Source organism: Anoplolepis gracilipes, chromosome 3 (genome assembly GCF_047496725.1).
Source record: "Anoplolepis gracilipes chromosome 3, ASM4749672v1, whole genome shotgun sequence".
Classification (NCBI taxonomy): Eukaryota; Metazoa; Arthropoda; class Insecta; order Hymenoptera; family Formicidae; genus Anoplolepis; species Anoplolepis gracilipes.
The window spans coordinates 9,635,001-10,550,000 of NC_132972.1; the positions used below are offsets into that span (position 1 = coordinate 9,635,001).

Below are 915,000 nucleotides of genomic sequence, written 5' to 3' on the forward strand. Positions count from 1 at the left end.
TCTCTTAGCGAGACTAACTCGACAGTCTGTATACTCGCGGTGCTATCTTTACTCTTTTTCCCCTCACTGGATCTACGAAAATACGTAAAGGTCTCATTCACACGAAGATCAGAATTTCTGATTGTGCGCGCTTGCGTCATCCAAAATCACTCGCGCGTAAACGAGCCGGAAATCGGTGAATAGAATCTGCTATTAACCAGCTAATGCATTGTCGCCGTCTATTTTCAGATCGCTGCAAATGCGTTTCATATATCGTGCCGGCACAATAACATGGAATTGTGAAGTTGGTACCTCGACGCTAAAATTTGATAGCTCTGATTAAAGCTCCTTTCGAAAACATACAGAATTCTCGATAGTAAATGTGACAAATTAGTCTTGCTTTTTAAATGCAATTTTAATATTAATTGCGCATAAAAAATTCTATTGATCTGTATAGATCCTTTAAACTTTTCGGAAAAAGAAGCCGAAATTTAAATCGAATTTTAAAATCGGAGTTGATAATCGCATAATTAATAACACGGATACGAGAGCGCGGATTGACCGTAAAGTTTAAGAGTCCACTTCAATTTCCGGATCACTCGCGGCAATATATACAAGCAACATCGGGCGTGACTAATGGTTATTAATTCTCGTGTTATGTCTGGCGGGCATAATCTGAGAGAGAATTGACGCAACCGTCAGTGAACACGCGCCAAAAATATTCTCCCGAGGGGGGAAAAAAGCGCGCGACGATACGCGAGTTATCGGCATCTTCCTTCCTCAAGATCGATCATCGATATTTCGATCGCACTATTTATTTCGCGTCATTCATTCACGCATGCTAATTCGCGCATAGCGTCGAATATATACAAGCGTCTTAATTCGCGTATCGAGCAACGGGACCGATCCGTCCGTTGTGGAAGTCGCTCTCTTTCTCCACCGCGTTTGTCTCGGCTATGTTTATGCCACGCGTCGTCGTCCTCTGGCATCGAACCGGATTTATCCGGTACTCCCGACTCCGGTGGTGCATCGGCTACTATACTCTCGCGCGACACCTTACTCGACTTGGCAAGATGACTTTTCCTACGATAAATATAGCGACCGCGCCGCGCCGGTACACTCACGCCGTTCGGCAGTCGATGCCAACAACACACGCTGCGGCGACGCAACGGTGCCGTCAAAGGGGTTGGAGGAGAAAAGGGGAAGTAGTAATCGGCGAGGTTATTCCTTAAAGGATTGTTATTTCATATCGGCGGCAGAGTTTCCATATTTCCTGCACGCGCAATTATTATTTCCTTTATATACATACATAAATATATATGTATATATATATATATATATATATCGTTATAAATATGAAACTATATACACAAAAATGTGCACAAAATATAACAATTGTATACATATATATATTAAATATGTATATATATAAATATAAAATTCTTTATATATAATCTATAAAACAAATGTATTTTTTAAATATAGCTCGTTATATGAAAAACGAGAGAACAAGTTTTGGTGTAGTGACGTCAATGATGAGCGATACGCGAAATAATTACTTTAACATTTATCGAACATTTCTCTCTCTCTCTCTCTCTCTCTCTCTCTCTTTCTCTCTCTCTCTCTCTCTCTCTCTCCCCCTCCCTCTCTCTCTTTCTTTCTTCCTCCCTCTCTCGGTCAGCTTTCATATAAAATGGACCAGGAAATATCGCTGTCTGGTTGGCGTTTCGAGAGCGAACTGGACTCACCAGGGACCGAGTACGCGAAATAGATTTTCCAGTAGGCCTTATCTCTTTATCTGTCGTCTAAGCCGTGCTACGTTCCTATACGGTGACACATAATTTCCCGCCGAACGGTCGCACCAGCGCCAGCGGGCTTTTCCGCCCTCCTCCTTTTTCTCTCTCTCTCTTTCTCTCTCTCTCTCTCTCTCTCTCTCTCTCTCTCTCTCTCTCCCACAATCCCTCGCATGGCTGTGTGTATTATATATCGCGCGTGGTTTTTCATTTTCCCCTTTTCCGGCGCGTTCTCGACTCGAGGGACCGGGGCTTTGTTCTCAGTCGATCTGTCCGTGAGAAATTTAATTATGCGAGCAAGAAACAGCCTGTGGAAAAGAAAGTTCTATGAACGCGACCGGGTCTCGGAATACTCTCGCAAGCACCCTGGCCTTTTTATTTTATCTCTTCAGCAAAATTGCACACTGACATGATGCACCGTAATCGGACGGTTTTTTTCGTTCGGGCTCCGGCGGACTTTTCTTGTCTCGTTTAAGAAGCAACTGGATGATAAGGAGGATCTGCTATGTCAAAAGTTAATAAATTTAATACATTTCATACAGATTCATGAATTTGATTGTGCAAAGTACTTTTAACCTTTTAAAATATAAAATTAATAATTTGTGAGTTGAGATAAAAATTTGGCTGTAGAATTAAAATTCTTATTTTCATAATTTTTTTTATGTACAATTACTATAAAAAAGTTAGTTTGATGTAAGGTAATATTTATGATTTTGAGATTATATAAATTACTTAAAAATCTACTGGGCAAATCTTTAACTAATTAACAAATTAATTATTAATTATATATCTTAAAAGGCTAAAAGTGCTTTGCGCAATCATCAAATTCATGAGTCTCGAAATGTATTAAATTTATTAATGACTTTTGACGTAGCTGATCCGACCAGTTTCTCTTTAAGCGGTGGTAACGGTGCAAGATTGTTAATTAATTTTCAATTTTACGCGATTCTGCGATCGTGTGACTTTGCTTTACTGGATCCTGCAGCGTAACGTGGTAATTTTCAACCGCATTCAATATATGTACGTGCGCAAATAATGTGGCGCGTTAATTAAATATTGCCACACATTATGGCTTGGTACTATTTCTCTCCCATAAGAGTATTGCTATATAGTTTGATTTCTATTCTGTTTTATATATATATATATATATATATATATATATATATAAGTTTCTATACTTCACGTGCATCCACATGCGAATTAGCATTTAATCTCTCTTCTCGCTTGATTATACGAACCGAACGGTTGAATAGCCATATTATTCGGTTAAGCTGCATAGCTTCTATAATTCGCATAAATTTGAATTATATTTCAATTAACAATTTTATTTAAATCAAATTCGAATTTATTGGATTATACGAATATTAAAATACTATACCGAATTAAGAGAACATTTGAATATGAGTATGTAAACTCAGATTATGAAATTTGCTTTTTATTTCTTTAAGAAATTGATTAAGATATTTCCTGAAATACAACATAATTAACTGATGTTAGTAAGATTTTTTTATTCGTACGCTTATTGTTATACTGCTTACTAGGAATGTAACAAACAAAGAAAACTGATTAAACCGTCCAGTTATAAAGTATTCCGATCATCCAGGATCGAAAGATAGAGCACCGAGAATGGTGGGAATTTTCCATTGCAAAGATAGCATCGCGGTGCGACGCTGTTTATTTTTCAATTGGCAATTTCCGAGAGACTCTGTACATCTTTCCATTTTCAAAGAGCGAATAACATCCTGTTTTCGCAGGCGATATCGCCTGCTTTGCTTTGACAATAATATCGCGCGTGCGTAGTAAGACGCAGCGTAGTAAGTTGTGCGTTAAGTATCGCAAATTGTCAGGAGAACACAAAGTCAAGATACTCGAGTTAAGAATTTGAAAGTTGGGGAATATTTTCTGTTAAAGATTTATTTTTCCTTCAAATTTTCTCACGTCAAAGAATTTGTCATTAAAATAAAAGTGGTAAATTATGGAACACTGTGTATACAGATTATCTACATAGACGGACGGTAGGAATTGTTATTGCTTCCGATAAAAAATCCGTAAATATATGCACTTTATTGTAGCTCGCACACGTTTGATCGATTGTACGCCAATTGACGTCACAATCTAACGCTGTAACCGTTGACGTTGTCAGGCGGCCTAATCGAATCTTATCTGTCCGCCCACAATTTTATCTTGTAACACTGTTCGTGAAACCGACATATATCTATGTTATACGATTTCTCGCCGCCGTTACACATTCAGGAAGCTAATGGAATTTTCTGAAGTCGGGTGAACGTGCTCGATTTTACCCCAGGGTACAACAAATATTTGCTTTTTACTTTCTCTTTTTCCTTATTCCTAGAATCCCACATTATTACATTCTTGTAAGTAATTAGGGGATCCATTTCTTCAAATGCGAAATCACTTAGTAGAAATCTGATGCTTTGAATGTCTTCCCTAATACTTGATATCTTAACGCCAAATAAACAAATTGATATAAGTAAGGTACATATATATCTTTGATATTCGGCTCAAGTCGTATAGAACATGATGTAATTCTTTAATTATAGTTACATATATTCTAATTTTCTATATATCTATACATGTTATTTGTTAATTTTAGTCACCTTATTTTCTATATTTTATTCTTTATATTATTTTACATTTTTTTAAACTAATTGAGTATCAATGCAGTTTGTTCTACAATTTCAGTTTTTTATCCTGCGTTTTATATTCTATTTCGCAATAAATACATTCTTTCACATCCTTAATTTTTCGTATCGTGACGCAATTGTCCATCTCGTTGGAAATCTTCGGTATCCACCCATAGAAAGGCGTAGTCTTCAATCAGGAAGCGATAAGGGTTCAGGAGAGAGAACGCGAGAGGAAGCCAACGACGCGGTTGTCGGCTTCGCTTACGCCAACGGCGACGCGCACTTTCGTCACAAAACGACGCATGTGACGCGGATGTCGTCATCGACGCACCGCTAACCGCGAGTCACACGGTGCATCGCAAACGCGCGCACGTGAGATTTCACCGCGATGCACCGCTATGTGCACCCGGTGGCTGATTTGTCCCGATAATTAAGCGGTTTATGTCGTCAATTTTTACTCCGGGTCTCCAAATTATTCCGCGAGAGTTCATAATGCTTTCAAAGTTTATTAAGATATTACATCGCATTTATTATCACTGTTATGTATTGCCCATTGTGCTACGTATTATAATATTATATTATTACTATTATTACTGCGGTTTTAAATCCGCGACTATGCATTGTGGTGACCGCGAGATTTTTACAATTCGTGATCGCCCATTGTGATAGCACGACACAATCGGAGCGATAAAAAGATGACGGAAATGTAATGTATGACGCGTAGATCCAACGCTCGTGAGCGATGACGTCGCTCGAAGCTTCCTGTCGACCTGGCATATTTAATTGCCAGCTTTCCCGCCATCGTCTGTCAGTTCCCGATTAGGTCTACGTCGCCGATGACGACGGCGCTTAGTTTGACGGTGTAGGAATATTACGTTGGATGCGGTGCGAGCGCGAATTCGAGCCCGAAACTCGTCCTCACGTAGCTTCTCATGACGTTTCTCGCCCCGTTTTATAGATTGAATGTTGGAGCGCGGCCAGCTGTGCCTGAGGATACGAAATCTCGGATACGTTATTAGTGTAAATCTCTTAATTTTTCGAACGGCGTTTCTTAGATGCTCGTCGGAGAGATCTCGCGTCTCACGCCAGTTGTGTCCGCGAGGCGAATCTGTGATTACGGTTCTCGATCGCGTTGAACGACGACGAGATCTATCGTCGACAGACGAGGGATGAAATGTGTAGAGTCAGCGGGGATCGCGGCGAGAAAAATTTCACGCTATATACAGTTCCTCCTCTGTCGCTCCGTCGATGGCCTGCAAAAAGTACCATAATGTGTCCTCGTACTTCACGAAGACGTCGAGGAGACTATTCTCGGTGAGTCATAAAAGTTACAAAGCTGCATTTCTTTCTCACGCCTCTTCGAGCACCTCGATAAACTATGAATGGGAGTATGACTATTGTATTTCTCGCTCTGTGTTATCAGATTAGACCTAATTTATATTACAACAGTTTTGCATCTTTACGAATTGAAACTGTGTGAAAGCAGTGATCCGTCAATGATTACGACTCCTTCCTGAAATAACGACGTATTTATAAACTGATATGATCATAAGTTACGATAATTTTAACTTATTTGCCTACACGTGCGATTCTCTAAAGATCGACTGTCAAACTCTCGTTCTCGGCGATCAGCCTGGTTACCAATATATGTTGGCAGTATTTTACACGCGCTTCCGTTCACGTGGCGGTACGGCACGCGACGTCACATTGGAAGAGAGAAAGAGATGCACAGTACCTAATAGAACGATCAATCTGCCCGCCTAGATCAAATTTCGTCTGTCTTGCCGACAGGTTAGAATCGCGAATGAGGATTAAATTAGAAGCGAGATAAAAATAAAACGCCAAAGCGATAATAATGCGATAGCGCCGAGCTTGATACTTGAAAATTAAATTAACCCGTGTCACATTATCGAGCGATCATGACACGCTCATGACGACTCAAACGATGCTATCTTTCGCACGTATGGAAAAACATGTAATGTCTCTGATAAATACGCCACGATATAGAACACATAATCGCGTAGCGAAATATAATCAGAAATTATGCAACCCGCAGATGTGCAGATCTGCGTCGCGACAGATAAGACGTGCGATGACGTCTCCCCAGGTTGCGCGGTAAACATTTTTCCACTCATTAATAAGAGGCGTGCGTTACGAGAGCTTCGAGAAAACCCATAATAACATTTTATCACAAAACACTCTCGATTTCATTAAGTTCCATTAAATTCACACGTTCCAAGTCACGCGCGTGTGCCTACGCACAGTCGGAAACTTACAAAAACGTTTGACGACTCACAGGTGTAAACATATAATATCGTATATATTCTCAGGTGAACTCGAGACCCATTTGGCTGCTCATCTCAACGCACGCGTACACACATATACAAGCATGTATTACTACTACGAGTTTGCGTGCATCGTCTATACTTAGGGTCTCCAAAAATAAAATAATTCCCCAATCGTCTCGTTAGCGATGCTCTAAAATTGAAAATCTAGATCGCACACGCATAGCGTGGATTTACTTGGATCCTTGAAGAGTGATCACCGAATTGAGATTCGTGTTAACCTCGTTTTAAAACCATAGTAATTGTAACGTAAAATCAATTCAGCCTACAGTAATTGATTCGCACATGATAAATGTATTTGTGCGAGTATTGACGTATATTGCGTGCATTTGCGAAACACTTGCGAGTAAAATTTTCAGTGAAATTTTTTAGAGACTGGAAAAATTTCTATTATTATCGCAAAATTCAGATTGTGTTATCGCACATTAACGCATTGTTTGTTAACTAAATAGATATTTATTAAAATATGAATTAGCCAAATATATATTAATAGTAATAATTTATTGCAATACCGAATCAATATTTTTTAAAAGAGTACAGTATAGGAACAATTAAATATAAATTTCGGGAAATCAATATATTAACAAACTAGATTTATGCAAAATATATATTGTAAAAAATAACTAATAACTCTATATATCATAAACTTAAAAATAAGATAAAAATTGAAATTACCTATATGAATTTTAGTAGGAATGTGACATATTAACACAGTAAAATTTTTCAAAAATGTTAGCTTCTTTCGCTCTATATTTCTCTCTCTCTCTCTCTCTCTCTCTGCATCTCCCACAAGAATTTAATATTTCACGTCGTATTATAATTCGATATTGCATCATGATTTGATATTAATCGCATTGCATTAATCGTACGTGCTTACATTATTCACAGTCGGCGATTTTGTAACCAAACCCCGGTTTTATGCTTCCAATTCGTAACAAACGCGAATATAATTTTAACCATCTTCGACCTATGGATTCGATACATGTATAAGCCGGTCGTGCGCGCACACGGGAGGCAGTTACACAATTTGCATGTTTACACGTGGCCGTCGAACGTTTGCCCCGAGTAAACGTCGTGAATGCAGACTGCCATTGGGAGGTGGAGGTAGCAGGGAGACGGTAGGGAAACATTTCTCTCCACCCTTCGATTTGGCCAATAGCAAATCCCACGTGGTAGTAACACGTGCACACGTTGCGCCGTTTCACGTCGCGTATACGTACAACCTAACGCTGTTATATATGTACCACGCGAGTCTCGTGTGAGTGCATTAAATATCCGCGGGTGCGCAAGATACACCCTTCAAGCTGGGTGCACCTGCACCAGCGCCATCGCTAAGTAAGAAGTTGCGAATGCGGGAAATTCACGTTGCGAAGACGCGATAAATAATCGGTAAGAAATAACGACGCCGGTTTATATCGGCAGGCGAACAGAGGGCACTTTCGCGACGAGGGGGAAGGAAGGGTAGGAGATCGATCGATCGATCGATCGCGCAAAGCGAACCACCGCCGCGATACTCTATCGACACATATTTATACACGGTTCGACGATGCGCGATCCCTTGGATCGCGATAACGCGTTATCACGGATCCACGCGACGGCAATGGGGGCGGGAAAAGGGATGCGGAGGGATGCTGAACAATGGCCGCGTGATTAATTGCTCCGAAAGCACCAGAAAGCTAGAAGTGATGGATGTTGTTTCACGCGCGCGCGCCAGATGCCAAGTATAATCGCGCGGATGCGAGAGAGTGGCCTGATCCGGAAAGATTATCGTGCGGCGGAGAAAGGCTCGCGGGGAACAAAACCGCGCGGAAAAATAAAGTGGTTCGCTTCTCCAGTTACTCGTTGAGAAGCCCGAGTTTTTCGTCGTCTAGTATGACGCAGTCGGAATTAGCGACTTCTTATGCAAAGCTGATGCTTAACGAGATTCATCCTTCGTTTTTATTAATATTCGATTTATCACTTTCATCATTTCATAAATATATTATTATTATATGTGTCCTTACTTAAAAATACCATCGATAAAAAGTTTATATTAATGAACGAAAATTAAAGAATCATTAGTTAATGTCACCGAGTTTGTGTATATACGTGTGTCTGAAAAATGTTTTGTACATCGTATCTTATATCTATGTAGGGAAAATTTCTTTGTGAAAACAAAGATAAAGAAGGAGGAAAACAAGAGTTAGAGAAGAAAGTTTAGTTAACGGTCGATACATTTCTGATTTCATCCGAGAAATGGAAGAAGCCAGAGATAAAAATCCCATGGCGAAAGCTAGCGCTGTTTAAATATTTCTCATAATTCTCGGATTACGAAATAGAAACGCTTTTGATAATGAGTGTGCGTCTGTATGTGTGTGCGCTTTTGGATCGTCGCTCGTCGTACATTAGCTGGCTTTATGGAAATTTTTATTTCGTGCGCGTCGTGGACACGCAACTGTGTATTCCATCGATTGTCGTACATGTTATCGCATGTCGTGACGACATCGTGATTAGAAAAACATAAACATTTTCTTCCGGAGCGGACGAAAGAGCCTCAGGCGAGAATACCGGACACGTTACGAAACACAAATCAGTTAGATATTTACCCAATTCTGAAGTGAAACAAACACGTTTTCGTGAGAACGAGAGTCGACTCTGTGGCTCGCGATAATGAATAAAATTTCGACGCTGCCGTTTCTATTTCTGGTATCGTGACATCGAAAAAGTCATTGATATGAGAAGATATTGTTAATCATTAATTTAAATTCTTATTGACTTCTCACGCGTATCGATTCATTCTATCTGAAATTATCATGCGTGTTATGACTATGAATAGGGTGTTATTAAAAAATTAAAACATCTCATTTCGTTGACATAATTCACAAGCTTCGAGCGTATATAAAAATAAGATAAACATCTTGAGGCAATTAATTTAAGGCAAATAAAATTTCTCACAACTCGAGAAACTGTCGGTTTCTCGCGCGCTCTTAACTTTAGAAAGGATTCAAGAGACTGTCAATTTGCTTAAAATTAAAGTCGACGAAATTCAAATATTCGACAAAACATTCAAAAGGCGTTTCTAAAAAATTACATACTTCAACATAAAACGATATATTATTACGAAGACAAATTTACCGAGAGTCCTTGCACAGGATCGATACTATTTAAAAGCTCCAATCTTGGATACTGCCAGACGATATGTTCGTACAAAGACCGGAAATTTCGCGCCGCCTTAATCCAATCGTCGCGCGCCACACGATTGTAGACATACCGAAATCATTGTTTATGGTGGTTATTACGGGCCTCTTTAGAGCCGGGCATCGAGTTGCATGTGCGATTGTTGCTGTGTGCGTGCACATAATGCACCCACCCCGTGCTTTATGGCATAATATAACGTTAGAAACGAGAGTTGAATTCTCGCCGGTATGCAAAGTGTCCGGTGGTATTTCGAGCGCGGTGCCGCATTTTTTATATTCCCAGGCGCATAATTCCGCCGACTGCAAACACGGTATTATTAAAGCGGCGGTGAGGAAACCGAGGGGGGGAGAGTAGGAAGGAAGAGGAAGAAGAGGAGGAGGAGGAAGAGGAGGAGGAGGAGGAGGAGGAGGAGAAGGATGGAACCGGGAACGCGCGCGCAAAGGAAGCGCCGATGAAATAGTCCGAGTGCATCGAAAAGGCAGGAGGAGAAGGGAAGCGGGAAGCGGGAAGCGGGAGCGCGCATCTCGCACATTATCGTTCGACGCACTTCTCGCTGACGCGCGACGAATTTAATTAATGAAGATCGTGGTCGCGCCGCGTATTAAACGTCTAAGAATGTACGTGACTGACCGAGGGGAAACGAATGATAATTCAGACGGTTCTCCAGACGGTGTAATGCCATTACGCCATACGATTCTCTACGCAGTTGTACGAATCTAGGTATATCGAGATCGTTTCTTTGTGCTTCTTTGTTATCGCTAATTTTGCCTTAAGCTCGAGCGTTATAATATGCACGCGAGATCTATCTAGGTACATATCTATCGCGTTAGAATTAAAATTTATTTCAAAAGCTTCTTAGTCTTAAGGAACAGCGGCTTTAATATACGGAAAATATAGATCCTTAACATCGATTAGCGTTGTGTATTTACGCGCAAACTCGCAGCCGCATGTTAAACATGTAACGGGCGAGGCTGAGTGCGTAAATACGTAATGGGAAGACTGCAGCTAATATAACGGCATCATAAATAAAGTATTAGCGTCAAGCCACAGGCATCTTGTGTACGGTTCACTTTTTAGTAATGAAGTTACCGTCTAGTTTCTTTTCCCGAAACTACCGTCCTTGCGAAATCCTAAATAATTCCGAGTTTATAAATAAAGCAAACATTGTAGGAAGGATATGACTCAACTGTCTTACGAATGAATTTTAGAGAGAAAAATAAGTTATTATTGATCATTCTGGAGTATCGCGTATCAAATCTGAAAATAGACAGACAAAAATATGCAGACTGCAGTACTTTATATTTTTACACTTTTGCTCATATAATACTAAATAATTTGCTTTTACGCAGAAATTGCTCCTTCCGTGATAATTTATTCAAACGTAAACGCTGACGACGAAAATGTCATCGACTTATTTCCGTTCGACGGCAGATACTTGCGAAAGGGTTAACGATAAAATTAGATTTTGAATAGTTAACGGTACTGTTATTTGCTCGTCCACGGCTATTTGCGCCGTCGAGCATCTGAGCATCTGAGACTTTAAGATATTTTTCATTCAGGATCCGCTTGCGTTTTCCTTTGTTTGCACGCCGGCGACTTAAACTTCGTTGCCAATAGGGAGCCAGACGCACAGACGATACACTCTATTTGTTCTCTTTTGATTTACGGCGCCTACCTGCCACCTGACCGGCATCTGCATTCAAAAATATATTTTCGCCGGCCGTTCAAATTCCACCTAAGCGCAGTCAACCTTTTAAATTTTTACCTGCTCATGGGAAACAAGCGACGCCGGCAATCGTACCGTTTATAAAAGTCCAAAGATGGGTGTCCTTCCAGCGAATCCGATAATTAAGCAAGCAGACACATTTGCAATAATGTCCAACATGACAGATGATCTTTAAAAATATGTTTACAAGTATTATATTTTCCTTTCCTCGTTTGTCCTTATTTATGTATCGTTCTGACGGTTTCATTCTTCTCTTTCGTTTGTCGGTTAAGTAAACCTGATAATTAGATAAATAGACATATTGATAAATGGATACAGAGAATTTTTTTAAATATATTTCAGTTGTTTTTTTTTTTATCTTGTTTATGTATCACACCGACTTGGCATTAAAGTTTTCCATTTTTTATTTTGCTTTGTTCGTCGAGTAAAAATTCAAAATAAGAAATAAAGAATAAATGTATGCTCTTTACTTTTTTGCTCTAGTGACCGTAGAATTTAGTTTTGGAGCATATTAAAGAAAATAAATCGTATTATGTATATTGTTTTTATATTTTGCTCTCTGTTCGTAGGCTTAAAACATACCTCACTCGCGAAATATGTCGGAGCTATTTATTAGGTGTTTATCCGGATCGGCGACGGTGATCGATGGTACGCGTAAAGAGCAGTTGATAATCGCGATTCACGCACAGGTGGCACGTACCTCACCGTATCGATCTTTGTAACGCGTCATTGCTCAATCGTTGTTTGCCGTCAGAAGTATCGTTCTTCGACAGCGGTTTGTTATTGCTGAGCAGCGCGCGATGACGCACGGTGCTGGAATAAGCCGCGATGAGAGTGGCGATGTCAGTGTCGCGTTGTCAGTTTGTTCACGCGCATGATCCCGAGCAGGAAAGAAAACACGTCGCGAACGCACGAGAGATGAAGGCGAAAAAAATATTTTCGCACTTTCCAGGCCGTCTGGCCCGGCGCGCCAAATTGCGCATCGAATGCATCGGTTACAAGGCGATGAGTTGTTTAAACTCAACTCGAACTCTCGTGATTTCGACATCGCCTCGCCAGACAGACATGAAATACGATGTCACCGGGACGTGAAAATTATGCGCAGGAGATGAGCAAATTGCGTCGCAAACAATCCTATTCTGCGCGTTCAAATTAACATCTTTAGTAGAATGTTAATGAAAACTTTCCACATAATATATATATATATATATATAATATGCTATTTTTAAATATATACGTTATTTTATGAAAAAGTGATTTATAATTGAAAGATTCAATTATAAATAATTTTTTCATAAAATAAAACATGTTGACAATTTAAAAATAAAATTACACACATCATATATTCTGTTAATATAGTATTACAGTATGAATAGTTGTGATGAAATCACATCTTGATATTTTTAAGACTGAATCTCGTTTTACCGAATTAGTTCAGAAACGGGCGCTCGTGCTCCGAGACCTTTGAAAAGTAGGATATCGCAAATAAGGTGAATTATTCTCGCGTTATTTGCGTCGCTGATAGTTGATCAAATATTTTGCCGTGAAAATGTCGAATGGAAGCGGAGGTCGGTACACCTCTTATACCTACTCGGCGTTCTTTATTTTTACGCGCGCGTGTCTGTCCTAGAAAACGAGTACGGCCGGGAAGTCGAAAGCTCGACGATATTTCCAGCTCGGCTTGACGTTGCTGAAACTTGCAGAAAATTACACAGACTCCTTTGTCTATTGCGAGACAATTCAGTCGCTTTCGCATTCAAAGCGTGACCAATAGCGAGAAGCGCCGAAACTCCGGAAGATGTGGGTTTTCATCGGAGTTAGCGAATGCGGCGCTCCATCGGCGAATACAAATCAGGTCATCCTGTATATACTTGTCTCATATACCTATGTGTATATATATATATATATATATATATCTCGATTTCCTCTCAGGCATGGAGGATACCTGTTTTTGTCACTCACACTACTGACTGCGACGTGCCGGAAGTCGCCGCAACGAATGTGCGGCCACCCACAATCGATCGAAGATCTCCTTCGATAGGACGAGATCGTTTACTTTACTTTCATGAGAAACAACATGTAGAAAGAGGTCTGGCATGACAAAAGCTAAAGAGAAAAGAAATGATCAATACATTTCGGATAAATACTACGAAGCTCAAGTTTAATTCAATCTATCTCCCTTGCATCTGCGAGAGCTTTGCCGTCGCCATAATAATGATCAGTGATTGCTATTGCTCCACTAAATCTCTTGCCTTTCACGTTCGTCAAATAATCAGGCTTAATTGCTAGAAAGATTTGGCCGGATTTTGAGATCCGATCTCGCTCAAACCTCTGCGTCATTAAAGCGGTTCAAGGTTTATAAATCCGCGAAAATTAGGTCACGACCGCCAATGAAGAGAGAGAGAGAGGGGAATTTAATCTTTCTGCTATAAGTTCCTTCAAGTTTTAACAATTAACGGAAATAACGAATAAATTTCATTATATATTGTACCTTAATTGATTAATAAATTATAGTAAATCTTTAATATGTCATTTTTTATACCAGAAAATCTGACATAAAAATAGAATTATATTATACCTCACACAAAGAAAATTTACTAATTGATTCAAATTTAGTTATAATTTCTTAAGAGGATTTGAAATTAGTTGAGAGAGAAAAATATTCATTAATTGCTTCACACATTTACACGAGTGCCATTATGAGTATGATGTACGTATCATCATAGTCCCCGGTAAGTCTCGTTGCCAAATTTCCGTTGGCAAATCGGCGATTAATAGTCGCCATTGAGGCGACTACGGCCGTGAAGAGTCGAATCAAAGATCGAGAGGCAATCCAACTGCAGTGGACATAGTGACGGTTTCGTTAACGGCCGTTTCGTCCCGCGGTACTCCTCTCATGGGCAAAACGTCACGATCTACGACCATCAAAGTCTCGTTTCCGTGTTTCCGAGAGGAGCGGACCACTGTCCGTCGCGATAAATCCCAGAGGTGATCGATCAATCCGAGCGAAAGAGCGACGGCAAAATCCCGACCCTCCGCTCGATCCCCGCTCGCGCGCGCAATCACGCTTATTTTAGATCGGCGAGTTATTTTTCACGCGTTCGTCGCGCGACACGCGTTCGATTAACGCGCAAATAACGTTTACGCCGGCGCAAATCTATGTTTTTCTTTCTTTTTACGCAACTCGACAATTTGTCGCTGTTTATCAATTAATGTTTAATCACAGAAATTTTTTCAACATGTATACATGTGGATACATGTAATACTCGCAAATAACAGACGAGGCATACTATTCATACGTGTCGATTATTTTCATAGTGATGTAATACGTCAATATTGAATGTAATTATAAATTATAATTATAAACATACAATACGCGCATATTTTTAATCCGCACGTTCGCACGTGCAAGAAAGGAAGAGAAAGAGAAAGGCTCGAGATGAAGACATTTTCCCGCAGCCAACACACGGTAACGTGGAAGCAAACGCGAGACAACTCGGTAGACATTATTCCATTGCCTTCCTCCCCTTCCCTCGGGCTTGTTCACGTGCGCCTTATCGGCTCCATCATCCGTACAAAGTTCGCTCGCTCAGGGATTAATTAAGAAGCGTGATTTCTGCAATTCCGCCACTGCCATTGTGGCCGCTGCTGTCGAGTGTCAGACTGATTGTGAGTGAATGAGGTCCGAAGATCGTCGGCACGAGTGATTCACGCTACCTACGCGATTTACTACGCCGCTGTAAGTGAGAGTTTCACCCGCCCGTCATAAACAACCGATAGACCGGCTGCAAACAGCTGCTTGTTTGTCACAAACAAGCGGCTTCGCCGATTAATCCGTCCTACCTCATGTCACTCCTTAGTCATGCCCATCAAAACGTCTCGTGTCGAAACGTAGAGATGAATATTTTTTTTCTTTCTAATGAAAAAATTCATGGTACTTATCGCGTATTGTATTGTTATATCTCTAACTTTAATTAATTATGTATATACATAATTAAAGTGCCTGACCCTTTCAATAAGAAATTAAAATCAAATTATTAAAATTAAATTAAAAATAAAATTTTCTAGTATAACCGCTTAAAATTAATAGTAAAATGAAAATATCAAAATTGAAGCAATTGTGAATGCACGACCGTAAAAGTACATTTAAGATTAGTCTTCCCTTGTTATTCCAAAGCTTATTGACGTATGCTGTCATCAAACAATTTTGAGGACTATAGATATGATATCGCGATTAACGCGCGAATTAACGCAGTCACGCAACGCTTCTACCCGCGGCGATCGGCAATTAGCCGCGACCGGTTTTGTTCCTCCTTTGCTGTAAGACACTATAATCGATAAAATGTTGTCCCGAGTTCGAGAGAACGTTTATCAGCACACTTCGTAAGACGCGATATCGCTCGAATTCTCGGTTAATTAGTCACGTAAGCGTTAAATCCCGTAACCGACAATCGCGCTCTGGAATTCGATGATCGGAATTTTACGCCGCGAACGTTGATCGTTGCGTAGATGGTCGCTCGATAAACAGCTGATTGTTTTGTCAATTGATTGACGCGTGTGAGAATAAAAATAACAGTAAAACAACAACACATGGAAAACATCATATCATGATGAAATTTGTTTTTGTATACCAACGAGTGTCTTATCCGTATTGTGTTATTCGTTTTATTATTTAAATTGATATCTCTGGAAGGATTTAAAGTCAATTCTTTCATAACAGAAAGAAGTTGTGGTCTTTAATTACCGTGGAAATTAATAACAATTAAACAATCGGATAAGTTTGCCGGAAAAAAAAAGAGGACAGTAAAAGAATGGAAGTTGATGCATCCAGATCGCGATATACATTGTTGTACATTGCAATCCACGCAATTTCGATTATTATGACAATTGCGCGCGACACTGTTTGTAGACACACCTTTATTTGCGTCTTTGTGTGCCGTTCCGTAGCACACGTTCTCTCGCACGCATCCATTAATTAGTCGTGCATTTATTTAGCGTTACTCGAATGTGGCCGCCGCTCTTTCGGCTCGCTCGGCGATCCAACAAAGGCGAGGTAGTTATTGTTACGATAATTTTATCGCGTATCATTATGACACACGGGCGTCGTGTGACGGTGCACCTTGCGTGGGTTACGTTTCCTATGGTGGTGCGCGATCACCGTGTATATAGCTACATATATTCGAGTTACGGTTTGCGGTTAAGAAAGCCGCGATACGTTATTCCTTTTGTAAAGCGGTAGTCATTCGCCGCCGTAATAAACGGTCCTGATAAATGAATAATAACGAGCTCACGCACACGAAGCGTATACATTCAGTATGGAGGTATAATATGGGGGTTGAAGGAATTATAGTGCCTCCTCTCTTCGGCCACTTCAATTCTAGCATTTTCGTCCGGAATTCTGAACAAAAATCTGAATTAAATTACCGTACAATTATCATCAATAAATCACCGATGTAACTAGACCTCTACGAAGAACTGAGATTATCTTCACCGTCGTATGCTCAAAGCAATTTGGGGATCATGTATTTAAATACGGATATCTTCGCATACCCATCTTATCCATTTCTCGGTCTTCTTCTCGGTAAATATTTATTTTCCTTAATAGTTTACTTTTAGTTCAGAATTATCCAAGCAGATAAATTTATATTTTTTTTTTTTTTTTTAGCGAATATCATAATAATCATATCTAAATACAACTGTTATTTTTAATTATACCTAAAGAGAATTGTTAGATTCATTCCAAAAAATTCTGCCGGATGATTTATCTACGTGTCTATTCACGGAATTTATTCCAGAGAAATTGTAGCAGAGAAAAAGAGAGAAAGAAGGAGAGAGATGATCGTTTCTCTCGTCTTCTGCGTCGCGAATGAATTATGACGTCTTAATGCGCCATATATTTCTGCTTTCGCGTTCCCGGTTTTGGCACCGATCTGACCATTCGATTCCCACGACTCGAGCCGCGGAACAATCGCGCGAGCGCGTTCGCGCGCTCACGGGAATTCCGGCCGGATTAGTCACCCGTGACCGATTTTCCAGCAGATTTTCTGGCACCGACGTATGTAAAACGGCGCGAGTAAAGCCGCTAGAGAAGACACGGCATCCGCTTATGTATACCGGCTGAGCTAAATACGCACTTCCGCATTGTCAGACACGCCATGGACAGAGTCTCAAGTCACGATTTCGTACATCCTTAATTACGCATTACCATCCAACTCACGCATCTGTGCGGCTCGATCATCTGTCTATTATATGTGAATCGAAAGCAAAAGAAAGTCATTTATATTTCGGTTTATTTTCCATTTGTAAATTCTATCAAAATGTTTTCCATGTTGTGTGTATTATTATTACTTTTTATCATTAAAAATATTTTATAATTATTTACGCTCTCTGCGGTCATTCATCATTGTAATCTTGCTAAATAATAAAAAGAAGGGATATTGCTGCTGCATCATTTTTTTTTTATCACAATATTTCAAATACCGTTATATCTCTTGTTGAAGAGTAATTTATCGCCAAGAACAATCTGGGAGCCAAGGTTTCGACGACGCGTCGCGTGAAAATATTCCGCGATCGAATTTCGGAGTCTGCATTATCATCATTTCGCCTAAGAGAGGGAGATTGACGGCGACGAGACGATTACGACGACGACGCGATCATGCAAACAATGATTCGACTGTTCTCACCGCGCTGCGCGTATTTGAAAGTAGCCGAGAGAGCCGTGATCGAGAGAAAGAGAAAGGACGGGCGGAGGGAGGAGGGAGGGGGGAGGGTAGGGATGGGACGCGACGATGAACGCGGGGGAATCGTCCGAAGGGGAACAAGGATTTCTGTTCATTGACATACCAGACGAACCGGCCGTTGGCCATTTCGCAAAAGTGTGTATTTTCGCGCGGAGAAATTCTCTCTGTTGTGTCGTGACGGACAATGAATTACGCAGCAGAGCATATACGACGATGACGATAGCGTAAAGTTCGATGACTGCGCGACAAATTCTACGAAAACCTCCCAGAAGAGTGTCAAGTGTATTAAGTTGTTGATGTCGCGCGTATTCCTCTCTCCCTTGATGTAAAAATATTTTGAATTTCATGAAAGTGACGAAGGGAAAATATTATTACATTATCAATAATATTCTTATCAACAAACATGAAATTTTTTTACGAGTGTTACGCGAGAATTGATCTTATAACGGTGCTATTTACGTTTCGTCGCGTATTCTTGTTTTCAAAACATCTTGGTATCGTGTCGACGGGCCTGGTCTGATCTTTGATTTCGCCGGTTTTTTCGTCTCAGCTACACAATAAAAGCTGCACAACTGTTTTTGAGAGACATTCGACCGCTTAATCTATAGCACAGCTTCTGGGAGGCTTCTTAGAAAAAAAAAACATTAAAAAAAAATTTTACGATGTTCTTCTTTTGTGACTCCTGTCTTCTTCATTTCCGGTCTTTTTAAAATATTTTACAAGCCAAGAATACACATGACGTACATATTTTGCGCACGTTATTGCGCGTCAATGGTCAGAAAGCCAATGCGGGTTCCGGCCCTTTAAACCTAAGGCTCCTTTTATATGAACATATTATGTATGAAGAATGTAATACATCATCGTGTCGATGTGATTAATCGACGCGACGCATTGTATTTTTCACAGCGGTCAATTAACATTCTATCGGTTCATTTAATAATATTGTCGTTTCAATTCGCGCGTTTATACACATCACAATGTGTCTTTATTTACTCGTCTCTCTCACTTGGACGACAAAGTCCAAGAGGGAATTCGCCGCGTTCGTTGTTGACTCTTCCGCAAATCGCAGCCTATTATCATAGCGTTCGGTGAATAATTGCCGGCCGTTATATATCGTTGTTATGCACGCTAAAGCATTCCGACGAGTTCTCTCTTTCTCGTCGTGGAAATGTTCACTTCGATATATCACGCGTGTGGACATTCCTCCCTGCCAGGGGACTTGCCTTCCATATCTGAAAACCAGATAAAAAGTGGAAAACAACGGGAAAACGAGAGGAACAGCTGGCAGTCTTAAGTCATAGGCAAGTCGATAGATCGATTGAGTAAGTTTATTTGTTTGACGTTATCTAAAAAATTTTGTAGATTATAAATATTTTTTTAGAACGAGCACCAAGTGCGGAAATAAGGTTCAAAAGATTGTCGGACGTGAAGTAGTTCACGTAGAGTCTCACAAAACTACGGAAGATTGACAGCGTGAAAATTAGTAAAAGCTCGAACGAAATGTCTCGAAAATTTACGACTAGCCCGAAAATAATCTCTCGACGCCTTCCGTAGGTCGCATTGGGCGTCGCCAAACGTTGGCCCTAATTAATCATCATCCTTCGTTGCATTTATCGTACACGCTCCTACTACGTTTTCCTCGTCCGGGTCACGCGGCGCCATCGTCATGCGTCATTACGCAACATCATTGTACAATATTTGTCGTGCGATTTTACAGATAGACGACGCGCGCGTGTACACATTACGCGGATTGTTAGGCGATGACGTAGTGCATTCTTCGAGATTACAGGTAGACTTTTTTTTTTTTTTTTTTTTTTTTTTTCGAAACGCGCAGCCAGATAAACGTCGTGCCTTCTCCTCTCTATCGATCCCGGTGTACGACCGCCTGTCCGCGTCGACCGCACGAGTCGCGGCGAGAGGGTTATCTATCGACGCGTCAGGAAGATTTACGGAAGGGAACCCGCGGCCGCGCCGTCGACGATGATCAACGATCACAACTCGTGCACTCGATCGTTCCGTCCATATTAATAAATTATACGCGGATGCGTCGGGAACGCCAAAGTAACTGGACTGTAGGGTATCGGAATATTGGATACACACGTTTTAAACTCTATGGGGATATAAAAATGTAAGATAGTGTATTATGAGGGATAGAGTTTCTTTTCTTTCAATCAACATTCTTTACAAAGTTCTCACGAGAAAGTAAATCTTTCTACTACGTCGCTTATTTTAATGAGAGAAGGTGTGTCGCTCTTATTTCCAAGTGATTATATCGAGAAAATAGACGCGTAGTATAGTGTTTACTACGTAGTAGACTTTCCTTTTTTCGGAAACATTATTTTTACGTCTATTCAGAAAAATCGTTTGGTTTTTCTTCAAAAGTTGAAAGGCACAGCGAAGTATGTACAGGTAGCGGAAAAAAAAAGAGCGGGAAACGAGCCGAAAAAGAAATTCCAAAATCAGTTGGACACCGAGCGGCGGTAACATCACGGAACAGTCGCTTATTCAAAGTACCAAAGGGATTCGAGAACCGACCGGATGCAACTCCAGAATGGGAATGCAAGCGACGCAGCGCGCGTATAAGACTCCGTTACTCGTATCGGGTATTTCCCAGAACGCGACTATAAACAAACAAACACATCGGAGTCGCAGGGATAAAGAGGGAGAGGTAAAGAGAGAACAAGCGAGAGATAGAGAGAGAGAGAGAGAGAGAGAGAGAGAGAGAGAGAGAGAGAGAATATCGCCGCGCGTGTGATCAGCGCACTCCCTTCCAAGGCGAGAGTGCACCGACGAGGAACCAGCCGCCGCCGCCGCCGCCGCCGCCGTCGCCGTCGCCGGACGCAGGAAAGAGAAGAGTAGGGAGGGAAGTAGGAGGACGGGAGGGGTGATTCTGGCGCCGTCGGTTGAGAAACCCCACCAACGACTCGGCGACCGGTGCATGCGCCGTGCGTGGGGTTTCCCTGGTTTCCCCCATCCGCTGGGCGCGAAATCCTCCTGGTCCCCTACCATATGGACGCACGCGCGCGCGCGCGTACACAGCTTCCCCTCCGGCGATGCTCGGTCGAAATCGCAACGTAAAGTCGTCGCGAGCGATCAGAGCGACGGTGACAAACAGTCGGCGCTGCTTATCATCGATATGTGCGAAAAAGAAAAAAAAGCTCTTTCGAGTGTAAGCGACCGAGTGGACATCTCGGCGGTCCATCGTCGTGATTCAGAATTTTTTTTCGATTCAGCCTGTCTCTCTTTCTTTCTCCTTCTCACCAACGCGGACGGCTACTCCGCCGCATCGGGGTCATTAATCTCACTACGCTCTCTACTACGCTCGTAATTCTCATTCTCTGAAACTCCGACGCATTCCGATCCCGGGACGCTGCCGCGTCGAGCTGTCGATGCGTGGAATGCGGGAAACGACGCGAGGAAGCGCTACTCGAGAAGGAGGCGCGTCCCGGTGCTTTCGTTGCAATTTTCGCACTTGACCGCAGGGGTAAGCGTGCTTTACGATCCGCGGTAAGATTACCGGCAACGGCGACGAGGAGAGAGAGAGAGAGGTGCCGGAGGAGCCCCTCACGCGGTTGATCCCTCACCACCGCCTCTCTCTCTCTCTCTCTCTCTCTCTCTTTCTCGGATCCCTCGCCGACAGAGGGGCGAAGGGGAAAGGGAAACACGGTCGAGGTCCAGGTGGGGCGACGGAGAAGCTTGCCGCCAACTCGGGCGGTCCCGTGGTGGGGAGAAAGCGCGGGTTAGCAGCCGGACACGCCAACCGTCGGATTCAGTAAGCGAACGGCTCTCAACGGCCACGAACGTGTTTTTCGTTCTTCGGTTCCCGCGCATGCATATATACGTCGATATATATGTACTATCCGAGACTGACCCGCGAGAAACAACGCTGTCGTCGGGTGTACGCAGTCGGTGATTGGCGAGCACGACGACGTGACAGCATTAGTCAGATCGTACAACAACAACAACAACAACAACAACAACAACAACAACAACCGCGACACAGATCCGCTTTTCAAGTTTCACTACATTATCATTATCCGTCTACATCGCATCCGATTCCGCGACCAAAAAAAGTTGTTCTTCCACCCCGCTCTACATCCCTGTCATTTCGGTTTCGGTCCTTCATCTTCGTTCCCGCAACTGTGGCTTTAATCAATCAAACTGGATTCCAACAAGCAGTACGTGTCGCGATTACATCGCGGCTACCGGAGGCTTAAGAAACTATTCAAGGTAAGAGACCTTTACTTTCTTCTTTGGCCGACTCGTCTCTCTCTCTCTCTCTCTCTTTCTCTCTTTCTCTCTTTCTCTCTTTCTCTCTTTCTCTCTTTCTCTCTTTCTCTCTCTCTCTCTCTCTCTCTCTCTCGTATATCTCCGTACATCATCTTTTTGAGGAAGGTCGTAGGAACGCGATAGTTATATATATATGGTGTAGAGGACGTGTAGCTAGTATCGTTACACACGATAGTGCGACAAACGCGATCGAGAGTGTGCGTCAAGTGACATTGCTCGCGTGTTGAAGATGTGCGATAATCGTCGTAATCGCTCGAGATTCAATGTATCACGCTGGGTCCGGCAATTCTTTTCTAATCATCTCGTACGACAGACCGAAGTAAGAAAGATATATCGAGATAGAGAAAAATGCTTAGACTTGTCTCGATATGTATAGGTACACATATAATACGGAGAGGAAACGCGCGTGATAAGTGATCACATCGAGCGACGATGACGAGGCTGTTTGTATGTAATGCCAATGTTGCCGAGGCCGAAGATTTAGCGTCTAACGTTTTCTGCTCGCACTTGGCGGGAATATTCGCGTCAAGTGGAAAGATGTGAATGCGAAATGCCATTTTACGACATACGCGTAAACTTGGAGTGCCTTCTTTCGTAACAGTTAGTTATACGAACGATATTTATTTATACGTTGAAACGCGATATATACGATATATTGGATAATAACAATGATAGCTTCGTATAAATCGATCGACAAATAAATTGGTGTTTACGCAAGTATTATGACAAACACGAAAAGTCGATACGAGGATCTGACGAAGAGTGAAACTCGTTCATTTTGGGACAAAGAGGGAAACGCGAGCGGTTCTCGATGAAATAAATAACGGGGGGGACGAGAAAGCAAAAAAGAGAAAGAGAGAGAAAGCGAGAGGTTAATATACTGCCTCGCGGCATGAATAATTTACGCTCGCTCGAATTTAAATAAATTCGTTCACCGCCGCTACCATCGTCATCGACTCGAAAACTGTAAGCGTGTACTCTCGACTCGGGGGGAGGGGCCCCCGAAAGTTGTTTACAGTCGCAGTTAATTTTAAATGAATTCGCCGGATATCGCGGATATCTCGTCACGTTCGTTATCGCGGGGTTATATATGTTATTCTGCGAAATTACTTAGAGACCCGTCAATTAACTCTCCGCGCGATGCAGCAACGCTCGTAAACAACGCGTGACGTAAGCTAGAAATAATACATTACATTGCAGCAAATAGCGGGTAACAAAATGTAGGAAAAATATACGACGAGAAGCGCCATAATTCACAAATTGAAAAAAAAAATTATTTGACATTTGTGAATCGAAAAATTTATCTCCACAGATTCTCTCTCCCTCTCTGTCTCTCTCTCTCTCTCTCTCTCTCTCGCACAAATTGAATAATAATTATCGATTTAATAATAATTATTGCATTCATCTCGCCGAAATTTTGGGCTGTTTTATTTTTCGTAAATTTTACGAGTCTGATAATAGTCTCTCTCTTTCTCTCTCCGAGTATCAGTTCGTCGCGCGTGCGACATCCTGTCGGTGGCCGAAAATAAAGCACGAAAAAAAAAAGAGCGAAAGAGATTATCAAAACCGACGGAGGCCGTAAGGTCATGGCACGTGAACCGCGGATGATCGAACGAGATTCCGTCACGCCCGTGTATAAGAGAATGCCGTTGTATATAATAAGTTGTATGTATATAAGCGGCTGTAAACGTCGACCGAAAAACATGTTTGGGCCGCGATCGGTTGTTTATGCGATATACCGTGTGAAAAAGAAAACAAACTTTAAAGGTCTCGAGGCGACATCGAGAGAGAGCCTTCATGGATCATGGATATCGTTATCTCGATAATGTTGCGGAGAGAAAAATAGAAAAAGAACGAAAAAAAAAGAGGAGAAAAACATAGTTAAGAGAAGATCTCTTCGACTTCGCGAGTTGGCGAAATAACGATATTTTTGTAATTATCCCCCGCCGTTGTATAATTCCTCTCTGACGCTACTTGACGTAAACACAAACAGACTGTGCGCGAACGTTACGGTAGATAATGCTGCTATTAATGTATCATAATACAAATACCAACGCGGGCAAAATTATGATCTACGCGCGCCCGTGAGGGAAGCCCACCCCATTCTGGATTAAACCCCCGTTCGTATCTAGCGCATAATTCTCCAAACTTTGCTCGTGTTATACGATGCAAGGAACGCGGGAAACTCACCTTCACCTCGAGAGTTGTATGCGAATGGAAAAACAATTTAGGGTACTCGTGTAGTGTATGTAATGAAACTATGCGATTGTTAAGTGCCACTATAATATATTTAAACAATCTCGCATTTATTTTATTTTCATTTCTAATTATGTAGAATACTATACAATTTGCATAAATATAATTAGAAATTAACTAATATATATTTGTTTTAATTTTATTTATACTGCATTATATATATATACGTGTTGCAGTTTCATTAATTCACAAATTAACAATATATACACATTTAGCTATATTTATCTACACGCTGTACGGCAATAACGGTACATATGTGCATTAGAAACGTTATTGCCGCGCGTTTTTACCCCTCTATCCCTTTATGATCGGAAATAAACCACCGATAGTGTAGTATGTGTTTTCGAGAAGAGCAGAAAGATTATTTTTCCTCGAAACATCTTGTCTATTCTTGAGATAGATCGCAGCAAAGTCGAAATATATTACAGGTCGACTGTTGCTCTGTCCAAGTGTCTCTTTGAAATAGAAAGTAGAAAGACTTTATAACTAACCCCTAAAGTAGCATTTAATTTCATGCTTTACCTATTGCTCATACATAGATTTATAATGGAAGTATAAAATAGAAAAGAATTTCATCATCTGAATTTGTGATCTGACAAGATTAATATTATTACGATCGATATAAACACTTAACATATTGTTGCAAATCTTATCGCATTCCTTCCACGAACACGATATTATTATTAATCTGTTTTGAACTTATCAATTAATTTTTTCTTATTACTTGACAGTCGGCTCTTTATTTATCACTATTCGTGCTGTCACACGCGTATCATGTACTTTGCACTTTCATTTATTCGCTTGGGAAACGTTTATACTGCGAAGTCTAATAAATATTTTCTCTCTCGCTTATAATCACACAACTAGTTTTAATTAATGAGCTTCATAATTGAAGAATATATACCGAGTTGTTTTCTCTTACTAATTTGTTTTCCCGTTCTATCAATATGCTTATTTCCCGCAAACCCATCTTTATCTCGTTGTATTCGTCGAGACGAGAGGAGTCTTATGTCCTACTAGAGAACCGTCGCGAACAAACCGCATTCTATTCAATTCCATTCTCTCTCGTTCTCTCTCCGTCAAACGAACGCTTTTACTCGTCGGGCATCGGCGGCGCGTGATCCAATTTAGCTACGTTCGCTCGCTCGTTCGCGACACGTTTCTCAGCGTCTGCGAATGCAAAACATCTCATTCACGGGCAAAAGTGCTGGCCGCCTGCGCCAATAGGCGTAGTCCCTTACCTGCGAGAGTAGCAAAAACGAGAGTAGCGGCGCGCGAAAGAGAGAGATAGATGATAGAGAGAGAGAGAGAGAGAGAGAGAGAGAGAGAGAGAGAGAGAAAGGACGCGAGAGAAAAGAGGGAGATGGGCGACGGCGGCGGATATATACAGAGAGCATCGCACTCTCCTTCGTCTTCCTCTGCCCGCGCGTCTCGCGAAGGGATAGAGAGAAAGAGAGAGAGAGAAGGAAAGAGTAAAACCGCGCGTATCGGGAGAGAACGTCATAAGACGTAAAGAGAGAGAGAGAGAGAGAGAGAGATAGATGATGATGGAGAGAAGTCGGTAGAATGCATGAAAGAGAGAAAGAGAGAGAAGACACGCGCACGGGGCTAAAATTAGAATGTCCGTTGGAATGCTGCTGGATGGTAGTGGTGTATACAGGGTGATTCAGCGAGCGAAAGAGAGAAAGAGAGAGAGAGAGAGAGAGAAAGAGTAAAGATATGCGCGGATAGTTTATTTCGTCCTGGGACGAGGCCCCTAAGGACGCGTAGCGGATATGCGATGGAGAATGAGCGCATATATTCGCACGATATATATACATACTGGGGGTACCGGAAAGTGGTCGATCTTGTGTTATGCGCAAAGCATCTCTTCTCCTCTCTTCTAGCTTTTCTTTTCTCCGGCGCTGCTCCTTTTTCGCACGCCTTTTATACTCTCGTCGCCGGAAATAGATTCGCGTATCGACGCGCTCCAAGAATAGTCTTTAACCTTTTCGTCGCGAGATACGAAACGAATAGAGCAGTAGTGACTATGATAGTATATATGTATAATATTAATGAATTCGCATAGTGTGCTATTTTCAAATGGGACATTATTTCACGTGATATTTTTGCTTTCGCAACTTATTCTGATGAAAAAAAAATGTTATGAAGAATATTCTCGTAATAAATAAATTCAAATTTTGCACGTACGATATTATAGGAAGAAATATATCTTTTTAAATATCACTTGATTTATAGGACTCTCAGATTCTAAATCCTACTGACAGTCCTTGCGCGAACTTGTGTTCTATAAATAGCAGTTACAAAATTTTGCGGGACCGTGGGTCGCCGGCCACATCCTCTCAAGGAGGGGGTCTTTGCTCAACCGACCGAAATTCAAATATCACCGATTGCTTTTCAAATACTTCAGCGAAATACCGCACCCTCTTCCGCGCGGCCCGCGCGATATCTGCGATCTAAGCAAATCTTCCCAGGTCATTCCACGGTGGACTGTCGCCCGCATATCGATTCTTTCTGCGAGATCCCCCACCTCGCCTCGATATCTAGCGATCGAGGTGAGATGCTTTGCGTTTGCGGGACGCTTGGTATTTGGTGCCACGGTGGTTGGATTATATTTCGTCGTCGTTGTCGTCTTGGTCGTCGACACGCGGAGGCAGAGTAAAGGAGAACTGGCGGCAAAAGGAATAGATAAGCAAATAAATAAACTAGCGGGGCAAGGCGGAGTCAAGGCGAGCGTGCGAGAGAGAAAGAAGAGAGCGAGTAGGACCGTTGATTCTCGGGCGAATGCTCGTCGACGAGGTCGACGGCCTGACACGGATGGTTGACGCCGTGGGGCCCGCCTCGTAACCGGCCTGAGAAGAAGAAGAAGAAGAAGAAGAAGGAGAATAGGTAGATAAAGAGAGGAATGGAAAGGGCCCACCGCTGTGGGTTTTCGCCCTCCGCAAAGACTATATGCCTGTCTCGATACCACCCGGCTCGGTGATCAGTCTGGGTCATCCATAGCCCTCTCCTCCGCTGGAGTCCGGTATTAGTTCTCTCTTTCTGAATTATAGAGGAAAGACGTTAGAATTTTAATTCTACAGAATACCGATCGCATCGCTTTCGCTAAATACTGAATGTCTTCAAGATAAATGAACGGTTTATTCTTCGACCGATTTTGAGTGGATTTACTGTGACATCGATAGCTCTTATCATCTTAGCTCTCTCCATTGAGTACACCGCGAGTGCTTCCTCGAGTATATATACTATATATATCCCATTTCTGTCGACCTCATACGGTTCTTCCCCCTCTTCTTCCATCCGTAAACGAGTGATCGATGGCCGACGACGGGCGGGTAGCGCGAAATTAGGGCGTCGAGTATTTATCGCTTCTATCTCGCCGCTATTTACCGTACCTGCGGCTTCTCGTCGCCATCCCCAGTTTTATCATCCGTCTGTTTTATTTCTCTCTCTCTCTCTCTCTCTCTCTCTCTCTCTCTTTCTCTTTTATGCTCTCTTTCCCCTTTCTCGCGCTGTTATAACTTGTACAACACACGACTGGATATTTTTTATTAGATTTCTTTCGCGCACCGTTAATTCGAGGCTTCTTTGCACCGCGATTTATTCCTCCCCCGATATATTTCTGTTTTTATTCCTGCATTGATTCTATCAGAGTCAATTAATATTTCTAAGAAACACTCGACGTCCTGTTTATTCAAAGTCGATGAGCAAAAATGACTCGGTTTCCATTTTTTTTTTTTAATTGTTAACTATTTTTTGGAATTTTTGTTTGCTATTTTTTACACATAATATTTTTGTCATCCGATTGTTTTTAGTATTTAGTAGTATTCTATTTTTATTTACTACACTGTGAAAATTTTTTAATTTTAGAGAAATGTTTTTCAATTTTCAATACGAATATATTCGTATAGTATTTGTTTTTTTTTTCATTCCTTTCTATTGTTATATTTTTTTGGAAAATACTTGTTTTAAAATTTATATAGAAACGCTTCTCTCTCTCCTCTTTTTTTCCCATCTACGAAGAAACTGGACGCTGAAGTAATACGTAATATTCGTTGGTCATTGTCGCCCTCATTGCATTTCCAACAAATACGAAGTGCTTCATTAAGGCGAGTCGGGAAATCATAAAAGTCGAATGCTCGATGAAGTGATAAAACTTAATTCGCCTGCACGGCTGTTACACAAACAACCATGCCCGCCCATGTTTTTCGTAGGAGACGTTCGTCCGTCCATTCTGGTTTTACGATTTCTGAGAGGGTTTTACGGTTTATTTTTATTAGCGGCTTCTTTCACCCTCCGTGGCAGGGTTCGCGCGCCGAAAATTACGACGGGCCGAATGTACGATTCGCAAGAAAAGGCTGCGTAAAATAAGAAGAACCGACCCGCGTTTATCGTCGTCGACTTATGCAATTCCCGCCGAAATCACTCTCGGCCTCTGATAAATCCAGCTCGGGAAAACAATTGCAAAAACATCACGGTGTATCGAGATTAACTCGACTTGCGAGCAATTCATTACCGATTGTCTGCCTTGTTATATCATTTCTCACGCGTGCTTGGTTGTCCCCGATTATTATTATTATTATTATTATTTTTATTATTATTATTATTATTATCATTATTATTATTATTACGTATCGATTCTCCATCGCCGTCGACTCAAACAGATTAGCAAAAAGTGTTTCTCCTTGTCAAACAGCTGTCGCAAATAATCATAAAGCTGGATTCAACGAGCTGCGCATAAAGCTGTCGCCAGTTGCAGTTTCGCGTCATCCATCATGCCATGATTTCCAGTAGAGTAGACATAATTATTCCGTCATTATTTAGTTCTGATAAGATATCCATAAAGATTAATGATATGGATGTATAATCAAGAATGTATAGTCGAGTTTGTAACATTCGGAGCTTTATTTTTATTTTATTTTGTCGACAGGTGTTTGTAAGAGTGTTGGTGATGGAAATCGGGTTGATGGAATTCTTCCTTTAATTAGTATGTCGCGCCATTTTCGAATTGAAAAAATTTCACTGTACAACTCCTATATAATTAAATAATGGAATTTTGATTTTGCAAACCACTATAGATATTTAATTCCGCATAAAAAAAACTCACAAACAATAAGTAGTAAAAATTGTAAGAATAGAAATGGGATTTCTGGGACATTTTGTTTAGCTCAATGTTTGCAAGGAAAACTCTTACACGTTAAATTTTTTTATTCTGTAATAGCTTTATTAAATGTAAAGACTCTTAAAAGAAAGGAGGACGAATGAATTGCTGCGCGTACATCTTGTCGAGGGCGGGAAACTTGTTGCGATTCTTTGTATACGAAACTCTACGGGGATCGTTTTTCGGCGGAAGTGCAATGATAATGACAGCGGAAAGAAGAGAGCTCGATCGTCTTTCGAGCCGGAAATGAGGGACGATTAGGAGCGCACGTAAAGGGACATTTATCTCGCGAGAACACGCGCGATCGTGATCCTCTTCGGGAACGGAAATGCTCGAGCACTCGACACGTTCTACCCGGGGCCGGTTTCAGGGCTTCTCACCCCTTCGACCATTGAATTTCATACCTCTCTAAACGTAGCAGTATTTAATCGTCTTCAACCCCCTGCGAGCAGGTACCAGGTAAAACATCTGTTGCTCAACCTGTATCGCGTTATAATACCTTTTACGCTCCAGTAGTGATCCTTTTGCGATTTTTTTTTCTATCACGAGAGGAGAAAGAACCGGAGATCGCGCGCGTGAGAGAACGGCCCAGTCGTTTAGAGTATTATAAAGAGCGTCTCGCAAACGGGTCGCAGTTACGTACTACATCATGCTTTCTCTCCCTCTTGAAAGAGGGAGAGAGAGGTAGCTAACAATAATATCGTACCGTTGCAACGAAGGAAATCTACCGGGGAAAACGGCTCGTTCCTGTTCCTTCGATTTTGCGTCGCAACCTTGTTAACGGTAGCGGAATCATCCCTTTCCCCTCGACGGATCTTGAAATTCTCATCATTATAAAGCTGTTTTGTGCGTGCAAACGGATTCAACCGGCGATTCTCGTTAAACCTCAATGCGCATTAAAATACTTGTTCGTTTATATGCGTACACAGTTCACGTGGTTGGAAAGAGGATATGTTTCTACGGAAAAAAAAATATATATATTATACATACGAAAATGGCGAGACACGCGCGATTAATCTCGTAAACTTTGGACTTCGGCCGCGTATAGCCTTGATCTTCTAGCGCGCGTGGGCTGTGCGTGCCCGCGCAAAATGCGTTTCTACTTTTCTGCGTGGCTGCCAACGACGACGCCTCTGTCCTCCCGCTGTCATCCTCTGACCCGCACGGCGCGACCACGTGCCGGCCGGTTGGTCTGTCAGTCGGTCGGTCGGTTGGTCGCGGTGACGTCACGCTTCCGGTACGTGATTTCCTGATACCGGACGACGTCCGTTGGCGGATGAGAGGAGTTAAATGCCGGACACGGGAGGTTCGTGCCTCCTCCTCTGCGCGAGTGTCTCTCGCGTTTTCCGGAGCGGAAAGGATAATGAGGACGCAACACGAACTCGCTGCGCGAGAGGCGAAGGGGCGAAGGGGCGAAGGGGCGATCGTCTTAACGTTTTCGCAATTTTCCGATTCATCGCTTGTTCTTTCCTTTTTTTTTTTTTTTTTTTTTTTTTTAGTTCTAAAGGAATCACAAGATAATCAAAGAAAATTTAGACCTGCCTCAATTTTAAATTAATCTCGAAAAAATGAGAGATATCACGCGTGTGACTTTTGACATTCGCGACATCTTATCAAGTTTATATTACAGCAAACGTTATCGTATATAAAGTTACAAGTCGGCAAGACTGTAGGTTCCACTTAGCAAATCGTTAGCCGCGCGCGAAAATAGAGCGAGCCAGACAGACGATCACATACGGTGTGCTTGACAAGTCGCTCATATTTGGTTGCAGCGTGTGGCGAACCAGGCGCTTACCGTTTCGCCACAGCCGGCAGTAACGGTGGAGGGGCCGGTGTCTAGAATGTCTCCACCGACGAATGACGTGACCAATGATGTGGTGGCGCCACCCAGCACCCTGGCGCCCCGGGTTCCACCGACGACGAACCCGAGCCTCACCACCATCAATCCACCAACGCACAAGCGTACCCCAAAGGACTTCATCTTTGGCAAGGTGATCGGCGAAGGAAGCTTCTCTACCGTAAGTCCCACTTTCTATTGTAAAACATAAACGCAAAAAAAGAGATTAAATGTAGCAAAAATTACTGTAAATTATTAAATATTTATAAGTGTGAAATAACCGAGTTTGAATTTGATTCGACAGGTTTATATTGCCAAAGATATCCATACCAGCAAGGAGTACGCAATCAAGGTGTGCGAGAAGCGTCACATCCTCAAAGAGAAGAAGTCCGAATACGTGAAGCTTGAGAAGGACGTGCTGAACATGCTCGCGGGCGCCAAACACTCGTTCGTGCGTTTGTTCTGCACCTTCCAGGACAGTGAGAGACTCTACTTTGTCCTGTCATACGCTAAAAACGGCGAGCTCCTGCCATACATCAACAAGGTGGGCTCCTTCGACATCGAGTGCACCAAGTTTTACTCGGCCGAGATTCTGCGCGGTCTCGAGTACCTGCATGGACTCGGTATCATTCACCGGGATCTCAAGCCGGAGAACATCCTGCTGGACGAAAAGATGCACGTGCTAATTACCGACTTTGGCAGTGCCAAGATTCTCGACGATCCAGAAACGGTGCTGACGACGACCACGACGACGACGACGACGACGACGACCACCACCACCGCCTCGGACGGAGACCCAGACGCCCAGCAGCAACAGCAATACCGCAGGGAACGCAGGGGCTCCTTCGTCGGTACCGCTCAGTACGTGTCACCAGAGTTACTGACTGACAAGACGGCGAGCAGGGCGTCCGATCTCTGGGCTCTGGGCTGTATCATTTACCAGATGGTCGCCGGCCTGCCACCTTTCCGCTCCAGGAGCGAGTACATGATATTCCAAAAGATCTTAAAACTCGAATATGAGATACCAGACGGTTTTTGCGAGCTGGCAAAGTCGCTTGTTAGTCAACTCCTGGTTCTGGAGCCGACACAGCGATTGGGCGCTCTGGACGAGCATGGCGCCGGTTATCCCAGCATTCGGGCGCATCCCTTCTTCGAAGGCGTCGATTTCGAGACTCTCCACGAGCAGACACCACCGCCAATCTATCCGTATCTTCCCGGCACATCAGAGCACGAGGAGCTGAGGTCGCAGTACAGAGTGCCCGATAATCTCGAACCCGGTTTGGACGATAAACAGCTCACTAGGCTCCTCGGACTGGGTATCGGCGAGGACACCGATGACGATGACGATGTCACCACCAATACTACCGGTGTGGAACAGAGCGCCGTCAGCAAACCCGTCAGCAAGACCACCGCGGCCGCGGTAAAGCCAATAAGAAGGCGGATCAACAATTACATCGACGGCGGCGCCAAAATTGCCGATTTGACGCCCGAGCAGATCAGGATGCGGCTGGAGAAACAGCGAGCCACGAATCAGTGGGACAGCTTCGTCGAAGGCAATCTAATACTGAAGCAGGGTTTCGTCAACAAAAGGAAGGGTTTATTCACCAGACGGAGAATGCTTCTACTCACTACCGGACCGCACCTATACTACATCGATCCTTTTAATATGGTGCTCAAGGGTGAGATACCCTGGAGCCCTGCATTGAGGGTCGAGCCGAAAAATTTCAAGATCTTTTTCGTTCATACGGTGAGTGTTTTTAAATGATTATGATAAAAGAAAAGTAATTGATAAGATATACGTACTTTGATTTTATATTTTTGTTTAAATTTTATAAAGATCAAAATCGCATTTGGAGATGTTTCAAACCATTCTGTTCCATCTGTACTATCAAAGAAGAATACAATATATCTAAGTTTCTGTCTTTTTTCTGTTTACAGCCAAACAGGACGTACTATCTCGAAGATCCCGAGGGATTCGCATTGGAATGGTGCAGAGCTATCGAGGAGATGCGGGTCCATTGTTACGGCCTGCAGGAGACGACCGCCGCTTAGAAAGGGACACTCGGGAGAGATTTAAAATACAGAACATATAGCGAGCAGTGGTAAAGTCAGTGAGTGGCGATCACTAAGATCGGTCTGTTCCCGACGAGACAAGACGGCGAATCGATTGTTCGCGTATAGCCCGTTGTAAAAAAAAAAAAGTAGACTAGTAGACTTGTCGCGCGCTAAATCGCGCTCTGTACAGTTTAGGCAAAAATTCATTTAGGTAAAAATTCCAAAACGCGATCTCTCCGTTGTCGAAAATCCAACGTCGTGCGATGTTTATTACCTTACTTACGTTCGTTATTTATTGTCAGACCCTTTACATAGAATCGCACGACGCGCGCATGGCTGTTCGTAGCTGGAGCGTGTAAAACATGAATGGAAAGACGGAGGATTAGAAAAATTTTTAGCTAAGGCTTCGACTGCGTGTATTCGTAGCGTCTGTTGCCGTGTGACATATTCAACTCAGACGTGAGATCGAGGTCGCCAAAAGAAAATTAATTTTCCACGCATCCATAAATTTTGATGTTTTAGTATTCTCGCGATACACACGTAATCTCGCATATGATGAATTAAATTTTTGTACGAATCGACGCTTTCGAAAAGGGAAAAGAAAAAAAAATCGGATCGCACGTCCCGGAAGGAGTCTCTTTGTCTATAGGCACCTCGTAACACGTCGCACGGCGCTATTATAGTTTATTATACTTTATTCCTAAGCGTAGTGAAATTTACACGCGTCGGCGCGATATTTAGATAAAATCAAAAAACGCAAGCGAATTAGAAGTCAATTTAGTCGAGGTTAGCCAAAAAGTAAACGAAAAATGCATTGGAGGATAACAAGTCAGTACGCAGCTTTAAAACAAAATGTTTACGTTGCCTGTAAAGGATCCCCGGAATCTCGCGACGTTCCAGGCGATCTTTGCTCTCTTCGCAATGTCACATACATACACAAATACACACACAGACCCACGCGTGCATACACATACACATACACATATACATATACAGTATTCTTCATCACATTGACCATCGTCGTTCCTCGTTACTCTCGTTTGTACTCTTGTTTTCTCTTCTTAAAAATATTATTCTCTGTAAATATTATAACGCGTTTCTACGAAGAGCAGGCTGCGTAAAAGCACTTACCCTGTAATATAGTAGATATGTAAGTAGGAAAAGAAGTATCGTTGTCTTACGTACGGCGCGTATTTTGTCCCTGCTTAGTTCCACTTTTCGTCGTGGCCCTCGGGAACTCGAGCGTGTGCGATTGGTGATTACTGAAAATTATGGAGAAAAGGGAGATATCGGCCTTGGCATTCCTTTCCGCACGTTCGTTTACACAAAGGGGAAGCGGTGGAAAACACGGGTCATAGGAAACGAGAAAAGCGACTTTGTTTTGCCTCCTTTGCAAAAGACTTTACATACCTGAGAAAGGACCTTAGATTGATAGATAGCAATATAGACTCGTTTGAGAGTTGTTAGCTTTAAGAAACGCTAGTAAAATTTATTTAGAGCATATTTCATCGTTTGATTATGTCGTTGTCATTAGTGCGATTATTATGGTATAATTTTTAGCGAAATATTACGATTATTATCGCTCGCGTAATTGTTGCGACAGTGCTGAGTATGCGAACGAGTATTACGAGCATTCATTTTCCTCGCATATAAAATTAGATATTTAATTATTACACAACCTCGCTTTTTGTTAATTTATTCCTATCGTTACTTGCCTCGAATATTATTTATTCTCAATTATTATTATTTTTTTTTCTTTAATTTAATCGCGCGAGAAAATCGCAGCGCACTCGTCGTATATAAAGATTACAGAGACTAGTGTTACTATCGCTATCACCACACTCTGCGACTATATATTTACTATTTATATTATTATATATATCGCTCTTACTACTATTATCTATTACTATTACTATCGTCACCACTGCGTTGTTGCTATACGTTACTGCGTACATATATATATTATATATATTCTATATTACACGTCAACTATTGTGTCGTTAGACTTAGCTGTTTTTAAGTATACACGTTTATTGTAAATACGTACTGCCGCGTTGATAAGAGGGAAAATCGAGGCGTGATTCGACCAGGGATATCGCAATCGAGCCGTAAACCGACCGTGTACATAAAGTTGTATATTACTAAATATATACGCGCAAGAAAAGATATATAGATATATTATATATATATACATATATGTATAAAAAATATTTATGAGAGAAATGTGAATAATAGATAGGAAAAGAAACCGTGTATAAACGTTTTCATAGATTAAAATCGCGCTTAGATTTAATTCTCGTTGATTCTCGGTACGGCTCGTTTGCGATTCCGCTACAACGAAAGAATCTCCTTTATAATCGTCTCCCCGCGCCCCCCCCCCCTTTTCTTACTCTCTCGCATGACGCAGACATAAACAGGGTATTGGGAGAATGATTGGAACGGTGGATCGATGGTTGCGCGTGTTGCGCCGTGCAATGTTCGAAAAAATGGTGATTCGTTCTTTTACGGATCGGCATTGTCCTCGCTTGCCCAGTGGCTTTGTCAAAATGACCGCTTTTGACGGGCTGCGTACGGTGCGGGCGGACGAAAACGGAGAACGGGCGAACAACCATCGTCGTGTCCCGATCAGACTCTCCTTTCTTTTTTTCTAGTGAGAACCGATCGCGAGAGAGGGAATAAGTCTAGTTTAAAATTTTGCTTCAAGCGAATCGCGTCCCGATTTTAGCAGCGTAATCTCTCCATCGCAAACGAAGCACGTGCTTTTGTCGCGGAACTCTGGTTCATATATATGTATATATATATGTATATACATATATATATATGTATATATACACATATACATATATCGCGCGAAGTCTTTATATATAATATATATTTTTTCGAACGTAGATAAAAATATATAATATATTTCCGAGTATGTAAATATATCACACAGACACACACACACAACACACACACACGCATCAACGTTGTGCTTCTTTTCCGCAGAGAGAGAGAGAGACTACGTACTACAAATCCGATCACCGATCTCGTATCATACGTACACATACACACACACACACACACACACACACACACACACACACACACACACACACACACACACACACACACAATTAAAAATCGTTTCTATATATACGAGATAGGGAGAACGGATCGGGCGCGTCGTTTCCATCGCGGCAAACTTTGCGGGTCCTACGTTTTATGCAGGCCTTGCAAACTTTCAGATGGGAACGCGTGCTTCTTCTCAGGGGTAGTCGATGGGGAAATCGATGACGCATCGATTTTCCGAAAAGGGCAAGGGACGTTGGCGAACATTTTTTTTTATCGTCAAGCTCACCGCTTTAGAGATTCCTATCGCCCTCTTCGGACTCTGTGCGTTAAAAAATGCCCCTCTTCTCACTAAATTATATCATAGTAAGATAGTCGATTCGAACGTGACTTCGAGATATGATGGCGAGGCGTTACGTTCGCTAAGAGAAGAGATAGTTAATTTAACTAAGCTAGAAAGAGTTTTGCCGAGAGATGTGAATACTTAAATCGGAACCCTTACATCGTCGCGGAACTGTTTATAAATCTGCGAAACACGCAAGCAATAACAGCAAGGCCTTGCGAATATTCAGATGCCTACTGTTTCGATACAGCAGAAACGCTTCAACTATAAATTGCAGTATTACTAAATGTATACAGATTAAGTATAATATATACAAACACATACATACTTATAATACACTTATACGTACAAACACACACCTTACACTCGCGCAACTTACGAGAAGACTTTGTAAATAGTTAGAATGTAATTGATATTATAGGCGCCAAGATCTATTAAGGATAACATCAAATTTATTTATAGTAAATTTTCCGAAATATCGCATAAACCTGTGTTCTCTTATTTTGCAAACTGAAATTCCTATCCCAGAAAGTTCCTTAAATGCGACTTATTACATAAGAGTATAATTATGAAAAATGTTAATTTATTCTTTAAAAAGATAATCTGTATAACATGAAATCTCTTAAATTGTATCTTATATACTTAATATTTTTTTACTTCTCAAAATTATGTGTCAAATATTTCTTCAATATTGGCAAGTTTTTTATCGAGCCGTACAGATATGAAGCGATATATAAAAATTTCTTTTAATGTGTACATGTAAATACATAATTTATTTTCTGCAAATAATTTACATCAAAGAGAAAAATTTGAAATTACATTTTATATACATTTAGTGTTTTATTGTTTTTGTTTATCAAGATGTGTTAATATATGTCTCTTCAAATCTGGCATATTTTTCGGTTGTAGTGTGCATTTGTGGCATTTCAATTTTGTATTTAAATAATCTTTGCATCTTTCCGGAGAAACTTTATTGATTTCGCCCTCTTCATGTAATTGACAGGATACATCTAAAATTAAATCTGTGTTTAATTGTATCTAAGATGTTTATTTAAATAAAGATATCAGTCCAAACCTGACGAATGTAAAAAGAACGGTGTTGTAAATGAGTTCCAATGATACTTGGTTTTAAGATAAGGACTATTGAAATCCGTGCTTATTACATGTAGGTGCAGTCTTTGCATACTTGGCATCGCGTGATAACCTATGCTGCAAAAATTATTAACGTTTCGTAGCATAATTTTAAACTTATCAAATAAAATAGATAATTATTACCAACATTATATTATTAATATTACTGTTTCATTTTAATCTAAAACTCACATGAATTCATGATCTGTTTGTCTTTCTACAAGATCACGAGCAATATCATGCATATGCATTAATAAATCTTGATGATTCTTTTTCACTTGCCATATAGAATGAATATCCTCTTTTGGTAAAACCAAATAGTGAAATTGTGCTTTGGGATATTTATCTTTAATGACAACTATTTTATCATCTTCCTTGACCATAAGTTCAGGATCCTCCATTGATTTAAGCAAACCAGCAGACCAGTGACTTTTACTTAAAGTCGTTGATTTACTCGTATTCGATTCGGCTTTACGTTTCATTATTACACAATTATAAAATTTTAATTTCGTATTAAATACCGTAAAAAACCTATATGTAAAATAAATATAGATAATATATATATATATATATATATATATATATATATATATATATATATATATATATATATATATAAATTACATAATTTCAAAAAGATAAATGAATAAATAAATTATTACATAGCAGATTAATAATTGACGTTTTTTGTAATAAGAATATTTTTCTAATTTCATTATTATACAATTTTTAAGCACAAAGATATGGAACTCCCATCCTGTAGTTGTTATAAAATATATTTATCTTATAAATAGCAATTTGTCAAACTACATAAAAATTATATGTTGTCAATTAACGTTGACAAGTTTATTTACTCAGAAAATGATTAATAATTCTCATACCTGATAATTTTGACACTTTGTACTGTAGGTTAGTTGCGAGGGTTAATTCTTCTAACCTATGGCACATGTGTCAAGCGATGTTATTTTTGCCGGATTATAATATTTTATATTTGGCTGCATTCCATAGTGCATTTCCTGAATTATACATTTTGTAATCATTAAAAATACACAAATAAAATGTACGAAAATGAGCGAGATAAACCACTATGCGAGGAAATGACAGACTTGTGTTCTACAAACAGCTGATTGCAGGACTGTTCCGCAATCAGCTGATTGCAGTGTTCCGAAAATAGCTGACCGCGCATGGCTTATTATTTTTTTTTTTTTTTTTGCCACACTAAAATATTTTATACCAAAATTAAATAGCCAAACTTTATCAAATTGTTAGAGATCTTCAAGCTATTCTCTTTTAGATTCGTATTAAATAATTATTCATTTTTTAAAACACATGCTTTATAATACATATTTTATTTGCCTTATACTTACTAACGCCCGATTGCACCAACATTATTTTGGATTTAAGTGAGACTTAAACATGTGTCTATTTTTATCTTTCTTTCTAAATAAATAAAGACAGACATATATTTAAGTCTGGCTTGAAGCCAAAATAATGTTGATACAATCGTGCCTAATAACATTAAACGATGATTATAATCAAATAAATATCATCTATAATTTAAAACTTTTCGATTTTTAAGAATTTTTGCATTTCAAAGATCTAAAAAAATTCTCAAAATTATTAGAATCATAATTCTTGGAATTTTCTCAATTCAAGATACTAAAGGAATTAAATTGTCAAACATAGTTAGATCCTTGAAAATCCGAAAAATATCAAATAATAAAGATATGGCACAAATAAAGTTTCAAGAAGTCTCAGAATTTCTTTAAAATCTTTGAAATACAAAAATTCAAATATTTAAAAATCTGAAAAGTATTAGCTAACAAAGAACTCTTGCATGAATAAAATTCTAAGAATTGTAATTGCAAGAATTCCTTATATTTTAATACTGGTAGTTTAAATAGAAAATTAAACTTTCAAAAATCGGAAAATATAACTAACATGAAATAAAATTACAAGCATCTAGAAATTCATAAATGTTACTTATTCCTTGCTGATTATCTTGTCTCTTCCCCTAATATATTTTGAACATACAATTTTAACAATGATAATGTGAAAAGATAGATAGAAAAAAAGACAAGTTTTAGCGAATAACTTTATATTTATTTATTTTACTCAAATGGAAGGCAATCGATAAATTTGCAACAAATAAAAATAAATAACACTCTCTCTAGCAATAATTACGTGTTCGTTACTTAAGAGTATATCATTACAATAAATTCAATGATACTTAATAACAAAATACTTATGTATACCACCTTCTTCCTCTTGCAATGCGCGTATAAAATGTATGTTCACGTGCGACACTATTATATTTCTTTCCTCTTGATGCAATCGCGCGATTCATTATATACTTGATGAAGCTGTGTATATATGTATAGATGCGATCGGTTTATGTGCTTTACACCTTGCTTGGCTGCGTTTATTTCGTCCTAGGTTGCTCTCGCAAGTTATAAAGATTCATTATTCACACGTATACGCACATACACCGCAGACGCACTACACACAACAGACTACCAGATTCGCACAGCCTGACAGATCGATCAATCATCGGCAAAATCATGATGAACGACTTGTAATTGAAATATTATTACGCGATTGCAACGTTAAGTATGGTGTTCGCTGCGACGCGAATTCGATGAAGAGAGAGACGCGATTTTTTACGATAATCTGATCTTTTTATTATATAATCGCATATGCGTTCTTCGATTATCCTAAATAAATTCGTTATGTCAAGCTCGCCACTGCATAACACACATATACATATGCACACATACACGCGCGCGCATACACTCTCTTTCTAATATTATATATATATATACAATATTTTACAGAACAATAAAACTTTTATTGTCATGGCAAGGGATGGTGAGAAGTGTGATGATTTTCTGTGATGATAGCAAGGGATATTCATTTTTGGCACCTTTATTGTTCATCCCGATGCCATGTTCCGTTCGCTTTGACAGACATCGCTGTTTCAGGCCATACTTGTCGTTTTGAAAGTGTCATTAACTTGGAAGCTTAAAAACTTTAATGATATGATTTGGAATTGAAAGCTTCGGACAATGACGGAAAAAAGCGACTCGAAAGCGAGACATTAAATGCAAATTTTAATTAAAACGCGATTACGAAGCGGTCTTTACGATGAATCGATAACATCGCAAATTTAATAGAATCACTTGATACGAAAAAAAATATTTTTGAGAGCATCGCCTGATACTGTAATACTACTTATAAATTCAAGTATAATACTACTTAAATATCCAAGCGATCAAGATTGATTCCATTGGCACGATTAATCTCAAGTGGACTATGAAATTTATAAGATTTACGAAATCAAGTTTGCTTATCAATACAATAAAAAAAAAAAGAAAAAAAAGTTTCTGAGACCGGCACTAAAAGTCAAGGCTTCTGGGAAAGGGAAGGCAAACCGGCTCCTAATTAAATGCATTGAGTTCCGGGTTAATTGCTTCTGCAATTAACCCGTGTCTCGACGAATATTCAATGATGCACGTTCTTCATCTTTCTATCGGGCGCTCTCGGAACATGGCAGTACCTCGAGATCTTAAGATCTTCTCCGTAGAGCATGAATATATTTGGAATGTTGCATTTTTTTCTTTTGCTGTTTCTCTGGTGAACGCGGGAAGAGGAAGTGATGATTGCGGGCCAATATATCATTTAACTAATGAAACTGCGGAAACAGACTTCGTTTTCTCATTCTCAAAACTAACAACTCGAATATTTTTTCTCTCTCATTCTTTCTTTCTTTTCATACTATACAATATCAGTCCCGCATGGAACTAAAAAGCTCGCCGTAAATTGACAACTTCGAGGCACGTCCATCGCGAGAAAAACTCGGAACGTAGGGCTTTCTAAAAACTATAACTACGACATTTTTCGAAGAAAATCGATCGCAGTGTATATTGGGGTTTTAATTAGCACCATCGCTGTCCATAAACATTAATATTATATGCATCCACACACATAAGAGAACCTGCAGCCATCCATAACATTTTAACAAAATTTTGAAATTATAATTAATCTTATGAAAAATATTGATATATTAAGATACTAGAAATAACAGAAATTTTTAATAAAAAGTATCTAAAATAGGAAATAATTTAGAGGAGAAAACATTAATTACGCATTATTGTAAAAAGTATTTCAAGATTTTTCGCACATTGTTTAAAAATTGTTTGCTAAATTTTTTCCAAAGATAGGATTTATCATGCGAATGTTACAATTTTTTCTATGTTGCAATTAAACTGAAATTCTCTTATAATCTCTTACATTCTCAGAGAAGCACCCGCGGTTTTTGAAACACGCAAAAATCTCGCACACACATATACACGCACATACATACATATTCTTTCCCTTATAACCGAGCTCGCCGGTGCGATCCTTCATAGTTACGTCGACGCGCGAAACCGCTTGGTCTTCGAAGACGTTTCAGAAATATGCACGGCGACAGAGTTTTACAAAGTAACTATGGCCCGACACAACATTCCCGAGACGAGAGCCTTCGATTAATATAGCCATCGCTCATGGCGATATGCGTAATGGTTGCGGCTCGCGACACGCATGGCTTTGATCTCTCTTGTTCGTAGTTTGGAAACATGGAATGTCACAAAACATCAAAAAGATTAATTAGTCGCGGGAGAAGGATCGAAGGACCGCGCCGTGGCAACCGATCCCGGCATGATTGTGCAGCTCGTTCACACGCAGCCTTTCCTACGATTTCTCTCATCTCTTTATTATTAATGATTATCGATTAAAATACGCAATAATTCCTAACATCACATGCTCTGTGGCTTAGAAAATATTTATAGCTGCGCTGAAAGGTCCTCGAACTCGCGTATCCGAATGTTAGTCGACTCGCAGACGTCAAGCGCATATAGAAGTATGCATATTTTACATGTGTTATGTGTGTATGTATATATATATATATATATATATATATATATATATATATATACATACACTTTTACACAATAATTATTACTATCATATTATATTAGATTTTGTAAGTATGTATAATTATGCGGTTATATGTTACGATTGATTATACAATTGAGGGAGAGCGGAGAATAGCGATTTAGGGGCGGAGGATTTATTCGAAAAGATCATATATACGCAGTGTTTCTCAGCTTCTTTTGTTTGACACACACGCTACTTCTCGCAATTATTAAAATTCAAGCAACACACGACTGGACACAGTAAAAACTAGCTTAAAAATGTATGATAAGCTGATTCTTTGGAGAATTTTGAAAGTATCGCAATTGTTTTCGGAACTATCATCCTTTTTTCCTTTAATAGATATAGGAGCGTTCAACGCATCTTGATTCCCGCACGTTGCTATTTAATGAAGGATTTTAATTCGCATGAATGTAAAAAGGGAAACACTCACAAAGTTTATTTCAAACATTTATCGGATATTATTTTTCGCATGAAACGATCGTTTATCGATCAAAAGTATGATGTATAGTTGGTGGTCATTGATCGAGGAAGAATGCGCGATTAGTAACACGCGCACAATCAAACATTGTGAAAACTGGTCCATATTTCGATATTTTTCTTGTTCTTGCTTGTTAATTACGATTGCGTGCAATTGCAATACCTATTTTTTCAGCAGTATAATTAGATTTCCAACACTCAACTTGTAAAAAACGTGCTGAAACACTTTTTGTCTCGGTGCGCGCGTATAAGTACCTATAAGTGACGTAACGTCGATATACTCGTCACAAGATGCATCAGAGGTAAAGAGGGATGTCGCGAAACGACGATTTATATAAAATGCACCGGATAGATCCGACCAAATGGCAATATAATAATCTGATTGTCCGCATCCCTTCGTCTCTTTCTTTCGAATTATATTTTTGATTCCTTACTGAGAATTAAGTACATAATGCCGGATTATGAAAGAGTATCTCGGGCTAGGTCGCAAAGTCTACTTTATCCCATGTCATTGGAGATAAGTCGGATGACATCTTAAAGTCGGAGTCTTCCATGTTAAAGAGATCAAAAGAGTATTGATTACTGCCTAAGAGCGGATCATAGATATCTGTAGCGGACGAGAGATTGATTGACGGCATAGTAGATTGATGGTTAGATGACGACAATGTTGTAGAAGTTGCGGGCGATTGCGGCATCAGGGAGTCTAGCCAATCGGGATCGTCCATATCCATTGGCATGTCGCAGTCCAACTGGACAAAATCCATTGGATCCAACGTTTCCAAGTCCAGTCCTAGTTCCTGTGAAATACAATGTCATTTAGAATAATAGCTATTTTTACGTCTGATAATTATTACATATTATTTTAATTAATACGCCAGAGAACATAACTTTCTACTTTCAATACAATTTCTTTTTATGGAGGAAGATTTACTTTGAGATCCAAATTCGCGTTGTCCGAAGAAGTCACTTCTTGCGGTGGCTGAGGGTCCGGGGATGCTTGTTGCGTCGACTGAGGACTGAGTAACATGGTGGTGTCCATCTCGGCCTCGGTAGTCAAGAGATCTGTACTGAAGGACGAGATCTCCTCCTGTTGCTGCAGTTGTTGCAACGCGCTGGGTAATTGAATAGAAAATGCCGTTAGCGGTAACGGTGGCGGCGGTGGCGGTGCCGGTGTTGATGGACTCGAACAACCACTCTGGGATACTTCCATCGGTATCGGACTAATCGGACTCATTGGACTGGCGGCCGTAAAGACCAACGACTGAGTTGGACTGTCCGCTGGGGCAGTGAAGACCAGATTCTGCTGCAGTTGACGATTCGGAGTCGTAGGAGTAGCCGGATCTTGCGCGGCACTCGGCGGTAATTCGCCGTTCTTAATGAGAATCTCTAATACATCGTCGACCACTTGGCTCTTTATGTGACTCTTCTGGACTGGCTCGATTTTGACCTGTACAAATAATTAAAACGCATAAGTTTGTACTTATAAAGCTATATATATATATGTTTATAAAACATTAGAAGACATTGTGAAAGTTATTTGAATTTTAGAAGAATTTTGTAATATAAATTATAATTATATATTATAATGTCATAAAATTTTTTACAACAGTTTTGTAATATTCTAATTAAAAATCATCACCTTTAGCAACTTAGCGGCTTCGTCGTATTGCGGTGGTGGTGGCTTGCTGTCATCAGAGGTAGTAGTTGTTTGCTGCTGCTGAGCTTGTGCCTGTGCCACAAGAGCACCGAGCAATGATCCATTCAACTTGGTCGGTTTTGCCAGATTCAGAACAATCGCTGTAGGTATTTGAACAGTAGTGCTATTCTTGGACTGATTCTTTTTGTTGTTGATCGCGGTTAGAGTCGCGGAATCGAGAATGGCGGTTGCATTGTTCGGCTGTGCCTGTAAAAAGGCCGCGAGACTCGCCTTTGCATTGAGTTGTTGGATCGTGGCTTGTTGTTGCGTTTGCTGCTGCGATTGTTGAGTCTGCTGCTGCTGCTGCTGCTGCTGTTGCTGCTGCTGCTGTTGCTGTTGCTGCTGCTGTTGTTGTAGGTGTTGAAGCTGTTGCAAATGTAACTGTAACTGTTGTTGTTGCATCTTGTTCTGTATATGTTGCTGAAGAACCAGCTTCTCGGCGCGCACCGTAGCTGGCTGCGTCTGGCGGATCTGTTGGAGCTGTTGTTGCGATTTGTACAGCTCGCGTTGTAACTCCTCTATCCGTCTCCTCTGCACCTTGATGATATCATCTCCTGAAACACGAACTGCGTAAAAACACCCACGTGTGTGCTGTCTCTCGAATCAACGGCCTCATTCGAAAGTCTTACCGTCTTTTCCTCTCTCTCTCTTTCTCTCTCTCTCTCTCTCTCTCTCTCTCTCTCTCTCTCTCTCTCTCTCTCTCTCTCGCGCGCGCGCGCGCGCCAAAAATTTAAAGTGGCGTTCAATATAACAAAGAAGTATTGAAATGACGGTTTTTTACCTGGTGGACTCAACGGATCATCGTGTTCGCTACTGTGAGGCGAAGCCGTTCGTGGACTATTTGGTTCGTCCTTTATGATACAACTCGGACTCTTGGCTTGAGAGTTGGACTCGTCTGTCGTCATCGGGCCAGGTGTGTCCATCAAAATATGGCCCATGTGTGTTACATGCTGTCCGTTGGAAATCGAGTTGCTACTAGACGATTCCGTGAACGGCTTTAATCGCTCGATCAGTTGCGGTTTCGATCCCGACACCGGCAAGTTCCGTCGTTTCAACTCCACCTTGAGGTCACTCACTGCGAATGCGATGCGCGAAATCATTTTTTGCTCTTCACGGCGAATTCTTTTCCTATTAGTAATAGTAAGTGTTTGGTACCTTTCATGTCCTCCAGTTTGCCCAGGGGCCTCAACGGAGGCTGCTCCGAAGGATTGTTCGAGGAATTCGAAGGAGCTGGACTGGCAGCGTTCGCACTACTTCCGCTTACGCTACTAGCGTCACTTGTACCGCTACTTGTGAGCGACAGTGGCTTCTGCGCAGCCGGCAAGATAATCTGTGGATACTGGATAAAAAAATAAAAAAGATGCTTCATTATTGCGTCAAATGCTAATTTAATATATTTAAAGAGTGACTCTAGAAATTCTTTCAATAAGAATTTTCAAAAACAATATATATAAGATGATAACGCACTATGCTGTACAAAAAATTCGAACGAATAAAATAAAATACGTCGAATTTTTATTTCAAGAAAATTTAATAATTAAAAAGCACGCTTTAGTACCTTGTGCTGCCACTCGAGTTGCCATTGAAGGAACAGTTGCTGCTGCTGTAGTAGCAGCTCGTAACTGGTCTCACCGGGTTGCGCGCCGCCAAGACCGGAAGTGCTAGACGACACCGGTGTCTTCTGGGCATTTGGCGGGCCCTACAACAAAGAGTTGAGTTGCGTTATTTTACTGTAAAAAAAAAAAATACTGTAGAAACCCTACACGCGTTTACCATTAGTTCATTTGATGACCGAATGATCGTGACGACTCACAAAACTCGAAAAATAAACCCCGCCTTTGTGCATCTCGATTTATGTAACGCTATTCACGCTTCGTCAACAGATTTGAGATACTTTTTCTGACATCACTGTCTGGCGTTCCCGGTGCATCGCAAAGAGGAGACGAAGGTAGGTGACGTAGCTCCGCTTTAGGCCGCGCCGAGTGATAAATGATACATCAAGATGTTTTCTGCGCCCTCATTTGCACGCCCATTCCCGGCTCGCTTTCACACCGGGCCAAGCCGTATCTCGGGTGTTTTGGGCCTGGACGACTCGGCCGTTCCGTTCGGTTCGGCTCGGCTAGGGGGGCCAAGGGAGGAGGAGACCCCGCGGATGGTCCGCTCTCGCCGCTCGCTCCTTGGCTTCCTCGCTCTTAGGTGCAATTAGCGCTCGAATTACTCAGAGCTAACGAGGTGGGTCCCGAGTCCCCCCTCTCTTTCCCTCTCTCTCCCTCTCTCGCGAAGATCGCGAGAGTTAATCATCCGATACGATCTTCCTTCGAGGTTGCTCCTCCGGGCCCCGGTCTTTCCGCCGCGGCGGTCCACTGGTGCCGAGATTCACGGTCCGTGCTCCGTATTCGTTTTTACCAGGTCTTCTTCCTACTCGGTCCACCTCCTCCTCTCTTCTTCTTGCTCTCGACTTGCCGTCTTTTTTGCTCGTCTCATCTTTTTGCCATGCTTGTTGCCACGCCGAAATGCGGCTCTCCGTTAGCCCGCACTGGCCGGGAACTAGTTTGTAGTGCCACCCGGCGGTCCCGGGTACACGATAATTATCGCGCGCCTCCGTATATACACTTCGGCCATGTCTCGGATCGAAGAAGAGACTTTGCATCTCGTCCGTCGCGTTTTAGCCGTTTATCGTGACTGAGAAATTTTCGGTAAAATTTTCTCGCCTCAAATTTTATCCCAAAAGGCAGTTTAAGTTGAGAAATTTCGATACGCTATTAGATTAATAAAAAAATAATGAACGATATTTCAACAAAGTTATATTTAATTATACATTATTTGATTATTATATAATCTTCTTGTATTGCACTAGTCAAAAATTGCTAGTCTTTACAGCTTTACACTGCCATTTTAGCCATTAAATTTAGTATATAAGATATTAGAAATTATTATTTTAATAGCATAGTTTTTATTGTAAATTATTTATTGCATTAATATCTTATATAACACATAGATATATTATGAAAAAAGTATGTTAAGTTTCGATTCATCGCATCAGACCTGCTATTACGTAACATGGATCATGTTTAAAGATTCTCGAGACGTGAACAGCGATGTCAGGATTTCGATGCTCTTCGAGAATAGCCCTTAATAACTTTCATCGCGATTCAATGGTTATTCCGAAGACATAATGCGCTTCGTGTAATAAAATCGATATCTCCAGACGAGAACGAACAGTATCATTCTGCAGCTCTTGGCGATAAAAAAGAAGAAAAAAAAAAGAAATAAGACGCGCGGACGTCTCGCGTATTGCTCTCATTTGTGCAAGTCACACAGAATGACACGGTTGTTCTCGTCGCCGAAATGTTGACACAATAAATTGAAAGCGAACTTACTTTATACTCGTGGAATTTGATCGTGCGGGTCTTGGGCTGGCTCTTGGTCTTCGACTTCTTTCTGTTCTTGTCCTTTCCGGGGGCGTCGCTCCTTTGGCACGTGGTAACGGCGGCCGCGGCGGCAATCGGGCTCGGCTGGGGCCGTGGGGTGATCGCCGCCGGCGGCGGTGCCGGGGGCGACGCTATCGAGATGTTGGACAGAGGGCTCAGACTCGACGTGGTTGAGCCCAGGGACATCGGGCTCGGCGCCGGCGCCAATGGCAGGAGGGTTGTCGACGGGCCATTCGTCGTCTGACTCGCCTATTAAAAAAAAAGGACGAAGACATCATCCGGTAGTTTTTTAAATTTTCATAAAACAAGATCTGATATAGATTACTATCGATGTAATTATTGGCAACTTTCTAAGTATGTATTGGGATTATTATATCATTAATTGCTCAATCAATCTTTGCTCGATTAACGCTTTCGTTTAGACATCAACATTGAGGAAGCTACTATGATAACATTTTAATATCCGTTACAACAAATCTAAAAAGATAAATTAAAATTTATCATTTTTGCTGCTCCGAATTTACCTGTGTAGACGTAAGCTGCTGGGCCTGTTGAATTTGTTGTTGTTGACTTGGTTGTTGCGTGCCTACAACGGTGTTACAAAGCTCGGCGAAGGTTTGTATCGTCGATTCCGTGGACGTCTGCTGGAACACGGGGGACGTCGACGAGACTACAACAGCGCCACCGGTCGTGGGTATGCTGAGAGAAACTGTGACGATGCCCGCGGAGGCCGCCGCGGTTTCCAGAACATCCGACGACCGCGACTCCAATTGCGGTGAGGGTGCGCCCTCCGAGCTCTGGGAGTCATCCTCGAAGGTAATGTAGTGGTCCGGATGTTGGGGCTTCGTCACTTGTCCCTCGCAGGTGGCCTTGAAGGGAATGTGACCCTCTGGGGAAAGAATTTAATCGTGAAAAATTATTGACAGGAGTTTCTAAAAACTTGACATAACTTTAAACGTGACGTAACCATTATATTACAATAATAAAACATAGTAAATTTGTTTATTTTTATACATTGCATTTTTTTTTATAAGTAAGTTTCATAAATAATCATATCGTACTCTTTTATTTTAGTAAAGGCTATCGAGATAGAGGTACCTTTGACTGCCCTCTCGATAGGCTCTTCAGTATGAAGGATATTCTTTTGGATGAGTTCGAGCGGTCCGGGTCGATGACTGAGCTGATCGTTGAGATGATCGGCTAGCCTGGCCTTCTTCAGCATCCGCTGTCGCTCGGCCAGACTCGGATCCACGTGACCCACATCTTCGAGGATGTGCTGTCGGACGAGCTCGTCCCTACCTGGTCTCTGTTGGATCTTCGCCTTCAGCAGATCGCCTGTCTTTGCCCGCTCCAGCTGCTTCCGTTGCTCGTGAAACGCCGGTGGCGTTTTCAACGCTGCGTGTTCGAGAAGAAATACATCCTTGTCTCTCATATCATTTTTTATTTGCTCTTTCTTGACGCGATTAATTTTACGCATGGCATGTCATGCTAATACATTGCATCGCAAACTTTTTTTTCGCAAATAACGGAATAATCAATAATCGCAGAGGAGACTGATTCGAGGCTGTCATCGTAACTTTTTTCTGATTCTGGGTCGCAATTTTTACCGAGTAGATTTTCAAAAAAAAAAAAAAATAAAGAAAAAAAGAAAGAAAGAAGACAAGTTCTCGCAAGCATCAATTTGACGATGATTCTCAAATGCGTTCGCATGGCGCCATTTTCGTGTCAACATGACGTTCTCTCCTCCGCACTCGCATTCCCCAACACCATTAAGTCGCCGAATAAATGATCCTCGAAGCGTGTTCCTACTGCCATGTATTTCCGGACGCGGGCGTTGTCGTTTGCGCGGAATAAAAGCGCGTGTACGCATCATCATCTACGCCATCCTCGTGGCAACGGAAATGTGAAAATACACGAGCGCGTCCTGGTATTTTAACGCACCGTAAGTTTCCGTCTTGGATAGAGCACGCCGGCGACTCTCCCTCCCTCCCGCTCCCCCTCCCCCTCCCGCGGGGTCGCGAGTTTTTTTTAGCGGCTTCGAGATTAATCACGAATGCAATTCCTTTGCACGTCGTGTCTCTTCCGCGAAAGATGCAACGTTTCCTCGGATATTACTCTTCGACTCGTTTACGAAAGATTTATGGTATTCTTACGAGAATAAATGAAAAAAAGAGAGAGTTTCGCGACTTCTCGCATTACATGCTGTGAAAATTGTACTGTAAACATGCGGGATGATTATAAACTCGCTCTCGAGAGCGAACGAAATGTGCCGAATTCAGTTTCCTCGTTTCGAAACGTCTCTGTCGTATCGTTCCCTTCTGTGCGCGAGATTTCAGAGGCACCGAGACGTCTGACGTCCTTGCGACGCCTATTCTAATCTCACGCGAAAAGTGTCTGAGGGGCGTCGTTAATCTGCCGCAATAAACGTCGTCTTCCGCGGTTGGAGTGAGCTCAAGATTGGGGAAATAAAATACGAAATTGCGAGCTCTCTCCCTCTACACGACGATTGACATTTCGCGAGCAAATCGCGTAGATCTATTTGTATTTGCTCGTTGTATACTTGCGTATGACGATGCGGACGCACTTGATGATACGGTACGATACAATCTGGCAAGTATCTCGCTACAGCAAGCAAGGCAATAAACTTCGTAGATAAATTAATATGAACAGATTAATATCATCGTAAATGTATTAATATATAATTTCATTCAACTGAGTATTTATAATTATTTAACGAGCGATCTTTTATGTGTAAAAGTTTTCACCATATTTAATATACACTTAATAATATAGATATATAGTTTAGATTAAAGCAATTAAATTTCATATTATTCATACATAATATATAATATCTCATAGATTTAAAATAAATATTATAAAAAGAATACAAACAAATTTAAACGCTAAATTTTAATAGCTATTATTTTTCATTAAATTTTAAATTACATTGAAAAAATTCAAGTAAATTACAAATAACAATAAAGACAGCTGATAAATGAAACTTTCTTTGTTTTAGAAATTTTTTTCGCAGAAATGCATCAATTTCTTCTGGAAGAAACTGGATTTATAACACAATTCTGGTCGGTTTCTGCGAAAGCGACTATTATCCTCGGATGCAGAAGCGACTTTAAAGCCTCAGGGAGTTACAAATGAATGAATCCCGTAGAGTATGGAAATGCATATACACGGATGCGCATAAAGGCGAACGAGGTGCCTATCAAAGTGCGTATTTTCATCAGCCCGGCAATATATACCGGGCGCTATAAAACGTGCTGGCGCGCGGACGGTAACAAGAGCAATATTTTAGGGTGTGACCCAAATAATTACTGGATGCCGGTGCTCTCGTTCTGGTAAACATTTGGTATCCGTCGTAAATCTATCGAGCAACTAGAGACTGCCGCTCTTATACCGTTGATCGTTTCGGGGATTTCGGGAGCGAAAGACGACGAGCGCGTCGCGCAAGTGTCTTTACTTTTGTTTTTCTTCGTTTACTTACTTCCATGCTGCTCGCGTGCCACGAGAATTTAGTTCATCCCACGATACGATAAAGAAGAATGATCGAATCACTTATTGTGGAAAAGGCACGTGTTATATATAAAGGTTCGAGAACATCCTTGCAGCTGTTATTTTACAGGAAAGTCGACTTGTGTTCTTTTTCTTCATAGATCGATTTAATTATTACGAGATTAATTGACTTGGAAACGGTCCAATTTGCTTCACTTCTCAAAACTCACAAAAACGATCAATAATTATCAATTTCTTTAATCATTGCGAAGCAATTTATCACAATCTACAAGTGTCCTAGATATCAAAGAGGCTTACTTTTTATATATAATTCCCAATAAGAGGCTCGATAATTGACTCGCGCATGCATCAATCTATCCGACTGAAAATGTTTTTTAAGAACACGGAGACCGGTCAGAAATGATGTTCAATAATGGGTCGTAACGACAGCTGCGCAGATCGCAAGTATCGACAAAGATTTTAACAGCCTCGAGTTCTACAAGCGCAATTTTCCGCGGCGTACGAAAAAAAATAAATGAAAAAATATAAATAGCGTAATAAACAAACGGATCAACACTTACATGGCATGATGCCTTGCGCAACCAGCTGATTGATGGGTCGCCTCAGCATAAGCTTCACCTTCAACGCTGCAACAGAAAAAGCGAGCCGCCGGTCATAAAGTGCATCTCCTTAGTTATGGGGAAGAAATTAAGGGCCAATTCGAAAGAGCGGCCTCCTCCTCAACCTCGTGGAACTTTTATTTCAACGAGTGCATTGCACCTCCCCTCGGCGAGACCTCGGCAGGCGGGGAAGCCGTTCGCGAAATCCTCCCGACTCTCTCGACGCTCCAATTTCTGCGGGATTTCCGCCGAAGAGTCGCGACAGCCGCAAAATATCAAGCCACGCGACGCGAGATGCTTCTATAAAAATCACGGAGATCAAAGTCGATCATTCGCCCTAACCCGGCGTAGATTTTTTCCTCTTGGGTTTTTTCCTTACGCATACCGTCCGCGTCTTTCTGATCCTTTTAAAGAGCGATGATGGTTTTATGTTTTCACATTTTTCTAACAAGTTGATGTAATTAAAGGAAGACTTGATTTTATGTATTGTTTCATTTCATTGATAAATATTGAAACAATAATATATTTAATGGATAAAAAAAAATCTTTAAGATCGTTAAAATCGTTAAAAAGCTGAAAAATTTACAAATGAAATATGTTACTTTCTGATAACTATATTTTGTTATCTTATAATGATATTAATTTTACTCTCGTAAATTTTAGCGAAAAAAATAACTTAAAATAAAGTTTCTATTTTCTAGTTAGCATGATTATTGCGATTGCGTTATATATTTTTAATTTAACATTTCTCAATTAATATCCCTGTATTTCCGCTAATTGTAAATGTGGATACAAAGAACCGCGAAGACGCACCGAGGATCAAAGGTCGAAGAAATGCGCGGGAGTCTTTTTCTCTCCCCCGCGCAGGATCGGGTACCCAAGTAACACACAAGTACAGAATTAACACACAAAGGGCCGGCGGTTATAAATACGCGTACGACGCGGGCCAGATTGCATAAATTGTCTGCGAAAGAGGAAGAACAAAAACGCGGAGGCCGCATGGCCGCGCAATCTGAATTCAAAGCGGCCAATATCCCGGCGAAATGCCTGGCGCAGTGCCTTTGAGGATAATGGCTCATCCGCAGTGAAGATTCGCTACTTTATGCGTTGCTGCTGCTGCTGTCGTTGGATTCGTTAACACAGTTCATATTCCTCTCGAATCGTCAACAAACATTACATTCTCTCTCTCTCAATCTTTCACGTCTTTGAAAACAGTGACAATCGATATTTGGCGAAAATTATACAATGCTTATAACATTGTTAGGTGAATTTTATTGTATCGCGAATAGCAATGTCAGCGAGAAATAATTATTGGTTGTAACGAATAAAGTCATTGAACAGATGGTATTCCTCTTTCTTATTGCAAGGAGCATGATTTAATTCGTCGCATAGTTTCACTTAAGTTACAACTGCTTCGAGATTGAAATATGCTTGCTGAAATTTTGAGCGACATTGTATTTTAGTATTATATAACATGAATCCGCGATGCTGCAAATGAGACAGAGAAATCTATTGGAGCTGACATATATTTCGTCTCGCTCGCATAAACAACGTATGTGTCGAGAAAGATGAAATTGTCATGGAATTCGGTGCTCTTTCCTTGTTAGTTAGTGTTATCTGATCGTTAACATCTGTCTTCAACATTTCATAGTGTTTCATTTTTGCTTTCTAAAGTGTATTTTATTTTAGCTTGCATCTTTATTCTTTTCTATGCTTGCCAAATATCGATATATATTTTCCTTTTTTTTTTTCGCAAAAATATTTTCCTTTCCTTTCCTCCAATATATTCATAAATATACACGACCCTTAAATATTTAAATCTTCCAAATTAATTAATTAATTTAAAATGTTTAAAATATTTTAACCATTTTTATATTTTAACATTTTGTAATATTTTAAACTTTTCTCTATAAAACGCCAATGCATTTCTTTGTACAAGCTTTGAAATATGCGCGCACAATGTACGTTCCAAGTATGATTTCCAGGATCGATAACGATATCGATTAGGAATGCTCGTTAAAAGATAAAACTATTGCGATTAAATCGCGTCGATAAGATTCTAGAACGTTTGCTTGCATCTTGTACCTGCGGTCATAATAATTCGTCCCTTCGAAGGAGATTTTCGAACCGGCGTATTCCGCGATTATCGCCCGAGTATCGTAATCATAATAATTCGCGCTAATTGGCGATTCCGTCAAATTAAATAGGTCGTTTAGTTACTACGAAACCAATAATAAATTTGGTCAGTTCAACTTCAGCTAGTTTCTTAATAACTCGACAACACAGGCTCAGCAGCAACACATGTCGTAATAATATCGCTACTCTTTATGGATAATCGATTTTATTTCAAAGTGTTGCAATTATGACCGCGTTTTATAAAATATGTATTAGAGTATCTGATGAAATAAAACCTTGAAATATATATATATATATATATATATCAAATTTAAAAAAAATTTTAAATTTTATTCCATTTAAAAGTTTTTTTTATTTTAATTTTCGATCATTTCATCGAAGGACGATTAATGAAGATTCGAATAAATTGAAAATCCTGTCTGGCGAGGTGAAACAAAGCAGGAAAGCTGAGTGGACGCACAGCAGAGGGAGGATAGCAGAGAAGATAGATGCTAACGACCAGAGCGGCGGTGGCTACCGAGAGATACGCTGAACCAAACGCCGCGTCACGAGAGGCGACTCTCTCTCTCTCTCTCTCTCTCTCTCTCTCTCTCTCTCTCTTTCTCTCTCTCCTCCTCTCTCGAGTTCGGCGCACGTGCATATAGCTGCACACGTGCATACTTGTGCCGTGTAGCCGATGGCATGGCAGGTTACGACTTCGTGGTTCGCGTGGCTCGATCGCGCTTTAACGCGGAATTCCCACCGTGTCTCGCATTTCTGGAAGCTTCCGTCGTTGTTTCGCCTCCGCAGACCGCGTAATGGCTAATTTCTTAACCCCGAAGGGTTAAACATCCTCCGAGTTATGTGCAAAATTTGGTTTTAACATGTTGTAATTAATGGCGACGTGTGTGAGTAAATATAACTCGAGCAAATATAATTATGAAATATTCCGCGATCTATAAATAGATTATAAAATATATTCAAAACAATAAATTAAATCTAATCATTCTGTATTATTTAACGAGAAAGGCAATAAAATATTTTGGGGTGAATTATATTTTCTCCCTTCTCATTTCCTATTTATCCTCATGAAATATACGAGACAAATCTCATTATTTAAAGATTTTAAGGATTTTTATAATATTGGTGAAATTTATCTGCTTTTTTTAATTACAATATTCTCATTAATCCAAAGCAGCTATTATTGTTTATGCGAAGCCCACGTGTAAGAATTCACGCAAGTAATATACGTATCGCGATACATTGGCCAAGCCATCTATCATATTTCAGTATTTCCAAATATTTACACAGTCAACACGGTAAATCTCGCGTCTTTTACGATTGCAATAAAACTTACAACTGTGTAACAACGTATCAATATTACGGTTATCACTTTTCGCACGTATATATTTCATCGATCCGCGAGACGTACGTCTACTTATGCGAACGCTTTGCGTGCCACGAATGTCTTAAAGGTGCGTATTTCGAACTAAATTCATTACCAGACTCTCCCACGCATTGGCTCGCAAACTCGTGTTAATTGCTATAAATTTCTGGATGCGCAGAGAGTTATGGGAACCACGCGCCGCCGCAAATATTTGCGACATCCATAGAATGCAGATTTGCCCGGTGCATTCCTTAGAGGCGATTATCCTCAACGCGCATTCAAGTTACAGCTTTTGCCACTTTGAGTCTCGCTTCGCGACGCATTGCTCTTGTAAACCGCCGTGCTAATTTAACGGGTGGCTAATAATCGTAGGAATAATTAGATCTGACATTCTAGACAATTAGATAAAATCTTTGTAATTTTATTTTTTCTTACACTTGTTCATAAAACTGCAAAATGAAACAAGACTCAAAAGTATTTTCTTATCGAGATGAAAAATAAGATTGCATCGAAATGCATAAGTTAATCCAATCGACATTCGATGTTATTATTTAGATGTAGGAATGTACCTATATAAATACCATCGAAGCTATCGTCGGTTTTACGATCATTTCGCTAACACGTTCCTTACGAAGAGGCTTGCTTTACGACGATGGAACGATCGGCAAATAAATCAACGGCACTGGAATCTTAAGCGCGACGTTAAAGAATTCCGGAAGACATCGGATTCCTTCCACAATCTCATAAATATTAGCCTTCGTGAATTTGTTCGTTCGCTACTGTTTTGACCCCAATTTTCGGTCTCATTCTTAAACCAATTCGACAAATTGCCATCGCGTTCCACCATATGTTCATCGACGTCCTTACGTGCTTCGACTGTGTTGCAAGAAAGCGCATAAAACGCGACGCTAACGCATAACGTTTATCGCGATGCATTTACTGGAGGCTTGTCTATAGCCGGAAGATATTGCGTTCCGGCTAATGGAACAATTTACAGCGCCTATGCAGGAATTATCAGATCGATGCTATACGTGTAGTAGAAACGTCCATGAATATTCGGGAGTATATGTCATGCTTCGGATACGGTAAATTGTGATACGCGTTTATTGGAAAGACCTCCATGACCGCAAGATATTGCATCTTAATAGGATGACAACTCTTGTAACGCATAAATAGAAATTATCTTTCGAACGATATTGGGTGCAAAGGTCTATGAATGCTGAAAGCTTTCGCAATACACGTGTATATGCAGTAAACGTATGGCAATCATGAATTGTCATGGCAATTTTGAACTCGAGTCTTACATCGTCATATACTCGAATAAGTTTAGTGTTTACCGTTTACCAAGACACGGTAATCCAAAAAGATTTCATGCACCGCGAATGCCAATGACGTATAACAATAAAAGCGAAAAATTTTAAAGGCCATATATATATTAGGACAAAAATTAAATTTAGATACAAAATTGAAATGAAACGAAGTATTTTAGAATCATTTATTTTCGAGACACTGAGTAGATGGATAGAAGTCGGGCATTCACGAAATAGAAAAGCAGACTACGTAAGCCCGCATAAGACACGTTTACGTGTCAGGCGGGGGTGATCCAATAATACGGTAGCTTTGGGTATAAATAAAGCCTGCGAGCCCGGAGATCGCGAGAGAAGTTGTCTTGTCGTCTTCTCTCCTCTCCTCTGTCACCCTCCCGGTCCTCCCTTCCTCGCGCAATCGCTTATCTCTCTTGTCCACCGCTTTACGGTCTTCGATCTTCTAATTCCACTCATGTCTTCACGCTTTATCGTGCGCGATCCCTATTTTTTTTCCTCGCCTTTTCCTCTTAGACGAGGCAAAATGTGACATTTTTTTTTCAAAATAGAAACTGAAAGCCCTCCCCCTCGTTCCTGTTTCCTCCACGCCTACGTGATTTTCGAGAGATGAGCGGTGTAAACACACACATCTCGTGACCGCCCCATGGAATATTCCATTCCCCAAATAACAGACCACTTTATCAACACGATTGCGAAACTCTAGATGGAGATATTGTAATTTTTCTGGCAAACTATTTTGATCTTCTCTTATTCCCTCATGGACCAAATTGTCTTCTGAAAACACACGTGTAAATTAAATTTCCCTAAAATTTAATTTACACGCACGTATAGTAGGAAAAGAGCATAAAATTTTAATTTTCTTAATTAATGTCATAATAAGCGCATAATTTAATAAAATCTTCAATGATTTAAATATCATTTGTCTTTCTATCACAATACGAATGATACAATCAGCAAATGAAAGATTTCATTTAATTTTTACTGCCTGACACATTAATAGCTGCTTCGTCGCCACGAGAATACTAATTAGAATTGGTCGATGAATTTATCGCGCAACCACTTGAATTTTTCAGAGTGGCACGTTTCCCGCTATTGTTTCCCCACGCACAATTGGACGAAGAGTATTAAATGCACGCCTGTGCATTTACGTCAAAGCACGGGGAAGGACTGCGAACGGACAATCGTGAATATCGTCGTGACGAATGCTCGATGGCGTCCATTTGACGTTCGTCACTATTCATATTCTGCTCATTATCTCATATTTATAATTAATTGACATTCCCGTGCGTTATTTCCTATTCGTGGATATATATGCGTCATAAAAAATCACATTAACGTTTTGATTTGTATTTTGGATCGATTAATCTTCTAAGAATTATTACAAATGATAATGACAGAAAGATCGAGAATATTTCTTCAAACAAAAAATAAAATATATAAGATGTATCGTAATTATCAGATATACTTTTAAGAGATTTCTTGATCAATTTGGAGACGATTTTTTTCTCAGCGAAAATGTCGAGAGAGGTCATTATTTTTTGCAAACTTTTAATGTTTGCCATTATATTTCTTTATAACGAAGCATTAAATTAAAATTTTATTAAAGTAAACTCTGCTTGAGAAACTGCATCTTAACGAAAGAATATAATTATGTCTTTTAACTCCACAAAGTTTAGTTTGCGAAAAAGCTTCTTTTTCAATCACTTATAATTCGAAAATTATTGATGCCTCAACATTTTCAAGAAAAATCGTCTCCAAATTGGCTAAAGAATACGCCTTTCAAAAGATATAGCAATTACCTTGTATATAATCAAATATTAAAATGCATCATATAATTACAAATTAAATATGGAAAAATTAAAATATATTACATAAAAGTAATAATAAAAAAAAAGAATAAAACACACGTAGAGAGAAAAATGCAAATGATAATGTAACTCTTATTTTCCTATCTATTAATTTCAATTGTTACATTTCCAATTAAACAATTATTATATTTGTATACAAAAGATAATTCTGTTTAGTATAGATAAATTATATACTTTTGTGCGATAAATATATAATTTTGTTAGTATTACGGGCGTATCATATTTGATTATATTTGTTCACTGTACCAAATATTATATCAATTAATTATCAATTAATTAATAATATTGATTGTTTTAAAATCAGGCAGTGTGCATGCGATAAGCAAATTAAAATAAATGTAAAATTACACCGCCATCGGCAAATTACGTATATATGATCCCGACGCAGAGATTCGCGTATCTTCTCGATCGCGACGCACCTAAGAGACGCATATAACTTTCATATTAATCATCTTACTAGTTAATTCGCTAATAGGATAATTATTAGTGTGGAGGAGAATACCCGACGCGATTTACTTCATTTTCATCTCGGAGCCAGCGCGCCTACGTTCCTCCAGCTGTTCCGGTCGCGGTCATGGATCGTTTCGCGGCGCGCGCGGTAGCCGGGAGGAACGCCGTTTAATGCGTCGATCGTGCGATACGCACACAAGCGTGCGCACGCACGTACTTATAAGTGACTTATAGAGCCCGCGCGCCCGTGTATATTATAGAGCTCTATGTAAGCTTAACACGGCTTCAGCACGCTCCGCCTATCGGCTACGCCTTCTAATTGATGTGCGCACTTGTCTTTCGTAATGTCCCCCTCGGAGCGATAGAGAAGCGTGAATTTACATTTTTCTCCTGTGTTTACGAGAGATCGCTGCGTACCGAGCAATGTATGTATCGTACCTTGAATCTTCTGCGCACTTAACCATCGATTTATACGCACTAATGCATCGATTAGAGTAAATGATATCTTTATTGGTCATCGTTATTGAACATCTATTTTACTCGATCAAACATATGCTTTCCTTAACAAATATAAGATATTAATTCTTCCAACTAGAAATAATAACAATAAACAATTTTTAATAAGTGTCACACAATAAGCGTAAAGAAATTACTCTGCTGTCTCTGTACTATTATATATATATATATATATATATATATATATATATATATATTTTAAATCGGTGAGGAGAATTATCCTAGAATTATTCTAAAGAATATAATATAAATTCAATTTGATATACAATTTTTAGACCTCAGATGACTATATGATTTTAACGTACTTTGTACTCAATATCTAACGCTAATATAGAACTGCGAATCGTGCGATCATCGCGTGCGATGGGCGTGGAGAGAATTCGGAGTCAACCCGCTAGAGACGATCGGTCCAGCCGACATCTCCCGTATCTGCACCATTTACTATGTCGCTTCAAGAGAGAAAGAAAGAAAGAAAGAGACATCGAGTCGACCGTCTGGCGCTCGTAAATTCTGTCCGAAATTCTTAAATATCACGATTCCCTCTCTATTTTCCCTCGTTTTTCTCCTCTCCGTCCCCCCCTCTTTCCTCGAGGAGGAAACCAGTATTTTTAATCGCGCCCGCGAACGCGTTTCTTCTCGCGCTCCACCTTCCACGACCCACGCACGGAAACGTTGCACCACACGTACGCGCGCACGCACGACGGAGCACGCAAAGCGAGAAGAGGACTCAGGATGAGGAACGCGTGTGGCATTCCTCCTATAAAAACGGGGTTAACAACACTGAAATCTATTTATTTAGCGGGATAAATCACGGGGAACTTTACGGCAGTGCGTATATTACGCAAATCGGAGCGTTATATCAATCAAGTTTGCTTCTTTTTTGCCCTTTTTCCATTTTTCGCTACCGTTTTTGTGTTTTCCTCCAAAGACTTTTTTCTATCTCTTTACTTTTCATCCATGATCATCCGGTCACTTTTCTCGATTATCGTATTTTTTTCTTTTCTTTTTTTTTTGACGTACTAGACATCGTAAAGATTTGTCGCATCTGACAAAGGAAAAAATTATGTGATCTTTGTATGTAAGTTAGTATTTCGCATTATATTATTTAAGTTGTTTATCTCTTGAAAGTGATGTAAGTCCACTTTGGAAAATCACATTGATAAAATTTATGCAATACACACATCACTTTAGGGAAATTAAATATTGTGACAATTTGATATATTTTATAGATTGAAATGTTTTCAGTACGGGTATGCTTTCATCGCGTAATCTATTTCTCAGTCTTTCCCTGTCGTTATTGTAATTTTTTTCGTTCTCCTTTCTTGATATCGTACTTTTTTTTTTTTTTTTTTTTGACAATTCATTTTACTCGCTCTTCGCGAAAGATGACGTGCAATACGAGTAACTGCAGATGATAATATCTTTGGCGCACACGAGGTGCCGAATGGACGTCTGGCGCGTTACATCTTACTCAAAGCTTGTAAAACTTCGCCGTTACTCTCGATATTTCGACGATTCTCATTCTCATCGCACATTTAAATATTATACGCAAGGCGTGTCCGGGGTGCATATTTTTTTGAGAGATCGTAAATGACAGAAAGGAAAATGAATACTGTTTATTAACGGGTTTATTAACGACGTTTCTTTCTTGTACTTTTAAATTACGATAATTTCTTCATTAGGATATAACCGACAGACTTTCGAATAATATTACGACTCGAACGAAAAATTAGCCCTGCGATTATGACTGCATATTTAGATTCGCGCGATAAATCGGTCGGAGAAACAGCCCAGGAGAAATCGTACGATTATCTCCGATACCTGTATCAACGGTAATTACTACGCGTGTAAGCCGGCTGTAGGCCTCGGCATTGTTTAAAATGTTCGTCAGTCGTATATTTCGACTATCGTGTCGGTAAATCAATGTGTTTTTGCGTGATAAACACCTGCCGCTGCTTCGACGCGACAGACGCGGTTTCTTATGGCGAAAGTCGGCCCCGGGGTATATTAATTAGCAATTGCGCGAGAAATGAACCGTGGACGTGAACGCTACTTCGTATCACGTCGCGAACTCACTCACGGCTTTTTGTCTTGCGTGCAATTTCGCAAGGTCTATTACAGGAACAGGCGATGCCGACTGATCGGGAGAGTCAATCGCGCGCAATCGTCATTATCCCTTAAAAGGTGGGATCACCATAAATAACGGGGTGTTACATCTGAAAATATGTGCAAAGTCGCGAATATTAGGGAACGTAATGAAGAGAAAAGTATCTGGCTCTCGAAACTCTTTTTAATCGTGCGAGCTTCTCTCTTCAGATATGTATAGAGATTTTTAAAAATTAACTGTTTTCATAATTAATTAAAATGTGTATATATAATAAAATGTTTTTTTCTGTATTTTGTCTTTGTATTTTCTTTTTCTTCTTAATTATTTATTTTTCTTATTGCATTAATCATATAACCATTCGTTTATACCAAAGGAATTTCTCCCGTTTCTAATAAATAAAAAAAAATGAAATATAAATAAACTAAAAAATCGAACGATATTCACGATGTTAAAAATTGCTGTCGCGATGCGACAGTTTATAATATCTTCGAGAAGGTGAACGAAAATACATGTGGCAAAATTTTAAAAACTAAGAGATTCTCAAATCCTACTATCTCATACGTCGCTATTCTTGATAACCTGCCTTCGCTAATCATCATCCACGCAGCCTTTCGTCGAAGTTGTCAAGAAGGCGATGCGCGTGCATCCACACCCACATGTCCGCGCTTAGTTTCACGTTAGTCGCTGGATGCTGCGTGAGCTCGCTTGCCCCTCTAGGTGAAACTGTTTCCTGTGTCGCAAGCCGCATCTCTCATTCCTGAAGGGTCTCTCTTGTCAGTTTCTCTCTCTCTCTCTCTCTCTCTTTCTCTTTCTCTTTATTTCTCTCTCTTCTTGACTTCTCCTCGCGGCTCCTTCGCTCGTGCTCGCGCCGTCTTCTTTCTCTTACGGCGTAGTAATATATCTGGTCCGCGTGGGCGGCCCACGTGGGCTTGACAGCTAAGCCCACGGGAAACTGGTTACACCCACAACTACGCTCCAACTTTATGCCAGAGAAGAGGCACACGCCAGGTAGGTACACACTTTGCCCGGGTACTTCGTCAGCACGCCGGCTGACTGGTTGGCTTTCGGCTAACACGGAAGCGAACATGTGGCGTCTCTTTGATAACCGTGTCGTCTCTTTGTCAACCGATTCGTCAGCGATCTCTGATTTCTCGATATTTAAAATATTTTACAAAATATTTAAAATATCAAGATAAAATTATAGAACCATATGAGGGAAGATATATTGTTCTGATATTTTCTTCAATTAATGTGCGACGACAGCTTTTCTATATTTTCATTAAATCTCATTAAAAAACACTGATTAAATTTGATTTGATTTGTCATAACTGATATAGTGGGGTTTATTTGACCCCAATGAATAATGACATTACAATTTATGTTAATAGATTGGTAAAGCAATGTCAATTCTATTCTTATCATTTCTCTTCATAACGAATAGAAAAAATTGTCACACATGAATTCATGAAAACATTAAAATATATTTCTGATTTTATACATAATTTTGTAAAATACTTTATAAAGTAATTTATAAATTAGAAATTCATGAAATTTCTTAAATCAGGTTTCCTTTACAATATCATGTATAACAAATTCCCAGTGAATTTTTAATAACTCGCATTTATTTGGACTGAAAACATATTAAAGAAGATCGAACATTGTGTTTGTCTTCGTGTCATTTCCCATGAAAAACTGGTAAATCCTCGATGAAGAGAGAGAGAGAGAGAGAGAGAAAGAGAAAGAGAGAGAGAGAGAGAGAGAGAGAGAGAGAAAGATAAAAAACAGAGACCTCCGTTTCCGCGGAAAGGGAGACGCTACTGGCGGAAAAACGGCGTTGAGCGAGCTCATCTAGCGTGTCTAATAAACACGAGTGCGTCTTCCGTCCTTAGCGTTGCCTGAGTTACGTTTTTTTTTTCCTTCGCTCACGGTGCAACGCGAGCGTGCGTGCGGTTACGCACACGCTTCGCGGACAATTAATTTACCTCTCTCGGGGCGGTCTAAAGTCGTACAGGTTCACTCGCGGACGAACGAACGGATCGACGGATGGACGCGAATCGTTCCAGAAATGGAGTTGGTTTCGCCGCTTGAGATACGATCGAGTATACGTGTACGCGGAGTGCACATATCGTACGGCGGCCGTACGCGGAGAAAAACGCCATAACTCCGCATCGTATATGGCGGCAATGCACAGGTGCATGCCACCGTGAGTCCACCCCGCTCCCCCGTCCGCCGCGTCGTCGTTACCACCCTTTCTCTCGTCCCTTCGTCCCTCGATCGGACGTGTGTGCAGAATGCCAATTGTTTCTCCGCCCCTCTCTCTCTCTCTCTCTCTTTTTCCCGCGATATCAAACACGCTTGTTCTCCCCGATTCGCGCCATCCTCACCATCGGCTTGAGTTCTCTCCTTCTCGCGCGATCATCTCCGCGATGATTCTGTCGCTTTCCCCTCATGCCTCCCCCTTCTCGCTCGCTGGAAACTCGATTGCGATACCTCGCGGATTGTTGGTGTGGGATACACTGCCCCCTACTATTCTCCATCTTTCTCTTGTAGAAAGACCCTGGGTTGCGATCTGCGAGTACGTATCAGGCATCTTTTGCGTCTTTGTATTATCTGGCTTCTTACTTGGGCCGCTTGCCAAAGACGAAAGCATGACGCGATAAAAAATAATTAATACGTATCAGCAGTGCACTTCTAAAAATAGACCGGCATAACTTGGCGCCGAGATCGCTTGGAAATCTGCAGGCACAATGTCGCCATTGGGATCCATGTGCGAAGAAATCTATATATTAATATGCGATCGGCCATTTGCTTCATTTCGGGAAACATTTCTCGACGAATGACGCTGCGAGATCAAGCGAGACAGCAGTAAAATATAATTTCATCAGATGTTCGATTCGAACCGATTACCGTTTCTTTATCATATGATATACATGAAGAGAACAATATCTAAACTTCAATAAATAATGTCAATGTGTTCGTCTAATTTTTGTAAATTGCCAAAGGAAATTTCAGTACAGTTCATCTATATTCTGTTTGCGACATGTCCCTCTATTTTTCGACGATGAATCTCGATAGGACTGGCGGATTAAATGATTCTACTTGGGAAGCGAGGACGACACGGTTGATCGAACAACGAGGTGTAACGCGAGAGCCACCGAAAGACACGCGCACGTGCGCGCGGGCGCGCGAGCGGTGAGAGTTGAATTTATGAATGAACGAGCGAAGGGCGAGCGTGGGCGAGCCCCCACGCGCTTTATCATAATCGGGACCTCCGGCCTAGTCACGTCTGCCATAACTGCCATAGGCAAAGAGCAAGGTTGTTCGTGAAATCGAACATGTCCGTTCGCCTATTGCCTATTCGATCACACGATTACGCGGATTGCATGCGCGTCGTGGATGAATGAAACCGCGCGGCCGTTCCTTCATTCATACACGCGCCCGTCTAATTTCGTAAGCGCCCTTTCACGTTTTCAAGAGATTTCTTTCTCAGCTGCGAGAAATTTCAGGTAACCTTGTTTGCGACTAATTCAATGATTAAGTTGATTATCTAATAAAATTTAATATTTTTTAGTATAATATTTAATAATATACACTTAAATTTTCTTACTAGAAGATTGTAATATTTATATTTAAAAAAAATATATCAGATATTAATTTCTACTAACAATTCATCGTTTAGAAAAATAAAATTTGATTTATCTCTCGAAAGGGAAATAATTAACTGGAAAGATAAATTTTCAATGTTCGCATTCTGTGTTATCCCGCGTGATTTCCTCGCGCTGACGGATCGAACAAGACGGACAGCCATTATCCCGAGGCGCAAAAGGTACCTCCCTTCGCTTCCTTCGCTTCTCTCCTTCGTAAGTCCGTCAGTCAGTCTGTCACCTTAACACGAATACGCCACGGGGATGAATAATCCATGGAGCCTCGTGTACGCGCGCCCGCCAAGAGAGAGACAATGTTCGTCCCACACGAGAATTTCAGGTGTTTCGACTAACGAGCGATTTGCATGAAACAACGAGGACATACGACAACGACGTTGGAGAACGACGAAGGAGAACGAACCAGTTTCGAATCACGTCGGTACACATTCTATAATGCGTGTAAGCCAACTATTAAGTATATCTTTTCTTCTTCCTTTTTGTAAATGTTGCAACGGGATGGGAGAAACTCGACTGCATTTAATTAAAATGCTGTATTAATAATATCGATGACTAAGTTACTTTAATGTCTATGAATAAAAATTGATTAATTTTAACTATTATATTTTTATAGTCATATAATTATTATAATTAATTTTTAATTTTCAATAGCACAGAATATTGTTGTATAAAAATACAGCAGAATGTTTGAGAATTATGGAACGTTAACATCTGTGGATTCTTTGAACGCTTTTCAATTATGTTTTATATTTTTGCCGAATGTATTTCATAAAACGCGTTCATCGTTCGTAATTATACCGCGTGCAGTGACAGGTGAACATACGATTCAACGCGGAAAGTAATAACCAAAGATCGAAGAGGGGAAGGGAGAAGGAGAGAAAGGGGTCCCCCTTCATTACATAAATTGCGCGAAACATTCTGTCGCATTTCTCGCTGCCTGCCTTTATGCAACGCCATACGCTATGAATTATTGCGCAACGGAGGAAAAAAAGAAATAATTAAACGCTTTTAATAACGCTCTTAAAATTCCGCGTAAAACGAAGAGAATTGTCCGTCGAGTTGTCGATGTTGAAGGATCAAGCGGTTAACGAGCCCGTTTTCGAGCGCCGTAGGTTTTAAAGGATGCCAAAGACCTGGTCCATTTTTATCTTCGAGAGTTGTTTACCAATTCGATTACGCGTGTCGTATATATAAAGAAAGAAAGAGAAGAAAGACAAGAAAGATAAAACGCGTTCCTATTATGTCGTGGCACGCGCGTTAAATGCTCGCGACAAGTGACGTGACAGATAAAAATCGTGTCGTTCATTACCTTTATCTCGTTTGATGCGTCGGCAAATAGCGCACATACGTCGGCCGCAGTGTTGCCTCTCGGGCTTCTGCTCGGTGTCCAAGGTAACCATGGTGTTGTACGTGGTGTTGCACGGCTCGATGAATTATATTTCCGTCTTATCATACGCGCGGCGGATCATATATTAATTGCCGTTTAACCCTTCACGCGCTGCCCGTGAGACTCATTTCAGGGACATTTGCCGTCCCACATTTTCTGCGAAACATATTTCTCCAGAAGATGGTCGAGACGAGACGATGACGCACACACAGACACACGGAGATTTCTTTTTCTTTTACACGAGTCGCGCGTTTATCGCTGATCTCGCGAATTGTCAATGGACGGCGATTGTCTCGACGAGAAATAATTACTTTCGATCCACCCCTCGGAACGATGATCGATGCTCCTGCGTTTATCGGTTCCTGCAAGTTGACGATTCGTGCCGGTTGAGTATCGAGCGCGATGATAATCATCGACTCATTCGCGATCGATACTCTACGTGCCAAGCAATACGAGGCATTTAAAAAAGTATGACGATGTAAATTTCTAAATTTTTGTATATTAAGAAAAAATATCGGAATGTCATTTTAATTTTAATTCAATGCCTCCTAATGTTTGTCGGCTTTTCGCGAGATCGATACTTTCCGTCGGTCGGCCTCTGTAAAATTGCACGCTGCATCTCGGAACATCACACTTGCTGTGTTATAGTTGATATTTATGCGATGATTTAACTAATCCCTGATTAATTCCGCGCAATTAAACAATTGTTCCTTTTAACGTAACACTTTCATTCACGTGCTTGTCTAAATTGTATTTAAACCGTCTAATACGAATTCGCGCACACATTTTCTCTTCTCGACGAGAGAGATATATTCAAATATGCAACGCTCTCTCGACAACTTATTTCGCGTTTGATTCATTAATCGCTGCTTAATGCGTCACAAGTTGCACGCGAGTCTCGTGTACCGCAAACGTTGACGTGGCGCGACAAGTATATTTATTTTTTATTAGTTAGATCACTTTTCATTTGCATATCGCTCCGATATTGCGATTCGGGGAAACGAATTATGATAATGCGGGCAGGTTCCGCTGACATTAAACGAACGTTTAATGGACAGCTCTTGACTCGTGCTATGTATGGGTAGCGCGCACGCGATATTGTCATGCAAAATATAAGAATGACAGCGTATTTGTTAACTTCTTGGATTATTTGTAGCCACAGCAGCGTCATATGCTCGCCTTTTATAATTTATATCGCGGCTGAGAGAAGTTTGCATTCGTGTGCTTGCGGTGACACAAACATGAGGAAAAAAAAAATCGTTAACGCACGTGTAAAATAATTACGTTATTAATTTATATTATTACTTATACGAAGATAATTATTATTTATATCAACTTTTTATGTTTAATTTTCTTTTCGCAGTTGGATAAAGTCGGTTGACCATTCCGATAAAAAAGTTTATCATATTTTTCTAATGCCACGAAAATCTTTTTACAAAACTGTAAAAAAGAATCTGTAATTTTCTGCGAGTTATCCAAATACCACATTTATAATGCCCAAGTATTTTTCTTCGTAATCACACGGAGAATTAAAGTCGAGCGTGGCAAACATTCAATTCATCGTCAAACTTTTTATCCCAACTGCCATCTTAGCGCGCCCTAGGCGAGCCTTTTCGCACCTCGAAGAGTCATGAGCGGCCACGGCTAATTAAGCTTGATTCAATTTAATTAATCCCCTCGATAATCCCTTCCTTCCCCCTCTTCCAGTTCTTTATGGGGGTAGTCTACCTCAGGGCAATTAGCGCGAAGAATCGTGGGCAGTCGTACGGGCTAATCGTATTGAATTAATAGAATCGAGGCGACGCGACCGCGCCGCGAACTCATTCTCGTGTTCTCTGCTCGTCGGTCGGCGCGTGGGCGAGGGGATTCATTCCGTCGTCGTAAATTACGGTAAAATTACCGGCAACGTGAAAAGAGCCGAACGAGCGAGCGAGCGAGTCAGCGGGCGGACGAACGAGAGCCGCGTAACTTTCGAAAACGTGAGAGGTAGAGAACGTTACAAGCGCACAGCTCCTCATTGAGGAAAATCGAGAGAGGTGAAAGCGAGACAAAAAATATTTCATCGCCGGTGAATAAAGTTTTGATAATATTTTTGCCGGACCGCGTCGCGTCGCCCCGGTCGTTTATTACCGGTTTAAATACCGCGTCACGTCCGATAAGTCTCTCCGATAAGCGAAATCACGAAGCGCGAAGATTTACCTGTATTCGATCGATCAGTGGTTCGTAATGAAACGTATCGCCGAGCGCCCGTCGTGTAATCCACGGGGTAAATAACGAATTTTCGAGCTGTAATATCCGATCAGCAAATTGATATCGGACCGCGCGAAAAATTATTAAGCGATTAACGCGGTATATATTTGATGCTCGAGAGGTGAAACTCAATTTGCCACCGGATGCGCGCGACCGGTCGGCGTTTAACGACTAGTATAACGGAGAAGTTATAAAGACGCTCGGAGAAGACCGGTGGTGGAGCCGCAGTGAAAGTTGACAAAACGAATTCGAATCCTGCGGAGTCTCTCGCCTGATCCCATCGTCACCCACGCATCGGCATTTAATTAACACCGAAATTATTAAAGACGGCTCCGCACTGTCCACGTACTAAATAACCGCCCACGCGCTTATTCCCGTGTGCACCGTTACTCCTGCTATTCGATCATTATGTAAAATTCTTCTTAATTACGGTACTGGCAATTAATTCGAACGAGCGCTTACAAAAACATGAATATTCGAGAAGGTCATCCGATTTTCTGTGTGTAATGTCTTTTGGTATACGTGCAAGAAAAAAAAAAAAAAAAAAAAAAAATATCCAGTTTTAACCGAAAAAACTTGATCTAAAGAGAATATAATAAAATTGATTATTTCTTTATCGAATAATTTGTCGATTTTCTTTAAATTACAAATATTTTTTACAATCGACTATAATGACAGGACATATTCAAAGGATTCGTCATATTTTCATGTTCTCCACTACACGCAGTTGCTCAAAAATCATATATATACGGTAGTATATTGTCGTCGAATTAACTGATCCTACGGCGGAATTGTGCCATTATAATCAAGTTTATAGGGCTATCTTTACTTTAGCCGGGTGGTTACACGCCGTGCAATTAGTGTAATTACTATTATAATGCACTCGTTGCCGTCGGCCATTCGTTAATGTTACACTCGCTGCGGGTCGGGCCACAAAATTATTTCATCTCCATTTTCAACCTACTTATTGCGCTTATGGTTATTAACGGACGGATTCGAAGAAGAGGAGAACGAGGGAGAAGCGGAAGAAGCTGGATTTGCCGTCGCGCGCGATCAGACCCGATCGAGCATTGATTAATTCGCGAAGCTTTTCTGCCATTTATAACGCCACGCCTAATTAACCGTGGCCAGGTTAATAGCGCAATTTGTTACTTTAATGACGTATCAAGTTACGAAATTAACGCGGCGGATCTAGATGAGGAGAGTATCTGCCGTCGCGGCCAATCTCGTTTAACCCCGCGTGCTCTATTATTTTTCATCTTTATATCGTTGCCGCAAATATTTAGTTCAGCTATTTAGCGAGAAACTAATCAAAGCATTTAATAAAGGAAATTTATTGGTTGTAAAAATATAAGATAAAACAAAATTTTAAATATAAAGAAAAATAAAATTAAATAAGAATAAATTGATAACAAAATAAAATGTATAATTAGAATAAAAAAATTCAATAAATATATCAAACTGTTTGTATTTCTACTCCAAATTGAAAAGGTGTATTATATCGAACGAGTGTTAAATCATCAAGCTCTTTAACGTTATATTCACGAGCATTACTTTCAACCGCAAAACGAAGGCAGCTCTTGGCGACGTGACAGTCACTGGGCGCTAATTTACGGGACGTTTTTATTGTATGACGGACTCTCTCGAGCACTTTTCGATAAACAAGCGGCCGCGGTATATTTGTTACGGTCCCATGCAGAAGGGTTGCGAAAGAGAAATCGGGAAACGGACCCCCTGCACCGGCACCGGAGAGAAATAGTCGGGGCCCCTCCCACGAAGGCGGCGTCCTCGACACGCATTTTTAAAGAGTCTTTTCGTCGTCACGGGCCCCATCAGCCCCCGGAGTACCGAGTGTCGATTCTTATCTGGTCGTGCCGATCTTCACGATCCTTCACTCAATAGGGGCCCACTCACATGCGAATTTATTCCCGCGACGAATTCGAGTACCGGCCAAGCCGAATCACGATTTGTGATACTTTAACTGTCGGCTCTTGATGTCGACTTTATATCGATAACGCGCAGTCGCGGCCGTAATATCTTTTTACGACAGAACGTTAATTGGCGATTAATACCTTGGGGAATTTTCCGATAAACGTATGTAATGCTCCGAATTAATTAAGAGACACCGTCGATACGAGATTTAGCTCGGTTTGTTTACGATAATTTTTATCGAAAAATTCTCTTTCTCTCTCTTTGTCGATATTTCTTTTTCCTTTCTTCTTTTTTCTTTTAAAACTTGCGCAATAAGAGTCAGCATGTTAAATCTTATAAAACTAAAATAAGGTCATGGAAAGACATTTTTTTCTGATAAAAAAATAGATTTATTAGCCACTAAAAATGATTTATAAATAAAATCTTAATTAAAGAATGAAAAAGGCATTTTAAAATCTTCCTTTTTGAAAATTCAACAATGCATCAATAATTTTCTAAATTCTAATATTTAAGCATCTCCGACAAGCAGTAATAAATACTTTTGTAAATAGAAGGAAAAGAGTAAATTCAATATTTAACTTATAACTTTATACTTTTGTCTGTGATTGACGATTAAGGAAATTTATGAATATATTAATTGCATCTATATCATTTAATCAATTCATTAGAACTGTTTCGATTCTTAATGAGTACTTAAAGCGAATTATCATAATCGAAAAAAAGAATAAGTTTCTTCGAATGATCGGTAGCAGCCTCTTAATAAGACAACGTTAGAAATTAAATAGAGATTCATATAATTATCGCTGCTTATCTCTCTTGCTAACTGTTGACTAATGACGATCCGAGAAACATCGGATGAATGTACGAGTAATTAAATTCATTCAAATTACATTACAAAGTAATACTAAAAAATAGAGTTCAATTAGCAAGTTTCTAGTATTCTAATAAATATCCCGTAACGATCTAATCACATCCATATTGCAAAGAATGAAATAAAATATCGACGATACAAATCTCTAATTACTTTCATTCAAGTATTCAGAAAATAGTACCAGATAATATGTTTTAATCGTTTTAACTCTAATATAATCTATCAAAAGAAAAATATTATTAATCTAACGCTCTGGTTTGCTAATAAAAATGTTTCACTTTAACGGCATGATTTTTTCCTAGGAACACATGGTCACGGAGACTATTGAATCTGTCTATTATCCAAGCAAGTCCGTTAATACGTTTCGATGCAGATCGAAAAATGGACCACCGTTCAACGAAGGGTTGAGAGCGTATCGCGGTAAGAAAAGGTCCTGAATCGAGTGACTGAATCGACCGCAATCGGCGATGCGATCTTACAGCGTAATATGAGCCGTCGCGAACGAGCTCCGGTCGTGTTTGCCGTACGTGTTTGCGAAACGAGGCAGATCGAATCCGAGGGATCGCGATTCAATTAATATACGACGCCGCGGCCCCGGCGCTTGATTTAATTATCAGATTCATCCGATGCCGATAGGAATCGCTTCATTAAGCGTACGCCATGTTTGCAGCCCGAGTGTGATGCCTATCGAAGGAGAGAGAGAGAGAGATAGATAGAGAGAGAGAGAGAGAGAGAGAGAGAGAGAGAGAGAGAGAAAGAAAATGACACGTCGTCGCTCCGAAATGGACACGTGTAATTATCGCCATCCATTAGTTCAACGTTGATAAAAATTGATTCGCGGAGGCGCGGATCTGAGCCCTCTTTTACTTGGATCCTATATTCTTGCCGGATTTTATCTGGCCCATGTGTTGACCGTCAAGATGAGACAAGTTTGCGCTTCGTGCCTTTTTTAACGAACTTAAAACGCGGACACGCGGGTTAGGTCTTAATACGTGTTTTTTACTGCAGGCACTTTTTGCGTGCCACGAAACCAAGCAGAGCCAACGCCGTAAAAATATTTGCCGGTTGTGTAAACACGCGTTTCGGCGTTAAGTTTCATTATTACATTTCTTTCCAATTTTTTATTACGCGACGTCGACAATAATTTTTCGCGATTGCACGGGATATACTCGATAAAAATTGATCAATATTAAAGAGATTTATTATCGTTCCTCGCCATTCAAAAATTCATAATTGGTACACCTAATGTATCTGACATCCGACGACATGTTGTCACTATTGTCATCGTCACACAAAACTGTCATCTTGCACTTTTCAAGGGGCATACTCGCGAAACGCAGCGTTACGATTTGTTCTTCGTAATTTGTCAGAGCGACAAGCATTTTTTTCATTCATAACAAACGATATTTTGTTATACGATATTAGTCCTCGTGTACGTTAATTATTTATAAACATTGTTGCGTCTACAGAAGCGATTTATCTATCTCTCGATTTGTATGTAAAATTAATACCAATTTACTGTACTATATAATTATTATGTCAAATGGCATTTTTTATTAAAATACCATAGAAATATCGACTGTCGTTGGCACAATACGAAATATTGCGGCAGATTTCAATGCTGCCACCGGCATCGTTGATCTTTATCAATCCCGCTCGGGAGACATCTTTAACGCGTTAACATCCGAAAGTGACAGAGGCGTTCACAGAGGCACGAGCCGACGACGATCGATCCCGCATCGATATCGGTCTCGTATAGAGAAGCAGAATGCACACCATTCATTTTCATCCGTGAAGGCCGGTCGGAGCGTCGGTCGTTCTAACGAGAGCCACGACGGCTTCTATCTTTCTCTGCGTCTCTGCCACCGCGTCGTAGATGACACGCTGACACACAACACCGATACACAATCCACAACGACGACGATACACAGTGGAATATCGACACAACCAACTCACACTAGCGCTCCTTTCCATCTCAACATGATGTAGGAGTAAGCACGACGTGTATTGCACTATGCACGACTGGTTTGTGCGATTTTTTTCCCCGCTACCACCTGGTGGAGCCGGTGAACCACGAAATATCCTATCGGCCAACCGATTCGTCGCGGTGGCGTGTCAACACACAACACTGGAGGATCGCACGTGGCTTGCGGGGTCATATAAACAACACGGGGGTGCACGCAGCTTCCACGACGCGTGATGTATCGCGCGCGTGTTGACCGGAACGGAAGGACAGAAAGGGAAGAAGAGACGAGAGACTAGTATGGGGAGAGAGTGCGAGGAAAAAAGAAGGAGACAGAAAGAATCGGAAATAGAGGGAGGGAGAAAGCACCACACGCGCTTCCTGGGAGAGAGAGTGCAATCTGTCGGTCCGGTCTCTCGGTTCGTCTCTGACTGGTGTCGTGTGCGCTGCTCACGAGAGAGCACAGCCCGTGCTGCGTGCCGTTGCGGCCTGGGGGCCACGTGACACAGTCCCCTGCAGGAGGTAGGACCGCACACTCCGCGGAGCAAGAGCGGCCGACCAGCCATGTGTGTTATGTTGTGTTGTGGGGCTCGCGCGAGTGATAGTGTGGGGCGCGCGTGTGGGCCGCATTGCAAGAGAGAGAGAGAGAGAGAGAGAGAAAGGAAGAAGGGGAAGGGGGAAGAAGGGAGAAAAAAAAGAACGAGCGAGAAAGGAGGCGAGGAGAGGAGAGAAGCGACAAAGACAATGAAAAGAAAATTAGACGGAGTGAGGAGAAAAAGCGCAAAAAAAAGGACGAGGGAGAGAGAAAGAAAAAGAGGCCGCAAATACAGTGCGTCTGCCGTCGCATCTCGCGCACAGGGATTGTGTAGCGGGGCATAGGCGGGCCGAGGGGAACTGCCGCCGATCGCGGGTTAGAGTGGTGGGATCGTTCGCGAGAGTGGGAACAGGAAAGCGTTGAGAAAAAAGGGGTGGGAGAGCCGAGTGGGAGGACTGGGTCCGCGGGCCCTGCTTCGAGCGAGAGTAGGGTTATTTCCCTCGGTCTCTCTCGCTCTCTTTCTCGCGACGTTACTTGACGTGGGGAAATGGGGTGGGGGGGTGGGGGGGGGCACAAGGGCGTAGGGAGACCCGAGGTGAGGAGGTAGGGCGGCCTACGACCCTGTCAGGCGCGTGCCTCGAGTCAGATGGTCTACTACGCACAATTGATAACGAGCCGTAGCTGCAATGGTTACAATCACAGCTAGATTTTTATTCAGATTATTTGTATCGCATGGGCGGACGGATATAGGCACTTTCGATTATGCAAGTTATGCACGTTTAACATTTTCAATGCGGACAGAATATCGAGGCATTCAAGTCGATCATCGAGTTATTATACAAATTTAAATTTGCAATATAATTGCACTATAAATATGTATTCTTTCTTTTTTATTTTTTATAATAATAATTATATTATAATGATGATGAACTTTTTATGAGAAGCGACACAGTATCTTGAAAAATTTTTATGAAGGGAGACTTTCATATTTCTAATACAATTTTTTTTTACAAAGGCGCAATCTTCCTTTATAATTTTTCAATATTTAATGTATTAATTTATATATAATATATATATAATTATAACATTTTTATTATAGTTTAATGTTAAATTCAATATTAATTGTACACTATATTGCGTGTGTGCATGTGAAAAGATGGACAAATATATAAATTTCTTAAAAAATGAAAAATTTTGATTTCATTAATCCCTTTCCCTGTGAAAAACTTGTAAAAACAAATACAAAAAGATGTGAGATCATGCTAGCAAACAGCAGTCAGAAGACACACGGCCGTTGATACGCGAAAGCAGAGGGAAATGCACGGTGAGACGTGGGCGTTACAGAGTTAAGAGCAACAGAGTAACGGTATACAAGATAGCGAGTACAACTGTTAGATAAGATAAGTTAGATATTAACGCGATAAGAAAGAGAGAGAGAGAGAGAGAGAGAGAGAGAGAGAGAGAGAGAGAGAGAGAGAGAGATGTGTCGCAGGGATTAATGTTGCGCCCCATGAACCAGACCTGACCGGCTGTAAACTGCGCGTTGACAAGTGCGACGACGCCGAGCAATTTGCTCCGAAATAATTCTTTTATAGTTTCGATGACGCAATCCGGGGACGCGGAACTAATGGTCCCGGGGAACATTTCGTGGAAGAGGCGAGTTAAAGGGAACCGGTCGGGCACGCGCCCTTAGTCATTCGTACGCGAGATGACTGCAGCGGTAGCTCGCTACGAGGATGCTCCGGCGGTACGGAATTCATGCCTCATTTAAACAAACTCTTCAAAACATATTCTCACATTCCTCGAAATAAAACTGGACCCGAGATATTCCTTACAGATGTCTCAAATAATATACATTTTACGCTAAATATTATTTGTAGTCATAAATTTATTTTAAAAAAGGAGAAAATTTAATCTTTTTTCTCTTTATAGAATTTTATACAATTAAAAATTGTTTTTTTTCTTTTTAATAAAAATTCTTATCTATTTAAATTTAAAAAAAGATAAAAAAAAAACCATCTCTGAGAAAGAGAGAAGTTGACAGTATCTTGAAATCTGCGAGTATTTTTATGTTTTCTTTTTATTGCTTCATTTACATTAAGACGGAAATGTTAACGTCTCATCAAGCAAACATACAATATTTTCATTAGGGATTTTTCACTGATTGGATGCCTGGCTTGCGTGATCCAAAGACATGTGCAGCTCATCATGACCTCCGTCTTCGCTTGATTGGCGCGGAATAACGGAATTAAAACCGTACCGGTGGAATTTTAAGTCGTTCGCGGCGTTGTAGACTTTCCCGCGACGACACGGCGGAGAGCGGATAAGAAGACGCTGAGACAAGAGCCAGGTTTTACTGTCAGGAGGATTTTACGAGAGTCGCTGCGGCCGACGAGTGATGACGAAACGAGTCTACTGCATCGCGCCGGTGCCGCGTATTTATAGAAACGTAAACGCGAAGATTGTACGTTAATGGTCATATAAATAGTACCTCTTACTAAAGTTTTTAACCGGAAGCAAAGGCTTCAGGTGCTTTAAAAGCGACTCGTAACGAGACCCGTAAATATGAGTGTCGTCGAGAGTCGCGGAAACTCATCGCGCGAGTGTGGACGGACGACGTAATTGTTCGCCGGCGAAGGTAAAAAGGGTACACGAAAAGCAAGGAGTACACGGCACGTGACGCGATTGCCTGATCATCGGGCCCACGAGGAAGTCGAAATTTCCGTGGAAGCCGGATGGAATCATAAACGCGGCCAGCTACTTGAAGCGCAAAAAGTCGGCCTCGAAAAAAGAAAGCTTTGCTGCGCAAGAGTATTTGCGAATATTTTAAAGACAGAGTATGAATATATTGTAATAAATATATATTTTTTAAACGTTGAAGCGATTAATTATTTTTTCATTTACCATTACATCACGAATAAATTTTAAACAAAATTTTGAATGTTGTTCCGTGTTTTTTATAATGATTACACAATCTTTTTCTTGCAAAGATATATGCAAATTTAACAGACAATTACCCAGATTTTATTGTTAAATAAATTGAAAAAAATAAATTAGATATGTTTGATTCATTATAATCACTTTATATCTCTTCCTCATAGTTAAAAATTTCATGAAAATTATATTTAATCAAATGTCGAATAAATTATATAATATAACGTTGCGGAAAAAAAAAACCGTTAAGGGTTAATATAATAACCCTTCCACACCGCAGAAAGCATTTTAAGCATCGACTCTTGCTGTGTGCATGTGTATGTGGTAAGCGAGGTCTCAGTGAAAAGTTAATGAAAAAGTCGCGTATTTATTCGGTTTCCACATGTTAACGATGCAAACGGTCTGCCGACAAGTGCGATCGCCGCAACGAAAAGGTTAAACGTGTCGTGGCGCAAATGATGAGAGATGGGTACTTGAATGATGAGTACGCCTCGTTTCTGCATTAATTATCAGTACGCACTTGCAGCTGCAGTAAGAGAAAGAATCGATCATGAAGATAATCAAGAGAAATGTTCCTGTGTATTGGAAGGATTGATTGCCCAACTTCCGTCGTGTTGAAAGAGTTGTCCCAGATGTGTATGTGTGTGTGTGTGTGTGTATGTATATATCTATGTATATTTTGTGTGAGACGATAAAATGAAAAAAAAAATGTACTATCTCTCTCCAATTTTCTATTAATCACTACTCTAAAAATTGTATCACTAAAGAATAAATTGTAAAAAAAAATTACATTAAGTACTCTCTCTTCCTTTGATATTATTTTTCTCTTCTCCGAGTTAAAATTAATTATCGATATCACTATTACATATATCACATATAAATATGTATAAATATGTATAAATATGTACATAAATATGGTAAATAAATAGTTTATTCAACTTAATTCATTTTTTAGTTTTTTAGAAGCTAATTTACATTTTAATTTTAAGATTATATTACTTTTCTTCTATCTAAATAATTAATCTTACTAAATGACTAATCCCTTTTTATACTTTTCGCTAAAAAAAAATAATAATCAACGACTCATTAATAAGAAACGATTGCTTGCCCATTAAGCAATTTCGTGAATATTTTGCTACCTTTAAAAAACTTTCTGTTGACCGTGATTCAACCGGAAACAATCGCCCACGCGACTGATTCGCTCATGATAAACAGGACCACGGACACGGGGATACGTGTTGCGAGGCGCACGTCGTCCCCTGCCCTCCCGCCGTTCGCGATCAGTCTCAACTTCGCCCACCACAGGTATGTTTTGTAAGTTGAAAAGTCGATTTCGGAATTGCTCGGTTGTTCTTAAACGATGCGCCCACGCGGCGAATCCGTCTTTCGGGGCCCGACGGTTGCCGAAATAATCGTCTCACTTCGCCCACGTTACAGGTTGTTTAGTCCCATTGACGGTGGTTCAGCGGATAGAGAGCCACGCGTGTCCAGTGATTCTGTTGAGAGAGAGAGAGAGAGAGAGAGAGAGAGAAACAGTTGCTCCCTTCTTCTCTCCTACTGTCATCGAAGGAGGCCCTATATGTGGGACGTCCGCGTTTCCGAAATTATTACGGCGACATGTTGAATATTCATAGAGATGATCACGTCGTCTCCTAATTTCGACAGATGACGATGTTATCTCGTTTGTCCTTTCGCAATAAAACACTAGATTTTTATGTTTATCGAATCTTCGCGAACAGGATCTATATATGGATCGTCTCTGCGTATATCGAAAACATTATGACGCGTTGAATATTTGATAGGATAGCTTCCTAATTTTTTATAGTTTTCCTGCTGCGTACATCAGGGTGTCTACTCAAATCTTGTAAAAAGGATTGCCTAAAAATTCCCTGATCTTCCAAGTATTTTTAAAAAGGATAAAATATACTTTAAGGTAAAGAGAATATTTTAAAGATTTTTTTGATACAATTTCCCTCAGTAAGTTTTTTATGTACGCGTTTTCTAGTGCTTTACATTTACATGAAGGAAAAACATAAAGCCTGTTAAGTTTCAAGCGCTAAATTTACAAATGTACTGAAAAAACTCAATAGCTTTCGTTAAGATAAAATTTTTTAATTTACATTATCATTTTTGTCATTAAAATAAAGAATATATATTGCATATTCAATATTTTATTAAGACATTGAATATATAAACAGAAATATATATATATATACACTTAGAAAGAGAGAATAAAATAGTCATATTTATAGAATAGACGTATAGAATTGATGGATAGATATATTTAGTAATTAATAGATATATTTATAATATTTTAAATACATAATTCACAATTTAACTTATTGGCGAATAGCGTACAATATAAGAGTAAAATTATTGGAGAATTTTTAAAAAAATTCTCCGAATCCTAATAAAATTCTCTAAGAATTTCCTGAGAACTCCAAGATTTTCAAGGAGTAGACCACTTTATACATTGACGCGTGAAAAGATTTTCTTTTATTAAAAAATCTCTATAAATATATTTAATGTACGTATGTCTCGCGATCGTTCGAATCGGCTAATCTCACTCCGCAAATCATAAGAACCGCATCGACCGATCGCGCTTGATTCTGCCGCATCGGATTAAGAAAATAGAACTTGAGGCGAGAGAGATGAGAGTCAAGTTGACAAATCGTTCGGATTGGCCGATACCGTATCATCCTATCTATCTCACGGGGCTTTTTTGAGTCCCGTCGACGTATGATCTCTCGCCGTGACTAATGTCTAATGATGCGCGTTTTTTCTCTCCACCTCCTCGTTTTGTCGCGCCCTGTAATCCGGTGTCCGGTTTCGATTCTTAAGTACCACTCGTTGAAATCTCGATGGCACCTCGCGAGGCACTTGCCGAAAGATCTCGCCCGCGAACTTCAGCCGGAATAATATTCTGTTCGTGCACGATTCGTTGATCGGCAAAAGCCCACGCGTTTCTCGAATCACTTCCTGCTTCATTATCAAGTGAGCAAAACATTCATTTTGCCGCCGATGTTACATAAATATTATTATGTTTCTCTGGCATTTATGCGATTTCACGTAGGAGTTTTACCTGGTAGACAACAATAATCAATCATCCGCTTGCATCAGCGGCGATTGTTAAGCCTACAGGCTGATTTAAACTATCGCAAATATCCGGCATTGAGATCATTTAAAAGACTTTTAATCTCTGATAACAATATAATTTCACTAATAAACTTTCGTAAATTTTCTGAATTATTCCCGATATCGAAAAAAAGTATTAACAAATGACGATCATAAATTCTTAAATGTCATTAAACACGAAATACATTCCAGTATATTTGGCAACAAACGTTAAATCACCATAGTCTGTAAACAGGACGCGAGATTTAACGGTCGCGTTGATCTTTGCGACTTTTGGTGCAACGTTGCAATTAATTATGTTTACTCATTCATTAATTTTTTATTTTTCTATATTAAATTTCAATTGAAACATTTACGAGACAATCAAACGATAATGTTTCATTCATTGTAATAAAATTTTGTCTGTTTCTCTCTTGCTCGCTCTCCCTCTCTCTCTCTCTCTCTCTCTCTCTGACAAATAAATGCCTTTCTTACTTAATATATTATATTTAAAGCATGAATAAACTTTCTCTTTTACTTACATTTCTCATATTGTTTAACAAGCAGAGTGGATCAGTTAGAGTTACACAACAAGAGAGAAAGATTGAAGAAAATCTTTTCTCACGCACGTGCATATCCTCGACGGCACTTGACCGATATACGGAGCCAGATTTCTACGCTACGATAAGAATCGATGGTCGTCGCACCAGCGGTGGAAGCAGTGAAGAGGCTTGTAAACAGGAGGGCTGTATACATGACCGGTTAATTGTGGGTGTAACACGGTATGTCTCTGCTCGCGCCAGGCAGCCGCGACAATTTGGAGAGTCCCGTGATGTACGGGCGCATAAAAATTTCCCCTAATTAAAACGGGTGACTTAAGCCGGCAATATGCTCGAGAAAGAGAGACGATGAAATCGTTAAAATGTATAGCGATGTGCTAGGAAATAAGTCCCGTATAATTGCGACGAGAAAATTATTTCATCGTCGCTCTCGCGCCGGAAATATATACGAGGGGGACACTTAAAATACTTCCGTGATAAAAAAAAAAGGTATTTACCGCTAATATATTTCGGCGTCCAATGAACGTGATAACCGCGCGGAGCAACAGTAGGGGCAATAAAAGCTCGCCGTGCAACTGATGTATCCAATAAACCGCATCGACCATCTTTTTATTGGGCAATTAAATTTTACCGGGTTATGCACGGGCATCGCGATATTATAACGCTCTCTCATGGGTGTTATCTGTTGCGCTAAAAACACATTTCAAGGAATTGTCACGACGTAAAAACGCGCTGGTAACGTTCCGCGAGCCAATTACATCCGCCCACGCGAGTGTGCTTAGCGAGTCTTTGATAATTGGACGGAATAATCTTTCTTACAATGTAACTAGTTGATAAATTTATTTGTCAAATTTGTCGCGTGCCAAAATCGGTCATGCTTGTAAAATTCTTACGCGCGTAATATTTGGGCCAAATAATAATATGGATAAAAGTAAAATTCTGGCATGTAGGTATCAGTGTTCAATTAAAGAGTTATTCTAAGTACAAATTTACAGAATTGTAAAAAAAATATCGTTAGAAAAATGTCAATAATGATTTTGTTTCTCAAAATAACTATCTACTTTTCTTCAAAGATATCTTTTTTAGCAGTTTTTTTACACATGCTCGTTTATTCATTTTTATTTTCTCTATCTTCTTTGTGCAATTTTCTTTCCATTTCACCGCATCAGATCTTCCGGCTGTTTCTCCTCCAGCCTCTTCGGCGAGAGCCGATTAGACAGGCTAACGCGAAAATCAATGTGTTGTTGGCGGCGCTTCGTGCGCTTCCTTTGCATCCAGTGCGATCACTTCATCGCATCGCTTCCTTTGCACGGTTGTGTTTGCAAAGTGTTCAATGTGGAGAGACCGAATGATCGAAGCAAAATGATAGTATTGCGGATCCTGGATTCCCCGCTCTCGTCCTCTCCTTCTTTTTCTTATCTCGCGTGGTAGATTCCGCCACAAGCGCGTCCACTGCATAACTGCGATAAATTACGAGGGTGCGAGGCCGAAAGGGGTAGCAAAGAAGAGAAAAGGTAAAGGAGCGAGAAAAGAGAAACCGGCGGGAGAGCAACTCGCTTTGCACACAATTTCCACGTAACCGGCGCGGTATCTTTGCGCGAAAATAAAGTGTCGTTGCGTAGCGTACGCACGTTGCGAGATGCGGGCGGAAGAGAGAATGTGGTCCTTATTAACATTTCTTCGGGATTCGAGGCGAGATTAAATTGACAGTGAGGATTTGCGAGCGTTTGTTACCGGTTTACTCTCTTTTTTTCTCTCTCGTTTCTTGCATGATACCTTCTGATCATACTCGCGCTCACCATATTGAAAGCCAATTTTCTCTTATGTGATTTGTTCGAGACTCTCCCTCGATTCTCAGCGTAATAATCTCGACAATTTTCTATCGCTTGTAGAGAATCACGAACGGCCTACGTAAAAATTTAAAAATCATAACAACTGCAAACACAAGATACAACTATTTGAAAATTTTCAATTTCTAAGTTTTCCTTAACTTGCACGAAAATAAATACACGTAAAGAAAATAATTATATAGATATCTTTCGTATATATACCTACACAAATAGTCATAAAATTTATTTTCTTATCTATTTATTTCGTTATTATTTTTAGAAAAAAATAATGATATATGATATAATGTCAAACTTGAGTTCTGTCACCGGTTCGAGGAAAGAGAAAGAAATTTGAAGACAAAGAGGATCGAAATGAGATTTTAAGTATACATGGTCCTTTATTATAGAGCAATATCTTCGGATGCAGCTGTTAGCCCCGTTGATCGTCAAAAGTGACTATATACTCGCGAGGAAGAGCAGAAAGAGAGAGAGAGAGAGACAGAGAGGAGCGCCGCTGCATTAATAAGACGGCGGAGCGCATCACCCATCGGTCGCGTAGACAGACTTGGAATAGCTCTCGGAATAGATTCCGACTTTGCACAGAGAGTGGGCCACATAATCCACGTGCAGAGGGATGGATAGAGTAGGCAGAGGGGACAAAGGGAAGCGAGTGTGACGGAAGTTTATTTTCTCTTTGTGACTATTCGAAGACGCTATACACGTCCCAACCCAGAATCCGCCAAATCGCTAACTCGCCAAATCGTAAAGCACAGCGTATCGCGTGGGCGCCGAGGGAAAATAGCGGCGCTATTGTAGCGGCACTCAGGCGCGAAATGCATGAAAAAAAAAAAAAAAAAAAAAATTCGCGTGTCCTACATGCAATAGATAATCACGATAATACGTTTCGCTTTATTGAACGTCTCTCGTTTGCGCGAGATTTAATCGTAATCGAGCGCGACTCAAACTGAGATAGGTAACGCATATTTTTCCATAAAAAAAATAGATTAATTTATCTATAGTTTGAAGAAAACTTCCGGTTTACACTCTGCTCACGACGAGGACCACGATATAAGATTGCGAAGCACAATGTTATACGATCAGAGGCTGTGTATCCTTTTATTGCGCGCTTTGCAACTTTTCGCGCGGCTCCTACGCTTCATTAAGTCCAAAGAGATCATTCTTTCAATGCGGTGCGCTTGCCCGCCTTCCCGTGGTTTCACGGGGCTCCGATCGTCAACAGAAAAAGGCAGAATCGAAGTTTAAAGGGAATCGCGAAGAAAGGCGACTTGAGCTCTCTTTTCTCCTGCGCCGCGTCGTCGGTGCCTTTGACGCCTACTAATGAGAGGGCAGTGATTAAGGGAACTCTCTCGCGGTGTTGTGTGCGCGAGAGCGAGGTGGAATAAGCGGGACGCAAGACATAAAGCAGCACAAGCGGACAGACAGACGGGCGGACAGCTGTTCGTACGACGCGGGCTTTTTCGTGAAGTAACGCGATCCCAAAGGAATCCACCGCCTTGTCGGTTAACGCCGTTAATTCGACGGCGTGTCGAACAAACTTATTATCGATCTCGAAGGAAGTTGGCTTTTGTTCTTTCTATTTTCTTTCGCACGAAAGATGAACGTTGCCGATCCCACGAGTTGATCTTGTAGCCGAAATCTAAATTTTTACACGTCATTTTTAAGTGGTTAATTGCGAAAATTAATTATTAGATGAAGTATATAACATTTTTAGAGTCTAGAGATATTTCTTATTATTAGAATATAATATCTTAGAAAAATCTTCTATTTTAGTATATCGTCCTATTTTATATATTTTCTCAGAATTTAAATATCCAAATTCAATATTCAAGATGTTATAATTTTTTCCTATCTTTATTTATTTACTGTATATGTATACATCTAGAAAATCGGTGGATCATCGCTGAAGAAAATTCCATCAGTCATATCATCGATAATTACAAATATTATACCAAGATAAATCTATACAAAAATTATAAAATTAAAATAATGTAAAAAAAAATCGAATCTAAAGAAAGAAAAAAATCCCCGTCAAGTCAGATTCAAGTAACAGAATATGCATTTATTGCTACGTATTTCGTGGCGTCCCTTCTCTTTCGTCTACTTCCATACTGAATGACACCGATTGCCCTCATTCCGAGTTCCTGATATAATCCATCTGGTTCCATAAATTGTGACACCCGAGAGCAAGTGAATTTCGTACATCGGGTGCCAATGACTCACGTCGGAAAGGACTACTTTCCACTCAATTAGAAGCGTTCGTTTACGACATGACCTAATAATAGTTCGCGAATTTTTAGATCCAATTTTAGGATGTGTCTGAAGGATCCACGTGTGACTTTTTTTTGATATCACAAACGAAAAAGAAAGAATACGAGCATCGTTCATTAACGAAGAGATAATTTACCGTGGCTACGAATCACAGTATTAATTCTTCACGATCATGATAAGCGGTATGTACAGCTGGCGTGGCATCGATTGGCCAACTGCCAATTGCTGACTACTGCCGATATATTGTCGATTTTAATCGACATACTCCCGTTTTAGAAATCTCTCTTTAGAAATCTTAATCTTTACAATTGCCTTAACTATATTATAAAAAATAAATTGTTTAAAAAACACTCAATAAAGAAATTTATAAAATGAAATCTAGACAGGTTTTTATAGATATTTACAGATTTATAAGTTTCTCTAGAGTCATATATTTTTAAACTTTAGAGATTTTTCGAAGTATAGAGACGGAGATTTAGCAGACAATTTAAATTAATGTCGATTTTATGCGCCTTACGTGTTTTATGTTGTTTTTAGCGCCATCGTATTTATAGCTCTGATCTGACAAGACGATCGCCCCATGAAATCTATTATGAAAAACTTTTATAACAAACGCACATTGTATCAGGAGCAGTAGAGGAATTGATACAAAGTTAAAAAAAAATACAAAAATAAAGAAAAAAGAAATCGCACGTGAGAGAGACGAGCACCGCCCACACCGCGTCGTTTAATTACGCTTCCGAAAGTTACCTTCTGGGTGTCAGGCAGAACGAGCGAGCGTGATTTATCGCGCGCATACGGGAAGGTAATCGCGAAAATTCGCCCAAAACTGCACACTTTCACCATCGCGCGCGATTAATCGAGATGCTATCTTTGTTGCAAACTTCCTTATATGCGTCGACCGTCATTTCGCGCGATAAACTGGCAACGTCAATTACGTTACGGCTACTCGTAGATTGGTATTGGTCCCCACATCCTCGACGGGAAGTGCCAAAACCGCTTGTCCCGCGGTTTCTGGGACACGTACCGTCTGAGATTAATGTAAATATGATTTTTACTTTGAAATTATGACGTTTCAACGACTTCATTGTCTCAAATTAGTCAATTTAGCAACATATGTTAATGCAAAAAATACAGTTGATAATATGAATTTGTACGATAAAGAAATAATGTCTATATTTAACAAAAACATAGATATAAAAATTGAATAATCCAATAATATTTTTTAAGATTATTTTTTTATATACTTCTACTTCAATGACATGCGTAACGAAATAGTATTACTCTTATAATGAGAAGATAGCTTTCGACGAAAACAAGAAGTCTAATAAATTGTATGCGGAAAATACGAGCGATGGAGTCAGCTAAAAAACAAAATAATCTCTTGAAGGACTTTCCGTGGGCTCCGGATAATTCCTCGACTTACTAGATGGGTCAAGGCCTCTGTCTCTTACACGTATCTGCCTACGATCGAAGAAAGAATGCTGTGCGTAACTTACGAGGCAATCATGGTTATTTAGTCACGCTGCATCTCAAGAGAAACTGACCTATTAATTTTTCGAAAATGAGCAAAGGGTAACGAGTTTTTGGACCAACGCAGATTGAATAAAGGTAATAAAATAATTTATTAAATAAATTTTTAAAGCTATTTATTAAATTTATTTCGATTTATTTATTAAATAAAAATTTGTTTTATACATATATACGATTTATGAGATTTATTTTATTTTAAAATAAAAAATATACTCTTTTTGGTATAGTTTGTATTTTCTCATAAATCGTACATATATGAAATAAATTTTTTTTAACGAAATATATTGAAATATCAATACATATAATTGTGAATAATTGGCAGAATTCTGAGATTTAATTGTCAAGATATTTAATGTTAAACTTCAATTGCAGAAGGCGTTGCATATTAATTAATTTCAAAAATTCAATCACTATCGCTCAAGTTCTCGTTATTATTCTTAAAATGCTAGCTTATCTTATCTTAAGTTAAGTTGATATTGAACAAAATTCAATATAATACGTATATTAAGCTGGCACAGCCATTATGGCATAATCGAATAAAACCTACACAGATATTTAGTGCTCTTCTGTTGCTAATTTATTGCTCTATTGCAGATTTTGTTGCTCCAGTCATTTCTGAAAAACTGATGGCTGTTGTATAAAGCTAAAATATAAAGTTAGCACAGCCACTCGAAAAAATAAAAAAATAAAAGCAGAGTCTTTTCGTGCTAATTTGTTGCTCTACCCATTCCTGAAAAACCAATGGTTGTGTAAAATTTGGTTTTTTGTATAGTTTATTGGATTGTGTCGAAGTGGCTATGCCAGCTTAATATACGTCGATATAATTCGGAGATTTTGTTTGAATTTACCGACAAAGTTAGCGCGGCCGATTTAAGCGAAAAAGTCGCACGGCGGTCCAACTATCTACTTGACTTTCATCTCGAGTCTTCAGTTGTTATCTGAGCGCACCTACAAGTACATGTACACCCATCTACCTATCTGTTTATCTGCCGACCGCGAAAAAAGCATGCGTTTCTACAGCGGTTAGGATACAAACACAATGTAATGTCGCGATAGCGGCATGGTCTCTTTCGCGATCTTAACGTCGTTTCACACAAACATGCGATATTAAAATACCATCAAATAGTTTTCAAGAAAAAACGAAAGTATTTTTGTCATTTTACTAAAACAATATGCATATGTCAAATTTCTTTCGAACGATTTCTGTCAAAAACTGTCGTAAAAAATCATTAAATCTGACACAAGATTCGAGAGAAGAATTTGAATGGCGAATAGGAAGGACGAAGAATCGTAGAGGACCGGGAATTTCCGAGCAAGATTTACGTTCTGTCAGAGGCGTCGCGATGTGAATGCGGCCTTATCGCGAAGCACATGCGCTACCGCACGAGCACATGCGCCCACGCCTCGCGCTCGTGCGCGCGCGCGCGCGCGCACACAGCACACACCGGAATAAATGCGTGTTTATCGCGACGGTGGCGGTGGCGGCACCGCTTTTGATGCCGGGGCAGCAGCTCGTGCGCTCTTCTCTTCTCTCTCTTTCTCTCTCTCTCTCTCTCTCTCTCTCTCTCTCTCTTCTTAGCGCAAGGAGAGAGCCTCACGCAGATGGGCTCGACCGATTTACATAAGGCCGAGAGAGCTTTGGTCCCGCGCGAGGTCTTCCTTCTTATTAAACGCGCTCGCGAATGTACATGCACATATCGCGGGCGCATGCACGCACACGCGTATCCTTTATTAAGGGCGCAGGCTGCGCACGAGCGCGCGCGAGGACACAGAAGCGCCGCGCATGCCTTGTTGCGCTAACAATACGACCGCCCACGTACGAGATATCTCGTTTTATTATTATCCCTCTGTCCGCTCTGTCTCTCTCTTTCTCTCCGGATTTCTCCTCCGCCTTTGCCTCCTTTCCTGCTGTCCTTCTTCCGTTTCTTCTCCTTCGCTCGCCCTTTTACCGCGAGTGCGCGCGAGATCGCCAGTACGGATGCAGTGAACTTTGCATGCGCTGATTCACCCAGCTTTATTCTCCCGACAGGCACGCGTTTGCCCGTCCTCGATATATAATAAGACAATGTTCCCTTCACTTGATGAGAAATAATACACAACGGCCATATATGATAACATTTAATATGCAACTTGAGTTGATTAGACCCGACAATAAGTAAACTAATACTTCCGGAACTAATACTTTACGAACAATTCAATTAGAAAATAGAAAACACTTATGATTTTATTGATAACGTGTCTTGTTTCAAAGACATTTTGAATACAATTTTTAATTTTTGAATTTTTCTCAAAAAGAAAAAAAAACAAGTGGCTAAAATGGATCGTATAGCTCTAGATTAGAGATAAATCAATACGCAAAATTAAATTTTAACCGCAGTATACGCAAAATAAATGCGTTAAAAAATAAAATATATCTATCCTTTGAATCTTCTCAAGCCAATTCGCGGTTTTATGTTCCAGAAAAAGTCAGCTCTCATTATTATTAGAATATTGCAAGCACTAGTGAAAGAAAAAGATTAAGGAACATGTACGTGTGCGTGCGTGCCTATGGCTCCCGGGGAGAGAAAAGAAAGCAAGAAAAATATAGTCCGGATAACGCCGGTGTGTCACGTATGACTTTATGAACGGCGTCGCTGTCAGTGCGTGAAAGTTTGGAACAAAGATAAATTTGTACCAGAATTCTTCCCCGCCTCGTATCGCCCCCTCGTGTGGTTACCACATCGTATTCTCTCCCCCTCCCGCAGCATCCACGAAGAATGCACGTGCCGTGTGCGATATTTGGATGTACATAAAATGTGTCCACGGGGTGTCGGTCAAAGTGAAAAGCAACCAAGTCGGTCCCGCTAGATTCAAGCTGTTCTCTTCAAGATACGACAATTCGCCCGTTAACGTTTACAAATTACATTTTCTCCAAGAAGTGAAGCACTATTTCTACACTTAAATAAATAATCTCATAAAGTTTCTAAAATTTCTAAAATCTTACATAATGAATCGAGAGATCAGTGGCGACAACTTAAATAGAGATACAAAGACATCAAGTAATACATGTGTCATTTAGATGCTAATAATTCGTGTTAATGGTCGCGACTCACCGAAGAGTCTTCATCAACGCGACAAAACGGTTGATTATCTCGCGTGCAGGCGGCCCGGAAGCCGTGAGATACGTACGGACGATAACAGTAATTGCTCGCGTGACTGTCGTCGGACGAGGAAATCCTGGCGTTTTACCCAAGGTACTCTCGTCAAAAATACCCGAGATTCGCCACGCACGCGGACGAACGTGTATCACCGTGACACAGACGTCTATATTCATCGGACGATTTCTAACGTGCGGCACCGTTTTCTCTCTCGCTATTATTCTTCTTCTTCTTAAACAGTATTCTTCTCTCTCGCTCTCTTTCTCGCCCGAAATGAAAAGGAATCACGAGGAGAGAGGCGCGGCTACAAAGGTATCTCGCGAAGCATTGTCAGTGACAAAACAAGCGGGGCTCCGGGATCACTGACGCCACTATCATAACGTACGAGCAGCATATCGCATGACAAGAGCAGTTACGGGAACACAGGGTCCCGCTGCTGACCCCTCTGACCCCCGCTGTTTTTGTGCCGGTGTGTGCTCGTCGGACGCGAAGCCTTTTGGTCCCAAACTGCGAAACATGCCGACACGGTGCGGCGCGTATATGCCCCCGGAGGGCCTGTTTTCTCTCTCTCTCTCTCTCTCTCTCTCTCTCTCTCTCTCTCTCTCTCTTTCTTTTCCCTCACGAAACTTACCGCCACGTCGAATTTCAAACACGAAACGCGATATCCGTCGTGCGGGTAAGACGCACACGCCATTCTTCCTCTCTCACGGCTGCGAGAAACGCCTTACAAAAAAAAACGTGACTCTCTACACGGTGTTTAAAAAGCTCGCGTTCAAATTTATTTATGCACGGAAAAAATATTATCAGAAATATATAATAAAATCTTCCTCCACACTCTTCTAAAATTTCCTCATTTCTCGCTTGACAAATAAATAATCACGATGACAGCATGGAGCTCTTCTTCAATTGTTTTAACGTATTCTGCCTCTATTTTATCTTAATCTATATATCCTGCAGCATGATCGAGGTGTAAGTCTCGCTCGAGGATTTACGAGTTTACGCATCGACAGGTACGCGCAGAGCCGACGGGCCGGCATTTACCAGCAATAAGTAACGATAATTACAAGCTAATGGAGGCGATGTGCTCGCACGTCCGGTACGCGCCGCGGTGGCGGCGCGTTCTGCATTCGGTATTTAAATTAACCGATCGATCGACCGTGTTCACCTCGCACATTATGCAAATGTCGCGAAAACACGTAAAAGTTTTCTGCAAAACCAATTACGCCGACGCGACACCACCGCCAGAAGTTAATTGCGAATTTCTGCGCCGTGCTGTTATTACAGCACCCGTCTCCTCCCACCCCTCGGGAGGAGAGAGAGAGAGAGAGAGAGAGAGAGAGGGAAAGAGCATAGGAGAGAAGGGAAAAGGAAAGAAACGGGAAGGATAGAGAGACGGGAGGACCGAAATCTCTTGAAATTCTGAACAGTCAAGAATGCCGAGCACGAGTCATCATTCTTGAAAAATAAATTCAAGCCGACGACGTTACGTTATTAAAAAGTAATGGAATCCAGGGATAAGAGTAACGAAATACTTATAAGCGTTGAGCGCGCGACGTTAATGCGAGGACGTTCTCCTCTCGGTAGCAACAAGACATTTGACGCCGACAGTTTACTCTTCTCCTGCGCGTTTAACATCCGACTGAGGTAATAAAGATATGTTTCGCCGTACGGTACAAGCCCCGGCTCGTTGAAACGTCTTTCAATCACGATGTTCGAAATACCTCGGGTACCCTCACGCTACTTTCTTACTGCATGTTACGATGTACACGTATAAATGTGTAAATGTATAAATGTGAAAGAAACACGTATCCGCGAGATGTAACCAACGCAATTACAAGAGATATTGTGATCATATAATGGCGAAAATATACTTCAACTTGTGTTCTGTGAGAATGACTTCTGTAGAAACAATTATAACATTGTTTTTAGAGATTTCTTTAAGTGTGTACAAGTGCTTGTTTTCTTTTTTTTTTTTTTTTTTTTTTTTTCATATTTAACACTCTAAAAATTTAAACGCCAAATAAAATATTCGAAAGTTGTTACTCTTTAGTTTGGTGGAATTTTTAACTGGTCTGTGATCATCAACAGAATATATCGAATATGATTGCAAGAGATCGGCTCTTTGCTCTTTTTCTATCTTTCTCTCTCGAGTTCATTCATGGCAATCGTTTGTCACGCCATCGGGTTCACCTATTTAAACGTCACAAGCGGTCGACAAGTGTCGACAGAACGATTGCGCTAGCCTTGATACATTTCGCCTACACGCGTTCGGAGAACGGCTTTTCCATCTTCCGCGTGTCGTGGAACACCACCTACGTGGCCTTTAGTTACTCAAGGACAGCATCCCGGCACCATCATTATCGCGCGGACTTAAACGCGTGGACAGCGGCAGCCACCTCGACGATGACGAGACGTAAAGCTCTACCTGAGGTAAACATCCTCCTCCGCTCGTTCCCGTTTTCTCGCGCAACGCGAAAACAAGTCCGAGAATAAAAGAATTCCCCGGAGAAGCGGCGATGGCTAACCGCGAGACGTAACGTCCCTGTAATTTTGTAAGAGCCGTCACAAGGCTCGCATTCGCGCGCGTGCGCGTTTCGCGACGAATTATTCGGAGATTGCGCAACCCGCAATCCGCGAAATCCGACGCTTAATTGGATTGTGCAACTCGATATGAAAATATAATACCGCCGAATGGGCGGTAATTAATTCACTTTGTTAATAGTGCCGATTGCAGGTTTATTACTGGATATTACATCGACAATTCTTAAAGTGTGTTCACGGATATAGCTCAAAGTCTCTCTTTCCAAGACAACAGATTTAAAAATATTTTATTACCTAACAAAAAAATATTCGATTGATTTAAAGTAAACATAGTGCGTTGTGAATTTTACGAGATACAATCCGGCATTTTTGAAGCGACGTGTGCGCGCGCGACGACGTCACAAACCCTGACACGAGACTATACGCACGTGGGTAGCGTACCGCAAAATGCGTGGGCCAAAACAATTCCCCAGTTAATTAAGATAATCGCTTCTTTATGACGCCATACTGCAGCGCGGCTTATCTGTCGCCGCTCGGTGAAATTCGTTTTCGCGCGAGGAGAAAGGATGCGCGCGCGTTTGATGACCGCGATTTCAATGCGCAACGAGATTGAGCCTCTATAAATGTAGGTGTTCTTATCAATAAATTCGTGATTTACATTCTCGACTCTCCGCTGAAAAATTATTCCATTCGCACGTCACTTGTGTCGAGTGTGTGTCGTGGGTGAAGGGCGACGTCGTAGAGTGCGCGAGATATTACTGGCGAAAATTGCTGGAATAAAAAGACGATGAAAGGCACGAGGCGAGGCACGACGTAATTCACACCACGCAAAGGCTTGCCGGGTGGTCGTCCATTGTGGGTCAGTGGGTCTAATTAGGTAATTAGCAATTTGTATCTCGCCTCAATCAAAGCCCTTCCCCTTGCGTAACCCACCACCGGCGCATTCGAGGCCGCGCATTTTGCACCAGGAAATTCGCTTCGATCGGATTCAAGCGGAACTCGTGAAAGTGCATGTAAAAAAAAAAAAAAGAAAACAAAAATTGGGCGGAAAAACGGCATAAAAAACCGAGATTGTCATGTGTCATTTTTTCGTCTGGCATTTCGCGCAGGGTGAATGATTACTCCGCAGACCGGTAATAATTATTTTTCTCAACGTCTTTTTTTTATGAATCGCAATTCTCGCCGAGAGAAAGAGAGAAAGAGACCACGATTGATCGAGATCGTGTGTGGTGCATTACAGCATCGAAAATAACGATGTATCGCGCGGGAGGGTCGCGGATGACTCGTGACAGTTAATCGCGACACTCGTGAAAAGTGTCCGCAGGTGCGCCCGCCCTGCATACGTCCGTGCCAATACACACGTGCATGCGTGCGCGTATACATGCGCGCGCGAGCGGCAAATTGGGCGTACTTTATGTCACGATGCGTAATTTATGCGTCGTTCGCCGCCTTTTCGCCGCGAGGTAATGAAATGGTAATAACTAACGTTCGCGATTTCGGGGACGGACAGCCGCCGCCGCCGCCGCCGCCGCCGCCATCGTCATTACGCCGCTAATGTGGGAAATTGTGTGCAAGGCCGTGGCTGGCAGAAAGAAATCGCCGCCGCATCAGCGTGACGGGTGTTTAAGTGTTTAAAAGCGACATGAATTCCAAATAGTCGAGTGAAAGCCGTCTCGCCCCAATTCCGCGATTAACTAATATCAAAAGGATGCGCGCGAGGATTCAAAAAACCATCGATCACGCATGAAAAATGAATTATAATAGAATTAATAGAATAGAGATACAATCGAAAAAATAAAATTAAAAAGAACAAAAATATAATAAATATACACTCTGTCATTTTAGCGAAATATTTTATGCCCTACCGTGAAAAATCCTCGAGATTTTTCTCGATAATGTAAAGGATACACGCAGCGTTCGTGACTTAAACTCTATCGAAAAAGATAATCATCTCTCAGCCACCGAGTTACTTCAGGTGTATTCAACGGACGATATCCCCTGCGGATAGAAACGAGGGAATAGGACGGCGAATGGAAAAAGGAAGAAGGCCACTGTACCGTGCGATGACGCGACGGGATTGGACCAGGTGGCCGACTGATTTGCCGCGACCACAATAGCGCGTGGGCCGTAGAATTGTCCTGCGCGCGCGCGCGCGCGCTGCATCTTCTCGTTTATATTCTCGTGGCGATGACGAAATGCGAGATTTTCGTGAGATTCGCGCGACGCTCTATCGGCACACTCTTCCTGGTTAAATGAATTTTTTATTCTTCAAGAGAAAAACGTTACGCTTGCTAAACGTATAATTTGTTTTCGCTAAACTCAATCAAATTTTTCTAATTATTTAGTAAGTAACTATATTTTTTTTAATTAAAATTAATTTTTTATTATTATCTATCTTTATTAATTCTTTATTCAGAATGTTTATTCAAATGTTGTAAAAAAATTCCTTGAAAATTCTCTGATCTTCCAGGTATGTTTGTTCAAAATTCTAAGTAAAGAGAAAATTTTTTAATGCAATTTTCTAAAATAAATTTTTTTTTATTGTTTTATAATAATTTTCTCTCATACGAAAGAAAACACAAAGCCACTTGAGTTTCAAGATTCTAGATTTACAAATTTGAAAAAAATCTATTTGCTTTGATTAAGATAAAAATTGTTAACTCTTATAACATTTTTACTAAAAATTAAAATAAAGAATACATATGGTATATACTGAATATTTAATATTTTATTTAGATATTGAATATGTAAGCAGAAACAGGCATATATTTATAGCATAAAAGCAACGTTATCAAAGAAATAATTTTTTTATTAAATTCCCTGAGTTCCAATAAAATTCTAATTTTCCCATTTTACAAAAAAATTTCCGAAGGCTTTTCCATATTTTTCTAGGGAGTATTCACCCTGTTATTAAGCATGACGAGTATGTTGTACTAATTGGTCGACGAACAATCGAGTTAGGCGTCTCCGGGGCACGATCGCTCGCGGAAGGAAGAGAGGATGTCCCGTTTAATTCGCCACGCGTGGGCATCGTGAACGAGAATCGATTCTGAGCGGCGGCTAACGTTAACACTCGGTCACCGGAGTTCTTTGGCTCAGGAGATCTCTCTCTTTCGCTCTCGTCCTCCTCCTCTTCGTCGTCCTTTTTCACCTCGCAACCGCCACGCAACCGCTCGCAGCCGTTCGATCGGCCAGCCTTGAATACTAACGATCGTCACTTCCTTCCTCTCGTCCATGTTTTCCGTCGCCGTTGACCAGTGAATTTTAATTCACTGTCCCGTTTCGATGAACGCATTCTTCCGTCGCTCTTCGCCATCGTGTCACACGTGCGATTCAAGATTGCAGTTCGTAAAGTATTTCGCGCGTTTGCTTCGAAAATTTCTTGCGTCAATATCAAGTCAACTGTGTACTCGAAATTTCTTAATTCATTTCACATATCTTGTAACACTCTACACATAAATGAAAAATATTACTCCCTTTACGATATTTGTAAAATTAATATTCCAAGAACTGACGATGTAAAACCCAAACTTCATTTAAAATTTTCACATTCCCCAAATTTTGCATGCATAAACAAAATATATTACTCCATGTATATAATATACAGCGGTCATTCAGTGTAGATGGTGAAATTTGACTCTTGCGTTGCTGCCTATATTATTATATTTTTATAACCGCTTGCGAAGGAGAATATAAAAAAAGCGGTAACCGCTTCGAGGGAAAATAATCGTCCTGATCATTTGAAGGCACGTGGCCGAGCAAGCGGCGCGTTATAAAACAGCGTGTTACGTTGCGTAGGCCGTGCGCGCAACCATCGAGCGTGTGTCTCTTTTTTTCGCGCGTACGCACGCGCGCGCGAGCTGATTTTTGCGTCCACACCGCGGCACACTCGCCGATTTCAATGCGATACTTTCTGGCTACGAAAGGCTTCGATTCGACATATCTCGATCCGGTTCGCCCACGAGTACCCGGGACACCACGGGACCCGTATGAATATGCAACGATAAAGCGTGCGATTTATTTATAAGTATGACGCCAGGAGATCGATCTTTCCACGGCGGTCGCGAGCGGAAAATCGCGTGCGCTTTACGGTCGAAATACAAGATTGCCTTCCGTTGCTGGGAAAGGTGGTTTTTAGCATCCGGTAAAGGTATTACGATATCAAACGCTTGCAATTTCGCCTTTTCTTTTATTTTAAAAACATTAAAAAATAACTGAGAGATCGTTTACATGATAAGAAATTACCTAGGAATTTAGTATTTTTGTTTGATTTTTCAGATCTGAGTGTTTGAAAGTAATTTTGAAAAATCGTCTTGATTATTAGAGTCGGTTTTCTAAGAGAAAAATATTTCTTTAGAAAAATATCTGAAAATTCAGATGGTGTGTCTGTAAAAAAACCTTCAGACTTGGTCTGCAGTTATATTTTACAGTATATCTTAGCCTAAACTTTATCTAAAGAGAATAGAAACGAAGAAAATAAAAGAAGGATATTTTCTGTAAATTTTTAAGTGTGTTACGCTCTTTATAATTCACGACGAAAAAATTCGCGGACGAAACAATTCCTGTGAAGGGTTGTCGTACGAAGTGGGTTAATTTCGGCGACGCGTGTGTGTCTTGAGGGCCGCTTCGCATCTTGGCGAGACCGTAAAAGACCCGCTTTTACGGCCTGGCAAAAGTTGAAAGTTACGATCTTGCTTTTCATTTTAATTAATCTCACCGCTGTCGTCGTCGACGTCGCGACGAATATCGTACGCAAGACTGCCCTCGAAAATCGGACGATTGTGCACCTTTACAGATTATGCAGAAGCCAGAGTGATGAAAAACACGGTTTCTACAATCGCGTAATTGGCCGCCGGTGGACTTTTCAAAGTGTGGGACCAATGAGTGCGGTCATATAATTAAATCCGGTAAAGGCACGCCGAGTTGTCTGCTAATGGGTTGACTGCGCGTGGCTTTCGGCGTTTAGAGGAAAAAGCGCAAATGACGAGTATATGTGCCGATCGAATTGGTTTTTCTTCTTGTTTGAATCACCTTTCGGAATCAAAAGTAACAAACGACATCGTAAATCCATCTTGTTAACTTGCGTATATAAAGAGGTCAATAAAAAGTGATGGATAAAAAACAAAGATGTATTTACTGTTCAATATTATAATCCGTATTTTGAGTGTTCAATGTTAAGAATACATATAACGTAAAAGAAGGAGAAATCGAAAAGAAAAATTTTTAAACACATATGTTAAGAATGTATAAAACTGTCTCTACAGCTAAATAGTTATCTTAATACGCAACGCTTTGCCAAATGCAATGTTTCGATAGTTGTAATAGCATATGAGAAACAAAAAGCGAAATTTGATAAAAAACTTTCCTAAGAGATACTCGTTCGAAATATATTCGTATCGTCTTTATACCCATGCAGATATGTCGATAACGATTGGCGCGGGTTTCCGCCATCATGATGCGAGTTTACGGGCAAGAGGAAGCTGGATCTCTTCCTTTTAATTACGAAACCCGCAAGGCATCTCTTACGCTTTATCGCCGACACCAATTAGCGCTCGACAAAATTCGTTTCCGCTCGATTCGTTTCACGGTGAAAACGTTTCGCTTTCTACGCGGTGGTGGATTTAGAGAGTTTAAGAAAATTAAAAAAAAATGGTAACAGTTCTCTTCTGATGTCTTAAAAACGAGATGGATAATTTATGTCACTATTTATTAAATGAGACTTTTTATTCAGAAAATAATTACTTATTTTTTTTATAGAAATAACTGCCAATGCAATTTTTCTGGGATAAATAATTGTAAATTTAGAAAAGACTTAATTTTTCCTGAAGAATTTTTAGTAGCATGGGCTCTAATCGCTTTTATTTATAAATCCGACGTTATTATTTAAAAACAAAAATACACGACGATTTTTGTAACGATCGAACGAGCTTGTCGCGTGGGACGTTCCATTAATGATGATGTCTCATTAAACACGCGATTGCAGCGCTACTCGAGGTTATCGGTTTCACAGGATGGAAAGGAGACCCCTTCGAGTATACGGCGCATAATTCTGACATAATTTTCCATTACGAAACGAGCGTGCAGGTTTGCGCACCGGCATAACGAATGCACGAATCGTCGTCGATTAGGGCGAGATACGCCGACGATAATTAGCTCAATGTAATCAGCGTATGTTCGCATCTTAAATGTGCCATACTCCCGCGAATCAACATTAAGAAATTCATTATATCCCTTTATGACGCTATAAAATAGAGATACAGTCGGAACAGACTGAATATATCTTTACTTTGTCAATATAATTCGTCGAATATTTCACCTACAGAAATGTGTAATACGATGCTGTTGCAACGAGTCTTGCAAACTGTGAAAATCGTATAAAACTAAAGGAATTGAAAATAATCAAGGAAAAATGTAGCACGCGATAATAAATACAAATTAATAATAGAATCGTTCAACTGAAAATATTTGTTGCTTTATTTTATCGTGAGTCATAATTAGTTGCAAAGTTTACAAAAAGATATGACAATTAAAACTAATAAAGTTATTTTTATCTTAAGTTTATCAGTTTTCTTATTTTCCTCTTTCTTTATTCAATCTCTTCGCCTTTTGGAAATATCGTAGATATAATTAAATAATAATATAAACGGTTTCGTGAAAGTTAGTTATGAAAAGAATGGATTTAATCGAACAAAAGAGATTCAAGAAATTTTCAATTATTCGCAATATTTGAAAATGTTGAATAAAAAAATAATAATAAAATATATTCATAGAAAAATATAAAAACAAGAAGACGAGTAGGGAAGAAAAGAGAAGAAAGAAGGTTACGATGGCTATTTTGTAAAGCATCTCAAATCGGCCTGCACCCTTCTGCTACGAGAATTTACGACTGTCCACGCGAAAGCGTAGGTAATCGGCGATGATATCACCGTTATAAATAGGCACGCCTCCTGTCTCTCGCGTGCGCGCATACATACGCGTGTACACGATCCGCACACGCGAATCTGCACCTACCTGCCGGGCACTGTCTCTTTCCTATAGACCGCCGTACATACATATATATAAAAATTTTAAGGGACGCGTAAACACATATACAGATGATCGCGTAATATTGGTGGAAATACACCCTTGCCAAATTTCTCAGAACCTTGACAATAATATTGGACGATTTTGCAGAAATCTAATTTACTTATATTATTCAAATTTAATAATTTATTAAAGTTGCTTTTGTAATTTTTCTTTTAGTAAAAGTAATCACTTTTATTAAACGCTTGTAACATTCAAATTTTTATCGACGTCTTAATTTACACGATTCTTAAATGATTTTTGTCATACATTTTTTTTGAAATTTTATTTGAAAAGATATAAAAAATGTCATTAATGATTTCCATGACTGTCCACGGATATTATTCTTTCAGCTGCACATAAAAGCGACACGTGCACATTGTTCAATTGAGCATACACGCATTGCGTACTATCATTGAACGATGCGCGTCCTTCGCACAGCTTGTGAAGGGAGAGTGTCTGGAGAGAGCCTGATGGCAAGAAATAATTACAAAAAAAGGCGACTGATAAAGCGACAAAATGACGTTTTAAAGAGAGTCCCTCCGATTGCTTCCATAGCTTTAATGAGACTGGCGACCATGGCACAACAATGTGTTTATATGTATGTGTATATATGTATACACCACAAAATTCGTGAACAAAAAAAATTGTACTTGGCAAAAATCGTATGCGAATGATATCGCAGCAGAAATCTGCTGTAATGAAAAAATTTTTGAAAGCGATATCGATATAATTTGCCTACAAACGATGTTGAAATCAGTTTCTTTTAATCGATGTATCATATATTAAAAATATCCCAGATAATTTATGTAGAAACAATTGTGTAACTAACTCATAAGTAATTACAAGTTCTAGCTCTATTTTCAATAGTTCTATTTTATATATTCTTGACTGCTTTAATAGTTTTGGCTTTTAAACTAAAAAAAATGAATAAAAATTCGAGATAAACTTGTGACACTATATGCTTTATGCAGCTCATTTAAATAATTTACGCTGCCCGTGAAAAATATATCTACATTTATTGAAATAAGACATTTAAAGAATCATTAAAAATTTTTTTACTACTATTAATAATTAGATCTCCTTAAAAAATAAAAAATACGATCAAAACTGAACAAAAATTATAACAGAGTAAAATAACCAAAAATTTACTAGTGCATTATATAAATATGAACCAGTATATTATTCTCAATTAAAAATAATTATTTAAAAGATTATATAAAACTGTTAATAATTAGAATTGTTTAGAAACTAAAACAACATGCTAAAATATATGCAAAATCCGTTTTAGAATAAACAGAACTTTTGAAAATTCAACAACACCTCATCTCATATAAACAATTTTGCTCCTGACTATTTTATTTTAATAGATTTGCTGTTAAACGATAAATCCCTTTTCTATACCTCACATAAAACTATTTTTATTTTTTTAAATCTAATGAAAAATGTTAGAAAAATCTCGCTGGCCTAAATTTACACTACGAATTTGAACTTGACATCTTAGTTTGTCCCTTGATTTTTTTTGGTTTAACGCTAGAACATTTGTTTAAACTATCAAAAAATTACAGAATTATTAAAAATAAAATCAAAATTCAGAGTTTCCACGAAATTATATGTCAGTTGTATATACAGCGAAACTGTTGATACTCAAAAATTAAATAGCAAAGATTTAGTTGTTAGAAAGCAAAATTTCGTAAGACAGAAATGAGGAGTAAACGAAAAGTCAGTTAAATAACTATTTTATGTTTCTTAAAAATGAAAAACTACTACATTGGTTTCAAAACTATTATTATATTAATTTATAAAATCGAAAACCAAGAATTATTCGTGTTAGAATTATTCGCCATTAAAAAAATTATATACAATTACGAGGTAGCGTCGATGTGACTGAGGCGCTTATCCTATTCGTGAGAAGTTGCGTTCCGAATACAAAACGGATATCTAGCTTGAGAAATAATCGGCACCGGTAGTAGTAACGGAAGTGACTTGCAATTTGCGCGGCCAATAAACGTTTCGTGTGCACGGCGTGCGACGTGTATACTTTTTTTTCATTTTATTTAAAAAAATTATCAGATTCCAAATCGATGATCGAGCGGCACGCTCAGCTGGATCCGCGAATAACGAGCGGATGATTACAGTCGCCGTGGAAATAATGGCGAGTTGCCCGCAATGTTAAAAAGAACCCTCCCCGCATCTAACTCTTCCATTACAAACAACCTTCGAGAGCATGCTTGCTTGTATAACATTGCCGAGTACATAACTGCAACGACGAGCGCACACGCAATGTGCTCGCACGCGGACAGTTATAGGACTGCATCATAATAAGCGAATCTCATCGCACGCGATTATTCGATCGGAAGCGATCGCAACCGTTAAACTCTTTATTCATCGTTCATTCCGGATGTCAAGAGGCGACATTTCCGTTTCTGCGACGAGTTTGCAAAATGAATGCGGCAGTAAAGACAGAATAAAGTAGACTATGTGACAAAAAATCAAACATCATGAAATTTTAAAAATTATCTCCTTCATTTACTTTATTGAACAATATAATACCTAATCAATATAAGATATGATTGAAAGAGTATGATTAAAATTGAAAATAATGTTTAAAATATCAATAATTACAGTACAGTGAGTAAAGATTTTATAGTCTAACAAATTAAGATCCGACACAATTTGATTACTCTGTCAAGTTTTCGCACTAGATTAATATTCGGTCATAGCCGATGAGAGATTTGTACTCACATTCCTTGTTGCGATCCATGGCGTGCTGGAGGGGGGAATCATCGACCTCCGCCTTCGGCGGCGACTGATTGCCCTCGGCCATCTCCGATCCCGAATCTGGAGCAGCAGCACCAGCGGCCTTCCTTCCTGCCGCGTCCGCCGCTGCTTTATCCTGCTGCGGCGAGGGCTTCGTCCCTTTCTTACCGTTTCCAGCGTCCCTGCAGACCCGAAACGAGCAAAATGAGATTTGTGAATTAATCTTTCATACGTCGCCGCGCGTGTGCCACGTCGCGTCGGTTCCAAGAGAGACCGATCCAGCCTGCCGGCTACCGATCGAAGCCCGAGTGTCAATCGGATCCCGGATCCTTCGTTGTCAAGGCATGTTTTTGTCGTCGATGATGGAATGACGGATCAATCGACACTGAACGTTTTCATCAAAAAGCGTCGGAAACGACTGTTTCTTCCTTTTCTTCGAGCGCGACGCGAATCTTCACCGAGCAAGAAATATCTGATGATATTAAATTGTATATATATATATATATATCTATATAGAGAATTTGTACGCAGAGTGTGTGTGTATAGGTACACATACAAATATATAGCTATATATTTAAATAAATTTAAATAATCTAGCAATATATTATGTACATTCTGTGCAAATTAAAATTTCGGTCTTGAATTAAAATTTAAACTATTATATCAACATAAAAAAATTTTTTTACATGTCAGAAATTGCGAAAAATCCAATTCTTTATATTTCGCTGCGCCTAAAGTTTTTACGAGAGATAACGAGTATATTTTCTATCGATCCATTCTCTTGATAATCTAAGTGCCGCATAAAATGAACACGACGCGTAAATACTGTAAAATAAATGTCGCGGAATAATCTTGGGTATAATATAGCGAGAATATCGTGTTCTTCCTCCGGCGAAAGGGTAAGAATAACCGTTTTAGTCATCGGAGGGTGAAAACATTTATCTCGATGGCCCAATGATGGTTCTGCGAGAGTCCCACGTGAGAGTCCAGGTGGCTCGCGACGCATAAGACGCTCGTGCGTCGCGAGCAAAATGTCACGTAAAAAATTCGCGCAAAGTTCAGAGAAAATTACGCGCTCCGCATGGTCCGTAAGTAGATAGGTAGGAAAGTGGCGAGTCGATTAAAGATTTTAAAGCATCGAGCCAACGATCCGAGAGCGAGGTAGTTTAAAATCCCGAAGGGAAAGTTCTGAGAAAAGATTACTTCGTCACAGCTGGAGATAGGAAGCCGGTCGTTAAGAGCGTTTATATTCTCGCGTAACGATTACACGCGGTACTGATACTAAATTGCGGGTTAATCGCTCGCTCGACGCGGCTCTAAACGCGCGATCTCGCAACTCGCAGCGGTGGATTAAGGCACGTGGAGCCCCATGACGTGCGCGAGAAGTACATAATTCTAATCCCTCCCATTTAAGGATTTTGCCATCAAAGTTCTGTCAAGTGTATAAATCTTATTTAGTTATTACGTGAAATCAGATATTACCATTAAATATTATCAAATTGATAAAATTTAAATCCCGTCCCATTCAATATAATTGTGTTAACTAAAAAATATATCTGACTAGCGGTAAATACGATTATTTCCAATATTATTCGCATTAAATATTAATTCGAAATCTCCGGCAAAAAGTCTTGCGGATAAAATCCGCTCTTGCAACTTGTCTTCTCCCGACCGCGATATTACAAGGTCGCGTGCTACGCTCTCCGGTCGCGAATTAAAAGAAATAATGTCTCCCAAGGTAGTAATGATGTGGCGGATGCGTGACAAAACGTTAGGGAGGCCCGCTGTGGAGCTCGTTAAAATAATCGAGGCAGGTGTCGAGCGACGCGGCGACGCGTCTATTTTTCCATCCCGATAAAATGCCTCGCCTTCGCCTCGCGCCGATCGAGAAATCGCACGCATACTTTGTTCTATTTATACGGGATGTCGCGCGTACCGGTTATACTTGCACTCGGTAGAAAGTGATAACGTGACTCGAGTATTCTCCTCATTTTGCGATTTCACGAGGTTTTATTAATATTCGGGCGATATAATTCGAGTTTCTCCCGGCTAGAGTCTCTATGTATATGTCTCTGCAATCTGCATATGCGGCGCGACATGCAAATTATCTCACCTCTCGTCCTTGGCGTCGCGCCTAGGATCCTTCCTGTCCCGATCCTTATCCTTGTGCCCGTCTGCTTTTTTCACCTTGGACCTCGACTTGACGTCGCCTTTGGCGATCTTGTGCTCGCCGCCGCGTTCGGTGACAACGACCACGGCGGCGCTCTCGTCGCAGGATTGCGCCCCGGAAGTGCCCGAAGACGTGGGGGACGATGATGCCGATGCTGCTCGGCTGTTAGTGTAATCCTGCACGAGGAGCGCACCTCGTTAATCCTGCATTCATTCAACGAAAGCGCGGCGGTTGACGCCGTCGAGTCTGATAGCGCCGATGAGAAAGCTTTAAGCTTACCTTAAACCACTCCGGATAGATCGCACTGATGGTGTCCAGAAGGTCCTGGTCAAGTTGAATCCTCCAGAACGGGGAACCGCTGTCCAACCTGTGGCCAGACTCTGAAACGAAAAATATTGTAAAAGATTAATTTATTTAATGTATTTAATACACAATATTATATATTATATATTATATTTATATATTTATATTATAATTGTATTATATATAATATATATATTTAATAAATTAATATATACGGTGTATGAAGTAAATATGTCATCGCAAATAATTCAGTGCGCGCGGAAGATTTAAAATGCGCAAAAGTTTCGAGGCCGCGGCGCGAAGGATCGCGGGTCGGGCCCTTAAGAGTTATTCCTGCCGCATAAGGGCTAATAATGCCGCACGAGTACAATACGCCCAAAAGGCGTATCAAAACTCCGCGGCACGTCAGTCTCGTTGGTTTCTTTCGCGCATTCCGAGGGATTCCCTGCCTAATTTAAACGTTCGCCGAGTACTGAGAGATCACCCGGCGGGATGCTGAGGAGGCAAAGGACGACGACGCGTCACATCCTTGCGAGAAGGGAAAGGGGGATCTCCTCGTTACGGCGACATTCTATCGGGCGGGACGCGTGCCCAGCCTTCGTAATCGAGGAGAGTGAAAGATGAAAAACGAGGAGCCTTACTCTCAAGGGACTTTCAAATACCCCAGCCGGCGACAGAAACGTCATTTTTGCGTTTAGGGTAAATGCGCTTTCGAAAATGTACGTATTAAATACGTTACATTGATCCAATTCATACAAGTTACTTCAATCATCAAAAAAGTCCGCTTATCAACCCTTAAAAAAATATAAACCATCTATAAACGCGTATAAGCTATCGAGAAAGTGTCTAAATGTAAGATGTTCATCCCTAAATCATCATTTCACATTTGTGATATTTCAACACACTTTGTCATTCACACACAGCAAAATTAAATTATTAATTATTTCCCTAAATATGTCATGTGATTTTTCCTGGGCATTTTGCGCAGATCGAAGCGCTGAAACACGAGAAAAGAGGGATGGAAGGGGGCAAGAAATCTCGCGACAGAGGGAAGAAGAATTTCACCTTAACCCAATAAATGATTAGTGTGCCGGGAGAGCGGCATAAATGCTCAATCAGTATGCGCGCGCGGCGGACAATCCGCTGTAAATCACGCGCCGTGAATCATTCGTCGACATAAATCTAGCCGCGGTCTCTGATCAATACGCTCCTAACCGGTCCGACACATTAGTTAAACGCATTACTAGAGTCGCCGTCGTTTACGGGACACACACGCGAGGTCCATCCCCCACGACCTGCGGTGTTCCCTCTCCCACAAAAAGCGATCTCGGTGATGGCGATGGCCTAATAGCGCCGATTCGAGAATCCATGGCGTAAAGCGATACATCATCGGCGAGTGGATCCGCGTCTCTCCGATCGTTCATTGTACAGATTTATCGAATGTCGTCGAAATTCAGCTAGAGGTTAATGACATGAGACTCGCTGATATTAGTCAAACGATATCGAATTTACGATTTATCGAGCGCTGATAACGAAAGTATTTCGATTAAAGTATAATTTAATGTTTCAATTTTTTTAAATTTTTAATATATTCGCAAAATTTTCGAATATAAGTCATGAATATTTTTCGGATGTTTTTCTTCGTTCTTGACATTGCACTTAAAATAAATGTTTATTTATTTATTTAGCAAGTTTTACGAAGCTTATTTATTTCTCCAAATAAAGTATAAATATAAATATAAAATATATAGTACCAAGTATAAAGAAATGATTAATAATGATATTCTATCATAATTATAATACATAAATACATAAATGATAAATAAAATATAATAGTAATTCAGTACTTAATATTTAAGTGTTAAAGATTCTTAATGCGGGAGGAACGAAATTAGCGATGGAAAAGCAACGAACGTAAGAGGGAACTTTTTATATTCTCCTCAGCAGAAACATATTTCGCGAAAGATTCTGAATGCGAAATGCATTCCTCGGAAGCGACATCGACGGCCGTCGAAATTCGGGCAAATAAATCTCGCGCCTCCCTGCACCCCTTTTTCTCCTCCCCGTTGTTTTCTGTGATCGTATCGCGCGATCGCGAGTTACACATACGCGCATGTACGTACGTACATACGTCGACCTCGTGATGTGTTCGAGAGAGAGAGAGAGAGAGAGAGAGAGAGAGAGAGAGAGAGAGAGAGAGAGAGAGAGAGAGAGAGAGAGAGAGAGAGAGAGAGAGAGAGAGAGAGCACATGCGTGTTGTTTCTACCCGTCTCGTCTGCTTCTGAGTCACTTGTTCCCTCGTCACAGGCTACCCGCCGCGTACTGGTAGCCGCGAAAAACTGCGCGTTGCACTTCGGGAATGTCGTCGGCATGTACAGGGTGTTCCCCTTCGTCGCGATCGTCGATCCACTCGACAAGAACGATGCTGCACGAGTTCGATCATCTCTCTCTCTTTCTTTTCTCTCGTGCGCGACTACCTTTTTTTTTTTGTCTACCTCTTCGTGGAATCACCGAAGACCCTGCTCTTGGCGATGGTTGCGCAGTCGTTGCGACTCTCCGCGGTTTTGACATCATGGCTTATCAGTTATTTTATCATCCAATTTCCATGGCGTAAGGAAATTAAATTAAAAACATCTTATTTCAATTATAATATAGATATAGAATGTTTTAGAGAATTTATTTAGTTTCATTTCTCAATTAAAATTAATATTGCATTTTAATAGCCCGAATTTAAGCAGAAAAAAAAATTTTATTTAAAATTGTAAAATTATTAAACACTACCGAAATTTCTTATGATAATTTGCATATTAATTTTTAAATAAAAATATTTTTTATTCTCCTCTTTTGTGTAGCGCGAACAAGTTAGCATACGTAAGCTATGATAAATGCATTTTCAAGTGGAATTACAGAGGGATTGAATTTTCTTCTCTCTTATTGTATACTCGAGTTAAACGTACGAGAGCATAGCCCTCGCGGGCAGGTCGGAGAAAGGATTTGGGTGGAGAGCAGAGCACGAAGAAAACAGAGAAGAGCCTCTCCAGTGCGAGAGGAGATTCTCTTACAATAGCCGTAAGCTTTGCCGCTCATTAGAGGCGAGGTCGCGGGTCACGTGGAACCGCTTTGTGTTTCGTTCCTGTATATGTAAGTTACATACAAAACAATATTCACGCACGGAGATCCCTTTTCCCTGGATTATACCAAGCTCGCTTTACAGCGAGAGTTGCAATAGATATAATCTCTGATTTCAAAACTCAACAATGTTAATTATTTCCATCGAAATCGTATATATTACGTCTTATGTCTTTAATTATTCCTTCCTTTATGACTAAACAGTTCAAAATATCTTTTCGTTTATTTTCGCGGCAAACAAGTCGACATGCGTAAAACATCAATATAATAGACGTGGCGGCAGTTGACGTCCCGTAGAACCGGAAAAAATTAAGAAACGATCGAGGAACGTCAATCGCACGGCTCGATGGATCTCAAATACATTCTTTCCCATCGGTTTATCGTCATTATTCTCTCGCGCGCGCGCGAGAGAAACCGGTTATTCTCTCGGTAGTACAAATATTACTGCAAAGACAATAATGATCCGTGAAACAAACTAATCGCGGAATGCGTTTCCGGACGTATCTCGCGACCGCTTGTGCATTTCAGGTATTTAACATCCTGTCGGTCGTAAAGCTTTAATTGACGCGGCACGCGAGAGAGACCACGTCTCGAGGGAGGTATCAACGTTCCCGAAGAATCGCTCTAACGAGTACTCGTACTCTCGTATTCAAGCGACTAATCAACGACACGCTGATGGCGAAGAAGTGGCGATCTCTCGACAGGATCCTCTCGAAGATCGGCGCGCGCGCACTATACTATTATACGGGGTGTCCCTTTGTTCCCCGAGCATCCCACACGACTCACATTGAACTCGTACGATTATAAATTGCCCTGAGAAAGCACGGCTGGTCTATGCGAGCGCATCCTGGCCGGTATGCACTATCAGAGGCACGCGAGAGACAACACATGGTAGGTGAATCGCTCGCTCTCTCGCGTGAAACACGTACGCGAATGCGGAGAGACTTATTTACCGGAGGTACCAGGGTCCACTTAACCCGTAACCCCCAGCTTCGTATATCTTGTCGACAATGCGTATGCGATGAATTCAATACTTGCCGCCCTACTACCTCCTCCCACAACCCTTTCCGTTTAACTTTCGTAATGAAATTCGCCCTGAGAAATATGACGCAGTAAGTCGATGGTAGCTTTTAACACGTCCTCTTTCACATTGTATATTTAAATATACAAGGTGTCTTTGATATACCTAGGATATACATGGTAATCTATTCTTACTACTAGACTGTCTATTCAAATCTAAACAAAATTCCTTGACTTTTTCACATATTTTTGTTCAAAATTCCAGTTAAAGGGAATATTTTAAAGATATTTTGGGGCAATTTTCTAAAATAAATTTTTTATTGTATGCATGTTTTTTTTAAATAATTCACTCGTATGAAAAAAAAAAAAAAAACACAAAGCCACTTAAGTTTCAAGTACTAGATTTACAAATTTACATTTTTTATCATTAAAAATTAAAATAAAGAAAATGTACTGCATATTCAATATTTTATTAAGACATTGAATATATAAACAGGGATAGATATATATTTATAATTTACAGTATAAGAGCAAAATTATCAGAGAGAATTTTTTTTTAAATTTCTTAACAAAATTCCCTAATTTCTTCAAGTACAAAAGTTCTCTAAAAATTCCAGATTTTCGATGTTTTTCCAGGGAATATACATTCTATGAAATATTACATATATTTCTTGTAAAAAAATAAATACATTTTTCTTTTGTCAAAATTTCCGGATTTTCAAGATATTTTATTTTATTTTATTAAATATGATAGTACAATCTTTATCCTATTTATATAGATTACTTTTATATTGCATATTGTATTATTACACTACGTATCAATATTTGTGTAAAAATCAACTAAAAAAATACGATTCTTTTAAAACGAGAGTAAATTTTTAAATTCTCGCGACAAAAAGTAAACGGACACTAACTCTGTACTCTCCTTCCGCTCGGTTGATTTCTTCATCGCGCGTAGGCGGGACGCGAGCGGAGATCAAGATGATCAAGCGCACGTTCGATCGGCCGGATCGAACGCGCTACCGATCCCCGCCGTGCGGAACGGATCGACAAATATCATTGAGCGCTGCGTGATTTCTCCTTGGTAGCGCGATGATGAATCGTGGGTGGACGCGATCGCGAGGTGATCGCACGGAAGAGCTCTGATAATCGTCAAATCGAAAAGTTTTGTACGGTCGGTCATCGTCATCGTCGTCATCGTCGTCGTTGTACGGTCGGTGAAAGTCTCGCTGTTGGTCGCGCAGGATGATTGATATCGTTGGCGTAGCCCGACTGGACAACACGAGCCTCCCTTCACTTTGTCGCCGACACGAGTTTCATCTCATCGGGGTTTGTCCATCGAAGAGAGAAATGACATCAATTAAAAAAATTATGACGATGACAAAGTTTTTATGAAAGTATACAGTATATTTATTTCATTTAGATAGCAGTTAAAAGGTAAATTTATCATTCCAATCATTTTCTCTCGATTAAAAAAATGTAAATTTATACCATTTTACACTTTTACCATTTATCACTTCTCTCTCATCTGCTCAATTACTTTTCTTATTCAAAGTGTTGAAACTGTCTAGAGACATTAATGAAGCATCCAATTATTAACTGAAGTGCGTTTCGTGTCAGTCACGAGTTGATAATGAGATTTGCACGTTTTATTGAAAATTCTTCTCGCCCGTTCATCGTAGCGCCCTTCATATCCTCGACAAGACCTTCTCTATAATCGGTCAGCTAACGTTCTGCACTTGGCTCACCGCGAGAGTATATAGTTGAGAATGACATCATCGACAATCTCTCTCCGGCATACACCTAGCGCGCGTAATCGGTGGACGAAGGCGTATCAGCTCTGTGGTATCTTATTTCCGTTCTATTCCCCATCGCGAGCTCTCGTCGCAGACCGGTAAGAGAGGGAGAGAAAAGGATCTCTCGTCGAGAGGCTTAGGGAAAGAGAAAGAAAGAATGAAAGAATGAAAAGGACTCTCGTGCAGCGAGTGTCATTTTCACGCGAGCGGGAAAAGGATGGCGAGAGCTGTCGCGCGCTGTCATGTGTAAATCGCGTCGGCAAAGCGAGCTTATAGCGCGGTATAACTAGCCGAGCATGAATTGATGAACAGCCTTGCAATGATTTACTAATAGGCTGCTCCCGGTGATATACTCTTCGATTTATCCTGACGATGCTATCTCAAGATTTGAAAAAAAGAAATGTGAACGAATGCGATCGAGATTAAAAAAAGCGAAAAAGAAATGATTCTAATCACTTAACAATTTGCTATTTTGTTAATTTCTGCTTTTTATTATTGTATGTTTAAATAATATTATATTATATTACATTAAATAATATTGTATTCTTTTTTAATGGTGTTTTTAATAAAAATTGTATTTTATTTATGATTTTGTATGAAAAATTATAAGATAATAAGATGCGTGATATCTTCACTTTTTCTCGCGGTTCTGACATATCTATCTGAAATTTCATTCTACATATATACAAAAAAAAAACACACGAAACGTCGCGTAAGGAGCATGCAAATTGAGCAATAAACGCATTCACATGCTATCACGCGAATACAATCGGACTTCGACGATCAGGATACTCGACAATATTAAAAATCACAACACGGTTTTCGCGGGCACCCACGCATTCTCGCGAGAGGTGACAAACAGCCTAACGGTGTCTCGATAGCGATCTGGTTTCGGTTTATCCCGTCGCTGTGGCTCTCCTCTCGCCAGCGTCAGTTTACAAGACACATACGCCACACGCGTGATCGTACACGCGGTCGGAACCGTGTACAACATTCTCGTTACGCGCTGCCTTCGTCTTCGATTGCACGTTGCAAATGATAAATGGCAGGATGCGCGCCGAAGTAGTAAAAGACCGACTCTCGAGGTTGGAGACCGCCGAGTGGAATAATTTGCTACCGCTCGCTTATTCGTCCTTTTCATTAAGGCTTCCGAAACGCCGCCAATAATCTCGCGGCTATTATTCCGTATATTTGCGGTAATTGAACGGCGGAGAAATCGCAATAAAAGTGAACGAGATAAAGGGAGAGACAGAGAGAGATTCCACTTGGAATGTGGAGAACGCTTGGTGACGAGAAGCTTAATGATGATTCGCGCTAATAACTTGTTATCGAACTGGATTGACGGCCTCCGACTCGTCTTTTCGAGATAATTCTAGGTCTGCAGCGGTAGATTTTTCACCGATATATCGATCGTAATCGTGTTTCACGTAATCGGTGCAAATAAGAAGAATAAATGCAGCGACGTAATAGCACTAATGACGCGTGACAGATACAAACGACGTGTATATTTCTCAACATATATTATTTAAATCCTCCATTAATATTTACAGTTTATAAAAACACTTTTCCTATACAGAATAAAAGTTTTTTTTTTCGAAAAACGCAATGCGTTAAAAAAATACTACCGATATTCTTGCTCGTACACCCGGTAGACGCGAATCAAGCCGATGTACGATCGGTCTTATGGGGGTGATATGCATGCTGTTGACCTGGCCATGGACCGGTTCGGGTCATTCCTTTTTTCTCCCTTCATCGAAGCCTTTTTTCACTCGCCCTTTCCCTCCTCACCGCGGACTTCGAACGGATATAGTCAGATGTGACGTCACGCGAGGAGGCGTGATAGGCAATATACACGTGCACGTGTGGGTGCACGCGTGCCCCAGGTGTGTACCTGCTATGAAATCCTTTTCTAGAATCGCGCAAAGAATCGAAAGTTGTTCCACTGCGCGTCAACCAGAAAGAGATAGATAGCTACATTCATATTACGATAATGATATAATATCGAAATCATGTAATACAAGATTTCCCGCCTTCGAGAATCGCCAATGAATTCTTAATTAAATTCCGATGCATTGCAAAGAAAGACATCGCGCGATTGTATTGTTATTTTCGTAGAAATAATTAAGAGAAGAAATAAAAGAAGACCGCGGGGGTGAGAAAAAATTTCAACGCGCGGTTGATATGACAGTTGTCTCGCGGGCGCGCAAAAAACCTGTCCAATAATCGATATTGGCACGAGTCCGAGAATCGATCGGCTCGATCGGATGGCGGTGGCGGTATAAAATTGCAAATTTTATATCCTCGTAGCTTCTCTTCTTCCTCTTCTTCCAAGCCACCGTGCCGTGCAACGCGAATATAAGAAATGACTAATTAATAATTCCGACGTATCCGCTAATTTCGTCGTTAAAATCGAACGGAGCGATCTTCGATGAAGGCTGCACTTCCACGAAAGAACGAACGTTCTCCGGATATCTACGACGGATGCGAAACAGCAGATCGATGGGAGACAGGAGAGAGCGATAGGATCGATTTCGATGTTTGCATAGAGTATAGAAGAAAGGTAGTATGCAGTGAATTTCAATTTCCACAAAAGATAAAAATGGATGGAGTAAAGAAGAGCACACATAATGTTTAGGAAACAATACATTCGGATTACATAAGAATCCCTTCGAGAGAAACTATTCAAAATTATATATTTCTTTTGAGAACATAATTTAAGCATTTCAGAAGTTTAATTTAACAGCATAAAATAATAAAATCGACAATGTAAGCTGGTCACGCTCGAGAAATGTAGTTTTAGTGCATCAAGAAGCACGAGACAAGTCCCGTCCTCGACCGGCTCGCAACTTACGGCTGCATTAATTACCTCGTAAGTTACACCCACGAGACTCGCGAGAATCTTTGGCAGTCCCTACGGGTGGTTCTCTCCCTGGTTAAATCGTCGTACAATTAAGCGCCTTTTTTTTTAAGAGCGCCTTGCGGAGTATCACGAACCCGGACAAACGGGGGAATGACTTAAGACCGACGTAACGTTTACGAATAAGAAAAACGAGCGCCCGTTTTCTGAAGCAACGCGCAACCAATGTCGCTTTTCATAGCTATCGTAAACAAGTTTTAAAGCGGTGTGATTAATAACGTTGTGCGCTATCTGTTTTTTTTTTCTGTTCGGCGATCACGCGATGTACGAGAATATTTATGAAAAGAAGTAGGGAAAAGTGCGCGATATTTTTTAGGACACGCTTTAGTTTCCTTACATTTTTATTTCACTCTCCCGATGTCCCTATCGTTGTCATTAATGGACCTTGGATCGCGTAATTGTTTGCGAGAAGCAACAAAGAAGCAAATGAGACACGAGCGGCACGAGCTGTGGCCGTGAAATCGAGGATTTCATTCCGGTCACTGGGGATTTCAGAATCCACGAAGAAGACGGACATCTCAATCGCCGTCGCGGAACATCCGCGGTGGTCGACAATGGCGGCCAATCGCATATATCCCCGGTGAGTCGGTGTTCACGCCTGCTAATCACCCGTGAGTTCAGACCTCGTACGAGGGTGATTAATGGATCGGGACCGAGTCCCAGGTACCGCGGGACAAAGTTACGAGCGAACCTACCGCAGCCCTATATCAATCCTGATTTCCTGACGCTGCTTTCACAAAGGAGCCCTTCTTCTTCTTCTTCTCCTTCTCCTGCTCTCTTCCTTATGCCGGATTCTCCCGTAGTACAATACAATGAACCCTTGAAGCATGCATCACCCTGTCTCGATTATTCGCTCTCGCCGGCATCTCCGACCAAATTATATTAAAATCTGCGCCGCGTAACCGAGGAGATCACTATTCTTCTTTAAGGAAAAAAGTGAGATTTCCATGTGACATCAAGAATTTTAAAATGTTTACAGATACGCAATTGTTCTCTTTTCGTCATTAAATCGGTTGAAAATTTAATTTGTTGCAATATATTACATAAAAAATTATTCTAAAATAAAAACTGCTTCCTTAATTTCTTTCTTTTTTCTAGAATTATTTAATTGAAATATCTCGTTAGCCGCGCAATCCCGGAAGGATGTTCGCAAATATTTCAAGCGTGTAATCGCATCATCCGCTTACGGCGTTCAAGAGCGCGCAATATTCGTGCGCCGAGCGACTTTGCGAGGAATTCTGAGGATTCCGACGCGACGGTGAAAGACCCGAAGAATTCGAGCAATTTTGTCCTGAAATTTCTATGGTACGTTAGAAACGCGAAGCCGAAGAACTTTTCGCGCGCGAACGATCGGCATTTTATCCGGCGCGACGGAGAGAAAAGCGCTGTTCATAACTAAAGAGAGAAATGTACTCTCGCGGAGAAGAGAAACCTCTTCGAGAGGGGTCCTTCATTAGCATCGATCGGCGATCTCGTGGCGTGGGAGAGATTGTTTATCTTGAGCGTCCAAGATATTCCGAGACGCCCCGCGCGAATATTCCTGAATTCTTCGTCGTCGTAATTTACCGAGATTAAGGCCTCCGTCGCGACCGTCATCCGCCGAAATTTTTTTTCATCGTGCCTTCTGTATATACCACTTGGCGATCCGTTCGGCTTCTTATCTCGTTTCACGCGTTTCCACAGTGCCTCTCGTGGTTGCTCTCGTCTGTGGCAACGTGCCGCTGCGTATAGTGGTAATATTGAGTCGTCAGGACGACACCCACGCGGTCGACGGGAAGGGCTGCAGGGATGAAAAGAAAAAGAGCGAGCGTAGGAGAATCGCGCGCACCTCGTGGAAACGCCCGATAAATCTTCTTTCGCACGTATAATTAACTTCAGCTGCTTTCCCCTCCACCGCACGCGTTCCTCTTTCACATTCGAACGTTCGTTTTTTTTCCGTTTCGCTTATTTTCGAGATTCCCACCGTGGCAAAAGAACCTTGAGAAACACGATTATAAAATACGGCAAAGGGAGAATTATAAATGAATGATGTATAATAAAAATTCTCTAATTTATTCGATTGAAAAAATTAATATTTAGTAATAGAGTGCGTTTTCGACTTGACAAGAATGAAAGTGTTTTACAAATCTGTTAATAGTTTTTCAGTAATTTCTTTCAGTAAAAATTAATCTTTCATTCATCTAAAATTATTTTATAATTTATTATAATTTCTTGAAAAGATCAAAACTTATAATACAAGCGATGAATTGGAATAATGGTCAACTGGGAATAACCTACTTCGATATATCGGCTGATCTACACGCTCGGAGGCCCTGCAAGGAAACACGAGCATCAATGTTTACCCTCACAGGTATGCTAGGCGCGCCGATTGAGCTGTCAAGTTCTAGATTACATTTGTCATAAGCTGTAACTGTTCCACGTGTCTTAATCTATGATCGGCCGTGCTCAAAGCACGATGGTACAACGTGCAGTTACGTTTATCTGACATTCGGCACTCGTCCCCGTGAATAGAGTTCACACGAGATTCTAGATTGATCGTTTCATCCGTTTAAACTCGCATCGTAGAAGGGACTGCGCGGCATCGTATTAATTTTCTAATAAAGTAAATCCGTATAATCTATCTCGCTCGTTAATCTAAATATGCATATGCGGCCTTTAACGCTCTGATGCAGCGCAATATAAATTCAATAAATGGTTGGAGGTCTTGCCACGGTCTCGGTGGAAAGTTTATTCAAGTCAATATTTTATCCATAATTATGAGAGAGAAATATTCAAATTAGTAAATAAAAAATAAATAAATTGAGTAAATTATATACATATAATTAAAAGATTAATTTAATTACAAAAAATTAATTAATGTCAAAACAAAATAATAATAATAATGTTATATTTACAACAAGTGAATTTGTTTCATTTCTTAAAAAAAAAAAAAAAATTGAAACGAAAAAGAGAAATTTTTAACCAAACGCATGTTTGTGATTTTTAACTGACTCTCAGGTTAGAGGTCCAATTTCTCATCCGCCTATCTGCCCATTCTATATTCGGTGCGCAAATAAATCATAAAGTGTCAAATGTCAGTCAAATGGATTGTTGACGTCGTGCCAAGAGCCATAGCACGGTTGCGGCTTGATAACCGACGAATGGGAGATAGTGTCGCAATAGCATCCGTCAATATCGCGTGGGGAATATATACGTCTATTACGCTCGGTAACATCGCAAACGTCACATCATTCGTCTTGATGGGAATTAGCCGTTCTCTTAGGTCGCGGATTTCATGATCACGTCGACCGGTATCTCGATTTAAATTAGCACGTACCATCGCAATATCGCCCTTCTCCGATCTCACGGGATCAGAACGTGGCATCTTAATCATGGCCGTGACACTATTGTACTTGCAAACCCGTTTGTTCGCACTTCCGTAGATAGTTATTAATCGTCAACGATGATTAATGATTTGATGGCGCGAACTCGATTTTCGACGCCGACGACTCAATGCATGATCGATACGCATAGGTTCATCCGTGCGGAAGAAAATAATTAAAAAAGAAATCCTTAGAATAAAAAAAAGAGAGAGACATTATTCACCTTCGTGATTATATCTGATTATACTTATAAAAATCAATCTATAATCACATCTATAAATATTGTAAAAAATATATTTGATAGTTAAAACTGATGCGCATATATTTTATGACATGGCTTTTCCTATTTTCGTAATTATTGTTAAGTGATAGAACAATGAAAAGTAAGATCTAGCTTAGCCTACGCAATTTATTTCTTTCCCCAGAAATAATTCTTTCAGAACAAAGAATTATTTATCATCGTAAAAAATATCGTAAAGCAACTTCATCGTGAAAGAAAGTGAAAAATTAAATACATCGATGGACAAGCAACTGCGCGAAATGACGTTAAGCGACCATCATTACCAAAGAGAATCGATTCGTTAGCTGCGTGAAAGAAATAAAGTTATAGCCCCGGTGACTCTTCCAAGTCGTAAAACACGTTACTCACGGCAGACGATCGCTGAAGATCGAAACGCACTTATTGCGAGAGACAAAGACGCGGTGTAATCAGGCGCGTCGATTATGTGAACACGTCGAATGACAACTCTGGACGAGCTTAGCAAGCTCGCATAAATCCCGGCAAAACGCACGGCCGACATATCTCGCCCACACGATATGCCTATAATCACACACGACAAAACAGCCACCAATCGGCGCGATCCGTCTCCGGAAGCCATCTTGCAGGAACGAAAAGTACGCGAGAGGACAAAAAGGCGAGTCCACGCGATAGAATTTGCTTTCCGGCGATCGATCCAGCCCGCCTACGATACCTCTTTCGTCACGTCGTAATCATCGATAAACTGTAACATTCGCGTCATTAGTCGAGCATTCCGTCCAAAGTTGAATATTAATGCACATGTGATTTCGTATGTAATCCGACTGTGTAGATCAGCTCTGCGTAGATCCGTTTCGAATTAATCACCATATTACATCAAAGTGCGCAATTAATGGAATTCATTTTGCTACGTGACTATTGATTATAGCACTTAGGAATATCCTAGCGAATGAAAGTGAATATAATATGTAGTTTGAGTTTAATTGCAATTGCAACTTACAAAAAAATTTATCACACTTTTAATCAATGAAAATTTGTCATTAAAAATAAAGTAGAAATTCTGGGACATTCTTCGGATACGTAATGTTTGCGTGGCAGTTAATTTTTTGCAGGAGCAAACGCGATTAGTTTGAGAAAATGAGCAAGAAAGATAGAAAATTCTACCTCGTTAGCAGCTCGTTAAACTGAGCGATAACTTTTTTCTCTAGATACCGTGAAAGAAGCTTCTAGCCTTTGGAACTAGCACATAAGCTAAGGATTTGCGCGAGCTTATGTTTTAAGAACAAATATATTTTCGAGATATTTCACATTATTTCGTAAAAAGATAAATGAGAGTTTATATGTTATATTAAAAAAGTTTATATATCGATTTATCTCTTACCACAAACATACGGATTCTTCCCAACAAATACTTATATCTTGTCTTAAAGATGTATATAAACTTTTTTACTGACACATTTATATACTCACAGTATATAAAAAAATAAAATAATTAACATCCATTGACCATGATTACATTGGATGTAACATTGTGTATTTCACATTTCGTCGCGTATGTCGGCGCGTTTGGATCAACAAAAGCCGACGATGTGTCCTCTTTCAAGCAGAGGCGGACACGAGTTACGCCGCCCGAACGAGAATCCATGGTAAATACATTCGAAAAGGTCATTTTCGCGCCCGAGCCGTCGAACGGTGGCAAATTACCGTCGAACGATTTCACGGCGGCGGCCGCTTATAAATGTCGGTCGCCGACTGACAGCCTAACGATCACGTGGTCGAATTGATGACTACCGTTACCTTAATCACAGGTCGGCAATATTCCAGCTAACAAGTTAAGGATCGGGCCCGCGTATAGTCACGCGTTGCAACTACACGGGCCTTTGATGAGAGAGTGGGACCCAGGGTCCTCTTCGCGGTCTCGCTGTCATGCCGATTTTCGCGTGTCTGACACTTCAACCTGGCGCAATCAAAATATCCAACAACATCGGCGATAACGATTCAATGTTCCTGTTGTAAAAGTAGGTGTTAAAAGCGTCTTTAATGTCAAGTATTTCGAATAAATCGCGATACAAAATTCAACTAGAAAAAGCTTCTATATTTTTAATAAAATTTTGTTATCGATCTAAATCATCATTAAAATATAATCAAACAGCATTTAAAGTACCGCTTATATAAGGAAATTTAACTTAATTTAATTTGTATTTAATATAAGTAATTTATATCTGAATTTAATCTCTCATTGATAAGCTTCAATGAACAATACTAACTATAGTTAGTTGAATTTTTTGTCTGTATCTCTGTACAAAACTGCTTTAAAATTACTATCCAATCAATTTCTGTACAATTAAATAATTAGAGCAAAATGTCAATGACACGATAATGTAATGATATATAAGGGAAAATAATATTAGATAATAATATATTTCTTATATTATTTTCATGTATTCAAAAAATGAATTGGACATGGAATTTTGAACCTGTAATTAGAACTTAACACCTTCAAAATAAAGATACAGAATTGCGAACTCAGTTCTACTCAGATTTTTATTTTCGTTGAAAATTTCAAATACCGATTTATTTCGCAATTAAATCTTTAGATGGAATATCGTTGTGCAAAGTTTTATATTCAAAGCATGCAGCGTATTTACTCTTAATTTCTAACAATTTTTGTGTTTTTTTCTTTATTATAATTTTGATTCGTATACATTTTATTTTTTTTCATATTTTGAGATTAACCGGACATCTTCCTGCAAATCGAACTCTGGTTGCGTGGCTAATGTTGTCATTATCGTATCGCGTTTCGAAAGATTGCACGGCTCGTTGCCGAGCTCTCGCGTATTACGCTCGGCGGCGTTTGTCCGACGTGATCGGCGCAAACGAGGAGATACGTTCCCGTCCGCTCGGCGTTTATCTGCGATCTACCGATCGTTCGTAAAGGCGCGTCTTTGTACCGGGCTGCTGAGCTCTGATCATCCTTTTCCTCGCCGCCCTACGTGTTCTCTCGTATACAACATCGCGCACGATCGACGTCGTTTGCCATCGCGTCATAGCTTCGACGTTTGTCGACGATGTCGAAGCCGTGTATTCTACAGAGCGAAACAAGCCGCCACTTTTTATATGCCTCGCGATCGTCCCCCTTTATCGTCTACAATTGTAATTGTAAATAATGCCGTAACGACCAAGTCAAAAATAAACCTTTCTATATATATTCACATCTCGCAATTTTTTTTTCACCGTATATCCTCTTTGAAATCAAGACTTTTGCGCAATTGAATATATTCGTAATAAAAACTAACTCATTATTTTGTATTTAAAAACCTGCACTTTAATGTTTGCGTTTGCTTCGAAAGTTATTGGAGCAATTAAATCAGCTGTTTAGTATGCGTTGTCATTCTCGGTTGCTTCTAGTGTAATTTCTCTTTTTTTCCTTTCTCTCGTGATAACGTTGGTTGCACAATGGTTTGCGCGAAGGTTCGACTACGAAAACGTCGACGCGAGGAGATCCATCAATCCGAGGCCAGTTCAGCGTGTATGTATCTCTCCGGGACAGGAGAGTATCGATCGTATCGACCCTGCTTGTCGAGGCGCGCGTAGGTACGCGCGAGTCCGACGAAAGTATCGGGATTCTTGTCTGTTGGCTTGACCACCAGAGGCGATTCCCGCGTCCCCTTCATCGCTCGCTACGTCCACGTTCCTCTTCATGATCCAGCTCTCCGTTCGCGGATACATACGATCCATCGAGATCACAAGCGATGATTTTCCCACGACCTTTTCGCTCGGTATTTTATTAATCGCGCGATAAGAACGATTCTATTCCTATCTATAACGCTTCTTGCTTTATGTCTTTATATGTCTCTAATTAGTTATTTTGTAAATTGGTTAACTCCTACTTCGTACTGATGGGTCATTTTCCCCTGCAATTTCCAACAGTATCAATTTCTCGAAAATAAACGGTCGTAGGATAATATATATGCAAATTATTTTTTAAATTTATTACTCTAATTTTTATTTAGAAGTATTAAAGAAGGTAGGTATATAAACTTTTTCAGATCTTTTAAACATTTTCACCCATTGAAAAATACGTGAACCCATGTAGTATAGTATAGTTCGAAGGTAGCAAAAATAATAGTATGGAAGTATGGAGTAAGGGTTAAAATTGATCTCTTCAAGTATCTCTGTTTGCAATTAAATGATTAATTATATTATTATGTTTATCGTGAACGATCATATGTATAGCTGCGCTTCGCACAAATATGAAGCTATAGATTATAGGTAGTGTAACCAACCCATCGAGCCGCACTTTTATCTCGATGATCAGCGTTTTTTTGATCGAGCCCGCATATTCGATTCGAGATGTGCGATGTGCTCCTCCTCCTACTTTTTCTTCGATCTTTCCTGAGTGTATTTCTCCGAGAACCACACGGCGATATTAACCCATTAACGTTTATAAATCGTCGCCGAATGGCACGTGAGTTGCCTAAAGAATATGTTTCGCGATGTGCATTTCCAATGCCGAATATCACGTGGGCTCCCGTACTAATAATTCACCAGGAACGGATTAGTGATATAAGATTCAATAGAAAAAAAAACCAAAAGCAGAAAGCGTTGACAAATCGATACTATGTATATAATTAAATTATTTAATAATTATATCTTTTATTGTATTATATATATACTTTTTTATGTATATAATTAATATGATTTAATAATATATATATATAATGTTTTATAATTTTATATTAATATTAAAAATAAAGAGAAAATTTATTTTAAAAAATTGAATAAAATTTTTCGTAAAAAAGGATTTTTAAATTTTTTGTTTCCATTTTTCACCAAATACGTCTAAAATAAAGAAAAATTAAAAATACATTTCAATCAAGAAATATGTTTTTAGCCGGTTCGTCCCTGCTTCTCGAAGAAGTAGAGAGTAGTGGGAAGAGGACGGAGAAAGAGAAACGTAACGAGAGAGCACGTAAGAAGGTGGAAGAGACCGTGTCACGTCTGCGGAATCGCTGCGGAAATGCCTGCTCGTGACTCGTCGAGTGTCACGTGTCGCGGGCTTACTACAGTGCCTCGCGATGGACGATTATTTCCCTTTCGTCTTCTTATTACGCAACGATCGAATAGAGAGGCGTCTGAAATGACGACGGACCTGTTGTCTCTCCCTGCGAGATGCACGCGGATATATAAAAATGGCGTATTTACAACCGCGTGTACACACGTGCCACACGCTACACAATATCTCCGAGCTTCCTTTAATCGGCTACCTCGAAACGTTCGTATATTATACCGTTACCGATGGTTTTCTTCGTCGTCAACAACCACCACCACGTTGTCAAAGATAATGCAGCGTTGCAACACGAGGATGTCGTCGCACCGAGACATCAAACATCGTCGTTCAAAACATCTCCGGACGCTCGTGTCCGGATCGTAATTAATACGTTGCCGGAAAATACGTTCTCTTACATCGCTTCGTGTCGGATAAAATGAATTATCACCGACAATTATTATCGAGTGAAATACGACAGGAGGGGTCAGACGCGAGGTGAGGCGCGTGACAGCCGACAATTATTCCTAATGCGCGCCTTCTAAGCGGTCAGCGTGTAACGGGAGAGAGAGAAAGGCCGTAATTATTATCCCCGAGCGGGTTTTCAATCGAGGATTATTCGGCGAAAGACATTCTTCGCGGGCGACCGTATCGAATCGAAAGTCGAGGACCTCCGCGAGATCGGCCCACCTATTCGTCCATAATAATATAAGATAATAATAGAACCGATCGAACGTGCGCACACCGATCGATTGAGCGATAGACGACGAATTTCCAACGTGAGAGAAAGAGAAAAAGAGAGAGAAAGAGACGTGATTAATTATTATCCGCCGTCCGCATGCGGATTAATTAGTGGATTCGTCGTGCGACGGCACGTCCAATGCCAAGAAGACGTCGACGACGAGGAGAGCTCTAGCTACACACCGGGATGTTATTAATTGATCACGGACAGGTACTAATTGCGCCTCTATCGCGTCGGGAAACGAGCCGCGTGTACACGTCTCAAAGTCAAGTTTACTGATTTACGAATCCATCAGCTTACGAGAGACGTTAAATGATTCGGGTTGCACTCTTTCTATATCGCTGCGGCTATTTTTTCGATCTAAATTTCCTGGGCGCGATTCTTACGCATAAGACACGCTTAAAATAAATCTAGATACTTTAGGATCTTCATACTTTTTATTATATGTATGAATTCTCGACATTTTTGATGTAGAAAAATGTGAATTCAAAGCAAATTTGAGGAATACAAAATAGGAAAGCATATAAATAAATAATGACATCTGTCAAAGTATATAAATCTTGGTCCAGCACATGTAATCCTCATGACACCGAGCTTGTGTCATCCAATAATTGCAAATTGATCGTTCCTTCAATAGTACTATAAATAAGATTTTCCGCTCTACTTCAACGAAACGAATTTTTAATTGAGATAAAAAGAGTGTGCTGCTGGCAGATACCGCGAGCGATACACGTCGGCGAAAATAATTCCGTCCGGAGTACTCCGATAACGTCAACAAAATTACAAGGTAACGAACTTACATTTCGCCCGGTCGCCGATCCTCTGTATAACGGCGATCGCCGTGTAACCGTCGTTCTCAAAAGATAATGAGCGGTGTGATTGATCGTGGAGGTAATGAAACTTGCCCCAGAGCGAGATCCACGTGCGCGAAAAAGGACGGCGAACTTGCTCTGCCAATTGCGAAAACTCCGCGGGAGGCGATGTGTCGTTCAGTTGACGCAGCGCCCGACTGTCTGTGAAGATTACGAGCCGTACGATAACACTTGTGTGTATGTTGTTTTTCATCTCGAGGAGAGAGAAAGAAGAGTGGGGGTAATATACGTGCCGTTCGAAAAAGCTTGACACCTGATAAAATGACCTTATGAATGTCAAATGTTATTCAAGAAAAATCAATATTTACATCTACGGGCTGTTCGATGAGAAAAGACCTATACGCACTGTATTTTTCTTTCCTTTTCTCAGATTCTATTTACGAGTGTTTTTCGTTTATATAGATTAAATTAATTTAGAGTCGATTACGGTGTCCTAAGTGGCGATAATGAACGAAGACTGGAAGGTCCGCGCGACAGACACTTCGTTGAGATTCTCCAGTCGATTAGATGAGATAAAAAAAGGGGGGGAAAGAGGCGCGGTTTCTTTGAAGATCACAAGCACTCAGGTTAACAGACGTTATTTATCACGCAGAGGATTATTAAATACCGCGGTTACGCAAGCCGGTCAGTCTTCTCGTCTCCGGTATCTGGAGCGGGGATCAAGATCGATGGAAGGTGGAGGAACACCAATCGGAACTAATGTACTCTCTACCTAACTCGCCGTTACTAATTCACTCTTTTTTTCAATCTCAGAGATAAAAAAAAGGAAATATGAGAGAGACTAAAAACAAAGTAGTTCTCGTAAACGCAGGTCCGCTGAACCCTCATTATCATTAGATGCATCGTCTTCACGCCAGGCAATTAAATCTTGTTGCAAATAAAAATGTGAAATCGAAGATATTTGTATGAAACCTCATTTGTGGGATGAATAATTAGAGTAGGGATCAGATTCTTCACGAGTATGTAGTTTGTTACGTATTGAAAAGATGCGTACATCGACAGAAGCACACTTTAAAAAAGTATATCATAAAATTGAACTAACATGTAACAATATTATTTGAATATTATACATATTGTTTGTAAAAGACCGAATTTTAATAAAATGCGAGAATTATATTTATAATATTTATAAGCATCTTCTTACAAACGTTCAACGCACTCTCCCAGATTCGATTACAGTTTATTTTTTATAAAGTATATCTTCTCAAGTAGAGAAAACAAGTCTATATATCGTTCGTCAAATCATCATTCGATTTCGATGTAATGACGTTGGATTGAAATTTGCTTACATGATATTGATTCGCGTTCCTACATGTAATGTACCGTATATGAGCTTATTCAATCGAACGGCAATAGGAAAAATCGTAAAAAATATTTTTTACAATATTGGTTTTAGCGCTCAAAATGCTAAAGGTTTTTTATCTTTTCTACAGTGCTAAAATCTTATTAAAAAGCTGAAAATACGACAATCATGATTTTTTATTCCTCCTCTTGAGACTTACTCAGATATACCTTTATACGACATACGAAAAATCAATTTCCGACACGGAGGTCTATTCCATTACAATCATTTTTATAATAATTTTCTTATAGCAAGAGATATGTATATTATCAGTATTTTTCGCAAATTGTCCTACCTATTCACCGTCATCAACGTAACACGCACGTAACCTGGTCGGGCAAATACATCATTCACTTGAACCGAGGTAGAAGGAAAGTTTTTCCGCGAAGAGTTCTTTTCCAAGTTCTTAGGAATCGGTAGTCGGCGCGGTCACAGGATCGCGTCCAGAGCGCAAGGGTGGATAAGTAGAAGGCAGAGTCCGCAGACTATAACGTAGGTGATTTCAGCAGAATTCATGGTTGCTTGATTACGAGTAATAAACCGCGCGTTAAGACAAGATTTATGAGCATCTCCGGGCACCTATAGTCCCTGATCGCCACCCGGGGGCCCGTTTCGTTGCCGTTCTCTCATCGCTCGCGATCCATACCACGTGATCTTATCCTTGTCTGCCGATAGATTCGAGAGCAAATCGAAAGCGAACAAAATCGAAAATGGATTTAAAATATATTAATATCTTGATTTAATTATTTATCTTAATCATTTTTATCATTGACGTCTGTAGGTGATGATCCATTTCTTATGAAAAATGTATTTTTATCATATTTAATAAATATTTAATTTGATTCGCGATATGATTAATTACAAAGAAAATTTATTATAATTACATAATATAAGTAATATTAAATAAATAATAAATAAATTGATATTTAAATAAATATTAATTAAATAAAGTTATGGGTATCAATATCATTTTATTGTTCAAATTAATATTTTTTAAATAATAACGTTTTCGTAAACCTAAATGAGAGAATTGTTTTAAAAAAGTATTCGCGATAATTTTCATAAACGTGAAAATATCTGTAGTCTTGCACGGATTCGCAATCGGTTTATCGTCATCGATTCTGTTCCGGCGAACGATATCAAGAAGCGTCGTCGACGTGGCAATAGCGATTATTCTTCGAGGTGCCTAGATTCATTGCGATATCCTCGACACGCTATACGTTATCAAAGTCGAAAAAACAGTTCTGTGTCCGCCTCTCTCATTCGTTAGTAATGAGAAGACCGATAAATTACCCAATCAGTATAAAAAGAACCTCGTACAACCCCATTCAACCCGTCTTCCCTCTAACCCTTCTCTTCTCCCATGAAAACTTCAGCTTGAACGACGACGTGGTTCTTTGACGCCGAAAATTAACTCACACTCGCATTATTTGTTTATGCAAATGACTCGACACGCAATACTCGTCCGTTCGAATATTGTAGTTAAACGCGTATTCATTTACAAAGATAATAACTGCTCGCCACAGAAACTTGAGCTGAATATTTTTAGGTGCCTCTCGATCGCAAGGTGGCTTTTAAAAGTTCGTTGGGTGGTCGAGAACTTGATGAGAAGGTAAACGTTTATGATTTTACGTTGGTACCGCACGTACTCGTATAAATTCTCGATTAATTGAGAAATAATTATTGTTTAGACGATGATGTACATGTTTCAAGTTCGACCGATCGACTACGCGTTTACACCGCGGGCAGAAGACTTGAAGAAACGTGAGAGGCACTTTTTTTAGACGATCAATTACTACACAAGAAAGTTTGCTCCCTTGTGGGTGGTCGTGAAAAATTACCGCTGATAAACGGTTGTCTGCTGCCCGGCGAACAAAGTTTGCGCCTCTAGGGACGAATTTGTATGAAAGATAACAAAGTTTAAATCCCTTTTGAGCTCTAAATTCTTGTCTAAAAGCAGAAAATAATTTAGAGAAGAATATCTTAATTTTTTCAAAGATTATACCATAAAATAAAAAAAAGAACACGTCCCTTTAATATTTTTTTTATTAATTATTTTCATACTATCAATTACTATTGTTTAATATCTTATGTTGACTTTTTATTATTTTAACATTAATATTAATTATATACTTAAATTAATAATTTAAAGATTACTTATTTTAATTTGCACGGGTAATTAATTTTCTTTTTATAAAAATTCTGTATCATTATCTTTATTCAGACAAATTTTTTTAAGATTAAACGTTTTTTCATATCTCGTTATATACCGAAAATTATCAACGTAATACCTTTAAATTCTCTAAATTATTAACTTCACGCCCTGAAAAAAATCTCTGCTCGCCTCTGTGTAGGTCAAATTTAGTAAAGCCCTCTCATCTAACCTCATTAACGATGATTATATATTATTCTTTCCCTCGCACTCGATGTATCTCGCATCGTTTTCTTTCGATCCGGTTGAGTTACTCTCGTCGTTCGCGTGGCTCTTGAAATCTCACGGAACCAACCCATACCCGCGCGAAGCGGAGGCGTGACTCGGAACTCTCATTCCTGCGTGCGAGAGTGCGTGTATGCCGTTTGCCTTTAAACTTCACGAGCGGGATTTATCTCCGGGATTATTATCGAGATGTCGAAGCTTTTTGTCGTAAACGACTCGAATTTTAATTGAATTTTGCTGTTGGCAAACTTCCAAGTTATATTTCTCTTTAAATGGACTATTTATTTATCAACTTTAATATGCAGCAATAAAATCAATTAATTTTTTCTTCTAGAGAATTATTATCTTTATATTTCGTGTCCCTAAACTTTTTTATAACCTGTAAAAAAAAAACCAAAAAAAAAAAAACTACAGTGTAGTCACTATTTCGAAGAAGGCGAACCGAAATAAGAGACTCGCGAAAGAAGGGCGATGTAAACTTTCGTGCTACGTAGGCCGTCATAAAATTCAGGTGTTACAAAACCTGGCGTAGCTTGTATACCTTGCGCGAAATTACGGCCTCTTTAAATAAAATAAAAAGCGCGACCATTGAACAACGATTGCTGTTTCGAAGCACGGTATATGTGTTTCGAAAGAAGCTGAATTGCGAATTCGCACCTACTAGCTAGCACGAAAAAAAATGAGAGTCTAAAAAGTAAACGTCGATGGTAATCTCGTCTCGCATTACGTTGTAAGACAGCGATTGTTTTGTGAGCGCGCAAATCACTATCCTTCTCAGAGGTCGACGAAGACAGCGATCGCTTCTACCTTGGAACATCGTGCTCTTTGAAAGCAAGCCTCGCATAAAGAGATTCCTCTCTCGTGCGCTATGGATGTATCACGAAGAAAATATATTCTCGAGTTTATCACTGCGCACACGTTCTCCTTCATACGAATAATACTGAAACATTCGTTACATCACTTTGCTTCGTTCTAGCGTCTCGGTCATAAGACAAGTTTTCGTATTTAATATCAATTCGCGCGCAAACATGGAATCTGTGCAAAGATGTAATTTTCTCAAAGAGCAATTAAATTTTTAATATAATATATAAATTTAATATATTAATATAATAATAATTATAATCTTATACATAATGAATATAATTTTTCGACAAAAAAAAAAAAAAAAAAAAAAAAAAAAAGGTTTTTTTTTTGGTTCCTCACGAAAAAAGTTTGGGGAAGAATTCTCGGGACGCAACGCATTAGCCTCGCGATCGCCCTCGATTGTTTCGAGTGTGTAAACGCCTTAAAAAATTTCTCAATCTCTCTCCGCGTATATACGGATTAAAAATTTTCGCAGTAAATTAAGAACGCGTACACGATCCCCCTTTAGTTCCGTCGATCCGTGATAAATTGGATAACATAGCGCGATCGCGCGTCTTCTGCACGAAGGGTGCCGGGGTCTCTCGTATATGTTGCGCAACACTGGCGCCAGGCCGCAAGGCCCGCGGGGCCCGAGAATGACTCACCGAGACGAACAACACCGGCCGAGAAGAGAGGTTGACCCACCTATCGCGCAACCGAGGACCCGTCCAAGGTACTTCGGAGACAGTTCGTGAGAGTGACTCCTTCGTCCTTTCGTCTCTCTTAGGACGACTCGCTCGCCAGTTGACCCATTTTTATGTATACATGATATTACGAGATAACGACTACGACTACGACGAGTTGTATCGCTAGAGATTATCTAGCGATTTGAATTATTTTTCTTGCAGCAGATAAATAATTATTTAATAATTATTTAGTTTTAATATTCATATAAGTATTATGTATCTTTTATTCGGAGAATAATTTTATGAAAATTCTGAAGAGATTCATTAATTATTATAGTCATTCAATGTTTCGAATGTTTGGAAAATGTCGCGCTTAATTTACGTTGCACATGTAACTTACGTACATAGAAAAGTGTTACAAAAACTTTCCCTTTTTATTTCTCGTAACATAGTCTTGTTGAATATAATCAAACTGATAATAGGAAAGAGTAATAGCAATTAAAATTTATAATTGCGCATTGACTGCAATGTTCTTTTTCACAAGCATAGGAGAAATTGCAGTTTTTAGCGAGAGCTTGTGAGATTCCACCTTGGTGGAGGATTAATCGCGCGTATGTTGAGGCGGTGAGCGTATGCACGTTGTATTTTCTCTTAACAAGAGGATGTAAAATACATGAACAGCACGATGCGGTGCGTCAACGCGAGTTCGCATAAAATCCGCCCACGAATTCCCGCGAGAGACGTGAGTAACTGCGAGGTGGATTTTGCGAAATTTGTCGCCCGTTCGCTCGTTCGCCGTCAGGCTGTCGCCGATGCAAGTTTGGGGAAAGTCCGAGCGCGAGCGCGCGTGTTTAACCTTCGCGTGCGAACATATCGCTACGCGACAAGATTCTTGACCTGAGACACTGGCGGCCAAGAGATATTTCACTCTGATATAGCGTATCGACCGTGTGTACACGCGCGCTGTGTTAAGTAATTACAGAAACTCGCTTGGAGGCAGCAATAAGCAAGCCAGAGCGTGCATTCGATGCAGTTGGCCCGTCTATTATTCAAATTGAATTTCGCAACAGGTTTTTGTAAAATCGAAAGAAGGATTTGGCATAGAAAAATAAGATATTAATTAGCAAATAGATTCTCGTTTAAATAATACCTTCTAATCGATAAATCAGTCACTAATTCTTTTACATCTCTGAATGACAAGTAATATAAAGATACATGGATTAATTTGCGTAAAAAATATGTCATAAAAATTCCATGATATCATAAATATTTATGTAACGTATAATTTAATGGTGTATTATTTAGTATGTTATATCGATGATAATTACGGTATTTTGAGATAAAATTTTATGTCGCGCGGTTGTTGAATTTTTTCGGTATTTATTTTCGACGCGATTACGTCAAGGCACATCGAAAAAATTGAAAATTGACATAAGGACGTGCATAAAATGGTGAACGCGGGTGATTTTTTTGTGATAAAGCGACGAGAGGAGGAGATAAACGTACAGAAGCCAAAATACCGACGAAGGGTTTTATTGCTTCGGGCAGGATATAAAAGTCCGAGTAACAAGCGCGTGTTCGCGAAACCGTCCGGAGCTGGTCACCGTCAGCTCGCCATCCCCATCCACCAGTTTGCTGCTCTCTTGCTCTTTTGCTCTCTCGCACGAATCGCGAGCGATCGCGAACGAATCCGAGCGCCGGCTTGCGCTCGCTTTGCTTGCTTTCTTTCTTTCTTTCTTTCTTTCTCGGTCCACGAGAAGCACGCCCGAGACGTCACGAAGCAGCTGACCTAAATGATCGCACCGATGGCCCATCGGTGAATACGCTTTTATCGCCGAATTACGCACGCCAGGGGCCGCGCGCACCGTGATCTTTAAGGGGTCGACCTTTTCTCCCTTCGTTTTGCTTGCCTTAAATCTTACGTGCGCCCGCAACGTCGCGCTTGTCGGAGAAAGTGGACCGAGCACACAAACTCGCGACACAATCTAAAAACCACGTGACAAATAAATATCGCGTCGTGATGAAAAAAATTGGGCGCAAGATTATAGTTGACGCTTAAATGAATAATTCATATATGTTTGGAGAGAAAATATATGTATACATTTTTCTAGTTTATTTTTTATTGAAATTTAACTAAGTGCAACGTGCGGGCAAAGTAGAAGGATACAAGACGGAGGTTTGATTGTCGGGAAGCGCCTCGCGGCGATAGATTAAGTGGGCGAGGTAGTATTAATCACACGGTTTCCTCGCGCGCTCTCGCGAGAAGGGGAAGATTATTACGGCATAAGGGCGATCCGCTAGTTTGTGGCGCCCATCGGCCGATAGCATCGCTATCGATCATCCTACACGTCCGCGATGCCGTTGTCGTGTATGACTAATTGCCGCAACGACCGCGCGCGCGCGCGCGCACTACGTTTGCCAATTGTAATTAACCGTCGCTTCGAGAGAGTGAGAGAGAAAGAGAGAGATCTCTTTGTAAATTCTCGGCACCTCCTCCGGGCGACAACCCGGAGATCGAGTATTGGTCACCGCGCGATAAAGTTCGGATATGCATTAAAAGTTCTATTATGTCTTTTAAAAAATATATTTTCTTTTAAAGAGCTGTCTCTGATTCAGAAAAGAGAGATAGCTATAAAATTTTTAACTAATTTTTTAGTTTTCAATATGAACAAAGCAAGCAAGTATTAAAGTTACAATATTTTTATCTATTTTATTTAATATAAAGTTTAGATTTTGATGGATACATTTCTAAATAAAATTATTCTATGCGGTTTTTTAATAGATGCAGCTAAATTATAAATGTTATTTATTACATGAGAAAGTTAACTGCAAGTTTGCTGCAATAATCGATCATTTTCTACGATTATAGCGATTAGTAGTGTATGATATTCTAATAATGCGATATTTATAATTATTAAAAATTGTATTAAAAATAATTAAAAATAAATCAACTATATATATGATGAGATTCTCATAAAAAATGTAATTTCTCAGGCTCGGAATCCGGAAGAATTTTCATAAGAATATAGGCCGCGAGAGAGTGGGAATGCTTCGCCTCTGGGGAGTTGTGTGCGTTAGCAGTGGTATTGGAAGCTCTGAAAACGGCGGACACGGAAAATTATAAAAATCGATGATTGCCAGGGCCGAGATCGCGGCAAGCAACTACGGCGATCGTTGCCCGTCGTTGGGTAGGCGGGCAAAAACTAACAAACGAGTTCCCCCTGCGGTACTCGACCGCTTCCTCCTGCTCCTCCCCCTCACTCTCCTCGGTTACCTTCTCCACGAGAGAACTCGAGGAGTCGAGCGGTGCGAGTTCCGTGCCGGCGGGGCCCAACGAGACGATTCGTAAGCGATCCTCGTACTGGCCGCTCGTCGCCGGCGGGACGAATCGACTCGAAAATGCGTTTCGTAAAGAGAAGAACGATCGATGTAAGTGCGAGAGAAGTTGGTTATTTTTTCCGACTATCAAAAATACGTACAAGCGAAGTAATGTACGGAGTAATTTCACCTCGAATTCCGAGGCCGTACATCTTCAACTCTTTGAGTGCAACAGGTTTTGCAATGATATATCTCGATTTCGTTGAAAAAAAGAAAAAATTAAATTTATCATAAATTATATGTAAAAGTAAAAAAATATGTTTGATTAATAAGTATTTGCTTTCACTTTTTACTCTTCGAAAAAATAAAGTTGGAGAAAAGATATGCTTTTTTTGATAAAAAAGAAGAAAATAATTCGATCATGTAATATTCTGAAAATCAGAATTTCTTCCCTTCTCCCCTGTGTCAGATACTCCCTGTTTTTGCTTTATACCGGTATTACTTACTGTTATTACGTCTCGTAACCAATGAAAAATACGTTCGTTGTCGGCACCATCGTATAAACTCGTTTCGGCCGACCTTCCCGCCGCTATCGTGTCTTCCGGGATTCCACCTTTTCGAGAGAAGATAAAGAGCGGAGACGGCGAACACGAATCGATAAGAATCTGCCACGGTGGCCAATGTCCGTGGAATGTGTGCCAAGCAGCGGTAATACATCACACGTCTCTCCGCGCGGTTCTCGCGACAAAACAAAATGACGATTGATATTCTACGGACTCCTTGGCCCGCGGGATCACGGCGTTTTTAGACCGGGATACCATGGAATTCAGACGCATTAAAAATTCGCCGAGGCTCCACTACGCACGAGATGATCTTCTCGTTCAATTTTATCTTCTATTATCAACTGTAAAGTTCTAGTGTCAAACATAATTATTTAAAAAATGTATAAATGTATAAAAAAACATTCTAGAGAAAACAATAAGTATAATTCAATATTTCGATATAAGATCGAGGATGTATTATTCCTTCTAAAATTAATTTATCTGAATTAATGATTAATTTATCTCTATCTATAATAGAGTTTTGATAATCACATCTTCTTGTGTACTTTCTTTCATTTAACAAGTTGCAAAAATGTATCAAAAATCCTGTTGTCTAATTTTTTATATTGGTTACAAAGAAATACAAAAAACCATTTGTGATGAATTGATGGATCGTACAACAATCTTTCGTAATTTTATTCCCTTTTCATCTACCTCCCGTCGGAAAAACACGGATAGTAAATTGCATGCCCCCCCGTGTCTTCTCTGAACGTTATGTTTGTCGAATGCATACATAAACGTGCTACAAAAAAAGATGGTCAATAGAATAAACACGCTGTGCGAAATTGCGAAATTAAAAAACAAACCTATCTTTTGTGAAAACAAATGCAAATAAATACTTGAGTATAAATCCCTCCCTAAATCGTGCATTTAATATTGCAATTCCATGAATTTAATAAACGCGACTCCGATAAAATTTAGAATCAAATGAGCGCATTTAGCGTTAAATATGCGATGAAAATACAGTCCTTTGACTCGTGCGACGATTTACGATCTTGAGGGAGAATGATCAGCGGGACGCGGCCCTCCGGCGTGTCATCACCCACAGGGGGATCCATCAGAAGCTCGGTTTCAGAACAGAGCTCGCGAGGCAGTAAAGCATCTGTTACAAACATGGTACGTCGATCCCGAGGTACGAACCCGCAGGCAATGGCATAACGAAGGTCGGATAAAACACGCGGGAACTCCCCTGAAACACGATAGCGTGTTTCAACCACAGCAGAGAGCTTGGATTCCGGCGGGTGAGTCGCGAATGTTTAGGAATTGATTTGCAAGTAAAACCCGGCGATAGAGCGGAGGTTGTCGTTCGTCCTTATCGTCGTTATATGCGCGAGTGAGAAAAAAAAGGAACATTATCCTCTTCCTTCCCTGGGGTGGTCGCAGCGCCTCTGAATTTACGATCCGGGAGAGAGGCAGAGAATATGGACGAACTGATACACATCGAGATCCTATCTAACGGGTGTCGTACGCGAAAGTGACTTACGCACTGATGAGATAGTCGCTACTGCCGTGAGAGCAACTCTCTTTCTCTTTTTCTTCCTTTAGCAACGAATGCTGGGAATGATCGAGGGAATGAGGATCTGAGTAACGACGTCGTACACCGCGAACGAGACGGAGGAAGAACAGCCCTCCCGGAGGACGACGGATGGTCCATTTCCTCGCGCTCGATCGTTTTATATTTTATGGGAATTGCTCCGAATCTCGATGCGGCGAACCGCGGGACGCCGACAGGAGAGGAAGATCGTGGGCAAGATGGATCGCAAAAACGACAGGAATTAAAGTGCGACGGGTTCAAGGCCGCAGAATAACCGCGCGTTGCAAACATTTGCTCCGGATTAATGCGGCCACTCCTCGCCACACCCTGCGTTTATTCCGTCTCGTGTGCTGTCTTGTTAGGCGTACATCGAGTATCAAGTGTATATATTATATTATAATTCGTTTATCGGTCGACAGTCGGAGACACACTGTTTTTTTTTTTATCTCTCTCAAAGACAGCACCAGAAGATAAATAGATAATCAAGATGCATATCGCGTCGTAATGTGTGAAATTCGCGTCGACTAAAAAACAAATTTCGTACATGGAAACACTTGCGTCAGTGTACATATGCGACGAAACAGCGAGACTCTGTATAAATCATCGCGCGGTAGCGTCTCCGACGTGTCGTCGCAAACGCGCAATTAAGCGCTGATTACACTTCATCGAAGATTCATCGATTCGATAACGCGTTGCGTAACATCGCCCTCGGCCGTATTCTCGCATCGCGAAAAGAGGTGCTTTAAAATAAGATCTCTTCGACATCGTTATACTCGCAGGAGAAAGTTGTATCGATTCATGATCAAGTTCTATTTAAAATTACATTTTTCTCACATTGCTGCTATAAATAAATGGTTATTCACGTTTCTACTTCTACCTGTTATTTATATATTTTAGTACGATTATCCACGATATAAAATTAATAAATTATGCAAAACCGTATTTTTGATATAAAAACATAATTTGCATAAATGCGATCGTTCATGTCACGTAGTAGTTATAAAGCTGAAAAATATATAAAAGAAATGAGTCGAGAATACGTAAAAATTAATAATATTGGTTCGCGATATCTCGAGATTCCTCGAAAAAATAAAGAGAAAGAGAGAAAGAGAGAGAGAGAGAGAGAGAGAGAGAGAGAGAGAGAGAGAGAGGGAGAGAGAGCGACTGAGATCGAGGAGAATTGCTCGTATTACTACGAGGATGAGGAACGAGTCATCGAAGCTGTCTGGATGATTCTTGATAGGGAGAGACGTGCTTTGCGAAATAACTAACCGGCAGAGTATGTTGACTTCTCTCCTTGATAACGCTTCGCGAATTTATGTTTGTCTCTCGTTATCACGCACGGAAAATTCTGCAGCTCTTTTTTAAGAAAAAAAAAAAAAATGTTTTCTGTTGTACGTGCGGATAGCAAATCCATCGGACATCGAGTAATTCAACACTATCAAACGTGACACTCGCTGTTTGGATCAATTTTTTAACGTCATTTTTTGAAATAAAAGCATCCCTTTTATTAAGGGTAATTTCATTATTAAGATAAGAGATTAAATGACGTAATCGTCATTTAGTGTCAAAATGTTTAATTAAAAAATTTTATATAAATCACTAATTTTATTATATAAATAATAATTAGTAATTTATAAATAAAATTATGTATAAAATTAAAAAAAAATTATTATTTATAAATAAAATAAATAAATATGTATTTAATATAAATTTGATGTACATATGTATGTTTTATGGTCTTATCCATATATGATTATTACAACGCAACAATTATATCTATCGTTTGCGATATAGAAATAAGAAAAACAGAATTCAGATGCTTTCAGATGCTTTCAGGCGCCAATGGCAATGTTTATGTACTGTGCGAAAGGCACGCGAGTGCATCGCGCGCGATCTCATCTTTCTCTCCTCTTTCTAACACGGAACGTAGGCGCGAGTTGACGGCGACATCGGTCGAGGCGAATGATGAGGAGTCCGCGCCGCGAAGGCACTCTCTTTCGTGCCGTTCTAGCACAATTATCATCCATTTACCGGCCATCAGGCAGTTAGGAGTGATTACGGCTATCATAGCTGGTTTCGTCAGCGACAGCAAACGCGAAGCAAACGAGGGTGACAGACAGAGTTCTGTGTACCGTAATAGCGTCGCGCCGCGCGGGAGCCATCAAACGATTAGCGGATTCACCTGTCATCGTAGATCCTAACCACTCCCAGTAACCATTATCATCGCATCAAGGCGCTCTAATGCCGCGTATCCGTTTTCAGAATCGCCGTTGATTGCTATTCGCCGATTCTCTCTCCGGATCGTTCACGCGTGTCTTACGAAACCTGATCCACGATCTGGGACGACGCACTTTCGTCACGAAATGTCACAGGATGTCAAGTGTCACATCAAGGATGGTGACGATCCTCATTTACGCGATAAAAAAATGTGTAATGCAAAAAAATTTCTTTTCTCAGTAATAACAATCTTTCTTTCTTTCTTAAAGAGAAGATAAAAAGAAATTTTTCAGAAATTTTTTAATAATATTTTACGAATCTTTTTCTGAGGATTAAAGTCGATTAAATTTCAAATATTTGTTTCAATTTAATCTTAGAAAAAGAGTTGATTTAAACCTACATTAATCGTAATATTCAACGAAACAGTTTTACATATAATTTGCATTTATATTAAGATATATAAAATCTTGTCTATATAAACGCGTTTTATCTTACATTGGTTACATTTATCTCTCTTTCAGTAAAAAATATAACGAGTCTTGTTTCTTTTCTCCTTTACAAAATGATTTCTACAGCGAATCTAGGACTTTCTCATCCCATGTCGTCGGCTAGTATCAACGTCATCAACGTGCCGTAGTGACAGAGAGTCTTGGAGATGTCAGGGCAGTACGAGACGGAGAGTCGCTCGTACTAACAGTTCGTGGACAAGTTCCCGTGACCGGGAGAATATCGTTAGTTTTGACAAGGCACGTTCGCCGCGCGTTGACTCGATGAGAATATTTACTGCGCCGACTGCGATCTGTCAGCTGATTGTAGCCGCGTATTTTTACCGCGGCTTTTCTTGCCGGCGCGACGCGGAGAGGCTGCTACCGCATGCGATCGTCTCGCCTGCTCGTATGCGAACTCGCTACCAAAGGGAATCGAAGGTATGAGAGAAGGTTTTGTGCACGACGAACGACGAACGACTCTCGAAAGAAATCTCCTCTCGGCGCTTCCTCTCTTTCTTTCTCCCTTTCCACCGTTCCAACCGTTCGTCTGTCCGTTCGGTTGTTCTCCGGCCTTCTCTCTTTCTCCGTCCGTGGCCAATGAATGCCGATCCGCTGATGCGCGCCGATCTGGCTGGTTTGACGAGACCTGATGGATGCTTCTCTGGAATCCCGGGACTTTGGCTCGGGCGCGCAACGAGCAAAATCGCGGTTTAAATCGGCAACGCGAGTTAGATATTCTCGACGAGACGACGACGATGGCGAGGAAGAGGGAGAGATGGAGGAGAAGGAGGAGAAGACCGGGACCCTCCGATACAAACGATCGCCGCCCTATTGTATCGGAAACCTAACCGTTCCGATATAGCTGGAAATACCGGCCCGAGAGGCCCCGATAGCACTTCGCTTCGCCGATCAACCGGGACCGGGATTCTTGTCAGGACTGGTTCCTCGGCGCGGAGAATGCAGTCGGCGACACCGACGCTCCGCCGCGAGAGTTGTATGTATTTAACGCATACCGAGAATAATCGGGAAGGATTTGTTTAACCGTATCTAATCCCTCTGAGCTTTTTGATTGACGTCAATTTGCCGCAGGCCAATAAATATATATAATATACGCCGAGATATGCTCCACCAAACGGATCGCTGAAATTCATTTAGCGTAAGCATCGTTCCTTCACATTAACGACTTGTCCAAATTAATGTTCAAGATAGATAATCTTCTGGTTCGTTGCGTATCTCGGGGTCTTAAGGTCGAGAAATCGGTAGCTTCGAGAATTCGTTTCTTGTCGAAATTGTTAATCACTATCCCAACGTTCCAATTACTTTGTTCATTGACTCGCAAGTCTATGATTATTATCTAGACAGATTAATACTATATAACTCGAAGTGAAGGATAAGGAAAATATAATTTCGAGATCTCTAGTTTTCGTTTTTTATCCGATGCTATGGAATATCGATAATACTTTTATAAAAGTATCTAATATAATGTATAACTATATTTATTGTAACAATTTTTATATCAAAAAAGATTTATATAATTATAAAAAAATATTCTTAAAAATAAAATAAAATATAAATAAGAAATAAAAAAAAAAAAAAAATACATTCTTATAAAAATAAAATCTTTTTTTGAATTGACTTGTGTCACACTTTGTTCGACGACTCAATTAACGATGATTATCTGTTCATGTTTCCAATTTGCATCGTATTATAAAACGTCGATCTTTTTCTATCTTACACGATTCGCAATCGCGTCTGTGACATCGTAAATCCATGTAAAATGTGTGGCGTTTTGCGCTTTATAGTTTCGCGAGAGCGCGGATCGACATCGACGAGGACGACGAAGAAGAAAAAGAAGAAGAAGAAGAGCAGGTGGACGCGAAGTAACGCGATGGCCGTTACCTTCTCGTTTCCGGGAATTCGGAATGCATGCTCTCGAAGCACCTATGATGGAACCTAAACCTCGCCTCCTACTAGTCGACATTGCGTCAATGTTAGCGCGGACCCAAACAACCGGCGATATACCCTGTACACGTTCTCGATGTAAAAAAGAGGACGGAGGGAGGGAAGCATCAGCGGGTAGGAAGTACGATCCTTCCACGTTTCCACACAACTCGCGTTATTATCGCTGATCACGTAGCTACTTAGAAGTGACTCTTCTCTTTTATACCGTAGATATCTTTCCTCTACGCGGCAAGGTAGCTGGGTGAGCGACTCAGCCTGGTTTTACTCGTTCCTCGCCGTCTCTTTCTCTCTCTCCTTTTCCCGTCCCACTTCGCCCTCATCATCTCCTCTACCATCATCACCTACTCTTTCTCCTTCTCTCTTCTGTTTCTCACCCTCTTCACGGCATCTTCGTGGGTATTTGTGCCCGGTAAGTGCAGACGAGCGGGTCCTAGCTCGGCCAGACAGCGCTGCGCCTCTGCGAGTTTCTAAGAATCGCGCGAGTGCTCGCGCGAGGAAGAGAAAGGACGCAAAGACGAGAGAGGAACGAAACGGGAGGTGGGAAATGGCCAGAAGGAGTCTGCCCGCTTTTCCCCCTTGTGCCAAGAGCACCCGGATGACTAGACGGTGGGAACTGTTCCCACCAACTACGAAGACGTGAACCGGCACGTCGCGCATCAGCCGGTCTTGTTTTGACGCCACGCTGCGCCGCGCCGCTTCGACCGATTGTACGAGAGAAGTGCATCGACCTCTAAGGTCGTTGCGCTATCCTCGACCTACGGTCACCGCGCGCTGCGGCTGAGGGCGAGGGAAATGTTTTTCTCTCTCCCCCTCTGCCTCCGAGATGGGTAACACACCTGGCAAAAAATGATTAGACTATGATGTGCTCGCGAACATGACCGGAGAATTATATTACGAGATTATTCTAGGAAAACCCTATAACTTTAATCATTCTAAGATCTTGAGAAATTTAAAAATAATTTCAAGAAAAGCAACGCTAAAATATATTTATTATATGGAATATTTATAACATATCTTGACAGCTTCGAAATTGTTAAAAGCTCAAGAGAAACTATTGATTATCTTCTACAGGACGTCGACTTCTCTTGCCAGTTCCCTTCGGGAGAGACACAAACTCGACTAGGTACAATAACCATCAAGCCGTGCTTATTGTCCTTCCTTCAGGGGGATGCCGGCCAGAGCGGCGAAATGGAGGCTATTGTTGAAGATGTACGCGTGTACGTTTCGCAATACGCAGCCGCCTTCTCTCTCGCCGTTTAAGATCTATCGTTGGAATTTGCGTATGTAGATTAACTCCCTGCCGGAGCGGCTATTGTTCCTGAAGGAGGCGAGGAAGAACGGGGATTAAGGCACTCGGTAGGACGTATACACACGCTTGTTAGAAGGTAAATCTATGACGAAGTACACATCGAGCCACCCGTTCTAATAGCTTCCGAAAGAGATATAATGGTCAGATTGAATTATAGGCGGCGAACCTGTTTATCGTAATGTTCGATAAAATAAAATGAATAATATTTGCTTTAAATAAATTATGCGCTTAAAAACGTTCTAAATGCTATTTCACAGTTAGGTTTTTTTTACCACATCTCTTTGCTATTGAATTAAAGAAATTTTTAGAATAATATTTCAGATTATATATTTTTAGAAAGTATATGAAAATATGTATTTATTTTTTGAAATAAAAAGCCACTACTTTATACCTGAGTTTATTAAATTTCTCTATCATATAAATTATTTCAAACTCTTGCATTTTTTATCACTTATGTTCTTCGCTCATTTGTAATTATATACTGTTTTCATCCAATCGCGCACGACAGCACTTGATAGATACAAAGTATCAATCGACATAATACAGAGCCCGAGAGACAACCGAGTCAGCGGGAATCGCGATCTGTGAAATCCGATGTGAAGGAACTCTCCTTCGAGGCAACTCTCCTTCAGGCATGTGTGCGTGCGCGCCTGCGTTCGTGTCCGGACTCGTAATAAAAAAATTGACGACATCGCCACCGCGCCGGCGACACGACGGCTCCCCGCCGACCAATAGCTATTGATCAGCGGCTCTCTTGTGCCCTTCTCTCTTGAGCCGTGCTCTCGCCGGCTCTGGAAATTGAGCCTCGAACCGATCCCGGCGCGCCGACAAGGAGGCGCTTTATTCTGTCTCCGAGGACTTTCGAATTCGGACAAGGCGCGATTCATTAGTCCTTTTGATGGCGCGCGTCCACCTTGGGTGGATCCTTTAATAATATCGTCACCGTGAATCCGATTCGCGTGCGAATCGAAGATCACTCTTCCTTGACCGCAAAACTATTTCACGGGATCGATTAAAGTCCATAGAATCAAAGTGTAAAAGAATTAATTAAGACATTATATTGTCGCACAGAGAGTATATAATCGCACCCGCACACATAGCTTCATTAAGTTTAATTTCTACTTTGCGATATATAAATACAAATACAAGTCTGATATCCATTTGATGCATAAATAATGTCCTATTTTTAGCAATAGTTTCAATTAAATTCGAAAAGTTTCATAAAGCAACATGTCGATTTTAATCGATATGCTTTATGAGACGATTTAATGTATATAGACGTTATACGGGTAATTTATGCTAAGACGAATGACATTTCTCTCTTTCTATGGCCGGACGCGAATTACTAGTGCGGAAAGAATCACACGCAGGTGGCGATAGATGCGTTCAAGTCGCTCATACGTTATCCTTAATGTTGTTATACGTCATCCAATGACCGGTAACTGGCTTGATTACTGTCCGAGGAATCGATAACTTCAAGGCGGGTCTTGGCAAGCATCGTCGTACATTGCAGTTACTCGAACTGCTCGACGATCCTTTAATCTTCGAAGAATCTCCTCGTTCTTTTTGCCGCGACGTCTCAGCGGGCCCTTCGGCATGGCACCGTTACTTCTGTCAAGCGTGGAATTGTCTTTTTATGAAATACAACATGTGGTAGTTGCCTCGTAAAGTCAACTTCGATCCGTCGCCGAAACATGGAAAAGATTTCTTCTTCTTTATCCAGAAAATCATTATGATTATTATTACGTGTACTTTCCCCTTACAATTACGTTCAATATTTAAAAAAATGGCTCAGAAACCACCAGAAAAGATATTTAAGATGAACAATTATAAAGCAAGTATATTATTTAAAAGAAACAATTTTTGGTAAATATTAAATAAAATTAATAAATTTCTTTCTTTGATTTAGAAAGTTTGCTTTGGAAAGACGAAGAAACTTCATGTGATATCTTACATGTCAAAAATTGGTTTATAATGGTTAATCATGATAATATACTAATAGAAAATGGCAGGTTTTCCGAGGGCTCGGCGTGGGAACAGGTGAACAAGTTTAGGCAATTTATCGCTTCCTGTCTGTGTCAGCAAACGATTACGCACAATTACAGATCGTTTCGCCGACCGCAATTAGAAACTCCGAGTATTCGAACAATAGACTGAACCGTCGATAATTTACGATAACGCACGTGCGATCAAAGTTTAAATTTAATACTCCCCCTTTGTGAAATCGATCCGATACCGGTTCAATTACGTCGCTAAGCAACTGGACACAGCGCGTCGCGAAGGCTAATCGTCTTCTAATTGAACTGACGATCTTATCACTGAGATTAAGTCTCCCACTATTAGCCATTACTTAATGGATACACGATATGTTGCACGCGATACACGATATGCGCACCCTAATCAAAGCTAGATCAATTAAGGAAGTAACTCGAATGATAAAATGCGTTCAATTAAAATTATTATTTATCAATTATAATATTAAACACAACGCCGTATGTCCTGTATTTCATTCATCTTTTCTTATCTTTGAATATGCGTTGTTTCCCGTTAGAATATAATGATCGATTATCGAAGAATGAAAACGCTTCTCTACATCCAAGAAAGAATTATAAACGAGAGATTCCCTTGCGATAGATCACAAAGATTGTATTCAATCGAATGACAAATACACGCTAAGAAAGCATGAGATAAATTATGGTTATTGAAATAATCGGGTAAGTAGAATAGCGCAATATTTTCCAACGATATAATTAATAGCTGTGTCATTTAAAGATAATAAATTTTTTTTCGATTTATTTATACAATTATTATCGCTCATTATTTTTAATGGTATTACAAAATATAGCTGTCAAGTTTATTAAAATATAATGTACATTTTTCATTCGACGAACTCGATTATTCCACTTGACCCTACTGAAATAAATGCAAAATACATCTTTTCTAAGTACATTTATAGTATAACGGCAAATGTTCTTTAAGCTTGTACATAATGTGGCGTACACATACGTATAAGCCGTAGAGAATAGACAAAAATCACATGCGAAACGCGCGAGTTGAGAGACGAGCGTGAAAAAAGAGCGACGCGGAACACGCGGAAAGATGCGCGTGTGCGTGGGAACGCATTTCCATTAAATCACTCGACTTTTTGTGCTACCTCAACGACAACGATCCTCGATCGTCGGAAACGTCGAAGCCTACCGTAAAGCACGCCGTACGACGACGATTCTCGGTCAGGATGTCGTAGACTTTCTAAGGTCTCTCCTAAAGAGAGACTCTTGACCATCATCGCCACCATTTAGCAATTTAGCGCGACCAGAATGCATTATCCAAACTCGAAATAGCAAACGAAATTACCGTATAATTTTGATTGATTATTATCGAAGTGGTTACTAACTGCATTGCTGAAAAAATTAGCAGCAGCAAAAAAAATGTCACAATTATATCCTGATTGATACTTATATATTTTATATTGTATATATTTTTACATAATATATATATTTTACTTTTATATTTTATATTAAAATTGTATTTTATAAAATAATATCGATTTGTTAATTTGCTCATGTTTAGATGTACCTAAAAATAAATTGAAAATAAAAAGTTAAGGTATAACTGTTAAGACTAACGAAAAGACAAGTCTCACCCCGATGACAATTTCCTCAAATGGCTCCGTATGTATCGCGACCTTATCATCGAGGATAACACGTCCGTTTAGCGCGAAAAACCTTCGATACGAACACCCGTCGCGATCTTCGTACCGATCTCAATTGGTAGATCTCTGGCCAACTGACCGATGACTAAGATAATCGTGCCATCGGCCGATTGTAATTGGCTCATATAAAATCCATCTGCGCGTGTCGCTAAACGCAGTAAATCAGCGCCGGCTTGTAAGAATCGCTTATAAATAACCAATTAGAGACACCTGCATGTGCGCAATCAGACTTAGCTAAGATACAATCGACCTTATCCCGTCGGAATGCAGATGCGCGACATGCTTTGATCTTTGTTCTTGCGATTTCTTTGTATCGGCGCGCTTGCCGTGGCATTTAAGAATTTATGGATTCTTTTAAAAGTCGCGATATTGATTAACTCCTTTACTGTCACCTTTTCATTATTGAGAAAAAAAAAAAATCCGTTGAAAAAAGAAAGAAGTAAAAATGTCTTTCAAGATATGCAAAATTCTTATTTTGGCTTAATCTCTCTTCAAAATGTAATAACAATCACTATTAAAAAAGATAAATCCTTAAAATATAGTAAAAAAATTCAGGACGCGAGTTTTATAAATCTCACACATTTCTACTTCAACGAACGTGTTAAAAATTTCGTAATCATAAGAAATTAGATAAGATTCGTGGGAATCGCGAAAGCATTCGAGAAAATGTTACTCCTCGGATCGATAATCATACAAAGAAGGAGCAGGATGAAGAGCCATAAGAGAACATCATGATAGATAACATTCATGTGTGTCGTTTAGCTAAATCGCGGCTTAAAGCACGGACGGTCGCGTGAGAAGATTGTGTTCCCATTCCGCGGCGAAATTTTGCGAGAAAGCAGATTTCTCGATTTATACGAAATTTTTCGTCGCTCATATATCCGTTGCAAACTTATGGTGCAAGAAGAACTAGCCTTCATCTTGCATTCAAATTCCGTAGACGACGCGACAACGTGCATCGTTCTCACGGCGTTACATATGTGTTACGTACGAAAATGCGTATGCACGCGTAAGATAAATATGACGAGGCTGCTGCTAAAATATAAAATAAAATAGTCTGTCAGAAAAATTAGCATATTAAAATATAGAGCAATAATTATTGATTTTTGATGGATATTTCTCATAAATGGCGCCATGTTTAATTCTAGAGATATTATATATTGAAAGTCATTGATTTAGATTACGAATAATGTATATGAACGTACTATTTTCTTCGGTCTAAGAAACTGTCAAGACTTGTCTTTTCTTCTCTCTTATTCGTTTGCAAAGTGTTGTCTCCGCCTGTTAATTGAATTAAGCGCAGCTCGTATTTCTCGCTTTAATCTCTCTTCTTCGTAACCGTCTCGGTAGCAGCTTGTAACGCCGATACAATTTGTCCGAAGTGCGATTTTATTTATCACGACTGCGCGACACTTCCGAGAACTCGGGGACTCGGCGGCATCTCGCTCGATAAGTCACTTGAAAAAAGAAAAGAAAGATATGCGGCCAGACGGTGGTAAGGCAGTCCGTGCTTTAATTTACGCCGTCCATGATTTATCCCGCGGGAACGTCGCTTCCGATCCTCTTTTGCGCTACTCCCGCGTAGTGGTAAGGTATCCCGGTCGCTCCCTTCCCCCTTTTCTTCTCAAGCGGCATCATCCTCTCCGGAGAATTCCGCTTCTTTTCTTCCTCTCTCGTTTCGCCTCGCAAGGAGAGTTTTCGGGAGAGCCGCGCTTTTTGATTTACGACCGTTCGCAAACGTCGAGTACACATTCGAGCTCGACATTCGAGCGGAGGCGAAAAGAAGGAAATGAAAAGAAGAGGGTAGGAGGGTAGAAGAGAGCGAGCGAGCTTCTCTCCTCCTGTCGTTTATTTGCAGTCACTTTCGACGGTCGCCTCGTTACCCGTTTGAATTTACGACGTATCGAATATATCGCTCTGACGATACCAACCTACACCGCGCGACCGATTATCGAGACGATGACGGTGAAGAAGCGGACTCTTTGCGAGAGAAGAAAAAGAAGTAGAAAGGGAATTAACTTTTAATGCTCACTCTCTGCGTCGTCCCCGACAGTCAAATTTCGATCGCGAAATTTCGAGTTTGCACATAATGATACAAAGTCCGAGAGACGAGAGACGAGAGAGCGATCGCGAGAGAAATCAGTCGCGGCGAGTTATTGCGATATCGGGACCGACGTATCGAGGAGACGAGGACGAGACGGCCAACGAGATGGCAAACGCGAGGGGCCAAGAAAGTGCCACGAAGATTGACTTTATCTCGCTTCACAACGAGCCACGGTCTCGGGGTTTTGATTGCCGATGCGACCGGGAGTACGTTCTCGTTGTGCGCACCGACTCGCACCAGGCGGTTCCTTTAAATCCGACAGGAATTACCTGTGCGGGACACAATATGTCGGGATCCATTAAAATTCGGACGGTGCAAATTAAACTTTCGCTACGGCCGATGTCTGACAGGGAATATCTGCCCGGTTGCGAATTGCCTCTCACACGTCTACTCTCGCGGCCGCGATGTGACAGCAGAATGAGGAGAACGCACATCCGCATAATTGAAGGTTCGAATAAAATTAATGGGACAGCCGCGCGCGAATTCATCATTCTTGCGGATATTTGCGTTTCGCTATATGCAATCGCATCGGTAGATTGTCGATGTTCTCACTTCGGAACGAATGCGCGCGGACAGGAACTTGACAGAATATTTTCCTATACGGAATACAATAGCGGATATGTCAAATTCTTCGGGAAAAAATACAATAAGATTGCGACAGCAACCTATATTTATCGATTGAAAATTATAAGATTCGTATACAAGACTCTAGGAATTATAATCGCCGTGAAATTATTGCAGTTTGTCCGCTTAATGTCTCGTGCTTATTAATGATACAAGGTCGATGTCGCGGTGTTTCAAATTTCCATATCCCGTAAATACGCGATTATTGCGCGTAAGGAAAGATAGACGCGCGCCGATCAATTTGCGTTTCGTCCCGCCCGCGCGTTCGCCGAAAGAAATTCGCGCGCGTCCGCCACAAAAGAAAATCGTTTGTCGGCCCATTCATTTTTTTGACGAATGATTCCGAATGGACGACGCGGCGCGCGGTTTGGAATTCAATTACGATTTGCAGAATTACCCGTGCAAATGAGAGAGGTCGTCCCGTCTGCCGTCTTCCTCATCCGCGCGCACAATTCAGATCGCGCGCACGCGCGCGTTTTACTCTCTTTCTTTCCTTAAGGTTCCTTAATTAATTTCACTCGAGATTTACGATCTCATCCGTTACGTTAAATTGCACCGTATCAATATTCATGCAATGAATAGAATAAAACAAACGGCGAGACATCAATAACGAGAGATACGATGAGAGCGAGTAGCGAGGGTAGCAATATTTGTACACGAATTTAAATGTGATCGCGATCGCGTGATCGCACCTAATTAAAGAAAATGCAAACCTCTGATATATTCGTGACGATTCCACGTAAAGGTTACATCTGGAACGGACGAGTCACGCTGTGGGAATTCGATGGAATTTATCCAACGATCAGAATCTCATTTCTAACGCGAATTGCCTTAACTGGTTATTTATATTTTGAGAATATATATCATAGAACGCGCTTTAGAAATCATGATCACTATTCCGCTTCCTGGCTTGTTATAGGAAGGCTTATTCGATTTCGTACTTCACGGTTTTATTTTATAAGGTATACACTGCAGGGAGAGTGAGTGTGATCGATATCGATTAGCATCACGATTTATATGCAGATGTAACTTGTCTTTTTTTTATTATGAAAACGGTAACTGTTGACGAGTGATTGGTTGACGTGACTTGCTTTGGCTCAGGAAGCATTTAAATGTAATATCTCGATATAAGTAGAACGACTCGAAAATAAAACGATGAGTATTTTACTTCTTCTTCATATTATATTTTTTTTTTTAAAGTTGAAGAGCTTTTGATTTCTTTTGAGATATCGATTAATGCATAAACTGCTGTAACAAATAAGTGCAACAGGACAGCAACGATCTCGATGTTCCCCGAAACATTTCGATTCCGGTGAAATTACAGTGCGCTATACCATTCCGAGGAGCTCGAACCGTCGGCCACGTGGCCGCGGTTGCTAATGATTTAACGACCTCGTGGCACGCGATGGGCGTGGATTACGACAGGAGATTCGAAAATTAAGATGTAACCCAACACGAATACTCTTCCTGAGCCTTCTATCTTTTGCGGAATCTTTCTTAATGAGAATCACGGAAACGTCTGGATTGGTTTCGGTTCCACAGTTTACATCTACGAAGTTCCAGTTTACGCAGCTAATAAACTTTCCGAATAATTTCCTAAATCTTTCACATTGAATCACGTTCTATTAAAATGTATTTCGTTTCATTATATATTTAATTTTACACATATATTTCATTTTAGGTTTATATTATATATTTAATTTTTATTATAAAAATAAGTAAAGGTAAATAAAAACATTATACATAACAAATAGACAATTTTTAGAAAAATGCTTAATAAAAATTAAGATTGTAAAATATATTCAATCAAGGGAAAAAAAATTGCTACGAGGACCACGCTCACGAGAGCACGCTCATTGAAATACTGTCAATCACAGCCGCGAGCGTAAATCATAAGCGACATTAACGATCGATAAAACTGAGAGGGTTCTTTCCACACGCATTTCGATCTTATCTCTGAATGCTACCGAGTAGTAGCGGCTCCGACACGTACGTATATCCGCGAGATCGACGACGCTGAAAAATCTCGGGCGCTTAGATCCATCTAGCTTAATTTCGAAAGGCGCGTGTTACAGAAGCTGTCTCGAGACAGGGGCAGGGTATACCTCGTCACCTTGAAGCAATCGTCCGTAGGTTGGGTGTAGGCAGCGACGATATTCCCCACCGCTCGAACCGTTCTCGACCGATCGATCCTCTCTATTGGACGATCCTTTCTCAATCGTTCTTGTACCTCTCGTGTCTCGCGACTGTTTCTTTCCGTCTCAGACTTTTCTCGATTTTTTTTTTTTTTTTTACCTCACTCGCCGTGCCAAATCGATATCCAAACGCACTCGAATGCGTTTGGATTATATTATCAGACTGTTCCACATAATTAATCGCAAGTTAATCGAACGAGCAATTTTTTAAACGCTTCATTTACCGCGATAATGATAGTTGAGACTGAAGGAAGAGGAGATTTTAATCGATCGACCGTTGCCGAGATGCGTTGCAACATGCACGCGTCTTCGCGGACGCACTTTATTATCCCTCCTCCCTCTCTCTATCTCTTTAGCGGACGAGCGAGAATGACACTTAAACACTGCCGATCGGCATCGATCGCGTGGCACCTCCCGAGAGGGATCGCGACTCTCGATTCTTCCGAAGCTGGGAAGGGCAGAGACTGCCTCTGCGACGACCCACACGACGGGTTCTGCCTCCGCATCTACCTCCGTCGATTGACTGCCTCCGCAATTTGCGTCCAACGGATGTCCGCGATGTCGCGAACTAGAGACAATTCAATAGGATTCGCGCAAGATGCTCCCGTCGCTTTTGAATAATCTTACAATTCTTAGATTATTTTATGCGTAATTTTCAGTTTAAGTCAAACAAAAAAATTTTAGATTAAAACAATCGTGCGAGTCATGTGTTAAATTCTACGAGGCTTAATCTTACAAGAATCTGTTCGTATAAATTGTACATCTTCTCTCTCTCATTAATTGCCACAGTAAATAAAAAAAAAAAAAAAAGAACCGATTAATACTTTCGACGCACCCGTTAGACACTAGTAAAATATTTTCACGGCGCAAGGATACCTGTTTATAAGGCGGCAAATTATGGCCACGCCGTCGACCGCGGAACGGACCCGTGTACGCCGACGCATTCACCTGTATGACGTAGTCCACCAGATCGGATAGGATCGGACGCGCGGACTGCCGTCGATTAGCGATCGTGGGCGACGATCGGTACTCATGGAGGTGGAAAGGCGCCGTAGGAAAAAAATGAGCCGAGAGCGACGGCGCGGTGTAAAACTAGCCGATGACGTCGTACGTTCGAGACTTCTCTCCTATCGGAGGCGTCTAGTCGAAATGTCGAGGCTCGTTTGCACAAACGCGGCAATTTAACATTTTCCTTTCCTATTCGCCTATTCAACCGTTCTCCAATTCGCTTGAGATAGAAGAAGAATAGCTTATTCATTGCATGAGAATAATATCATATTGCACTTACATATGTGAGATTTTCGTGTGTTGTACACAAATTTTCATGTATTTCAAGAATGTATACAGTTTTTTTTATTTTAATTTGTCGCGTTCTAAAATAAAGAGAAAGCAAAGAGAAGAAAAATTAAGTATTTTAATCTTAATATATATGAAATGCAACACAATTGCAACACACAATTGTGAATTATCGCAATAATAAATTTCTTTTTAACCGACTGAGCGCTATGAAAAATCATCATTGTTACGATTCTTTGAGAAAAGATGCTGGAGATCGTAAGACCTACGCGAGACCGGAATAAAAAATCGATGAGAGCCGAAATTCGTGCGCGAAGCGTTATCGAGACCGCGAGATTAATTCGCGTCTTCTCTTCGGCGCGGCAGTGATTTATTCCGGAATTAAGATGCCGTCGCGCGATAACGTGGAAGTAGAACGGCCGGCAAAAGAAAACGCGCGTGTGTTCAGTACGCGTATCGAAAAGAGCGTCGCGCTCGCGATCGTCGCGTCGTCCAATGCGTTCGCGTTATCGGCGAAAAAGTCAAAAGGACTCGCGCGAGAGTCGGTCCGCGATTTATCTCGAACAGTCACACGCCCAGCCGAGCGTGAACACACGCCGAGAAAAGGAGAGAGAGAAAGAAACAAAAATACAGAGGGAGGGAGAGAAAGAGAGAGAGAGAGAGAGAGAAGACGTGAACGAGACTTGCACGAGTAAACACGTGTTAAGGTGGTGTATCCGACACCATAAAACTGGAGCACTTGATTTTACTGCCTGTCGCGCGTGCACACATACACGCATCGACTTCCGTCGATAAAATAAACCTTAGTCGCAATGAACGAACGAACATAGGGAATCGCAACCGGCTCCGCAACGACGCGTATCCGCAACGCGGGACGCGTGTAACGCGTCTGCGACTTTTTTATTATCGATATCTCTCGCGGCGACGTCGCGGGCTCTGCTCTGCCTTAAGTCCGCGTCGCAATAAAATTCGCGATATTTACGATCCGCCCGGGTCGGGAGATTTCGAAAACGTTTCCCAGCGGCTTTGCATGACTCTTTTATTTATCGACGATGCGGAGCTCTACGCATTGCGGAAATAATTTGTAGCTGTACAAAACGTCCGAACTTCGTCGTATTTCTCGTATGAAAAAGTTCACAAACAGGTTCTTTCAAAGAATCGATCGCTAAATTTGATTATAGTAATATTATTATGTATTATATATTTATATTATGTGTTACGTGTGTGTAAAAATATTTACGTGCTTAAATTTAAATGTAAAATAATTTTTAATTGTGCAGAATTAAGTCTCCCGTTTTTTTTATACATAAACTCGCAATCTCACAAGAGCGTAAGCAGTTCGGGGGCAAAGGCGACTCACTGGTCAGCGGTTTCCAAGAAAGTTTTGTCATCGCCAGTAGCACGAGCCTTTTCGTTTTTTTTTTCCCCCCACTAATTTCGCAATCTTTTGCCCGTACAGGTTTTAACTCGAGAAGTCTCCGCTAACCGTGAGATTCGACGATCGTGCGCGAGTTTCCTTAACCTAACGAAGCCACGTCTCTGATGCAACCGTGTAACAACTAGCTGCAAAAAGAATGCACATTCTAAGAGCATTTATCCGCTATTATGTACATATCTTACATTTTTTCTTGTATCATGCTAAAATGTTTTCGAGGTTTATAAGATTTGTTATAAAAATATTCAATTTTAGTGACACAATATTTCATATAAACATGACTAGACTATACTTCTATATAGATATTCATTCTCATTTCTTTCTTGAGTCATATTGATTTCTCTTTGCCTGTATATCAATCACTATTATTAATCACCTAAGGAACATGGTAATTTGTCTTTTATATCCATCTCTTCTACATCTGTCCGTTTCATAGAAAACAGCCATTACTCATTTCATTGCCTTAGCGATGTTACAAGAGTAAAGTTACATGTGCGCGTGAAAGGGTTAAGGCCTAATTCGACGAATCATTTACCTAGAACATCTGTTTCATTCTGTATATATTATTGCGTTCTACGAAATCACAGCTATGTCGACATGGTCCTCTATCGATTTCTGTCGCGAAAGCCGATCGATCGATTCGATGCACGTACACACAACCCCTCCGTTCCAATTTCCAGGTAAAAATACCGCGCAACCGAGTCGAGAGCAGTACTTTCGTCCCGCGGAATTAATCGCTGATTAAGGCAGGCAAGGTTAATCGTCAGATGATTCAACCGTGAGTAAGGCGTCCACTGGTATCGGTTGGTTTGACATGCTCGAGCAAGTGAAAGAAGAAGAATGAAAAGACGTGATATCGATTAAAAAAAAACACTGAGAGGTATGGGAGGTATAATGAAAACTAATAAAAATTACGTCCCTCGATTTTCTAACAATTATTTACAATGTACTTTGAGAGCAAAATTAAAAATCGCGATATATAGTTTCGATTTTTAATAATTTATTTGAAATTTTCCTATGCAAAATTCGTAATATAATGGAAAGATTTTACTTTTCATTATGTTATAAATTATGTTATTTATTTTTTCATATCTATAGCATCTATAACAAAATTAAGATCATAAAATGTCAATTCAAATCTTGTAAAAAAATTTCTTGAAAATTGCCTGATTTTCTGTACATGTTTTTCTATAGATATTTTCCAAATTCCAAATAAAGAGAATATTCAAAATTTTTTAATTTCTCTAAAATAAATTTTGTTTACTGCATACAATTTCTAATGTTTTTTCACTTATACGAAAGTAATGCATAAATATATAATTATTAAAACAATAGAACAAATACATAATTTATCATCTTTATAGTATGTACAAAAATGTACATTAATGCCTTTACATTAAATTTATGCACATATCGAAACACATATATTTTTCATATATGTATATATTCATATATGAAATATAAAAATGTATTGATATGTATAAATTCATTTGTAAAAGCATTAATGACGTCTTCTTTCTGTACAATTAATTTACTATAGACGAGCGGAGATACGAATGTTTTACCTTTAATACTTATGTCTTGTCGATTGAATTTAATTTGTTTAATATTCTAGTAATTTTTATATTTTACATTTTTGTAAAACTATCATAAAATTTTCAACGTTAGTTTCCCATACGGCTAACTGTTTATAATATGAGAGAAAAATTATCAAAAGAAGAATTTTCGAAAAAATTCCCTGAATCTTACTAAAATTCCATGAGACTTTCTTGATTCCAGAGAATAGGAATCCTGTTTTAATGCTCTTCACTGATAAAGAAAAAACACAAGTCATTTAAGCTTCAATCGCTAGACTTATAAATGTACTGAAAAATTGAATAGTTTTCACTAAGATAACAATTTTTACTTGCGTAATATTTTTATCGAAAAAAATCAAAATAAAAAATATGTACTATGAATATTCAATATTTTGTTAAAACATTGAATAAAACAGAGAGATATATACATATATTTATAATACATTTTAAATATATAATTCACAACTTGACTTATCGACAGATTACCAACTGTTTATAAAAGTAAGATTATCAAAGATGTAATAAATTTTTCAAAAATTCCCTGATGTTTCCAGAGAAAAAAAATTCTGAAAATTCTAGACTTTCTATGTTTTATCAGATAGTAAATATTTGAATCAAAATTCTACTATACTCATGTTTGAAAAGTCAAGGCGAGATGGTGTCTCCGTACTTTCAACATGTACACTTCGAAAATATTCGGACGACGCAGCGTACACTGCAGCCAGTCATTGTGATTGCGAAAGCGATCCACGAGAAACAGCGAGAGAGTATTTGCTCTAATTAAGCGCACGCGAGCGAGAGAGCGCGATTTACGGGGCGGCGTGAGTGTTGAAAATTCGCGAATTCCGCTTTAACGAAACGCGCTTAATTTGGGCCGCACGTTTCATGGACCAACAGTAATAAAGCGAAATGGACCGATAAAGGAGAAGTCGGGGAGGTGTCCATTTGACTGTCCATCGCAGCCGTGCTCTGTAATAAAGGCGGCTTCCTCCTTTACCTTGCCCCATTGTCTTTAACCTCCTTCTTCTCCTCTTCTCTTTTCTCAGCGACTGACTCGTTATCCGGCCGAGAGCCGGGTCTCTACGTTTCTCTCTTTTCTGTCGGCGCAGACTACGTTTTCTGCGTCCTCTCTCTGGACACTGGCCCTCCACCGCGTAAGAAAAGTTACCGACATTGTTAAGGATCATTTTACTCCGCGGCTCAAAGATCGCTTCTCTCAGTCATAAAAATGGAATTTAGGACCGTAATACAACCGTGGCTCGCGCGGTCATTTAACTTTGTTTTAAAACGCGGCCTCGTTGTCGATGTTTTGAAGTCTTCGATATGCGTGTTTCGCGCTCGTGCGAATCGATCTGAAATGACATTATGCTGGGAAGGTTGCAAAGTTAACGAGAATTTTGACATACATTTATATATCTATTCGTTGTATATTAGAAAAGATGGCTTTTCATTTACAATTTAATTCTACAAGTATCGCATATTTTTTTCGCCACCACAGAATGACGAAAATGAAGATACTATGGCGGGTTATAGCCACGATTTATTCACGCCGCCAATTAGCGCGGAATGTAATTCACGGGGCAATTATTTTTGATACCCGTTACACGAAGCGACGTGTCGACAGCCGTGAGATGGTCGACGATGTAATCATTTCTTGCGTGCTTTTCGAAAGGATGGTATTTTCCCGAAGGGGACGACGCATCCGTGACGTATTCTAGATACGGGGTTGTCGATCGATTTCCGGTTAAAAACGCTGTCCACGCCACCGATCGCATCCTGTACTCGCATCCTGCTCCCCCTCGGGAGTCGTCGTCCGGAGAATCCGGCTCGATACATTCGGCGGTGCTGGACTCGTTGCAGTTCTGGTTTCTGGTACTGGATTCTGGACCGCCGCCACCGCCGCCGCCACCGCCGTCGGACGGGCCCCGATTAAAATGGAAACAAATGAAGTTGGACGTAATGAGGTCCTGCGGTGAGGGAGAACCCGTTCTTTAATTTATTCCCCCTCCCTCCCTCCGTGTTACAAGCTCGCTCTCCTTATTTTTCTTTTTCTTTTCGCAGAGTCTCTTCGTCGTCCTCTCCTGTATTCTCTTTCCCTCCAACATTCGTTCGCGAAGAACTTTGAGCATCCGCCACGAGAAGAGATCCAGTTTTCCCGAGCACAAACGTATCGCGATGAATAACTATCATCTACGAATTGTTTAATCAATTTAACGCACATGTATTTTTAACGAAAAAATTAGAGAACGATGGATTTTCGCAAATTGAGTATTTTTTAAAAGTAATTTAATTTTTATTTAACCTTTAGAGAGAGAGAGAGAGAGTAAACTCTAAGAGGTTCAAAATTTGAGATTCAGATTGCACATGTACTCGGGAATGTGAAATTTACACGCCCACGTAGCTCGGAGGAGACCCAGCCGGTACCGATCGTTTCCTATACATACGGGACCGAAACCGATTCTCTCGATCCCTCGACAATGGGTTTTGACTGCCGGGTCGGTTGACATTATAAATCGCAATCAGCGAGCACGCTACCACAGAAGAAGAATGAGAGTCGAGGGGAACGTGAGAAGATAAGTGAGAATGAAGTGGAGAGAAGAAGATTCATCATGCAAGCTGAGTAATATTTTTTTGTTTGCAGCAGAAAAAAGAAATGATTTTATAGATGCGTCTGAAAATGTGAGACGCATGTCTGCGAATGCTGAAGGCGTTTATAATTTTTTGCAACGGCTCCTCCCAAGATAATAAATATTTTCTGACTTTATTAAATATATTTATAAAAATAAAGAGAGAGAAAGAGAAAATATATTCTCAACGCAACGAGACGATTATTTCGCTTCGCTTAGAATACAATCGAGCGAGCCGATAATAGAAACGGACTCCTCTCCGATGAGAAAAGTGCGGTTAAAAATATATCTTTTAGGCGATCGTACTGCTCGGTGGATTACCCATTGGAATTCCACCGTATGATATTGCGCATGTAGTAATCTCGTCTGCCGTGTGTGTGTGTGTGTGTGTGTGTTAGTGAGATGAACCGTGTGTTACGAACCAAGAACGAGACGTAGGAAAGCTCGTACGAAATCCTCTTACGTACACACTCATAAATAGGCATATCGAACGTATATCGATGTATCTCGAGCGAACAAAAATACACGATGCCGGAGATGCGAACCAATCTCGATCTCCTAAGTAAATAAAACAAATCGTTACTACCTATCGTCCGAGTGGGCCGTTGCTGGCGCAATTCGCTTCGCGCTTGTGTAATATACACACGATTCAGTTACATACGTCAAGGACAACGATATCTCCCGTTCTTTTTCGGTTTCAAAAGTAATATTTGCAGCGTAAATATTTCGAAATGTTGTTTTGAAAATGTTTTTCACAAATAAATTATTGCGAAATTGCCGACATCATTCGGTCTATGCGACGAAATAAATTACACGCATCTATTATACTACTATGATTCATCTCGAGCTACGGATAGAAACGGATGCTCTTTTTTGTAATAACAAATTTCGGAAAAAATGAGTCGATAAATCTTTCCTCCTGTCTGATTCTTATACGAAGGAACGGCGAGAGACGGTGATCAATTACGAGGGGGAATGGCGGTCTCGCGAGGCGAAATTCAATTGCGTTAGAAAAACAGGCTGATCCGCTCGTCACAAACGCGACATGGCTGTCTGCTGGCGCAATCAACAACGCCGCTACCAAGTTCGGGTTATGTTTCCTCGTACTCGGAGCTTAAAATTCCGACTATCCAAGTTTCATACGAAAAAGTTTCTATTAAGGCAAACAGCTAAACGCAAAAATGGTATAATAATGTAGATAAAGCGGCAAAGTAGATTGATGTTTGTCGCATAGAAAATAAAATCATTAACGATAGATACAAATGTAATCGTAATAAGCGTAAAGTAAGCCAATCAGGCGGATAAATTAGCGATTTGGTAGCAAATAGTTGGGCAACAATTATATTTGCTAGACAATATAGTGTGTACGAGACAAGTCGCTAAATCAAAGACCGGTTGCTAAAACGTTGCCAAAGTCCGCAATGTCCTGTTTACGTTATTATTTGTAATGGAAATAGATTAGCTCGCGTGGAAAATGCCGAGGGATAAAATGATATCTACGGAATAGTTGTTGCGACATTGTTAATTTATTGGATAAATACTGGTATGCAAACAATGAAAGAAGTTGGAGCAAGCATAGAAGATGTCTGAAATGTTATGATTATTGTTTGCGAGTTAATATCAAATATGAATTATTTTTATATTTATTAATTATTACAACAAATTATACACGATATAGTTAACTATATTTCTTTATTAAAATATATTATATTTAGTATATATTTTAGTATATTTTACGCTTGCAATGTGCGAGTCGCAGATCATCGTTTATCGCGCTCGAGGTTTCATCGTGAGTTGTTTATCGCTAATGTAACTGTTACAATCTCAAGACCCAGCATCCACTTTCTTACGCAACGGGACACATGCACACGCACGTGCGTGATGGCGCGTCGACGATCCAGCAGCCTCGACGCAGATGGCTCGTAGTGTATCGCGCCGATAGTAACGAACGAGTGAATTTTCCACCTTAAATAGGCAAGACTGATACGTCCCGCTATGGCGAAAGGCGTAACCTTCGAACGATCAATCCTCTTTTTCTATCGTACTTTGTGCGAAAAAAAAAAATGAAAAGACCGCGATTCCTAATAAACTTGTCTTCAGAATTGTGAAACAGCGCAATAAATTATTTTTTACGAAATAAATAATGTATTTGAAAAGATAAAAAGATTTGTAAAAGTATTTTAGTTTATATAAAATCCGATTATTAAAGTATGGCTATTCGATTGGTCTTTTCTACAAAAAAAAAAAAAAAAAAAAAAAAAAAAAATCTAAAATTCTATCCAAAGATAATTGACATACGTTTGACGTTTACTTTTACCGATACTACTATTCTGCGCAATACAAGCCAGGTATTTGTACCATGACGATACGCATTTGATATTTTGACGTTGTACATTTTTTCTCGAACGTTATTACGGATCTTGTCGCCGGATCAAGTTGTCACAATGATCGCCATGACGCTAACTATCTTTTCGATTTATTCTTAGATATAGCTCACTTTCTCTCTACGCTTATATATCTGCATCCACCTCGAACGAACGCGTTTCGTAGAGTCATGCTAATGAAGGATGATTATGCCAAAACATGAGCTATCGGCATCTTCGATCTGACAACGTGAAATCGGTGATCGACTGCTGGCCATGACGAATCATTGACGTTTACATCTAACCGTTACAGTTACACGACGCATAACCGTGAATGTTGCAATGTAACTTATGCGTCGTTCGTAACGATCGTTATATCTCGTGGTCTTTTGCGAAAAATGTACTCTCGACGCGATCAACGCGTGATATAAAAAAATGCGAGCCGCGGAGTATTTGAAAGTATTCAGTATTTCGTTACAACGTCTCGTTAGCCGGGATTAATTACGAGCCACTCTAACGACCGCCATTTTCAACGCCTCCTTCGCTCTCTCTCTCTCTCTCTTTTTCTTTCTCGCGTTTCTCTTATTCTCCCGCTACCGCGACTTAGCAAGAGCACGAAAGCAAAGAGTACGGTACGTGCATCGAGCTACCGTCGCTGGCCTCGATTTGTCAACCCATTAGACAAATCCCAAGTAGGTACGAGAAGTGTCGGGGCTTACGCCAGATTGGTAAGCCGTCGTCTATCCCGCAAGGGATACAACTTTCATTATATCGTCATAAATGCCTACGTTACATACTATATAGATGAGCGCTTTTCGAAAATGTCCACGATATTCATAAATCATCAGTCACGGTAAAGAAATGAGCGGCGCCGTATTAGCGGTAACTAAGAAGAGCGTTTATGACACGTGTCGTATTTTAAATATAAAACCGGGAAGATGAAGATTATTTTGCGTCAAATAAAGGGACAGCAAAATAGAGATTTAGATCTTTAATTCTGATGGATAGGAACATAACTCTCTTGTCAAGTGATATTAGAATTCAATTATGTAACGTTTTGTGAAACGAATCGACAATTTCCATTACGTAGACACGCATTATATATTTTTACATGGAATGGCATTTATGACAACAAGTGCATGTGTATCGGTAATAACACGTCGGTTCCGATTTACAATACGAACGTACATATTACTTAGTGAATTTGACGGCGCGTAAACCGTGTCCGGCCTGCTTTTTTCCAAAGTAATCGATCGATCGTGAGACACAATATACACATGCAAACAAAATGCACACGCATAAACACGCACACGATCCACCTTCGACGATATCTTAATTGCACTGACGAAATTAATTCGCCGTTGCTCCACCGAGATATTGCCGTCAGATTAATCCCCGATGTCTTTTCCCCCGGAGCCCCGCCTGTCCGTCGTAGCGGTTTCGTAATTATTTTTTCAAGCTCGAGAATCGGTTAGGTACACTTAATCTGCTTATTACGACGAAGCGTCGAGGCGTGCTGCGCGCGTTCGTTAATCCAGTTCTCTCGAGCGCACAGTCGAGTCGCCTTGATTACTTCGGTTAATGAAGGTTTAACATGAAAAATGCGCGGATGCGGCGTGAGATCGCGTTCGTTTCGCGTTCGTTCTGCGCTCGGGACTTGAACAAAAATCTGCATTTACAAGCTCGGATTACGCTCGAGCCGACTCTATCATCCAATTAGCTGTCAATTAACGTACAAAGGTACAAACTGCCTCTCGAATTTGAAGGGTGCTGCGAGAAGCGAAGTGACGAGAGAGAAGAGCGCGCGCGTTTGGCGTGCAAAACGAGAGGTGCAATAAAATCGAGAAAGAGAGAGAGAGAGAGAGAGAGAGAGAGAGAGAGAGAGAGAGAGAACACGTGCTGAGAAAAAAAAGCGGAACCGAAAAAGAAAAGGAAGGGAGAAAAAGAGACGAAGAAACGAGCGGGACGAAAGAGCCGAGGACAGGTGGTTTGCATACGCGTGCTCGGCACGACGTGCGTGCGTGCGTACACGCGGACTGAATTTTAATTTTCACTCAGCCGCGGCACGATATTAAGGGCCCCTTGGCGTGTCACGCTCTTCCGTCCGCTCGACTCGATCCGCGTTCGTATATATCGTGAAAATTCAATTCACACCAAGCAGAGATGTAAAACGAATGGCGCACGCAAGTGCGTGCCTTGGCGCGTGATCGCAACTCGCCTCGATCAATCTGCGTACAGCGAGCGTGGTCGGTTACGCATCGACTACCAGGCGCTATCAATGAACGCGCCCACGCGCGTTCTCGAGAGATCGACAACGCCGTCCCTCTTTCCCTCTCGCGGCTTGCAAGTAAAGCCGCTCGCAAGGTCGTTTAATTCTTATACGCCTTCAGAAAATAGATTTCCCGAACGTAAATGAGAAAACATCCGCTCTCTCTCTCTCTCTCTCTCTATCTCTCTTTCTCTCTTTCTCTATCGATGTAATGAAAGTGAACGGCGCATGGCAAATGAAATTCATAATGCAAGGAATATGTACTTGTATCTAGTCCGTAGAAAAGAAGGTAAGAGAATATGCAAAGAAGTAGAAATGTCCAACACGAAAGTGCGATTTCTAATCTTTTTGGAGCAAGTACAAAGCCTTCCGTACACTGTGTGGTTCGTATAATTTGTATTCATATCATTACAATATCCATGAAATTTCTTCCACTAAAATGAATCCCTTTCCTCTGGTTTAATTCTATAGATTACATCTACGGTCTCTCTCTTAACGCCAGTCAAGATAAAAAAACATGTAACGGGTATCTTTACCTTCCTCTTCACGCAATCTCGTTTGTGGTCATATACTCGGCATTCGAAAATGTGTGTCTTCGAGAGTCGATGCGACGTCGCGCGAGATTGCGTTCAGACATCAGCTGTCGGATTATCAATGGATACGCCTACGCGCGCTCCTCTCGCCTTTCTTTCGTCTCCCCGGGACGAGGAAATCTTCTCTAGGTGTCGGTATTCACACGCGTGGCGCGCCCGATAAGTTCGCAATTACGCGCGAATCACTTCGTAAGCGTAAACTCGATTGAAGAAAGAGCCAACGTGCGTCGGAAAAGCTTCCTTCACCCGCCTACGTGTGGAAATTATCTTGAGGTCGATAACTCTTCTCCGTGAAAAGAGAGAAAAAATCAATTCTAGCACAGTAATGACCCTGTTATCGTTTCGAATATTGCAAAATTTCAGCTGTTTCTCTCGTATATATATTGAAAAGGAGTAATTATAAAAAATACGTCAAGTTTAATTGTTTTACAAATGCTTTAAAATTATATAATAATGATTGGACTATAAATTATACTGTTAATTAAATCTAGGAGACTTTTATATTCCAAAGTATTATAATTTAATCGTATCTATTTTTAACAAAAGAATTAATTAAAAAGATTGGTCAATATATGCACGAGAAGAACTAAAAAAAAAAAAAAAAAATTATCGTAAATTTCCCGCCGGAAAGACGCTAAATGATATTGTCGACAACATTCTCGCGACATGGTCAATATTCCGACGCATAATTAATTCTGCAATTCCCGCCTGTGTAAACCATGTGGTGACGAGCTTCCGAAAGAACGTTTCTTTTCGCGCACGTGTTTGACATTCCGCCACATTGACACCTTAACGTAAGACAATCTCCAGTCGTCGGAACTGATTTCACGCTTTGAATAAAACGGATAAATGCCGATAAAAATAAATAGAATTAATACTGCTAAAATAATTATTCTAATATATATAAAATTCTTTTAAATTAATTTTATAGATCACTTTATAAATATTTTATTTTTATTAAATAAAATATACGCGTGGAGAAAGAGAGAATTTTACGAAAAAAATCTTCCGCAAGTTTGCAAATCTCGCGATTGCAATCGACCAAAGTCTAATAGCGCCTCGAATGGAAAAATATCGATTACGACAACTTGCCGGTGCCTGTCAGGCCACGGCAAACGGGTATTTGTCATTAATGCTCGAGATCACCGGCGTGAATTAATATAAATGGCCACCACCTCTCGAGCCGGAGCGATCTCGATGCGATTTTGTCGGGGTAATTGAATACACGTTGATCCGTCGTAGCCGGATCGAGCCGAGAAAAGAAAAGGAGACGACGAGAGGTCGACCAGCGGGGGAAGGATAAGGAGAGCGCCAGAGATCGATCCCTGGCCCGGTTTTCTCCGCGGCCGGGCCGCCGACGAGAGGACCGGTATACAACGCATCGTGTCCCTCGCATCTGTAGCCCCGGCCGAATTATTACCGCGGCATGCAGATGAAGGCACGATCGAGATATCGCGTGTACGCGCGGTCGTATGTATGTACGCGCTTCGAGATAAGATCGGACGCTCCGCGTGCCAGAGCTTCGAGGAGGAGGCCAAAGAGGCGCATCAGCGCTATCGTTGAAACAAGACCGAGCGATGTACATTTCGTTTTCGCGTTTTTCAAGGGCGCTTTTATCGCCTAGACTCACGAAAGACATTGCGACTTAGGCATTTAAGTGTTTGATTGCACAAGAGAATTTTACGAAAATTGTTTAATTTATTTCCTCAAAAATCTGCGAGATTGAGACGTACGTTAAATGAGATTTAAATGAGCAGATAGTGCCTTATCATGATTTATTATGAAAAAGAAAACGATTAACGTGATAACTCTCTGTAATGTAATGTAATATAAATATGTTGAGAGAAATTTTTAATAATGAATTCCTAGTAATACATACGACAGATCAGGCCAGGTGTGAAAAATTGCAGCGTGCCTAACAGGTCCATTGATAAAGTTAATTAAACTCAAGGAGCGAAGTCCGACTTTCAATATGAACATCATTTTTCAATTACTGGACATCGACCGTCACTCAGAGTGACGGTCGCTAAATTATTTCGCCAGTCCAATTATTTGACGACGCGGCGCGTCCTGATTAATGCAAATTGATTAATTAAAATTGGACGGACCGTGACAAGTGTTTACCGCTCCGGTTATACCGTACACACCCTTCTTGCACCAATTTTCGTTAATATCGCGCCTCGTCAGTCTTGCCAATTTGAAATACGCTGACGCGAAAAACGCTGACCTTTTCTCTCTCTCTCTGTTATATATACATCATATACATATATCGTGCTATTATCATTCGTATCTTGTTACACACGCATTTCTTATTACATATACATTACATCTAAGTGCGCAGGGCTCGGCGCAATTGCACCGCCTGCTGCATCCTACATCGCAGACCGGCCCTGCGAGCGGTCGTGCGGTGAATCAGCCTTGCCGCGGAGTTACGTAATCGGCGAACACGGTGTGCACACACAATATCTCCGTCGGATATCACTTTGTAGTCCGACCGCGGGGCCGAGGTGCCCTATCTGATCTCTGCTCCGATGCCTTTGAGAGCGCGAAAGGGAGGAAGCCTTCTCCTCGGGTTCCTTTTGCCCTCCTCCTGTAGCATGTAACAACAAGCGGACGTTTCTCGTCCTCTCTATTCTCTCTCTTTCTCTCGCAACGAGAGAATGCACATCGCGAAGCATCCGCGGATCGATCGACCGAGGAACACGATTCTCTCGGGATGATTGAGCGCTACAGATAACGAATTTCGTAGAAGGAAGGTATCGGTACCTTGTTCTCGATCGAGAGAGCTACTTCCGAATCGATGAATCAATTCAACCTCATAACAATCGCATCAATAGGAAGTTACTTTTTGACGTTGTATAAAAGAAGCGCGGTACATATAAGATGCATCAGCGATGTTTGCAAAATATTCTTAGATATTTCAATTCTTTATTTTAAATTTTAGATTAAAATAGGAATTTAAATATTATATATGTAATTAAAATTTAAAAATTTTTTAGATATAGATATACATATATTTAATCCAAATATTATATATATTAAAATTAATGGAAAAAAAATTGAAATATTGATAATATTTATCAATCAGTGCATAATTATTATCTAATGATAAAATTTAATTCAGCACTATCATAATTAGTAATGTATATTTTACCATATACATGTATAAATGTTTAACGCATATTTTAACAAATATTTTTAATATTAAAAAAAAATATATATATATATATATATATATATAATTATTTTAAATTATAATATACTTTAATAATCGGCTTCAGAATATTTATTTGTTGATAATTAATTACTCACTAATGTAACCAACTTTATTATCAAGGCAATTTTCCCGTTCAAGTATTACTTCAACATGATTATAAATGTTGGTATCACGACGTAACCGAAAACGAATTTAAACTCGCGAAACGAGAAAGTACATCGTGTAAACGTGTTGGAGGAAACGGCAGCAAGCGTTTCCCGCGATTATGATATCCCAGACGAAAATATTATCCCGTGTCCGCGGATTCGCGGCTCTAGTCGACGCGTAACACGGAGTATGCTCGATTTCTCCATAAATCAAAGTCGTCGCGCGCTTAAACGGTACAACGTTATCCTCGTGGAGAAGGCGAGGAGGGTAGAAAGAGGAACACGGAGGAGCGAGAGAGGAAAAGGAAACGAGACGAGCGGCGAAGAATCACTCGACTGCGTTTATCGCACGAGCATTAACCAGCTCACTCGAGGCTATGCAAACATCGCAAACACTCGTCGGGCCTGACGAGATGACTGACAAACACTGGCTCTCGAGCGACGAGGCGACGTTTGACTTTGGCGTGCGCACCGTGGGCGATGCACACGAACGGCGAACCGAAGGATAGATACGGACTAATGGCTACTCCGGAAAATATAAACAATGGTTATTTTTTTTAAACAGTGGTACACAACGAATTGGCGCGTCTCAGTTTACTATAATAAAGTCGCGACTTGAAATTTCTCACACAAACAACTTTAAATCCTGGTTACAAAAATGTTGAATTCCAGATAAATCTCTCTTGTTTCATTACTTGTTAGATCAATGGTTGATCATCTAGTTGATGTTAATAAGAATATCTTAAATTAAGAATCGTACCTATAAAATTTTTTTGTTAATTTTGGAAATATGATATTTTAAAAACTTGCAATTTAAAAAATAATTATAATTGTTTTCATTTCCAACGTGTAATAATAATAATTTTGAATCTAAAATATAATTATGAAAACTGTTATAGACTATTAAGATATAAGAACCTAGAGATCCAAAAGTTAAGTAATCTTCCTCTGTGGCGATTACAGCACAGTTGAGTACATCGCTACTCTCGCGACTACGTAGGAGTTGCATGACGTCATTTAACCAGCTGTTGCATTAGCGAGGAAAATAAAAAGCGATGCCAGTCAAGCATCGCAATATCTTGCGCGGGATGATATTATTAATGACAACAAACGCGTAGTATACTCTTCGAGCTACGAGCGCCACTAGACTGTCACTTAGGAATATTTAATATTTAATTGATAGGTTTTGTCACACGTATTTCGCGCGACGCATTTGCGTAACAAAACGCGATTGTTTATGTAAAATAACATTCCGCTAGAAAGCTTTAACGCGGAAAAAGAGAGGATTTAATCATCTCAGTCTTGAATTAATCTATATATAACTAATAAAAAATAATAGAAAGTCTTTATTTTTGTTTTATTTTATATATCCTGCATAAAGAGATTTACAAAATTAATATTATATAGAAATTAATAAATTATTAAAAATAAATTACAAGATTAAGATAAATATATAAATAATTAATTTTGGAGCAGTCAAAAAGATAGTAATCATTGAAAAGAAAGAGTAGCAAATAAAATCATGATATCAATCATTAAGAGTCGAAGGAAAATATAATCAACGAACCATTGTGCCGATAGATCAGCAGGGAATCATTTTTCTCGCGGAATCTTTTCGATTGCGGTCGCGACAGAACGATAAGTCGTCGCGCGGCTAAACAGAATGGAGCAAGGATGCACGAGAGCGAACGGAGAGCGCGACAGAGAGCGGTCGGTGTCGTAAATGAGACGCAGTTGCACGCGAAAGGATCGTCTCTAGGTCACTGCCCAACGAAAGTTACGTCAGGTTTGGATATGGTAATACCGCATTCCAGCACCGACACCTTCGCGCCAAAGCCAGCCAGCCAGCCAGCCTCGCGCTGGAACCCTCGCTTTCGTCGTTTCTCGCTCCTTCACCCTCCTTCTCCTCTTCGCATGGCCTGTCGCGAGTAGCTTAGAGAGTGCGCGCGTCTGCGATTATCTTGAAAACCCACCATTACATCAGAGCCCGCGAGCGCGCACGGCTGGTATCTCATTAATAACGTCCCCTTAATAACGGTATTTCATAGATAATCTCCCGCCGCCGTTCGCGTTTCCGGTGCACTCGTAAATTATTTACACATAAATCGATGACTCTAATAACGGCAAAGAAAGTACGCGGCGAGCTAATGCCACGTGGCGGCACGTGGCGCGAATAAAATCGCGCGAATGATTGCTATAGCAAATGACAAGTTATTATATTGAATATAATAAGAAAAGATTAAGAGAAATGTTTCTTCATGCATTTTACTTTTAATAGTTTTTATAGCCACAATAATTAAACTCGTATCAAATTTCTAAACGTAGGTATGTGTAAAAACATGGCAGATTTAGACTCTCCTTTATAGAGACGAAACTGTAGATTCTTGAGAACGACAACATTGCCGTCTCTTTTCAACGCACACGACTGGAGTGAGTCCGATAACAATCTTTTACGGCATTTATTTTATACAGCCGTGCGCGTGCTCCATTAACGAGCTAGATTCGAAACGAACCGGCACATCGCACTAGGAAATCGTATACCACGCTCCTCGCGGGAGAAATAAACGTCGATCCTGAAAGAGGCAGATAAAGATCGCGTGAATAACGATTTAGCCGAAGTAGGTGGGTAGGTAGATAGGTTCCCCGAACTTTCCTAAGTCACACTAGCCGTGGCCGTAAAATTTCACGGTTACGTTGCCCTATCTCCTTTATAGACCTATATAAATTATTTTCACTCTTTCGCGATACTCTCGCGCTTTGCCGTGCTACATCTCGCGATTCGTTCGAATGTCTGCCCGCGATTTTCCAAGGGATTCACTGCCATTGTTCCTCTTTTCCAGAATGCACCGGATGCCGGACAGACAAACAAACGTAAAGCGTAATCAGACGTTCAATGATGATAAATCGTTCGAGTGTACGTTTTCGAAAGTGCGGCTCACGGGCGGCCTTCGTGTGACTGGTAAAGAGCAATCGATAAGGTCGGTAACTAATTGCAAGCAAGGGTTACATCAGCTTTATATCTCAAATTAAACTAATAACCGGCGAAAGCGGCCTTCGCCAAAAATGGTGCGAAAATGAAAGCGCGCCGACAAAAGAACCCCGTCGCATGATTTCGAACCTCGCATCGCGCTTGTAGGATCGCACGATGGAATTGGAAAAAAGAATGCTGAAAGAAACAAACAGGCAATGGAATCGCGCGAACGGATCGATCTAGCGTAATGCGCGAAATTCTGACAGATCGTTGACCGAAATTTGCAATTCTGGCAATGTAAGCGCACTCGTTCGCCAAATGTTTCGTGATTGTTCCAACTTTTGAGTTCCAACTCTTCTATAACGCTAGTTAGACCGTTAAATGAGCCTTATCGCGTATCTGTAAATATTTTACGCATAATGTTGCACGTGCAAAGTTTTGATAAACGCTGCCAAGGTATTTTTTGATCAAGGGACCGGATGTTAGGTATGTTTAGGTAGATTAAGGTATCTCGATTGTAGCACTTTGCATTGTAAGAAGGAAAATTGTCGTAGAGAGAAATATCTTAAAGTTGTTTCTTGTAAAGTAATTATACTTATATAAAATTATAAAATAATTATAATTATATAGAGTAAAATGTGCCGAACAATATACAACTATCGAGGAAATAATGACAATCTCTTTAAACGTCAGTCGCCATAGGAATACGTAGGAAACATATTTTGACGGCCACTCTTAATGGGCGTGATTGAGAATCTTGACAGAACTTAAAAGCGATCTCCACCTCTTTACACTTGAATGGACAGATCGATCTGCGCGGTGTTAATTATTTTCGAGTAAGAACCGTACGCATAAATCAATCCTTATCTTCGTCAGGACGGCGCAAAAGCGCTCGCGAGCCGGAGATGAGAAATTTTAAGCAATAACAAGCGAAAAAAAGAATTCTTTTAAACAATAATTGAGTTGCCGTTAATAGCTATTACATAGTAAATTCCGGACTCGTTGTTCAAGACCAAGAGATCCAGGATAAGATGCCGCTTATAACTAACGTAAATAACGTAATCTTTTTATGAGGGACGAACAGCGATCGGAGAAGAAGACGCATTTATACGAATATCCATCCGGAAGTAGTATTTCGTGAAGCGGAACACGTAATAACGCGCAGTATATCCTGCTGGTGCCATTAACACGTTTATGTCGACGTTATCAGATCCATGCCGGATACGAGTACGCAGGAGATCCAGCTGGTATCGAACAGAAAGGGAACGCGAAAAGAGGCATCGTGGGCGGAAGCGACGAGCGTCTGATAAATGAACGCTCCACAGGACACGAAACTAATTATTGTATGTATTTTGTAATTCTAAATCTTGTTATTGTAAGCAGGATCGCTTGAAAGTTTTGCGACATCTGGATCGAAAATATAATTTATATTTATTTAAGTTTAAAATTTGCAATTATATAATCATTATATTATCATTATTATCACTAATTATTTTTAATTTTAATTTCATACAATTTATATGTGGAATAAGGCCGACTGTTGACTATATCGACTTGTATAATAACGTCTCGAGCGTAATGATTAAATGCTACATAAAATCCGGTCAATAACATGGCGCGATAAGAAACACGAATTCGGAGTCCAGGAAGAGTACGCTGGTATAGAAGAAACGGGGGTTCACAGGTACACTATATCGTCGATTAAACGGCACTTTTGTCGGCGCGATAAAACTCGTTACGGTACACCTACCTTGGTAGCGAATTAAGCGGAATAATGAACGGCAGAGGAGCCGTTCGTACACGGTCGAGTTTTGATTAATCGAGACCAGGCCACCATCGATTGGGCGCCAATTTGTCTTGTCGGGGCTCGAAAAATTCGTACGTTATTAATGGCGTCAGCCGCCAAACGGAAGAACTGGAAAAGGCAGAAAGGAATCATCGCTCGATCGCATTCGCGAGTGCATTCGCGCGCGCGCGCGGGTATATATTTCTGTCCCATCATTTTTTTATAAATATATTTTACATCGAGAAGAAAACAGAGAGAGAGAGAGAGAGAGAGAGAGAGAGAGAGAGAGAGAGAGAGAGAGAGAAAGCGTAAACGATATCCGACGAGAGATCCCGATAACGGAATATTCGAAGTTTCTCGCGATTTCCACGTGGGGGTTCCCGGCCGACACAAGGACGTCTAGTAAAATAGTAAAATATCACCATCGAGTCTTTTTATCGTTGTTTTATGACCCTTAAAAGTTCTCAGCTCCGAAGCGAAATCGATAGCACGGACCGATCTCACGCAGATATTTAAATCGTGACAAACGTCACCACCCACGCACGCGAGATATCCGACCGACTCTATATTATTATGCCCGACAATTTAGAAACGCGAATAAACTTCCCGTATTTACAATCACGCCGATAAAATATAAATTGCGATGCTTTTCCCGCGAAAGCGGTTTCGAAAGAAAAAATACCGTGGAGATTGTGAAGGTGTGTCAATCCTTTTCTCTCTCTCTCTCTCTCTCTCCTTTCTACTTCGTCATTTACGATTATGCGTCTTATCACAATTAGAGACGACAAGTATAATTGATTAAATGATGCGACAATAAAGACAACCGAATATGATATTCATGGCTAATTAACAAGTCGCTTGATAAGAATGAGCGGGGAAAAAAGTGCGATTAGTCAAGTATCTTCTTCTTTGACCCGCCCGCGTGATAATTGGCCTCACCGCTGCAACCAGTAATCAATGCGTGTGTTGAACGATTACTAATTATTGCTAATTAAGCGAATGCTTTCTGCTCCTCGTTCGCTATCGCCTTTGGGGTTGTACTGGCGCCACGGCTTCTCGACAGCCCACGCTTCCTGCCTACGCATGATTACATTAGCCATCCTTAAGGCCTCGGGCGATGATCTCACACACGCATAGTACATAAAGCACTTTATTCGTTATCGAGATGGTCGCGTATCACAAATGAAACAATAAAAATAAAACTTAACTTTCTAAATGGTGCGAGAAAGAGAGAGAGAGAGAGAGAGAGAACTTCATCGTTTATTAATTAAATTCTTTACAAGAGCCGCTGCGAAATGGATCGTGAGCTTCTCGAATTAACCCGTTAGTCTGATAAAGCCTATCTCGAATTACAATCGCGATATTGAGATCCAGATCGAAATCGACGATAACAAATGTCCGTCTTTATCCGAGAATCGCTGGCGCGGCCCTCGGGACAGTTAAAAAATGAAGCGGTGGAATCTTGTCTCGAATCTCTATAATGACGACTGGTCATACAAATTTTTTCGGCTTTGCGATGCCGAATGCAAGATGTGTAAAAGAAAGAACAAGGATCGCGAGTCCTTGAAACTGAGAACCACTGCGAAGTAAAATCTTTGTACTCCCCAAACTGTACATTACAATAAATCATCTTAATAAATTATCAATGATTCAAATTATCGCCATACATTAAATGCGGACTCCAATATCAACGTCTTTTTTTTCCTCATTAAATTTCATAAAACTCGTTTAACTGGAAATTGAAAGAGTTTATGGTACATCTTATAATAAAATCTTATTTCTAGGAAAGAAGCGCAAATATCTGATATTAGCTCATTTATATTTAGCCGAGAGAATCAACGCGCGTCAAAGACGGATTTGTTAGCCTGAAGTGAATTTCGTCAAGAGAAGAGGAACCAAGCTTATTGCTCTACTGGTTGCCGCAACTGCTATTACAGGCTCGCAAAAGGGGGCTGTTATCTTGGCGGCAACGGCGGCAAGTTGTGGTGGCGGCGGCGGCGGTATAAGGACAGGGCTTAAATCTCGGCGGTATCTCCTCCTCGTAGCGGTAACAAGTTTCAATTCCTACCAATTCCATGGCCATACATCACTCCCCAGTAGATACAATGGTGACTTCGGATTCTCGGGCCACGGCCTCAACTCCGTCCTTAACGATAAATATCGTATTGTGCGCGAGAGAGAAGTATACATCTTCGCGCGTGGAAATCTCGCAAGCCGCGTTGATGGCGATATCGGCCAACGAGCGACGATTAAAATCCGCTAAAATCGTTTGGCCCTATCGTTCGTTCAATCGCGTCGAAAGAACCGCCAGGTTAACCGCAATGCATCGTGTTTAATCCGTTCTTCATCTCTTGAGAGAAAAATTACAATTTTTTAGGATTTATTTCGTTTTAAATTACTATTTATTAATTCAGGATTTTTTTGGTAATTTTTCAAGTAAATTTTTTAAAAATAATTTTTAAGTGAATTAGTTGAATGAGATCTGGACTGTGATTATGACGGCAAGTTTCTCAATCATATATAAACGCCGACCATGTTTCACTATACAATCGTCGGAGAATGGAAGGCCAGTGATACTCTCGAGCGGCAGTAATTAGCCGGGGTAATTAGTTTCCACCCGATAGTTCTTTATCATCGCACGTATTATATCTTGACATAATGGAGAATTGCAGGGCCAAAGATCAGGATCGAATATCAACGTTTCGATTCACGCTAAATCGACACGCCTGTTGGCGTGCAATTTTTCATTCTATTGATAAATAATCGATACTCTTATGAAGCGGAATTATACCTATTATTTGTACCTATCGACCAAATTTATGACAAAAAATGTAACTGATATATTTAAAAATAAAATATTTTTATAAAATACGAATTTTTCAATTTAACTGCATGTAATTACATAAACATGAAATATATTTAAAAATCTGGTTACCTCCGCAAATGTACTTGAGCAAATACACAATTGCTGTAAGATACGACAAAGAATTTGTTATTACAGTGAAAAATATTAGAGTCTACGAAATTTGGTATATTTTTGTACGTATCTTATATAAAAAAATAAGAGATTTACATCTCTTAAAATTAATAATCACATGTTTCCTATCACATAATAATACTGTTAAATCATGAAATATTCCATCTGCAGCGGGAATAATAACAAAGATAACACATAGAATGCGTACAATGACGTCATTTGGAATTTAGTAACAACACAGGCCAGATATTGCCCCTTCATACAATCGCGATTGTTTAAAAAATAATTCTGAAAATCACTATAGGCGGCCAAGTTTGTTTGAAGACTTTTCTCCAATCAGCTACTCCTACGCAGATAACCACGTAATTCGGTCGATTACGAGGTCTTCGCAAATATTATCGAAATCCTGTCCGCGCTCGGTTCTTTGGCGGCGTTGCGGGATGGTTATGCTGGAAATTACATAACAGATAATCGGATACACACACAACTGTATGCGATGAAATAAAGTCGAGAATTTACTGTCGAATAATCGCATCCAAGTGACCGTCTTATTTTCGTATATTTTTTTTTCTCTTGCATTCATTTAGCGCGTCATTGATGCTGTTTTTTTAACTTTTAAAACTGTTATTTTTTTCTATTAACTCTTACATTATATTTGACCTAATTATAAAATTTTATAATATGTAGTTATAGTTTAATATACATAATAGTATGTAGTGCTGTATACATATACATATATTATTATTTTTTAAATTTAATTTTTTATTAAACTTTATATTTTTTTACCTATTTTTTTACCTCCTTTATTAAAATTTTTTTTATATATTGACTAATCGTCATCGCCAAACTTAAATAAATTTCTATGCTCATCGCAACGATCGTCCGATAAATGTTTCAATTTTCTTTCGCTTTTCATGTATACTTACTTTCATTTTATGGTTTGCTTACGCCTCCGCGAAGAAATGTAAGATCGACTGATAAGACATTCCAGCATCCAAGAATCGTGAGCATGTTATCTCGTGGTTTGCGTAACCGCAGGAGCATAAAGCTGACCCTCCTATGTTCGAGATTAATATGACTCTTTCGAAACCCGTACGTTGTATGCCGAGCGAATTGTATGATTCGGTACCGGTAACGATAACAATCTATATCGCTTATTCTGGAACTCGAATTGTATCAACTTGGTATTTTAATGGCAACCGTTTACGCGCGCACACGACAATGTCCTCCGCACAATATTGCGTAATAAAACATGTGATAATAAAAATATTTTGCGAAATTATTATAATTGTGTACATGAGGCATATAAAAATACAAGAAGATTAACACGATCTAAATGATAAAGATTATGTCGCACGTGACTTTTTATGCTTCGAAAAATAGTATTTTATATTATATTCTATTTTTTCACATATTTAAAAATTTATTGTACATTAATATTATATATTATATTATTGTATATTAATATTGAACATTAAGTATGTTGTATATTAGTTACATTGTATATTAATTAAAAAACGAGCATTTAGACGCTAATACAAACGTTTCATATACTTGATTATCTGTCTTTAGATCCTATAAAAGACTTCAAATGAACTGTAACGATAATACCTCGCAACATTCGTCACGCGAACGTCAAATTAATCTCATGCAATGTCGGCTAATTTGTTATCGCGTAGAAAGTGAATAAGGAAATCGTTGTTACATCGCTTCGTTAACATTATTTCACAAAAGAATGTGAGAAGATTTATTAATGTCGTCGTCGCATAACTTCAAACTTTCAGACAGAATATACACCTTCTAAATTGCATCACTAACTTCAAAGGTCTACTTTAACTACAAACTGTTGAAGAATACTGTTGATAATTCCGTGACAGTGAATCGTTAAAGGAAAAAGTGATTTCGTGAATAATTGTCAATGGATTCAAATCAAAGCTTAGCCAATCCGCAATTTTAATAAAAAAATATTATTCTTTACATTAAAAAATGACATAAAATGCCAGCAAATAATTATTTATTAATCAAATTATGACAATAATTTATGAACAGAAAATCAGTTAGATATCTACTATTATAATAAAGAATAATGTACGTCATGAATAAGCATAAAATATAGATATTATATCATATACAAAAATGTTAATTTCTTGTCACTAATTTATTAGACAGCAGAACCAAATAGCAAGGGAACAAATCGCGCGTGTCATATTGTGCGGGGAATCGAATACCTGCGGATCTTGCGCGGTTTCTCTGTACGAAGAAGCAAGAAAGGCCGAAGCAGAATCGATTTCTCGGAACGGATCGTGCTCGAGAGATCGATGAGGCGCGGAAGGACGACAAGAGGAAGCGACAAGTTTACAAAGTAAATACAGTTCAACGGGCGTAGAACGTTTTATGGAGCCGATCTCTCTCTCTCTCTCTCTCGCACTCGGTACGTAAAATATCGGGTGCGTATTCTACTTCCTACTTCCGTACACACGTGCACGCGCTTTAAATGGAACATTGTTACGCCGTCTAAAAATAAGAGAAGGAAGTAGCGGAAAGCGCGAACGCGTTCGCTTTACTGGGCGATCGACTCGTTGAATAATTTTACCTATAAGTGATCAATCGATCCACGAGGATTATTGCTTGTTTAATCAGCCTACGGAATTGTTAACGAATTAATACTCGTACACAGTTTACAAGAGTAATATTCCATTCATATTCGAATGCGGACTCGGTTCGCACGATCGAGCGCCCATTAAACCGATGGATGTTTTTTTCTCGTTCCCTACCGGGTAGTATACAGATCAAACGCTGTGAACCACTTTCGCAAGCGTGTTCACGCCCGGGCGAAACACTGTTGCAAAGCGTGCGACTAAAGTCGCATAAATTATACCCTGGCGGAGTTTACCGAGAGAATTTATCGGTTCCTCTCTCGCGTTTAAGTGGTAACATTCCGACGTGGCCAGACGAGGTCTGGGACATTTTCTTTTCACTGAATCGTTTATTGTAAAGGAGGTAAAACTGAAACAATTAAAATTGTAAACTAAATAACTAAACTAAAATTATTAAGAGTTTGGTGAATATCATTTTTCAATATTGTAAATATGATTACATCATAAAAATGAAGATAATGTGAAAGTATAAATTATTTTGATAAATTTACAACATTAATGTGAGAATTTATTTGCGCGCGAGCACGATTAATAAATTTATGAAAATGAAATAAAAAATAAAATTAATAATTAAAATAATAAATAAAATTAAATTCGCGATTGGACGCCTCTCTCCGACCAGACATATAAAATGCGTGCATCACTGCCATCCGAGCCTGCGCACATATATATACACTTGCCAAAGTACCGGTCACAAGGTGCAACTTAACGTCGGCCATAATCTTAATGATCTGGATTTCCTCCTTTTGTAATTACAGCGTGGATTAACCGTGCCGGTTGCCGGGGCTGTCTCGCGATGCACGTTCCAGCCAAGCGAGCCATGGGAAACGATTCTCGTGCGCTAATGTACCGCTCGCCATCGTACAGTCTTCGACCTCTCCCCTGTGCATGTATCTCTATTCTAGCGCCATCATCACGTGCACGACTCCTCTCGGCTGTTACGGCACGACGCCCACGCGACCTCGCTCGAGCACACGTATGCGTGTATGTGCCGCTTAGAGCGAGGAAAATAGGCTTTCGCAGCCTTGCCTTACAATTGTTTAACCCACTCGCCGCGCGCGAACATATTTATTTTCCTTCGCGTCCAGCTATCACCTGATTATGAGTTGAGCTACATTTGCGATCTGAGCTAACTAATTTCGAGTTATCGAATGACTAGTGTTAAATTATAGTTACTTAATACAGAAAAGAAGGAATTTGTTAAACGTCAAACAAGATTGTGAGCTAAAATATGTCATTCAAAACAATTACAAACAAAATAAAAATTATTAAAAAAAAAAAAAAAAAAAAAAAAAAAAACAAGACAAAGATAAGAAAATTTTTCTAGCTGTCAAACTAGTCACATGCGTCGCTTACAGTAGGCGATAAAAAGCAAATATCATCGATAGAGAAAATCAAGAAGCGATAAGATGGATAATATATTCAATCACATGCTACTGTCAATTGTCTCTTGACAGCCGTGTCGGGGTCTCTGGGCATTATCAGTCGTTACAAATCGTTACAAGTCCGTAAAGCGCATTTGCGGTGCCGCTGTGAGGACAAGCCCCAACTCGCGCTCGCCGCAAAACTCCGGCCCTCTTTCTTGGGCGAGGCCCAGCCGCGCGCCGGCTGGTGCAAAAAGAAAAGCAGCATTCCGCGCAGGATTCCGCGTGAGGTGTACCGATCTCACGCGTGAAATCGCATCCACCGGTACGCATTATCTGCCGGCAGCGATCACGGCCGATCGCGCGCGTTCTATTTGATTTACGATCGTCCTGAATCGAAAAGCGGGCCCGGTTTTTCCTGCGAAGACGTCATATGCCAAAACTCGTCTAGGAGAACGTAATATAGTTTTAACCCGTACATTTCTACTGATAATTCACGTCCAATTTTATAACGAAATTCTGATCTCGTATAACTCTGTGATAGAAAGTTTTATTCGAATACTAAATTGCTGAACATTATAGGTGGTCAGAAATGAAGAAATTTCTCGACACATCTTTAAAATGTCTCTAAAATGCAAGTCTCGAAGTTGCGTCATTGCATCTCGAATTTGACACACGATAAAATTAGGTATACATTTATAGCGAGCGTCTTTGAATCACGATATCTTTTCTTAGATCGTACGAATAAATTTTATGACAATTTTTCAAGCGCGAATAAAATATGTGTAGTTTTATTTCTATCATATTATTTTTGTATATCCTATTTTGAAGAGAGGACGAAGTCAACAATTGTCATTCGTCGCTGGTACAACGATGCACAAGGACGTTGGAAACTTTTCAAAGCATTTTTCTGTTGGAAAAATACGTCGTAATATTACACAATTTACAGAGTAGAATCCACACAGGCTCCGAAAGAGAATTTTTGTAAAAAGCGTGCATATATGCATGTTTTATAAATTAATATAATTTTTCGATTTAAACAAGAAACGCTCGTCCCGTTTACATACCCATGCGATAAATTCAGAGATACACGAGCGATTTCTCGTTGTACGTATCGCGGCCACCCTATCTCACGAGTTTTACGTCGCCGTCTCTGGCCTAGACAAAAAGCGAGGAAACGAGACGCAAATCGGATCGTGCATTGCTGGTTAGAAATAGGTGCGAGATCAGACAGTGCGAGCCGTTTATTTCAATAATTCGCTCGTTAAAATACTGATCGAAAGAGATCCGACGGCGCGGCGCGGCGGTGCAACAGTTCACACAGACACCGTCTCGCCTTCTGTCGGCGCGCAAGAGATGACGCCGGAATTCTCTCGCTCTCCTCTCTACGGAGCGAGAGAGGCGCGCGCTCGCATAAGCGAAATAGTTGGGCGAGGCGGCCGATTGGTTTCTTGGCACTATTCCCCTCGGCCCGCGAATCGTTCCTCATCCACGTCGTGGTAAAACCCGCTCCCCGTGTCCGGCGAAAGTCTCGGGAATGGGTGACACAATTGGACGAGCCTCCGCTTTTGTCTGCCTCTCCAACTGCCCGCCCGCCTCCCGCCTCCCGTCGCTGTCCATCCAGTAAATACGCATTCTGTTAAGTGCGAATCTCGCATTCGTAATATCGCGAATCGGGTCGATTATTATTCAAATTGTCCAAAATATGTATCTTAATTTAATACGAAAATTCACTCCAAGATTTGTGAGGTAGATCTTGTGATGGAGATTAAATAAGTCAACGCAAGAGAGAAGTATTACGAAAATTTTGTTTCTTCGTAAATGCAATAAAAATCAAATTAAAAATCACATTCTTAAATTTTAATTATCACACAAATTTTTAGCGTGAGTTACGTGCGAGATAGAGGATCTTCAAAAGAAGGCCATTTTTTTACTACAGAAAGCCACTCACTAATTGATTAAGAGTTAAAATATTTATATTTCTTTCGCACGCGAGTCACATTTATCAATTATGCAATTCTGCGAGCTCGCAATGCGAAAGATTGAATTATTATTAATGCCATATGCGACAGATTTCTCTACCGGCAAGGGAAAATAATTATCGATATCGCGGGCGCGCAGAGAGAGTCTAACGATCGATATAAAATATTTCTCTCGTCGCGCGGACCGGTCTGCTCTCGAAGGTACGTTAAATCACCGTCCGCTATGCGTGTATATCGGCGTGAATTACTCGGCATTCCAACGACGGTGTGACGAAAGTCGTCAAAATTTGGCCGGGAATTCGCGAATGTGGTGGGTAAATGGGCGGCATTGCCGCCGCGCTCGTTAGCCATTATTATGAGCGTAGCTGAATCACCATTTTCGTCGTCGTCGTCGTCGTCATATATATCGGGGGTTTCGCGCGAGGAGTGAAAAGTTTACGATCGGCAAGGATCGAACACAATGAACAAGAGCGAGAGACGAGTATTCGGTCTCGTGAGATACGGCGGTAATAACCCCCGGGGAGGTTCATTAAGCGCATTGTTGCGTCCTCGAGGGCGAGTCTCTCGTCTCTCACTCTCTACGATCCTTGTACATTCCTCGTCCTCTCGTACTGTTCTTACAGGAAAGCGCACCTTTGACCGATCGTATCCTCCCTTACCTGTGTCGATCCAAGAGGTCACCTGACGACACCTGAATAGAGGACCAAAAATATGAACGCCAGGCCGAGACTTTTTTTTTTTCGCGAGTGTTCACGTTGACACGCGAATTTTAAAGGACCGATGATGACTCGCGACTTCATCGAATAGACTTTTATCATATTCAAACAGTGACTAAGCGTCGATGTTTTCAAAATTGTAAGCCTATTACGTTATAATAATATATTATAATTTTGCACTTTTTTATATTGATTCTTAAAATTGCAAACAACTTTAAAAATATGTAAATTATATGTATAATATATGTTCAGTTAAAGTGTAAGAGTTAAAGTTAATCGATTGCGAGATTCAGGAGCGCGACAAATATTCGTTGATCGTGAATATAAAATATATTTGATGCGAGGCGCCTTCATATTTGTAAATGTTGGTAGTATAGCCAACTGCGATCGCGGTCGCTAGTCATAATGCTAGCGATGAGTTTGCGAAGTAAATAATTTTGTGGAAAGCGCAACGACAGAACGATGTTCGCAAACGCCCAAAGTAAACAACTGAAATAAATGACCTCCCGTTATAATAATAACGACGGCGGTACACCATTACTTTGTCCCCGGAGAGCCGGTAAAATAGAGCAAATGTACGACTGGCCTTATAAATTCGTTCATATTGTCGATGTGACACGGAGGAACGTATCATTTATATCCTTATTGCTCTGACTTAATCATTATAAGATCTACGCAAACAGGAGAATGCTGACACTTTGCGCCTGCAGAGATATTAAAAAATTATTTCCGAACTTTATTGTATTTTTAAAGCCTCGAATATTAATGAACATGTAATTCTTGTCAATAGTTTCGTCGTTAAAGCAACGAAAATAGCATTTGGAAATATGGAGGGCCAACTTTATATTTTTTGCAACTTTAAAATGGCATAACTTTTTTATTATGAATTTTAGTACTTCAATTATTAAGGATATAATAGTTAGAACTCTTTAGGGGAGATATCAGAATTCCCAACAGAATTGCCGATATCTGAAAAAAATTGTTACCCTTATGATCGATTTCTAGAGCGATGAAAATTTTTGTCGGTAACCCGCAAACGACGGAACTATTTTTAAAATCGATAAAGGACTCTTAGGGGGGGCTATCTTTAATAAATTTTTTAAATTTTTAATAATGAGAGGCTAATTTGACAGGGATAAATATGTATACATAAATCGATCTAAAAGCATAGCTCGAAAGAATTTTCAGTGAATGAGAATAAGATTTTCAACAGGATGTCTATTCAAATCTTGTAAAAAATTTCTTGAAAATTCTTTGATCTTTCAAGTATTTTTTTCCCAAATTCCAGATAAACAGAATATTATTTAAAAAATTTCTTTATGTAATTTTTTTTCTAATTTTTTTATTGCATTATTTCTAATGTTTTTTACTTGTAGTAAATTTCAAGTATTAGATTTGTTAATATAGTGAAAAAAATTGAATAACACTCATAAGATAAACATTTTTTATTTTTGCATAATTTTCATTTCTCATAACTAAAATTACAATAAAGAATATTATATATTCCATATTTCGTTAGGACATTCAACATATCCTCATATAAACAAAAATCGATATATATTTATAATATATTTTAAACGTTTAAAATTTACTTGATTTGCCAGTTGTTTACAATATGAGAACAAAATTATCAGAGAGAGTTTTTAACAAAATTCCTTGACTTCCAATATAATTTCATGAGAATTTCCTGATTTTTTTTTTTAAGTACAAAACAAATTCCTGAGAAATTCAGGTTTTTTCAGAGAGTAAATATCCTGTTTATGGAATGAACCTAAATAATATCACCGTTGATAATTGACGGAGCAACGGCGAGATAATCGAGGCTACTAGTCACCGCTGCCGTGCCACTTTAATGATTATGTCATTCCAACGTAACAGGAGGTTGCACCCGGAGGTAGGAATTGCGGAGCGCGAGATAAGTGCGCGTTACCTGACCGGGTAATTAATATTCGAACGGGCAGTTAATGACGTCCGCGGCGGCGGCAGCAGCGGCAACTGATTGAGCTCGGCATGCTCGCTCTCTCGAAAATTCGCTGACTCCTCGCGATTCATTTCAAGCCCAGGGTCGTAACGCACCGAGTCCCCCGTTTCTCTCAGCCGAGAATTAAACGGCGCTCTCCTCCTTTGTTCCATCGATTCGCCGACTGGTGCACAAGTTCGCACCAAAGTGCCCACCTTCCCTTCCTCTCCATTTCGTCATCACACCTTTATACCTTCCTCTGAAGTCACCGATTGCGACTCTTATCATATATATTTAATGTACCAAAGAGCCGATTGTGTTCGAAAATCAACAACGCGATCGGCTCTGCGAAAAGTGAACGAAAGAAATGAAAGTCATATTTATATTATATCATTATGGAAGTCAAGGATATTGTGTTCGAAGATCATGATAAAATATATCGATTTAAGTGCACATTTAGTGCTTATTATACTTAAATGGAACGACAAAAAATATTAAATATCATTTGCAGAATGTCACTTTACATCTTGACTAATGGTATTTCTGTGAAAGCTAATGAGCGACTAAAAATATGAGCAAGCAACTTTTTAGGTCAAAGACAAAATTGACGGAGGATAAGAAAGGTATTAATGTCGAAAAGTCGTGAAAATTACAAGTAGAGATAAGCATAAGAATAAATTTTCAAGAATACTCTTCCGAGAAAGTCCGACGAGTGCAAGGAATGTCCCAAGCATAACGTGTCTCGGATGTTTGGTAGTGTAGACCCCGTTTGGGAATTGGTTGCGTAATAGGTGATAGAAACGCGAATAGAAAAGAAGAGACAAACGTTTTGTGCCAATGCTACGTGTAGATATAGCAAAAGGTAAAGTATTTTTCAAGATACCAAGGTGCCTGATAAAATTAGAATATCTTATTCTTTTGTAATAGAAAAACTTTGAATTTCATAGATGTAGGAAACGAATAAATTTCAATAAAGAGAAAGACTGTAACAAATAAAATTTTAATACTAATTGTGAAATTATTACGTTTGACAGTCATAAAATATTTCTTATTATTTAATATGGAAAAGTATAGCCAATTATTTTTTATTAAAATTAATTACATATTCTTGTCTGACCTTCTTTGAAAAGTTAATAGTGACAATGTTATAAAAATTAATAAATTTATATTTATTTGTTCCATCTGTTGATGAGGAATGGAGAAGACTGATGCGAGGCTTCCGGCACGGAAGGGAATTTAGGACGGTGATCTTCCTCGAGACACGCGGAACGAAAAAAAAGCCATTCCTGCTCTCTCTTTCTCGCTGTATAGTTTTATTTCTTTTTTTTTTCCACGACAAATTTAATAGCGGCCCTTCTAACGGAGACTGACGTACCTTATCGGTTCTGCCTGTACGCCCACGCGTCATTTTACAAATGCCTGAATAAAAAGGCATTCGTAGTCGTCAACAAACTCGTTGTACGGACACGGAAATAGAAAATTTCATCTTATCTTATAGCCGCCAGTAGTCGGCTATTAGGCTTGTGCCGGGATTTTGAAAGAAATGGGACCAGTATATTAGTGAATGAAGCAACATCGTTAGATGAGTCCATGCTTTTGTTGAATAAAATGATTATCAGTTTATTCTTCAGATATCATTCTTTAAAACAATCGTAAACTTTGCGTAAAAAAAGTGTTTTTTATTAATTGTGATTATTTTTTAATTCATAAATTATATAAAAACTAATAATATTCTTTTTTTTTAAATATGACTATAGATTATTTTATAAAATTGAAATAATTAAATTCGATGATTCTTTGTCGAAGAGAGCATTTATCCTTTCCTAAGTATAAAATTTCACGTTGATTTTCAGAATAATAATAACGATTTGCGATATCATTCGTAACGAAATGTCATATATTCGTTTCTAGAGCCTGTTTTAATATTTCTTTCGAAAACATCAAAATTATCATTGTCCGTTTAAGAAAACCGTTACATCGATATGATAAATGATTAGTGTGCGTATATGTGTATGTCAATAAATAGCAAAACCGTAAATAATTTGAATATAGTACGCATAAGAATTCGCCATCTTTCGGATATTTGCGTTTACCCACTGGGGAGAACATTTTGTTCCGCTCGATTAATTTGCACAAATCGCGCGTGTCTTAGATCCCTTGTATTTTATGCACGCTACTGCTCTATATTCGGAGCATTATGTATCTGAAAGAAAATGCACATTTTCACAAGATCCTCTATATTCGCTCCGATTCCGTTCAATCGCGCGAGTCAGTTCAACCACAATCTTCATGTCACGGTGTGAAATTAACATTCTTGGGCTAAGTAAGATTATAAGAATTCGCGGTTTTTCTCTATTCCACACTCAAGGACCATTCGGTTCAGGGATCGTCTCAATTTCAAGAAATTTCTCCCTCAGCTAGTTTGCGGTTTTCTACCGCGTCCAAGGATGCGCCTTTCTAACTTGCTATTCGAATACCGAGAGCGACACCGGCGCGGCGCGATCTTTTTTCGTACTCATCGTCATTGAAGATACGAGGTGCGAATTCTGAATGACTATGTGACGCGACCTGGCGGCAAATATCGTGCCGCCAAATTTAACGAACTGATTAATCGCCGAAAGAGCTATTTCGCGACCAAAGTGCGAGGCTTCGTAAGCGTTGGAGAGCAGTAGAACATTTAAGAACGGACATACACATTCTCCGCAAAGTTATTACACGCCCATTACGTAAGCGTTGTTATTTATCTTGGTGACGATCGCCAAAACATTCAACGTTAAAATAATAACGCTGAGGCTGCCAATGGTCCGCGAGAACGAAACGTTCCGACAGAAACTCACTTGCTACCCCGTTTAATACTCGCGACGTTGTTCGATACCGGCATAAATCAATTTGCGGATCGTATTAGCAGCCAACGACTGTCAATTGAATTTGTTTTCTGCGGATTCAAGCCAAATCGAATCTGTCAATACTCTATTCACACGCTTATTATTATGCACATATATATGTATTATACTAATACTGTATATTATACTGAAAAGAAAATAAATATATAAAGATAAAATAATTTAAAAAATATTCCAAATATAAACTATTTTTTATATAAAAGATTATTGTTTTTAATTTATAAATAAAAATAATTCTTTAAAATTTTGAAAGGAGTAAGATCATTTTTTCAGTGTTTTGCGAATAATAATGTTGTTTCATATTATTTCGAACAACTCTCGTTAACGTGTATAACACGGTAGAGTATGATTCGCTAGGCGGAACATTTGCAGTGCTTTATTACAAATGCAACATGCATGTTCGAAGGAAGATGCACATGACACAGGCGGCCGCCGTATGTCGAGTCGGGCAGACTTTATCCTTGCACGTATGCGGGGATTGCATAACCCGCAATACCGTCAAAAGATACACGAATGTAACACGCGCAAGTAGGTGTGTAAATCTGCTTTCCAGGGGCTTGTGATACAACGATTCCCGCGCGTTGATTCTCCAAGACGGGCGATTTCGCGAAAACGGAGCGAACGAAGAAGGCCGGCGCTCGTGATCCAGACGGATGCGGCCGCGCGCATGACGAATCTATTCTCATTTCGTTTTCCACCATGCGCGAGAGAGTCATACACGTCCTCTACCTGTATTCCTCACACGCGCGCGATACTTCGCCGGTTTTGTGCCAGTTATTTCGTAACGCCACGGGAAAATCTCTCGCCGCCTTCGCAAACTCGGAGCCGCTCGTTAAAATCGCAGAGTACTTTTGAAACCTACTCCGAATTTTATCGCAGGCATTCTGCGTGCGTGATTCATGAACTTCATCATCGTATGCGTAAAAAAAAATTCCGCAAAACTTTCTGTCATAAAATAGATACGGCAATACAAATATATGCGTAAAATATCTATTATCGATTATATTGTGACTGCATATTGGAAATTTTAATTCGATAAATAAACATGATGCCTGCTGAATTAATGAACATGATTATTGGTCTTAATCCTCGATACAAACTACTCTATGTTTATATTGATATCTATTATTGTTAAAATTAAGCGTCTAAAAATATTTTCTATACTTAAATTGCAAATGATGGCAGTGAATCGCGCAGACAAAAATGGAATGTTCATAAACAGAGGAATGAGAGCGGAACGAATCGAAAGCTCCTGAACTTTCCGAAGCTTTCCGCTCGATAGCAACGGTAATTCGGGTTTGACCGCGTTGCTGACCGGCCGCGTTGCTAGACCGAGAAGAGGGTTCTCCAAGGGATGTTGAAGAGGAAAACGGGAGGGGGGAGGCAAAGTGGAGTGAGACGTAAGAAGTCAAAGACGCAAATAGAACGCCCAAGTTAGCCTAACGGTCTTGCTAGGCGGACCGAGAGGGAAGTTGGACCTGGCGCGCGCTTCTACCGACCAACGTTTCTTCGTCTGCCCATAGCTTTTCCCGTCTCTCTCTCCTCTACCCTGCCGACACTTTTCGCGTTTGCCTACGTCCGTTCATTGCCCATCATCGTGCGCAATCGTCAAGTTGAACTCAAAGCATCCGATTGCGATAAAAACCCATACGCTAATCTTACAATTGGATATAAGTTGCTATAAAAGTCAGGGGAAATTGATAAGAATTAGAGATTACCGGAAGAAATCTGGCAAAATCGACTGTTATTTATTGGTAAATATTTGATAACAATATTGAACATTTATAAAAAAAAAAAAAAATTGTCAGACACGTTTTAAACAAGCTTAAAACGAACAAGTGAAACGCATCAACGTGATACTTTGACGCGATAAACGAAAGGTCGAGGGAGCGAGCGGAAGAGTGAAAAAGAAAATTAATGAACAATGACTCAGCCGGCCAAACTATCGGAGCATCGCGTATCGAGAAGGGGAACTTCTTAACCTTTCTCTTTTCTCTCCTCTCTTCTGCCTTAATATTTACTTTCCACCGCCGCTGGTATCGCCAGAGAGTTCTGTCTTACGGGGGGAGCGACGGCGACGACAGCTTTATGAAATCAGCGCCCCGTGAGATTACCGAGAGCTTCTTCCTCACCCGCGAATAAGAGAAAGTCGAACCACTCGCGCCCTCGTATTTCGGCGAATAAAGAAATCGTCGATTCGAGACTCTTCCATTTCTTTCGCGCCACCTGCCCGCCGCATTTCATCGCGTCTAACAGATACCTAAATTCGGCCGCTGTCGTTGGCCCATCGATCTTTCGCTCGGCGACAGGCGGTTGCCGTAAAACGTGAAAATAGTTTGGTGAAAAAAAAAAAAAAGAAAATACATTCCCAGACCTCATTATACGTTGAAGAATGTCGCGTTGTTCGTATTTGTGTTATGAATAATTTCGTCGCTATTTTCTCCTTCCCTCCACGTATACGTATATATATATATATATTGGGATTTTCAATTTATGACATAACTCGACGGTGCGAGAAACAGGTTAGTACGTCCGAATGAGAATGTCAGATGACGAATCTTCGGCGAGAGAAATTTTTCGACGTGCAATAAATAAAAATTCTACGCGAGGGCGTTAAATTGAATTATTGTACCCAGACCGTGTCTAACACATACCGACCTCCATGGTTACAAAGACAATTTAACGATGGGATAGAAACAACAGAGAATGACGAATTTACCCGAAAAAGCAATGTCTGTCTAAATTCATCATTCAGTTCGACTCACAGAATCCAGCTGTACGAAAAAACACCGTCACCTGTTATCGAGACACTGATGTAACTACGATAAATTCCATTATGTCCAATTTTATATTTCTCGTATCGAACGACGAAGGCGGGACAAACAGTGTCAAATTTCACATATGAATGTAGACTCCACGAAGACGACTTTACGCGTTGAAATTGTGCGTATATCGCGGATTTTTTCGCACCCGCGCGACTTCGACATGCGTCGCACAACAATCCGCGTTCGCGTCCGCGTAAAAATAGCGGGAATGGCATCGCGAAAAGAAATATTCCCGTAGATTTCACGAGCACGATCTCGTTACGAGGGTTAAATAAAAATATTAGCCCACGCTCCGCGCGGCAACACACACGGCGAGCCGCAAAGTGAAATGTTTGCACGAGTTTCTGCCCTTCCCATCCCGCTCGTGTCTCTCGCTTCTCCCGTTCCCATCGGAACGCAGACGCGTGCATAATCCTCCAACGCGTGTAGGTTCCTCGGGGCCAACGCATATCCGAGCATGCAGATGAGATCACGTCTCGGATCCTGAAGAATCAGGAGTAATTCGAAAATTCTATCTGTATTCTTCACATGTGTTCCACGTTACAAACAAAAATCGCGAAATCATATTGAAAACGCAATAAAACTCTCTTTTTAATCTGTTTAAAAGATTAAAAAAAAAAAGAAAAAAGAAAAATATCCCGCATGTATAATTTTTGACGAGTTATAGAATGTTGCAGAAATTAGATCTTTACTTTAAAAAATTCTTTAAAATGATATATTTAATGATCTCTTTAATTCGAGTGATAATATTATTAAATACAATTTATAAAAGATAAATCAGATGATTTATTTATAGGATTACTTGAAAAACACGCTTAGCGAACGTCGCTTCATAAATTGCTGCCTATATCAGCTCGTAAGTTACATCGCATGATACGAGCGAATGAAACCAATTCGAGGCGATGCGATAAGAAAGTACAAATTTACGTTCGTCGATGAGACGCGAGTTGTCGATGCGTTTCGTAACAGCGTGTTTTTTTTTACAAAGCACCGTCGGGATAATGTCTTAACTGACCGTTGCAAAGAGTTGTTTACCCATCGATCGAACGGAACGAAGGAACGCGAGTGTATAAGTACTCGGTAGAGTCGTTTGCACTTTGCACCAAAAAGTTGTCCGGCGCGACTGTTTCGCTCTCTCGCGTGATTACGAAGTCATGGCCGCCTCCCGTATACCCACAAAATTTGCATACGAGACGTATGATGCTCGCTTTTTTCGCGTCACTTGTTGCGGCACTCGATGAAAACGCGCTGGGATAATTAATAATCGCCGGGCGGTGCTCGATTATTTTTAACGGTAAAAACACGTAAATATATGCACGCAATTATAAACATAAATATAGCGCGGGTTCTCTCGACGATTCTCTTCTGCGAGATAACGATGTAAAATAATAATCGCGATAAACCAACGACCGTCGCGAGAAGGAGCTGCGGTCCTCTAACTAAAATTCGTACGCGATTACGCGCCGCGACGGCGAGAAAATTACTTCGGCGGGGAAAGAAGCCCCTTCGAAGGAAATATTGCCTTCGCACACACTCTTCGCCTCGCCCAATTTTGCACGCTTTCTCGCCTCGCCTCGCCTCGACCGCCTCGGCGGAACGCGAGGGGAAGAACTCGTTCCGTTCATGTTTGTTCCGTAACGCTCGATAATGCACTTAATCGCCCTCGAATTACTTTGCCAACGATCGATCGATCACTGTTTAACAAGCGAAACCGCGACTATACTCACGTACTCATTCGTTCTGCATGTAACGAGAGGCGCTTGCAATCATTTCCGAAAATTTTCAAGTATGTATGTAATACCAGTCGATTTGTCTATATCGGAACCTAAGAATTTTCGCAATAATATAAAAATAGTTTTATAAAACTATGTTTAATACGATGTTTATACGATCAACATAAAAGGCTTTCATTAGAAATTAAATTAATAACATAGAGCGATAAAGTTGAGAAAAAATATAATTATCTGTCTGAGTTATGACAGTATATAATTAGCCATTATAAATAATTTATGTTATTTTTACAATATGTTTAAAATACTTTGATCAACTCGTCTCGCATCTTATATTTGAAATATTTATTCGTAATTTTTGAAAGTATGTAATACCAGTCGATTTATCTATATATCGAAAGTTTTGAATTTTCGCAATAATATAAAAATAGTTTTATAAAACTATGTTTAGCATACGATCAACATAAAAAGCTTGCGTTAAAAACTAAATTAATAACAAAGAGCGATAAAATTGAGAAAAAATATAATTATCTGTCTGAGTTATGACAGTATATAATTAGCCATTATAAATAATTTATGTTATTTTTACAATTTGTTTAAAATACTTTGATCAACTCGTCTCGCATCTTATATTTTAAATATTTATTTGTAATTATACTAGTTCTTATAAAAGTTTGAAGAAAATCCTCTTACTTGAGATCATATAATATACTTTAACATGCTTACATGTAGCTAAACCGCCTACCATATCGACTTGCACTAGCATACCTGTCATAATTGAGGAATATTTCAACGATTTTAGCACCGACTCCAGATGTTGCTGAAACCGTGAACTTGTGTTGGTAGAAGCGGGGAAGCAGCTAGTGAGCGCAATTATGGCAGGTTGAACGCGAAATATACTACGCACTTCCAGTATCGTATGCTTTGTACATAATATGGCGGTAATGTAAACATTGTCGCGCGCTCATAGGTATATTCGCCAATGGAAAATGTCTAATAACATCGCATATTTAATGTTTAAAACAAGTTCAAGTCCTGAAGAAGCCCATAACGCGGATGTGCCGAGCGAGCGAGTGAGAGGATCGACGAAATAATCGTTGCCTGACTCGTGTCGAGAGCTTGTAATGCGCACTTATCGACAAGTGAGAGAGGCAGAACGATATCTAAAAGTAACGGAATCACGGGCGAAGGGAGAGAGGCGGGCGCGATTTTGATAACGATAATAAGCGACTTAGTAAGTAAAGTAGGGACGAGAAATTTTATGAATCTCGTTACGGGCTGCAGTCGATTTCATATCGAAAGTGTTCTCGCTGCTACACGAAAATTGCATCGTACTCATTTCGCCGAGTAATTACTTTGCTATTTCTGTCGATAACGACCGCTAAACATTGACGCGATAAGATACACGATTATTATACAAATTCTGACAAAGGCCGAATAAAATGATGAAACGTAAATAAATATTTGCATTCGTTCTCCTTTTTTAATAAAAATTAAATATCCATCATAAATCGATTTTATTCTATATTAATTCTATATTAATTAATATTGATTTAGTACAAAATATTTTTTACGCTAGAATTAATAGTTATATTTAGCGATAAATGATGAAAATATACACGAAGTACAAAACACTAGTAGTAATATATCGAGTGACGAAAAAGGGGCGTTATTTGCCGGCGCTTAAAGGCACAAAAGGGGCAGAAAGGCGTCGCTGGGGCGCTTTACATAGCATTTGCCAACGTCTGGCCATGCCGGGAATGGCAGAGGGGAGACCTTCTGCCTTTATACCGGCTAATACTTTGGACGGAAATATCCGTAATGCAAGGACAAGCAGGCGGCTCTAGCTCAGCCGCTCGCATTGAACGCGAAATATTCGAGCCAAGCTTTCGAGCCGAGCCGAGATAAGCGACTCTCGCAATTGCGGCCGAATCGAATTCGATAAGCGGTTGTATGAAGTCGACTCGTTTATAAATATGAGAATCTAGAGAAAATAAACGCGAGAACGCGAATTTCAGTCTTTAGTCTTCAGCGAATTATACATGCAAACAATTCGGGTTCGTGGAATTTTTGACGCAACATTCGCGTATCAAAGAGCAATAAATGGTCGATAGTTCGATCGCGCGATTCGACGAACGAACTTCCGCTTGCGTAAACGCGAAAATTCGCCGACGTCAGACTTGCCATTTTGAAGCGTGTTCTTGAACTTGACGCTTGATACGCCGTCGTTTTAATTCGAAATGCAATGTGCATCCAAACGAGTGAATCGTAAACGAAATGTAGACGTTAAAGTTTAAAATATACCTGCCAAAGTGATGTTTTTCGCTATTGACAGCTCATCGGTCCAGAATGTGGCGCGACGACGCCAAATATGATTCCTTTCGCGCGTAGGTGAAATGTCGAAGGGTCTCGGTCCGCGCGTTTCGACCGTTAGACCATCTCCTAAAAACGTAGTAACTCCACGTGACGCGAGTTTATATTTTCTTGCTGATTAATGGTGCACCATCTGCGCGCGAAATCGAATAAACGCGGGTAAGACATCAATCGCGTAGGAAACAGCACTCGCGCGTAAACCGCATCCGCGAGGCAACGGGACAAATTCCCGTTTTTCGTCGGAGTTGGAGCGGATCAACAGTCATACGTGGGTGGCGTGCTCAGTAACTCGCATAAAGATGCCTGAATCGTCACGCCTTGAATCGCTGTGTGAGTTTCGAAATCTGCACGACTTATAATGATATTGGGATACGTGTCGCTGTCGCGACTACCGAATTCGAATTCACCGTCCTCGACAAAAACATCTGATTAATTATGAACGAAGCTCCTAGAGTCATCATAATTTTCGCGCAAAGTGTATAAAATACGCTTGTTCGTGATCTTAGAATCGCGTCTCGCGAGAATGTAGACACTTTTCAACTTTATCATGAGATGGACTTAGTGCCAACTTGTGCATCGGCGCCTTTCGAAATTAGGCCAACTCGCAGCAACAATGTAAACGAGAGCCAAGTTAAGACACACGGCGGCTTTTAACGAAATCGGACCAATATTACTGTCTGTGATAAACTTCGCCCATTATTTTTCAAGGTTGAGTTAATCCAGACGAAGCAAATATCGAACGAGAAAATTAATTATAGAGTTATTCCGTATCAAAAATACAACAAAATTAATACTTTTAATAAAACTATGTAACACAGTCTGAATTTTAAAAAATCAATAGAGGAAGAATATTATAAATAATAGGTTTTCTTAACAATTTTATTTTTATATAAATTTTTATATAAATAACGTTAAAAGGAGAGAAATGCATTTTATATTAATATCAGGAAATAATGTGTGATATTATTAATATGTGAACAATTGTTCAACGGGTTTATTACATAGAACAGTCGGTAGATTGTCACAGGATAGTGGGAGGAAATGAACACCTGCTATTGTGACATGAATATATCTCGTCGCCTAATTTTCTAGAAGCACGCGATGCTACGGCTCGATAAACTTGTTTATCTCGCGGCGCCTGAGTTCACGATTCGCCAAAATATCATGACAGATGTATCATATACATCCCGCTTTTATTCATTTGTATTATAATAGCATTTGACACTTTTACCTCAAAATATAATAGAATAAGTAACATTTCGCGCGGAAGTCAGAGACACACGTGTACACAACGCGTTCCGAAATGTTAAAGATCGTGTTAAAGACACAGGATAACGAAGAATTATGAGTGATGCCCAATGGACGTGGGTGGCCGTCCAGCTGCATGTTGTTGCTTCCGAGAATTATGTAACTATATCTGCGAAATATGACTTTACTTCTAATGAATATTTACAACTTATCTCCCTCTATTTCTCTTTCTCGCGTATAATATATGTAAAATCGTACAATATACAAAATATTTAAGATGCATTTGCATTTGCATGTCTTTATCCATAGATCTTTCTATCAATAATTACGGATAATTATGCCTTGACAAAAATCTCAAGTAAAAACTTTTACATAAAAATTAATTAAAAAAATCTCATATTCTTCATATAATGGATTTTAATAGAAAACTTAATTTCAAGGTGAGTTAGAAGATTGTTTAAAATTTAACACATTTTGATCCGAGAGTTTTCGCGTATTCTCTCTTAGTTATTTGTAAGCTGTAAATATTTTCGCCATCTATTTATGTATTTCGGCTATCTTTTGCCATCCCAGCCTAATCTGCTTAAAAATACCTGAAAATATTTGTCGCAAAGATTGGCCACCTCCGTTCGACATGGCAAACGACTTTCGGTTAACTCAACTAAGAACGCAGCCCGGAAGGCAGCCAATTCGTCACTGCAATTTAGCGGTAGCGAGCATACAATGACGCTAACAGGAAGTAGATAATGGAGAAGCTTTTTGGCAAAATTCGTGCCAAATTTTGCGAAACCGCGTCTATTGCCTAACGTTCAATTAATTTATTATGCGATTCCGTGACAGGTGTCGTGATCGATCGAAAATGCGCGGAAATGATGTTGGGGAGTACGTTAACCCTCGACAAACGATTACGTAGGTATTGAAAGATCAGTTCATTGGCACTCAATAGTAGTCAATGGCACTGACGTCGATTTACCCGACAAAATTATTGGTGGAGAAACGTAAAGTTATTCAATCAACTTTTTGGCACGTTGCAATCGCCGTCGAGCCAATTCTCTACGTAATCGATCATATTTTCATGAGTGATAGATACGTTAAAAAGATTTGCTCTCTAAAGCCGTATGACGTATATGTTCTGTGTATTTTGAAAAAAGTAAAAGATAAAATTTATTATAATAATATATCTCTAGAAGAAAGTACTTAGACTCTAAAGTAAATATTTTTTTAAAAATACCATAAAAACTCAGAAAAAAGAAGTTAAAAGACTAATAATGCATCACGATTACGTTTGCGGCTCAAAAGATAAAACGAGGTTACAGCATCCGTTCGGTAGTCCTAAAACGTTATAATTCAAGAAAGCTGGAGCAAACAAGCGGCAACCGTTTCTCCAAAATGGCTCGTGAAAAAGGAAGGAGTGAAGGTGGTATTTCGTTTGGGTACCATCCAGGTCATCCTCCGGACGACGTGCTGCGGACGAAAGTGGAGAGGCGGAGGAGGAGGAGGAAGAGGAGGAGAGAAGGAAAAGGAGGAGTAGAAGAAGAAGGCAGTGAAAGTTCTTAGCGGATAGAGACGGTTGACAGAAGCAACCCGAGTTAAAGAGGCTGGACTGATCTCACGTTGGGCTCATTAAGGGCTACAACAGCCGTGTCGCTTCCTAGACTTCTCGCCAAGTCCACGCCAGGCGTCATCATATCTTGTCCAATCATCGTTACTCATCTCGGATTCCGTTGTTGTTCCATTCGTGGACTCCGGGGTGTTATTAAGTATATATGGGGTATTTCGCGCGCGCGCGCCGACAAATGGTGCCAAAAGATTTGTCGTCGCTGCTATTTACAGTTCAGATTTGTCCATTTGTAAAATTTGAAGTATTGAAATAAGTATCATCGAGTGTGTGAAATTATCTTCAGAGTTTGACGAATGAAGTAACGGAAATGCAAATAAATATCACGCATGTATCCCCTTTTTGAAATTTTTTTCTTAATAAAAATATAATTTAGAATTCCATTACATGCCAAAATATTTTCTCAATCTCTCTGTATCCTTGTCAATGGGAAAAAAAACTTGATAGCATACGGATTGGCGCGACCTAGTCGCATATCTTCGCTGCTCTCTGCAAAAGGCACTCGTCCGGTTCTAAGTATAGCGAATGATGTACGGCGATAGGGCAACGGCGACGTCTAGCCCAAATGACGCTTCGCAATGTTCTTTTGACAAGTGCGTGCAATTTGCAAACGTCACCACGCTGTCGAAAAATCACCGACAGCCTCGATTAGCGCGAGACGACAATGTAATAGGTGTGACCAAACACGTTAGGAACAAACTGCGGTTCGAAACTGCTGAATCAACACAGGTACGTTCCAACGATGCAAATTGGACGCGGGAACAGCCGGGCGTCGTCGGTGGTCGCGCGTAATAGTTACGCGATCTAATTTCGTGTGCCATCCAGCTCACTGACTCACTTGGCACGCTATCTGCGATAGCGGTATTCTTTCCTTCGCTTTCGTTTCGCGGAAAATGCTAGGGGCTCGTCGAATCGTGCGAAGGCCATGTAGACTTTCATGTTTTTCGAGCAAGAGGAGAATACCGTCTAGAAGAAACGAGAACCGCACAGCGCGTCTCTACGTTCGCCTAAATTTAAAGATGTCTCTTGAAGCCGCATCGTGTTCTAGATGCCATTGTTATGACAGAGATTTCGTGCGTAATTCCCTGGATCAGAGAGTGATCTGTCAACTTCGCGTCGCGTCGTCAATCACAGAAGATCATCCACGATTCGTCGTCCGATTTGAAGAAACCGCGAGATAAAACGAACGATATTACATTCGGTTCAGTGGTATCGTAAATGAAACGGAGACCTCTGCAGATACGAGGCGGGTGTGCAAGCGCTTTAGTGTGATCCGTTTATTTTTACAGCAATGCCAGGGTGAATGCTCCGCGGAATGTTTAGCTTCGGCACATCGGGTACGCGCGTGTATACATACATACCATACGTACGTGCATAACTATATATCTGAACCGAATTTCATTGGCATGCGTATAATAAATGCGATGATTCACACGACGCGCAATACCATTCACAGAGCCCGTGAAACGTTCGGGATTCAATGACAAAATCAAACGTGCCGAATCGCGGAAAACGAAGCTATAGCTTATAGATAACGAAGTATGTTTGCCTTCAAACGTTTTCATTTTACTCTTCATTTCGCGGCAATTTCCTGTTGAAATCCGCTTTGTTAATCCGAGAGTGAATTCCTGTAGTATTTTAATATACACAATCGAAGAAACTTAATAATGGAAATTATGTGTTGTTTAAAATAAATCATTCAGAGAGTAGGTACTTTAAATAACGTCCTTTAGTCCATGAGTTAAATTTAATTTTAAATATCCGTTTAAAGAAAAATACTTTAATCTCCATACAAATATCTCTAAAAAATAAGACATTCGAAGATATTACGAGAAATTAGTGTACGAAATTCGATTTTTCCTGTTTTATCTTCATGCATTTTATTTCCATTCATCGATAACAATCTCAGAAACGAAAAAAATACAGAGGACGTAGATAAAGCGCCATAATACATACGTATATTTGTACCTAAGCATATAGGAGGCCGATTGGATTCGGGGTTGTCGGTCCATTAGCAATGTTTTGCGCGAGCAAAGTGCGTGCGCGCACAGCTGTTACGGCGTAAACCACGCTTATATCTGCCAAAAGCAACAGAAGAACGCGGCGCGTGTGCATCCAAACGAGAAGCGGAAAAGACTAGGGGAAAGGAAGACGGCGGATATTACTTCATCGGAACAATCGATAACGACGTATAACGTTAAATATATCAAAAATCGATTTCCTTGTTTGAATGAGACTACCCTCGTTTTATGCCACTGTCATAAACAAGTCTAATCGCGACGACGGAAATAACGAGTTCATGTCGTGATTCTTGCTGTCAGAAAAAAGGTTGTTTAGCGCAGAGAAAAAAAAAAATATCTTAGAAGAAAAGGTTAATGTTACTCCTTCATCTTATTCGTATTAACATCCATTTCTTTCTGTTTGTAATTTTGTAATTATTAAACTTTTCTTTGTCGTTACACTTTTTCTTTATTATTAATGCATTATTCACTTAACTTGAATTAAGACTTACGATTTATGCGTATAAATTATAAGTTGCGCAAAAAGATTAATACATAGAATTAAAAATATATTAGTAATATGAAACATTAAGTAGATTAACATAAAACGTGCAGATGTAGCTTATTAAAAAGCAGCTAGAACCAATTACGAATACCATTTAATATTCGCGCATAGTTATTCGACCGATTTCACAGTATTATTTTCGTGGTTGCAATCTGATGCAATCTAGATTTCGTAAGCATTTCTGTTAGGCATATCATTATCCCCGTTTCTCGACAACCGCAAAACGCTTTCAGCGATTATTATGATTTTCGTTCAATTAATTTATTAAATCGAATAAAATGCATGCAAACGAAAAATTTTCGTAAGAAAACTTAAAATAATTTTCTAAACATATTATCAGAATTAATACTATTTTTGATATTTATTTATTTATTTTTTATTAAATTTTTTATTCAATATCTTTAATTTTAATTGTATACTTTTATTAACATCACAAATGTATCCGAAAGTCTGTAAACACGAAGAGCATGACCACGCGAACCGCAAAAGAAGCACGTAATCGCGACGACGTAATGTGTGTAAGCTTGTAACGTGTACGTGTAGGCGTTCATGCGTAAGACTTCAACCCGAAAGCATCAGTGTGGCAGACGCATAATACGTCGTACTGAGAAATAATCCATAGATGTGAGGGTGTCGCTGCCGTTTGGAGTCCAGCCAGCAAACGGAGGGAAAGGACGGAGGGGACAGAGAGAGAGAGGAAGCTGTCGCCCACGCTTCGCGCATACCGTACCGATAAATAATCGAAAGAGTCGTCCAGAATCACGAGCTGCCAAAATCATATCCCGCGAACGAACCGACGCGACGTCGCGAATCCTGGCGAAGGTCGCCGTCGCTGGACGAGATCTGTATTTCCATTTTATCTTGCTTATACATAGGATGTCATAAAAGTGAACTGTATACGTCGATGGTTGCGGAGAAAACGACAACAGTGATAATAATGATGAGGAAGATGAATAAAATTGATGTACGATCCACCTGTTGGCGTGTTGCGTTTGCGATCTCACCCTCGCCTGGCCTAGATTTATAACGTTTATATAGTAAACTCCGAGTCGCTTAAAAGAGTTGTCTTTAAAAGTACGCCATTTAAATGTACGCTAGAATGTCAGCGTCCGCCATCAATGTCCTGAAATTTTTCGTGTTTTATCTTTATGCATTTTATTTTCATTCATCGATACAAACAATTTTTAACTTGTTCTTTTTTTTTAATAATATTTAGACGTTCTTTTCTCTCTCTTTCTCTCTCTCTCTCTCTCTCTCTCTCTCTGCTATTGATTGCCGTCAATATATATACATATAAAGTGTCAATTTTTCAGGAAATGATTAATCACATCTGTGTTCCGATTACACGTATCTTGCTCGGCGCCCCGAGCAGAATGAATTCCGTGTGTCCGATCTATTGTCAAGACCGGCCATGGAATACTCAACGTAGTCAGGTTTAAATATAGACTCATGTTTTCCATCGACAGCTGCTCGACCCGATGTTTATGAGCCATTCGCGTATCTACGAATCACTTTTATGCCGTCGTGAGACGGGCGCTAAGACTTCGCGCCCGAGGCCGTCCAAAAATTCGGCTCCAGAAATCAGACATACGTTAAGAGAAAACTGCCACTCATCCAAGAGCACTATAATAATCACGATGGCTGAGTAATTGCCACGAAATTACGGAATAACGCTTGTTTACGCAATAGCGCAAAGCTGTAAAATTGCGGTTGGAAAGCACTGGCCATAAATCGAAAAAAGCATCGCGGATTACGAGCAACACCTTCTTGTGGAGAAGATAAATTTAGATCGAGATTTATCGATCGTCTCCTACGACACAGCAAACGAGCCTCTTCGCGATAATACGATTGTCAACGCCCACGATTGCCGATGATTTTATACTTATTGACCGCGGGGACTTGGTGAGCATCGCGAGAAAAGAGCGTGGAAATAAACTTCGCGTTACGCAACCGCGCGATCAAGAGACACGGAAATAAAGAAACAAAAAAAAAAAAAAAAAAAGCAAAAAAAGAAAAAGAAAGAAAAACCAAGTCTGCGTCCGATAGAGTGAAAAAATAGCATTTTGTCGTCCTTCAGTCCTACCATTTCTCTTTGAAATACAAAAAAAAGTGGATGCAAAAAAATGGACGATATATTACGCGTTATGCGCGTTTAGTATGAGACAAACTTTAAGCATGCAACCTTCAACTTTTTCAGCAACATCACCTCATCGTCTCTATATTCGCGAAATGAGCTGATTCGTTTGTTTTATACTCATGGGGTACTGACGTAAAGATTTTGACACGTATCCAAGATGAAAGAAACAACTATAGAAAAATGCGCTTGTTAATATATTTAAATTCGCAATATGTAAAGAAAAGAAGCTATGTGTATTTTGTAAATATGTATTAAAGTTTCATAAGCTTTGTAAAATATATAAATTTATAGAACAGAAGATTAGAATAGAAGATTCAATTTCGCACGTGACCGTTGATATAGTATTTTACCTCTTATAATTAGTGCAATTAATAATTTAAAAGAAAAACAGACATTTATTAAGAACGCTCGTTTCTCGGAGAATAAAAAAATCTTTGGCTTTTAAAATATCATATATCATCGTGTTAGGCTCTGAAAGCTTTCAGACTTAGGTTTGACCATCGGAAAAAATTCACTTTGTATATATCTGATATATAATTAGCTCTTCGAATCGCCTGCGAAAATGTAGTTCATTTGTCATCTGTAAAGTTGATCCTCCTTGGAAACAAGGGCATTTCCCATCCCAGATAAGAAACGATATGGCTTTTATGCTTACTTGACACTTATGGTGAATGTCTGGCTGCATTTTGTGATGGTATTTATAAAACTGCCAAACAGATGCGGCAATAAAGAAAGCGGATGCGATCCTGCGTAAAATTATTGAGGAAAGAAAGTAGGTCAATACCAGGAAAAGGAATGATCATCGTTTAGCATACTTGTATGGTTCGGTGTTTACAGGCGATTTAATCACGAAAGAAATTCAAATAAACCATCGCACAACTCGGTATCACGATCTTGATTCTAAGCCCGAGTTTTAAAATAGAAACCATATTTCTAAAAGCTTTTTGAAATGCGATTACTCACAAATTCCACGTAATGTTACGGAAAATTACACGAGACATGTAAAAATCAATGATTATTCCAGGTGAATAACACTAGTCACTCGTATCTACGAAATAGGAGGGTGAATAACCGTGGATAAAAATACTATAGCATAGAGCGCAAAAGGTGACGGAAAAAAGGACAAGACGAAGATAGAGGGATGAGGAGAAAAAGTCTGAGGAAGAGAACAAGCTAGGTAGAGAAGGAGAAATACAGTTGGACGTGGTCGCCGCCCGATCCGGAATGCGCTTTACGCATTCATTCGTCTCAAACGCGGTCCAAATGTCCGGTCGCAGTCGTGGAATAAATGACCTACAAATAAAATAGTCTCCTCCCGATTGGGATCTCTCGTATTAGTTAAAAAGCTTACTTTTGCGCATTGGCTTTTAATATCAACTAAAGTCAAGTTAATTACAATTAAAATAAATTACAAATTAAATTACATAATTTTGTCGTGTAATCAATCTGTTAAAATTCTCTCTATCTTGAACAATTTTATCATAGTTTTTAATTTTTCAACTTAAATGGTTTAATTAAAATTTAGCGCTCGTGAAATTATATTTTTAAAAATATTTATATTTAAAAAATATATTTTATTATCTGCTATATAATTAGCTTTTTGATGTATAATTCTGATATATGTAATTAGCTAACTGTATATATTTACGCGCATATTAAATATATTAATTATATACTTAAATATAAAATTAAAAAAATATAAAATATATAGTTAAAATATGTATAAATATTTATATTTTAAAAATAACTATATTTTTTTAAATACATGCACGATGCGAGATAATGACAAAGTCGTATAAAAAGAGGAATCAAGTAAGATTGTTAGTTGCTTATATACATTTAGCGAATGTAATTCGCTACTTGACTCATTTATTTATCGACTTTGCATAAACTCAGCGTGACGAAGCGTGACTCTCGCGGTACTCTCGCGTAAATATATGGCGCTAGGGGGTTAATGGGACTGAAATGCATACAATCTCAGCTCAAACGTAACGCTCTTTATTAGTCGACACAGATGTTAGTCGCAGTAATCGAGGTGTGTTAAGGGTTAGCGAGGGACGTAACCACTCATCGCGACGTGGTTTAGTCAAGTCACGCGTGTCCGTACCGTCACAGTGTTTACAGCGCTTTGCCCTCGGCTCAGGCATTCTGCGGTGACCTCGTGATCTCACCGATATCCCATCGTCGTTTTATGCACTTCGCGCACAGACACGCACGAGCGCGCACATTCACATTCGCACTCTCCTTTTTTTCTCCGCACTCCTCGCGACGCGCCAAATTGTTATTCTAGTTAAATCCGAAAAAAAAAAATTGTCTTGACGCCCAGCTTGCACTCCGATTATCCCCGCGGCTGTCTGCGTTTCCCGCTTAAAATCGCGGCATGATTCATTGAACTATTTTATCCGACATGGGTCTATTTTTAGATTGGAAAAGTTTTATGCATATCAAACTTTGATGAGCTTTCTAGCTCACGTTTCACGACAGAGTTCGATTTTTCTACATAACAATTTATAAGTCATGCACTGACGCCATGATGACAACAATATGTAGCACTGAATACGGTAAATCTTAATAATTAAGCAATTAACATTCAATTAGGAATAGAGAGTACGCGCTATAACGCCATATGTTTCCTGTGCGAGCATTTATGTACAATTTCTGTGAAAACTTTATTAAATTTATGTGAAAACAGTTTTCACCGTGATCGAGATTAGAGGGAATGCAGCTTTGTCTATGTAGGAATGCTACGTTGCGCTTCATACACGCGAGATAAGATCGCACTTGCTAAAGATTAATCCTTCGACTTGTCATCTTGGGGCTCAGAGTCACTTTTCTCTTTTACATCGTTCCGCTCTTCCTGTCCACGCGTCTCGATCTCTCGGCACGCAATCACCATGCCACCCTGACGCCTCGACAATCAAAGGCCCGACATGATAATTATTGAATATGTCGAAAATTTTCGGAATAACGTTTCTTCTGATTTTTTTCACACGAACGGCCGTTTTTCGCTCTTATTCGCGGATAAAATCTTGAAACGAATTTCTGGAATCGATAAAACAACGTCAGCAAAGAATATTCCGACTGACTTCCAATTCCTTGTTCCTTCTTTCTGACGTATCGAGACTGTCACACGATAATCGATATTATATAGTATTTTGCATCGCTCGACGAATATGACTCATTTCCGTATTGACTGACAATAGGTGTCGATATGTCCGCTATATGAGTCGCGCAAAAATCGTAAGCGAGGGTGTGTCGCGGGGTGTGTATCACATCGCGAGATGAAGGACGTCGTCCAGGTCGTCGTCGTGGTAGCGCCTCGCAGCCATGTCACACGCGCACTGACGGACGCCCGTCGTGCCGACGCCGCCGCTGACGCCGGGACGCTGCCTTCGGCCGGACTCGGTCCACCATCTCGGGAAGCGTCGGGACGCCTGTGCTGGCGTCGTGCCAACGTATACGACCAAGCTCCGACTCGATCGATCCTCGCTAGAAGGCGCGTTAACGCCGCCTTACGAAACCTTAGCTCTCGTACTTTTTTACGAGATCGCCAACGATAGATTAAAGTCGTCAAATTTTCGTTACTTATAATTATATTTGTTATTTGTTACTAAAATTATTTGATTAATATTTTAATGTTTAAACACGACGGGAATAATACGGGAAAGAAACTGTAACTCAGGGCAAAGATAAAAATCGAATCTTGAAATGATAAAAAAAAAATCTGTTTGTAGGATATAATTATGATGTTCGCTGTTTCGAACAATATACGCTTCTACATCTCTTCATTCACATGTAAATGTTTTTAAATGTCTGTCTGACAAATATTTTGCTTTGAAAAGTGAGACTGCAAAATAGTAGATGAATGAAAAAGCGGGGTATTGATATTTTTTAGAAATTGATTGACGAGACGTTTTATCTCTCACATAGACCATTAGTCACGACGTTACAAAAGTCCCGAAACGAGTGCGAGTAAATGATTTACCGGCAACAATGACATTGATGACAATACCGTGCCAAAAGCATCTTCAGTCTCGCGTGAGACTTTCCTCGAAACTCGGTTCATGACGATTAGACGAACACTCGTTAAAGCTCCGTCGTATAACACAGGCGTCAGTCAATACGGCTGGTTGAGAATTCGATGGCTCCTCGCGAAAATATGATGCGGGAGAAGAAGACGGTGATAGAAGGCCGAGGGGAAAGACAAAGAGGAGCGCAAGGTGCTCATGACTAGGTAGTAACGAGTGGGCGTTCATCTCGGTTTATCTCGGCGCGAGAGTGACGTCATCGTACGCCGGTATAAAGGAGACTCTAAAAGCGAACAGATGGCCTTTATAGTTGACTGTAGACCGTGTGCTACCGTTCGCTTATAGTATAACAATCATATATGTTATAGAATCGCGAAAACCGCTTCCATTATCACGGTCGATTTGCGTTTCTAACATCGCGAGCGAGAAAATAATTCTCGAAAGTGACGATCGCCAAATCTGTAAATTGACCTTCTATACGGGAAACTTACGTAATCCATTTGCGAATGGTCATGTATATAAAATATTTAATGCTTACTAATCTTACAAGGCGATATTCATAATTTGATCGTCGCGATTAAATTTTCTTTTCACGCTTATCCCCTTTTGAAAGAGGAAGAATTCGAAAAAGGACTGAAAGACAAAAGGCACGAAGTACTCGTTACTGGAACGTTATAAAAGCGCGAAGAACCGTACTTATCTCTGTCCATCGTATCGGCCAGCAAAGGGACTGCATTTATATCGAGTTTAATTCCCATTGCAATCGCGAATATTGTGTACGTCGTACGTCAGCGTCAAAAGACGCGGTTAAGTGCGATCGTTAAAAAGGATATCTCGTAACTGAGTTGAGCAAGCAACGACTTTTTCCAGCATTATTTCTTACGACCGGCGGGCAGTTTAAATGAAAAGACCTCAGCAGAGAGAGAAGACGAGGGAAGGACGCCCGGATGAGGAAAAAGAAAAAGGAGATAGAGACAGAGAGGGAGATAGAGGGAGGAGAGAGAGAAGTTTTATCGCGCGGCCAACAAATAAAAGAGTGTGCGTCGAGAACAGGGAGGAAAAAGAAACCGCGAGAAAGTAACGAAAGTACATTTTATTGAGTTCTGGGTGGCAGTGTGTTGCCGGCGCAAGAACGTACCTTACAAGTTAATAAATTCCAAAGTTTCCCTCTCGCGGGTGACGGCGCGTCCTAGGGACCATCTTCGCCGTTGCTTTTATCTCGCGCCCGCACGACGCGCCGCGGAGAGATTTCACGTTTTACCACGAAATAACGACACCGACTCTTTTACTAAATCGCGCGTCCACAGGACGGCGGAATCCACGAATTAATAAAAACGCACGCTGCCCTCGTCTCGTGTAAATCAAGCGGCAGAGAGGGTTTCGCGAGTTACGATCTAAGGCATCGTAAAGGTAGCGTCAAAGGATGCGGCTTAAAATTCGCAAAAACGTCACAATGTTTGTTTTCGAACAATGTATAAAAAAAAAAAAAAAAAAAGAATTAATTTTAACGAGAGGAAACAATAAAAATCTTTATTCGATCGTGAAGCTTTTACGGCTGGTTCTTTTCTCTTTTCGCAGTTACAGGTCAACAACGATTACGTGTATGTTGACGTCTGTGTGCGCTTTTCGAGGAGATACAACGAGAGGCGACTCGAATCTTTGCAAGGACAACGGGCGCGCTGAAGCGGACGCTTAAGGTAACCGGTGCACAAGAAGCATTGCCTAACGGTGACTACCAAACGGCCTAGAACGGCCTTCGGTAACTGCGAGTACGCAACGGCTGACCAACCAGGGCACAGAAGGCGGTTACTACTTAAGCCGTCGTCGGTTATCGTATCACGCTTCGTTAAGCATCTCTCTATCTCTCTCCTTTTCTCTCTCTCCTCGTGAAGAGCGAGCCGCACAAAGCTACCAATGAAGCGTAATAACGGTCGGCGCAAGCGACGAAAGGGTACTAACGAAAGGCGATTAATTAGGCGAGCTTCGCAAGTTTACGCGGCCTTTTAGTCGAGATAACGAACCACGGAGTGTTTTACACAATTAAGCGGAGCTTAATTCACGGGTAATTCAATGCGGGTGATTTTCGGAAGTTACGGCACTGTTCCTTGGTCTTCCACTCAAACAACAGGATAAACTTTAATCTAATTAAGGAAGAGAATTTGGGTGTAAATCATGCCGCCAGAGAGAAAACGATGACAAGAGATAAAGGCACGAGGGGTAGCATAGATTTATTTTTCACCTTTTCTAATATTTTTTCGCGCGGTTGTTCGTTCTCTTTTTTTTTTACAGGATCATGCGTTATACATCGTATTTTTCTGGTGCCAAGAGTAAACCAAAAGAACCAAAAAAAGAGAAAAAATTTATAAAGTAATTCACAAAAATGTATTCGGAGACTTAATTAGACAGATAAATAGGTAAGATTTATGTCGTTTTGGAAATAAATCTCCCGAGAACATCGCACAATATATCAGTCAGTAATTAACATAATTAGCTAATTAATAAATACAATCTTTAGTATCACTTTTAATTAATGATCAAATAAGTATAAACTATAATAAACACGTCAACATATTTTCTTAGTCTACGCTTCGGAAATCTCGAGTCCTTCGCTTATTTATAGGCTTGAGTTTCGAGGGTCTCCTCACGAATCTCTTAATTTTTCGCGTCGCTTTTTCAGCAACGATCTGCGCTCATCACTTCCGGACGTGCGTGATCATTCTTCTTCCGCGCGCGAGACTTCGTTTTCTTTTGTTAGCGATTAATAAATTCTCCGCGGCTTTGCCTACACCCTCGGCGCGCCGATGCCACTCGAGAGAGTTCGAGACTCTCGGGCGAGGATTAATGTGCCGCGAGGATTTATGCGCGCGATGTCGAGTGCAACTAGGTCATAATAGCGCTCATTAAACCTACGTAAGACTCACCTCCACGCGTGAACGCGCGTGCCTTCACCCTTTCGAAAACACGTATACGAACGCGCGAAAAGTATACGAGCGCGTGGGAGGGCTGGGCGCCGCGGATAAAAAAGAAAGGGTTGAAAAAGTAAGAAAATACGGCAGGGTCGTAGCTAGCGCGAGGAAAAGATTGAGTGAGTGAGTGAAAGAGAAAAAGAAAGAGAGAGAGAGAGAGAGAGAGAGAGAGAGAGACAGAGGGAGGAAAAAGAACGAGGCGAGATACAGCACCGAAAGAAACGAAGTGGAGGCACGCGCGGACAAAAATACGACGATCGCAGGAAACGGTGAATCAAACGGACAGCAGCCGGCCGTTGCCAACGGTGTTTTTATAACAATCATCCCTTTTTCCCCCCTCCTTTCCCCGAGCGTACACATTGATGTTAAAAATTATCAAATTATTATAATGTGTGCGGATACTTAAAGTAAAATTTTCAAAATCTCAAAATATTTACATTTACATTTATATAATAATAGAAATATATCTCTTTTGTAAAAGATTTTTTTGTGATTAGTTCTTACATATTAGAATTCTTAATCACTTAATATCTTTAAGTTGTTAAAATATAATATTAAAATGTTAAAAATATATATATATATATATATATATGTGTTTATATTAAATAATATATTAATATATTAAAAAATAATATAATAATAATTTAGAATAGTAATTTACCCAATTATATCTAAGTATATAATATATTCTAATAATTTAATATAACCGTAAAGGTATTAAATTTTTCTAAAAAAGAATTATTAAAAAAAGTTTATATATATATTAATTATTAAAAGTCAAATATTTAAATTTGCTTGTGGAACATAAATTGTTTATTTTTTTAGTGTAAAAAAAGTTAAGATTCAGTGAACCTAGTATTTCAAGTCGGTATTAGACACACTGGCTTTAATAACTGTCATGAAATAGCGTAGAGCGATATATATATATATAAATCGTATGATTCCTCATATATGTAGATATATTTAAAAAAAAATTTCTCTAACAAGCATGTTTTAACCAGAATTCATATTTCATCAAATTAAGCGAATGGTAGGTGTAAAACGATCCAACGATTTTATTACCTTCTATCTGTATATCTAAATTCGAGGCGAAGCTATATATGGAGTTGTTCCGCAAAATTATATTTTATTCGTATAATATGATTTAAAAGAGACTTAAAAATTTTCTTTCGTGAGATTTTATTCTTTAGCATCACAACCGATTCAAAATAACTTTGTTATTATAATAAATATATTATAATTTTCATCATTACTAATAATTCGCATTTTTATTGTCGTATTTTAAAATCATAAATAGACACATAAATAATACTTGTAATTATACATCATTAAAATTTCAACTCATCGAAATCATTAATTTTAATTTTGCGAAACTTTGGACAAGTCAATATCGCAATAATAAGAGATAAAATTATAGATGTTATTAGTTTAATCAAAATCTATATGCATATATATCGTGTAGATTTCGAAAGGCATTACATATGGGGGCGTGAGAAAGGAGCGTGTGAAAGCGCGACAAGTTATCTCTCGATATCTCGCGGCAAAGTCGGGACTAACTTTATATTTGGTAGAGCGACACGCGCCTTTCCCGTAATTACGGGTACGTCAGTCAATCGTTACATTGAGATACGTCGAACAATCGATAACATCTTAATCGTGGTCGATGGAAACGATTTCGGCATGTATTGAACGAATCAATGAACAGAAAAAAATTCGTATCGTAAAATCCAAGCGCAGTATCACTTCTTCAATAAAAAAAAAAAAAAAAAATAAAAAAAGAAAGAGAGAGAGAGAGAGAGAGAGAGAGAGAGAGAGAGAGAAGAAAAATTTAAGAGAAATTAAGAAATAATTTTTCCCAAAAATTGCAATTAATAAAAGAAAAAGACATTGCCAAATGTATGCGGGAAAAAAGTGAAGTAAGGATACATTATGATTAAAAGTACCAAAATGAATCTAGATTCGCGGCGTATGAAGTATCTGGCGGTATATTTTGTTGATTATGGAACACAAGAATAAAATGCTAAACACTTTCGCTAGCCAGATATACTTGTTACGAGTAGGATGGGCCAAAGTCTGAAATAAAGCGGCAGCTGGACGTCGTCATGGCAATATAATGCCGAGATTAATTTCTCACGAGCCGCCCTCTCGAATGCGAACGGACTATTATCCACGCACGACATCACGTCAACGACCGAACCGAAACTCATCGCATTACGAAGATTCCGATCCCTCAGATTTGTGTGTGCGAGTTAAACTTCTCTAATTTTCCTATTCATGTAATTCTACCTATATTTCCTCTAAATGAAGTTGTCATGTAACACATTCATTCATGTTTACCAAGATATCTATTTTATATTTAATTAATATTTATTTTATTTTATTTTATATTTAATTATATTTATTTTATAAAAATCATTTTCATATCGAATTTCATATTTAAATTATAAAAATTCATAAAAATATTAATTATAAAACATCTTTAAAAAAAATTTGAACATAATTATAACAAAGTTCGCAAAAAAAAAAAAAAAAAAAAAAAAAAAAAATGCTTTTGCAAGAATTTTTATTTATAACAGTCATATCTGGAAAATTAGAGGAAACATCGATTAAAAAAAACGTAGCCCAAAGTAAACGCAAATCGTATCGAGCATCTTCCAGTCTGTCAGAAATACACGTTCGTGCGATCGCGAACGAACACCCGAAATCGCGGTTTCTCCGGCATGGAGCGTCAAATTTTGAATGCCGACCACCCTGGGGTAAAGCTGCATCCGTGTCGCGATGCAATACGCTCCAATTTTCCGCGGCGCGCGAATTCCGGGCCGGTGTCGGCGTGGATTTACGATCGTTGCCCGATTTAGAGGCGCGCGTCGCAAAACTAATTGCGGCAAAACGATCCGCGCGTCCCCGAATGCGAGAGGGACATAAAACGACGAGATGCTGGAGACACACGGATGACAGAAGCAGGAAAGAAGGGTGGCGAAAAAAAAGAGACAGTAAGGAAATGAACGATAAAAACGAAACGAGGGAGCGTCGTCTCGTCGACTGCGAGCGGACATCGGCGTTTCTTCTTTTCGCTCTCGTGCGAAAAGAGGAAAACGCCGATGTTTAAGCACCGACGCGACGGTTATATTATACAGGAGGAGTAGACGCGGTTGCCCGAGTGGACAAAGTGGTGCCATAATTCAGGAAGAATTCATGAGTAACATCCCGGTGTCAACCACGTGACGTTTCCTCACGCTATCCCTTTAATGATACCCCAGGCGTGTAAAACGCGCGTTTCTCTCTTAAGCGAGCGATCTTTACTTCCTCTTCGCGCCAACGAAGACGCAAATGCGAGGCGGGAGCCAAGAAATTGTCGGACCACGACGAAATTAATATGTTGCACTCGCGCATCTCGACGATCGCAATAACGGAGAAGGAGGTGCGATTACGTTTCCCCAGCCGGTCGTCTTAGACGACTTATCGGTAGCGTCAGAAATTAAGTAATTTTCGCACCGTGCGGTATTAATTCACGCACCCAGTGGAACGCGCATGCCAGACCTCGGGGTCGTAAATAATCACAGCAACCTCGTAAAGGATAATCACGAATTGCGTCATTACAAATGGTCCGAGTCGAGTCGTGCATTACCAGAAGCGGCTCCTACATTGCGAGATGCAGTACCGGATTTAAGAGCTATCGAGTCTCGCTCCGAAGTAGCGGTCTCGCAAATTAATCGCCTCTTAAGAACTTGGAGGTAAAGAAAGGACGAGAAGAGGGGAGAATAAAAAAAAAAAAAAAAAAAAAACGCATGGCGAAGAAAACGACGAAAAGGAAACGGCGGAAAGGCAGATGCCTGTAGGAGACGAAGATGCGTTTCATTCAGAGCGAGAGGAGGACGAAATGAGGCGGGTGGACGTGTATCGGAGTTATTTTCGGATCGACCTAGATATCGCCGACGTATTTTCTTGGACGATGCTTTAAGCTGTTTCGGGTAATTAGCGAATCGAGTCGCGGCCACGAGTACTCAACGCCTTATTGTCCTCGAGGCGCTGTTCGAGGCCTCGTTTGCTTTTGATCTGGTGACCGCGGCGTGGCATGGCGTGACGTAATAGCGTGTAGCAGCATCCACTCGCCGCGAATGTATATACTTCTCCTCGCACTTCTCTCAACATCATTTACCCGATGTCTTCGGAACACTATACGGACTTTATATTCGTTATTGTAATGAGATGACGGACGATGACTGGCTTTATTATTATATAAATGGTAAAGCAGTATAATGAAATAAAGCAGTTGAGTAATCAGTTAAACTTAATGCTTTAGAAAATAAAATCCAGAACCATAACTAATTTTTGAGGGAATTTTTACTCCTCCGATTCTTAATCAGTATCATTATTCCTTTAATACATATATTGTAAAATTTTTTTTGACAAATTTACTTACGTAAAATCATAAAAAAAATAATAAAATAAATACAATATATATAATTTCTTCTTTAATATAAAACTCTTATTTGATTTATTTGTTTTTATTATATACATAATTTAATCTTTGATGTGCAACAACGTAAAATTATCTTCACCGTTGGTAAATGATTAGACAACTCTGAGAGTTGTAATGCAAACAGATACATCGCCAGTGAAATATAAAGAATTAACTGATAATCTTACAAGAACTCCCGCACATCTTTGAAAACACGTACGGACGCGAGCGTTCGTTACCCGCCTATTTTTTTAAACGCGTGAAGAGCACACCAGAGCCAATTTATCGAAAGCGACGAAGCGTCGGCCGCAAGCGCAGGATGGTACTTAAATTCGCGGGAACGGCGATAAATTCGTCGTTTGTAAGCGACACGTCGGATCGTACGAGTAGCGCGACCCAGCTGTTTTTAATATCTTCTTGGGGAATCTAACACAGCACACTAAGTGCATCAGCTTATGGCACCGCTGCACGAGTTCGACGAACCTTAAACGAATAATCTTTTTGAGAAATATTTGGGCACGCGACGATACTATTTAATTTTTATTCCATGCAAAGCGTTAAATATTAATTTCTTATATTATCGTGCATTATCTTATATTATCATTCATATCCGACGTTTAGCCTTAATTACGATCCTCAGCCGAGTTCGAGATAATATTGTTTGCCATCCTCGTGTGATACTAATAAAACTCGGAACCAAACGACCGTACTTAGCGATAAATATGGGGTGCGAATACGAAGCCTTAATCTTTAATTCTATAAAAAATGTTTCGCCCGAGGCGCTGCACGCGTTTCGCGCGCGCGAAATGCAAGATAAGTAATTACGTGTATGTGTTTCTCTCCTTCCCTCTTCTCTCTCTCTCTCTCTCTCTGTTTCTCTCTAGCGTATCGCGATTCTGTGTGCGTGAGATTGCGTGGGCGGTATGACTCATCGTGAGCAGAAATACCCTCGCGCCTTTCCGACATTCACAACAAACACGAACGTCATCGGTGTCTCCGCCCCTCGATTTTTCGCGGTTATTACCCGTGTGATGGCGTCATCGATTTTTGTGACACGCATCGATACGTCGACGCCGGTTGCGAGACACGCGACAGTTTAGCGAGGCAACGACTCGTTCTGACATCGTCGTAATTCAACGTTCACGGATCAAACGTCAGTTAAGCTACGTGCGTGACCAAAATAATAACTACGTGCGATGCCAAAAAATATATATATACCTCATCACAATCCGATATGTAATATTTTAGCACTTATACTTCTCTTAATATATATATTTTCTCTATGTTTTCATTTAATCCGAATTTTTAAAAGATATCTCTCATGTCGATGTAATACGATTATTTTATCTCAAGCAAAATCGCTGAACGCCCCCGAGCTGCAGCATCATTTAAGGATAATGATAGCTTATTGCATTAATAAGAATAAAGCGTAAAATACGCGTAATCAGAAGAAGGAAAAATTGCACGATCGATACGGAGGGCGCCGTTAAACTCGTATTAACACATCATTATTGTGGCGCGTAATACCCGTAATTTCTCGCGGTCGCGCCGCATCCGCAACGGCGATTCATATTCCAGCTTCATCGAGAGCGGATAATCTTTCCCGTGCGAGATAATCCGCGAGAGCGTGCGAGATGAGTCACGATTAAGTGCCAAGTCGCGCGACGTCCAATTACTCGCGAGGTCGCGCCGTTCAACCCCCGGGTCCCAATAAAACGACGATATTAATTCGCAAATAGCCGGGCACCGCACGTGCCATCCTTAATCCGTATCGCTCTATTGTACGCGCGCGACTTACAAGGTGCTAATAACGATAAAATGACCACGAAATGCGCGCCAATTCGATTGTACGATGAACGACTCGGTATCTCATTATTGTCGTAATCCACAGTTACAGTACCAATCGGCTAAATTACAGCTTATAAAACGATAGATAATTTGATGATGAATCGTCGCTCAAGAATGCTTTAATAATTATCTTAATGCTGAATTAAAATATACTACTTAAATTGGTGTAACAATAAAATATAGAGATATTAATAAATAATAGAAAATATAGTGTGTGAGCAATTTTTCATTTAAATATTATATTAATAATATATAACTAAAATATTATTGATTGCAAACCAACGTATCCCGGATACAATATATAAAAGATTATATTGTTTTTCAGTTTTTTTCGAAAAAGGAATGAAAAAATAAAGAAAAAAATACAGATGCAGATAGGCGTAGCAAGCAATCACGGTGTAAAATTAGCCTTTTGTCAATAAGCAACAGAGTCTTCTACATGAACAACAAAGTATCATATAGAAGATTACGTAAAAAGTATTTTTATCATTTTTCTTTTTTTCTGTGTTCGATGCGACGCTTCTTTAAACGGCATTGTATGTATCACGCGACCAAAAGCGATTCCGCGATGCATGTGTCACTCGCTTGCGAATAATTTGACAATCAATTGGTTTCTTAAAATTACATCACGCATACAGCGGACCATAAAACGCGCTTTTTATACCCTTTCACGAGAATGCAACACCTGCGTTGCGCGCGAGATTAAATTATTTGTCAAATATTTGCGTACCCGTTTATCTCAAAGAGCGATTATCTCTCGCGATAAAATAATCGAATAAAAATTTTCGCGATAGTGTGACATAAAAATGTCCTCTCTGTTTCAAACGAGATTCGTCTCATATTAGTTACCGCGCGCGTTAACAAAAGTCGCACGATGTATTTCAAACGCAATACGGTTGTAAGATAGATAATTATCCCATAATTAAGCCGCTCGGCCCAAACATCTGTTTCTCGATCATAATTTGCAACGAATTCGCTCGTTTATACACATCGTTCTCTCTCTTCGCTCCTTCCTCCCGCGAAAATAAAGTTCTGATTTACGGCGTTAATCTCTCGGCAACGTGGCTAGCTATCGCGCGACGAGGACAAATAGCACTCACAGTTATTTCCTTTCGTATTATCGTATGAATTATATGTAAAGCATAAAAGAGACCGCGATTGGTCGCTACCGAGTGTGTAATAATTTTAGTTGCATTTTATAAAATTCCAACTCGGATTCGATCGAACAAAAAAATTCCGCAAATACGAAAGAGAAAACGAAATTATGTTATTTGCGACGTTATTTCCTACGTTAAAAATTAAATACTAGCAAATAAATAATATCGGAATATTATTTGGATATGTGCACGTGTGAGTATATTCGCGCTAAGCCAACTGTGCATCGGATTGCATTATGCACGCGCGATACCGCGTGGGTGGTAATGCGCGATGTTAGAAATGTAAATGCGTTACAGCGCATTGGCAATACACGTATACCGATCTTTATGGGCGGATAATAGATGGTTGAACCATCTATCGCACATTACAGATGTAAAATAAATAAAAGCTCTTTCTTGACAACAAAATTGAAAAAAAAAATTATAATCCCAAATATTAAATATGTGTCTAGATATGACATAATTAAAATTGTTTAATTTTGACAGATAAATTATTATTATTTTTATTACTTTTTTTTAAAGAATTATTCTATTTTATTTTACGTTTTCCTTCACGCAGCGTTCTGACAACAGAAATAGTTTCAGACAAATCTAGAACGGCCTTGGCGAATCGGAGAAACAAACTTTGGAGAAAAACAGTTTTTCCTTAGGCGTTGTGAATTTACAAGGCACACCCTTAACTTTTGCATAAAACAACAGGGCGTATGCACACGCGTATAATACGTGCGTTGGACGCTCGTTCCGATGCCAACAGGAATTTACAGCCGGCGATCGTAAAAGCCGAGAAGATGCATTTATACGTGCCGACTTTATATGTTTACGTCTACCAAAAGTTCGACGAAAAGGGACGTCCTGTCGAACGAAAGAAACGAGAATTATGTATGGCCGACAGAAATCGCTTGTCGAAAGTGGCGTAAAAGATTCGATAATCTGTACGAAAACTAACATGATTTCTGAATAAACCAAAAATCGACAGTATTTATCACATTATTTGACTTATCAAAAACGTTAAAGGGAAAACATTTTTTAAAAATCTGTTAACATTAAAATAATTCAAGTGGTTCTTTGCAAATGCCAAGTTCATATTAATTAGCCACAAAACATTTTTATAAATCTTTATTCCCTTTTTGCGATAAAAATTTAAAAAAAAAACAAATTTGATTGTTGCCGAAAACAGTTCTTATTTTTGCAACGTCAAGAGATTATTTTTTAAACTGACCAATCTTCGATCGTCGAGTGTTAAACGATTAGAAACCCCTCTTGCATTCCTGACCTAGTCGTTAATCCTCTGACGTCTTCGCGCCGACAGCTCGACGGTTGAAATGATCTATTTCTCTTCCTTCATTCTCTATTCAAAAAGAGAAGCTCGGTCTTATTTTAAAATTTCACGGGAAGGCTGTGTGGCCAAAGACAAACGTAAAAAGGTCACATGAACTTTGCAACTTGGCCTATTTATTATTTTCAAAGAGATCGCGCTCAGGAACGCGTGCGCGTTGCATAACCGTACTGCATATTCGAAAGTTTTAACGACGGGATAAATATCGACGAGAGAAATTGCCTCACGCTGATAATTATATGAGACAACTTCAATTTCGGCTCTCTCATATGTTCCTGACCGAGGTAGCAAGCTCTAAATTGAAACGCCTGATGCCATCGGCTCACAGGACAAACGACGCGTGGTGGCGTCGCGTCGCGTAATCAGATTAGTTTGAGATTATAAATAATGTAATTGGTTTACCCCCTGTTGCGCGCCAAGAAGGGCGAAGAGGCAAAAAAAAGAAGACTTACGAGATGCAAGTACAATTTTTTTACGGTTGACTTTGAGCAAGAGAATCTGACGGACTAACTTCGTACATAAAATTATATATCAAGTGCTCCAAATCCGCCGGATGTCCCCAACCATGAATATCAGAGACGCGACGAAACTAATTAATAAACTAATTTTAAATAAAGGATATCCGATGTAGAGTTGCGTGACACTTTACATTCGTCGTCTTACATTGATGTCCGGTAATATAATTTTGTACGAATGTCGCGCACGAATATACGGCCGTTGCTATCCTCTCTCGGAAACAGTAATTTCCACCTGCCAAACTAATTCATTCGCATACATGGCGTAAATCGCACAAGCTCGGCCACTCGGAAGCTAATAATCTGGGCTAGCGCTTGACGAAGTCGGACAGGTGCGCGGATTCTCTAATATAGGCCTGAGCAGCGACTTACGATTCTAATTTTCAACATTACTATGTCGCATTGCGAGATTCCCCGACCGAAACACGTCTTTATTGCGAGATTCATGTAGCTTGAAAGCAATAATTCAGTCAGTCCAAAAATGCTCCATAAACAGCCAGACATGTGATAAATAAGTAACAAGAGAATTTCTCGCACACCTTGGCAACGTGCAACAATGTTGTACTACTGTACGCGTAATAAGAAGATATATGCGCCAACGCATGTCGGAAAAATAATTTGTCGCAAAATACTAATCCAATTAAATAGTCTCTCTACGAATATTTGAACGTAATGGCGCATTAAAACGACACGTGCAAGAAAGATATATAAAAATATTTTAACTCATACTTTTCTTTTTTTTTAATTAAATAATAATTCTAAATCTATTTATCCCGAATATAGATTATTTGCATTCGCCTTCTATACAGTAGTTATTTTTAAGAAACACAAATTTATTCCATTTAATATTTCTCAAGTTTAATCGATCCGTTAATTAACAGCATTTATTACTTACACGGAAACACGCAATTCGATTTATGCTCGAATTCAGAATAGAATGTAGCTTCTTACAAAATCTAGCAAATCGTCCTTCACAGGCTTCATATATCTCTACATAGTATCTCAAGTCACAATGGCTCGCGTGTCTCTTTTAATGATGCGAGACATTGGACAGCGGAAGACAGGTGTGATCGATATCCCGGAACGCGTCGCGAGTCTCTAATTAGAAGCGAAGTTAGGCCGAAATACAAGTCCGCCACAGCTTGATGATTAAGCCCGATAAAAGTTCGCAGATTCGCTCCTTAAGGTAATTGTGATTTATCGACGTGTGTATCTCGCGACTATGCGCGAGACGACCCAACGAAATTAATAACAACGCGTATTACGTTAAATTAAAGCCTCCGGACGGACTCCATTATCGCGCCTCACTCGGCCCGCGAGCGTTGACAAGCGAGGAAAAGGTGCGTGGATAAAAAAGCGGAGAGGCCAATTTGAAAATAATTTAATACACGTTTTACCGGTGGACCGGGCGCTGCGTACACCTCGCGAGGTCGGCGAAGCCTGACCTTTCGCCGGAAGATTTGTGGCAGTCTCGTTTTGAGAGAACGACCGAGAGAAGAAAGGTGGGATGGAAAAGTGAGAAGAGAGGCGAACAAGACGCACGTTCTCAACGACGCCTACAACAATTTGTTCCCTGACGATAAACGACCGCTGATCATTGTGTCTATATATGTTCTCAAGGTTATATGTGTATGTTATTAATGACATTCGACGAATCGAAATGTCTTTTGAAAGCACAAACTTCCACTTGATTTGCGATCAAATTATTTTTCGCGAAAGTAGTATCCAGAAACTATATCTTTATCAAATACTTGCACTTGAAATCATTCAGACGTAGAAAAAAAAAAAGATAATTCTGAATCTATCTCAAATATAGATTACTTGCATTCTTATTCTTTGCAGTTATTTCAAAAAAAACAAAAATTTATTCTATTTAATACATCTCAAGTTTATATGCGATTCATTAATTAACTAAATTAGGCATTACTACACGGAAATTCGATTTATGCTTGAATATATTCAAAACAAAGTAACGACAAAGACACCCATTTTCAAACTGATCTATTACGAGAAAGTCATATATATTCCGATTGTTCACAGTATAAAAATAGCGTGCGTCAACGCAACAATGACTTCAAATTATGATTTTCAATTACAATATATATTTCACGATGCGACGAGCAAGGAGACCGCGTATACATCATCGGCGAACAGAAGCGCGGACCCTCATCCAGGTTAAGTTCGTACTTTCAATTTGGCAGTGGCGAGAACCAAGCACGGATTATGTGCACGCCGGGGCGCATTATTATACGATGAATATACACAGGCGTAGGTTGTACCGTTGAGTATTACTGTCATTTTGGCAGCACATGTGATTTCCGTGATTTACTGTAGTACACGCTTTAAAGTACCCGCGATTCAGTGAGGTCTCTTGTAAAATACGTGCGTGAAAAACCGTCGCAAGATAACGACTAGATTAATTTATGTGTAGAGATTTCGGTGAAAAAACTGTAAAAGAGCGATATACATTTTTTTCTATAAATATAACGGGAGAAAAAATTTTGCATTTTACATTAATATTAACGCTGTCACATTTAATCGCGCTATTCTTCCATCATTTATCAAGTTAATAATTTTGCAAAATATATATTTTCTAAAATCATTTTATAAAATTAGACTTCGTTAACGAAGAACCGTTGTAAACATAAGTTACCGGAATTGTCTCTCAACGCACATGTAGACGTAATTTTCTCACTTTTAATGTCATCCAACTAACCGGAAAATGTCATCGAATGTAAACCGACGGCGAAAAACAAGCATCACAAAAGCGTCGACAAGACGTTTAGAGGTAAGGAAACGGGTTGTGTTTGTGATGCAAATCTAACCCGAATGTTCCACGAAGTACGTCCACCCTCGACACGTTGTTCTAGCAACAATTCTCTCGCGACTCGACATCGTTCTTCTGTCGGTTGACGCTTTGTCGGCTGTCTCGAGTCGTTGCGTAACAGACAACGAATAAATAATCGGTCGCATCGCGTTTGTATGTGCCAAAGAACAGGGAGCGGCGACGATTTGTCGGACTTACTAACCCCTGCGATGCGATTTAAGCTCTCAAGGGAAAAGCTTTCTCGTGGATAAATGCCGGCATAACGGACAGGTGTATTAGCCTTTTATCCGGCGTTTAATATATGCCAATAGTTGCATCTATTCGACGCGACTGTGTAATCTATCCACGTCTTTAACGCCAGGATGATACAATGAAATCTTGTGTGTTGTACATACGTTTTTGGCGCTTTAAATTAGGCAATAAAGACTTTTACGATAAGTGCAGAAACAAGACTTGCATTTTCTACTTTTAAAAATTTAGAAATAAACATGTAAAAAAAAAACATTTTATTAGCAGCACTGTGAATTAACATTTCTTTTTCTTTCTAATAGTTATCCTTAAATATCGCGCGTTTTATTGAGTACTTGGTAATTTCCGCGACAATGGATGCGAATTTAAGTACTTCCGACAGCGATGATAAGACTAATCGAAGAATCGTGTTGTTAAGCGTAGATTTTATCGCTTGCACAGTAAGACTTCGGTACAGGTGCAAACGCGTTTGTGTAGGCAGGTTCATGAATAAATCAGTTTGACTAGATGTCGCATATCGAGTATATCAAGATATATCAAAGAACTCATATGAATATATTTGTAAAGATTTTAGGCAGTAGTTTAGATTGCGCGTGATATAAAAAGTGTCAGGTGTTTTGTGCATAATACGTATAAAAAATGATAAAATTAGTGAGTGCCATCGATTTTCATAAAAAAAAAATTTACTCAAAATTCGTTAAATAAGTAAACAATATGTTTCATTAAACATATATTTAGTAATGCGTATTAAAATCATAAGATAAAATTCGCACGTATTAAGCACAAGAATTAAAATTAAAAGTGCCGAAAGAGATATATTTTTCCGAATTGCTTGGAACCACGTGTGTGGTCTTGATGAAGCACGTGTCGCCCGCGAACGCGAGCAAAACTTTTTCTCGCGTACAAACCCATTCTTGACGCAGAATGCCGAAATTCCAGAGTCACGAATTCGGCCGATGGGATTCCCTTTGGGATTGGTGGCATTCACGAGCGCAGTAAGAAACAGTGAAAATTATCGTGAAACGCAGTCTTTATCCGGTATCGATTTTTGTTCGTCTTTTGAATCTCGTTGAATATTTTCGACAACGAGCAAAATAAAATTATAATAAAATAATAAAAGCACGCGCGCCATAAAATAATTCACATGCCATAAATATAATAATAATACAATTTCTCTATCTTGCAGTAAGATAGGATCTAATTAATCGATATATAATGCGATAAATTTATAGTCATCTTTATTTATGATTTATAAGACAGTTGCTTTCTAAAAGAGATAATTTATAGAGACAACCTATATTGCCTTTATTAAAATGTCAGTTTTAATGAAGAAATAATCGTAATTGACGTTAATTAAATTAATATTATTCTGAAATTACTCACCGTCGTAAAATGACATATTTTAGTAGGATATTTTTAATCTACGAATCTCGTAAAGATACAATAGCATGACATAAATATCATCTTCTGGCACATATTCCGTAAAACAGAAATACCACGTGTGACACGATTGTGTTCGCGTCGTGTGACATTTTCAGTATCATAGCATATTTCGGAATGTCGACAGATGTTCTAACGATAATCGGAAAACTTATACATTTTCGTAAGCATTGTTAAAAAAAATAAATTTAGATTTCTTTGCATCAATTTCACTTACAATATTGATTTTGTTATATAAATAATTATATAATAAATTATATATTAACGTACATAATCAGTTAAATATAATTCTTTTTAAATTATTACGATAATTTTGTTCTCCCTTCTTGCCACAAGTAAAACAATATAACTTAAAAAAATAACATTAATTTATTAAAAAGTTATTGATAAGCATTTATTGGACCTCATTAAATGATTTTTGAACGTAAAGATGTTTACTAACAGCTGTGAAATTATTGAAAAATGTCGCTTATCACGAATGATTACGAAATTTATTAATATTAATTAATATTAACTTTTGCAATATTTCTGTGATATTCAGGAATGACAAGGTTAAAACAACAACTCGCTGCAATTATCGCAAATGTAATTTTTCACCGATTAAGATAACAGTAAAGTGATGCTAAAACGCTATACTACTAAATTATGACACGATAGCGAGATAAAAACCAAGTGTTTTTAAATTTACACACATATCGATCGTTGCGCAATTTATATCATTTACAAAATAAGCAATATAAATATAACACGTAGCGAAATAAAAAAGAGACAAGTAAACAACAAATACATATACACATAATTTGCAACCGAGAGAAAGAGATGAGTACCCCTTTACACCCAGCAGGTCCCTCGTGGCGACATCATACGGTACGCTGTCAACTCGCTACGCACATTCCAAACAGACAATCTTTCGTTCCGACAATGTGGGAGACCGAAATCGCGAAATCCGGTAAACATCGAGGCGAGATTCACTCAAGTTGATTAAAATACGTCTTCACTCGCTCTCCTCTTAATCTCATGAAATGTGACACGCAAAACGTCTTCAGCGACACAAAAAAAAAAAAAAATGTTTACTAATCGCGCGGTTCACGACTGGCAATACGATAATTGAAATGCGCGCTGTTCCGGGTTGTGTACCGAGCTGGTCCCTCTCCGTCAATCTCGCTCTCACGTGAATAAGGACACGTATTGTCGCGTGATAACACGTCGACGAAGCTGTCAACGGGCGAGTCGTAAACGATATCGTCGCTAATAAGATTTGCAAAAAAAAGGAACTGCGTGGGAAACTGTCTGGGTGTGAGGTTCGCTCGCTCGCGGTTTATCGTTCATGTTAATTAAGGCCGTTAATACGACCGGATTTCATCACTCACCGACTCATCAGGATCCACCGGAGTCTGTCGCAAGTGTAGCGATCGGATGCGTCTCCTCTGCTTGTCCCAGAAACTGCGAAAACACGGGACGATTCACTTGTCGTTGGGTAAAGATATCGCGACGGCGGCCATACTGCCGTGAGAGCCCGAGTGACTCGCGGAAGACTCGAGAGATGGCGCTACGTGTGACGCTCGAGTGATAATAGGGCCAATACCTGCGACGAGATTGACTGGTGAATGATTTCATTTACATATTATACATGCGGTCAAGTGACAGTTATAAAGTGCTATAAAAATAAAACTGACTAACATGCAAAAACTGACTCACACATGAATATGAAAATATTCTGTATCCGTCCAAATAATAGAGTATAAAAATTTTAAATATTACTTAAATATCACGTTTAATATTTAAATATATTTTTCAGTGACCTCGTGTACGTATAACGACTTAAATACATACATTAATTTTCAAGTACATTATTTATTAGAACAATTACATATAAAAATAATATTAAAAACACATAAATAAATACATTCCTTTTTTTTAATAGACGTAGATAATATGCTATTTGTAGTATATGCATAATTGAATTATATTTGATAGAAATTCGAAACGTATACTTTTTAAATATTTTAGCGCATATAAAAATTTGTCAATAAAATAATTCGAATTTTTAGATTTATTTTACGTGCGACTGTAGAGATAAAAGCGTACCGCGATAATATCGACTATAACTTTATCGTTGACTGCAGCTTTCCTCGTCTGTGGCGTACACAACAAAAATATCAGCTGTAGCTGTACTGTTCCTCCTAACCTCTCAAGAAACTCTGTCAATCTTTTTCATTAAATCGGACGCTTTCTACGGCTCTTCAGTATAAAGTTAGCAATCACATTAATTTATTTGTATTGAATTAAGTCAGGTGTCAGGTGAAACAGTAGCAATGGTGAAAATTATCACACGATGGAAGACCGCCGAGGACTTTAACTTTCTACGAGGGAGTAGTCTTGGTAAGATAGAATATATCTGTTAGAAACTGCGTTGTGTGAAATGATAGAAGCAAATAGACATTCATATATTATTTGATTCCAGCGACAAAGGTCAAATATTTCTGGCGCAAGGGATGGACAGAGGTCCCTGTGATAATGGGAGGCACGTTCTTCATGGCAATAGGATTAGCCATGGCTACTTATACATGGCGTTACATTGACAAGCACGATATGACTCCAAAATATTACAAAACGACAAGAAGTAAGTAATGAAATATTTATTTATTTTGCGAACTTAATCGGGTTTTGTGTAATGGTTATGCAACCGTGAACGTACGTCGATAAAACAGAATCATTGATTACGATTAGATAATTGCGTTACCTGGCAGTCTAATGTGTTAATGCTAATTGCATTAATTTAGTTTACAGACCGGATGACCCGCGAGTTCAGACGATCCGTCGTGTCTCGGCATTTGATGAGATTTGAATTTTCGTTTAATGAATTTCCATAGCACTATATGATAATACACAGCTGTTATATCTTATTATTGTAGAATTATAATTCGAATAAATGTATAAATTATTATACCAATTAATGTGAGTGCTTTTTCTCTGTGAAAACTAATTTTATTTTAAAAGTTTTTTTTAGTAAAAAAAATTTGGTTGTAAACAAATAAATTTTAGTAATAAGAAATATTATATAAACAGAGACATTAAATTTTCTAAAAAAGGGAATGGAGCATAATTTTATATAACTCTTTTCTCTCTCTTTCTTTGAAATATTTCTATTCAGTCGCTCATGTCGTAGATATATTTAAACTTATAATCACGGCGTGATAGATCCTGAAAAATCACGATTGTAAAATTTTTCTCATAAAATTGCAAGAGAAAACGGTTGAATATACGACGGTTAAATATCGTATGCATCTTTTATATTCTGAACATCAAGACGATATTGCATCTCTTGATCTTCGGAAACTGTCAGAATACTTAAGTTACACGTGAGAATTACACGCGTGAGAAATTTAAATTGTGTTATACGTTTTAATTAATATGTATAAAGAAATTCAAATTTAAGCAATTACGTTTATTTAAATATATATTTAATTATAAAATATATATTACTTAAATATATTAAATAGCGAGAACTAATTGTTGATATTTATGTTCATCACATAAAAGCTTCTCTATCACAGAAATGTCTATAGGATATCTTACAGATCGTTTAAACGTCATTTAGACATTTTTATAAATATTTTAGGCCGTTCTGTCATCATTTTATTTTTGGAGTTCCTTAAAAAATCCGTGAAAGAATCGTCCTTTTTCTATACCGCCGAGTTACTCTAGACTTGTGTACTTCTCTCTCTCCGTCCTCTCAGTACTCATTTTAGTATTAAATTTCTTGCTTGCACCGAGGCGTAAACTTTTCACATGTCATGAAAGATTATGGGATAGAAACCAAGATTTCTCACCTCATACCACATATTTCCGGCTACCTCCCTTGTCTTAATATAAATTGTTTGCAAAAGGAGGCAAATTTTTTAGGCATGTATCATTATTAAGAAATTTAAATGTGCGATCTTTTTCACTTTAAACTATAATTTTATTGCATTTTATTTAAAGCCAATATATATCAATAACACTTATATCTTACTAAATTTTACTGTAAAAGTTCGTAATCATTTTATAAAAGAATGTTAAATTAAAATGTGTAGAAAGTGATTAATATATTTATTATAAAATTGTTGAAAAGTGACAAAAGCAGCAGTATTAAAGAAATTCATTACTTAACGTTTCTCCAATCCGATAAATTGAAGACTTTGATTACACAATTCGAGTCTTAGAACTTTCAAAAGACAACAGCAAACTGTACAATTGGGCATTCATGATTTCGATGTAAGAACAACGGTGTACAAGATCACGTCGATTAAGAACCCCACCGTGTGAGGAGGACCTAAATTTTGCCAACGACTACCGTACGAGAGAAAGAGAGGGACGCTGATATTCCTGCAAAGTCAGGGCGCAGGATCGTAGAATCGTATAGTGCCTCCCTGTGCTTTCCTGTGTTGCGTGTGTATACTATTACAACACGGTGAGGACGACGTAGCGTAGAGAGGGTTGTACGCGCCGCGGGGGAGGGACGGGCAAGAGGAACGAGAAAATGTGCGCGCAAGAGGGAGAGTAAACGGGAGGAGGGCTGCTCGATAGAAGAGGAGGAGAAAGGGAGGATGAAAGAGAGAGGAAGAGAGAGATCAAAAGGGTGAGAGCAGCAGGGGGAACAGGGAGCACACGGTACAGAGCACCCCTCGTTTGCCTCGCCAGTGGTTCAGTCAGCGCTTCGCACCGGCGTCGCTTCGCTTCGCTCCTCGCTCGAGATTCCCATCGGGCACGTCCTCGTGTACGTCGCGTGCCCCCAGTCGTCTCGCGAAATCAATGAGTCCGCGACATATCGGCAGGCACATCCGGGTCTCGTTCGAGTAAACCGCGATCGAGTAAAGTCATCGTAACGCGGCACGAGAGAAAGAGAGCTGCTACAACGATAGTCGTACGCGATAGTCAAAGCTGCCACTTGTCGCTGCAGCTGGGAAGAGAGAAAGAGAGAGAGAGAGAGAGAGAGAGAGGGAGAGAACGAGGGAGAGTGTGTACCGCGACGTGCAGCGAAAAGTGTCAGAGCGTGGACGAGATCGAGAGAAGAAATCGAGGACCTGTTACAGGTCCTTAACGTTCAAGACGGTGCATGTCTCGGACCTTGTTTCTTAGTTTTTCCTCCGGCAACGCTTTGTCCACATTCCTGAGGTAAGCCATTTACAGTTAGCACGCGTTTGTACTACAAAGTAATAAGCTACACAGTTTTATACTGTTATCATTTTGGCTCTACAGATCAAATTTGTTTCACAATAAGAAAAGCAATTTTACAATCCTTATCAGTCAATATGAACTGTGAAAGTCATTCGCGAATTTTAATTTTAATATCCACAGATTATTAATCAATTATTTTCTAATATACTAGATAATTTTCAAATTATTTTTAATTAAAATAACTTTGTAGAATAATATTTAAGATGAGAAAAGAGTATAAATACTTTTTGCAGAAAAGAGAGTTAATAGAAAAATATAAAAATTTAAAAAGTCATCAAAATTATAACATAATAATTATAAAATTTAAAAAACATATTATTTATAAAATTATTTTTTTTTAACACAACTCTGATAAATTTAATAAACTTATAAAATTATAACTTGTAAAATTTATTAAACTTATACTCAGATTTGTGTTCAAAAAACATATTGCATCATGTCGCAATTAATCTCGATGATTAGCGACCGTGATTGAATACGGTCATAAACGTGTTAAAACGTGCCGCTTTAACGTTCACTTGAATGTCATATATCAACCTCGTGATATATTGGCAGTATGAGAAACGTCTTCAAGAGAAGATCCTCAATTCGCGATTTGATCTCCTATTTGCTCAATGTTCTATTCGCTCTAGCAATTCGAGCTTTTCAGCGCTTTACCTCGTTACTTTAAAAGAATGAATTTTTCAAGCATTTTATTTTTTGAAAATTACAAAATTTCAAATCGTGAAGAAATAAATTTTTTTCCAAAGATATATAGCAATCATTAAGTAATTGTCTGCTAATTTCTGTTTACATTTACACAAGAATATACTTTTAACAAAAAGGTATGTGTGTGCATATATATAGCAAATACTTTGCATATTAATAATCTTTTTTATCACAGATCAATATTTTATCTCTGACTAAACAAATCATTTGACACATGACAAATTGATTTATCGAAATCTCTTTAATATATTCTAGAATTTTAGAATACTAAACATTTTCTATAAATATTTAAAATTCAATGATCAGTATTGCATTATTTATCAATAAAAAATATGTATCCATGATTTAAACATTACTAATTTCTTATATAATATTTATTTCTGTGGTAATAAACTGAACATTTTTTTCATTTCGAATTTTCCACTTTATCTAAGAATATTGCAAACGAAGGATTAAAGAGCGATTTATATTCACAGACAAACACTTCCTACAAAAAACAATAGAGAGAAGAGACTGAAGAGATTGATATTTCTCTGTAAATATTAGCTTCAACCCGCAGCTACATGGATTTATATATAGTATCGTAAAGCCGATTTAATCAAAAAAAAAAAAAAAGCATTCACCTCGTGGCCGATCGGTGAACATAGAGATTTTCCGCTACGCGATCGAGATAATATTTCAAAACCCTACATATACGCACATTATATATTATACTTACCTTCCGCAAATAGCGCAAAGTCTGCACACGTATGAAGCAACTGCGCGACAGTTTTTCTTGTTCAAGAAAAACGCGCGGCTTTGAAAGAGTTAATAATTATGTGCTTGTATAGTGCGGACTTTATTGATTCGCGAACCGTAGGTCGCATCGCACACCTCGTAATAAGCCATTACGACACTCGTATTTGAAAACGTGACATTTACAGTTTTACAACATTTCCGAAAAAAAATTGGAGAAAGCGAGAGCTTATACCCGTATTTTTCAATAATCGATAATCGATATTTTAGGTCAGTTTACACATCACGAGTGTTCACATGTTAACTAAAATTCTTGGAAGAGATATATTTATACGTATAATTATTTCCCTTATATATTAATTTAAAGATCCAAGAACGTGTAGCGTGAATTATCTCCAAAACTATATCTATTATAATGTCACTATTATATATTGAAAATATTCTTTATTCTACCACGTAATGATTTCATTACTTCGCTATCCATCTTCAAACTTGAGAATTATTTCATTCATCAAGCTTAATGCTTATACGTATTGATAGTAGTCTGCTATTCACAAACGTAACTCCCAAGTTCACTAAAGTCACGTAAACTCGGCTTGGACTGGGGCCAAATCGAAATACCATAGTACCATCGTCGTCGTGCATATAACTATATGCAGCCGAAGCAGCTGTTAACCCGACTTGTTGCACCGTCAACAGATGTAACGCGCTGCAACTGGTGAACTTTACCACTTCTTTATCGAATAATAATAAATTATGAATATCGTGTGACTACATAAATTCCATGTTTGAAATTAAAATATTGATGTTTGAATTGGTTAAATTTTCCTTTTTCCCTTTTCTGCTTGTTACATTTTTTACATATTAAATGAATGGAAAATTAAATTAAATTTATTATCTTTATATATTTTTGCATGCATATGAATGTATATATTAATGTTTTAATTTTATTAAAATAAAAGGTAAACAAAATTTATACGCTAATAAATACAATATAAATATGTTAATTATAAAAGTTATTGCGTTATTATCATAGAATTTAATTAAAGTAAATTAAAAAATTCAACGGTATTATATAAACAACGTAATATTTTTTTAAAGATTTCAAACTTTTTCCTATCTTTTCTCTTACTCTCTCTCTCTTTCTCTTTTTTTATTTTTCTTTAATGAAACATAAAATTTTTCTTTTTTACAGGAGATAATTAACCATCTCTAAAAATTTAAGGCTATTTTGCATCATAAAAAATTGAGATCATATGTTTATTATAGAATTGTGGACAATCTAATTTCAATGATTTTTATAAAGCTTATTACACTGCTATTCAAACTGATATCGTCAATAATATTTAAAAAAAATATATATATATGTATATATTTTTTTTTTCTCTTTCTAATAATTTGGAAATATTTTATTTTTTGAAATATATATTTCTAGACAAAATATAAATAAATCTATTGATTCAAGGATAGAAAGTAGTAATAGGTAGTTTAAAAGTTGCTCGAAAAATATACATATTTATTCAGAAGATATTAAAACTTTGCGAGATGCAGTTGGCATACAAATATTAATATATGCAAATATGTACATTTATTCTGTTTTTCCATCGGTTTATCTTTTTAATTCAACACATATCGATTATTTTCTCTCGAAGCAAATGAACAAAACCTTTGGACAGAAACTATCTTTGGAAAAACATACGAAAGCGAAGATATTTCTGAAATCTGCTCGATTTTCTCGACCCAATAACCGAATTTATCGTACGGAATAGAGGTCGTGGAGAAAACTTTAGCTATTTCAGGAAGTAGGCTACCGCGAAGATTATCTGCAACACTTGTACATAAATGCATTCACACGAATGCTCTCTCAAATCTTGGAGAATCGTAATTGTGCCTTTGGAGACGCGAAACGACAGGGCCTCCCTCTGATAAAGGAATTTCGACAGAACCTTTGTTTGCAAAGAAAAACTATTTGCGATAAAAAAAGCACAAATTTCCGCATCAATAATCCGCGTGTCGTCAAATTTCTCGCGGTACGTCGAACATCGTGCCTCTGTGTGATGCGCTTTTGTGCATGCTTCTGATGCATCGTTACGTTCCGCGAATTTTCGGTTCAAATAACAATTACTCAATAGGGCAGTAATCTTGTCATCTCTCCACATGTGTCGTACAAGAAATAACAATGGGCGTGGCGTAGCAGATACGGCAACAAAAAAATATTTGTATACGCTAAGGTCATTATATTTTTGATCTTAATTTCATGCAATTTATTTTTCATTTTAATGCAGTTTACTTTTTGATTATCGAATTTATGCGGTCAATATTTTCTATGGCAAAATTCCATTTCTTAATATATTTAATATTAAATATCTTGAACGAATTAAAATTTTCAAAAGTAAACTTGAGGTTAGATAAACAATAAAGTTTCGTTATTTAATTTCTCTTCGAAGGTTAGTTTGAAAGAAAGGTCTTTTACTTTCGAGCTCTTACAAAAGTATTCTCGATAGCTGTCGATATTTTTGTGAAGAAAAGATTGATTACAGATCAATCCCTCGTTAAAATTAAGGCAAAAATTTCAATAATAAATAATAAAAAATTCCATCTTCAATCTACGAAATTCTATTTCAATACTGTAGGCAACTAAAAATGGCAATAGTACATTAACGTCGAGTTACGTCTGACTGATTGATTACAATCGATTATCGATTCATCAGCAACCGATGCGGGATTGTTGCGCTCTTTTTGCGTTCTATCTCTAACATGTGTAAAGTACGAATGAATAGAAAGAGAGGACAAACGTATGAATAAAAGCGTATGGAGAGTTCTCGTCCGGAGTGCGACGAATGCGATTGTTGAATCGCGATTATCGATCAATAGAGAGACAATCAAGTTCTTAATTACCTGGGACGTGACTCGTCGGTCGGAATTCGGTGCCGAGCTTTTCGTCGATTAGCTCGTCGCGTGAAAGCGTCCTTCCTTTACTCAGGAGCCGCGGTCCGAAAATAAACTTGCGTCGTCTCGACGTCGCGTTTCTCCTCTAAAATTATATCCCTCTCATATCATGCTAGATACATATATCTATACGCGAAATTTGGTATCTCACGTGCATATGGCGATATATTCGCGGGTGAAAATCTGGGATGACGACGACCTATACCTCGGTCACTTCCCTTCATCCACTATTTCCTTGATCTCTCTTTCTGGAGACACGATTTAATGAAAATTTAATCGGACGTAATTCAGTTCTACTACCTTTTTCAGCTTTAAAGTCTAACGTAATTAACCTCTTCTTCAAATTAGCTGAAGAATAAGTGACTGTATTCTTACTTCGTGAAATGTTATAGACTTTAGCTTCGGAATTATATTAATTGCGTTGATATATTTTCTTTAAAACGAATCTACTCCAGATTTAGATTTAGAAGATTTTGTGGTACTCGCGCATAAAATTTAGGACACACGTTGTATGCGGGTGTTGCCGAAGTTACTTCCGGCACGTCACGCAGGTCTCCTGTAGTCATCACAGCTGACATTGACACGTGCGTCAATATAACGTTTGCTCGTAAACTCGTGAATCGCTCTTTAGGCCACGCTGATAGAGATTGTTGTGCTTGTAGTATTATTCAAATATTATTCAAGCGTTATTCAAAGATAAGGAAGTAGGAAACGATGATAACAATAATATTTGCAACAACGATGTGTAGTCGTCGCACGAAACTCGCAAACGAAACAGTCGGAGTTGAATCTCTCTCAAATTACAACGCGAGCAAGCAAAAGCACTCAGCAGCAGAACGTTAGCGAATAGTTAGTCCCAAGTTAAGTAACGAGTGGCGAATGGCAAGAGTATTGGAGGGAAAGAAAGGTAGAGTGAGGAAAAGAAAGAGACAAGATGAAATCACTTTTCTATTCGGAAGGGTTGGAACAGTGTATATCGCCTAATTACGTGATGGTCAATTTATTGGCGAATTAAGAGCTTGAGATTCATCTTTACTCGATTACTGCCTGCGTAGACAGACTTAAGACTATTCTATTTTCTGTATTCTGTTGTCGATATTTTGTGTCGTAAATAACAGAGAGAGAGAGAGTAAAAAAAATGGAGAAAGAGAGAAAGAACTATGTATATATAAATTAATAAATTAAAGTAAATAATTAATAAAATAAGTTCATCAAGTACCAATTAAGTAAGCAATTAATAAGCGAAATGGAAAAATTGCACTGCATATTTAACGGTTTCTTTGGATATTAATTTAGCTAAACATAAGGTTTGGAAAGAAAGACCTTCTGGAAGAACGGCTTTTAACTGACATCTTTAACCTTGTTTCCGTGGCTCAGGCGATATCAGAACAAACGACCTGACGGCAAAGGGTATTACCCTAGGATTAAATGGAGCGGAGTAATCGTTTACCGCCGTAATTATATACTTGCATAACTCTAGGTTCATATAATACAATATTAATGCTCGCCGCGGCAAAAATTATAGGAAGCTGTGGAATTATACGACTACGTGTGGGAAGTTTTTAATCGCGTGTCATATCGAGCGGATGAAATATACTCTGCGACGATTAACGAATAAATTAAATATGTTACCGTCAACAATTATGTATTATTTATCATTTATCAAATAAAATACACAGTAGTTAAATATGAAATATTACTAGATAATATATCTGGTAAAACGCATGACACATACAGGCGATATAAGTGCTTTATAAATGTGAGTAAACTATTATAAACAAACGCAATATATAAAGCAGAGAGAATTTCCGCGTATTCAGAATTTATCGTGTATCTATCTCTATGTATTACCAACGGCAAACAAAACATTGTGTATCGCGTAATCGATCGCCTTTAGAACTACCAATTATTTCGTAATAATAACAGCGTATTATGTAAGTTTTGCTAAGCCACAGACACCTGCGCAAACATTGACCACTACCTCGACTGATCTCGCTTGCCTAGAAAATATTATGTCACATTGAATCGTTAAACATGCACGCGGATATTTAACGTGCGTTGGCGGATGAATCCGCTTAGTGCGATTAAACGAGCGTAACATTAAGAGGATAACGCTCGGCGATATACTCAAAACTTTGTTCGATACCGCATGTCGAGGATGGTCGAACAACGTCCATGATAATCTGATTGTTGATGTTGCCAACACTATCCGAACACGATCGATGTACATACCTTGTTCGGTTGTATCAGAACCTGTGCGACGGATCACTGACGTTAAGAGATCAATGTTTCTCAAACTCTCGTGCGCCGATAAGAGCTTTGTTATGGCGCGTAATCGTAAAATCGATAGCGCACACCCACACACACACACACACACACACACACACACACACACACACACACACACACACACACACACATAGGGCGTAGATATTTGTCGCTCAATCTTTTTACGTTGTATTGTATCGCGATTGGAACGATACAGTAAAGTGTAACGAGTCAGAGGATTTGAGCTTCGCGAACGTAAAATCTCATTAGTTCACTTTTTTTATGCAACCCTTAATAGAGATTAAAATCTATACCTAACACAAAACAGTTGAGTTATCTTTAATTTAATCTCTTTTAAAGCTGAGATATATAAAAGAAATCTGCTTTTTTTAGCTTGTAAGTTTTTAATGTCATTGCTAAAAATATACGAAAGATAAATCGTGTGATTAAGTAGCTCGAATCTCTGTATATTTTCGATCGAGGCGATTATCCGTGACTCCTTCGGGGAGATCGGATAGATAAGAGATAGTGATGAGCACTAACATCTGCATTTACACAGTCTCCGTAGTTTAATCTAGTTTCCACCCCATCGTATCATCAGGGGCTGCCTATTATCATTTGTAGAGAGTATTCATAGCTAGATTGTAAGCAGATCGTTATTACTCTGCTCGGGAATCGTCCTTGTCTCTTCGGAAGAAATCCGGGAATTAAAAAAATCAAGGATTGTGTCATCTCGATGTAATCATCTTGCGATGTTCACGTAATATCTCAACATGTCAATTCGCGAACGTCAGTTAATTTAACCTCTGTCCTTTGCCTCTACAAAGAAGAAAATAATCTTGGAGTAAAATTAATAGGAATATATTTTTCTCCACAAAATTATGTTATATATTAAGAATATACTTGCTTTGCGAAAAATTGTTTGTTTATTAAAAGAAGAAAAAACATTCTTAAAGGCAAAAGATTTAATCTTACTTTAGTTTAACCATTGTCTCTTTCTAGAATTTCACACAAAAGTATTTAAAGAGAAAGAGAGAAAATATAAATCTTTCTATCTCATATATATTAGATCTAATTCAAGAAGAGGAAATAAAAATGTAGTAGATTAAGTCAACCGACTTTGCTGAAAGCGTTATAAATCCTAAAAATAGTAACAGGGACACGTTCGACTTTTATTTCGAGAGATATTTGCGCGACGGGAAAAGATACGCGCGAATGGAAGAAAACGTCGATACCACTGAGACGTATCGCGAGACGAATAACACTCGCCACACTCTTGCGCGGAGATCAAATATGACGTTAGAAACGATCCGGGCCAATATACATGTGCTTTCTCGTATTTCGCTTTTCGTACATTTATAGCATATAATACGACAAAAAAAGGAGAAAAATATAACTTCCCATTTCGCCAACGTGGAACAGAAATAAACCGACATCGATGTAATAATAACCCTCGACACTGAAACAATTGCGGTCAGTAATTGCGATTTTGCTCGAAGGTTTATAAAAGCTTAACGACGCGTTAACGACCGAAATGCTGCACAAATGAGTTCCGAACATTGTTCGAAATAAAGATAAAATGAAGTTCTTCTCTCTTACTCGCCACACGATTTACGTCACCGTTTGTTAAACTGCAACGAACGCCTCGGAGAGTGAATCGCACTATAATTGTCGTCGCGAAGATAAAACGTGTTCAATTACATTCAAAATGGGTTACCGCATTCCTGAAGAAAGAAAGAAAGAAAGAAAGAGGAAGAAAAGGGAAAAGCAATATACGTGCGACGTGTTTTAATAGGAGCTTTAATAATTGCGACCCGACTTCGGCACGGCGGGCATCAGGTGTCTTATTTAAATATTTATAAAGCTTCACCTCTTGCGTATCGTCTCGAAACTGAAGTACGCGAAGCGACATGCTTTGTCCAGAGGTAAATTTGCCGAGAAACGGCGACGAGCATCAAGTTTACTTCATGTATTTTTCAAAGAAACGCGTTTCCGCGGTGATCCTCGATCAACAATCCTATCACTTTACAATTTTCTTCTATTTATTCAAGTCTTCAGGAAAATTCGATTTAATTTATATTTGACGAATTAATATAATTGATAAAAAATTTTTACAGTTTTGTAAAATCGAAAGACCTCGAGGATACTTACGATATTAGAAATCATTGGTGAATAAGTAGTACTATCGATGTACAGTCGGACCTCTTATTCTACGACATTTTTGGTCCGGAATCTTCCCCTTAAACCTCTGATCCTACGACAAAAATTTGAGAGTAGGGGTATAATTCCCCTTTCGCGGTCGTAGCATGAGAGGATTTTTTGTCGTAGGATAAGAGGTTTCGTAGCATAAGAGGATCATAGGATAAGAGGTCTGACTGTAGTGCTTTTTTGGATTTATAAGTTTAGTGGCATTAAAAAAAATTTTAGTTTTTTTAGTAAAGTTATTTGACTTCTCTTTCTCTCTTAAAGAGAAATCTTACAATTATTAAAATAACTCAAGTAACGTCGCTATTATTCATATAATAATACTGTCTTTGTCTCTTCTAATAAGTCTTCTCTAATTATCGTGCGTAAAGCGGTGTTAAGCGATATTCACAGAACTTGCTTCGTTGCAATCATTAGTCCTCTATTCAAGGCGTTCAAGTTAGAAATGCGCAGCGTTATGGTAAAGGTATAACGCGTTCTATTATCCTGCTAGTTTCTGCAACTGAGTCGCGTCTGCGAATATCCAAGTCGCAAGAATAAACTTTCCAAAGACGAACACGAAGAAGAATGTTATCGTTTATAGTAGAGAGTTCTTCCTGCTTAAGCGCGAAGCCTCTCCCGATATTGGCATCTGAAGGATATTAGCATTCAAAAGACGTAGATTTTATTCATATGATGAAAATAAATTCTAATATTATTCCTCTAATAAGGGTTTGAAGATTTAATATTTAAAAAGTGTGTAAATTGCAAGAAATAATAATTTTTGCAAAATCTATTATTTTCCTAAATAATACGTATTAATTGTAAAAAAATACAGAAAAAAAAATATTTTTACACTTTTACCTTCGTACTTTATAATAGTTTTAGTAATAGAAGTACACGAAGAGACCTTTGAATTATGTGAATTATGCGGTACTTGTTTGCTTAACGTGCTAGAGTATACGAGGCGTGTCAAGTATTTCAAATTTATCTTAAAATATTCCTGGATGCATTTAAGGAACCTTAACTTTCTGATTCCCATGACACTTACAACCTACACTATCGTGCAAAGTTCCTCGCTCTTGTTTAGCACGTCTCCTCTAAATTTTTTCGCCAATATAACAAGTATCCTATATTCTAGTTAAACTTTGTAAAATATACAATGTCCACCAAGGAACATTTAGCAATGATTTTTTTAGAAATTGTTTAATTGTATAAATCGTATTGAATAAAAAAGAAATACCGCGTTACACTTTACCCATGCTTCATATTTTTCGAGCTTTCCAAAAATGAAATTTTTCTCAATATTATTATTGTATGAACTTTTCGATATTCTAATATCAGCAGAAAGCAAGAAAAATATTCAAGGAGATCCGCATGAGACTCTAAAACGTATTTGGAGTGCTCGCCCTGCACTTATTTTCTCTCAGCACTTTAATAAAAGTACTTTTGCCAAAGTCTTCTGCCACGAATCAATCCAAGAAAATTCAATCGGAGTTCGTGCCCCGTGCATTCATGCTTGGATCTCGAATATCCCATTCTTTTTATGCTTTCGCAATTCCTTCAGAATACGATATCGTCCGCATGTCTGGACATGATGTTCTTTTTCTTTTATTGAAAACCAAGCTGGAGACTATTAAAGACAACATTGTTTGTCATATTGTGCAAAATATATGTGCAAAGAACTCTGTAATATGATATTAAATTCACAATCAATTTTAAAAAATCAATAAATTTTTCGAAATTTGCTTGTAGTTTCGCGTTAACGAGATTTGCACATTATTGGAATTTTATATGAAACGTAAACAACCGGAAATTTATATAAAAAAAATCAACATTTTTATTAAGAGTTAGAAAAATATAAACAATTCTAACTCTTTTTTCGGTTGGAATATTTGTTGATATTATTGTTAATTGCTGATTTTGTATTTTTATAAAACAAAAAAAAAATATTTCAATCTAAAAACGTATGTTTACAAGTGTATTTAGGAAATATGTATAAAAGCAGGTCACGTGTACTATTTTTTACGTAACGCTCTATTACATATAAGTTGTTTTCGTCTCATTTCTCGGTTAATTAAATCATGTAAGAACTTTGAAATTTAACACGATACACACGATGGCCCAAGAGTGGTGAGTAGAAGAGATTAAGGGTTAATACAGCATTCACGGGAGATGTAATTTCCATTTCTTCCACAGCTGGAGGCGTGCGGCCGACTTCTGTGCTGCGTGCAGAGGCTCTGCAGAAGCAGAAGTGCAGCCGACGAGCCCGCCGAGCATCGAATCAACGCTCGCGGTCGTCGAGGAGCGAAAGGGGAGCCGGAGCTGGTGGAGGGTCAGGGTCCCTCGGGCCCGGAGGATGGAATGCTCGCTATGCCCGTCAGCCCGAGTCCCGCATCCACCTCGTCGCAGGAAGACGCCTGCAAACCGCCGCCGCGTAACTGCTATCGCCTCGTTATGCTCGGCAGTGCCCGTGTTGGAAAGACCGCCATTGTAGCACGGTAAACGCACAAAATTGACGAACCGAAACAGGCGTTAAACTTTGAAACGAGGCTTTTTCCTCCTTTATTCGGGATTTCTACTCCCTGAAAACACATGGAAAATCTGGAATTCTCAGGGAATTTTATTAGAATTCAGAAAATTTAAAAAAATTCTCTTTCATCATTTTGCTTTTATATTGTAAATTATAAATATATATCTATTTCTGTTTATATATTCAATGTCTTAACAAAGTATTGAGTGTGTAGTACATATTTTTATTTTAATTGTTAATGATAAAAAATGAAAATGTTATGAAAGTTAAAAATTTTTATTCTAAGTGATTCATTTTTTTCAGTACATTTGTAAATCTAATTAATATTTGAAACTTAAGTTGCTTTGTATTTTTTCTCTGCATAAATGAAAAGTATAAAAAAAACCAAAAAAAAATTTCAATTAGGAAATTGCACCAAAAAAAATCTTTAAAATATTCTCTTTACTTGGAATTTTGAACAAAAATATTTGGAAGATAAAAAAAATTTTTGAAATTGAAAAAAAAATTTTTTACAAGATTCGAATAGATACCCTGATTATGCGTCCTTGTGTTTTGACTGATATTTTTGATAAATAAATATTTTTTACATTCAGTATTACGTGAAAATATTTTATTCATTTATCTATAATTGTTATTCGGATCTCCAATATTTTTCACTAGAATAGCTGACCGAGTCCCGATACTCGTTTGTACATTGTACGAACTTTACATTTTGATATTACTGCGCACGTACTCATGCATTACGTCTTCTAAATTCTGTCCGTCGTGCTCTCATTCGCAGATCGATTATTAATAGCGCGAAACAATGTGATTCAATTAATCTTTGAAGCGTGCTGTCGAGATCGTTACGTCCGACATTATTGTATTTGCTATTGTTACCTGACCGCTGTTACCGCATGATAGGATATTGAAAAACTGAGGCCGTGTGTTCCTAGAAATAAAGCATAATTTTTTTCAATTGGATCGACCTTCTAAAATTGCTGGCTAATTATATTTCTTTTCTTATCAAGGGACAAAATCAAGGAGCGATTTCGAGTTATTATAGAAATGATAAAATCTCGCGTTCACCGTCCGCATATTGTACGTCGCTGAATGCCAAAGTTCCGCGAAATGTCGAAAATTTGCAGCTTCGGCAGCTTCAAAATATGTCGACTATCCAGAATTAATCGCAATTATGCGGCCCTTAAATGCTAAGCGCATTTTTCGTCATCCACACGTGCTCATAGATAGCAACCGCTAACGAGTTCATTTCAAAAAGCAAGACAGACGCGAACGTGACGACTTTTTAAATACTCGGGATTACAATTAACTCTCTGTTTACTGTCCCTGTTGGATTTACATCTGCTTCGCAAATACGTTTATGTATTTAATTAAAACCTTTTGATTTATGTATTTAATGAAAACCTTCATGTTTAATTTATGTATTTAAATAAAAATCTTTTAATTTTTACAACATTCAAGATAAAGAAAACATTATAAAATTACATTGTTTTATTAATCGATTGTATAAAAAAAAGATATTTTTTAGAAAATGAGTCTAAATTAGAAATTGAAAAGTAACTATACATCAAAAAAAGAATTATTATACAATATAATAGAGAAAAGAATTTAAGAATCAGGGATTTTTCTCTTTCTTTCGAAATGATAAAACATCCACGCGGTATTAAAATCGTTGCTCCTCACGTTTCAGATTTCTGTTCAACAAATTCGAAGAGAGCTACACGCCGACGATAGAGGATTTTCATAGGAAACTCTACAGAATTAGAGGCGAGGTTCACCAACTTGATCTGCTGGATACAAGCGGAAATCATCCGTTTCCGGCGATGCGACGATTGTCCTTCCTGACGGGTAAGTCTATTCCTTACCTCCCCAGAGAAATGCGCTTTGTTTCAAGAAGATGTCGATTTATATCGTCGCAAACTTTCCAAGAGACTATTTTTATAGATATTAAAATTCAACGCCAGACAATGACGTTTAACTTTCATTTAATAGCTTGGGAAAAATTAATGCATATTTAACTCTTGTGCAAGCGGATAAAAAATTGCACGTTAGCGGACGACGTGCAAATGCACCGCGATGCATTTTGTATGAGAATACGCCAGATTGTGGTAGATGGAAAATCAACTATGAAAACCTCCAGACGCTTTTTCGCTGTGAATATAGTTTAATAAATCTTTGAAGGTTTTAAATCTTTAAACTCGTGAACGCGAACGCGATTGCGATATACATATACGGTAATGTTCGTCTAAAGCTTAATACTTCCATTTGATTAATATTTGAATTTTATATCGACGCGTTTTCGACGTCGGAAGAAACTTTTATTTCTCGATGTAATGAAAAGATACCTAAAATCATACCGATCTTACGAAGAAAAAAACGAACCGAGTGTCTTTATCGTCAAACTTGCGCCTCGTAAGTTTCACGACTTTCGCGAAATCTCATATCCCCTGTAACGACAGTTTGCTACGCCATGCACATGGGAAAAGTTCGAGGAAGGTTGCCTGGGGTAATGTCGGCTGTTACCAGAATTTCAGCAAGCTTTCAAATATGAAGTTATATGTTGAGTATTGCATGAATTTCGATTAAACTTGCAAATCATACGTTATACTAAAAATGCAATTTTTGACAATTAAAAGGTGTATATGTATACAGTCTCACAAATCTAGCCGAATTCACTAATATCAAAACGGCAGCAATTCATCTACTTTTATTTATTTATTTCTTTGCATCATTCGGTTAGAAGCATTTTATTACAAGGTAGAGTAATGGAGAGAAAGATCAGCATATTTTAAATTAAAATCTTTATCGTTTTTTATCATATATTTTTTAATTTTTTTATGGTGAGTTTTTCAAGTACACTTGTTTGACTAATTGACTTTTTATATAACGTACATGTAAATCTGTAAATATTGTACAATGGATTATATCCTATCTACACAGGGTGTTCCGCGAGTGAATTGATAAACTTCTAGAACATGTTTTAGAGATCATTCTAAGAAAAAAAGTTGATATACACATAGATCAATTTGGCTTATTGTTAGTTATCGAGACAATTTTATTAATTTTGTAATTGACAAAAAATAGACATTTTTAATTTTTGCGTGAATATTATTTTCTAAAAGCTAAATCGAAGCATGTTTTAAAAAGAATGTAATTTTACTTGACACTTTGATACAGACTACTAACAATAAATGTATCCAGAAATTTGTAATAGTAATAATGTGTGCGGTAGCCTTAGCACACGTCAATATCTCAATGTCAAATAAATATTTGAGGTGACACATGCGTATCTAATGGAAACTGATACTTTGAGCGAGACAAAGCTGGGGATCATCGAAACTTTGTGTTACTGCGTATGATATGAAAAAATAAATTCTTTTTCTTATCTTGATAACTGAGCCGAATTGATCTATAGTGTACATAAACAAACTTTTCACTTAGAATTATTAGAATTTGCTTTTGAACAGATTCTAGAAGTTTGTCGGTTTACTCGTAGGACACCTTGTATTAGAAAGGCACGACAATCCAATATAACGTCAATCTTGAAAGTTCGTCACAATATTCGACACGTTAAGCGAAAATGGGTTGTTCAACGGATCGTGAGTTCGAGGGACGAGGGTGAAGACGGTGATAAGTGGCCGATAGTATCGAAGGATCTCGTATTCGGGAAAATGCGAGGGAATCTACGAAGGGTACGTTCGCTCGATAACTCAGTTCGTAACCCTCTTCTTTGTTATGTGGTAGCTTCGTCTCTACGGCACATGAGACCGTTTGTGTTCTACTGATTTTGTATGTAGATCTCTCTTGTCCCTCGCGTCACGTTACCACCTCCACCTGATAACCTGATATCGGACCACGCTGCTGGACATGCTGCAACAATTGCATCAGCATCGCGCTTGTCAAGATGGAAGATGGGCTGAACTGAAAATACATATTTACGCTCGGATGTACATACATGCAAACGTCACGTCGGCGCAAAACGTAATCTAAGTTGTGATCTATACATAGAGCACAATTCCCAAAACGATTCAAATTCACAATCTAGCAAGACAATAACAAGTTACAGAAGCATGACATGCAATTCAGATATGAAAACACTAAAAATAGACCTTGTATTTAAAAATTTCATAACTATTAATATATATTAATTTTACAGTTATTTTGTTTATTAAATGATTTTTTTCTATATCGCTAATTCTGTACAAATTGTATTGTAACAATTTCCTTTGTTTTAAATTTAATATTTTATGCCCAATATATTTTTTCAATTCCATAATTATACAAAAAGAGATGATAATGTTCTCTAAAATTTACACGATTCAGAATTTTCGGTAGCAGTTTGCTCCTGGGATTGAAATATTGCAAACCGTCGTCTATTTTTCTGTATGAGCAGAGTTGTACAAATTGCATTGGACAGAACCGATATTCGTCTCTCGCGAATTTGTTCTACATGCGTCTGGAAATGGCCATGTATCGTCACATGTCACCGGTAAAGGTGACCTCACGTAGAAGCTCATGGTAAAATTAGACACGTAAATCCGAAGAATTTTTAAATTGCCGCACGTGCGTGTGGAAATCAAGAGAGCCAGCGTCGATGGGAATTTCATCGTCGCGTTTTTAGTTTTGTATTCTGCCCGACGTTCATGCCGCTAGAAATTCTGCGCATTCAGCAAAGAGTCACGACTCCACGTTTTCTCGGTCGCATTTTTCTCGCAGCTCCACGGACAGCTTTTAATAAATCATAAATCTCTCGGCCGATTATCAAAAATATGCTCGTATGCTTGATGATTCGCGCATTTTATCAATATCACGTTCAAATCAAGAATTATTTGTTTTCATGCATTGATTATAAATATATAATTTTGCAGGTATTTTTTCAAGAATCCCCTCTTGTGGATAATAATAATTAATATATAAAATTTTAAATGTATAAATTTGTGTCGATGCTGAAATAGTTGCGCATAGTATGCGATAATTTCATGCGCGATCAGCGGATAATTGCTTTTTTCACAAACGCGATCAATGACAGATTTAAGAGCAGACTTGCGCGCGTTGGGAGAATAAGAAATGGTTTTCGCGAATCCGATGGAATATGCTTGAGAAACAAGGGGGGAACGTTATGACCCCGATTCGAAGACAATGAGTCTACAGACGGGGCTCTGGCTGTTGCGAGAAGGGAGAATTCCTTTCGACACGAAAGACACGAACTTTGTGGCATAATGGCTGACATACATATATTTTCATCTCGCGTCGCGAGAGGACAATATCGGGCCAGCTTGGCGCGTTTTGCGGGAATAAAATGTTTTGTGACGCTGCACGTGATAGATACAAACCGGTAGGATTTTCGAAATATGAAGGTTGAACTTAAAAGGCTCCTTTAGTCTAAATATAACGACAATAGAAGGAAGCGCAAATAAATGAGTTATTGAATAAATGGTTCAGCTTTATAGTTGGAAAATTGTATTTACGAGGAAAATATGAATCTTGTTATATATAATAAAGTTTTAAGATAAAAGTAAAGATATCTCACGAAATTAAATTCAACGTTATTTTCTCGTTGAAAGGGGAATACGACTGAGACACATTTTTATCACGTGACCAAAATAATTGGTGAAGTATATACGCATTTAATATAAATTATTCTGTGTTTTAATAAGAAGAAGATAAGGGGAGATAAATGAAAGAGTAATTAAATTAATGCCAAAGTATAATAACATATAGCTATTATTTTCATTATAATTAATAATAATGATATATATATATATATATATAAAATATCATGATAAATTCTAGGTAACAAAACATAAGAAAAGTTGCTTTTCAAACTTCATTTCACTAACGCGCGGTTAACGACAATGTTATTATTATATAAGATACTTAGCGGTATCTTTTAGCGGGAATATATGCGATAATAAAACCAAGTGGAACCAAGTGTGTTGGCAAAGCGATGTTATTACCCAGCTTACGTTCTATACGAGCCTGGTTCGTCGAGTTTCCCCATCGGACGAGCTTTTTGTTCCTTCATAAGAGCAGCAAGTTGATCCTACTTGCCCTTTTGTCCGCGATGCATTTTTGTCGGAAACAAGCAGAAACAGTGCGCTTCGTAGACACGAGACCCGGAATCGTTATACGCCACGCTACCGTTAGGGTAGATTTATAAATAGCTATATCAGATAGAGAGTAGAGGGAGGGGGGGAGACCGCACCTTGTCGCTATGGAAATAAATCAGTCAGAATAAATATTCATAATCCGTAGCACACGCATATCCCGCATGTGACTCGCGTGACTGTTATAATTAGTCCGTATGCAACAGCGTGCAGAGACCCTCGTTCGGCTCGAAATAATTGCGCTCAATGTCGCGTATAATAGAGACTCGAAAGTTAAAACGCCTCACCTTTTGCTGCGCGTACCGTGAAACACCGTAAACGTAAATTCACTTTACTTAAGTGCAAAAAAAAAAAAAAAAAAAAAAAAAAGAAACGAATTGCTCGAATTGTATTTATCCATAACATAAATAACTTAGCGTTCTAAGAATAAATGCATGAGTGGATAAACGTGTTTTTTGAATCTACCAGTTCAGACACGATAACCGATTTCACAGGGGATCTCTTCGTCGTGGTGTTCAGTATGGACTGTCGGGAGTCCTTCGAGGAAGCTATTAGGCTGAGAGAAGCGATCCTCGAGACTAAAGTGAGCGCGACTCAAAGTGCCACGAAGAGCAGGAGGAGCCACTACAGTCTGAAGGTCCCTATGGTCATCGTGGGGAATAAATGTGATAAAGATGTAAAGTACGTAAAATTCTTTCTCCCTTGTTCTCAACCCTGGTTTTGTGAATAATATTGTCATTTACATTTTTGAGTCATGTAATTATTTTAATAAATCTCTTATTCACATTGTAGAACGGTCACAGTAGAGGAGGCCGAGCAATATTGCGTAAGTCAAGATGAATGCTGCATCTTCGTGGAGGCATCCGCGAAGCGAAACTATCACGTGGACGAGTTATTTTATCAGTTATTCGTAGTGGCAGGTCTACCTCTGGAGATGGCTCCGAATCATCACAGAAAAGTACCGCTTACCTTTGGCTCGCCGACTATGCTACCGCCGTCGCAGGTAATTGATGATGATCAATAATACGCGATATGACATTTAAAGGTTTGCCAAAAATGATATTATAGTTTTTCGGAGATTGGTTAAACTGATTGGCTTTTGTTTGAAAACCTCGCGGAAAATTCGATTAAAATCGGCGAAGCGCGTTTGAACGATACGGGTCTGTTGTCTTTTCGAAGTCGCATCTGGCGATCGATCGAACGAGGATTACCTTTCACGATATCGGGAGAGGGCTAAAGAGTCTCAAAGAGTGACGCTTTTGTTTCCAGCCGCGGCACAAAGCTACTCTCAGCATAAAACGTCGGCTGAGCGACGCTTGTGGCGTCGTGGCGCCGAACGTACGACGTCCCAGCATAAGGACGGACTTAATGATCATGCGGACGAAAACCTGCTCGCTCGCGGCCGCGAACGAAAACAACACGCCGGGATCCAGGATCACGCTTAGAACGGGAAGGATAGAGTCCAGGAAGGCCTGCACGATACAGTGATATTTCAAAAGTTGTTACGCGCGCGGACAAATTTCTAGAGATATGAAAAATATGATAACGCGTTTTAAAGCGATCTTTAGAAACGAGTATCACTCTCTATTTATACGATCTTTGTACTTTTGCCTATTATAATTTTACTATAATTGTGTACCATATCACTGTTTGCCTTTATTTATTGTATATATAATTAGCGTTATTATTATTATTACATTATTTTTAATCTTTGATGAAAAAATTCACCCTTTTCCAATATTTCTTGCAGGACGAGAAAAATAGTGATAACTAAATTTGTGCTAATGAAAACTTCATATACGCAATCGAAACTTTCAGGTCTACAATTGTCAGACTTTACTGGTAATGCACAGACAACGCGAAATGAATACTCGCGAACGAAGATCGCCAAGGGAAAATCATATTTAAACCGACCACGCTACTCGCCTTAATTAATTAACGGAATATAGCTTTAGCGTAATGTCCCGAAGGTAACAAGTATAATTAACTTAAGATATGATGGAGTGAAAGAAAGAGAGATTGAGAGGTAAGCCGGTACATTAATTAATCGTCGTCGATCAAACGTTAAACGGGAAATCGATACCTCGATTAAGGTGGATAAGATCGTTTGACATTTGATCGGAAAGTTCTCCGATAGCAATGAGATGATTGAGTCACAAGTCACAAGAGAGAAAAAGAAAGCGAAAAAGAGAGACAAAGAGCACACGTACTTGTTCTTTTTCTATTAGAACAAATTTTTATCGAAATTATTCTCGAGAAAATCTTTACGATGGAATAACGATAATGCAAAATCAAGACTTGTCAGCGTTATGTCGTTATGAAATTGCGAAAAACGCGATGAGAAAAACTTTCTATCGAATTGCTTAACCGCGTTCATTATAGTTTTATTCGAGTTCTGACACGCGAAAGAAAGCGTTTATACCTTCACATGAGATTTAGAACGTTGTATGTTCCATTAATTGCGCTCGATTAAAAGAATTTATTTGATCGTAGTATTTTTTCCTTCTGCCGAATTCTTTCGTGTATATCTAGTATAGATTTTCATTAAGGATAAATGACCTAAAAATTAATTTCGTTATATTTGTAGCACATCTCGTATATTGTTTGTCATCTTCAAGCGAGGCTGCATTATCAATGACGAGACACGCATTACATGCCACATGCATACAAAGTCAGTCGATACTTTTGATATCTCCATCTCCTTTTCTATGCATCTCAAACTTGTTAATATGTCTCGCACAAACAGGTGAAAAATTTCCTTCTATCGATTGCGTATGGATTTGAAAAATAAACAATTTACTCTTTTGCACATAATGTAAGGAAAATCAGATTAAAAAAAAATAAAATAAAATTCGAAAACTTTATATACGATTTTAGCAATACAATAGAGAATTTATATATGAACAAGATAACATATATTCTTTTTGTCAAATTATCGAAAAAAGGGTAATCATATTTATTTGATGAGCCAAAGCTATTTAACGAATATGAATTTGTTGAAATTACATGTATGTATGTGGATGTGTGTGTGTGTGTGTGTGTGTGTGTGTGTGTGTGTGTGTGTGTGTGTGTGTGTGTGTGTGTGTGTGTGTGTGTGTGTGTGTGAAATTTATTCGTTAGTTAAAAGAAATACATATTTGCTCTGTATATGACTCATTCGATAGATGCATTTGAACCGATGGGACATTATAGGCATATATAGATTTGTGAGTATCCGAGATATGGATAAGCATCTGTTCTCTTTCCATAGACTCGGCTATAGTTAATACTCTCTAACGTACAATCGACGATTTGACCAATTAGGCGACCCGTAAATCGATTACAACCGGAAGCAAGCGCAGAGCTGCGTTGCTGCAATCGGTAAGAATAAGAGAAAAAAAAATGATTATAGTCGCGAACATGCGCGATTGTGCTCGCATTTTTGTATCAAATAAATGACATTTTCTCCATATCTTCTTACAATTTTTTAAGCCATACTTATATCTAGTCTCCAAAAAAGCCGGCACTTAAATATTTGCATTCAAAAAAAAAAAGAAAATGTTTCTCACACTGAAATTAATATTGCGATCAGGTTTCAAAGCGAGATATGGATTTAACAATTGGATGCTTGCCTTGAGCGACAAATGGATTTAAACCAGATTTCCATCATTAACACTGCAGGCTACAATTTGTCAATTATCACTTCCGGCAATTCTGTCTTATTAGTTTGATCGATAAATCTTCAATCGAATTTTCTCAACTATTAATTTTTAATAAGACGAAATAGCAATAATCGTGATAACAAAATGAAAATGATACGAACTGCTGTGCATTCATTAAAATTTCTAGAAAACTTTACCGTGGATTGAGATAATTTCAATAGAAATATGTCTGATTATGATATTTTGAAATAATAAAATGGCATCACACAATTTAATAAGTGTGTTTTAAAATTGTGTTTAGTTTCTTTTAATTTTTCAAAATTATACAATGTATTTATTTCGGAAAAAAGATACTTAAAAAATACAAGTATTTAAATCAACGCATTTTTTCGCGCAATTTCAAAATTTTTGTATTTAACTTTCTCTTAGAGTCGTATTTTTTCGTAAATTCGTAATATTGTAAATTTTCAAATGCACATAATCAATTTAAATTATATGAAAATGCGATAAAAACATTAAATATTTAATTGATGCGACTGACAGTTTAGATATGAAAATGCATTTTTGTGATAAATATTGGCCATATATTTGCATTCTTTGACATTTTTAATAAGAAAGAATCACCGATTATTCTCGTTGAAATTAAAAACACTAGAAAATCGTTTTTTGCTACCTGAAAGCTAACACAAGCACAAAAGTTCAATAAAACTAGAACAAAAAGAGACGTGAATGAGTTTTCGTTGTTCGATTGAAAGCAGCGACGTACAGAAATAGTACACTTTAATTGTGTTAAAAATACGGCGTTACAAAGTAACATTAACTTAAGATCTTTTAACTTGAAATATTCAATAACACAAAACTAACTTTGTTGTATACAAATAATTTCATAATTATTTGCTTCCTCAAAAGTTCTTATAAAAATGTTCAATATATTAATATATCTTGCATCTTGTGATATCATTCAAAGTAATAACATTTTGCAACTATCTTGCAATATTTTTACGATATTTAAATTATGTTCGCCAATTATGTTGCTATTTTTCAGATGAAAAAGAGAAATCTGTTATTACTCTTTGTAGTCAATTTAATTTAATGTTTATCGATAAATATATAATTTATATTTTATTTATTTTTATGTATATCTTTGTGTTTTTTTTCTCTTGTTTTAGCGAATTACTGGTAAATTCCAACTGTATATATGCTTAAAGAAATTAACAAACATGAGCTTTAATTTTAATAGTGATATACATATTATGTAAATTTTCCGTGAGAGATTCTCGGTGAAAGATTAAAAATGTTTTAACCTCTGTGAGTTGAAATTTATGTTTTGTTAAAGATGTATAACTCATGGAATGTTTGGAAAAAGCAATTGCCGTTAATAGCGGTTTGTATTTAGAAGGGTGCGATTACACAACGTACGCATTCCACAGTCGTGGAATGTTTAATTAAACTCTGACGAGAACTTGGAGAGAATTCCAGACACTGTGCGACACAACAGATATCTCTATACGTAGAATTTACACCTTCGAAACACCCTGTTGAGCCGCGATATTGGTTTTAAAATTTAATTCCATCCGCAGCGTTGTTTTTCTTAGAAGATTGCCTCGATGAAAAAAATTAATATTGAAAATATTGCTTAAATATTAAAAAATAATTTCTTACATTGACAATTTTCATATACAATGGTTTTTTCTAATTGGAAAGATTTCTTATAGAAAAAGTAATAATAAAATATATTCTATTCGCGATTATGATAGTAAATATAGTAATACTAATAATTATTAATTTTTTCAAAAAAGCTATTAGTGACACGACTTATTGTTTAATTAATACAAAATATTTTTCGTGAGAAATAAAATAATAAAAAGTATTTGAAACTATTGACATCATCAATATATATAACACATTTCTAAGACACGAATTACTTTAAATGACACTATATGTACGTATTTTAAAATCTTCATTTTTCTTTAAATTTATTTTTAACATTTTAAGAAATTCTCTCTCTCTCTTTCTCTAATGATATCTCTTTTATAAATTACATAAAAATATAAAAATTGTAATTAAAATGGTGTATCCTCTCACGCAATTTTTGTGTTTCAAAATTTTCACATTCGACTTTTTCTCAAACTTATATTTCGAAGATTGTTTTTTTCATGTATATGTATATGAATTCCACGAAAAACGAGATTATATAAGTATTTAAAATTTAAAAGGAACATAGTATTTTCAAAAAGCAATGTGTATTTTCACACAATTTGTGAAATCGCATTTAATTACTTTTTCTTTTTAAAAACGCAAGAGAACGTTATTTAATCATCAACGATCACCATCTCGTCAACGCGCATGCACGCCGTTGCCTACATCGACCTCTTTGCTTCTAAACACGCGCGTTAAGAGCGCAAGCGTGCTAGCTGTATGCCTCTCCGCCACATCGAAATACATCGGTAATTTCTCGAGTGGGCATGTACGGGGACGGATAGCGAAGACTGTTAAATCATGAAACAATAATATTGTTTTCGTGAAGCTTTCCTCCGAGTAAAGATAACATACGTGACGTATCGTTCGACCAGTTCGTTGACAATCGCCCGCTAGCGTGAAGGCCAACATCAAACACGCGTGTCATGGACTTCCTCTTATATAAGCGCCTATCGTCTCAGAAATTGTACCCACAATAGTGTCAGTGCGTTCGTCACGCAGTGAACAGTCGTGATAGATAAATACTCGCTACACAGCATTTGTCGCGGCTGATTCGACGCAAAATTTACAAAACTTAAAGTAAGTGGAATTGTGAGAATTATGAAATAATTACAGACATAAAATCGCAATATGAAATAAATCGCGTTGAGCATAGTTTCATTTAGATTTGTGCCAAGTTTATAAGATTGAGCGATATAATAATAGAACGAGAATATATTTCCATTGAAAGAAATAAGTTGATAAATATAGTAGTAAATATAATTTATAAAGAAGTAACTTGATATACATCTTTTTTTAGAGTTATATTTTTATGTTCCAAAAAATTGGTTTTATTGGAAATACATTAAGGAATTGATTTTATTGGAAATAAATTAGCTTAATTAAATTAAGACAATTAAAAAGTGTTGAATTTTTCTCTATATATAATTTTTTTAGATTTGAATTCTTTTATGAAGAATACATGAGAGGATGTCTTATAAAAAATATATAGAAAATTAAATACATCTTTTACGAGCGCGAAAAATTGAGATATATATATCTTTTTATTTTAAATTTATATAATATCAGCTAAATGTTATCAGTGTATTATGAAAAAATCTCAGACACAAGTTTGATTTGAAAGATTTATTTAATTTTTTCCAGGACAATTACAGATTGTATACTGTAGGAAGATGTTTTGAAAATATTATCGATCAATCGATATTCTGCAGCAATGTGTTACAATGCAATTTAAATCGTATTATCCGCAATATAGCTCTTCGAGAAAACAAGAGTAAATCCAACAAGTTTAGTTACAATTTATGACCTAATTCGTGTTTGAAACTCTGTTAAAATGGTTAGTGGACACAACAGAAACATCTTTACTTACGACACGTTGGTGCATGCGATATCCGGTGCAGCGGTGGGTATATTGTATTTTACACGATATCTTTTACACGTGTATTTCCACGCCGAAAGTAACTTTGACATTTCGATATTTCAGGGTAGTGTCATCGCAATGGCAGCCTTCTACCCCTTAGATACTGTGCGAAGTCGTTTGCAATGTAATTCGTATTGGTGTTTATCGAATATACATACGTGACAAGCCAATTTTGCACTTGCTTCCTTTATAATGTGGATTGAAATGAAGCGTCGGCAACAAGCTTTCGATTTCATTAAACGCAATGTCATCGTTATTCTCATTCGTTACCATTAATATTTGCAGCTTTTGAATTGCTTTCCCATGTTTAATTATAAATATTCATATTATTCACGAGTTTTATAAATTTGCTTTTTATTTATTGTGAAAACATTTTATGTTTATTTGTGTTATCTTGCTTGGCAGGATTTACCTGTTAAACTTAATACAATAGAAATGTAAAAAAACAATTTATTTCAAACATTAATAGATATAATGTATATGGAATGAGAGAGTGTTATGTATAATTTGGATTATTATATTGTAATTCTTTTTTATGCAATGTTATAAAACGCTACAAAATAGTTTATTATTATTTTATATATAATAAGAATAAAATTATAGAACATATAAATTGTATATACATTTTTAATACACAGTGTGTATATTTTATATATAAATATTTGAAATATAATAATAACACTAATTTAATAACAATTTGTAATAATTGTGATGTTTTATAACAAAGCACGGAAAAAGAAACATAAATTGCGTAAAAAATCTTTGTAAAAATTAATATTATTTGCAAAGCTGTCTTTATTACAATAAACACACATTAAGAGCTATAAAGATAAGAATCTTTCACTGCTTTATGTAATCTTATGAATATTTTTTTATTTACAGTGGAAGAGGAACGGCAGTCGAAAAATACGTTGGCGATTATACAAGAACTTGTTGCGAAAGAAGGACCGTACGTATTGACAAATCTGTTTTTTTTGTGAAGAGCTCCACGTGTGTGTTTCGAACGAATAAATATCAGAAATTATGATAAATGTTTCTAAAAATAAATTTTGATAAACTGTAGGGTAAAAAATTTGGATAATAAATTATTCTGTATTATCATAAATTCGAAATATATAATTGAAATAAATTGCTATTATTTGTTTCTTTAAGATGCACATTGTACAGAGGTATGGTTCCTGTTCTGCAAAGCTTATGCGCGAGTAATTTCGTTTATTTCTACACATTCCACGGCTTAAAAGAATTAAGAAGCAGAAGAAACCAAACGGCTAGCAGCGACTTATTTATTGCATCGATAGCTGGTAATTTCAGCTCATTATTTATTTATACAGAATGTTGCAATCATGTTCTGCATATTAACATATGAGTTTTTTAGTATAAATAAAGCATTAAAAAATCTTAAAATGTTCGTGTAGCGTAAAATGTAAGCGAAAAAAAAAAAACTAAAATAAGAATAAATTAGAATAGATAAATTAAAACAAGAAAAATTAAAATAAAGTAAAAATAATAATATATATTCTTCAATTTATGAAATACACTTTATTTACATAGAATTTTAACTGAGAATTTTTATTTACAATGACACGTAACAATATTAATAATTTTGAATATTAAATCACATTATATAAAATTGAAAAATAAAAAAAAAGAAAGATGAGAAAAGCGTATAAAAGAAAAGTCAGCTTCGTTCAAACTGCGAACTTTACATGTAATATTATTAGAAACTTTAAGACACTCTAAACCTATATATATCTATTTTAGGTATAATCAATGTTCTCACGACAACACCTCTGTGGGTTGTGAACACGAGATTGAAGATGAGAGGCATCGAAGTTACTTCAGAAAGAAATAATAACGAATATACTACTTTGTGCGGTAAGTCTATATCATATGAAAATACACGAGTAGCATTAAAATATGTCCTATTTATTTATCATTATTTTCTATATTTTTAATATTGGCAATTTCAATAATACTTTTTATTTACATCTCATAATAATTAATGCACTGCGTATATATTTACTGTCTGACGAGTTTCTATATATGTCGTAATATACATACGTATGCATAGCAATAAGTCTATATGCTGTGAAAGAAAACGCTTGCTTGTGAAAGAAATGCTGCAAAAAGACGCTTACGCCATCACTTAAAATGTACTTACGACATTTAATAAGTGGCATGATATTGCGTTATTGAGGGCAAATACATTACCTTGCAAATTCATAAAAATATTTAAAATATAGAGATTTAAATGTAATATAAGATAATTAAATAATTATTCATAATTTTTTTAACAAAAGTTTTATTATCAGCTACAAATCTGGTTGTAAAAATAGCATACTATCTTGCATTTATATATATGCTACTTAACATAAAAACAGAAATCAGGACATCAGGAAAAATTTAGCATACTTAGATTGGAAATTATGTAAATAATTTATTATCAGAGGCTATAAATAAATTTCTGGGGATTGTAGTAGACATTATAATTTTTAGAATTTTAAAAAGAAAGAAAGAGATACAGAGAAACAGAGAGAGAGAGAGAGAGAGAGAAAGAGGGAGAAAGAGAGACAATAGTTACTGTGTGTTTATATTTAAATTATTAAATTTAATTATTAAATATATTATTAAATTAAAACAAATTAATTTTATTTAATTTATTAAATTTAATTACATTTAATAAATTATCAAATATTTCTTTAAATTTTCAAAAGTCAATATTTTAAAATCAACAAGGTGTCTTTAATTCTATTTTTAAAGTTATTTTCTGCAATGTATTTTTTAGTTGTCATGTAGCACTGTTTTTATTTACATAATGTTTTTTGTCTGTGTATTAACATCTACATTGCTTTCTTATATTATCATTTTTACAGATGGTCTCATACATATATGGAAATACGAAGGTTTGAAACAGCTGTGGGCAGGAACATTGCCGAGTCTCATGCTCGTCGCGAATCCAGCTATACAATTTATGACATATGAGAGTATTAAAAGAAAAATCAATGTATTTCTCGGCGGTGATCAGCCACCGGCATGGGTTTTCTTCGTTGTTGGTGCAATAGCAAAAGCAGTTGCTACATCATTAACATATCCTCTGCAGCTTGTGCAAACAAAATTAAGGGTATCGATATATTAATAATGACATTTTTAGTTTGTTTTCTAAAAGTTAACGAGTAAACTTAGGCAGAAAAAAATTATTGCACGATTTTAATCTATAAATATTGTAATTTCAGCATGGACACAAGTATCCTAATTTACCTCCAAACGCAGGCACGTTGCAAATATTATTCTACATTTTGAAGTAAGTAAAAATGTGTTAATTTATATGAAAAATATATTATGTATATATTCTATTGTTATACAACAAACGTGTGATTTTTGTATCCAGGAAACAAGGGATAGCTGGATTGTACAAAGGAATGGAAGCTAAACTTTTGCAAACTGTCCTCACAGCCGCCTTAATGTTTTTGGCTTACGAAAAGATTGCACGATTCGTTTTCCGTATACTTTTACATAAACCTGTTCTCAGATAACAATTTATTTTTAATAACAAATCGTCTAATATTAAGTTATACTAATTATAAATAACTTATTTAAGTTATTTTCAAATTAACGTATTTACAAATATAAATACGTACAAAATTTATACATTTCTAGATGTTATCTCTTTTATAATCTTTTGAAAAGTATAATGTATTAGTATTATAATTATTACATTTAATTATTATATATAATTATTATATATTAGTATTACACTAAGACAATTATATACATAATTCAGAGTTTAAAAGGAATTTATGTCAATTTTTATTTTTTTTATTATCATTATATATGAGTGACATATGAAATATGCAAATGTGTAATGTACATTTTGCATATTTCATATTAATTATCATTAAGTAATAAAAAAAAAAATAAAAAGTAAGACGACCAACCAGAAATTAGTTACATAAATCAAAGAATCATTCGATAATCGAATCGACATTAAAATATGCAATTAATAGTTTGATCGAGCTCGATGATGTGTCAAAAAAGAATGGTTAATCGGGTGATGGAATTTATGAAAGTATCTAAGAAAAATGTGAACATACTTGAGTGAGATACTGGCGAGTTCACGAAAATCACAGCACGGTTTTCAACCGCAATTTCGGTACAAATTGAATCACTTGGTGTCGCCGTTTTTTTTGCAAACGCATAAAATAAATGCAAAAAAGCAAGACAAAGAGGCGGAATGCGTAAATGTCACTGCGTGTCGCGATTATTCTTACAAAATCAAGCGTAAGCGGTCTGAAGCGATATTAAAACTCCTGGCTAAACTTAAAATACGCAAGTCATTTAAAAACCAAGCGCAGTCTAATAGTTGCAAATCCGTGACTTCCAAGTAAGGATTAGTAAATATTAAAAAAAATTGCCCGATTTTTTATTAAAAATATAAATAGAAATAGAATAATGCACTACATTTTTTATTACTGCATAACAACAATTTCAAAATATCAATATATATCTATAAAATAATCTCAAACTGTTTTCTGCATTTCTAATATTTTCGATATTAAAAACACTTTGACTTTTTATAGCTTTATTGTTAGAATTTTAATTTTTATCAGATTAAAAGTAAGAGATAGAACAATAAATATAAATTATTATTAAGAAGCATAAATGATTTTAGTTATAGCATCAGTCATGCTGAAGATACGATGAGTCCACCATCACGTCGCAGTACACGCGAAAATGCAATTGACAAAAAATCGACCGACACAACAGTTACGAAAGATAAATCGGAACCAAAGTCCGCGATATCCTATAATTATGAGGCAGCTATTAGCCAACCCGATATTCCCTCGAAAGTTGATAATAATACGCAAAACCCAAGTTGGTCGGACTCCAGCGACGGATTGTTGACACCAATCAAAAAGAGAAATCTTTATACTCGCGGAAAAGCAAATGTAACTAGTAAAAAGAGAGTTTTTAAATCGAAAAAAATTATGAAGATTCATCCGCAGCAAATTTGCAATGTGGTCGAAATTAAAAAAGAATTGATACCTTCGTCGGAAATTATTCAAGATACTGAAAATTTTGAAAAAGAAAAGATTGACGCTGTTATTGCGAGTCGCGAAAAACCGCTTAATTTTGAAGTTTGTTTTAACAAATTTGTTTACTATTAGATTTACTAATTTTACATTAATCTGTAATATTTAATTATTAAGAAAATTAATATGTAATATTTAGAAGAATTTGGTACATTCAAGAGACATTCAAAAGTTGCCAAAAAAAGCAGAAAATGATAAAAACTTTATAAACATAGTTGCTTGTGCGTCTCAAAGAAATTTATATAACGAAGAAAATTCTGATAAAATTGATAAAGATGCAAGATTGTATATTTCACAGAATAAGGCTAGCAAAATTCCACGCATAAAGCCTAATTGCTTTTTGCCTGTTCATAGAGAATCTCACGTTTATTCGGTACAAGTTTAATATATGTATTATCGAATAGAATGTTTAGCTTATTTTAACGTACATTTCTTAAATATATTACTTTTAAATATCAGAATAGAAATGTACCAACAAAGAATGAATTAAAATATTCTATAAATATGAGATCACCCATGAAATGCAGTGAAGAGAAGAAGTTAGTGTCCAAACATACATAATAAAATAAGAAAATGTGACAAGGGCAGAAACTGTAATTAGTAGAATAAATGTACCAGTAAATAATCTTATTAAAAAATATATTAGACATATATTCTTATACAATAGGTTAATTAGAACGACCAAACTAGCCAAAATCATTTATTTAGTTAATAACACAACGTTTCTACCATCTGGTTGTGGTCTTTTTCAAGTGTCACTAGAAACAAAAAGATACAAAAGGATCAAAAAATTATTAAAATTAATAACGAATTTTACGCAAACAATAAAATGCAATATCATCGAGGAAAGATAAATCTACTCACACATAAATCAAGAAAAAAGAAGAAGATTTATCTTTTTTCGATGAGTAGATTTATCTTTTTTTCGATGATATTGCATTTTATTGTTTGCGTAAAATTCGTTATTAATTTTAATAATTTTTCGATCCTTTTGTATCTTTTTGTTTCTAGTGACACTTAAAAAGGACCACAATCAGATGGCCGAAACGTTGTGTTACTAACTAAATAAATGATTTTGGCTAGTTTGGTCTTCTAATTAACCTGTTGTTTATTATCGAACACTAGCAATTTTAATCTTTATCTTTTAATTCTTATATTTAATTATATAGAAAGCAATACAATTACATTTATAAATATAGGAGAAAAATTATATATATAAAATTATCTGTATTTAATTAATTTATTATAAATAAAAACGATTATTTACTGGAATAGCTGTTCACTAATGCTCTCTCTCTCTCTCTCTCTCTCTCTCTCTCTCTCTCTCTCTCTCTCTCTCTCTCTCTCTCTCTCTCTCTCTCTCTCTCTCTCTCCCTCTCTCTCTCTCCTCATTTTCTTTTTTTATTGATGTAATAAGTATATATAATTTATATATCAGATAATCTCTATTAATACATACAATTTTAGCGGATTTGAAAAAATATTAAAAAAAGAAACTTTGAAAGCTGACTCTCAAAAAGTAAAAATTAATAACATCTTTCAAACTGTTCACGAAAATTCAATGTAAGTTAAATCTTTAAAAAAATCGATGCTGATTTATTCTATTTCTTTAATATAATAATTTTTTTTAGTAAATAACACATAAAGATACTTCCCATTTAGGAATCTCTGGTATCTTGAAAAAAGTTCAGAAATGGATGCTGATGAAGAACTCGACGAAGATTCATCGATAATCGAATCGCCGATAATCACTGGCGATGATCCACGTTCAGCCACTTTATTGAAAAGCTTAACGTTAAAATGCGATTGTCATACTGATCAATGTATCGGAACTGAATCTTGTAATTCTCCCGAAAGGGAAAGCACGAAAAGATGGAAAAAGTAATATATATTTTTTGTAAAATATGTAGAAAACTATTTATAACAAAAATTTATATGCAGGAAATTAATAAAACATCGTAAACTCGATATGGATTCTGAAAATTTGGATTTAATGTCGGATTATAATACCATTAATTATAGAAATGTTCGCTCAAATGGAAAGAATAATCGAATGTCAAATTTCCCACGTCACGTTATGAAATCATCTTTATCTAAACCTGTAAAAGTTCAAACTTATCGAACAACCAGTTTTTTTTTCTTTAATGTCTTTTTTGATATTGTTTTTTGGCCTTTCGTTTTTCTCCATGCGAAACAATGACGTTATTATATAATATTGTATAAATCTGTTCTTAGGTGACTCAATGTATAGAAACTCATAATAAAAAATATTTTTTATAAAAATAAACAACACAAAATTGTCTTTAAAACAAATCATAAATTATATATTTGTAGATTTTATAGTATTTTATAGTATTTGCAAAATTTGTATATAAATTTTATATTTATTGTTAGTAAAATAAAATTTAATTTAAAATAAATTGTGTTTTTACATCAAGAAAATATGATAAAAATTCGTATAATAATTCATATAGATGAGTCATATAAGAATAATCGATTATCGCAAAATTCAATTATTTTCCTCACCAACTTTTGTAAGTAACAGCTACATATATCACCCAACAACAACAACTAAACAATATCAAAAACAAGGCAGTAGCATCTGAAACAAGTAATATTTATACAACTATTCTTTGTCATATGTTGATTGATATACATGTATATATATATATATATATATATATATATATATATATATATATATACCCATGGTGAAAAAGTATATTAGGCACCCTTAAATTTTTGTATTTCTTATTTTATTAATTGTATAAATACTAAAATGATTAAAAAATTTTAAAAAACTATTGATAGCACTTTAAAGCTAAAATTTCAAGCTTTATAATGTTTTTTTAATTTTACATTTGCGATCATTTTTCGCTGTAATTTTTCGAGTATCAACAACATGTATGAAAAACATGTATGATTTAGTTTCAAAATTATGTCTCTCGAAAAAAAATGGTAGGAAAGTTATAAAAATAGCATTTTAGGCAAAGGGTTGTAGTTTAGGGAACTTGACTTAAATTTTTCGAGAGAAATTTTTTTACCGAGCTGCAGAGTGTCAAAATATAATAAAATTAAAACAAAACAATATGTTCTTTTTTAAAGTACAGAATAAGGAAAATAAAAAATCTTTTTAAATTACCGATAGCAATTTTTAATTATCAGTACATTAAAAAATTTTTATTAACTAAAGTAAAAATAATTGTATTTAATTGAAAATTATTCGAATAATGTGACGTATATATTAAACTTTATGTTAATTTGTTGCTCTATTCCGGATTTTGTTACTTTATCCATTTCCAAAAAACTGATGGCTGTACTGGCTAAAGTATAAAATTAGCACAGCCACTCGAAAAAATAAAAAATAAAAGCAGAGTCTTTTCGTGCTAATTTTTTTTCAAAAATAATTCCATCAATTATATTAAAAAAAAACAAAAAATATTTTAAAATAAAAATATTGAATTTAATATAATACATACCTATTATTATCTATAACATGTATTAAAATGAAAAAAGATTACACGCAGTTAAAATAATATCTAATGAAAAATATACTAATAAATCCATAATATTTCCGTGTACTTTTCAAATCCACAATTATGGATTTAGCACGGACATGAACCAACTGGATGTGTTACCTTAAGCGAAAAATGGATCTGATCAAATAGTTCTGGCCACTCTAAAATGAATCTAGTTGGCGCTAGTGCAAGCAAAAAAGCGTTAAAAAGTTTTCACGCTGCACATGTTTGGATTTTTTTCACTTCGTGTTATTTGTTATATTACCGCCAAATAGCTTGACAGTTGTTCATGTGAAAATTACGTGAATTTGCTGACACAAATGCAATTTGTCATTTGAGTTTGCAAAACGATAAAAGTGATAATACATAGGCATTTATATCTCGAGTATGATTATTTTCTTTTTCGTGTTTTAATTGGCCTGGATGTGATTATTTTCAATTGAGATTTCATGTAAACAACATATCTTGACTGTTGTTTCCTTTATTTATACAATCCGTATAAATAACGCATTTGACCTTGGTGCGTTGATTAAACAATAAAGTTTTACAGATTTTCTCTTGGATTATTGAAATCACATAAAATGGAATCAGTCGCTGACATTGGGACAGTCACACCTCAAGTTAGCATATATTTTTATTCTTTCTACATTTTAGAAATTTAAGAATTTATTTGCAATGTTGTAACGTAATTTCATATATAAATAGCTTCATAAAATTATTTATTTAAAGAATATTTGATAATATACTTTATAAAATATATATATTTTATAAAATAATTATATAAATGTATATGGATATATATCATATAATAGTATATAAAAAATGAGTAGAAAGATTAATTGTAGTATATATTTATATATGAAAAAGAAATAAAAAGAGAAGAAGTGATATTAATTATTGCAAATAAAATATAAATACACAAAAGTTAAAGCACTTTACAATTTGGTTTATAAGAGTATTGTTTATATTATAATTCTTTTTTTTTTATTTAGGAAAAGGTCAGAAAACCTTTGCAAGTATTGCAACCAGCAGCTACTGACAGAGAAACATTAGTTGGTGCTGATAGGATTCTTAGATGTATACAATCAAAGGAAAAAGCAAAAGGGTAAGTTATTTTAAAAAAGCTATGTATTATATGAAAAAATATTTTAAAGAGTTTATTACTGATATTCTATTAATAATTAGGGATAAGACCAAAATGATAAAAAAAGATGTTTCTAAATGCAAAAAAATAACAAGCAAAAACAAAGCTATCCAGACTGCACAAGAAAAGGTAGAAATTGAACCCGAGGATTTAACATCCACAGGTATGCTCAAATTACTTTTTTCTTTGGTTTTGTGTATCCATTATGCATGTTTCTTGTAGAGATTGTAAAAAATATAATATAAAAGAAAGCTTATCAAAGTATATATTTCATCTGATTCAGCCAATCCTAGTGAAAATTACTGGCAGCTGTTGGCTGAGAGGCGAAAAGTGGCACTTGTGAATACTTTGGAAGAAAATAAAAAACTCTCACAGCGCATTGAAAAGTTAGAAGAAGAAAATCGTATATATAAAGAGATGTTGGATGAAACAAAAACATTAATTGAAGTATTACAGGTAATGTTATGTATACATATATTGTACTGATACTATATTTGGTACTAATTATTACTCTAAATGTTCTGTATTTTATTACAGGAGGAGATTGAAGATAGAAATATAAATAATTCATTAGATGACAGTGTTCTTTAATTTAAGTTTGGATTTTTTCAACAGAAGTCATAAGAAAAGAGAATGATATGTTGAAATATAATTTTATACTGATAATAATTTTTTACAAGTATTAATCCTCATAGGACACTTTTTTCTCTGTTCCTGGTCACAATGGACCATAATGTTTTATCATAATTTAGCTGTCTTATATTACTCGCAAAAAATGTACATATATATTTTTTGACATTTAGAAAATACTCATGTATACTCAGGAATTTAACACAAATTTATGCATATATTGAAATAAATGCATTCTTCATATAGAAATATGCTACATAAATTGATATGTACATAAATTTGTGTTTTTTTGACATTGTACAACAAATAAATTTTAAGGATATTGTACAACAAATAAATTTTATAAATTACTGAGAAAATAAATTTTAAATATTTTTTTTATTGATTAAAGCCTTAGAGATATTCTATTAAAATATTAATAAAATGACTCATATATGATCTTTAAGAGTTAATTTCTCACTATAGCGTTTAATAAAAGTATTACTTTCTTATGTAGTATAATTTTTATTTTTTACATTATTACATAATTCCATGCATAAATATAATCAATTTTGGTTCTGACAAACTAAAATTTGCTTGATCAATCAAATGCTACTCTTTATTCAACATTTTCGTAATAAATAATAATAAATAAATTAGTAGAAATATTGCACAACTTATGATATTTTCAAGACGTTTTCCAACAAGGTGCGCATAATGTCACCCAATTGGCTGTTGAATAGGAAAATTTTCGGGACTTTAGAAATTCTCTACTCGATAACCAATGGCATTCCATATTGCATCTATCTAAGTTTTCTTGCTTTCTTCAATAACGCCACAGTATAGTAAAAATCTCGAACAAGGAACCTGTGCTTTATATTCGTTTTTTGACATAAGATATCTAGCGCAGTTGATATTACAATAAATAGAAATTTGGAAAATAATAAAATGTCAGAATACGAAAAAGTAAAAACAGGAAAGTTAAAATTAAAAGGAGAAAAATCAAGGTATGTTTAAAAATGTGTATATATTTCTTTTTTGTTTAAGATTTGAAGTATTATTTTTCATCACATTTATTTAAAATATATTTATATCTTTCTTCTTCTCTTTTATTTTGTTAAATATATCTTTCTCCATTTCAGAACAAAAAAACGAAAATCTAAGACACAAGAAAAGGAACAGGATGTAACAGTAGAGAATAAGGACACTATTACTCATGGTAATTATTTATTAAATGTTTTTATTATAATATAACACAGAAAACATAAAAAATGAAAAGCATTTGCTTATATGACAATTTGTGTTGTAGGAGGATGGTGGAAGGTTAAGAGTATACTCGAAATCACAGGAACAGTAGCTATAGAAATTGGAAATCAAACTTATATGAAAGCGCTTGATAATGGACTATTTACTCTTGGTGCACCACATGATGAAGGAGAAGGTCCATCACCAGAAGAAATTTTAACAGCATTTCCCATAAGCGAGACTAAGATTGCTTTGAAATCAGGTTATGGCAAATATCTTGGCGTTGATAAAAAAGGTGTTGTTATTGGACGAAATGATGCAGTAGGCTCGATTGAACAGTGGGAGCCAATTTTCCAAGTATAATATATAATATATATATATATATATAAATTATTTATTGTTCTGAGTTTTTTATTATATATTGTTTTTCTAGAGATCTAAAAAAATTATTTTGTGGTTCACTCATATTATTTTTTATTGTTGTATATCCATTATTTAGTCTGTATATTATTTATTAATTAGAAAGTAAAAAGCTATTAAATAGAAATTTATAGTTTTAAATTGACATGTTTATATAATATATATTTTTTTAAATTATATATAATACTATATAAAAAATAAGATTTAAATGAGTTATTTGCATTAGTTTTTAAAAATTTTTTTAAAATTATATTGATTTTCTAGGATGGCAAACTCGCTATATTAAATAATACAGGATGTTTTATATCAATTACAAATGATGATGACATAATTTGTCAGAATAGAACAGCTGGTCCCTCAGAGTTTGTTGTTATAAGGAGTATGACACAACGTTCTCAAAGTCCTAGCAAAGATATTCCAAAGGAAGAACAAGGCTCACTTGCAGATATTGAAATAAATTATGTGTAAGTATAAAATCTTATTAATAACAGTATAATAATATATTATTGATTAATAAATAGTTATTTAATTTCAATTTTCTAATTAATATTTTTACATTATGAATCAATGTATTGCTATTTAACAGCAATCTCTTTTATCCTATTTTCAACCAGATTTGAAAACATGTTTTTTAATATTAATATCTTTCATTTCCCAGGCGAAAGTTTCAAAAGTTTCAAGATAAGAAATTAAGGATAAATAAGTCTGATCATTCTGAATTAGAAAAAGCAAAAATAGAAGGAAATTTACATGAAACTCTGTTAGATAGAAGAAGTAAGATGAAAGCTGATCGTTATTGTAAATAAATTCAATTTTTACAGCATGACTGCTTGTTTTACTTAATTATTTATTATTGTAAAACACAAAATTTTAAAATATAAATGTTTCATTAAATATTTTATTAAATATAAGTAAATCTTTGTATTATTTTTAAAAGATATAAAATGTATCTTTATATATCTAAAATATTAATTGTGTGAGCTTTTTGTGATATGTACATATGAAGAGTACAAATCCTTAATAAGCTTATATTAAAACATAATATCTATTGTATTTTGTAAAAACGAAAAAATTCTAATGGGTTTTTTTATTGTGTATATATTTCTTTAACATGAAAAATTTTAAATGAAATAAATCAATAAGATCATACTGCATGAAATTATATTTATTGTAACTATTTCTCTGCGTGAAATACCAACAATGTGTTCAATATAAAAATCATATTGTATGATATACATCTAAAATATTGTTAGAGATTATATAAAATTTTCTTATAAATATATATGGCTATTATATAAATCGAAAATATATCACAAAAAAGTCAAATGATAATATTTTATATACAAAAAAACGGAATGTGCTTGATTCTGATAAATTATAGAAATTATATATTATAATTACTTTGGCTGGATTGGCACATTTCATAAGGATTCACAGAGAGAAAAATATTCATAAATCGTCTATTCATATACAATAAAAAGATACTACAAACAATATACATATATATGCTCTTGTGTGAAGTGACTGATTTTAAAAATATCAGATTTAAAAAAAGCTAGATTTACCAAAGATTTTCACATGCAGACATGCAAAATAACTATTTAGAAAATCTTTGCTAAATCTACGTTCAATTATTTGCTGTTATTATAAAAATTAATAATTTGTATGCCTGGGAATAGGATAACGCAGTACTAGAACACTATCAGCAGATATGATAGGTAATACATTGTCACAGTGATGGTTCACTAGATGACTCACACTATCAAATACACGATCTTTTGTGCGAACCTGTAAATAAAAATATATATTACTTTATTGTATTGCTCATTATTTATTAAAATGTTATTAGACCATATTTTTAAGAAGGTCAACACATATAATAAAAATATTTAGATAAATTAAAATTTATATAATTAGAAAATATTTAAAAAATTAATGATTACACATAAGCTTTTCATTTGTACTAATATAATTCTTATTAAGTGTAAATTTTACTTTATGTATAATACTTACAACACCTTCAGGATCAATTAACAATAAATGTTTTGGAGTACCATTATTCATACCAGTCAAAACATATTGACCAGGAGAACCTTGTGATTCTCGAACTAGAAAATCACCATCCTATAAGAGCAAAATATAAAGCAATTTCAAAGATAATTTATATTAATAAATTTTATATATCTTATATAATATTTATATATATATATATTTACTCTAGTAAGCATAGATTCCGCTTCAGATCGACTAACACTTCCATGAAACCATATTTCTTGCTTCAATTGTTGTTTTTGTGATCGAGGACTTAGTCTATTCATATCTGATATAGCAGAACTAAAGGGCTCTAAAATTCGTGAATAAAAAGTTTGATATAAGTAATAAATTGTGAATATAGAACAAATCTTTTCATATAAAAAAACATCCTCAAGATCTTAAATGTGTAAGATGACAAATAAAAAAATAAATTATAAAGAACAAAGGATAATGGATCAATATTATTGTGAAAATTTTGTAACTTGGCGATAAATTATGAATCTTCATTAAAAACATAACATAAGTAATTCTTACGCATATCAAAAACATCAAAAAGTGATGCCGCATCACGATGATTATCTCTGTTTGCAGCTATGACACTGTCATTAACATAATTGTGCTCAGGCATTGTGTTTAGATTCGTTGATGAGGATATAGTACCATCCGAGTTCAAGTCGATTAAATTTCCAGTTTCTGATATGAAAAAGATCAAAATAGAAGATTAAATATTATATAGAAAAAAATTACATAAAAATTAATTTTCTATATAAATATATAATTCGTAGTATATTTCTATTAAAAAATTATTTTATAAAATATATTACCTGCCCACTCCTGGTGTTGTCTATCAGTGGCAGAGGAGAATAAGTCCATTGCAGTACTTTGTGCGTGAATGCGTGATGTATGATTTTGATGATGCTTCAGATTAGGCAGTGTGGATGTTGTCGTAGGCAAAGGTGGTACAGGTGGTGGACCAATATCAGGTGGTACTTTGCCTGGTAGATCATTATAATAATCTCTATCTGCTTCCCGAACACCATTTAATACAGGACTATAAGAGGATATGTAAAATGATTAAACAAATTCGGTTTATCGTAACTTCTCTTTCAACAGATTAATGTGTTTCTACAAAAACTTACTGTAAAGAACTAGGCTTTGTGAGAAACTCTTTGAACCTAAGTTCGAACGCTTGTCCAATAGTGGATATAACATCTTGTGCTAAACCACCTGCGCATTCAAGCACATAACACGCACGCCATTCATGCATATTTTTAGCCACATATGCAACAAAATCCAGTATTTCCTATTATACATTACAAAATTCAATTTTACTAAGACAGCACAAAAAATACAATAATTTATATTTGTATTGATTAGTGAAATGCCTGTCACATATTGAAATGTGTAAAGTACAGGTGTATGTTATTTACCGTATCACCACCTGAAGCAAAAGATATGCGTGGCATGTCATGTTTAGCAATAATATGTCCATTTTCAATATTTGTTAAGGATAAACTGCAACTGCTGATAGTTAAATTAACACTCGCAGCAGTGTGCTCCATACGAGGTTTATCTGCTATGGCTCTTAACACTTTTCTATCAACCTGGAATCAAGAACTTGATAAAGTTATGTATATAAATAGTTATATACAAATAGTTATATATGTACCCTTCTCTTTTTATCAGCAGATTTTAATCCTGCAGCTTCGCAAACTCTGTTTATACATTCTCTAGAAATAAAAACGAAAAGTTGTTTATTGTATGTTTGAAAATATCTGACAGAGAGAGTCTAATAGTAAAAACTACATATTGTGTGATAACTTACTTAGCTACACACGAGCGTGTTTCAAAATCTAAACTTTTCATAGATGTATATACTTCGAGACACCCAATATACTGTAATTTTTATACAAAGAAAAATTAGAATATTTTTAATGTTAAAAGAAAAAAAATTAATGCAATTTAAGTAATATTAAATATTAAATATTTTATCAAAATATTTTTTTTCCTCTTTCCAGATTTTTGTGTTATTAGAGTATTTTATGTTTTATTGCTATGATACAGATATTTAATATATTAAGGAGAATAAGCAGAAAAAATAATAATTTTCTTAAAAATTAAATCAACTTGAAACAGTGTCCTATCTTTATAGTATTATTCTTTAATACATTTCACATAGTCAGCTTTTTATTTTTTTTTAATATTTAAATACAACAAAATACTTGAGCATATTATAGAAAGACTTAGAAATGCAAAATTGATCATAAAACAAGTAGAATTATTCTGATGTCACTGAGATGTACCCAAAAGTTGATAAAAAATTAAAAATTTGAAAAATATATAAATATCTTGATATATTTTAAACAATACAGTAACATACCTTCACTGTATAAGTAATTCCTTCCTTACTTACAAGATGATCCGGATGTAACCAACCTCTAGCAGGTTTACTTATAAAACTGCTACCTCCTGCAGCCATTGCTAAATTAAAACACACAGATGTTACCAGTATATAAAACATTTATTAAAGTATACATATAACAAATTCACTATATATTTTATCAGAAATAATTTAATCATTTATTAATATAGAAAAAAACATATGTTCAACAATTTTGAAAGTAACAATTAAAATTATGTTAGCAGATTAAAAGTAATATAAAGACATTAGTCATCATAGTTTTGCATTATAATGCATTATAGTTTTATTTAATGTTCTTCAGTTTAATATTTTTTATATATCTCTGATATATATATGTATATGTTAAAAGCAAACGGAAAATTATTTTTCTCCCTTTAATCATATCGTGATTCGAAACAGGCAAAAAGCTCATGCAATTTTCCTTGTAAATCACGCCCAAAATGCCATGACTTTTCAAACTGTCAGATTGGAATTCGTACACATTAATATATTCTTAAATGTTAAAATCATACCTAATGCGAACGATTATTTACTCATTTATTAGTTATCCGTCAATGACACATTGTTCATTGCACAAGGAAACTTTTGTCTTCGACTTGTCACCGATGATTCTGACGTCTATCCTATCATGAGTTCATGAGGTGGATCATTGACGTATACAACATACACCATAGGCGTCAACGTAAACTTGCATATTATTTAATGGTTCACAGACAGTAAATAAAACAATTTAGATACCATCTTACACACACACACACATACACATGATACAAAATATCTTAATCTGATTTTTGATAGTGTATACTCCAATAAGTCTCAATCGCCATTCAATGAAATATATATCTGTTTTTTTTTCAACTGCACTTTCAATGCTAGTAATCTTTCTTTTTTCTTTTTTCTTTTCGGAAAAAATAGATGCGTAATAGATTGATTTTTCCATAGGAAAAAAGCTAATAATAAAAGCTAATAATTAGATAGATATTATAAATATAAGCCTACAAAAAAATTCATTATAAATGTAGAGCATGTAAACCGACCTTAAAGCCATAAATTAAATAATATTTAATATGTAATATTTTTATTATTATCTCTGTGTACCAGATCACATATATTAAAAAATAAAATTTGACCAATAAAAAAATTTTGCAAATTTCGTTCTAATTAGTCAAAATCCAATCTTTAATTTTCCATGAGTAATGTGATACGGGCTTAAGGGAAAAAGGAAGTGATTCCGTCATATTTTCACAGGTAGGTGGCACATCTATATATCCGTGAACATTGGTCGATTAACAGCCACGCGCCTGACGCGGCATTCGCTCTTTCTCGTTCAATGTCCGGTTGAATCCGGTTCGCACGGAAGAATCCGTTTCCATCTACGATATAACGCGTACGAGGACGAGTCAAAATGACGGAAACTCTGCAGCTGAGAGGCACACTTCGCGGCCACAATGGCTGGGTCACGCAAATCGCCACGAATCCGAAATATCCGGACATGATTCTGTCTTCTTCACGTGGTAAGTACACCATCCAGAAACGCTATCTTTTTTTTTCTCATAACTTAATCTTTTTGCCTCTATTCCCTATTAATACAATTCACGCATTCGTATCATAATTTTAATTAATTCTGAGTAGTACTTTTGTGTATATCGTCTGTAATATTCCATCTGCTCGCATTGTAAATTACTTGGTTATGGTTTAAGAATTTTATACTTGAAAGTAATAACAAGGTGTTGATTAATTAATCATTTATTAATTAATTATTATTTTGTTTTCCATTCTAGACAAGACTTTGATAGTGTGGAAATTGACACGTGACGAAGCCAACTATGGTATTCCACAGAAGCGTCTTTACGGTCATTCGCATTTCATAAGCGACGTGGTTCTTTCATCCGATGGTAACTACGCGTTATCCGGTTCGTGGGATAAAACCTTGCGTCTTTGGGATTTGGCAGCAGGTCGCACAACCAGAAGATTTGAGGACCATACCAAGGTGTGATTCTTCGCTCTACAGCGACGCATTTGTATGGTTTTACTTACTTCGTAATATAAGGAGAAAAGAAAGAATAATCCTTCATATTACAAAATATTGCTTTGTAATATTAAGAATTTTTTTTTATTTATCCTTATAATAGAAGGAGTAATTCAATGGGAGATATAAAATTACTGAAGCTTTTTTTTTTATATTTTTTTTTATATTGAAAGTAGAAGAAGTAAACTACTGATTAAGTCAGTAGTATCGTAAGTATTGATACAACAAAAATTATTTGATAATAGCTTTATTAATTTATTCTGAGTTTTATTTCTATCGATAGGATGTATTGAGTGTTGCTTTCTCTGTGGACAATCGTCAAATAGTCTCTGGTTCACGAGATAAGACAATTAAATTGTGGAACACATTAGCTGAATGTAAATATACCATTCAAGATGACGGACATACTGACTGGGTCAGTTGCGTGCGTTTCTCTCCCAATCATGCAAACCCCATCATTGTTTCGGCAGGCTGGGATCGTGTTGTTAAAGTAAGAATAAAGCTTATATTTAGAAGATTAAATATAAGATCGTAAAATATTTTATAAGAATGATGGATATTTTCAAAATACTCATGATATTACTATGAGTGTATGCGGATATGGGACTGATATACATTTCATACATCTCTTTACAATTGTATTTATGATATATCCACTTACTAATTTAACAATTTACTTGCAGGTCTGGAATTTGACAAATTGCAGACTAAAGATCAACCATAGTGGTCATACAGGATATCTGAATACTGTTACGGTATCACCTGATGGATCACTCTGTGCATCTGGTGGCAAAGTATATATCTTTTTAATTTATATTTGCCATAAACTTAAAACTTGCAGAACTTAAAACTGATATTATTTCTATTTGTAGGATTGCAAAGCTATGCTATGGGACTTGAACGACGGCAAACATCTCCACACTTTGGATCATAATGATATCATCACAGCATTGTGTTTCAGCCCTAATCGTTATTGGCTCTGCGCCGCGTTTGGACCATGGATCAAGATCTGGGATCTTGAGACTAAAGAAATGGTCGAGGAATTAAAACCCGAAGTTGTGTCCGCAACCAGTAAAGCAGAACCTCCTCTATGTTTGTCTCTCGCATGGTCCACTGATGGTCAGACACTGTTTGCAGGGTATTCCGATAATACTATCCGTGTCTGGCAAGTTTCTGTGTCTAGCCGATAAATACTTTTTAATAAAAGTTTAAAACCAAATATCAACTTATATTTGTATCACTTTATTTATACATTTTAACTCTAATACACACAACATATGCATATCTACAATAAAATATATAAATTTACAAGATGCTAGAGATGCATTTGCATCTACAAATCATCAACTATGATTGCATCTATTTATCTTTACTTTTTTCTTCAATTTTTCGCTCAAATTTTTGGAATTCTTTCTCGGCAATCTTATCCGTTTCGTCCTCCACTTGTACAACTCCGAGTACTTCAGGTATATAAAATCTCATCATATTTTGCACACCATTTCTTAACGTTATTGCCGAACTTGGACAATTTGTACAGGAACCTTGCATCTTTAGTTTTACAACACCTTCCTCGAATCCCTGTGGAAAAAATGTTTATGTAACAAATTAAATAAATTAAAATGCATTTTTTCTTTCAAATTTGAACAGAATACTTGCCATAAATACAATATCACCACCATCTTCTTGTACTGTAGGCCGTATTCGTGTTTCTAATAATTCTTTTATCATTTGAACAATCTCATCATCGTCTGCATTAATTTCTATAAAAATTAATGAAATAATTGAACATTTTATTCTTGAATATTTTGAAACTAAAGAATAGAGACTATGTAAACTCTACGTGTATCTGTAGCAGGTTGAGAGGTTTCATCCATGATTGGCAATCCACTTGCAAAGAAATCCATTATGGTTGCAAATACTTCTGGCTTCAACAACTTCCATTCTACGTCCTCATCGAGTTTTGTAACCGTAATAAAGTCAGGACCAAAAAATATCGCCTTTACTCCTTCAATGCGAAATAACATTTTAGCAAGTGATGAGCAGTATGCATCTTTTGCACTTGGAAAATCTTTTGTACATCCTTCCCCCAATACTGGTACTCCTGGGATGAATTTTAAACTATTTGGATTTGGCGTATCTTGTGTCTGAATAAACATATTACGTCTTTGTTGGCTAGATATAGAAGGACTGTGAAGTACAAGAAATGATGTTTCACCATCGCTATATCGGCGCCCTAGAGGAAGGTAAGTCCTGAAAAATTTGCATATAAATATATTATTTTATCCAAAAAGATATGTGTGTAAATGTAGTATATTGTATATAACAAAAAAGAAAGCAACAAAATTACAAATCTTACGTGGAATATTCTGCTGATAACATTCTTTTGACTGCAGGTACACATCGTTTTACAGAAAGTTTATTCGAAACTCTGGAAAAAAATATAAGTATTTATTAATAAAATTCTATCAACTCTATAGAAATATAGAACAAAATATATACGTTTATATAATAAAATCTAAACAGATAATTTACTGTATGCATTGTTCATTCGTCAAAGTTTTATACAACACCGGTCGGCTTGTATGAATCGATTTAAAAATTTTATCCATTGTTTTATTTATCTTTGTCTCTTTTTTCTTTCAAATTATTAAAGATAAATCATTTTTTTAAAGCTATATACTTCTTGATCAGATTTTTCATAAGACGCAGTTTGCTCTTTTTCTTGCAAAATGTCCCAAACCTATTTCAGATAAATTGACATAACACACATCAAAGACAAACCTCACCTCGCACATGCGCGATCACCATAAAATATGTAGTGATATAAACGCAACATCACTCGATTTTGTGTTATCACAAAACGGAGAGCGCATGCGCGAAATAAGTATATTGAGAATTACACAATATAAAATATTTTTAATCGATTATCTAATATAATCTAATTAAATTAAAATATATACACTTTTTCCTCTGTACTTTATATCGTGTTTTTATTATTATTAGTAATATATACAGAGATGAGCATTTGATAAATAACGTTTAGAAAGCTTATTAAGAAAAGGGAGGAGTTAAAAATAGAGATAAAAAGTATTTTATTATTTTAGATCTGTGTGCGAGTGTTCGCGAAACCTTCCTTCAATGTGAGAGGAGATAAAACCGCATGCGTTTCGATTCTAATTGTATTCGCAAACTACATGCTCGGGAAGAGCGGCGCTTTACAATCAGTCCGGTTTTTGAAGAAATATGGCGGATGCGGAGGTGAGTGAGTCACGTGGAATACAAGAAAATATATTATATTTTTGCTGCTATACTATTGTAAATTGCGTGCGATTTGTTACAGCTAGCAAAAGCTTTGAAGGATTTACCGAACCGAGTTCAGACCGCCAGCAAAAAGGAGCGGCGTGAAATTCTGCAAAATGTCGTCAACGTATTATCAAATCCCGGTAAGAATCGTTAGGGAACGTATTACTTTTTGATAAGAGAGAGATAAGTGATTCTTAGACATTTTGAAGGTGATAGAAAATACGAAGATCTATTTCGAATAACTGCCATTGTGCGATATAATTTATAGATGCTTCTGAGAAAAAATTGTGCTTTATACTTGTTTATGTGGAAATCTAAAATGCACTTATGTACAATATTGTCTTTTAATTGCAATTGTTTTTTGCATACATATACATATATGTATGTATATATATCTTTTATGATCCAGTGTATTATAATTAAAATCTAGTTATATAAAATATTAAAAATTATCAGTACATATTGATCACTGTTGAAGTGATTATATAAATAATAATTTGACATTCAAGTTTTATATTTGATATAATTGAAGATGTTGAATATGTTTTATGAAAATCATATATATTATGGATATTTAACAAAAAGAACATTTTAAAAAATATTTTGAATTGAATAATTATAGTGTTATATATATATTTTTTTAAAGGTTTATTGTAAAAAGTAATATAAAATATGAATATTTTATTGTTAGGAATTTTTACTTTTGCATTAGTGTATGTTTGTAGTTTCATTTAAGTTGTACTTTTACATTTATATTTTTTTTCATATTGAAACATATAATTGATTAATTTAATGATATTAATGTTATAATAATCAAATAAACTTTACATTAGCACAAATTTAGCTTATTATTTAAGAAATTTAAGTAAGAATCCCTTAGTAAGATATACAAGGTTAATTAAATTATAATTTATTTATTATTAATTTTTTAAATATCATTTTGCTATATATAAATAAATGCTTATTTATATACAGCAAAATGGTATTTAAAAAATAATAATAAATAAATTATATGAGATACAAAAATATGTATGATTATTATTGATTATACTTTGCGTCCATAATAATAATTATTGAATTCACAAAAATAATTATTTATTGGTCATTATATTAATAAATTTATAAAATTACTTTTTTTCTCTCTAATAATGAATGTATTTAATAAGTGACTTTACCACTAATAATATAATTTGTATGTGTGATTTGATCGAAAGATTTGCAAAACATTTTTATTTAAAGATAAACCTTTCTTATTTTAATTAAAAATTACGTCTATTATATGTATGTGTATGTATGTGCGTATGTGTATATTTTAAGTTGTTAATTATGTACTTGTAATTTATAAATTGTTTATTGCAGGCATTAATGACAAAATTGTTAATGGGATATGTAAGGTGGTGTCGCTCACCTTACATAGATACAAAGATAGTGCTTCTCAGTCCTACGTGAGAAATCTAATTGTAGAGCTTCTTAAAAAACAACCAGAAGCTACTATCAAACATATGACAACTGTAATTTCAGAGCAAGCTACTTGGCACAAGAATGTAGTTGCGACGTAAGTCTAAAATCAGAAATAAATTGTCTGCTGTATATATTTATCTACAGTAAATTTCTCTATGTTTTTTCAGTAAGAATACTGCTCTAACTGCATATACTGCACTGAAATGGTCAAATTTAGTTATTCTTTATGGACATAATAAATTAGATAATACAGAGATGAATGAGTTTTTAGCAAAACTCATTGAAGCACAGGCAAATTTATCTGCTGCAGCTTTAGCATCTGCAGATAAAAAACTTGCAAACAAGGTGTACACATTATTTGCATATGAATGGACAGCCATTAAGAATATAGAAGTTATTTATGTTGAAAATTTAACAAAATTGGAACTTGGTAATGGTGTAATTATTCTAGCCAGTTTACTTACGAAATATTTAGTTACCACAAAAAGAAATGATTTGGTGGAACAATTGAAGGTAAGTACGTGAACAATATAAAGAATATTATAATTATTATATTTATAATTATATATTGTATTTTTATACATTTCAGACAAACATGATAGACATTTTTATAAAAGTGACAATTAGTTGTAAGAAGAAGCCAGATTTATATGTGGTGGATGTAGCTGTACCACTTCTTCGAAGATTAACTCACGAAGAATTTAAAACCCAATTACTTCCTGCTTTACAGAAAGCTATGTTGCGAAATCCAGAAATTATAATTGAATCAGTCGGTCATATTTTAAGTGGATTAAGTCTTGATTTGAGTCAGTATAGTCAAGAAATAAGTAAAGGATTATTTGCTAATCTACATTCTAAAGAGGATTTGGTGAGAGATGAAGCTGTTGGGGCCTGTCGCAAACTTGCTTTACAATGTTCCGATACAACGGCTCTGGAGACACTGCTATCGTCCGTATTTGCGGTGTTTCACGGATCAGAGGGCAAGCTTACAGTCGCAACTCATAAGATCTCCGTGTTGCAAGGAGCTGGCAATCTCAGCTATAACGTGGCTTCGGGCAGTAGTGTGCAGAAATTAGCCGAAACAGCGTGCGAGCATTTCGTCAAAGTTCTCGAGACTGAGGTTCACGAGAAGACGCTGATACAGGCTCTTGAAATGATGGCACTATGGTCCAAGAAATTTTCGTCCACTCTACCGAAAATCGTAGTGGACGCTTTCAAGAAAGGCATGGCGGCGAAAACATCCACCGCCGCAGTGCGTACTGCTTACATCAAATTATTCTTCTCGACTCCCGCCGCCTCTTACTCGGCAGTAATAGCGCCGATACTCACGCAAGCGATAACACGAGCTATGCAACAATGCGCGCAACCGGCAGCGGTAACTGAAGGTCTAGTCGCTTCGTATCTTTTATTGAAGTTTGTATTAGCTGATCAAGTAGAGAACGACAAGCAGAATATATTGTGGAACGCGATCGACGAACAAATATTCTTTTCCGAAAAGTTTCTGTCGACATGTGGCGACGATATTTTGTACCACCTTATGTTACTATGCGAACGACTAATCACCGAATTCTCCGACAGATTGAACGAGAAAGCTCTAACCGGGATTCATCGAGCAATTGTAGCTTGCGCTACTGCCTCAAATTCCGCGACGCGACAACGATGTTTCCCATTGGTTAAGAAGATTATGACCGGTTTGAGTACGTATACGCCGGCACAGGCTCTACTAACGGAGTTTAATAAATTTTTGGAAAATGTTAAGATTAAATCGGAATCGGATAAAGAAAGTAAAGAAGAATCTTCGATGGGTGAAATTACCGGCAGGTGTCTCGCAGATGGATTGCTCGCCATATGCTCAGGTTCCTTTTTATTCGAAGTACCTACTTATCAAATGACTAGAGATGCTCTACTTCCTTCTCATTATCCGGCATTGCTTAAAGCTGTACCAAATTTATGGTTCAAGATCGCAAAAAACTACAATCTCGTACCAAAGGACTTTTTACGTAGTAACAGTAACGAAGTGAGAAAAATGTTGATTCAGAATTATAAACCATTACCGAATTACGAAAATGCACTTGTCAAAATCGTATTGCTCGCACCAGACGCTTTTCTACCCGCATTAGTGTCGAATGTTACAAGTAAACTTGATGATCCAGAAATTTTAAAAGTTACCAAGGACGAATATTTTACGTATCTTACTCCTGAAGGAGAACTTTATGACAAGAGCGTATTGCCTGTCAATGATGAGAACGATATTCTCAATTCCATGAATATGAAGAGAGAAAGTAAAGTTTATTCATTTAAGGAACAACAAGAGGAGCTTCAACTGAGACGTGAATTATACGAGAAGCGAAAACGAGAAGGCAAAATAAAGGAACCAAAATTAACACCTAAACAAGAAGAGATTTTGAAGGCTCAGATCGCGAAAGAAAATGGTATTCGTAAGAGATTAAATGAATTGAAAGCCAAGATAGATAATACCGTGTCTTTAGTGAAATGTTCGATACGTGGTAATCAGCAGGAACTATCTTTGTATTTGAAGGATCTTTTACCGCCTATTTTAAAGAACCTGGGTTCTCCACTTGCAGCTCCCGAAATGTCAGAGCTGTATATATCCCTTCGTCAAACAGTAACAATGGATAATAGCGTGATTCTAGGTGATCTTATCGCCCATGTTACATTACGACAATTGCAACCACAGTGTGATTTGGATCAAGCTTGGGAAGAGGAGAATCTCGATGCAGCGGTTAAAAGAACATTGAATCTTATATACGCGGTAACAATCAAGAGGAAAGAATTATTCACAGCGCCTGCGTTTTGTTACGTTTTCCCCTTTATAAGAAAGACTTTACTATCGTATAAGGACGACGGCATGATTGTGCAGGGATTGCAATTGATTCAGGAACACGCCAAGCAAAGAGGCGACAGCACTACTGTTTTGAAAGACGTCAGGCATCCTAGACTGTTGCCGCGTAAACAAATGTTCGATCTGCTTATCGAACTTATGGAGACTACTACAGGTCGAGTGCAGTCACATGCGGTGGCGACCTTGCTTGATGTCGCACAATCCGGCAGTGGTCAACCGGGTACAGCAATCGCTACCAGTGAGGATATAGATTCTTTGATCGGTGCGTTACAGAATTCGTTGTCCACTGTGAGGGACGCGGCTCTTAGAGGATTGACCGTAATACGACAAGCTTTCCCGTCCCGGAAGGAGGATCAGGATCAACTCGACAGACTCACCAGAAGAGTATGGATCGCTCGATTTGACGTAAATGACGAGAATAAGATTCTCGCCACTGAACTGTGGAACGCGGCCGACTTTACCGCGCACGCGGAGGTTCTTTGCGAAGAACTGATCCAAGACATCGCTCATCCGGTCGAGCCAGTGCAACAGGCGGCCGCTCACGCTTTAGCAGAGAGCTTGGCCAGCGTGCCCCATTTAACACCGTCAGTATTGGACAATCTGTTGCAATTGTATCAGGAGAAGTTAGCCATGATTCCGCCGAAATTGAACGATTTTGGTCGCGTCGTCGAGCAGCCGATTGATACGTGGGGCCCACGACGCGGAGTAGCGCTCGCTCTAGCTCAGATAGCGCCGCTTCTAACCGCTGATACGGTACACCGGCTGATCCAGTTCTTCGTGATAACCGGACTCGGCGACAGAAACCAATTCGTACGTACCGAGATGCTGACGGCCGCCGTCGCGGCGGTCGACCTTCATGGTAGCGCGAACATAACTTCGCTGCTTCCGGTCTTCGAAGAATTCATGGACAAGGCACCGAAAATCGGCAGCTTCGACTCGATCAAGCAATCGGTGGTAATTCTCATGGGGTCACTCGCGAGACACTTGGACAAGAACGATCCACGAATCAAGCCGATCGTGATGCGCCTCATCGCGGCACTTTCCACGCCTTCACAACAGGTGCAGGAGGCCGTGGCTAATTGTTTGCCGCATCTGACTGACTCCATTAAGGATGATGCACCGAAAATCGTGGACAATCTGATGGACCAGCTGCTTAAATCGGACAAATACGGTGAACGTAAGGGTGCAGCATATGGACTGGCAGGTCTCATCAAGGGTATGGGAATTCTCGCGTTGAAGCAATTGGATATCATGAGCAAGCTGACCAACGCTATTCAAGACAAGAAGAATTATCGACATCGCGAGGGAGCGCTGTTCGCTTTCGAGATGCTGTGTACGATGCTCGGCAGATTGTTTGAGCCTTACATCGTACACGTTTTGCCGCATTTACTATTATGCTTCGGCGATTCGAGTCAGTACGTAAGAACTGCCACCGACGACACTGCCAGGGTAGTGATGAGTAAACTTTCCGCCCACGGCGTTAAGCTTGTTCTGCCGAGTTTATTGGCGGCTCTGGAAGAAGATTCATGGAGAACGAAAACAGGTATAAGTCATATTAATTTTATGACAAATAAAGGAGGAATTTTTCTAAATCTCGCTGATTAAATTTTATTAGCCTTTTATGTATTATTTTTGTCTCAGTACATGAGATTAATGACTGTTATTTCAATTTAAAATGTAAAGTTGTTTTAATACCTGATTATATATTACTATTTATTTTTAAAAATGTGTGAATTTAGTAAAATGAAACTTCTGAACTTAGTAAAATGAAAGTATAATTAAACTTCATATTCAAAATTTGTTTTTACAGGATCTGTCGAATTACTTGGCGCTATGGCATATTGCGCGCCGAAACAGTTAAGCAGCTGTTTGCCGAGTATCGTTCCCAAGCTGATAGAGGTACTTAGTGATTCTCACACAAAGGTGCAAGAAGCTGGCGCGGAGGCGCTCAAGGTCATCGGAAGTGTCATTCGCAATCCGGAGATTCAAGCGATTGTGCCGGTATTGTTGAAAGCATTGCAGGACCCCTCGCACAAGACCGCTACTTGTCTGCAGACTTTGCTGGATACACAGTTCGTACACTTCATCGACGCTCCCTCGCTAGCTTTAATTATGCCCGTCGTACAGCGTGCGTTCCTCGATCGTTCAACGGAGACCAGAAAGATGGCCGCGCAGATCATAGGTAACATGTACTCCTTAACGGATCAAAAAGACCTGACTCCATATCTTCCGACTATCATACCGGGTTTGAAAACGAGTTTACTCGATCCTGTACCTGAAGTGCGTAGCGTGTCAGCGAGAGCGCTGGGCGCGATGGTACGCGGAATGGGTGAATCTAGCTTTGAGGATCTATTACCGTGGCTGATGCAAACTTTGACATCCGAGACTAGTAGTGTCGATCGATCTGGCGCCGCGCAAGGTCTCTCCGAGGTGGTACGTGGACTGGGGGTGGAGAAACTACACAAGCTCATGCCCGAAATCATCAGTACCGCCGAGAGAACTGATATTGCTCCTCACGTGAAAGACGGATACATTATGATGTTTATATATATGCCGAGTGCGTTCACCACAGAATTTACACCATACATAGGGCAGATTATTAATCCGATTCTGAAGGCCTTGGCTGACGAGAACGAATACGTGCGGGAGACCGCGCTGAGAGCGGGACAACGTATCGTCACTCTTTATGCGGATTCGGCGATAATGTTACTCTTACCGGAATTAGAAAAGGGCCTCTTCGACGACAACTGGCGTATTCGATACTCGTCCGTACAACTGTTGGGTGATTTATTGTACAGGATCTCCGGCGTGTCGGGCAAGATGTCGACCGAAACCGCAAGCGAAGATGATAATTTCGGTACAGAACAGTCACATTATGCCATTATAAACGCTTTAGGCGCAGAGAGACGGAATCGTGTATTGGCCGGTCTCTACATGGGTCGATCGGATGTAGCTTTGATGGTACGCCAGGCAGCTCTTCACGTTTGGAAAGTAGTTGTGACGAACACTCCGAGGACATTGCGAGAGATATTACCGACCTTGTTCACTCTTTTATTGGGATGTTTGGCGAGTACGAGTTACGACAAGAGACAAGTGGCAGCACGAACGTTGGGCGATCTTGTGCGAAAATTGGGAGAGCGAGTGCTGCCGGAGATCATACCGATCTTAGAGAAGGGCTTGCAGAGCGATCAAGCCGATCAGCGCCAAGGAGTGTGCATAGGTTTGTCGGAAATTATGGCGAGCACCAACAAGGACATGGTGCTGACTTTTGTTATTAGTCTTGTTCCTACGGTTAGGTGAGTATGATAACCGTTCTTATAAAAGAAAGATAATGATTATTACAGCACTGGCGTTTAGATAAAGCGATATTTTTTTTTTTCAGAAAAGCGCTTTGCGATCCGTTGCCGGAAGTTCGACAAGCTGCGGCAAAGACTTTCGATGGTTTGCATTCCACGGTGGGCGTTCGCGCGCTCGATGATATATTGCCGGCCATGTTAACCCAGTTGAACTCCCCCGATCCGGCGGAAGCAGAGAACACTTTGGATGGTTTACGTCAAGTAATGGCGATCAAATCACGTGTAGTATTGCCGTATCTAGTCCCGCAATTAGCTTCCCCGCCGGTTAACACGAAAGCGCTGTCGATTTTGGCCAGCGTGGCAGGAGAAGCATTGACACGATTCCTTCACAGAATCTTGCCAGCATTACTCACTGCTCTTTCCAGTGCGCAAGGAACGGCAAACGAACTGCAAGAGCTAGAATATTGTCAAGCTGTCGTTCTTTCCGTTACCGATGAAGTAGGTGTTAGAACTGTCATGGATCAGCTGATGGAAGCTACGAGAGCGGAAGATCTTTCGAAACGGCGAAGTGCCGCGACGTTGCTATGCGCATTCTGTCGCGACACTCGCGCTGACTACAGCCAATATGTACCACAATTGCTCAGAGGTTTAATCCATTTGTTCACCGACGAAGACAGAGATGTATTACAGATGAGTTGGGAGGCGCTCACAGCCGTTACAAAGGTATAAATGCATTGGGACGAAAATAATGCTCAATGATTTCAACAAAAAAATTACTAACATTACTGATATTTTTCGTAGACTCTGTCATCTGAGCAGCAAATAGCGCACGTACAGGATATCAGACAAGCCGTTCGTTTTGCGGTGTCTGATTTGAAAGGTCAAGAATTATTGCCCGGATTCTGTCTTCCTAAAGGAATTACGCCAATACTACCGATCTTTAGAGAGGCAATACTGAATGGCTTGCCTGAAGCGAAAGAACACGCAGCTCAAGGATTGGGAGAAGTCATAAAGTTGTCCAGTGCGGCTGCACTGCAACCAAGTGTCGTACACATTACCGGTCCGCTTATTCGAATTCTCGGTGATCGTTTTAATTGGAGCGTTAAAGCAGCCGTGCTGGAAACACTTGCAATATTACTTGGAAAGGTTTGTACAAAATAGTGAATAATTTTTGTTAAAACAAGTATTCGCAATTTATATTATATGATTTGGAAATAAAAGAAATAATTATTCGAGTATTAATTTCAATATGTTCCAAGTCAAAAAATGACATAATTATTTTGATTCTGAAATAATTGATATCTTGTTTATCTCTTTTTCTTAACAGGTTGGTGTTATGTTGAAACAATTCTTGCCGCAACTGCAAACTACTTTCTTGAGAGCCTTGAATGACAGTAATCGGCAAGTCCGATTGAAAGCAGCTTATGCTCTTAGCAATCTGATTGTCATTCATACGCGTGTCGATCCTTTGTTTACTGAACTTCACACTGGTATCAAGACAGGAGATGATCCAGCAATAAGGTAATTTTAATAGATAAATTTGCAAATATTTTTTTTCATGTTTTAAATATTTTATAATTTTTATAAGAATTAATTTATAATATTAATTATAAAATGAATATTAATTCTTATAATATTAATTATTACGCAGGGAAACAATGTTGCAAGCTCTTAGAGGTGTATTGACTCCCGCTGGTGACAAAATGACTGATCCAATGAAGAAACAAGTATTCGCAACGCTCAGCAGTATGCTTAGTCATCCAGAAGATGTCACGAGAAACGCGGTTGCTGGTTGTTTTGGTGCACTTTTACGATGGTTGAATCCAGAACAATTAGCAATTGCATTTAACGATCATCTCTTATGTAAGCTCATAAAGAATGTGTGTAGCTTAGATTTATATTTTCAAGAATTAATAATATATTTGGTATTCTATTAGGTAACGATGTTAATGTCGACTGGATGCTTAGACATGGACGTTCGGCCGCTCTTTTCGTAGTGCTAAAGGAATCGCCTGTTACGGTGTACAATCCTAAAGATAAGGATCGTGTTTGTGGAGTGATACTTTCATACTTGGCTGCGGACAGAGTGCAAATAGTCATGAACGGCGTACGAGCGTGCGGATATCTATTTCAGTATCTCATGAATGAATCGTTACCTATACCGCAGCAAATTTTATCGCCTTTTGTGAGAGTAAGTTTATAAGAATATATTTGTCGTATTTCTTTATTTGAAAATCGAAGAATAGATTATTTGCAATAATAGCTCCAGAAAAATGTAGCATGAAATATATGTGTTGAATGAAATATATTTTGTATTATTAAAATGTAATATCAACAATGTTTTTAACATCTGGTAAATAAAATTTTAGTCAATGAATAATAATAGTAACGATGTGAAGCAACTATTGGCTCGAGTTTGCATACATCTTGCGCGCAACATACCACCTGAAAATATGTCGGCCGAATTACTCAGAGCACTTCTACCGATGCTGGTGAATGGAACGAAAGAAAAGAACGGATATGTCAAAGCGAACAGCGAACTCGCACTTATTGCTGTGCTTCGACTGAGACAGGGTGAAGAAGAACATCAGGTTAGTTTCCCAATTACTTTCTGTTCCATAATTATTTTGAAACTTTATATATTTAATTTTTGTGCAAAATGATATCTGTTCTTCTCTTACATAATTTTGTTTTTCTTTTCTCATACCCAAAGTCTGATAATAATTAATATTATCACTTTCTAGCGTTGTATGGCTTTCTTGGATGTTGGTGCAAAAGAGTCTCTATCTGATGTGGTCAGCAAAGTGTTGCGTAAAGTTCTCTCTCAGCCAGAGGGTAAAATAGAAGAATTAGATGATACGTTACTCACGTGAGAGATATTGTACTTTTTGGGGCTTATACACTATACACGTTCCAATAATCGTATTATCCGTCATTATTCGCCCGACCTCTATAAAAAAGAGATTTATCGTTCATGTATCAGTTTCATTATGGACAAACTGGTTCATTCAACATTGTATCTCGATAAGCAATTAAAGAGCATAAAGCGGAAAAGTCGCTCGATGGCATTCAAGTTACTTAAGCTAAAATGTCCCGAGCAGCATCACGCGATTCAAATGCGATTCGGTTGTATATACTTTTACGAGAAAGATGTTTTTTATTATTCATATGTATATATCGGCCATCTGACATCTAATAATTTTAAGGTCGATAATCGCACTACTTCGATCCGCACAGAGGTTTTCACATTTAAAATCAGAGCCTCTGGTTTGACATCAGAGTCTCTGATTCAAAGGTGATATTCTCTGAAGAATTAATTTTTGTTGAAGATGAAAAGAGACTTATTATTTTAAACTGTGTTTTCATTTATGATTATATTAAATAATTACATTATGGATGTTTTACATACCCAACATAATTATATTATTATACACTAAAGAAAAAAAATCTTTTTATTTTTACTGTAAGAAAATACTTCGCAAAAACTCAATTGATTTGAAGAATGTTAAAACTTGAATGATTTGTAAGAGACATGATTGGTATAAAAGTGATTATACTTATGGATTTTATCAGGATCATTTTGTTTACACTTTCTATATTTTTGCATTAAATATATGAAATTTGTTCATTATTGAAAATATTGCAATAACTATTATAATTATTTTCTACGAATATGTTATATTTTTGTTAACTTTTTTTGAGGAAAAATAAAGAGTGTGATATGTTAGTCCAAGATAAACCAAAAAAATAAGTTCAAAAGATCAACTTATATAAGAAATCTTCAATTAAATAAATTAATTTTAGTTTAAAGATAGGTAAATTATTTCTTAATTCTCGTAAATTGTTAATATCTTATTATCATGTTATTATTAAATATCTTATATTCTTTCGTTTTTTATATTTTCATTTTTATAAAAAAACCACCTGTACAAAGAAATAGTCTTTTAATTAAAAGTATTAATTAATTTAAGAGTATATCATCTCTATGTACGTCACTCTGCATACAAATATAAAAGAACCGTATGTAATACAGATTCAAAGCATCTTTGTAAAATCGTCCAATGAGCCATTTTGATAATTTGTATTTTTCTTTGTTGTTTAAGCTATTAAATTACAATTAAATTTTAGATTATTACGCTTTTACAGTTTAGAAAAAATTTATTGACACTTTGCAATGCAGAAAATGAAAGTGTAAGCGAAATTAAATCCATTGAAAAACTTAATCAGTAATTTTTTTTTTTTATTACTGTTATATATTGTTTCGTAAAATTATCTATGTGTATAATGACATAGATTATATTTCAGAGTAAAATATAGATGTTGTCGAGACAGATCCCGGATATGGACAAATCCGGATATTCAGATCTCTATCCGGCTGGAATACCGATCACAATTGGATTTGATCAAATTAAGGATCTGCCCATATATGTATAGAGGTTGTTAAATCGGTTCGAGCTGCTCCACGACTGCATGTAATACCGTGATACTCTTGGCTCGATTATTGAAATGTCTAAAATCGGCATTCCATATCACATCTCGTATTTACCTCCAATTTTCGCAATTCACTTGCATCTATACTACCATCGTGCTCTTCTTGCAGTCGTAATACATGTGTCGAACAAGAACTTTCACAGAATTTTATACTTTTATATGATTTTTAACGATTGATCAAAACTTACTTACATGACACGGATTTCACATGAAATTGTTCTTTTTCTACGATAATGAAAGGACTTTACAATACTTTTAACAAGCATAAATAAAGGAAAAATGGAGGCAGTGATATGATGGACCAGAAATAACACTTTGCTGTGATCGTTTACAAGTGAACTCGTGTACTTTGCTTTTCACACCTCGAATTCAATTTCCATAAAAATACATGCCAGGCTAACTCGACTTTATTAAGTGACGAATATATTATGAACATTAGATACAGGTTGTATTGATGTTAATCTTAATTAATCATTTTTTTTTTAATTTTTTCAAGTCTTTTAGAATAAACGAGTTAAATCTTTATGACAGATTCTTATGGATTAATTGTGTAATCGATTTTTCGTATACATAAGGCTCATTTACATAAGAGGCAGATTATTGTAAATTAAAAAATTTTTGTATTATAGATATATAATCAAGTCATTTCTGTCTGTCTCTTTTTTTCTTTATCTAACCCTAAAAATTAGTTTGCACAGAAATACTTTTAACTTTATTCTTAATCAATGATTTTCCAAAACTAATATTGACGCATTCTCGCAGAGAGAAAAAGAGAGAAAAGATCCATCTCTTGGATTAGTTTCAAAAATCCAAAGAATTTGTCACAGAGTAAAATTTGTTTTCTTTCTTAATCTAAGATACAATTTACATTATTTTTTGGTTCTAAATATATTCTTAAAACGTCAATATTTTTTTATTCTGTAAATAGATTCTATTTGTGCCGGTTAGTGTTCCATTCATAGCTTTGAATTATAATTATTTGTGAGATGTGCAAAAATGTTTGCAATGCTCGACCGATAAATCACATGTAAAAAGTATATTATGCCTGGTCTCTTTTTAATCCTCCTTTGTCATGAAAAGAACAAACTTGCAAGTTATATATAAATATAATTATTTATTTTCTAAGAATTTAATGTGTAATACAAATAACATATGAAAAATTTATAAACAATAGAAAAATAATTCATAAAACTGTAGCAGATGAATGATGGATATAAATTGACGGACTACATAAAATTCTTTATTTTAAATTTAATTTATTTAAAAATATTATTGACTAAAGATTTTCACTACTTTTTTACATGTAAGCAGTGATGAATATTCAATTACATTTTCTTGCAAATTTAAATCAATTATGTCATTATTCTGTTTGGAAACATTTCGAAATTATAATCTCTTGAAAATCTCGATAAATCTTGAAAATAATATGTTGAAGATCTTAAGTGATCTACCATCTCAATGTCTTATATCGATAGATATCGATAAAAGTTTTGTTTCTATATAAATAATTCTAATTATTAATAATAAATTCTTATTTAAATAAAATTTAATATTAATATGTTATATTTACTTATAATATTTCAATACTTTTTTACTTTCTCTAAAATTTATTAAAACATTCAAGACTTCAGAGTTATAAATATTTAAGATAAAAAAGTTTGAAGACTTGTCAAAACTTTCAAGACAGTAGACATTTGTATAAATTTGAATAATATTCGAGCTGATTAAAATTTTTCATGATATATTTGAACTAATTTTAAGCATTATTTCCATCACGTGTAACTCATATTCTATATACCTAATCTTATATTTTATCATTTTATTTTATAACTTTATAATTTTTATTTTATCATTCTAATATATTTTCTTTTAATTATTTTACTAAACAATATCGCAATCTTTCAAGTCATATTTATCAATATACTCTTAGATTTCTTGTAAATTACGCAGTATCTTGTATGTTTTATTAATAATGCAAATAATTAATATAATATTAATAAATACACTATCCACTTTTTATGTATAGATAAAAGTGAGTTAAATGATATATTAACAATAAGAGTTCCTGTTTATCTTAAAAAAATAAAACACATTCGTGATATTACAATTGCGATATGAGAAGGAATTTTCCTTGAAATCGCGCAGAAATCGACAATCGCGCGCGGCAAACCGGAAACGCAGCCTGGTACCCCGTCTTCCGACGCAGAATCTCGCACGGCGCAATCGTTTGCCATAAAAAAAAGAAAGGGAAACAACGCGCGCGAAGATACAGGGACGATGCAGCTGCACGAACGGTTATGCAGTTCCGCCGTTGTACTTCAAAGCGTGCCGTCGCCCACGCGCGAAAACTCACTTTACTACGTCCGGAAGCGACGCTTTACGATCCCTCTGCGTGTGCGATCGCAAAGGAATATTAAAGAACCTGATCCTCTCTTCCTCTCGAAGGCTCCTCCGGTTCTTTCACGATTAATCGTGATAAAAAATTATTGCGATTCTGAAAGCGCACCGAAAGTAAGATTCTGGAGATATGTAGCTTATTTATTTGTTACATGTATTATTCTTATATCATTTTTCTCTTTGTCTATCATAAATTTCAAACGTTCATTTTGAATTAAAAGAGGTAAGTTTCAGAAAATGAATATTAAAATCGTTATTAAATTCTTTTAATTATTTTAACGGATTTCCATTGAATGAATTTTAATTGAAAAATAGTACTTTGATTAATGAACACCTTTTTTTATTACTGGATTATTTGAACGTATTATTGATACTTGTAAAAACGACGGAAAAGAAAAATCTGTTGTCGGGTGTAGTGAAAATCAAATTGTTTCCATAGAACAGATAACGCTTTTGAGTTAAGAAAATATATTATGCTTTCCGCCAGCTGAATTTTCGATAATATTGGTAGTTCTATACCATTCATACGCACGCGTGTGCGTGTCTACCTATTATTCTGTCGCACAGACTAGCACAGATTTTATAAACAAGATTAAAATTTTCTTTCGTATCTCATGCAAATATAAATTCTGTTAATTTTGTAGGATTTCGTCTTTTTTTTAAAAAATATATGTATATAAATCATTATTCGCTCATTTTTTCATCTTTAATAAATATTTAAAAATTTTTATGAAAATATTTAATAAAATTTATATTTGTAAATTTTTTAGAACCAACTTTTGGTAAATTTAGAGTTGTCAGAATTGGAATTTTAAAATATAAATATTTTCTCTGACAAATCTCGAAAAAAAGTTACTTCGGACTGATTGGAAAAATGCTGTCAAAGCGCTTATTTATGGACATCCAGAATAAAACTATCATTAAATTCAATTTTGATCAATTACAGTTTTTATTAATGAGTGAAAAAAATTATCTTTCCAACAAAAATACAAAAATATATGCTTAAGAAGTTTACGCTTATTATGCCTGTTATTTCGTTTCATGTTGAGCACAGAAAATCTCAAAGTTTAAATCTGGTGTGTCCTGAAATAACAAAGCACTTTTCCTATTGATAATCCTCACTCGCTTAGTTTGTTTAACAGCGATCCGTATATTCAAGAATATACTTAATATGTGTCCTACGCACTTACATTCATGGTTAAATTTGTTTATAATATTTAATTCTGACAAAAAGTAATACATTTCTTTTCGTTCAGAATATTCTCATGATATATTACAACTTTCAATTTTAATTTTAAAATCTCTTATAATGTGTTCGGCAAAGAAATTTTGATTGAAATATTTCCGGATGCTAATCGATTAATGATGATTTTATATATTTATTTTAATAAGAGACTAAGTAATTAAAAGAATCATATCTTTCAGTTTACATCAAACTTGCCTAACTAGGCGCTCGCAAATGATGTCACAAATTAAACAGTCCTAATTCATATAGTTAATTGCATGATTATAGCTTTCGAAAAATCCATGAATCACACATTGTGAATGCGGGCGAGACACCATTAATGCAAGTGTATGATGCGACTGTATGGTGCAAGATTTTCAGAATATATAATATTATTTTTTCGAATCTTATTTGTCGTGTTATTACTATTACTTTCTTCCACGTTGTACATGATGGAATAAAACATTATTACATCAGGTTAATGTACAGTGTACATAATTGTATGTCTGTTTTTGTTGCAAACAATTCTGTACAATTCTTCATTTTAATTTAATTATAGCTTCTTTGATAAATATTTTACTGGACAAAACTGTCAGGTATTTGCGTCAACATATTTCGATTGTTGGAGTTATATAATTTATATACTTATCAAACGAACGCATTAGGAAAAGCATCCGGGAAAATATGGTTCAACTGAAATTAACTTAAGGTGCTCTCTTTTCAAATCGGAAACCTATTTTTCTTTCAGGGATACAGAGATACATGTATACGGGAGTGATTTGACAAAACTTCCGTTCGAATGTATTATACAAATAGTCGAGACGAAGTGGCCACTCTAAAACAAAGTTCCATTCGCCTATTCGTTCCGCGCTACGAGAGGGAATGCGTGCATACTTGTGTTTCTTTCTTGCCTGTTTACACTTTAATCTCGACTGGCGCTTCTACAGTTGTTACACTGCGCCACGAGGAAGCGTTTCTACAAGTGCCCGCCCGGTAGAATGTCACTGCTTTCTCGAGATCTTCTATTTGAGAGAAAAATAAACATCCTGGACTCTGGACCGCGTGACAAATGTGTGTAAAATTAGTTTGCACGCTCGTCTCGTGCCGTGATCGCGACATACCCCGCGACACGCGCGAATAACCCTTGTTTAAGAATCGGACATACCAGTCGGTTGTTTTCATTCATTCGCGAAAACGAGACGTGATATTTTAACACTTTCTAATTATAATTATAGTCGAATAATACAAAATTGGATTATGTTTCAAGTTTAAAATACAAATATCTACACGTCAAAATGTGTTCAACTGGAGATTTCAAAGTTATCCGATAAGAAATTCAAGAATTAATTTACGAAAATCTTATAGATCCTATTTGTTTTAACGACATTCAATAGTATTTCAAAGTGTTATTCTTCGAGAGCAATTTTCTTTTTTTTTAAATAAAAACAACTTGTATCGTTAGATAACATATTATTCTAGTTCAAACTTTAATTATAAATTAGTAGTTAAACTAAGATGTCCAAGTTATCCGATAAAAAATTTAAAGATTAATTTACAAAAATTTTTAAAAGTTCATATATCTTATTAGTTTCGATGACATTCGCAATTAGTATTCAAAATGTCGTTTTCTGAAAGCAATTTCTTCAAAAGGAAATAAACCCATATCGTTAGATAACATTATTCTCCAAATCTAAACTCTGATTACAGACTAGCTGTTAATTCTTGGAAGAAAATAGTTGATATAGTCTATTCGATAATTTAATCTATAAATAAATTCCGTTCGTTGCAATATGTTTCTAGTAATGTGTCTTGCATTTAAATCTCTTATTTAATCGACTGGAATTTCTACCGCGTTGAAAAATAACTGTTGCAATTATCACCGTGCAGGAAATTGTCGCGTGCGTATGACGAACAGGAAGCGAGTCATAGGATGCATTTGTCAGGGCCTTTTATTTCATTTTTTCTCTTATTGCATCCCTTTCTCCCATCTATCGTTTGCCATGAGATTATTGATTACGCGATACAAAAATGACAAAGTAAAATTAATCTAATTACACATTTTTCATTTTCATTGTTTTCTCTTTTTATTTCATAAAGAATAATGAAAAACTCCCCCCAACAATTTATGCCTCAGATCATCACATCATTGTAACATGATATTAAAGGATGTAAGCAACTACAAGCACGCATTTTTTTTCTCTCTATTGACTTTATGTTTGTAAAATTATTTTGAATATTCCATTTAAATTATTTTTCATCGAACATAAGTCATATATATGTGTATTTGTGCATTTGATATCCAGCTATTTTTATCTAGCTGTTTTTATTTTTAGATAAAATGTAAATATGAAAGGTTGTGCATGTGTGCATATGTAGAGATTTCCGGGAAAAGTACTGGCATTGGAAAACATGAATAGAATAAATAGATATGAAAAAAGGACCAAAAGGAGAATGAAAGATGAGATAAACATTTCACGTCATGAATTATTACGTCGGAGCCACTCTAAAGCACTCATTGTCAGTTATATGAAAATTAGAAAACTTATCGACATTAGACATTAAATAAAATTCGAAAAATTATAAAAGACTAGAAAAGATTCGAGTTGAAATACAATTTTAACGTAGACTGAAGTCTTTGAGAAACAATTATCGATTCGAAAACAATAAGCATTTTTGAAAAGATTATTGAAGTAAAAATTTAATGAAATAAAAATATTCAGCTTTTAATAAGTTCTCGACAAACTTAACTGTTAACGCGGTACCTGATGAAAGATTCCGGCCACGCTGGAATGTGTCCATTTTGTTGAGATTTCGCTTTCTTTTTCGTATCTTCACTCGAGAACAAACTATTAACTTTGTCTACCCGCCGGATTCCGGTAATTTGTGACATTCCGTGTTTCGTCTCATATACGACGCTTGTAATGAGAACGTTACGACGAGACTCGCGAGAACACGCGATACAAATCTGTGCAGGGTCGGTGTCACTGATGGAAATGGCGATAACGATCTGCGACGCGCTCATCAAATGCACTTGTCAATTCTTCATAACGATTACAGTCGGAGGCGTTACAATATAGTACGCAGTATACGTTCTAGTCTGGGGCGCAGAATTTGGAGGGACGGAAAATTTTTATAGCCGCCAATAATTTTTTTAAAGTGTCCAAAAACGCGTGAAAATTGACTCAGTCTGTGCGATAATCCCACTCGATTTAATAATTATTTATAATAATTTTTAAATTGCTGTTTTTATTTCATTTTTAAAAATCTATTTATTATAAAATATAATAATATCACTGACAGTGTCACATAAAACAAATACAGAAATTAAACAAAAAATTAAAAAAATATATAAAAATTTAAAATGTAAAATATGAAGAAGCAAAAAAACGTGACTATTCTGTCACTTCTTCATCGTGGTTCTGAGTAACACTAAAAACAGACAAGATTTTAAGATTATTTTTTATTAGCCTTTACAGTTTCGTACTGAAAAGCGCGAACGAATTCTAGCGTAGGAGCGCCTAAAATCATTGTAACACCTTCGAAATATTAGTCACTACGCACGCGTGGAATTAGACACCTTTGGATAGCACTGGTACTTTATCATCAAATAGAACATGTTTCTATAATGGTAAGGAATTTAATTTTAATTTATTTAATTTCTCTACTATTGAGATTTGTTTATTTTCTTTTATCATAAAGATTATAATAAAGATTACTTATATAAGAAGTTACGGAAATCTGATAATTTTTAAAATGAAATATAACTTAAATATTTATTCCTTGTCAGATAACACAATAGAATATAGAATATCATTTAAGTATGTTACTTTATTTAACTCAAACAATAATTAAATTTTCAAACAATTTTTTACATTTTCAAATGTAAACATTTTTTTTAATTAAAAAAATGAACAAAGATCAAGTAATATACTTAAATGATATCCTATTGTTATCTGAGAAGAAATAAATATTTAAGCTACATATTATTTATTTATTTCATTTTGAAAATCGTCAGGTTTCCATGACTTATCCTATATGTAGGATGTCTCACAATTAAACGTTCACTCATATGTATGTGAATTAAGAGATTAAAATATAATTATTTTACAACTTTAAATTTCGCGGGTCATTAATTATTTTATTTTAAATTTTAATTAATTAAGTCAATAGCGCTTTCGTAAAGATTGAAAGTTGCATCTTATATATATATTTAATAATCTTTTATTTCTTAAATCTGACAAATATATGTATATATATATATATATATATTTGTCAGATTTGAGAAATAAAAAAAATTAAATAATCCAAAATCTTTTAACTAAGTAACTTAACATTTTTTTAACTTTAACACCGACTTTAACTTTTCAACGATTGCTTGAAGATTTTGAACAAAGAAAGTTATCGGAAAGTGAACAAATGGTTTTCAATCGAGTTTTGAGTTAGGCGAGAGCGGGAAAATGCAATTGCATGACACATCGAGTTCGAGTTTTCACCCCTCGCTCTTTCTCTTTCTCTCTCTCTCTCTCTCTCTCTCTCTCTCTCTCTCTCTCTTTCCCTTGCTCCTTGTCTGTTGCTTTTACAGACACTTGTTTAGGTTTCAAACCCCACTTGTAGAACCATGACCAATCGAGTTTCGCGTAGGCGGTGCGGCATTTATGAGGGCGGCTACGTTCACCAATGAAGACACGAGTCGTATTGTTCAATGATCTGCGCCGTGGATGCTGCACTGGTTTTGTCTTCTGGCTTCTGGTTGAAATCGAGATCTCTTTAGTTATCATACGACTGTGTGACTGTGTGAACGTAACATAGTTCTTTGCGCTCTCCTTCCGTCGCGTAGTTGCTTCGGTGTGTGATTGAAACAACTTCGAAATATCGAACTTTGGTAATGCCTATTCAAATGTCTTTTCAATTGCCTGTTCAAAACATAAACGACAACGTATTAATGGATTTACAATTGCAAAACCAGGTCTTCATGCAGCAGATCACTCTAGATCACAGAACAGGTTTGTTGTTATGTCGACTCTGATTATTTCAAATTGTTTTAAAATCGTGCAAATTTGGCGGCAAAGATCAGCTGATTACTGTCACGGATTTGAAACAAATATGTCAACAATTCTGCGGGATATAATATTTTAATATCAAGAATAATCATATAATATCGATCAATCTATAAATTTTAAGTTGCATATAATCCATGACTGCAGTTTGTTAATTGATTTAATCTTATTTTCTACTCTTGCCTTTTCTATTTCTCAATCTATATATTCAATTTTATATCCAGATTTTTTATCAAAACTAATTTAAAGATTTTTTTTAACAAAGTTTATTAATGTTAAAATTTTTCTTTAACAATGTTTTAATTTAAAACATTCTTAATATAACTCCATTAATTTATAGCAAGAGAATTTTTAATACAAGAGATATATAATTTAAATATATTAATGTTATAAAAAATTTAAATATAGTAATATATTTATGCACTTTGAATAAATTGACAGTTTATGATTACATTTTAATAATTAACAAACATAGATGACAACAATTTTTTTATGTTGTATGTTTTATGAAAAAAAGGTGTTAATTATAAAGCATATTTCGCGTTAATACATATCGCACTTTTAACTATTCTGTAATTTACGATTGTAAAATTAAATATCTTCGAAGTAACGTTAACATATTAGTTGGCAGAAAAATGTTACTCTCACAAATACACTCGACAAATTGATTTACACAACCGAAATCGTATTCAGTCGTTCTGTCAACTATAACACCCTATATAATACTTGAGATTCTTGAAAGATGAAAAGTGCCGATCTGTAGCGGAACGAGTAATCATTATCTTTCTATAGAACGGTCCTGGCGATATATTGTCCCTTCTTTGTAGGAGATCGAATATTTGCAATTGTGTGTCCAGTCTATAATAATGCTACCAGATAAGTGCGGCTACACTTCAGTGTCCCGCTGTTACCTCATTTTCTCCAGTTTTTTTCGTTCATCTTGAAATGGCGTTAATTCTTTAGAGAACCTACCGCTCGCAATTTCACATATTTTCGCGAAAATTGGCGTTAATAGCACTTCTAATTTGCGCGTAATAGAGCTACCTGGTATCATTATTTAAATATGTGCAAAGTATTTTCTCGATCTTAAGTTTTGTTTCTCGTTCTCTCCCAAAGTTAAATATGTATATTTTTGCATAAATTTTTATTAGAAAATTAAATATATGTTATTAGATATCATCTTACACGGTTCTAGTCCAATAATTCTCTAAACACCGAGATTATACTTAATTAATTTTAATTCCTTGAATTATAATGTAATTGAGAATAGATTGCAATGTTTATGGACGTTTCACTTATTATTGGATTACAAAAATATCTGATTCGAAAAGATTGAATTTTTTTACTATTTCATACAATACTAAATCTAAAGAGCAGTATTTATAATCCGTTCTTATACATATTTAAGATCATTTTAAGTAAGCTCTTAAGATTTTATTTTGCCATCTGATTGACTGAATGTAATTTTAAGACGACCTAAGATGATCATAAGTATAAAAATGGACTGTGAATACCGGTCCTAGAGAATACCCAGGTACGTTTTATAATGTTTTCTAAACATATCTTTTCGCATATTAGATACGTTTAGAAAACGCTTATAAAACGAACAGTGCTACCTGGGTACTTTCACTATATAACAACAAAACACTATAAAGTTCTATTGTTTAATCATTCTAATCAATGCGCTATCAATTTACAGATGAAAAGCCATATTCGAACAGGTGGTCATCACAGCTATCGTCATTGTCCGGAGTCAGAGTAGAATTACAAAATCGAAAGCTTTGGGAGCAATTTCATGCCGAGACCACGGAAATGATCATTACGAAGTTAGGACGGTGAGGACGCATTATTATAATTAATTTGTATTATCCAAATATAGTTTTTTATAAAGCAATTTTATATCTAGACATATATAAAAATTAGTTACGTTATTTCTGTGTAAATTTGTGTGTGCTACTCCAAATATTCCTTAACAATATTATTACCAGGGTTGGGAAATTTATTTTATAGTAATTCATTATGGTTCTTTTTTTTTTTAAAGTAACGAGTCGTTACAAATTTCTGTTACTGCCTTTTTTATATACAATGCAAATTTTACAATTTTTTTAAATATAAATTTAAATTAAATACTAAAAATTTGTAAATATTATTTTATCATGAAAATTGTAAAAATGATATAATTTTGATAGTGACATTGCTATTGATATAAAATGTGTAATAATTTTGAATAAGAAAAACTTTTAAAAAGTTATAAAGAAGCTTTCTTAAAAATTTTGTCACGCGCAATAGTCTTAAGCAAATAAAAAAGTGTTGATTTGTTTACTATTTATATTTTATTGTTTGTTTTTACATGTACTAGTCGTCTTACGAAGTAAGGAAGAAACAAGATACTAAAAAAAACATTTAGTAATTTTCACTCTTATCAATTTTGAAAAATGAAAAAATTTTCGTTACAAATAAAATTTATACGTAATTACATATTGTTATAGATACTGAAAAAAAAATAATTGTAATGATAACGGCGTTACAAATAACCCATTACTTCTCAACCTGGATTATTACACATTAAAAATAAGTACAATAGTCTCAATAAAAAGAAGAGAGTACTTAATATTGGATTCGATAAATAAAAAAAAACAATGATAAATCTTTGATTTTGCATAATACTTTTTCTTCTTCAATAAATAAGCAAAGTAGAGAAATGTAGTACCTTAATAACAGAAATACAAAATTTCTTAAGACGATAACACAATGCTAAAATTTCCCGGCACAATTATAATGACAATTTTATGCGCCTTTTCTACAATCTAATCTAAATGATGGTGTCTGACGCGACGAAAGGTACCTCTCAATTGAACAAGCAAGACGAGACACTTTCCTTTGACTCACGCTTATACATGCTTGGAAATAGTCTTGGCGCCTGTAAGAGGTGCGTCGCAAATCAAGAGACGACGCCGTTGCAACCACTCTTGTCTGCCGGTCGGCGCCGTGTCGAGACACTCGAAAAATCACTACCCGATCGCAATTTTTTTTACGAAACAATGGACCATCCCATAGGGATTCTGCCAAAAGTAATACGAAACCCGGGATCTGTTTTCGCAGATTTGCTGGTCCCGTGAAGAAAACCGAGAAACTTAGGTAATATTTTTCCTCTCGCGGAGTACAGTTTCTGAACCAAAAAGAAATTTAGAATCAGAGCTAATATTTCACTTTAAATTTTCAAGGAAAAAACTTTCAGCGTTTATACGATGTCTGTCTAAAATTGCTTCTATGTTTTTTTTTTTTTTTATAATTAAACAAGAAGCAAGTGTCGAAATTCGTTTGACACTTCTTGCAATACAAGTTTCACAAAGATCAAAGATGATTAATTAACTCTGTCACGGTTTTATTTAACAAATCGGTATTATAAAATGTTTTTTTTTTTTTAAACATCACTAGCGTCGCTTTCCAAAATTCAGTCTGACTCATGTTTTTTGTATTTCAATACGACGCATAATGATAAGCTTCTTTTTAACGGTAGGCAGAAGGATAGACTACAGGGTGACAATGAGTTTAGGTTCGCAGAAGGTCAGGTTGTCGCTGAGCGTAAGAGGCGTCATGGGGTATAGTGGTCGACGATTTATCGTTTTTTCCGATCAAGGATCAAATGGCGTTTCAGTTTTTCGGATAGAATAAAAAGATCGTCTTTCACGAAGGCGAGACTATGCGACGCAACCAACGTCATTCCACAATCGGACGTCAGCGGATCGCGTCCGCTTCCGGTAAGGCCGATTCTTTGCCGGAAGCGATCGAACAGTTCCTCAGATGAGACACGGAGCGGTAACCACTCGAGATAGGGGTACATGGAATTTTGCATGGTTTTAAACAGATAACACGCGATGATGTCACGCGCAACGAAAGATTTCATGTTGTATATCGCGTGTCACGTAGGCGTGGAAACCGCAGCGGAAGACAGAAAATGTGCCTGAATGTTGTTGAGAACAAGTCTTTTCTGTCCATTGGTTATTTGTGAGAATTATTATATTATTAAATTGAATAAATAATAATGACGATATCATGTATCTGATTAAAGAAATAATGACCCAAGGATTGGAAAAAATTTTTAATCAAGAAATTGAATACGCTTTTAAAGGAGATTGAATACGCTTTTAAAGTGAGCATTGCCGAATATTGTAGAATGTTTGAATACTAACTTATCAAAAGAATGCAATGTCCGTAATCTTAATTATGACTTGTACTTATACACGATAAGATATTTTTTATATAGTGTTCGTTTTTTACACAAGTATACATTTCACGTATAAAACATAAAGATCCCAGGTAGCAAAAATAGTCATTTTGATATCAAAAGTAGTCTTTTAATGTCAAAATTTTTTAATTTTTAAAGACGAAATGTTCAATGTTTTTTAGATTTTTTTAAATTTGAGGAATTTTTCCCGAATATAAAAATCAATATGTATTTTTTAACAGTTCTTAAATTATATATAAGAGTTTTGAATTGAATATGATAATTTTGTCAGATTTAAAAATCAATGAATAATGTAAACTTAAGTTTATGTTGTTATTCACACATTTTATGTTACACTCTATTTTAATATGCTTTTACTTTTACATGAACTTGTACATATATTTATGTGATAAACGTATATTGGAAAATATTTATATATTATCTCTTTTTCAAAATCTCTCACGAGAGATTTCATGAAAAAGTCTATACGCTCGAACGTCATAAGATATATATTTTGTTACGAGATACAACTGGACCACCTAAAATCTTTTAACGGATAAGATAACCATCGATCGTGCTTTTAACGAGCTGACAGATCGCGAGAAGGAGATATTGATGCTCTGAAAAGAAGTCGAAACATGTGTTTATCTTCCAAAATATTCCTGGTGGGCGGTTCAGGCGCGACAATAGCGACGGAGATGTCTGTCTGTCCATTCGTGCTTTCCGGTATTCTTGTCTGCACGTGCCCACCACGTGCTTTCTGTTTTCTTTCGTGGTGGACCTTGCGAATTCGCTCTCACAATCGATGTTTAGCCGCATGATTTTCATTTACCACAACCTAGATTATTCTTTATTATTTTTTATTGTTTTGAGCCTCTATCTCTTTTTGGGTTTCGGCTTTCTTTTGTAAATCCTTGTTTTTTTTTTTTTAATAATTAACCCGATAAATGAAACAAAATAGAAAAAAAATGCGTAACAGAAGTTGCTTTCATGATCAAGAGATCATTCTTTCGTCACTAACACATAGAAAGTCAATAATAGTTATATTGTTAGATAATTAAAAAAATTCCTTAGAGATACTACATGTTGCGTTTCTAATTTTGTCCTCTCTCTTTCTCTATGTTTGAGGTTTATTGATTCTAAATTTTATTGTCAAGAATCCTCTTTCGAGTATATGAGAATGTTATAAATAGAATTTCCTTTTAAACAATTTGCAAGAATTTGAAACTAATGTGAAATTTGTAAGGAACAAAAAATATTTCTTTTTTTATTTATAATAAATAAAAAGAGAATATTTAATAAGCAAAACAAAATATATTTTTATGAAGAGCACAAAGTATGTGTTCATGATATTAAAAATATAATTGAGTCCAATGAAAAATCAAGAAATAAAAATCTATAACATGTTGTTAAATAATTAAATAAAAACTATTATATAATTTTTTCGTTTACTTGGAAATATGTATGTGATAACATATTTATCGTCTTTTTTACTGATTTTGTTATATAAAGATATTCTATCGATGAGAAAATTATATTGGATCTTTCCAAAATTAGAACCGAAGCGTATGTTTTTTCATGCGATAACGGGTTCCACGCGAACTCCTCCGCAATCAACAGAACGGGATGCGACCAGAGCTCGTGCCGTCGCAATGCGTGTTACATCACGCCACTGCAAACGTTATCTCGTCGCTGCATAATCAAGAGGCTTTTTAAAACAGATGTCCGTCACGCGTGGCACGAAGCCGTTGTAATGGCGCGAACGTAATTGGATGTATGAGTATCTCTTGTTTTTATTGAAATAGATTTATTTCTTGCTTTAGAATTATGAATCGTACGATTCAATTTTGAAATATGAAGAACATGGTCAAAAAGTTATTGTCTATTGAATGAATGAAAAAATTTGTGCCCGATTTCAATTTGTTGTTGGTTGTTGGTTGTCCACCAAAAAATTTCGAAACGTAATTTTTCTACATAGGAATATGCATAAACAAGGGAAGAAAATTTATCTATTATCTATTTATCTATTTATTTATTTATTTATCTTATTACGCGACGATTTAAGGCAGCGATGAAATTATGGATATATTCAGATTGAGCATTTTATTTTTATTTAAGGAATAGATGTTCTATGACTATAGATGAAAGTTCTATATATGTGTAATATATCTATTGTTATTTGAAATAATGATTAAAAATTTGATTTATTTACCTGAATACTATATTTTTATGTATTACTATTTTTGCTTTTGATTTTCGAAAAATAATTTAAAATTTTATGTCATGTGGGCCAAAATAGTTGTACAAAATAGTTAAAATGATCGGAAATATATAATATAAAGTTCTAATGAAAATAATAATTATATTTTTTTAAATAATTTCATAATTTTTATTATTCAAAAACCTACTTTTACTTCTGTTTATACCTGCATCTCTTGGGTTTCACATTAGTTTTACTGATACTGAGGGTACCAATACCGAGAGCGTAACTAAACCTTTTTAGCCTGACCACTCGAGAGGTAGAGCTAAAAAGCAAACGGGAAAATATGGGGAGAACCACTACAATTAGGCGCGGACAAAACGAGACTGCTACGATTTGTTTAAGTAATGTTTGACTTTTAAGAAAGTTCGTCGGATTAGTGTGTGTATTTAAAATGTTTACTGAAAAAATTCACCAGCAAAAATCTTGTAAGAAATAAAAGATGTTTAGTATGGCTCATCCTACGATGACGCCGGCACGTTAATGATCAGGGATCCTTTGTTCTTTAAAAAATGCGTCGTATACCTGGAGGAAAAACACTTTCGTTTTAATGGTGGTTGAGAATGGTGAAAGTCTTTTCTATAAAATAGTTATACATGCTTGTCATAACCGCAAAATCTTATTAAGGGATTTTCTTCAATGTTCAATATTCTTTATATATCATTGTTGTCACACATAATGCCGTAGCAGCATCGAGTACGCTTTCATACAATAAGATTGAATAAAATTATTTATTTTTACATATTTTTAAACGGAAATGAAAATTATTAATTATATTTTCGCTGAAAGGAAATATTCATTACAAATTGGACATAGATTTTATCATTTAAAATAATTTATACGGGAAACATTGTGTTTGTCACAAATTATTATATGTAAATAATTTTTTTATTTTCCCTTCTATTCAAACAAAAGTATACGTTGCTTCAAATTTGTTGTTTTCTTTATATATATGCGAAAGTGTTTTTCTTTCTAAAATATTTTGCAAATATACTACCTTTAAACATACAATGCAATATCATTATATTATGCATGAATTCTTTTTGTTTGATTACAGACGCATGTTTCCGTACGTTCAGTTATCGGTAAGCGGTTTAGACAAACAGGAGACTTATTACGTGCTTATGGAGATCACACCGGCTTCTGACCGCCGTCACAAATATTGCGGAAATGGCGGTGATGATGAAAACGGGAATAAGACCAGCAATAGGGGCTGGAGTTTTGCCGGGCCGGCTGAACCGCAGCCGTCATTTGATCGCAGGACATTTTGTCACCCAGATTCTCCCGCGTTAGGCGAGCACTGGATGCAAAACTCGATCAACTTTAGTAAATTGAAACTGACAAACAATAGCGTTGATTGCCGTAATAACGTAAGTAATATGCACATGTATAGTAAATTTAAGTTAATCTATTAGTAGAAACGAGTCGAAATTTTCCTCTTAACTTCAATTTTCTCATATTATACAGATATAGTTATTTTATCTCATATGCATGTAATATTATAAGAAATATTTTTAAATGTCATTAATTGAAACAATCATCAATTAATTTTTGTATATAATAAAAATATAAATAAAATATAAATATAAATATAAAAATTATAAATTAAATATATAAATTAAAAAATATATACATATAAAATAAATTAAAAAAAAAATATATATATATATATATATATATATATTTTTTAATTAAAAGTTAATATTTGAGTTACAAGTTTTCCGCTGCAGAATGACGGTATAGTAAAGTTTATAAAGGTTGTAGGCTTGACAATGGAGAAAATTATACTTGATAATACTGATATTGCCGATGATAAGATTGCCAATGATAATCCCGTGAAGAAAAAAAGGGAAAAAGCACAATTCAGTACTTAGCTGCCGTTTATCTAGTTCTTCAATGTTTTGACAGCCTTAGCCTATCTTCTTATATTCTCATTTTTTATCTTCGTTCTATGTAAATGTTTCGATTCAGTATTATATTTCTTTTTCGATTTGTATTTCGCATGCAGAAGGTAGCCATTGTCCTGTTCGTCTAATTTGTTTGCGAGACTCTCTTTTTTAACATTCATCCTTCATTTAATCAAGAGCTGCTATCATAAATACCGGCAATTTCAAATTATCTTAAAATATTAAAAGTAAAATTTTTTTTCCTTTACATTTTCTGAAAATATTCTCTCTCTCATTTTTAGATAATTGTAACAATGGATTGGCACGGTAATCCATATCTTTAGATTACGATATAAAATTAGAAAAAAAATGTAATAATACGAAATAACATAAATAAAATTGCTTTAATGTATATATAGATATAAAAGTCTCTGTTTTTGTCATTAAAAAATTATCAGCGCATTACTACGCGATTTGTATTTACTTTTTTATATTTACGTGTTTATTTTTTTACATTAATAAAATAATAAATATTTTTGAGGGCAAACAGTACACTGTATCACTGCGAGCACTCTGTTCTGGAGATCGGCTCGAAGAAAGCGCCAGGGGTCGGGGGATTAAAATCTCCTTTCGCCGAAAGAAAAAGATCGCGCGGGGTGGACACGTTATTCTTTAGCGAAAAACTTCGGCTACTCGAGACCAATGCGGCAGGTCGGTCAATTCGACATCCGTGAAGAACGAAGATTAACACGCTTCACGACACCCTGTAATCGATATATACCTTCTTCCCACTGTGGCCTACGAGAGGGTTTGTTTACGAACCGGCTGAAATTCACTGCCCAAATAGCCGCCGCCATCGTCGCTTGGTGTTAGAAAGATGCCGTTTTACGGTTCTCGCAGCTTTTGTTGACGCGACGAAAGAACACGGGGCACAGAAGAATGGTGGCGGCTTCCTTTGCTTCTTGTTATGTTCATTCGGATTGATTCATGCACGAAACGCATCGCGTTAATCTTCAAACGCCCGCGGACACATGGCAGCGATGCAAAATAAAGTATTCATTGTTACGCGGTTATCTTAATTTTGTCACCTCTTTCTTCTTACAAAGGGAATGCACGAGATATGATCTGATCTAAAGAGGTTTAATCTAAGCGACTTTATCCAAAATCTTATCGATAGATTTTGAATTATGCGCGCAGTCGATTGTAAAATTTTAATGAACTATAAGCGTAAATGGACAAAACTTTTCTTGTCAGCTAATTTCAATTATACTTTATTTTGTACAAGGCTGTAAATATATATTTTTTTTATAATATTTTATAATGTATATATAAATTACTGAAAAATTTGAACAATATACATCTAAATTCATATCTAAAATTTATTACAGTTTCGCTTATACAAAACACAGATATATGTATTTAATAAATCTTTCAAGTAAAATTCTCAAAAAAGAAGTTAATTTAAAAAAATACAATATATCGATAAAAATAGCTGAAGCACATAAAAGATTGCGTTATGACGTTGGTAATATTTGTCATATTTCAAAATACATATAACAGATCAAATATTCAAGTGATGCATCGCTCTAGATTCATATGAGAGATCCTCAGTGGAGACACATGATTCTGAGAAGGTTGTAGGGCCAGTCTGGTTTTCGGGAATCGCGTCTGCCGTCTACCGTCGGCCTCTTTAGTAAGGCGCCAACTTATCTCGAAAAAGCGGCGCCCTTTTACCCAGTTCTCCAAACTAATTACGAATTTAATAAAATTCTCGACGTTCCGTTCTCCCCGCGTTTCTCCAGCTAACAGAAAGGGTCTTTTCTTTCATGCCTGCGGAATCATCTTTCGCAATAATGCACGCTGCATAACAACGATCTTCTTTTTGCGTATTCATGCTTGAAAATAAGAATTTATTCTTTAAAAGTACATAGACACACTCTCTTATCTGTTTGCAAATAATCGACAAATTTGCACAAAATTAAGTTATTTCCAGATTTATTTTCAGTTTAGATTGTTTTAAATTGAACGCAATGATTTGTAAACAATATCTGACTATTGATGTATTTAATAATTATAATTATTGTAATTTTATTTTTTGTATAGAGTTCAATGAATTTCTAGAATCGTTTAGCTCAAAATTTTGATGATATTTTATCGTATATTATTTTTAACTATTTATATTTTTTAAAGTTATAGAGTTTATTTTTTTATATACATATGTAATTAATAAAAAAAATTTATATTTACAGGTAGTATTAACATCAATGCATAAATACATTCCGAAGATTTGGATAATTCGTTGTCCACGTCGGACTCCTTTAGCCAACCTCTTTTTTCATCCAGCCTTGATCATTTCTTTCAAAGAAACTGAATTTGTTGCCGTAACAGCTTATCAGGTATAATAAATACAATAAAAAAATTTTATAAATATTTACGTTAACTTACACAACATAGATTATTTTCTTTTTGACATTTATTATAGAGGGTACATTTCTAAGTAACACACGCTTTAAAGTAAAGTATACGTAAGTATATACTCTACTACTTTAAGTTGAAACTTTGGAGAATATATTACTTAAAAATGTACTCTGTACAATATATGTAAGGAAACAGTGATACGTGTAAGTTAATGTAAACATTTTAAATTATAAGATTTTAAAATATATGTTAAATTGATGTTCTCTTTTAGATCATTTTGACTATCTTGTTTTAAAAACTGTAAATTTTATATTATATAACTGTTATATGATTTAATTTCTTTATTATTATTATTATTATTATATAATTTAACTCCTTATTATTTATATTTTTAAAATTTAGTTTTAATTTCTCTTTTTTATATCGAGTAATACTGATCTCAAAAATGCAAAATATCTCTGAGTCGTTTTCTCGATGAAACTGTATTTAATGAAAACTTTTGTTTTTTGTATCATTTACAGAATGAACACATCACCAAGTTGAAGATTTATAATAATCCGTTCGCGAAGGGATTTCGCGAAACGGGACAATCACGATGCAAGCGTAAGTATCATCAGATGGACCATGCTAGTCGGCCAGACGATGAAGAGAATAATTCTTTCTCCGATTCATCCGAATCAAACCGTAGTGCGAGTAGCTTGGATGACTTGGCGCAAAAATCTGTGGACAAACCTGAAATTAAAATTTGCGATGACTGTGACGACATCAAGCCATTGGCCAAGCTCTCAAAATTATCTTCAAAAACGGAAAACAATCACGAGAGTGAAGTACCAAGTCCTTTTCATAGACCTTGGTTAGACTTGCCGTCGCGTACACCAAATGTACCGATGAGGCCGATGGTGTCATCGGTACCATCAACGATCCACGATCTGTATTTCTCTTACTTACGATCTCCGCATGTACCGTTCATCACACAAAGAGAATGGACGAGATATTATCAGTATCCCTTCGCGATGTTTCAATTCGGAAGATTGTGATGGACGAACGTTGTTTTAATTTTTCTTGCAATATTGTTGCAACTAGTAACTTATGACACTTTAGTCATAACGAGTAATCAAGAGTGTGTAATTAAATATCAATTAAATAAAATCAAAATAAAAAAAATTTTTTACTTGAAATAAAATAGATAAATGAAATTAAAAAGTAATTTTAGATATTAGTTTAGAATCTACATATCAGAATTAATTAAATTTATATTATTTCGAGTAAAATAAATTTTACGACAATTAATTATAATAATTAAACTATTTTAAAAGTTTATAAACATTTCTGTTTGTAAGCCAAAGATTATTGTAAATAAATACTTATTCTATAATTCACTTTGTATATAGTTTTAATATTTTAGTTAACGTTTACATTTAATTTTACATAATTTTAAGAGTTCACATTTTATGTGATAAAATTTAATAATTTAACATATTATATATATATATATATATATATATATATATATATATTTGATCTGAAAAGTTAAATTATTATTTCTTTAACATTTTATATTTTATATCGAAATATGAAAAGTTGTAACAATGAAACGGTAGCATACATACATATGTTCTTAGAGTTCCTATGTATTATTATTAAGATTTATTAGTTATTAATACATTATTAATAAGTTATTAATAATTAAATCTTAATAAAAATTAATCATATAATTAAAATAAAATTTATTTTAAGTTTGATGATGGAACAAGTAAAATTTATCAATTTTGATTACCAAAGTAGTTTTATACTTACTGTCAAGGAAATTTTAATGAAATTTTCAGAATTAAAAAGATTCATTATATCTTACATTTACGAGAGAGAATAATAAGACATATAAAATAAAATCATTTTTTTTCAGAGTTTTTTAAATATAAAACTCATCAAAAAAAAAAATATGATGCCATCTAATCTAAGATATATGGACATATATGAGTTAAATAAAAATATGGATGACGGACGAATAATAAATGCATATTTTCGAGATCTTATTTGCTGTTTGTTCTTTTATTGAAATGCACATTTGTATATGCAGCTAAATTCCGAAAAATTTACAATCGCTACTTATTTGTGGTTCGTTCGTACAATATATCCAACTTTATCTATATGTTTTATCGTATTATACGTCGCATATGCCATAACTACAGATTACAATTTTGAATTTATAAGATATTACCAAAGAGATATATTAAATATATGTAATCTGTATATACGATTAGATATAAGATTTTATTTTATAAGGATTAAATGAATAAAATTATGTGGTTATATATATTATGGAATTATTTTTATAATATAAGATTATTATGTCTACCTATTATCTACCTATAGAGTTTATATTCAAAAAGTTTTATTCTCTTCTACGCAACATGAGACAAACTGTGATATCAAATGTCTTATATGGTTATTCGATATATTCATCTTTAATTAGAGGAGAAGGAAGGATGATAATGCTTTTATATATATCTACAGTGCGCCTTTTTATAGTTTTTCCGCAGACATATAAGAGATGCAGTTTAACACCAGGTAAACTTCTGTAGTTAGCTATTGCCTTCCGAGAAGTGATAATTGAATATAATCCAAAGTTTCCGGCCGAGATTTTAATACAAAACATTTGAATAAAAAAAGAGAAGATTATAATACAAAAAACAGATATTTTTTGTGCCAAGATTATCATACATTTAATTTATTTATTATTATTTTATTAAATTATTATTTTTAGTATTTAAAAATAAGAAGAAGTTAAAGAATGAAAAATGACAAATCGATACTCGAATGTATCCAATTCTTTTTAAAAAGTGTCAAGTTTATTGAGTTTTTTCCGTGATTTATGTCTTTCGTTGTTGTCACCATATAATTCTATTCTATTTTTTTATGAAAATTTATTTTGATAAATATTTGTCATTTTATTTATATAAATCGTTAATAATTATAACTAATTTGCTGTGTTTATTAATCTTTCAAAATTTTCCTAAAAAAGAAAAACAAATTTAAGTTTATTTTTCCTAAAAATAATTTTAATTTTGATTTTTCATGATTTCCACAATTTTTATTTTTATTTTTTATGATTTTTGTAATTTTAATTTTAATTTTTTTAACTTTTCTAAAGGTAATTTTAATTTTATTTTTCTCAAAAATAATTTTGATTTAATTTTGTTACTTTTCTTAAAAATAAATTTAATTATTATTTATTATTATTACTATTATTATTTATTTAATCCTTGCCTTACGACTTAGGATGACTTCCGGTTACATAAATTGGATGAACTTAAATTACATTAAATTAGATTAACTTAAATTAAATTAAATCACATTACATTACATTGCAAATTTCGAAATTAAATCAAAATCAGAATCATAATTAAAATTAAAATCCAAATCCAAATCCAAATCCAAATCAAAATCCAAATCAAAATCAAACTTAAAATTAAAATTAAAATCCAAATCCAAATCAAAATCAAACTTAAAATTAAAATTAAACTCAAAATCAAAATCAAAATCAAAATTAAAATTAAAATTAAAATTAAAATTACAACTATAATTAACATTAAAACTAAAACTAAAACTCAATAGATAATCTGAAATAAAATAAAATACAATGAAATAGAATAACATAACACCTCGATACCGACTATGTTACAATGCCACCGATAACAAATAAAAATCGAATCTAGACTTGACTAGTTTCATCTCTTTGGTACAGTTCCTCTTCATCCTTCTTCTCCTCCTCTTTTCTTTTCTCTTCTCTTATTTTGCTTATTCTTTTCATTAGTTCCTATCCTCTTCCTTCTCCGCTTATAAACTCCTCTGCTGTTACTGTTCCATCTTTCGTTGTCTCACACCTTCCTATCACATGCATTAAGCTTTCTTCCTCTTCTCCGCATATTCTACACCTTCTATCATTTTCTTCTCTCCAATATTGTCCTTTTTTCAATTCGTTTCCACATCTGAATCTCGCTATCAATATCCTTTCCTTCCTCTTCTTCTTTCCTTGTAAGTATCCCGGTATTTCCTCTATCATTGTTTCTTTATAGCTACTGATACTTCGAAATCTCTATCTTTTTCTTTTTTTCTTCCTCTTCTCTTCTTCTTATTTTTCCCATTATTTCTTTTTACTATTTCCTCTATTTCCTCCTCTTTCCTCATTTTTTCTAGTTTTTGTCCTTTCCCCTCTGCCCATTCCAACATCTCTTTTCTCTGGCTGTATATCGTAATTATTCTCCACTTCTTATTGTTGTACATAAAGTTAACTTGCATCGCTCTTTTATTCATTTCTTTTACATTTACATTCTTTATCTTCTTACTTATTGCCATTATTATTCCTCCTTTCCTCTTTCCTTCTTGTTTTTTTTCTTTGCCTCTATACAGTGCCATTCATATTTACTTGATAACTTGTTATTCATTCTCTTCCATATTTCCTCTTCTATCCATGTCTCCGTCAGTCCTATTATCGAATCCTTCAGATATTCCCATGTTTTTGCGCATTTATTTGTTACTCTCACTATGTTCCATAAGCATACTCTTATTCCGCTCTCCTTGTCCTCTCCTTCCTCCCCCTCTTGTTTCTTGAACCATTATTCTCTTCTTCTTTCTTCAACCAATTTTTCCTCTTTCTTGTTCCATTTGAACCTCTTTTCTTCTATTCTTATTTTCTTGTATCCCCTTTTCACATTTCTAACACTTTTCTCTCTCTCTCTTTCTCCTCTTGCTATCTCTCTCAGTCTTTGTTGTCTCTCTCTTTCTTTCCTTGTTAAATTATCTTTTATTATTATGCCTTTTTCCTGTTCTTTCTTCTTGCTCATTACATTTCTTTTTTGTTCCCAACTCTCTAGTTCTTCTATCACTATGTTCTTATTTTCCTTCAGTGTTATCATGTTCGTTCTCTTTACATTTATGTTTACATTCATAATATTTTTTACAAAATTTACTACTTCTTGTTTCAATTTAATTTTTATATTATATATATTTTAATTTTATTTCTAGCTTGTTCAATATTTTTCTCAATAACACTATTTGTTTTCTTAACAATCCTATTTGTTAGTTAATCTAATAAAAACTTATGATTTCAAAAGGGTGCGTAATCGTGATAATATGCCATTGTATGTAGATAAAATGGAAAATGAAAAAAAATCATGCTTTAAATACCTTTTGTTATACCTTTCAATTATTTTTAATTTCTTCGAATCAAAGATTCTTTGTACCTATCTTTTGTTGAGCCTGGTTGTACATGAAATATTGTACGGTGACACCATACAGTGCATGAGACAAAAGATAATATACGACGAAACTAAACAAAGCGATCCTACTTTGCCTTTAAACAATCAATCAAATTTTATTCGATTTGTCGGAACGAAATCTAAATATCACATGAAAATACGACTATAACCATTCACAAAAAATTGAAACCCAACACACTAATATATGCTTAAATAATGCTCATTACATATATCATTTGCGACTCATGACAACTTTTACATCATTGATTACGTTTACACATCATCCTTAATCGAGTTTAATAACATCCATAATTATAAGGCTCCGATTATAGTTATTCCATTCTTCATAGGAATAGTCATTTTTAGAACTACGGATGTTATTAAACTCGATTAAAGATGACAGGTAAACGTAGTCACTATCTCGAGTTATTCGAATATTTACAATTAGCTTCCGCTTCAAGATAAACCTTCCAGGTACCAAAAATCTCCCATTAAGGTGTATTGTTAGGAAAGTCTATATAATTTTTAATATATTACATTTGTAGTTTTATTATATATATATATATATATATATATATATATATATATATATATATATATATTATCATAAGTACAAATTTTTATTATTGAATAAAATCGTTTTTATCAACTCTCTCTGGCTTTCTATTTATTTAAAAAAGTAAAAAATTCATCAATCATTTCTGTGTTTTATAATATTCTAGTTATACATATATAAAATTTTACCATAATACACATACACATGATTATTTTATGCATTTATGTCACATATAATCGATTTTTAAAAATGTTTTGAAATATAAATACAAAACTGTATTGTATAACTAGATGTATTAATTATAACTAACATTTTAAATTTTTGTTTAAACTTATTTGTTTAAACTTATTAAACTTTTTATATTTTGTTAAACTTTTATTTTCATGGAATTGTTTCCTTTTCAACTTGTCATCTCATTGTTTTTCTTTTGTGCGTATATGTTCAATTTATTACTAGGAAATTTTCTTAAATTTTTCTTTTATATTTATTTTAGATTTTTTTAAAGAATCTTTTCTTTTTTAAGTAAGTTACAATAAATTAGTTTTGTCTCTTCGATAGAGAACCTCCTGGACGTCTTATCTTTCATGAAATATGCTATCTGCAAGCAGCACAGCACGAGTGCAAGACGTCAAGGAGTATGTCTCGCCTGTTTGTCGCCTAGCCCGACGATTTTGTTGACTCATGGACCTCGGGACACTAATGTGAGATGCTAACTCGAAACGCAATTATTTATCTTGATTGAAACACAAAGTTTTGACTATTTGAATAGAATACCGAGAAAATGAAGTGAAACTTCATTATTGATCATATGCTGACATTTTTTTTAATACACACTCATTATTTGTCATTACTTTAGTATAGAAAATTAATTTTTTTAAACATTATTAATTAAATTTAAAAAGTTTTCAACTAATTATAAAAATATTGTTAACTTATTTTCTCAATAAATAATATATCTCAGAAATAGTGTACAATTTTTAATACTTTTTTTTTAAATAAGGATACTTTGATAGCTCCTACTTAATTAAACTTGTAAGAAAATTTCGATAAAATAGACGCAAAAATTTCGTTTAAGAGAATTCCCATACGAAATGTAGCGAGATCGATCATTTATTATTGTCATGTCTCTGTTCGCTAACGCTTATGTTAGTGGAGCGCATAACGGTATGGATCGCCGGATATATTACAAACTTAAGATTTTTCCGGAACACAACGCACTGCGTAATCTGAATACGTAATCGACGACCCCGGCATTCTCAGATTATTTTATGGTGCACGCCACTCGGTACCGTAAGAAGGCCTTAATTTACACAAGCACCTATATAAATATCTCACTCATCCATCAACACAAAAAAATCATGTAAAGTATTATTGTCTATAAAGCTACTATAAAATATATAATATATATATATATATATATATATATATATATATATATATATATATATATATATATAGATGTCTTTTTTAAATAATACAAATTACAGAACTTTATCTCTCTTATATCAGTTGTCTGATGTATGTGTATGTTTTTATTGATATATTTATGAAAATATAAATAGATGTATATAAAGATGATTTTATAATAATATATATTATGTAAAAGACAAAAACGATTTTATATACATTAATGATTTAATTTATCTGTGAACGAATAATTTAATATAATTAATAACAATATTTAATTTTAATTATATTATTATATTTTAAAATATTATATTTATTATATTATCAAACTTAATAGTATATATAATTTTTCTTAATTAAACACGCCTTGTCCGCCTTAAATCAAGTTCAAAGTTTAACTGTTTTTTAAATTGAGAATGTTTTGTAATATTATCATATTTTACATTGTTCTCTTCTATTTCTTTGTTATTCGTTAATTCCGGTACACAACATCTCTCATCGCCGCGGCCCTGCCAATATTTCGGACAATATGGCGGATTGATATCGCTGAAGCAGAAAGATCCTCTGGTGTTGGCCGGGGTGTGTTGACCCATCGTCACGTACTCTCCCGCCCTGGCGGCGATCCTCGGACCCGAGGGACATCTCCTGGAGCAGGACTCGGCCATCATGCTCGCGCCACCGTTATCTATGCTCTGTGCCATAAAGCAAACAGACCACACGTGACTGCACAGATGGAACATCTCTCTGTCCTGACAGAAGGGTTGCACCTTGCCACCGTTGACGCAAAAGTCCACGTGACCGACGCGACCGACCTCCCCGTAATATCCTGCATTGGTGTGTATCACCTCGACAAAATCGGCATCACCGGCGTCCAAACGATTCATCATACCCGGTCGAACTAGCGGACGGGCGGGATCCAAGCCAATTATCCTAAACACAATATATTTAAAATAAGTTTTACACATTTATATTCATTGTTATTTTTTTGGTAAATCATTTGGTAAGATTTGTAGAAGCTAAATCTTTTTCAAAAGTCTGGTCAAGATATCTTTTGGAGAGCACACTATGTTTACTGAGTATTGAGAAGTAAATACAAGTTATAAAAAAGTAAGTGACAGGTCAATATATTACAATAAGATAAAGATTCTTTACTTTGACACACTTAATACATAACAAAAAGAAATATTGACGTAAATGATATTGTTTATATAAAGAAGGCAATTTATTTTCCGACATAAACAAATTTTGATTTCGCATGAAACAAATATTTAATGTAATATATAATATATAATATTTAATAATAAATTAATGTATTTAATACCTTCGTATACTTGAACTATTATCTAATTAACTAATTATCAAATTATGCAATTAATAAAACATTATTAATACACATGAAATTATATTTAATTAAAACGTATGCAAAACCAAACTATTATGCACCTGTACATCCTGAAGAGCAGGTAATTGGCCATGATGCCGCAGATATGAGCGCCTAAGGAATGTCCGATGCAGGTAGTCCTGGCGATCGGTAAACCAAGATTTCTCAAAGTGGTCAAAGTGCCGGCGAGACACCTTGCTGCCGGTTGCATATTTGTCACTGCAGCCGGATAACACGGTCGTGCGCTTAACGCACCCCAGTCGACCAGGAACACATTGTAGCTACCGTTCCTCAGGTAAGCGTCGCGCAGAATCGCGATCGGCAAAGTATCGTCACCACCTGTACGGTTTAACGTGTAAAAGTTGCGTACGAAAGATTGAAAAAAAATAAATTACAATCATTTGAAACGGTGATAGAGACATCTAAAGAGAATACTCTAATACTTAAATATTGTCAAAAATTTTTTGAGGAATTTTTAATTAAATTTGTCTCATATTCTTCCAATTTAATACAATGGAACATTAATACAATTTAATATTTATTTGAATATTCGTAGCAAAAATATTACTTGATAAAATAACATTGAAGTAAATATACAATATCCCTAACAGTACACGTGTTCAAGAGATATTTATAAGAAATCCATAGAATGTTAAAACATATTTAAATATCCTGTGAATCTCTTATAAACATATGTGCTGATAGGGATAATGGTAAATCTACATTTTTATGAAGCATTTAAAATTTCAAAAAAAAATCAATTAATTAAATAAGAAAATATAAAAATATACTACTAATCAAATAGCAAATCTTTTTTCTCCCATTTAAATTCAAGTCGATTTTATTTTTCCAGAAAATTTTTATTCAAGAATTTTGCAATAATTTAATACGAATAAATGTCTCTTTGCGATTCCGAAGGAAAGCGCAAAGATTCACCTGCGTATCCGTGAATTAGGATCACGTTGTCCCTGGTGGGCTCGTAATCCTGACGCAGCCAATCGCCGGACTGTCCCGAAGAATCCAAGATCCGTCGTGGTCGACCCGGCGTGTAAAGATACACGTGTACGTCCGGATCGGGACAGACATCCCGGTCGTTTCCTCGTCTCCAGACGCAGTCGTCCTTGTTGTACTCGGCGGCGGCGCCGCTCTCGATGGCATCGCGAATCGGCCCTTCCCGTCGCATCTCCCTCCAGGCGATTATATGAGCGTAACCCGACGTCACCAGGAACACGACGAAAGTCGTCACGAGCGCGAACGCGCGCATCTCGGGGATGTCTCTTTACGACGCGTACGTTTCGGCAACTGATGATCGACGCTCGCGATCGATCCACGGTGACTTTGCCACCCGGGATTACCGTTTTGTTTCTCCGATCTTTGTCTCTCTCTCTCTCTCTTTCGCTCTAAAGGTCTCCCTTCCTTGAATCTTCCCCACCTGTTGCGTTACCCGGATGACTAGAAGTATTTTGGTCAGTGGTATTGGATTATTCTCATGCGAACGTTGACAACTCCATTCGTTACTAAATGGAAATTGAATCTTCTCGCGCAAGAATCCGCATGTAAGAGGTCCTCGAACTTTTGGCCTTATTTTGGAAGTTGACAGGTCTTGTTTCACTAATTTTTGTATAAAATAATATAAAATTATTGTAAGGAAATAAATATTCATAAACAGTTACTATATGTTTTTATTAATATTTATAATACTCGATATTTGTTTTAGTCAAACACGTGGAGGGTGTTTTTTACTTTTATGGATGTTTTGTTATTATTTTTAAAAATAGATAGAAATATGGTGTTTGTTTCGCTAAAATAATTCTACAGTTAAATTTGAATGCAGAGAGAGAAAGAGACAGACAGAGAGAGAGAGAGACGTAAATCTTTTTTTACACTCATGGATATGTAACAATACATGTATTATAAAATAATGAACGTTGAGATATTCTGTACGTTTTCATTCAAGAAAAGAATCGTAGGATTCTTTTGCATATATGTGAAAGTGGATTGAAGAACCTGATATCTTTTCCTAGTATAAATGACCGAAAACTTGACCCTGAAATATTTCGTAAAATCAATTCACGTAGAGAAACTGCATATATATATAGGCAATACGGTAGATAGACATTTCGCCATACAGAGAAAGGCGGAATAATAATCACTACAGTATTATAGCTTTCGATGAATGAAGTATGACATAACGTCTGAATAAATTTTAATATGTTAATATCAATGCAAGTGTCAGCTATTTATAAATATATGAGTTTCATTATCATCCAATGAATGTAAATTTAGGTCACGGGAACATGGTTTTTTTATTGTAAATGTTTTGTATGTAAAAGTAATTTTATGTAAACGCAAATAAATAAATAGAATAATATAAATAAATAAATAAATAGAATAATACAAATTTCTCTATTATTTTATTTTTTAGTTACTTTATCGCAAATTTGTTTATTTGTATTAGATTATATATGTATTATGTAATATATGAATAAACAAATTTATGTTAAAACAATTGAAAAATAAAATTTTAAATTTTATGATCTAAAATTATTTAAAGAATTTTTAAAAGATATTTTACGTATAAAATATTTTGTATCAACCTTGCAGCAACATCAATAAAACTTTAAGTAAGTGAAAGTTAAATCGAAAAATTAAATCCGATGCATCGAATGCCCTCTTTCTGAACATGTTTTCTTTCCTTCCGAAAACTGAACGATAAATTTACATGTCCCCACGAGCACATACACCTTGATTTCTATTTAGCATATCCTCGCAGACTCATATGCTATTCATTAAAGATACGAAAAACAAATAGAATATTGATACATACAGCAATTATCAACTGTATCATGAATTTCATCTTTTGCAAAAGTGTACCCGGTAAAAAATTTCTCATATATAATTATATATAACAATATAAAAGTATATAGAAATATATAAAATTCTGTATAAGTTATGTATAGTTATGTACACTATGCATAATTTTGTATTATTGTTGATTGACATCTAGCCAACATTAATATAAAATTATATATAACTATACAATAAGTCATATATTATTATATATAATTATACATAACTTATATAAAATTTTATATATTTCTATATAATTTTATATGGTCATATATCATATATGATTATACATAACAAATTTTTTACCGGGTAATATATTATATAGTGTATATTTGCACAATATCGTCAAAATATATTTCTTTGTAAAGCACATTAAATGTAAAATAAGCATATAATATTAAGCAACTATAGTAATTTAATATTTTTCAAGTCATGTAATAACAACAAACACAAACATACACATATTTATTATATATATTATATATTTATTATATATATTATATACATATAATAAATTATAGATTGTATAACTCCTTTGATATAACATAAGTAAATTACAGTGAAATCTCGTAATAGCGAACCTCGAAATAGCGTGCAAAATTCAATTTATACGCATGTTAGATGCAAGGTGGGAGTACGTGAATGAAGGAATGCTTGATAGGGGTAGCGAGTAACAATCATAATAATGCGTATCCGTTTTCCAGTGATATCGGAATAATATATACAAAACGATACATCTCTAAGGATCTAAATTTTACGTTTGAAAATAAAGTGGGTGCAATTGTGCTATTAAGAGATTCCAGAATAATTAACCAGCACCGTATAGCGGAAATGTCGAAAATGGTCGTCTTAACTGCGATATATACTGCGATATATGCAAGAAATATTTGATACTTGTCACGTCCCTTTGCCATAAAATTAATTCAATATATTAAGTGCACAACGGTATCATATCGCATCCATTTAACTTACATTAGAGATTTAATAATTACTTGGGATATATATATTTAATATTAAAAAAATAATTTGTGTTTAAATATTATATATACAATATTTTAAAATGTTGTGGGACAGATGAGAGAAATACGATTAATACGTAAGAGACTTAAAATTGAAAATTTATAAGATTCTTATACATATAAATTTTCTTAAAATTGTAGAAAGATAAATAAAAAGAGTTTTATTTGCTTAAATAAAGATAAAATATTTAAAAATTTGGATTACCTCAAATTATTTAATATTAAAAATAAGTAATGTTATAATAATGTAATAAATAATGTAATGAATAATGATCTTTTAATTCTCCCAAAATTTTCTCAAAAGAAATATTACTTTAAATAGACGTTTAAAGTTTGTGGTTGAAAAGATATTTGGTGGTTCTGACATCAATAGCGAATCATTGTACATATATACTTTACTGAAACTTTTGTAACCACTTTCAAAATTAATACTTCAAACCAAAAACTCTTATTTTCCTTGCATTACAATCAAATAGACAGAAATTTACATTATTGTGTAATTCTATGAAAAGTGAAAGTTTATCGAATCAAATCATACAATTTTGCATTTCTTTAAAGTAAAATATTAAAGTATTATAATTTTTCAATAAATATAATTTTAACTGTAAAAAAGTTTTATTACTTTAATGTTTATATTACATTATTATATGTATAGAAGCAAAAATAAAAAAAATATTAATATTTTTTAGAATAGAATGAGTCCAAAAATCGCAAACATATTCTTTGATTGTTTTAGAGTCAAAATCTTCTCTATAAAAGATCATTAATATTTCTTGACTTGCAAAGATGAAATGAAAGGCTTTTTCAAGCGTAAAATCTTGCATTATGTAAATATGCATTGCAACAAGTTTTCGGCTATACACATTTTATTTTGTATCTGATAATAATCGATCGTTTTCTTTATATAATCCTTGTTAATTTTCATATAAAGGTCTGTAATAAAATTATATATCCTATTTCAAGTATTTATAAAAATTTTGAAATAAAGAAGAGAACTCTTTTGAGAGAGAATTTTCAATGAATTGTTCACAAAAATAAGACTTATGGAAAAAATGATTATTACAGATGATATATCTATATATATATATATATATATATATATATATAGATATATATATATATGTGTGTGTGTGTGTGTGTGTGGGTGTGTGTACCATTGAGAACAACTGTCGCAATATTTGCGTAACGCGAAACGCAACGATCGGATTCGGTGTTTGAAGTGAAAGTTTGAAACCTCCTAGAGGATGTTCGTTAACTCACTACAGAGAGAAAGTCCTGCCAATTTGAATCTTGGAGTAAATTGACGAAAAAAATGGTCAAAGTTGAATATGACAAACTTGATCATTTAGAAAGCAAAAGTTCTTTAGAAATATTTGCACAATATGTATATGTTTACAATTGACAAGATGTTCAAGTGATAATGAAAGTCGTAACTTGAATAAGAAATCTGTAATTGCAATTACAGATAAATGCAAGTACAAATGAAATATTTCATCAATGATATAAATTTCATTTTTTGTGATTGAAGAAAATAGATTCGTTAGATTCTATCATTTCGCTTTTTTAGATTGAATTTTATTAACAATTCTCCTGACACAAAGCGGAAATAAAATGCAATAAATTGATGAAAGTAGACATCACTTACATAGTAATTATTGATATAAAAATTAACATGGAATGTACGACAGAATCATACAACTGCTATTACATCAATCACAAGCAAACGTGCTTTATTCCGTCAATAATAAATCACAATAAATCATCACAATAAGCTTTTTGAAAAACACAGCTTTAAAACATTACAAACAGATATGTTTAACTGAGCACACATAGATAGCTGATAAGAATAAGTGTTGATTCACATTATGTGACAATATTATGACACGACAAAATATTCTTTTTAAACATAAACGTATTTGTTCTTACGCATCTCTTGCAAGTTGCAAGTTCAATACATGAATGTGAATACATTTATACATATATTACAATAGAATATTTTGTAATATATCATATAGTGTCATATTATATGTCATATAATGTGTGAATCTCTATCTTTATATAACTTATGTTTGGCCACAGTATTACTGTCTAGAAGTACACGAGAAAGTATGTATATAACCACATAAAAATCAGTCAATTCAAAAAGTCGGCACAACTCAGATTTGCATATAGAAATATAATAAAATGAACAGAATATCTTTGCGCACGACTAAAAAACTTATAATCTGTTCAGTTTTATTCCTCATTAATATTACAACTGATTGTCAAGGATAGATATTCGAAAAAATGTCAGTACAAATGCATGGCTAAAAAAATGCTTATTGAGTTTCAATGATTTTAATTGCGTAAAAATAATAGCATTGTTAGCTTTCATAAGTATGACAGACATAATCATATCAAGATCCATCAATTTTATACAGAATGAAAAAAAATTGTACACAGAATAACAATTCTAAAAGAGTGTCTATGTACAGGAACAAATAAAAATTCTTAATTAATTAAGATATAATGCGTTTCAGATGGAAACAGTTTCAACTGCTAATATTAGATCTGTACATATTTATTTAACAGCTAGATTCTGTAATCTAGAACTAACAGCATTGGTAATCTGTTCCTTATTTATATCTGTGATCTTCCCGTTATTAGCCAGAGATGGATCTGATCTAGCACATGCCTTTTTGTGCATGAACCAGTGCAATCTTTGACATTCTCTGTCGCAGTATTGCACTGCTTTACATTTGCTACATTTTTTGGTAGCTTTATCTTCACCGCAAGTTACACACGTCTGGGCATTATCGGAGAAGCCTCGTTGCCCATTAATCGCAGCAGAAATCACAGAAACGGCGGACGGCGGATCTGTGCTAGCCAATGTGGCGACCATTTGACGAAAAATTGTACTTTCTCTGAACGGAAATTCTCTCACGGACTCTCTTAAAAATGCCTCCTGGTACTCTGGTAGACCGTCGCTTTTACTACACTTTAGGAATCTTCGTACCAAAACTTCTACAGTATCAGATTTCTTTTCTTCGCTCTCCTCGTTCCCGCTTTTCTCCGCCTTCATAGCTTCTTGTCGTTTTTGACATTTTAATACTTCGGCTACAACGCAACTAAGATAATGATACTTGAAAGCCATCACTTCATTTGTTTCAGCACCTCGAGTCATTTCTTTGTAACGCATAGATTCTAATACCTTTTGTATCTAAAAAGATAAAGTAAATATTAATTTCAGATAAAAAGAGAAATAGTATGTAAGATAAAATTAAATATTGGTTGCATTTAATATTTCATTATACTCTTTTCTCCTTCTTTTACTTACTTTTGCTGCATTTTCCAGAAGAGCAGGAAATCTTTGTAAATTCATACATACACGTACAGGATTTACATTGACTTGCATTATGAATTGATGGAAACAATCTGCTAAGTGTGCTGGTAGCATGGGTTCAGACTGCAAACCCTGTGGCTTGATAAAATAATCTATATCAGCTTTAGGAATAAAGTTGTTGATAGTTGCTACACAATTATGATTTCCCACAAAGGCTGCCATCTGAGCAGCAGTTCTGCCCACACTGTTTGTCGCTGTCAAGCGTGCTCCATGTGACATTAAAAGATGACATAAATCGGCGTTGCCGCTTAAAGCAGCAAAATGAAGAGCAGTATACGCATGTTCATGTTGACAGGCATTCACATCTGCACCCTATAAATAATTGATATAATTTGTCATATTATTTTCTGGACAATATCATGTGAACATGCAATTGAATTAATATGCCAGCAAATTTAAACAGAAAAGACATCGAAAAGAACTTATGTATATATTGTTAGAAGAATATAATTTAATGCAAAATAAACGTTATATGCATCGCGGATGTAACTTTATTGACATAAAACATTATTAATATAATCAATAGCAAAACATAACCTACCTGATCGAGGATCATCTGCACAATTTCCTTGTTTCCCTTATAACAAGCATGCTGGAGCGGGCTCATACCATTCTCGTCCACAAAATCTATCTTGATTTTGTTCTGCGCCAATAATGTCTTCAGCTCGGACACTTCATTCTGGCTGATTCTTGTAAAAATTTCCCTCTGCAAATCCGTGAGACCTTCTGTAGCAGGCGCCATGTTGTAATCGAATAATGTGACTGAAAGCTGAAAACTTTGTTAGAATTGATTAGCTGGATATTTATCGACCAATTCAATTTGCAGGATTGTAGAAAATTTTTTTTTTATAATGGCAAATTTTGCGTAGATTTTATGCGATTTTTAAATCTTGATTAAAATTATCATTTTGTTATCAATAAAAAAATTATATTCAGGAAAAAAGTTAGCAGCTGTAGGTAACTATAAAGTCGCAGTTTTTTATATAATTGAAATTTAAAAAAATATGCGTAAAGTGAAGAATATAACAAATATTTCATATTTGACAGATTTTTTAAAATTTATTTTTATATCAGTCTAAAGATAAAAACTAATAAGTATTAATAATTATTGATATAATAATTTATTAAAAAAAAAATTATAATAATTATAATTATAATTATAATTATTATAAATTATAATAATAATTATTATTATTACAATTATGTAACACAATCCTATTTCAAGACTAGTATATTAAAATAATATACTTACATTTGTGAGATCATAATATTTATTACATTTTATTATTTAAATCTGTCATCAATTGTTTACGAATCACAAATTTATTTAAAGTAAAAAAAAATGTTAGAGTAATTAAATTTTGAAAATGCAAATAAATCTCTTTTTGCTAAAAATCTTACTATAGTTTAAAAATCTAACATGAGTACCGATTTTTCAGGAAAAACGAAATTAAGAAGTTTTTTTTGTTTTATATAGACGAATAGTGCAAAATAATCTGTGTGACTATGAATTAATGTAAGTCGGAAATAGCACCGACAGCATTTGTTAATTAGCGACGACACTTCGTTTCAAGATAATTTCGCTTAATACACGACGTAGACGAGTCGTGCGATTACGCGGTTGAAGCGTTCACGAGAATTGAGTAAACATGGCGTGGGCGTTTTAAAGTGTTCGCACACTTCGGCGGAAACACGCTTATTACAACAAAAGAGAACACACGACAAGAAATAGGGGAAAAACCAAAGAGTAATTGACACTTTAAATTATAAGCAAATAAAAAAAGAATCTACTTTTTTCTCACAAATTGCGTGAAAAACAAACAATGGAAACGTTTGATTTGCAGTTTAAAAACTTTTCCTCTTTCTATCTATCTACTTTAATTTCGATTAAAGGTATATAACCGAAAAGAGAAATGCTTTGTTCGGACTTAAGGGCTATGTTATAAAATAAATACTTTTTTTATTTCACATTTGGCATTTGCCAAGTTTGCGCAAAATATAAAACATTTCCCTGGTGTCGAAATAAAAATTTTGTTTTATATCACAAAATATAAATATTTAATGTATATTTTTCCTAGAGCTACCTCGTGAAAGAGTAACACAATTGATCTGTTCTTTTTTTTAGACAACAAAATTTTATTCGACAAAATCATCCTTACATGCGTAACACTACGTCGCCGCAGCGGGTTATCGCTAATTAGGGTCGAGTTCCAAGCCGCGGCTGCAGCAGTCATCTTCGACAGATTGCGACACGTAGCGTGGGAAGGAAATGCACACGTCAAAATCAATTTTGCACTGCTCAACTTCGAAACAACACGCACGCAAATGGCGATCTACGTAGCGGAAGAATTCTGTAAACAATAAGAAATACACGCATATATATATATATATATATATATATATATATATATATATGTGAGAGATCTCGCGTAAGACACTGCTGTCAAATCGACCACTCTTCCACTTCTTCCGTATATATTTTATCATTATTAGCGAAAGATTTTTCCTCATTTCTTCATAATAAAAATGCATATATAATTACATATAATCATATATGTAATTAATATATTTATTTTATTATATTATAATGCCCTGAGCTCAGACGTGGCCGTCATCCTTGTAAGAGCGAACAAAATCATTATTATATATTGACTAATTAATGACTTTCTCGCCTACGTAATCCAGACAGAGGGCTAAAGAAATGTATAATTATATTTATTCCGTTACATGTTAAATAATAATAATAAACACTTTAATCTCTCTCTCACTCTATCGCACGCCGGTGACGATATATATTAATATAGTTAATATAGCATTTTAATATAAATAGTGCGAATTAATAAATATTAACTACTAAAGCATAAAATTACTGCAGTATTATCGTAATTGAAAGCGGTGCAAAACTTTCTTCGACGTGTGCAATTACATCAGCGGATGCCGGCCCAATATGGCTCTTGGGCGGACATCAAGAATGGAAGGGAGAGGAGAAGGAGAGAAGATTTTATATTCAAATCGTCGACGCGATTTTTTTTTGCTCAAACTTGCAGAAGGAAAATTCCGGCCGTGGAAGAAATCGCTTCGATAAGTGTTAACAAGGTCCGAGTTGCTACCTATGGCTGCGGTAGCAACTTGGATGCGTACAAAATATATACATATATATATAGTGTGTATATGTATGTATATACACTATATGTATATATTTTTTTTATGTGTGTGTTTATATATAGATACATATACATCTCTCTCTGTATCTAAACAACGATCACTATAAACTATGTCGCGCACGCGACCGCGCGGGGGAAGGGGTGAAAAGGAAGAGGGAGGGAGACCGCGGTAGTCACGTGCAAGATTCTAACGATTCTCTAAAACGACGATTTTTCGAAATGCTTCATTTATCTATTTCCGGTCGTCTTCCATCAGTCAGTCCGCGGGGCTACAATAATGTGTACCTTATCTGGACTCAAGTATCGGCAGCCCAGCCTCCGATCTCTTTCATCTTTTCGCGCAAAGTCACACGATGTATATATTTTTAGATATTCGTCGAATTAAAATATTCCACAACATCTGAATTTCTGTGTCATTATACGATGTCTGTTACAACTTGTAGCTGTGTTCATAAAATAGTGTTTTATATCAAAGAATAATATTATAATCGATTTGAAAAAGTAAATCTTTAAGAAAGAAAAATATGAAATGTTAATGAGAAAAAATAGCAACTATTGTATATCTTTTTTAGTTTCCAAGCTATATTGGAGCAAATTTGCCTGGTTTTTCTAAATAAAAAAAAGTAGCCGCTCAATCAGACGTCTAGAAAGAAGGATATTTACATATCTCAGAATGTGCATCGAATATCTATGATCTATTGGTCAATTAATGTATGTTAGTTAATGCTGGATAATGACGAGCGATTCTGTCGTAATCGTAGCAGAATTCGCATTGCGAACGAAGAGGAGATCACGCGCTATGTGACATTATGTGTGAGAATTAGGAAACGATTTGTCGTCCTCGTTACCGCACGATAACACATAAGTGTGGAAGTAGATAGACAAGTAGAGCACATGTTAGGGTTTGAATATTCGTTAAGTACTACAGTCTGTCAAACTACTAGAGATATTACTACTGATTCTCTGGTCGCCGACGTTCCTTTACGAGACCCACACGATGCGTTTATCCGCACGAATCGACCTGTATTCGCAGTATACATTTAATCTCTTGCAGCCTTACATCATAAAGATTACTCGATGTGCTGATCCCCCATATCGTTTTAAATATAGCCAGATTATTGAGTAATAGTAATAAAAAGTATAGTTAAAGCTGTAGTACATTTTAGAATTTGACATTTTTTTCATAGGCAGAATTGATAATTATATTAAACATAGAAAAATATTTTAAATATATATATATATATATATATATATATATATATATAATTGTTCACAATTGAAGGTTTAATGTTAAAACAAGATATATATAGTATAATAGATTCATCCATCGAAATTAGTTTGAATTGCAAAGGTTTAAACGCACATAAAACCGTAAATGTAGCTGTTTGATTCTTTAGTTACGCACTGAATGCGATCTGTGGGATCAACATCTAAAATTGAGAGAATCAGGCCGCATTTAAGTGCGCGTGAAATGCGGCGATATCACGAATGTTTATGCTAGATTACATGATATATACATGACTGATGTATATTACACATCGATGTCACAATGTAATGAGATTCGCCACGTGTTAGATTCGACGAATAGACGCGTCATATGGAGTTATTTAAACGAACAATTCAACGTAAGACGAGGAATTATTAATACAGATAAAGTCGTAGTAATGTTAAGCTCAATTTTCTAGTCATTGGGGAAAATGTCGACATATATTCCCGGATTTTTAATAAATATAATAATCAGATAATATACACATTTATATCTTATTATCATGACTAGAAAAATGCAGTGAATCTATAAGCACGATGGAAAATATTAGTTATGTAAAAAAATGATTCATTCTATCGTATTATATCTGATACAGGACTGAGCGGAATATCGATGAAGCGTATTTACACCGGCAATAAGACTTAATAAATTGATTAACATCTTACCGGTGATTATATTTTGCGTATAGTCCACACAGCATTTACCGCCCAGACTTACAAAGTCTGAGCGTTTGACGAGCGTTTGATTGGTCAAACGGAAATGTAATTCTTCTAACTCGCTAAAGCACCGACGATAACGACTAGGAACCCTTTATGGATGGGAAAGGGAGCTTGTGTCGAAGATAGTAGTTTTTTTCGTTAGTTGCCTTAAAGAGAATCCATTAGTTGTCGCATCGGTAGCAAGCCGATACATAGATGATTGAGACTATCCTAAACTAGATAAATAGCGCAAACTGTTCTCCTAAATTTAAAGCTGTTATCCAAGATATTACAGGTAAGGTAGATAGGTGGTGCAATTCTCGCTTGACAGTAGCTCGACAAACACTGTTTCGTTAGAAGAAGCGCATACATCAATTGCTTGTTCGTTAGACACCTCACCTTCAATCTCCTACGTTTCGTCATATATTGCGTGTGATTATATTTACAAGGGATGAGGGGTTATCGCCAGGGTTATCCCGTCCGAGGCTGTGAAAGTGAGGCTGACGATTATATTGCGTTGCCATCCGTTCTCTTCTCTATAGATCTTTTCGATTTATACATTTGACTATATCTACGCGACAGTTTTCATCACAATAGAATACGCGAAATAGGGTTCTGCTCTGTTCTTATCCACGGAAGGAATAAAGCGGAATCCGAAACGCGCAAACAGTCCAACTGCGATGATTAAAAGAGGGTACTTTATCGTGTCAAAAAATCAAGCTGGTATTCTAAAATTTAAGCGAGACGCGTCGTGTTCGATCCGTGTAAAAGATTGATCCTTGTTTTTAAATTGTCATTATATCTCATCGTAGGACCTTGCTCGGCGATCGTCCTCTAGCAGAGGTATACTTGGAACCGGGCACCGTGCAAAATCACAACCGCACTGTCCTAGACTGGCTCGGGGGGCGGATCGTTCCCCTTGACACCCTCTCGAGATTGAATCATTACCTCCGTCTGTTCCTTAGTTAATTCGTGATTCTTGGTAATTTCAAAATCTTGCTCGGCCAAGAAACTTCGACGAATAGCGCCATTTGCCACCGAAGAGAAATCATTCCTCTGATGTTGCGTGTCCCGCCACGGTGTCGTCAGGATCTTTAACCTCTGATAAATTTATCGTTTAATGCATTTTCATATCATGCCATTTTTCACGTAGCGGGGAAAAATAAATTTTTATCAAATATTATAATCTGAACTCGATTAGATTAATTATTAACTATTTCATGATTATATATTTTTAATTAGTTATTTCTGAATTGGCAATAAATTAGTTTATTAATAAAGTGTAATCAATATAATGATTTAGATATATTAAATCTTAGATAGATTGAACAAATTTATTAAATTTTTAAATTATATTAAATTTTTATTAAATAAAGTATCTCAATTAAGTAAGTAATCTCAATTATGTTTTTAATACAATATAAATATATGCAAATAAAATTAATTTTTTTATCACAATTTTTATGTTATTAAACTGATAACTTGCATAAATTATCACATTATAAAGAGAGAGATAAAATACTTACTTGAACGAAGGATCCGGGTGTGGTACTGATTTTGTAGATTGCCATACCTGGAATCATGACGATAGAAGAGCACGCGATCAGCCAGCCCAATACATTTGCCCAAACCGGATAAATGTAACCTTCGTACGATAATGGTTCATAGCCCATTAGACCGTAGACAATAATAAACTATAATGTAGAAAGAAAAACGAACATATTTAATATTAAATAACGATAAATGTACATCTTTCTATATAAATATATTATTTGCATCCCTCACGCTGTGACGTACCATCAAAAAGAGTGGTGCTACGAATTTCCAGCATACGCGCCAGTAGACGCCAGGCCTGAATCCAATCATGTCTTTAATATCAGCGCAAAATCGGTCTGTTCCGTAGATCCAACTGACCGCGATGGTTTCTGCCAGAACAGCAAACAGCATCGAGTATCCGGCCGCGTATCGATCCAACAAGTGGAAAAAGTAAAATCCACCCTACATATTAAAGAATAATAATTTTTTTATAATAAGTAAGACATGTGATATTATTTCGCACAAATTTAATATAGTATAAGAAGCGTGTTATATAATTCCTTAATTCAAAATTTTAAAAGATAACAAAAATGTTGAAAAAGAATTTTTTTAAAAAACTTGCAAAGTCTTTTAGACAACATGTTTTTTATATATATGTCTAAAAGATTTTATAAAAACTAAATAAAAAACATCAATATTAATAACATAAAAAATTTATAATATTAGCATATCTACCTGTGAACAAGAGGCTAATCCGACCAAAAAGTATAGAGTGAACAAGCATGCCACGAAAATCTCACGATTGTTGCCGATTATCGGAAACTCGTCGCTGAGTGCCGTTATAATCGCCTCCGAACCTCCGAACTACAAAATCACATTAATTCTTACCTTAATTTATTTGTCACTCTTAAATGAGACATTTAATAATACTTACATTAAAATCGTTTGTTATATCAATTAATATACGGAAAACGTTAATATCTACTTAAAAAAATAATTTCATGAATCGCGATGACATACGACAACAACACATCGGAAGTCGTTGTCGATTACAGGTGCGATAAATCAGATATAATTATTTTTGAAGCGACGTAGGAGAATCGTACCGAGCTGTCCAAACCGAGTGTGAGTAACATCATGAAAAAGATGAGCGCCCAAAACATCGAACCGGGCATAGTGGCGATGGCGGCCGGATAGACGATAAACACCAAACCTGGTCCTTCCGTAGCGACATCCTGAATGGATTTTCCGCTGGCGCGGGCCATGTAACCGAGCACCGAAAATATAACGAATCCGGCGACGAAGGACGTCGCGCTGTTAATCAAGCTCGTCAATAGGGCGTCTCTGCGGAGGATATTCACATGTAAGACCGTTCGACGATATCGTTATTTTGCGGCCGCAAAAAGACATTCAGTCTTACTTGTAAACATTGTTGTGATACTTGTTGTAACTAGCGTAAGCCAGCAATACTCCGAACCCTGGTCCTAGAGAGAAAAATACCTGCGTCGCGGCGTCCACCCACACCTAGAAGAAAACGATAAGAGTATACTTGCGAAAATGATAAAATATATTCCGATATTTTTCACGAAAAATATAATAAGTATATTATGTCAATTTTATTGAACATATAGTAATTTATATTTTAATTAGACGAAGATGTGGTTCTCTTCAATTTCAAGTTTATTTATTTAATGTTCTGTATAAAAGGCAATAAAATATTTATTTGTTTTTTTCATATATTTAACAGATATTAAATATTAATAACAATCGCAAATTGCTGTATCGGATACATTAATTATAACGCGTGTATATTATAACAAATAGACTATGTAAGTTTCTAAAAAAAAGTAATAAATAAATATTGTAGAAGTACACATTGTATTTGCGCGAAATCTAGAGATGTGGAAATGTTCGGAGCGCGGGAAAAGAGAAGAATGTCAGCCTATACATCAGACCGGCTTCTCGTATATCCACGGATTAACGGTGATCAACAAATCCACTTTCTCACTGATATAAAACCCACTTTAGCGACGACGATAAGCGGCTAAGTCGTCGTACGGCGAAATGCATTCCGCGCGCGAAGCATGAGGGTCGACGCGCGTTCTAACGCGTTGTAGCGCGTGCTCGACCAAACTCTATGTTCATTATGACAGCTACACAGAGTTTCCATTTTCACCGTCGTCAGTTAACCCTGCACGTTTCTCCTTCCTCCCCCCCATTTTTCCCATACCACCGTGTCCAGCCCCACTTCGGCACGTCATCCTATAAACGCATTAACTCCCGAAGTTTTCTCCTTTTGTCATTATCGCGGATATGTTGTAGCTCATGGTAATCCAGGTTAATGATAATAGAACAATCGCCGGTGATGCCGATACTTTCCTCTCGATTTTATTTAAAAACCCGTGCCCGTATTGTGAACGAACAATTTTTCAACGTCTCGTTATAGAAGACTAACATAATTCATTATAATACAGCTAAATAACTTCAATATACATATACAGTTTTTAAAATTGTCATTTATCACAAAATTTAATTGTATAATTAAATAGAATTGTTTGTGTTTAACTTAAATTCTATTAATTATTAAATTATAAATTTTTTATTCATTAATTATAGTTTCGTACATATTATTTTTATTAAAGTTTATTTAGAATGCATTATTTTAATTTTTATAAAATATATTTATCTTAAGGATAATTAAATGTATAACGAAGGGGTTAAACTCTTTTCAAAAATTCTGAATATCCTAAATATTTATGCAAAACAGTTCACGTACCTCTGCTTTTGTGATAGCGGTGAAATTTGGACTAAGGTAATAACGAATCCCTTCGGTACTACCCGGCAGAGTGACACCTCTTATCAGCAAAATCAACAAGACTGCGTAAGGGAAGAGAGCGGTAAACCAGACTACCTGCAACAAAAGATTTGCTCGTCTTGGGCTAGAATGCTATATGCATATAAAATATAGATAGCACTTGATAGAAGAGTTCTGCTTGATTTACAGGGAAATGTTTTATTGTATCCCTTAAACCTTCACGAAAAATTAAAAGTTGCGGAAATTGTCCATCCTTAGACTTCGAATCTCTAACGAGGCATTCAGCTTACCTTGCCCGAAGTCGAGATGCCTTTCCACAGAGAAAAATAGCAGACCAGATAGACTACGAGCAAGCATAGTGCGATGTCCCACTTGATGGCTCCGAGATCATGTAACCCCTCGCTTTCGTGCAGTTCCAAGATGGCGCGGCTTGAGGGAAAAAATTTTGTAATTCATAAACCTATTGTGCATACAATTTATATAAAAAGAGATTTATGTTCTATATTCAATAAGATTGCGATTAGCATTGCCAATTAATATCTAAAGATCATGTGATAAAAGAAAAAATATATATTTATTTATTTATTTAATATAGTGTGTTGAAATTTTTGTAAAACTTCTTCTTTCGCAATATATTTTAATTATTTTTATGATACATACATTGTTTATATTATTTTCATATATCATTATTATTTTATTAGAGAATATTTTTGAGCATTTTATCATAGTATATTTTAAATTATATACCTCGATTTAAACGAGACAAATTGATATTTCATTAATGACTGTAAAATTTTCAACAAATGTTAATGCGTTTTTACAGATGAAAACTGAAACAAAGTATTAAAAGTTACTCACTTAAAGTATTCATGCGCAGCGCTCGTATGGTTATCCGCTGGAGCAGCGTCCGAACCTGGATCGACCAGGAATCGGGTGACATTTCTGATATTCTCGTTTAACTCGCCAGTTACATCGTCGAAGGCATACGAGACGTTTGGGTCGAATTCGCGACACAACGGCGTATTCCAAGGATTGTCGCACGTGACCCACGGTAACATCGTGGAGAACGAGGCGAAAAAATAGCGAAGCGACCAGGCGATGATAACGTTGTAGTAGAAATCAACGTAAAACGCAATCAGGACGACCGCGTATCCGATACCTGATTAAGGACAATTCATGTTTTCATGCATCGATGACAAAGTTATTCTCTGTAGCATGTAGTTTTGGTACTCTTTTTTTTTCAAGAAGATAGGTACATGCACGGTAAAAAATTTTGTGTTAAATTTAACACATTTCTCGTGTCCCAATTTATCCACTCTAATTTTAATGTTAATATAACAGAAGGCAAATATGTAAACAAATAATATGTAAAAATTTAACATAAAAATGTGAATTAGTGTAAGATTTACTTGTTATTGTGTTGTTTTAACTCTTACTAACGGTGAATATTAACTCAATGCAGAAAAATTAAAATAACATAACAACAGTATGTTATATTAACATAAGAGTATGTTAAAAATTTAACACAAAAATTTCTACACAAGAAAATTTCAACAAAAATACAAAATGTTTTTTATCGTGTGTATAATTGAAATTGTCTGAGAAATGATTCGATTAATAGATTCGTTATTATATAAAATAATTGTTTCCCTCTCTCTAAAATTTAAAAATTTATGGATTGCTAGAAAAATTCAATAGTTAATTTTATTTCGATCGAAAATTTAAATAACGTAAAATAGGAGACAATTTTGTCGAAAAAATTTCCTAATATTTCCTAATATTTCCAATCGTTATTTGTTGCAACTTTTTAATCGCACACGGTGAATCAATTTTAGAAGATACCGCAAGAACCTAAGAGATCGTTAAATAGATTAGCGTGGTAGGCGTGAAAAAAATCAGAACTGCGTGGAGGAAACGCGCCATCCTTCTCTGGCAACGAGAGATATCGTATCTTGCACGCGAGTGTGCATATCTTAAGTCCGCGCGTCTCTATGCAAATGACAACGTGACCTTCCTTCCGCGCGAGATCATGCATACGACGATACGCTGCGCGTGCATAGATATCCATCTGTCACGAAGAATCTTGATCGATCGTACGGCGATCAACGGAGGACGAGGGGATAAGCGGAATGAAATTGTAGCCCTGTGGAAATGAAGTTGGAAATCGGCGGAAATGGAGGCTCTTTACGCGGAGAGCGTCCCGTCGGGACCGTCTCTCGCGATCTTCTCGGATTTATACGCGTTACATAAAGCAACCGCGGTCACATATTACGAGAGAGCGAGAGATCTGCGAGGCCTTGTCTTGTATATATGTATATATATATATATATATATATATATATATATATATATATATGTGTGTGTGTGTGTGTGTGCGTGTACACAACTCTGCTCTATATGTACTCCATTCCACTCTATTAGAACGCTAAGAGTGGTGACGAATGACGGCTGGATTCCGTTTCACCAAGATCGAGGACCGCAAGATCGGACGATTGTCCCCTGCGACTGAGAAAAGGAAAAAGGAGACTAAAAAAGGCCGACAAGTCAAAGAGGCTAACTCCTAGCTCGGAATACCAATATCCCTCGAGAGAATGACGAGACCGGAGGAGCGGTGAGGGAGAATATAATGAGAGTAAAGAGGGTCGTTCCGGCTCTTAAGTCCTCGAGACTTTTCCGGACTGTAATCGCGGATTTCTTCGCTCACCCCATAGTATTATATTTTCACCTGTTGTATAGTCGAGAGTACGTTCAATGGTCGGCAATGGCCGTTAATGGTCACCGTGAAAAGCTATAAACTTTAAGGGTACATTAATCATATAGAATGATATAAGGTGTGAAATGTATAGGTATATTTTATTATACATATATATACCTATATATTATTTCATATCTTACTTCATTTTTTATATTATTAGTATTCTATATCATAGGTAATAATATATAAGATGTGAAATATATAGAATGAGAGAGATATACATATATAAGGTATGGAATAAATGACAAGTTTCGATAATCAATAATCATTAATAAGTTTAATCGCGCTTTGAATAAGTGATTTTTTTATTTATATTTTAGAATTGGAGTTACGAATAAAAAAAATAAAGACATACTCTGGCTATTGATAAATTGATATCTGCCCGTACTTATGTCATTGTGTCGTCAAACACTATTACTGTCGTAACGTTCAATTTTCGCGCTTTCGAGATTGCCCGGATGATGATTAGAGCGATGAGTGTTGTAACGTAATTTTGTAACTTATCGAATGATTCCATTCAATTTGCAAGTGCATCACTATTCAAATATGCAGTGTACGTTAATCTATCTTCGTTGTTATATCGAGAGAGGATCCAATTAAGATAGATACAAGCTCAATTTCTCGTGTTAAAACATAAAATAGGCGATTAGATAATTGAAGATAAATCACAGAATAAACATACTTGAAATACTCTGATTTTAAAACAACATAATAGATTTTCTTACAATTAATATATTAGTACTTTTGACTACATCACAAACTATTCATTGCGTTAGAAAATATCTATAAACAAGAGGCGCGTTCCGATATTCACTGCCAGTACTGAAAATCTATAATTTACGTCACGTACACTAGAGATTTTCAGTACTGGCAGTGAATATCGGAACGCGCCTAAGATACCTTTGCATTTACTTGTTTTTACTTAGCTAATAATTTCAGACTTGTAAAAAAATTAGATTCAAGAGAATATGTCGCATCAATAACAATCTGACTACTTACCTTTGAAAAGCGGCACAAGTCGACCCCAGCACGTGATAGCACCTTTTCTGTTGAACTGACCGAGTGCGAGCTCCATATAAAATAGAGGAATACCGCCGACCACCAACATCACGCAATAGGGGACCAAAAATGCACCTGTAAACAGAAAAATATATATGTATATGTATGAGTGTGAATAGATTTAGGATAAAATATATTCATAGTTTCTTGTGTTAAAACACGAAAATAATCGATTAAAAGACTGAAGATAATAAATGATTAAAGATCAGCATATTTGGCATATTTTTACTTTAAAATAATATAACGTAATAGATTTTCCATTTTTTTGCTACACCCAAAACTATTGTATAATTATATTTATTGGAAAATATCCTCAAACTATACCTGTACAATTTTTTTTATTTCTTAGCTTACATTTATACACTATTAATTTTATATTATAAATATATGTGATAACAATTATTGTTTTCATTAGAACTCTAATTGCAATAATTCATTGAATGTTGATTTTCAACCAATATTAGTATCGTTAATTAACATCGAATTATAATACTACAATTCCTTCTAATGACTGTATTGCAAATTTTTTGACATAAGTCGATCAAATGAGATCCGATTATTCTGTCCATCGGTTTTGTCATTTGAGAGAATAAGTCTTGTAGAAAATCTTTGAATCTTAAGATAAGAGCCTATTGTACGACAGGACAGGATGATTATTGTGCGATCTAGGAAGCGGAAGTAAGAGAAAGAAAAGGTACTGATATCCAGGAAAAAGGTGTTCGTCAAGAAGAAAGAAGTTACGAACAAATTAGAGAATAAAAGATCGTAAAGTGTGCGCATGTGTATGTAGTTAAAGAGAAAAACTCTTAAAAAGAATCAGTAGCACATTTTTTAGAAACAAAAATAATTTAGATTACGAATTCCACGACGAAGAATTATGATACAAAAAACTTGGAGACCTTTCTGACATAATTAAATGTGCAGAGTAAAAACTGAAAATTATTTGCTGTCAACAATGTTTTAATGTTAATAACATATTTCTTAATTATAAACAACGCTAAAACTAATAATATATATTTTTAATAATAATATATTATATACATATATATATATATATAATTTTAATAATAATTACAGAAATAAAAATTAAATTTCATTTATGTTTTGCCTCGCTGCCTGAGAGCCCTATTATTCTCTAAGTGATTATTAAATCGTAATCCCAATTTCAAGCTTTGAAATTTCATGGAATCGTAATTACAAATACTTTTTGCAAATCGTCACACATTTTTGGAAAAGGGTTGGCACAGTTCCTGTTGGCTTGATGATCGACTCAGTCCTGTCACCGTGTTAATGTCACCTTGCCGCATTTCCGAAAGTTGACTATCGAATTACGTGCCTAAAAGCACCTCGCTACCGGTGCTCTAAATAACGCACAATGCAGTTATGGAACTAACCCGCTGGTATGAGTGCGTCACATATCGCATTTTTTTCACCGTTTTCTCTCTGAGCGGCATGTGTTATCTTTCTGCCTATACACTAGTTTCTTTATATAATATGGATCATGTAAATTTGTAGAATCCCAATGGCTTTCCAAAAGGGCGGAGTGATTTTATTACGTGACACTCCCGAATCAATATATCATATAAAAGAATAATAATTAAATTATATTTTCATGCCTGTGTGCGTTATTTAAAGTATAATCAGGATATTTAAAGAACAATATTTTTAAAAATATTAGCACACTAAGACTATGTTTCTTACAGACCTCAAGAAATTGCGTAAAAATAAAAGAATTATTAAAATATTCAAAAATATATTAAAAAAAAAAAAAAAAAAAACAGAAATTAAAATTATCAATCAACTCTAGCATTTTGTCATATAATGTATAATAATTTGTATAATTTGTCATATATAATTGTCAAGTATAATTTGTCATAAAACAGCTAAATATATATTTACGTTAAATTTGTACGATTTTGGTATTTGATAATAATTTGTCAAATACTCGTGACTTAATTTTTATCCGTGAGAAATTTTGTTAAATAATATCGTTATATTGTTCACATTGCATAAATAAATGTGACAGGATAAACGCAATTCGAAAGAAAAGAATAAGACTACCGCTATTTCCTTGATCTCCCTTCTCAACTCCGATGGAACTTTCCTTCCGTACCCATGGAGATGTAATCGCATTAAGAAGGATATTGTCGTTGAGTAACCTTGATTAATTTCCTCTTGTTCCTGCCTTGATATAGAAATCGACAAATCGATCGTATTAAAAATCATATTCTCTTAAATAGACCACTCGTCGCTGGATGGCTTCATTATGTAAAAAATTACTGATAATTATGATAATTAAAATTATAGCCAATAAGATTCAGTTTCACATACTTTTACAGTATGTATTTTAATATAGCGTATCTCATTTCTATTGCACAATTTGCAAAATATACTACAATATATAAATAGAAGTATTATATAATTTTAATCTTTTTGCTAACATGTTTACGTAGCATCCATTATGTTTAAATAATTTACGTTCTTTGCAAAAAATAAAAATACGATATGCTCTTGTTTTATAAGAGCATATCTTATTCAATTTCAACTTTTATGTGCACTCTCAGTATATTTGATATAAAATCGAAGTTAATTAATTAACTTTGTCATTTTTATATATTAAAAGATTCTTTTAAAATTAAAAAATTTAAAGTTTACCCACACATCTTAATCGTGATTATTTTTTTATCTTACACAGAAAGATTAATTCGAAGAAATTGACAAAAATTATCTCATTGTCAGATCTAGAGCAAATCCCCCCCCCTCTCTCTCTCTCTCTCTCTCTCTCTCTCTCTCTCTCTCTCTCTCTCGCTTTCGCTTTCTTTCTCCTTTTCTTTTGTCTTGACATGTCGCTAATGTCGAGAACAAACGTCCGGCCTCGGACAACAGTTCCGCTGAATTTTCTCTCTTTGAACGCGTATACTCGCGCAAAGGCTTAGTGCTTAAAGCTGCATTTTACGCCCGAACAAAGGCAAAAAGCTCGTTCGAATGAAACGTAATGCATTCTCGCGAGATAATCGCACCAATTGTAGACCGTCGATCGGAATATGCTTTTACCGAAAGGTACACGAGGGTCTAGGTCGAGTTGCTGGTGTTGATATTGTCTACTGACATGCATTATTTTGAAAAACGAGCAACTCTTAAGCATAAGTATTCTAAATATTGCATCCATAATGATTCTACACACATATTGTGAGACATCTAAAATTTAAAATCAATTGACTTAAGAAATTCTAGAATAATAAATCTACACAGAATTTATGCGAAAAGTATTATATAAATTAAAACACCAATATAATATTGATCGTTTCAATCAATAAAATAAAATAAAATTTTTCAATTAAAATAAAATTTTTACAAAAATTCTGTATTATCCCTTTGAGGATACATGTCAGTATCTATCATTTTTCTGTTTTGAAATTAATTATATTCTATCGTGATTGTTACATGTCTACGTTACGTCAGAAAAAGATTGCACGGTATACGAACTGTATAAAAAAACTATAATGTTAATTTTACTCTTATTGACAATCTATTTCTTCATAGATAAGATTGCGTAAGACTATTGGATACTTGTCAATTAAGTAATCTGTATATCGATATAGCAAATCGGTTTAGAATTTCAATTAGCATTTATGAGTAATATTTACATTACTCAAATTACAAAAGCTTCTTCTCGATAATCAAAGAGCATATACTTAATTCAACGGGAAAACCAGATAATTCATTAAGAATTTTACGTATGAGAATGTCCGTAAAGAGAATGTCCTCGTGTGACGAAATAATCAAGCAGTTCGATGCATCCCAAACGAGGAAAACACCTGGCGCAACAGGCGTCGCTCAACAATTAAGCAAACACGTGGAACAAGTTTCGTGATTCAAAGATAAATATTTTGCGTTTGTCTCTATTTATTTGACTTTGTTTTTTTTATAAAAATATGTAGACGATAATCTCGTATTTTTGTTCTTTCTATTTCTTCCTGAAAAATAATTAAATATATCTAATCTAGTAAAATATGTATATATACAAATATCTAAAATATAAATATCAAATATATGTTATAAATATATTAAATTAAAATAAAGATTCTTTCTAATATAAATATATAATGACAAACATCAATTTATTTTATATTAAAATCACGTCGGTGGAAACTTAACTAACTCAACTCTATAATTTTTTATATCCAACAATTTATGCGAATAATTTCATCGAACAATGGTTTACGTTATGCAATGCATTTATAAGCAGATTTGTTTGAGTTTACCGAGAATCGTGCGAGGGAAGGAGCGAGAGGACATTCCGCGCACACGTCATCGTACAAGACAATCATTGCCGAAGTAGCGTGACAGACAGAACGGTATGTACAGGACGATACGTATATCGATACGTACGCGCTCCGCTCTGAATTATAATCACGAAACAACACGTTAATAACGCTTTCCGTAGGGTGATAACGACGCAGCCGCCGTCCGGCGGGGTGAAGAGCGGCGTCGCGCACGTCCATGATCAAAGGCCCGTCCCGAATGGGAAATTATAATTAATTAAGGTAATTGGAAATTAGCGACCGATCTTGCCCATCCTAATGGCGCGGAGCCGCGCGCTCTACTCCGCTCTTAATTGAGTTAGCAGCCGCTTTTGAGGAGCCTCTGTATCACTGACAGCAGCCCTAATCGCATTCCTACCGGGGACTCGATAGAGCCCCCGTACTAATGGCGCCGTCGTCGCAGATTGCCACAGCGAGCTTAACAAAAGTCAATAAGATTGCCGACCGTTTTCCAAGATCGAGCCCTAGATGCGGCCCAGATCGAGCCTCAGGAGCAAAGGGCAAGTGGATCGCGAAGGAAGCTGGAGAGCGAAACAATATGATAATCTCGAGTAGCTTACGTCAATTCGACACGAGGTAAACGCAAGTGTACAGTGTCATCATCACATGATTTATGAATTTTATGCAGAGTGTATTTGAACAAAAAAGATATAATTGGTTTTCCTTTCTTCTCCTACGTGTGAGGTGCGTTTTTCTCTTTCATCAAAATTCAAACCTGGTATTTTAACGTTAGCAAATCAAGAGGTTTTCCTGGAATTAAGTTTCAATAAAAACCAAGTAAACATTATCTTTCTTATTTATAATTCTGAAAAGTAATTTAAATTTCAGATTTTTAGTCGCGAAAATATTTGATGAAGTTACGAAGTACGCATGTATATATTTAATTAAATATTTGTCAAGACAAATTTTTGTTTTTAAATTTAATAAAACAAATATAAATTATCGATCTGAGAAAATTTTTCGTAAAAATATTTTTCAATGACTTTCGCGAACGATTTTGTATAATACACTTATTTATTCGTTATGATTTATTTCTCATTTTCTTTGGCTTGCATTGCGATTATTATTTGAATTAATAAAGGTTAAAAAGATTATTATAAAAATTAATTTATTATTTAAGAAAATTATTTAATTATTAAAATTAATTAATTATTTAAGAAAATTAATATTATGTTAATATTATAAACGTGATAATTTACGTTTATCGATATCGAGATAGTTTCAACTTCGCTTACAAACGAAGAAGACTCTTAAACACGTTTAAATAATTTAATCGCGCGTTATAACAATAATTTATGATATATATATATACATCAAGATTAAAATTATATCTATTGCAAATGGAACAAGAATGTAAAAAGATATTGTTTGCTATATTTCGGGAGAATTATTATTATTTAATACATTATATCTTTAAAAATCTGTGTGCAAAATGGTCATCGCGCATTTCTTTCCTTTCGATGATTTAAACGGAATAAATTTGTTGTAATAAAAGACTAACAAGAGATTTATTTCCTGATTTACGTGTAGCTACTAACGTTAACTGATCGTTTTCGTATTATCTTATGCAAATTCATAATATTAGTGTCCGAAGTACGATAAGAAAGAGTACAAACATACGCCGCATGAATTATTTATAAAAGTTGCATGTGCAGATAACGCCATTAGCATATCAATGAGATATCGTCATGTTTTAGTGCATGATATGCATATAATGAAATCGGTAACAAATTAATCGTAAAATCAAGCTCACAGTAAATTATAAAATTAAAATAAAGTTTACATTACTTGCGCGACATTAATTGAACGTAACTTTTTTGTTTTTCTCAGAAATATTCTTAATCAGAATCCTCATTAAAAGAGCTAAGTCACTTAAAGTAGCACCGGCAGTCTAGCAACAACCGCATAATTTTAATTGCTTCTATCTGCCCCGTGAAAAAAGGATTAATATCATTGTGCGCGCTGCGATTTACGCCGCAGCGTTTCCTGTAAATTACACATCTTCTCCTTAATTATAACCAATTTGGACATCTACAGGTGTGACGCTCTCGCCGTCGAGAATCCTTGTCAAGCGGGGTCTAAAATCCCGAGGTCATTTTCCGCGAGGTAAATGCCAATTAGCCGACCGGTTAGCCCGGTATTGCTCGCCTGCTGGAGTACATTACGCGACGACGACGCGCGTAACCCTCCCCAAGTTAACTGCGAAATAACGTCCGACGATGTTACGAAGCAGTTGACGAAGTTTGCCCTGCGTGACAAGAGTATCGAAGGGAGCGAGATGAATTCATTCGCCCGCGAATGAGAAAGGTCTCTGCTACGCGAAAACTAAAACAAAAAAAATGTCACAGGTGCAATTGGAAGAGAAAAAAGGTGAACTTTATAATCAAACAACTTTATATCTTTCTCGTGGAATTAATTTTAAATTTAAGTTCATCCAAGAACGATACCTAATCGACGTCGATAACATGATATTTAAATAAGTGATTTTTAATATGACATAAATAAAAAATTTATAATATTATAATCTGACAATGAGAGAGTAAATTAATCAATTAATCTTTGTCTCAACTTTAAAAAGATAAAAACTATTGAAATTAAAGTGAAACATAACGACGTAGCAGATTATAATTCCGACGAATGTAGCTTTTATTTTTTGTTCTCTGAAGCAAAAAATTAAAGCGTGATAAATAATAAGCGTAATAAATAACGTGCTTAATGATGCGAAGAAATTACGATGTTCAAGAAGTATGAAATGCCTGATTAGGCGTGCATTAGACGAAACTGTAGCTCGTAACAGACGCAGGTGGAGGGTAGAAGGGAAGAAGGGGGATGGGGTGTGTGAAAGGGCGGGATTATTGAAATCGTATTCCTGCCGCTGCGCGTCCCGTCAATGACAGAGAGAAGCACACTCGACACACTCGCGGGATAATCGAAAATAAACTGCGCGGAAATCGTTGCGGCCGTTCCGCGTCGATATATGCACTTACCACCACCATTCTTGTAGCAAAGGTATGGGAATCGCCATACATTAGCGAGATCGACGGCGAAACCGATAACCGAAAGCAAGAAATCGAGCTTCCCCGACCAAGTTTCCCTGCTGTCGCCACCGCCGTCGCCGCCGCCACCACCCTTCGCGATATTCTTCACCACCGTCGAGGACATCCTTCGGGTACCTGAAACAACAGCATGTATTATTTTCGCGGTAAAAATATACAGGATCTTTCTTTAAAGAACGTGCATGTTGTAAGAAGTGTATTCGTATTAGCATCACGCTTGTAATTTTGTATTTATGTAAATATTTAGATGAAGATCTTTGCACACACACACAATGTATATTAGCATAGCAAAAACTACTAATAATTTATTATTCGATTGACAACTAAAATTTTAATATTATTATATTCGCCAACATAAATTGCGTTTTACATCATCTTCTTATATTTTCAAAAATATAAAGAGTTACTTTCCAATTGATTCTTTTTCTTAAGGTTCCTCATTCTTTAGTATTGAATTGCGATGTTGAAAACGAAAAATTGAAATGTTCTCTTACACTAGGTCGAAAAAAATTAATTTCTTACGCGTGTAATCATTTATATGAGATAAAAAAGATCATTCAAAAATTTCTAATTTTCAACCTACAAACAAGATCACAAAGAAATAATCGAATAACAAATTAAAAAAATATTACCTTTTACTTAAGCACAGAGCAAAAACACATAAAAAAATAAAATAACAGATAAATTTTGTCGAAAAAGTCAAAGATGTAAACAAAATTCCCTCTTAAAAGTATAGAAGTCTCGAATTATCTGTGTATCTCAAGTTATCTGCATATACTGAACAACATAAACATAATCTTAAAAGTATGATTCATGCCTATTACGCGCAAAATTAAGCGCAAGGTCGCGAATATGCAAGATGTGAAAGGAGTTGAGCGAAAGGAAGGCGTAGTAGGTAGAAGCGAAGAGTGAAGTGGGAGAAGAACGTATGACGTTAACGGACAACAGGAAGGAAATTGTCCTCACGTGGTTATTATATTATTATTATTATTATTTGCGAACAATATATATATATATGTATTTTGTTGTGTTTGTGTGTACATATATATATATATATGTGTAGGTGCGAGGGAATGTCGCGTGCGCGGCGCGGGCGTGTAATTTGGCGACGACAAGTTATCGATAGCCCTTCAGGCGACAACGCTCGACCCCCAACGAGCCTCATTGTGCCCCGTGACGGGTACCGGTCAAACAGCGTATATTTCAAAGGCGATCGCGGGCGATCCGGCCTCGAGGGGCCACTCGACGACGGGTTTTCTGTCACGCGCACTGATCCACGCTTATCCACGCGGACCGACCCGGTTAATTGATATTCGGCGGTTGCGGAGACACCTACGAACGCGCAAGCCGACGACGCGAAGATGGACGACGACGAAAAATCGCGCTGCATGCCGTCAACGCGAACGAGATCGATCGCTCCTGCCTCCGTCATGACATCGGAGGCTGAACCGAAACGCGACTTGACGTCGGTTATGAGAGAACACTTGTAAATTAAAAAAAGGAAATATTAATAAATTTTAAATAAATAATAGATTGAAAATCTAATTTAATAAAAGCTTTTGTTCATATAAATTAAATAAACTATAATCTATGTAGATCTAAAGAAAGATATAGTTAAGTATAATAAAAAGTTGATTTCTTAATTTGTTATATATTTTTACTTGACATTTAATAAAAGTTTTTTTAAATAAAAATTTTGAGAGAAAGAAAGAGAAATTATTGCTTGATTTAATTCACTAAATGATGATAATAAATTTTAACATTTTTTGAAAAAATTAATAGCATGTATTTAAATTTTAATTGACATTTAAAATCTATCAAAAAATTGATATATGACACATAAAAATATTACATTTTTAAATAACATATTAAATTATTTAGCAGTATTTTTTAATTGCTCAATTATTAAAATATTATATTCTACCTATTATATATATCTATATATATTATAATAATAATAATAATAATAATAATAGTACTTTACATAAAGAAAAGAAAAAGTTAAATGCATTATCCAAGATTCTTCTTTGTTGAAGCATGAATGACGATATTTCAGCCGAAATATTACCAGTTACTAACGAGTATTCTGAAACTAGTTTTAGCGGGAATAATGACTGAAGGAGAAGGAAAAGGAGCGACAATAATGTCATATTCTCTGTGAGACCCGTCGCGTCGATATTTATTCGGAAACTGGTCTTTCCTCGCTAGCAATGTTTCCCAAATCCAGTTTTTAAGGAAATTACCCAAGTAGCACATATTCGTTTGAAAAACGTTTAACAAATGTTTCTGCGAAACGTTTTAGAACCGGCTTTTAAAAACATTTCTGATTGGTTAAAATGTCCACTTAAAAAACGTTAAGAAAAACATCATTTTCTAACAAAAAAAAAAAATGTCAAAAAGACATCTTTTCGTCGACTAAAATTAATTATGACTTTTAGAAGACATCTTTTAAAAAATTACTTTTTTTGTAGGTAGAAAGATATTCTTTTAGACATTTTTTAATGTGTATATATATAATTTTGAATTCAAAAATTAATTTTTGTTCTATTTATAGAAACGTAAAAAATACGTTTCTTAAACCATGATTTTAAAAATGTTTCTGTTAAAACGTTTCTTATTGATACTTGATGGTTAAAAAATATTGGATACATTTAAAAAACTTTTATAAAACGAATGTGCTACCTGGGTAACTACGCAATTGCAATTAAATAATAATAAAGTGAAACAGGTAAGAGATACCCGAGGATAGATAAGGGAAACCGCAACGACGCAAATTGTCCGTCGCGGAAATTCACATTTTTTTCCGACACTAATTAACTCGCAACTACAGGTTCAAACTAAACATATTTTAATTCTTAATGTTTAATTGTTAAAGTAACACATGTTCCTTAACTAATATGATATGATCTCTGAAAAATATACACATTTTTGTTTGTAATGGTTATTAGGTTACAAAACAAAAATAAAAAATTACAAAAAAGCGCAAAATATTATAGCTTAGAAAAAATTTGCTAAAAAGATATCAATTTTTTATTTTGTTTCACTTTTTTCATGTTCTATTTCCTTTTTTATATAAATATAAAAAATTTCGTAAGATAAATTAAAAATATTAATTATTTTCTCTTATTGTTAGACAAGACTACGTTTATATCTATTACTTCATGACGTTATATTTTGAATAATTTATTATATATATTTTTAACAAATATCTTCCGACGGCACTGACTTATATTCTTTTAGATTGCTTACTATTTATTATTATAAATATTTTATCGATAACCGAGTGAAAACAAAGATTTGTTAGTTTTATTTTTGGATGGAAACAGTTACATATGGAGAAATCATATACAATCTCTCTATTTTAAACATTCGTGATAAATCCACCTATAACTTTCTATTTCAAAAAACTGCGTGTAAAATTAATGCAGATGAGTACACTGATGAAAACCGGTTTAATAAAATCATATTTATATTTTTTTAAAAAATATTAAACGCAGAACTCTTTATCAGTTTCTGTTGCGTTTATGTACTTATAAATTAAAGATTTGTCGGAAATATTCAAAAAAGTTTTATTTTATCTTTATATTTTATTCTAATTTCATTAATCAAATTTTATATAGTATATTTTTATATCATACTTTTTTTTTAAATATTCAAGTGTTCTTACTTAAAAGCTAAATTATTTAACATTATTCACTAACAGAGTTGGTATATCTACTCTTTATATTCCGAATTTCAAAGTACTAATAGTGTATTAAGTTATTTTTAAGAACTGAAATTATTCATGCATCAATTTGTTCACAAAATAATAATTTGTTTCATTGAAGAAAATGAGAATAAATTAAAACAAAATCAAAAGCATCAATCTTAACTGTCAATTAGTTATCAATCTTATTTCCAATTAATATTCATTTTTTAAATAGTTGTCGAAAAGCTGAAGCGTGAATAATATTCATGTAAAATATGTCTTTTTACATGATAATGCGATTTAAAAATAAAAATAAGTATGTAATAGTTAATATTTTATAATTAGAAAAAAATTAAGTATTTATATATGTTAACACATGAACAAGTGTAAAATTTTTAATCAATGATTTCTTAGACGATAAGAATCTAAATGCATAAAACATGTACATGTTAGTAGTTATAACTTCTTACACTGATCTTTTTCTAAATATGTACTTAAGAAAAAACTACTATACATATCTCTCAACACTTATACAAATATCTATAATTAACATTTCAAACCAATCAGATATTTTCTTTGCGATAAATATCTACCAGTAATGCCTGCGACAATAAGAGATCGCGAATAAGATTCTTCACGCAACACTTGTCATAACTTTGACGATTACAACTCTACTTCGATTCTACGATACGCTTTGAAAAAAGAGATATCCCGAGCGTTTGTTTAATTTAAGCATCCGCTTAATTAACTTTATCGTTTGTGAATCGTTTGTAATGCATTACACTGTGAATAAAGAAGATATATTATAAAGCCACAAGAATGTCATAGTTCATGTACTTTTCTACGTCCGTAGATAATGCCGATTTATATTACTTAGAAAAATGATACGTGCAACCGTGAAAGTGAATTGTGAAATAATATTTTCACGCAACAAATGTGATCTTTATTACATCCTTATTATTTTTACATTACACGATATTTCATAATCAACCCTCACATTATCACGTAAGTATTAATCACGAGATATTTATGAAAAATATATTTTATTTCTAAACAACGGGTTAATTAAAACGACCTGACTAGCCAAAATCATTCAATTTATTTACACGACGTTTCGACCATATGGTTGTGGTCCTTTTCAAGTGTAACTATAAAGAAAATATATAACGGATCAAAAATTATATGGATACAATTTATACCGAATTAAACGCAAACAATACAATATAATGTCGTTAAAAAACTAGTCTACTCACACGTAAATTAAGAAAGAGAAGAAAGAATCCAATGAGACATATTTAAAAGTAGAACTTAATTATGGAACAATTAAATATGTCACTTAGTTAAAATCAACAGTTATTAAATTTGAAATAAACACATACAACGAGACACGTCATGTCAACATGAGTTTTTAAACGAAACTGTCCTAAAAACTCATGTTGACATGACGTGTCTTGTTTGTGTTTATGTCAAATTTAATAACCGTTGATTTTAACTAAGTGACATATTTAATTGTTCCATAATTAAGTTCTACTTTTAAACATGTCCCATTGGATTCTTTCTTCTCTTTCTTAATTTACGTGTGAGTAGACTAGTTTTTTAACGACATTATATTGTATTGTTTGCGTTTAATTCGGTATAAATTGTATCCATATAATTTTTGATCCGTTATATATTTTCTTTATAGTTACACTTGAAAAGGACCACAACTATATGGTCGAAACGTCGTGTAAATAAATTGAATGATTTTGGCTAGTCAGGTCGTTTTAATTAACCCGTTGTTTACAATTAAATACTAGCGACTTTAATCTCTAACTTATAATATTTTATTTCATTTAAAAGAAGAATATAAATAATATATGAAAGTTTTTTTTTCACATGTCAATTTTTTATGATATTTTTCACATAACGTTGCTCACATCAAATTTCGTAACGAGAAAAGAAAATCTTTTTTATGTTGATCTCACCATATTTCTCATATCTAATTTTATGTGTCAAACATGATAAATTATTAAAAAATATTTTATGTTAACAATCAAACAGAATATTATACTAGATTTTGTCGTCTAAAAATGAAATGGTAACATGTCGCTAACATTTTTGTATGGCAACGAAAAAAATTTACCACATCTTTGATAACTGAGAATTTGTGAGAAAATAACATACCGCGACAGCCTTTCCCCGTCTACACAAGGGCAACCACCTTCGTTCTACTCTTCGAAGGAATTCGCGGAGGAAAAACTTGCGTTCGAACACGATTCACGAACGATGATGGACTAACTCGCGATCGTGTGCAGCTCCGTTCCGATCGTGCGTTTAAATGATGCAATTGTGGCAACATAACATGATCGACGAATATATCGATAGTGGGAGAAAAGATCCGTCGGAGGGACACGCTAGATTCAAGGAATAATTCAGGTGGGGGATTTTCTACGAAATATATAAGCATAGTACTGATAACTATAAGCATAGTACTGTTATATATAAAATTAAAATTTCTTTTAAACATCAATTAGATTATCAAATCGGCATTCAGCTCAATGAACGACATCACGTCGCACGGAAAATGATTGACTTATTTCAAGGTAACTTACTTATCTACATTTCGGTTTTGATTTCCTTCAATAGAAACACATACAAAAAAAAGCGGAAATTAGAAATACAAGAATCGTGTATTGTTTAGTTTTTGATTCAAATGATTAAAATATATATTAATTATATATTAATTTTTTTGTATATTTTGAACTCTTTTATCTTTTTTTTTTAGATTTCTCTTTAAGACGTATAATATATTAATATGTAATATTTTCTTCAGTGTATAATAATAATATAATAAATTATTATAATTAAATAAGAAATCGACAGTAAAAGAGCCAGTTAAAAAGCCATTAAGTTGTTAAATTATATATATGATCTATATTTGTTATATATATAAAATTTTTTTATTTAATCACCGAATTGGACGCCCCAAAAATTCTCTCCCATGGATAAAAGAAAAATGTTGGGAAATAATTTTTTTATATTGAAACAAAACATGAGGAGAAAGTTATAAGCTGTGGAATTGTAAACATTGTTTAGTGTTTGATTGTATACGATCTATTAAAAATACGCAGATTTAGATAGATTTGAAAGTACTATATAACAATACTTAAGGAAGTCTTAAAATTATTTTAGTGCGCTAATAAAATCTAGAATCTTGAACACGAAAAATCTCCAAAAAATGTAAAATTGACTAAAAAAATAAATAAATAAAATCCGTACATTTTTACATTATACATAACATTATTTAAAATATTGCAAACATTAACAATAGAAAAAAATCTCTTTAACATACAAGTACATGACTTATTCTAATCATTAATCAAACGCCTTCTAAAGAAAAGAACATAAAGCGCAATGAAAATTACAATCACCGTTCGAAGGCTGCGTATCCATCACCGATACGGAAACGCAGCCGGTTTCGTCCTTCGATCTTATCCTCGATGGAGCTTAGATCGGATAACGTATATAACGAGATATATGTATAAGAAACACTTACCGAGTATCACGCCGAGGACGATTAACGGGCGACGGTGTCGCCGTGAATGTTGCAGCTCGGCGAGACACCGCGACACTGACCGCGCGGCTCCTCGATCCACGGCAGGACTCCCACGACGAAGACTCGCCACAGGGTCAAGAGTAGCTCGAAACTGGTATCCGTCAGACCCATGCCCGTTTCGTCGTCCCTTGCCTTTCCTCTCCTCGACAGCCCCACCCCCCCGCGCCGTATTTTACAGAGACTCTTTCGAAATCTCCTGCGGAAGAACTTTCCTCCTAGTGTTATCGGTAGACGAACGATCGGATTTCGAAGACGCGCGCGGCCAGATTCTTCTCTCAGGCGGATCGCGCAAGCCACTCGCGTCGCTTCGCTCGCGAGAGCTCGCGCATTTTAAGACGAGGGTGAAGAAGCGATATCGAAGGGACGCGATCAGAAAGATTTCTCGAGACGCTCTAAATCCATCCTCAAGTTACTTCGAGCGGAAAAGTCGCATATCTTGTGCGCGTGAGACAAGTCCCTTACCTTCGTTCTTTCTCGATCGCGCGAGATCAATTGAACGAGCGGCTGATAGGAAAATACGGTGAAAAGGGAAGCTCCAGATGAGGGTGCAATCGGGAATGACCGATGGTATACCTCTATGACACGAACGGGAGAACCTCGTCGCAAAGGACCGAAAGAGTAAGTGGCGAATTTAGCGCCTGTCGACGCGTATATACGCTCCGCGGTCACGTGTCGTCGCGGGCGCGGTCACGTGTCGTCGCGGCCGCAGTCACGTGACGTCGCTGCGCGCGCGCTGTCACTGGATATGAGAAATACCGCGCGCGCCACGCGTTTCGTACATGACGCACGTTGTATTTTCTATTTTCTTTGCACGTTTGCAACTGAGTAATTTATCTCTCTAGCGAAAATAAAGTCTGAATAATTTATCACTTTGACAAGAAATCAATAAATTTGTCCCTTCAGTAAAACCGAATCAATCTCTTTTTTTAAAGATGTTTTTCCTTTACCGAAATATTTAGCTTCAAGTTCCCGAAAATGTAGATTCGTCACTGGCTACTAAGTGCAGACGCAACTGTCAACTGCAATAGAATCTTAATATAACGACTATATTAATTTTTCATTCATCACTATTAATTTATAACTGGTTTTATCATCAGTTTTCTCACGATGTTTATTTAACGTTTAATTGGATTTTTATCGTATCTGTATTATAATCCGATAGTCATATAGTTCTTATATTTAAGATCATCTTAAGTCGTGTTTTAGGTCGTTTTAAGATTACGTTCACCAATCAAATAGCTGAATAGAATCTTAAGACCTTACTTAAGTCGATTTTAAATATGAGAATGGACTATGAATACCGGCCACTAGTATATGCAACATTTACCGATATCATTAACTAAATAAGATCAGTTGTTATTTTTATAATTTGATGATACAAGCTCAAAGAGAATATATAAGACAGTTATTAGAGGAAGGCATATTAATTCTTTTGAGTTTTCAAATTTATTAACATTTTTCAAGAAACTATTTATTTTTACTCTGTGATATATAGTTTCTTTTTTTTAAATATAATAAAATAAAAGATAATATTTGTGACATCTATAAATGATTATTTATAATTCAATTAATTTGTTTTAAAACTCTCATTTAATTTGTGATCACAAGTGATCTAAAAACAAAATCTTTTAGATGCGCGTCGCGAGATTGAAAAAGACGTAGCGCGCGCTGAGCCTTTTGATTGGTCGACCGCGTGTACCAATCCCACGCGAGTATTATTGTATATTTGCGAACGCGCCTTAATGTATACGACACAACCGAAGACTAATATGAAACTATAATGGCCGGAATGGTTGAGTCAAGCGTAATTACAGTGTAACGTCCAAATTGTGTTCCGCAGTGTCGACAGCTGTCTCGTATCACGTAGTTATAATTCGCTTTTCCGTCCGTTCTGTCACGGTGAGTATTTCGTCTAGAGTTTCGATGACACTTTCTCCCTCTTAGAATCATCGTCAATTTTGTCTTTTTTTTTACCTGTGCGAGATTAACATCAATAATGTCAACAAGTGATAAATTGTGATCGAATTTCGAGCGAGCCTGTCATTTTTTTATATTATTACCAATCGTTACGATCTCTTAGAATGTCATAGTTATTATTATCTGGATTATCTAGAACGTGACGTCTTGTGTTTCCATACGGATACTTTTTTTTTCATCGTTTAGAAATCGTCACGCTTTAACGCGAAAATGTGCAGAGAAAAAAAAGGACGTACGAGAATGTAATTGTCCATGCGGAAAATTTCGACGCGACAAACGCGACTTTTTGATTTGTCTATATCTATATAGTGCAATTATGACAGATGACGACATATATATCTAAAGTTTCGAAGAATTAATAGGTCGATACGCGAAAATGATATTGCTGTCATCTCAAACGGTTCTCGTATAAACTGCTTCGTACTTTTGCATTTCTCAATCTACCACTTTAATAGACGGCTATTCGATCAATTGTAAGATACATCACTAACAAGTGATGCTTTCAATGATCCTTAATTGATGCTCGACAAGATCGGAAATTCGTCATTCATGCTATCGAGCGTTACTTTATTACAGTCTTAAAATGTATATGCATTATATTATAATCAGCTGTTCAACATTGTAAATATCGATATTTACATTTTTTTCAAATTTAATATTTTGAATTTTTTAACATATATTAGTATATAATATTTTTTTACATATATTAATATATAATATATATTTTGATTTTTTTACATACTTTTGCAATTTGTGAAATTTTTATCCTGTGATATTTCAATCATTTTTATAAAGCGAATCTTAATATTTATAAACTGTTCTAGTTTTAACAGTAATAGTTACATAACATTTTATACAATTTATACTATAATAAATTATAATTATATAATTATAACTATAATTATATTTATATATTTTAAATGAGAGAGGAAAATATATATTTTAATTTCCAACACAAAGTAACAAGGAAAATGTACTTCGGCTGATTTGTATAAAAGTCTTATCTTCAATATGAAACATAAGGTATTATTTTACCAAACATACTCTTTCGATCGAGAGAAAACAAAGTTTATTGCTAAATTTAGTTATTAGAGATGATAAAGCTCACGAAATATTTCATAAAAATGTGCATAACACTATGATAAAAAAATGTATATATGTAATAAACGCGATATTTTATACATGTATACATGTGGCAATAAACGGCCTTTTAGTCAGAGTCCTTGATAGTTGCATTGATAATCGTTCGCAACATTTGCATCGCATTGCAAGATATTTTAAAATAACCGTACAAATATGTGTCATTAAAGATAAGAAAGTCAGGTAGTCGCATTTCCCCTTCCTCGTATTTACGGGGAATAATTACCATCATTATATGAAATGCCCTAGAAATTATGAGAATTGTTTTCTAATTTTAATTTTACTTCTGAGTAAAACAAAGTAACTTTTTGTCATTGTAAAAATTCAAATTCTCGCTGTCAATTATAATTAATAATATTTTAATGCTTGACATCATATATATTCAGATAAATAAGTCTTACTCAAATTCAATTATGAGATTGTTGCTTGTCATTTATTTGTACTTTATAAATTTAATTCGCTAAAATTCCATAAATAAATTCGCAAATAAATTTGTATAATTATTACTATTTATTTTAGAGATGTTCAGAGATTGATCCAGCCAAGATTTCAATTACAATTTATTTTAATAAGATTCTCATTTTCGTCGCTGTCGATATTTATGAATTACTAATTTTACGAATTAATCAATTGCAAAAAATAAATATGCAGGAATAAATGTCGATTTGCAAATTATCGATGGCGAAGATCTGTTTGCGCAACAGTTAATTATAACAGGAAAACAGTGTAGTTTCCTTGCGATAAAAAACATTAATGTATTTCATATTGCCATATTAAAATAGTAGTCTCTTAATTATTATATGCAGATTTTGTGAGGAAACTACATTACAATTATCACGATGAGCGGCGAAGGATTTGACCCGTGCGAGTGCATGTGGAATCACATATCTATGCAGCATCTACTTTCTATCGTAAGTTGTGAGAAGGATAAAACGCAAGAGGTTGCAATTAAGTGTTGTCGCGATAAAACCGCGAACGAATAACGGTCGGTAACGAAGCGCAAGTTTTTGCAAATGTTTTAGGTCAAATAATAACGAAATTTCTTCACAACTTCAATGCGAAATCTTTTCTGTTTAGTTGGCAGAAATTTTTTGTATTGCGCCATACAGTTACATAAAATCATTTCAGTTACGTAAGTCGATTGTTGGTGCGCGATATTATACAAATCAAATATGTAGGAGATTTAGAGACACTCGTGTGAAAAAAATTTATTTACTTTAGCGGATAAATTCGTTCAAATTTAAATATAAATTTTGCAGATTATAACGAATAATTCTTGTAAATGTTAACATGTGAAAAAAAGTATTCAAAACATAAACATAGTTTTTATCTAATAATAAATAATAAATATCGATACGTGTCAACAAACATATGTACACAATCTTCGTAACAATATTTATATTTATGATATATTATAATTTTTTTGTATAATTATCACATTTATTGAGACGAAGCATGACATGTGTAAAATATTTAAACGTAACAAGTTATTTACCTTATTGCGCATACATATTTTGCAAATAAGCAATATGTTTCGCTAAATTGTACTATTGTTTCAGTTACGACAATCGCAAAATTATTGTTCGGATACCGAATGCTTCAGCGTGTCGAGAAGTATGTACTTCCCATTTACTGTGTTAATTTATATTTCTATTTACTGTTAAATATATTTTTTAATTACAATAGACATATTGTAATTATACACATATGTACTCCATACTTTAGTTAAATTATATTACACTATAATAAAGTTGAGCAAAATTAAGTTTAATTTTAATCTAACTAGCCACTTGGATCTTTTTTCAAGAGAAAAATGGATAAAAAATAAGCTTAAAATATCGATCATAAATTATATATTAAATAGACATTAAATTACAGTAATGTATTAAAAAAGTATGAATATTTCCTTTTCAGCGCCTCTTCCAGGACCACAGAACACTCAGGAATCCTCAGATTTCCTCTTTACTTGTTTAATTATTGGCTTTGTCATTCTTATGTATGCATTTAGACCGAGATCTTTGCGACAACCGAGTAGGAACATTACCAAAAGCAATAATGAGCCCGTAAGTTAATTAATCAATTGGCTATACTAGTGGAATCTTGAACGTGTTTCATATATATTTGCAGGGTTCACATGACGATCCACCTTCGCCACCAACGGTGAATTGAAAAAAGTGTAATAAATAATATTATGGCATTAAGGAAAATCTTGTTATTCAAGATTTTATATCAGAATTTATGCTACTCTTATAATTGGGGAAGATATGGTGGATTGGTAAATACGTTATTGCAGCACGGGTGTAATATACGCGTAGCGGAATATATTAATCATATTTCTTGAGATATAATTCTCTACATATACGATAATCTTAATTTTGTACACTAATAAAAAAAAACTCTTTTCTCTTTTAAAATTTTCTCTCTATCTCTACATAATAATTATCATGTGCCTAGATTATATGTACATGACTATAATATAAAATATTTTTATGAAAACTTTCTTAATAAATAGTAAAATTTCACACAATAATACATCACTAATATGAGATTTTAGTATTTTTTATTCTCACATGTTAATCTTTTGAAATTAGCGGGTAATACAGCGAGTTGTAGTAATTAATAAAACAATGAAACCCGTTAGTATAACAAGAATGCATTATAATATATTCAGCGTAGTTTAAAATCTTTACTAAAGATAATCAAGTACCTGCAGATGGAGATAGTCACTTGATGAAATTGCTTGATATTTATATTTGGTATGTGAAATTATTTGACGTGAAAATATCCAGAATCTAAGAATCGCAAAAAATAAGTTAGTATGTAAAGAATCTCATATATTTATTACACACTCAATATACAATTATTATCTGTAAATAATGTATAATAATTGAAAATTTGGGATCTATAATATTTTTGTCAAGAAAATACTATTTGTACTTTTCTTTTTTAGAACGTCTACAATATGAAATATACATGATAAGCTATACATATCAGATATATATAAAATAGTACATAAAATTGATGTTGAATACTGAAAAAATAAAAACATTTGTGTACATATATATATATATCTTATCATGAATATTTCTTATTGCAGACATCTTTAAAAATTTGATTTCTCTTTGTCTACAATGTAAAAAAATAAGCATGTTATAGTTTTAATAGATTCAATGCATATTTGTATCATTTCATTAAAATAGATATTTTGTCACACTTTGGATATTTTACACAAATGTAAAAGTTAAGAATTAGAGAAAAATCTCACAATTATATACAAATAATAATTATTAACAGTATTATATATTTTCTCTATATATGATAAAATATTTTATACTAATAACACAATGTGTTGTTTAATCTTGTACATTCCCTATATTTTCGATAATAAAATTTTGATTCTCGATAATGCAAGAAAAAACTCATGTGTTTATTACGTTAAAGTAAATAGTATTAATGTGTACATTTTATAAAAAGATAATATGAAATATATAAAATAATATATAAAAGAACGCATTTGTTACATATAATAGTTCATTTTTATTTTTATTACAAAATAATTTGTTTTAGATAAAAATGTTGTAGTTAAGTATTTTATACAATATTTATATTTACAATATTCATGCATTTTAATTTATACAATTGCAAAAGAAATATTTATCAATCAATTCAAATGTATTATTATTTTTGAATAGGAAAGAAATATATATTAACAAGAATACTTTATCCTAATTATATTAGTAAGAAAAATCAGAGTCGATAATATTTATTGAAAAAAATTGCAGATAAGTATCATGTCTTTTAAGAGATTAAATATGTGTATTTTGTTAACATATCTCTAACAATAAGTATGAATTATTTTGGGTGAATGAAAATTATACAATTTGAAACTTGTACATTTTATGATCAAATTCTTATTGTTTAACAATTTGAGCTGATGTAATTTATATATTTATGTAATTTTTACACTTTTAGTTCATAAAAATTGCATTAAAATATATATATATTTTTTATTACACATATATATTAGTGCTTTACCAAACATAGATTTATTAGTATTTTATATCTCCTCCAATATGTACAAAATATATTGCACAAGTAGAATTTTACTTGCAATTAATACAGATTAATGTTTATATAGAAGGAAGAATCCGAATTATAAAAAGTTGTAAAAATTAAATATTACTATTAGATTCAACAATAACTGCATGATGAAAATCTTATATTTTTGTACTTTTTGAAAATGATATAGTGATATATGGTACCAATTTTTTCATACTATTATTACTACATTTATATATTTACACATATATAAAATATATTTTGTTTTGTATATATTTACACATAGCAGATTATTGAATGAATTGTTTAAATAAATTGTGCATCAAAAAGATATTGAAAGAAAAGATTAAAATGATTTATTATAGCGTTTTAAGATAAAATATATTTAAAACTCTTTAGAAAACAAAATTTTAAGAGTAAAGAATTTTGTTTATTACAATTATTATTAAGAAGGAAAAGAAGAGAAAAGCGGACAGCATATTTAATATCTTTGGGTGCATGTGTGAAAACATTTAGTTTATATTAGTTATAAGTGCCTAAAAACATCTAATGAAATACCATATATCTTCTTTCAAATTAAATAAAAAAAATAAAGGATTACTCTTTTAAATGGCATTTTAATATTTTCATTCATAATCCCAGATATTATTTACTCTAAATTTTCCTTTTATATAAATATCATATACTTACTATAAATGATATCAGTTCCTTTTTACATCTACGCTTATTGGTGTAGTTTTGCCATGGTACGTCTTACTTTTTGTATGACTCCCGACATTTGTTCATATTTACCCGTCGAATCAGGCAAATTTTCGAAATTGATAACATCGCAAATATTTTTGGAAAACTTTTCCGATGACGGTAATTTATTATATGGAGAAGTACTTGGCAATACCGGTGTACCTAAGTGCACCGATTTGACAGAAGTTTGACTTGTATTTAAAAATTTAGAAGATTGAATTGGAGTAGAACTGAATTGAGACATTGTTGTTTCATTGGAAACTGACGTGTTCAATCTGATGTTTAATTCAGTGTCAAGTGATGTATTAAGATGAAACTGTGAACTCGACTCTATAGAATCTTTGTTAGTATTTGAACATTCTTGAGAGATAGAAGAGTGATTGAACTGGGATGTAACCGCTATATTAGAAGATGTATTAAACGTATTGTTTAAATCGTTTTTAAATGACGTCAAACTAGAATTGGATTGTGAATTGTTATCTTCAAGTTCTATGAGTAGCTTTTTTTTTGTATATTCTAAGTCAGATAGAGATGGTGAATTCGCAGTCGAGTTTGTATCATCCTGAAAAAAATGCAATCTGTAAGATGAAGTACATGAGAAAAATATTGCAGAAGTGTATCAATCTTTTAACTCTATACCACAGAATTGGAGGAAGGCAGTTCTTGCGATTGTGAATCTGAATCTTCTGTTATTGATGGTGGTGGTGCTGGTGGCGTTTCCACTGATTCTGTTGGTAATGGTGGTATAAAATAGCCATTAAGAGGCACATTTTCCACAACATTTTCTATAAAAATTTTTATATCTTTTATTTTAATATCATAAATGAATACAATTAACAAGAAAAGTGAATAATAAACATGTTTCATGCACAATTTTGATAATTGTATTATACCTGCTGCTGCCACATCTTCTATTTCCATGTCACTAGACGTTTCTAAAGTATTCACTGCATTTGATGTAGATAATTTCAATTTTTTTCGCTTATAACCGTCATCGGTTTTTTTACTTTGTAAATATAATAACATTACCTCCTTACTATGCATAGGTTGCATTTTTGGTGCCGAATGTTTATAGCTATCCTGCAATCAATAAACTGAAATATGTTTATATCTTCTAATAAGAAATGCTTTAATGAGATAAAGTTTATGAGATAAGATCATTTTTATCCAGTAATATTCTCATCCACTATCGCTTACATCAGTGGTACCAGAAGAAGATGGCACATTAAAACCAGGAAAGTCATATATTTTTTTTATGTCATATTGATCTCTATCCACATCCGTAATGATTTCTCCCTCTTCTTCATTTGGATCAGCTTCTGCTACTCCATCAGAATTGAATAATGATAATCCAGAATGTTGCAATCGTGCTTCTTCCAACCACCCTGGAGGGTAGCCAAGTAATCTCATTCTAAGAAAAAATGTTTTGGAAACGTAGAAAGAACCTCATTGGCCCATTAGATTGAGAATTAAATCTTTCCTTCCTCATTTTAATTCAATATTTCTCGCGCAAACAAAAAGAATTTAATATATACATCTTTGCGCACACACATACACACATTAATTTGTTACAAAACAAAAATGATATGTATTCTTCAAATGTTATCACTGATAATAGAAATAGATATGAATTTAAAAACAATAGGAAGGAGTATTTTTCCAAAATCCAATGGATTATGTAATAAATATACCTATATATGTGTTTAGGTAGTTGATTGTCTTTCAATCCTAGAGCCCTTCGTAGTTTTTGGCTTAACTGACCAGGAATCATATGACTATATCTTTGATCCTCGCTCATATGATACCGAACTCCTACACTGTTTTTCATAGCAAATTCTTTACGATTTTTATTAATATTGGTTTGATTTTTAGGCAATGGACAGTCTCGCAAATTATGATTTCCATTACAATTGAAGCAATTTAGTTTCGGTGAGCAATTTTTTCTCACAGAGTTTGATTCTTCAGTAATATCTTCATATTTCTAGATAAAATAATAGTCTTTAAAGTATATGAATAATAAAGATAAAAGAAAAAATAAAATTTATTCTGAACTAGAATAAATAATTACATACTAATAAGTACTGCAATACTTCATCTTATATAATTAATAATTATATCAATACTTGTATAATAATACAAAAAATGAATAATATGTCTAAAAGATGAAAATATATAAAGAAAAAATAACATACTTGTCCATATGTTGGAACATCCAAATCATTCATAAAGTTTGGTTTTTTGTCAATCGTAAACAGTGAATCATATATATCAGTGCTTTCTGCATTATCATACAATACACTATTATCTTCTACACTGATAGACAATTCTTGATCTTTAGAATTATTTTTACTATCCCAAACTTCTAAAATCAAACTTGATGCATTTATATCTTGTTCATGGGATGGTTTTGAATGTACTAATTTGTACAAGAAATCTTTTATTTGTTGTCGATATTGTCTGTAAACATATACAATTTTTATAATTCAGACACAACAAACTGCTTTATAATACTTTTTCAATTTAGTATTAATATTGTTTATAAAATATAGATGTTATAAACTATATATAAGGTCTTAGATTCAATATATTAACATATGAAAAAGCTAATTTTTTTTCAATATATTTTACATAAGAAAAAAAATTTGTCAGTTTTGAGTATAATGAAAGATTAGAATTTTTAAATGTTTTGAATAATTTCTACAATAAAACTTCTCTATTCTGGAATCATCAGGACTTAACAGATTTTCTTACAGAGGAAGCAATTTCCTACAAAGAAACGAGTAGAAGGAAAGAATTTTTTGTAGAAGGGAAAAAATATATAGAAAGTTTTCTATTGCATTGGTTTACAAGCAGGCTATTGAGAAAACAATATTATGTACTATGTTACATAATATTATGTTAACGTAGTATATAATATGTTAACGTAGTATATAATATTTGAACAATAATCTGTATTGAAGACAAAAAAAATGTAAAATATCAAATTTATATTTTAAAAATACAGTAGCATTAAAAGAAAGTAATTTTTCTCATGAATTATTAAAGATATAAAATACATTTCAACCAAATACATTTTTACTACTTAGTTTCTGTAAACTGTTTTACAAGATTGTGAAACAGCGAACCATCTGTCAGATTATTTGTCTAATATATTAATAATAATATAATTTATATTAATACAATTTTTAATTAAATATTTATTAAACACCCACTCGTTTTTTTAAAAATTTAATTTATATTCATGTAGGTAAAAGAAAAGAAAAGAAAAATACTGTTGTTTTCGCATTATAATAGATTATCCTCGCAAAACTAGAAGAACCAGAGATGAAGCAGATTCCGTTGTAAACAAAATTGATTGGATGGATATTCTTCAAAGACTAACTTGTTTAATCTTAATTTTAAAAAATGTAAACAAAATAGGCATATAATATACAACAGGTTTTCGTACCTCGAAGCAAGATCGTCGCGAAACATAACCTTAAAAACGGGTTGCGCAGCACCGTCGTTCAACGAGACAGACCGCGAATCTCTCGACGAGCAAGTTGTCATTTCGATATTTGCGTCGACATCATTCGGGGACGGTGCTGACGGTGAGCTCTCGTTGTTCTTCGGATTGGCATCGAGACAAACGACTTCTGCATCGCAACTCGAATCCAACTCGATCATATCCGTCTCCGACTCCGTGTCTTCGACGATGATCGAGGAATTCAAGGGGATAACGTCCATACTCGGGTTAAACACGTGAATACCACTATTCATTATAAACAGACACGACACACGGCAAATCTCCGAGATTTTCGCGCTCGCTCCGAGGAGAGGTATAATCGACACACAACAATAATGGCCAGTGACGCCGAGTGACGATAATTAATTGCGCATGCGTAGCCGCTGAGATGACAAATACGTCATCGTTCACGTGATCGAGCTTGTCTTTTCAAAACAGAATTTCTTCAGAACTCATTTAAATCATTAAACGTTTTTTTTTTCGTTATCCTATGGCATATAAAATATTTATTAAATATATATTAAATAATATATAAATATTAATTTTACACACACACATATATGTATAATTTATTAACTTTGTGGAAGAGACTAGAATAAAAAATCTTATTGCACCAAATATATTCATGTGAATCGACAATAAATGAATAATTTTGATAATTATTATCTTGTGTTTGATTAATAAAGAAATTTTATCATTTAACGTGTAGTCAAAAAGTATAAAAATATATAAAATAGTAGTCCACAGTCGTGTATATATTAGAAATTAATTTTAAATGTGCAATATAAATGTGATCTTTTTCACACAATTTGCTTATAATTAAAATTATATTTTTTATCTATTATATATACGTGGCTCTTTATTATTCATTATTTAGAAGCAATTTGAGCAGCTCTTCGTATCTTTTTGCCATAAATTTTATTAAATGCATAGCGCCATGCAGTGTGAATTAGGCAATTATATTGTTAATTAGAGATTGCCGATTGTTTATACAAAATGAAAAATCGATATGTATCCTTTACGAATATTTGACAATGCCATTCTTAAAAGTACAAAAACCTACGTGGTGCGAACAACGAATAGAATTTTGCAAACGTAATGGTTGGCGACACGCTATATACATGCCTGTAGCGAAACGTATCGTTAAAGCACATTACAAGGGTGAATGGAGAAACGATAAAAGAGAGGGTAAAGGCATAGGAGTAAGCAGGTGTTATAAAAATTATATCCCTTAAATTTACTCAACATTTTACCCCTTGTTTTCCCTTATTTTTGTATGTAATAACCACAAGATTTATTTTTTTTTTTCAATAAATTGATTCTACTTTTGTGATCTAAAAATGATATAACAAAACTATACATAAAATCAAATCAAATATTAACAATATATAAATATATATTTCTATTTTATCTAATAATTACGGAAATATATTAATAAAATCAAATCAAATATTAATAAAATATAAATATATGTTTGAATTGTAATTTCTATTTTATGTAATAATTGCGGAAATATAGAAAGAAATTATAAACTATGAATTTTAAGCACGTTAAATAATTAAAGATATTACTTCTTTCATATTAACATACATTCAAGTCCCATATTTCATTCGCTGTTATATATATGGAATCATTCTTTCACACAGCCACGGCTGGGTGTACGAAGGTGATTGGCTTAAGGATCGCAGACATGGTTACGGTATCCTGAGTAAAATTTCGGAAGACGGTAACATACGTAAAGTGTATGCCGGTGACTGGGCGGAAGGAAGAAAACACGGATTCGGGAGCAATTGGTACAGAGATGGCAGTTATTACGAAGGAATGTTTCGGAAAAACAAACGAGACGGTTACGGTCAAATTTGGTACAAATGCGGCAGTGGATATTATCAGGGCACATGGTCAAACGATCGTTATCATGGAGAAGGAATATTCATTCAAGGTACACATAAGACTTTTAAATACGATTTCGCAAAATAAATTTGTTTAGAAATATTTGTCATTTTTTTCCTTTTAATTATATATTACATAGAGAATAAAGACAGAGTAATACATTTTTCTCCTTAACTGCTTGTTTGATCTTATTCTCATTTGACGCATTAATTCCCTTATTAGTCTCTCATTTAAGGGCGCTCGAGATACTCTTATCTGAAAATTCATAAATATTTATCCTAAAATCCCCGTAGAAAATGGTAATCTTTACGAGGGTCAATTTATAAATGGCAAGAAGGAAGGTCGAGGGGTCTTCTATCACTTTGACAGCCATCAAATACAGAAAGGTTGTTGGGAGAATGACGTTTGCGTCAACAGCACGATAGAAGACATCGACTACCGACAGTCAAGTTTATATCCGACGTTATTACATATTCCAAGGATAAATAGCCAAGCAATGCTACACTTATAAGTGCATTGCGTCATTTCTCGTTTACGTCTTCTCTAATCGATTTAGACATATGTTCCATGTGTTACCAATCCTTTTCGCATTTGCGGCGAACGAAAAACAAAATGCATGCGTATAATTTTGTACCTGCGTCCGTTTTAGTTTAGTAATCGTATTGCTGTTATCTAGCATTGATTTTTTTATACCAAAAAATATATACAAACAATAATCGAACACATTCGACTTTCATCTATCATTGAAATATAACGCGTCTCAATTTGGCCGCAAAATCATGTATTTACATGCGATTTGTTCGACTCCCCCCCACGTCCTGATAATTTGTATATTTTTACGGTAATCGTAACGTATGTATCTCAAAATAATGTACTTACACGTTGAAATATTGATTGCAAAAAAAATCGCTGCGTGGTCGCGAATCAAAAGTATATTTTCAAGAAAGATATTAACTTTATTACTGCGTGTTGCAAATGGCAAATTTATCTAACGCAAAATGAGTATTGTATATGTTACTCGTACGTGTCTGTCAAGATAAATAAGAAATAAACGTTGGTCGTGTTTTTCGAAAATAAGCACGTTTTTGAATAAAAAGATAAGTACATTCAACTGTATAGCCAATCGCATCACCTTCCGATAAAAGGCTATCGCGCTCTTTAAACCGTGGGTCGACATATCTCCTCAGAACGTATTATTCTTCCTACATTTAAGTCGCAACGCGAATGAAGGAATGTATTCTGCGCTTACATGTATAATGATTTTATCGAACTTTATCTCCTTCCTAAAAACTGACATTACGATGATTTTGCATCATCAACGAGCAATTTCATTGTACTTACATTAATTTACATCACAGAGAACATGCGTATAAAAAAAAAAAAAAACAAAGAAAAAAGAAAAGAGAGGAAGATCTTATCTGACCTGTAACTTTCGTAATATCTGCAACACGTGCACGAAAAGGACGGTCACTTGTCATGTTCTTCGTGAATAACGTATGCTTGAAAGATTCCATTTCTCAGTGGGAGATCTTTTAAAAAACATTGCAGCAACCGAATGCATGTAACAGATCTCTGTTCCTCTCGCCTCGTATTTCGTGAGGCATCTTTTTGCGCGTTGAATCAAAAACAATCCGGCAACAGAGAAGATGGAGGAAACCGGTTCAAACGACATGCGTTGCTCCAGTCCGCAGGAGATTGACACCGTTTCTGCCCTCCACGTCTGTGGACTCGATCTGCTCCTTGAGTAACTCGAGCTCTCGTATTCCGGACACCGTGACTTCGTATTTATGCGCGACCAAACTCCGATAAAAGTGTATCGCGAACGCGAGAAAGATTATCAATGCCGGTATTAGCACTATGCAGGCCGACCAGGCGGCCACCTGCGAAAAGTCGTAGAACTTCACCCAGCAAAGTATCGTAATCTCCAGTAAGAACAGCAGGAGTCCGAGTAACGTAGAGAAGACCCACGCGACCTCGATATACCAATGTAAACGTTCATGCGGCGATTCGTGCACGAGACTTATACTGTGTAGATTACAGACAGCCTCGATGTTCGGTAATATACACGTGGATATCATCAGCGCCAGCATATGTACAGCCACCAGAAGAGTCGTGCACACGGCGAAGGCGATCAGCATCTGCGGGGGAACATCCGTAGGTGAGTTCAGCTGTACCTCCACCATGGCAACCTACGTAGACAATGATTTTTAGATTTTATTTCAGTTATACATATCGAGAATATATTAAAGATTCCAAAATATTCTGCGACATCAAAACTTGCGCGTACACAAGAAGAAATAAAACTGAAAAATATATGTATATAATTTAAATTTTTAAAACTAAAATATTTAAATATTTTAATAATTTTTTTGTTGTGGATTTAATTAAATATCCAAATTTAACCTTGCACATTCGAGGATATAAATCATCTCTTCAACTTGCAGGAAATTTTTTTTACTTTCCAATCAATAAATTCATAATGGCATTAACATTTAAAACTGCATTCCATAGTGTCTTGATTAATTATTGCGAATCAACACGTATCTATTTATGAACAACCTTGAGAGTATAAAAGAGTCGTAATAATTAAACGTTGCTGACAAAAGATTGTTTCATCTCGTGATATTTTCTTACCATAGCGAAACCGGAGAGCAGGGCTGACGTTTTACTGGATGCCTTGAGTTTCGCACGGCTCAGCTGCAGTTTTCGCCAGGATAGGTAACTTGGCGTATGAAGGCCATCTCCCGCTTGCGACATCGTCGACTGGCGAACAAAACGAACGCAGGAACGGAAAATTAAGTTTAGACTTATCGGGACGAAAGGGCGCGGTATCGTAAAATAAAAGGAGGAACGCGATCATGTTCTCGTTGTCGCCGGATTAAAGCGTTTGCAATATTAATTTTGCGTTAATTCTCCGACGAAAGCTTAAGCACGAATAAGAGAGAGAGAGAGAGAGAGAGGGCTAGACACATACCGAAGATCGATGGCAACGTCGGTGCCACTGGGAACTTGGCAAAAGTCCCGCGTAGGACAAAAAACCAATAGGTGCTGAACGAAACAAATAATAACGAAAATTAATGAAAACAGAAAAGAGTATAGGCGGATGAGATAAAATGAGATTGATTGCATGCGTCTTACGGGAAATCTGGCGAGCATGAAAAGAGATACGACATGTACATACACACGTGGATGTGCGTATAAAGAAACTGATGCATGCGCTGATGAAGGAGACACGTGACTTAAACGATCTTTTATTTGTTGGAAGTATGTTGCTTTTAATTTGATTTGTAATCAATTGGCGATCTTGAAATTTCCGGTTGTCAATGCAAATAAAAGATTCCTATCATACACGTCAAATGCAAGAATAGACAGAATTAAAAGTAGCTTGAACAGCATATTTCCGATACGAAATGTAAAATATTCGCTTATTTAAAAGAACGGACCTCACAATCGATGTGAAATGTGATATACGTGTTCGATTATTTCTGATCGATGACTCGTGTGACAATCTATTACGTATCCAAGCACAATGATTGAATTTAATTACAAATGTAAATAGATTAATTAGATAATATCGGTTTCTTTCCCCGTTATAAACGCTTCCACTGAAGACAGCATATTTTAATACGTGTGAAAATAGTGACTAGTAAATGAGAAGAGAACACATTTGTTATATGATACGGATGCCAGACTTTCGTCTGTTTAGCTGAAAAGAGATACAATTGACTTACTGTCAGTCTGTCTGTTATTTTGACAACTTAATATACAAGCAGTACTTTTAAATACAAATCCTCGAGTAGTATCACATTAAAGTATAAATTCCTCGGATTATCGGTTTGTCAAATTATTTAATATTTTGTGAACAATAAACAGATTACAAATGTACATGAATGTGAATGTTACAAATATACAATGATGAACGTTACAAATATACATTATAACAATAAGTGGGAAGAGGAAGTATGCATGTACGATGAGAGGAAAACATCGTATCTTACATCATATTCGTAGATTGCCATAACTAATTGCCTCCCAACGATCTAATGCAAATCTAAAAAAACATGCGATAAATATGTGATATTCTTTCATTGGAACAGAAATAATTAAGTTAATTGATTAACGTATTTGTTATATTATATTAATTAATAGATTATGTTTATCAATCTACACAGAATAATACAAAGAGAATTTTATAATTTCCACCATCATGATCAAACTACAAAATTAATAATTCATAAATCGTAGCAAGCATATATGTATATATCACAAACGCAAATGCATTTGTATGAAAAAAAATCTAGATTAGTCAAATATGTATATCAGTATGTGCGTACGTGATATTGAAGATTTTATTTATTTGATAAAAGTACTTTGTTTTAAATTACAAGAGTACGAAGATAATTCGTCGAATGCAAATGAAAAAAAAGTATGAGAGTATATTACGATGTTATCGTTATGAACGACATCCGGATAATTATCAGTACGTAACGCATCAGAACGAAGCATTGAAAAACATGCACGATTAATCGTGCGCTCAAAGCCAAATGTAACAACAGTATTCGAGAGTAGATGATAAGAGGATTTTAAAAAGATATACATCATCAAGACGTTTGTCAAACGGAATTAAGCGCAATAAAATTGATATTCATACTCAATTGATCAGTCGCATGATCAATGCACTTATGCTTTAAAGCGATAGTTGAAGGCATTATTATGGATTCGAAGAAAACGAATCTATTATATTTGTCCAACAACAAAAACAATTCTACATGCATATGCGTCGAAATTATGCCTAAAAAACAGAATGTTATCCTATTACAATAGTTTTACAAATATTTTAATTTTTTTCATAGCACATAAGAATTGATAACGGGATAATATTTTTTTAAAATTGTAAATATAAAATGAAAAGTGAAGTCGATTAATCTGTTTCTGTAGCAGAAATTTTTTTACAAAAATTTATAAATGATATGATATATTATTTTACATTTGTAATGAGAAATGACGCATAAGAAGAATATAAGCGATTTGTAAAAGTTTGTAAAAGCGGAATAAATTTACTGATTCAGAAAAAATACGTATGTTCCGATGAAAAACAAAAATGTATATCTGAAATATGAAGCTAAACATGTTAACGTCGATGTGGGAATCGAAAAAACATGTACCTTAAATATTCAAATTAGGTTTCCTGAATATCCGCGGTAATAGAAATCATAGCCAATTGCGACTCAAACCGATGATGAGTATGTACTGGGAACGAATAGTAATGACACAAGGACGGAAAATGACACGGAAATGATAAGAACACGTGCGGCAGAGGACGCAGACTAGCGAGAGAGGAAAAGACGTTTATGTCACGAGCGCTTGTGTCGGAGTCGTGTGGAGGAGGATGAAAAGAAAAGGATCTCCGCGAAACCGGAATGATCAGCGGGGAATAGATGTGTACCGACCTGACAATGATGGTCGTGGAACGGCTTGTGAAAGCAGTGGCCGTCAGGGTTGCGCAGGTGTGTGTGCGCCACGTGTACGTGGATCGGCAGGTGCGAAGTGGGGGTGGGGAGCACCGCTCCGCCGCTCTGCGCGGCAAACACTGTATTGCGCCCGCTGCTCGACGACCATACGGACATCAGGCTTGATCCTCGCGCGTTTCTGTCCGGAGCTGAAATGAAACGAATGTAGAAATTAATGTAGAATGACCTTTTCTTCTAGTCGCGCGCTTGTCTACGTAAACGGAAAACCAGCCGTTTAAACGTCAAAAAATAAAATATTCAAGAGAAGCGCAGTATAATATGAGAAAAGACACGCGCCGCACGTAATGCAGACATTAACAATTGATATATTATTATGTTGTTTTTACTCTTTATTTTTTCAATTGTTTCAAACGTAGACGCCTAATACGAGAGAGCGCTATGTAAAGTTTGTATTAATTGTTAATGAAAAAAGTATTGTGTAAATTACACTTCAGTTTCATTAGTTTCTTTCAATTTGTTGCACTTAATATCTTCTTATATATTTCTGTATATATATTTAATATTTACTGCGTACTTTTTGGTATTTTTTAACCGTACAGGTAGGTAAAAATGTACTTTCTTTAATCCTTCTATATAAAGACTAGAATAATGAATTTGAAAATAATTTGTTTAAATATATTGTTTCACGATTATTCATTTTCGAGAAATTAATACTGTCATCACAGATAAAAATGACTCACCACTACGGAATAAGGATTAATTATATTACATTAGTTAAATATTTTATATTCAATAATTTCTTTTTTATTAATATATTATAAAAAATTATAATTTTTATTATTTTTTATTTATTATATATATTAATATTTTCTAATATTATTGAATTTTAATTATGTAATTTAAAGTAATGCGTACAGACACCCTCATATAGAGGGGAACTCAAGAATTTCTCCGCTCTTTGAAATCGCATTAATCTTGACTGCTCTCAGCTTCACTTCAACGAACCTCATGATAGGCTTTAATAATGTAGGACAGCATAATAGACGCTAAAGAAAGTGACATATAAAATTGTCGCTGACACAACTCCAATATACAAATGTAATAATATTTCAACTCTATAAAGTTTTATTTCAAAGTATAAAAATGACATATAATAATTAAATAATAATAAAATTATACGAATCGAAATGCAAAATGTCCTTTATAATTTATAACGCGTCAAGAAATATAGTTGAAAAAGCGGATCTATCCTTTATCCTTTCTTTTCATCAGTTTATGATTAATTTTATCCAGTCTCAGATTCGGTGAGAACAACAACAGAGATTCGACGCGACGTCACGAAACGTGACACGCTGCTCGATTTGCTTTAACAAGCACGCTAATTGAACTATTCATGCGAGACGTACACATTGTCGGCCGAGAAGGATCATCTGTCAATATTAACAATCGAAAATCTACATCGTATAATGCAATAGAGACTGGCGAACGAATATAGAGTTTCTCAAATGAGGGAGGACATTGGGATAATGATTTTTTATTAACGTTTTGATCCATCATATGTAATGAGGATTGCTTTCGAATAAAATCTACTTGTCGAAGTACAGATGCGTTTGAGAGGAAAAAATCTGTGTTTTTTTCTTGTTCACATTAATCTAGCTCGATCAAACTCTAATCTACTTTGACAAGTAGATTTTCGCAATCGAGAAAGGAACAAAAAAAACGGCATATGGAACAATGTAATAAATTAGATATACATATGCATATATAAATATTATTATAATATGCGTGTTGTTCTAACTTTTACTTAAAAACTTACTAACTTGAGGATGGCACGTCGCACGTCTCCGTAAATTTATGCGTTCGCTGTCACATACGTCGAATGTTTTCTTGTAACGCGTGCAAGATCACAAATGTAATGCATGTTTGCGGAAAGCGGTCTGGGTCAAACCGCTGTTAAAATTGTTTGATCCGAGCGCACATTTATAATTAAATTAAATGTAAAAAATAACAAATGAAGCAATCTTTGTGGAAAGAAAATTTTCTAATTTTTACGAGTCTATATAATTTATGCTTCTATTACATCACGAAAATTCATGTAAAATTTAGAAAAACATCGACATAACGAGCCTATAAAATAAAAAAATTAATTTTAAACCTTAATTTTATGAGTTGAATGTGATCAATGACTTCTATATCTGTTTCTTTGCTCTTTATATTATTTCTATCTATTTATCTTTTTTTGATATCGATTTATGCAATCTTATAAGCAAAAAGCAATTTAATCTGAAATCTTAATGATAAAGTCTCTGAAAGATTATTTATTCAATTTGAAATCGATATTTCCTTGTCCTTTTATTCACAATCGATTGATATTTAAAAGCTTCATGATCATAATTAATAATTAATATTTATCTATACGATGTTTAACCTCTTGACTGGCAGAAACGCAATACTGCGTTGTTGTTAAAATGCTATTGGCAATAATCTGCGAAGACCATATGTTGTCTGTAAATCTAGGGATTTAGAAAAGATACAAAAACAATGTGTATTAATAAGTGCGACAACACTGTGCTATGAATTTTTTTATAAATAAATAATATCCTATAATTTTATTTTTGACTTTGATTTTTGCATATAAAATATTCCATATTCAACATTTAAAAAATCAGAAGGATAAAAAATATTAAAAAATTTTTTAAATAAAAAAAAGATATAAAAAAAGAGAGTGTAAATTATTGTGGCACACATACAAATGTATATTAACATTTTTAACATATTTTTAATTATTAATTTGTAATTAAAAATGTGTTAAATATATAAAGAATTTACAAATATCCAGTTTTATTTTGATGGAATAAAATTAAGATTTTAATTGCCATATTAGATTTATCAATATTTTAAATTTGAAAAATTAAAATTTCATATTCTTAAACAATGGCCTCAAAAACCTTTAAACATAATATTTTAATGACATTGCTTAACTTTTAAAAATCCAATTTTTTGTTTAACTCACCAGTTAAGGAGTTAATAGACGAATGAGAGATTTTAATCGCAAATTGAAATACACAAGTGACAGATAGTATAAAATAGTATAAAATAGTAATCTAAAATAATAAAAAAATTATATTATTGTATTATGTTTTATATATATATGTTACAACTTTTTATACTTTTCATATTTTTTAAAATTTTTTCTCATTCTCCTTAAAATATATAAAAGAATCTATTCTTAATATGTCACCTTATTTGAAATATACAACAATTATAAAAGAAAAACAGATTTAAATGTTTTTAATTGATCAATATTTCATGCTATCTTATAACCATTCATTTAGAATAACCGTTTCATCTTGCGAATCAACATTTAAGTAATATTGTATTTTACAAATCTTATTGCGTTTTAAGGGTTACAATTTTAAACGCTGATTCATTTAAAACAATTTTTGCAAATGTTCTCTCACATTATTCGCATTGCTGATGATAATTGCTCTTAGCATTCACATAATCATCCTACTTTTCTCGCACGCAATGATGTAACATTTAAATCTTTACAAGTACACTTGGCGATAATTGTTTCATCTTTTCCGACCGTATCTCAAGTCTGATTATTTTTTATTCTTTAATTGTATATAAATTTGATAATCTTAGTAATAAAAAAAGTGCGATAAAAATAATTATAAAATAATTGTCGTCATAAAAATGCAGATGATAAACTTATCTTTTTTTCTTTTTCTGTCTTTTTTTCCTTCCTCTTTCTTTCAATCTCATTCTCTCCTCTTTTTTTTTAAATATTACTGGCCATGCCGACACCGGCATTTTTTGATTCCTGTTGTTGATTACGCCACTGATGGTACCAACATACAACAAATCGCAATATACGTAACCCTGCCGCCTCGATGGCGGCGAATCGGCTGCACAGGACAAACATAGATGCAAGACGACGAGAGTCTCGTCGTATTCCCGACCAGCGCAAGATCAGCTGGGCGCGAAAATGAGTTTCCACTTTCTCATAAAAACTATAGGTTATTGATCACTGCACGCGGTCATCGTTGCCAATACCGGCATGTTAATACCGTGTGTGCCAATATCACTAAAAATACGGACCTAAGAACGCCACGTATGATCCCCCGCCGTTGAGGCTCGCGTACAAAATTAAATCGCGATTAATGCAATCGAAAGCTACCTGCTTAATGACAACATATATAGATTATTAACTTGCAACAAACCGCTTTATTATTCTTTTCGCGTAATCTTCCGCGACATGTCAGAAATTTATCGCACATTTACTGCATATCCGAAAGTTACGCAAGAAAGTTACCGTACGGAACGAGGTCGTGCATTTGCGAGCATCGATAACAAGAAATATTACAAGCGAAAGAAAAACAAAAGATAGGAAAATTACCTCTCTCGGAACGCGAACTTGTAAACGTCGTGGAGTCATGACGAACACAAAAAATCGATCCTCTTTCTTCTCAATCCTCTTCTCCTTTCACGACGATCGCATCATTGGTTCACGTATATAGTTCGCACAGATCCGGGGACTTTGTCACTTTTCGTTCGCGCGTCGAAAATCAACGCGTGCGCACTCAAAGAGACTCGCGGATCAAACGACGTTAACACGGAGGACACCGACCGGTGACTGATGAACGAGCGGGCGCGCGACGCGCGACGAGCGACAAGCGGCGGCGGCCGGCGACGCGAGGCCGAGCGCACTCGAGGTTGGCCGAAGATTGCCGACGAATCGCTCGCTGACGCGACGTGTCAAACGCGCACAGCGCACATTTGCTCGAACGCTCTGACCTCTGCGACGTGTTCTGTGACACAGGTATGTGTATGTATGTGTCATTGTTACTGCATCCTTACTAGAGATCTCAAGTTAAAGTCTGAATTTTCACTCGATTTCTTCCCAAGAATCTTTTCGACTAAAAATAATAGAATCAATCAGAACTTTAAAAAATAAAAAATAATAAGTTATTTATAATTATATTAATTAATCTCCTATTGTCAAAATAATAAAAAACAAATATAATAGGCCAAAGAGTAGAACATTTCAGTATCGTAACTAATAATCTATAAACATAGAGTTTTTACATTTATTTGACTACCAATTTTGACTAAACACAAATATGTAGAGTCTAAAAAGGCCTTGAAAAGGTCTTTTTTACAAGATACTGATAGATATGAAGCAATATAAGAAATAGCGAAAAAATATATAATTATAACAAAAGGTAAAGGAATTTACAAAGAATATCGAATACAGATATTATAATTATATATTGTATATATGTCCCTTCATGTTTCTTACGGATAATCAATGTACTCATTCCTTTCTTATCGCGCGTTTACTGATAGTTTTATCCTTCAACTATTTTGTACTAATATTATATTCCAAAAGAAATATTCATATAGAAAAAAATGATTACTTTTGTATTTTTTTTAACTAATTGTTTTATTCTTTTTTATCATATATTTTTATCAAGCAGTAATGTCAATTTTTCTATTTTACATAGTTTGCATTTTAGTATGTATTGTCTTTTTGTAATACATATTATTCGTTTACATTAACATTAAAAAAAGATAATAACGCTTGTTGCGTCATGAGCGGTACACCAATGCTTTTGAAGATATTAAGCAACATGTTTTCTTTTCGCAGTATGCAATACTTTAAATTGTAAGATCAAATATACATACGGTTTACTTGTAACATACATACAAATAACACACACAATGATTTGTAGTCTTTTAAATACATTTGTACATATTTTCTCAAGATTAGGAACGGAAATAGCAAAGATAAAATGATATTTCGTGTAATTATAGTAGAGGAAGAGGAATTAATTTTTTATATGAACATAATGTTCATAGCCATTGTTATGATTACGCAAGTAATATTAAACTTTTTGTGTTGACGTAACTTTGTTATTTCCGCAGAATATCATATCGTGATACTTGCTCGTTTGTAGAATTTGATCATTCCGCGAATACTGCACTTTGTTGTACTAAAGGAAAACAAACGGTGGATAAATTCATCACTCTTGTTAGGTTTAATAAGTGGATCGAAGAAAATTACGAATAATATTATTCTACATAAATGACATTCACCGAACTCATAGTATATCAGAATATAGAAATATTGATATATGCATGTACAAATACAATGTTTATATCATATTAAGCCTAAGAAAAATATTGAGACAGAATTTTAAAATATACTATATTATATATTAAATATATTGAGTAAGATAAGCATTTATTATTGAATAAGATAAGTGAACACTAGAATTGCATATAAAAAGATAACTAGTTTTATTTTATACTCTCCATTCATTGGTTAATAATAATCAAAGTCGTTTAAAAAGAGCCAAAATTACTATGCAAAACATGGATTTTACTTACTTTTTGTAACAACCAATTGTGAAATATTTACTTAGACATTCACGGACAAATACCCTTTATATATAAACATTAAGGAGTTCTCAAAAAATTCTTTATTTTTACATCGATATATAAAAGCAATAAAAAATAAAAAAAAGAACTTATAAATACATACACTCAAAAAAATGATTTTGCAACTTCAACAAAAATTTTCTAGGTGTAAAAAATTAACTGAAATAGATAAATTATTAGCAAATACTGTGATACTACATATATTTTGCACTTAAGCAATTTAAATGACAGAGACAAAATTTATATCTGTACTATTAGTGTAATTTAGACAGAAATTTTTTTCTGTAATGCCTATCTTTAAGGCTCATTGTCAAGGACAATTATATTTGTGATTAATATTTGGCAATGGAATCTAAATTTTCTAGAGGTATTGCTAGAATATTGCTGCTATAAATTCTATACGTGACAAACAATATTCTAACAGATACAAAAAGTAGCGATAAATTTTAATTGAGACATCTAGAAATCTATCTACATTAGCAAAATATTTTTTTGAGTGTACATTAAAAATAGACCTAAGAGATAAATCGTCTTTCATTTCTTTTTCAAAGTTTCTCTTTGCTCTAAAACCTATTATTTCATACTTCCTACATTATATAATCATAACGATCATAGCTATAATAAAGCTTTATCATGAGTTAAATGATTCGATTTAATTAAACGAATCAGAGTTAATCAATTAATAATGTTTCATATGATTTGTTAAACAAATCTGTGTATCGTTAGAAATTTTAAGGTATTCGAGACATTATTTATACTTAATAGGTTGATGACCCGTAATATCGTCGTATAAATTAGATTCAATATTTTGTCTTTCGCGATCTTTAAATTTGAAAAAAATACACTGCATGACTGCGTTTCTGCGCAAAAAAATTACATTTACGTCATTCAACGCCCACACCTTTATTTATGGACTCTAATACAAAACAAAATACGAAAAAATATTTAATTATTTCTCCCTTTTTTCAAAAAGATAAATTTTCGTGATTTCTCGGAATAGTCATAATACGTCGGTATTCGATTTCCTACATGCCATTCTACAACACACGTGCTATACGTAGTTACTCAAATAATCATTCTAGATAATTTTATTGTCAAGTTGCGCAACGTTACAAAAAACAGCTATAAATATCTACGTGGAATTTTTTTATTCACAATGTTCTCTAAGACAATATTTCAATTCACATTTCAGTGTGTCAAATACGGGAGTGAGTCAAAAATTATCCGCGGTCTATTTTTACAATTTATTACAACTATAAAGAGCTTAACAGCATGTTATTTTTTCACATAGTCTCCTTGCTTTTCAATAAACTTGATCCAGCGTTTGTTTATGCCCTCAGAAAAAAAATATTTTTTATTACATTGTCAGCCACGTATGTGTCTTTCACATGCTGATGCGTAGAAAATCTGCTATTGCTCATACAATTAAAATACTTTAAATACCTGGAGTTTGAGGACTATCGTAATTCTCGCTCCTTTAGATTACCATCTCTTTAATCCACTTAAAGAAGTCTTAAAAGATCGGCGATGATCAGAGCTATGCGGTAGATGGTGCAAGATCTCAAACTCTAAATGTTTTTAAAGTGTTTCAACTGTATGAGCAGTGGTAGATTGTCGATTTTCTATAGATTAACATATGAAAGACGTAGTGCATACGTAGTTGGCAACGCAACAAAAACATTTTTTTCTTGAAGACATAAACAAACTTGTGGAACGGTGTACCAAGTGTATTGAAAAGCAAGGAAAAACTATATAGAAAAATAATGTGTCTGTAACTTCTCTGATGTAGTCTTGATAAATTGTAGAAACAGAATGAGAATAATTTTTTACTATCCTTAGTATGATTTTGAAAAACTAATTAAATTAATTAAATTATGATCAAGTAAAATAAAGTAATGAACAAATTTTTAAAAAAATTATACATATAATTATCACGAGGTTTCATTCAAATTCATACTCCTCTTTATTCTGAAATTTTAGATTAGATAATATTAGTACATCTTTGATATACAAAATAATCTGCGTACATTATAGGATACAGACTGTCATCCAAATCCAAATTCATAAAATATTATTTTGATACACTTCATCAACTATTCTACACATATTTTAGTTGGAGCTATTAAATTCAAATTTTATTTTTCTCGATGTCTTGCTAAATCTAAAAGAAGACAAGAATAATTAAAAGAAAATAATAAGTAAGTTTACAATGGCACACTCTGTACATCCGTTGACATTTCTTGTCCACACAAGGACATCTCTAAGGTGTTGAATAGATCAGACCGACCATCTTAACTGTAACTAGGCTACCAGGGATGCCTTGACCCTCACCTTTCGTCATACTTTTAGTTATATGTATCTCTTTATATTTATAAATTTTACTTACGTAGAGCAGTTCTAGTAACTGAAGAAAATAAAATGACAATCATATAAATAGTGGCAACATGCTAATAAAAAAATTAAAATTTCTATTAAATTTAAATTTTATAATAAAAATATATATATATGTATATCTTTTATAATACAATATATATAAATATATTTGTTAAAGGCTAAAGAGAATAAACGATTTGAGAATTACATAATTCTACATTAAGATAGTAGTATAATAATATTATACTACTATTATAATAATATTATATAATAAAACAAATATATATATATATATATATATATATATATGTGTGTGTGTGTGTGTATGAAACATCTAAGAAAAAACGTAAGACGAAAAGAAATAATTTTATGCTGTAAAATTGTGTCAGTCACTATTTTAATACACAGAGCTCTAGTTTAATGTACCATCAAAAGGCAATATTTCTAAAATAACAGTATTTAGAGCTTCCTTCCCATACAATGCACAGTATAAAATTCGTGTTTGCGTATTGCGACTGGGAACTCATATTATACTACATTTCTGGTGACATTATTCATCCATCAGTTAATAAGACACCTGCACCTATCACGCAGTAGCTGACACGACAGAATGGAATCCATTGGACCGGTCGTAAAGTGGTCATTCTGTTGCGAGAGACCCCGACGCCGATATTTCTATTTAGATCTTTCCCCGATGGGCAACCGTCCAGGACGTGGTTTGCGAGAAACCGATGCGCGGTAGTCAGGGTCAGGGCATCCCTGGTAGCCTAGTTAATATGATCGGTTTGATCTATTTAACACCTTAGAGATCAAGATGTCCTTGTGCGAATTAGAAATGTCAGAGTATCCCGTTATAAACTTATCATTTTCTTTTAATTTTTATTCTTAAATTAGAAAGACATTGAGAAAAATAAAATTCGAATTTAATAGTTTCAACTAAAATATATTGTGCAAAATAATATTTGTTTTATTTTAAAAATATATACATTAATATGTCGCTGTAATATAAATTATTGCGTTTTTAACAACGTTTAATATAACTAAATTTGAAAAATAAAAATAAATAAATAAATAAAAGAGAAAAAAAATAAAGAAAAGATAGAGGAATCCAGAAATACTGTAATACAATATTGTAATAAATATATGTATAAAGAATAGATGATGTTGCAATCAAAATTCCAAAGTCATGACAATAACTCGTGGCGATACAGATACGTACTTTTAGGTTGTTTTCTTGCTGTCATTTTCACTAATGAATAAAACACTGATGAATCACGGAAATTCTCTGTCTAATTTGTTCCATAATTTGACGAAAGGACCGTCCTACTTCACGAAAGCTTATTATACGTTCTTGTTCTTGTTCAAACACCCGTTACTTGATCGACTGATATACGATTGTTTATTAACTATGGCGAACACTTTATAAAGTAAGACCACGTAATAGCTTAATCAATTGTTCTTACAACGGTGGGAGCAACGATGAATTATTGATGATATTGATGTGTAATCTGCACTGTACTCTATATCACCACAAGCTGTTTTCATAATTTTGAAGTTTTCACCGTAATCACAATATTATTTGCCTTCTTGGCCAGTTTAAATATCCATAAATATTTCTTAAAATATCATATTACAAAATGTATAAAAAATTCATTAATTCTTCATATCGCTATTAATCCATTATTAATTTTAAATCAATACAATTCATATGATTCATAAATAACTTCATAAATAAATTCTATTGCATCAAACTTTTATATCAGCGAAAATGAAAAGCATTATAATTTATAGTAATATGTAATACAAAAAAAGATATTTAAATATTTCTAATAACAAAATAAAGTCTCTTCATTCTCTATATTATGTTATATATATATATATATTTGCTATAAAATTCAATTTAAACTGTTTGAATTTTATTGTGCTCTATCTCTTTTAAGAAAAGTTTAAGAAATAAAAGAAAGAGTATTTATGGGACATGTTGCATTTTTCTTTGAACAAAAATTATGTTTACTAAATTATCTATATTAATAAAAGCAATATATGCGTTATTATTAAAAATAGATCCACTATAGATGAAATTATTTCGACTAGTGTCGTTGTATTTTCACGACACGATTTATGGTTACGATCGTTTATAAATAAATTTCACAGATCAACACTTGACTTGATGTTTGCTATGAAAACTCATCAAAGACCGAATATCAATAAATCATATTATCGTGAAATTCTTTCAGCATAAGATGATTAGATTTTCAGTGAGAAAGCTAATATTTAATCTCATTGATTGAATGATTTACGCTAATCATTTCCAAGATTATATTAACGGAATAATAATGTTGTGAGGTGTTATGATAAATTACTAAAAAAAACTGCGGGCTATGCTTCTTTCGTAAAACAAAAAAGTAATGAGTACTTAATGACATATAAAATACATTGCAAATTACTTTTGAATTATATAATTTGTCTTTATAAAAAGAACTCATTGTCAAATATACATATATCCTTCTAATTGGCGTTACAGTATTGATTCAATATTAATTCAGTATTTTATTTCTTTAAATAGAATATATCATTTTGAATTACTCTGAACTTTCATGACTTATTACGTTTTTTAGATAATCTTATACAGAAATATACAATTAATATTTCGAATTTAATCGCAGAAAAAAAAAAATAAAATCAGAGTAACTGTAATAATACAATACTATAATAAGAAGCTGTAATAATATAATACTATAATAATATAATAGAAGCTGTAATAATATAATATGTAATGATATAATTATTAATTAAAAACATCAGATTGATATCTTCTTTTATATGCGCGATTTAACATTCGGAGAAAGATCTCGGAATTTTTCGGAAACTTGTCTTATCAATTGTCTTGGATCTTATAACACAGCCAGACGGAATCGCGGAATATTGTTACGTTGATAACCTATTATTCATGATATCCTGTTATTGTACGGACTTATGAGAATATACAAGCTGTTTTGAAATCGCAAAATCTGTCTTCCGTGAATATTTCTGTGAATTAAGCTGCAGTCTGTTTTGATTTTTTCGCACTCAATACCGAAAAGTCTGGCGAAAATTTGTTCGAACGCGGAGGAAAAGCAAATAACAATCGCAAGTTTTTAAAAAAAATGTTATTGTTATGATAAATTTATCTTCGACAAAAGGAATGTTGTTATTGTCGGTATCTTAAAAAAATCACATGGTATTCGATAACTTGAACATACACGTATATTTTATTCTGCGCAGAAATGAAAGTTAAACTCAAAAGATAATGATAAGTAATAAACATTCATAATTTTATCCAGCTCTTTTTTTTATTTAACCCCAAAATAATCACTTGACACGTACTTTAAATGTTATACTTCACATACAAATAATTATAAGAAAAAGAAAGCAAATTGAGTTTATCATTATTAATTGTTAATAAACTTAACAAAATAGTAAATAACATAATTAAGAAAAATAAATAAAAAATAATATATATAGTTAATGGTTTGTCGTATTCTCTGCAGAATATTATCAACCGATCAATCGGTTATTTTTATTAAATAAATTTTTAAAGAACTTACAAGAATCGGTGTCGATACGACGACGAGTTTCCATGTTCACAAGCAGCCACAGAGGACGAGTACAGGTCGCAACCAACAATTAATCAAAATGTGAAACAAGCTTTGCGAACATCAGTTTTAAATTTTATGTCAATATCAAAAACCAAACAACGACAGGATTTGAGTTTTGTAGATACACATATGTCACTCGTCGCGGATTTCTATTATCATTGCGCATAAGTATAGAGTATTCGGAGAAAAGTACCGGCATGAATTCTACTGAAACGCGTACTGATTATGAGACGCTGACAATTAGCGTTGACGACGCGCTAACGGGGCACTCCCGTTAGAGCACTCGCGAGAGGAAGAGAACCGCTAGAGAACGCGTTTGAGCGGAAGGGAACGCGACGCGTTCCGCGACGATACACGCGTCACGCTCGCAAACGTCGACTGGCTCGCTGCTCTCAAAAGCGCAGGAAAATATCGTGCGATTTGTACGCTGAAATCTCGCGTGCGTTCTTATCGTGTCACGCATGACAACGGATCACTGTCACGTCGATTATTGTCACGATAATGGTGAGCGATAACGGCTACTAATCGTGAGTTATGAGTTACACCGTGATTGGATATCCTGACATGTCAAGTACGACATGCATATAAACAATGTCACATGTGTCATATTTAAAATATTTTTAAAATTCATCGTGTACATTAATTAAAAAAGTTCTGAAATTTATAATTATATAAGTAAGTATATAATTATACAATTAATTACAAATTTCAGATATTTTTTCAATTAATGCACACAATGAATTTTAAAAATATTTCAGATTTAAAGCTACGTTTCCTGTATTTTTATTACGCCAACCGTTACTTGTAGTTCGACAAAACGAGAAATTAAAATTTAGTTTAAAATGTAAAGACATATACATTTATTTTTGTGAGTAAATTTTGTATAAAAATTAAAAAATCTCAAGTTAAGCCGTTGAGAAAAAAGGCGTTATTTTTAATTTTCTTTTTTACTAATGATTTCATTGAAAATTCATTAAGTATTGTTGATAACTAATGATAAAGTTCGCGATAAACAATATTACAGTCATTAAAATGTATCTCAATATCTCATATTAGAACAAACCATATTGTTATTTCTAAGCATGCCACCATATCTACCGTTTAAATATCAAAGTTCAATCTTTACGTCACGGCGTCGTGGTAATTATATAGAAAAAAAAGATGGCTTGTCTTGCGAGAAAAACTAGCACACCAGGAAATATTTCCCTCAAGATGCATATATATATATACACGCATACAAGTACATAATGTGCAATAATAATGCACAATCAAAATTATCCAAGCTGACATTAAAATTACAAATATTTTCTAATTAATAATGTTATAAATGTTAAATCTATAATTATACTTTACAACGTTAAACATATTACTTATATGTATACTGCATTTTTTATTATTATACGAATAAACAAAAAAAAATATTTTTTGTATCTGTTTAAATCTGTTGAAACCTAAACTAAATCTAAATCGAAATTGAATCGCTTTTAATAATTTTCAATCGTTACTATAAATTAAATTCTATCCTTAGTCACGTATATATATATATATATATATACATATATATATGTACATGTACTCGGAAGTCCATTTTCACACGTTCAGCATCAATTGAAATTATATCGGTCTCAATATCTGCGTCGTGAACTATTTCGACACGTGTGCAAAAATCTAAATGTTTCAACGTGTAAAATGTAATCGATCAATCTTAGTTTTAGTTACGATAGCCAAGTTTCAGCATATCTATAGGTTGAATTTTTACTGCTCTCTTTACGACACTTCTCATTCCATTACGCTTGTATGAGTTAAGTTAATACGCCATTAACAGCACACCGAAAGTAATCATAATTAACTATCTTAACGCTTTTAAGCTCTCTTACTCAAAAGATGTAGTAAGTAATGTAATAAGTCTTTCGACTTTCTATTACTATGTGTTTTCTTTGTACAATTTTATTTGTAAGTGAAACAATATATGAATGAAAATTAGGGTAAAAAATTTAGTAAAACATTTCTCGCTATTTACTCTAATTAATCGAATTTGTTGATTTAGAGTCTTCACTTTGATCCATAAGAATTAATGAAAAAAATGAAAAATAATAGAACATCGTTGTAGAAGTTGTTTGCAAATAATGTTCCAAACGGCTGTTTGAACAACGCTTTACTAAAGTACAGCTGTTACATTATCGGAATGATTAAGCAGATAGTAGACGCAATTTTGTCAAGACATAATTAAACTGTGTAATTAAGTCATGTGGCCATTATTTATATTGGCTTCTGACATTGTATATAAAAACTTTCTTTGGTCTCGACGTCGTATTTAAATTTCTGTGATAGTTTATGTGTAAGTTTATGTCATGATATGATAAAAATAGAAATACGATCAGTCACATATGTTCGCACAACTGTCGCGAAATTAAATATATAAAAAATAAGCAACGTAAATAACATATAAAAAAAGCTGAGTTTCCAATTCTCATCGTCAATTTTATGTATTCTGCATAAAATTACATAAATTCAATGAGGATGTAACCCAAGATGTAACCACTAAAGAATTTTGTTTATCTACTTAAAAATAAGAAAATATTAAAAAAATTTTTAAATAAATAATATTTACGTTGATAAAAAATTATGTAGTAATACATTTTCAAAATTATCTTCTTTCACCAACGATTGTTAAATTTCACAAAGTTGAATAATTCGACAAATAAATCTTCTCTTTATGAATCTCTTTATCTTTTCTTTATTTTCTCTAAGTAATGTGTAACAGTTTAATCGAAATTCATTTAAAAAATGTGTTAATTAAAATATAAATCGGTATTCTATATAATGACTATATAATGAATTCTAATAATGAATTTATAATTCTATAATAAATTCTAATAATTCTATATAATGAATTTCGTATTCTATATAATCTATAATATAGCATATAATACACATAGTAAACGATTGAGTTACCACGTTTACTCTGTAAAGTAGCATCAACTCTTTAGCATATACAGTATTGTCATGTATAGTTCTTAGATTTTAATACTATATGTACGTACATAGTACATACGTGACAGCGAATTTATCGTGATTAATTTTTTCTCAAAATACAAATATATATAAATATAAATATATATATATATATATATATATATATATATATATATATATATATATATACATACATACATATATATATATATATATATATATATATATATATATATATATTGAATTATAGTCATGTTAATTCTCAGACATTATAAAAAATTATAACAATTCTTTCTTTCAGAAGTATAATATATACACAGATGCAAATCCTTTCTCATGAAATACTTAATTTAATGTTGTCAATTACATTATACCGGAGAAACATAACATAACCTATACAGAAATACAACTGATAAAAATTCGCTTCGTTTCATAAACTACTTTGCCCTTTGCTAATGAAATCTCGCACATATTCTCGCAAATATGCGTCTCCTACGAATAAGAGACGCGTGTATGTGTATTAATATTTTAGGCAAAAATTGAAAAACTTACGCAAAAGTTGTTGGTCTACTCTGCGTGAGTGGTTTCTGCGCCCTCAAAGTATCAATGCTGCTCGTTCGTCCGCAAAGTATATATCCGTGTTTGGTGTCAATCAAAGACGATTCGCCGACAGATCGACCGATTCGCATGCTTGGCTACGTGGTCGCAGGTCAAGCGGTTTCGATCCACCTTGCACGAACGACCAAAAGTGACTAAATTCTAACTCACAAAAAATAGACCACTACTTCGCGAGGCCTCGTCGAATCGAAGCCTGCTGATCGACTCGTCGCCCGTCGCGTCCTTCCTCGTCGCATTTCTCGACCACCCTCGAAACGAGGAACTCCCACACACACACATTATATATATATATATATATATGTGTATGTATGTGTATGTATGTGTATGTGTGTGTAAATTAGGTACGACTAACTTCTCGGCTATACTTGTAGTAGGATCGAACCACGCTGTATGATCTGTCAAGTGGCGCTACTATAGGCGAACTGACAACTGACACATGTGACACACGCACACGTTTATTCACAAGCCATGTGCACTGCGTGTATAAATTAACTCACAATTAGTAAACAATGTAAGATTCTTTGTTATAAAAATGAATATTGCTCTATAAATTTATATATAATGTAATAAAAAAGCGCAGCTTTTTATTTGGATAAAATTAGATATCATTCGTATTTTTGAAAGATTGTTACTGAAAATTTCATCCCGTTTGCTTGTTATGTTATTTTTCAAACCTGTTGCTGTTTTAATATGGGCGTTCGATATATTGTCGGGAATTCTGATTTTGATCAAATAAGACATGCAGCCGCAAAGAAGTGCGATATGATCGATTGAGCTGAACGCTCAAAATGAGAGATAAGTACCCATGTTTGCCGATAGATAACGCCACTAGTAAAAGCAAACCCGCTGGAATGTGATACAGGTTACAGGTCTTCATTATGGAGAATAACGGATTATGCGGTTTGCGGCTAGTCTTAGCGGAAGTAGCACAAAGGAAATGATATGAGCAAATAAATCAAATTAATGAGGTGAATAAGACAGAGATTATCTATTTTTAATATAACGCTATTTCTTTTATTTACGATAAGTTACTTTCCGCATTGTATTGAAATATTTGGCATAATAAATATTGACGCATATTTAATAATTAAATTTTATTAATATTGACGTAAATAAATGTTGATAATACATACATGTGTGGATCGAACGAGCGATTAAATTTTATAAAATTTCAAGAAAGGAATTTATACGATGTAAATATCACTAACTTAAATATATACGTCATGTTAACAAATACAGAAGTATTCTGGTAATTTTTTAACTCAAAATGTAATTACATAGTTTTATTTCTGTAAAATCACAGTAAAATCATTTATATATATTTTGTATTTTTATATCTTCGTGAAAATCTGACATCATAATCTTGTCAGTGCTTTGATCTGAAATGACGCGATAAAAAATAAATTATTAACAAAGAATAAAATAATTTAATCATAATATCAGTTAACAACATGTAATTCAATTATTTTTTTTGCTTGTTTATGTTTTTAATTCTAGCATGAATAGATGTATTTTTAAATGAACAAAACAGTTTTTTTGTTCATTTATACATATTTGTCATGCATTTTGCATAAAACATGACAAAGTTATATTTGACTTAACATCGATCATAGTTCATCGATTATAAAATTTCTGTCATGATTTTTATTTCCATTGTAAAGTCGTGCATATATGATTACAGTGAAATCAGGGTTGATTGCATCGGCGCGCTCGACTTGTTTGACATTAAGTCGACCTTGAGCCCAAGCATGCCGTGTTACGTTGGATGTCTTACGAAAGATACAGCGATAAAAAAAACTCCATATAATTTTATACCGGACAATCTCTCCTTTTAAATTCCACGGTGAGTTTTCTAAGGCACTCCTTCAATAGATTTAATACTATGTAAGTGTGATGGTACAAACTCACAAACTTTTTTATTCTTTCATGACTTAAAAATTAATACAATTTTCTAGTATTAGAATATATCGTGAAATGAACGATCACATTCAGTATTATAGACTCTAAATATTCGAGATAGGTTCGATACATATGTATTAGCGATTTAGGATGGTTTTGCGCATTACTTTTATACAGAGATGTATAAATTAATACGCAATATAATAGCAAGATGAGTTTGCGCATTACTTTTATACAGAGATGTATAAATTAATACGCAATATAATAGCAAGATGAGTTTGCGCATTACTTTTATACAGAGATGTATAAATTAATACGCAATATAATAGCAAGATGAGTAATATCGAAGATTTATTTTATTGCTTCAACAACAGCTAATAATATTGATAGAAAGGAAAGAGATATATAAAAGTGAAGTATTATATTCACATAGATCAGGGACATTAACGTCATCCATCCTTTGAAACCGCAAAAATGTTGAAATCATGATAAGGCGAGACAAAGGAATTAGTAAGCGCGAATCATCTCCAAAAAATAGCGGCTACTTATATTTTCGCGCAGGCATCCAACTACATCGTCGCCGGAGCATGACGTATCACGCCGAAGTAGACCTCATTCCGTTGATGGGTGCGTAATGTCGGACACATGCCTGTCCGATGGCCATGATGTTGAAACGCAAATTGTGCAAACCTCGTCAATCGAATTTATGTGATAAAAACTGCGATTCTCGTCGTGAGCATCAACCATTAGCTCGAGCGGGTCGCGCAAGAGCGAACGTCTAACAAAGTAAAGTCAGGTCAGGTCAGGTAGTCGCGGTGGGGCGACGCGCTTGGAAACTCGCCATCATCGCCGGGGAACGGCGGCCGTATCATTGCTCCGGTGCCGTTCGCTCCGCGACGATACGTCTATCCTATATCTTTATAGCGAGCGAAATCGTGTGTCGAGTGAGCGGTGGATGCGAGCGCATGAACGTGCGCGTATACATGTACGAAATCGCAGTCGTCGTGTGACGGACACCTGTTGCATTCATCAGTGGCTGCAGTTGTCGTCGAGCAGTTCGCGATCGCGGATCCGAGGAAGGTCCTGAAATTTCGCCAAGTGAATAAAACCGGTAGCCTGTGACAACAACCGCCAGATTAAAAGCGTGAACGCGATTTTTGAAAATCTTCGCATTGTAGAGCTCTTGGTACCGTGTTTGTATTCTTGTTTCTCGGATACGGTAAGCGCCATAGGCGTGTATATTCGTTAATGCAATAGTTTAGGAAATATTTTTAAAAAAAGTCATGCGAATGATAGACATAGTAGTTTAATATAGTAGGATATTTTTTTTATAGAAAAAAATGTTTACTAAATTCTCTATTTTATATATCTGTTAATCGTGATTATTATTCGTGCAGGTGATAATTGAGTAACATAAGTTCAGTACAAAAATTATTTGAATATTTAGAAAGTGTTGAAGATATTGTGTGTATTTAGGAAAATAGTGAATGTTATTACAATAATAGTAATTGTGTGAGTTTGATAACAGATGATTGATTTATGTGCATCGAAGCATTAATGTTTTCCGTATATACAGAAAGAATTATTATCGATATCACAAAGAAGTTGCAGTTTGAACTCTTCAAACATGACAATGAATAATAGCAATATCTCTAAGAAGCTATTATAATGTACGTTGTGGTTTAGCTGTGTGAAATATTATAATGTATGCAAATTTTATAATACCTCTTAGAAATTTTCCTTATAATTTCTACAATTGTATATCTTATCGACAAGGCGATACTAAATGCAGAGTAAAATATTTTCTTAAACTTTGAACTTTGATCTTTTAGTAAAATCTAATTGGCTAATACATTTTATATTATCATATATTATGTGTTTATCAAACGTAATGAATCTATACGCAATCTGATATCGATGATAATCGGTAAACCGATCAAGATATTTTTAAAAATAATACATTTATTCTGTATTAAAAAGATTTCTTTTTTATGTTATTTGAAGATACAAAGATACATATACAAGTAATTTCATTTTTTAATTTTAAAAGATAGAGTCAAATATCTACAAATAAAAGAATTTTAGAAAAATATGTTTTAAATAAAAATTGTTTGGTTCAAAGGGAGACATAAAGTCATTGATTTAATCTTAGATAGTCGAAGGTGAAGATTATATGAAGATCTGATTTATCTGAAAATCATCTTCAATTTTTTAAATGAAATCCCTACTTTTTGTTGCATATTTTTACAGCTTATCTCGAGAGTTTTTCAAAACATATAATATAATAAAATATTTTTTTATTGTAGTGTTTTGAAAAGCTCTCGAGATAAGCTGTAAGAATATGCAGTGTCAAGTCAAGGGTTCCATTTAAAAAATTGAAGATGATCTTCATATACTTTTCAAACAATCCAAGATAAATAAAAAAATTACTTCTTTTCTAGATATTCGACTGTATCTTTTAAAATGAACATACCTAGAAAACAGACACCAGATATATATGAAAACATATACTTCGCGTATCTTTCGATATAAAAATATTTTGTTTATGCGCCGTTTATTAATTAAACGGATATATCTGACTTTTAATATTATAGTATATATCGACACAAAGGATATCAATTCTGAAGATTTTCAAGCCGAAAAAATCGACTGTCGATCGAAATTCAGCTGAAGAATCGTTAATAATCAAATAGCCAGAATGTCAACATCACTGAAATTAGCGGATGATCAGCGATTTGCGCTAATGAAAGTAAGTCACACACACACACACACACACACACACACACATACATACACATGTAGAGATAATGATTCTAGAAATATTAAAATGAAATACGATTAATGCAGATAAATAATAAAATTCATTTTGAAAGATCTCTGACCTTCCTTTTTAATAAATTTTATCGATAAATACAACAAATTTTTTACTAAATAGTAAATGTTAATAATAATTAAAATTTTATTTTTAGTTCAAAACTGAGTATTAGTTTGAAATAATGAATAAATATTATATTAATGCTGTGATGTTTTAAAAATATTTTAAAAAATATTTCTCTTGTATCACGTAAGTCTGTTTATTACTCCGAGTTTCCGAGTTTTATGTGTTATTTTATATGGAAATACGTGCGCGAAAACGATAGCAATATTACACAAAAAAATACTATCTTTCTAACAATTTCAAACAAATACAATCATGGCTAAAATTATTAGGTATCTTTAAATTTTTCTTCTTTTCTAATATATATATATATATATATAAATATTGAAAACAATAAGACTTTTTAAAACTATTATCGATAACACTTATCTTAAAACTTTAAATTTTAAACTTCAAGGTTACAAATACCTTTTTAATTGTTTCGTTTGCGATAATGTTTTGCCAAGTATTGACATTTCTAAAAAATAGATTTAGTTTCAATATAACTAAAAAAATCGTAGAAAAGTTTTTAAAAAAGTATTTTGTAGGCAGAATGTTTTTATGAAACTTAAATTTTTTCGAGAGAAATTCTTTTATGGAGCTGCAGAGTGTCAAAAATACGTAATTTTAAGAATCAAAACAATATTTACAAATTTTTTTTAAAGCACAAAAAAGGAAGATAAAAAAATTTTAGAAATTATCAATAGCAACTTTCGGTTTTTTTAATTAAAAAATTTGATTTTTTAAAATTAAAAACACATTTTAAAATTTGAAGTTTCAGCTTTAATGTGCTATCGATAGTTTTTAAAAAATTTTTTATCTTCTCAGTATTGACATACTTGTAAGAAATAGGAAAAATTAATAATTTTAGTCATGACTGTATATGTATAAAACATCTCTCAACCGGCTCTCGAAGAGAAAACAATATGCGATCTGATATATCTGATATCAAGTTGATACAAACATCGTTATAATGTAAATGATACAATATATATTGACACAATACAATATTACAACTATACTTTTAAACGCGAAAGATAGAAATTTATCGAGTACTTGACAAGTCACATGTTATATTATGCCAAAGAGTACGTATATAAATATAAAGTTATTGATTCACAATCAGTTGCACGTATCCGCGCATACTTGTAATCGTAAAATTACAAATGACCTTCTATGAACTTTATGATAAACAATTCATTCTTTTTTAATAAAAATATAAAAGCAATCACTAAGTAAAATTTTATTACTAATAACATTTTTATGTAAATTTTTTTATTTTCTTATGTAAATTGAGACAGTCATGTGTGTCGAAAGATATAACGAATAAGAGGGGAGGGCAATGAGATAAAACAAAGTTAATTATTTCCTTCTTCGCTAAAGTGAAAAATATTTCCAACCACTTTGCTAGATAGTGCATATTACTTTTCGAAAGGAATGATTCAATTAAATAATGTTATATGTGTATAAAACTTTACTATTTAAAATAAAGTATCATATATGAAATAAATGTTGTAGTTTAGTTTATAATCAGTAAGTTTATAATCTCTCAAAACAATATAATTATTTTGAAAAAAACCTTCAGATTTTAGGTTGTGAAAAAAGAATATTTTACCGATTATACTCTCTTAGAAAAAAGCAAATAAATATATATACATACATACATATATATAACAAATATATATATGTATACATACGCATACACAGATACATACACAATAATTTAGAAAAAGTGCAGAAATCAGGTTTATTCAGGTTTATCGACGTGATTTCTTAATAAGATTAAAAATTTCGTTATTTGCGATACAGCGAAAAGATTTCACTGCGCGTAGATTGCTTTTACTCCTTATAATCTGATAATCGTTCACCTTCGGTATCTGGAACGAGTAGCAGACAACCAGATACTTATTTCAAGCAGCAAGATGCACCGGATCGCGAAGAAGAAATTGACGATTGTGTTTTTTGCGTCAATCGTAAGAAAGAGTTATTCGACTTAAATTTCGCTTCAATACTGAACTAATTTTTTTCTTAAATTGATCAGTTAACAAAACATTTAGAAAACTATCGCCAACTTTCAACAACACGTTCTATTAAATTATATGTTTATTATCTTGATGTAATATATTTTATCTTCTAGTTTCATGAAATTTTAAAAAGAAATACATTGGATAGATCTTATTCTGCATAATATCTTGTAATAATTATCCTGTATACACTAACAACAAAATTTAGTCCATTTTGGCCAGTTTAAATCGAATCAATTGTCTTTTTTCACCGAATGAAAAGGAACGTTCCGTCATCGACAGTAAGAGTGCGTCGACTTTCATGAATCTACTACGACAGTCATGGCATGCGATCGCGAAGACAATCGGGCACACGCAAATATCGCGCGACATACTTTAAAAGATCCTCAATACATAAATCCGCCGTCTTGAATTACAACATCGAATGCATGCAAAAATCCGATAGGCGAAATAACTCTCGCGACGTGCATTCGCATAAAATGACTTTTCTTCAGCTCGTCCCGGTTGAATGAAGCAATCCTATATAATGTGGTAGAAACTTTAATAAAAGAAGTAGAAGTTTGTGGTAAAGGTTATTAGCTTCAAGTCCGAGGTAAAAACAAAGATATAGAAATTATAGATGTCGAAATGAAAATTTAGCAGACGCATTATGATTTTTGAGAGTTATATCTTCCTACTCTGTCGCAATTATCTAAACGAAAGATTAAATTTTTAATATTTTTAAATTTTACCTTATCTCTTCGAGAGTATCTTTTATAATTAGCCCCTAATTATAGCAGAAATTTTTATGTAATATATCAAAATGACAGCAGGCTTTTTGCCATGCTTTATGCAAGTTTAACAAAGAAAACAAAGAGACTTTATTATTAATAATAAGGAGAAATCAATTGCACAATCTTTTTTTCTTTTGACGTCATTATGATTCATAGAATAAAGATGATCACATATATTAATTATTCATCTTCTAACTTTATGAAAATATATTAAAAAATTGGTATTCCCCTTTTTTTGCTGAGTCGATAAAAGTCGAGAATTAATTATTTTATGATAAAATTATAACAAACTATAATGTTTGTGTGTGCGTATCATTATGATAATAATTTTAATTTTTTATTAATTTTGTTAAAAAAACTTATGTTAGTAGAAACTTTGTTTAAAAAAATGTCATTATACGCAGTTCAATTTAATCATTGATTTATTAATAGATTGTTATAAAATGGCTTTGAAGAAAATCAAACAGACATGACTTTTATTCGATGTAATACTTTTATTCGATGAATCTTCATGAATATTTTATTTTCTACTGAAATGGATAAAGTTAGACCCATATTCTGAGCTCATATTTATCGTTAAATATGCGTCTAAATGTGTTTTAATATACGTGTTTGTATATACATTTAGAAGCACATTTAGACCTTCAGTGATAATAAATGTGAGTTCACAATATGAACCTAAACCTATATTGTCAACAAATATATAATTCTTTTTCGAGCTTTTTCGTGTTTTTTTTCAAAGAAAGAAAAAAGAAAACAAAAAAGATAAACCAGAAAAATAGTTACAGTCAAAAATCAGTACTTTTGAGCCAGGATTTATGTATCCATATAATGGTTTTCTCAGATCAAGTTATATATTGTGGTTATTCCGTTTTACGTTCGATGCTTTACATTCAATGAGGAAGAAGGAACTTTCCATTCGTTACAATGTCAAGCACAAAAAAATACACATAACTTTCTTTAAACACGCGACATGCAGATTATCAAAATCACACTTGTGTACAAGTCCAAGCTCCTTTGACAGGAGAAGAACCGGTTTATTCGCCATCAAATAATCAGACTTGACGTATAAAAGATGCCGAGCCTTCTCGCCTCTGCGTATTTTTGCCTGTTCTTATCTATCCATCATGGAATTTATGATGTAATATTGTTCCGTTATTTTATTTTATTATGAAAGAGACGATCAACATTTCACATATCGTTATTTTTTTATGCAATAATACGATAAAATAATCGCGATTTATAACGTAGAATAATTTAAAAGCTTTTTCATTTCATTATCAGCTATTTTTCCTCCAAAGAAATTTTTTATTCAACTAATATGAGACATGCATATACGCTTTAATTTCGTTGAAAAATTTCACGCTAAAATCGCTTACTATGCATTTATTAAAAGCAAAAGATTAATTGATGTAAACTGTTGTATATATATATTTCTAATTTAAAAAATTACTAGAATTAGTAGAGCATTTAGTCTCTTATAGTTTTTATTAATTTTTTTAAGTTTTCTCTTTACTAACGTATTAATAATTTAATAATTCGTTTAGTAATTCTAAAAAAAAAAATTTATCTAGTTTCATCTAGTTAAATTTCTGAGATTTTATTTGCAAATCTTTTAATCCCAATTATTTTGACATGTGTGCGGAATTATTAAGATAAACAACAAACGTACAGAAAACGTTGGTAGGAAATAAATACTAACGTCGTGATATCAAATTCTGTATTTTCTTTAATCTCCAAAAGTTTTCAGTGAAAGTAAACGTAGACACTTTAATGAAGGTTTGTTTGTAACAAGTCAATATGAACCATGTGTTAGTAAGGAGACAACATCGATAATTTAGAGAGCCGACAAGGAAGTTTCACTTCCTTGCGTCTAATATGAGACATAACGATTGTATTTCCTGTAAATTATAATTGTGTATACAAAAACCTTTCCGTTGACAAAATAAACAAAATCAACAGGCAAAACACACCGTTACTTTCCGGAGAAACGTGTAAATAAAACACTTGGAATAATGTACGATGAAAATAAAAATGATATCCGCACATATAACTGCACAAATAAAAATATATATTTATAAATAAATCATTCCTTTTGTTGAGTTGCATCAACAAAAGGAATGATTTATCAAGATCATAGATAAATCACGATATAATAATTAATTATGTTAAACGTAATCGATCTTTTAATATTAATACTGATATTATTATTTAATAATGAGTGTAAAAGGAGCACAAATACACATATACAAAGTGTTTAGTTATGAAGTTGACATAAATGTAACACATGAAAGTGCTAATAACATATCAGCTGTACGTTCATTTAACATGGAAGTAATCAAAGCGTGATTACGTAAGAAAATTTTAACATATAAACGCATATTTTTTTTATTGTGTATGTTTTTTCTTTACAGTTCAGGCGATCCGTGCAAGATGTCTTGCAACCACACCACGATGACCACTTTCTGCTTCGTTGGTTGAGAGGTATAGATCTGATAACGTATTAATAGACTAATATTATCGAAGGAAACACACTTTGTGATTTCAATAACTATTATCCCTTATTATGTATACACAATGCACGGTCTCCTGTACATTGTGAGCAACATTCGCATCGCTATTAATTGACGTTACATCGATCAGCTTTCCGTTTCACTGTATGTCGAAGCCACGTTGCGAAGTAATTAAATTGTTTTGAAACAAAATTATGAAATTTGCGGAAGTTTATAATTACAGTTATTATGGTATAAACGATAATTTATTTCAAATTGCGTAACGTAAGGATCTTTATCATGGAACAATAAAAAAACTATTGACGCACATTAAGCTGTAATAACTGCATGTTTAACGGATATATTTACATAAACAGAAATATTTACATCTCATTTAAAATGTAGCAATTCTACATTTCAAATAAAAATTTTAGTTATTAATTCCATTCTATGATGTAACTATATTGAAATATTTTTTTACACAAAATTCGGCGCAATTTCTCATTGTTAAATTTATTTTTTTTTTTCAGCGAGAAAATGGGATCCTACCGCGGCGGAAAAAATGTTGAGAGATGTAAGTAATTATGTCGAAATATATATTTAATTTATGGATATTACAGTTATATATCCCAATATAATATCACTTGATATATGTATATCACTACATATATCACATAGTAAATAAGATGCATGTCTATTTTACATTACAGTTATTAGACGTCGATTACGTATTTGACCCTCATTCGCAAATTAAGCTTAACATTTCCATTGTACAAAACATAAGCGAATCCAATTGAGAAAGTCTGGTGAAACACGTTCCGGTCACCGAGCCTTTTAAATTTCTCTACCACGCGTATTATTCGCGAGTCATTAAATATTAACGCGGCGGGCGTAAACATAGCGCGAGTCAAGTTACGGCTCGCTGTCTTTTGAAAATTCCTTCTATTGCATTTTGATGAGAACCGTTTCTCAAATTAAACGTTATTCTAATAAGATTAATATTATCTTAAAATTTAATTTTTAACTCAGAGAATATAATTATTCAAAAGTACTGTAAATTAAATGAAGATGAATTGATTACAAGTTAAATTTCCTTTTATATAAATAATTCTTTAATTTGATAATAATAAATTTATTTTAGTAATATAATATATAACTTAATAGACTATATTTTTTGTAAAATAATATTTAATAATGAAAAATATAATGTTTTTTCTAATACCGAATAAATTAATGTTCAAAATAATTATAGCTAATTTCCATGCGAATAACTAAATGAAAGGAGTGTCTTCCGGACAGTCAAATGTCAGATGTTAAAGATTATAAATTGTTGCCGACGGATTCGCTTTTTTGTTCTGAAAGATGTTTTATGCGAAATAGAAAGCCGTTCTCTGTACGTGCTATTTTGTAAGTCGAAAGTAATGAGCCGATTCCTTGTAGCACGTTCAAAGTCATCATCTCGATTCTCGTTTAGAGAAGTTTCACGATGATTGAAAACCGAGGGTACATAATGCAAAAGTGCCTAGTATCATCTAAAGTAATCTCTTCGTACAGGAAAGTACACTTTTTCACTTTCTATCCCGCGTGAAATCCTGTCATTACGAAATCATTAAGTATAAATTGCGAGAAATATTTAAAAAATCTATACGGGCATTTTTATATTGTATTGCAAAAATCAATGTTTCAATATTGTAATATATAAATTATATTGTTATTTTATAAATGTTATATATGGATGAAACAACACAAAACAATGAAATTATTTTAAATTTCTGCCTAGGTCTATTATACTCGAAAAATTTCAGGGTATTTTTATGCTAAATTTTTAGTTTGGCTATATCATGTAAATAAACTAATATTTTTGAGCAATGTATTATAATTTATACAAATTTTTCTTCTTAAAAATGTTAATTTATTTTACTTAAAATAAAATCATAATTCATTTCTTGCTACATTTCGTCAAAAGAATATATTTTTTGAGCGTCTAACAGTAATCAGCTGGCATGTTTAATTTTAATATGTATATATATATATATATATATATATATATATATATATATATATATATATATGAAAGACAGAGAAATTTTTAAAATGCTCATCAATGTAATATATATAATAATCAGAAATTATATTAAGTTTCATTGATAATTTTGATTACGATGTATTGTTTAATCTCATGTATTTATGTGATAATTAAATAATATGTTACAAAAATATATTATATAATATATTTATTCGTAGTCTTTGGATTGGCGGAAACATTGGGATGCTGATAGTTTATCTGAATGGGAGCTTCCTCAAATAGTAAAAAGTTACTTTCCTTACGGATTAAGCGGGTTCGATAAAGATGGTGCACCAGGTAAGATATTTTTAATTATTAAAATCAACATTATTAATCTTCGAATATAATAGATCCACAAATTGCTTTAAATTATATAGTCAATTTACGCCATTATATAATTTTGTAATAGTATACTTGTCGAGAATATTGTTTTATAAGATTATTATCTATTAACATGTGTATGTGTGTGTGTGTGTGTGTGTGTGTGTGTGTGTGTGTGTGTGTGTTCACTCTGAGCGGATTAATATAATTTAAAATATTTTAAAAGATTTTGTTGTAAAAAAATTTCACATACAAATAATCGAAAGACATGTTAAAGATGCAAAAAATTTACTTGAACATCATTGATATATTTTAATTATAATAAAACTTTCGTCGGATATAATACCATTTATAAACATATGGATACGACAATGGAAAAATAAATGTCTGCTCCTGGCCACTTATGCAGCTGGTTTGATCTGGTAGCAAAGGTAACGATCAACATACTTGAGAGCGTGGAACACAACAAGTTTCAATATTTTGGTAAAAGAATTCGGTCAAGGTCCTACTCTCCATCCTACTCTCACACCGTATACTTTTCCCTATAAGAAATACATACAAGATGCAAAGAATATGACTATTGTTTTGAGATGTATCTTGATATTTTATGCATTATCATTTTTTAAATTAATCCCTTTGATTGTTATAGCGAGAAATGTAATAAACAGTTAAACATTCACAGCTTTCTAACAAAAAAAATAATTTTATTATTCGAAAATAGAGAATAAAAATGATTAAAATAAATTTTTATTCTATTACAAATTAACCAAGTTTTTATTCAATAGTGGGCTTTGATTTTTTAAAATCTTAATTCTAAAAGAATCCAGATTTATAAAAGCAACAAGATTATTAATTTTGCCTAAATATAAATTTGTTTTATTGTGGTAAATATTTGAATCTTTAACGACATTATTTACATTAATTATATAAATATTTATATTTTCACACTTTAAATTTAATTTAAATTAAATTTAGAAATATATAACAATAAAGTAAAAAATTGGAACTTGAGAAGAATTGGATTATAAAAAGTGGCTTGGAGTAATTGACAGAAAATATTGTTGTGACAATTATTCTTTAAAAATAGCAAAAAATTTCACAAATACTATAAACTTCATATATTTCATAAGAATAATGTTTATATTTCATAAGACGAGTGTTTATTTTTATTGACATAGAGATGAAGATATTTTCACTATCAAACTTTTAATGTAGACAAATTTAATTACATAAACTTAACGAAAAAAGAAAAGCATTTTTGATGAATTTATACAAGATATATTGTTTTATATTTCACATGCAAATTGGTGAGAATGCAAAGATGAATATATAAATCAATAAATTGTTACAGTCATTATCGTACCTTTTGCCGGTATGGACATGTACGGAATATTACACGTAATTACCCAAAAGGAATTTGTCAAAGTTACGATAAAAATCTTGGATCAGTTTTTAAAATTAGCTAGAGATCAATCTAAGAAGCACGGACAGGTTGCAAATCAAGTAACCGTCATTTTCGATATGGAAGGATTCAATCTTAAACAATATTTATGGAGACCAGGTAAAATATTTCAGGTAAAACCGGATATATTTCGGAAATTTTTTGATGCAAAGTTTCTCCTCATTTTTTTTTATATAAGTTCTATTGTAAAAGTTTTCTATTTTATTCCAATTTTCTATTGTACAATAAAAGTTTTCTCTTCTTGTTATCTTATCGTTTTCTATCGTTACAGCTGGCGAATTGGTCCTAACACTTATTCAAATGTACGAAGCGAATTATCCCGAAATTCTAAAAACATGCTTTATCATCAATGGTAGGTTCAACAGAATGTAGAAAATCAGTATTATAATATATGATTAGCCACACGCAATTTGTAGTGAAACATATCTGTACATAGATAGATTTTCACGTATTGCCGGTCAAGGAAAAAAAATCGTTTGCAATAAATATGTAAAAGATATTTTAATGCTGTCTTTACACCTTTTGAATTTTATGCTAAAGTTGGTGTGATAAAATAGAAAAATTTCTATAATTTAGCGATTAATTCCTAACTATCAATCAATCATTAATTCCTAATATATTAGACATTAATATTTAAAATAATCTTATAATTTTAATAAAATATTTTTATTTTTCACGACTTTATTTTTCAGGTAATTCTTTTCAAACAAATTCCGAAATTAATTTACATTGTAAAAAAAAAGAAAATTAATTTAAAATTATTGTTACAGCTCCAAGAGTTTTTGCATTTGCATTTTCTATTACCAAAAAATTTATGAATGAATATACATTGTCCAAAATACAAATTTACAAAGCGGACCCACCTAAATGGCAAGCAGCGATTTTGAAGATCATACCAAAGGACCAGTTACCTGTTCATTTTGGTGGAACATTATGCGATCCAGATGGTAATCCGAGATTAACTTCGAAGGTAGTATTTTAATCGCATTAACTTTCTCTTGAAATTGTGCATGACTCATAAGAATGTAATTTATTCGATGAAATGAAACATTTGATAAAACACGTGAACTCTTAGTTGAAAACATACAATTACTCAACACATTAAGAATTTTAGTATTCTTAAATTTTTATTGAAAAGAAAAATCAAGTCTGCAATAGAAATCGTCAAAAAAATTTAACTTTTACGTTTCGTCTTTATACATATAAAACATATTTATTTACTATAAAAGAATGAATTTTTTTGTTTTAAATGTAAAATATTATTAATTTATCACAAATTCCGTCTCAGATAATAATAATTGAGATTGTCGGCAGATTTGTCAAGGTGGTAAAGTACCTAAAGAAATGTATATCAACAATATGGATAAATTGAACGAAGATTATACTACTGTCGTTGTACGGAAAGGTAGGAAGCTAGAACTCGATATCTCCACACCCGAAAAGGGCTCTATTTTAAGGTAAATTAATTTTTTTACTACAAGAGGCAAGAGACTGTATTTCAAAGTTTTTCTAAAATCAACTTTGTCTCGCTTTTGAACAGCTGGGAATTCCGAAGCGAAGGTCACGACATTAAGTTTGGAATTCTAAAAAAGGATGCGGCAAATGGTACGCAGACAGAAGTTATACCTATTCGAAGGGTCGCATCCCATCAATCGGATGAAGTCGGGGTATTGACCTGTGAAGATCCGGCGACTTGTAAGCTCATATCGCTGAAGCTCTAGAATGAATAACAACCAAGGAGATCTGTCATCTATATAAATTCATTTGTTTCAGATTCCATCATCTTTGATAACACTTACAGCTACATAAGGAATAAAAAGGTTCACTATTCCGTACGTGTATTACCACCAGCAGCAGAATTAAAGAAAATGACAACGATTGCGTAGTTACAAAAGTTTATATTAAAAAAATTACAATTATAATTATATTTATAGTTGTCTTATAATAGACTAGCCTAAATAAGATTTCACGGACGAATATTAATATTATAGGTTTCACGATAAATTAAAAAAAATTTTAAATAAATCTCTTACAATTTAAGAAGTCACAATTATCTAATTCATACGCGTAATTCGTTGCGATTAAAAAATTTGATTTGATTATAGTTAAATTAATTGACTTTAATTATTATTGCAATATGTAAATGCACACATAAAAAATATACATTCCATTACTTTAATATTTGTTTCTTTAAAGTTATAATGGATAATGGAAAGAATAATGGTTGTAAAAAAGAATAGACAAATATATGGGATATAAGAATATAGTGTTTACAAATATTTTATCATTCGCGTGATATGTACAATATACTTTTTATATAAAATATAAAAAATGTATTACACAAACACTTAATCGTCTTCTGTGATTAACATATCAATCAGTTCAGGTTTTAGCAATTGATCACCTTCTAAACGTTTCTCAGTATTCCATTTAACTAGAGTTGGCAAGACTTTCAATCGAGTAATAGGATTTGTCCTGAATGGACAATCACGATCCTTCCAACTAGGATAACATACAAAAAATATTCTAGAGCTTTTAATCTTATAACTTTTCTTTTTCTTTTACTTTTTATTATATAATTTTAATGCAGTCATTATTGTATAAAGACATTTATAGTAATTTACCTAAAAATAATAGTTGCAGAAATAAGAATATAAAATATTTTATTTACTTACAACCCTCTGTCTCCAACCTCGACTATTACTAACTGTGTTTCTTCAGGTGCCACTTCGAAACCTTGTTCAATGAATGGATCAGCTGAAAGAAAATAAAGCAAGTATTTATAATAAAATCTCATTATATCATTAATAGTACATTTTCTTTCTTTTTCTTTTATATATGTAACAATGATAATAATGATAGAGATATAATGACTGTTAAAATCAGATAATAAATAATTGATTTAGATTCAAACACCGTTTCTACTGCATTTTTCGAATTTTTTGATAATCATAGCTTTATATTTCCCTGTAAAATTTGTGAATAATAAAAGAAATAAAAAGAAAACAAGATTTTAAAAAAATTTACTCCAAAACTGATAACAATATATTGATGAATTCACTTTCGAGATGTGCACTTTTTATGTCCATTGTTCCAGTCATATAATAAAATCTCTCAAAATCGGAATATCGTTGATACTTTTGACATATGATTGTATAATTCGGTGATCGAAATATATATATGCAAAACACAAAAGATGTAGGTTATGTAGACGTCCTCGTGTCAGATTCACTCACCTTCCACGCAATCCGGACACCAACTTTTGCCGGTGTTGGGTAATTTCGTACCGGTGTAAAGAATGTACACCGATTCCGCGGTTTCCAAATCTTCTACATACTTGAGAAAATTTTCGTATCCCTGCAGATGAAGACGCCGGACCATCTTTGACAAATCGCGCTCACTGATCGAGCTCGCTAGGAAGATGGATGACAAGTGCGTGAAATTCATTTGCAGGAGATATTTGATTACACTTTATCTTCATTTTATCTGTGATATATGTACATGTACATAATATGAAATTTTCTGTATGTATTATGTCAGCGCGTATCATTGTGTTGCGTATTCCGAGATATTTCTTTGATAATATCGGTAAATCATGCTTTTTAATTAATTTCCTTGTTGAGCAAAAATTTTTCGTCCGAATAAAATTCGATATATCTAATCTTGATCATGATTTCGCAAAATTACACAATCCACTCAGTATACATATATTTATATAGATACTTCGCGTGTCACGCGTCGAAGATTTTTATGAGCACATGACGTACTTACGTTCCAGGAATTTAACATGTATAGAATATACTTCTCCGAAATAAAGAGATGAAACACAAAGCTGACGACCTAAACAAAAGATCACAAAGAAGTATGAAATAAATATATCGGCAGTCAAGGCACTTTTTAGAATTAATATTTTTTAACATTTAATAAATTATATATTTCATGCACAAAAATATAACTCCGATGTATAAAATTTACAGAAGCATAATAATCATGACAAGTATGAAAGATATAAAATGCGATTACTGCATATTAAAGTCTTCATTTATTATTAGAGGTGTAAAAATACAATAATACAAATTATTACATAGCATAAATTTTGACGAAAATCGCTATATTTACATTGCTCTCCCGAGGGGAAGATTCTTTTGTCCCAAGTAGAATGCGATTCAAAATTGGCGCGCAGACTCGCGGCGTGGGAGACGTGACGTGATTGGTGATTCACCCTTTCCCTCATCCCATCGGCGTGGCTGCGACAAGACCGTTCCGCGAGTCCGGCATTCCATAAACGAGAGTGAAGGAGACTATTTGGCATACCGTTCGTACGCATAGCTCGTGCTCGTGCTCGTGCTGTTCTTCCGACTTGTACAAACTAGTCAATTGATACGCTGTCAAAGCACGTTCGACAGGCTTGACATTTTTCGCGGCCAACAACGTCAGCATATTAATCGTGTTAACACGATGTCAGCAATCTTCGACTTTGAGCTGCAGGACGCTGGGATGTTACATCGAGACGAGTCGGACGATGACGATGTCATCGAATTTGGCACGGTAATGAGTGATTTTTTCGGCCGAAAAATCCCGATTATCCGGCCCCCATCATTGTCAGTTAATATCGCGATAGCACGTGAACGCTTTTAACGCCGCATCTGTTTTCCTTTTCGCAGGAGGAGGGCGATGCCGATCCAAGTGAGATTGCAAAGTGAGTAAAAGCCGCGCGCGTGTCTCTCGCGTCACGAAACCACGCGGTTGTCCTGCGGATTCTCTCGATACATTTTAGTGACGAGAATATTTTTTCACAGTTCATCCGACAATTCCGACGTCGGAAGCGTGGAAGCGGTGCCGATATGCGAGCAAAATGTCAACCGCGAACGCGAAAAGGTCGGTCCGCAGGATTTCGAATTGTGTAAAGTTATCGGGAAAGGTGGCTATGGCAAGGTTTTCCAAGTACGCAAAGTAACAGGAAATGACAGTGGCACGATCTTTGCTATGAAGGTACCGAAATTTGTTTACACACATCTGCTGATTATTCAGAATATTTTCTTATTTTTAATAGCGAATAGTATAGGGGAAAAAAATCTGCTTTTTCGAATAAAAAGTTTCAATAACATCGAAAGCAGAGAAAGTTATTATATTATTTTATGTATCTTATTACATAATAGTGTACAAAAAATGTACAGTTTTCATATTTTGTGCAAAATTTTATATTTTTCTTGCTTTATAAGCATTTTATGTATGTATGTATTTATTTATAAGGAATATTTTAATAATTTAAATATACTTTTTAGAAATTTTACATAAATTTTATAATCTTTATAAAATAAATTAGTTTTTGAAGTTTTATCTTTAAAATGATAACGCATTAATATTTATATGAACATATAATACATATTTTTAATAATATTTACAATATATAATATATATTTCTAAATATATACACATATACATATACACACGAGCACATATACATATGCATGTGCACACATACTAAATACATGCATGCATTCATATCATATACACATACACCATACATACAAACATACATATATACACACACATACATTCATATACACTGTTTTTTATGTGTAACTTTTCTTTAGTTATTTAAAATATTTTTGTGTACTATTTCAACAGGTATTGCGCAAAGCTTCAATTATAAGAAATCAGAAAGACACAGATCACACTAAAACTGAAAGAAATATTTTGGAATCTATAAAGGTTAGTTTTTTTATCTGCTAAAGAATTTATTATATTTCTTTCTGCTAAAGAATTGGAATGCTCAGATTATGCAATCAGTTTATGTACATGTATAATATTTGAAATACTATGAAGAAAAAAGTCATTGTCATTAGTAAATCAATCAGTAGTTTATAATTAGTAGTAACTTTTATAATTTATAAACTAATATCTTTTTGATAAATTCTAACAGAAATTAATTCTCTACTAACTTCTATTTTCTTTATTATATTTTATCCAAAGTATTAATTTATATATTTATGTTTGCACCTGGCAGCATCCTTTTATCGTAGATCTCAAATACGCATTCCAAACTGGTGACAAATTATATCTCATATTGGAATATATGTGTGGTGGTGAACTATTTCGACAATTAGATGATGAAGGAGTTTTTATGGAAGATGCTGCACGGTAAGTTAATTATATAAAATTATTTTAAAATGTATTTTACAAATGTGTATAATATTATCTTTTATTTGTTTTGCAGCTTTTATTTATGTGAAATTACATTGGCTTTGCAACATCTTCACTTACAAGGAATTATATACAGGTACTATATTATTTTTTTTCTAATTGATAAAATTATACTTGTGCAAGTATACATGTAATGTGTGTATGTCAAAAATTATTATAATATCTATATAAGTGGCAGATTAATATATTAAACATTTTTCGCACATAACATTGATTTAATAATTCTTGTAATGAATAATTTTAGAGATTTAAAACCGGAAAATGTTTTATTGGATTCAGAAGGACATATTAAATTAACTGATTTTGGATTATGTAAAGAACATATACAGGAGGGTGCCGTAACTCATACATTCTGTGGTACTATTGAATATATGTAAGGATTGTAAAATAATTAATAATTTTTATAAGATATTAATATTATTAATTGTAATATACAATTGCAATGATTGTAATGTTACTTTACTTAAGGGCACCTGAAATCTTAACACGAAATGGACATGGGAAAGCAGTAGACTGGTGGAGTTTGGGAACTTTAATGTATGACATGCTTACAGGACTTGTATGTATAGTCAATATATATATATACAAGTTAAAAAATATTGTGCACAATATTATTGCATAATATTATTTGGTATTATCTAAATTTTTAGCCACCCTTTACCTCGGATAATAGAAAGAAGACAATTGACAAGATTCTACGTGGTAAATTGATTCTTCCACCATATCTAACACCCGATGCTAAAGATCTTCTTCGAAAATTATTAAAAGTTAGTAAACTTATAATAATTGAACATTATTGATTAATGTACATTTAATTCAAGCAAATAGAATTAAAAAATATCATAATAACAATCTTATAATCTTAATACTTATACATCAGTTTTTATTATATGAAACGTATATAATTATTTTTTTATGATACTATACAAATATATAATATTGGCTTTTATAGAGACCAGTTGCACAAAGATTGGGATCTGGCTCATTGGATGGCGAACAAGTAAAAGCACATAAATTTTTTAAACATATCAATTGGGATGATGTTATATCTCGAAAATTAGAACCTCCTTTTAAACCAATATTGGCTAGTGAAGACGACGTATCGCAATTTGATAAAAAATTTACTGCTTCAGCACCAATAGATTCGCCAGTAGAATGCACTTTAAGCGAATCAGCTAATAGAGTATTCCAGGTGAGTCTTCTTTTTTCTGAGTTATAATATATATTTAATAGCGAATTCGGTTGGATTGCCCTAGTATTCATTGATGTACACAAAAGTTATTGTATACACAAATTTACATAAGTAATTAAAAAAGTAAAATAATAAAGAGTTATTATTATTCAAGCATAAATATAAATATATAATTCTTTTTTTTTTATATTTGTATATTCAGTACGAATAATGATAATGATAATTATTATAATTTATATAAAAAATTTTATAAAAATTATAATTATTTTAATGTTTGAATTACTTATGTTTATATTGTAAATTTATGTATAATAACCTTTAATGTGCGCATTAATACATCCAACTCAATTTGCTATAAGTGCAATTTATGCGTATAATCAACCATCACATGCATATAATCAATTATTCAGTAACATTTGATTGTGTTTTAATAATGCAAACTTTTTTCAGGGATTTACATATGTAGCACCAAGCATATTGGAAGATGTGTATTCCCAACAGTCACGGTACTTAACTACTGTGTCGCAGCCACGAGTTATAAAAGCCAGAAGTCCCCGTAAAGCAAGTTCGCGCGGTTTTTCCCCTCGGACAACACATCTCCATCTTCACAATACACATTTGCCAAATCACAGGTTAGAATACAAAAATTTTAAATTTTTTGATGTTATTAGTTATAAGTTTTCTATATATAGGAAATTGTGTCATAAAGTTTTTGAACTAAAAATAGTATGATCAATAAATTTTTAGGCACGGTGGAGTCGGTCACAGCAATATGGAAGATACAGAGATGATTGAGATAGGCTAACCATTGTTATCAGATTAGTAGATAGCATTTTTGTCCAACTGCTGGATATTCATAATGCTCAGGGAGGGGTTTTATAATTTAGAGGGAATAGTTAGGGAATGGAGAATATCCATTATTACTTCACTGAATATTCAGCAGTTACATATTTAGCAAATCTTTTTTTTTATATTTGTATATTTTGTTTGAATAAAAAAACGTTAATACTATATAATTTAATAGCGACGCAGCAGTTATCTGGTAGCGCCCTGAATAGTTGCAATTTTATTAAATAGATTCAAAAATAATCTGCAAAACAGATTATGTTACATAATTATATATACAGATTATGTTACATAATTATATACACAGATTGTCTCCCAATTTTTTTACAGATTTAGTAAAAATTGTCTTTCATTGGATTTATTCATGCATGAATTTTTATAAGTATTACTATTAATACAGCAATCATGTTATTATTCATATATCGTAATTTGTACTGTGGTTTAACTAAGGTAAGCTTTTAAAACTTGAAATATTCAAGCATAATATGCTTGAGAAGTAAGAAGCTATATAATTATTAGATGCTAAAGACTTAATCTTGATAATATTTTTACATCTGAAGATTTATATATAACAGTATATATGTCTCTCTATAATATAAACTTATTTTATATATTTACAACTATCTTCCCAATTACGGTTAACGTTAATTACTCTCTTGACGAGAAAACTTTTGAAAGAAATGCTACCACAACCGCTCCGCCGCTCCAGGTTTATTCCATACCATTGTCTCTTAAGAGAAAATATTTCTTACATCATATGTGGAAAATACTTTGAGCAGTAATAACGTTTCCATGGCAATAAAAAATAGTTCGCCTAAATAATAATTATAAAGAGATGAAATATATAAGGGTACAATGGAATTGCATTTACACAATGAAAAAGTTCCTATTGCAAATTTAATTACAACATTTTATATTCTTTAGAAACACATTCTGTTAAATAGTCATTATCCATAATTATGAATATTTTGGAATGAGAAGAACATTGTCATTCTCTTTTAATTTAATTGTTTTTTGCAGAAAAATTAATTCTCAGAAATTTAATTATTTACTAATTCTTTTGAATTGACAGATAATTATTGTTCTATTCTGACTTTCAAGCGAAGAAGACAAAATATATACACATATTTGTATTCCTAGTTCCATGACAGGTTGTTCTCAATGTCAAAGATATTGATCTGAAAAGTCAGACTGGTACAAGATGAGAACAAGTTACCATGGTAACAATGTTACTGCGAAACATTAACTTTCCATCCGAATGAGTATTTTATACTTGTTCTTATGTTACGTACATTAATGTATACATATATAAAATTTATATAGATAATGATTTTACTTACAGAACACAGTAGAAAAAAAAATAGACATAAGCAAGAGTGACTGTAAAAGTTACTCATAAAGCTCCGAAGTACCCAAGTGTTCAATAGGCCATGCTCTAGCCGGCAAATATATCTTTTAATTATTTATAACGAACATCATAGTCGAAATGTAACATCCTGACATCTTTTTCTTCCTTTCAAATATTTTTTTCTCCGCCAGAAAACATTGTCTTATAGAGATAAGTTGCATTTCGACTATGTCTTAATAAATAAGCGCGTATAATATACATTATAAAATCATGTTACCCTACAGCTGTATTATACTATGAGGGAAATGTGTATTCAGAGAGAAAGACGATGAAAATTTCAGTCGGTCCTCATGTATGTATTCAAAAAGACATGTATTTTCAATGTTAAGTCGGGAATGTGCCTACAGAGTTGTCAAGACGCTATTTGAAGATGTATATTACGTACGCTCGATGGTGTGTGTACTAAAATTTACTATACGTAAAAGAGATACCAATTACGTCCTAAGTTACCCACTGTCAGATTTTGATAAATACCAAAACTGCTGTATAAACTGTTACCTAAGATTTGCTTTAAATTAAAGCATGCCAGAAAACGTATGAAAATCGCTACTGCCTCGTACAAACTGTGTACGCATATTGTTACTTCCCCCGGAATTTCACGAATCTTGTTTACGAAGTCAGGGCATTCGTTAGAAGCGAAAAACCGAGAGTGCGTCCAAATGAGAGAACTTTGTAGATAGATTCTCATAACTCGATTGACGTGCTCTCAAGAAAATTTGGTGCTGATTATTTTGCTATAGGGGAAAATTAGCCTTCTTTATTATTGTATTTTTATTATTATATCGTAGAGAATTTCTTATATTCCACGCTCACTTTTGATGCGGTAGCCAAGAATTTAACATTAATCATATATGTGTGTATGATTTTTGCAACAAATGTAACCGCGATAATATAATTCTCACACAGAAATGCCGTTGTTTGCGGATCTTTGATTATTTTGGCTGACGGATATCAGTACAAAATACGCAAACGAGGTATAATGAGAACTGAGAACTGATATTGTTGCGCGTTAGAAATCGATTTGCTGATTCAGCTCTATAACTCTATTTCGATAGGAAAATTAATAACTCAATGATTAGTTTTATATATACTATGTAAACGAAAACATGCATATTTATTTGCAATACGAAATATATTAGTTATTTAAGAGCTAGAAAATATCATCGAATATGTAACGAAGTCTAGCCAGAATATAGGCAGAAAAGTGAATGATTTATGCTTCCAATTAAGATTAAATGTAGACTCTCAAGATTAACTTATCACTGCTATGATTTGTAATCCTCTATAAATTGTATCTATAAATAAATATATAACGATTTGTGAGAGACGATTTTTGTCGCACATATGTAATATATATCGTTTCATTTTTATTTTAGAATTATCTATAAGTCGCAAAAAGTTATTGTAGAAAAAAAGATTCACTTTTAATTCAATATAGCATTCAACACAAAATAATTACTTAGGCTGAAGGTGAATTTTTTAAGAAACAATATTTTTAGCAAGAATTCTATCATTCTTCTATAATTTAAAATTTTTGTCGATTATTATATGTAATTTTCCTCAATAATTTAAATTCAAACTTTAATAGAGAAATGTAATATTTAAAAAAAATGTGTATTTAATATATATATATATATATATATATATATATATATATATATATATATATATATATATAATTCTGTGAAAAATATTTTATAGTTGATTATCTGAGACGGTCTAGTAATTAATTTGCGTCGCAATTTATATTTTCTCGTAGAGCTATAACGAATTTAGAAATAAATCGACTTTTTCTAGCTCTATCGTATTCTAGTCTTTACATTTCGCTTTTGTTGGTGTTCTTTATATCAACAGGTGTACGGGGGCGATGCCTAAGTAGTCGCCCACCACGCGAACCGCATATTAAGACGTGTTACAGGTACATACATGCTGTATTTCCAGTCATTGGCGTGACAGTATCGACATCGAGTGACAGTCGCCATTCGCACCGAGAGACTTTCTGGAAATCTCGATCCATGATTTACATACGATTTTTAAGGAAGAAGCCCGAAAGATATTATTTATACCAGCGTCACTCGACGCGTAGTTTCGAACGTGAGATGAATCATCGTGGTAATTATCGAGAAACGATGTAACGTGACGATTCAAGAGTGACGCGATTCAGTTGCGGTTGGCTAGATGATCGATCGACCGGATCGAGCATAGATCGCAATGCATCGCACATTCTGTCGTTGAAGTTTGAAATACATAACACAACAGAGGCTGGAAGAAAAATAATATTTCATTCACTACTGGAGTAATGTTCCTACCATGAATAATTCATCGAAACGATCGGCAAAAAAGGATTCAGCAAAATCAGAAGAGACAGTATTGTGGAATAAATACAGCGAATAAATCTTTTTCTTGACCACTTTTGAAGTGAGAACTCATAAACACATAGTTGGAAAGAAAAAAGTAAGCTTTTATATAAAATTAGGATTATTTGTATCAAATTGCACGTCGTATACATAATGGACAAAATATAATAATACTTGACAGATCACTGCGTCGATTCTCATCCGGTGTTTGACAAATATATAGAGCGAGAATGGTACGGACAACTCGCACGACGAAGGTGAGGCGCTTTACATTATTATAATTTTTGGAAAGATGAAGCTATAAAACAGATTTTTAATAATTTTTTATCGTTTGTTTTTTTTTCAAGCCGCATTATTATTATTATTATAGAGTCTGTTTTCTTATTTATACGATACGTCAGTAGCGAAAGTTCGAATTGTTTTAAATTTGTTATAATTTTGTAATTTATTTTCTGTAATTAACTAAACTTGTAATAAGCTAAAACCTCGACATTTGATGCGAAAACGAATTGACAACGAATCTATTCTCTTCACAAAGTTTACGTTCACGATAGAAACCGTACGGAAATAAACGCACTAAAATTTGCGTGCACGGTAGAAATCGTACGGAAGTAAACGCATTAAAATGACATCATAAACATTATTCTATAATTTATTATATAAAGCCACCAATTTATTATAGAAAGCAGAATATTATCGAGAATATTTTTTTATTCATTCCTCAAAGAGAGAGAGAGAGAGAGAGAGAGAATAACAAACTTATAAATATTTTGTTGTACATTATGTTAACGTTTATGTTAATGATTGATGGAGAATATTTTTTATTAATAGCATTCTTTAGGATAATTAAAATAATCATAAAGAAAATGTGTGTGCATGTGTGTTACATGTAACTTATATTTATATTACACTAACAATGTCGTAAATGAAATATATATATATAAAAAATGAAATATAATTACAAAGAGAAGCGATAAGGTCCTTAGCACTCTGGATGCAAATATAGAAGATGTAAATTTATATCCACTAAAATATGGTTCATTGTGAAGCTACAGAAAGCTATCTTTATCCAGGTCCTCTTCTGAAGACAATTTCGCCGGCATTCATGCTACCATTTATAATAAAATCACGATAAATTTGTTAAAAATTGCGCCGGATTCAAATTAATAAGCAAATGCGATCACAAACAAATATCAATAAAGAAGTATTATTTATTTAATTAATTAAAAAAAATTGTTTTATACAAACTTTTATAAAAAAATCTAAAAAACTAAAAATTAATAATTAACGCTTGTTTATTGATATTAATCCAGGCTTCACATCTTGGATGAAATCAATCTAATTGTCAGCTGTTACGCCGGTTACCGCTTTAGGATGCCGGTACCAAAACTAATCACCATTTTTGGTTCGTCCGCGAAGCGCTGAAATAAAAAAGAGAGAGAAAGAGAGAAAAGAACGCGATTTCGAAAGGCGTCGCGACGCTGGTTTCCGTCGCGATGAGTCTATCCGGGATATACATATTTCAATCTGCTTTTCTCGCGCGGTACTTCTGCAGCGACGTACATACGTTAATACGTACGTGGCATATAACGTTCGCTTGCTCGTGGCTGCGCCGGTGCTATTATTAGTCCTCGGTCATCGGAGAGGAACCTCTGCGTGCGCGAGCAAAGAGGCGACGACGACGACGACGACAACGACGCACGCACGTTCGACGCGGAAAAGTCGCGCCTCTCGCCGTGAAAGAGAACTCGCCGCCGGGAAATTCATCTCCGTGTTGCACGTGCGTGCCGGAAGTTCTCGTTCCCGTGTCTACGTCCGGTGATCCGTGCGCGAGAACAAGGATTTCCGCAGCATCCGCTCCGTTGTGGACCTTGGAAAGGATGATTCTCGCACGCTCTCCACTGTGAGTGCTTTTCTCCTTCCGCTCTTTTTTTTTACGCTTTTCGTCTGAAAGATCGGAACACGCATGGTTCCTGTGTTTTTTTTTTTATATTTTATATATATATATATAAAATATTAAAAGAAAATATATTTAACACATTGCTCCAAGTGTCGCCTTTCAATTGTCGACAAATAAACGCGTAAAAAGGTTGTTATAAAGATTAATTAAAGTTAAATGTAATTCAACTGATATTTTTCTCTGTCTCTCTTTCTAATTCCGCGCTTAGAACAGACAGAGACAGAAACAGTCAATTGAGAACTATCTGAGTAATGTTCGAGAAACGACACGCGCGCGATCAATGTCGAAATATGTATGTAGCGTCAAACTCCGAAGTCACCAAAATTACATCGGTTCCAACATCTGTTTTCGATTCATCGAGCAGTATGTTTCATTTCAAACAGCATCCCGTACTTATTAGACATTTCTCATTTTCAATTGTCAATAAATGTCACGTGCGGAACAGTAATAAATTATGTAGGATATATTATATATTTTTTAATTTTTTATTTGAGGTAAGTATATAAAATAATTTAATTTTGTTTTTTTTTTTTTTTTTTTTTTTTAAGAAAAATATATAACAAAAAATTTTATAAAAATTATAGATATTTAATAATTAAATAATGCTAATATAAAAATGCATCTTTTGTAATGACTGATTCGTGAAATGATATATTGATCTGCAGACAGAAAGATTGCATGTGATGCGAATTTTAATTGCAATTAAAAAAAGAAAGGAGAAATGTTATAAAGATATATATTTCTAATATAATTATCTTTTTGAAATTTGAAGAATTGACTTTATATTATGATCGTTTAATTCTTTTTAATCTTTTCCCGTTTTCTCCAATTTATCTTAACTTATTTATCTTTAGCAAAAAACTTGTATCTAGTAAATTAGTAGTTGAAATAATGATAAAAATAACTTGGACGAAATATGTTTTACTGTGAAATGTGAAAAAGATAAGATACAAAACAGTGAGAGGCAGCCTAATTTAATATTAGTACACGGATTATTATATATATTTATATTATTATTACACAAATTATTATATTTTTTATTACATTTTTAATTAACGTTTTTGATAATATAAAACTGTCCGTGAGAATAGATCAATGCGTATATTAAACCCACGCATTTAATGCCGTGTCCATGATGTATATCGTTTATGACATCCCGCGTGCTTCGCGACTTGTTATCATAACGAGTCTCTTTTGCACATGCGTCTCTTAAGCCAATGCGTTCATTGCATTTATTGTAATGTGCATTACAACGAGAAAATGTATTTATATGCGCTCTTTGCGGTGAATACGTTCTGCTATATACATACGGTGAATAATACACATGCAATGTAATATTTACAAATGTGAGAGGTGAATGCCAAGATTTCGCTAGATTAGAAGTATTATTTTGAAACTTTGAATTTTGTAATCAAAGGATTAGACTTGCCAATGTATACGATGAAGACATTGTTAACTAAATTAAAAAGAAAATTGAAAAGAATTCTCTATTTAGAAAAGGGAAGATTTTATTGATATTAGATTGTTCTGCGTCATACAAAGTTAAAGTATCTCTTAGTAAGTTTTGTATAAAATAAAATAAAAATATAAAGTTAGTTTCGAAAAATTTGGAAAACGATGTATTTAAGAATTCATATATATATGCATTTCTCAAATATTGCAACTCTTAACGGTTTCTAAAAAAAATGTATTCTTTAGAAGTAATTTATATTACTTATATTATTTATATAATTTTGAAGTATCTGATGTATATCGAAATATTATGCTCTAATTATATATATTGAGAAATAAGATAAAATACACTATACACTTTTTTTTCAGAACCTTTGCATTATTATTCCATCTTGGCAAAGATAATAATTTGTTATCATATTTAAAATATGATAAAAAAATATATGTATAATTACAATTATTAAAAATCAAAATGAGGTAACACTCTTATTAACATTCTCACTTTCTTATGTAAATCATCTTTCCTACGTTTTACATTTGCATAAGTGGCAACCGAGTTTGAAAAGTTAATATTAGCCTTCAATGCAATGATACAAGCGACGCAATTATTTTCAATTATCATTTCGTTGCAGTGGAAGAAAAATTTTTCTTGGTCTCAGGTACACACATACTTTTTCAAGGCTAGACATCAGTTTTTTTTTCTATATGATATGTATTTTTTTGTCCTTTTTAGATGAGGGATGCAGTTCCGCAGAGAGGAAGTACTAACGTAGCTACTCCCAAGTCCAAACCATCCTTAGAAATATATCGACCCCCAGGTTGGTACCTTCTCGCTTTAGGTGACAAAACGCGTGTCGTAAGCCTTAATGTGTCATTGCACATGGACGTCATCGTTTGCTTTCATGGTCGCCTCTAGGTGGGAGAGCGGAAGGAACCACGGCGAACGTCACTAATCTCCGTTTAAACGTGCATGCCAAGGAATTCACTATGAAGCAGAACGATTCACATCTCTCTAAGTGAGTGTGAACCAGCAAATTATATTTAAGCAAACGTAACGTTGCCGTATGACTTTTCTTTATCGAACTACTATGCTTTTCTAAAGAAGATTTAATTCAGATTTTTTTTGTTTTTTTTTTAGAAAATAAAATAAAATATCAGGTTTTTTTGCTGGAATTTTATTTACTTGATGTATTATAAAATTAATTTATTCTTTGTTGCCAGGAATTGCTCGATACTTTCGTATAAACTCGTTCAACTATAATAATCTCTATAATAATGGAATAATCATAATTCCAGGCACTTTAATTAGTTATGCAATTAATAGCAAAAATTTGAAATTTTTATCAAGTTTAATTGATATTAATGACTAATATATATTAATTATATAAATTATGTAATATAATATTAATTATGTTCATATATTATATTAATATAATAATTATACAAATAATTATATTAATTATACAAATAAAAAAGAATAATTTAGTTTTTAATTATTAATTAATTTAATTTACTTAATTTAAGTTTTGGATTAGTCAAGTTTTGTTGTTTTATTGTTAGATTATTAGTAATGCTATTAACAGTAATATATTAATATGAAATATTTTTGAATGAAATGATTGATTGAACAAAAGCCAAAAGTTTATAGAATTTTAGATGGGATTTTAAATTTGGATTGATCTTGTAAATAATATGAATGAACAGGTCTCGAATTAATGCATCCGAGCGCTCCACGTATTATCTACAACACAGCAAGTCGAGTGGTAATGTCCATCGATATCTCTACGCTCAACACCAGCTGCAGCATCCCCTGCAGCAGCAACATCAACTCTCACCTCGTCAATCTCAGAGTAGTCATCACTCGACAACAAATTCCACATTACGTCAGTCTCATCTTTTAGACGCGTCCAGCGGAAACGTCTTACATGTAAGTAGAATGTAACAAAATTATGAAATATGAAATATTGCGTGTACCGGAAGCGGAAAACTTGAATGCAAAATCAACGGTTGATATCTCTATTTTCAATATTCCTGAAATATCTTCCGATATAGAATATAAAGTTAACTGAAATTTTTTTTTTCCCAGACTACAAATAGAGTACACTTCAACATGGATCAAAACGAAGTCAAGATGAATTCCCCAAAACCAGGCAAGCTTACTAAGTCCCATACCTTTGTGTCCACTTATGGTATGAAACGTTCCAAGAGCTTGAATTCGGACGTATTAGCTGCCAAGGCATTCAACATCGCGGATGCTTCCGAACTCGGAAAATTTCCTTCGCCCATTCAAGATATACTCTTACGAGCGATAGAAGGTAATAGAATCTGTCTATTGTTGTTAGACTAGATTATTAGAGTAGAAGCCAAACTTAAGACTAGTGTTTCAATCTTGAAAATAGTACACATTATAAACTTTATTTATAACATAATCTAAGAATATGAATCAGTAGTAAAAATAGGCAAATATGTGAATAGATGACTGTGTAAAATTTTTAACACTAAAAAAATATTGTACAGCAATTTAAAAAAATTAACTATAATTGAAAATTTTCTTGACAGATCCGAATCTTTTAAGCGCGAGAACATTGATGGAACTAGTACGACATATTCTGGAAAAGGTAGTGGGAAGTCGAAAATATGCCGAACCGGCAGCTAAAGTTTGCATCACAATTATAGAGGTCATTATATATACTTTTTTATTCTTCTTCTTTTATAAAAAAATCTTTAATATAGATGAATATTCGTATATATGGCTACCAATTTGTTCTTTTCACAAACTATATAAGAAATAAAGATAAGGGGAAAAAATCTGGAGAATTAGAATTTTATTTTACAATTTTCAATAACAGGTATAAATATTGTTTAAAAAATATAATCTCACACATAACTATTACTGTTATTTGTTGTATTTTTTTATATTATTTTATGTTCTATTTTATATGTAAGAAAATTGAAGACAAATATCATTCTATCTTTTTCAATAATATTCAATTTAAATAGTTTACAATTAGTTTGATTTATACATATACACAATAAGAAATATTTAATCTAAAATACGTTTGTTTTTCAAAGTTAAATTAAAGTATGTTTTATGTTGTGTATTGTACAGAAAGAAACGAAAGAAACTTTTTTGGAATCCTTGCTAAATATGTGTCAACAATGGTATCAGGACCGTGCTAGATTACTATATGACAATAAGACCTGTTATCGATACTCGGCCTTTATGACGTTTCTCAACGAAATGTATTGCCAGGTATAATTAAGCGCACTGTTCTTTATCATAGATATGCTTTATCTCTCATAATAACCGTTTACATCAAGGGATTTATCCTTAACAATTCTCCGATAATTAAAAAAACTCAGTTTTCTTGATCTGATGTAATAATTTAACTCCGCCCATTTTTCAATAATTCATATTTGTAAATCCATTTTTTGTGCTTATCGTTTTTTTACCTCATGTTACGACAGCGGTAAACATGGTTGATAGTGCCCGCATACACGTGCATAATTGCATAATTGCAGCTAAAGCGACGGCAGCTACAGTTGAAGACCCAACAAGAGGGCGTTCCTCCCGGACGCGTGCTCCTCACGCTTCTTTGGAAATGTTGCCAGGATTGTTTACAACCACCTGTCATCAACTCGCTCGTCGAGGTAAGATCTCAAAATTAATCGGTTAATGTCGACAAACATGCAAAAAGTCAGTTTTGTCAAAATAAAAAAGAAATTATCAAATTATATGACAGTTAATCTGGCTGACAAATTAGAATTCATTAAAATTTGTTACGACCTAGTTTTTAATTCAGTTGAATGGAAGGATAAAGTTTATAATCAACAAATTTAAGAAATTTTATCGAAGATAAAGTTTGCAAATTAATATAAACTTACTCTATTTTTGCATCGAACTCTTCAAATATCTCTTGAATCTTTGATCATTTAAATGTGGAAAGTTATTATTATACAATTAATTTATTTCTTCATAATTACTCTTGTGTATCATAGACGAATTGCCTATTTATCATCCTCACGTGCATCGGAAAGGACCTGGCGGCGGAGCTGCCGGCGCAGTTGCAACAGCTGCTCGGCGGTGTGCGCGACGCCTTCCTGGCGGAGGAGACGACGTTGCCTTCTGTCAGACGGACGCTCCTTCAGCTGATCGAACTCCACGCCGCACATTGGCAGCTGCCGGCTCCGGCGGTGGTTTACTACTACCCTTCGAACTCGAACTCCAAGTGACCGCTACTCGATATACTCCGTCCGTCTACTCGGATTATAAATGCGAGTGGATATGCGCGAAAGTACGGATGTATGTATCTTACTTTTTTTTGTTATTTCTACATTAGATCGAAATGGTTTTCAACGAAAATCGCGCCGAATACAGGCGAGTTTTATCACTTCTCGATACGATAAAACAAAATGCACGAACGAAAGCACGATGTCGATTTACGTTATTTTCTCTTTTTCTCGAAGAATCGCGAATATAATTTGCGATGTGATCTCCTTCTGCGAAACGAAAATTTTTGTTTATAAGGATTCTGTATGCAGACGATAGTGCGAATAAACAAGTTCTTTTCCATAGATCGAAGGATAAATTGTGATAATTAATTTTCAAGGATGAATAATGCATTGAGAAGGGATTCCAGTAAAAAATATGTTATAATTTATTCAAACGATATTCCACATCGTAAATCAGCGAACATCCGACTTTATTGTAGGAGATAAAGAGGGTGAAAGACCTCGAACCTTTGAAACGAAGAAGCGACTGCGTCAAGAAATGCGTTTGATTTTTTTTGCAATTTTTTTCTGCCGATTCGTGCCAAGGGCAATAAAAGATCGACCGGTAGACGCGATTTCTCTCCGGATTGTGCCATAATGCCTCCATCAGGCCGCACCTTTTGTCTCTCTGACAACACCATCGCCGCGAATCTTTCCGAATAAGTAGATTCATCACGTCTAATTAAGACACGTATAAACTACATTACAAAAATCAGGGAACCGAAATACAATTTCGATATAAGAAGCAACGAGCGTTGCGCATGCAATAACTTAATTCCGGTACTTAATTACGTATAGTAATTATCTGAAACAATGCAATCGTCTAGAAATCATAAATACATTCTAATCAATTCGAACGCGCTTTAGATATTAGATTTTTTTTTTCTAATTTCTGTATCGTTTGGATATGATATTCAATGAGATCAGATAAAATGTTCATTGTATATCAATATATATATGGATGCAAATTATACAACGAATCATCTTGAGACATCAATTACGTATGTACGTATGTGTGTAAGACATGTATTAATTAATATATTATCCTACCTTTTCCGAGCATGCTATTTATCGGTTCATAAGAGAAGAACGGCATAAGAACGCGCACTGATGACACGGATTTTTCTTGTCATTTCCACTCGACGAGAACGAGCGCATCTAAAAAGGAAGAAGTCATTAGAGAGAACGCTGCGATTATATACACGAACGCGCCGCGCGCCGTCCCATCTCTAACGTGCGCATCGGCACGATGGTCTTCTGCCCATCCGACGACCTTGGAACGACCAGCGGGGACTCGAGAGAGGTTTCGCCTTGGGTAATCGGTGCCGCGGACTTCGAAAACTAGGCCTGCGCCCGCAATGACGTCGCCGCGTCGCATCGCGCACGTCTTGGTGTGCGTACTTCTATACAACGTACACCAAGAGCAGTGGTTGTTCAACCGATACCTGAAACTGCAAAACATATCTTAGTATTCTCCTTAAATGCCATTCCCACGAACAGGTAGATTAAAGCTACCTGAATTTCAAAACTATCCTTCTAAAAATTTATCCTCGATCTACAAAAGCTAATTTCCACAGTTTATTGGCTGCCTCTTCTAAATAAAAGAGAGATTCGCTTGTAATTGCGATAAGAATTTTAATTGAAGCAGAGTTTGATCCTTAATCGATTAACAAAAGATACAAGGGTGTATTTCTCTCGTGAGTCATATGGATACTCCGTCTACTTTTTTTCCTATCTTTTTGCAAAAAAAAAAAAAAAAAAAAAAAGATTGAAGAACACTGACGCAGAGGCCGACGACGTCGTAGCCAGCGGAGGAGACGGCGAGAGGGAGAGATACGGAGGAGGAGAAGGCAGACGGAGGTGCGCGGTAACGAAACAAATAGGCCGGCGACTTTCACCAAGCCGCGACCAAGAGCGACTGTGTGGTGGCGGAGGCGCGGATCGGTTCAGTCAGACCTACAGACGGAGAGGCAGCCAACTGTTCTTGAGGCCCCCCGAGCGAATCGTCGATCGATCGTGTCCTGCATCGGTCTATCCTTCTCGTGAGACTCGTCGGCGGCTCGTTTCTTCGGTGGGTCTACCTTAAAATAGCGTGCGTGGGTGATAATCTTGTTTAGAGAGACCCTGCGGACACGCGATCTCTCGTTGTGCGCTCGCACGTGATCTTGCTACATCTGTGGCAGCTGAAAGATCACGGTGACGTTAATATTTTAGATTCGGACCAGGTGGTGCCGACACAACCCGCGCCCTTCTCGCCCTCATCCTCCGAATTATACTTTTGGAGAACAATTCGAGATTTCGTATGACGGCGAACAGTGCACTCTCATCTTGTTGATGGACGGTATCAGCGAAATGAATTTCCAAGGACGTCGTTGAGACGCGAAAGGGGCGAAAAAGAAGAAAAAGCTACGTGGCAAAGAAATGCGTAGGGGGCGTAGATCCGAGGGCGAGACCAAGTGACACTTGACGATGACGAGACGACGACGGTCGGCCCGTGGCATCGCGCCTCTCTGCGCCATTATTTGGGTACTTTGGATCGTGTTACCTGTTAGAACCGGTAGGTTTAATCTCTCGCACCTGACGTGCGCGTAAAATATATTTCGCTCGCAAAAAGAGAGGATCGTTGAGATTAAATTGAAATATGGGAGGCTAGAGTGGGGCTTGAATGTATTTTTATTTTTTCCACGATAACATATTAACAGTCTATTATATATTTAATAGACTAATATTATGAAAAAATAAATTATAATTCATATATATATTATTAAATAATTAAATAATGAGCGAATAATAATTTAGGAATCTAAATAGTAAGATTAATTTAATAATAACATTAATAATTTTGAAATATCATTCTTTCGATTTACATTTCATAATATTCGGATGAAGGACGAAAATTAGAGAGCAAATTAAATTGCAAAAGATAGGTAATTTCGCGGTGTTCAACTCGTGTTACATTTTTTACTCTCTTTCAATTATGTATATCTGCGTGCTCGTATCGTCAAGTATTTTCATTATCTCTAATTATATTTTACGAAACAGATGCAGTTATGCTTCTTTAATAATTCTAGAATCGTCAAACCGGATGCATTTATATTCTGACCTTTTATACCCTTCGGTGACTTACGGACGATTGTTAACTCTTTTACGATCTAACGTGAAATCTCGATACGGGCAATCGATTGTCCGTCAGATAACGATATTGCAAAACTTAAATTTCAATAAGGATATATCGAATTTAACTGCTTACATAAAGGATACTATTTTAGATGCGGGACATAATTATGCGGATAACAAACAAAGGTACGATGGATTTTACAACAATCTGGCCCATCCTGATTGGGGAGCAATTGGCAAGTACTCGAAATTGTAAATTGCAATTGAAATACTTGCACTGATTGTCGTTTTTTAAATAAAATCTAGATAAGTTTTTTTATTAAATAAATTAGCCAACACACAAAAGCATTTTAACGAGGTACTCGAATTTTATTTTACTTGATTTTAGACATTATTAAAACTTTTTATCTTTGTCCTTTATTTTAAACTCAACATTCTAACGGAGAACGCGAATTTTCTCTTACCTTGATTTCGAAAAAACTGCAGATATAACTGTCAGTTACGTTATAGAAGTTATGCGTGTATGCATAATTGAAACACTATACTTCAACATTTTACATCAAGCACAAGATTCAAATGAGAAAGATTATTAAAATTGATTAATTATCGTATAACGTATAAAAAAATATGCCTTGAGAAGAGACGAGAAAGCGACAATCCTGTGTGCGAAGGTAATTTACTATGGAAAGTTATCCTAATACGAGTCATACACATACACGACTCACCATAGACAGCAGGCTAATCCGAAAAGTCCCGGCGGCCTATTCCGATGGCGTGTACGCGATGGCTGGCCAAGACAGACCATCCCCTCGGAAGCTCAGCGATCTGTTCATGCAAGGTGACGATGGGCTACCGTCTGTGAAAAATCGGACCGCATTATTCGCTTTTTTCGGTGAGGATAATTACAAATAATAATATGGCTATTATCTAGCAGTAAAATACACAAGGCATAGGGGAGACCACAAATAGGCCTTGAATATAAATGGCTTTTTTATTTTTGTTAGTATAGAGATAGTAGCGGAGAGAATAAAATTTCAATTGAAATCTAATTAAAATATCTTGAATTAATTTTTTGAATTAGTAATTTGCTTTTTCGATGTATTTGTTTCAACCAGAGCTTTGTAGTATTAAACTTATCTTTTTAAAATATCTATTGTATAACATGATAATATTTACCTGCATAATTTTTATCTATATATAATTACTTAACATAATTATCTACAAATCTATATGCATGCAATATTTAGAATTTCCTTCATTCTTAATAAGAATGTAAGGTGTTATAATTTTTCACAGAATTGAATAAGAGATAGTAGTCTGCAACATACAATGCAATACGCATTATCGAAGTATCGTGAATATAGAATTAATTTAAAAATTCTTGTAATTACGTATATTATACGTAATAAATCACTATTAATTATACCATAATTATACAGACATATTTCAATGTGATTTCATCTACAAAATAATCTTATTATATAATATTTCATACATAATTTTCCATCTATCCAAAGATACATCTGAAAGCATATTTAATTGCCATATTTATTAGAGCTACTTTATGGTTCGTCGCAAATCATAAAGTATAAACCAGTTTAATCGAGTAAACTATCCTGATCTAGTCAAGTAAAACCACAATAAAGCCGAAATTACCGAAATCAAATTTCACAGCGTGCTTGCCGGAACTTTTACGTCATTCTCAAAGTGTTAAATCTTTTTCAGGACAGCTGGTCACGTCGGAGATAATCATGGCCAGCGAAAGTGGTTGCCCCATAGAATTTCATCGGATCGACGTGGACAAATGTGATCCGGTTTTCGACAAGGAGTGCCAAGGTAACAAGTACATTCCATTCCTCCGAGCGGATTACGACCGTCAAACCGGGCGCAGCCCTAATAGTCCACGGGAACAGGTAATTCCCAGTTGTCTTGGGTCAATTTTACCGAGAGAGTAAATTCTATGAATTTACTTCCGGGAGACCCTCGACTTTATATGACTTTCACCGACGATAATCATACACACCGAATATGTCTTTAAATTATTATTGTACGACGTTTAGTCACGTTTACATGCATTCACAAACTATAAGTTTACAACTCCTTTTGCAAACCGTAATCACTTTGTCTCTCCGTTTATGTCGTTACATCGTTATATCGAAAGCGCTTATACAATTATTCAAAGTCGATTCTTCGAAACAGAGTCGTGAGAAGTAGCTCTGAATACGTGAGGTTGCAGATAAATAAAGTGACGAGCTGGATCGACGGTAGCTTCGTCTATTCAAGCAGCGAGGCGTGGGCGAACACGATGCGGGCATTCAAGAATGGCAGTCTTCTCATGGAACAGACCAGGCAATTTCCCGTGAGGAACACCATGCGCGCGCCTCTCTTCAATCATGCGGTACCGCATGTTATGCGAATGCTCAGCCCGGAGCGTCTATATTGTAAGCGAAAATTTACATATATTAATGCCAAAGTAGTTTAAATTTTCTTAAGAATTATTCATGACTTTTCCTTTGCTTAGCAAGATTTGATTGACTCGGAGTCAACATTCTTAAAAAATAAAAATTTGCATTCATTTTATTTATTTTTTCAACATTCGATGATTTAAATATCTAGATTAATTCAAGAACAAAATAGATAAATCATTAAAATAATACAAATTTTAAATAAAGAGAGATTCTGTTGAGGTACATTTCTATTGTCTATTAATAACCCATTAAGGCTAGCGAAAAGCCTTTAATTGCTAGTTATTCAGATAATAATCTTGTACTTTTCTTGACTTAATTGTGTGAAATAAGAAACTGAATCTGTGTGACAATACAAACATTACTCACTTCGATTACTCACTTCGTGATTTATTAGCTAAACATTTTTCTTACAATGTGTTAGCAAAAAATTTGAATTCCCCAGTTCGAATCGATACTTACATAATTTGGATCTTCTCTTCTCGCTCTCTGATTAAGTTATTATTAAATTATTATTATCTGATCGGTATAGAGAACGTCATTACAATCTTTTTGCATTGCCTTATAATTATTACGTTCATCGTACGGATTCGTGTTCACTCTATTATAACGCGTTTTAACTTTCCCTTAGCAATTAATTTTCTGATTCTTGCGAAAGTGCTTAACAATTAATTGTGTTGCGTAGTGCTCGGAGATCCAAGAACGAATCAGCACCCACCGCTATTGGCTCTGGGAATCTTGTTCTATCGATATCACAATGTCATAGCTGCTCGTGTGCAGAGAGAGCATCCCGATATGTCGGACGAAGAAATCTTTCAAAAAACACGTCGAATAGTCGTCGGGACAATTCAGGTGGAATAACTTGTTTTTAGCTTTCTCTCAAAAATGCATAGTCGGTGAAAATTATTTCTATCCATCATAAAAAAATTGTAGGCCTACCAAAATGACATAAGTTTTATATAATGAAGATGTGTAATTAATAAGCTTTCGAATGTGATATATGTGTATATATATATATTAATTTTTTATTTTATTGAATTGTATTTCGAATCGCAGCGTCAAATTTACATAATTAAATTTCGCGCTTACGTAAGACTTATTTCTTGCATGTGAAGTTTTTCGACCTTCTTACAGAACATAATTCTTTATGAATATCTTCCGGCATTACTAAATGAGGATTTGCCATCATACGGCGGTTATAAACCAGATCTACATCCGGGTATTAGTCACATATTTCAAAGTGCTGCTTTTCGCTTCGGTCATACTCTTATACCGCCGGGTATATATCGGCGAGATGAAAAATGCGAATATAGGAGGACTAATACAGGCCAAGCAGCTATTAGATTATGTTCTACATGGTGGGACTCAAATGTGAGTTACATACAATGATAGACTTACTGCATTGTTATTATTTCACATTACAGTTTTTGAGAAATCGCTTTAGATAAATAATTTTTTTTATATGTATATTTATATAATGTTGAATGATTAATTATGAATCATTTCCAATTAAATTTGCATTCTCAAGTATCCAAAAAATTAAAATAATTAAAAGGTCTTGAGATAGAATTAAGACTGGATCTAATCTCAATTGTTGAGGTATTCAAGTTTAAATTTTTTAAGAAATTGTAATAATAAATAACTTTTTCAAATTTTTTACAGAAGAAAAAAGTCAATTTTAAACTTATTTCCATCAATTTTATACTTATTCAAGAGTTTCCGTCATATTATAAAACATGTTTCAAGTCTTGAAACATCTATTATTTAATTATTACATTAAATGTTTATAAACCTTATAATTCTATTAAAACTCAGATGTTTTTCACAGCAAGTTTTAGCTAACAGCACGATCGAAGAGCTGATCATGGGTATGGCGTCTCAGCTGGCGGAGAAAGAGGATAACCTTCTCGGCACCGACATCCGGAACAATCTGTTCGGTCCCATGGAATTCTCACGCAGGGATCTCGGTGCCCTGAATATCATGCGGGGTCGCGACAATGGTCTTCCGGACTACAATACAGCCAGGGCGCGTTTCAAGTTGGCCAGACGGAAAACGTGGAACGAAATCAATCCGGAATTATTCAACAAAAATCCGTCGCTGCTGCGTACCCTCGTCGAGATTTATTCGAACAATCTCAACAACGTCGACGTCTACGTCGGCGGAATGCTCGAGTCCAAGGGCGGACCTGGCGAACTCTTCACCGCGGTTATAAAGGAGCAATTCCTCCGTTTGCGAGATTCCGATCGATTTTGGTTTGAGAACGAGGAAAATGGGTGAGCGAGTCAGTTTTTATCAGCGATGAAATCTGTTGCGTTAATTTTTCTCACCCTGACGCGTCTTCTCGTTTATTAGGATTTTTACGAAGAACGAGATAAAGGAGATTCGTCGTATTACGCTCTGGGATGTAATCATAAATGCGACCAACATACCACCCGATGCGATACAGAAACAAGTATTCGTTTGGCAGGACGGTGATCCGTGTCCTCAACCTTTTCAATTGAATTCAACGATGCTCGAGCCCTGTGTCCCTTTACAGCGTTATGACTATTTTGAGGTAATTGAATTAAAAAAAAATATGTACAGATGGAAATCAATTTTATCTGTTCACTTTAATAACAAAAAAAAAGATAACTATAAAAGAGAGACAAAAACGAAGCAATCTTTTTATTTAGAAAAATCGTGGATACTTCCAGTAATTTCTAAAACGATTATTCGCAAATATTTTTTTGGGGAAATATATAGGGTAGCGAATTAGTCTACATCTACGCTTGTGTATTCCTTGGATTCGTCCCGATTCTTTGCGCCGGTGCTGGATACGGATTGGTGAAATTGCAAAACAGACGTCGACGAAGATTGAAGATACTTCAAGAGGCAATTCAAAAGCGAAGTGACGGTCGGATCTGTGTTGATAAGATGATTGTACGTGAGTGGTTGCACGCAAACCATCGCCGGCTTGTGAAGGTGAAATTTGGGCCGGAAGCGGCATTGCATATCGTCGATCGAAAAGGGGAGAAACTGCGCACGTTCGACTTCAGTGGCGTTAACACTATAACTATGGAAGAATCACAGGTATTCTTTACAATTTTTTTTTTTACGGGAATACATTATATTTTCAACGCCCATTTTGTAACTTTCAAAACTTATACATCGTTAGATTTTTTATTAATTTAAAAAATAAAGTACCTAACAGAATCTTATTTTTTTATCGAATTTCAAATACACTTTAACAGAATTTTAATTTGTGATATAATTATATGTAATATTAAAAATTATATGTGTATTAATAATTATACGTAATATTGAAAATTAAGATGGTATCAAAAGACATGTCTACAATAAATTTTAATTAAGGAAAAAATTACTTCAAAGTATCCACAGGTACAATTTTATTGAAAATGCATATCTATTACGTTATTTTGAAATGATATAACAATTAAGAATCACACATATATAATTGCACTTTATTAAATACTCACAAATTACACAGCAACTTTTATATTTGCCGACTCTTTAACGTCACACGGTGCATCCGGTTAATTATTAATTGCGGTTTCAGGAAAGCGAAACCGGACATCGTAAAGCCCTAGTGTTATTACGTATACCACGCGATTACGACCTTGTCCTTGAACTCGATTCTCTTGCTTCGCGTAGAAAGTTCATTGCGAAATTGGAGGCGTTTCTGGCGTCGCAAAAAAAGCATTTCACACTCACGCCAATCGCGCGGGACATCATGCTGGCAAAAGCGGAAACTAAAGAACGCCGACAAAAGAAGCTCGAACAGGTTTGCATCTTTCTCTTCATTTATGAATAAATTAAAAGATGAATCAATAAAAAAAATTTCCTTTATAAAGGAACAAGCAATAATTTTTTTAGTTAAAGGAATGGAAAAAGGGAAGTAAACGCGCGTACAAAAAGATATACTTAGTGTTTAAAAATATTGTAAAATATTTTATTTAAGATTAATATAAATTCAAATAAATATAAAATATTTAAAATAAATATAAATATTTTAGTTCTTCAGAGAAGCCTATGCTTTGACTTTCGGTTTACGTCCTGGCGAACGAAGACGACGATCTGAAGACAGTGATACCGGAGAAGTCGTCACTGTGATGCGCACGTCGCTTTCCAAGAGTGAATTTGCAAGTGCTCTAGGCATGCGACCGGACGCAGTCTTCGTCAAGAAAATGTTCAACATCGTCGACAAAGACGGCGACGGCCGGATTTCCTTTCAGGTATAATCGTCGTTCGTTTAATGGACTGTTCTTTGACATCGCTTCGTCTTTACAAGTTTCATCTTTGACGGATCAGCGAAATTCAAATTCCAGGAATTCTTGGACACGGTCTTGCTGTTCTCGCGCGGCAAAACTGAAGATAAGCTGCGCATTATTTTCGACATGTGCGATAAAGACAGCAACGGCGTAATCGACAAGGAAGAGTTGTCAGAGATGTTAAGATCACTGGTGGAAATAGCTCGCACCACGAGCCTCTCGGATGATCACGTTACGGAACTGATCGACGGCATGTTTCAAGTGCGTTTCCCTTATCTTCACTATTACAGATTCCCAGCTGTTTGAAAATAAAATACCTTTCGCCAATATAGGTATCGTGCAACAGTTTTATTAATTAAGTTTTTTTTATTCATCAGGATGCTGGACTCGAGAGAAAGGATTATCTCACGTATAATGACTTCAAGTTGATGATGAAAGAGTACAAGGGAGATTTTGTCGCGATCGGTCTCGATTGCAAGGGTGCCAAGCAGAATTTTCTAGACACGTCGACAAACGTCGCGCGCATGACCAGCTTTCACATCGACCAACTGCCGCTGGAAGATTCGAAGAGCTGGACGCGCAAGCAGTGGGACGCTATATCGACCTTCCTCGAGGAGAACAGGCAGAATATATTCTACCTCTTCGTGTTTTACGTAGTCACCGTAGCTCTCTTCGTCGAAAGATTTATTCGTGAGTATTCGATCGAATTCAAGTTGTCTAAATCGCACATCGACTTACACAATTGTTTATAAAAAAATGTTTACCGTCATAAAATTTCATTTAGATTACTCATTCATGGCGGAACATACGGACCTAAGGCATATAATGGGTGTAGGAATTGCCATAACGAGGGGATCAGCGGCCGCTCTATCCTTTTGCTACAGTCTTTTGCTGCTGACGATGTCGCGTAATCTGTTGACAAAGCTGAAGGAATTTTCGATCCAGCAGTACATTCCGCTAGACTCGCACATACAATTCCACAAGATCGCAGCATGCACGGCACTTTTTTTCTCCGTGTTGCACACAGTCGGTCACATAGTCAATTTTTATCACGTTTCTACGCAGCCGATAGCGCATCTTCGCTGTCTCACCAGCGAGATCAGCTTTCCGAGCGATGCACGGCCTACCATCTCCTTCTGGTTATTCAGAACAGTGACGGGTGAGTGCTTTTGTTAAAGATAAAATGAAAGTAAACTGATCGTTTGCGGTCATTTTATTCGCTCCTGAAACATTTATTTGCCATCATTAAATGAACGAATGTTTTATTCTGTTATGCAGGTTTAAGCGGTATACTTCTCTTCGTCGTTATGACAATTATTTTTGTCTTTGCACATCCGACTATACGACAAAAAGCCTACAAATTCTTTTGGTCGACACACAGTCTCTACGTGGTTCTATACACATTGTGCTTAATCCATGGTTTGGCCCGTTTGACAGGCGCTCCGCGATTCTGGATATTCTTTGTCGGCCCGGCAATTATTTATGCACTGGATAAAGTAAGTTTACTTATTTACATTTTGTTCAAAAGTAGAAGAAACAAGGATGAAGAAGAAAAGTAACTTCCTACTTTTGGCACTTACATATACAGCACATTCGTAATGTTACACATAATTAATTATGGAAGCGTATTAATTATGCATGTATCAGCTGATGTAACAAATTCTGTATATTACACACTATTTCGCACGCTTTAAGTATATATGCAAATCTTGTATGATTGTTATCTAAAATAGCTCGATGTCTCTCATTAATGTAATAAAAACAATGCAACAGAATTGATAAAATTGCCGTTTACATTTTAGGTCGTGAGTTTGCGAACTAAATACATGGCCCTGGATATCATCGAGACGGAATTATTACCCTCGGACGTGATAAAGATCAAGTTTTACAGGCCTCCGAACTTGAAGTATTTATCCGGACAGTGGGTGCGTCTCGCTTGTACCGCCTTTAGGTCCAACGAGTTTCATTCTTTCACGCTGACCTCGGCGCCGCACGAGAATTTTTTATCGTGCCACATAAAAGCGCAGGGACCGTGGACGTGGAAACTCCGAAATTATTTCGATCCCTGTAATTATAATCCGGAGGACGAATATCCAAAAATTCGTATTGAGGGCCCGTTTGGGGGCGGGAACCAAGATTGGTACAAGTTCGAGGTCGCGGTGATGGTCGGAGGAGGTATCGGGGTCACTCCTTATGCCTCGATGCTCAATGACCTTGTGTTTGGAACGTCCACCAACAGATATTCTGGTGTCGCGTGTAAGAAGGTGAGCGTGAAAAGTCAAAAGATATCTTTTAAAAATTTTTTTTTACAAAAATAAATAAATAAATTTTAAAAAATTGTATTTTGTAGTAAATTCAGATTTCTTTGAGAATTTTTTATCGTATTTAAAAAAGTAATTTACATATAATATATACAAAATATAATAATTGTAAATTAATTCGAAGATTCTGGTAAGGTTGCAATAATTATTTTGTGGAAAAATTTGTTTTACTATTCAAATGAGAAAATGCTTTTTGTTTATTTATTTTGTTTATTATTAACTTATTAAACAAAAGATTTTCTTGTTTTCTTATCACTTCAAAGGTCTATTTTCTATGGATTTGCCCGTCGCACAAACATTTCGAATGGTTCATCGACGTTCTCAGAGATGTTGAGAGAAAAGATGTTACAGACGTACTTGAAATTCATATATTCATTACGCAATTCTTCCACAAGTTTGATTTGCGTACTACTATGCTGGTGAATAAAAAATTACTTTGATATTATGTACGATATGCAAAAGCAGAGAAAAGAAAAAATCTGTTATTTTTTTAATTACTCGTTTAATAATTACATTCTATTTCACATATGTAGTACATATGTGAGAATCACTTTCAGAGGCTATCAAAGAAGAGTATATTTACCGGACTCAAGGCCATAAATCACTTCGGTCGACCGGATATGACATCGTTCCTGAAGTTTGTTCAGAAGAAACACAGCTACGTGCGTTCGATATTAATACTTTAAAAAATATTAGTTTGAATGTATACTTGACTTGATTAAATTAATATTAATATTAATATAAAAAAAATATTAGTTCGAAAGTATATTTGATAAAACGAATCAAATTTTATTAATTTACAGGTTAGCAAAATAGGAGTATTTAGCTGTGGACCACGTCCTCTGACGAAAAGCGTGATGTCTGCCTGCGACGAAGTTAACAAAACTCGACGCTTGCCGTACTTTATTCATCACTTTGAAAACTTCGGCTAGTCAAGGTATATCTCCGCTTCTCGTTTGCGTGAAATATATTGGACTGTCCATATAGTTAGACAATATTTCAATACGAATTTCGACGTTCTATTTGACAAAATGTACATATTTATTTACGCTAAAAGGCGCTTTTTATTATTTATGAATTATCACGCGTAATATTACATTTCTTATTTATAAACAAAAAAAAAGATTATTTCCTCTTTTTCCCTACTTGTTTCCCTAAAAATATTCCGAATAATTTGACTGCAAACATATATTATAATTTATTATAATTTAAAAATTTATTTGCACACTTGTAGTAATTTTTTTTCAAGTATTTTTTTTATTATAAATAATATTATTAAGTAGTACATTTAAAAAAAATATGTTATATCAAATAGTTTAAAACATTTAATGGCATTTAAAAAAATCGATGAATGTTATCTGAAATAGTCGGGAAATATATATCAGCTGTTTACGGTTCTGCGCGAGGCTGGCGGGAACGGATACGACCAGTTACTCTTATTAGGCTCGTCGCCAATTTCTTGCGGGAATTCGGACGGCTCGTGTGACGTATATCCTCGATTAATGACACCCTCGGTGTCCTCTTTACCAGTGTGTCTATTCTGAAGCTTGGACGATAGTTGACTGAAATATTTTCACATTTATAGAATGCGTACGATTACGGAGGGAAAAAAGGTAATTTAATGAATTGAATTGATTCTCACAATCACCTCATTATTCGATCGCCAAACGAATCCTCGATCTTGGGAACTTTTCGTCTGACATTGCGCGTGTCAAAGCTCTCCTCTATAATGACATGCCTGTCATACGGCGTGTCGTAGTCGACTTCGAGTATAGTCGAGAATTGATGAGGGAAGATCATATCTATAGCTGTTATCACGAGTCCTGCCAAGAGGCATGCGGCACCTAAAAGAATATATTGCGATATATCCTCACACATAAAACAGTTACAGTCAAATATTTCACGCGAAACACGAACCAGCCGATACGACCAGCCAATAATTCCAACCAAGATTGAAGGATAAGATCGAGCCTTCTATATGAGCTATCAGAGGCTCGCATGGTAGAAGGGCCGTGTAAATCAAGTTTGTCATCAGCATACACAGGCCCGTGAAGATCATACCGTATGCTCCGTATCGTGGCACTACCATGAGCAACAAGTTCATCATCAACCACGAAGCAAAGGAGGTCCTGCAAGAGATTGTTTGTTTTATCAGTCGGATTGGTAAATATACTGGCCGCGTGATGAAGGAAAGAATACTTGGTTTACAAAACACAGCTTGTGATTTTTAGATGTAAAAGGAGTTCATTGAAAATATGATACCATAGCATTATCGAAGCGTAATATCCAGCCTCGCGATATTGCGAACCCCAGGAGAAGCCCTCTTGATGGAGACTAAAGTATTCCGCGAGAGAGACGATGGGAAAGGGAGCGCCCTGATAAAGGGCTTGTTTGAAAGCGCTGGTCATTTCACCAGAACTTCTCCACCAGAAGCGTTCGTTATATTCGACATCGCTGTTTGTCTGCTCACTTTCTGGCAATACTGCAAAGATCAGATCCGATTAAGTAGACAAGTAAATTATTCTTTATAAATTTATCTGGAAACATTGCAATTCGCAAAATGCAGAAAAATTTTAATTAAATTTAATGATTAAAATTTGAAATTAAATTTGCCATGTAGTTAAATGCTGAATCTCCTAAAAGCATGGCTTGTAAAAAATTGACACGAGAGATATCCAATTATTTTCACATTGAAACTTACACTTGTATGTTATATTGATGTGCATTAAACCGATATAACCGCCGATATCGGCCATTGCCTTATGCCTGGAGAAAGCGCTATAGGAGCTAACAATGGTGGCGGTACTCGTATGCCAGGAAGAACCGTATTGCGCCACTACATGTGCACACACAGAAAACACAATGATTATTTTTCTACGTAAACGTAATATTTACTAGTACTCGGTATAATTGTCTCAATAAGGTTTCGTAATTTTTTTCTAACAATGAGGTTTTACTTGAAACAATCGAAAAAAATATCTCTAGTAAATTAAATACACGGTGAAACCATGAGCACAGTGGCGTAACTAATATTAGATTCTACTTTAAACAATATCAATTTTTATTTTATTTTTTCCTTTCTCCAATTCATACGTTTATTCAACAATAATGAAAAACTATATATGCGTACGAGAAATATAAATAAATAGTATAGTCGTAAAATGTGCACGAATTAAAAATTTTTTTCTTTATTTATCTTCTCATTAATTTCTTTTTTTCCTTTCCTTTATTTTCCTTTTTTTTTATTAAATCTCCTTGCTGGGCTCCTATGATACGAGCTCCGTGAGACCATTAGTTACGCCACTGGCAGTCAAGGCCTTTCAACTTGGAAAGTAGACAAAGTGCACGAACCTTGAATCGTCGCACCCACGAAGAGACTCATGGTAACCGTGAGAAATGTGGTTAACCGCTGCGGCGGAGAAACATCAGGTTACACGGCCATAACTTGTAATTGACTTAACTGTCGGTCTACGATCTAGGATCCGACATGATGACGAACAAGTGAAAAGACTGCTCACCTCTTTCCTAACACCCGGGAATATGACTAGGAACGCCGTGAACAGGGTACCGAATATCACGAATACGATGATTAGGGGCACGTCACCTGTCACGGGAGTACGATTGCTGTAGCTGTAGAGCGTCGGCCCACCATCGCTGCGAAAGGCATCGAACCATCCCTTCATCCTTTTTAATTAATTCCGACTCACACTGGAATTTAAGCCAAGAAGAATCAAGATTTTATATCCTCATTTCTGAAGAAATAAATTAAATTACGATCAAATCCATATTGTTTTTGCAGACTTTCAAAAATAGAATTAAATTAATTAATATAATTATGATTAAATATTGATTAAAAATCCAGACACAAAAATCCAAAGATTTTTAGAAAGCTTTACTCTTCTAGATGCTTTATCCTATTCACTTGAATATTTTTTAGACGTGTTCTGATTCTTACTCAAGAAATACTAGCTTATTTTTGCGTAAACCACTGCAGGGGAGGGGGGTGAAATAAAGAACTCGAACACAATTCTGGTACGCTATTCGTTATGGAACTCGCGAGCTCGCGGCCATTACGGCTCGAAAGTGAATGTGTCTTCCGCGCCGTCCTTGATATATATGCTTTTAATTTTGCAGAATTTAACTTTGAGGAAACGATTACCAATTACTTACGAAATTCGTCAAAAATATGCGCCAAAAACGCATTCGCGCACCGCACGACATTAAGATTCGAAGACGGCGAGAGTACTGGGACCTGCATACGTTAACAGGCTTCACTTGGAAAGCGGTTTCCACCAACGGACACAGACGACCTCGTGCATTACCTCGACGAGAGAGAAAGAGAGAGAGAGGGAGAGAATGCCACGGGTGGGGCTGTCATCGACGGTGGTGATCGACGGGAGAGAACGAGAGAGAAAGGCGAGAGAGACAGAGAGCAGTTTGACGAGGAAGGTCTACGTCGAATCAGCTGATCTAATTATCCTACTGATCGCTCCGACTTCTGTTTTTGACAGTTCACATAGACTAGCAGCTTATGAATAAGAAGAATAAGAAATTCATTAGGTAATTAAGTTTTTCATTAAATGAGCTTAATTATATTAATTATATCGTATTTTATATACATAAGCACATCAACGATAAATGATAGATTTTGTGGAGATGATATTTTTTAGAAAACAAATGTTGAGAAAGGTTCAACATTTAATTCCTTTAACATCGCATATTTTTATAACTAACAATAACTCTTAAATAAAAATTCTGTTAAAATAGTTTATTTGATATTAGTTGAAAAATATCGTGATATTAAATGTTTCCATTCTTGAGGGAGAAATCTAATTTGATTGATCAAATTAGACTTCTAATGATCTACATATCTATATAATTGCATAATAATTATGATTAAAAGTCAATCTAAAATTAAGTGAGATATTTATATTCTTCCTTGATATGCTTTGTACGCTACTATGCTTTGTACGCTTCTTTTTTTTGTTCGATGAATCAGTCATCAGCGATTCGAAATAACGATACAAGAAGCTGGTGACGTGACAAGCGCGTACGGATCGTACGGTATGCAACATAGTATCCGAGTGACATCGATGCCGGCAAACGAAATAACTTTTATAATATGTAACAGCAAACGAAAGTTTTTAAAGTTTCTACTAATTAAGTCTACCATATAATTTAAATTATTGTTCGAATATTGTAAACTAACAATTGGGTTTTTATATAGTTATAAAAATAAAATTAAAAATCTATTATTTATTATATATATTATAGAATTTATATATTATATATATAATATTATAAAATTTTGATTCATTTACGAAAAAGCTGTATCAGCTTTATTTTGACACATAATAAATATAAACGCATTTTATTACTACATAATTTAGAGAAATGGAAAAATAATGTAATTTACAGTAAATAAGTATAATATAAATTTCTGCTATATAATAATCAGAAAATTATTTAAGTGATACATATTTTTTACACTTGAATAATATTTAAGTAGAAGCTGAGAAATATAATTAAAATAATACTTAAGATTATTTACGTAAATATTTCATCATACTTGTACAGATTTAAAAAATAGTTATAATCTATGTATCATAACGTTTTTTTCATAGTTTTTAAAAAATTTTAAACAATAATACAAAAATGTTGTCTATCATTTCACTTAAAATCTTTCTGAAAATTACAAATTAAAAATTTCAGAAGGCTAGATATTAAAAGTATGTCTTTTTTCGAACACTGAATAGATATTCATTCATAATTACTTATTTATCTATTCACAATCGCACTAAAGAGTTTTAACTCAAACTCATAACAATATTCAGTTAATTTAAAATATTTTATTCAATTTATTAATATTATTGCCATAGACGACGATAACATTCCCTCATCGCGATAAAGAAATTTCAACATGGCACTTTTGTAACAACAAAAATACATTTTCTCTTCTCTATAGAAGCCGACAACATCCACTTTCTTCGGAACACAAAAGAACACAAAGAGAAGATGTCCTCCGAACCGATGCCAGATGATCAAGTCATATATACCGGTAGCGGAAGCGTTCTCTCGTTCTCATTCTCCGCGACCGGATACCGTGTGGTGTACCGTGTCCAAGCCGGCTATGCGCGCCGCCGCCAATAATTCCGCTATTTCGGGCCGTCTAATTTGGGCCTGGTGACGCTATGCTTTTAACGGCGGCGTTGATAGCGAAGCATCATCCAGCGCGGCGCACCGTCGCCACCACCACCGTCGGCCAGCAATAACCATCGGAACGGCGAGAGTTTGGCGGTGACGAGACAGACGCAGTCTCCCGAAGGCTTGTGGGCCTCCCCTACTTCTACTGCCGACGCTGGTCCTCCGATCCTTAAAGGTAAAACTTCATCCCTTAAGGCAGTTCCGTTCGGACTTCGCATCTTCCGCCAATCGAATCCATAACTCTTTCGAGACAATAACCGGCTTATTGTGACGATATATTTGGATTGCATATACATATATCGAAACTTTGATGAAGATTATTGTGTAAAAATGTCGCACAGTGATTAATTCCTTGGCACTATTTTTTTATAAAGTCTTTTTTTCCGAAATAAATCTTGAGAAGTTTTTTATTTTTGTGTTGAATTAATTTAATATATATAAAATGAGAATTTATTATAGAAAAGATAATATGAAGAAAGATAAAATTAATCAAAATATTAACATTATACAGCAAAAGTGCAACAATATTTTAATTAAAAACCGATGATATAATATATATGCAGATTATTTTTAATTATGCTGACTTTCATTATTATATAATAATATTCAATGATACGTACCTATACATGTATCTCTGAGAGTCTCGAAATAGTTAACTATTATATATAATGCATGTATATTGCAGAAAAAGTGAATCACTACCGAACACTGAATTTGTGCTCCGAATTTGATAAGAAATAGTTGTGTCATTCAAAAATTTTATGTGTTACAGTTTGTTGTCTGTAAGTTTATTTTATTGTGTCGTTATATTATTAGCAAAATATAATAATCTTCTTATGAAATCTTTTTACAAAAAGATATCTATTTTCATAATTACAAAAAGCATGTTATACGGCAATATTTACTATTTTTCTTTATTTTTAATTCACATAAAAAGACAGGAAGATCGAGATCAAAAACTTCCTACAAAGTTATTACATATTTACTACTGTGATTACTACATCGAAATAATTCCAAGTATATTACAATTAAGATAAATTTAATGGATTTTTCATGGTGCAACTCGTACTACTTTAAAATAGTATGTTCTTTCAATATATGAGTTTCAATTTTTCGTAGCTTTGGTCAAAATATTTTTTGCTATAACTTTATTAGATTTATTTGAGCGATTTACATTTTTGGAAACTTTGCATTCCGGCGTTGCATCCGAAAATACGTGACCGTCGATGAAACGAAAATTCGACGAAATCGTCATCGTGACTCGGCAAGCTTCAACTAACAGAATGGCGAAGTGATTATTGGCATCCTGCCACGTGGTATCATTTATTAAAAGTCACGATTGGAATGTATAGTAAGACAAGAGAGATGAATCGGGGATTGTAGTTAAACATTTGCGATCTCTGGAAGAAAATGTAACATCGCGAGTTGTAACACAGTTAGACTATCAAGTCAAATAGCAAGTTGTTTATTTGTCTATTTCAAGGAAAGCTAGTGGGCTACAGATAAAGAAAATAAACTATTTGATTTTTTTTTTAAACAAAGAAAGGTCGGGAAAAATGTTTGAGAAGGATCTAAAAAGTATATAAAATTTTTAAGCGTTTTTTAAGCGTCTCTCTTTTTGTAAAAATTTTTCGTCAAATCAGAGAGACTAAACGCAATTCTAATACAACAGTAATTTAATTTAGTTACAATAATGATTTAATTTAGTTTAATTTAATTGCTTTTCAAGCATCTAGAAAAATTACCTCTAAAAAATTGAATAAAAGAATAAAATCTTGAATACTTTTCCCAAGTTTTTTTTAAAAAGCAGAAGAGCATTAAATCACACTGAAAAAATGTATAATTTATTATTAATAATTTTAATAATTTTTATTAATACTTTTCTTGAATTTTAATTATTGTCTTCCTCATCACTTTCAATAATTCGTAGAATCGATAAAGTGATGAAAGGAAGTAAGTGAACGGAAATGAGTAAACGAAATTTATCTCCGACTCTTCCGGCCGATCGGTTCTTGCAACGATTCTATTCATCAAGTCTACGCGTCGCAAATTTTGATGGGGAATCTCCGCAAGCGAAAATGCGAACATACTTTCTCGAGGGATCATTTGTAGGCATCTACCTACGCTGCAATTCGCCCGGCCTATTTATAAAGCGCGACCTCGTGGCATCGCGTTCGCCACTACCGCCTACCTATCATGGTCGTCCCGCGTGCAAATCAACGTGCGCTGTGCGTGTGTCTAGCCCTCTTCTTCCTAATTTCCGAACGTATCCGAAAACGGGTCAGAGCTATTTTCGCGCGAAACGGCCCTCAAAGCCACGAAAGGCTGCCGGCGACGATACTTCGTTAGATAGACCGTACCTCAGCATGCTTAGCATCTGCTTCCCTCTTTTGCCTCTGCCATCATCGATGACAAAGTGGATCTGTCCATCGACAAATCTAAGAACATCGCGAAGGTAGGCGTTTGATCCAACTGCGTACCCCTGTATCACGTCGCGTCTGATTTGGATTCCATTGTTTCGATATGTGATCACAGTCTATAATCTGAATTAAACATAAGATTAATAATTAAAGTTTTTTATCTTAAATGTATATTCTTCGAAAATACACTGCACTCTCTCATTAATAAAATTTCGTTATATATTAAACAAATCTGCAAATAATATTATAACTTTGAGTATGTGACAGTTTTTAATAATATCAGAGCGCCAAATTAAAATATTTTAGAAGATATCTAAGTCCATTTAAATTTAAAAAATTGAAGAAACAAACTAAATCCTCTATGCCTTTGATACTTTTAAAAAAATAAATAACTTAATAAAAAATCTTTTTATTTTATTTTAATAAGAATTATTTTGATAAAAGAAAAATATTATATATATTATATTTATTTTTCTAGGCATCCAGTTGAAACGACGTGCCGAAATGTCGGAAATAGAAGGTGAGAGCCCCTTTACGAGCTCCGTCACGACCGTGTTGCTTGAGTGTCATCGTAGATAGATAAACGAGTGTCAGTTGGGAAGAAGTCACGGGAGAACGAACGTAATTCAGCGTATGCGGGCAAAAATGTAATGTTTAGTATGATCAATCGTATGTGTAACGAAATGTAGAGCGTTATTAACCCAAGATTCTGGATGACAGCACTCTCAAACGTACCTCTGTCTACTGTCTTCGCTGGGGTGCAAACAGTTCACATCCCATCGCATTTCCGCGATGTAACGCCGTTCGTATATTCGCCGCTGCACTGTTTATTAATAAGAAACGTTCGCCTATGTCATCGATCTTTATACAGCTCTGCAAAACGGCCAGAAATAATAAGCTTCACTCTTATTCTCTTCTTCTCGACAAGAATTGAAATTTAAAAAATTAATTCAAGGCACATTCTTCTGCTTCATCGCTTTTCTTTTTCTTCGACTCACCAAAAATGAGACGCTGTAAAAGTGAAATTATTAAAACGCTCATAAGACGTAATAACAGGTCGCCACATCTTTAGCCATTTTGTGAAATTTTTAATTTTTATATAACGGTATATTTACACAGAAATTTAAACAACACGAAAACGTGAACCTGTTGTCTTAAACAGGCAACATTAAGCATTCTATTCTATGGTACATAAAGTTTGGCGACTAACACATCAAAAATTTCATCTAATCTTTCAAGCACTGTCGTACTTGCTCATTACTGAAACAAAAAAACATATTTTTATTGCAAATGATGGCTTCTCATTTCTTTTCCATTAACGTACCCACATAACGTGCGTTGCCTGTTATTTTCAATCATTTTGCATTTGCAGATCTGCAGGACGTGTCAGAACAAGATGATACTCAAGAAGAGACAACGGAAACAAAAGAAACTAGCAACGAAATAACAAGTTTAACAGAGGAATCGGATAGTTCAGAATTATCAGAAAAATTGTCTACGAAGGAATCTGAAAAAGAGCAGCGAGAGGAAGTTACAAAGACAGAACCAGAAGAAGTTATAGACATAGAACGAGAAGAAGTTGAAGAGGAAATTAAAGAAGAAATTAAAGAGGAAAAGCAAGAGGAAATTAAGGAGAAAATAGAAACGGAGACATTGAGTCACGAAGAGTCACAAAAAGAAGAAACGTCAAACTCAGGTTGGTGTGACGCTTACGTTTATGTATTTGGAAAACATTGATGGCCCAGTAAAAATACAATCTTAATTTAAATCTTAAAATCTTTAAATCTTAAGTAATAATTTAAATCTTAAAAGAACAGGCAAAAAAACTCTGATTTTTAAGAATCTGGAAAATTTGTCGAATGTCATATTTATCTATGTACTTTCTATTTTATGAAAAGAATTAAATTTGAAAAAATAAAACTTGGAGAGAGTTAAAATTAAAAGTTAAAAACCGAAGGGTAATTAAAGCTTGTGCCTACTTGAAATTAAATAAGCAATAAAATTTTGTTACACATTATGTAATCGCGCACCAAAAAAGTTAAATTTTTATGAGAAACTTTGATTTTCAATTCGACAAAATATAGTTGAGATGAAATTAATTGCATCGAATCTAAAATTAGAAAATCTGCCGTTCATCTATTAAGATTGGCGTTTCTAGAACATCTTGCGGCTCCGGAATAGAAATTCTATTAAATAAGTTGCGCACAAATTTACGGCGTTTACAGCGTGTTTACCATCGCGCTTGTCGGAACCAATCGTCGTTGCTCACCAAGTCGTCGACGTGTTTGCGTTAGCGCTGCCATTATTCGCATAGACGTTCGCGGAGTTTATTTGAATAGCGACGTCAGCGGGATAAGTTTGCTGCGAATATACAGCGATCTGCGTTTCTCGCGTGGCATGTTTCAAGGAAATCTAAACCTTCTTACGTGAACTATTTCGGTCGCGGTACACAGAAGTTTCCGCGTTATTTACAAATCTCACGCTCTCACAACGATATACATGGTGTTCCAGGGTCACCACACCACCTGCTAATGACAATTCTTGAAATCATTTGGAAACGATTTATCTTCAATATAATGTCGAAGGGGGTCGTCATTTTATTCAAGTTTCTAATTTTTATTCTTATATATTTTTCTAACTAAACTTTAAATTATAATTTTATTAGTAAAATCTCTATTTCAAATTAACTGAAGAAAAGTTTTAATAATTTTATAACTTTCTATAAAGTTTGCTAAAAATCCTATTTTTTAATTATTTATAGCTCGAAAATTATTGTTGATTGACATTTTTACAAAGAAGAAAAATCATCTTCAAATGATCCCAAAAAGCTGCCATTAGAAGATGGTTCTGGGACATTTTGTATGATTACCTGATACTGTATAATCGAAATGTTTGATTTAAATTCTTGTAAAATAAAATGTTATGACGTATCACAAAGACGATTAAAAATAAAATTACTAACAGAAACAAAGAGATATAATCGTCGTAGACTGGAACAATGAACGAGATGAAGGAGAATAAATTAGCAGAGAGAAAGACAAAGAGAAAGAAAGAGAAAGAGTAAAATTGGCACAGAGACAATAAAAAGGAAAGTATTATAAGTTGAAACATAAAGCGTTTAGAATATATAGAGTGGAAAAGTATCGTCATTAGAATTTCGAATGAATCACTGGAAATTCTTTTAGATAAGTGCAAAACGCAGAAAGTGTATATTATTTGCAAAACGCACGTAAACGTTACTGATTTTCTCATAAAAGAAAATGTCATTTTTTACTACAACTGATTCGTATTATGTCTATAATCTACAAAGAGAAAGGTAACGCTGTGTAAATTTTTCATCCGGAAAAAGAGGAATGGGAGCGATAGCAATGTAGAACACGGTAATTGGGGTGCGACCAATGTTATGTATCTGTGCGCATTCTCATCTGCCATTATATGCCATAAAGTGCATCTTGTAATTCTATTTGTTTTATATATTCAATTTTTAATCAATTCATTAATAATTCAAATATATGTCACTTTGCTTTCAAACATCTTAATATAAACAAAATCAGAAAAAAAATCATTATTCATTATTATTTCTTAGTCTAATTTCATTTTCTCACTTTATTATTATTATTACACGATTTCGTTACCAAAAATAAAAATGAGAAGGAAATGAAATACACAAAGCTGCATTAAATCGCGATGTAACTATGACAGCTGGCAATGCTCAGCCATGTATAATAAGCTGTTGTAAGAGATGTTGCTCGCGCAAACCGCGCGCGCTAAGATAAAGAAACGGGAGTGCAATTTTCGGCGGATTCGCTTTGTGAGCGCGGGTAGTTTCGCGCCGTGCCTCGCGTCGCCTCGCCTCGCCTCGCCTCGCCTCGCCTCGCCTCGCCTCGCCTCGCTTCGCTTCGCGAGCAGCTGCAGCAGGCGTCGAACGAGCGACCGAAAATAAATCCCCGCGCGAGAGAGGATCCCTGTGCGCGTTGTTTTAAATAAAGCGAGCGAGAGCGCGCGCGATAGCCTCCGAAGCCGATCAGCTCTCTCGCGCCTCTCATCTCTCGGCTCTCTCTTCGCGCGTCGCTCTCTTCGCTCTACACTCTCTTCCTCCTCCTCTTCCGCTCGAAAAAATCGGCACGATACGGCGGTAAAAATATTGTGTGTTCCATTATCTGTGGCGAATAGCGATCGAAACTCACCGCTCTCTCCCTCAAACGCCTATTCGCGCATCCCCCGAGAAAGGAGACTCAAATTCGTACAGTCGAGTGCCAAGTTGCGTTGAAGCTCGCGCGCGCGAGAAGCGACGCGGATTCGCGACCAAGGGAAACCGGTTGTTTTACAATGCTTCTAACAAACTGCTCTTTCCACGTCCCGCGCATCTCTTCGCGCGTGTCTTAAAACGCGTGACACGTTGACGTGCGGAAGAGAGATATTCCGAGTCGGGCGGACGTGCGAAGCACACGTTTGGAGAACGCGTGCCTTCTCTCGGGCGACGATAAGCGAGTGCGAAACTAGTAACGAGTCGGAAAACACGGTGCTAATGTGTAAAAATTATGCGTCGTAGATTGATTTTTAACTCGGGCTGTTTGGAAAAAATGCTACTTGTCAAAAAAGATTTTTAATTAAACGTCTCTATCGTAAATTAAAGCCAATTGTTTTGATAGGGAAATAGTGTTTTTTTTTTTTAATTATCCAGTGTTTTGTTATTGGTATCATTTTTTATATATATCTCGTGGACTAATTATCACTTTTCTACGCATTTTTTTAATCGCGCGATATCATTGTCAGCGCGATGCAATATTCCGAGCGTAAAGCGAGTGACAAGTAAAAAAAGGTGCTTTCAAAAATAAATATTAAATGTTTAGAAAATCTTTGTAAAACAAACAAATGTCTTCTCGAGCAATAAATGATTGTGAAATAATTTTAAAAAGCAAGATACACGAATTTACGTAAACATAGATGTAAGATTAAATATATATTTCAGTCTTCGCGAGAGAAAGAAGCACCACTTGTCAAGATTTATGCTCGGATACTTTTCAATCGTGAATTAAAAATAGCGATCGTTTTGGCAGAGAGGCAGGGAGTTTTCTTCTGCTATCAAAACAGTATTTTATCGTTAATACATTTTCTCCGTTCAGTCAGAAAATATAGTAGGTATGTTTTATTCCAATTGTATAAAAGTAATTTTATTTCAATGCTATAAATTTACTTTTTTCTCTCTTTCTCCAGTTGCAAGTAATTTGTAATTTTATGCAATTTTATATCTATAAAAAATAATTGATTTATTAAACATAATATTATTATTTCATATATTCTTATTTGAGATCAATAATATTTCTAATATTTTTAACAATATTTCTTTCCGTTATTTTGATAGATATTATAATAATGTAATAGATAAAAAATATATGTAAACTTTATATGTAATTTGAAAGTTATTGGAAACTTATGTGCTATGTTTAAAATCTAGTACATAAATAAATATATAAATAAATTTATGATTATCTTTAATAACGCATTAACAAAAATCTCATTAATTGTAAAAGATAAAAAATGCGATAGAAGCTTACAATAATTCAGCTAACAAAAATCCTATCAAATCCTATTAAATCAAGTGGTTCATAATAGAAATATGTTTAAAGACTAATACAGATATACATATATACAATAAATATATAAATATATAAATAAATATACATATACATATACACAATCTATTTTAACTTACATAAATATGTATAAATTATAAGACTCTGATATAATTCTGAACCATCGTCCGCTCTTTTCCTCTTAAACAGAGCTGGCGACCGCCACGAGAAGCGCGTCGTCGGACGACGGCGTGCCAAGTCCGGGGGTGGAACAGACAGAACCGGGTGAGCTGAGGATCGGAATACCATCGGCGACCATCGCCGACGACGGTGGCAGCGGACAGCAGTGTCGTCGCATCGGCAGCGGTCCCGGCGTAGGAGTCGGTGAGTGGAATTCATTGCCGGTACTGGTAGAACGTCTGCGCGAGGCGCTCGAGCTGTCCCTGGCGACGGGCTGCCGACGAGGCGGCGGTGACGAGCCGACGGCGACGTTGCTCGCCGAACCCGAAGGTAGCGGCCCCGACCGTAACCGCGCGCGCCGTTCCTTGGAACAGGCGTTGCTCGACGGCCACGAGAACGATCCCGAGCCGAAGAAGGATGAGCTCAAGTTCCTGGAGGATCTGCTGCTGTCGGACATTCAGACCGCGCTCTCGCGATTGCGCGAGACTCTAGAACACACGGACGTTGCGACGCTCGCCAAGCACGGCGGAGTGTCGGATCCTACGAGCAAACTTTACCTTCTGCGACTGGTGTCCAGTCTGCTGTCGCGACTGCAGGTGCCGGAAGAAAAAGAAGAGGAGGCAGGGAACGGCGAAAACGGCAGAACGATAGCGTTGCAGAGTGGTCTCGTCGTTGCGTCACCTGGACGTAAGCGACGAGGTGTCAGGCATACTATCGGTGTCTCCGCTGAAGAAATCGCACACGCAAGAAAGCAGCTAGAAGAGAGTAGCGCCGATCTGGCGAGGCTGAACGATCAAGTCTCAATTCGACAACGGGAATCGTGGCTGCCCGTGTCGCGTAACGCGACAAGTAATGACAGGCACGTGGAGGAGATCCACGACAAGTACACAAAGGACGTGATTAATCAGCGTCAGTCATTGCGTGACAAAAACAAAGACTCTCGTGAGGATACTGACGCATATCGCTCGCTGATTCCGCCTCAAATCACTTACGCAGATCAGCCTAATCCGGTGAATGGTGAATTTAATATACATCAGACCCGGCGTCGGGGTAGCGTAGACAGTTATCAGGAGAAGGAGAGCGACGACGAGGAAGCCGCAATCAGGAAGGCGAGTGAAGAACAGAGTCGAGTGACGAAGCTCGCGGCAGCTCTTCGGCAACGCGCGGAATTGATTAGCGCGAACAAGTGTAACAACAACAATAATAACAAGAAATTTACGGCAAAAAAGTCGAAAATCAAGCGCGCCAACACCGTCGATATACCAAGCTACCTGAAGCTACAGGCCGAGAGTCTCGACAATCCCGGCTGCGTTCTGTTACGACGTCCCATCAACGTAGGCGACAAGGTCACTACGAACACGTCCAATCTTGCCGTGCCATCGTTTCATCCCAAAACGGAGAACGATAAAAAGTTTCTCGCACTCATCAACCGGAACAACGAGTCGCAAACGTACAACGCTACGCCCGGCTTCGTCAAGTCTTTCGGATATACTAAAGCGACAGATATGACGTCAATAACGAACGAAAATTGGAACAGCCGGTTCTCAAACATCAAGACCGCCTTTGATAAGCCTGTAAACGAGGCGGAAAACAAATTGTCCCCTAAACCGCAACCCGCAAAACGTTTCCCCATTGTATCTTCTCAGACGACGAATAAGAAAACATTGATGGGCGATAAAGAGCACAACGGCTTTCCGTTCGCGAATGCGTTGAAGCTGGACGCGGGCTTTAGACACGCGCCATCGTCGCTGTTCCGAAAGATCGAAAAGCCGCAGAGGCCAAGGTCTCCGCCCAGTTATCAGTATCAGAGGGACAATGCACCACCGCCTGGAAATACTTTACGCGAGAAAGCCAGAATTATGTTCGATCGGGATAGCAAAGTTCGTCAATCGCAGCATCCGGCGAGATTCAACGAGAACTCCCATAAATCTTCCTTTCCGCGACCACCGTGGCTCGAGCATACGGACAGGCAGATCGAGGGTAAATCGAACAACATGGTTACCGAGAACGGACGGCTGGATTATCGGCTCTTCTGCAAGCAATTCGCACCCTTTGTCGGCAAGAACTCTGGGACTCCAGAATCCAACAGATCACGAAACGAGGAGTCTGGTTGTAAGCCCAACGAACATGTCGCGTCGTCGAACGAGAAACTAGGTGTAGTGGACGGAAAGATTTCCTTCAGGATGTTTCCTGAGAGAGAATCGCAGTATCATCTAAACGAGCCGCGTCGCGTCGCGATCGAGAAACAAGCAAATCGAGACAAGTTCGACCACCGCAGCGAGAAGGACATTTTCGAACCAATCGCGGTACGTGATAATAAAGACTTGTCCGGAAATGAGTCGATTGATGCAACGCTGAGAGGTAGCTCGTCTGTGGCTATCCAGACAGGCGTCCACAGTGATCATCATCCGGAAGAGGCACGTGTGTTTCGAGTGATTCCTAGAGTCTCAACAACCTCGCTGTCCACGTACAACAACGCGTCCGTCCAGACTTATGACGAGCCGGAAGTAGAATCCAGGAAGCAATGGCCAACGCCTCGACACGTTGACGGGCCATTAGATTCGAATTATCGTCCCGCCGAGGATCCGAAACATTTTGTCCTGGACCATAACCGAAATTATCATATCACGGCAACTGATGACGCTTCGAGAGACGAAACTTTGCCGTTGATGAATAAGAATATGTATCACGATGTCGAGGAAGACGTCGTTCGTGCATCCAACTTGATGGAGAATCTTTCTCTTTCGACTCTTAATTATCAATCGCCGGAACAACACGAGCGAATCTTTCGCATAAGCCCGCAACACGAAGATTTTTCGTCTAAACCAGCGACCGATAATCGATCGCCGATACATCAGAATTACCCGCCATACATTAAACCTTATGCGGATCCGTTCCAAGAGAGTCAAATATCAAACACGACATCGCGCGAAATTGTCGAGGAAGATTCTTCATATACAAATAGCGGTGCTTTGCCAGAAGAACAGAATATTCAGAATCAGGACATCAGCGCGGACGCTGGTGTTGTCACGCGATATACCTGCGCGATCGCAACTGTCGCATCCACGGATACTCCGGAATCGAAGTCCGAAGAAACTAATGCATCGCCAGTTCCTTCGTCACCCTTGCAACTCTGGTCGCATGCGACTAGCAACGAGAGTATCACCACCGAGGATGAAATACGCCGGCATAATATGTTGCAACAAAGCTTGGTCCGTCGATTGCAAAACGAGCGAGCGACGCTAAACGATCATCACGCGTCCATCGCTAATCAGTCCGACAATTTTAATCAACCCAGCGACTTTAGTCCACTTCTAAACAATGTTAATCAGCCTTCGAAGTGTTTACCGCCAGAAGTGCCGAAAAGACTGGAAACGCCGAAAAAACTGGAATTACCGAGAAGATTGGAGCCGCCGAGAAGGTTGGAGACGCCGAGAAAATTAGAACCGTTGAAGAAGCCAGAATTACCAAAGAGGCCGGAATTACCAAAGAGATCGGAACCACCGAAGAGATCGGAACCACCGAAAAGACCGGAAACACCGAAGAGACCGAAAGGTCCACCGGTTGTCAGCGGTGGTTTGTTGTCAGTAGCACCGTCCTCGGCATTCGGGGCGACGAATCGGGTCACCGCTCTCAGAGGACAATACGAGGTGCCAAAACCGGGAACAGAGCGAAAGGAACGCTCACCGATTTCGAACGGCACGATGGATTCAAGCGACGAGTACCTGGTATCCTGTGCTAATAAACCATCCAGATCCATTGTCCTGTCCAAATCCGAATCGTGGCATCAGCTGGCAGTCTCCAAAAACCATCATATCTCGTCACATCCGATCCAGATTGACAGTTCACCGCAATCTCTCAACCGAGGCACGTCCTACCTCCCGAAACCGCCGACAAAACCCAAGTCGCCGTCGTCCTTCAAGATGAAGAAACAATACGAAGCGTCCTCGTCCTCGATCAACATGAAGAGGATGGAGGACAAGGTACGCAGGTACTTCGATAATTCGACCACGAACGACAACGCGGAGATGAGAGACTCGAAGAACAGACGTTTCTCGTCGCGTGACTCGGCCAAGGGTCCTATCGCTCTGTCCAGGAGTCGCACCATGCCAGGAATATCCGAGGAGAGTCTGCGCCTATTGATTCCGGCGCCACAGATTTCCACGACGAACCTCAACAGCGCCGAAGTGGACAAGGTGTTCGATGACATCTTCGAGGAAGTTGTCAGGAACGACGATCATCGCTTCTGATCGGCCACCTTTCCTCGTCCGTGTCATAAACTCTTCACGTTTATGTACGCGAGAGACTGCGATGAAAGTGACGTCCGTCCGGGACTTTTAAATTCTCGGTGTAAGTCTGCGCAGCGCTGACATATGATAAGAACACTTGTACGTCACCGTTAATCTCACTCGCTGCACAACGAAGTGAATCGCTAAACTGTGATTTTGTCTAATTAATTGCTGCAATTTTAAAACGACGCATTATCATTTATCAGTTAATTATAATCAGACTATTTATATTAGAAATTTGCATTATAAACAATTATCGTTGGTTGCTTGTTTTCTTCTGAAAGCGTAGTTTGCTTCCATAAACGTTAACTGAAAGATTTAAAATTAATTATGGTTTAATTAAATTTCTATTTCTCTCCGAGTTTATTTTGATTTATTTAATGGTAGTGAAATACTTATTTTGATTTATTTAATGGTAGTAAAATACTTTTTCGTAAAAATAAAATCAGTATTATTGTGCATTTTATGTAAAATGCCACGTGTTTTAGTAGAATCTACAAATTTAAATCATTTTTGATAGTTAATCGTAGAAAAGAAGATAATTAGAGAAAAAGAAAAAGAGCTGAAGGAGCACAGTTAACGCGCGATTATATGAGCTTAATGAGACCTGAATCTACGGTCTAATTAGCTGTACATAATTCTCCGTTTTCACGGTTATAATTCTACATCCGACATTTGACACCGAAACTCTCTCTTCAAATGATCTTACAATATCACGAGATGATGGATCTAACACAGATTATATAGAAGCCACCTTTTCTTGAAGAACAGAAATGTGTGTTTCGTGATACAAAAGCTATATAGCTATATTATTACGAAGAAAAAGCATATTTCGTGCGGAATCGACTCATAATATGGTCTTCGTCCATTACGAGTCGTCCAGACGGTAGTGCAAATCGATGCAACGACCATCATCATACACTGATATCCCGTCATCTCCTTCGTTCTTCTCGACCAAGATTGTTTGACACGTGTGAAATATCAGCGCGTCGAGTAGTGAAGCTGTTGTACAAAATCTTCTCTAGCGAAAAATAAAGAGAGAGAGAGCATTGCAACGCATCGATTCCACCGTTATCCCTCTTGAAGCACATTACATAGCTACCCGAGGCATATAAAAAATCTACATATTTAACAGCCACGCGTGACGTCACCGACACGATTGTGCATTTCGCGTATGCGTCATTTTTTTCATGTTTTTTTTTTAAATTCGAAAACTCGCGACATGCACGTGTCCCGCGGACAAACTTTGAGAATCGCTACAGGATCCATGCCAAACCCTGAATAAAGCAGTGAGTCACAGCCCTTATTTTTGTTGATCCTTTATTACGCAGTAGCGTACAGTTTGCACTGCTGTGTAGATTGTGTGTAAGAGTGTATATTATCGTAGTGTACGTGCCGAGTGTTGCAGAGCATAGCGATGGCTGTGATGAGTCAATTAACGCTCAATCTATTGAAAATGTCCCTCGAATACAGATATTCGAGAGTGAAAAACCGGATATACGAGTCTTCACGTGCACACAGTGTACTTTACGTCACACAATATTATACGATTACATTGCAAAACACAAACATTTGTTTTCACACACACATACACATAGTACACACATAAGTACATTATGAGTTCTAGTATAATTTAAGATTTTTGATATTTTTTTTTTGTGAAATACTTTGCGGTGCTTGCCAAGTAATACAATTTAAAATAATGAGCAATATATTGCACAATTTAATATTTCATTACATTATAATCGTGTATATGGTACATGTTTCTCGTAGTAGTAACATATTATATTTCAATTAAATTAAGTCTTTGAATGGATATTATTCTATTTCAAAGATCTGCTATTCTGCTAATTTATGTAAAAAATGTAATTGAAACTTAAAAGCCAACTAGGAGAATAATAATCTCTATGATACTTTACAAAATTTGAATTACTAAACAGATTCACCAGTAGAGATCAAAATAGAATTATATGTATATTCCCGAAAATAGAAATATTTCTTAAATCTTAATATATTTTTTTTCTAATTTAAAAATTCTCACGCAAATTATAAAAAAAATAGCAAAACTTAAATTTTTACGTAAACGCAAAATTTTACTAGTATATTTACCCGACGTGCTTGCCGCCACACCCCGTTACAAGTCCCGTGGGTACAAGTGCGTTGTGTGTGCGTGTGTATACGCGTACAGGTACCTACCTACCTATTCGTGCATGTGGCGTCGATCGATACCGAAACTCGTCAAAAAAATCGATTCCGTTATTATTATCCACTTTGCCATCTGATTTGAAAAAAAAAAAAAAAAAAATTTTTTTACACAAATTTGTTCTGCTTATCGGCCAAAGTTACCAAAAATACTCGAAAAATTGATAATTATCATGTAAAAACATACATGTATATGTTTTTCACGATTATCAAACCTGTTTTTTTATACTAAACTGTCATTTAATTTGTTTGTAAGACAACTAATGCATGTCACGCGCGCGTTGCAGGCATGCGACGAGAGTGAGAAATGAAAGATTTTGCTAGATCCAGTTTTCTAATAATTTGCACCTGTGCCTTTGATCAAGACTCAGTTATTAGGCATTTAAAATAGATATATAGAGATTAACATTTCGATCAAATTTTAGTATGCATCTCGGCACAAGTCTAACATATTGTGCGCTTTTAAAGCTCCTCGATGTAACTCTACAATAAATTCCATTCATTTTTCAGTCCCGAAAAAGCCGCTGTCACCGTTCGCCAAGTTTCGTCAGCTTGATAGGCAGAACAGCGCTTCTTTATCGCCAAGGTGAGGAAATAAACAATAAAATATATAAAGTATAAATGACACAATAATGATATAATTAATAATTATACAAATGATTGAGTGTGACACAGGTTATCAAGAAGCTGAATCTATGATTGATAAATAAATTTGGAAAAAAGATGTTCTAATTTTATTAACTTATATTTTTCTCATTTTATTGTAACTTTTTTATTTAGTCCTATAAAATCACCGGCGTCGGAATTTCGATTTAAATTTACCGAACCAACTGTACGAGACAATGCTGTGCAAATTAAAGAGCGACTGTTGGCATGGTGTCGGTCAAAAACCAAAGAGTATGAGGTGAATATACATCTTATTCATATGTATAAGAAATTTATTGAACCGATATATAAGTATATTTTCTATAACACCGTTTTTATAAGCTTAGTATTTTAGAAAATGTGCACTGAAATGAATCAATTTCATTTCTTTTCTCCATTTCAGAATGTGCAACTCGATAACTTTTCCACAAGCTGGAATAACGGTTTAGCATTCTGCGCGTTAATTCATCACTTTAGGCCGGACGCTTTCGATTACAATTCTTTACGTCCGGAAAATCGCAGGAAAAACTTTGAACTTGCTTTCACGAAAGCCGAGTAAGAAATAACTCCAAATTTTTCTTCGAATTTCGATATAAACGTCACCGTTGGTCTAAAGAATTTAATTGATATTAATTAAATATTTTATTTTTTATAATTGCCAAGAACTTTTATCTTTTTTCTTTTGCAGCGAAGTCGCTGGAATCGCGCCATTACTTGATGTCGAAGATATGGTGATGATGCAACGACCAGATTGGAAGTGCGTCTTCACATACGTTCAATCCATCTATCGTCGCTTTAAAGATGAGGATTAATTTTAAAAACGCAGCAGAAGCAGCGCAGCACAATTCCATTTAATACCAAGATAGAACATGTGACCGCTATTTTTGTAGAACAATATTATCTATTTAATTCGTATGTGATTTGAAGAGAGAACCATCTTTCTTTTTTCTTTTATATAATAAAATTAATGTTCCTGCGATCACACACATGCGAATCAAATTGTAAGGTAGTATGCATAAAATTTCAGATTCAAAGACAATGTCTTCCAATGATAATGATGACAATGATGATGAATAATATCGCGACTGCTCGAGAAATTATGCGCTCGTACGCGTCTTATATTTTCATATTTCGCATATTTTTTTGGTACAGCCTTACTAACGCATAATAATTTTGTACCGATGTTAATACAGCAGCTAATATGATTTTCGTGAAAATACACGATAATATTCGCATGTGTAAGCGAAAACGCTGTCAATCGTTGCCAAGTGACATTAACATCGATGTTATTAAAGCTAATAAAAATGCTTTGAAAGAGAGTACCAAAGAGATTTCTTAAATAAATATGTGATACGAGAAGGATCTCTCTTTGTTATTTTTTTGTCCTTTGTGATATATTTCTTTAGGGAATATTAATAAAATTATGTGACAATTAAAACATAAATTATTTACCGATAACGAGATTGGTCATATTAATTCTTTCTCCATTTCTTGCATAAAACAAAATTATTAAAAACTTTTAATAAATATTTTTAGCGTTTACTCAGCAAGCGAAAATGTTAGCAACAGTGATACAAGTAGATTTAATTTATATTTAATAATAATATTTCATCAATATATTGCAGACTGATGTAAATTATATCTACATTTGTATATCTACATGTGTGTTTTTTGTCGAGATGATAATAGCAGATGATCGATAGAAATTCAGCAGGTCTGTTTGTTTCGTGTATAATCACTTAAATATTATCATCAAGAATATACTCATTTATTTTTTGCATACCTATCAATTATTGCAGCAATTATTCTAGAAAGCGTGAAAAGCGAGAGCGCGTCAAGAACGAGTAAATTTTGATTACATATTAATTAAAAATAATCCTATTTATGTCGTGTTTGGTTTCATTTTAATCGCAAAAATCTCACTAATGCATTACAGTTATTTTCAACCTGATGAAATGCGAAATAAAAGTTTCAATTTTTATTTTATAAGATGTTTATATTATAGATAAGATCTCCGCGAGACTGGTGAGTCGTCGAAATCAAGAGAGAGAACGAATAAGGAGCAAGCGAGATGGTCAACATCAAAGGGAGTTCCGAGATCTCGTTCTCGAGTTTTTCTTTATCTCCAGTCTTTCGAATTATATTTCATCTTTTCGCAGAAAATAAAATTTTTTTATTTCGCATTTTATCGATTTGAAAATAATTTTAACGGATTAATGAGATTTTTGCGATTAAAATGACACCAAACAAGACATAAATCGGATTACTTTTAATTAATTAATAATTATAATTACGATTATGTTTCTAATTAAAAATGATCGTGGCGCCCCACTTAAGGGCACGAATATCAATTAGTAATTTGCAGTAATTATCATGATCACACATATGAGAATTCGGGCAGAATATTTATTATTTGCAAACAATTTGAACAACAGCCTGTGGATGTTCTTGGACTTATAGAAATTGATGGATATGTAAGATAATTACATAAATCTCATACAGAAAATTAGCAGTTATATAATAAAAATCAGAAAAAATATGAATGTATAAATTCAGAAATATTTATTAAAAAATATAATCCAGAAGAATTTAAGTATTTCTCTCTCTTTTTACAGATTGCTGACTTTCTAATATATAAGAGGAATAATAATCGCTTTAAAATCTTAGTTCTTGAAACAACTAATTCTTCCATGGCTTCGATCGGCGGTAACAAAGTGATTGTGTACACTTGCAAAGTCTCAAACAATTTCTACACACATGCCGTATGTGTTATAAATTTATCAAGACCTTACAGGATGCTTTATCACAGGACGAATATATTAGGTATACCCTCCTTATCTAAACAGTTACATCAAATAGAGATACAGATATAAATCGAATTACTGTTTTTTACGATTTATAAAAAAGCAACTATTTTTAATTAAATTTAAATCTCAAAATATTTAAATTATATTAATAAGTTTTCAAGACTCTATATAATCTTTATTTTTAAATTCTTTTTACATTATTCAAAAATTTTAAAAAAGACTTCTCTCGGTCTTGACAAGTTCGCGCCGAAGACCATCTGTCCAGGTTTTTATTCGCCACTTCACTTTTTCGATCAGTCTTGCGTTCTTTTTTGAGAATAAAAATCACGGTACCGTAATTAGGGTGGTGCAGTAATCAAGATGCTGCACAGATTCACGGTACTCGCAATCTTCGCGATGACGGCTGTACCCGCATCGAATTCGCCACGAGTGTGTAAGTATTTACATTGCTTTGACAATTGATTCACAGAAATATATTAGAAATATTAAAATTGCTTATCAGAGAGCAAAGAACAGATAACGATTTTTATAAAGATTTATACACATTTATGAATTTAAAAATCAAATCTCTTCAATCAAAAGGTCAAGCTTCGATTACAAAAAATAATAAAAACTATTTTATATTTATACGCTGATTCACAGAAAGCCGAAGCAAATACATTACACCAGTTTAATTATATTAAATAATTTCAGCATCTTAATCTCATGACTCTAAATATCATATTTCTTAATCAAGGTCGTATTTTAATTTCGAAACGTTTCAGGAACTAACGCAACTAAGTCAACTTGGCGAGAACGAGAAGGCAAATTGGTGGAAGGATCTTGTGCTGCTCAATGAAAAGACCTTGACTGTCGCCGCATCGCCAGTATCGCCGGAAGAGCATCTGAAAAACGCAAAATATATGGATATGATCGAGAGAAATTCCGAAGCACTAGAAAAGGACGCTCGTTGGTGCGTTTGGAGCCAAAGTGCGCTGAACAAGTGTCGCGCTCTCGCCAGAGCCGCGTTCTCCAAGTATATAATTGCACGTAGAATGTATCAATGTTTTTCTGTTGGACAATTGAAAGGATTTGCTTCAAAACAAATTTAATGAATTATTTATTTATTGTAACATTTAAGGTGAAAATTAAAGAGACTTTATCAATTAAACCTTAAAGATGTAAATATAAATTACAACACCATAATTTTATCTACGTAAATCCTTCAAATTTTATTATCAAGATATTTATTATTGATGAAAAGATGCTCATTACATCATGTTTTAATTTATGTAGAGATGCCAGACCTAGATTAGACTGCATACTGGAGAAGGATGAGATTGCTTGCTTGAAGGTCGTCAGAGATAATGGAGCAGACATAACTGTGATCGATGGCGGATCCGTGAAATTCGCAAACGACAATTATAACGCAAAACCGATCGTCGCTGAAGCTTATGGCCAGGGATCAACACAACTCAACGAAGTACCGACAGTCGCTGTTGTCAAGAGTGGCTCTTCCATAAACGGATTATATATTTAAAATGCAAACATTCCGATAAAATCTCTACATCTGTTTTCAAATAAAACGTATTAAAACACATGTGTGCGGTTCTGGCGCAATGAGTTGAGCGTCTGCTCACTATGCCTAAGATCTCGGGTTCAAATCCGAACAGAACCATCGAATTTTTACTCGATGTTATTTGATCGTCACCTCTCGGAAGGCAATGGCAAGACTACCGAGAGTATATCTTGCCGCAAAAATAAGGTGTAGAGAAGGAGGTATAGAGAAGGATAAAAGGGATTAGTGTACCTGAAAAACACCCCGGCAATCCCGAGGGAAGTCCGGTATAAGTCCGTTTATCCGTTTTTTATCCGTATTAAAACACATTAAATTCTGAGAAAAAATTAGAATTTATTTATACATATATTAAAATCGAGATGCCATATCAATATTGAAAGACTGTTACGTCCTGTAGACTACACGATTCTTTCTTTTCGAGAGGAATGCATAAACATTTAGAGATAATGATTCTAAGAACTCTCTACGGCGAAATATCAAAAATATCAATTTTCCAATGTTCCAATTATTCTATAATTATTTAACATATAAATGTTTTTTGATATGGTAATAATTATATAATAATGATTTTGTGATAATAATATTATGATAATAATATGCTAATATATGATAATAATTAATTAATAATTAAATATTCGATACAATTCTAATAATAGATCAATCTTTATTTATTATTAATGAATTGATATCTATTTTATATCCTTTCATTTCCTTTTTTCTAGCTTACTTTGTATTAGTAACAACTTGTGCATTTAATAAATTATTATCTTGCAAAATGGGCACAACTTCATTTGGTAAATGCTTAATTACAGAAAATATCGACTCCTTGATATTTTTATTTTGCTTGATCGTTCGATCTATCTCAGATTGAAGATTTGATGATTTTTTAGGCAGAACTTTGACATGTTCAGCACTCTTTCGTAACTTAATTTTAGTATGGACTTTATCTACATTTGGATATTTGGCTGCCAAGTTTTTAGGCCCAGCTAAAAGAATTGCACGACTAAGAAAATTTTCCAATAAATTCTTTCGAGTATTTATAAATCTACTTTCGAAGCAAGATTTGAAGAGAATACAATTGATTAATACATTAGCAATAAATATTTTTAAAATACTAACTGTATGGCTTTCTCATCTTGTCTTTCCACATCTCAATACTTGTAAATGTTCGCTTTTTTGGCTGAAAGATGTCTAGTTTTTCGAATATGCGCATGTTGTGATACTGTTCCGGCACATAGTGCATCTTGCGACGAAGTTTTTCTGTTTTCAGACTGAGATCTAGATAGAAAACAAATAAATGTAACATCTCTGCTGAATATTTCTTAATTAATATTTGTGTATTAATGTTAAATTAACAATTTAATATAAAATACAAAACAAGAAAAATATGATTTAATTACAGATTATTTGATAGATTCTTTATTTCTCTTTATTACATATAAAATTATTTTAAAAAATTTAAACACACATTTTTCATTTTTTAAACAAATATATAATATTTATTTTTATTTAAATGATATTAATATCGGAGATTAAAATGTTTCTAATGTTATAAGAAAAAAACGTTTCTATATGTTATAATAAAAATATTCGTCAATTTTTATAATTTGTTATAAAATAAAATTTGAATAGTTTATTTTACATAATAAATATAATATTTTTACTGTTTTGTAATAATTTCATACATTCTCTATTTTGTTTTTTCCAAATAAAATAATAAATAATCATTTTTAAAAATCATATTTTATAGATTTATATAAAAAATTTACTTGTATACATAAAATATCTTTGAAATTTATTGTTTATTTTATCTTTCTTATCTGAAGAAACACTGTTTCGGCAATTGCTTGAAGAACGTGCTCTACAAAAAAAAATAAACTTTCTTTTACAAGATACACAAACTAGCTTAGCAAAATTTTATAATTTGATTAGAGGTCATCAGTCTATTTACAAACTGATTTCTTTATAATATTTGTATGTAAATAATTTATAATATATTTATCAATTTTAACTTAATATTTATAAATTTTTTTTATATAAAATCAGTTTTAATTTGTAAAATGTAGAATGTAAAAATAGAGTTTAATAAAAGAAAAAAAATTACAGAAAATCAAGATATTATTGGCGAAATTAGAATATTGACAATATTTATTTGGTTATTTGATATTAAAAGTAAATTATTGCCAGAGTGAAGAGAAATAACAAATTATTTTTGGGTGAAAGTGAATAAGCAAAATAATAAATTTTGTGGACATAGCACGGAACAGAACCATAATCTGTGGACATAGCGTGTTATCCTCTGAGAAGTTTTGTGGACATAGCTATGTAGTTCCAATGTCCATTTTTTTATAGACATAGAGGCGTCTTGAATTGCGGTCGCACTAAAGTCACTAGATTATATAGTGACTTTACGGTCGCACCTTTTCAGGCTTCGAAATTGGTTACGTCATTTCCTGTCAACTCTATTCTAACTTAACTTAATCTAACCAAACCTATCACTCTCGTCTATGCGTCTTGTTGTATATTCAGAAAGATTTCGTACTTCGAATGTATTTGTATTCACGAAACAGTTCCAGCTGTAAAGTTATTTCCTCACTTTTGTGAATAATTGCAATAAAATTATTTATATTATATTACGTTATAAGAATAATTATGTCCATGGAGACCGTACCGAAAGATTTACGTGGATTAAGAGCATGTTTGGTTTGCTCCTTGATTAAGGTATGTATCTAATAAATTCTAAATTCCTAATAATAATCAATTCTTTAAATAAGAAGCTAATACAGAATTTATATTTTTGAACTACATTTATAATTTTGCTTTAACAGACCTTTGATCAATTTGAATTTGATGGATGTGATAACTGCGACGAGTTTCTTCGAATGAAGAATAATAAGGATAATGTTTTTGATTGCACGAGTTCTAACTTTGATGGGTAATATGCAATAATACATATATAATTGCTTAAGAGTAATTTTTTAAATGCACACGGGAATGTAGTGAATATTTGATAGCGCAAAATTTTATTCTTTTATTATATTTTATTTAATATAAGTCTGCAAAAAAAGAAGAAAAATTATTAAAGACTGTTTCAAAAGCTGATATAATATGAATTATTATAATACATGCATTAACAATATTGTATACATAATTATATAATGAATAATTCTATTATAAAAAAATAAAACAAATTTTATCACAATTCATTTACTTCATCTGTTTATACTTTGTTTTCTAGAATGATTGCTGCAATGAGTCCAGAAGATAGTTGGGTGTGTAAATGGCAAAGAATAAGTTAGTATTTTTAAAATATGATAATACTTTTTAAAAGTAACTAAATCTTTTACATAGTTTACTACAATTATAGTTGCACCTTTTTTTTATTTTATATCAAAAATCTTTTTAAAAGCTCTATTCCAAAGTTATATAGTAATATAAAGAATTATTAAATCATATATATAAAACTCTTATAATACATGTTTGTTATTTTTAATATATATATTTCTTTACATATTTTAATAAATATATTTATTTCTGAGATTTTTTAAACGTATAATACATTTATGCACATACAGTAGTCTTACATACAAATGTTGATATATATTTATCAAGGAACATATTTATCTGTGTATACATACAACTTTTTCTTACTGTTAAGATGTATTTAAATAGAATGATGCGCAATCTCTTTTTAGGAATTAAAATTTCTTAATTATTTCAGTTATGGCCAACATTAATAGAGATTCTATTTGCTTCAGATCGTTTCTGCAAAGGTGTTTATGCTATATCAGTATCAGGACGGTTACCAGCTGGTGTCATTCGAGAAATGAAAAGCAGAGGAATAGTGTATAGGCCGCGCGATACGAGTCAACGTTAATTGTTATCATAAAATAACTAGAAGACATTTTTTAATAATGTGTAAATAATATAATAAATAAATTAAAGTTTTTCTAATTTATAATATTGCATTAAAACTAGATCATTGTTTGAAATGCAATCACATTATTCATCATGTTAAAATAAATATATAAACATTTGGATATATTTAAATACATCAATATTTGAACATATTTAAATATATAATTTCCACATTTTTATATATCATTGTATGTATGTTATTATAAAAAATTTTTTAAAAGTATAAATAAGGACTTAATAAATAATTGTATAAAAAAAACAAAATTTACACTTTTTTAATTATATACATGTAGATGATTTTACTACATTAATGGAAGTTTTACTAGAAATAGCATTCTACTTTTAGAGATTTTGAATATTAACTTTTCAATCGAATTTATGAATTCTATTGATAAGATATGTATGTAAAATGTGTGTATTCTTAGTCTGAATTAGAAAACGTTGCAACTATATGCAGACTTTAAATGTGGCTTCCTGGACATATATTTGGTTGATAAAGTAAAGAGTATCGCATTACTGGCAATTGATTGTTTACGCAATTAAGCCACAAATTTGCGCATGTCACGTGATAATTATTATCATTGTAAACAACTCGCCCACTCGTAATAACTGTTAAACACAGGGAGCAAGACACGCATTCTCCCTGATGTAATGGCCAAGCTGGTAATTCAGTAACAATCTGTAATGTATTATATATATATTATAATATATACAAATATATATATTTTATAATGACAGGATTTTTGCATAAAGAAAAGGATGCAGATATTTAAGAACAAAAAATATAGGATATAGGTAAAAATATTAACATTCATATAATTCATACTTACTGGTATGTTAGCGTAAAAAGGTTCCATTTCAGCCCAAATTCGATCAATATCCATTAAAAGATCATCAAATCCAATAATGTTTATATCCAACTCTTTGTATGAAAAATTAACACGTCTACAAACGGCTGCAACTTCAGCTAATTCTAAAAAAAAGAAATATTTTACAATTTTACATTATATGTTTTGTGTATATATGTGAATCACAGGCAGTGATGTATATTCTTGAAGGTTTAAAACAATATGAATTAATTTGATTTTTAATTATAAAAATGTTTTGATATAATGCACAATATTTTATGCAAATATGATATTCAAAGAACACCTACGACAGAGAAAGTTGTATCCTTGGGCTGAATTTAAAACCTCCTGCAAAACTAATTCTGACGTTATATTGGTAAATATGTTGGCTGCAACTTGTAGTAGTAAAACACAACTCTCCATATATTGCTTCCATTCCCAATACATATTCTGTAATAAAGAATACTTGATAAAATATTATAAAATCAATATTCTTTTTATATTTTTAACATTTTGATATTTGTACCTGCTGTGAAGTTTCTACAACTTGATCTTCCTCTATGTTTGAAGGTAAAAATGATTTAAGATCTAAGCTAGGCACAGATCCTGATCGTGGCAGTGCTTCGGATGGACCACTAATCAATTCTACACTATTTATCGAAATAGCATCCTCTTTTTGAACATTCTTTCCTAAGAATAATATACTACTTGATTTAAACGAAATAAAACGCAAGCAAAAATAAAATTCCAGCATGTGTTGCAAAAACGCACTAACCTGACTCTACCAATTGTGATTCAATCCCGTCATCGAGTTTTAAATTATTAAACGGCTCAGATACTTCAGATATAAAGTTCAAATCTGTTAAATTATTGTTGTCAACATTAGAGTGTGTTTTACTAAACTCAAAATCTGCAAATATATTGCTAAAGCTTTCAGTATCCGAAGCATCTGATATGATCGTGGGATGATTAGCAGATGGTTGTTCCGCAGACATAAATTCTCCGAACTCGTCGGCCGATTGATTGTTAATAGTTAAATCTAAATTTGCATCATTCACAACAGACGTTTCCTGAACTAATGCACGCAATGCACTGTATTTATCTTCGACTTGTTGCAAGCTCATTAAATCTTGTTGAACAGAATTAGACACATCTACTGTGACAGCCTACAGATAAATTTACATATGTATACTTTCAACTTATATAAATATGTAAAAAGATATACTTGCTACAATTATATGCAATGGACACATTTATTTACCTTTGGTGTTAATTCTGCTTTAGGCGATATCTCTTTATCGTTGCTAAGAGATATAGGCTCTATTAAGCTTGTCAGATTGTTGAAACTTTCATTGTAATCCTTAGGCGAATCGTTATTTCTGATCACAGTGTCTTTGAGTATTACTGTTTTTGATTGATTCTTTACTCCGCATTTAGAAAATAGATCCAATGGGGCTTCTATTGTGAGTTGATCCTTACTTTGATATGGTAAACTTGCAGATGTACGAAGCTGAGTATTAATATGTACAGTTTTTGTTCCTGTGGTGACTTTCTTGGCTTTGTCGATTGTTTTCTTCACTCCTAGATTGTGATTAGCGAGTCTGCTGCCAATTGCGGAACCTTGTTTACTATCCCAGATCGATGCAGTGGAGACGTTAGAAATCGGTGCGCTTTGAAATTCGGTGAACTCATCGCAGGATTCGTCAAAGGAGGATGCAGGTGGAACGTCGGTTTGAACACGCGGAGTTTGTTTTACGTTATCTTTTAACAAATTATTGAAACTATTTGCAGTTGCGCCAGACAGTAGAGTCTTGCTATCAGAACATGACGTTTTACCAGATGTATTATTTGAAAAGGATATATTCGCATCAGGCATGGTGTTCACGTGGGTTCTAACTTTAACTTTTCCCTTAACGTCAGGGATATATTTTCCCTCTACACCTAAACTATTGACATTGAACTCCTCGTTACCATAGTACTGAAGTTTCTGCGTGTTTGTTTGTGCAGTAGGTTGCAGATTCATTAAACATTCTATGTTTAAGTACGGTGTTGGTGGAAAGGGAAGTAAATGTAATATATCGAGACTATTGAAGGTGTAAGAAGTCTGTGCAGCAGCAACGAGAGCCAGCACGACGTACAGTTCTTGCTCGGTCAGCTGTCCCGCATACTTCTGGTTAGCCAAACTCCATATATGACCGAGTACCTCCGTTGGCAACTGGCTGGTGAGCAGCAGCGGAAATACCTTGTTGGTGTCGACGAGCAACTCGGTCTGCACGCCATTCGACCTGACTCGATCATCCCGCACTGCCTCCCATACCATCTTGTAAACTGGTGGTAAAGTGGTCGAATTGGTCCACAGCCAACTCGGCAGCTGGTTCAGTCTCTTATTCGCGTGGTTCTTATTCATCTTTATCCAACGAAGATCAAATCGACGAATCTCGTTGCTACGAATGTCGCAAATAACGTAGACTCATCGACTTCGTGTGAGAGTTCATATTCTAATTCAGTTGCTAGCTTGATGCGTACGTTAACATCACCAAGATAAGTCATCGAACGTCCTTTAACGTCAGTCACAGAGATGATAATGCGAATATTTCATTTTTTTGCGAGACGTTCTAGACGAGAAGCGTACACAATATCACCTTTACGTCGACTGACATGTGACGTCAATTTCACCTGTCATACCCCCTCCCTTAGATTAGGGTTAGCATGTCAGATGTATTTAAATGTTTTTATAGGTTATTAAATATTTGTCACAAGTTACTTAAAAAATTGAACTATATTTTTAATTCAAATTTAATTAATGAAAAATTATAATCCATCATTTATCTTCTAAGCTTACATTTATCTTCCGCACCTGTCAAACGCTTAAAAGTAGATAGATCGAAATATAAGAGATAGGAGGCTGATAACATAATAATTATGTATACATATTTCTAAAGAGACCAATGACAACCAATCACGCTGCAAGATAATGGACTGGTTCAACAATATGGCGTAGCCAATAAAACACCGCCGTTCTGTCGCCATGTTTGCTTCGACAGGCCAATCACGTGATTGAGAATGTCACAGAACGATAAATACAAACTGACTTTAATGTTTATGGTTATGGCAGACATCATCTACGATCCAAACGTATCGCGCTAAGAGCACCAATTACCTGAGGATAATCGTAAACCAGGATGTCGACAGACTTTTATATACGCTATTACGTCGGTCACAAGGGCAAGTTCGGGCACGAGTTTTTGGAATTCGAGTTCCGGCCCGATGGCAAGCTGCGTTATGCGAATAACTCCAACTACAAAAACGACACGATGATCCGCAAAGAGGCGTACGTACACCAGTGCGTGATGGAGGAGCTGAAACGAATCATCCAGGATTCTGAGATCATGCAGGAGGACGACTCGTTGTGGCCGCAGCCGGACCGCGTCGGCCGACAGGAGTTGGAAATTGTAATCGGCGACGAGCACATATCGTTCACCACGTCCAAGACCGGCTCTCTTCTGGACGTCAATCAGTCACGTGACCCGGAGGGACTGCGTTGCTTCTACTACCTTGTACAGGACCTCAAATGTTTGGTGTTCTCTCTGATAGGGTTGCACTTCAAGATCAAGCCCATATAAGCCCTCCCGACCTTGTATCTCGTCCAGATATATTATTGTAATAATTCTTTTCTATTCTAATAAAGTATAATGTTATTTGTACTTGGCAATTTTTATTTTATTTATTTACGCGAGCATCAATAAGGTGAATCTGCGAGACAGATTAAATTGTGATAATTTGTGAATATATAATAATCTAACCTCTTAGGTTTATTTTTTTGCAGCTGAATTAGAAAACGAAATAAAATGACAGATATATATTTAGAAGTTAGAAAAAAAGAGGAAAAAACATTAGGTAGAATGAATAAATTTCTTATCCGACAAGAACGCTAATAATGCTAATGCCAGACTTCACGATTCGTGAATGATATAAAGAAATCTGATTGGTCGAATTGACAAATTTTTCATTCACACTATTGTTTAATTAGAAAGGAATCGCGAGTACGCTAGTAGACGCTAGCATAACCAAGTATAACGTATATTCGTTTCTGAATCAATTGACAGATGGATAGATATAAGGTTTTTTTTTTTTATTCTTATATTTCTCTTGCATTTCTTTCCTCTTCCTTTTAAATATATATATTCATTTATCTTATTTTTCAATTAACCTATATTCGATTACAAAACAACCTATATTGACATATACAAAGAGATAAAAGTGTCGTAGCACGTGATAACAATGCATTGCGTCATTTGTCATCATTATTCGATTATAATCTTGTATATTTTCAAAACTTTATGAAAAGTATAATAATAAATGTGTTGCTCTGAGAAAGCTTGAAGCAATCTTCTAAAAATAAAAATTTGTCAAGATACATTTCTTATATTAATAAATTTTACATATTACAGAAATATATGGAATATATAGACACATATCATTAATTTCGAATAATCTTAATTGCAGATACAAGACACCTGCAAGATGTTCGCTGAACAGGATGCCTCAAACAACGAAATCAATCCTAGAACTCAAACTGACTCCATTCATGAAAGATTTCGTTCAGTGGATCATTATGTTTATTGCGAGGACTGCAAAGGCAAGATTGAGCCAAACAAAGCTGCTATACAAAAGCACTATAAAAATAAATTGCATCCCTCAAGCAATATTTGTAGATATTGCAAGGGCAATGTGTTTATATATCGAGACATAGTAAATGCTGACGACAGACTAAATCATACATATACATTTCATAAATGCAAGCATAAATATGATTCAGAAGAAGAGAGTATAGCTGATGAATCATCATGATTATATTTCTTTGTAACTTCTTCTTGTTTATAAGTTTTCTCTGAATTAAGAATCTCCAATGAAAATATCTCTAAAAGAACTATATAAGTTAGACATTAATTTGATAACTCTATACACAATATAAATGTTGAGACATTTATATATTATTACATGTATGTCCATTTTTAGAATAACATTTAGTAATGCACGCATCTCATATATTATACTTTAAATATATTTTGTATAAGATAAAAGCAAAAGATTTTTGGATATTTTACACAACTTATTAATTTCTTTTTACGAATGATTATAATTTATCTTTTATATATATTTATATTTGTATATATACATATATATAAATCTATACATTTTTTGATATATGTCATTGATAATGCAGTTTTACAAAAAAGTACACAATTAAAAGCAAAAACAGTTATACTAATTTGTAATAATTTTTTAAAAATGTAAAATGTATATATACATGTACATACATATCTTGCCACATTTGTGAACATTTATTTATAATTATTACTTTTATAATCACAATAGTTATTAACATGTGTACACACGACACAATTACATATTTTAATAGAATAAATTAACAAAAAATAAATAAAAGATGTACCTACAAATATAAAATTTCTAAACTAGATTTTCATAAGTTTGATGTACAATTGTGTTTTCAAATATGCATGTAAATATGCATAACTATAAAACTGTATTTTTTTTTACTTCATTAATACAAATTTTAGAAAATAAAATGATATCAAAAAATAATGAAATATATATATATACATATCTCTGTTTTCTACACATTATTATATTATGTACATATAATACTTTTTAATAGGTAAAAAAAGTTATTCTTATTTATTGTAGAATGAAAACTTATATTATAAACTTTGAGTTTACAAATACACAAAAATCGATTTCAAGTACAAAGGTACATGAATTTGTACATAGTTTATTTTTCTATAATTAACATTCATTGTAAAACATTTCCAATATTTCAGTTACACATTATATAGAACTCTGATTATTTAATAAAAGCAATTTTAACAAAATTTGTTTAATACATTACTTATTTAACTTCTTCCATTGTATTAAGTACAATTTGCCAAGTCGAATTTTTTTCACTTTCTGATACCTACATATATACGAGCATAAATTTATAAATTCAATAACATTTATACAGTCACATTTCTCTTTTACCATTAAAATTTGCAAGAAATAAAGAAACATATATGAAGGATTTACATATTTATTTAGATTAAATAAATTATTATGCTATTTAAGGCATAAAACTAGGTTCATAAATTTAATTGTATTTTTAAGCTTAAAATAACAATTTCAATAAATCATTCAATAAATAAATTGAAATTATCAGCATATTAATTAAAATATATTAACATATAACATATTAACTAAAAATAAACATCATATGAATTCTAAGACTGTCCTATTAGACAGAATATAGTGTAATCTTTCTTAGTTAGTTTTTAGCCATAGTCATAAATATTGATATCCACATTTCTTCTTTTGTATTTCTTTATGTTTATACTTATATGCTGTTATTTTTTTCTTTTTATCTGAACATGTATATTGCATACATATATAATGGCACATATACATACAGATCTTTTATAAAAGAAGTCTAATATTGTGTATAAATTATATATAATACATATAATAAGATTAGAAAAGATGTGTTATTATACTTTTTATAAATATGTGCGACGAGCTGCAGTTGAATATATTATTAACATAATATTTTTAATTGTTTAATGTGTAAGTATTCCTTCTACATTTAAAGGATCAAAAAGTATACATATATATCCAACATACAGATATTCATATAGACAATTATATATCAATTATATTAGCTGCAAAATGCCCTGTATGCAAATACATGATATAACTTTGTACATAGAACACACTTCAGGAACAGATTCATTGAAAGAGAATGATATGTCCTGAAATATGTCTTACATACACCGAGTTATACAAAGTTAATACTGGTATCATATTTTAACTATCAAATATAATATAAATGTATCATAGTCATCAAATACAATATTTGCAAGTGTACATAAATTTATTTCTTTATTTAACAGGACTCTAATCACACATATGATAGGGCTTTCAATTTCAGTTTCTCAATAATATGAGACCGACACTACTTTTTATCACATTCATTTTACGAAAAGGGCATTTCTTATATCACACCCATATATATACTAAGGACATATCACGATCAGCATAGCTCGATTTTTCTTTTCTCTTCACACATAAAATGTTTTTCTTCATGAAAATGTTAAAAATTATTTAACAAATGCACCATAGATCAGACTATTTGTTATTTCAAGCATCTGAATGCTGGGCTAAGCTAACACTGGCCCCAGACAGATATCAGTAATCAATAGATATTTTGTACTAAAAATTGGGATATACACGCACACACGTGAACTTTTTTAGGACGTGTGAATTTGTTTCCTCACAATGTATTTATAAATGTGAAAGAGGAGATATATCATAAGTAAAAAGTTTTGGTAAAGAAATTTACCAGATTAGAAAATATTAACTTGCCAGATTATGAGGAGACAAAGTATGCCTATCCCATAAATAAGGATATTCTAATATAAGAAATCCGAAACTATGATTAATAGATTTCAGTAGCAAATTAAATAGAAGTGTGTATATACATACTATAAAAAATCTGAATCAAATTAAATTAATATTTACAGACTGTTGTTTAATTGACTAGTCATTGTGCACAAAATAATTGTCAATATTGATATAATAGTTAATATATTATGTTCTATATATATATACTTCTAAATTAATAATTCAATATATATTCAATAAAATTCAATAGAATTCAATAAATATATATTCAATAATAATTTAAAAAAAGCCTCATTATGCTTGTGATAAAAAATGAAAATAATAGATAAATTAGAGATTTACGAGGCCAGAGCAACCTTATTCCGTGAATGGACGCTTGCACGATTAACAGTAATATAGTGAACTACAGTGTGTGTGCAATACATTGTATATGTAATTTCACTAATGAATCGATTTGTACGGGCTGTCACAATTCTGGCAAAATTTGTCGAGTTGGCATTTATACACAGAACATAAGCAAATAGTTCTGCTTTGCTTATAAAAAATATACTACTTTGTCCTTTCCATATAATAACTTATATATCTTCACACATATTATGTGGCAGATATCTCTTTACAGACATAAATAACTTTGCAAATTTCCTCAACAATTAATGTTATCTGATGTATATTCTTTAAAAATGCACTCTTCATTCCATTTCATGGTTCTTTAAAAATAATTTTAATTTTGTTGGATAATCCGTCATAACACCAGTTGCTCCTAATTCGAATGCTTTTTTGAATTCTTCATCTTTGTTCAAAACCCAAAAGTAAACCTACATACATAGATATATATTAAACCCAATAGCATTAAAAAGTTGTTAAATAATCATGTGAATTGTAATACATATACTTACATGTATGCCTCGTGCTCTTAGATGATTAAATAAGCACGGTCTCATTAATAGTACATTAATTGTACGTACTACAAATTTTTCCAGTGGTAAAAATGTTGGACTTGGCCCGCCTTTGCGTCTAGAATAAAAACACAAGAGGGGTAATTCGTTTGTGTGTTGTAATTCTATCGTAATTGTAAGGAAATATTTCAATTATATTACCGCAAATAGATGGAAGGTAAGAAAATTTCAAGATGTGTTTCCTTTAGTGGTACAAATGGCAACAAGCCAGTATACATGAGAAATATCAACATTGTCACACGTTGCATTGAAAAGAGTAGGTTCACATTTGGATTCTATAATAAAATTGAGATTTTTTTTATTAAAAACATAACAAAATTAACAGTTTATGAAAACTTCTCATTCAATTTTTTATACTTTAAAAAAATTATGTCTTATCAGTAATATTAGCTCTTTCATAATTTTTTCTAACAATTCTACCCAATATAATACATGTGTCTATCTAGTTAATTATACCTACTTAAACATGCCTCGATAAGACCAAATATCTTATTAGTTAACAATAAGTAAAATAGTTTAAAAAATTATTTTTAAAGTATTGTTTCACATTTTTTTCAATGCTATATTGAATTAAATTTTTAAAGTTTAATAAATTTACATATTGACATACCATTTTATAGCATTTCTGTGTGACCTCATCACTAAAGTTTCCCCAAACTGTATATTCCTCTCTATTGTATTGTTTTATAAGATCAGAAACTTTTGATATAAGCCGATCGTCATTGATTTTAATATCGATGTTAATAGGGATAATGGGAAACGCTTCAAAGACCTCTTGTAGCAATGCAAATCGTCGATCTTCTTCTCTCGCAGAACCAACATATTCCACATCTGTTCAACTATATCTTTTAAATAATTTTATTCAAAACTATAATTTTTTCTTAAAATAATAAATAACAATACCTGGCTCAAAATCAATTGGTAAACATTGCTTTAAGAGTGGCAAATCTTTGTAATCCAATTCAGCAATATTTTTATCTACACCAGTGCTGCGTAAAAGATTCTGATCGTGAGAGACTACTACTTCGCCATCTCTCGTAAGATGACAATCTAATTCCAACATTTGAGTTCCAATAGCCACTGCTCTGTAATTGTAAGTAAAAATGTTAATATCACTTATAAGTGTATATATGTTTGGTGAGTGAGTTATTATTAAATTATTATCAATACATTTCAAATTATTAATAAAATTTTAAATATGAACAATCAAGTAAATTACTCATGACTGAAATTGTATTCTCTCTGCAGTTTTATTGCAGTTATACTAATTTAATAATATACATAAAAAAATGCAGGAAAAATTTAATTCAATTATAGTACATTTGGTGCTATAAAATGTATATTTTAAATAATTAATTTTTTTAATGTTCAGAACTATTATAATTTAGTCATATTTTTAATGGCATGTTTAATATAAATCAATATTAATGCAATTTTAATGTTTTTCTACATCTTCCAATTAATATTGCATAATAATGTTTGAAACAACTAATAGACTTCACAATATATTTCTTGATTGTCATATTAAAATATAAAAGAATTGTGTATCAAATAAATATTTGGATTGTTTGTGTTTGTGTATCTGTGTGTGTATATATCTTGTGTGTATAGTTCTGTTTTTATATATGTGATATTACTGAATACTCTATATAAATTTATATATTATTTAGTTGTGCAAAACAGATATTTTTTACAAGAATATAAAACATCAATGTTAGATCATCAAAATTAACATGGAACAAAAAAATGTTAATCTCTACATCTCTGTTGTATATCATACACAATGTATGTTGCGGATAAAATTATTTACAAGGACGTCAAAGTCAAATACGTATTTGGTAATAATGCGATTAATTAGATCACACTGGCAATTGTGTGATGGAAAAATTCTCGCAGTCTTATTGATAGATTAAAAGCACACAAGTCTTGAGTAAACAATGTATTTTAACTAACCGTCTAAATGCGCACATCGTGTTCTCATAGCTCTCGCCCGCTCCTAAAAGGGTATCACACACAGCAAAAATTAATGAGATTGCACAGAGAGAGGACACTCATACGCGCATCATATCGCAACGATATCGTAAGTATGGCATCGCGAGAGGTGATCCGACGAGGTAAACAAAGGGGATGGGGGAGGAAACGATGTCAACGACGACTCACCGCCCCGGTGGCTGATATGCTGGCACAGAAACTTCACCCTCTTCTTCTTGTGCAGCAGAGTGGGATACTTGAACAGTAGCACCGAGGTGAGCATATAACCGCCGATCAACGTGTACAGCAACATTCTCTCGCACCTTCCCACGCACCTATCCGCCGTGAAATGACATACCTACGTTCACCTTGGCTCTGGCCTCTGGCTCTGGCCTGGTTTTGACGTGGTCAAACAATAGACACAAATAAACGATAGATAAGGAGCAGACGACGGCGCGAGGGAGCGAGACTGTCACCCGTCGCCCCAGAATGATGCGTACTCAAGACAGCGATTCGCCCACATACTTATGCGCGAGAGTGCGCCTGCGCAGTTTCCGTGAGCGCGCGTTTTTCCTTCTACACGCGTTGCGATCGGCCAATCAAAAAAACAGGCCACGCGACAATTAACAAATTTATTAATAAAATATAAGATAGATAAATATATGTCAAAAAAAAAAAAAAAAAAAACTTAATACCCAATATTTAGTAATGTTTCTAATATTACTTGTCAATTCTAAATTTAAAAGGAGATTGAAAGAAAAATCACATACATAATTTCTAGAAGACTCCTTTTCGTTTTACTATATATCGCATCGTGATAGAATTGAACTCGACTGTTTAAACTATTTTTGAACTTTATATGCAATAAAATTGATCGGGGAAGCGTTGAAAAAAAATCTCATATGAAAATCAGGCATTAATACTATTCCGCCGGATGCGCACGCTATAGTCTAATCTACACTCTACGTATTTCTACGTAGAGCTCGACGCGCTCTACGTAGCGGTTCCGAATGCACCTGCCACACGACTGTTGAAAGTTCCTTTACAAAAATGCGCTCTTGTCAGCGTCCCTCGCACGGTTGACGCGATGTCCGAGTCGAATTCGCCTAAAACGGATACTAGTAGCTCCAGCCTCCTGCGGCAATTTCGCTTTCAAAAAAGACAAACGAAAGCAATAAACATGTGTAAGATACTCACGCACATCTCTTGTTTCTCTATTCAATTAATCAAATGCAACCGGTGCGCGAAATTCTCTGGACTTTTCGTCACGTTTCTGCGAACGACATCTCGGAGACTCTCGTGTAAAACGTCACTTTTACTCCGATTTATAGCGATTCGATATTTAAAAATTAATGTTGACTAGAGTAATTTATATTAAATAGTTTTCTGCTTATATGTTTTTCTATTATAAATTATAAGTTGTTATATAAATTTATAATTTTTTGTAACACATGATAAAAAAATTAAATTTAATTTAGTAGTTTTTTTTCATTAAAATATAATCTTATTTATAATTTTAAGCAAGAAATTTTACAGTTATTATTTTTTTATTTTAGCTGATGACGATAGTAATTTGGTAAGTTCTGATACACTAGTGCGTCGTAAACCTGTAAATCGCATTGAGGACAGTGACAGTGATATTGGTAGTCCAGCTAAACCAAGTTTAGACTGTAATGCCAAAGGTAAAGAAAATAAGTTAAAGTACCTGACAGCTTTGTATCCACAAAATGATGTTTTGGTAAGCATAGTCAAATTTCCAAAGGCTTTCTTTCACATTCAGATAATTTATTTGAGCAATTCGTCTAATTATATCATGTAAATTCTTTGTTTTTATTAGACATAAATAAATCTTTTTATCTTTTTTGTTATCTCTTGTTATCTTTTTGTTATCTAAAATATAAGATAAATTGAACTTAAAAATAATAAAATATTAAATCAGTAGCATTTATTAGCAGAAAATATTATTTTTAATATACAAGATATCTATTAATATTTTATATATACATATATATATATATATATGTATATATAAAATAATTATGTATGTGTGTGTACATATAAAATAATTATGTGATCTTTTTTATAGCATATAGAGGAAGTACTTAATAGTGTTAATTGGAATGTTGAAGAAGCTGAAGAGGCACTTAAAAATAATAGAAAAAGGAGTTTGAAGGGATCTTCGAAAACTAGTAAAAAGAAAAGAAGAAAATTAAATGTGGATGAAGATGTAGATATTGATTCAGACGAAGGAAATTATAAAGACAAAGTATTCAATAGGTACATAATTTTGCAGTACTTTTTACTTACAATTAAATATATATATATATATATATGATATTAAGATGAATATACTATTGTTTTATAGTGATGATGACTCGGATATAGAGATATCTAATGAGCTCACAGGTGATAAAAAGGCAGTTTTAGAGTTTATGCAAACCGCTCTGTCTTCAGAGCTCCTTCTCATGTCCCAATGTTCTCAGAAGCGAGCTAATGCTATTATGGAAACAAGACCATTTAAAGATTGGAGAGACTTAGTGAATAAATTCCAAAATACAAGATACTTAGACACAGAATTATTAAATGCAGCTCAGGTAAATTCAATAAACTAGATATATATATTTAGTTTTTAATATGTTAGAATACAAAACTAATTTTATATATATATATATATATACATATATATATATATATAGAATTAAAAGACTTTTGTGAGGATAAAATATGTTTAGTTATTATCAATTTTAGTTAATTTTATTTTTAATATGTTTGTAATATGTAAAGGTATTATTATCTACGCGTCATGTAGTAGAGTCTCTAATGAAAAAATGCCTTCGCTTATCGACCAATATGGAAAAAGCTGTCGCTGCTGGTGCTTCAGCTATAACACAGCAACCAGAAGGATTATCACCAGAGTTAATATTAGCTCCATATCAAATGGTTGGCGTAAATTGGCTTGCTGTTATGCATGCACAGAATGTAAATGGTATATTAGCTGATGAAATGGGTCTAGGGAAAACGATACAAGTGATAGCATTTCTAACATATTTGAAAGAAGCTAATCTTCTCAATGAAATGGATGGGCCTCATTTAATTGTTGTTCCCAGTTCAACTATGGGTAATGTGTCTTATAATATTTAATAGTAATCTAAAAATGGGATCTTATCATATATATTGATTTTTTTTTTTTGTAGAAAATTGGTGGAACGAGTTAGAAAAATGGTCACCTGACTTGAAAGTTGTACAATATTATGGCTCTCAAGACGAACGAAAAGATATGCGAATGAGTTGGCGAAATGGTGATCTTGATGATGTTGACATTTTGTTAACTACATATAATTTAATTTGTAGCACTCCAGAGGAGCGTAGATTATTTCGCGTTATGAATATTAACTATGTAATTTTTGATGAAGCTCATATGCTCAAAAATATGAGCACTGTTAGATACGAAAATCTTGTTAGAATTAATGTATGTATTTATTATATACACATATAAAAAATAGAGAAATTTTTTTATAACAAAATCTGAATTACTTTTACAGGCTAAACATCGGATTTTATTGACTGGTACACCTTTACAAAATAATTTATTGGAATTAATGTCTTTGTTGATATTTGTAATGCCTTCATTGTTTGCTGGTAAGCAAGCAGATATAAAAAGCTTATTCTCCAAAAATTCTGTAAGTAATTAATTATTAAAAATGTATCATACATATATAATTGCATTTTATATATATTATATTTATTATGTTATTGTAATTCATGTATTTGAAAATAAATTTTCAGAAAGGCGATAAAAAAAATGGAGAACAACCGTTGTTCGAAAGAGAACAAGTTAAGAACGCAAAGGAAATTATGCGACCATTTGTTCTACGACGACTTAAAAATCAAGTCCTACGTGATTTGCCTCTTAAAAAAGATGAAATCATACGATGTGCATTAATTGAGAAACAACAAAGTATGTATAATAAATTAGTCGCACAATTTTCAGCAGAGGCTAGTGAACTTACAGAAGTGAATGGAACTGGCATGATGATGCAATTGAGAAAGCTCGCCAATCATCCCCTTCTCGTACGCGATTATTACGATGAGAAAAAACTTAAAGTAATTATCATTACATACATATATATATATATATATATATATATATATATATATATATATGGTAAAAAAATTTTATTTTTTAAATTTCGTTTCTGATTTATATCAATGCATTATATATTAGGCAATAGCAAAGAGACTAGTGAAAGAACCAGGTTACAAGCAGAAGAATCCAGAGTATGTCTTTGAAGAGTTAATATGGGCATCTGATTACCAAATAAATCAGTTAACACGTATGTACAAAAGTATAGCTGGCTTTGGTTTACCTCAGGAGCTTATTCCTCAAGCTGGTAAATTAAAGGAATTGGACAAGTTGCTATCGCAATTAAAAAGAGATGATCATAGAGTGCTCATCTTTAGCCAATTTACTATGGTATTAGATATACTTGAAGAATATTTGACTATTAGGGGACACACATTCTTAAGGTTTGCAATAACGATAAGATTGATTTCAATTGCATGTTTATCTCAATTCAATTATTAAATTTAACATTCACAAATTAGACTAGATGGTAGTACACCTGTGACTGAAAGACAGACTCTTATAAACGAATATACAGAAGATCCGAGTATATTTATATTTTTGTTATCTACAAGAGCCGGAGGTTTGGGGATCAATTTAACAGCTGCTGATACTGTTATAATTCATGATATAGATTTCAATCCTTACAATGACAAGCAAGCAGAAGATCGATGTCATCGAGTTGGGCAAAAAAAGTATGTATCATATGTGATCGGAGTACATTTAAGTTGGAATAAAATATACATGTGTGTTTTTATTATATAAAAAAGTATTTGTTAAAAAGTTTTCAAATTTTTTACAGACCAGTTACGATAATCAGATTATTAAGTGAAGGAACAATAGAGGAAAATATGTATGAGATAGCTCAAGAAAAATTACACCTTGAACAACAAATTACTGGTAATGAAGGTAAGTGTAAAACATACAAGTGTAAATTATACTTTACAGTTACGAAAATATTAACAAGATTTATTTTTGCCCACAGAAAATGATAATACAGATAAGAAATCTGTTCTAAAATTATTAAAAATGACCATAGGCCAGGATGCTCACAATAAATCTTTATCACCAACGAAAAATACATGTAAAGCATTTGATGTAATAGGAAATGACGAAAACTGTAAATAGCTTATTATTCTATTTATAATAGTCATAATTTTGATATATTTCAATTTCATTCGAAAATGTCGACTCACTATAAACACATATAGGGACAATAATATAATGTATTTCATAAAACTTCAAGTTTTTGTACTTTGATTTAAAGATTTAAAAAGTGTGAAACTATGATAAATACGTAACAAAATTTATAAATTTTCTATTTATGACACACATCATGGAACATATTCTACATGTACAATATCTATGTTTTGTATATTTATTAAAACATTCATTTATTTATCTACACAATGCATATTTTGTTTGATTCTGTTATGCAGTATGCTTTACACATACTTTTTTATTTGCAACGTCTTTTACAAAATATAAAAATATGCAAAATATGTGAAATAAAATAAAAAATGTATTAAACAATATAATTTTCTGCATAATGAGCAGCCAAACATCATTAAACTGCCAAAATCATTAAATAAACAAAATTCATTAACATATCAACATTCAAGTACAAAAGAATGGTAAAATTTGTGTAAATGAAATAAATATGGCACACAGTTTTGTGAAAGATATTGTAATTTATATATTAATTTTTATCACGTCATCGTTAAAGTTAATAATGTGAATTCTTAATTGTTTGGAAGGCATGTGAAAAAGTTTTATTATACAAGTTTTATAATCCTCAGGATATACTTTGACTCATTAAAAGATCCGACATTCCATCTTTGATAATTTTTAAGCTTTCTAAATCGGTATTTATGGTGGCAATAAGTTGCGCCATGCCCTGTTGTTCCATACTCAAATACTAAAATAATAGAAAAAAATTATTATGCCTTTACATTATTTGGTAATCTTTATTGAAAATAAAGAATATTCTCTTACCGCTTTAATGTCATCTTGTGCTATGGGGTCCATTGTATATCTCTCTTGATTTTGAATATCGATATGCCGCCTCATTCTAAGCTGAGAGAGCATCTCGCTAATTCTACCTTTATATTGTGTCGGAGCACTGATTTGCGAATGCATCGCTTCAAATCTTCGTGTTAAAACTTCTTCTTCTGGTTGCAAGGATAATCCAACTTTGCGTGTAATCTCTTGTCGAACTAATACCTTTAAGTAAAATTTATTGTTAATAGGCAAAAACGTTACACACGACTACAGTTAATGAACGATAATTAATAATACCCGCCATTATACCTGTAAAACTCGGTGTTGAAGTTCTAATAATGTACGTCTATGTTCCTTGAGCCGAGCCTGCGTAGCTGTATGCTGTCTCTGCAAACCTTGTATCTTTTCCGCTGCCATATCTAAAAACGCTCTGTGTCTAGCAGTCTCCTCTTCTTGACATTTCAATCTGTGCTTAACTTGCTGAAAACCAATCATAGGAACTGGAATATACAATTCTGGATTGGGATTGTCCAATTGCGCTTGCTTCCATAATCTGGCATCGATAGCACAAGGTGGATTATCTAGATATTCTTTTAGCTGCGACGGATCGAGTTTCATCAGTGGAAATATATCTTCAACTCCATTTTGTAGTAGCTGTTGCTTTTGCATCATCTGCGACAGATATGCGACCAATTCGTTGGCAGGAATTTTTCTGTAAGAGCCAGTAATTCCTTTTTCTGACACATATATTGTCACTTGACTCTTATTTTCTCCTGTTGATTTAATATTGTCAATAGTTACTGTTAGATTGGGCTTATTTCCCAGCAAACCACTCAGAAATGCAATTAATTGCTGTTTGCCATCTTGCACATCCTTATCTTTCTTATTGAAACACAGCACCACTAAACCATCATTGTTGTCAGCATCGGGTATACGACTGTATCCGATAGCTTTGAATCTGCACAACGAATTTTCCTGCGTAAGATCTATAGGTGGAGCATTTACAGAATAATAAGCCTTTCCTACACCCCATAATGCTTGAATGAGATTCCATCTGGCTATAGTATTATCTCGTTCGTCATTGTATAATTGACAATTGAACACAGCATTATAGAGAGCTTCTGATATATTATTTGCAGGTTGTTGTTGCTGTTGTTGTTGTTGTTGCTGCTGTTGTGGCTGTGTCAGTCCAGTACCAAATCCAGTGAATCCTATTTGTGTGTATATAATATAAATAAACATGTTAGTAAAAAATATTGCAGCATTAAAAATATCAATTTACAATAAATTACCTGTCCCAAATCCACCAAATCCAGGCGCACCACTAGTAGTAACTGGCTTGCTTCCAAATGCACCAAAACCTGTAGATGTGCCGAAACCGGTTGAAGCGGTACTTGTAGTACCGAATCCACCAAACAAGCTAGGAGCAGATGTAGTAGTAGTTGTACCAAATCCACCGAAACTTCCGAAACTCAATGACGATGTTGTTGTTGCTGTTCCAAATCCACCGAAACCGGTCGTAGAGGCTGGAGTACTGCCAAAAGTCGAAGTTGTACCAAATCCAGTGGTTGTGGAGGAAGCGGGAGTGCTCCCGAAAGCTGGCGCTGAACCAAAAGCACTTGTTGATGTGGTACCAAATGTAGGGGCAGATCCAAAACCTGTGGTCGACGTGCCACCAAATCCTGTAGCTGCAGGAGTACCAAATCCCGTTCCAGTACCAAATCCAGTAGTCTGAGTCGATGGGGTACCAAACAAGCTCGGCGTCGAAGTAGTCGGTGTACTAAATCCGAATGAAGGTGTCCCAAATCCTGCCACTTAAAAATTTAAACATACATTAGTGCACTTTAATTAAAAACAGACATTAAAATTTTTCTCAAAGAAAAAAAATTAACTTAAACATATAAATTATAAGAAAAATTGTAAATTTTAATTAATTTTTTATTTGGCTCTCTCTCTCTCTCTCTCTCTCTCTATATATATATATATATATATATATATATTACAAAATGAAAATTATACCAATGTATTTAAATTTACAATTTGAATTATCACATTGTAATTGATCACTATACCAGTGAGCACTATGATATTATCTGAGTTTTAAATATAAACAATAACTATCAAATCTATTTCTTTTGTTTTATATGAAATTAGATAAAACATGTCAATGTAAAAGGTATTCGCTTTTATTTGTTACTTATTTTATGGTAATAATTTTAAATATAACACTTATACATTGGAAGATATTGAATTGGACACATTTAATTCTGTCTGCATTGATATAAATATCTAATAAAATTTCAATATATAAAAATCAACAATTAATTATATAATAATCTATAGTTATATAAAAAACATAAAGTTATAAATTGAAAAATGACATTTTTAAGTCATCAGAATGAACTACAGGTAAATATTCAATAGAATAAGCTATTGTACAAACTTAGAAATATTTAATTTAAATCTATTCTTTTACTTTATTAATAAAATATAATTTAATATGTATTAATATGTGTACCTTTTTAAAAATCATTAACAGACTAGTTTCTATGCACAACTAGCGCACAATTCATTGAAGTTAGGTTCTATGTCCAGTACCAATGTCATCTTCCGTCGTATTAAATCAATACATGACTCTTCCACTCAAATTATAAATGAATTTGGTACTACGGATATAGCAATTGGGGTACATATGTAATAATAGAATTCAGTCCCTCTTTCTCTCTATGTGTAATCACATTACTTTGAGATAATTTAATTCAATTATCTTTCTACAGGATGCAACTGCAGAAATTATGATAACAACACTTGGAAAAATACCAAATGAAATGTATTATTTAGAGGACACAACTTCCAGTGGCAAAACTACTGCTTATGGCAATGAGTTACACACGACACTTGATAACAGTCTCACCATATTAGCTCCAATCGGAGCTGTTAAATCTGACGAATATACAGAACGTTCGACATTGGTATTTATTTTGCTGACTGTGCTCTTAATCATACTATTTATGTGCTGCATCACAGCGTGCATAATCGCAAGATCCAGGAGTAGGCACGCTTTCTTCACAAAAAGCGATATGGAGTGTGATCCGGAATGTAGTGGTGTGAATCAGCCCTTGCTAGGTTTAGACAGGGTAAACAAGACCTCCGATATCACTAGAACCAGCGATAATTCCACGAAGAATTGAAGAGAGCCACGTTCTCATCTCGAGGTTGTTGCAAAATATTTATGTACAAAAAAGAAATGTCTTACTGTCATTAATATCTTTACTTTCATCAAAGAGAAAGAGAGAGAGAGAGAGATAAAAAGCCATTTTTGTGAATGGCAAAAAGAGACGAAGAAAAGACAAAACGAAAAACTTGCGATTTTACAACTCGAATAACCAATACAGGGTGGCTTACCAGGTTTAACCGGGGTGGCCGTGGAAGCGGGGGTAGTGCCAAAGGCGAAGGTGGGTGCGGGCGTCGACGTGGACGTTCCGAAGCCGGTGCCGAACGACATTCTGATGACTTCGCGGTTCAAAGTAATCGTAGGTTAAAACAACGCGTCGCGTCGTCGACGACAGTTCGGAACGGGTTGCAACATGGCCGCTCGTCGCACGTGTGACAGGAGTCGTGTTCAAAGAATCTACTCGTCGAACGGAGCACCGCTTATCCCGACCTATCAGGATGAAAGAATCTTTGCTACCTCTGTGCCTCATTGGTCAATCGATTCTCCACTCTATTCTGACGTGTAGATTTTACGAACGTAACCGAGCACTGGCGGGAGATTCAGAGAAGCCTGCGCAGAAAATCTGCGCGACACTAAATTCCTCGAATGGACGCCTGGTTGCATCGTACAGTTCAAAAACTCAATGTATTTATTTAACTCTTTTTATTATAATCCTTTACTTTTGATTCGGTATTTATATATATCATGTATTTTAATATATAACATCCGCAATGTGTACACACTCTATATGCATATTTAATAATAAACTCATATATATTTAATATTTAATAATAAACTCATCTTTCTTGTTGGCACTTGTGCGCGTTAATTATGTTTAATCGAATTAATATAATGTATCATAAAGTGTATATTAATGTAAATTCTAAGATATAGTTGTATTTCCTTTTTAAGTTCCTTTATTAAAATCACAGCTCTAAAAACAACGTAGAGATATATGAATGTTCGCGTTACACACGATTCGCGTCGCATCGTTTTTCTTAATCGTAAACAATCTCAGGGTTCAATAATAGATAGAGCCTTCGATATTTTTAACGGATTTTTATAATTCAAAAACTTAAAAATAAATATCTCTCCATAATATCTAACGTACATATATGTGATACTTTCGTCAACAGTTCGATAGGACTATCGTATATATATAATATATATATATATGTATGTATATGTATATGTATATGTATAATGCTAGACTTGAAAGCGCCGTTTGCGCGGCAGTTGATCAAATGAGTACAGTAAAAAATACTGCATAGGTATAGGGAGGGCAGAGAAGGGGGAGGGCGCGTGGTGGATACAGATAAACAAGAAATTACATTCGATTAAAAACTGTCTATATACACGCGGATTTTACGGGTGTACGACAGATTTTTATACGCAATACTGTTTCCTCTTCTCGATTTTTTTTTCTCTAAGGCGCAATCGAATTGTGTATTTATATACCGTATCGAAACATATAAAACAATTCCACACGCGCTATAAACTAACTTACACTTTAAGTACGTGACAATCACCGTTTCTCACCGTCGCTAAATCACATCTCGCGCGTTTCTCGCTTTTGGCGGTATATACTTATATATATTTTTTTTTTTTATTTCATTTTATCCGAGATTCATTTTTCATATATAATTCGCATATTGACCGTGCACGTAGGTTTTATAATACTAGTTTTAGAAGAGAGTTTTGTCACAAGCGTAGCGCTCGTTTGTGTGTGTATTGCTTTGGCATCATAGTCGGTGCAGTTCGTACATTTCGGCGACGTGCTGCGTGCCTAAAAACAGAAAGTCAAATACCATAAATCTCTCTTTTTCTCTCTTTCGAGAAGACTCTCGCAGACACAATTGTTGATCCGTCCGCAAATGATTTGGAAGTCGAGAATGTACATGTAATGAGTACAATATCATTTTAGCCGAAATAAAAAGAATTAGAAATAATTTCACTTCAATAAAAATTCATTAACGATTAAAAGAATTACAAATAATCTCACTTCAATAAAAATTCATTAACGATTAACAAGCGCGCATGCCGAGAGACAAACTTATACTAAAGTAAACAATAAAGACTTTACCTCATCAAGACTCCCAAATTATAAACAAACGGTATAAGATTTGTAGGCATTTAAATCTCGTTAGCATACACATTTTGTACAATTATCATTTATGATGTAAATATATTAATCCGATTGAGACTTGAATTACAAATTGGGTTTTGATAGGTAATCTTTTAAAATTTGGGAGTGCACTTCATGAGGTTCACAATTTGATACAGCATTTGATACAATTAACACGACAGTTTTCTAACGAGATTTAACTGCAATAACTGAGTCACGTATAATCGTGAAGATTATTTTAGGCCTAACATAATTTGTGTACATATATGTGCTCTGCAACAAATAATAAGCATGTTATAAATATCATCCTGAGTCAGTCAAGTCCAATTTGTAATTATATAGCCGCAATATTTATACCGGGTTAATGATCAATTTGTTTTTTACTCCAATTAACACATGTATATCATAATTGTATATATTGTGCGTTTTAAAGTATTTTTTTCTTATTATCTTGTTTAGAATTGAAAAGATATAAATATTTTTACAAGAGAAAAATAGTTGCACGAGAGAACGTACCCGGTATAAAAAGAATGTAGTTTCAATTCCTCTTTCCATTTTTAGAAACAATTATGTGTGTCTATGTGTGTGTGTGTGTGTTTGCGCACGCGTATGTATATAACGATTTTACTTCAGATACGAAGATTTATCATCCAAATGAACATATTTCGTTTTTATCTCTTGCATAATTCTGTTAACATTTCTTATATTAAATTAAAACAAAATATCAATACATTTCTAACTAAAAATTACTTAAAATTTAACAGTTTAAAAAGTTTCATTTATTTTGTTTCCTTCCCTCGAGCATATATTTTCTCTCTCGATAAAAGTTAAAAGTTAAGATATAAAATATTCAAAAGCTCTGTCCCTGATAACATTTCATAGGGATAACTTGGTCCATAGGATAAGATTGTATTACGCTATCTGAAAGAATCTGGTTGAATACTTTCTCACAGTGCTGAAAAATGCACTTGATAAACTCTCACAAACATTCAATATTGAATATGTATAGATATATATATATATATATCTATCTACAAAACAGTTAAATTTTTAACGGGGAAATGGGCTATGTATAAATATAACACAATTATAAAAAAAGAACACATTCATTACACGTCATCAAAAAGATAGGGCAAACTTTTACATAACATAGGCCTGATTTTATCCTCAATTTCTCATTTACTTAAATATTTGCGCAAAATTACTAATTTGTTTGTTAGATGAGAGTTCCTATTTTTTATATTGATAATAACATTAGCATATTTAACATTTAAAGATACACACTAAAACTACAAAAGTAACGTACGTTCTTATAAAAGCGACATAATATATGAGAGTCGCATTTTTCTAGTGAAAAAATTTTCTAAACAATTAGCCAAGAATCAACTAGCAAAGAACTAACATTTATGGCATTAACATTTCCCTCGTTATATTTTATTATTGTATTGATAGATTATTTTTTGTTATTCGTGTTATCTTATTCATCTCGTGTAAATGTGTATCATTAAAGATAACACAATACAATTTATTGTGCGAAAATTGTGTAAAAAAAACATACGTGCTTTTTTATCGTTCGTCGCTTATTCTTTATTTCATTGTGCAAATATAGTCGATATTTCATTATTACGTTGCGATATACCATTTTGGTCATTCACAACGAGATATTGTCCCGTGAGTGCATTATGAAAAAACGCAAAAGTACGTACCCATCGATACTTACGACAAATAATAAATTGGAAATATGTTCGATCACAAAGCTTTAAGCGAAGCGTAACGAGAATCACCGAGAGATCGAGTAAAAAGAATTTTAGGTCCCAAATGTATCGCGCAACCACGCGAAAAGATGTCCGGCAACGGCATGATTTTACTCGTATTTGCGTAGAGATTATAAGTACGTCTCTGAAAACTCAACATCAGAAGCGGAAGCACGAGAGGATTTTGTACAAATGGAAATACCCCCACCGATTGCACTGTCCGATGTCCCCTCGCCGGTCGGATAGTCGGTAACGATGAAGGATTGTTTGGGTTGACCTTGCCTGCAACGACTTGTTGTGCCGGTTCCCTTCAGGGCATCGCGTTCGATTAGCTTCTGCTTGATGGTTTGAATCCTTTCCTCCTTCTGAAATATATAGACAAGAATATGTGTCTTATATTACGCGTATATAATCATTGATCGATAAGATCGTCCATGTCGATCGTGTCGTATTTTTACCTCAGCGATAAGCTTCTGAAGCTCATCGTTTTCGTTGAGTAGTTTCTGATACTTTTCTTCTTCTTCCTGGGACACCGCGCCATCCGGATTGTATCTCGACTCGGACTTGTCTCTGGGATGCCTAATCACCTCGATCACCTTCGGCACAAAGATGAGCGCCATGCTGAGGAAACAACAAAAAATAGTAGCTAGCGCCGAGAAGGCATAACTCGCGTCCTGTTGGCTAGAGATGACCATTACCACGGGTACCGTTATGAGACATAGAACTACAATATTATATATTGACATGCCCACGTATCTGGAATCGTTGATCAGTTTGATTTTGAGGCTTCTTGTCTCGTAAGATAAAAAGAGCCCGAAAGCTAGAACAATGCCTTTGTAGCCGTAAATCAAGCCTAGAAAAAATATTCCCACTTGGTATTCACATCATATAATAGAAAATTACGTCGATTCACGCGCATAATTTATTTCCATATTCGCATAAGATATAAGATTTCTTCTTGCGATATATTTACTTACCAAGCCACAGACTATTGTGCTCGCTTTCACAGTGTTCCAATTCGGGCTTGATCATTGCGTCTTCATCTCCGTAAGGAGGCAATTCCAGCAAGAAGGTCTCGATTCTTCTACGCAACGGATCAACCATCTGCCAAGTGACGAGGAGGATGATATCCACTGACAGCAATCCACCCAGCATAACGTACAGCTTCCACGGCTCAATCTTCTTCTGTATAGACGAAACTTTTTGTTTAGCCGTCAATGACTAAAAGGAATCGAGAATAGGTTAAAGATGCAGGACATACAGATGCAGGAACAGTAAACCATGCAGGATGGTTCCATCTTCGTGAAAAAACTAGAAATCAATCTCATTACTAAGGAAAACTAAAAGGAAAAGCGGTACGATTGCAAGAGTTTAGCGGAAAAAGATATTAAAAAGCATGTTGAGTTTTTTTTAAATATATATATTACATTGTAAAGATTCACTCGTACCACTTTGCCAATTGAGAGACTCGACTACTACTCGACTACTACTTGATTCCTACTCGATTACTACTCGATTACTACTAAGCGACTAGTTTACAACTTACTTTTCCCTGATCAGCTTTGGCTTTTGTAGAGAGTCGATGGACTCTCCAAACTTTACTAAACATGGCGCCGAACGCAAGAGTGAAGCCAATCGACATCGTCCACGCTCTAGCTTGGCAGATTATCAAAAACTGCCACGGTGTCACGAACCTACCGTCAATCCCAATGCACAACACGGCCAAGAAGCAGCCTATTATTCCCAGTAACATTATCGTGTTGGCGGTGGGATGAGACGAATATATAACTCTGAAAAGTAGACATTGCATCTATCGATTGTGTGACTCGATTCGCAGTATATACATCGAATAACGTATTAACGAATGCAGAACACGATGAAGTATACATATATATATATATATATATATATATATATAGTAGAGTAGTATGGTATACCTCCGATGTCTATTATAAACGTTAAACACGATCAATCCAATGGCTATCACGATACCAAGCGCCGACAAGGTCGCCATACTTATGAATAAGGGCAGTGACACCGTTCTCAAAACGGTTCTTATTATCGTTCTGTCTTGTGGCACCTTCCCACCGATCCATCGCTCCACATTTCGCCATGTCAGATTGTCGCTTTGCGTATCGTAATATCCTAACTTTACATACTTTCCATCGATCACTTGCTCGATCTGCGTTAGAGCGATCCTGTCACCCTGCGAGCTAAACGCAACGTATCCCTGCACAAAAGAAGATTCAAATTTAAAAATTGCGCTCTTGTCGAACAAAAGAAGACAATTCTCAAACTTTAGCAGCAAGTTTTACATACGGAAACACCGAGAAATTGGGTCGAGTTTACCGCTGCGTATATCTCATCGGCAATCTCTTTGTTATTGTAAGTAAAGTTCTTTAAGCTGTTTCCCATTTTGCTTAGTCTCTCCATGGTTCTATTGAACGCTGACGGTAGAGACGGGAGAAAAGAAAGAAGAAAAAACGATAAAGCAATTATTGTGATCAAGTGGATTTGCTAAATCGCATCCGAGAAACTCACCTAACGCGACAGACCAGACAGCGTCATAAGCGAGAGGCGCCTCCTGATATCCTTCCGGATATCGATTGTTATCTATATCGTAACCGTCGTCTTTCAACTGTTTGTTCAATCTCTTTCGGAAGTCCTCAGCCGTCATGCCGCTGATTGTCGTGTCGTTGTTCTGATTCCACATGAGCGCCTCAGTAGTCAGATGTCCCTCCGCTGCCTGTCGCATCTGTTCCTTGGTACAGGTGATACCCTCTTTCTCCAGATTGATCTCGAACCAGTCATCCTCGTACCAGCCTATGAAGAACCACACGTAGGTCTTGCCGTACAGCTTCTGATGATAGAGCTCGCAGAGTACCCGTCTTGCGGCCACGACGTAGAACAACCCGACTATTATCCGGGCGTCCTGACGGCGTAGATTTTTCACCGCGTCAGTCGGATCCGACAAGAAGCTCTGACGGGTGACTATCTCTATCCCAGCTTCTTTACACCGAGATTCTAAATCTTCGACGGTCTACGATAAATTATATTCATATTTATTTTTAACAATTCTTTTTATAAAACATTAATCTTAATTTTCAGAGAACTTGCTTTTAATACAAAAATAGACAAAATGTATATAATACTAGAGATTTTATATCTACATTATACCAAAAATTTATTTTAAAAAGTAATAAAAAACTTATAAAAAATTACATTATTAAATCATCAAAATTTATTACAAAAAATATAAATTTATTATAAATCTTTAGTTAAAATGGTACTTTTATTTTTAGAAGCACAGGAAACAGATTTTTTTTTAGAAAAGATATACGTTATAGTGACAAAGACTCAAAGAAACTTTATTATTCTTACCGATATGAACACTTCTTCGGCTTGTTGTAATATCGCTACCCGAGACCAGCCAAATTTTTGCAACAATTTGATTCTCGTGGGATTGTGTACGGTGGCGGAAGGATGCGTCCTGAAGAGGGTCGGGAATCGATTTCGGTCGGACAAAGCTGGCGATGATGCACCATAACAAAGCTTAAAAAAAAATATGCTTCAGTAGAGAGTTCCTCGCGCATTTCCATTTGCAGGTACATGTCAAATATAATTCGCGACGAAAAAAAAACCCGATTTATTTCTCGCGAAAAAAATATAGCTCTGCGAACAAAAAAACACTCACCACTACTAAGTTCCACATCTTGGCTGCCTCGGCAACCGTAGTACAGACTGTGCTGCAGCCGGCTAACAGCATTAATTTATAGGGTGGAAAGTACAGTAAGTTGTACATCACGGATGCGCCGAGACCAGGCTCGCACTGGAAGCGAAATGCAATAAATTATAGAAGTAATTTCATCGCGCCAGCCGGCGCAAGAAGAGAAGGGGTCAAGGGGGCATAATCCATCATTATAATGCCATTAAACGCATCTTCGTGAATTTACCTCGCTATCGTTGGAATGAAGGTGCAGTCTATATCCGCGTAACAAGTTCTTTTCGCGATTAACGTCCTCTAAGGCCAGGTGCGCAGCTGGCATGCAAGCCTGTTGAATAAATGATAATGCAATTTAGCTTGATTAACCCCCTAATTTAATGAACAAGTTTGCATGCAGAGTCAGAAGCGGTGCCGTTCGATAAATATACGTCATTTGAGGGTTGAAATTTACACAAGGAACGCTATTTCTTTACTTTGAAAGACACAATTAAAAAATGAATATTTACAATAGTTATACAAAAACAAAAAAAATTATAATAACACACAAACAATCCAAAAGATATGTGTAAATTGAAAATATAATACATCTTTTAGGGGCATAATATGTTTTGTGTGAATAAATGACGGCGTCATAATTAAATTTCTTCGTGCATGCTTGTAGAAATGCATTATAAAAATTATATAACACCATAAAATGCTATTAGAAATAGATAAAGCTCTCCGATCAATCTTTCGGAGAGCTGAAATGATTCAACGGGTGCATCCAGAAGCCCAACCGCTCATTGAGCGGTCAATGAGCGATTACTCATGATTGGCATATATAGCTTTTAGAATATAAGAGTATATACTAATCACGAATAGTTGCTCATTCAGCGCTCACTGCTCACTTGTGCTTCTGGCTGCACCCATTATGTATCATTTTCTTATTGTATATACAGATCAATTTACTGTGACTTTTTTTATATTTTATACTATCTATTATATATAACACTGCATAAATAATATGAAAAGTTACTTATTATTATTATATATATAAATTGCTGTATTTTTAATATTTAGATATAAAACAAAATATATTGATCATGTAAGAATTAAGAATATAACGCTGTGTAAATAATGTAGTGAATAATTGCAATCTTTTAAAAATATGTTTGTTTAAGAAAAGATATTGCTAATAATGTTTTATAGAATTTTCTCGGCACGTTTTATTGCAATTCTCAAATAATAATATTTCAGGAAAGAAATATCGCACGCATCATTAAATTTATTAGAGAGATTTCGCTTCTCTCTGTAAATATCTTCGATATTTTAAAAGCTTTGCATGTTGGACTTTGGGATTCAACGTAAAGAAAAATATTATTCTACCAGTAAACTTGTTTGTGTCGTTGCAAAAATCTTTAGAATTTGATCCCAGAGTTTCGAAAGGGCTTGTAAAGTTTGCCAAGAATTTACTGGTGCTATCAATGTCACAGGATATCGAATAATTTGAGAGAAGTGAAAGATAAGGCGGAAATGAAGAAAGTTACAAGATACGATGATGTAATAATCATTCTTCTTTCCAAGTACATTTGTGGAAAATGGAAGTCTGAGTAATAGAATAAACGATATAATTTATAACAAATCTAAAAATATTATTCACTTAAAAGTTACCTAAACAAAAATGATTAAAAAATAAGTTAAAGATGACATAAATAATTTTTAAGTTCAATAATCGCATATATAATTTTAAAAAGATTATGTTGGTTAAATATAATTAAAATATACACGAATAATTAAATAAACAAGTAATTGCGTAATATATATAAAAAAATGATATAATATCAAAAATAAGTTACCAAAACATTGCCAAAAGTATATCAAATGAGATCATTATAATTTTTCTAAAATGATTTTTAGGTGACTTTTAGGTCATAATGATGTCATTATGAGTTTCATGTTCTACCTGGGTAATTAAAGTTTGCGCGAGTGTAAAATTTCGGAGAAAGAATTATTAAATATCTGTCTTAAATATCTCAAAAGAATTATTAATAATCTGTCCATCAATTAATGATGCTATCACATACACAAATTGATCGATGTAGTATTAAATATTTTGCTTCTATTTTAACACAGAATATATTATTTAACGTCAACCCTTTCTCGTAAAGAAGAAACATCTCTAAAACATCTAAAACTTTAGATGTGTAAAAGGGTTAAAAAATACTAAATATTTCAGGACAATCGTTTGATCGAATTCGATCAACATTACGTCACTCCCTCGCAACATTTGCATCTTACAATTAGTTTCCGCGAGTGCGGTTACGAGATGAAAGGATTAATCGCTCACCTGGCCGCCTTGCCAGCCGCCCTCGCCGGCGATGGGGAAGATGCCGCCAATGTGCAGAACGTTGTCCTCCTCGTCTTCGGGTGGAAGCGACGCCTCGGTCCAGAGCGCTGCCATTAAAATCACAATTAAGCCCAACAACATCGTGCATTGCCGAAGAAAACCGCTCGCCATTCCGCCAGCAGCGTCTTGCTCTCGCAAACGCGCTGTCTCTAAAACCGTACGTTCCTCTCTCTCTCTCTCTCTCTCTCTCTCGCTCTCTTTCTCCTACGACATACCGGGTGTAGTGGGACACGTAGTGGCAAAATCAGTGGTAGGCAATGCCGTCGAGAAAGCGCTCACTGCCATTGTCCTCGTCCAATTGACCTCGTCTTCTGACTAATCTCCAACTGTCTTTCTTTCTCTCTCTCTCTCTCTCTCTTTCTTTTGGTTTCGCGACCCTGCGTCACACTCTTCGTCCTTATTTCACTTCTCGATGTTTCCTGCTCGTCTCGATCGGCGAAAATTAAGATTCCGATGTCAATCCCTTTCTCGAATTCCTCGACTGATTCAAGGACCTGCACGTTTCTTCCGCGATGCTCTCTCTCTCTCTCCCTCCTTCCGCCTACGATTTCCTTGTCCAAGGTCGAAAACCGATGAGGAGTATTAGAAACTGTCACGCTCAGCGCGATCACCCCCACTCGTGTTACGTCGCGCGAGTTTCGCGTACAACGGGATCGGCTACCCTTTCGGGAAATGTATCGGGGTAAGGAGGGGGGAAGGGAGAGTACCGACCAATTCGATCCTCCGTGGCTGCGGAAACGGAGATGACGCTCTTGCCTTCCCGCGCGCGGCTCTCGCGTGGCCGGGATTCTCGCGTGCTGGTAGACAATTCAGCGACGAGCGCGCTTCGCGGGCGTATTCATATTGATTCCCAACCCTGGAAGGCCTCGCGAGAGAGTGGGGGGATAGAGAGTGGCAAGGGGGATGACGACTCTGCGAAAACAGCGCTCGCCTTCGCGCGAAAATCAATATGACGCGGGCAATTCGACGACTGCAGACATAAAATGTTTTTTTTTTTTTTTTTTATTAATTTTTTTTGAAGGATTCTTCTTTTCTTCATTTCGTGCACAAAGGGTGAGATATTTGGGCACTCAAGATCCCTTTAACTCTACAAAGAGAGACGCAATCGATTGAGGAAGGTTCTAGTTCTGATGAAGGGTAAGAGTGAGACGTCAAAGCCTTGTGAATACATACGTCAGATTTGCGCAAGCGATGAAACTTCATCAGCTGATTCTTTCAATATGGCTGACGCGTCTGTGTTGTGAAACGTTGCGACGTGATACTCTATACATATTTTAGTTATTCCGCTTGAAAAAATGGCTACACAACGTGCACTTCCACAAAGTAAAGAAGCTTTATTGAAATCCTATATGACAAGGTTGAAGGACGATGTGAAGTCGATGTTAGAAAATTTTGAAGGTACTTTAACCTATATGTAACAAGTATCCTAACCTGAATTTCTCATGTTTGAGTTTAATCTGAATTTTTATTTTATATCGTATGTTCTTTGATTTATTCTCCATCTAATATACAGCGCGTTTCCCAATATGCGGATATAATTTTAGAGATCAAAATTGTTCTGTACAAATGATATAAATATTTATATATGTTCGTCTTCTTTATTTTTTATTGTCGCTTTTATTAATTATCGTGCTTCTTCGGTAATTTCAATTGCAATCTTTAGTTAAAAGTTAGAGGAAATTTAGACGTTTCCTATTTAAATTTAAAGTTTGGTATTTATTTTTGATTCTTCTTAACCAGTGGATGTGACATAGCGACAAACAAGTCAAAGATTTTGAAATGTTGAAAGTAATCTGAGATAAAAATGTTCAATCAATACTAAATAATGTTAAGAAATATATGTACAATACATGTACAATAAAGTATCGAGTAATAATTCTGATTGCTATGAACTATACTACATAAAAGTTATATTAATTTGTTAATAAATATGAGATAAAAATGTGTATAGTTTTCTTGCAATAATATTAAATTGATGTCACAGTATTTAGTGTAATTAAATAATTATACGTACTAAGCATGGCTTTTATTTTTTAAAAATCTTAAAATTAATAAAAAGATGCAAAAGAAGTTTTTAAAAAGAGAAAGAGAGATTTGTATAATTATTTTATTTCAATAATTTTAATTCGTTTTTATTATTTCCAGAAATAATCAAACTTGCGAAAGGAGAAAATGATTCACAACTATCTCGGATGACACAATGTGAACAAGACACATATGAAATGCACGTCAGAGCATCCAATATTGTACGTGCTGGTGAATCGTTAATGAAGCTAGTCTCCGATATAAAACAGTATTTAATCCTGAATGACTTCCCTTCTGTAAACGATGCCATAATACAAAATGGCAAGTTATTTAGGACTAAACAAGTGGAATGTGATCAAAAGTTGGCATCTTTGAGGGATGACATGGCTATAGATTTACATGATCTGGAAGAGGAATATTATACCTCGATATACAAGTAACATTAGTTTAGAATCTTGTAATATATCTTGATATATATCTGTGAGATTGTATTATAATTTGAATAACGATTCGTTAAAATGTGATTTATCAACTTGTACAGATGGAATTATTAATGTCTTAATTCATGAATTTAGACATACATGCACCAACGTGCATATTATATATTTAAATAAATAAGATTAATTTTTTATAATATGTTTCTGTGTCCTCTTAATCTTGTGAAAAATTGTAAACAAAGTCTTGAATAAGGAGTAAGGAGTAATTGTCTCTTTTATTACTTTGATACTTAGTAACACACAGACAGTACATCACACGATACTTTTACATGGTAAGTATATTTAAAAAGGTAATATATATATATATATAGAGAGAGAGAGAGATATAATATCCAAGCTTCTCTCAATTATTAATAATTACCTCACAATTGTTTCTTATTATTATTGTTGTTTACTCGAAACATGGTATTTTGTGATACTGTACAATAGTAATTTACAAAACTGTTACACAGCTTTCTCCTATTGGTGCAAGATTACAATTAGCAGATTATAAGAATAATTGATAAATCTGAAAAAAATACACATACATGAGTTGAATTTGGAATGTTGTGCAAATTGAATCTTTTTATTTTCTTCTTGCATGTTCTCATGTAACAATGAGATACAAAGAGTATCAACGACTTGCATACTGCTGGCAAAAAATTGGAAATGATGGATTTTATACTAAGAAAAATTAACAAAAATATCACAATGTAAGATACAACGCTGTGACACAAAAACAAGTCTTTTAAACATTTTTCATACATTGCAAAGGATTTGATGAATTGGTACAGCATCTAAGTAAAGAGTAATATATTTGAAATTTAACAAAACGCGACAGCAGTTTTACTTCATACAACTTCGTAATACTTAATACATCTTCATAATAAATTATTTTTCTTTTTAAATTTTTTCGCTTGAATTAGTTCACTGTCCAAGTGATAAAATTATAACCATTATATATATATATATTGCTACAATCATACATATTAAATAACTACACGAAAATTTAACACTTATGATTCAACACAATGTTTCTGAATATTTGTGGTAACGCATCTGAGATTATAATAGACAATAGAAAGAAATCAACACAAAAAAACAAAGATAATAGAAGAAAGTTGATTTTAAAATAATGTAATTTTTCTTTTATCTCGAATTTTTCGTGACACAACTTATCTCAGATGGCTTTTTAAGACCCGCACAACAATTTAATATGTACAAAATTCAATCTTAAAATTAACAGTTAATATTAAACTGTCATTTTCTCTCTTATATACTTCCTATTGGAAAAAGCTAGCTTTATGTATTATATATACTTGAAAAATAAATGCAACCACAAAATATGAAAAACACATACACTGCAATGGCTTATCTTACTTGTAAGGCATACTTATAGTATGATTTGCCATATATTCGGTACAAATGATGATGTTTTGAAATTTACAATTCTTACAGTTTTGCCGAACTCTGAAACACTTATTGTACATATACATTATTAAATAAACTAAGTAGACTTACGTTCTACTTTGGCAAAAATGTTTACAAATCTAAACTCGAAATGTTTTTCTTGAACTTCTTTTCCTTCCTATTGAATCTCTGAGACGTTAAATCGTTCTCTTTTTCTACAAAAACTTGCATAAAACTCTGGCCTTTTACTGGCAGCTTAAACATTCACAGCTTAACATTAAAGTAATCTCAAAAAGGTTACAAAACTCTCGATTTCCCCGTTTACTTCTTTTCTATATATAGTATACCAAAAAGATAATATGTTCTCATTTTTATTCTTTCCTCTATGCAACAAAGTATTAGTATCACGGAGCATTTCCTTTCGAGTGTAACTACAAAAGAGACACCCTAATGTTTCTTGGCAGTTTCGATGATTCATTATCTAGGAAAAGTCCATTCATTTGATGAAGTGTACAAAGTAAATGCATATACTTGGAATGATACTGTTAGTTCTCACTTAATCTAAATAAACTCGGCTTTTTCAATATATTTTTGAAGCGTTCATGAACGGAGATCACGTTTTTGATTTTCTTCGTAATCGGAGAAAAAAAAGTTTACCTAGTTTAATTATTTGACGATAACTTATTTATGGTCCAACATGTTCGTCCGATCACGAACGCGACATTTAACTTGTTTTCTACGAAAAATTTGCTTTATATAGTTATGTGAGCATTTGTCATAAATTTTTTATTCGATATAACATTGATGTTTGCGTTTTTCGCGATTTCGTCGACGCTAGAAAAAAAAGAAAATACTTCTTAAGTCTTACAAGTTTCATTTTCTTTTTTTTTTTTTTTTTTTTTTTTCATTCTATTGCTGCGGTAGGACGTTGAGCTGTTAATGGTGTAGCTGTTAAAGCTTGTTTGTAGTTTGCAATTTCTTCCTCTTGTCTCTTCAATAAAGAAGATCTCCAGTCGTTTCCGAACCCCACGCACCTGCGTCTTGAGCTGGTCTCAAGTATTCCACGTCGCTCGCATTTTCAGTTTGTCCGGTTGCTGTTGGTGTGGAAACTACCATCGGTACGGCTCTGGTGATACCCAGTTCAAAACCTTCGGACGTCAAATCTACTTTGCTAGGTGTATAACTGGCTAATCCACCGCCACCTGCAAACAGTTAAATGATGAATAGAGTTATCTTCTATTTCTATCTTTTCCATTTATCGATTATATAAAAATAATTATTGTATGTAAAATAAAAAGATAGCAACGATATTTCTGGAATATTGATGATGCAGATATAATAATCTACAATTATAATATATTTTTTTTAGCTTGCTTTTTAATCGTTAGTTTATTTTAGTTACTACGTTAATACACGTATTGGAACAATTGCAAAAGTGTCTTGCCAAGTCTTAACGAGTCGAACGAGACTCGAGTTTGATTTTACCGAGAAGAGACGGCATACTTGTCGTCGTCGAGCTGGTTGTCGAGGAGGTTTTGTTGTTGCCTGGCGTAGACTGTTGCTCGATGGAACCGGAAGTTTCGCCATCCACACTACTGGTCTCGCCTTCGAGGATCGATGCTTCGCTAGGGTATTCGAAAGTACGAGTTGCGGTGTCGTCGAACTGTATTCGATGCTGAAAATTACAACGACTTAATTAAGATCCGCTAATAAACGACGTATACATTAAAACAATTCGCACGCGGAAATATTATAATAATCACACACACAGTAATAAATTAATTTTACAGCGACGCGTGGCGTGAAAAATTGCTCCGAACAAGGCATACCTGGAAAGTATATTCGCGAATATGTAAACACATGTTATGTAGCCAGTGACTTGATTTATACGGCGCTCGCCTTTAATAAAACAGTTATCCGCGAAAAAATTTTGCCAGACGCCTCGAGTAATAAGCGTTGCTGTTGTGATACAAATGAGATGCGAGGAGAACAAACAACGGCAAGCGCATGTAATGTAGCCTCCGTATAACAGTAACCGGTCACACTCGCTGCTTTTTCGATTGCGAGCGGTGAGCGAAGACGACCACCCGTCGTCGTCATCGTCGTCTTCTTCCTTCGTTGTGTATACGCGAATTATCACCGGAGAAAGCGCTTTTTTTTATACGTTGTTGATTAAACGCCAGTCGTTTTATTACATACGACAAGCTTTGTAGGAAATGATACTTTTCGCAGTGCTTTTGATTAAGTACTCTAAAAATTTTATCCTACTTCTCTTATACAATAAATAACATTTATAGAAAGTTTAGTATTATCTCTCTCTCTCTCTCTCTCTCTCTCTCTCTCTCTCTCTCTCTCTCTCTCTCTCTCTCTCTCTCTCTCTCTCTCTCTCTCTCTCTCTCTCTCTCTCTTTTATTTATATGAAGAATGTATGTAGTAGTTTACATATTTTCATTAAAAATATAAATCTTATAGTAATATCATTTACTTTTTTATTTTTTATTTATAAAAAATTTATTAAATAAAAGATTATATATAATTTTCTAGATTTTAATAAAATTGTTAATTCTATATATTTTAAAGTACACTCCAAGTATATTAAAATTATTTTTTTTTAACTTAAGTAGAGAAATAAATTATACAGTATTGCGTGATCGTCTTGTATTATAAATTGAATACATTTCAAAGGCGATTTGATGTAAAACAAAGTTTTGCAAACTAATCCGCGAACCTTTACGACTATGTTAGTCTAGTAATAACAGTACCAGTGATTATTTCAACTAGGGGTTAACTGCTCGCTTCGTATAATTATATGTATACACCGTTCTCTATTCCCGAAGCGTCGTGAGATCATTCTTAAACAAAAATCAAATCGGTAGAATTAATCTCGAACGTCTAGCAGTATATTTCTTAGGAAAACGCGATCCTGAACCCTTCAACACACGTTCGTGACCCGGCCTGCCGATTAAATCATCATTGTGTAGTCTTCTCTCGCGTGAGTCGTCAACAAAAGAAATTCCAAAATACATGAACATGATATCTAACAAACGCGAAAAGTCACTTTGAGCTGCATAAAAAAACGTACTTTCTAAAGCTACGCCCCACTTTTCTGGAGGAACTTCTCGCACTCGTCGCAAATTGCAATTAACATTTTCTCACTGAGCGAGTGAATACGACAATCGTGGATTGTTCCGGCTAGCTGGTTAAGTGGCATTAACTTAAGAAACATGGGACTTTCCATAGTCATCTTCAACAAGCAAATTTAAATACGTTTTAATAGATATCAACTCAATTTATCTTGAAATTCTTCATCGATCATAGATATTGATGTATCTGAGAGCTTGAAAATAATAATTAATCATCCCATTTACATTTGATAAAATTGATAACAAAAGTGGAAAGTTCAATAGATATCTACGATAATCAAATTATTCATATATAAGATATAACAAAAGCACATGATTTTTATCAACGTATTTTTGTCACTACTTAATCTAACCGATAAGATATTTTAATTTATTAATTGCCACTTTCACATGTTCGCACAATTTTAGGATGAAATCGAATGTTGGAGATTTAATACATTGCAATTACACGAAATTATTGCGTACTTTATATTTATATGATTTATTGTTGTGTACTTTATAACTATATGGTTCGTTATTTTGCCTTTTTCACAAATGGTTCTAATTCGTTAGAAGTAAAATTCTCTTTTTTGTTTTCAATTTTCTTAAAGCTAATTATCTCAATATTTTACATTGAAAGCAGAAGTAGATTTTCATATTGCACAATATTGATTAATAAAGAGTAGAGATAACGTTTTGTTCGATAATTCATTATATAAAGATTATTAAAATAAAAAAGAATATGGAAAATAGAAATCTTAGGAGTAAATATAAAATATGTAAATTTTGAACATACATTTAAATTTTCAAATATTGTTAACTTTATATGGAGAAAAATTTCATAGGTTAATTAATAAAAGTAAATATTCAAAACAGAAATCTATAAATAATGTAAGTAACATTCTAGTAAAACAATAATTATTTTAAATTATAATTCTAAGTTAATTAAAATTTTTTGTCTAATCATTTTTTGTGAAAAAAATATTATATATTTTGAATACACACACACACAAACACACACAGAAAAATAGGTATAATTTTTATAATTAATTAAGGAATATAAACTTTACTGGTTATTAATATTAATTAATATTGCACATATAATCAATCTAATAAATAAGACAAGAATTATTACCGCAGTATTTTTTGTATACTTTCTTTTATCGACAACATTAAAAACGCTATAAAAACTTTTGTAATTTTCTAACAGCATCGACATAATGAAAGTTTACGTAGAACCTCCGTTGGTCTCTTTTCTCTTTTAATGTGTGATCAAAAATACATTAGTTGTGAAAAGATCGAGAATATTAAAACAAAGACGTCGCGAGATACTTTCTTCGCAGCATTAGTGAAATTAGGGAGTAACATTGTTGATATACTTACGTTGTAATTGATTAGGAGCGAATATGAAAATAAAAGATCGTTTTCTCAACCGACGTGTATTAAGCAAAACGAGTATGAATAGAGTAAATACGCGTGAAACTGGCACCCCAAATTATTCTGAAAGATGGATGCAAACCAACGCGCAAAGGCGTGCATTCATTGGTCGTCGTAATATTGATTTTTTTACAAAGGAATACCGTAGACTGTTGCCGATCGATGAAGGGGAACTTTCGTTAGCATAAAAGTGATTATATTTTGAAACTTTGTCGACACGCAAAATTTTAGAAATAATTTAGAGATAATTTATTAATTTTTTTTATTGCAAGTTTTTGATGTAAAACTTTGTTTCTTACGTTATTTCGTATTTTATCGTTTTATTAACACGGACAATCAAATAGTTCTTTCTTAGTTAGAAAAAGATAAAGAAAATGTTTTTTTTCGAAATTTACGTGATAATAAAAAAGTAAACAAATCAGCGGAGAATATTAATGATTTGTTATTTATATGTCTATGAAATTGCAAAATAATTATCTGTTTGCGACCCAAATGATATAATATATGTGATTGATAAATAAAACATATAAGTAGAATGATATAATATTTTTTATATATATTCTGTAATCAATGTAAATTTTTTCATGTAAGTTTCGAAAAAATCAAATTTTATATGATATGATATAAATAAAATTAGATGAATAAATAGAATCCGAACGTGAATTCTATGCAGGGAAAATATCAGGATGACCTTTGAAAGAAGGATACAGCTATGCGATATATATATCGTTCTTCCTGAAATATGAAGGCTGCAAGAGATAACGTAAAAGCACCAGAGAATTTATAGTCTCACGGCGTGTATCCTGGTAGAGTCCACGTGTTCGTATCTCTCGGGCTTTTCCATGACAGTACTAAATGAACGCGCACATAAAGGTCACGCTACGTGGTAAAAACTGGACGCAAACGCATCCGTTATGTCCTAATAAGACACCAGAGTACACGCGGGTACACCAGGGTACCTCTTACGCACATCGTGCACACGCTTCTGATGCAATTAAACCGCAGAGAGTACCGTGTGATTGCTCGATCGAGCGGGTTGAGCAGTTTCGAAAAATGCTAGGTGAACTATCTGCTAAAATAGAATGGATATACCAATAAAGTTTATCATAGGTACTTTGTTTTTCATTTTTTATCATCTGATTTTAATATCTTTTCTTATCTAGAACATTTATCTTAAAAGTTTTACATTCGTTTCGCTAATACATCAAGTCAAATCACCTTTATCACTGAAATTATCTGATTTGTAGAAATAAATCTATGTATATTTCAGAGAGATAAAAAATATTATTTTTTTAGAAATCAAAAATTTACAGCCAGATTACAGACAATATTTAATCAATATTCATAATTTTGTGAAGCAACAACGTGACAAACCACGTAAGATGCAAAATCGTACGTAAGAAAACACTGTTTTACAATTAATTAATCGTGAAAATCACGTTTGTGTAAAGACAGAAAAGTTAAAAGAATTCTCTCTCTCTCTCTCTCTCTGTCATAATTTGATAATTTACAAGCATGTGCTAAGGAATTTGCGAGAATCACGAATACATTATTCACCCGTTTTATTAAATAGTACCATCACTTTGGCGATCAGAAGTCTGATAAGCAATATTGAAAATTGTAATTTAACATATTCGCAAGAATCCGCGTTTCGTCGCTTCAACACTTCGTCGTTTTTACGTGACAGGAATTTGAATCGACCGTATTGAAATGCATAGATAGATAGATCACTATGCTAATCGTCTCCAATTTAAATGCTCGGCCGAAGAGCGATCAGAATATTTACCGCGGACAAGGTGAATTACTATAGATCCCGTTATTGACAGCCAAAGCGCGCTGCTGGTAATATTACGCGCGTCCTATGCGTGTCTACGCACTCACTTAATTTGCAAAATGATTTAGCCGGCGGCGACGCGCATAAATGCGTCGTATAAAAAGGGGAAACTTTTTAAGCTCAACCGATCGCAAATGCTGTTATATCGATTCGAGGAAAAGGAAATTTATTTTACCCGTGAATTTACATTTCTGCAGTAAAATTCGAGAAGTATAAACCATGTACAAAACTGAGTCTGTAGAAAATGATATTTTTTTTTTATTTCTGTGTAATATTTGCGAGATTGTGTATTGTTAATTTTGCAGATACACCACACAAAATTTAACCAGTTTGTTCTTTGTGGAATAATCAACGTCTCGCAACGTGACGATAAAAATTGTTTAAACACGCAAGCTTAATTCCTTTCCAAGGGCGCAAAACTAGACCATTGGTATTTCAAAACAACTTACAATCGGTTACGAACAATTTGTAAATACATGTCAACGTCGCTCGAATTTCACTGACTCAGTTAAAACTCGTGTAGCATTATGATTATGATTACCAAAAATTAACATTAAATTAACGTAATATCATCAAAATTATTATTAAATTAATATAACGTTATCATTAAATTAACGTAACGACTATGAAATGTCGAATAATTATTATTACTGAACAAATGGTATTAATGCTCGCGATATCTAAATAAAATATGTATAAGATATAATATGCATTATTTTATGTACAAACATTATATAAGTTTTTAAGAGGAAATAAACACGATTTTTTAAAATTATTATATACAAGAGGGAAACGCAATTCTATGATAAAATATATAATTCAATCTTTAGATTAATAATAAATTAATATCATAATTATACGTAATAATAGCATTAATAATAATTGTAATAATCGTGAAAGATAGTATTTATACCCTATAAATTATTTTGTATAAGATTGTACCTATCTACATTTACATGAGGTTGAAAATAAGAATTTCTTCATCATTCTTCAAATAATTCTAAAATTCAATTTATGATATATAAATATTTGACACATTAAATGTCAGCTTAAACATAATACAGTATTTGGCACATTAAATGTCAGCTTAAATATAATACAGCAATCAAAACATCGATCATGTTGGAAGGGCGGTATGGCATGATATAATTGCTTAAATAATGATACCTTTACCGTTTTCCATGCTTTGCAATTTGCTAGATTTATATTTCATTCTATCTGATAAAACGTTTCCGTTACTCTGCAAGAAAAATTTCGTGACAAACCTGTCTATCTATCCATAGCAATTTTGAGCGATTTATTTACTATATAAAACAGGATGTGTAAAATTACCGTTTTATCTCTTCTCAAATATATACAAATAAATTATTAATTTCTAAAAAATATCACTATACGCTTAACTATATGCTTCTCCTGATATCTCGTCAATGTAGTCTCCTGTATACGCATATGTAAAATTGCACTTGTATTGTTATGTTATTAATCTCTTTATCTAAAATTTATTAAACCGCCGTGTTTGATAATTTCAAGTCGATAAATGTCTTTGATTAATTATTGGTAAAAGTCAGCGATTTCAGATTTCTCTACGTACATCCATGTGGATACATCAGTCGGTTTCCCGCGAAATATTTGGCATGCTGACGAGAATTTCCCATTATTTAACCCCGATGTGTGCGTGTGTGAGTTATGACATTGCGTCTTGAATTCAATGAAAAAAAAAAATACGCGGCTTATCCGAAGGATGTCAGTCGGTCGAATATTCGGTGTCACTCGGTATAAGAGTCGAGAGAAGCGTAATGCGTGTGTACACACGCAACCCGCTGGCAATGTATACATTATCGAATATTACGAATAGCTCGTTTAGTCATTATTTAACACAGTCATGTACCAAGCACGCATCTAGCAGGTAATAATAGTAATTCATTGTAACGTGGATACACGACATAAGGTTATGATTTGTTTCGCGAGAATTTGTGGCAAGAATTAGAATATATGTATAGTTGCAAGGTAGAAAATATGAAGAGAGATAATTCTGATGATTTAAATTCATGCGAAAGAAAGATGTAGCTGAGTGTTTAAATTTTAATTTATTCAAAAAAGAAAAATTTAGAAAAAAGCACTGACAAGAGAAAAATCCATAATAAAACCAAAAGATAATTCTCTATGGAAACAAAATATTTTATATGTATAAAAAATTCGTACTATTTTCGCAAAAAATGTTCTTTGTTTCAATAGATGATTATTAATAAAAAAAAATTGAGTATATTTTGAGAGTAAAATATTGAAAAAGAAACTCAAGAAACTTTCTCAGTTATCGATAAGACATTAACACGCTTTATCTATCTTTTTACGAACACGATTTTATCACGCATTAAATGGATAAAATAATAAATACAACTCTTGTTCGTTTATTACCGTTTTTTTCAAAAGTATTATCTAATATTCAATAAATGTACATATATAGAATATTATGTAAAACACGAAAGACATATACATACAGATATATAAGCGTGTTATTAAATAGTACTAGCATAATATATTGCTATTAGATAATACTAGCATAATGTATGACATAATATCCGCATAAAACTGCTTCACTCCTCTCGCAATTAATTATTAACAGACACGAGTGCGCCTGTTGCGTGTGTCGCGTCTCGTCGTGTCACACGCGGGCGTGAAGTCGCGTAATGTCCGTAAATTACGGGTGTCGTGATCCGACCACTATTGTCTAGCGTATGTCTAAGCGTCAGATATGCAGGTATACGCCTATTGATAAATGCACTACATCATTTACAAAAAAAAGACCTAGACGGACGTTTATCGTAATAAGCGGAAGAAAATAATCATTAGCGAGTCTCTTGAATAAATAAATAAAATAATGAATGAATATCACGTTGATACTGTAAGAGAGATATCAAGTTTGAAATAATTTCGCAATTTAGTGTTCATTCGATGTAAGTATAATCTTTATATTTTTAAGAGCAAAAAAAATAAATAAATAAAACATTGTAACAAACATGTGTATAAATTGTGTTAACATTTTAATTTTCTTTTAGAGTATCCAAATAAATTAAATTCTATGAATGTTTAATGTAATGTTTCTTTGAAAAATGATTTATATGAGAATTGAAAAAAACAAGAGTTTTGTGTGTACCAATATTTTTTATTATTATATCTCTTTTGTGTGTGTGTGTGTGTGTGTGTGTGTGTGTGTGTGCGTGTGTGCGTGCGTGCGTGCGTGCGTGCGTGCGTGCGTGTGTGTGTGTGTGTGTGTGTGTGTGTGGAGCAAAAAATATACAAATTTTATATAACCTATATTAATAAGTTATCAATTTGTTCATTTACATTATCACAAAATACGAGACATGCAAACAATATTGACTCATCATTATATGTTAATCCAATTCAATAATTAATTCATTATAAATTCATTACAAATTTTTGTGAATAGTAGATATAGTATATAGATATTCATTATAAATTCATGTAGGTAATATACAATGCTCTTTCCATGAGAACCGTATTATAATCATATTTTCGCAGAAAACATTCAAACTGGTCTGACAGTCAGACACTTCAGAAAATGCTTAAGCGTGTAATAAACGAGCACTTTTTATGCGATCACGATAGCGTGAGAAAAGTTACAATGTTGGATTACTCTCGCGCCTTGCATAACGCACTCTTTATGTCAAATTCAGGACTCTCTTCGCTCGCGCTCGCGAGTCCTTGTTCTCGCGGAAAAAATTCCTCACGAGGAAACGAGGTTTAATCTCTCGATAAGCTTATCGTTCGGTCTCGCAGTATCTATCCTCTCCTTTGTCCCCATTTTCTATCGCGGCCTTTTATGTGAGGGAAAGGTTTATTACTCGACGATTGAATCCGCGCGTGACAACTATTAGCTGTCAAATCAATTGTTGGCGAAGTGAAATTGTACGACACACCGTAATATAAAGTGAATCGTAAAGTATGCATTATCTCGCACGACGTGCTACAATGGATCGACAAACGAGAGAAGAAAATCTCTATTCTCCGATGGCATTTTTCACGTTACATCTTTTAAGCGTTCGTGAAAAGTATTCAATTTCTCTTTGCAAACTTACTAAAATTTCGTTTCTTTCTTTATTTTTCCCTTTTTATTATAAAAAGATATAGTTTTTACTATATTTGTTAGCCACACAAAAATTGCAATTAAATGTCGTTATATAGATATATTTTTTAAATATTTTTTTTGTAAATTTAAAATGTAAAATAATGTCGTATACAAAAAAATGTGCTAGATGTATTTGTTGATTTTTGGATTCTATACAAATTATGTATTTAACTTAAAGACGCAAAATAAGCGCGAAAAGTAATCTCGAAAGCATCAACGGCATTAAATCGTATCGCGATTAAAGTACAATAAAACTAAAACGTAGTGCATAAACGAGAAGAACGAGTTTCCTCCTGCGAGAGTAAGATGCGGAGACGATAGCTTGTACCAAGAATTCCTTATGTTAGATGCTTTTAAGAGAAGTGTGCTGAACCGACATATTTCTACCTCAAGTTTAACTGACAGTATTTTATTTTACACAAATATGACAATTATTTATTTATTTTATATTTTTTTATATATAATATTCGTTAACTTTTTTTGACAACATGAATAATAATATTTGTGATTCGATAAAAATATGTAAGAGATAAACTGTGATAGTTTATTTTTTACATATTCTATGAAGATCAAAATTAACGATGAATATTTTATAAATTATTTCCAATGGTATTCGAAAATAAAAGCAATGATTTATCATTTTCGGCGTTTTCTGTAAAATTCCTTTAGCGAATCTTCTTCGAAAGCGGCGAGTTTGAGGTAACTGACAAGTTCTCGTCTGGATCGTTGGATCCAGGAGCAATGTCCGTGTTTTCTAACCGGGACTCACTCCGCAATAATAAGTCGCGGAAAGGAATTTCACGTCGTGTATAATGCGCGATCGGCTATTCCAGCGTTTCCATCAATCCGACACGGTATACGAACACTGAAATAAATTCTAGAGAAAACATGACGCGGCGTCCATCGTGCGATCCAGGAAATATCAACTCTCCTGGGACGAATAGCGAGATCTTGTAAGAACACAATAGACGATATAAAACAGAGTAATCCGAAGCTATCGGCACTGCCTTTATCTATGAATACCGTGGCCGTTGCGTCGTATCAATTTATCCTTGATAAAAACGACAACAGTTACAATGAACTGAAGATTTAAAGGTTTAAGCAAATCGAATTTCGAAGGTCAAGCACAAAAGATTCTATTCTATTTTATTATTAATTTCAAACACGCGTTAATTTATCATAATCGTAATTATTGTTTAATACTTAATATTAAAACTGAAAATTTTGCGACGCAAAAATCATGTGCAATCGAATATTTGTCAAAGAAATCGTCAATTTTAGACTGATGAAGCGTAAATACATTCAGAGAAAATTCGTCATATTTTATTTTTATAAAAATAAAATATTTTTATAAAAATATAGATGTAATATTATAGCTAAAAAAATGTCTTTTAATTCTTGCAAATATTTATTTCTTTCAAGATGTGGCTTCTCTCGATAACCCGTAATTTTCTGCATTTACTGTACCAAAGAGCAGGATTGCTCATCCACGATTATTCTTATGATGCACGGTAGATTAACTTCGGTCGACGAGACGTTCGAAAATCATTGCCGGTCCACGGACACGATACTTTTACTTACAAATTGGCATTTTATCAGTGTTGGTAATGGAGTGCCCCCCTGCGTCGCAGCATCAAATCGATGCGCGATCGCGTGAGAAAGTCGCGAATGAAGTGAAAAGCCTGGTGATGATTGCGTGGGAATGATTACGTCTTTAATGATTTAATGGAAATGATTGGAAATTCGCATCTTTTAGATCTGATTATGCACGGTTATAAAGGTTTAGATTGGACATTTGCAAAACACTATATCTATCTAAAATGATTGTGTTACTATATACAAAATTACACAAAAATTATATTAATTTTATTAATATTTTGTATGAATTATTATTAAAATCACGCATAACAAATTGCAAAAAACCATGATAGAGTAGTGTTGTCAGTTATTATACAAATAGCTTTAAAGAATCATTATTTTTTAAATTAAAAACAAAAAGAAAAATATGTGATAAAAGACAAACAATAATAAATCCATAATAATTAGATCTGCCATTACTATGAAGATTAATAGCGATAATAAATAAAAAATAAGAAAAACATATAACACGAAGAAGAATCCACAATTGTGTAGTTTATAGTGATACGAGAAATAGCAATAAATATTAATGAAGTATTATGCAAGACGATTGTAATATTAATTATTAAGGAAATTCAGTTACATATTCACTTGAATTGACGTTTTACTTCACTTTCCGTATATTTAATCAGCTATTCAATATTGACATTCAGACCAGACTTTATTCTCAAAGGCATGGCTTCTAAAACATATATGTTTTGTAAATTCATTTTTTTTCGGCAATATTTCTAAAATGTCTTTTTCAAATTACTTAAACGGTAGCTGAACGAAATATATCGTAATGTTTCCAGTATTAAAATCAATATTTATGCAATTGCGTTTTGCGGAACTAAATCCCGTGATATGTTATCGGTGCGGCAAGAGCACCGATATATTGCAACGTGTGTGCACCGCGCATTATTGCGATTCAACCATTTTCCGCATATTACATTCGTATCTTACATCTTTTATAATACGACGTTTTGTTCGCTTATCTGCTTGCCGTTTATCGTTAATAGATTACATCAAAGTTACATCGTGCGAGAAGATCTTAATTTTTTATTACCGTATAGTTTGGTGCAACCCGTTCAATGCCAGAACGTATTATATGCCATAAATAATTTTAACATATAGATGTATCTAACTGTAATATACCTAAAACTGTAATATCGAGATATAGAGTATATCTATACAAAGCATGTATATCCGTTTTTTATTGTAATTTCAAATAGAATAGAAACTTCGCTATAAATAATAATGGAATTAAGAGACGTTTAATCATGCAGCAAATGTGTAACGTCTAATTAAATATATGAAAGTCTACCAGTGAGTGATATTTCGAAAATAAGACAATCCTGAGAATCTTAAACCCGGAGAAATAATGTGGCGTCGAGAATATCTATAACGTTAACATCTATAACGTTAGCGAAGAGAGAGAAAAATAAAGAAAGAGAGTGGAAAATATGTGCGTATAGAAAACATGTATGATTGATTTTTACTTTTATGACAATAATTAAATTAAAACTTTTTACTTTTATGTATAATGAATAAATTTTATTTTTATGTATAAATAATTTTTAATTTAAATACACACCTGCAAATTATATATTTGTGGATTCATATATTTCATATGAATACCATTGATATATTATGTGAGTTAAGGTTCTTCTGAGTGCGATATAATCTTTTTTGTTTTATATTATATCCGCAGACAAGAATGTTTTCCTTGATAGCGCGTACATATATAACTGGAACGTGTTTCTGGCGCCAAAGAGGCGTGAAACATTGACGTTTGTCATCTCGCGAGCCAAAAATATATTACGTGACGACACTGGATTAGTACAATCCTTCTTTCTCTTTCTCTCCCTTTTTCTTTCTTTTCCCTCCAAGGAGAAAAAAAATTTCCTCGAGCCACGTGGGAGTCAAGCAGTCACATTGTGCATCCGATCTCACGAATAGTTATAGCAGATTTTCTCACGCTGCGCGCGCGATCTTGAAAGTAATATTACACTATGTGCTTTTTGATTTACTAAGGTAGCCGGGTCATGATCCACGAATAATTGCAGTACAGTTGATTAGATTAGATAGACATGTAATGCTATGCTAAGCGCAATAAGAGATGTTGATAACGTTCGTCGTCAAAATGTCGATACGCTTAAATTGCACGTATCTTCAAAATATTTTTAGTAATCGACATAATTGACAAATGTTACTGATGATTGATATAATATAATTTGATTACAATTAACTTGTCCTAAATATTTTATTGAAACATGAGATTTTGAATGAGAAATGTTCAAAAAATATTAAATTATTATTTTATTATTAAAATATATATATATAAAATAAAAATAATAACTTAGTATTTTCATAATTATTTTTCTATTGATTGAAAATATTCATATGTTTTACTTTAAATTTTGCTACATTCCAAATCCTGGCAATAATCAACTTTTTAATTTTCCAAGAGATAAAAATCATATATTTTTTATATTATAAAGTTTGCTTACTTTTCATACGACTTTCATTAATTTAATAATAATTTAATAGACATTGTTCATTATTATGATTTATAAAGAAATATGTCAATTGTTAGAATTGTTGAACTATTTATTTCTATTATAAAAATAGATTGATGTTGCAGAAATATTCTAAAGATACATAAAGTAATGCTATTAAACACACAAGCAATACTATTTTTTAACATTAACTTGACTTGTGATGAAACTTTTCTCTCTGTGAAACCTGTTTGGACAAAGTGTCACTTGGAAAAGCTACATAATCATAGCAAGAGTTCACTCACCTTATGATTTCGTGGCGTCCTCGAGAGGTTGCTGCGGCCGTTGATGAGGACATTGTCGTTGAGAAACGATACGTCGCAGGGTGATGGCGGACCCCCGGAGATCTCCCACTCGGCATCGTCGGTCGTAGATGCATCCAAAGTGGCATCAAGCACTATAATTCCGCCGTCGCCAACCTATAACAAAAACGATAAAGATGTGATGAGTGTTGAAAAAATATTGCTCTCTCGAGATAATAACTTAAAAAAACAAGCGAAATAGCGCAATGTTCAGTGTGTTTTCTACTTATGACAAAATTTACAAATTTATGTGAATCTAGAAATTATGTAAGTTTACAAATTTACTTTTTGCATAAATATAACTAAATATAATTATTCTGATTAATTACTATCTCTTTACAAGCATAAGAGTAATTTTAATGATTGAAAATATTATTATATCTAATGTTACAATTACTTTTCAGCATTAAGTATTAAATTGCGTAAATAAATAATTAACTAACATTTTAAATATTTAGTATAACATCTCTATCCTTAAATTTGATTTAAAATACACCAAGAAATATATTTATTAAATTCATCTTCAATTTAAAATGGCCTATCTTTTAATGATATTCAATTTTATATTATTACTTTGATACAGGTAAACAAAGTTATTAACATGTAAGATTATGTTATACATTGTTGGCGCAAAAATATCGATAAATAAAGTTTTTATTTCACTGTATGCTTACTTACTTTTTAATTTAATGGAGAATTAAAGAAAATGTTATAATGGACACTTTGGTATCTTAAACAATTCTCTCAATATCATTATCAATAAAATTTTCGAAATTATTTACGCAAAGATTTTTTTTCGAGTCATATATACGTATAAACCTTTTCTGCTTGCAAATTCGAACATTTCAATAGACTATTCGTGTTGTATTCGAGTGCAAATAAGCCTACCTGTGTGCAAATACGCAATCCTTTATGACCCGAGAAATTTCCGCAATAATTCGGGAAAGTTGTTTCTGCGTGAAAATATGAGGGTCTGTTCGAAAACATGCACTATTCTTAACCCACATTTAATGCACACGAATGTGGCAACCTATTCTATCTCTAGTTTACATTATTTGCGTGTATGTGGACATACAAACTCACGAGTTTTCGTTGGAGAATACATAGTAATTGTTGTAATTTGATTTCACTTTCTATAAGATTTATTATTCTCTCTTAAAAATTTATATTGCAAATATATGATAAACCTATAATTCTTCAGATGTGTCAAAGATCAAATATCGTTTATACATATATAATCCTATGTTTTAGTTTTAAATATTTCAAAGAGATTTTTAATTATATAATCATATAATTAACTTTTTAATTAAATAATTATATAATTAATTTTTAATTATATAATTAACAATCTTGTTCTAAAATAATACTTGTTGCGTTTCATTGGTTTTATTAAAGATGACATAAAACTACTATATTATACAAATAATTATAAGTGATAAGTATAAAATATAAAAAGTATAGATATTAAAAATATTTTTCTTAAGAAAACTAAAAAGCAAAGAAATTAAAGATTTAGAGCAACCTTCGCGAAGCAGATCCGCATCTTGTTTTATTTCTGTTTTTTCTTTTTTATTGAAAAAGCGTGCGAAGAATTTGCTTTCCAACCGAGCGTAAAACCTGCTATCGTGAACTGAAAAAATTCTGTGAAAAAATATTTTCGTTGCCCGCACAATCGAAACGTGCGGACTAAATTACAGCCTTGCGAATCTTGCGGCACTTCTCGTGCATTGCGTCTTAGTGACGTTTTCTCCATGTACAATTGCAAATTATCCCGAAACGATCTTCGAGGGAGCTATTCTGCGGCCTTACTTTCCTCCTTTCGTTAACAATGAGGATGTTAACTGCAGAGACCACTCGAAGGTGGTTTCGAACGTGCCGTGACGATGGTTACATTCATGCAAGACGTCAGTCGGTCAGTTACGATTACCGCCTTTCAAGACTCACGTGAATGGAACATCCTGTCGAGTCGAAAAAAGAGGGAAACGCGAAACGTGAGTGATACAAGGCAATATGGATAAATACCGGCGCGTCTCGAATCGCCCTTCGGCACAGGGCCTATCTATCCCGGTCTTCGTTCGCATGGGCTCCCTTGCGAAACGCGATAACAGGATATGCGAAGAGAAAAGAAAACATAACTTTGTCGCGAACCTTAAAATTATCCTACATCTGTTGAATTCGTCAACATGTGTTTTATTATTTCTTCAAGAAAGAAATGTCATATTTTTCATTTTTTTTTCATATAAATTTGAAATATTAAGCTTACAATAACAACAATAAAGATAACTAGTAATTAATAAAATATTATATTTTATCAAATATTTCATCAATTTTTTTAGAAAAATATAAATAAACAGTAAACATATACTTTTTTTCTTTTTAACTGCAGATATTTTTTATTTTTAAATTAAAAATTATTTGACTGTACATAATAATATTTTTTTGAATAATATAGTATATGTCAAAAAATAACATCTTAAATATAAATCAGTCAACAATTAATCAGTGTTTGAAATAATATGTAAATATTGTCTGATGCAATGAAAATTCAATATACGAACATGTATACTGAATGCTTTTGATAATTACCAATTAATATAACTATTTATAATATCTTCGTCACGAAACATTATATATAATATAATAAATACATAATATTCTTGAAACTATCAATGTAAATTCCACGTTCACACAGCGGAGATCCGCGTGTGAAATCGAGTGGCCTTACAGCGGGACGACCGATTTCCGGTCTACTTCCGGCGATTGCCGCAGGGAATCACTTAGCGATTTTCGAAAGTGATTATTTTAGTGGTAATCTGCCTCGCTATCTTGCTTCTTCGAGTCGCGCGACGATTTGGGTTGAACGTTCGTTAATCCAGGGAAAAATGCGGTCACGGATCATAAGGCGCAGCCGCATTACGGACGAGCAACGATCGAGGCCGAGCAACATAATATCTGTATTTGAATATAAAACGTGGCGTGCCGATGTGCCGGTGAAACGAGAGGAGCGAAAGACTATGTAGCGATTTCGTATCAGTTGCCATTATTTTCTTAGTGATACACATTCTGACGTTATTTGCTATAAATGAAACTCTAAATGTGATATATTTATGTATCTGAACAAAAATGTTTCAGAAGTATGATTTCTTTTTTAAGAATGTAAAAAAAATTTTATCGAAATGAAAATACTATTATTTCGACATAACAGTAATTTAAAATATAAACAATTGATAATTAAATTGATTTAATATACGCTCAAGAATATAAATTAATAACAAAATATTATTTGCAATCAAGCTGATTTTAACAAGATTCGAATATTTTATTTTAATATTTTTTTTATCTAAATATTTAATTTCAAAATTAAAAATCTTTGCTAAGAAAGAATTACCTATTCGTCAAAGAGTATGTCGGTCGAGAGAAAGTGCATAACTTTTCTAAGGTTTATATCTCTCACAATTAGTTGAAACTTATATTAAGACAGTGTATAATAAATTTATGATATTGTTACATGTATGGATAAATTAAAATATCAATAATATTTTGTATAATTTAGTATACATTATTATAATATCACTGTTACAGACTTGTAACGATTTCGCGGGTTTGACACGAGAAAGATTAATTATCGCTCAGATGTAAAACTTTCTATTTTATGTAGATCAGTAGATCTCAAATTAGTAATTGCTTATGATTGATTGCAAAGATGGCAACGCGAGAAAAATGTATGTGATATATTTCTGCCAGACCGCGCTAACTGCCGCAGATTAATGCGTTAGACTCGTATAACACGGATAATTCCTACGGATAAAGTATCGTGAGAAAAAGTGCACACTCGACACCTAGCGTATAATCTCGCATTACGTCTAGGCAAATGGGCGGATTAAATCTGACAACTTGGAATTAACCACTTAGAATTAATGCGGCATGACTGAAATAAGTTGTCAATACTATGTGCGCGGTAAAACAATTAGTCTTGACGATATAATATAATGCTTCGTCTCTACAAATTAAATTGTATTATCCGTTTATAAGTTAAGCTGCGAGCAATGACGTTATCTCATATAGTTTTACTGTATTTATGCTCACATGTGCGTGACACCGTATCGCAGGAAGGAACTGTTTTATAGGAAGGTATACTGAATATGTGCTCGATACTTATATGTGAGGTCAATAAACTAATATAAAAAGCTATTGTTAAAGTATAGAGAAATTATCTCTCTTCTATTTTGATGTGATAACTTATATATTATACAAATTTTCATGATACAATTATACAGAATAACATAAATGATAATTAATATTTTTATTAGTTTTTATTTTTTCTTATTTTTTGATTCAGGAATTTTGTCTTAAAAATTTTCTAAGAGAGTATTTGGTTAGGTAAATTCATTTACTTGTATATTAAATAATTTAAATTATATTATTTACAAAAACACGAAACTTTTAAAATCTGAGCGATTAAGAATCGAACGCGGATGGTAGTGCGTTGATTGCGCAGAAAATAATTTTTCTGTGAAACTGATAAGTGCACATGGCACATATTTTTCTTGGTTTATTTATCAAGACCTAAGCATAAAAAAAAGTTTCGTGTTTGTAAACATTAAAGAGCCTTACTTCTCAAGTAATTTATCGTATTATTATTATTATTATTAATTATATTTTTGAAGTTTTAATAAAATATATTTTCATTAACTGCAAATTCTTATCAATATTCAAATCAATATTCAAATATATTTATATAATATTATAAATAAATATTCAAATATATTTATGTAAACATTTTTAAAATAATTAACTTGTCAAATATTTAATTTAATTATATAGGAATGTATCTAAAAAAAATGCATCAAAGAATATACGTAACTACGAACATTTCGTAAGATCGGGACCAGTCTGAAAACGCCGCTGACGCTAAAGGCATCGAATAATAAAAGCGGGTTGTATGCCGGTTCAAGACATCAAAAGAATGCAGATAGATAGAAGGGAGAAGTTGCGGCACCTGGAGACGCGGTCCCTGACTCCATGAGAAACTCCCAGGACAGTACTTTTCATTATTCCGGCCGCAGTGAAGTATTACTCCCGCAGGTGGACCTTGAACCCTTGAGGAGGAAAGACCATCGACTGTCGTCCGACGCGGTCGTATGCGAACGCACTTCTTGCAAGAGTACGCCTTACGCGCCTTACGCTTGTACGTGCAGTGAGTGGATCGAAGCGTAAACATCCATCTTCCTGAGAGCTACGATTTTATATCGGTAATACTTACAATCTAACCGTAAAAAACGCGAGAGAAATGAATTTATTGGCATTTAATATGTTCGTCGCGTCTGTATTTTGATCATGGGTTAAGAGAAACTAGGTATTATACAATGCCTGAGAATTATCGCTATTCTCAATTAGATATTAGAAGATTAATTGTAAGACAAGCGTTATAAAAAGTGATAGAAAGTTGAAAGATTTTTATCAAATAAAGTTCGTCCGTATAATTAAAAATTTCTAACTACAGAAAATTATTTAAATATGATATTGACACATATGAATTGATTAAGAAATTCTAGTGCTTTTCTAACACGATGTATAGTATATTCAATAGAATAAAAAATATTATTTATTAATTCTCTTATATTTACAACTGTTGACTCCATGATTTTAAATCGTTGCAATCATTATTATTAATTATGAAAAATATTAAAAAAAAAAGATTATAACGAAACTCGTTGAGATACAAGGATTTTCTTAAAGTAGTCTATTGCTTAAAGCTGTAGGCTGTATTGTATAAAGTTGGTGTATCTAATTGAAAATTATTAGACTCTTATTGCACGGCATAATCGTTCTCATATGCATACTTCCTTTGGTTTTACTGCTCACCCCAACGTTCAACGAATTCATTTCCTCCCTCGACCTCCGATCTAGTTTATGGTCGGTCGTAAGTCTCTCTTAAAGCGTTTAAAATGCAAAATTTTAGAAAAAAAATTTTAGCATCTAATTCATCTCAAATTTCATCAAAACTTCAATATTTATTTGTTTCAAAATGAAAATTTAATGTTTTTTTGTTTTTTTTATTTAATAACAAATTTTCAATCTCAAGAAAAAGAATTATTATAAATAACATTAGAAAATATGAATTTTTGTATATTATGTATATATTTTATATTTGCTAAAATTATTTTCTTTAATTATTGTTAACTCCGATTAGAATAATTATATGCAATAATTGTTACAGACAATATAGAATAAAATATATAAAAAAAGAATAATTAAATGATATTTTTCAGATTTCTCAATCCCGTAATTTAAACACAATCTTACAATCAGTATTTTGAACTACAATGACCATGTTCTATATTTGTACGCACAGTCACCAGAATCACTTTCCGCCCACTCATGAATTTTATTAATGCGTGTCGTCAGCAAAAGATAGGTTTACATGAATCATCCTAAATTTGCTTGATCAAACCGATCAAAGTTTTCTGCAGAGATGCAATTCTCATTTTTCATTTCTTTGCTGTCGTTTGCAAAAAGTACACATTTTCTGGATATCGTTAGAGTCCATTTCTTGTTGTGCAAGGGATATTGTGCATCCTTAGTACGATCCTCGTTAAGTTATTTGACATCGCGTAATGCCTATTAACTAGAGAGATAATCGAAATTACTACAATACTAGCACGCTTTTATTGCCCATTGTTTGCTACATATCTTTGTCTGCCATGTGCCCTGTTATAAAGAGCTTTTTGAAGCCGTTACGTGCATCTACCGTTCTTATCAGATCGACAATTGATAATTCAAACATCCACTTTATAAAGTATAGATAAACCGTGGGTCGATATACGAGACATTTAACTATAGTCGCACTTGAGGATGTAACAAGAATATTTTTACTGATCGTACAGAATCACAAAAACACATAGTTTAGCGAATATATAAGATTTAATATAATCATGATTTTTATCCTAATATAGTATATCCTAAAATGTATTCTGATATATTTGTATTTCTTATGTATAGAAATTTTTGACAATATTTTTTATATATAATATTTTGTATATTCTTTGTATTATTACATATTTTATATTATTACATATTGTTATATATTCTTTATATTATTGGGATAATTTTTAAATTCTTTCGCTTAATATATTTTAAAATCTTTGAAAAAGATGCAGTTATAGATTAATATAATGCGACCTCAGCAAGATATTTAGATTGCTTTTAAACCAAATGGCATATAACCACAACATAAATTCGAAAGCATTGCCAATCACTAAAAGACAATAAAACATTGACAGTTGTCCTGCTGTAGTTTTGCAGGAATGGAGTTTGGTCAAGGTCAAACGAGGTCAGGTATCTTGAATTTCACCGGGGGAAACCCTTTCACGCCCGCTCGCAATGGAGAACGAGATTTCACCATCGCGATCGAAGTCGTCGAGAGAGGCCTTGCCTCAGGGATTTATTCACGCGGGAATTAATTAGCCCAATTTACGAGAGGAAAAAATGCAGTGGCAGGTGCCATAAGACACGGACCATCTTAAAGCATAGCACACATACGAATACAAAAATAAACCGTACACTGTTCGAGAAAACATGACGTTCTGAACACATTCTAATTTTTTATACTTTAGCAAATATAGAAAACTATTGCATATTTTAAACGAATTAAAAATTAAAATTCAAGTTATATATTTTCATCATTATGTCATATTTGACTAATGTGTTGACAGACAATGATAACTATCATTATGTAAAGCTGATCTTGTTTTCTGATATGAAGACTAGTTCTGCATGATTTCAAATTATGTCAATCAATTTGAAATATTTTATTATTCTTTTACATTTTAACATGCTGTTTCATACAAAACAAGAAGTTAAAAATATTTTTTTTCATTAACTCTTTTTTTAATTTACTTTTATTTTTTTTAATTTACTCTTGTCAATTTGTTAAAATGTCGAACAGCAAAACATTTATTAAATTATCAAATTAACATAAAAAGCAGATGGCTATATTAAAATTCTTAAATTAAAATATAGGAAAAATGTAAAGCAAAGCTAATAAACGAACTAATCTAACGGTTTATTCCAATCAATCGTTCAAACATGCAATAATGTTATACATGAATTTAAGCAATTATTATAGATTGCTGATGAAGATTGTACAACTAAATATGTCAAAGACTGTTATGTGACGGCTGATTACAATGTAAAATATTTTCTTACTAAATATGTTCTTTTTAATATAAAAAAAAAAGTTACAAGATAAATATTTGACGATTAAAAAATTTGTTTACCTATCATGCACTATGTGGCACATATAATTGCAAAACATTCATTCGACCGTAATATTCCTTAAAAAGCCTAAGCCGAGAAAGATGCTAACGGACTTCATGTTCCTCTACTGGGTATTCTGATTGCTTCTCTAGGACGGCCATATACGAAAAGAGATCCGTGTATTATGTCGCGGAATGTTACCAATCTACTAGAGTTTCTCTCATTCTTTTCTAGTTCATTCAATCGATTCTAGTTCTACCGGTTTAATGTTATATTTTTCGAAATCAAAGATTTTTCTTAGCAAATTCGTTTGCAACTGTTTCTTATGAAATAATATAAATAGAAATCAAACTAACTTATTAATTCGTGTATTTTTATAATAAATACTATAATTAAACTATCACAGCTAATTATATCTATAATTGAAAACTAATATCTAAAATAAATACTTAATGTATAGACAAAAAGTATAACCAGAATTTGTCAATAAGTGTAATAGATTATCAATGGATGATAAGATTAAAACAATTTATCCCTTCTCTGAAATTATCAGACACACTGTAATGAGAATTTTATTTTTATAAACAGCTTCGTTAATAACATGAACATTTACATATATTTTAATCAAACTCAGATGTCAAGGATAGAGAAGTTAAGAGAGAATTACGAGATACCGTAATAATTACCGAATAAGAGGATGTCAAGGATAATCCTCTCTCCGAATGAACTCAATCCTCGTACTGCAGTATAAAGCGAATGCATAGTGCAACAAACACATGTTGGGAATTTTATATTTGTTCAAAAAATTCCTAGCTAATTATTAAAAATAATTTCATAAAAATCGTATTATATATTCTAACTTGATATTTAAATATAACTTCTTCATTTATTATCGAGTTATTTCAAGTGTTTTTATTCTTTACTTTCGTATATTATACAGTATAAAACATAACATTGGATTTGAAAGTGAATTTGTGAAAAATAAATAGGAAAAAATAATGTGAATAAATAGAGTTATGATTAGAACGTTATAGATAGCCGATACATTATTACCGATATCTATTATCAGTAATGTTTCATGTGTGGTGAGGGCTTAATTTCCAATCGATAAACCGATAACTCATGATTCATAGAGGTGCGATCTCAAGTGTGACCAATGTTTATGTAAGGATAAAGCTTACAACGGCAAATGCTACGATATTGTGTTCTTTGCTGTTACTATATATGAAGCTTACTCGCGTTTTTTTTTTCTCGTGAAACGCATAAGTCTAGGAAGAATGTAAGTTGATCGTAGAAGCTGAGTCGAGAGTGCTCGTTTTCCGACTGAATTCGCTACGGTTGGCACAAATTATGTGTCATTAAACGCTCCCGTGAATACACCAAGATGACTCGATAGCCAGAATCAATGATTTATAAAAAAAGAAAAAGTGATCACTTCCGTTTGACAAGTTTTAATATTATAAGTGTATGTGATATATGTAAGAGAAGAAAATAGATATTATGTAATAGAAATTGTACATTTTCAATAACATCATGCACTTTATATTTAAATAATATATCCCGACTCATTAAATCATTTTCTTGAAAGTATCTATTCGTTCATTAGTCTTCTTATGTTTGCTTCAATCTTTCTCATCTCTCAAACGATAATATCTTGCAAGAAATAAATCTAACAAGAATTGCATAATTAAAAGTAATTAATTAGTTTACATTATACAAATTACGATTTTCTTAATTTATATGATTAGCAAAAATAAATTGTAAAATATTTTTTATTTAATTATCAGTTGTCTAATAATCCAGCGGCATATTAACAATCGCACGGTTTACGAAATTATCGATTGAAATCTCTATTGATAAAACGGATCTGAGCGTGAACCTTACTTTTTCATTCGTTTCATTGACATAATTAAAAAATATAGTAAAATACATTTTCGCTATTAAATTTAACAAGCATAATATCTAAAAGTGTCTATTTTTTTGCTCTGCTTAATTAACAGACGGAAATTGCGCAGACGGAAATTGACATGTAACACGTACTTTCTCTGAAAAATTTCAGAATATTATGAAAGATGCTAACAATATTATAAAATATATAGACGGCTTCATTATGCGGTAATGTTAAACAAATTTTTAGTTTTAATAGACGCATTATAAAAACATGACGATATTGCGTATCGTTTGCCTTGGTTTTCATCCAAAAAAAGATCGACAGAAATTATATCTGATGAAAAAAGAGGAAAGCCGAGAGAGACGAGAGGACGGAAGGAGGATGTGGCGTTATCAAGCGGTTTTAAACGAAACAGGACGTTGCACTAATGCTCGACCGGATGATAGCCAGCTGACGTATGTATATATGTACATATACGCGTCGATACGTGTATCGCTTTGTTTAAATTCCTGGGCGTTTCAATTAATAATTATGCATACTGCATACCATACGAACACAAACATACATATACGTGTACATACATGATGTACGCACGTATGCTTGTCGTAACGACTCTGCAATGATGTATGATTGGCTAATTAAGGCTCTTTGTGTATCAAATGTCTCATTAGGCTACGCTACGGCATTTCATTCTGTTGCAAAATAAAAAAGAAAAGAAATGCAAGCAGGTCGCTTTCTTTTACATCACTTTGATAAGAATTTAAATAAAATAATATGAAAATGTTTCTTAAATTTCAAAAGCTTTTCACATTGATTTCATCGGTTTTATTGTAATATATCATAGTATGCAGAATAATATTTATACGGATTTTTACGTCAATGACAGGTACAAATTGTTCGGCTTGCGTACACTTTCCACGATTACATATATATGTGTATAAACAACGAAGTTTAAGTTCAATGTACTTTTACTAGAGAATATAACTTTCTCTAAAGGAAATGAAGAATAATCCACAATGATCCATCGTTATTCTAGAACCAGTGACATTTTCACATAAGAAAACATATTACGTATCATATTTTATCACATGTGTTGTAATTTATGCGAATGTAATGCTCGAGATTATGCAATTTATTACAGAGTTGTGAAGGTTAATTATTACCATATTCACTATGATAGTTACAAATGGATGATATAATCTTACAATTAAGTAACCGCAATAATTCAATGAGAATAATTTTTAACCAATGCATTAATTATTAATATAATCAATCTATAAATACAATCAGTAATTTTTTTTATATTTTTACTATTTATTTTTTAAAACTCACACATATTTGTGCGTCTAAACTCAGATAATTTTTTGTCTCTAGATAATTTAAATTTTTATCATTTCAAAATATTTCTTCGTATACATCATCCATCTTCGTCGTAATATGTTAATACAACATTATTTATGTTTTTATAAAAAATTAGTGATATTATAACAAGATTCATATATTAAGATGTATTAGATTATCGAGACATATTTTTCAAAATAACACCGATAAAAAGATGCAAAATATTTTATCGTTCGTTGTAAAATAACATTCGTGACATAGATTACACGAAAATTCTTTTCAAACTAGTTCATTATACGAAGGCCGATATACCTTCATGCATATTTCTCGTGCGGAATATCGTGCATTCCAGTTTAATTTGTATCTAATTATATAGTCGAATAGACTGAAACTCTGAAAATGTAACGTAGCGTACAATGTACGTAACTACACAAAGTAAACTTTGCGATATTCACGACCGTGTACTCTTGAAGTATAGGTCGCAAATCGAGTTAGTTTGTCGCAAAAATTTTGCTTCGTGATGCTTACACGAACAGCGCAACATATACCAATACACATTCTTGGCATAAAACCGGATTTGTTGCGACTAACGATGTCGATGTTGAAGCTACATAATTACGTCCCTTTGGATATCGGCGATCAAATCTGATTAAATTTTAATAGCGGCAAAAATGTTATATCGTTTCTCCACATGCATTTAACAAACTTGTAAAGTTATTTACGTAAACTTGATGCTAACTTGAAATATCTTATATATTTGCAATATTTAAAAAAAAATAAATCATTATAAAAAAAGTTATGTACATAAAAAAACGCAGCTGTGCGATCGTAAGGATCATGTACAATAAAAAAAAATTTAATACAATCTTTATTTTATTATATTATGTTAGACCATACTTTATCAACAAGGTTGTGCTTTAGAATTTTAAAGCCTTTTTATTTCATTCATGTGAGCTTGAGAGACGATCAAGGTTTTTCTTGATATCAAACTTCTTAAGGTAAACACACGGTTGAAAAATTTTCTACGTTGCATATGCGAGGTTATCATTGCATAATCTATATTACATCACAGAAACGCCATATGTGGTTCTTGAAAAAATCGTAAAATATTAATAAAAAGCGATAAGTCACAGTTTTGATAGAAAACAAGTCGTATTTTATTGTATCTCATGTACACTGGTTTTATCAGTCGTCAAACATTGAAAATTTAAAACACATTTTTTTTTTTGCACCTGTGATACCGAGAATAACGCGGATAAACAATGCGCATTCTTCGCAATCTCCCACGAACCTTTGTAGAAGCTGACGAAGATTACGCCACCCTAATGTGTATTCCAGTTTCTAGTTCGTTAAACGATTGCTTTATGTTCAGCTCGCGAGTCGAGCAAGGATATTTTTTTTCAGCATTAGCAGATGCACCGTTACGTCGATTAGATGGAGCAGAAGCAATTTCGTAAATAAAATATGAAAATTGTGTACACGCATGAAAATGAAAATTGTACAAGAAAGCCCTCGCGGTTGTAAAGAGCAACCATGCACGCGTATTCCTTTGTCTATAATATTATTCCGTAGTGCGCGTCCATTAGATAAGGCAGAGATATATCATTTCATAAATGAATATTAAATAATGTAAATCATATCCAGGAGACGTTAACCGATTCTAATTTACTATAATCATGTTTGTCGTCAAAATGTTAGAAAATGCTTTTACTATGTTCTCATGTAGCCATCTCGTCTTATTTTACATTGATTCATTTATTTGTTATAAGTTAATACAATTCGTCTACAATTTTTGAATTTTTCATTGCTTACAGTTTACAAAAGAAAAAAACATCGTACTTAGTATCACTAATCGCGATAAATCGAAATGCTTTGTATATAATAATCGGCTAAAAATAACAGTTGCCTGTATGTTTATCCATACTTTATTAAAAAAAAATTATTTATCTAGAATATTGTATTGAATCTTATTAAAGTGTATATAAATATGTTGCAATATTTATCTTATGCATTATCTAATTTATCAATTAAAATATATCTGAATATATTTGAATTTTGAATATAAAATACAAAAGCTTTTCTTATAGTCTGTTAAAAATAGAATAAAACAACAGACAATAATGTCTTCGAAGTTTTGAAACATTTCGATTTAATACAGTAATCCATTATCATATTTAATACGATAATGCATAAAGTGCCGATAAAGCATATTTTTTTATTAAAGACAAAGCAAAAAACAATCGACAAGCGATAGCATAAGGCTTTATCATAAAATTAATGTCAAAATTGATTTCATCATGATTCTGCGAAAATAATCTAGCGGGAACAAAGGTTGAAATTCGGCAATAACTTCTGCGGTATATATTCATTATACGTCTTTAAAATTAAAAGTTAATTTTCCTCGGATATTACTCATTGCGATAATTAATAAACTTCCTGGTGAGAAAAACACATACCTACTCGAAATCTTCTTATTAACCAGTATATGTATCAAGCTTGCGTGAGACGTGACTATTAAACGTGTTACAGCCTCGTTCTAAACGTGCATTAAAAACATGCATTAAAAACGTGCAAATTAAACGTTAGAGTCTTTTATTAAGAATAATCGGTATTCGCGCTCTCGCGCACTTCCGGATGATCTAATGCGGGAAAGTAACGACCCTCAGACAAATCGCGTCGATCCTGTGCCTAATTTCTCTCATTTTCCGTTGAATGTCGGACGCCTCCTTCGGTTTCACTTCAGTTCACCGCGAAGGTGCGATGATGCGTTTTACGAGAAGACTGGAAACGAGCGGCTCATCATTCGAGCGAGACAGATTTTACGTCGAACATTTTAGAAAGCGTCGCGCGATTTCGGAACGATTTCGATTTTACTTTGTGCAGCCTGCGCGATAATAATTTCATTTCACGGTTATCGAAAATTAATACTATGCTCACTGATATCTGATCGAACAATCTGATCTTACTCAACGGCGTTTTTACGTATTAGAAGTAATACTTATTGCATGTGAAAAGTATAAAAGTCGATATTTTGCACATTTTTGCATGTAAAATCAAAATAACGCGTGATGAATGTGGAACATTTCATGGAAAGCATATGCGATAATCTGATTTACATATGATAGTCTCATTTAAAATAATAATTAAAATTTAATTAGAAGAAATTTATATACAAATTAATGATGAAATATATATTTATCATTAAGATTTCGATTAACTAGCTTATAAATCTGTATATTTTTAAAATTTTACTGTAATTATATGAGCAGATTTTAATAGATATAATAGATTAAATTAATCATGTAACTATGTAATTTCTCCAGCTGATGTTCTTCTATGAGCTACGTTAGATGATACAATAAACAGATTTCATTTCATCAGGTTTTGTTGATACTTTATCCGAACTTACAAGTAAATCGTGTCTATCTATATAAATATGAATAATGAGATTATTTTTGTTATCCTGTCAAAGAAAATCGTCACGATAAACTCAATACTCATTATCAATGATTGGAAGTTACTAAATTGACGCGTATCTCAAGATACTCTCGGATACTCCTGACAGCGGTAACTAATTTATCTAAGCACAATTGTCTAAACGCGGACAATAGTGTTCAGCTAGCTTTAGGACACGCGACGACACCGTTACACGTGTTGTACAATGTTTTAACGAGGATTCTCGCAGCTCGTTGACGATGCGCGTGTGACACGAGCGGAAGCGAAACGCAAAATCGAGGCCGAATAAGTGACGGAGTATACAGGATGTCACGTGATTTTTCTGCGTTTCCTTTCAGCCATGAACTCTTTGATCAATTTCGAGATGATCTTTTCACAATTCCAATTATTCATTCTAGATATTTTTGTTAATCTGCAAATTAAAAGTCTGTTCAATTAAAAATTTAATAAAAAATATAATATTTATTTTCTATCATATTTTTTATTATATTTAAATTTTAATTTAACAGACTTTTAATTTGCAAACTTATATCTTAAATGCAACCTATACAGATGTTAAAGTTTTTATTTTTATATGCTTAACCTTTCCAATAAATAAGATATTTATTTTATGTATATTAATTGAGCAAAAATTATTTTTTTAATTTATAAAAATTTTCTCACATAAAGATTCTCATACTTGTAATTCTAAAATTATTATAGACCTCTGTAAGAAAATAAACAACGGACGAGCGAGACACCCTATATGTATTTGAAACGTGTGTGGAATATTTAGAATCAATTGAAATTCCATAGTTGACGCTATAGGTGCAAACATCACCTTTGTCGCGAAAGACGCTTCTATGTTCGATGTATTAAAGAAAGTGAAATAGCCAAACTATCTTACACATGCGAAAAGAAAGTTGCCGGTTACTAGATTTCTATCGAACAATATCGACCGTTGCATCTTCCTCGGCGGCGGTAACAAGCGATTCAACGAGTTTGATTTAATGAATATTAGCTCTCCTATAGAAGAAAAACGTTAAACGGGGAGAAAAAAACCTGTAAGTACCTCGTTACTATACTAGTAATAAAATTATTCGCGCTACTAGTTTTTGTTACCTTACGCTAACTTGGTTGACGGGAAATTTGTTCCATGCGAGATATTTCCCTAATAAAGTGTTATTGCCATTTGTAATTATAATAATAAATCAATAAAATTCCATGCCATAAATAAAATATTTAAAAATTATTTTTTTAAGGTTTAATAAATACAATTGAGATAATTATATATACACCATATCAAAATGTAACGAGTTGTTAAACATGTAATGTTATTCTTTTATGGAAATAAATTTTATTATGGAATGTCTCACGCTATTAAATTAATTGTATGACATAATATAAAATAATAATTTTTCTATATAAATTACTCAATTTAAAAAGAACATAAAAACATATTTTCAACTACTTTCTTAACTTCTTTTAGTTATGGTTATTTGTAACCATTTGTACATATTTGTAATATGTAATTTTTATACACTTTCAAGAAATATCTGCAGAGAGAGAGAGAGAGAGAATGAGAAGTATAATTATTTGTAAAAATGCAATCTATACAGATATTATAGTTTTTATTTTTGCGTGCTTAACCTTTCCAATAAATGAGATATTTATTTTATGTACATTAATTAAGCAAAAATGAATTATTCATATATTGAAAAACCGGAAATATAAATGAGCTTAATTTTATATTTCTGATTCATTTCAATTTATATGTGGAGAAATGCTGAATATGTGAAAACATTGGTTAATTAAATATTATTTCCGTATTTACGTATGAAACGTTCTCTTATTTAACTTGCACTCCAACAAAAAGAGATATTTCATGCAGCTTTATACCAGGAAGGAGGTCTTTAAGCCTCCTGGCGATAAAAAATTAACCAGTTATCGCCGTAATCGCGATGTCGTAGAAGTTGAAACGAGTACCTGACACGTTTCCTTACATTTTCGGAAAGAAAGAATGCAATTAATGACTCACCTTCGGCTTTTCCCGCTTTCTCCTGATGATGAGACCGTCATTCTCAATGTAATCCGGCACGTCTTTTCGGTTGCTGAAGTTGAACACCATCGTATTGTTTTGCTGGTTCCATGGTCTCGTATCCCAAAGACCTCCGCCGCCTCCCGCGTTCGTCTTCTTCGTCGGCTGTATCTCGTCGGCGCTCTTCAGGCTCACTACTACTTTAGTTGGCTGCTCGATACTCTTGACCCGATTGATCAGATTCTTTTCGAGCTCGCGATTGCTTAGATTCTGCTGCGGATGCTGCGTCTTCTGCGTTGAAACGAGCGGCCGTATGATGCCGATCTGCTTCTGGGGCGGTGAGAACTCGCTCTTCTGCTGGCATCTTATCGTCTTTGCCTCGTTGTTGCTCTGCGGATACGCCGTCGTCTTGATCAAGCCCAGACTGCAAATGGCGCCGATGGGTTTGCTCTCTGGCACGATCAGCTTCTCCTCGACGTCCTCCTTGCCGTCGTCGAGCTTCTCCCGAGCTTCGGACCCGAGTCTTTCTTGTAATCTGTACGTCGTCTCGGAGGTCATCACGATGCCGGCAGGTGCATCAGACGAAATGATCGCCTTGCTTCTCGACTCCGTTTTTGCGCAACAATCGTCTTCCGGCACTCGCTCGTCTGCTGATCTCTGTCCGTTTTGCTTCGCACCAGGTAGATAACTCTTATCGGTCGTGGACTTGTCGCCAAAGTTGAATTGCATTGTTATACCAGCTCTACCGATGTTGTCCAGAGCGATCTTGGAAATGGTTCTCGGCCCGTCGACGATCTCTTCTTCTTCATCATCGTTGGGTGTTACGCGACTCAATTTCGCGTCCTCTTTTCGTTCCGTTTTGACGAATGATTCTGGACTCTCAACGTTCGTCCTCGAAGGCTCCTTCTCGATCTGCAAACGAAGAACTTTAAACGATTCCGATTCCGAGGTCTTCGAGGATTCCTTGACAGGACTCGGCAGTGGCGGTTTGTGCAATGGATTCGAGATTTGAACCCGGATCGAGTCCTTGACGGGAGAGGAGGGACTCTGCGAGCCCTGCCTGGCGTCCTTGATCGGTGATGGCGGACTTTGCAGTCTGGGTGAAAGTACCGGCGTGACCGGTGGTGATTTGACGACGATCTCGAGAACGGCTGACTTAGACTTGCATACTTGCGGCGGTTCGGGACTGTTCGCTGGTGAAAATTTGAGCTTGTAGCACGAGGGTTCCGGCGACGGAGAGGGTGAATGCGATTTTTCGATCTGCTGAAACTTGCTTACCACCGAGGACACTGATTGCGCGATCGGTTCCGTAATTACCCCCTCTACGTGACACTCCTCCTTGTTATCCTGCGTCTCGATCAGTTTTGTCGGCTTGTGCGGCAACACAATCTTTTTCGGAGAACCGAGGCCCCCGGAGGCGGTGCGAGGGCCGCCGTTGACGAAGGGCTTGGGCTGTATCGGTGGTTTCGGCATCAGTTTCTTCTGTGCCTTGAACGTGTCGTTGATGGTTTTGAAAGTGGCGACCTTCACGGCAACCTCGCCCTTGGGCTTCACCTTCTTCGCGGAACTCTCAAAGATCCTCATCGTGGTCTTGACTAGATCCGGCGGCGGTCGTTCCGTTTCCGCCAGCACCGGCTTGATCCTCTTGGGCTTGTTGATCGGTTTGGGTCGTTCGAGCTCGCCCAGACGGCTCTCGATCTTCACAGATGTGCGATCCACGAGAATAATGTGGTCGTTGACCGGCTCCTGGCGCACGCCATTCGTCGCCGGTCGAGCAACCGGAACAAGCTGGCGTATAACTGGCTCGTCCGTCGTCACGCTATTGTACCTCATCAAAGTCTCGACGCTACGTGCCCGCTTCATCGAATCGTTGCCCCGGGTGGCATTTCGGTACCTGTCGGTCTTTGGTGCAATCACACCGCCGCCGCTCGTCGAACCGCCGTTTCGTTTAGTGTATTTCCTACCGATGGCGGATATCTGCTTCTCCTGACTGGATGCTTCATCGTCGTCGCGGTCCAGAAGATCCTCGAGACTGGCTGCCCGCCGGAATCGTTGCACCGACACGCGGCTCTTATTCGTTTCACGCAGAGTTAGGTTAAGATACTTGCTTTTGAGTTTGTTTACGATTCCCGGTCCGTACTGCAGTTCCTCGGAGCTATCGCTCTCCGCGTCCTCGCCGGACACGTGGCGGCGACCGCTCGTCGGCGGCGGCAGCTCTTTCAGCGTCCTGATGTTTCCACCAAGAATGTCCTTCCCGCGCCCGGTCACAATGGCGCGAACTTCACCGCGTTGCGACGCGTTACTCTCGTTATTCATCCTCGCGATCGTTCTCACCAGCTTACCATCCGGCGTTCTCGATGCCGTCTCCTCGTTCTCGTCACCGGTGTAATCCGAAAATTTCCGCTCGTCCGTGAACTTGTTCGGCGCGCCGTTCACAACATCCTCCGCGTCCGAGCAGAGCGACAGATCCGCCTCGAGACGCATGTTGTACGCGACTGACGACGCGAAGTCGGCAACCGTCGCCGCTGCTCCGCCGGCGGCGCCACTAGTCGGTGGCCTTCTCGCGAGATACAAGGAGGAGGGGGAAGGCAGCGCGTTACTAGCATTATTACCAGCGCCGCCGCTGCCACCACCATCACTGCCGCCGGCACCAGAAACCGCGACGGTCGCCACGGTCGCCGTATCATCGCTGCCCGTTGTTGTTGTTGTTGTTGTTGTTGTCGTTGTCGCCGCCGCCGTTAAACGTTGCGTCGACCTAAGCGTGCCGGCGATCGAACAATGTTCCTGGACCGTTGCCACGTTCTGTTCGACGACACTGTCTGCCGGCGACGCTGTCGCCGACGTGCCGATCACCGCGTTACATAGTTTTACGCTCGCGCCGTTGTTGGCGAGGACCTTGCTCTGTTGACGACGACGTTGTATCAGGTCACGCTTCCATTGTGGCACGTTGTTGCTACCGTTCGCTGCCTCGTTGCCGGCGTTCGCGTTACTGCCGGCGGTAGCCATGTTGGACGCCCGCTGTCGATATTCGCGTTCGTACTCTCTCTCTCTCTCTCTCTCTTTTTCTCTACGTTGCTTTCTTTCCTTTCGTTCTCGCGGCACGAGACGGCGACGTGTTCACTCGCGTACGTGCGTACGTACGTGCATGTACGTGCTTCTTTTTACGCGTTCTACCTGACCGCGCGGCCGTTAATCCTCTTCATAATCCTGTTCGCGATTCCTACCGGCGACACGGGTCGTACACAATCGCCGAAAAATCGATGACACGCCGAGCATACGGTCAAAGCACGCGCGCGCACACACAAGATTCGATAGGGAAAGAGGTAGGCGGTGACGAGAGTCAAGATTACCTTCCCCGAGTGATATCTACATGCTTTCGGTCACTTTCGGTATCTCTCGATCCGATCGCCACGTAAGGATCCTGTTAGCTTTATGCGAAAATCGACGTGTCTCCCTTCTCTCCATCTCACTCCCACCGAGAGCGTCTCTATCGCGAGAACGACGTCCACCTGTCAAGATTGCTTCACTCGTCACGAGCGATTGACGTAAATCGTAGACACCTGTGCCGATAACGAGTCTCGTTGGGCACACGCGTGACGCGTCGCGCGCACGGCACTCTGTGACAGCGACGACCTTACACGACCGAGTCGACCCGATGTCGACGTCGCGAGCGCGATAAATACACGCCGTCGCTCTATCGCGCGACGACTACTGGCATGCTCGCCTCCTGGAGTGCGGCTCCGCGATAGAGCCGGCCTACTCGACGAAATCGAAAGTATCTGCCGCTCGCTCGCTCGTTCGCGCGCGCGCGCCCGCTCGCGTATACACAAAACGATACCCCTCACAGACGAAAGGCGAACGAAAGCGGAGAGCAGAGCCTGTCTCGCGCTACCATCTGCCCCGCGATCCCGCCACCGACGTTCGCCGAAGATCGCCTCTCTCTCGCGCGCGCAGCGACAGCCCCTCCCGCCCCTTCAGCATGCGCGCCGAATCGCCCCTTCTCGCTTCCACAAATTGTCTTCTCGCTCCCTCTTTCTCTCTCTCTCTCTCTCGTTCTCTTCCTCTTTCCCTCTCTGTCCCTCACCCACGGTCGCGTTCAACCACTCCGTGACATTACTCTGGCGACGACGGAGGCGCTCCTATCGAGCACATGACGGGCGGACAAAAAATCGAAACTTACAATTAGGGTTGCCGCGGCGACCGTGCACCTCGTGGTCTTAAGGGTTGATTCGTTGTACTATCGGCAATAGATGTATGCAAACGGATTTCCATAATTCAATTATTTCTTCGTGTTTTTGTATGAATGAAGTTTGACTGATCGATTGGAATTGTTGAATAATTTATCTTGGTTATCTTGGTACAATAAAAAAAAATTAAGAATAATGAAATGGAGTATATACAGCAATTTTTATTCGAAATCAACTTGGCTAACATTATTTGACAACTTCCTAAATGTCATTTAATTAATTTGTACATTCGATCAAGATTAAAAATATATTCGATATGATGAGTCTGAAGATCAAAGATTGAGACGATGAGCCGAAACATGGACTCTTCAATCGAATAACTTTCTTATATTTCGCACGTGCGAAAGAAATTTACAATTCAAAAAATATAATGTTTTCATTAAAAGAGGATTTTTTAATTAAATGTAGCTCTCGAGATTTTATTTTTTAAATTTTGTCCTGAATTTCTGCGCGCATTTTATTTATGAGCGACCGATCGTTCGTTTATCTTTTTTATTCGTTATGCTTGAAATTATTTCCTCAGGAAGGCTAAGCGCGATACAGCTTTTGTCTTTTCCGATTTGCTTTCCGAGTCCACATCGCGGACTACACATTACATCCGCGCGTAGGTGTTATTATGCCGTCCCTTCCTTCCCGTAATTTACATGCGCTCTGCCCTAGACGACTCGCGCGAAATGGACTGCTTCCTGCGCTGTCGACACTCGCAATCATGACAAAGTTTATTTGCAATAATGCACATGTTTGAAACGTACAACGCACCGTGCATTACGCTCTGCGAAAATACACAAGATAAAAGATCTTTCTCTCTCTCTCTCTCTCTACTATATTGTTCTTCTAACTCTCAATAAATTTCCTGGAGAACAGCAGCTACACAATTGCGGCTGCAATAGCTATAGTTCTTGAGTTTTTATAAGATCATGTTTCTTCTTCGGAATTCTTGCTAGATTTTTATTAATGTCAAGTATACATAAATGATTCATTTATATATTAATTTTTTATACATATTTTTAAAATATTTATTATATTAAAGTTAAAACGAATCGTTTAGTGTTAAAGAAATATAATGTCAAAAGAATTTATTAGATTGCTATAGACTGCAAAGCTTTTCAAAATAAATGCGAATATCAAAGTAAATTTCTAATATAATATATTAAAATAATAATTAAGTTTAATGTTAAAAAAATATAAAATATTCTATTTTTTAAGAATTCTGTTTGTTTCATACAGTTTCTGTCTTTGATTTCAGTGCTTATTTTAATGCGTGAGAATTGAAATTATCATTCGTTATAATTAATTTTATATTCATCTAAAATTCAAAATATTCGATATCTTCAAAAAGATAATAAATAGGTATATAGTTTTTGTATATTAAAATCAATACCTGTTTATAATCTCGTAATAAAACGTATTATCAATTAGATAGATATACATACTTGATCAAGATATAATTACGATAAAGTGGATCAAATTGTTATATTGAATTTCATTTTTGTCAAATAAATGTGTAAAATTATATTAAATTATATAAAAAAGTTTAAATTTAAAATATAAAGCTTCAAGTATATATAGTATATTCAAAGCGAATGTTTTTGGGGAACTAAATATAATGATTTACTTTGTTTGAGAGAGAGAGAGAGAAAGAGAGAGATATACCTATCGTGTGTGTGTGTGGTTTTAAAAACTTTGACTTAAACTTTTGTATTAAAATCTTCAAATTTAAAATTTATCTTTTTCTAAGAAAATTTAATTTATTAATTGTTATCATGAAATAATATTCAAATAGATCCAAGATTTTATTATCAAATAAATAATAAAAGCTCGAATAAAGAAATTTTAAAAACTTGCAAATTTAAATGTAAATTTGAATTTTAATAAATAAATTAAAGAATAATTATTTATTACTGAACTTAAATTTCATAAACTTTGCATATAAATATTATACATAAGTTATTATTTTAATAAGTACTTCACACAACTTTTATACATTACAATGACGAGTTACAATTTGCTCTGTCGTGATTATAACTATCAACATTAATATCACATGACTCTCTTCCTTAGTGCTGTATACACAGTTTGACAATTGTCCGAGGGATGTTAAGGGTACATAATTATCGATAAAAGCAGTGAAAGGTTCGTTTTCATGTGATTATCTACGGCTAGTCGTTACATCGCCCGTGATTACTCGTCTTGCGTGATTCGATCGTTCGTATTACACTGACTTTCGCGTAATCCCTATTCTTAATGTCATTGCGATTACATAAGAAAACACAACGGTTTGTTACTATTGCACGAATAAAAATATAATTACGCGTTTGTTAAATTATGCTGAGCCAGAAGTGTTGCACAAACATTTACGAGATGTATTACAGATGTTGCATTTTGTTAAGAAAACAATTCTTATACAATAACTGATACAATAAATATCATAAGCTAGAAAACATTTAAAAAATTTCAATATTTTTCGATATCTTTTATATAATTATGATATTTAAATAGAAGTTGAAATAAGATAGTATTAGTTTCAAAAAAATCAAGGTAAAGAAGTTACATAAATTATAGAAAAAAAATATAAGAGAGTTCAATTTTAAATCATAAATTAATTACAAAATGTCGAAATTTGTATAATTACGAGTTTTAAATATATAAAAGAGATAGAAAAATTGTAAAAAATAAATTTAAGTAAAATTAATAAAAAAGAAAATTTTAATTTTTGATGTACACATTCTCGATGTAATAGAGTAATAATGTACAATAATCAGTAATACTATAAAAACGTTACTGATCAAAAGTTTTAACTGACAAAGATTAAATTTTTTCGTTGAGATAAAACATACATACCTATATAATAAAAAAATTAATTCTCCCATGTTATTTAATTATTAAAATTAATTGATAAATTATTGTTAAAAAATGCTAGATATTTATTTTCCCCATTTTGTTTTTAGCTGCACCGATGCAGGAATCCCGCTAGTTTTATTCCTCTCAATGCGGTACAAAAATTGTCGTAAACCGCGAACGGTACGCGCGTTCTTACGCATCCATACGTCACGTAAATTGTTTATACCGCAACTATGCGTTTTCCGAACGTGTCGTGGCAAAATCACTTTATGCTCGTAAAAAACTTGTTAACGTGCCTTCTGGACGAACGCTGTGATTTAACCGGAATGAAAATAATAAAACACAATTGATTTCATATATATGAGAAATATAAAGATATTGCAAGATTCTTCTTCTTCAATTAATTAAATTTTCATTAAAAAGAATACCTAAAGAATCTCCACCCATCGAGTTGCTGGTTAGCGTAAGTAATGACTCTCATTCGATTACATCACGAGTTTCATGAAAGCATTACATAATAAAGTGTATAAGCGAGGAATTACTTTGTTAGACTTTCAGAAAGTAAATTAGTTTAAAATGTTAAAATGTTAAAATGTGATGAGAAAATTCAAGTAATAAAGAATATATGTCTATCGTGTATATCATAATATTTATATTATAAAATATAAAGAAGTTACAAAATAGAGTTCACGTGTATGTATTCCTATATATATAGAAGTAACTTATAGAAATTTTAATAAATATGTAACGCATAATTCAAGAATTGTTTATAAGGAAACAGTAATAAAATGTTGAGAGATCAATTTACTATAAATTATATGCTTATTTTGAAAATGTAATTATTTTATAAAAAGCGAAAGTGGATCATAAGCTTATTTATACTTTAAGTCTTTTATATCTTTATCACAAATCACAGAATGTTTGAAAAATATACTTATTAAATTGTTTTATTATATCGTTTTAAAAATTATATATTTATTATATCATTAAGTTAACGATATAAAACTTAATGAAAAAGATAAGCAGTGAAATTAGTGATTATACAAATAGAAAAGAAAGAATTTTCATTAGTTCAGTTAGAAAATTGTATATCGTTCTTATTGATTTGCGTGCGTACGATAAGTATAAAGATACACGGAACATCTTGCTGTTGCAAACGCAGACTTAACGCAAGACACTATCGCATTTCTTGATAAGAATAGGATCGCGCATATTCGCGCTATCTTATTTTCTATTGATAAGGAGTAATTCTAATCTGAATAAGTCCAAAATCAAGATCCCAGTTCGATATTTCGAGGAGGTATGCATTTACAGAGTTGCATTACTCGATGTTTTAGCTTCTATTAGAAAGTATCCCCACCGAACATATTCACCTTAAAAACTAGTTGGCTCGATAACAGGTTTCCATTTGACGTAAAACAGTTTCGACGTGAAACGGTTTGCGTAAGCCATTCATATTTGTCTGCACAATACGCACCGTGTCATATAATCTCATATAATGTCTGCTAATCAAATCGAACCGGAGCGCATCGCGCTCCCGGCAGTGGTTCGGAATGCGTTTGAAACTCGTACAAGGCAATCGATGATTCACAAGAAATTGCTAGCGCCGTATCGTGCAGATGAGCGCTGCACGAGGGACGGGAGGGGACAAGACATGGCTGCCGTCGGTTCGTGAAGCGTACAGAACCAGTTCCACATCGAGGCCGGTTTGGGACAAGTTTCCTTAGGTTTTTTAGTCTCCCAAGATGAGAGCTGCGCAGGACTTTGGCACGTACGAATAATACTCGGGTTGCTTGGTGTGATCGCAACGTCCTTGACGTACGGATTTCCGCCTATTATGGCTGATAATGAGGCGCAAAGAGGTAAAGAAATTGCTTTTGATTTAATTTCGTTTGGGCTTCGAACAATCCGTGAAAATGCTTATCGCCTTCGCCGACAGTTTCGTAGATGTCACGGATATAAATAAGTTACATCTGGTCACTGTAACGCGGGAAAATTGAATTCGAATAAAATCCACGGTTGTTACACGTGCAATAATTTGTCGAAGAAAAGAATAGACTTGAAGACTTTGAATATTAAAACATAACGTCAAAAAATATCATAAATGCTTTTACTTCCGGTTTAAATATTTCTCAGTCAAAAATATTGTGTCTAAATATCACACATTATAATTATTAGTTCTGAGACGTATCGATAATTAATTAAATTATGAATTATTAAATATCAATATATTCACAAATTTGCAAATTTTTATATTTTTATATTTTTATCTTTATAATATGTTTATGATTGTAAATACATTCTTTGATACATTAGTTTTTGAGCCATTATGTTCTTTTCGCGCGTATAATGTTTTTTTAATTATCATTTCAACAGAGAACGATATGGATGATATAGAAATCAAGATAGAGGAGCCAACTATTCAATGCATTGAAGAACAGCATGAAAATGGTTTTCCAAATTTTGAGAATGCCATCGAGAGTGCAACACCGTCAAATGTTGGCATAACGTTAAATCTGTGGACTAGCAAAGCCACCACATGCTTGATAAATAAGTACAAAAAATATCGATCGAAAGTCGGACAATCGACGCGGTTCAAGAGTTTGCGAGAAATGTTTGAGGTGATATCTTTGGAGATGCAAAAATACGGTTTCTACTTCAGTCCACAAAAGTGCGAGAACAAATGGCGAGTTCTGGAACGCAAGTACAAAAATCTTGTGTACCGTGAACAGCTGAAAAAACCTGGCAAAATGAGACACTACGGGCAATGGGAACATAAACGGGCGTTAGACGAGATCTTCAACGAAAAGAAGAAATACGTCTATCTAGAAAAGAACGATCCACAACCGTCGAGCGCATCAATGAAAAATCCTTTGATTTTATTAAAACTTGGCTGTGATCAAGGCAGCAACTTGTCAACCAACAATCAACAGCACGGAGATCTTTTGGCGCCAAAAGCTATGACGAATGAAAAAAACGAAGAGACATTGAATAAACGAACTTTGATGATATTATTTGAGAAATTTACCGAAAAAATGGAAAAGAATTTCGCTATAGCCGAGAACAACAAAGAGAGACGACACAAGAAGAAAATGGCCTTGAGACAACAAGAATTGGAGTTGAAGAAACAGTTTCTCAAATTGAAAGAACAGAAAATGGAATTGCAAAGATGCCAAATAATTGCTGCTGCACAAAATTTACGTTTGAATATGAAATAATATAACTATGAGCGCAGAGAATTGATATCATCAATTTTAATAGAATCAAAACTCCTTATTCGCGCTATTTTCCGTATTCACGATATTTTCGGTAGTCGTAAAATAAATTTTGTAACTCTTATTCATGATCACAAAAATTTCATATATTTACAGAATTTATCTCCTGCGAATAACTTTGACTGTGTGTGTAATATAATCTCTCTGTATTTCATAGTTTTTAAGAGGCTTAAAATCGATATTTTAGTATATACAGAGTGTCCGGTAATTGGTAAAAAACCTGTTAATGGCAGATTCTTGAGATCATTTGGAGTCGATGTTTCCTCAGCGAAAATATCGAAAGCCGTCATCATTTTTTGTAAGTTTCCAATTTTTATTATTATATATCTTTGTAATTAAGCCTTAAATTAAAATTCTATTACAGTAAACTCTATCTAAAATTAACTGAAGAATGTAGTTTTGGTAATTTTTCAAATTCAAAAGTTTAGTTTGCGAAAAGTGCCTTTTTTTCAATCGCTTATAACTCCGAAATTATTAATGCCTCGATATTTTAGCTGAAGAAAAATTGTCTCGAAATGATCTCAAAAATCTGCCATTAGCAGGTTTTTCATCAATTACAGAACATCTTGTATATATATATATATAATAGAATTCAGACAAGCACCTTGTCCTTGATATATGTTGCAGAGAGTACATTTTCAAATAACTTTTTCCTTTAAAACTTTGCGGCAGTTTCTCTTTCCTGAGATATTCAGTCAACGTCATCGGCGAGGTGTCCGCTAATGTAAATATTTTTCAATAAACGTAATAATTTAAAATAAAATAAGTAATTTTTATAAAAATTATACTTATTTTTTTTGTTTTTGATACATTTATTCTTACCGCATCACGTGGCTTCAAATATTTACTTTATGCCTGTATCTTCAGATGGCAGTACGCGCTAAATGTTTACATGCAATACATGTAATTATCACACGAAATATATTAATTCACAGTAAAATTAGAGTAAAATCTTTTTAAGTTTGCCAGTTATGTTTCATAATATACTTTGTTGTAAATGTTTCGATAAAATTGATTGAATTCACGAATAATCCAACATCAATCAAAAGACAAGATGTATTAATCATATTATGCAGATAATTCCAGAGAATTGCATACAAGCGACATAATGAAAGCAGCACAAAAAAAAAGAAAAAAAATAAAGTCAATTATCAATAAGTTGTCTCGATAGGTCCTAAGGCAAAAATGAAGAATCTTGATATGACCGATCGTCGATATACAAGTTATGCTTTGGTAAAACTTATATTTCTCTCGTTATCATGTAAAGTTGAATTGCTTCTTGATCTAACCGTTATTTACAAGAGGGCGTTAGTATATGGCGGGTACCGAAACCATAGATTTACTTAATTTGCATCGTAAGCGGAAAGTGTCACGTTCGAATGAAAAGGATAGAGGTATCTAATGGATCTCGCTGTCTTTTTCTAATGATCGACACCCGTTGCTCCGTCGTTGATTCCTCTGTTGCTCACTTGCACGTTCACATATCGAATACTCACACTACATAGTCGTCCACCGATCGGAAAAACGCGGCTATTTACATAAAGCAGGTTAATTACCGTGATCCGGCTTTATTCACCGGCCGATGCACCGCAAGTTGCCACTTGCTTTGTTTTCACATCTATTCACTCGCGAATACGAATCGAATTAATGCGATACGATAATTGCTTGCCACTTTACACGACGCTCACTGCACTCTTGATACGCGTCAAACGCACACGATGAATAAAGCACGCGAAATACGATTCCCGCGTCGCACGACACGCCCGACGTCCATTGTCCACGACCTACGCAATAGTGTAGACTGGACCTATCTAATATTTAATATGCACCGTAAGTGGAAGGCATCTGCATAAGTGAAAAGGATGGAAAGTTGGGGGGGGGGGGGACGCACATTATACGTAATGTAATATTCTCTTTCGTGGTTTTAAATTTTATTAACAATCCAGTTCTATGACGATCAGTATACATTATTCCATTTAAAATTCATTCAAGAATATTTCACTGAATTATTTAATTTTCTGAGACATCACACAGAGTCAATGAAATAAAATACTTTCTCCGGCGGAACTTGTTTATTATGTTAAACTATCTGTTACAATTATATAACACATAATAATCAACACGATGTAGATTTTTGCAAGTATGTAAATTTGCAGTTTTGAATCAATTTTTCTCAAAAATTAATAATCTTGCACGTGAGGGTATTACGCTTAACATTTTACTGTTTTATTTTTGATAGAGAATTTTGTTACCCAGTTATTTTAAAGATCGGGGACATTTTGTGACGAGCGAAACTTTTGTGTGGCGAATGTGTGTTAAATTTGTGTGTTAAAATTGTTTTATTTTTTAAAAGCTGCAGTGTGGACACATTATTGTCAAATCGCGAATGTTATGATGGATTATTTATGTTATATATTCCGTCCGAAACCTGTAATGATTCAATTTATTGAATGCAACATCAAAAGATTGCGCACCCATTTGATACCGCGTATGGCTTTATACTCGTTAATGCTTCGTTCAATAACGCGACGTACTAATAAAAATAGAAATAAATATAGAATCATGAGACCCTTGTGTATATTCTTTTGATAAAGTTTTTAAACAATGTTTCACCGAGAGCAGATAACTCTACAAAAGCTACATAAAATTTAAAACCTGGATAAAAAATTAGTTATTATTTTAGTGAAATTAAATTATAATTTCTGTTTGAAAGTAGCAGTTTTCGTCTAACATTTTTTGTTGTTTGTCTATTTTTAAGATCTCTATGTAGTCCGATATGCTGTAATAATTTCATTTTTAATTTAATTTAATTAATTTTTTTTATTAATCTTCTTTCAACGCAAAGTCGTTCAAAAGTAAATAAATAAATAAATATTTATATTATATCTGTGATAAAAGATAATTTACTTTGCGTTGCGAATGCTTTTGCGTTGAAAGAAGATTTAATTAGAAAAAAATAAACTAAATTAAATTAAGCTACAATTAAGCAATTTGCTTTAGTAGCTCTATTCTTTTCACTTATATATAAGTAAAATCCTATAAATCTAATTAATGATATAATGAAAATTTTATTAAAAAGATATATAAATTTTATTAAATACGTTGTCTTATACTGTACACTATAAAATTTGATTTTATTATATTACATCTTACAACGTTATAAAATAATAACTTATGTATCTGTTAATTTTTTTCAGAAAACAACGAAATAGGACAATGACAAAATCCGCTGTCAATTATTATGCCACTGGATTTGTATTATTAGTTCCAAGTTTCATGGAGCGTGCAAACCTTTCATCGAATCGACTCAATAAAAAAACTCGAAATCTAATGTTCACCGAACCGAATATAGTTGTGCGATATTGCCAATAGTCATTGGTATCAATAGTAGGTATTCAGTAAAAAAGTTTATTGTTTATTCGATCGAGTCAACAAAAATCATAATGAATTATACAATTATATCTTATTGCATAATATGATTCAGTAACCACTTAGTCAGCTTATATTGATTGCGTTAAATAACAGATTTTATTTTAATGGTTAATTCAAATTTTCACAAATTTATAACAATAAGAACAAAAATAAATATACATTTGATTATTAGTTGATAAATAATTATTGTTTCATAAATTTACGCTTTAATCTTTCAATTTATATCTTATTTGAAAATGCATAATAATTTTCTTATCAAATAATCTATTATATTATGTGATTATATTATGATTATAAATAACTAAAATCGATAATTAATTGTATTTAATATGCATTTATTTATGCATACTTAATTTTAACTAATAACGTTAAAAGGTTTGAAATACTAATTAGCAATATAATGTGCGATTATTAAATAATATTGTCTTTCTTATATTTTACAAACATTGTAACAAAGTGTAGTAAGAAAAATTTATACGCTAATGAGAAAATATTTCACTAAAATTTTCCCTTTAATATTATGATATTGTTACAATTTATATATTATATTATTATAGTTGTTCCATTATCTTATTAAAAAATTACAAGTTATTACGTGCTCTTTACAGCATCAACATATTTTTTGCAAATAATGGTATTGTGTACATGAGACTCTTTCAGGATGCCATTACGCCAATTACGAAATTTCTTAGAGAATTTATCTTTTATAATTTGTTCAATATTGTGTATGTCGAGATATTCAATAATATACATATATGAATAAATTAAAATATTCTGTTATTTCCTTGCAGACTATCTTATATCTATCTCCGCAAGAGCTTTCTGTTCTAAAATGAAAATGTTGCAGTCTTTTGAGGGATCCAATATTGAAAAATAATGCGGATAAAGCTACTTTTTCCGAATTTTAGATCCTCGCAAACGTCAAAACGTCGCACTCGTTTGGGTTGAGCGTTCGAATGTACACGCATATAGCGATCCAATGACGACGACGACAAAGGGTACGTACAATTTTATAAAGCTTCGCGAGTACTTTTCGTGAAAAAATCGCGTTGGAACCGGTTACACCCGCTCACCTCACGCTCTCGCGCACAGCCTACTTTACTGTTTACGCGAGAACACGCGCAGGTATGTACACATGCATTTCTCTCACTCTGCTGTATTGTGCTGTAATAAAAATCGGTAGATCGACGCTCTAAAATTGCAAAAAGTAAGCCTAAACCAGAAGTATTTTAAAAAACAAGCTATAAGCGCAAGTTTATTTTTATTTTTATTAATTTATTTTTATTATTATTTTATTATTATTATATTTCTATTTTTGTACATACTATATATTTAATAAGACGAAATAGGAATTTTTAAATGTGATGACGTTTATAATTAATAAACTGATTTTTTTCTAGAGATGTAAAGGAATGAATCATATATTCTTCTACAATATTTTTATCAAGATAGTTTAAACCGTTTCGAAAAGAATTAATATCAATTGCACTCAATTTTTTATAAATGTATCTTTTATTTGACATTTATTTTGTGCACGCCATCAGTCTAAGAGTATAGTTTTAATTTTGCACTGTAATATAGCTTCTAAATTTTCCTTAGAATATATTCGAGATAAAATTTAACTCCGATTTGCGAGCTCACGTGCATGCTGTTTAAGTCGCGCGTGTTCGGAAATCTCTCGTTATCATTCGGTTTAATTCCGGATACAAGTTACGGGGGCGCCAGTTTGCGTGCTACGAGAGTGAACGCGACGAGGAACGGCGCGGAGCGCGGAGGCGGTCGGTCATCCAGTCGAGCCGCGACCGCCGAGCGGTGTATACGTTTCGTATTGTATCGCGTGCTCCGCGAGTCAGTGAGTGGGGTAGAGAAAGAAAAAAAGAGAGAGAGAGAGAGAGAGAGAGATAAAAAAATTTGTGGACAAAACTGATCACACGCGTGAGTGCATGTGAACGTTTCCTTCTCGATGCGAGAAACGAAATCGCGTCGTGGAAAGAGAGGCGACGGCGCACACGCTAACTCACCGGTCGAGAGCCAACGTCCACCCGCACGTGTACGTCGGGAATAAAACAGGTGGGGCGAATCGGAATCCCCGCGCGCCGTTACCAGTTACGAGTGCGTACGTGCGTACTTGGGGCTTGGAGCACACGCAAGGGTAAACATTTCCCCACCGTTCGCCGAATACTCAAAACATTCGCCGCGCGCGAGACGAGGTTTGTTTACAGACCGCAGTGGCGCCGCATTACCTTCTCCCCTCCCTTTCCTCTCTAGTGTTTTCTCTAGTCGAGGGGGAAGTCGCGTTGGGAACGTAAATACATACACGAAGACACGATGCAAAGTCGCACGGCGTCAAAGTTACCGCTTCGTTTTATCAATGGTGAAAACAATTCCGATTTCCGTGTTTAATATTTGGTAAATTGTATGCGAAAGAGAGAGAGAGAGAGAGAGAGAGAGAGAGAGAGAGAGAGAGAGAGAGAGAAAAGCGTCAAGTGGGATTTTCCGTTTGAGAGAAGCGCGCGTGTCGCTACTTGTCCCACGAAATTACATGCAGCGCGGGTCGCGTCGTCCCGGTCCCCCCCGGGCCCCATCTAAGTAACAGTACTTCCTCGCGCTCGGTGGAATAAGCCTCTTTCCGTGGAACGGGACCCACCGCGCGCTCTCCTCCGCGCGCGTGCGCGCGCGCGCGCGAGCGCCGCTCTCCTCTCGCTTCTCGCTGCGCGGCGAGCAACGTCTGTCTCCGTCTCACTCGCGTACCAGCCGTCCGGGCATTCGCCGTCTCGTGCTATCGCCTCCGAAGTAGTCTGGCCGGTCGGGCACGGGGGAGTGTGGTGAAACCAGTCCTCGCGTACGTACTCCTCTCTCAGCCGGAGTAGAGGAGGCTTACGGTCGTCTCTCTACTCGAACCAACCACCTTCCGCACCTGTGCGACTTGAGGATTTTCGGCAGCCGAACGATCGCGAGAGATCTGGATCGCATGACAAACAGCTGATAGATTTGTGAACACGTATGGAGTAAAATCCAGTTATTGAACATCGCCATATTTCAATTTTTTTTTCCGATTACTCGCGGGGATTTGTAAAAAAATTCACGAGACACAGGTGTCAGTTTACAATCAACCTTCCTTTGTGACTTTTTCGAGGAAGGGATTCTCCGTTATTCTTGTGAACGCGTTGATCAAATTACAGAAGAAATTACTAAGATTACGATAAGGGCTAAAGACTCGATAAATTGTGTTTAAAAATTTGCAGCAATCGACATCGACGGTATCTATTTCGTGCGCGCGTGTGTGTGCGTGCGTCTGGACTCTGGACGACCCGGCAGTTGTCGAACGTCTCCGGGCAAATTCGAAGGCGAGTGCAGAAAGAGAGGATCTTCGAAACGCATCGAAACAGGTAGCGGACCCGGCCCTGGCCCTCGCCCTCGCCCTCGCCCTCGCCCTCGCCCTCGCCCTGGCCCTCGTTTGCGTCTTTCGAGCGCGATGCTCGCGTCGGCGCGCGACTCCCGTATCTCGTCGACTTCCTTCGCCGCGTGCGCATCAGCGTTCGCACCAAACGAACGCGAGTGATGCACGAGGGGCGCGTGTGCGTGTGCGATCCCGAGTATTCGGACAAGTTGGCGGTTAATCTCTCGGCGAAAGACGAGCTGCATTTTAAAGAGGATCCTTCGAGACGGAAGAAAGTGAAGTTAGAGAAGAATTAAAGACAAAAGCGGCAATGCAGACATGCGATATTCGAAAAATCAAATTACGTAAGACTGTGCTTTAAGAATATAAAAAATCTAAAGATTATAAGTTGGAGAGATATATATATATATATATATATATATATATATATATATATATATATATATATATATATATATATATATATAATAATAATATACTGATGTGTTACAGGATTCGGGAAGCCTAAAACGCGCGTTTATATTCACGCAAGAATTTGGAAAAGCGTAGCGCGACGAGGAAGATAAAAAAGGTGCAAATATAAACTTTTGTAGAGTCAAACATCGACTAACGAGAATGAGAAAAGGTGAAGAAGGATAGAGGAAGACAGCTTGCGAGGCCTTTCGCCGCTCGCGACCTAAGTTTCTCGGTCGCCCGCGAGTCCCACTGATCTAATTCACGGTGTTCCTTTACGCCTCGTGGTGAAGGCGTCGATCATTTGCCAGCTGTCTCATGATCGTTTTAACAAGGAAGGAAGGAAGGAAGGAAGGAAGGATGGTACAAGGATATCGCCAATCTACGCGAGCATTCAAATAAATTGCCTAATTAAATCATCGATTCCGTTGTGACAGCTCAGAGAATTCTCGAAGGGGAAGATATCGAAGAGGGATTAAACTGTGTATCGATAATCTCTCGTTGTGAGAAAAGTAAGCGTCGCGAGTGTTACTTTTCGCGTGTGATTTAAGTGCGAGAATACCGTGATAAGATCCTTTTACGCGAGTGAAGTATATTAACTGTATAATTGTTTAGTTCGTTCGGACATATACGTTCGCGCAGTATTTTGCTTTTGCGGCCAATCATCGGAGCTCACACATTTCAACGGTGCGACGAATCTCCGTGGGATAGCAGTCGAGAGCGCAGCGAGGACAGAGAGAAAGAGAAAGAGAGAGAACGAAGAAGATACAGACGGAGAAGGAAGATCATCATTTGCAGCGAGAGATAAGGCACTCATCAAAAATGAAGACTACACAACGAGCTTTAAGGTAAGTCTTTCCCCTGCCGATTTATATAAAAATACTAAAAATAGTTGACGGTTGCTTTTGTCGTTTTCGCATCGTGTGCTTAGTGATAACAATACGTACGGGCGGCTATTTGTAATGAAGACCCGTTGTTCCGCCATAATGAGCCGCACGTGCCGATGAAAATGCCGAGAGAACTTGACTCGCGATTAGGTTCCGCTCTTGAACGAGCGCTTGAACTAGTTTTTCATTTAACACGCTATCTCAAGCGACATACTTTTTTTTGTTTGAAATCTTTCAAATTTCAAATCATGATTAGATGATATTACTTGCAAAAGACATTCAGAGTCACCTTTATTCAAAATAAATATATATACAGAGAAAAATGTAAAGTATATACTTACAAACATAAAATCATATATATAATCTAAAATTATCGTTTAATTTGACAGACTAGAAGAATAGACACATGATGTTTTAAATGGAAAGATACTTAGCAGTTTTGTCTAGTCTATTAAAGCATTATTTATATACACATTTTCTCGTTAATTAACAATCATGAATAATTTATCATGGGATTAGTGACGCCTCTCTCGTCTTCTGTCAACTTTGGAATTCGCTTTCGATGCTTATCATACACATGACTTGGAGCTTAACTAGGAGAGGCGGCACTGATAATTAACAAATTCAAGATGATTTGCAACCAATGTTGCATGCCTGCCAATCTTATTACGCGTGTATGTGATAAGGAATATAATAACGAATAGCGCTTCAAGAGTTTCATTTCGATAATTATTTATTTTCGTTAAAAGTAAACTAGTCACGTCGCAGTAATTGGCCGCCAATCAAAGTAATTGCGTACTGCTATATAGTTATAGTATAACACTCGCCAACGATTCACGACGCCTATGGAACTCATGTGCATTTACTTTTTGTTACCATATGTAGAACTTGTCTCTTTTTCTTTTTCTCATTGCACAGTTTATTTGAGTTAAGCATTTAAAATGATCGAAACATCGTCGGTTACTTCAGTCACTTTTATATTCTGGACGTTTATTTCGTCATATATCTCACCGTCGATCATTTCGTTCATTCCTCTTTTACATGACGACGCTATAGAGAGATATAAACGTCGATCGTTTATAAGATAAATATCGACGATAATCAAGAATGCAAGCTAATATTATGCAGTAAAGATGTCAATAATAATTTTGTATTTCTTGCAAGAAAAACATGATATATTTTACTATAACATGATGGAAAATATAGAAACAGATGTGTAATTAAAATAAAAGATTATTAGAAATTAATGAAGAAAATAATGTTATATACACATTTATATTTATGAGTATAAGGATTATACATAGCTTTCCATTTATAAATATTTATAAATCATCGAAAATTTCTAGAGAATAAATCGGATAATTTAATAGTTGCATATATTACATTGATTGTATAATATGTTACATAAGAAATTAGATATGTTACATGAAGATATATTTCACACTAATTATCTGAAAAAAGTATTTACTTTTTTGATGTGTTTAGAATTGACTCATATTATATTTGAGTGTTATTATCAAATATGATGGAATATTTAAAATTCTTAATACATGTGAATTTTAAGAGCTTTGACATTTTGCTTTCGGAGAAGCAAAATGTCAGTGACTTCGTCTTTCGTGGAAGAACCTGATTAAATCAATAAAATTTGTATATTTGAGATTTTCACGAAATCAGTATTCTTTATTTTTAAAATTTGGATTTTATTATTAAAGCTTTGATTCTTTATAAACATTGATAATAATTCTTTTATTTTATATTTATTTTATTTTATATATTTTATTTTATATATTTTATTTTATATATTTTATTTTATTTAAATCACATAATACTTTTTGAAAGAAAATTTTGTAACTCCAAAATTTTAAAGAAAATGATAAATTTCTGAAAAAAAATTTTAATCCATGAAAATTTGGAAAAAATCTTTATATTAGAATTGAAAATTATCGTCAAGATTTTTTTATTGCCGTTATTCCTTTATTTATTCGAATATCGTTAACTGCACAGGCAGAGATTCAGAGACTCTAAAACTCATTTGAAATAAATTAGAATTCTATCAATATCGATTCTAAAAATAATATGCTTTCTTGATACATGACAAAAGACTGACGAAAAAAATAATATTATTATGAAAAATATTTTTAACGAAAGTATTCTAGCTAGGTACATGTAAAATCGCCGTTTATTTACAATTTATGGTGTTGGTGATAAACGAACAGCTGTTGCAATCCCAAGACTATTATTGAACGTCGAGGAAATTCAATGCGGATTAAAGGGATTCAAATCAATGTAAACCTTGTGAGTTTAGATTCCAAACATTACAAATCTTTTTGTATTTGTGAAAGTGAAAATACAAAGAATATCAAATACGTATTTCTTGTATCTGTATTGCATCGAAAGTTTAATTCAGCGATAAGAAAAAGAAGAAAGAATTTTGTTGTATAATATTAAGATATTAGCAGGAATTAACGAGAATCGAACAATATGATTTTAAAATATTTGTCAAATATAAATCAATATTTTTGTTTGAATAATATTTATTGTCTATTATTTAACCGTTAAATTTTACAAAATATTTATAAAACAAAAGATAAAAAGAGTACGAATATCATAAAACTAATAATATCATAATTTATTTATTATTTTATTATTTGTTATTTTATTATATTATTATCTTATATTATTCATTATTAATCACATGCAGTAGAATCAATATAACAAAATTATATAATATGTAATAAATAAAACATATAACATTATTTTCTGTATGATTATTAAAAATTATTTTCTAATAGATATTTTTTTCTTAAAGCTTTTAAAGCTAGTAATTTTCTTTCGATGTAAACTTTGTGATTTATCGCCAATTTTGATTCGAACTCTCGATGAGATTTACTAGATACGATTTAGACGAAAAGTAGCGATCAAGGATTATTGGACCGTGAACTCTCTCTCAGAAATACGATACGACAAACACCGCGCGCGCTGCGGGCCAGGTATATGTATAGGTATATGTAAATGTCACGCTTGGCGCTTCGCTGTCGGCGGCTTTGCATTGAAAATGTCAGGTGGCGGATGACGACTCGACTTCGGCTTCAGTTCAGCTCGATTGTTCTCGTTTGACTCGCGGCTGCAACACGCGGGACACCTGCATGGCAAATTGAAATGCTAATTTGAAAGATGGTATATACGCACGCGCATGATGGCCGGCCACCCCTGTAGTTTTCTCTCGTCGAACAAAAATTCTGTCTGTATTTTTTGTATATATATATTATATATTAAATAGATATTTACACGCGCGAAAGAAATAAAGAGAGAGAGAGAGAGAGAGAGAGAGAGGGAGAGAGAAAAAGGAGGAGAAAGAACAAAAGAAGATTCGCCAGATAGACTGTCACTATGATTGTTAATATCAGAAAAGCTGCGTGGGTTTGCATCAGTTGCATCGGGATCATTGGAAAATCTGTATCAAACAAATCTGCTCGTTGTATTGTTTCTTTCGTAACATTTGCGTAACGCTACATTTGTTTACAGCTGATATTCCGAACAAAGCTATTAAATAAATTGGGTTATTGAAAAAATCCTAATGTCTATAATTTTAATTTTAATTTTTTTTCTTTTAAACATTTTAAAACATGCGCGCTATGATGTTTGATGGATTTTACGACATATATTAAAAATACAATCACATTATTTATAGTATTTTTATTATATTTGATATATGACATAGAATATGTAACTTTATATATCACTTAAAACAAAAAATTAAAATTAAAAAAAAAATTTTTAAACGTTAATTTTATATTTATGAAAAGTAGTAATTATACAATCAGATGACAGATAAAGAAGTTTATTTTCTTTAACATTTCTTCAAAAATAATTTACTTTTTTATATGATATTTATTTAATTTTTATATAAATACATCTTACAAAATAGTAACAATAATCGGCGAACAAAAGTCGCAATGTTTTATTTTGAATTGGAAAATGATATGTTAATATGGCTAATTCAACGGCAAGACTTCATCAATAAGAAATAGAAAGCAAGAAAAATGTTGGATAAGAATGACAAGCGTAGATAGTAATAATTAATCAACGAAGCTCAAAAAGCGTTGTTGAAAAAAATAACAAGTCTTAATTGTGTCGTGAAAAAATTTTCGCAGTTTTTTATTTCTATTTGTGCATAATGGATTATTTTTCTGCAAAACTCACTCTTTCCATTATAATTTTTTTATCGTGATTCTATTTTTCCGGAAAAAAATAAAATCAACTTCGGAAAACTCGACAATGCTTCCGGGAACAACATTCGTAAAAAAATGTGAGCTTATTTCAAAGTTCTTGATTAATGTAGCGAGAATCTATTTTTTATTCATGTATGCAGAATTTTTGAATTGAGGGATAAACTACTGCCCAACAAATTTTTTTTTCATCTGTTCTGTAAATTATCCGGAAAACCTTTTAAAAAATACACGATAATATAAACTAGTATTGATATTAACTTGCGTTATAAATTACTTGTAGAAATCTTTAGTAAGATGTCGACAAAATATTCGTGCACAAAAGATATTCCAAGGAATTCTCTGACAGTAAAAACTTATCAGCGGATAGTGTTGACAACTGCTACAAATTGTTTTCCGTATGTGAACAGCAATCTTTGATATGTAATACATAAATCAATGGATATATTTTTCTGCTTTATTTTTCTTACGATAGAAAATATTTTACATGTTCTACGTTTTATGAACATTTTTTCGAACATTAGCATTAGTAAGATAACGTGTCAGTGTCTATTTTTGAAAATGTTTATTATATATTTGCCATTTTAACATAAAGTATAATAATAATTGTATTTGATAATCATAGGTTATTTAAATTGAGTAGTTAAACTAATATTAATGTATTGCAAGAATTAATCAATTGTCAACTTATTTATTGATATTAATATGATTTTAAGGATAACATGAAAATTATATTAGGCGGTACAGGAACAAATAAAGTAATATGTTTATCGCGTTATTAAACCAATATTAACTTTGTTCCTCATAATTATCGGAAAACAGATACAATTAAATTTGAATTGTAAGTATTGTTGATATTTATGTATATACTAATTGTGTGTATACTATTTATGTATAATACTCATTTTAATGCTAAACATAACATACAAGTGCTTTAAAGATTGATATACATATATACATGTTTATTTTGGCAATATATTTTCCAAATATAAACAGCATTACTTCTCCTTTCTTAAAAGCAACAATTGCTTTATATATATATATAATTTGCTTCATATAATTATTACATAGTCTCTTATAAATGTTTTATTTTATAAAGTAATTGTATAGTTTAACTTTGAATTAATATGTATTAAAATTTTTAGATTTAATTAAACAATAAAAAATTAAATTAAGTTAATATAAATAATTAGTTATTTAAGTGTAATTTGAGAGAGAGAGAGAGAGGATATATTCAATATATATTAAAATTTAAATTATAAAATGCTTATCTAGTTTTTATTTGAATGAGAATATTAATTTTTAAGATTGGGTATGCTTTTTCTTGGCTACATAATTTCGTTTCTCGCGCTTTGCATAAAATTGCGATGTTCTCTCTTGTCGCGGTGTTTTTAACGAACAGGAGACGATAACGTCTAATTAAGCGGTCGTTCCTAATTAACGCGGGAATCGGCAGGCTATTGTGGGATCGATTGCGAGATATAAAGAGTACACGTTGCGCGATAACTTTCTTTTCTCATTTCGAGAAAAAAATTGTCTTCTAGAAGTTGCTATAAATAGAAGCTCCTTTGCTTTTGTCGTTCGCGCTTGCGTGCGCAACCATATAATTAAACCATTTCAATTAAGATCAGTTGGCTATTGTACCTTTTCAGAAAGATCGAGAAAGATTTTCCATCGAATCAGGATCTAAGAAAATGCTATACAATTAATTACAGAAAGTTGTAATCATTGTTGCCAGGAGTACACGAAAAGATTGCACTATTTTCTCTTTGCGGTATTTAGTTTTGTAACTTTTGCCATTTATCCATTCTTTGTAATAAAAAGTTAATGAAATACTAGTAATGACAATTACTTGGGCAGTCTTGACATTTTTAATGTTGATACGAGTGATATTTTATTATCTACATAGTTGAATTTTAATCTTGAAAGTATTAATTCATATTTTTAAAATATTTTAGTTTTAATATTTCTTTTAAATTAAATAGCATTTGAAGCTATGCGGGAGGGGGAGGAGGTCATTTCACATTTTTTGCAACTTTAAGACAGCATAGCTTCTTTAAAATCAATTTTAGTGCTTCGGTTATTAAAGATAAAATTGTTAGAACTCTTTGGGAAAGTTTAATAAATTTTTCAAATTTTTAATAATGAAAGGTCAGTTTCATAAGAGTTCATTTCATTGTCAGATATCTTTTTGGGTCAGATAAATTACAGTAGCAGTGTATAATGCAGAAATCAATTGAGTTAAACTTTGTTAATTATTGGGTGATGAGCATAAATTGTGTATGTATATCTCTTTGAATTTCTGTAAATGATTGTAGATGCATGTTTCGATGTATACTCAAATTAATAATAGGTTTAAAACTATAATAAAGAGAAATAAAACGAACAATATTATATCAGAGTGTCTACTCCTGGAAAAACATGAAAAACTGGGAATATTCATTTTTTTGTATCTGGAAAAATCAGGGAAGTCTGATGGAATTTTATTATATTTTGGGATTCAGAGAATTTTTTCGAAAATTTTTGATAATTTTTATCTTGTAAACAGTCAGCCGTGTGTGTGTGAAACTGGCATCTCACTTCGTGGAAACTCATTAATTGTTGAGAGTTTTGGCTTTATTTTTAATAAATTATTTTTTGTAGAGTTCTTGATAAAATTAAACAAATAGTTCTCTCTATTAAATAAAAAAAATGGCTTTATACTTTGTAAATATTCTTTTTACTTGGAATTTTTGACAATTTTCAACAAAAATACCTGGAAAATCAGGGAATTTTCAGAGAATTTTTTTATAAGATTTGAGTAGACACCCTGTATATGTACAAACAAAATTAATTTACGGATATACAATATAAATAGCATTATATAATATATTCTGTTTTTCATTTTTCATAAATTTTTCATAAATTTTAATTCATAATTTTTATTAATAATATCGTTCCTTCTTGCAAATTTGTAATGTTTAATATCATCTTAATAATTATAAACCTCAGTTTTTATAAAAAAAATATGTTTTTGTAATTGAATTAAATTATAAATTTGGTTTTTCATTGCATTAGCTTAAAATTTTTTATTTTTAATTATTTACTACTCAGCAATATTTACAATAAAAAAATTGAACTGTAAATTATTTAAGGAATTGGTTATTAAAAAGAAAGAAATACAAGTTTCTAGAACATGCTGTATTTATGCATGGACATTATGAATAAACGAAATCGAGTGATTGTATATTAAATTTTTTTTTTTATTACAAAATTGTTGATGCATCTAACTATATAATAGTGATTACGTTAATACATTAAAAATGTTACAAATAATTAATTGAAGTCTTTACTTTCATATTGGCTCGTATCTTTTTATTAGTTGCGCAAAGAAACATTATTTCACACAGCCGATAAATGTATCGATCGCGCATATAAAGTCTAAATAAAAGAAGAAATGCATACGCCATTATTTATCGAGCTAGACTTTGAACTCGGCAATATCAGTAGGATGCAGGATAGATGTTGAAAACACGTGCGCTTGAACGATAACATTGTTTTCACACATCGCATTTAAAATCGCACGCAGTCTTAACCTTTATCTGTGAACGAATTAGTACCTGAATCATGAGTGACTCATGTACTTTTCGACGGAATACCTGTTGGCAAAAAACTCACGTACGATGAGTTCCGTGTTCGCACGAAATCTACGACTTTACCGCTGAGCGTTTAAACACTATCGTGTTGCTACACAGGCTCCTTCATCCGTTTATCTTTCTCGCGCACGTCTCGTGCAGTGGTGACTCGAGCTTCATTGCTACACGAGAAATTTTATCTATTTAATGGTCAGACAGAGCGAAGAAAAAAATAGCTCGATATGAATTTTAAATGTTGCTGCTACTACTTTTTTCTCCTCGCGCGGAAACTCTCTCTTGGCGACGTGAACGAATGTCTTATTTTTTTTGAATTTAAGAACTAATTCAAGAAGTAAATTTGAATTTAAGGAACTAAAGGCAATTTTTAGGTGTTAATTTTATGTTATTTTGCCTGAATATATTTGCAAATATTTAAATTATACTTAAATTGAAAATAAAAATGTAGATCTGAAACATTATTTCTGCGCGCATTAAAAAAATAATATATCGCATTATGAAAATTTATTTTATTGCATTTGTTTTTTTTTTTTTCGAGCAAATTTATACTTGAAAGCTTTTTTATGCAATTTAATATTACACGGATTTTGAACTATTAAAATCTAATTTCTGGAAAATTTATCTTGGATCTGAACATGGAGATAGTGATTTTTTTTTTATTTTTCCCAAAGGGCATTGATGAATAATGAACAGTACGACGAGATTCGGTGCTTCGTCGAGTTGAAAATGCGGGAGAAATGGTTGCGTGCAGACAAAACACTAGTGAAAAATCGAGAATGACTTTTAAAGAATTTAAGGAAGCTAATTCATGAAATATTTTCGACTCACGTAATTTCGAGTAAGAATAAAAATTTTGGAAACACAAACATAAAAATATATTCATATATAGCAATATAATTTATCATTAATTGAAATATTTATTTATTTTCTCTTTTAAAACCCAATTTGTGCTAAATCTCACATTAAATTTTAGTTTTTATTAATTTTGTTTTAATTAATGTTGAAATTTGTTATTTTTCTTGATATATAGTTTTGCATTTGTTTAAAATTGGAGCATTATGATTATTTTATCCAAGAATAGAATATTATTGATTTAATCGTCATATATAATTAAATATACCGTGTGTACATAGAGCATTTTCCTGGAGAACGAACTTGCGTTATGATACATCCGGGTATGCATATCTCGATCTTGTCGGTCATTCTATGCCACAATGCCGTAAAACAATCGATCGCTCGATAGTTCCGGCTCGCCTTGTATGTACACTTCATAATTCTGCGTATGCAACGATGCGTATACCAATGTTGATACATTTTGACTCGTGATTCGGAATAAAACAACGTAGAATGCAACAGCGTAATTATATGTTCCAAATACAGAACACACGATATCATTTAATTTCTAGTATTAAAAATATTTGTACCTATAATAATTATAGAATTATCTGATGCAAATAAATATATGCAAGTATAAAGATAGAATCATATAAAATTACTTGAGAAAATTTATGCTAGGATTCTGCAGAATTTTTCTTTAGAATAAACCATTACTATACAAAAAAAAAAAAAAAATAAATAATTGAAGATCCGCTCTTGTAGGTCAAGGAAATATGTGATTTTTACGATGCCTTGTTTATATTGCATTCCTGAACGGCATGACTGAGCGAGTTGCAATGATACAACCAAGCGGATTTTGTTAAGCGTTTAGAGGGATTCGTAAAACGTATATATATATATATATATATATATATATATATATACGTGACGATATGGCGATGGCGATATGCTTGCACGGGCCTATCGGCGATTCGATTGCCGGATCAGCCTTGACATACTCGTAGTCCCGCATAACAACAAAACGTTACGTGGTTGACCGGTGTCGCGATTGTTCGAGCGATCGTGCGACGATTTAACGCTCTTTCGAATCCGGAAATCTCAACTTTATCTTTGGCGAACGTGTCTGCCCGATTAAATTCGAAAAATTTAAAATTATCTTATAAACGTCTTTATCATTAAAAAAATTTCTTAGATTATAAAATGAAAATATTTTTATTTTTTTCCAAAAGTAATTTTTTATTATGTACAATAATTAGCCAGCCAAGATTAATGCAAATATCTCTTAATTTATTTAATAGAAATTTTTTATAATTGATGTAATTGGAATTAATGCTTTAATATACGAAGTACTCTTCGAGAAGTGACGATATTTTACAATTTTTTATTATCGCGCGTATATAATTAAGTTTTATATTTTCTTTAAACTGCAATTGCTTTATTATCTAAGTAATAAACTTTTTTATTATTTTTATTCGCCCTTGATTATATGAGGCATTGAAGTATCGTATTATATATTTAGAAAATATGAAGGACAATACAAAAACTTGATTCGGTGCAATCAACGACATTGATCGGTGTATAATTTATCATCACTTTCATCACATATATGTTGCAGTGGCATTAAAATCCGTGACGGTGCATTCGCGATCGGTAATTACTTCATGTAACAAATTATTTTTCGGACAGGATAAATCTCTCTGTTATCGTGATTAACCCTAGGTCACACATTTTTTTGCTCTGTTCTTGGTGAGTTCTGCTTTGTGTTCATATATGAGTCATAATACTTATTGTTACTGTTTTAGTTATGTCAATGTGTTTGAAAAAAAAATCTATGAAAATTTGTATATATTCCTTCTCTAAATTTAGATAAAGACGGAAGAAAATTGTAAAATATCATCGTCACTTCTCGATGAGTACTTTGTATATTGAAGCATTAATTCCAATTACATCAATTACAAAAAATTTCTATTAAATAAATTAAGAGATATTTGCATTAATCTTGGCCGGCTAATTATTATACATAATAACAAATTAATTTTAGAAAAAAATAAAAATATTTTCATTTTATAATCTAAGAAATTTTTTAAATGATAAAGACGGAACTTCACGCAAAACTCTGTCTTTCCTTCTATATAAAATAAAAAAAATATGTATACACTTCCATTAGCTAATACCTTCGTCGCTCGGAATACAATTCAGCGAACCATAACGATGTACCTGACTTTGATCGTTCGAATGCATGACGTTGCGATCCGCACAACACCTTATATCGCACTACATTATCGCTTTGGACTTGCATATAGGATGAATACGATGTATACAAGTACGGAGTAACTTTATACCGAATTGCTAAGCGAAAGAAACGAGCCATTCGCGTAACGCGAATAAAATGCTCGAAACTCACAATAGCATGCTCTGAAAATAATAAAAAAGATGGAGTTTCAAATTGAATTTCTTAATTTCGTGACAAGAATGAATGTCGCCGAAAATGTAACAGTCATTACATTTTCAATTTTTGGAAAAAAGTTTGTTTTTAATTTACAAGATACATATACACACACTACCATATAGTATTTATAAAACCGATCCTGAGAATAAAAGCGTTGAAGATATGTCTAAAAATAATTTCGTGTCGTATTGTTTTACACGGAGAGACAGGATGCAGTTGCATAGGAATTGCAACGCATTACGTTTGCCATGTATTTGAGATGTGCTTATTTGCGTCATAACGAGCGAATTTTTAATCGTTACGAGTCTTCGAGCATGAATTTTTTATAAGATGCTCCTCACATGTATAGGATGCGAGTGTTTTTACTTTTTCTTTTTTTTTTCTCCGACGAAGAGACGCGGGGCTTCCCATAATCTGCATATCGAATGTCTTCTATCCGGCACGTGCGAAAAGGTCTAGACGATAGGGTTACGCACGCTCGCGACTTTGCGCATACTCTCGCTTTATTCCGGACAAGAATCGCATATGTGCCGGAAACTACGTATATCCGTGTCACGACTCTGACAGCGATCCACGAATCGATACGAACGTCAGCATTAACATTACACGGGATGCACGTAAAAAGGAATCATGTTAATGAAACTTATATCCGAAACAATTTTCGGTTAATTTACTCTCTAGCAAAATCGATACATCAACTTCAAGTACCTTTAATATGTATATGAGAGAGAATAAATTGAAATAAATATTGTATAAATTTATAAAATAATAGCATAAGTTTTTTATAAATTATAAAAAAAATTGCATAATTTTTATAATTCTCTAGGTTATTATTTTTCTAGCTACTATTATTATTTTTATTTAATATTACGAAAATACAAGCGAAAAACAAGAAATAAAATCCAATAAATAATTTTTAATCCACTTAGGATATATAACATCATTTATAAAAAAAGATGACGTGAAAAATATACGTTATTAATCATGGATTAAACACAAATAAGTATGTTATTATATAATTTTGTTTGTTATTATAAGTCTATTATTAGAAAATATTTAAATAATTTAAATTTATTTGAAAAAGTTGTTTATATATCACAGGTAAATTATGTCTGCGGCCTACATTTTATTGTTTTATTATGTTTTATTATATAAGTTATCATTATTACTCGCTCATTGCGTGTACTGTTAATTGCTTTTGGATGTATTTTAAATGTAACCTCTTCTCTTTCGTCTAGCTGTTAGGTGTATTAATGATGAACATAATGAGAAATATATGAAGTCAACATTCCAAAATTAGTCAACGCCTTGCCTATTCAGCAACCAAAAATATACGACTGATGTTCACATACACATCAGTTAATTTGAAGCTTAATAGTCAGGGACGGATAATGTCTTACGGGCTTGAAATTTAATTCTTATCAGTTTCCATATCTCTTTAGGTCACTCTTATTAATGAAATAAGATAATCATCGGAAACAGACTTAGAATTTATATATATATATATATATATATATGGGAGATTTTCCCTGAGTATCTTACTGTAATTTAAAGAATACTTGCGGTACATCGCTATTTTGTTTCACGCGACTCGTCGCATGCAACGCACGTTGTAAGTTGTAACGCGATCGCGTGTCGTTTCGCGTGCCGATTTTATTTCCGTGTAAACGAAATATTGCGTTCTGTGCACGGCTGCCAATCTGCATGCGATTGTCTCGCTAGTTTCGTCGAAATGTATTCTTATTCCCTACGGGAGACACGCACACACATACACAGAGATGCGAAACGAAACGAGATCCCGTTGCTTTTCTCATCGAGAGGATTCGATGCGTATTGCGAGGCAGAAACTTGAAACCGCCGATCGATTCGCCGCCACTCGTCCCGATATACCTTGTTTAGAGTTTCCAGCGTGGTAGTACATAATTACTGGCGAGATCGCGAAACCGGCGAGAGGCGGCTTCTTCCACGAGTCGGACTTTTGTCCGAAGCCGGTCAGGGCTGTACGTCGGCCAGAGCCGTTTTCAAACATTGGAGTGCCCCGTTAACAAGGTCTGATTTCGATAAACATTACTTATAAATACTACCATGTGATTTGTATCGTTCGGACAAAAACAATTCAGCATTGGAAAATTAAAGATATCAAGTACATCAGTTTAATGAATATCTAATGGGAAAGATGTATAAGGATAGAAAGAAGTATAAATTTCTAAAAATTTAATTAAATTAAATTTGAAATTTGATTTTACTTATATAAATCTTGATCAAAGTTATCTTTAAAATTATTTTACCTAATTTTTAATTTTAATTTTAATTTGATCTAGTTTAATTTTTAACTCTATTTACTTTTAAACGTGTTGCCTGTCTAAAAACTGAAGTAAAATTTGAAAAAATATATTGGAATCATATATTTCTACAAAAATCGATTCGTTCTCTTGAGTTGTGGCCCATCTTGTCTATATGGTTATGATGTCCCTGATGTCCGGTGAGTAAGAAGATTAGGGGGCTTGGAGCAAGCCAACCAGCGGGTTTTCGGCGAGATCAATCGCGAAAGGTTTCTCGCTCTTTACATTTTTTTTCTCCTCGAAAGGTTTCTCTTCTCCGCCTCGTTTCAATCTACCTGGAACTTTATATACGCGCGAATCCATAGGCCGTGTCAAAGTCGCGCGCGTTAGCCGACAAACCGACTTGTTATGGCTCGCTTCATCTTGATACTTTGTGTTCCAACAACAAACCGCAACGACGAGTCAATTAAGCGTCCTCGATATCTACATCAACCGAGATGTAACGTCAGAATCGAGGATGGTGCGAGAAAATGAATAAATTTTCAGATAAAGTCTATTTACTTCAGAACGTTAATAAACCTTCACGCGTGCTCGCAAGTCTACAAAATTATAGGAAAATGGAAAAAAAAAAATTATGCCAATTTTTGAGTTTACTACGGCAAAATCGTGAGAATAGTTGAAATGTCTCAAACCTCCCAAACAAATTTCTGGTCACTAGTCTACATTTTGATTAATGCTGTATCATACCGATCGTATTGATAGAAATCTCTGATCAGTTATTGCGATAAGAAAGTTTTTTTATTTCACATGTATAAAAATTATTTTTTCGGTTATAGTAAAAATTATCAAGATAGAAAAAACGACCTTTTCTCTCTCTCTCTCTGTATCAATCACAATTTCAATCAGACTTATAACGAGTTTGATATATAAATTCACGTAAAAATAGCTTTTGCCAATCAGTAGAGCAAGTTTTAAATTAATAGAATTTAATTATATCTGTATGTTGAGTGTTTTCCAATTGAATGTTGCCTGATTGAATGTTGAAATATTTTTACAATAAGTCAAAGTAAATTTTCGATTACTAGATTTCTCATTTATTGTCACTTTTATTATTCTTATTTCTATATTTTTATTTGTAGTAACGATTCTTAAATTCTTGCAATTTTTTTTCAGATCTTACAAACGTGTAACAATAAAAATGACTTTATTGTTACACACACTACATGATAATATTTCATAGAAAACATTTCGTAGTAAAAAGAATTTGTGTGTGTTAAGAATGGACGAACTAGAGTTATCGTTAGACGCAATAAAGATTGTTTTGCAATGACATGATAATCGTAGCTATGAATTTTTCTTGCAAAAGTTAACGATGATGATTAACTCAAATACACGCGATTTCACGTGAACGTTAATGCAAAATCGCGCGAAGAAATTTCGCAGTTTGCACGCGAATCGACGCGGCGAGACCTTTCGTCTTCGAAATTTCCTTCCATTGCGAGTGTCTTTCACACGCTTCTGGCTCCCACCGACGGATTCTTCTTTTCGTGTCTCTGCTTGCCCGTTTCTCTCTCTCTCTCTCTCTCTCTCTCTCTCTCTCTCTCTCTCTCTCTCTTTCTCTCTTTCTCTTGAGTAAAAACAACGATCGTGATCGACGTCCCATCGACCAGCAGAAAGCATGAGATAAAGAAAAACGAAAAAGTAGAAAACGACCCCCCCGAAGGCAACGTATGTTGTTTCTCTCCGATCCTCAACTCCTCTCTCTTCTTTGCTTTTCCTATTCCCTTCGCCACCCTGTTGAAGGGAAGAGACTTTTGCGAAGATCATCTACAATTTAAATACGTAGATTCTCCGTACACGCTTTTGCGTACTTACCTGCGCGAACTTCTTCGTATCTTTTCTTCCTCTTCCTCTTCTGCTACATCTTGCTTCGTTTATGCGAAAAATTTGATGCAAATTTATTCATGCGTCGTCTATTAAACTGGTGCTTCCCCCGCATAGTTTCTCTGCCAGTGTGTGTGCAGAACTCTCTTGATATTATTAGAAAAACTTAACTTTTCTGTTTTTTTTTTTTTTTGAGATATAAAACGCGTTACGATGAGTTAATACTTATCGATAAGTTGAATGATCGGATATTACGAAAGAAGAGGAGATCTCGAAGTGTTATTTAAATAATGTTAGAGATTTACTTCTTTTCAAAAAAGTTATTGCAAGCAAATGGTGTATTGATGTTGAATGAGTAATAGATTATCCTTTCTTTATTTTTTATATATAATCGAGGAAATGGATGATTGAAACACTGAAATTGGCTTCCAATGACATGATACGCAGGAAAAAAAAAAGAGTTCGTATATATGCTCGCATAGAAACGAAATGAGTTTCTCTGTTCATGTTCGATCGATCATTTCTCTGTCTGTAAGAAAATAGCACTGTCTAGAAGCTGCCAGTAGGAATGATAAGAATCGATCGGCGAAAAATAAATTGCTCAGAGAGATACACAGTAAATAAGTTATTCAACATTTATTACTTTATTACTGACGTTACACACATACACACACACACACACACACACATTAAATATAAGTTTGATCTTTGTGAAGTATATAAAATAGCGTAAATAAATATAATATCTTAAATAAAACTTTTGAATTATCGTTTATGTGCGCAGAAGGTATAATAATATTTACGTGGTTATAATATTTTTCGCGATATTTCCCAAAATAGATATATTTCTGTTAATTTCCTTAATATCTGGATATAAATTTTATTATTATTATTGAAATATATATTCAAGAAATAGTTAAAAGCATCAAATTTGTCACAATTTTACACGAAATATTTATGACCGCTATTTTTGCACGCCGTTTCTGTTATCGCCGAAGAAATCTTTCAATCCAGAGCCTCGTATAAAAAAATTCACCACGCATTAAAGACGTCATGTCGCGAAATGCTTTTCTCATTTTCTCATTTCTTACGTATGAACCTTCTCTTCCATATAATTCCCGACAGATTATATTTCGAGAAAACAACAGGAGCAATAGGATCCCGTTGTTATTGCTGCTCAACGGAGTAGAAGGTCAATCTTAATGAGGACCCGTGGCCGTAGTGCACGTAAAAGTGATATACAGCCAAGAGGAATTGCTTTTAATTGCTCTTCGGCGGCGGTTGCCTCCTTTCCTCTTCTTCCGACTTTATTTTCGAATCTCTCATTCGCTCGGTCGTTTCGCACCAATTAAATTCTCATATCGAAAGCCATCTCCTTGAAGGAAAAAAAAATGTTTCTCGCATTTGTATACAAGATGTCCTCGCACGCAGTTCGTGACATATCTATCTAGAATTGATTTTCCTTCGACTCAGATTTTGCGATAAATCGTCATTTATCATAAATGTTTAATTTTTCACATGAAATATTTTTATTATTAAATCTGTAAAATGTAAGACTGTAAGATGTAAGGTTCGATTAATTCTATTTGGAATTAATTGTTTAAAGAACAGCTGTTCTTATATGTTTAATAGTAAACTATTACTATTGTATACATAATAATAACAATTAAAAATTAAATATGTTAATGTTTTACGTATATTCATTCCTGCAACCGAATATTTTGTAATATGTATGTGTATTGATTTTCCTCTTGAATTCTTCAGTCAGAACATGTATACCTTTTTCCATCGACGTAAATCGGAGTTGCTGTAGTCATTCATTATTACACATCGAAATTCATTACTTTGTATTTCTTTCCTTGTAAACCGCTCTTTTCTTTGATTTCGCCTTTAGTTTGCTCAGAAAACATTGAATTAGTTTGTACGACATTTTGTACAACTTCTTTTATTGGTGTTTCTTAAAATATTTAATTTTATTTAACTTTTTTGTTTTGCAAATTTAGCATCATTAAATAAAATGTGTTTTTTTGCTTATACTAAATATGAAATGCATTCTCTTGTATTATATACTCTAAAATAGTATTTTATTTAAAAAAAATAAAAATACAAAAAATTTAAAATTTAGATTTTTATTTATTTATTGAATCCATCGCGTTTTGTGGAAAAAGTTGTATTAAATGTTGATAGTAAAAAGCTTGGTAAAAAGATTAAACAATGTATTCGCGCATGCCGATGTGTTATCTCTCTTTTGAAACTATCTCCTCTTCAACTAGCACCGTATTACAACATGTACTTTGCATTGTTCGATAACGCAATACAGATGCGTTCAGTATACGATCTTCCGCTTCCTTCTAGTTACAACAGAGCCTCCAATGTGAGTCGCGTATTTTTCACATTTTCTTATGCTTGTCCCTTGCTTTTTTCCCCCGTTTTAAATCGACGGGACACGAGCGTGTCAATCGATTATCGCACTCGCAACGGTGACTATGCAGGTGTCGTGATTGATCAAAGCTGCACAGGATGCATCAGTGGAGTAAGAAGTTCCCAACGAGCGGCCCCTGTTGCACCTTTGTGATATAATATTTTTACGTTATTCGCGCGTTCAATTGCCTGTCGACGGATATGTCAAAGTTCTTTCTAGCTCTTTAGGATTGATAAAAATGAAAGTCCTACATGCTATATAATAGACTACAATTTCGTGCGCTGGATTTTATTTTTATTTTTCTTAATACTATTTTAGAATAATATAATACTCTAAATGGTAATGTATTCCATATTTATGTAGTTGCAAAGAACACATTTATGTAATGATACTAAATTTGCAAAACGAAAGAGTTAAGTAAAATTGAAAATATAAAAATAAAATTTAGAAAAAAATTATAAAATTATAAAACGCATAAACAATATAAGAAATTATACAAGAGACATATATTTTGAACTTTTAAATATTTTTTTCTGACAATTTTATAAACACGTAATCTGTGTTAATCTTGTAGACAAATATGTTAATTTATATTTTTTAAAGTTAATTAAAAATATATATTAAAATGATTATTATTTTCAAGTTTAATAAATGAATATTAATATTGATATTACAAAAAAAAAAATAAATCAGAAATTAGGTTTTCGAAAGAAGATAGTATTACTCATTTTTAGATTTTAAATCGTTTCGAGAAGAGTATTGTTTCTCGTCGGTATATTGATCTGTGTCGTATTTGGCACGATTTTATGGCGAAAGTAGAAATTTGCACGGAAGAGAAAGAGAGAGAGAACTCGTTTGGCTCTGGAAAACTTCCATTTGCCCTGGGGATAGGAAACTCCGACAAGCGCACAATGGCGATGCCACCGTGAGAAGTACAACGATGAGCTGTGACAGACAAAGGGACAAGCGAAAGAACAGGTTGACGAAAAGGATATAGCAGAAGATTGGCGACTATTGGAATCAAGAAGAACGGAGTAGGGCGGAGAAATGAATAGAAAATTTCAACGACCTAGAAAATGTGTATGAAACATGGCAATACGGGAACGAAATGTCAAAGAATTCACTATGTTTCACATTTAGCGATATGTTTAAAATATCATTTTTGCAAATGCAAATATTGAGCGAGATATATTTGTTAGAAAGAAAAAAATCTTTAAATTTTATCTCTGATGCGGACAGTTTGTTGGATCATGAAACGAATGTAAAAGTCGAAAAAATTGAAAGAGGAGTGTGAATTCGATACTCAAGGGATGAAAATATGGGAAGAAAGTTTTGAGTGGCGGTAAAAACGTTATGCATTAAGGATTTCTTCGTCGTTGGGAGAGAGAGGGAGAGAGATGGATAAGCACGACGTGTCCAAGGAGAGAGAAAAGTCGTTCTCGAAGGTTGTCGCCGTCGCGTGTATTTACAGCGGTCGCATCGATGGAACTTGGGGGCCGTCGTGACTAGTAGATGGTTGGCATTCTTATAAACAATTATTACTGCGACAAAGATAATTTGCGATCTCGAGCAGAAGATCACGTTGACGCTAAGTGTGCTTTAAGTACACTTTTTTTGCGCTCGGCGACGTTCCACGCGACTCTTTCTTAACTATTTGGAGCGCTTATCTCCTTCTTTTTTTCATATTAAGCGGCGAACAACTAACGAAGATATCGACGGAAAAAATGAGGAGCTTAAGTAGATGGAAGAGAAATACGTGAAGGAAAGTAAAGGAAACTGTGGAACAAAGTGGAGAAACTCTGTTGAGCAACAAGGATGAAAAAGAGATGAACGACCATAAGCGAAGATCGCAGCTAGTAAGTTACACAGTAATGGTGAACCATTGGTGAGAATGACGAGACGCAAGGAAAGAGAAAGATAGCGCGCATATCGGGAGAGGGAGAGAGAAAAGGATCAGCGAGGGATGATTGTACACGAAGAAGAAATCGGACTCTGCAAATAGACGAGGTCGATGAAGAAGGGGGGGGGGGGGCAATGCCAACTATAGGAGAACTAGAGTCTGGAAATGACGTAGGAGGAGTCTCGATTGGCAGATCAAAGTGATGCCGTAGTGGCACGGACACGGATCGGCAGACTGTATACGAGAGAAGTATGAGAAGAGAAAGAGAGAGAGAAGAATTCTCGTAACGATCTTGAGTCGATGGACGTGAAAGGAAAGACGAGAATGACGCTGGAATATCTTTATTGGCAGACACGAACGTAAAACAGTGTTCGATTAATCTGTCTGCGAGGCTTTGCATGATGCTGACGGTATACTCGGATAAAAAATAATTATCTTTTACACAACGATTCAATCTTCTAGAATATACAAATGTATATTAAAACTTGATATCGTTTCTTTATTAAACAAAAGAAAAATTAGATATTTTTATTAATTTTATATATATACATATATATATATTTAAACTCGGTATCGTTTCTTCTATAAACATTTTGTTATATAAATAAATGGATCAGATATATTTTATTTTTATATATATATATATATATATTTTTTTTTAATTTTTTTTTTTGGGAGACAATTGTATAATATATGTATATTTTTTTGAAATTAAAATTTTTAATATTAAACCAGAAAATTATGAATAAAAATATTTTCTCTTTCTCGGAAAAGGATGATCATCCACTCTTGAAATCTGTCGGAGAATTTGTAGTTAAAGCTACACGGCTTCTGGGATATCTTGCATACTTTTAGTTAGTTGAACTTAAAGTGCCCGACTCGTGTTTCCATATAAATACTCACAAATTAACTCACCAGCAGTAGCATTATTTCTGTAATCCCGGTTTTACACAAAGCTACAACGTTTTACAAAAGCAAATTAACGTATCAAGTTACATACTTCTCTTGCCTATTTCTTTTGAGTGTGAAAAAACTACTAAAAAACTACTAAAAAACTTGATAAGAAGCTACATAATTACTGGCCATAAAAAAAAAACTCAACACTCAACTTTTCATATACTTTCAAATATATTTTATAAATTTTTCGTCTACAAGAGAGAAAATTTTTTTTATTCTCGCGGAATTGATATTGTAAGATATTTCTATTTCATTATGTTTGATTTAATGAGAGGCTAAATCCTTACAGTGACCGTTGCGTATTATATAATTATAATAATTAATGAGAGGCACGCGCTCATGTCTGTCATGTTTTCAACATATCTCAGTTCAATTGTTTCGTTCGTTAACGAGGAAGACTATTATATGACAGTCGAAACTGGAAGAGCATACAGAATAATTAACATTTTCTATTTGAAAATAAATTAGTCTTTTTTATTACATAATTTCTTTCTGCAAACGCCAAGTAAATGAAAGTTTGAGAAGGTGAACTAGATGATAGAGCTTAAAGTAAATTATATCGCTGCAGAAAAACGGGCGTTAAAAAAAGGTTATTATTTTTTATCCAACTATTTTAAAATATTTTCCACGACAGAATCCTTTGTTTGCCATTGTATTGGAAGTAATGGAAATTTTTTACACTAAAATGAAATATGTCTTTGAATGTACCACCTTCTCGCGTTTATTGCTAGGCATTTTTTTTCTCGACAAAAGATACGACTCCCGCATCTTTCAACGATGAGAACAAACGCTATTCGCACTCCCGCAACGGCATTGAAATTGTTTAGACTTGGGAGAATTTTCTGATGAATAAACTTACATTTGTAATTCTTAGAATTCTTCGGCAGACAAACAAATTAAAAAAGAAAAAGTAAAAGGGCTACAATGCTATTTCAGTCGCTTGGCTTCCGAAGCTCTGTACACGTTACATGTGTTTAAAGCACATTTACATATAATACTTTTGTCTGCCATGAGTCAGCGAGTATCTCTGTCTGTGTTCCGAAATAAGTTACTCGCATCTCAATCAGCAAATGCATTTTCGATGCTTGTACAGCAATGATTCTTATAAAAGAATACCGTACAATTTTATATTATTGCAGATATTGTTTCTTCAACATTTATAAAATTTTATAACTTCTCTCTCTTCCATGAATATAAAATAGAAATTGATTATGTATATCTTTCCGATAATAATATTTGCATAATATATATATTTTATTATTACCATATAATATAATACTTGTATTTCATTATTATTATATTAATATATTAATAGTTCACATTAATATACATCCGATTTAAATGTTTAATGTGTCCTGTTTTGCGTCAAGAATATCATTAATAAAAATAGAGCTATGTATTGCTTTACTACGGAAACGCCTTTCCAAGACGTAGGAAGAAGCTGAAGAGGAAGCAATCGCACGATCGGTGCATTAAAATAATATTGTAGAATACGTCGATCGCTAAAGCGAGTTGACAAGAAGCCGGGTAACAAAGAGAGGCTTCATTGGACAAAGGAAGAAAGAGAGAATTAAGGGAAGAACGAACATGAAACGACAATCGCGAGAGGCGCGGAAAGGCGACTTCGGGGAACTCATTTGCGAGAATCGTAAAGCGATTGCTGCCTTCTCGCCCCGGCCGGCGGCTAAAGTCAAACAAGAAATTGTATAAAACCGCCAGCGGGTCTTCGGAATAAGAAGCGCCATGTGCACTTACCTTTGGCGAACAGCGAAGTGAGAAAGAGTATGAACGAGAAAGAGAGATAAATAGACAAAGAGAGAGAGAGAGAGAGAGGAAGAGAAGAAGTGGCCGACAGAGAAGAAAGATGCGTTTTTAACACACGCTCTTTGTGTTAGCGCCCGGAGCACGGTTGCGTAACAATTTCCGAACGAAGCGGAGATCCGCCTCTCCCTTTCTCACTCTGCTCAGAAAAATAAATGCCGCGCTCGTTCGTCCGGTAGCGATAAAAGTGTAAACGATGCGAACAGAAATTTACTTCGTTGGTATGCAAAAAAAAAAAAAAAAAATTATCCTTATTTATTGGAATTTATTTCTCACAACATCGCGAGCGCACAGTTTCATGTATTTGAAACATTTATGGATATTATTACATAAAGAGTATACTATATATATATATATATATATATATATATATATATATATATACATAGGAAGAAAGTGAGTTATCATGTATATATATTTATTTATTTTGTATTTATAAATGGATATAAGTCAGATTTATTTCAACACTGAAACATTTTACATGTTTCATATTTGCCAATAGTGTTGAAATTATGCTTAATATATTAGACTAATTATTTTGAAAAGAGAAAATTACATGTGTTAAATTTTAATTCGGATTTGATTGATGTCGTAATAACAGCAGATATGATTTAATAAGCAATAATATGTTGCACAATGGACATATATGAATATCCATTTATAAACGATAAGGTTATCTTATATCTAAGATCTGATATTGCATTAGAGTTACATGTTTCTTTTTAATCACAAAAATTCTTTACAAGATTATTAATAATAGAATGTATGTATATTATACATGTATGTAACATACATCATTTTTTTATATAAGATATTGGCATTGTTTACATTCCAATTAAACAAATCTATCCATTTCTCTGAAAATTAATGATCATTAATCGCGCGTAAAAGTTACGGGAAAGTATCATGAGATGTCTTTCAATCGGCAAAACCTTTCATATGACATCGATATCGACTCGGTGTATATCGACGATTAACCGCAATGGCACCGATGCGGAATACAAATGAAGGACGTCGGAATTGGAAAGTAAAAGTTACGATGAGACATCATCTCTCGCGAACATGATAGTGAAAGACGCAGGAAGTAACATTGATCTGAAAATGTAAGCTAATTGTCATACTTTCTCGCGTTATCATATACGACGAGACGGAAAAGTTTCACCCGACACATCACGCGAATCAACGTGAAATGTCGTCAAAGCGGCACGTCATGCATCTGATTTGTATGAGTTTCTTACCGGTCACGTTTCCTAATTCTCGCGATGCATGACAAAGAAATTATCAATCATTCACGTCCGCAGGTTTTATATTTTTATAAACGATTAATCTGCATTTTCAACAAGAAAACACTCGACATGTCCGTCTCCGATCTTGAAATGCTTCGGATTTTTAATAGAATAATTTAAGAATGAAATGAGAAATATATATATATAGAGAGAGAGAGATTTGATTATACATTCTTTACGTGCTTTATTACACTCTTAAAGATTCAAGTCTATTCGAATTATCTTATTTGAGATTCAGATTAATATTTTATGAAATAGTATAATATGTTAAAAAAGTATTTTGAGTAAAAGAATTTAATAAAAATGTTTCATAAGAAATATCAATTTATTAAAAATGTCTCTTGTGAAGATATCTCATTTCTTTGTAAGAAACTGGGTAAACGAAATCATAAAAAAACTTTCTCTCGGAATAACTGGACTTTTGCACAAATTCACATAAGTGTGAACTGTGTTTTATATATAAAATAATAGCTCTGTTAAAATCAACATTAATTAAAAAGCATTAAAAAAAAAATATATGTCTTTTTAGTTGGTATGTTATTTATACAACATATATCCGGGACTTATCAAGGTCGGAGAGGTACTATTTCCTTGAGCGTTTCCTTGTGAGAAGGTGCCTATTGCTGGCGGTTTAATATTTCATTTAATGGAGTATAAAAATCGAGAAAACGTTCTCTCTTTCTTTTAAGTGTGGTGCGAAGAGTTCATGTTCTAAGACGACCTTTAACGGCTTTCGCCACGCAAGGCGCGTTTTACGATCGACTCGTGTTTTGAAGATCACTATAATTACAAATTATTTACGCATGTGTGTGGCTTCGTGATCCTTTCGAAATGAAATAGTGAAACATCTTTTTAATAGTAATTCTTCAGGAAAGGAAGAGAGACATAATAATGCAACATTTATTGGGTCGTTATATATTTTAAGTTGTTATATTTTTTTTATGACCGATTGTTCTACTTTTAGATGATGATTACAAATATATACTTATGTTAGCGCTTTTTAAATATTTTAAGTAAATTTATTTTTAAACAATTTATCTCAATATATAACTTTTTAAGAACAATTAAATTTTTTTCGTAAATCTAATTTCTGTGTTCGAACATATACGTATACTCCATTTTACATTTTTTATAGAGAGAAAAAAATACTCCATATTTATAAGAAGAAAAATTGTAAAAACGAGAAATTAGAATTAACCAATATCACGATAAAACTTACAATGTGTATTTTGAGCACACATCTTTTCATCATTACTCTCAAATATAGCCGTGGCGAATTCTCCCTGCAACTGCACGATCATTAAGCATGTTATCTCGCAGAGAACGAATCTGAAATGTAATTTTAAAACGGCGCATCAGCGTGATTATGTATGGCAGTTCTCGGTCGTTATTTTTAAACGTAATCGTTTCTGCCGGGATCGGCGAGAGAGGGAATAAACGAACGATCTCTCCGCTTCTCTCTCGCTTCTCTCTCGCTTCGTTCGCCGACCACTCTCGAGTGCATCTCCCGCTCTGACCTTTATCGTCCTTCGCTTTACGAAATAATCCTGTGCGCGGGAGGATTAATCGCCTCCACCTTCGATCTCCCTTCTCGAAGATACATCTCGATCGGTTGCCGAGCGCGTACACAAGCGAGAAAGCAAGCAAAGTGCACATGCACAGGCCCCGTCTCTTGCACGTTGCAATATCGCGTCATGTGCGCGGAACGTGTTCTAGGTCTAATGTCGATGTAGCACCTGGGGCGCGCGAGCGCAGGGAAGAGGAAGGTCGACGAGATGAGAAGAAACGAGGAGGGAGAGGAGGAGAAGGAAGACGCGTTCGACTCGGCTTTCTCGACTCACGTCGCACGATTAACCCTCTTGGGAGACTCCGGAGACTCCGGAGACAATGGCTCGTATCCATCTCGCTGCTCGTTTTGCAGTTCTGGCTTCACCAGTCTCGGGGTTCTCTTTCCCGCGCGATCGCGACGTGTCAACTAACAATTACCGATCACAAAGGCGGCACCGACGTGGTTAAATTCATTATATACACGATACTCGATTATTATCAGGCACGTCTAACTGTTGAACGTACAAGTGCATAATTGGAACAATAATAAAAATAATAGTAATCGAAAATGTAGTAAAACATACACATGTTTAATTTTATAATAGTAAATATATAAAAAACTTTTATTCTTTTGTATGAATATATGTTTTTATATTTATTTCGAAGCATTAGGAATGAAAAAAAAAATAGAATTATTTGTATATTTTTTGTATATTGTTGCATAAGAAAAGGCGCGCCGCTCCAATTGCAGGTAATCGTTAGTTAATTATATAAGAAGTCCAATTCAATCTTTTCGCGCGCAAGCAGTTCCTGCGATTTTCTTTATTTACTTTAATGGGTGTGCGCAGACACATACGTGCTGTGCTTTATATTTCATTCGTGGGAATAAGGCCGTTCACGAGATTGAACTCGGACTCGGAATATTTGCTTTTGGGAACTGGAAGACTTTGAAATATCAGCAAGATGGGGGCTCTTATATACAATGCATCTTTAAGATTTCGCAGCAGTCGACGTGGAATGCAATCATCTTATTCGGTATAGAATTCTGACATCAAAGATATCGAAGATTGCATATAAGATTTCGATGTGTAGATTGGAATCTTTTCAAAGTGATTCCGCTCTTCGATTTTCGCTGTTAGCTTCTTAATCTTTTTCCATTTTTCGTTTATTTTATTTTATTTTTCTGTATTTTTTTATTGTCGTTTAAATAATTGCAAATATAAATATTAAACAATCACTAGAATAATTATAGGAATAATTATATTTTTAATTCTTAAATCAGTATATATACAATATTATTGTATAAGGAAATAATAATGTGTTCTAAATCTTTAAAAAAATAAGTATTTTTAATTAATAAGTTTAAGAACGAATGAAAAATTACGTTCTATTCTAACATTATAAAAGACATCGAATTTTTTGTATCTTAGACCGATTTGAATGGAGATTAAAATGTTTTTGCGTGAATTTATTGTTGAGAAATTTAGCACCTCCATTTATCTCTAGCTCTCGTGCATTTGCCTAATCTTCTACTTAAATTTCAAAAACTACTATGCAGTTAAGATGATTGATGCGTCGCATTATGCCGAGAGCTCTATTATATTCGCACGTGCCTCTATAAGAGCACGGTTTTTATGTGACGAGCATCTTACGCGGTGTCTCTCTGCAAAGAGTCCAGGGCTTCTCCTTGTCCCTGAAGAAGCCTCATCGTTTCTGCTGATCGATCTCCGTGTTCCGCTCTACCCTTCAGGCGAGCTCTCGGCCGCATTGAAGTCACCTTTTCAACCTGCTTCGTGAACCTCTTATCTGCATGCCGCGTCCATTAACCTCTGTCCCTCTTCTTCGTTACATGTAACACGACCGCGCACGAAAGCACGCATCGAGATGGGAAAAGGGAAACAGTGACTTCACATAGCGAGTTCTCTGGAGCTCGTTTTAAAACGTTATTTTCAGCTCTATGATTATTACGTAATACGGGCTCCGTGTAATTTTACGACACGTGTTCGGAATTGACATAGAGACTATCTAAGACTTTATTTAGAACAATAATTTTTAAATATATCTCTGTATCTCTACATTAGTTTCCAACATATATAGAAAGATTGTGTTAATAATTAAAGGATTTAAGTATCATTGATTATTTGACATGAAATGTCAAATATGAGTGTCGAAAGTTATAGTTATTTGCAGAGAGACACCGCGTAAGATGCTCGTCATATAAAAACCGTGCTCTTATAGAGGCACGTGCGAATATAATAGAGCTCTCGGCATACACAGTTTAAAAAAATCCGTAAAAGATAGTATTGTGAGTACATATTATAACGAATCTTATCAATCTTGAATGAATTTTTATCATCTCTCTTTGCGTATCTCGTGTACGGTATAAAGTTTAATTTTTCATAACTTTTTCTCAGAACTTGAAACATTCCGTATAATTAGCAGACTTTGTAATAGAAATATATTGCAATAAACAAAGCAAGCATTAATAACAATCTTAATTATTCAAACACGTGGTGTGAAATTAATTTTTTCATCTATATTTTAATTATGCAAAAAATATATTATCACGTAGACTACTATGATTATCGCGAGCGATATTTTTTAATGATTCAAGATAAATATTTCTAACGTAATTATGCAGTAATTACTGCTAGAAGTTAAAATACGTATAACGTCCGAGATATATACATATTATTCTTGTATCTACGTTAATATGTTGAGCAAGTGTACACGTTCCATCCCTCTGTAACTTTCGAGGCATCGAAAGATTCTGTTCTAACTGAGTATCGCGGTGATATCCAATTTTTATAAATCTTCAACAAGACTCAGGCGAGGGACATGAGTTGTTGGTGAGCCATGTAGCCTTTACGACCGGCCCTTTTTTCTCCAATTACGCGCTTCGTCGCGACGAGGGGCCATAACGTCCGACCCGACTACGGTCGCCCCACAGTATCCGGTGTCACGAGGACGAAGGGCCACCTGCAGGTCGATTATTATACTTGATCGGCTTGGGGATACATACACGTACACGTCTACATGTGTAGGAGGAGAAGGAGGATTTTTCGCAAGTCAAAATTTTCCTAGAACCTGTTTTTCGTATATTTCTCTTTTTTTTTTTTTTTTTTTACGCAAAATTCGTAGCATTGTTACATATTCTTTTGTTACAGTTTCCGAGAGTGAACGTCGTCCTTGCATTGAAAAAGCAGCAAGGTTGTTCAGGATTTATATAACTCGATTAGACCGACCACGAGTTCTGTCTCTCGCTTCACTCGTTCTCTTTTCCTTTCGCTTTCGATATTCTCTCTCTCTCTCTCTCTCTCTCTCTCTCTCTCTCTCTCTCTCTCTCTCTCTCCCCCCCCTCCCTCCCTCCCTCTCTCTCTCTATCTATCTATCTATCTATCTATTTATCTATTTATCTATCTATCTGTCTTTCATATTATACTTTTGTCTGAGAAATGTCATGAGTTTCGATGTAAAGAGCAAAGCGTGCGGTCGAGGACGCTGTCTTTTATAAAGTTTCTGAGCTGATATATGTGAGCGAATATCTAATCCCAAGGAGTATTTCTAAAAAAAAAAATAAAGCGGCAGTAGCCGGATGTGGAACGTGAGCTTGCTTTAATATACGATGAAAGGGGTTTTATATGCGGGGTAAAAAAGTTCAGTGGAGAATTTCGGAATGGCAAGACACCCAATCGGTGAATTCGATCCGCTATAATCTCCGCGGGATTCCAATGTAAGAAATATCATATATTTTGCACCTTGTGAGATAGAACGAACGTGTTGCGATGAATTTTATAAATGGTGTTATGCCCTGCCCCTCAAATTTTCTGCGTATGTATGAGATATCTTTTATAAAACTTTAAAAATAGAAAAGAAATATATCGTAGAGAGAAATATTTCTAGTTATAAAAGCTAAAATTATTATATATAATATTCGCTTTTTTCGTTTTTTTCCTTTGCTCTCTTGGATATTTTTTTTTTATTAAACTTTTGCAATTTAGTGTAAAAATTATTCTAAATATTATGAAACAGTTGTAATAAAAAGGTAAAATAATTCTATGTAAATGCAATATCATATTTTTTGAAATTATATTAATTTATATTTGATTTAAATTTGCACCTAGTTATAACAAATCTCGGTAAATTTTCATAAATTTGTCAAAATTATTACTCGTGAAAGTATGAAAGAATATAAGAGATAGAAGAAAAAGCGAGAAAATGTAGATATAAAAGTTGGCTAAAGTAAAAAAATTACGGAGATAATGGCAAGAAGAAAATCACGCAATTGAGTTGATGTCCATTATCAACCTTGCAGGCAATCACATTAAATTTTTTTCTGTAAGTAGCAAGTTTATTGGAAGAAAATTCGAATCTCATATGAAATTTCGTGACTGTTCTCTTGCGTTTATTTATGGATATGAATTTATCTCATTTTTTACATAGTAAAATTAACGTTTGATCTTTTAGCTTATATACAAGTAGGTGAGATGAGTGAAATCGACAATCGAGCTCTATGTCTTTTGCAAGATGAAAGATAATACAAACAACAGTGTTTGCAAATGAACTGTCTCTATTACTCTGCACTTGCTTTGCAGCAGAAACGGTACGCCTCGAGAAATGTCGGTATTATTTTATTGTCACATATTTTCTCATTTTATGTCTTTATTATTGCTGCAGTAATCTAGAAACTTGAAAAGCGACGCACTATTGTTTGATGAGCCGTGCTAATTAGCGCGTATCGACAATGATGGAAAGCACTGTAAAAGAGTAAGAAAGTTACGTTGGACTTAAATGGAGATACGTAATTACTCATTACACTAAAAATTTAATTTCACGTTAAATCTATGCAATAAACCTACATTGTTTTCACGGCTCGTGATTTTTCCAGGAACAAATACTCATGAAAATTTTATGAAATGTTTACTTGGGTTTATTTCTTGGGTATATGTGTGTTATCTGCTCTTTCCGCGTTACAGATTTTTACATAAAGTTGGGAAATTCATTAAAATTAAATTGAATTAAAATGTGTTTTACAGATATACACGGTGTAACCGATTAAAAAAAGTGATAGATTTAAAAAGCAACGTAAAATATTTAATGTTTATTACTGTATAGCAATTTGACGTTTGACATATATAGATTTAGCGTGCGCGACTTAAATGCACTTTTATCTTTCTATTGGACGGCGATTGCGCGTCCGTACGACCTACACGTGTGTTAAAATTCTAGTACGTATCGTGTACTGTCATGTGCAGGCCGTACAATCCTGAAAAACGCACCGCACGCCCGCGTAAATTGTTCGTCGCACGCACAGTCTGCTAGACCCGATAAACGGGTTTCCGAGATTTCGTTTCGCTAAGAGGCACGACGAGACCTTATTACTTCAATGTATGTTTGCGCACGTACGCGTGTAGACAATCGCCGTGTTATACCTTTGCCGCGGAAAACGTGAAAATATATAATTTCACGAGAAATCGTGATGATCTCTCTTTCTCTTTCTCTTTTCCTCTCTAGCATTTTGGTAATCATCATGGATGATGATTGTCTATGGTGAATGAAACGCGACATAGAATTTTGATAAATATATTCTTCTTGTCATAAAGAGAAACAAAATTTAAATCATAAAGCGGTATGTAAATTTGACATGCATATTCGATGACTTTTCATTAAGTATTTATCTATTAAAATATAATTCTATACATGAGTCTATTAATATGCATATAATTTATATTATACTTTCGATATATATATATATATATATATATATATTAAAAAAGAGCAGATATACAAGAGAGAGAGAGAGAGAGAGAGAGAGAGGACTTATTACTTGCCAAGTTTTATATGGTTAATTAAAATTTTTTATATGTAAGGAATAATTACTTATTAAATTAAGCAGTGTTAAAAAATATTTTCTTTTATATCGGTATACGCCAAATTGATTCCTAATACATATAATAATTAGGCATCTTTTAGTGAGTTAAAAAAATTCTCACATACACATTGCTGTATATCTGAAAAAAGAAAAGAGACGAAATTTATACTAAAACTTTATTCCGTGTTCTTTTCCTTTATACAAGAAATGCAAGCAAGCTTCTTTTATCGTGAAAGAGTCAAACACTTGAGAAAGTATCTAAAATAGGTGAAAATTCCTCTTCCTTTCTTTCTCTCACTTTCCGGGGATAGATCCACCACATTCAACTGCAGCACTCTGCGAGAGAACGCGCGCGTCTCGCCGCATGTTGACGCATGTCCTTCCAGCATCCTCGTCCCGCTGATCGTCCTCTCTCTTTCGTTGGCATTGCGCTCAAGCGTAGGAGCCGCGTCGTCTGGGAACCGGGTGTCAAGGACGGCAGCGGACCAGAAGGTGTCTGCTGGGGTTGGCTCCGCGGGTGCACATACAATCGATATAGCCACTAAAGTTCATGGCGCGCCAGCCGCCGTCGACTGCCACCCGTCGCCGCCGCAGTCTTCTCGCGGTTCGCCGACTCAGTTTTATATCTTCGAAGAGAGAGGCGAGCTTCTTTTTCCTCTTTTTTTTGCTTGTACCGCTGCGTATATTCTGCGGGTACAATATAGAGTCACCGCGAGTGAGCTGAATTTCAGAGCTTTCTAGCTTTTTATCTTTTATAATATTGCATCGTTTTATATAACTGCATCATTAATGATTTGTCTCTATTGATATATAATTTACATCATTACATTTATATTATGTTGTGTAATAATAATATATCAATAATATTTTAATGTATATAATAATGACTTTTAATATATAATAATAATCTTTTAATATGTTAATAATATTTTTTTATATTTCATTATATAAATTTTATGATGATTTTTTAAATGGGAGAAACATCTTTTTTGAAGGTATACTTGATTAAAATTGAAAACATTTTTCAACATTTTTAAAAAGATTTTATTTAAGAGAGAGTAGATAGAAAAAATTCTCCATCTACTCCATATTTTTTTTTTTTTTTTTTTTTTTAAATTTTAAAGATTATTTTGTAATCATAAACTCTCTCTTTATAAAAAAAAATTTCTTTTTATTATATATTATATATTATGTAAATAAATATTAATGAGAAAAACTTTGTTTATATTATATCGAATAGAAATAATTAATAATTAACACTCTCTGATGAGTGTCGACAATATAAAAACTAATTTAAAATATTTCTTCCGGAGAGATACGTTCAATATATTTTTCACAAATATTTAAAATAATAAATAAACTTTATTAGATTCCTCTCTCTCTTTCTCTGTCTTTGTGCAAAATCTTTTGGCCGCACCCACGTTTTGTCTTGAATTTCAAACCGTCCGCAAATTTTTTTACGTTGCGGCGTGCAACAGGAGCGCAATATCCGGTTGATGAGGTGTAACCATAAGAGGATCCTCGTAAAAGGTATATCGCCGAAAACAACGTGGCGTCGACGCTGAAAGTTGATCTTTAAAAGGATAGTCGTAAAATGCGCGCTTGTAGATAAATTAAGTCTTCGTGTATATGCTAATCTACGGATTAATGCGTAAAAGAGAGAAAGAAAGAGACCCATCGGGAGAGCGAAGTGGTATTTATCATGACTTGATCTTTTCTACGCAATTTATTTAATGTCGACGCGAGTAATATTCCACTATACTTTGCAGGATAACACCTTTCTTGGAAATTTATATATATTTCTTAATGACCTTAAATACATATAAAAATGCTAGAAATTACATTGTAAATTGAGAAAATCTTTTTAGAAAGCCTTTGGCGCTTTAAAGTTGCAAATTATAAAATATTTTATGCATGCAGAAACGCGATCCGTATATGTAGTTCTAACACAGAGATGTGCAAGTGAAAATGTTATACACGAAGAATGTTGTTTTGCATTATTAAAGCTGAAGCTTACAATGGCCTTAGTTTGCGTAAATTGCACATATAAATGATCATTATTTATCGAGTTACGTTTTATCCAGATGCTTGAAAAGTTTATAAGCTACATTTTAATTGAAGTGCATATTTCTGATATATCATGAGATTGTATGATTTAAATGGATGTTGATTATAATATACAAAAATTGTTAAACATTTAACAGAACTTTATTTTACGGAACTTTGCTTCTAACTTTTTTAAAATCTATGACACGTTTACAGTATATTGTATACTTTATATATTGCCAACTTTATTTCTATGTCGAATCGATGTTTACACCATTTCATGAACTGTATTTATTATTGTTGTCATAATTTTACAAACTAAATTGACATATTTTTTATAACGGTCTTTCGCATGAGCAATGCGCAATGACGCAATTATACATATGATCGTTTAATTTTTGACACTGTTTTATACATTATATAAATTATTACACGTAAAATGTCGTAATTGTTTTTAGGCAAAACGCGATATGCCATTTGTGTGAGTGCGGCTCGTTTAGTGCGACTCGCAGGATTTTATTCTTTAATGATTCAGGAGGACATTTAAATTAATTGGCTTCCTAATGTTAGAAGTTAGCAAAATTAAACGATATAATAAAGAGAGAATACGGCGATAGTAAACGTGGAAAATTAGTGGCATGTTATCAACATTTACCCGCGGTTGGAAAAATTCTGTGGTTGCTTTGGGTATTTCCAATTTTATTTATATAATTTCTATTATTCTCAAATATACCCTATAACTTTGAGTATAAGAGCTTCAATAAATTGAGTAGATCGATAAAGTCATCGTATCTATCGAAGTATCGTAACTCAACGGATTGCTTCATTTCTTTTTATCACGCGATTGACATTTCACTTTCGACATTTGATGAGAAAATATTGCTTGAAGAGAGAAAATCATATTTTCTTTTTAATCCTTCTAAATATATGTATATATTCTCACAATAAACCTGTCAAAGACGATTTTCAAATTGGACATTAAATATACATATATATATGAAAATTATATTACAATTTATTCATAACACAAATGATAGATACATATTATATTTCAACAATTTTTTAAATGTTGTAACTTTTTCTCAGCCTTGTTGATTTTTTAAGACATTCACACGGTTTTGTTTCCATCAGTTTTGCGTATCTTTAAGGTTGAAATATAAAAGTTGATATCAATATTTCATGATTTCGTGTGAGAGCCTCTGAGTATACCGTTTTATAGCTGCATTTGTTTGAATAAATCGGGGGATGCGTCGCCCGGTAAGTTTATTATTTTCTCGAGTCTTTTTTTTTATTCTCGCGTGTATATTCATTACTGCGCCAGCACATTTTCCTTTTTCCGTTTGCATAACGAGCGGCGGGCGAGTGTTATGAGAGTCATGGAACGATATAACGTATTACAGAGCCAGATTTACAACTGCCGTTTTTAAGCCGCGTTTAAGAGGAGTTCGCAATTAGATTCTCTTTTAGTACGCAACTTTAATTCTTTTTCTGTTTCAATAATGTTCGCGAGCTGGGCAATAATACCATTCAAGAGTGAGTTTTCTAAAAATATGCATGTTTGAGCTATTGTTATACGCTATTTTGATTGCATCGTTTTGTATAGCATAGTTATCTCTACATTATATTTATACTTTACTTTTAATAGTCTAGCTTATATATATAGATTGACAGAATATTACATGAATTTAATATGGACGATATTTTTTTGTTGTGTCTGTAAGAAAAGATTAATGTTCATTAAAAAAATAATTGTATGTGATATAATATGATAAGAGACGCAATAAATTGTTAAATAAATGTATGAAGCATTTAATAAGTTTATAAAGTAAAAAAAGTTTTGGGTACAATCACACATTATTGTATTGAAAAAAAAATGTATATATATATAATTATACTTTATATATATTCACGCACACTTATGAGATATTTATGTGTATATTTGCCTTTTTTTACATCTTTTATAATTTCGAGATATGTTTTCTCTTGATAAATGGCAATGCAATAATATAATAATATACTTAATAAAATAAATTTAGCAATTTTAAGAGAAAAATAATATAACGAGAATGATAAACACTGTACTCTCTTCTTTAAAGATGAACTATTGCAATTATAGATCAACGGTTAGGTTACTACTAGCACCTGGTCTTATATTTACAGCGATGTTGTCTTTAAAGCGTGTTACGGTAAAAAAGCACGGCAATGCCATGATAAGAGTGGGAAGATGCCTGCGACCGGACTCCGCGGAGAGATACGACGCGGATAAGACTTAAGGGAACTAAATCCAGGCTTACCCACCGTGATAGATCACGTATTCGTTGCGCTGCGGATAAATCGCGAGCGCAAGCTGTACGCTTCTTCTATGCCCCGGTACCTGTAGGCCGAAAATAATTAACGACCTTCTTACATCATCCTCTCTAAGAGCTCCGCGCTCGATTCCTTGGATATTACGCTCCCGGCGAGAAACACATACAACTAACAATAACGGCTGGTAATATAAAACGCAGCGAGAGGAATATCGCGTGATATAGCGTTTCAGGGTAAACCAAGAACGAAACGCGCTTTATGCGTTTACAAACCGTCGTGATTCACGCTTGCTTTTGTCAGATCGATGATCGCGACTCGGTTGATATACGTTTTATGCGATCGATATTTCTCGAGAAACGCACTCGTATATTTTAACTCGCAGGATCTACTGAGATTATTAGGAAAGGACTGCGATTAAGGATATCAATTTTCGTTGGTTTGTATTGCGCGTATTTTTTAAATATGACGATAAAAACGCACGGTAAAGTTACACGTGTAACATCAAAATTCAAAATATAATTTGAGTAAAGTATACCGAATGCATATATATATATAAAATACATATTTCAAAGAGTTTAGATAGCATAAATATTTCAGGCGAATATAAAAACACTTGGCAGATTTCGACATGTATGTATATTCCAAGAGAAAATTTTTATTTCGACATATACATATATTTTTATTTTATTTTATTTTATTTTTTTTTCACGAAGAGTAAAAATGGTTTTTGATAACAATAACAGTACAAACTATATATGTTTTATTGAAATTTTATCTGGTTTTAAGTTTTTGTATTTTAAAAGCTTTTTTTCGCATAAAAGCTTTTCTTTTGGATTTTTTTTATTTTTTCTCATACAGTAAAATTTCTCTATTAAAATCTTAGAAAGCTGGATAGAATTTTTAAGATAGAGATAATATATAACTTTGTAAAACAGCAAGGTTTATAACATTGTACAAGAAACAATTTGATATAAATGATTCTTTTCTGATTACAATGTTTATTTAAATTTTTAGATTAAATATAATAAATTTGATATTTTAAACAAATAATAAATGTTGAATAACAGCAACCAAAAATAATATAAAAAAATATTTCAGTAATCACTCATTTTGTCTCGATTATACTTTTCTCTCTAACTGCAACGTTTAATATTTTAATAACTAGTACAGTCGCAGGAGTACTAAAATTTTTATAATGGAATATTACTTTGGTGTGTCAAATTATTTTTACGAATATTACGATTATTAAGAAAAAATGTCTTCTGGCTTTTCTGAACAATCATAATTTTTTGCATGAGTTACTTACTGTTTTTAAAAGTATACATAATGCATTAATGAAGTATGTTGAGGTATACCGGAAACAAATCGTTCCTTCATATCATCGCGGAAAAGTAATATCTCGCTATCAATCATACGCGCAACTCACGGTCGATTATTCTACTCGATAGAGCGAAGTAATTGCTGTCGATTCATGATGACTTTCTGTGGAAAACTGTCGGAATAAAGCACCGAGCAACTGTTGATCGATCGATCGATCGATCGATCGATCGCGCGAATTGCGCGCCCGCGCACGTAGATGTTGAAGTCGAAGTACCGGAAATCCATTATCAGCTTCGCTCATAATCTTACGTTTATTCTACGTGGAATTTTTATTCTACTCCTACATGTGAGGTGGTAATTGAGTAAGCGTATCGCGTTACGCGCGAGCAAATACGCTTACGCGGGATCGCACTTTGCGCGGCTTTCAGTGACGCTCCTTTGATAATCCGTCAATCCGTGATTTGCATCTTGAACTTTAGATTATCGGAGGTGTATGTAACAGAGTTTTATTAGATTAGCTTTTTTTCAATTCTTTTTAATGAATTCCGAGAAATTTTAATCATAATTCTGTCTTTTGATTTCATTGAAGATAAATAGACAAAGCATTTTTCACAACACGAATCAATTACCTATAAAAGTCAAGATAAGGATTCGAGATCACGTTTAGAATAACTAATACGTTCTACCTTTCTCTTTCTTCTCATTTTTCGCTGTGCTTAATTGTCGCATTATACTCTAAGTTAAGTCTTATTAAGTTTTATTAGATTCTTCAAAAGATATAGTTATATCGCTTTTTTTAATAATTCAGTTTTCTATAGATATAATTGTTATATAAATTTTGATATTATCATACAGGTTTTATTTTTCTAATTATATTTATAAATTCAATTTATATATTCAAAATCATTATTGCGTATACATTATCATATTTCAATGATTTTTAAAATTTTTAATAAAATAAATAAATTTTTCTTTATTTATCCATTAAATGAATGAAATTAATTTTTGAGAAAAATGAGTATCTCATCTTTTTTGGATTTAATTTAAAAACGTTGCATTAGAGCAGACTCTCGGTATTGTTGACAAGCATATATATCATAGCAGGTACTTGTGTCGTGTCTTACCAATTAGACGATATCTGGCATTAATTCTTGTAAGAAGCGAATAAGGAATCGCGCGGCAGCGCGAGTATATCATCTCGAGCTTTTTTCTAGAAACATTGTATCTTGTGGCGAGGTAGGGTATCGGTTTCGCAGGATGGATGGAAAATATAAGGACAGCTCCCTTGCGCGCGTGCTGCGCGCAAATTTATTGCTCTGCGCGCTTGCTGCGCAGCGTGTAGAAGCGTCTGTAGTATCATTCTAGTGAGAAAAGTACATACGGCCGACGTAAAGAAAAATGAAGAAAAAACAAAGGGGGGAATATAAAGGGAGTAATAAAATGGAGAAGGAGGAGAGTTGTACCGGGACTATTGTACCAATAACGAAGGTAACAATGTTGAACTCGGCAGACACAGCCTTGCGACATAATCGTGCGCTTTCTTCTCTTTGTCTCTCTTCCGCTCGCTCTTGTTCTATCCTTTATTTATTTATTTTTTTTTTTTTATTTTATCCTGTTCTTTTCCCACCTTGCTGCCCTCTTTTCCCCTCGCTCTCTTTCCCACCGTTTCTCCTCCTTCCTTTTCATCCTCGCTTCGTTTCTCTGTATGTATCTTCATTCTCGCTCGCAGTTGAGATGCTAGCTGGAACTCCATGGGTTCTATAATAAGACGTATCTTATCGTGTATACCGTCTGGTACTTGCACGTGTACCTGATTCCGTGATTGGTCCGTACCCCGCAATCTGCCTCATACGTGATCTATGCGCCTGGCTTCGTCCTTTCGCCTGCCTATCTTCCTCTTTCGCGCCTAACTCGATCGTATCTCACTTGCGCGCGCGAATGAAAAAGGGCGTATGCAAATCGCGACGCAATTAAGAGGAGTAAAGCTTGGCGCCGATCAGGGATCTCAATATTCATGTCCCAGCAGGGCTTTATCGCTACCTCTCTCTCTCTCTCTCTCTCTTTCTCTCTCTCTCTCTCTCTCTCTCTCTCTCTCTCTCTCTCTCTCTCTCTCTCTCTCTCTCTCTCTCTCTCTCTCTCTCTCTCTCTCTCTCTGTCTGTCTGTCTCTACAGTAATATAGAATTTCGACGATGCAACGCTTTTAGATCGATTAAAAATATTTTGATATTAACTTTTCTCTCTCTGTCCAATATCATTATATTATAAAGATCTAAAAAGAGAAGCTTATAAAACTTTGTCATTTCTTTTTCGACAAGAAGTGTTTATATTTCATTTTTTTTAAGTTTTATTTCTGTAGTTAATGTTCGTATGCTTTGTCGTATTTAATAATTGAAATTTTCATTGAATTATTTTGCACGACATTTTCAATAATAATTAATAAATCATTCTGTTTTCTAGCATTTTAATCAGTTACAAAATATCTTTAGATGTCAGTTTTCTTAATGATTTTGTGCTTAATTTTTAGCATGATTCAACATAATAAAATATGAAGAATTTTATGTCATTATTAAAAAGAGAAAAAATTTTATTTGAAAAATAAAAATAAAGTTTTTACTTTAGCGTGTAAATAGAGCGTTAAACATTTTCATGAAAGCGAACGAGTTAAAGCGCGGGAAATAGTAATTAATTCGTGATTCGCTTGTAGACCGAAAATAACTCGGTTATATGCATCTTTCAGAGAACGCACCACTCGTCTCAAGGGATCAACTCGAGTTTGCGGCTTGAAAGATCGAGTATTTGCCACAACGGGAAGGAGAGATAGAAATAGGGGGAGAGAGAAAGAGAGAACGATTGAGAAGGATTTGCAGCGGTAGTACAAACGTAGGGAAACGCGAGGGAAATAACGCCGTCGTAATTTAGCCTGGGATTTTTTTTTGTTCCGCATTCAACGTCTTTTCTTTTTATCCTGCCGTTGTTCAAGCATGCGAGGGAATTATTCTATGTTATGCCCGGGGAACTTGCGGGCGAGATGGAAATGGAAAATGCCGTTACGATGACATTTAAATTGAGAGATGTCAGATGCTGCCCCCTCGAGCGATGCGAAAAATAAAGCAGCGTTGGAGTGGAAAATCTTTGCGTTGCTCCGCTAACTTGTGCGTTTCCAGAGAGCAATCCGCGTATTGCGAGGTAGTAATATTCGCGAAAATCGAGGGTTCTTGGCCTTAGCACTTTAAGCGACTTTAACAAAATCAACATCTGCTTTCGGTGAGCGAATGAAAAATTCAAACCAAGAAAAATTACATCTGTCGATGTGAATCGTTGTAGGGTTTTCCTTGCCGTTCCACGAGAACGACGTCAGCTTTTTAATTAACTTGTAGTGACGCTGAGATTCAATCTGACAGTACAGAAATTAACAGAGTGATTTATTAACTTACCTTGAGTTTAATTGAAATATGTCTATACATCTGTCTCTATAAATTTCTTTTATATCTTTTATGAGAAAAATGTATAAATGAATACAACGTAATTTTTTAATTGGTTAATTTATCCTTGCAAATTTTCGCTTTGCAGTTTGCATTTTATTAATTGGATATTTATATTTAATTAATATGTATGAAATATATATTATATATATATAATAATATATATGAAAAAAATATATTTATATATAAAGAGAGGAAGATTTTAGATTTAAATTTATGTATAAATGTGCTATACAAAATTAGGTTAAATATTTATAATCAACACGACAATTTATGCAGAGCTCGCCGTATCTAATAATTTAATTTTTAATTAACGGAAGAAAGCAGTTCTCTCGACTGACAATAAGATAATACGTAAAATAAGAGAAGCTTCCTGAATGAGGGTAGCTCAGCTGCTGCAAAACTTCACATTTGATTGCATGCGGAGATATAAAAGTGGTAATGAATCTTTTAAAAGTGTCTCGAAGAATTTCGGTCTTTTCCGCGAGAATATATGAGATCGAGACTTGAGGCTTGGAATTGATGGTCATGAAAGTTTTTATTTTACTTTGTAATATAATTAAAATTTTTTTTAGATTTTTATTGAATTATAGTAATTTTTGCGTAATATTTCAGAGATGATTTGTAGGTACTCTACTTTGCAAATTATTTTAGCGATAAGTAGATATTAGTAATATTTCAAGATAAACTTTTATTTTCATTTTCATAAATCATTAAAATACATATGAAATGCTGCAAGATTATCTGCAGTCATTATCTTTAATGAGTAATGATGTTTCGCATAATTGTATATTAATGCATTTTCTATGTGAATTGCATTTAATATCGACGTGAAATTCACAGTACGATATAACTTCCTTTTCCAATAGTTTATTGCATATTTGATCAAATTTATTAATACTACATTTGATTTGTTAAAATTTGATTTTAAGCATGTCTGATGTGCAGAATATTTGATGATTAGTAGTATTATTCAGTAGAACGGCCTATGATGATTTTATCGATATATTTTTTATTTTTAATAATTTTATTCCTTCTCGCATTATTAATGATACTTCGATTTAATTTTCTAGTTTACCTTTTCTAATAATCTGCTAATTTAATTTATCCGATTAATATCTGCGATATCTCGACATGACAGATAAAGCACTGAGAAAGGTTCTCCCTTTCCCTTGCTAGCTTATCTATAATCCGCAGCACGTGTTCGTATGTTTGCTGTCACGTTCTATCTTCGTTGGCTCTAATGGCAACAAATAGGAACGATTAGGGTGATAATATATATTATGCACATTTTGTATTACTTCTTTATCATGTTTGCAGAAGAATCTTTATGAATACATGTTATTCGAAATAAGATAACATATAACAATGAACATTGTGTGTATTGCTTATTGTTAGAGCAAAACGCATAAAATATAATCGAGTTTTACAAATAATTTTTTAAGTAGAATATTTATAGCCACACACTTACTCGTTTTTTAATTTTGAAAATTAATGTAACTTTTTAAAATAAATTGAAATTTTGATTAAATAAAATTTAATTAATTAAATTTAATCGAGAAATAAGATTTTATCTACTTACACATACATGCTTAAAGAATAGATTAATAAAATTTGAAGTAATTGCCTAAAAATCCACAAATTTTAATATTTTTAAACATAAATGTCTATTTTCTGCTTCGGCGTTTATTGTTACATAATTATAAAGTCAGTACAAATTGCACACGCATATAAATAAGAAAATAATGTTTTATGATTTTATAATATGTTAATTAACTTAAATGTGCAATATATTGATTTTTATTGTTAAACGTGCTAAAAAATGCAATTACAAAAAGCAAAGGTTGAAACGTTCCGATTGTGTTGTTAAGCTTTAAAAATATGGAAAGTCTTTTTTACGCCTTTAATTAAACTTCAATTATAATAATGAGAATGTTACAATTGTAGTGTTTTATAATATGCAAATTAAATCACTTCGATGATGAAATTTGATAACTTTATGTAGTTTGATTCTTTTGCGTAGAATAAAGAGTCGAAAAATTATGAATATATCATCATTTTCGTTGTAAAAAAAAAAATCTCTCAGTCGTACCTTTAATTGAATCTCGTCCACTTTATTTGGGGTTTCTTTCATGACCCTTTCGCTATAGATTTAAGTCTCGTATCTTCCTTCGTTATTGCCGCGGATGTTAATTACTGGAGCGCTAAACGCATCGAAGGAAATCGTCGCTATCACCTCGCACGGTAAAAGAGAAGGTGCCTTAATTGCGATCGCGATACGTTTGTATGCGAACTGTGCGACCAGCTGGAAAATATACGAGATCCTTCTTCCTTCTCTCTTTTCTTTTTCTTTTGCCATCGCCCTTTCGCACGGTATCGGTTCCCTTCTCCCTTCTGTTTTGTTCCTTTTTCCTGTTTCCTCGTTTCCTCTCGGATAACTTTCACTCGTCTCGTTTCGTCTCTCTTCAGAAAATTCTGTTTCTTCGAGAGGGTAAATGCAGTCGATAGGTGATATCTTCTTATCTCTATGTTCTGTCATATGATTACCGTTATGCGTCGAGTTTCGTAAGAGCACGACTTTCGCGGATGTGACTTTGCAGAGAAGGCGCGAAACAAAAGCGGACACGATTGAGAGAATCTTTGAAGTTGCTTTCGAACGATTCCAGCTCTATATAAGCACACTTGACGCATTGAATTCATAGTCAGTAGCTCGTATGAATGACAATGAAACAGATATTCTTTGTGCGAAAGGTAGACGTGCACGGTACAAAATCTGTTTTAAAGTGAAAATATATGGAAATCAAAAGGAGGATTCATATTATTCGAATGAACTGGTTGTTTATAAAATATTTGCTCGCTTTATAATGAATATTCATTTTATAATCTTTCCATCATGAGTGCTTTTCAATATCTAGTGACAATAAAGATAGAACGACGTATGTGCCGACTTGTGTCGTTAAATAGAAAGCATCCAATATATTTATATATACACATAGAATTCTTGCATCATAATATGCTTCAGAACCATAATGTGCTTCAGAATCGTAATATCCACAACGATTTTTCGTAATATATACTCTAGAATTGTAATATTTTCTTTTTCCGCTTTTGCAGTATTTTTCATTTACCATGTTCTTTTGATTTACATAGATTAAAAACACGACAACGCAAAAGATGGCGCAACTTCTAAAGCTGGAATTTTTGCATTGCAAAGGAATAATACATATACATTATTCAACTCTCCTAAGCTGGCAGGACCAAATCAGCAAAATCAAATGGGACCTAATGGATTATTTAGTACTTATTTTGTACTATTTTGTACCACCAAAAATAATTTTGTACCCCATGCCAATTCAGAAAAAATTGTGGCGCTGCTAACTTAATATTAAGCTAGCAGGACGAAAAGAAAAAAATTAAAAAAATAAATAAAACAAAACAGATACAATTAGTACTGAATTTGTACTAATTTGTACCACCGAAAATAAATTTGTACCTCGTGCCAATTAAAAAAAATTATGGTCCTGCTAATTTAATATTCAACTACCGTAATAAAAACCATTAAAAAATGAATTATAGATCGTATATCGAAAGCTACTGACAATGAGGTAGAAAAACTTTATTGATATAAACGACATATGTCGAATACGTACTTGTCAACTCTCGAGCGTTGGCTGAACAATAATAATTTTTTCGTCTCTCTGCTTTCTGCGCGACGCGGCGCGGCGGTTCTTTCCCCCACTTGCCTTCCCCCACTATGTCCTATGCCGTGTCTTCTACGTCACGCATACCAAGGATACAAACAAGGACGCGTCACTATTTTTTACAAAGGATATTCGGCATACCTACCTACGTATATTATTTTATAGGCATAAGGAATTTGTTATCTTACATCGTCACACAGTATTCGGCGCTCGACCTTTACAGACGTAGCGCGTTGTTGCTCTTGTCATACGTACGGCGACATTCGAAGGAATAGGTATGCGTACTTCGTACAAATGCTAATTAATCAGATCAATTTTTATATTTCATTTTTTAACGATTTTTATTACGATAGTTGAATATTAAGTTAGTAGGACCACAATTTTTTTTAATTGGCACGGGGTACAAATTTATTTTCGGTGGTACAAATTAATACAAATGCTGTATTAATCAGATCAATTTTTATTTTTCATTTTTTAATGGTTTTTATTACGATAGTTGAATATTAAGTTAGCAGGACCACAATTTTTTTTTAATTTGCACGGAGCATAAATTTATTTTCGGTGGTACAAAATTATTTTCGATGGTGCAAATTAGTACAAATTCAGTACTAATTGTATCTGTTTTGTTTTATTTATTTTTTTAATTTTTTTCTTTTGGTCCTGCTAGCTTAATATTAAGTTAGCAGCGCCACGATTTTTTCTGAATTGACATGGGGTACAAAATTATTTTTGGTGGTACAAAATAGTACAAAATAAGTACTAAATAATTCATTAGGTCCCATTTGATTTTGCTGATTTGGTCCTGCCAGCTTAAGAGAGCTACATTATTAATAAATACAAAATAATAATTGGATGAAAAAAATGTATTATATTTTTACTTTGAACTTATTATAGAAGTCTATATAAAATTATTTTTAAGAATTTAAAGATTATTAAAAGAACAGAGTAAAATAGTAATTGGTTGTTCAATTTTCAGAGATATCAACGATAATGAAATAACTATATTTTACGCTCCTATTTTCCAGAAAATCTTTTATAAGTGTGACCCGTGTAATTTTTTTTTGTTACGGACGGATACTTGAGTAGCTTTGAAATCGTCCTGTGATCTCGACTTTTCGTTCGAGTTATTATAAAAACGGATTTACAATATTTAAAAAAAAAATGTCCCTAATACGCGCGAGGACGTGTAAGTTTTCTAATCTTTTCGTTAAAGTATTATATTATACATACATATATCTAAAGTATATTCTAGAACTGTTTTCTTATTAAAGTTGTTGGAGGAATCCGTGGCTGAACAAAAGTTACGGCGGCGCTCGAGGGCGTCTTGTTTAATCTTCCTGAAAGAACTGTTCCATCTTATGCTCTTTACTTTCAAAATTTAGAATTTCAGATTGTTAAAATTAATTTAATGCAGATTTTTTTGTAACGAACTTCAAGTAAAAATACAATACGTTTTATGTAATTAATTTATTTATATTTTGTAATGGATTATTATTTTAGATATGATGAGCGCTATCTAAATCATATATAATATACAATAATGTATGATTTAGAGAATATATGTATATATATATATATATATATTTTTTTTTTTTTTTTAAATAGTTTTAAATAAATCTCGAATAATATTTTTAATGGATAGAAAGAGTGATGAAGATTGCTCAGTTTTCATTACTATAATCTTATTGAAAAAGATTTAATTAAAAATTGTCCTAAAAATAGAGCTTTATTTGCGATAGATTTTTTTTTTAAATTCTGTTTTGTACGTTTGTCCGAATTTATCCATGTTCTACCGTTCTTAATAAGGACACGAGGGAGAGGCTGAACAAAAGGTAAGACTCGGTGAATGTCGAAAAAAAGAGCTGCAGGAGATATGAGAGAGATATTCCGTTGCAACATCTGCTCGTGGTCCACATTGGTACTGATATCTACGTGGTATGTTATGAGTGAGCTAGATACAATGAATGATATTACCTAATCGTATCTCTTGCATTCTAATTTGATTTTTTTTCAGTGAGCTATGCGCGCAAAATCAGTAAGCAAAGTAAGCGAATTAATGTAATATCATGGTTGGCGAATTAATGTAAATAACGGATTATAACGTTACTAGTGCTTTCAAGGTCTATTCTGATTGGAAAAAAAAAATAACTTGAGAGTTTCGCGCGTATACAATATTTTTTTTTCAGAACTGTGTATTTAAAATTTATCATTCATAATTATCATTCATCATCGTAACTTTAAGGAATTGCTTTAAAGTGAAAACAGAGGAACTTTCGCAAGTTAAATTTTAGGATTATAAATGCATAATAAGACTTTCTTTTGCGGTTAATTCTCGTTTCTATTTTAACAGAATTCTCGTGACAATTTGTTTGTAAAAAAAAAAAAAAAAAATAGCAAGATAAAAATTTGCAGATTATATTTCGCTCAGATCAATTATATTATTATAATAAAAATCCCTTCTTTTTCTCTAACTGACAATGAGACTTGCAAATCTCTCTCGTGCCATTAACACAAAGAGATAGAGATTTCCGACGAGTGGTACAGCTTTCGACGTCGAAGAAAGAGATGTGGGAGGTGGTGAGGTAAACAGAAACGGTTGCGACACATTCCCGTGGTCTACATTCGCTTCGATAGTTCAAGAGTTTGCAGAGTCCCTCTCTCTCCTTCTCTCTCCTCACATCCCCACTTGATCTTTCTCGATCTCTCTTGCCGGTCTCCTCTTTTGTTCCCTGTATAACGTGCTATATAATACCGATCTCTCTTTCTCTCTCTCTCTCTCTTTCTCTTTCTCTCCTTGTCTTTATCCCGTCGTCTCTACATCTTTAAAACGAGATATAGTTTTAGATCGTTACGCGTCGCGGCTTTCACTTTTCTGCCTCTCGAATACCCACTCTACCGCGTCGCGCGATGTGGGTGAGAATCGGACGGCTGTTGTGCAGCTGCAGCTGCATAACCGCAACGACGCGGCTACTCGTCTTCGCACCGATCGATTATTTTTTTTTTCTCTCGCACCTCGAACTGTCGTACTTCATCCTCGCGGTGTTTCGGACTCGTCGCCTTAAGCGTCTTCTTTGATCAAGGAACATTTAAAAATCAATCTTGCTTTGTTTTGCTAATGTATGTACGCTTTTAATAAAGTCATGAGATGCTCTCATACAATTTATTACACATTAATGTTAATTAAAGCGTATTTATATTCATGAGATTTTATAGTTAAGCGTCGAACCATAAAATGCACATATTACATTTGCATTTTCTAAATTTTTTTTTATGGAATAAGACTCGTATGTTTCATTTATCGAGAACAGTACCATGTGAATGACATTTACATTAATAATGCCTTTCACAGTAAATGTAAATCCAATGAAAAATGAGAGGAAGTACTCCATTTAATGCTTCGATATGTGTGTGTTAGAAAAATCGAATAAAAATCGACGATTTATATAAAGAAGAGTTACAACATAATAGTACTGCAGAATAGCAAGTAGCTACAAGACACATTAAATACAAATTTTATTTAATATATTAAAATACATATAATGTGTAGAAAGGAAGTACACATCAATATTTTAAGCTGATTGTAAGGAAAGAGAAATGCATTATTAATTCTTTTATCTCGAATATTTATATTTCACGATCGACAGATTCGACTGAGATACATTTAACTTTATTACACTGCTGATATGAAATTGCACTTTTGCGCTTTTAAATCGAGAACATTATCTGGCCATAAACACGTTACGAAAGAGAGATACTTTACGATTTTAATGCTTATTTTATTGTTTTATTATCCGGTATATAATCTTTTTCATGGAAATCGTGAGACTTTCCAAACCCTATCATATGGATTCATGTAAGAATTGTTTGTATCGGGATGAATCTTCCACAAAGCAATATCTGGTGGGAGGAGGAGAGCTTGAAATGTGAAACCTTATGAACGGAATTACATGTAATAATTTCGCGAAATCGACGTACAAGAGATAAATATTCAGTGAGACGTTGTATAATCAACGTTTATCTCTGTCGCTTTTAAACTTTTAAAGTCTCTGCCTAATTAATTTCTCGCAGCTGTTTCACGCAACACGCACGCGTGCGCCAGATTTTATGGCATTTGTTCTCAAGGAGCGGCGGCAGCAAGATGGATTTAGTATTAGGATGTTGTTCATACACGGCAGAGAGTTCTGGGAGAGAGTGAGCGCCTCTTGATAAATTACCAATCGCGTAGAGAGTAACATTAAAGCTATTACTATTTATGATCAATTCGCGCTTGTGGACACCCACGCACCGACATCACGCACATTATAATTTACTAAAGCTAAAAGTCAACGTTTCGAATTTACGTGTGCGCGACAGGCAGAGGTTTCATGACGGAATACACTTTCTTTCTTCCAACTATCACACGTGAATCTAGAGCTGACGTAACTACGTAACAAAGAGTAATAGGAAAAAATCGGATTCGCGATACGTAATTCGTTACGTCACGATTATTTGTAACACCGTGCGATATTTCGTAATGCTCGTGCGACATTTCAGGCATTGTATTGTTCAACAAATTTAGAACTGTGCTTTTATTTTCCTCGCAATGATTTACATTGACGCATAATTATCATATTTCGTTAAGTGCAAGATAAAATGGGAGACATAAAATGCGCGATTTCAAGTAAATTTTATTTTAATCGATTCTCGCCTTTTCTAGTTTCAAGATTATCGAGATAGAAAATGTCGAAATCTGAAATATCATGGGAAGATAGCTATTGATGGGTGAAATTTCTATTGGAAGATATCTTTCAAATTTACATTAAACAAACTCGGATTTTAAATTATATTGTGAAATATTTAGCATTAGATATGATATTTGTTTTATCACAATGTGCTGATTGATAGCATCCCTTTTTATAATATTTATTTATCGATGTGTCTCTGCATTTGAATTAAGAATGTTCCTTAATTGTATAGATTTGCATACTGGGCAGTGGTTTGCAAGAATGAGTTACAAATACGTGTGCGTATAAATATTAGATTTCGATGTAACTCGAATCTCGCATTAGCGCTCTGAATTGCACTGTAATGCTAAGACCACCCAACGAAAACCGGGTATAAGCTGCTAATTTGGCCAAAGCAGTCTACGAAGCAGTTAATTAATTCACCGGATTACATCCACTGATTTCACTATCACGGGATCCCGTCGACGCGTCAGCGTAATCAGCCACGTAGCTCGAGTAACTGGATCGTTCGTGAAGTAAAAGCCAAAGAGGCTTTTCTCTTTTTCATTTTGCGACATCCGAGATGTTCGACGTATTTAAATATATATCTCGATAATAATTTCCTTCAATGCGTTACAAAAGTGCATAATGATTCAATTAATGCAATCAAATGCTAAGTAACGTAATAACGTACTTCACAGTATTACTTAGCAGAACTATAATTTGATATAATTATCATTTTATTTTACACCTTATCGTAGGAAGAAACTTTCTATTTGCTTATAAGAGATTCATATATAATGTATTGAATTTTTTTTGTTTAATTATAAAATGTAGTACAGACTTTTCTACATCTGAATGTTTCTGATAAAATATTTCTAATCTTTATATAAAATCCACATTACGAGAAACATAGCGTAGTAAACGATACTTATATCGGAAAAGAAATTTTATATGACGCTTATTTATTTTACTTTGCTTCATCGGAGTAAATTACGTGGACATTAAACTTTTTATAACTGTAGCCACAAAATTATGTTTTTCTGACTTAAGCGTCATTTAGGACACAACTTCTTTTATTTTGCACAGTCTTTGAAATAAGATTCCCGTACCACTGACAAGAAGATAACGGAAGTTTTATCTCTAGCGGTAACTTGTCGGTGGGTTTTGAATAATTGAGAGAGAAGGAGAGAGAGAGAGAGAGAGAGGAAGAGAGAGATAGAGAGAGAGAAGGGCGAGCCGCGTTGGTGTACAGTTGGTACTACAAACGGGATAGCTCACCAACGAAGTCCCACGATAGCAGGGCTTGCGCACTTTTCTGGCTGCAGGATGGGCCGCTCGACCGTGTCGCCTTAACGAGCCGGGAAACGGAAACCCGTCCTCACGGATCCGGGAACAGGTTTGCCGCGTGGCGAGTAATTGCCGTCCGCTTTCGTTGTACCGAAATGGCATCGAGATGAATCTGCATATCGTAAGTCGTTCGGCCGACTCTTTGCTACTTTCCTTTCCTTCTACAGATCTGATTGTCGCGACAAAAAAGACCGTGGAACCAAAGCGCGGATCGCTTTTTTTTCGTACAATCCGCCTAGGTACGATGGAAACAGAAGCTCGATCTTATGTTAGTAGATGGTTTCGCCGCAAATTCCAGAATCGAACGTCTTAAAAATCCTTAAGCCTTTACAAGTATACGCGCCATGTGTGATAAATTCAACTTGGGACTTTGTAAGATAACGTTAGCGCGAAAATTAATCCTTCTGCCTTTCCACATAAGATACGGAGATTAAAACTTTTACGCGGTGTGCCCTTTTAATTAATTAAATTTATATTCTAAAATATCTTTGCGAGAACATATTTTAGACAAAAAATTACGTTGAATTTTTTTTATTCTAAAAAAATTGTAAAGAACATTAAGTATTCATTACTTTATATTTAAATTTCATCACTTTATTATTTTATATTTAGATATCTATTATTTGATATTTATTATATTTTAATAAGTAAATATTAAGTTGTACAAAAATATCCTTTTTATCGAATCCCTTTTATCGTCCTACATTTATTATTGAATAATTTTCTATTAACTAAGTTATCAATCATCATTTTTTGCTTTTGTTAATAAAATAATAGTAAGTGCCAATCATTAGTTGGGGCGATTTAATTGAGATCATTGAAACAGCGTACTTTCATGCGTAGAGTCTATGATAATGCGCACGCACGTCATATTGAATTGCAAATGTGCAGCTGACAGGAAATTAATTTTCAATCGGTGATTAATGGAGCAAAGAATTGTATTATTCAAAAGTATTTTGGTCACAAATATCGATTACACAAATGTCAATATGTTCATTGCAACGCGCATTGCATTGTGGCAATATTATCGATCGACTACGAATAAACCTCGATCAAAATTGCAATATGTGCACGCCCAATCGTTTTTCTTCAACGTTTTCGGGAGGTCGTTTTTAAGTGGAGCTTGAAGGATTTGAAAGAAAATGTAGCGTTAAAATATTAAATTTCGGCATACATCAAGCCGCTTATTAAACAAGCAATGACAAATGATGCAATTTTTATATTGTCAGTTTTCAATCATTCTCTCTTCATCGATCCACATAAATTTTCATCTAAATAAGGCAGACATGATTGCCCTGTAAAATTAATTATTTCTTTCTTTTTTTAAATAATGGCCATTTACTTTGAGCATCATCCATGTAATTAAATTTTTTGGTTTTGTATTGCAAGCGAACGTTACATTAAGTTAAATAATTTTAAAAAATAATTAGAGTCATTCCATGTAGAATCTTTTAATTTTTATTCCAAATAAAAAATAAATGTAGCGAGAATTCATTTTTTGATATAAAAGAATTAAAAAAAAATATTTTATTTCCTATCACGTTAATTACAATATTGTTTAAATCTTGAGTGGTGATGAAACATTATTTTTTATGTCATAAAAATTGCATTACATATTTGATACATTTAGTAACTTTGTTTTCATAGTATATTTTTGCTATTATATCTTTACTAAATAAAGATTTGTTCTTTTTTCTCTTTCTTAAAAACTAATATTTTATCTTTATTATCTCAGGAGATGTAAACGCGTCCCACGAACATAAAAAGTTTTTTCCCTTGATTTAGATACTTCCCGTGTAATATGCCGCAGCTACAAGATGTAAATTTTCTCTCGCTATTTTCTTTGCAACAAAGTTTTCGTTTCACCATCGGTGTAATGGCGGTAGAATTTACCTCATAGTTGTCCTCCTTGTGCGCGACTGGAAAACCACGATAGTGCATCGATGCATCTATGCGATTTTCTAATGAAATGCACTTGCGCTTATAAACGTACGTGTATTGTGTCCTGCATACATATGCTCATATATTTATTTTAAATATTTGCTTTTTTTATTTCTAGTTTTAATTCTTTTTAACTGCAAATTATTTTATCATTTGTTATCACACAAACATTTTTTAAATTATTTTTGTTATGTTGTAATATATGAAACTTATATAAATAATAATATTTTGTAAAATATCTATAATAAAAATTAATCAAGATATAGTTGTCTGTTTACAGCTTTTAAATAACTTTTTTCGAAATTTGTTACGCTTGCCATAGGAGTCGCATCTATTAGTATTTATGGCTCCCTCGCGTATAATATTAATTCAAGATTATGTAATACAGGTAGCATTTGAAATAAAATTATATTTAAAAATTCTCGTGATATATTTAAAACTGGTAAAACATATATCATTATCTGCTTAGTGATTTTGTTATGTTTAACATGGCAAAAAATATGTCAACGATTTAATAAGATATCTATTATTATTATGTAAAAGATTCGATATAATTATTCCATTTTTGTAATTAAACGTAACGTGCAGTGGCGTACATGTGTCTATGTGTGTGTATGTACTTGTAAATATTTTATATCGAAAAAAGAGTAGAGTATGAAAAAATTGCGTGAAAGAACCAGTCGATCGAGTTTCTCTTGGTCTGTTCCTTGTATTGTCGGCAGGAGGAACATTCCCGTGACTTTTAAAGCGATCGACGACATCCTCGCAAAAGACAATATCAATGTGGTGTCATGATCTCCTTCACAAACGTGGCCCGCTCGTCGAGGATGGGGACGACGGCTACGGTGAAATATTTCGAAGGCTTTTTTTTCCGCGGATGCGCGTTGCCATAGGTATCCCGACTCGCTTTAAATTCACCTCGAAATGTCATCCGACATTACCGAAGCGGTTCCGTAACGGCGACCAAAAAATACGCACGCATCGCAAGAGAATGCGACGCGATTGTCGAAATGTTTCGGCAGTTCTTTGACCGACGCTTTCCACTTGCCAAGATACCTCGAAATTGTATCTCTCGAGATTCTCGTCGTCATTATACGCATCGGGAGAGTCACCTGTGATAATCGGTTTTACGATTATGCGCTGTACTGTGCGCATCAACTGATGCATGCGTAGCATCTAGATTGGATGCACATTGATGGACGCTATTAAATTGAGTTACGAGCAAATCGTTCTTCCGCACTAACGGCATGATATGCATACATACATACACATACATACATACATACATACACACAAGAGTTACTGTTAAATTTTTGAAACTGCCGAATTTATACATATATTTACTGGAATTTTACTTTTCTTATTTTTTTTTCACACAAAAAAAACTGCGACTGGTTTTTTTGCGATTTTATGTAATTAGGTTTTATAATGATGTATATTTTATATAATATTAATTTAACATGTCACTTAATTTTTAATTTACTCGAATAATATTAAATGAATAAATAATAGTATTTGTAGGATATAGAAATATGACACTCTATTTAAATGATTTATAATGCATTAGAGAGCAAAACGTGGATGATATACGAATGATTGACTAGAAATGGCGCGCAAAACGTTTCCACTTTCTCTTTAATTGAATTTGTCCATTAGACAAATACATAAAATGTATTTTGATAAAAATGATTAGTAATGTTGACATGTTCTACAAACGACATCATTTTTTATTAAGATAATATATATATATATATATATATATATATATATATGTACACACACACACACACACACACACACATCTTTCTTGAGACTGTATATCATAACGTACCGTTACATAAAGATACGTTCAGAGAAATTTATATCATTAGTCGAAGAATATTTTTCTCATTTTTTATGTCAAAAATATTTTAGTATGCAAATAAAGAAAAAAATAGGACATCATATTCTAAAATGCCCGGAGGGATATTTGTTTCTACAACTATATTAAACGTGAATTGATTTGTCGATAATTTCTCAGCGCTATGTTTACGATCATAAATTCAACGAAAACATCTAATTCCCCTAGAGGATAAGATTAATTACTAAAGTGAAGAGGTTTGGACTAATCGGCTAAAGCTGCCTCTATTCCATTAATAATTCCTCGAAAGCAAATCGCATAACGGGTCAAAGAAAATCACCACATGACTAGAAATTCCTATTTATTTGATATTCAGTACACATTTTCAATCTCACTTAAGTCGAGCTGCGGCTTAATATTAATATACGCCCGCCGGGTTTGACGTATATGATGTCGTCGATTGACATTTATTACATTGACGCTATACATATATGTACTTGTGAAAAAAAAGATGGAGAAAGAGAACAAGGAAAAGTAAGAAAGTTAAGAAGGGAGACAGAGAGGGGAGAGGAAGGGAAAAGGAAAGCGGTAATAAGTTGAGGTTATCGCATCCACAAGTATCGCGTAGGCATTATTTTTCTCTCATTTTTTTTCTCGATTTTCATAAATATTTAGGAAGCATTAATAGCTGTGTGTGTGTGATAGATCGAGCTGTGTTAGGAACCGACTTTGCCAAAGATCTTCTCATCCAGATGATTGATCGGCGTGAAGAATTTCTAAACGATCGCTCGCTTTTGTATCTTCTATCACGAGGCATTTTATTTGGCAGTATGATAAGTACGTGTTGGTTGAGGTTTATTTCTGACAGTGACTATAATTTTGTTGAACGCATTAATTGCTGAAGCTGTGAGAGAAATTTTATGTCCCATTTTGTTGACATATTCTACATTGACTAGATAACTGTATTTGTCAAATAATTATCTTGTAAATCATAACGTAAAAAAATCCTTGGTTTGAGCATTCGCGAATATATATTACGTTTCAAATATATTTTTATAACTTGAATGATATTCTATGATTCTATTATTTTACATAGACAGATTGATATATAAAATTTTGTTAAATTTGCTCGTCTCGATTTAGTAAAAATTAATAAATCTACTTCTAAGATAAAAAATTATGTATTTGTCGCATTTATTTTAGTTAAAATAAAAAATAATTACTTTGAAAAAAACAAAGAAGAATTTACTATTATAAAGTAATTCTTCTTTTATTTGTGTACTTTAAACTTCTTAAAAAATTCTACGTATTTATAACGAAAAATTTAATACAGGTATAAACTTAGCACGTTTATATAATTCGAATGCAAATTCGAAAAAAAACTATATTTTTTTTATTTTATTAAATATGAGAACATGATTGTTGTTTATACAAACACTATTTTTGTTAAAAAAAAATTCCAAACTTGTAGCTTTGAAGATTGCTTAAATTTTGGGTTTTCCCCGAGATATATTAATATTGAAACTGCTGGCCTTTACAAAGCAGTTGAAACTTGAAACGTATATTGAAGCGGATGCGAATGAATTTCCTCCACGATACGAATGACTTCACAAAGCGTACAGACAGTCGCTGGAGCTGATCGAAACAGAGAAGAGAACCGAGGCCACGTTCCCTTTTATGTACGTACATTCGATCGACAAGAATGTCTCGACGAAGATTCCAAGGCGGAAGCCGAATGCTGAAAACCAGGACGGGCGGTGTCTCTTCTCGCTTCATTGTGCGACGGTCACGTGATAGCAGAAACGGAACCTTCCGCTGTAATTTTCGCTGACAACGGCGGATTTAATTACCTGCCTGTCGTCGAAAAAGGAAAACGACAGAGGCAGAGTCGCTCCGCGACAATACACATTTACACGGCTTTGCAATACTCTATTAAAGACTAACAGTATGCGAGTGCCATTGACTAGTTTTTCTGGGATCCTTTATTTCGTAAGCCACGACAAGAGAACGTGCTGTTCTTAATTATCGGTAAAACGACAAAGGATTAAACGAATGTACAAAGAATGTTTGCGAATTTGATAATGAAAAGGAAAAATTAAAGAAAGGGAATTTTTTTTGTAAAGAAATAGTAAATTTGCACTGTAAACAGTGTTTTCAATGGCAGCAACTTGAATTACTCGGAGAATAAACATATTTAATTTTCATATGAATTCGTATAGTTAATTAAAAATGTGTTTACAATGTGTATACAAGCGAAAAGGTCGGAGTACTTTTTTTGCGGGTTTTTTGCATTTTATTTAAAAATTTTTCTAATTATAATTTCCGACTCATAGATTTTGAAATTGGTTTCAAGTGTGGACTATTAGCTCGTGTAAATCGGTGATAATTAAAATTGGAAATGCTTTCAATTTAAAACACTGATGCGCAATCACTTTCGAACGTACTTTCGTGTAAAGCGTACATGTTTCGACTAATCAATAATTGAAATACGCGACAGATTATATTATTCTCAATCAACAAAACTGTTATTATTAACAAATGTCAGATTGCGATTGCGCGCGATCGTATTCCCATTATTTATCAGCACAGATTAAAAAGTATTGTATAAAATAAATTATTATTATAAAATAAATTATACATACATTTCTCATACACATTATTTTAAAGAAGAAGAATAATTGGATTTTATTTCTTACGAACAAGATTAACTTATTTTTTTTTAGCAACAATACGACTTTTATAGAATTTGGTTACATAATTTATTAAAATAAAATTTCAGTTTTGTTTAGTAAATTCTAAAATTTTATCCTAATATAAAATACACAGATTTTAAGTGCTACACATTTATTAAAAGACAATGAAAGAAAGAGCTTGTGAAAACACTGTAACTTTTTTGAAAACGAAGATTTTATGTTTATATACATTAAAAATTTAATAGTTCATATGTGTTTTCAAATAAATATTTAAAAAACACTAGTAATATGTTTTTTTAAATTATATCTCCTAAATTTATTATTACATGGAAATCTTCTAATTATTTCACGCAATCCAACGTGGCTTTCGGTGTAAATAAAAAGTCGGATGGAGTCAATTAGCGAGCGACCAATTAAGTTGACTAAGTTGACTTACACACTGGCTGACCAATCTCAAAATTAGCCTTTGCGTTTCACGTAACACACAAGCGTAAAAATCTAATTACGCAGGGAATATTAACATAATGCATTTTCGTTTATCTAGAATAATCGGTTACACGCAATATCAAACCGTCGCTTGTCCAACCTTTGATGTCGGCCTGTGCTCTAAATTTTACGTTACAGCGAACAAGAATTACCACAACAGTAATCGAGCGAGTAATTATCCCGAAATTTCATTGGAACGATTATCGTGAAAATTTCCACGAATAAAATTAAAAGCAAATATCGAGCATCATTTATTATTCCAACTGAACGAATTTTTGAATTTTATTGTACCTGTTAATTTTATCATTGCGGTTATCGTTTATACATGGCTGAACTAACGTTTCAAAATATATATAAGAGCATAAAATGAGTTTGTGTGTGTATCAATATACTGCTTATTGCACAGATCGTTAGGAGAACAAGAAATTTCGTTTAATAGTTTGCCGGAAGGTTCATCCTAACGAGAGTTTACTGTGTTCGTAGGAGCAAAAGTCGCGACGGTTATGTGTTACACAGCTCTTCAGGAGGTTACCAAACCGGAAACAAAGTGCTCCGGATGAAAATTAAGTCTCCAGAACGGGTTTCCTTTTATGGACGAGTAGAGGAACTCGCGTGTTATGTATTATAAAGTAAGCTTTAATTGCATACCGGGACCGGTATAATTTTCCACAACTATCATCGTTACGTTATCCTACCGTTATGATCGGATTGTTGTGTTATATTAATGTCATTATTCAACACGAGGCATTTAATTTTTATCGTGAAATCCCGTCAGTTCTGTTCTTCTACTAAATCGTAGTCGCACCGTGAGAACCTGTTTAGAACTTTTCTCATTATCGCTCACGTCGATCGAGCTGCGGTTAATTATACAATCAAAATCGTATCGACGCAAACACGGTTTTCGCGTAAATTTTATAATTTATGATTATCGATTACACCGCAATTCGCCGTATGCGAATATTTATGATTTATCAATTTATAATATTTTATTAATATTATATAATAATACAATGTTATATAATAATATAACATATACATATAATATAAAATAATATAATATATAATATATAATAATATAATGATTTATTAATATATAATATAATTTGTTTATATTTTATTTTATGAAAATAAAACTATTTTATAACTTATTTTCTTGATATTAAAAATAATTTCAAATTTATAATTAGTAATATAGAAATATTTCACAATTACCGAGTATTTTTTAATAATAAATTCTCTGAATTGAACATTTTTCCTAAACGAGATGTCAATAGTTTCCAAGTTATAAACAATTTAAAATGAAAAATTTTCTATAAATTAATTTTTATGAAGTCAAAAGATTAACAAAATTACATTCTTCAGTTAATTTCAGGTAAACTTTATTTCAATAAAATTTTAATTACAAAAATATAATGGAAAAAATTGAAAACTTATAAAAAGTGATTGTACACGAGATTATATACGAGATTTTTGCCAAGAAAAATAGATTCATGAATTTTGCAAAATCAAATTTTTCAATCGATATAATATGAATGGATTACAGATGCAGTGATTGTAAAGTTTTTATAGTATTGCCAATTCTTGTCTAACATTTTTTTTTATCTATTGTAATTACAATTATGTAATATTAAAAAAACGTAATGATTGCCAGTAACACAGGATTAGAAGTTTCCTGCTATTACCGCGAAGTTGTTTATCGCACTCTTACATGCGTAGGTAGCCGACGTAGGGTTAATTACTTCGTTACACGCGTACCCTGCGCAGAGTCGTGTAAGCCTGAGAAATTACGTACACCGCGAAGTTAGAAGAAACGCTGAATGAAAACGAAGAACCGTGAATGGGTGTGCTCTCTTCGAGAAGATGCGGTAGCAGGTGTTCATTCGTCTGCTCTGGAATTATCCTGGCATTTCCATCTCGTGAAACGCGTGCATAAAGAATGTTATTACAGGCGTCGCTCGCGCCTGTCCCGTCTTTCGCTTCAACGCCCAGCATTACGTTTTGTGTTCCTTATCCTTCCCTTGGTGCGACTTTCTTCCTCGCGCGTGTATTATAAGACAGACACACGAGGAACGCATGTATAAATTTTTATCTGCGGCGTCAAGTCTCTCATAACTATCTACCCGAACTCATCTTTGTGCCGAGTTACTTTAGCGTAACGCGAGAAACAAATATATCTCTCGCATATATGAATGACCGACTCATATTGAATAAGAGTATAATATTATGAGTTTTATGATATTTCGCATGTCTCTGAAAAGACTAAGGCTCTCTACCATTCGAACATTTTCACTTTTTATACTGATATGCATACAGTGAGAAATTCGAGTGAAATAAAACATACAGAATATTACTCTAAATGTCAGAAGTCACGTATGTAATATATTTAGAAATAAAAGAGTTATAATTAAACAAAAATATTAATACAGAAATATTAATAGAGAAATTTAAAAAACGTAAAGATTTTTTTTTTATTCAATCATATGGAAATATATAATATTTCATTCACACTTAAAGGTAAAATTGAATAGAAATAAGGTTCGACCTTGATTTTCCACGATTATTCGTATATTCATAGAATCGTAAAATGAACGCTAATAGCTCTCCGATGCTCCAATAATTCTGATCTCACCCGCATACTTTCACTGTACTTGCTCAAGTTTCGTTGAAGTCCGTTTTTCAATGATTCTCATTACTGACATTTGTGTACGAACTTCTCTCCGATATCGAATATCAGTTAAGGTTCGAACGAGTTATTTCGAAATACAGGTATTAGCAATACAATTATACGACCATTGTATAAGGATGACTGTAGGACTAGAAATTGCGAATCAATAATGCGTCTTTCATTGATGAAGATGTATTGTGTACTTTCAACATTGCACAAGAATCATAAAGGAATTACTGGAACAAATATCCGGTTAATTAACAAGTTTAATGTGTGGTTTGTGAAAATGGATGTGTGAAAGTATTTTCTTAAAAATATATTTTGTAATAAAATCAGTTGTATGTAATCATTTATATATAATACTTATAGTTAGATTATATTTAGCTACAAAAAAGTTTCTTGAAATCATATATGTAAATCCCTGTCGAGCTGGTCTCCCTCATCTTGCAAAACTAAAAATACCAATAGCGCACAATTATGAATTATTTATAAGCTTTCATATCTCGCAAATTAAAAATTTTAAGCTCGTCACTGGACAGGAATTTAATATTTTTTGTGAGGGTCCTGGATTGACGTCGACTTAGTCCTCTCACCACTATTAAAAATAAAAATATCGAATCACTCTTTGCGGTAAAATTAGGAGCTATTTATAAACTTTTAAGCTGATAATTTCGATTTTGATTTTCTCATACCATTTTGATTTAATAAATTAATAAACTATAATAATAAAATTTTAATAAAATTTTTTAATAAAATATTAAATTCCTACCCAGTACAACGAGTTTAAAGTTTTTAATTTGTGAGATATGAAAACTCATAAATAACTTATAATTGTGCGCTATTGGTTTTTTATTTTGGTGGAGGGGAGCTAGCTCGATAGGCGTTATATGTAAACTATTAATAACTCTGATTTTTTTTAATTAAAATTACCGGACGGTAAAAAGCTATAATGAATTTTATATGTGAAACGTTCGCTTCCTAACAGCTTTAGAATATCGAAGCATCTTCGAAACTAGGATCAGTGGCACTATCTTCTCGTTTTAACGTCGTAAAATTGATATGTACCTTCTAAAGTGACTTGTAAATTCATCGGTAACTTCGTGATGACGTGCGCGATGGTGTATTATCGGGGATGGAATCTTATTCGTCTCCTTCCACTTGATTTACCTGTCTGTCGATCCTTCTAACGCAAAAATAGAGAACACTGATGAAGAATGAGTGACGTTTAGCTCGGCAGTTTCAACAGAGAATCGAGTTTTACGATCGGGCGTTAGTCAGCCTAAGGACCATGTTTAGCTCGAGTTGGGTATTGTTTCGCATAACAATAATATCTATTTTAACCATCTGCCGCGTTGTAGATTTGTCGCTGAAGAACATTACATTTCGCATGTCAACGCGGGACGTAATTGAGTTAATAAACTTGCGAAATTTATGAGTACCATTCTCTCGCAAACGTTACTAGCTTCGAACATTTATTCAACTAATGTGTACCTTTGAGATAACGATATGTAATCATACGATTATTTAATTATGGTTACAAGAATCGTGCTGCTGTAGAATTGATGGTTATGGCCCTGTAAATTGTGAAAATTAATAAGATAAAATTATGCTATTAAGTTAGATTACTGGGATTATTTACTATTTTATGTGTTTGTGTGATCAAAATTGTTGGCGTATTTTTTCGCAAAATAAGATATAAAATTTATAGTGTAAATTATTATATATTATTATTATTATATATAAAAATAATATAAAAATAATAAATATATAATAATATATATTTAATTTATATATTATTATTATTACTTATTATTATTTATTTATAATTAAATTATGATAGATAAATAGAAGTAAAATAGGCTTAATGTTGCAAACAATTATTTCGCAAGGTTTCGGAGAGAATTACTTGTGATTCTATAATTCTCTAGCATAACTTAATATATAATACAATATATAATATATTACTTTAAATTAAACTTTGACATGTGTGCCGTGTATATTTTAGGTAAAACATTTATCGCGTTAATAGACTATACGTTTCTGCTCGTGTACGTACGACATGTCGTAGGTGAACTATAAGTTATTAGCGACATTATTAACATGCCTTTGGCGATCGGTGTTTTCACGATGCCAATATTCTAAGTCAACTATTACGGTAAATTTAACAGGTCAAGCCCCGACAAAGAGCGGTTGCTTTATGGTGTTACCATGTGCCACCAGTGGCGTCGGAAGAAAAAAGAGAAATGTTGAAAATATTGTCTTCTTCTTTTCGAGTCATACGGGGAAGTAAATACGATATAAACAATGCTTTCTCTTCCTAGTTAGATAAAGCCTTTAAGAGAACGTAATCACGTCACACAGCGATATTGCGACTTGTTCGCACTTTGCGCTTCCGTAACACTTTGATGACTTTGCTGCGATGTTTCGTGCAGATTATAAATTAACGGTGATTCACTATATTTCAATGGAGAATTTATTCGCGTCGGGAAAAGATGAGACACTCGGTGTCGCTTCGTTATCGCGCTGCAGTCGAGAATTGACTAATTAATTTTCACTACGGTAATATTACGGAAAGGATTTAATTACGTTGTAAAAATTGCGTACTATTTTTAGCAAAATTACGATACATTATTATTATTATTTTTTATTTCTATTTCATTTTTATAGTTATATTATTATTACAAAATCCATGATTATTTTGTTATACAATCGAATTACTTTGACATTTCGTGGCTAATTTTAACTCACACCTTCAGGACAAAGTTTCTAAATTTCGTGTGGCTAAACCACATGAATGTTAAGATTTGCCACAGACTAACAAACTCAGACTAGATATTTGCATAATTTAAGTCAAGGAATTTAGTAAGAAATTTCTTCATCAAGAAGATGAACTATGGATCGGTATTAATCTGACTAATACATATTACGTTGATTAGAATTGATTTTTTATTTTTTATCATTATTATTAGACACGTGAAAATCGATTATGACTACGACATTGAAATTTATTCGAATTACGTCGTCAATCTCAAGTTATGATAAGTCGAAATGACTTTTGAAAGAGTCAAGGCGAACTCACTCAAAGATACTTTACTGGAGATATATTGTTTCAAGAACACACAGCAATAATACACTCCTATTAGATAGACACATCGCATTAGATAGACATAGAGACTCTCAAATCTCGACATTCGTAATAGTTAGCGCTTGAAATTCCTTTGAGACACAGTTTCATTTCGTGGGAACGAGTATAATCACGTATCATATTTAATTGAAGGTATAATACGTAGGTGTTATGTATCGGGTTCTGACACTGGTTGTTAATACGCCCTCGCAATAATGAATAGTACATGGTCATCGTGATGCATGCGACTTTCCTTCGATGCGACTCCTCCGCATCCTTCTAAGAGAGTCTAATTAACATCATCGTGTTAACGCGCTAACGAGTTCCGCGCGGCACGATCTGTTTACGCTCTATTTTAACGCAACAACTGGTGAGAATCGTTCTAAGAAAACTGAAAATTTTCTAGAAGTATTGTGAGCGACATGATATGTTTTTTCTGACAATTACAGTGCAATTAATGATCATGTAGTACTTGAGAAGGATATTATCATTATATCAACCTAATTAATTGAGCACAATTTTATTCAAATTTTAAATGTACTTTTTATACTCTTGCCAAGTTTTTTAGATTTTTTAGAAAAATTATTTTTAAAGAAAAATATATATTCAATTTAATTACCTATATATCAAAATTAAACCTTACGGTATAAATTCTTCATTTGATTTTGGATAATCTCATTTTTTAAGAAATATATTTTTATAGGATAAAAGATCTTTCGAAATTTGATGGTACACGATTTCAACTGAAAATATGATTACATTTATCGTTCAAATAAAGAAGATGCCATTACGAATTATTTCCAGAATCTTTGTATAACTGATGATAAAATTACGTTGGAAAAATTGTAACTTCAACAGTATGGTGGATTCCCGCGGAAGATATCTTCATACAATTGCATTCTGAAAATATCGTTGCGGAAGAGATGTCGCGGAATTAGATTTATACGACTTCGTCCGATTTATGCGATTTGCTTTCAAGCGTCGTCGCGATTTATAGCTGATGTTATTCGTTGTCATAGCACGTTATGTACGATGTGTCCTCAGTTTTCTTTGCATTTTTTTGAACTATGGATTCTTCGATAAATTTAAAGGTTTTTTTTTGTTAGTGAATATTCAACCGTTATCTGGCTGTTTTTTAATAATTTTTTAATATCCAACTTTATAACATTCTTGAAAAATATAACATTTCAATAAAATAAAATTTATCTTATCTATTTAGTCTGCTAAAAATACATAGTTGTGCATATTTAGATTTTCAATTACATTTAATTGCAAAATTATAAATATTTCAACATTAAAAAAAATCTACTTTATATAGATAAGAATCCTCAGTTCTCGCATATTCTCTCCCTGGAAAATAAAATTAGAGGGAATTCAAACTATATTACATAATATGTAACTTTTATGATCCCGCGAGACTATGCAAAGCTTTATCACTTAACGGGGATTTGTGCTTAATGGACTGGAATATTGTGCAACATGGTTTAGTCGAACCATCGCACACCATTATCGAGCTCAGCTCGATGGTCTTTAGATATTCTCACGACCATGAAAGAATGCGTACGCGCTTATCATTCCCGGGACCCAGGACTCGAAATCGCGTGTCTTCGATCGCGTGAATCACGTTCTGCGGCGCCTCCGGGCTGACAGCGAGCTCGATTTTTACGTCCGTTTGCTATTCGTGATTTTGCGTCGTTACACGTGTAACATCAATATACGTTCCCGATGAAGGGCAGTTTATTTTTTTTTTTTTTCTGCAGACAGTTTTTTTTAGTTATATATAATACTATTTTATTGAGTTACAAACAAAACACACACACAATAAACAACGAAAAAAACACTTTCTCTTTTTGTATATATGTTGTTATATGGCCCTTTGTATGTTTTATCTGATAGCTATCAAAGTGTTCATGATAAAATGAAAATATGGAAAAATTTATTTCCAAACGTAGTTTGATATTTTTTTGCAAACATTGAAAAATAGCTGAATTTTTTAATATAAATTTTCTGTTTTTCTTTTATATTAAATTTTTATAAAATTTTTAAAAGTAGTAAAAATATAAATTAAAAATAATACTATATGCCTGTTTTTTTATTGTATTATTATTACTTTATGTATCTAAAGAAAAAAGAAGAAAAAAATGTATGTAATTTGATTTCTCTAAAAAAAGAAGATTACGAATAATAAACAGGATGGATTTTTTAATAGATTGCGTGTAAGGTATTTGGTAATGAATAATTTTAAGAAAGAAATTTTAATTCAAATATTGAAAGATTTTACGTGCATATTAATGTCTCTATTTCGATATATATAATATATATATCAATCTTCTTTTGATTCAGATTTATAAATTTTTTACTACACATTTATTTAATATTTTTCTTTCTCATACAGATAAAATTTATGTTTTGCCGAACGAGAATTTTTTTTTCACGTTTTTGTGCGGTTGAACACGCGTGTTTGCCACGAAACAGGTCTGCGTGGGTGCGTACATATCTTGTTCGCTGTGAAACAATGTAATTACCAGTTTGCAGGCTAAATAAAATAGCGATTAGCACGGCCCGCCAAGAGGAAACATTGGGGCGTGTCGGTTCCCCTTCGAAATAAAGCTTCCCGACGTCTCTTTAATAATGAGCTTTGTTTCTTCGCAGAATATCGAGGCGTTTCGTGAAGATGCACACATATCATGTATGCGAAGAGAGATTCATTTTTATTCTGACATATAATTTTATTCTACAAATCAGTATGTAAAAAGTATATAAAAAGCGAATTGTACACGATAGTTTCTACAATTAATATACCGACTTTCTCGAAAGTATCTGTTTTCAATAATAATTATGTAAATTGAAAATACATATATTATTTTTATATAGTACTTATCGCCTAGTGAATGTGAATAATTTTTGAATATATCACTTTTTTAAAGATTCATATTTGTATATGTGAAACAATTGTAGATATTGTAATATGATTTGATTTTATTTCCGATAGTTTAGAGAAAACACATGCACAATTTGAGAGATACGCTGTTAGAAGTATTCTAATATTATTTTTTAATATATTATTAAAATAAAAAAACTTTAACTTTAAAAAAAATAACAACTTGTTAATGCTTGATATTATCATTAATTTTTTAAAGTAGAAATAAACATATGATATATACATGATTTTTTTACCATATTTTTCAAAACTTTAGATATGTGATTTACTAATTGTATTCTATAATAAATCTGTCTTATTTTATACTCCACATTTACTAGAGTACTATGCAAGTATAAAACTTGATAGACTTAAATTATGTTGCCTGCAATAAAAAAAATCGAACTTAAAATAATGATCGACAAGGTCTACTTTGATAAGAAAAAGGGGAGAAAAAAATTATGCAATGCATTAGACGGACGCCTGGGAGTTTTGGAGCATCGCGCGTTTTCCCGCGTGTACGGCTTGCGAGAACCGCGTGCATGGCCACATTTGCGGCGTGTAAGCGCGCGCGCGACCACACGCTCGCCGACCCCACCGCTTCCCGTGTAGGAGTAGAAAGTTGCTATTGTGCTGGGATCTGGTTTTATATAAATAGCTGCACTCTCTGTGCCGGCGGTCGCGCGAACGTCGCGACTCGCGTTTCTACCGAATGATAAAATAATACCGCCACCGGGTGAAAACCAGGCGGTCGCCTTAGTCTTTGTTTTGCCTCTTCTCAATTTTTGCCGCGCACGTTTCTCTGTGTGAGATCGCACAGCATCCTTTATTGCGCTCTCATTTCTGTGCGTAAAAATATCGACGTGTACGCAATTATCTTGCCAACGAAATCTTATATCGCTTGTCGAATATATCATCACACGACTTCACTTTAGTATCGCATATGCATATATTATAATATTGCTGATTACACGAGACGTAAGAGTGAGGTGAAAGGACATACATTTATTTCAAAATATTAACGTTTATTATTATTTGATTAGGTTCTTTAAAGTCGTACGATGTACATTGATGTATTTTATAGATATTTATCGTGTAACGCGTTGGATGAATTCCGGATTGCTTATGTAGGCAGCTATGACATTTGCCGGTTACATGTATGTGGTAAATTCAATCGAGATATATACAAATTGAAAACAAACAAAACATTGAAGATAACACAAGGAGAATAATTATACAAAAATAAACAATGAAATAATGCAGTATATTTTGTACTAAAAATTGTAATATTTTACATCGATCTGGACTACAATTTAGTCTATAGTCTATATACACATTAATCACAATAAATTATTATTGATAACTTATATACATATAATATATTACAATTATACATATATTATTATGGATAATGAAGAAAATAAAATATGGTTTTGACGGTAATTTATCATTTACAGTAGTTATTTATTTTTATTTCTATAATTATTTTATAATTGCGATAAAAAATATTATTTTACTCTACTATTTTTGCTCTACTATTTATTTATAGGAAAATTAATTTTCCTCAGACGTACTCTCTCTCTTTTCTCTGCGAAGAGATCTTCTGGCCTAGTGAGCTTATTATATTGACCGCATTCGACTAATTGGATTAGTCTTATAATAATGACAACATTATTGACTCAATTTCTCTAAAAGCATTAGATCGGGAAATTATTTTCTTGTTTTAATGATATGGATATAGCAAAGATAAACATATCGAATAGTGATGAGAAAAGAGGAAAATAAATTTTTATCTAACATCAAAACAATTATTACTTACTGAAGATAACTAATTTTTTCCCTTATTTATGTTACAGGTAAGACTACAATCTAGAAAAAAAAAAAGAAAGTTAATTAGGATCATCAGTGCAACGTAGTTCTAACATTTCATCAGCACCTTTTTGGCGTAAAACGGTAATACGAGATCTATTTTTTTAAATTTTATTATACATATATTTTGAAAATTTTATTTGCAATCTCAACAAGTACTAATTTTACTCGTCAGAATTAAATATTTATAAAAACAATTTTTAGTGAGATATTATTCAGCAAGAATCAATAATTTTAATATAAAATAATTTTGTTTTTTAACTATAAAACACACAAATTCATGAAATATAACTATATTTGTGAATATTTTTGAACTTTTAATATTATATATTAATATTAATATTAATTAATATACTAAAATATAATTCATTTAATTTAATATAAATTTCTTTAAAATTCTTACATCGTAAAGTTTGCAAATACAACAAGTCTATCTTTATTCTAATTATTATATAATTTCAATGAAACGACATTCAAATATTATATTGAATATTGATGTTATATTCGAATATCCGAATATGTTGACCGGAATTTCATGATTGATTTTCGATCGCTGATCAAGTGCGTTATTTAGACAAGACAAGGTACTTGTGCTTTTTTGCTTGCGCGCCATACGAGACATTAAGCGCAATTTGCTGTCATAAATAAAAGTAGAAATTCGTCGGGTAAGAGCGGCACGCCGCTCGCGGTTTCAGATCACGACGAGGCAAAACCGCTGGCTAGCTGATCGTCCGGGTAATCCGTTTGAAGCGTGTCGTATGCTCGATTTCCCTTTCAGATTGGCGATCGTATATCTCTCGACACACCGCACCGGTTAGAATCGTAAAATCGGCGCGCACCTCGCGATTCCGCGCTCCTTTGCCGCCGATTTATGTGCGCATTTAACATCGATCGAACGGGATATTCCATTTAAGGCCGGTGTGATCTGTATTTTAATGAATACGTGTTTGGACTATGCTCGAGATCTTATTTCATCGAAATTATATGAAATTGAAGTTGTTTTTTTTATCTGACAAGTTATTTATCAGCAAAAAATAAAGATGGAAAATAATGTTCGTGTATTGTAATGTCAAACGATGTACTTGTGTTTTATGCATAATTAATGTAATTTGTTACGCAGCTTGTGCAATTTTCTAATACAAACATCATAAATATACTGCAATTTTAGATAAATAAATAAGTGCAAAACTTTTCTTTAAACGTATCGAAACGATTTTAAATAACACATTAGTACTATTTATGTCATTTTAAAACAAACGATAAGAAACAGGAGAGAGTAATGTACTCCAAAACTGAATATAATACACGACAATTAAGTATAATTAAGGTGGATTGTAGACTGAATGAAAATTAGAGGTAAAAACTCGCGCTTCAGAGAAAGTATAATGATCAGGTATGAGGCTAATCGCTTCCTGGCGATTGCAGTTAGAAGAATAAGTCGAAGTGAATCGAAACAAGTTGGAGGAGCGAGTTTTTAATTGAACAATAAAAATTTTCCACTTTTATCATTCTTCCCTTCTCCTCAGCTGTTACAATTCTACTGTGTAAACGTAAACGCTGCACTCGCCTCCTGTTCCGTCATTTAATACTGTTGTTTCATCATTGATTCAGTTACCGGAGCTAACTGAAGAGCTCGTTTCAGTCACTTTACATTCAGTACTGTAATTTTGAATCGATTCAACTTTCACAAACGTTCTCTTTAGCTTATATATTTCTTCAAAGTTATTTAATTATTGTATAGAATATATAAAAGAAATCCATTAATTCGCTCTATCTTTAATGATTAAATTTATCTCAAAATATTTTTATTAATTAAAACAGTAAAAAAAAGTGATAAAATATTAATTAATTTTTATTTATTTATGATATCTTTAATTCACTTATACAAACTGTCAGGAATTCAACGTAGAAATATTTTATATTTATTATCGTTTTTATAATTATTATATTTATTATATTAATTTTCTCTACAAAGTATACACAGTGATTTATAGAGACACAAGTCTCAAATTTAACACAGAGAGAGAGAGAGAGAGAGAGAGAGAGAGAGAGAGAGAGAGACAGAGAAGAAATAGAATCTATATTATTTTTTATTATTTTATTTTTTTATATTTATATTTTTTTATAAAAAATTAACATTTTGTTATCAATGATTTATATAATTTTTCTGTTCAAATTATATTTTTTTATCTTATTGTTAGTATAATTTTATCTATATGTTGGGTAACTTTAGCTTACATTGATATATTTTTTCTAAAACAATAAAAAAAAGCCATGACGCGTGTCGACGTGAATTAATTCGTGTTAACGATCCTTCCGAGCGAGTTTCAAGCGGACAGTGTTCTCTCGTATTTCTCGTTTCACTTGTCCATAAAAATCAAATAACGTTACCACCAACAGATATACGAGCATGAAACAAAGTGACATTGGTTAGCCGCGATTAATTGAATACTCGTTTAATTCTCTCACGTAAAGTAACAAGAGCAATGCGGAGTTTACAGTAAATAAAAAATGAAAGACAATAAAAGGTAGTTTATCTTTTTAAGTAAAAAAAAAACATATTTTTGGTAATAGATCTTTAATATAAATTATAAAATTCTATTCTTATAACTTTATATATGTATAGGTACAGCTTAAAAAAATTGTATTATTGTTATCTGAAGGCTATTAATATATTTATATTATTCAATATTATTATTTTTTAGTTATTAAAATATAGGAAATTATACAGATCTTGAAAGAAATTCTTATTTTTATTCGTGTTTTCTTTCGAAATCGAGTGTTAAGCGCTGTAGTGTGTTGTACTACAATATCGAGAACTGTTTTCTTGACGGGAAACGTTTTCGTTGGATAAACTGAAATTGAGCTCGATAATCCCACTGTGATCCGATCATCCGGTTATCTCGAACGTCCTTTTTTGATGTTTATTTTTCTATTTCCAACACGACCGTGTAACGGACTCCCATCGCTTGAAGTGGCATTTAAATGCCACATCTTAAGTCGCGGTTTTTTAAAAAAAAAAAAAAAACGTTTTATTCGCGGTTCGTGACATGAGTGCGAGCGCGATTTCAGCTGACGCATTCGCGAATTGCAAAGTAATGCTCGAACCAGATAGAGCTCATTGACGTCCAGAATGAATATACATTCCGGGATCAAGATCCTTTGAATAAAGTAAAACATACATGACGAGGAATATTGATATATATGTATAGATGAGATTTACAAATATAATTTACTACTATAATTTTTAAAACACAAACCAACATATGTATTTATTTATTTAATATGAGAAGTGAAGATCATGAAAAGATAACTGTACTTACTTTTTATGGAGTAATCTTTTATTCGATTCGTTCGTGATACTCTTTTATTTAAATATTATATTTAATAATTATACCTAGTACTTCAATATTTCAGTACATGATTTAAAAAAGTAGATAATTATAATAATTATATATTTAAAGGAGAAGTCACACTATATACTTTTATAATTTTATTTCAAAAAATTTATTTGACTTTATATAGCAGCCTCACTGGATACGTAATTTAGTCTGAAATAAGAATGAACAATAAAAGAAGATACATAAGACGAGAGGTAAACGACCGATAAAAATGGCAAATTTCTTCGCATCTAAGGAATCCCGCTTGGCAAGGTCGAGAAACGACCTAGCCGCTGGCTATAAGAACTCTTTTGCTCGCATACGCGTTCTCTCGGAACATGCGTGCGCGTTTGTTTCTTCGTATACGTGCGTGGAAAGAAAGATAGGCTCAGTAATCGACGGGCACATTTAAAGTCCGATAACGAAATATAGTTGCACTTGCACTGCTTATACTTTCTTCTATTAAAAAAGTTGTATCAAAAATGCTTTTTCTTTCGTGATTCGATATCGTACACTGAGAAAAAAAAGTCGTTAACTAAATGCGTTTAGTTGGTTATAATTTTTTTAATAAGATAATTAAGTTAAATATTTTATATTTAACTTAAATATCTACATATTTGAATTAAAAAAATTACAACCAACTAAACGCATTTAGTTAAGTTAACGATTTTTTTTTTCTCAGTGTATGAAATTCATGCTGTTTCACAGACTTTTAGTTATTAATGACATAATTATGAAAAAATATTTTCCCGGAAGCATGGATTAATTTAAGTTTTTTAACGCTATGCAATTGATATATTTTTTTATATAAACAGAAAAAAATATGAACAGAAAAACGTGTGTAAAGTATACAAGATATTTTAGAAATTAAAGACAGTTTTGTCTCTTGAGAATAATTTTATTTCTTATTTAATTTTTAAATAAACTTAGTTTTAATAGAATTTATGTGTACTCACAGAAAAATTAAAACTCGAAAATATGGAAAAATTACGATATTTTTTGAGAAAACCTCTGCAATTAAAATTATCATAATAAAAATTAATAGTGACAGACATTCTAAGACGCTTGCATATAATAGTAAATGAAGCTGTAGAGGGAGATAATGTTTAAAATAATACAATAAAGAATAGTGAGGATAAAGAGAATACGCTGTCTTGTGTTTATTGGTGTGACATAACGTACATTTTTAAATCGATTTTATTATCCACTTATTCTCGCATTCTAATAATCTTACATAATAGAAAGGAAGTACCTTGCTCGCTGTTCTACGACTAAAAGGTAACGGTTAAGAGGTAAAAGAGAGCTTGGATGGGAATGCACAGCTGTTGCCGGAAGTATCTCGATCTGTTCGGATGTATCCGACTTTATTTCCTTTTCGTATGCAATCTATTTCGTTTCGCAATGTGATCGTAACATTTTATAAATGATTGAACGTCAATTCGAATTTTATAAAACATATAACGCGTATATATATGTATATAATAGAGGAAACGGACGCAAGGCAGATGTCTCACCGTTACATTTCTTCGTAACGGTGAGACATCTGCTGGATTGAAACGTTTTATTCGGTTGAATTCTTAAAAATGTGACGCTTTAAGATAGATACGCGACGATAAAGCAAGACAAATAAAAGACAGAACCGCACGTTTTCAGTTATTATATTCCGACAATTTTAGACAATATGTTCAGCATGATCTTACAAATGTCTTAAATCTCTAAATTTCGCAAACCAAATTGATATTTCATTGTTATTAATCCGTTTAATTAGGTAGAGTAATTTTTAATAAATAATATATCATTTAAATAAAGAAAACAATTTTTTATTAATCGCATTAGAAATATTTTTTTACATTTGAAGATACACTTTTCAATTTTATTCCACGAACTGTGTGTGAATTAATAATATCAAAACAGAATACGTACATTATATAATTTAAAATTTAAGTCTGATTATGTGGGTGGCATCCGGTTTTTGACATGTCGAGCAATCGATGTGATTGCGAGATCGACCTGTCTGGTAAATCGTTTCAATCGAGTTTGGCTCGTTAACGCTCAGAACGTCAAGTGTCAGCATCCGGGTGTCGAGTCGCATCGAAAACCCGTCGAAAACTTGTAAGCATGCTCGTACATACGGATCGGTGGCTCGATTACGATTCGTAATTGCAAGTTTCCAACTTCCGCATAACGTTGCTTCGTGTGTAGCTAGATAACTCTTTATACTACATACCTACATTCCGTTCTGGTAATATTACACGTTCGCTGAGAAACTTTAAGCGCGAATCGAAACGAATTTTCATTAGTTTTGACTCTTTCCTAGTTACCGCGGAACTCGCGCAAACTTTGATAATATAGAGAGATCTGAAGTTCGATAAACGGATTAGTAGGAAAACATTGGGTGATAAAGAGAATTCCGTGATGATTACAAAATATAATATTGCGAGAGATGAAGATTATAACTAAAAATTAAGATTCCAAAGTTACAGAGAGCCTCGAGAAAAGGAAAAAAAAATATTATCTTATGCGTACAAGTAACTAAAAGAAGAAATTTATCGTTGTCCAGATGAAATACTATGTTATTGAAATTCATTATGAAATATATTTAAGATATATATAGAAAAATGTAATTAATTTCAATAACAATCGATCTGAGAGTTTTATGTCTGAGATATAATTAATTCTATATTTTGCATATTAAAATATACATTTTCCTGCTGACGAAATACCTTAGATTTAGATAAAATAATATAGTCGCATATACAATAGTTATTGTTGATTTACTCAACAATGTTTATTTATAAAAAAAACCAAGAACAAGATTTTCTTTCAGACTCTTTCTCGAAAATACAATATTTAACACGCGTGAAGCAAACGTTAATTAAATGACAGTTTACGTTTGCATTTTCATCCGTGTTTATCGAGAATGCAATTTAATCATTTACAACGATCACGTAAGTAATAAGCGCTTTATCATATCAAATTGTCAGCTTTAAAAATTAATCGAAACGTCCTATTCGAAAGAAGAGTGAAAACTTCATTCATTCCGATTAACATGGCATCGAACAATATTGCTACAACATGGTCAGTAGCAAAATTTCATTGTACACGGCAATTTTTTGTTCTTTTTTTTGAGCATTCGCCTGCTTTTTTGTAACAAAATTAAAACCGCGATTTGCATAAAAAAAAGAACCGGAAAGAGCAGCGAGACTGGTAATATGGAAATTAATAGAGAGAGAGAGAGAGAGAGAGTTTACTCGATATTTCCGGTATCCGCATCTCACCGTCTGGTTCGCGTCTATGTATTTAAGGCCGCCACGTTGCAATGGCTAGACTACTGCACAGTAGCAGCGGAATGCGAAATGCCAACGCGTTTGAAACGTGTTTCCTTTCCGTCGAATCCCGTTGCCTTTATCGCCGACGTAAATCGATGGCATTTGATATATAACACTTCTATTCCGTATACCAAGCGAATTGGAGCACGGCTTGTCCCTCTCTCGTTTATTTCTCGGCTATATATAAATATATAGATGTAACGTCGATCATTGTTGTAATGTATTATATTCGTGTCTATTTCCTGTAAGTCAACGGGAGCGAAACTAAACGATTCGTTTCATCAGGACAGAAATTCAAGTGCTTATAAGTTTGTGCATCTCGTAAATTAATCTCGGGAATTGATCGAAGATTAATTATAGAAAATGAGAAAAAATATATGATCAAAGAATGTATATTATGTATAAAATTATGACATTTTCGAAAAAATTTTATTTGCGTGGCAGTTTTGATTTGATTTGATGATGACCGTAGTAGATTTAAATTATCGGTGCGCGCATTTGGATTTCTAACACATATTGTGCACATTATTGATTACAATTTTTTTAATCAAATGAATTTTTTTTCCAAATCACCACATGATATTGTATCACAGTGATTTTCTTTATTAATTTCAGTGTCGGACTAGGTTTCGTTTCATTCTCTTTGAAGCCTGCATATAAACTCTTTGACTTTATAGTTGCGTTTCTCTAATCTTTATTTCATGATTACGATTAAGTCTGCAAGGTTTATACGAATCGATATCTTTAGCTCTTCTACTCTTTACGTATTCTCCGAATGTATGATGATTCTTAATCTCGTTTAATTTTTCCAATTAGAAATGCACTGTGAACTATATATACGCTGTGATGGCAAAGTCGCGCTCCAATAAAAGTCGTCTCTAATTAATGTTTTGCTCGCGTCTCGGATAAAATGAAAAACTTGCTCGAAATGACGATCGCGACACGGGAATGAGAAGCCGGACAAAGTACATACGTAATATCCTTCGAAGAAGGTCGCTGTACACTTGGCAGAGAAGCACTCTGTGTGTTAACTGCGCATAATGAATTATGCTAGCAACAATTTCTGACAGGTCGCGTATAATGGAAATATTTACATACATCGGACGTGTCAGTCCATCGGAGTTAATTACTAGGCGCGGATGGTTCGATGCTAATAATCATGTCTAGTTTAATGCACAATACGATGCATAGCACTAATTTAACCACGTCAACATGTTAATGCCAGATGCTATTGATTTCGGTAGATTTACACGACAAATTATTGCGTTCTAACATTCGCTGAAAGCGATGGACAGTTTATAATTAGTAAATTTTCAGATGATTTAACATCAAAAAGAAATTGAATTAGTTATTTTAAATGCCGTTTGCGAGCTGTAATTTTTAAATTTTAAGAGGTTTTTACATGAATTTGAGCGCAACATATAATAAAATTATTCTTTGTAATTAATAATTTTAAAGCAGTAAACTCTCTTTTAATTAATGACATTTTAAGATATTGTTAGAGTAAGTACAGAGATTTTTACATAACATTTGACTTTTAAATTGTTTGACATTACATCAGAGTTTCAATCTTTTATTACAAGAAGTTATTTAAAAAAATTGAATATTAAAAAATCGTGCATACAGGCGACATTTAATCACGTTTTTATTCAGAAGAAATTAAAATCGATTAATAAATTTACAAATCGGACAAAAGGCGAGATAAAATTTATTGAAATACTTTATATTCATAAAGTGCAAATCCTTTAACACCGTTAGAATTTAGAGTAGTCTAACCAGAGATTTCGTTGGACCGTTCACAGTATAAAAAGTACAAACAATTTATTCTCGTATCTTTTTCTATCGAGAATGCGAACGATTATCGAGAAAGACGATCGATGTTTCCAGCTTCGCCGGATCCTGTTACGCTCGAGAAGCAAAAGCTCTCGATATCGCGTGTCTGCGAATCGTTTATCAATACGCGCGCGCGTTAATCGTTTTTATGCTCGGTATCGTGGTAAATAAACAACTGCTGCGTATTTTCTCGTAACGTGTAAAAGGGGCAACGACTTTATTACGGATGACGGGAGAGTACGGGGGTAGGTACATGCGCGATAAATTATTCGCGGTCTATTGAAATTGAAATCGGTCATTTAATGATTCTCTCGTTAGAAAAGTAGCACGAACGCGTAATTAAGCAAGGTGATAGTATCTCGGTAACCTTGCCCGCGCTTGGTATCAGTGTAAATGTGTGGCTAAATCCAGCCTTGCATGGGTGTCAAGGTCGGACTACCGTTTCTCCTCCCTTTTCTTGAATCTCGATGTCCCTGTGGGAATCTCAGACAATTTCGTTCATTATGAAGGGCGTGCTCCGGTTAACCGTTCTCTTCTCAAAATAGTGACTGTATCGTTATTCGAGTCATCTATTGTGTCATTGAAATGTCGCTTTTAGAAAGATTCAGTCTTTTTTTGGAGAATGTGTCATGCGTTTAATGAAAAAAAAAAAAAAACAATCATTAAAATGTATTGCGTCTACAAGATTTTCAATTAATAAAACTTATATTAATTAATACTTATATTCTGCTTTACATAAGATACATGTGTAAATTTAATTGCAGCGGTAAATTTTAGATGGACATGCAAGTCTAAACATTGCAGGTTTAGATATTGAAAAGATATCTAATAATATCTACTACTAGCATAATTTTACACATCTACATATTAAGAATAATGTCTCGAGTTTATTACATAAATTGCATTATATCAGAACTTGATAGCAATGTCTTGCAAAAACATGTCAAAGATGTCGTTATAACGACATACATATACAGATATACCTATATCACAATTATTCAAAGTTTAACATATTAGACATTTTAAAAGGGACACGTCACAACTGTCCGGATCGATTTGATTCTCCTTGAAATTGTTATTAAACGCAAAAAATCTAAAAGACACGTATTTTTTTATACGTGCGCAATCTCGTTGTTTAAGAGGTAAAACACCCTTTTGAAAAAAATGATGTTTTTCTTTCGGATCAAATATCGTCGAAACTATAAGAGATAAAAAAAAATTGTTAAATAAAAGTTTAACGCTTTTAAGAATACTTTAATTTGGTGAGAAAAAAATTATAAAATTTTGAAAAAATTTTGGGTTCTTTTTTTCATAACTTTAAAGTACTCTCCAAATTGATAAACTTTTGTTTAACAATTTGGAGTGTCTTTTAGATTTTTATGTTTAACAACATATTTCAAGAAAAATCAAATCGGTTCCGGATAGTTGTGACATGCCCCTTGTTAATAATATAATTATACAAACATCAAATAAAAATTTGATTATAATTTACATTGTTCAACGAGCAATATAATTATTTATTTACACTCTTAATTTTTACTTAATGCATTAAAATATTTATAAAGTAAAAAATTTTTTTATCAGTGTCTCTTGAAATTTTTGCAGAAATACTCGATTCTTCGAATAACATTACTCGATAATTTTTCTCCAATTCTCGACAGAATATTGCGAGGTTTCTACATAGAATGTTGTTGGCAATCTACGCTAAATCGTTCTTCGAATCGGCTCGAGGTGGCCGCTCTAATTCCCGCGGTGCACGCTTGGCCGGCGCACCACGAACCACGACGCGTGCACACACGCGTGTTCTCCGCGTTTCACGTGTGCGTCTAGCGCTACCGCACTCCATCTTTTCTCTCTCTTTCACTTCCTTTCCTCATCAGAATTCCGCTCTATCCGCTCTATAACGTCGTCCGTATATAAATGCGGACAGGAAATTATAGTGGCCGCGCGAGCGGTCCCCTCTTTTCTCGCTCTCCGGATGCACTCGATGCTTCCCTTCCGGTGTGTCATGCCGACTCGGTATCGTCGACATTGAACGTTGCGCGTCGCGACGACGATACGTCATCCGGCGAGCGGCGTCTCTCGAAACCTTTCGTGATATCGCAACAGATGGCACCACGTGCCGGTATGCGTCGCGACGCGCCAAATTCTGCTGAAAGTTACCATCGACGTCAACAGAGAAAGTAAAATCCTATCGGCAAATTTGATTTTATAAAACAATTTTTTTAGAATTTTTTTTAGCCAATTATATATAAATAATTTTATCTTAAATGAAGGATTCTGAAGAAGATATTTAAATAATGATTATCTCAGTCAAAATTAAACAATAAATATATGTAATTATGTTTAATAATTATTCTTACAAAATTTATTGTTTCGTGATTTTCACGAAACTTTTACAAATTATTTGTTTAACAAGGAATTATGTGCATTTTTATTTTTCGTTTTCTACATATGTGCTTTTTTATTTCACGATGAAATGGATAAGAGAAATGTTTTTCCGGCGATAGAATTAATAATTGGAATTTGTGTGTGTATGTATATATATATATATAAAATTATCTTTTGATTGTTATTATATATTATAGATTAGAAATAAGAAATGTGTTTTTTACAATTTACTTGCTCAAATAAAAAATTTATTAACTACAAGAACTCTTTAAATATAAAGACCAATACACACTCGTGAGTTGTGAAATAAAGATTAATCGATTAATGTATAACCTTATTTATAATGTCAATGAAAAAACATAAATTTTCATATTTATTTTGTATTCTATCAATTCGTGCGTTACATTTGTTAATTTTGATAAATGACATTTGTGTATGATATTTTTATACACATCATATTTTATTTCATAAACATAAAGTCGAAAGTTTATTCGTGATACTTTCATCAATTTCAGTTTGCATGTAGTATTTTACATCAAGAGAACGAGAAAATTAGTTATATGTATATATCGTACACATTAGATTTTTATTTTGTCAAAATTATTTTTCTATTTGTACTATTTTATGTTTATGAACGTATATCTATACTTATATGTAAACATATGTTGGTCTGCTTTATTGCAGAAAATTTAGCGAATCTTTTATCTCAGCATGCGTTTAAAAACGAAAATATCAGTATGATGGTGAACGATAACGATTTTTCGCTTATAACGTTTCGCCAAAAGATAAATATTAACTTCGTCAACATGTTTCGGCAAACATGGATTGGCGCATGTCTCCATTATATATCCCGCATGAAAACCAATCATCCGGATTTAATCCTCTCCATCCGATTATCTCTTTTATTTACAGATCTAATTCTGTGAGGTCCAACGAACATCTCTGTAAAGTTGACGCCCTATTTGTAGGAGATTTTGATATAATCGATAAAGTTTGGACTCTTCTTTCAATAAAAAGTTGCTAACATATGTTATGTTCTTATCATACGAAAAAATTGATAAAAAGTGACATATTTATTTCACTCAAGAATCGATTTGAGAATACTAGATAGAAAGTGTTGTCTAAAATATAAAAACCGTTTAGATCTCTTCTTTCACTTTGATTATATCGAATTCATAGAAACTTTTAGAGATTAATCGTCAACTTGTGTGTTTTTAAACTATTCTGAATTCAAAACTGAATTAATTGTCAAAAGACACAGGCGATGTCTAATTAAGACAATAATTAATAATAATCGCAAAGAGGATTTTATACACAACGATACACCAATTCCAGTTATTTGCCACTCACAAGTTACGATCATCATGGCCGCGTGATGACCGTATTACGCGCGCGCGGCAAGCTATTTCCTTGATATTTATTTTATTTCCGCTGCGCGAAACTCTTCGCGTTCGTTAACGCACCTTCTGCTCATTTATTCCCTGTTCATGCCATCACGAACGTTGAACAACAAATTGCTCGCAAGATCTGCTCGTTGATCGTGGGAACGGGGAGACTCGCGACAGTAACGCAGTCATTCTCCATGCGAGTTAATATTGTAAAATATAAACGAGAGGAGCATTCTAAGAAGGGCTCCAGGCTAAAAGCATCATTTTGCCGGAGAAGACACGATAATGCACGATGCAATTAACGCGCAATATGCGAAGTTTAAAAAAGAAGCGATACGTAAATTTAATATCATTGATCACATTAGATATCTTCGATGAAAATAATTTTCTCGAGAAAGAGAGAGAGAGAGAGAGAGAGAGAGCTGATAGTTGTAATATTTCATGTCATAATTGCTGGTCGAGGATGTGCAGAGTAGTAATTCGCGATACATTTACATTCTCAAGGCATCGTCTAAATTTATCATGCACCAACATGTGTATATGGAAGATCTAGAGGAAAGGAATTAATAACTTACGCATCTAAATGAACTCATTGTCGGAAATAACGAACAAGCAAAAGTCAATGTTTTACATAAGATGTCTCAAAGTCGTTTTTTTTTTTTTAATTTTTAATTAAGTCCTCTCAATTTGTTTGAAAAATAGATTCATCTAATTAAATATATCTAAACATTAGAAAATGATACTTTAAAAAAGAATAAAAAAAATGGAACTCAAATTTAGTTTTAACTAAATCTTGACTTTAATTTGTAGTAATTTGTTTACTTCCGATTTAATTATTTACTAGAATATGGGATATGTATATAAGAAATTGACAAACTGATGTAAACGCGCGGAAAGGAAAATAATTTATCGCGATAGGATACGTCCAAAAACGTTCGTTAAATATTCGCGAAATCGAGATCGGCGGCGATTAACGTAACTCATCTCCCTGTATTCAGTTTCACCTGTGGTTTCCACGCGGGATAAGCACGAATGTACATCCTCCCCGCCGTAATATTCTATATTAAGGATCCGTCGTCGGCGGCGTGTATATTTGCCAAAGTAAATAGGGAGAATGAATGTGTACGTGTGCAGGTGTTCAAATGTGTGCGCGTGTGCATGTGTACTCGCGTGCACAGATAAGAACACATATATACACGGTGTCCCGTTGCAGAACGCAATACGAGTGCAAGCCTCGATTGACCCTAGCCATTGTATACGAGCAAATATTGCGCGCAAGACGCATTCCATTAATTAATATCGGTAGACGCATTCTTGTCCACGTCCCTCGTTTCATCCACCTGTGTAAATACTCATATTTCCTCTCTTGTCGTTCACGAGACGCAAATGCATGTTGTGGCGACGGTTTCAGATTAATACTTCGATAATGGTTTAAAGTCGGCTATACTCTCTGATGAAACAAAACTTTTTTTAGAAACACAAATACATCTTCTTTGAAGATATTACATATATCAAAAGCATTTTAATTAAGAAGAATTAAAAAGTTTTTGGAGCTTGAAATGATTGAATGCGTTAAAAATTTTTTTTTGTAATATTAACATTACAAAGAATTTGTAATATTATATATTAAGTTTACATTTAATCAAAATTTTTTATTTATTTTTTATCTTTATTGTTTTTAAAATTTTTATATTTTCTGTAATTAATTACACACTTAATAGAGAAATAGAAATATTTACTTAATAAATGTAAGAAAAGAAAATGAAGGGGGAATATGTAAAAGGGAATTATAATATAGAGATAAAATTGATAATTAAAATAAATATATCTGATCAATTTATCTTTTAAATATTAAAGAGTCATTATTTTTTTGTAATGATTTTATTATAATCATTGATTATAATAAGTATTATGATATCACAATTTTACCGTGAGGGATTTCATTCAACAATATAAAACTTCTAAAAAAAGTTTAAAATATTAGTAGTATAAAATTTCTTATGCGGCGCACATACAGTTTGATAAACTAGTCGTTAGTTAAGAGATAAACGTGAGCGAAATGGATCGATGTAATCTCCCGAATCCTTGCTTCGTTTCCCTATGTAAATACATGTGCACGTAGTTGTTCATCGACAATACACATCATACCGAGTATTATCTTTTTTTTCTCATCACCACTTTGAAAAACGTAGTGATTTTAATTATCGGAGAAAAAGTTGGGAAAATTTATATCTCTGATTTATTTCTTCGTGACTGGTAGATATTCTTGCCAATTATAATCTTGTAAAATTGTTGAAAAAGATTGTCTTTTTCATTTAAATGTTACCAGTAGTAGTTTTTTTACTTCATCTACATTAATTAAACTATTCATTTTGAATATCGAGTTAAGATTAGCTATGATATGAATTGAATAGGATAAATAACTAGTTTTAAAGTTTTAAATAAAGTGAATTAATCGTATAAATGTAATATTTATTATATTTATTGAAAGTTATTTTTATATATTTATTTTTAAAATAAAATATTTGAACATTTGTGTGAAAAAGAAATCCTTTAGATATATATAAAAAAAATATATTTATTTAAAATGTGTACTTATTTCTGTCAAGTAATTAAAACAAAAGTGTTTAAAAATTTTTTTACAATTTATTTCAATTTTATTTTCACGTCAGTGTCACAGAGATAGTAATCGGTCAGCTAATAAACTTTCCTTTTTTTTCCGCAAAGGAAACCCTAATACAGACCTTCGATATTTCCTTCATCTTTATATTTTAGACAATTTTGATCTCCATTATTTCCCGCTTTATTTCTTACTATGTGATAATATTAGTAACGGGTGGCAAAATATGTTCATGGTAAGAAAAATAAAATTTAAAAACTGCAGTTGACATAATTTATTGACTGACAAACAACAGATGATAAATTCGATATTTTTTCTTTTTACTTTATTTTTATTTTATCTCCTTTCACTTTCATTTTTTCAATTTAACTTGAGAGTATATGCAGTGCCGTTACCAACGCCACTGTCACCATCCGCGCTCCGATATTAAAGCATTGCTACCGACCAGACATTTGCTGCGCCATTAGTCTTGAGCGGGGTAGAATTTCTATTGAATACCGTCAGCGCACTTGCAGAACTCACCCGCCCCTTTCTCTCTTTCTCTCTCTCTTTGACCCTTCGTGGATATTTCCTCTACGGTTATTTCGCCGTTTTCGCCATTTCGGTTCGCAATACGACTCGTACGAACGTTATATACGCATCGCATTTCCCCGTTCTCTCCTTTCAGCTGCGACCGAGTTCACAGCTAACATAAAAATGTTGAAAAGTCCAAGAACTCTCTCTCTCTCTCTGCGGTAGTCCCCCATCGGGAACACCAGAATGGAATTAATTCCGATCACGAAGGGAGACGGTAGTACTCACGGAATGTGCTCGATGCACTCGCGCGCATAGATTCGGCCTCCTTCGCATGATAAAAACGTCGGACGCGCGCGGGACCATAGGTCGAACAAATTCCCGTTTTTTCGTAAATATTTATAGAAGCTACCTCTGACGTAAATCCATGTTTTTTCTGCGCTTAATACCGCACGAGCATGGTGAGCATATAAATATTTCGCATGCATAGTGTTGTATGTACAGTGTTGTAGCGACTTTATTATGTTGAGCGCTTGCATCAGTTTATGGAGTTTAGCTGTCATTCATTACTTGAAACCTGAAAGAAATTTAATAGGCAGTTTACCTATTCGTAACAAATTAATTTATGCTTGATTGATAATTGTGTTAATTGTAAACACAAAAAATCTTATTTTTGAAAAATGGCGTTCAATTTTGTATACGTAATTGTATGACTAACTCTTTTTTTTCTTGAACTAAATTTAATTATAAGTTTTATAAAACATGAAACAATGTGATAATCACATTTATATATTCTTAATCTTTAATATTTTTTGATAGTTTCCAACAACTTTAGATATGATAATCCTAAATGATTTTTGCCGGAAAGTATTTTCGATCTTATAAAGAATTGAAAACTCATCTCCTATAAATTTCTTTTAACATACTTATGCTTTTTTTTTGTTTTTTTATGTAAACTAAAAATTTCGCTAAATAAATTTTTTATATATGTACATTTTTTTCCAGAAAACGAATAATATTTGAAAATAACAAAGGATAAGAAAGGATAACCAAAGGATAGCATTTTTCAAGAATAATTGTTTAAAAATTACATGAAAATACTCATGTAATATGAACTTTATGCAAAGCTTTTATAATATACATTATACAAACTATACTGCTGACGCATATGTGTGTTTGCAGTATATTGTTTAATAATAAAAGAAATAGAAAAATATAAAGATAAGAAACTGCATAATATTTTCATGTCTGTCAAATTTCAGCGAATATTTAATAAACATGCTTTTAGTACTTTTAAAAATAACATTTTTCACGCTTATTATATATAAAATTCGAGTAACATTGATTCTTGTATGAATTAAACAACTCGTCGCTAAATCCAGTGAAATGCAACCGAAGAGATTGCTTCGCTAATGAATTAATAAATCAGCTATTTATTTTCAACTGTGTTGATCCATCTTTGCTGCATCGTTAATTACTGTTCAGAGAGGCATCTATCGTGAGTTGAGAATCGGAGCACGCATTACTCGTACCCGTTTTATCAGGGACTGATTAACGCGTATCGCCGTTGGATTAACGCGATTTACCTTTCTCATCGAGGATAGCGGGCAACAGAATCGCGGCTCGGGCCCAACGGAAACGTCGATATCCGATGGGCCTCTCATTTGTCATTCATTGCGCGCGCGCGTGTTCGTGCATTTTGCTCGATTAACCAAGTAATTTGGCGCGTTTAGCGGTTTCGCTTTTCCATCAATCACGTGTGATGGATCGGCGCCAGGCCGGGACAGCCCGTATTTGCGAGTGATAACACGTCTCGCGCGATTACGTTCACTTGATGCTGGCTTTGCGCGGTAACGATGCTCACCGCTGAGCAAGTTCGATAGAAAAAAAAAAAAAATATTCCTTCGTGAAAATTGTTGTCGTCGCTGTAACACGTTGTAGACGCTCGAGATTAATCTCTCTGAAAAATTCGTTGTCGATGACATATAATCTTCCAATACTTTTGACTTTTATATGACAGATAACAGACTGCAAAAAATCGTAAACATCATGAACGGAACCAATATATGTTCTCTTCTCTACCGCATAAAAGACAAAGAGATATTTAATTTAAAAAAATGGGTCTTTTTATTAATTAGAATTAATTAAAATTTCCATTATAATTTGTTTTACATGCAAATTTAAATTTTATAAAATGTAATTTTTCGCGATTAAAATAATCACTTTAAAACTGTGAATTTATAATGTTTGATAAAAGTTTTGCTTCAATTGTTGATGTGACAATTATCTTTTAAAACAAAGATATTTATACGTTTATAACTAACAGTCTATTGACAAAATAATATTTTTCAAGAACAATTGTTTAAAAATTACATGAAAATACTCATGTGATATGAACTTTATTGCAAAGCTTTTAATATACATTATACAAACTATACTGCTGACGTATATGTGTGTTTGCAGTATATTGTTTAATAATAAAAGAAATAGAAAAATATATTTAATATGTTACAGCGCTTTTTGAATATTAATTATATACATATATCGATTATATATATTACACATTTATCTGAAAATATTTTAATTTGTCTATTTAAAGTTATAGTCTTCTTTCGATTAACACAAAAAATAATAATATTTGAATTTTGCACAGTTTTATTTGATTGGTGTGCGTATCTAATCTTACTGCACTTTGAAAGCGTAGGGTGCAACCGTTGGACACGACGTTCGTTTGAAAAAGTTTCGCTGTGCCCAATCTCCTTTTCGTATTCTATCAGTGTCACATGTCTCGCGTGATTTATGAATCAGTCAGCATGTCGACGTTATCATAAATCAAAGAAAGCTTTTCTTTACGTGTGCATCTAGACCGGACGACGCCGTTATTCGGTCATCAAAACCCACTCTGTGACACCATCGATCGGCGGCGAATCCAGGAGACAAAATATCATCACAGTATGTGTGCATACGAGTTTGTATGTCTGTTTGTGATAATCTTATGGTAATTAATCTGTTTTGCCATGTGCTGTGGTTAACTTTAAGCTTGTAGAATGGAAACGCGTGCTTAATCACTAGAAATTAGTGTAATACTCATATGAGAAACCCTTGCAAGCCTTGAATATCAAAATAACTTTGTCATTACGATAAATTGAAATTATACATAAACATATTTTGTCCCCTGTATCAATAATTATTGATCATATTTTTTTACGACAAATATTAAGTTATATATGATATATTAAATTCTTACACATGTTTATCATAATTCGCATTGCTATCGATTTGTGAAAATTACAACAATACATATTACAAATCTTAAGTTGTATTAATTTTTTTTCTTAAGAAAATGGGCTAGACAGTTATTGGTATTTTTTGTATTTATTTATTTTCACAATTATCATTTTTTGCTGTGTCATAAAATTATTTAAGGATATAAAGTAAAAAATTATTTTAAAAATGCACATGCTATTGTCATAATATTATAATTTTTCAAAGTTTGATTCGAAAATAATTCGTGGTCGATTCTAGGCCTTGGAAAGAAATCTTTATTATTGAACGATACGCTTTGTTTTCGAACCCTATTTCGTCATGAATTTACAACTTGAATTATTCATCATACAGAAATAATTAAATAATAATTAATTGCAAATTTTACACATGTACGGGATAAATATAAATCAATGAATGACTGACTCAACTCATTGAGTAATTGTTCGTATCACTTTAATCAAATATATTCTTTAAAAAAAAACAACATTATATTATCGATATTTGATCTAAAATCAATCTTTTTCCAAAAATTGCTCTATTCATTTTCTAATTCTATTGAAAGATTTGTATATCAGTGAGAAATTTATTGTAGATATCCCGAATAAACTGAGACGCACAGTTTCGAGCTCGGCGCGTATTTTCTCTTCTCGATCGACGCTAAAAATTCAAAGGATAGCTTTGGTATATCCCACGCTGTTCAACGCGCTATATAAACTGTAGGTGCACACACAGATATCTTACGCCGTAAATATGTAAGCGTAAAAATCGTTTTCACGTGGCTCGCGATATCGAAATCGAAGCTTACCGAAATCGCACCGGTTTCAATAGCTGATATATCGACCAGCATCCAGCGCGAAACCATGACAACCTCTCTCGCGTTATGCCGCGCGCATACACGGGCGTCGATATGTCGTGTGCAAGGGCTTAATGGATACTAATCGATGTCGCGTTAGGACCCCTATCGGCTGGTCTCCATTACGACGGACAGCATATTATATTTTTAGGGCCACGAGAGCACACGAGAGGGAAGCTTTTCGCGTACAGCGTTAATTTCTCACGCTTTCCCGTCGAACCCTTCCTCTCGTCGACGGTGTCACGGCGGACGATATCTAATAGACATCGGATATACCACGTGCGGGGAAAGATTTACGTAATTTCGCATGAGACTGAAGTATATCGATCAGCTGCCGATAGCTGTTAACGTGTGTTCTGTCAATCCAAGTATATATTATCGATACCGTGCGTCGTGTATGATGGACATTTTTGAGATTGCTATCGTTACGACGCACCACGTCTCTTTCACGTGTTACATTCTTCCTAAACCCTTCTTCATTCTCCCCGTTAAACTCCGCCACTGTTTGACGTCCTATATAAGATGCTGGTGATGGGTCTTTGCTTCTTGTCCGCTCGTGCGTCATTATTTAAACGTCTGGCGAAGGCAGAAAGTGGCAGGACGCAGGACTCGTAAAAAGTTAAAGAAATTGAGAAAAAGATTTCATTTAGCAATTATCAATAGAGAGCATAGATATTATACTAATATTCTTCCATTAGGGGAAAAATATTATTTATCCGGAATGAACGGAAGTAAACGATGATCTTTATCAAATTTTATATTTATAATTTAAAAAATTTTATATGTTACTCGAAAGAAAATACTAAATTTGTCATTTTGTCTCACTTACACTCATTTTACTTGTTCTTTATATATTTGTAATACAGTACTAGTATAGTATACAAATATATCTCCTTGAAAATCTCTCAAATATTGCTTTTCTTCTTAAAGACATTTTAAAATACGCAGACACGTGTCGAAGACACCCGTGAAAATCTTTGCGAACTTACGGTACTTTACCGTTTGTGGAAAAAAAAAATCATATTCATCTTTCTGCAAGACAAATCCTTGCAATGATGGTTCGACGTTCCGGAAGCAATCTCGTTTGACAGCTTACTGTCGCCATCGCGCCACAATTCGATATGTACATACACGTACATACTCGCGTTATATGAGATACGCATATCAGACTTCGCAGAAATTGAATCAGCAACGGTCGGAGAAAATGGTAACGTAAACGGAAACGTGTCACGCGAATCAACGGTGTTCCTTTCACGGTGACGCGCGACACTTTGCCGTTAGAGATAATATCATTTCATTCGGCAAATTGGCACCTATCATGGTTCAGAGGAGTACTCATGCTTACGTTTATATATCTTTAACATTTTATTTGAAGCATTTTAGATAAAAATATATTTCACGTTATATAATGATTTACATGTAAAATTAAATATTAAACATTTAACTGTTATACATATAATATATTAAAAGAAAAAAATTCAACATTAATTTTATTTTACAGATACTACGCGTATAAATTTAAACATTAAATTTTAAATATCATTTATGTAAATTTAAATGAGATTAAATGTTAAATCAAATGTCCGTAATATAAAGCCATATAATAAAATTATAAAAGCAATGATAATATTATATACCATCGGTACTACCGTAATATAAAGCTATTTAATAAAATTAAAAGCAATTATAATATACATAGGTATATATATATATACTATTGATTCTCATAATAAAAAATTTATTATATTAATATGCGTAATATATAATTATTTTTTATTAAAATGTTAAAGATTGTTTTTCTTCTTCTGGTTAATAATATCTAAGTTCTATTCTTTGAGATTTATTAATATCAAAGATAATTAATTCTCTTTATTGACATTTACAAAGACAATTTTTAATATTTCACCACACTGTATATACATGAATAACTTCAATTATGCATATCACATGAAGTAGAAGAGACAAAAAGAGAGAAAGAAAGAGTAATGTAAAGGGCATATATCCCAGACAAGAGGAAAAATGATTGAAAGAAGCGAAAGGCGATTTTAAAGCCACTCTCGTGCGGATCAAGAAGGAGGGAAGGGTAATCACATATATACACATACATATATACAGCATTTCTTTTCGTCAATGTATAGCCGCAGCGCTTTTGCAGATCTCGCCGATTTCTTAAGGAACAGCTTCGACAGCGAAGTGGCACTCGGATAAATCTAACGAAGATGATCGTGCAAAATATGATGGCGATTCGGCAAGAATCGGGAGAAAAACAGTGATCATTTAGTAGAATGAGTCTTTTTAGTTTTTCCTCTTCTCGCCCGCGAACTCGTATATTTCACACCGTACTCAGCGTGTCGACGAAGCGAGAGGGTTCAATGGATCGAACAGATTTTCTCGACATACAGTGTGTTTTCTTGCGCGAATGAAAAAATACGTGCTTTGATGTATATTCAAAGATGAAAGCAAATATTTAGAAATATAATATATAACAGATTCTCGAACTTTAATGTATACAAAGAAAATCAAATAAGGGTAAATTTGGCTAATAAGTAAAATTGGATAATCAGAATCAAGCGCTAGGTAAATAATGACTATTAATATGTCGGGTTTAATTACCTAATGATAATTTAATCGCGAAAATAGAATAAAACTCTTAATAGTAATTAGATAAATTTATTAAGATATTTATCAAACTGTAACGATAGTTTATAGAGTTTTATAGTTTTTATACTTTTATTTTATTTATGCCCGAAAGTATTATTCCTGCTCGAAACAGAATGGTCTTAATAAATTTGCCTAATTAGGACATTCTAACATGTTTGCCATTAGGAGTTTTATTCTATTTATGTACTATTTAGTTGATTTTTATTACCCTAGTTTTATTTGCTTTTATTTCTAATAAATAAATAATTTTTTCCTTTTGTTAAAAGTATGTGCAAATCGTCACAAACTGCGTGTTATTGCAAAATCGCATAGAATTTTCTCTCCCTAACAGTATAAAATTAATTGAAATGAGTATTTGTTTCATCTAGAATAATAGGTATATTAAATATATCCGGATTTTAAATAACTTATAATTTGCTTTATATTTTAAAAGATTTAATTATTTGCCAGAAAACATATAGGTACTATAATATTGTTGAATTCTTTTACGAATCGGCACGCCTGATATATAACGATCATTCAAGAAAGATGATTTTAATGTCATGAAACGTAGTCGTTTTATTGCCGAAACTAACAGGAAAAAATGAGACTGGAGTTTTGACCATTCCCAGCCGTTCAATAGCATTTACTGCAACGATATTTTACATCGATGGAAGGGAAGAGGCGTTGTCGATGGTCCCTTTGTTCACGTCAATTTATTGATGAGTTTGTGTCGTACATTAGTCGATAATCCAATTCGTCAGTAATGTCCATCGGTGCATTTATTGGACGGATGATTATTAAAACGTTTGGCGTGCTTGCGCGATGATTGGAAGTAACGCGACTTTTATTCGAAAAAACGTCATGGTTCTTTTATCGCTCGAATGATTTTTGCTTGAAGAGACCTAATAAATTTATTATGATATTGTTTATTAATTCAAAATATAATAGCTAACACATGATAAGCTTGAAATAACAATCAAAATAATATTGTTTGAATATTTTACTAGCTAAGTGCAGGATGAAATTTAACAACAATAATTATATCAAACACATTCTATGAAAATGTACGAGTTGTAAAATGTGAGACTTAGTGCTCTTATATCGTCATTTATATTCCTTTTTGCGACGCGGACAAAGATCTCGTGGCGTTTAAAGCCTTTATTATGGCCAAATTGCGTGGCACTTAGCTTTAAACGTCGTTAAGCATTGAAAGAGAACTCTACACTGTTTTACTGTCCCTCCGCGTAGGCAGGGTTAGAATAAGAGGCAGTAGTGGAGAACGTAAATAGAAAGTGGTAAAAGCCATGGCATAATTATTTCGATGTATTTAATTGCCCTTTTTAAAAATGTTGACAGAGATAGCCAAAGTCATATAATGTTAATGTAAAATTTAATGCGACTCCTGCGGCTATCATTATTGATATGAGACAGCGTAATGTACAATAAACTTTTGCGTTTAAATTTGCAGAGTCGAAAAATGAGCGATAAAAAGAAAATCATAGAAACTGGAACGCGCGAGATTATTCAGAAGTTATTATCCCTCATTCTTCCGTAACGCGTGTTGAGAAGAAGCACTTCTTCACCTTACTTAAACTCGCTTCGATCTAACAGGCCACCCTCTTATTTTGCGAGTCCTCCGTTGAATTATCTCCTCGTAAATCAATCGCGTCCGGTACCATCGTTCATATTACTCTGCTGTTATTATTATCACGCGCGTCCACGTCGGCTATGCGCCGAAATGACTGGTCGCTGAATGAGGAACGCGGAAAGAATATAAATGGATCTGTGCGAAGAAGAAGAAGAAGAGGAGGAGAGGAGAGAACAAGAGAGAGAGAGAGAAAGGGGCTCGAGGGGGCATTCTTAATTAACTAAAATACGCCGCAAGAATACTTCTCTGTTGTTTTCTTTTTATAAACTTTCATTAGAGTCCCGCTTGAGTTCGTTGCAGGTGTTGCTCGGGTAATTTCCGGCGTTTCGCGTCGCGCGTTTGCAAGAGCTCTTATATAATCTGTTTAACGTCGCGAAAAAAAAAAGGATTGATGAATTTGCATGTATGGCGCGCTCGCAAATTTTCGGAGAAAATTGTTGGAAAAATTACCAGTAATTATACGTATCTTTTTCTGTACAATTCCATCCGACACGTGGGATAATTTATCTTTTGCGGGATATATCGTACGGAGACGTGGAAAGAATTAGAGTGAACGAGTGCTTTTGCGTCGAGAGTGCGACGCTCAGATCAAAAGTTATTTTCTTTCTACGTAACGCTTATATGAGAAATATCGTGTTGCAGTTCTAATCTCATTACCAAGTCTGTGAGAAAGATAAATATATATGTGGTTAAAGATAGATAAATATTTATTGCACTATTTTAAGTTAAAGCAATGATTTTTAGCAAAATTTTTTTTAATGTCACAAGTCTGATGATTTTTTTTCTCTCTTTAATAGAATACAATTAAAATTGATGATGTGATACAATTTTGGCGCGTTTGGAAATACGCTATTTCACACGCTACTATTCGAAATATTTTACGTGTTTATGGCAACATTATGCTACTTTCATACTGAAATAATATCTCAATTCGAAGCGAATTTCAATCTTTTTCAATTAAAAATGATATTAAATCTTTGTGCTAATTTTCAAAAACAAATATACAGATGTACATCAGAGATATGTTTACTAGTTTGCAGACTTGATAATGTGTGTTTATTATTCACTTGTGAGATTATATGATTAAGCAAATATTTTAATTAAAAAATTAAATGAAAAATAATTCTATTATGTTTACCAAACATGTTAACGTCAGAAAAATAATTATTCTGTCAACACAAGATAATTTTATTTTATACATAATACTGTAACATTTTTAGAAATAAATTCTGAAACAGATATAAATGTAAAAATAGTTTAATAAAAATTCAATATAAACATGAAACTGATATAGGTAAAATAATTTGTTGAGACATCAATTACGCTCACAATTGTTCGATTTTTTATAATGTTACATGTTAATTTGCAATTTATACAATATGTGTCGTTCCCATAAAAAATTAAAACTGTTTAGAATGTACATACATGTATGTTCTTTTTAAAGTACTTTTATTTAAAAAATGTGCGCGATATATATTTAAAAATAATATTTTAATATAAAAGAATAATTTAAAAAAAAAATATATATATATATATATATAATTTATATATTATATTTATATAATTAAAAAGGATTCTTTTTCTTCCAGCAAAAAATTTAAATAACAGAAGACCAGTTTCGATAATATAATTTTTCAATGAATATTGTCAATAAATAATCTTATTTCATAAAGAGAAAAAAAGAAAAGAAAATTTAATCTTAGAAGAGGCAAAATATTGAGAAAAGGAAATACAAGTACAGGTAGTGCCTGAAAAAGACCCCTCTTTTATACTTCCAAGGGTTTAAATCCGCGCATAATACACAGCTTCAGCCTTCCCGTGTCCTGCTTCAATCTGCTTATTATTCGAAGTGATGCACTGCTTTTTCACAATACATTCGCGAATTAACTTGGCGTCGTCAGCCGCAAATGCGACGATAATACACGTTCTTCCATGTCCCGATCCGCAAATACGCAGTCATACATGGTACCTAATAAAGCGTACGAGGTTCGCCTCGTCCATTATACACATCACACAGCGAATATCAATGAATGTGTGGTGGCACCATTTTTCGAATTTATGTTTTCGTTTGCTTTGGTAATCTTTGCTAAACATAAAAAAGTAACGAAAAAGTGTGTAGAATTATTTGGCGAACATATTTAGAGCGTTAAATTTGCAATGACAGTATGCGTGCTATAAAATTCTTTTTTGGTTTTTTAACTTGGCTTCTTACTTTGAATTTATTAATTATGTATTATACAATATGTGTCGTTCCCATAAAAAATTAAAACTGTTTAGAATGTACATACATGTATGTTCTTTTTAAAGTATTTTTATTTAAAAAATGTGCGCGATATATATTTAAAAATAATATTTTAATATAAAAGAATAATTTAAAAAAAAAATATATATATATATATATAATTTATATATTATATTTATATAATTAAAAAGGATTCTTTTTCTTCCAGCAAAAAATCTATGACTGATGTGTTATCTGATAAATATAAAACCATTAATACGCTGTTTAAATTTTATTAATTTTATTTTGTGTTTTATTTTTGTAGTTGTACGCAAATTTTGAATTCTTTTAATATCTAGAACTTAGAAACTAAAAATGATTTGAAAGTTAAAATTTTCCTCTCTTAATTTCTCTTAAATTATTATTTATATTTAATTTATTATATATTATTTTATATTTTATATTAATTTATATATTATTTTAAAATTATTTTTTTATATTATAAAAGAATATTTGTTTATGTTGTTAACCTAACATTCACTCTAACAGAGAAAAGAGAGAGACAATAAAGCTTTTCTTTCATTAAAACTTTCATATACGTTGTTATTGTACAATGTTATCGTATTAAAAATGAAGGTCTCAGTCAACATGAGGAGCTACTATACGCGGGCAGCTATGAAAAGAAAATATTAATATCCTAGATTTAAGTGTGCGTGAAATAGGGGTGATATTGCATAGATAATCAATCGTATCATTATATCGAATATTTTGATTTTATTTGAAATTATCTATTAATTATTATTTTACGTAAAAAGAATATATAAGAACTAATTAACTGCATAAGTATCTCTCTATGATACACATATTTTCAAATTTATGTCAATTAAAAGCTGGATAGGTAGGCGAACAAGAGAACGCCAGAACTTGGATCAATTAAAGCATTGAGGATTTAGTCGAAAGTTCAAGAAGGAACTTTCGACAAAATGACTTTTACCGAGCGGAAGATCGAATTACCGAGTCTGAATTATTTTACCTAACCCGTTTCGCGTAATTGGCTTTCAATTGAAATCACGCGCGACATTATATCCACGTTCCGCAGACATTTTCTGTCGTCGCGCGACGACAGGATTTTTCTTGGAATCGTATATTTTCTTTGTTTTCTTCGAAATCTATCAGCAGTCCGCAGTATTTCACGATTTCGGGGCGACGAAAATGGATGGAAAAATCGTCGGCTACACTGAAATCACGATATCGCATCTTCTTCGGCTCCACTTTTGTGCAGTTCCGGCAACAATAACACCGATAACATCAACAATAATTCATTGCGTTATGCAGAATGATTATTTTCACTCACCAAATATTTTTCGAGTACTTTTACGTTATAAAAGAAAAATTATTTCTTATTATACTTGTATTATTCTTGTATTATACAAATTATATCACCGATTTAAAAATTATATCATCGACGTAAAAAAGAAAAAGAAATTAATTTTGACCGTTAACTTTATTTATATTCATTTACATTTCAATTTTTTACTTGTGTGTTTTAAAAGATGAAAAGATATAAAATGATTAAAAATTTACTCTATATACTTTTAAGTGCCCGAATTTGCAATATTTTCAAAATTTGTCAAATATATTTTAACAGTTCGAAACAGTTGTATCGATGAAAAGGTCCAATTAAAAATATTGATAATTATAATTGAAATTTTACCTGTTCGGCAGAGGAATATTTCGATCATATCGCGAGTTGAAAATGTTATCGAGTTACTTCGAATTACCGCTCTGAGTTGTATTTAATTATATCCGTTCAGACAAAAATGTCAATTAAACGGAAAAACTTTTTCCCGCCCCGATAGGGTGAGGAAACGCGTAATAAAAATTTTGTCGACAAATCATGCTTGACATTACGCGAAATACTTTTTACGCGAATCGGAAAATCTCTCCCTAATACAGGGACACAGAGGACTTTTCTCCGCAATTCTTTTCGAGTCCCCCATCATCGCCCTCATTGTGTTTTCAATATTTTTTTTTTTTCTCCGGAACGCGCGCAAAGTTTTCATGGCACGGTCGACGTCTACGGCAATTTGCATTTCGAATCGACGCGCGTGCCTCGGATGATCGTAAAGGGCAACGTCAAGTTTTTCCGCGGTGAAATTGGGGACGCATCTGCGGCGCGCGTCTTGCCGATGTTTCTCGCTCGTGACGCCCGCTTTTGCACACACACACACACACACTACACACACACACACACACACACACACACACACACACACACACACACACACACACACACGTACATACATACACCGACATATACAGACGGGCGCGCGCGTTGGCGCCGTGCACGTTGCAGCGCCGGATGTTCCGCTGCCGCAGTTGCGTTGCGAACGTCCGCGAGAGCGCACGCGAAAACGTCTATAACGTGTGAAAGATCTGTCGGTATGTGAGTGTTCGTGCCTGAACTATATTTAGACACTAAATGATGTCGAGCTTCGTTTGTACAGAATACACGGGGTGTTCGGTGCAAAAGTGTAAAAAAAGATGATAAGGTGATATTTCTATTGAATTTTCACTATGATTTGAATTAATTTACTTTTCTCATACTAAAACAGAAATGTTAATGTTTTTCTTATCTATAATTGAATACTATTGTTAATTTATATAGGAGAATAATTTCTGTTAAACATTATAATTTAAAAATATATAAGGTATTATTGTCTATTTTAATTCAACTTAATTTGTTTAAATTTTTAGATGATTTCTTCTTATAATCGAGTTTGACATAAATATGTCTTTAGAAATAGCTGATTCTAAGCATACATTGAAAGATGTAGTCGTATTATGTATATATATATATATATATACCGTAAAACAGCTGGTATATCAATATCTTGGAACGACCGATATGCTATATTGCATCTTGCAAGCAGAAGAAAGCAAATTACATATATACAGATATCATTCGACATAGACATACACACACACCAACACACATATTACACATTTGTTTTCGTTCCAAGATATCATTTATCTATACAGCGTCTGTTTGTGATTCTAAGTTACACAGAATATATCTCGCGACTTAAATTTTTTAATCAATACGTATAACACATATTATCGCAGTAAAACGTACAATTTATTGGTTCATTTAACGCTCAAAAAGCGAGTGCGAGAATTAAATATTTCTTATTTTGTACCGAGCGTATACAGTAGAAAATCGCAATATTGAATATAATACTCAGCAATCTAATCCAGCAACTTTATATACATCAATTATTTAAAAATATTATTTTGTTAAAATTTTGATTTTTTGACAACCATGTTTAGCATTAAATAGACATAAAATTATCAAATGCTCGTATCTGATAATTTAATCATATGTGATGATGAACCTAAGAATATTGCATGAATATATGCAATTGTTAGAGACATCTGTTGTAATCATCTCAAAAGAATTTTTAATTGTTTCTAATAAAATTGATTACGTAAATTGATTATGATTCTGATTGGTAGGAGAAATTTATATCGCATGACTGCCAAAGAAATTAATTCTATTTCCTCTGGCATCATTTACGTGTAGTAATCGAACACCGATATTATCGTGCATGTGTCATCATTATAATTTCAGATATTTCTAATAATATTTAGACTCGTCCGAATTGAACATTCTGCACGTACCGTTCGAAATCTAATATAACGGCGTAGTATTATTGTTATCACATCTACTCCTGGGGAAAATTGCGAATGCTGATTTTCAGTTTTACACAAAGTCGTACTTCGCCGCTGCTTTCGAGATAACGATAATAATTCAACTACCGTCCCGGCGCGCTGCAAATGAAGTCGCGATGAGACTTGGATTAACTTCGCAAACGTGGGAGTCCCCTATGTTCTTCGTTCTCTCCTAGTCTTGACAAAAACGACAACCGCGTACACTGTACTCGAAGTCATCTCTTTATGAAGCGCGTTTCTGTAAGATGCGTTTGCACAATGTGAGCATCAAGAAATGAACAAGCTAAAAGATGAAACCGCTGATGAAATGTTTATGCAATTCCATACACTTTTATTATATTGACGAGCACAGTTTGCTAATAATAATTATATAGTAATATAAAATAAATATATATTATAGTAATATAAAATAAGAAATATGTAACACATTTTTTTAAATACAATAGTATATTATAATAATTATTATAATAGTATTGCAATAATTATTTATTAATAATAAATATTCGATATATATATTTTCTAGATGATTTTTACAATATATATTTATTATGTATTTGCAGATTGTGTTTTTTTATTGTCTAAATCGAGAATTTGAGAAATAGCAAGTGAATCGTTAAATAAAAATTAGCGATTACCAATAGAAATTAATATAGTGATTAAATTATAATATTATAATTTATGAATACTCATACCATTAGTTGAACTAATACTTGATACCAAACTAATTCCTGCTAATTCCCCGATCTTGTATACCACAATTCCCCAGCGGTTTATCCCTCGGAACGAATGTTCGTTTGTTTGCTCGTGTTCATGGTAGGAAAACGCGTTTACATATATCTTCTAAATTTACCGCTAGTTAGGGCTACATAAGTTCACAAAGTATTGGACGAATCAAATTAACATGCAGTTAAATATTGTAAAAAAAATTATACTTAAAATATAAAATTAATATATTAAATAATTATGTCAAACTATATAAAAGAGAGAGAAAGAGAAAGAGAGAGAGAGAGAGAGAGAGAGAGAGAGAGAGAGAGAGAGAGAGAGATAGTATAATTTTATATTTTATTTTTAATATATGTACATAAAGATACGCGCATATTTATAGTGTACGTATTTTAAGTTTTATTGTGAATGATGCACTTTCTTATTCAATTATATGTTTCGTAATGTTAAATCAAAAAGACCTTAATTTACCAAAGCTATTACTTTATACTCGTGCTCGTAAATCTTATACTTGTGAATTTTGAGATTATACTTCTAGCAAAATTCTCTGAAGATTACTTTAATAGGTCCTGACAAAAGGAAAATTACATCTAATAATACTGCCCCTTTTTTAAATGATGATCATGAAGGTAGGATGATGAAACGGCGACTGTGCCATCGTTGAATGAAGTCAAGTTTTTATTGAAATCATGGGTTAGGGAGTGAGATGTAGCAATTTAGTGTTATATAAAAATATAATGATTATCGCGCGGCTCTTTTCGACGGCGCTTTGTAATATATAAAAATACAGAGTGCTGTCGGGAGCCGATGATCTCGACGATTTAATTTAATTTGATCGCGCGCGGATACTATCTCTCGTCTCGGCGTTCCATTAAAAACTTTCTGCGTGAAACCGCGATTCCTCCGCACATTCGCGATTATTTCACGAAGATTTTCCTGCTTAAAGGAGAGACGGTGGACTTTACCGCGACAGTACGGATCGACGAACGTGTTCATGAATCTTGAATTAAACTAATTTTCAAACCTCAAAGAATCAAGAGAGAGTCTGCGCGCCAGCTTGATATTCCTCCGTCATTCGAGAGCCCTTTTTGTCTCTTTGTCGAGACCAGAGTATAAATCTGCTTTACGGAGTTTCGTAATGTCACTCGGCGAGAGAAGAACTTTTGTGTATCAAACGCGCAAGCCGCAAGGGCCTTTTACTCTTCTGACCTCGGATTTCCGCGAGGCAAAACGGGAAGGCTTCGCGATTAACCGAAATCAGTCCCAACATTTGTTAACACCCGCGCGAATGCAGATTACGTCGTTTCATCACGAAAAAAGAATCAGAAGACCCGCAATCAAACTCGTTATTAAACTTTGAAACTGAAGGAAATTCGCTGGAAAAAAAAAAATAGAGAGAAAAATTCTTGTTTTCATCTATCTTCGAAACAGATCGATCCACTTTATTCCATCGTTTGAATAACTCTCTGATTATTCTTATTGTTCTCTCGATATATGTATACGGACGTTGAATAGAAATCTTCCAGATTAATAGCGACAACACAATGATCGTGTTTTATGGGGAGAGATGAAGAGTATCGATTCGACTTTGTACGCGTATTCCCGCAGAATTTCTGCGGCATCTTCGTGAATAAACATGGGAATTGCTCCGACAGTGTCGATCGCAGTCGAGATGTCGTTCCGTTCGACTTCTCATCGACGTACTCTCTTATGGCGATCACGTGCGCTCTCGCTTTGTTCCTTTAGACGGGTATCCGTTAGAGTCGAGATATCTTTCAGGAGAGGCGGAGAGAACGACAGGAAGAGGAAGACAGATAGAAAGGGACAGATATATCTCTCTCTCTCTCTCTCTCTCTCTCTCTCTCTCTCTCTCTCGGCTTTCGCGCGTTCCATAATGTTGGAGTTAAATGGTCGCGACCGCATCGTCGCGATATTGTGAGTTAATACGTCGGATCATAAATTGACAGGACGAATTTAATCGCGCCCCCGATGCAATACGAGCGCGCGCCCGCGCGCTCTTCAATTAGCTCGCTTAATCGCGCCCGCCCATTCCCTTTCGCTACGCGAAAAGCTCGAGCGGAATCCGCCGCTGGCAGACACATCGGCACCGCCGTTGACTACTCATCGTTCATCGCGCTCGAGGAAGCGAATGGCTGGTAATTAACGCGCGATTGCGCACCCAGAGAGATGGCACACACTTTACCGTGTGCCATATGAGATATTATGGAAGTATCGATACTCTTCCCAAGCGACTCGTTTCGTGCGCGTTTTCGCATCTCGAACGGAGGATCTCGATACTATTCGGAAATTATCGACGTTTTATGTCTGTTAAGCGCAAGTAGGTCGTTATTAAAGTGCTACGTTGCACCTAGGGATGTGCTTAGTATATCGATATTATCTAAGTGCCGATATTTGATGTTGATATAGTAACGATCGCTTTAATGGAGTATCAAAAGTAAAAGTTAGAAGCGAAAGTATGTTAGAGCATATCGACTGCGACAAGATTGACTTGACGAAATATATCAACATTAATATTTAAAAGACATATGAGTATTATTTTTTTGACATAGGAAATAAAATAAAATTCTGTTGTACATATGTGTAGCTCAAAATGTTACCATGATTGTTGATATCGATTTTTTCTAATATTATTGATAGAAGCTTTTAGAATTTTATAATAAAGACAAAGCAAAAGAAGTACAGTAATTATTTTTAATTAAAATAATTCAACACTGTTATTAAAGTGAATTGAATTGACAGATCTTTTAGGAGAATATTCACATACGCGAAAAAAAAAAAAAAAACTAAAAGTAATTTTTTTTGGAAACTGACATGTGTAAAATTCCAAGTATTCCGAAACGAAAAATTGAGAGAGAAAGAGAGTCACGTAGCATAGCTACAAAGGTTTACTTAAATTTTTTTTTACATTCTTTTTGAGAAAACGTAAAAGTGTAACCGTTGTTTAAATGTCTCGTTATCTCGACTATTTCTTGACGTAAACGAGAAAAGCTGTAAATCGACGCGCTTTACGGCTGGCACTCGATAACACAAATAGTCCGCGATATCTCGCGATGCATTCGCCATAGCGTCACGTACCCGTTCGAGCATTCGCGATTCATTTCGCCGCCGGATATTCCTTCATTTCGTCAGACATAATCCTGCCGCTCTCGTTTTCTTCCCGGGTAAGAATTTTCAAGTTTCGAGCGCGTACGTGCTCCTCGTAGCAATCACGGTTTCCGCGTATACAGCACGAGCTAGCCCGTTTCACACGCGTGATTCATTATTCCCTGAGTGCGAGCGCGAGATTTGAAAGGGTGGAGGTGGAGGAGGGTGGAGGGGGCGCGTTATATTCTGCATAAAAGTGCGCGAAATTATTCAATGTCGGAGCCCGGCTCGTTTCTCGACTCCGGGAGTCCGAGTTGCCGCGAAAAATGCTTCATTTGCATATCCCTTGTTAGCTCTCTTGATAACGCATGACGTAGAAAAATCTTTTCTTCCTACATATGATCTTCATGTGATTTCTGCCAGACGTTATATGAGTTTCGCTACATCTCCGTTTACGCAAATTGTCTAGATAAGTTTCATGTGGTATAAAATATTTTATTTTTTATTAGACGATAACAATAATTTATTAACCAAGTTTTCTTTTTCTCCGTGTTTCATACAAGAAGGATTTATAGCTGATTATCTCAATGTCTTGTTCAAAATTCCATAACTTTGAAATAGTATTTCATTCGATTCGACATATACTTTTTATGAATGACATTTTAATTATTAATTATACTTATCGCATACAAATATACATGTATTATTTTTAGAAAAAAAGAAAAGAAAATAATGATAAAAATTTGATTTCGATCACATAATGTAAGGATTCACACAAAAGTTTGCGCAAACACAATCTTATCGAATGGATTTGTATTTTTGACTCGCAAATTGTACGTATTGAAAAGCAAATTGCGAACGTATTGAATAATAGAGAGAGATAACCCCATAATTGCCACGAGAAAATATACGTTGTCCTTTGTTCCCTCTTTCTGACGTTGCTTCCGCAAAATCGTTCCGCCACAAGCCGCTTTTACAAGCTTTACAGATTCGAATTTCCGACCGACAAAGGAGCGTTTTACTGACGTATTTAACCTATTTCTCTCCTAGGGCAAGAGACAGGATATTTCCACGTTTTAAGCTTTCCTAAACCGCATGTCGACTGTCTTATCCGAGTGCAGTTTTACGTTCTTGTAGTAACGAGATGAATGTTCAAAGCGCGAACGCTCCAGGCGAATGCAACTCTGTCGTAAAAAAATATTGTAGGTATATCGCGTGTGACATATGCGTGACATCGCTCTTCGTATTATTTTTTCTTTAAAAAAAAATATTCAATTTTTACTCGTAATCTGGGAATTTAATTTCTGATGAAAAACCGCGCAGTTCTAATTACGCGAGTTATAACGCTCGCGTGGTCCGCAACGACAAATCGTTGTTTTTAATATCCGCGCGACATGTATCGAGGATATACGTATATCCGGTCCAACATATACACACACGCACAATGCGTAATTAATTTGTCAATAATATCTCATTCGACCAATGCACGAGCGTCCAACACTTTGACACAAACATGAATATCGCGGTCATTTGCGGTCAAAAACCATGTGAAAAAACGCGCGAAAGCTGGTCGCATTCGTGTTTTACGTCGCGAATAAAAACGCGCTAAAGTTCTTATTTCGAGCGAACATCAGGAAATTATTTTATATTATTTCTATGTGTCTGGTTGGATACATATCTTTTTATCAGCCATAAGTTATGACGCTTACCGAAAACCATTTGATGAAACAAAAACAATAGGTTTTTGTAATCGTTCAGTCGCAGACATCTCCAATTACATCGGGTAATTCGAAATTAACTCGGTCTATTTTGAACTTTGAGATGTAGTATTATATATATGTATAATTCGATGTTAACACGTTGCTTGTAATAAAAATAGCAAGTGTATATACACAGATCACTTCTTTTCCTTAAAAAAAAGTATTACAAAAATACCACAAATACTTCGTGGAAATCGGTCACTCTCTCTAATAAAAATGTCTAACAGAAGAAAATCTTATTTGTAGTTTATTCGTAACTTTTTCTTTTCCTCAGAACGCAATCTTGTTTGCCACTCGAGCGATACGCGTGGACACGTAACAACGTTTATACGCGTCGCTGCGCATTCGCTGCTTCATGCCGGATGTTACCGGAAGTAAAAATCCCATATATCTTAAACTCGCGCGCGTCTCACGAGTGATACATGGACGCGTGGTCGTGGTTCTTCGGCGACGCGCAATTGAATCGTGCTTTATGCACTCGTGTTCCACGTCGCTCGTCCGCTAAAATTAATCGCTTTCTGTACTTATGACAGTTCCCCCGTGCCTTTTATGCGACATTCGCGAACGAAACGGGAAAACAACGATGATTGCGCGCGACGACGTGAGACAAAGAGAAAGAGAATGTGAATAAAATACTGTTTCTAGACGATAGAAATGGACCGACCTATTCGCGGTACAACAGAGATTAATTATCGGAACCTGAAAATTGTCGAGATTGCGTAATCGAGGGAATCAGAATTGTAAATTTCCATCAAGGGAGTTTAATTCTCGAGAATATAAATGACTTTGATATGTGTGTGCATAACAAGGTATGCAGTATGAAATGTTTGAAATAACAGATTCTGAAATTAATGATTGTTTTGTTGACAAATCTGATGCTGAAGAATCTTTTCTGACAATCAAATTTCGGTAATAGACAACGAAATCGTATTATTTAATTATATTTTTAAAATTTGATTTGCAACAAATTATTATTTGTACTTGTCTTCCCTAAGATTAAGATCAAAAGTCATTAATAAAAATACAACAACTTTCTTATTTTTATTAATTATAATATAATTATGATTACTTTATATATGTATACTCTTCTTTAGAGTGTTTTTTTTTTTAATAGAAGAAAGAGAAAAAAATATTTGAATTTGTTCAGAAACTATTTCGACATCAATTAAAATCCATGATTAAATTATGATTATCTTTTTTTCAGTGAATATTTATTTAATTTTTGTTACGGTTATTTTCTTATCAATTTGTATAAGATATGTTTATGTAACATAAAATCGAAAGTATACAACATTTTCGATCTGCGGTATATAATGCTTTAGATTAATCTATTGTAAGTCGTTATTAACATTTCGAAACGCTGGACGACACGTGATAATCTGTTGGATGTGTCGCATACATAAAGTTATAAAATGTACTGCTCGTTATCGTCCGGTGATACGAATCGCCTGTTCCGGCCGGGATAACCGCGAACTCTCTTTCTCTTCCGTTCCGATTTCATTGGTTGCGGTGATTGCGAGATCGTGTATATACACCATATACATATACGGCCAAATAAAGCAATCTTTTCTAACTAGAAATGGAATTAAGATAATTAAAATTTATTACTTTGACAATACTTTGACAATTTATACCACGTGTAAAAAATCGAGTCATTTAGTCCGAATGTATTTCGTAAATAAATTATTATATTGTCCTGTATTTCTCGATTTGTGCATTATCGTTATCACTATATAACTTTTCAACAAGTTTGTGGCTTGATAGAAAAACGACGTTATTAAGTTTTTACATTTGACATTTGTATTTAAGCCATTTTTCCAGATTGATTCTCGCGGTCACTTGTGCCTCTAAAGTGACAATTTTGCGATCGCGATCGTTTTCATTTAGTTCAAAATGCAATATGTTTCGAAACTTGCTTGTACGGAACGTTTGAACCCAACTCTGCTAGCTAGTTGCGATTGCGCGAGAGCGCGCGCGCGCGCGCGCACGCACACATATCCACGTTCACCAATGGCACGTGCTCGACTCGCAGAAGCATGTGCATGCAACTACTGCGGTCCGCGCGAATTCCGCTCGCAGTTGCATTTCGCGCGTCCGTGCAAACGGGCGCGTTCGTCTCTACGCTCGCGAGTTATTTGCGTGTCGACCTCTCTCGCTCTCGCGTGTTCGTGTGCCATCGTTTGCCTTGCGTTGTCGAATTTGCATTGTGCGTTGCGCCTGTATACATCGAGAATTATTCGAGTCACTTATTCCGAAAGTATCTCGTGAATTTGTAATTTTGAAAGTTTAATCAAAGTCGACTTGAACGTAGACTTTGTGAGTCTCCGTATTTCATAAATGGACTTTTTTTATAACACTTGTAAAAGAAACCTATCTATTTTCTTTTATAATCGGAAAAATATCGAATGTGTTTGTAAAATACTATATCTTATACTCTTATTTATTTTTATTTTTCATCTAAAACGTCACAGGAGAATTTGTAAACACATTTCACTGACGAGATATTCATGATGCACTTCTCTAAATTATAAAAAATGATAAGTTCTTGTTTGAAAATATTCTTTACAAAAGTTTCTTCAACTTGATCTTGTAACATTTAGAATTATGAAGTTTTCTTTTTTCCTTTGGAGAAGATTTGCTAGCAGACTTTTGCGCACGCATTTTTTCTCGCGTCATACTTTCCCCAGAGATATCACGTGCGCGTAGAGACTTGAGAGATAGTGAAAAGAATAAATTCTTCCGACAGTGCTCGCGAATTTTACTATCTAGTAACGGGAGTTCGTAGCACAGCTTGAATCTATTCATATTAACGTATCATAAATATGCTGGTGTGTTGTATAAATACTAAAAAACAGTAAAAAAAAATCCATAACAAATGCAATACACCTGATGCAAAGAAAGTATTATAGGAAAGAATAGAAAAGTAATGTGCTAATCATGGTTGTCAATAATGTAAATTAAACTCGCAGAAACTGCTGGTCGATAACTTTATCATCTTCTCTATTATTTCAATTAATTTGTTATGCAAATTGCAGCTATTGAATAGGGACAAAGAAAAATGCACGACGTTCAAAAGACTGTTACAGACTATTCTCATAAAACATGCATTATGAAAGCAGCGATCGATAATACCATGAATGTTGCAAACGGGACAAAAGTGCTTTTGATCGATACATTCATGAATTATTTCTACGTACCTCCGAGATGCTTTCCACGGCGAAAAATTTCGGAAGCGTCGAGCAGGAAGGAAAAGAATCATCGCAGAATGCAGAGCAGATGAGTACACTTTTGACAGATTAGTATTCGAATTATAATAATTTTTTAATGCTAATAAAATGAAATTTTTCAAAAATGTAACACACAGTATAGATTGATTTTGTAGTGAATAACTAGCATAAAAATATGTTTATTTGAGATATATATTATCCAAAATAACAGAGAGAGGAGTAGTAGTAGAAAAAAGTGTCAAGATTATGACAATAAATTGTATTGCATGCTTTTTTAAATCTTTGTTGATATTTTTTATTTTTGTGTTGATATTAATTTTTATCATTTTTCACTTTTATAGTTTCGACACTTCAACTTTTAAATTATATGTCAAAAATGTCACGAAAAGTTACTAGAAAAAAATATTATTTATTTATTTAACAGGAAAGATAATTATAAAAAATACAACTTTATTTTTTCCGTTCTCTCCTCTCGTTGTTGTATCGGCTGCTGCAATGTCATTAATAATAATTTCATTGCAAGGAATGCAAATTGAAAACCATTAGTAAAAAAGAGAATTTGCATTACGTGTAATATTTTTGAAAGATATCCAGTATAAATATAATTGACGCTATCAACTGGTAATGGATTTTCAATGTCCATAATCTGGCACAGCTATGTGGCTGTATAATTATAAATTAACTTTTTGACGATCGACGATTAATGCGGATAATGCGACGTAATTAATTTCTCAACTAATTTCTAAATAGTTTATATTATAACATTCTTTTTTGGGCCACCATAGATATAATACATAAAAAATAGAGTAAATGTGTAAATTACAGTAATAAGTTTTAAATTTTCACATGCAATTGTATCTTACGTTCTTCAGAGATAAATATAAAAATTTTCTATAAAATATAAGTAAATCTATCATAAAATATATATACATATATTTCATGATAGATTTTATTGATAAATATTTTATTGATAAAATATTTTAGCGACGCACAATAGAAAATTGAGATATAAAAATATCTTAGGAATAACAGAGTTACACTTTGATAAAAATTTTATTGGATAAAACGGATATATGCTTTTTTCTGAGAAAATGTAATAAAGAGATTATCTCTTCCTCTCGATATTTTCGTTTTAATTTTGCTTTTCGACAAAGAGGAAAATGTCACGGGGAAAAACTATAATTTTAACGTCTTAGCTATTATTTCTTTTTATTCCGCTTTGTTAGCCGCTAATTAAACGTTAACCCGGTATGCAAAATAAGGTATAATACGTACGTTTCACGATCCCGTCGCGGTATAAACGCGAATATGCATCTTACGCCACGCCTGTTTTGTAAGTACGCGGACTCACAACAAAGGAAAGTGTAAATGGGGACTTACGAGCGACGGTGAGCTGATTTATTGCCGAATTGACTATTCATCTCCTTTACTAGAGAAACCTTCGCGCGTACGAAGTCTCGCGGTCATTAGCCCGGCAGAATTAGCCCGCCGTCTGAGCTAAGAAAATGAGATAAAAAAAAAAAAAAAAAAAAAAAAAAGGAAACCTCCGTTGCTCCTCGTCGGTCGTCAAAGAGTTAACAGGGGCAGATTCGCGATGGAGATTCGAGGAGTGCGGATTTGACCTCCTCTCCTTGTTCAGGCCGTATTAGAATCGCACTTGGAACGGAGCTGACGAAATCCCGGGACGAAATTAAAGCTAAAAACTAGATCACAATTGTATGCAAAAGGAAACAAAAGTAACTCTTTATAAACGGGAAGAAACTTTAAAAGCTTTTTTTGTGTGATTTCTGTAATACTTATTTACATATGTATTGTTCGAAGACACATGAATATTGCAGAGTTTATTACTGTTCAAAGAAGTTCTTGGCGGAATCAATGGTGGGCGTAGCTGGGGAGAGAAGAGATGCAAGGCGCATTTGCACTTAATTAACGAGGCTTTCCATACTGCGTAACTAACACGTTATCACTAACACGCGTATATAAAGAATGAAAACAAGTATGCATACTTAGAGTCTTTAAAACATTTTATTTTTATTCGCGAAATTTTTAAGTCAATATATTTCTTTATCAAAAATTTAATTTATAATATTTGATATTAAATATTCTAGTAACACACAATTTCTTCAAACCAAAGTTTTCGTTAATATTTATTTAGACAAAAAATAAAATTTTTCACTTAATTTCAAGTAAGCTTGAATACAATTTTTGTTTTTATAATTGTTTATAAAAACGCGAAAGGGGACACATAAAAAATTTTAAAACTCTAATAAATTAATTTTTTCCTCAAAAAATTAGAATTATATAATATTAGAATTATCACATTAATAACATAAAATCTTGATAATATAATCCCTGGCTGCGCTTTCCTTAATGGTTAATCCTTATTCTGTACTGGTGGGTTATTTTTGTCTGATTTTTTTAACAATTTCAGGAAACCGAATAATTGTAAAACAATATATTTAAGCAAATTATTTTTCAAGTTTATTATTCTATTCTTTATTTAAAAGGATCAAAGGAAACATATAAATTTTTTTAGTTTTCTGAAAATACTTTTACATATTAATAAAATTATTAACAATACGCTAACTTGTATGGTTAGAAGTGCCGAAAATAACAATATGGAGTAAGGGTTAATTTAATCCTCCGTTGCACAATTTTCTTCACTTTACATTCAAAAGTTGCAACATAATTAAATCTAATAAATAAATATTAATTCAGCAAGTTGGTATTTTAAAAAATGATAGGATAATTTTGAGCTACTTAGAGTGCATCGGGAGGTTAAAAGAGTGCATTATGTTGAACTCTCATCGACGAACATTGACGTGCGCGATCCAAGGGGAATACACGAACCGTACACGAAAAAAACCGGGCTGCGGGAATGAGAGAACGGCCGTACAAAAGAGATTTAATTGGCACTAGGCCGTGGATCATCGTATATGCGTCGCAAATGTCGGGCTTGCTCGTTCATTCGCGCGCGAGCGACGACGCGAGTCATCGATTGACGACCGTAAAAGCGAGCGGCACTTGGCACGGAAATCTCTCGATGTTTAATTCTCGTTATCCGTCCTTTCATCCATTTCCGCTTCATCCCGTTTCCTCTCTCTTTGCTTTTCATTTCTGCGGCGGCGATTGCATTAACCGCCGTTCAGTGATGGATTTAGGCTTAGAACCTCGACCATGACGGCATCATCCGATTAAGACGAGATATCTTTCGATCACGATTTTGTAAATAAAAGATAGAAACAGATCAGGAATATCAATTCGAAACGCGATTAGACCGGAATACAAGATTTATTTCAACGAAAATGAATTATATGTGTTTGCTCAAAATGTTGCTTGTGATGATTTAGAGAATTTATTTTACAAGCTCTCTCTCTCTCTCTCTCTCTGTCTATATATTAAAAATATTTATATTAAATTAAATTAATTAAATTTTATATTAAGAAATTTAATACACTTCACACATATTATCATTTTTGAGAACAAATCTTGTGTGTGTTTGTTGAACAAAATTTTATTTTGACTTTGTATATCGCAAATAAATTCTAGAAATTATCTTAAGAGAATGTCATGAAAGTTTGCGAAACCAGAGCGCGTAAATCTGTCACTGAATTTGTCCTCGCGATTGTGTGTAATATTACTCGCGCACACACTGTCACGCGCGGACGTGTAATTAAATTTGAAGACGGAATCCTCCTTCTGCGGCAAATTTTGTCCTTTTTCTCCTCTCCCCGTCGAATCGCGCGCGTTGATCGTCTTCGTCAGAGAGGAAACCGCAGAATATTCGCATGCACGATGCACTCTTCGTCCGATAGCTTCTGGTGCGTCTCCTCGAGAAGATCGTTGAGAGGTCGAGGTCGACGCGCTCTGATAATAAATGATGTTTTATCTGTCGTGCGATGCCCGGCGGATATAGGCATGTCGACGGAGGGAAGAGGAGGGGGAGAATTGTAACGCGACGAGGCGTCAATCTGCTTTTTCGTTCGCGCAGGGTGCGACAAATCACGTCGAGGCCGTACTATCTAACCGTTAACACAAGTGCAGAAGAAGGTAAAAATTCTTTCTAGTATCTCGAATTGTTCGATATACATATTTTTTAAATATTTGTACGTGTGTGTGTATGTGTGTGTGTGATTATAGTATGTATTCTTAATATACATCTTTATCAGAAAGAAAGAAATTTTTCCTCTACGAAAATATGATTAGAATCATCATATATTTTCAATTTTCAACATTAAATATCTTGACAAACTATAGTTTAGTTTTTGAAGTAGAAACTTATATTCAAAATTAAACAAGAAATAAGTAAGATTTATTTATTTGTTCTCTAATTGTAAGAATTGAGAATAATTAATTACGGGAAAGACTAAAAGGCTCACAAATTTAAATTACGGGAAAACATGAAAGGCATGTAGAGCCAAGCGTCAAAATAATTAATTGTAATTAATTAATTTTTATTTACTGATACATTGATAAATCATTAAAATATTGACGTTTTTATTCCAGAGAGAAAACATTGATCTCACATTGATCAAAGATTTTATAAATATAGCTTGTACTGTGCTGGGGATGTTACATTGTAATCACGATGTTTGTAACAAGATCTAAAAGGTTTAAATAAATTTAAATTGATATTTTCTCTCTCTCTGTCTCTCTGTCTCTCTCTCTCTCTCTTTTTTATTCAAATTAAAACATTGGAAAAAATTTAACGATCCAGAAAGAATAACAGTTTTTTTGTTGATCAGAAGATACAATTTACAAACAAAATATTGAATAAATTATGATGGAAAAGTCTCGATAAATAAGGTCTTAATCTGAAATCCTATTCATTGATCGCAGATCAAACAAGAAACGATAACTCATATAAAATGCACGATAAATTCTATCGGAGACGAATCTGTGCAAAACACGTGCATTTCCGGTGTTATTAATAACATTTATCAAACAGCACAATGAATATTGCTGTCTATGGCAGAAGGGATATCTATTTCCGGGATATATAGTGGCCAATGTCAAATGGTTGAGAGTCCGTTTTTTTTTTTTTTTTTTTTTTTTGCGATCGTCGACTGATATCGACGAGATCCTCTCACAGAACTTACGAGCGTTCGGTTCAATAAAAACGCGAGAGTCATAAGCTTTTTTTTCAGAAGGGGTAGGACGATGGTCGGTGGACGATATATGTTCTCCCGCTGTTAATTCACCAATCGCTGAAAGCGAGCATCATAATTTCCGTTGCCATGCGTTCCGCCCGAAGCGATATTTCTTCCGCGTTTCTCCTTTGTCTGCCGACGTGCGCGCGACAAAGGACGCCGATAATTGCAAAGCCCTGTACGTGGCCGTCCGACCGATCGTTTTCGCGTATGTTTCGCCCGCGAACAAACGACAATGCACCTGGCCGCGTGGTGGACATTGTTACGGACGGAGCTTAATTTCTGCGGTAACACACGAACGACCGGCGTACTCTTACGATTTTTTGGCTTGTTTAATTGAGTGGCGAGTTTAATTTTCGACCCTGGTGCAGAAAAATAGCACCTACCTACTTTACATTCTTTTCTTTCTTTTTTGTTTCGTATAAAAACAAAAATTTACACACATTTCAAGCCCTACTTTTATTTTAAATGGGAGAAATTAATTTAACAATTTTTAAACAGTGTTACATTTAAAAAGGATAATTTTTATTCTATAAATTACCACAGTTTATTGAATATATATATTTGCATCGATTCACATATTTATCATCTATGTTCGATATCATAGTAAGTTGGTTTGTTTTTAATTTTATTATTTAAATCTCTGTCGTCATATATCTCGAAATTGCTTGTGAATCTGAAAAAAGTTACACGTTAGATGTGATTACGTATCTCTTCAAAGTCACTAATTAAACACTGATTAAGTCAACGTAGAGTAGAATAGTACTCTGATACTAATGCTTGTACAATGGTCACGTGTTCTCTCTCAACTTGTTACACTAACTCTGCTGGTTAGTTAACTCTTCTTGCTGTTCGAAGCAGTTGTAGGGGATATTGTCGGTGGCGCGAGATAAGGCGATTATGGCTAAAGGATCTAAAGAACCAGGTGTCGTCATTATATGGAAGAGGGAAAGAACGTAGTTGGAGACTACGTAGCGGTTGTGTTGTTGCCTGTTGTTTATTTGTTTGTTCGAAATTGCAAGCATTCCGTTTCTGTGTTAACATTCTGACTAATGATGTACATATATCTTCGAATAAATAAAGAAATAAACGTTAGCCAAGCAATTAAGATATCTGTTTATATTTTCATAATTTATCAAGTTCTTCATAGGATGTTTCAATTTTTTTTTACAGATTAACGTCTCTATTTTTAAATAATCTTACTTCGTGCACGAAAGAGGTTGAAGCCTTGCATCGTTCTTAATTATTTCCGATGGAGATTAAATCAGCATCAGAGAAAATGCATCGAGATTTTATTTAAACAAGCCAATTTATTCGCAAATGTTTGTTTTCGCAACCGCGTATAATTAATTCTTCACACGCGCGTGGGTTTTTATTTTCTTTCTTTTTTCTTTTTTGTTTTTTTTTTTCCACCATGAACTCCAACGAAAGTTGACCAGCGACACGCGAACAAGTAATTTGCGAGTTAGGCCGCACCTTTATCGCGTTCTGCGTTAATATACCCCTCGCAATCAGGCATCGGTCTATATTAAACGCACTACGAGTCGTCGAAATGACTCGGTAAATTATCTACGCAACCCTTGCTCGCGGCCGGCGGTCGCGGCAATTGGCAAACCCCGCTAATTACGACGAGCTTGCACACGCACCGGGCGATTAATTAGATAAATTAATTTAGTAAACTGTTAAGAGCGATCATCGCGACGGTATAATCGATCGGCGATGCGCGAGAAGTATCATATATCATAACGCGTTAATTGATAAAGTCGATATATTAGTTCTGATAAATTGACAAACGTTCGTTTTCATTAATTGGACACGATCGCGAGCGATGTGACATGAACGACGAAGCGAGATAAAATTGTGCGCCATGTTTACAGAATCAAATTGAAATACTAATATTTTAATAATATATTTTTTTGTAATAATGTCTATTTCTCGCAGAAATAATATAGCGATGTTGCGTTTATTCGCGAAATCACAATCATCTCGTCGACTAGGTTTACATATAAGATATATGCATACAATGGAGGTGGATATGACGACAAGGTGTTATTGATTTCTGTTTGATTGTACACAAGCAGAACAATAATTGGCCGAGACTCGAACACAATCCAAATGGCAAGTCAAAATGTATTACCACACTATAATGAAAATTGGCCGTTGCGAGGATTCTCGTGTGGTCATCTCCAATAAGATCACCAGATTTGTTAATAGTTTGTTCTGGTATTGTTCCGCAAATTACCATCTCTATACTAATACCGTTTCGTCGATTCGTTCGCGAATTCTGGGACGGGACAAATCAATAATTCTCCATTATTTTCTGAAAAATGATTCTTTCTGCCGAAATAAACTGACACGTGTGTGACACGTCAGTTTATTTTTAACAGCAATATTTAGATGATTATAATAAATCAATAAAAGCAAATGCTTCATATATAATATATACACAAAAGTTCTCATAATATACTAATAAGTATATATTTTTATAAAGAAACTAAATTTTTTAAAACAAAACAAATAAACTATATCATAAAACGAAATACTGAAGAAAAGCTTTATTGTATTATAACTTTCTCGTAATTAAATAAACGAACAGTTTTTCTTTCTCGAAATATGATTCATATCACTATTTCGTCGCACGGCGCGTAAATCCACTCAATTTGTGACAGAGTTAAAAGAATACTCAAAACGATCACAGAACACACAATGTTTTCTGTTCTTTTTTTTAACGTCGCGATATACGTGTATAGTAAAACAATGAATAACGCGCGCCGTAAAAAGCCAATCGCTTTGGTCCCATTGTTTCGGCAGGTACGAAACAGGTACATACTGTTTGACCGCCCGGTATTTGTAAAAGGGTTGTGGGGCAGGCAGGCTAGTCGATTGTTTGCCCGCTCATTTAACGGTTGGGAGGGCTCGGAGCGCGCGAAACCCAGCTAAACTTGACATTCAGGTGACGCAGGTGAATAAACAACGTATATGGCACAGGAACCGGATATGAGCTCCGGTCTCGATCGTCACGCGTGATAAGTCAGACGTCGCTCTTCTGCTTTGTAGCGGTCATCATGCTTAAGATGTATTTAACATCAAAAATTAAGAAATTACGTAAAATTTATATCGCACTGTTATAAAATTTATATTGCACTATATAATATGTCAAAGTATATTCTTTAATATGATGAAAATTTCATCTTTGAAAATTTGATATTTATATCACGCGATTAAGAAAAAAGAATGATGGTAGAAAGAGCAATATAAATTTGTTATCAGAGTTGTTATATCGGCAAGAGCTGCAAATTTTTTGATCTTTTCCTTGATTTCCCCAGAGAGCTTTCTTTCCAGATAGCTTCTATAATATTTCAAACATAGCAGCTTCGTTTCCTGTTCCTTCCTTCACGATTTATGCATAACGAGAAGAGCGATCGTTAATTCAATAGCTGCATTAAATAGTATCTATAAATTGGAATTTTTCACGTCTAACTTGATATTGATACAATATTTATATTTCATATTTATATCACGCGATAAAATAGAGAGTAAAATGAATATTTAACTAAATATGAGCAGAAATTTTTAGACAAAATTTGCTTTTCTCAAATACTTATATTAGTTTCTATATTTTAAATATAGTAGTCTCCAATTTATGCATAATGAGAAGAGCATCAATTGTTAATTCAACAGCTGAACCGAACAGCGAGCGTTCCCATCGCGTTGATTACAGCCCACATAGTGCGAACGCACCTTTACGGTTCACAGATGGTGTCTACACAGACCAGACAACAGTGTAGGTGAACCTGTACTTGCCGTTTCCGGCGGGCGGGTCTGTTAAAGCTAAAGGCTGCATTTTGGCGCGTCGCACAGCAGTGTAACCCTATATTTCTACCCTTTATGAGGTTTATCCGTTACCGGATTTCTGTCCTTTAATCTTATACGAGACGCATCAGTAGCCGAAAGTTGAAAAGCTCTCGTCTGACCGAGAAGTCTGATATAGAAGAACACATATCTTTCTATAGCTGTACAATCTCATTAGCGAAATATTTGTTTAAAAATTATTCTCGATTCAATTCATGAAATAGAAACTCATCAATTTCTTATCTATTCTATTTGCAATATTTATTAATTTTTAATATTAATTTTAATATTATGACGCTAAAAGGAAAGAAAAATCGATGTCGAAAAATCTGGAAACAAGAATTCGAAGAGTTTTTCGGAATATAATTGGTTTTGCGAAATTTCAACGAATTAATTCCATTTTCAAACAATGGTTTGTTTTATTCTTTTGAATATTTCTGTATGAGATATACTATTTTGATCAGCTTTTAAAATCGATTTTTTTAGTAAGGGTAGTTTTCACTGGCTCTTATCGTATGTATTTACTCTCGCAACTGACTTACTAGCAATATCGATGAGTTGCTTCGGTAAACTCATTGATGTTTACTCTAACTGACAACCACGTGGTACTAATGGTTTAATCACATCTATGAAGCAACGCTATTCCTTTGACATATTAGAACGCTTATATGTATATACTAATTACATTATGTCGAAGCGTCTTTATTTTAAATCTTGCGCGTTTTTTTTAATATCTGTTGCAATCGGGTTACTACAGCATTATTTCCCTGGAGTCGCCTGGTTTAGTGGGTGACCTACTTGCGTCGTTTCAGAAGAATGTGCAACTGGGTACATTATTTAAAAACAGAAGAGATGCGTTGCGTAAAGGGAAGTGTTTACAGTAGTAACATGTGCTACTTTCACGACGGTATTATAATTACATAAGAATAATTAATATCATATTAAAGCATGTGATTTTTTTACATTACGAGTTTTGCAATCAAATTACTTGAGAAGGTATAATCGCAGATTGCTGTTGCAGAATAATTCATAGGTGGCAGAGACGTATGGCTAGCGTATGACTAACTCTGTGCGAAGGCAAATTTACATCCGGTCCTGTGTAGCTATCGTGCAACATGTCTTGCAACACGCGTGTATAGGCGTATATTTATCGTATAAAATCTCTCAACGGTCGCAGGCGTATTAGGCAGATGCTATCGTTTCCGGCCGATAGGGCGGTCGAAATTACGCCAATTTTAGGCAAGTCTGCGCCATATATCGCAGCGACAGCTGCTTATTTTCACGACGCACATACCGGGAGGAGGAGGAAGTGTGAGGGTAATATAATACTCCGACAGAAATTATATTTCACCCTTGAGAAATTGCGGTTTATGTACCGATGCGCGAGGTCACGGTTTTTGGCTTCGCCAATGTTCCTGTCGTCGACCCTCATTCCAATTTCGTGTAATGTAGCCGGAAGTTGGAGCACGTAATTCATTGACGTTATTACGACTTAAATTTTTCGCTTTATAACGAGGACAAATGCATTCTGTAGGAGCCTGTAACGAATGATATTACGCTCTAATCCTATCCATGTGCGATGAGAAAGGATTTTCCTGGAATATTTCCATTTGCCCGAAAGCTACATCTTACCTCTGCGTGATTTTCATAACTTTGGTCATTTACTCTCGATTATTTTACAGAAAGAAATAAGCAAGATCGTTGTATTATAGTTAGAAAAAAATTTTTGCGATATAAAATCATTCAGAGATAATTTGATGTCCAAAAATCGGAAAAATTAAATTAAATTAAATAGGTATAAAGAAGCAGTCGGCATTAATAAAGTCACAATAATAAAGAATTAGACATTTTAATTTTCTTTATGTATATTCTCAAGTATATTTTATATAAAGATATTGATCAACATTTTTTTACATTTAAAATTTATTATGAATTTCAAAGAATATATCTTACATAATAACTACGAGTTATCGATAATTCTTTTTCATATATAAAATTTTTGATAGTAATATATTTAAAAAAATTTAATTTTCCAATTCTCTTCACGTGCAAGACTTTAAGTTTCAGTACTAATCGTCCAAAACTAAAATCTTATAAAAATAAGTTTGAACGTCGAGATATCTTTTTATCTGTTTGCGTTCCCGAGTCTTATAATTCTGCGATGTCTGTTGTTTCTTAAAGAATTCGCGGATTAGAGACCAGCTCACGTACCGAATTCTAAGAACACTCCATATATATAAAATGCAATGTCCATCTGCGTGTCGCATGTAAACTGCACCTGCTTAGCAAAGGAATAAACGATAAAAGTTTTACGACTGAGACAGCGCCCTAACGCTACGTGCAGCTTCGGAGCACGCCATCTTCGCCCCATCTCTCCACCTGTCATTCTAATAAATTTTACCCTGCTCGGGCTGTATAACGTCGTCGACTACGGTTATCGGCAGATAGCCCTGGTTATGAATCGTGGTAATTCACGAAGGTCTCTTTGTCAAAACTTTCTGCGTTCCCTGCGCAAATTCAATTTGCCTGATCACGAATATGAATTACTGATCTGAGGTATATTACCGTGCGACATTGCTAACGTGTTGAATTATTATGCAAATTTATTATAAGAGCACATCAGCTGGCGCGCTGGAATTTTCTAGATTGTTTAAAACCGTCTCACATTGCTGCACTAACTGCACTCTAAACTCTTGTTATTTTACTTACGTGCAAGTATCTTATATTCTGACTTAGATATACCAAATTTTCCCTTCGTCTTAGGATGCGTTCGGGAAAACGCTATTAGCGTGTTCTGTTCTTGTTCAACTTTCAGTAAGTAACAAAGATAGAACGATGCTTTTAGCGCGCAAGCGTGTTCCTTAGACCTGGCTTTAGAGTTTTGTAAATAAATTTCTACTTATTTAGTCTAACAATTTATGAATTTAAAAAAAGATATATGTTTCTAATCAAAATATAATTTTCTGATTAAATTAAAATTTTATATAAATAAATTAGTAAGATAAATCAACTTTATGACATTAATTTTAATATTAATCTAATATATAATAGACTAATGTTTTTCTTGTTAGAATATAAGATTCTTATAAATAGTCTTCCTATCTTCCAAAGCAATTGCATTTCCATACAATTGCCCAAGATATCGTGTTACTTTCGAATCACGATAATCGATCTCCTTCGGTAATTCGTGATTGAAAAATCATCGATCCGTGTCCTCCCGGGAATAGTTTTTCACTCGAGTGAAATATATTTACGCAAAAAACAAAGGGATTCAATTAGAGACATGCATTTTGTATACCGTGTAATTTTACACGTTTATGTCTGTGCAACCTAACATTTATTTAATTACATAAATGCATCTGATAAAATTGCCATCCTTGTAACATCATATTTTACGTTAGAGATATCTCGTTGTAATAAACAAAAACTCCTGTCGCAAGCACAGTAAAATTATTTTAATGTACACTCATGTTTGCAGTAAAAATAAATGTGATGTGATATGAGATGCGCGAGATCTACTAAAGTTTATACTACAGAGAAGGAAATTCTACCTGAGATGTCACGTATAATTCGATAACATAGAGTATTACTAATCTAATATTGTATTTACAAAATCTCGACGGTATATTAATAGTTATTGAACACAGAACCCTCCTTCAAAGAACAAAACTATCTAAATGAGATTACCAGAATGAGGAGATAAATCAGTAGAGAATCCTACAAACCCGAGAGAGGTATTATGGAAGATGAGTCGGTATTACTTGAGTGCCATATAACTTAATTAGGGTACTAATCCTCACATTTAAGCTCATTACTTGGTCAGCGGCCATTATTCGTCAAGTTTTCCAATATTTTTTCTCCGATTTTACGAATAAACATATGTAGGAAAATAAAAAGGAGTAAAAAATTGTTTAAATAATAATAACAATAATAATAATAATTATTATTATTATTTTAATTGTGTATTAATGCATTATTATTATGCGAAATTTGGATTTTCTTTAATTGATAATTTATCTATTAATTAGAATTTAATGTATACAGATTATTCGATTAGAAAACGTAACATTATCAAAGACACCCGTTATAGCTTTAACAGAATAATAATTAAAGATAGCGGTGTCTTCGAACATCTGCATCTGTTAGAGACACTCGAGTTGGAGTTAATCTGACACATTCCGCTATTTACACTTAATATATGTCAGTGTAAACAACACAGTTCACCTGGCTTTCGATTTATAAAAAGCAAAATCGTGCTGTATGTAATTGTTAGAATTAATAATGAAGAAGCAAATGATTCGTAAAATATTATATTCGGGAAATACAGCGTTGTTATATTTATATCCCTTGACATTTTTTAATTCTATATTTTGAATGATTTAATTGTATTTTATTTTTTTACATTCATCCGACGTAAACGAGTGATCTATACCTAAAGGGTAATTCTGTTTGAAAGTTGAAAACAGCAGAAAAATTACGGAATTGTCGCGATTCTTATTGATTGCGAGCATTGTCTATTCACATCAATCCGATTTAAGCGGCCTGTGCACGATTCCACGACGTTCTCCCTCACGTTTGACGCCACCTGACTATAATTCCTATCGAGCATATTATCCGCGCTCCCGGAGCGCCCGGTATTTCTGCGGCGCGTCTGCGTATACACACGCACGTCGCCTTGGGATGCGTACGGATTCGCGCGCGCAATATCCACCTGGCCGCAATCGGACGTGTGTGTATGTGTATATGTATATATATATATATATATATATATATATATATATATACATACATGTCAGCACATAGCTATTTGTATGTATACGTGACATGCGAAATACCGCATGCGGAATATTTACCAGAACCTACCTCTCAGATGTTTGGGACCCCTTAGGGCAGCGCGCGTATCACGAAACCTGCTTCAGACAACGGATTAACTCGGTTTAATTCCTCGGGGAAAAGCAAAACAACGTCTCATGTTCAACGGTAACTGTAGATACATAAAGACAAGAACATTGTCACGTTAAACTGTGCTCGAGGGAAGCTCGCTTCGTTTTATTGTGTAAAAAAAACCGCGCTGTGATTTCATTTTCTGATGCGTATTGTATGAAGCTATGAAATAATTGAATCTCGAAAATTAAGGAACGTCTTGTTTCGTTGGAAATTCTTTAATTGAGATTTCTCATAAAATAAGAATTTCTCATTATTGTTTATTGTATTAATAATTACAAAACACATGTAAGAAGAAGAAAAGATGAGATAAGATGACATTCAGGCTTTGATGAGAAATAAGAGATATTCTTATTAAAACAACGCTTTTCGACAGCTAGATTATAGTAACAAAATTTCAGTCGAAATTTCCACGGCGTGTTTCCAACTACGCAATTGTATTGTTCTGACGGCTAGTAGAGAAACCGCGATAATAGGTTGACAACTTTCCTTCGCGCGATATTTATCTCACAATCAGAATTACCATATCACGTTCCCTTGAGGGCTAAGAAAGCCAGACGCAATCTAGAATCATTAAACAACGAATAGGAAATATAAAATATTCATATATAATATCACTTCTTTATATTAATAAATTTTCAATCGACTGTAATAATTAACAGTTGTGTATATAATACTTGACAATAAATTAATTTTGATCTCAATAATAATAATAACAACAAAAATAATAATAATAATAATAATATACATATACTTTATATTATAATTACAAATAATAATTGATAATTAATCTATGTATTATAATAAACATCCGTGTACGTGATGCGAATTGTATAATAAGCACAGCGAATTATATAATCGATAATTAATTTCTGGTATAAAGCGCATTCCGAATATAATAACCGTAATGATAACTCAGTCAACTAAATTTATTGTTAGTCATCTTTCAGATCATATCACGGATATTGCGTCGTATCCATGTGTGTGTACCTTTCGCTATTTTATTATATCAATATTTTTATTCGCGATATGTGTGGGAAGTGCATTTATATCGCAGCGGTAGTTTCGCTCTCGAAGTTACCTGGCGGAAACACGCGCCCTATCGCACGTACCGCGGGGGGTTTTCGATCTTTGGCTCTCACGTAGGGTGCCTTGCGATCGATGCCCCTCACCCCACGTGGGAGGGAGGGACGTCAAATTCACCGCCGACGCGGCGTGACTCAACCAGACGACTCATGCATAATTTATCTAGGCTTAATTAGTCGGGGTGAGGAAGGGGTTGAAGAGAAAAGCAGAAAAATACTTTCCATATATAAATAACCGTTACTGCCGTTAAGTAAACAGCGCATAAATCTGTAAATGACTTTTAGCCTCTCTCGTCTGTGACTCGTGACGTAGATTACACGCGGGAACGCGTTAACAGTCTACCCTCTTCCCACGATTTATCTGCGCTCGATCGGAATGAATTTGAGACGACGGGAGATGACTTTAACTAGGGAACTCTCTCGCAACTGTCTCTCGAGTTTACTAAGCTTCAAGTGTGTCGTGTAGAGTAGCTCGCGATGAGGGACGTGTACTTACTTTCTTGCATATGCTATAATGCAGGCTTAGAGGTTGAAACTAGTTTGATGTGTCTTGTCAAATATCGCCGAAACTGTAGGTAAATGAGATAGAAGTTTTAATAGAAAAGCGTTTTCTAACTATGCATATTTAGATTTTTTTTTAAAGATTTAATGGGGGAAAAAAGGAAGAAGAAAATTATTTTCAATTTTCTTCTAAAGCTTTTTCACAAAAAATATATTCACGTTTATGTGAAAGAACGAAGTGTTGAATTAACTTGATAAAAGTGTACTTCATTTACTAAAAAGCTTCAATTAAATTTATAATATTATAAATTGCACATGTATTTTTTAACTAAAATATATATCTTTCCATAATATCTCTAAAAATCGTAAAAAAATGAAAGAGCAGTTGTAAAAGTTTTCTTATAAGACTACTTTAAGAGCATACTCTCAAAAATATTCCTCGATAGAAGAAATTTCCGATATACACGTACAATCGAGAATCACTCGCGGTTATATATTCATTGCTCAGAATTTTACTGCCGAGTAGCACTTTTAAAGGTTTTCGGGTGAACATGAGGCATAAAAAAGGTTCGTTTACTATCGATGAGGGAAACAGGTAACTGTCGACATTACGACACGTGTCTCTATCCGAGTTTAAAGCCGAGTAGCTTTTATCCAGCCAACGGCGGACTTACGTTTTCAGCGAATGACGGCGGATGCACAGCCGCATTCGGCTGATTTTATTCACCCGCGAACCGTAGCAGGTCTGATATACGACGCGATGTAAATTTCTAGATAGAAATCGATATCAAGCTCCCGTGGAACGCCAGCTAGTATTACGACTCATTTTTATAGGATTCGCGCAAGAGCCACTTCGCGCTAAACTTCTGTCAAAAGACGACTTTAATTTTTTTTTTTAGGAACCCTTTATTTTTCACGTACACTGGTTACCCTCTCGTGCATTGCTTGCCGTATATAAAACTTGGCTGGATACTTTTTATTTACGGACATACAACGCGGTTCGCTCGACTGATTAGACCGCTGCGATAAACTCGCGCATGTGCATAGTCAGCGTGAAGGAAAAATAAACTTACATTCACGCGATGATATATGGCAAAAATTATACAGAGCGATTTAAAAAATACATATGAATACGACGAATTGTAAAATTTTTATTAGTCACTTAAAAATCCATTCTAAATCTTATAAAAATATTTTGTGCGCGTTTGATATTTTCTTTTATATTAAATTATTATTTTTTTTAATATTAATGTTTAGAAGAGAAAAAAAAAGAAATAGAAAAGTTTAATAATAGTCGGCATATATTTATATTACCCATATTAATTTCGTATTAATTTGGTTGTCAAGTTTTATTAAACCGAGTTGCATACGGTTCTCATGATCGTTGATTTATTTGACGATCGCGTTTCTCGATATTAGGATCAATTTACCTACATGCACGACCGTGGATTATGACTCGTATCGAATTTCATTTCCAGTTGTAGCTGGATGATTCATTAGTACGTCGAATGAAAATGAAGGAGAGCGTGCGCGAGGGGTATCAAAACATATCTTAGGTATCGCGCGGGTTCATTTTCAAACACGAACATTATTTCCCGTTGGAGAAAACGAGCTTTGCCACGACGGAATCCCGTTGTACGAGTAATCGACCGGAAAAGATGCATCGAAAATTTCTTACGTTATCGTATTCGCGTTTGAACGTGATTTGCGATTTCCACTTTGAGACTATTCCTGCTTCGATTAAATTTCGGTTAGAGGAAATCATGTGGAATAATCCCACATGCTTTTAGTTTAAAGGTAATATTAACACAAAATATCATAATGTAATAAAAATCGTTTCGTCTGTCTTTAAATTTTTAATATTTTAAATTTGTAAAATTTTTAATAATCTTAAAATGTACATTTTTTTAAATAAAAAGATAGGAAATTCAATGTACACAGTAAAAATGACAGAATAAAAATTAATAAATTTAATAATTAAAATGAACATATGTATGATGAATAATAATCTCCCAGCAATATATTAAATAAGTAGATAAATACAGATAAATAGATCGTAGAGAAGATCTGTTCGAATGTCTTGTATTGTAGTTGTACAATTTTTCTGTCATGACTCATAACTTTGGAAACCGCGACGATCGCTCGAGCGGTAATTTGCTCGAAAGCGTTTCGACATATTTGCTACCGAAAGTTTAGCAGATGTAGAACGATGGATAATTCATCGCGCTACTTTCTGTTCGCAGCTTCGATGAGACGTCGATGGACAGCTGCATATTGGCTACCGTCGACGAGGGCCGCCGAATCAGTGACTTGTCAGGCGAGTCTGTGAAGGACGGTAACGAGGTGGAAGTGACGTCATTGGAGGAAGCCAAGTCGGTCATAGCGGCACTTAGGGCGAGGCAACGGGCGCAGGCCCACCAGATGCTCGCCTGGCGGAGGACCCTTAAATTGCAGGCAAGTTTCAATTACGAAGAATTTCTACATGCGAAGCCAATCTCATTCCGTTTCGTCTTGGCTGAAGAAACCGACCGGTGGAGGCAAAGAGGGGGACGCGAAAAACGATCGATCAAAGCTATTACTTCTGAAAACCATAAAACACGTTCGGCCCGAACCGATGTTACGGACAGTGAAATATTAGATATACGGTGATCCATTTAAATACGACCGGTTACGTATCCTCGCCGTAGTTTGAAGCGAACGAGAAAATGTTCTAAATAAACATTGCCCGCTTCTATATTTCAGACTAGTAAACTGCAATTGACATACCCATTAAAGTCGAAAATATTAACGCGCAGTTTCACCGGGCATCGATGTCGAAGCTCAATTCGCTAGAAATGTTTTATTTCGTATATGAAAAATATATCCGTAAAATAAAAAATCCTGAAGTATTTTGTTAAAAAAAAAAAAGAAAAAAAAAAGAACTGAAACTCTCTCCGAGTTTTATCGGATAATTCATCGTGTTAAAATACTTGCCGATTTTGAGCATGTTGTATGCATAATTCATCGTTTATGATGCCGATAGAGAAAGACTTTTGACGGATGAACAAAACGACACTGTGTTGCCACGAGTCATTGCCATAAAAGATTTCTCGTGCACTTTCGAGACAAGCCGAAGCATCTCGTGACATCCTACGATTTCGCGTCTGACTTTGCGTGACTGCAGACGATTCCCGGTTTGCGAGGTAGCTCTGTGCAAAAAAAAAGGGAGTCCCCCATTAAATTCACCGGGAGATCCGCGGGGAATAATTGCTACGAAATAATCCTCTTTCTCAGACTATTCGGTTAGTCGCGCGGGGAAGTACTGTCTGGAATCGCCGATGCAGATTATAGATAACGACTTTCCGTGTACTTTTGTCGAATCTAAACGAGGAACTATTAATACGTTGATGTATTCATTACGAGGCGATTTTTTAATGTCGGTCTACGCACGAATAGTACGCCCGCGCATAAAAGGGTGTGATTTTGAAGAACAATTTTCTCTTTTTATATCTATTTTTCTATTTATTTTTACCAAAGAGAATTATTTTTTTAAATAATATATAATCTATTATTATAGATGAGATGATGATTCGCATCGCATCGTTGAATACATGTGTTCATATATCACACTTACACGAACAGTTATAAAAATATTTTTTTTTATACAAATTGTATTACTAATTTTAATTTTTTGTTGCTTTGAAAATTAAAAAACGATAATTTAAAATTTATTTTTTTCTTATTTTAAATTTTAAATAATGTACTTTTTACAGATCAAACAATTAAGAACATTGTAATTATCTTATTGAAAAATATATGCAGAAAATATAGATTGAATCTTTTTCTTTTTAGCTTTACGACATGATGACATGAAAGCGTGATTGATAAATATTAGGGTATATTAAGTTCCTAATAACATAATAGTAGGATGATTTCATATGACACATTACACAGAAAAGTATATACATATATCAAAATTTTTTTTCGTATTTTTTTACGTCAAAAATACTCTTTGTGTAATATTAGCTCTCTACTGTTTTCATAAATGCAGAATCTCTCTTCTAAAGCATTAACCGGTCATTCACATTGCACGGCAAAACATCTCAATTATTTTCTTTACGTGCTCGAAATGCGTGTGATGCGCAATAGCACCTGTGGTCCGTCTTACGGTGCCATTTAGCACAATAGCGAGAGTAATGGACTCGCGCCCCCTCCCTACCTCCCTCCTCCTCCCTTGTCGAGGAAAGGACGGAAGGAAGAGACGCGACGCACGATGTTCATGCAAAGTGATGGCCGGATACATGCCCGTATACCGTTGTGCAAACACGCAGTTTCACGACATGTGTAGACGGACCGCACTACTTGCGTACTGCCAGTATAGCGCATATCCCGTAAAGTAAACAGAGACTTAAGATCTGCACGCGTTTATGCAGATGCGAACGGGTGTTCGATGTAAAAATGCAATTTTTTATATACCGTACGCCCCGGTTTCCCGTGAGCGATATCGCTCAAACGGTATCTCAATCGGGATGATAAATTACGCGAGGGAATTGTACACGAAGAAATTAATTAACGGCGCTAAGTAAATACTAATAACAACAGCGGCGATTGCGCTCGCTAATTAATTACTTGTTTCATATCCGACCGTCGCGAATCGCTTCATTATTAATTATCGATGTTTATATGATAATATATGTGATAAAAAGCTGTTTATTCGGGCGATTAATACGGGAAATGGACACACGACTGACGTTTATACGTAACGATTTTGCAGGAGGATCTGGTGGCCCGACTGACGCGAGAGAAAGCCGAACAACTGCGGACGTTGTCGTCGCAGCTCCTACTGTTCGAATCCAGACTCTGCAGGAAGCAAAAGGAGATCGAAGCCAGTCTAAGTCAGCGAGAATCCATTATTCTACGACAACAAAGGGTGATTAGACAATTACAGAACAGATTGGCGGAGAGGAGCACAGGTACCAGAGATTCGCCACCCTGCGACGCCCTGGACAGATTGGATAGTTTAGGTGATAGCGACAGCGCTGTGGTGCTTGAGGAAACCGCCGATGATCCTGCACCGCCGAGGTATATTTTTTTTTTTTATAATAAATTACTATGAAAAATATCGTTTTGCTTGTTTTCATTCATACAAAGTGGAGTCGATAAAAGCTTATATAAAGAATAATTAAAAAGAGGGAAAGATAAAATTTAAGATAAAAATTAAGAATAAATTAGAAGATGAAATTGTAAATGTGAGAGCACGAAAATATCAGATATTAAAAGATACAATTTCAATTTTATTTTAAAAAATATAACAATTTTGAATTTCTGACGTTTATTTACACGTGATTGTATTATCTCTATTTATATTATGGAAATTCACGTAATATTGAAAATAATGTTACGATTTATAATATTACATGGTGGAGAAAACTAATTTTATGTAAAGAATTAGGATTTGGTACAGAGTTACTATTTATATATTTTTATACTGTCCTGTACAATATTGTGAAAATATTTAAAGAATCAAAAAATATATGTGTATGTATATATTAAAATATATATACACAAGGGTTATAACATTAAAAATAAAATTCTATACTCAAATATATATATATAAATTGTTTAAAATGAGCTTACTATTGTAATTCTGATTTTCTACAGATTTCGTTCTAATATCACTGATGTGACTGTGATCCGTTCCGTATCTGATGCGGTGGAGCCGTCAAACAAATACTCATCGATGCGAAGATGCAACGGTTTTCTCAGAAGACCAGAGATCTTGGAAACCGTGTATTCGGTGGAGGAAGACGGCGACAGCGAGAATAATCAGGATCCGTCCGAGTCGACGGAAAACTCGGAATACGAAGATAGGAGAGCGAAAAACTTGGGTAACGGAAAAGGCAGACTTCAGGATCTTTATGGCAGTTTCGAGAGGCTGGCACAAGAAGCGGATTCTCCGCCCAGCGAAAGACCCAGAGACGAAAGTCAGCAGGCTCAGGTAAAAGCGAGCGACTTGAATGAAATCTTATCGGCGAATAAGAGAGAGTTCAATTTTTCAAGAAATAGTTGTGACGTATTTGGGATACCATAATCTTTGAAATACAATACAAATTTTAATTAAAAATTTAATATATGTAAATTTCTATCTTGATCTAAGAAATATTTTACACACACATATTAATTTTTATGTTGCTTAGTTACTGAAAATGCTACTGTCATGCATGTGTAAATTGATTTTCCGGAGAAACACATTCTACTTATCCTTTCAGGTAACGTACAATAGGGTAATGAGCAATCACAGATCCGTGACAAAGCCAAAAGATGTGAAGTACAAGAGGATAAACAAGGCAAAATCGAAAAGTCTCGAAGAACTCAGAGGACGTCTTAGAAATTGGGTTGAAAAAGGGAATAAAATAGCTATATCGCTGGATCAGTCATATGCCTGAGCTTACTCTACTGCGTATATGAAAGTATATAAATTATTATTATTTTACGAACGAGCATAATGACTACTATCAAATATGTAATGTCTAAAAAAGTTTAATTTTACCCATAAGATACGCGATTATTAAGAAATGGACTGCGTAAAGTCGCTACAGTGTATTTAATTGATAAAATATCATTGTGCTCCATGTGATATTTACTGTAGTATCTTTTCACATTAATTATGCACCTATGTCAGAGATGAACGATTCGGCGAGACTTGTGATATGATTTTATTGTATAAAGGCATAGTTAGGAAGAATTTTATTATCTTGCAAGAAAATTATTAATACTTAAGTGCCATGGTGAAAATTTGTAATACTATGATATTGTGTAAATATTTGTGTAAATTATTTGTAAACTTACATACATACAGAATTTCACATATACACACAACATTTCTAAGAATTTTTAATGCCTGCATATACATACAGCATATTTTTATGATTGAGCATTTACTAACAAAATTTTTACATTATTTTTGAAAGGGTAATAAATAAAATAAAGATAATATCAAATGCATTGATGTAATAAAAAATAAATAATCTTGAGATTAAAAAGATTTAGGATTGCATATAATTTCACCATGGTACTTATGCATTAACATATATGACATTTGTCTATAGATGAATTTTCAAGAAAACATTTCAATGATTTTTTTTTATAGACAACGTAAATTTCTGTTTGTTTCCTTGTACTAAAGTCAAGCAAGAAATATTTCATAGCCTAAATTTTAAGAGAGAGATTTGAATTATGAATCTATATATAATTAAATGTATATCTTTGCGTAATGGTTATTATTAATATGAAAATGCGTGATATATTTCTTTGAATATATCTAATGACATCAAAATAAGATATAATTTTTACTTTTCATTAAATAATATTTGTTTAGTATTATATTCTTGATTAACAAATATTTTACGTCATGTTTTTTTATCGAAAATTTAAATAACTAAATTTTCTTTTTATTAAACAAAATTATTTAGAAATAATTATACCAATTTCTCTATCAAACAGGGTCAAGACGCGAACAATCAAATTAATCGATATTTTTTTTTAACAAAAAATCATGGACGAATTCGCTCTGTTTAACGATAAATATTAAACAGTGGCATATATTGAATGAATTAGGCTCATTTTTTAAAATGTTATACAAAATATATACAGAAACACACGTATACTATACAAACTTAATGTTCTTGTCAATCTACTTAAGCAAATGTTCTTTTTTGTGCCTATCTTTCTATAAGCAAATGTGAGGACATATAATAAACTTCGATCTTAATATTTACTCAACACCTCAAGTAATCATGATAATCAGATTGTATGAAGTAAAATACTTAATATTTTTAATAAAACTTCTGCATACAAAATATAAAAGTTTCTATCTAATGTGCTTTGCATTGATTCAAAAAGCCTATATTTGCAATTATAAAAGTGTAATTACTCGATTATTGAAAACTCGTACACAATTTTTATTTTCAAAACATCTCATAATAAACTACACAAAAAATATTAAAAAATATATACATAACTTAAAAACATTCCTGTCTCCTTATATTCAAGACAAAATTTTATAAAATTTAGATATTCTATTGTATAAAATTCATAAAAGCTAAATTTATATTAAATATAAACTATCTGATGTATGTGTGTGTGTGTGTGTGTGTGTGTGTGTGTGTGTGTGTGTATGCTTCGCACGCGAATATATAGCTCGAGTGACAACAATTTATAAAAAATATAAGCTTCGTAATTGCACTATTTATAATAATATTGTTACCCGCACGTGCATTTTACTATTCTTTTCATAAAATAAGAAAGTACGCTCGAAAATATTAGCTCTGTGCAAATCGCTTGTGATGCAAATGACTTCTTCACTGGATGCATCTATTTGGCTATTTCATTATTATACTTTCGAGCAGACAAGTATAAGAAAGCTATCGACAATCCATATTTTTGCAAAATAAAAGAAAAGTAGAAAGAGAATGAATGCCTCTGTGGCAATACATTTGTAAATAATTGGAAATGTGAATATAATGTGTGAATATGTATGTGTGTATGTGTATATATTGTGTTTGTCTAAAGATATAGATTCTACAATCTAATTATATAGATAAATCTATATAATTATTGAAATGATAAATTGTAATAATAATATTATTGAGTTTTATGTTCCTGTTAGACTGATTAACAGTCATTGAGAGATCTCGTGCATAATATAGTTGCACGTATATTATAGATGCATATGACAAAAGAATATGAAAAAATATATAAATATATCTGTATAAATATATGAAATATATAAAATATATGTCAAAGTGTAATGTAATATTGCATCTGTTTACTAATGCAAAAGAGATCAAATCTTCGAGGTGCACAAGCAAACGATGTGAAATTAAATGTCACTTCGGCTTATATCACCATGTGAGTATACACGTGTAATGGTGCCCAAGTATAGAAAAAAAGAAACAATTATTTTAATTTATATAAAATCATGTAACGTGTATACTGTATCGCTTTACTAGAAAATGAGTAGACTGCTAATAATATTCTGTCTTGCAATTATTTTAATTATTATTAAATCTCCCAAATATAAATTATGTCGATGGAATATACTGATATATAATTTACTGTCAATCCTATCTTTCCAATCGTTTCCTATAGAATATTATACATAAAATAAATTTCGGGAAACTCAAACTCGCGGAGACAAAGATTCTATTAAAAATCTGTGTATTTTCAGAATAACTGTTAACACTGTTTGCTTATCAGTACACCATGAATAATTAGGAAATTCTAAAATGATCAGCTTATAAAAACTGCAATAATAGGCATTTATCAATTCAGATTTTAACTGTATGAAATAAATATTCAATATTATATATAATATAATAGAATCATTAACATATAATTTTTAATAATATTAAAATATTAATTTTAAAAAAATGTGAGATCAAAAATATTAAAAAAAATAAAAATACGAAGATTTTATGCGAAAGATTATTAAGTAAAACAATTATACGAATGTAAAAAATAAATATAGAAATGTAAAAATTCATTACTCTAAATAAGTTCGAAAATTACGACAAAAATATTCTACTATTGCAGAAAATATACTGTCAATATAGAGTTAATTATAAATTAATAAAATATATACATACTTGACGATAACACGCAATAATCGTACTGTTCTGGATAAGAAAATAATGTTGTGAAGTATACGAAGGAAATTTTAAAATCGATTCACATGACACGTAGAAGTAGATCCGGAACACTGACATCTAAATATATCACGTAAAATACATTCACGATAATCTCTTGCAAGATTAACTAATTAAACAACTACAAAAGATACGAAATCGAAAGAGTCTACGGTTTCTCACGAGAATAACTGCAACCAAAAATTCTGTTAGCGCGATACTGATTCTCGAAATATCGAAACACCTTGCGATTCTCGAAGTTAAAATCACTGAGCCCCTCTTTCATATAGGTAAATTTTCACGAGCCGCTGAAACGATTGTTTGAGCGACAAAAGGATCACGTGACCAAAAATGACGAATTGATATCTTTATTTTTAGTCACGTGATCCTTTTTGTCGCTCAATCAGTTTCAGCGGCTCGTGAAAATTTACCTTAACTCTTTGAAATTTTTCAGTTAGCACCAATGTTCTTTATCTGATAATATTTTCCTTATCTAGTGATATTTTACATATTTTATTAGAGTTTAGACTTTAACAGTTCGGAAAATATCAATTGCAAAATCTCCTTATTTTAATAATAATTATCTCTTCTTTAATATGCTTTATAAAAATTATATCTTAAAAAAATATTTTAATAATTATGATGAGTGATAGAAGGAAAAAAAGATCTTCTGTGGTAGCTAATATTTAGCACGTATGTATATATACTTGTTATATCTCTCAGAATTCAAAAGAAGTAGAAAACATAAAAGAAATAAAATATACACAATATATTTATGTATTTGTTTCAAAGATTATACAAACAGTTTTTTAACGTGTTTTAAAAATAACGAATTAAAATCAGGAATAAAATATTCGTATGCTGACTTATTTATATGTATAACATTTTTAATAAGTACAAAAAGTAAAATATAAATTTGTAAAATTTGAGATACTTTATTATAAAATAATATTCAATATATGATTTATAATTTTTTAAAATATTATTAGTAAATACTAACAAAAACAATAGAATTTACATATTAGATCCGATAACTGATTTTCTCTCTCTCTCTATCTATCTATCTTTCTCTCTCTCCTTTCTGTTGCATGCAAAGATCGGTCACGTGGGCAGTCTGTCACATGCGCACGAGGATCCCGCCGGTCGGATTTGTGTATATATATTACGACCTTTCTGTTACTGGCCACGCTGCGAGTTTATGTCGGTTATACGTTGTACATTCATACAAAGAGATGTGAATGTGTACGGTGCGGAAAAGTCACAGGAAGATATTCTATACGAACCATGATTATCGTGCTGTTTCACGTATTTTATTTGCTCGGTCAGTACATATACAAGAATTATCGCATCAAGAAACTGAGAGCCTTGTGCGATGCTACGAAGGAAACAGAACCTTTATCCGAACAGCAAACCTACGAAATGTTCAATGATAGCTCGTTCGATGACAACAACGACGACGACGATGACGAGAAACCTCCGGCGTCGAATTATCACGATAAAGAGCCGATAAAATTTTATCCACCAGCATATATACAAAGATACAACGCGGTACAGGACGTACTTAGTCATCCGATGTACAGGGAAAAAATACGAAAGGTATTTTTAAAAAATGCGCTTCATTATGTACATACATCGTGTTATAATTTTATAATATATAAATATAAGTACGAAATTCGAAAGATGTATATATGTCGTTATAATATGATTTTGCACAAATTTTTTAGCTACTTTTGAATTTTATTTGATCTACAAACAAAACTTATAATAATGGATCAACATTTTCCTAATATTTCACTTTGTTGCTAAATAAAAAATTGCTACTTTTAGTGTATTAGTTTTACTGTCTTTTCTTTAGATAATAACTACATTTTTAAATATTTGTCGACAGGTTGTCGATTTTGGATGTGCAGAAATGAGCTTTTTGCGATATTTGAAAAATACAGAAGGAATAGAAGAGATACTTTGTGTTGATATTGATAGGGACGTTCTACAATATAACAAAGTAAAAGCAGAACCATATCTTAAGGATTATTTGTCTCGTCGAAAAACGCCATTTGCAATTGAAATATGTGAAGGAAGTATAATACATAATGACCGAAAGCTGGAGCAAACAGATGCTGTAATTTGCATCGAATTGTATGTTATACTGCACAAACATTAATATAAAGATTATAATCTTATTTTAATTGTTCTTTTATACAAGATGTTAAAATGCACATATGTATCTTTTATTTTATGTAAAAATATTTCTTAATTTTAGAATTGAGCATTTGTACCCGGATGTATTAATGGAGTTGCCCTTTAATATTTTTGAATACATCAGGCCAAAAGTAGTAATAGTAACTACTCCAAATGCAGATTTCAATGTACTATTTCCAAATTTCTCAGGCTACAGACATCCAGATCATAAATTTGAATGGACAAGGGAACAATTTCAAAATTGGTAAGTAAAGTTTTTTAAGGTTTTATAAAATTTACTGAAAAAAATTTTCTTGATATTTACTATTATTTTGTCAACAGGGCACAAGACATTGTGAAGAAATATCCATCTTACAGTGTGACATTTCATGGAATTTGTGAAGGACCTGCGGGTACTGAAGAATTAGGTGCATGCTCGCAAATGGCAGTATTTCATCTAAATTCATTGATAGAAGAATGCAACAAAATAGTAGGAGTAGATGGATTATTTAAGACAGTGGCTAGATATGAATATCCTCTATATGTTGACAATCGTACAGATGAGGAGAAATTACTGCATGAAGCGACATATCATATCATCACATTAGCCTATGCTCAGGAGAATCGAGATGAAATAATTTTAAGTGATATATTACCTTATTTGAAAGAAAAAAATTTCAATGTTACAATAGAAACACTGAGAAAGGTCCTAGAAGATGCAAATTGGATTATCCAAGATCGAGAAGATGGATTAATAGTAAAAATGAATCCTTCTTCTTCTGATTATGCTGAAGATGAAGAGGAGGAGTTTCATATGGATAATGCAGATTTGATAAATGAAGAAAATATAAATGAATTGAATTATGAATCACAAGTAAGTGAGATATCTGTTAATGTGGGTGAACAAGATTTGCTTGAACAAAATTCATATATTGAAAAATGGGATGAACAATCTAGTATTATCATACCTGAAAATCGCTCTATTATTCAAGAAAATACTTATTTATTTGATGGTGAAAATTTATCAGAATATCAATCATCTGAAGAATTACATGTAACTGGCAACAATGATATTAAACATTCAAAGATTAGCGATATTACAGAATCCTTAATATGTACTAAACAAGAACTTCCAAGTAATTCTGTCTCTTCAAATGAGACAGAAATGGGTGGCAGAGCTGAAATAATTAATGCCGATATACCAGTTTTGGATACGTTCTCGACAATACCCAACAGTAGTTTAATATTACAAAACTCGTCAGTCGACAATACAATAGAATCAGCTCTACCACAAAATAGTGATATAAATTTAACAGCTGCAGAATTACAATTACAAAAAAGTACAACATTCAATTTTGAACCATATATGTCTGTCTCGCGTTCATCGACGTCACCAGAACCATTGTTCTTTAGTTGTGAATCGAATAATTCTTTGCATAATTATAGTGCAAGTTATCAAAATAGATCGTACGACAAACTTCATCAGTTAGATAGTACTTTTCATCAATCTGAAATAACAAATAAGACAACTATGAATATAGAGGAATCTATTGTAGAGAACATACTTCCCTTGCCGAGTAAGAAAATTTTTCTAGAAAAAGATTATATACAGAAAAGTGAAATAAATTCTTCAAAAATGTCCTCAAATGATTCTAAGGTAAACAGTAGTTGTAATTTTGAACAAGTGACTTCAATTAAAAATCAAGTTTATGAAAATAATGATGTAGCAGATATGATACCATTAAACGTTTGTAGTAATAGTATTAATAATCAACCAAGATTTACAAGTTCACCTAAAGCTTCTACAAAAACATCTGCCAATATCATTAAACAAAGCTATCTCGAATTAAAAGAACTAATGCCTGCAGTGAATAGGAGCATCTTACCATGTATAAAAAAAGCAATTAAGGAAACTGATAGTTCATTAAAAGATAATCAGAAATCTAGTAGCAGTACTACTACAGAAACAGCTGAATTGTGCGCTAGTTCTTTATGCGATGATATTACCAATACTTCAAAGAATGTAGACTTATGTCTTGTTAGCAATAACACACATTTGTGTTTAGAGAATAAAGAATTTACCAAAGTTATAGACTCGAGGGATGAAGGTACTGATGAAAAATGTATAGAGAGGAATGTTGCAGTCAATCAAGAGTCTGATTTTGTGGATGATGTACAAAATGTAGATGCACACCATAGTTTGTCATCGGATAATGATAATATTAACAACAAAGAAGAAAACGCGTGTTGTACATTAACAAAGACAAATGATTATGGTACGAAGGCGCACCAAGAAAACGTGATTGACGATTTTGCACAATCAAATGTAAGGAATAAGAGCTTAAATCCGCCTAAAGAATTATCGAGTTTTAAATCACAGAATAGCGAATGCTCTTCTACTGAATGTGCCAAAAAGACTAGTGTTTTAGAAAATGATAGACTTGTATCTAGTAACAGTAATAAAGACATAAGTAATGTTCAGTTTGTATCAGTATTAAAAAAAAGTGATGAAATTGTTGGTACGAGCAAAGATGTAAATACACCAAATATTGTCGGATTAGTAAGTAATGTCGAAGCTAAGTCAGTTTCTCCTTTTGAGACACCTCCGAACAGTTGGTCTCCCGAAATTATGGATTCCGGTTACCCGAACTCAGCATCCGTGCAAGATATAACACCAGAATATGATTTGTCCAGCATAGCTCAGGATCATATACCGGATTCTGAATCGCCGAGCATTGCGGAAGCGCCAAGACTCGGCATTTTAGAACCGATCGAGGTGGAAAATGGTGATTTGGCGAACAATAACAGGGATGACGAAGGTAACAATATGATGGCTGTTGATGCCAACGATATTGAAAACTTGCAACCATTTATCGATGTACTGGAAAACGATCTTGAGAATGAAAACGACATTTACGTAATGCAAAACGGTTTTCCTATATGGCTATTGAGATTATTGGACATGGCTAATCCGCTTGACTTTGATATGCAAGGTCGGCAACATTTGAGGGACCCCGAAAATGACGTTGCAGGTAATTGTATCTTTTTTTATCTTTTCACACTGTTTGCACAGAAAAAAATATATTTATAATTACATTTCTAGATGATGCTAACTACTTGGGTCGTGATGAAGGTTTCGATAGTTCTTCTGAGAATGAGAGCGATATATGAAATGGGAAATGACACGAAAAATGAAAATCTTTTCTTGCTGGCGCAAAAAGGAGCATATGATGTGTGTGATATAATAATAAGATTACAATGTATCGTACAATGTAAATCGTACATATCAGTCTTTGATGTTCCCAACAAAGTCTATAAGCTTGGAAGGTAAAGTTATATACATTGGAGAACATTCTTGATTACATTTGATATCTGATAAAAAATTTTGCATTTTAGAATAGAATATTTGATATAAGCAAACAATTTTTTTATTTCTTTAAATCATGTTGATACACAACTACCTCTTCATTTATTTTTAATAATAATTTTTTTTTTAATTTTTATATACATAATGTTATATCAAATAATATTAAAAATTTACATGTAACGTTTTATGTAAGAGTAAGGCTGAGATAAGGCTAAATCTGATTATTATAATAAGTAGAAATATATATTTTTTCTGTGTTTATTAAGTATATAACTTATTCTATATTTATTTTTATTTGCTCTTTTTATATTGTAAATCAAACATTGTTGTTTTATGTTACTCATACCTCACAGACTTAAGGAACAGACTGCAAGAAGATTTTCAAATTGCTTTTTATCATAAATATATCTCGAAATGTCAGCTTCTCTATTTCATCGAAAAGATCAAAACATTCTTGTTAATAGTCAAAATATCAAGAGATTTTGATCTTTTAACATATATATACATTACATATCGACATACATACATATATATATATATATATATATATATATTTTCTTACGATTCTACGAAGTTTTCATTAATTGTTTACCAAATGTCAAAAGTTTTCAATGCAGTATTTTAACTCTTAATGTAATTTACGAAAGTTCATAAATATGTTAAGTTTTAATAAGTGTACATATATATATATATGTGATACCTGGTACATCATTATCACAAATGTGTGCTATGTTCTGAAATGTTAAGTTGTTTTGTGATTGTTTAATTATAATTTCCTTAAAACTTTTCCTACCCCTAAGACTGAGACTGCATACAGTTGTTTATGTTCGCAATCGTGCTTTGGGCAAAATAAAATCAATATAAAATCTGAGTAGATATGTCTTCAATATATTTTGACCTAATACAGAAAAGCATGTACATATTATATGGCATAAAAGTTATGAACTTCTTACTATTATATATTTTACATGGAGACGTGCGATATCTTCCTTTATTTCAATAGTAGTGGAATGAAATTACAGGGTATACAATGTGTATGGTTTATAAAGTAAGGCTAGCCTACAACTTTACAATAATTCTGTTAATAGACCATTTCGACTGTTTTTTAGTATTTACAGAAATAAAGTCTTTCATTTTTTGGATGATACAACTATTTATTCGCTAGAGCACAAGTCAAACGTGACCATAAACTTTGCTTGCAATCGTGTATACATTATATTTCTTAATTTTATCGCATTTTAATAAATTCTTTTTTTTTATTGAAAAATTAAATATCGGTGCTTCAAATAAATTTGACTGTACAACTTAATGGCACAAACGGATATGCTTGTAGAATTATAATACAGACAATTTTAGTAATATTTCGTTGCGTTTTTTTATTTTTTTAAATGCAAATATGTATAAATAAATATATATTACATTTGAGTAAATGGCACGACTTACAAAGCTAAGTTTGATAGTCAAGAATGTGCTATAGGGGTATATAGCAAATTTATTGTTGAAACACTTATGATACTAGACAAAATTACATATATTTGATAGAATTGCGTTTTTAAGTAGTGCCTTAAGCCATAAGATCTATGGCTTTTAATAACGTGTTTTGTTTCTTGCTACAGATTTTGTCAAAATCAAGTGCAAATTGCAACTAAAGAAAATTCTGAGTATCTCGAATCTATTGCGTAATTTTCACACGCGCAATCTATTTTGCTACAATTGTATAATTAATATCTTATTGTGGAACAAGAGGTAAAATATTAATACGCTTCGTGCGCAGTGATCAAAATACATATAAAACTAAAAGCAGTGTAAAAACTTTTAATATCAAATCTAACGCTAATTGTGAATCCGTTAAAGTGTCATTACTATAGTACGTATTATCGTTAATTATGTCAGTTGAACTGAAATTACAGAAAATAGTTTACTTAATAATAAGAATCATGGAAGAAAACGCATTCACACTATTTTGGAATGTTATGTTAATCTGGATAAAATTAATTAATGAAAGAATAAACAAAAATTTTGGTTGCTGTGATATAAATCTTGATTCTGTATATACCTGCAATCGCGCATTTGTATTACTTGAATGCATTATATATATACACAGTAAGATTTTCTACATTGTCTCTCTTTCATACTTAGACTAGTTTCATACAAAACGCGGTATATATATATATATGTTACTTATTTTGTATTTTTTAATATAAATAATTTACCATATGTTTGCGTACGTAATGTGATTTTTTTTGCGGTAAATTGTTGATTGTTAGTAACCCGCGTAGTAGTATGGTGTTATACAATATAAATCTTTTTTTATTTTTATCAAGCATAGAGAGCTCACGCACTGCTTTACATATGTTTAAATAAAAAGGAAAAAAATAGAATAAAATAATATTAGTATAAGCGTTTTTATACTCATATTGAAAAAAAAGATCACAGAAATTAATCTACCTTTTTAAAAAAAAATGTAACACAAATTTTCAATATATGATTATTAATATACGGTACGTAAATTGGGTTGCCTGATGAAAAGCACTTTGACGTGCGACATATGGCGGAAAGTGTGACAAAGAATTACAGCATCTGAACAGAATCATACATTACATGTAACTACGGATATACATCATGTTCATGTATTTATGCCTGGCACATTTGACTTCAAAATGTACGTATTCTTCCTCTTCTACTGGCATTTTGTCTGTGTAATAAAAATATTAGTAAAAATTTATAGAATAAAATATGAAATATCGTTCATGCAAAGAGAGAGAGGAGAGAGAGAAAGGAAGGATATTAAAATTACAATATGTAAAAAATGAAATGTCGATAACATTTTGACGACAGTTTTAAACAAATATTTCTATAAAATATTTTTTTTTTAGCTTAAATAACAGATAAAGAAAGCTCACATCTGTGATTATTTTATAAATATTGCATTATATTTTAATATCTTAATTTTGTTATTGAAAGTTATTCTCTCTACTTTAAGGAAATGCTTACTGCATCACACAACTTCTTTGAGACTATCCCGCGCGTCGCGGCTTCGAGAGTGTATCAGGTGGTGCAAGTCTCCTCCGGGTGCGCTATCACGTCTCAGATCTCTCAGCGCAGTCGGAGCCAGGACTTCCCTCTTGTTCGCTGCTTCCTTTATGCTAGATAAGGTTTTACTGAACCACGGCCAGCTGTTTCGTGCGGCTTGCAGTTCGGAGGCCGTAGCGTGCAACTGATGTGTTAGATCCTGACGGAAAAAGCGATTCGTATTAAAAATTTTTGTAACTTGCGATTTCGAAAAATTAATATTACATAATATATATATATATATATATATATATATATATATATATATATATATATATACACTCTCATCACCTGATTCCGACACTCGGCCTCGACGTGAGCCAACTTTGTCTGCGCCAATTCCAACTCTAATTCACGCACCCTTTCCTGCACTCTGTGAAGCATAGGATCTATTCGATTCTCCAAAGGATGCGCGATATCGGCTAAGATATTTGATGAATCTATTATACATGTTCTACACTTCTCACATTTTGAAACCTTCGCCTGAAAAACAGTATCACTTGTTTTATTTCTATACGCGATATAATAATGTTAATGTGATAATATAAATTAAATCACACACTCGTAATTCGCTCAATGTTGTCTTTGCGGCATTGTAATCGTCCTCCAAACGTTGACAGATCTGAAACAATATAAATACGCGTTCTTGCAGTTCTTTATATAATATTTGAAATCAAACTGTATAGAATATAATAATGTTTTACTAATACCTGCTTGTATTCGGCTATAATGACATTACTTCTGCGACTTTCAGCGTCTGCCCGACCCACCTCACGTTGTAACATCTCTTTAATTTGCAGCAGTTCCGCTTCTAATCTTTGCTTCTCCTCTTCATTTCTGGCAACAGTACCGCGTAATTGTTCCACCTCGTTACTGTATTCGTCTGCATTTTCTTGCGCCTCTATACGAAGAACAAAATAATTTTCATTTAGGGAAAACATTTTTAAAATATGACATAGATTATATAACTGAACCGGTTTTTTCAATTTTTTATTAAATATATATATATATATAATTATAAATTCCCAAAATCATCTTTGATACGAGTGTATAACAACATCTTGTAATTATTACGTTAAATTATGATTTTATTTTTGCATGGATAATTTTTGTTATGACAATTTTATTTCATTTTTATTCTCTTTGTTTCAGGTTTTTTTAGATATGTTTTATACGTATAAATACATATATATTTTAAATACGCATTATGGCTTTATCTTATATCTAATATGCACAGGTGAATGTAACGAAGCAATTTTCGAGTACTGGACACTTGAGAATTATATAAGCACGCTTATTACTTTTACTCTTTATTTGTTCTTTCGCTGCATAACTCATGTTTGCACAACCGATTTGTTCAAAACAGACAGTTCGAAATGCAACTGACAGATATATGATATCTAGCACGAGCAGCTGGCTTTATTATATACTGTTGTGAAAATGCGTTAAGGCCAAATTTAAACTGTTGGCGTAGTTGATATTGGATATCTTTATCATATATCTCCTTGACAAACGACAATAACACCGATAATCGAGATATCAATACTTTTGGCACATTTTTAAAATTCATACTTTTACGATTTTTAATATATTTTAGAATATTGTAAAAATAAATTTGCCTGAAAAATATATTCTTATAACTTTATTTTTCTTGCATGTAATTAGTTTTAAAAAAGTCAAAAGAAACATTATTGCGATTATTGTTGATTAAATTCTTTGTGATAAAAAAATATATAATGTACATGTGTGCCTCCTGTAATTTCTAAATCTGTAAATCCAAATTTTAAAATCCAATTTAATGTTTATATAAATTATTTCTATCTTCAGTACGCAAGCATGAAACTTTCTGTCTGATAATTAATCAGCGGATAGTTATGTTACTGCTTATCAGCTTACACTTCAACAACCTGGTATATAGGATCAATATGCGTACATAAAAACATCATACTTTTACATATTTTTTATATAATCATACATAATTTGATTGTAAAAAAAAAAACATATTATTATGACATCTTAAGTCATTTACTATATTTTATTGTTTTTTTGTTTAATGTTAATTATATTCATCTAAAGCACTATTATGGACATATTACGACATTACACTACTTCTATAGACGTGAAGGAGATATAATTAGTACAGTACAAATAAGTGCTGAGACAATATCACTTGCGCCCATGCATATCCCAAATATAGCGAGAAAAAACATATAAAGATAGAGGAAGTGCAGACGTTTATTAGATATTCATTAAGGACAGGATAATCATCGGATAAAATAGGTAATTCACAAAAATAAAATTAAAATATTCTGAGATGATTTATTTTCAATAAGCAATAATAAATAATCTATAAGTAAAAAGCAATACAAGATCGTATATACAAGCAGTACAGTTGATAAGCATAGTTTTAATAACAAACATAATGTCAGCTTGTCTAAAAAAAAACCTCATCAAAAAATAAATAATACTTTACAAAAAAATTAAATTCTAAAATGAAAACTTAAAATTTCCTTGTCTAATACACAATTACAGCACGCACCAAAATATATATAATAATAGCATAAAAAAATACAGCATGATAATACTGTAATTTGAGTATCTTGTAGTTTACGAAAATTATAGTATTTTGATCAAAATTCATCATCTTATCAATAAAATTTTAAAAAGTCTAATAAAAGTGTAAAACTCATTATAGACAGTTTTAATATCTTTACATAATTCACTTATATGCATTTAAGTAGATCTTATAATATCAAGTATGTTTATAAACTGTCATTAGTATGTGTTTATACATTTTTAGTAATTTATAAATGCTAATAAGATATTCTACCTAATAAGACATTGATGAAGATAATAGACCCCCATCTGTCAATTGATAAATCAACTATTTTAATTAATTATTTGTTATTTTAATTTTTTAATGTTTGTTTATCGAATTATGATGCATATATAGTATATTATGCAATGAATAATAATTTAAGCAGTATTTTTACATATCATGAATCGCGAACTCTACAAATAAACTAAATAGATTTATATATATGTGATAACATTATTCGCATATATAGAGTTTCTATAAATAGATGTATAAATTAGAATCGTAAGGTTCAAAAATTTTAGATTGAGATATAATTAAATAAAATAGTTTCATTACATAATGAATAAGTTTAAATTTATTATATTTTAAGAATTTAAGAAGATATATACTGTGCCTTTCAAAAAAGGAAACACTATTCTACATTCTTTTTTTTTCATTGTTTTGTTCAATAAATTTCTTATTAGAATAATCGGTAATGTATCTTTTACCATGCAACGTCTTGAAAAAAAATGTATAGACAAGCAAAACTATCATACTAAAAAAACCTGACCACAAAATAATTGTCCACTTTGCATTTTTAAATTATTTCATAGAGAGCTGTGTATATACATATAAAGTTTATTAAATGTTTACTATGCTTAATCTAACATTATATTAATTAAATTACATATTGGCTACATTTTTTTGAGACTAGAAGCATATTTTATACTTTGGTTAAAGAAGTATGTAAATTAAATATATAGGCATACATAATGCTATCCAATAAATTAAATATCTTTTTTTATTTAGTATATGATTAGATTGTGTTTGATTTTGAATTTAAGAAAAAAAAGAGTTCTATTTTCTCTAAGCTCTATTACAAATAAAAAAAAATTTCATTATACATCTCATGGCACAGCCTAAAAATTTATCATGTCTTACATATAATTCATTTCATGAGCAATAATTTCCCTGATATGTGGCAAAGATATTTTACCTTTTACTTTTAAATGATACATGTATGAGTATAAAGTTTATGCCTGAAGCTTTTACCCATATTAAAAAAAAAATGTATAACCAAAAGGCAATAATCACTCAACCATGTAGTATACATGCATGTACAACATGGTGTACAATGTCCTCTAATGAAATAATGGAACATCAGGTTTAAAGGTGAACCAGGAGATGTGCAGCTCAAACGTAGAATATGAAATTACCTTTCAACGTCATAAATTCTGCTTCATATTTCTTCAACTTCTTTAACGTCACTGAGCAAGCTAACTTCATAACATAGCGTGCCACTTCTTCATTTCGGCAACGTTTTGGTAAATGCACCCGGAAGTATTTCAATATACTTTCAAAATCTAATTGTAATAACTCCTTTTTACACAGCTAAAAAATATCAAATTACTTTATTACTTTTTTCTTTCATATATACATATATACAAAATTGATTTTCTTGTGATATATTCTCTGACTTTTATATATATATATATATATATATGTTAGAGAATACATCACAAGAAAATCAATTTTATATAAATTTAATTAATTCACAACAATTGATATGTTACTATTATATAATAAATTTGTAAAGTTTGTTTATAATAGCTTACCATTAACAAAGCGAGAGCAACTTGGAATAAAGTGTCAAGCCCTTGTAAGAGAAATACATCCAAGATATGAAAGACAAGATATAATGGAAATCTAGCAGTAAAGAGAGTTAGAAACCATTGTGCGGCGAACATGTGCGTTTCTACGCCGCGATCACAGAAATGCTTATAAAGTTCCGGTAATTGATCCTAAAAGTCAATTGCAAGAAAAATTTATGTGTAGCTCACTCGCATAATTTATTATCAAGCAAATGTAATGACCAACTAATTTATTACTTACTTCTATCAAGCGATTTAATTGGTAAAATCGCATATAAAGGTTGTCAAATCTATCCTTGTATAAATCTCGTAGACCATAGTCATACATTAATTTGACAAGAACACAAAACGCTTGTTCCTCAGGCATCTATAAGAGAAACATCTAAATTTATTTTAATCTATAAATACTCTACAAAATGTTACAGTTCACAGCGTAACAATATTACATAATTCTTTTTTACAAAACTTTATAATTTGTAACAATTACTTACATGCAGTAACAAACTAGCAACTAAGAAACTAAGACCTTGACAATATCCGACTTCTTCATCATGAACAGCATATGCTTTACTTATTCTGTATAAAGAATCTTGACCTAAACCACCTGTTTCTTTAAAGAAGTCATGGGCCGGAAATGTTCTATTAATGTCTCTTAAAATCACACTCTCACAGCTGCTCTCCTGTGTATTTATTATTAAAAATGTTATATTGCAGAGAAGTTTTTATTATTTGAAAAGTATATCCCAAATACTCACTTTTGTAATCAACATCCTGTATTTGTCCATCATCTCTTGTGAATTGTCACAGTTACTCAAACGTTGCCAAACCTCGCCGCGTAAAGCTTCAGGAATTCCTTGTTTCGCGAGTTTTATAAGAAGTTTTGGACGTTGTTCATTAACTTGCCAACTATCTAAAACTTCAGCCCAGCTTGCTAATTCATCTGCTGAGCAGTCTTTAGAAACTTCGCCTGTACCACTTAACATGGGCTCATCTCCATCTAAACACATATAGAAATTGACATATTAACTAACGTTTAACTTTCTTGTATTATTAAATTAACAGCCCTTTCTAGAATTTAGTTTATTACCTGAATCTATTTCTTCCTTAGGCGTAAGTGTATCGATACTCGTCAAAGAGGGTGATCTGATTAAGGATGCTAAATTTAGAGCCAAATTTAATCTGTTTCTATCTAATTCACCAGATGTTTCTATACTTTGTACTTCGTAATGTATTTCCGAACCATCCCCAGAAATTACCTGTTACAAAAAAGATTAATATGTGTAAAATAATTAATTGTGGGAAATAATAATTTTTAATATGTGTAACAAGCAGATAAATATTTATGCAATTTTTCTTACAAATATAAAATAAATAGCTTGCCTCTTTGGAATTGAGATAAAATTGTTGCACGAGATTTCTCTTGTTAAAATACCAAAATCTTTCATTTTGTGGATACACTTTGACTGATGTTTCTATCACAAATCTTACTGGTTCTCGAATATCTCTAATAACAAGATCAACGGCAACAGTCATGAAAATTTTGCCCTCTCTAGGAGTTTCTATATTGAGAGTTTCCAAAGCGGGATCCGCAGGATCCCAACGCCCACAGATATTATAGCACTGTTTGTCTTGCATTATTGGTCCAGTATTAACTTGCTGTAAAATTGTTGTAATATTGCGAACATCTGAGCTGATTATAGACATAAAATTAACTTGCTGGTGTGAATCTCTTTTTACCATCTCCAGTAGTCGCATATCACTATGCTTAACATTTCGTCCAGGACTAACAAGTACTCCGAAACACCTCTCAACCTCAAGCGTAATGCCACCTTCTTTACTGGACACTTGCTGGATGCTCAAACAAACTTGCTTCGCCACATTACTTCGTAATTTAAAACAATTTCTATCCTTAGGGACTGTACTAAAAGTACCTTTTCCATCTTCCTCTTTTATTTCCATAGTGACTTCAAAAATAAATACTCTAGAATTAACTTTTTCACTACCAGCATTGAAACCATTGAAATCACTGCCTGTTAATGAACTTGTCATTGAACGTGGTATTCTGTGAAACGCTTTTGAAAAACAGGCTGATACTTGTCCAACCTAAATAAATAATTAAAGAGAATAAAATTATATGTTATCTTATATCTATTAGCATCTTAATAATTACAAGATATTAAAATTTTAGTTTTAAATAATATTATAGTATATATATATATATATATATTTGTTTTATGTCTGTGTATGTGCAAGTATATAATTAAATTTGGATAATATGTAAAAAAATAAGCTATAATTTTACATATGTATACAATAATAAGATAAAAACGTACCGCTTCTGGTATGTCACAGCGGAAAACATGGCATTGATAAATGGCAGATTCTAAAGTGTCACCATGTGACCACGTGAAAGCAAAACATGCTGCACATGAACCAGTACTTTCACCACGCGCGTAAAATAAAATACGTTGTACTTCGTAACGTGCAATAGCTTGTTGTGTTGCAGCATCATATAAACTGAAAATATTAGATTAATTTATTATATAATCTGAGTAGTTATCTTAACCTGACTTTTCTCTTGTTATAAATTTCAGTATACTCACATAACTGAACCTTGCGAACTACTGGGCACTGAAACTGAGATTTTTATTCCTAAATTCAAAGATTGTTCTGCATTTAATATAGTCATATTGCGTTGTATTTCACATTCTGATTTTGGTGCATTTATTGCAGCTGCTCCCAAATAAGTAACACCATTGAAAATAGTACATTCTTGTTGAACATGTGATAATGTATTTAATTCTGGATTGTAAACATATATTTAAATTGAAAATTTGTTCATCATTCTTATATTTATTTTTGCAATAAATAAATTATATATATATATAAACATTTTTACCTTCTTCAAGATAATCTTCAGGTTTCATAATATCCTGCTTCTCTGATACAACAATGCAAGAAGTAACTTCATAAAATTTGCTATGGCCTACTCTCTTTGTTTTTTCTTGATTTTGTTGCCCGGCACTTGTCACTCTGATTTCACGATCCTCCATCTTCGAATCCTCTGTCAAAATCTACAATGGTCATACAAGAAAATATAGGCATGTTAATATTAAATTTATCATACATTACTTATTCCATTAGTAGGCATTTATTTGTCATGAATCTAGATTAAAGTCAACTTATCAGGATCTAGATTATCACTGTGATAAGTCTGATAAATTTGTATATACCTCACGAAGATTATTTTGCAAATCCTCCAAATTGCCGTTATTGGCGATTTTTAGCATGGGTGGTTCCAAGAGAGCCTGTTGTTTGCTGGTACCTTTCTCATTCACAAATTCATATTCGTCGCTTGTCGCTACTGATTCCATAGATTTTACACTCATGCTATCCTCCATAACTAAGTCTGCAATTTCAATATTCATTGTTTTATCTTTATAACAAACAATATTTAAAGATATGCAGCCTGTTTTTTTTTTAAAATGTCTTATATTTTATATTTTTAAGAAAAATTATTCAATATCTTGATGTACACAGGTCAATGAAATGCTCAAGACAAGTTTCGAGTACAAATCTCTTCTGTGTACATTTATCATCTCAAACTCGCCTATACGAAGGACAACTTTATATATATGTTCTACTTGAACACTCATATTTACAAACATTGGTCTAGCACAATGACAGTAAACACGTACAAGACTACGATTTTCCTTTCAGGAACACAAGTGGTTCTGTGCGTTTTTCACAGCGTAATCTCTGTGTGTCTGTCTCTGGAAAGCAGTGTTTTGTCCAGGGGACAAACGACTGTTATTAAGACGGAGAATATTGCGTCTCTCCTTCTCGCCCTTTCAGGTCTGCGTGTCACCCTCGTGCTGCATCAGCACGACTCATTGGAACGAGAGAAAAACGATCCATGCGATGGAAAATAAATTCGCGACGATGGCATCACCGCACGGTGAATACGCCCGTCGAATGTCCCTGTGATTCCTGGATGTATTTCAAGCGATGACGATGATCCCGTATCGCCCGTATTTTCCTTCTCCCCGCGTCTATCCCAATCACGGTTATTCCCGATGAAAAATATCTCAGGGATCACCTTTTCACGGCGTGGTCCCCCCCTGTCCCCGGATCGCCCGCGGTGACAACCGCGTGTTGCGTGTTGCGTGTTGCACGCGACTCTCACGCGTGTTTCACCGGAGACCGCCACACGTCAGAACGTTCGCGCACGTCTCGTCACGGCTCTCGACGAACATTTACATGGTTTTCTCGTATTACGATGGCGATTGACAGTGCGCCTGATTGACAGAAACAACGACAGGGGTCGGCCATTCGCGAGTACATCCACCACCCAGAAATCTTGGTAGGGATGGCCAGCGATACCCCCCTCCGATATCGCATCGATACTTCGCTCTCGATGTCGCGGAGTTTCGGTGTATTTTCGATAAGAAAAAAATAGATGGATCATTTTTATATTTCGATTAATTATTTGGTAAATATCGACATTTCCATCCGAATGTATTTCAAATGACATTTCGATCCAGAATTTATATGTAGGCATCAAGAGTGAGATATAAAGATAAGGCGTATAATATGCCATTTCTGAAAATTTTTTAATGTATGCAAATATACATAATATGTTGTTAGAGTCTCTTTTTTACGCAACAAGATTTATTCGACAAATGTAACTAACTTACTGTCATAATAAAGAGATTTTTTTGGTTTACAGCACTGAAATTTTTGTATATGATAAAATAAAAATTTATAACATTTATATATATATATATATATATATATATATATATATATATATATATATATTAAAATAACTTACTTTTTGAGATTTTCATAATCAACTAAAACCAATTGATTCAAAAGATACCCTTTTTATATCTTTATGGTATTAAAATTTAAAAACTTTTATGGAAATATCAATTTTAACACTTATTAAAACTCTCCATAGACACAGGACACGTCTACGAGTCTAAATGTCTCGTATTAAATACGATGTCCTTGAGCTTGTGCAAACCTTCCTTCCTCTAATCTCGATATCGTTGCATAACCATTTGTCACGAATAAAAATTCATGAATAAAAATCAGGTAGATTTCTTCAATTATAAAACATGTCAATTTTTTTTTTTTAATGAATAAAATATATTAAGAAATCTAAGAAATAATTGCGTGCGTAGACTATTTATGAAATATTTTTTAATGCAAAGTTATATATTAAAGAAATGCTTATTTATTGAATGTTTTTAAAAGATTTTGCACATGTGTTACATCGCGAATATATTTAATACTTAATATTATTACATAATATATACAAATATTATTTTTGATATATATATATATATATATATAATGTATATATATGTGTATGTATATATATATATATATGTGTATATATATACATATGTATATATATATATATATATATATATATATATATACACATACACACACACATCCATGCATCAGAGATTGTAATTATTATCGCGGAGAATAAGATAAAAAATAATGATCTAACAACGCATTTCGACAGTGACATAAATTCTTTATTACAAAAAATAAAATTATTCACTCTATATATACAAAAATACAATAACTAATATTAATAATACTTTCTCTATATCCAGTATTCGCGAGTGAAAAATTAACATTTTTCTTAATGGCTATATATTTTGATTTTCTCTCTTTATCACTTACTTTATTAAGAGAAAAAAAAAAAAGAGAGAAAGATCCAATAGAAATCCAGTCTTGTATATTATGTCATAATAATCGGCGGAAACACGTGGCTAGGCTTTTCCTTTTTTGTTTGCGAGCTTATCAAATCGCGTTTCGTCTTAATTAAAATATAAACGAGTTATTAAATTTGTGTGTGTTGTCTATGGTATAATATATATTGGTAATATATATATGCGTGTGTGTGTGTATTGGTAAAAACGGTTTCTTGCTATTTGTATATTTTTCGTATCGACTAATAATGTAAATAAACGTTATCCAGTTAGAATACTTAGACAATTTATCATATAATTGTACTTCAGATGTTTATAGCTATAAAGCTACAATTAACGTTCGCCGCTTTGTCGTGAATTAAGATTGGCAAGCAAACACGATAACTCTACTAGGAGATAAATATTATATCAAAAAGTTATATTGTATATATTTAGAAAATACTTAATACGTACTTCAACATTTATCTTTGTGCTGCAGTTGTATTTGTTCTTTTTTCTCTATATACTGATTCTAAAGTTCCTTGACTTTTGAATTACTTAACTAACCTTGATAATTGCACAATAAAATCTTTGTAACAAGAGAGCTCCTTCTCTAATACGTTCTTCGAATTTAGTGTAATGTCGCTGCTTCTGCTCAATTTTCCTTCAAAATTGTTAATTTTTTTTCTTGTGTCAAAAAGCTCTGTTTTCAGTTCAGAGATTTTCTTCTTATAAGTGTTACTTTCGCTAAGTAGATTATCACACTGACGTTTCAATTTATCTTTGTTCAACTTTCAAAATTGTCTTCTTACAAGGATACATTAATCATCCAATATCAAAATCTAGTGGCATTTTTGGAAAAAGGATTGAAAAGCTTATATTCTTGTTCAGGACATTGTACACCACGATCCTGAACAAGAACATAAGCTTTTGAATCTTTTTTTGGTTTCTCCTGGGAAGGTCCCCTTTTGGATGAAATTATACCAGTATGTTTCTGCTAAATATAAAAAAATAATTTAAATACAAAGTCAAAATTACTTAATATCTATAAATTATAAATAAAATTGTGCTTAATGTATATTTACATTATATCTATTTTGTTGCATTCTTTTAGCATTTAAATCTTTTTGACTTTTGGTTTGTTTAGAGTATTGTTTCATATATGATTTTCTAAATATAGGATCCCACTTTTATAGTATTTCACCATTACTAGTTGTGGACCTTTTTCTCTCAGCTTTCTGTCCAGGACTAGAAATTATAGGTGAAGTATGTTTCTGATCTTTTGCCTTTTCTTCCCTTTTGTGACCACAATATCTCCTTTACCGAGTAGTACATATTCTTTAGCAGGGCTTGTTGTTACATGCTGTAATTGAAATTATAAGAATATATTATGAAATATGTATTATAAAGTTTGCGATAGAAATTATACTATACAGAATTTTATAAGACCTTATGTCCCGGCATCATGTTTTAAAAGTTTGCGGATGCTTTTCAGTTCTCTTGCTTGTAGCAGTTATCCTCTCAGCTGTATTGGTTTTTCTGTTCATTGTTCAGATGTTGTATATTCTTTTGTAAATATTGTACGTGGTTTTACAAAATTGTACAAAAATATGAAGAACCGAAAGATTATTTCGACGGTGACAAAATAATTCGCATCATTCATCATTCATCTACGTGATCTATGTGTCTAACCTGAAGATTTATGTTACTGCGCAAACGTGGCATTAGTATATGTTCTGAGCGCGTTCGAGGAGACACTATATAGCTAGATATAGCGCTACCATGCGTGTCGTTCTATCTTTGTTACTCATTAAAAGTTGAACAAAGATAGAACGACGATGGTAGCGCTATATAGTGTCTCCCCGAACGCGCCCTCTGTGGGAGCATTATAAACATAGATTATGGCCTTGTTTACATTGACATACTTTGATACCCGTATTAAGTATTACTGGCCAATCACAGCCATTCCATTTTTTAGGAAGATGGCTATGATTGGCTAGTATATTACTTGGTACGCGTATCAAGTGCTCGGTGTAAACAAGCCCAAAGTTATATTTCTTTATGAATTTTGTTTTAATATATTCTTTATAAAAATTAAAAGGTTCCTAAAAAGTCGGATTTTGCGATTTGATTCTTAAAAATTTATAATAAATTGAATTCGAATTCAAGGAGCAGCTACACCTGATCCGCGATCAGCAGCACATTTTTGGAAATTTTATTTCGACCTTTTTCCTCCCAAAAAAATATAATATCGAAGTAAAATAGATTTATGTAAAAAAATGTAATAAAACATATTAATAAATCTATATGTTTTGTACTTTTGAGATCCACAATTATGGATCTAGCACGGACACGAACTAATCGTTCGTTTTATCGTGACGCTGGAAAGTCGATCCAGCCATGTAGTTCCATCGGCTCTAAAATCGATCCAGTTAGCGCCACTGTACCGCGGGAAAAAAGCGTCGTAAGAAAAATGATAGCATGGCCCCTCTCAGGCTTATCTTTGTCAATATAAAAGAATAAACTTTTAAAATTTATTCTCTACTTTTTAGAGAACATTATATATATAAAAAATTATATAATAGTGCTCATTATATTATTTAATATACTTTATATATCATTAATGTAAAAAAAAAATAGAGAAAATTTATATAGACTTCCATATTACATTTAAGCATGAATTTGCAGAGATCGATCACGTGAGCAACTTGAGACGTCACTCACGAATATACACAAAATTCTCGCTGATAGGATTTGACTATACTCGATGTCAGATGGCAGCGTCAATCAGAATCAGTGCAACGACGTGCGTATGTGCGAGATATTATGGATGACGCATTTGACAATTTGTTGAGAACGAACAAGGTCAGATTAGGCTATAAAATTGCATAATTTATTTAATTTATTACACAACTGTATCTGCATACATTTATATTTGCACCGTTTATCGATTTTCCAAAAATTTATCGATAATTTTATCGCGATCATGTTTGTCAGTTATGATCATTATTCGAGAAATGATTACGGTGTCTAAAGCAAAACAAAATTATTAAAAATTATTTTATTATTACTGCCTCTTTAAATTAATTAACAATTAAAATTATTATTCTTTTTTGAACTATATAATAGTCATGATGTGCGAATTTTTAAAAACGAAAATATTACATGTTTTGAATCTTGATGTATAAGCAACTTGATATGTTAAATTTAAAATAAATAATAAAATAAAAATTAAATAAATGGTAAAATAAAAAGATATATATATATATATATAATAAATATAACAAGATAAGAAATAAAATAAAAAAATTAAAGTAAAAAATGAAAATAATTAAATAAAATTAAAATTAAGACATTTATTTGAAATATTTAAGTTAATAAAAGTAAGATAAAAGTTAACAAAGATATATATATATATATATATATATATATATATATATATATATAATATATTTATCATTTATCTGATTTTTAATATTATCGACTTTATGTGTAACCACCTTTTTTTCTTCAACTAGGTACTTTACTGTGATGGCGATTGTTGCGCATGCGCGGGAAACTCGGCCCGTATCACAACACAGTTCGTGCAGTTCGGTTCAGTTCGTAGGCGAGTCAGAGCCAGATGAGCTCCGTTTGGCTTCGTTACTTCGGACGTGACGAAGCGTTCGCAGCCTCCTCGTTCACGGAACTCTCGTATTCTAGCGTCCGTTGTCGTCGCCCTCGTCACCATCGTGACAGTTCATAGTGGTCGTAGTGGACGACGTCGCAACAAAACGCCTGTGTGATCATGAAAAGTGTAAGAATGCGTGAAATCGGCTAGCGTGGTGGATCCTACGAGAGCGTACAGGGAGCACGGTAAGTACTTATCATCCGCGTACTGATCTTTTCTCATCCGCATCCGAAATTCGTCGATAACCTCAAATCTACGATATTCGAGATCAAACGCAAGAGAGAAAGAGAGAGAGAGAGAGAGAGAGAGAGATCACAGGGCGTCGGGATATCGGTTCGTCGTCGCGAATGTCTCGTCGAGAGGTTATAAAATCGCACCTGCCATCACACGAGACGAGATCCCGCGGTTAGAATTCCTGTCGCGACCGGATCGCGTCCATTAGATATTCCTCGAGAGATTCGCGCCTCAAGGATCACGCTTGCAAGATTGAAGGATCAGCTTCGAGATAGCTTTCAGATCGATCTAAAATTGTAGCAACGGGTGGCGCCGAGACGCGCGCGAAAGGTTAACGCGAGGATCAGTGGCCGCTATCTCTCTCATCGTGAGATACTGTTGAATCCTGTATCGTTGTATGAACGCTTGTTTCTTCCTCGTCGCGTCGCTTTAATTCCAGAGTCCCTCCCTTCCGAGATCGATGTAATCTGGCGGCTCCTAAATGGAGCCCGCCGAGCTATTCGCGCGAAAGGACACTGTCCTATCCGTCTAGCGCTGCCGATCTGTCAGCTGGCTGACGTCTGACCGTCTGACCGTCTGACTGGGAATGATAAAACGCGTCTTATCATCGCCGCTTGTCTTTCCGTGCCACTTTCACGAGCGTCGCGTGCGTGAATACACGATACAACGAGCATCTACGTGACTGTGGTTGAGCATTCTAGGTTAGGTCGAGCACCATTGACGTACATGGGCGACACAAAGAATCTGGTAATTTAAAAATATCGTAAAATATCTTTCTCTTGATTAATATTTATATAAGATATACTATATATAAATGAGAAAAATATGGAAGAAGAAATTTGTTTTTAATGGTTGCGTGAGAAAATACCTGTGTAAAAATATTCAAACATTAATTCCGAGGATTAATTCGTTTTATTTGGACATGGAGGGATTTAATCTGCAGATTCATCTTGTCGATAGCGGATTATATGTTTCTCGTTTTGTTCTTATCTCGTAATATGTTTCTCATTCAAAAGTCGAACTAGTTAAACGAGATTGTCGAGTAGATGTCGACCTCAATGACACTCAATGATGAGATAATTCGTCATCAATGAATAGATATCCTCTTAACTTTTGAAACATAATCGAGTACAAGCAATCGTGATTGAAAACTGAACTTTTACGAATAAATTTTTAAATAGAGATTTTTGTAAAACCTTTATTTCGAAAATAGTGTTAAATATATTTTATTTTATAAGACACTTTATTTTCATTTGCTGGCATGTTATAATAAAAAGTTGCGATTTTGAATACATATTAGATATTATTAAGTTAATTTAAATTATTAGAGATAATATGTATCTCTTAAAGAATTTTTATTATTTAATAGAATTATGCTATTTTTGATCTTTTAACTGATTGTTTAACTTGTCACGCTTTTTGATGAAATTTTCACGTTATTTTCTTTTTTAAATTTTTAGCACAATCAGTTCTATAAATATATCTCTCTATAATTATATATATATAAGCCTTTATAAAGTAAAATTCTATCAAGCAGATTTTTTATTCAGAATATCTAAATAAAAAAAGTAAGATTGTGTGTAAAAAATGGAATGATTATATAACTATATTTGAAAATTATATGTTATATCAATTTGTTAATAGAAAATGTATACTTGCTTTTCTTTTCATAAATTTTAAATTTGCGATGAGAGAAGTAATTTTTAAAATAACGTATTGAAAATATTAAATTTTCCTGCTACGTCAGGCACAGACTTATCAAATATTTTTCATCATTCTGTCGATCTTCGTAATTCTCTTGCCGTTTCACATCTTTGGTGTTTAAAAAAAAAAACTATATGAGTCAGCTACGTCAAAAGTTAATAAATCTAATACATTTCGAAATTCATGAATTTGATATTACACAAAAAGTTCTTTTAATCTTTTAAAATATAACATTATTAATTAATTTAAAAGTAAAAGTAAATATTTGCTTTGTAGAATTAAAATATATATTTAATAATATTTTTGTATACAATCACTGTAAAAAAAATTCGATATAAGATAATATTTACGATTTTGAGATTAAATTATATTTTACAGGGCAAATCTATGATCCATCCCACAAAATAATTATTAATTTTATGTTTTAAAAGACTAAAAGTATTTTGAGGAAATTTATGACTCTTGAAATTGTATTATAGATTTTTTAACTTTTGATAGCTGATTCGTGCAGTTACTTCTTAAATTCTTTGCAAACGTTTTTTTTCGTCAGTTATATTGGATGGAACTGTATATATTTTCAACTTGCATTAATCGTCGAGTATACGCGTCACATCAGCGCGTCATGCTCACCTAGTTTGCGTTCCGAAACTTGATTTCAGGAAGCATTCGCGGAAATTCGTTTGCATATCCGAGCACAATTAGCATTTTTGAAACGTTTGTGTTTCACAAATTAGCGCCATGCAGTTTGCATTTGTCTTTCAGAAACATGTTTCTAATTATGCGACAAAATGACACAATTTGCAAAATTGTTAGGACGTTAGGTCAAACAAAATAACACAAAAAAAAGATAGCGAACTTAAATAGTGAGTTAATTATTTGAGCATCGCTGAATAAAATATTTGGCAAAAATTTTTGTTTTTACGTGATCTTCTAACATGATGTGATTTTAATTATTCAAATTATGAAATATTATATATAAATATTTAAATAGTATTTTGATTATTTTTAAAAATTATTATAAAATTATTAAAAAAATACTTTTTTATTGTATGCCTTATTTTATTAACGAAACACAATACATTATAAAGGTATAATAACCACATTAAAAACATGTAATGACAACACAAAATATACATAAAATGCTGATAAAAGTGTCATGTTATCTCGGTGGCTTCTTTATTTAAAAGATAACATTTTACAGATGATAGTAAGAAAGAGAAAAAGAATTAAAAGAAAAGGGAAAAAAAAGCGATATTTGTTTTTGAATAAATGGTAGGATTTTTCTGATCTCTTGTTTTTTTCCGTAATCATATAATTATTTTTTAATTTTTATTGTGATCGGATATTTCTTTCTCGTAGCACTTGCAGAATATTTAATTATGTATATGTTTATTTGATTTAAAACTGTGAAAGAGAGAGAGAGAAAGAGTTCAGAAATGTATTGCGATACTAAAATATATATAAATTCAATTCTCTCTTTCTCTCTTTCTTTCTCTCTCTCTCTCTCTCTCTCTCTCTCTCTCTCTCTCTCTCTCTCTCGACTAAATTTAAAATATAAAAATATATAAAAAATTTACAATATAAGAATTTATCGTATTATTATTGTTATAGATAAATTGATATTGTATATAGGATGCTTGATAAAAAAATGGATCACATCTGGCGATTTTATATGTGCATATGCAATCGCGCCAAATATAATTATATATGTATATGGCCATATATGCTCTTTTATAAGTTTATTTTTTCACGGATGGTTTATATAATTTAATAAAATCTGAAATATTAATTTGAGTAATTATTTTGTTGAAAAATAAACTTCATGGATGCGTTCAGTTTTAAAAGGCTGACAAAGTGACAGAAAAGATGTTTTTATATAAAAATAATGAATCATTCTGTACATGCACGTTTTCTTTATTAGTTATTATTATAATTATTTATTATTTTTTATTATTTATTATTATTTATATTTTATTGTTATTATTTACACATCAATTAAAAAAAATAGATATTTTAATATTTTAAAGAAAGGAGTATTTTAGGAGTAATCATATTATGCGGAAATATTAAATAAATTTAGCAAGTAATTTTCACGTTTATCGAATGATAAATATCGATGAGGTTTAATTATACCTTTATTGAATTTTTAGTTAATGTTTTTTATGTTCGTTGGTTTGTGCTCAACACGTAAATTGCGCAGACGTTTTCCTTTCACCGTGTAAATCGGTCTCACTTTTTATCTTCTCGCTCGACGGCGCAATACAATTCAAACTTTGTTTGCAGTTCCAGAGGACAAAAATGACGTTCAAGTGCGTTAGCTGTACTTCTTCCTATTGAATCTCGAAGCAACGTTTACAAACGTAGAAGCAAGTAACGTCGATGAAGCAAAGCAGGATCACCACAAAGTCGTCGTTCACTACATGACTCTTAAAACGTTCCTTTTACGGGGGAGAATATTGCGCGATAAAAATCTCCGTCGTAGTACATCCAAGTGCTTGTGCCGCTCAAGAAACAATTTTGATCCGAGAAATTGAAGCCCGATCCGGGGAACAGGAGGACTTTGGACACAGGCTAACCGAGGCTACCTCTCTTCTGATCTACTATATTTTCCGTAATTAAAAGTCGGGAATGAATCTTTTCGCGCGCGTGAAACGCGAGACAATGAGACCAATAAGTGCGTAAAAGTGATAATCGAGGAAATACGATCGACCGGAAGTCGTAAATCGGCCGCGAATGCATCGATCGGCCGAGATCGCCCGCGGCCGTTGAATCGAAGTCAAGGTCTCTCGGGGACGTGCAAGTCTCACGGTGGGCGGACCCTCCAGATCCTCGCTTGCCGCAGGTATACGAGTACCTGCGCGTTACACGCAACAGGAATCAAAGTGCGGTGCCCCGGTCTCAGGGGTGAGATGGCCTTCATGATGAAGAAGAAAAAGTACAAATTCTCGGTGGAGGTCGACCTCGAGGAGCTCACGGCGGTGCCGTTTGTCAGTGCTGTACTCTTTGCCAAGCTGAGGCTCCTGGATGGCGGTTCGTTCGTCGATCATTCCACTAGGTGAGTGTTACATTTTGATATATATATATATATATATAAGGTTAAAGAAAATCCACGCGTGACGATTAACTTTAATTTTATTATATATAAGGTATACATATATACATTTTAAACACGTTAATATAAGTACTTTCAAAATATGGATATAAATATACAAGTATTTAATAATGTTTAGATGAAATGACTCAGGAATATTGTTGACATTGTTTATCATGATTAATCATACATTCCAATGTATATGATACTTAGCATGTTAATATTTAATTATTCATAATTTGGCGAGCTATTTAATTCTTGAACGAAATTCTGTTTCTTGCCGATAATTCTTGCACCGAATGCGTTGGCGTTTTATCGACGAGGAACTTTCATGACGATTATCAAGATTTATACCGCCGTCCGTAGAACTCGAGACTTTCCAGAAATAGATTCTCGACGGAAATAAAGACTTTAGCTATGCTCAGCGCGGTGAACTTTGCAGTAATTTTTTTTTTTTTTTACGTCATGTAATAACATACGTTTCTATTCACTCGAAATTATCATTTTTAATACATTTCATTGTTATTTCGTTACTCTGCATTATATGAGTCTCATCAAATTTTCAATTTTTATTAATATCTATTATTAATTTTTATATATAAATGCTTATTATGTAAATGCGTTACTTTGATGTCAATAGGTACAGAAAACTAAACGTTTAGAATACGTTCTGGAGATAACGCGAAAATTGCTTTTGCGTATAATGTTATTGTTCAGAAATATTATTTGCTCGAAACGTTTGAGAGCGTTTAAAATTTGTAGAATGCTATGAAGTTTCGAAATAACGAGAGAGTTTAGCATAATATGCGTATTTGAATAGTCTACGAAATTAAAATTCCATGACATTTCGAATGTCAAATTTTAACATTTTCAATTTTATTTTAATAATTTATTTTCTTTGAGACTCGCACATTTTCAAAGTTAGGAATAATAATATTTCGAAATGACATTTTAGGAGAAGCATGTATAATTACATATACATCGGAAAAATTTCAATTAGAAAATTTTTTTACACATTTATTTTGTCTCATTCGCAAAGAGCTTTATTCTCTATATTTCGGCAGTCGAAAAAAACGCGAATACTTTATTCCTGGCGATGATGCGAAACCACGCGTTAGGATTCTCTTATGACAGGACACCGCGAGGAGTTTGTATGGAATTTGCGAACGCGTAATGGCCATAGTCGAGATCTATATTTAGTGGGACGCGTAGTTTGCTTTTTCTGATGAACCATTAAAACTTCGTTGAACCAAGCCGGAAGCTCGTTCAGCTTTAGATAGTCTCAAGACGTAGAGCTTTAACATACCTAAGCGCGATCTTAAACTGGATAACATATGTTGTTAGCGAAACGGATATGTACACATATAAGTACATGAAATGTGCTTATCATACGCCATTCGAAATGTGATAGAACTGCACGAGGAAGAAATTATTTTTGACTTACTTAACTTTGATAAAATAAATTTAATCGTCATTAGAGATTTTATATTAATTTTACAATTAAATATAAATATACTTAAATATATATATATATATATATAATACATATTACTAAATTAAAAAAATACATATTACTAAATTAAAAAAAAAATTATATTTAAGGATTATATATTTGATATAATTGATTAAAAATCGCAGCAGATATTTAAAAAAATATCTTTCTAGCTATTTTTCAAAATTATTTTCCACCATTCAGCAAAATCTGCTATCGTTTCCTAATTTAACAAATGGAGCAAAGAATTGCGAATTTAAAATAATTTAAAAAATGATGAAAGATATATTATTTCTTTTTAATATATAATCACAGTTTTTTTAAATTATGAAATATGAGGATAGTCGGAAGGAAACCATATTAACGATTCAACTGTATTCGCGATCGTAAAACAGCAGTCCCAAATAATGCTCCATTCAACAAACATTCGAGGTACAAGTGTTTCCTCGTGCGGATGAGGTAATTGCCGACGATGTTGTAATTATGTATGCGACAATGCTGTAAATGTTGGTTACGTAATTGCGCGCTATATTCGTCGATACTCGCGCGTTGAATGAATTAGCCGGATATTCACTAACGCCGAAACAATCTGTAATTCGTTCAAGATCCAGATCTTGCAAGTTATTTACGCATTTGCGCTGACATTTTACGATTTAACAGCTGAAAAAGTAGCTTGTTATGTCTCGCGTGACTGTTCACGGTATCGTTACTTTGACTAGTTTTTACTGCTACTTTCGCCTCTCTCTCCAGTATATAAACGCACATAAATATAAAATTTCTCAGAACAATGCACAGACGGTTGAATTTTGTTTTCTTTATTTAATAATCACTGCGGATACTTTAGCAGTAAAACTCGAGTTGATTTGATAGCAATCCAAGCCACTTGAAATCGATGAAATTGGAACGCGAGAGAAATATCGCGAAAGAAATATCGCGATAAAAAATCCAACGTTCCGGAATTGGTTCCAAACTTTTTTACTGTCACATAGCTCACCCTGTAAAAAGAGGTATTGAAATCTGGGACACTCCTTGTATGTCACGCTAGTAAATTTTTCAAATATATGACGAATGGTTGCATAAATTCATATTTTTCAATTCTGGAGAAACCTTTCGATCATTTTTTTTAACTTCGCTGTGTGCATTGACGCACCAAGTGGGTGTGAAGTGAATAGATTTAAAGTAACTTTAGCATTTTCGTATTAAAACTCGATGTTGAATCATAAAAAATTATGGAGTCCAAAGAGAAAGAGAGAAAGAGAATCCGCGTTGTTTAACAAAATAAGCTATTGTCTCACAGCGGGAAAACTAACACTGCGATATTCGCATCCCGTGCATTATGCACGGCGTCGCGTGCTTTCCTTTATAAGTAGAATAATGTTTCCACCCGTGTGCAAACGCGTGCGACATAAATTCCACCATCATTTGCGGGCGCTTCTGCTTAACGACGCATTTCGCCGCATAAAAGATAATGTAGTGAAACATGAAGCGTATATAATCTTTCTTCTCTCATAAGTGGAATTTCCAAGTGTTATGTCCCGTATATTATGTATGTTTCTACATTTTTGACAATATATTTTAAAAAATGCCCTAAAACATATTAAATATTTAACAAATACAGATTTAAAAATTTGTGCGTCGCATGTTTCTCACAAGAGTGATATTTTTTTTCGCGCTAATATTTATTTTTTACCTCTATGTTTCATTTTCGAATATTATTTCTTTGCTGCACGATAGCTATATATTTTTCTCTTCGTTATTGAATGGCGAAGTCGATAAAGTCAGTCGCGCAAAAATGATCCGACTCTATGACGTATATACCAGTCGCATCCGCGTGAAACTGCTTTTTAGAACCATTGCTTTTATTCCGAATAGCGTAACAGTAGTGGTAGAATACAAGGACGACCCTACCGTATGTGTATCGGAATATAGTGTCCGCGAGAGGTATATCATATCATTTTTTTTTACCATATGTAATATCAATTTCTCCTAAAAAAGAAAAAACAGAATTCGTGCAATAATAGTGTCAGATTCATTAACTGAATTTAATTCTTCGTTTAGTTAAAGTCATTCTAGAATTCATCCTTTCTAATCTTTTCTCAACGTTAATTAAACCGCTAACGAACTGCAGTCTCATCTTACCCAGGAAAGAAATGCATTTTGTTAAACGTAATTAGAATTATTTATATAGTCACAATCTTTATACCAGATTGTGCGTGATAATGCAATCGAGAAAATAATTAGGCTATATTTTCGAAAATGACAAAATGCCCAGAGTTCACAACACTTAAGAATTTTCTTTATTTTTTCCAAATATTTCAACATTATAATCTAAAAATTCTAGAAGACCGAAAATAATGTTTTTTTTACGATGCATGTTAAATGTAGGCTTTTTTATATTAAAACCGGTTCTTTATCTCAATTAAAATAAGGGAAATGTAAAATATATTTCATTAAATGAAGGATATCTTTCTAAAATGTATACATTTTCTAAAATTGCTTTATTATATTTTATATAATTCTATAGAGAGACAAAAAGCAGTTAGGCTTATTTTTACAGAAAAACATACTTGAAAAAGGTGAAACAAGGTCACACATGACAAGGCTTCTGATAGTTCTATAATCTATTGGTATATGTCTATCGATTAGCTATAATGACTTCAGTTTACTGCGCATAAGATAACTGTAGGGTTTACAGAGAATGTGCTCTTCAAGGAAAAATCGTCAATTAATAAACGTGAATAACTTGTAGTACTGTTTCTTCGATGCAACCTGAATATCCACCGACCTAAAAATGCATAATGAGATAAGAGCGATGACGAAAAATTTGATTGTCGCAAGAAAACGGATATTTAGGCAATATTTTATAAAAATCTTTGGCTATCGTGAAAAAAGACTTTTTAACGGGTTATGTTAATTACGTATTTTACGATGTACTGTGTTAGTTAAGATAGCATACTAATTACGTTATTAAATATTTCTCTCATAAAGAGGACATTTAGCCTTTAGTTGCGAATTAATTACATATATCATCTCATTGCGTTTTCTGTCATAACAAAGAATTATACAGTATGATAGCGTACTGCATTGACCTACTTTTTCGCTACGTATTTAACACGCTAAGTATGGCTGTCATAAATCTTATGTTTCCTACATAGCTATCAATACTCTAACTGTTAAACTGTACCAATAATATAATAATTTTAGAATTAATTTTCTATTTAACCAAAAGCATGGAAGTTTTATTAAATTAAACTGCGAAGATGCAAATAATTAACAAAATATCATTATCTTTTGAATACTCAAGAAAATTTAATTAATATACCTTTAGTTCCCGAAATTAAATTATCTCGAGTTTTAATTATCAAAATATTTAAAATTATAAAGTTTTAATGCAAGACCATGTCAAAGCAGGTTTCCGTTAATGAAATACTGACCCTGAATTTCTTAATAAACGTGAAAAAAAAATTTATCAAAAGAATTTAAAACAAAAAAATAATGGTATTTCGCGAGATATCTTGTATATATATGGAAAATAAATTGGAGAATATAAATTGGAAATATAAACATCTCAGGAACGAATAGGCACAATTGATACAAGATGCATATCACTTTTGTTCTTTTCGCTTCTTTCTCAGAAAGATCTAAATCTTTGTTTATTAAAAGAATAATTTTCGAATTTTTCGTAAATAATATTTTTTCGCGCAAATTTTTTCACATTACTCAGTGATTTTCTATTATTTGACATTATTTTGTTTGTACTATTTAATATTTAATGTTTATTTAATTCTGAGTCATATTTATAAGATATGGAAATAGTTATATAGGATATATGGGAATAGTTTTCCTTTTTTGCTTTAAATTCTCCTCACAAATTTTCTTTATAAAAATGTCACAAATGTCAAAATGTTATATATACTTTTTTTTAGATCGATTTATTTAAAATTAATACATAACACAAATAAATAATTTAAATCATAACTTAAAGCAGAGATATTCATAAATTAAAAAATAATTCTGAAAATTTATATACATTTTTCATTATTTTAATTTATAAATGAGATATTATATAAATGAAGGATAAATGAAATAATAGCAAATTTTAGATACGAGAGAGATAATATATAAAATATATTAATTGAATGTTAATTAGGACATATTTAATAAATTATATTAATGTTCAATATTTCAAAGCAAATTTATCCGCTTCAAAACGAGGACTATTATAATAGATATGCTCTGCGCGCGACGAAACCGACAACGATTAGCTTCCGTTTGAAATCGAAACGACAAGTGGCGATAGAAACGGGAACAAAGATGCGTCGTTATTGTGATGGAACTCTATATTGTATTTAAGACAGTTTATGTGCTACGAGGGTTTGCATATTAATACGGAACCGATAATTTTCATTGTATGTGCGAGTTTTCTACTGTGTAATTACTCGCGCCTAGAACAGAAAACAAAGTGCATGAGTCTATTTACGACAACTAGTTTCTTTTGTATTTTTTTTTCGGCTCATAAACAAAAACTTGCCTTGAAGCAATTTGTATACTGCGAGCAAATCCAAGCCAAGTATTTTTATTTCATGTTAGTTGTCTGTAATTATTTACATATATTACAGTATTATTACGTATTTTGCAGTAACAAAAGAGAAGGGTTTCTATATTCTGGAATGGAAATATTTTCCTCGAATATAAATTTAAAAAACAAAAATAAATGTAAATAAATAATTAAAAAAAGATATTGCGTTTGTAAATAATAATGTATGTAATTTTTCAACAAAAATAATTTTTTATTGCTTTATTGAATCGTTTTAGAATATCTTTTATTCTGTTTGCAATATATAACTGTATTTTTTCTCCATTATTAAAATGATATCAATAGGAATCGATAAGTATTATAAAATGGTATAGACAGTGGATTTGTACGATGCAAAGTAATACGTTCATATTACAAAAGAAGATCTTTATATATACATATCACAAAAGATATTTATTTATACATATATTATTTATACATATATTTCACGATAGTCGAGAATATTACTTTACAAAATAAAAGTTTGAGTTGCACATTCGTACAATTATTGTAAATAATATTTAATTATTTGCGATGAATACAGTCTACCTTAAACGGTGAAAAAGTAAATTAAGATTCATAATAAGATTAAAATAAGCGTATTTTAAGTTCGTACCAGTTGCCTTGTCCTCAACTTCCGTCAGCTGCGTCACTTTGAACCATGACCTTCCGTGAAATCGTCTTTCAGGCCCGCTACTCGATTAACCTCGGAACGAAAATCCCACGCGATGATGCGACGAATCTCCAAGTTTACGGTCGATGAAAGACGCTAGAAGGCAGATGAGAGAAAGTGTCGATGAAAAATTTATTACACATTATTGAAAAATTCTCTTAATGTTTGTTAAAAAAATATCGTTGAATTTAGTAAAAAAAGTTTTGTTAAACTTGATTGACACAAGAACATTTGCAGTTTTGAACATTTTTTTCATTTTATCCGCAAGTACAGATAATTGATGGAGCGAGATAATTACTTTTTCTAGAAGTCTAAATTAATCCAAATTGAAATCAAAGTTTTAGAGATAACGATGAGAAAAATAGGAAAAGTATTTTTATAATTCCACGATTATACAATCTTTTTTTTTCCTCCACTCAAAAAAATGATCTTGCAACTTCAACAAAAATTTTCTAGATGTAAAAAATTAACCGAAACAGATAAATTATTAGCAAATACTGTGATACTGCATATATTTTACACTTAATCAGTTTAAATGACAGAGATAGAATTTATATCTGTACTATTAGTATAATTTAGACAGAAAATTTGTCTGTGATTCCTATCTTTAAGGCCTATTGTCAAAAACAATTATATTTGTGATTAATATTTGGCAATGAGATCTCAATTTTCTAGAGGTATTGCTAGAGTATTACTGCTATAAATTTTATACGTGACAAACAATATTCTAACAGATACAAAAAGTAGCAATACATTTTAATTGAGACCTCTATCTACATTAACAAAATATTTTTTTGAGTGTCAAATATATTGAAGTAAGATAAACATTAGAGAATAAAGATTAAATTAATCTCTATTTACGCTTACCTTAAAAAATATCACACCGTCAGTAAAGACTTTTTGAAAAACTAATTATGATAACAAAATTAGCCTTACTAGGTTTAAAGGTCCAGCGGACTCTTTGAACACTATGCGCGGAATCCGAAATGACGAAACACACACTTGACGCCTTTCCCACGACAGTCGTAACCAAAATATAAAAAGAGTCAGGGTTTTTACGGTCTCATTCAATCAGGGGATCACCGGCATCCCACTATGGGGCCGTCTACTGGAAATCTTGGCGGAGAAGATTTACGAGCGACGGACGAACGACGAGAGCAGGGAAAAAGGAGGGAGAAAATTAGAAGTAGGATAGCATGCGATGATAATGGACAATGTCCTGTCCGTCGTGTCCCTGCATGGAAGTGACCGACCGACCGACCGACCGCGCTCGAGGACCTGACACCACTTCATATGTGATGATGAGGAAACGCCCGATTACAACGTTGCTCCGGGCGGCCGTGGCGCGTTACATTAATATTTCTGCGTATACCAACGCGAATGATTATGTGCTTCACGCACGCGCGCACAGAGACGGGATATATCATGTTCCCGTGTACATATTTGCCGAAGGGACGGGAATTGAAAACGCTGCAGAGAGGAATAGGCGGATAAAGGGATAGGCGGTATCGCTACTCATGTCCGACACGTAATGTCTGTAATATGTATCAAATGATTCGTTTACCACGTGCCGACACCTGTAATATTGTTCTTTGATATCGTTTGCTTTGACAGATGAAACAATAACGTTAAGCGCTAACAATCAGATTTTATTTGATATACATATATATGTATGATATGTATATATATATATATATAAAAATTATTTATTTCCTCTGATTTGTATAATATATATATTTTCTGTTTATATTTATTTAAACGAAGAGATTTTTGGGATGCATTTTACATTTCTAAAGAGAATAAAGATGTAATTTTGTAGTTGTTTTCTCAATTTTTGCTCCGTATTTTATTGTGCAATATCAAGAGAACACACATTTTTATATTATAAAAAGTATAAAAAATCAGAACTTTTCCTTTTTAAATAAACTTTTTTACTCTTTTTCCTTTACATTTTTCGCAATATTAATATTCTTTATATTATTGCAAATTAGCAGAGACTCCACTAATGTAATAGATATTTACTTTGTGAGCCATTTATATAGGTGCACTAAAAATATAAACTTTCCACATAGGTTACATTATCTCTCATTAGCAACATTATTAAGTTTGAATGTGTTTTAGTGATTATTTCTACATTCAAAGAGATTTAGAAGTTTTGCCAGTGCGATTAAATTTTGTATCTTTGATATGTTACTGTTCTATGTTTTGGAAACATGCAATGCTCTTTCAAGTTGTCCTTAATAATAGATTAATAATAATAAATCTGTATATCTGTATTAAAAAATAATATTTCTCGAAAATATAAGCATAAATTTTCTGTAATATGTTAAATAAAAAACCTTGATCTAAATCTTGATGATAATATCATAACATCTAATAAATGTACATAATATAGTACATAGCAATAGATATTGCATAATCAAATTTGTGAAATCAAAAATATCGAAGCTCAAAGTTTTGTCAACAATTTTATGCGTAAGATTTTATTTGTGCATATGGGTAATTTATTGCACCTTTGAATTCGATGATTAAATAAGCATTTAAACGTACAAATTGATATACATATCTTGCAAGTTAAGTTTAATCGAAATATGGAATCTAAGATATATGTATAAAAAAATCATTTTTCAAAATATTTTAATTTTAAAGATGTACTGATAATAATTATTACTTTATTATCTCATAAAAATTTTGTTTTCATAATTATACATCAAACTGTTACAACTCCATTAGAACGTTGCGTGTATAATTTGACGATTACGATTTCCCGGAGACACGGTGTCAATTATGTAATAGTCGGCAACGCTCGTTTACATAGAATCGATTGTTACGCTGCTACCGATATGCAACCGATGAAAAGCGAAAGTACATCGTCTTAGTCTATGAATTCGAACACGCGATTCAGTTTTGCGGTGCGCGAAACATAACCGGCCTATAAAATTATATAGTCGAAGTACGAGTACTCTGAAATCGTTACGACGACGTTAGCCACTTAATTATCGAATATGCATAATTTGCGAGTGAACCGTAATGCCCTGCGTTGTATATTAGTTAGGGGAAATTGTGAGGGATTAAATCACGCACACAGTAGTCCGCGTAACTCTCGACGGCATCGATTCAATTATCACATGCGTACAGTGTGGGCGATCCTCGATATTACATATCAGTGGTTACTGTAATATAAAGAGAGACGATCGGTGAAAGTTATATAATTGAGGAATGAGATAATATATAAAGTACAATGTAATACAAAAATAATTTTTTAATACATAATGTGTATATAACAATTGATATTGAAATATTATAATTGTATTATATAATACAAGTATATGTATCTAAAAACATTTCAAATAAATAAGCTCTGTCATGAGTATGCAGGCCTTGTTTATTGAAATGCCCTTGTATTTTAGGTATATAATGATGATTGTTTTAATAAACTGTATGATATATTAATACATAATAATTAATTTGCAAAGTGCGTAAAGGGATTTCTTGCAGCTCGAATGGAAAAAAGATAATTTCCATATAATATTTGATTAGAAAAATAACTAGAATTGAACTGAAGGCTGAAAAACATAAATCGCATAATTTGCATAATTTTTAATGTAATTTCTTCTTCTCTCTTCTCTTCCAATAATACGATAACTCTCGTTTCTCGCAGTAGCAATCTTACTTTTCACGAAATGACAGAGTGAGACAGATATTGAATTAATTTCGCAGAATTCCTTCATTTCTGATTTCGTTATGGAATATCTTCGCATGACCCTACAATCTTTTCCGAAACGAAACGAGCATTTTCCGTTGCACTTTGGCCGACTCTTACGGTGGCCCCCGCGTGCACAAACTGGCAAGTAGTAACGGTAATTCATAAGTAGGACGACTTGTCGCGCGAGGGGCAGGACCGCCATCTCCCTCCTCTGTGTACTCTCGTCGCGGTCATTTGATCGTAATAATCGTAATGCCCGATGCTGCATCGCCATTCACACGCGTATCGTCCAGGAAGTCACGTGTCGCGTACGCAGAAATGTGGTAGCGGCCGTTGTTTTCAATGGTTTCGCTTCGGATCTCGAAATGTCTTGCCAAGGTCTTTTAGGTTCGCATTCTTCGCAGAAACGCTATCTTGTTCACGTTGAATGAAAAACTCATTACCCTTTATGGCAGAACGCTCATATAGAATGCTGATAACTCGAAGAGAACTTTGCGCGGAAAATGAGTACCTACGTGAATTTGACTTGTTAGGACTTTCGGGAAAATTGTGCGATCTTTAAGAGAGAGAGAGAGAGAGAGAGAGAGTAATATTCAAAGTTTTCGATTATCAGATTACGCAGTCATCATATATAATTTTACGTCTATATGTGTATAAATTTTTGCTTGAGAAACTGATACAAAGTAAAATGCAATTAATTCAGAAAGAAAAAATAAAACACAGCAATTAGTTTACGTAACTCGTGTACAGGGAATTAATATTTCGAACATAAATTTTTTCATTTCTATAAAATAAAAAGATAACGTAATTGGAAGCAATGATGTGTATGTGCATACATTTTGTATAACGTATAATTATATTAATACAATAAAATTTTATTAAATGCAATATTAAGGAATGTACATAACATAATGAAAGTTGTTGGCAAATTGCATTAATAATTAAATTTAGTATATACGAAGTTATTTCTTGCTAAAAAAACAAGAGATTACGAGCGTGCTTAAAGTTTTATTTCACGCTTGCCATAGGTAAAAAGATCAGACCAACCTTGAAAAACACGTTCGGTTACTTACCATTGATGGATATTGCTCAGAGAGACAGTAATCACGTTCGATTTCTCCTGTTTTCACCAGGCATTATTCGCCGGGCATTGAGTTAATCTGACGTAAAATCCGAATTTATATATTCGGCGAACATTCGAGCGTTTCAACATTCGAATGGCAGAGATCATATTATTGTAACAAGAGCATGAAACCGTCAGGGATTCATATGACTACATGTAAGAGAGAATAAAATTTGCTTGATAACGCCGATTCATTCGGTTTGTTCTTAGTAATAGTGGTAGTTATATATAATTAAATACACAGTAAAAAATTGTGCGTCGTATGTTAAAATTTTCTTGTGTTATCACGTTTGATTACTATTTCAATGAAAAATTAACATACAGCTGATATGTTATCATTTTTATAATATTTTCATGTGTTACATTTATGCCAACTTCATAACTTAACACTTTGTCTCTTAGAAACGTAATATTATTTTGAGTGCTTTTAACACATCATTTCAAACAATCAACATATTTCAAAATTAGTTTAATATTCTAAGAAAAGTTAAAATAAATCTTCGAGTAATGATGAACTTTAAAATGTTCTATCAACATTTCTTACAAGTTATTGTAACTACTCTTTCACGTACACGGAAAAAAAGTAGCTGCCATAGCTAAAAACTGCGTGTGGTAACTAAACTTCAGTCGTAAAATATGGATAGCTATTATCTTAGCTATGATACTCATTTGATTTTGTGGAAAGTTTAGCTATCTGATGCATAACAATTAGCTGCAAATACATATTTGTGCGTAGCACGTGCGTGGCGCTGTGATAGCAATTGTTCGCAGCATAACGAAAAAATATGAATATCTTTAGCATATCGACTAGTTCCGATAGCTACTTTTATGTGCTGTATGATATGAGCCTAACAGACATGCACATTTTGCTACTTTTTTTACATATTAGACGCAACAACAAACCGTTTTGCTGTAGTTTAAAAATTTATAGTTATGGCAGCAAACACAGTTTCTGCAAAACCATGATTAGAGCTATGATGCTGATCTTTTTTTAGTTTTTAATTAATTTTTGTATGTTATTTTTACATCACACTTAAAGTCACAATAATAAAAATAAATGTAAAGTTTTGTGTTAATTACTTAACATTTTTAGTTTGTCAATAAATAACACACACTAAATGAGTTATTTTAACTTAAAATTTAGAATGGATTTTCTAACAGATGCAAAAAAATGTTAAAATTTGCATTTTATTTTTTACTGTGTAGTAATTAGATATGAATATATATAAATTCTTTTTTTTTATTTACAATACTTTAGAAATTTTGATATTTTAAATACCTGCATTACATTTTTATTTTAGCTGATATTTAATAGCTTTTACGATTTTTCCTTCGCCCGCATTTTCGCTTCACAGAACATTTTCCGATCTTTAGACATCGTAACGCACTACTTCTCTCAGAAGTTTGAGTACTTGCGGTTTTAGAAACTTGAGGATTCACTATCGGCACACCGAAATAAAAATAATTTCTTCGCAAAATACACTTATCTTTTTTCAGCGATCGTACAATTCTCTCTTCAACCCAGATTAATAAAAGAAATTCGTGGTTAATAGGAAGATCGTTTTTCCAACCGAATTAGATTCCAGAACCGTGATGTTCGTAAATCACGCTTTAATTATTCCAAACATGAAAAGCTGTTCCATATTCCACATTCTTCCGTCTGTTTCGATTTTGTTCCTTTTCGTGTTTCAATCTTTCGCTTTCGTTTCTTATCTTTCGTCTTGTGCTTTGTCATTTCTCGTCTGCTTTCGAAGTACGGAAAATCGACGGACCGCCGGAAGCAAGAATCATTTCATTCCTTCCTGCCCACTTGAATATTCCATTCCGACGATCATGTACTTTTGAAAATTGTGTCTGCGACATGGAAGTGCAGACGTCAATTTTCACGGTTATTTTATTGGTTCTATATTATATCCGCTATAGTAGATTGTTGTTGAAAATTTAAAATGTTCCCTATACACACAAGATTAAACATTTTTTCGCTTATTTATAGTGAAAAAAAACCATAATAAAGATTGTAAAAATAAAACGATGAATAAAATTTAAGAGAAAAAGAGATTAATACATTTATATAATACATATACATATATATTAAAATATTGTACAAAATGTCATTTTTTATATAACGACTTTTCTAATGAATGATTGCGCTTTACTTTGCATAATTATTATATAATTTAGAGCTTAGAAAATATACATATATGTAAATAAAACTAGCTATGTTGTATAAAATAATATTTGTTCTGTGTTTTATCGAAAACATGAATTATGCAAATAATTTTCAAAAGCTGGATATGTTCGAGGTTTAATTGAAGCGTGCTTCAACACGTGCTTTGCGGTGAAGAGCCGCATCTCGGGTTTCTCTGAATATTCATCAGATTATTCAGAACGCATTTCTTCAACAATTCGCCTAGATTATACAAAGCCCTATTGTCCGACGAAGATTCGTGTCGATGACTTGCAATCAGCGAATACAGGTTGTGATATCGAACTCTCGAAATTTACTTAGTTCAATGAGTAGTTCAATGATTCGGATGAACGCGATATGAACGTATTTCCTGCAGCTGATATCCCAAGAATTCTTTCATTTATCTAGTATCTTTACTAAGAAAAATCAAATTTGCATGTATGTTATAATTGTTATTCTAATCCTAAATTTATTGCTCGTGAAATAATTTTTGTTAATAATTTAAAATATCGAAAAAGCTACAAAAGTAAATTATATTAATGTAAATTCTTCTTTCGATTTCTTTGATATTAAAATCCTGAATTATTTCTTCTCAAAATATTATATTATACTCATTGTTTAACTTGAAAAAAATATTGATTAATAAATATGAAAGTGCCAGGATACAGGACCTTGTAAATCATAAGTTTGAGAGACTTTATGAACTTTGATTTAAAAATTAATTATTTGCCTAACTAATGATGATGTAAAATGGAGATTGTTTCTTTGTTTGCTCCAACAGATCAGCCTAAAAAAAAAAAAATTCAGCAAGAGAAAAGTCGACTTTTATTGAGACTTTCGTAAGATCTCGAAGCATAGAATATTCACGACAAAGAAATAGGCCACTTTTCCAAAAGTGGCGCATTTGACGTTTCTATTTCCTTCTTCGAGAAATATAATCGAATTTTTCGAGCAATATTTCGCACGCGGACTGCTGTCGTTTTCGTATTGTCAACTTTGCTTGAAGCTTTGACAGCGGATCAAAATAAGATGAGACGCTCGAAAGAGCAAGCGAAAAAATAACCTCCATTTCCAGCATCGTTAGCTATATGGAATATAAAACAGGAAACTCGAGAATAGGGAGAACAAAAGCTATGTCAATAAGCGCAGCATGATATCAGTAGCGTATTATAGTTGTCAGGTCCCTCCGCCAAACGATAATCCGGATTGCCGGGATCGATTTCACGAAGTTTCCCTGGCATTTCCGCTACCCGTTGACCTTGAACGCCCACGCAAATTCGCTGGACGCTCTTCTCTCGGTGCAAGATAAATGGCCGACACAGATAGGGAAAATAAATTGCGAAACGCGATAACCGTATCCCGCAGACTTAATTAGAATAAGCATTATATTATATAATATATATTATTAGTATATGTATATACTATATTAATATATAAGATAGATGATCGATTATCAAAAAATATTTGCTGATAACTATTCTTATTTTTCTGCAGCCAAGAAAAAAGTAATCATATTTTCTATAAAAGTAATTATATTTTCTTTAAAAATACAAACGGAGCATTTTTATAAAGAATTTTTTAAATTACATTTTAAATTATTATTAGTTATTTTAATTGGTGATAAGTGAGATAGGTTGAGAATGAATAATCGTTGCGTAATGCATTTATTTTGATTGAATCGTCGCGTCGATGATTTACTGCTTTCGACAATCTTTTTTGATCGATACATAAGGTAAACGTTCTTTGCTACTTTAACTCTTTGGACTTTGAAAAATCCATAAATAGTCAACGAGTCGTCATTAAATAGTAAACCATGCATTTATGGCAGTTAATATTCTATCAGTATTTTAAATTCTTTAAATAAATTGAATTATTCCTTTCTTCTTATTGTTAGAGATATGTAAGATAAAACAACTTGACATCCTTTCCGTTCGATTTCTGTCTTAAAATTTATCACTATATAACAGAAATTATTATTTAACAAACGTAATATTTACAATTGCTTGCCGCAGAATAATCAACCGCGTTTTGTTGACGTGCAACTCGAATTCTGTATATGTATATTGAACACTCTATATTGACACATAACTGAATATTAAAACATGCAATATACATTATTATATTGTATTTATACTGAAATATATCTACTTGGATTATTAAGATATTATTTGCGTAGCATTGTATGTTTGATTAAATCGCGAGACGTGATAGATGAAACAAATCTATAGTCATATTCCCATTGAAATTTCAGATAATCTTTCTTTAAATATATACACATGTAAATGCAATTTCAATATGATCTGATTCTCCTGATCTCCATTGTAACATTTAAATAAAACTTTGCGATCTTCGGAATCGATCGAGGTCGTCCCTGACCCCCTGACGCTTCCATCTTTCCAAGCTGACCTTGAAAACCGTCGTGTAAACTATAAATTACGTTTTTTATTCAACTGAATCAGGAATTACGCTTGGAACTCGATCTGATCTTAATGCGTGTTCTGTATCGTGGTAAAAAAGTGCTATGGCACATCTGTCGACAGAATTACAGGCTTTCTCGAGATCGCGCTGAATTGCATTTAAAGCGCTTATTTTATTGTCTCTTAACAACAGGTTCCGGTGAATCTGCTTGAATTTGAAATAGCAGAAACCCGAGCAAGAAATGTTTTCCTCTAAATCTTTTATGAAGTGACCGAGTTTCCCATCGGTGGTTCAATTTGTGGAACGCGTATAGATTTTCAACATTGATTAGCCGAACTTGGCTAGTCTTTCTTCGGATTACCTTGAAACACATTGGCGGTATACTTGGCCGTAAATCATGCAGCCTCAATCGCTTTTTTGATGTAATAAGTTCAATGAAATTACGATAAAAGATGAAGAGAAATATTTTATAATACAATAACAGATTAAAGCCAGCATCTTGCACAAAATACATAATTGCGAAAAATAAATAAACTCAAATTGTATATGGAATTGTATACAATTATCTTGATGAATATTTGTTTAATATCAAGAATGCTATTAGAAAAAGTGGAAAATTTGGTAAACAAAGCATCATATTATAGTTTGTCAAATTATTAATTTTGATTTCATAGATTTTGCACAATTTACATATCAACACATTGAATCTATAGTAGAAAACTCATTCTAAAGGAAAAAAATCCTCATCTTTCAATAACATGATGTTATCGGAATATATTATTTGAAAAGCAATTTTCTCGTACAGGAGCAACATTGGTGCGAGCAAGTTGCTGAAACGTAGCCTTCAATATATACGCGACGTTTGTCCAACCTTGGCCGATACTTCCAATTGAAAGCGGCCTTGAAATATACCGGTAACACGTGCAATATGAATTCTCGTCGTCTGGGAATTCGACCTGTAAGAAAAACTTATCGATAAAGCACACTTTTGAACTTTCAATTGTATATTTCGAAGGAAAATCACGATTACCTAAATTCGTAACGTAGGTGCAAACTCGCGAGAAGGATCGTGTCCGGAATCGTAAGTTATGTTGATAAAAGTAAAATTGAGCTATTATACATAAAAGCGAACAACTATTAAGTGGAATATATTAAATTTATATCAGAATTATTAAAACTTCTATTATATAAAATCTTTATTATAGAAAAATAGTTTTTGTGCAACATAGTTGATTATGAGAGAGTAATATCTCTCTTTTGATTTTTTGCCAAATTATCATATGAATCTCCCAGGTATTTCATAATCTTATCGTCTCAGTTGCCACTTTCACTATAAATCGAATTCAAAATAATTTTTATTTCAATCTTCTCTCTTGTCTCTAATACTTCGATATTTTTGTGAAATTTTTTTTCCTTTGCAACAAAATTAGGAATTGTACATATATAATAAATATAATTGATAGAATTGCGTCAATTAAAACGAAACGATATAAATCATTCACACAGTCTCTCCGTAATACTTGCATGATTTAGTTAAGAAATAATGTTAAAGTTTAGTTTTCAAAATCAAGCTAAAATCAACGTATTAATTTACACTTATTAAAGTAAACAATATTTCGAAACTGTCGTAAGATTTTTTTATACACGTACATTATTTTTAAAATATATAAGCAACTTATTTACGTTTTACATCTTTCTTTATTCGCACGAACGTTTCACTTTATAGTAATTTCGGAGCAACTTGTTTATTTTATCGTTGATATTACGGGAAAGTGGCGATTTGTCTTGCTGAAACGGACGGCATTTTGCCTCTTTCTGGGGCGAACCGTACGCTCTAGACATTGTTTAGTCGACAGCCGAGCGACTTATTGATTACCTGTTCGCATAAGCACGCACACGCACACATATGTTGCACGCTTAAGCTTTTGCCCTCACGTGTTCGTTATGCACGCGCGCAGACACGATATATGTGATACGATCACATTTTCGATGCATCCGACGATCGATAATTGACTATACGCGCGATAATTATTACGGGGAGTCATTCCTTCTTGTAACATGTGGCACAAATCACATTCAAAATAGCCATTTTGGACTGTTTTATACTAATCATGATATACTATGCATTCTCTTGTTTTCTTATATAAAATTTAGAAAGCTTAATGTACATAATTATAGATGTATGTATAGTCAGGATTAAAAAGAAAAATTCAGGTGATGTAATGAATTATGAAAATGATATATATTTAAGAATATAAAAAATAGGAAAAATATGTAAATTATATTAATATATATTTTAAAATACATAGGACATAAGAAATATGAGCTAATAAAAGAAATAAAAGATACAAGAATATATTTGCATATACATACATGTATATATCCATACATTGTATAATTATATATAATTACTATATATAAATATATTTATATATATATTTATCCATGATATAATTTATACATTTACTTTTTTTATTTTTATATTTTTAAATATTATTTTTATATATTATTGTGTGTGTCTGAGGTCTTTCTTCTAACTTGCATCGTACACATAATTCAATAAGTGTTCACGATACGCGAGCCAAACTCGCCGAGTCGTGACGTGTTAACAATGTTTTCCTTATCTTCGTGGTCTCTTTTGACGCACTGCCGGAACGTAACAGCTGGTAAATGTCAGTCGCGGCGCGTCCGTTTCATCGGGTGTAAAACATGTGTTAAATGTAAAACGCTCTTCTTTTTAGCCGCGAAATATGTATCGTAGACCGCTTATGAAACATTCTCCGCGTTTTCTCCTATGGGAACGTCTCTACGTTTTTTGTGCAATGACAAAGAAAGGATTTCTCACATGAAAGTGTTTTGCTTATATCAAACGAAGCATCGACTTGATAAATAGTTCCTAGAAGAAAACGTTAATACACAATGACGATTCAAGCTACGTAACTGACATAGATTGCGTAGTTTTAACAAGCTTTCTTGGCATTGCTATCATATCCGAAATAATAAACTTTACATATAAAATGATTTGTTGCAATTTTGGTGACATTTAATAACGATATTTATATAAATAAAAATAATATAATTTTCAAAGACAAATATTATATTTTATCAGTGATAATTACCATTAATGTTTCAATTAACTTAACGCTTTTATCTTGCTGTTATATTTATCTTATTTTCTATAAATATGGCATTAAATATATTGCATTTATATCTTAAATGAAGAAGCAAACAACTTTTTTTAGCTATGTGACATGTAGCGATTTTGCTTGAGCGATTAATAAGCGCAATCGGAAATAATGTCGATAAACCGCTCATCACACACACGCGCGTGCACGTGCATTGAAAATCTCTTAGGAATATTAGAGGAAAATAAAAATCTGTTTCGCGTGTTTGTATTTTGCACTTGGCTGTCAATATTACGATTACATCGACAATTCACGTTACCAACGCGTGAACGAACGTTTGGATGCTATTTTATTATTGACTTTACGATGATCTAAACGTGTAATAAAATTTAAAACTAAACATTAAACCATTCATTTATTATTCATAGGATATATGTATATTATCATGGTACAAATTTTTGATTACACTTTATTAGATTACCTTTATTTTTTCCAACGCCAGATAAAAGGAAAAAAATATATATTTAGAGCTTTTTTAAATGTTTTGCAGTACGATTTGTTTAACATGAAATTAAGTAATTTACATAAAAAATTAATATTAGAAATATATCAGAAATGTAAAAAAAAAACATTATTTTAAAAATGTATTCTTTAGCAATTGCTTATCACTCTTTTGTCGCTTACAATCTGCCATTCATGCAGCTCTGATCATTATTTTGTAATTCTCAGTACGATAGGATCTCTGTTAGGATTTCTGTTCATGTCAGCATGTCACGATAGTCTAAAAAATTAATATCTATTATTTTTTTATTTGATAGAGCGTACGTTGAAGTTAGCTATAGTAATATAATTACGTGATAGAATATTTAATGTTATGCATTGCATTTAATGTTATGAAATCGGGAATTTTTAAACATTGAAGTTTTCCAAAAGGTCAAAATTGTCAGACTTAATAAATATTAATTGTAAACTTGTACTTGAATATTATAATAGTCGTCTAATTGTAAGAATATAATATTATATCATATAATATACTGTTATATAATAGTTAAAAATATTATTAAATAATGGCAATGTAGTGTGAAATAAAGAAACGCGAAATTAGATAAGCATTAATTCATTTTTGGTTAATTATTTAAACAATTATTAAATTTTAAAGAAAAGATAATTTTATATTTTAATTCTTTCAATTTTGTATAATAATTTTAGGTTTTATTTTTATTTCCTATACACATATATAGTTTGTTAATATAAATCTAGATTATTTTACAACAAGAAATAAAATAGTTTTTTTGCAGTAGAAGAAAATGAGAAGACTAAGGATGTTTCTTAGGATCTCGCAATTATGTTTAATCCTAGTAGAACCCACGAGTATCGATCCCTGTTCACCTTATTCTAGTAGGCAAATCGTGCAATGCCAGAACGTGGGCGTTGTAATATACCGCTTCTGGAAAGAGAACCAGAATGTTTTCCATAGTACAGGAAAGATCGCAAAAACTGTAAAGATAAAATCGATAACAAATGGTACATTGTCGGGATTCTAAGCTGGTTCGTCAGCTGATTTATTTACATCGCTACAGGGAAAAGCGGCTTAAAGGCTCATCAGATATATGTGCATCAGTGCCTATATTTAATCCTTTCACATCGAATTATTTTAATAACTTACAATTTTGTTGTTTAATTTATATATCCTTTATAAATGCACTCATAAACGCTTTACAAAATATAATATTTGTCGATTTGCTTTCATAGATATAGATATATCAACGAGCGAATATTAACGAGCTAATAGCTGTAGTGAGCTAATAATGAGAAGTATTACAAACATTCTTGCTATTGTTACGTGATAATGATAATATAGTACAGAAAATTTACATATTTTTCAAACTCTTATTGATTTATAATTATTTATTATTATTATATATTTTGAAGTTATATTTTATAATGTATATAATAAAATTTGACTCGCAGACTCAAAAATTACATATATGTGAGATGTTAATATTAATAAAATGTCAAAATTTACATATTTAGTTCACGTTCTTTCCCGCAAGACTATTTTGCTGCATGTCGCGTGAAAGCAGGACAGTCTGATTAAAAATAATGAAGCGTAGCCGGATTTTTCTTCGTAAAAGATTCCGCAGTGAAAAGAGAAACGCCAGGGAATTTTGGACGAAGTAACTCGCTCGAAAATGTACGAAAAGTACTTTGTGACTTCAGATAGTTTCTCATCCGTTTCTGGCACCTGTCAGTTGCGTAAGCTATTTCGAAAAAAGTATTTCGATAATTGCCGCGAAATGCAGACTTCAGTTCTCGTTCTAATCGACCTTTCATAATCCATTACATGTATGTACACTTGTCTCTTAACCACAAACGATTCCGAACAAGTTTTTCTTTTTTAGCACAACGGCCTTTCGCTCGCGCGATAAAAATCGGATTCGTGCTTGCCGTGGCACGTAAATATACATACGTACTTCCTGCACACGAGATATCGTGTGTATGTGTGCCTCGACACGTGTTTATTATCGTTCATTTTACACTGACTTCTCCCAGGCGGCATCGGCAGCGCGTATATTCGAATTCGCCAACGGCAGTGATCCTCAATCATGACCGAGTTTGTCAGAGATGAATTATCCGAATAGAAAACTTTGAAGATCCCTAGAGAAGATGCTAATTATACTTTGGTATCTGGTTAGTTTAGTCGACAAACTTCTAATAGGCGAAACCTGTAATCAGTGAAGTCGAGTGAGCTCAGAGCTCGAGGCTATAGACACGTGTAAATCACCATGTTTAATCGAGTCGATGGAAATATTACAATTGACGTAGAATATATATATATTTTTTTTTGAAGCTACAGAAAAAAAAGTGAAGAATTTATCGATTACATTAGTTTATTTAAGCTTGATACGTATTGTTGTTATAGTCGGATGAACTAATTGGTTGTCGGATAGGAAACTAGGACAATTTGATATTACACAGAAATCTCTGAGGAAAAATTTCAAGAAATTCTCCATGGAACGCTCGATACTTTCTTCGAGAAACTCTATGTAATCGAGTTGCATATAACATTTTCCGGAGAAAAAAATAAGATTTCTTTCAAAGAACATATATATATATCAATTATAATAAGATATAATTTATCTTAATATTTTATTAGTAGTAACATAAAAAAAATCGTGAGTTTAAAGTCCGACATCTTGTATAGCGTACGTGAGATTTGTGTTAATATCACATGATCATGCATTTTACATTTGACACTTATGCGGAATTTCTCTTTTCCCCGTAATTAGCATGAAGCTTTCGAGAAAGATAATCTCGTGAATGAACAATGAAGATCGCGATGTCACGCTTTTACATATTAGTCTCGCTTTTCTCGCTCACGTTGCTATTAATCTAGTTGAATAAAAATGATAAAACGATACAAATTAAATAAATAGCAGTCAACGTTTCTCGTTTTTTAATTAGAGCGAGTTTGATTTTAACATAATGCGCTGCTGCAAGTAGATCTCCTGGGAACGAGAAAACCGCAAATTGCGATATTAATTATCGTTGCATTCTTTGCATTTTCTGCTACTAAAATATCCCACTTTACGCACTTGCTTACACGCTTCTTGCACTTTGTACAATACTTGTTTTCACTTTTTTTTTAACGAAAGACTCAATTTTTCACAAATATTTTTATAAAACCCTAATAAACTTCTTATTTGATTATTTTTATATAAAAACTTATAATAATATATTTTTATTTTTTTTGAAAATAGATGTATGTTTTTCGCGTTTAATTTTTGCTATTTTTGTTTTTAAAATTTTACATTATCGAAATTAAATTAGAAAATGATATTGAGCAAACGTGATCGTATATTTTATTTAATTCACAACCTTCTTTATGTACGTTATTATTACGTGATTATGTAAATGCAAAAAGCCCTGCTTTGAGATTTTAACGCATCATTGAAATGATAATACATTTCGTGCGTCGTTTCTTTTCCCGTGGCAATCAAATGCACGACATTTCGTACGACTCGAATTGCAATAAATCACATTTAAAGACTCCTTGCATGTGTTTTTTATGCGCGAGGAATGACGACCACGATTAATAGCACTGACATGGCAGTATACATGCAGGCGATGCTATTATAACGAATGATTTATTCGAGGTTTTTCACGTTGCTCGCAACGAGAAATGGACTTTTTTGCAGCGCAAGATTTGTCGCAGGTCAGTCTTTATTCGCAATTATTCGCAGTATTTTTTTTTATTATTTATTAAACTGCGTCATATATTTCTTTTCTCTAGCTATAATCATGCAATTGATATCTAGGATCGATTATAGCGTTTTACCGACCGATATGACTAGACTCCCGTGAAGCATAAATCCGGAGCGATATCGATGAGATCTTTGCACTTCGAGTCGAAGGTTTTGATATTTTAAAACGAAATTTTATATTATAATACATTGACACCAAAAAGACGTCAATCTCAATTCCTTGATCCAGAAATAATTTATGTATTGGATTTTATATCAAACTTTAAAGGAATTTGTAATTACAATAGAATTAAGTAATAGTACAATTCGAACATTGTATATTGCTATCTTGATTTCCAGCTTTCAATTAAGAAATAATTAATTTCGAATTTCTTTGGACGGATTTTTCAAGAGTCAAGAAATCTAGAATATCTGCATATAAATATTTATATATCTAATTATATCCTAGTTATATACAATTCTCAATTTTGAATTTTGCTCAAAAAATGAAACATTCGATTAGTACGTACACAAACCGCTTGTATTGGTTGAATGATAGGTTTAACTGATTTATATCTATGTATATAACGTGTTATATTCATAGGTGCCAGTTTCGTTATAATAGATTTATACATTATCAGATGATGAATTTTGAATTAATAATTAATACACGAAAGTTGATTATATAATATGTTTTGACGATGTAGGTGAAGAACGCTATTAATTGATTCTACTATGTGTTCGTATAAATAGAATTTATATTTAAATGCGCACCATTGAATATACATATATTAAAACAGTCAATCATGAACGATTGTCGTTTTTTTAAGATTACGATAAAATGTCAAATGAGCAAATAACTTTCAACAGAGAACGCCGTTTTGAAGTAAATAAATAACCGGTTTAATGTTTAATATCAAATCCTTTTTATCTATAAATTTGGTTTGACAATTATACGTAAGCTAATGCAGATGTTTACAAATTACATAAAAGTTTTAAAAAATAAAAAAAATATGATTACGAAAAAATAAACAAAACATTCATTCCAAAAAAGAAAAAGATAAACAAAATCATATTTTATAAACCTTGAAAATATGATTTTCTTGTATCATTTTCTTAAATATATATTAAGATAGAAATCCGTGAGAATTTATGAAATATTCCGTGTATGTACAACTTGGAAGACATGCAATTCACGTAACTGTTTTTTGTTTGCTTTGCAAAATTACATGCACTTCTTATGAAACCGTCTACAATATAACAACAATTCGCACTGTTATACAAGCGAAATTCCATTCATTATTAGAACTCAAACAATATAATGATATCGTATCAGACCAATATAATTAGTGGCCTATATTATATTCTTCGTGATGACTCGTGTCCAGTGTTTGATAATTACTTATCTTCCATTAAAAATACTTTTTATATAATTACGTATTTTTTATTTAATTGCAGAATTAACTTCTTTCTATTGTCATAATTTTTTTCAAATCTCTAAAAATAACTTTAATTTTTAAATTAGTAAAATTAGATTTAATTACAATAGGTATACATTGTGATTTATCTTAGAAATTTCTGAACATTGCTCAATATAATCCTGAACGATATATAAATAATATCTAAATACATGTTAAAATTCGAATATGACTAAAAGGTACAATATATGATTTGTAAGCATCTAATATATATTATATAAACGCAATTTTATTTATTTATTTATTTATTAATTTCATTATAAAAATCCGTCTATAATTCAAATAAACATTGAGTAGACAGTAATACTGAAGGCGATTGTTTTATATCGATGTCAAATATACATCTTCTATGATTGGGTCAGGTTACGACGAAATTAAATCGTCGGGTTCCTTCTGCTCGTTTAGTAGCCGCATATCGAACGTTGAGTTTACAAACGTCTTTTGTGCACACAATATAGCAATAGCGTGAAGCGAATAGGATGTAATTTCGATGGACAGCTTATTGATTCAGTGTTATATTCGACACGCAATCACGCATACGATCGTTATAAATTCTTTGATAAGACTGGACATTTCGTTTCCAACATTGTTTTCGTACATGAAATTAGTTTAATAATTTATATAAGTACGTATTTTACGTGGCATTTTCTGTTGTATTTATATATTAAATATTTTGAACATTTTTAAAAAAGTTTATTAAAAAATCGAATTATATGTATAATGTCATTTACGTAAATTAAAGTACGCACTCAATTTATTTGGTAAATTACTAGATTCGTAAATAGTTGTATTTTTTTCTTTACTGATATGATTTTCTATTCCTGATATTAGACTAATATATAAATCTTTAAAGTATGAGAATAAAATAATGATTACAATTTAATTTGTATATTAATTGTATAATTTGTATAATTGTTTGCTTATTACGTGCTCTATATCATTCATTTAATTTTAACATGATTGCCATTCATTGTGTGATTGATACGGCGACTGTAATTGAGTCGTCTTCTTAACTGTATTCGGACTGTTCTTTTAATTAATAGACTAAGCAAATTACTTTATGAAACTCGCTATCATAGTAATAATTTCACGAATATTTCTAAAAGGGAGACTTTGTTTGTCTTCTCCAACTAATCAATAACTCTACTATTGAATTTTTTACGAGTGAAATTTTCTGTTGTATTAACTTTCTCGAAGGCACATTTATCTTGTAAAAGTGAAAACAGTATATTCGTCCTAGTTTTCAATTCGAATTCTTTTTCGAATGAAATTAATTTACAGTCTTATAGATGCGATATTTTTGTTGCTTAATGAAAAATAGCAACGTCAGCGCGCGTAGATTTAGGCAGCAAATTAACGAAACATTATTTACACATGAAAAATATGAAAAAAATTAAAAGCAGTTTTCTGTCAGTTCCAAAACTGGCGAACTGTCAGCTATTTGTGTAAAAGAAAAGCGGATATTTTTTTCTCCTCATTAATGGATACAATGGCAAATTATGGCAGCCGTCTAAATTGGCTGCTCATTTTATGCCATGCCATTTTAATCCTGAATGTCTTATATCTGGCAGCCGACGACTTGAACTCGATAACCGATCGTAAAGTTTTGCCGATAGGAGTGCCGAATTGGTAAAGTAATTTCGGCCGCACCTTGCGATACTTTTGTGATACGTTTAGAACATATATATCTTGAAATTTAATCATTTCTACGGCGTTCAGATATCCGTCAAGAAATTTGAGACCGACGCTGTAATTTAGAATTTGATTTAGATGTTTACTCTTATTATACTTAAGTATACAATAATTTATTTCTATATTCGATACAACGTGTTTATTTCCGCAAACTTTGCAATTAATTATAAATTGTGGCCATAAAATGTAATGTAAAGTTGTATTAATCATGAATGCTGCACGAACTAATATTAAATTCTTCTTTAAAACAGTTTTCGCGTATACGAAGTGATAAAATATTAAAACTTTTATAACTACATATACCTAGCATGATCTTTTTCATATTTAAAGTCTTCTATTTAATAAAATTTCTGTGACGTAATATATTTTTGTACATTTATTTTTGATAATTTACATTTGAAAAACCAGAATATTTGTTACGAAATTATGAGATACAACAAGATTTACAATTTTGACATATTTTTTGTCAAAAGATTGCGTATATTAGAGGACATAATGTAGGAAAGGTCGAAGTGACTTTTGATTACACAAACAACTGAAAGTGTCGGACTGGTTAGTTTTTTAGCCTTGATTAGAATGTCAAGAGGCGCATTGGCATTAGTCCCAAAGTCAGTTTCTGATTTGTATTACTTTCGCGCCACTGTTACTCCACCGTAATTTATATGCGTCGATCATCAACTTCGATGTTTGACAAAGGTCAGAACGGATTTTTATTCTATTCGCATAAAATAATAAATATTTTTATATTGTATTTTTATTATATATTTATATTTATTATATTGATTAGATTTTTCGATAGAGATAGATAGAGACGAGAAGCTATCAATTCATATCATTCGATATTTATTGTTTTATCGTACCGAGTAAATATTCATAAATATTTTTGACTTTGTTATAAAAATGCACACAAGGTGTGTGAAAATACACTTTGATTATTAACGTCACTTTCTCTCGCAACCGGATTGATTCTCGCGATTAAAATTATACTATCATTTACAATCCTTGTACCTATAATTACGTTACGTAAGCATCTATGCTGAAGAAGCGAAATTTCACGCAGCAGCGGTAGTCGTAACGGCCAATATATATGCAATAATTGCAAATAATTTCTTACTAAATATGCGAAAGTTATTCAGTTATAGTGAAAGTCTTGCTCACATTGTTTTATTGCGTGTCGATTGAATCAAAGAGGATATCTATGCAATAATAAAAGAAAATTATTCAATCATTGACGGTTACATAATCCAATTGATTTTTAGTAAGTATATTAATAATATAATTATAATTATAATTAATAATAATATATAATTAATTTTTATCTGTTTAGTATATATAAAATGTAAGAAAATAATATATTTAAAAAGAAAACTATTATATAAGGTGGTAATTTTGTCCAATTTATGTTTTATGTAATGATATATTAATTAATAAAAGAACAAATGTCGGAGCTATTTAATGACCTACTATAAATAATTAAAAAAGTAATTGGAAAAGTAACAATCTAATATCTTCTGACAAACTGAATTTACATGCTCGCTACTTTAAAATGTAATAATTATCACGCACGGACAGCAATTTGGTGTTATTTGGAAGTTAAATAGTGTGAGAAATATTTTTGACATATATTGTTCGTGCGAATTCGCGCAACAACAGTCTCACAGAAAAATTAGTTTTGTCGGTTAGCTTTTATATTAATCATATGTAACTCGGGATTGTTAATTATTATTTGTTTGCTTGTAAATGAATGAAAATGTTATTCAGTCTGTCTCATAACGTAAAATTATCCCAATCAAAAGAGAAAATGCTTTTGGTATTGTCTGCATCGCACATATCTTTAAGATAAAATAAAAATTGGCAAATGTAAAAATGAGTAACTTCGATTCGCGAAACAAATTCCAAATAACAATTCGCATCGCGAATAATAAGAAATGATAACGTTTTATTCTTCGATAACTTATCACTTTATCTTATTGATTATTGCAAGATCTAAACGATATCTTAGAACAATGTGCTTTTTTTATTATATTCAGATGATTCATAATATTCAGATGAGTCATAACCTTTATGATTCTAATATTAAATTTAGCAAGAGTCTGTGTAAAGATTATCATTTTAATAGCTTCTAGCGAATATGGATTATTTTCGAAAATGAGGCAATTGTAGATACTTATCGGATATATACATATATTTGCTACCACTTATGTTGAATAGTTGTCATCTTTTAATTTAAACTTTTTTAAAATTAAAATAAAATTTAAAATTATTTCTGATATAATAAGAATATGATTTATATAGTTATATATTATAAAATTTTTTAATTAACATCCGCATTAATAGCTTATTAATTAATGTATTATTATTGATTATTAATTACATAGATAAATAGATAGATAAAATATAAAATAGAATTTTAGACATGTAAAAATAAAAACATGTTTTTGCATAACATTTTTAATTATTGTTAAAAAAAATATATACATGTTGCAAAAAATCTGCATATAATTTTCGAACAAAGTTCATGAAGAACTTGCTTCAAAGCGACGGTTTGTGCCTTCATCAACAAATGCTTGGAAGTTAATTAGCATTTAAATTTAGCACAGTAATCGCACGTGTTAACTCGCCACCACCGCTACCGGAAATGGTACCGGGAGCACGCGTTTGAGTTTTCATGCGGCCCTTTTGTAGCCCTTGTAACGGTCGATTTCCTTGCGCGTGCGACTCGATTGAACCCATCGCAATGATCGCTCATGTATATTATTAGGTTCCTATGTTCTCGAACAGTGCAAAGCTTAATTTTCTTCAATCGTTTAGATTCGATTCCAACATTTCGATGTCTGTCGTTCTATTTAAAAATGGGAGGGAAATATTGATTTTTAAATAATTAGCATAATTATATGTAATCAAGTTTATATATCACATGTATTATTTATTACTATTTTATTTATTAATTTTTTAAAACTAAAATTTATGTTTGTAAAGAAAATAAAAATAGAATTAATGGTAAAATTTATTAAAATGTTTATCATATGTACATAAAAAAATATTTTTATCTGATTTTTTAAATTATGATATTTGAATTATATTATTTATATTAATCAAAGATTATTGATAAAATTCTCTTATAGATATGTAAAAAGAAGATTGAGCACTTTATCTCTCACTTTTTTTTTTGAAAGACCGGAATTTCCTTCCTTTAAGAAAGGAAATATACCTTATTTTGGAAGAGATATTGTACAGATAGAATTTATTTTGAGCTGTCTCTTTATGAAAATTTTATTAATTTTTTTATTTATTTAAATTGACATAAAAATGCTTGTTTAATCTGCAAGAAATAACAGAATAGAAATTAATCGTGCAAATCTTTTAAATTTTACTTAATATTAATCAATTAATAAGGTTATAAAATGAAGTATTCGTAAACCAGTCTTTATCAAATTTGTTTTGAATTGAATTATTTAATACAAATTTTACGAAACACAAAATCAGTAGACACTTTTCTTTGCAAACATTATGTGAATTTATTCAGTAGATAGGTAAATATACGCGCACGTACATTTACCTATATATACATATAGTACATACATACAGTTGACTATAAGGTTCATATTTCCAGAAAGTATTGAGGAAACGCGTGAAAACTTCGATGCGATGATGTGAAGAAACTTATAGCAAATAAAATTTCGAGACGCTCCGAGATATTCGATAACGTAGAATTCTTGTTATATTTAAATAACTATTTCACGAATAATATATAAAGGCACAACACAATTTCAATTTATATTATATAAACATAAATTTGCTTAACTTTATATTGTCAATATTAACGATGCTCATATTAATGAATATTCGAGATTTTCAATAGAATATTGTTTGTTTACATAAGTAAGTTGAAATTGTATTCTCTTTCTTATTAATCATGTTGGTAGATAGCTATATGATACATTAATAGATGGCTAAAATTATTTATACAACTATTTATTAACTAATTAATTTATAACCAATTTGTAACATATAAATTGAAATTATGTTCTGTGTTTCTTGTTAGTCACGTTAATAGCTATTATTATGTTAATAGCTATTAGCGTTGTTAATACAAAATTCAATTAATTTGTAATTAATTTATAACATACAGTTTCTCTTTATTGAAGTATAACGTAAATGTAAAGTGTACACATAAAACAGTATTAAAGAAAAAAGTTTTCAATTTAATATTGATCAATTAAATACGATTATAAAATTATATTATACGATGTTAATTCGACGTGGTAAAAACATAATTAATCAGTTGTGAGTTCTTTCGGCGAATGGTGTTTGTGACAAAGGAATAAATAACTTCTTGTGTTAATTGAAACTTTATATTATCTTAATTATCGGTAACTCGGTAATTTTGTACTTCTTATTAAGACTTCTTCATATTGAATCGCCAATCATGCTTTTTCGAGCACTTTATCCGCGCTTGCCTTCCGCATAAAATTGAATCAAGAGAGCGAGACGACTCGCGATTTCGTTCGATTTGCATCTAGAACTGTAATTAAAACGCAGCATTTTACCTCGCATACGCGCTGGCACATATACAGAGATCTTAAATTTTACTTTTATATTAATAAATAATATTTGTATTCAAGTAAAAGCAATTTTATAAAAGGTGATAATATTTTAGCAAAACTGCGTAAAATATTTTGTGTTGTTTTTATTATATTATATTATATTATATTTATATTAGACAAATCTATTTTAAGAATTTTAAGAAAAATTTGGTTAAAAGATTACAAATTATGATCAGACTAAAATATATAAATTCTTAAACCTGAGATTTCAGAAATATCGATCAATTATAATATAATTTTATAATCTTATAAATAATTTTATAAATATCTCTCATTTTAGATCAAGAAATATGTAATAATAATAATGCCGTATGATTATTCTTACATTAGTAGTATTATTAGTAAATCGTCGTATCATTACGTATAATGAGACGTTAGATAATTGAGTTAATTTTATGATCAAAAACACTGGAAAATTTTGGGTTAAGCTACGGTTCTGTGGGCTGGTTTTACCTCGAGCTCGAATATTTAATCGGAGTGCAACCTCATTCATCGCGATCATGTGACTCGAAATAAGATAAAAACTGGTCGCACCGGATTAGAATGCAACGGCAAATAGCACTGGATAGTTATCACCTTACGAACGCTCAATATATTTGGACAACAACTTGGCTGCATTTATTATTAAATATTTGAATAAACATTTTCGAATATTACTGCATAATCATCGTTGCTTTTGAACGAGATGCCGTGAGTATATTTTTAGAATTAACCCTTCGCGTCTATACCGTCTTAACATTTTTATGCATATTTAAACGCGCCTGTTCAAAACGATTTCGCTTCTTTCTGACGATGTTTACGAGTCAGATGTTTACGTCGAAATTGCGTGCAGGAATTTCGGTCGCGAGAAGCAAGCAAAGTTTTACTATCAACAAAACATTGCTACCAGAGGCGTGAACTCTCTTGCACGCTTTTTGTAATATAATTTATTTACATTATTACGATGACTTGAATAGTGAAAAATGAATAAAAATTTCGACGTGGTTGTATTTGATTGTACACATTAATTATTATAATTTATTATAATAAATTATTTATTAATTTATTTTATAAATGCACAAAAGAATTTTAAGCGTCCGATTATATAATGACATTTTTTTCCGATTGATGGATTTTGTCCCCCAACAAGGATTAATATAATTTAGCAAATGTAATTCTACATTGTGTGTATATATTGCATGTTATTACATACTCGCCAGTTTACAAAGGGATATTTGCAGACAGAGCTATATTTCTGTTTGATAATTTTCGTTCTTAAATTTTAGTCGCAGAGTTTTAAAGCAAACTATATATATCACAAAATTCTCAGAACATATGTGCAATGTGTCCTGGAATTAGTTAATCTTTTAGATTACTGATATCAAACGATATATTTTACTGTTAATGAATAACAAAAATTGAAAAGGATTTTGCAAATAGATAAAAGCGGATAATACAATATTGTCTCTCTGAAATTAATTCCGAGAAATTATCTTGGCGAATTACTCATTTTAATGATGAGATATTTAATTTTAAACTTTTTTGCATATGAAGACAAAAATCAATCCTTTGATTGATCAGATAATACATTAACAAGATGGTTATGGAATAGAGTCCTCTTATATAAAATAAATCGTAAAAAAATTACAACTTATATTCATTTGTTAGAAAATCACGACAAATACGATAATATCACTCCGCGATATTACACGCGGGCGTTAAATATGTCGATTGGCATCATCGCCGTAAGTGGATTCCCGATCAGTCTCGATCGTTCCAGTATAGCGCACGTGCCTTGGCAGCGCATTCTTGCTCATGAGGAACGATTATACGAAATGATATAATGATGTCAGTCGCGGATGATGCGCAAGGAAGGCAGGAGTTCACGGTCAGTTGTCGTGTCTCCCTCGATTAATCTCGAATTTTGCGGCTCTTCCCGGAGGTTTACCCGCGCGCGAGATGAGCACCAACGAGAATAAACCTTGCTCATTATTAGCTGACGTCACTGGCGTTACTAGGGTATTATTGTTCCTCCAGCATCTTGCTCTGTTCTGCCCCTTTCAAGTCGGCAAGCACAAACAGGATCTGCGAGTCTGCAACGTCTGTGTAAACAATTAATTCCTGGCAGGCACTTCGCGAAATGCAATATGAGTCGCTTGTTTTGTAGAAAAATTATCTTGAGAGTTCGTGTTGGAAACACGGACAACTTTTGTCACGATAAAAAGTTCATTTATATAAGTAAAAAAGTATTCTGAAATGTATGTGACGTATCAAGAATAAAAGTCAGCACAATTTTTCATAATTCCTAAAATTTATATATATTATATATATATATATATATATATATATATATATATATCTTCAATAATGTTTTATCACTATTTGATATTTTAAAAAGTTAAATAGATTAGATAATAACAAGAAAACGGATTTTAAAAATAATATATGTATATGCAAAATAATGTACATATTATATTATATATGATATTAAATATTTAATATTAAATATAAATATTAAATACTAATATTAAGTATTATAATTATAATATTTATATATATATATATATATATATATATATATATATATATATATATATGCATTATATTTATTAATTTTAGATCCACACATTGAACTGTAAGTTCAAGTGGTGACTGCTTTATTGATGAATAATATTAGATTTGAGAAACGCGAAATTTTCGCATGCTAATTTATTACCAAGAATTGCTCATCTGATGTAATTTCACATTCCGTGGAATTAAATCTCATTAATGTGACAATATTACACTGTTAAGTGGCTATTAAAATTCAATGCACAATTCGTCGAGACGAAGATAAAAATGAGAAACTCACCGTGGTGAATTGTCGATGCGTTACGGTGGCTCGTTTACAGTTACAGCACATTATTCTTCAGTTACGGAACGGTTTTCTTTGAGGAACACGTTACTTCGTCGATCGCGTTCTGGTGACGAGAAAGAGAAAAGCGTAGTCTAAATTCCGTGAATTCGCGATACTTTATCAAGTTCGAATATCGCTCGCTTATTTGTTCTCTTTATCCTCGAATCGAACAGCCAGCTACCATTGTTCACCAAAGTCAAAGTCGCCTTTGCATCACTTTGCGTCACAGATTTCTATCGGAGTCTTGTTTGAACTTTGGACAAGCTCGAAATACTTCGCGCGACATTAGTTTCGCTTCGGTAACTACGCTTAATAGTTTTATTACCATGCAAACAAGCTGCTGTTTATCTTGAAATGCCTCCTGATACCGTTCAGCGTCCGTATAACGGATATTGTAACAGATTCTGCAATAGAATGACCAGCAGTGATAATCCATGGGTATCTTGCCATCGTTCTTGCTTGCGTTCTTATATTCAAAACGAGATTTTCTTATTATATACATATATCAGTAGTTGTGAAAAGAGACAGAGTAGGAAAGCAATAATGTAACGGAGAAAGAGAGAAAAACATAGACTTAATAAAATACAATTTAAGTGCTTTGCATAACATATAATTGTTATGTGAATTTCCGTTTCTTCAAGGGGAATTATTACTTCCATAAATATAATATAGCTGAGTATTATGTTAGTTTGTTCCTGTCACTACATCACAAGGTGAAATGTAGAGAAAAATATTATACACCGAAAAAAAATTGTATTCCTATTTCTTAAAAATATTTTACTTATTTTTATATCTTCTTCTAAAATAAACGTCAAAAGGATTATTTTAGTTTAAGAGAAAAATCTTAAGAGAAGAGTATAGTCTCTTAATAATATATTTGGGATATATTTTCTTATCATTCTATTATTTAATATTTAGGATTCTTAATCCCATTGGTAATAAAAAACAGTTTTACAAAAATGGACATTTGCTATTAATAAAAATTATTTAATCAAGTTTTATATATATATATATATATATACAAAATACAATATATATATATATACAAAAATATTTTCATCGAAAAAATTACATTCTCGAAATGCATGGCATATTTTATGAGTCCTTTTAATAGCTATTCTTAATGAATAAGAATTCATTAAGAATAGCTATTAAAAGGACTCATAAAATATGCATTTCGAGAATGTAATTTTTTCGATGAAAATATTTTTGTATGGCATTACAATTATCGCGAGCATCTAAACAAGATATTTTGGTACTCGCTTCTTTAACGATACATTGCACATCAATGTCGCGTGTGGTAATTCTCCGTAAACGGTATTCTCGACGATTCACGTGCAAGGTGAGCTAAATATAGCTATTAATTTGACGTTGAAGAATCTAACGATCGATTTGTCTACAGGTCGATTAAAGCGTTTTATACTGGTTTAGGCTTATTCCAATAATTTTACTTTATCTCTCTCTTTTCTTTGTAATTCCCTTTCGAATGCATTCAACAGATTTGAACTGGAATCGTAGAACATATGACATAATTAACATGATGTGAAAACAATTCTTTCATTCGATCGAAAAGTCAAGAATAGTGGACGATAATTTTGTATCATCCTATAAGACATAGAAATCCTAAATACCAGTACACGTTATTTATACATGTCTTTAACGAACGGACAGTCCAGTTTTGCGATTAGTTTAGCTCGATAAACACGAAAAGGTCAAAGCACATAGAAACATAACGTATTCCAGCAATATTTAGTATTTGTTATGTTTAGATAAAATGAATTAACGTTACTATAAAAGTAAATAGTTGTGCTAAAAATTCCTTAAATGATGAATAAAGATATAATTAGTAATTTATTCTAAAAATATTATAAAATTTTAGTTGTGTTAATTTCTCTGAAAATTACATACGTAACGAACGCGAGAAAGAGATCATTTTATTATTTATTTAAGAATTAATTTTTCTTAACATTCATATGCTTTTTATTTTAATTTCACACGTAATATATAATTTCTCATTTTTATTAAATTTAGAATCTTAAGATTGTACGCGACACGCATGTTCACCTTACGAGACTCTACTTTCCTTACTTATACACAGTTCGCGTTTTGCAAAACCGCAAATGACACACAATCCCGACAGCCTTGAAACAGCCTTGCCCAAGGCTAATGCAACTGTTATAGTCACATTCGTGTTTCTACGACCCATACTGGGTGTCGAGGGTAAGAGTTAGGTGGGTGACGCGTTACGTTTTATGGATGTGTGATCTCGGCGTAATGTTACGCGATTAATCAATTGAAGCAGTACGTAATATATGATGATCGCGAATTCTAACTAACGAGTAAATGAATTAATGTGAAAAAAGATTAATATTAAGATGTTAATTTAAAAGAGATAACTTGTGCTATCAATTCTTTGAACGATGAATAAAGGCAATTATTACTTTATTCTAAAAATATTATAAAATTTAGTTGTATTATTAATTTCTCTGAAAATTACATACGTAACGAAATGTCTAAAACAATCCTCATGCTTTTGACTGTAACTTTAATTAAAATCGCTATTAAAGCTGCAAAAATATAGAAACTGAATACGGACTTTCGAAAACTGCTATTATTTATGTTTTAAAAAATATTATGGGTGTTTAACTTTATAAATATATTAAATGGACTGATTCTAATGTATAATTGATAATTTGTAAAAATTTTAAATAGATTTTATCTTATTTTATATCGACAACGTTTCACAGTTTTCGCGTTTCATGGCGTGTTACAAGCTATTATTCCGCAATATTAATGACAATTTCACTCGGCCTTCAGAATATTGCACCATAAGCGTTAAAAGTTATCTTAAACGCACTGTTAAATACTATTTATTAAGCAAGGAAAAAAAGAGAAATAATTAGGACCTATATATTACTTACTTGATTTTCCAAATAAATATATACTAAATTGTTTTACATTTGTAACTTACATAAATAATATGTATTATTATTAATATAAATGCAGGTATTTTAGGATAAAGCGATTATTCTCAGCATTTTCGATTAATATTTCGATTAATATTTTACTTTTATATTTTTTTTTACATCTCTCCCGGTTTATTTTACATGTTTATTCTTTCCCACAATATTGACACTAATAATAGTAAAATTAGTTTCAGATTTGCATGCCCATATCTATTAATAAATAACTATTGTTGGTTTGTCTCTTGCTATCTGAAAGCACTAATTGCAATACAAGCGTTTGAACGTAAACTCTAACACGCCATAATTTGTCGCATGTACGAATCTGATTGTGCAAAGGTCAAAGCGAAACGAGGTTCATAGCGAGCTTAATAGAGGTTTATGGATAACGCCTAATCGCAATACGGATAGGAGACAGCGAAACTTCTAAGTTTATCTTGGAAAATTAACTCGGCCGCGTTTCCATAATTGTGTGAAAACTCATGACTCTCTTTGTAAAAGTATTGTACATAATTTAACCTAAATTCCACTTCATAAATTTTATACTTTTCAAGAGTATTCTCATCTACGTTTAGTTTCAACTGTTATGTATGTGTATATTCCAAGTTAATCTTATTTGTAATTTAAATTTCTAAAGAGAAATAATTGTTGCTGCAATTCCGAGGCATTAATAAGCGCCAAGAAAGATTTACTTTTTAAAAGCAAAGTGTGATATTTAACTAGTAAAGAGTATTTAACAATATATAGAATTTATAAAGAATTTAAAAAGACAATTACTGAGAGATATAATCTAAAAATTCAATTTTTGTCAAGAATTCAGTTACATAACAATTAATATCTTTTAATGATGGCAAAATTTTAGAGAAATGTGATTAATGCAAATACATTAATACATGTTGTTTCATTTTTCATCGTCAATGGTTTGAAAAATATTTCACACATTCAACTAAATTTCATGAAAATAGGAATATATAATATAATAATATTTTCACTAAATCATTTGAAATATATTTACATATATATAAATAAAAAAATATAAATAAAATAATGAAATAAATAAAATAAAATTACATGTAAATAGGGAGGGTCGAAAGGTTATAAAATTGCTACTTTTATTAAATGAAATTAGTAATTAAAAAAAACGTAGAAAAACATATATGTACATCTCTAAATTCAGAAACTTGTTCAAACAGTTTCGAATTTCTAGCAAGCGATCTCCTTTAAAATTTCATAGCATGCGATGAACATTTGGATTTGAGATCAGTTGAGAAAGATACTCGCACTACTATCGTCGATCCTAACATACGCATAGTATATATGTACTAGATAGTATTTCGCCTTTTTAAAAATTGAGTCCGCACCATGCCAAGCATTGGCGTATTTGGAGCAGACGGAACGACTCGCTGAAACTGACGATACCATACTGCAGTGATGATTTCATTCCTACTATTAATATAATAATTTTGTTGCATATTCAGTTCGCACTCCTTTTTTCGCGATTTCTTTTAGATTTTCCTGTTGACAAATAATAGATATTAGCAAAACTATATTCTTACCTTTTACTTAACAAAGGTATCTGAGGTGACAACGAAAAATAATTATTTTGATCTTTACATCTTTATTTATAGTGATGAGGTAGATAATATTGCAATAAATAATCAGCTGCATAAAAAATTGCAAATTTAATATTTTCGTAACTAATAATCAAGTCTACCAATATAATTTATACATCTTACGTGTATAATTAATAATTAATTATGCCTTAAGTTAGCTAAAAATATCTACAAATTATTCGTTTGGAGTCGATTATGCAAAAATATCATATTAAAACTTGTTTTTATCGCTCAGATATGTGTGCGCATATATATTTGTGTGCGCATAATAATTTGCAAAACTCGGAACTTACACACATACAATATAATCACGGTAAAGATATCGCGTCTTTTAGTTTTTAATATTTTAATAAAGAAATATGCTACTTCGTACGGAAATGCACGTTAAAAATTGCGCTGTACAATATCCGGCTAATAGAAATCAGCGAACGTAATAGGGTGACCGACCTGTTGACACCCGACACAATACCGGGCGTATCGTGCGGCTGCCTTAGGTAGGATCAACGATCAAATTACACGATGGAGTGTCTGAACTAAATACTCGCCTGACGTTCTCGCAGATCGAATAATTCTACAATTCGAACTGGTTGCACCAACTCGGTTAACTGCACCGTGAGTTTAATGATGCGTAGATAATTAAGCTACATACACGGGGAACGCTAAAACCTGCTAAAAATTCTTGTTTTGCAAAATCATCTTTTTTTTCTCTCTTTCTCGTATTAATTTGCAAGTTAAAGCCATCCATCAGGCTCTTAGCCTCGAGCGACTATACGTCATACGAGCTTCTTACGAGAATATTCGTCGAAGATCTTAAATCACTTGAGTCAATGTCAGCTTATTATGGAGATTAAACCAACTATACAGGAAAAAATTTTTTAGCCCGATAGGGACACAAAAACGTTTTTATTAAAATATTTGATATTTATTCGTACGTACAAAGTCGTTATGATTTATTTATTTTTTTGTTTTCAAAAATATATAACATCAAAACAATAAGCCAAAAAAATAATGAAAATGAGAATAATAATAAAATCTGTTTTTCATTTAATTACTTACTACTAATCTAATAACTTACTTTTTATCTAACTACTATCATTTACGTTATTAGTATAACTAGTATATGTATATCTCTCCTCTCTGAATTCTCGTAACCTATATGTATATAGGTGCAAATATTTCGTAATTTTCCTACTTTTGAAAAATATGAGGTAGAAACGGAGCAGACAGCTGATCCTCGATTATCTGTACTAATTTATGCCACAAAAGTATGAATACACGGATTTTCACTGTAAAAGTGGTGACTCTCGACCTTCGTGTTTCAAACCTAACGAGCACGCAAAGGCTTCATTAACAACTCTTTTCCTGATATTATAATCAATTGGATAAACAGGTGTTTATTTGATAGATAGATTTTTTATGAGAAACGCGTAAGTGAGGAACGCATTTGCTTTTTTTTTTTTTTTATTTGTTGCTACGGAACAGCAGTCCGTACAGACTGACAGACAGTACAAAATGACTTTCTGTAAAAATACGATGAGAGGATGATAATGAATTCAAGAACTAGTAAACATGTAAATTTCCACAGTAGATTAATCTTCGTATTTTTAAATGAGGATTACAAAATGTATTGCAACACTAATTTCAGACTTTCGTGAATTCTTCGAACTCTCTAAATATATAAAGTGTCTTAAGGATGTTTTGGCTATACAGTAGAAGCAAAAAATTATCAAAATTCAAATAAATAGATTTGGATTATAAAAAGAATTAAAGTATCAAAAAATAAAATTAATGTAAAAATTAAAAAATAAAATTAAAAAATTAATTTCTTCAATAATTTTTTATAATGATTAACTCACGCACACAATATAAAAATATAATAAACAGCAATGATCGTATTTTGTTATAATTTTTAATAAATAAAACTTTTAAAGGTGTAAGTTAATTTAAGTCAAATGTTGCATAAATGTTTATTAGAGTTTTGTTGTAATACATATAAACATTTTTATTTTGCTGGTAATGTTTTTCCTTGTCAAATTTGTCAATAAGTATTAAAAAAACGCGATTTTCCGTAAGAATCAGTAACTTTAAACTTAATAATTTGCAAATTAAGAAAATTGTGCTTAAATTTTACATAGATACTCAGAAGAAATAATAGACCAATCTATGAAATTTTCATGCTTTTGTCAATGTCTTGACATATGATCGATACATCCCAGGCACGGAGATTAACGAGCGAAATTAATAAATGATATATATATATATATATATATATATATATATATATATATATATATGTATGTATAAACATATATATGAAGAACAAACTATATACATACATACTTATACAAGTTAGGAATTATCGATGTACGGGAAACGCAAACTGAAACTCGCCGAGGATGTTTAGAACTTTGAGGGTATGTATGTTACAGGAGGAAATTAATTGATCCTTGTTTAGAAAATATTTACAGAGAAACTTTAACTCTGAAAATTATCCACGATCTAATTTTAATCACAAAATTGATCTCAGAAATTGTTTGAATTTTTAATATAACAAATATTTGTTACAATCTCTGTTATTTATAATTACAGATGAAAAGTTGACAACAGTGAGACAAAACGCGTCAGTGAAACGAAGAGATACGTCCAAAAGTCGTTAAAAAAAATTCAGTCGTAATTCATTCGAGCGGAAATCCGACTGCCATATTCCATGTTATTCGATGTCGCGATTCGGGCACGAATTTCGTTCCGAAAAACCAAAAACGCGCATGAATACGCATTCGAATATACGCTGTCCTGATTCTCCACGGTAATTGGCTCGCGGCGTTTGCTCCGATCAAACTTTGGCAACCTCAAGCACAATCTCGGCGCCGCAACGCCGCTCAAGTATTGACTAGTGTCCACCGTTGCATTCCCGTTCTTCCCCATTTGCGAGGATCAGTAACAGTAACAGTAGTAGCGTTCCTGTTACATATGACTATTGAAATTCTCTATCGAAATAATGGTTGGATAATGAGCGCCACGAGCGTTCATACGGCGTATTGGTTCCGGTTCGAACGTATAAAACGATAATGGATCGGGGAGAATAAATGAAAGAACGGGAGGAAGAATTCTTGATGATATTTGAAATTCTATCGGAATTTAATCGGGAGTCGAAGAGTCACCGACTTCAGTCACGACTCAAGATTACGCTTAATAATCTTTAACTGTTATCGCGGCGCATTACATGATTAGACATCCGAATAGTTATTAAATTACAGGTCAAGTCGAGATATTAAATATTACAGATACTAGGTATTAGAATCTGATAGCTAATCGAATTTTCAAGTGAGATGTCGCGCCAGTGATTAAAATTATGTCGATCATGATCACAATTACATTTCCTCTTCAATTACTGCATTATTCTTTATCATTACATAAAGATTTAAATTATTTAAAATGGTAAAACCATGAATATTTGAATATGATATTTTTCTGTGTTTTATTAGATATTGAAAAGATTGAATAAAATATTCCATTTATCTCATGTTCATTTTATTTAATCATACTTTTTATTTTTTTTTTCTTACAACTAATTTTAATTCTTTTCCACAAATATTGCTTAGCAAAGTCTATACAAAGCTGAAAACAATGTTATTCAATATAACATTTTGTTGTTCAATTCTCAGATCATCGTATTTCTTGTAAGAGCAAACAATAAATTCTCGCGCCAATATACTTTCCTGGGATGCGAACAGATGCAATTTTACTAACGCTTTCTCGCGAATATGCGGGCGATAAACTATTCGCGAAGATGAATTTTTTACGCCAGTGCTCGTCCCGGACGAGATCACTAAAAATAATTTTACGAAGATCTCGCGGTAGCACACAAATGCGTTAAGGCATCCAGCGCGACTTTATCCTGACATTTTTTTCAATTCCGCGCGATTCGCAATCACGAGCAAAATTATTGGTCGTCATTCAGAATCGTTTCATTATTTTCTGACGATCTATTCGCGCGCGCGCGCGCGTCCAGTATACCATTCCCATTGCATTCCACTCATGAATACCGGAATTCAGCTGGGAAGTTGCTGGAATCTCTAGTTTGGTATAGCTTTACTTTCGCTCGCAGTGTCTGACGCGTTTACGTCATATTTTGTTCGTTGAGATAAAAACGACCGGTAATTCATTGTTACGGACGTCACATTTTTTTTTATGTTTTTGAACCTTCCTTAGCCGATCAATACAAGATGGAATCTTAATTATTATCTTTATGCACGTTTTTGTCACGTTGTGTATAATATCATTCAATTTAATCTTTATTTTACATTAGGTATTTATAACGTTCATGTTTTTTTTACTCGCGAATATAAATGATAAAGAAGTGACAGTTCGTCGCGTGACGTATGTAATCTTAACAATCGTGCATATGCATCATCATCTGTTTTATTAATACCACTGACATAACACATTGCGGCGAATCGACAATAAATTATAAAGATGAATATAAAATTAAATTTTGTTCTCTTCTTATTAATATAATATTCTTATATCTTTGTCGAATATCGCAAATTTTCATCGCTTTTTTTACAACGATAATACTTATGAGATTTAATCACAAATATTCCATTCGTGTTTATACGTTTTACATCCAGCTGCTGTCGGAACTGGAATTGGTAAATCCGCAAAACGTCGACGTTGTCACGTGGCCAACGCGACGAGTGACACCGTTAAGCCTCTGGAAATGGAAAATATTACAGAATTATGAGTAGAAGAGAGAGCGAGCGGAGAGTAGAGGGGGGGTCTTTACAGACACCCTCTAATGCTGCGTTCGACAAGTCCAAGCAGCTATGATCCTCTTTTCATTCGTGAGAGGACAATGCACCTATAGCAGCTTCGAACTGAATGAGAAAGAAGTGTGAAACTCTCGTTACATCGATACTCGCAGACACAGGAGCGGCTGAATATTTTCTTATTTCATAATCCAGCGACTCACTATCTCGTCACGTTCTCGTGTCGTGGCGAATGCCTTGACGAAGATCGCGATGGCTTACCTCAGGGGATTTCTCCTCCTTTGGCACGATGCGGTGTTGCGAGAGATTCGGTGTTACACAATAATGCGACAATTTTATTCAAATGCGAATTACGATTCAGTTGATCGGCTACTTTAAGGAAATAAAAGTCACAATAACAGATATTGCACAGCAGATCGAATTAATGGACGAATGAAAATTGTTTCCAAAGTGGAATTTTACGAAACAATAATTTTTTATGCATTTTTAGCGTCGTGACGTTTGATATAGACACGAAGTTGAATTAAAATAAAAATTATAAATGAAGATATTTAATTATTTAGTCTGTTAGACTATTAAAATTTTTTTATAATTTGAATTTAGATCGATGTAAGCCAGATCGGTTTCTATCTATAATAAAAAAAATAAATTTGCACGAGAAGACTTTTTATTTAAATTTTTTTATATTAATTAATGAATAAAAATCATTTTTAATAATTTAAAATTATTTTGAAGAATTTGCAAAAATAAGTGTATTAAATTTAGAATTTAAGTAATATATATATAATTTAGATTTTTATGTATTAGTAATAATTAAAAATATATATTATTATATAATATTGAATATAATATTTTATTATATAATACTTTAAATTTATTAATTTTATTAGTGATTTTATTAATAAGAATTGCTTTTTTAACTTTATTGGAACGAAAGGTTTTAGAATAATTTAAATATGAAAAGGTCCAAATAAAATAACAGAGAATTTTTCAACCTTTTAGAGTGATGCAATTAAGTTACATAATAAGGAAATATTTTACGTCCATATAAATCATTAATGTGAATTGCTATTCCACAAATAAAAGTAACGCAATAATAGGTTTGAGACACGCTAGGTCTACTTATCGAAACGGATAAATAGAAACTCTAATTTATAGCACGGAAGCTCTAATTTATAATGATTCCTGAATGAGTATCAACGGTTTTAAAACACCCTATAGAGCACCACGTGTTACTATGATAAAAATCAGCGCGGCAGAAACCGGATTACATGCGGAGCGTATATTGATAAGTCGACTTTCCAGCAAAATAAATTTGATCGGATTTTCTACGTGAACGATGGCTGTTGGGAGGAATGATTTTTCTTCGAATCTGCGGGTTTTTCGAAAAGGATCGTAAAACCAATTTCCGTTTCCTTCGTACAGGGATTTCATCGTGTCACAAATGGATTTAAGCCACATTTAATCGATATAGTCTCTTGCGTGTCTTCTCAATCAAGCAACGCATTCTGATATATATTTGCGTATCGCTATTATCTCGTAATGACGTATTTGATATCGTGCAACCGGTTCTCTTAACCTACTGTCCTAATTCATGCTCTGCTATCTCGTCGTTTTCCTGTGCGACGGCACCATTTATTTTTCAGGATCATTATAACTTTCTATGATGTATTGGACATTGTTGTTTTCCGCTTTCCTTTTAATGGAAAATGCTAAAAAAATAATAATTATTTCAATAACGAGGATTTAATAATCATATTGTTTCAGTTGTATCAACATTTTAATAGAAATTTTATTTGTAATTTAGTATTGTCAAATTATTTGAGCAGAAAAATTAAAAAGTTGCAAAAAAACAAATAATTAACACAGTTTTTTAAAACAATATCTAAACCTGCAATATTTTGCAACAACTACAATTTATTGACTTGATTGAATGTAAATTGTGCTTTTTAGATTTTTAAACAATTGTTATATATACAAGGCCGTAAAATCATTACATGTTTTTTTAACAGTAGATTTTCTAGCTTATTTGGAGACAATTTTTCTTTAGCGAAAATGTCGAAGAAGAGCATGATTTCTTATATACACAATTTCTTTATAACTTTTATAACCTTTAACCAGGGTTTAAATTAAAATTCTATTAAAGTAAATTCCACTTAAAATTAATTAAAGAATGTAATCTTGTTAACTTTTTAACTCCACAAGTTTAATTTGCGAAAAGCATTTCTTTTTAATACTTATAATTCAGAAATACTTAACGTTTTCACTAGAAAAATTTTTCAACAGAAAAGTTTTCAAATTGGCCAGTTTGCTTCTAAAACAAAAACATTTAATAATTTTGAAACATCTTGTATATATTATATCTAAGAATATTATAATATTAAAAATACTCATAAAAATATAATTATAATTTTAAGAAATAAAATATCTTTTCTATTCATCTTTTACATCTTTATACATATATTTTTAGGTTTATCTAATCAAAATGTTACATCCATATATAGTTTACATAATCTATTTGTATGTAATTTTATATTATATAACATTGTTACAAAGTCGAGACCAAGCATTGGCACGTCTAAACCATACTTTTATGCTCATATTACTCTTTATCAGCTGTTATCAAGATACGTCATTTCGATATCGTATATCATATGTCACTTTTATTATTTTTCTTTATACAAATACTTCAAGTTACTTGATTAACATTGTAGAAAATAAAGGTTGCTTTTCTGTGTTATTATGTTATTTCCTTTAGTTATACAATGTTTATCAGAATGCAAACATTTATAAAGCTATCTCTCTCTCTCTCTCTCTTTCTCTCTCTCATCGATTTTTCATTTCAATAGAAATTGTCAGACAATGTATAATATTGATTGACACACTCAGATAATATACAGATTACAACTATAGCAAACTTGTTAAACCACGTAATACCATTGTGGATTTTGTAAGCGATAATCACTAATTATCTTTTATGGTGTGAAGCGTTATTAATTATTCCAGCTTTAATATTTGTGTATACTTCTCTCTTTTTTATCTCTCAAATATATTTTATTTTTTATTACAAAACACAATATATTTTATTTTTTTTTTTAAATACACATTTTACTTTTTATATACATACATAATATATATTCTTTATTTTTCTTTAAAAAATGAGACAAAAGATATCGCGCATTTTTATTTCTGCTTAAATCATTTGCAATGTAAAATCCTGATATTATAAACTAAAATGTATTGTCATACGCGTATCTATAAAACGCTTAATTGACGTCAGTTATAAAGATATTTTTAACTTCTTGTTACAGCAACTGTTTAGAAAAAAAAAAAGAACAATATTTTTTTTCTCAAATTGTCATCGCTTTTATTACGTTTCTTTAAGATTATTTGTATTTTCCATTGGTCTGATATTGATATGTATATATAGCCGGTTCTTTTCTTTCTTTCTATGACATTACCATCTACTGACCTTAACTATCGATATTCCGACCTCTTGCAACGATAAGAAGGGGTTGCGATGGTATTTACGATAAGGTAGTTGTTCAGGGTTACGTGGGCGCCATGGACTGGTGGGTGTTGTGTATGCAGGTTTATTTTAAACTCATGTCATCACGCATTATTCGGTACGCCATGAGTCAATATCGACCTCCGCCTCGATCGTTCTCTTTATGCTCACTCATTTAGATATCCGTAAGAGATGAGTTGGGAGGAAATGATATATCGACGAGGAGATAGGGTAAATTATAATAGGGCAATTTATTTGAATATATTATCATAAATTTCATGGTCGCAAAATTAATTTTGCAAAATTATCCAATAGCCCTCCTATGCATAGCTATTATAGTTGTGAGAATTGTTTATACATACATTATAATTACGCGATTAATTATAACATGCAATTTATCGTCGTATTATTTTATCATTTTTCGATTACGTTGTACTGTTAATTATATATGCATATATGTACATACTATGCAGATATGCATTATCTATTCGCCGATCAATTTATTATGTACAGTCAGAAATAGTAGGATGCCGAATACATCTCAAAAGCTTAAATTAATAATAATATCAATAACATATAAATTTTGCACATAACACAATACTTAAGAATTATTTATATATCAGTGGTTTGTATGCAATTCAAGTTTCTATGTCGAATGCACAATCAGATGCGTATGTTACGGATGTGTCAACGACAATATGTCAACTATACACGATTTCATTTGTAAATGAGATCAATAATAATATTGTGTACCTGCCCTCTAACACGTGCTACGAATCAAAATTATAGTTGCGGCTTCAATTAGTTGACGAAATTCAAGCAACATGTCCCGCAGCAATCCCGTCTGTTGAAATTGTTATCGACCCTATCGTCAACCCCTTTAGTGAATTCTGATACATGTGGGAACGCGCCGGAAGCACTCTTATCGGAAATATAATAAAGCGCGTCGAATATTAATCTTCACGTTTCGTTAATAAGATATGTTGGTCAAGGGTGTCATTTCGAATCATGATTCATTGACGTTCTCGTATTCCCAACACCAACTGAAATGCTGATTATGCGGCATTATGTATACGCGTCAATTTGCCTTCATTTGCATTAGACGTTGTGAGTTTTCCTAGGAAGTTCTCTCTTTTTCTCTCTCCTTCTCTGTACTGTACGTACACACACACACACACACCCACACACAATTTTGCGTGAAATGCGTCATTACATCTACGCACCCTCGGGAAATGCAAAACGTTATTAAAAATGACGGAGAGTCGTCGGAAATAATTTGCATACTTTTTATTTCGACGGTAAAAATTTTCGAAGCGTCATTTGGGGTCATTTTTCCTATCCTAGTCGCTAGTGAAGCACGTAGCTCCTTTTATGCTTTCGTATGTTACTTGGCATTTTCCTTAAGTATACTGATTATCTTAGAATGCATTTTCCCTCCAGTATATTCCAGGCTGTTCCTTAGAATGCGTTTTCGTTTAGCTATAGATCTTTTTATTCGAATGCATATTTTTTATTAATGACGCTTTAAAACGAATAAAAAATTATGAAGACTTTTTTGTTTTTATTTTGATAATGTATAATATAGAAGAATTTTTATTCAATTTTAAATCGAGAGAAAGAGAGAGAAAGAGAAAGAGAGAGAGAGAGAGAGAGAGAGAGAGAGAGAGAGAGAGATTTTAGATTAACAAATTATTTGTAATAATTTATGTTGAAACTTAAATATCAAGATATTTGAGAAGATTAAAAAACTAAATAATGACATTTTTGATATAATGTTAAAATAATTAATACTGGTTGTAAAACAAAATTGCACTGCATTTTTTAAATTTGGGCTAGAATATATCAATCAATTTATATTCCTACCTTTTATAAGTTTAAAATCGAATGATTGTACCTCTTAATAATTAGTCCACTTTAAGCAATAGAGTATTGTTTGACGCAATATGGTAAATAGTATGCGTAAGATATCAATCTCAAGTTTTACCCGAAATGTTTTTATCTTTCTAGAGAGGAAGTGCAGGAGCATACAGTAAGATGGAATGCGAAGTTCGAGTTTTTATGCAAGATGAGCGCCAATGCATCCACGGGCGTGCTCGATCCATGCATTTTAAGGATATCCGTGAGAAAGGTGAGAGCAAACTTACTTTCTGTTTGAGCTGAATAGATGAGCGACTTCGGGCTGGGAGTACAGCCTGAAAAGAGAGATATGGACTCTTCTCAACTTTTTTTATCTTCGCAAACATTTTACTTTTTATCCGCCTTCTTGTGATGCGCACAAAATATGACAGTGCAAGAACCGACGCGCTGCGAAAATATCATCTCATTTATTTGTGTGTTTTTTTATATATATAAAATTATATTAAAATGAAACGTTATGTGTATACAAAGAGAGATGAGAACTTTGAATATTTGAATAATTCCATTACTTCGCTAATTCAAACGAATGTGAAATTCTCGATTTGAAGTATTCAAATAAAAAAATATTTGAATTTATGTATTAGAGTGTGTGTATTTTTCAGAATTAATTTGAATTGTGAAGCACTTTTATTCAGAAGTACCGTGTTTGTTTTATAACAAAAATGTTTTTGAAAAAGTAATTAAACGTCACTCGTTTTCATTAATTTCTTTTACACCGCAGGAATTGAAAGGGGGCAGATCCTTTCAGAAATTGGGTTTCACCGATTTGAACCTGGCCGAATTCGCAGGAGCTGGTCTCTGCCGAAGAAGATGCCTTCTGGAAGGCTACGACGCGCGACATCGCCAGGATAATTCCATGTTGCGCGTAGCCATCAAGATGAATATGCTCTCCGGAGATATTCTATTTAAAGTGTAAGACGCAATTTGTCTATCTAAATCAACGGCTTAGCTAATATTTTTTTAAAAGGACATTACAAAAATTGATGCTTTAGAGAGATCTTTGAAGACTTTATAACATATATTCGCAATCTTATTTCTATACTTTTATAAATATTGTCATTACATTTTAAATAATGGTAAGCAGATTTAAATTACAAAACTCTTTAAATGATTTTTTGTAATCAGCTGATGATCCAGTAAGTTGATATTTAAAATTTTTTTTTCACATATCTTCTGTCTCTACTTTTTTTTCTTTTTTACTGCGCGAATTGTACGTTTCTATGCTTTAGTTACTTCTGTTGTAACAATAAGCACGCATTTGATTCGAAAATTTCTTTTACCTCGTTGTACAGAATCCTTTTGGTTAACCGATCGATTATTATATCTCCTAGCCCTTCCCCGTCGTTAAAACAGACGCAGCTGGCAGTGCCCGGGGGGCAAGGTGTACCTGGTGTTACTGGTGAGGAGGTGACAGGATCCGAAAGATGCACTAATCGGGAAGATTATGTGTCTACCGGCTCGCTGGCGGGAAGTATAGCTAGCGCCAGTAGCGGTTTCGGTAGTCTTCCAAAAAAGAGGCCCGCACTCTTCACCTCCGGTACTTTATCCGTTTCTTTTTTATATTATCTGTATGCAAATTATTTACAAAATTTTGAATCATAATTGATACATGCAGAAGTACATTTATGTATAGCTTTGTAAATTGCTAAAGAGATTAAAAGATAAATTTCTGATATGAGAAATAAATTTTGAAAGAAAGAGAGAGAGAGAGAGAGAGAGAGAGAGAGAGAGAGAGAGAGAGAGAAAATCTTTTAAATAATTCGTATGTGATATAGAACTTCTTAGTGGAACGGAAACATACGACCCGATGACTCTCAGCGACATCGTACCTTCAGCAATTCCAGTAGAAGCTCTCGTGGAAGCGCATACGGAATCGGGTCACTCGCGCAACAGTAGCAACACCAGCCAACTTAGCAAAGGGTCTGGCTACGGTTCTTTGAACTCACATAGCCAACACAGCAGACAGAGCAGTAGCGGTGACAGTGGTCATATTAGGTAAGTTTTATCGCCCGTCTTCATAATGTATTCTCTTAAGAATAGTTTGAATATCTTAGCATTAAATCTGGCATACATTGAATAGAGTGATTCAGGAAGGTTTATATCCCAAGAGAAGAAATTATATTTAAAAAAAAAATGTTGAGCATAATTAATAAGGATGTCCAGAGTCCTGCTTTTCATTAACTTTTATTTTTCATATCTAATTATGTTCAATTAAGATACGCGACGTTGCGTAGAAATTTAATTGGCAATCGAAATATCATAAGAAGATTATCGATACTTGCTACGCATTTTTTCTCTTTAATTTACTTATAAATTATTTGATTTTCTGACTGTTTCTGTGTAATAACAGCAATGTAAGCATGAATTAAAAATCAAAAAATCTGAAATACGAAAGAATATAACTGTTTCTTGCAAATAATTAAACAAATGATAAATATATTTATTCATAATTTTACTGCAACAAAACTAATAAACTTTCTTTAAAATATACATAACATGAAATGTTTGGCTTTATTAAGAAGATACTTGAGCTATAGCCATCACGCTATATCTTGCTTTAAATATTACAACTTTTATCTTGACTCGAGAAAAATATCCTATCTTTGATTTCTTCAATGACATCAATTTTTTATATGCGATTTGATGAATAAAACTTGCTTGTTAGCACCTTTTTGGATAACTAACTTTATGCTTCAGTTAATAATAACATGTTGAATCGTATCTAATGACATGAATAATCTGACAAATCACTAACCAAGAGAGCGGATCAATGATGCGAGAAAATCTGTTTTTGCTCCAGCCTCAAGCAGCTTCCTCATTCTCAGTCTCTCGATTCTAACTACGAAACTCTGGACTCTCTATGTTTTTTTTACTTTACGTATGTCTTCCTTTTTCTTTATCTATCTATCTCTTATGTATTTGAGTTTATGATTTTTGCATGCTTGTACATTTGTGTTTGTGATCTTTATAGGTCACCCTCCTGGCCGGTATGGGCACCACGAATCCCCAACTCCTCCTTCCAAAACACGTCCGCACAACCGATCGACTGTCGACCCGACTCCTATATCGAATCCTTGCCATCGTACCCATCTTCCTTGTCGCACGTGGCATCCAGAACTCGATTCTGGTCAGCGTCGAGCCCTCTCTCCTCACGTAGCGGTTTAACAGATATGGAAAATGTGTCGTCGACAGCCGGCATTATCGCGAATAACGTTTATTCGGTCGGAAAGCAGCAGCAGCAGCAGCCGCTTTACACCATCGGAAACGGTTTCTTGAACAACATGAGCAATTCGCGACCAAACGATTGTGACAACGACGCAAACGCAGACGTCCTAGTGGCACCCGGTATCTTCAGGATGCCCGACGTGCCGCGACACTCGCGTAAGAATTACGAGAGAAGCGGCTTCGAGACGCGTAACGAACGTAACGCAATGATGAGCTCGATCGCGAAGGAGAATGACCGGCAACAGAATAATGTCTTCCCAATCGCGAAGCCGAGAATCAGCGCCGCGGGCTGGCGCGGTATGTCCAAGACATGTGACTGCATCGAGAAGGGCAAAACGAGCCCGGTCTTACGACTGGTCGATCAAGCCAGAGCTGTATCCTCTCCCGATCCTCTCCATAGGCCCGACAATCAAAGAGCTCTGCTACGTCCCGCGATGACAGCTCAAACCCTCAGGTAGGTTTCATTTATCAGCGAGTTTTCAGTCAGGATTTCGCGATTCTTTTTCCGAGAGACAATCTCAACAGCGTCTCTCTTTCTCTTTCTGTTTCTTTCCTCTGGTCCTTCGGCGTCTTTGTCTATCCTCATTTTAAGATCCTCGTGACGATTTTACGTCCCGTATTTGACGTTATTTCGAATTATTAATTTTTTTTCTCAATCGCGAGATGAGATATTTCACAGAAAAGATTTCCGCGAATGTTTGTGACAATGCTTAAAGATGCGTTGTAATTTATTTCTTTGCATTAAATCGTCTCTATTCGAAGGTGAGGTCAGCTCACTTACAAATCGTTAACGACGATTGTATGTCCGGCATGCCAGAGTAATTGGCGATTCCGTCCTGACGAGCCAGCAGATGCTCGAAGCAACAATTCCTTCAGCGTTTCTCTTCCCTATGCAATACATTTTCTATCTTGAAAAAGTTACATTATTCCATATTTAGGTTACATTTAGTAAACTTGTTTTATCAGCCACTTGATTTTTCTTCTTTATTTGTGTATTTTTTAGTATCTAGTATAGTTTATTTCCGTTTGACTTTATTTAATTTTATTCAGAGAGTAGAATGCGATGTGTGTGTGTATGTGAGAGAGAGTTTGAAAAAAATAAATAATACTTCAATTAGAAAAAAAGTTTATTAACGCGTTCATTAAATGCTTGTTTATCATAACTTTTTTTACTTAAATCTATTGCAAGAAATTAATAACTAATATTATATCTGATTAATTTAATTTATTCGGAAATTATAATATACTTATCAGAAATAACGGTTCAACATGTCACAAAAAAAAAAAAAAAAAAAAAATAAAATATATATCAAATTCTAAACATATGCAGTAATAAAAATTGATGAATTGCCAGATATATTTGAATTTGTGTCTAATGTCGCTTAAGTATTTTCTATATTCTCTATTTTCATTATATAAAATGACTCATATTTCATCAACCACGAAAATAATGCTCAAGCATCTATCATTCCTGTGCCTTTGGTGTAAGCTAAATATATGCCGCATATTACATGGCGGTTCTCTAAATAAGGGAATTGTCTAGTGTTGCAATAAGGCGAAATGTGTATCTAGCGCATAGACAAGGAACGTGAGATCAAAGGATGAGTGTCATTGAAAAAGATGACTGTTATTCTTATCAATATAATATAAATATCGACTATATAATATATTTATATTATGTTAATAAAAATTTTCCATTATAATAATTTTTAATATTATCGATTTATTATCTCAGCTATCATGTTCTCGAAATTATAATGAGACTCATCCAAGCAAATCCTTAATTATTATGAAATCAAACCTATATATAAATAGATATTTTATAAAAATAAGAAAAATGGCAAAAAAATTAGAAGTTAATAATTGAAGAAATAGTAACAAATAATAAATTTTTCTCGATTTTTCTAAAAATTCTTTTATATACGATACTTCTTTTCGAGTTATTATGAAGATAAATAATGCAAAGATAGAATTGAGAATATATTTCAGTAAATAAATATGTAAAGTGTTACATGACTTATAATTGAAATAAATAACAACAGATTGTTATTCTTAATCGCGTTATCGATATTCGACCGTTCTAGTTAAGGATTGTCTATGCGCGTGCAAATAAAGGAGTGCTGAAAAAAGGCGTACGCGGCGGCTATGCTTCCAGTTTGGATGGCTTTGTGAATCCTTGCAGGGGTATTGGCGGAGGCCACCGAAAGTTGCTGGACGGGGCGGGGGGCAAGCTGGCTACGGTCGCCACCAGTCCAGCGGACTCCGAAGAGTCCTCATTAGGGGTACCGGAAGTCGCTCCATCGAACTTGCAGCATCGAAACAGCATTACCCCACCGTCAGTCCATGCTTTCGTCTTACGTATACCTTTTCCTCATGCATATATGTATCTCGCTTTTCATCTCCTATCGCAGAAATATAAAAGCTCTCTCATTCTTGTCTTATAAACAATGCTTAACATCATCCTGGCTTATAAACATTATTTTATCTTAACGATTGATGCATGTAAAGATAATTTTTACTTCCCCTCCCTCCAATATTATAAGAGTTTCAAACGATATAATATATATCTTGTTATAGTTTACTATATGAGATTGATGATATTAAGTCTTAGCATGATCATTATTTACGTAATTTATTAAGTTTAATTGTTACCAAATTACCAAATTATTAGCATATATGTATATTTATTTATTTATAACTATATTATAATTATATATGAGAAAAATTGAGACTAAAGATGAAATATTAAAATTAAGGTAGAGATCAAATACTGCAAGAAAAACAGAGAATTCACATGAATAATGTATTGTATTTACTTTCTCCAGTTTCACATATGTAAGTGTTGTAACTATACGTATCCATTTTATATAGACTGCCTTAAAAATACAATGAGCGAGTTTCAATCTCTGAATTATCATGTAAAATATTTCGCGCGAAAGAGACCGAAGCCAAATTATTTGTTTTAATTGCGTGTCGGAATGAAAGTGTGATGAAATGAGCCTTGAACTGACCATTCGAAATTTCTGAGAACGGACGGATCTTAATGAGACTTAAGTGCTCTCCACGCTCGTTGCGGACGAGCTTTAATGAACGAAATCTAATTTCACGCGCTTACAATGAGATGATTTACATTTTGCGGGGAGGGGAGGGGGGAGGGATAGTCATCGGATCATCGTTTGGTGATGAAAACCATACGCATGTCAACGTGCTTTCCTCGAAAAGACGTTGGTTCTGCCACGTATATCTTGGCAGAGATGATTATTTGTATTGATGTCTGCGAACTTCTTGCTCGTTACCACAATTAATTTGAAAAATTTCTGCTTGTATGACTTATAGCATGTTAGAGACGCACGCACGAGACGCATGCTTGTTACACATGAAACGCGCGATTCTTCCATAAAAATTCGTCCAACTTATATTTTTATGCATCACACACGCATTCCTCCAACTTCGTATTTAATAGAAATAATACAGTATTGTGAATTCATTCGAATACTTCATGTTTATGTAAATTGTTTCGTTATTTTTATTTGTGTTAAATAATCTTGATGATGGAATTTGTTTAAAATCAATTTGGAGATTAATTTTCTTTAATAAGATAATTTTTTACCTGTAAACACAAGAGAGCAAAATTCTAAAACATTTCCGACGCATTTAGCTTTTATTTTCAGAAATACAATAAATAGAAATGAAAATCAATTCTCAATAAAATTTAAATAGAAAGTTTTTGCTTTTATTTTGTTTGTTTACTCTCAATATTGTCAATACAAAAGATATTTAATATTGCAAATTAAGAAATTGCGGCAAGTAATTATTCCATTTATCAATAAGTCTCGTAAATTTTGCCTTAAATTTAAAGCCTTATATTTATAAATACATATATTTATAAATTATTTTAAATTACATGTTACATTTGAATCGATTAAATTAATCTCAAATTAATTTGCCAATCATTGTATGCTTTTGCTTTTATCCTCGGAGAGGATAAACTTTTTCCATAGCATATCGATAATCTTCTTTTTCTTCTTTCGCTAAGAAAATAATTCTATTAGTTTTATCTCTTGCTCTAATTATATTGAGTTAGCACTTAATGCGTTTAAGATAATCGTCTCTTTTGCTCTTCCTCTCTGCAATCTCTTTCTTTCGTTTAAGTGACAATCTTTCTTCCGACTTTTAATCGTCTTGACCGTCACCCGCGTGAATTGTCTCCCTTATATATAAATTAACTTTGATTATCCCCTCACTCGACAAAGACGCATTTATCTTTTTGTACGTTTATCGGACACTCATGTTGCACCGTGGTGTTTTCCATTCGACCTTATCGAATGAACGCGTTGTGCACGCGATATGCACACTCGGCGAACATTCACCTCTTTAATCAGACAGATCCTCCGAGCACATTGGCATGGAATCTGCCATTTGTATTAACACTTTTTAATTTTTAAATATGTTTAAACTATGTAATTACTTGTATTTCTGACATGTTATATTTATTGTCTGTGTAAATGTAACTGTATAACATTTACAATTAGTACGGAGAAATCAGCACGATAAAATTGAAGAAACACGTGTTAGATTGAAACTTTATATCTTTGAAATATACTGTTTATGTTGCGTGTTTATATTACTCTAAATGAATTTACTCAAATTAGGAACTCGACGACGAGGAAAGGAATGATCTCAAACCTTACTTTTGCACAAGTTTTGATGGATCATTAAGCGTGTAGTAAGTCTGTAATTACAGCTAATTTCTACTGTGTTAGCCGGTACAGTCACAAAGAAACTAATTAATTTCGGTGTAACGAAAGATTCAAGCTTCTTCCCAAATGTACGTGTCAATTTTTTATAATCTACATGAACAATGAGAGGAAAGTAAAATTAATTGTTATAAAGCCCGTATCTTTCTTATTGTTAGATTCATGTAACTTAGCTTTCTGATTTCACCGAATAATAATGTAATGTTGGTATTTTATTTCTGCTTTCCATGCCAAAGTGCTCGTGATTTAACATGAGAAGATGTTACCAAGAGAAATGTGAAGATAATTTGTTGGGATAATCGCGATAATTATTCGCAGAAATCCTTCCGGCGGTTCGGGTCTCAGCGAAACTGGATCCCTAGATCGTGCTAAGGCTGCGCTGGAACGTAGGAAAAAGGCGGAGGATGGTACTAGTAATCCTATCCTCTGTAGAGTTGAAGTCACCAGGCCGAATCCTGACTCTCTCATCGACGAACTGCTTAAAGCAACGAATCTGGAGCAGACGGATCTTGAAAGTTCCGAGAGTACGTATTCTCTTTGTCACATTTTTCTATCAATTCGTTAATAGATAAATCGATCAAAGAATTACACTTGTAAAGGATAGATCGAAAGTTTTTTGTTTTATTTTCTTCTACTATTCTATTCATTTATATTGAAAAATAAGATAATCACTAAATATAAAGTGATAATTTAATTGATTATTTTTATATCACATAAGTGTCAGTAGACGATACTTTAGTTCCATGTACATGATTCCAGAGATTTTCAAGATTATAAAGTAAATGTTCTAATTAATTAAAAAAAATTTATCTTTTACAGCAACTGGTCTTCAACTCTTTATCGCGAAAGACGGCACGGCCGCACTTGGCAGTCATGAAGTAAAGAGTCAAATGCCTGCCGGTGGGTTCAAGCAGGTGGTGATGGAGGAGAACAACAGGTAACACGAAGCCATCACCACGAGACGGCAATATCCAAGACAAACTAGCGCCACATTCTCGTTGGCCCTGGTGCCGGAGCTCGTCTACGAGGCCTACGAGCCGCGGTAGTCATAAGGGAGAGGACGACGATGTCGACGACGGACAGAAGATTGTCAACTCAGAAGAAGCAGTCAAATGTGACCATATTCTCAAGATTGTGCCGGATTATTCTCTTATTAGATTGTTAAACTTATTACAAAAAAAAAAAAAAAAAGAAAAAAAAAGAAAAAACGCTTCGACAAATTTTCAGAAATCAAACTGATATCCCTTCGTAGCTGTGATCATTCGATTACATCGTACGAAATTCATTGTATGCATTCGCAGAACTGACATTAACGCTATTCATCTCGTGAGCGCACGTGAATTGTGCGAACCGTGAATAATAATTTACGAGTTATCGTTATATGCGTTTCAATATTCGGCCGGCTCGAAAAAACAAAACATATAAGGATTTCGAATTTTTCAGAATCCCGGGTAACGAATGAAACCTGTACGCACAATGCTTGCAGCGAACGATCCGTAACATTGTGCGTACGAAGCAATTAAAGACGATAACAAACAATATCTGTTTGTAATATCGAGCGAAATAGACGCGTGTTTTCGAAACTAATTCAAAGACAAATACATATACATATTTTCTTCCTTGTGAAACAAAGCACAATGATCCTCGTCAAGCGTGCTCCACGCTTGACAGGAGCGTTAGTCAATAAAAATTTAACTAAGAGGGAGTTACAGTGTAATAAAAGACTATAGTTATAAAAAAATAAGAAATAACAATAGGCTAAACACGGTCAAGGTCCGACGAAACTTTGCAGTGGGAAATAACATCTATAGGCAAGACTTAAGCGCCAACTTCATTTATCTATCTATCTATAGCTATACGACGATGATATCTTGTCATGTGTGTAACGTGTCTGGTGTAAAGCTAGAGAGATAAGCATAAAAAAAGTATTAAATTGAGAGATTATCTATATCGTTACATTTCGTATAGTTACATTTTTATATGTAAAAGTATTCTTAACGACATTTCCAACAATATTAGCCAAATGAATAGTCAAGTTTTATTAATGTTTCTTTTGAGAATTAACATTTTACAATTTCTGTGTATTAAAAATTTATTTTTGCAATGTATAGTATATATTTTTTTATCTTTTCTGATTATATTTTTTCTGCTGCACTCTTTCATTATTTACAAAATTATTGCGTGTAATTAATTAATTAAAAGATTCGAGTTGAAAAACGAAACTAATTGAATAGGATTGGAATAAACTAATTAGTCAGTTAAAAGAATAATGTAAATTTATAATTTGTTAGAGGTAATTACGTAATATATATATATATATATATATATATATATATATATATATATATATATATATATTTGTGGAACTACAATCTTTGATATATTGCTTTGAAATATTTTTGCTTTGAGAAAATAGGGGGCACAGTGTTATTCTTCCTGAGTAATGGATTTTAGTAGATTTCTAAACTTTAGGCGCGATTCTCCGGTGAAAATTAACTTCGAGACGTTTATCTGTGTGATGTAAATGTTCCACGACTGAATATATTTTACGTACCGTTATTTTATTATCGTGCTCGACGAAGGATATGGATCTCCGTTTCGTCGAACCTTCTCCAAAGGCCCAGTGAATTTTTCGATTAGCGTGTGACCGGCTCTACCCGGTAGAGTAATCTGTATATATAGTCGTAGTAACTGTTATGTAGCTAAATGGCTGGTGTTGTATACATGCATTCTCTCCATACTCGAATAATCTATAAGTGCTACTGTATATTGTGCTGATGTATCAAAAAGTATGCAAAACACGTATGTTGTGTATGTATGCGTGCGTGTATGTTTACGTATGGAGGTGTATCTCTTTTGAGAGAGTTTTTCGTATGTCTTATGAAAAAGAAAGGATTATTATGAAATGTCTGAATTGGTTTAGAATTGGTTTAGTAGAATAGCGCGTACTTCCAGCACTCGCAAAGTCCGTTTCGCAAATTAGTTTCGGTCCTTGCAGTTCGTCACAGAGAGAGAAAGAGAGAGAGAGAAAGAATATAATGCAAAGATGAAATTGTATGCACAAACGCTTCTTCAAAACGCTCCGAAGCCATTTGCCGATACGGCCATTTACCTTCTCGGTTCCGATCTTGAACACACTTAAACGGGTAGCGAGCGACTTCCTGCCGAGAATTTCCAAAATGTTTCCCATCAGGTTCAAATGTCAAGATCGAATTCGTTAATTGCGCCAGTCTCGGAGAGACTGTAGAAGCAATGATATTTGTCGGATTATCCGGCGACAGATTCGTGTATCCGCTCATAAGTCACATGTTTGATAAAATGAGCAACCATTACACGCTGTAATGGTGCTGTTTTTCTTATAGATAGATCGATACGTTCCTTCCCGCTGCTGCGTTTTCTCTTCTTTTTACGCGTTTCTTCTTATAAATAATATCTGAGTGCCGTTCGATATCACTTTCGATTTTATATGATCACGACTATATCACGTCACTTGCGAGTTCCGTCGCAAAAGTGACTTGAGAGTTTCTACTGCTCTGGTGGAATCTAATTTGATCTTGTATATTTTGTAAAAGGACAGAAAAGTTTTTTATTTTTTAAAAATATGAATGAAAGAATCATAGTATAATTTTTATTATTAATATATCTCAAATTTATTATTTTTATTATTTAATTTTGGTCAATATATTTTCATGTTTTTCTTTTTAATAGAAATAATTTACATACGAAATTGTCAAATCGTTAACTTAAAGTACTACCTATATATAAGGTGGTCACTCTCAATAATCATTGCAATAAAGATTGATTCCACCACGTAGTAGCTGCATTATCCATATTCAATCATAGTGATTGCGAGTTAAAATCCGAGTCGATCCGCAAGCTTCCTTATGGACGCGCTACTTTTTCATTCGATATATGCCGTATAGAGCCTTTTATTTATAAGATACACGCGAGATACCGGGGGTTTACGGTTTCTCCGTGCGCGTTGCATTCGCCGATTGACGTTAATTAATTTATCGAGCGGAATTTCTCTCGCGAAGGAGCGACTTCGCATGCGAATTTTCCTCCTGAGTGAGAGACACTATATTCCTCATTTTTGTACGTCACTACGTTAAGACAAGGAGCATAGGTAGGGTATCTTTCTTTTGATATTGCCACTTCGGTGAGAGAGACGAAGATTATCGCGATAATGATTACGCGACCGCAAATAGAATGGCGATGTACGAAAAAAATTCGTATCCCGCTCTTGTTTGCCGAAAACTGATGATTCGCAGAAAGCACTGATCGGAGATCGTTCATTTCATTCGCTCGGCAGATATTAATGTTGTGATATTTTACACGATATTGTAATAATAGATATCGTTATTATCTGTATTATTATCGATATATATTGTATTATAACAAAAATAATTTACTTTTATTTTAGAGACGGCCGCATCACACATACACACACACACACACACATAAAAGTCAGCGGTTGTGCTTCCGCGGATCGCGTGCAAGGCCGTCTTCCCTGATTTACAATTGTTGATATTTCATCTAATCTTTATTTTGTGAGATGAATACGAAACTTCCATGTGCTGATAATAACATTCTGAAAACAACACAATTGTTTCCTTATTGAAGAACCTTCTTTCACATTTGAGAATGTGCATATATATATATAAATTTACATTAAAACATTATTTTTTATTTTTTACGAGAAAAACAAATATATATCATCGATATTCTGTTGAATTTTTTAATTTTCAGTTTATTGTCGACTTGTTGATAAAATTCAAAGATAAATTTTACAATTAATAAGCAATAATTATGTATTCCATTCATTAAATTAAATTTAATACTTATATTTATACATTATGCAAGTTACATAAATAATGAAATTGTTAATTAAAAGAGAATCCTCTCTAAAAGAATTGACTGTGATTTTTTTATGTGATTCTCTTTTATATATATATATATATATATATATATATATATATATATATATATATATTCTTATGGGAAATTTGGCATATGTTTATATGCAAATGCATGCGAATAAAAGAATTAATGCTCGATATTAATATTTATATTTTGCATCGCGAACAATTCACACCTAAACGCATAATAAATTTGTCGACTGTTCTCGCAGCAAATCAATTCTGGCCAGAAAAAAAGAGTTTGGCCATTGAATTTGAAGAAGCGTTTTCTTCGAATTATATGGGCTAGAAGTAAAGAAAAACTTTTTTTTTTTTTTCTTTTTTTTGCAAAACTGCAAACTTGTCCGAACTGCCGGTTGGAGAAGACAAAATTTGCGTCTGTGAATACTTTCTTATTATTTTTATGTGAACACGCAATCAAATGGAAGAACGATGGCCTCCAACTAGAAACAGTCATTACACTTTCTCTGCTGTATAGACACAGATCTATACGTTGACGTAATATATCCGTTAAAGATACCGGTGCACGCGCTTTATTATGCGCAGTATTATGCGAACGCGCTTTCACGATGTAATTTTCGCCATTGCATTTGCAACCCGGGATGAATAGATGCGATTTAATTATCTTGAGTAAACGCGAGCTTGGTTAAGATTTTCGGTGAAAGGCACTCGCTACAGAAACAGTTAAACTTCTCTAAACAATTCTCACGTGAAATTTATTATTATTATTGTGAGAGACTCTTATTAATTTGACATTGTACGTGGAAACAATTTTGTATATTTACGCATCGTACATTTATACATCTGCGCAACACAAATAAATAAGTATTTTTTTACATAACTCGCGTCATTACATGCGCACAATTTAGCTATATATTAATATGTACTTAATACTTGACGTTAATAAATGGTAATAGCCTCGTATTCCAACAGCCAAAAATGAAAAGGTCATTTCAATTTATTATATTGTTGATATACGAACCTTTTGAATATAATTCGAAAAGTAAAAAACGAACAGTGAACACATTATTCATGCGTCACCAAATTTTAAATGTCATTTTTAAATTTACAATACTGTCTTTTATTTTGTCGAATAAATATCTTATCTATGTGATATTATAACAAAAAAAATAATGCAGAAATTATTCAGAGTTTGATGTATTTTTACAAGACTAAGAAGGAGGGTGGCGGGGAAGAAATATTTAATACTATCGATTATAAATAGAATGCGGAAGTTTATAAAGTTTCCGCAAATTATGTGTGCTCGAAATACGTGTATGTAAAACTATTTTACTGACGACGTCAATAATAAACAGCATACGGAAGGTTTTGTTTAAATGGGACGAGACGATGCATGCGGAAACAATTTGCGCGTGGATCGCATCAACGTGCATCTCGACATCTTCTGACTAGAAAAGCTCATTGTGAAATCTCACGAACTTCCGGGTCCTAATTACAAAGTATCTAGAAACTCAGAAACAACTCGTACAACCATCTGACGGATGTTCTATTATGAAAAAGCAAGCTATTAGAAATAAATTCTGTAATATTCGAACAACAGTTCGTCTACAGATGAAAATTCTATAAAATGGTATAAAAGGCTCGTTATATTAAAAAATTACAACTAAACTGATAGGTTAATACGAGCAAGACAAGGATGACTTATTAAATAATTATAAATGTATAATTAAATCAAAAAGCTTCTTGTGAAAATTCAAATATATCTAAATAATGAATAAAATATATAAACAAATAATACATATAGTATATTCTGATTATATGTATATATATGTGCGATATTGTTTTTCTTAAATAGAATATAACTTCGATTACAGATATTTACAATTTTTTGTGTGTAAAACGCATTTCCGTGCAATAATGAATGTATCGTATTTATTCAACTCTTCCTCTTCAATTCTAACTATACTAGACTGCAAGTCACGTTACTTGCACTTTTCGAAGGATACAACGTGGCTCCATTCTGATGCAAACAATTTAAATTACATAATTATAAATAAATTCAGTTTTTTTATTTCTTCTAAAATTGAAATAAAAAACTTTTTACCTTTTAACGTATTGGGTAACAATATTATTCATTTTTTATTAATATTTATTCAAATTCTAATAATAAATATTGTATTTTTTAAAAATATATTAGACATTTATCTTAAAAAAATATTTTAATAATAATCTCTTTATGGCAAATTTATAGTCAGTTTATTATTTTACAATAAAAAAAATATTATTTCATAATAAGAAAAAAGGATATGACATTTCACTTTTTTTCTCAATTTTTTAATTCAACCATCCTTTTACATCAGTTTGACAAATCTTACACATTTTGTTATTCTCGACATATTGGTGACATATAGCAATGTAAATAAATTTGAAGAAGACTAAAAAAAACAAAGAAATTTAATATAGTGTTATTCTATGAATATAGCCTTTCTATTTTTTTTTTATTCAGCTTGTCACTCAGAAAAAAAAGAGATTTATTTTAATATATATTTTTATTTTGTTTATTTTATTATTAGTCTGTGAATATTACATTATACTAATTGTTTTTCAAATTTAAGCTTGTCACTCACAAATATTAAAATAATTGAATAAAATATATAAATTATAATTATATTTATATTTAAATATTATAAATTATAATTATAGTTATATTATTATAAAGCTAATTTTTAATTTCGAAGATTACGTAAAAATGTATAAATTTATGCTCCTTTTAGGTAACTTATTTATAGTATTTTTTGCAAAATTGCTACATTCATAAAAAAAGTTAGCATATAAATAATATCATGTGATAAATAATGTGGTGGGGTCTCGTCGCAAAAAAGTCGACGGGGACGTCTCGCTTTCTATTACAAATTCGCGTTTACTTCTTGCTATGTAGACCAGTTCTCTCTCGGTCGGCGAATCTAACTGATCATTACGTGTGCCGTCATTGTGTAAATCAAAAGGGAGTATTTGCAAACGAAACTCCGAATGTTACGTTAAACGCATTTCGCTCAAACTGCATCGATCGGCTAAAAGAGATAACGATCTGGAGAAGCGTCTCCAAAACTTTTATCCAATTTTATGTTTTATTCAATTCTTTCATTATTGCATTAATGCGGAACTTCTCTCATTCTTATCAGGAACTTTGCTTACGGCAAAAGAGAATAAAATATAAAATCGCTACGCGAATAAGACAACTCTACTCCTTTGCGCCTCGAGATTGACTTCATGATCGGTATCGGTGTTTGACAGTTTGCAGTGTGATAAAAAATATAAAAGTGACTTATTAAAAAGCTTGATGTGATAAAGCCACATCATGTCGCATCGGCTATTCATATCATATATTCTGTGTATTCTCTTCGCAAATTTTGCTACATTATATTGTATTGCAGCACAAATTGATGTATCAAAGAATAATGATATTACTAGCCATGTGCTACCCGCTTATGCCGTTGCATTGAAAGCCGAGCTTCTCGATTCGACGATATGCAAGAAGGAATTGCAAGACTTCCGTGATGGTATCGAACAACGAATATTATGGAGCTTAAAGAGTTAGTAAAATCCTTAATTAATAAATTTTTAATCCTTATCGATCAAGTATTCGAATGCAGAAGCTAATTGTCAAAAGAACAATCAATTCGTATATGAAATTATTGAATCATTCAATTATATTAACTGAGATAGTTAAATAAAATTGGATTTATCTTGCACCCTTCTTTACTTTTATTTGTGAAAAAATGGAGAATTAAATTACAGTTAGGTTCAATTAAATTTTATTTTTTTACTATATAACTATAATTATAATAAATTATATATGTCATGAAAAAAATTATTTCAATATTTCAAACTTAATCAGATCTTTTACAATTGTGGATATATCGATTTAAAAATCTCGGAGAAAAAAGTAAATTTTAATATATATATTAAAATTAAATATTTAATTATCAGAGATTTTGCAAATCATAATTTTCATACAATATATAAATACATAGTCTCCTTCTCTCTTTAACTAGGATATGAATTGACCCATAAATAAGCAACTCTGAAATGTAAAAAAGCGAATTTTAATAAAAAATGGTGCTTATTATTTGATCAAACTTATCGATATGCCCTCTATTAGAGAATTTCCCGGTTATTCGAATTGTACGAACTGCATTCCGAAGGTAATTAGTTCAATTATGTAACGCATTCTATATTCATAAATGCATTATGTCAGGTAATTTTTCACTAGAGCAACCTGCCGAATCAACTTTCTTCGTGTGTTACACAAGGAACACGTTTCCTAGTCACATGCATGTCAGGGAAAAGCGTTCGTTACGCGTACACATGCATACCGTACGATTTTCTCTCATTTCATTTCGAGTATCATGTATATCTCCAGCCAGTTAAAACACGTGCGTCTATTAATGTTCAGGCATCGGTACATTAGCCGAGAGAGCTAACACACACTCTTTTCTAAGCACACAAAGTTTTATATCCTACAGATATACTCCTGCGTATGTCCCGAGATCTTGTCTAGAATATTTTTTAATACTGTCACTTACTCATGTGAGAAATATTCCAGGTGAAAGTTAGTATAAATAAATCACACATTATCGTAATTCTCTAAATACATCGTTTTCGTAATCAGTATTGTATTTTAATTAATATTTCGTAATAAGTAAAGAGAGTTATTACTATAATTCCTTATTAATATCATTCCCTTGATTTTTTAGAATTCTTGAATGCAAGGATCTCTCCTTGAGATGCAAAATAATTTTTTTTTTCGAGATTATATAATTTTTTCATAATCATTTTTTATGTGCAATACAATTTTATAATATAGCGATGAATGATGATAATATTAAGGCGTAGAAATTTGGATAATAAGATATCTAAAAAATTTATTATTTCCCACAATGAAAATATATTTTGTTAATTAATTAAATAAAGAATGATATTGTTTGCTTAAATAACGATTATTTATTTTCTATTTTCAAGTGTTGGATTCTAGCGGTGAATTTAAATCAGGTTTCCTTTATGGAAATAATTATTGGTTGGGCGCCCCAAGCCAGTGCTTCGACACAATGAATACAGAGCCTCTAGATATTACAGAAAAGGATTTATTGAATAACACGCTATACCGTGATCCACAAAAGGAGTTTCCGCCTTTCGAAGTGACTTATTTTGTAGCTTATTTTAAACACAACAGTACTCTTCAGTATCATGTGGACATACCCAATGAAGTAAGATTACAAATCTTTATGAGATAAGAGAGAAAAAGAAAGAAACTTAGCTAGAAAATATGTCAAGTTATTAATTAATTAAAATTGAATGAAAGAAAGAAATAACATAAATTAACTTTTTATTTTACTATCAAGTTGCAATAAGGCATTTCTGTGGTTAGCCAAGCTTAGATTTCTCGTTTCTTTGAGCCTTTCTGATTATAGACATACCTTAATCAGCGCGAGAAAATTAGAGTAATTTAAGTTGTCATTAACTAATGTTGCTGCAAACGGGTTAGGACAAGCTAAATACAAGTCTTTAAAATAGTCGTTTGATGCAATACCATAAATCTGTAAAAAGAGAAAGTTAGAAATAGTGCACTATATTATTAATCATACTAAATTATTATAGTAAACATACTTGTAATCTTTTGATTAAATCTTTCTATGGAATAAATTATGTATCATATAAGTCTTTGTAAGAAGAAGTTTATCTTTGTAAGAAGAATTTTAATTAGTAAATGAGCATAATAATTAAGCTCTCCATAAATGAAAAATTAATTGGGAATAAGCAGGCATAAAGAGCTAAACAACAATTGTTAGATATAAACATTAGAAGTATATTAATGTTCCGTAGATGCAAAACCATATAAGAATAATAAAAATTCAGAAACATGGTCATTGAAATTAAATACTCATCATAATTAATAATAAGCTATTGTCGTTCTTTAAATGTTCTCTGATAGATTACACAAATGAATATACACTTATTAGTTTCTTATAGATTTTCGATCTAATCTCTAAATTATTTTTGCGAAGATATTCCGAGATTTATAGTTTTTATTTATAATTATGTCTTTTTGCGCTGAGGACGATTCAAAGATGGATCGAAACGTCCGCACATATTTATTGTTAACGAACAGATGTAATTCTTATGCGGTTCTCTCAGAGCGTCTTGAACCATGTCTAATTTGTAAGTGGGGAGGCTGGAAGGTGAAATTGGCTCAAAAGATTGTATTGCAATGTGGAACATTTTGTTGTAAATATTTGCCGTCAACAGAACTCTTCAAAATTATTTATTACTATCTGTTCTCCACAAAGATAAGATTACAAGTGATCTTAATTTTAATGACCATGTTTTTGAATTTTTATTATTCTTATATACTTGTTTATAATGACCTTAATTTTAATGACCATGTTTTTGAATTTTTATTATTCTTATATACTTGTTTATAATTTTAAATTTGGGTTCTGTATCTACGGAACATTAATATACTCTTAATCTTTATATCTAACAATTGTTGTTTAGTTCTTTATGCCCGCTTATTCCCAATCATTTATTTAATTAGTAACTAATTATATGACAAAAAACATGTATTCATGAAAATTAATAATATAAAAGTTTGAATAAATTGTTTAACAGAAAAGAAATTATAAATACATGTAAACAGAAAAGAAATTTTCACAGTACTTTAAATTAACAAATTTACTTAAATTTTTCTTGTCGTTATACTAATAAATAAAACTAATAAAAGAAATATATGCACGTATATATATTTGATATTAAAATATACTATAAAAAATTTTCCTTTAGGATCTAGTTACGCTTGGTCTCTGTTTACCAGCGTCATGCTCTATAAGCGAATTAAGCTTAATTCTGGAAAGGATTTTTCGCGATAGAGTTTTCTTAATCAATGATCTCTATTCCATGGACTTCAAACTAATCGAAGTTAAAGACATAAAGGACGATTATCAATGGTTATTTAATAGTTCGATAATTGTCATCTGGTATGTGGAAAAAAATTTAAAGCTAATAATTATATAATACATATTAAGGCAGAAATAAAATTTTCACCTTTGAAAAAAACTCTAAAAGATAAGGAGGAAGAAACGGAGAAAAATTTATTTCGCAATTTTATGGTTGCAGTATTGTTTTAGCACTTAATATTTCCATACTGATAATCGGAACGATATACGATATATTCGTGTATCAAAAATACTTAAATGGAAAGGATAAAACTAAAGCCAGTGAGTATCACATTCAAAAATGTCTTATCTTTTTAGCCTATTATTTACATTATTAAAAGCCTATTATTATACATTATTTCAAAAGAAATCAACAAAAGATTTTTTGTGTCTATAAATATATGTTTTAAATTTTGTATATATAAGTATTTTTTATACTAATTATATATATATATATATATATATAAACTATAATATATAATATATATATATCTAAACTATAATATATAATATATATATATATATATATATATATATATATATATATATATATATATATAATAGAAAATAAATATTAATTTTTTGATATTTCATCATTATGACATTTAATCAAAGCACCATGATTTTTATATTACTATATGTTAAATACTCCAAATTACCATTTAGCTAACAAAAAAACATATCCGAAGAGATGGAAATATATATATATATATATATATATATATATATATATTTTATATATAATAGAAAATAAATATTAATTTTCTGATATTTCATTATTCTGACATTTAATCAAATCATCATATAATTTTTATATTAATGTATGTTAAATATTCCAAATTACGATTCAGCTGACGAAAACATACCCGAGGAGATGGAAACGGCAGTTTCGTCTTCACGTCGGGAAAGTAAACTCGGAAAAGTGCTAATATGTTTCTCCATTTACACAAATACGAAGGCTATATTTAACACAAAGGTAAATGACGCAATACCCATTATTCACGGCTTAAGATTTTTAAGCATGGTTTGGATATTCATGGGTCACGCCGCATTATACTCGTCAGATTATCTCGGTAAGTAATTTGGAAAAAGAATATGACAACTTCGATATTACAACTTCTTCTGTGATTCTTATTTTTTTCATAATGTATATAACGAAAATAACGCGATTTTTTCTCTTCGTTATTACATAGACAATAAAGTATGGACTTGGAGAATCACCAGTCATCGCAGAGGTTTGCCGATTCAGATATTATCCAATGCCAGTATCTCAGTCGACACCTATTTCTTTATAAGCGGCTTCTTGGTAACTTTCTTATATCTGAAGACCGTAACGGGCAAAAAACGAAATGAACCGATTAATTACAGAGCGAAACTAAATGAGTTCTTTGTCTACGTAATAAGAAGATACATCCGGTATGTTCTTTTCATTATCTTGCGAATTGTATGGACAATAAACAAAGACAATACATAATGTGATAAAATAAGCGACTCAGTAATGAGTAAAATAAGGGAATGCAACAAAGAAACAACTTAAAAATCATATTCACAATGGATTAGATAATCCTTTATGTATTCATATCTAGAAATTCTCATTTTAAGGCTGACACCAGCTTTCATGTTAATGGTGGGAATACTACAATTAAACTCGACCTGGTACAGCAAAACTTCGCCATTTTACATGGACGAGAGACCGCATGAAACTTGTGCAAAATACTGGTGGAGAAATCTTTTGTATTTAAATAATATATTCAATCGCAGGGAATTGGTATGCAAATGCGTTTAATTAAAATCGACTTAATATTATGCTCCGAAGCGTGACAAAAAAACCTCATCGCATAAATTCTCTAATAACTCTTCTTGCAGTGTATGAGTTGGAGTTGGTATCTAGCTAATGATATGCAATTCTTTATAATCGCCATAATGTTATTGATTTTGTCCACCATGTAAGTTAATTGACTTTTTCAATCGTATATTATACAATCATGATATATATATATATATATATTTAAATGTTTGTTTAAATAAATATGATTTGAATTTCAGATGGTTTTACGCAGCCGCTATTATATTGGTTGCACTTTTAATAGGCTCGATTATACTCAGCGGTTATATTTCATACATCTATGAATACGTTCCAATGTGAGTTACAAAAATATTCTGTTAATCATTTTTATGAGAATAATTAATTAAATAAACGCTCTTTTTATTTTTACAGATTAAGCGAACTATATAGACTTATAGATGTCTTGTACTATCCACCTTGGGTAAGAATAGGTCCATATATTATTGGAATAATTGCGGGTTACATTTTAACAAGATTAAACAAAAAGCTCACCTTGAAAAGGGTAAAGTATGATTTGTACTACTTATATAAACTTGAAGCATTAAGAAAAACCAATTGAAACATAATTAAATGCATACTCAGAGAGAAAACTTATTGATTAATAATGATCTATAAATTAATATAAAAATATATAAAAAAGACATGCGTATTTTATATAGTTTAGCTTCCACACACAGATATTACTCTCACTGCGCAATATTTTAAACATAAATTTCAGACAACCTTAATTTTATGCTGGTGCATTGGCAGCATTTGCAACATTCTCACATTATTCGGTCTTTACAACCGACGCATGTCTGTTCTGTCAACCGCTATCTATGTCGCGTTAAGCAGAACGGTTTGGGCCATAGGTATAGCGTGGATTGTCATAGTGTGTTCCACTAAGCACGGAGGTTGGTTTACTTAATAATAAATAAATTCTGTTAAATCTACATAAACAAAGTTATCATATAAGTTATAATATATTATTCATGTGCAACTTGCATCCTCCATTAAATTTCAATTTTAATTCTCACTTCAACGAGCATGTTCTTATAATAAATGATACCATAATTCAATAATTTAGAAAAATGTTATTCTGATTATCTCAAACAGTGCAACTTTATTTACAGGTATCATCAAGAAAGTGCTATCGTTAAAAGTCTGGATCCCTCTTAGCAGACTCACATATTGCGCTTACCTTTTGAATCCTTTCATCGTACACTCGATTCATCTGCACAACGAATCGGCAATTCACTTGGAGTTTCTATCCTTGGTAAATATAAGTAAACATCTTTAAAAAAATCCAATATCAATAGAGCTTATTGTCAGTTTTTGTTTTTAGGGAACTATGTTTATGGGACAAGTTGTAATTAGTTACATTTGCGCTTATGCATTGTCTTTAATGGCAGAAGCACCGTTTATCATGCTAATGCGAATGGTAATCCAATCTCGTAGTAAAAAAGAATGTAGGAGGCGCGAGATTGTAATTTCACATACGAAATTGTGAGAAATATATTGTAATAAGCGTAATTGTTAATAAGCGTAAATCGTTCATTAGCATGAGTAGTTCAATTAATGTTGCACATCTATGAAAATTATATCCCGGATAAGAAAATAACTTCGACTTTTAGACGACACACATAATATTCCGTTACGCGAAATTTCGATATCGATGAAGCTGGATATATAGTTTACATTGGTGTTCAAATTACATGGAAGGAGCGTTGCACTTAATACGGTTGCAATAAATTCATTGAATGCAGGCAAATGCGCATACGAGTCTAGATTTATCTTTTATCGAGTGTGGGCGTATTGTACATAGCATCCACAAGCGCAATCAGTCAAAATATCTTATACCGGCTCAAGTATAAGTTTGAATCAAAGTAGATCAAGCTCATTACAGCTCATTTACAAAACTACAAAGATTATCAGACGATTCAAGTTCCCAGCGACGCTATGTGTGAACCGGGGAATGTAACCTGGGTGGCGCCGGCGAAGTCACAGATCGATTCGCTCGAGAAGCTTGTTCGCGCCGGCCTTCCTCTAATTGCTTCTCGAGTTGCTCTTTCAAGACTAGAAGCTCTCTTGTTCTTTGATAGACCGGATCCTTGAAACAGAGACGAATACACGTGTTTGAACGAAGATACGCCTAATTTATAAACTATGAAATAATCTTAGATAACTTAACAACATGTACCTGTTGTCGCATGCTGGGGTTCCATCGGCAATATAAACTCTTCCACGGTTTGATGTATCGCATACTGGCGACTGGCATTAGAACAAGCTGGTAATGCGTGCCAGACCGATAAAGAGGATTCAAATAAAGAGATAATTGACTGTTGGTATACGACCAGAGAGAGACCGTTCTTTGCTTCACTTGCTCCTGTACTCTTTCGCGTTCACTGTAAATTGTTAATAATGTAACTCCTGAAAAATTATGAGACAAATCTATATAATATGGTATACCTGCTGAACAAGAACGTGCCGAATCTGCAAGAATAGAGATGATCGACAATGGTAATTAGGAAATGTTCGTTGAATTCGAAAGCATTTGGGAATTGCCGCGTTATTTGCCAGACGCAATCAATAAATTGTAAGAATACCGGCGATCTATCTGCATCGCTGTGATGTTCATCTCCGTGGCCTATCCTCTAAAAAAATGTTAATCAGCATTATGTACTTGACAGTAATATAAGATATCGCAGAAATGTTTACAAATCGTTTCGACCTCTATAGAGACTTTTAAAAAGTTTGGTATCTTGCTACCTGTTGAAATTTGTGTCCAAAGCTAAGCCATTCCTTTTCTATTAGAACCTCGAATCCCTTGACTGTTCTATAATATGGGTCTAACATTAACATTGCAAGAACGGTAAGCTAAGAAAAGAAAAAAAGAATTAGTTACAGTAATATGTAATAAATACAAATTTAAAAATAACATTTCTTAGAATTAAAGAGTATTTACCTGCGCTGTTCGATCCCAACCGTCAGAACAGTGAACCAAAACAGAAGTCTTGTGATTCTCGACTTTATCTACAATTCTGACAGCTCCAGCGAGAACACATTTGATATGTTTGAGCCACATTGTTGACTCTATGCCTGATAACCATCGAGCTTCATCGATTGTGGGGAAACATAATTCTGAAAAAGAGTATATATACATATGTACGTATGTATGTACGTATGTATGTACGTATGTACGTATGTATGTACGTATGTATGTACGTATGTATGTACGTACGTATGTATGTACGTATGTATGTATATATGTATATATATATATATGTTCAAAAATAAAGATAGCCTTGCTAATTATATATAAATCCTGATGATACCTTTTAATTTTCTGAGACTCTCTCTCATTACATGTATATTGTGAATATCGAGAAAGACCAATTCCGCGTTCTGATAAGCATCTTCACTCTCGTATCCGCCACCTTTCGCCTTGTTTGCTATGGCGTTCGGCATTGGTCGCGCATCCATAATAAAGAGTTTGTGACTTTGTGCGTTAGCGTCCATTATCAGCTGGACGTATCTCTCGTCCTCGCGACTCCGTTTACCGCCAACACCAACCAACGGCTGTGCGCAACGAGTTATCGTTGCCTGACTTTCTGGATGAATCCACGAGAGGACCGGCAGTCTACCTCTACTTCTAAAAGATGCGGATGCTTGAAGATCCTCATCAGTAGCTGCAGCAGGCACTGCCCAGACAGCTGGATAACTGTCACACAGCGAATACGTATCATTGATTTTGGATATTTTCCACATATCATTATTTACACCCTGAAATTCGACGAGAACAAATGTTATAAATATATTGTTTAGTAATAATGTCGAATTAAATTAATATCTTGTATTTACAAAACGTATGTACTTTTGAAGTAGCTTCGAATTTTAGATTGATCGTCGATACATTTCTCGATATGTATTATTACATACCATTCTCTTCAGTTCTGCGATAGGCTCGTAAACATTCCAACCATTTTCAGAGAACGTCTCGGAGTATTCAAAGGCGAATAAAGGTAACTTGTGAGATAATGGAAAAGAATACTGTTGCAGTTTTTCAAATACGTCTCGTCTAGAATGATTTTCCTGCTTGTGTGCAAATCTGAGATTCCTCATATCTTTACAAAATACTTCAATTCCGTAAGAATTCTCTCCTCTACTAGAAGCACCGCCAACCTTTTCGATTCGGCTAACAACACCTAACGGCACTTCAACAATGTAAGGCGTTTCTCGATCTATACTACGAAAATGTAGCTTGTAGTTTGTAACACTAAGAATTCCCCTGGCAGGTCCCGAGTAAGGACACAAATATGTCACTTCATGCGGAATGCCTTGCATTCGTTCTCCGTTCAGGAGTGGTGGTCCCGTATCTCCTCCAGTCAAATTCTAATCAGAATAACGAATTAAACCATACATAATCATGCAATGCGAGTGTAAGATTTTCTTAGCATAACTTCAACAGAATAATCAAAGTAAATATATTGCAAAGTAAAAGTGAAGTAATAGGGAAATATTTCTTACGCAACAAAACATTTTAACACAAATAACATCCATCAACATAGGTATTGCATACAAATTAAAAATGCCATAAAATGCTCTGCAAAAAGAAAAGTGAAAACTACTTGAAAATTCGCTACACAAAACTCACTTTTACTTGATTATCTTTTTTAGCCTCTAGAGCAGAGACTATGTTATTATCTGTTGAAGTAGAGCTTGAGGAAAAACTTTTTGAATGCGACGCTTTTTCCCAACTCTCCTAAAGAAATTGTGGATCCATTTCAGAGTTCAATAAATAGAATGATGTACCTGTATACATTATTGGTCTTAATTTTAATCACAATTAACAGTCTCGTTCATACCGATTCTTGACCCATTTTTGAGTTAAGTGAACTGCTCTTGCTGTCCGAGTTGAGGGAATCTGAACTGGCATTCTTCGAGTTACTTTGTTCCGCACTAAGTAGTTCTGCGCTGCCTCTCTTTTCCATACTTGCATCAAAGATAGCTCCAGATTTTTCTACTTTTGTTGCAACGACATTCTTGTATTTATAGTTTCATTTACAACTATCCGTGGGGTTGTATAATCTATTTGCACCTGTAGACAATAAATTATATTTTATAATATGGTAAAAATAGATGAATAGTTAATGATGTTAATTTCTTCTAAACTGAATAATTTATACAATATTAATTAATCAAAATAACAGTGCACTGTCTGAATATTAAATCGGACAGAGAATTTCTTTATTAAATCCAAACACGAGAAAATAAAATAATATAAATGTTTTTCTATGTTTTGAGTCTTTAAATCTCTGCGAAACATAACCTCGCGAAGCTCGCAACGCGCGAGATAATAAATAACCGTAAGCCAATGTCGATCGAGCAACGAGATTATTTATATTAAAACGCGTGTAAGCGACGCGTACTTTCGCACGAAACTTACTACGACGAAGGGAGAAATTGAGAGAACGATACGAGACCGGAATTAGAAACGAATCATGCCGTGCCACGCCCGGAACGGGAACCGTTTTTTATTATTCCTCGAGACACGCCAGAGCCTCGATCACGTCGATCACCCGTCAAACGAGTCGTATTCGAAACCTGCCTGACACGTACTTTACGCGATACAGATAAGTATCCCGCGACCATTCGCTTCTGTCAGTGCAACAGTGTACTTTTTGACAGACGCTGCCATCTTGCAAATAATCGCCGACAGGTGACGCTGCTGCTGTCAGTCTCTCCTCTACTCCACGTGCAACGCGCACCTGTTCGGAGGGTCAAGAGGTTTATCTTCGTCCTTATCTTAGCCAAATACTAATCCAAATCATAGAAGTGTTGTGATTTTTCCAAGAGTTTTTTTAAAGAATCAGGAAAAAGCTACTGCACACATTTCGCTAAGTAAGTAAATTTTTTTTCTCCATTTCTTATTAAAAGATTAAACTATAGAATTTCGATAATTTTTCATGTGAAATATATACTTGTCAAACAAACTATTAATAGAGGAGAAAAATTTTTTTACTTATTGTAATAATGTGCGTTCGTACTCTATATAATTTAAACTGTAACGACCTAGATTTATATATGAATAAGTTATTACAAACAAAACATGTAAATATATATATTTGATTTGCTCAAAAATATAAAAAATAATGTTTGATCACTTGAATGAGAAAATCAGGCGTTTGATTTATGAGTAATCGCTCTGATTTCAAATAACGGATTGAAAAATCGATAAAATCTAAAGTATATCTCAACTCGAAATTTCAGATATTAGCACCTATAAAGCTATATGTATATGTAACAAAATATAATTCCAGTAAACTTTACAATTATATTAGTGCATTAAAGTTTTATGTGAAACTCTTTTCCGATACTGTCATAATTGCATTATCATTTTAGAGAAAGATCGATTTATATAAAGTGAAAAACATCTTTATATGGACAAATCATTCTTCACGTCGTTAAGAGATTTCTCAAAAGGCGATTTCGATATAAATGCTTTGGCAAATTTCGATGCGATGTCACGTATATGTGTAATGAGAAAATGCTGATTCGCTTCGATTCGAAAAAAATTTTCCACCAACAAAAGTATGCGCCTTCTCCTTTGGCAACTAAATGCGATTAAATCCATATCGTAACGGTTCCGGGAGGCCTAAATCTTATTAAGTATCAAATCGGATTACATGCGAACTCTGTTCGACGCTTGTCGCATTGATGGACGGTCACAACTTCGTGAGTGCCGAACGACTTGTAAACCGATCAATAAATATTAAATTTTGCTGTCAACATGGAATCTTTAAAAGTGCTATGAAAAATGATATTTTAAAACTAGTAATACTTTCCTATAGGAGGAAAGAAAGAGCTAATTTAATTCAGAGAGCAAACGTTGCGTTTAAAATATAATCGGTCGTATGTTGTATCAGATTATATTCATAAGCATATTTGATTATAAAATAAATGCTTTTTTTATAAAATTATAGGATGTTTAAAATAAATAATTTTACACTTCTTATAAAAAATATAATTATAAGGAAACATTAGTGATGAAAGATTACTAGTTATGCAATTGAAATGAAACTCTCACAATATATGACAAATAATCAAACTCTATGCTTATATACATATAATTTAAACTGGATTTAGTCTAAGTTTATCATCAAGTTCTTAAAGAATTCGAACAAGTTTGAAAATTATTTGATTATTCGAGCTCGGTGCATATAACATGCCCTATATAAAGAGAAATATATTTCAGTTGACTTCTCTCAGGTAGACCAAGCAGGTAAACACGCTTGATGCAAGTGCGATAAATTGTAACTGCGACAATTGCAGTCGTTATAAATCTTGCTTCTTTCACGATTGCAACATACTGTTATTAATTACATTGTCAGCACCGGCAGTAGCTAGGTAGATAAATATGTAGGTAAATGTCTAACTGCGAAGTTACGATGACACGCTCACGTGCAGTGTACTCGGGTTGCGACGTATTTTCGATGATCGTTGTAACTTATTTTCGTTGGAATAACACTTTCGCCAGGCTCTTGAGTTATTCATCTGCAAAGCCAGTGATAAGCACGGAAGAGACCGCAACTTTATATGTATAGGGAGAAATTGTGAATTTATTTGTAAAAAAGGAGGATTGTTCGACAGAACAAAAAGTATAAGATCGACAGTTCGAGAGTGATGCAGCGAGTTTGATTATGTGTGTATATTCCATTATGTGTATATAGAGCGTAGTCGCGCATAACATGAAATATAAAATTCTCATCATCAACTATATTATATATAGTTAACTTTAAACATGGTCAACATATAAATATACAGTCATCACATTAAGTTAACGTATTCATACAATATACGTACAGCGAATCTATACACAGCGTATGATAAGAATCTTTAATTTCGATCTCTTCTTTTGTTCATTTTTTAGATGCACTTATGTACCTTTATACACGCACGCATACACACGCACACACACACATGTATCCATGCACACACATACTTTCATACATGTTCACGTACACATATATACTCGCATTGTGATAATATACATGTAATATACAAAACGCTTATCGCGTGTGTTTTCATCCGTGAAATATTCACATGAGTACATGGAGACGCTACGGTTAGAAAAAGAGGAAATTTGAAACTGAACAGACGAATAGGATACATAGCGTATGCACATTCCAAGTCCTCGCGTCAGTACAGATGTTTAGAAGAACAAAGTACTGTTTCGAGCGGACAGCGCGTGAGCCCTTTCGTTTGCATTTACATTCGGCTCGCTTGTATAATATTTTGGCACTTGTAGCGAAGGGTATTCCATCTCCCATGCGTGCGAATTCATCCGAAATAGTACTTTCCTCTTCTCGTTCTCTTCTTCGGATAATATTTAGATCGGACTTAGGCCACCATTAATGCCGTCGCTTTCCAGAGTCTTGTAGAAATCGTTACTGAAAAAAAGATTCAAAGCACGAAAGCTTTAAGGAACACAGAGTACGATTCGCATATTCATTGATTCGCATCGCATTGTCCAGTTCATTGTCCTCGTTTTTTATTCTTCTCATCCTCTTTTCCCCTCTCCTCTCCTTCTATTAGTCATCACGCGCAGGAAACGTCTCTACGTCTCTCCGACTCTCTCTCTCTCTCTCTCTCCCCTCTCTCCCCCCTCTCTCTCTCTCTCTCTCTCTCTCTCTCTCTCGCTCTCTCTCTTTAACGACCGTCCTCATTGTACCTCAGGGTACGTCTCGATTCTCTTCGCAGAATTCAGTCTTATCTCGTCGATCGCTGCTCCCATCCCGGTCACGTCATCTGCGCGGCGTTGAAACTCCGTCTTCTCGCGGGTGCGGCAAAGTGCTGGGGATTCGCGGCGATCTGAAAGTGCTGAACGTACGGATTGTTCCTGAGGACGTTGCCGCCAGGCGAACCGGCCGAGTATTGAGGCGCGACGGTAATTATACCGGTCTGTTGCAGATACTGTTCGCGATAGAGCGCTTGCTGCGTTACGTATTCGCCGTTCATCGGATTCTGGCCAACGTAGTGGATCTTCTTCGGCGGCTGTTGTTGCTGCTCGCCGCTTACGACCGAGCAACACTCCTTACCGTAGCTATCCTGAACGTAACGCGAGCCGATCGGCGACGCGCAGCCCGGTGGCGTGGCCGTCTTAACGCTCTGGGTCGGGCTCTGGGTGATGGACTCGAGCACGTGCCGTGGCATGTTAGGCGATGGACAGAAGTGTCCGCTGTCTTGCAGACCATCCACGCGATTTGCGTTACGCACGAAGATCGGAGCGGTCTCCGGCCTGCCGCCCACTATGTTCCTCATACCCTCGCGGTCCTTGGCGCTCAGGTTCTGTCGGGGGCTGTTCAATGCGGACGCGCGGCTCTTCTGATTAGATGACAAGGCGGTGCCGTCTAACTCGGAGACGCTGGACCAGGTCACACTGGCCAGCTCCCAGCGGCGAAGCAGACTGGATACTCGCTCAGCTCGATTGGCCGTGTCGAGGCTCTCGTCATAATCTGGACCCTGAAATTCGACAAAAAAGTTTGCAGAGAAAGAGAGAGAGAGAGAGAGAGAGAGAGAGAGAGAGAGAGAGAGAGAGAGAGAAAGAAGAGGGGAGAGAAGGAAAAAGAACTTGACGTTTTACGAGATGATTGACATTATATTTTAGTATTTGCCGAGGGAGAAAATAGGCCAAAATGCGCAGCACGAAGATCCGAGAAGCACGTATCGCGTAGTCTAATTAAACTTTCAAAAAGATGAAAGACCGCCCGATGAATAGCGTGAACTTTTTTCATCAACCGCGTGTAATTTTAGCGAGCGCTAATTCACGATCGAGTGCTTCTGATTAAACTTCCATCACGTTACTCTGCACTGAACAGATATTCGTGCTAATAATTACACGAAAGTCGTTTTCCAGAGTATTTTTCAAACCTTTCTAATACTTGTATCGAAAATACGATAGAATTTCTCGATTAAAGTTCTCTCTTTCGTCTTATTCGGAGTTTATTGCAAATTGTTTTATGATGAAAAAAAGTTTGGGTGAAAAGCTCATCGATCCAGCGTGGCTTATAAAAGATTCTTTGTACAAAAGCGACAAAGAAGAAAGTAATCTATACCCGACGTGTGAATCTCGAATAAAAATAGACTTGCAATCAATAAAAAAAGCGATTTCAAGAAAAAGAACTATAGCAATTATTTAGTCAAAGTCGAGCAAATATATTCGAGTCCATTCATCGTACTAAATAAATATAATATTAATATTTATAACTTTTTGTTATAAAATATGCATAATTTCTTGTAAATAATAATCTAATGAATGCGTTTTAGCAAATTTAAAAAGATTTTTGAATAATTGAATAATTAAATAAGGCAAAATAATTTATTTTAACATAACGATTCACATTTTTATGTTTTTCAATTCCATATCGTTTCATTTTCCGTTGAAGTAAATTATATTATATAATATACAATAATACTTGAATAGAATCTTTTGCTCAATTCAATCAGCAGTGATCTTTAAAATGCAAAGTTTGATATTTAATATTTCTCGACATTCAATATGATTGTCCTATATTATATGAATTACGTGTGTAATTGTAATACATATCTAATATATTTTATAATAATTTTTTTCATATTAAATTGTATAAAGATATGGAAGTAATATAAAAAGTATAGTAACGGACGTGTTTTTCTACGAGACATGTAATATCGCGGAGATAGTTATCTCTAGATCTTCTACAAAATCGGCTTATATTGTTCTCTGAGAGAAGAGATTGAAGAAGGAAACAGGAAATTACTAACTCCTTCCTATAAATAGAAACTATTTCTTTCCGGATAAGATTGATTAAGTTTAAGTATCGCGACTTACGTTCTCAATTTTCTCGTCGAGCATCTTGAAGAAATCTAGCTGGCTGGTTGATATCTCTCTGAAAAATTCACGATACGCAAGAAGGTCAATCATATGCGATAAATGATTTGTATCAGTGTATTCTCGGTAATAAGCGAATGTAAGTTACATATATCTATAGGTTACTTATTGCGATGCATTACAAGTAGCTGTAAATTATATCAAAAGGCTATAGGAATCTAGCAGAAAAATAGGGTACTTTTGGAAGGATAAAAAATGCTTATTTTTGTCATCTTCTGTTTTACAATTAATATTCTTTACAATTTTTAATTTTATTTAAAATTTCATATTATTAAAATATATAATTTTTTAACAAAAAAATGTTTATTTGGTTAAATATATAAAAATATTACACAATATTAAAAAGTATTTCAGTTTTGATTCACTAGAGTCCCATGATTCCTTTAATAAACTACTAATTACGCTTGGCGCGAGAGCCAAACTGCAATAATTAACGCGACTGCTCAAGCTTTTTGCAGGAAAAGCAGTTTAGAATGTCAACAACAAGTGTACATATAATTTCTGATGCGTGTTGTTTTGTCAACTGTCGTCACATATAGTTATTATATAACACCATGTACTTCAGTTATATATTTCTAACAGTTTTTCTAGCAAAACTTTAAATTGTAAGAAGTTTAAACACATAAAGGCGCATATATTAACACTATATGTTTTTGACAAAGCATTCGAAACTCGAATTACGTACGTGTTCTCTCAAAATAAGCTTTCCGTGTATAAATATATGAATGTATACGTGTGCATGTTTGTAGCAAATATTTGTACAGTTACATAATTATAGCGAATGGTTTGAATCTCAGTGCTAATGTCAATTCATTTAAATTAAGTGCTTCTAAATGAGACTCTCAATATTGCGTCCTGTTAAGACAAATATAACGTACGTATTCTAGTAAAAACCTGTAAACTGTAAATTCTAATGCCATGACAAATTTGAATGTCATATTTATAAATGTAATAAATTCAAAATTAATTAGTAATTAAAAATTAATCGAGAAAGATGTATTATATATGTTAAAATGTATCGCCAAATTTCGGATTAAATGTTAATCTCAAAAGTAAACATTTTTTATATAATTAAATCCTTCTTACGCCTGTTGCAACAGAGGTCCGCCCCCAGGTGCGGTCGGTTTCTTCTTCGCTTGTCCCTTGGCATCGACGCCGCCATTTTGGTCCTCGTTTCTGTTCACCTCGACACCGTTGTTGTTCGTCTTGTTACCCTTGCCATTGCCATTTCCGTTCTTCTGCTCCACAGACGACGCGTTACCTGAAGCACGAAAAAAAGACGTCAGCAACGGGGAAAGGATACACCGTTTAAGATTATCATCCGAGATTAAGGACCGTAAATATCCTGACTTGAATATATAACGTCCTTCTGCGTCGCGACTGAGTCCTTCGTCTTACACGTTCAATAACGTCACCCACCGTCAGCGACTCGGCAATTTCGCCCGGCACATTTTTATCGTAGATTGCGATGACGGTAAATGTGACATAATGTCGGAAAAATTATGGGTCTTAACGCGACATTATACGGCGCTTTGTCACGCAAGGAATTCTCAAGGAGGTCGCGAATTCCGTTATTAAAATGCGAATAAACAGTGGAATTATGACCGCTTGTAATGACGTATGTAAAACCGGCACATATCATTACAAAACAGTATATTAGTACAAACAGCTGTTTTCATACTTTTCTTACAGGCAATTAACTCTTTAACAAAACAAGAATATAGCCTCTAATTCAAAAATATGTATATTTTAATATATTAATAATTAATATAGTTTATTTTTTTTAATAAAAAACAGAGATAGAAAGAGAAATAAAATTTATCAAATAAGTTTTATTTGATAAATTTTATTTCTCTTTCTATCTCTGTTTTTTATTAAAAAAAATAAACTATATTAATTATTAATATATTAAAATATACATATTTTTGAATTAGAGGCTATATTCTTGTTTTGTTATTTGATAAGTTTACTTATAGTTTTATCAAATTAATTAGTTTTTATCAGAGTAATTCTTTATCCGATAAAGATCGTGTGTAAGTTTCGTAATCCTATCACAAAATTATCGTTTCATCTCTCACGTAATCGCAACAAGCCATTAGCTTTCTCGCATACATTTCCTCTCGCATTATTGTTCGCTGTCGGTGTGAAAAATATCTCGCTAAAAAAAAACATGTAAAGATACAGAGCGGATGGCAGAGTTCAACCGTATACAATCTCATAAATAGGTTTAATCTTATCGACGACAAACGAGCAGCTTGACACTTTGAAGGACCCTGTCGCCGCCACCGCCGTTCATCACGAACGCGAGTAGAATCGTGAACTGAAATAGACCTGTCGTTAGCTTAGCGCGAGAACGAACCGCGTTTAGGGAGTTAACTAAAAATAAATAAATTACGCCAGCGGTTGGAAGGAGTTGGAAATAGAGTAACGCGCGCGTAAAATTTTCAGCGATATCGACTACGACGCGCCTATAAAATAAGATAAACGCGAAGCATCTGGAGCACGATAATTGTATCATCGCCAGTCTAGAATTAAAATTAGTACGCCGATTGGTATGGGTGAAGTGAAGATGCGATGTTGCGCATAGTTAAAGTGCCACAGGTGTCTAACGTACGAATTTCAATAATTTATTTTAAACGAGGAAGAGAACACAAGTTGCAATTCGGCACAAGTATGGCTGCGAGCCAGACATATTTTATAAGCGAAGCCCTCCGGATCACCTGTGGCATTTGGCCAATTAATTAAAAATTGCAAGTCAGTTACTAAGTGTGCGCCAAAATTATTCTAACAATAAAAGTTGAAAGAAAAATATTATCAATTTTGCCTCTCGTTTATTAATTTAATCGGACTAATTGTAGTTTGATTATTTTGCTGAAATTATATTTATATATTAAAATACGAATCATTCCTAAATAATAACATATGTAGCGTTTATCGCGTTCGTAAAATTAATCTATTGCGCAGGAACGACGAGACTATTATTTTGTCATTAAATTTATCTCGCAGAGAGATATGCCAGAATCATGCTTCGATAATAGTGTACAGACATAGTGCGGACTACGGATACATGATATACACTTTCGCTCGCGTTTCATGAGCGATTTTGTGTATCGGAGAGAAAACCTAAAAAAAGGTTTTTAATAGCCGCTATATAGCTGGTCATGTCACGGCCTCCGCTCTCGGTTAGGAAATTATTCTGTAATTTATGTGCACGCGCGTTGAACATGATGCAACCTTTTGTAGCAAATCGAATTAGAGCGCGCTTTAAAGGGAGCAACACGAAAAATGCTATCGCGAACCACGATAATCGAGACGCCCACATCATTTCCATTGAAACGCACTTAATTATAGAACAGCATAATTGGGAGAGTGCATTGTTCTCCTAACTGATGAGTTTAATGCTTCAAGAGCCAATCGTATTATCGCGATCGGTAATTACGATAGCTTAAGTTCGGTAATTGCTTAACTTGTGTAACGATAGTAATAAATATAATTTTGTTGTATAATTTTTATTTTACTTCGAAATAGTAATAAAATCGAAAACCAGCAATATAAATTAAAGTCGGAATTTAAAGTCGTGGCGCTTATTACCCGCCACGTAATTTTAGAACGTCGACACTCGATCCGAGATAACGATCTTTTTTACGGCGATGACACTCTACGCGATATATCGCTGCGACACGCAAGTAGCAGTTCCCCATTCATTGGCACGCGAAGCCGCGGTAAAAGGAGAATGAACTCTCGCATCACAATGAAACACAAATAACTCTCTCTCTCTCTCTCTCTCTCTCTCTCTCTCTCTCTCTCTCTCTATTCGGAACGCGCGCGAACGACAAGATGCGTCGTCGCGAGATGCGAGACGCGAGATGCACGTGCACGGGGCCGTTAGGTGGGTGTAACAAAAGCACGGACGCGAGATAGCCGTCACCTCGAATTACGCTTATCCCACACACAGCGCGAGATCTATGTCTCGTTGCGGTAGTCCCACATATACGAGGTGTTTGCGAAAAAGTCGCGTACTTTCTCTGGAGATCTCTCTCCTTAGCGGAAAGTTTGATTAAGCCCAATTAAATCTTTTAACGACCAAAATCTTTTCTCGATCAATATATTCAACGTCAAATTCAACTGTTTCAATTTCAAAGTACGTTAAAAGCAAAATTATATGATTTGAATAGTTTGCAATAAATATACATATTTATATATTGCATTTATTTTCATTATGTTTATTATTATTATTATTATTTATTATTTTTTATTAATTATATATTTATCAAGTATACTTGATATGAATATACATATGTACTAAGAAAGGTATGCACAAGATACTGTTAAATTAATTAAATTATTATTTAAAAAACACAATAAGATTCTATTATCAACATTAAAAATACTTATATTTAATTTGTTTAAAATTAATAAATAAAAATAAAATTATAACATTAATTTTCATTAATTTTTCATCGCGTTTATATTTCGAAAAAGTTTGCATTTGTTTAGCTATAATATGTACATATATACTCCTTTCACTTTTGTTTCAATACAAGATTCCACCTATACTATCATGAAAACGCATGCATGATTTTGGGGACACCTCGTATATAGATATCATAAAATATAGTGCGACGTAACAGATGCATGCGTCAAAGTAACGTAATGCAATGGCTATGTCGTTGCGTCGCACGACCGGAGATATTTTTAACGACACTCGCACCCACAGGGTTATATTGCGTTTCGCGTATCAGTTGATAACGTATAGCCATGCACGCGGCGATGCAGGAAGAATCTCGCACATTCGCATCGTAATCGTAAATAAACCGATTCGCGTTTATGGATTCAAGCTGTGCAAGAGAATACGGTTCTCTGGAATTTCAATGGAGAGAACAGTTTAATTAAAAAGTACCGCTTCGTTGCCTACAAGCATTAGATAATAGAATAATTTGTTGCTAATATGGAAACTTTCATTATGCAATATGATGCGTCCTTAAAATAAATATGCTACTTATAATAAAAAAGAAATATCAGTTGTGTATAAGAATGTTGTTAAATATCAAAGATATTTACGGGATGGAATAGTTGTTAATATTGTTATTACACTTGTAAAATAAATTTTATAAAATATAATAGCAATAAAAAAAGGACTACAAGTTTCAGAACATTTGTAAAACATTTATAAAAATAATTGCTATATTTAAATTGCAATAACAGTTATGAGCGCGAACTTAATTTAAATGATATTTATGTTATAGGAAACTTGTTGTATTGAAACAATGATATTCATCCCATTTTATTTTCACGAGCATTTCAATCTTACAATGTCTGACGTATATTAAATTTTTCAATCGCAAGAAATGATTGATTATAAAACCTCTACAATAACATATTTTTTAATTTCTTTTTATAATAAGATATTTCGAATTTATTAATTCAGTTATATTTCGAAATATATTAATTCATTTGATAGATTAATTCACATTTTTAACAGAAGAATATATTATCTATAAAGGATAAAATATTATGCTAGAAAATAATAACATATGTGTATTTTCCTTAAATTCTTTCCTCAAATTATCAAACCAATTTCAATAAACGAATAAATGTTATCAAATTATTATTTTACAAAAATTTGAATAATATAATTTATTTGTTTGTAATCATAGATTGTTTCAAGTATTTAGAAAAATATTTATAATATTATCAGAAGTATATGCTAATATCTGTCTGTCGAGTATCATACCTGAAATGCAATTCACGTGGTTCGCTCGTTTCTGTGGTAATTGTTTCAATATTTTTCCAAACACTCAATCCCAATTAGAAAATTTCTCACAATCTTATATGACAGGGCCGTTTCGAATCCATCTCATCATTAAAAAAATAAAAACAACAAAATGCTTGTGAAACCGTGAGAAGAAACTTTGATTACAAACATTCGAGAACGAAAATAAACGAGTGTATGGGGCGTGATTTTTCTTAAGATCGACCTTGGTGGTCCGTCGAGCGTGTTTAATGCACGACGGCGGTAAAGTTAAATTGAGACGAACGCCCTTTAATTAGAACGCGCTTTCATTTTCCGCGGACGATTTTATTTACGAGCTAGCGGCCGGCAAATACGAATGCCACAACGAATTGGTCGAGAATGCCTCGCAAACGGAGAACACTTTAATCGAAAATTCCAATATAAGCTTCTAGTGGTTTACACGTTCGCATAAAATAGTTAATCAATTGAGAAATCAAATAAATGTAACGAAATTATTTATTGCCTGTTCCATCTTATCGACGTAATTTCTTTAATATAAAAAAAAATTTTTAGGATAATTATTTACGTGAAAATGATAAATTATGTAGCGCATCCCTATTGTGTGGGTGAAAAGTGTGATAACTAAAATCGCGATATAATTAAATCTTCATTTAAATATAAAGCCTTGATATAAAGGCCTATAAAATCTTGAGAGACAGAGAGAGAGAGAGAGAGAGAGAGAGAGAGAGATTTAAACACGTTTACTTAAAAAGATGGCGAGCGAAATATTTGTACCGTTAATTAATTTCAATTTTCTTCGCGTCTTAATTTTTAATCGTACTAAAAAAATCTACTTTCTTCATATGTCTCTGTTAGGTTAGCAAAAATATGTTTGATTATTCATTGACTGATTTCTTAATTTATTTGGAGAAAACTCAGCACGCGCTATACATCTAAACAAAAATATGCAGTTTAGATTTTCATTTTATTTTTTTATTTTTTAAAAACTCACTTTATTCGATTGTAGAATAAAAGTAAAGATATATATCATTTCACGCTTCATTCAATTCTAGCGAATAGTCGATCTTGAACCTGGCGTAATGCCGAAGGTCGACGTACATCGGCCATGAGCATAATTCGTAAATTCCCTCGATTTAGTGCCAACAAGCTCTTACAAATTTTATGAGAATTTTCAGCACGTATATTTATAATATTTGTACAACAAATGCAACGTATTAATTAAAATAGATATGTAATTTGGAATAGCGATCATAATTAACGTATACAATTTCAGATTTTAACGAATTCTTTAACATATGTAAACTCGATTTTTTAATTAACAAGATATTTTATTAACAAGATAAAATATGTAATTAGAAAGAAATACGTGGTTTAAATGAATAGGAACAAAAAAATTATTTTCTTTGTATTTTTTAAGTATGGGTTTCATTTCGCAGAAAATTTAATATTTAAATATATATTGTTGAAATATCTAATAAATACTTATATAAATATAAAAATTAAAATACTTATATAAATATAAAAATTGATCTCCTGAAATATTACGTCAAGATATTTTCCCAAATAATCGACTTAAATACCTTAAAGAACTGCTAGTGAAAAGCAAAACACGACACGTCTGTGATATCCCACATATTGATAACTACATTTAATCAGACAATCAGTATAGCCTTGCAAACACTAGACAACTATCGCTCTTCATAATACAGCCCCATTGTAAATTTTATGAGCCCGGTCGATTACGTGTACAATATAGTGGACAAAGTCTTATCACCGTCCATAATAATAAACGGACAGCATCACAGCGTTCAACGACGAACGAGGGAGCACGTCATATGCATGTACGTATTAAACGTGCGTTAAATGTATGTCGAGGATACACATTCGTGATGGCATCGCTAAGTTGAGCGGCAGTGATCGACATTGAGCGAAGAGGGGAAGAAATGACCTGATAAGAGAATCGCTTTCGTAGTTCCTTGCGTAGGATGTAAGGAAGATATAATATACGAATGTGTATGATAGTTCAAGTTATACCTTATAAAATTCCTTCAAAAGTTTCGCGACTTCGTGCGTCACATGACATTTGACGAGAACAAAAAAAAAAAAAATTCGCTCTAGATAAGAGAAATAATTTTTATTATTATTGAGATTGTTTTTAAAAATGTAAAATAATTGTAGAAGAATAATATTCATTTTTTTATAATCTGTTTATGAAAAAATTCTTTCTTCATAATTTTATCCTTTCTCTCTTCTTTTTTTTCTAAATAAACATATGATTACTTTATGAGAAATTTATTTTGCTATATTTATCTTTCGAGTTGTATCTCGCGCTATCATATCCTGAGTTTGTAAAGAGAAATGTGATAATAAGGAAAGTTTATCCTCTATGTGGAAACGGCGGATAAAGTAGAATTACGAGGCGAGCTGGATTAACAATATAAATCCGAAGGAGGTATATGAGTAATACGAGTTGTATCAGTAACCTGAGTTATCCACTAATCTAATCTACGCTCTATTGCCATGCTCGTATAAGGGCGAGATAAGGTCTCAACTAACACGATTCTTTCTACGAAACATTAATCAACGACAATGTGAAAAACGTTAAATTTAATCGCAGAAATTATCGGCATCTTTAACAACCTGCGGGATTTTAAACAGAATCGTTGGCTGCGATGTAAATTTAGGTCATTCTGGTTGGGCAAAATCAAAAGTTAATTTCACTGAACTTTGCAACGACTGTAACGTCAAAACTTGATATTAATATTTTTTTATTCGGTTATTACTCTACAAGTCTGTCTATTAAGCCAGGCGAGACATGAAATTACATTAATAGCATTTAACAAAAGTTCACTAACAAGAAGAATTAATTATATATCAAGAAGTCCAAGTTGACACACGTCATACTCCACAAAAGAACACTTATTTCGAGCAATAATTTAGATAAAGTTTTACACAAAATTATTTGTCTTATATAAAAGTCATATAAAACGTAGACCTCATAATCATTATATTTAATAAATAACGCAAATGCGCGTATAGTTGCAATAAATAATTTAAATCAATTTCAAAATAATAATTCATTTAACAATCAATTTAAAAATAACAAAAATAAATAAATGAATTTTTGAAAATATATGATTTTATTTCTTTCTTTATATTACCATAAAAATTCAGTTTTTCATCTATCTATCTATATATATATACAAAATTAATATTTATGCTGAAATTAAATACTCTCATTAATCATTTTAATGGAATTTTTTTCAAACTTTTAATTCTAAGTTTATTATCGGGATATTTAATATGCTAAAAATAATATAAAAATTTTTATAATTAGTCTTATTTATATCAATGACACTCGTGTTCAAAATATAGGAAATGTATAATTTAACTTTGCAATCGTTCACACAAATTAGAGAAATACATTCTCCGATAATCTTGTAGTCAGTTATTTATAGTTATTTCTCCAATAACAGTATAGTCAGATATTTATAGCGGACTGTGTCTTTGATTCCGTTCTGCGTCGTCAATCGTAATTTTCGAGGTTACGGTAATAAAATAAACGAGCATAGCTTTATAGTAATCTATAGACGTTATTTCGCAGCGTTTTATATTTAATGTTCTTGAGCATCCGGTATTCAGCTCGTTCTCACGGTGTCGCCCACGCCAAGCAGTACCTCGTCGCGTGTCACCTCAATTAAGCGTTTTGAAGTCGCATAAGAGAGTTCTATATGTAAAGTTGTTACTAATAGTGTCTGTCTACTGCTATACGCTGCCATATTCTATTCTATTTGAAATAAATGTGGATGTAACCTGTACGTGTTACGGTATTAATAATTACTTGATTTTCTCGTTTGTTTTTTTTTTTTGCGATTGTAAAGTTAAATCATACATTTCTTATATAAATTTGAACACGAGTGTCATTGATAAATAAGACTAATTATAAAAATTTTTATATTATATTTAGCATATTAAATATTTCGATAATAAATCTGAAATTAAAAGTTTGACAAAAGTTTGATTAAAATGATTAATGAGAGTATAAATATTAATTTTGTATATATATATATATAAAACTGATTATTTAAAAAATACTATCTATTAATAGATTAATAATAACTCTCTATTGATAAATATATATATTCACATTTACATAAAAGGACACGTTAAAATTAACAACGTTTCATGTTTTCCATATGAAATATAATATGTATTATATGTATAATTTGTGATAATTTATTTAAATATATGCATAAAAAAATATATTTTACATCAATGCAGGAATTAATCAGTATAATCATCTTGCACAGTAACATTATCAGATATGTGTGAGAGCTGCGCATATAATTCATTTATCGCATTATCAATTTCATTAGCAGATTTGAACTGACTCTCGCTTAATTATTGTTATACATCTTGTAAGAGTACGCTTTATGATGTAAAGAAAGATTCACTTTTAACGATATCGCTATGCTGTGGTAAAGATTGCATGACGTACACACAAGTAAGTTCGCGTGATACATTATAATTTAATGATTTCAATGTATCTTGTAACAATTTTCCTTTAACATATAAATTGTTACATCTTCGTGTGTGTTCAGCAAGAAAATTATCCATCATCGCGAAACGACGGATATAACTTCACGTTGCTGTTTATCAACTGATTGAAGCGTGAAATCGTTTCGATGGTGGCGAAATCATAAATTACACGCAAACGCGCTCGTCGCCGAAGGAAAACGGTATTAGCAACGCGACCCCGATAATTGATCACAATCGTCCTGAAATTAATTAATCATCGCGCTTCAAGCCGCAGATGCGGGATAAATTGACATTATTATTAAGTGCAGAGGAATCGAAAATGGGACGACAGATATCGGCGACAAAGTCTCGCTTGTTCATCCCCCCACCATTCGAAAGTTATTTTTCTTTAGAAAACTCAACTACAATTCTCTTTATGCAATAAAGTAAGATAACGCAAAGTGCAACATACTAACGCGTATGCATCGCGAGTCGACATCGATTACCATATAAATTGCATGTAACCGTGTCGCCGTAACAATCGGGACATAATTTTACGCTATCTTTGCTATTAATTATTCCGTCTAGATATAGAATTAAATTAAATGATTAATGATAAGAGGACTAATATTCTCACTCGAATTGCAATATTAGATTTGAGAATAAATTATTCGTCATTATTAATCATGTTTATCATTCTCATGTTTGTTAGTTAAATATAAATATTTATCACTGTGTATAGAAATAATTCTACGACAATAAGAATATAACAAAATGTCAAAGAAGTATTAAACATTTTGTTTTAACATTAGGGAAAAACAGCTAAATATAGTCGTGTGTGATGAAGTAATTACTCTGTACTTTCTAATCATAATTAATTAAAAAATATAATTATTTATATTTTTACATGGCTATAACGATGAAAAACAAAAATCACAAACATTTTTATTACAGAAGCGAAAAAAGCATGAACAAACAAATTGATTATGTCACGTGTCAACTTTATGTATTTATTATCTGAACGTTATTAATTAATAACGTAATTATGAAAGACGTCTCTTCAAACGTATTCTAAGAATCGAGACTCATTGGTGCGTGATTAATATGCACGTAACGAGGAAGGTGTAATTAACTTTGACGCAATTTGCTCTCGCTCGCTCTCAACGATATGTCTATAAGTGTATTGTGCAGATACTGAACATAAGTTAGAGCGTCGATAACTTCACAATAACGTCACAAGTTACATCGATCAAACACGTCGGTGTAGAACATATCAATGAGCTCTTATAATATTCTTGGATTAGAAATACTATGCAACTAAATATATAAAATAGTGCTTTTTAACAGTACTTTTCAAATTTCTCTTTCACATGTATATTAACGTTAAAAATATTATTGCCTAATCTCTGATATTTCAAACGATATTAAATAGTTAAAAAGTGCCGTGATATAATAAATTTTTCTGCTTAGTAATCTTTTCAATAAATCCGCAAAAATTATAAAATGTATTTCATAATTTATTAAGAAATATTAAAATACCAATGTCTCATAAAAAGTAATATAGCAATAATAATAATAATTTATGTATATCGTATGAAACATATCCAAGCAATAACTTTAATATATAGTAATAATTTTAATTATATTTTAAATTGATTTTAAATTTGCGAAGAATTTTTTATTAATTAAAATCAATAATCGATATAGTAAAGGCTGGACATTTTATATGAAATTAATATTTCATTAAACATTTTTCATTAATGTGAAAACGAGGTTCGTAAAATTAATACGATATAAAACGGCAAGATCGCAGTAATAAAAAAATACATAGAAAAATATAATTAATCAAAGAAGAAAGGAAATATATATATATATATATATATATATATATATATATATATATACACATGTATGTGTGTATGTATATGTACAATTCCTTTCTTCTTTCTTCTAATTATACTTTTCTATACACATATATTTAATAATTATATATATATATATATATATATATATATATATATATATTTCATAGTGACATTTACAGAAATAAGCATCATGATGTGAAACGAATAAGGAAAATTGTAAAGCCAGCAAGAAGCTCGTTTGCCTTGTACCGAAGGGCAAAGGGGACAGTAGAGTATGAAACCACTAAGAACGCTGTTAAAAAGGAAAGAGATCGCTGCTGAATTTGATCATTTATTCTCCAAGGTATCTCTGAATTCTCCCAATTTTAATTTTAATAACAATTTTTAGAATTCTTTACAAACATGCTGAACATTCTTTATATATACATATATAATTATTCGATACGTTAATAGGAAAATCGACAATAAATTGATAATAAAATGTTATAGTAGAATTTGAAATGTTATTGAAATAAAATTTAGAATTGGAAGTTTATCGCTTGTACAAATTCTCGTTTGTATTCTTTGTATAATTCTCATCAAAGCTGGTTTCTGACTGTATGTGCATCAAGTTAATGCATCCGTTATAATACCTAACAATTTTACTTAAACAAAGAACATTCTATTAGAACTTATGCCTCGGTTCAGTACGATTTATTTATAATGCACACGTATGACGTCATTGTAAGCCATTAATGCAAATGAAAGTATAGACATTACGCTAATGCTTCATAGAGAATGCATAATAATAATAGTATTTGACAGCTTTAATAACACGATAAAAAAAAAAATATGTCACCACTACGAAGATTTGCGGAATGGACGTTATGGAATTTTTACATCGAGATGCTACTAAAAAAATATCAGGATTAATGAAAATTCTATTTTTTCCATTTTAAGATATGTCATTTCTTAAATGATTTCGTATGACACCACGATCATCCTAATTTTGCTTAACAAAAAATGTTACTGCACCAATATGCAAATGTTTTTTCTTTCATTATTTATTCATATTTCATTGTTAGAAAGAAAGATGTTAGTGACGCTAAAATGAAGATATAATCACGTAATTCAGTTAGAAATTATGCATAAAACTTGCAGGTGAATATGCAATGCAGGTGAATATTCCCTATTGTTTGAAATGTTGAGTAACGGGTGTTCCTTTATTTTGCTAACGCTTATAATTAAATCAACAATGGGAAGCTATAATGGACAATGGGATTAAATATACACGGAAGAAATTAATTGCGCCAAAATAACATAAAGTATCACCAATGCCAGTAACAGTGTACAGTATACGTTTGCGTGTAATATGATTTTGAAAAACATAATGAAAAAGGTGTATATAATGAAAAAAAGTGAACAATTGAGAGCGTGTACAGAACAATTAAGAGTTAACTTTAATTAAAGCAGCAGCTGGTACAAAGACGGGGTAGCTTTATCCGTTAATTTAATGTCTAACGTAAAACGCTTTACCCAACAGGTGCGACCCAAACAGTTTATATGAGCTCATATCAATCTGGCAATAAGTCCTCGTTAGAACATTTCTTCGGTTCAAGGCCTATGTCGCGCGATGACATAGGAAAATGACTGAAGGGCGGAATTCGCGCAACCAGACCGGTATGTGAACCAGACCGCGAGCTATAAATACGGGAACGTTAGGTTACGATATTTCCATCGTGTAGCGAGGAGCAATATTATACGTTTCAAGCGTATATTTCCGTCGATGGTAGAAGCTTCCGGTCCCCGCGCGCCATCGGCACGTGCATTATTCGCGAGGATGTGGGCGTCGCGCGTAATAATTTTCATGGGATCGACCTGTACTCGATACGTTCATACTGGGTGTGTAAATGCGAGCGTGTGCGTGTGCGTGTGCGTGTGCGTCATGCGTCGTGGCGCACGCGGATTGAACCGATCTACGCGTGTTGTACACGTTGCGTACACTAGAATTATCTCTCTTTTTCAGGATGGTGTGAAAGCAATCTCAAAAACTTTATATAAATAAATATATTGCACACATTTTATATTTTTTATTTTAAAAAAGAGTATACATACTACTTCGGGATAATATTTATATTTTTCTTTGAAAATTAATAGTTGCGTGTCTGATATCAATGTTTTAATATTTTGTATTAGCAAGAAAATCTGCGTACATTTGTGTATATTTGAGTTGGCATTCTATATAAAAAGCTAATAGACAGATATAGCTATTGGCATGTTTACAATAATTGGGCATGATTAATTACTATAATAAATCACATGTATTAAATGTAAATTGTATTTGCTTTTCGATACCTTTGATCACGGCAAGAATATCGGAAATATATTAAATTTAATTTAATTACTTTAATCAATTCCGCGTCAGCAAATGTTTTTCTTTTTTTTATCGCAACTGATATCCGAAATAAATGAATTTCAAATTCGCGGAAGGATTAAAGTCCGTCAGTCCGAGTTTTCCTTCGCTCAAAAGATATGCTCTTTGATGCACACGTCATTATTACACACGTGTTGCAACATATACGCAACAATACGGTCAATGCACGTATATACGCGCAGACACGCGCGATTACTCTAATTGCGTCGGGATGCCGAGGTGATTCAGAGGCCGCGGCCGCACACAAAAACGGTTTATTATATTTAATAAAACGGTCGATTATACGAGGGCAGAGAGCGTTTTCGTTCCGCGCGCGGGGAAGTTGAAGCGTCACGCGCGCTTGTATATACGGTAATAATAGCGCGACTGTCGCCCCCGACACTTATGCGCGATTACTCAATCGGTTCGCATATACATATATCGCAACGAGTCAAAGTCCCGGGACTCAAATTCACACATTCAACGCGATACATTCGCCCGCTCTCAATACTTACAAGTACTACGGATTAACGTCTAGCGTGAAATTTTCACGTAATTCTTAACGCATTAACCGGTCGCACGATCCGCTAGATTCGCATTTCTTTTCCTGAACAATTTTTTTTCATGCAATAGAGATAAAGCAAAATTTTATCATTTCGCTATTTATAATTATTTCATAATAATTATAATTATTTATAGTTATTTTATAATTTCGATATTTACATGGCGATATTTAAATGTCAAATGTAAGAAAAATATCCTCAAGTTATACAATATATTTTTTTTGTTATATAAGCATATTCTGAAAGACGAATTTCTAAAAAAAGTTGAGTAATGGACAGAGGGTTAATATGTGATACAAATTTACACGTGTCTCGCGTAAAACGATGCTTAAGGTTAACTTTAAGAAAACTTTAATGTCACGTTATATAAATTGCAGTGCGGTGATATGTTGCAGCGATTACATAAATCATCAGGTTTAATCACAATTAAATTAACTTTTCTAATCTATCTGCTGATAGTATTATGCTTTATATAAAAGAACTTTATAAAAGAAGGAAGTCATTAATTTAAAATAAAATAGCCATTATTTCATACGTTTGTTATTTAGTAGATTTTGTTTGAGCAAATCGATATGTAAAAGTGATTAATTATAACTAAAGGTAATTATTGTAAAAAATTTTCCTACTCATATGTATATGTATATATGAATTAATATACCAATAGCTATTCAGGATTAACATATGCTTCTCATCAGGATTTAATTTCCGCGCGGCTATGCAATTCCACTTTTCGACATTAAAATCTCAATAATTTCATTCCCAATGGTACGGACATCAATAACGATTCAAATAAGCGGAAACACCATTGTGAAGCAATGGCGCTAAATAAGCGTCAAATGTAAGCTCATTCATCGCAATTAGTAACCGTTATTTACCGTAACCACGGTCGATTGTCACTCAACAAGAGCGACTTAAAAGTGAGAATACTCAATTATCGGACTTTTTACACGTTCAACTTTGTGTGCCATTCGTACAACAATGCATCTGTATATTGAAAGCGAGCATTGATAGAAACTTAGCCAAGTGGTAGCTATCCAAGTAACGCACATTGAGAAGGATTATTCCCGGGTGCGAGTCGAAGTCATCCCTTTGTGTGGCAAACGAAGTTCTGCTCTCGGAATGAGAGAGACACACGATTCGTTTTCAACAATGAAGTCTCGCTGACAGACAACGAAGTCTATTACGCATCTCGTAAATTATTGACGTCGCACGCATGTCGTGGAGCGTGTAAACCGTGTTTCTCGATTATTAGCATTGATTGACGCTGTCGTCCGCGACTCGTGCCAGGGCGAATTATCGATGCCTAATATTTCATATAGCCGAACAGCGAGATGTAAATATAAGTATGCATGAATCATTCATTGTCTGTAGTATAGTGTGTCGCTGATTGTGTTTCTTGGAAGAGAAGTCCAAAGTATATTCGCATGTTATCGTTTAAAGTTAATAATTGAGTTAATAATTCAGCGTAATATTTTCTATCTAATTATATTATATTAAATAATTATGTTATACAATCATAATTATATTATATTATAATTATATTATTGTGGCGTTGATAAATCGGGAAATATTTTTCTTTATTTTTTAACGAACGGCGCCACCGTGTAAAAGACGTCGCGTGCGCCATCGTATTTATATATATTTCATGATATCTAAACTTAGCCACCACATGAAATTCGAGTCTGAATGGAACGTCGTCCGATCGCTTAAATAGGGAACCGAACGTCATCAGTCGATTCATTTCTCCAGTTTTGCAGCGGCAGACACGATCGAACGGGAACTTTCTCTATCCATTGCGAGCGTCCTCGAGGAGCGAAAAACACGCGTGCCTCGTCCGCGGAATCACTGAATCATGCCGAAAGAGATTCTGTGAAACGACACGCATAAATCTCGCGAGATAACGCGATAAATAACATCGACGCGGTCGATGGAAATATTCAGCTGGAATCTGGAACGGGGTCGACCAGACCCCTCCCTTTATCCTCTACCCCATTCCGCTTTTAATTTATATACCATATATTCTCTCTGAGGCTTCGGAAAATTCGTATGCATCAGATGTTTCGTCGTAGCGTAATCCCAAAGCGAATTCGTTTCCCCGTAAAAAAAGGGTGTCAACATCAACAAGCCAGTACAATTTGCACGCGTTTAAAAATATAAACCCGAGTATAATATTTTGTATAATAACGCATACATTATTACAAAAAAAGTTCACCCGAAAAAAATTATTCATTAACCTTATGTTAAAATAATTTTATTTTTTTGTTTTCATGAACTTTTATGTACATTTTAATTACTGTCACTAAAGAGTTATGTAATTAGACAATTATAATCATATTATATAACTATGCAAACTAGATAATTATAATTTTATACTTTCCATTAGATACTTGGCTATACTTTTAAGTATAATGTATATGTATATAAACTTTAATTGTGTGTATGGCTGGAAAAGTTATAATAATTAAGAATATGTGTGTACATTTATTTAAAAAATAACAAATAAATGTAGTTTTCAAATGTACGTCACGTTTAAACAATAATTACTATCTTTGTCCAAACAATACAAAATTAAAAAAAAAAAAATTTACAAATTGGTGATGTAATAAAATAGCGATATTTCTTTTGTGAACCACCAGATTGTAATTACAACAAACTGTACTGAATATCGATGAATCTGATAGGAAAGAAAATTATCAGAGGAGTAATTAGAGCACTAAAAGCAACGTCGCCAGATGAAATCTAATTGCAAGACAAGCTTTTAAGATAGCGAGAGATATCAATTTGCTGCAAAAGATATTAATCAAAAGCTTTAGGTTTCTCCTTCTCTTCATTTTTGCAGAGATTATCGCTCAGAGATCAAACCTTCACTTAGATAAGAAGTTTTCTTCGCATTATCGCTCTAGCAAAAATATTATATACCAAACACCTGCAGCTATTTTTATAATCATAAACAGTGATTACGTAATAAAATATGAAAGACCGGCCTCCGCACAAAGAATAAGCAACGATTTGCAGAACATTGCGGATTTATCGCGATTATATTTTTGAAGCTGTGTGATCTATTTTAAGAGATAATACATTGCTTTCTTAGCAGTCTATAAATCATGTTGTTATCTTGACCCGCCCTAAAAAGAGCTACTTTATTATGATGTGCAGCGAAACATTATCGTGCGTTATGTAGATAATGAATACATATTGAGATCAGTTATCCGAGACAATTTTTCTTACTATGATAATAAAAAAAACAAATTCGCACACTCTTATGTTCAATATTAACCTGTCTTTCAGTAAGTATATAACTATCTTTCTTGTGTTAACATTAAGCAAATAACATTTGAAATCAATGTAATGTTAAATAAGAAGTTAATTAAAAGTATCTAAGAAATAAATTATATAATTAAGAAATTAAATATTTTCTTGACATTTTTTAAATTCTTAAATATTATTTTTTATATATATCCTGTATGGTAATATTTTGTTTTTCGCGTTCAAATAAAGACAATAGTTCTCGTAAAATATATTAATTGTATGTAGAGCAAATACACAATGAATGCTACTATATACACCCGTATATTCGGCCGGTGCAAGTGCACCAAGCGGGCGCGATCGAGTGCATGTGTACCCAGCCGTGAATTAAAATGCATGACCGTACTCCAAGAGAGAACTCATTTAAATTTGTGCCAGACGGATGAGCGTAGAAGTCCTTCGTGCAAGGATCGAAGACAAGTTGAACTCTACGCGACGGCGAGACAGGAATATTGAACTTTTTCGGCAGAAGACAAGGCGCTTCTCCCTCCCTTCTGTGGTACTCTTACTATGTCGATATCTCGAAAGAGAGAGAGAGAGAGAGAGAGAGAGAGAGAGAGAGAGAAAAGGAGGCTCGTCGCGAGCAGGTACGAGGAGCCACGGCAGCGGAGTCTCGAATTACGGTCGGCGGGCGCCCCTCCCCCCATTTCCCCCTGAAATCAATACCGCGACCTACGATTGATAGCGTACCCCGGCAGCGCGCTCCCCATAGTTGTTCATTTTATATATATATATATATATGAACGAGAGTAAGCAAGATAAAGGAGAGAGAAAACGAACGTGCTGACGACAATCACCATGGTCCCTCTGGCTTCCATTAAAGCCCACGGACAATTTCTCGTCTGCTGGAAAACGTAATAGTCCAGACGGTGAGGCGCGATGGTGGAACACGCGAGGATGCGCAGGAATAAAGGGAGAAATTTCTATTCTTCGCGATATGAAAGAGCCTCTCTCCTCCATGAAAATGCGCAAATGTACTCTCGACGTGCCAGCAAAATTAACGCTCGAGCTCGAGTAAAGCTTGACCTACTAACACAGCTGAGGAAAATTGTCCTTAGACGCCAGACATGTTACGTTAATTGCATCGGAAACGGACATTAGCATCGTCTGTCGACCGCGTCTTGCATTGTTCGCACAATGTAGAGAGATTTTTCTTTCTCTTTATTCAGGATATTTTTATCTGAAATTTCTTAACTAAAGTATCTACAGTTGTTTGTTTGCTTAATTTAACCTAGCGTAAAAAAACTTGGCAATCCCGCCGGGTAATCGTCCGGAGTTAGTTCATGACATTTATGACATTTGTTTATTTATTGCTCGGCTGAATGTGTTGTATGTCAAGATTAAATGATTGCAAAGGGAGGGAGAGAGAGAGAGAGAGAGAGAGAGAGAGAGAGAGAGAGAGAGAGAGAGAGAGAGAGAGAGAGAGAGAGAGAGAGAGAGAGAGAGAGAGAGAGAGAGAGAAATAATATGAAGATTTAATTATTAAAAACTAATTTTTATAATAATTATGTAGATAATTATTTTTGCAAACATAACTGTTCTCTTTTTATGCTTCTTAAGAAAGACACAAAAATTCAGTCAATTAATAACTCACGGTTTATACATAATAAATAACTGATATTAACAAAAACCAGTTATCTAGTACAAGATTTGCTAAACTTTAAGGCAGATATCAATCGATTCCTCGATGTTTATTTTTTACGATAGTTAGAATACGAGACTTACAAGTTAGAATGTAAAAAGAAAAATAAAAAAAGATTGCAAACAAAAAATCTGTAATGAACGTTTATATTTCTGGCCGAATATACTTTTTGTTCTAAAAGCGTATACATATTCTTTTTTTTTTTACCGAAGACTTTTGCCTTTGCTAAAAGAAAAAGAAAGAAATAAAAGAAGTTCTGATTGTACAAAAGTTAGATGAAATCGAGTTTTTAAGTTTCAACCACCGGCTGGCGATGCCAAAAAGAGAATCTAGAAGGAAAGTTGAATTTTTTTTTTTTTTGCGACAAAAGAATATCCTTAAATGCCGGCACATTGCCGCGCGAAGTATTTCGCGTTACTTGGCCGGATATTTTTCCAACAAGACGCAGATGGCTCCAAGGATGCGACGTCCTTGGCGGACGCTAATACGCATCTCTTTCGACGAGCGATGTGTGTTTGAGAAGTTTCGAATAAGTTTGCGAGCGACGCAGCGTCACGAAGTGTCTGCCTTAAAAATTATGAACCAACACGATTTGTAAGCAATGTAATCATTTTCATAATATTAAATATATATATATATATATATATATATATATATATATATATATATATGTATATATCTGCACAATTTATATTTATAATATTTTGTACGCATTTATTTTCACTTATACTTTATAGCGATTTAATTTTAACGAGGATTAACAATGACGATAATTTTAACTTTTTCAGAGCAGACAAAATCAAATCTATTGCGATTAAGTAAAAGATAAATTCTTCTAATATTAATGCTCTTGTAATGTTCAATTAATGTATATTTGAATATGATTTTAGTTTGAAATTTTTCATTAAAATTTTTAAACGATTTAAAATAAATAGAAACAACTCCATCTATTTTTATAATTATATAAAAGGTATGTTTATGCTATGAATATTATCTCTGCAAGTGTATACATCGTTATTTGCGTCGATGCATTCTTTACACAACTTGTACTACGATTATGATAGATAATTAATCATTGCTCTCGCATAGACTATTTTTGTGTTTGTACTTGAAACTGAACAGTCTGAAAATATTATAAAGTGCAAGCTAATAGTCTCGAGGCGTTTTGCTTGATACGACGAGAACAAGTTTCGCAAATAACATCCGCTATTTTTGCTTACCAGAGTTTCGTACGATCTTTGATCGTGTGGAGAAATATAATCTATCGCTTGTTCACAGACTTTTAACGTGAAAAAAACTGAACAAAAATGCACAACACGTATCAATCATAAATAACACGCAAAATACATTTCCCAATAAAACATCAATCATAAAATAAATGAATATACAATTTAATCTTCTACAATCTGACAATGAAAAAAAAGAAAAAATCCTATTAATCCCATCGTTTGAAAATATTTATATTTTAACATTATATTTTTAAAGTATTTAAAATTTCCATGTATAATTTAAAAAAAAATAAAATAGATGAATGGAATGAATATATAATAGAGGAATATCTTTCCTAAAAACAGCATATTTTTATCATGTGCAACATCGATATTCATTCTTTCCACGTTTTAGAGAGAACCGGTATCACATTGATTAGTAATATCGTTGTCGGACAGTTTGTTTGTACTACTAAAGCTAGTCTTGTATGCTCGTTGCATACTAAACATTGCGTAAGCCAGCCGTGATAGTCTTTTAGAAAAGATAAGGCGAGTTTCTTACGTAATCTTTTACGCTGATCTTTTATTAATCGATAAGAGCACAATTATTGAACAAATATTGTATTTTTATCTACCCATCGTAAATTCATTATTGAGTAATTTTAATTGATCCAAAAAAAGATGGCATAAAATTTCTACAACTTTATTAATACCGTCTTTCAAATAATAAGTATTGCAATTCTATCTTTCTCTTTATTTGAAAGGCATTTCAGAATCTAACGTTGTAATATATTTTGCAAGATTAGAAAAGTAGAAAGTAGTATAAAGATTCATATAACAGTTTCGAATTCACACATTTTTATTATCTCAACAGGATGTCATCAAGAAGATCATTTGAGAACTAAAGTGTCAGATTGCAAAGATATTATTTTAAAAAGAAACTGGACAGATCAGTTATGTCAGAAGTTAATAAATCTAATACGTTTCACATTGAATTTGACGTTGTAAAATTAAAATTTTTATTTTCATAAATGTTTGTATCAGTTTTAAAATCGTGGTACAGTCGCTATAAAAAAATTAATTCGATGAAAGATAATATTTATGATTTTGAGTTTAAATTATATTCTATAGAAATCTTTACTTAATTCGCAAATTAATTTTTATATTTTAAGACTAAAAATGCAATTTCAAATTAATAAATCTCTGAAATATATTAAATTCGTTAACTTTCGTAGATGGTCCAGTTCTTCCTTAATCGAGTAGGCGGAAGTGCTCTCGTTTTTATCTCGCTACGCGAATGGATAATCGAGCAGACGTATTCGTCATCGACAGTGAAAGAGTTAAGTAGCAAGAAATGGGCGCTATCCCCCTTTACTCCGCTCCAACTTTCCCCAGCTGGTTAGTCATCGAGGAGCCGTTGAAACCGGCTGTCCCGTCACGTCGTCGCGACGAACGCTCAGATCATCGAGGCTGCATTCCACTCGGCGAAGAATGCATGTCAATATCAATAATGCACGTATAACGTACGAAGAAGTATTTAGAAATATTTACATATCCGGCAATGCCAAAGTGAAAATGAAAATTTGATCGTCCACGGAAATAATTCAATTTTTGATGAAAAGAGAGCTTTTAACAATCTTAACAATTAGCATATATTCGATTTGACTATAAATGATAAAAGATCAGATATTTGCAATCGCTAAGCAAGTTAATGGCTCGATAATAGCCAATAATAATGTATGTGTGTATCTGTGGAAGGGGATACAAAATTAGATGAACATCTTTTGATTATTTCATTAAGAGTCGATTCTAGTAAGTCTTTAGGATAATATATAATACATTAATATACATAAGAGAACATTAGACATCGATACGTTCATCATAAAACTTTGATATTAAATCGATTAATAAAAAAATTTGTGACATATAAATATGTGTATAAATATATCTGTAATCGTTAATATATTAAAATATACTCTTATTGTTAATGTATTCGAATAAGTATATTATTTTTGCATTTTTTATTAATATATAAACTGTAACCATATATAAAACTTATTAATCTATCATTCATCATTAAAATTTTACAATTAGATAAAGCAAAGCGATGATATTAATATTTTTATCGTTAATCAAACGTCGAGCGTTAAATTGTAATATTTAATGTGACAACGTAACTATGTTAATAATTCAATCTATGAAAATTCAACAAGGATGTAATAATATAATATTTCATTAACAAAATTGTAAAACTTTTATCCCATCCCTCGTGAAATTACATCTACGCACATACATATAATATAATACATATCAGCCTTGCTAATAAATTTTAACTAAATTACTATTTAATTATTATTTAATTATTGCGTCATATTATGTCAAAGCCGTATATCAAAGAATAAAAGCATATCTCAGCGAATAGTCTGTAATGCGATAAGCTTGGTTAATTATTACGTAGAGCTAACGACAAGTTTAGATGCATTAAGCTCGGCTGCTATTATCAGCAGCGTTTAAGTCACCAAAGAAGCTTATGATTTTTTTACGATGCAGTTGATTACATCATCTTAAATTTTTCATTAGTCTTTTTACGCGCAAAATCGTTTCTAATAATATTCTTCTAATAATTCTAGTATTATCCTCTAGTAATTCTATTCTAATATCTTCTAATAATATTCTAATATTATCACAATATAAATATGTTTCTTTATGTTATAACAATTTTATAATGTTGATAATCCCTAGGCTTTACCTTAAAACTCAAAACGTCGGATCTCAAAGCATCTGATCCACGTGCCATATTTTGACGTAGTATTTCCTACCATACATCAGTATGTCCAAATAACTACGTCGTGTTTTTGAATCTCATCATATCAAGGTCATATCTCCGATGAAAACTTGCCATCGTGACTATCGTCACGTTTCATCGAATATCTCGCGCGAGCTAGAGAAGCACGTATATTTTGTAGCAAATCGATTGCAAAATAAAAAAAAAGAGAAGGAGAAAAGGAAAGAAGAAGAGAGAAAAGAAATAACGTTCGTGAGAAATAGCGAGAAAGAGGTTGACAAACTTAAAATGTGACGCAGGTCGTGTTCTTAAAATAATACCCATCGCGTGACCATCCGCGCCTCGTCATGCATATTCATCACGGAATTACATAACAAAGTCGAACAACAAATTATCCACCTGTCCCACCTGTCCCTTCGGTGCAGTAGATCGAGTTTACTCGGGTAAATGCACCCGCGCGACGAAAAAGCAGACGCTGCGCAGGCGTACTCGACACGACCGATACGTCAAGGATTTTCATTATTAGGGCAAGAGGAGAAGCGACCTAGAAAGACGCGCAAGCGTGCCCTCCTCATGCAGAAACCGCTGTACAGGGTGTTCCGAAAAAAGTACGTAAAATTCAGAATAATGTAGCAATTTTTTTGCATTGATAAGCGTGTAAGTGTTTGTATTACGTTGTACGTAAATCTACGTTAAATTAGAAAAGTACATAAAACAATGTGTGAATATGTAAATACAGAATAAGTCAATGTATTTTTCCTTTAGCACGTTAAAAATAGATCGTTTTAGAAAAATACCAGAACATTTTTTAAAATCCACATGCCAGTGATAAAAACCAGTATTTTCCGTCAAAAAAATGAATTTTTAAATATGTTCAAATAAATTAAAAATGTTAAAATAAATAGACAAACTTTTTATCGTTATTTATCAATTGAAAGAATGTCTTCTAATTTAAGCTTTATCTAAAATAAAATCTGTAATAGATTATTTATAACACATTAGAAATCAACGTAGAGCAAATAAATTAATTTTTGTTAGGTGTTGAAAGGTAAATACGGGCCAGATTATATTGCTAAAAATTTTTAATTATTATTATTACATTTTTTTTATTGAACTAAAAATTAATATAAAATTTAATAACATTTACTTATAGTTTGAAAGTTTTTGTTTTAAAAATTTCATATATTAATTTGATTTAAAAAAATTTTATTATTAGATTGTGTAATTTCTTCTTTGTTAAACTATAGTGATCAATATAATTAAATGAAACAAAAATATTTTTTTACATAAAGTTATATAAATATATTTTAATGTTATTAGTTATTTTCATAGTTTTTGCCAGTTTTATTTCATTGAATAAAATTCGTCCGAGATAGTAAAAACCGGAATTTACCATTGTAGTTTTTTCCACCGACTGGAATTTTTCAGCCAACAATACATTATCCCGAATAATACTTACTGATTGAAACAAATTCCATAGATGAAAAATACTTATTCGCGAAAGATTCTTAGATATCGTCGACTTACGTAACAGAATGTAAGAGACATTTCGCGATTTCTGTTGTAATCAAATTCGCGAAATGTCCGAGTGGCTCATGATAAGTGAATTTAGCTGCGTTCGCACATGCATATAATCGTGTACTAATTGTAAGTATGTAATACCCGATTGTGCAGCTTCTGCATAACGGGTTAACAACCGCCGACGATGCAAAAGTATCGGATACACATGGGTGATGACTCATCCTTGATCGCGACGACAGACGCATGTCGATGATACACACGACATTCCTTTGCGCACGATTTCTTTCCTCGAAAAAGTGAGAAACACATTTCCTCTTATTTATTAGGCGCCAGCCAATTTTGAGAACGTGAATTATTCCTTCGTGATTTTATCCCAGCACGAGAAGACGATCTTTTAAGCGTACATAATCATAGAAAAATTCAAAGAGAGATATATTATTTTTTTTTCAACCTTGAAAGTATCTCCCGATTTTCTATCACTCACGCGAATTATAAGACAGTCAACAAATCACTAAATTTCTCTCATTTTAGCTCTAAGTTTCCTAAATTATTAAGTTCAATTATCTAGCTATATAATAGGACGACGTTAATAATTTTGTTAAAAGAATAGATTGTTTTACATAAAATATGATTTTAATGTATGCACAAGAAATATTCTCTGTTCTAAAATAAATAAAAATTGTAATAGATCCATTTAATACCCGAAGACAATAGGATCTTTAGAATATATGATTATTCGAGAAAGTCTACTTATTTATTTACATAGATTAGTTCAAATGTTAGCAATAGCTTTCACTCATTCATTATATGTAATGTGCAATACGCATTGTGTTACCAGCTCACAAGCATTTAATATCTTTAAGACGTCCCTGGACTGAGGTCGAGCACCTTCTTCGATCCACTTCTATTGTAAGTATCTAGGTACCTTTGCACGAATAACGTAAGTATGAGTTTAGGTCATATGGCTAAATTCATCGATGTAATCCTCATCAATAATTTATGATTAAAAAATAGCAGTAAATATTTCCTTGCATTTGATGAGATTTTAATCCTTTGATTCCTCTGCATATTAAAATTTAAATAACTTAATTATTCTTTCAATGTCGATACTCGAGTTACGTTTGCTAGATGCCAGAATTTTGAAATCAACTTTTTAGTGTGATTTGTTTTGCATAACAATGTGAAAGAAAGATTTTGAATCATTTTAATAGATCGAGCACGTCAAAATCGCATAAGTCGAAGTATACCTATGTAATGACACGTGATGTTCACAAACATCATAAGATTTGTCAAAGAACAAAATTGATGTTTGTACGTATATGAAATAAATCAACGTATCGTTTATTGCGAGGCAAGGTTCGTCGAAATAATATTTTCCTTTTTTTTTTTACTAAGAAAACAATGAAATATGAAAATATATACATCCGTGTATGGACATGTGGACGTCATTCGCACCTTTTTCTTACAATTAGATTAGATGTACAATGCAATTCATGTTAGAGGATAAATGTTAAGTGGAGGAAGAAATAAGCAACTTATTTTGATTTCAAAGAACATCACGTGTCATTACGTGTACTTCGATTTATGCGATTTTGATGTGTTCGATTTATTAAAATGATTCAAAATCTTTCTTTCATATTGTTATGTAAAACAAATCACACTAAAAAATTTATTTCCAAATTCTGGCATCTAACAAACGTAACTCGAGTATCGACATTGAAAGAATAATCCATTCCTCTTATAACATATGACAGAGTGGAAAAAAGAAAGAATAGAAAATATTTACTTATTAGAATCTATGTATATACTTCGAATCTGTAAAACATTTCATAAGCTTGTTTTGACACCACAATGTTAATTTAAATCGCGTGAAAATCTCATTCGCACATATAATAAAATAAGAAATGTAACAACGTATAATTGAACGTATTTTTCCAATACATAATAATAACATGAAATAATATAAATAATAACAAAAATATGCTTTGACGTAACAAATCTGAGAGAGCTTTTAAAGAAGCACATAATTGTTTGTTTAAATGCTCGTTGAAACATATTGAAACGTATATATGTGCGATAAAAAAGAGATACTTTAATAGAATTAAAAGTTGTGTACGAAACTGCGTACTCGGATGACTATTCGCAAGAGAAACGACAAATTGCTCTCTTATAAAAGAAAGTTATAACCCCCTGTTAGCTCGAAGCAAAAGCGAAGAGGCGGATAGATATCTCGCTCGTCTATCGACCAAAGGCAACGTGATAAAAAAAGCGGCTTTTATTTCGCGCACGCCTCTCTCGATGAAACCCCATCCCTCTCCCCAGGCGCGTGTACAACCTTAACCTTTTAATCACGGCTATTTTTTTCAAGATAAAGTTGTCTGTACGTAATAAGTGTATATCCACGAGATAGCAGGCTTAGAAACGCGCATACCAAATTTTCAGAAAAAAAGCATAATTTAAAGCTAGAGGGTATGTAAAAATCTTAAAAATATTATATACATCTGTTTTGAAAAATACATATGGACTACAGGTTGCTAAGAAATGTAAAAAGTACTAAATATTATCGTAACCGTGAGCCACTGAAAGACTGTCAACGTATTATTACTATTTCAATGAAAGAATGCGTAATTTAAGTTTGTTTCTTTCTTTAAAACTCTCGGATTCTTAAATAACACCTTGTTCTCTTCTTCTTTCATTCGCGCATGTTTTCATTGTCAGATGCATGCTTGCAGTTTTAGACGCGGCGCGAATGTCGACAAAAATAGCAAGCGCATATTTATTTGTCCGCTCAATTGTGATTACTTTAACGATTCAAGCGGGGATACCGATTAACGCAAACGTCATTAATGTTATTTTGATGCGCTTCGAGGTTTGAATACGAGAGCGTCCACGTCGAATAACAAAAACACCATCTCACCTTTCGCCCTGCGGGCCAGATGCGTTATGTTCTGTCGGAGGACCTTCAGCCACATCCTCGCACCTCTCTGCTTGTTCTGGAAATCCGATGTACCACCGGCGGGGAAACTCGCGCTCCGAGGTAACACCGTTCTCGGACCGTGGCCACGTTTCCGTAACACGTTCCTCTCACCGTTCCACCCGATCATAGATCTCGCGCGTGTACGTACGTGTGTGTAAGAGTGATATATCGTAGGAAAGAAACGCGGCAAAGTCGACACGTTTTTCCTCGGTCACGACTCGAAGACTCGGAGACACGGTGCACGGTGCGTGCTCGTACGATGCTTGCTCTTGAAATCGCCACGCGAGACAGGCGCCGATGGCGGGGCGGAACGCCGCTTTTATATACCGGCGCCCACGAGCGCGTTACAGCAGCTTACGAGTTACGAGCCGACTGCACTCTACTACCGAGCGCGATAATATCGGCCCCGGGTCCTTGAGAGGCTCGTCTTGTTTACCCAGTTGGAATGGCGCGCGTAGGGTACCGGAGAGGGCACACTCGCACGCGTTTATTCACGAGAGGCATATTGGCGTTGGCTTGGCGATCGCGCGCGTCAGAAAGCAAGGGATGCGTCATCCATTGTGTCGCTGCACCGTTAGGTGCAACAAGAACGAGGAGCAGTTGTAAGTTGTAAGGGACAGACGTGCCCTGCGCTCCCCTTCTAGGGGTTGAAAGACCCGGTCATCTCCATTCTAACCGGTGAAAAATTTAGCCAAGGGTGACGGAAAATGTGTCTAAAAGAATAACAAAATCATCAAGTTAATTATTCGAGAAAGTTAGTCAAAATAATTAAAAGATATAAAAAAAAAAAAAGAATCATATGATGATAACGGTGCGATAGAATCGAGAAAATTAATCGAACGTGATATTTGATAATTTCATATTATCCGAGCAATAAATATGTATAATAATTCGTATAAATGACACAATTCTTAATAACTATATATGTATATAATTTAAAAACTGTTTACAACGATTTATATATCTTATTTTATATTATTTCTGCAAAAAACTATTTTTTAATGATTAATATATTAATATGATACATGTATACATGTACATGTACACAAGCAAATATATATTAAGAATATTTTTGTAAAGAATGTCACGCTTCTGTTTATTTTTAATAATAATATAATAACATAAGCATCGTAGGAGAAAAACAAATTAATATCATAGCTTTATAGCTAAATACAGTTTCTCCCTCGTCTTCTAAGATAAACATTACGTAACAAAGTTCAAACTTTTGCTACGCATAGCGTGGTAAATGAAAACAACGCTTATCATAAGCATTTCTGATATGGCTAAAGATAGTCATATAAGTGGTAATACGCGCTATTTATCTAAAAATTATAATAAAATTGTCACGAACAAATATTTATTTGGATTCGAAATAAGTAAGAAATAAATTAGCGAGTTTATTAATCTTCGTCATTTTTCTCATACGTGTTTTCTTCCTTAGAAAAACAAGAGATAAGAAACCGCTGGAAATGGGCACGCAATATGGGTCAAAAAGAGACTTAGAGAATATATGTAAGCGAAAACATGTCAAATATATGCGAATAAATATATTATCGCTATATATATTTAGTTAGCAGCCTGTAAACAACTAGTCACGTTCGATTAAAGGATATACGCCTGTTTAGCCCTCACCAGATAAATTCCGAACGTACATAATGTAATATTTACAATGAACATATATTTAAACTCAAAATGTATCAATAAAGTATTACTCTATCCCTATTACAAGTATGTATGTATTCCAAATAATTAAAAAATAAGTTTCTCTCCATAAATAACATAACAAAATATAAATCATTGTAAAAAATTTTTAAATTATATATGTAATTATTAAGAATTTTGTCATTGACATGAATTATACATATTTATTGATTGATTATAATATTAAATTTATATAATTATTTATATATATAATTTATATATTTCAGTATAATATTAAATTATCGAATATCATGTTCGATTAATTTTCTCAAGTCTATCGGTTATTATCGTATATTTTCCTTTGTAATAATCTTTTTTAATCATTTTGGCAGAATTTTCTTCGAATAATTAACTTGATCATTATTCTGTTATCCTTTTTGAATACTCGTCTCGAGAAATCTTAATCGTATCGCTACAAGTGTTTGAGAATGCAACTGGTTGCATCGAAAAGACCCGCTTCCGTCTTAATGGTGCGATGTGTATTCCTCGCCACATGTTCCTCGGTGCCGATCACTTCTATGCGATTTCGTAAACACGATCATTCGTATTGATTATTCGTATAATTACGCAAACAAATTTATCGAGCTTAAAGAGGAACGCAGAACATGTTTTCTGCAAAAGATTTCTACGCATTATATGTGATAAGCCTCTCTGCGTTGCACGTTATCATCAGTGATGTACCTATTGAAATCTAAACATTGCGGCTTTTCCAATATCTCATCAATCTTATGTACATACATACATTGCATTGTCGTTGTATGAATAACAAAAGATGCAAATATTTTACACCGTATTATTTATCGTAAAAGATAAAAAATTGTATATTAATAGAAAGCTTTTCCAATATTCTTCGTTTTATAATTCAAATTGCATGTATCTTTCTTCAAAAATTTGATGAATTTCTTTTAAGCAAAGATAAACCAACCCCTGTAAATTTGCAGATATAATAGTAATATGTGCAACTTATATTATTATTTCATTCCTTCACAAATATTTCTTTTATAAATATGTGAAGTTTTTTAAAAATATCCTTCCGGACTACACATTTATTTAGTCACTTAATATAATAAATATTATTTAATCATATAATTATATATATAATTAATATATAATAAATATATATATATATATAATTTTTTTATGATTAAATAATTAAATGATATTTATATTATACCAAACAAAATCTACCAAAAATATTACTTATTAATAGAGTTCATACACACATAAACGCATATATGTATGTATGTATATATATATATATATATACATACATATATGCGTTTATGTGTGTATGAACTCATACATATTATATAGAAATTCATATATATATATATATATATATATATATATATATATATATATATATCGAGGGATTTCTCTTCGATTTGCAAATTCTTAAATAAGAGAAGGCTATATCAAATATTATACCTGCAGTTAAATTCGCCACTGTAGTTGTTACTATCTCGAGTTACCGCGAACGGCATCGGATTATTTTATGACGCGAGATGTGCTGATGATGCGCGACAAGTCATACCTTAACTGATATCAACGCGACAATATTGCGACGAATGAGATCTTGTATGCAGATCTTATCTGTCAATAATCTGTTATTTCTGCTTTCTTCGATAATATGTGGATGCCAATGTATGTATGCCATCAGTTATCCATCGCTGTTCGAACGTAAAGAATAAAGAAATTCCTTCGGAATCCATACTAGCGACTGCTAGAGAAATTGAGAAAGAGAAGAATCACGAAAGAGGAATAGAACTAGAATAAATTAGACGATCATTACATCTCTATATCTGAATGTGCTCCCTCTATTCGAATGAAAACATTCATCTTTTAACGCAAAAAAATTCGAATTCATATTTTTAGAATAAATTATTATACCCCCACCTCCGCACTCGTCTTTTTCGTAAAATATTAAGCTCCGAATGCAATAGAACTTTTTTCGAACGGAAGTAGCGCTTATATACTTGCATAAGCAAACATTTATTACAAACGTTTTTTGTGTAATTTATTTTATTTGTAAACTCTTTTAGAACTTAAAATTATGCGATTAATATTAAAATAGAAATAAAACAAGATTGATTAATAAAGAGGTAATAGATTAGACATTAGCTTTCGAGAAACATATATGAGAAAGTCTGTGAAAGTCAATTATGATTTCCTAAAAAATGAATTTTTAGCAGCGTAAATTAAACGGAGAAACGTGCTGCAAAATGAAAACAGAATTACATGTGCATGTGTGATAATGCATTATTAAGGAATTATTAAACGATTCGATTTTGTCGGATCGTTTAAATAAAGAGGCTTTATTTTACATATCATACAAATAAAAAAAAGATTTAAATATATAGCAAAAATTAATTTCACGGAAAACGCATTACTTAAAATTAATAATGCAAAAAGTATAGAGATGATCATTATGATTAATAAATTTAGAACTATAAAATGTCTGAAAATTTTTTGTAATAAAATATAATGATAAATGTAATATCACGCATCTTTAGCTTTGAAGAAAAATATTATATAATTATTTTATATGTATCATATTTATATTGTCTTTACGATTGCGAGGAGAGACATTCATTGTTAGGCAATTAATCACTGCTACACCTAGCCTAAATGTCAATCTGATGTCAAAAGGCAACACGCCCCCCAGGTCGACCTAAAGCAACCTAACCCAGCCCCTAATCTACCTCAAGTACGTCAACGCGTTACAACAAATCGATCGAGGACACGCGTGCGTACGTGTACGTTGACACGCTCGCGATAAAACCATACTATAAGCTAAAACACCAACCTATATCTAGATCTCGTGGAATGAATCTAGCCTGATAGCATAACCAGCTTATCAGTGGCACGTCGTTGGTTTATAATCAAACTATCATATATAACTTATGCTGTTCAAGTTTAAATCCTTTTTGAAGATTTTACAGTATATATTTATATTCGAGATAATGATATGATAATTGATAAGCGTAAACGCAACCGTAATCATGTAATGGTTTTTACGACAGGTATTTTTAATTTATTGATTGCCTGTTTGAGTCAAACATACATATGTCATAGCGCGTATTATTTGTCATCTCTAAATTTTAACATCCCACATTCCACAAAAATTATTTGATATGTAATTTATTTTTCCGTAAAATATCGTTTCCAAAAAACTGAGAACTACGTAACTAAAAACTTAAATATATCAAATAAAATAAATCCGAGTCTCTTTTAAATTTATAGATTTCGTATGAATTAATAGAAATACTACTTTAAATACTAATATTACTAATATTAAATACTAACATTAATTTAATACTATACACAGAAAAATATTAAATTTAGAAAAAATTAAATATATACATACATTTGTAGATATGTAAAAATAAATATAGATATGTAATAATTAATTTTTTGCATTGCATAACTTTTTGTATCGGCGAAATTTTGTATCAGTGAGTAAAATGGAATACCGATGGTCTTTTGTTATATGGTACCGTATAAGTATGGAAAGCAAATGTGGGAGTACAAAGCTCTTCAAAGGATTCCGTTAGATAGAGATTTCACGGTGAACGAAATTATATAGGGAGCTTTGAGTTGCACTCCAAAGAGTTGAAATTTTAATGAACTTCTGAATCATAATGACGTTCTATTTTCCGACTAAAATTTTCCCTATTGAATAAATCCCTGTCTGATAAAGAGGTAGGTATCCGAATTATCCAGTATGATACAGAACTTATTTCACGGAACTTACATACGTATATATTATAATTTATAATATAATTTTATCTTAATAATTAAATTGTGTGAAAGTATAATATTATAATTTATAATTATAATTTAAAATAAATCATGAAAAGTATATTTATCAAATTTTACCGTATTAATGAAGATTTTTAAATTTTTTGTTGCCAGAAAAAAACACAAAGTTGAAATAAATTGTTACTGTATAAAAATTCAACAAGAAATCAGTTTCTTTTTTCTAAATTTTAACTAAACTTTAAACTTGAAAATATTTGTCTGTACTCACGTATAGAGTCGCCGTTCTTTTTTGCACTGTTGTTTTTATTCTTCTTGTTCTTCGGATAGATGTTGCCGATTTTGCTCTGTCCACAACCCATCCTGTACCCTTACGTCCTCATGCAGCAGTAACACTGATCTCACTTTGCGTCACCAAGTATCACACGTCTGTAATATATCACGGATCGATCACTTTATCGCGATGGCTCGTCCAATATTCGCATCATCATCGTCGTTGATCTTGAGAGAAAATCGATGCGTTCCAATTTATATGGCCGTTCACCGAGTGACTTCCGTTATACGCCACTTCCTTCGTGTACATTAGGCAACATCCGGAATCTTCTTCATTTATACACACACATGTACATATCCTTTTTGTATCTGTATATACATGCCATATATCAGAGCACATATAATCTGTTTCACGAAGCACGTACGATATTTAGTCTCCGACAACTTTGCGTGAACAATTCGACGACTTATCGGATTAAAAAGATCTCGCAGGATATGTACGCCTAAAGATATGTAAACTGTTCTTCTATTTTTAATCGAATAAATTAAGCAGGGCAATCAGTCTTCGTATTTTGATCAGTCTTCGAAAATGAGATTGATCGAATGCGCGTGTGAAATGCGAAAAAGCTCCGCAACAAATCGCGTGATCTTTTGAACTTCGACAATAATTTCTCGAACAATTTCTCGCTTCTCAGGGGAAAGATATTAGTATAGATATAAATATAGATAAAGAGAGAGACCAAAGGTCGGCCACGCGAATTTTCCGATGAACTGATTAACTTAAATTTCAGTCTTTACTGTGTTAAATGGCGATAGGTGGCACAAACGGCAGGGAGTAAATCATATAGGACAGTCTTAGAGATCACAAGAGAGAGTCAAGTCAATAATCTTTTTTATGAAAGAAAAAGAAAAAAAGGAATAAAAAAATTACTTATTCCGAGAATATGAGACAGTCTTACGGAAACGCGAAGATCCAGTCAGAGAGTGCGGATATGCTATTCACGAAGTGTAACGAGAACAAAGCCTTATTATTCCTCTTGATAATTAATTGCTGGCCGCACGACTGTCTTTGTCATTTCCTGGCTACCTGATCCGAGGTACCCAATCCATTTTGCGTTTACCGATTTCGATCTATCGCCCCATCATCGCTGGTGCGCGAGATATCATCACCTATCCCATGTCCAGGGCGACCAACCGAACATTCTCTCTCTCTGATTTCCTGCGCATTCGTCCTGTCGCACAGCTGATGATAGCGCTGCCGAGGATAAATCTTGAGCTGCCTCCAAAAATACACGCGCTAAAGATTTACGGAAAGCCAAGCTCGAGATCGATAAATTGAGAAAATTCCTCCATTTTTCGTAATTTAAGGAATACCCGAAGAGACTCAGGCAAGGAATGACAGTTCCAACACGAGTCCAGATACTTCGATAAACTCCTCGGCGGATATAACGGTCGCTATTATCATTAAGGCTCGCCGGATTTCCCGACAAACGTTTCTCTTCCGCGTGAGTTTACGATCCTGTCGGAAGTCGTGGAAGATAAATCGTCGATGGCGAGATCGCGACGTAGGTGGTAAACAAGGAATTAAAAGCAACCTTAGACCCGATGTTCCACGCAGACAAAATCGTATCAGCTGATGCTCGTCTGAATGAACGTTCTCCGGTCCGACGATAGTCAGGTCCGACTATCGGATTCGGTGCTGTAAAGAAAAATAGATAGCTGAGTTATGTCATCGATCTGAGCCAAGCCACAGGTACATAGCAGAAGATAACAAAGTGTACGTGCACGTGCATGTGTATGTGCACACACTGTTACAGCTGCAACGGGCAACAGCTGCGAGGGAAATTGAAAAGCGAGCTCTACCGTTTGCGAAACGGAAAAGAGAAGAGAAACTGCTTTTCTCTTCTCGGCAGAATGTGCGAGGATCAACGTTTAATTAAGAGAAAGAAAGATAGAAGGAAGAAGGTGGAAACTCCATTTATAATCCTTGCTGTGCGTTCGGAATAGGTCATGTCCTCGAGTCTTCAGTTTTATTACTCACAATCAAATAACTGTCATTTTTTTTATCCTCTATGCAATATTTTTGATATACCTGTACGCATGATGGCTAATAATAAAAAAAGATGAATAAACAGTCAATTTTATTATACATATACGTACATGTATGTGTATATATATATATATATATATATATATATATATATATATATAGAGATTCCAGTATCATGTAGGTATAACATTTCTATAGTTAAATTTGACAGAATGGAAAGAGAGATGAAAATAGAAAGATTTTTTTGTATTTCAATACGCGCGTATAGATCTCTTGATAAAACTTTTATAAAGTGTCCGATTACAGAAGGATATCTGAAATATTTTCTATCTACAGAAATATCTACCAAGATTCTGATAAAATGGCACAAACATATAAGAACAATAAATCATATTTAATATTACAGAAAGATTTTAATTATATATATCTAGTTAGTTTAAGACTCATCACACACATTAAAACGCGTGAATAATAGCCGTAAAATTTGATACATAGATATCTTGATTACATTCAACAACAATAATATTCATCAATAGTCTGTATAAAAATTTAAATAAAGAACAATAATATTATATATATATAGCCGAAACAGCGACAATAAATATCTTTTATTATATTTACTTAATTTCCTATAGGTACAAAATTTATCTTTAGGATTTCAATATATTCTATAATTCTTTAATATTTTGTTAATTCTTTAAATATTTTTAAAAAAATTGAACTAATCACAAAAAATATTCTCAAATATATCACAATATGCAGAATATGATTTTCTCGAGAATTCATAGAATGCATTGTAGCACATAAACTACTAGTTTCTCTTAAAAATACAGGAATGTAAGATAAAATATCGAAAAATGACATTGCGAGCTTGCAGAGTCATTTTTATCGATAATCCGTAAACATTATCGCCATTATCGGCACCGATAACTTGCTAGAGTTTCGTAGAAACTTGCGAACATCAATAACGACATTTTACGCCGTCGTTAGCAACATTTTGTCTGTTTAATTATTTAAAAAAATAATTTTTCAGCATACAACGTACATACAACATCAATGACTTTTATATTCGAGTTGCTTCAACTAGTTCAAATATAAATTTGAATCTGTATGTGCTTTTTCTTTGATAACTTCTGGCTAACTCAAAATAATTTTTTTCGTTGATAAGTTATAAAGTTACGGAAAATTTATTTTTGCAAAATAAAATTCAAATAGAACTTTAAAAATAAATCTAAATGAAAGCTCTTAGATTAAAGCTCTTACACACGTTCAACTCCCAAATAACAAATATATATATTTGTAGAAATTTAATTCCAGAGCTCTTTAATATTTAATGTTTAAAGTAACTTTTAACATAAAATTTTCGAACAGTTGACATTTTTCCTCCATTTTTCAATAAAAAAGTTGTAAATTATTATTAAAAATTCGTTAAAAAATTTGTGGATAGTGAATAACGAAAATTTGACGTAGTTAATCTAAAATAAAATACAGATATACAAATACATCATTGTTATTAAAACTTTTGCTGCTCGTTAATGCCAATGATATTTTTTAATAAAAAAAATATCAACATACATATACCGGTAACGCGTGCAGAATACCGAAAGTTGAATTAAACAAATGTCAAATCAGTAACGGTGTTTCTTCGTTTCTCCATTGCTCCTTTTTCTCTCTCTCTCTCTCTCTCTCTCTCTCTCTCTCTTTTTCGTTATTATTTAAATTAAACAGATAAACGCTGACAACAATACGGATAGGCGCTTCGATAAGCGGCTCGCGGCGTTTCGGATGAAAAACGAATATAAATTGCATTCGTATTTTTCAGTGTCGTCGTTATTTGTCTTCACTTTTCATCTAACGCATGTCGTCGTATTTGATTACCACAGAATATATTATTTGCGCGGGAATGTATCGGCGTTTAAGGGCACGCACATCATAAGTACATACTGAAAGCTATGAAATCGTAAACGATGAAAAATTGAAATTCTCTGTCGTTTAACTTTTATTCGATACCTCTTCATGCATTCATCTTTTTTTTTTTTATTTTGCCTAAATCTTTTGAAATATTTATATATATTTATATTTATCTTTTTAAATATTAGGTATATTTTATTATATTTATGATTCACATGCAAATGATTTTTTGAAATGTATTTTATTACATTTATGATCTAGATGTTTATATAAATCTGTTAATTAAAGTGTATAATGAGTATATTTATGATTTGTGGACACATATTTTTTTAAACATCTTTAATGTCTCACATCCTGATCGTTTTACTTACGTAATAATTTACTTACATAAATAATATATCTGAGAAAATGTATTATATATAAGTTAAAGAGTTTTAAAATTATTTTTAATTATATAAGTACTATCTAATTTTTCTTTTATTCTTTTTTAATTATGTATATATATAATATATAATATAAAATTTATTTTTCAAGATTTGTTATATATTATATTAACTCTGAGTTTCATTATTATTTCTAAATCTATCGTTATTTACTATTATTCATAATTTCACGCGAATTCAGAGATTTATTTATGTAAGATTTTTAATAAAACCTACTATATAAAGATATTATTTATTACTTATTTTTTCTCATAAAATCACGTAAACTGGAATGTTACTTTTGTGTTGTGTACAGTCAACAACAAATGTAGTGAAAAAATTATCGACTTTCTCGATATTCAACATGAAATTGAGTTAGTGTTACAAACAGATTATCAACTGGTAGATTTTAGTCGTCCAATCAAAATCGGATTTATCATAAAGTAGATGAAACGTCAGCACTATAGATTCCACTTTCTAAAGGAACCGTATTTTTCCGATAATAATCAAGTTCTTTTGTCAACTTCTCAGCCATTAAGATTAATAATAATAATAATTATTATTTTTATATTTTTAGGATGTATTTTTCTTATCGTCCCGATAAGAATGTGACCCGCTTTAACGCTTCTGCTTTATGTTCTGGATTGTATCGATCCTTATACTGTGTCAGATTACTTTTGAGAATACATCATTCGAGTTTCTCCTAAAAAATAAATAAATAAAATTTCTACACTGATTTGCCGAAATCGTGATCATATTATCTTTTATCGATTTTTATCGAATAAAATCAGTGTCGCGTCAATAGAAAATAAACGGACCAGGATTTCTCCGAAAAGAAAAACTTCATAGGACTGTTAAGACGAAAAAAAAAACATTACGATATATGATGCCACATTTCTCGCCGTTCGTAGATGAGAAGAGAGAGAAAGAAATATGCCCGACTGCAAAAGCGAACAGTCTGTCATTGTCGGGCCCTTTTACTTCGATATCCAATTCCGTCACTCTCGACTACAAACGAGTGACTTTCCAAGCATGCTAACGCCGCTTAATAAGGTAACGGCGAACACACACTTGGCGAGATTTCGTCGCGAGTTCCCGTAGGCGCTATCGAGCCTGGATATTTCGGTCAACCGCAGGGGAGAGGAAGGCAGGCGGTTCACCGGCTATGCTCGCGATAGCGATATCATCGAGCGCGCGCGATGTCGTTCCCCTCGAGAGCAAGAGAGTGAGAGGAAGAAAGAGAGAGAAAGAGAAAGAAAGCAAGAAAGAGAAAGAAAGCGAGAGAGAGAGAGAGAGAGAGAGAGAGAGAGAGAGAGAGAGAGAGAGAGAGAGAGAGAGAGAGAGAGAGAGAGAGAGAGAGAGAGTAATACTATCGCGTCGTCAGCCACACCGAATTTTCTTACTCCAAGTAACTAAACTAACCTCGCGTACCTCCGGACGGACGCTCGCTGCTTATCGTCGTTTCCACTTGCAAATAATCTCACTTGTGATAGCTGCACAACTGTCCCTCACATGCATATACGCGTGTGACAGGTGAACACGATGACGGGGTGTGAAAGGGCGGCAAGCACGCGAGAACGATCCCACCTTTCCGAGGCTCCGACATCGACTACCGTCAGGCCGGCTGAGACGCCAGCTGGAGCCGCGCATGCGCGCTGCGGCGCTGCTCTACGCCGCACATCAAGTATAAACATTCGACAGGGGGGTTGAAACCAGGGCCGTTAAACTACAGTTAACACATTTCCACGCACACTTTCTCTTTTTAAATAAGAATTTGCTTTTGCGAAATATATATACATATACGTGTGTGTGCGTCTGTGATTCTTGTCAAATAAATTCTTTCAAATAAATCGTAATAAATATGTATAATAATATATATATATATATATATATATATATATATATATATATATATATATATATATATATATATATATAATTTCAAATAAAATACTTTTGTCCAAAAATCTTACATAACGTTATGAAATACATAAAGCAATTATTTTAAATAAACAAGTTTCAAACTTGCAAACTGACAATGAATAACAAGAAATGTAACATGTGGAATAATAATACATGTGTTTTGTCTTTATTTTTTTAAAGAGCAACATTGAGAGAATCGCTATTATATATTTCTTCTATATATTTTTTGCGATTTAATACTTTAAATAAAGAGGACGTTCGAAAAAAGCTTTGAATAATTTTACCTGAATTGTATCTTGTTTTATACATATAATGAATATTTCGTTTTAAAAAATATAATCAGATGATTGTGTTAATCTTTCTTTCATATTCAACAATAGCAAAATTATCTTTCTCCCTTATATATTCCTTCCTGCATATAAAACTTGATTTGATATTCTTGCAACAAACCTGATTTCCGGAAATGTCGCGTGCAACTGGATATTATATATATATATATATATATATATATATATATATATATATATATATATATATATATATATATATTGTATATGTATTGCATGCCTGTATATTATGTAATATACATGTATTACATGCCTATTAAGATATGTTTAAAAACAGCTGTAATATGATATATTGCACATTTGATTTGAACAACTTTTTTACATGAATAGAATTTTTACAATTCCAAAATAACAAATTACTGATATTATATTTTAATCAATTTTATACCTGACATTAACAAAATAGCCCAGATAGAAAAGCACACTCTTCAGGTTTTGCCATAATTTGTTCCGAACAATAATGCGATTTTGTTTACAAGTTTCTGACATGGTTTTGAAATTCGAAACTTTCACATGCAGTGCAACTTGAGAACTGTTGTATATGTATATGAATTGAGAAAAATGTTGTACCAGAGTGTTCTAAAACCGCCATCTATGAACATATCTGAGAATCTTCAGCACAATCTTTATTACCGATCAAACATTCAAAATGATATTGCAGGTATCCACCACAGAAGATAATAATTTGCATTTGATATATCCAAAAATATTTTACATTTAAAAAGTAATTTTTTAAATTAAAATAGAATAATACTTTGAAAAATATCCGTGAAAGAATGATATAATGAAATTAAGCAGAATTGACAGTTTTTTATTTCATTTAAACGTACATTTAACAATTATGCATAAAACCCCTTTTATTCAGAGATAATTTTATTTATCTAATAATAAAATATACATTATTTTCTTAGTTGATTAAAAATAATATAATAACTGAACTGAGAAAGAAAGATATGCTAAAAAGATCAAAAGAATTTACATATATATATACTTAATATATTCCAAAACTCGAATTAAATGTAAAAGTCACAATCAATTGAATATTTTCATCAAATACAATTTATCTATTTTTAATTATATTTAATTACAAAGCTAAAATTATATATATACAAATAAAAAATAAATCATTGTACCTTTTGACACGGTCATAAATATTAAACAGCAAATGGATGATTGTACATACACAATAGTCCATTATATGCGCACGTGAAAGAATCAATTAAGTATTCAATGTTTTATCCAGAATTATCGGTGACGCGTGATAGCGTTCACACATACGTCTGTGCAAGACGTAATTTCTTAAAAACGCGTAAACACTAGCCTTTTATATATTACGCAGACTATTTATACGTTCGTGTTCTTGTATTGGATTATCGATTCACTTCCGTTCGTCGAGATGCCGAAGGATCGCGTAACGCGTTATAGGATTTCACATTATAGGACTTTCAACAAACGCGCACATGTATATAATACCGCGTGATCCTTATTCATGTCGCACGTTTAATGCTAAATTTGTAAATATATATATATATATATCCAGTCTGTTTACGACAATATTAAAGGCAATCTCGAAATAAAGTATGATAAAGATTCAAAACCGTATTTATACAATGTAATCGCAAATTCCGAATATAATTTTCATCGCGCATACAGTGCTAAATGTAGATGTTCAATTTCGAGTTTTGTCCTCTGCCTTTCATGAGTATTAAATTTCTCGGAAACAATGTCTCTGAAAATTCAATTATCGGAAAAATAATTAGCATTGACGTATATGTAATAAGATACTGTTTTTAAGGAATATTGCTCTTTTCAAAAGCTATTTTAAAAGAATTATGAATTTATGACTTTTTTTTTTAAATTATTCGAAACTTTCGAAAATTTATCTCTTTTTTCGAGCAATAGTGTAAAACTTAAAAGTGTGATTTCAAACATGATTAAATACATTTTAGACATTTAACAAGTCATAATTTACAGTTAAATATGCGGCTTTTCCACATCTTATATGACGATAAAAATTTAATTTTATATTAGAATTATACGAAAAAATTAAAATTACACGAAACGATTAAGAAAATATTCAACGTAGAATGGGAATTGAACGTTCAACATTTAATTGGGCGAGGAAATGCAGAAGAAAGGAGAGAATCGTGCATTTTAATGCGCGTTTCATCTTTCTTTGTTGCGACATGCCTGGAAGACGGGTGATAATGAAAGTCGACACACGTGGGAAATAAACAACAATTTGCCAGAAGACATTTCACGCCCGCAATTTCGACCGCAGACTCTCGTGACGAGTCGTCTCGTTTACTCTTCGCATCCGCAATCGACGACAATCTGTCACGAGACGAGATATTGTCAGAATTTGCATCTCCCATTAGATTAATTAACCAAAATTAGCCAAAACAGCAAAATCGCGAATTATTACATCTCGTATCTTTCATTTAAAGAGAGAGAAACTTTCGATTGTCAATGAAAAACAACTCGGTGATACGATATAAACAGCATTTCTCCCCGTTTCCTGCTTCTCTTAATTTACACATTAATGATGCATGTATAAAGAGAGACTCCTATACGCGAGAATCTGTTCAATCATTGAATTATTATCCGGCAAACGAAGTTCGAGCGAAGCGTAAAAGGATCGAGGAGAAGTGTCATTGTGGAGAAATAAATTTCGCATGCGTCATACGCGAAGATAAAGTAAATTTATTTTTTGTCCTTTTCTTGTATGTGTGTGTATGTGTATATATATATATTTTTTTCGCTCTCTTTCGATTAGATACAGCAATCGATCTCTCGTCGAGATTATAGTCGAGTATCTGATGGAACTGCGCGCGCGATCGAAGAATCTATCACGGCGTATTTTGACAAAAACGCGTTTACTCGTTTACTTTTATTTATAATATTATAACGCGCTGACTTTAGTTAAATATTTCTTTTTTTTTTTTTGTACCGTCTATATCGTAGACGGAAATGTGATTTCAGAAGAACTTCTAAGAACTCCTAACTTCTCTCTAAACAGTTCTAAGAAGTTCTAAGAAGAACACTGCGCACATTGTCCTCCTTTTCGTAAGACGCATCAAAAAGAATTAATAGGAATTTATTTTGTGCAAAATTGGCATTCCTAGATGCTTCAAAGCAAGGTGATTTCAGCAAATTGTCTCGTTCCTTCTATCTCTCTCCTTATAAGAAAAGAAACTTTAATTGTATCATTGATGAGAAATTTATAAGATAAAATTAAATGTGAGTTTAAAAACTTTAATCTCTTAAATTAACAAAAAAAATTGATTCTGTTTCATTGAAGGAATGAATTTTAAATTGATCCTTAGTTGTTCAAGAATCTGATATATCTGAAAGAATGTTTGATGAATCACTTGATTTGAATGGTTCCGGTTACTTAATAAGATTTATAAGATTTGAATCGAATCATAAAATGACCGTCCTTAATTCCATTCAATTCGTATTTTTTTCTTACTATAGTGAGTTAGAGTCACTTAAACGAAACTATGTCGGTACAACTTGGAGCCGGTTTCACTAACGTCGGTTAACGCTAAGTCCAGTTAACTCTTACCTCTGTCTATGCCGAATAGATAGAGAATTAGTCTAGAAATTAATCTAGAAAGGAACAGCGAATGTGTTAACTCAGTGTGTCGATTAACACAGATTGTCGTTATAACTCAGCGAAAGGAAGTCAAAGTCCTACCACATCATCGCTACGTGACAGGACATGTCGCGCGAAAAATTTTATTCTATTCAATATACATCAAATTCGAACCAATGATGGACTCTGAGGAAAGCAGATTCACATACTCGAAATTCAAAATTCATGTCGCTTAAACGTTTGCTTGAAATTTCGATGGCAATATCGCGTCTAAACTATTCTCTTCCTCTTACGAAGACCAAGTTTTATTCTACGATCGCGACTTAAGCAAAGAAGCAATGTCCTCGATACGATGCCGTTTGTATTCAAAATGCGTGTAAGCAACCGCGATACAAACGTTGAATCTGCCTTCCCACGTTGCCTGTGCTTTTTCAATGACAAAGAAATGTGCTCCGATATCGTATTCTCGTACAAATTCTCCGCATACATGTACGTCGAAGCGCGAATGTGAAGTGAATCTCGACAACAGAGTGCGCGATCCTATAAAACTTAATACGCACATAAAAATCTTCAAAGGCGGAGGAAGACGACAAATGTTAAGATTTAGCGAAATAAAATTTAAAGAAACACACGATATATTCTTCTCTTGTAACGAGAAATAACAAAATTGTAATACAAACTATATATAAAGATGCTATTGAAACAATTCTCTCTTTCTCTCTCTTGTTTCGCGATGTAAACGGAAGATTTATGTTTCTTATTAATTTGAGATGCGCGATAAATTTTCAACGGAAGACACAGGTCGGTTTCCTCACCCACATGTCCTCCTCCTCCTTTTAATCTTTCAGATAGATTCCGATATCGTTAATTGTCACAGTCCATTGCGCTTTCTCTCGTTATGGAAAAGCGTTATCAATGACGTAAGCTCTGCTTTAATTTACATTACGCGTTCACGATATACAATTTCAGTCTCCGGCTCGCTTCGCTTATTATATATCTCCACGTTCCGCATATTTAAGCACGCATTCTCCCTTCACATCCCCTTCCTCATTATCCTTCCTTCTCTCTTTCACTCGCAATGAATTCCTCTCACGCTTTTGAATTCGGCACTTGTCTACGGTCGCGTAAGTCGCCGCGATGTGAATTATGTATAAATAAATAAATAACAAATCGGGATGTCACAATAATGGGGCACAATAAAGGAGTGAAAAAACTTAAGCACTCTAATTACAACTTGTTTTCGAAGGTTCGTTCTTAGGCCTTGTATATTTGTGCGCAAGAAGGAAGGTGCATACGACAAAAACTTTCAAGACAAAAATTTTCCAACAAACATATATGATTAAATACACAAAGTAACATAAAAACTTATAAACATTATTATATAATAATAAAAAAAATAATTATTAAATGTTTACAAGAGTGATAATATATGAATTTTATTTCATATATTATGTCTCTTAGTATAATATGAAATATTATAAAATATATATATCTATATTTTTTTCTCTCTATGTATATATTATTTTTGAGAATTATTTGTTTTATAATAAATCAATTTTATTTCAATATCTGAAATGTGTCCTCGATTGCTGGGGCCATGCAAAGTTAAGTATTATATACAGATAGGACGAGATATAGATATGTTACTTTATGAATATCCACTTGAGATTTCAATAATATATGTACCATCACACAACCTATTTAATTAAATATTTTGAATAAAATATATTGCACTCTAATAATAATAATAAAAGAGCATTCGTAATTCGTAGTAATGCATTTTCCTTCCACGCATGTGTATTGTTCATAACTCACATTTCATCGCGATAAAGATTTAAAGTGATATATGATATTATAAAATTGAATTCTTCGAACGCTAACTAAAGATTACATTGTGTGATCTTGGATTAATTCGAAGTGAAATTCGCGCTACTTCCTGCATCACGATAGCCTCGGAAGATATATCGTAGGAAAAAGCACGTATATTCTAAGATACTATTTAATGTCAATTAAACGTAAATCGTAATATGAAAGCCTATGTAATTTGTATATTCAATTGTATATCAATTATAAGATTGCCACTCTTTTCTCTCGTTGTCATATTCGAATAATTAATTGTAAAACTTAAATTTACTGGTGTGTGTGTGCGCGCGCGAGCGAGATATTTGAGTTAGTTAGAAAGTTAAGAGAAGCAAAGTCTATGGTAAAAGTTCCATAAAAGAATTTTTCGAAGCACATACGATTAATCGTCTTCTTGTCAAATTTTAATATTAATGTAGTATCCTATTACGTGTACCAGCATCGATTATATAGCTATCTCTTAGGCCACGATATAATTATCTCCGTACCGATATTCGGAAATATTTTACAGAAGAGAGCGTCGTCTGAAAAACTAGTTATTATACTAGCATTTTCAGCTCAACTATACTCTGCTTGGACAATAGATATGTACTATAACATCTTACGAAATGAAAGAACAAGTAGGTCAAAAGTCTCTCGAAAAATTTTTCCCCCTCCCATTCATATACTTTGAAGCTTATAATGCTTATGTTTTTTTTTTTTTTTTTTTATTAAATAGCAGAATTATTTAACTTTATATTTCTTTTCCAACTACAAATCAGCTTTTCGTTCGAAATATGTTCGTCTAATAGACTTCATTAAATAAAAAAAAAAAAAAATAAATATATCAGATTAATGAATTACAAGCGAATAGGTAAACTTTTAAGAACATATAAAAAATATTTTTTAAATAAGAACAATGCAAGAAATATATACACACATTTAGTATTCTCTGTCTATGTATACATATTTATAATATTATTAAAAATGTTTAATCGTAAGATAAATAATTAAAAATATTTTCAGAAAAGATTTGTCAAATAAGATATAAATAGATATAAGCATTTTACAATGTCTTAAAGAACCTCTGTTCATTTTAAATCAATATCTCTAATTTAGCAGGCTTATTTAAAATAGTTTCATTAATGAGTATAAGTGTGTTACTTTTATAAATATAATTTTTTCTTAAATGGAAATTTATACGTTATTATATATACAAAGCAACCTGCATCCCGATGTCGATATAAGTATAATATGTATAATAATCATGATTGACTATGTGCAAAATGTGTGTACATGTGTGAGCATATTTGAAATAAAATTAAGGAAGTAGTACAAAATCACTTCGGCCTTTGGAAAACTATCTCACAGATAAGCGACGGCCCGCACGACTTACTGCTGTTTTATTCTTATGACTTAATTTAGTTTTACATCCTTCATAAGGATCGCACAAAATCAACAGATCGCTACATTGACGTGCATGCACGTATAATATATATGTATATATATATATATATATATATATTTATATATATTTATGTATATATGTACACTGCTGTATATGTGTATACGAGAGTATGTATTTATAATACATGAATGATCGTACCTAATGAAATGAAAATTTATTTCTGTAAACGGTAAATGTCTAAAGATAAAAGCTACACATGCGTTCTCTTTTTTTCTTCTTATATACATACATACATATATATATATATATATATATATATATATATATATATATATATAATATATATGTATATACATAAATATATATATGTATACATATATAAAGCCTAATTTGCTTGACCTTTGTCTTATATCAAAGAGAATGTTATCACATTCCACATCGAGCAAACATTTGCAATACAATGAAAGTGAAGTGTGAAAGAATTATGTAATTTGTTCATAAAGTTAAGCTTATATCATTATGTTCAATATTTTAAATACTTTTTCTATGCAAAGTGCATCAGACTTATAATGTGTTAGCCGATACATTTATATATTCCCACCAGAAGGATAAAAGGGAAATGCTCCAAATTGAAAGTGCACCGGAGTTTTTGGTGAAGCACAAGTATATAGAAAATCATCAGACTGCAGCTGCGTTCTGTTGAGATTTGGTTCGGAAGCCGATCTTGTTATCTTCGGTAAACCACGCAGAAGACTTTCTAAACTGACCAGAATTTGACGAAATATTGGTCGCTCATCGCGCGTAAACTTAATGCAGTCCACCGTGAGTCTCTTGAGTGCGTTTGGTGTATCAGAACGCAATTTATCTAAATCGGGGCGCAAATAGCCACGTCCTACCATGAACAATATCTGATCTTTGTTGTTTATATGCGAGTATGGTAATTGACCAGATAGTAACTCGAACAACACTACACCAAACGCATAAACGTCAGACTGGAAACTATACGGATTTTCTTCTTGCATTCTGATCACTTCTGGTGCCATCCATAGAATGGAGCCAGTCGGTTGGTGAAATTGTTGAGAACCGGACCACCGAGTTTTTGCTGTTGCCAGACCAAAATCACCGATTTTAACCGTGAGATCGTCGTGTAGAAATATATTGTTGCTCTTCAAGTCTCGATGAATGATGTTCTTCGCATGCAAGTAGTCCATGCCTTGCGCAGTTTGTCTCCCAATCTCTATCAATGTCAGTAATTCAAACTTGGACTCAAATACGTGCAAGTGTTTATACAGAGACGAGCCTTCGCACCATTGTGTAACAATCGCAAGCTGTGGTTTACTGACACAACCCATAAATAGCAAGATATTTACATGTCGAGTTTTACGTAAAACAGCCACCTCATTTTTGAATGCTTGTAATTGTGCAGATGTGGGAATTTTAACATTGAGTGTTTTCACTGCGACAGGTCCATGCCAATGAGCCTTGTACACAGTTCCAAACGATCCTGATCCGATACGTGGCCCTACTAGAATCTCATCCGCTGGAATTTCCCAATCCTCGATAGATTCCCTTGGTGCTAAAAGATTCTTCGAAGATTCATCGGCTGATTTTGCTCTTGGTCGTTTCGGCCTTAAAGTACTTGTGGGACTAGCCTGCGTGGACTGACTATGTTTCGTTGGGCTGCTGCCAGGTGACACAGGACTTTGAGTAATACCGACAGGTCTACCTAAACTCTGAGATCTACTATATTCATCTAGGTTGATAGGTTCACCACCTGGCTTAATCATATTAAAGCAAACATTAGGTGCTGAGCTAGATCGGTCTTGTTGGCCTAAGGAACGTGGATGCCTCTGATTTCTCGATTGAGCCATAGAGGGAGACATACTTCTACTTAATCCGTAAGAGGGAAGCTGCAAGATTCCAGCAGGATTCTCTGGATTGTTACGTGCCAATAATGTCTGATAGTAAGCATCCTGCAGGCGTGCCTGATGACATAAAGCAGGAACACCACCTGCACATCTCTGATGAAATTTGTAATTACATGTTCTGCAATAAAATCCTTGAAATAGCAACTTTCTGCAGCATTCGCAAAAGGCTAGTGAGAAAAATGTCTTACGCACAAAATTGTGTGAAATGGAAGTAGCTATGGGAAACATATCTAAAATCTCCACCGATATTTCACAATTCAACGTTGAGCTGTCCACGTCCCAACTTATCATTTCCCTGGTTTCACCCACACTGTAGACTGCGCACATCTCAGTAGTGAGATTTCGAAGTTTCATCGGTTTGGCCAATGCGTCTCTCAAGGAGAGTCCCTCTTTGACTTGCACAGTGGTACGTTGCTGATTAGGTAGATACGCTCTCAATGTATGAAAGGCCTTTACCGGTGTTCTAGGGCCTCTGTTTGCATTGTTGTCACTTTCCGACATAGAAACACTACTAGAAATTCTCCTGACATTTAGCAGCTCGTTAAGCCTCTGCTCCTCAGTTTCGAGCTTGTGCAGTTTACCCGTCAACTCCTGGTACTCATTCAGATAAATCGAAGGCGGATGTTGCAAGCCGGCGAAGCGATTGTTCAGAGTGTCGATATTCTGCCGCGTGACAGCAATGATGCTCTGTATGTTACGCAGCTCGTCCAGGTAGTCGTCGTCGGGATCGCTGAACTCGCCGGACTCCAGGCCACTTCCGCGCGAGGACGTCATCGCAAGCTGCTGCTGGTGCTGCGGCGGCGGTGGCAGCGGCGACGGCGACGGCGACGGCGACGGCGGCGGCGGCGGCGAGTGACCCGCGGTGCCTTTCTTCCTGTGCCGTCGACGGCGCGCCAACGCCGAGGACGACGACGATGACGACGACGAGGACGAGGGTGACGGCAACGGTGACGTTATCGCTGTCTCGGACTGACCGTCAACCCTGTGACAAGAGAACAACTCCGTATACGCGCTCGCACGGACCGCCGCGTGATACCTGCGTTCGCCGATCACGGCCATTTTCTTGCTACGTCGGGCAGCATCCTGGGCCGCCGCTGCCGCACTTCGAAACACCTCGGTAGCTCGATCCGCGCTGTCCGTAGTTGAGAAGCGGCGAGCGGTGCGCTCGCACACGAGAGAGAGCGCGCTATGTCGATCTCTCGTCAACGCCAATCGCGCTCTTGCTCTTACTTCGATCACGCTCTCTCTCTCTCTCTCTCTCTCTCTCTCTCACTTTCCTCCTCCTTCTCTCTTCTCTCTCACTCTCTCTCACACCTGCTCTTTGTCTCGTTTCTCACCACGCCGTCGTTATCTCGCCGTGCGACCAAGCACGCAGCGTCAATTTCGTCGTCGTCGTCGTCGTCGTCGTCGTCGATGTCAATGTCGATGTCGATATCGTTGTCGTTGCACGTCGCCACCCTCTCTTGCCGCTTTTCTCGACGCTACTCGCGCGTGTCGAGTCGAATGACGCGCCGCGAGTACACGGCATGCCGCGACGTCCCTGCTCCTGGTCCGTGCGCACTTGTCACCGACGTGTCACAACCTCTTTACCGCGAGATCTTTCTTTCTTTCGTCTCACTCGTTCCGTCTCTTCTTCTCGTCACTTCGACTCACGACGAGCCGACCACCCGTCCCTGACGTCGCGCGCCCGCACCCGATCCAACTCAACGATCTGTCATATATGACACGGCCTCGAGCCGTCTCGGCGCAAAACTAGCACGAGCGAGAAGGCGCAGGGTTACGAATACCTAACCACCGTGGCGCGCGGCGCGTTGCCGGTGCTGCCAGCGTGGTCGTCTACGGATACAACACCACCCCCTTGCCTCCCCGATCATGTCGCGCGCGTGCCGGTCTCTCTCCTCTACCGCGATCGTTGTTCGAAACATTCGAGTCGAAATAACGCGAGATAATCGTCCCCGGATAATCGTCTTTGACATGAATTGTGTCGCGCTTTCTACGAACTTCAACCGTAGCTATTGGCCAGACAATTATTAAGCTCCGTTTGCATGTACGCCTCTCTGCATTTAAAATACTTGGAATTTAGAATCCTACGAAGCGCATTAAAAATGCGTAAACTTTTCCAGCCAACGATCAATTTTTTCCGATACTTATTATGCGGCAAGTTTTTTTCCGCGAAGAAAACGCATCGCTGGTGCGTTTTAATTTTAATTGCGAACCGGCTTGAACGATACGCGTTTTTAAATTCGAGCTCTATCTGTTTTCAGCCCCAAGTGCCGGCCGGACACGATCAACGAGGCGCGATGTCACATTGTCATCGTCCACTCGACCTGTATCTAACGATCCGTGCAAAGCTGGCAAAGCATCGCATCGTATCGCAAACGCCGATAATTCAAGTTCAATTTTTCCATAAACACGACCACTTACGTTGCGCGTTCTGACGTCACTGCGGGTACGCTTTGACGTCAGCGGCATATGGTATCGTCGTCAGGGCAACAAAAAGTCGATTTCCATTGGTCGGGGGTGCTTACGTTATTCGCACTACCGAGATCGGCGACTGGGACACGCTCGAATCATTGAGAAAGCGTATTTTCGAACCGTCAGAAGTTCTTCCGGCGCGTTCGTTCAATAAATGCGTGTGTTTTCCTCTTCGCATGATGATCGAGCACTTATCGTCCATCGATTCAGCAGTGTTAATTGGACACGTTGGTGAGGCGAGTTGTGTTTCAATTTTAATTGTGTTGTAGTTTTTTTTTTTTTGAAATGTCGAAACTAGTAGCTGGAAAATTGGCACTTGTTACTGGTTTGTAAAGACTTCTTTTTTTTTTTTTTTTATTTAAACAGTTTAATCATATTTATTATTTTTGCAGAAATAAGTAATAAAAATTTATCTCGAGTATCATTAGCGAAAATGTGATTAGACTTGAATATGCATATAAATAGGATTAAATCTTATTTGCTCTTTCTTGATCCACGTTACAGGTGCTGGAAGCGGCATCGGAAGAGAAGTATGTCGAATTTTGGCTCGCGAAGGTGCAACCGTTGTCGCAGCTGATCAGAATGTCAAAACTGCTCAGGAAACTGTTGCCACTTTGGAAGGTTTATATATATATATTTATTATTATAAAATCTTTATCTTGGAAAGAGATTTTTGAAGCCGATACAAAGTTTATTTTCATGTGTTTATAACATTGAAATTTTGTAATTTATTGAAATTATATATATTTCTTTATTCTTTTATTTTCAGTAATTAATTCTATTTTATGACTATTTTATTTGTTTTGTTACATTAGTGCATTTTTTATTGCAGGTGCTGAACATATTGCACTGAATATTCATGTTAATGACCGAAATAGTGTTGAAACAGGGTTTAAAGATGTTGTAAAGCAATTTTCAAAGCCACCCACCATCATTGTTAATTCAGCAGGGATCGTACGAGATAACTTTTTAGTGAAACTCAGCGACAATGACTTCGATGATGTCATCAATGTCAATTTAAAGGGTACTTTTCTACTCATGCAAGTTGCAGTCAAAGCAATGATAGAGGGAAATGCAACCAAAGATTCTTCAATTATCAATATGAGTTCGATTGTGGCACGTGGAAACATTGGACAAACTAGCTATAGTGCATCAAAAGCTGGAGTAATAGCTATGACAAAAACCGCTTCGATGGAATTTGGACAGTATGTGTCAGACATACATTTTGATTAATTTATTTAGAAAATAACTATTATATATATTCTACAGGTTAGGGATCCGGGTGAATGCAATACTGCCTGGTTTTATAGATACTCCTATGACTGCACTTATACCTGACAAAGTTAAAGAAATGTTTTTAAAAAAGATAGCGTTACAAAGATTGGGAAAGCCACAAGAAGTAGCAGAAGTTATCGTGTTTTTAGCTTCTGACAAGAGTTCTTACATAAATGGAGCTTCTATTGAAATTACTGGAGGACTGAATTAAGTTTTACTATTCATATATGTACTATATATATACACATACACTCAAAAAGCATCATATAGACTATTGATGTATTATACCTATATATATACATTACTATATATATATATATATATATATATATATATACATACATACACACACATATGTGTAAAACTCATTTTTTATAATATTCTATTTAATACGTGATAAAATTCAAAACAATTTTATTTATAATTTTATATTTTGTATATTCTAATATATGTGTCTTAATATATATTTTGTATATATTCATATTTTATTTCTTTAAATGTTTTCTATATTACACATGAAATTATATGAATTTATATATCACAAGCATACATAAAATTCAATTCTGAATTTTGTCACGAATTTTATCAAAAAGATTGTCTAAAGCAGTTTTTAAACAAATATAAATATTAATATATATTTTTTTAAAGAAATGTACAATTTGAGTGTACATATATATTTGTTACTATATTTCTATAATGTTAAAGATGTAAATACAAATTTTATAAAGATTTACAAAAAAATTTTGCATTTTTCAAATATAAAATCAATCCTGTATAATTGTGATAAACTACTTCTTCTTTCTTTGTTTAAGTCTTTTTGCATGTTTGTGTGCCTTATAATGCGTCTTTTTCTTCTCTTCAATAATCTCTCTATATTTACGCTTATTATATTTTGTAAACTGTGCATCTGCCATAAGCTCGTCAACGATTGTTCTCTTACGCTCCTTCTTTGTAAGACGTGAGGAGTAGAAGTCCATTGGAGAATCAACAATCTTGCCAACATGGAAGTGTTTTGGCAATGCTTTCATGTCGTTCTTCTTGTAGAAGTGTTTGGGATCTAATACGGATCTCATTCGTAATACCTCAAGATCATGCCTAATCTCTGGTGTTATTTTAGGTGCTCGCATGTTAAACCATCCTGCCCCTGTACCCATCTTTCGCTTTTCTCGTTGTTTGTGTATCTCCAATTGACGTTTACTTAACTCATAGGGTGGTACAACATGTAATTTTTCAAAATCAGGAGTGATAACACTCTTTTTCAAAATCTTGTCCAAGGGATTTACCTCTTTTGCTATTTGTGTCAGGTCTTCCATTAGATCAAAACTCATTTTTGTAGACTTCCAACCCATGTCTGTTTCAAATTTCTCAAGATCAAAGTCTTCGCTCAAATTCGAAACAAATTTCTTTTTCTTTGGGTTGACCTCAATGCCAAGATAATCTGCATCGTATATCCTTGTTGGATCAATATCTAATTGGAAGAAAATATGAATATTTATAATGCAATTATATAATTTATTAATTTACAATGCAATTAATTATTAGTGACGTTAATTGTTAAATGTTTCTGCTAGCTAAAATTTTTATTTCTTTTTTTTACTATTTCTCTAAAATATAGTATGTATGCAAGACTGATATTAAGGTTAAAGATTGATTGCGTTTGTTTTATAATAAAATCAGCATGATCTCTAGATTAATGTGAAAAGGTTTAGCGAGCTGTCGTTTCAAATTTAATTAATTTAGACAATCAATAATTAATGGTTTCATAACGAATTCTAACCTAAATATATTTCGGGGAGATAAACAAAATAAACGCAGACATAATTACCAAAAATTTTAATTTCCTCGTCGTGGTCAGACTTTATGGATTCCATCTTCGAAAAAACTAGGATCAGTTATGAGTAGACAAAAATTATAATAAATCTAATGAAAATATGCAACTGAATTCATATCCATGCGCATGTATTTCAAAATTTATGAACAGGTTCATAAACAGTGAGTGATTTTGCCGACAGTAAAAAAAAATTGCTACGTAATTTTACAGATCCTTTGAAAGAGACACAAATGGTAACATGCTAAATGAACCTTGATCATAGAGATATTAGATATTAGAGCACGCGAGTGCTATGCTAGCTCGTAAAGCCGGGTACATAAAAAAACTTAAGCCGTAAGACTTAAAGGTAAATTTTCACGAGCCGCTGAAATCGATTGTTTGAGCGACAAAAAGAATCACGTGACTAAAAATAAAGATATCAATTCGTCACTTTTCTCAACGGCGACGCCGTCAATGGACGCTCGTGATTGGTTGATTTTTACGATTACAGTTAAAATTACGATTACGGAATTTACGTGTTTCTGGCTTTATGCAAATGCTTATAGACCAATCAGTTTTCTTATATGTATACGCATTATGCGTTATGCAAGAGTGTGTGCTTCCCGCTATAGAAAGAAAATGCTGCATATAGGCTCCTTGTGTCCTTGCTACGTAACTTATATCTTCTTCTTCTATATCTAGCAGATTAGAGAGAAACTTATGCCAGAGTCAACTTGCGCATGCGCGATTAGATAAAGACACAGGGGCCTATATGCAGCGCTCTCTTTTTATTTCGCTATCACATTTTCGGCTTCCTCGCGTGCTTTATATCTAATATCTCTATGACTTTGATTTGAAAAACTATTATCTTACCAAAAAAACATCGGAATAGCTGTTTTTAGGCTTCAGGCTTCTCTTTAATATAAAAATGATTCTCATACGTGCACCTGCAATGTATTCTTTCTTAAATATTACTCATTTTTTCGATATTAAAGCATAAAATATCTGAAAAGAATATAAAGAAATCAACATGTAATAGATTTCGATAAAAGCCTTCATTATTCATTGTTCTTTGTAGAAATTTAGTAACAAGATGACAAATAATAAAAAGAATAAAAAGATTCAACAGTAAAAAATTAAGAATTTACAATTTCAGAAGGATTTCTCTCTCTTTTTAATCTACCGTATTTTTTTATAAAATTAACATATATATAAATATAATATTAATATATACTTTATATATAATAAGATTGTCTAGTTTCTCACAGGGCGGTTTTATTCCGCTTCCCGCACGCGGCTTTCCGATCCGCTGGTCGAGATAGCGGCGGAATCTATCCCAGACAGCACATGTCTCTAAAAAATTACTTAAAGATGACTTAAAGAAGTCTGATTGTCTTTTAGATATTTTTAAGATATCTTTTGGGATGCGAAAAGTTTTTAAGTGACCGCGAGATTAAAACGTCCGCATATTTTCGCAAAATCTCGCGATGGTGGCGACGTTGGGTTGTTTGTTATGTAATAAAAGACTTAAAGTCATTAGAAAAAAAATGAGATGTAGCGTTACGTGAATTCTGCTTTTTTTACTTTAGTTAATTTGTTTTAATACTGTATGCTGTTATGTGTACGTGGATGATCCCGTGGCGCAAAATCTCTCTTTTGTCCAATCTCTAAGATGATAAGAATAGATTAATGCCTTTATTTTAATTCAATTAATGTTCCCCGAAGGGACAATGTCCCCCCGGGGTGGAATACAAAAAATAAGATATATGTTATGTTATACATATGTTAATTTCATAAAAAAATACGGTAGATTAAAACACATATATACTTAATGTTTTTTACATATACATATGTATACTTTTAATCTCGGAGTTTGTTTACTACAGATACATGTATATTTATATTTAATTGAATTGTACCCGTGTGCAATTCTTTATTCACTAATTATACATATAGCATAACATAAGAAGTTATTTTATGGTTTTTATTTTTTCAGTTCTTAATAGTACATTTAAGAAATAACTATGGTTAAATAACTATATGGTAGTCTATTCAACGCATTCAACGTATAATCATCAACATCTATTATTTTTCAATTATTTTTTTCTAGCAAGTTTATAAGTGAAAGCTAAACAAAAAGGACATGAAACATGCATGGATTCAAACATATAATCTTTATATTTCTGAATTAATTAATTACAGTGATACAGCAGCGTCATATGAGAGTTATAATATATACATGAGGTTTTCTATTACGTGCTAAATTTTCATATACTTACGTGGATTTTCTATTACGTGCTAAATTTTCATATACTTACGTGGATTTTCTATCACGTGCTAAATTTTCATATACATGTTATCCATATGAAATAATTATTTAGCAAGTATATAAATTATACATTTGTTACATTTTTTTGCAAGCATGTCCTGCTCGCGAGTGTTTGAATTCTATATATATATACAAGATGTCCTGTAATTGATGAAAAACCTGCTAATGGCAGATTTTTGAGGTCATTTGGAGACAATTTTTCCTCAGCGAAAATGTCAAGGCATCAATAATTTCCGAGTTATAAACAATTGAAAAAAAGCGCTTTTTGCAAACTAAACTTTTTGAAGTTAAAAAATTATCAAAACTACATTTTTCAGTTAATTTTATTGTCAGATAGAGTTCACTCTAATAGAATTTTAATTTAAGGCTTAGTTACAAAGCTATACAATGATAAAAATTGGAAACTTGCAAAAAATGATGACGTCTCTCGATATTTTCGCTGACAAAAAATCGACTCCAAATGATTTCAAGAATCTGCCTATCCATTAATAGGTTTTTCATCAATTATCAGACAGCCTGTATAATGCACTAATGATAATATAATGACAATAAAATTATCGCTTATCATAATTTTTATTACATATGAGAGTTATATATGTGAAAGTCAGTAACAACTTGCATAATATATAAGACAATTATCTAACTTTATCTATTCATCTATGCAATTGCCTACTTTAGTAAACCGACTTTTTCAGTCTATTACCATTTCAAGACGTAATGATGCGATCAAAAGAGAAACTTGCAATGTTTCTGACAATGTACAGTAAATCAATTTTTTCCATAAAATTAGTGAAATTGATGAATCGTGTAAAGATAGAAAAATTGTTTAGAAAATTCGTAAAGAATTATTAATTCTATTTTTTTTAATGGAATTGGATTAAATATTTTTTTTACAATTTTCTATTTACTTTAATTTATCTAAAAAATATATTAGACATATAATTATACATTAAGAACGTTATTATCATTACTATTATCTGAAATATTTACGTATCAAGTATATTTTTTGGATAAATTAAAATAGAAAAAATTGTAAGAAATTAGAACATTTTTTAATTTTTCATCAATTTTTAATTCCATTTAAGTATCAGAATTTATAACTTTACATTATGAATTTTCAAAACAATTTCTTTAATCGATCGATTTATCCAGCATTACGGAACAGACTTTTCTTTAGAAGATAAATTTATTACATAGAATTACTAAAGTGTGTAAATTTATTTATTACAAGTTATATATTATAAGACAAAACATAATGTGTTAATATTAAGAGATATGTCACACATACATATACACAGCGACAGATAAATAATAGTTTAAAAAATTGAATAAAATATCGAAAGAAAAAGAAATGAAAAGGATCGACAAATGCGTACATTAATCCTTCATTTGGATATGATTTAATTTATTAAATAAATCTTAAAGATTTAATTTTACTTTCTTCTCATTTCTTTCAATCATGAAGGATCCATCTTTTTTAAGTGAAATATTACTTATCACGGAAGAAATACTGTTGATAAATATGTATTACTCGCGCAAAGTTAAGTAACTCTGAATTTATCTTCCGTGCACATGCGTGCAATTTGTTACCTTCTAAAAGAATAGACATACATAAAGCTGACAGACACATAGGGGTGGGAGACGGCAGTCTCCCAGTTAGAATATATTTGAACATGCGTTTGAAGGCATGTGCACAGTATAACTTATACCATCGACATTTATGCATAATATCAAATATCTCGAGAGGTAAAGCGTAAAATTTTCGAAGAAATATATATCTCGTACAGATTATATCGACATTCAATCGCCTCCACCATTTGCAAATCATTTTAATTTTTGCTTTGTTTTATTTTTACATGTAACCTAATAATTTTTTCTAAAATTTATTTTATTAAAGATTTAGCAAGATTTGTGTGATACAATTTGAAATTATCGTGATGATTATTTAACGTGTCAAATCTTAACGTTTCTTTTGTAACGTTGGAACATATTTTTGTAAGAATGTTATGCTACGGAATTATACTGTATCTATCATTATTGCATCAATTGGTAATATGTTCCAATGTGACCGAAATCATATCTTCGCAAGATCAATTGTTGGTTGAGGAATTTACTAGTAATGAGAATATCTGGAAGAATTTTACGGAGCAGTTTGTTCGTGATAAGGAATACGAATCCAAGCTTTTATCGAACAACACGACCGTGTCAAGTGACAAGAATGTCGAAAATGAACTTTGGAATACTAACCAATTTTTGGAAATCTGGAATCCAATTGTCATTTCGCAAATGTGGAAGAACGAGACATATCAAGATGTAGATATTTCGTTATCGTGTGGTAAAGATTTGACTAGTTACATGATGGGCGTATCGAGGAAATCAAATTGGGCTCTAAAAAGTAAGTGTAACTTTTAATAATTTAAAAATATAACATATAATATATGACATGGGTATATGACAACAATTTATAATTAAAGGCCTTAAAATAATTTGTGCGTTAAAATCATTTTTTTGGTTTTGTGGAACAAATACATGTTAAAATGTAAATCGAAAAAATAAATGTATGAAATAAGTTTTGTAAGATTTATTGTACACATGTTTTAGGCGCAATTTTCAAGTAAAATGCATAAATTAATCAATAACGATTTGTATAAATTTAAATAATATTTGATAATTGAATTCAATTGATTTAATTTCATAATTGAAGTTTTCATGTATGTGTCGCAAAAAATTAATTGAATTCTAAACAATAAATTTTAGAAAACAGAATTGCAATATATACTATATACGCGTGATAAAAACAAAATTCTCAATATATGATATTTGATTTATTATGCTATAATGAATTTATAAAAAAAAAGAAAAAAAAAAGAAAATTATACATTTCTGAAAATTATATATTTCTGTCGAAAAATCCATTTGTCAGATAGATAATAAGATAGATAGGTATAGTTTTAGTCTCCTGACAATTTTGTTATTAAGAATTACAAATTGCAAGCCAAAAAATTTTGGAGAAGATTACAGGTTAAAGAAGATTGCAACAATGGAGAAGATTGCAGTTATATTCGATAATTTATGTGCACATTGAAGATGATTGCAACATTGAAGAAAATTATAGTTGTTATTTGATAATTTTTATATCATTGATAATGTGGTATTAAATAGATTGATTAAAGATCTCTTTTTATTATCTGTTATGCACAATAGCTTCCTCTGACAATAAGATTATACATTATTTTTTAAGAAAATATTTATTTTATTTATGTTATTAATTATGTAACGCGATGCATTTTTATACTTTCCAATATGCTGAAAATGTTAATTAATATTTTAGTTACATTGTCATCCATTAACACCTCAGGAACTTCCCATTGGTTGCTATTTTAGTGCAGAGAGTTATTAATACTCTTTCAAATGTATGCATCATTTGTAAATGAATATAACTTTCATTCCAATATGTATTAATACTCGAGCATTTTCCAATGCTCTTCGAATGCTATAAAGGAAAATGTTAAAAATCAAATTATCATACATTACATACATATTTACATACGATTCGATAGAATCATCTATAAATTATACAAAAAGTAATTAATACGTTCTCAATTACTGTTAAACGGCCTAAATTATTCTTTATTATTATATTTAATAATTTATTATTATATTTAATATTATTATTATATTTATTATATTTAATAATAATTTATTATTCTAATACACTTATATCAAAGTTGTTACAGTCCATAAGATCATCTCTTATAAAAGAATTAGAAAACTAGATTTGATACTAAAATAAAATTGTTAGAAAACTATATGTCATATGTGCAGAAATATTAAATATTTCATGACACAATCCATATGTTTATTCGGATTATGTATTATATATAATAGACAATTATTATATAAAACAACATATGTAAGGAAGAGCGCTTTCTTTTGGAGCATATCTGAAAGCGTTCTCAACCGTATCATGTACTTTATAATTAAGACATTATGCGTACAAATCACAGCGTTTCTTTTTCAATCAGTATTATGTAAGTTCAGTGTTATCAGAAAAAATTTAGTGTTATTTTCTGTCCTTCATAAACATTGTTACATTTTTAGTGCGTTAATTTAAATCTAAAAATAAATATAAATCTTTATGCATTTTTTTTGTATTACAATTTGTAATAAAGTGAAAAAGCTTAATTTTAGTGGTTGCTTGTTCCGGGACATTGATTAATGATTCTTTCAGAACATAATAACTATACCTAAATGAAATGAGAGATGTGATACTTCCTGTAGAAAGGGTGAAAGTAGTTGGGCAAGAGAGCCATAATAAGATCAGCTCGCGTTTGAACACACTGTAATATGCATATGTATCAGATTAAATTTTAAGTTAGATAACAACTCTTAAGGAGATGCTATATTGTGCTTTATATGCCATATAAACGACTAATACATTATAAACGTGTCATCGATTAAAACTATTATTGATTTGCAATATAAAAGTACAATAAATCATACGATAATCGACTCATACTGCAAATTAGTTATTTTAAGAAACTACTTATTTAATATATAATTATAATTAATTATTAAATATAAAATTAAATATATAATAGGTTTATTTTAAGTACAATTTATGTATCATTTTTAAAACTATATTATACATTTAATTTTGATATTATGTATGTGTCATTTTTTTTAACAAATCGTTAGTTTTTTAATTTAATTTCTTCCCGTTTTCAGTGATAGACGCGGACGGCAAATATACATGGGGTGCATTTTCTGTTAATAAATATTGGGTTGGAAATCCAAATCAGTGTCGCAAAATGGAAAAGGAATACATGGAATGGCAAAAAGATGAGAAGTTCCAACGAAGCAAAGAATTACCGCCTTTCCGCGTCAGCGTAAACTCTATCAATTTTCTTCTTGAAATCCTAAAGCCTGGAATAAATGAGGTAATCGGTATAAAAGTTTAGCAATTTTTTGATAATGTGATAACCCGAAATAAATTTAGTAATGTTAATGATCGACAGATAAACAAAATGTTATATATTTCTAATATAATGAATTTTATATAAAATTTCGGTATAGACATTTTACAAGTGACGTTTAACAATTATAAAAAATATTATCATATTAATATCTTATCGTTTTGATTGTCCAATAATTGTATAAAATCACATTTAAATTTTTTTGAGAACCACAACATTTTAAAATAGTAAAGTCTTTTTGACATTTTATTCATGTTACTATTGAATGACGTCAGTGTAAATAATATAAAACAAAATAATATAAAATTCTTTTATAATCAAATAATTCTTGAAAAATATGATGTACAACAATGAAGATGTTATGTGATAAATTAAAATTATATAATATTTTTTTAATATCACACTTTCACCGATATTAAAGTATTTCCTAGAAGTAAAAGTTACGTTGTTATTTAATCGTGTTATATTAAAGGTCTGTACTTATATTAATAAATTTTTACATAATAAAAATAAATTTAAAAATTTTAATATATATAATTATATCACTTCTCGTTTATTATGAAATATTTATAAATGTAATACTTTGATGAATATATTCTTAAGAATAAAAAATTAAATAGGCGCAAAATTATTATTTAAATGAATTATAAAAACAGACTAAATTAGGAACCCTTAAGAATTTTTTGGAATTTGTTGTGTGTGCGTGCGTAAGTTAAAAGACATATTTCCCTACTATATTGAGCGTATATTCCAATTGTAACATACTGTTATTTTTCAGACTTACAATGTTACGCTTGGATTATGCATGCCAATTAAGTGTGACACGAAGGATATCGAAAAACTTTTGTATTTTGTACAAGATCACTTTGGCACCAATTTACCGTTAAGATTTGCTATCAATCACATACGAAATCTTTCAAAAGGATATTCATTTTGGGAAGATACAACATTCTATATTTTGTTGTAAGTATTATATATATGTATATTTATTATTATAAACGTAATAGGCCACGTCGGAGAAGATAGTAAAAATTACAGTATAATTTTTGTAATCGTGATACATATTAACATGTAAAATCACGCACTACATTTTTATTCATACATAGTAATATATTGTAAATGTATTATATTTTACAGTGAAGTATTGTTTAATTATTTAAATATTTTTGATGCACAAATAAATGCATTCCTTTATTTGTTATTTAATTTTTATAATAATAAATTAGTAATATCTTAATGATGTATTTTTTCCAGTTTTACAGTAAATATAAAAGAACAGGTATTTTTTTACATAATTTGTACTGCAAAATTTTCTCCGTATACATTGCACAATAAAACTTATTTGACAGAAATACAACTTATAATATACTCGAAAATAGTATACTTTTAGTACATACATATACACACACAAAACACACAATATGTATATATTATTAAAACTATAGTCAAAGTTTTTAAGCTAGTCTTTATGATTATAGTTATATAATGCATATATATGTTGCAGAATTTTTTTCGTCATTATATGTGTACTTATACTTGTGGGTACTTTTTATGATATTGTACTGCGTTATAAGATTTTGCTCAAAGCAAATAAAAGAAATGACAACAATATTACAATCATGTCGGAGTCGAAATCCTTGAGGTCTGACAGAAACTTGGATCGAATTACAATCTCAAAATTATGGAGTGTGACACAACATAACGGTTCCTTGGGTATCCTATCAAACACAATCTTGTCACGTTATAAGCATTAATTATATTAATAATACATTAATAGTTAGAATAAATCAGTTAATACGCAATTTACGGAAGGAAATCTATTATAAACGTGTGTTTGAATATTTTTAGACGTTCGCAATTCAAAAATCGTCCCGAAACCTTCAACGGAGGCATTGCTGTCTTTCAGTCTACTTGTAAATATAGCTAAGGTTTTTAGTTTTAATGTCGGTGAGGACACATTAGCGCCGATACACGGATTAAAATTTTACACGATGCAGTGGATAATTCTGGTACACATATGCTTGTTAGTTAACGAAGTTTCAGGTATGTGTAACAACATGAAAGATAATCAGTTTATGTTACGCTTTCATCATAAAATATATTTATTTTTGTTCTAGACACCAGAATGTTTCGAAATGCAGCGGAAACTAACTTTTTCTATCAGATCATTGGTAATGGTACATATTCTGTAGATACATTTTTCTTCCTCAGGTATGATTAGTTATTTATTTCATGTAGAATAATAAACAAAAGAAAGACAACAGAAAATTGGAGTTGAAAACTCAATTTTATAATTTATCAAATTAAAATTAAGTAAATTCAAATAAATTAATATATGCATATATTTTACAATAATTTAATATCAAATGAATCACGTATATCATGTATAATGTAGGTATATAAAATATCGAGAATGAAAAAAAATGATCTTTGTTTTAGCGGATGCTTGGTATCATTCCTCTATTTTCGTACGATGGCAAACAAAAGGCTAGAAGAGAAAAAGATAATAAAGGGATACCACGGTCAAGTACTGCAATTTTTAGGAATGATGTGGTACAGATACTTTCGCTTGACCCCGGTTTATCTCTTGGTGATCGGTCTAATTCAAGTAACGATGAAATGGTATCATGATCATACCATGATTGAATTTCCTGCACTAGATTATAAAACATGCGAGAAGTATTGGTGGAGGCATGCCTTGTATATACAGACTTATTTCGATATGGACGAGCGAGTAAGTGCATCTTCATATGACTTCATATGACTTATAAACCAAGTGATAATGTTATCAATTTATTTAGTCATTAATTTAATAATAAATTCTGTACTAATTACATATATAAAACTGTGTGGAATGAGGCAAGAGTTACTTATGTAAATAAAAAAAAAAGAAAAAAAAATGCTCATAACATATCTTAATATTGCAAAGTTTAATAAATACTGGATATGAGCACATGATAATATAAATAATTTAGCGAAAAATTTATTTTAAATTTATCAAAGTTTCATGTTTTCTGAGAATTAATATTAAATATATAAATATTAAAATTAAATATGAAATAAAAATATTAAACTAATATTAAATAATTTTTAAGAATTGTATATTTATAATATTTAATTTATAATTTTCTCGTTTAAATTATTTCCATTTGAGTCATATGTAATTATATGTTATTAGATTTAATTTATATGAGTATAACATTATGCATTCGTGCATATGTGAAACGGCACCCTTCCCATGTATTTCTTTTATATTAATATCCTCTATTGATTAATGATATATTGATTATTCAATCTAGTGCATGGTTTGGAGTTGGTATTTGGCGAATGATACACAATTCTATACTGTGGGAATAATTATTTTGATAATTGGAGCGAGGTAAGAGAGAGTAGCTAATGAAAAGGAAAATCAAATGACATAAGTGCAAATGATATTATTTTATCGATTTTCTTTGCAGTTTTCTACCGGTAGCAGCGTTCCTTGGAGCTTTCTTTTTAATTGCCTCGTGGATCACGACAGCGATGATCACTTTAAATACCAATCACGTACCAAAGTACGTAAAATTTACACATATACGTTCACATTTCTAAACATGTTTTGCATATCATTTATGAAAATGCATCGAGTACAAAAGAAGTAAATGTATATTTTTAGCATCGAGGACCCATTCGCAAATTACGAGAGCCTCTACGACAAACCATGGACACGAATAGGACCGTATCTCATAGGAATGGCTACCGGTTGGTACCTGTTCAAGACCGACTGCAAGGCAAAAATGAACAAAGTAAGCAAGTCAGTAATTCAGTCTCATGGATCACTCCTTATGCAAGCCACTTGTTTTAATTTTAGATATTAAACAAACATTATTTTCTAATTTTAAATTCACTTTTTTATTTAGAACTAATCTAGAGAAAATATTTGTAAAAACTATTGTAAAAATAATTTATGACACATCAATAATTATAACACATTTGTTTTATTATACTTTGCGTTATTTGTTTCATCTTACAGATCGATAGTTAATCTTTATATGCAACATTCTTTTCATATTTCATACATATATTTTATACTCAGTTTTATATATGTTATCAAAATTCATAATTTACATAATATAAAAATATAATTGAATAAGATATATCATATACGCAAAAACGATTTTTACATAAGCGATTACATGAACAGTAAAAAAGTGTACATGTTATGTATTACATCACATGATTGATACATGAGATCATAAATATACCTCATTATCAAAACGTAAATGACTGATATTCGTAATTGCAGACTGTGGTTGCAATAGGTTGGTTTGTTTCGTTGATCACAATGTTCAGTATAATATTCGGATTAAACGGAGTTACGTTCGGACCAATATTATCCGCGTTGTATGTGGCATTATCACATTCTGGATGGGCACTATGCGTTGCATGGATTTTGATCGCCTGTGTCAGCGGATATGGCGGTAAGTATTATATGTATAATATATAATTTATTTTACAATTAAATGAATATTTTTGAATAAATCTTAAATGTTGAATTCTAAAAAAGATAATACTTCGTCACAAAGAAGAAAAATATAAAAACCTAATTTTAGTGATCAAATTAAATTAAATTCTAGTTTTAGTGTAACTTATAATTAGAGTGAAACTCAGGAAGGGAAATAGGAGTATATATTTATGTGAAAGACCTCCCTTAAGAAGAGTTTTTTATATAAATATATATTTTTAAATATTGAAATCTAATATAAAATTTATGTCTGAAAAATAATGCTAGAGATATTTAGTAGGCTTATAAACGTCTTTTTGTAAACAATTTTATATGCACATTTAAGCAATTTTAAATTGGTTTTGTAAAATATTTTATTTTGCGATACGTAAAAGTATAATTTATACAGGGTGATTCTAAATAAATACAAAAAATTTTAGATGATTCTTCGTCGAAAATTAAGGGAAGTCTTTCATATAAACATACATATACTCCTGTGCCCTTCCTGAGTTACACTCTAATTAAGTTATACTACAATTAGGTGTTTATTTAATTTGATTACTAAAATTAAAGTTTTATTTGTTTCTTATTAATTTAATTTTAGACAAGTTAAAAAAATAAAATTTAATTGAAATTTCATTTTCCTACTAGTAAAAAAGATACTTATTAATATTTTTTTAATATTTCTGTATCGTTACAAAGAAATAAAACTAGCATCTCTATTCAAGTTTTTATTAGAACTTTTTAACGGATCAGAATATGATCATCTAAAAATATGCATTAAAAAACTTGATTCTTTCAGAAACTTTTTATTTCTTTTATTTTTTTTGTAAAATAATTTTCAAGTACAAAACTAAAATACATTATCATGCATAGTTTCATCCCTTTATAACAATACAGAAAAATTTAAAAAAATATTAATAAATATTCTTTATATTAGTAAAAATGTCTATTAAATTTCATTTTTTTTAACTTATCTAAAATGTGAAAAAAAATTGAAAACTTAATTTTTTCCCCTTTGAAAGAGAATAACACTTCAGAGAGGAATGTAAGGAAGAAATATATATTTATATGAAAAACTCTTCTTAAGGGAGGTCTTTCATATAAACATACTCCTATTTCTCTCCCTGAATTACACTCTAATTATAAGTTACACTAAAATTATATTTTAATATTATTAAAATTAGGTTTTTATTTTTTTCTTCTTTTTTAACGAAGAATTATCTTTTAAAATTTTTTGCATTTATGTAGAATCAGCCTGTATATCGTGCAAAACGCATTCCTTGCTTAGTAATATTAATTTGTAAAAATTCTGGCACATATATGTATATTTATTTATTTATTAATTTTTAAATATTAAACAATTCTTTTTTCACTCGAGTGCTACATGCGTGTATAAAAAGTATTTATTTATAAAATTAAAATATTTTTTTTAACTTTTATTTTAAATTTAAAAAAATTTCATGAAAGTTAATTCGGTTTTTCAGGTATAGTGACCCATATATTATCATGGAAGTACCTGTATCCTAGTTCCAGATTAACGTATTGTGTTTATTTAATACATTCTGCACTTTTGCGCGCTATGATTCTGCGGGCTGAAAGTTCGTTGCATCCTACAAATGGCCTTGTGGTAATTTCTATTTTATTATAGAGATATATTATTGATTATACTATTTCGACAAATCTTTAAATTTATAATAATAAGTACAAAATATTTGGCATTAGAACAATAATATGTGACTATACAAAGGTAACTTGTGACAAGATTGAATTTTGTAGTAACATCACATCTATTTATAAAATTAAAATTATTGAATTTAAAGTTATAATATGGTGTTAACAATTCTGACGAACGTTTCGATCAGATTTTTCTGATTCTCTTCAGCGCATAAATGAAGTTAGTAAATTGAATAAACTATGTGGAAATTATTTACAATATGTATCGCATAGTGTTGTATTAGAAAAATCAACTTGCGTATGGAAAGATCTGTGAAGTTTGTCTAACAAATCAGTAATCACAGACCACCGCATAAATTATAACCATAATTTCGAACGAGATAACGTGGAAATATTAGATAGTGACTCTTTCTTAAACAAAAGAATTATATCAGAGGCAATATTTATAAAAAGACAAAACAACGGTCTTAATTTGCAGACGGACACGGATTGTTTACCAAGCTCTTATACTAATATTCTAAACAAACTTCCTAAAATATAGACGTCTAACATTGTAAACAATATATAAATCAAAATGTTTCAATTCAAATTTCAGACTCAGTAGACGACACAAGTATTTTACATATTAGATTACGACTGTATTCGTTTTAACATATTGTCAACAAACCGTAGGGAGTCACTAACGCGCTAATATAATAACGACAGTCACTAAAAACTTCACAGATCTTTCCATACGCAAGTTGAACATCTTTCTAATACAACACTATGCGATACATAATGAAAATAATTTTCACATACTGTAAATAATTTTCAATTTACTAACTTCATTTATGCGCTGAAGAGGATCAGAAAAATCTGATCGAAACGTTCGCCAGATTTGTTAACACCATATTATAACTTTAAATTCAATAATTATAAGCATTTTAATGCATCAACTTTTTTTTATCAGAAAGAAAGTTACTTATTAGAACAAATTTCAAAATACCGCTTTCGTCGTTTGTATTTATCTTTTTGATATTTCTAAACATCTCATAAAAAGTTAATTTCGTCTTTTCGCATTTAATATCTTTACAATCATTTAACAAACAAAGAAAACAAAAACAAAAATGCAAAAACATGATACCCATTTGTTAATATACTAGGTAAAAATCATACACCTGACAGAGAATATTTTTTCTTAATAAAATATTTATGTACTTTTTTTTAATTAAAATAATATTCTATAATATTTTCAAAATAACATTTTACAAAAAAAGGATGGTTGTCAAAATATCAAAATAATACTCGATTGATACCTTACTTATAAAATACATTCACCTCGATATGTAAGAGATCTTTTATATCAACTAAATTGATGTAAAGAGAATATATGGTTTATTCAAAAATAAAAAAAAACCTATAAAATATAACAACGTTAAACAATATAAATATTACTTTCGACGCATCAAATTTCTAATTTAATTGAGATGTAAATATTACTATTTTCGAATAAACTATACTTACTATTAAATACTTTACGAAAAATAAATAAAAAATAATTAGAAAAAATTAATTGACAATAAGTTTAAACAATTTAAATATTTATATATGTAAAATACTGTTGAGTTCATCAATGTGTAAAATACAGTTGATTTTACCTATCTATGTAAAAATAGCAAATTTCTGTGTATGCCGCTAGATCGCGACTCAGCACACGCGCTGATGAAAGTAACAAGGAAACTTTTACTTACAAATTACTTTACAATATTTTTATTGTACAATACTTTTCAAAGTTAGCTTATTATTAGTGTATTCCAATATTGTTATCATTTTCTTCATCTAAAAAAAAAATATTTTTAAAAATAAAAGTTTATATTTGCATATAGTTTAATGTAATTTAATTTTTTTTAGAATTATATTTTTTATTGACATAAATTTTATATAAAAAACGAATAAAATTTAAATTAATTTTACATTATTTAAAATAATAAAGGAAAAATTTGATTAATATAATTTAAGACATGAATAGTATCTTAACGACTTTTCTTACCGATTTTTTTAAAACTAATTAAATATCGGTGTATTTTACAGGCCTTTCTATACTTAGGAGTTAGCGTGGCATCATATGCTGCATCACTATTTCTCTGCTTATGTGTCGAAGCACCAGTAGTGTCCTTGTTGAGAATAGTTCATCCCATGAGAAAATGGAAATAACATTAAAAAGAATGGAATCTTGCGTGTGAGATAAACAAATATTTATATGTTTTTAAAGATGTGAAATAATGCTTTGTATGTTTGATTTATATTCTAATATTTTAAATATATGCTTTTTTATATTATGATATATTTAATGTAATAGGATTACGTAAAATTAACAAATATTTATGTGTTTTTAAAGGTGTGAAAAATGCTTTGCATGAGTTGTATTCCAATATATAAAATATTAGCTTTTTATTATTTAATTATAAATGTACAAATTACTGTATGATGCAACTTAAATTAAATACACTAATCTTTTTTTATAAAGTTGTTAATAAAGTTTTAATAAAGTTCATGTATGCTAATCTGTTTTTAATCTTCTAACTAGACAAATTTTTTAATTGCATTATTTAAAGGATAGTTCCATGATTATATATTTTGTCCATAATCGGTATCACTTATTTCTTGTAATTCGTAAACAGCTTTTAACATATTACAAACGAAATGTACATATACATAAATTATTATTTTTTATTCATTTCTGCTAATTTTGATGATTATACATAAATACTTCTTTCTCCAAAGTATTTTTATTACAAATTATTAGTATTATTATCTATCAAATGTTAAAGTTGTAAACAGACTTTTTCAATAAAAAAATGGCAAATTATTACGGCGTACACACTGTCAAACTTTAATTTCTCTCTATAATTATATCTCCTAAACCAATGCCACCTACTTGATTTTTACTCATTAGCAGAACAATTTACAACATATCTATAATTTATCTAAGTAGCGACAAAAATTAATGAGATGTAACATATTATACATATTTACTACTTTCTTTTATGCGGAAATACTATATCATTACATGATTGGTGTTCGATAATCGAGTAAATATATGTGTCTTAATTTCATTACACAATGACAAATTAACTTAAGCACTTGTAAAAATTATAATCTTTTTTTTCTTGTAAAAATGTATTATCAATGAAAATAAAATCTAAATATAGAAAAATAATATCTTGTAAACCTTTTTGAAGAAAGATTTGAAATATTTCGTGTTACCTCTGTGTGGATATAAAAAAAATTTAATTTTGCCTATAAAAAGTAAAATCGAAAAATTGCGAAAAAATAGTGATTGCATGTAAAAAGTTATACTATCGAAATACGGCTTGGTTTACGTAATAATTATGTTAATGGAACAATACTCTGTTTTGCATAAAACTTTTCGTTTTTTCTTACAGAAGAAGTAAACGCGCGTTCCACTCATCAACATTTATGTAATCTCTGTTAACTGTTAATTTCAACGCAGAATCTTCGATATTGCTTTTTCGCCCGTTTATACGACAGTTGCGAGTCTCGACAAGCAAGTCATTGTCGAAGAGCCCCGTAAGAGAAGAATTTTCAGCATGACCGAACAACCAATGATAGTCTGTCAAAGAGTTGGTGAGAAGGAGAAAGAGAGAGAAAAAGAGAGAGAGAAACGTTCCTCTAATAGTATAAAATTTCACAGTGAAACTTCTTCTAGAGTCCGTCGTTAATCTGGCACGAACTCATGCGAAGCGATGCTGAAAGTTTTGTAATTCATTACCTGAAACAGTATAGTCCGCATCGCATCCTGTCATAAGTTGTTTCGCGTATTTGAGTTTTATTAAAATAACTTTTGCTTTTTCCTTTTATTGCCACTACGAAGTTTAAAAAATCTAAAGGAGACATTTTTTTAAAATAAAATTTTAAATTTTAAATTAAACATAAAATATTTTTATCACACCAATATGCGACATACTGGTCCACCATTGAACCAAAGAAAGACGGACAGTTTTTCTGCTAAATGATGCTAAATGTAAAACCGGAATTACAGTTATGTAATGTACCTAAAGATGATAGTAATGCCGCGCAATTCTAAGAATATCATTAATGTTTACACTCTCGAATATTATAAATTGATTCCTTTTAGAGCGAAAGTTCTTAGATGACGCGGTTGATTTTTACGTCTCGTTTAAAATATGTAAGAAATAAAGTATACCCTTCTGCAAAAAATTATCCGAGGAAATTGATGTCAACTTCCTCAGAATTTTAACGATAATTATCGAGTTAAATTCTGTGCATACAAACGTCTCGACTATAAGATCATGAATTTTAATGGTAGATTCTTTAACAAACATTCCTAACAAATATTTTTTAGCGATTTTTTTTTTCAAAAATTACATACACTCAAGCAATTCTTATATACATCAGCGGTAGCTATACTTTGTCAAATTATTCAAGAAGAGATTGTAGAATTTACACTAATTAAATAAAAAGAACTCTCTCTTTCTCTTTCTCTTTCTCTTTCTCTGATTATCAGATGTCTCAAGCGTGCGGAAATACACGTGTGAATGAATTCCAGTTGTGTCTTGCGCGCAGTTTAAAGGTTGTCAGTTTTCACTCCACAGGGAGACTCGGCCCCACCAGTCTCTTCATTGTGGTACCGCGAAACATTCAAGAACCATTGGTCAGACTACAATCCACTCGTACAGTTGATCCGTGATCATCCAGTGTGAAAGAAGAGGCCACCTTATCTTTTTCTATATTATTTGTTTCTATATTATTTTTTCTTGTTAAGAGTAGACGCAACATTGTCGACGTTGCCATATATGTAAAAGATCACAACAAGATCTGATAGATCTTCGACAGTTACAAAAATGGAATTGCAAAGATTGATATAATTACGTTAAATCGTACATTGTGGATCGACGTGATCAATCAAGATTCAATTGATCGAGCGCAGAAACAAGTGAGACAACCCTGACAACTGCCCGACAATGTGATAAGCATAGACCTGACAGGGGATCGATATTTTGTTTGTTCGACTTTTCAGGTCGTGATACGTTCGTCTGTTTAGCAGACTGTAAAAATCGACATCGAAAGACAAATTTTTCTCAACAATCGATCACGAAAAGCCTGTTATCTGAATTGACAACGATGCTGAAGATTCGCAATTAGTGTTCCTGCGCGAATTTCCTTCTAAAACGTGCTTCGTTGATCTTTTCTGTGAACATTTATGAACTAAATATGAGAAGTACAATGCGTTTACTAATTGTCACTTTGCTTATATTGTCTGCGATTTATGCCGAAGAGATATCTACCGATATACCAAACGAGAACACAGAAGAATCGATTCTCCGAGTAAGAAGTTTGCCAACAACAACCGAGGTGGTCGAAAAGAATTGGACGAGCTTGTCGGACACACTGGACGTTTTCAGTGCACGTAATTTAGTAAGAAATTGGGTAGAAGGAAAATACGCCATCGGGGTGCAATGCAGCAAAGATATTACAACGTACGTCAAGGCTTTGAAGAACGAAGAATTATGGGCTCTTAAAGGTACGATTAAACTTTGCTATTCAATATCAGCTTTGCTGTTCAATTGCGTATTTTAAATCAAACTTGAAATTCTAAATTAAAAATTAAACCCAATTTCAAAGTTAGAACGCTCTATTTATAATTAAAAAATATTTTATTATTCCTCTATTTATTAAAATATATTTTGTTAATAAATCATTAACAGTAAGTTACAAATATAAAATTTCTAATCAAAATCCACAAATAATAAATTTGAATATATCTAAAAATTATCAGAGATTAGTTCGATATTAAGAAAAATATTACTACGTAAGTAAATCATAAATATTAATACATATATTGTATATGTAAGTAAATCATAAATTTTTTAAATTTAATTAAAGGAGAGTCAATAAGGCCCGATTTGGCCTACTCACGATTTCATTGTAAATCATCAGAACTACTTCTTAATACATAAGAAACTAAGTTTAATTGATTTTAGCTGTCCTAAACGGACATGTTCAACATAGTCGTTATCCTGTTTAAAGATAGAAATTCGTATTTATGGATATTGTGTTTAATACTACACAACTCGCCTGAAAATCGTAAACATTATATTGGACATAATTAATATCATAATTTAAAATTATTTTTATTCGTAAAATTAATAATGTTTGTAGTATTAAACACCATATCCATAAATACGAATTTCTGTCTTTAAACAGGATAACGAGCAGGTTGAACATGTTTGTTTAGGACAGCTAAAATCAACTAAATTTAGTTTCTTATGTATTAAAAAGTAGTTCTGATGATTTACAACGAAATCGTGAGTGGGCCAAAATCGGGCCTTATTGACCCTCCTCCTTTCTATAATATATTGAGTTAGTGGAAAAATAATTTCGTTTTTCGCATATGTTTTTAATGTTAAAAAACAAAAACTTTTCTATCAATCTAATATTTTATTTAATATTTTATCTTATATTCTATCAATCTAAAAATTTATGATTTTATACATAGGCTGATATTTATAATCTGTTCTTATATTTAAGTGTGATCTTAGATCGTTTTAAGACTCTATTCAGCTAATAAAATAACTGAATTTTAAAATCTTACTTAAGACAATTTTAAATAAAAGAACGGACTATGAATGCCGGCTTTATTATAAAAGACAAATGAAACTGTTATTTATATAGTGGCAGATAAATCATCATCGCTTATGTTTCTCTTTTTTTCTTATACCTATATTATGAAATTGTTATACACATTGTCAGTAAGCAAAAATTATTATGTCAATAGAAAGTTTAACCGCATCAGCCACAACATCAGCAGTAAAGTATATATCGTAACTGTCTTCACGAATTCTTATTAAACATTTTTAAGTAAACTAGGGTGAAATTTTGATAAATTTTTATCATCGATTTAAAGCGGCTTATTTCACGAATTTTGGAAATATTGTTATAATATCACTTATTAATACATTTCCATAATCATCTTAATTACATTTTTTGAAACAATATTTTCTTTATGATTAATAATTAATATGAATTTATTACAAATTTATCGAATTGTTAGTTTTAATACGCTATCTCAATACTGAAATTATAATATATAATACATTATGTGTATCTTGATTTAAAATTATTTATAACATTAAAGTTTTGATGTTTCGAACGAAACAGTCTCGATTTTGCGTGCTAATAGTATACGATCATAGTTAATGAGCATCTCGATAGAAGAGGCATTGATTATATTGAATTATATACTTTCTAGGTCTCTGTTTATGTAATAAACTTCATTTTAGAGATTATTCGAAGTCATTTAATTTAAAGTCTTTCGCTCTTCAATCATATTGCATTTAATATAATATTGGATTTAATAAATGCATTTAATAACTTTGCAATTTCTGCTTTATCTTCTTGGTCTCAGTAATAACACAAATACACGGAATAGGAACAAAGAGCTCAGGGCAAGAACCTTCATGATTATCTTTTTTATTATAATCTATTTATTATAATTAAGCTGCTATATACAGTAACAAAACGTTCTGTACAAGGCGAACCTGTTCCACGTATGAAAAAAATCATTCTGCAATAACAAGGATGTTCTTTGTACTTGAAACAAATTGTTTGCCTTGTGCAGAAAGTTGTTTTACTGTGCATTTAGTTTCTTATTTGAATAAAAAAATAATAAATATACATCATCAATATTTTTTTTTCCACGAATATTCTTGTACTATATTTTTTGTCCTGTATTTTTATTCTATATTTTGTTCTGTATTTTAATAGCTAAAAGAAACGTAAAGATAAAGCAAAGATTACAGTTATTGTACAGCAACATGATTACAAATATCTTTATTTTTATTTGTAATAGCCAAGAAAAGCATAAAGATAAAGTAGAGGTTGCAAAGTGTACGGCAATACGTGTTCGGTAACACGATTACAATTAAAAACACAAAAATTTATACTTTTGGTTAAATAATATAAAACAAGGCTTACTATAACTTAAGTTATATAAACATCTAAAATTGTACTTGAATATGATTGATACCATTTTTCTCTCGAAATATTTTTATTACATAATTTTTGTGTTTCTCTTTTTATGTTACAAATATTTTTTATGACACACCTACGATATTCCTTTATATAATCTATTACACAATTATCAGGCATATCTTGCTCTGATTACATCTGCAGATTTTATACGAAGAAATTTTATACACTCTACGTACGTATCTTATGTACCATTCCCTATGTATTGCAACTTTCTCCCTGATGCAGCTTTCTAAGTAACATTACGAGATAATTCTGCTAAATCATTTGCGTTACATATTAGTTATTTAAATGAATCTCTTTCAATTGCATCATGATCATTAAAAATGCATCCTCAAGGATATGCTGCCAGTATCACGGAATCGTCTGTCGTTATTTTAATGACAGATTAAGTCGAGACTTGATCTCAAGCTACAATCAATTTTTTTCTATTAAAATCAACAAGACATCATTACCAATCCGACTTTAATTTTACGTAATTCTAATTGGAGATTTAATAAGAAACGTGAAATTGAAATATACTAAAATATTGTGTACCAATTAAAATCAAATGACAACTTCTATTTCGTAACTTTCCTCGAGCAAATATTGATTTCGAATTCGTCAAAAACATTAACGCTTTTAAGATTAACATTGGTAGGTTGAAGAAACTCTGTCAATGTCGTCCACTTTGTCGATGAAAAAAAGGAAACTCATGTCAAAGTCGTGTTAATGAATATCCTTACAAACAATTGCTTTTAGGTCCCTTCTTCCGTTACTCCCTTTGTTTACTTACGTGATTTCGCAAAGTTTCACTTTTTTAATGACAAGACAAAGAACCGATCAAAGCGTGCCGGCTTAACGAGAAACGTGGCGTCGCGTCGACTGACAAATCGCGCCCTCGTTTCATTTTTCTCGGTCAATACTATTTTTCACATATTCGTTAAACGCGCGCCGAGTGTACACAAAAATGTAATCATTTTTTAGCAGATAAAGCTATCTATTCCTCTATTTTATTTTATTTTTAAAAAATCTAATTTTCATTTGAAAGAAAATGAAAAATATTTAAATATATAAAATAAGTAAATAATTCATAATAGATAATACTTTAACTATATATATTTTATAGATGACTTTTTTCGCTACTTATTGTTGATATAACGTAGGAAAGGTTGTTCGAGTAATTCCCTACAAAAATCAAGTAGAGGATAGCAATAAAGTCTGTTTATGACTTTCACATGTATCAAAAAACAAATATTTGTATCTTTTTTAAAAAAATTTTATTATCTTTGGCTATATGAAGAAAAATTTTGCGATTTTATGAATTTTGTTCTCGCTTGAAAACATTTTACTAACATTAAAAATCAACTTTGAAATATGATCCGATTACATATAGTGTTTCTATTGATATGATGAAAAAAAGACTACATATACTGTCAATTCTTACATAAATTATTTTTTTCCTCAAAACATCATAACACTCCGAAGTATTCAACATCGCAATAAAAAAAAAATAGTTTATATAAATAAGAGTTACATATATTTGAATATCTGTATATAAATCGCGATATATATTCTAGAATATTTTTATTACATTCCATAGATAACATTTTTATATTATCAATATATATACGAATATTTATGGCATGAATTAAAAACATTTGAGATATTTTAATTTTTTTCAAGCTTTATTTTAACATTTGATATCTATAATATGTGCATGCGGTTTATTTTATTGCTTTATTCGAAACTGCTCAAGCAACTTTAGATCACAGATAAATATCCTTTCTTTTTTTGTTTCGAATTTCTTGTTCCGGAAGAAACTTGAAAAGGAAACCTGGCATCTGCAGAGTTCAAGTAAAAGTTTTAAGTATATATATAGGCCAGGGTTCACCTTCTCTTTTCTTCTCCTTTCCTCTCACATTTCATTCTCAGAGATCGAAAATTGGAAAAATCATCGAAAAAGTATTGATGCAATATTCGTTGAAAGAAAATAGACGTGAGCCAATTTTTCACGCCGATTTTTGCGGATGAGTTTTGTTGTGTTCAAGTCGTTCCTCTCATCAAATGATCATTACAAACGTGAAACATGTTCTAATCGCAAAGAAAACAAACTTAATCGGCCGCTTTCACTCTTCGCGAGACCTATGATATGCATCATCGTCATAGTATTTGTGAATCTCGCGAACTTTATGTCACAGCAAAGGTGAAAGATGCATCTGCGCTCGAAAAGAAATATCATTAGAGAGGGCATTATGACACTTTAAAAAGAATCGTTTGTCTTGAAAATGACGCTGTTCTTTCGACTTTTAGGAGGAGGCACTTATTTTCTCACGCGATGTATTTTACTGTTTTCATAATAGAAAATATCACTTCCTGGTTTCTACTGTAACAAATTATTAAAAGAAGATGAATTATTATGCTGAATTTACATATAATTGCTTTGTTAAATTATAAAATATGTGTAAAACGAGATGTTACGCGAAAGAGTAAAAGTCATAGTTTTATTTACTTCAAAAGATAGAAAAGTTTCGTAGAAGTGTACTCTTTTGGGTATATATAATTCAGCAATTTTATTAGAATATATTTTTCTACAGTTATAAAGTTATATTTCACGTCAAAATAATTTAAGCATTATATTTTCCTTAAAATATATGATTTATTTTCACTGATTTGCATTATCGTTTCACTTTACGGTTTAACAGAAATTATAATTATATTAAGTTTCATGTTTTATTATAAAATTAATAGGCAACATTTTCTATTGCCCTTGTTTCATTCTACTGCCAGAAAAAGCGACTACTCAGGTTATTTTTCTTCTTTTAATAGTTTTCTTCAACAAAGAATATATATTCTTAATAATAGTAGAGATTAAGATATATTCATCACAAATTATAGAAAAATTTTTTATTTCTTTATCATGTATTCAAAAGAATTTATTTTCTTTTCAAGAATATTGTAAAATTGTATCGAAGAAGGCTCTACGTAGTAAACAAACCAAATTTTGGTTTTAATTTAATATTCTTGACTGAAATACTACCCTTACTAACAATAAGATTCATAATATATTTCGAATAAATTGAATATATGTGATAAACTTATGATATACCTCACACAAGTAATATTTACTTGAATGCAATATGTATTTCAGGAAATAATTTTGTTTTTTGTTTGCATTATTTTTTGGTTTATAGCGTTTTATAAGCCGGACGTACTTATATTGCTTTTTTATTTGACAACTTTCGATTTTTTAGAACTCGGACATCTGAAGAAAACCCAAACCAAGGGTCGAAACGTCATGTAACATTTCATAAGAATTAAATAAATATCCTTTGCCAGTCAGGTCGACGTTTAAGATTATTTCACTTTTTTAAAAAACCACTGGCGACAAGTAATATTTCTATTTTTGTTCTTATCCAAAAAGATATAAGTAATTTTCTCCGACAGACTTCGATGCGTAAATACACGTGTTATAGAAAAAGAGAGAATTATTATATTTTAAAATATACATATAGCATAATGCACGCAAGCGCGTGCATAATTTGTTTTAAAATTGCATTGTAAAGACAAAAGATATTGTACAGAGACACGATTGGCATTAGAAAGCGGTAAGTCCAAATCGGCATTGCGATTAGCGAGATTATACTATTCGAGAATTACGTGGCAGCTGGGGATGAAATCGCAAGCTTTCGCTTTCGCGGAAACGCGTTTCTATTTCTAGACGATTTACTTTAGACAGTAATATCGATGAGTCGTAAGATTACGATCATTCAATCCACGATGATTTGCGTTCTCCAATAATGCAAATTTATTAATGATTGCGTTAAATTATGTAAAACAAAATTAAGATATCCTTCTCTTAATATAAATAAAGATATCTTTATTTAAAAATATTACGCACTTTCCTATCAATTATTTTATAAATATAATTATTAGTTAGAACTATAGTCGTAAAATTTGATTTTATTTTTTAGCGTTAAAACTTTAGAAAACGATACATAATCTGATATATTTTTTTTGTTTATAATTAGGATACATATAGATTTTTTTCAGGTATGTTTCACACGTGAAGGCGTATCCTCGTAATTACATAGTGTGTAAAATGTTCGACACGCACTGATTAAGTAATTTCTACAAACTTACATCATATATGTATGTGGCGAGTATTAATCGCAGATTGAAATCAATAATAATTGGTGGTACAATTAAATAAAATTAGTAGTTATTAGTTAAATAGTAACAGATAGTATTATTTAACTGTCACCTATCAATTTTCCTATATCACGATGATATTACGTCATTTCAATTGTTTATATATATATATATGTATATCTTTTTCTATGCGTAACTTTTCTTTTTCATAGTTTTCGGTGAATTCTAGGAAAGCAATATAAATGCTGTATTGCAAGTGTTGGAAACATATCTTAGCAATTGAAATGACGTAATATCATTATGATATAGGAAAATTGATAGGTGACAGTTAACGCCACATACATATATGATATAAATTTGTAGAAATTACTTATATATATATAACTTATATAACCTGTATATATATATATATATATATATATATATATATAAAAAAGTTATATATATACAGGGTGGGTCAAATAACCTGTGACAGGCTATTTTCTCCGAAACTATTAGAGATATAGACTTTTTTTTTACATTAAATGGCACATGGGGACTGATTACTTGGCGCGTAGGAAAATTTTTTGGGGGGACTTTTAGGGGGACAAGAAGGTACCCTTTATTTTTTTAATTAAATGGGGTACACTTTTTTAAATATTCGGGTAGCTTTCATCAAATTAATAATCTAGAATTCACCGAAAACTACGAAGAAGAAAAAAGTGACGCATAGAAAAAGAATATATATATATCCTGTTTCTTTCTACTTTATTAGCATCTAAAATCGTCATTTTTCTGATAAACACTATGTTTAATCTATCTGCGGTAACAAGTGAAAGTGATAAGTATAATAATACTTCAAATATATTATATGTGATGTAAAATAATGTAATTTATTACAATGAAAAAAATTCCAGAGTTACGTGTGTCTCTTTTTTTTGTCTAAAAGAATTTATTAAAATTTCTCTTCGCGGATTTTTCAAATGTGAAAAAAAATATTTCCGAATGTTTAGTGTCCCAATTTATCAGAAAAATGACGATTTTAGATGCTAATAAAGTAGAAAGAAACAGATTAGAAAGTGTACATCGTTAAAACGCCAAAAACTGACAAATGTGTTTGCTCACTCTTCAACCATGCACTTACCTGTAGTTTTTTACAATCATCGCTAAAACTTGTGTCTTTGCATTCGTTATTTAATATTGCATTGTTACAATAGATTCGAACAACTTGAAAAAAATTTTTAAATTACAATTTTGAGTAATTGTATCTAAAACTCGCATCCAAAGGCATTTTTAAATAAACAATCAAATTTCGAATAATATTGTGAAAAAACAATATTTTTTATAATATTAATTTTATAACATTTTTATAATATTAACATAATTCATAAAAAAATTGCTAATTTGCAACTTGACTGAGATTTGCAACCAGAGAGAGTTGAATACATTTTTCTCATATGATCGATGCATACAAATGTTGACCGATTGCGTGTATGTTGTCACGGGCAAACTTTTGATTTGCTCAAACTTGTGTTACTCAATTGTGAATAAACGAAAAGGTCAATCACACTACGATCGACTGTTTCAATAGCAACCAATTATAGCTTCATTTTGAAACGTACCAATTTATTGTCGCAATAACGTGACTATAAATGACAGCTGCATTAGAAACGGGATGCGTTTCACTTTCGTGTATCGAGGTCATTACATTTTCGTGCATGTCGGAAAAAGAAAGTCACCGCGCCTCTCTTTTGGGAGAACAAACGTATGTTTTAAAATTCATGCGTTCCCTTTCATTCGTGTACACGAATGTCGCTGAATGTCAATACAGTACTCCGCCTTTTAAAAGCAAAATAATTAAGAAATAATGTCACGTATTTTTTACAATAGTTTATCATGTTTTTAATTTCTATGTTTGCTAACTTTTCTTTAACCTTTTTCTAATTTATTAATAGGATTATTTGTAAATCTGCAAACTACAATTGATATTTATAGCTTATAAAACTACTTAGAAAAATAAGTAGTAATTTATATTTTGACCTAAACAATTTAAAATTTATTAAAAATAATTTTTTTATATTTTTAGCTAATAATATTATTTAAAAAACTTAGAATTTTTTATTTTACATTACAGAATATTTTACAATATTTCTATTCAGATTAGTATTTTAGAATAAAAATAAATTAAGACAATTAGTTGTCTTGGTGTATATAACTAGGAGTTTAAGAGAAGAATATTATTGTTACACCAATGACCGTAAGCCATAATAAACCGTTAATCTAATTTTATCAGACATGTGACAAAGTGATCACGTATAAAATTGGTTGCGATATTCCGTAGATATATTGCGAAAGACTTTATTTGAACGATTATAAAGAGCTATTATACATTTAATTAAAGCAACTTATAAATTAACCTAACCTTAAGCAATCTGTATCTCATATTTATAATATTAATGTGATATAGTCTCGTGTGAAAAGAAGAGACTAAATGAAGAAAACAGACGAATCGTCCAATATCCAAATGTTAAAAGTTCAGATGATTGGTTCAAATTATGAATTCCAATCTAGATAGAGCAAAGGCGCTTTCACCAGAATATTGAGGGAAAGAAATTCTTACCCGCTCCACTTTCATATTGTTAGTCAAGGACGTTTATACTCTCGCTACCTCCAAGCGACCTCCGTCAATTTAAAAAAGCAAACCAATGTCAGCTAGACATTAATATCGTCAATGCCAGACGGTTAAACACGGTAGTATTGCAACATTAGCTTCAATCAGTATGCAAACGCGTTTCTCTCTCTCCGGATTCACACTTTCTCCCATTTATATACGCACTGCGTATATAAATAGATCTACGTAACAAAGTAAACAATAAGCATAATTTTAAAAAAGTGCACACGCTAATGCAAGAAGCTAGTTATAATTAGAATTATGAACAAGACATCTTATGGGTACTCTGTATTTGATTATTAATCGTTACTGTTTTTATTATAAATTCGAAACAAAAGTAATGTGAAAATCCTAAAGTTACATAAAACTCGTCTTGAGAAAATAACATTGTATAAAATGTGCAAAAGAATATTATCTTTTAGAAAGATCACTTTCTTTTTAGCTTTCAATGTTGATGAGTGTCGACGCATTTCCTGGTTGGACTTTTTCTTTCAAATATATGTGAAATTTACTACAATGTATGTGAAATCTACTGCAATTGCGACGACAAATTTCCGTTGAACAATTTTAACGAGTATGTACTGTCAAAGCAAAATATAATTAAAGTAATGTCATGTAGCAATTCGAGAATTCCTTAGCCATATCCGTAGATAGCTAATACTCAGAATTGAAAACAGCAAATCAAAATATTGTCATGAAACATTTTGTGCAAATATAATGAGTATAATGAACAAAATAACACAGTACAACATTTCTACCAGAATCATAAAGCCAATCTTACAATTGCTACATAATTTGATTATTTCAAGCATCGCGCGTATAATTTGTTATTTTATTGTCCAACTCTCAAAGTAAAAAGTAACATTGTTGTCTCAGCTACAAAATATTGCAATTCCAATTTTACTAATAGATAATTACATTAGAAAATAAAATTTTGTTTAGTCTGACATAAAGCGTTCGTGAACATCGTGATAAAATTTCGAGAAAGAAAGAGAATTATATGCGAATCAGCCACTTTCATTTACTCCCGACACGTATTTTTTTCAAAAAAATATCATTAAATTCTTTACTTTCTTTAAATTTTTAGCAATCACCTATTATTTTTTCTTTACCAAGAAGTATAATGTGGAACAAACTTTATCTACTTATATTGATAAGTAATCAAAAATATAAAATTAAGATTCTATTTAAGACATTTATAATAAAATATAGATAGATAGATAATTTTATTCATCAGCATCTTATAATAAAATATAATAAAATATATAATATTAAATTTTTTACAAAAAGAAATAGTCTTATGTTAAATTAAAATTAAGTTATTTGCGGTTGCTTGTTCTTTAGAACTATCTTTTGATCAAGGTTTTAAGCGCGAAACGTTGCTGCACGTGTGAATGGAATATAAAATAGTACTACTAAAATTCCAAAGTTCAATAAGATCGAGCGTTGCATTAACTATTTATGTTTTGTAACAACTGGAATCGTGCCGATCATGAACTTGACTTTAAAATCTTGCAATAAAAGTGTAAAACTACGACTCACAATTTAAAAGTCACTGTATTCTAATCCAACTGTGAGCCTCCACGTGTATCTCGCATAATCACCAAACTTTGACAATAGTAAATGTCAATGATCGACAAGCAAGTTCTTCTTTGTGAAGAAGACATGAACCGATTTTTTACCTTTTTTTGAAATTTTTGGTATAAATCTGAAGAGAGTCATAATTAATTTTATATAAATTTTTTTAAGGATTTTTACAAAATAAAAACATTCCTTTTTTTAAATTAGAAAAAATGCATTTAAAATTAATAATTCAAAATGCAAACTAATGAATATCTCTTTATACTTATGTACATATCTATACATTTCAATAAACTTATTGCTTTTTGTTCAATATTATTAATTATTTTCATTTTTATATTCTTATATTAATAAATATCTTTCTATTTTACAAGATAATTTTTTTTAAATTTACTGCTCTATACACTTACAGTTTTGTATTTCATCGTTATATCCATCATTATTATTATTTTTTAGTATACCTAATATATACTTATTATATAATATTATTAATTATATTAAATCTAATACGTAGGTATTAATTTAATATTATCATTACTAATACTTCGTGATATAGATAGGTATTATCTCATCATCAGTATCATATTTGCATAGTATCTAATTAATTTGGAATGCAAATAAGGAAAACCTATTAAATTTTTTCACATAAATCTCCCGCTTACTTATGCGTGCATTACATATACCACAAGTATTACAAATGGCTCTATAATCATTGATAATAATTATATAATTCTTCTGTTTCTTACCGTAATTATTCTTTCGTGTAAATTATTCGCGATTTTGTTTTACGATCAGCATATAATTAACAGACATGCAATCCTTCTACGAAATAAGTGTAATAAAAAAGGTAAATAAGAGTTAATGTAATGGAAAGTAAATTACTGCTTTTTTAAATAGCAGCGAGAATAACAAAACGTGAATAAAAATGCGCGTAGTTAAATGCTTAAGAAAATACCGAAGTCGACAAATCACTATAATGGTCGACAATCAAGGATGTCGATTTTTATTTGATGTTTTTTAAAATTGATATCTTTGATAGTGTTGATAATCTTGTTGGTTGAAGTGAATTATGACAGCTTTGTATCTGAAACAGCAATCGTGAAGATGGGAAATCTAACTTGTATCATCTGTATCAACTCGAAATTCCAATTCTATCGTAATAGAATATTTATGAAAATTCTACGAACTTCGATGTTAAAATATCAATAAGTAGAACAAAATCATTCAATTAATATCACACAATAAAAAATACTCAAGGAATTTATTATTTATAAATTCGATTAATCATTAACCAATCCCTTAGCTTCAAATTTCGGGGGCCCAAAAAAAGTTACTTAAAAGTAACTTTTCTAACTAACTTAAGTAATTTAAACCGAATCTTATGAAACTTTTCTGTAAACGGAAGCAGATGAAATTTTAAAAAGTTCTCAAAACGAGTTGCAAAAAATGATGACGAGAGCAAAAAACCAGTGACGTCTACCGCAGCCTTAAGTGCGTAACCGCAAGTGACGTAACAAAACCGCCGTCAAGCAAAGTCCTATGTAATACAGTCTTGAAAATCCTTTGTCATAAGCTGACGTGATTAGATAATATCTTTTATTTCCTGAATAGAAAGTGCATATTTCGTCGTAGACAACCCTTTCCGACGTAGACCTCTCTCCATCGTGACGCTTTCCCGATGACGACAATCTGAAACGCCATCCCTCATGTTTGTCTACGTTACGATACGAAGAGATTTTATACTACCTTACCCGTAAAAAGCACACTTGCGTGCCCTTGTTTAATGCATACGCATGAGAGTTACGCAATCTGGTTATTTAATCAAATAAAAATTAGCATGTCGTGACATTTAAGTGAAGTTTATTAATATCATGTTAGATAATAAGTAGCATTTGTTAGTTAATGTGTGGACGATTTACAATAGTGAAAGCGAATAAATTATAAAATTATACAAACAATTAAGCTAATTTTTTACTGCAAGTAAATAAAAGAGCAAAGCACAGTGTGTGTGTGTGTGTATATAGGATTACAGTAAATTTATTAAACTGAAGATCGAAAAGTTTTAAATTGACAAATATTAGATAATATTAGAAAAAATTAGGGAAGTTGTACGTAAAACTTCTAATTGATTCAATGATTCATGAAATTAAATTAGAAGATTTGTAAAAGTCAATCGTTTCAATATTTCATATAAATTATAAAAAATGAAAAAATATATTTTTTAAACATACATGAATATATTTTTTCTAATAATAAGAACACGTAATTAGTCGATAAAACATGAAATTTTCAGCGATTTGATTAGAAAAACATATCGATAAGTGAAATCAGTTCCAAATCTAAGATTTTCAACGCATCGTCCCTCAGACTTGCAATCAAACGCTAGATTCGCGTTTTCACTCTCACGAGTCGTCGACCTACTTTGAATAAAAGTACTTTCGCCGCACTCACCTGACTGACCACTTCCGGCTCCATCGTCACAACTCGATGAAAGTGTTCTCCAGCGATCGCTTTCGTCACTTACAAGGTGTTCCGGAACTCATGACCTTATGTCTCGCATCAACGGCTTTTCGACCAACATGCAGTTTTTTTCCTTTCTAAAACACATGTTATACACATAATTTAATTTAAATTTAACACAACATAGAATAATTGAATAATGTAGAATAAGAAAACTATTACTATATTTTTTCTCTCTTGTAACATACACATAAATATCTAATAATACATTATATATATTTTTTTATGTCTCTACAAATCATATATTTCGAATAAATTCGTAATATATATATTATATATATATATATATATATGAAAATAATAATTATTTTGTCTTCTCGTTTCATTAGTGGACGATGCATCGGGTAGATATACCAATGGATTCTTTTGGGGTAACTCATTCTTTACTGGATCAGCCACCGAATGCGAGTACATCGGTCAAGATTACAGTCGAAAGAATCTCAAAATTGGTACAGAGTCATCGATCGAGGAGGTACGAGAATTTAATGCTGAGCCACGAAAACTAATTAGCGCGGACCATAGCGGAAGCAATACGTGGTTTCAAACGGACCCCATCGATACACTACCTTATCGTCTAGGATTTTACATGATGAGACTTTCCGTAAACGCGTCTCGATATACAACAGTAAGTATCGATATTGTATAATTAATTTATTAAAATATTATTTGATTTCTCTACTTATTTTCTTATTTTATGAAAACATGTGAAAGAAATGGCATGTTAACAGAATATATACTTACATAATCTACAAAATATTTCATGCGAAGAAATGTTTCCTCTTCAATATTTTAAATTATAAATAATACTAGTAATATTAAAAATTATTAAAAATATAATAAATTGTATGAAGTATAAAAAATCCTTATAAGAGTGACACATTTGCTTTTTTAGTTTAAAAAATAAGATACTAAATCTTTCTTTTCATAAATATCCCAGGTAGCACTGTTCGTTTTATAAACGTTTATTAAACGAACATGTGCTACTTGGGATGTTTGCTTAAAATCTAACAAAAGAAAGAACAATGTCATCAATGTTTAGGTTTTCAATACATTAATTGGACTATTTTCGAATGTAAATATGGTAAAGTTAAGATTTAATGTGTAAATGTAATATATAATTTTACGAAGAAATTAAGTAAAATATTTTTTTATAAATTCTTAAACTAGTGCTTATTTTTTTATTGTGTATACTATTTTTCCTATAAAGTTTAGTATAAAGAAAATCTATTCTTTTATTTCTCAGACAAGATTGATTCACCTGGGTGTTTGTTTGCCGTTCTCATGCTCTGCCTCTGACGTCGCCGTGATCGGGAAACTCGCCGCGGGCGAGTTCGCGGCAAAGCATTCCTCGATCGAAAAAGTCAGAGATCAGCACAATTTATACAATATGTACACAGATCCGATCTTCTGGATTCTAGCGTAAGTTTGTAGTAAAAAATGATCCTCGATTAAAATTGTATTACACTAGACAAGTAATATTTTGTCAAAAAATGTGATATTTTATCATGATGAATATGAGATTTAATGGTAAATATATTATGTATATTACTTTTGTTTTATTATTTTTTAAATTGTATTATATTCTTTATTCATTCATTCAAAGTTAAAATGTTGAAAACTCAAGCTTTTTGACGGATGTGCGCAAACCAAAGAAATGTTTGTGTTTTAGCGGTATCTGCACGATTGTCCTGATACTAATGATCCTCGGCACCGGATACGATTATTATTTATCGAAAAAAGTAACTCATCAGAAAAACGTAATCTACGATTTAGAGAAGCACGGGAAACTCGAACATCTCACCAATGGCAATGGAAAAGCATTAAATGGTAAAGAACTCGGCGTCCACGTTTAAGAGTTTTGTTGATCATTTTTGTTGTCATTGCAAGACAACATCAATACATTAAGATAATTAACGATTATTTCTTCCTCTCTGCAAAACAATGTTGCAGATTCCTCGCATATTTTTTCAATTCTTGCATATTTTTTAATTTTAATTTAAAATTGACGTTTTCTTATGGAATAAAAATATGAGTGACGTTCTTTACCTCAATTTCTCGGCACTGAACATCTCTTTGCACTTGAGAATCTCAGATTATAAATGTTAAAGTTAAAACAACAAATTAAAATTAAATAAAAAAATACAATTTTGTTACTTATCTATCTTCATAAAATTTAATTCTTTATTTTAATTACACAGCTTTTATAAATTAATATTATAAATGAATATTATTATTAAAAAGAACAATTTATTCTATATTTATTCCAAATAAAGATAAATTAGAATACGAAAAAAGATACGAGGAACCGCTTTGTACGAAATTAGAAAAACTGATGATTGTGAGACTTACGAAAATAATAACGCAAGACGCGTTTCAGCATAACATAATAAGTGCTTCACAAAGAAAACAAACGCTATAGCTTACTATACTAACTCATCTCGCAGTAACTCTGAAGAATGATGTTGTAATCACGTAAAACGCAATTGTCTCGGTGCGTCTTTCATGAGAAATAAAGTACAGACTAATATAAAGCACGACTACCACTCACAGACTATCAAGACAAGACAAGGACGGTACATAAGTAGTGATAAGATTTATTATTATATTCCGTAGCTGTACCAGGTAAGGTCTACCTTCCTGTTCCAGTAGCAGATTCTAGCAGCAATGATGTGCAACCGATTAATAATAACAATGATCGTGAGAATGGCTTGCAACCAACGGCTACTACGGAGAGAAGAAAGCTTAGTACGTTAAATTTTTGTCTTATTTATATTTTTTAGAGTCGTTAAAAATATTGTCGTAAAAAATTAACAAATATTAGAATAAATCACAAGAATTCGATCTATGTACATCTATCATCTGTAAATGAATAAATATATTCAATATCATCGAAAGCAATGATTAATTTTTTTTTCATTCTCTTATATTTTTAACGTATATTTTACTCTAATTTAACAATATGATTTAGAAAAGAAAATTTTTTAAAATTTCTGTTCTCTCCTGTTTTTATATGAATTAAAAAAATAAAAGTATAAAAACTCAATAATTATAAGATCTAAAGTTTCTGATTTAGAAAATTAGAAGTGGATGATTTTTATAATATAAATAAAAATTCTTTTTATAATTGATGGAGCGATTTCCTTGACGTTTCTATTGCGTTTACAGGTATTCCCGAAGAACTTTTGCTTTCGTTTTCCGTTGCTGCCAACTTGAAGATCATCTGCGATCGTAATGTGGGTGGTGATACCATCAGTACCGTGCACGGGCTAAGGGCGATATCGATAGCCTGGGTTATCCTCGGGCACACGTGCATCGTTCTCTTCAAGTACTCGGACAACATGGAATATCGTAAAGTAGTGGAGAAGAAATTCCTCTTTCAAACCATCACGAACGGAGTCTTCAGCGTTGACACCTTTTTCTTCATGAGCGGTCTGCTCGTGAGTTTCCTATACTTCAGAACCAACGCCAAGGGCGACCTGAAGAGGCTTACGCAGGGCACACGAGGCTTTATCGCGGGTACTCTAAAGTTCATAGGGCTTCTTTTGTACAGATTTAGCAGACTTACCGCACCGTACATGTTCATCCTGGGTATGGTTGAGATCTCGATGAAGTATTTCCACTCAAATTCCGTCTTTGAGCCTCCCACACCGGATCATTATAATTGTCCAAATTATTGGTGGAGAAATTTGCTTTATATTAATACTTGGTTTCCCGTCGAGCAAATGGTACGTTTTATTTTATTGACATTGCAAAGAATTTCAAAATTACTATTAATAAGATTTTATTCCTGTGATAAAATATTTAATTTTCCAAATCTTCGATCATTAGTTTCTGAAGATAGTTAATTCTGTTTTTTTAAAGTTTTTTATAGGTTTTTTTTTTATATAATAGAATGACATTTTATATTTTTGATAAATTCATGATAAGATAAAATAAATGACTTTTTAAACTCTTCTCTTTAATTTTACCTTGATTTTTAATCCATTATTTTTTAAATAATTTAATTTAATTAAATTATAAATTAATAAATAATTAATTTTAAATTTAATTTCATACTTTTAATCTGTATGTTTTTTTTTATTTTTACTTCGCTTTAATAGTTTGCAAATTTTATTTTTTTCTCCCTTATTTCTATAAAAATTATATCAATTTATATTGCAGTGCATGCTTTGGAGCTGGTACCTAGCAGATGATACACAGTTCTACATTGTGGGTAGTGTCATACTAGTATTAGCTACAACTTACTTCAAAACCGCAGCGTTTGCATTAGTGAGTCTACTTATCAGCTCGTGGATAACTACCGGTTACATCGCTTTGGTTAATAATCACATGCCGAGCTCGGACGACCCGTTGGCCCTTTTCGACAAGATCTACGACAAGCCGTGGACGAGATTAGGCCCTTACTTGATTGGGATGTCCGTCGGCTACTTTCTCTTTAAAACTGATTGTAAAATGAAAATGTCCAAGGTACGATCAGCTACAGTTAAAGTTAAAAAAATATACTTTAAATTAAAAAAATGCCTTTGAAAAATCGGAGGCTGTCTTAGATGTCACAATATTTGTATGATATTAATTAATTCTTCTTCGATGCACAAAGGAAATAATTTTTGACGCTGTTATTTCTAGACTACCGTCATCGTGGGATGGCTTCTGTCTTCCGCATGTCTCTTGAGCTTACTTTACGGTTTATACGAAGCAGAACTTGCACCCGCTACAGCCGCTGCGTATTCTTCCTTAAGTCACAGCGCATGGGCAATGAGTTTAGCATGGATTGTAATAGCGTGTAGCACCGGTTACGGAGGTGAGTATAAACTTACTTATTTAATAAAAAAAACCGCTAGACTAATTGTAACAATTGTTAGTCAATCGTTGCATTAATCGTTAAACGGATTAAAAAAAATTACATTTTCAGGATATGTAAATAAAATTCTGTCGTGGCCACTTTTGTATCCGTTCAGCAGAGTGACTTATTGCGCTTACTTAGTTCATCCGCTTGTGATTCGTCTGACCGCTATGAATCTAGATTCGCCGTTTCATCTAGGAAAAGATATAGTAGTAAGTTTAAGTCGAGCAAAAGACGAATAAATACAGTGTTAAATAGAATGTTTGTATAAAACATAATTTTTTTCAGGCTGTAACATTCGTGGGACAACTTGTGCTGTCTTACATGTTCTCTTTCATAGTGTCGCTTACCTTCGAAGCGCCGGTAGTCAGTATGCTGAAGATTCTTTCACCGAAAAAGCGAAGACATGTATAATATAGAGATTAAAACGTATTTAACGCACAAACACTGTTCGTACAGTTATTTAAACATTTTTATTTACACATATTATATATGAGTTTTGTAAAGAATGTGTGAAACAATAGTGAAATATCGTAAACATTACATACATATACACTGTATTAACATCACTTGTTTCACCTCAAATATGTAACACAACATGGACTTTTCTGTGTATCATTAAATGTAAAATAAATTATTTCTCTTTGTATATATAAATTCCGATAGAAATTCTGATATAATGAATATTCTTACTGTGTAAGAAAAAAATTAAATGTTCGTACGCGTTTTAATAATGTCGACGTTGTAACAAATGCAAAGACTTAATTTTTTATGGTAATCAATGTTTTTAAAAAAATAATGAATAATAAATATTAGACTCGTCTTATAAAAGTTATTCACGTTATATATTATGTTACATACAACATGTATCTTTAATATTAATATTTAACAAGTAAATGATGCAGAGATTTATTCTTCCTTCTTTTTACAAAGCACCCTCTATCGCGACTTCGGTATTAATTTCGACAAAGTACGGACCTTCGTTAACGAATTGCTTGAATTTTTGCATAGTATCCGCATCGAATATATCTCGCTCCGCTTGAGACAAACATTTCACGACTTCATACTTAGCGTCCTTGCACTCTTTGAACGATTCGATATTTCTATCTAATAGAAATTCCACCAGACCGGGATGAATGGATATATATTCTTGTCCCCATACTTGAGAGCTGATCACCGCTAAAACCTCCAAACCAGCCTGCCTGAGATCGGCGAACGGTTGTCTGCATATCGATACAATCATATCTAACGGATCATCGCACAACGAATCAAACCACAACTTCGTCAGAGACAAGATTCTATTGTCCTGTTCGTCCCTCTTGACCTCGAGTATAAGAACAAGATTGTTCAGACCACGAATTCTCAAAGCGGTCGGCATTCTCTGCACTATCTCGGTAATCTTTTTAAGAGCACTGGGCATCGCATTCCCTAGAGCTTGCAACGCATATTTGCCTTCAACACTCGCAGACACGAATCCCAGAGTATCCAATGCGGGACCTAGGATATTCTGATCCCCGCTATCTATCACCTCGAATAGTGCGGAGATTATTGCAGGATACTTGGAAAACAACTCATTGGGCCAATGACGTGCGACGTTACCAAAGAATTTCATCAGACCAGGAATCAAAAGATTTGACAAAGGATTTTCATTGGCTTGCGCTATCTTTTGAACCAATTTATTCAATACCTCTTGCTGCTCCAGATAACTGAGACCTTCCTCAAATATCGCTAATTGAGTCAATATTTCCAAAGCGTTTAACTGAAGCAGTATATCTTCGTTCTCCAATATATTGATTAAACTGTTCAAGAAGCCTGATTGAGCAGATACTTCTAAAGCTTCTCTGGACGTCTTGGCTATATCCACTATAACTTCATAAACACGAAAGCTGATAGTATCGTTCTGCAATAATCTGGCAAATGTTCTCAGAAGTTCACCCTTATACAGAATGTGTAAGCCATTCGGATTCTTTCCAACTTGTTTCACTATGTTCATCGCACATTCAGCAACTGTTAAATCATTATCGCCAATTCTATTTATAATCGAGATCAGAAGAGTGGTGTCTGCGAGCAATTGGAATATCTTTTGTGAATCCAAGACTATACGCACAAATTCACGTAGTACAAGCAACCTTACACAAGCGTTTGGATTAGTTATCAAGGCAGATATTTCGACTACATATCTTTGATAAATTTCTCCAGGTTCTAGCACACTGAATAGAATGGTGAGAATGTCACATATTTGCTCTATAACTTCTCTGCAATAAAAAGAAATTGTTGAACTTTTTGTTTTAGCCATAAATGTTTGAAAATATTATATCACATATAATAATTACATTTACACAAGAAGCAACATTTTGTATTACATCTTATAAGAATAATAGTTGTATGTAAAGTAATAATTTATGTATGTTAAGTAATAATGTATCGTATCTTCAGATTATTAGTTTACACATAAATATTTAATTTAAAAATATTGTAAATGACAGTTTTCAAATATTCTACATTTAAACTATTTGCAAATATAAAATGTCTAATATAAACTATGTTATTTAGAAATTACATCAGTTATCTTATTTTTTTAAACATTTATAATAAGGTTATCTCATAATATTCACATTATGTGTTTCACGTTAAATTAAAAAGATCGATTGACTCATAGAAAATTCACCTGTCATCGTACCTGTTACTGGAGGTTAATTGTGAGTAGAGAAGTTCGTAATCCAAATTCCGGGCGATTTGTTCGGCATCTCGGTTATTTAAGCTGCTGAATTTAATCTTGATATCTGTTAAAACATCCTTTTTTTCCTCGACATTGTTCAATTCGCATAGACGTAAAATCTTCGCTTGATACCATTCCGTCATGATCGGTTCATTGACAACTTTTCGCTTTTTCTAAATAACTTTCACAAGCACTAATTGTCGCGTGAATCGTGAATAAGCGTTTATCAACTCTCTCTTTCAGGTTAGGTAGGTAAAGTCGCTAGTGCGCAAAACCCGCCATTTTGACTCCTCGCTATATGCTACACGTGTTACGTTTACGTAGGATGACGTCAGACGTCACACACGGCTTTTCAATGTCAGAGAGAGAACAGAGAACCCTGAGAGCATTTATATGAATAAGCTGTCTGGTTTATTCTTTTTAGAAGAAACGAAACGCATTATCGATAATTTTCATTACTACCAACTTTATCTTTTTTTTTCAATACCAAATACCAACCAATACTAATCTATTTTCGAACGCAGACAAATACGACAAAACGAGAAATTAAACGAGAATAACATTTTAATTATTCATATTATTAAAAATAGATATTATTAAATAAATTATTAAATTGTAAAAAATATTGTTAAATGAATTATTAAATGATTATTATTAAATTGATATTATTAAATATATTAAATTTATATGTATATAAATATATTGGTCGTTGATGATTTTTTATTAATCAAAATGTCTCATCAAAACGAGATAATAAATAAATAAATAAATGCAATACTAACAGTATAAAAAAAATATCAAGAACAAAAATAATTAAAAGAAATATTGTCAATTTTTTTTCTAAATAAATTACCCGGGAAAAAAAGTTGGCCATATATAGATTTCGTCAATATCTGATCATGTCTTATCAAGTATAGTCATATATGATATTATATGATAATTAAATAAAATCATATGGATTTTATTTAATTATCATATAATATCATATATGACTATACTTGATAAGACATGATCAGATATTGACGAAATCTATATATGGCCAACTTTTTTTCCCGGGAACATATGACGTTGTTTTATAATTTAAGTAAATAATTTAATAAATTTAACATATTGTATAAACATTTAAACAATAAATAATATGATTATCAAGAAAGTATTATCAAATACATACAGCAGAATAAAAAAATAAATATAAAAAACGTAATGCTTACCGATCAGAAAAGATAACTGTGCATTTGATGCGTTAGAAGAGTATTGTCAATATAATTTATAAACAACATTGTACAACAACATTACACAATATAAAATGCAAAAATTATTTATTAAAAAAAAACAAGTTTTACGAATTTTCCCAACTGCTAGGAACGTTCGAAAGCAGAGAGAAGAGGCAAGAGATTGAATCAGCTGATCGCGGAACCGATCGTAGTTGGTAGTGCAGTGCTCGTTTGATTTTCTCTATTGACGATTCAGTTTAAAAATGTACAAAATAATAGCCAGGATATTCACGCGAGAGAATGTGAACGTGTTGGAGTCTTTGAAATGTATCAATACAACATGGATACAACGAGGCTTCGTAAAAGCGGTGAAAAGCACGAATGAACCCGGCAAAATAACTAACCTAAAAAACTACTGGTTTGGCAGGTACATGAATTACATCAAGAACTATGAGCGCACGCTTGAACAGAAATTCCCGCGAACGATGCAGGTATATCGCGTGTTCAGCATCGGCAGCAAAGACGTGTACATGGATTTGAAAAGGTTCGTCCTGGCGATAAAGAAACAAGGGTCGAACGGTATAGATAGCTTGACGCGGGAGGAGCTGCAATTGATGTACACGATGCCGAAAGACCTGCGAAAACTGTCACCGTTGTTTCTACTGTCAGCTATTCCGTTTACGAATTATATTATTTTTCCTTTAGCCATTTACTTTCCGCGTTATTTATTGACGTCACACTATTGGACGCTGCAACAGAAATTAGACTTCATGCTGTTTGATCACAAGAACAGGCTTAAACACAATAGGCCACTGTTCAGATGTATGCAGGCGGAGCTCAAGACAATCAAAGATCAAACACTCAGGATAAAGTGGCGAGATGTTATAGCCTGTCTGGGAAGTGGTACGCATCCAACGACCAAGAATATTATGGTCTGCTCAGAGCTCTTCTCGGGTTCACCATATTCCCTCAATACTCTAAAGAGAAAACACATGGTAAGCCCATAAATTGATGCACTTGTCACTTCTAAATTCTTGCTTCTTTGAAGATTGTTTTCATATAGATGTTTGATTTCTTTTTTTCTTTTTAGAAAGAATTATTAGCAATACACGGTATGTCTTTGTGGAGGCCTTTTAAGAGAAAAAGATTGATGGAAAGGGGTATGTTAATTTTGCGAATGGATCGTGCTATTGTAAGAGAAGGAGGAGTAAAAGCAATGCCTAATGAAGCAATGCGATGGGTAATTTTTGTTAACTTATACTTTCCAAACGCTACAAAATATGTTCACACCTAGTATGAAAGAATATAGTTATTTTATTATCTTAAACCAAAGAAGCCATACTGTTATTATTGTTTCTATTTTTTTTATATCTAAAAATTTACTTTTTATAAGAACATTGTAACATAATTATTTCAATGAAAATATTGTTTTAGTACACTCTGCAAAAAATATTAATTACTTTATAATTAATTTATTTTTTAGGCTCTATCCTTTAGAGGAGTCAACCCTGCAAATATGTCTATAGAAAGTATGAGAAGTTGGCTTGAACAATGGTTAGAAGTATCAGCATCTGTTGACAAAAATAATATATCTTTGATATTACATAACCCAATTTTATTAGCTTATAATCATACAACAAATTGGATCCTTATATATAATTAAAAAAAAGCAAAAAAGATGACTTCTTTGTTCTTGTAAGATCTCTCTTTCTTACAATTTACTTTAATAGTATTAATTTTCAGAAAAATTTATTAAAAATTTAGTTTGGAATTTCTAGTTAATTTAACATACATTTTTTATTTAAAAAGTATTTCTTATATATTACTAAACTATTAAAGAGTAATATATTGCTTTTTTATTTATGAATATATAGATAAATATTGTTTTTTTATATATTATATATATGTATAATTTTTATGCAATATGGAGAAAAATAATTATTCTGTATATATAATGTATAAAAAAGAACTTGCTATATTTTTGTCTATATCTATCAATTGTTACTTTATATATTAAAGAAAATTCAATATATATAAACATACAAAATTAAGAGTGCAAATGTATGCTTTTCCACTTCCATATGAAGAATGTAAAATTTAATTTATTTATATTGTTTTTGTACAGTTAACCTTACTGGATAACATGTTTATGCAAAAACATAAATTATATATATATTCTATCGTGAACTTCTATTTATTAAAATATATATTTCTAAAAAATATAGGTTTTCTTATTTATATAACATTATTGTATCTTATTTATGTGACAATGTACAAATTTTAATCCTCTTGTACATATTACAATTGTATGATATATATATTCATTATTGTATTAGAGAAAAAGTAAAACTCAATTATTAAAAACACTAAAAAAGATATAATCAGATGGTGAATATACTTCTGATAAAAAATTCATATATGACATTGTCATCTATATAGAACTAATAATAAACTTACAATTAGAGTATCATTTCATAGCCAAAGTCAACTCTCTTTTCAAAAGTTGTTAATCGATAGCAATTTTATTTGTTCAAATTTTAAGACAATGTAATGTTAAATTTTTTGCAATTATCTTAAATAATTTAATTAATTAATAGTCATAAGCTAAACAAAGTTAAATCTGCTGAATTTTTTGTATTATTTTTCATTACTTTAAGTATGCCGAGTAATTTAAAGAATTCATATATCATATTTCAAATCATAAATAATATATATAAATGCATATAATAAGAGGTTTTTTTGTCAAAAGAGGAATTTTATTTACTATCAGAGGTAATTTGCTGATAAAGAAATATTTTATAAATTAGCAAATTTTGTCTTTATTGTATTTGTAATATTTTTTATTTGCAATTTATACAATAATACTTATAATATATGATCATGTATATAATTTTACACACACGCACACACACACACACACACGCACACACACACACACACGCACACACACACACATATATATATATATATACATATAAAATTTGTAATATGTGTTTGTATACACCCGAAAGAATTTTATAACATTTGATACATCACAGCATATCAAATATATAAGGACAGTATTATTATAAATATAAAAATTATTAGAGCATTGCATAGTTGAATAATTCTATTAAATAAAAACCATAGAAAATTTAATTAAACTTTTACAATAATTGTTGCGAAAAATATTTAAATATAACGATAGCTGAAAAGGAAATCTCTAAATATATACTTATATATATATTTTCATTCAAACATTAATTCAATAGTCACGAATTGTATTAACTTAAAAGATTATTTACTCTAAAAATATTTAATTAAAATATATCAATAGGGATATAACTGCCCGTAGAAATCTGCTTTTTTTCATTATTAGAATGACAAGTTGTCTCGTCTAATATTTGTCCGCTTTCCTTGTCTAAAGACTTTTTCATTTCGTTAATTTGAATTTGTTTTGAATAATCATTAATTGGAATTTTTTTCTTTTTTTCAAGGTGTTCAGTTAAATCATCATTTAATTCATAGTACCTTAATCTGCTTTCCGTATTTGATATCTCAGGATTTTGTGTCGTGAGTGTGGTTTTTTGCACATCGCGCATTTTGCTTGAGTATTTAGCGCTTTTTTCGGAATTAGAGAAATGCGATTTATGAGGATAAGGACAACACTCACCTTTGCTGCAATTCCCCGATTTGTTAAATTCAGGACAAAGGTACTCGTGACGCCGTTGGCACTGTAGGAGAACAAATCAGTACTCTATGCTTTACAAAATATTACTGTGAGCCATTATGTTGTTCGCATAAGGCATCTGTGTGTTATGATTAAAATATTATCTTCATCTTATAAACCTTAAATTAAATTTCAATATATTTTTTTTCTCCTCTTATGCCAGTGGTCTCAGACTCGTATCTTCACGCAGCCGCACGGCAGATATGAGAGTCAACATCACCACAGAATAAAGAATCTTCTATATATTGATATGGCCACACAATTCCTGCATATCGATGATTGGAAACATCGCATTTACTTACCTTTACCATAAGAATCTAGGCCGTGTGGTAATGTAACTGACTATCTGCATCCCGTGAGCCGCGTGTCTGAGATCTCTGTCTTACTAAGGGGAGTTTGTTATAACGAATTGTTACGTTTATTGTAGGTAACTAATAGATTAACGAACAAGTAATGAACTATCAGATAAGAAACAATGTAGTTACCTTGGTTCCTTTAGCACAATATCCTTGTAGAAAATCTATGCAGATTGAAGTGTTTGAAGACACTTTAACGTGAAGATAAGGACAGTCGTCTCTTGTGCAGCAACCATCGAGGAAGTACTTGCATGTAGGCATCTTTTCAGGTCCGACATCATGTGATAGAGAACATTTGTTTGAGAAACACTTTCCTTGCAGAAAACTAGAACACAGGAATTGCATGATTAACTTTTCTTATTTTATTTTAATTTTTTTATTTTCTTTATCAAGAAATCAAGAATTTTAATTTTCCTACTGCAATATAATTATAATATATGATAGAGTCTATAACATAAATTGAACTATCTGTATTAAATGTCTGAGTTACTGACATTAAGAGGATTAATATAATTATATAATACATATGTTTGACATTTTTAGATATTTACTTTTTACAGAGTGAAACCTGTTTTTTATCATGTAGTTTGACACATTTCCCATTTTCATAGTTTGGACAAGATCCAAATCGTTGAAAAATTAAACAAGGTTGATTATTCTTGTGCATTTTATTTTGTAAAATTCGTATGCTTCTTTGTTTTGCTTTGTTACTGCAAAAAAATAAATTTTAATAAATTTATATAAAGAACAATAATTGTCCTGACATAAATTCGATTTCCTCTTTTCTAGCCTTCCTCTATTTTAAATTGTTTTTCAAATCTTTCCTTTTTGTTACTTTTTCATTAAGTTGATTGCTTTTGTAAAGTTATTGGAACAAATATTATTTACTTTGATTATTAGTATAATATAGTTAGATATGATCATATAACAAATAACTGGAAGAGCAATACTAGGAAAGATCACTTTACAACATATTGAATTCATATAATAAATAAGATTACAATACAAATTAATTGTACTCATGTCTGCCACAAAAGCATAAAAGTTTGAAAAAGTGAACATAATTAAAGCACTCAACAGTTTTATTTTGTTATTAGAATAGCAGTGGAAATTGAAAGAAATTTGAAATAGAGGAAATACTTGATTCTCTCTACAATGAGTTTAGGGTATACATGAAATTGACTGTATAGTATTAGATAAATTATTGCACCTGATACTATGTTTATAAGTAGCTTTTAATCTGTTGAAAGTAAATCGTGCTTTATTATTGGTGTTTGTTCCTGTAAAATTTAATGTTTCTTTGTTGATTCGTTGTTTCTTGTTATAAACAGCACTGGGTTTATCACTTTTCCCATTAAGTGATCGTTTTCCTGAAATTTCAGAGAAAGAAAAATTTTATAATGTATTTAAATTAATTTTATAATGTATATAAATTAAAATTCTATATACAATAATAAAATAATCTAATATAATAAAATGCAAAACAATGTGACACACATACGTTTCAATGAAGAGTTCTTTCGTATTAATTTGTTTTTAGAAGCTTTATAAACAATACCACCAATAGTAACAAGTTTTTCTGCACCTTCTCTATAATATAAAAACTTACATAAAATTTTTTTTATTTCGTAATTTATTAGATATGATAGTAAATAATACTTACACAACTTTTCTCTTTTCTGAAGGACTGATTTTTTTAACTTTCAATATAGTCCTGTCAATCTTATATTTGGTCACTTTAGAATTATTATTAGATTTATTAACACGTAATTTTGATAAGTTAGATTTACTCATAGATTGTAATGCATTATTTGCTAATGATTTAATTTTCGTTTGCAATATTGTTTTATCAATTTTTTTTCCTATTAATCTATCCTCTGCAGATTTTGATAACTTATATTGAGATAGAAAAGTTCTTGGCATTTTTGTAGAACGAGCTACTCTCACAAGTTTTCTGCGTGATAGAAGCACAATGCTAGAGTTATTAATCCTCTTTGGAGAAATTTTTTGATTGTCGGTATTTTTCATAGGCTTTAGTCTTGAACAGACAGATCGCTCTGTTGCGACTGATTCTTTAGGTTCTGCTGGTTTCTCTTTAGAAGATGATAATTTCTTCAACAATGTCGGATTAACATATATAGCTCTTTTGCTATTTGCTGGCTTAGGATTATTATCCACGCTTGCTTTTGCTATATTCACATTTATTGTACTTGCATTATTTTGTAGATTTTGATTTAAACTAGCAATATTGTGCATTATTTTCGGATTAATATGTATTAAAGGTTTAACGTAAATATTTGGATTGATATGTACAGTTGGATTTTGTGGCTTAAAGTTTGGATTAACATAAACATTTGTAGGAAGCAATTGTGATTTCATATGTGTACTTTTGATTGATTCCTCGGATAATGTTTCACGAATAGGAAAAGAATTATGAACTGTGTTCTTTACATCTGAATGAGCTTTAGATTTTACAAACTTCATTCTGTTTGAACAATTAATTTTTTGATTGTATTGTATTGAATTTAGAAGTATATTTTGTCCATATTCCTCTGTTTGATCTATAATTATACAAAACCATTAATCTCTTACAATTTAGACTGGAAAAATTGGTCTATCTTAACTATTTAACAGAAACTTGATTAAATATAGCTTATGATGCGCGTTTAGGACGCTTTTATTTAAAGTAAGAAAAATATTTTGAAAGATATTCTGATCGAAAAAGTTGCCTACCTTTTAAACAATAAATTTCATTTAATCTCTTTGTTTCTGTAATTGCAGATGATGGTACTCCCATTTTAAAAATTTTGATAAACGGATCGTAAAGAATGTCTCGAAGTTTCTTTCCTGGAACTTAATCGCACTTTCCAATAATCTTAACGAACAAGAATCTCGACTATATCTTCAATAACGCTCAAACACAAATGTCATAATAACCATACGTGGCCATATGTAAAGGAACAGATTGTACTAAAATTACATATACACTGATTACGACAGGACGCGTAATGGTGGTAAAATTACACAAGGTCCACGAAATGTTAGGTTAGGCAATTTATAGCAATTCTAAATTCATTAAGTACCAATTCTTTAATTATTCCGTTTCGAACCCAATTACTTTAAATATTCTCAAGTAGTCTGAAATCTTCAATATATAAATCTCGGAGTCGAAAAAGAGAGATCACGTCACACGTCACGGATCGCGGGTCACACTGTAGCTGTACGCTATCGTTTTACTTTGTATGCTAGCGCCAACTGGAGTTATTTTCGAGAACTACATGGTCAGATCTATTTTTCGGTGCTACGATAAAACAACTATTGATTCATATCGTGCTAAATCCAATTGTGGATTTGAAAATACATGAAAATACGGACCAAATATATTAAATGACAGAGAAGGAAAAGGTAGAAAAGAGAAAAAAGAGAAAGAGGAGAAAGAGAAGGAATAGGAAGAGGTACAGTTATGAATCCGTATTTAGATAGCCATTAATAAATTACATATTAAACAACATTTTACATATAAATTATTTCATTTAAAGAAATAATTTGTAGTATTTTTAAAATATTACTCTTAAATTAAATAATTTAATTTTTACACAAAGTAACGTCAAAATTAAAAGGCATTTTATAGTGAATAATTGTTAATAAATGGATTAGTAATGCCTTCCTATTTTATAGGTCAAGGAAACTCAAATTATTATTCAAGACTTGACTCATCGAATGTAACGAGTAATCCTGAAGACGAGTAATCCTGAAGTAAAAAATCGAATCAGTATTTATAAAGATGCTTATATCGCTACGAAAAACACACATGCGATAGTTATTTTGGTACCGAATGGGACGAATTTATTGTAAGTATCATCTTTTGATAATTTATAATTACAGAATGCAATTTTGGATTAATTGACAAAGACTGTCTCTCTCTCTCTCTTTCCTCTCTCTCTCCTCTCTCTCTCTCTCTTTCTCTCTTTCTCTTTTTTTCTTTCACTTCCTCTTTCTACTTCGTACGCGCGCGTGCACAGTTTTCTCCTCGTCTCAACGCGCACACCGGCAAAACGCTATTTATTAAAAAAAATTACTGTAAACAAATTTTTATTTTATCTTATTAATCATGAATTATCGCACTTATTTATTTATACTATCAATTTTATTATACTTAATTTTCAGATAAAGAGAATACATCATATACAACATCATATTGCATTGAAAGGATGATGATGAATTATAAGGCCGATAATCTTAAAAATTTTTTTATACATTTGTCACGTTATTATAAATATTTCACATAACATTTAGAAAGAATTTATATGTAAAAAATGTTTCTTACAAAAGTCAAATAATAATATCTATTAATATTATTATTTATTTAGCATTGTAATAGCCATTATATACGTACATCGATTTATTATATTTACATACGTCTCGCTTGATCGCAAATAATAGACTTTAATGAAACATATCCTGCATTATATATGCCGTTGAAGAGTTATAATTTGATATACTAGTTGCATATATGCCCTCAATACACTCTTGATGGTATTTTATTCCGACTACATAATTAAATTAAAATTTTGTGTACAATTTTATCTATTTTCAATTATTATTATTAAAACATCAAAATATTATTAAAAATTTTGTACTAAAAATATATAAAAATGTTCATAATTGTCAAGAAAAAAACTTTCATTATTAAATTAAATCCATTCGTAAAATCAAACAGTGATTTAATCATATAAGAATAAAAACTATATATACATATTAATATGTATACTTATTTAGTTGTTATTATAATTATATATAGAATACATTAACTAAATATTGATATTACAATAATTACATATATTTTGAATAATCTTTAACTTTAATTTATTAATTAAAGTATACTATTTCTTACATAAGTTACATTCATTGATAAACTTTTTTGTACGTTATATGCAACTTTATTTCTCGTATTACATTATTTTTACTATTTATCTTTAATTATTTATTTTTCATTATACATTTAGTTTTTAATAAACTTTAGTGAATTATGAATGACTTAACAAAAGTTATAAAATAATATATAATAATAATATAATATACATATATTATATTCATATGTCTAAATTCGGAAAAAATAATTTTTACAGTTCTTCATTATGATGTATTTTCATTAAAGTGGACCTAGTCACCAATGTTGCCAATCACCACGCATGCGCTTTTACGACGTCCTGATGTGGCAACAGTGCGACCTCTTTGTGGCTTCGAGGTTCGACGTTTACTTCATCCTAGAGTATCCCGAAATGACTGATGTACAGTGTTTGAAAAGTTCGGAATGTAAAGAGTGTGTACAACACGAATTAACATCGCCACACTACAAAATCTTATTATGAATGAAATTGTTTTTTTCCTTGTGAAAGCTACGTGCAGTGCATTCCGTTCGCGATAAACTACAGTTCACAGTCTGCACTCGCTTTTATGTCACATCTTCGCTGGTCGCCAGAGAATCAGCTCTTTTAGTCAAGCAAGTAAGAAATTATGTAAATTTTCTCTGAATAATTTCAGACGAATCGAAGCGTGTACTCCGTAATTGCATTCCAAAATTTCATAAACAAAGAGATCAGAGATCTCGTCTCTATTTATCTTATTTATTATTATTTGTTTATTCTCTTAGTATATGTGTTAGAATATATAACAATATTAATAATTAAAAACGTGATCTTCACATGTTATAACAAATTACGTACATTTTCGATAAGTATGTGTGTGTGTGAGAGGAAAAAATTTTCAATATTTCGTTAAATAATAAGAAACAGATTGATAGATGATATATTATTTGGACTTCCGTTGACGTATATTATCAAAAGCCGGTAGACATATTTTTATCTATTTCCCGACATCGGCGACATCAATCATTCAAACAATAAAATTTTTTAAATATTTTCTTATAAAGGTAGATAACAATATTTCTTTTAGAGTTTTTGTTTAGCTAAAAATAATTTTTTTTATGAATTTTGTTTTATTTATATTTTAATTAATTTATTCAATTTAATATTTTTTTTTTATTATAAGAAATTATATGTACAACAAAATTATATAATATAATTGAAATTTAATTTTTTAGATCTTATATACATGTACAATATATTGTGTAATAAATTATTATACAAATTTTTATTTTCTATGTTATCATCTATCAAATTAGTCTTATCAGCAGATAATATACTCGTATACACAAAGATACTTATTTTATGAATTAATAAATAAATATATATATATATATATTTATATATATATATATATATATATAGTATATTTATTATAGTTTGACATGAAATTTTAAAATGATGTATGTAAGTCTATCTATCTTTTACTAATATGAAATAATATTTGAAAGATCCAGGAAATAATATATTATTGTTTATACTTGAAAATAATTACAAATCATTAATTATAAATTATTCATTATTAGTTATAGTAGAGAAAAGAAAAATGTACAAATTAATTTAGTTTTTCTTTTTAACATTTATTTTTTGATTAAAGCAAGATTACAAAAGAATGTGATTTTCTCATGCATATAAAAATTAATAAAATATTTAATAATAATGTCTTTTATTTATTACGATATAAAATTTATTCTATATATGTATTTTATGATTTTTTTTTTTTTGATAATTTTAAACATAATTACAATGTAAGTATTTGTCAGATTAGATTACAGCTAATAAAAATGACAAGAATTCGAAAAATTTGCTGCATTGGAGCCGGTTACGTAGGCGGACCAACATGTAGTGTTATTGCATTGAAATGTCCGGAGATTCAAGTAACCGTTGTTGATAAGAGTAAGGAGAGAATAGCGCAATGGAATTCGCAAAAGTTGCCGATATATGAACCAGGCTTGGACGAAGTGGTGCAAAAATGCCGTGGAAAAAATTTATTCTTTTCCACCGATATCGACACAGCTATCAAGGAGGCCGATCTTATATTCATCTCAGTAAACACGCCAACAAAGACCTTTGGCAACGGCAAAGGAAGAGCAGCGGACTTGAAATACGTGGAGAGTGCTGCAAGAATGATCGCGGAAATCGCGACGGGAGACAAAATTGTCGTTGAAAAGAGTACTGTGCCAGTACGAGCGGCTGAGAGTATCATGAATATCTTACGCGCCAATCACAAGCCAGGCGTTTCTTATCAGGTAAAATTATCGCCTGTTATTGCAGTCATATTTTAAGCGAAAAATTAATAATTTTCTTATGATTTTCTTTTTTGTTTCATTTTTTGCATTATTTCATTTTTATCATTAAAAGTAATGTATATATATATATATATATATATATATATATATATATATATATATATACACATGTGAGTATATATATGTGAAAAATAAGTTATATAAATAATAGTTATATAAGTATTATAGAAAATATATTTTATATTTGCCGTCCTTATATTTAAATATTTTTAAATACTTATATTTTATGTAGTAAATTAATATTGTACAATTTGTAGTATAAAATATGCTAAGTATTAAACATGTGTGTTTATATGTGTAAAGCAAAAATGATCTTTAGGTAACACTTTTGTAATATTGCAATTTCAATTTAAATTAATTGATTGTCATGATCTCTATTTGAAATATTTTATATTTATGATACTATTTTTGCTTTATAATTATTTTTAATATTGCGACAATATTGCGTAAAAATTGTGCATTATTGAATTGCTCTTCCAAATTGACACATTCAATATGTATCTCACACGTGTGGTATGCAGTTTTACTACATTCTTTGCTATGCCTATATATCATGATTAATTGTCGAATCACCAAGCTGCATAATTTTATACTTGTTTATTATAATTCCGATCTTTCCAAGGTAATACTACACGCTTTATCCTGCGTGATTGTCCATGACTTTTTTACGTTGAGGTAATTTGAATCTTGCCACTATCGCGCGTTACGTGTTGATTTATTTCTTATGCGCTCGTTGAAATTATATATCTTTTTAATCATGTTTACGCGCGTGAATGTTAATTATTTTCCAGATTCTTTCGAATCCGGAATTTCTAGCCGAAGGAACCGCTATTGAAGATTTGGTAAACGCGGATCGAGTACTAATCGGTGGAGAAGACTCGCCGGAAGGACAGGCAGCCATCGAAGAACTTTGCAAAGTTTACGAACATTGGATTCCAAGAGAAAACATTTTAACAACTAATACATGGAGTTCCGAACTGTCAAAGTTGGTGAGTAATTATTTATTTTACGTTTTTTTTAAGTCTTAATATAGCAATGTTATTATAGGTAATCAAATTTAATAGAGATAAATACATATAAAATAGTTATTTTAATAAATAAATCAGATTTTATTGCAATTCATTATCTATAAATATAGACAAACTTGGCAATAGTTTTAATGGTGTATTTGCCACTTTGAAATATTTTGGCACAACTTGATTTACAATGAGGCCTTTGACGCCTATTATGCTTAATAGAAAATTTGCTACTATAAATAGCTTAAATTCAATACGAAAAAAATTGTCATTTTAAACTAAATTTTCTACTACTTCATCGAGGTGATACATTATGTATTAAACTTTTAATTATAGTAAACATTAACATTTTGTTTATAATATCAAGAGAAGAAAAGTAATTTAAATAATTTATTAAAATGAATTAAATGTTTAATTTAAGTTGAAAATGTACAAATATTTATTTATATTTATAGTTGTACTGAAGCTAGATATTTTCTACAATTATTAATAATTTAATATTATAATATTACTCATACATATAATTTTTTGAATTAATAATTTCGTGAATATAAATTATAAGCACTCGAAGTCTATATTACAAATTATTAATAAATTTTTACAAACTATTAATAAACCATTACAACTTACAATAAAATTAGATTTGGAAGATCCTAAGAAATAAGACAATAAATTGTAATAATACGTAAACCACAGTTTGATAAACAATTGGTCCTTTTTTATTTGAGGCTGCAAATGCTTTTCTGGCACAACGAATATCCAGCATAAATTCATTGTCAGCCGTATGCGAAGCCACGGGTGCCGATGTGTCCGAGGTCGCTCGAGCAGTCGGACTTGATTCACGAATCGGTTCCAAGTTCCTTCACGCATCGGTCGGTTTCGGCGGTTCCTGCTTTCAAAAAGACATTCTAAATCTGGTGTACATTTGCGAGTGTTTGAATTTGCCTGAAGTGGCGGCGTATTGGCAACAGGTGATCGACATGAACGAATATCAGAAGTCAAGGTTTTCTGCGAAGGTCATAGAATCTCTCTTCAATACCGTGACGGATAAAAGGATTGCCATGTTAGGCTTCGCCTTTAAGAAAAATACAGGAGACACGCGTGAATCACCAGCGATTCACGTCGCCAAGACGTTGCTGGACGAAGGCGCTGTTCTTCATATTTATGATCCCAAGGTTAGCTCCGTTTTTTTTTTATATGTACAATATGTTTCAGATGTTATGTGTATTTGGTTTACTTTAGAAATAGATTAAATTTTATTAAAATAAGTAATTTTCGATGTTTATTATAATATTTTGTTCGTATTACGCTTTAAATTATTTAAAGAAAAGAACAATATTCTTTTCCTCTGCACGTTATATATTTATATTTCCAAACTTTATTTAGAAAAAATCTTTTATTCTAGTTTCATTTAATATTTTAATTAAAGTATGATTTAAATTTTTATTAAAGTAACATCAATTTGTTTATTAGTATTATTAAATGCTAAATAAATTACATATTACACCACATTTTGTATATAAACTATTTTACTTAAAGAAATAATCTGTAATATTTTTTTAACACTATTGCTCTTCAATTAAATAATTTAATTTTTACATAAAGTGACATAAAAATTAAAAGGCATTTTATAGTGAATAATTGTTAATGAATACATTAGTAATGCTTTTCCATTTTATAGGTCGAGGAAACTCAAATTATTCAAGACTTGACTCATCCGAGTGTAACGAATAATCCCAAAGACGTAAAAAATCGAATCAGTATTTATAGAGATGCTTATACCGCTACGAAAAACACACATGCGATAGTTTTGTGCACCGAATGGGACGAATTTATTGTAAGTATCATCTTTTGATAATTTATAATCACAGAATGCAACTTTGGATTAATTGACAAAGAATTGAAGTTAAGAATTTAATTAAGAAATAACTTCTCTCTCTCTGGTAAGAATATTTATATATTATTAATTTAACCATTAATCCAATTCAATAATAGTAGAAATTTTTTATGTAATTTATGTGATTGGCTAATATTTTTATACAATCATGTTCAATATTATACCAATATAATACTCGTATAAATAAGTTAGTCACGATTTTATTATCTTATGTGCAATTCTTAGGAGCTGAATTATACACAGATTTATGCAGGCATGATGAAACCAGCATACATTTTTGACGGAAGGAAGATTTTAGATCATGATCGATTGCAAAGGATCGGTTTTGTTGTTCAAACTATTGGTAAAAAACTCACGAGATCCGCAATTTCAAGAGCGTGGGGTAGCCAGACGCAAATTTAAAAGAAAATAGACCAATTTATAAGCAATACTTCCAATTTGATACACAATATTTATAATTATAGGAATCTTGTTGAGTTAATTTAGATATATAAATGCATTTAAGGAATATAAGACATAGAATCTAATAATCTATATTAATAAGTACGTTTATCCTTTGATGAACGTATAAATAATTGACTGAACAGCGTAATAACATGCAATTACATATGACATTTATTTTATGTTATATGTATCAATGTTATTTATATCAATTTCCTGTAACTGATATAGGTGACTAGGGGAAGGAAGTTATAAGATGAATTACATTTTTCAGAAATGTATTTTAACATGTAAAAGATACTGAAAAAATGTTATCTTTCATTTTTGTTTATTATAAGTGTCTTGATTTTTTATGAGATTAAGCTTCCTTCATAAAACTAGATCTGCCTATATCGTTATTTTATTTTACATAACACATCATGTAATTTTTACCTCAAAACAAAGACAACTTATTGAAAAAAATTATACATATATTTTTTATCACATACATAAATTATAAGTTAATTTGATCATATATTACATCAATAATATATATAAAAGTTTCATAGTATGTTAAATGATGCAAAGTTTCAAGCAGAGATGATCATTCAAGTGATCTTATACATTAACATAGGCCATGGCTATTTATTTTGATGACAAAAATGGTCAAAGGCAAAGTTTGTTTGTATTACCTGTTATACAAATATTATAGGATAATCTTTTTCTCTTCCTCTCTCTCTTTCTGTCGTTCTCCCTCTCTTGTCTCGTGCGCGTGCGTGGATGGTTCTCTCCTCCTCTCAATGCGCATACCGGCAACGCTGTTTAATAAAAAAATTGTCATGAATTTTTGCACTTATTTATTTATACTATCAATTTTATTATAGTTAATTTTTGGATAAAGAGAATACATGCAATATCATATTCCATTAAAAGGATGATGAAAGGCTAATATTCTTAAAATGTTTAAAAATTATTTTATACATTTGTTACGTTATTAAAAATATTTCAAATAACATTTAGAATAAATTTATATTTAAGAAATGTTTTTTACCACAATCAAATAATAATATCTATTAATATTATTATTTATTTGTAACCAGAATTGTAATAGAAAGTCTAATTTTATATATATTAGATTATATATATATATATATATATATATATATATATATATATATATATATATATATGTTATTTAAAATATTAATTAATAAAATTATTTCTCGTGATTAATAAATATAATTAGCGAGTTTTACTATTTCTACAAAATTGTGACACTATTTTAATGATACTAATTTTTACACACCTATGTAAATTACATAAAACTGCATAACGCGTATAGTTTGTAAGTATACATCATAAAAAATTATAAATAAATATTTATAAAAAAATATGCATTTGTATATGTGAGGACTATTTTCGTACATATTATGAAAATTAAATATTCTTGAAAAAGATTATGAGAAAAATGACATTCCATCACAAGTCCTTGTTTAAGAAAAATGAAAAAAAAATTGAGACATACATATTTATAATATTTTTTGCACACATACGTGCACACGATATATTTAAAAAGTAAAAATTAATAAAATGATAACTATATCAAATTACTTTATTGCGAATTGTAAAATTTGGATACTAATGAAATCAAAAGTATATATTGAATGTGCAAGTTGCCTTGCAATAGTGTATCAATTTTTTGTTACTCCTATTGATGTAACATATACATGTGCCAATATAAAAATGATGAAATAATAATTGCAAAAATTTTTTAAAAATATATTATAAAATAAATATGATTTAACTAACTTATAAAATATTAATGCTATTAATTGTAATGTAAAACCTCTTCTAATTTTTAAATTATTTTTTTAATTATTATTATTTTAGTTTGCAAATTTTTTGAGTGTGAAAACTACATAGTCGAACATTAAGTATTTATTTCAATCTTACGTTTGTACTGTATTGAAATATTGTCAAAATTCAATTTCTTTTTTTTTGTAAAATTGTTTTAACTTGTTTTAAATTATTATATTTCGATTTTATACATGTGTGTGTGTGTGTGTGTGTGTGTGTGTTTACAACAAAATTCTGAAAATGGAATAGTATATATATATATATATATATCTCATTTCATATTTTGTAATATAACATAAAATATTTCTCTATAATGTAATTACTGTTTTTTTGTATTTTTTAAAATATTTAATTTATTTATAATACATAGTTAATGAAAAAAACCTGTAAATATTATTTAAACAATACGTAATAATTGATTAAACGTAATTTTGAAATCTACGGCATAATAATTTTAGTGTACACGCAGTTATATACGACCCTGAAAAGAAGACAGCGACATGTTTTGCGCACTATCGGCTGAAGGTTGAAGGGGCAGCGGCAGGCGGCAGGACAGGCGGCAGGCGGCAGTAGCGCGGCAGTAGCGGTAGTATCAGTCGCTGTTCGACGGTCGGCGTGCAAGGTCATTCCGGTGAGTGACAGCCGAGTCGAGATTGTGCCGAAATTACGGAGTAGTACTTGACGAGACGAGAACGATGATGCGTAGCGAGACGTCGTATTTGCGAAATCGAATCTTGCTGACGCACGATTATCAGTGATATCTGTCCTCGTGTGAGCTGTACCGGTGAAAATATATATTCCTTTGGTGTGGCGAGCGGCTTCTCGGCGTGCTCGTCCGAGGGCAATAGACCGGGCCTGTCGGTAGGAAAATGGCGGCGCATCTTCCGCGACGGAGACGTCGCACCACGGCGACAAACATCTGAAAAATTGTCGTGGAATAACCACCGGCCCGGAACCGTCATTCTCTTCGCGTTTACCCGGTAAGATATAATTCTCGCGGTGTTATATATTCGATCCGTAGAAGAGAGCGGTCGAGACTTATCTGGACCGACGTTCGTTCCGGACAACGTGAACAGAACGGTGTGTGAGCACAGCTCCCGTACGCTTGGAAAACAACTCTCTAAGAAAAAACAAGAGGACGTGAGAGAGCCGTGCGTGAGTGCGTGTACAGTGCGAGTTAGAAACACCGCGTTCGATCTCGGAAGTGGCTCTTATGCGAGTGAGCGCCGCGCGTCAGCGGCACCGACAGTGGCAACAACCGCGGTGACAAGTGTCTCGTCGGCGGGGCGACTCCTCGCCCCGTCCCCGGATCCTCCGTCCGGCGATCGGCGGAGGATGATACCGCGATCGACGTCGGCAGCGGTCGTCGTCGCCGCCCGCGAGTCACGCGCGCGACTCCGTCGCGATCGGCGCGATTGAGCCGCGACGATCGACAGTCCGTCAATCCCGGTCGTCAATCGAGAACCGTGAGGACGACGGACTCCTCGCGGATCCGCGACGGCGGACGGCACCCGATCATCACGGCGGACCACCGGCTGCGGCGGAAGCTCAGGGAAGATGAGAGGCGTTCGCGACGGCGGCATGGCGAGTTTCCTCGCCCTGGCTCTCCTATGCTTGTTCCACGCATCGTATCCTGTGAACGGTACGTGTATTTTTGTTACTCGAGAAACGTATCTCGTAGCGATAACACGTTGTAGCACAACCGGATCCTAATGCAATACATGCTACATGCGTTTGACATGCGGTAATATTGGCTAAAGTTTTATACTGCTATTTATGTATATCGGTGAATGGTAATGTAAATCTAAGAATTTGTGCAAATTTTGAGTGATAATCATGACTTGGGTTGCTTATGCGAGAAATATCTGTTACATATGGTATTCTGGAGAAAGTTGAAAATTGTGTAAATTATTTATATTAAATTTATCACAAAATAAAAACTTGTTTATAAAACTCGATTGACTTAACAAGATTGATTGAGATATTAGCATAAATATTATAACAGTTTTTTTAGAAATTGTTACGTGATTCTAATTATTATTACATGTATCACACCTCCACTATAATATTCATTCATTAATTCTGTACAGCATATAATGCCTATGTTATCACGATTATAAAAGTATATATATATATAGTGCATTAAAATACAAAAATAAAAAATAAAAAGAACCTCAAGTTTTATTTGATACAATTTTACATAAAATATTTTTGTAACATTTTTGTAGACTGCGCAAATACCACACCTTCCTTATCTAAAGATACAATAGATCCATGTCATGCTTTTTTAAGTAGAGATAGGAAAAATAACAGAAATACGTTTAACACATGTCTCTCTCGCACGCGATTAATTGCTAAAAGTAATTATAAAATATAATATCGAGAAATACAACATATGTAAATATTGACTGCATTACTACAGAAGTAATTAAAATAATTAAATATTTGACTGACTATTGATTTGATAATTCTATTTTTTATTATAATTAAATTTTCAAATTGAACACGCATATTTATTATAATACATTTATTATAAAGTGTATTAAAATATGTATAATCACATTCAAAGTAAAATGTTGAAAAAGTGTATTTCAATTTAAATGATTACACGTACACTAAGATATTGTTATACAATTACAGAAAATATATTAATATATTCAATTATATAAATTGTGAAAATCGTTTTATTTTGTAATTACTTGTATCTTAAATATTATAAATGTGTTGACAACATTAAACAAATTGAGTCAAACAATTAAAATTTATATCAGACAGTTTAGAATACATATATATGATTAAAAAAATGATATATCTTTTTTACAAAAGTATCTAACGTTTTTCTTGTTGAACTTTAATCTGCAGTCTTATTGATAGATCTTTGATTATCTTATACAAAAAGAAAGGAACTCGATTGGATGCATGTATATGTATATATTTAAATAGTTTGTTCTCGGTGACTAGATAATATACTCAAAATAATCTTAAAGATAGAAAAATTAGTCGACTGAAGATTTAATATCGAACAAAATCACATACAATAATAAAAAAAAGGATGCAATATGATTTCGGCGAATCTCTTTTCTTGAATGCACTTTTATTTGTCCCACGCGATATGCTTTGTGAACGGATCTTTTACCAGAGTGCGTGTATGTGTGTATATATATATATATATATATATATATTTTTTGCATACGTGTATGCGTGAAATCTCTCTCTCCCTTTCTCTCTCTTTCGTTTTATATTTTTATCGAGTTCTGTCTCTCGCGCTCGTTCTGTCTCTCTGTGTAGCTCGCACGTCCCTATCTCTTCCTCTGTTTCACCGTTGCAGTCTCCGCTCCTCCTCTCTGTTACCGCTTTTTCCCCTTCGACGGCGCGTACATAACGTTGCGTAAGTAACGCGCCGTCGTGTACAGAAGGGCCGTTTAATCTCGTTGCTGCACGAGGTCCGAAAAGCATGCGGAAGGGTGAACCGGTGCAGTCGGTGCCTTCTACGTCGCGTTCTCCGCACCTCCGTTTTCAAGAGCCACATCAGAATGCACTTTAAGGAGGAACTGGGATAGATCAGTTACGTTAAAAATTAATATAAATCTAACATATACATTTTGAGATTCACGAATTTGACATTGCGCAAGGCATCTTTAAAATCTTTAATCTGTTAAAATTGATAATTAATTTGTGAATTAAAGTAAATATGTTTTGTAGAATTAAAATTTTTATTTAAATTTTCGCGATACGGTCGTTAGAAAAGAAGTTAGTTTGCTGTAAGATAATATTAACGATTTTGAGATTAAATTATATTATACAGGACAAATTTTTACTTTAACTAAATAATTGATTATTAATTTTATATTTTGAAAGTTCTTTGCGCAATGTCAAATTCATGAATCTTGAAATAGATGTATTAGCTTTATTAACTTTTGACGTAGCTAATTCGTCCATTTCCTTTTTAACCCTCTCTTTTCAATATGTCATCATGACTGTTTTAACTCTTGTAAAATCTATGGCGATACGCATCTTTAATTTTATACTAAAGAGCGCTAAAAAATAAAATTTTATCATTAATTTATAATAGATGAAATAAAAAAATATAAAATCATAAAGAATGGAATACTACTTATGTTCCTACAGTGAAAAATGTATATTTTTATATATTGTTTATTTTTTTAAAAGTGAACTAATCAATATGGGATTATGTAATTTGAATAAAATTGTAGTTTATTTTCTACAGTTTTCATGGCATACATGGGCTACGTTTTGATATTGACTGCCAGTACTAAAAATCTATACTAGTATACGTGACGTAAATTATAGATTTTCAGCACTAGCAGTGAATATTGGAAGCCATATTAATCCATACAATTCAAAAATAGACGATCGTTTGAACTCTGCGATGATTATCTTCGCATAATCGTTATGTTTGCTCTGTTAAACAATTATTTTTATATTTTATTCCGGCTCGAAAGATAATAAGCACAATCGAACTTATGCTATTTCTAAGTTTAGTCGAACCTATATTATTTATTGTCCAGATAACTATTATTCTTCATTGTGTATAAATGAGCGATTGTTATTACAGCTTTCGATATTTTTAAATCACTAAATTGTTATTATTACTAGTTCCTGACTTTACATACTCATCGAGGAATTTTCAAGTTTCAAAGTTTAAAATGATTTAAAAATGATTTAAAAAGTACAAATTAAGTTTTTGAAATTTTTTATGTAATTATTTTAATATGTATATTTAGTACATTTGCTTTAAAGAAATAGGGAATAAAAGAATAAAAATTAATTAATCAAGACGTAGTTATATTTACTCACAATAATAAGACTCACACACATTTATTTTTATTATTTTTATTTGTAAAAAGTTTACATTTAATTTAATTGCTTTAGACATATTATATATGTCATAATAATTCTGTAAAACATAGATTTAATATATTAATTATTAAAAGATATATATATATATATATATATATCAAATAAGGAAGTAAAAGGAATTTTTAACTCGGTATCGAAAATTTTTGTTAATGTCATAAGCTTATTATTGATGTATTCAACCGAGATATTATTTAAATGTATAATAAAGTTTAGAAAAAAGGTAATGCTTAGTAATTTTGAGATTTGATCGAGCGCTATAGGTCAGACAAATATAAAATCCTTCACATAAGCGCAAAGAACAGATTTTTTTTAGTAACAATATTTTTAAAACGTAGACTTTTTAACGATCACATAAACTTGTTTACATCACGTATTTAGTTATATCGTTACCATCTGCGTTCTTATCTTTATATTTATATTTAATTAAGATATGGGATCTGGTATCTCATTTGTGTCATTTTTTCTTCAATGCTTTAGGCAATGTATTTGCAGAAAAATATTTTATTTATTATCTTGCAAAGCATTTTATAAATACACGTATTATTGGTTCTTTGATATGTATTATGATAAATTATATTAAAAGTACAGATTGCAGTGATTCAACAATTTTAAAAAAGAGAGAGGAAATGTATCTTATATGAGAAAGCAATAAGTTTAACATTAAAACAATAAAATTTAGTATTAACATTTAAATACTATGAACAATTATTTCAAACTTTGCATAACTTCATAATTCGAGAAAAGAAATATCTCAATTTATCACAGTAACATTGATTATATAATGTTATTTGTTATTAGAATTAAATTGGTACTGTTGCGTAATTATAATCTATTAGGAGAGAGAGCGTGATTAAAATATTTCAATGTGCTTTTTTCTCAATATGTCTTATTGCATGATCATTTTAACAAGACTTTTCTTTTTTGTTTTTGATTGAGAAAAAAGTTTGCGCAAATAAGAATTGACACGAACAACTAGTGGACGATGTGTAAATAGCATAAAAAGATATTTATCTTACGTTGTTGTAGCAAGAAAGACCTCGTTCGGAAACACTCGATTTAACGATCTCGTTGGCGTAATAAAAGGAGCTTGTTCTCTCTTTTTATTTCTTTCTATTTCTCTCTTTCTATTTTTTTCTTTTTCATATACATGCTTTCCGTCTCCTAACTCCTCTCCCTCCTTATTTCATTTGTTCTCCAGTATCTTTGTATCCTCTCTTCTTACGATGGCTTCGCTCTGATGGATTCGATGCTTGGTAATTGTCGTGCATGCAAATCGGGCATCCTCGAATCCTCATTGAAAAAGCAGTACACGCTCCGACGTTCCTGCAACTGATAGATGAAACGCCATGACTACTTCTTGGTTCCGGCGGTACATTATTATTCCGCGGATTCTTACGGGCTATTAGCGTTTGCAGGCTGTTTGATAAAACGATCGTAGGTCCGACGAAAAGATCGCCTAAGCGCTACTGTTACTAGCAACGACGTTAACGAGATTTTACGCATACATACGTACACGTCTATATAACAACCCTAATGCCGTCCGCATGTAAATGCAAATATTAGCTAATGTCCGTCCATAGAAGACGTATTAGCGTTGTTAAAAGAACGATTATGTAGGAACAATAGAGAGTAACAAGGATGAAATTTATAAATAATTTATTTCTAATAAAGTATTTGTTAATACATATATTGATTTTTCTCATGTCATATGTATATTTATATATTTATATATAAATTAATACTATGTAAATTTTTCTATGTTATGTTTGTAATATTTGTAACATTTCTTAATTTTATCAATTTTAAAAGTTACAAATATACAGGATGTTCCAGAGTCTCCTGCTAATTGCAGATTTCTAAGATCATTTAAGACGATTTTTTTTTCTCAGCAAAAATGTCGGAGCAGGTGAATATTTTTTTGCAAGTTTCCAATTTTTGCTATTATATATTTTTGTAACTAATTGTAAGTCTTATAAATTAAAATCCTATATGTATTAAAATAAATTCTTCGAGAAATTAAGTGAAGGATATTGGTCTTCTTTTTACTCTCTTTCTTTATAAAGTTTAGTTTGTGAAAAGTCCTTACTTTTCGCAAACGAAACTTTATGCTTGATATAAAAACTTTATACTTAATTCGAAAATTATTAATGACTTTTCGCTGAGAAAAAACTGTTTCCAAATAACCTCAGAAATCTATAATTAACAGGAGACTCTGGGACATTCTATATATTTCAAGAATCAGCAAGTGGTGAGGTGATCTTGACATTCTATAATATTCTATATATATGTATAAAATATTTTATATGATTAACTTCTTATTAATTTGGTTTATCTAATTAACTTGAAATTTTTAATAAACAGTTGATTTCGCGTAATTTCCAAACTTTATCAAAATTTAATATAAATAAGATTAATAATAAGAATATAATAATAATATAATAAGAAGATACTACAATATAATAAGATATTATGTAATTATATAATAATATAATAAAATATTGTGTTACTATATTATCCTCCAAACAAAATTTAGATTTTAACACTAGAAATACGAGCGATCATTTCTGTGTTTCTATTTTTTTAAATTAATACCTCATTTTTTGTGTAAAAGATAGAACTTTGAAGTTATAAAATTTCAAAATCTAATCTCTTATACAAGAAATAGGATAGTAATCTAAAAAATGGAAGCGCTCAGAAAAATTGTTCGGTACTTCTAATGTTAAAATATAAAAATTAAATATCTATTTTATAATTAATTTTTTTAATTTACAAAAGAAAATGAATTAAAAGATAACTTGATTATTTTAATAAAATTTTAGGGTTTATGACATTTTATGGTTGATAACGATATATTAGGACATAGAACGAATAATAATTGTTTATAGGGGTATTCCAATATATCGGCGCAAAACTAATGATAAATATCATTATGTTTTGTGTATGCGTTTGTGTTGTGTGCGTATATACGTGCAACACAGTGCCGTACTCATTACAGCATCATATATCTCTGTCGTAAGTTTTCGGTTATAATCTACGATAAACGAGGCATTTGTATAAACCGAAGCCGCAATACGCAGATAATATTTAAGACGCGTGTCGTCTTACTGTCCAATAAAATATCGAAGTCATAATATTTTTTTCCCGTGAGATACGGAGATAGGTCGAATGACGCGATTTCAATCGATATAAAGTAGCGAGAAAAATATCTGTCTTTCTTTGGCCAATGAAACGTCATAATAATATATACTGCTCTAAAAAAAACATAGCAAGACGCATTATTTCTAATATAATTTACATGCGATTTTGACGAATATGACATAACGTAATTAAATCTTGAATTTTTTGAAAAGAAACTGCCAACAATTAATGAACAGCATATATTATAAAAATGTTGTGTATTTTCATACATACAGTGGTTAGAAAAATTTAACGCTTTTTTTAAGAAAAAAAAAAATTGAATTTGATAGCTGTGAGATTTATTAAATATCAAATAAGAGAGCTTTGATGTATAGAAGCAGACATGTTATTTCGTGGAAAATAAACTATATTTATAAATAATTAAGAATTTTGACTTTATTTTCGACAGGTCTACAGCTTTTGATATATAGTTTTGGCAAACATATTTTGGCTGTTAAATCAGAGAAAATGCATAAGGCTAGACTGAGATCATGCCAAGATTACGCAATATCTCACTTTGTTCTGAGAGATTTTCCTTATCATTTTTTGTTACCTTTAAAAAATTTATAATTTTATATGAGTTCTAGAAAGAGTTCTATCTTTTAAAAGCAAAATACATTAATTAAAATAAAATAGTTGCGTACATGTAAGCAGAAAGCTGTCGCAAGAATTTGTCGTCTACTTCTTTTTCAAGTAACAGAAAGAATAATAGATTAAAATACTTCTGAAATTTGATGCGCTTATCATAAGTTCGCTATTAGTTTTTATAAAAAGTAGCAATATCTAAGTGTAGTCATTCAAACTCCAAGATTTTCATCTGGCTACAATTTTTTCTATGCTAGACATTTTTTTTGACAAGTAAAATTTATAAAAAGAAATGAGACTGTTTATCATATTGATAAATATTGATGTCAGAACTTTACTGAATTTTTATATTCTTCTAATCTTAACTTTATTATTCAATCTTTAAATTTTCATATTATGTTAGATTGTTAAATTTTTTTATGTAAATGGCGTATTGTAAATTTTGTTGTATTAAGAAATTTAGGTTTCTAAATTTTTAACTTTTCACCAACTTTTAAATTCTACAATAGTTTTTAAAATATAAAAATACTAAACACTCTGTTAAATATATTTCCTTTTCTTTCTCTCTTAAAGTAATTGCGATTGACAATTATTCAATGTATGTTGAAAATTGCATATCAATATTTGCGAAGTTCACGACGATGTTATATTATCGTAAAATAAACTGCCCCTCAATTGTGGTAAGTGCCGTATAGCGTTTCACGATAATATCTTTCTTCCCATATTTCTTCCATTCCATGTCAGAGCATGCAAGCGCTCTTTCGCGAAATTTATTTTACCTATGGAATTCGATATGATCAAATAATCCATATACTTAGTCACAGATGAAAACAAAAGAGAAAATATTAATTCTCATCTATATTTATAATATGGATACTCATTTGCGTCATATTCTACTCTTATATATTATCATAAGTCATAATTAGTATAAGAGATTAAATAAGGATATAGGTATATAATTCCAGAAAAAATTAATTTTTGATAGTATTTAATTTGAAATAAATTCTTAAATATAATTTTTATAATAACTATAAAAATTACAATTTTGCAATATTATTTTAATTGACTTATAAATACATATTAATAATCAAAAGAATTACATAATATAACTAACATTAAAAAATAGCTTTGTAAATTAATTTATAGAATTTGGAAAAATGTTATGTAAAAACGAATAAAATTGTATACAAAGAATGACATTTTTTTAAATATTTGTTTTACGATATTAATATATGATTGCAATAGTGATAACAATCTGCTGCAAAAACAAAATTCGAATCAAATTTGTTGTTAATTATTAGCATTTTGTAAGCATATTATTAATATATTTTGTAAATTAAAAATATTTAATAAACAAATATTTAAAAATTTGAAACGTTATGAAGAAGGATGGCGCGTAATAAAATTTTTACTGGAAATAATTTAATTTTAAAATAATAAAATAATGGAAAATTTGTTCTGATTGTTTTATATAAACAACTATTTATACAAACAACTTAAATTATTTATATAAACAACTTAATTATATAATTAATGATTTTGTTTTGTTTTTTAGGATTACTGAAGTGCTTTTGTGACATTTGCCTAGAAGCCAATTACACGTGCGAAACTGATGGCTATTGTTTCGCCAGTACAAGCTTGGAAAATGGCGTCACCACGTATGCTCGGAGGTAACATATTTGCACGTGAATTTTATTGACGAGTATATGCGATGTAAAGTTGAAATCCCCCTTACATCTTGATTAATTTCTCGATTGTCGGCAGATTTGCCATGAATTATATGAATAACACTCGATTGACATCGGTAAACTTACGTTCCTCCAAGAAATTACATATATTTATTTTTCACTAAATTTCTTTATTTAATTTATTAATTTTCAGTATTATATTGTTTAAAATATATGTCCGATTATTGAACAAACTAGCTTATTAATTAAAATGCTAAAATCAAGTTTGTCTCGAGAGAAAGATTTGACATGGGCATATTGTATTGACGTTTCATAATGAATTAGATAATAATCATTATGGCGTCTGGCGTGTTAGTGACCGGTCAGTGACATTAATGTCAGTATAGATTTTCTAAGTTAGCACGTTTGTATCAAAACAAGATTCTTTCGTTATTCGCGTTATCAACTTTATTCGTGTTATCAATTTTATCATATGAACGAACAATTCATGCTCGCGTTGCTCTGTCTGCGTAATCAATATTGATACAAAACTTACAGACTTGTTCAGGTAGGCATTCTGGTTTTAAAAGTTTTTTTTTATTATTATTTACAGTTTCATTAATTACTAGTTTATTTCTAATTTGATTTATTTTGTTTCTTATTTACAATTTATTAATTTATTAATAATATAAATTTATATATAAAATGTTTATATTTAAAATGTGATTTATAATATTTTACATTTACTATAAATATTATACATTTATTTTTCTGTCCTTTATTTTATAATTTATTTTACTTTATAATAAGTCTTAGGTTTATATTTATAATATATTTTAGAAAATTTGTGTATAAAAATTACTATATAAATCTTTAATTTTGTATTTATGAGTTCCATCTTTTAGTATTTAGTTAATAGGTTCTATATCATTATTTTTTGTTACAACAATTTATAGTTCACAAATCAAGTTTTAAATTAAAGATCCGTGTATGAAATCTTCTTTCATTGATCGAAGACTATGCACTAATAGACTAAATACGTATTTACCCAAAGTTTCCTTACGTAACGTTTATGACACATGCGTCTCGTGCGTGCGTTTGACAGTTCGGGTTACTATCCACGAAAGAGAGAAATACCGCGCAGTTTTCACATCAAACGATGGCCTTCGGTGGTTTTGCGATCGATGCCCTCGTCGTGGTTTCCACGAATAAACGTTTAGCCGGTTTTCCAACCCGCGCTCTCGCCCGGGCCATGATTAGCGCCCGTTTCGGCGGAAACAAATTATTGTTGTCGGCCGGTCGTCGCGTTGGTAACGTTACCGAACGCGATGCATGGCGAGATTTCAAGTTCGAACTGCTATGAGGTACGGAAATTCTAGTCGCGATCGATCGCAGGGCGAACTCGGGGCGAAATTCGGTGGTACCTTCTCTTCCCTTTTCACCCACGGTATCGATCTCGAATGCATCGAGGAAGTTTCGTGCTCGCGAACGTGGGGGTAGCCATATACAAATATCAATCCAGTTCTGGCAAATGAGATAACACTTTCATGATTTGGATCTACCGTTTTTAAGAGCATACGATGCACTTTTTGATAATCATTCGATCCGGTGTAAATAAACATTATTCAATGTTTCAATATCAATGACTTTATATTTGGAATATAGAAGCGCATTATTCAATGTAATTCAATGAATTTCATATAATGTTTAAAATACGGGATGTACAAGGAATTTTCTCTATTTGAAAAAAAAAATATTATTCCTATTTACTATATTAAATTATAACCATAATTATATGTATAAAAATTTAATCCTTTTATACTTTGTGCAAAATGAAATATTCTAATGAGCTCGCACGAAACATTCAGAATAGATCTTTATTTACATATTTTACTTTAGATTTATTCCCCAACCAAAATAAACGATTGCGAGAAACACAATTTAAATTTCTAGTTTTCAAAAGCATTGCACGATATAGTTTTTTTTACTTTGAAACTGTTTATTTAGAGTACGACTATGAAAAGTACATGATGTTGTACATTTCGTTCTATTATTGTATTCAATTTATAAATTTTGCTATTAAATCAATTTTAAATGATTCTATAAAAACCATTTTTCATTATTCTTAATGGTTTTAAATTCTAAATCATTAAATTCAGACTTCTTCTAATTTAACTTTCCAACAACACGTTCACTCTTTAATAGCATCTGTTAAACATAAAAAATGCTCCGAATAGAGTCAAGTTGATTTTATAATTTTGCAAATATTATTTATAATTTTTGATAATAATAACTATTGTAGCTTTAATTTTGGAAATAATATAAGCATTTTGTTTATCTAAATTTTATGGTAGCTTTGAAAAAACTTACAATTATTGGCAATGAATAAAAGGTCAAAAGTTGGGCAAATGGCGCAATGCGCGTGTGCCAAACGCACTATGAACTCGACCTTCGACTCTGTAAAGATCGACATTTTCTTTATCATGTCTCTTGCGGTACAGCCATCGTGTCAAAGGACGAAAGTCTAATGCTGGATGATGTATAATCTCAATTAATATGAATTAATACAAATGTAGTGAAATATTTAGGAAGTGTTTTATGTTTCCGCATTAGATAAATATTTTGAAACTGAAAGAGTTTAATTTGATAATTTTAATATTGGATAGATATTATATTAATTTATATATTATATATATCAATCATTTTGTCTAGTTTATAAAATTACAATTTGAAATATTTCCAGTTTTTTTACTAATTACTTGAAAGCATTATATTATTTATTATGTTTTATAAAACGTTTATGACGTAAGGATTTATACAATATATGTATGTCGAACAATTATTTTTATATGATTTTATATTTTGATTTATATTTTTATATTTTTCTGATACAAGTTTCTATTTAATATAAAAACTCACCTATAAAATTTAATTACTTTGTTGCTTTGTCTTTTTTATTTCTATAAATAGCAACGTTTTAGTTTAAACTCTTTTCTCAAAATAATTATGCATGAAACATAATGGATTAATATTATATTTAATGTCTTATAACATCTTCAACATTTCTCTCGGATAGAAATATATTGGCTCGCCACTGCGTTCGGGTTACTGCGTTGTATAAATTTGTAATTTCTAATCTTATCTACTTTTGATAAATGAATGACTGAATATTAATTGTAGTAATGACAGTCTCGAAAACTCCTGAATATTAAAATTTTTTAATTTTATGAACACATTGCACAATCTGGAGAAGTCTCAGAACAAAAGTCTCAGCCGAATTTATATTTTAATAACGCTCCTTATATTTTAATAAGTTCTCGATTTGAAAACGACTTACTCTCGAAATCGGACAAGATCGACCGAGACAGTTCGACGATCTGAGGTCGCAGACATGTACACGGCCCCTTAAATGCTTGATGCGCCAGACGGATAATTCGGATAATTCGGTCGGAGATCGTATTGAAAATAGCACGACCGAGATTACTCGATCCGGCTGTAACGTGAAAGCAGCACGAGGCAATTTTATATGCGTCCGCATAAATGCAAAATCTATCGGTAGTATTGCGACGTTAAGCGTGAATCCGCACACATTGAAAGATTTTATAGAATGTCGATCGAGCGAAAGTAGAGCAGAATTGAAGGTGGACTTGCAGTTATTTTTTTTTTTTTTTTTTTTTGTCTCTATTTGTTTTATAGTAAGGTAGATAAAATGGAACGGAAATTATACGCTTGACCGTTTCCTTTAAAATACACATTATATAATTATATAATTTATTAATTTTATTTATTTTTAAGCTTTTCGAAGAAATGGACAAAAGAACAATATATATTTATATTAGTATTTTTTTTTATACAGGAAATAAAACGGATATTTAAAAAATTTTAATTATATAAATTATATTGATTAGACATATATATGGACACATATATTCACGTAGTAAATACAGTCACAGATACATAGATAAGAGAAAGATAACTTTGGTAAACTTCGGCTTACGCGATCGAGCGATGTGCGCGAGCCTTCCGGATTAAACTTTAGAATTGTGGTGTTGTGAAAGGTGCCTCGACCGAAGTAACTGGTTGCCGCCGGAAGCACCCCATTTCTGCAACAGCAAGCCGGGCATCTATCGCTCGCGGATCTGCTGCGATAAAGATCTCTGCAACCTGAATTTATACCCAGTTTTATTATCTCCCGACACGTCTGAGTTGTCTTCAGGTATTCTTCCAAGGGCTCGCGACCGACGAGGGCTTTTTCTGTTTTTATACGTGTGTACAATGTAACCGCCCTATACATAACATATATACTGCCACGAACTAACCCCAACGAAAACCGAGTGGATAGCATGTGACTTTTGAAATAACAAAAATAAAGTAACGTTTTATTTTAAGCGGACGGAATTGCATATATTATATTTTTTTGTGCAGTGTGGGTTTTTTTATAGTTGAAAAATATAACGCCCTACGTAAAGTATTCGATTGTTATTTTTTTCATTATATCGCGCGATACATAAACGTAAATACACATACATATACGTGTGTCCTTATTTGCGCATTTATATTGATTTGTCAAACATTTATGCACATATGCATATGTATTTTTGCAAAAACAGATATAATGACGAATATCCTAATGAAATTATGAATTGCATTCGGTAAAGTGTTAGTGTTTTTTTGACTTTTTATACGTTTGTCACTTCCTTTCAAAATTAATTTTTAATGTATTTGCCTCCACACTCGCCGTGTGAATTGCATTCAATCGGAAATGAGCGTGCATAAATATTAGATATACGATCATAGATTTACTTATAAAACGTGCGAAAAAGTTTGCCGATTATTGTTCTTGCAATCTAAATATTCATGACTGTTTTCATATCATTCCAAATTTATTATATATATTTTATTGTACATGTTTATTTTATATGTAGGTGGTATCAAAATACAAATTTTATTTTAAAACAGTTAATGTACTGTATTTAACATATTTTTCATCATATTATTCCAATGATGGCATTATAATATATAACATATTGAATCAGTTGTTCAATAAGAATCTATCTTTACATTTTTGTGTACATTTTAAAAATAAGGAAAAAATATTCTATACTTGTGTGAGTATTCTATAAATTTTAAAAAATTATAAAAATACAAGATATTCATTATGCATTTGATCTTGTTTACACACTTTGTTTTATTTACATTTTTTTTAATTGATATTTTACAGGCACGTCACTTTTTTCATTACTATGTTTATTACTATGTTTGTTTAATATTTGAGTATAGAATATTAATTTATTTGTTATCTCTTGCATTAAAAGATAAACTTAACGAACTTCAATCTTTGCTCAAAGATCATATTGTTGAACAGTTAATAACATGATATCGTTAACGCAACTTTCCGTTTTTCGCTCTCGCGTTTCTGGCACACAATCGTTAACGATTTGACGGAGGCTCGTCCTACGGAATCAATTATCACGCGATCGAACGCAAATCAGCGAGCGCTTGCGTCAGTAAGATATGTATGACGACCGATTGTTCAAGAGATTTCGTGTCCGGTAGTTCGCATGCGATTCACGACGATCGAATCGCGCGTGTTGTGGCTCACCTTGACGTGCGTGTCGCGACGAAGTGCGATTTGCATATGTTGCGAATGAAATTCCCGCGCGACGATGATATACATATAATATACATATATACATTCGAAAAAAATTTTTAAGGAAACTATAAGAATTATTCCGAGCATTAAGATCCGCTTATGTGTCATTTAACATTCTGCTTAAACGGTAATTAAGTCTTCACGAAAAAAGTAATAGCTGAATCGTTACCTGAGAAAGTTAATAATTCTCTGAAAAAAATAATATTAATATTCGGTAATATTATCGATAATTGTATAATGAAATAAATATGAAATTAGTTATTAGGGTATTGATATTTTTTGTTTGAAAATGTTTCTTTCAAACAGATGTAAAAGTTTGATAAAAAACGGAGAATCTTATACACGAAAGCATGACGTTAATTTAACACACTTAAGACAGTAATTAAACATCACATTTAGGTTTGAATATAATTATATAATTATTTGTTTATAATATTATTAATATCATTTTCGTAAGTCAATTTAATGTAAAACAGTTTTTTTAACATTAAATACGAAAAATGTGAATATGAATATAAATTATAAACATATTGCAACATATTGTACTAGGTAATAAGAGCGACCTTTTTATTTATTATCTAGAACGATACGAAAGATTTTGAAAAATCACATCCTTTAAGAAGATTTTATGTGGAATACTGCGCTTTTTCCGTAGAATAATCGAGTTTGAAAGATTTCGACTAACACACATTGCATCGTAGTGTTCATCGTTTGTCCCTAACTCACATTTTCTTTGCTGTGACGATTTCGGTTTGTTCAGAATGTGCGAGATGTGTCTGCTTTTGAAGATCGTTTCAGGATTCGACTCACATTTCTCTCGACGAATCGAGATTGTCCCTTTCTCGAGTTCGTCGGGGTTACTGTAGTAGAACAAGCCCGATCGATAGAGAGACTCGCATCGCGAGTCGACGCGGGGCTTCTGCGCTATACATACCGTTGTATGTTCCGAAGCCATTCCGACAGAAGTAACAGAATTTCAGGAATCAGGAAGATATGCGCTACCTCACTGGCTACCCCCACATGTCAGGTATCACGAGAGTGTGTTGAGTTGCACGGTGTTGCGAATTTCTTTTGCTCCTTCCGACTATCAACCCCCGCTCTCGCATTTCTCCCGTTTTTTTTTCTTTTTTTTTTCTTTTTTTTCTTTTTAGTATTATTCTTTCAATTTTGTGCTAGAGAGTTTTTGCTCAGTGATATTTCCTATTTCCTCGACAGCATTCGCATCGTGTGTGAATTGTGATGCGAAATAATTTAACGGACGCGTACACGTATTTTGCACAATATTATCGCTTCATTATTTATTCGGATAATCAGCGGACGTATATTTACATAACTTAATTTGTTTACTCGCACAAACAGAGATTCTTTTTCCAATTTTGCTTCGTCTGTAAGAGGTTAAATACATATATATATGTTATGTATATTTACAAAACACAAACAAAATTAATCACTTTTAAAAGTAATTTGTAAAATAATGATAATAATGATAATTGACATTAGATTAATCATTTCAAACGTTATCTAGATAAATTGATAGAAACGGCGTTATTACGCAAATTAAAAATATAATTGAACGTGGGGAAATTCTCGAGTCTTTCGGTAGCACGATAAAATAATTAATTGAATAAAAAATTAATAAAATATAAAATTTAGAAAGTATAGAAATTTATAGAAAATCATATAAAGAAGACTCTTTTTAAAGAGCTTAACTATTTATACAATATAAAACTCTAAACTTATATAACGAGTCAGCTTATAAACATTTATTTGGTTAATAAAACAGCTTAAACGTGCTCGAATCACATCAAATGGCAGAGAAACGATATCGATAAACGCAGGCGCATTCAGAACGCAACCTTAGAAGCGCGTTAATATCTTTTTGTCGTGCTACGAAAGGTTTGGATTTCCGCTCGTATTTATTTAAAAATTTTTAATACCGCACGAAATGTTTCCCTTGATAACTCGTACGTTGATGCGAACGCGTCACACCGAGTGTTCCTCGTCTCCGTTTTTTTGAAACTGGTGCAAAATCGGCTTGAAGGTGCGTGAATAGACACCTGCCGCCGTCGCAGCCCGAGCCGCTCATCTTCTGCATGACGAGCGACTCGCGAAACACGAGCTTCGTCATCGAGTGCTGCAAAAAGGATTTTTGCAATCGGGATCTGAAACCTCCACTGCACCCTCTCAACAAAGAAGGTACAGTCCAAACAGATCTGGAAGTTACGAAAACTCTGCAGGTAGCACGGGCTTTTGCTCCTCTATCACCCTTTTTCTTTTTCTTTTCTTTTTTTTATTACATTACTCTCTGCAATATGATCTGTAAATATATTCTCTCTCTCTCTCTCTCACACACACACACACACACACACACACACACACACACACACACACACACACACACACACACACACACACACACACACACACACACACACACACACACACACACACACACACACACACACACACACACACACACACACACACACACACACACACACACACACACACACACACACACACACACACACACACACACACACAC

At 33.8% G+C, this 915,000-nt stretch overlaps 57 protein-coding genes and 3 long non-coding RNA genes across 119 annotated transcripts in view; 34 read left to right on the plus strand and 26 right to left on the minus strand.

Annotated features, from left to right (window-relative positions):
• Positions 1-11,154: 11,154 nt before the first annotated feature.
• On the minus strand, positions 11,155-12,340 carry LOC140663790 (uncharacterized). Its single transcript, XR_012046334.1, has 3 exons — positions 12,248-12,340; positions 11,705-11,942; positions 11,155-11,632 (listed from the first exon to the last, which is right to left on the minus strand). It is a non-coding gene; the product is annotated as an uncharacterized lncRNA (long non-coding RNA).
• A 10,458-nt stretch (positions 12,341-22,798) lies between these two features.
• Positions 22,799-37,885, plus strand: Pdk1 (Phosphoinositide-dependent kinase 1). The gene is made up of 4 exons (XM_072888328.1): positions 22,799-23,014; positions 31,885-32,130; positions 32,254-33,696; positions 33,888-37,885. The coding sequence occupies exons 1-4, from the start codon at positions 22,925-22,927 to the stop codon at positions 33,999-34,001; spliced, it is 1,893 nt and encodes a 630-aa protein (XP_072744429.1). The 5' UTR covers positions 22,799-22,924; the 3' UTR covers positions 34,002-37,885.
• Aptx (aprataxin) lies at positions 37,131-39,708 on the minus strand. Its single transcript, XM_072888333.1, has 4 exons — positions 39,411-39,708; positions 38,722-39,060; positions 38,474-38,607; positions 37,131-38,408 (listed from the first exon to the last, which is right to left on the minus strand). Exons 2-4 carry the CDS (start codon positions 39,009-39,011, stop codon positions 38,239-38,241), a joined length of 594 nt encoding a protein of 197 aa, XP_072744434.1. The 5' UTR covers positions 39,012-39,060; positions 39,411-39,708; the 3' UTR covers positions 37,131-38,238.
• A 902-nt stretch (positions 39,709-40,610) lies between these two features.
• On the minus strand, positions 40,611-222,032 carry LOC140663823 (uncharacterized). 6 transcript variants are annotated; one of them, XM_072888318.1, is made up of 14 exons: positions 201,794-203,038; positions 105,811-105,911; positions 105,475-105,707; positions 103,347-103,543; positions 53,196-53,261; positions 50,209-50,505; positions 49,635-49,999; positions 49,060-49,359; positions 47,238-47,378; positions 46,835-47,018; positions 46,461-46,754; positions 45,623-46,245; positions 44,915-45,430; positions 40,611-44,780 (listed from the first exon to the last, which is right to left on the minus strand). In XM_072888318.1, exons 1-14 carry the CDS (start codon positions 201,831-201,833, stop codon positions 44,463-44,465), a joined length of 3,675 nt encoding a protein of 1,224 aa, XP_072744419.1. In that variant the 5' UTR covers positions 201,834-203,038; the 3' UTR covers positions 40,611-44,462. The 6 variants fall into 6 exon arrangements, with proteins under 6 accessions (XP_072744419.1, XP_072744420.1, XP_072744423.1 ...); XM_072888319.1 differs by having other exon boundaries at positions 45,623-46,233; positions 201,794-203,037; XM_072888322.1 differs by lacking the exons at positions 105,475-105,707; positions 201,794-203,038 and adding an exon at positions 221,885-222,032.
• Positions 68,687-78,543, minus strand: LOC140663831 (uncharacterized). The gene is given in 4 exon segments (XM_072888335.1): positions 68,687-73,894; positions 75,468-75,553; positions 75,556-75,659; positions 75,661-78,543. Coding segments are annotated over 4 exon segments (645 nt in total). The 5' UTR covers positions 75,945-78,543; the 3' UTR covers positions 68,687-73,723.
• Positions 222,033-225,178: 3,146 nt separating the features above from the next.
• On the plus strand, positions 225,179-246,669 carry LOC140663515 (GTP-binding protein Rhes). The gene is made up of 6 exons (XM_072887746.1): positions 225,179-225,671; positions 236,778-237,079; positions 238,802-238,959; positions 243,713-243,899; positions 244,011-244,221; positions 244,488-246,669. The coding sequence occupies exons 2-6, from the start codon at positions 236,943-236,945 to the stop codon at positions 244,704-244,706; spliced, it is 912 nt and encodes a 303-aa protein (XP_072743847.1). The 5' UTR covers positions 225,179-225,671; positions 236,778-236,942; the 3' UTR covers positions 244,707-246,669.
• Positions 246,670-249,256: 2,587 nt separating this feature from the next.
• On the plus strand, positions 249,257-254,558 carry Pmp34 (Peroxisomal Membrane Protein 34). Its single transcript, XM_072887745.1, has 9 exons — positions 249,257-249,637; positions 250,202-250,460; positions 250,542-250,602; positions 251,361-251,427; positions 251,631-251,779; positions 252,240-252,353; positions 253,352-253,599; positions 253,712-253,779; positions 253,867-254,558. Exons 2-9 carry the CDS (start codon positions 250,392-250,394, stop codon positions 254,009-254,011), a joined length of 921 nt encoding a protein of 306 aa, XP_072743846.1. The 5' UTR covers positions 249,257-249,637; positions 250,202-250,391; the 3' UTR covers positions 254,012-254,558.
• Positions 254,559-259,267: 4,709 nt separating this feature from the next.
• On the plus strand, positions 259,268-261,130 carry LOC140663753 (uncharacterized). Of its 2 annotated transcripts, XM_072888197.1 has the most exons (6): positions 259,268-259,471; positions 259,637-259,706; positions 260,079-260,191; positions 260,272-260,393; positions 260,514-260,686; positions 260,768-261,130. In XM_072888197.1, exons 2-6 carry the CDS (start codon positions 259,668-259,670, stop codon positions 260,819-260,821), a joined length of 501 nt encoding a protein of 166 aa, XP_072744298.1. In that variant the 5' UTR covers positions 259,268-259,471; positions 259,637-259,667; the 3' UTR covers positions 260,822-261,130. The 2 variants fall into 2 exon arrangements, with proteins under 2 accessions (XP_072744298.1, XP_072744297.1); XM_072888196.1 differs by having other exon boundaries at positions 259,268-259,706; positions 260,768-261,128.
• A 542-nt stretch (positions 261,131-261,672) lies between these two features.
• Frg1 (FSHD region gene 1) lies at positions 261,673-264,319 on the plus strand. The gene is made up of 5 exons (XM_072888471.1): positions 261,673-261,846; positions 261,982-262,058; positions 262,149-262,441; positions 262,769-262,968; positions 263,163-264,319. The coding sequence occupies exons 1-5, from the start codon at positions 261,788-261,790 to the stop codon at positions 263,308-263,310; spliced, it is 777 nt and encodes a 258-aa protein (XP_072744572.1). The 5' UTR covers positions 261,673-261,787; the 3' UTR covers positions 263,311-264,319.
• Positions 264,152-267,890, minus strand: Shc (SHC-adaptor protein). Its single transcript, XM_072888470.1, has 11 exons — positions 267,473-267,890; positions 266,919-267,019; positions 266,364-266,434; positions 266,208-266,268; positions 265,969-266,142; positions 265,678-265,841; positions 265,363-265,589; positions 265,073-265,231; positions 264,721-264,848; positions 264,518-264,628; positions 264,152-264,292 (listed from the first exon to the last, which is right to left on the minus strand). The coding sequence occupies exons 2-11, from the start codon at positions 267,015-267,017 to the stop codon at positions 264,158-264,160; spliced, it is 1,329 nt and encodes a 442-aa protein (XP_072744571.1). The 5' UTR covers positions 267,018-267,019; positions 267,473-267,890; the 3' UTR covers positions 264,152-264,157.
• Positions 267,891-268,260: 370 nt separating this feature from the next.
• On the plus strand, positions 268,261-270,218 carry Rack1 (Receptor of activated protein kinase C 1). Its single transcript, XM_072887503.1, has 5 exons — positions 268,261-268,474; positions 268,742-268,950; positions 269,273-269,479; positions 269,673-269,783; positions 269,862-270,218. The coding sequence occupies exons 1-5, from the start codon at positions 268,366-268,368 to the stop codon at positions 270,177-270,179; spliced, it is 954 nt and encodes a 317-aa protein (XP_072743604.1). The 5' UTR covers positions 268,261-268,365; the 3' UTR covers positions 270,180-270,218.
• Positions 270,219-270,297: 79 nt separating this feature from the next.
• On the minus strand, positions 270,298-271,778 carry LOC140663396 (NFU1 iron-sulfur cluster scaffold homolog, mitochondrial). 2 transcript variants are annotated; one of them, XM_072887504.1, is made up of 5 exons: positions 271,522-271,778; positions 271,346-271,417; positions 270,830-271,239; positions 270,646-270,749; positions 270,298-270,567 (listed from the first exon to the last, which is right to left on the minus strand). In XM_072887504.1, the coding sequence occupies exons 1-5, from the start codon at positions 271,596-271,598 to the stop codon at positions 270,349-270,351; spliced, it is 882 nt and encodes a 293-aa protein (XP_072743605.1). In that variant the 5' UTR covers positions 271,599-271,778; the 3' UTR covers positions 270,298-270,348. The 2 variants fall into 2 exon arrangements, with proteins under 2 accessions (XP_072743605.1, XP_072743607.1); XM_072887506.1 differs by having other exon boundaries at positions 271,489-271,778.
• A 331-nt stretch (positions 271,779-272,109) lies between these two features.
• On the plus strand, positions 272,110-285,440 carry L(3)80fj (lethal (3) 80Fj). Its single transcript, XM_072887502.1, has 13 exons — positions 272,110-272,247; positions 272,330-272,432; positions 273,652-273,847; positions 273,921-274,266; positions 274,343-278,159; positions 278,427-279,912; positions 279,999-280,635; positions 280,714-281,058; positions 281,240-281,433; positions 281,564-281,775; positions 281,850-282,103; positions 282,282-282,503; positions 282,657-285,440. Exons 1-13 carry the CDS (start codon positions 272,233-272,235, stop codon positions 282,783-282,785), a joined length of 7,956 nt encoding a protein of 2,651 aa, XP_072743603.1. The 5' UTR covers positions 272,110-272,232; the 3' UTR covers positions 282,786-285,440.
• A 7,315-nt stretch (positions 285,441-292,755) lies between these two features.
• Positions 292,756-304,993, plus strand: LOC140663713 (T-box protein 2). Of its 4 annotated transcripts, none has more exons than XM_072888113.1 (6): positions 292,756-292,907; positions 292,992-293,028; positions 294,782-294,917; positions 300,628-300,940; positions 303,706-303,852; positions 304,396-304,993. In XM_072888113.1, the coding sequence occupies exons 2-6, from the start codon at positions 292,998-293,000 to the stop codon at positions 304,909-304,911; spliced, it is 1,143 nt and encodes a 380-aa protein (XP_072744214.1). In that variant the 5' UTR covers positions 292,756-292,907; positions 292,992-292,997; the 3' UTR covers positions 304,912-304,993. The 4 variants fall into 4 exon arrangements, with proteins under 4 accessions (XP_072744214.1, XP_072744213.1, XP_072744215.1 ...); XM_072888115.1 differs by having other exon boundaries at positions 292,762-293,028; positions 304,396-304,477; positions 304,563-304,875; XM_072888112.1 differs by having other exon boundaries at positions 292,758-293,028.
• A 6,328-nt stretch (positions 304,994-311,321) lies between these two features.
• LOC140663718 (phospholipase A1) lies at positions 311,322-314,779 on the minus strand. Its single transcript, XM_072888123.1, has 3 exons — positions 313,413-314,779; positions 312,539-312,815; positions 311,322-312,025 (listed from the first exon to the last, which is right to left on the minus strand). The coding sequence occupies exons 1-3, from the start codon at positions 313,738-313,740 to the stop codon at positions 311,452-311,454; spliced, it is 1,179 nt and encodes a 392-aa protein (XP_072744224.1). The 5' UTR covers positions 313,741-314,779; the 3' UTR covers positions 311,322-311,451.
• Positions 314,780-317,848: 3,069 nt separating this feature from the next.
• LOC140663826 (ankyrin repeat and MYND domain-containing protein 2) lies at positions 317,849-325,941 on the minus strand. Of its 2 annotated transcripts, none has more exons than XM_072888330.1 (4): positions 325,805-325,941; positions 320,269-320,503; positions 319,662-320,039; positions 317,849-319,544 (listed from the first exon to the last, which is right to left on the minus strand). In XM_072888330.1, exons 2-4 carry the CDS (start codon positions 320,467-320,469, stop codon positions 318,906-318,908), a joined length of 1,218 nt encoding a protein of 405 aa, XP_072744431.1. In that variant the 5' UTR covers positions 320,470-320,503; positions 325,805-325,941; the 3' UTR covers positions 317,849-318,905. The 2 variants fall into 2 exon arrangements, with proteins under 2 accessions (XP_072744431.1, XP_072744430.1); XM_072888329.1 differs by lacking the exon at positions 325,805-325,941 and adding an exon at positions 321,887-321,961 and having other exon boundaries at positions 320,269-320,496.
• Positions 321,943-347,818, minus strand: Dat (Sodium-dependent dopamine transporter). Of its 3 annotated transcripts, XM_072888326.1 has the most exons (13): positions 346,254-346,389; positions 340,334-340,519; positions 332,962-333,096; positions 330,066-330,366; positions 329,498-329,636; positions 329,169-329,303; positions 327,813-327,916; positions 327,499-327,736; positions 327,128-327,256; positions 326,654-326,854; positions 326,383-326,550; positions 325,805-325,957; positions 321,943-322,078 (listed from the first exon to the last, which is right to left on the minus strand). In XM_072888326.1, the coding sequence occupies exons 2-13, from the start codon at positions 340,506-340,508 to the stop codon at positions 322,061-322,063; spliced, it is 1,896 nt and encodes a 631-aa protein (XP_072744427.1). In that variant the 5' UTR covers positions 340,509-340,519; positions 346,254-346,389; the 3' UTR covers positions 321,943-322,060. The 3 variants fall into 3 exon arrangements, with proteins under 3 accessions (XP_072744427.1, XP_072744428.1, XP_072744426.1); XM_072888327.1 differs by lacking the exons at positions 321,943-322,078; positions 346,254-346,389 and adding an exon at positions 347,626-347,818 and having other exon boundaries at positions 323,596-325,957; XM_072888325.1 differs by lacking the exon at positions 321,943-322,078 and having other exon boundaries at positions 323,596-325,957.
• LOC140663832 (uncharacterized) lies at positions 345,522-347,341 on the plus strand. Its single transcript, XR_012046338.1, has 4 exons — positions 345,522-345,669; positions 345,775-346,505; positions 346,604-346,672; positions 346,855-347,341. It is a non-coding gene; the product is annotated as an uncharacterized lncRNA (long non-coding RNA).
• A 1,611-nt stretch (positions 347,819-349,429) lies between the features above and the next one.
• Positions 349,430-353,530, plus strand: LOC140663974 (small integral membrane protein 14). Its single transcript, XM_072888605.1, has 5 exons — positions 349,430-349,584; positions 351,609-351,713; positions 352,362-352,416; positions 352,717-352,865; positions 352,930-353,530. Exons 2-5 carry the CDS (start codon positions 351,642-351,644, stop codon positions 352,969-352,971), a joined length of 318 nt encoding a protein of 105 aa, XP_072744706.1. The 5' UTR covers positions 349,430-349,584; positions 351,609-351,641; the 3' UTR covers positions 352,972-353,530.
• Positions 353,531-355,139: 1,609 nt separating this feature from the next.
• LOC140663795 (zinc finger CCHC domain-containing protein 8 homolog) lies at positions 355,140-359,575 on the minus strand. Of its 2 annotated transcripts, none has more exons than XM_072888264.1 (7): positions 359,051-359,575; positions 357,795-358,059; positions 357,294-357,583; positions 356,800-357,013; positions 356,496-356,682; positions 356,245-356,387; positions 355,140-356,164 (listed from the first exon to the last, which is right to left on the minus strand). In XM_072888264.1, the coding sequence occupies exons 1-7, from the start codon at positions 359,359-359,361 to the stop codon at positions 355,586-355,588; spliced, it is 1,989 nt and encodes a 662-aa protein (XP_072744365.1). In that variant the 5' UTR covers positions 359,362-359,575; the 3' UTR covers positions 355,140-355,585. The 2 variants fall into 2 exon arrangements, with proteins under 2 accessions (XP_072744365.1, XP_072744363.1); XM_072888262.1 differs by having other exon boundaries at positions 355,145-356,164; positions 356,242-356,387; positions 359,051-359,573.
• A 392-nt stretch (positions 359,576-359,967) lies between these two features.
• Positions 359,968-362,399, plus strand: LOC140663573 (uncharacterized). Its single transcript, XM_072887821.1, has 3 exons — positions 359,968-360,331; positions 360,672-361,046; positions 361,291-362,399. The coding sequence occupies exons 1-3, from the start codon at positions 360,142-360,144 to the stop codon at positions 361,506-361,508; spliced, it is 783 nt and encodes a 260-aa protein (XP_072743922.1). The 5' UTR covers positions 359,968-360,141; the 3' UTR covers positions 361,509-362,399.
• LOC140663800 (calcium release-activated calcium channel protein 1) lies at positions 361,100-382,682 on the minus strand. 3 transcript variants are annotated; one of them, XM_072888278.1, is made up of 5 exons: positions 382,455-382,682; positions 366,448-366,656; positions 363,632-363,760; positions 362,421-363,186; positions 361,100-361,252 (listed from the first exon to the last, which is right to left on the minus strand). In XM_072888278.1, exons 2-4 carry the CDS (start codon positions 366,622-366,624, stop codon positions 362,659-362,661), a joined length of 834 nt encoding a protein of 277 aa, XP_072744379.1. In that variant the 5' UTR covers positions 366,625-366,656; positions 382,455-382,682; the 3' UTR covers positions 361,100-361,252; positions 362,421-362,658. The 3 variants fall into 3 exon arrangements, with proteins under 3 accessions (XP_072744379.1, XP_072744377.1, XP_072744378.1); XM_072888276.1 differs by lacking the exon at positions 382,455-382,682 and adding an exon at positions 378,876-379,303; XM_072888277.1 differs by lacking the exon at positions 382,455-382,682 and adding an exon at positions 370,871-371,117.
• Positions 371,096-398,820, plus strand: LOC140663797 (SEC14-like protein 2). Of its 5 annotated transcripts, XM_072888268.1 has the most exons (12): positions 371,228-371,293; positions 384,202-384,363; positions 387,014-387,168; positions 392,548-392,617; positions 393,156-393,199; positions 394,870-394,987; positions 396,363-396,572; positions 396,745-396,825; positions 397,244-397,443; positions 397,788-397,930; positions 398,014-398,168; positions 398,247-398,820. In XM_072888268.1, exons 3-12 carry the CDS (start codon positions 387,118-387,120, stop codon positions 398,357-398,359), a joined length of 1,185 nt encoding a protein of 394 aa, XP_072744369.1. In that variant the 5' UTR covers positions 371,228-371,293; positions 384,202-384,363; positions 387,014-387,117; the 3' UTR covers positions 398,360-398,820. The 5 variants fall into 5 exon arrangements, with proteins under 5 accessions (XP_072744367.1, XP_072744369.1, XP_072744370.1 ...); XM_072888269.1 differs by lacking the exons at positions 371,228-371,293; positions 384,202-384,363 and adding an exon at positions 385,254-385,605; XM_072888267.1 differs by lacking the exons at positions 371,228-371,293; positions 384,202-384,363 and adding an exon at positions 385,255-385,638.
• A 1-nt stretch (position 398,821) lies between these two features.
• On the minus strand, positions 398,822-400,273 carry LOC140663801 (thioredoxin domain-containing protein 17). Its single transcript, XM_072888279.1, has 3 exons — positions 399,710-400,273; positions 399,149-399,230; positions 398,822-398,975 (listed from the first exon to the last, which is right to left on the minus strand). The coding sequence occupies exons 1-3, from the start codon at positions 399,918-399,920 to the stop codon at positions 398,822-398,824; spliced, it is 447 nt and encodes a 148-aa protein (XP_072744380.1). The 5' UTR covers positions 399,921-400,273.
• Positions 400,274-400,740: 467 nt separating this feature from the next.
• On the plus strand, positions 400,741-407,476 carry LOC140663796 (ribosomal protein S6 kinase beta-1). Its single transcript, XM_072888265.1, has 12 exons — positions 400,741-401,021; positions 401,138-401,172; positions 401,273-401,465; positions 402,105-402,188; positions 402,484-402,617; positions 402,694-402,756; positions 402,925-403,053; positions 403,149-403,239; positions 403,331-403,447; positions 403,633-403,872; positions 404,323-404,504; positions 404,620-407,476. The coding sequence occupies exons 1-12, from the start codon at positions 400,932-400,934 to the stop codon at positions 404,675-404,677; spliced, it is 1,416 nt and encodes a 471-aa protein (XP_072744366.1). The 5' UTR covers positions 400,741-400,931; the 3' UTR covers positions 404,678-407,476.
• A 794-nt stretch (positions 407,477-408,270) lies between these two features.
• LOC140663798 (uncharacterized) lies at positions 408,271-417,167 on the plus strand. Of its 2 annotated transcripts, XM_072888271.1 has the most exons (10): positions 408,271-408,580; positions 408,665-408,740; positions 412,629-412,713; positions 412,812-412,911; positions 413,600-413,822; positions 413,982-414,210; positions 414,455-414,573; positions 415,005-415,148; positions 415,418-415,546; positions 415,895-417,167. In XM_072888271.1, exons 2-10 carry the CDS (start codon positions 408,714-408,716, stop codon positions 416,126-416,128), a joined length of 1,290 nt encoding a protein of 429 aa, XP_072744372.1. In that variant the 5' UTR covers positions 408,271-408,580; positions 408,665-408,713; the 3' UTR covers positions 416,129-417,167. The 2 variants fall into 2 exon arrangements, with proteins under 2 accessions (XP_072744372.1, XP_072744374.1); XM_072888273.1 differs by lacking the exons at positions 408,271-408,580; positions 408,665-408,740 and adding an exon at positions 410,131-410,386.
• Positions 417,168-417,317: 150 nt separating this feature from the next.
• On the plus strand, positions 417,318-432,578 carry Duox (dual oxidase). Of its 5 annotated transcripts, XM_072888261.1 has the most exons (21): positions 417,318-418,238; positions 418,382-418,724; positions 419,437-419,520; positions 420,015-420,176; positions 421,010-421,197; positions 421,521-421,725; positions 422,435-422,601; positions 422,884-423,120; positions 423,578-424,023; positions 424,103-424,304; positions 424,493-424,819; positions 425,307-425,531; positions 425,764-425,982; positions 426,076-426,279; positions 426,396-426,708; positions 426,803-427,177; positions 427,297-427,514; positions 427,821-428,282; positions 428,603-428,758; positions 428,873-429,001; positions 429,143-429,447. In XM_072888261.1, the coding sequence occupies exons 2-21, from the start codon at positions 418,637-418,639 to the stop codon at positions 429,269-429,271; spliced, it is 4,536 nt and encodes a 1,511-aa protein (XP_072744362.1). In that variant the 5' UTR covers positions 417,318-418,238; positions 418,382-418,636; the 3' UTR covers positions 429,272-429,447. The 5 variants fall into 5 exon arrangements, with proteins under 5 accessions (XP_072744362.1, XP_072744359.1, XP_072744358.1 ...); XM_072888258.1 differs by lacking the exons at positions 417,318-418,238; positions 418,382-418,724; positions 419,437-419,520 and adding an exon at positions 432,474-432,578 and having other exon boundaries at positions 419,541-420,176; positions 429,143-429,276; XM_072888257.1 differs by lacking the exons at positions 417,318-418,238; positions 418,382-418,724; positions 419,437-419,520 and having other exon boundaries at positions 419,541-420,176.
• Mol (dual oxidase maturation factor 1 mol) lies at positions 429,639-432,631 on the minus strand. 2 transcript variants are annotated; one of them, XM_072888274.1, is made up of 8 exons: positions 432,510-432,631; positions 431,858-432,047; positions 431,691-431,748; positions 431,041-431,175; positions 430,602-430,821; positions 430,257-430,468; positions 429,988-430,183; positions 429,639-429,901 (listed from the first exon to the last, which is right to left on the minus strand). In XM_072888274.1, the coding sequence occupies exons 2-8, from the start codon at positions 432,020-432,022 to the stop codon at positions 429,721-429,723; spliced, it is 1,167 nt and encodes a 388-aa protein (XP_072744375.1). In that variant the 5' UTR covers positions 432,023-432,047; positions 432,510-432,631; the 3' UTR covers positions 429,639-429,720. The 2 variants fall into 2 exon arrangements, with proteins under 2 accessions (XP_072744375.1, XP_072744376.1); XM_072888275.1 differs by having other exon boundaries at positions 432,295-432,573.
• A 1,913-nt stretch (positions 432,632-434,544) lies between these two features.
• Positions 434,545-448,063, plus strand: LOC140663792 (uncharacterized). Of its 2 annotated transcripts, none has more exons than XM_072888255.1 (4): positions 434,545-434,718; positions 437,442-437,483; positions 438,336-438,659; positions 442,750-448,063. In XM_072888255.1, the coding sequence occupies exons 2-4, from the start codon at positions 437,468-437,470 to the stop codon at positions 446,967-446,969; spliced, it is 4,560 nt and encodes a 1,519-aa protein (XP_072744356.1). In that variant the 5' UTR covers positions 434,545-434,718; positions 437,442-437,467; the 3' UTR covers positions 446,970-448,063. The 2 variants fall into 2 exon arrangements, with proteins under 2 accessions (XP_072744356.1, XP_072744357.1); XM_072888256.1 differs by lacking the exon at positions 434,545-434,718 and adding an exon at positions 436,814-436,998.
• On the plus strand, positions 447,012-451,217 carry LOC140663802 (smoothelin-like protein 2). The gene is made up of 5 exons (XM_072888280.1): positions 447,012-447,069; positions 449,721-449,796; positions 449,991-450,114; positions 450,259-450,410; positions 450,544-451,217. The coding sequence occupies exons 1-5, from the start codon at positions 447,012-447,014 to the stop codon at positions 450,665-450,667; spliced, it is 534 nt and encodes a 177-aa protein (XP_072744381.1). The 3' UTR covers positions 450,668-451,217.
• A 145-nt stretch (positions 451,218-451,362) lies between these two features.
• Positions 451,363-454,759, plus strand: LOC140663803 (transferrin-like). The gene is made up of 2 exons (XM_072888282.1): positions 451,363-453,677; positions 453,938-454,759. The coding sequence occupies exons 1-2, from the start codon at positions 453,565-453,567 to the stop codon at positions 454,179-454,181; spliced, it is 357 nt and encodes a 118-aa protein (XP_072744383.1). The 5' UTR covers positions 451,363-453,564; the 3' UTR covers positions 454,182-454,759.
• A 1,930-nt stretch (positions 454,760-456,689) lies between these two features.
• Positions 456,690-458,235, plus strand: Spt4 (Transcription elongation factor subunit spt4). Its single transcript, XM_072888208.1, has 4 exons — positions 456,690-456,941; positions 457,049-457,155; positions 457,459-457,514; positions 457,979-458,235. Exons 1-4 carry the CDS (start codon positions 456,873-456,875, stop codon positions 458,095-458,097), a joined length of 351 nt encoding a protein of 116 aa, XP_072744309.1. The 5' UTR covers positions 456,690-456,872; the 3' UTR covers positions 458,098-458,235.
• Positions 458,236-458,426: 191 nt separating this feature from the next.
• LOC140663760 (uncharacterized) lies at positions 458,427-461,841 on the minus strand. Its single transcript, XM_072888206.1, has 6 exons — positions 460,248-461,841; positions 459,762-460,152; positions 459,513-459,676; positions 459,295-459,436; positions 458,969-459,111; positions 458,427-458,817 (listed from the first exon to the last, which is right to left on the minus strand). Exons 1-6 carry the CDS (start codon positions 461,391-461,393, stop codon positions 458,599-458,601), a joined length of 2,205 nt encoding a protein of 734 aa, XP_072744307.1. The 5' UTR covers positions 461,394-461,841; the 3' UTR covers positions 458,427-458,598.
• Positions 461,842-462,079: 238 nt separating this feature from the next.
• On the plus strand, positions 462,080-463,622 carry Mago (mago, exon junction complex subunit). Its single transcript, XM_072888207.1, has 2 exons — positions 462,080-462,646; positions 463,493-463,622. The coding sequence occupies exon 1, from the start codon at positions 462,169-462,171 to the stop codon at positions 462,607-462,609; it is 441 nt and encodes a 146-aa protein (XP_072744308.1). The 5' UTR covers positions 462,080-462,168; the 3' UTR covers positions 462,610-462,646; positions 463,493-463,622.
• Positions 463,623-465,061: 1,439 nt separating this feature from the next.
• LOC140663902 (lysophospholipase D GDPD1) lies at positions 465,062-469,858 on the minus strand. The gene is made up of 7 exons (XM_072888461.1): positions 469,558-469,858; positions 469,351-469,393; positions 468,301-468,482; positions 468,008-468,228; positions 467,539-467,672; positions 467,338-467,455; positions 465,062-467,256 (listed from the first exon to the last, which is right to left on the minus strand). The coding sequence occupies exons 1-7, from the start codon at positions 469,679-469,681 to the stop codon at positions 467,131-467,133; spliced, it is 948 nt and encodes a 315-aa protein (XP_072744562.1). The 5' UTR covers positions 469,682-469,858; the 3' UTR covers positions 465,062-467,130.
• Positions 469,859-470,325: 467 nt separating this feature from the next.
• On the plus strand, positions 470,326-475,172 carry Etl1 (SWI/SNF-related, matrix-associated actin-dependent regulator of chromatin, subfamily a, containing DEAD/H box 1). Its single transcript, XM_072888198.1, has 12 exons — positions 470,326-470,552; positions 470,925-471,106; positions 471,455-471,645; positions 471,734-471,962; positions 472,153-472,486; positions 472,563-472,837; positions 472,911-473,048; positions 473,155-473,472; positions 473,594-473,895; positions 473,974-474,186; positions 474,294-474,400; positions 474,477-475,172. Exons 1-12 carry the CDS (start codon positions 470,456-470,458, stop codon positions 474,617-474,619), a joined length of 2,529 nt encoding a protein of 842 aa, XP_072744299.1. The 5' UTR covers positions 470,326-470,455; the 3' UTR covers positions 474,620-475,172.
• Positions 475,163-479,117, minus strand: Nup54 (nuclear pore complex protein Nup54). Its single transcript, XM_072888199.1, has 5 exons — positions 478,898-479,117; positions 476,785-477,306; positions 475,802-476,703; positions 475,487-475,714; positions 475,163-475,409 (listed from the first exon to the last, which is right to left on the minus strand). The coding sequence occupies exons 1-5, from the start codon at positions 478,995-478,997 to the stop codon at positions 475,287-475,289; spliced, it is 1,875 nt and encodes a 624-aa protein (XP_072744300.1). The 5' UTR covers positions 478,998-479,117; the 3' UTR covers positions 475,163-475,286.
• LOC140663756 (uncharacterized) lies at positions 478,135-478,683 on the plus strand. Its single transcript, XM_072888200.1, has 2 exons — positions 478,135-478,178; positions 478,270-478,683. The coding sequence occupies exon 2, from the start codon at positions 478,288-478,290 to the stop codon at positions 478,681-478,683; it is 396 nt and encodes a 131-aa protein (XP_072744301.1). The 5' UTR covers positions 478,135-478,178; positions 478,270-478,287.
• Positions 479,118-479,600: 483 nt separating the features above from the next.
• On the minus strand, positions 479,601-489,577 carry Gaba-b-r1 (gamma-aminobutyric acid type B receptor subunit 1). 5 transcript variants are annotated; one of them, XR_012046427.1, is made up of 13 exons: positions 488,911-489,576; positions 488,636-488,742; positions 486,539-486,637; positions 486,280-486,414; positions 485,967-486,137; positions 485,127-485,625; positions 484,905-485,032; positions 484,523-484,815; positions 484,132-484,375; positions 483,563-483,806; positions 483,044-483,438; positions 482,552-482,950; positions 479,601-480,492 (listed from the first exon to the last, which is right to left on the minus strand). XR_012046427.1 is itself a non-coding variant. In XM_072889308.1 (13 exons), exons 1-13 carry the CDS (start codon positions 488,978-488,980, stop codon positions 482,717-482,719), a joined length of 2,556 nt encoding a protein of 851 aa, XP_072745409.1. In that variant the 5' UTR covers positions 488,981-489,576; the 3' UTR covers positions 479,601-482,716. The 5 variants fall into 5 exon arrangements, 4 of the variants coding, with proteins under 4 accessions (XP_072745409.1, XP_072745407.1, XP_072745408.1 ...); XM_072889308.1 differs by having other exon boundaries at positions 479,601-482,730; positions 482,794-482,950; XM_072889306.1 differs by having other exon boundaries at positions 482,794-482,950; positions 488,911-489,574.
• Positions 489,578-489,703: 126 nt separating this feature from the next.
• LOC140664296 (mediator of RNA polymerase II transcription subunit 22) lies at positions 489,704-491,356 on the plus strand. The gene is made up of 3 exons (XM_072889310.1): positions 489,704-489,832; positions 489,974-490,093; positions 490,841-491,356. Exons 1-3 carry the CDS (start codon positions 489,826-489,828, stop codon positions 491,158-491,160), a joined length of 447 nt encoding a protein of 148 aa, XP_072745411.1. The 5' UTR covers positions 489,704-489,825; the 3' UTR covers positions 491,161-491,356.
• A 2,126-nt stretch (positions 491,357-493,482) lies between these two features.
• Positions 493,483-528,443, minus strand: Bif (protein phosphatase 1-binding protein bifocal). 2 transcript variants are annotated; one of them, XM_072889304.1, is made up of 4 exons: positions 524,591-528,443; positions 507,570-507,743; positions 494,110-494,281; positions 493,483-493,808 (listed from the first exon to the last, which is right to left on the minus strand). In XM_072889304.1, the coding sequence occupies exons 1-4, from the start codon at positions 527,594-527,596 to the stop codon at positions 493,600-493,602; spliced, it is 3,561 nt and encodes a 1,186-aa protein (XP_072745405.1). In that variant the 5' UTR covers positions 527,597-528,443; the 3' UTR covers positions 493,483-493,599. The 2 variants fall into 2 exon arrangements, with proteins under 2 accessions (XP_072745405.1, XP_072745404.1); XM_072889303.1 differs by having other exon boundaries at positions 494,092-494,281; positions 524,591-528,441.
• Positions 528,444-533,308: 4,865 nt separating this feature from the next.
• Positions 533,309-536,046, plus strand: LOC140664295 (uncharacterized). Its single transcript, XM_072889309.1, has 2 exons — positions 533,309-533,540; positions 534,055-536,046. The coding sequence occupies exons 1-2, from the start codon at positions 533,516-533,518 to the stop codon at positions 534,894-534,896; spliced, it is 867 nt and encodes a 288-aa protein (XP_072745410.1). The 5' UTR covers positions 533,309-533,515; the 3' UTR covers positions 534,897-536,046.
• Positions 536,047-540,167: 4,121 nt separating this feature from the next.
• LOC140664298 (uncharacterized) lies at positions 540,168-673,935 on the plus strand. 8 transcript variants are annotated; one of them, XM_072889313.1, is made up of 6 exons: positions 540,168-542,129; positions 542,278-543,086; positions 667,101-667,311; positions 669,611-669,918; positions 670,498-670,834; positions 671,106-673,935. In XM_072889313.1, exons 2-6 carry the CDS (start codon positions 543,061-543,063, stop codon positions 671,280-671,282), a joined length of 1,059 nt encoding a protein of 352 aa, XP_072745414.1. In that variant the 5' UTR covers positions 540,168-542,129; positions 542,278-543,060; the 3' UTR covers positions 671,283-673,935. The 8 variants fall into 8 exon arrangements, with proteins under 8 accessions (XP_072745414.1, XP_072745419.1, XP_072745421.1 ...); XM_072889318.1 differs by lacking the exons at positions 540,168-542,129; positions 542,278-543,086 and adding exons at positions 639,155-639,330; positions 649,134-653,375; XM_072889320.1 differs by lacking the exons at positions 540,168-542,129; positions 542,278-543,086 and adding exons at positions 639,155-639,330; positions 649,175-653,375.
• A 1,146-nt stretch (positions 673,936-675,081) lies between these two features.
• Positions 675,082-680,938, plus strand: Hen1 (Hen1 methyltransferase). Its single transcript, XM_072887668.1, has 6 exons — positions 675,082-675,215; positions 675,619-676,118; positions 676,411-676,658; positions 676,783-676,965; positions 677,043-679,732; positions 679,804-680,938. Exons 2-6 carry the CDS (start codon positions 675,807-675,809, stop codon positions 679,869-679,871), a joined length of 3,501 nt encoding a protein of 1,166 aa, XP_072743769.1. The 5' UTR covers positions 675,082-675,215; positions 675,619-675,806; the 3' UTR covers positions 679,872-680,938.
• A 2,123-nt stretch (positions 680,939-683,061) lies between these two features.
• On the minus strand, positions 683,062-692,563 carry Gapcena (GTPase activating protein and centrosome-associated). 4 transcript variants are annotated; one of them, XM_072887671.1, is made up of 16 exons: positions 692,423-692,563; positions 690,822-690,997; positions 690,488-690,662; positions 690,192-690,390; positions 689,922-690,105; positions 688,969-689,691; positions 688,676-688,844; positions 688,344-688,585; positions 688,080-688,268; positions 687,830-687,955; positions 687,553-687,738; positions 687,154-687,328; positions 683,850-684,040; positions 683,702-683,761; positions 683,431-683,622; positions 683,062-683,299 (listed from the first exon to the last, which is right to left on the minus strand). In XM_072887671.1, exons 1-16 carry the CDS (start codon positions 692,436-692,438, stop codon positions 683,066-683,068), a joined length of 3,237 nt encoding a protein of 1,078 aa, XP_072743772.1. In that variant the 5' UTR covers positions 692,439-692,563; the 3' UTR covers positions 683,062-683,065. The 4 variants fall into 4 exon arrangements, with proteins under 4 accessions (XP_072743772.1, XP_072743773.1, XP_072743774.1 ...); XM_072887672.1 differs by lacking the exon at positions 692,423-692,563 and adding an exon at positions 691,287-691,955; XM_072887673.1 differs by lacking the exon at positions 692,423-692,563 and having other exon boundaries at positions 688,969-689,244; positions 689,326-689,691; positions 690,822-691,258.
• A 629-nt stretch (positions 692,564-693,192) lies between these two features.
• On the minus strand, positions 693,193-695,069 carry LOC140663714 (uncharacterized). Of its 2 annotated transcripts, none has more exons than XR_012046319.1 (3): positions 694,752-695,069; positions 694,388-694,665; positions 693,193-694,296 (listed from the first exon to the last, which is right to left on the minus strand). It is a non-coding gene; the product is annotated as an uncharacterized lncRNA (long non-coding RNA). The 2 variants fall into 2 exon arrangements; XR_012046318.1 differs by having other exon boundaries at positions 693,193-694,299; positions 694,752-695,068.
• Positions 695,070-696,879: 1,810 nt separating this feature from the next.
• On the plus strand, positions 696,880-763,556 carry LOC140663375 (uncharacterized). 4 transcript variants are annotated; one of them, XM_072887471.1, is made up of 11 exons: positions 696,880-697,157; positions 701,194-701,965; positions 751,059-751,179; positions 751,690-751,880; positions 752,300-752,505; positions 752,744-752,963; positions 753,769-753,846; positions 753,940-754,647; positions 756,376-756,528; positions 759,269-759,474; positions 759,770-763,556. In XM_072887471.1, the coding sequence occupies exons 2-11, from the start codon at positions 701,820-701,822 to the stop codon at positions 759,889-759,891; spliced, it is 2,151 nt and encodes a 716-aa protein (XP_072743572.1). In that variant the 5' UTR covers positions 696,880-697,157; positions 701,194-701,819; the 3' UTR covers positions 759,892-763,556. The 4 variants fall into 4 exon arrangements, with proteins under 4 accessions (XP_072743572.1, XP_072743574.1, XP_072743575.1 ...); XM_072887472.1 differs by lacking the exon at positions 696,880-697,157 and adding an exon at positions 697,676-697,953; XM_072887473.1 differs by lacking the exon at positions 753,769-753,846 and having other exon boundaries at positions 696,882-697,157.
• A 3,036-nt stretch (positions 763,557-766,592) lies between these two features.
• Positions 766,593-774,340, plus strand: LOC140664161 (nose resistant to fluoxetine protein 6). Its single transcript, XM_072888987.1, has 13 exons — positions 766,593-767,423; positions 768,853-769,097; positions 770,671-770,864; positions 771,004-771,104; positions 771,674-771,895; positions 772,016-772,238; positions 772,425-772,590; positions 772,689-772,768; positions 772,869-772,964; positions 773,041-773,170; positions 773,387-773,561; positions 773,781-773,923; positions 773,993-774,340. Exons 1-13 carry the CDS (start codon positions 767,189-767,191, stop codon positions 774,155-774,157), a joined length of 2,175 nt encoding a protein of 724 aa, XP_072745088.1. The 5' UTR covers positions 766,593-767,188; the 3' UTR covers positions 774,158-774,340.
• Positions 774,341-774,436: 96 nt separating this feature from the next.
• On the minus strand, positions 774,437-778,381 carry Mtm (phosphatidylinositol-3-phosphate phosphatase). Of its 4 annotated transcripts, none has more exons than XM_072888978.1 (10): positions 778,267-778,381; positions 777,513-777,745; positions 777,302-777,409; positions 776,587-777,039; positions 775,983-776,430; positions 775,613-775,788; positions 775,417-775,524; positions 775,117-775,301; positions 774,848-775,052; positions 774,437-774,757 (listed from the first exon to the last, which is right to left on the minus strand). In XM_072888978.1, the coding sequence occupies exons 2-10, from the start codon at positions 777,636-777,638 to the stop codon at positions 774,605-774,607; spliced, it is 1,962 nt and encodes a 653-aa protein (XP_072745079.1). In that variant the 5' UTR covers positions 777,639-777,745; positions 778,267-778,381; the 3' UTR covers positions 774,437-774,604. The 4 variants fall into 4 exon arrangements, with proteins under 4 accessions (XP_072745079.1, XP_072745080.1, XP_072745078.1 ...); XM_072888979.1 differs by lacking the exon at positions 778,267-778,381 and adding an exon at positions 778,131-778,260; XM_072888977.1 differs by lacking the exon at positions 778,267-778,381 and adding an exon at positions 778,094-778,260.
• A 1,861-nt stretch (positions 778,382-780,242) lies between these two features.
• Positions 780,243-823,849, minus strand: Tow (target of wingless). 2 transcript variants are annotated; one of them, XM_072888982.1, is made up of 5 exons: positions 823,648-823,849; positions 817,841-819,541; positions 784,664-784,838; positions 783,518-783,575; positions 780,243-782,169 (listed from the first exon to the last, which is right to left on the minus strand). In XM_072888982.1, the coding sequence occupies exons 2-5, from the start codon at positions 817,929-817,931 to the stop codon at positions 781,447-781,449; spliced, it is 1,047 nt and encodes a 348-aa protein (XP_072745083.1). In that variant the 5' UTR covers positions 817,932-819,541; positions 823,648-823,849; the 3' UTR covers positions 780,243-781,446. The 2 variants fall into 2 exon arrangements, with proteins under 2 accessions (XP_072745083.1, XP_072745082.1); XM_072888981.1 differs by lacking the exons at positions 817,841-819,541; positions 823,648-823,849 and adding an exon at positions 812,050-812,607.
• A 3,329-nt stretch (positions 823,850-827,178) lies between these two features.
• Raf (serine/threonine kinase raf oncogene) lies at positions 827,179-835,037 on the minus strand. Its single transcript, XM_072888976.1, has one exon. The coding sequence runs from the start codon at positions 834,325-834,327 to the stop codon at positions 831,928-831,930; it is 2,400 nt and encodes a 799-aa protein (XP_072745077.1). The 5' UTR covers positions 834,328-835,037; the 3' UTR covers positions 827,179-831,927.
• Positions 835,038-835,584: 547 nt separating this feature from the next.
• Positions 835,585-837,345, plus strand: LOC140664159 ((3R)-3-hydroxyacyl-CoA dehydrogenase). 2 transcript variants are annotated; one of them, XM_072888983.1, is made up of 4 exons: positions 835,585-835,974; positions 836,248-836,364; positions 836,576-836,948; positions 837,013-837,345. In XM_072888983.1, exons 1-4 carry the CDS (start codon positions 835,920-835,922, stop codon positions 837,227-837,229), a joined length of 762 nt encoding a protein of 253 aa, XP_072745084.1. In that variant the 5' UTR covers positions 835,585-835,919; the 3' UTR covers positions 837,230-837,345. The 2 variants fall into 2 exon arrangements, with proteins under 2 accessions (XP_072745084.1, XP_072745085.1); XM_072888984.1 differs by having other exon boundaries at positions 835,776-836,068.
• Positions 836,963-839,126, minus strand: LOC140664160 (deoxynucleotidyltransferase terminal-interacting protein 2). Its single transcript, XM_072888986.1, has 2 exons — positions 838,844-839,126; positions 836,963-838,486 (listed from the first exon to the last, which is right to left on the minus strand). Exons 1-2 carry the CDS (start codon positions 838,887-838,889, stop codon positions 837,807-837,809), a joined length of 726 nt encoding a protein of 241 aa, XP_072745087.1. The 5' UTR covers positions 838,890-839,126; the 3' UTR covers positions 836,963-837,806.
• Positions 839,127-847,685: 8,559 nt separating this feature from the next.
• On the plus strand, positions 847,686-854,486 carry LOC140664098 (nose resistant to fluoxetine protein 6-like). The gene is made up of 10 exons (XM_072888854.1): positions 847,686-847,846; positions 847,982-848,176; positions 848,251-848,344; positions 848,573-848,867; positions 849,433-849,512; positions 849,592-849,687; positions 849,789-849,918; positions 850,419-850,593; positions 852,104-852,246; positions 854,364-854,486. The coding sequence occupies exons 1-10, from the start codon at positions 847,753-847,755 to the stop codon at positions 854,484-854,486; spliced, it is 1,425 nt and encodes a 474-aa protein (XP_072744955.1). The 5' UTR covers positions 847,686-847,752.
• Positions 854,487-856,941: 2,455 nt separating this feature from the next.
• On the plus strand, positions 856,942-876,498 carry LOC140663548 (nose resistant to fluoxetine protein 6-like). 3 transcript variants are annotated; one of them, XM_072887784.1, is made up of 10 exons: positions 856,942-857,838; positions 871,557-871,852; positions 872,471-872,646; positions 872,897-873,054; positions 873,841-873,972; positions 874,393-874,952; positions 875,389-875,694; positions 875,854-876,028; positions 876,140-876,282; positions 876,359-876,498. In XM_072887784.1, the coding sequence occupies exons 1-10, from the start codon at positions 857,529-857,531 to the stop codon at positions 876,482-876,484; spliced, it is 2,382 nt and encodes a 793-aa protein (XP_072743885.1). In that variant the 5' UTR covers positions 856,942-857,528; the 3' UTR covers positions 876,485-876,498. The 3 variants fall into 3 exon arrangements, with proteins under 3 accessions (XP_072743885.1, XP_072743886.1, XP_072743887.1); XM_072887785.1 differs by having other exon boundaries at positions 873,874-873,972; XM_072887786.1 differs by having other exon boundaries at positions 873,877-873,972.
• A 26-nt stretch (positions 876,499-876,524) lies between these two features.
• On the minus strand, positions 876,525-880,129 carry LOC140663550 (26S proteasome non-ATPase regulatory subunit 5). Its single transcript, XM_072887787.1, has 3 exons — positions 880,001-880,129; positions 878,751-879,168; positions 876,525-878,325 (listed from the first exon to the last, which is right to left on the minus strand). Exons 2-3 carry the CDS (start codon positions 878,930-878,932, stop codon positions 876,996-876,998), a joined length of 1,512 nt encoding a protein of 503 aa, XP_072743888.1. The 5' UTR covers positions 878,933-879,168; positions 880,001-880,129; the 3' UTR covers positions 876,525-876,995.
• Positions 880,130-880,137: 8 nt separating this feature from the next.
• Positions 880,138-881,946, plus strand: LOC140663551 (LETM1 domain-containing protein 1). The gene is made up of 3 exons (XM_072887788.1): positions 880,138-880,998; positions 881,094-881,243; positions 881,487-881,946. The coding sequence occupies exons 1-3, from the start codon at positions 880,267-880,269 to the stop codon at positions 881,664-881,666; spliced, it is 1,062 nt and encodes a 353-aa protein (XP_072743889.1). The 5' UTR covers positions 880,138-880,266; the 3' UTR covers positions 881,667-881,946.
• Positions 881,947-882,806: 860 nt separating this feature from the next.
• On the minus strand, positions 882,807-887,307 carry Zc3h3 (uncharacterized). Of its 2 annotated transcripts, XM_072888424.1 has the most exons (8): positions 887,152-887,307; positions 886,802-887,038; positions 885,732-886,629; positions 885,570-885,658; positions 885,279-885,438; positions 884,620-884,778; positions 884,198-884,393; positions 882,807-883,716 (listed from the first exon to the last, which is right to left on the minus strand). In XM_072888424.1, exons 2-8 carry the CDS (start codon positions 886,863-886,865, stop codon positions 883,303-883,305), a joined length of 1,980 nt encoding a protein of 659 aa, XP_072744525.1. In that variant the 5' UTR covers positions 886,866-887,038; positions 887,152-887,307; the 3' UTR covers positions 882,807-883,302. The 2 variants fall into 2 exon arrangements, with proteins under 2 accessions (XP_072744525.1, XP_072744524.1); XM_072888423.1 differs by having other exon boundaries at positions 886,802-887,299.
• Positions 887,308-889,289: 1,982 nt separating this feature from the next.
• Sgl (UDP-glucose 6-dehydrogenase sgl) lies at positions 889,290-895,386 on the plus strand. 2 transcript variants are annotated; one of them, XM_072888599.1, is made up of 6 exons: positions 889,290-889,575; positions 890,757-891,242; positions 892,094-892,291; positions 893,047-893,493; positions 894,000-894,155; positions 894,441-895,386. In XM_072888599.1, exons 2-6 carry the CDS (start codon positions 890,778-890,780, stop codon positions 894,615-894,617), a joined length of 1,443 nt encoding a protein of 480 aa, XP_072744700.1. In that variant the 5' UTR covers positions 889,290-889,575; positions 890,757-890,777; the 3' UTR covers positions 894,618-895,386. The 2 variants fall into 2 exon arrangements, with proteins under 2 accessions (XP_072744700.1, XP_072744701.1); XM_072888600.1 differs by having other exon boundaries at positions 890,762-891,242.
• Positions 895,387-896,996: 1,610 nt separating this feature from the next.
• Positions 896,997-915,000, plus strand: part of Babo (TGF-beta receptor type-1 babo) — a 40,857-nt gene continuing 22,853 nt past the window's right edge. The window contains exons 1-3 of one of the 5 annotated variants that reach the window (XM_072889074.1): positions 896,997-898,134; positions 906,691-906,805; positions 910,861-911,018. In XM_072889074.1, the coding sequence (XP_072745175.1) occupies positions 898,050-898,134; positions 906,691-906,805; positions 910,861-911,018 (358 nt within the window). In that variant the 5' untranslated portion in view covers positions 896,997-898,049. Of the gene's footprint in view, positions 898,135-906,690; positions 906,806-910,860; positions 911,019-914,496; positions 914,652-915,000 lie in introns of all 5 variants that reach the window. The other 4 variants (XM_072889075.1, XM_072889073.1, XM_072889072.1 and 1 more) reach the window with 4 other exon arrangements.

Coding starts and splice junctions, on each gene's coding strand:
- Pmp34 (XM_072887745.1), top strand. CDS start 250,392: ATGGTTAGTGGACACAACAGAAACATCTTTACTTACGACACGTTGGTG. Junction 251,428..251,630: donor CTTGTTGCGAAAGAAGGACC/GTACGTATTGAC, acceptor TGTTTCTTTAAG/ATGCACATTGTACAGAGGTA. Junction 253,780..253,866: donor ATATTATTCTACATTTTGAA/GTAAGTAAAAAT, acceptor TTTTGTATCCAG/GAAACAAGGGATAGCTGGAT.
- LOC140663792 (XM_072888255.1), top strand. Junction 438,660..442,749: donor AGAAGAAACGTCAAACTCAG/GTTGGTGTGACG, acceptor CCTCTTAAACAG/AGCTGGCGACCGCCACGAGA.
- LOC140663573 (XM_072887821.1), top strand. CDS start 360,142: ATGCCATTCTTAAAAGTACAAAAACCTACGTGGTGCGAACAACGAATA. Junction 360,332..360,671: donor AAGCAGGTGTTATAAAAATT/ATATCCCTTAAA, acceptor AAATAATTAAAG/ATATTACTTCTTTCATATTA. Junction 361,047..361,290: donor AGAAGGAATATTCATTCAAG/GTACACATAAGA, acceptor AAATCCCCGTAG/AAAATGGTAATCTTTACGAG.
- LOC140663803 (XM_072888282.1), top strand. CDS start 453,565: ATGGATATGATCGAGAGAAATTCCGAAGCACTAGAAAAGGACGCTCGT. Junction 453,678..453,937: donor GCCAGAGCCGCGTTCTCCAA/GTATATAATTGC, acceptor TAATTTATGTAG/AGATGCCAGACCTAGATTAG.
- LOC140664161 (XM_072888987.1), top strand. CDS start 767,189: ATGTCGCATCGGCTATTCATATCATATATTCTGTGTATTCTCTTCGCA. Junction 769,098..770,670: donor ATGTGGACATACCCAATGAA/GTAAGATTACAA, acceptor ATTTTCCTTTAG/GATCTAGTTACGCTTGGTCT. Junction 771,105..771,673: donor AAAGGATAAAACTAAAGCCA/GTGAGTATCACA, acceptor ATTACGATTCAG/CTGACGAAAACATACCCGAG.
- LOC140663760 (XM_072888206.1), bottom strand. CDS start 461,393: ATGAATAAGAACCACGCGAATAAGAGACTGAACCAGCTGCCGAGTTGG. Junction 459,112..459,294: donor AGGATACAACTTTCTCTGTC/GTAGGTGTTCTT, acceptor TCTTTTTTTTAG/AATTAGCTGAAGTTGCAGCC. Junction 458,818..458,968: donor CTTTTTACGCTAACATACCA/GTAAGTATGAAT, acceptor AATACATTACAG/ATTGTTACTGAATTACCAGC.
- Duox (XM_072888261.1), top strand. CDS start 418,637: ATGACGAGACGACGACGGTCGGCCCGTGGCATCGCGCCTCTCTGCGCC. Junction 419,521..420,014: donor TCCTGATTGGGGAGCAATTG/GCAAGTACTCGA, acceptor GACTCACCATAG/ACAGCAGGCTAATCCGAAAA. Junction 425,983..426,075: donor ACGGCCGGATTTCCTTTCAG/GTATAATCGTCG, acceptor TTCAAATTCCAG/GAATTCTTGGACACGGTCTT.
- Mtm (XM_072888978.1), bottom strand. CDS start 777,638: ATGGAAAAGAGAGGCAGCGCAGAACTACTTAGTGCGGAACAAAGTAAC. Junction 777,410..777,512: donor CAAAAATGGGTCAAGAATCG/GTATGAACGAGA, acceptor CAATTTCTTTAG/GAGAGTTGGGAAAAAGCGTC. Junction 775,302..775,416: donor TTGGACACAAATTTCAACAG/GTAGCAAGATAC, acceptor ACATTTTTTTAG/AGGATAGGCCACGGAGATGA.
- LOC140663795 (XM_072888262.1), bottom strand. CDS start 359,361: ATGAATAGTGGTATTCACGTGTTTAACCCGAGTATGGACGTTATCCCC. Junction 356,388..356,495: donor AGAAGATGTGGCAGCAGCAG/GTATAATACAAT, acceptor AAATTTTTATAG/AAAATGTTGTGGAAAATGTG. Junction 356,165..356,241: donor TGCCTTCCTCCAATTCTGTG/GTATAGAGTTAA, acceptor CATTTTTTTCAG/GATGATACAAACTCGACTGC.
- LOC140663548 (XM_072887784.1), top strand. CDS start 857,529: ATGAGAAGTACAATGCGTTTACTAATTGTCACTTTGCTTATATTGTCT. Junction 871,853..872,470: donor ACGCGTCTCGATATACAACA/GTAAGTATCGAT, acceptor TTTATTTCTCAG/ACAAGATTGATTCACCTGGG. Junction 874,953..875,388: donor GGTTTCCCGTCGAGCAAATG/GTACGTTTTATT, acceptor TTTATATTGCAG/TGCATGCTTTGGAGCTGGTA.
- LOC140663515 (XM_072887746.1), top strand. CDS start 236,943: ATGCTCGCTATGCCCGTCAGCCCGAGTCCCGCATCCACCTCGTCGCAG. Junction 238,960..243,712: donor ACGATTGTCCTTCCTGACGG/GTAAGTCTATTC, acceptor CCGATTTCACAG/GGGATCTCTTCGTCGTGGTG. Junction 243,900..244,010: donor AAATGTGATAAAGATGTAAA/GTACGTAAAATT, acceptor TTCACATTGTAG/AACGGTCACAGTAGAGGAGG.
- Sgl (XM_072888599.1), top strand. CDS start 890,778: ATGACAAGAATTCGAAAAATTTGCTGCATTGGAGCCGGTTACGTAGGC. Junction 891,243..892,093: donor AGCCAGGCGTTTCTTATCAG/GTAAAATTATCG, acceptor ATTATTTTCCAG/ATTCTTTCGAATCCGGAATT. Junction 893,494..893,999: donor TTCATATTTATGATCCCAAG/GTTAGCTCCGTT, acceptor TCCATTTTATAG/GTCGAGGAAACTCAAATTAT.
- LOC140663902 (XM_072888461.1), bottom strand. CDS start 469,681: ATGTTGCTGTACACGTTGATCGGCGGTTATATGCTCACCTCGGTGCTA. Junction 469,394..469,557: donor GCATATCAGCCACCGGGGCG/GTGAGTCGTCGT, acceptor ATACCCTTTTAG/GAGCGGGCGAGAGCTATGAG. Junction 467,673..468,007: donor CACAGAAATGCTATAAAATG/GTATGTCAATAT, acceptor ATTTTATTATAG/AATCCAAATGTGAACCTACT.
- Zc3h3 (XM_072888424.1), bottom strand. CDS start 886,865: ATGGGAGTACCATCATCTGCAATTACAGAAACAAAGAGATTAAATGAA. Junction 884,779..885,278: donor ACTTATAAACATAGTATCAG/GTGCAATAATTT, acceptor ATTTTTTTGCAG/TAACAAAGCAAAACAAAGAA. Junction 884,394..884,619: donor CAGGTTTCACTCTGTAAAAA/GTAAATATCTAA, acceptor CCTGTGTTCTAG/TTTTCTGCAAGGAAAGTGTT.
- Aptx (XM_072888333.1), bottom strand. CDS start 39,011: ATGAAACGTAAAGCCGAATCGAATACGAGTAAATCAACGACTTTAAGT. Junction 38,608..38,721: donor CAAACAGATCATGAATTCAT/GTGAGTTTTAGA, acceptor TAATTTTTGCAG/CATAGGTTATCACGCGATGC. Junction 38,409..38,473: donor GTTCTTTTTACATTCGTCAG/GTTTGGACTGAT, acceptor ATTTAATTTTAG/ATGTATCCTGTCAATTACAT.
- Rack1 (XM_072887503.1), top strand. CDS start 268,366: ATGACGGAAACTCTGCAGCTGAGAGGCACACTTCGCGGCCACAATGGC. Junction 268,951..269,272: donor GATTTGAGGACCATACCAAG/GTGTGATTCTTC, acceptor TTCTATCGATAG/GATGTATTGAGTGTTGCTTT. Junction 269,480..269,672: donor GCTGGGATCGTGTTGTTAAA/GTAAGAATAAAG, acceptor ATTTACTTGCAG/GTCTGGAATTTGACAAATTG.
- Gaba-b-r1 (XM_072889305.1), bottom strand. CDS start 488,980: ATGGCAGTGAGCGCTTTCTCGACGGCATTGCCTACCACTGATTTTGCC. Junction 486,138..486,279: donor AGATGTGGAACTTAGTAGTG/GTGAGTGTTTTT, acceptor TTTTTTTTTAAG/CTTTGTTATGGTGCATCATC. Junction 485,626..485,966: donor CCGAAGAAGTGTTCATATCG/GTAAGAATAATA, acceptor AATTTATCGTAG/ACCGTCGAAGATTTAGAATC.
- LOC140663797 (XM_072888266.1), top strand. CDS start 371,111: ATGAACGAGCGGGCGCGCGACGCGCGACGAGCGACAAGCGGCGGCGGC. Junction 371,294..392,547: donor CGACGTGTTCTGTGACACAG/GTATGTGTATGT, acceptor TTTTCTTTACAG/TTCAGGCGATCCGTGCAAGA. Junction 397,931..398,013: donor GAAAAGGGCTCTATTTTAAG/GTAAATTAATTT, acceptor GCTTTTGAACAG/CTGGGAATTCCGAAGCGAAG.
- LOC140663756 (XM_072888200.1), top strand. CDS start 478,288: ATGATAACAACACTTGGAAAAATACCAAATGAAATGTATTATTTAGAG.
- LOC140663550 (XM_072887787.1), bottom strand. CDS start 878,932: ATGACGGAATGGTATCAAGCGAAGATTTTACGTCTATGCGAATTGAAC. Junction 878,326..878,750: donor CAATTAACCTCCAGTAACAG/GTACGATGACAG, acceptor TTTTTATTGCAG/AGAAGTTATAGAGCAAATAT.
- Frg1 (XM_072888471.1), top strand. CDS start 261,788: ATGTCAGAATACGAAAAAGTAAAAACAGGAAAGTTAAAATTAAAAGGA. Junction 261,847..261,981: donor TTAAAAGGAGAAAAATCAAG/GTATGTTTAAAA, acceptor TCTCCATTTCAG/AACAAAAAAACGAAAATCTA. Junction 262,059..262,148: donor TAAGGACACTATTACTCATG/GTAATTATTTAT, acceptor TTTGTGTTGTAG/GAGGATGGTGGAAGGTTAAG.
- LOC140664160 (XM_072888986.1), bottom strand. CDS start 838,889: ATGGAATCCATAAAGTCTGACCACGACGAGGAAATTAAAATTTTTG. Junction 838,487..838,843: donor CGAGGAAATTAAAATTTTTG/GTAATTATGTCT, acceptor TCTTCCAATTAG/ATATTGATCCAACAAGGATA.
- LOC140663801 (XM_072888279.1), bottom strand. CDS start 399,920: ATGAATTTCACGCACTTGTCATCCATCTTCCTAGCGAGCTCGATCAGT. Junction 399,231..399,709: donor GTGTCCGGATTGCGTGGAAG/GTGAGTGAATCT, acceptor ATTTTCTTTCAG/CTGATCCATTCATTGAACAA. Junction 398,976..399,148: donor GAGGTTGGAGACAGAGGGTT/GTAAGTAAATAA, acceptor ATGTTATCCTAG/TTGGAAGGATCGTGATTGTC.
- LOC140663551 (XM_072887788.1), top strand. CDS start 880,267: ATGTACAAAATAATAGCCAGGATATTCACGCGAGAGAATGTGAACGTG. Junction 880,999..881,093: donor CTCTAAAGAGAAAACACATG/GTAAGCCCATAA, acceptor TTTTCTTTTTAG/AAAGAATTATTAGCAATACA. Junction 881,244..881,486: donor CTAATGAAGCAATGCGATGG/GTAATTTTTGTT, acceptor TTTATTTTTTAG/GCTCTATCCTTTAGAGGAGT.
- Mol (XM_072888274.1), bottom strand. CDS start 432,022: ATGAAGGGATGGTTCGATGCCTTTCGCAGCGATGGTGGGCCGACGCTC. Junction 431,176..431,690: donor CGTGGGTGCGACGATTCAAG/GTTCGTGCACTT, acceptor GTGCACATGTAG/TGGCGCAATACGGTTCTTCC. Junction 430,184..430,256: donor TTGGCTGGTCGTATCGGCTG/GTTCGTGTTTCG, acceptor ATATTCTTTTAG/GTGCCGCATGCCTCTTGGCA.
- LOC140664098 (XM_072888854.1), top strand. CDS start 847,753: ATGTCGGAGTCGAAATCCTTGAGGTCTGACAGAAACTTGGATCGAATT. Junction 848,177..848,250: donor GTTAGTTAACGAAGTTTCAG/GTATGTGTAACA, acceptor TTTTTGTTCTAG/ACACCAGAATGTTTCGAAAT. Junction 850,594..852,103: donor CTGTGTCAGCGGATATGGCG/GTAAGTATTATA, acceptor TCGGTTTTTCAG/GTATAGTGACCCATATATTA.
- Spt4 (XM_072888208.1), top strand. CDS start 456,873: ATGTCCATGGAGACCGTACCGAAAGATTTACGTGGATTAAGAGCATGT. Junction 457,156..457,458: donor ACGAGTTCTAACTTTGATGG/GTAATATGCAAT, acceptor TTTGTTTTCTAG/AATGATTGCTGCAATGAGTC. Junction 457,515..457,978: donor GTGTAAATGGCAAAGAATAA/GTTAGTATTTTT, acceptor TATTTGCTTCAG/ATCGTTTCTGCAAAGGTGTT.
- LOC140663796 (XM_072888265.1), top strand. CDS start 400,932: ATGTCAGCAATCTTCGACTTTGAGCTGCAGGACGCTGGGATGTTACAT. Junction 401,173..401,272: donor GATCCAAGTGAGATTGCAAA/GTGAGTAAAAGC, acceptor ATTTTTTCACAG/TTCATCCGACAATTCCGACG. Junction 402,757..402,924: donor TTACAAGGAATTATATACAG/GTACTATATTAT, acceptor GAATAATTTTAG/AGATTTAAAACCGGAAAATG.
- LOC140664296 (XM_072889310.1), top strand. Junction 490,094..490,840: donor GATGTTAGAAAATTTTGAAG/GTACTTTAACCT, acceptor TATTATTTCCAG/AAATAATCAAACTTGCGAAA.
- Bif (XM_072889303.1), bottom strand. CDS start 527,596: ATGGCTACCGCCGGCAGTAACGCGAACGCCGGCAACGAGGCAGCGAAC. Junction 507,744..524,590: donor GAAAGCGGGAAAAGCCGAAG/GTGAGTCATTAA, acceptor TTTTTGTTATAG/GTTGGCGACGGCGGAATTAT. Junction 493,809..494,091: donor AAGTATGCCGTCTCTTCTCG/GTAAAATCAAAC, acceptor AACTGTTTGCAG/GTGGCGGTGGATTAGCCAGT.
- Hen1 (XM_072887668.1), top strand. CDS start 675,807: ATGATTATCGTGCTGTTTCACGTATTTTATTTGCTCGGTCAGTACATA. Junction 676,119..676,410: donor ACAGGGAAAAAATACGAAAG/GTATTTTTAAAA, acceptor ATTTGTCGACAG/GTTGTCGATTTTGGATGTGC. Junction 679,733..679,803: donor CCCCGAAAATGACGTTGCAG/GTAATTGTATCT, acceptor TTACATTTCTAG/ATGATGCTAACTACTTGGGT.
- Raf (XM_072888976.1), bottom strand. CDS start 834,327: ATGGCCGTGATCGGCGAACGCAGGTATCACGCGGCGGTCCGTGCGAGC.
- Nup54 (XM_072888199.1), bottom strand. CDS start 478,997: ATGTCGTTCGGCACCGGCTTCGGAACGTCCACGTCGACGCCCGCACCC. Junction 477,307..478,897: donor GGCCACCCCGGTTAAACCTG/GTAAGCCACCCT, acceptor TAAATTTTTAAG/TGGCAGGATTTGGGACACCT. Junction 476,704..476,784: donor ATTTGGTGGATTTGGGACAG/GTAATTTATTGT, acceptor ACACACAAATAG/GATTCACTGGATTTGGTACT.
- LOC140664298 (XM_072889313.1), top strand. CDS start 543,061: ATGAAGACTACACAACGAGCTTTAAG. Junction 543,087..667,100: donor ACTACACAACGAGCTTTAAG/GTAAGTCTTTCC, acceptor TTCTGTTCGCAG/CTTCGATGAGACGTCGATGG. Junction 667,312..669,610: donor GGAGGACCCTTAAATTGCAG/GCAAGTTTCAAT, acceptor ACGATTTTGCAG/GAGGATCTGGTGGCCCGACT.
- Tow (XM_072888981.1), bottom strand. CDS start 812,236: ATGATCGGGTGGAACGGTGAGAGGAACGTGTTACGGAAACGTGGCCAC. Junction 783,576..784,663: donor GGACCTCTGTTGCAACAGGC/GTAAGAAGGATT, acceptor TGAATTTTTCAG/AGAGATATCAACCAGCCAGC. Junction 782,170..783,517: donor TCGACGAGAAAATTGAGAAC/GTAAGTCGCGAT, acceptor GTCGAATTTCAG/GGTCCAGATTATGACGAGAG.
- Gapcena (XM_072887669.1), bottom strand. CDS start 691,016: ATGAATATTGAAATTGCAGACTTAGTTATGGAGGATAGCATGAGTGTA. Junction 690,106..690,191: donor AGTTCGCAAGGTTCAGTTAT/GTGAGTATACTG, acceptor TAATATTTTCAG/TTTATATGATGCTGCAACAC. Junction 683,300..683,430: donor AGGCCGAGTGTCGGAATCAG/GTGATGAGAGTG, acceptor TTTTTCCGTCAG/GATCTAACACATCAGTTGCA.
- LOC140663800 (XM_072888276.1), bottom strand. CDS start 378,909: ATGGAAACTCGTCGTCGTATCGACACCGATTCTT. Junction 366,657..378,875: donor TCGTATCGACACCGATTCTT/GTAAGTTCTTTA, acceptor GTTTCATTTCAG/CTCCGGACAGAAACGCGCGA. Junction 363,187..363,631: donor TGCTCTCCGGTTTCGCTATG/GTAAGAAAATAT, acceptor TTGTCTACGTAG/GTTGCCATGGTGGAGGTACA.
- LOC140663375 (XM_072887471.1), top strand. CDS start 701,820: ATGGCCTTCATGATGAAGAAGAAAAAGTACAAATTCTCGGTGGAGGTC. Junction 701,966..751,058: donor TTCGTCGATCATTCCACTAG/GTGAGTGTTACA, acceptor TTATCTTTCTAG/AGAGGAAGTGCAGGAGCATA. Junction 754,648..756,375: donor ATGACAGCTCAAACCCTCAG/GTAGGTTTCATT, acceptor GAATCCTTGCAG/GGGTATTGGCGGAGGCCACC.
- LOC140663713 (XM_072888112.1), top strand. CDS start 292,911: ATGCCTATTCAAATGTCTTTTCAATTGCCTGTTCAAAACATAAACGAC. Junction 294,918..300,627: donor ATCATTACGAAGTTAGGACG/GTGAGGACGCAT, acceptor GTTTGATTACAG/ACGCATGTTTCCGTACGTTC. Junction 300,941..303,705: donor GCGTTGATTGCCGTAATAAC/GTAAGTAATATG, acceptor TTATATTTACAG/GTAGTATTAACATCAATGCA.
- LOC140663396 (XM_072887504.1), bottom strand. CDS start 271,598: ATGGATAAAATTTTTAAATCGATTCATACAAGCCGACCGGTGTTGTAT. Junction 271,418..271,521: donor ACGAATGAACAATGCATACA/GTAAATTATCTG, acceptor ATTTTTTTCCAG/AGTTTCGAATAAACTTTCTG. Junction 270,750..270,829: donor TCAACCTGCTACAGATACAC/GTAGAGTTTACA, acceptor TAATTTTTATAG/AAATTAATGCAGACGATGAT.
- Shc (XM_072888470.1), bottom strand. CDS start 267,017: ATGGCTGCAGGAGGTAGCAGTTTTATAAGTAAACCTGCTAGAGGTTGG. Junction 265,842..265,968: donor TTGCTTCAGGTGGTGATACG/GTAAATAACATA, acceptor AATGTATAATAG/GAAATACTGGATTTTGTTGC. Junction 264,293..264,517: donor TAATTGATCCTGAAGGTGTT/GTAAGTATTATA, acceptor TTTTATTTACAG/GTTCGCACAAAAGATCGTGT.
- LOC140663974 (XM_072888605.1), top strand. CDS start 351,642: ATGAGCGGCGAAGGATTTGACCCGTGCGAGTGCATGTGGAATCACATA. Junction 351,714..352,361: donor TGCAGCATCTACTTTCTATC/GTAAGTTGTGAG, acceptor CTATTGTTTCAG/TTACGACAATCGCAAAATTA. Junction 352,417..352,716: donor ATGCTTCAGCGTGTCGAGAA/GTATGTACTTCC, acceptor TTTCCTTTTCAG/CGCCTCTTCCAGGACCACAG.
- LOC140664295 (XM_072889309.1), top strand. CDS start 533,516: ATGGCTGATAATGAGGCGCAAAGAG. Junction 533,541..534,054: donor TGATAATGAGGCGCAAAGAG/GTAAAGAAATTG, acceptor TCATTTCAACAG/AGAACGATATGGATGATATA.
- LOC140663802 (XM_072888280.1), top strand. CDS start 447,012: ATGTACGCGAGAGACTGCGATGAAAGTGACGTCCGTCCGGGACTTTTA. Junction 447,070..449,720: donor GGGACTTTTAAATTCTCGGT/GTAAGTCTGCGC, acceptor TTCATTTTTCAG/TCCCGAAAAAGCCGCTGTCA. Junction 450,115..450,258: donor CAAAAACCAAAGAGTATGAG/GTGAATATACAT, acceptor TCTCCATTTCAG/AATGTGCAACTCGATAACTT.
- Mago (XM_072888207.1), top strand. CDS start 462,169: ATGTCGACAGACTTTTATATACGCTATTACGTCGGTCACAAGGGCAAG.
- Etl1 (XM_072888198.1), top strand. CDS start 470,456: ATGTCCGAGTCGAATTCGCCTAAAACGGATACTAGTAGCTCCAGCCTC. Junction 471,963..472,152: donor AATTATTAAATGCAGCTCAG/GTAAATTCAATA, acceptor TAATATGTAAAG/GTATTATTATCTACGCGTCA. Junction 473,473..473,593: donor ACGATGAGAAAAAACTTAAA/GTAATTATCATT, acceptor ATTATATATTAG/GCAATAGCAAAGAGACTAGT.
- LOC140663798 (XM_072888271.1), top strand. CDS start 408,714: ATGGTACGGACAACTCGCACGACGAAG. Junction 408,741..412,628: donor GGACAACTCGCACGACGAAG/GTGAGGCGCTTT, acceptor TGTCCTTTTTAG/ATGAGGGATGCAGTTCCGCA. Junction 414,211..414,454: donor ACTCTTACGAGCGATAGAAG/GTAATAGAATCT, acceptor TTTTCTTGACAG/ATCCGAATCTTTTAAGCGCG.
- Dat (XM_072888327.1), bottom strand. CDS start 340,508: ATGTCCTCGACGGTGGTGAAGAATATCGCGAAGGGTGGTGGCGGCGGC. Junction 333,097..340,333: donor TTGCTACAAGAATGGTGGTG/GTAAGTGCATAT, acceptor TTCTGTTTACAG/GTGCATTTTTGGTCCCCTAT. Junction 325,958..326,382: donor CACCCGGATCCTTCGTTCAA/GTAAGTATTTTA, acceptor TAAATTTATCAG/AGGTTAAAGATCCTGACGAC.
- LOC140664159 (XM_072888983.1), top strand. CDS start 835,920: ATGATGATCGAGCACTTATCGTCCATCGATTCAGCAGTGTTAATTGGA. Junction 836,365..836,575: donor AACTGTTGCCACTTTGGAAG/GTTTATATATAT, acceptor TTTTTATTGCAG/GTGCTGAACATATTGCACTG. Junction 836,949..837,012: donor GCTTCGATGGAATTTGGACA/GTATGTGTCAGA, acceptor TATATTCTACAG/GTTAGGGATCCGGGTGAATG.
- LOC140663718 (XM_072888123.1), bottom strand. CDS start 313,740: ATGCGCGCGTTCGCGCTCGTGACGACTTTCGTCGTGTTCCTGGTGACG. Junction 312,816..313,412: donor CCTAATTCACGGATACGCAG/GTGAATCTTTGC, acceptor TAAACCGTACAG/GTGGTGACGATACTTTGCCG. Junction 312,026..312,538: donor CTGCTCTTCAGGATGTACAG/GTGCATAATAGT, acceptor TATTGTGTTTAG/GATAATTGGCTTGGATCCCG.
- LOC140663823 (XM_072888318.1), bottom strand. CDS start 201,833: ATGCCTGAGCCGAGGGCAAAGCGCTGTAAACACTGTGACG. Junction 105,912..201,793: donor GCGCTGTAAACACTGTGACG/GTACGGACACGC, acceptor TTTTCGTTTCAG/AGTCTGGCCACAGGTTGGAC. Junction 50,000..50,208: donor TATCGAGAGGGCAGTCAAAG/GTACCTCTATCT, acceptor TTCTTTCCCCAG/AGGGTCACATTCCCTTCAAG.
- LOC140663753 (XM_072888197.1), top strand. CDS start 259,668: ATGGAATCAGTCGCTGACATTGGGACAGTCACACCTCAA. Junction 259,707..260,078: donor TTGGGACAGTCACACCTCAA/GTTAGCATATAT, acceptor TTTTTTATTTAG/GAAAAGGTCAGAAAACCTTT. Junction 260,687..260,767: donor CATTAATTGAAGTATTACAG/GTAATGTTATGT, acceptor ATTTTATTACAG/GAGGAGATTGAAGATAGAAA.
- LOC140663826 (XM_072888329.1), bottom strand. CDS start 321,961: ATGACTGCTGCAGCCGCGGCTTGGAACTCGACCCTAATTAGCGATAAC. Junction 320,497..321,886: donor GGCGACGTAGTGTTACGCAT/GTAAGGATGATT, acceptor CAAAGTTTTCAG/CTTTCAGTCACATTATTCGA. Junction 319,545..319,661: donor TTCTGGAAAATGCAGCAAAA/GTAAGTAAAAGA, acceptor TTATCTTTTTAG/ATACAAAAGGTATTAGAATC.
- Pdk1 (XM_072888328.1), top strand. CDS start 22,925: ATGTGCGATAATCGTCGTAATCGCTCGAGATTCAATGTATCACGCTGG. Junction 23,015..31,884: donor ATCTCGTACGACAGACCGAA/GTAAGAAAGATA, acceptor ATTTGGTTGCAG/CGTGTGGCGAACCAGGCGCT. Junction 33,697..33,887: donor AGATCTTTTTCGTTCATACG/GTGAGTGTTTTT, acceptor TTCTGTTTACAG/CCAAACAGGACGTACTATCT.